At 43.6% G+C, this 1,153,433-nt stretch overlaps 22 protein-coding genes and 2 long non-coding RNA genes across 57 annotated transcripts; 10 read left to right on the top strand and 14 right to left on the bottom strand.

The window, feature by feature from the left end:
* Window positions 1-670: 670 nt before the first annotated feature.
* On the bottom strand, window positions 671-62,560 carry FSTL1 (follistatin like 1). Of its 2 annotated transcripts, XM_033051443.1 has the most exons (12): window positions 62,420-62,560; window positions 62,256-62,315; window positions 23,289-23,339; window positions 18,974-19,078; window positions 17,586-17,715; window positions 15,688-15,720; window positions 13,948-14,078; window positions 10,884-11,002; window positions 7,163-7,275; window positions 6,281-6,391; window positions 4,486-4,583; window positions 671-4,232 (listed from the first exon to the last, which is right to left on the bottom strand). In XM_033051443.1, the coding sequence occupies exons 1-12, from the start codon at window positions 62,420-62,422 to the stop codon at window positions 4,188-4,190; spliced, it is 999 nt and encodes a 332-aa protein (XP_032907334.1). In that variant the 5' UTR covers window positions 62,423-62,560; the 3' UTR covers window positions 671-4,187. The 2 variants fall into 2 exon arrangements, with proteins under 2 accessions (XP_032907334.1, XP_032907335.1); XM_033051444.1 differs by lacking the exon at window positions 23,289-23,339.
* Window positions 62,561-127,382: 64,822 nt separating this feature from the next.
* NDUFB4 (NADH:ubiquinone oxidoreductase subunit B4) lies at window positions 127,383-129,854 on the top strand. Its single transcript, XM_033053390.2, has 3 exons — window positions 127,383-127,636; window positions 127,962-128,108; window positions 129,689-129,854. The coding sequence occupies exons 1-3, from the start codon at window positions 127,436-127,438 to the stop codon at window positions 129,749-129,751; spliced, it is 411 nt and encodes a 136-aa protein (XP_032909281.1). The 5' UTR covers window positions 127,383-127,435; the 3' UTR covers window positions 129,752-129,854.
* A 3,000-nt stretch (window positions 129,855-132,854) lies between these two features.
* On the bottom strand, window positions 132,855-159,453 carry HGD (homogentisate 1,2-dioxygenase). Its single transcript, XM_033086923.1, has 14 exons — window positions 159,439-159,453; window positions 151,710-151,781; window positions 148,109-148,197; window positions 146,347-146,452; window positions 143,674-143,733; window positions 143,128-143,219; window positions 142,500-142,534; window positions 140,782-140,861; window positions 140,559-140,658; window positions 138,167-138,291; window positions 137,502-137,606; window positions 136,258-136,384; window positions 133,891-134,072; window positions 132,855-133,298 (listed from the first exon to the last, which is right to left on the bottom strand). Exons 1-14 carry the CDS (start codon window positions 159,451-159,453, stop codon window positions 133,167-133,169), a joined length of 1,320 nt encoding a protein of 439 aa, XP_032942814.1. The 3' UTR covers window positions 132,855-133,166.
* A 7,222-nt stretch (window positions 159,454-166,675) lies between these two features.
* On the bottom strand, window positions 166,676-182,517 carry RABL3 (RAB, member of RAS oncogene family like 3). 4 transcript variants are annotated; one of them, XR_006162933.1, is made up of 9 exons: window positions 182,409-182,517; window positions 182,132-182,223; window positions 180,428-180,557; window positions 174,758-174,872; window positions 173,475-173,625; window positions 172,757-172,828; window positions 171,901-171,939; window positions 167,886-169,376; window positions 166,676-167,405 (listed from the first exon to the last, which is right to left on the bottom strand). XR_006162933.1 is itself a non-coding variant. In XM_033051776.2 (8 exons), exons 1-8 carry the CDS (start codon window positions 182,452-182,454, stop codon window positions 169,360-169,362), a joined length of 645 nt encoding a protein of 214 aa, XP_032907667.1. In that variant the 5' UTR covers window positions 182,455-182,517; the 3' UTR covers window positions 166,676-169,359. The 4 variants fall into 4 exon arrangements, 3 of the variants coding, with proteins under 3 accessions (XP_032907667.1, XP_032907666.1, XP_032907668.1); XM_033051776.2 differs by having other exon boundaries at window positions 166,676-169,376; window positions 172,774-172,828; XM_033051775.2 differs by having other exon boundaries at window positions 166,676-169,376.
* A 193-nt stretch (window positions 182,518-182,710) lies between these two features.
* On the top strand, window positions 182,711-240,788 carry GTF2E1 (general transcription factor IIE subunit 1). The gene is made up of 5 exons (XM_033052339.2): window positions 182,711-182,810; window positions 187,882-188,359; window positions 230,336-230,537; window positions 235,898-236,145; window positions 239,050-240,788. Exons 2-5 carry the CDS (start codon window positions 187,912-187,914, stop codon window positions 239,475-239,477), a joined length of 1,326 nt encoding a protein of 441 aa, XP_032908230.1. The 5' UTR covers window positions 182,711-182,810; window positions 187,882-187,911; the 3' UTR covers window positions 239,478-240,788.
* Window positions 240,789-242,193: 1,405 nt separating this feature from the next.
* LOC116992696 lies at window positions 242,194-294,422 on the top strand. Its single transcript, XR_004417092.1, has 3 exons — window positions 242,194-245,627; window positions 247,902-249,060; window positions 293,114-294,422. It is a non-coding gene; the product is annotated as an uncharacterized LOC116992696 (long non-coding RNA).
* Window positions 294,423-296,043: 1,621 nt separating this feature from the next.
* On the top strand, window positions 296,044-514,227 carry STXBP5L (syntaxin binding protein 5L). Of its 6 annotated transcripts, XM_033086846.2 has the most exons (28): window positions 296,044-297,302; window positions 316,227-316,324; window positions 376,274-376,355; window positions 380,822-380,922; window positions 406,676-406,810; window positions 421,514-421,577; window positions 429,635-429,718; window positions 434,207-434,330; window positions 435,862-435,940; window positions 436,112-436,266; window positions 438,722-438,794; window positions 440,051-440,198; window positions 441,583-441,650; window positions 442,806-442,846; window positions 446,914-447,131; window positions 450,280-450,452; window positions 456,548-456,673; window positions 460,538-460,689; window positions 462,362-462,433; window positions 470,889-470,954; window positions 478,176-478,226; window positions 487,050-487,220; window positions 503,058-503,297; window positions 504,842-505,202; window positions 506,138-506,303; window positions 508,057-508,168; window positions 508,531-508,751; window positions 509,791-514,227. In XM_033086846.2, the coding sequence occupies exons 1-28, from the start codon at window positions 297,117-297,119 to the stop codon at window positions 509,830-509,832; spliced, it is 3,609 nt and encodes a 1,202-aa protein (XP_032942737.1). In that variant the 5' UTR covers window positions 296,044-297,116; the 3' UTR covers window positions 509,833-514,227. The 6 variants fall into 6 exon arrangements, with proteins under 6 accessions (XP_032942737.1, XP_032942758.1, XP_032942773.1 ...); XM_033086867.2 differs by lacking the exon at window positions 462,362-462,433; XM_033086857.2 differs by lacking the exon at window positions 478,176-478,226 and having other exon boundaries at window positions 296,045-297,302.
* On the bottom strand, window positions 500,252-575,640 carry POLQ (DNA polymerase theta). Of its 6 annotated transcripts, XR_006163160.1 has the most exons (31): window positions 575,451-575,640; window positions 571,691-571,873; window positions 569,922-570,052; window positions 568,385-568,541; window positions 564,491-564,599; window positions 561,846-562,065; window positions 559,795-559,939; window positions 558,767-558,913; window positions 557,518-557,730; window positions 554,172-554,314; window positions 552,724-552,928; window positions 551,301-551,443; window positions 547,234-547,427; window positions 546,824-546,948; window positions 545,050-545,293; window positions 541,198-544,259; window positions 540,100-540,243; window positions 539,297-539,493; window positions 537,669-537,909; window positions 536,470-536,663; window positions 533,720-533,857; window positions 532,239-532,413; window positions 531,675-531,810; window positions 529,114-529,232; window positions 528,340-528,524; window positions 527,886-527,997; window positions 526,218-526,342; window positions 524,595-524,757; window positions 520,705-520,820; window positions 517,628-517,880; window positions 500,252-500,313 (listed from the first exon to the last, which is right to left on the bottom strand). XR_006163160.1 is itself a non-coding variant. In XM_033086933.1 (30 exons), the coding sequence occupies exons 1-30, from the start codon at window positions 575,638-575,640 to the stop codon at window positions 517,767-517,769; spliced, it is 7,770 nt and encodes a 2,589-aa protein (XP_032942824.1). In that variant the 3' UTR covers window positions 516,654-517,766. The 6 variants fall into 6 exon arrangements, 5 of the variants coding, with proteins under 5 accessions (XP_032942824.1, XP_042636126.1, XP_042636127.1 ...); XM_033086933.1 differs by lacking the exon at window positions 500,252-500,313 and having other exon boundaries at window positions 516,654-517,880; XM_042780192.1 differs by lacking the exons at window positions 500,252-500,313; window positions 569,922-570,052; window positions 571,691-571,873; window positions 575,451-575,640 and adding an exon at window positions 568,685-568,764 and having other exon boundaries at window positions 516,654-517,880.
* Window positions 575,641-576,691: 1,051 nt separating this feature from the next.
* Window positions 576,692-593,146, bottom strand: METTL16 (methyltransferase 16, N6-methyladenosine). Its single transcript, XM_033052957.1, has 9 exons — window positions 592,929-593,146; window positions 592,642-592,841; window positions 590,511-590,651; window positions 589,392-589,507; window positions 581,973-582,115; window positions 579,914-579,983; window positions 578,978-579,067; window positions 577,922-578,095; window positions 576,692-577,836 (listed from the first exon to the last, which is right to left on the bottom strand). Exons 1-9 carry the CDS (start codon window positions 593,054-593,056, stop codon window positions 577,225-577,227), a joined length of 1,674 nt encoding a protein of 557 aa, XP_032908848.1. The 5' UTR covers window positions 593,057-593,146; the 3' UTR covers window positions 576,692-577,224.
* Window positions 592,907-594,570, top strand: LOC116992879. Its single transcript, XR_004417127.1, has 3 exons — window positions 592,907-592,990; window positions 593,515-593,737; window positions 594,285-594,570. It is a non-coding gene; the product is annotated as an uncharacterized LOC116992879 (long non-coding RNA).
* A 353-nt stretch (window positions 594,571-594,923) lies between these two features.
* On the bottom strand, window positions 594,924-613,724 carry TNFRSF1A (TNF receptor superfamily member 1A). 2 transcript variants are annotated; one of them, XM_033053363.2, is made up of 10 exons: window positions 613,542-613,724; window positions 603,175-603,376; window positions 602,718-602,846; window positions 602,256-602,411; window positions 599,297-599,378; window positions 598,912-598,979; window positions 598,576-598,698; window positions 598,198-598,235; window positions 597,271-597,430; window positions 594,924-596,683 (listed from the first exon to the last, which is right to left on the bottom strand). In XM_033053363.2, exons 1-10 carry the CDS (start codon window positions 613,578-613,580, stop codon window positions 596,382-596,384), a joined length of 1,299 nt encoding a protein of 432 aa, XP_032909254.1. In that variant the 5' UTR covers window positions 613,581-613,724; the 3' UTR covers window positions 594,924-596,381. The 2 variants fall into 2 exon arrangements, with proteins under 2 accessions (XP_032909254.1, XP_032909256.1); XM_033053365.1 differs by lacking the exon at window positions 602,256-602,411.
* A 3,623-nt stretch (window positions 613,725-617,347) lies between these two features.
* CTC1 (CST telomere replication complex component 1) lies at window positions 617,348-638,860 on the top strand. Its single transcript, XM_033053391.2, is given in 25 exon segments — window positions 617,348-617,524; window positions 617,601-617,743; window positions 619,206-619,452; window positions 620,306-620,502; window positions 622,305-622,449; window positions 622,819-623,121; window positions 623,286-623,326; window positions 623,328-623,412; window positions 623,733-623,959; window positions 625,447-625,618; window positions 625,704-625,904; window positions 626,139-626,265; window positions 626,463-626,577; window positions 626,921-627,380; window positions 627,714-627,803; window positions 628,086-628,229; window positions 628,416-628,486; window positions 629,878-629,987; window positions 630,314-630,479; window positions 630,703-630,789; window positions 630,872-631,031; window positions 631,504-631,568; window positions 631,804-631,966; window positions 632,108-632,234; window positions 638,384-638,860. Coding segments are annotated over 25 exon segments (3,828 nt in total). The 5' UTR covers window positions 617,348-617,503; the 3' UTR covers window positions 638,545-638,860.
* A 2,772-nt stretch (window positions 638,861-641,632) lies between these two features.
* Window positions 641,633-643,866, bottom strand: VTCN1 (V-set domain containing T cell activation inhibitor 1). The gene has a single exon (XM_033053392.1). It carries the CDS (start codon window positions 643,471-643,473, stop codon window positions 642,796-642,798), a length of 678 nt encoding a protein of 225 aa, XP_032909283.1. The 5' UTR covers window positions 643,474-643,866; the 3' UTR covers window positions 641,633-642,795.
* A 10,964-nt stretch (window positions 643,867-654,830) lies between these two features.
* On the bottom strand, window positions 654,831-663,453 carry TRIM45 (tripartite motif containing 45). Its single transcript, XM_033053394.2, is given in 11 exon segments — window positions 654,831-655,461; window positions 656,249-656,331; window positions 656,333-656,380; window positions 656,601-656,715; window positions 658,561-658,690; window positions 659,664-659,709; window positions 659,711-659,737; window positions 659,739-660,139; window positions 660,142-660,404; window positions 662,999-663,240; window positions 663,242-663,453. Coding segments are annotated over 11 exon segments (1,503 nt in total). The 5' UTR covers window positions 663,293-663,453; the 3' UTR covers window positions 654,831-655,364.
* A 6,594-nt stretch (window positions 663,454-670,047) lies between these two features.
* SPICE1 (spindle and centriole associated protein 1) lies at window positions 670,048-696,252 on the bottom strand. Its single transcript, XM_033053393.2, is given in 18 exon segments — window positions 670,048-670,175; window positions 670,960-671,047; window positions 672,108-672,210; window positions 673,344-673,509; window positions 674,805-675,190; window positions 677,172-677,396; window positions 678,820-678,861; window positions 678,864-678,966; window positions 679,612-679,743; window positions 685,109-685,374; window positions 686,115-686,252; window positions 686,485-686,624; window positions 686,918-687,000; window positions 689,188-689,309; window positions 690,037-690,124; window positions 694,342-694,489; window positions 695,576-695,622; window positions 696,070-696,252. Coding segments are annotated over 18 exon segments (2,409 nt in total). The 5' UTR covers window positions 696,151-696,252; the 3' UTR covers window positions 670,048-670,124.
* Window positions 696,253-701,182: 4,930 nt separating this feature from the next.
* On the top strand, window positions 701,183-764,091 carry SIDT1 (SID1 transmembrane family member 1). 9 transcript variants are annotated; one of them, XR_004416968.1, is made up of 28 exons: window positions 701,183-701,578; window positions 719,801-719,922; window positions 720,894-721,064; window positions 721,257-721,302; window positions 725,262-725,363; window positions 726,025-726,108; window positions 726,239-726,332; window positions 727,495-727,566; window positions 727,909-728,002; window positions 729,107-729,150; window positions 733,674-733,745; window positions 734,969-735,117; window positions 735,677-735,750; window positions 736,251-736,317; window positions 736,945-737,018; window positions 737,585-737,708; window positions 738,700-738,817; window positions 739,195-739,331; window positions 740,955-741,063; window positions 741,435-741,449; window positions 742,204-742,280; window positions 743,383-743,429; window positions 744,224-744,329; window positions 744,608-744,718; window positions 745,464-745,577; window positions 758,388-758,480; window positions 758,701-758,852; window positions 764,019-764,091. XR_004416968.1 is itself a non-coding variant. In XM_033051096.1 (26 exons), the coding sequence occupies exons 1-26, from the start codon at window positions 701,399-701,401 to the stop codon at window positions 758,412-758,414; spliced, it is 2,430 nt and encodes an 809-aa protein (XP_032906987.1). In that variant the 5' UTR covers window positions 701,183-701,398; the 3' UTR covers window positions 758,415-758,494. The 9 variants fall into 9 exon arrangements, 6 of the variants coding, with proteins under 6 accessions (XP_032906987.1, XP_032906989.1, XP_032906985.1 ...); XR_004416967.1 differs by lacking the exons at window positions 758,388-758,480; window positions 758,701-758,852; window positions 764,019-764,091 and adding exons at window positions 746,913-747,498; window positions 749,845-750,558; XM_033051096.1 differs by lacking the exons at window positions 758,701-758,852; window positions 764,019-764,091 and having other exon boundaries at window positions 758,388-758,494.
* On the bottom strand, window positions 756,816-787,700 carry USF3 (upstream transcription factor family member 3). 5 transcript variants are annotated; one of them, XM_033051091.1, is made up of 8 exons: window positions 787,611-787,690; window positions 774,905-774,977; window positions 773,733-773,866; window positions 771,830-771,894; window positions 769,910-769,938; window positions 768,207-768,289; window positions 766,187-766,283; window positions 756,816-764,056 (listed from the first exon to the last, which is right to left on the bottom strand). In XM_033051091.1, the coding sequence occupies exons 4-8, from the start codon at window positions 771,874-771,876 to the stop codon at window positions 757,587-757,589; spliced, it is 6,726 nt and encodes a 2,241-aa protein (XP_032906982.1). In that variant the 5' UTR covers window positions 771,877-771,894; window positions 773,733-773,866; window positions 774,905-774,977; window positions 787,611-787,690; the 3' UTR covers window positions 756,816-757,586. The 5 variants fall into 5 exon arrangements, with proteins under 5 accessions (XP_032906982.1, XP_032906981.1, XP_032906983.1 ...); XM_033051090.1 differs by having other exon boundaries at window positions 774,901-774,977; XM_033051092.1 differs by lacking the exon at window positions 773,733-773,866 and having other exon boundaries at window positions 774,901-774,977.
* Window positions 787,701-795,684: 7,984 nt separating this feature from the next.
* On the bottom strand, window positions 795,685-813,000 carry NAA50 (N-alpha-acetyltransferase 50, NatE catalytic subunit). 3 transcript variants are annotated; one of them, XM_033052501.1, is made up of 5 exons: window positions 812,813-813,000; window positions 801,187-801,320; window positions 800,607-800,726; window positions 798,588-798,654; window positions 795,685-796,135 (listed from the first exon to the last, which is right to left on the bottom strand). In XM_033052501.1, exons 1-5 carry the CDS (start codon window positions 812,818-812,820, stop codon window positions 795,955-795,957), a joined length of 510 nt encoding a protein of 169 aa, XP_032908392.1. In that variant the 5' UTR covers window positions 812,821-813,000; the 3' UTR covers window positions 795,685-795,954. The 3 variants fall into 3 exon arrangements, with proteins under 3 accessions (XP_032908392.1, XP_032908391.1, XP_032908390.1); XM_033052500.1 differs by having other exon boundaries at window positions 801,187-801,323; XM_033052499.1 differs by lacking the exon at window positions 812,813-813,000 and having other exon boundaries at window positions 801,187-801,373.
* Window positions 813,001-813,285: 285 nt separating this feature from the next.
* On the top strand, window positions 813,286-845,964 carry ATP6V1A (ATPase H+ transporting V1 subunit A). Of its 3 annotated transcripts, XM_033051076.1 has the most exons (16): window positions 813,287-813,392; window positions 822,067-822,174; window positions 825,482-825,576; window positions 827,230-827,358; window positions 828,836-829,050; window positions 829,759-829,896; window positions 830,394-830,545; window positions 831,346-831,508; window positions 833,370-833,478; window positions 834,282-834,404; window positions 834,492-834,606; window positions 836,018-836,081; window positions 836,782-836,985; window positions 839,845-839,939; window positions 841,060-841,231; window positions 843,742-845,964. In XM_033051076.1, exons 3-16 carry the CDS (start codon window positions 825,495-825,497, stop codon window positions 843,832-843,834), a joined length of 1,854 nt encoding a protein of 617 aa, XP_032906967.1. In that variant the 5' UTR covers window positions 813,287-813,392; window positions 822,067-822,174; window positions 825,482-825,494; the 3' UTR covers window positions 843,835-845,964. The 3 variants fall into 3 exon arrangements, with proteins under 3 accessions (XP_032906969.1, XP_032906967.1, XP_032906968.1); XM_033051078.1 differs by lacking the exon at window positions 822,067-822,174 and having other exon boundaries at window positions 813,286-813,392; XM_033051077.2 differs by lacking the exon at window positions 813,287-813,392 and having other exon boundaries at window positions 821,970-822,174.
* Window positions 845,965-846,589: 625 nt separating this feature from the next.
* Window positions 846,590-850,458, bottom strand: DUSP12 (dual specificity phosphatase 12). Of its 2 annotated transcripts, none has more exons than XM_033053443.2 (6): window positions 850,150-850,455; window positions 849,960-850,073; window positions 849,759-849,877; window positions 848,169-848,265; window positions 847,578-847,764; window positions 846,590-847,115 (listed from the first exon to the last, which is right to left on the bottom strand). In XM_033053443.2, exons 1-6 carry the CDS (start codon window positions 850,416-850,418, stop codon window positions 846,954-846,956), a joined length of 948 nt encoding a protein of 315 aa, XP_032909334.1. In that variant the 5' UTR covers window positions 850,419-850,455; the 3' UTR covers window positions 846,590-846,953. The 2 variants fall into 2 exon arrangements, with proteins under 2 accessions (XP_032909334.1, XP_032909336.1); XM_033053445.2 differs by having other exon boundaries at window positions 846,961-847,115; window positions 847,578-847,723; window positions 850,150-850,458.
* A 10,365-nt stretch (window positions 850,459-860,823) lies between these two features.
* Window positions 860,824-869,281, top strand: TENT5C (terminal nucleotidyltransferase 5C). Its single transcript, XM_033053401.1, has 2 exons — window positions 860,824-860,901; window positions 863,426-869,281. Exon 2 carries the CDS (start codon window positions 863,452-863,454, stop codon window positions 864,625-864,627), a length of 1,176 nt encoding a protein of 391 aa, XP_032909292.1. The 5' UTR covers window positions 860,824-860,901; window positions 863,426-863,451; the 3' UTR covers window positions 864,628-869,281.
* A 24,381-nt stretch (window positions 869,282-893,662) lies between these two features.
* GDAP2 (ganglioside induced differentiation associated protein 2) lies at window positions 893,663-916,194 on the bottom strand. Of its 2 annotated transcripts, none has more exons than XM_033051760.2 (14): window positions 916,081-916,194; window positions 914,323-914,569; window positions 911,769-911,908; window positions 909,842-909,995; window positions 908,245-908,333; window positions 906,237-906,313; window positions 905,031-905,190; window positions 903,360-903,510; window positions 902,841-902,917; window positions 901,121-901,197; window positions 900,407-900,546; window positions 899,761-899,815; window positions 894,812-894,955; window positions 893,663-893,934 (listed from the first exon to the last, which is right to left on the bottom strand). In XM_033051760.2, exons 2-14 carry the CDS (start codon window positions 914,496-914,498, stop codon window positions 893,887-893,889), a joined length of 1,488 nt encoding a protein of 495 aa, XP_032907651.1. In that variant the 5' UTR covers window positions 914,499-914,569; window positions 916,081-916,194; the 3' UTR covers window positions 893,663-893,886. The 2 variants fall into 2 exon arrangements, with proteins under 2 accessions (XP_032907651.1, XP_032907652.1); XM_033051761.2 differs by having other exon boundaries at window positions 916,072-916,194.
* Window positions 916,195-916,244: 50 nt separating this feature from the next.
* Window positions 916,245-937,223, top strand: WDR3 (WD repeat domain 3). Its single transcript, XM_033052177.1, is given in 27 exon segments — window positions 916,245-916,504; window positions 917,418-917,627; window positions 918,046-918,164; window positions 919,092-919,170; window positions 919,501-919,596; window positions 920,043-920,156; window positions 921,096-921,197; window positions 921,318-921,415; window positions 923,794-923,889; window positions 924,188-924,418; window positions 925,166-925,235; window positions 925,237-925,260; window positions 925,596-925,697; window positions 926,927-927,012; window positions 927,934-928,069; window positions 928,773-928,829; window positions 929,497-929,597; window positions 929,743-929,854; window positions 929,970-930,104; window positions 931,369-931,419; window positions 931,633-931,698; window positions 932,506-932,598; window positions 933,131-933,178; window positions 934,625-934,668; window positions 935,148-935,276; window positions 935,768-935,861; window positions 936,469-937,223. Coding segments are annotated over 27 exon segments (2,820 nt in total). The 5' UTR covers window positions 916,245-916,333; the 3' UTR covers window positions 936,625-937,223.
* A 3,318-nt stretch (window positions 937,224-940,541) lies between these two features.
* On the bottom strand, window positions 940,542-1,044,774 carry SPAG17 (sperm associated antigen 17). The gene is given in 49 exon segments (XM_042779028.1): window positions 940,542-940,686; window positions 944,241-944,378; window positions 945,520-945,664; window positions 946,694-946,754; window positions 948,577-948,743; window positions 949,187-949,338; window positions 949,468-949,563; window positions 950,425-950,521; window positions 951,133-951,235; window positions 952,537-952,584; window positions 953,036-953,180; window positions 954,749-954,794; window positions 956,208-956,321; window positions 957,960-958,139; window positions 958,501-958,628; window positions 960,209-960,293; window positions 960,295-960,340; window positions 960,514-960,635; window positions 961,439-961,615; window positions 962,010-962,152; window positions 963,299-963,443; window positions 963,734-963,930; window positions 965,225-965,354; window positions 968,561-968,886; window positions 970,712-970,832; window positions 974,300-974,514; window positions 977,650-977,763; window positions 979,714-979,839; window positions 980,375-980,486; window positions 981,715-981,951; window positions 984,048-984,130; window positions 985,749-985,828; window positions 990,204-990,358; window positions 991,745-991,861; window positions 992,564-992,604; window positions 995,685-995,915; window positions 998,244-998,394; window positions 1,000,830-1,000,943; window positions 1,001,027-1,001,164; window positions 1,002,903-1,003,024; window positions 1,003,975-1,004,062; window positions 1,004,659-1,004,814; window positions 1,007,738-1,007,919; window positions 1,010,997-1,011,191; window positions 1,014,063-1,014,225; window positions 1,019,278-1,019,409; window positions 1,035,490-1,035,549; window positions 1,036,290-1,036,430; window positions 1,044,645-1,044,774. Coding segments are annotated over 48 exon segments (6,357 nt in total). The 5' UTR covers window positions 1,044,738-1,044,774; the 3' UTR covers window positions 940,542-940,686; window position 944,241.
* Between the last annotated feature and the right edge of the window lie 108,659 nt (window positions 1,044,775-1,153,433).

Raw genomic sequence — 1,153,433 nt, forward strand, 5'->3', positions numbered from 1 at the left:
ATTTTCCCCACTCTACAAACATTTTGCTGTTCCAGGACAGTTTTAGGAGAGTTTATGTAAGCACAAGAGTAAGGTCATCTGGATTTTGCTCTTGTCTTCTGTAGTGCTTTAAGGCTAGTTCTCCTCAAGGTGTGTCCTGTGACATGGTTCAGTAACTGAATCTTATTATAGATTAGTCAGCTCCTGTCTTCAGAACTAAAGTTAATAAATACCTTACAAATGCAGTTCAGAGTCTTGATTGACCATTTAAATAGCCTGTTTCTCAACCTGAAGCTTACCAGCACTGAAGAACTGTGATTAAGGATATGTCACTATAGTGCAGCAATTTAATACTCAGATGTGCTTAACTCCATAAACAGGTCAGAGCTTTTCCCAGGCCTCTACAAGCAGCAGGCAACAGAATTTTTGCTTTTCCTCTCTCCCACCTCAAAACCACTTTGCTTCAGTAAATATGTATGGAGCACAAGGCAAAGTACTTGTAGTGCCACCTATCTAAATTTGTGACTGCCGCTTCCATTAATTTCTTCTTAAAATCCTGGGAAATTATCGAGTAGAAATTGCAGTAATAAAACAGCTTCATTTTGCAGTTGAGCCACAGAAGACTGCATGTGCAGCAGCTGGTACATGCTAAAGAGGCCATTTGGTATGAAAAATAACACAGAAAAGCCAATGTTTGTGAGTTGTTTAATAAGAGTTTTTTTAAAACAGCTTTGGAAGGAGCACACCAAATGGAACAAAGCAAGGCAGCTTTCTCTTCTGGCAGACTGTTATCTGCACAGACGCACTCACAGCAGTGGCATTACACTTACAGGGGAGATGAATAGTAGGACACTTCCTCCTGTCATACAACACCATTGAAGGCTACTTCACCATTCAGTCACATTTTCAAGGTCTTTAGTTGCTGTTTTTACTTGCCTATGCATTCTTTCCACCTGATTCCCCAGCTATAAAACAGAAACAATCACATCTCACATTTGTCCAACACACTGAAATCTATGTATGAATGTGCAAAGACATGATTTTTTTTGAAAACAAGTTGTGTGGCTTGTGAAAAATAAACCAAACAAGTGTTCTTTTTAAAATTTTGTTTCATTTATTTGGCAGTAATATCCAAACGCCCCTGCTTCAAAAAAATTACAAAATCAAGTAAAATAAGTGCACTAAGGAAACCTACAGAATACTGATAAATTTCACACACGTACAGGAGGGAATATAGAGGGAGAAGTCAGACTTTTTTGTTTGTTGCTTAAATTTGGTTTTTTTGGGAAAAACAAAACAAAACACTTCCCCTGCCCCTTGTAGTCTGTACAGCAACTGTCCCAGAGGGCAATGACTGAAATTCAGCACTTCCTCCCCAGCAGCCAGGTCACCCTGCAGGAGTTAGTGACTGACCAGCCTGCAGAAGCCTAAGCATTGCTCATTCTGTGCTGCCCTTCTCCTCTGTGCAGGGAGCTGAGATGTTTTGATCTCCTTTAAGAACTGCTGCCCTTAGAACAGGCCCCGCTTTCCACTGTGTCCCTTTGTGGGGGCACAAGGAGGAAGAGGCTCCATAGGCAGCAGCCCTTTCCAGAGGCATTGTTGTTGCACTCCCAGCCTGCTGCCCGAGGCTACCCTGGGATCTGTTGTATGGCTTCTCAGAGAGCTCAGCTTGCTAGAGACCACAGACTGTCCCTCCACCTTCAGTGCAAGAGCAAGCTCTGTAAACCTCAGCTGCCAGCACACATCTCCATCTGCCCCAGTAGCCACCCCTATCCACATGGCTGCACAGCCACAGCAGGCAGGAGGGGACAGAGAACACATAACAGTGCAGTCTACAGAAGCCCTGAAGCCATGCATTCGCCTCCCTTTCCAGCATGTGCTCTGGTTTTCACAGTTGGAGATACTCCTGACTGAACAAGATGTTATCCCCATCCAGGGAAAGCCTGTAAGTCAAGCTGTTGTGTTTTCTCTAAGGCACTTTAACAACCTAAGTTGGAAGAAAGTGATCTGGGAGGCACTAACTACCTTTTAGAGCAGGGCTGGAATACAGCAAAACATTTATTAACAATGTTCCTGAGACTCCAGATCCAGCACATGAAGCCCTTTCACCCCTACTCTTGGGAGGGAGCAAGCCTATGTCTAATGGGTACTCCTGTTTCACCAACCGCTTCTTCCAGTGCCACCAGAACACAATAACTCTGTCTCAGTGTAGCACTGTCCACATTACTCTCAGCTCATATGGACTCATTCCTCTCACCTTCACAGGTGACAGCTCCTCAAATCCAAGCCCTCATGAGAAAAAACACCTGAGTCTCCTTCTGTATTTATAATGCCAAAACCCCCATGGGAGGGTACATTATAATTCTCATTGGGAAAGTGGCAGTATACCAGAGTCAATGGAAGTCCTCTGGCTTAACATCAGGAAAACAGCTCAAAGACCTGACAGCCTTTAACACATCTGGCTCATGGGAAAGAGCACAGGAGGAACCAAGCTAGGTACCAGCTCATTCCTCCTCTCCAAGGAAAGCACTGTGCAAAAAAGGGAAGGTAGATCTTCACTCAAACCAGACAAGCTTTTGCAGATGCAAGTGGAATTTTGCTTGAGTAAGCAATAAGGACTGCAAGATACACAGCAACAACTGCTGAAGTTGCTCACAAACAGAAAGATGGAAGTCACAAGCAGTCCATTAGGGCACATGCAACTGCTTGGGAAGCACATCATAGAAATGAAAGGGAACATGGATGTTCAGGTGTGCACAAAGTACATTTGACAACTGCCTAAGAAAATCAGCTGGGCTTCAGGCTACAGAGGTGACTATCAACAAAACAGCATTTAATTTACATCTAGGATCAATGCTCTGAGAAACATGTAGGATGAAACTGATCCATGAAGGAATGTGAGAGTGGTCAATGACATTGAGAAATGCATCAGTAATGAGGCTTCCAGCCCTGACTCCAAACTCATACCTGGAATGAAATAATAATGCTGCTGCCTCACCCCAGAGGAAGATGGAAAGCCCAAGATAATGCCAGCAGCATAACTAAACAGTTTTCTACATAGTTAAGTTTTTTAAGATATTGTACTAATAGGATTGCCTGGTCCCTCTGTCCCTAGACTGCTTTGAGCAATTTAGAGAGGCACAGACTTTCAGCACATGGTCAATGCTAGCTAAGGGACTGAGAGCTAGAGAGCTGCAGTAGCAATCTGTGTCTGGTGAAACTAATTACATCCAGCCCTATCTCTTCTTCCCATGAGGGACACTGCTATCCCCATCTGGGAAATACCCTGTAGGGCAAGGCTTACAATTTGCCTGCGGTGTTTGTAGTGGCTGAGCGCAGTGCGATACAAACTGTGCATGGGCATTACAGCACTGTCAATAAAAAAAACCCACACGCTGGGTTTTCTTGAAAGATCTAGAGCTACAAAACATATAAAAGCTGAATCACTATCATATGAAATAAAATAATAACCCCCCCCCCCCCCCAAAAAAAAAGGGGAGTCAGTATGTGAATGTGATAAGAAAAAAATACGGTAGCACCTCTAAGGAGGGGGCAGGGAGAGTAAGAGTGAGATGACGTCAAAAGGAACCATGTTGTGTTGGAGCCTACGTTGTACTGGAGGAGCTGCTGGGGACAGTCTGGTGGAAAGCAAGGAGGAATGTGCTGGACTCATGCCAGCAGCATGGCACCATGACTCCCAGGTGTCACACCAGGCTGACCAGCTTTGAGGAGCTCAAAGCAAAGGGTAAGGTCCTTGAATAAAGATGCCCTGCAGCACACATGTTCAACCACAAAACCGCCAGGCCTGCATTTCTGCAGCCAAGGCTGGTGTTGACAATTGTATTGACTGAAGACCCCCTTTTCTATCCAGCAGTAACCTCCATCCTTTCCCCAGATCCAGAGGAACAAGAAATCTGTTAGTTCTTGGAAGGAGTAGCTGTCTGCTCTGGGGAAGGGTCCCAGAGGCTGCTGTAAGTCCTTCCCAGCCTTCCAAGGTCCCATCAATGAAGCTCCCTGAACAGGTGGGCTCTGTTTCCCTTTCCTGGCCCCATTCTTTGTGTATTACAAAACTAATAACCCATTGCTATACATGTAAATATCTGTGACTGGGCAATTGTAGCAGACACTTGTGCATACTGAGATCAGCACTGGAGGACAGGGTGGCAGGTTGGGCCCATCCTCCTGGGCTCCTCCGCTGTGGAGGCCCCTTACATCTCCTTAGTGCTCATTCTCTTGGTCTTCTCAGCCGTCTCCTAAAGAAAGAGAGCACAGAAGTGAATCTCTGTGCCGACACAAGAATTTGTAGCACTCTGAAGTCTTTGGTCCATCCACATGCAGTGCCAACACTGGCTTATAACTGAAAGCCCCATACCTGTATTTGTCCCCACAGCAAGAGATTTACTCTGCTCTCCCTTCTACCAGAAGTCTCCAAGTGACAGAAACAGAAGGAACCCATCTGGCAAGGGAAGGCTTAGTGCAAGCAGACCTTCCCAGCCTCATGCTAACCTGATGCTTCTGCAGTTCTTGAATGTATCTGGCCATCTCCTCCTCAGTCAAATCTTGATCAGGTTGGTGTATCTGAGCAGGTACCTTCTCATTCCTCCCTAGAAGCAGAAATGGAGTTTAGTGTTTCACAAATAGGGGATGCAAATTTCAGATGTTGAACCATGAAGAACAAAGAGAGGCAGGTCAGCCACAGCATCCATCAAGCTTAGGAAGTCTTTGCTGGAAGATGGTATGGGTTGGCTTCTTAGAAAGAAAACAGGCCTGGGACTTCACAACTTGGGTGTGAAGTCTGTCCCTGTCTCTCCCTCCTATATAACTGACAATAAAGCCACATGGAAGAATCTACATATTATTCAAAAGAAACACCTATAATTGGGTCAAGCATCTTGGCCTCTTGTAGGGGATAAATGGAAGCTCAGTGTTATCCAAGTACAATAACTGATATCTAATGAAGAGGTTGTTTCACTCAATGAAGATTAACTTGCTGACGTGTTTGATCTTCAGTTCTATTATTCCTCTAACAATAGCCTCTATCCCCTCTGCTGCTCTGACACGGACGGAAAGTCAAGGAATTGTTATCCCATTGCATGCTTCTGTCATGGATGCAGGTAACAAAGTAGGCAGCAAGAACATGTGTTGCATAGCAACATTGAAGGCTCCTCTGGGGAGGCAAGAATAAGTATCTCAATTCTGTTGCTTAATCTATAACACCTACACACAGCTCCTCTGGCAGCTCTATTAATACTACAATTGTCTTTTCTCAGGTGAGCTGCTACAGCTGTTGCTACAGCTAAGTTTGAGCTAAGGTGATCCTGAAGCCTCTGCTGCAGAAGATCAGATAAACATGAAAAGCTCCGTACACACTGCTGCTATTTCCCTCTCTCCTACTCTGCCCAAGCTACTGACTATAGATCTGAACCAGTATATTCCTGGCAGATCCCACACAGCACTGAAACAAACCTCCTATAAGGCCCTGATTTCTAGGGAAGAAGGATATAAAAATGCAGCATGGGCTGGGTTTCTAGGGAAGAAGGCCAGAAAAATGCAGCACCATGCTGGGAGGATGGATGTGGCTCCTTGGAAAGGACCCATACATTTGCCAACACAAGGAAAAAAGTGGCATTCCACTTGGCCCTGGACTACCTGTGAGAAGGCAAAACAGTGAGTTGTTGTTCACAACTGCACCATGACCTCTCACAATTGTACTGTGGCTGTGTAAGTTTAAGGGCCTTCCAAAGGAGGAACCCTGCCTTATTATGAGCACCACCTCCCTTCATCACCATTATTCTACAGTTTTTGTGGCAAGAAGCTAAAGTGCTTTCTTGGTATTGAACGAAGGTTCCTATAGCCCCTCTTGATCAATACAGAATCCTAGATCCTGTTTTACAAATTCCATAAACACAGATACAGTGAGGATATGCACACATATACGGGAAAGCTGATTTGCTCACACCTACACATACAGTAGCCGTCAGTGACCATTTTTGGTCTGCACCAGCTGGATGCAGAGTAGCTCTGGTCTGGAAGATTTAGTGCTGACTTTTCATGACACCAAATCCAAACTATAAATCCCAGTAGCACTGCCCTGAGCCCAGTTACACACTTTCTGATCTCTGGAACCAGCTTGGGTTTGACTATCATGGAAAATATGAGGGCTATGCAGAAACCACCCACAGAGGAACTGAGGAAAAGCTGGAGAGAGAACTCTGGATAGCTGGTGCCTTCAGAAGGACAGAGACTGAGAATTCCTTTTGTCCAAACCCAAAACCAGTAATTTTCTGGAGAGCATACGGACCCTCGCACGTCATTGCAGTGCACACCCAGTTCCCACAGGCACAGACGCAGCGGTTGCACTCCACCTGGGCCTCTGCTCCATCCTCATAGGTCTCATCTTCCAGGGCACACTCTGAAGAGGCACAAAACAAGGGTAGTGTTTGTGAGAGAGCGAGCAGGCTAAAGACAACATACTTTGGAAATGCCTGAGAGAGAAGATGAGGTTTAAGGGAAAGCCTGCCTTCTCCCAACCACCAGAAGTTTCCTCATGACTAAAATATTCATGCTGAATTTAGTGAATGAAATCAGCCAAAATATAATTTAGGAAAGTCAAACCCTTTGTCTTCTTCCAGAAGAACACATTTCAATTTCTCAATTCCAAATGAAATCGGAGTGTTGGATTTGTTTGAATTTCCTTATCTGTTATACAAAGAAAAGAACCATTGAAATGAAAGCTTAGGTTATTCTGATCCAGGTGGGCATAAGTTGGGGAAATGATTTGGAAGGATAGTGAACTTTGAAATGGTCATCAGGGAGGCTCTCTGTGTGAAAGGCAAAGCATAGCAGGACTTTGGTCTGGTCTGACTTTTCTAAGTTATCTGGCCTTGAACTCTTCACATGATTGACGTCTGCACTGTTAAATACATGCCTTGACTTTACAAGCATACCATATCCATTCAACCTATGTCCTTGCTTCTAAAATCCAAACCTTTCTCATCACAAGAGCTGCAGAAGTTCTGGGACAGTAAAAGCAGTACTTTCAACAATGCAGGGACAAGGAGTGCTGTTAGATGAGAGGCAGGCATGAGTTACAGCACCCGATGTCTGGCCTGAAGCTGATCTCTTTTCTTTCCTCCCTTCTCAGGACCCCTCTTGTTCCCCAAGATAAGTGAGGACTTCCTACTTCTCTCTGGTGGGTTGAAGGATGGGCTGAGGCACTTGAGAAATTCATTGAAGCTGAGCTTCCAATCAGCATTTTCATCTGACAGCTCGATGAGGGCATCTACGCAGAGTCCCCTGAAAGGAAACATAGAGGCTTGTTCTGCACAGAGCTGTGCTAGGCTTCAGAGTGCAGGTGAGTAAAAACACTAAAAACTAGGGAGACTCCAAGATGTCTGGCAGAAGTGGCTTCTCTAATGAAGCCTCATGGGATACAGACAGAAGAAAAACAATCAAAAAATACTCTCTGGCAAAGGCTGAGCAGTGGGGGGATATTCAGAACAGCAGGAATGGAACATCCACATTTGTTGATATCTACATGCTGTCACACAGGTAAAGATGCAAGCACAGCAAAACCAGAAGCAGCATTTTTTCATACAGTAGCAGACAAAGAAAGAGAGAAACCTCTCACATTGTAGGCTGTGTATGAACAGTGTTTTCCACCATCTTCCTTGCACTGGATCTAGCTATTAGGCAAAAGGTGAGGGTGGTCCCCAGGAAAGCTACAGTAATTTCACACTATAAGGCGCATCCTTTTGACTAAAATTTTGGTCTGAACCCAGAAGTGCGCCTTATACTCCGGAGCGCCTTATATATGGAAAAAGTTTGGAAATTTGCCAACTCAGAAGTGCGAGCTGCGAACCGAACCATGTGGGGCCGCGGGGCTCAGCACATGTCCTGGTTTGGAGGACAGGTGTCTGCTAAGAAAGGCAGGAACCTCTTTTTAAAATGGAGAATGTAAACCCCCTCCCTCCAAATTATTACAATTTTGAAATTAAGGGGCTCTCAGGCAAAGATATGGGAATTAGGAATAGCAGATCTTTACTAGGGAAATTAAGATAGAAATACAGTACTACAAAGCAACAAACCCCAAACACTGACAAAGTGTCGTGGGTTACAATACAGGATGTGATCAAAGTATCTATTCTATCACTGTCTGTTGTGACTAGATGGGGCAGTGATCCTTATCTCCGTGAGAGATACTCTGCTAATGGGCCATCCATTGAAACCAGTAGGGCATTGTTCTTAATCTTTGCACCCCGCATCCTTCCTCCAGGGAGTTATCTTCTGCTAATGGTCCATTGAGTCCCACGGTGTGACTGATAAAATTATTTATCCCATTGAGCGTTGCTTCAGCCAGGGAGGACAGCCAAGCCTTTCTTACCTAGATAAAAACTGAAATTCTAGGACACCGAGTAGCTCTTTCTCTGCTGGACTCTAGAAAAAATCGAGATTTTTCCACATCACTACTAGACCTCTGGAAGGAAACTGCACCTTCTACAAGACCACTGCTTCAACTAAACCACATCTGTCACTGCAAGAAGACTGCAGTCACTATTTAATCAAACTGCTACCAACACCCTGCCTTGATGGGGTGTCAGGATGTACTCTGACTTTGTCAGGGTTTGGGGTTTGTTTCATTGTAGTACTGTATTTCTATTTTAATTTCCCTAGTAAAGAACTGTTATTCCTAATTACCATATCTTTGCCTGAGAGCCCCTTGATTTCAAAATCATAATAATTTGGAGAGAGAGTGTTTACATTCTCCATTTCAAAGAGAGGCTCCTGCCTTTCTTAGCAGATACCTGTCCTCCAAACTAAGACACAAAGTCAGAGTACAACCTGACACCCCATCAGAGTGACACCCATCAGTCAGGTTGTTGGTAGCAGTCCCATTAAATGGTGGCTACAGTTCTCCTGCAGTGATAGATGTGGTTCAGTTGAAGCAGTGGTCTTGTAGAAGGGTGCATCCTCCCTCCGAAGGTCCAGTGATGATATGGAAAAAAAGTCTGGTTTTCCTCTGGAGTCCAGGGAAAAGAGGGCAACTTGGTGTCCCAGAATTTCAGTTTTTATCTAGGTAGGAAAGGCTGAGCTCTGGCCCCTGCCTGGAGCAACTCCCAGTGGGATGAAGTAATTTTATCAGTCACACAGTGGGACTCAATGGGCCATTAGTAGAAGATAACTGCCTGGAGGAAGGATGGGGGTGTGCAAAGATAAAGAACAATGCCCTACTGGTTTCAATGGATGGCCCATTAGCAGAGTATCTCCCATGGAGATGAGGATCACTGCCCCACCTGTTCACAACAGACAGTGATAGAATAGATACTTTGATCACATCCTGTATTGTAACCCAAGACAGCACGGCTGGTGCGATTGTTACTTATTGGTTACAGTAATTTCACGAATACAAGCCGCACCAATTTGACCAAAATTTTGGTGGAAACCCGGAAGTGCGGCCAATATTCCGGGGCGGCTAATCTATTAACAAAATTCTAAAAGCTGCCAACACGGAAGTGAGAGCCCGCGGCAGCCCCAAGCCAAGCTGGAGCCTGGCCGGCCCCGGCAGAGGTGGGAAAGCCTGGCAGAGGCGGGGCCAGCAGTGTTGGGGGTGGGCGGCTGAGCCTGAGCCAGCAGGGCGGGGCAGGGAGGGCGGCAGAGCCTGAGCCAGCAGGGCGGGGGAGCCCGGGAGAACTGGGGCTAGCAGTGCAGGGGAGCATGGCAGAAGCAGGAAGGCCGACGGGTGGGGCTGCCTGGCAGCGGGGGAAGCCCAGCAGAATTGGGGCCAGCAGCGTGGGGGAGCCTGGCGGTGCAGGGGCCTGCAGTGCCGGCCAGGGCGAGGAAACGCGGCGGTGGTGCAGACGGGAGGGGGCGGCCGGCGAGCCCGGCGGCGGGGCTAGGGAACGCGGCGCGGCCGGCGAGCCCGGCGGCGGGGCTAGGGAACGCGGCGTGCCGCGGCCGGCGAGCCCGGCGGCGGGGCTAGGGAACGCGGCGCGCCGCGGCCGGCGAGCCCGCCGGCGGGGCTAGGGAACGTGGCGCGCCGCGGCCGGCGAGCCCGCCGGCGGGGCTAGGGAATGCGCCGCGGCCGGCGAGCCCGCCGGCGGGGCTAGGGAACGCGGCAGCGGGGCGGTGCTGACGGGAGAGGGGGGCCAGCGAGCCCGGCGGCGGCGGCAGTACCACCCGGCCAGCCCCGCCGAGCCGTGGCGCTGAGCTGGGCCACCCGGCCCCGTCGGCAACCATGAGCGGGCCGAGCCTTCCTGGCCCCGCCCCGAGCCAGTAAAGCCCGCTATGCCGCGATCCTGTTACTAATTGGCCAATTTGTGAAGGCTGCGCACGGATTCTCGCTACGAACGAAAGTGCGGCTAATATTCGGGGTGCGGCTTATCTATTGACAAAGACAGCAACATTGTCGAGGCACCGGGGGTGCGGCTTATAATCCGTGCGGCTTGTATTCGTGAAACTACTGTACTTTGTTGCACATAGTTGTTTGCTGCAAAAAAAACTGTGCCTTATACTCTGGTGTGCCTTATATACGGACAAAGTTCGGAAATTTGCCAACACCCAGAAGTGCACCTTATACTCCGGTGCGCCTTATACTTGTGAAATTACTGTAATTTATTAGGAAATAGAAAGAAGATGACAGATCTTCTGTTACTCAACTCTCTTCTGGCTGCACATGTGCTATATTTAAGGCAAAAGAGGGTTGGAATACATGCCTAACATGAAGGGTAGAGATAGGACTGCTCCTCTTGTGGTGTTCATGCTTATTTAAGTAAAAAGCCACTTCGCACACAGTTAACTCTGTCAGTGCAAGTCCTAAATGATATTTACCATGAGTGAATTTCCATGTTCCATTCTACCACTTCTGTCCCCCTGGCCCTCCCTCTGGCATCCTGTTCACTGCCCACCTGAGCAACTTGTTGGTCTCCTGGTCCATGTAGGTGGTGATGTTGATGGCAGTCTCATTCTGCTCCACAAACTTCAGGAATTCAGTGGAGTCCAAGCGAGAATCACCATCATCAAAGCTCTGTAGGGGAAGATGGGAAGATGTGAGAAGCTCTCATTTACCAGTTTAAAAGTACCCTTCCTTCTTCCTCTTCCATATGTACATAGCATTTGAAGCTTTAGTGAGACAATGTCCATTATCCCTGTTCTTCACAAAGAAAGAGGCTCAGAAAAAAAGCAGCAACATATCCACATTAGCCTCAGAATGAGAGAGATATGATCCTAGCCTTGTTCTCACAGATAAGCTACACTGCCTCTCATTCACCTCCTGTTGCTTAATTTATGGCTCTAACCCTATTTCTTCTCTTTGTTCCAGCCAGCTCTTAGCTTTCTTATATACCTCCTGCCTTAAAGCAGACAACCTGCATTCAGGGAGGTGTCAGCTTTCCAATATGTGTAAATCCAAAGCTGTGCCTGGACTCTGACAGTGACAAAAGGAAAGAATCATAGGAAGCAATTTTCTGCTAATACCAGGGAAAACATTTAATGCAATAGCACAACACCTCACCATCAACTTCTTAAGGTCCTGATGAGACTCCTGGCACTGAAGAGCAGTGTTTTTAGTCCCAAAATCCTGGCTGTACTCCCAAAGAAGTAATTGCATTTTGCTTTCCTGTTTGGAGATGTGACACCACAGTCCTGGGCACTCAGCAGAAACTGCTGTGCCCCCTCAAAGACAGCTGCATTGCTCTGAGTGGAAAATTAATCCTCCACACAGACTGCTGCCACCTAATTTTTGCTGTGTGATTGGGGTAGGTCGCTGTGGGTCCTTGTGTAGTGGTCTCAGGAATGCTGGAATAGACAGTGCCTGTTGTTACCTTTATGTGTTTCATGAGAAACATCTAGGGCTAGGGAAATTATCCTGCATAACTGCTCCACATAACTTCCACTAGACTTTGAAGCCTCTTGTACTGCTTTTTTTTTGTGAAAATGACTGCAGCTGTCTTAATGACCCAGACTGTTGAGTTTTCTTGCCTTTTAAAGCTGTGGTATACATTAATTCCCACAGAGATCCTCCAAAATGGAGCAGCTTCCCACTACTGGCCTTGCTCCTCTTTAAACAGTGTTCTTCAAGGCCATGGCCTGCCGGATGGACAAAGCACATTCCAGTGAGCCCCACAAATCAGGCTTCCAGGAGGGAGATAGCTCAATGCCACATCTACAAACTCTGCATCAAGAAGAAAAGGGAAAAGCTTCATTTCAACTATGCCTCCAATGCATACAAGCACTACATGCAGGAGAGGAAATAGGCCACTTGCAGAAATGCAGGGCATGAAGAGCCCCACAGCTTGGCATGAAAAAATTCCTCCAGTGACAGCAGACACTTGTTGTGTTTGAAGCTGTTTAGTTTGCTTTGGCTTGATTTGTCCCAAGTTGTCCAAAACTCTGAATTCTGCTTTAAAAGCTTTTCAAAGCTTTAAGAATAAGGTAGTTGAAAAGGTGGATTACCACCTGACAGAGAATCACAGAATCATTAAGGTTGTAAAAGACCTCAAAGATCATTGAGTTCAACCTCTGACTGAACACCACCTTATTAACTAAACCACAGTACCAAGTGCCACATCCAGTTGTTTCTTGAACCCTTCCAGGGATGGTTACTCCACTATCTCCCTTGGCAGCCACTCCTTCCCCAGCCTGTAGCGCTGCCTGGGATTGTTGTGACCCAAGCCAGCACTTAGCCTTACTGAACCTCATACTATTGACCTTGGCCATGGACATTCTATCTTTGGTACAACCAGAGGTATTTCTTTGCCATAAGAACTCTCACCCAGTGGCTGGGACCAGTGCTCCAGAAAAAGTGGGACAGTAAAGAGAACATGAGGCTGCTGCAGCCTCAGGATATCACCAGTACACTGGCAGGCATGGGGACAGCAGGTGTGAACGGCTTGTGTGATGACAGTGGAACAAGCCTGTGGCTGGCTCATGCATTTCAGCAAAGCCCATGACCAGCGGTGACCTTGCAAAAGTGGCTGGGGACAGTACATTTGCAGAGAGAGGGACTGATACAGGACACTGCCACTTTTGGCTGCTGGCAGGCACTGACAGGAGTGCCCAGGGCAGTGGATTTGCACAGACAGTGCAGCATTAAAGGCTGCAAATGTGAGGATGCTCTGTAGAGTGAGGGGACCAGCTCCTCTGTCTCATCAGGGGGTGCCATTGCCATGGCAAATTTGCTTGCAGTGCTAACTCCTATCAGGCATCATTAATCTCTTGCTGTCAACAGCTCATGATTTAATGCTCTCCCCTCTTCCCCACCTGCTCCTCCAGCTCCATCCTGAATGCTCTGAAGTCTCTGTCAGGAGCTAGGCATGAGGAGGAGGGACGCAGCAGTGTATGCGGCAGGAGCATGCGAGAAGCCTGGGATCTGCTGGTTACAGAAGGGGGTGGGGATGGGCTGATGGACAGACTGACAGGGAGGAAGGAAGAACAGGATTATTGCAAGGCCCAAGACTCAAGTGGCTACTTTCACTCTGCAGAGTATTAGGGAACTGCCAGCTCTCAGTCAAAACTGGGACATATTCCTTGAGGCCCTCAAGTGTCCTCTATACCCATCTCAGCATGGCTTTGGGACTATTTGGAATAAAAGATCAGCAGCCCCTGCCACAGCTTCCTGCATTTCCAGCACTTTCACCTTTTTCCCTCTGGCTTTTTAGCCCTGAAATTAGTTCTCTATTCTGCTACAGGCACATGTGGCTTGCCCTCCTCCTTTTCCCCAGGGCAGGTCAGACATCAGGAGCCAGAGACGCTCCACATCTGGTTGTCACAAGCTGTGAGAATGGCTCAGTCAGTGGCTGCTGCAGGCAGCCCATAACACATCAGGTTGTAGGACTTATTAGATCCCTCTGGTACCCCATTTGACAAGTGCATCACACACTGGAGCCTCTCAGCTGGGGATACAGTAGCTATTATGCAGTGACCAGGCGAGAAATACTGTCTGGGCTCTGAGGCAGGTGCTGCTCTACTTGCCTTGAAATATTTGTCCAGGACTTCACTGTAGTTACTGCCCTTGGAGAACCACCCATCTGGGATAATCTCAGCTTCCAGCCACTGGATGACCCGGCGACGAAGCTCATCCCTGTCCGACTGGTAGCAGACAACTGTAATGGGAGACAGTGCAGCAGAAGGAAAAGTAAGAGAAATCAAGCTGGCAGGAAGATCACAGAGAGAGGACTGGAAATAAAAGCCAGCCAGCCTGCCCTGAGGCAGCCTGCAGCCCCTCAGTCCAGTCCATGGAGTTACACCAGTGCCGGATCCAAGCAGATGTGTCATATGCTGAAAAGTGGATGGGCTGTTGGTGACACCATGTGGCATGGCTGGAAAACAACACTCCTGCCAAAGCTCTTCCTTCCCATTCCTGAAGCTTGTGGAAGAACAACCTGAAGCTGACTCATCTTGGTGTGAACAGTCCCAGACTGAGGGAGGAAGGTAACTGGCAATGTCCCCAGACTTCCCGACCCTGTGTAGAATTATCATTCAGCTGTCAACCCTAAAATACCAAAACCTCTATTCTCTGCGAGGGTGAAGACTAGAGTGACCAAGCCTTTCTACCACTCTGCCTCCAAGACTTGAATTTTATGGTCTACTATCTCAGGAAATATTGTTTCTTCAAAGCCCTGATTTTTCCACTCTGCAAACGAGAGGGGGTCAAGTTGGGCTTGTTCGCTCACAGTGCTTGCCTGGTTTCTCCAGGGTGGTTATCACTTTGTGTGCTACAAACCGTGCATTTAGAAACAAAAATAAAAGCCTAGCTGTGAATTGTCACACCTGCCCAGTGGTCAGCAAAGCCAGAAAAGGAACCAGTGTGCATTCATGTCACTTAGACACACTAAGGATCTTCTGAATCCAGTGATTACTATCACAGATGGAGAGATGAAAAAACTCAGCTTTGTAGGGATTCTGCATGCTTAATTTTGTACTTCTTTAAAACTGCCTTAGAGTGGTGGCCATGCTCTGACACGGTTCTTCCTCTTTAGTTTGTATGAGGCTTTGCTCTCACCTGTCCTAGGAAGTTAAAGTTGATGATAATACAGCTCCACTACTTAGAGGTCATGAGTGGGAAAAGGCTCTCCTGATGACAAACTATGGCCCTAAGATCCAATGTTAAGGACACATGGCAATACATAAGGGGAGAAACCAAGCATGGGGAATCAAAGAGACTTATAATTTAGGTGATCATAGAATCATTTAGATTAGAAGAGACTCCTAAGATAAATGTGTTGGCTGATGATAGAGGCAGTTCAGCTGTACCTCCTAACTCTCTGCCTCTGTACTCATTGGTTCATCACTCCTAAAGCAAAATTTCCTTTTTGAAGAGTGTTCTTGGTGTTGGGGACAACAGCTCCACAGTTATGGTCTTAGATACCCAATGAAAGAGGTAAAAAAGTGCTCCATCCCTGTCTGGGTGATGAGCACAATCTGAGTCCCTGGGGGCAAACTGGGTTTCATTGCACCTTGTCTATGCTGAGTCCCTGAGACATCCCAGCACAGTGAAAAGCCCAGGAGATATATGAGCTCTGAAAGGTTACCCAAGGGTAAAAGGCTAGGAATCACATTTCAGCTGATTTATCAACTCAGACTTTCCTACAGCCCATGCAGGATGTGAGTTTTACACAGAGGTCTGCACTCCCCCAACAGACCCTCCTGCCCATTTCCCATAGCATAAAAATTCATACAGAGGCCTCAGCCAAACAGAAGACAGCTTCTTACCTGGACTTGCAGCTGGATTCTCAGACTTCTTCTCTGTTAATGGAAAGAGAGAAGAGGACATTTCTGATGCAGTGTGAAGCAATACAAATCTCTTCCCAGCACGGGTAAAAGTAGAGGAACCTGGGAGTCTTTGGATATTTGAGGGCGACACACATCACTGAGGGGCTGGAATCCCCTGAACCCTGAGGAGATACTGAGGACAATTTAGACTGAAGAATGGAAGGCTCAGGGACTGTAAGAGCCAAAATGAGGGATGTAGGGCTCCAGGTGGCTCTTTAAAATGCTGTTTATTGTATCCAAGTTATACAGCAATTCATGGGGCGTGGGTGACAGGAGCCCAGCCCATAGCCTTTTCAGCTACAGCTGTGCTGTTCGTCTGAAGCCAACTCTAGTTCTGGTTACAATGCTTTACATACTTTTCATTACAGAGCATCTTAAAACATGACAACCAATCAATACCTTCATTATTACCTATAGCCTATCATAACTACTAACACTACCATATTCATGTTACCATTTTCCAATCACAAAAAGTTAGTATGTTACAGTTTAAGTTAGAAGTTGTTTTTCAGTTTTCTTGCAGTGGAAAATTCTGATATCTTTTCTATACTTGGAACATGGCATTTTTGTTTGCCTATGAAAATTTTTTTGCTTGGCAAAAACATCTTTTGTTTGAGGTGGATTTATCCTTTGCTCAGATTCATAAAAGCCCCTTCTAACTCAGTAGCTCTTTGCCTTCTAGTTACCCAGTAAGACTGGCTCAGCAATTCTCTTCTTCTATATCAAAACTTTATATTTTCTATTTTATTTCTACTTCTTTTAAAATATTTATATTTATATTTTAAATTTCTATTCCTTCTTTAGATTCTACATTCAAAGATCTTTCTGTTGTACACACATATCTATGAGACCTTCCTGTCAAACCCTTATCCTTCCCAACAAGGGACAATCTCAATCAATGTTTATATATCTGATGGAAGGAAATGAGGAAGACTGCACCAGACTTTTATCCATGGTATCCAGTGACAGGGCAAGAGTGCACACACATTGAAACACATGAAACTCTGTCTAAACACAAGAAAACCATGCAGCTGTTGTGTGTGTGAGAGAGTTAAACAACCCTACTGATGAGGCAAAATCCTTGCTCCTAAAGTTACTGAGGTTCTTTAGGAACATGGATGATAGTATTGGTTTTCAGGAGTTTATCCTCAGGGCATGACTTTTCCTCAGCAGTTAAACTGAGACATTTACCTGGCTGAATCCAAAAGCTTGGAGTGAGGCAGCAGGAGCAAAAGGTTGCCCTTCTCGCTTGAGTGCCACACTCCTGGAAGCTTAGGGAGACAATAGCTCCAAGGTCCCCCAACAGTCAAGGTGTCAGGGTTTTGATTGTCCTAATGACCCTGCTGGCCTCAACTAGAGCCTCCGTCCATACTCTCTAACCGTGAGCCATGAGGTTCCATTTCATATCTGATGCCTCAACTCCTAATCCTTGCCTGTGATTATTATGTTGTAGCCATGCCTGCCTCCAGCTCTGTTGCAACACTCTCTTCCACAGACTATTGATCCAGGCCCTGACCTGGTGTCTGTGCTCCCACCTTGATCTCAGCCCTGCTACAAATTGCATCGCTATGAGCTTGTCTGGCTGTTGGCTCATTCTCGTTATCAGAATCACCAGCCCTGACTTCATGACTTGATTTCAGGCCTACTTCATCACCGCCAGCTTGCCTGGTCATCTGGACTGTTGCTTGAATCTGGCTACTGTTCAGAGGCTTGCCTTGTTTACTCCACTCAGCAACTGTGGGTCTTGGCTGGTGAGGCCTCTGCCTTGCCTCATTATCATGCTTCCCTTCCAACTCTTTGTCCCTGAGAATGTAGCCAGTCCTCCTTGTCAGGGTTACCTTTGCAGTGGCCATCATAATCCACCTGGATCTTAGAGCCAGTGAGGCAGGCATCACGGTGCAACTCACAGTGGTTCAAGTACGTCTTGCCATTGCTCCCGCACACAGGCCTCTTGTGAGGATGGCATTTCTGTGGGAGAGCCAGAGAACACAGTGTTTTATCTGCCTCCTTGGGACAGCTAGAGGGAGGCAGGTGAATCCAACCATCAGCCCAGCTCAAGAGAAGTCCCGGCACAGTCCCCTTGCCCCTGTGTTTGGAAAAGGCTAACTCACCCATCATTACCCTAGAAAAACCCACACAGGGAAGTCTGTGGATGTGAGTTCAAAGGCCTCACTTCATCCCAGTTTCCATCACCATGAGCATGACAGGAGTCTTTCTGAAAGCAGACCCCTGCAGAGAAATCAGTGCTCAGCATAGAGTATAATCCTGCAACTGCTGCTCCACGTGCCATGGCCATGCCTGCCCAGAGGTGTTTCTGTGCCTCTGGCCTATGCGCCTATGCTTGCTTGGCTCCACTGCATCTCTCTGTAGACTGTGTTCCACCCTTCTGCAACTAAATGGCAGAATAAGCAATCAGCCATGAACGAACAGCACAGGCTACAGCAAAGAGAGAGTTCACCAGCCACAGTTCAGGCTATGAGCTTCTCTCTTTTGTCCCTTTCAGCCTGGCCAAGCCTACCCAGAGTGACAGTCTTCCTAACTAAGAGGGCATTTTACTCTCCAGTGCCCAGGCTGGTCATGCCAGAGCTGCAAGCTCTGAGGGAAGGGGGAACAAAGTGCCACATGGCCATTCACACAAGCCAGGTAGAAATGTTTTGAAGGCATGGGGCAGAGCAGAGTAGGGAGACACTGTGTCTCTACTGGGAATAGGGAAAGGCTCTTCTAATCATCTCTGACTCCCTGCTGGATAAAGCTATTCATCCTTACAGCACTCTACAATAATTATTTCCATTTTACAAAGGTTTATTTTTAGTAGGATGTTTGTAACCTCCTCAAACAAGACTTCAGTGAGGATAGGCTGTCTTGGAGCTCACAGACCACTCCTTAGAGTGCCCTTCAAAGTCAGATGCATATCCATACCCTGCTGGGTTTTCCCAACAAAACACCTGCAGTCAAGTCTCCTGTGCATGTAAAGACCCTAGGCAGTCCTGCACACATCTGTGCTGTGCAAGCAGCATATCTGTGAGTTCCAGACTATATCTACCCTACAGGGCTCTTCCCCCGCTGGAAACAGTCCTGCTGTTTGAAGAGCCACTGTAAATTTGCAGCTGCTTCAAAACAGCCATAACCTTATCCCATCATGGGATCCTTCCAGTGACAGAAACCCATCTGGGGGATGATGATGGTGGCACCTGTCCCAGACACAGAAGCTCTGCTGGTCCTGTACCTCAATGCAAAGGCAGGTTGGCTCTCCCTTCTCCGTCACTGCACACTCACGCCCAGCTCCACAGAAAACATTGGCACAGATCTTAGATTTGCTCCTTGGCTCTTCCTGCAAGATACAAAGTCAGAGGCGCAAAATACATCATTGCCCAGAAGAGTAATAACACAGTTTAAAAAAGAAATAACACATTTAACTCTTATCAGGACCAAAAGTTACCATGGTGTTAAGGGGATGATGACAAAACAAGAGAGACATGATTTCAATAGATGGACAGCCCAGACAATAAGGAGCAGACACAAGAATAAGGGCTACAGTCCCAAGAATACAGGGTTTCCTTAAGGTCATCTCCTGGAAAATCACCTGGGAGAATTGGAGCAAATATGAGCAAGAGGAAGTCTAGCAAGAATGGCAAGAATAATTAGAATAATTTGCTCATGTCAAGGATTGTTGTCTTTAAAATTTATTTTCATGGAGGGTAGGGAGAATAAATATTTTTGCTTGAGACACTTAGGAAGAAGGAGAACATATCTCTCAAGAAAGGCAAACAGGCAGAAGTAATTGCCATCAGGCACCAGATAATGTCCTTGTCACAAAAAAAGTCACAAAACTACACGAACCTTTATCTTGCTTTCACTGGTCAAGATAAAACACTTCAAAGGAAGAACATTGTCATGGATGAGATAATTATCCAGTAATCCTCCCACAATGAAAATTCCTTCCTGGTCCTGACAGCCTGCAGTTGACTTATGCCCTGCAGCACAATTTATACTCTTTACAGTTCTCTCCTAGCCAAAGTCATCACAAGTACTGTTGTTCACATAACTGTCAAATATTTTCTTTTCTTTTTTTTCTTGGCATCCCACAGCATTCCTAAACTGGTAGTACATAATATTTCCATAGTTTAATCATGTTTTTGATACAACTACCACGTATTTTTATCCATTTAATGCCTTTTTAAATACACTTTTAAAAGATAAGATAGTTCCAGGGGTTCAGACTTTGAAAAGCCTGGCTTAATTCCCTGTTTTGTCATTAAATTCCTTTGTGACTCTCATTTAATCTAGCATTTTCCACCTGTATGTTAAGTATCTGGTTTATGCCAGCCAACTGGCTTCTGCAACAATTATGATCAGAAAGCAGATTGAGGAACGAAAAATAATCAGTGAGATCAGTCAATCACATCTGCTGTTTCTTCCCTCTAATACAAAAATGCTTTTTCACCTTCTCCTCTGAGTATTATTCTTCTAGTCTGCTCATATGTGGTGGCATCTTTGTACCTCCATCAAATACTTTTGAAGATAGGTGATAAAAAAGGAACAGAATTTGTCAGAAGAGCAAGCATTATCGACAAATGCTTATTTTTTCCTCCAATTTCTTCTTTATCCTAATTTTTTGTTTTGCTTTTAAACCACCGTTTCACAGAGAGTTGCTGTCTTTACTGAACAGCCCACAGAGACAGTCAGATCATTTTCTGAATAACTTTGCCCCAGTCTTCAGAATAGTTTGTTTGCTGGCCTACTGCACAATTTATCAAACCTGAGAAAGTCTTTTCAAAGCACTGCAAAAATCCCTTCAGGTTCACATAGTGACAAACATCTTTCCTACTCTCTGCAGGTGTTCCTATTTTGCTGCTTATTCTGTCAAATACATGAAGTATTTGGACGTGCCAGTCTTAGTTGAGAAGTTTATCCCATATCTCAGGCCTGTTCTCCCCATGAAGACACGTCACCCTTCTGCCTTTTCATCTCCTTTCACATACGTTTCTGAGCTACAAGTGACACACTATCCCTTCTACTGCATCCACCTCTCTCTAGCTGGAGTAAATGAACTGGGTGCTTCTGGGGTGGGATAGAGCAACAGGAGTACTTCACTGCACAAAGCAACCTCATGCAACTCAGGGCAGGGAAGGAAGAATAGCTCATTTTGCAAAATGCACAAAGGAAACCCCAAATTGTCCAAGGCTAGAGTTTGACTTTGGGCACTCACACACCTAGAATGCACTGTAGGTACCAAAGTGCTGATCCATTTAAGGGGTTTTGAACAACTTGTCAATCCCTTCAAGCTACCAAAGACAGAAAAAAAAAACAGCTGGGCACAGCTTTGAATGGCCACCCAGCGAAGTCTGTAATCCAGGTGCCTGGCAATAGATGGCAGTACTCTGCCACTCCCATAGACAAGCAGGATTGTCAGCAGTCACCTTTGGTCCATGCCCACCAATGCCAAACCTGGCTATTGATTCCTGGCTGGGACTTAAAGCCCTGCTACAATGCAGCCGACCTCAACAAGCATCTGCAGTGCCCAAGCTCCGGTTGCAAGACTCCTCTCCCCACAGCAGATCACTTGGAAACCTGGTCTCCAATGGGGCTGTCCACAGCTCCCCCCCGGTAGTGCTAAAGCCCAGGAACCATCCCACAGCTCTTCCATTGGAACCTAGGCTGGGGATGCTGGCAGGGTGACATCACCAGAACAGCTTCTGAAGACACCCTGCAACCTGCCAGGCTAGAAGGCCACATTACTCTGATTTTTCTTATTAATCAAAGCAGCACAGTTTTCTGGTTGTTGCTTCTTATTGCCTTAAGTTGCCCTAGGCTGGCAGGGGGTTGGAGCTGATTGCCACATTCCAGCATGGCTTTCTCCACCTCAGGATGCAGCCAGAGGAAGAAAGGAAGCGAGCTGCTCTGCCTGCTTGCCCTCTAACTCTGGCACAGGGTTTCTCAAACACAACTGTGGCATACCATAGGGTGGGAGCTCTTTCTAGTAGCTCCTGGCTGTCTTCCCAGCAAATGTGGGAGTCTCCTGTGCACAACTGAGAGTGTGACAGGGACAGAGGTGGATGACTGGATGAGTACAGTGGGGGTCTGAAAATGAGACTTTATAATCTCCCGATTCTCTGGTGATCTCCTAGAAGCTACCAGCCAAACTGGTTTCTTGTGACAGATACTCTGATCTTACCTTGGACCTTGCCATGTTTGCTTTTTATAAAGCTTCATCTGCTGGAGTGATGTGAGTGAGGATGGCAGCTGCTACTTTAATATTAAATAGCTTATCCTTGCACTTGACTTGTAAAAGCTTAAAAATATGAACTGCAAATTTTTAAATTCTGAAATCTTAAATTAAAAAAAAAAAAAAAAAAAGACTCCACAGTGTTTCAACATCATTGCCCTTAAATTAATTAATATCAGGATTTGGGGGCTGGAATCACAGCTTTTACACTGCTTTGTCCCTGAGAGCTGCCACTGCCTTTTCTGTCATCCTGTGCTTGGGAAGTGTCACCCGTTCCAGTCTACAGCGCACTCAGGCAGGCAGAAGGGAAAGGGCAGAGAGTCGTTATTAATTGCTGCATGATGGCATTTCCACTGCAAGCCTTGGCAAAGGAGTTCCTCTCTTCTGCCTCGACTGAGGTGCCTAAGCTCTCTCTCTGGGCAATGCTTTTACATACTCCTCTGCTGCCCAGAGAGCAAGTGAGAAGGTGTAAAAGCAGTGAGGATGAATCCAGGGCAGGAGTGCCTGTGCCTTTGGAATGTCTGCCACAGCACAGAGGCACTCTGACTCTTCACCCTGCAGGGGCATGACCTCCCCAGACATTTTCTCTGGCAAAGATCAAGGAGAAAGTTTTTCCCAACAACTCAAGGGCCAGAAGTTCAGGGCAGCTGAGCATCATTATGTATGCACAGCCCAGCTTGTCTATTGAATGAGGATAAGAATACGCAATGCTTTTGGAGTGCTGGGAAGCACAATTCCGTGGGTGAAGGTTCTTACACGTTAACAGGAAAACACTAAGCAGAAGACCTGAGCATGCAAAGCCTCTGCCTCAGCTTTCCTCCTTGCTCCTCAGGAGGCAACAAAGACATTTCCAAGGCACCCAAAGGCGAGAAAGCAGAGGCAATGCCAGTGGTGAAGGATCACCATGGTAACCAGCAACGCTCCACTGGAGAGATAAAATTAGGAAATTAGGTAGTGGAAAGGGCTATTTCTCATCTCTGAGAGCTTCTGGTGCTGAGGAGTTGGACCCCAACACAGAGTAAGCACAGATGTCCAGAGCATTTTCAAGCATTTCATTACCTGTCCCTGGATGTCCAGGACCAAGTGTGACTCAACACACCAATGCAGTGCCACATGCAGGTCTGCATGGGATCCCAAGGTCCTGCAAGGTGCTCTGCCTGCTCTGCACTAGTGGGACTGAATGGAAACAATGCAGTGTCTGCAGTGAGATACAAGTGATTGTACATATGACAGAAAAGAGGTATTGCAGCTCCTTGCCTTTGCAAAAGAATGGCCCACTGCAGCTCTCCCTTACCTCCTCCCACTGCCTCCTCACCTGGCCCTTGTTGAGCGTCCCTTGGTGAGAATTGGGACTTTCCCAGTCAGCCTGTGAAAGTTGAAACCATGAACAATTCAGTGACAAAACACCTCTGTAAGGAAGAACAAGCCTCCACTTGCAGAGAAGTGCTGTGCATTCAGCTTCATGTCCACAGTGCCCTGCTGCCCGAAGAGAGAAGCAGGGATTTACTGCCATTACACATATTCTGGAAAACAAGCAGAAAGATTGCCCTGCTACTAGGCGGGGAGTCAATGTGCTTCACAACAGCCCCTCATACTGCCTTGTTTTCTGCATGTCCTTCTATACAAAATCTCCTCTTTGAGACCTGAAGTCTTTTTCTTAGCAGCCCACACTGCATTAGAGAAATACTACTGACTGGCTCCTATTGATACAAGTAACAACCTTTTCTGCTATCAGCAGTAAGGGCAGGTCTTTTCTTCTTTTGGCATCACTTTCTGGAAATCCATAAAATTACTTGACCCTCACATAATGCTCTGTTGCTGTTTGCTGTAAAATCAAGGCTTTGTGGCTTTGCCTTGTGTGATGTGCAAGGAAATCAAAGTGCTCTAAAGTTGGAGTACTGAAAGCTCCTATGGGGGGCAATCCCATGTATGACACAAACTTGAGTATTATACAGATAAGGTAAAACTAAAGGGCACCAAAATGATGTCTGGGATTGCAAGACATGCACAGATTCTCATGCCTCAGGGAAGGCAGCAGTAAAAATTAGGTGCAAGTTTTCAGATATAATCAGTACAATTCGCAATAAATTCCCCTCCACGCAGTCAGAGAGAAGTAAGCTGTGCAGCTACGAATTTCTGCCAGTCCTTCCTACATCTTCCCATCCACATCCCTTTTGCTTGTTCCCTGCTGTGGATGATACAATTTCCCCAAAACTATCCACCTGGCATGTAGTTTGACAGATAAGGTTTCCTAGATACCAAGGCTGAGCTGAATTCCTAAAGAATTTGGTCACTCTCCTCCTATCACTTTAGAAGATAATTGGCTAGAAATTAGTTTGTGTAATTGGTCACAATTAAAACTTTTGACTTAGATTGGATGCTGTCCTTTGTATAACTTTCTATTGGTTGTAGTTTCAATCCTCCTTGAACCTATAAATATGACTGTCTTCCCTTTGTTGTTGGGGATCCTGCTCGACCACCCTTTGCATGAAATAAAAATTCTTGTAGAATGCTTCGTGTAAAGGGCCTCTGGTCTTTCTCTGCTGGCTAATGTGAACTGCTGAGGGCTCCCTGATCAATATCAGCACTCTCAAACCCTGGTAAAACAACTACCAGGGAGACAAAAACACAGCTCACATCACGCCACAACTAACATGTGAGTAGGGATGTAAGGGATCTCTGAACATGTCAAGGTGCCATCTATAAATTGCATAGCCTGCACAATTTCTAAACCAACTCAACATCCAGCCATGGAATCTAGTGTCTTGTCTAGCTGTTGTCTTGGCAATGCTTGCTTCTGAAAGCAGAAAGATTTGGAAACACAAGGCAGTAGGTCAATGATGCAGAAAGCTGAGATAAGCTATGTCTCCTGACTCCCAAACCTCCCTCTCTCCTGTTATGGAGCTGGGAGGAAAAGCCATTACATTGTGCTGCAACATTCAAAAAGAGATGTCTGGGCAGCAGAGCAGCTCGGGGCGAGTCACGAAAATTTAGCAACTGCTGTACAGTGATGGCACTGAGAACACATTTGGCTTGTATATTTCATCCCATTACACAGGTGTTTCTCCAGGCAGAGCAGCTCTTTCAGCAGCAGTGTCCTCCTGCAGAGCTCCAGGGAGACCAGATCCCATGTTCATTGGAGGGCACGAAGGGGCAGCCAGCTTGTCACCTCTGGTGATTTAGGCAGCTGGCTGTGGCAGCACGTTTGTCCCATTATTCTGGTTTGCAATTAATAAGCAAAGCACTCATTCCTCCCTGCAAACCTGACCCAATTCCTGTGGCAGCTCCCTGGATCCACTAACACTGTTGTGACGGGGTGGAAATTTGGCAGCAGCAAAAAATGAGCAGATTAGTGTGAAACAAGTACAGTAAATTCACGAATACAAGCCGCACTGAGTATAAGCCGCATCGCCGGGTGTTGGCAAACATTTTGGTTTTTGTCCATAAATAAGCCACACCTGAGTATAAGCCGCTCTGTCGTTCGCAGCGAGGACCCACGTGCAACAAAGTTGTCAAATAGTAACAGAACCGCGGCAGGGCGGGGTTTACTGGCTCGGCTCGGGCTATGAGGGCTCGGGGCTGCCGACAGGGTTGGGTGGCCCAGCTCGGCGCTGCTACTCGGTGGGGCCGCTCAGGGCTGGCCGCCGCCACCGCTGGGCTCGGTCACCCCGGCCCGGTGTTGCCTCGCAGCGGCAGTGGGGGCGCAGAGCCTGCCGGCACCTGCAGCGGCGATGGGAGGCGGGGATGTAGCCTGCCTGCTCCTGCGGCGGCGGCACGCGGGGCCGGGAGCCCCCCAAGCCGTGGGGCCAAGCAGGAGAGAGCTGCCCCGCCTTCCCCCGAGCCGCAGGGCCAAGCAGGAGAGAGCCCCTGCCTCCCCCGAGCCACGGGGCCAGCAGGAGAGAGCTGCCCCGCCTTCCCCACCCCCTGTGCTGCCTGCACGGAGCAGCTCCACCTGCCGCGCAACAGAGTAACCAATTTGTAACAACCGTGTAAATGCAGGGTTTTACTGGCAGGAGCTCGATTTTGCAGTTTGCGCTGACTTGGTTTGCACTCCCGGAGTTGAAAATGTCAGAAAATTATTCACATATTGGCCGCTCCTGAGTATTAGCCGCATTTCCAGTATGGGAGCAAAATTTTGGTCAAAACGGTGTGGCTTGTATTCATGAAATTACTGTAGTCACCCCTGACACTAGGTTTGCCATAAATAGATAGCTAAGGTGACAATTACAGTTTTTCTTCCTTTGGGCTACTGCCTCAGGTTGGAAGAAAATCCACATAAATTATCTGAAATTCTTACTTGGAAGGCTTGAGTTTCATTTAGCAAAAATAAGATGGAGAGAAGCCGAGCAAGTGGAGATTGAATCACACGATTCCCAGTGCAGCTCTCCAATAAAACCAGACATCATCAGAACAGTCCCAGGACATCATCACTGTTGGGATGGTACAGTAGGCTGTGGAATAATACATACTCTATCTGGAAGGAAACCTGCTGCCAGAGGTTGCTCTACACACTGTTGCAGTACACTTCTTTTATGCTTCTTTTAGTCTGCTGTTATCTGGACTCAAAGTGGCACCCTTTGGAGCTCCTCCGTCCCCTGCTGCGGGAGCTCCCCACCCGTCTCTGAGAGACACATGATACATGTTCTGCTGCTCACACCAGCAGAGGTGTGGCTGGGCAGCTAGGAAGGCTCAAAAACAGTCTATCCCCAAGCTAGTTAGTTAAAAAAGAAGAGATGTTTATCAGGCAAAGTCTGGACCAGGGCTGGATTCCCCAAGGGACTGTGATCAGCTGCATTTGACAATGTTCCCAATGCTAACAATATCCTCTTTGAAGGGTGTCAGTATGGGGTCCATGCTGGATGCAGAGGGGTCCAGTGCCATTTAAACTGCAGGATTCCTTCTCACCCGAATCCTAAAGCCATCCTGCAAGCAGCAGAACTAATGAAGGTCAGTTTCCAACAGCTCTCTCTGCATGGCCTGTCTCATGGACTCCCTCCTCAGGGGAAGTCTTCACAGGCCTCCCTCATTAAGGCAGTCACCTAGCGTCACAAAACCAGCTGGATCCCATTATCTCAGAGGCCTCCATGGCTTTATCAGCTGTGCCAGAAACAGGCCAATAGATTCAAGACTCACTGGAGGCCAGAGACAGGCAGGCAGACATAGCACGCCTGCTGACATAGCTTTGCTTCCTTAGGGAATCAGGCAGTACAGTAATTTCACGATTACAAGCTGCATGTCCAGGTGTCTGCAACGTTTAGGTCTTCGTCCATACATAAGCTGCACCTGATTATAAGCCGCTCTTTCGTTTGCAGCGAGGATGCTTGCACAACTTTCACAAAGTTGCCAATTAGTAACAGAATCGCGGGATTGCAGAGTTTACTGGCTTGGCTCGGGGCTGCTTTTCCCCTGCTGGGGCCGGGCAGGCTTGGATTGGTCCCGCTTTTCCCCTGCCAGGGCCATGCAGCCTCGGATCTGCCCCGCCGCCCCCTCCACTGGGGCCGTGCGGGCTTGGATCTGCCCCGCTTTTCCCCTGCTGGGACTGTGCAGCCTCAGATCGGCTCCGCTTTTCCCCTGCTGGGGCCGTGTGGGCTTGGAATGGCTCCGCATTTCCTCTGCCGGGGCCATGCAGGCTCGGATTGGCCCCGCTTTTCCCCTGCTGGGGCCGTGTGGGCTTGGAATGGCTCCGCATTTCCTCTGCCGGGGCCATGCAGGCTCGGATTGGCCCCGCTTTTCCCCTGCTGTGGCCGTGTGGGCTTGGATCGGCCCCGCTTTTCCCCTGCCGGGGCCAGGCGAGCTTGGATCGGGGCCGTGTGGGCTCGGATTGGCCCTGCCGCCCCACTGCTGGGGCCATGCAGGCTCGGATCGGCCCCGCCACCCCCTCTGCTGGGGCCGTGTAGGCTCGGATCGGCTCGGGGCCACGTGGGCTTGAACTTCTGTGTTGGCAAATTTCTGAACCTCATCAATTATATTAGCCGCACCTTATTATAAGCCGTATTCTGGGTTCGGACCAAAATTTTAGTCAAAATGGTGCGGCTTATAATCATGAAATTACTGTAATTCCTTTGCAGAGTCCCGCAAAACACTTCTCTGCCTCAGCCTCTCCTCTTGACAGACTCAACATCACTGTTGCTTGCAGTCCTGAGGACAGATCCTCACTCCAGCCCCCTGCCATTGTTATAAGTGCATGACATATTGTTGACTTTTCACAACTATTGAGATAAATGCTCTATGTATAATGTTAAAATAGCTTTTCTGTATGAATATAGTTTTTTTAATAGCAAAAGTTGGACATACATTTTTTAGAAATACTATGCTTAAACTACCCACTTAGTTGAGATAACAGCCCTTAAATGTGTCATGGGGACCCTGCTACTAACACAACAATTATTAACACTCACCAGCTGCAAAAACCCAAAACCCCACCCAAATCAAAAGATGATAAAAACAAAATTAAAACCACAAACCAAAAAACACACATGCTCTAAAAAAGCAAACCCAAGAAGTAGCCACCCTAAATAGTTCTCAAAAAAAGTTAAACTACAGTAATTTCACGAATACAAGCCGCAGCAATTTGACAAAAATTTTGGTGGAAACCCGGAAGTGCGGCTAATAGTCGGGTGCGGCTAATATATTAATAATTTTCTGACATTTACAACCCCAGACGTGCCAGCCAGAGTGCCGAGCCAAGCACCGGCCAGTAAAAGCCGGCATTTCGCAATTGTTACAGTGTTACCGTGTTGCCCTGGCTCCCTGCAGGCAGCACAGGGGGCGGGGAGAGAGGCGGGAGAGCTCTCTTTCCTCCTCTGCTGCAGCCCGGGGGGGTGCGGCGCCGCCATTGCCGCGGCCCGGGGAGGAGAGGTGGGGGGGGGGGGGGGGGGGCGGGGGGCGCCGCCATTGCCGCGGCTCGGGGAGCCGACGGGGGGGGGGCGCCGCCATTGCCGCGGCTCGGGGAGCCGACGGGGGGGGGGGCGCCGCCATTGCCGCGGCTCGGGGAGCCGACGGGGGGGGGGGCGCCGCCATTGCCGCGGCTCGGGGAGCCGACGGGGGGGGGGGGGGCGCCGCCATTGCCGCGGCTCGGGGAGCCGACGGGGGGGGGGGCGCGCCGCCATTGCCGCGGCCCTGGGAGCCGACGGGGGGGGGGAACGCCGCCATTGCCGCGGCCCGGGGAGGACGCGGGGGGGAAGCGCCGCCATTGCCGCGGCTCCGGGAGCCGACGGAAGCCCTGCGCAGCCATTGCCGCGGCCCGGGCAGGGGGGGGGAAGTGCGCGCCGCCATTGCCGCGTCTTGGGGAGCCGGCGGGAGCCCCGCGCCGCCATTGCCGCGGCCCGGGGGGGGGTGGGAAGTGCGCGCCGCCATTGCCGCGGCTCGGGGAGGAGGCGGGGTGCTTTGTCCGCGCCCGCCGCCGGCGCCACGGGCGCGGGAAAGCTCCGTCCCCACCCGCCGCCGCTGCCGTAGGAGGAGGGGAAGCTCCGTCCCTGCCTGCCACCGCGGGGCAGCGCCGACCCGGGGTGACCGAGCCCAGGGGCAGCGGCAGCCGGCCCCGAGCGGCAGCACCGGGCTGGGCCACCTGGCCCCGTCAGCGGCCCCTAGCGGGCCGAGCCTGCACAGCCTTAGCTCAGCCACTAAACCCCGCCCTCCCGCGGTTCTGTTACTAATTGCACGCGGGTCCTCGCTGCGAACGACAGAGCGGCTTATATTCGTGTGCGGCTTATCTATGGACAAAAACCGAAATATTTGCCAACACCCAGAGATGCGGCTTATACTCAGTGCAGCTTGTATTCGTGAATTTACTGTAGTTAAACTATGCATAAAAAACTATAAATATGCATCAAGTTCATGTACTGTAAAACATATTTAAAGAAGCATTCCCGAAACAATTGTGTACTCTTAGCAGCTTGCCAAGCACACAGCCATTTTAACCCTTTACGTATCTCTCCTATTGTCTTTTTATTAAACCTTTTAAGTCTTACCAAGACAGTAAAATATATTTTTCACACCATGAATCCAGGCCACCTGCTGTCTCCCTGCCACTGACCCTTGTGCTTCCCCTACAGCATTTTCTTTGTGTTGGAAGACAGACCCCCATCTCACTTCTGCCCCCTCAAAGCTTCCATCACTAGGATATTTCAGCCAGCTTCAATCAAGGGCTGTGAACAGTGTTCTGGACACTGTGTCAGGAGCTACTGCTCTCCCTGTGAGACGCCTGCCATCGAGGAGCATGTGCTCCAATCCACACACCTAGACATCAGCCAACCCCTCTTTCCAATACTTCACCTATATCTCTTTCTATTCTCACTGACATCTAGGACTGGCTCTCTTAAAAACATCACAGCAAGTGCAACCCCCTTACAGGCTTTAGAATGCTTGAGAGATGAATATTTAATGGCAGCTGACTTTCACTAATGGGAAACAAGGCAGACCGTACATCTGTGCACATGTTGGGAATCAGGGCACATTCCCAGAAAATCCAGACACAGAGAAAAGAAAGCAACAGAGGAAAGGAACTGCAACTCCCACAGCTCAGAGGAGGTTCCCCCTCTGCAAACTCGTACCACACCCATTTGTGCGAGACCCTCCCTGACTTGCTGGCTGCTCAGCCTATGATCCATAGATCAGATGTGTCCATCATATAAGCATTGAACAGGAGAGTGGTGGAAGCTCTGACTGACCTCTGGGATAAAAGGGGGCCCATCAGGTCAGTGACCTCTACGTGAGGCCATGGAAAAACATGGCTTGTGAAAACCTGCTTGTAGGAATTTGTCCATAACTCTGTCAGGTGAGATGGAGATGCCTGATGCTTGTACTGCTACTGAAAAAGACTGCCTGGGCAGCATTGCCTTGCAGACATTGGAAAGGTGGATACAGAGCTCTACCTCCCCACTGCCACCTGTGGAGACCTGGCCTGGACTGCTGGCAAAAACAGCAGCCCTCACATGCCAGGTGTGGTTTCCTCGTGTCCCACAGTGAGCAGGCAGAAGTTGGTACCTGCACAGAAAGGGAAGCAAAAATTGAGAAGAAGGAGAGTTTTCCCCCCACAACCTAATCAAGACCATCTGCCAAATAGCTGATGTCTCTTACAGAGTGATGCTGCTAAAACAGTTATGGAGCCATGCACACCTCTTGGGGACTCTGCTGAACAAGGACTCTGTTTTCCCTTTTAAGCTGGAAGGAATGTCTGTGCTCTGGCCCCCACAGCCTCATATTTTCCACCACAAGGCAATGACCAGTGAGGCCCCATTAGGGGAACAATGACATGAGAGTCTAGGGAAGTGGAAATCTCTCCTGCAACCAAGTCTGGAAAATGGCTGCTAGAAGGAAGGGAGCTTGCATCTGGCAGCACTTTCACTCCTGCGAGTCTCACTCTGCTGCTCAGGCAAGAACACTCCTTACACTCGCAGCTTCCAAAGTGTCATGGCCCAAAGTTGCACTACCTCTCAGCAGTATTCCCTCCATCTATCCTTACAGCACCTCTGGAAGAAGGAGCTTGATTCCCTTCTGCTGCATCATATGGTGAAATTGCCAGCTTTTCCGCAAACCACCAGGATCTTTCTTGCTAGTGCTGGCTCCCAGCAAGGCATGGAGGCAGGAGTTCAGAGACTGACTGATTTGTGCATATCAAACCAGCTGAAGAGGTTTCAGCTGTAAGCAGGGCAGAATCAGTGCTACAGGAGGAGAGGACATGATGCTCTGCTGCACCACAGTTCTTAGAGGCAGGAATCAAACTAATCACTTCATATTTGGATAGAAAATAACCCTCATGCACAGGGAATCATCTCTGCTGCTGTGCACATGAAAGGTCCTAATTGAAGTTAGTCCCACGGGGCGTTAGGGATGAGATTGGTATCATCCTCTCACATGACATGACTGGAAAAGAAAGGCCCAAGGGACAAGACTTGCTCAAGAATGACCAGAAGACAGCAGCTCAGCAACCTCTGCTTTCTGATCTAGAGCCAGGACCACTTCACTCTGTGATACACAAGTCATACTCCTCATTGAGGCATGATTCTTCTTTCCAGATCCTGAGTGCCCTGGGCCAGCCTCTATTTTGCCATGGCTGAGCTCCTAGGAATCACAATTCTCCATCCTATTTTGTTTAAAACAAAAATAAGAACAAGACCAGCATTGAGTCCTGAATTCCAACAGAAGGGTGATGTTCTGTATGTGGGTAGCACACGAGACAAGTCATAGCACTTAAGAGCGGTCAGAGGAAGCCCTTGACAACAGAAGGATGAAGGTAGAGGATGAGGAGTTTACCCTCAGGGCCTCCACACCAGAGAAGAGCTGTGCACCACAAACTGTTGCTAGCAACTAAACACAGGTGCCATCACCTCTCTATATAAGCACACCTAAGCTCAACTGCAAAAGGGAGGTTTCTCTGTCAAATGGCATTTCCCCAAAGGTGTATGCTCCTTCCTTCATTTGCCCCATTCTGAGGTACATTCACACAGCTGCCTGCCCCCACATCCACTACCAATCTGAGGCAGTTTGTGCCATATACAACCTCAAATGTTCCCTTTTCACCCCCAAAATCTGTGTTGACCCAAAGCTCTTTTTGTATCATGGTAGTCCCTCTTTTTTCATCCTTCCTTCCCCTAATTTCCCACATTCTGAAGTCTTGTAGATTTTACTGGTCCTGCCAGTAAGATTCGTTGCCTCTTTTTTCTGACCAGGGATGATTTATTTCTGAATGGAATCCAAATGTGGCACATTTCTCAGCCATCACCTGGCTCCAACAGAGAGAAGGAAAGAGTGATCTAAGCAGTGGGAGGCAAGTTAGAATTTACAACCCTATGGCATATCCACAACCCTTCCAGTAACTGAATATACAAGAGGAGTGTAGATTGCAGGAAATGCTGAGGTTTACCAGAAGCCTCCAGCTTCTTGTGCAAGAGTCTTCAGCAGTTTTGTTCCCCTCACTGGAATGGGAATGCAATTGAAATGGATTTGATGATCCCTCTGCCTAGTTCAGTCCTTTTATCCTTTACTCGTGTTCTACCACAGCACATTGCAAAAAAAGCAATGGAAATCACTACATGATTGGGAGGAAACACTGAGTCAGCCACATTGTGGGAGAGTGAGAACAGAGCTGGACAGAAGCCAGTTCTGCACTTTCCATTTTCTAGCCTTGCTGAAGGATTTGCCCAGCTCCTTGTTAATGCAGAGCAGCTTAGGGTCTGTTCCATCCAATGGCTTTGCTGGAGGTAGCTCTGGAAGTGTGAATCCCCAGGGGACAGTGCTCTGTCACAGTAATTTCTCTCCATTGAAGCTTCTCTTCTCCATGCAGTCATTAAATCCCCCTTACCTGATGAGAACAGTGAGGAAGGCTCAGAAAACCCCTCATTATTAGGCATTATTTTGTGTAACTTTTCTTGGTGTATGGTGTTGAGGAAGCATCCATCCCCTTCCTGAAATCATATAGCTGGAATGGTTATCAGAATAACAGGAACACTGAAAATAGAAGTGAAGCAAGGCAAACCTGCAAGAGAGGAAAAGTTTGAGTAGGCTGCAGAAGTAACCTGGAGTCTGCTTATAAGTGGTCTGCTCATCAGTAGCTCCATCCAAGGTTAAACTGTGACCCTGTAGCCAGAAGGAGCTGAAGGCAAGTCTGCCAAAGCTCTATCCTACTGCAGCCTGCAAAATGCAAACTAGGATTTCAGGAGATGACCTGACAACTGGCAGGTGTGTGCACCTACTGATTAGTATTGGAAAGAGGAGAGAAAAAACTCTGCTGTAAAAACTAAGAGAAAATCCTCACTGCAACTGGGAAGGCTGCAGAGGTACACAGGGAGAGACGTGCATGTGTTCACTGCTTTCAGAAACATCACATCAGCTGCAAGCAAATCCTATTAAATTGCAAGGGCAGTCACCCCATAGCCCCACACTGAGATCATGGAGTAGCACAAGGGGAATTGTGACCCAAGTTATGATCAGAACATTCTTTTCAACTTCTGCTGTCCCTATTATCCTTCAGAAAGCCTCCAGTCAAGTCACCGGTAGCTGAAACCATCCCCGTGCAGTGCTAACACCATTTCATGCCTATCCTCAAGAAACTTCCCTTTGTAGTAGGGAAAGCTCTGTACATCTCTCTGACTTGCTCTTAATGACTGACCTATTCAGTGAGACAGCCAAGAGGAAACTCTGATAAGGCAAGAAGGCTATGAGAAAACTGGCAGCATCACTATGAAACAGGCTATAAAATACAGTCACTATGGAAACTGCCACAGTTGGAAGGACAGAAAAAACTTCTAAAGTTCGAGGGTTTCCAGCCTTCCCATGAATGCCCCAAGGATGGGTGTCTCTCCAGGCTATCAGCACCACAGCCAACAGTGGCCCCTTTGCCCATGCACTGCTCCCTGCAGCTTCTGCTGGACCCAATGTTACTCAACAAGATTGGTCAAACACGGAGACATTTTCTTAGGCAAGCTCTTGTGCTTACACTGGTGTGTCCCTGTGGGTCCCCCACCTCATTTCTGATTTAACACAGTCTAAACAGAAGGGGGACAAGAGATAACTATGCTGTGTGGACTATCAGGGAGGAAATTTCTCCCAACACCCCCAAAACCTGTTAGCTTATGATACGTTGCTTGGAAGATATACCTGTCATAATCACAATCTCCCTCCCAGCAGTGGAGCAACATATAAGATGAAGGGGAAAATGAAGCAAATAACCTCTGCTATGCATTATTAGAAACAGCACATCCCACACCCATATGTGTAGTCTCGGGGAACCAGATTCAGTCACCACCACTTCTGCCAGAACAGAGCTTTCTTTATGTCCCCAAGGCCAACAGCACAGACTTGTCAGCATTTGCAGCCCAAAGGCAATTCTGTGATTAAGAAACAAGAGAAGTGACCATTGATTTCCTATAATGCCTAAATAACGCTTAGTAACATTTTTCAGACAGATCTAATTCATTAGAAAATGCAATTTGAGGTAAACCAAAACTATTTGGATATTTGTGCCTAGTTCAGGGAACAGCTTTGATTCCAAAATGATTTCTAAGATGACGTGAACTGTTTTCCCTTTCTTATTTTTAAATATATTTCATGAGGTTATGTATGTAAGCTTAAAGGTCAAAGAAAGCAAAATAAAAACATGTTTTGGTAAGCTTAGCAACTTTGTTTGCCCAGTTATTTTTTTCTGTTGGAAATAAAACATGGATTGCAACTGACCTAAAATGCAATTTTTAGGTTGACTCTCTGATTCAGCTAGGAAATTAAAAAAAAACAAAACCCAAAAAAAAAACAAAAAAAAAAAAAACCAAAGAAAAAAAAAACAAAACAAGAAGTTATTCCAATGGCTTTATTCCTATAACATTGTTATTTGGTGTCTAAAGCAACCTATTCTAATTCTTTCATCTCCTTCCATCTGGTTCTTTGTGACTGTGTCTGGAAATAATGAAGAACTGTTGCAGACATCTCTCTACCCTTTTCTCTGCAACCATGCAATTTTTTCCTGTCTAGTTGGGTAGACTTTGGATGCTGACTCCCATGGCTTGACTTTCAACAACAAACAAACAGAAAAATAAGGACACATCTCCATTTGGTGGTTATGAGAACCCAGAGAGATGCTGCTTCAGGGAAAGCATCCCGTCCTCTAAGTCACTCCAGCAGAGTAGTGATTTAGCGGGGCAGCTCCCAGCCCGAACTGTACCAGGGCTGCAAACACTGTTCCTGCTCTGCTCTGGTCTCCTCTCAAACACATGGTCCTGGTCCACTGCTTCCCATCCTTCCTGCCTGCCTTCTGAGACACACAATGCAGCTGTCAGCTGAGGAGGATGTTGTTGCCCTGTAGGTACCATTCAAACCCAGTTGGGCAAGCTAATGGGCATCGGGAGGTTTGCATGCAGAAACTGAAATGGGAGGCTGACATATGCATTACAGAGATACAAAGGTTTGCCAGGAGAAGCAGAGGGCACCCAGGACTTGTGCAGGGACAACACAGCATTGTCTCCAGCTGGAGAGTAGGTGCCTAGGTCTTCCCTGCTCTCCTCCCCTGAAGGATAATTTCAAGAGACACTGCCATCACCTCTACATACATCCAGAGGTGGTTCAACTTGCAGAGACATAAAGGACCTGAATACAACACTGCAGTCACTTAGACACAGGACTTTTGAGCTCCACATCTGGCCCCAAACCAGTAAGGGCAAGAAACCAGTGCCAGCCATATGCAACGACAAAAATCTGAGCACTTGCCTATCTCACCTTTCTCCCTGCCTGGAGACAGTGAGGAGGCATCAGGGACTTGCTATGAGCTTCAGTAATGCCCTGGGCTAGAAGGAGAGGGCTCCAAGCCCTGCTAGTGACCCCGAGGCTCTCCACACCTCTTGCAGCCTGAGTTTCTAGAAAAGGGATGGGTAACTGCTTGAATGACCTCCAACAGCATGAACTATTTTCTAATGTTTCTTGAACCCTTTCCAGGACATTTTGCTTTCTGCCCTGTGGCCTGTCTGGGCCACATTTCAGAGATGAAAGGCTATGAGCGCACACAGATACTGGAATCCTTTCACATTCCTGGCTTGAAAGCCTTCGTCGAAGCAGCTGCAGCTGCACTGCCAGGGAGGAGCAGCTGCCTCCCAGCCCAGAGAGAGGACTGCAAACCCCAGCTTGCCTGATACACTGAAAGATCCTAGCACAAACCCCTCTGGCTTTGGGACCAGCTGTTACCCCCTTGGGCCCCCAACTGGCCCAGCAGAGATCAAGGCAGCTTTCTTGCTTCCCCTGAGAGTTACAACTGCCTTAAGGAGATATCACATAAAATGTAGAGGCCATGATGCTATCAGCATGCAAACTTGCTCAATAAAAACATTTGTTTCTCATCTGTTTGGTCCTCATGGCTCCCAGAGCTCATCACAAATCAAGCACGTGAAGCACCACTGCCTACAGCTGGGAAACATGTGCTATAGGGAGGGAACCCAAAGAGCACTTGAGGTCTTGGGCAGAAAATTCAGGATTTGTGCAACACCAAAGCAGTCCGTAGGGCAGGCACTTGGGGAGCTGAAATACAGACATCTTCCTGCATCCATCTCCCCTGCTCAGCTCTAGCACAAGCCAAACCAAATTCCCAACTGCAAACGCTGAAGGGAAGCTTTTTCATAGTCTCAGCGTGCAGCTCAGCCCCATCACAATGTTACAAGGAGACTCTGCAAGCAGCCTAGCAGGATTTCAGCCCAACATACTGGTATTCCCTTTGTTGGCTACTTGGCACATTTCATTGTGCAAGGGAGTCCTTGTCACAGGGGCTGGTCTGTCCCTGTTGTAAATGCTCTGAAAAATAATGTCCTTGCAGTTGCTGTGTATCATATAGTTTATCATATAGTTTGAGGCAAGTGTTCCCCTATTTCCCTCCTCTGACATGTCTCAGAGGTGGGCTGAATTAATTGCATGTGCTTTTTCTGTGAGTGTATAAACTGCACCACTGCCATATGCACACAAGACAGATTATAGCCAGAGTAAAGAAGTGGCTCTTTTCGTGTGTCCTTTTTACACAGGTCCTTTCTCCTAATACTTCCCCAAAACCATTATTTTTTTCTTACCACCTGGGCAGTCAAGTGGCCTCATTCCCACACCACCTTACTGAAATTACAAGGCAAGTAAAAGTGGCTTCGTGCCACCCAACTGATCACTAAAACACTCATGGCTGCTGTAGGAACTGGGGCTAGCACAGCTCTATCCCTGTATCCCAGTGCTGCTGAACTTCTGGTCCCCTGACACTGTCCTTTCCACCCTCAGCCTTACCTTGGACAAGGGAACCCCAGGCAGGAACAGCAAAAGTACCATTCCAGAGGAGAAATGTGTTGTTTTCTTCCCACCACCACTGCAGTGTGGGGTTTTCAGCACAGATGCTCCTGGTAATAAACTCAGTCACCTGGAGTGTTCTATCCACTACACAACACTTTCTGCTGTTCACAGGCTGTTTAATTTCTCTCTGGAGTGCCAGACCCTCTGTTCATTAGCACTGAACTTTCTCCAGTTGCCAGTAGCTCTCATTGTTTTGTGTTGTCAAACTATAGACTGCTTCCTGTCCTGTGTTGTCCCCTCTCATGATTGATTTTTACTCCTGTAACTTTGTCCTTATGGAAACCTCATTTCCTCAAGGCGTTTGGGAAGTCACAGTCTTTGATATCTTTCCAATGCTTTAGAGTAAGATGAACTTCAGCTCCCCACTCCCTGCCTGCTCAGATGACTTTCCTTGCACACATTTCCAGCATGCTGGTGCTCCTGCTCTCCAGCGTTATCACCAGCTCTTGCCTTCAATGGGTTCAAACAGTTGGGAAGTACACAGGGCTGGGAGGTTCCTTGTGAGTCACCAAGTCCATCTCCATGTTACCAGTGCTCCCTCGTTGTGCAATTCCATTTACATTATACTGATTAAAGGCTGTCATTTTTGGCTGTCTCACACCCACGGAAAGCCTGCTCTCAAAACTCTTACAATTACAAGCCTTCCCCTAATGTCAAGGCTGACTGTACTAATGGGTGATTCATACATATTTATTCACACAGGAATAGGAATAAATTCTATGCTTTAGCTACTCTAAGCATATGACTTCCATACTTTAACTCAAACAACATATTTCCTTCCCTGGCATTTCATTCCTTTGTCTTGCTTGGCATAAGGGAGGAAAAGAGAAAGCAAAAACAGATATCTGACTAAATAAACAAACAAAAGTAATCTGTTTTGATTGTTACCAACAATACTTTTGAAGAAGCATGAGATCAAAAAATCTCCTATTGCATTGAAATCTGGGGGACAGGCCAAATCAGAGGTGAAAATATGCAGTTTAAGAGACCATGTTATGGTCAGAAGAGGGCAAAGAAAGGTTAAAAAACTGAATGTAATATTTTCACTACAGTTCGAGTTTAGCCAAGATTCTAATCAGGACAGTAAGCCATGATCATCAATATCCTGTTCCTTCCAGGGAAAAAGAATCCTCTGTATTAGATGTGACGTGCAAGATTAGGGATGGAGACAAAGTAGAAAGGATTCACTCATGGTTACAGTAGTTTGGGAACAAACAGAACAACATGAGGTAGCTCTAGTTTTGTTTCAGAGAGGGAACAGCCACCTCCAGAACTAAACCCCTACTGTTTTAGAGCTGATATCCATTATTTGCCATGCTGTTACCTCAGTGGGCAGCTGAGAGACAAAAGACAGCATTTTCCTCACATTGTAAACCTTCTCCAATAAACCAGGGCTATGTTTCAAATCATTTGTAATTGCCTCTGTAATTACCCGCAATTAAAAATGCCATGTTACAGACAACAATTGCCATGGATGCTTGGGATCTCTGCAGGTATCTACGTGCACATGCACCACAGATAGAGCACGCAGAGATGTCAGGAACAATTCCTGGGACCGAGGAAGGAAGAGGAGAGATGCTGCCACAGACCAGCTCGTATCTGGTGTCACAGTACAAGCCGGCTTGTACTGGGCATCTGAATTTGCCATGTATGAGAGAAGCACACTGGTGGGACAGACAGTCCTCCAGGGAACAGGGATAGGACAGAATCGGAAACAGACAAGGATTTGGACCTATGGTGCCTGCCTGGGCTGCAGAAGTCAGAGGGCTGGGTAGCCAGACTTTAAACCAATCACAGGAGCTTACAGAGAAACATTTAGAAGGTTATAAAAAGAGTTGTTTAGAACAACAAAAGTCTTTTGGTCAAAAGAATTATGGGTGCCTGTGTCTCTCTCAGGGGGCTCTGGTACCTAAAGCAACAAACTGGCTCTCCCACTTTTTTCCCCTAGCTTTAGTTCCCATGGAAAGAATCAAATTTTTTTGTGCAGGCTTTTACAAAATCTCTTCAGCAGGACCACACATTCATCCTCCTTGTTCCTCAAACAGCCCTTGTGATCCTGCTTCCCAGAAGGCTGGTTAAGCACAGATGGATTCAGACACCCTTGCCAGCTCTTTGCCTCCCACAGGCAGGCATCCCATGCTTCTCCCCAGCACAGGGACCTGACCCAGACAAACTGGAGACCTCAAGCAAACCCTCTGCTGGCATCTTCAACAGAAGGCAGCAGACCACACAGACTTTGTTGTCCTCTCTTCGATGAAGAATGTTCCCTTCTGGGCAAATTTGAGGCTTGTTTTGGGAATGAAGAAGGGATGCAGAGGACAGAGAAAAGGGAGGGAGGAATGCTGCATTGTTGTCTCTCCATTCTTGGCTGTTCTTTGGGTAAAGAATGGACTTCTGTCTCCAGGGCTGCTAATCAGCTCTAAATGCCCTCAAAGAAAGCAAACAACAGCACAATAGGAAAGCCTAGAAATAAATCCATTTCATTATAAATTCATTTTGTTTTCATTCCATTTTTCTTGCTAGCAAGAAATGTAGGTTAAGCTAAGCACTTTCTTTTCCCAGCAATCTCTGCTGGCTGTTGGCTAATGCAACAGAAAATCAGGCTTTTGACAGTGTAATGGCTTTGTTATGAAAAAAATGCAATTATCTTATTTCTCAAGACAAATTCTACAGCATTAAGTGTCTGAGCAATATAGCATTGTTCTTGAAGCTGTTGGTGAAGGAATTTTGCATGAAGAAATAGTGGGATGAGCAGCCTTCATGGGAGATTCATTTTACTGCATAGCTCTCCATTGCTCAGAAATAGAGATTTCATAGCAGGGTCATAACCCATATGCCAGACAACTGTGTTACACAAGCTTTTGCGTCTATGCTACTTGCAGTTGTGTCACCAGAACTGGAGCTTGTAACCACCTGAAGACTCCTCCATGGCACACAATAAACTATGTCAATTCACCAGTGTTGGCTCATCTCCCTGCTGGTGTTTCTAACAAGCTATTGTTAGCAATAGCTAAGGCTGATAATCCAGGAGTAAGGAGGAAGAGTTTAGAGCACTCAATGGAGTAAATTCATAAGAGATATCACAGATATTTCAGTAATCCTCCATGTCTAGGCTAATCCCAGCAAAGCTGCTTGAAGTCTGCTGTGGACAGGAATACCCTGAGGCAGCAGTAGAAGCCACCAAGAGCTGACAGAGCACAATTCACTCCTGAACACCACAAAAGGAAAAATTGAGCAAATGTATGGTTTTAGGATGGACACAGAGCACCAAGGCTCAAAGGCAGTGCTTACCTTGGGAAATTCAAGAGAGTCAGGCACTAGCAGGAAAATCCCAGGCATCCAAGCTCAGAGAATAGGGACAACAGTGTTGTCTGAAAGTTCTCAGACATGGTTTAGGGGTTAGCACACATCCCCAGTAACCAAAAAGTAATTCACAGGCAGCATCTCTAAGTAAGAGTTAAGACAGTCTAACAGCAGCATAGATACTGGCCTTTGGCCTCCCTCGGCCCCACAATTGGCAAACAATCCCATGCATGTTTAATTTAATAATGCAGACATTGCCAAAGCCACGAATCTCAGCCACAGCCTGTAAGGAGTCAAGTACCATGATGGGAAATATAGTAAAGGCCAAGATAAAGGCATAATTTCCACACATCTGGTATTTGCAAGACATCCAGTCGGAAAATACAAAGACATGCCAAGCTGTGTATATGAAACAGCAGCTCTGATCCCCCTCCAGCTTTACTTGGGTTTGTGTTTTATAGCCTAACCTCTTCTAAAGGTTCTCTGAGCAATGGAGAGCAGCTGAAACAGCAGATTCACAGAATTCAAGGTCATCCACTGTTATGGGTGTAATAGGTAACACTCCAATGCTTAAAAGCAGCCTGACGCTTTCTCTTATGAAAACATCTTTTCCACTGCAGAGGAACTGAACTGCTCAGGTTGAAATGTTTCCATGTCAGAAGTTTGCCTCAGGGCGACTTTTCCTTTTAAAGTGTCAACAGAAAAAGGTCAATGATTTCTAAGAACAAGATTAAGTTGTTTCGTCCATGTTCAAGGAATTGTCAAAGTTGTGCTCGGAACACAGAGCAGACCTCAGCACCTCCGCAAGAGCTTGAATTTGGTGGGACAGTCACCCTGGTGCCTCTTGCTTGTGGGAAGATGGCCACATCTCTCAAGGACTCTAGCAATTTAGTGTGTTTGTGGAAATCACCGATTTACACACAGGGACTGTTCTAGCACCTTTTTACTTCTGAAACTTCAGTCTCTGCTGAGAACAATCAGCTTACAGCTCACGGATCCAAATTATGTTGCTGAAACACAAGCTAAATAGGAATGCCAAACAAGCTCTCTTCTGGGATTGCAGGATTTTGCAGGCATCTGCTTCTTGGGGTGCAGCATGGAGAGATGAAATGAAAGGCCGGGGGCTACATCTCCCTTTCAGGTCATCTGTCATTACAGCCAGAAAGGCTGAGGCCAGAAGAAAACAGGATAGATAGTGCAAGGGTGAAGAACTGAATCAAGAGGTTTTCACAGAAGAGGCAGGCTCAGGACATGACAGGGCACAGAGAAGAGTCAGGGTAGGTAGGACATGACCATCTCCCAGAGCTAGAGTCCCCTTAGGACCTGGGTTGTGTGGCAGCAGATCCCAGTGTGTGCTTTATGTTCCCTCATCAAGAAACCACATAGTGGAATGAAGTTCAGGGCCTGAATGAGTACAGCAGCAGTCTGAATTCACAGGTACTAAAACCCTTTGCCTGTGAAAGTGGCTGAGCTACTGCTGCTCCACTCATGAAAATTCCCTCTTAGTTACCAAGTAAGCAAGCACTGTGGAGCCAAGCACACAGGCAGTTCACATCCTCATGTCTGACCTCCATCTTTTCTTATTTCTATTTTCTCAAGAGAAGCACAGCCCTGTGCTCTTAACTGTAAAGGGTCAGTGGCTGACACCACATCTCTGGATAGAGGATGAAAACCACCTGGATGTGATGACTTTATTTGCTTGTCTTTGGTTCAAGCAAGAAAGATGTAGTAACAGCCTATCCTACAGAGGTTTGACAGCTGGTCAAGTAATTAAGCAGCAAAAAAACCCAACAAGAAGTCTGATTACTAGTGATAGCACCTGGGGGGATGGCATGAAAATATGTCAGGGGAGGTTAAGGTTAGCTATTTGGAAAAGGTTCTTCACCAGAAAGGTGGTTGGGCACTGGAACAAACTACCCAGGGAAGCAGTCACAGCAACAAGCCTGACAGAGTTCAAAAAGTGTTTGGACAGTGCTCTCAGGACAGGGTGTCCTGTGCAGGGCCAAGAGCTGGATTCAATGATCCTTGTGAGTCCTTTCCAACTCGGGTATTCTATGATTTTAAATGCTGTAATGGGATGAGATAGATGATGTAGCAGACAGCAAAATAAAATTATAGATGCTGTATACCACAGAAGAAAATAACATTAAGGAATAACAAACCAACTGCAGTCAGAGCTCAGCACTACAGGTCCCTATAGGGGATACTATAGGTGTCTTCCTCCCCAACACCAAAACAGCACTCACCTACAGTAATTCACCCCTAGAAGGGCCAGGGTCCTTCTGGGCAGCCAGGTCTTGCCAACACAAGGCACCACCTTCAAGTGCCATTTGCCCTGATCACACAAACAGCAACCACACAAGCACCACATATCTTCCCCCACAAAAAATTAATTTTTCACAGCAGCGGGAGCTGCAGCTCAGCAGATTTACACCTTGGAGCTCAGGAAGATAGGATATGGGGTATTAAAGGCAAAACAAAGGTGGTAGAAAAAGATACATGATAAGGCGATGGCCCTCACAGATGTGAAGGGTACCTGCACAGCAGCAATTCCTCCCTGAGCGATGGTGATTGTGCCAGACTCTGGGAAATGTCACAGAAACCTAGAAGTTTATAGCTGCAGTGGAAGCCAAGATCTCTGCACAGACAACAAATCTCCAATTCCAAAGCCAGGTCAATTGGCTTAGCGACAGGTTATTTCCATGGGGTTTTTTTGCTTGCTCATTTAATGGTAACATTTTTTATGTGTCTCTGTTTTCCCACGCAACACAGCAAGAAGCCAGACACTGTGAAATTTTTGGTAGCCTCCCTAATCAGACGGAGTGTCTGTGATGCAATTTGCAAACACCCCATGCCCTACCCATGTTTTTGACCACTGGGATACCAACTGCTACTCCTTGAATCAGAGGTGATGCTGCTGATGATCTGAGCTTGACTTTCCATCCTCCTGGGAACCATACTACAGACGATTGACATTTGTCTTTTTACCTTTTGTATCCAGCCCTGCATGCCTCCCTTTAACCTCCTCTCTCAAAGAGAAAATCATCTGATCTGCTTCAGTTCTTCTGCCAGGGTAGAACATTACTCCAAACAGTCTGACATTCACAGATGCTGGAAATGCTTAGTGATACAGAAAGGAAACAAAAACCTTCAGCCCTGCTGGAAACCCAGCCCACAGCACCAGCCTAGAACTGCCTGAAAATATCCCCTCTGATCTGAAGAAACTCAGCTCCATAAAGTGAAGGCAGTATCTGTGCTCTCCCTTTGCAACAATGCAGAAATGGTGGAGTTCATGTTTCTCCACAAACCTCCTTGTTTGGGGAACTATATAAACACCAGAGAGACGTGTCAAAGGCTGAAACTTGGTGTTTTTCATGCTTTATGTCAAAATCAAATTAAAGGCAGGGGAGTGCACTTAGTTTGGACATATTTTAAGTTAAAAAAGCATAAAATATTTGGCAAACTTCCCTTGCTTAATGTAGTATAAACAATTTTGGTATTCCACAGAAAATTCCCATTTAATGAATGCAGAGATTAACTAAAGAGAAGGTCACACTATTCTTGCAGTCTTCATTAAGCATGGGACAGCCCCAGCTACCGCCACAACTTTGGCAAAGTCCATATATGAGACTAAGTGGCTTGTTTGCAGCTGGGGCTGCACTGGGAAGTGAGAGGAAATATCCTTGTAGAATAGTAGGTTCTCCTGCAGAACCCAAGTGAAGACAAACCAATTTTTGCCATTACTTTCTGGGGAAAAAAATAAACTCTGATAGACACAAACCAGAGGCAGACTAAAGGTTTCAGAAGGCAGCCTCTCGCAAATTCAGCTGCAGCAATTTAAGACATTAGCATGCACAGCTGTCTGCCAGCCTTGGCTGTCCATCTTGTTGGTCAGCCAGAATTTATAGCTTCTCTAATAAAGTCAGCAGAAAGAAATACATGCTTGTGCCTCAGCCACTACAGTTTGCAGTCCAGTGTATTAGACTGCATTGCTGATGATTGGTGAGACCCCAGACTGTATACCAAAGGAGGGAAAGAACAGATAAGAACAGAACAAAATGTCTTCCTTGCTATGAAAGGCTTAGAAGAGACTTGAAAGGAGAGACTAAAGAACTAATAAAAATAAAGGGGCTAAAGAACGAATGAAAGATGTTTATTCTGCAGAAATTGATGCAGCATTCTTTGCTGTTGGAAAGGCTGGTTTGGCTATCTACTGCTCCCCATGGGGGCAGGGAGCTGTAGGTGCCAAAGATAAAGCCAGGGCTGCCAGAGTTATCAGCACTGTTCATGTTCATGAACAGAGCCCACTGTAAAAGAAGGAGCATACTCCACCACCTAACTGCCTATAAGGAAGCCCTCTTGACCCTAATACCTGCGCTACTGACACCACCCTCCCCTTCCTGGGCTCCCCTCCAGGAATGACATCACCTGAATGTATAAGCAGTCTATTTTTACAATTCAAAATGCAACCAGACCCTCTGCTCCTATGCAGAGCAGATTTCAGGCATAAAATGCAATGTGTTGAAAGAAATTAAGACAGGAAATTTAGAAGGGACAATAGGTTTTCTTTTTGAAAAAAGAGTTAAGAAAACCCAGGAAAATACACACACCCAAAGCATTTATTAAAATATGTTCCTAGAGACAGCTTTGACTTAAGCATTCCAGGAAATCACTGGTAGCCTTTGAATACTGAGAAAAAAAACCTTAAAAGTATCATTGTGTATTGTAGATGTAAATCTCACTATATGGATATCCACTTGCTTTGTTTAACAAAGCTACACTAGACACTACCTGTACTAATGTGCAGGCTGTAGGAAATCTATTAAGTTAACATGATCGGTTTCACCAAAACAATTTTAGAAATAGCATGTGATACTGTAGCAATGTATTGAGCCACAGTTAATCAAAGTAAGGTGCTGCAGGCCATTTGGAAGTTTTGTAATTACTGAAAGTCTAATACTGTTCAATGAAAGGCTCAAGAGCTCAACACAGAACTTTTTGAAATCTTGGTTTGTTTTGCAAAGAAAGCCAATCTTACTTTTCAGCTCCTCAGTAATGTGGTTTAGCTCAGTTTGAAATAACCTAAAAACAAGCAAGCAAACAAAGCTAAAAATACCCACTCAAAAAAACCCACTACTGAATGAAGCCCCAAAAATTCCTTATTGAACGTCTAATAGTGCTTCTAGACTAAAACTTGCAAAATTCTTCCCAGTCTTTCCCTGCCAGACCCTCTGAGGGTGTAGGCACTTCAGGTCAGACACAGGTAAGGTACCAGCCCTAGAAAGTTGTCTCAGCAAGCTGAAAGGATGGTGCGTGTGCACTCCTTCAGCCTATCAAAAAAGCAAGATACAGTAAATAATCTTAGCCTGTAATGAAAGATTTACTGCAATCACAACACCCAACAACTTCATCACAGCCTAAAAGCAAATCCAGCAGCTGGCTCCATGTTCCTCCATCTGCTTTAAGTGCTCCAGCACTTCTAATTCCCAAGCTACTTCAATGCAGCAACTCAGAAGGAAACAGTCCTCACCAGAGAGAGGCTAAGTATCTTACTGTGAACATGAATGTATTCCACATTTGTGCTGCTCTTTAAGAGCCTCTCACTCGCGAGGCCTTGACACCAATTCTCATTTACTGTGTAAACCACAACCCCCTTACCCATGTATGTATTACTTGCTCTTGCCCTTGGCAACCCTGACACTGTGAAACACATACACACACAGTCTAGTCCCAGCAGTGAACCTTTATACAAGAAGCCTTTCATGTTTCAGTCAGCAATATTAAGCCTAGGATGTGGATGAAAATCAAGTCTCTAAAAGGGACACTCTGGCTGCTTCCTTCTCCCTTTTAGCAATGAATACGTGCTCTACAGTAAACGTATCCCAACTGGTTGTGGAGCAGTTCCTGCAGGGGTGTCGTAGCTCACAGTTTCATCTCCTACAGTAAAGCTGCCCCACGTTCAGTTACACTGTGCATTGCAGGACATGCTCCATGACCTGTCCAGTCAACCCTGCTGCATGACGACAATCTTGGCCAAAGGCTGCCGCAAGCAGCCACGGCCAAGCTGCACTTCAGCTGTCCAAGCCCAAATCTCCAAGTCCTTTATTAGAGCAAAACACAATTGACTTTCATGAGCCTCATATCCTCCAAAATGCCAGGATGCCAGCACAACCCTGCTATAAAGGATGTCGTTCTTCCAGTTACATCAATGTTCCATTCAATCTTGTTCCTTCACCTTCTCATTGTTGTGGGTTGGCGAGGTTTAGAAATTTTTCCCATTATTATGTTAAGCTAGTCGGGATGGCTCTCCTATTAGCCGTTAAGAGCTGGAGACAAAGGACTAGCTGAAGCAACCTGATGGCTCCATTAGGGAAAGGTGGAGTCCTGCTTTTGTTTTCGGCAAGTAAGAGGACACTGGGGGTAGGAGAACTCGAGGAGAGAGGTTCCTTTTCTCCTGTTGGGATCAGGCTTCTTGGATTTGGACAGCTAAAGCTTCCTGCTTCCTCTGAACAACTGGGAACTGGGACGCCCACGGTGAGTAGAGTTCCTTCCTCACCCTTTCTTCCACCTGGGGCGGTGAGGCCACCTGGCCCCCTCCCCTGCCCCTGCAGCAGCCGCGACTGAGAAGCCGCCTGCCCTGCTCCATCGGAGAGCCATCGGTGACTGAAAAAGGGACTGGGACTGAATTCCGTTCTGTTCTGTCACTGTTTTTTTTTCTTTCATATAGCTGATGCTGTTTTTGTTTGTCTTATATCAGTAAAGAACTGTTATTCCCAACCTATACCTTTTTTGTGCCTGAGAGTTCCTGAATTTCCTTTTCCTGGTAATACTGTCCCTTTAAACCGGGACACTCATACATCATCAAACACACCAAGCAATAGTTTGTGAAACACATGCTTTACACCTCTGCATACTCCATGCATGGACTTCACCACGTTTTTTCATCTACCTGAGTTTTGCATCTTCATCTGAGCCAAGACATTTTAATTCCTCCCCTCTCCACTTCCCTGTCGGAAACCATTCAATTGCAGAGAGATCAGACTATACTAACACTGGGACAGCAGCCAGCAATATGCAGTGTGCCTAGCTTTTAACAGCTAAGTCCTATAAAAAATAGTGATGCAAATATGGGCACTCCTCCCCAAGACATCCTAATACTTTCAACAACCTCTTAGGAACACATAATGTTGCTGGATGGGACAGAGGCTGAAAGGAATTAATTTGGGACTCCTGTGTGAACACCTGCTGGCTAAATAAATAGGCCTAGGAATGGAAGTTGAGATAGCTGTATGCACATTCTCCACTGTCATATCAGATAGCTTCTTCCTGAAAGCAGGCATGAAATGCACTGCATTATCACCCTAAATGTGGTCATGGGGTAGAAAGCTCTCCTTTAAGAATCTTACACACTGACCCATGACCAGGAAAATTCCACCAAAACAACCACCTTGAAGTACTTGGGCTCAGACTATTATCATCATTTAGGAAGCTAACACACCTGTTCTTTGTGAATGTTTGATACCTTATCTGTCTTCAGTGCTGATCCAATACCACACGGGAAGTCTGTGGGAAGCTGTGCAAGTCCTGCCAGGTAAGCCCATCCTCACCTTCCACCAACAACTGCAGTTGTTCCATGACTATCCTGCCATGCACTGCGGGAGTATGAGCAACGACACAAAGCCCTTCTCACATAGAATTAAGCTTATGAATGCTTCTGCATCCACCCTTCAGTCATGCTACCTTGTGTCCTTGAGTACCTCACCTCGTGCTCTCTAGAATTTGCCTCTTGCAAATTTGCAATAAATGAACACTTGACAAGTTGTTCCCCATTCCAGCAGGAGGCCACAGGTAAATGTCTTGTGGGGAGGTGGAAATCCCCCCTCACCTGTATGCTGCTGGAGGCTCTGAAAGAGGGGTTTTATGTGAGAGGAACCATGGGGACAGATCACAGCTTCTCTGAAAAAGCATTAATGCTCTCCTGCATCCAGAAGACAGAACAGCCAGTAAAAGGTTTCTGTCATAGGGGCTGTAGGGAATGTGATGGGGCAGAGAGGGAGGGCACCTCTTTTGCACTCTCTATGTTCTATTTTCCAATGTTTTCCTTCATGCCAGTAAAGACAAAAAATTAAAAACTATGCTCACCCTCATCCCCAACATTCAGAGTTATTCCGGGGGCAGAGTTCAGTTTTCAGCTGCCTAAGGGCAGAGAAAAAAAGAAGAGGGAGCACAAAGACAAAGCAGCACTGGAGATGCTCACCTTTCTTCAGGGCAGCTCAAGAACAACAGGCAGAACAACTCACATGCTCTGTAACCACTCCTTTAAATGCATGTCTGAAGGAATTTTGGCTACAAGTCTAAAAATCACAGTCCTGAGAAACAGGGCTTTGCTGCCTCTTGCTAGACTTTTAATAAAAATTAGTTTCAAGCTTGCAGCAGAGCACAGGGTGAAACCATCACCTCAGGAGTGGCAACCATCTCCTTTCACCTCTCATCAGAAAAAGTGCATGAGCTTGCTTTATCTGAATGCCTCTGCTGCCCAGTAAAGGCTGCCATGCAGGAAGATGCCTTAAATCTACGAAAGCACAAACCTTCAGCCTTGCCCATTCAGTCTTTCCAAGATCTGAACCAGAAGTGCCTGAGGTTCACAAGAAACACAGACAGCCTTCTACTTTCTCTCAGAGGAACAAAAAAATCCAACATCCCTACTTAAAGACAAAAGGACACAGGGCACTGGCTGGGGTGCACAGGAACCCTAGCAAGCTTCAGCTCAGGCTGCTTGAGGACAGGCTGGCTGAAGTGCTGCAGTTCGGCCCCTTGCCTCCTACAGCACACCTCCTGGCCCCCAGACCAGTCAAATCTCACCTGTGAAGTCAAGAGGGTCAGAAAGCCTCCAAATACTGACCTTTAACTTAAGCCTGTATTTTAGGAAACAAAACCAAGGCTTTAGCTGGTAACAACAACAGCACATTTGTGTACTAGAAGAGCACCCCCATTGTGAAAACTTGACCAACTGTGCTTCCTGATGGTGTGTGTGTGTGTTAATGTATATAAACTCCCTAGTAGTAAATTAGGGCTCATAGTGGTTTTGCCTTTCTTCTTTTCGCAATTTATATTGCCCAGTATTTATGGATTCCCAGTAATGGAGATGTCCTGTCATCACAGAATGAGGGAGCACTAACACACTGGCAAAAGGGATGCATAGCATGGAGACCCAGTACTGAGCAAGAGATCTGGAAACTCACCTTGCCAGGGGATGGCTTTAGAAGCTCAGACTATTCAGTTTGCCAAAGACAAGACTGGGAGCAGTCCTTGTGCAGAGCACAGTTACAGCCGCGGGGAATAGACACCCTGGACTAAAGGCTTATATTTAGTGAATTAAACAGAAAATTCAGCATCTGCAGATCAAGACTAGACAAATGCAACCCAGAAATTAGGTGTAACAGCGTGTGGGTAAGTAACATAGCAAAGAGTGGTATTTTCCATTTGAAGTAATTACAGTAATTTCACAATTACAAGCCGCACCGACTAAGCCGCATCTCCGGGTGTCGGCAACATTTCGTTCTTTGTCCATACATAAGCCGCACCTGATTATAAGCCACTCTGTCATTTGCAGCAAGGACCCGCGTGCAACAAAGTTGCCAAATAGTAACAGAATTGTGGGATCGCGGGGTTTACTGGCTCGGCTCGGGCCGTGCGGGCTTGGCCCGCTTGGGGCTGTCAATGGGGCCAGGTGGCCCAGCTCGGTGCTGCCGCTCAGAGCAGCTGCTCAGGGCCGGCCACTGCTGCCGCCGGGCTCGCTCGCCCCGGCCCAGAGCTGCCCCATGGCAGCAGGCGGGCACAGAGCCCACCTGCCGGCTCCCACAGCGCCGGTGGCAGGCGGGCATGGAGGCCCCTGCTCCCACGGTGCCGGTGGGAGGCGGGCACGGAGTCCCTTGCTCCTGCGGCGTTTACATGAAATAGTAATAATACATTGTGTTACACCCACACCTCTAATCTGAAACTCTCTAAACTCTTTACCATCACTACATCAGCAAGCCTGACAACTCAGTGGGTGATAAATTGGTATTATAATCCCTCTTTCATCCAGCTTGTGCTTTTTCAGAGTAGCTAATCATCTGCTTACCATTTACATGGGAAACGCAACACTCAGGCTAGCTGCCATTTTGCTTTAAGTCTTTTGGTGAGAAAATGGTCACATGGGTACCCTGCAGAAGCTGTCAGGGTAGAAAATAGCTCAGCACACAGAACTGCCCAGCAGCTGCCCTACTTCAGATGCTCATCCCCAATACAAACTTTATAGCATTTGAAACTATACAAACTTCCCAAGGAAAATTCTGCTAACAAAATACTTTTGAAGACCAGAAGTCAGCAATTAAAGTGTTAAAAACAAAAGACAGAGAAAAAGAAAGAAAGCTTCCTAGTTGTTTTAACAAAATCTTCATATATGACAGACAAAAAAAAAATAAAGAAAAATATCCATTAGTTTCCATGACAACCAATGGAAATCACTAACACATCTTCTCTCACTTGTCAACCTCCGGCAGACCTGTCAGGGAAAGCAAGGGACTATGCCCTGTGTAAGTTTCTCTGCTTAACCAGAACACTGGGAAATCTGCATTCCCATAATGTCAAGTGCTCCCCTTACAGCACAATTCTAGGTTTTTTTCATCTAAGATACTAGAAGACAGAAAGGTGCTTACTGCTTTCCTGCAAGAGCAAACGCACCCCAGAAGTGCAATCCCCTCTGAAACATTCCAGATCTCCCACTTTATGACCTGTTTCTTTATCTCTCTGGCTTCATCAAAACATCCAACCACCATTTTTTCATCTGTGAGCCATTGGCTCACACCTTGAAGGTGGTCCACATTAAGCCCTTTTTGCACATTTTTTTACTGGTTGGCAAGAAATTGATGTATCACCGGGCAACTCTGGTCTACATTTTGTCTCCATTTTTCTTACTATTGTTATTGTTGCTGGCAAGGAAAATGTTCGTCTGCAACGCTTACTGCACCTTCTACATGAGAACTTTTAAACTTTCCTTAACAGGAATGCATTCAGCTATGAGGCACAGCACCATCATTATCTTTGTTTCATAGATGTGAGCACCACAGCTTAAAGGAATAAGGTGCCTTGCTTAAAGCCTACATATAAATCATGGCATCATGCTAAGAGTAAGGACAAATCGGTCTGCAAAGAGTCTGTTTGCATTTTCTTGATGCCCACAGGCTCTGAAAGTGTTTGAACCACAGATGTTCAGTCTGCTGTAGTCCCTCCATCCTGCCAAAATCTCACAGCAAATAAATATTAACCTGAAACAAAACCAAAACACCCAAACCTCAAATAGTTCTCTGTTTAATGCTGATATTTACTGTTGACCTTGCATCTGCAGCCAGGATGGCCTAACTGACCCCAGCATCTGGATGTGTGCTGCTGCACTGCAGAAGAGCTTGGCAGTGATTTGCGAGGAGGTGTCAACATTCAGCTGTTCTCCCATTTCTTTTGGTTTTCACATGCACAAAGCCAGGAGTGGCCCAGGCACAGTGCTGGCACTGTGTGAGTTCAAGCTTTTCACATACCACAGTGAGATTTAACACTCATCCAGCCAGACAGGAAATCCACAAATAATTCACACTGACTGCAAATTTTGCTATATCCTCCATTCTCCCATCCCAGGTTTGAGTTGTAGGAGTTAGTGGCAAGTAACAGGACTGAGCACAGTGGCTCTCTGTGGATGGGTGTGGGTGCAAACGAGGTATAAAACAAAAATCACATTTTGTGTCCCTTGATTAGCTATGCTTTGGCTCAGTTTCCTCCATGACACCCTGGGGGACTGCACACAGCTCTGAGTGCACAGAGGAGAAGACAAAGCACTGAGTTCAAAGTTGAGCAACAATAAGTTGTTATACAAACTGCTTCCCGCAGATTCCTGTCATGAGGCTCATTGCATTGAGTGACTATGAAGATATGAACTACAATCACTGGGGAATTAAATTGCTCATAAATTGCTTCTCTGGCCGGCAGTAGAAGCTGATCTTACACTCAAGCTTTTCCCTCTGATAAGGCAGTAAATACTGTACCACTGCACCTACTTTTACAAAACTTAGAGCAACATTGTATCCTGTAGGAAATTAAGATTCACTAAACTTGGCTGAAATTGGCTTTTTGGTTTAAAAGTTGTTTGAGAAGGTTCAAAGGTAACACCCAACAGAGAATAAGATCACATACATCTCTGTTTCCTTTCCTGCATTGACAGGAGGAAGGGAGCTGCATGATCAAAGGCGGCATGCTAAGCACTGAACTGAGGGGTACCATAAAACAGCTACATGTACAATGTGCAGATAATGGCATGGGGGAGGCACTGATTATCATTGAACACAGGGGTGTAATTAGGACTGTTGGGACAGAATTAAAAGATTAATAGTGTACTTGCTCACAGAAGAGGACTATGAAGATAAACTTACTAACTCTGAGATATTTCAAAGCATAGTATCATTTTTCATAGAACAGGAAGGGAGCATCCTTACCAGGGATATGTAAAACTGGATTTGACAAGACACTACTGGTTATGGTTTGTAGAAGCAGCTACTAATCCCCATGCAGTGATACCTTGTAGAAAAAAACAGTCTTTTTCTGAACAAGTGAAAAATAAAAAAGTACAGTAATTTCACGATTATAAGCTGCACCTGATTATAAGCCACAGCTCCGGGTGTTGGCAACCTTTAGGCCTTTGTCCATATATAAGCTGCACCTGATTATAAGCCGCACTGTCGTTCGCAGTGAGGACCCGCGTGCAACAAAGTTGCCAATTAGTAACAGAATCACAGGAACGCAGGGTTTACTGGCTCGGCTCGGGGCCAGGCAGGCTCGGCCCGCTCAGGGCCGCCGACGGGGCCAGTTGGCCCAGCTCAGTGCTGCCCTGCAGCAGCAGGCAGGGATGGAGCCTGCCGGCACCCACGGCGGCAGGCAGGAAAGGAGCCCCCCCTGCTCCCGCAGCGGCAGGCAGGGACAGAGACCCCCCGCTCCCGCGGCACTGGTGGGAGGCGGGCACGGAGCTCCCCGCCTCCTCTGCCACGCTGCGGGCACAGAGCCCACCTCCACCCGCTGCGCAACAGAGTAACCAATCTGTAACAATCGCGCAATCCCGGGTTTTACTGGCAGGTGTTTGGCTCGGCACCCTGGTTGGCACGTCCGGAGTTGGAAATTTCCAATCTTTTTTTATATATCAGCCACTCCTGAGTGTAAGCTGCATTTCCAGGGTGGGAGCAAAATTTTAATCAAAATGGTGCAGCTTATAATTGTGAAATTACTGTACTCCCTTCTTAACCTGCTCCTCCTTATCCTTTAACATCACCCTCTACAAACAGGTCCAAGCCCCAGCCCTGGGGATGACACAAAAAGAGCTTTGTGAGAAAGAGTCTCTGCAGCAACCTGACTTCTCAGTCGTCTATCCACAGGGCAACTGGAGAGGGAGAGCATACCTGAAGATTAGGCCTGACTCTATTCATGTGGCATTCATTATCTTCGGTCTGGAATATCCCAGAGCTTGCATCATGTGGAACAAACATGCTGTCCTCAGACGGGAACACTGCAGCTTTTCTGCCAAGTTGAAGGCAATGCCTCTGACATGAATGCTTGGTCCCTTGCCACCTTAATCTTCCAGAGCCCTGGGTATGAATGCATGAACTGCAGACCAGAGCTCGGTCACAACCTTTACAGTTATCCCAGAGGAATTTTACTCACCCAGACAACTAAATGATCCAGACATTCAAAAATTCCCCAATGAGATTGCTTCCTGCTACATATAGTAAACGAGACAATTCCAATCCCTCATACTTAAACTTCCTTGAACATAAACAAGAAAAAGCAGCCAAAACCGGGAGGGGAAAGAAAATCCCAGAGCAGCAAGAAGTACATATGCAAGGAGTTACATCATGCAGAAGGAAAGCTCTTAGCTTCAGGCTAAAATTACCAGTGCTTAAATGGCAGGTGCTGCTCTAGCATGGAGGGGTACCTTCCCAGGAACAGTCCTCCAGATGGATTCATTATTGGGAAAATAGCAACAGACTCTGCTGTCAAAACCATCCCTGGACAACACAGTATTGGAGGCCAACTTATCAGCTGGTCAGTGCCTGCCAAAGCCCATCCTGGTGGAAGCATGGAAATTCCTGGTTCTGCCTCTCTGACATGCAAACCTCAAAATGTCTCACCATGGCAGCAGGGTAACAAGGAAAAGGCAGACAAGGATAGCATTTCTGATGGCAGGAAGTATGCACAGGCCCTGGGCTTCCTCATTAGGACAAGGTTTAGGAGTACATCTCTCCATCAGAGGCAGGTACCTTTGCCAGCCCACTCCTGTCACACAACTCCTGCTTCCCCCTCTTATCAAAGACTTTAACATCCCCTGTTCCACTCCTGTGACTTGGAAGACTTAAGACCCTTTCAGGTTTGAGTCATACTACTGCCATGGGTATTTCCAAGCAAGTCTTTCTACGACCTCTCTAGGTCTCCTCACAAATAGATACAAAACTAAATAATTTGTTTCTGGATATAAAACAATGATCAAATCACTGTTTCTTGAAAACTTTCATTATTGAGAAAAAGCTGATTAAGCACTGGAAGCTCTACCAGCATTCATATCACCAAGGTCTCTAGATCCTGTCTCAGGACTCTAAGCAAGAAGCAGGGATGGGATCAGAAGGAATATGTAATGGCTAGGGGACAACCAGCACTGGATAACAAATAGCTGTCCAAACAGCCCTCCTATGCTTGGGAGCATAAGGTGTGCAAATCCTCTCCTCCTGCAAATGAAACGCAGTGGCTCTGTCATGGTGTTTTTATCTGTTGCTTTCCATTGTTCCTTCAAGCTGGTTTGCTGCTCTTTGCAGTGCAAAAGGGAAGGACTAAAGAGAAGGAACAAGAAAAGTTGGGTTCTATGGGGTCCATTACATGGCATTAAAGTATTTTGAGAAAGTGGTTAAAGGTCCATCTCTGAGACAGCAGTTGGAAGGGCACAGCCAAGAAAAATGCTGTTTAGCTGTCAAACAGTGGAAATATGGGATTCACTTCCAGCTGAAGTTAACAAGATACTAAACTTGTCCCCAGTCATCTACCCCATATCCTTTGCTCTTTCCAAGGTATTCGTCCAAGAGGAGCCTCCAATTTGTTTCTAACTTATAGACCTCCTAATGCACCCCAAACAAGGTGCAGGTGTCTGCAAGAAATTCCACATTTGTAGACCGGAGCATGAATTTGCTTTTCTTCAACTCTCACAGACAGCCTTCATCTAAACCACTACCCCAAGCAACCACAGGGGCCAGGCCAAAACCAAGAAGTACACTGTAATAAGTGACAAAACTACAGCACAGTAGTAAAATTTCACAGCAACTTACATGAACTTCTCTTTGGGTAGCTAGTTTGCAAGACAGAGAAGAGACAGCTGCTCATTACTGCTGCTTGGGTCCTCAGCCCAAATCAACACTGAAGTACACTTGAAAAAAGGCAGCAAGAAAATGCCACACAGTCTCTGCTTGTGCTAGTTATCTGTGTTTTAACAGAGCATTGAAGCTTCCAGATTTGTTTATCTGCTATTTTTATTTACTGCCAAGGAGTGGCAATCAGAAATGCTCAGTTGACAGCAAACATACCCCTGTTCCAACCAGCTCATATCTAACTTTACACGGTTGTGGCAAAACCTACAACCCCTGGTAAAATCCAGATGCATATAACCCCTTGTCTACCACCAAGATGCAGCTGTAGAAGGAAGTACGCTTCACAGCACAACAGCAGGCTGCTCTTTTTGCTTGCTAAACTCAGAGATGACACTGTGAGAGATAAATCTCTCCAAGGAAATGCTGGTTATTCACAGATTAGCATAGCTATCACAGTAGAACAGAAACCAACCTCCCTGCAAAGATATATGCAACCCAGGTAAACAAGGCATTTCTGGGAACCAATCTCAAATCTCATCTAGCTCACAGGCCGAAACACAGCCTGGTTAATGGGAGTCTCATTAGACTGGGAAGAGACATCTGGCTGAGATTTGTGACAAACTCTCTTCTGTACAAAGAAAAACATTCTCCAGCTCATGTAACACCACACAAGAAAGATCAAATGTGCCCCAAAGGCTCCCAATGGGTAAGCAGCTGTACCAATAACAGCAGTTGGAAAATGCAACAGGAGACTCAGTCCCTTCCTCCTGTGCTGCAAGCAGAGTTGTCTCCTCAACAGCTCACAGCAACAGCCCGCCGTTAATTACCAGCAGGGAATTTGCACTCTGGCAGATAAAGTCATTCACTCAGCCACTGGTGCGTTTGCACAAAGCAGCTCGGCTCTGACAGCAGCTCCATCTGAGAAGCAACATTTGGGTGCCATGCACATTTAAGTGCTACATGACATCATGTCTGCTGTAGAGCTTGTGCCACACATACTGCTGCTTAGGGGTTAAAGCCCCTTCAGAACAGCCGGGGAAGTTGTTTAAACCCTCTGTTTAAACACAAGGCATTTGGCCAGTGACTTCAGCACAATGAGGTGCTTTGGACAGAACCACTTGGTCCATCTCCCAGCTGGGACATCTGCAGTGCAACAGCTGCCTAGTGGCACAGAACACACCTTAAAAAATAGGCTTTGCACAGACAAGCCTTTGCTGTGCTCCCAGGGAAGAACTGCTTTTTCCCTGCTTCCCATTTAAAAGGTGCCTATTATCTTGAGATGCAATTCCAGCAACACCTGGTCTGGCACTCAAGGGAAAGATTACAAGAAGGAAGACATCTATCATTTCAAAACCAGCTAAAGGACAAAAAATGGATGCAATCTTTCCTTCCACTGAAGATGTGCTTGCTAGGCTATACCTGGGAAGACACTTTTATTAAATTATCTTATGAATGTGTTACTTCTGGGTTTTATGGCACAAAGTCAGTGAATATTAAAAATAGCCTAAGTAATCCACATGATTGGCACCATGCTGCCTTTTCTGTCTGCTGTCCTGGTTAAATTATCAGTCAAAGCAGGACTGAACTATTCATAAAGTCTCTATCACTTAATTTCAAAAGGCAAACTATTTTTAAATGATGGCTTCAGGGCCAAATACAGCTATGCGATTACGTAAGGATCTCAATTTAAATTTAATCATTTATTAAGACATTGTTTTTTAGGTTTTGTCCATTGCAAAAACATGGGAAAAGTTTGACCAAGGCAAGCTCCTGATGCTGGCCACACCTTGTGAACAGCCCAGTGGGAGGAAGTATACCAAGCCCTAAGTATACCAAGCCCTGTGCAGATTGTCTGAATTCCCAGCTCCAAATTCCCTGGTGCACACAAGTACTCTGCTGGCAATGGGCACAAGGGTGGAAAGGAAAGGGTGAAGAGCTGCTCTCCTTACATGAAAAAGCAGCCAAGTCAGATCAAGAGGAAGCACTTAGGTAAGTTAAGCAAACAGAAACCTCTGCCTTTTCTCTCCCCCTTAACATGCCTTTTCAGCTTTTCATATAGAAAAATTACACTGAGGGAAACAGAGGTCAGCGAAAAAAAATCTTCCCAAGGTTACAAAAGATGTAGATACTGCAAACATCATTCTTTTAGAAAAGGTTATAAATCTGCCTCCAGATATTTGTTACCACTGTGTTGCTCAGCGGTTATAGCGCCTCAGATCTATCTCCTGTACATCTCCTCACGAGACAGGAGTTGCTGACCTTCCTCTTCTTGCCCTTTTTAGCCAAAATGAGAAGTCAGATTAAACTATTTACACATAACTCTTTCCAAAGGCTGGCTCGTTTGGCCAGAAATGGGTTAAGGATAGTTCAGAAGAACAGCTACAGGCCCCAGAGATTATTCTGAATGGCCAGAAAACCTGCAAGGAGCAGAAGGCAGGCCAGGTCAGCAACCTCTCCTCTTGTCCAGGCTAGATTCAATAACAAACTTGTATCCACAGCTCAGACCAATATACTCATGCTGGCGTAAACCTCTTTGCTAACATCTAAAATTCACGGTGAAAACAACTTTCCCAAAGATTCTGAACGAGGTTTAAGCAAAAATGAAAACAAGAAAACCCCTCACTCTTATTGCGAAACAAGTATCTCTGTGGGACACAGAATGATGCTGGTATGGAAGTGGTCCCACACACCATCCTTCAGACCTCAATGGACAGAGTCAAACAGCAACTGGACTCCTCTCCACTGTTAACTAGGTAACTTACTCCACCAGGATGTGAACAACTGATTAACTTTTAATACATTTAACAGACATTTCAAGCCTCTCCCTTTTCCTCTATCATGATGTATGCTTCACAAAAATCACTCCATATGCTTTGGGAGCCCCAGCTGAAAGTATGAGTAACTTCATATCTGTAGCATTCCTGTTAATATGAGTGAACAACCACCTCATTGAGTCTGACCCAGGAAGAGACAGATAAAAGGGGCTGTTTGAAGCTGGTGGCTGGCCTCCATCCGAGGAGTACAGTTCACCGTCTATTGCTCTTGCAACTATTACTGAACCAGGCCAAGAAAAGCTCCCAAGTTCTGGCATGCCTCAGATTTTCCAGTCTGCATGAAGTTATGCCAAGAACATTTACTGAAGCAATTTCTTTCTTTCTGTAAAGACTCTAATTATGTACCTATGTCTTCAGTTGCAATACCGGATGTGACCAAAAGTATGTATTCTATCACCATCCGTTGAAACCAGGTAGAGCAGTGATCCTTACCTCTGTAGGAGATATCATCTGCTAATAGGCCATCTATTAAAACCAAGTGGGGCAGTCATCTTTATCTTTTTCACAACCCATCCTTCCACTATCCAGGAAGATATCGTCTGTTAATGGGCCATTGAGTCTCACTGTGTGACTGATAAAATTACATCATCCCATTGTGAGATGCTCCAGCCAGCGGAAGAAGCCAAGCCCTTCCTACCTAGATAAAAACAGAAGTTTAGAACACCAAAGCAGCCTTTTTTCCACTGGATTCCAGAAGAACACCAGACCTTTCCACATCATCACAGGACCTTGGGAGGAAAACTCCACCCCTTAACAGGACCACTGTTTCAACTGAACCACATCTGTCACTGCAAGAGGACTGCAGCCACCATTTAATTGGACTGCTACCAACACCCTGACTGATGGGGTGTCAGGTTGTATTCTGACTCTGTCAGTGTTTTGGGTTTGTTCTTTGTAATACTGTATTTCTATTTAAATTTTCCTAATAAAGAACTGTTATTCCTATTCCCATATCTTTGCCTGAAAGCCCCTTAATTTCAAAATTGTAAGAGGGTTATCACTTCCAAAATCTGGAAAGGGAAAACCACACAGGAAAATGCCACACTAAACTTACTGAATGCCAGTGATGCAGAAGAGTAGTAACAAGAAACTTTTAGAAGTGGATAACCATCAAAGCTGCCTCTGAACTACAAGCAGCTCACCTTCAAGCACAGCCCAATCCTTAGAAAATGAGAAGGTCTAAATATCCCAGAGGGTGGCATGCTACCCATGACTGAACTGATATTCACTGCTTGGCAGCTACTAGCAAAGAGGAATCAAACTGAACCCCAGAACAAAAGTTACCCAAAGTGTCCATTGTCCCTGAAACCAGACCCAGACCTCAGTCATCAGTCTCAAGTTTTACCGAACTTAGGCTGGAATCAAACCAAAACATTCACTATTTTGACACTTGGACCATTATCTCTGAAGCCAGTCATAAAAATAATTCATTTATTCACTCAAGCATGAACTGGCCTTTAAAACCAAGTTCTGTATATGATGGCTGTACATTTTTTCTTACTTTCAGTTTGCAGGGGAGACACAGTGACATGACAGTGCTTACAGATGGGAAGTTATCCATTTACTACAAATTACAGAACATTGGGCAAAAAGCAGGATTTAGCACTTCAACTACGTTAGTGACACCAATGAAATCACAAATGCAGGGCCAAACATATTTTGGCTGTTTCTCTGGGTTACTGATCCCAGAAGGCTTTACTCAGACCAGTGTCATCATTATTCAGCAGTTATTATAATTTTTCTTATGGATGCTGTGCACCTCCCTCCTACAGAGGTGTTGGTGTATACTGACCAGAACAGATTAAGATTTATTCAGGATTCCTAAGAAAATGAGTAAACATGATCTGGCTTATTCAGGACAGTGCTGGAAAGGATGCATGGAAACATTCACTACATAAGTATGTCATACTTTGGGAAGAACATGTATTACAATATTATCATGTACAGGCAGATGTGAAATGCTGGTCCATACTACAGCTCAGTCCCACTCCCCTTGGTTTTCATGACAGCAGCAAACAGAGCTCAACAGTGTTGGCTAACAACACCCTGCCTCCCTTCTGCACCTCACCTGGCTGTTGCAGGGAGTTCTCAAAGAGCCTTGCTCAGGGAGAGTGAGAGAGCAACAGCTATGGGCTCCATCCTAACCCCACTCTTTACCATAAACAGGGCAGCAGAGTCCACGGTTGGGAGGCAGGAAAAGAGGGAACCAGACGTGTTTATGCCTTTTTCTTTTTTTTTTTTTTAATTTATGGAGCCAGATTGCGATGCTCTAGGGTGGGTCCCGCCATTTGGGAGAAAAATATGGAGGGAGAAAAAAATGCAGGGAGGGAGGACGAGCGGAATTGCTCTCCTCCGAAGGCAGGCTCAGCCTCCCTTCCCAGCCCAGCTTGAGTTCATTTTCCTCAAATCACTTCCACATTTCCCCGGCCGTAATTATCAAATATTTTGTTTCTGATTTCACTTTTTAGGGAGGCTGCTGCACTCGCAACGTAGGCACCGTTTGTTTTCTGTCAGGAGAGTTGGGGGGGTGTGTGTTGCAGCTAGGGGCTTTCAAACGTTTTCAATGTCATTGCAGTGAAAGAAAGGAAGAAAAGAACAGCGAGGGAAAGATCGCGCGGGAGAAAGGGAGGGAGGGAGGGAGGGAGGGAGGGATGGATGGAGAAAGAGGAGGGAGGGAGGGAGGAAAGGGGGCTGCGCCCGGGAACCCGACCCGGCGGCGGGATGCAGGAGTCCGGCCCCGGCGGGGACACAGCCCCCTGCCCCTACCGAGGCGTCCGTCGGCCCCGCAACTTCCCTCTGCGCCCAGGCTGCCACTTTCCCCGGCCCGGCTGCTTCCCTGCGGGTTCCGCGGCGCCCCCGCTGTCCCCACCCCGTCCCGTCTCATTCCCGGTGCCGCCGCCGGGGTCCCGCACCTACCTCGGCTCGCAGGCGGCCGGCGGCCAGCAGGGCGCAGAGCAGCGGGAGAGTTTTCCAGATCTGCAAGAGAGGGAGCGGAGCGGAGGTGAGCGCGAGCCGGGCCGGAGCCGGCGGGGCGGCCGCGGCCGCCGCCGCCCAACTCCCCGCCCGGCAACCCCTCTCACCATGCTGCAGGCAGCAGGCGGCACCGGCGGGGCAGCAGTAGTAGTGGAAGCGCCTTCCCCGGCTCCGGCTCGCTCGAGAAGGGAAGGGGAGGTCTCCACCTCACCCCGACCCCCCAGCCCGTGGCTCCACCCCCGGCCCGGGCCGACCCCCGGCCCGGGCCGACTCCTCCCCTGACCCCGCCCGCTCCCCACCGCCCCTCGGCGGTGCCCCAGTCCCTCCCGCCGCGGGCCCCTCGGCGGCCCACGGTGATCTCGGCGGCCTTTGAAGGCAGCGGGAGGCTGAGGGACGTCCAGAGGACTCGGTTGCCGCCCCACACCGTCCGGCTTCCCACCCCCGCCAGACACAACACGGGTCCGGGGAGGCTCCCCAAGCCCTGCCGCGGTGGGGGTTCAGGAGGAGTGTCGACAGCCGTGCCGGGGCGCGGATGCCCGCCAGCCGGGCCAAGAGCATCCCGCCGAGGGGTCGCAGCTGCTCCCCACATTGTCACAAAAACGGGGAAACTAGAGCACGAGGTGGCTTCTCCACAGGCAAGATTCACTCACCGACTCTACCTACTGTTACCCCACGCTCCAGCCCTGAGGCCATTGAAGTGCTGGCCGCAGCTACAGGTGTCACTCATGTCAGGACGTGGGCAGGTTTAAAAATAAGGGTTTAGACCCATATGTGTTAGGATCCAAATGTTCTCTGAGCAAAACAGGCAGCCAGGACTTCATGCCAGGCACAGGGGCTCAAAATCCCACCTGAAATCCTCATTTGTGTATAAATACTGGTGAGCCTCTTGTTTTATCTCTTCATCTCTGAGAAGGAAGGATCTGACAATGCGAAGAGACCCATTACCTTGGGCACATACAGAAATCTGTCACAGTAAGCAACACTATGACACGAGTTGTCAAAGGCATTTTCTTGAGTTTTGAGGTTTGTTGTAACCAAAAATGACATCCTTGGCTTTAAAATACCATCTCACTCTGACCAAGCATGCCCATAAACTTTCTTCTTTTCCTGCTTTATTCTGTGCCCTCAATGCAGGCAGACACCAAGGGAGATGCTGGCACGTGTACCCTCATTCAAAAAGACCAAAGAGTATTCCAGCATCCTGCAGCAAGGAGAAAACTCTGGAAAGAGTTACCCTAGATCTACATCTGGTCTGTTCATGGCAGCTGTATCATTTTTCTGTGCTTCCTCAGGCTTTGCTTCCTTACTCAGTTTTGTTTTTAGGACTACTGTTATTAATTTCGCATATATAAAGCATCCTCCCCAGCAAGTTCTGCTTCTGCCTGTGAATGGTACTAGTCTATAAATCCATCCTGAAGAGACATCTAATTATTTCTCTGCTCATGCTGAGCAATGTGGTTTTCATTGCTTAGTTTCAGGTTTTTTAAACTCACCTTTCATGATGTACCTCTTTGTTTTGGAGTCATTGATTGCCCTGCCTCATGATACAGCACAGGCATAGTTATGACTCAAATCGGCTGGCTTCTTGTTTGCTGAGACTCACCCTGAGTCACCTTGAAGTGAGTGCCATGATAACAAAAAAGCAAAAGGCAAATGATAAATACATTTTAAAAGATTCATCAATTTCTGTGCCCTTGATACTCAGCTCTGTGCAAGCTGTGTTACATGAGGAGGCTCTCTATTTCCTGAGAGTAAAAGTGACTCATATCAGCCTTCAGAACAGAGCACTAGCAGAGGTCTCCCAGTGCCCGCATTCCCTTCTTGATACCATGTGCAGCCTCCTCATGTAGGCAGTGTGCTGGATTATGTAGGTCACCGTGCGTATGGGTTTTTCTTCTGTGTACTTCAATGACTAAATATGGAACAGAAAGTAAAGGATAAAATCTCCCATTTTGTGTTGACATTTAGGTACATGAAAATGGGTTTCTTCAAGTTAGTTTCTATCATGTGGAAACGGGTAGAAGTGAAAACCAAAAAGCATCTCATACAAGCACCAGAAAAGGTGAGCACAAGACAAAACAGTCTCATTGCAGACATCAGAGCCTGATTGCTGTGTACAAAGGCATACATTTTATAACCAAATACATGATATCCAACAAACTTTTCACTTTTATTCCAAACTTTCACCATTTAAAAATGTAAACTGCAAAGGAACAGTTTCTACAACCTAAGTGCATGACAAATAAATCTGATAGGAATCTTTGCTCTTTTGTGATCGACCCAAAACACACAGCTTGAATCAGAAGCACTAGAATAAAGGGAAAGCAAATGCATTTACAGTTGTGTTTTCAAGCTCTGGCCATAATGGATAAGGTAATTCATCATTTCTGGCTGCACAACCAAAGTATCATAAAAATGCTTTCAGCTAAAAGCTTTATTATAAGGGTGAATGATGTTTGCCTGAAATTTTGAAGGTTGCAATGCTCTGGTGGGCCAAAGAAATTGGGAAACGTTGCTCTACAGAGAAGACATTGTTCTATTACATATAGCAGTATTTCATTTCTGCTGATGTTCACTTTCCAGTCACTGATATTTCTAAAACAAACATTTTGTTATACATATGGAATCACAAATTTTGAGATACATGCTTATCCCCAAGTGGCTGCACAACTGAAATTCAGTAACAAGTTGTTAAATATGGGAAACCTGGACACATGCAAGTGTTCATCTCATGGGTGGATATATTCTCCTGTGCTTAATAAAACGCAAGCTTTAACAGAGGCTTTTCTCCCTTCTTGGGGCACTGTGGATGATACAATTCCTCCAAAGCCATCTTCCCCTGGTCCTTGGAACTTACTATAACAGATAAGGTCTCCTAGATACCAAGGCTGAGCCAAATACCTTAAGAATTTAGTCACTCTCTTAACACATTGGAAGATAATTGGTTAGAAATTAGTTTGTGTAATTGGTCAGTTCACCTTTAGAACTTTTGACTTAGATTGGATGCTGTTCTTTGTATAAACATTTTATTGGCTGTAGTTTGAATCCCCCTTGAACCTATAAATATGACTGTCTCCCCTTTGTCTCCGAGAGAATCCTGCTTGACCACCCTTCACATAAAATAAAGATTCTTGCGGAACGCGTCGAGTAAGGCCTCTGATCTTTCTCTGCTGGCTAATGTAAGCTCCTGAGAGATGGCTGACCGATATTAGTACTCTCAGGTCCTGGCAAAATAACTACCTGAGACAAAAATAAAGCTTACAATGCACTGTCAAGATCACTCTGGCACCTCATGAGGGTTGCTCTGAAAGCTTATTATAGCGTGTGCACACATACACACCCAAAATTATACTGTAAGCCTCATTTCCCAGAGAAATGAGGCTAAACACACCAAAATTTACTTCTTAAGCCCTCACATAACCCTTGTTGCTGTACCATGATATCACCCTCTCCACATTACCTCACTCCTATCCACCACCCACATCCTTCCTGTGTCCCCATTTCCCCTGCCATATGAAACATTTGCCCTAAGGGATGGGGTTGTGCTCACACTGCTGTGATAAAGTCATCAATTTTCCTGCCTGCACTGTTTTAGATTACAATTCAAGAAACCAAATTGTTTGGCAGGTGGCCTTTATGACAGGACTATAGTTGCCTGTGTGATGGGACAACAGTCTGTCCCACTGAAGAGCGTCAAATTTGCAGCAATATTATTTGGTGGAATTAAGAAGCAGGGTATAGAGTGGCAAACCTATTAAGGTTATAGCTGAGAAGACTCAGCTCATGTGGTACCAGAGACATCTGTGTTGTCTTAAGCTATGTGAGCAGTGACTCCTGATGAACCAGGCTTCCGGCATCTGAGGAAGCCAAAGGCTGCCTGGGTTTTCACAACAGACATAGGCCAAGACTGCAAGACATGAGGGGAAAGCTTGGGGCAGGGTTTTACCCTCAAATATGTGGGCATCAGACCCAAATGAACTCTAGGATGACCACAAGGCCAATGTGAGGGTCCCCAGAGCTGTAACACATACATCACATGGACACCTCACCACGTTCTTTGAGAACTCAGGCCCACAGCAACCTTCTCCAGGTGTCCCCCTGATCTGGCAGTGCTGACTTGAGTCTGTAACTAGTTTTCTGTAGTTTGGTTACTTTGCAGACTGCACTTCGTTAAATACAGGGTTTTTTTCTGTTCTTCCGGCTTTGTTTTTTGCTTCATTCCCTTGGACTTGTGATTTTCTATTTCGTTGTGGTTTCCTCATTTCTTGCTCCTGCTCTAGCTGCAGTATTTGTACTAATAATTATTCCTTAAAGCTCTATTTCAGACCTGATGTAATAAAGTGCTCCTCTTTTTCTCCCCAGTAGATGTCTTTATTTTGCAGGTAGTGCTGGGGACATTGCTGACCAAAGGGCACACGAATCTGGCACTAGCAGGCTATGTGGTTTGTATAAAATGCATTCTCTAATGGTTAATGCATTTGATAGTCTTTTGGATATTCCATTAACTAGAGCAGTAAAATGCCTAAATACTTTGATAACTTGGCCCTTAAACTTTATCCTTTGTATCTCTAATTCAAGGGTGAGCTTTTCTAATTTTAGACAAGCTCCCAAAGGCAGCATTTCCTCACTGAATTCATCCAACCCAGCACCCAGGTGCGATAACCCAGGTAAGCCATGCCCATCAGGAGTGGGCCGGGAGCTGCACTCATGTCCAGTCAGTGTAACTGTATCCACTCTGTATTTTCCACAGCCTGGCTGAGGCTAACTTGATATTCACAGTACTTCATAGGCTTGAACTACACTCAGATCCAAGTCATGGCATAAGAAAGAAAAATGAATCTCAAAACCTCAGTGTGGAAATAGTCAATCTATTCTCAGTAGTGTAGCATGCGTCTATCTCAGCATGTTCCTTGTGCCAGTTCACTCCACTGCTGCCAGGCCAGGATGCAGCACAGATGAATTAAATACTCTTCGTTTTGACTCTGCTTCTGCACATGCCCTTAGAGGCTGAGGGCACAAGGCTGGAGAAGAGATCCTGCTTGGACCGGGAGGATAGACTGAGGTCTCTTCCAACCGGAATTTTTCAGTGAACTTGTTTGTCCTTTAAGTTTGGCACAACCTTCAAACTAAAAGCACTCTCACAAAAGAAGTCCTACATATCCAAAAGCAGTTTGATATAATTCCCTGGAAGTACTCCTTACAATGCTGCTTGTCCATGGCCCAACAGCTCAGAACTGCCAGGTCCACTAGCTGTGATCTGGATATAGGGCCTGAGAATTACTGTGATTCATTATGTACAAAGAACGTCTCATGCATCCAGAGCAACAGCTGGTGAGAAGAAAACAGTGTTCCCAGGCAATCCAATATAATTTACAAGGCTGCCCCCAGCCTGATGGGGAGTAAGAGATGTCCCAGCTGCCAGATGTGTGCTTCCACCATTGTGTAGATGATGGCTGGTCACAGACATTGGTTCATAGAGACTGCCTGGGACATCTATCCTGATGCAGAAGAGATGTGGTTTATCACCTAGATGAGCAAAACCATTTTTCTATCCTGTTGTGGGCTGGCGAAGTTTAGAAATTTTTCCCATTATTATGTTAAGCTAGCCGAGATGGCTCTCCTATTAGCCGTTAAGAGCTGAAGACAAAAGAATAGCTGAACCAGCCCGATGGCTCCAATAGAGAAAGGTGGAGTCCTGCTTTTGTTTTTCGGCAAGTAGGAAGACACTCAGAGTAGGAGAACTCTGGCAGCTCGCTGGCCGAACTCGAGGAGAGAGGTTCCTTTCTCCATAGTTGAGATCAGGCTTCTTAGATTCAGACTGCTAAAGCTTTCCTGCTTCCTCTGAACAACTGGGAACTGGAACGCCCACGGTGAGCAGAGTTCTTTCCTCACCCTTTCTTCCACCTGGGGCGGTGAGGCCACCTGGCCCCCCTGCTCCTGCAGCAGCCGCGACTGAAAGGCCGCCTGCCCTGCTCCATTAGACTGTGCAGAAGAAGAGAGCCATCGGTAACTGAAAAAAAAAGATTGAGACTGAGTTCTGTTCTGTTCTGTCACTGTTTTTTTTTCTTTCATATAGCTGATGCTGTTTTTGTTTGTCTTATAAATATATCAGTAAAGAACTGTTATTCCCAACCTATACCTTTTTTGCCTGAGAGTTCCTGAATTTCCTTTTCCTGGTAATACTGTCCCTTTAAACCGAGACATATCCTAGTGAGGCAGTCATTAACAAGATAGCTCTACCCTAGCCTGTGTGCTAATGCCTCAGTTTGTTGGATTTGAATCTGACCCCAAAAGCCCTTCAGAGACAGTTTGATAATGCAACAGGCAAATGCAGAAACCCAGCAAATTAAGTCTTGGGACTGGTATCAAAGTAAGGTGAGTTGTCCATTGTGTAGGCAGCTGAATGGGCCCATCCGATTCATAACATGGATTTCCTCATGTGCAATGCTACATCAAAAAGCAGGATGCAGGTACATACTGCCATGAAGAAACACTGCAAGGCAGAGTCCCAGCTCATCTCCACACCTGCTAATGTCACATGCACTTCACTGCACAAACTGTTACACATGATACTATTCTTCAAAAGTGAGGAAATAAACATCACTGCCTTCCACTTCCCCTTCCCCATTATCTCCCTCATTTTGCAGACACATTTAGGAGGAGTTGCTAAGGTCATTTCTGTCAGAGCATAGAGTCAAACCCAGGACTCTTCTGTGGCTGGATGAAATTTCAGCTACTTCGTCTTTCTGCATCATTTAGCTACAAAGATGTACTCAGCCCTGTCATACAATAACCCAGGTACCCTATCCCTATGTGGAGCAAGCGGTTATCTGCCACCAGAAAATCCTGATTCAATTATGAGCACTTTCTCCATTAGTTAAAACAGTAGAGGGATTGTGCTCATGAATGTAGCAGGAAATCAACCCAGGATGTCATGAGCTCAGGCACAGGTCGTTATAATCTGTCAATTATATCACAACAAAACACAAGTGTTCCACATGCCACTCACTTGTCTCACCTCTCAACTGCTGCTGTCACACAGGGGCAAGCTTAACGTTTGAATGAAATATCCAGAATAAATACCAGGAGGTGTGCTAGCACCGGCCATTCTGCTACAAAGAAGCAGGCACTCTCTCTTCAGCAGCCAAAGCTCATCACTTACGGCTTGGCTGTGGGATCTACACATCCTGGCTACCAAGTCAGAGCTCCAAGTGCTGGAAGAGCCAGTGGGGATTTCATGGATTAATATGAATGTCACAGGAGGTGCTAGGGTGTGTGCAGCCAGCCCCTTCTTGGGAAGGGCAAGGACACAGACCTAATTAACCTACTGAGATGTGGGAAGATTGTGTATAGAGGCTTTTGTGTGCCTCAACACCACACAATCCATCTACGAGATAAGGGACCTCAGAGACCACAGAAGTGACCCTCCACTGAGCAGCTCTGTCTAAGGTTGTCTCTTAATCTGCATAATCTGTCTACAGCTGTGTGATAGTAGAAAGAGAGTGCACCCCAAGATGCCACCAATCCATTCAAACAATTGCCACAGCAGCAGGTCCTGTCTCTCAGCAATGCTATAGGACTGTCAGAGTACATCTCAAACTCAGGTCTTGTAACTACCTTCTCCTTATCCTTCCATTATATATATACAAAAACCTCATGGACTTTTATGGTCCAGAAGACAGAGGTTCTTGGGTTCCCCCATGCACTCTGAATAATTTTGCTATTTTCATCCTCCAAGGATGGGCAACCTGCTAGCATAGAACGTGATCACAGACATATAGCTATCTGTCCCAGACCGTGGCAGATCCTGAGATGTTTGCTAGTAGGCATTCAGGAATTTGCTGCCCAAAATGTATTTGAGCTATGTGAGTTGTGCCTGAGTCAGTGGGGACTGGGTGTGGAACAGCTGCTCTGTGAGTCACCAGGTCTGTGAGGCCTGAAGGAAAGATCAACACAGCCTTTTTTAAGTACAGACTGCTGAAATTTTCTGTACACAGATTCAGGATGTCTGTTCTGATGGTGTATATGAGAAAGCTTGGGAGTTGGCCATGTAAGTTAGGACAGCTGACCTAAAACACAAACATGAGTTCAGGGACTCTTATAAAATGAAAAAATATGCTGCTAAGCAAGAAAATGTGCAATGTGCTAGTAAACACAGCTCACCCTAGAGATTAGCTCTTGTCATTGCTTAGCAATGCTATGAAATCATATATTCCCCTCCCAGCCCTGGGATAGACAGTGGAAACCAAGGGGTTTTAGTCTTCCTGTGTACAGAGCAGAAATGCCTGTCTTTAACCAGAGCTATCATTCCCTAGGAGATGCTAATCATCCTCAGCCCACTACATGGGCTGTTAAGTGCAGTTGCTGAGTGCCCGAAAACAAGGTTGTTCCATTATGTGATAAGTATGGAGAAAGTGACTGACCTTAGACATTTGAACATGTTGGCCTTTAATTGCTGCAGCCTAGCTGACCCACTGGGTCAGGATTTATGCCAGGCCTTTTACATGTAAGAAAAGGATAAATAACTGTAAACAAAGCCAATCCAAAGGAAAAGGTCACTGTTTTCAACCTTCGTGAGAGAAAGCTTTTGAAATGGAAATATTAGTGATAGGAGGCAAAGTGGATAAGAAGTTGTGCTTACAAACCGAATGAGTTGTCCCAGGAGAATGGAAACTGAGAGAGCTGGATGGGCAAGCTCAAATGACATATTCCTCTGGGCCAGTGCAGCACTGCAGTGACCACTGAACTCTGTTGGAAAGCAAGGTGAAGGAGGGGAGAGACACCTTTCTTGGCAGAACAACAGAGTGGAGGAGATGAGCAAAGCAAGCCATAAGCAAAAAGGAAGGATGAAAGCCCCATCGGAGAACTTGGGAAAAAGGACAGATTCCAACTGAACAGATTTGGAGGGGCCTGCCTGGCTCTGAGAGGCTGAGGGAGGGGACAGATTAATGGTGGAAGTGTGACATCTTCCCAAATCCCATCCTGCATCCAACACCCACAAGTTCATTGACTTTAACAGTAGCACAATCCTACCTTTGGAAAAGGAGTGTGTTCACTGGACTTCTGACTCTTTAAAAATGTCTATATCCATTACTTCCCACAGCAAGAGGTACAGCTGTTTAACACAGCATTGATAGAGACCAAAATACTGAATACAATCTGTATCTGATCTCCAGTATCTTTTACAAGCTTGCCTCTATCTTCCTTTAGCAAGGTATGAGGTCATCTGCTCAAAACAACTGGCTTGGAAGTTTTGGCTCCTGTGGGTACCTATCCCAGTTTGGTGGGAGAAACTTGCAGGCCAGGTGACATAGGCAGGTCTGGATCGAGCTGTGCTTTGTAACTCTGTGCCCATGCAAATCTGTATGTGATGCACACAACATCTGTCCAGATGCTCTGAGGCAGGGCTTTTAGAGGCCTTTTCCGTCATTCCACTCCACAGGAAATGCAAACCTGGGAACGGCATGGCTCTGAGTTATCGTGGAGCCTGGAAATGACAAATTAACATAAGCTGTGAGTTTACATACTTTTTGCAACCATTTATGGCCTTGTCTGAACTTAAATAAAAGCTATGGTCCCTGGAAAATTTGGGCCTGTCTGTCAGTGAGGCATTCCAGAGAAAACATCACGTGCTCATTTAATGAAGTGAAATAAGATCCTTGTTCTGCATGCTTTCCCTCCAGCCTCTCCCCCTCCTTTTTCTGAAGGAGGAAGTTTTGTCCAAGAATTACAAGCCAACGTTCCAATCCCTCACAGACGTTTTCCATTATCAGAGCTGCCTCTTGTCCTTCAAATAATTTTCCATAGGACTCCTGTAACTGGGGCTGGGAAACTAAGCCAAAAGCTCAGAAGGAAGGACCCTATTCCAGGCTGCTGACAAGAATGAAAAATGCTTTAGGGTGTTGCTGGGACCACCCAGACTGAAGCATCCTTAGCAGGGGAGTAGCTGATGAAAGAGATGGTAGTGATGGGAGGAGGCTCACTGTACTGTACAGGCATTTAAACAGCTTGGTAAATTAACTCTGATGAGGTATAATCACATTGTTGTGGAACTGACTATTGAGTCTGGTGGTAGACAACGCAACAGCATATGGTAAAAAGGGCCTTTTTGTTGCCCCCCTGAGACTTACTCATATTTTGTGAGCTGCCTCTGGGAATCAAATTGCCCCTGCTATAGAAAATTACAGTAATTTCACGAATACAAGCCGCACCGTTTTGACCAAAATTTTGCTGGAAACCCAGAAGTGCGGCTAATACTCTGGGGTGGCTAATTTATTAACAAAAATGTGATATCTGCCCTTACCTGATACCATGCCGGTCCTGTCCCGAGCCAAAATGGTTTGAAATCCATGGTTTCCCGGTGTTCCAACAATGAACCAATCAGAGAACAGCTTATTGCCTGCCTGTGGATGACGGCTTTACTGAGGGGCGGGGGTGTTATTGAGGTGAGTTCCCTCGGTGAGTTACCTCGGCGAGTTACCTCGGCAGTTTGATAAAAGTGTGTGATATTTCTCTGTACTTTTTAAAGTGTTTTCAGTCTTGTGCAGCTGCGCGGCTGGCTGGGCTCACACGGAGAGGGGTGGGGGGGGTGCTCAGCTCACAAGGAGAGGGGTGGAGGAGGCGCTTGGCTTGCAAGGAGAGGGGTGTGGGAGCCACTCGGCTCGCAAGGAGAGGGGTGGAGGAGGCGCTCGGCTCGCAAGGAGAGGGGTGGAGGAGGCGCTTGGTTTGCACGGAGAGGGGTGGGGGAGGCGCTCGGCTCACAAGGAGAGGAGTGGAGGAGGCACTTGGCTCTCAAGGAGAGGGGTGGAGGAGGCACTCAGCTCACACGGAGAGGGGTGGGGGAGCCGCTCAGCTCGCAAGGAGAGGGGTGGGGGAGCCGCTCAGCTCGCAAGGAGAGGGGTGGGGGAGCCGCTCAGCTCGCAAGGAGAGGGGTGGAGGAGGCGCTCGCCGACACGGCTGAGCGGGGTATCTGTGCTGGCACGGAGACGTGGCTCCACTCGGAGCTCGGCCTCTCGCCCGTGTGGCTGAGCTGCTGTTTAAAGGCAACACGGATCCATTGGGAATACTCGCAAAATGACCACACTATTGTTCATGTCTTTTTCGGCTTGTAAATAAAGGGTACGCTGCCGCAGCTATGGTCTGTGTCTTTTTTCACTTGGAAACAATGTTTCCGAGGTCAGCAGTAAGCCAGTTAGCCCCGGCGATCCCACGATTGTGTTACTAAATGACGACTTTGAAAGTTCGCAGTGAACGAAAGTGCGGCTAATATTTGGGTGCAGCTTTTTTATTGACAAAGACATCAACGTTGCTGACACACCGGAAATGTGGCTTATACTCTGTGCAGCTTGTATTTGTGAAATTACTGTAATAAACAGGTTTGGAGGAAGGGAGGGGAAACCCAAGGGAGGTTTTCTGTTTGGATTCTTCTTACCACCATCTCCCTTAAACCATCATCCTTTGCTGGGGATCCCACATGTATGAAGCTGGGCCACCTACTTACTGCACAGAATCAAGCAGCTTCCTTGCTGCAAACAGAAACCAACTACAGGAGCATTAGGCTCTGCTCTGCAGATTCCTTGCTCTATTGAATTCAACTGCAGAGGAGGTCACCAGGCTGGGAAGACCCAGCTGAAGGACCCACAAAATCCCTTTCTGCATCCTCAGGTAACCTTGCCATTCTCTCTCTTGGAGACTTCTGCTGAAGTTCCTCCAACAATCATGATCTCATCTGCCTTGAGGAGGAAAATCTCCAATTCCTTATTTCATGTTTGCAAGAAAGTTAAGGTGGCACTTGACGAGAACCATCTAGAAATTAAATTAGGTTCCCTACATGTCCCCTTCACTCCAACTCAGCTCTAGGAAATGAAATAAAGCTACAGCAGAGATGTCAAACAGGTACTCACAACCACAGCTTACATGGCTGCAGGAAGATTTGCCAGGACTCCTCTATCAGCATCCTAATACGAAAGAACTCTGCTGCTTCATGAGCAGGGACTGCCTTAGAACAAGGAATGTCTGAGCAGAAGTATTGTATTCCCAATGGCTGTATTCTGCATTTTATCATGATGTTCTGCAAAGCAAAACACATAGGCAGGCCTGGCTTCCATGATCAGAGCTCGTGACCCCTACCTTCTGGACCAGGCCTCGTTTCAACTGGCTTGATGAGTTTGACTTTTTCTCACTTGGAAGTCCAAGATGTCAACAAAAGTGTTGCATAATTCCTTTTTGCCATCCTAAGCCTAGGTCTATGTTTCACCAAGTCCATATAAGCTCTGAGCACCTGGTTAGATGGTGAAAGATGGAGAGAAACTGTTTCCTTGGCAGCTGTTTGCAGAGTTGAACTGACTATCAAAGAGAAGAGGATATGAGCTGAGCACCTCTGCCAGGCTGGGACTATATGGGTTTGAGCAGAATCACAGAAATGCTGGACTGGAGGGGGGCTGTGTGATTCAGCCTCCTACCTGAAGCAGGGCTATGGCTAATGCTTATTTGGTTGTCTGTGTCTCTGTCTCACCATATCTTGAAGATCTCTGCAGGTGGAAACTTCACCACCTTCCTAGGCACTTGTTACAGTGACATACCACTGTACTGGGAACCTGTGTTTATCCTCTCTAAGCTTACCCTCACCCCTTCTCATGTCCCCAGACATGGAGTTCCTCAATATCTGTCAGGTCTCCACAGGTAGGAGATCAGTGGTCTGAAATGGAGCTGTTGACTGCTCTGAGATATCTCCTGGACCTGGACAGATCTTGGCCATAGACAACCTGAGTCACAGATGAAGTCACTCTAGCATTACACTCTACTTGATATCAGGAATTAGTTTCAATTTAGGCTATGGTTACAAATTAGGGATTATGGTAATTATATAATTTTTATTAATACAAATATTATTATGTAATAATAATATTAATACACATTAATAGTGTAAACTTGCTACAACCTAAAAATAATGTAAAATGCTGACTGAAAATACATAACTACATTAATCCTTTTCTACAAACTCTTTCACTTGTATTTCCTTTGTTAGTAGTGGGTAAACAGGCATTCAACTCACACAGCCTACTTCTGGTCTCTTTCTCCTGCTCTGATCAGTCATAAGCCTGGTTAATGACCTTTGTTTTTGTGAGCACAGATACAGCAACAGCAGGAAAACCTGACAAATTTAGCTGAAACTAATGGCATACTGATCCACCTAGTTGATTCTCTCTCCCCTTTGGGTGTCATGCCTCATTAATTCTTTACTTTCATACACTTATACTGCAATGGTAAGGTGAGCAAAATTTAAAACAACTTGGTTACATTGTTTGGTCAGAGCAAAGATCAGACATGTCCCCCAAAGCAATGCTGACTTCTTGTCTGCCAAGAAATGCTGCAGCTCCCTCAGCTGAGGCAGTACAAGGGCAGGTGGGTCACAGCTGATTGCTTCTGGGAGGAGACTGAGCTTCTGTAATTCTCAGAAACTCTGGACTATTTGCAGATAGCAAGACAGCAGAGGGCACACTGCAATCACTGCAGGTACAGGGGCTCAGGAGCATCCTGTGCTTCCACCACACAGTAAGCACATACAGATGTCTCTGATGTACCTGTGCAAGGAAAAAGGACAGTGTGCCATCTGGATGAGACAGAGACTGGAAAAAGGGTAAGGAAGAGAAAGGGAAGTGGGAAGCAGTAGCACCCCAACTGAGGTGACAGCACACAGGCTGCCAGAGGCCATGTATGGAGCTCCTGAAGAGCAACTGGTGTAAGGAGGTCACCTGGGGTTTCATTGCAATGCAAGGGACATTATTTCATATTATTTCTATGTCCTGCAGGTTCAAAGCATTTCAACTTGGCAAGACTCTCATCTGTCCCATCTTCCAAAACAATGAATTAAACAAACAAACAAAGAAACAAACAAAACCCCAAAACAACAATAACAACAACAAACCCAACAGCAACAACACCAAAACTACCATGCTGTGATATTGGATGGATCACTGCCCAAAAAAAGCCATTTCTAAGAGGGAGCCTCTTTAAGTGGATCAGCTGGAGGAGAAGCTGCTATCCAGCCACTCCTGGAAACATTGTGACCCAGCCCTAGCTTCCCAGTCTGATTCCTTCATTCCTACCTTGTTCTGGTCCTTCCTGTATCAGAGCTGTTTTCTCATTCCAGTCTTCTTCGCTCTCCAGTCACTGCCTCCGCTCCTCATAATTGCTTCCTGCTTGCTTTCTTTACTCACCCACAAAGTACAGTAATTTCACGATTACAAGCCACACCTGATTATAAGCCGCACATCCGTGTGTCGGCAATGTTTAGGTCCTTGACCATATATAAACTGCAACGCCGCACTTTCGTTCACAGCGAGGATCCGCATGCAACTCTCACAAAGTTGCCAATTACATACGACCATAAGGCGCACCGGACTATAAGGCGCACCCCCCGGGAGTCGGCAAAATTCGCAACTTTTTAGATCATATAAGGCGCACCAGACTATAAGGTGCACTTTTTTTTTGCAGCGAGGCTCCGCCCCCAGCTCCCCCCGCACGGTTGCTGGCAGAGGCCTTGCCTCAACCCGGCAGCCATTGGCCCCCGGGACTGCCTGGACCCAGGAGGGGGGGTGCCACGGGCCCCCTGGCCCGCTTTCACCCAGCAGCCATGGGCCCCCGGGACTGCCTGGACCCAGGAGGGGGGGTGCCACGGGCCCCCTGGCCTGCCTTCACCCGGCAGCCATGGGCCCCCGGGCCTGCCTCCATCTGGCAGGGGCAGTGCCGCAGGCCCTTGGGTCCACCTCCAGCCGGCTGCTGTGGCACTTCCGGCTCCCCCCACGGCTCACAGCTCACACTTCCGGTTTGGCAAATTTCGCAACTTTGTACATCAGATAAGGCGCACTGAGCTATAAGGCACACTTCCGGGTTCAAGGGGAAATTTTAGTCAAAATGGTGCGCCTTATAGTCGTGAAATTACTGTAGTAACAGAATTGCAGGATCACGGAGTTTACTGGCTCGGCTTGGGGCCGTGCGGACTCGGCTCGGCGCTGCCCTGCCACCGGGGCCGGGTTGGCTCCAGCTTGGCCCCACTTCCCTGCCGCTGGGACCGGGTGGGCTCCGGCTCAGCCCTGCTGCCCCAGGGCCGGGCGGGCTCTGGCTCGGCTTGGGGCTGCTGCGGGCTCGCACTTCTGGGTTGGCAAAATTCATAACGTCGTCCATATATTGGCCGCTCCTGAGTGTAAGCCACATTTCTGGGTTGGGACAAAAATTTTAGTCAAAAGGGTGTGGCTTATAATCGTGAAATTACTGTATCTATCTGCTTTCATCTTTGAAGCTCAGCCTCCTTCTATTTCTCATCACCACTGCCTTGAACATCCATCTCCTAGGCTCTTTCCTCCAGTTCTTTGTCCAGTCACCACCCACCCTTCCCAGTCTCCTTCCTCAGGCTGTCCACAGCCCCTCCATCTCAGCTGCTTCTGGCTATGTCTCCCCACTCTCAGTCTCATCTCCCTCAGTGCTTCAGATCCTACAGTTCCTGTACTACATGTTCCTGGTCACTCTTTGCTACCCACAGTTACTGCCTTCTCCCTGTTTCAGGTCCTGGAGGCTTGTCCCAGTGTAATCCATTTTCTTGCCATCTGGTCCTCCCCACTCGGTATTGCAGGTAAATGTCTTCCCTGAGCTGCTTGGGCAACTGGCGAAGGCATCAGAATAGCACAGAAATAACGAACTTCCTGCCTCCAGTTAGGGAACAAATAGGCAAACTAGTCCATCCCACAAACAAACTCATGCTGCTGCCCTCACCTAAACCTAGGAAGATCAAAGCAGGTACCCACACACCCATCCAGCATGTGGGAAGTGTGGGGGCCATGGCTTTCAACTGATGTGATGACATGGAGATAGGGACATTGTGCCCTCATCAGACACAGCTCCATTTTACCTTCTTGTGGTTGATTATCTTTTAAACGAAGTACTGCTCTGTAGTGGAAATGCCTCATTTTAGTGTTTGTGTGTGGAAACACACTAAAGCAAAAGCCCTCTTAAGTCAGCCAGATTTGTATCCTTGGGAAAAGCAATAGATACTCTGTGGAGAAATGTACAACCTTGGGTCATTTCCTAAAGGGAGATGAGAAAGTCCTTGAAACCTGGCAGCTGCAGTCCTGCATTCCTAATAATGGTAATTAACTTTAACTTGACCTTCTTGATGGACAGATAAGATGGCACCAAATCTTTCCATCACAGAGTGAAGAAAACACAAGATAAAGCCATTTGTTTCCTTTTCTGTTCTGCTAGCATGGCTGATCTCAGTAAAATAAATGCAGAAGGAAATGGGCTGGAGCTGGGAAGGCTGAGTACAGAAGGAGGAGAAAAAAAACTTGTGGCTAAAATGTTCGGCCAAGGCTGGGACATGGTAAAGGAAGAGAAAGAGAGGAGAGGCATATTTTGGGGAACATACTGGACTCCATTGGAAAAAACCCTGCTATTTCTCCACATAGCAGCCTTTTGGAGCATTTTCTGCAAAAGAAAAAACATTCCAACAGGCACATTCTTTTCTTTGCTTAGAAATCTGACCACTGGTAATGCTAACAAGACAACCTCTCTCTTACAATGTATTACAAAACTTTGTCCTTGCTGCCAAACATTCACCATTTATTTGTACTGAAATTTTCCATTCTTGCTTTCCGTCTCAGACATGTATTTCCTTTTAAATTCTTACAGAAGTAGCATCCTTGTGTTCTGAAAGGGGCTTGGGAAAAGAATAGTTTTAACAGTGCAGATTTGTTTTTCAACCATTCCAGAAAAGGGTAGAAATTCAAGGAGCTGAAGCAAGAACTTTAGATGAGAGAGAGGATCCAATCCCTTTTTTTTTTCTTTTTTCTTTTTTCTTTTTTTTTTTTTTTTCACCAGATCCTTGCTGACCTTATCAGACCCCTCAGGAAACTGTTTGACTTTATGAGCACAAATACCAGTCTTTCTGGGCTACAGCTAACTGATTCCTGTGGTCAACTGGTAGAAATAACCAGCAGACTGAAAACTAAAAACTGAAGACTTATGTGAAAACTGGATACTGATTGCTTTGATTTTACAGAGAAGCTCACACTTCTAAAACTTGGCAGCCTGGTACATTCCTAAAGATTAAAAATAAACAAAAAAGCTCTCCTCCCACCTTTTCATGACTTTCCTCTTTCTTGCAATACTTGCAGTGTTGTAGCAAGACTATGAAATGTGGTAGGGCACATAAGTCAGGAAAAGATAACCTTTTGTAATATGGTCTCATGAAAATCTGTTCAGATTTTGGGTTTAAGTACAAAAGGTCACAAATTGCCATTTCCAATCTGTCAGTGGCATAGCGCAGCTTGTGGTTCTGGCCACTTGCCACAACTCCATGATAGTTTTATTGCCACGTGAAAGTTCTGGCCCTGTGTCCTGTCACTTTCCAGAGAACTTTGGTCCAGCTGATCTATTGCCAACTGAGAAGATGTGGCCAAATGTGATACAGGAAAACTCTTTAATTACTGATAGATGCATGCATATTTCTTCCTCAAACGAAGTTGGATTACTAGAACACTAGCCCACAGTATTCTTGTAGCCAGAACAAGGTGGCATGGGCTAGATGAGGGGATTACAAAGTGAGTAAAAAACAGGCTGGACAGGTGAACTCAAAGTGTAGAGGTCAACATTCCAAAGTCTAATGGGAAAATGGGAAGCCACTTAGGAGTAACATTCCTCAAGGGATTAATACCATTTAACATCCTCATCTACAGGAGAAAAAGGACGCAGAGAACACCTTGAAGAGTTCACAGATCATACAAACTTGGAGTAGTGGCAGGTCTGGAGGGCAATGCTGCCATTTAAGCTGGAGAAAAGGGCTGGCAGACATCTCACCAAGTTCAACAGTGGCAAGGGCAAAGTTTTGCAGTGCTTGCCACTGTTCAAGACTCATGAAGCTGCATCTGGAGCTTTCTTCCCTGTTCTTTTCTTCCCAAGGTATGAACGATATTTATATACTGATTGGGGTACACCAAAAAAAAAAAAAAGGCATCTGAAGCACTTAATGCATAAGGAAAGATTGAGGAACCTGGGTTTGCTCATATTGGAGTAAAGATAGTTGTTGGGGACTTACTTTCTGTCTTTGAATAAAGGGAGGGTTGTGGGAGTCAGACTCGTCACAGGGGTCCAAGCTGAAAGGATGAGAAGCAATGGACACCGTTGCAGCAAAGGAAATTCCACAGTTTATAATCTGGAATGACAAGTGCATGTTCCCAGACTCATTCCCTTTGTGTGACATCCATTCTGGGATTACATCCTAGACTCTTTCATCTTGGTGACATCCACCCTGTGGACCCTCTTTTCTACCAAATCTGTCCCCTAAAACCTGAGACATCTGAGCCCTCCTATTTAAGTAATCCCACTGCCTGAGAGCTCAGCCTGCTGTTACCTTTTGGCTCAATATTTCAAAGACAGTACAGCATGACAGAAAGCAGCAGAAGTTTCAGGGAAGAATTATTTGATCTCACTGAACCGTTTACATTTCCCAGTGTCCTAAAATGTTGAAATTACACACCCTTGAAAACATCTTAAATCCCATGAGAAGCTGATATTGTTGGTAAACCTGGAACTTTTGGGTGAGTCTAGACTGACTTGTTTTCTTTTGCAAATGCATATTGGATGTGATGTTGGTTATTCCACTTTCAAAATTAACTCTCTTCTGTTCTCCCTGCATGATCTGGTTGGAGAAGACAATTGCACAGTCCTGCTGTCCATCTTCCTGCCACTGCAAAAGTGTTGCATTTTTGTTCTGATAGGCCAAAATTAGGGGACAGCTGGGACCAATGCAAAATATCACATGGTGTTTAAAGAGAAGATAAAAACATTACCCCTTCTGACACCTGTTGTAGATGATGAGCTATTCTTGCTTGAGTGCTTGTTTGCCCCTTCATGGAAGTGTGGGAAATTCAGGGGCTTCATGCTGGGCTATCAGAGAAACAAAGGAATGGCCAGGTTTTTCTTTTGTCTTTTAGTCTTTGGTTCTAGCTGGGTCACATTTTCCATTATTTCATCTGAAATTGTAAGTTTCTTCTTTAAATTAATGAATGTTAAAATTCATAGAATTATTTAGGTTGGAAAAGTTGTTTGTTGGGGGTTGTTTCCTTTTCACCTTTTCTCTTTGTGGAATTTTTCCCATTGTGATGCTAAGGACTTATTAGCTACACCTTAGCACGGACTGGAGGGGGAGGGGACGGGGCGAGTAGGTAAAGGAAGTAGGGGTAGCTGCGCTCTCCTCACCTTCTCGAGAAAGACGTCTGGTACTGCTACCTACCACGCCCCTTGCCATCCCAACGCCGGGAGCCACGTTCTCTGCTGTTCAACACTGCACTGCTGCCTTCCCCGGTCCAGTCTGCTACCGCTGAACACGCAGACGAGCACCGCGACCCACACGGTGAGCGGGGGAATCCCTCCTCCATCCCTCTCCCTCCTGGGACGCTGCTGCCATCCGCAGCTGCCAGCCCTCCGCAGCGGCACGGGACCTGCCCTGCCCCCACCCTCCGCTACTGAGTGCAGGGAGAGAGTGTCTGCGGCCGAAAAGGACTGAAACTGAATTACTGTTCTGTTTTGTTGTTAATTTTCATAGTTATTGTTGGTTTTGTTTGTCTTGTTAGATATATTAGTAAAGAACTGTTATTCCTAGCCCCATATTTTTTGCCCGAGAGCCCCTAATTCCAAAATTATAATAATTTGGAGCTGGGGGTGGTTTGCACTCTCCATGTCAGGGAGGGATTCTTGTCTTTCTTGGTAAATACCTGTCTTCCAAACCAAGACAAGATCATGGAGTCCAGCTGTAAACCTCCCAAGTCCCACAAAACCATGTCCCTAAACTGCTGTAGTCACTAGTCTGACACCTTAATACCCTATCAAATACCCTAAGTCTTGCAGACAACTGTACCCAGAGAAGAGGAAATGGGATCATAGAATCTCATGCTGAAAATCTCTTAAAATTCACCTCTCCATTTTACATCCCATCTACAAATCGGAAAAGCTCAGAGCATGATGTATGTTGTTGCCATTTGATTCAACTAAGGGGCAGCTGGAGCAGGCAGAAGAAGACGAGCTTGACACTGCATTTGAGTTCTGTTGTGTCTTTCAGCGAGCACAGCCCTTGTGGTGTGAATGGCCTCCCTGTTTCTAAGGCCAGAAACTGTAGATGGTAACAACTAATGGTACAACTCTGTCTCCACCAATAGCTGGGTCTCAACTCCTCACAGTGTGCCCCTACCCTCCCAACACAGTAATCTCACAGACAGCACTTGATCTCCCAAGGACTTCTCCTGAACCCTCCCACCCCTCTGCCTTTACTTGATGTACTGCAGGGATCACTGTATCCTGAGTGAATGCGGCTTTCATGGGATTCAACACACCGCTATAGAATTTGTTAGGTAATGATGTAGCTAAACGAAACCTACCTTATGGCAATAATTCACAATGAGTGTGGTATCTTTTCTAGAGAATACATTGTGAATATATACAATATACTGCCAATAACACAAACTGATTCATCTCTTGCAGTACTCTTTGTGATCTGAGCACCCATGTCCATATTTCCTTCTACCTGTGGTTTTACATCATGTCAGAAACATGCTTCTTTTTCTATTTTTTTATAAAGCGTTATAGCAAAAACGCCCTTTGCCTTTTTTTTTTTTCCCCAGATCCATTTTTCTAGGAATCACTGTTTCTCCTTATGTTTCATCCTTAGTCTTTTCTCTGCAGACAATGTTTTGCTCATTCTAAAAGGCTACAATAGCCAAGGGAGCTTGTTATTCTTGTGCAGGTCACTCTGCTCTCTTTGCTTCCTTTCAAAACATAGCACATCCCACACTGCTTTTCTTGCTATTTCTGATAACGTAAATGTAGGCACTGTTAAGTGTTGGACTATCAGTATGGATTCCTTCCTCAAACTCTTATTTTTATCCTTTTCTGTATGAAATTTCAAGGAGGATATATCAGAAGAACTGGTCTCTCCTCGTTTATATTTTCCCTTTCAATTTGAATCTTTCTAGTTTTGGAGTTACATGTGAATTATTTGGTTGTACAGGAGCTTGTGAAGAACATCTCCTAATGCAAATTTCTTGCAATGTTAGCCTGTGGTCCAGCATTGTGACGGAGGACAAGGGACTTTTCCAGGAATTTCATTTTGCAGCACTGGCTTCAGTTCGTCCATAAACTACCAGAGGTCCTTCCTACTATTTTAACTGTATTTTCCTAGCTTTTGCTGATTTATCCCAATTTCAAAGCAACTGCTGAGGAGGTCTTGTTCAAGGTATTCTTGTCACTATCCCTTCTTAATCTTCCCCATTTATATCTTTCCCCAGTTCATGAGCATGCATTTCTGTTGCTCATGGTATAAATCTTGATAGGCATGTCATTATTCCTTGTGCAGTTGTTGACTTTGAGAGGGAAGTTGCTGTTCATTAGCTGCTTCCTCTACTTTGAATCAAGTCTGATATCTCCTCTTTATGCAGCAAAATAATTCAGGACAAAATAATTCAGTTTCCTTGCACAGACTTGCATTTTGCTGTGATTCAATTTTAGTTGCACTCTCTGCTTCTTGTAAGTAATGCTGTTAGTTTTGGGGGATTTTTTCATGTTTTTCCCGGGTCTGTAATTAATAAAAATATAATGAAAAGTGACTCCTGGCCTTCATCAGCTTCTCATTATTTCAGGAATCTTTTGGGAAATATCTCCAGCATAGGCAGCATTTTAAGAGGCTCAAAATTGAAATGCTGTCTTCTTAAAGTCATTAACATTCTGCTTTCTTGGTCCAGCCTGAACTGCCTGTGCCAAGATGGAACATGTAGTATATGTAGCATATTTTGTGTAGAAAACAGATAGGTGATCTCATCTTGGGTGTGTAAAGTGCAATGGTTTTTTTGCTTTCTTTCTGTCTCAATAGCCTTTGCAACTATAGATTATAATCATTACACAGATATTTTTCTCTTTCCCTGTGATTATTGTGAAAAATCATTCCAGTGCTTTCTCCACTGGCTCAATTGTCTTTTGCTGCAGCACAGGCTCTGCTTCTCAGCCCTTTCTGAGTTTTGCTGCTGGTGGATGCCATGGTGTGTGTTCATAATTTTAGGCAGTAGCTGCCCTCTTGCAGGGAGAGATTGTGTTTGAATCCCAAGAAAACCTGGGATGTCATCCTCAATGATTCATGCTGATTCAATTCTCCTTCAGCAGTGGAGAAATTCATCATTCTCTGCTGCAGCACAGCTCCACTGCTGGACAAGTGCCCCATCCCAGCTTGGTAGGCACAGTGGAACCACAGCAGGGAGCAGCAATGTCCAAGTGAAGAGGCAAGCCTGAGGTTCAGGCAGAAAACTGAAAGCCCATGGCAGAGTCAGAGCTCCCATCAGCAGGGTACCAGCCTGGCACGAACATGGCCAGAGTGCAGTTCAGGCAGGAGCCAAGCATGAGAATGCCATGACTTCAAGCAGTTCCCAGGATAAGGAGACGGGAGTCTCCCATAAAAATATCTCAGCAGACATTTGCAGAGAATTGTCCACAAAAGCTTCTCCCAGCTCTTCTTTCCTCACCAGCTCTGACCAGCTAGCTGGTCTGAAGCTGCCAACCAAAATTGCAGGAGAGGGAGAGTGCACTCAGGCCCTGACAAACTCTCTATCTCATGTCTTCAAATTCCAGGGAAGCATTTGGTTTTCTCTTTTCTTAGGCAGATTTTGAAATTTTTTATCAAATTTCATAGACTTAAGGTTTTTTGTCCCAGGACCAGTTTTTCTGGCATTTTTATATCATACCACTGGAGATGCTTGACACCTTGATGTATGTGTATCTGAAACACTGCATTTCCCTGCTGTGCCAAATGTAGGTCTCTACATCCTGCCAGCCTCACAACGGTGTTCACAGGACAGCTCAAGCTATGTGTCTCCCTTAGTCTCTCCTAGGGTGGTAACCGGCCAGTAGACCCAGGAGAAGATCCAGTGTCACTAGTGTGTCTCCTAGGCCTTACATGTAATGGATTTTCATACAGTCATGGAATATGCTAAGTTGGAAGGGACCCTGATGAATTGCTGTCCTTGGAGGTGCTATGCAGTCACACCTGTGGGTGTGGCCAGGTACCTTTCCATCTGCTCAAATGACAAGCTCTCACCTGGACTGTCGAGAGCCAGGTCTGCTTGCTGCTTTGCACAGTGCAATGCATCATGCTAATGTCCAGCTGATGTGGCTCTACTGCTTGCTCCACTTTAACTGCTGGATGTGGCTCAGGCCCTCTGCTACCTCGCTCCCCTCTCAGCACTGCCTGTGGCACTCAGTTGTCCTTGTCTCTTCATCTTATGAGGTAACACCACCCAACTTCTAGATGATACCTGTGCTCTCTGAGTTCCCTCTATTCAGTTGCTAAACGAGTCTTCATTGCTAATTTTCCTTGTGCCCCTTTCTGGTTTGATCTTGTTAAAACCTTCTCCTTCAGTACACCATTCCTCTCTGTCAAAGCAGAATTTTCCTTAAAGCCTCAATTCTCCACACACTACTGGGCTCTTCCTGCCTAGGTTTGGCTTTTTTCCTTTATATTTATTGTTTGTGCTGAAATGTTTTCCTTTGCTGAGCTTTGTCTCTGTGTTCATTTGCCCTGAGTTTCTCACCAGTTACCACAAAACATCCACCTCCAGCCAACCTCCTTTGCTGTCTTTTCAGAAGCCCCTCATGCCCCTGCTCTGCTCCCATCTGCTCCTTCCCTCATGTCCTGCTCTTTTCTTATACAATGATTGTATTTCTGCCCACATCAAGGAGCTACTACTCAGAGGACATTTAAATGTGGATCGCCAGCAACTGAAACCATCTTGGTCCTGCACCATCCCATCAACTCATGGCCGGGCAGTCACACAGATTAGCACACTCATCCCACAGACATTTTCCTGGGGGAATTTCCAGCTAAATAACTCAGCTCATCTGATTCAGATCACAGAATCTCATACCAGGTCCAATTTTATAAGAGGTAACCAGAAGCCCCCAGGGGAGCAGAAAAAATGTGGGACAGTCCCTCTTGTCAGCACTGCAGCATCAGGGTAGCTAAACAGGACCTTGAATCATGCCCTGGGACAAATCAGTGACGAGGAGGTGTTATTTGGCTTCTTTGAGCAGCCTGATGACTATCACAGATCTTTTGCCTTGCAGGAAAAGGTTTAGACATTTTTCTTTCCAAGTAACACTCTCAGGGGATCAGAAAATGCCATATAGAGGAAATTATGCTCAAAACCACAATCAGAAGAAAAATGTGCCCACTGGCTCTGCAGGCATGAAGTCCAGTGTCAGCAACAGTAACACAGACCTTGAGCTGTAATAAAAGTAACAAATAACAGCAGCAATGAGGACTGCTTTTCTTTTGTTAATTTGGGGAAATTCTGATGGGACACTGCATTGGTGGGGGTATAAAATGGGTGTAAAGTCAGAGCAAAATGAAGAATATGGTTCTTATCCCATGCAGGACAGGCTGTTCAAGAGCTCCCTAAAATCAGAGGAAAGTCATTGTATTGCTTGGCACCTGCCCAAAGCGATTTCATCTTCTATTCAGGATTAAGATGCATTAATAGCCTGAGGGCAGCAGTTTCCTTGCCAAAAAATGCCTTTCTCTTCCCCACTCCATCACACCCCGCCCCTGCCTGCAGTCTTGTTTTAAATATGAGGGCTTGCAGGTCAGGAGTGAATACTCAGTGAGTATTACTTGAATTATCAAATGAAAGTGCAGCAACATCATTTTCTTTCAAGCAAACACTGACTTAATTAGAATGTGCACTCAGAATTTGGCAAATTTCCCGTTATTCATGAGAAAGGTATGGGTTTATCTGTTGCAAAGGCAAGCTAAAAATAATCAGAAGTACAGAACCAGAGGGGCAGCTGTTAAGAGTAAGGCACTAGAACTTTTTCTGGCTAAGCTCTATCTACAAGAGTGTCATTTACCCTCAGAACATTCTCTAGTCCCAACCAATATAGCAAAGCTGGCAAAAACCTTCATGTAAATGTGATTATGCTGGCCACAAAATCCTTTTGGCCAGAAAGCCGTGCTCTCTTTGAGTAAACAGTGTACAGTAATTTCACGATTATAAGCCGCACCATTTAGACTAAAATTTTGGTCCGAACCCAAAGTGCGGCTTATATATGGACAAAGAATGAAAAGTTGCTGTTTTAGTTTGGAGGACAGGTGTCTGCTGAGAAAGGCAGGAGTTTCTCTTTGAAATGGAGAATGTAAACCCCCTCCCTCCAAATCATTGTAATTTTGAAATCAAGGGGCTTTCAGGCAAAAATATGGGAATTAGGAATAACAGTTCTTTGCTAGGGAAATTAAAATAGAAATACAGTACTACAAAGCAACAAACTCCAAACCCTGACAAAGTCAGAGTACAACCTGACACCCTGTCAGGCAGGGTGTTGGTAGCAGTCCCATTAAATGGTGGTTGCATCCTCCTGCAGTGACAGATGTGATTCAGTTGAAGAAGTGCTCCTGCAGAAGATGCAGTTTCCCTCTAAAGGTCCAGTGGTGATGTGGAGAAATCCGGTTTTCCTCTGGAGTCCAGTGGAGAAAGGGGCTACCTTAGTGTCAAAAACCTCTGTTTTTATCTTGGTAGGAAATGTTGGGCTCTTCCCCCTGGCTGGAGCAACTTCCAATGGGATGCAGTAATTTTATCAGTCCCACAGTGGGACTCAATGGGCCATTAGCAGAAAATTACTCGCTGGAGGAAGGATGGGTTGTGAAAAGATAAAGAACAATGCCCTGCCTGGTTTCAATGGATGGCCCATTAGTAGATAATATCTCCCATGGAGATAAGGATCACTGCCCCCGCCCTCAACAGATGTTGATAGAATAGATATCTTTTATCACACTCTATTGTAACATGCGGCTTTTAATCAGGTGCGGCCCGGAGATGCAGCTTATAGTCAGTGCAGCTTATAATCGTGAAATTACCGTAATTTGTATGGGCCAAAGCACTCCTGCTGACTAAATTGTGTCCTAGGAGGGAGTAAGGCTGGAAAGCTAGGTGTAGGCAGCATTCAAAGGCTGCAGTGAGAAAAGTTTCCAACTTTCAGAGGCCCAGTCTAGCAAATGAGGGCTACCATGCTTCTGCCACAACCTTGTATATTTGTGTTTTTCCACTGAGTGACTTTTTCCATAGCAGAGCTACGATAGCAGGAGGCACATCTGCCATTGCCTACATCTCTGTACCACTGTGGCTACCTGTGTAGGTTTCCCTTTAGGGAATCAAGGACCCACACAGCCAGACTATGCAGTGGGACTGGACAGACGAGAGGCCAAAAAACTTGGAGTGCTCAGCACCATCAGTGCTGAAGCAGAGCAAAAGTGGCAGCAATTTTCATGATAACAGAACCAAAGCATTTTTATCTCAAGGTTTTGTTCAAAGGACACTGGAAAGGGAGGAGGAGAATTAGAACTTATCTTGCATATCATATTAATAAAAGTCTGTACACAGGCCAAAGAGATGGCTTACCCTTTCTCCTCCTTCCAAACTCCTTTCTATTGCTTTGCTCTTAAACTGGAGATCAACTGATCAGTGAAGTGACACCCCAATATAAAATTTTCCTTCTCTCCACTGCACCTGTCATTCTCTGGCAAGTTGATCTGAAACCACAAGTCATCTGAAAATCCTAAGCGAGATGTTTCCTGTCTTATCTGTGCAAATTGAAGTGTCTAAGTGCCCTCCTGGGCAAAGGAAATGTCCTAGCTTTGTGAACAATGACACTGTTTAAGACTGGAAGTGGGATGGAACATTTGAAATAAGGAACAACTCCAAAAATACGTCTTTTTCATTTAAATTTTATCTTTCCCCTCACAGTCAGTGCAGGCTTGGAAAACAAAATAAGTGCTTCTCCCATACTCAAGCAATACTCATACTTCTCCTCTGAGAGATGTGAAGAGCTGCTCATGCAGAGGCATAGAAGAGGTGGACTTTTTGTAGATTCCTTCACCAACCTCTGCTGATGCATTTCATCCCTCAGCTCTGCTAAACCCACTCCTCCAATACAGAGGCAGATGAAAGGTGGGAACACACTGGTACTGCTGAGATTCACACCAGTGCAGTAGTCACAACTTTTCTCTTTCCTTCAGCCAAGCAGTCTGGGAGATGGAGGCACTTGCAAGTAGGGCTCTCTTGACACTGTACACCTCTTCTCAATCCTGTTACACTGCAGAAGACAGTCCTTGAAGAAGAGCTACTTCATCTTTAGAATCACAGTACCATTGAATGGTTCAGGATGCAAGGGACCTTAAAGAACACCCAGTTCCAATCCCTCTGCTATAGGAGGGACACTTTCCACTACACCAGGGTACCTAAAGAACCATGAAGGGAATTTACACAGTGCAAAGGACTGAAGCTGATGTTTCCAGTGCAGTATTTGCCTTTTCGCAGCTGAAGCACATGAAAACACCTAGATTGTTGTGTGAAGTTTGTTCCAATAGTTCAGCTGGACTGTTGTGTGACGTTTCTTCCAATACTTGAGGGTGTTTTTTGAGAATGAGAAGATGACATAACATTGCAACATCCACTAAATAACAAGCATTTAAAGTTGCCTGAGATGAGTAGTTTTGCATTTTGTTCTCCTCTAATGAGGACATTAAAATACAGGAGTTTATAGGAGCCTATAGTCTATTAGACACTACAGGAAATACAGGAATCTTTCCTGAAGGGTGGATATTGTTTACTAAGCCACCTTCTGATATACAATAGACCATCTATGAGTGACTAGCCTGGCACCAAAATTAGTGTTTTAGTGTGGCTGAAGTGGGAGGGAGCTACAAGTAAATGAATTCTAAGATATTAAAACCCTCAGCCATGTCGCCTCTCAGACAGAAAAACCTCCCAGCATCAGGCTGCTGCTTGTAGTCTCCTCTCCACTCCACTGCATAGAAATGAAACATCATCTACAAAGCCATGTTTCCCCATCAGCTGCAGGGAAACAGACTTTCTATATCTTTGGCCACTGCATTGTTGCTATGATCATACAGGGACCAATGAAATGAGGCAGTATTTTAATATGTAGTTATAAAAAAACCCTTTGCAAGTTGAATCTATGTCAACCAGATTATATTTGGATGGAAAAGGCTGGCTTTAAATATATCATGAAATAGATAAACAATTTAAAGGATTAACATACTGAGTGCATGTCAGAAAAATACAGTCTACAAACAAGAAACATTTATGCAAAACTGAAGAATAGATTAGAAACTGAGAATACTCTTTTCTAGTAATTCAGAATCCATAAAAATTGCTTCCAAATGGCAAGAATAGCTTTTGCTTCTTGTGCATAAAGAAAAGCTGAAAGCCCTCTTCCAAACGGCATTTTTTTCTCCTGCTAGTGCTTACATGATTCTAAATTTCCTAATTTTTGATTTCTTGAAATTTCTGTGAGCAACAGAAAAATTAGCAGTACTATTACACAGGCAATACACCTGAGCACAAATTACAATTGCAAAGTACGTAATTTCTATTGCTATTAATTTGTTACAATTATTTTTGTTCACTTGCTGTTAAAAAAGTTTTGTTTGAATGGCAAGCAAACAATTAGGGGAATAATTCTTCTTGTATTCCCAAAGTTAAGGAATATTTCAGGTCTTTCAGTTTGGATCTGAAGTTCCTATTTAGTTCCTATTTCACTGCTGGAACTTTGGCAAATCCTTTATGAACCTAATGAAACTCCAGGCTTTGCAATCCTACTTGAAAGCAAAAATAAAGCATAAAATCTCCATTAAGACAACAAGCCAATAGTTTTAGGTTCTAAATGTATTTGTGAAGAAGCAAAATGCCCATGATTGTACACTCTGTTACTGTTTCTGGCACACCTATAAAATAAATCTCAATCTATTCTTTTGTTATATGAAACCAATGTTTCCAGGTCCACTGGGTTTAGTGAACTGAGCATCCTGCCACGCATAGAGCTAAAGAAATTATTTCTTAGCCAACAGACTATTGCACCAGCCTAGTTTGGTAATTCATTTTAGGTGTGGCTAACCAGAGAGTCTCCTCACACAAGCTGTTTCAATTGTTTCAAAGATTGCTAGACACATATCTAAGATCTCCTGAGCTCTCCACAACAGAAAATCCTCATAAGCACCTAAATACAATATCCAAGCACAGACAGGTCCATTTGGTGAGATGTCTTTGCAACCACAGTCATACGCAAGTTTTTTCAGCTATCTATGGACACGTTCCATGTTCCTCCAGCATCAGCAACAAGAGTTATCCCAAGTACCAAGCTCTGGGCTTGTTTTTGTAGAAAATGAAGACCAAGGCCTTGTGATGAAAGCATCCTTGCTCTAATGCTCCATTCTGCTGAAAGGCTGAAGGTGAGGCAGAAAGGAGGAAACTATGTCAAGTTTTTACTTGCAAAGTCCTCTTAAATTTGGCAGGTTTTAAGGCAGCTAATGGTAACTTGCCACTGTACTGATAAGGAAGCAGGTCTGGGGTCCTGATGCTCAGGAATTACTTTCCTCTCTCTATCTCTTCCTAACTCCACACACTGATTCCTGGCATGACCCTGGTGTGGCCAGTGCACATGAAGATGCAGGAGGGGAGAGTCCAGCAGATGAAGTTTTGCATGAAAAGGCGTGTTGCTGACCTCTTCTAGTGGCAAAGCTCATTAGGAATGAGAAGTTAGCAGGATTTTTGTGGAGTCTGTATGTGCCCAGGAGCAGCAACATCACTTTATTCAGGATTCAAGAAGTCAGCAAACTGAGGATGTGTTACTGTATGTGGTTCCTGGAGCAGTGAAGGTCACAGTAACATGGTGACTTTCATACATGAGCAAGAAAGAGCATTTATTGAAAGAAATAATGGATTTAAATAGTGTACATCGTGGAAAACAATTTAAAGAAAGTTCATTGGACAGAGCAGAAGACACCCGTTTAGAAAAACTCTGTGACTAGAGTCACGTACACTGCAGGTGTTATAATCTTTGGTTTGGGTTTCTCGTCCTTGAGGAGCCCAAGAGTCAGGCTCAAGCAGCCTGAGAAAAAGGCTGCTTTCTTGGTTTCCAGGCCAACATCTCACCCTTTTAGTTTTAAAAAGAAAGAGAAGTATTCGTAATCCCTTGCAGGGCCCTTTTCAAAGAATGAACACAACTCAGGAGGCCTGAGAATATCTTGAGTGACAAGGACCTGGTGTCTTTCTCTGCATGAAAACCCATCACCAACTGAATTACAAGAGTGAGAAATTCACCACTAAGTGATAATTCTAATACAATAGTGAAAACTGCCTTCACCAGAACACATATTAACAGTTCAGACATGAACAGATGAGAATTCCCTGCTTGTAGAGGAATCATCCAGTTAGTGTTGTCATCTGGTTAATGTTTGGTGAATTGGCCAGCATGTGAAAGCTGAAGTGATCACACTCTGTCCCTGGCAGGCCAGGGCAGACAGCTTGCAGGTCAGCAGCGAGGACCTGAACGTGTCTCAGCTGAAGCCTGTAATGAGGCAAAGGTGATTCACAACAGGATTGCTTAGATCTTTTCTTTCTCTTTTTCCAATCTCGCTGAATCGTCAGCAATTCTTTATCAGAGACTGGATTGAGATTAGCAATATCTGCCCCAATAGCCCCTTCCCCAATGCCCATCAGGGGAATGGGACCAGCCCTGGCTGCTCCCCCTTCTGAAACGAGGCCAAAGCCATCGCTGCAGTCAGCAGAGGGTGGGAGTGACCTCTGGGTCCGTTCAAGCAGGCAAGCATATCTCCTCTGGCTGGTGAGGTGGTCGACCTCGATGAAGAGACCTTCGCTTCCAGGCGAACGAGCGAGAAAACTGGGGGGAGAAGAAAGGGCGGCCCTCCCTCCGCCAGAGCAGAGAACGGGAGCTGAAACTCCACACAGGCAGGCGGGTCGGGCTCCGAGATCGAAGAGGGAGGAGCCCGGCACAGCCCCATTCTCTGGGGTGGGTGGCGCCGACAGCTCCCTCTCGGAGTCAGGCGTCTTTGCAGACAGCCAGGCCGGCACCACCCCCCCCCATCAGGGGGTGATGTCGCCCCGGCAGGCGGGCCAAGCTCTGACATCAGCGCAGAGGGGACGGGCGGCACCGCCCCTGCCCCTGCAGTGAGCGGTGTGTGCCACCCCGCCCCCGCGGGCGGAGCCACAGGTGGATAGGGAGCCACCTCTGCGTGCAGCAGGGGGGCCAGCGCAAAGCCCAGACCGCTTGAGTCGAGGGGGTGGGGGCGGCAAGCCACGCGGGCCACCTGCCAGCGGTGCACCCCGGCCCTCACAGACACCGCGGGACATGCCGGCTCGCTTGCCTGTGACGGCCAGCAGGACACAGGCACCACGGGCATGGCCGCCGCGTGCGGAGCCCCCAAAGCTGCCAGCACGGCATGATAGTCTGCACTGCACTTGCCAGCTGGCTGACGAGGTCGGCAGGGACAGGCGAGGACCGCATGGTCTCTGCAGGCAAAGAGGACAAGCCTCCTCCAGCCAGCGCTGGTTGCGAGCTCGCACCCTCCGGAGACGCGGCCTCCGTGAGCGCATTGCCAGTTGCAGCCAAGCGGGAGAGCCTTTCCGCTGGGTGCGGGGACAGCTCCCCGCATCCCCGCTGGGCGGGGACCAGTCCCCACCCTGCCGAACGCGGCTCCGCTTCAGCCGCGAAAGCACAGTTCAAATAAGGGCCCCGCGCCGCCAGCCGCTCCCCAGACAAAGAAAGCGCTTCCCATCCCACCGCCGCCCCACTGGGATGAGCCATGGCGACGGTGCTGGGGATTGGGCAGGCAGGGACCGATCCCATCCCCGCGCGCCCGGACCCAGCAGTGGCTCTCGCAGCGGAGAGCCGGGCACGCGCGGGGAGACCCCTCACGGTCTCACGCGGAGGCACAGAACACGAGCGGCTCCATACGGGACCGAGCGCAAACGGCCGCGGAGCGTGGTCATCCTCCCCCGCGCCGCAAATGGGGAGATTCTGAGAGCGAAAAGTTCCGGTGCAGTCCAAACCTGCGAAAGCATCTCTCAGAACTGAGAGTGCATCTTCTTGCTCCCGGGAATGTTGAGTTGCCATGTTTAAAAGGAGAACTCCTTCCTAGCAAAAGTTAGGAGGTCACCGCTCCAAAAATGAACCAATGGGCTTTTAAGCTAAAAGCCCATATATTACCTCTCGCGGTGGGATAGGAGATGACCGACGATTCCCACGGATGTCCCGTCCTGCTGCAGTGATGGGAGGGGTCCACGATGTCCCAGACGGGTCTGACTCTGGCTGTTCCTTGTCTCCAGTCCTGGCTCCAGGTTCGCCCCTGGTTTTCTGGGTTTCAGTCTGCGTGGTGCAGCTCTGGCTAGCTGAAGCTAGCACCGGGCCGTATCCCGGCTAACAACAGGCCTCAGTAGGTCCATCCCGGTTTTTGCAGGCTGTTCAGCTCCGAGCTTATCCTGGTGCTGTTCCATTGGTCAGAGATTGCTTAAGGTAATCCCGTCCACTCGAGTAGCTATCTCAGTGGACACCTCCGAGATATGTTACTGTATGTGGTTCCTGGAGCAGTGAGGATCACAGTAACATGGTGACTTTCTTACATGAGCAAGAAAGAGCATTTATTGAAAGAAATAATGGATTTAAATAGTGTACATTGTGGAAAACAATTTAAAGAAAGTTCATTGGACAGAGCAGAAGACACCTCTTTAGAAACACTCTATGACTAGAGTCACATACACTGCAGGTGTTATAATCTTTGTTTTGGGTTTCCCGTTCTTGAGGAGCCTGAGAGCCAGGCTCGATCAGCCTGACAAAAAGGCTGCTTTCTTGGTTTCCAGGCCAACAAGGATGCCCTAATTTTGGTTTCAAGATCGCTTCAACAGGGATGGATGTGCCCATGCTGTGCTGCATCTGTAGCATGATGTAAAGGGATGGTCAGTTGCTCAAGCATCATAGAGGTGCTGTGCTGAAGTAGCTCACATAAAGTGCTTTTGACACACTCCTCTAGGTTAAAGGCAACTGTAAGAAGCTCATTCTTCAAGGACAAAACATTCACACTTTGATAAACAGCTCACTCACCCTAATCACAGGTGTTTTTATCAAAATCTGTTTGGACTGTTCTCTCCTTGCAAGCAGGAAAACTCTTCTGCTTGCTTTTCTCCCATATCTGAATCTGAATCTCAATCAACCTAATCTTTCTGTATTAACTATTAGGAGCTTCCTAACTCTGCCATGTGATGGACTCATTATAAAGCTCTGAGAGACAGATCGGGTAGTGAAGCACTCAAATGTTGACAGCCCTGGCTGCATACTTTGAGCTGCAATAGCTGTGCTTGGTGGTGAACATGCCTCTCATTCAGGAGCCGGAGGACTCCTCCAAAAATCTGCGATGCCACCTGGACCATGGCATCACCAGCAAGGAAATCCTGTCTGCAATGAGGGACCCCATCTCACAAGGGAGCTGCTTGAATTTTGAGGGCAGTACAAGCCTAATCAGAGGCCAGATATTTTGGCGAAGATCAGACTGCTTTGATATCCTTGGACTGGATATTTGAAAAGGTTTTAAATTCTCCCTCTTCTGTTCTTCCACCAGAGGGCACGGCTCCCCTCTCTGCCAGGAGACGCATCAGCCTGCAAAGACAAGGGGATTGCCGGCTGTAGAAGTTTGATGGCCTTCTCTCCAACCTTCCCTATACCTGCATTTCACGCTCTTGGCTGGTCCTGAATCCTGGCCTAAGAAGAAAATACCCCAAGAACTTTAGCTGAGGCGGAAGGAAAGGCAACCGGCTGTCACTTTGCATTGCTTAAGAAAGCACCTGACACGTCTCGTTCTTATGTTGACCCATTTAGAAGCAGCTCTGCCAACATGCCCTGTTTCCTATTTCAGCTCTGCCTCGTTTGCACTGTGCTACAGATTTGTGCAGCAGCCACAGCCCTGCCTCAGAGCCACTAAGGCATCAGGCAAAGCCTGGGCAGATGAGGGTGAGGCTTCCTGCAGCTCTTGACCTGTTGTAAGCAAACTGGGTAGAGAATCAGATGCTCACTCCTCCTTCACAGCCATTTCACATCTACAAGACGCAGGGCAGAGAGTAATAGGACAGTGACCTTTTTTCTGCAATGACCATTCAGTAAACAGCACATTTTGTTTTATTTCTTCTCCAACAGTCACTTCTAACACAGTGTGACAACCAGCATATTGACTCCTTGATGTGACAATAGAAATCTTGAGCAGCCACAGATTTGAGCTTTTTTCATCTTATTCATTTTTTTCACCATAAATAAAATATTACTAAAAAAAAATATATTAGTGATGCCTTTGGGAAGTCAGAGTAAGGCAAGTTCAGAAACACTGACAGTAAAACAAAGAAGAAACACTGAACGGATGGTAATTTGCACTAGGCTGAGGTTCAGACCAAGTCAATTTACAGTGAGGCTTTCCAACAGCCCTCGGGAAACAAAAAAAAATTAGCTTGTAGCAAAACTGTTAACCTTTTCTCTAAGAAAAGCACTTCCAAATGAGCATGGCCTTTTTGATGCTGTATGAGGACTCAGGACTAACTTCCTAGAGGTGTTTCTCACTGATGAGTATTCATTCAGGAATTTATGCAAATTTATTTTAGGTTGTGAAGTGCTGGGAAATTGCATGTGCTTCCTCATAACACACATATGCCTGGTCTCCAACAGTGGTATCTTTTTCTGGTTTGATGATTAGAATAACCAAACTCTGCTTTTGGACATTAAAATTCAGAAGAAACAAAAACTGAATTAGTGAAACTTTTTGGTTTAGTTTAAAGAACTAAGATTTTTGTTTCTCCTTAGTTAATGCTAGAATAAGATGCTTACAATTGTTCAGCTGCAAATATGTATGAGGTGATAAAGAACTGTAATTTTCCATCCATATGAACTGAAGTACATGCAAAATAGACAAACACGATCTTACCACAGCAGCCACATATTATTAAGGAAGAAATATAGTAAAACTTACTTTTATTTTTTGAAGATACAAATGGACATTGGAAGAGACTAGAATTGGAGTCTAGCAATTCAGTGGTAAAGCAAAAATAAAAGACAGCCTAAGATATTGCTATGTAAATGCCAAATATCAGAGCCTGTTGTGCTGGAAAAGGTTAGGGGTTTGAAAGCAGTGATACAGGACATATAATTTTCCCAAGCAACCAAGATTGTACTCTTTTGCAAATCATTAGGCTACTAAAAATACCAGGCAATTGAAAGGACCAGCTTTATATAAGCAGAAATACAAAATACAAATTAGCATTCCATGAGGGTCACCAGCAGGTCTTTTACATCTGCTTTCACCCTCTCTCCCTGACAAGCTGTCTCTCTACATGCACCAGATGCTTCCAAGGCTGTGGAGCTGCTAGGGAAGTCAGCCCAGGAGATTCAGAAAGGGGCAGTTTATTATCATCAATGAAGAGAAGCACAACATGGATGAGGTGTGCCTTCCCAGGAGACTGGTGGAGTTCCTTCCACAGGGCACAAAAAAATTGGGAACTAAAACTGTGGGCTTCAAAAGCCCAGTGCAAGGTCTCCAAGGAAATGGTGGGCAGGTGTCCATGACGCAATACAGCTACTACTCGTCCTCCAGGCTTGATCTCCAGCCTGGCAGTGAGAGTCCTGCCACAAGAAGCAGGAGCAATGGGAATGCATCATCATCATGGTAAAACCCCTGTGATGCGATCCATGGTTTCTTTCAGTATCTCCTGCCCAGCATAAAGCAACTAAAAAAGTTTGCTCTGTCCCTTTTTAAACCTATGTCCTTCAGTTGCTAAATGGGTCTTAGTCTTCTCTGCCAATGGCACAGAGAACTGAGTGGTACTGAGGGACTCTGATCTGGCAGCACTGTGGCACCACTGCATTGATCTTGGGTGAAAATGTGCTACAAATGTTTCTGTACATATTTCCAAATATTAGGTAATGTGAGCAGTCTGTACCATCCCTAGGCAAAACTTCTGATTAGGTAATCAGAAAAAGCTGGACTGAATCCTGACCTTGTGAACTAAGGACCTAGATAACTCAGATGCCAAACTCTTTTTACCCAGAATTTTAGCCTGTGAGAGTCTGCTTTGTGGTCCTTTTGCAGTGATCAGAGGGGAACCTTAAATGAGCTTCCCATAATAAGCTTTTGCTTCAGCCCAGAGCTCTTACCCTTTTGTGTTGTGCATGGATCTTTTGAAGCAGCTGTAAGAATGAGTTTTGATCCCATCATCAGATGGCAAGATGTTTCGACTTTTAATAATCCACCACGACTTGAGCCTGGCAGTCTATTTTCTTCTCTTTCTCTTTCCTTTTTAACCTGTGTTGGCTACTAGGCTGTCTTGGTTCAATTTGAATTTCCTGGCCAATGCACCATAAATGTTATAATTTAGGCTTGCCAATTTAAATATACAGTAATTTCACGATTATAAGCTGCATGTCTGGGTGTCAGCAACGTTTAGGTCTTCGTCAATTTTTAAGCAACACCTGATTATAAGCCACACTTCCGTTCACAGCGAACTTTCACAAAGTTGCCAATTAGTAACAGAATCGTGGGATCACAGAATTTACTGGGAGGTGCTAACCTTGAAAACATTATTTCCAAGCGAAAAAAGATACAGACAATAGCTGCGGCAGCGTACCCTGCAAGTTTTATTAACAGGCGGAAAAAGATATGAACAATAGTGTGGTCATTTTACAAGCATTTCCAATGAATCCACGTTGCCTTTAAATAGCCACTCAGCTGGGCAGCCGCACAGCCACGCAGGTGGGTGGGCAGCTGAGCGGGTGGGCAGCTGGGCAGATGGGTAGCCGCACAGGCAGGCAGGGAGCCAGGCAGGCGGGGAGCCGGGCAGCTAAGCGGGTGGGGAGCTGGGTGGCCGGAGAGCTGGGTGGCTGGAGAGCCGAGCAGCTGCGCGGGCAGGCAGGGAGCCGGGTGGCTGGAGAGCTGGACGGCCGCGTGGGCAAGCGGGAAGCTGGGTGGACAGGGAGCTGGGCAGCCACGCAGGCAGGCGGGCAGGGAGCCGGGCGGGCGGGCAGCCGGGCGGGCGGGTGGGCAGGGAGCCATGCAGGCAGGGAGCCAGGCAGCCAGAGAGCCGGGCAGCCATGTGGGCGGGCGGGGAGCCGCGCAGCCGCACAAGACTGAAAACACTGGAAAAATACAGAGAACTATCACGGGCTCGGATCGGCGGTGCTGCCCCACCGCCGGGACCGCGCAGGCTCCGGCTTGGCTCGAGGCTGCTGCGGGCTCTCACTTCCGGGTTGGAAAATTTCTGAACATCATTTGTATATAAGCCGTTCCGGAGTACAAGCCGCACTTCTGGGTATGGACCAAAACTTTAGTCAAAATGGTGCGGCTTATAATCGTGAAATTACTGTACTCATTTTTTGTTGTAAGATAGGATTAGAGCAAAAACAAGGCAGGCTTAAAACTTAAAGGGGCATAAAGAAAAACTTTATTAACAGCACAAAGAAAGTACAGTAATTTCACGATTACAAGCCACACCTGATTATAAACCACACCTCCGGGTGTCGGCAACCTTTAGGTCTTTGTCCATATATAAGCCGCACCTGATTATAAGCCGCACTGTCGTTCACAGCGAGGACCCGCGTGCTACAAAGTTGGCAATTAGTAACAGAATAGCGGGATCGTGAGATTTACTGGCTCAGCTCGGGCGGACTCAGTCCGCTCGGAGCGGCCGACGGGGCCAGGTAGCCCAGCTCGGTGCTGCCGCTCCAGGCCAGCTGCCGCTGCTGGGCTCACTCACCCCAGCCCAGTGCTGCCCCGCAGCGGCAGGCAGGGATGGAGCCCTCCCACTCCTGCGGCGGCTGTGGGAGGCAGGGATGGAGCCCCCACCTTCCCCTCACCCACCATGGGGCTGGCAGGAGGGAGCCCCCCCGCCTCCCCCCCGCTGCACGGTCGGCACAGAGCCCGACTCCATCCGCCGCGCAACAGAGTAACCAATTTGTAACAATCGCACAATCCCGGGTTTTACTGGCAGGTGCTCGGCTCGGCACCTCGGCTTGCATTTCTGGGTTTGGAAATTTCAGAACTTTTTTCATATATTAGCCGCTCCTGAGCGTAAGCCACATTTCCAGTTGGGATCAAAATTTTAGTCAAAATGGTGAGGCTTATAATCGTGAAATTACTGTAATAATAAATTCAGAATAAGATTTTCAGACCACTCCCTCTTGCCACTTCCCATGCTTTCTTAACAACAACATACAGACACACTTCAGTCAGTCCCTCACTTAAATGATCTTATTCAGTTCACTTCAGGGAGAGGAGTTCCTTCTTGTTTGGCTATAGGGATTTTTTCCAAAAGGGAAAAAAAACCCAGTTCTCTCTTAACTTTTCAGGGATAGCAGCTGCCTGGGAATCTGCAATTGTGAAACTCCTCCCATCTTCACAGCCCTCCTAGAGCTGTGTTTGTGGACCATGTCAAGATCATGGGGTATTATTTTTAAGGGTAAGCTGTTCAAAAGCAAAAGTTCTCTTCATCTCTCTTTCCTCTGTTCATGCTTCATTCTCAGGAATAGAGGTCCCCGCTTTCCCCCGGGGCAAAGGGTCTTTTTCCCCAAACACTTCAACCCCCCCATGTCTTTTCCCACAATTTATAGGAATCTTCAGTGCAGTACAGTCCACTCCCATATTTTAAAAAGATTTTTCAGCCAACCTTCAGGGCGCCTCATCAATCTCTTCTCATTTGGAAACTTGGCTCCCGCTTCACTGACTTTGTGTATTCTTTCTGGCTTTCCCCTCCTACTCAAGGGAGGATGGGAGGTCTGCAAGTCTTATCTGAGCATTGGAAGGGTTGAAATTTCACACAGAAGATGCAGGGGGCTGGGCCAGGCCATGCTGGAGCCGTGCCAGGATTTTCAGGCTCCCGAGGCCATGCTGGTGGGGCTGGACTAAAACTGCAGAGTCCAGCAAGCAAGTGCATGGAGGGGCTCCGCCAAAACGGAGCCCAGCTGCCTTCCCCCAGGCCGCGTGGGCAGCTGGGCGGCCCTGGCCAGCCCACGGCTGCTCTGAGCTGGCGGCCACGCTGTGGGGGAGGGAGGAGGGCTAGGATCTTAGCAACTGGCCTCTCCTCCCCTTGGCCACTGGGACCTCCGGTTGAGAACGGGACCCGGCAGCTTCCCAAGCCCACCACCGGCCGGCCTAGGTCGCATGGAGGGGGGCCCGGGCCAGGTTGGGGTTACCTTGTAAAAGGCCGGAAATTAAAGAGGCTTTTTTTTTCGGGGTTTACTTGCTTCAAAATGTGATTCGCGGATCAAACTAACTTCTCCAATTGGTTTCTTAGGCTGTCAACAACCAAACCAGCCTCCAATTGGTCCCATCAATTCACAGAGGAAGTTCTCATGGAGAAAAGCCTCTGAGTGTGCCCTCCTCCCAGGTGCCTTCAATTCATAACCAGCATACAGACCAAGCAGGGGAAGATTGCTTTTATCCTTTTTCCTTTGTGCAGGGCCAACACACCAGCTTGTCCTTTCTGGGGAAGAATCTTTAATTCCACTCTCAATAAGACATCTGAGAGCCCTCTGACAGGGATCCCTCTGGACAGATCACTGAAGGTCTCTTTCATCTGGTCTTGAGATCTTAAGTATTCAGTGTTGCTACTGGGGTCTGTTTAAATAAGGCTTGTGTGTTTTAATTTTCCCCCTTTGTTGTTTTCTTTGGGAAAGTTAGCGACAACTGGAAGAGTTCTATTGCAACCCCAGTATTATTTTCTGAAACAAATGCTTATTCTAACACTGTACCCAGAAAGAACAGGAAGTTTCTCCAGAAGTAATGGCACTGTAGCTTCTTTAAAGTATTTTTGGCAGCAGCAGCTATTTTTACCCACAGAATGCAGCTCGGGGTTAAGAATGAAGGTGTAGAAGAAGCATTACTTATCATGGCTCCATTTTGCTCAGTGTATTCTTTTTTTTAACTTTATTTCTTCCCTTTAGAAATTTTTCTTTGTGCTTGTGATAATTGATAAAAGATTTGTGTTAATCAGAAAAGTATTGAGGTTTGTATAAGCCAGAACACTAAGATCGGAAGTGAAGCATAGACACTTGATAGAGGAAAAATGTGATTAAATCATTCTGTTTTAAATCTCCCTGTTATGAATATTATGTTTTCTAAATAATTTGTATCTACTAGCAGTTTGTAAATCAGACTTTCCAATAGTCTGATAGATTTTGCAAAATCAGACTTCCTGCCTTTGTTTTATCAATGACTGCCTATCTACAAAGACCAGAACTTCCCGATTTCTGCCGGTTTTATTTACCAAGACCAGATGGTTATCTATGAGGCTGACTCCCAGAGACTTTACAGATGTTTATTCCACCACCACTGCTTGCCTGGCAAAATTATGACAGCAAAAAACCAAAAATTATTGATTACAATGAGGGACCACACTATAAGAAGTGGCTGCAAACCAAGGTTCGATGGAGCATGGAGTGGGTGGTGATCCCTCATGTCTCCCCAGTGCTGCTTTGCTCTGTCTATATAAAATAAAGCAATCTAAATTTTGCTGAATATCGAGACTTTTTGTTTCTCATTTAAAACATGCTGGACCCCAGCATACTAGTCAGAATTACTTCTGATCCTATCTGCTTTCCTGCTGAGCGAACACATATCTTGAAAACATATATCAAGTTTTGCGTTAGATCATAGATCCCTTCCTTTTTGAACCTTTTGCTATTTCACTAGTTTGACTAGTATTACTCAAATCTCCTTCCCCATTCAGCTAAGCATAATTGTTTGCTACTTAGTGGAAAAGCAGTCTAGAACTTAATAAAAAGCCTCAGTTTTGCTAAAATATGTTTGATACCGCCTAAAAGTGTACAGAACTTGTTTTGAGTCTTTTGGTCTCTGCAGAACAGTGTGAACCCTTATAGAAAATATTTTTTCCTAGGAAAATAGTTTTGCTGCATCACCGATATTCACCTCCTCTGCCTTCTGCAGAGCTTTACTGATATCAGCTCAAGACTGGCAGTGAAGTTTCTCATCAATAATAATAATAATGATGATAATAGTAACAACAATAATAATCCTCTCAGAGCAGGACTCCAGCACACCTACCAGACTGGCATGTGCAGAGTCTCAGGAGGCTTTGTTCACTGGTGCAGAAAGGAGCAACCTATAGTTACTTTGTAAAGTGAAGCAGCAGGTACGGATAATTGTTAAGAAAACACATAAGATTTGCTGTTTACCATTGTATTTCTGCAGTTCTAAAACCGGACTAGCCATGTTGTCAGGAGCCAGCATTTTCTGGATACCTCATGCTAGCCTTTGCTATACTCAGGGAGACACAATGCAGTAGGAATTGATTTGAGAAAGCACAGAAACCCAGCAGCTTTTGCTGAAAGGAGTTTTCTTGTATTTTTATCATGATGATATATCTGGGTTTGGTTGAAAAAATTTATTCAAAATAACAAAACCTGAATTGTTTTATTTTCCTTTATCACTCTCACTTTTCCTATCTTGTTTACTCCTCTGTTTCCCTTAGCAACTGGTATAAAGAGGAGAAAAGAAGGTGAAAAATAAACAAACTTTTTTTTTTAATGAAAGGATGATAAAGTGCTTCTGTTTCTGTCAAAAAACCCATAAATATTATATCAAAATATCAAATATGTGAAAATGGTTGTTGAGGAAAATTTTGTCAGACTGTTTTTATTGGTATTTTTAATACCATCATCATTAACCCACTGTGCTTTCAGCTGGGAAAGACTGATGACTTTTTCAGAAATCCTGGACTTCATCCAAAGATTTGAAATCCTGAGACAGGGTCAAGCCATAGAACAGAAGGGTGTCGAGCAATATTGCAAATACAGTTCCAGCTTCTGGGTTGTTGATTCACTTCTCCTGTCCTAAACAAAAGATCACCTTTTCCTCATCACATACTGGCCTTTAACTGCCACAGAGTACAAACAACAAGCAATTCTCAAGCAAGAAAGAAATCTCTACCAGAAGAAATCACCTCGAAATATCTGTGTTCTGCTCAACTAATGTTCTGTCCAAGGGACACCCAATCCTGACTTTTCCATTCTTCCAAGAATAAGGTATTAGGCAAGGACAAGCCAATGCTAACAACATCGTCAGCCCTAAACTCCTAGGGACATCACTCTGTGTGCTGTGGCCCAAGGTCACCCTAGGGCCATGAGCATGGCAGTACCCTCTATAGGAAACTGTTTAAATTCAGTCCTGATCAAACCTGTGACTGTCTAGACTCTGGGACCAAGAAATAATTTTCCACCTTTGTTTCTGAACAAGGTCAAGGTAATAAAGTGAGTGACAGCTTCTTCCTTCAAGAGGTCCCAGGGAAGACATCTCTCAACACGGTGTCACATCTTGCCGTTGTGCTCCTGTGCACTTTGCACAGCACATCTAAAAACTCTGTGTGAGCAGTATGCTACATGATAGGCAATTCAACAGAATTTGTCCCAAACAGAGTCAAAAATCAAGACAAAGCTGGTGCCAGATGCAATATAGGTCCACTCAGAAAAGAGGTTGTGCTGCAAGAAATAAGGATAAAAATCCAGAAGCTGTCAGCTGAAGTTGTCAAATGTCAGAGGTGGGATGAAACAGCCAGATGTAACTCTGCTCTGAGACTGCTCTGCAAGTCAGCAAGACCTTTTCTATCATGGCCTGAAAAAAAGGCAGCATTGTTATCAGGAGCAGACCTCACCCCTGCGATGCCTCAGGAAAAACTATGTCTAAGAACGAGGAAACCAAAGCTTCATAATTTCACTGATCTTAAAAAATATGCATGAGATTTTTAAGATTGGGGGCTCAGTTTTCCTGCTTTATTCAAGCTCTTTCTACAGTGAAGTAAAACAAGGAATGATCAAGGAGTCAGCACAGCCCCACAAGGCAAAGCAAAGGGATGGAAATGGGGTCTTGCCCTATGCTGAGAAGAAGTTATATAGTTGTAAAGAAAAAGCATTTTAACTTTGATGACTGTTGTGCTACGAGTGTTTTATCATATTTCAAACTTTCATTTGGATTTGAGACAAATTTTAGCATATTAGTTTGTCTCATGAGTACAGTAATTTCACGACCATAAGGCGCACCGGACTATAAGGTGCACCCCCCGGGAGTCGGCAAATTTTGCAACTTTGCAGATCAGATAAGTCGCACCGGACTATAAGGTGCACTTTTTTTTTTTTTTTTTTTTTTTTTTTTTTTTTTTAAGCGAGGCTCTGCCCCCAGCTCCCCCCACGTGGTTGCTGGCTGAGGCCCCGCCCCAACCTGGCAGCCATTGACCCCTGGACCCGCCGCTCCGTGCAGCGTCCCCGGGGCCGGAGAAAGCCAGCCGCCGCTCCGTGTGGCGTCCCTGGGGCCGGAAAATGCCCGCTGCTGCTCTGTGCAGCGTCCCCGGGGCCGAGGAACGCCCGCTGCCGCTCCGTGCGGCGTCCCCGGGGCCGGAGAAAGCCTGCCACTGCTCCATGCGGCGTCCCCGGGGCCGGAAAATGCCCGCCGCTGCTCCGTGCGGCGTCCCCGTGATACGCAGAAAGCACTCTATAACTCACAGAAATAAGTTATAAGAGTAGGAATGTATTTATTCAGCGCTGGGTGCATGGGGGATCATTCCTCCAAAAGCATGCACACCTTTGGCGACCTGCGCCTCGCCTTTTATTCTCTACAAACTAGGAATATACAATTCGCCTAATACATATTCATTGCCTATCCCCGCTTCATATGGAAATTAGTTTCACGCCTCTTTTCGACTGCGCATTGTTCCTTTTTGGGTCACTCTGGTGGTCTTCGAGGGTCTTAGATGAAGTAAGGAGTCTTCCTCCCAGTTTGAACTTTTCACCTTGTATTCCTGCGCATGCTCTCTTCTTAGTCCTTTGGTCAATTTCCGGATTTCAGCATCAGTTTTTTTCTTCCCAGGGACCCCCTCATCCTGTGGGTCTTTGTTCTTCTATTTTAATCTGCCAACTTCATCCTGCAGCTTGGCTGCTCTTCCTGTTTTGCAAGCACCATAAATTATAGCTGACACTATAGTTTCATCAGTCCCCTTTTCAATCAAAATCTTTCTAAATATTTAATTCTTAAATCTGAATTTCTCTATTTCAGTCCCCCCTTTTCTGGAAAATTAGTAAATTCTTTTACTTAATATCGATACTTGTCTCTTTTCCAGTCTAACTTCACGGCTTGCCCCTCTCGGTATGTATCCCTCATTACATTACCATATACTGTCACTAGGGAGGTCAGTGCCACTATCTGCTTTAACATCCTCCAGTTCCAAACAAGTATTCCAATAGACAGCACCAGACTTACACCTACTAATATCAGCATGACAATGATAGGGTGGCAAAGCGTGTTCAGAATTCCAGTTGCAGTTGGTGACCATCCAAAGAGTGCATCCCACCAGTGATGAGTTGCATCCTGTTTTACTCTTTGTAACACTTTGCTTATCTCTTTTATATCATGGTAGACAGTAACCAGAGTCTTTTGCCCATTTTCCTGAATCTCTTTCAGGATTTCTGTCAGGTCTTGGTGTTTCATTAGCTGCCTTACTAATGTAAGATTCATTCCAATGGGTGTAGGTGATAATCTATGATATATTGTGTAATTAGATCTTATAAACTGGTGGGATGTAACTGGTGCCACATATGAAAAGTCACATCCAACTATCTTAACAAAACTACAAATACAAAGGTTAGAATGGTTCTTAGTGGATAAGATTACATTATCATTTATTTCTACAGAAGCACAAGCAGTTCTTAAACATACACAGCCTAAGCCAATATATACAAGCACAGTCTCCTGACTAGTATCTGGATGAATCTCAAAGTGGCAAATACTTTGCTCAGTATCCAGACATATATCTTGTGCATCAATTGTGTTACTCTCACAGATAAACCCTAGTTGTTCCCTTGTAGCACAAGATTCTAAATTTACAGTTTGCCATTTCCCATTCATCATCCGGGCCCATGCTCTGTGCTCCGAGGGATAGAGCACTGCCCTCTCATGATTTAATCCTAATGCAATAATAGGGTGGATAGTTTAAATCATGGCATTACGTATAGTAAGCACAAAAGCAGTAGCCATTTCAGTGATAGGGTCATAGGTAAAATTTACAAGAGTCCACCAGGATTGAAGTTTTCTTTCTAAATTGTTTGCATTGTCCCAGACAATTTTCCGAATTTCAATTGGAAAAGCACCTTCACTTCCTTCCCTTATTACTAAAGCAACTGTTGATTGCATCCATAATTGTGCCTGTATGCAACTGAGAGCCAATGACACATTGTCCTGGCCCATATTAAGTGCCTTTATTATTAACTCATGGTCTTGGTCCGTAACTTTTTCCCACCTTGGCAATACTTTAGAGATCTGCCACTGGCTAGTTCCTAGTGCTAATAAAGAGGATCGTAGGGGCTGATCTAGCTTTCTCAGATCACTTGTTGCAGTGGTTAACTTATTCATTAATATTTCTGAATCTATTCCGTTTAAAACTCCCAATCCTGTTCCTAATATTCCAGTTAAATCTCTTTGCATTCTGCCCCTAAAGTGTACTCGCTTTTGTAACCATGTTGCCCAGCCTTCAAAGGATGTTTTTAGGAAAGAGGAGCAGGCTGGCTGAATTTCAGAGATGTTAGTTTGCATTAGCAATTCAACACGTTTGAGAGACCACTCTGGGTTAAATAGCAGTTGTTGTTGGCCTGTATTCCTTATTACATAGGGGCCAACTTCATAAATTTTGGGTTCAATTTTAGGTAGGGTGGTTTGGGCTTGGGTCACGGCCGATTCAGTTGTTGCAACAGTTATAACATTTATTTTAAATTTGAATGTAAGCCCAATAGAATTGTGATACCAAAGGCAAACCACATACACAGTTTGTACTAATGTAAAATTACACCAACAATCTAATTTATTTGGACGACTGCAGACTTCCGGGTCGCTGTTTGTAGGAGAAGTTGAAACAGTAATTTGTTTTGCTTTCTTATGTTTAGTCCCATTAACCATCCGACATCCTACTTCGATTACTTCTCCTATAGTCCCTTGAAGGGACCACAGCCCTTGATTTTGCCATTCATGCCTTTCATATACCTGGTTTCCATGCACAACCACAGTTGATAGGTTTAAATCTTTTATATCAGAATGCTTTCCCATGGATCCAGTGTACTGAATGAAAGCTCGGGACCAAGGCCACTCAGCTTCATTCTGACTAGAGGCACTTTCCAATTCTTGGATCACACTTATGATTACAAGCAAAACAAATAAAACAATTCTATTGATAAAATATCTGCAAGCTAAATTACTGAATACTCCCGATCGCAGTGCATTCATTTTGCTCGAGTAAGTTTTAATTTCAGTTCATTGTCACCCGATGTTACTTTCCAAGGGGCTTCTGGAGCCTTTTTCACTCGAGAGTGGTGAATCCAGGCACTCTGTTCCTTGATCTTAACTGCAGTGAAGGTGGTGAGGAGCACCTGGAATGGCCCTTCCCACTGTGGCTCCAAAGTTTTCTCTGTAAGAGACTTAACATATACATAATCCCCAGGTTGTATGTCATGCACTGGTCCATCCAGCCCTCTGCCCCGAGTTCCAGCCACATGTTTCTCAATTTTTCTGAGTTGCTTACTTAGGGCTATCATATAATCAGTCAGCCTCTCTTCCCCCACTTAGGTAGACAATCCCTTTTGCACTCCATATGGTCTCCCATAAAGCATTTCAAAGGGACTTAGTTTTTCTTTGGCTCTAGGCTTGGTTCGGATCCGCAGCAATGCCAGTGGGAGAGACTGAGGCCAAGGTAAATTAGTTTCTTGTCCTAATCTCACAATTTGTTGCTTAATTAAATGATTCATTTTTTCAACTTGGCCACTTGACTGGGGATGATATGGAGTATGGAGCTCCCAGTCTATGCCCAAGTGACGACTGATTTGTTGTACTATTTTTGAAATAAAGTGTGGCCCTCTATCTGAAGATATTGTGGCTGGAACTCCGAAGCGTGGGATTATCTCTTGTAACAATACCTTGGTTACCTCCAGGGCTTTGACAGTTCTGGTGGGGAAAGCCTCTGGCCACCCTGAAAAGGTATCTGTTAACACCAGCAAATATCAATACCCCCCTTTTCTTGGGAGTTCTGAAAAGTCAATTTGCCACTGTTGTCCAGGCCCATGGCCTTTTCCAATTTGACCGAGTTTTGGTTTGGGGGTATTCTTGGGTTTGGTTTGGAGGCAAATGTCGCACTGCCGGGTTACCTGAACTACAGTAGAGTATAAACCTCTGGCAGCAATCTTTTCAATTAGATAATTATACAGGGCATCTACTCCCCAGTGTGTTTTCTGGTGCTCTTCCCTTACTAATGACCATAACAGGTGAGAAGGGATGACTATTGTCCCTTCTGCAGTAACAGCCCATCCCTCTTGGTTATAGGTTCCTCCTTGATCCTTAATTAGTTCTCTATCCTTTTTGGTATATACTGGCTTACATTCAAGGGAGACCTGTCCATCTGGAATTAAAGCTTCTTCAATTGTCACCTCACCTCTTGCTGCTTCTTTTGCCTCTCTGTCCGCCAGCTCGTTTCCTTCCTCCAATTCTGAGCTCACTTTCTGGTGTGCCTTAATGTGCATAATTGCTACCTGCTCAGGTAGCTGAACTGCTTCCAGTAGTCGCAGTATTTCCTGTGCATGTTTGATATTTTTCCCTTGTGAGTTTAACAGTCCCCTCTCCTTCCAGATGGTTCCATGTGCATGTACAACTCCAAATGCATATCTTGAGTCTGTATAAATATTTATTTTCTTTCCCTTTGCAATCTCTAGGGCGCGGGTTAAAGCAATTATTTCAGCCTTTTGTGCAGAGGTACCTGTTGGCAAGGGTCCAGACTCTATTACTTCTTTGCAGGTGGTAACTGCATACCCAGCATGTCTCTTTCCACTGACGACGTAGCTGCTCCCATCAGTGAACCAGGTTTCTGTGTCATCCAAAGGGGTGTCCTTCAGATCCGGGCAGCTAGAATAGGTGGCTTCGATGGTCTCCAGGCAGTCGTGGTGTACTGGATCTCCTTGATTTCCACTAAGAAAAGAAGCTGGGTTGATAATATTAGTCACAATTGTCTCTACATCATCTTGTTCTACCATGATGGCTTGGTATTTCAGGAACCTTTGTGGGGAAAGCCAGTGTCCACCCTTCACTTCCAGGACTGCAGACACTGTGTGAGACACTAACACAGTAATTTTCTGGCCCAAGGTGAATTTGCGTGCCTCTTGAATATTCAGTACCACTGCTGCAACGGCTCTGAGGCATCCCGGCCATCCCTTGGCTGTTGCATCCAGTTGCTTAGAGAAGTAAGCAACTGCTCTCCGGTATGGACCTAGATCCTGGGCCAGTATCCCCAGGGCAATTCCCTGTTTCTCATGGGAAAACAGAAAGAATGGTTTACTCACATCTGGGAGTCCGAGAGCCGGAGCTGACATTAGAGCCTTTTTCAGCTGGTGAAAGGCCCGCGTGGTTTCTTTTGTCCACTGGAGTTCTCTGTTCCCGTTCGTAATGAGTGCATACAGAGGTTTTACAAGTAACCCATAGCTGTGTATCCACAGCCTACACCATCCTGTCATACCTAAGAATGTTCAGAGTTCCTTTACTGTTTGAGGTTTCGGGACTTGGCAGATCGCTTCCTTGCGATCTTGCCCTAGAGTCCGTTGTCCCGCACTAATTTCATAACCCAGATAGATTACCTTTTGCTTCACTACCTGGGCCTTTTTCTTTGATACCCTGTATCCCTGAAGTCCTAGAAAGTTTAGGAGGCTTACCGTCCAGGCTGCACATGCCTCTTTTGTCTGGGTGGCTATGAGGATATCATCCACATACTGCAATAGCTTTCCTTCTTCTAGGGGAGCCTCCCAGGATTCCAGGTCTTTGGCAAGTTGTTCCCCAAACAGGGTAGGCGAGTTTTTAAATCCCTGAGGAAACACCGTCCATGTGAGCTGGGATTTGCGTCCACTTTTAGGGTTTTCCCATTCAAATGCAAAGATTTTCTGGCTGTCCTCATGGAGAGGGAGGCAAAAGAAGGCATCTTTCAAGTCTAGAACTGTAAACCAAGTTAGCTCTGGTGTTAGGCACGTTAGCAAAGTGTATGGATTTGCTACCACAGGATACAGATCTTCAGTGATTTTGTTAACTGCTCTTAAATCCTGTACTATTCGATATGACCCATCAGGTTTTCGGACCGGTAAGATGGGAGTATTAAACTCAGATTGACATTCTTTTAACAACCCTAATTGTAAAAAGTTTTCAACTATCGGGCTAATTCCTTCCCTGTCCTCCCTTTTCAAGGGGTACTGTTTAATTCTAACTGGTTGTTTTCCTTCCTTTAATTTAATTACTATAGGAGGTGCATTTTTCGCCCTCCCTGGCACATTAGAAGCCCACACTCCCGGGAACACTTGATTCATTATTTCTTCACTAATTTCTTCTTCTATTTGAACGGCTGTTAACATTAAACTTAATGCCTCTATGTACTGTTCATCATTTACCTCCAGAATAACCTCCCCGTTTTTAAATATAATAGTTACTTGTAATTGTTCTAACAGGTCTCTCCCCAAAAGATGTTTTGGGGATCTGGGGAGGTATAGAAATTTATGAATACCCCATTGCTTTCCAAGCCTATATTTTAATGGTTTACAAAAATATGCTTTTTCAGGTTGGCCAGTTGCTCCTATTACCGTAGCATAATCCTCTCCCACAGGTGTCAAAGTTTTATTTAAAGCTGAATATGTTGCCCCTGTGTCAACCAGAAATTCCACCTCTTTCCCTTTTTCCCCCAGCTTCAATTTTATAACCAGTGGATCTCCTGGGGTGCGATCTACCGGTCCTCCTCAGTCTTCATTCACATGTGCAATTATTTTTCCCTTTTCCTGAGGGCCACCACGTCTTCGTTCTGGGCACTTGTCTTTCCAGTGGCCATATTTCTTACAGATCGCACACTGGTCTCTGCCCAGCCGGGATGGGCCTTGTCTAGGTGGTCCCCGTCCACGTCTTCCTCTCTCCCTCTCACTTACGACAGCTACCAGCCCCCTCTTTCCTTCTTCTCTGTTACTAAAAACTCTCCATGCCTCATCCACCAGAGTCTCTAAATTCCTCCCTTCTGCCCCCCGTATCTTTTGAAGTTTGCGCCTTATGTCACCCGTAGATTGCCCCAGGAATAAACTGACTAGCTGCTGTATCCCTATGTCAAACCCAGGATCCAGTGGTGTATGGCGGCGCATTGCATCCCTCAATCGATCGAGGAATTCGGTTGGTGACTCAGAGGGCCTTTGCTTAATTTCATACAATGCTGACCAATTTATAGTTTTGGGAATAGCCTTTTCCATCCCCTTTGCAATCCACTCCCGATAGCTTTCCAACTTTTTCAATTCTGCTGATCTGTTTGGGTCCCACTGTGGATTTTGGAGTGGGAAATATTCTTTAACATCCAATTGTTGGATTCTATAAAAATCTTCTGCCAAATCCCCTGCCGTTTTTATAATTAATTGTCTTTCTGTCTCAGTCAGTGCATCCAATAATAACTGTATATCGTTCCAATCTGGATTATGTTGTTTTATTATATATCGCAGACGGTTAGCAGTGTTAACTGGATCACTTCGGTAATTTTTAGCAACCTTTTCCCAAGCCTCCAAGTCAATTGAGGAGAAGGGAGATTTAACTAATATCCTTTCTCCCTCTGGTCCCACTGTCTCTCGCAGAGGTGCCTGTATTATGGGTTTCTGTTGTCTAGTCCGGTGTGCGATTGGAGGGGACGAATGGACTGGGGCTGTTGGTGCCTCTGAGTCTGCATCCTCATCCTCATCCCCTCCCTGTCTTATGTGGGGAGACCTGAGCAAATCATCTGCCAGATCTTGTTCCTGGGCCACAGTCTGGTAAACCTTTTCAGATTTTGTGCACCTTTGTCCTATGCTACACGCTGAACAACACCGCTTAAGTTTTCCTCTCTTGGTCTTATTCTTCTTTTCTAAGGCCAATACCAGAGGGTCAGATGGAGCCCTGAGCCCACAATCCCTCTGCCATTCGGGGTGATTTCTAAGAGAGAAAAACATATCTGCGTAAGCTACCTCTGTCCACTTCCCTTCTCTCCTGAGAAACAGCATGAGCTGTAATAGTGTGTCATAGTCCAAAGTTCCACCAGGTGGCCACTTTGCTCCCTCATCCAGTTTGTATAAAGGCCACCAGTTTTTACAGAATTTAATAAGGTCTCTTCTGCTTTCTGTGCCTCCTTGTCCAGAAAGGTCTTTCCAATGTGCAATAATACAGCCTAATGGACTAGCCCTAGGGATTTCTCTACTTTGTCCAGTTCCCATTATCTCCTCCCTTTTGACTTGTCTTGTTTTTACCCAAACTTTTCCTCATACAGTTTTACTATTCTTTCCCAGTTGTCTTACTACACACACAACCCTAAATCACAGGCACCCAATGTAACTTCCCACGCTAGCTTCAGGATTTTAAATTCCACACTTGCACTCACTCCACGCTGACCCCAGTCGCTTCGCTTTTCTCTGGCCGCCTCAGTCGCCTAAGGTCGGAACCGCGGATAGAGCTCCGCACTCATACCATACCAGAGGTATGTCTCAATCGTTCATTCACTCACTGACACACTCCACAACTCGACATGTCCGGACTTAACAGTCACACAATATAGCAGCAAAAACAAGGGTTCACTCGACCCACCCCCAGAGTCGCTAGCGGGCTGCTCTATCAGCTCAGTGAGACCCCTCCATCGGCTGCGCTATCGGCCAGGATCGATCCCTCTCCCTCTGTCTCCGGCCCCCGCTCGGCCGGCTGCTTGCAAGCCCAAGGGACTGTGCTGTGCGTCAGACATCTCTGCACGACTTACCAGCAGCCCTGTTCTAGATATTTAATACATACCGTTTTATCCGCAATGCCAGCAGGTCGTTGTCTGTCCCCGCAGTGAGCGAGCCAAGGTTCAGGGTCCCTCCAGGAAAGTCCCAGGGCGCGCCAGGGAATCTGCTCCTCGGCTGCTCCTGCAGCCGGACAGAGATCCTCGTGGCTGGCTCGCCAAAATGATACGCGGAAAGCACTCTATAGCTCACAGAAATAAATTATAAGAGTAGGTATGTATTTATTCAGCGCTGGGTGCATGGGGGATCGTTCCTCCAAAAGCATGCACACCTTTGGCGACCTGCGCCTCGCCTTTTATTCTCTACAAACTAGGAATATACAATTCGCCTAATACATATTCATTGCCTATCCCCGCTTCATATGGAAATTAGTTTCACGCCTCTTTTCGACTGCGCATTGTTCCTTTTTGGGTCGCTCTGGTGGTCTTCGAGGGTCTTAGATGAAGTAAGGAGTCTTCCTCCCAGTTTGAACTTTTCACCTTGTATTCCTGCGCATGCTCTCTTCTTAGTCCTTTGGTCAATTTCCGGACTTCAGCATCAGTTTTTTTCTTCCCAGGGACCCCCTCATCCTGTGGGTCTTTGTTCTTCTATTTTAATCTGCCAACTTCATCCTGCAGCTTGGCTGCTCTTCCTGTTTTGCAAGCACCATAAATTATAGCTGACACTATAGTTTCATCAGTCCCCTTTTCAATCAAAATCTTTCTAAATATTTAATTCTTAAATCTGAATTTCTCTATTTCACCCGGGGCCGGAGAAAGCCCGCCGCCGCTCTGTGCAGCATCCCCAGGGCCGGGGAACGCCTCCTGCCGCTCCGTGCGGTGTCCCCGGGCCTGGAGAAAGCCCACCGCTGCTCCATGCGGCGTCCCCGGGGCTGGGGAATGCCCGCCGCTGCTCCGTGCGGCGTCCCCGGGGCTGGAAAAGGCCTGCTGCCGCTCTGTGTGGCGTCCCCGGGGCTGGAGAAAGCCCACCGCCGCTCCGTGCGGTGTCCCCGGGGCCCCGGTGCTCCGGGAGTTCCCTGGTGCTCCGGGTGCCCCGATGCCGGCGGGCTCGCCCGGCGCCGCCACTGCCCTGATTACAGCGGCTTTCCCACCCCACGCGGTGGCCGCCCTGATGTTGGCAGGCCCCCCACCGTGGAGCCCCTCTCTCCTCACATCCTGACGCTGCTGCGGGGCCACTCCCCATTCACAGCCAGGCACAGCCCCGCGGGACACCTCTCTCCTCACAGCCAGGCACAGCCCCGCAGGGCCACTCCCTCCTCACAGCCAGGCACAGCCCCGCGGGGCCACTCCCTCCTCACAGCCAGGAACAGCCCCGCGGGGCCACTCCCCCTCACAGCCAGGCACAGCCCCGCGGGGCCACTCCCCTCACAGCCCAGCCCTGCTGAGGGGCCACTCCCCCTCACGGCTCACACTTCTGGGTTGGCAAATTTTGCCACTTTGTCCATCAGATAAGGCGCACCAGACTATAAGGTGCACTTCTGGTTTCGGGGGAAAATTTGAGTCAAAAGGGTGTGCCTTATAGTCGTGAAATTACTGTATATCCCACACATTCTCAATTCTTCATGAGAAGGATTATTCTGGAAAGAATTAAGCAAGTCGAGAGGTGAGTCACTACCCCTTTTCTTTCAGTTGCTAAGATGTGTTCAGTCCTCAGGGAAATTATGGAGAAATGCAGCCACCCTATTAATTGGTCAAGCAGAAGAGGCATCTCAGCCAGCTGTGGAAGACTGATACAGACATGACAGCACCAGGCTTTGCAATTTCCCTTGGAGTCATTGTTTGTGCCTTTGTGCTGTGGGCAAGTCTGGTCACTACAGGAACTGGTAAACTGTTGTATTGCACAGTTTGGGTTCATATTTTGCACCGAAATGGGTTCTCCTGTGGTTCCCCCATGGTCTATTATATGGTTTAACCCTCCTCCTCCCACCACCCCCCCCTTTCCCCCCCAACCTTTCCCCTCCAGCTGGACCTGATTGGCTGTGATCGGGGGTTCCTCCGCCCCTTGCCAAGGTTTGAAATGTCCCTGCGTTACGCATGCACCCTCTCTCTTTCCCTGGAACACATTCAGGAATAAAAGCTTGGATTATCCCGGGAAGAAGAGTCTCCTTTGGTCTTTTATCTCGTTCCTGCTGGATTCTAAGCCTGATCTTGAGCTAGCCTAGAAGCCAGAGAGGAGGCTCGGGTATTCATGGCAGTGGACTACATTCGGAACAGGAGAGGGCTGCCTCCCTGGAGCTTGCAGCAATACCAACACAGCAACAGAAGGTGGGGACACCTGAGTCACGACAAACTTTCTCCTGACAGTAAGTTGCACACAAAGAAAGGAAGGATTCATCACGAAAAGCATTAGTACAGAGATGGATGGGCCCTTCTCCATACTCTTCACCATGATACTGGTCTGTAAAACTAAAAGGCTGGTTGTAGAAACTGAGTTTGATCAGCCTCCCTGTGCTGAGAAGAACCAGCAAGCAATATGATGGCTACTTGCACTTCCCTTAGCTTCAGGCCCAGGAAGATTCTGAAATAATTCAAGAACAAAGAGGAAGAACTTTGAATGTTCCTGCTCCCAATGTGCTGTGCACACGTTTCTTGACTCAAAGATGAGAAGAATCAAGGAGCAGAGTACCAAAAAGTCATCAGTTGCCATCTGTCAAGCATTTTGCAAGTGGCTGCCACCACAACTGGATCTACTTTTAAAGATATTTGGATGAAAGTGAGGGAGGTATGTCCAGTAGAGAGCAAGGAAAAGACTGAGCAGCAAAATGAAGGAGGCACAGGAAGTCAAAGCAGGTTGAGGGAGTAAAGAGCCCCTCAGCAATGCTGAGTGTGGGAGAACAGGATTGGGTAGGGGTAAAACACACACAGGTGAGTAGGAAGGAAGCAGATGCATGTAAGGGGATGGAGTGGGGGGCAGTAGGAAAGCAGGTAAAGCACTGTGTCTACAGAGTCCTGCACACAGTCTAAAGGGTAGCAACACAAGTAGAAATCTTCCCTTTAAGGACTGAAATCACAAGTACACTGGTTGAATTAGGAAGTTATGGCACTGTAAATAGAAATGGTCTACACAAAGAGCAATCCCTTCTGATAAGAAGTTATCTAGAGAAGTATGAAAACATTAATTTAGGAAGCGGTTTTTAACCTTGGCAGCTGCCTTAGCCTGTCTCCCCAAAAAGGCAGGTGAAACCTGATGGATACAGGGTTCTGCAATTCTAAGGCATATTTCTTTTTTAATGAATGTTCCTGATTTATATAACAATAACAAGAACCCAGAGACATCACTGCTCTGCCTTTCTATTCTATGGGTCAGAATTTTAAGTTCTAGTATTGCCAGAATTTTTTTTTAAACACTGAAACACCCAGTCTGGACATAGTGTATCTTTCCCACTAGCTGGTGTTCTGCAGCAACAGCCTCATTTGTATTGTCTTTTACTTAAGCCAAGTGAAAAACCACTCTGCATTGCCACAACTAAGTCTAAGTCCTTCCCCACTGCAATACAGAGATTGCCAAACATTCATGCTAAATTCAACATGTTCCTACTAACAAATTTTATTCATACTGATGGTCTGCTTCACAATGTGTTCCCAAAGACTTGATTTAAAAGTTAAGCTCCAGACTTCTAACAAAATATATAAACAAAAACGAAGTTTCTTTTTCTACATAGCAATACAACTGAGCTGCTTCTCCTTCAAGGATCCTCTATCAGATTTCAGGCAGGAGGCTTCTGTGTGTCCTCTTGTACAAAGGAAAAAAATTTGACTTCTAAAAGAGTCATTGTCTATAAAGTCCTACTTCTTTTTTGAGTTAAAATTTAATTTCAGGCTGTGGATAAGTTTTGGACCTCATGATACCACAAAGTGAGGCTTCCACCAAGATAATGTTCTTAAGTGGACTCCACCTTGACAGTCGAAGTCCCTAACACCAAACCAGCTGTTAGGGCGCTGTATTTCTGTCTTTACAAGCAGGAGGTGGCCATGTCTGTTGGGGATTAAAGTTTCCCTGGCCCTTCCTGGTTGGATCTTCACACAGCAGTTCTTTACACTCTGATTCTGTTTGTGAAAGAAAGTGCAGCTAAACCCATCAGGTAACTGCAAGTAAGACATTGCAGGGAATCTGAAAGCTTTGTGGGACAGAGCCATTTTTCACAGGCAAATGAAAAATTCTGTCAGCAAGTCCAGCATTTTACCCATGTGTCTGGGAAGAACATACAGGAGCATCCTCCATGTGCAATAAAGGCTGTGTAACATTTTTCTCCAAGCTACATAAGCCATGGCACTCTGTCACACAGTGGATCCTCAGGGAGCTGGGAAGTATCTGAGCTTCACTAAGCTCTTTCTACAACACATGGAGAAAAACTGACTCTCCGAGGGATGGTTCACAGTCTCTCAGACATGTTTTGGGATAAGAGGATGCACCATCTGAAACTCTCCCCATCATGTCAGAGAGAAGCAGGCAAAGTATACAGCAGGCACTGCTACCCAGATTTTCTGATACCCAAACTGAATGAGGCAGATCTGTCATTTCTTTTGTGGCCAGAGCAAAACACCTGCAGAGGAATGGGGACAAAAAGAATCATCAGCTTCTGGTGATGGTCTGTGTCAGGAGCAGCAGGCCAGAAAAGATGCCTCCCCTTATGCTCTGTGAGCCATTTCTTGCAAGACTTGAGTTTCTTATCACTGACTCCTGTTAGCAACTGCTTTGTGAATTTTTACTGGCAGCCATCTGACTTCACCCTTGGCACCATATACAATCCCCACAGCCATGAGGTTGACCACTGCTCCATCAGTGACAGTGCAGTCCAGGAATGGCAAGACTGGGCTGTACTGAGAGCCAGACAAAGTGATGAGGGCAGGTCCAGTGGCAATAACCATAACCAGCTGCAGTCCAGTGTTGTCCAGGCAAAGCCAAAGTAATAAGGAAGACCTGAGGTCAACTGGGAACTCAAACCAGGCCTAGATACGACATACATTTCACACAGTTCAGACCAGCTCTAAGGTAAGGATCTCAGCTTTATGCTGCACCTGGGCCAGGTGGAGGGTGGTTGGAGCAATGACAGCTTGCTGGAGTACTCCAGTTCCTGACAAGCCATTGTGAGGGGCAGTCTAGGAACAGTGTTAGCCCTCAACTGGATAAACACTTCTAACACTTAACCAACAACAGGACTTACCCTCAGACATAGAGGGTATGTTTCAAATTCCTACCCTACTCTAAAACATCTCCCTCTCCCACTCTTCATTGATATGTAACTATTAATAGTTTCTTGTGCAAGGAGCTGGAAGCAGAGGGAGAGCTAAGAATATAAAGCTACTAAATGCTACAATCAATGACCTGGAAAGGAGTGGAGAAGAGATGCTGGCTGCAAGCTTATCCTTCTCTCACCAGGGCCACTCAGGCAGCACCAGCTCCCTGGCTGAGGCAGCTCAGCCACGGTTCTAATTCAGTGTGAGTCAAAAGTTTTGATTTTGACAGGAAAAGCTGAAACAGCAGAGGGCTTCTTGCCATTGTTTCTGGACAAGTCAAGGAGAGGCAGGAATAGTTTGTTTAATGCCATGTCTCATTATTCCTGGCACTTCATGACTCATTAAATATCCTGGTTTTGTAACAGACTCCTGCTCAGCTCAACATTTGATACACCTTTATGGGTGGCCTGTTGACTGTACTAACAATTCATAATTCCCCTAACCATCTTAACTCCTTCCTTTGCATGCTAGGTTTCCTTTAAACAACTATAAGATAAAGATACTGGGGACTTCGGTTCTTCACACAGAATGAATTACATGTATCTGGACAATTTATTAATATAGCTATATGCTGCAGTTAGATACACTTGTTCTGAGTTCAAATAAGCTATGCTGGATCCTAATACTCCTTACACTGCTCCCCTTCTGTATCCATTTGGCTTTTACCATGGATATATCCATGCACATGGATACTTGATATTGATGCCCTTTTAAAAGAAGGTCACCAGCACACTTAACAATATTTATTCACTTGTATAGAATGGGAACAGGAGCCAAATGACCCTTCTTGGTCATTACCTATGGGAATTAGAAGTAAGGGGCCTCTGTTCAGGAACCTTCTTATGATACAAATTATTTTGTCAGCTTCCCCTGTTTTTCAGCTTGCTTTCTTTGCAAAAGGTCAGTGAGAATTCACAACAGAGCCCTTCAACATGTTGACCCAGCCTAACAACTGATTCAACAGGGCAACTGCAAGCACTCAGCACAAGTTTCACAGGCACCAGTATTTTTGGAGTTGACAGCATATTTAACCTGTCTCTTCTGAAAACATCATGCATGGTCACCTTGGAGGTAGGTAGACAGGTCTGTGATTTAGGTTAATTTTTCTCTCATTCACTTGAAGCACAGAATCACTTAGTCTGGTCACACTGAAAAGAGTAACTTTGTGTATACAGTCAAAAAAATCTAGTCTATGTATTTCAGAGCATGACTGAAAAGCCACCAGCAAAATCACACAGTTCTAAACTGAAGGTATCTTGGGTTACTTTAAACTCCAGATAGAAGTTATTTGCAGCTTCAATCAAAGAGCATCATAGAAATGTGTCTGATTTCAGGCTACCTTGAATGAGAATGGTCTGAAATTCAGCATTGTCAGACAGCTTTCAAATTGCCTTTGTTCTGGATTTGGTTGGGATGGACTTAACTTTCTTCACAGCAGCCTATAGGGTCTGTGCATTTCATCTGTGGTTAAAACAGCACTGGTAGTACATGGGTTTGGGTATTGGTGAGCAGTGCTAGTATGGTGTAAGGGCTTTCTCTCCAACACCCCACCAACAGCTTTGAAGGTCTTCAGGCTGGAGATAGGCCAGAGACTGGGAGGGGGAATAACTGGGACAGCTGACCCAAAAAACCAAAGACATATCCCATGCCATATGATGTCCTGCTTAGAAATAAAAGCTGAAGGAAAGGAGAATGATGAGAGGACATCTGTGGTGATGTCATCTGTCTTCCCAAGCTAGTGCCATGCCTATTGAGGCCTTGCTGTCCCAAGCTGGACATCTGCCTGCTGATGGGTTGTAGTGAATTTCTCTTTTTGCTTTTCTTAACTGTACTTTTAGCAAACCATGAGATTTTCTATGTCATTTTCTCTTCCAGCCCTTTCAAGGAAAAGAGTGAGAAAGCAGCTGGGTGGATGTCTGGCAGTCGGTCAAGGTCAACCTTCCATGGGGTTCTGGACAAAGATTAATTTTCTTGACTGTTCTTTCCATTTTGGTTACTGCTGATGGCTAAGAAAACCGATGATGTAAACTTCAAAGGCATTTTCATAGGAGAATTGTCAATTTCACTTAATACTGCTAACCTTGAACATTCAATAAACATCAGTCCTGATTAAAAAGAAGAAAAACCACTTGGGGGTCTTACATGTTAAGCCTTGGTGTGTGAGCCTACAAGGATGTGGTTTTATGACCAGCATATTCCAGTTCAAGCCTGTGCTGCCCTTCTGAGGCTGGCCCCACCCTATTTTATATTCCAGCTGCTTGCCTTACGTCAACATTAGCAGTCAGGAGGAGAGTCAAATGAGCTTCAAGATCTGTCTGGCAAAAGAGGGACAAAAAGGGTCTTGCTAATTCTTGCAAAATCTTTTGGTTCAGAGGTGGCTTGCAGTAGCAGCAAGACTGTATTCAGAAGCTGCTATAGGGTGGTCCAGGAGGAGCAGATGACGCAGAACGTCTGCACAGGAGGACAGTTTGTTACCACAGCATTTCTTCCTGTGTGCAGCAGTTCTTGTCAGCAGGAAAAAAAAACAATCACTAGTTTCAGTCAAGTGCTTTGTCTGCAGCATTTGTCTTTGTCCTGCATTGCCTTATGCAAGGTTTAGCCACTGATTATTAGTGATTCAGGCTCTTGCTGAAGGATGTTTAAAACTTAGAAACATGTCTGTTACAAAACAAAGGGCACAAATTCACCCCTGGAGGAGTGAAAACAACAAATTGTAATGCACAGGTTTCAGTGCCAGAGAATATGTTTCTCTGGAAGGGATTTAGTTATTTTCTTACCCCATGAAACAAGTGCCATCTCTCAGGAAAGATTCCCTGGGAGGAATTTGATCCTTTGGGAAGGAGGATGAGTTAACAGTTAGAGATGAAACGCAAAGATGTTTTCAGCATAGCAGCTGGCTGCTCAGTTTTCTAATACAGTACATCAGATTGTTAATGAAAATGTTGCTTTGTACCTTCTGTTTTTCTCCCAGTAGAATTAATTCCAGCACTGTTTGCATGCCAAGCATGCACACTCAGAGCTACGAGCTCTGGGGAGAGGGAGAAGGCACAGCTTGGACCTTCACTGATAAGATCATAAAGATTCTGCAACAGAGTTGGGAGCTGAACCCACTACATTTGCCAAGTGACTTCACCACAAGACCGTCTCTGCTCCTGCCCACAGAAACCGTCACACACCACTACAGACAGGCCTCAGGAGTCAGCAGATTTGGGCAAAAGGCATCTGACTGTTTTGAAGTCCTTTGGGAGATCTGCAGGAACAGGAGTCTTCTGTTCCACTGTGATGCAGAAGACACACCATTTCCCACAGAGCAGCTAACCCTTCACAGTTTGCTAATCCAATCTGCACTCCTGCTTCTGCCAGGAATCAATCTATTTCAAGGCTGCATATGTTCATTTTATTAAGAAATAAGAAAGAGCAGGGAGGAGCAGCTTTAAAAGCAGCAAGCCATTCAGGGGCTGGGAGACAGGCTGCCAAGTCTTTGGGAACACTTAGAGATGGAAGTACCCAGGAGTGCCATATGGCAGTGCTGCTGGTATAGGTACTGTGCTGTTAAAGCAGCTCTCTACATGCCAGTTATGAAGAGACAAAAATCATGGAGCTGGAGACACAGCTCACTAAATCCAGTGATTACAAAATGGGAAGTAAAGGGAGTATATTTTTCCATGTTATAGGAGCCACTGACCCAAGCTGAAAGCCCTGGGAGAAAAAGCAACAGAACTTCTAAGTACTTCCCTGGGAGCTAACTGTGAATGAAGTAGCTTGGTGTTCATCTGGATTTGCAGACATATGTTTGTGAAGAAAATGAGGGTGGAAAAGATGGAAAGATTTCTGAGAGGACTACAGGCTTGTACTTGAGAGAGGGAAATGTACCTAATGCTGTGTGTTGTGGTGGGGGTGCTCAAGGTACACAAACTGCAGAAACATCCAACTTGTATTTCATCCTGCTGAAAGCAAGTCACAACTCCTAATTAGCTGTTCAGGCCAAAAGGAGGTCATTTATTTTCCAAGTGCTTAGGAAAAAAGAGTGAAAATGTAGGATGTGAGAAAGAGCTTTGCTCTATTATTGCAGTGCCAAAGTACAGCACCTTAAATAAAGTCAGCAGTATTATTTTGTATATGCTTAGGAGGAAACTAATCCCTCATCCAACATCACCTGAGTCTGCAGTTATCACAGGATATATCAGGCCATAATTACGTATGCACAGACATTAACTTACTGGATCCCAATCAGCATAACTATCACTGTTTTGTATAATGGAAGAAGAAAACACAACAGTAAACTTGTTTACTGGCTACTTTGTTTCCAGAAAGACAACTGCATATATTTCTTGATATCACTGGAGACCAAAGTTCTTAATACTGACAAGATAAAAACTTTTTAAAGCCAAAGCCTAAGAATCATTAAGGTTGCAAAATAACTCTCAGATCGTCAGGTCTAATAATTAACCCAGCACTACCAAGTCCATCACTAAACGGTGTTCCCACACGCTGTATCTTTTGAATAGCTACAAAGAAGGTGACTACACCACTTCCTGGAGCAGCCTGTTCCAGTGCTGGATAATCCTCTCAGTGAAAAAAATTTTCTTAATATCTAATCTAAACCTCTCCTGGCACAAATTGAGACCACTTTTCTTGTCCAATCACTTGTTACATGGGACCAGAGACCAACTCCTCATCTGGCTGCAACCTCCTTTCAGATAGTTGTTGAGAGCAATAAGGTCTCCCCTGAGCCTCCTTTTTTCCAGGATAAACAACCCCAGCCGCTCCTCACAGTACTTGTGCTCCGGACCCTTCACAAGCCCCACTGCCCTTCTCTGGACATGCTCCAGCACTTCAATGTCTTTCTTGCAGAGAGGGCCCCAGAACTGTTCACAGTTATCAAGATGTGGCCTCACCAGTGCCAAGTACAGGAGGACAATCTCTGCCCTGGTCCTGCTGGCCACACTATTACTATTACCCAGGATGCCGCTGGCCTTCAGCCAGCAGGGCACATGCTGGCCAAAAGCAGTGCAAGGTCAAACCCCTGTTTTCTTTGCCCAGTGTTCACTAAGCAGAGTGATTCCTGAACCTGTCAATAATATCTGTCAGGGTGGTGAGTCACCTCTTGAGAATCCTGGAGGTTATCTGGCAGCTTGTCCAGTCAGCTCAGCCTTGGTTAAAGTGTCAAAGGGACAATTTGAAACTGAAAGTCAATAACTGCGGAATTTTACCAATACCAGTCTGTCTGCAACATATGTCTTGTGTAACATGGAATACTGTTCAGATGTAGGGATTTTAAAATAAAGTTAAAAATGAATTAATGTTCAAACATAGCTATAACAAAGCTCTCTGTAGCACTGACAGTGTAAATTAATTGCAGTCCTTCTCATGAAGGGAGGTAGAGGGACAGGTACTGATCTCTTCTCTCTGGTGAACAGTGACAGGACCTGAGGGAATGGCCTTAAGTTGAGCATGGGGTTGTTTAGGTTGGACATTAGAAAAAGGTTCTTCACCCAGAGGGTGGCTGGGCATTGGAACAGGCTCCCCAGGGAAGCAGTCACAGCACCAAGCCTGACAGGGTTCAAATGTCTGGACAATGCTTTCAGGCCCAGTGTGTGAGTCTTGGGGATGCTTCTGTGCAGGGCTAAGTTGGACATGATGATCCTTGTGGGTCATTTCCAACAGTGATTCTATGATTTCTGTGATCCTGTAATTTTAATAGACTTATTTGTAATTTTATTGGAGTTATTTTCAGCAGTTTGACATACATGAACTACACTTCCTAAAACATAGAAATACTGTTCAAAAGGGCAGTAAACACCTCCACAGAAATGGCAACCCCTTGTCCCAGCAGACTAAGAGGTCAAAGCTCCTGACCTGTAACTCATCCTTGTTATAAGTGCATGACATATTATTGGCTTTTCACAACTATTAGGATAAATGGTATATGTATAATGTTAAAATAGCTTTTCTGTATGAATATTGTTTTTTTTTTCTTTTCTTCTAATAGCAAAAGTTAGACGTAAGTTTTTTAGAGATAGTATGCTTAAACTACCCGTCTATAATTGAGATAACAGCCTGTGAATGTGTGATAGGGCCCTGCAGCTGACACGACAATTATCAACACTCACTAGCTGCAAAAGGCCGGGACCACCACCCAAATTAAAAGATTATAAGAAAAGGATTAAAACCACAAGCCACGAAACACACATGCTCTAAAAAGGCAGACCCAAGAGTGGCCATGCTAAATAGTTCCCAGAAATATTTTACTATGTAAGAAGGACAATGAATATGCAACAGCTTGATGTATTGTGAAATGTTCCCAAAGCAATTGTGTGCTCTTGACAGCTTGCCAAGCACCTGGCCATTTTAACCCTTTATGTGTGTCTCCTATTGTTTTTTTATTAAATCTTGTAAATTTTACCAGGACAGTGAAATGTGTTTTTCACATCCTGAAGGCCATTTTAATTTCAGGGGACAGGAAAAATTACAGTAATTTCACGATTACAAGCCGCACTGAGTATAAGCCGCACTTCCAGGGTGTCGGCAATGTTTAGTTTTTCCTCCATAAATAGGCTGCACCAGATTGTAAGCTGCACTTTCGTTCACAGCAAGGATCCCCGTGCAACTTTCACAGAGTTGCCAAATAGTAACAGAATCGCGGGATCGTGGGGTTTACTTGCTTGGCTTGGGGCCGGGTGGGCTGGGCCTGCTTGAGGCTGCCAGCGGGGCCAGGTGGCCCAGCTTGGCGCTGCCGCTTGGCAGGGCCACTCGGGGCCAACCGCCGCTGCTGCCACTGCCAGGCTCGCTCGCTCCCGCCCAACGCCTGCACCGCTGCCACCACGTTTGCTCGCCCTGGCTGGCACTGCTAGCCCCAGCTCTGCCGGGCTTCCCCGCACTGTCGGGCTTCCCTGCCTCTGCCGGCCACTCCAATGCTGCCGGCCCGGCCTGCCTCTCTGCTGGCCCGCCTCTGCCGGCCCAGCCTGCCTCTCTGCTGGCCCACCTCTCTACTGGCCCGGCCCGCCTCTGCCGGTCCCGCTGCCTCTCCGGGGCTGGCCGGGCTCCAACTTGGCTTGGGGCTGCTGCGGGCTCTCTCTCACAAGTTGGCAACTTTCAGAACATTGTCCATATATTGGCCGCTCTGGATTACAAGCCGCACTTCCGGGGTCGGACCAAAATTTTAGTCAAAATGGTGCAGCTTGTAATCGTGAAATTACTGTAACCTGTTGGGACTGTTGTTCTTGTAAGACCAAAACCTTCCCCTGACATGCCCTGAGCCACAGCAGGTGAGGCTTGGTAAGGCCAAGACAGGCTGGAGAAGTGGGCACCTGGGAAACTCATGAGGTTTAACAAGGCCAAGTGCAAGGTGCTGCACCTAGGTTGGGGCAACCCCAACACAGGCTGGGGGATAAACAGATCGAGAGCAGCTCTGGTCAGAAGGACTTGGGGGTGCTGGTGGGTGAGAGGCTGGCCCTGGGCAATCACAGCCCAGAAAGCCAAATGTGTCCTGGGCTTCATCCAAAGCAGCGCAAGGGAGGGGATTCTACCCCTCTGTCTGCGAGACCCCACCTGGAACACTGCATCCAGCTGTTGAAGTGAGTGCAGAGGAGGCCAACAGGATGACCAATCGGGGTAGAGCACCTCTCCCACGAGTAAAGGCTGAGAGAATTTGCTTTGTTCAGCCTGGGAAAGAGAAGGCTTTGAGGTGACTTTATTGTGGCCTTCCAGTACCTGAAGGGAACTCACAGTAAAGATGGAGAAAGGTTATTTACAAGAGAATGTAGTGACAGGAAGAGGGGGGATGAGTTCAAATCGAAAGAGTAGGTTCAGGTTAGGTATTATGAAAAAAATCTTTTACCCTGAGTGTGGCACGGCACAGGCTCCCCAGAGAAGGTGCGAATGCCCTTTACCTTGAAGGTATTCAAGGCCAGGCTGGATGGGGCTCTGATAAACCTAGTCTAGTGGAAATTGTCCCTACTCACGGCAGAGGTGCTGGACCAGGATGAACTTTACCGTCCCTTGAACCAAAACCACTCCGTTTCCGTGAGGGGAGGTCGCTGCTCTCGCCGACCGCGCGGTGGGGGCGGAGCCGGCACCGCCCCCCGCCGGCGGCACGGCTGGCTCTTCAAGATGGCGTCAGTACCGCCTCCATCGGCAGCTAGGCTGTACCGGGCGAATCGCTTCGTCTCGCTGCCCGCCGAGCTCGACCCTGACACCTACGACACATCGCCGGAGAAGCGCCGCGCCGAGGTCGAGCGCCTGGCGATCCGCTCCCGACTCAAGCGGCAGTACCTGCTGCAGCTCAACAACCCTAGCCCCCCCGCCGTCATCGTGAGTGGGGACGGAGAGGGGCGAGGGGGTGGCGGGGGAAGCGCGGGGCTCGTCCGCCTGGCGTCCCGGAGCGGAGCCCGCGCCTGCGGCCATGCTTGGGACCGGGGCCGTGCCGCCGGGGGAAGCGCGGGGCTCGTCCGCCTGGCGTCCCGGAGCGGAGCCCGCGCCTGCGGCCGTGCTTGGGACCGGGGCCGTGCCGGCGGGACGCTGCCCGCCCTCCCCGTGTCCTTGGTGCCCTTTCCCAGTGTGCCTTGGCCTCAGTCGCCGGGTGGAGGTGCCGCGGCAGATCCCCGCGGGCCTCACTGCCGTTCTCTTTGCACCCCAGGAAGATCCCGCCCTGCTCCGCTGGGCCTATGCGAAGTCGCAGAACGTCTACCCTACTTTCCGCCCGACACCCAAGACATCCTTTCTAGGAGCTGCTTATGCGTTAGGCCCCCTCCTCTTCTGGATCTTTGTCTTAAAAGCTGACAGGGTGAGTCTGTCCACAACGCTGAACATCAGCGAACACCACAAACACCAGCTTGTAAAATGTAGATCTGCTTGGAGTCTCAGTTCGTGGGATCCTCATGTGCCTAAGAATGATTAATACCGTTAAAGTAGTGAGGGAAGGAAGGCTGACAGCGAGCCTGCTGTCTCAAAGCCTGTTACTGGTTGCAGTCATGTTTTTCTGAGAGCCCTTTATTGTACCCTTGGGGGATGTGGCAGTCACAGTTTGCCTGATCAGGCTATTTGGCAGTCACCAAATTCACTGTAGCACTGTAGAGTGAAAATTAATCCTAAATTACCCTTGTACTCAGTAGATGGCGTGCATTAACTATGTTTTTTTAACTTAAAATACACAGGAAGATTATGGATGACAAACCTAGCCATCTCTTTGTGCAATTGCTTGGCCATTTCTCTAATTTAGTGAAGCAAGTGGGGAAGAGTAATTATGCTAATTGCAGTGTCTAATCTCAGCTGGATATTTTAATACTTTGGAAGGTTTATCTTGCTTCCATTCTTACTCCTTAACTATGAGTGTCAGAACCTGAGCAATGTTAGATCATTACGAAAACACTGAGCTATATACATACATTAAAAAGTGCTAACAGGCAAACAGTGGCTACTTTTAATAAAGAATTTGTGGCTGTTGTAAATCACTTTTACTTCCCTCTTTTGCACAAAATTAGCATTTCAGACCAAGTCATAAACACAATGCACTAATGTAAATTAACAGAATACTTGTAGGGAATGTTGTTTGCTAGGGTGAATTGAAAATTCAGGTTTTAGGAAACATGTTGAGTGTGTCAATATAAATGTTCTTGAGACTTCAGTACCTCTGCAGTATTTTGCCATGCTGGTCTTTTAATTAGTGTCCAGGATAATTCACTTTCCTGTATTGCAGTTCTTTTGGTGGTTTTTGGGGATTTTTCTTATTTTCCTGGTAGTACATAAGGCATGATAGTTATAGTCTTTTCTCTGAGGAATGTGTACTATGTGTCTGGACAAGCAGGAGATAAATTACCAGGTTTTAAGTAAACCTTATGGTTTTATCCAGCAGAAGGAATCCAGCTGTATCCACAGTGTACTCTGGATCCACAGTGTAGTGTGTACTGTAATGGTACCAGTCAGAAAGGTACGTGACTACAGAGTGAGGTACAAATAGGTAGAAAGTGAGCACAGTCACTTTTAGGCAAGTTACTAATAAGTTTCTCCTTAATTAGATCTCTAAGCTGGATTATTCAGCCAGAAGGAGGAGATAGAAACTAAGGTACAAATTGAGACACAGCTAGTTTGGTGAAAAATGCCTTACAGGAATTGGTCTCTGCTGGCCTGTGAGAGTACCTGGATATGAGGTCAATCTGAACAGACATTTAGTAGGTGAAGCTAAGTGCCTTGTTATCTTTTAAACAGCTTGTGCGCATAGAATCACTTAGGGTGGAAAAGACTCTTAAAATCCTATATGGTGCTACTTTCATGTAGTCTATGCTGACATAATAGAACTTCTGTTATCCCAGAGTGATGGAAAGTCCTTCGGTAGTAGGATAATGATAAATGTTCTTTCTTTCACAGGACTGTAAAGAAAAGCGTATCCAGGAGGGTAAATACAAGCGACCGTTCAGTGTATTCTTCTAAGTTCCTGGAACTGCAGTAATGTTCATGGGATATATAAATAAAATAAGATGCATTATGTGATGACATTTCTCTGTCACAGGAATAAATCTTAATTGCTCCTTGATTGTCTTGCATCTTTAAAAATCATGAGAAGTGCAAAAATGTAGGATCTTTATATCTAAACCAGATGGATACAGAGAGGGTGTGTGGAACTCAGCTACTGTACTCTTTCGGTATACATACAGAAGATCCTTTTAAACCATGGAAGCTACTGCTGTCCAAGAAGGCTGAGGTTTAAAATTACTAGCAGGCTAAAATGATAAGCAAGACCAATGCAGTTTCCTAAAGGAACTACTGCTTGTCTTACAGAAATTTCTTCCTGGTGTCACTTTGGCTGTGGGTATCACTTTGACAACCCACTAGTGTGGGTTACCCTGACTGGATAATAGACAAGTTCTATGATACATTTTAAGAACTTAGGAGTCTACCTGACTGCTCTCAATAAGTTAATTTTTCTTTTCCATAATAAACCTGCAAGCCGAAACCATGTGTTTGTTTATTGCAATAAACTTCTATTTTTTTTAATAGTACCCGATTTGGAAATTGTTAGCTGAGTGTTGTTATGCTATATGTAACTAGAATTTCCACTTAGTCTGTGGTTCCTGTGAAGAAGTGTAAGATTAGAATTTTCACTTTGACACTGACTATCTTGCAGTATAGGAAAATTTATCCCTGTAAAGGGGCTATGCTCCAAATAAAAAAAAAAAATCCACCATCAAGTGTACTGAGGTGTGAGTGCAAATAAAGATTTTTGATGTATACTTGAATTTTTTTGTGGCCTGTAGGTGCCTTCATGATCCAAAATCTCTCATTCTTCAGGGACTGTGGGAGTGGTTTCTTCTCAGACAGTGAGTTTCATGCCAGAAGCTTAGTTTCATACAAAAGTTGAAAACTTCCCTCTGCCTGCTGGGCAAACAGCCAGTGTGAAGTCAGCAAAAACAGGTCTACTGCATCCTTTTTTTCCCTGCATGATAAAGATGTAAATATGGGCCCTTTGCAGTCACTTTCCAGCAGAGTGAGTTGATGAACTTGTGCACATAATCACAAAGTGGCTGAGGTTGCAAGGGACCTTTGGAGGTCATCTGGGTCCTACCCTCTGCCCAGGTAGGGCCATCTAAAGTGGGTTGTCCAGGATCTCGTATGTATGGGTGGCTTTTGAGTATCTCTAGAGATGAAGACTCCACAACTTCCTGGGCAACCTGTGCCCATGCTCAGTCACCCTCTCAGTAAAATCATTCTCCCTGGATTTTTTATTTTCATGGTGTTTTGTTTTGTTTTTTAAAAATATTTTTAAAGTGTTTCCTATTGCAACTCTTTTTGTGTGGGCCATGAAACACTCAGGTTGTGTGGAGCTTGGCACTAATGCTGTATACAGAAAAACCCTTTTGAACCAGTTTCTGCAGTGTGTTCTGCTAGTTTAAGTAAAGCAAACCCATATTATTCTCTGCAGAATAGCTCCTAAAAGAGTGTCACGAATGATACTACAAGATAGGGCTGTGGATCAGTGCAGAGAGGCATCAGTGCGTGGAGAGAGTGGCATTTAGGGAAGGAAATAATTGCTTGTCTGAGCATGCTAAATTAGCTATTCTTGCTGCCACAAACTAATTTGATTTCCCAGGACCCATTTCCTCCACTAATTGGAACTTGAGTTGCCACACAAGTAAATTCTCCCTTGCAACTGTATTTGTTTCAGGCCAGCTGAGCAAATGCTTCAGGATGGGTTGTGGATAAGCACAGCGCCTCTGGTCTTTTAGGCCAACCTTGGATTGATGCTCGCGGCACCTGCCACAGCCCTTTCTTTCCAGCCCTGAGTTTCTGTTGCTACATCCCTGCAGATTTGAGCATGGTGCTTGAGGAAAGACTGTCCTACTTTTCTCTCTTGCCATTTCCAGAACTCTCCAAGCTGTTTTTTTGCTAGGAATGAGCATGCTGTGCTGCAGGAGGTGGGGTTGGTGTTTGAGGCAGTGGTGCTGGGTGCAGTGAGGATTCCCTTCAGGTGTCTAGGGTGGAGTTAGGAAAGTGAATGTGCCTTGTGGAATTTTGCTCTTGACTGATGTGTTACCACCCATACATACTTTGGTGATGCATGTGTACAAGAGAAATTCAAGCCTGTAGGTCACTGTGTGATAATTTAGGTCCCAAACAGGAAACAAGCTCTTCTCTTCCGCTTGTGAAACATTTAGACCTTGTTTATCCCTGGATCAGTCTGATCTGGCAAACAGATTCTCCCAAATGTCCTTTTCTGAACTGGCTATTTTAGAGTAAATGTCTCCGTGTAGATTTTATAATACCTTTCCCAAAGCTGATGCCTTGGTTTTTTCCCCAAGGACTTGGTGCAGATCCAAAACTGATGATGGATGTAACTGACAGGTAACTGTGTGTCGCAGGTCTACATTTCCTTCTCTTTGGGAAAACTGCTTCTCTGGGGAAGTAAGAAACATAGATCTGGTGGCACCAAGTTTAGAAACTGTCACATGGGTATGTGCTAAGCTACAGGCCTGAAGTGTGGGGTGCCTGGGCTGTGCTCCTGGTTCCCATTCTACTTGGTACTTTTCTTGCTGCCTCCACCCTGTGGAATTCACCAGCTGGAGACGAGGTTTGCATACTCTAATCAATCTTGAGGTTCCCCGTGGTGTCTGCAGTTGAGCTTTTTTCAGGTACCTTCCTAGGAACAAATGCTTGGACGGCCCAGAGAAGCCCTGTCACATTTGCCATGCTGCAGAGTAGCACAGAACTAGGGAATTTCTCAAGTGCTGACAAACAAGTCAGTATTGCAGGATGTCCAGAGCGTGCAATAGAACCTTTCCCTTGCTTAGCAGTGAAGTGCTTTGGATTCTCCAGCCTTTTTTCAATTTGGTCTACTTTTCTGACAACCAAGTCTTTCCTCTGCAGCCCTCCAGCAGATTGAAGTGGCTTGCTCTGATAGTGGGTTTAGGCCTGATAGAGCCTTCAGCTCTGTTTATAAAGCTCTTCCTATACAGACAGTATACAATGCTTTATCAGTCCCTAGCTTCTCCCTGGGAAAGACACACTGGGTTGTATTTTCAGAAGGCCCTGTGAACAGGAGCTAGCTGTCACCTCATGTCCACACAAGGTGCAGCTTTCATACCAGCTACATGTGGTGAGAACCATGCAAGTACTTCAGCTTCAACATGTCACCAGGATTGGATTTAATTTAATTGAAAGTTAAGAATAATGATGGGTTTTACTGCATTTCCCACATTACTTAGGGATGATGGTTTTCTTGACTCGGTGGCTGGTGGAAGTGCCATTCTGTGCTGGAGCATTCTGCACTGCCAAGTTGACTGTGCCATCATACGTAGGTGTGCTGGATTTCCCTGCCTTCACTTGTGTTGCATGCAGCAAGCACTTCCCTTTACTTGCATTTAGGGTTGAAATGGCTTTTCAGGGGTTCCCAGCACTTGTAGTAGTTTTTATCTAGGCGATTTGAGGTCTGGAGGCCCCATTTGGTGACGGCAAGGCTGAGAGATGATTCAAACATGAAGGCCTGTTGGGAAGAGCAAGGGTAGATTAGGGTAAAAGAGGAAGAATTTTAATCCAGGCAAGGTGTCTGCTCTACCACAAACAGGATTTCTATACATGGTTCCGTATTTCCAGGTTCTGTCTTCAGCCTGACCAACTCGGAGAGAATGCTCTTCAGATCTGGCAATGTATGCTGGAATTAGTCAGATCGCAGGAGTGACTTTTGACTCCCTGCATACCCAGGAAAGCCAGGTTGTTCCAAAAGCTGTAGTTCAAGGTTTGTTGATGAAAATCATTAGATTTTTAGGGGGTAGAGAAAGGAGGACAGTTCGGGGTGTTTACTTCTTTGCCCATAGGCTAAGACAAAAATGAAATTCCCATCTTTCTGCTCAGGCAGCAGTTTATGTGGGCAGATGATCAAAGCTGCCTGGCATCAGATGTCTCCAGGGGAGCTCCCGGGAGTTGAGCAGTTTCCACTGGTGGGGGAGCTGAATGCTGCAGCAGTTGGGTCTAAGTGCTTTTCCATGTTGCCAGCAAGAAGCGACAGTACTAGGGTTTAGTTTGAAAGTGGGCATTATACCATGCTGTACTCCAACTCATGTGCCTTGGCTGCTTACCATGGTTCCATCTGCAACCCGCTCTGGCTCCAGTTTGGCTTTGCTTGCCTTCTCAAAGCAGTCAGCATCTGGCCCGTGAGGGGTCATCATGCTGTGCAAGCTGCCACCTCCTGGCTGGAAACCTTCCTCCTTTGCTTCATAGTGGCCTTTGATGAGCCCCATGAACTCACTCATACAGTTCCCTGCAGGAAGTGAAGAGAATAGGTTGCAAAGAAGGGTGGTTGGGAGGGATCACAGACAGGCAGTGAGCTCCTTGAAACCCATGAGCTAAGCTGGGCCAGCAGAGGGTGGAGTGGAAGTTTCTAGATAGGGTATCATGCTAGGGGACATCAGGGATCCTACGGGCAATGCTTGTAAAGTTGTACAGGATTTTATTGCCTGTATTCAGAAACAGAGCTCCCTAATGAAGGACATTAATTAGAAATCACCTTAATGAAGGTGGTTCCATCAATCTCTAAATGACGTTGGTTGACCTGTGCTTTTCCTACCATCATGAGCTGTGTTAGTAATGCACCTGCATATGGACTGCATGGTGTAACCCAATTTTACAAGCTTGGATTAGGGATTGTGAAGCATTGGAAAGGAAGTTCTGTGTAATCATCCCTGTGTTACAGACACAATATACCTTGTAAGAGAAATTGCTCTGCTGTTCCAGGTTGTAAGCAGGAAATTATTTTGATACTCTACCTCTAGTGCAGTCAGGCACTTCATTACCTTGTGCTATTAATTCATGCATTATCTGCCTATTTCTCTACAGCCACTGTATGCCCAAAGACAAGGAGCCAAATTCTGTCCTTCCCTGAGAAAGAATACTTTCAGTAGACCCTCTGAAACCACTAGAGTAACATATCACTAACTCACGCAAGGAAAGTTATATCTAATCATTCAGTACTTATTGAGTTATGCTCCCTGTAAGGAAAGTACTTTAGCAGCTGTCATCCAAGCTCTGAGCTTTCCTACACCTGATGTGACTAAACAATATGGCAACTTTCTGCTCAGAAGTCAGTTTTTGCAAAACCAGGACATGCTTCTGTCGCTATTTTATATATAGCCCTTTTTTTACCACTAATTCAGTCCTTCTTAAATACAATCCAGGGTCTAAAGTGTTTAACAGCAAAACTAATTTAGCTCAAAGCAGGGTTGGCCTATATATGTATGCAAACATTCATGAACTTTCATTCCAAGTTGCCAGTGTCTCACATAAGACTGGATAATTACAAGCTTTCCATGGAACCCGCTCATGTACTTGCACTTGGCATATTTAAACTGCAGTACAGACCTCGAGAGCTGGATAGCCAATTTGTCAGCAATAGGAATTTTAATATCTCTTAGGAAGACTGGGAAGGTAAGTAGGAAACCAGCCTGAAACTTAGGAGATGAGCAAAGTCCAGTCTCTTTTTTGCTTGCAAATTTTATATGTGAAACCAGACAACTTATGTGTGCCTTCCTTCCCTGTTAGTTAAATAGTGTTGTCTACAAGCAGGACGTTGAGAAGTTAAAATCTCTTAGTGGCCAGTAGATATTAAGGACCCACCATCATGAGAATCACATAAGCACTCTCTCAGACAGAATTAATATATGCCCATGGTATAAAAAGTGTGCAGAATGGCTGAGCTTTCCCCATCAGTCTCACAGAGTGTTTCATCCTCTCCCTGGAAGGCCACCCCATGTTGGGAACTGGATTCCTGGCACCCATTCAATGCAACATGTTGCCATGCTCTGCCAAGATGAAGCCAAAAAAATGCCAAAAAGAAACCAGCTCTGCAGATGGCAACCAAATCCCAAAAATGTTAACCAACCCCCTGCCTGAGAAGCCAATGCCTCATCAATGGCTTCTTAAACGCAAGCAGTATGTCCATCACTGTGCAGGTGGTGAAGAAGGGCTGGAGGAGAGCCAATTCCCTTCTTTGCTGTATCTCTGATCTCACCATACAAGTGCCAGCTGTACACCCCTCTGTGCTCAGCACTTGTAATATATTTCCCTTTCTTCTGCTCTTTATCTATGTACTCGAATGAGATATTAAGTAATTCATGGCTGGGTGACAGGACAATATCTGACTCATTTGTACAATGCCAAGTACAATATGCACCCAGGCTCTGTGGGAGCCCCTGGAGTACAGATACATCCATCTATGCAGAAGCAATGAGCCCATCATCTCAGAGTTTTTGTGAGGGATGCTTTAAATAGGAACATATTTGGATTTGTCCATTTTTCAGTAAGGACTGACTGACTCCAAGAAGCTGACTAACTGAGCCAAGGACAACAAACCAGAGTGCTGCTTCTCTGTGCATGCTCTCAAATAAATGGAGACTTGTTTCTTTTCTGCAGTCCTGATGTCAAGCACAACCAAGAAAGCGCAGACGTACGGTGGTAGTAAGGTGGACGGAAGGTGTTGTTAGCTACCCCCCAACGTGGGGGGAATATGACAAAGTCAGCAAGTGCCACTCCAGCGCGGGTCGTCTTGGCTGTCAGCACAGTGAAGATAGAAGGATCCTGGAAAAAAGCAAAGCGAAAAAGCATGAAACAGAGCAGGGCTCAGAGCTGTCTGCTCACGTCACCCAGGTAGTAAACTTCACTGATACAGCCTCTCCCTTGCTTAAACCCTTTTGTCACATGAACCTGATAGTGTGGATGAGATTTGGGACCCTGGGGGACAGCACTCAGCATCACAATTCCATACTGTATAGGGGGGACAAAAGTAGGTCTGGATGGTTCTTCCTTTGAACAGCTTTGATGATCCTTCCCCATCCTGGCCCTTGTAGCTGGCAGCGTACATGACGAGGGTGGACAACACTGCAAGATTAGGTACTGGAATTCCAAGAGCAGTCTCCAACACTCCTACCACAAAACCACACCTTTTCCTTAGCCAGTTAGGGAGGACAGGAACATCCTGCTAGAGGCAGTTAGCCTCATGGCCCTGTTAGTTTACAAATGAAGAAGAAAGTGTAGAGAAATTGTGGCTTGTTGAAATCTCTCATCCAGTGAAATGATTTTCTGGGCTTTGATCCTGAATCCATCCTTCTCCTGGCAGATTTTTCTGGAGTTTTAAACAATACTTTCTGTTGGTTTTCTCACTAGAAATGCTCCGGTCTCCTTGCACGCCCATTTGCATTGCTGTGGGCACCTCTCCCATGGACTAGATGAGTTTGCACACATTAGTTTTGGCTTTAGTTATTTTCAATAATGTCTAGAAATTATTACAATGGAAGCTGACTGCTCTTCAAAATGAAATTCAGTGCTGGACTCAGAGGAACCAAAGGAACGAGTCTGTCCAATAGCAAGAAATAAATCAAGGCAAGAATTTGAAGCAACAGTGTTTTTACTGAGTGTCATGGTGTATGTTGGCATCAGTATTCATTCCTCCTCCAAGGCACAGAAATTCTATGCTAAGCTGCACAAAGCTGTTTAAGAAGCTGATCAACCTCCAGTTATGTCTTTGTACCACAAAGGAAGATGACTTCTCCTATGAAATCTTTGTTTGGACCCAGGGAAAGCAGCACAAAAGATTTCACACTGTTTTTTAGAGCACAACATATTTTTAAGAGGTGCAGAGCCCCTGGAGCTCAGGGTAGATTTGGATGGTATGGTATGGCCCTGTTCCAGAACTTACCGCGTGGTCAAAAGCAACTGCATTAATGACCATGAATTTTTCCAGGTGGTATTTGTATGGTGTGTAGTTCCCATGCCAAGCTACAACATTGTAGGGGGAGTAATCCTAGCAAAGCAAAGAGACAGAAGATTACCACATACCTTCAAACATGCTGCACATGTGCAGGATGCTGCTCTTTTCCAAGTGAAAAGTGGGTTTAGTACTGGTTAGGGGTACACTGGCAGCTGTTTAAACACAGCCTAGTGTTGTGAGGATGAGGTTTTCCTCAGCATTTCTGCTTGGTGAGCCTCAGCCTTCCCTCTGGGGTTTGGTCTCTAAGAGCTTTTGAGTGTTTGGACAAGACCAGCTGCAACACCAGCTCTATGGTGAGGAAACTGGATTTTCACAGTAGCACCAGCTCCTCATTTCTATGTTGTCACTATAAACATACAGAGGCAAAGACCACTGTTGAGTTTTTGGACAACCAGGTCCTCACAAACACTTTTTGCCCAGACTGAGGATCCTCAGCTGGGAAAATGAATGATCCAAGAAGACAAGGGCTCAGTTCTGCTCCACATAACTGAGCAGGACTTCATGAGATGACATTCATGTTAGCTGCATATCTCAGGCCATACACTGGCAGTCACTGTGCTTCAGTGTTGCCTATTCTCCCAGGGCATCCTCACCTGCTGGGCTGTAAACAGCTTGCCCTGGTACTTGCTGATCACTGTGTAGCCCCCTGGCACTTGGCGGTCCTCGTACCATGCCACAGGCACCAAGAAGTCACGTGGGTTGGCCAGGCCGTTGGCTCCTGGGAAAAAAGGAGAGGTAACAAAGATCTTTGGGCAATCTGCTAGTGAAGTGAGAGGCTAATGCAATTTCCTGGCCTTGTGTGTTATGAATTACCCAATTGCTTCTTGGCCCGCCAGGAGACCTGAAAAAGTCATGTTCTCATGCTCCTATGAGTAGGCAATTGTAATTCATCCTAGCATTCAAGTCCATGCTCCCTTTGTGATTAAGATGGGTCTCCACTAGTTGCCTTCTGAATGAGATTGGTACATCATCCTCAGTTAAAGGCATGTAACAACCAGGAATTAAGTGAAAAATGGAGGATGAATTGCTCTCTGTTCCTGGACATCCTATGACAGGATGCTTAGCCATATAGAAGTTATGAGGCATGTCACGAGGGGGGCAAATATATTTCTGAATGCTAATGAAGAGAGCAATAAAATAGTGATACCTACATACTCAGGGCGTACTGAGAGGTTGCCTAATGTGAAGAGTGCATTTTCAAAGTGCAAAGTACCATGTGGGTGCTGGAGCATTCTTCTCATTAGTATTATTCTTACAAAGTTGTTTTGAATTTCCTGGATAAAAATGCATACATTACTACCCACTACTAAGGTTTAACAGTCACTGCTTTTCTCCAGCTGTCACTTTTTTTTAAGTGAAAACTGAAGTTAAAATAAAATAAGACTGAAATACAAAGGATCTTGGTCTCTGAGGGGAAGGCAGGTAGATGGTGAGAAGAGGAGCTCTTACAATTATCACCTCCTAAGAAGGTTTGCAGGCAAGTGCACTCTTTTCAAAGAAAGTAAGCCTTGTAATAGATTCCTGCATTGTGGAGACAAAAAACCACCAAACCAAAATCCCAAATAAAGTCTAACTGTGTCTGAAAAACTAGCTAATGGGAAAACTTATTAAAAACAGGCTGGGCAACCATATCAATAATCAAGTGGAGCAGGCACAGGGTATGATAAGTGGGGGGTGGCAGAAAGCTGCAGCTGGCTAAAAGGCAAGCTGTTGAAAAATCACTGTAGGCTGCATGTGGAAAATGATGTTATACATTGTTACGCATGTTCGATTGAACAGCTACAGATTGGGTTGGTTCTCCATTGAAAGAAGGATCAGCTGCACTTTCACCATGGCCATGAGATACAGATGCCCCAGAATGCAATGTGCCACACCAAGCTTGTTACTGATTGATAATACCAATTAATTTGCTTGAAGCATGTCCAGTTCTTTAGATCATGCTGACAGCTAAAAATATGTAGTGGGAAAAAAAAACTCCAATCCAACCTAAAACAAAATTACCAACCCCGAAACACCAGTCTGAAAGTGCAGAACTGTTGACACTGGTTTTGTAGTTATTTTAGCTGTTACAAGAGGAGTTTCACTTCCCTTCCCTGAGACAATCTTAGTAGCAGTAACCAGGAGGTATTTTGCTCAGCAAGATAAATATGGAGGCAAGTACCCAAGGGATAACAAGGTGACATAACCTGAGCGAAGTGCTGCCAGAAAGCTGACTGGGAAATTGCAATGTGGACAGCAGGCCTTCACATGCTGTGTTCCCTCGCAATATCTTTGTCATGGCAAGCAAGAGCCTGTGCTTTCATGATCTGTGACTCTGCACAGAGCAGGAGGCATCTGGCACAGAGGATCTGTGATTTATGAGAGCTAGACCTGGACTCAGTGAAAGCAGATCCTCCCTGGCAACACCACACGGAGATGTGAATGTGTTGCTGATCCAAGACCAGTGCTGCTCATTTTATTGGTTTCTAATTCTCCAGAGGAAGCAGTTTCTGATACTTAAGCACTCTAAAGTTCCAAGGTTCCTCTGTTAACAGAAGCAGGGGGAAAAAAATCCACTTGATTAAATCTAAAATGGGCCTTCAGGAATATCTCATTTTCAGTTGCCTCTGAAGTCTGCCCTTCCTTTTACCAGGAAAATTCTCTCCTATCACTCCAGTTTATGCCATATCTGTAAGTATGAGGCATCAGTGGTGATAGCCTTTTGGGTTTCTTTTGGTAGGAACAAGTTCATGCCAACCAGAAATGAAAAGAAAATAGTAGAAAAAAGGGTGGAAGATAAATTCCCCTGCAGTGCCAGGGGAATCTCTGGACAGCTGGTCTGTTATAGTTTTTTGGGCAGATGCTTGCTCTTCTAGGGAATAACAGTACTGGAATGGAAAACGTCTTTGTGAAGGAGCATGTGCATGGGAGAATGCGATGGATTTGGGCTTGCAATTCATGCTTGTCCCTATGAAATTCACTGTAGGTCTAACAGGATATCATTACCAATGGGTCCCAGGTCAGGCAGCTCGAAGTGCGCCCCATACACCTCCAGGATGTAGCCTCTGGTTTCTCCAAACACCTCCACACTGAAACGCATTCCTTGCTGAAAAAAAAAGAAAGATACTACGATCTTCCCAGGAGTTTGCTGACAAACCAGCTGAGTGTAGGAGTTTGCTTGCTCCAACATCTGGCTCTGAACCACAGGCAAGGTGCATTCAGTCCTTACCTGGATGACACAGATTTCATTGGGCTCCACTAGCATCTTCCCAAACTCAGTTGTGATGAGCAGTTTTCCTTGCTGGGGCACTGTGGAAACAAAATTAAGGCAGAGGAGCTGAAGTAGTGTGATGATTGCCATCTTCTCTGTCCCTGTCAGAGCACCCAGGCTCCAAGCTATCCAGGGAGTCTGGGCTCTCATGCTGCTCTTGCAGCAGAGTCACCTGTACTGGAGTGAAGCTTCCTGACCAGCCTCATCATCCCCACATCACAGAAGGTATTTGTATGAGCCAGAACTTCATGGCTCCTTGGTGTAAGGTTTGCACCACAGTCCAGATAAATGGGATTTGATGCATTTGGGTCCATACCTCTCTGTCGCACAATCTTCATATGAAACAGTGCATGTATCCATCTTTGTCATGACTGTGGCAGTGTGAGATGTCTGGGAATAACTAATTACTGTCTGCTAACATCTGAATATTTTTCCATGACTGTCTGTTGCGGCTGGTGCCTGGGGTCTGTCAGACCCTGGCTGCTGCCGGCATCCCAGATAGAGGGTCCTGCAAGGAATAGCCTTTCCTGGAGTCTTAGGCAGTCTCAGCCACAAAGGTACCAATATGCAAGCAAGGCCTGGAATTCAGGCGATCAGCTCTTATAGTGATTTCAGCTCTATGTGATTTCAGCTTGGCTTGCAAGGTACCTCGGCTGATGCTAAGATGAGAGACTTGGAAGCGCTGTGTAGAGGTTCCACAGAGTTCTTTATTGTCTTCTTCTGCAAAGGGGTGTCCAGTGACAGTGACATTCCGCTGAACTTGGTAAAAGCAGGGATTTTTATAGGGGAGAGTATGGCTTGACAGAATGACCAATGGTTTGGGGTTGAGGGAATATGATCAATAGTTTTACAAGGAGATAAAGCAGGAGTCTGAAGCAGGGAGAAGGGTTTGTTAGCCTAGTTAATATGACTAAGCAATTCTTATCAAGGGGATAGCTCTCCAGGGAGGTCTGAGGTCTTGTGGGGGGCCCTGCTCCCTTCACAACTGTCCTGGTGCAGGAGAGCTCACATATTGACTTGAAAAACTAGCAGATTTACAGAACCTGTCCTGGCACTTTTACTTCACAGTAGTGAGGGAGGTGAGTGAGAACAATTTAATAGCTATTTAATGGGACAAATGTTCCTGTTGGTGTCCTGAAGGCATTCCTATTCCTTACTCAAGAAAGATACAAGCAAATATCTGACTTCTGATACCACTCAGAATATTTTTCATTATGTGTAGACTTTACGTGTCAACCTCCACATACATGGTGGCAGTCTGGTTGCCTGAGGCTGACACAGCACAGGAGTTAAGCTGCCGTGCCAAATAATCTTGGGCTAAAGCAACAAAGGCATCTAACTGTAAGCTGTTTGGAAATCCTGAGGTTTATGATTTCCAGAAAACCTCTGCCTGTGACATGTCTAATAAAAGTCTGGGGAGCACTGGGAAATGATCCCTGAGCATCATGGCAAAGAAGCTGGGTCACTGCTCAAAGAGTTGAGGTCTGGCACAAGAGCAGTGCAACTTGCCCAACAGCTGACCTGGTGCCAGATCTGCATGGCATGGGGGTGAAGCCAACCCTCTCCTCCAAATCTTGACTGTAGAGCCTCAGGCTCTGGAAGAAGAAAGAGGCAGGCGGGTGGTACCCCAGGTACAACCACCTGGAGGAAAAAAGAAGCCGAAAGCATCAACTCACCAATCAGGAAGTCGCCATCCGAATTATAAAGGCATCTAAAGAAAAAGGGAAACAGTAAGGTTAAGGTGCTATAAGCTCCATGCATTTGTGCACACCACACCCACAGGTGGGCAGTTTTGAGCTGGGAGACTTACATGGCAGAGTTTCACAAATTCATAGAATATTCTGAGTTGGAAGGGACCCATAAGGATCATCAAGTCCAACTCTTAAGTAAATGGCTCAGGCTGGAAGCAGGATGTTCTCTGACCTCTGCCAGGTCCCTGCTTTTGTATTCCTGGGCACATCAGCTGTTGTAGGCTGGGGGGTGGGGCTGATTTTCCCCAAGCCACTGCAGGGAGCAGCAATGCCTGCTGCATGTGTGTTGGATTCTGAGGAGCAGCTAGAGGATCTAAATCCAACACATCTCCTCTTGCTGCACCCCCATGTCCGGCTCCCTATTTCTCTTGGTGGTTCCTCACCCATTCCTCTGGTATTTGACCACAGAGCACAACCTGCTGTGGACATAGAGAACACGTTTGCCTGTGCACACAGGAACACAGGACATACAGGGATGCTGGGAGCTGGACTCAAGTTGGTGGCAGGCAGACGGCCTGGAGCAGTCTCAGCCACCAGCACAGCAGGCACTGACCTGTTGATCATGGAGGTGTTGCAGACAAAAATATGGATGGCAATGCCATTGCGTCCTCTGGGCTCACCGGCGCCACATAAGGTGTGCAGTCCCTACAGGCAAACCCAAAGCACCAGGAGTGAGCAGAAGGCAGGGGAGCAGGGACAGCCCTCTTTCCTCCCCTCACTCCACCCTGTTGCTGGGTCTCACCTCCTCTCTCGCTTCCCACACTGCTACCAGCCTTTCTCTGTGTGGCCTTTTGTCAAGTGAGTTGGATTCTCTTTAATATAATAATGTAAGCTAGTGTTTTCCAGCCAAGGGTCTGGGGAAAACTGAAGGTTGGGGCTTTTTTTTTTCTTTAAGACTTCCTTGAAAGTCAATGAAGAAAACAAAGCTCACTGCCAGTTGCTTGAAATCTGCAATACTCTCCCCTCCCACAGATGTTTTGCAAGCCCAGTGTTTTCAAAACTGCCAATATTACCCAATTCTGAGCATCTTGTATGCCCTGCCACCCCCGAGTGGAAACAGAGATGGAGGATGCCCAGATGCCCTGGTTCCCCAACTTACGCTCACGAAGTCCATCTTATTCTGAGGGGCTTTTGGAATCTCAAAAGGTTTCCATCGCAGCTAGATTGCAGCAAACAAAAAAAATAAGAAAGAGGTGCTAGTGATCAGAACACTGAAATGGTAATTCAAAAGAAAGTAGACCCATCTTCCCCTTGCTTCTCCTTGCTGACATAGCTCTATCTTTCCCTTTTTCCTCATTGCCTTGATCATCTGGTTTTGCAAGTGGTGTTTGTTGGTGTTTGGTTGGGGGTTTTTTTTGTTTGTTTTGTTGCTGTTTTTTTTGTTTGGTTGGGTTTTTTTTGGGTTTTTTGGGTCCTTTTGTTTTAATTAAAGAAAATTATTTGGGGGGCTTTTGAAATTTTTAATCATAATTTTGTAAAGTAATTGGCAAGCCTGTGTAGTGCCAAGGTTAAAAAAATCTTATTTAAAATCTGTCTCTATTAATAACAACACTTTTGAGAGCAGAAAAATTCAGATAAGCCAGTTTTCCACAGTCAAATTGTCATGTTCCTGTGCTCCATGCTGAATGATTCAGTCTTTCTGTGACTCAAACATTCTTGTTTGCTCCACCTCGTTTTCCCCACATCCAAAGCAGAAATAGCTCTGCCTGCATGATCAGGAGCCATGAGCAGCACTAATTACTCCTTGCAAAGCCTATCGAGGTCCTCAGGCAGAAGGTGCCAGAGGAGTTAAAAATATTTGTTGGATTTGAATCCACCTGCATCCGTTCGAGAAATTTCAGAGTTTATATTTGTCTGGGTTTTTTGTTTGTTTGTTTGTTTGTTTGTTTTTGGGGTTTTGTTCGGTTGTTTTGTTTTTTACTATGACATTTGTTATTAGCATTTGTTTTCTCTCTGCCTCTCAGTCATAACTTTCCTTTGTCATCTCTGTTCCAGCATGGAGAGCTTTCTTCTGTTCCAGCATTTCTTGCTCAGATGCCACTCCATATTTTTTCATCCTGTTTGACTCCTTTTCAGTTTTGTCATCTGTGTCTTTTATAATTTGCCATTGTCCTTGGGAAATTTTAAGGTGTCATTTTTCCCATTGACTTCAATGGCCATATGGCCATCTTTTTAGATGGATGAGGATTGATGAAGATCCTTAAGTATCTGCGTGAAACACAAAGCATCACAGGAAGAGCAGGTATTGTCTGATGAACTGAACCTTGTCTCTGGCTCTCCTTCAGAGACAATGCAGGAAGGTGGCTCCCACTTACTGACCAGGAAATAACTCTCCTGGATTTGGTGGTTGCCACTGAAAGTGGCAAGAGAGGGAGTGGGCAGGAGCTTTGCTGCTGTTTCCTTAGACTAAAAAGGTACTACACATAAATGGTTTCAAATGCTTGAGAGCTGGGCATCTTGGAATTACTGTAATCACAAATAAGGGTAGATGTAGGGTGCAAAAGGGCATCAGGGATGGATGAGGTGATAACAGAAGTCACTGGAGCTTCATCTGGGAAAGAGCACCAAAGGCATGAAAATACAAACCTGTCACTGGTCCTTGGTCAATGGCTGGAAAACATATTCCAGCAGATGTGAGAAATAATTTAGACAAATTGTGAGGCTACTGGGAGGCTGGAAATTAGCTAATCATGATGCATCAAAGGGCAAAACCTGAGAGAAGTGAAAATCAATGACCATGAGACGATGTTGACAGAAGAATGGCAACAGATTAGTAAAACCAAATGTTCTGGGGCTGGCAGGGAAGAAATAATGGTTAAAGACAATGGCAAGGCTGTAACAGAGAAAGACAAATGCCATGTCTCTGTGTGACTCTCCAGAAAAAAGCAAGATTTCCTGTTGAGAAGGGTAAGGAAAGATAAGGAAGGAAGGATAAGGATAAGGAAGGATAAGAAGGTCTCACAGATATATATGTATAACAGAAAGATCTTTGAACACAGAATCTGAAGAAGGAATAGAATGATACCAAGTTTTGATATAGAAGAAAAGAATTGCTGAGCCAGTCTTAGTGGGTAACCAAGAAGGCAAAGGGCAAATGAGTTGGAAGGGGCTTTTATGAATCTGAGCAAAGGATAAATCCACCTAAAACAAAAGATATTTTTACCAAGCAAAAAGATTTTCACAGGAAAACAAGAAAACCAATGTCACAAGTAGAGGAAAGATCTCAGAATTTTCCACTGCAAGAAAATTGAAAAACAACTTCTAGCTTAAACTATAACATACTAACCTTTTGTGATTGGAAAATAGTAACATGAATATGGTAATGTTAGTAGTTAGGATAGGCTATAGGTAATAGTAAAGGTATTGATTGGTCGTTGTATAATAAGATGCACAGCAAAGAAAGAAATACAATGCTTTGTAACATAAATAGAATAGAGCTTCAGGACACACGGCTTGCCTATAGCCATTAGCTGTAGGCTCAACCAGGGGAGACGCCAGGTAGTGCAGATCTAACCCTGTGGCCCTGTAGCCATGCTGGCACAAGGATCTGTCAAGATGGGTAGCTACAAGCATTGAGGGCTGTCCTTCCTTGAGTGACCATGGTGAGGAACAATGGACGGGTGGTGGACAAGACCTTCTTCCAAATTGGTCAGAACCCCAGGAACCCATGGCTTCTCTCAGACCTCTTGCAACTCATTGACTTGGCACTTCTGATTCGTTTAACATTTGACTGTCCTTCTGGCAGAATCAGGGCTCCTTCCAGCATGGTTACCTGGTTGGGGTCAGGCTCAATTTCATCCCAGTCATGTGTCAAGTGGCCCTCCTTGAGAGGTTTGAAGGGTTTGTGGCAGACTGAAGGTAGGATTCGATACAGCCAGCTACAAAGAAGGAAAACACCTGGGTTAGCCTGGGGAAGAGGTTAAACCCTCTGGGTAGCTGCTGGCTGATTGAACTCCTAGAATAACATTTATATGGGTGGCAACTGGAAAAGATTTATTAGATATCAAGTTTATAATATTAATATTCAAATTACATAGCAAACAACAACTCACAACTGGAGGTTTCCAGAGATATGGGTTTTATTATAGGCTCTAAATATGAATGTGTTGCTTTATATACGTAAATGTGTATTTATATGCAATTACTTATGTCTACATTCACATATATGCATATTAAAAAAAAGATACAGCTTTTTCTGTTGCTGAAATACAGCAAACTCACAGTTGGAAAAAGAAGCTTGTTTAAACACAGCTATAAAGCAGCATAGACAAGACAGGGACAAGCAGTGTGCAAAGGAAAGAACAGAGGAGCTCTCTGGAGACAGCCTATATCTGAATTTGGATGGATTACAAAAAGTAGCATCCTATGCTTTGTTGGCCATGCCCCTGCAGCAAAGCTCAGAGTTTATGTGATGCTTCATCCTGCTGTAGGAAGTCCTCCCTGCCTCTGCAACTGCCTGGGACCATCACTCTCCTTCCTTGCTGCCTGCTGTGGCTGTGGGCCCTGCCAGCACTGACACTCCGGCATCCACACACTTTGCATGGTGCAGCCAAACCCAAAGCTAGGCTTTCAGCCAGGTGAAAGAGTAGAGGGGATCAGAAAAACCTGAGCTAGGCAGGGCAGCCAATGCTTTTGATGTGTTAATAATGGTGGTTGCAGCTTGGGCGAGTGGGAGAGGGGAGGAGGGAGCTCTCCCTTGAGAGCTGGAAAAATTCCATCAAGGACAACTTTGTGCAGCAAACAATGATTCGTCCTTTTCCCACGCACACTGAGAGCTGGTACCAGCCTGGAGAGCAGAGGCATCTCAGATGATGTATTTCTTTTGAACAAGCAGCAAAAGGGACAGAAGAGCCACAGTGGGAGAAGCAAAAAGAGAAACCCTCTTCTGCAATCTGGTTATGGCTGGAACATGACAGCTGGAACAGAGCTCTGGGAAGCTTGCTGCTGGCTGGAACAAGCTGTTCTCAGCACTGCTGAGGTGTTAAAGATAATGCTGGGTGCCTGGCACTTTTCTGAGACACTGACCAGCCCCAAAATGGGAACAGACTGAGCTAGCAGCTCATTGGCCCCAACCAGTGTGCAGGAATATCCCTTAGGAGGAAAGAGGCTTTCTCAGAGGGTTGACTTTGACACTGTCCATCATCATGTGCTTACCAGTACCAGTGGCAGGAGTGATCTTTCCATAGAAGCATCAGGGCTGAAACTCCGAGGTTGTTTCACACAGCACACATAACCCATTCAGGATCATGTGGTCCCTGTGAACATGCCCCCCTTCCTCATCTTGCTTGGAAAACCACTTTATTTCCTGCCTCAATTACTCCTTTCTCAAAATTTTCTTAACCCACTTGCCCCATGAAAGCCTTTTCTTTTCCTCTACCATGGTCTTCTGCCCTTGTCCCTCTCCCAGTGCACAGCAGAGATTTTTTACCCTTCTAGGCTTGCAGAAAGCAGTGGCACTGAGGCACCCTCTCCACCACTCCCCAGTGCTCACCCCAAGTACCACACCCCCCACCCACTGCCAGGGGTCACAGTACCTTCGCTTGTTGGTGGGCCGAGGACAGGTGAAGGCAGAGCCTGAGAGCTGTTCCGCGTACAGACCATATGGGCAGACTTGAGGGTTATTCTGGATGGGAGGAGAAGGAAAAATAAGGAGTGAGAGGCAGTGGCATGGAACTTGGCTCTGAAGCCTCCAGCAGAGTACTGACCTGAGCACCCAGCACTCCAATGCTGTAGGGTGCTGTGCTCTCCTGAGGCTTCACTTCAGGTCCAGTACTTGTGTGTTCTTGTTCCTCAGAGGCACCAGCCAGACCCCAAACACCATTCCCACATGCCACAGAAGTGCCCTAAGGAGTCAGCACAGCCACTGGAAGCAGCCATAGAGTAATCCGCAAGGGCCAGTGCTGCACAGGGTCAGAAGCAGGAGTATCAGGGAAAAGGAAGTACAGTAATTTCTCGATTATAAGCTGCACCATTTTGACTAAAATTTTGATCCGAACCCAGAAGTGCGGCTTGTAATCCAGAACGGCCAATATATGAACAAAAGTTCAGAAATTTCCCAACCTGGAAGTGGGAACCCGCAGCAACCTTGAGCCGGAGCCCACCTGGCCCCGGCACCGGGGCAGCGCTGGGCCGGGGCAGGGGGCCCAGCAGCAGCAACACCAGCAGCACCAGGCCGGCATGGGGGACCCCGCCAGCAGCGGCGCCGGCAGTAGCGGGCAAGGGTGAGCAAACACGGCGGCGGCGGTGCAGGCAGTGGGTGGAGGCGAGTGAGCCCAGCAGCAGCGGCAGCGCCGCCCGGCCGGCCCCAAGCAGCCCCGCCAAGTGGCAGTGCCGACCTGGGTCACCCGGCCCCGTCGGCAGCCCTGAGCGGGCCAAGTCCACCTGGCCCCGAGCCAAGCCAGTAAACCCCAGGTTCCCATGATTCTGTTACTAATTGGCAACTTTGTGAAAGTTGCACATGGATCCTTGCTGTGAATGAAAGTGCGGCTTATAAACCGGTGCAGCTTATATATGGAGGAAGAATGAAACATTGCCGACACCTGGACATGAGGCTTACAATCAGGTGCGGCTTATAATCATGAAATTACTGTAATTCCCAGTGAATACAGACTGAAAAGCAGACCAGTATTGAGCACAAACTTTTCTCAGAGCAAGTGTTCAGAGGGGTTACCCCAGAACGCCATGTCTGGCTGGCTTTCCAGAAGGTTAATAGAGACTTACAGAAGCTGAATGCACTGAATTCCCCCTTCTCCTCCTGCCCTCTGCCTATGGAACTGGTACCCAGATCTGGCATCTTGGTGTTGTACTGCTTTCTCCTGACAGTGCTGCTTGCTGCCCAAAAGGATCAGTGACCTGTGAAGGAGCCTTTGCTTTCCTGCAGGGTTTCTGCACAGTGAGAGCCCTCCTTTGGAGTACAAAGGGGGCACTTTCCCATTTGCAGAGCCGTGGTTACAACTAGCACAGGTTTTAGCAGCCCTTATGAGTTCATAATTGCAGGACAGATCCCTTCTTTTCAGAGAATATAAATTAAGCATTTTGATCTAAGTAGGCCATCATCTATTTGTTTGAGATCACCAAGAAGCAAAGACATCCAAGAACTGCAAAAAACACCCCAGTGGGACAGGTATACACCATTTGCTATCTCATCTCCCTCCTGAAAGGTCTGCTATAGCATCCTTTATCCTGCTGCTGAGCAGACTAGCCATCCATATTGGAATCAAATGCTGCCTTGAGAGGTGGGCAGAGGGGAGAGCTAAAGCTCTCTGATTGCGTGTAGCTTCCAGCCCTCCAGCTCCATCTTGTCAGGATGGGTATACTGTAAAGCAGGGGGATCAATAACCCTTGGAATTTTTATCTTAGCCAGCACTACTGCAGATGCCAGTCTTATAAATACTGCATTGGAGAAAGGATCCACTCCTGGGACTGAAGATCTTTTATGTCTAACTTGTTTTCAGATTTTTCTATTAACTCTTTTGATACAGAGTCCACACTCTGTCCAGATGAGAGCACCTCAGGCCAAGAGCTGGAGGAGTCTGCTCTGGAGCTGCTGTGGAAATCCTCAAAAAGCAGATACACCACATCTCACTGCCTTTTTAGACAAGCAGCCATCACTACTGATCTTCCAGTTTTAAGGTGCCTCTTTCTTACATTTTTTCTATTCAGCCTCAGTAACAAGACGCTGCACCCACCAAACTACCAACCTGAATCAGCACAGCAGTGTGTCCTGTGTGCACACTGTGGGCTGCTATGCAGACCTAGGGAATATTTGTATTTAATGTGTCCCTGTGTTGTGTGTTAGTGTCCTCACTGGCACACAACATGTAAAATACCAGAACTGGGGAAATCCAGAAAACTCAGGAAAAGCGAAACTTGAAAAAGTCTCCATTTGACTTTTATTCTACTGGCCTCTTTGCACAGATGGGGAAGAGGAGCAGCAAGGGATGTAATTGGCTAAGCACCTAGTCATAGAATCATAGAATGGTTTGGATTGGAAGGTTCCTAAAGATCATCTAGTTCCAACCTCCCTGCCATGGACAGGGTCACTTCCCACCTGACAGGTTGTTTAAAACCCCATCCAACCTGACCTAGAACATTTCCAGGGATGGGCTATCCACAGCTTCTCTGGGCAATCCATGCCAGTGTTGCACCATTCTCATAGTAAATAATTTCTTCTTAATATCTAATCTAAACCTGCCTTCTTTTGGCTTAAAGCCATTCTCCCTTGTCCTATCCACTACATGCCACTGTGAAAAGTCCCCGTGCAGATCCCTGGTAGCCCCATTTAGGTACAGGAAGGTGCTATAAAGTCTTCCTGGAGTCTTCTCCAGGCTGAACAACCCCAACCCGCTAAGCCTGCCTTCAGAAATGTACTCCCATCCAAGTCCAAAGGATTATAGGAAGCCACAGGCAGCCACAGAGTGTGTGCTGGTGTGAAGTGTAAAAGAGCACACACTCTGGCAGCACAAAAGGAGGTGAGAGAGGTTTAATTCTTCAGTGTTTCATTCTTGCCTCTGGGTACCAAGAGAGCAGCACCACATGGGTTGCAACTCCTTTCCTTAAAATGGAATGACCCCACATAATTTATTTTCATTCAACATATTCAGAAGTTACTTTTTAAATTGAACCTGTCAGTTTATTACTGCAGGCATTCATGCCCCCTCCCTGTAAAGAAGCTTCTCTCCTGCCAAAGACTCGTATGTCAGCTTCATTGAACCCCATTCCTACAGAAGTCGTGAAATCTGCCTCTCCTCTGTGAGCATACCTCTCTGCCAATCTTCAAACTTCTGCTCTGGCTTAATCCAGAGCTGGTGGCTTCCTTCTCAGTGAGGCTGAGCCACTTGTATTGCAGACTCCTTTAGGAAAAAACCCTGTTGCTGAGCAGAGGTAATTTAGGCAAGTCTTAACACCCAAGGTGAAATTTGGAAGCTTACAAATAACTTAAAAATAGGAAGTATGAATGGAAATCTTTAGTTCTGACTTCTGCCAGCATCTTACTATTCTAGTCTTGTATAAAGAAGATTCCTGGAGATTTTCATGGTGGCAGAGAGAAAGGAAACATGAAAGATGAAAAGAAGCCGAAGGATTAGATATTCACACAAGAGTGCATTTTGATAAAGCACTTAAAAACCTCAGTACCTGTCCCTCCGGTAAAGCTCCTGGACAGCGTGGATCCTCAGAAATATGTTCATTTCCAAATCCTGACATGTACTGTAAAATAAACCACACAGCTCATCACTCTTTTGAAAACACAGTCAAAATCTCTCCAAACAATCCACCCATTGCTTTCCCATATATTTTTCCAGGTTCTTTGTTTGCATTAAGACTCTCTCAAGTGATCTGCTTGCACGTTACCACAGACCATTTTTACAGCTCCTAGATTTGCTTCATTAGCTAACCATGTGGTGGGCTGGAAAGCACAGACAGGAATTGCTCTCCCAAATCTGCATGTCTGTTTTGACTACATTCTACTCCATCAAGGCACTTGAGAGACAACCCAAATATCACATATACTGTCAGACTCAAGGATAACAGGATGATGGATAGGAAGAACTGTGAACCAATGTTATGGATATATGCTAGCACACATGTTCAATCTGGCTTTGCTTCAATCATGGGTGTTCCAAAATCTGCAGACTGCCTTGCAAATTTGTTCAGTGGGCCCTCAGATTCTTAGGGAATGAAACTGGGAATCATTTGGTTGACATGCCTTGTGATAAATCCCTATGCTCAAATAAAAGGTCAGGATTCAGATGGGATGAGGGAGGAAGGGAAGCAAAGCCAAGTTAAACTGTGTCACTGATCTGCCCTAAATAAGCATTGTCCTGTTGAGCATGAACTGTCCACCATGGTAGTAAGCAAGAATTAATCCATTACTGGGTCATTGTCTGGGTCTCTAGAGCAGTGAATTCCCAAGAGACCCACAGATGGAACAGACTTACACATCCTCCGACACCTATCCTGCCTACAGCTGCCATGGTCTGAGCATGACTAAAAGCCACAGGATAGAGTGTATGCAGATCCCAGTCTTGCAGCACTGAGAAAATCACGGCAGCAGGCCTGAGACACATAAGGAAAGCAGGAATAACAGACCTTAGCTTTTCATTGTCAGAAATGTAAATACAGTCCCTTCAGATGCACCAGGAAGCCACAAAGCTGTTGACCTCTGTGTGAATGCAGAGGTGTTTTTTGGCAGTGACCAGCAGTTTAGCCCTGTGGCCTGGGGAGGGAGTTAAATATTAATGCAGCCCTCTAACAACTTCAAGAGTAGTGGTGAAACACTAATCTTAAAGAAATTAGGATTTTAGTTAAAAGTTAAAAGAAACTGGGCTTGAGATAGTTACCTGAAACTTAAATAATTGATTGCCTGTCAATTTCTGTTTGTTCAGCTGTGCTTGCAATGGGAAAGGATGAAACTAGTAGGTAGATCCAAAGAACACGAACAATTGCAACCAGAAACTCATTCTTTGCAAAACTGGAGTTGCCCCAAAAGCCATTTGTATTGTCATTTATAGAACAGGTCAGGGTGAGGAAGACTCACCTTACTTCCTCCAAGACCCCTCCCCACAAAAACGACCCCAGACTTAATTCAAGAAGCCAACCACGCATGCTTAATAGCCATTCCAGCTAATTACCATAGGAAGCAGGGGATGGGAGGGGCTGGTATTATTAATATGTATTTGTTTAAACCTTTTGTCAATAAATAGACTCTGTGACCACCTGTAATTTCGCAGTGCGTATTAGGGGGCTACCCCACGCTGCTGCCCAGCACTGAATAAACATACCCTTTCTAACTTTAAATTGTTAGACAGTCTTTTGTCTGTCACAGTTGAGTATCGGTATTAGACCAATACTCATATTTTGGTAAATCAGTGGGGCTGCTCATCAGCCTTCAGACAGTGGTGCCAGGATGGCAAAACCCAGGAACCCTAAGGCTTGCCTGTCACACATCCTGGCTGTGATGAGCACTGAGTAGCCTCAGCACGTGCAGAAACCACCCTCAGCATGGTATGACCCTCCAGGAGACACAGGTCTGAGATTAAAGTGGACTAACAAAGTCCCTGTACCTGGTTTATTTTATACATAGTATTACAGTGCCTGGATTACAGTAAATTCACGAATACAAGCCGCACTGAGTATAAACTGCATGGCTAGGTGTTGGCAAACATTTCGTTTTTTGTCCATAAATAAGCCGCACCCGAGTATAAGCCGCTCTGTGTTCGCAGCGAGGACCCGCGTGCAACAAAGTTGCCAATTAGTAACAGAACCGTGGCAGGGCGGGGTTGACTGGCTCAGCTCGGGCCATGAGGGCTCGGGGCTGCCGACAGGGCTGGGTGGCCCAGCTCGGTGCTGCCTCTCGGCGGGCCCGCTCGGGGCCGGCTGGCGCCACCGCTGGGCTCGGTCACCCCAGCCCGGCGCTGCCCCGCGGCGGCAGGGGGGGCACAGAGCCCGCCGGCACCTGCGGCGGCGATGGGAGGCGGGGATGGAGCCTGCCTGCTCCTGCGACGGCGGCACGCGGGGATGGGAGCCCCCCGAGCCGCGGGGCCAAGCGGAGAGAGTTGCCCCTGCTTTCCCCGAGCCGTGGGGCCAAGCAGAGAGAGCTGTCCCTGCCTCCTCCAAGCCGCGGGGCCAAGCGGAGAAAGCTGTCCCTGCCTCCCCCGAGTCGCGGGGCCAAACCTAGAGAGCTGTCCCTGCCCCCCTCGAGCCGCGGGGCCAGCAGAAAAGAGCTGTCCCTGTCTCCTCCGAGCCGTGGGGCCGGCAAAAAAGAGCTGTCCCTGCCTCCTCCGAGCTGCGGGGCCAGCAGAAAAGAGCTGTCCCTGCCTCCCCTGAGCCGTGGGGCCAGCAGAAGAGAGCTGCCCCACCTTCCCCACCCCCTGTGCTGCCTGCACAGAGCAGCTCCACCTGCCGCGCAACAGAGTATCAATTTGTAACAACCGCGTAAATGCAGGGTTTTACTGGCAGGAGCTCGACTTTGCAGTTTGCACTGACTTGGTTTGCACTCCCAGGGTTGAAAATGTCAGAAAATTATTCACATATTGGCCGCACCTGAATATTAGCCGCTTTCACGGTATGAGACCAAAAGTTTGGTCAAAACAGTGCGGCTTGTATTCGTGAAATTACTGTATTCCCCCCAGGGGTGCTCAACCTTGGGCAATTCACAGTCCCCTTATAATTTTCCCAGTGTAGCAGACACTCAGAAAGCAAGCCTGAAACGTCTTGAGAAATCATGTGTTTTCCTAAGGCTCCTTTCAGCGACCTGAAAGAGAAGACCATTCCCAGGGGGCCAAGGCTGGCTGGAAGCCTTGCTCAACCTGAACCTGAAAACAACCTGGTTTCCATCGGTTCAGGGAGGACATTTCTCTCATTTTACAAATGAATATACAGTAATTTCATGAATACAAGCCACACCATTTTGACTAAGATTTTGCTCCCAAACCAGAAATGCGGCTAATACTCAGGAGCAGCTAATATGTGAATAATTTTCTGACATTTACAACCTCAGAAGCGCCAACCAGAGTGCCGAGCTGAGCAGCTGCAAAGCCAGCATTTTGCGATTGTTACAATTGTTACTCTGTTGCGCCGCGGGTGGAGTCTGGCTCCCTGCAGGCAGCACGGGGGGCGGGAGAGAGGAGGGAGAGCTCTCTCCTTCCCTTCTCTGCTGCAGCCCGGGGGAGAGACGGGGGGGCCCCGTGCCGCCATTGCCGTGGCTCGGGGAGGCGGCAGGGGCCCCGTGCCGCCATTACCGTGGCTCGGGGAGGAGGCGGCGTGCTCCGTCCCCGCCCGCCGCCGTGGGAGTGGGGGGGGCTCTGTCCCTGCCTGCCACCACGGGGCAGCGCCGGGCCGTGGTGACCAAGCCCAGAGGCGACAGCCGGTCCTGAGTGGCCCCACCGAGCGGCAGCGCCGGGCTGGGCCACCCGGCTCCGTTGGCAGCCCCGAGCGGGCCGAGCCTGCATAGCCCGAGCCAAGCCAGTAAACCCCACCCTGCCGCGGTTCTGTTACTATTTGGCAACTTTGTTGCATGCGGGTCCTCGCTGCGAAAGACAGAGCGGCTTATACTCAGGTGCGGCTTATTTATGGACAAAGAACGAAATATTTGCCAACACCCAGAGATGTGGCTTATACTCAGTGCGGCTTGTATTCGTGAATTTACTGTACATCACTAGGAGCTGCTCTCCACTGGGTTCTGCAAGAAGCATATTGATATGCAAAGGAGTAGGTCACCCAGGCAGCCTTGGCAAATGTATTGTATTGGAGCATTCTCCTGCCCCTCCCTCCGTTCTCTCTACAACCCCCCCTCCCCCCCACTTTCTTTTAAATGGAAATGAAGCAATATCTGATGGGACTGCAACAGTTTCAGAATTAGCTGATACTTCCACACTGCATCCTCCTTTACCAGTAACATAGAAGTGCTCTGAGCATTTGCCTTCGGGGTAGCCCTGGTGAAAAGGGGAGGAAGTGGGAAGAGGACGAAGAGGAAACAAGTTGATTTTCTGGAAGCATAGCCAGCAAGATTCAACAGGCTCTGCTGAATGTTAATGGAGAGCTGAGAGGGGACAGTCAGTGGTTCTTTGGAGGGTTGTGTACCTGGCTAGCAACATGTGCTCCCCAGCAGCTCTGTGCCACACTGTTGGGGTGAGAGTAAAAGGAGGTACAGAGATTTTACTGTGACAAATCTATTCCTTGTCCTTCAGACTAAAAAGCTGACGACCTGCACATATGAACAGCCCATCCACATCCCCAAAAGTCCCTTTGCCTCTGCTGGCTGGGCCAGAGGAAAGAAAGAAAACCTTGCTGCCTGGACTGAAAAACCTGAAAATGGAACCCAACCCTTCTCTGTGAAGTGGCACCATGATTTGAGTCCAAGAGCATCTCCCCCTAGGTCTCTGCCTGGCCTCTACAGTTCCTAGATAAGTTATGGCTATCTGAAGGTTGAGTAGGTTGTTGGGCACTATTATAGTTGAGCAGCTGGTTTCTCTGTTACACAAAATAGTTTCTGTGGCTCCTTGTTTTCAGTCCTGCTTTGAACTACTGTTGTTATTTTGTTCAAGATCCTGTAGCTTTTTATGCCTACAGGACTGTTAGGAATTACAGTAATTTCACGAATACAAGCCGCACCATTTTCACTAAAATTTTGCTCCCACGCCAGAAATGCGGCTAATACTCAGGAGCGGCTAATATGTGAATAATTTTCTGACATTTCCAACCCCAGGAGTGCAAACCCAGGTGCTGAGCCGAGCACTGGCCAGTAAAACCCGGATTTATGCCATTGTTACACGTTGGTTACTCTGTTGCGCAGCGGGTGGAGCCGAGATGCCTGCTGGCAGCGCAGGAGGGGGAGGGAGACAGGGGAGCTCCCTCCTTCCTTCCTCTCCTGCAGCTTGGGCGAGGCAGGGGCTCCGTGCTGCCATCCCCGTGGCTCGGGGGAAGGCGGGGGGCTCTCTCCTGCCATCCCCGCGGCTCAGGGGGAGGCGGAGGGCTTCCGTCCCTGCCTGCCGCCGCGCGAGTGGGGGGGCTCCCGTCCCCTCCTGCCGCCGCCGCCATGGGTGCCAGTGGGCTCCTGTCCCCTCCCACCACTGCGGGAGCGGGGGGGCTCCATCCCCGCCTCCCACCACCACCGCAAGTGTCAGCGGGCTCCATGCCCCGCTGCCACCGTGGGGCAGCGCTGGGCCAGGGCGAGCGAGCCCAGCAGCGGTGGCAGCCGACCCCGAGTGGGCCACTTGGCCCCGTCTGCAGACCCGAGTGGGCTGAGCCCTCACAGCCCGAGCTGAGCCGGTAAACCTCGCCTTGCCGCAATTCTGTTACTATTTGGCAACTTTGTTGTACATGGGTCCTCACTGCGAACGAAAGAGCGGCTTATAATTGGGTGCGGCTTATTTATGGACAAAGAACGAAATGTTTGCCAACACCGGGTGATGCGGCTTATAGTCCATGCGGCTTGTATTCATGAAATTACTGTAATCTGACTCCACTTTGGTTTTTGTTTTGCAGTTTTCAATAAAATGAGAGAGATAAAAGCCCTGCACAGCATAAAAAATTCAGCAAAGCCCATTGATTGGAGTAACTGGGACATAAAGCAGAGTGCTCACAATGGGCGTCTTGCTTTGACCTATAAACCATAACATTTTGTTCTCCAGATTAGACAGTAGCCATGGGAAAAACATATTTGAAGTCTGAACACATAATCTGCAAAATAATTAAGACCCTTCTTCAAATACTACGTAATATATTTCTCTATCAGCTCCTGCTGCAGGACACAGGGAAACAACATTCCTCTCAAGAAGCATGACACTTTTCATTAGTTCTGCCCAGTCAGCACTGGAGTGTTTAACACAAATGCAGAAACACTGACATGAGCATTTGGGGCAACAAGAAGAGCAGGTCTCACACTCTGTGTCAGGCTCCACAGCCTCCTTGCAGGCTGAAGCCAAAGCACACAAACCAGAGTTGTGCCCTGGTGCTGCAGGGCCAATATCCCCAAAAGAAGCTGCCATTTCCCCGGACATTTCGACATCCCTCTGCTCCAAAAGTGCTGGACATGGTCCAGGGCCAGACCTTTACAGCTCTAGGCTGGGACATGACACTCTGTGGACAACAGAAAAGAGGGATGGATGCCAGGGGAGTAGAGAGGAGTGGTAAACCAACAGTTTGGGAGGATAGATGCGAAGAGAAGGTGGAGCAGGTAAGATGATGATGGAGTAGAGACATGTGACATCTCGGAGAGGAGCTGCTGGCAGATCAGCCTGTTCCCATGAGCAGCTCTGGGCAGACCCACACTCAGCCTGCAGCCACAGCCACAATGGCCTACAAGGTGTTGGGGGCTGCTAGGAGTCAGTCAAAGATGGACACGGAAGATGCAGTCACAGCTATGACCCTCATCTGGAATGGTACAGGGGCAAGGCTGCCCTGCTGCTGAAAGAGGATAGTGAGAGCTGGGAAGTGTCACAGACAGGCAGGGAAGAAGCACAGTGAAATCTTACTGTTTGAGGAGACAGCACTCCTCAGAGATGAATGAGACCTGTAAGAGCACTGTGTACAATAATGAGCATTACAGAAGGTGGTGGAGGACCACACATATGTATCTCCAGGACTAGGAACAGGCTTAGTAACAGTGACATCCCAAAAGTCCAGGGAGAAATATGATGATCCTGCACAAGCTCTTGAGATTCACCATGTCCTGGCGTGAAGCATTGCCACTCCTGACTCCTGCAGCGGCTCAGGCACCCCAATGGCCCAGGGGCAGCTAGCCCCCTCATGACAATGGTGAGGTGCTGATGAAATTCAGGGCTGCAAGTCTCATGTTCCTATGCTTGAACCACAAACCACCCTATCACACCCTTCTCCAAAAGCTCCCCCCTGCTCTGGCAAATGGCGCAAGGAAAGCTCCTGCCAGCTGCCCTGCTGGGGTTTGGAGAGGAGGGCATGGCCACAGCCTTGCTGTTCCAGGGTGCCCTGCAAGGGGTGCTGAGAAACAGCCCTGAATGCAGCAGCTCCCCAGGACTGCTAGGGAAGATGATGGCCAGGGTTGCAACATCTGGGCAGATATTGACAGCTAGATTTCATAGGCTGAGGGGGAAACACGCCCTGCCAGGACAGGAGGAGGGGTGCATGCTGAGGGTGGGGAAAGGACAACTCCCACCATGAAGAGGTCCTGACCAAGAATGATTTCCATAAGAGGTGAAGAGGGAGAGAAATGCTTATTTATAGATGAAACACAACAAAATACTTCATCCCAAGGAAGCTTTAAAAACACACCTTGACACACAAAACAGGGGCACAATAAAATGGAACAGATCCCAAAGAATTACTGTGAGCAGAGAAAGGGTGTCTACAGCAAGCACTGGTGGGTCGCAGGCACCCGACCTCTTACCTGCAGGCCCGCCATCCTCCTCCTGGTTATCCTCCTCTTAGAGCAGACAAAAACCCCAAGCAGGTATCTGGCCAAAAGAGCCTGCCAAGCAAAGCCTGCTCACTGATCAACTGAGCCGGGCTGGAGGAAGGCTGACAGTGCTGAGAGTGAGAAAGTCCAAGGGAATTTTCAACCTGTTTGCTCAATCCAGTCTGTGTTTAACCAAATGCCCTTCTCTGCAGAACCCACCCCAGGATCGATCTGAATAAACAGGGGTGAGAGGGACTGGGTTTCCTCATCGCTGCTGTTCCCCCTTAGGTGTTAAAAAAGAGGTTGTAGTTCCCACACTTGGGGATGGGTAAAGAACAAGGTGTTTGGAACTAAGAAAAGCCATTTTGCAACTGTTTTATAAGCTTCTATCATAAATTGCACCTCTAGCAATTTTCATACACAACCCTCTAAATGTGTAACAAGTATTTGTTCTTTTGAGTTGTGTTACATTGGGGATAGAAGAGATCACATCATCGTGGTGAAGGCAGTGATATTTGTGGAACACTGTGTGGCAACATTACACAGCATTTTGGGGACAAAAACAGGGCAGGATTTTGTATTCCTGTGATTACAGCTAGTAAGGGAACTTAAAAATTCAGAAATGTTAATATTCTTCAATAAAGCTGTTGCTGGGGAAGAAGTGGCAGCATTTAGCTACAGAATACTAATGAAAGTAGCTCCACACTCCAGAAGTTACAGGGGAAAAATCTTTATTTTTATTTTTAATTTTATTTTATTATTATTTTTGTTTTTACTTTGAATTCTCGATCTCCCTAAAAAAGGAGAAGCATTTTTCTATTACCATCACCTGCTCTGCTTATGTGCCCTGCCAGGAGGAAATTTCTGCAAGGCACACACGGAAATTTTAATGTGACCCTGAATTAATGTCTCTTCCTTTCCTAGAGCATCCTGGAAGCCTTCCCTCCCCAAAGCAGTTAGCAGCCCCTGTGACTCCCATAGCAGTCACTGAGAGCTTGGGCTGCAAGAGGGGCAGCCAAATCACTTTTGGTTTTCTGAAAACTGGTAGCTCCTCACACCATTCTGAGTAATACATTTGAGCCACTGAGACCTGCCACTTTTAGGAGCTGGCAAAATAGGCTGCCTGCCCTGAGGGAACAGGTGGGCTGTATGAAGAAACAGTAGTTCTGAACAGGGGAGTGGGAGACAGACTTCTCCTTGGTTCTAAAAGAATATAGACCAAGTAATCGCCAAGTTATGTCTTCTCTGTTTCTGCACACCAGGAACACTTTCTCCATACCCTGGCCTCTCCCAGCTTTGCCATAAAAAATCGCTCCAGCAGAGAGGAATTCTCCAAGACAAGGCAGAGAATGTGAATATATTACCTCACCCTGAGCAGTGATTCATCACTGCCAAAGAAACGAAGTACCTGGCACTTGTCACCTACCTTTGAGACTCCTTTTCCACCAGACAAGATTTAAGAGTAAAAAGTTCAACTCACTTATTTTCTGACAGTGAGGAATTACACATTTGGCTACAGTTTAGCAAACTGCAGTTGCAGAGTTTCAGGGGTTTCCAAGATCCCCTTTTACGAGACACACAGCAGGAGAGAGAACATCAAATTTTAGCTTACATTTCCCTTTGAGTACCTACATTTCACCTTGCTCACATCTCTTTACAGGCTCCATTCTCTTGTTTTCTTCTCATGGGACAAGTAAAAATAAAGGTGTTGCTTTTTAATTATCTGTAGGCCTATTTCCTGGTTGTTCTTGTTTCCCAAAAACGGACAAGTTGTTGTCACTTTACTTACTTGATGGCCATGTAACATTTTAAAGCTGATTAGGTTGTCTAACCATTCCATTCCATTCCATTCCATTCCATTCCATTCCATTCCTTATTTTGCAAGATTCTGTTGAAACTCCACTTAATGTATTGATCTTCAAATCATATGAAATATGGAAAAAATATCTTAACACGTGTTTCTGTCTCAGCCCATACTGTTCAAGAGGGAAATCATAAATTCATGCCGATCACTCCAAATCATGTTCTTCGTGTGTGCAAATATGTTTTCCAGGATTAGTTGCCTTGAAGCATCCCTTCTCAGGGGTGGAGGTGAGGTTGACTGGCCTGTAGCTCTGTGGACTTCCGTTCTTGCCCATAGATGTGAATATTAAGTGGTAGTCAAACACTGGAATAGATTACACAGAGAGGTTGTGCGTTCTCCACCAGTGAAGACATTCAAAATCCATCTGGATATGGTACTGGGTGACCTGCTCCAGCTGACCCTGCTTGAGCAGGGGATTGGATGAGATATATCCAAAGTCACTTCCAGGCTCAGTGATTCTGTGATTTAGCCTAAACAACCCCTTTAGTTAGTTGCAGTATAAATCTTGACTATAAATCTTATGTAACATGAAGTATAGATGTACTTCATTAATGTTTTAGCAATTGCATTCATTATCATGTAAATATGAAACACAGAAACATGATGAATTTTTATTGCATAATCATGGGGCATAAATACAACTAATTAAGTCTGGAAGAATGAGCATTAAAAGCATTCAGGTTTTCTCAGCTACCTTTCTGGGTTCATGACATTATCTAGTGCACGTTTTTACCTGGCCTTTACTTTGAGATTCCAGCTATGAAAGACACAACAAGACCCAAAAGAAATATGTCAAGAAGCAAAAGACATCAATACCATTGTATTTGCTACATGATGCATGTACAACTGGATGGTACCTGCACACCAGCAGCTTATTACTAGTGAACTGCTCTCAGAGGTATCTGAACAGGTGTTCAAAGAGCTCATCTACTTCAGAGAGGCAGCATGAAAATACCAAGGGGCTTGCTTGAAAATTTAGCAGCTAGTGTTCAACATCCTGGTGATGCATGAAGGATAAGGAGGAGAATGGAAAAGATTTTCTTGCAATGAGAAGTTGAAGCAGCTTGTATTTGGTCCATTAGAAAAAGGGGACTAAAAAACCTTGAAATCACAGCATATGCATTAAAAGGCATTTTGTTTGCTGCTGATTCAGGTAGTAGGGCCATGGTGTGAGCTATTATTATGTCACAGCTCAGCACTGCTTCCTGCAGCAAGGCATTGTCCAAAAGTCAAGCCCTTCTGTCCCATGAGCAAAAGACATCATGGGTGATTGAGGCAGACCCTTTCTGAGGCATTAGCACCCCTCCTGTTGCAACAACCTGTTCCTTTTCATGGTGATGCATCCTGTTTCTAAAAGGACCAATTTCTCCTCCTATCTTCATCAGCTAAAATTCATCTGTGATGTACGTTTTAATAAACATCCTCATTTACTCCCATCTCTGTGATCCCAACTTCCCCAATTTACATCTATTCTTTGCTTGTTAACCCTTTACACACTGCTAAATGGGACAGGAGCTCTTTAGAGCAGCTGTCTTTGTTTATCTGATAGTGTACTACTTAATACCGGGAGATTTAATCTCTTTTTTGAACCTTTAATCACAATATAGCAAAATAAAGCAATAATGTTTATACTTTGTTTTCTAACACTGCCAACAACATTGTGTCAAAAAAGGCTCTTTTTAATAACATATAACTTTCCTGTACAGTGGCTCTTATGAAATATGTCCTTGTCATTTTTCTGGGACTGTTCTGCAGGAGATGCCAGACAGGTTAATTATTATAATTTATTTGTTTAGGAAAGATAAAAAAAGTGTCTGCAGCAGAAAGCACACACTCCTTGTTGCCAAAAAGCAGATGCTGCCTGAATAGAAGCTGGGGAAGCCACATGCTCATGTTGCTATGATGCATCTGCCTGCAAGCTAGAACCACCACTCTTAGAAGTCAGCAAAAAATGTATTCACATTGCTTTATTCTGTCCTTCCCCACTCTGGTGCTAATTTTGGACAGCCACTGAATTTGCAATCTGACCTTTAATTCAGCAGGGGTAGGACAGTCCATCAAACAAACCCACATAAGCCACAGCAGAACAAGCCTCAGGAAGAGCAGATGGTATCAAACAGAAAGATAAAAGCTCTGACCATAGTTGTAGCCTTCACAGCTACTGGCATCCTTGTCCTTTAAACAATCTTTAACGCAAAACCAACAGTGCATTTCCACTGTGTAAACATTAACTTTCAGGTCAAAGGGAATGTAGATGTGCATGGGTTAATCACCCACTATTTTACTTCATGCTACTCCTATTCAAAAATAGGACTGAATTTTAAGTTGGTTTGTTCATTCAGTCCAAACTTCATTTTTAGTCAAGAAAGAGCATGTGTTTTTATTTATGAGCTTGTCTTGTCTACAACATCTTTTTGAGAGAAGTCTATGGTGTATGTAGAAAATAAATTTCCCTATCCAATTTCAGTAATATGGAACCAGCATTTCTGTGCACTGTTAAGGCCAAGGGGAACAACAAGCTGTACCTTGGCGATACAATGCTTTTCTGACAAAGCAGGAAAAAGAAAACACATTTTTGTATTTAACGGTATTTGCAGCACGTGTTGGCTAAGCAGCTGAGCTGCCAAAGTTAGATTTCACAGTCTCTTTGCTGCCACAGAGAGCTCCGAACAACTAATATACCTTCCTTACAAGTATGCTGGGGACTTGTCCTCAAAGCTATGCTAAAGCATGCCTTTCCCAAAGCAGCTAATGCTACTCTGAAAAACCCTAAACATTGACAAATCGTCTTTTTTTCCCATTAACTGTTTCAAGCTGTCCTGGTTTAGAAGACAGTGTTGCCAGAGGAAAAAAAAAACCAAAACTTTTTCCCGAAATTGAGAATGAAATTCCCCTCCCTCCCAGTTTACTATAATTTGGAAATTAAGGGCTTTTCAGGCAAAGGTGTGGGTTTAGGAATAACAGGTCTTTACTGATATATCTACAAGACAAAACAAAAACAACATCAGCTATGAAAAAATCAGTGACAGAACAGAACGAAACTCCATCTCAGTCCCTTTTTCCAGTCAGATGCCTTCCTCTTCTGCACAGTCCTGATGGAGCGGGGCAGGCAGCCTTTCAGTCGTGGTTTCTGCAGGAGCAGGGGAGCGAGGCATCAGCGGCAGGGTTGTCTCAGGTGGGAGAAGGGTGAAGGAAAGAACTCCGCTCACTGTGTGCGTCCCAGTTTCCAGCACTGTTCTCAGAAGCAGGAAGCTTTAGCAGCGTCGAAGCGCAGGGCCTGGTCTCACCACGGAGAAAGAGGGACTTCTCCCCTCCGTGTTTGGGCCAGCGAGCGAGAACGAGTGTCTCCCCCGCCCCCCGGAAGGACCAAAGCAGCCCCCGACCATTCACCCCTCCCCCCTCAAACCCCCCTCAGCAATCGAGTTATCGAGTCAGCACAGCCATCTATTTTGTCTTGAGCACTTAACAGCTAAAGGGGAGCTGCACGGCCAGCTTAACATAATAATGGCAAAAATTTCTCCACTGAGGGAAAGAGTAAAAAACTCCCCCAACCCCCAACACAGGCATCATCACTTTCACTGATAGGGAGCTACATCTCATTTCAAGATCTATTTAAAGTCAGGTCCTGAGTATTGCTGTTCATTGCAGCTTTGTCAGCACAACTGGAAATCCCGTATGCTGCTCAGATGGCCACGGTTAGTGACAGAGACTCTTTGTAATTTCTCCTTTGTGTACTCATGTACCATAAAGACATGTATTTTCCACAGGTACTGATCAGATGTCAGAATAAGAACAGTAGCACAAGTGGATAATAAACACTAAGAATAATACTTTTGACTACATGTCACAGGCCCTCACTAGGTGGGAGAGCTTTGCCATTGATACTTGAAATTAAAAACTGGACCTGATTTTATTTTTCTTCCCCTCTTCCACCTGATAATTACAGTAATTTCACGACCATAAGGCACAGCGGATTATAAGGCGCACTTCCGGGTGTCGGCAAATTTCCAAACTTTTGCCGACATATAAGGTGCACTTTTTTTTTTTGCAGTGAGGATCCGCCCCCCAGCTTTCCCCGCGTGGTTGCTGGCTGAGGCCCCGCCTCCACCTGGCAGCCACGGGCCCCAGGGCCTGCCTGTACCCGGCAGGAGCGGTGCCGCGGGCCCCTGGGCTCGCCTGCACCCGGCAGCCATGGGCCCCCAGGCCTGCCTGTACCCGACAGCTACTGGTCCCTCGGCCTGCCTGCACCCAGCAGGAGCGATGCTGTGGGCCCCCGGGCTCACCTGTACCTGGCAGCCATGGGGCCCTGGGCCTGCCTGTACCCGGCAGGAGCGGTGCCGCGGGCCCCTGGGCTCGCCTGCACCCGGCAGCCATGGGCCCCCAGGCCTGCCTGTACCCGACAGCTACTGGTCCCTCGGCCTGCCTGCACCCAGTAGGAGCGATGCTGTGGGCCCCCGGGCTCACCTGTACCTGGCAGCCATGGGGCCCTGGGCCCCCCTGCACCTGGCAGCTACGTGCCCCCGGGCTCGCCTCCACCTGGCAGCCGTGGCCCTGCTGGCTTCTCCCATGGCTCGCGGCTCACACTTCCGGGTTGGCAAATTTCCGAACTTTGTCCAAATATAAGGTGCACCGGACTATAAGGTGCGCATCCGGCTTCAGGCCAAAATTTTAGTCAAAAGGGTGCGCCTTATAGTAGTGAATTACTGTACGTGATATTTTTTCCCAAAATCCCTGCGTGTCTGAGGACCTAAGACAGAGTGCTGCAGCGAAGCACACCCTAAGGAAAGCTCTACCTCTACCTCTCTACACTTCCTGGTAACTTGCCAGCCAGTGACAGGTTCATCAATAATGATAATGGCTTTTTGTTGAAGCAAACTAGTGCACTAAGCCACACACTTGCTCAAACCTACAAAGGAATCAAAGTAACCAGCATCCTTGTAAGGAAAATGAGACAGTAACATGATTTCTAACAAGACGAGCTGACTAATAAAAGAAATAGAAGGATTAAGCTCTCTTTGCTGAAAAGCAGAAGCTGTTTTCTATCAGTGAAAACTGCCACGTTGTTATCCACTGAGAAATGAGAACCCAAACCCTGACTTCACCGTAGCTGACTGATACTGACTGCAGGCTACGACACAGCAGTTCATCTCTCATTTGTGACAAATGGAGCATATTGCAGCTGCCTCTGCAAATATAATCAATAATGAAAATTTGCATTAAGGTTGCACCCAAAAACCCATTACTGGATAGGTTTCACATGCTTAAAAAGCCAGTGGCATCCTTGCTAAATTTTCCATGTTACAGACATACTCATATTCATTCTGCCTATCCCTCCAGTCATCAAAGTAGTCACAGATCAACCAGAAAGCTCTGCCAAGTCCCTTGGGAACAGGGAAGGCTCATGGTTTATTTGCTCTACATATCACCTGTGTATGCATGGGAGGTCCAACACATCTCACATGTACATGCACAAGCCACCTTCACTGACACCTCTGGAACATAGCACCTGGGCACATACTTCTGCTTGGGAAATAACACAGAGACATTGAGTAGCTCAAATTTAAAGGGATTGGGTAACAATGTTTTGATGTGAAACGTGTGTGCACGTAATAGTAACCAGAGACAGACAGAACCAGAGATGAAGAAAACCAGAGAAACCGAATTTCAGTGGTACAGCAAGAGAGGCAATGCATGGCAGAGAGAGAGGAAAATGGGAAAAAAGGGGAAACCAGAGAGCAGAGCAGGAGGAGTCTTTGTGACTTCTTGTGACATGGAGGGGTCAGACAGATGGGGCAAATGGGGAGAGAAAGAGGGATAGTAATTGTGAGAAAGGGAGCTGGAGGAACAGAGAATGATACAGGCAGACAGAAGCAAGACAGACAGAAAGGTCACAGGGCATGGAAGGGGGTGTGTGTGCAGAGAAAAGAAAGGTAAAACATGTAAAACAGGTGTGACACAGAAAAGTTGTCTGGTGTCACATCCCTAAACTTGAAAGTGAACCTTTTTTGGGCAGCTGAAGCAGGTAAGGTGGAAAAGCAATGTAACTAACTCCAGCTGCTCACATACTCCCGGGTTGACAAGAAGCTGGAACTTCCTGCAAAAAGAAATGGAACATCATCAACATGCACAACTCCATTACACATCACCTTGTCCTAAGAAGGACAAAATATACCTAATTGTGGTTACCTGCTGAGATCTAAACAAACAAGATACTTATTCTGGGCTAGAGGCCTACTTTAAAACATGCAGACAGGTGAACTGCAGCCAGATTTGGCCACTCTAAAGATGCCACAGCGTGAAGGAGGAAATAGCACTACAGCTTGCTTGTTCTGCTCTGCAGTTCCTTGAAACCTGAGGGAAGCCCAGATCTGGTTACTGCTAAGACTGCACCTAACCTTGAGAAAAAAATTCCAGCTTTTATTATCAAATGATCAGAGACAGACATTGGTGCTGTCATGAGCTGCCCAGCTCAGACATGAGTTCTTAATTATGAATATTATAGTACCTTGTTTTTTCTGGTTATAAACTAACTGTAAACTAACAACATATTTCATACAAGCATCTAAAAACTTACTGCACTCATGTTTATAACTGCTCCCAGACCTTCCTGGAAATGACCTAAGAAAAAGCAAAGCATCCATGTTTTTAGTAAATTTGACTGGTGAACCCAGCTGTCACTTATGTGCCCCATTAGTGGCAGTAGGTAGGTTTCCACTTATTTCCAAGCAGCTGCCAGAAGAGCTGCAGGCAGAGGTAATCCAGAGACTGCAGAACTCTGCTCCCTGTCAACTTCTCTCCGGCATTTTACTTTCTTCTATCCCCATTTATTATTAATCTCTATTTATATCTAACTCCAACTCTTAGTTAGACTTTGCCAGAGGCTTAACCATTAGAGGTGACTGTGAGGAAGGAGTGGAAAGAAGAGACTGCCATAAATCAGGCTTTTACCACTCCATGGAATGCTAACAAGGTGAAAAACCATGCAAAGCTTGGGCTATTTAGGAAAACAAGATGCTGTACAGGAGATCAGACCAGATCAAGTCTCTTTTATCCTTAGTGCTAACTATGTAAAGGAAACATCTGTATCACAGAACTCTCCTCCTAATCATGCTCAGTTCCTACTTTTTACACAGCTTTAAATCCCTTCTAAATTTCTATCCATTTTAATTCAGAGGATGTTTTATATTTTATGTTTTCTGAATCTACTAAGTCCTCAGGCTCAGTAGGACCATGTCACATTTGTTCCAAATAAGCACTCTATAAAAAAATACTTTTTCCATCAGTTTTCAATGAATTGCCTTTTAATTTAATATAAAAAACAAGACCACAATCAATTATGAAAAGATAAACAGGAGAACCTGATTTACTTTGCCTTCTTAAATTAAATTTTAATTTAAGCAGCAGAACTAACACCAGTTGCTTTCTACTTATGATTTTCTTTTTAAGGTTTCAAATATTTTTTCATATCTTGCCTATTGCTTTTATCCCTTTTGAATAGGGATGAACAGTGTGCTCTAGGTGAAACAACACTCCATTTAATGAAGGCATTCCATTACTTTCCAGACCACTCCTTACCCATCGTTATGTTTTGCTCACTTTATTGTATATGAGAGGCCCACTAAGTGTCATCTTTCCTTTAGAGGTAAATGAATGCAAATCATTGCAAAGAGTGTCCATAAGTTTTCCAAACGGAGACAAGGATGTCACATATATGTGCTGTGTTTCCCACACCAGTGTGAGAAGCATTCAACTTATTGTACACTTTCCTCATATATTCCCATAGATCCGGACAGTCTGCAATCCTAAGAAGTACTCTAGGCTCCAGATTAGGTTTTTGGAAAACCTTTCCCAAGTCTTTTCCAACAACAGAACTTCCAGCAGCTAGCCAGCTGTAATATCATTTTACTCTGCTTGAAGAAGCATTACTGTCTTTGAGCACCCAGTTGGAATGGGAATGTCACTAGGAATTCAGAGAAGACATCTTCCACCTCTTCAGTGCTCAGTCATAATGAAGGCTCTTCAGCATTCCTCCTCCAAACCTCTTCCTTTCAGAGAAGCCAGGAATCTAAAGGCAGGGAAGACAAGATGTCACGTCAGAATCAGCAAGAGCTCCCTCTAACCTGCACTGTTACCAAACCAACTGCAGCATCTTCCACACTATCTCCAGAATCAGAGCAAAAGTGCTTCAGCTGACTGCTAGAGGAGCACCACTAAACACTGCACAACCTCGCTACGGCTCATGGGTTCTGTGGGGCTCCTGAAGACTTTTTGGCAAGGGAAATTGAAAGCCTCAATCCTAACACAGTGAACGACAGATTTCAAAGCCGGTATTTTCCCCCAGATTCAAGTGCATACAAGAATTTATCCTCCATTCATTTTTAAAACTATAAAACAATATAAACCATGTCCTGTCAAAGAGCTGTCAAAGGCTTTATGCCTTCCAACCCGGGCAGCAGCAGTTCACTGGCAGTTGAAAGTACAGTTTTATCAATGGCTGAAAGCTTAAAGAAAACCATCACGATAGAAACAGCTGCAACAATATAAAGGATTAGCACTCCTGCTTTTGCAGCCCATCTGCAGATACTTCTTACACAGTGACAATGGATGTTTACGAAGAAAATTTACTTGAAACCATCAGAAGCTTCTCTGGCTTTAACAGTATTTCAGACAGATTTTCAATCAAACGTATCTGTGAATCCCCAAAAGAAAGTGATATGCTGCTTTCTAAAACTGCATATTTGCCCTTCTGGCATCATAAAACCATTAGATTACAGGCCACACACAAGCAGAAACAGCAGACCCAGTAGATACACTCTCCCAAAACAATTCCACGCTTTCATAGAAAATACAGTCTATTAAAATGGAGGGAGTCAACCAAGCCCTGCAAATCATGCCAGAAGAACATGGATTTGTATGGACATATGGGACAAAAACATAATCTACAATTCACAGCAGATTGCTTAGGTTACACAGTTCACTGGTAAACAGAGAGCTAAAGAGCTTTCCCAAAACAGAAGTCCACTAAAAGTGCCAAAGATTAAATTTACTTGGGGTTTTCAGGCCTAAAACTCAAAACAGACATGTAAGGTATTCACTAAGGTACTGGTTTATTCATCTCTGAAAAGCAATCATCTTTAAGGATAAAATCAGGCAGATTTTGTATGAAGGTTCACCTCATGAAAACTGCTTTGGGAATTTAAAGAGGAAAAATGCAATCATTATAACTAAAAACTACCTGAACACCATATGTAAAAAGCTATCTGCTTTAGCATTTTTTGCACCAAAGTCACTAATTAGGACTAACAATTATTTATTTATCACATATCTGATTGAAGTCGCAGCTATGAACAATTTGAAACTTATCATTCTTTTCATCCTGAAGAAGTTTATAACAGAAATACCTCAAACATGACTTATCATAGTGACCTATTGTAGAAAACCCACAAAAACATTGGTAAGTTACATTAAGTAGGTAACTTCAAATGATTAAGAGGTTGTATTGAAGTCTCCATTTCCAATTTGGATTTTGCTTCTTTAAACATGACTGATATTTAAGATTGGTTTTAAGCTTTTGAGCTCCTGTCAAGGAAGTAGATAGTCATCAGCAGACTGCAATCTTCGGCATACAGCCAAAAGAAATACATAGTTAATCCCTAGCTAGCCACTAAATAGGATCAAATAATAAAAATAAAAATCTTACATAATGCATCGAAGACAACCAGCACACAAGCAGGTTTCTGCATTAAGATATTATTCCCATGAAAAGGAAATTTCCTTTCACTAGACTGTGGGGAGGAGAGGAGGAAAGGGGAAGGAAAAAAAGTATCATGCAGAACTGAAAGAGGTAAAAGCAAATTTATTTTTAAAAGGCATGACAAAAGTGCTCAAAGAAAGGAAGCATTTTGTAATCTGTGACTATTTCCCCATCTCAGCTCTCCCCAAGCAGCTTTCACAGCCACCTCTAACAATGTACAGGTGTGACTGTACATCAGAGATGCTTTTCATGGTAATTTGCAACACCTTTACACATGGTAAATGCAACTTCACTACTTCCTGCATGGTAGATTGCACATGGGGAGGTGAGGGGCAGGAAAAGTGAAGTGGCCTGCCCAAACCAGAAGTCATTTTGCTAGTACTTCCTCAACTGGCTTCAGGAACGTCCTTCAGGAATTAATTATAATAAGCGGGTATCATACTGCAATTTTCCTTGTGGTTCTACTGAGCCTCTGGAAACTACCTGTATTAAAAACAAAATCTAGTTCCAGCTGTGCAAAAATTGCCTTTTCGTTGACCTTCAGGATAGCATCTATGGCCTAAATCTTCAACCAAGAAGCCTGATGCTGACAGACTGAAAGAAATCACATTTGCCCATTTTACGCCATTCTTCCAACTTCTACTAGGTTAGTATACTTAAGTATTTCACTGCAAACCACTTTACAGACAAATACTTCAGCTGACAAAAGTCAGCCATTCTTCTGTCTAAGCCTTGCCATTTAGGTTGCATGAAGCTCATGTTTTAAAGAGGCCTGTGTCAGCAGTTCACATTACACAGGGAGAAATGAAACAAAAAAGGAGGTAAAGTGACAAACCTGATTGCCATCTCTTAAGAAGTATCTCTTCTCTATGACCTGTGAACAACAGAGAATGATCTTAGCTTGCATAGCACTTGCATAATCTTGGGTTGCAACCAACACTTCACACACGAGCATTGAAACTCATGGCTAACTGGGACAAGGTCTGACCCCACATCTCTGCTCCAGGCTTACTGCTTACACAGCATACACAGCAGTTACATGGCCACCTACAGCCATTCTTAGACAAGCTGTCTAAGTATCCTCAACTTCAACACACTTAATTTAGTTAGCCCTACTGGGTAATAAAGGTGGTGGTTTGTGTATCTCCTGCTTCCGAGTCAGTTACTCCCACTCCCTCTCTGCAGAGACAGTGGTTCCTACTACTGCACAGTAGCCCCACTATGCTATCTTTGCCCAGGGGATGCTTGAAATAGAGCATTCCTTCTCTACCATTGCATAGTGGACCATAATGGTCTCTTTTCAAAGAAGGGAGAGTAATACTCTCAGTTAACTTCTTAATTCCTAAATGTTGCTTTAAATAGGATCAACAGAGCTAACCAATCTTGTATCTTCCCACACTACTACGTCAGAATACTGCAGTCCCTCTGATCAGACAACTTCGGAAGCATAAGCAGAGTGTCTTTGCACATTTGTGAGTTCTTTTTCACTGCTCTATGCAGATCAGGAACTAAATCTTCAAGCAGATCAGCTATCGCCTGAAGGGTTCCTAAAGCAGATCATTGGTCTCCCACACCTGGCTTGAACCAACTCAGAGTGGAATGTGAAAGGAGCAGCTTAAACTGTTGCTCATGCTCAAATCCCAGACAGCATTTGATGCACAGGATAATAAAACATCATTTCATTGACTTACCTTATCAAAAAACCTACTTAGTTTGACAGCATTGGATGAACCTGCAGCCAGATAACGAGGATTGGTGCAGTCCTGAAACACCCAGAAGACAACAACAAACCAAGCACAAGGAAATCACTGCAAAGAAGCTAAGCACAAGGAAATGAAGATACTCTTTCCTCTGACACACACCATCAGTGAGGGAAAACAATGAATCTGCTGATTTCTGCTCCACAGTCACTTCAGAGAAAAGACAACTGCTCTGTGAATCAACTGCAGAATTCCAAGCAACCCCCCACATGCTCCATATCTTCCTTCCACCACCAGCTATACAGTCAGGCAGTGATTTGTACAGACTACACCTGAGATTGGGAGTGTGTATACAAGCATTCACACAGCACATGTATATTTTATACCCATAGATCTATATAAAGCCATCTTCATGTTTCATTCAAAGACAGTCTATGTCAGAGTTATGAACAAGTAAAAGAAAATTTAACTCCCAGCCAACAATTCTAAGCTTAAGGACCTTAACTAATACCCCTTACATCTCCCTGTAAGTGAAACAAAGGTATCTATTTCATCAAGCAAGGGACATAGCCAACTGAAATGTGAATGACTAGCACTACTGGAAACATCTCCAAATAACCAAATTTTTGTCACAAGATCTTTACTAACTAAAAACTGGATTCACTCCTATATAAAGAAAAACAACAGTGATGACAAGGAATCCACTAACCAAATTTATCTCTTCAGCATTAAAATCCTCAGCCAAGAATGCTGTTCTGGTCAAAACTTCATTCCTCTTAGTTTCTGGGATCTGATCCAGTTTCGTTCCTATCACCAGCAGTGGGATCTGGTTATCACCAAACTGTTCACGGTCATAGTCACTGATGAGGGAAACAAATACAACCCTGAATGAGGCAATGGCCATGTAAGTAGGCACAAGTACATCGCCTCCCCCGTGCCTCTCAAAAACCAGTAATTTATTTACTAATGGTCCATTTATCGAAGTTAAAATGTGCAATATCTTTAAATTAAGGAAGGGCTTCTGCATCTAAGTCACTACATAGGAATCCAAGCTTCAATCATTCTCCTTAGCTGGGATAATCACTTGTCTGTCTTATTTTACCTAAACCAATATTTCTGGCAAGCAATTTTACAACCAACAGCAACAACTTGAGCAATGAATTGCTAGTGGTTGAAAATCTGTCCTTGACAGAAATTAAACTTCTGAAAATTAAAACAATTGTGAAGAACGTGTCTGTGGAGACACTGGAGAACTTTACAATTTATACAATGCAAATCCTCTTTCCCATCTCCTACGTTTCTACAGAAACAGCTGTGTATCAGAACAGACAAATAAACAACTGATATTCTTGCAACAAAAAGGGACTTCTCCTTACTGCCCTCCTGCTCATGTGTGAGATTTAGCAACAATTTTAAAACCTCCTTGGCTAGACAGATGACAGGAGAACAGAGGTACAGGAGGAAATCCTTGACAAGGTGTTGGAGAGCTAATTATGAACATGCTGTTCAAGCAGTGTTTTCTAAGCTCTTTTAGCCATGCTCCTAAAATAATTCCTCAATTACCCAAACCAAAAATGTATGAAGTGAACTTCCTCAGTCTTGTTGCAAGGAGGGAATGCCTTTTTGTCCAGACACATCATCCTGTGACAGTTCCTGTACAATGGCATCTCTCAAGACAGACAGAAATCTTGAGTTAACAGGGACTGGACCTACGCTCAGAGAGGCCTCAGACAAATAAAGGATGCAGTAAACATCTTTTCCCTTAAAGCAAGGTCTCTTCTACCCAGGGAATGTGCTGTCAGAATCGCCTATTGGCAGTATAAAAGAAAAAGAACAATAATCTTTCTTTGATATTCCCCATTTCTTTCTTTCTTCCAAGTCTAACCATATCTACTTTCCTGTGGAGACCAAGTAGCTTTAGAGATGAACGCAGACTTCTACAACTGCTTGGAATTACCGTGTCTGAGCTCTGCATGTATGTTTTTCACTCACCCATTTGTCACGAGAACTCCTGTTGGAGTGACATCTCTGTTAAGTGCTTCTAAAGACCAGCGATACAAATTCTGGGATGATTTCTTGTTGGTCAAGTCATGCACTAAAATTATCCCTAGAGTGAAAGACAAGACAGCCAGATGTCATTTAAAGATACATATTCTCTTCCTTACCAAAATGACACCTGTAGGTTCCCAGATATCTGAGAATGGAGTAAGGAATGTATAACCAGTACAGTTACAGTGAATAAGTAAGGCTGAAAACATCATGATGCAACAGGTTTTTTAAAGCTGTTTATCAAGAATTGGCTAAGAGAAAAATCACATGAAAGCAGGAAACAAACAGTCACCTCAGGATTTACTCTGCAAAAGGCTCGCAGACATACACTGATTCTGTCCACTTCTCATGATACTGAAATTCTATACAACTGCAGCAGAAAATTTAGCCTTTCTCTGGTAAACATAATTAATTTTTGTCACACCATCTATAAAGTCAAAAGGTTTTTTCTTTGTTTCATAAGAGTTCAGAGAGAACTACAGTAATTTCACGACTATAAGGTGCACCCTTTTGACTAAATTTTTCCCCGGAACCCGGAAATGCGCCTTATATAATGGACAAAGTTGTGAAATTTGCGAAACCGGAAGTGTGAGCTGCAATGTGGGGGCAGTGCCGCAGGAGCGCCGAGTCGCGAGGGGGGGTGGGAGCGAGCGGTCACGGCCGGCAGGAGCCGCGTGGGGAGGGAGGGCTCCCTTCTCGTTCCGCCCCAGTCCGGGTGCAGGCGGAACGAGAAGCCAGGCGGCGCCACCCCAGGGGCGGGGGTGGTGGGAATGAGAAGCTGGGCGGTGCCAGCCCCGGCCCGGGCGCAGGGAAAACGAGAACCCGGGCGGGCCTGGCCCAGGTGCAGGGGGAACGAGAAGTGTGAGCCTGCAACAGCCCCGAGCAGAGCCCGCCTGGCAGCGGCATCGGAGCAGCAGCGGCGCAGCCCAGGCGGGTGGGGGAAAGTGCCGCAGCAGCGGCGGCGGCGCAGCCCGGCGGCCACAGAAAAGCGCTGGCGGCGGCGGTGTGGCCCCTGCGGCTGCGGGAAAGCGACGGCGGTGGCAGCGCGGCCCCTGTGGTCGTGGCAAAGCGGTGGCGGTGCAGCCTCTGCGGCCATGGCAAAGCGGCGGCGGTGAAGCCCCCGCGGCCGCGGCAAAGCCGTGGCGGCAAAGCCCCTGCAGCCATGGAAAAGTGGTGGTGGTGGTGGTGCAGCCGTGGGGAAGCGGGGAGAAGCGGCGCAGCGAAGCCCCTGCGGCTGCGGCAAAGCTGCGACAAGCTGCGCAGCTGCAGGAAAGTGGCGAGAAGCAATGCGGCCGCGAGGAAGTGGGGAGAAGCGATGCGGCTGCCGCTGCGGGAAAGCGGCGAGAAGCGGCCGCGGGGAAGCAGGGAGAAGCGGCGCAGCCTCCGCCACCGCTGTGGGAAAGCGGCGAGAAGCAGCGGCGCTGCTGCCGGCTGCAGGGAAGCGGCAACAAGTGGCGCAGCCTCCAGCCAGGGAGAAGCTGGGATGCAGCGCGGCCGCGCGGTGGGAGCCGGGAGCTGTGAGCCGTGCCAGCCAGTGCCGGGGGCGGGCGGGAGTGCCGGGGCCCGCTGCACAGGGATTGCGCCTGGGGCTGCGTTTAAAGGCTACACTGATCTTTGAAAAATGTTTGCAAATTGAGCACCTGCCAGTAATTTGTTCCTTTTTTGCGCGCCGTGCGGCTCCTCACTGCAAAACAAAAGTGTGCCTTATAGTGTGGTGCGCCTTATGGTCGTGAAATTACTGTACTGCTTTCCTGCATTTTCAGGAATTAATGCTATATACTTGGGGAGGTATCCAAAGGGGAAAGAGACACTGATAACATTTCATAGTCCACTAAAAGCATGAATTATTAAGACTTATTGTACTTAAGATTATATTCCTAGTGTTTTTCATTACCAAGAACCTTCAAAATTCTTGTAAATTCTGAGACAGAGTCAAGCTTCTTAGATGTGCTATTAACAGACATCCTCTTCTGATAACCACAGTTCCTAACTCAATTACCAATTCCTCCTAGCAAATTTCTTCTATTTATTCACACCTTCTGCAATATGTGGAATGTTTCCACTTCCTCCAGACTTCAAACTACTATCAATTCAAAGATAAAATGGAATGATACCCTTTATCTGCATCAGGATTCATTCTCAAAACACTTCACAGCCTGAATAAACCAAAACAACTTGGTGGAAAAACGTACTAATTTAATCTTTCACCTTAACTCCCAGAGGTGCCACCTACTGTATACACTATGAACAAATCATATTTCCACAAACATTTTCCACTGCCCCACAACTGCGCACAGACTCTCCCATGACAGCTCCCAGCATTTATCTCAGTAACAGCACAAAAAGGCAACTTTGCTGCACATCCACCCCCAGTGTAGAGAGAAAATGCCTGATACAACATAACTTGGCCTACAACAACAGATCTAGAGGTATTGCTGCACAACCTGTGAGAAAAACTCTTCACCTCCATGCACTCTCCCTCAGTTATGCTTTGATTGGTCAGTTCCCTTATCTGCTTCACTTAAAGCCTGCACAGTTAGTTGCATCAGCAGAAAAAGCCTGTCAACATCCAAAAAGAGCAGGCAGGACCAATGACTACTCAAAGAAATGCTCCTCCCATGACAAGGTCTGCAAGCCAAAGCCTTATTGCCCAGTCACTGCCCTCAGCTATCACAGTCTCCATACCAGGTGGAGAGCCGGCAAAGATCTGTGGATAATCCAAAACTGTACCCAGCCTTGTCAACAACCCAGCAGCCTGCACAGTTACTGACACAACCAAACACTGACTGGTTTTCAGACCACTGCAAACCCAGAAAGCACAAGCAGTCAGACAGAAGGAATGCATTCATCTTCTCTTCTTAAATAAGGTCAAGCAGAGGCAATTTGTGAGACAAGCTCTAATGGAGAAGTTAATCAAATGAAAGAAACAAGATCCAAGGTTAACTACCAAAGTCAATGCTCTTCATCTGCAAGCTATCTAATTAGTACCTTTTGGGCAGTGGAGATAAATAATGCTATTTTTATGTCATCAATTCAGATGCACAAGTCCAAGATTGCACTTTCTAATGGACTGTTCTAAGGTATTTCCAAGTCTGATCCACACTCCCTGGCATACCGTAGATTCGGTATCAAAAAAGAAATCAATTCTTTTTCATACACCAAAGAAGTTTGCTTTGAGGACACAATTCAACTCAAGTCTTATATACAGAAATCTAGTTAACAGTATAAGCAAGAGGTACCTTGCACAGTTTTCCCCTGTGAAAGAAGGAAGAAATAACCAGTTAATCACAGACCAAAAATGTGTATTGCGTGTTTTAACATGTTATTGAAAGGCCTTCGAATGAGTGGGAATAGCAAAGAGAATAAAACAGAACACTTGAGCCAGATTTTCAGAAGCATAGACTGATACACATCTATTTTTAGTGAACTATCCTGGGATGACAAAAAGTAACAATTGAAATACTGCATTATTATGCTTATAATCTCTTATTTACAGTAGTTTCACGAATACAAGCCGCACGGATTATAAGCCGCACCCCCGGTGCCTCGACAATGTTGCTGTCTTTGTCAATAGATAAGCCGCACCCCGAATATTAGCCGCACTTTCGTTCGTAGCGAGAATCCGTGCGCAGCTTTCACAAATTGGCCAATTAGTAACAGGATCGCGGCATAGCGGGCTTTACTGGCTCGGGGCGGGGCCAGGAAGGCTCGGCCCGCTCATGGCTGCCGACGGGGCCGGGTGGCCCAGCTCAGCGCCACGGCTCGGCGGGGCTGGCCGGGTGGTACAGCCGCCGCCGCCGGGCTCGCTGGCCCCCCTCTCCCGTCAGCACCGCCCCGCTGCCGCGTTCGCTATCCCGGCCGGTGGGCTCGCCGGCCGCGCCGCGTTCGCTAGCCCCGCCGCCGGGCTCGCCGGCCGCGCCGCGTTCCCTAGCCCCGCCGCCGGGCTCGCCGGCCGCGGCGCGCCGCGTTCCCTAGCCCCGCCGCTGGGCTCACCGGCCGCGCCGCGCCGCGTTCGCTAGCCCCGCCGCCGGGCTCGCCGGCCGCGCCGCGTTCCCTAGCCCCGCCGCCGGGCTCGCCGGCCGCGGCGCGCCGTGTTCCCTAGCCCCGCCGGCGGGCTCGCCGGCCGCGCCGCACCGCGTTTGCTAGCCCCGCCGCCGGGCTCGCCGGCCGCGGCGCGCCGCGTTCCCTAGCCCCGCCGCCGGGTTCGAGGGCCGCGGCGCGCCGGCCGTGCCGCGTTCGCTAGCCCCGCCGCCGGGCTCGCCGGCCGCGCCGCGCTCCCTAGCCCCACCGCCGGGCTCGCTGGCCGCGGCGCGCCGCGTTCCCTAGCCCCGCCGCCGGGCTCGAGGGCCGCGGCGCGCCGCGTTCCCTAGCCCCGCCGCCGGGCTCGCCGGCCGCGGCGCGCCGCGTTCCCTAGCCCCGCCGCCGGGCTCGCCGGCCGCGCCGCGCCGCGTTCGCTAGCCCCGCCGCCGGGCTGCCGCCGCCGCCGCCGGGCTCGCCGGCCGCCCCCTCCCGTCTGCACCACCGCCGCGTTTCCTCGCCCTGGCCGGCACTGCAGGCCCCCGCACCGCCAGGCTCCCCCACGCTGCTGGCCCCGATTCTGCTGGGCTTCCCCCGCTGCCAAGCAGCCCCACCCGTCGGCCTTCCTGCTTCTGCCATGCTCCCCTGCACTGCTAGCCCCAGTTCTCCCGGGCTCCCCCGCCCTGCTGGCCCGGGCTCTGCCGCCCCCCTGCCCCGCCCTGCTGGCTCAGGCTCTGCCGCCCGCCCCGCACACTGCTGGCCCCGCCTCTGCCAGGCTTTCCCACCTCTGCCGGGGCCGGCCGGGCTCCAGCTTGGCTTGGGGCTGCCGCGGGCTCTCACTTCCGTGTTGGCAGCTTTTAGAATTTTGTTAATGTATTAGCCGCCCCGGAATATTGGCCGCACTTCCGGGTTTCCACCAAAATTTTGGTCAAATTGGTGCGGCTTGTATTCGTGAAATTACTGTACTCTTGTTAGAGACACAGATGAACTACTAAGGCCTTTAAGACAATATCCCAACAGAAGGCACAAAATATTTCTTTCTACATAAGCAGTAAGTTGCAAGATTCAACTCTTAAAAATAAGTTGCTAAGCTAAATGAGCAGAGGCAAGATGGTTACCAGCATATGGCAATTTTATGGGAGACAGTTCAAATTTACCAGGGTAGAATGTAACTACCAAAATTAATAAAAAATTAAAATAATAATTTCTCTGTTGTAGGTTTTACAACCAAACAGATAAGAACACATAAATAATAAAAAAATCCTAAAACTATATAAATCATATTTCTGCAGTATATCAGACCTGGAAAGGTGAAAGCAACCACTGCACCTTCAAAGCCTCCCTGCCGTGCCAGCCACACAACACTGAAGGGAAAGGCTGATAGAGCTCATCTGCACAGGTTTGCCTGAAATATCTGCCATTCACAACTGAATCCATAAAATTCTGCCTACGAACACTATCAGTTTTTTTCCTGCATAAATCAGAAAGGAGAACAATGTAGCCCTCAGCCAGGTTGCCTGGAACTCTGCCCCAGAACCAAGGGACAGCACCTAACAGAAACTGTAGTAAAACCATATTTACACCAAGCAAACTTACCATTCAGCAAATTATAGAACACTGCTCGTGTGCTTTTCACACTGGTGGCACTGCCCACAGAACCTCCAACATCCCACAGCTCAATGTAATATGTCTTCTCTTCTGGAGTTCCTTCTTTGTAGTCATGGATCTAATGAAAAATTCACATCATACATAATGACAACACCATGTCACAGGAGTTAATCCACATGATGCTTACACTTTCAGCTGGAAAAATTATTGCACTTGAATAGAAATTTGGAAATTCTTATACTGACACTCTTTCAAACCTTTCAAGTGGAAGAGAGATGGAATGAGTCAAGCAGCAGTCACTGGATACCACAGAGATGGAGATCACCACCTCATGTGAGCCTGGTGAGCCTTTGTATCTCTGTATTAACAAACCCAACATCTCATGACGTGCTCAGAAACAGCGTTTTGCTAATACAAATGTAAAAATTAAGGTCTTGACTTCCTACAGTTGTTAAAACCCACATGGTAGCACTGCAAGCATATTAACACAGGTGACAGACCTGGATTACAATTGACCACATCTTTTTCCTACCAAAATTCTGACATCTCAACTGAATTAATCAACAACTTCTGCTCCCAGATCTGCTGAGTAGTTTTGCTCCACAATCAATCAGGACTGCCATGTTCCTCTCCTCAGATTTTGGAAATACATTCCTAACCTAAGGCAATGCATTTCAAGGAGAATGCAGCAAAGAGTGACGAAGGAAAAAATCATTCATCAATGTCTCATGAGGGCTGTAGGCTGGGCCAAAGAACTGCTGAGTGAACATCCTCATTCTTCCCACAGCAGGTCCTACAGCAAGTAGTCAGAAGGAGAAGCAACCCATGGTCACAATTGTCACCAAAAACCAGGAAATAAACTCTCTAACCCAGTTAGGTTAGAAAACCAACACTAATTTATTCAGCACTGACGTACATGAGTAGCACTTCACCAAACGTGTACATCGTCACCAAAACTTACAATTATTTATACATTTTGGCAAAGAAATTAGTGCTCACCGACTTCCAAGTTATGCAGTTCTCTTCATTAATTATTATTCAATCTTCTATTGGTTATTGATTTCTCACTTCTCATGATAACTAGCCCACACTTTCAGCCTTTTATTATCTCTTTCCCACATAGGGAGAATCTTATTAATTGTCTTTGTTAGCTTCTTCGTCAGCTCTGCTTTCTGTAACATGTCTTTGCGGTTTACAAATTCTGCATTCCTGGTGTCCAGGTCCCAACAATAAATTTCTCCTGTTAATTTTCTCACTCAGGTCTAAGAGCCCTGAAGCATGTCAGGCCCTAAATTTTAATTTGTTTTTCTAATACATGAATATCATCCAGAACTTTCCTGTGTTCCCACAATCTAAACGAGCAAACCGTTTTTCCCCACTGTGTTTGGCAGACAGCTTGGCTCTTCCTCGCCTGTTTTTCAAGGAACTGGCCACCCCGTGATTTATAACATGCCAGTGACCACTGCAGCAGAGAGTGGAGCTACAAGTGACAAATGTCTGATTATGACAACCTTGTAAAGTCAAAACTTGCTTACACAAGTGCTTGCCTCACATTTGATGCTACTTGCGTCAGAAAATTAAGCCCTCAGCAAAACACACGGTCAAAGTACACTTCTTTCTGGGGCGTTGAGTAATTAAAATAAAAAGTCAAGGCCCTTCCCTTGCCACCAAGAGGCCTTGCACGCCACCTACTCGCACATCCACGGAGCAGCCCACAGTCCAGGACGGGTTTCCCAGCACCTGGTTGTGGCACAAGAGGTGAACGAGCGACGATTTTCCGACACCTGCAAGTGCACAGAGAGAGAACAACTCCTGGGAGGTGGTGCCAGAGTTACAGGTGGCCAGGCCGGGAGCAGCACTGAGTTGAATGCGGGCGGTCCCGGCCTCTAAGCGGGTAGCGGGGAGGGAGACGAGGAGCAGATCCCCAAGGAGAGGCCCCAAGACACACGGCCTGGGGACACGGACTCACCAGAATCGCCCAGCACCAGCACCTTGACTCTGTCCAGAGCCGCCATCTTTACCCTGATTAGCAAGAACGTCCAGCCACCTAAGAACCCGCCAATGGCGGCGCGCGTTCTTGCTGTTTCTCTCAGCCTATTGGCTGTCTGGTCAAGGGGCCGAAGCAGTTGTCACTTCTGATTGGTCAAGTTCACGAAAGGGCGGGAAGGCGTAGTTCTGGAGGAGCAGGCGATTGGCTCACTTCCCTGTCGCTTCCCCCTCCGGGGGGCGCGCGGGGCGCGGGAAGGGAGGGGGCGGTGCGGAGCAGTGGCCGGTGGCGCCGCTGACGGCGGAGGTGCTTGCGGCGGTGCCGCGGGTGGCGGAGCCGCTGGAAGCGCCGCCCGGAGCCGGGAAGAGCTGGAAGCGGCGCCAGGTCAGTGCCGGCCCCGGGGAGTGCGGTGGTGCCTGAGGCCCGCGGAGGCCCCGGCCCGGCGCTTGGGTGCTGCAGAGCGGCCCGCGGGCCCCATGCTTCCCGCACGTTGTGCCCATCTGGGCCCTTTCTCGTCTTGGTTCCTTCCCACCGTTTGCCGTTCCTCCTGCGGTGCTTGTTGAGGCCTCTTAGGCCTCTTTGTTTTTTGGTTTTTTTTTTTTGGGTTTTTTTTTTTTTATTTTGGATTTTTTTTAATTTTTAGGTGGTACTGCTGGCCTCCTCTTGTCCTACAGAAACCTACACGGTTCGATGTTTAAACCTCAACACATAAAAGTGTGCAGGGAATGGGAGGCTATGTAGACGGCATAGGGATTTTCCCCTCTGACTGGCGTTAAAGCTTAGTCTGCTGTTGTGGTTCGGGAGGTCTGTGTAATTTGAAGGGAAATGCAGGGTTATGGGCATCTGAGGAGTAGCTGACTGGCATAGTGAGCTCATTCCTGTTTGCCATGGTATAGCCATTTACATTCAGTTTTCCAGGTCAGCAGTTTGTGTTGGTTTTTAAAATTTCTTCTTCTTTTTGGTTGTTTTGTGTTTGTTTCCTTTTTTGTTTTGTTTTGTTTTTTTTCTGTTTAGGTTTGTTTTGTTTTGGTTTTTTGTGCATTATGTGTCTTCTGGCCTCAGGAGTGTGCTGGTTCCCAAAGAGGCAGTTGAACATCACATCTCATAGTGGCACTACGCTGTTGTTAAATGGGTCTGGCTGCCAGGCTTGTGCCATTCCATCCGGCTCAGAATGAACAAGGAAGATCAGCATTCTGAAAAGGGCGTTCAGCCATGCACAGCATTTTCTACTTCTAATCGATCAGTTTGGTGCACAGAATAGTGTTGTGAGGGCAGAGCCATGTGCCTGGGAGAGGAGCACGTGCTTTCCTGGCAGGAATGAGGCTTGATGGGAGTTGCTTTCCTGCCTTCCACTTCCTGTGACATACCGCTCACCTTCTCAGGGGATGCTTTAGGGGATCCTTCTAAACAAGAAACGATGTTAATTAAAGCTAATCTGGTGTCTTGTTACTTAGTTTCTTTGTTTCTTTACTGCTTATACCCACTGTATATACCCATTTGCTTGTGCTCTAAAACGGAACTAAATAATTCTGTAATTTTTTGTTGTCTTTCTGGAATTCCCAAAAGGTAATATTGCTCACATCATCTATCATGATGAACAGTGTTGTGTTCCAGGTTTTATTGAATCTGTCATGTGAAAAGCAATTACTGTTTTTTCCTGTCAGAAAATAGAAAAGAATGCTGGAGTTAAGCCCACTGTGCTTTGGTGTAATCATGACTTCCTAGGCTTGATATGTGAGAGAAATTATCTTATTTTCTTACTTTTAAACAGTCTCCCAGAACCTTACAACTACATTTTGTGAGTGCCAATGCTTACACATCTCCAAAATAATATGTATTCTCCTGGTAGGTTCAGATCAGAGTGTAAATTGTAAGAGGTTCTGGTATCCATAATTAAAATTTCTCAATGGTCTCACATTACAGATAGGTCAGTTTTGCCACCATGTGTGGGGAAAGCTCCCCATCCTTGGCCATGCATTCTTTTCTCTGTGTTGGCTCTAGTCTGGTAATGTAAGTTATTCACTTCTTGAACTTTTCCCCTTTGCCCTCTCTGAAATGTCCCACTTTTTTATTTTGGCATGTTAGTTTTTCACTTTTTATCGACTTGATTCACATTGCTACATAAATAGTGAACTGCCAGAATTAGGACACAGGGGTGGGGTTTGGGGCTAAAGGCCCTCCTTATGGGAGGGAAGGTGTCATTTCACTTAAATTGCATCAGGAAATTTCATCCATTTGTATATGTGTACACAGGTGGTCCTTTAATTTCCTGACACCTTGCTATTGTTTATGTTGGGTTAAGATTATGAAAATGATTGAGAATTACATCCTGAGCCTGAATTGTTCAGTTTCTGCCTGGTGTTGTCAAACCTTGTGACCTTATTACATCTGTCTCTGTGTGTTTTTACTTGTGAAATTAGGGGAAAATGCCCCCATTTCAGCCAGGCCCCTTAGGCCCCTCTGTGTGCAGCTACAGCATAACTTCTCATCCCGAGTGAGGAAAATCCTTTGGTACCTGTGGCCTCCTAGTTTCAGTTTATGGAAAGCCAACAAGAAGATGGGATTTCAGTGAAAGCAGATTGTTCTTTTCTGCCCTCATACTTCAAGGCAGGTCTTGCAATGAAAATGCATTATTTCTCATCAGGATGTAGTACAGGAGGAAGGCTGAACAGCAGTATTCATGAACTCTCCAGGGAATGAAACTCACTAAGCTCTTGATAAAATGTCAGAAGACTTTATTTTGCAACGGATGTGGGGCTGAAGGCAGTTCTGGACTTACTACAGAGAAATGCAAGTAAAAACAAGACTTGAAAGTGGAAGATTCTGTACCCCTTTTCTGGAAAGGATGAGTAGTGTCTGAGGTTACATTGTACAGACATTGAAAATCTTGATGGCATATTTTTGCACTGTAGTTCTGAAATTTATGCCTTCCCTTCCTGTGCTCAGGAAGATTCAGGGTTGCTTCTCTTAGCTTAACCTCATCATCTTCTGAAAGGCAGAATTTTAAATCTGGTTAGTGAGAGACTACAAAGCTGGGATCTGGTGTTTGCAAGTGACAGCTGGAGCAGGAAATGGCATGTACTGGCTCCAGGAAGCCTGTTGTACCTGCCATGTTTAAGGGTGAGGGGATTCTGTTGGTATAACCTGATCTCAATTTCACTTGCTTGGTGTAAGCAAGCAACTTTTTTCCATCTTTCTTAAAAATCTTGTGTCAGAAGCTTGCAGAAATGTTTTCCAAGGAAAACAGCAAAAGCTGTTTTCGAAGATTTGGTGGAAAAGAGCACTAACGAAATAAATATGGGGAAAAATAGGAAGCACCTGTGCAAGTGTTATTGGTGTATCTGATAGCCTACGTTCACAGCCAAACCTGCAACTCCAGGCATTCCTCCAAAAGAGATGTGTGGTGTTACAAAAGTTTTGTATATCCGTATGAGTCTGAAGAGCAGTCTGCTTCCTTTTTTAAGATCCTGCTTTTAAAAATCCTCTGTCAATGATGAAAAACCCATAAATTAGTGTGAGGGGGATTTTCTTCAGGAGAAGGAACCTTTTGCTTAAGAAATGGTTACTCATGTCCTAAAGTAGCATAGAAAACTCATACTGAAAAAGATAATTCAGTCTTATTTGATATTAACTTGGAAGTGCAACTTTCTGAAAAGCATCTCTAATACTTTCTTCTTCCCTTGAATCCCTGTTGTCTGCAGCCTAAATCTGGCAGGGGTGAAAATGTCAGGAATTCCTTACATGTGATCTTATATGTTGCCATGTATGTTACAGAAGCTTTTAATAGTCAGGACCATTTGTGCCATTTGATGGTATGGTGAAGAAAAGTGAAGTGAAAGTAGAGTACAGTAATTTCACGATTATAAGCTGCACCAATTTGACTAAAATTTTGATCCCTACCCGGAAATGTGGCTTACACTCAGGAGCGGCTAATATATGAAAAAATTTTTGAAATTTCCGAACCCATAAGTGCAAGCCAAGGTGCAGAACAGAGCACCTGCCAGTAAAACCTGGGATTGCGTGATTGTTACAAATTGGTTACTCTGTTGCGCGGCGGGTGGAGGCGGGCTCCCTGCAAGCACCGCGAGGGGGTAGGCGGGGGGCTCCTTTCTGCTGGCCTCATGGCCCAGGGGTAAGGCGGGGGGCTCCCTCCTGCTGGCCTTGCGGCAGGTGGGGAAGGCAAGGGGCACCATCTCTGCCTGCCACCGTGGATGCAGGCGGGCTCCGTCCCTGCTTGCCACCGCGGGGCAGTGCTAGGCTGGGGCGAGTGAGCCCAGTGGCGGTGGCAGTGGCGGCCAGCCCTGAGCAGCCCCGCTGAGCGGCAGCGCCAAGTTGGGCCACCTGGCCCGTCGGCAGCCCTGAGTGGGCCAAGCCCGCCCAGCCCCGAGCCGAGCCAGTAAACCCCCCATCCTGTGATTCTGTTACTAATTGGCAACTTTGTTGTACACCGGTCCTCGCTGCAAACGACAGTGCGGCTTATAATCAGATGCGGCGTATATATGGACAAAGACCTAAAGGTTGCCGACACCTGGAGGTGCGGCTTATAATCAGGTGTGGCTTGTAATCATGAAATTACTGTACTTAGAAATTATTGTCTTGTCACAGACAACCTGGTAAGTGGTGGTAAGTAACTCAACGGATACTTCATGGAATACTTTTGTCTTTGTGAAACACATCATCACTTCATGTTTGGTATGTCTTGATTTTTGCTTAATTTATTATGCTATATTATTCATGGGCTTTTAGACCTGAGAGTGGGACTTTAAATGAAGGTTCTGTCCTTTGTAAGGACCTATTTTCTTGTATAAGAACAAGGCTGAAGAAGTTTATGATGTAGGAGTTGGTATATGTAATGCTTTTCATGCTGCAGATAGTTGACTGAGGTCTGTTTATGAGCAGGGATCTGTTGTCATGGTGCAGCTGGGAGCTTTTGCTTGAATGCATACCATCCTCTACAGCAAGCTGTCCACATAGTGTATCTCTGCCCAGGGATGGCTCAGGTATTAGACCAGACAGGGCTGCTTACAATGGGGTCAAGTCATGTCAGCTGAGGCCCTCAGACTCCACTCTTGGGCTGTCTTAGGACCTTTCTTGCTGTAACCATTTTTTGCTTTCTCCTATTTACAGGTCTTAGCTATCCCAAAGCTATTTTCTGGAGCTCAGCTTCATGACAGCTTTCTTACTATAGCGGTGTTAGCTGTGACTGAATACAAATGAAATTTGCTGTGTGTTTTGGTACTGATTTCTTGTGTGCTTTTAAAAAAGTTTGTATCATTTTGCTTTGAATGAGAGGTATAATTTCCTTTTTCCTGTAACATTATTGACACCTAAGGCGACAGTACAAGGCTTAGGAAGGGGAAATGGAAAGTACCCCATCCTTTTCTCTAGATGAGATAAATAAGAACTTTGGAAGTTAGAAGACTAGCTAAGATCCATCTGTTATTTTTTGTTGCAGTATATATGAAACTCACGATCTGGACCTGCTATGACAGACCCAGACGTCCTCACTGAGGTCCCAGCAGCTCTCAAACGCCTTGCCAAATATGTGGTGCGTGGCTTTTATGGCATTGAGCATGCTTTGGCTCTGGACATCCTCATCAGGAACCCCTGCGTGAAGGAGGAGGACATGCTGGAGCTTCTGAAGTTCGACAGAAAGCAGCTGAGGGCTGTCCTCAACACCCTTAAGGGTGACAAGTTCATCAAGTGCAGGATGCGGGTTGAGACAGCTGCTGATGGCAAAACCACGCGCCATAACTATTACTTCATTAACTACCGCCTGCTTGTCAATGTGGTCAAATACAAGCTGGATCATATGCGCCGCAGGATCGAGACCGATGAGAGAGACTCCACCAACCGTGCCTCTTTTAAATGCCCCATCTGCTTCAGCACTTTCACAGATTTGGAGGCCAACCAGCTGTTTGACCCCAGGACAGGTAAAGGTACAACTAATAAGAGTACAGTAATTTCACGATTATAAGCTGCACCATTTTGACTAAAATTTTGGTCCGAACCCTAAGTGCGGCTTATAATCAGGTGCGGCTTATATATGGACAAAGAATGAAAAGTTGCTGTTTTAGTTTGGAGGACAGGTGTCTGCTGAGAAAGGCAGGAGTTTCTCTTTGAAATGGAGAATGTAAACCCTCTCTCTCCAAATTATTATAACTTTGAAATCAAGGGGCTTTCAGGCAAAGATATGGGAATTACGAATAACAGTTCTTTACTAGGGAAATTAAAATAGAAATACAGTACGACAAAGAAACAAGCTCCAAACCCTAACAAAGTCAGAGTACAACCTGACACCCCGTCAGGCAGGGTGTTGGTAGCAGTTCGATTAAATGGTAGTTGCAATCCTCCTGCAGTGACAGATGTGGTTCAGTTGAAGCAGTGGTCCTGTAGAAGGTGCAGTTTCCCTCCGGAGGTCCAGTGGTGATGTGGAGAAATCCGGTTTTCCTCTGGAGTCCAGTGGAGAAAAGGGCTACCTTAGTGTCCCAAAACCTCTGTTTTTATCTTGGTAAGAAATGTTGGGCTCTTCCCCCTGGCTGGAGCCAGTGGGACTCAGTGGGCCATTAGCAGAAAATGACTTTCTGGAGGAAGGATGGGTTGTGAAAAGATAAAGAGCAATGCCCTGCCTGGTTTCAATGGCTGACCCATTAGTAGAATATCTCCCATGGAGATAAGGATCACTGCCCCCACCCTCAACAGATGGTGATAGCATAGATACCTTTTATCACACTCTGTATTGTAACTTGCGGCTTATAATCAGGTGCAGCTTATGTATGGACAAAGAACGAAAAGTTGCTGGCACCCAGAAGTGCGGCTTATACTCATTGCGGCTTATAATCGTGAAATTACTGTACTCTTGCTGTCTCCTGTGGCTCTGAGTGCTGGACTTCAAGGAGGCAGAGCCTTAGGAGAATTTTCTTTCAACTTGGCCAGAGCTAGAGGACACTCTGTTTCTGCAGGTGGTAAATGTTTGAGCAGAATATGAAAATAGTGTATACAGACAAATAGGAATCTTGGTGAAATGCTTTTGAGTGACAAGCAGGAGAGAAATGGAAGTCTTATTGAAGTCAAAGTCAAGGGTGAATAAGGCAATCTGTCCTTGTTGGAAGCTGATGTCTTTTCAGTACAACCTGGTCTTGTCAGCAAACTGTTAGACTTCCAGGTAGTTTGAAGCGAGGGCATGTGTAGAGTTGATTTTAGCTGGCCATGCAAGAAGTGAGTTGTCACTGTTTAATATTCTAATACCTAGTGCATTATACTGCACAACCTTGTTTCCTGGTGCAGACAGTCTCACAAAAGTTAAAAGAAATTAATTACGGACTTGTCTGTGGGAGTAAACAAGATTCTTATTCACGTGCAAGTCTCAGTGGAAGTGCATATCTGTCTCATGCATATGAAATGAGAGTCTTTCTGGGGTGTCACTATCTACTTTGTGCTTCTATGCCAAGGAATAAAAGGAAGAACACCTGCACATGCTGAGATTGTTTTGCTAGTCTAATCTGGGATTATTCCGGGGGGAAGGCAGGGAGGTTAGGTGTTAATTTACTTTTTACTTTTTTTCCTTTTGAATTGTCTGTCCTGATTTTACTTTTTCAGAAAAGTGAGAGGACAAAAGTCAGGAGAGCTCTCGGATACATTGAAGTGTTATGTTTTGTGTCAGTTAACATAATGAGAAACTATAAATTTGGCTGTTTAGCAACACTGAAGCTAGGGTTACTGGTGTTCAATCTGCCAAGTGCGAACACCCAGGAAATGTTCAGCCTATCATTTTCCCTTTTTACTGCCTCCGGAGTTAAAAAGCTGTGAAACTCCTTTACTGGAGCAACCATGAAGATGTTACTTAGTAATAGAGAAGAATCCACTAAGTCAAGTAACAGTTGTTGATGAAATCCAGTGCAGCTTGCTGAGTAGAAATTGCTTCCTTGTGAAGCACCAAACCAGCAGTGCCAGCACAGAATTTCTGTGCTCACCACTGAGTCTAGAAACTCTGTGTGCCCTCCACAGTTAATGATCATTTGTGGTGGCTATGGCTGTGTGTATTGGGCTGAAGAGGAAATGGTGCTTTTGCAGTTTTCATTGGTAAGGAGGGAGTAGAGAACCAGTGCAGTGAACACACACAGTGGGAAGTGTGAGACGCTGATCCTAAGGTACCTCTAGCACTTAGCAAAGGCCTGTGGCCATTGCTTCCCAACCTACATGGGCAGTGAGTTCTGAGAGCAAAGAATTGCCTGTCAAGGAGGTGCTGAAAATAATAATGCCGGGATTTGGCTTTGATACCAAGACTTGTGCTCCAGGAGCTGACATAGTCAACTAAGGGTCTGTCTGCAATACAGCCACTAGAGATGTCCAAAATGTGAAATTATTCACTGGCACATGGAGTGTTTTATGTTCTGATGGAGGAATCAGCTGAGTACTGTTTTCTCAGGAATTTCCAGGAGTTTTGTCACTATTTGTGCAAATAACAAGAATGTCAGTTTATTTCCACTTATTTTGAGTAAGAATATACCTACCTAGAATTTATGTATATTCTGTATTTCTTTATATCATTTTTAAGTCCTCTAGATAGGGCACAATGATACTTTTGTATGTCTACTTTATATTGCTGTGGAATGTGTTGTCTGCAGATGTTTCCTGCTGCTCTGGAATTCTGTCCTAGAAAAGACTTGAGAGACCCCTGGTCTTTCACAGAGGAAGCTCATGAGGTCGAGGCATGCAAAGAAACAAGGTTTATTAGACAGTGAGAGCCATCCTTTTTCAAGAATGTCTTTAGCTCCTTTCAGTGCTAAAGATAAATCTCTCCCACTCATGGAAACTTGTGGCGGTATAACTGCTGAAAGGTAGCTGAAAGCCACGTAGCTTCAGTCGCAGCTGACCTGAGCTGCTCTTAGACTGCAACTATGTTGATAAAACTTTGTGAATTAAAAGGCCTGCAGGGCTAAAATCTGTTAATCCATGGAGTAGGTACGATATGGAAGGCATCCTCTGTACCAGTCTGGACCAAGCTGCACCTAAATTAAGAGTTTTTTTCTTAAAAGATCCCCTCTTTCACTGGCTGCCTTTTGTCCTTGTCATTCAGAGATGAGTGTGATTTAGATATCCTGTGCTTTCTTCTGATTTGCTTTCCTCTTTCCTATCTACAACTCAAATGCAAGCTCTGAGCAATTGTTGTCTGAGAATTAGAAGAGCTGCTCTTACCCTTCCTTATTAGCAAGGGTGAAAAGGTTTCCTGAACCACCCTTTGATTGTGGCCATTATACTGGAATTTGTGAATTAAGAGTGCTTATGAAGAACCTGTTCATAATATGGATCTGTCAAGCTGTTTAATTTTTACCACAGCATCTGTGTCTACTTCTTGAATATAGCAGAACATTTGTTTCTTATGGGTCAAGTAGCTCTCTTTTGGCTCTGTTCTTTAGTCCATCTCTGAATAATGCTGAAATGAACCCAAGTGTTTATTTTTTTCATCAGAAAATATGATTATTAATGGTTTTGAAGGGTAGACACAAGTCTGCTGAGAGAAAATAATTGATAGGAGAAGAGTGTGTTTTCAGGGCATATAGGTACAGATGTGCTTTGACTACTTTTCAGTTAATTTGGAAAAAATATTTTGAACAGAGCAGCGTGTTTGCCACTAAAGTAATTTTAATTGTAGATTTTTAAATAGGAGCATTACTTTGAGAGTGTGTTCTCGCTTTTTAAAAGCATTATAAGATTTTTTCCTCCATCCCTTTTTCTGCCATTAAATGTCTCAACCCAAAAAAGCTCCAAAGGCTTTCTGTGCTGTCAAAGGTTGAACATCTCTTATCTGGTACTTGAAGGAAGTTCAAGGACAGGATGTGAGATGGTGAAAGTGAGGATGATGCCAGAAACTGGAGTTTTTCTACTGCTTCAACTCACAAGGAGATCTTTCAAAAAGTGAAAAGAAATGCATACTGTGTTGAAGGAGTTGCTTTGTTGTATGACCATTGAGTGAGTGCCTGTTAACTCTGAGCATGGCATGCCCAAGTCAGGAGTTGTAGCCCCATCTGTTCTACATGAGGAGCTTGAACAGATTCCAGCTGGTGTTTTTTACTGTTGCCTCCGAAGAAGCAATATCAGTAACCCCTGGTTTTACAGGGAAACAAGTGTGAGCACAGCATTATTTTATTGTGCAAAAGTTTGCAATGTAAACTTGTATCAAACCTTAGAAGAACTTTCTGATTAAAGAGTTTGCCTGTAGATGGAAATCAGTGCAGACTGGGTTGCTACAGGCTGAGCAGCTACTTTGGTGAGTGTTTTGTAATCTACAGGAGGGAAAACAATAATGCTGACGAATGAAAAGTGTTACTTCTAGCTTTGTTTTTCAGATAGGATGACTGAAAAAGACAAAAGATTGTTGTTTTCCTGGAATATCTTAGTATAAGCACTTGATCCTTGCCTTCCCTTGTGCCATCATCTGCTGTCTGACCGTACCTCTGGTATTTCATTGCTCCTCATTCTGCTCGTGAGCAATAGTTTGCAGCTACTGATGTGATAAAGCCTTATGCAGGTGGAAAGTTTCAGCTATTCCCCTGAACGAGATAAGGGCTGTCTCTTGAGGCAAGGGGTGTACAAGGAAAGAGTTTGCTTGAGGAGCAGTAAGAAAAGCCATCTGTGAGATGTGTGATGTGAATAACACTGCTGAACTTGGTCTACTGCCAGGCACTGGTATAAGGCTTTTCCTGTTTCACCTAGAGATAAGATGTTAGTCTCTTAAACCTCTGGGAAGAATGTTTTCCTCTGTGCTTTTAAATGTAGAAGCTGCAGAAATTTGGGTTCTGCAGACCAATCCCTTGAATTGCAGATCAATCCCAGCAACTCTATACCATTTTGCGGACTGGATGTTTGGAGAATTAAATCTGCCCACGGGCATTCAGTGGAGTGTGGGAGAAGGACAGGAGGAACTGCATTTCTCACCCGACAGAGGGCTCTGTCTTTTCTCTCTACAGATGGGCTTGACTTCCTTAATGTAGAAATTGGAAATTAGGTTCATGGATGTGTATTTCTGTAGCGTGATTAATTGGATCTGGCTGGAGAAGGTCTCTAATGTATCCTATTCTCATACCCTAATCATATTTGTAAATCTAGTGTTGTGTTGGAGTTCTGTCAAATTCAAGGTCAGTTTGAAAGACTGAAGTGGAAGTGAAGGAGTAGCAGAAAGGAGATTCTGCAGTGCATCACACTGGTATTCAGCCCTGGATTTCCTTAGGTATTCTAAATACTGAACTGTGTTAGGATACGCACTAGTGTAGCAAGTGAATTTAATGTTAGGAAGTGTAAGGCTAGATGTAGAATTTTTCCATTGCTGTCTTCCACCTTTGCAATATAATTTTTACACAGTCTTGTGTTTCTTTCATTTCTGTTACTGTGAAGAAAAATGTTGATGTTACCAGTACATTGTAGTTAAACTTGATCTCTCATGTCCATCTATACATTGTGTCCTCACCATAATATTCAGTTAGATAAGGTGTGAATGGTAGTGGAAAGAAAAGGATGGAAGTGCATCATGTGAATCCGAAAGGTGATACTTGTTGGGATGTTCTTAATCACAGTTGTAATCACTGAAGTATTTTGTTGCTTTTGGAAATCACAATAGTTAATTATGTGTCTGCTCTTCATCTTCCCACAATTTGCTCTTGGTTTGGTGAATGATTTTGTGGGGATACCTAGCTGTTCCTATAAATGCACTGTAGTGGTAACATTCTGTGTATCTGGATGCCTTTCTTATTTTGTGTACTGATAAGAAATTTAATTTGGGAAGAACAAATTGAGGGTGACAATATCAGTTTTCCAGAAGGAAAGACAACACCTTGAATATAATTTTAACCCACTTGTTTTACTGTCAGCCTCTCACATGTCCTTTGTGAGAATTGCACATAATGCATTCAGAGGCTGCTTTTCTGTACCTGTCGCAAGGCACTTAATATCACATTTAGGCAACCTGTGTGCAGCTGAGCGCTTGTATGGTTTGGGCCTCGTTTCTGAGGTTAGAAATTTGAATAGTCTTTCATTTTTTTTTGCTTCGATCTTGTGTGCTGACTTCTGGAGCTATTGCCTTTTCTCCTGAGTGCTCAGCTCCTCACTTCATTCCCTGTGAGCTGCTCCGAACGCATCTGTCTTCTTATCTTGTTTTGAATTCCCACTTCCTCAGGCAAGTTCTACGTTAGCTTCAAAATTTCCTCATCTGATTCAAATTACTTATGAGCTTGTCCTATCTATTTTGTTAATTTTTTATTGTACTTCCCCTTTTCCTTGCTTTAATTGCCTTACCCTTTCTTGGAGAGCTCTTGTGTCCATTTCTAGTACACATCTTTTTGTATTCCGTCCCTTTCAACCACTACAAAAAATAAATAACTTGGAGCTATTTATTCTATATATTCACACAATGTAGCCAGTCCTGTTTGATCTTTATGCTCGTTTCTTGTCCTTTGAGATCAATGATTTTCAGGCATTTTTAGCTTTGTCTGCCATGTAGTGCCATGTATGTGCTAGATGATGCTACTACTACGATTTACAGTTTTAACTAGCCAAAATGAGGACTTGGCAAGTCTCAATGTAGATAGGCGTACTAAAACTTCTCTTAGAAAAGAAAGGATTCGGAACAGTTCTGCTTTAAACGACTTCACGTTCTCTGAAATTGTGTTTTTGTTATCATTGTTAGCTTTTTAAGTGCATGAAAACTGATTGGTGTGATTTTTCCTTGATTCTACAAGCACATTTTGTTTGTCTGTGCTGCCACTGAGAGCTTTTGGCAAACACAAGAAGTAGGAAAGTGTCCATGCTCTGCTTAGTTTTTCTGTTTCTATTCAAGTTCCTGGCAAAATCTCCAAGAGTATTCCTGTCAGCTTCACTCTGCTTCAGCTTGATAAGCCTTGGAGCCACAGAGAAAGGAAGACTGAGAAAACCATATCAGAATTAATGCATGTTTTCCTCAAAGTAGGAATACTCTGTAGAGTGACTTAAAGGTTGCATCTGTAACTTGAATCCTTTCCCTGTGGGTTGGGCACCCTGGCTGGAAAATAACCAGCTGGTCTAACCATGAATTTCTTAGCTTGATGGAGAAATAGGTGAAGGAAGGGTTGGAACCTGTGCTGTGCAGAACGTCAGCTAAGAGGATAACCTGCTGCCTGTAAAATGCTGGCTGGTCGCTTCCCTGAATTCCGCATTGACATCTGACTGGGATGCTGTGTCTCTTAGATTAAAAAACCTATCTGGTAAATGCATTGCATTGATGCAATTTTTTTTGTTTTATCTGTGAAGGGCATTTTATTATCTGAAGTACAAGAAGTAATTGCCCTTCAAGTAAAGGTCATCACTTTAGCTTCTCTTAGCTTTGCAGATTGAAATAGATTGCAGCAAGAAAAAAATCTGTAAACCTGTGAAAAATCTCTGTAAAGTCTGTGAATATTGCTAAGCCATTTATAGTGATGAAAGCTAAACTGCAACATTCCTTTCTTTTGTTCCAGTGACTTGTTCTTTTGAAACTGCATCCTTGGTAATATAATTTGCAAAGGGTGTTACTCTTTCAGTCACTGGGATCTGTAAGTCAGATTGAGAGCTCTTGGAGAATCCTGTAGTTTATACTGTAGTCTCTCTGCTATTGGATGCAGTTCAAGGGTATAGTATGTTGGCTCAGTTGGTATTTTGATCTAATCTTCTTGACTGAAAGAAAATATACCTATCTGTGATTCCCATTGGGCTTCCTTTGGATAATCCCTCTGTCCAGTTGTGTTTTTCTCGACTTGGTGTCTGGCTTACTTTATCCACAGTAGAACCAAAGGAAGAACTCTGTCAGCTCAGAGCTGCTGAGGTTGTGCATATGAGCTGGAGCAAAAATAGCTTCTGGAGAGGAGGAAGGGATTCTTCTCTTCTAGTTTATAGTGAACACATGTTAAATCATCTGATGCTTCTGAATTGCCAATAATTTGATGTGTCTCATGCAGTCCAGTTTTTGAATGTTTAATTTACCTTTCAAGAGAAATGTCTTTACTTTAAATTTGTATTACAGTAATTTAAATTTAGTTGAGCTAAAAATGATCTGCACACTGAGATGAATGAGCAACATGGTGTTCCTCTAGACAATACTAAGTTCTCAAGGTGCTACCTTTTTTTTTTTTTTAATTAAAGGTTAAATTGTTCTCTAAGTGCAATTCCAGCTCTTCAAGAAGGGGAAATTGTAGCATGAAGTGTCAGTTAATGTTTTTGTGAAATGCTGAAGGAAATTTGGTTGTTAATTTTCTCAAGTTTACTGCCTAAACTATGGTCAGGAAATAAATGCATATAGGGCAGTTCCATATACACATTGCAATTTGTGATCAAGTTGCTATTTCGCAGCTGAGTTACAGTACTGCTTTGCCCTTAGAGCACCTTGCATGCCTCATTATCCACTGATCACCTGCTGTGGCCCCCTGGCAGAGCTTATTAACTTGTATCCTGTAGAGTGCTCTAGAGAAATGTATTTTAAACTGCTGACTGGACCCCTGGACTGTCTCTGTATAGGTATACTTGGTTCTTGGCCAGAAAGCTTTTTGGCTTTCAGTTTAAGATCACAGTGATACAGCTGTGTGTGTTTTCTCCCAGAGTGCTGTCAGGGTACAATCTGGAGGCTCAAGCGTTCCCTTCCTGTACAGATATGTGTCTTCCAGAGCCCACTGCAGGTCAGGCATGGAGCTTGAAGAAAGAAAATCTGTTGACCCATGTTCAGGTAAGCAATTCCACCACTTGAGGGACGAGCTTTTTTGCAATCTAGAGTTATCAAGGTTTTTTTGCTTGAATAAAGTGAGATCTGGGAATTTGAAAGAGGACAGTGGAAGTACACACAGAGATCATGTGATCTCAAGTGCTTTTTAGAAGATCAGTAAACAGTTCAGTGTTCCACCTAAACTGTGCTCTTCTGAGAGAGGCAACAATAACAAGAGGCATGAAACTGACTTGGTGAAGATTTGCACTTCAAAAGGATTGCCAAGGCTTTTAATTCTCTCTACCAGGGATGGCCAGGAAGGGCATTCCATCAGGACACAGCATCCTGTCTTCAATGATTAAAAGAAATCAGGGTGTCAGAAGGAAGCAGGCAGCTGCTTTGGTGGAATGGGAGAAAGCTCAGTAATACAAAACTGTTCTGAAAATGCCAGTCTAAAATTGCATAATGGAAACATTTTTCTCTTTTCACAGTCAAAATTTTTCTTCCTCTTGGGCTGTTTAATAGTTTTAGTCTTACTTTCTTGTTTTTTCTTGAGGACTTAATATGAGTTAATGTAAGTGGCTAATAATAATCGGGTACTTTGTGCTTACAGATGGAGCTAAGGCAGGCTGTCTTTTCTGGATTCCCTTTGCTGTTAGTCTGAAACAGTATGATTCAGTTTGCTGACTTCAGGCTGGGGAAAAGAGTTAAATTACACTGCTTCTGAAAACAATCCTGTTTTCAAGTACAGTAATTTCACAATTACAAGCCGCACCTGATTATAAGCCGCATTTCCGGGATGTTGGCAACGTTTAGGTCCTCGTCCATATATAAGCTGCACTGGATTATTAGCCGCACTTTCGTTCGCAGCGAGGATCCGTGTGCAACTTTCACAAAGTTGCCAATTAGTAACAGAATCGCGGGATAGGGGGGTTTACTGGCTCGGCTCGGGGCCAGGCAGGCTCAGCCCGTTCAGGGCTGCCGACGGGGTTGGGTGGCCCAACTCGGTGCTGCTGCTTGGCAGGGCCGCTCGGGACCAGCCGGGCGGCGCTGCCACTGCTACCGGGCTCACTCGCCCCCGCCTGCTGCCTGCGCTGCTGCTACGTTTACTCGCCCTGGCCTGGCTCGTCCGGGCTCCTCCGCGCTTCCGGGCTCACCCGTGCTGCTGATCCCGGTTCTGCCGGGTTTCCCTGTGATGCTGGGCGGCCCCGCACCACTGGGCTTCCCCGCGCTGCTGGCCCCGGTTCTGCTGAGCTTCCGGGCTCTGCCGGGTGGCCCTGCGCCGCCGGGCTTCCAGGCTCTGCCGGGCAGCCCCACACTGCCAGGCTTCCTGGCTCTGCCGGGCAGCTCCGCGCTGCTGGGATTCCCCACGCTACTGACCCCGGCTCTACCGGGCTTCCCCCACGCCACTGGCCCTCCCCTACGCCACCTGCCTCTTCCAGGGCCGACCGGGCTCCAGCTCAGCTTGGTGGTGCTGTGGGCTCTCACTTCTGGGTTGGCAACTTTTAGAACATTTTTCATATATAAGCTGCTCTGGATTACAAGCCGCACTTCCGGGTACGGACCAAAATGTTAGTCAAAATAGTGCAGCTTATAATTGTGAAATTACTGTAGATAAATGCCTTTAGTGGTTTTACTGCATGACTGGAGTATATAAACTCCTAATGTCCATGATTATGGGAATACTTGAATACTGTAGTTTTACGTTGCAAAGAGATTAGCAACTTTGGAATGTAATTCAGTGGAGTTGAAAGAAGAGATAACTTTCTCATTTCCATAAGAATTGCACTGAGCTGCTGAAACTGATTAAAAAGGGGTTTGCTTATCTACCCTGAAGCCTAAAAAACGTTGACTTGACCATAAAAGATAAAGGATTAAGTGATTTGTGAATCTTCACTCAAGCTGAAATGGAGAGATGACAGTCTCATTGGTTCTTCCTGCTTTGTGAACAGGATCACATAAATATATGATTGTTGTTGTGAACAGACCACATCAATTTTAAAAACAAACAGAACCCAATATTCTTTTCCTATGAGAAGACAGTAAGAGCTGTAATTAAATTGGCTGATCTGTATGTCTGTGTAAAAATATTGGTGTAACAACCTTAATGTCAGAGAAGCTGATAAAGAAAAAGGCAATAATTCTCATGTGCTGTATGTGATGCTCTATCAGCTAAAACTCTGGGCTGGTTCTGTGCTTGACTTTATAGTTTTTTGCATTTTAAAGAATTTAACTCAAGGAAATCTGTGTGTTCTCAAGACAAGAGCTGAGCTGCTTACTATCACCCAAATATTTTCATGTGATAACTGAACATCAGGTGTCTAGATTGGAATGTTTTTGTTGAGGATTGAGTTCCTCAGCCCTGCCTATGGTCCTCCCTCTCAACCAAGGGTCTTGTCACTGGTAAATGCTTTAGAGATTCATCTTAATCTGGAGCTGGAGTAATGACCCACAAAAGCAGTAAATTGTAATGCTGACAGGAGCTTGCTGCTTTTAGGCAACAAAGGCTGCTGTGCTTCTCAGCAGTTTAATATTTGCTTCCGAAACATGATTCTGGTTGTCATCCAAATCTGTAGTACTCATTGGAGTGTTCAGGATCTGCCTTGTGTGTTCCCCAGACTGTGGTAGTTACAGTCTAGTGAAGGGCAAAACAGCTGCAGTTGTGGAACCAGGGAAGATGTGGCTGAGCCTGAGTTTGACCTGTGCCCATCAGCATGCAGTTTTTAGCTCCTTCTAAATGCTCCTTGGGTGACTTGTTCAGATTCCACAGCTTAAACTGCGCATGAGCTCCAGAGATCCCCTTTCTATCGCATCATTACATGGCTTTATCACTTACTACTTAGGTTCTCTGTCTTCCAAAAGGGAAATGTGTAACACTATTTCCTCACACTTGCTTGATTTGCCTGGTTAGACTGACAGTTTTTGGAGCAGAATCTTTTCTATCAAATAGTTTTTGCAAGACTCCAATTCTGTGCAACTCTGAGCTTCTGTATCCCACGTCAGTAGGACCAATGCCTCATAAATACCATCGAGTCTCTGCTGGTCTTCAGCACTGTTCTGAAATTTTATATTTAACTAGATGACAAAATTATAAGCAAATGTTTACAAATTTCTGAGGTTCTTCTGACTTTCACTGCTCTCTTGGATTGAAAGAGGCTTGTTAAATGAGTAATTTATACCCTCATTCTGCCTCTTCAGAGTACAGGTAATGAGTTATTCAGATTCAAGATCATTGGAGAACTGCTGCTCTTGCACCTGTAAAAGGAAGGAATAAGAGCTTGGTTCTCTTTTTATTTGAATTTTAATTTATTAGCTCACTCTGGTGTATTTCTAATAGCAAGATGGCAATTTGCCTTGGAGTTGTGCCAATTGTGCTTGCTCTGATGGAAACATTTGTGGCACCAAGCATGAGTGCGTGCTTAAGGACAAGGAAAGCAAATGGAAGTAATCAGCCTGGCGAGCCTGCTCTTTGAAACTCCACACGAGAGCTCAAAGATTTGCAATTAATGTCCATATGTTTGTTTATAATCAGTTTTGAAAGAGATTAGGACCCTGTAAACTACTGAATGCTGAAAGACACAAAATCAGGTTTAGAAATCTGAGAATTAATTTATGTAGTTGTCATCTGTTTTCTTCTCAGATCACTGCCTGCGTCAGAATTTGTGCAATAAAAACTTTTTAGTATGTATTTACTGATTTTTATATTAAGGCTATATAAAGTCACTTTTAATGTAATGGCAGTGTTTGCTTACAAGTGTGCTGTACAATTTCATGGTGTCAAAACATGGATTCTTCAACTTGTGATGACTACAGTAATTTCACCACCATAAGGCGCACCGGACTATAAGACGCATCCCCTGGGAGTCGGCAAATTTCGCAACTTTATAGATCATATAAGGCGCACCAGACTATAAGGCGCACTTTTTTTTTGCGGCGAAGATCCGTGCCGCGTGCAACAAAGTAACTAATTAGTAACGAAATCCCACGATCGTGGAGTTTACTGGCAGGTGTTTAATTTGCAAACATTTTTCACAGATTGGTGTAGCCTTTAAACGCAGCCCCAAGCGCCCTCCCTGTGCGTGGGGCCCGGCATTCCCACCTGCCCCCAACTGGTGAGGTGGGGCTCGAGGCAGCCGTGGCTCGCGGCTGCTGCGGTTATGGGCGGCCACGGCTCACACCTCAGGGTTGCTGCGGTTCAGGGCAGCTTGGGACCGTCTGCGGCTCGGGGCGGCGCGGCGCTGCCTGCTCCCTCTCTCCCTATGTGGCTCCTGCTGGCCGGGGGCTGCCTGCCCCCTCTCTCCCTGTGCAGCTGCCACTAGCCGGGGGGCTGGGCGGTGCCTCTCAGCCCGTGCGGCTGGCGGGGGCTGGGATGGGGGACTGGGCCGTGCCGACCAGCCTGCATGGCTGCCGCCGGCCAGAGGCTGGCCGCTCCTGCCCCTCCTTGCGCTCGGCGCTCCCGTGGCACTTCCTCCCCTCGTGGCTCGGCTTACGGCTCGCACTTTTTTTTTGCAGCGAGGAGCTGAGCCACGTGCAACAAAGTAACAAATTACTGGCAGTTTGCAAACATTTTTCACAGACCGGCGTAGCCTTTAAACACAGCCCCAGGTGCCCTCCCTGTGCCGCGGGCTCCCGCACTCCTGCCCACCCCTGACACCGGCTGGTGTGGCTCGCAGCTCCTGGCTACCACCGTGTGACTGCAGGTCTTGGCTTCCCCTGCCCGGTGGCCGCAGCTGCCACAGGCCCAGACACTCCCGCCCAATGCTGGCTGGCGCAGCTCAGTTTGCGGCTTGGCTGCCACGGCCGCTGGCGGCTCCTTCCCTCCACACCTGGGCTGCGGCCACCGGCGGCTCCTCGTTCCCCCCAGGCCGCAGCCACCGCCACCCGGCGGCTTCTTGTTCTCCCTGCACCTGGCGCCGCCCAGCAGCTCCTCGTTCTGCCCGGGCCACGGCCGCTGCCGCCTGGCGGCTTCTCATTCCCCCTGCGCCGGAACTGGGGCCGGGGGCAGCTCCCTCCCTCCCTGCACAGCTCCTGCCAGCTGTGGCTGCCTACTCCCGCCCCCGCATTGCAGCTCACACTTCCAGGTTTGCGAATTTCACAACTTTGTCCATTATATAAGGCACACCGGACTATAAGGCGCACTTCTGGGTTCAGGCGAAATTTTACTCAAAAGGGTGCGCCTTATAGTCATGAAATTACTGTAGTTAAGATCTGCTGTCAGCTGTGATGCAAAATCCTGTAATATAATTTGTGATATGCCTTTTCAGGTTACAGCAGCTAAAACTTGAAATTGATGTCTTACTCAGAAATTACTTTGAGAATATTCTATGTGATATAGTTGCAGTCATAGGCACTCAGATTGTCTGCATCAGTCTTTGTTGGTGCCCCAATATTGCAGAGTCTGAATGGTGATAGGGGATATTGTTTTTATACCTATTCTGCCAATTTAATGGTGCCTTTATAAGGCTCACAGCTACAATCCCTAGGCAGTATAGAAAATAAAGTGCAGATACGAAAAAAATAATGGAAAAATAAATTACTGCTTTGGACTTTACTGAACATTATCTTATTGATAATGATGTTAATAATGATCTAATGATGATGTACGTAATTCATGTAGGGAGTTTTTCATTCCAGTTGTCTTCTACTGAGGATTTTCCACCTTTTCAAATTTTGTCTTGTTAGTCCATAGCATATGCGCCCTAGGATCTACATTTGAATTCTTTCAGAAGAAGTATGAAGTGAACCAGGATAGACTCTTGAAATGCCCTCTAAGGCTAACAGTTAGCAGTGATTTTTCTTTCTAAAAGTGGTTTTCTCTACCAGGTGTGCAATCATTTTGTGATTAATTTATCTGGGCAATGTTTCTTTTGTTTTTGATAAGCATCCAGAGCAGTTAAAGATTGTCTCTTCTCCCACCCAAACCAGATTGCTTCTAATTTTCCTTGTTATCCTTTATCTTATCTCATTATCCTTTTCTAAAACTTAATATTTGGTGCTTTTTCTGTTTAATAACTCATACTACTGATCCGTTCCCTCTTATGAGTAAATTCTCTTTCATGCTTTAGCCTCCACTAATATCCAGTTTTCCTCAATGTGTTATGGAGTATAACCCCTAACAAAATGGGCTGAATATCATCTCTCCTGCACCCTTCCTGAGTCTTGGATTCTAGTCACTGGATCACTGCCATCATAGTTGTTTTTTTTTCTTTGCGTTAACTCAAGGTAAACGCTATTCGTCACTGAGCTGCAAGAGATTAGATAATGTCCTTGGAAGGAGGAGAAAAGGCCATTTGCAGCAGTCTCCAAAGTGGGATGCGTGCAAAACAATCCATCAAGGTGGGAGGAATACCAAGGAAATATTTTTTGTAGCATAATAAATATCTTCTAAACTACAGTAATTTCATGAATACAAGCTGCACTGAGTATAAGCCGCATCTCTGAGTGTTGGCAAATATTTCATTTTTTGTCCATAAATAAGCCGCACCTGAGTATTAACCGCTCTGTTGTTTGCAGCGAGGACCCGCGTGCAACAAAGTTGCCAAATAGTAACAGAACCGCGGCAGGGCGGGGTTTACTGGCTTGGCTCGGGCTGTGCAGGCTCGGCCCGCTCGGGGCTGCCGACGGGGCCAGGTGGCCCAGCCTGGCGCTGCTGCTTGGCGGAGCCTCTGGGGGCCAGCCGCCGCTGCCACTGGGCTCGGTCACCACGGCCCGGTGCTGCCCCGTGGTGGCAGGCGGGGATGGAGCACCCCACCTCCTCCCCGAGCCGCAGCAATGGCGGCGCGGGGCCCCCGCCGCCTCCCCGGGCCGCGGCAATGGCGGTACGGGGCCTCCCTGTCTCTCCCCCGGGCTGCGGCAGAGGAGGGAAGGAGAGAGCTCTTCCTCCTCTCTCCCCACCCCCTGTTCTGCCTGCAGAGAGCCAGGCTCCACCCACGGCGCAACAGAGTAACAATTTGTAACAATTGTGAAATGCCGGCTTTGCAGCTGCTCGGCTCGGTACTCTGACTGGCACTTCTGAAGTTGTGAATGTCAGAAAATTATTCACATATTAGCTGCTCCTGAGTATTAGCTGCATTTCTGGTTTGGGAGCCAAATCTTAGTCAAAATGGTGCAGCTTGTATTCGTGAAATTACTGTAGTTTTCATCTTGTTCCTAATTCTATTTTTGTGTATGCTTTATAATATATTGCATACTATTACAGTCTATATTTTACTATGTTATATATGTATTATTATTATTATAATATGTAAATTATAAATAAATATTCTTGTAGTTTGCTCAGAAGTTTTTTTTACTGATGGGCAGTGCAATCAAAAAAATGATCTGGAGTTTTAGATTTCCTCTTTTCTCTTCCAAGGACAACTTCCAGTACCTTGCCCATGTCAGGATCTTTTCTTTTTTTTTTTGGGTAGTTCTTTTAATCCTCCTTTTTTTAATCCAGACCGTTATGATTTTGTCGTTTGAGGGTTAAATCAGACTCTGGGTTTGTCAATTTGAAAGGCTATGTTTTGTGCTCTTGAGAAAACTTGCATGGATTTTAATAAAGCACCTTGATCTCCTGCTCACCGCTTTTGTCAAAAATCTGAATGTTTCTTCTTTCCACTGGAATCTTTTGTCTGAGTTTCCTTGACCTTGAAGGAAACTCCTTATACGCACTGAATACACTATTGTGAAATTGAGATTTCTCTGACATCTTTAACCTGTCTCATGTGTTTCTGTGCATCCCTTTGGATGTGCATCAGATAAAAATGGATTGCTGTGACTTTTACATGATGAACTATCTGAAAGGTAGTCCTTGGAGCACAAAGAAGACGATACCACTAACTTTGTAGTGATGCTCTTCATCTTCTGCCCAAGGAGAATTGAAGCTATTCCAGTTTGGGGTTGCAGTGATAACAAGTGATTGCTTTTGTGCCTGCTTCCCATTAAAAGCTCTTCTCTTCTTCTCTCTGCAGGTTGCAGCTGAAGAAGGTTGTGGTTTGAGGTTTTGCTTTTTGTTTTCATTCTTTGTTACCTTACTTTGTCATAGCACTAAGGCAAAACATCCCTGTGGGTTCAAATGGAACTGGAACAATTTGCTTCATTCCTCAGGTTGTTGTGAGTGAGGCCAAATTATTTTTTAAATATTTAGGAAAGTTGGAGCTATTTGTTAGAAGAAAAGCCAGCAAAAGTGATAGGATCTTGGCTTGTGTAAATAAGGGAAGATGCTTATCTGTGTGGGAGGACAAATCTTTGATGGAAACTTGCTCTGCAAAAAAGTGTGTTTAATACAGGAATAGAGAAATACTCAGAATACTGTTTCTTAGATTTTTCCAAAACGTATACATTTGAAAATTAATTCAGGATGCAAGTCAGAGTAAACAGTCTATTGACATTGGACTCTAAAAGTTACTGCAGTGATTGACATGAAATATCTTAACAGAGTTTTCTGACTTGGGTTAAAGAAGAGTGGAAAACATTAAAAAATCAGAAAATTAGCATTGTTAAGGTAGATTTGCAATTTTTTTCTGAACATAAGCATTTGATACCATTGCCTATCTCCTTTCTTCTCAGAAGACATGCAAGATAATTTTTTTTTTTTTTGCAAATGAGTTTGCTGCCTTGTATGCTGCATCGGATAGTGTATGCTGCTTTTTCATGTATAATGTTAAAATATGCTGGCACTATTGCAGCTAAATTAATCCATTATAAAGAGCTAATAATAGTGTCAATAATGTTCTTCTCTGATGGCAGTAATTGACAGTGTTACAGTGAGGTCTTGTGAAAGTATATATAAATGTAAATAAATTCATTGGTAGGTGTATGATGTGTTCCTAATTGGAAATAACTTGGTGACAAACCTAGAAAGAGACTCTGAGTTCAGACTTCTGAATTATTATTCTCAGAAAACCTGAAAGGCTGGGATATTGTTTTATTTCTGATGCCCCTGTCTGAAACTGTACAACCTTTCATCTGCCTGCAAAATATGGTATTCAGAGTGGCACTATTCATTAGTTAATTCTGCTAAAATAGAATAAAATGCAGATCAAGAGACTGATGCACATAACTCTTGTATTGCTTTGAGGACTTCAGAAGGAAGCCAGAATTAGTGTCAGCGATGGTTTTGTTTAAAAAAAAGCTTTTGCAGAACATTAGGAAATGTTCCAGTAATGTAGTTCAATAAATGGAAGAGAGGGAAAGAGTAAATCTTCCCAAGCACAGGCACTTACACTAGACAAGGTATTAATCTACCTAATTTTAGGCGTTTACAGAGCAGATATGGACACTTGAGGCAGAAGAAAACTGTAAACAGAGCATCTTTCTCTCTGCTGCCAGTGGTGGGAGCCCTGCAGACCAGTAGCCCCTGTGTGCTTGTCTGGTTTTAAGTGTCTAAAGTTCAGTGGAAGTTCTTTCTACCTTTCATGTGCACCATAGGAATGCCAGTTTCTTTCTATGACTCTGGAACACCTATTAAACTGGCATGAGCTAAAGCTAAGTTCACATATGGTCTGGTATATATTAAACTTCTGTGTAGAACAATCCAATTCAGGAGAGACTTAATTGAGCTGTCCTGCAAAAATAACACAGTTTAATTTTCTTCAAGAAAACTATTCATTAATAAAACTTCTTGTTTGTGAAACCAAACTCTATACTTAGGCTAGTTTTTGTGCTAGTCATTATTATTTTGATTTGCTAAAACCATGAAGAGCAAACAATCGCAAATATCTTGACTCAGATTCTGTACAGTGTTTCAAGTATGAAGGTAAAACTCCTTGAATACAGTAATTTCACAACTATAAGGCGCACCTTAAAGCTTAAAATTTTGATCAAAACCCAGAAGTGCACCTTATAATCTGGTGCACCTTATATATGGACAAAGTTCGGAAAATTGCCGACAACGTGGAAGTGCGAGCCGAGCCGCGCGCCACGCCATGAGCAGCCTGGCACCGAGGCGGACCAGCGCAGGGCTTGGAGGGCTCTGCCGCTCACCAGGAAGCTTTCCCGTCTGAGGCCCCTGCCCTTGTGCCCCCCGCCCCCAACCCACCTGGCCCCACTGCCCTTGTGCCCCTGGGCTATGCCCAGAGTGGAGCTGGCAGGTTTAATAAAAGTGGGTGATTTTTCTCTGTATTTTTTTTAATTTTTAGGCTGCATTTAAAGGCTACACTGATCTGTGAAAAATGTTTGCAAAATGAGCAACTGCCAGTAAAACCCACGATGGCGCAATTCCATTACTAATTTGTTACTTTGTTGCGCGCGGATCCTCGCTGCAAAAAAAAAGTGCACCTTATAGTCCAGCGCGCCTTATATATGGATAAAGTTCAGAAATTTGCCAACCCTCGGAAGTGCACCTTATAATCCGGTGCGCCTTGTAGTCATGAAGTTACTGTACTCTTTTGTCTTGACCCCTGAAACCACTTTAAAGTGTGACGGGTTGAGCAAGTCACTGGTTTGGGTTTTTTAGTGGTCATCACTTAAATGAATTCAAGTTGGATCAAGTTCCTCTCCTGCTTTGAAATCAGCAAGTTCACTCAACCAAAGGGTGAGTGTGTGTTAGGGACAAGAGAAATGTGAGGATCAAAAATTTGTCATAGGAATCAACCTATGACAATTTTTTACTCTTCTTTCAGCTTGCATGTGTTGGAGACTGGGAAAACAGGACAAGAGCATCAAGAGATGTTCAGTATCAAGTCAGACATAAAATAACCTGTTAAAGTAAAATACTCAGCTGGGACTTTCACTTGAACAGGTTAGCAGATGGTCTGTCATATGAAAGGCACTGGTGCAAGTGTTTGCTACAGTCCCAGCAAGAAAGGCATTCAGGCTCTGTGGGACATTGATTAAAATATCAGTTACTGGAGCTAACAAGAAGGCAAGGGAGAATGGATAATCATACAGGCCTCCAGAGGGGTGTGCTTTCTGGTGCCTTTCAATTACGGTGAACCTGCCTCTCTGACTTCCAGCATAAACATAGTGGAAAGACATAATCTAAAACTGGCAATCTGTCAGTGAAAATGTACAGGAGAAAACCTGAAACAAGATACAGCATTTGCAAACCAGAATGATGATGCAGAATCAAATTTTTCAAGGAAAGATGTTGTTAACAATTCTGTTTATTAAATAACCCTCAGTGGTGGGAATGAAGTTCTGTTTCAATTTTTCATACTTGGTAGTGATTTTTATGTTTGTGGCTTTAAAAACATTATGTGTGTTTCTGCTTTGAAAAGTAGATACAAAATAGGGAATGAATACAACAAAAGTATCTGCATTTCAGAATATGCTGAAGTTTATTTTCAGATACAGTCCAAGGTTAGAAGAGATAGCCATATCATCATCCTTCTCTGAAGCAGGGTAAATTTAACCTCCATGGCTAGTGTATTCCAGGCTTCTTATCTTCAGTTTTTCGTAATACCCTAACCTAAAAGGGTTTTTTTTACCCCAAATTAAAGCTGTGAGTAATCTTTTTATGTATGTGTGAAATGAAAGGTTTGTCACTGTTTTCTTTACTGTAATACCCAAAATTTGCTGTTCTCTACCACCACCTTCTTGAAACTAGTCTATTTTTCCACCTTTTCCTTAATAAAATGTGTATTAAGCTGTATAATTTTGTTTATTTGGAATTTTTACAGTTGGTCCCTATCTTCAAGTATGGAATCTGAAACTGCACCTGATTTATCAGGAGGAGATATTCATAGAGAAGAATAAAACAGGGTAACATACGGGTAACATAACTGTTGCTCTCATGTGGAGAGTAACAGGTTGTAGTCATGCTGTTATTAGTATAAACAGCAGCCAGATTTTCTCTTACTTTCATTGCAACACAGGAAGTTTGGTTCCCAGCTTTGTCCTCTGTCATGAACCTGAGGTACTTTGTAGTGTGCTGCCAAAACAATTACCCCCTTCTGGTCACCCCCCTTCCTTATTTTTTCTTTTTTCTATTTTTTTTTTCTCATTTTTTTTCCCTAACAGAAGTGCTGTATTTTCTCCCAATCTCTTCTGAATTTCTTTATACTTATTCTAAGCATTCTTCCATTTGGAATAGCAGTCCTGTCTCCTAAAGCAGTGATAAGCCTTACCCTTTAAATTGTGAACTAAATTCACAAAATTTAGTTATCTGACACTCACTAGAAAATACCAACAGTGATCTGGGCCTCACATTGTTCCCACCTGATACCAAATTATTGATGCCTACTCGCTTAGAATATTGAGAATATTTTTCAGTTGTGCATACTCGTTATTGTCTGTTCACCTGTAGCCTTTCTCCCTGGTGAGGATGTTTATCAGGCCAGTCTAGCATCAGATTACATCAAGTCTAATACCTGTTTTTCAGCATTTGCAGTTATGAGATCTCCAGGAAGACAAAGCCCAGATATTCAGAGTGATGCCAGCTTGGAGGAAAAGATATATCACCTTCTGTCACGGTTCGCACAACCTGAGCGGGGGTCGTGATGGTTCGTTCAACCATGGGGTGCAAAAGACAACAGCAAGAGACTAAGGTTTTGTTCAGCAACAAGCAGCAAAGCAATTTATTGAGGGTCAACAATTCAGTTTTCGGTAATGGTGAAGAGGAGAGGGATAAAAGTTAACGAAGTAGGGAGAGAGAGAGACAGAGAAAGAGAGACAGAGGGACAGAGACAGGGAGACAGAGAGACAGAGGGACAGAGAAATAGAGAGACAGAGAGAGACAGAGAGACAGAGAAACAGAGAGACTGAGAGACTGAGAGACAGAGAGATGGAAGGACAGAAAGAGAGAGAAGGAGAGAGAGAAAAGGTGGGGAGAATAGCTACCAACAGATGTGACGTCCTTGGATCATCCGGCGATGTCTTCCGTCCATGGGGAGAAAGAATTCTCCAGGGTCTCTTCTGAGGATGATAATTTTATAGTCCATTTCAAGGCGAGGGGCCACTGGCCCAAAGGTGGGGAGATTTATGGACCATTGTGAGTGAGGCCTGCTGTTCAGCTGCAGAAAGTACGGTTCAGCCTGCACCTGCTAGGGCACAACGCACCGTGACGATACAGCATACAACCAAAACCAGTCCGTTAGAACGTCCGCCTTGGCGAGGCCCAGCGGCTCCTGCCCAAAGCGAGTGGTGGGGGGTCTCAGGGTCTCAGTCTCTGACAATGATTGTGAGGCAGAATCAGGCAATCTTTGGACCGACTCTTACACCACCCCGTGACTCACGATCATTGTCAGAAGTGCTTCTTCGTGGTGTTATTCTGACATCTTCAGGAGTTGTCCGAGTTGGTAGCACATCCCAGGGAAACAAAGATAGGAAAATGGATAGGATAGAAGAGTAAGAAAAGATAAGGGGAAAGAAAAAGAGGAAGGGAAAACAAACAAATGATCAATTTTTCAATTATTCAATTATTTTCATTACATAGAAACAATTTCTGCTTACAGAGAAAAATGATCAATTTCAATGAGAAATACAATGCAACAATCAATTTTAATCAATATTCAAAATGTAATTCGACTAAACTAAGCAATTTGTAAATTGATATTCAAAAGTTAAGATAATCAAAAATAATCCATTTTAACTATCATTTAAATTACAGGATGGTCAAAAGAAAGTAATTTTTTAATCGAGAATGTGTTTTGTTTTATTTCAAGATCACACAGTTCTCCTTGCATCAATAACCTTAGGGATGTCAATTTACACAGATTTGTGTAAATTTAGTGTGGATGTCAAGTGTGTCAACCGTTTCATAATTCTCCAATTCATAATGTAGAGAATTGCTGATAAAACAAAACCAACCAAGACCAGGATCAGGAGGACAATGATGGGATGACTCAGTTTGTTTAGGACCCCTGTGGCAGTAGGTGACCACCCAAAAAGAGTATCCCACCATCGGTATTCAGCAACTCCTTTTACTCTTTCCAGGACATGATGAATTTCTTTCACATTATGGAAAACAGTTATTAAAGTTCTTTGTCCATTTCTTTTAATCTTTTCCAAAATGCCAATCAGGTCTTGGTGAAGCAGCAATTGCTTTACCAGAGAGAGGTTTATTCCAATGGGAGTAGGCAATAAATGAGAGATCAGTGTGTAATTGGGCTGTAGAAGGTGATGGGAGATAACCGGGGCTACAAAAGAAAAATCATATCCTGTAATTTTAGTAAAATTACAAACACAAGGATTTGAATAATTTTCTGTACTCCCTACTAAAACAAAAAACAAAAACCAAAAAAAATATTACAAGCAGTTTTTAAGCATGCACACCTATTGCCCAAATATATATATCAGTACTGTTTCAAGGAATTTCGTTTGGACGATTTTCATTCTTCTGTGTCTAAGCAAATATCTTGAGCTCTGATTGCCTTCCTTTCACAGATAAACTCTCTTTGTTCCCGGACAATGCAAGTTTCCAAATTAACAGTTTGCCACTTTCTACTAATTTGATGGGCCCATTCTCTATGCTCAAAGGATAGAGAACAGCTCCATCGTGATTCAGCCCTAAAGCAATGATAGGGAATATTGAATGCACTGAAGCATTGCCTGTCATCGGTACAAAGGCTGTGGCTGTGTTTGTGCTGGGGTTGTAGGTAAAATTTAGCAAGTTCCACCAGGATTGGAATTCTCTTTCAGAGTTAGTGGCACTATCCCAGATTATTCTCCAAATTTCAGTAGAAAAAGTACCTTCCTTGCCTCCTCTTATAATAGAGGCAGCAACTGATTGCATCCACAATTGAGCCTGGATACAACTAAGAGCTAAAGAAATGTTATAGCCAATTTATCCATCAGTATTTCTGAATCAATGCTATTCAAAATTCCCAATCCTGTTCCCACAACACCGGTTATGTCTCTTATTATTCATTACTTAAAAGAATTATTGATAATTTGCCTTGTTTGAAAAACTATGCCAAATTTAACATTATTGTTATTGCCCGGTTTTTCCAATTTCAAAAATTTTCAGGTTCAGTATAACCAGTGGTTGGGTGTTAGGTGTTACAACATTAACATCAAGTTATCCCCAGTATTTTGTATTATTTTTACTGCACATGACTTTGTGGGAAAAATTGTATAACATTTAAGTTTAACTAACAACTCTGATTATGGATTTCACAATATAAAACATGGCTGTGAGATCCTGTGCCATAACTGTATACAGGTTCGATGAGGGATTCAGCAATTAATCTTCATGTCCTATGGCATTCTTCTGTGAAAAGTAAACACAACAGAATCTGCCACAAAGAGGCAGGGGGTTAAAATGATGGAACTATTCAGCATGTAATGTGGACTGGAATTCTGGTGGCTAGAGGCCACTCTGTTCCTCCTTTAAACACAGCACAGGAGTCAGTGTAGATGCAAACAAGAGAGGCAATCTGTACCTCAAGTTGGAAAACACCCCAAACAGCTATCAGCACACTCCAAACTACTATTAGCTCTCCATCTCTTATCATTCTTTTCTTAAACCAAGAATTTGTTGTTTGTTTGGGGGAGAAAGGAGAGGCTACTGTGATTACTGAGGCAGGTTTGTTTTGGCTGCCAGCCAAGCTCTCAGTTTCTTGAATTGTCAGATTTTTTACAGCTCCTTCTGTCACTGAGAAGGTGTTACAGTAATGCTCTATCAGGTCATACCACTTCCTAACTGAGGAGCTCTGGGCCACCCTGTCAGTAGGGAGGGTCCCAGTGGTGGTTGTCTTCAATGCCTTCAGTTTCTGAGAAGGTTTTTGAGTTTTCTCTGGGGTAATTTGCAAATTAAGGCTTTCCAAATGGGAGATTATTTTTTGTTCAGTATCCCCCACTACTTCTATTTCGCCTCCTCCCACAGGAAAACCATTAATAAATTGATAAACAGCCACGTTGTCAGGTTTGGGTTTTTGGACTGGCCATATAGGAGAGTCGAAAGGAAAATGAGTATTAATTATTGTTTCTTGGTCTTGCAAATCCTGTATAACTGGTTTGATCCCTTCTTTGGCACCAGAGGGAAGAGGGCATTGTTTTACATTTACAGGTAATTGCACAGGTGATTTATAGCCAGCAGTGAATTTTATTTCAAGCATAATTTGCAAGCAGGCAGCTTTGTGAAAGTTTTCTATGAGTTGGTTGGGGGTACCAATTAAAGCTACAGGGTCTCCCCTTTCCAAGGGGTTGAGCCCCCATGCCCAATAAGCTGCGTGCTGAGTTAGGGACCATGAGCTGTGTTTGTCTCCCGTTGTTAAGAAAAACCCATGTCCCCAGTACCCACTAGTTACTTGTTCTGACAATTCAGTAGCAGTGAACAGGATTTCTTTAGTGGTTACTTGTGGGTCAAAATCCTCATCATTGATACAATTGAATTCTGGTTTAATTATGGGTTTCAAGCTAGGGCAGTAATGTTCCCCACAATTTCTCATCAGAGTTAGTTCTTTTTGAGGATTTATTTGATTAATTTCCTTCTCCTCTGTTTCTATTGGTGAGTTAGTGTGTTTTAATGTTTGGGGATGTTCTAGTCTTAGGGAGGCTTTTAAAAAATTAATTTCATCCCTTAAAAGATGATTCTTACTCCTTTCTTCATCTAATTGTTTTTGCAAAATTTCCACTAAATTTTGTAGAGAGTCAATAATTGTTTTTTCTTCACTTCTTCGCCTAGAGCGAGTTTCTATAGCTGCCGTAAGGCAGGCTCCTAAAACTGAGCAGAGAATGGTCTTATTTTGGCCCAGTTTGAATTTTGTTTGATGTTGCAAAGATTGTATTCTATCAATCACATTTTCTAAATTGAACCAGTTGTTGTATGCCCATTTTCCCCCCCCTTTAGATGGTTTGGAATTGTATTTAGCTAGCAAAGCATAAAATGCAGCTTTATCTTCTGTACTATGATTTTCACTCATTTTATGAGTTAGAGAAGTAGAACTACTATAGACAAACTAGTAACTTAAATCACACACACAGCCTTAACTGTGTTAAGCCCCTTACTTCCCAGAGAAAAAGAAAAGAAGTAGAAATTACACACACATACAAGTTACGCAGGAAGCACTCTTTCTTCAAGCAAAGTCAATACAAAACATATAACAACAGGAAAAACTTGCACCACTTAAACCCTCACCCTGAGTGGAATAGTTAGTGCAGCACCCTTCCTGACTTCAAGGAAGGCTCAAAGACAATACAAACACAGCTAAATGCTCACCCTGAGTCGAATAGCCTGCACAGCACCCTTCCTAACTTCATGGAAGGCCAAAATCACAAAAAACTGGCACTACCAAACCCTCACCCTGAGTGGAATGGCTAGTGCATCAAGGAAGGTCAATGGACAACACAAACACAAACATTCATACACAATCTGTGTAGTACCCTCCCCACTAACATTTAGCAAGAGGGGTAATATTACATTCAAACAAGAATAGAGAGGGAGAATGACACAGTCATGCCGTTTGCACCAAGAGGTCTTTTGTGAATTTCTGAAGACAGAGCCTTCAAACGAGTGTAGGGATGCTTTGATCACCTAGGTGTGTGCAGTCTGCGGGAAATTTGAAATGCCCCCCTTGCTTTCTAGACAAGCTCACCCCTTTCGAGGTGGCCAGCTAGGTGCGGCTGGAGCAAGACGTCCTTCCCCTGTTACAGACTGCACTGTACCAGCAACCCTTCTGTCTGTCAGAAAACCTGTCCGACTACGCCAGTTAATGTCACGGTCCGCACAACCTGAGCAGGGGTTGTGATGGTTCGTTCAACCACGGGGTGCAAAAGACAACAGCAAGAGACTAAGGTTTTGTTCAGCAACAAGCAGCAAAACAATTTATTGAGGGTCAACAATTCAGTTTTGGGGTAATGGTGAGGAGGAGAGGGATAAAAGTTGACGAAGTAGGGAGAGACAGAGAAGGAGAGACAGAGAAACAGAGAGACAGAGAGACGGAGGGACAGAAAGAAAGAGAAAGAGAGAGGAAAGGGCGGGGAATAGTTACCAACAGATGGGATGTCCTTGGATCATCTGGCAATGTCTTCCGTCCGTGGGGAGAAAGAATTCTCCAGGGTCTCTTCTGAGGATGATAATTTTATAGTCCATTTCAAGGTGAGGGGCCGCTGGCCCAAAGGTGGGGAGATTTATGGACTATTGTGAGTGAGGCCTGTTGTTCAGCTGCAGAAAGTACGGTTCAGCCTGAACCTGCTAGGGCACAGCGCACCGTGATGATACAACACACAACCAAACCCAGTCCATTAGAACATCCGCCTTGGCGAGGCCCAGCGGCTCCTGCCCAAAGCGAGTGGTGGGGGTCTCTGACAATGATTGTGAGGCAGAATCAGGCAATCTTTGGACCGACTCTTACACCTTCTCACTTTGAGCAAGACTTCCAGAGATGCTGTGCCATCTCCACCCTTGTGAGGTTTCTAGACAGTAAATAAAGTCAGGTCTGATTGCCTTCATTTGTGCAAGAGGCTGGACTGGAGATATGCTAAGGTCCATCTATGTCTTCTATTCTTTCTCAGATCTGATCTTTTTACTCTGTGTATGTCGTTCTGAGATTTTGACAGTTCTTCATATCCCAGAGCCTGCTTTCAAGAGTTCCCTCTTTCCTCTGGGGGAATCATGGTCAGTTCTTGCTGATGGTGTATCAGAGATGTGTAACTTGTTTTACCAGATGTACAAAGCTTTAGGTTCCACCTGATTTCCTTCTTTTCTCTATTGCAACATTACCAGTTCCCACATATGATGTTGTCTACAGGCAGTATCTGGTGACAGCAACACTTGTGAACGGTGACACAGCCACAGTGACCCTGTAATCGCCAGCTTCTGGACTGTGCTTCTGTACCTGAAGGTGGGGAGCAGAGCCATGCAGTCATAAAATTAACCTCCTCATTGCCTTGTGCCTTTATCAAGTCTGTGCTCATGTCTTTCTCCTACCCCCCAGCTACCTTCCCCATGAGATGTAACATCTTGGTGCTTCTTCTCAAAGGAAATTATTGAATCTAGTCTGTGCTACACCAGGGATGTCGTACACTAACTAGCACAGCAGCACATCTCACTTGAGGCAGTGTTTGTGAACTCTGCTTAGTTTTAACTTTCAGAGGTGTACTGAGGTGATCAAAAAAGCTCTTATGTTGAAATTTTGGGTGGACCTCAGGAAAAGTAGGCACTCATATTCCCATCAGTGTAACTGGTCCACATCCATCACTTTCTCCTAGTTCTCCTACCACCTTGGCCTGTTCATTTAACCTTATGTAACTTGCCCGTAGAACTGAAAAAAACAGCAGGTGTTCCTGATCTGCTAAAGGAGAACAGGCAGTTGCCAGCCCCACTGGTGTAGAAGCCCTTTTTCCTTCCTGGGATGCTGCATTTATCCAGCTGTTTCCCATCCACTGTGATGCTCAGGGTGCTCAGGGATGTGTTGGCTGGAGGGTCCCCCTTTGGCCTCTGACACCTCCTTGCAGCACAGCACTTGCAGAGGAAGGCTGCCCTTCCTGCCGCATTCTCTGCACTGGAGGGAGCAGAGGCTGGTTAAAAATAAATTTAGGAGCAGATGGTGAGGTAGATTATTGTTCATCCTAGGGCAATGATGATGATGTGCCAGCTAACTGCTGGTTGTCTATCAGAATTAATCAGGAGCTGTTGTGGCACATAAGCAGTGAAGCCAGTGCTCCCCCTGGGAAGAGGGAAAGAAGAGCAGATAAACAGGTCTGTAAAATAAATTGTTGGAAAAACACTCGTTTTGAGGATACAGAAAGTTTCTGATAGAGAAAAAAATCTAGTAAGAAAACAGGGATGTTTTTAGGATTTGGGGTTTTTTTACTGTACTAACACTTTTATAAAGCTGCAGGTATGCTTTGCTTCTAGAAAGCAATTGAGAAAACTTGGTCACTTTCTTCTTGCATTTGTTTCACCAGAATTGTAGATCATCTGAAATAAAAAGATTTAAGAGGTTTATAGGACCCTTACAAGCACTATCTCTATTGCTAGTATGAAACGTTATCCATGAAAGCACCTGTTTCGGGTTTGTGATCAGTGTCAGAGGAAAGGACTTCACACTTGCTGTGCTCAAAACACTTCACAAATGTTAAATCTCTACACTCACAAAACAGACAAGGCAAAAGCTGACTCTACCCACTGAGCTGAAAGGCAGTATCATTTCTGATACTTTAGCAATCTGAAGGGTAGTTTATCCATATTACCTTCTTTTTCACTAAAGAGGTTAATGAAATGGTTTAAGAATTAGCAGTGATAGATCAAATTAAGAAATAAAACAGGAAGTACGTTTTTGGTTATTGTTTTATAATGAAAAATAACAGTAAATTTTGATCACTTACTCCACTTAGATAACCTGTCAGTCTATTTTATTAAGCTACTAACATGTGTTAAACCAAATTTTCTATTTTGTGTATTCAGCTTTGTTTGTTCAGGCTATGTCATGGTGTCTCCTTTCAAGAGTCCACCCTAGCTGATGTCCAAAGTTAGGTTTTGCTGGGGTGTTATTTGTGGAAAATGTATGCTTTGTTTTGGAAGGTGATATGCTAAGTATTTTTTATCTAAGACTGTCAGGTCTGTACTGTCTATCTTAAATTGCACATTTTCCACAAATATACAGTGTAAAATACAAAAATTTGGATGAAATTTGCTATTTCTTCACATTTTAAATCTGTTTTTCTTTTAGACTTCCTATTAAGAGGGTAGTGCTGTTCTAGGTTATATCATAATCTGAGGGCTCTGTCTGTATGCAACAGGGAGTGTTAAGTCAAGGTAAGGCTTCAGCTTTTATTTTTAACATGGTCTAATTTGATATGTTAGAAATAAGATAGAATGGCATAAAGAAAGGTGGTGCCTCTGTTCTCAACATTTTCAGGTATCAGGGAGGTTTTTTGTTGCTTTGTCTGGCATTACTATGAGCTTCATCAGTCTCTAACAGTTCCATGAGGGATATGGCAAATCATTGGTGGGTTATCTGCAACAGCAGTAATCTGTAGATCAGGAGCCCTGTTAAAATATTCATAATACAAACAAGTAATTTTCTCTTGTTTGGTGTAGAAAATGATGATAATTGTACTGATTTGGGAGACAGGTGCATCCAAGAAAAAGGCAGGAGCTTTTCCTAAAATGGAGAGTGAAAATCCCCTCCCTTCAATTTATTATAATTCAGAAATTAAGGGGCTCTCAAGCAAAGGTATGGGTTTAGGAATAACAGTTCTTTACTGATATGTTTACGAGACAAACAAGAACAACATCAGCTATGAAAATCAGCGACAAAACAGAACAAAACTCAGTCCCTTTTCCAGTCACAGACACTCTTCTCCTCTGCACGGTCCCAGTGAAGAGCGGGGCGGGCCCCTTGCAGCCCGCGGCAGCAGCGCAGGAGCAGGGAGGCGGAGGCGGCAGGGCCAGGTGGGAGAAGGGTGAAGGAAAAACTCCCCGCTCACCGTTTGGGTCCCGGTGCTCAGCAGTGTTCTCAGAGGCAGGAGGCTGTAGCAGGGTAGGGTGCAGAGGAAATCCGACCACAGAGAAACCTCCCTCCTTGGCGTTCAGACCTGCAAGAGTGTGTCCCAAGGAAGAAAGAAACAATCAGCCACCCCGACCCCCCAAACCCTGCCATCCCTTTGTCTTGAGAATCAAAAGGTGAGGGAGCCGCCCAGCCAACTTCCTTAGCGAGATAATGGGAAAAATTCTCCACAGAGGAGCAAGAGTAAAACCCCCCCAACATAATTAAAATAATTTTTTTTTACTGGGGTATTTCTTAGTGGGCATGGGTCAGACTGAACTGGAAAATTAATCTCGCTGGCTTTGGTTCTAATCAATTCTTCTGTGTTCTGCTGCAGGAAGGTCAGGCTCTTGCTGTTTGGCATTTGTAGCACCTGAAATGTCATTCGGGTTTTTTTTTGGGTTTTTTTTAACTAAGTGAAATAATCTCAGGAACCGTTTATTTCATTGCCCTCATCCTTCTGAGCTGCTGCTTTTGGTATATGTATGGTTGGAGTGAGAGGGTGGTTTAAAGGAAGTTGTGTGCATGTGGGGTGGCTTGCTCTTCAAATCTTTTTAAGTGCTTGGATGCTGGCAAGGTGAGCTTTTGTACAAACCCTGCAGTGAGGAGGCACCTGACTTCATAGGTGAGCATTACTCAGTTTTACCATGAAACCTGTGATGAGAGACTGCAGTACAGAAGGCAAAAATTGCCCTTCGCTGTAGAGATATTTCTCCTGTAAGAACAAGTAATTTCACGATTATAAGCCGCACCATTTTAACTAAAATTTTGGTCCGAACCCGAAGTGCGGCTTATAATCAGGTGCGGCTTATATATGGATAAAGAACGAAAAGTTGCTGTTTTATTTTGGAGGACAGATGTCTGCTAAGAAAGGCAGGAACCTCTCTTTGAAATGGAGAATGTAAACCCCTCCCTCCAAATTATTATAATTTTGAAATCAAGGGGCTCTCAGGCAAAAATATGGGAATTAGGAATAACAGTTCTTTACTAGGGAAATTAAAATAGAAATACAGTACTACAAAGAAACAAACTCCAAACCCTGATAAAGTCAGAGTACAACCTGACACCCCATCAGGCAGGGTGTTGGTAGCAGTTCGATTAAATGGTGGTTGCAGTCCTCTTGCAGTGACAGATGTGGTTCAGTTGAAGCAGTTGTCCTGGAGAAGGCAGAGTTTCCCTCTAAAGGTCCAGTGGTGATGTGGAGAAACCCGGTTTTCCTCTGGAGTCCAGTGCAGAAAGGGGCTACCTTAGTGTCCCAAAACCTCTGTTTTTATTTTGGTAAGAAATGTTGTGCTCTTCCCCCTGGCTGGAGCAACTTCCAATGAGATGCAGTAATTTTATCAGTCACACAGTGGGACTCAATGGGCCATTAGCAGAAAATGACTGGCTGGAGGAAGGATGGGTTGTGAAAAGATAAAGAAAAATGCCCTGCCTGGTTTCAATGGATGGCCCATCAGCAGAATATCTCCCATGGAGATAAGGATCACTGCCCCCGCCCTCAACAGATGGTGATAGAATAGATACCTTTTATCACACTCTGTATTGTACTGTGTGGCTTATAATCAGGTGTGGCTTATAATCGTGAAATTACTTGAAAACAGCACTTTTCCAAGTAGACAGTAGAAGTGAGAGCGGTGGGAATTTGGTCTTTGAAGTGTTGTTAGCAGAAATCCTGTTTATTAACATAAGCCCCTAGCACCTGTGACTGTTTCACTAGGCCGCACTCTTGTTTCAGTCCCTCTGACCTATGTAGACCCATGTGGTTCCCACTGCATGAGTCAAAAGAAAAGGATAGAGAAGGTAAAAATGTATCTCCTCTATTCTTTCTTTCCCTGAGGGAGTGTGGGAAAGAGGTACCCAGACCTCAGTCCAGGCTTCACAGGAGGTCCTGCCCAGTGTAATGGGCCAGCATTTGAGGAACCTCAGCAATTTCTCCTGCATGTTTCACCTAGTGCCCTGTTATTCCCTCCTAATTTCTTTTTAAACATTTTTGTAGCCCTAGTCTGTGTTAGTTTTCATTTATGTTCTAGGTTCCCTCCTGGTATCTGTGTAATTTCACTTAAAAACTATGAACTTATTTCTGCTTGTGGCAATTCTGGCACCATCCTGCAGTTTGGATCTCAGCTCAGTCCTGGGGAGCCTCTCATTCCGTTTATTCTCCTATACATTTAATGAGAAAATGGGGTTCTCCCTGGTAGCCTCTGGGAAGCAGTACCCAAGGTTTTAGGGCTGCTTCCGTTACTCTAATGGCTCTGCATGGACAGAGGGAGAAAGGATGGTTAAGCACTAAATGCTGTCTTTGGAGGAAGCTTTTCCATCACGCTTCTTTGGATTTCTCTTCAGTCTCTTCTGCCGGCTCTGGCCTGAAGCTGAGGTTGTGTGCAGGGGGTCCTGCAGGTGGGAACTGGCTTGTCTGTATCCTTCCCCAGCCAGGAGAGGTGGCCTTTCATAGAATAGTACTGGAACTGATTTCACGTGGTATGTGATTTTTACAAGAACAGGCAAAAGGTTATTTCCTTTGAGAGTGAAGAACAAAGAACTGTGCAAAGGAGTTTCTAAAAGTCATAACATCAAGGAGAAAAGAGAACACGTGGTGGCACGACGATCTGAAAGAAAGTCTGAAGGAACAAAAAAGAATTAATGGGTATTTCTGTTTCCTTGATGCCAGGTAAGAAGTGAGGCTTTATGTGCTGAAATGTGAGAAATACAGAATGGATCAATAGACTGATAAAAATACTAGGTAAGCCAGCAGTTAAAAAGTGGCACTTCCGGGCAAAGGGTATGTGCAAAAGTTTCGTAACGGGATCTGTTATCTTATGTATGGCTGAGAATCCAACTTAGTTGAATAGAAAATGCTTCACATTACCAGCAGAAGGTCAGATGAAAAGCAGCATTCATTCTTATCACATACTGATGTGTATTTTTGTAGTGCTGTGGCACCTTCAAAAGCTGCAAGCTAGGAGCATGATCTCTTCCACCAGTAAATAGTTAGTGAATATTGCCCATCAATTATTTCTGACCTTGAGGAAGGAGGGTAGTGTGATGTCTGTTCTGATAATAGTCTGTCTTTATTCTTAAGTAACCAACATGAGAAAAACCTGCTTTGTTTGTTCTGAAGGGCCTCCAAAACCTCTTGGAAAACAATAAGTGAAAAGTGGACTTAAGAGTAGCTTGTCCTCTTGGTGTTGGCCCATTCTATTATGTGATGGTGTTGAAAATAAGGCTGGAAACAACACATTGGCTTGGAGCTCCTGCTTTAATTCCTCTCTCACTATTTCCAGCTGCTACCATCACAAACACTGGTATGAAACATGCACTTCTGATATTGGCCCTGTTAGCCTTTCAAATACTGCCTCGGGACCGTGGTTTAAGGATTTTGTTCTTGCTCTTTGTTTTTAGATGGATTTCTGGTGTGTACATGAGCAGATTTGCATGACATGCAAAGTCTCAGCATCCACTGTGCTCTTCTTTTTAACTGGAGTTTATTATAATGAGGAGAAAATTACATTTTACTTTCTTTAATTAATATGTGTTGTTCTCTTTTGTTGGCACTGGGTGCTGATGCTGAAGATTTTTGTTGCTACATATTAACTCTGATTGTGAATTCTCTGAGGAGAATTTGAAAGTAACGGATTTAAGTTGTTGCCATTTCTGAGCAGTGGAATTTGAAGCCCTTTTGGACACTGAGTAGCATAGCAGGTACACCAGAGTTCTGAATCTCTGTCCTCAGGGAATGTGTTGTATGATATTAAAGGGATTTGGTAGTGGCAGTGTACATGGAAGAAAAGATCTCTCAGAAAATCAGAAGTGCTGGTGTAGTTTAACAAGTGGATCTCAGGCACAGGGAAAGTGTTTAACATTTGCCATTGCCTGAAACAGGGCGATCTAGAAGAAACCTCTGAAACCTTCTGTTTCCCTGTCTCCGAACACTTGAGATTTTCAAGGAAGAAAAATGCTGGCCTTGTGTATTTAAAGGTGTTGCCAAGGGTGTCTTATATTGGTAATTCCTCCTTCTATTGTTAACAGCAGGGTTCTTTTTGTGCCAAGAGGGTCTGGAATGAGTGCTGGACTCTATTCTTAGCCATCTGTAATAAATTGTAGCACCACCATTTTTCCAAATTATGCCTAGGATAATGTAACTGCCAGAGTAAACTCCACTCTGAAGCTTAACAGAGGGACCTTCTGTTTCCAGGACTGCTAGTCCCTCAATTTTTATACATTTACACACTGCTCTCAGAAAGAATAAATAATACATGAACGTATGCATTGGCTAAGTGAAACTTCCTCCTGATTATAGTGAGACACTGTTTAATGGCAATTATAAAATATGTTTCTTTCATCTTTTGCTATTCCTGCTGTGTGTTGAAGAGTTCCCTTTATCTCTTTTGTTGTTGTTGTTCTTTTAAGTTGCCATCTTGTTTTTATTTTTTAAACAAATTGATCATTTTTCATATGTTAGCAGGTTGCAATTTTGGAACCTTCTGAACACATTTCTGGCAGAATTGCCTCATCTGAATCAGAAATAGTGCTACTGCATGAGTGCCCTTAAATGAGGTAGCTGCTATATCTATATTATAAGACTAGAAGCTTTGAAAGGAAACTGATTGACATTTATCTCACATGAAATGTTTACTCTCTGTTTAATACCTGGTGGGCAATTCAATACTCTGAATCTGTATTAAATATGTTTAGTATCAAAATGTTTAAGAAGCATTATTAAGGCTCAAAATAGGTACTGAAAAGTCAGAGCTGTATCTTGGTATTCATGTATTATGAAATGGTGTTGAATTGTATGGTGAAACACTGGGTTTTCTACTTACTAAATTCATAGAATAAGCCCTTTTCAATCGCCCATTTTCAAAGGCTGATTTGGAGGGTAGGAGTATGTATGACTCCTTCCCAAAGCTGTAGGCTAGGGAGTTAAATGCTGTTCCAGGAACCTGGATTTCACTTTTCTCCACTATACAATCCAATTTCATATTGAACAGCAGGTCAGTGAAGACAAGCTGTTGGAAGGTCATTGCTCATTTTCTAATTCACAGAAACCTATCTTAAAACCTTATGGTCTGACACTGAGAAGATGTTGTGGAAAAATTAATGAAGAGATGAAAATCTTTCTTCAGATAATAGCATTAGTTACATTATCTGTTGCTAGCTCCATTCTTAGCTGAAGTACTGCACTTGACATTTTTTAATGTGCACTCCACATGCGTCCTCACTCATCTGAGGCAGAATTGTGATAGAAAAGATGTTTTAGCAAATTTCTGGCTAGGATATGTCCAGCAGTGTTTAGTATTGGTTGTGGCTGTGCCTCCTGCCCATAATGGTAATTGTACGTACCTGGTAAGAGGTCTTCAGAAAAGGAATAGGGGGATAGAGAAGATGCTGTAGTTCATGAGCCTGTTACTAGGAGAGCTGTCAGTTTTGGGGGCAGGATCTATATTTAGTAGTCTGCATCTGCTTGGGCCTCACACAGTGACCGTGGTGGTTTGGGTGCTGTGTGCTGGCTCCAAACTACAGCCACTGCACTGACCTTCTCTGGGCAGCACTGGCCCATGAACCTTTCAGTTCTTTGCTTTCAGGTGTCACCCACATGTTCTGGATTTGCCCTGTCACCGTCTCTGACCAAGGCTACTCATCTCAGTTGCAATAGCTTGTATCTTCTTTATAGTTAGAAATTATGAAGCAAATTAGGTGAAGCCTGATGTATTTTGGATTTCAATGGCAAAACTGGATGTTTCAGTAGAGAAGTGGGTAACCGACTCTTCGCAAAATGCTGACATTTTCTACACGTGGTCCAGTGTTTGTTTTCATGCAACGAGTTGTGACAACAGGGTCTGTTCTTGGCTATTCCAGAGATGACTAATACAAGAAGTTAAACTTTCTGTGTCATGTTTCAGGAGAGAGCCCTGCAATCATCCCCAGGCTGTGGAGTGGCCCCAGGAGGTTAAGATCCAGTGGACCATGAAATCTATCTCAGAAAGATGAGATGTGGCATTACATTTTATGTAACACAGTGTGATCCGTAACTGGTTCTCTTGTTGCATTTGTAGAATCACTGTATTTCTTGCAAGAGAGAATGGTGTATTGCTGTGGTGTTTAGGAGACAGCTTTTATTGGTGGGTTTCTCTTGTTTTTTTCCTAAAGCAGCTGCATTTTTGGAACTCACATGTAAATAGAAATGTACTAGGGACTATGGGTTTCTGGTACAGTGAGAAAAGAGGGATGGGGCTGGAGAGACTACCTGATGAAATTAACTGCAGACTCCTCTTTCTGTGTGGCAGGAGTGCATTTCTCACTCAGACATACTGGATTGCTTTCTCACTGAGAAGGTGACAACAGTCTGATGAGGGCTGGGAAGTCTAAGTTTGGAAGTCACTAAAGGACAACAGTTGCCACAGTCTCATCTGCATTATGATCAATCCAGTTAACAATCAATTGTTTTAAAAATTAACTCTGTTATCAGATCAGTCCAGTAAGGTCATTAAAACTCTCTTTAATTTCGTTTAACCCCTCAGGTTGCCACTCCTAGTAGGTTGAGTATCCTTATAGCCTAATGTAGAGTATGTTATGGTAACTGATGATCCAGGTCTATTATAGCCACTTGACCTACTGTTTTGTATCTTTAATGATTCAGCAGATATACACCTTTAGGTGCTGCTGTAAACAGTTCTCTAAATCTTAAAAATCAATGATAAATGAAAGGAGCTTGCTTATAATTTGTACTAACAGCGCTGCCTATTACTTAGGTTGCTAAGTATGATCATTACATGAGATTGGCTTATTAGTGGAGGGCAGGCATAGGAATTGTTCTGTGATTTTTGTTCTGTTCTAAACTTTGTCAAACACTTACTATATGCTGAGTTTTTCCCATTCTATGCATCTGACTATGTTTAAATTGCTTAGGAAAATGTAATTAAAACCAGTTTGGCTTATTGAAGAATGGGCTGATAAGAAAATGGGACACCAGAAAAATGTATATTCTTTTGCCTGTGTAATATTATTCTGAATGACAGGTTGTGTTGTGAAAAGATCTTCCATCCCTCTGGCTTGAAACAGGAAATCAGTTTGATGACCAGGGCTCAAATCAAGAGCAAGAATTAGTTGATCTAAGAGTGTGAGGCAAAGAGGCACAGGAATGAGGAGAGGCTGAAAAAAGAGATCCAGGAAAAGAAGAATGGACACAGAAGTTGGAGAAATGAGTGAAGCCTAGGCTGAAAAAGCAGGACAGATACACCAAGACTTGCTAGCAAGAAGAATAGGACCATCAGAGAAGGAAAAGCTCAGAACTGGGATGGGAAGCAGATGGGAAGAGCTGGATAGGAAACTTTAGGCGTGGGGTTAGCAGGTAGATTAGCAGATTCCCACAAAGCACCTCTCTTTCAAGAAGCTAGAGCAGCACCCAAGGTGTTTCCTTCTCATCCTCCCTTTGTTCCAGGAAGCAGGCTGGCATGTCATCCTGCTCCCCTGCAGCACTAGCAGGTTGTCATCTTCCCTTTGGTGAGTCAAGTGGCAGAGGCCTGTGTGGAACTGAGGGCTCCAGGTCTGCAGATGAACCATATGGCTGCTGGCACAGCATTCCATGGTGGAAGGCATTTGTCTGCCTTCCTGGTGATAGGCACCTAGGAAACTCTTGTGCTTTCCTCGAGGTCTTTATACTCTCATTGTAACATTAGGTGAAGCACTGGGGTTAGGGAGTGCTGAACTAAAACTGCCTGTGCATCCTGTTAGTTCTTCTCTGTGACATAATTCCCCCTGTGCCAAAATGTGCTTTGCTCAATGGAAGAAAGGAGTTATGCTTATAGAATGCAGTTTTTGTCTGGCTTGCTGCAGAAAAAGGAAAAATGCAGTGTAATAGTAAGGGAATTACTTGAAGAAAGTGGCTGTAGAAGCCACAGAAACATGATCTGATCCTCCAGGCCAGCTGAGTTTGTGTGACGTTGAACTTGTAATTCTAAGCTTTTCAGAGGCTGTCATTAGTCATTGTACCTAACTCATTGGAGATGACCAATCCTAGAGCTTGAAAGAAGAGTGGTAAGAATGCTGCATGTTCTGTTCTGAAAAAGAAGTTTCAAAAAAGCATCTCAAATCAAGTACTGCTCAAATCAACAGATATTTCTGAAATGATGCCATCTGTGCCTCAGCTCACTCACCATGTAATGGTAATAATCCTACTTCTGAAAGAAGGTTGTGGAGACTTTGAAAATAAATTAGCTTAATGTTTTGTTTTGCAGTCACGAGTAAAAAAATGGATGAGGGTGAAGGCTGGAGGAATATAAAGGAGCTGAAAGCTTATACTATGAAGTACAGTGTCATGCACCTACCATCTAATGCAAATGTCTGCTATAAACATGGAGTTCATCAACTGGAAACTACAAAGGAGAAGGAAAGATACAAAGGAAAAGAAATATCTGGAAACAATGCTAGGTCTTGTGATGGTTGAGGCAGCACTTTAATGGTCTCTTACTCTGTGATCTTAAAAGGTCCCAATGGCTATCAGAGACACCATTTGAGCTTTTGGGAGAACTCATCTGGACATTTGTCTATGCTTCTGTCTTCACAACAGAAAGATGAGAGCAAACTGGAGAAAGGGCCAATGAGGCTGTTGCTGAGATCAGAGGAATGAGTGGCCAGTTTTAGAAGGTAAAGAAGAGTATATGGCCTTGCAACATGAAGACTGAAGGATGAATAAGATAGCAGTTTGTAAATGCATCTGAAGGTTTAACAGCAAGATGGAAAGATGAGATGAGGTACAGTTCTTGGCAAAACAGTCATTAGGTATGAGATGAAGGGGAATAAGTTGAGGTTGAAAATCAATTAGTTTTTTAAGAGAGTAATGAGAGTCTTGGCCAGCATCCCAAAGGACAGAGTGAAAGACCCCTTGTTGGGCTGGAGGTGAGGACTGAACTGCTTGACAAGGATGTAAGCAAGGCCTGGGCTCAGACTCAGGAGTCTATAGCTGGTTAAATGTGTTAACTATAGCAGATGCAGCATGCACACTTGGACATCCTGCCTTCAGTGCGTGTGGGTGGTTGACCTTTTTCTTCTCCCAAGTGAAATCAAGTCATTTAAATATTCTGGCCCTATACTTCAGAGCTTGAGCTGCTTTAATTTTAGTAAGCCTTCAGGAGCCAGATTACCAGTATATCTTCCCCACAGAGTTTAGGAGCATATGGGGAGATCTTTCAGATGGCTGTTTTTTAATGTGCGACCAGAGAGGTCTATTGAGTGCCTGAGCATGTGTTCAAAGAAGGGGATTTTTGTGCTCTCTGTCAGCATTTCTAAGATGCAGGAAACCTTCATATCTGTTTTTCCAGGATGTGTTAGTCCTGGTTTATGCAGCATTTTGGAATCGAAAAACTCTGTTGTATAAGGGCTGAAGGAAAAAATACATTGTTGGAGTGGAAACATTGCTATTCTCAGCCTTTGGATGCCTCCATGTTTGTCACATGCAGCTCATACCTGAAAGGAACATGTGTCATTGTTGATGTGATGTGCCATGTCATAAAAGCTTTGGTGACATTTTCTGACCTCATGAAAACTAACAAAAGAGGTTTGCAACTTGTAAATGCCATCTGCCATGGCAAAGTAACTTCCCAGTTCTCTAATCACATATGCCTCTTGTGAAATGCTGCATCACCTTGAAAAAAAATCAGCATATTAATGGAGGAAGCTTGTTTCACTCATTCCCAAATTCTTTACATAATTATTCTATCAACTTTTTTTGCTTATTAAGAACCCTGAGGGGTGGAAATTGCAACAAATCCATTATAGCTTTAGGAGTTCTGTTTCATTAGAACTGTATTTACTTTCTGATTTCTTTTGGTACTCTGAGTTGGAACCATTCTCCCTATGACCTTAATTTTTTGCAGATACTCATGGATTTCACAGATGTAAGTGTGAAAAGTTTGAGCTGTCTCAGGAACATGTTACAGGACTTTTGGGGAGCATGTAAAAAGAGAGGAGTGTTCTTCATTAACCTAGGCTTGTTCTCGTAGTGCATTAAGGGAACTGAGATGTGCTAATTATTCTAAATTGATTCAATTTATGTCACACTGATAGCCTCAGATGTGGGATAAGGAGACTAAATGCTGAGTTCAATTTTTGCTGGGCTGACAGCTTATATAATGAACAGTTTTGAATCATTTGGGACAGTTTTTACAGCCTGGAAAAAAATAAGCAAAGTGTTTCATGCTTAGATAGAAGAGCACTGTATCTGCTTATCTTTTACTTTGCATAGTGCTGTTGTTGGCTGCTCTGGCTTTTGCATGTCAATAAGACAAACTTTCTAAAGAGAGGATTTATTGCAGGAAATGTGTCCATATTACAGGCCGTATACACAACTTGCATAAATTTCTGAGGAACAATGAGCAAGAGCTACTTTAGATGGTGCCAGGATGCAAAACTACATCTCTACAGACTGGTGAGAGGCAGCAGATCTCCCTTTTGTCATAAACAGTGCATTTTGTGTTTGCTGAGATAAGTGCAAGCATTGTCTAGCCCTCACAACCAATGCTGAAGAAGTTAGGTCTGTTTTTATCGCTGTATTACAGGCAGGAAAGAGGGGTGCAGAAAAAATGAAGTGACAACACTAGCAAATCTGTGTAAGCAGCAAACCAAGACACCAGAAGCCCTCACTGCCAGCCTGTCTCATTACATCATACTCAAGTGCCCTGGGCAAACCCTTTTTTTTTAGTGTGTTTGTACCAAGCATTGGTAACATAGCAGACTTCAATGCTGCTTGTAATTCTGATTTTTATATATAAGATTATAATTTCTGTAGCAGGACCTATCCTCAGGCTCTTTATTGGTAAAAAGATCTTGTCATTTCTTCATTGGGGTATTGAGAGGTGAGGCTAGATGTGCACGGGGGTCACAGAATGGATAAATAAAAATTATCACACAGGGACAAGAGAAATCAAGGAACCTGTGAGCATCACTCTGGATGTCTTGTTCTGAGGTGGCAGGAGTGTGTTTTCAGCACTTGCTAGATGAAGTCATTACAGTATGCTGCTCCCTCCAACAGACCAGATGGAAAGTCCCACTGTGCAACTACCCCCGCAAGGACCCTGCTCACAGATGGAGTGATGAAACCCAAACGCTTCTGTGCAGGAGTTAGTGGGTTTTTTGTAGCTACTTTGCTGTGTAGCCATTTCATTCTGACCTGTTTTTATAGATCCTGGCAAGGTCTGCAAAACAAACTTATTTTTAACTGCTATTCACATTACCATTCATAATTTTAAGAAGCTAATATGGGAGTTGGGTAGGATAGATTTTTTGCATTGACTGCTGTGCAGTAATGACGTTTTTGCCTGGTTTGGCCCTGAAACAGAAGAAACCATCTCTCTTTTGCAATAACTACAAAGTGACAATGTTTAGATTAGCAGTAACTGCAGGCTGGTTGGTGCAGTGTAAAACTACACTGTTTTATTGTGAAATCAGCCTATTCATGTGGCCTGGGAGATAGTGCAGGCACATGAAACAGACGATATTTGAGCTCCTTAGAGGATATTGTGTAGCTTTTTATCACAGCCCAGTCATAGCTGACATTTAAAATGTGCGGCAAGGAGGGAGGGAGATTAGGAGATGTCTCAGGAGAGGTATTGCAGCCCATCTGGACTTTTCAGAGTGAGAAACTGTACCCAACTGGGTATCGCTGGATGGTATCAAAATGCTTGCTTTGTTGTCTGCTTGAATAATAACCAGGTACACCATGTGTGGTAAGGGATTTTCAGGGCAGAAAAACTCAGCATTCAGCTAAGGGAGCATCAAGGCACTGCTGTTGGGAAGGCTACATGAGGAACCAGGCCTCCTGCTTTCCTTCCAACGCTGAACAACTTCTCTCGTTTTAGGAACTTTCCGCTGTACATTCTGTGAGACTGAAGTGGAAGAAGATGAGTCGGCAATGCCCAAAAAGGATGCAAGGACACTTGTTGCACGGTTTAATGAGCAGATTGAGCCCATCTACGCACTGCTTCGTGAGACGGAAGACATTAACTTAGCTTATGAAATCTTGGAGCCAGAACCCACAGAGATTCCGGCCCTGAAGCAGAGGTGGGAGCGCGCCTGGTATTTCCTCTCTGCACTGCTTCCTTGTAGAGTGTTCCTCTGCTCTGTGGGGCTTTCCTAAACCTTGTGCAGGACTTACTTGTACAGCACCAACTATGCAAACAACTGACAGATTGCCGCAGGGATGTGTGGTTTGCAAGAAGATGGAGGGCTGTAACCATTTTTGCTGAACAAGGCAAATTACTGTTCTTCTGTTCAGCCCTCTGCATGTATTTTTCTATGAGGTGGGATGCTTGAATTGCCTACTGCTTGCCATGCTGCAGCTAGCATGCACACTGAGCCCTTGGTCCAATATTTTAAAAATGCAAACTGCAGCTGCTTGACAAAGCTCTGAAGGTACCACCTATGCTGTCTTCCGTCTCTCAAATACCTTCCATCTCTTTCTTTTGCTTCTACCTAGCTTTTGAAACAAAGCTATCTGCAATCCACACCTTGTATTTCAAATCCTCATATTACAACATTCTAGTTTATAATAAGCAGTACTTCTAGTAATAAGCAGGTTTTTTTCTTCTGTTTTTGTTCAACTTGTTACACACCTCTTCAGGAAAAGACCATGTTGGAATCAAAAACTCCTTAAAATTTTCTTACCCATGGGAAATGACACTTTCTTTCAGAACATTCCTAGCTTTACAAAAACAGGTGATGTTTAAATAATGCAAGAAGATGTGGGGAGCTGTCAGTTTTGTCAGCGGTGGTGAAATGTGATATACTTCTCTGTATTTAAAAAAAAATAATTATATACATGGGGGAAAAGAACTGTACCATAAGGAGAAGCATTCCCACAGTGCTTTGGGCTGCTTGGCTTTAGTTAATAGGACAGCAAGCAGAATACTCTTTCTTTTTCTCTCAGGCTAACCTTGAGAAAGAAAGTTTCCAATATATTCATGCTAGACAGCTTCTAATAATATAATAAAAATTCTTTGTCTATTTATAGTTTTTCTAGCCAAGAAAGTAGTTATTTTTCCTCATCAATTCTGATAGAAAAACAAAAGCAATATAAAGAGCAGAATAGATTTTTACAAGGTCACTCAATGTGTCTTTGGTGATATGGGAAATTCTTTGAAGTGTTTATACCCAACCTGAATCACTGGACTTTGCTTTAAAATCCCTTTTCAGTAGTTTAAGTAGTAGAACTGGGATAACCCTACCAAAAATAGAGTACAGTCATTTCACGACCATAAGGCCCACCGGACTATAAGGCACACCCCCGGGGAGTCGGCAAAATTCGCAACTTTTTAGATCATATACGGCACACCGGACTATAGGGCGCACTTTTTTTGCAGCGAGGCTCCGCCCCCAGCTCCCCCCATGCGGTTGCTGGCCGAGGCCCTACCTCAACCCGGCAGCCATGGGCCCCCGGGCCCGCCTGTACCCGGCGGGGCCGGGGCATGCCCGCCGCCCCTCCATGCTACCTCTCTGGGACCCAGCTATGGCCTCCACCCCTCCGTGCCACCTCTCCGGGGCCAGGCTATGGCCACTGCCCCTCCGTACCCCCTCCACAGGGCAGGGGCGTGCCTGTAGAGGGGCCGTCCCGCCTCCATGGAGCTGGGGGGTGCCTGTGGAGGGGCTGTCCTGCCTGCACGGGGCCGGGGCGTGCCTTTAGAGGGGCCATCCCGCCTCCACGGTGCCGGGGGGTGCCTGTAGAGGGACCGTCCCGCTTCCACAGGGCCGGGGCGTGCCTGTGGAGGGGCCGTCCCGCCTCCACAGGGCCAGGGCATGCCTGCCGCTGCCCCGCCCCGCCTCCACCTGGCAGCCATGGCCCTGCCAGCTCCCCACGCGGCTCGCAGCTCTCATTTCCGGGTAGGCAAATTTCTGAACTTTGTCCATCATATAAGGTGCACCGGACTATAAGGCGCACTTCTGGGTTCTGGGAAAAAATTTAGTCAAAAGGGTGTGCCTTATAGTCGTGAAATTACTGTAACTTTTCAGTCTTCCCTTTTTGTGTCCAGGAAATTATCACAGCAGAGGCCTAGTGCAGTCCCATGATTAAATAGCAACACCTACTTACTTGACTCTTAAATACTTAAAAAGCATTGTGAGTGATTAATTACTCTATGCAAGTAATGACAAAATAAATAGGGAACTTTTTAAATGCTTACTTGAACACAACTTGCTTCAGCACATACAGTGATTTAATTATTTATTAACTTATTAATTCAAAGCAGTTAATTCCATGAAAACACTGCTGTGAGATTTTTTTAAAGTGCCAAACCCTGGGTTATTTATCCTCTCTGTATTTATGGAGTCTTGAGTGTCTGAAATCATTGACAAAACTGACATTTGGTGATTCTGAAACAAAGCGAAAAGGTCACAAAATGCCTGCAGTTTCTCTTTGCAATAACTTGGGCAACTTCATGTATTTTCAGGAGAGTTACAGCTCTAAGTGGCCCCACAGGCACTGCATAATTTTCATTCACTTGCCCTGGGAAAATGGGTGAATCTTCATTTATGTTTTCCTAAGAGTCTGTTAATTTTCTTGATGAATTAGACCCCACAAGTTTCAATATAAACCTGCTTTACTTAAGCCCTTCTCTGTGTTTTTTGAAAAATTATGGATTTTAATAACCCTTCTAATTCCTTATGTCAAAATAGCATTATTTCAATTAACAAAAAAAGTCTTCACAGGATTATTTTTCTGTGGTCATATTGTCAAGAACCATGGATTGTCTGTTGTGAAGTTGAAGATCTTAAGAGTAGCACAGGGAAAATGTGTTTTGTTTTATCTCCAATGTGGCAAAAAGAGAGTCTGGGCAGGATTGAGATGAAAATTTCAAGTTGTTTGCCTACTGCACAGTGTGTTTTCTGTGGGCCGTACCTCAGCTGTGTCAAGGGCTATTTATGTTGCCTTTAAAGGCAGCTAAACCACTCATTAAAGGATTTCCATGAGAGTGAATAAAACAGACTAAATGTAGCCACATCCGGGCCACTGAGCTGCCACAGTTCCTGCCTACAGGGTGGCTGTGTGAAGTCTAGAGCAAGGTGGGGAAAAAGTAGTTAGTGGATCTAAGAGAGAAAGAGAGATTTAAAGATTTAAGAGATCCCTTCATCTGCTGTGTACTGCTGGTAAGGCCGCTCCCATTCCTGGCCGTTTGTTGGTGCCTCGCCCATGGTGTCTAATCCTATATTTTCTAACAGGTTGCTGAACAGTAAGTTCTCTTCTTGCAGAAAGAAATGTTCCCCTGCTCAGGTGGTCTTGGGGTGGTGCTCACACCTACCAACAGTGTCACTGAAGATAAAAATACATAAATTGAGGCACACTTGCATAGCATACTGGGGTCCAAAGTTAGACAGAAAGTGTCTAGATGCCTCCAGCTCAGTGTGGGAGATTGCAGTAGATCACGTGAAGCAATTAGTACTGTAGGTGTCTCTTAGAAATATTTCATTTTTGAAACGTTCCTGACGTCATGGAATAAGTGTTTTGCTACTAAGTGGTTCTGTGTAGGAAAAAAGTCGATTTCAGGCACACTTACAGGGGCTTCTGTGCAAAAGTATTATTAGGTACTTCCTGGCGCTACTGAGGGTTTAGTGTCATGCTGTAGTCATGGGGAGGGAGAGCCTGGGGGAGAGCTGCATTGTGCATCCTGTGAGGAACGTGGATTACATAAAATTGTCAGGAAAACACTAGTTCGAGATTTCTATAGCGTGGGAAGCAGAGTGGTACTTTTCACAGAACACATGCCTGTCTTGGTGAGCTGAAAGGTACCAACACTCTAACACACTGGGAAGAAGGCCTCAGTGTGGTTCCTTAGGTAACGTAAGCAATACATGCACATGAGCCTTCTCCCCCATAATTCAAGGCTACTGTGAAGCTCTCCTAGCAGAGCTGGCTGCAGGATTGCTAAGGACATGAGACATGCTAATGCAGATGCTGTGAAGTAATTTTTAACAGATCCCAGCCATTCCACTACTGAGAGGCTGTGAGTAGCTCTTGGTCAACACCTGTGGCTGAACACACCAATTTTTTTTCTGGGGAAGAGCAATGTTCACCTACTGTGTAATTTCCCTTCGCTGTTTACCCCTAAAAATCCAGCAGAATTAGCTCATCAGACAGTGGTAATGTCCTTGCTAAAAAACCCTCATATTAGACAGGTCTTATCCAAGTGCAACTTTATTTTAAGCTTCTTGGTTGGAGAAAAGGTCATTGGGTAGAGAGCCGCAACTGAACCATGCTCACTGATGACAACTGTCAGCTCAGCTGGCATCGTGGAGTATCGCTGATGGATTTACTCTGGACAAGAGTCATGAAAAGCTGTAGTTACTCCTGGCAATCAAAAGACTGAAATTATAAGGCTGAGGATGGGTGCGGTCTGCAGTGGATTTATTTCTCTGAAAAGATGAAATCTCATTCTGAAGTAGAGGAACAGTCACGTTTGGTTCTCCCCACTCTATGCATATGTTGCAGGACAGGCCAGGGTGTATTTTAGGCTTATTGCCATCATCAGTGTGCAGAAAATATGTCACCTGATACCCTCTTTCAATCAGATCCAAGCAGGAATGTTTTTCTTCCATCAGTCTCCTGAGCTAGAAGGGACCCTGCAGGAAAATGTGCTGAGAGCAAAGGAAGGCTAGTCTTTGACTGCCATACCCTTCACATGGGTCAGCACCTTTATTTCTCCAGCTTTTCCACAGTGAAAACAGTTTTTCTGTCTACTCCTGCACTCCATCAGCACAGTCTTTTGTCCAGCCCTAGTCCTCTGGTTTGAAGGTGCTCTCTCTTCTTTCTTCTCTGCCTGGACTCCCCAGTCCTCCCAAGGCTGTGTCTGTGGATAGTACAGACACAGGAGAGAGAAATTTTCCTGGGCATTGTCACTCACAATTCAAGCAAAGGCTTGAATTGTGTTTTTTATGGTAAGTTAACTCCTTCAGAAGTCCTGTGATTAATAACAATTTACAGCTCTGAGCATGTTGAGTCCCTAGGCCTACTATCTGCCTTGGTTAAACTTCAGTGCTTTTTTCATGGAGTATTTGGTTGCTGTGTGAAGACCAAAAAGAGACTTTTCCAAATACCAGACTACTGTTTGACTGTGTTTTGCTGCTGTGGCTTTTGTTTCAGGGAATTCTGGGATTTTATGCTTGTTTTAACGTAAGTGCATTTGCATCTCTAGTGTTGCCTCTTTTCAGTGTCTGTGGTGGATGTTGCCATGGCCCTTTGTAGGGCTTCCCGCTACAGATCCATATGTTCCCCAAACCAGCAAGCTGACGCAGAAATTCCTGGCAGCATGTTAGAACTGAGAATGAAAATTGTCAGTGCAGATCATGGGAGCTAACTAATCATAATTTAAGTGTTTTTGTCTAAGGAGGGGCTTATTCTGAGAGCTGTTTTTTTCTCTTTGCTTTTCATGTAGCAAGGAGCGTGCAGCTGGTGCTGGTTCAGGGGCAGCAGCTGGCCTTGCAGGTGGACACCATCGGGAAGCATGGACTACCAAAGGACCATCATATGAGGACTTGTATACCCAGAATGTTGTCATCAGCATGGAGGACCAGGAGGATCTGAACCGGTCTGCAAGTGAAGGAAAGCCAGCTAGAGAGAGACCCATTTGGCTGCGTGAGAGCACCGTGCAGGGGGCTTATGATCCTGATGAAATCAAAGATGGTGAGAAATTCACAGAGCAGAAGTACTGCTCTGCTTATACAAGGCCTTTATAGTACTGTCAAAAACATGTTCTGCTCTATGTGTGTACAGCTGCTGCTCCCAACACTGGAGTGTCTGCTCTCCTCTGCTGTGCAAAGCACCTGTGTGTAGGCAGATATAAAAATTCCTTAGATCCAGAATTGAAATCTAGGTCAGTAAAGCTGAGCTGTTCATGAAATTTTGTGGGAGCTTTTAAAATATTAATTAACTGTTATGTCTTCCGTCTTGAGAGCTTATTGCTTCTAGATGAAGGTCTTTCAGTTTCATCTATAAAGCTGTTTCCCTAATAGGTCACGGCTGAAAAATAGCATTTATTAATGTTCAGTGACTCTGAAGTCTACTGAATCTACCAGCAATGTTTATATGCTCCCAGCCTTCCTGCTAATTGTTTATTAAAACTTGTTATATATGAAGAATACTCAGAAATAGGGCTTCTGAAAGTACAGTAGGAAGGTCTGTCACCATGACAGGTGAGTCTTTATTTCCTTCTCTTTGTTTCTCGTTATCTCTGCTTTTATTTTCATTCATCTTGGGATCAGGTTGTTCACAGACCATGGTAAAATCTTATAACCATTAGTAGAAACATTCTGCTTTGATATGTGTGCTAAGTTTCCATGCCAAAATTGGAAATGGAGACCTTTTATGATTTTTACAAGAGTGAGTCAATAGATACATTCTTTAGAGTAATTTTAGGATTATGGATTGAAACTGATGCCCTAGGAAGAAAAGATGGCAAAAGGGAGTCGTGTGTGAGTATGTGACCCTGGAACTTGTGCCATCTTCAGGAGAGGAGTATTTAGGTATAGCAGAAGTGAAGGAAATAGATGTGATATAATGGTCAGAAGATTTCTAAAGAACTTGTTCACATGTAATGCCTTTCAAGTGTATTATGTATCCCAAAACATTTTTCAAATAGATTAAGCGAAGTGAGATGATTGAACAACCTGCTGCTACAGTCACCAGCCATGATAAGTTCTCACCCCATTTTTCTGCTAGACATTCAATTCACCTGTAGTTTTAAATCAACTCCATGAGACAACTTCTGATGTACACAGCATAAATGTTTCTCAAGAAGTCACTGAGGGACATGGAGGTGGAATATCTCCCTATAGGATGGTGGCATCACTGCTTAACCTCCTCAGCTACTGGAGATCAAAGAGGGAGCTTCTGGAAATATCCTGAAATTGCTGCTGCAACACATGAACAGGAAGAACAGAAACTTGTGACCATTGACAGAAAGGATTCACTGCTTGGATCTGGCAGAAACAGTTCTTGCAAGCAAGAGACAGCCCCTCTGAGCCACAAAGTCAGCCTTTATGGAGCTATCTCTGGCTGTTGTAGTTTCACAGCTCTTAGTGTGATGAGCTATGATATTGTTTCACAGAGATGCTCTCCTACAGCCTCTTATGCTCCACAGTCACAAGCAGTGAGCTGAGCACATGACTGCCAACACAATGCCTTTATTCTTCCTTTATTTCAGGGATTTGGCAGTTCTCTAATACTACTAGTTGTAGCCATCACCCATTACTACAACTTTATTTACAATGAAAACAGAATTCTGGTGAAATTAGGTATGATTCTTTCAGCCTTTATTTTACCACAGAAAAGGAGTGGCCACAAACTGCTCTGGCTTTTAGTGTTAAATGCAGAACTTATTTTCATCACATTATTTTTTCATCTCAAGTGGAGAAACATAACCAGCACATTTCTGAAACCATGAGGGTCTGTGTCTTGGAGGAGTGGGCAGGTGGGCTGCCTGTGTGAAAGCAGAATGCCAACACCTCAGCTCCAGCAGTTGTTCATAGGCAGCATCTTTTGGTGTAAGACAGAAAGTTTGCCACAGGGAGCCAGTCCTACGTTTTAGGCCTTATTTTTTTCTCTATATTTAATTTTTTGTTCTGCTTTTTTAAAAAAAAAAATATTTTTTTCCATACTGCCTGTAGTTCTTTTGGTTCTAGGTGGACTCACAGCCCTCTCACCAAATGTAGGATTAGGAGAGGTTTCTGTGGGATGCTACTTTTTGAGCAGAATTTTACCTTTTGAATCCGTGAACTGCAGACATCCTAGAGCCATATTGAACCCTCCCAGCTGTTGTACAGCCAAGTTTACTGAAAAAGGAGCACAGACCAGGTGTGTCAACTGGGACTGACTGCAGTCCCTTTCAAATAAGAGGTGTGGGTAGGGAGCCACAGGGACTGTCTGGGCAGTGTTTCAGCTTGGAAAGCAGGCACTGGTTGGTGCTGTGCTGTACAGCTGGGCTGCAGGCTGTCACCTGCAGCTGCTCCATGCCACCACCATCTTCCTGTAGGGTGCTTTTCCCCTTCCTACCTGGTATAGGTCTATCTCTGAGCTCACCAGGCATGGCTGTTCTAAATGTTGTTTTACAACACATGGTTTCCACATGTTTTTTCTCTGCCTGGATCTATTTCTTCTCTGTGTTAATCCTTAGAAGCAGGGAACTCAGCAGGATAGGACCTGGGCTTGGGGTCTGTATTCTAAGGACTGCTTTGCTTTTTGCTCCACTATAAGGCCCGAGCTGGACACCTCCCTGGGGAAGTGTCTTCCAGGTGCCTGCCCATCGTGCATTTGTTGTCTTCACTTGCAATGTGCTCCTGGTCAAGGCTTCCAACTGGGAACCACAGTGACTCTAGGCCTCCCAGCTCCAAGGAAATGTCAGTACTTGCTCTATCATTATGAGACATAGCTGTCTCTGTCTTTCAAGGGAAAGAAGGAGTTGGCATAGTGAAGGGGTGTGCCTTGGCCAACTGAGCTCGGTGACAGTGATTAATAAAGGCTATGAAAACTTTCAGGGCCATCACACAGATCTCTGTGAGGAAATGCTCATTCCCTCGTGTCCCTTTGCAGGGGGCCGGGATCTGGATGCGTTCCAGGAGCGTGAGGAGAGCCGGGCAGCCCTGGATGACAATGAGGAGGTGATGCGTGCCCTGCTCATCCATGAGAAGAAGACACCTTCTGCTTCCACCGTCACCATCAGCAGTGCTGCTCCTCTCTCGGGTGGCAACGTGAGTGACTCTGAGAGCGAGACAAGTGAGTCAGAGGAAGAGTCCCCTCCCTGCCCTGCCGCCATGGCCACCACAACATATGGGCTGGAGGAGGAGGAGGATGAAGAGTTTGAAGTGGTGTCAGAAGACCCCACTGTTACAGTAGCTGGGCGTCCACATTCTTACAGCCAAGTGAGCCAGCGCCCTGAGCTGGTGGCCCAGATGACACCAGAGGAAAAAGAGGTTTACATAGCTATGGGGCAACGCATGTTCGAGGACATGTTTGATTAACTGGTCCCTGTTATGGCATTTTTTAAAAGGTGACTTTTTAAGGCAGACACTGTTTAGCAGAAGAGAGAACTGGAGTGCATCTTCCCTCCCCTGTGCGCAGGCAGGGTCACTGGCACAGCACTGCTAATCTCAGGCATCCTATTTGCCAGAGCAGGGGACCAACAGAGCTGCATGTGCCAAAACACATAGGGGAGAACATGTCTCAGAAGTGAGGATGCTTGCAAGGTAAAATTGTGCTTTAGGGTGCCTTGTGCAGGTACTGCTTTAACCTCCTTCAAGACCCTAGCAGCTCTTTCTCCCAATGACTTTGATTTTTGTTGCAGATCCCAGTGAAGTCCTCATCCCTGCTCCCAGGGGACATAAGGGTTCCGTAGTCTGAGCAGAACGCTCTGCCACAAAGGGCGTATGTAACATACAGCTGTCTGTGCTCAGTGAGGGGAGAGGAGAGGGAAGCACTTGTCTGCTGATGGAAAGCTCAGACAGGACTTGTAGCTGACCCTCTGCCAGCAGCCACTGGCCACCAGAGTGACTCTTTCTAAGCAGGCCTATAGGCAGCAACCTTTTCTTGCTCCCATTCGCTCCCTAGTGGGACTCAGCACGTCAAGGTCAGGTGTAACTTGAAACAGGCAGAGCGAAAGTCTTGACAAGCACATGCAGTCAGTTACTTTTTGTCAGCGTAACAAATGCCCTTCATGGATCTGAGCTGCCAGTGCTCTGACTTACCGGGAGGTACCTTCATTTTCCAATATTGCTGCTTCTTGCTTCTGCCTAGCCCTGTTCATGAAGACATGCAGACAGTTCCCAGTTGGCAAAGTTGCTGTCAGGCAGTGCCAGAGAAGTAGTATAACTAAGTTTTATTTGCAATCTCACCAGGGCTATATGATTTTAAGAGGAATTACACGATTTTGAATTCTGCTTGGCACACTCTTTTACCACAGAAAGAAATTTATCAGTGCCTGTAGAACAATATAATATTTTCAGTGTTTTTCAATTGAAAATGTTGCTTTTTAAAAATTGTTGTGTTTTCTTACCCAGTGCTACAATAAAACAAAATTATAAAAGAGTTTTGTGTTCCAGACAGTAGGGGCAGCATTATGTGCTGTTTCACTTGTATGGGCGGTACGAATTTGCTGTTCACTGAGACTGTAAATCTGTTTTATACTAACTATGCTTTCTATGTTCTGCTAACCTTGTAGTGCCTCCTTTGTGGTTTGATTTTCAGCTTCTCGATACTCTGAATCCCCTTTTTTAAATAGTGTTTTAAATTTTCTTTAAAGTAATTTTAAAGAGGAATAAATAACCAGAAACTTCTCCCCTTTGTTATCTTTCAGTTTATCTTGTGCCCAGTTGGGAATGCTGTTTGCTTATCATTTTGATCTGTAGATTCAAAGGAAAAAACCCAATTTGAACTCTCCTTTACAGGGCCACTTGAAATCCCACTGCACATTGTTTCTCCTTAGCAGAGCTTTCTTGAATGCCTCCTGGAATCTCCTGCACTTCCAGGATGGATGTTTCATTACATCAATGCTATGTGAAAAAACAGAGACTGGTTTTGATTAGGACTTCCATTTCTTTCCTCAAGGGAAGCTGAGGTAGGCTGATGGTAGAGGACTTGCAGACATCATACTGCTGGTTAAAATTATGTTCTTGTGTAGACAGACTTACAAGATCTTGTATCAAACTTCCAGATATCAAGTCACTGAGCTTATAAGTCAGAATCAGTGATCAGTTAGCAGAAAAAAATGTGCTGTATGCATTCTGTCTAGATTTAACCCAGCTGGATTCAATATTAACACTGGAGAAAAGCAGGTGGATTTACAAGGAGCCAAAAGCAGAAACTAAGAACTACAGTAATTTCACGGTTACAAGCTGCACTGACTATAAGCCGCATCTCCGGGTGTCGGCAACATTTCGTTCTTTGTCCATATACAAGCCACACCCAATTATAAGCCACTCTGTCATTTGCAGCGAGGACCCACATGCAACAAAGTTGCCAAATAGTAACAGAATCGCGGGATTGCGGGCTTTACTGGGCCGCTCGGGGCTGCCGACGGGGCCAGGTGGGCCAGCTCGGAGCTACAGCTCGACGGGGCCGCTCGGGGCCAGCCGCCACCGGGCTCGCTCGCCCCAGCCTGCCGCCTGCACTGCCACTGCCGCATTTGCTCAGCCTGACCTGGCTCTGCCGGGCTCCCCCACTCTGCTGGCCCGGTTCTGCTGGGCTCCCGAGCGCCGCTGGGCTTCCTGGCTCTGCTGTGCTCCCCCACGCTGCTAGCCCCGGGTTCTGCCAGGCTTCCCCGTGCTGCCAGGCGGCCCTGTGCTGCTAGCTCCAGTTCTGCCATGCTCCCCCGCTCCGCCATGCTCCCCCGCTCCACCAGGCTTCCCTGCGCTGCCAGGCTGCCCTGCACTGCTAGCTCCAGTTCTGCCAGGCTTCCCCGTGCTGCTGGCCTGGGCTCTGCTGGCACCACCGCCCCCCCCCCCACCCCATGCTGCTGGCCTGGGCTCTGCCAGCCACCCCGTACCACTGGCACTGCCTCTGCCAGGCTTTCCCACCTCTGCTGGGGCCGGCCGGGCTCCAGCTCGGCTTAGGGCTGCCGCAGGCTCTCACTTCCGGGTTGGAAACTTGTAGAACATTGTTCATATATTTGCCACTCCAGATTACAGGCTGCACTTCTGGGTACGGACCAAAACTTTAGTTAAAATGGTGCGGCTTGTAATCGTGAAATTACTGTGATCCTGAATGTAGAAAACTGCATTCTGAACTGTATACTGAGTATGACTGTATACCGAGTTTTCATTGTGCAAAATCAAGCTGTAGGTTTAGGATGAAGTGAAATACCCAGCATAAAAATCTATAAAGTAGTGGTTTTCTTAATAAACACATGCACAGTTTGTGCAACACATGTAGTTTTTGTCATTCAGCAAGGCACATGCTGCATCAGGAAGGCAGAGCAGTGGTTGTGGGGTTTATCTTCCATCTCTCATCCACCAGGTGCAGCCCTTGGGAGGACTGGAAAGGTCAAAGGTGCATGGGCAGATGCTATTGTTTCCTGCACTCTCCAACAGTTCCTGGCATTGGAAAGGATGGCTGCTCTGCTCTGCTCCAGCCAGTTCAGGCTGTTGAAGGACAACCATACACTGCTGCTTCCCTGTCATCACAAGCATGGCTTGAATGAACAAAACACAGGTGCTAGTGCCCTCTTCCTGCAGCTGAACTGTTCTGCTCCCATTGCAGGTCAAGAAAACCACAGTGGAATTATGGGCTCCCTAGCCCAGTACAGAGCAGGCCAGAGCAGATTAGCTAAGCTGCTCATGGAAGGAATGTACACTGTCAACCTGGAAGAACAGAAACATTACAATCTCTTTTACTAAGCTTCCAAAAATTGGCTTCCTCCAGATAACTCTTTCTGTGCTGCTGCCTCCTTCAGACTTGGATTAAACAGACTTGCTCTATGAGAGTCAAGGGATTTGAAGGTCCCCTGGAGGAATCCTAGAGGGAGGAAAAATAGCATCACCTCCTTCCTGAGACATCTGAGGATCTGTGCCTCAGTGATCCCTGCAGTGCCAGGACATGCTCTGAAGTTTAAGAGGGCCAGGTGGGGGAAGCAGCCTGCTGTGCTTGGGTCTCTTGTCTCCCATTGTGCCTCCCTAGGAGGAGAGAGAAAATTGTCTCAGGAATCAAATGCCGTCATGGAAACAGAAAGGTTATGAATAGGTGGAAGGACATGTCAGCAGCAGGGCAAGCTAGCAGGCTGTCCAGGGTTGGGCTGTGGGTGCGAAGCAGCAGCAGCCCTTTTCTTCCGGTGTGTGTCAGCATAAAAGAGGGAGGCTTGGGCCTGTCCTTTGGAGCAGGGACGTGTCACACAGTGCTCCAGGTAATTGCGATGGGCTCTCCAGGACTGGTACTGCTTTATCCCACTGGAAGCCCTGGGCTAGGTAACCATGCCCCAGGCTTGTCCACAGAAGGCTTGGGAATATTGATCTAAGCATGGACAGCCAATGATCCCTAAGCATCACAATACAAAAGTGTATTGACTTTTAGACAAGTCTCCAGCAGCAAAGGAGCTGGGGCTGAAGAGTAGCTTCTCTCTGCTGAGCTGCTTCCAGAATAATGATCAATATTTACAAAGTCCAAGGAGATCATCACTGGTACAGCCTATATGGGGGGCGTAGCCAGATGCTTGAATCTATTTAAGATGTGAATCCACAGAGTCATGGAGCAGCCACTGCTAAAAGGAATGGCAGCCCAAAGCATAGGATGCAATGAGTGCTGGTGCTCTTAGAAAGCTGTCTGCCTTCCTGCTTCCTGCTGGGAAGCAGAGAGCAGAGCACTGGCAGCACTGGACTGTTTGGTACTACGGTCCTGTCCCCATGGTAGAGCTGTTTTCTCTCTCTTTCAAAGTTATCCAGGGAAATCTGGGCTTTTGCCTGTTTGGGATACCTAAATAAGCTGCCAGAAAGCAGTTTCTTATTTACTGGCATTTAGATTGAGAGAGACAGAGAATGAACCTAATTTATATTCAAACAAAAATCAGACTTTGGAAGCACCTGGTGTCTCATTAAAAAACATTAAGGACAGTGAGCATTAGTGCAACCTCCTGAAGCAGCAGACAGTCTCTGAAAAAGATGCTTTAAATATAATAGGTATTTTTGTTTAAAATATGTTTGTGACCTAAATATAATTGAATTTCCATAACTTTGAATGGTGTGATGCTAATGAAGCAGGCAGAGATGGCAGAGAGGAAGCTGAGGCAGCCACATCGGAAGCAGCTCCACTGCAGTGCATTGGAGTCCCTGTGTGCACTTCATAGCCACCAATGCATCAGCCCTACCCAGGGCTGGCCAGGCAGCAGGAGGAAACCTTGGGCTACTCAGCCAGAGAAGTGGGCAGGGATCCAGCTGGAAATAATGAAGGCTGATCAAGTGCTTTTCCATGAGCATTAATATCTTTGTACAAAAAAAGGTATGTCTGGCAAGGAGGAGAAAATCACATCTCATATAGATGTGATTAAAGCCCTGACATACTGCTTGTGCTTGTTTTTCACCTGAGATCTGTATCGCCAACCTCTGCCATCCCATTACTTGCTGGAAGAAGGAGAGTAAGCAGTGAACTAAAATTGTGCATAGAGCTGAGAAGCCCAGCTCAGTTCCTCCTGGTAAAGAGATCCTCCAAGTCTTAAGCATTTATTTTCTGCACTTCTGGCAATGGGAATCAGCCTGAGCCAATGTCAAATTTGCCAGGATCTGGTTGCACAGTCCATGCTTTTGCTATTTTTCATGACATGTATTGTGGCGGGGGCAAATGTCAGACACCACTAAAGTTTGTGACTGGTTACCTGGTTGTGCTCTAGGTTGCAGTATCTGAACCAGCTCTGGCCCATGTGAGGCAATGACTGCTTGGGTCATTTTGGTTGGATTATCAATATCTGCTCTTTGCAAAGGTGCTGGTGGTTGTTCTTCCAGTCAGTGCTGGTGGGGTGTCATAAATTCAATCTGTCTGCAGTTGCACACAGGTGTCAATTTCAAGTTAATCTTCAAGCCCTTTACAGCTACCACCACCAAGCAGCTCCAACTTGTGCCATGTCCACTCGTGGGACATGTGGCTCTCTAATGCCCGGTGCACCATGCAGGTCTTGGCTGTGACTGCCTCACCTGTGCCACATCCCAGCAGAGAGCTTTAATGAATGGTAAGTTTGTGTTTTCTCCAGAAGTGAGCTCTGGCTGGACTCAACCCCCTGAAATTCCTGCAGTGGGTAGGGAACAAGCATCAACCCCAGGCTGGTCACACATTCTTTGCTGCTTGAACTAGACGTGATTTGGTAGGAGTGAGTTTGATTTTTATTTTTTTAACCATTTTTCTTCTTGTTCCTTGGGTATATTTTGGGTTTCTAAATTTCTCATGTTTCTTGCTGCTTCTAATAAGAAAAAACCTTTTTTTTTTTTTCTTTTAATGTAAATGAGGCTGTAAAATTTTGGTGGAGAGACATATCTGCTATCCCTGTCCTGTCACCACAATTATTCTTCCATTGCCACACAGTGCATTCTTCCAAGAAGATGTATGCTTTCAACAACTTTCAGCCTTTCTGGTGATCTCAGGAGATGAAATCTGTTCCCAATACAACACAGAAGAGTAGAGGGAAATGGAGTTAGAAGGTAATTTGGCCTTAAGAAAATGGTGCATCATGAGAGAAATTTCTCTCTTGCTTACTCTCCCAGGCTTCATGGGTGCTGTATCCAAGCAAAGAAGAATACAGTGTGATGAAGAAGGGCTTTGCTTATGTGCGTTTACCCTGGTGTATTGCCTTGCCTCTGAGTAAGGAAGGGTAATATTCTCCAAGTGTGCCAACCTCTTGTAAGTTACAGTAATTTCATGACCATAAGGCACACCGGACTATAAGGCGCACCTCCAGGACCCGGCAAATTTTGCAACTTTGTACATTATATAAGGTGCACCAGACTATAGGGCGCACCTTTTTTTGCAGCGAGGATCTGCCCCCAGCTCCCCCAGCGCGGTTGCTGGCCGAGGCCCGGCCTCAACCCGGCAGCCATGGGACACTGGGCCCGCCTGTACCCGGCAGGAGGGGCGCCGTGGGCCCCCGGCCCTGCCTCCACCCGGCAGCCATGGGGCCCTGGGCCCGGCTGTACCCGGCAGGAGGGGCGCCACAGGCCCCCGGCCCTGCCTCCACCCAGCAGCCATGGGGCCCCGGGCCCACCTGTACCTGGCAGGAGGGGCCCCCGGCCCCGCCTCCACCCGGCTGCCACGGCAATGCGGCCCCACGGGCCCACCTGTACTCAGCAGGAGGGGCGTTGTGGGCCCCCGGCCCTGCCTCCACCCGGTTACCATGGCACCGCGGCCCTGCGGGCCCACCTCCACCCAGCTGCCACGGCAATGCAGCCCCGCGGGCCCGCCTCCACCCAGCTGCCACGGCAACGCAGCCTTGCAGGCCTGCCTCCACCCAGCAGGAGGGGTGCCGCGGGCCCACCTCCACCCGGTTGCCACGGCACCGAGGCCCTGGGGGCCCGCCTCCACTCAGCTGCCACTGCACTGCCGCCCTGCCTCCACCTGGCTGCCACGGATCAGTGGCCCCACCTTCACTCGGCTGCCACAGCCATGCCAGCTCCCCCCACGGCTCGCAGCTCACACTTCCGTGTTGGCAAATTTTCGAACTTTGTACATTGTACAAGGCACACCGGACTATAAGGCGCACTTCCGGGCTTGGGCCAAAATTTTAGTCGAAAGGGTGCACCTTATAGTCGTGAAATTACTGTACATAAAGGCATCAGGAAGATCCCAAGTTAGCAAACAACTTCAGGAGGAGCTTGGAGCCTGCAGGTCTGTTTGAATGATCTGACTCCTGCTTCCCCCGTGCTGATAGGTTTGGTGCAAAAATACCTCACAGTGATTAGGTGAGAAACTGAGCTCAATCGTGACATTTAAAAGTATCTTTTTCCCCAAATATTTCACCAGAATTTGTGTTCTTATGTCTGTATATGAGAAACAAACATAAAGGCCTCTAGGGAGCTGCCCCGCCCTCCTCAGACATGTCCCCCTTTGGGAACGTTAACAGATAAGGACTTCTATATGGTTTAGGTAGAAGCTACTGCCAAGAGCAGCAAATGATAACTGGAGTTTTTGTTAACTAGATAGTCACATCTTTGCAGCTGTCTGAAGTGTGGAATAAAAGTGCTGATGTCTACAGACAGCAGACATGGGTTCTTACAGCTAAACATATGTCAAAATGCCACATTTTCAGCTCTTCCAGTATTGGGTTTGTTTTTCTTTAATTCTGCAATTTTTGCTTCTCATGCAGCAGGCTTGAGCAGCTTTTTACCACAAAATAAAGACCTCCTAGAGGCATTGCTAATTCACATGGCTAATGATATCTGTGCCAGGAAAGATGTGGGTCAAGCCATTAAAAATATGGAAGACAAGCCAGATGAATACTGTGGGTAGCAGTGCATTTGTTCAGGTGGTCAAAGCCAGCAAACAGGAGATGAACAGCTCCCTGTTTGCCGAAAGTGTGTAGGGCATTCCAGGTGTGCAGTGAACATAAAATCTGTTTTATGCCTAAGTTGGTAATAAAAAGAGCATCAAGACTGGAAGTCCATGTTGGGAGGAAAATAAACTCTGCATTACTGAGGGATTATTTATGTTTGTTGAGTAGAAAGAGGCAGCGAACCAGAACCTTTCTCTGTCCCATATGCAAGACCCTTTGGCACCTGGGGATGTAACTGTGAAGTGGAAATGGGAACCATTTGCACCTCACAGCTGCTGATGGATTGATCTGCACAGGAAATGCAGCACTTTTTAGCACTAGAAGAAGCCAAGTGTCCAGTGCAGCCTGTGCTGTAGCAGGAACAACCGCAGAAGCACAGTGAGAGCTGTTGTGATTCAATACTCATGCTTGTCCTCTCTGGTTTTTACAGGAGTCATGGCCATGCTGCAGGATTTATGGAGCATATTGCCAGAAAGAACTCTGTGTAGAATGTGGTCTACTGGAGATGTTTACTTTCCTTCCTTCCTGACCTGGCTACTTTCTGCTGCCCTCCTTTTGTATTTTGAAAAGGAAGAATATGAAAAATAATGAATTTTCTCTTTAAATTGAGATAACAAAACAAATGATACTCAAGCCTGCAGCTTAATGGCAAGGAATCAAGGAGAAAAAGTGTTTGCAGATGACTCTCAGCCCATTTTGCTGGTAACTTTTTCTCACACCAAGGGCTGTAACTGCATAAAAATCACAGAATCTCAGAGGACCTCACAGAAGAGCAGGAGCTGTATTGCTGGAGTGTGGGTGGACTCTCCAACCCATCCCAAGAGGACAGAGCAGGGGGCTCCTATGCACATTTCCAAGGCACTGCATGACTGTAGGATGCAGTCCTGTGAAAGTGTAGAGGAAGGTGAAGAGGTATCAAGAGAGCAATAAGTAGGGCACTTATCTCCTCCTTAATCACAGTCCAGTCTTCAGGAGGTCTGCAGGGAGAACTAATGGATTAAATGCAGGTATTAAATGAAATCTTGGAAACATTTCCCTCACCTGCAGGACTGAGAAGCTGGTGGTTATGAGGGAGTGCTCTCAGTGCATTTGAGCTTTGAAAGAGGACCAAAGGAGCTGGGGACATGGTTGACCCTGTACAGCCATGGGATTGAATAACCTGGGCTTTTGCTGTTGCCAGGGACAATCCTGAAATTTCCTGAATATATTGTTCAGCAATTCCCAGGTGGACTAAACAAGGTGCACCTTCTCAAATTGCTTTCCTTCTCAAATTCTTCCTGAGGAGGAGGTCATTGTGTATTTTTTTTCGCTTGCTGCAGTGCTTGACCATCTCCAGGTTATGGGTATGTGAGCAAAGAGCCGAAGCTCTTCTGCAGCCCAAGACTACAGCAGCATCCCAAGGGATGCCTTGATCTCTTATTGATATGGCCTGCACAAAACCTTGCATGGGTGTCTTCAAAATGCTTGTTTGGGTCTCCAGGTGCCCTTCTGTCAGAAGGAAGGCTCCAGGACGTACAGCTGAAGATGAGGGGTGATTTCTGACATGATGGAAGGCTGAGTGCAGATGGGAGCTCACCAGAAAGGTTTCAGTGAGTACAAGCACTGTTCACAACTGGGAAGTGGAGGTAGAACAATGTATTATTAATTATATACCTTAGTGCAGTGGGGTTTAATGCTGGCTGCATTCCCAGGCCATAAGGTCTCACCTTGCTTTCAGCAAGGATTCAGTAATCTTTCCTTCTCCTTCCTCTCCTAGGAATTCCTTTGCCTTAATAATATTAGGAAAAACAGTGTTTTTCATAACTCCAGAGGTTTATCCAGAATGTGAAATAGAGCAGCATGTACTGTCTCTCAGCAGGGTATGAGGGGTTATCTGCTGTCTCCTTTACTAAGTGGATGGGATGATTGGAGTACCTGCATGACCAGGTGGTTTGTGAGCAAGTGCTTATTGAGAGGACAGCCCTGCCCACAGCTGGAACCAACACTGTGAACTCCACTCCAAAAATTAGGCTTCTAGTGCTGGGCAAAGCTAACATACCTGTTGGGAGAAAGCAAATCAACTTTAATAAATGGTATCATAATTCGAAGTATTTTGTGAATATAAGGCTAAATTAAAGTAATACACTTCTTAGGGACAAATCAACATCAATCAGGCTAATCAAACTCATCTAAAATAATCCAACATAAGTAGAAAATCCTGTTCAGCTCAGTGACTATGCCAGTCATTTTATTCAGTCACTTTCAGAGTATAAAGAGAATCCTTCATCTTTGAAGTCAGTGACATTGGTTTCTCTATCTCCCCCTCCCTTTCCTAGCACAATTCCTCTTGCTTTCAGAGGGTCGCTGGCTGGGACACCTATCTCCCACAGTCCTCATGCCACCACTACCTGATTAAAACCTCAGCAGAAGCAATGCTTCACCAATACACACCATTCAGGTGCTCGATTGTCATCAGGGGTTGCTTGAGCATTACTGACAGTGGAAATTCCCCTTTACATTTTAGACAAAACTCGATGCTGTCAGTGTATTGGCAGTGGGAAAAGGGCAGGTGGATGAGGGTGCCAAGATCGGTGTCAAGGCCAGATCTGCAAGGAGCTGTGCTGAGTGGCTGTTGTGGACCATGGATGACAATGACAGTGACAACACAGCAGTGGCCCTGCCACTCAGAGCTAATGTCCTAATTCAAGCAACAGTAATTAAAACAAAGCAGCAGGGTATCATTTGCATAATAAGCCCCCTCCTTTAAATGAGCATCTGTCCTCAGACCCCTGAGCTAACTCAGCCCACTGGTCCCGCTGACAAAGGTGTATCAGAACTGCCTCCCTGAGAGGCAGCCCCAGGTGAAAACAGGGTGGGAAAAGATGGGCATGGAAATTAAGAATTAACAACTAGTTCATTCATCAGGTACACACAGGCTTTGCCATCTCCTCACCAGCATGTAACACACTCACAGTCCTACCACTGAACACACTATGCCATTTTAGATCCTTGGCTTCTTTTGAATGCAGGTAACTTTTAGCTCTCTACTTATTTCCCTCCTTTCATAATTTTATTTCTAAAATTAAGGATTGATATTTCCTCTACTGTGCTTCTGAGAGGCAATTACACCTTTGTACAGCTATGATCTACTTGCTATGATTTCTGGAAACATTTTCTTCCTGCCAAGGAATCTCCAAACTCCAGAAGTGTTTTTGATCGATTTCTTTTGCTCCATCACCACCATTCCCCTGATGTCAAGGAGAAGTTCATACACAGGAAGCTTCTTCAGAAACTCTCCAATGACCTGAGTTGCTTTTCTCCAGCTCTGGAGAGAAATGACAATGATGTCTCTCATCATGCGATCTGTCATCTGGAGAGACTATCCCTCACATAGAGGGGAGTTAACATGAGCTGAGGGATTCCAGCACATCTCAAAAGTTTTTTCATAACTCAACCTTCAAAAACGATTAGATGCAAAAAATATCACCATGTCTTTCCAGCGCCAGAGGCACTGGAGATGTAAATTTAAGGATGCAGTCAATATAATTACCTGAGATATGGCTTCCCAGGGGCACCATGTCTCCTCTCCCTTTCCACAGTCTGGACACTGGAGGTTCATCCAAGGGCTCAGCTACTAGGGTTAGCAGAAAAATATCTCAATAACATGGAACATAACAGAGAACAAAGAGCAAAAGTGCTGCAGGGGTTTGGAGAGTGGGAACATGGACCTGGATACGTTCTTCCCTGTTCCTCTTGTTTCCAGCAGTTTCTGTCCATCCCAGTTGCCAGTTAGCAGAGGACTGTCCCAGTGCCACCACACAGCACTTCTCCCAGGTGTGAAGCAGTGTGGCTCTGGTTGGTCTGGAGTGGAAGGAGTGCCATCAAACCAAGTGCCTTTGGAGTTTATCTGTCTTTACACAGAGAATTGTTTCAAAAGCACCCTCATGTGCACCCTGCACAGAGCTCACTTGCCCTGTGGTTTACTTGCTGTAGCTCTGTGCTGTCCCAAAGCTGCAAAAGTACAGTAATTTCATGACTATAAGGCGCACCCTTTTGACTAAAATTTTCCCTGGAACCCGGAAGTGCGCCTTATAGTCCGGTGCGCCTTATCTGATGGACAAAGTTCAAAAAAATTGCCTACCCGGAAGTGAGAGCTGCGAGCCACGGGGGGAGCCGGCAGGGCCATGGCTGCCAGGTGGAGGTGGGGCGGAGCAGGGGCGGGCACGCCCCGGCCCTGTGGAGGCGGAGCCGCCCCTCCAGAGGCACGCCCCGGCCCTGTGGAGGTGGAGCCGCCCCTCCAGAGGCACGCCCCGGCCCCGTGCAAGCGGGATGGCCCCTCTAGAAGCACCCCCCGGCCCCGTGCAGGCGAAGCCGCCCGTCCAGAGGCACCCCCCGGCCCCATGCAAGCGGAGCCGCCCCTCCAAAGGCACCCCCCGGCCCCGTGGAGGTGGAGCCGCCCCTCCACAGGCACCCCCCGGCCCCGTGGAGGCGGAGCCGCCCCTCCACAGGCACCCTCCAGCCCCGTGGAGGCGGAGCCGCCCCTCCACAGGCACCCACCAGCCCCGTGGAGGCGGAGCCATCCCTCCAGAGGCACCCCCCAGCCCCGTGCAAGCGGGACAGCCCCTCTAGAGGCACCCCCCGGCCCCGTGCAAGCGGGACGGCCCCTCCACAAGCACCCCCCGGCCCCGTGGAGGTGGAGCCGCCCCTCCACAGGTACCCCCTGGCCCCGTGGAGGCGGCACGGCCCCTACAGAGGCACGCCCGGGCCTCGTGGAGGCAGAGCCGCCCCTCCACAGGCACCCTCCAGCCCCGTGGAGGCGGAGCCGCCCCTCCAGAGGCACGCCCCGGCCCCGTGGAGGCGGAGCCACCCCTCCAGAGGCACCCCCCGGCCCCGTGCAAGCGGGACGGCCCCTCCACAAGCACCCCCCGGCCCCGTGGAGGTGGAGCCGCCCCTCCACAGGCACCCTCCAGCCCCGTGGAGGCGGAGCCGCCCCTACACAGGCACGCCCCGGCCCTGTGGAGGCGGAGCCGTCCCTCCAGAGGCACGCCCCAGCCCCGTGCAAGCGGGACGGCCCCTCCAGAGGCACGCCCAGGCCCCGTGCAGGCGAAGCCGCGCGTCCAGAGGCACCCCCCGGCCCCGTGCAGGCGGAGCCGCCCCTCCACAGGCACCCCCTGGCCCCGTGCAGGCAGCACGGAGGGGCGGCGGCCATAGCCCGGCCCCGGAGAGGCAGCACGGAGGGGCGGCGGCCATAGCCTGGTCCCGGAGAGGCGGCACGGAGGGGCGGCGTCCATAGCCCGGTCCCGGAGAGGCGGCACGGAGGGGCGGCGGCCATAGCCCGGCCCCGGAGAGGCGGCAAGGAGGGGCGGCGGCCATAGCCCGGCCCCGGAGAGGCGGCACGGAGGGGCGGCGGCCATAGCCCGGCCCCGGAGAGGCGGCACGGAGGGGCGGCGGCCATAGCCCGGCCCCGGAGAGGCGGCACGGAGGGGCGGCGGCCATAGCCCGGCCCCGGAGAGGCGGCACGGAGGGGTGGCGGCCATAGCCCGGCCCCGGAGAGGCGGCACGGAGGGGTGGCGGCCATAGCCCGGCCCCGGAGAGGCGGCACGGAGGGGTGGCGGCCATAACCCGGCCCCGGAGAGGCGGCACAGAGGGGTGGCGGCCATGCCCCGGCCCCGCCGGATGCAGGCGGGCCTGGGGCCCCGCGGCACCGCCCTTGCCAGGTACAGGCGGGCCCGGGGGCCAATGACTGCCGGGTTGAGGCGGGGCCTCGGCCAGCAACCGCGCGGAGGGAGCTGGGGGCGGAGCCTCGCTGCAAAAAAAAAGTGCGCCCTATAGTCCGGTGCGCCTTATCTGATCTACAAAGTTGCGAATTTTGCCAACTCCCGGCGGGTGCGCCTTATAGTCCGGTGCGCCTTATGGTTGTGAAATTACTGTACTTCTGGAACACAGCTGGCAACAGCAGTGATGGCTGAGCTTGCAGTGTAGCGCATCTGAACCATAACCAGTGAAATGACACTGCAAGAGCCAGCTCTCATGTCTCCATCTGCAGAGCAGCACATTCACAGCCTGGACAAACAACTTGTGAGAAACTGGGGTTTTATTATGTATTCAAGTAAGTATGTCTCCATGACATCTGCTGTCCCACTTGGGTGACAGGCTTGGTCACCATCAGGGTGGCACTGTCAGGAACAGACAGGGTTGCTGCAGGCTGCTCCTTGGGGGCGTTGATCCTGTGAGCTCAGGGGAGGAGCAGTTCTTCAGGGAAATATGGGAAATCACCACTCAAAGGTGCAGTATGACCTCTGTTGCCACATGATCAAGGGAGACAAAAGCCCGTCTTGTATGGCAGACTTTCTTCTTTATGCAGCTGCCAAGAAATCTGAGGTGTGATTTTTTTTTTTCCAGCTGTGCTGGTGGCAGATGTCTGTGGGTGGATTTTGAGCAGGAGGATTTAGCTGCACCAGTGCAAAATCCCTGCTGTAAACAAGGCTGACGTCTGTATCTGACTTTCATTCCTGCAGCAGCCCTTTAGTCTCTCCCTCTTTTCCTGTCTAATATAAAGACATCCTGGCAAGCTTCCTGTTTTTCAAGAAGGCTTATAGCTGCCAGTTGCCCTGGCTTTTGCTTCATGCAGGCCTCTTCCCCTGCCCCTATTAATTCCCCTGTAAATCACATCATGATGAAAGGGAAACGGCAGTGTAATTTAATTGTCCTCTGAGCACAGTGCACTACAGAGGGATGCTGGTGAGGATGTGTCCTACTCATGAGACGCCTTTTTTATCCCTATATTTTACTTTACAGGGGAAGGGGGTCACTCAGCATTAGCTTCCTCTCGCCATATGCCTTCTTGTAATGCCCAGGAGTGAATTGTGGAAGTTTACTGTGCTGCAGCGTCCCCTCATTGGAAGAATAAGAAAATTGAGATGTCCCTACTCTGTACTGGATGTAGGGGTGGGGGATGGGAATTAATTAGGCAATTGCTGGACAGAGCTCTAAAATACAATGTGCCCCCTCATTGTGGCTGTCAGGCAGCCCCATAACTTAGCAGAGCACCGTTGGATCCCATCCTGTCTTCAGCGAGTGGGAACTGGGGGTGGAAAAGGGATGGGGAGCAGAGAGATGGGTGTCAGAAGTGTTTCTTCAGAGAAACTGGTCCCTTAACACAGAGAGCAGGGGCGGCAGCAGGAGTTCTGCAGCTCGAGTCCTGCAGTTGATGTGGGTTGTGAAATGACTCTGGAACTTAATTTGAAAGCAACAAAGGCTTGGACACACAAACAAACCGTGCTGGGTAGGAAGGCACAGCACATGAGCTGAGCCTAAATGCCTCTGTGTCACTGAGCTCTTTTCCCCAGGAAAGCACATCGTAACATGGATTATAGTACAGTTTTTCCGTCAGGGCTTGCTGGGATGCTTGCTTTTCTAGGCAGGGTGGTAGCAGAGAGATGGACAACTCCTCTGCTCTGGCTGGTGCACAGTGACATGCTTGCTATCTCATCTTTTCTTGACCTTGGGGACAGTGTTGGCTCTTTTCTTCCTCTGAACTTGTTAGCATTCCACTAAAACTTTGACCAGTTTCTAATCCTTTAGGCAGCAGTCTCTAGCAATTAGGAAACTGCATGAAAGTGATGTTTTACTGAGGATCTGCTAGCTGATATAGTGGGAAAGCTCAAGAAGAGTGTTGAGCTGGAGTCAAGGGACACTGGGGCTTTGCTCTGAGGTGAATTTATTCCCAGAGGCTCTGATAACTCTGACAAGTGAACTCATGTATAATGGAGAGATCAGCAGCAGGTGCCTCCAGCATGGAGGTGGAGGACCATGTACATCTTTCCTTGCCAATGTTCCTGGTGGGAACAAGACAAGGGAGGAGAGTGGAGCAACCTTGAGACTCTTCACAGCAGTTGAGGCTCTTAATTGCATCACCAGATTTGTCACAAAAGGGGTGTGCTGTTAATAATAGGTAACCTGAAACAGTCACTTGCAGCACCAGTGGAACCTCTCAACCCTTCAACTGCTGCTGGACACCAGAGACCATCAGCTGCATCAGGTAGTAGCTGCAATTACACACACTTACATTTTCATGGTTTGGGTTCATCTGCCTCTCTGCACTTAAATTCCCAAGCTGGTCATCAGTTCCTCTCCTCCATCAAGACTAAAAGGTCTTGCTGGTAAAATATTAATTTTTCCACACTTTAAAATGTCTGGTGTAGAAAATGTACATGCTTCTGACTTGCCCTCCAGGTGTCTTGAGATTTAATTAATCCCAAATCACATTTGAATATCTTCTGAGGCAGAGGCATAACATGAATCCACTTCCATAGGAAAAGGCATGCAGATAATTGCTTCTGTCTCTTAGTGTGGGGAGAATGTCTGCCAGATGGAGAGTAATTTCCTTACATATTTCTGATGAATTACTGTTTTTATTTAAATTCTATAAAAGTTGGCCCCAGAATTATTGCTGGATCAGATACTTATTGCTGAACAATGTTCAGCCTTCTGCAGGCTGCCTGTCTCTGCAGCTGAAAGAGATCAGGTTTAGGAAAAGATTCTTCACTATCAGGGTGGTGAGGCACTGGTTGTCCAGAGAAGCTGTGGATGCCCCATCTCTGGAAGTGTTCAAGACCAGGTTGGATGGGGCTTGGAGCAGCCTGGTCTAGTGGGAGGTGTCCCTGCCCATGGCAAGGGGGCGTTGGAACAAGATGACCCAAATCATTTTGTTAACATCAAGGTGAGATGGACTGGTAAAGATCTCCCATGTGAATACTGGTCCTTACCTGCCTGGATTTGGCTGTTCTTCTGACCCAAAGTGATAGGAAATGCTTTGCTGGACACAGCCATTCTGAAATCCAGAATCAGATAAGGAGCAAGCATGTATCAGGTTCATTGAGTGACTTCATCTTCTCTGAGACTGAGCTGTGGTTCCCTCTGACTTCTCAATAACTGTGTGCTCATGGCCACCACTTGACTGGCTCCTTGCCAGACCTTCTGGAGTAACTTTTTCTCATTTGGATTTGGATGCCCACCTGCCAGGCAGCTCTAACTGGTTAAACCCAAACCTGTGTCTAAATCAGAATCCAGGTTCAAACATAATCATCACCAAGGACACATCTGCTGAACAGGCAGAGTAAGAAAGAGATGCAAACCAGAATGGTAGGCAAATGCACTCAGACTTTGGCACCTGAGATGTTTATAGCTCAGACTATTTATAGTGAGATGTCAAACATAATTTGAAGATTAACAAGTAGTCTTGCAGTGAAACAAGCAGGAGAAAAAATTGAAGCAAAACCAGGTGTGAGATTCTTCTGAGCCCGTTCAACCTGAAGGATGGTTTAGAAAGCGTGACACAAGTCTGACAAATCCCTTCAGTTTCTATGTCATAAGGAACTACAACATCAGACAAACTAAAAAGACAATCTTATTTCTGGTGCATTAAGATTAAATCCATTGGTCTGCCCCATTTGGCCTGCAGGATGTCCCGGCCTGCCATGGCTTCTGTTTTTCTTGTAAGTAAACTGTGTAGCGAGAATGTGCCACACAAGTCCCTGCTGGGAAATCCTGGATATTGACAGCAAGCACCACAACCTTGAAAGCTTAATGAGTAATTCTTTCTGTGTCTCCTACACAAAGAGGTTATCTCTGAGTAGGCCAAATTGAAAATACCATATCTCATATTGGTTGAGGTCACAGCACTATTCTCTAGAGCTGTGTGAATGACAAATCCCTGGAAAAACATTCTCAAGGTGAGGATGTATGCCCCAGTTTGAAAGACAGGTATTTGCCATGAAAGGCAGGAATTCCTCCCTGAGATGGAGAGTGAAAACCCTCCCTCTCCAATTTATTATAATTTGGAAATTAAGTTGCTCTCAGGCAAAGATATGGGGTTAGGAATAACAGTTCTTCACTAATATAGCTACAAGACAAACAAAAACAACATCAGCTCTGAAAATTAGTGACAAAACAGAGCAGTAACTCAGTTCCAGTCCTTTTTGGCCACAGATGCTGTCTCCCTGTGCTCAGTCCCGGTGGTGGGGATAGGGCGCATCCTGCGCAGCTGCGGAGGGCAGGAACAATGGTGGTGGCCCAGGTAGGAGAAAGATAGAGGAGGGACTCCCCTCGCTCACCATGTGGGTTGCGTAGCAGGCTGGGTGCTCAGCGGTAGCAGGCTGGAGCGGGGAAAAGCAGCAGTGCAGTGGCCAGCAGCAGCGAACGTGGCTCCCCGCGTGGGGGTGGCAAAGGTGGGTGGTAAGTCACAGCCCGGATGTCTTCCTCTGACAAGCACGGTCTAGAGTGTGTCCCCAATAGCGCGATTACCTCTCCACCTCCTTCCCCCACCCCTCCTGTGGTCTCAAGGTGTCCTCCCTACCCCGCTTTGTCACTAGACATTGTCCTAGGGTGTAGCTAACAAGTTTCTTAACATCACAATGGGGAAAATTCCACAGATCTCCTCTGCACAAGAGGAGAGGTGTGGAATACAGTGCCCTTAGGTAGGTTGTCTTATCTCATGTACTTATGTACAGTTAACTCAGGGTTTAGCTGATTTTAGACCTTTTACAAAGCTGTTGGGCCCAGTGTTCCAGCTTTGTGCATGTGACTTGATAATGCTGGAATCTGTGTGTCATCTTGAGTCTAAATGACTGTACTGGGATTTGGTGATGAAGTGCATGGGGTTTCTAGTACTTGCTGGCCAAAGGGGTTCACCTATTCTGCATAGCAATATGCACATTTAAATTTCTTGTCCTCACTGCTTGACAAATAGGCAGCCTCAGAAGGTCGTCAGAGCATCTCTGTTTGTTCCACTCTTGGCCTGCAAAGTCTGGAGTTGGAGTAGGGAGCAGAAGTGAGCCTGTGATCATGCTCTTGGCAGTATAGCACAGATTCACAGCCCGGGTACCAGAGCAGCAGCAAGAAACAAGTGTGTCCAATTTCTGTACAGGCTGTGATTTCCATGTTCATCAGATAGTGGAAACTGGAATAAATAGAATTAATGATCTCTTGGGACCCATTGCAGACAGTATGAATGAAAGTTCTTTGGCAGGGAGCTGCACTTTCCCATTCTGTGTTCCCTGAAATGCTCTCACCAAGCATTTACAAAGAAGGAAAATCCTGTTCTTATCCCACACTTTCTCCAACTGTCTTCCACATCAAATGCTCACAAATGAATGAAGGATGAGATTGGAAGCAAAGGTGGGAGGAAAAGTTTAGCACTTGCACTGGAGAGCTCAAGAAGAATCACTACTGAGCCTGGTGTTGCTCCTGAAGACTGATCAATATTCAGAGTAGTAAAGGGACCCAGAAATCTGGCAATTACTTAGAGAGGAGCAAGGTGCATAGTAGGACCCTGTAATAGCTTGATACACCCAAGTCTTGGAATATGTGCTGCTGTGCTCCAAGTTACAGCATCCTCAAAGGGATATATTAGCACTATAGGGTGACAAACTTCACAGGAGTACTGTCACTTCAGTGTCCTGTTTCCCTGATTGTCAATTTTTAATTTCCAAACTCAGATCAGTCTGGAGAAATAGTGTGTGCTGAGGTCCTCCCTCTTCCTTGCTGAGGAGCAGTGGTGGAGTTGGGAAGACTTGGACCTGGGAGTCCAGCAGCACTGCTCCGTCCTAGAATTAGATAAGGGGGAGATACGGAACACTCCCTCTAGGAGAGACTAAATACAGTAAGGCTCTGTCCTTTCCAGTCTTACCTTCCTAGGAGCTGGGCAGACCCTTTGAGAGGTAGCTTTGAGTGCTGAAGTGCTCCTGGGTACTATGGATCGACTTACAACAAGGTCTGCTATTCTCTGCTAATTACAGAGCCTTTGTAATTTTGACACCACCATGACCCTCTCCTTAAGATCTCACATTTGTATCCCCTCCTACAAATTCCAACCCTGATTCTGAAAGGACCCACGGCTGAGATTGCAGCTACTTATTGAAGATCCAGTCTTCACAGTAGAAAAGGAACTGGAAAGGAAATTAAAATTTTAATTAATGCTATTGATGGTTTATAGAAGAAAAGCAGTAAGAATTATCTTTGGTGTGAGACTGATACTAAACTATTTCTAAAAGCTTCCTTAGAAAGCAAAAAATAATTAATCGTGAAGTGCTGGCAATGTAATACCAGCTCTGAGTGGTGGTGCATACATTTAGTACTTTAGTTGTCCAGTTCTGAGAGATCCCAGGGGGCAGGGTTTATAACAAGTATATTATCTCTTCATCAAAGAGGTTTGGGTTTTTTTTCATTTTAGAACTAATGGAAGTCAGGAAGGTGCTCCAGAGGCCATCCAGCCGAAGGCCCCACTAGAGCAGGCCCAATTAAAGCAGGTTATTTATGGCTTTGTCCAGCAGAGTCATGAATAGCTCCAAGAAGAGAGATTTCCTAATTTTTCTGGACTCTATTTCAATCTTTGGTGACCCTTATAAGGATAAAGGAGCTTTTCCCATACCACATCTAAATTCCTCGCATTCCTTCACACCCGTTGTCTCTGCTACAGTGCATCTCCAAGAAAAATCTGGCTCCATCTTCTCTGTGCCTATCCATTGCAGACATTAAGATCTCCCCATTCCCTCTCTTACATCTGAACAAACCTTGCCCTTCCCTAACCATCTTGGAGAACTGCTGCTGAATTCTGTGTTAAAGTGTTTCCTCATTGGGGAACTCCAAAATGGAGAGGATACTCCAGGTACATTGTTAGGTTGGGTGAAACAAACTGATTCTGCAATTGGGAGTCCCAAATTTAAGGTTAACAATAAGCTCCTGGCCTCAAATAAGAAATTTCCATCTCTTCTGCTGGCAATACATGCCCATAACTAGACGGGCTATTTTGCAGTGTGGCAGGAATGCTTTAAGGAAAAAAAAAATTGTTTCAGCAGATAATTACAAATTAAAATAGATGCAGGTGTCAGATCAGCCATGAGTCCAAACTGTCACAGGTCCAAGCTCTAAATATCCTTTGAAATGCACACCCAGCAAAGGAGGCAGCTGGACACATAATTTGGATGCATCCTGATGCAAGCAATCCAGCCAGGGTGGGAGCACAGGCCACTCCCTTTCTGCAAGGTGACCAAGGCAGCAGCAGCTCCTGGAGTGAGAGTAGAAGCAGGTTGGGGACCCTACAGCTGCACACTCAGTGCAGGAGGGATTGTCAAGGTAGAGCTGCTGTGGAACTCACATCACATAAGAGCTGCAGGACTACAGGTCCACAACCCCTGGTGTTCCACACATCTTGCAGGTAGAAGAGAAAGACATGGGGGCGGATGCATACTGGCCACTGGGAGCCATTGGGGATCCTTTTTCTCCAGGCTGGTCTTTTTCTTATCAGAGATGAGAGTTCAGCAGATCCCTTCTCTGGCACTGAGTGTGGGTGACAGGGAGGGGGTAATGGAGCAAACACAAGGGGTTTTAAGGAGCATCAAATGAACAGGTTGGCTTGGAGGAAGAAAGAAGTGCCAAAGGAAAATGAGGGATAGTGGAGTGCTCCCTCTCTGCCACCATGCTGCCGTGCTGCTGCTGCTGTCTGGCAGCAGGATTAAGTTTTTGTGTGTGGCTTGAAACAGCTTGTAAAATATTGTTAAGTGACTTGAAATTCTCAAGATTATTTGGATCAAAGTGCAGACTTTCTGTACTTTTGTTATTTTTGTGAGTTGATGGAGTTTTCCCCCCTCTTTTAATCAGGCTGTGACTCCCCATATATTTCTGTGATAAATCACTTGGTTTAATTATTGTGTCATTTAGAAATAATCAAAGGGTTGGCAGCAAGAGAAGATTTTGCTAGATTATCCATGTATTTATACATATTCCATTTTACTCAAATGGATTATTCCAGGTATATGAAAGGCCCAGGACACTGAGAGGCAGATACCAACATACAGAATGTGTTTTACAGCAAAACCTATTGTTAAAGCCAAGTTGCCATGTCCAGAAGACTGAATTATGAAGAGCAATTTCCATCCCATTGCTTATGACATGTGCATGGAGGATGCTTCTCTTCATAGCCATCTCTCATCCTCCAGTATTCACTCACTCAGAGTTATAGCTCTGCCATTTTACAATATCAGAAATCCTTCTGAGAAGCTATTTGCAATGCATATGAGTGTTTTTTAATTTAACATTTGTTTTCAGGAGCAAATAGACAATTGCCTTGAAAGAGGAGAACTAAAGAACCTCACAAAACTCGCATTGGCCGCACATAACTCATCAATGTTGAAAGACGCCCTGCATGGTGCTGACAATATTGTTAAAATGTCACCTGTTATTTATGCCACTGCAGCCAAACATGACATGTATGGCTGTAAATGAGCAGCAGGCTTAACGAACAAGTGGAGAGGCTGAGTCCCCCGTGCCTGTCACTGCCCTTGGGCTGCATTGCCAGCTGCATCCCAGCCCAGGGACACCCAGCATCTTCCACTCTGCTACCACAGTCTCACATCTCATAAAGTTCGTGGCTAATTGAAAAGTGCTTACTCCTGTTTCATTCCATCACTTAGTGCTGCCTCTGTGGTTTTTTGGAGGGAGGAGCAGCCAACGACTCTACTGCTAATGAAGAGTTGAAGTTTGAACTTAAAGAGGCAGTTCACCATAGGTCATGCATGGAAAAGGCCTCTGCCTGCCCAGAACTGTTGTGTTTTTTCAGGTCACAGGGTATTTTCCTGGCACTCCTGAAGCTAAGCTACCAGCAGGGTATAAACTGAAAGGGATTCCATTACTGCCTGTCTACTCTTCACCAGGGTGTCCAGGTTTCCTCTTCCTGCAAGCCATGTATCAACCCCCAGACAGTCCTGTGCTGCTCTGCACAGAACTGCTGACATACCTGGGTGTTGTCCCTTGGTGAGAAATGACCCATCTGCGTACCCTGCCTCACCTCCCAGCCCTCCACTGGTACTTCTAGGCTTGGAAGTGCCTGTTGGGTTCCCAGCTTCTCAGGACTGCCAGACCAGGCAGCCCACCCTGCTAGCTGGGGCTTGGCTGAAGACCAAAGTCCCAACAAAGGAGCTGGATTCTACAGGTTTAGAGACAGCACTATGGAAACAATCTTGTACTTGCAGGGAATAATGGATATATTTTCTTCAGGATGGGTAAAAATAAGTCCCTCAGAGTGCTGGCTCCCTTTGTGGAAACACCTGACAAACTCCTCTGAGTGCAGACAGACCATTTCTCAGCCTTCAGGAGTCTATTAGGTTCTTTCCAAGGACAATTTCTAGAGGTCAGCTACAGTCAAATACAGAAATTTCACGATTATAAGCTGCACCATTTTGACTAAAATTTTGCTCCCAAACCGTAAGTGCAGTTTACATTCAGGAGCGGCTTATATATGAACAAATTTTGGAAATTTCCCAGCCCGGAAGTCCGAGCCAGCAGCAGCACCGAGCCGAGGCGGAGCCCGCCTGGCCCCTGCAGGCAGGGCAGTGGCGGCACAGCGGCAGCGGCACCGGCCAGGCACGCCCCTCTCCCTTCTCCCGGTGGCAGCGGCCAGGCACACCCCTCTCCCTCTTTCTGGTGGCACTGGCCGGGCACGCCCCTCTCCTGCTTCCCGGCAGCAGCAGCCGGGCACGCCCCTCTCCCTCCTCCTGGCAGCAGTCGCTGGGCATGCCCCTCTCCCTCCTCCTGGCGGCAGCGGCCGGGCAAGCCCCTCTCCCACTTCCCGGTGGCAGTGGCCGGGGACGCCTCTCTCCCTCTTCCCGGTGGCAGCGGCCGGGCACACCCCCCTCTCCCGCTTCCCGGCAGCAGCGGCCGGGCATGCTGCTTTCCTGCCTCCTGGCGGCAGCGGTGAGCGGGGCCAAGGCCGCTCCCTGGCGGCCACCCCAAGCAGGGCCAAGCCAGTAAACCCCGTGATCACGCGATTCTGTTACTAATTGGCAACTTTGTGAAAGTTGCACGCAGATCCTCGCTGCAAATGAAAGTGCGGCTTATAATCCGGTGCGCCTTATATATGGACAAAGAACGGAATGTTGCCGACACCCGGACCTGCAGCTTGTAATCGGATGCAGCTTGTAATCGTGAAATTACTGTAATTGTTGCAAAAAAAAAAATTTAGCATAGAAATAAGAGCACTGTATTTGAGAAAACCTATTCAATTCCTCCCAAACCCACAACCTATCATTCTGTGAGAGGCTTTCTGGTTTCAAATCCATCTTAGTAAAGACAAGAAGTGAAAGTGACAAGCAACAATGATTATTACAAACCTTATTATGTGTAACAAATGAGAATAACAGAAAGTCTGGTGGCTGTGCAAACAAGTCACCAGCTAGAAAAGAGACAGCTGATGGAAGATGATAAAAAATTAATTTAAAAAATCCTGGGTTTAAAGATTAAGGGCAAGAAGGCATTATTGAGTACACTAAGACCTAACAAAATCCTTGCAATCATACAGGAAGATAGGATTCATAGGGACCATCAAATCCTTATCCTCTCTGTATTGCCATATCAAACAATCTTCTCCATGGAAATAGTAGTATCAAAGCACTTTTTGTCCCCAGATCCCAAGGGATGGAGGAGAGTGTGTAAAGCATTTTAGAACCTGGTATTTTGGTTGGTTATAACCTCCTTGTGATTTCGTACTTAAATTTTTTTGTTGGCATTTCACACCCATTTTCTCTCTGACAAAAATGCCACTCATCAAGTTCAGTAATGTCTCTTCCCTTTGTTAGCTCCTGTAGCTCCAATGTTAAAGGTGGCAGAATTGCCAATTGTGATAACACAAAAAGAAGAAATATTCATTGAATATTTATGTTGTATTTGGAAAGATGTACTTATTTCACAGGAAGGAAGAAATACCTTCTATCTCATCAGTAGCAATGGAGGTTGTAAGCAGCCATCACAGCAACACACACAAGTAGCACCAGAAAATTGTGACCAAGAATATTGAAATAAGTGTCTGTGGAGCTTCCTGAAACATGCCAGTATTTGTAAAACATATTGAAAGACAGTGGAAACCACAAAAGACCAGAAAAGTGACTGTTGGTTAAACACTATGATCCAGGGTTGTCCTCAGAGATGGGGGCATTACATGCTGAGCACTGCTCCCCTGCATGTGCAAATTTGGTTGCAAACCTGTCTGGTCCCACTGTAGGCAGACTGGGCACCTGCGCAGCTGGTATTGCATGCCTGGTGTCATGCTGATAATGTGCCAGCCAGCAGTATGCCAGCCCTTTCAAACTGTGAGTCCATACCTGGATTTCCCAAGTATTTCCAATCAGTCTGTCACTAGTCCCTAGCAAAATTATTGCTAAGCACATATAGGAGGTGAATAAAGCATTAATGAATGGAGGCCTACTCAATGCCAGAAAATGCTGAAATCTATTTTCTTAAAAGCAATCAATGAAACCTCTTATAAAAATGATGGGTTTTTATTTATCTGATTAAAGTTATCTTTATAGATCGCTGGAAATAACGGACGACTATTTGACAGTTGTATGTGTCCTTCTCATTAAAAAAAGACAATTAAAAAAATCAGTGCACCCAGTACTGCATTGGTGGAATTAAAGACTGACTCACAGATGTCCAAGGATTTGTCAAAAAGAAAGAGCTCTGTCAGTATTTTTTGTGACAACTTGAAGTTTGGTCCAGAGAAGATCAAGAATTGACTTTGGTTGTGATCTATAAATACTCACAAGGGCAGCACTTTCTGGCAGTAGATAGATCTGTCATCCAGCTAAGCTAGATTTCTAAAATAGTGCAGCTAAGAACAATCATATGCAAGTACCAGATAGGAAGAAGAAAATATTTGAACAGGGTACAGTTATTATGCAAGTAGTGGATTTATACATGTGTGAAACCTTGTATTTGCCCAGACAAACTGTGTGCAGGCAGCCCTGGTGAGTGCTGTTGCCCACCAAGTCTGATTCAGGGCAACTCCCTGTCCCTTTCCAGTTCAGATGGCAGTGTTTCAGAGTGCCTGTCACTGCTTCAAACTTGGTCTCTCTCTGTTCTTGGGGGTGTGCAGGGAGCCACCAAACCCAGAGCTGAGATAACAACACATCCATGACACCACTTGCAAGAGCAATCATCTGATTGTTGCCTGCATGCACTGTTTCCAAACAGCTGCCTGGGCTGTTTTCAGACAGCTGCTTGCAAACATTGTGGTCAGACACTTGAATTTCATTATCCCCTGTTGCACAGGTATCACTTAGCTAGATATCTGAGGTCATATTGCATTACTTCTAGCACTGCAATGGCTATGAAGTTACCTTGGGAAGGGAGGATGATTCACCTCCCTAAGCATCAGATCACAGTTGAAAAAACACTATTGGGGCAACCTGAAAAGCACAAGATGATGAGTCAAGGATGAATTAACTAAGACAGACTTGGCTGAACAGTAATGCCCATAGGACTCCCAAATGAGAACAAATGCTTTCGTGATAGGAAGATCATCTTTGCACTGGCAGAGACGTCAATGCCATGTGGGACCTTGCTATGCCTCATGGTTGTTCCTCAGTGGATAAACAGATCTCTGCTTTTAAAACAAAAGAGATTAACAGAGGGCTGACTTGGAGTAGTTGTCATAATCTCAGTTTTCATAAGCAAGAGATGAAGGTGCATCAGAGCAGACCTGTGCAGTGAAACCATTTGGGGTGGAGGGCTGGTTCAGAACAGATCTGGTTTGGACCTGTGGACTGGATCACCATTAGCAGCTTTAAGGCTGCTCCACTCTGTAAGCCCAAGTAGGACATGGGGCACAACCAGGAAAGTCTCATCAAAAGCACTCAGGTAATCCAAACCAAAATGCTGAGTCTGAGAACAGCTCCAGGTGTTCACAGTGCAGTATGCAGGAGAATAATGGAGATGGATATTGGCACATCTTTTACTCTCAAAGAAGTTGTTTAACAGGGAAAGCTTTCTTTCCCTTCAAGCCATCACAGACAGTCAGCTGACTTTGTGAGGGTGCCAGACTCTTACATCTGTTCTTCAAGTACTGGCACTTCTGTTCCTAATCACACCATGGCTGATAATGACATGGGAAGACTATTTTGCTTATTCTCTTTTTCCCCCTCCTTTAAACAGGTACCTTGAAAAAAAATGCATATATGAACTACACAGCATCTTTATGTCATTGGAAGAAGATATACAGTAATTTCACGAATACAAGCTGCACCAATTTGACCAAAATTTTGGTGGAAACCCGCAAGTGCGGCCAATATTCCGGGGCGGCTAATACATTAACAAAATTCTAAAAGCTGCCAACACGGAAGTGAGAGCCCGCGGCAGCCCCAAGCCAAGCTGGAGCCCGGCCGGCCCCGGCAGAGGTGGGAAAGCCTGGCAGAGGCGGGGCCAGCAGTGTGGGGGGCGGGCGGCAGAGCCTGAGCCAGCAGGGCGGGGCAGAGGGGCGGCAGAGCCTGGGCCAGCAGGGCGGGGGAGCCCGGGAGAACTGGGGCTAGCAGTGCAGGGGAGCATGGCAGAAGCAGGAAGGCCGGCGGGTAGGGCTGCCTGGCAGCGGGGGAAGCCCAGCAGAATCGGGGCCAGCAGCGTGGGGGAGCCCGGCAGTGCCGGTCAGGGCGAGGAAACGCGGCGGCGGTGCAGACGGGAGGGGGCGGCCGGCGAGCCTGGCGGCGGCGGCGGCAGCCCTGCCGGCGGGATGAGCGAACGCGGCGCTCGCGAAAGCGGCACGGGGCGAGCGAGGCGCCTCGCTCGCGAAAGCGGCGCTCGCGAGGCGCGGCGCAGGGCGAGCGAGGCGCGGCGCTCGCGAAAGCGGCGCAGCGCTCGCGAGGCGCGGCGCTCGCGAAAGCGGCGCGGGGCGAGCGAGGTGCGGCGCTCGCGAAAGCGGCACGGGGCGAGCGAGGCGCGGGGCTCGCGAAAGCGGCGCTCGCGAGGCGCGGCGCTCGCGAAAGCGGCGCGGGGCGAGCGCGGCGCGGGGCGAGCGAGGCGCGGCGCGAGCGAAAGCGGCGCGGGGCGAGCGCGGCGCGGGGCGAGCGAGGCGCGGCGCGAGCGAAAGCGGCGCGAGCGAACGCGGCGCGGGGCGAGCGAACGCGGCGCGGGGTGGCCGGCGAGCCTGGCAGCGGCAGCGGCAGCCCTGCCAGCCGGGCGAGTGAACGCGGCAGCGGGGCGGTGCTGACGGGAGAGGGGGGCCAGCGAGCCCGGTGGCGGCAGCAGCACCACCCGGCCAGCCCCGCCGAGCCGTGGCGCTGGGCTGGGCCACCCGGCCCCGTCGGCAACCATGAGCGGGCCGAGCCTGCCTGGCCCCGCCCCGAGCCAGTAAAGCCCGCTATGCCGCGATCCTGTTACTAATTGGCCAATTTGTGAAAGCTGCGCACGGATTCTCGCGAACGAAAGTGCGGCTAATATTCGGGGTGCGGCTTATCTATTGACAAAGACAGCAACATTGTCGAGGCACTGGGGGTGCGGCTTATAATCCGTGCGGCTTGTATTCGTGAAACTACTGTAAATGCCATGACTACTACCTTTCTTGTATAGCTGTTCCTCTTTAAAAATGATGAATCTCAACATATAGATAGCTTAAAGCAAAATCAATGTTGAGCATATTCTGCAGAATCTGATTCGAAGTCTGAAGAAGTCTATAGAACCTTTTTTTTATCTATGACAGGGCTCTGAACAGACTCACAGAGCAGTTTCCCACAATGTCAAGCAGACTGGCTTAGATACACCATGATTGTAGGTTCCTCTGCAACAAAACACAAAACAAAGTTATTCAGAGTGAAACACAGCATGTAGGAGAGATCTACCTTCCTGTCCTAAAGATGGCAGGAAAACAAATCAAAACATTTGTCAAAACACACAAGATTAAGTCTACAGAGCTCTAAGCACACTGAGGTGATGCTCTTGCCTCTCAATGAGCTCTTCGGAGAACCAAGAAAAGCGTCAAATCCCGAAGTTGAGTGAGGCAGGAAGTCCTTTTCTCTACCTTTTTCCTCTGGTCATCACTGGCTTTGTTGTGCTTTTCGCTATTCTGTTTTTTTGAGCAGGCATGGAAGGCAAATGATCAAAGAAAGCATGCTCAGACATTTTCAGTTGGCTTCTGATACGGCATAAATTTGCTGTAATGGCCAGAGTTTGTATTCATCATCGGAGTTTCACTTCAATTCTTGTTCTTTATCTGCCCATCCTAATATAAGATACAAGGAAATTACATTGCCATAGCAAATTATATTTTAGGTAAGAGACAGTTACTGATGATCAAAGACTGACACACTTCTCTTCACATGTATGGAAAAAATATTAGTTATTCAGAAGTAGCACTGTAAAATCTACATCCCAATTAAGGTGTAAACTGTGTTTGCAAGGTGCAGGGAAATGGTTACAAGTCTCCTCTGTGGAGATTGCTTGAGAAATTGCAGGAATGGGCATTGTAAGAGTAAAAGGGGAGAAAACATAACAAATATGAATTGAATGGGGCTAAGTGATACCTCTCCACCTATCTATGTGCATTTGTCTGTGACTGTAGTGGTAAAACTCTCCTAGATTTTTGCTGGAGCAGGGATTGCTGCTAACCACCTCTAGGCACCCCAGGAAGTATGATTATGGCCCCTTGTAGCCAGCTCCCCACATGCTGTGAGGTACAAAGTAATGATCCCTTCTTGTCCAGTGGTCAGTCACAAGTGCCCATCTGCCCCTCCATCTTTTTCTAATATCAGCTGCAAACATCACTGGTGTTCCTCTCCTGCAGTCTCTCAACATCCTACATTTGTACACTACTATTTATTATTTAAAGCAGTGCCTGTATTATTTAACTCACCAAGCATTTCTGGGATATGGTTTCCATGAAAGAGGCTGTGCAGCACCACTCTGTTGAACTGTGAAATGGCAACATCCTTCTCTGTTGGAACAAACACACCCATAGTTATTCTCAGGTGGTTTTGAAGTCCATAAACATACACAAACATGCATAGCATTCATAGATTTGTGTCTGTGCATATACTTTCATGTGTCTATGGTATGTGTCAGAAGAATGTGATACGTTCCAGATATTCTGGAAAGCCTTTGCTCAGCTGCAGCCTTCTCCACTCTGTGCTGTTTATCCTGTATCTTTGGCTACTCCATCACCAGACTGTTTTCCAAAAAGCTTTTGTTTGTGGTGCTGTATCTCAGATCTCAGCCATGGCTTTTCTCCCCTCCACATCCAAACTGGCCACTTTCTTCTAAGCTGCAGGTTTTTGATAGCAAACATGCCCAAAGGATAAAACAAACTGGCCGACCAATTCACAAACAGTGTCTCTCATCTTCAGCCCCAAAGACATTTGGTTTTCATTATATTATTTTTATATATAAAAATACCAATACTTCTAGTTTGGGGTAAGACTGAGTCTGCTATTTCAACATGTCTACTATTCCTTCTGCTGATTCACCACAAGACACATTCCAGCTGAATTTTCATGGGCTATTGTGTGGTTTATTTGTTTTTTGGCTGTGATTTGTCAGTCTCTCTCTGACTTCTCCCCACACCACTTCTCTTCCTCTTATTCAGTCATAGGTTTGCAGAGCCCTGGGCTATGTATGCTGTGCAGATCTGTTTTAGTTCCCTGTCAATTATTCCTCCCTGTTTACAGTAACAGCTCATATCACATTTTATTACTGTGGTTCATGTGCCTTTCACATCATTGCTTTTGAGCCATTGAACATATTCTGAAATGCGTCTGGTTTTCTAGCTCCTCACTGTTTCCTAATCCCAGGAGGATTTTGCTGTTGGTTTTGTGTCTTTTTTGCTGGCTGCAGCTGTGCCTGTGTTCCAGGATTGTTGCTCAGGTTGCTGTGAGAAACATGGAAATGTTTTTCCTTCTCTTCTCTGACCTTCCAAGCCCTTTAGCTACTTCTGCCCCTACCTGCTCTCCCTTCTGAGCCTTAAGTGCTGTGCTCCCTTCCTGGCCATTGTGTTAGACACAAAGATGAAATGACTGGAGTGTGTGAAAGCGTTTGACAATGCTTCAATATTATCTTCTCATGCAGGATATCACAGTTAACCCTGGGTCTCCACTTCTCTTTACAACTACCTTATTTTCATTTTGAGGGAACTCGGCACTCGCAGCAGCATGGAGTTAATATCTCAGCTGCTGCTATGCTCAGGCAGAGAGCCAGCTTCCTCTCCCAGAGTGTCGCCCAAGTGTCTTGCACTGGAGTACCTATATCCCTGCACAAGTAAGGGCAGCTCGGAGCTGTGTATCCCTCTTGCTGTTCCTTCCTCCATGTCTGTGTGCCCTTCTGTCAGGGCCTGATTCCACCTGTGAAGCTGAATTTCCTAGAGGACCATTTTAGAGAAGATCTTGCTACCCTGAAGGAAGGGGGCTGATGTTTATGATAGGCACTTTTAAAAAACCCAGTATAGATAATCTGGAGTGGGAAATGGGAACAATGTACTCTGTTTAAAACTTCCCCAGACTTGTACTTTTGTGAGCTCCAAATGATAAAAAAGCACACAATAGTGTCTTTAAAATTCATTACTTCTAAGAATATAAAGTTTGAATTTTTATTCACTCTTTCCCCTCCAGGCCTGGAATTGTATTTCATAGAACTTTCCTTCTTTGAGAAAGGGAGCTTTTACTTCAGACTGGAGCATGGAAAATGGGAAATGCACAGAGAGGTTATAGCTCAGGAACAGCTCAATGCTTCAGTGACTTGGGCAAAACTTAATTTTACTACTCCAGGGTTTAGGGTTTTGGGAAAAGGAGGGAGAGAAGAAGATAGGCCTGGATGGAAGAAGTAGGAGAAACACCTGGAGAGACTGATGGTGAGAAAAGAGGTTAGCTACTTCTACCTCCAAGACTCGCTGTACCCCACAATTCCAAAAACTCAGGCTCTTCTTTCATCAGCCAATGTAACTTGCCACAGCTTAGGCAAAGTAGGCTGAAAAAGTATGACTTTTCTGCCCCCAAGAACCTAGTGTCCTGGATGACAAAGTCTTCCCTACCTCTAGAACGCCCTCTTTCTTATATCCTGGCAGAAGTCTCTCTAGGGAAAGGATTTTAGGGTGATCGGGATACAAGCTGCATTTAGAAGGTGGGGGAGGCCGCCAGACTTACATGCTTTTTCCTGTGGGTGGCAAAAACAATGAGAAGAAATTTGGGGAGCATTTCACCCAAAGTATGTATCTGGCTATTGCAGGGACACCATCAAGGAAAGTGAGGGCTCCGCTGAGTTATCAGTGTCTTACAGAACTGAGGAAGCTGGTCCTGAGCAGCTTTTGTACTACATATACACCAGTGTAGCTACTCAAGGTAGGTGTTAGAGATTCCAATCACAGCTGGGGGTCTCAATGAACTTGGAGTGATCCACACCTTTTCTGAACCCCAGTTTGCCTTTTCTAAGAGATAGCAAGAATGGTGTCCTTCTACTAGAGAGGAGCCATTGAGAGCATATTAGTTCATGTTAATAAAGCAGGTAGATACTGGATACCCTTCAGTTACTACAGGAAAGACATGAAAAGCATTTTGGTTTATTGTGGTTGTGTAAAGATTGAAACTCTTGCTTATTTTCTATCAAAAAGCATAATACCTTTAGAAAGCCTTCCCTGATAGCAGGCAGCCAAATCACAAAACAAATCTATGAAGTTCAACATGAAGACACTGAAAACTTAAATACAGGCTATTACTCACTGTAGCACCACTAAATGTAAATTGGGTAACCAGCTGAATAATCACAACTGCTAATGATTACTTACAAGCCCTCCTGAAAGCAAAGTGTGACCCTAAATGTTATCTGCTGGGAAAGAATATAACGCAACTTTTCCTTCCAAGAAATGATATAGCTTCCAATCTGTATAGGTAATGGAAGACAGGGAACTAGAACACAAAGAACACTGCATCAACTGCTAAAACATAGGTAAGGAAATAATAACGTAGTTGTTTTGTGAGCAGCTACAGCAAAATAAGGTGATAAACAGCAGACAACTGGGGCTTATAGTGCATCTGAGAAGCCAATTTAATTACAGTAATTTCACTATTACAAGCCGCACTGACTATAAGCTGCATCTCTGGGTGTTGGCAAACATTTCGTTCTTTGTCCATGCACAAGCCGCACCCAATTATAAGCCGCTCTGTCGTTCGCAGGGAGGACCCATGTGCAACAAAGTTGCCAAATAGTAACAGAATCGCGGGATGGTGGGGTTTACTGGTTCGGCTCGAGCCATGAGGGCTCGGGGCTGCTGATGGGGCCAGGTGGCCCAGCTCAGCACTGCTGCTTGGCGGGGCCACTCGGGGCTGGCTGCCACCACCGCTGGGCTCACTCGCCTTGGCCCGATGCTGCGCCGCGGTGGCAGGGGGGCACGGAGCCCACCGGCACCCATGGCGGTGGTGGGAGGCGGGGATGGAGCCCGCTGGCACCCACGGCGGCGGCAGGCAGGGACGGGAGCCCTGCGCCTCCCCCCGAGCCACGGGGCCAGCAGGAGGGAGCCCCCCGCCTCCCCCCGAGCCACGGGGCCAGCAGGAGGGAGCCCCCCACCTCTCCCAGGCTGCGCTGCCTGAAGGAGGGAGTCCCCCGCCTTCTCCACCCCCCGCACTGCCTGCACAGAGCCTGGCTCCACCCACTGCACAACAGAGTAACCAATTTGTAACAATCGCGAAAAGCCGGGTTTTACTGGCAGGTTGCTCGACTCGGCACCTCGGTTTGCACTTCCGGGGTTGGAAATGTCAGAAAATTATTCACATATTAACCGCTCCTGAGTGTAAGCCGCATTTCTGGTGGGGGAACAAAATTTTAGTCAAAACGGTGTGGCTTATAATCGTGAAATCACTTGACAGGATAACAAGGCCAGTGGACAAAAAATGCTCCAAAGTAGCTATTTCTATCATTCTGTGAGAGGACCTTGTATGTGGATTACTGAAATCTGAATGGTGCTTCTCAAACCCCAGCTTGTCCAGCATGTGCCAAATGCAGGGAAGTGTATCCCACCATGGAGTGTTTTGCAGCCAACACACTCATTTTATACTCCACAGCTGTTCTAAGCATGTTTTCTCACCCTCCGCATCTATGGAAGTCACTGAATGAAAAGTGGATTACATCACATCCTTTTTCATATGAAGGATCTGAATCCTAAACTTCAAACTACCAGAGGGGCTCAGGACTACAGCTATGCAGATATTTTGCTGTTAGAGCAAGCAGTAGAGGTGATGCACACAATTTTGGTTTATTTTTGCCATCACATGGTAGTCAGCAGTTTGCTAGAGACCGAAAAATCATAGGACCTGTGAACAAACATCCTCATCCAAATACATCATGAAGGCTATTGCTCAAAGGTGTGTTCTTCCCTCAACCTCCTTTTCACCCGATCACCTGCCTGATCTCCCATGCTGGGAGGTGGCATTGTTCAAGCACCCTGACTTGTTTCAGCCAGCGTGGGAGGAGCTCTTTCCTTGGCTCTCTGTCAGGCAACTAGAAAGGGCTCAGAAGAGGTACAGAAGGGTGTACATTTAAGACAGATGCTCTCTGAAGAGGAGCTTGATTTGGAACACCAGCCACGGTCAGTTTATTGGCTATGCACGGTCAGTTTATTGCAATGAAAGGTATTTGTTCCCTGTGTCCTAGGTTTGGGCCTATAAGCACCATGGGTTCCAGTGGCTAAAAATGGCATAGTTAGCACAAGGACTTTGTTAGTGTCAATGCTTGGAGCTTAAAACATGATCCAAGTGTGGAATGGGTGACATAGATCAGATCTGTTAACACACAGGTATTAGAAATTTCATGAACCTTACTGTATTCTTGCTACTGGAGGAGGACAGTAGTCCATCGTCTTGGGAGAGGTCACACAAGAACACAGTTTAGTCCATTTCTCCTGAGATCTGGAGCAAGCATTTGACTTCCCTATCCCCTCCTGGTTTTTGCTGTCAGTTGCATTCTACATGACTTTGTGCTGTGTCAGCAAGGTGGGTGGCATCTGTGCTCTGGTGGGGGAGCTGGAACAGATGACCTTTAAGGTCTCTTCCAACCAAAAGCATGATTTTATGAGTCCTCTCATATCTTTATGTTAAGAATATATTTCCTTATTTCCTTGGTACGATAAGGAAACAAGAGAAGCTATTTCTTTCTTTCAAAAGAATTTTTTTCAAAATTCTTTTGAAAGAATTCTTTATTTTCTTTTGAAATTGCAAACAAGTCTCTGCTGCAGGAGTGTCAACTGATGATACCTCTGTCTTGTACAAAACCTGATGAAAAATAGCCAAACACCCAGGATAAGTGTTAGTAGTGGAGAATTAATCAAGGAGGTCTCCTGACATGCCCAAGCAACCCCTCTCAGCTTGAGAGCCTGCCCATACCTGCAGAATAGAAAGAGGGAAGCATGTACATAGCTCTGGAAGGTGAGAATACATGAAGTGCAAACTGGAAGAATGAGCTGAAATCAATTAATTGAAGTTCAACGAATAAAGGAAAGGATGAATAAATATGAGTACAGAGAAATGAAGAGATCACAGAAAAGTGTCCTAGGCTTAATGAGAACATAGTCAAGGGGGAATTGCTAGATGAGGCTGACATAAATGCACAAAATGTATTATCAGATGGATATTGGGATTAATTGGTGTCATGACTTTAAACAAGTAATGTAGCTGGAAAGTATTGAAACATGTTTTGATCAGCACAATTCAAAACATATGTAAGCCAAATGGATAGAAATGAGATGAAAGAAAGCAAGAATCAGCAACTCTGGGTCTATTTTGTTTGTTAAAAAAACCCCAACACTCAATGTAAAACTTTCTTAATGCTGATGTAAGTCTCCTGAGCCTAGAAGAATATGACCTTGGTTCCCTTCATGAGGGAAAATGGAATTGGCCATTTCTAATTAGCCACATTTTCAGGAATTACAGTTTTGTTTAGGCGTGCTGTGTTTTTCTGCTTCATTCCCAAGCAGGACAGCTCCTAACTAATAATATGTTATTGCTGTGACTGTGCCCATTGGAAGGCACAGGAGACATACACAGAGGCTTTAGAGAGGCTGAAGCACATCTATGCAGTAACTTTCTGGACAGGGGACAGGGATACCAAAGTATTAAAAAAGGGAAGAGAGCTGTGCCTACCAGCCTCTAAATCATTGTCAGGAAGCCCCCATTCTCCAGGCTCAGACCAGGCCCTAGATGATCCTTGTATATCCAAGATTGGCCTGGTAACTGTATGGTGACTTCACAGCAAAGACCAAATCAGACCATTTGCAAAGGTGCACAGGTGATGTGTGATACCTGACTGAAGCAGCACCAGTGATGTCAGATTTTAGACATGTGTTGACAAACTCAGAAGGAGGACAAAGCCAAAAGTGATGAGTCACACCAGAAGGCACAGATTTAACTGAATTGGAGAAGCAGAGAAAAGTCTGTGTCCCCCTGATACTTGTAAGTGGCAACAACTGTTCTTCCACTTATACAGTAGCAGCTGCTATACATATATGTCAAGATATCCACTGCAGTTTCAGTTTAGGATGGAGATGAGCATGGACTACCACCTTGCAAAGGAACATAGTGGAATGGAAGAAGAAGGAAAAAAATCCCGAGGGACAAATAACTGAAATAAATTTAAAGATAAAACACAACCAGGATTCTTACAGGTCAGGATAGGCACTGTAAACATGATAGAAAATTTCTCATCTTTATTTTAAAATTACCTTGTTACATTGGTCACTGAAGAAAAACTGAATACAATCTACTGGTTTCTCTTTCTGAAACAAGCCTAACAGTAACAGCCCAAAGCAAAGTTGACTATGGAAACAAATTACAGTAATTCCACGATTATAAACCACATCATTTTGACTAAAATTTTGGTCTGAACCCAGAAGTGTGACTTATAATCAGGTGTGGCTTATATATGGACAAAGAATGAAAAGTTGCTGTTTTAGTTTGGAGGACAGGTGTCTGCTGAGAAAGGCAGGAGCTTCTCTTTGAAATGGAGAATGTAAACACTCTCCCTCCAAATTATTATAATTTTGAAATCAAGGGGCTCTCAGGCAAAGATATGAGAATTAGGAATAACAGTTCTTTTCTAGGGAAATTAAAATAGAAATACAGTGCTACAAAGAAACAAACCCCAAACGCTGACAAAGTCAGAGTACAACCTGACACCCTGTCAGGCAGGGTGTTGGTAGCAGTCTGATTAGATGATGGCTGCAGTCCTCTTGCAGTGATAGATGTGGTTCGGTTGAAACAGTGGTTCTGTAGAAGGTGCAGTTTCGCTCCAGAGATCCAGTGGTGATGTGGAGGAATCCCGTTTCCTTCTGGAGTCAAATGGAGAAAGGATTACCTTAGTGTCCCAAAACCTGTTTTTATCTTGGTAAGAAATGTTGGGCTCTTCCCCCTGGCTGGAGCAACTTCCAATGGGATGAAGCAACTTTATCAGTCACACAGTGGGACTCAATGGGCCATTAGCAGAAAATGACTGGCTGGAGGAAGGATGGGTTGTGAAAAGATTAAGAACAATGCCCCACCTGGTTTCATTGGATGGCCCATTAGCAGAATATTTTCCACAGAGATAAGGATCACTGTCCCCACCTTCAACAGATGGTGATAGAATAGATACCTTTTATCACACTCTGTATTGTAATCCAGGACAGTTGCTGACACCTGGACGTGCGGCTTATAATCAGGTGGGGCTTATATATGGACAAAGAATGAAAAGTTGCTGACACCCGGAAGTGCGGCTTATAATCAGGTGCGGCTTATACTCATGAAATTACTTAGGGCTTTGGTACCTCAGCTCTTAGGAACTTACTAACTTTTTCATTGATAGTGCTTAATGGAGAAATACCCAGTTACCATAGCTAAGTTCACCCACTTTAAGACATGCTTATTCTCTTTTCCAAGCCAAGTGTTGTAGTGGAGCAGTCCCCTGGGTGCTAGTTCCCTCTAGAGAATGCTTGCCCTGGGCATCCTCTCACCTTCCCATGGAGCTCCCAGGACCTAGGGACAAAACCCTCACCTCACTTCACCTCGTCCCACCCCCCCCCCCCCCCCCGCCCTCTGCTCCCCTCCCCTTTCCTGAACTTTCCTTTTGTGAAAAACACGTTTCACTGCCCTGGTAAAATTTAAAAGGTTTAATAAAAAGACAATAGGAGACACACATAAAGCAAAGGGTTAAAACAACCGGGTGCTTGGCAAGCTGCCAAGAGCACACAGCGGGAAAGCCCCTTTAAATACGTTTTACAATACATCAACTTGTTGCATATTCATAGTCCTTCATGCATAGTCTAACTAGTCCAACTTTTTCTGAGAACTATTTAGCATGTCCACTCCTTGGGTCCGCCTTTTTAGACCATGTGTGTTTCGTGGCTTGTAGTTTTAATCCTCTTCTTATCATCTTTTAGTTTGGGTGGTGGTCCTGGCCTTTTGCAGCTGGTGAGTGTTGATAATTGTTGTGTCAGCTGCAGGGCCCTATCACACGTTCATGGGCTGTTATCTCAACTAAGCGGGTAGTTTAAGCATACTATCTCTAAAAAAGTATGTCTAACTTTTGCTATTAGAAAAAAACCTATATTCATACAGAAAAGCTATTTTAACATTATACATATAGCATTTATCCCAATAGTTACAAAAAGCCAACAATATGTCATGCACTTATAACCCTTTCCTTTCCTTTCCTTTCCTTTCCTTTCCTTTCCTTTCCTTTCCTTTCCTTTCCTTTCCTTTCCTTTCCTTTCCTTTCCTTTCCTTTCCTTTCCTTTCCTTTCCTTTCCTTTCCTTTCCTTTCCTTTCCTTTCCTTTCCTTTCCTTTCCTTTCCTTTCCTTTCCTTTCCTTTCCTTTCCTTTCCTTTCCTTTCCTTTCCTTTCCTTTCCTTTCCTTTCCTTTCCACTTTCCTTTCCACTTTCCTTTCCTTTCCTCTCCTGAGCTTTCCTTTCCTCTCCTGAGCTTTCCTTTCCTTCTCAGTTCTATGTGTGTTAAAACAAAAGCCTTGTGCTGCAGACCCAGCTGTTTTTAAGTGGGTAGGTGACATAAAGGTTGGTGGAGACATTTAATTCTCCAGTCCCAGCTCTGTCTGCCTAGATAGTGACTCACCTCACATGTTTCAGATGAGCTCCTTTTGAGGAGAGGAGGTGTGATATAGGTCCCACAGCTGTGTGGAAGATGAGACTGTTATGCTTGCAAGACAGGTCTTAATTACAAAGTGAAAATTGTTATTTCTTGTTAAAGTGGTGGGAGAAGATACATGAAAGCAGAGGAAATATTCAGTAACTGATGAAACAGACGTACAACACCTAGACACAAGGAGATGTCTCATTAATTACTTGCTTTAGTCCCCTTTGGGCTTAGAACACAGCAGCAATAGAATTACTTTTGTTAGCAGCTGCGGGTTCTGTTTTGACTAAGATACATGTTTTCTATTTATACGTTAATGGTTTTTGACATGTTTCTTTTTGATGTGTGTCTTGGGTTACAATACAGGATGTGATAAAAGGTATCTATTCTATCACCATCTGTTGAGGGTGGGGACAGTGATCCTTATCTCTGTGGAAGATATTCTGCTAATGGGCCATCCACTGAAACCAGGTGGGGCATTGTTCTTAATCTTTTCACAACCCATCCTTCCTCCAGCCAGTCATTTTCTGCTAATGGCCCATTGAGTCCCACTGTGTGACTGATAAAGTTGCTTCATCCCATTGGAAGTTGCTCCAGCCAGGGGGAAGAGCCCAACATTTCTTACCAAGATAAAAACAGAGGTTTTGGGACACTAAAGTAATCCTTTCTCCATTTGACTCCAGAAGGAAACGGGATTCCTCCACATCACCACTGGATCTCTGGAGCGAAACTGCACCTTCTACAGAACCACTGTTTCAACCGAACCACATCTGTCACTGCAAGAGGACTGCAGCCATCATCTAATCAGACTGCTACCAACACCCTGCCTGACAGGGTGTCAGGTTGTACTCTGACTTTGTCAGCGTTTGGGGTTTGTTTCTTTGTAGCACTGTATTTCTATTTTAATTTCCCTAGAAAAGAACTGTTATTCCTAATTCTCATATCTTTGCCTGAGAGCTCCTTGATTTCAAAATTATAATAATTTGGAGGGAGAGTGTTTACATTCTCCATTTCAAAGAGAAGCTCCTGCCTTTCTCAGCAGACACCTGTCCTCCAAACTAGGACAGTGTGGTAATTAATTACCTACAATGTATCTAGAAACTGTACTTAATCCACATGTCAATCGTTCATGTTTCATGGTGTTTCACAGACAGCAGCAGAAGTAAGAGAGAATTAAGCAATCCTGCCAGTATATGTGGAGTCATTCAGGGCTACAGCTGTTAGTTACCAGCCCAGGTAGGTAAGCGATATTCAACAACTGAATTTCACACCAAAAAGGAAGCACAATAAAGCAGTAGCTGTCACTGGCTGAATTCCAGAGAAAATCTCTCCTCCTAGAGATCAGCTTTGTTATTCTATTTCGCTTGTCCAGTATTTTCTATTGCATGTCTTGAAGAAATCTCAGAAAAAAATAATAGGAGTTAGTGAGGGACTAAGTTACTATGTTGTTGTAAAGTAAGCTGGTGTCTTTCCCAGAGACAAAGCATAGCTACTTCAGATTGGCAAGAGGCCCTAAGTTGTGATATCATCTTCTAACCCCAGTCAAAATGTCTGACCAGAGCTATCAAGTGCTGCCTTATGAGAGCAGGAGAGAATTTAAGTTTGAGCTGAGGTCTGAGTTTCCTAAAATTTGAAAGATGCAGTGGTCCAAGGGACTTGTTTCAGAACTGCTCCTTGTTAAATGGAGTTTGTTACTCTCCTGAAAACAGCTTAGCCCTATGAATCATCTACATCCATAACTATTGGCCAGGGAGGGAGGGTCAGGAGGGAACATCAGTAATTGCAGCTGCTGTGGAGCTAGGGCCCAGAATGCAGGTCTGCCTGTGTTATCCTCTTGCTCCTTTCCACCACATTCCCAAAAATGATGGAACATGAGACAGAGTAATTTGGTCACCTCTCCATCATGCTTTGTCAGTGCTACCCATGATCTTGGCAGTTCATATTTATCCAGGGAGAGAGGAGGCAAAACAAAAAAAAAACAAAGGAAAGATGGAGGAGTGGATGAGAAATTAACAATTTCTAAGACTCTAAAACCTGGCAGGCTTTGGTTTTATGGCATCATGGTAGATGGCTGCACAATGAAGAGCTGGCTTCTGTTGATAGCAACACTAACTAGCTGGGAAAGGTTTTTTGTTAATACACATCATGATTTTAGCAGCATGTGTGTAGGTGGTGAAGAATTGGATTTTTTAAAAACTTTATAATCAAGGTGAGAGGAGGAAAGCACAGCACATGAGAGAGAAACATACTATTATCCCCCAGGTCACATGGGCAGATCTGTCCCACCTCCCACCTACTGACTGGTCTTAAGGTCAAGAAATGTACCCTACTCAGAGCACTTGGATTTTTCTTTATTTATTTATTGTAAAAACTGAGCTAAAGGTGGTGACAAAATACCACTGATTATGTCTGTTCATCTCAGAGGTTTAAAATGATTGCTTACACTTTGTATCCAAAAAAGTGTCTACGTGCAGACCTCAATGTAAAGTCTGCCTAGGGAAAGGAATCGGAACAGTGTTTGTTTAGTACAAGACAAAGAGGAGTGTGCAAAAAACCAAAACCCATCAAGACAAGGCAATTAGTAATTTTACTGTTAATACATGCAAATGTAATAGAAAACGTGAGCTTTGCACTATGGTGACTAGGGTTTAAAGCCTGCTTCATTTTCACAGCGACATTTTCTCTCTACCCTAATGACAGGACACCAGCTCCAGTGATGCTTTTTGTTGTGCCTTGCCAAGTAGCTGCAGAAAGGGAGCCACACACTCCTGCGACTTCCCTGCATTAGCATTAAGCTCTGCAAGAGCAGAGTGTGCTGAGTGAACAAGCTGATATGGCAGAATACTGACATTGCCAAAAAACAAATACAGTAATTTCATGATTACAAGCTGCACATTTTGACTAAAATTTTGCTCCCACACTGGAAATGCGGCTTACACTCAGGGGTGGCTAATATGTGAATAATTTTCTGACATTTCCAACCCCAAAAATGCAAACCGAGGTGCTGAGCCGAGCACCGGCCAGTAAAACCCAGGTTTATGCGATTGTTACAAATTGGTTACTCTGTTGCGCAGTGGGTGGAGCCGGGATGCCTGCTGGCAGTGCAGGAGGGGGAGGGAGGCAGGGGAGCTCCCTCCTTCCCTCCTCTCCCGCAGCCCGGGGGAGGCAGGGGCTCCGTGCTGCCATCCCCACGGCTCGGGAGGGAGGCAGGGGCTCCGTGCTGCCATCCCCGCAGCTTGGGAGGGAGGCAGGGGACTCCCTCCCGCCTGCCGCCACGGGAGCGGAGGCGTTCCTTCCCCTCCTGCCACTGCTGCCATGGGTGCCGGTGGGCTCCGTGCCCCCCCTGCCACCGCAGGGCAGCGCCAGGCCCGGGTGAGCGAGCCCAGAGGCAGCGGCTGGCCCCGAGCAGCCCTGCCGAGCGGCAGTGCCGAGCTGGGCCACCCCAAGTGGGCTAAGCCCTCACGGCCCGAGCCAAGCCAGTAAACCCCCACCCCCGAAGCCGCGATTCTGTTACTATTTGGCAACTTTGTTGCACATGGGTCCTCACTGCGAACGACAGAGCGGCTTATAATTGGGTGCGGCTAATTTATGAACAAAGAATGAAATGTTTGCCAACACCCGGCGATGAGGCTTATAGTCAGTGTGGCTTGTAATCGGGAAATTACAGTAAATTCACGAATACAAGCCGCACTGAGTATAAGCCGCATCTCTGGGTGTTGGCAAATATTTCGGTTTTTGTCCATAAATAAGCCACACTCGAATATAAGCTGCTCTGTTGTTCACAGCGAGGACCCGCGTGCAATTAGTAACAGAACCGCGGGAGGGCGGGGTTTACTGGCTGAGCTAAGGCTGTGCAGGCTCCGCCCGCTAGGGGCTGCTGACGGGGCCAGGTGGCCCAGCCCGGTGCTGCCGCTCGGGGCTGGCCGCCGCTGCCACTGGGCTCGGGGCCACCCGCCGCTGCCACTGGGCTCGGGGCCACCCGCCGCTGCCACTGGGCTCGGTCACCCCGGGTCGGCGCTGCCCCGCAGTGGCAGGCAGGGACGGAGCTTCCCCCGCTCCTACGGCAGCGGCGGTGGGCGGGGACGGAGCTTTCCCGCGCCCGTGGCGCTGGCGGCAGGCACGGACAAAGCACCCCGCCTCCTCCCTGAGCCGCGGCAATGGCTGTGTGGGGCTCCCGTCGGCTCCCCGAGACGTGGCAATGGCGGCGCGCGCTTCCACCCGCCTCCCCGGGCCACAGCAGTGGTTGCGTGGGGCTCCCGTCAGCTCCCCGAGCCGCGGCAATGGCGGTGCACACTTCCCCCCCACCCCGGGCTGCGGCAATGGCTGCGCAGGGCTCCCGTCGGCTCCCCAAGCCACGGCAAGGGAGAGGTGACTGGAGTAAGGGCAGAGGAAGTCAGGCCAAGACTGACCTGTCATCACCAACACAGAGCCCAACTGAGTGGTCACCCATGGCAACTTTGAGACACTCAGAGCAATAGTCTTGTTGTTTGGGGTTCTTTTCCTCTTTATAAAGAAAAGGGAAGATTGATTGAAAACCTGTGTAGTTGGCCTGGTGCCACTCCCATAAATAGTATCAAACCAGCCCTGTACTAAGCTTCTTACCCCACGGAAATGGACACAGACGGGCTAAGGACTCCTCTACAGTCACCATTGGGAAGGATGGAGAGCTGTATCCTGCTGACAATCCACTGTACACCTCTAAATACAGTTCAGCGTGTGCTGTCTCCAAGGATGGCACAGAATCCTGGTTTCTGTGCTTCTGATCAGTCACATTTGGTTAGGATGTCATAAACTTTCCAACCCTTCAAAGTAGCTTTTATATCTGAAATGTTTTGTGGTGGTTCCATATGGTTGGCCCTAGAACTCTTTTTCCCTCTGCACATACCCTGAGGGTAATTTCATCCACACAGATTCAAGAAGCATCACGATCCATACAAACACAGTACCGACTGGTGTCACTCTCCTGTCCAAACTAACATCTCAGCTTTCATTTGACATAATTTTAGGGCTAAATAGCTGTCAACTTCAATTCAGTACAACCAAAACAGAAAGTTGATTTTGATTTTTCCCATTCTCCCCCAACTTATGTATTTTTCCCTCCTTCTCTGTTAGTCCCTCTTCCCAAAAATGTTGAAAACCTATGGCCTTGTCCTAACATCAGTATCTAGTCTGAATCAGCTTTTTCCTAAGTCTCTCAACCTGTCTATTTTTAGGCCTTACTGCCTCGCATTGCATATTCTAAAATCCACCCTGTCCTGTTCATTGACTCAACTACATCTGTCAAATGCAATCAGTTTGTCAGCTCCTGTTTCTACTACACCAGTGTCAACAGAGATTTTACTACATTATTATCACAGTAGTATCTTTCTACTTACAAGCCAGAGCAGGTTGTGTGGCAGAAGAAAATGTGGCCCAAACAAGACATTTCCAAAAACATTTGTGATGCAGCCAGAAAAAAAAAAAAAAGCACAGAGCTTCTTGCTTCATGAATTCTGTATCTGTGAGGTTATGCCAGGTAAAAGCTGAGATTCAGTATGTTTTTATACTTGAAATTCTCAAAGCTTTCTTAAAATTAATGCAGTATCTTCATTTCAGCATGATAGAAGGGGTTGAAATTATGGAGTTTTGTATTCAGAAATGATTTAAATGTAGTACCAGAAAGATTGTTTAGAGGGCCTTACCTACCTCCTGGTGTAATTGTGTAATTATTCCTAGAAGTTGGAAAAATTTCAAAATCAAGTTGAGGTTAGCTTAATTTGGCTACCTTTCCCAAGGTAAAAGACAATCTAAATAAAATAAAATTACCCCTTTCTTCCAGGAATGATTTTGTGAGGTAGGGTTCTCTCAGAGCTGAATGAATAGTCTTTGGGGATTTCCTTGCTGGATGAGTCTAGTGTGGAGGCTGTGTGAGCAAATGCCTTAGAGGAAGTGAGAACAGAATAGCTGCTTAAGAAGATTAATGAGTGGATTCCTTAAGCTACTTAGGGGAAATGTGATCTCTTATGTGTGAGCCAAAGACAATTAATTAAAATGGGTCAATTGGCCTGTCAAGTACAACATGTATCCAGAGTTCAAGCTTTTATGTATTCACACCAGAACCAAAATCAAGGGAGAAGGAAGACCTGAAACTCTACAGGGCAGAAGATTAATATGAGTTGGTGAATAGAGAGAATACTTCCCACAGCTTCCAGAAGCTCCACATTCATGAGTCCTGTCATTGGTGTACATGACAGTGTTTGCCTGCATCTGCACCATCCTTCAGTGTAACAGAGCCAGAAGAAACTGCAAAGACAGAAAAATGCACAATTTAACACTTGTGGTTTTGACCCTGGCTGGATCCAGTGCCCATAAAAGCTGCTCTATCACTCCTCTCCTCAACTAGAGAGAGCAGGGGAGAGCAAATATAATGAAAGCTTATGGGTTAAGGATGAGGAGGGATCACTCACTGATTACTGTCATGGGCAAAACAGGCTTGATTTGGAGAAATTAATTGAATTTATTACCAACCAAGTGAGAGCAGAATAATGAGAAGTAAAATAAATCTTAAAAACACTTTCTCTCCACCCCTTTCTCCTTCCCAGGCTTAACTTTATTCCCAAATTTCTACCTCCTTCCCCCTTAGCAGCAAAGGGAGAAGGGAATGAGTGTTACGATCATGTGTTGTTTTTGTTGCTGCTTTCTTCTCAGGGAGAGGAGTCTTTCCCCTTCTCCAGTGCTGGGTTCCTCACACAGGAGAGAGTTCTCCACAAATTTTTCCAGTATGACTCCTTCCCATGGGTTACAATTCTTCACAAACTGCTCCAGTGTAAGTCCCCTGCACGGTCACAAGTCCTACCAGCAAACCTGCTCCAGCATGGGCTCCTCTCCCCACAGGGCCACAGATCCTGCCAGGACTCTGCTCCAGGGCTTCCCATGGGGTCACAGCTCCACCTGCCTCAGCATGAGGTCCTCGATGGGCTGCAGGTGCATCTCTGTTACACCCATGGACCTCCACGGGCTGTGGGGGGACAGCATATCTCACCAGGGTCTTCCCCATAGGCTGCAGGGGAAACTTTTCTCTGGCACCTGGAGCACCTCCTGCCCCTCCTTCTGCACTGACATTGGCGTCTGCAAAATTGTTCTTCTCACATATTCTTATTCTCACTTTTCTCTGGACAGAATTACTTCTGCCCAATTATTTTTTTCTCTTCTTAAGTTATCACAGAAGTCTGGTGGGCTCAGCCTTGGTCAGTGGCAGGTCCATCTTGAAGCCAGCTGGATTTGGCTCTGTCAGACATGGGGGAAGTTTCTGGCTGCTTCTCAAAGAAGCTGCTCCTGTAGTCCCCACCCTGCTACCAAAATCTTGTCACACAAACCCCAATGCAACACTGAAACAAAACCATTTCTTATGTGGAGGGTTAAATCCCAACTATGTGAGCAAAGAGGAAGTGAAGAACTATACCATTTCTTAGTTCCTTTGTAAATTACTAAAAGAACTTTTTTTTTTTTTTCTAAATAAACACAGTGGCATCAGTAGCATCAAAATAGAAAAACCTTAAAACATTGAGGATGCAGAACAGATTCAATTTAAGCACTAATCTTTCATAGGACAAACCTACCTTGACAGAATTAGTTTTGGTGAGCCTAAACTAAATGCAGTGATCAAAATACTAAGTCAGTGATATATTTTAAAAAACAGTCTGATGAGAAGTAGAAACATGCTTTGTTCCATCAGTCACTTGAAACACATTTCCTTCCAAATGTGTCTAGAATCTGTCCAAGCATCAGTGTATGTAAATTTGGAGATGAAAGCAATAATTCATAGTGGTAGGAAAGCATAAGGCATTTCAAATATGAATGCCAATCATCCTCCATAGGTCATGTTGCTGAGTGATGAATAGGATGTGAACATGCACCTCAACAAAACTGAGCATTTCAGAAGGCACACACACATTCCATAACATGTCTGGTGAACTTAATATTTTGTTTTTACAACTTGTCTGTGAGCACATGATAGATGCAAAATAAGGGCTGGGATGTTGTGTTCATGTCACCCAGAAATGGAAAGCTTAGAAATGCCTCCTCCTGGTTTTTCAAAATATGCTGGGTTTGTAATGAAACAGAGTCTGTGCAGCCTGGAGGACAAGAGCCTTTGATGAATCATCCAAACTCCTATAGCCCAGGCACCCCTAAGCAAACTTAAATACCAAATAAATTACTGTTTGTATCCTTTATACCTACTTGCCTTCAAACCTGCCAACAGGTAGAACAAATGACTAAAATATGTCACAAATGAGTTAAAGGTACAATACTTCGTTTTGGCTGCATGATATTTAATAACTATGTCCTGGTTTGAAAGACAGGTACTTGCCAAGAAAGGCAGGAATCCCTCCCTGAGATGGAGAGTGAAAATCCTGCTCCCTCCAATTTATTATAATTTGGAAATTAAGGGGCTCTCAGGCAAAGATATGGGGTTAGGAATAACAGTTCTTCACTAATATATCTACAAGACTAACAAAACCAACAACAGCTATGGAAAAAAAAAAAAAAAACAAACAGAGACAAAACAGAACAGTAACTCAGTTTTAGTCCTTTCTGGCCGCAGACACTCTGTTCCTGTGCTCGGTCCCGGTGGTGGGGGCAGGGCAGGTCCCGCGCAGCTGCGGAGGGCTGGGATTATGGCGGCAGAGGCCCAGTGGGAGGAGGGTGGGGGAAGGACTCCCCTCGCTCATTGTGTGGGTCATGGCTCTCAGGCGGGTGCTCAGAGGTAACAGGCTGAATGGGAAGGTGGCAGTGCAGTGGCCGGCAGCAGTGAACGTGGCTCCCCGTGTTGGGTTGGCGGGGGGGGGAATGGTAGGTCACAGCCCCGGACGTCTTCTTCCGACTCCAAGGGCGAGAGAGCGCCGCTACCCCCCAGCTCCTTTCCTGCCCCCTTCTCGAGGTGTTCCCCCACCTTTTGTCTCTAGCCACTCGCGCCAGGGTGTTGCCAACAAGTTTTCTTAATATCACAGTGGAGAAAGTTCCACAGAGAGAAGGGAAAAACCCAACCCCCAACAAACTGCCGGATTCCTGGTGTTCTCTTTTAGACCAAGACTTATAGTCTTATTTATTTTGCTGTGATGAGAAAATAATTCTCAAAAATACAGAAAACTGAATTCTATTAGGAAAAAACTATCAAAAACCATTATGATTTATCACTCTGAACACTTTCTTCGTGCTGGAACCAAAGATTGAGAGTGTTTTTCCTTGTGGATAGAGATGAGCATGATGTGATGTACATGAGTGGGCTATGCAATTATTTGCTAGTCACTTAGTAGAACAATAGAGAAAATGATTTTTGAATTCTTTGCCTGGATTTGGGTAATAAAGCATTGATTGATGACACAGATGGAATAAGCAAACACATCACTATGGTGTGTTTCACCTACAAGATGATGGTCTGCTTGAGAGAGACTTGAATTTGCAGTGGGGGACCACAATCTCTACCAAATATTTCAGAAAACTCCTCCTGTAGTTTCTTGGCAAACTGCTTTGATTCAGTGGTTGTCACACAGAACTTGAGATGTAGGACAGCTGTGCCTAATTCTCCACTGACAAGTGCATCAAACATCTATAAAGGACAGAAATGGAAACCCATGACAGCTGTTTTGGACTAGAGGTTGAGTCAATGGGAAGAGTATGTCAAGTTTAGAAGATGATTCTAGCAAAAATAAAATGCAAGTAATATTTGGAAAAAATAATTCTGATATTTTCAGAGCAGACATTTCCTTTTTAAATTTACATTTGGATATTTACTTCAATATATTTTAAATATATTAATTTTATTTTGAGCTTCTGAATCAGAAAACAAATTGTTTCTGTCATTTTAAATACTGATTATGCACTGAAAAATTAAGCTCAGATCTGTCCTGAGGTGGAATCTCGTTTCTTCCAGGTTTGAAGAAATGGCCATTAATAGGATTGCATACACACAGATTGCAGAGGGACAGACTTTGTGTTCAGCATTGTGTTGTAGATAGCACTGCAATAACTTAACTGGAAAAGCACTCTACAAATATCCACTACCTGAAGGATGCAGATGGAGCAGCAAGGATGCCAAGCCCCTGAGACAGCTCAATCCAATCCAATACAGGCACTACACACCAGATTCCTATTTGATATATTACACTGGCATAAAGAAAATCCCTGACTGTAAGACACAATGAGGGCTGAGGAATAATACAGCTGTCATTTCTGGCATGAAGAAACATTTTTTAAACTTTTAGGACTGACTGGATTTTCACTGCTAACATTTCTGCCAGACTTCCTTTCAACAAAGTATCAAGACTAGGATGGAATATTTCATAGGATACTTGCAGAGGAGACAGAATAGTCTGATCTGCCTTTACTTTGCTCTTAAATTAAGATTAAAGTGGGGGAAAGGAAGGCATGAGAGCTATTTCAGCGATTAGATTCACCCATGGAATAGCTCAACATGACATTAATTCTAAGACAGCTACAGCTGATTAGGTGGTTTGCAGTCCTTTGCTGAAGGACCTGGCTGTGGTCAGGATGTGGTCCAGGTTTGGGAGATGGTTTGGGAGACAGGGGTGATTCTGTGGAGTAGCAGCATGATTTTTTTTTCATAAACTTCAAAAGAACGTTGGAAGTCAGACTGCAGGTAGCATTTGTTCCCTGGAGTCTTCTGATTAGGCTGTTTATTATGAAGAATTGTTTAGTCAAAAAGAGACAAGGGTATTGGTTTTGCAGGTGAACAGCAATTTAAAGAATATATCAATTGTTAAAAATGAAAGGTGCAGAATTAAAACTGAGTGCTCTTAATAACAAAAGAATTAAAGTACTGGAATGTGGGCTCCATTTTACCTTTGCTTTTCTTCTCTCTCTCTACTTTGATCTTTCCAACTATTTTAAACGTTAAATATCTACACTCTTAAGGGCTATCCATATGAAATGCAGTCACCTGCTATTGGACCAAGACTTTTCTATGAAGGTTTTTCACAAATAGGCCAGAAATGTGATCTCTGATGTTTTGTGAACTGACATGTTATATTTTTGGGTCCTATGATTCATCAAAGTAGTTTGAGTGAATGGACATTTTTACCCTATAATTTAAACTGAAGGATATTGAAGGGCAGCTGAAATTTTCCCTAACTGATAAGAAACTTATTTTCTGTGAACATTGGAAGAAACCTGCCCAAAAATGCAAACTGTGCTGATGGCTTTTCTATAAAGCAAGTGCAGAGTTAAACATATTTTTTCCTTTCAAACTCCTTATGCTTTTAAATGAATTTGAAGATTATGTTTCAAACTTGCACGACTGTGTGGGTTTGAAAGCAACAAAGACAAGTAGCCCAGTCCTAAATGAGACCTTTGTTAGTGCAGAATCTAGTAAAGCCAGCTAACAATTTGCAATACATTGGCTGTCACTTCAATTGTCAATGATAATTTGCAAAACACTCAGAGCAATAATGGAAAAAGGCATAAAACGCCAAATTTGTAGCAAAGTTGACAACAAAAAGAATATTCACCGTGAATTACAGTCTTTCTGACTTGCTGAAGCTCTTACTGATTTTAATAAAGGATATTCTCCTCTCAAGGGATTTAAATACAGTAGATTGTCTAACATGCTTAACTGATGCTTGAAGTTCCCTATCTGAAAGCTTATCCTTAATGATGGGGAAATGTGTGATCTCTTGCAAACATGTTTGGGAGGGTAACTGGTCAATTTGGTGGATCTGTTACCTGGATAGGTACACATTTGGTCAAGGACCCCAACATTACCTTATATTGAAAAGCGAGTGGCTATTCCATTTTCATAGATATCTTTTTTTGGAAAGCTGTTCTGTGAACTATTAACAACTGACTTTTAAAAGGCATCAGCTCCTGCTGTTTTGCAGTTCCTAGAGAAGATGAAAATGTTCAGAATGGAAAACATCCACAAAAAAATTTCAAAAATATATGTATTTATCAAAAGTCAGACATATGCTTGGTGGAAATTGAAACTTTAGAGTACGAAAATAACAACTCTGCTTTCCAAAAACCTGTGCCAGTTACTAGAAATATTTTAATGAACCATTTCACCTTTGGATATGTCGGATGTGGACAGGCTGGATTGTAAGCCTGGATCATTAGGAGTTCAAATAGCCTGGCTCACAGCAGGACCTGGGAAAGCCAGACAGTTTTGTCTAATCCTTCTTGAAGGGGTAAGAGGGGAAAGTGGGAGCTAAACTATGTGGCAGACAGGGATTTATAAAATGAAGTGGGGTTAAGAGGAAGAACTAGAAAACTGTGCATGGAATACAATGCAACTTGGATACAGAAAGAATACCAAAAAGGCAGTCTGGGAACTACAATAAAGGTGGATAAGAAATCTTTGGCAATATGGTACATGGCATATATTGATTACTCTAGAATTTATCAAGACTCTTAGACCTGTTGTGTCTCCCAGGTGAGGTCCCACATTGTCTTGATTAGAACCCAAGTTATCTCAATTTGACATCCCAGAGATTTGCAGACTTGCTATAGTAAAAAAGCAAGGTACTGCTATGCAATCATTGAGTCTTCAGGTCCTCCTGTGGCTTCTGTAGCATCTTGGACACCACAACCTGTTATAAAAGGACCCCTGCTTCAGAGTAACCAAATCTAGGTTGAGTCCCAGAGCCTTGGGAGAACCCTCTGCAAAAACCCCCATTATTGCTCTGTTGCAACAGGGGGACTCTTTGTCCCCAGCTGCTGTTCAGGTGGCTTGGGACAGCTCTTCACTGAGGCATGCAGCCCTTCCTGAGCAGGGCATGCATTTGGAATACAGCCCAATAGGCCACCATCACAATGAATTTTTAGTATACACCAGAGCCAAAGCACATTTAACAAAAGTGGGGCTACCCTCATCTTTCTGTCCAGGTCCATGGCTCTGCCTTTCTTTGCACTGGTACTAGGGTTTGTCTGACTCTGTGCAGAGCTAATCCAGCTTGGTAACTCAAAATAAAATTATTGACTTTCCTAGCAAATTGCTGAAGGGACAAAACCCCCCCAAGGGCTCAAATGGATGCAGGACCTTCCTTTTCAACACAGATCACCTCAAGCTGAGGTGATTTATCCATGGAGGACTCTTCCCATGGGTTAATTTACACTGCAATTTGCCTACTGCACAAAATTGAGTTCTTACTACAAAATTACATTCTCAGTTTTGCAAAGGCAAATTCCACAGCTTCTTCATTAAGAAATCTGGTCTCAGAGCATGCATAAAATATCTCATTTTTATGGTAAATATTTCCATCCTGTATTTGTGAAGAGAAAGAAAAACGATAATGTATTAATATTACAGGAGGATGATGAATTATCATTCTCTCCATTGACACCTCTGTAGGATGAGAATGGCACTGCTGTTTTTCAATCAGCAGTCTCTATGGCACCTGAGTATCCGAAGATCTTTAAAGAGTAGGAGACTTGCAGCCTTCTTATGTTAATTTTTAACAGCTCTCTTTACAGCTAATATTCAAAGAGCTAAAGGAAAGCTCATGTTATTCCAAGAATTAAGCAGAATAACCAAGACAACAACAGACCTGGCATCTTTGGTAATCCTAGACAAAACAGTGATGTTATGTGAATTAAAGCAGTCTTGCTATGTGTAATTCAATAAATAAGGAGTTAAAGGTAGGAATGTAAATGAAAGCAAGTCCACATGGCTTTATGGAAACAAGACTTGACAAGCAGGCCTGACTTCAATTTTTTATGAGATTACAGGTTCATTTGATCAAGGTAACCACATGGATGTGATAGACTTGGACCTTCCTAATGAATCTGATTTAGTACTCCTTGACATTTTGATTAAAACATTAGCATTATATGGCCATTAAATAGATTAAGATCTGGCTAATTGATAGAGTTCAGCAAGCTTTTCTAACCAGATATTCAGCACCAACTGGGGATAATTTTAGTGGAGCTCTGCAGGCAGTAACACTATGCTTGCTGCCATTCAGTGTTCTGGGATTACATAGAAACATGTCCCACAGTGTAATGAGGAATAGGTAATTGTGCAAAGTCACTCTTTTGCCTGCATTGGCATAAATGTGTTTCTGGTATTTGATTACCCCTTTTTCCTTTGTTCCTCTACAGGCACAGTACTTTGTCAGGATGTAGTTGCAAGGCTGTGGTTTAGTCCACTGCTGGCAGGCATACAGTGATTTCTCTCAAGGATCATTGCTTTTAACTGCTAATACATTGATTATCAAAGGGATACACATGTATCACTTAAAAAGTGTCAACTGTGAAACCATCACTTTTCACACACTTCTGCATGTACTTTTTTTGACTACCAAAAATATAACCTGAGATTAAAATATGTTTGCAGCTTTGAAAAGTCAGGGAATTCTAGTCCACAGGCTGAAGCAGGATTTTCTATTTAAAAAAAAACAAAAACAGAGAACTGACCAGAATATTAATGATCAGTTATTCACAAAACATATACAATCTCAAATATTATAATTTTCTGGTCAGCTGATCTAAGCACATCTTTCCCAATTCTTAATTTTCTTGGTCAGTTCTCGAATCAGATTGAGAGAACGCTCAGTTAATATTACTCTCATTTGCCAGGTTTGATTCTGACCAATCTTTTTATATTATTGCACATAATCACAATCTTCCTTAAGCAAAAATCAGAATGAAAGTTCATATGAATTTTGATGGTGTGTACTGTTAAAGATCCTTTTCTTAGTAAAATCTTTGTGGCAAACTGTCATCCTTTTAACATCTGATTTCTGTTTAACCTTGCAGAACAAGATGACTACTAAATGTAAAAGATACAATTCAGAAAAAAACACTGAAGAGAATATCCTCTCATTTCTATCTAAAATACAGATTCAGATACATATTTCCCACAATGCACTGACGTGTCTTATTTAACTTCGTTTATGTATCAATTTAACATCTAAAATTTTTCCACATTTTCCTAATTTTGTCAACTTTTATTAAAACTCATGGTGGCAATCTCACGAATGTCCTTTGAAACACCAATACCATCTAAACCAGTACAAGTCAGCAACAGAATGCCTCATGTGTCTACTGCTTGTTTCTCCACTGGAAAAAAAAAGAAGTAATTTTTTTTTTTACTGTGTCAAAACCAAATTGTTCCCTTTTTTTTTGTTGTTGTTATACAACAAAGCAATAAAGCAATGTGGTCACTCAATGGGACTCCTTTCTGTGCCTGTCAAACCTGTTACTGAGTTTGCCTATGTCCTACACTGTCCGGTCTCCCTCTGCGCCATCCCACAACTCTCATTTCCATCATTCTTTCTCCGCTTCTAGATTTGTGTCCAGCTTAGGGAAAAACTTTCAAAAGGGACATACATGGCTTAAATGCACCAGTAGTGAGACCAAGTTTTTTCCTCAGTTGGTGTTTATAAACAGGACTGATTATATTTTATTGGTCAGATTTGGTTTGGTTTGGTTTGGTTTTTTCCCTACAAGTCAGTTTTCCTGACAGCACACTGGCAGTGTGAGGATCCTTGCTTGTCCTTTTGGACACTGACGTAGTATGTAATCGTCAATACCCAGGCTCTCCATAGTCATTCTCTGGAAGAGAAACATTGGTATTCAAAAAATGTCTGCACCTTATTCCAACTCCAAAGTTATCATTCATTCTTCTAATTTTCATCCTTTTCTTGACTTAAAACAGTCTTATCTCTGTCCTCCCTAGAACTGTAAAACTACTGTGTTACCAGTTTGTCTTCCTCTAGTACCCCCTGACTCCCAGACAGACTTTTTGCAAGTCTCTGTGACATTTTCTTCATCCTAATTATTTCATTTTTAACCTTATCTTTCCCTTTCCTATTTACAATTCAAATTGTTATCTTTCTTTTGGGTTTTGTTAGCCTTTTTTTAAACTTTCATTGCCTCTGGTGAATATAGTATCAGTAGAACATGACATTCTGCAAATAGCTTCAACTGGGTTTTGACTTTTCCTCTTCCTTATTCTCCAAAACTCTGTACTTTCATTTTTACAGATTGCTTACTCAGTTCCATGCCCTTTTTAATTTCTGTCTCATTGCCATAGTCCTTATATATTTTGTTTCCCATACAAAGTTATGCTCCCTTTTTTCCTGGCTACAGAAACCTATCAACCTTTCCAGTTTCATCAACAATGTACCCTTTATTTTTCATGAGGGCACTAAGTGAAGCTACAGTTATTATTTGAACTCTACTGCAATCTTTTTATCATTAAGATGTGGAGTACATGTGAACACAAAGGGATGAGATAAAGTGAAAAATAAAAAGCATGGATCTCAGTGTAAGATGCTGAAATAAAAAATATTATCTTGCTTCACAGAACTGTAAGATTCATAAAAACCAAATCAGGTGTTAAGAGTAGGTATCGGAACTAAGCATCCCTAAAACATCTGCACTCACTGGTCACCTCAGGTGTGAGGAATGTACAACACTTTGGTGAGGTGTCACAGATTAATTTGTATACAGGAGAGGAGAGGTGTTGTGTGTTTATTCTTTACACCATTTTATTCAGTTCTCGGCTTCCAGCCACGTCGACAGCGCTGTGCCATGAGTCACTTTTAATTGCTGCCTCATTTGTTCCTGACCTGAATAACCTTTTTATAGAGGTTTGTGTGCAGTGTAACACTTCCTGTGCCGGATCGCGCTTCAGAGGCCACAGAGCTGTCCCAAGCGATTTGCACGGCTTCGGAGCGAGCCTCGGGAAGGGCAGCTCTGGGTCCTTTGTATTCCTCCTGGGAAGGAAAAAGGGATCTATCCCCGAGGAGGCAATGTCAGTGCGCGGGCTGAGCACCGACCCGCACAGATCCCTCCGTGCCACGGCGAGAAATGAGGCCTCTTCACTCAGGACCCCTGCCACCGCCAGGATCGCCACTTCCCTGACATTTTCACAGAATCGCAGAATCTCCTGGGTTGGAAGCGATCCACAACGATCCCTGAGTCCATTTCCTGCCCTGCACAGGACCATCCCCAAGAGTCATACCATGTGTGTGACAGCATTGTCCGAACACTTACTGAACTCTGTCAGGCTGGGTGCTGTGACTGCTTCCCTGGGAGTCTGTTGCAGTGCCCAACCATCCTCTGGGTGAAAAAACCTTTTCCTAATATCCAACCCAAGTCGCCCCTGACACAACTTCATGCCGAATTTTGGGTCTGTTCGATCTCTCGCAGGCAGCTGAGGCTGTGACACCAACTTTCAGTCCTTCCCACCGCCATAAATCCCGCCACCCGACAGCCGCTCCCCCCCATCAACTCCGGGGCCGCTGCCGCTCTCGCCGCAGTGGGGCGGGGTTTTTCCTGGCTCCGCCCACTCCTCCGGAATGGGGCGGGGCGTCGCGGAGTTGCGCTCTTATTGGTGAGCACAGGTGCCCATCCTCGCAGCGCTCCAATCAGAGGCTGCAGATCGCGGGGGCCGTCAGGCATCTCCGGTTCCCTATCTGGAACCCGCCCAGACGCTGCGCGCAGTCACCGCCCCTTCTTCCCTCTCCGCCAGTCACGTCCACCTGGCTTGTCCGCAGTAAGGAGCAGGAACCGGGGGGTGCCTGTCAATCACTAACGTTTGCCCGCCTTTCCCCCTCCCCTCCCACAGCGGAGCCGAGAGCGGGGGGCGGGGCGTCGGCTCCGGCAGCGCGCTGGTGCGGCAGGCGGGGCCTGGCGGACGGGGGAGGGAGGCAGGGGGAGAGAGAGAGAGAGAGGAGGAGGAGGAGGAGGAAAGGGGAGGAGGAGGAGCTGCGGCTGACGCCGGCGGAGCTTTCAGCACCTTGGAGAACGGCTACGGGGGCGCCGGGCAAACAGGAGCATCCACCGCCGCCCCCCGCTGCCCGCTCACCTGCTCCACTCCGCTCCTCACCCGCCCCTCCCTGTCCCACCCCTCGTTCCCCCGCCGCCGGAGGGAGCCCGGTCCCGCCGGAGCGGCTCCAGAGGGAGAGCACGGCAGCGGCACAGACTCGGTGATCGGGACGGGCGGGGGGTTCCGTCAGCGCAGGGACGGGACGGGTGGTCGGCCCGGAACGGCCGGACTGGCTTAGGGGGTTACTCACTGCTGTCGCTCCTCAGGGAGCGGCGGCCGGGACGGCGAGGAGAGCGAGGGGGCTTGCACCCCGCATCTCGCACCTCGCCGTGGAGCCGAGGGGAGAGAGAGGAGCACCCAACGCGGCAGAGGCTGGCGGCATTTGCTGGGGTGGGCAGGGAAGCAGAAAGAGGAGTCGCACCAGCGGCTGGGAACGGGGAATCTGCTCCTCGGAAACCTCGGGGGCACAGATACCCCTGGCTCAAAGGGATTTTGAGGGGAAGGGGAAATTGAACGTAGACGCATTTTGGTAATTGTGCTGAAATAATCAAGTGCCGAAGGCAGATCTTAGGCAGATAAGGTAGAGGCATGGATCCCACTGTTTTGGATGCCGACTTGAATTTTTTATTTACTTTTCTGTTTTGACCACTGCTAAACGTGGATTTTGTGAGCGAACCCGATGGTGGTTGTTCCATTGTTCCTTGTTTGAACGTAAATCTTAGTCCTGCTGCTTGTGGATTTTTTATTTATTTATTTATTTTATTTTGGAAAAGACCTTTCCAGGTAGCTTTTGCATCTGACAAAATGAAGCCTTTGTATTTTTCAATCAATTATACCTAATATTGACATTCGGTGGGGTACAAGAGACTTAAAGTGCTGCCTCACTCAGAGGACCATTAATGACTTTCTCGGTCGCTACATGTAGCTGAATGTGTTACGACACATTCTTTCTCCTCTCCAAATCTTCCAAAAGATTTTTCCAAAATGAAGAAATTTAATTTTCGCAAAGTTTTGGATGGTTTAACTGCCGCATCCCCTGTTGGAAGCAGTGGCAGTGGAAGTGGGGCTGGTGGTGGCTCTGTGCACCCAGGAGGGACTGCGGGAACTGCAGGGACACCCAGAGAGGAGATCCAGGAGACGCTCACTTCAGATTATTTTCAGATCTGTAAGGTAAAGACTGTATTTTTATATTCTATGGAAATAATAAAAACTACCCTGAGTAGGGCAGTGGGGTGGGGGAGTGGGGGTAGTAATATGATACCAATAAGCTTTAGAACTGCAGTGGTTGTATAAGCACTTTGGAATGAAAAGACAGAGATCCAGTGGATGCTTTTTTCTTCTTGCTGCAGAGTTGGGTTTCAAGTAGAAATCTTGATTTCAGCACTCAGGGCCAAATTCCAGGTTCACATTTGGACCCCAAACTGCTGACAGGGTTGTGGACAGGAAAGCAAATAAATTTGTGTTAGTACCGATAACATTTACAAGTCATTAGAAATTGAAGATTGTATGCATCTACTTCGCCTCCTCACTCTTCTCACCCTCCATGCCTTTCCTTCTCTGTTTTAAGAAAAAGGCACAAGCTAGAAAAAAAAGGCTACTGAACTCAGGGCTTCAATTATTTGTGAGGAGCTGGATGTAGATTTAGGGTGGCTGTTTACCATTAGTACTGAAGTTTCTGATTGCATGATAGCAAACTTAGTGGGACAGCAAAAATACCAAAAGTTGCCAAATCTGTTCTGGTTTTTATGCATTGATCACTTCCTTAAGTGGGAATTTTCTGTGAGTAGAAAGCATAAGATATCTCTGTATGTATTTTGGTTTGTATCTGTTTTCTGCAGCAAAGCATTTAGTGGTGTTCTTAAATACTTGCACCTGTAAAACAGTACAAAATATTTGACTCTTCTGACCAACTCTGGAATATAAAAATAATATTTCTGTAATGAAGACAAAACACAAAAGGAGATTATGGTCTTCTTCTATTACCTGTCAGTTTTATGTGAATTCTGGTGGCTTTACTAGAAGTTTTGTTTGCTTTTTTGTTTTGATTAGAAGCTTCAAAACCAGAATTTTTAATTAATGCAATTTGCATTACTAGAAGTAAATGGAGTCCACCTATTAAGTATACTTTGCTTTTATTAATCAGATACAAATTGATCTGAAATTTAGATTAAAGCCAACTGCACACATCATTATTTCTTTTTGTATTTTGGAAAGAAGAAAGAAATATAAACAACCAAGACAAGCCTATGAGACATTTTGTGTCCAGATCTTATCCTTGTGAAACACACAGCTTCCCTGATCTCAGATACCATGTTTCTAATTCTGTATGGCTTTCAGCTAAGGCTGGTGTCAAAACTCTTGCAGAGTTTAAGGGGAGAAGAATGAGCCCCTATGGCTTAAAGACTCAGAGATCTTTAGATAGGTTTTACAAAATTCTAATTCTTTTTTTCTTACAGTTCTTTGCCATCCTGAACCACAACAGGTTCCAGCCTTTTGACTCAAATGATTCTGTAGTTTGAGTGTCTGTGCACATTAGAATCATATCTGCTTCCCATGCTTGGATTTGACTACTTTTGCTTATTTACACAGTAATTTACCATTTTGTGAAATTCCAGGTATTTAGTACAGTGATTTCCCATTTTTGTCACATCAGTAAAAAGATAATACAAACAATCAAGGTACATTAAAATATCATTAGAAGGTCTGATGTTCAAAGATTTCTAAGTAAGGCTAAAACTGAACATGATTTTTCATGTTTAAGTCATGTGATGGGGACAAAGATCTGTATTTAGTGAGATATATTCTTATTTTGTATGGCATATTTTTGAAAACAAGCAACATAAGACAACATGATTTTTTTTTCCTAATCTCCATTATTTCGCTTGTTTACTTTGTTATTACTTGAAGACAGTATTATGTCCTGATAGATCTACTTGGAATATGTGTAAAGGAATATGTCATTTGAAGATTTCAGCAGCCAATATTTACCTGTCCTAGCACTCATGTTAAAATGTTCTCAAAAAAATAAATATTTGTGTAGGAAACCTTTTGGTTGCTTGCGGCAGCGCTTGCTTATGAATGGATGTTACTGCAGAAGTTTATAGTACACAAAATACTGGCTTCCTTTTTCCAAGATATAAAGGTATGCTGAAAGCAAACTTCCAAAACACTTGGTGATCATGTGCTCCTGACACACTGCAGTGTTTATTCCACGGGCTCCACTTTAGCACTTCAGGAGCACCAGGAATATGTTTGAAGAAAGCACCAGAAGCTGCAAGGGCCCTGCACTGTTTCAAGGGAACTGGGAGCAGTGGGGCCTGCACAGGCACAGCTTCCCTCTGCCTGCCCCAGGGGCCAGAGCCAACCAGAATTTGTACCTCAGTCTGAATTGAATTAAAAATACATCCACATGCACATAAACCAAATTCCATTCTCTCCCAGCTTTTGTCGTGTAACGCTTCTGGTATTTCAATTGAGTATTTGCATGTTCAGTTACATAAGTTATACAGACTGCATATTTAAGGATTCGTGTGTGATCTGTGATCCTGCTGCACACACAACTGAGTAAAGCTAATGGCAGTTTTGGTTTGTTATCTGCAGGGTCAAGGCATCTGGGTAACAATCTAAGTAGCACCTCAGACTGGTTTTCCTTTCTTTGCTGACTATAAAAATCCTCGTTTAGAAGTGAAACATAAAAACTGACTCATACTTAAGAATTAAAGGACCTTTCCCAGCAGCTTTTATCTAAATAAATTGCCTTCCTGAAGTTAGTGAGAAGTCTGCTTGGCTGAAAACACAGATTCAATCCTCTAGCAGAACACTGTTTTGAATGGTAACACACCTGAAAGCCAGGTCTCCATTTTGCGGCATTTTTAGGTTGGTTGTGCCACAGTGTCCTTTTGAGATACAGATTAGAATTTAAAAGAAGTAAACTGAATGTTTAACACCAAGTTGTTCTCAATTAGTTACTTTTGGCATTTATATCTCATCATTAATGTGATCTTCTGTATTGAAATGATGAAATATTCTTGAAACTATTATGTATGAAATAGCTACATCCTGTTTTAAGCATGATAAATTTGTATGTTGGTAGCTGTAATAATGAATCAGTGGTACCATTTTCAAAGCACTCAAGCAATGTGAAATATTGTCATACTTATTTTGTGACAACAGGAAACTGAGGTACCGTTTAGGCTGCATTTAGGAACTGCTCTTGGGATTTGGATATCCAAGTGGAAGTACAGTAATTTCACAGCTATAAGGCGCACCAGGTTATAAGGCACACCTCCAGGAGCCGGCAAATTTCACAACTTTGTACATTATATAAGGCGCACCAGATTATAAGGTGCACTTTTTTTGTGCAGCGAGGAGCTGCACCGCACGCAACAAAGTAACGAAATAGTAACGGAATCGCGCACTAGCAGGGTTTACTGGCAGGTGCTCAATTTGCAAGCATTTTTCACAGATTGGCGTAGCCTTTAAACACAGCCCCAGGCGCCCTCCTCGTGCTGCAGGCCTCGGAACTCCCGCCTGCCCCTGGCGCCAGCTGGCGAGGTGCAGCTCAGGACGGCCACGGCTCGCGGCTGCCCACGGTCCGGGGTGGCTCAGGGCTGCCCGCAGTCCGGGTTGACTCAGGGTTGCCGCAGCTCACGGCTTCTGTGGCCACCCAGTCCCTCCTTCCCCATGCAGCTCACGCTGGGCTGGTGGTGGCAGCTGCTCCCTCCCTCCTTCCCCGTACCGCTTGCGCCGGGCCGGCGATGGCTGCTGCTCCCTACCTCCTTCCCTGCACCGCTCGCACTGGGCCAGCGGCTGCAGCTGCTCCCTCCCTCCTTCCCCATGCCGCTCACGCTGGGCCAGCGGCAGCGGCTCCCTGCCTCCTTCCCTGTGCCACTCACATCGGGCCGGCGGCAGCTCCCTCCTTCCCCGCGCAGCGGCCAGAGCCTGTGCCGCCTCCTTCTCTCCCTGCGTGGCGGCTGGGGCCAGCTGCCTCCCTCCCTGCGCAGCTCCCGGCGGCTGTGGCCACCTACTCCCCTCGTGACTTGGTGCTCCCGCATCACCGCCCCCCCATTGCAACTCACGCTTCCGGGTTGGCAAATTTCGCAACTTTATCCATTATACAAGGCGCACCGGACTATAAGGCGCACTTCCGGGTTTGGGCCGAAATTTTACTCAAAAGGGTGCGCCTTATAGTCGTGAAATTACTGTAATGAAAATATTGATTATAGTTCACATTGAATTCACAGGTTTAATTGAATGTATTAGATAGCAGCACCATCCTAAAATCAGTCATGATCCAGTAGAATAAGCTATTAAAGTCCATGTTAATTTTAATTGGGATAGACCTAATTTCCTTGGGTTTGTTTCTTTGTATTTTCCCTATGTATGTGTGTTGTTTTTTCCCTCTGACAAGGATTTTTAGGCTCACCTGTGTTTGTCCAGACCATTTAGGAACTAAAATACAGCACTGGGGAGAGATCTGTTAGTAATAAAAAGTGAGAAGCTCACAGTTAGGATGTTTTAAATCATTTGAGTAGAATTTTGAGCAGAGGGAACATAAAAGGAGAAAACAATGATTTTTTTACTTTTTTAGAAGGTTGCTTGTTAGGGGATAACACAGTTGGGAAAAAGTAAATAAGAATGAAGATGTACTTTTTTTTTGTATGTGAAGTACTTGTTCCTCATGCAAGTGTCCCATGTAGAAATACTCAGGGTTTTCTTGGAGAACAATCAGAGTTGAATTGAATTTGTAGAGCATGAGGTTAGTAACTTTGAAATCAAGACCTCAGTTCAGAGCACAGTAACAGTTGTACTTTACCAGGTATACAATTAATCTACTTTAACATAATTTCTTTTGTTATGGGCAGCAACCCACGAAAAAGCCCAAGAACTGGCAATTTAATCTTCTCAAAGAATTGCTTCACAAATGGTTATGGACTGCCTTTAAACCCCAGGGCATGAGATTTCTGTTCTTTTTCAAACTGATCTTCAGTATTATTATTGGGTAGTCTTGCAATCTAATAAGCATCCTTTAGCTCTTGCTGTATTGCTTATATTGATAGTATAGTCATAGTTTAGGCATGTTCATTACCCAGTCTTTATGCAAAAACCATAGAGGCCAGAACAGTTTCAGGGTTTTGTTAAAACTGATACGGAATCCCATGGCCAATTGCAATTGTGCCTTCCTAAATTTGCTTATGCTTGGCAAAAACAGGCCTTCAAGATACAGTCAGTGAGTAGCCAAGTTAAATACCTTAATTATCTGGATTTCCTATCAGGTAGTCTTAAACTTTAATTCCCAGAGTTTATAGGTGGTAATATCTTATTTTGTCAACCTCTGAAGATAAACATGTAATCCTTCTGACAACAACCAAGCAGGTATTTTAACTGCAAATGCAACATGACGCTACAGTTCAGTGATAACAGAGAAGATGAATTTTGGAATGGCAATTTAAGCACAATGTTGCAGGAGCATATTTTTGGTTATGAAGAATTGAAAACAAAAATCTTGGTTATAAACTGTCCATAGTGTTTTAGTCAGTTTGAGATGTTTGGTTGTTTCCTTGCTTCCTTGCTAAGGTCAACAAAAAATAAAATGTTTGCAAAGTGCTACATTTCATTGAAAACCCATTTTAAAATTAGTATGAACTCTTTAAGTTCTCACAGTTCATTTAATATTAAATGGTAAATAACGTGATGTTGGGAAGGATTTTTTTCCCATATACCAGTTTGGCTCTAAAGTTAGGTGCAGAACCCTGTTCTGTCTAAAACCACAGAGTCATAAATGACACCTCTAGATTAGATTATAGTAATATAATTAAATTTGTAATAAACATAATGTATTCTTCTTTTTTAAGTGTTTGTATTAATTAGAAATTGGACTTATCCATGGGAAAGTGCATAGCACATTTAAAGCTTCTTTTGAAAGTATTTTGAAGACTTTAAGGTAACCACAGTAGTGTAACTGGATTCACTTGTTTGGGATTTTTGTGCAAATATCTGTCTTTTTTGCTTTATTAATCCTAAATGAAGTAATGCACATCCTTTATTGCCAACACATGCAATTACATGTTCCAAATGATTTCCAGACCTTTAAGGTTGCTGAATAAACCACTCAAGAAGTTCCACATTTCTTAAATAACTTTGTTTGCACAGACAACTTTTAATTACATGATCCCATATTTCTTCTATAGGTTTAATTTAGAAGAAAAAATAGTGTTTACTCACAGGAAAGTACTTCAGTATTTCTTTGCATACTCAAAACTCAGACCACGCCTGAATATTAAGTTCCCCACGGACTTTTCCAAAAGAAGTGCTCACCACTGTAGTTCTGAAAGCTTTATAAGCATGAATGAATTGACCTTCATAATATTTCTGTGAGATGGAAATTATATTATCCCTAGTATAGATGCCACAGAAAATCCAAAATGTTCGGGGTCCACGGTTTTGAGTTTCCAGCTTGACCTGCTTTGGATCTGTTTTTCTTTTAGCATATTTAACTTATCCCACGTCTTCCCATTGAGCCTCCCATTGTTTTCACATTCTGTTGCACATATTCTGCACAGCTGCAGAGTGATCTTCAGGTTAGCTGTTCCGTTTATATGCCCACCTTAGATAGCCAGAATGACTCAGAATTTCCTTTCTGTCTCAAATGGCTACAGCTGGATTTCTGGCTCCACTGTACTATGGCAGAAAAAGATAATTTAATCTCTACAAGAGAGCAAATTCATACTGCATAGATTAACTTATTTCATGTATTTCTAATTGTTTTGCTTTTTATGGTTGACCTTGCATTTTTAACAATATAAGAATCATAGAATAACCTGAGTTGGAAGGGATCCTTGAGCATCACTGAACTCAACTCTTGATTTCACAAAGGGAAACCTAAAGATTAAGATATTTACTCAAATTTTGTGTTCTATTTCAAGTGGGTTTTTTTTTGTTGTCGGTTAGTGTTTTTTGGTTTTTTTCTTAATCCATGGGATCATAGATGTTGGAAGATCATCTAATCCCAACCCCCATGCCATGGGCACACACTCTTTCCACCAGGGTGCTCAAAGCACCATCCAGCCTGTCCTTGAACACTTTTAAGAATGGGGTATTGACAGTTCCTCTGGGCAATCTGTGCCAGTGCTTCATCACCCTCATGGTAAAGAATATTTCCCAATATCTAATCTGGGTCTACTCTCTTTTAGTTTGAAGCCATTGCTCCTTGTCCTATCACTACATGCCCTGGTAAAAAGTCTCTCTCCAGCTTTATCTTAGCCCCCTTCAGCTGGAAGGTGCTATAAGGTGTCCCTGGAGCCTTCTCTTCTCCAGACTGAGCAACTTCAGCTCTAGTGGTAACTCTGGCTATATTATTCCTCACCTGTGGGTCACCAGGTGGTTAATGAGAATTTTTCTCACTATTGCAGTTGGAAAAGCAATTTTTAATCTCATGTAGGAGGATGGAGGAAATTCAGCCTGGTTGGTTCACAGTGTTCTGATTGAAGAGCTGTCACATTAAAAGGTGGTTGTATAAGCAACTTTTCCCCCAACTTACTTCTGAAAGAAAAATACTTACACTTAATTTTTTTAAAGAAATTACCCAGAAATTATTTGGAGGTTCTAAAAATATGAAGATTTTTTTTTTTCCAGATAGAAATGCATATTCTGTGTAAAATATGCAGCTGTCCTCAGTGGAGCTGGACTAAATCCAAGACCCACCCCATTCTCACTTCGTTTAGATGAATATCCACTCATATCTGCTTCCTATTCTGAGACATCTGATGCTCTCTGGTGGGATTTATGATTTATGCCCAAAACACTTTTTGAAGTTTGTGTGAAAATACTGTGAGAAGTTAGTATATTCACTTATTAACTGAGAAAAGGAAGCAGTAGAGAGCAAACTAATACACCTTCCTAAATTACATAAATATAGTGGTCTGTTGGTTATTCTAAGAAAAAATGCTTATAAAAGTAGCTTATGGGGTATATTAATTTGTCACTGTGTGTTAGAGTCATTATAGGAGAAAATTAAAGGACTATAGGATTAGAAATACAAGTAATGTGCATCTGTGGAGAGGAGAGAAAGCAATATTATTAGGTACAGATGGCTGGCAAGTATGCTCAAATGTAATAAGATGTTATCTTTGTGCAGTGCTGTGTCCATTCCTAACAGATCACCAGCAAAGACTATGAATAATAAAAAGTACTAGAGACAATCTGTCACCTGTAGCTAGGGTCAAAGTCTGAAGAGCTACACTCTTTATGATTCCGTTGAAGTTAAGTTGTATATAGTACTGAAAAAACCAAACCTCAATTTGAGTTGGTGAATGCATAGACTCGAAGGAGCCTTACTGAATTCTGTGGTGTATATAAATAGATGCATGTGTGTATGGTACCATATCTTCTTGCAAAATCTGGATCCAATAAATTAAAAAAAATTGCTTCTATTTAATTTAAAAATCTGTTCTGTAAGAATGCTGTGAAGTCAGACACTCAGAAGTCAGGTCCCTTATTCAGCTAGTATCCAGTTATGTCTATATGTGAGGCAATCTAGTCTTTATTGCATCTTTTTATTTTCTTGAAGTGTCTGCTTATACTTTGTTCCTGTCCTCCCTCACGTTTGTTTTGAACAGTATACATGTGAGAAGGATGAATGTTATTCTGTTTGTGTTCTTTGCAATAGTGTTATCCACTGAACATTACAAAAATAGTAAATAATAATATATTAATGAATTCTCATCTCTGCTTCTTTCATCCTGTTCCATCTATTGTATCCCTTCAGGGTGGAGATGTACTTTCAGTTACAGTTGTCCATCATCATTTGTGTTACAGATACATTCCATTGTAGCTGTGGATAAAACTTAATTTTACTGAGTCCACTGATCCCTGCTTTATTCATTGTTTGTCCCTACATATATTTTGGAATGCTCCCTGAATGTGGCAAGGGCAGGAAAAGTGGCCTGTGCTTATGTAAAGAGAGATCTGACTCTTATGATCCTTGGCTGTACTGTCTTCATTTGTGTCTGTGAGCTATGTCCATGGTAGCTTCATAGGCAATGCAAAGGGAAACAGTGATGTGCAAGATCTACTGGATTTCACTGCCGTGAGAGTATAATAGCCTGCTACAAAATACCTGCATTTCATTTGAAATATATCTTCACCCCGTGTAAGGCGGTGATTGCTCCCATTTTTTTCAGATTAAATTCTCAATTCAACATCAGAAAAAAAACCTTCAAGTTGCATACATACAGCATGTATACAGAAAGAAGGTAGGAGAAGATTAATTATGAATTATTATTCAATAGTAAACAACCTTGTAAATGCTAGTAATGAAATTGGGTAATTGCATTTGTATACAAGAATGCCAAATTACATTGCAAAACAGATTTTCATGGTAATAAACCAATAATACAGATCATCTCTGTATCAAAGTAGAGTTTTAACACTCCGTTTCTCTAGCTTCGTCCCCTGCCATTCCCCAGCCCAAACCTCCGATCCTTCAAGAACTTTATCACAGCAGTAACATTTTTCAATCCCCCAGTATGGCTGATTTTTTTTAAAAACTAAAATATTTTGAAAGCAGCAACCAAAGCATTTGTTTCAGAAAAGAAACCACAATCAACCATAACAGACAGAACATGATTAGTTTAAAGCAGTGAAGTTTCAGAAAATCCAAAAATGGGAAGTCATGCAAAATTACTTAGAGTTATTCTTATGTTGATCTGATGTAAACTTAATAAAAACAGTTTTATTTTTGTTTAATTTCTCATTAAAATTATGAAATTGTCTTATTCTCTGTATCTGAAGTCATAGTGAAGACAAAAAGATTTTCCTTTCAGGGCTATCAGATAAATTGAATGATTTTACAGTGTTTGTAAATGTCCCTAAAGCAAATCTCCATCAGGCAGATGATATTCTGAAACAGCCTGTTTCAAGTTCTAGAGTAATACAGTTAAATGATGCAACGACAAAATCAAGGAAAGTGCTATTTGAATTATTTTGATTATAAAGATTTTCCATTTGGGCTGAAGTCTTGCTTAAGTAGGTAGCCTAAAATGAACTTTGCAATCAGTAGTTTAGGGTTGGGGGTATTTTTATAATTCTACATTAAAGACAAGTGTAGATATAGTTTCATAAATGATCAAGACATTTCTTCATATGCTGATGCCCTATTTCTTCTTGCCAGTTTAGATTGTAATAGTGGGAAGTACATTATACCATATTTACTGTACAGTGGGGTGCAATTCCTTCATTGTGGTCTTATTTTTTCCCCTCTTTTTGTATATTTTTCTGGGGTTTTGTTGTTTGGTTGAATGTTTTTGGTTATTTAGGGTTTTTTTTGGAATTGAGAGAATTCTTATAGAAAGAAGGCAAGAGGTGAAAGAATTTTGCATATATCATTCTCCATTGGACTTGGGATTTCTCCAAAGGGCATAATGCCTCCCTTGGGATGGTTATATTAATGTATTACCCTGTAAATTATTATGCTGTAACTCATTATGCTGTAACTCAGTGCTGTGGTGGATGTAGCAGGATAGTGTAGTTACCAAGCAATTGCTTGGCCATAGCTATACTGATTTAAATAGATCCAGAAAGTGATATTAGAATTCAACCCCTTTAGCTTTGAGCAGGAGGGGTTGGACCAGACAGTCTGAAGAGTTCCCTTCCAGCCTCACCTGAGCTGGGGATAATGAAGCTTATGGATCAACATAATTTTATTTGTGGATTTTCCTGTTGAAATTATATTAATTTTGTATTTTTGATACATTATAGTGCATTTCAAAGGACTAGCATGAGGTGAATGCTTTTGGAAATTCAAAAGGCCTTATTTTTCCCCTGTGGTTTCCTTAGCTTGGCTGTTTGTAGCTATGCGAATCACATCTAAATAGGACCATCCTTATTTAATAGTCTTTAGCATTCAGCTTGCAGAACTGAAAATGACACTGGAAAAACACATCTCTGAAGTATCTGCAGAGATCTTTGTTACAGAAAAAAGTATTTTGTATGTTCATTGTACAAAAATGTATAATATTTGAGTCAGTTAATTTCAAATACTCATTTTAAAATAACTCCTATTTTTCATATAATTATCAATGTGTAATATTTGTGAAACTAAACTTTTAAAATTCAGGCTGTATTTGAAGTCTGTTTTATGTCCACGTCAACTACTTTCTCAAAATTCTGCAGTAGTTGACTAAGTAACCTTTTATAACAAAGTAAGTTCCATAATTTAAAAATTAAACAACAAACCAAATTTTCCTACTGCTAAAAGTATTATTCTTCTATTCTAGAAGTAGTTGTAGGGAAATATTATGAAATTCTGCTTGTTTCTTATGCATATCTTTTCTTCCTGCCCCAGTATTCCTATTTCAGTAACACTTCTCTTTTGTGCCCTCATTTTCAATACTTTTTTCTTTACTGTGTTTTTCTCCATCAATACTGATCTCCTTTTTTTTCCTCTCTGTTTCTCTACTACTGGTGAGGATAATGAGCTCATAAGAAATAGCCTGCTGAGACAATCCCATAGTCCCTATCTCCCAGCAGTCAGTCTGTGACAGTGACAGCAGAATTGTCACCTAGGGAGGGTGGTAAGTTCCATCACTTTCTGCAGTCCATTCCCTTTCCAATCTCCCATCATTCACCATCACTGGATTTGATATGTTGGAGGGTGTATCTTTAGTTGGTGCTTTTAAAATCCGTTTATCAATCATGTAAATGAATTTGTCTCATTTTTTAACCTATTTTAAACTAATCTTTAATTTCTTTTGAATGCCTCCAAGGCTGTGCCAAATATGTTTAGCTAACCCACTCAATTGTTTTTGTAAGTCTTAGTCATGTCCCCCCGGACACACCTCTCAAGTAATGGGCTCACACAGCTTTTCTGTAGCAGCAGAATTATTCTGTGTTATTCCTTATTCTCTTCCTCATCATGTCCAGTATTACTTGGCTTTTTTGGGGGTTGCTGTTGAACATTAAGCCCAATATTTCAGAGGGACAACCGTACCTAAATATTACTTTGCTGAGTTGTAAATGCTAGTTCCAAATCCAACATTGGGCAGATCTAGTTAAGATTTTTTTTCTTCTGGATACCTTACATCTGTCCACACTGAGGGTCATTTATCAACTTCTTGCCCACTTAAGTGACTCTAGTGAAGTCTTTCAGGAACTTGTCACTGGTAGTACTGAATTTCACTTTCCAAAGGAGCTTACTATTGCTGTGATCTCAGAGACTTCAGAGTTCGTTATCTTTTATAGGTCATTGAAGACAATTAATAAAATTGGTCCAAGCTTGGAGAACTCTACTTGTGAATTTTCTTCATGGTGAAAAATCCGTAAATTGTGTCCTTTGTCTTCTGTGATCTAACCAGCTTTCAGTCCACAAAGAAATTTCTTCAGTCCCATGACACTTCTGTTTCTCTAATAACATTGGTGTGGAATGTTATTGGAAGGGTTCTGGAAAGCTTATGTATATTCATATTGCCTTTATTTGTTTGCATGCTTAGAGAGAATTAGAGAGCTAGTCAGACATGATTTCCTATTGAAGAAATTCTGCTGACTTCTGCAACAATCTTTATTTGTGTGCTCTGTTAGTCTTTATTTTACCGTCTTGTCAGGGACAGCAATCAACTTTCCCAGTCTAGAGGTCCAGAGTCCCTTTTGTAAATGACTTTTTCCAGATGACTATTTCTAGCTTTACACCAAGGAAAGCTATATGTGAGGATCTTTACCTAAGAGGAAAAAAAAAAAAAGGTAGTTGTTTTAGAATATTCTGTGAACATGCTCAGAAGCCCTGGTTTCTATTAGAGATTGAGAGCTAGATCAGTAACTTGGGTTTGAAAAGTTGTAGCTAAGATGTGATTTTTACAAAAAACATTACTTTGAAAAATAAAAATTTAATAAAAATGTATCTGTCTTGTGTTGTTTACTTTGGTTGGAAGCCTGCTGATTCCTTGTCCTCTTTCCATTTTTCATGAGAAGGGATCAGTCTTACCAATCAAAGGTTACAGACACAGAGATCCATAAATGAAGGATGTCATGGTCTTGTAGAGATATAATACATAGCAGCTCATTTGTATAAGCACTCATTTTTGTCACTACAATCTTGGAACACAATACTGAAAATAGTACTGAAGTGGCAAAAATGCTGTAATCATTGACATTTTTTAATTTCTTACATAACTGAGCAAAAGGCTGGAGAGGTTTCAGTCAACACTTCACCCTCTATTCTGTAAAGCAATCAATTTTTCTTCAATGATATTTTTGCAAGTGGCGAGTTGGTAACAATTTGTAAGTAGGCTCTACATACTGAGCCACAGGTTTAGACTACATAGTTAGGTTTTTAAAAATGTACATATTCTCAAAAATAATTTACCTAGGAAAATCAGTTTTGCTGTCAGATGTTAAATGAAACAGGGTATCTATAAAATATTAGTAGAAAAATTAAAAATTTTAAGTTTATGCAAATTGTCAGAAACACTTTTGACTACAAACCCTATTTATTAGTTGATACAATTTAAAATTTGATCTAATTTTGTGTTTTCTGGAGCTATTAGGAAATGCTATAATCACTTTTATTAAAAAGGTGTCTTTGAAGTCTGGTGTAAGCTACCACAGAATAAAAGTTAAGAAAACTCTTACACTGAAGAATTGCATTATGCACCATGTGAACAGTTGTATTGGATACTGCATATTAGTACTAGTGCAATTTTTTTTTTCCAGCTAATGAAATATCTCATGGTATCTGAGACTGAAAAAGACCATTATGTTCTCTACAGGATATTAAAATATTTATTGGTAGATTACTAGCAAGCTCAAATAATCAATTTCCTGTATTAATTTGGTAAATTGGTTCTGTACAGATTACTTTAATGATATATACATGCAAATCACTGCTTAAAATTATTTTAAAGATAATTTAAGAGAAAATAACTAATCTGAACACAGATTTATGCTGAAATTGTATCTGCATTTGTAATTGTTCTGTTTCAAGTAAATTATTTTGCATATTACATGGAAACTGTATGTCCTAGGGAGCGCAGACTGCCTTTAGAGACAGCATGCCCAAAAAGCAGACATAAAAAAAAGCTGGATAATGTGGAGAAAAGCAGTCCTGGCTCCATCTTCTGTCTGTTTTTTTCTCCCTTTTATTTTTTTTAAATTTCCTTGGCAACTTCTTTCTTGGGGTATTTGGAGTAGTGAGGCCCCCCTATATTTCCTTGAACACAGACTGATTTTTAAGCATACATCAGCTTTTACCCACTATTGATCCCAATTACTTTGTTTTGCGTTTCTGAGCACCATTGATAGTTTTGTTCTATCTTGTTCCTACTGGACACAATTCAGATAAACTATAAATGTACAGTAATTTCACGAATACAAGCCGCACCAATTTGACTAAGATTTTGCTCCTAAACCGGAAATGCGGCTAATAATCAGGAGCGGCTAATACAACCTCAGAAGTGCCTGCCAGAGTGCTGAGCCGAGCAGCTGCAAAGTCGGCATTTTGCGATTGTTACAAATCGCTACTTTGTTGCACCGCGGGTGGAGCCTGGCTGCCTGCAGGGAGCACGGGGGCCGGGGAGAGAGGCGGGAGAGCTCTCTTTCCTCCTCTGCCACAGCCCAGGGGAGAGACGGGGGGGGCCCGGCGCCGCCATTGCTGCAGCTCGGGGAGGAGAGGGGGGACCCGGGCCGCCCCTACCGCGGCCCGGGGAGGGGGGGGGAAGCCCGCGCCGCCATTGCCGCGGCCCGGGGAGGGGGGGGAAGCCGGCGCCGCCATTGCTGTGGCCCGGGGAGGGGGGGGGAGACCCGGGCCGCCATTGCCGCGGCCCGGGGAGGGGGGGGAAAGCCGGCGCCGCCATTGCCGTGGCCCGGGGAGGGGGGGGGAAGCCGGCGCCGCCATTGCTGTGGCCCGGGGAGCCGACGGGAGCCCCGCGCAGCCATTGCCGTGGCCCGGGGAGGGGGGGGGAAGCACGCGCCGCCATTGCTGCGGCTCGGGGAGCCGACGGGAGCCCCGCGCAGCCATTGCCGCGGCTCGGGGAGCCGACGGGAGCCCCGCGCAGCCATTGCCGTGGCCCGGGGAGCCGACGGGGTGCTTTGTCCCCGCCCGCCGCCGCCGCGGCAGGAGCGGGGAAACTCCGTCCCTGCCCGCCGCCGGCGCCACGGGCGCGGGAAAGCTCCGTCCCCGCCCGCCGCCGCTGCCGTAGGAGCAGGGGAAGCTCCGTCCCTGCCTGCCACCGCGGGGCAGCGCCGACCCGGGGTGACCGAGCCCAGTGGCAGCGGCGGCGGGCCCCGAGCGGCAGCGCCGGGCTGGGCCATCTGGCCCCGTCAGCGGCCCCTAGCGGGCCGAGCCTGCACAGCCTTAGCTCAGCCAGTAAACCCCGCCCTCCCGCGGTTCTGTTAATAATTGCACGCAGGTCCTCGCTGCGAACGACAAAGCGGCTTATATTCGTGTGCGGCTTATCTATGGACAAAACCCGAAATGTTTGCCAAGACCCAGAGATGCGGCTTATATTCAGTGCGGCTTGTATTCGTGAATTTACTGTACTTTTTATTTTGTCACCCTAGGAACTAGTTAATTTTGTAGCCTTCTTTTAATTTTCATCTATATTAGTAAATGCTGTAAAGAAGTGCAGACAGAGTTCTATAACAGTTACTCATTCTTACACTTATGCTCACATGAGCTGTATCAATGCACAACTGAAAAGCCTACAGTAATCTCATGACCATAAGGCGCACCGGACTATAAGGCGCACCCCCCAGGAGTTGGCAAATTTCGCAACTTTGTAGATCACATAAGGCACACTGGACTATAAGGCGCACTTTTTTTTTGCAGCGAGGCTCAGCCCCCAGCTCCCCCCGCGTGGTTGCTGGCCAAGGCCCCACCTCAACCTGGCAACCATGGGCCCCCGGGCCCGCCTGTACCCGACGGGGCCAGGCTATGCCTGCTGCCGCCCCGTGCAGTGTCCCCGGGACCGGGCTATGCCCGCCGCTGCTCCGTGCAGCGTCCCCGGGGCTGGGCTATGTCCGCCACTGCTCTGTGCAGCGTCCCCGGGGCCCCGCTGCTCTGGGAGTTCCCTGACGCTCCGGGAACCCCACGCTGCACGGGCGCACCGGGAGTCCCCTGGCGCTCTGGGTGCCCCAATGCCGGCGGGCTCGCCCTGTGCTGCCGCTGCCCTGATGCTGGTGGGCTTGCCCCGCACCGCTGCTGCCCTGATTCCGGCGCTTTCCCCGCCCCTGCGCGGCGGCCGCCCCGATGCCGGTGGGCCCGCCCTGCGGGTCCGCCTCCCCGATGCTGGCGGGCCCGTGCTGGGCTGCTGCTGCCCCAATGCTGGCGGCTTTGCCCCCCCCACCTGGGCTGCGCTGCCATGCTTTCCCCACCCTGCACGGCTGCCAGTGCGATACTGCTGGGCTCGCCCCGGCCTGGTGCTGGCCCAATGCCACCGCCGCGCGGGCTCTGCTCGGCTGGGGACTGTTGCAGGCTTGCACTTCCCGGGTGGCAAATGTTGCAACTTTGTACATCATATAAGGCGCACCAGACTATAAGGCGCACTTCTGGTTTCGGGGGAAAATTTTAGTCAAAAGGGTGCGCCTTACAGTCGTGAAATTACTGTACTCTAAGTGCTTGTTTTTCATGTCAATTTTTCTCACAGTCCTTGGAAAAAGAAGAGACCAAAAAACTTTTGTTGGACCAAAGCTGAGGACAAGAATCTGAGAATATGGAGTGTTACAGCTTTGCCATGTTTTTTGTTGAATAGGTTTAATCTTCAGAATTATTTCTGAGGCTGCTCTAATTTGGACCAAACCCTCGGTTATAGAGACATCTTTTTCTCCCTATCTCTACTGTATAACTTGGCTTTCCTTCTGAAATGGTTTTGTTCTTTTGGAACAAAATAAATATAAATGTTTTACTTGAAAAGTGTAATTTACCTGGATGTTCAATAGATTTCAACAATTAAAAATAGTATTTTACAAATGGCAGAATTTTGCATTCACAAAAACTTCCCAATTGGAACTAGTCAAAATACTCAAATTTTGAAAATGACTGCAAAAGAGAAAGAGCTCTTTTGAGTCAATACTAGAGTTCAAAAATTGTACTGAGCTATGATCCCGAAAAGATGTACATCACTGTTCTTTTAAAACATAGTTCTATCTGAAATACAGGACCCAATTAAAATTTCCAAATGGGAAGTCTGACTCTAGATTGCAGAAATACTGAAAATACAATGCAGATCCTAAATATGTAGGCAAGGACACAAATAATTTTAAAAAATATTTATCTTTGCATTCTCAGATCCTAAAAATAGTACTGGAGACTCCAGCTGTAGCTCAATATCAGAGAAGCTTACTGTGACTGGAACTGATAGGAATTCAAATTTTATTACAGAGAGCATTTCTAAAATCAATAATTAAAAAAAGATAATTGGTGAAATATATGGTTTTTTTCAGATAAGGAAGAACATTTGTTCAGCAGAATACAGAAATTTCAAATATAATAGCAGATTAGTAATGCCACATGTTCAACACACTAGAAAATACTACAATCCATGATTCCTGATGTTTTTGTGACATGAAAGGTAAAACCATTTCTAGGCTGTGTAAGTCTGGTCCCAGTTTAGATGTCAGGATGAAAAACTTCGTATTTCAGTAATCCTAACACTTAAGAAGATAAGAAAGCTGAAAGAAACCCAAAACACAAAGCAAAACAAACCAGAAACAAAATTGAGATCTTTGATAAATGCCTACATTAACATGAAAAGTGAGTTACTTTTCTACAGCTTACTGAAGTAACATATACTTCTGGGTTTTTTCAGCCTAGAAACTGATAATTAGACATTCTTTGAACAACTTCCCTTATCAACAGTAATTAAGATACGAGACAAGTAAGATCTCTTTTAAGGAAGTAGTTATTTGCTGAAAAACATACATTTAGTTGTTCCCAAACTGCTTGTGAATATCAGTTCAAGTGTTTCAGCTGTAATAGAGGAGTTGGAGTGATACAGCTATGGAATCATCAGCTGCCTTTCACTCAACAGGTCTGCAAATAAGGAGTACCTTTTATTGAAATTGTTCCATAGGGATTGCTGAATGCTTCTGCAGACATAAATCTGGAACTACAAAGTTTCCATGAAGAGGAAAATAGCTTAAAAAGTTAAATTTCATTCAGTTCAAAGTACTTCCTCTCCTATCCCAACCACTTACTAAAAAAAGTCAGTCATAGAGTTCAAGGTTTTATTTTGTTAAATAATATAAACCGTTATTATTATACTAAAAAATAGCAATTTTTTGCCATTTTTAGATAAGTGGTGCCACACACAAATTTAATTACAGTTTATTTTTATGTATTTTTATAGTCTAATCTTCTTATTTTCTATTTTATTCTTATGTTAGTGTTCTCCCTCATCAGATTCTTCCTCATAAGATTAGGCATGTTGGTCATAACCTCCAGGTTAAAGTAACTTAAAATACTGAGACAGTCTTCAAGGATTGTTATATCATGCTCAATTTATTATTCCCCAAAGTATCTCTGCAAAAATTTAGAACTGAAAGCATAGTATTATAAATAAAAATTAAGAAAAGATGAGTGGTTCAGTTGCTCATTTTGAGAACATCTTCTCTGGTGTCTCTGTTTTTAAATTGGTATTAAGGGTTTTTACCTCATAGACTTGATTCAGTTTATTGGTTTATTGGATCTTTTCCCCTGGACATATTCCATTTCTTTCTGCTGGAGCTGTTCTGTTGAGGTTGAGGTTTCTGACAGTGTTTTGAAAGCATATTATGTGTCCCTTTTTTCAGTTTACAGTACAACTGCCCTGCATGTTAAGGTTATCTTTCAGGATACCACTTCAGGAATATATACCAGTTGTATAATAACATACATTTTGCAATCTACTTTGTTGCAATAAAACCATTTAATATATTACTGAGGGAAAAGCATAACTAGAAATTCACAGGAACAAAATTCATCTCTGTATTCAAAATACTGTATATTTTTAGATACTTCTCTTGAAATGTAGTGAAAATGCTACAACATACAGAAAACATAAGCATAAAACATTCATGCTGTTCTCTGTGGTTTCAGTTCAGTCATTTTGCTCCTTTGCTCTGTTTCAGACGGTTCGCCATGGTTTTCCTTACCTACCCACTGCCTTAGCTTTTGACCCAGTTCAGAAAATTCTGGCAATTGGAACAAGAACAGGAGCCATACGAATGTATCCTTTCTCAAGCAGAATTTGCACTATCTCTGTGTATTTGTAATACAGGTAAGGCTACAGTTGTTATGTTCATGTTCTACTACATTTTGCTTTGTGAGAAAGATTGGAAAAGGATGTGGTGTTGAGGAATTGGCTAGGTCCCTAAGGGGTACAAAAACCAATTTCTGATAGAGTTTGTAGCATATGATTTTGGCGTATATTGGTTAAGATAAAACAGAATTGATCTTTTTAGCCTGAAAAGTAAAAGTGGACATCAAAGTGGTAGTGAGCAAGTTGTGAATGTTGTGTTAGCAATGAATAAATTCATGGCTGTAATGCAGTTAGATGGTTGTGTATGAAATTATTTAGACTCTTCCAAGTGAATGGTGGGAAATAAGTGATTTTAGGACAGAATTCATCTCTTTCCGAAGGAGAGGGTGGAGCCCTGTAAAAGTGCTTATTTCTTTTTTTAATTATAAAGGTACTTCAGTGCCAGCAATTTATATGTTGTTTTTATTAAAACAGTAGGATTTTAAAGTTGGAAGTCTATACACAATAAATTTAATTAAAAGGTAATTAAAATTTGAATACTCAAATTGAAGAAAAAATTGCACATATTTAAATGTGATGTATTTAAAAATGTGTCTCTACGTAAGTGCCTTAGTTTGGCATGGTTCCAATGTTTTCCACTTCAGTGAAAATATATATGTAAAGCAAGGAAAAAAATGAGAAAGACTATTACAGTAAGGTATAAAAGTTACAGAATACAGAATTAATAAAGCAATATTTTTTACAAACTTTTTGTAAATTACGTGTTTAAAATAGGGGACAATGCTGTATGAAATAGAAATATAACATTTCCTGGTTCTTTTGTTATCCCTGTTCCCAAGGTAACTTTAAATGTAATGATCCTTCAAGGCAGCTTACAAAGTAAAAGATCTCCTTGTGAAAAACAAACCTGTGCCTAAATGTAACTTTACTGAAACTTTGGTTCCTCCATTTTTGGGTACTCTTGGTCTGAAGAGTTGCATTTTTATAAGCCTCAGTTTCTATCTGAATTTCTGAATATCTCAATTGCTATCCAGAGTTTCTCACAAGACTTAACTAAACCTCAAGTTATGTGGCAAGCTTTGCTTTGATAGTTCTACTCTTTGTTTCTTACCTATGTGAAGTAGATTGAATATATTCTGTGCAAATGCAAAGAAAGTGCCTGTGAATTTGTCCACTTCTGGAAAGTGCAAGTCTAGTAGTCATGGTTTCTTTTTCTTTTTAGAGGTATGCAATGTTAAAAACCCAGGGCTTTGTCCCTGGAAACTTCACTGATATCTTCAGAGTGAGAGTATTGGATATTTCATGGTAGAAGTAGGAAGCAAACCTTGCAGAAGATTGACTCCTGAACCCACGTTTTCTTTCCATCTCGGCGATGTGGCTTTTCTAGGAGCAGTGCTGTCATTGACATCCTGTGTCTCTACAAATCTCTCCTTTGAGGAAAATTCAGGTGCAGAGCCTGAATCAATTCAGGTTCATGTAGAATTAATTGTGGAAAATAGTTATATCCCTACACTTATATAAAATTCTTGATGTATTTTCTATGAAAATAGATTATAGAGTTAGCAGAAGGGAAAAGAATGCTTTTCAAAATGTCCTTCCTTATAACATCTCTTCTCTTGTTTGCTCATGAAGTCCTAACTTGTTAATGAAAAAAATTCTTCCAGTTCTAGTATCTTAATCAAACAAGAGCATCAGGATTACCAGGGAATTTGATATATTTTTTTGGAAGATACGTCATAACATGAATGCTTCTCAACTTAGTCAGAGAAAGCCTGTTTTGCTTAATTGAGCCCTGAATTAATGGAAACTGTGCTTTGAAGACAGAGGGTGCCATAAAAATAATTACTTATTTATTCATTTTAACTGAGATTTCTCCACTTGGCTCTAAGTTTTGCAGAACATATTACTAAAAAAACCTACTTGTGGACTAATGAATTTGCAGTGAAACAGGCCCTAAGACTACTCCCAGAACACGACTCATTTAAGCCAGTCTTGTTGCAGATGTTTGTAGTTGTTGAAGTCAGGCAATAAAATTCAAGTAAAGATGTAACAGACTAAGTATTACATCTGAAAGTACAATTTATAATATGGGATTTTTTTTAGCAAACTAAGGAAAATATAGGTTTTAGTGGCTCAAAGTTTTCCACAGTACCCTGTAAAAATACTTTTAACAGAACTGCAAAATTTTGGTCTGCTGTGAGTATGTCACATAAGAAAAAGGGAATTCTTTCCATACATTGTGTTTGGCTGGTGTTTCAACAATACTGTTGATAGACTGAAAGGACAACTACTTGGCTGCCATCAGAGAAGTTCACCTAATTATTTGTTTGTTTACTGGTAGTGCCAAAGGTACCTGGTTTGAATCAGACTCTCTTGTTTAGGGAACACAAAAGGATGGGAAGACTGATTTTATGTTTAATATTTATGTAGTGGTGTAGAACAAGTTCTCCTGTGATGAGTCCAAGTCACTTAATGGTATTGTTGCTTCCTTAACTTTTTTAAGAATTCACAAGGTATTGGTATTTCTACTTCCAACAAGTTAACAGGTCTCAAAAGGCAAGCTGTTTTTTAATAAAAGGAAGCATGTCCTTCTGTGGTTGTAAATTAATGTTTAACATCAGGCCTTCAGGTGATCATTTGAAGTGATCCAGCAGCAATGCTGAAGTTGACTATGTTAAATTGTCCTGAAATAGAGCATATTATTCATAAGCTACCATTAAAATGAAGAGATAAATGAAAGTTCATTTTGGTATGGCAGCCAATTTGTCTTCTCCTAGATTTCTTTTCAAGGTGCTTAGATGCAACTGCTCTAGCTTCTGTAGTACTGGGAGCTGTTGTTGATACGCTAATAATCTCTGTGGGTTTCCCAAGGAAGTTCAAATAACTGCAGATGTTACCTAAACTGATGACTGCTGAGTACTGGATCCTCATAGGTGCTACCCACTGAATCAGACTGCACTGCAAAACATCAGTGAAGGAGTATCTTTCTATTACCAACACAAGCTAACAAAGTCAGCAAATAAAGGGCCAAAACCCCACTCCTGAAACAGTTGCTCTGGCATCTGGTCATTCTTTACCTTTGTCCTAAACATAGCAAATTTCATTTTTCCTTTTCTTCCTGTTGGAAGCCTGTTCCCAGCTCCCATACTGTGATCATTGTTCAGATCATTGCTTGATACCACTCTAAGAGTAATATCCTTGCTTAAGGAAAACACATTCAATTGAAGAGGAGCTATGAAATGGAATTGCTGGGGCTTTTTCACATTCTCAGTCTGAATAAATAGATCAAAATCAGTATTGTTAACAATGATTATACTAGTAACAGATCTGAGGAAGTGGCATGCTGTGGTCAGATTTCAGGATGCATATTTCTATATTGTCATTTATTTAGCTGACAACTGCTTGTTAAAATTCATTCTAAGTACTGTAATCTCACGCGTATAAGCTGCACCCTTTTGACTAAAATTTTGGTCCCAACCCGGAAGTGCGGCTTATACTCCGGAGCGTCCAATATGTGGACAAAGTTCGGAAATTTCCCATCCTGGAAGTGTGAGCTGTGGTGCCGAGCCGAGCTCGTGAATTACAGCTCTCTACAAACATACAGAATACAACATCTACTTTTTTTTTTTTTTTTAATTAAACAGCTGATTATGTAGTGGTCAATTGCAGTGAGAAATTCTGAAAGAAACTCTTCTCTAGCTATTGCATCTTTGCTTATCATGAAATGAGAAGAAGTTTGTCTTAAATCCAGTGCAAAGAAGACAACCTACTGGGTCCAGAATGGCCTCCACACCACTAAAAAATTCACCATCAAACAGGCTTGAATTAGTAATATGTTTTTGTATGTGTTATACTGCGGTCTGCTGGTGTTATTCTATGTATTTATAATACATATTCTTTAGACTTACAGACTCCTTATTGTCATGGGTGCAAGTTGTGGGGCATGTGAATCTTCCCTTTCACTGTTAGTTGCTTGAGCAAAGCTGTAAGGCTTCTGCAACTCATGCAAGGCTTTTCCAATAGGCAGAGCTTTTTGTTATCCATGTCATCAGAAAACACAGTGGCCATTTTATAACTAGGCAAACAAAACATTATTCTGACTCACTAAACGTGACAGTGGAAACATTTTTCTATCCCTACCTTTAGCTCAGGTGCATAGCTCTGACTCTTCTTTGCTCCAATTCTGCTGCTTGTCAAATGTATTACTGTGAGCCATCCAGTGCACTAACCTGGCAAAATACCAGTTCTGTGTTTTTTCCTAGATTAGCAAACTGGTTTATCTGGTGCTTACTTTCAAAGTTAGTCAGAATGATGCATAAAGAAAGTGGAAGGAGTGCAACTGGGACTGGACAGAGAAGGAAATGGAGGAGTAGCAAAATTTTGGCACTAAGGAGCAGGTTATTAAATTGACTTGTCTTAGTGTATGAAATTCCATTGGATAAATTAGGCATGTCAGATTGCAGCTGTCTATGAAATTTACTACAAAATGTAGAAATAGTATTTCAAGTTTGAGTGGTATAGAAGATAGCATCTCTTTTACTTATGTTTAAAAAATCTTCATATAAAGCCATTTGCAAATCACAAAAATTCTACCAGTTCTGCTCAAGGGAGATTCTGTTTTAGGATCATATTTGGCATAACATTTTCTGGCCTGTTTTATGTATTTCTTCCCATGCTTTAATAGGAAGAGTGATTTTTGAATGTCAAATAAGGGACAGCAACACAAATAAGGGACAGCAACACTTACTTTAACAGGTATGTTTTGTGGAGGAACAAGCACGGCTTCAAACAGGCCAGTGGCATCCTGACCTGCATCAACAATATTGTGGCCAGCAGGACCATGGCAGTGATTGTCCCCTGATACCCAGCACTGGTGAGGCCACACCTCAAATCCTATGTCCATTTCTAGGTCCCTTTCTAAAAGAAAGATACTGAGGTGCTGGAATGTGTCCAGAGGAGGGAAACGGACCTGAGGAGGGGTCTATGAGGTGCTACAAGGATTTGCTGAGGGAGCTGGGGGTGTTTTGCCTTGAGAAGAGGAGGCTGGGAGGAGGGGGTTACTTATCACTCTCTCAAGTACTTGAAAGGACGAAAGAAGATGACCTTAGGTTGTGCAGGGGAAGTTTAGTTTGGATCTTAGGAAAAATTGCTTCAGTGAAAGGGTTGTAAAACATGGAATATGCTGCTCTGGAAAATGGTGGAGTCACCATTCCTGGAGGTGTTCAAAAGTAGTGCAGAGGTGACGCTTAGGGACATGGTTTAGTGGTGGACTTTTTAGTGCTGGGTTAGAAGTTAGACTTGATGGTCTTTGAGGTCTTTTCCAAACGAAGTGATTTTATAAAGTCATCTTGTTTCTTTGCATGAAACAGCCAGTAAAGCATACCTTCAATTCTGGAGTTACTGTGCCAAGTAAAGGGGAAAGTGAAATCTAAACCCAAGATATCTCTGTTGAATGTCATGGATCCTCAGCAGGTGTATGTAGAGAGACTCTATTCCTGGGAGGTAAAACTGAGGCTGTTTGTGCACTGTAGAAAAAAGAAAATCTGGCAAAGAAAATAAATAGCACTAATAAAATCATTGCTGGCAGAGTTCTGAGTAGGCATGGAATTTTACAGTAGCTAAAGGAAAATGTGGTAAAGAATGTTTGACATCAGGTTGGATGTACTTTAAAAGAAAAGAGGAGAATGTAACTTGATGTTTTGGTCTGTGAGAAGAGTGGCATAAAAGCTAAATATAAATTTTGACAGATTTACTCTCCCTGGAACTGCTGTCTTTTAATCTAAACAAGTTTCCAGTAGTTCTTTATCCTTAAAGTAAGCTGACTGTGTTCTCTGCTGTTTACTCTGTGTGATTTATTGAGCAGATGGAATGGGGGTAGCACAGACAGGATCATAGGCCCAAAGTTCTGTTGTTTGACTTGGAGGAACTATTGATAAATTTCATCTTTTATCTCATTGTACAATGTAGTTGAGATTTTTCTAAAGAACTTGAGCTATTCATGAATACAAACTTCACTGAGAGTTAGTGAACTCCTAACATAAGTTCTTTTAAAAATTCCCCCGGTAATCAACATACAAATGTCTATTTTTGTGTGTATAGATACCTAAATAGGTTATTACAGAAATGAATTCATTGTCAATCCACAAGAATAAAAAAAAATATTGTAAAAGATACCAAAAGAATCAAATTTACCTGTATTACTAATTCTGACACAACCAGAGTTTGGAGAATTTTTTCTATGCTAAGACTACTATGCATCTGGATATGTGTGCATTCACATATATGTGTGTATACTAGGTTTCTACATACATGCATAAATTTGTGTCCTTTTGTTTCCCAAACCTCTTCCATACTTTTTAAGTAAGCAGACTGAATATGTTACAATTAAATGTACTGGACTTCACTCTCAGTTGCTATTTATCCAGGAGATGAAAATGGAATCTGACATCTGCAAACGAATCTACTGAGAAAATAGAGATTTTCATCTATTTGGAGATGAACGTAAAACTAGCATACAGGTGGATGACTCTGGCAGCATTTTCAGTGGAGCTGATCACTACATTTATGAACACTATCTGAAAAAATGATTTCTGTATGTCTGTTACAAGGGGGTTTTTTGAGTATAATAAAAACACTCCTCAACTTACTCTGATAGTGAAATTATGACTACTAGTGATAGTCAACTATTTCAAAGAAGTGATGTGTCTTAATTAGACCTTTTATCAGCTTTATAACTTTCCCCACCTTTTTTGTTCCAATCTTTGTCATCAACAGAAGTGTTGATGTGCATAGGAAATAAAGTACATCAATTTGCCCTCCTTTCCAGTCTGCTAATTATCTTTTTTGGACAAATATCCATGACCTAAATTTGGCAGACATCCTTAAACCATAGAAATTTGTAGTCATGCTATGCACTTAGTTGTTTTGACTCTTGTCTTCTCTTGCTTTTATCTGGCAGATACTCTGGATGGTAGAGCAAATTGATACTTCTCCATGAAACTTAGGAAAGTTAATATCTAGTAAAAGACAAACCTAAAGTACACAGACACATACAGTGGAAGCATTTTAGTGTTGTGGAAGGAGATCAATTTTTGTCTAGCTACAGGCACTCACTCAATTTAGATTCTTGATGACTTCTTGAAGTTAGGTGCCTTTCTTGCACATATGTTGCTAATGGAGGGAGACCAGAGATGGAAGGGAACTGTGGAGAGTTGAATGGCCATTATGAGGTAGAAAGGCTACAATGACTCTGAATAATTGTCTCTGCATTGGGAATACCTAAGGAGAAGTTTCTGAAACCAGAGTTCCCCCTATGAGGATCATCCACAGGAACATGAACCATGTGATAAGTGGTTCAGTAGGAAATAGGACAGACACAGTCACACACTATTTCAGCCTAAACCTCAAGTAAAGGTGTAGGATAAAAACAAAGTTTTTCCTGAGGTTCGAGAAATGCGGAGATGAACAAAACAGAGACTATGATCTCACTTAGGAGAGGGGAAGGGAAAGGTTTTTTTGAAGTTCACTTTCCCTCATCCAATGTCAGCTCGCTCCCTCTTTCCCTAACTGACCTAGTTTCACTCCAGTTCTTATAGTTCTTAGATTTCTATTCCTCACCCCTGACCTGTCTTTTCTCAGTGGCATTAAGCAAGCAATATTCTTTCAAGCTCCATCTTTCACCTGACCTGTGCAAAGCAGTCTCTGAATAAAATATTTTTGTAAGGAGACTGTTCAAGTCAAGAACCAAGATGTTTCCCAGGTGCTTCACATCTGCATTCAGAGCCATAAGAGTGCAAAAAGAAGAATTAAAAAAGAGCATCACGGGAGAAGCCAAGTTTGTCCAAAAGAGATTGTGGATCAAGAGCTATCAGAAAATGAATAGCTGTCATAGCCAAGTTTTAGAGGGCATTAAAGAATGTAAGCATGGTATCAATCTCTTCATCCAGAGAGAGCACAGGGAGAGGAAGTGACCCAGAAATTTTGTGAGTCTGCTCCTCTTTAGAGCTGTTATGAAGGAGCTATTCTGGTGTTTTATCAACACTCTTTTAGTCTCCTACTCAAAACACATTGGCCTGCAGGGCTCCATGAAGGAAATTAGCTCCATTTCAGACTTTTCAAAAATTCTGCAGTACTGTTTGTTTTAAGAGTTGTGATTTTCCAACAGTGATGAGTGGAAATCCAGCAATCTTAACATGCTATAATTGTAAAACTGATAATTTGAGCAGAAAAAGGATGACCTTCTCTCTAATCACTGACAATAACTGTACTTTCCAGTAATCAGTTTCTGTAATTTCTGTCATTTTTTTTCATTTTATTATTATTATTGAATAAATACTAGCATATATTTATATGGTATAAAACAGATATACTATATAGAGTATATTTATATGTTGATATTCAACATTAACCCTAAAAAATGCTCACAGATAGCATGGGAAAGAAATATTGGAATATGATCCTTTAGTACTACAGTTGATTTCTGGTTGGGATTTTTTGTGTGGTTGCTCCAACAAAGCCCCAGTCCCTGAATACACTACATTTTAAGCAGCTACAACAAGTACATTTTAAATGCTGTGACTTTTAGAGGAGTTTGACTTTCTGTTTTGTTATTTAGCTGTATTTTCTGCAGTGCAGAATTGATAGCTCTGTGACATATTTATGTATTTTAGGTGCTTCAGTAAATAAATAAGGATTGACTGAATTATGTGGTCTGATCTGAGACACACTGATTTCAAAAGCACCATGCTTTTATTATGAGATGAATCAATATGAGATGTGCAATAGAAGAATACATTTGAGTATATTCGTGTAGTAGGCATGCACATGGATGATTTTAGTCAATATTCTCTTAGAAACCTATGATCAGAACATACCAACTTAGGCTTTTAAAATATTTATCTTAATATTTTTTCCCAATTATTTGTAATACATAAATTCACATTTGCAAATAATTTCTCCACTTCAGGTATGGATAGATGTGTGTCCCAGTTCCCACTGGATTATAATAATAGGGCTTTCTTTTTCACAGCAGTTTTATTAATCTTAATTTGTAGATTTTGAGAAATTTCACTTTAAGTTAAATCTGAGAACTAAGGAGAGGCTAATAAAATGATGCATCAATACTTTATCTGTTGAAGAACTGAATTTAAAGTTTGTGATTTGGTTAGGGAAAGTGTCTTATATTCCTTCTGCAGACATCCTACATTCTATTTAGTAGATTATTTGAGTAGTTTTAATACCAATTCATTTTATCTAACTGGCAAAATTCATGAGAGGGGCATCATTTTGAAACCCAAAAATACAGTCTCATATATATGAAAACTACAGTAAATTCACGAATACAAGCCGCACTGAGTATAAGCCGCATCTCTGGGTGTTGGCAAATATTTTGGTTTTTGTCCATAAATAAGCCGCACCCGAGTATAAGCCGCTCTGTCGTTCGCAGCGAGGACCCGCGTGCAACAAAGTTGCCAAATAGTAACAGAACGGTGGCAGGGCGGGGTTTACTGTCTCGGCTCGGGCTGTGCAGGCTCGGCCCGCTAGGGGCTGCCGACGGGGCCAGGTAGCCCAGCCCGGCGCTGCCACTCAGCGGGACCACTGGGGGCCAGCCGCCGCTGCCACTGGGCTCGGTCCCCATGGCCCGGCGCTGCCCTGTGGTGGCAGGCAGGGACAGAGCCCCTCCCACTCCTGCGGCAGCGGGCGGGGACGGAGCCCCCCGCCGCCTCCCCGAGCCGCGGCAGTGGCAGCCCGGGTCCCCCCCCTCCTCCCAGAGCCGCGGCAGTGGCGGCCCGGGTCCCCCCCTCCTCCCCGGGCCGCGGCAATGGCGGCGCGGGTGCCCCGCCGCCTCCCAGAGGAGCAGCAGTGGTGACCCGGGTCCCTTGCCGCCTCCCAGAGCCACGGCAGTGGTGGCCCGGGTCCCCCCCCTCCTCCCTGAGCCGCGGCAATGGCGGCGCGGGTGCCCCGCCGCCTCCCAGAGCCACGGCAGTGGTGACCCGGGTCCCCCACCCCCTCCCAGAGCCACGGCAGTGGCGGCCCGGGTCCCCCCCCTCCTGCCCGGGCCGCAGCAGTGGCAGCCCGGGTCCCCCGCCGCCTCCCAGAGCCACGGCAGTGGCGGCCCGGGTCCCCCGCCGCCTCCCAGAGCCATGGCAGTGGCGGCCCGGGTCCCCCGCCACCTCCCAGAGCTGCGGCAATGGCGGCACGGGGCCCCCCCGTCTCTTCCCCGGGCTGCGGCAGAGGAGGGAAGGAAAGAGCTCTCCCTCCTCTCTCCCCGCCCCCCGTGCTGCCTGCAGGGAGCCAGGCTCCACCCGCAGTGCAACAGAGTAACAATTTGTAACAATCGCAAAATGCTGACTTTGCAGCTGCTTGGCTCGGCACTCTGGCTGGCACTTCTGAGGTTGTAAATGTAAGAAAATTATTCACATATTAGCTGCTCCTGAGTATTAGCCGCATTTCCGGTTTAGGAGCAAAATCTTAGTCAAATTGGTGCGGCTTGTATTCATGAAATTACTGTAAGTTAAAAGTTAATTTTGTCTCATGATAGAACACTAATATGACTGATCAATCTTCTCCAGCAACCTCTGTTACAGCATTAGGATCTGGCAGACCATCTCAGAGCAAATGTAGCAGGTCAGACTGAATGTAAAATGCAGTAGTGTATGCTACTTCTGAGAGTTTGTGCTCATTCACTCACTGTACTGCGGACGTACAGGGTTGAGATGTGGGACTGTCAGTTCAATTTTCTTAGCAGAATGTCTAAACCTACACATCCTGTTACACACAGTGTTTTTCCCACCAAACCATATATAGCTATGAGGTATTTTTCACCTTAAAATGTTGCACTTTATGGGAAAAGCAAGTGCAACCCAATGTTTATAGGATGATGGTCACATAATTTAAAGGAGGAATGTTGCATTCCAATCCGTGTTCAAGGATAGATTATAAATTTTACTGTAAACAGTGACTAGATACAATAGTTATAACATGTGAAGTTCCTCTCATTTCTGTAGATCATGTTATCTTAGCAAGACAGATGGAATATCTATTTTATAATAGCTTCATATGTTTGTTTCACATAAGTTGTTCATTCAAAGTAGCATTCAAATTCAGAGCTACCTGTCTGTACCCATAGCTCTTCTCTTTGGTAAATTAATTTATTTTATATAAGCAAATCATTGGATAGCATACACAGGTTATAATAGGGGCTGGAACCTAAGACCTCTCCATCCTAGAAGAAAACCTGCTAGCCATGATTTCTTGTTCCATCGCTCTGAGTTGAGTATCCCCTTCTCTCTCAAACTCCCACATCCTGCCCTCCTGAACTGAACAAGTCAAGAGTTGCTGTATCTCCAAGTAGGATGTGGTCAGGACACTGTGCTTATAGCACTTTTATTTTAAGCAAAATAACCATTCCTTTTTTGGTCCTCATTATTTTGAGACACAAAAAATGTTGCACTTTAATAGGGAAGTTTTTTCATGCTTTGTACTCATCAGTACACCTTTTCATTCATGTAATAAGGTGTCTGGTGGATAGAGGCACTTACATGGATTTTTTGAGAGAAAAGTTTTCATCTTCAGCAAGAGTCAAGACTTGCCTTTTCAAGTCCTTTGGCCTTCAATAAAGAGCTTTTAACTTGATTCCTGCTGTTTGTAGCTGTAAAATAGTGAAGTATCTACCAGTGTCAAGAAGCCATTACGTTTAATAAATGTAATGCATGGTTTTAACACTATTTTCAAATTAAGAATACCATATTTATATTTCCAGAACAACAGATAGAGGAAATCCTCAAATACATTGACAACAATGATGAACTTTGTCAAAAGCATCTGTAAATTATCAGGTGTGTTTTAATTATGCCTCTACAGTGTGTGGTTTGTGTAAAGTGAATGAAGAACCATTCTTGAACGTGTTTTATTTCTCAATAAAAATAAAATTTTGTAATGGACAAAAACCCCCACCTTAAATTAGTTTAAAGATAATTTACCTAAATTAACATCATCATCCAGATCATAAGCTTTTCAAGCTGTCAACTTCCTCAAGTAAGATGTCCCAGCTAGTAAGAAAGCAAAACTAGAAACCCCAATCTTTTCTGAAATGAGAGGAGAAGCGAATTCTCCTGTGAAAATAATCCCTAAGAATATTTTCTCCTATGTTCTTGAATTTTTAAGCTTAGGATCTTTCTAGCATTGCAACTTGCAAATGAGAGGAAATACTAATGAAAAACTAGTTCATTTTATACATTCCCTCAGTTTTAATTGATAGATCACTATTTTGGATTTGAAGGTGCAAAAATCACTTCATTAAGCTGGCAGTTTTACCTACAGCAAAGAAACTTTCTGATTTTTAGGAGTAAATTAAATCACTGGGAGATCGATAAATGCAATAAGAAAACATTGTAATTTTCATGACTACTGAAAAACTTAAAGATGAGATATTTTCCTGTTGTTTAAAAAAAATTGTTAAACTCTTAAAAGGAATTTATATAATGCTACCTGCTACATATTTCTAGAAGACTAAATCTTCTACTGCAAGAGAGGACCAAAAAACTCTGAGTCCTTACTAGTTTCTTTAGAGGAATGCTTCTCTTCTGAATTGAGATTCAATTTTTAATGTAATTCTGAGTAAGCAGGTAGAATGTTGTACCTTACATGTCTATTCTAGCTATCCACTGCAGTGCCATATTCTAGCTATCCATAACTCTTTCTAGGGCTTCACAGAAAAGCTACTGAGAGAGATTATATTAAGAGTGAATTCTTTTACTTCTACATTCATATACTCACCAAAGGAACTCAAACACAGAGTCCTTAGAAATATGGTACAATTAGGTCTGCATGTTCTGTTCATTTCTGCATCAGTTCTGTCCTCACACTTCTCTAGCTTTACTACTGTCAGGATTCTTCACCAACCTTATACTTTGGGGCCTGACAAGCAAGATCTGTGTCAGGGTCCTTGTCTACTATACTGTGAGCTGTAGAGAAGTAAAGAAGCACAGAGACATTACACTTAGAGGAAATGAGGATGAAAGAATGAAATACTGCTTTTTTGAACTACTGCATTTCTCTGTTGTTGCTTTCCTGTGTCATCTTCTGTGAGACTGATATTATATGATGAGGAGAAAAAGAGAAAATTTTGGTGGTTTCGTGAAGCAGTCTAGTTAGTTGCCTTATTCTCCCAATGTACAGCAATCAAAGTGTCTACTCTGGTTCCCCTGGCATGTTTCAAACTGGCTACAGGGACTGAAAGTTTGTCTTTCTCCCAAGAGGGGCATCAGTTACAGCTAAATTTATTCATCTGAGCAAAAGCCACCAAAGCTACTGCCACTGAATAGTTTAAGGATTTCCTCTACTACCTTAGTTTATAACAGGATCCTGAATGTTAGCAATCAAAAAAATCCAGCAATTTCTGGTTCTGTAGTGCAGTTTCTATCAAGACAGGTGAAACTTGTGAATCGTGGAGATGGTCAGAAAGAATGTTCACAATCTGTGTGCTTGGTGTTATCTTTGCTATCCAGAAACAAAACATCCACTGGGGCCTAATGGTTGTCCAGTGACTGATTTGTCTCTAAGCATCACTAGATAAGGCTCCTGCTATCAACCTGTAATAACAGATCTCTGAGTTTGCAAAGATAGGGAACCACTAGTTAAGTAGGGTTGTGTTATCTATCCTTGCTTCTGATATTTCCCATATTTAGAGCATCACCTGTGTGATCATCAGCTCCTAGTTTTACAAGGTCTGCATCTTGGCTTGAAAGACAGGTGTTTGTTAAGAAAAGAAGGAACCTTTCTTGAAATGGTCAATGTAAACCCCCTCCCACCAAATTATTATCATTTTGAAATGAAAGAGCTCTCAGGAAAAGATATGGGAATAGGAACAACAGTTCTTTACTAGGAAAAATTTAAATAGAAATATAGTAATTAAAAAAAAACCCAACAAAACACAGACAGAGTCAGAATACAACCTGGCACCCTATCAGTCAGGGTATTGGTAGCAGTCCCATTAAATGGTGGCTCCAGTCCTCTTGCAGTGACAGATGTGGTTCTGTTGAAGCAGTAGTCCTGTAGAAGGGTGCAGTTTTCCTCTGTAGGTCCAATGATGATGTGGAAAGGTCTGGTTTTCCTCTGGAATCCAGTGGAAAAAGGCTGCTCTGATGTTCCAAATCTCAGATTTTGTTTAGGTAGGAAATGCTTGGTTCCTCCCCCTGGGTGGAGCATCTCACAATGGGATAATGTAAATTTATCAGTCATGCAGTGGGACTTAATGGATCATTAACAGAAGGTATCTCCCTGGAGGAAGGATGGGTCATGGAAAAGATAAAGATCACTGCTCCATCTGGTTTCAACAGATGGTGGTAGAATACATACTTTTGGTCACATCCTGCATTACAACCTAAGACAGTCTGCGCATTGATGTAAGAGCCTAAAATGAGGGATGTGGAACTCCAGATGGGCTCTTTAAAATGCTGTTTATTGTATCCAAACAATGCAGCAATTAACGGGTTGTGGGTGACAAGAGCTAATTCCACAGCCTCTTCGCCCACAGCTGTGGGTTTGCCTGAAAGCTTCTTCTAGTTATGGTTACAATACATGATACACTTTTCATTGTAGGTCATCTTAATACACGACAACCAATCAATACCTTTACTATTACCTATAGCCTATCACAACTACTAACATTACCATATTCATGTTACTATTTTCCAATCACAAAAGGTTAGTATGTTACAGTTTAAGCTAGAAGTTGTTTTTCAGTTATCTTGCAGTGGAAAATTCTGAGATCTTTTCTCTGCTTGCAGCATGGCATTTTTGTTTGTGAAAATCCTTTTGCTTGGTAAACATATCTTTTGTTTGAGGTGGATTTATTCTTTTGGTCAGAAGCATAAAAACCCTTTCCAACTCACTTGCTCTTTGCCTTCTTAGCTACCCAGTAAGACTGGCTCAGCATGCCTTTTCCTTTATATCAAAACTTGCTATCATTTCTATACCTTCTTCAGATTCTACATTTAAAGATCTTTCTGCTATACATACATATCTATTAGACCTTCCTGTCAAATCCTTACCCTTCCCAACACATTGACAAAAAACAGGCAATGACAGATTTACCTTTTGTTTTGAGGCTTCATCTCAGGATAAATATGTTGCACTTCTGGACTCTGATATGATGTTGGCATCAGGATTTTAATTAAGACAGAATAGAATGCAAATCAAGGTTTCACATGCAACTTTAACTCTTCCAGGTGATCATATGTCTAAATTCTTGGTTTTAATTTACATTCTTTAACATTCCTTTATCACTTCAGTGTGATCATATAATAAGTAATTCTTCAATATTTGGGTCAATTTTGTACTAGTGTTGAAATCACAATTTACTTTCATGTAAATGTATTGAAATGTATTTTAAAATGTCAGTGATAATATTGACTTAATAATTACATAAAATTGGTTGTATTTCAGAAAAAACCCCAGATTGTATACAGTATATCAAAATCTCAATTAGAAATAGGTCAATCTATTTAAACCATCAGTTTATTTGCCTTTTAATTACCAGCTTTACGTTTCTAATTAAAACTACCATCCTGCTTGGTAGAGATACCTTTAGAATCCAAGTTTCAATTCACTATTTATCATTTTTTCTTTCTCTTCTTCTTTCTTAGTAGAAATTGAAAAGAGCTAATACTATTTAGAGTTCCAGCAATGATTGTACGGGAAAGTCTGTTAGTATTCTATGAGGCTGGTAAACAATAAACCTGGTATCAGAGACATAGAAGATCAAGTTAAATCTGCCTGTGTTGCTGCTTATGAAATAGTTAAGCATCTTGGACGGGAGCAAAAGAAGCTCCCCCACACTAGATAGTTTGAGAATTTAATAGGAAGTATTTTCAAACTGCCTGAAAACTCAGCAGAAATTTTTGGGAGGAGCAGACTCACGCAAGCATCTTTCATTTAAAAAATAAAAAAAGCGGAAATCCAATTTCTCATGAACTTTCTAAAATAGATATTTAGAAAACTTCTTGTTTATCAACCAAGTACAAATAGCAAGTATTATTTGAGTTTTTTTATACTGTCCATGGAAACAGTGCTGTCTTTTTTTTTGTTTGTTTTAAATAGTGCCAGTCAATTTATTGTTATATAATCATAGTATTTCTGCCCTGGAGCCTTGTTGTCACTGCTCATTGCAGTGATTCTTCAGATATGATTCTGGAAATTTAGGTAGGGTATTTTTATCAGCAGAATCTTGTAAAGTTATCTTTTAAAGAGAAATTGAGCTGTGAATCTTCCGTGTCAGCTCAAAGCTCGTAAGCGTATAGGATCTCTCTTGGGGCTTTTTTATTGCAACAATTCTATTCATCAACACTCCATATAGAGCTGGTTGCAGAGATTCACACATCTCTTCCTATTATTCCTGCTCTAAGTTTAAATTCTCCTGATGTACATAAGCAACGAAACTGATTTTTTCTTGTAGTGGAAATTATATTCAGTTTGTCAGTTTTGCACATAGCCATAATTTTGCTCTTTCATCAAGTTATTTTTGTCTGTGTAAATATTCTTAACTTGCTAAACCAAATGGATTTTTCACATGTTTAACCTTTAGGTTCTTAACAGATTAAGAAATACAGCAAACTTTATCAGATGTTTACCATAAGTGCCATTACCATAAGTGACTTTACCATAAATACCATTGCTTTTGGTGACATTTGTTGGGAAGGATGAATCAGGAAAACCTTATAAATATGATTGTCTAGCAAAGGATTTTGAGAATATGGAAACCATAAGCAAGATAGAAATGATAGCAGTTTTCGACTGTATGGCTGACAGCAATAATGTGAATGCTTGAAGGCCTCCTTCCTTTGTTTAGACAATGCTAGATGCTACAAATACCAAAGAGCCAACAGATATCCTCTCCAGGCATGACAGGAAGGGTCCAAGATAATGTTTAGAGATAAGAAAGCAGTAAAACATAGCAATTTCTATAGGTTGCATGCAAATGTTAGAGAATTTGTCTCTTGTATTAGATTGGTTAGTGGAAATTAGAATATTCAACACAGAAGATGATTTATTGTATTGTAATGGGAAACTCGGTCTCTTAATTCCTTCTCTTAGCTGTTCTCTCTTACTTACCTCTCTTACCTCTCTTACTTCGTCCTCTTACTCCCCACTCTCTTTCCGTCCTGCTCGGAGCTGTGGCTGGCAGCTCCTGGCAGGGTCCTTTATACCCATGCCCTATGCAATAAACAAGTTTCAAGACCTGCCTATGGAGATCTCTCCGTTTGTCCCAACTGTCTGCCCGTTGCCACCCTCTCCCTCTCACAGACATTGTCTTCAGAATGTCAAAATCACTTCTGAAAGTGGGCTGTTCTCCCTTATCTCCCATCCATTTTTTTAAAATGCTCTTCAATTACTGGAAGATCCTACTGGAAATTTTTGAAGCACATTAGAATTCAGGTTTTTATTGGTGGTTAGTCATGCCTTTTTTTTCTGCCATAATTGTTAATCAGTGGAGGTATTTCCTCTTGTTTTGTGTCTTCAGTTAGTTTTTTTCCCTGTTTCAGGAGACTTTCTGCAGCCATTTGACAACTGAGGAAGTTTTTTTCCAATTTCATTACTTTTTAGAGGACCAAGAAATACCAAGAGATCAATATCATATGTGTATTTTGGGAAGAATTATGGTTAACTTCTTGGAAAATAATGTTTAGACTAAATTCTTTATTTTTGTATTCCTATTTTAATTTAAAGGTGCTTGCAAGATTCCAGTGTAAGATTTACTGTCTTGTAATTTTCTGGATAACCTCAAGTCTGAAGAATGTGTTATTACCTATGCAGTTTGGGGATGGGCATTTGCTAGCATCCATTCTGCTTCATTCCTATGCTCCTTCCAAAGCATGATGTAAATATTGTTTACATCTACTAGGAGTTTACTTGGGACTTTAGCTGTTGGTTTCTGAACCTACATTTCTGATACCTGCATCTTTAATAATCTTTCTTAATAGGCACACGCACACAAAAATGAGGAGTGTACATAAAAGAACCTTTCCCAATATGGTCTATTAAAAGCTGAATCAAAGAAATAATTAATCTTTCTAGTATTCTTGTTTGATTGCTTCCTGTAGCCCAGGGTAACCCAAGAGATTAATCTGGTTTTGTTGTAGTTATTAGTGTTTTGTAAGCTTGCCATTTCCTGTGTGATCCAAACATTTCACATTTCACCTTTTTTTTTAACCTTTATCTCTCTTAATAATCTGGACAATAGTGTAAATCTAGAGCAACTCTTCTGAGCTGAATGTGGTTATTCCAGATGGATATTGTACTTTCCACCTCCAGATAGCCTGGCAGCACTTTCCCTCAGGTTTTATTCTCCTTATTAAAATAAAATAAAATGTTCCAGCAAGAATATACATTTGCTTTTTATAATGGGCAAGGAGTTGTACTAAAAATTGGTTTTACATAAAGAAGTTTGGACTGTTAGCTCAGCTGCTGTTCTTGTAAAATCTCCATTGTAAAAACTTTCTTCTACCTTTCTCAGGAAAAATGACATGCATTTTGGTTCCATCATATTTAATGAGTAACATAGTCTTTACTTGAAGTGCATGTAGGCTTTGGTGTTTAGTTTCTTAGTTTTACAAGAAAATCCCTCTTATGAGTCAATGCCTATGGGTGTAACACCAAACAAAGTGCAGGGAATTATATAGTTCTGATGGATCTCAGTGAGTTTCTTTAAAAGGGAAGTTTAGACACTCTTGGGAAGTATTAATTTGAAGGAACATAAAATTCATTCAGTTTTAATACTTCAGTTTTGCATTTGCATGTTTGAACTGATCTGCCAATAGAACGGTTCTAGTATGTTAAAGACTATACAAATAAGAATTAAAACCACCAAAAAAAACACTATAAAATGGGGGAAAAGCAGTATTTCTTAGGGAGACTGTTAATCACCAAGTATCAAAATTATTAAAATGGATATTGATAGAACCATCCCAGTTTTGTAATGTAAGGAAACTGAAGCACTAAAATTATTTAACCCAGTCTTTAACACGAGATGCTTGAGGAGTATAGATCCTTTGATTTTCAGGCTGGCACTTCAACCACCAAGCTGTTCAATTCAGTGGCATTTAGCCTGAAAGCTTGTGTGCATAATTTTAATTGTTCATAAAATTGAACAGAACAGATAAATAGTGATACCCCTATAAGTGAAGACAGTTGATCTGTTTAATAGGGTTACAAACTATTTATTACCCAGGGAATAAAAGGCTGAATAAATTCTTTGTACTGTGTATCAGAATATCAAAGTCTCAGGCAGACAAAACTGGCTCTTGAAATCTACGTGTATGTTAGGTTTTAGGTTCCATAAGGCTGCATATTAAAAGCCTCTGTTTACATTTCTCTTCCATCTCATAAATACTGCTTCAATTTCAGTCACGTTGACAAAAAGATAATCACTATTGCTTCGGAGTCCAAATAACCACCAACTATATCATCCATATAGCAGAATTCTGTTATTGGCTTCTCTTACCACCTTTCTCACAAAGAGGGGATGGGAAGCTTCCAGATTCTCCTTTTTCCCTTCTTTCCTGTCCTTTCTCTCTGAAGGAAGAGGCAGGGCTAAGTATTGAACATTCACTGAAATTGTGAGTGCATACATGAAGACCTCACATTGCTACTACTGCCATAGCCAGTCCTCAAGCTACTTGGTGTGAGTCCCATCCTAAAGGAAAAACTTTAGGCAAGGCTTTCCCTTGCCTCCAACTGTGTTTTGTTACTAATTTCAATCACTTGGGCAACCTCCCCTGCCACTAAATTGTAAAGTTACCAGGTACTCCACATCTTGCACTTGGAAATACTTTTGTTCTGCTGCACTCCTGTGTTTTGTTCCCAAAACTTTGGGAAACCAGATCTTCACATGTTTGTCATAAATCCTGAACTGGAAGCCTAGTGTTGTCCATGTGGCTATTCCACGGAGATCTTAAAAAGAGATGATAACCAGGAGAGAGGAAAGCTGAAGCATGGTATGTCAGGGAGACACAGTATTTTCAAAATCTTCTGCTGTAGAATACTGTCCTGCTATTGCAGAAAACTCTAATATTCAGTTCCGGCATCTTCAAGCTCTTTAGTTTTCATGTACTGTGGTATTTCTGCTGTTTCAGAAATCTGCTGCCACTTTTCTGCATTCTCTCAGTATCAGCAGATACCCACGTTAAGGCTTCTTAGCAAACCCAGGAGTCCTTCACTCCAACCTGCCTAGCGCTCCTCTGCATGTTACTATGTCTCTGTGTGTTTCTCAGGCCTGGCATTTGCCTTTGCCTCTGTGTGTCTCAGAGCCTCTCAGCAGACCCAGCAAGTCTTACCTCTTTTGTTTATCTGTAAGAGCTGCCAGGTTTTGCAGAGCTCTAGTCTTCTGTTGCTACTATTTGCTGCAAAATATATTGACCATATACACTAACATTTGTAGCTGAACACAAAGAGCTTACAAGTTTCTTCTCCTGTTTGCCGTTGAAGAATATTCTAGCGACATCTATAGCAATTGCTAAGAATGGAACACACAAAAACCCAACAAACCAACCAGTACTGTTTTTAACTTCCTTTAATGCAATTGTGTCAGTTGAAAGGAGGAGAATGAGTATCATCTGACTTGGACAATTCTCTGAATTCATCAGCAAGTCTTCAGAGATTGATCAAATACTCTTGCATTTTGAAGAATGTTCACCAGCTGTGGGCATACCTAAACTGAGTGACTGGATTATAGTTGTGGTAGGAAAGAACTCAGCTGGTGTGCTCACAATTTGCCTGGAATGTGAATACATGCTAGGAGGTCTGCCTGCAATGACCTTTGTCTGCTGCAGATGACATTGTTACAATACTGGGGCTTTGTGAACTCTTTGGGAGCTACCTTCCTGAACTGCTTGCTGGCTGTATGGCTGTCACTTTGTAACTAAAGACTGTACTCTTTTCATATTTTACAGTAACTCAAAAATATTTAAGACAGTTTTTGAGCAATTAGTGCTACTTCTGCTCTAGAAGTTATGGGTTTGTTATGTGCAATGATTTTCATAATGTGTCACCTTTATTTATTTCAGTCAGTTTGGCAAAGAAAAGCAGTAAAACTGAAAACATGTAAGATGGCGGTTTTCTAGTTGCAGGAGTAATGTGTAATACGAATTCCAATCTATTTTCATGGAAAAAGTAATGAGTTACTTACTCCACTATATTCTTAGCCTGGAAATATGCTGACACATCTAATACATCATAAAAAGTGCTTTACACGTGAGTTACCTTGGTTAGCGGCTCACTGGGTTCCTACACTAATGCTTCCTATTTATGAAGAGACTTTACAGTTGAATGCAATTTGTTTCATAATGCTTAAAGACAAATTACTCTTTACAGCTATTAAAATGTGAAAAAATCTGGTGGACTAAAAATCTCTTTTTTTACAAGCAGTTTAGAGGGTTTTTCCCCTCAGAGATGTAGCCATTGTGTGTTTCTTATTCATCCTTTGTGTGTGACCTATCAGACTGAAGTGGTTTGTGGAGAGGAAAAGCAGTCCCAAGATAAAGTACTAGAAGGATTTTTATGCAGATTTTTTTTTTTTTTTAAGAAATCCAAATCAGAAAACCATTTAAGGCAATGATTTTTTGACTTGTTACCATGGACAAATGTCACATTTTTTCACAACAAGTTGGAAAATACATCTGCTTGTTTATCTGTAATCATTCCCATCAAGCACATATGAATGGGCTTCCTAGAAATCTTGAGAGTTTGTGGCTTTATAAATTCTTGGGTTGCAGGTGAGGCTGATTATTTGACCTTCTTTGAGGATGTCTCCTGCCCAGGCTAGGAACAACCTGGGTATCTGGAAATGGTGAAGCTGTGCTGTGCACTTGAACTGGTTAAGGAAGAGCAATCCTGCAACTCCTGGAACTTTTCACTGCCACTTTATTCCATTAGATTTCTCCACTTGCTTCATCTTATCCTAATTTTTTACTGCTATGTGTTGAGAGGAAGGTTAGGAATGGTCTCCTTCTAGCATCTGTACAGGGAGGACCAGTAAAAAGTATAAAAATCAAGAAATTGTTTCACGTTAGTAGGTTCCTAAGTAGGCAGATCTAGTTCTTATGTTGTGTAATTGCATTCGCCTTACCATGCCTATTTAGTAATCCAGGATCAAAATATCTTGACCAACTTTGAAATGTAATCAAGCACTATGCTACAGAGGGTTATTAAAATTCTAAAATGTTCTTCTAGGTATCTATCTACTTGATAAACCTGATACAAATTTGGAATGCCAGTTGTTTGTGTTTATTTAAATTGAAACAGGTGGAAGAAACCAAACCTTGCAGCAAAAAATTTGTTCTCCTCTTTGCTGCTTTAATGTGTTTGGAGCCAACTTACACATTAAATAAAATTGAATTTGAACTGAACACTTTAAGATATTTTTTACTTTTAAGGTTTTTCAGCCATTAAAACTCATATGAGTGGTTATATATTTTCCTAGAGCTTCAGATGTCTCCCCATCTTCCATGAGCACAGTGAAAGCTTTGCTTGACGTTTTGTTCTACTGGAACAGTGAATGACTGGAGCTGTCTTTGTTGAAACACGTTACCAAAAGCTCTTTCTTTCTGTGCTGATGCAAACAGTGCAAGAAATAGGAAAAAAATAAAAGGCTGTTTTCCTTGTCTGCATATACTTCCTTTAGACAAGATATTAATTTACAATATTTTCCTTTGTAAAATGCCGCTAGAAATAGGAAATAGAATTAATATAGAATCACTTGCTGGTTGCTTTTACTTGCTGACATTTTGGTTTTAGTATACACTGATATTTGTATGACAGTTTCACTTCCCATTGTCAGAAAGTAATTTAATATTACTGTAGTTCCAAGATCTCCAGAAACAAAGTTAAATTAGAAACAAAACTGCCAAAGGGGTGTTAAATATGCTGAAGAAAGTAGTGGAAAAAACTGACTGAAGCATTGTAGACTCTAGCTATATTTTAGAGACTAGATACCTTGTGTTAGGTTTCTGATCTATTTAGACAGGTAAGAATGGATTTATATGTTTTTCTGAATTAACAAACTCAGGATAATTTAACTTTTTTTTTTTTTTTTTAATAATGAACACCCAGAAAAAAATTAAGCATTTTCTCTTAATCCATTCCTTTATTTGAGGGCTTAAGGACTAAAAATTGTAAAAAGTTGGAATATTTATTTAAGGTTGTCTCAACCGGTGCAGGTGCTCAGCTGATTTAAACTAATCTCTGTGTTCCTGATCTGAGGACTGGTTCCATGCAGTACTATCCACCACCAACCAGCACTGCCATCTCCCCTCTGGTGAGCCAGATCTAGGAACTGGGAAATTCAGTCTAGGGAAAGGAGTTGTTTTGTCTTTTACTGTGTACCTGCTTTTCAGCACAAATGTCTGTCCTTCGTGCAGTGGAATGAGCCATGCTGTCTGCACAAGGAAGATCAGACTGTTCAGCCAAAGGCGGCAGTGAGAAAGGCCAGAGCATCACTTCTGTTGGTGCTGTGGGCTTAAATTTATTTAGACCAACCATGAAACCGCGGCATTTCCCCCTCTACTGTTTAACAGTTGATGTTACGGATGATCTGAAGGCATTAACTAGATTGATTTTCAGTTTGTCAGCCATCTTTTCAAGCGTCAAAAAGATGAGGCAAAGCAGAAAGATCAGACAAACAAACTGGACTGAGTCAGGTCACAGAACTCCGAGTCCAATAGCATGTTTCAAAAGTTATTATATAGTGCAATTATATAGCTAACAGTCTAGATTTTATCAACATGTCTACTGGTTACTGAAAACTGCAGATTTCAATGAGGAATATCTGTGTTTTCAGCAGCTTATCCTTTGATGTAGAATGTCTATTTTAAATCAAAATTTCCACATACAGAGTTTTGTCTCAACAATGTTTTTTCTTATTTCAGCAAGGTATCTATACAAGTAGCAAAAAATTCCAAATGGCTTTTTTCCATCATCTTCAAAAGGATGATGACTGCACAAGTTAGTGCGTAGATTAGTTTTAAATGATACTATAGTTGTAGGATTTCACTTCCCCATTCACATGCTATGGGAAACTTTGAAAGTTATTTATATAAATGTTTGTAATCACATTTTTGCTTTATATTCCTGTCAGGTTATACAGGTGGTCCAAAAATTCCCAAATAACTTTTAATTAATAATTTTAATATTTGCCTGAGTCTCTGATTTTCATTCTTTACCTCTTTACCCCTTCATTTCTCAGTGCTTTGAGGAGTTGATGTTGAACCATCAACATTTTGCAGTATGTTACCAGAAGTGAAGTACTGTTGACATAATTTCTGAATCTGTTAATAGCAGGTTCCCACAGGGCAAATATTGCATGTGTACAAATTATTTACAGCATCTGTGTGGTCAGTGATGATAATAATAGCAGAAAAAAAGGTCATTGAAATTAGGCCATGCAGAGATTTGCTGTTTAATTTTGACAGTGTATTGGTTTTTGGCTGTTGCATGATCTTTATGCTCACTAGAAATATAAAGGTCAGTTCTTTTAAAAAATGATCATCAGTGGCTGAGACAGATGCTCTTTAGAATGAAATATAATTATATGTAGCATTCAAACAGTCTAACTGTTTTTACACATGTCAGCCTTTTCCTTATTCTATTTAACTAACTTTGTCAAATCTTACTGTATTACTGATAGCTTGTAATGGAAGAGTTCGATGTTATGACTCTGTCTTTATCCCTTTTCCTTTTCTTTCAGTGTATTCCATCTCTAAGTGAACTCTTCCCTCTTCTGAGCATGATATTATGCATAACAGTTGCTGAGTGACTGAGTTTAAAAATGTCCTTTGATTGTGTGTGTTCCTTTTTTTCCATGTTGCACTCATTATTGCTGATAGAAATCTTTTGTATTATATGCCTATATATCAATCAAAGTACTTTTTTGAATTCATGTAAAAGCATGTTTCATCAATCAGACCTAATTTTAGTTTAACAAATATTAGAAATAAATTTGCATGTCACAGCTGTACAATATACAAGTGTGTTAAGCAAAATAATATACATGGGAAAATACACATGGAATGGAACAAATAATATGAAACCATTAACTTCAGAATTGGCCTAAATTCAAAAATGCTGTATATTGATGCAATATTCAAGTTTTTTTCCATAAGCAATAAAAGGTTCCTGAGCTCAAATAGTCAAAAGGCATTAAATTACCTAAGTATGCATGTTTTATGCTTCAAGTGACTGTGCCAGGGAGCTCACCGAGTACGTGCCCTTGTATCCTCAGAATGTGGGATGTGTGTAGCTGAGGGAGCACTTCCGTGTTGCAAAAACAGGAAGGACCTCAACCCATTTGTTGGCTGTATGTTACCCTCTGATCTGTAAAGATAAAAGAGATATATGGGGGTGAATCAGAACATGTTCAGGATAGACATCTGTCATACTTCAGAATTTTCCTGGAGTCAGTGCAAATTTTGGCAGTATATACTTATTTTTTAAAAGCTTGAGCAAGCTACAATAGGTTCCCCCCTAACCTTTTGCAGGCAGAAGAGGATTCCATATCCTCAGGTTCTTAAACAATTATTTTTAACATTCATAGAAGCAAATCCTTCAGAATTTTTTTCTCACCTCTAGAGGCAGTGCATTCTTATCTCATCATTTTTTTATTATAGTTCATCTTGCTGTTCTTCATTCTACAGGCTTTAAGTAAAGTGAAGATTTTAGTTAGCTGGACCAACTAAAAATATAATTAAATCCTGGCTCAGGATTTTATGAACAAGATTGTAATACGCACCTGATTATTTCTTGTCTTTTTTTCCCCTCTGATCACTACTTACTACAGAGTCCCTTCATCTGTTTAAATTTTGCTTAACTAGGTTCTTTTCCACCTTTTTTTTCTTTTAATTGTGAGTAGTGGTGACTCAGAGGATGTATGGGCAATTGAAAATGGTGTCCTGAGGAAACCTGAGGAAATCTGAGGAAATGCTTGTTGAACTCCCAGGGACGGCATATCTTACTTCAAAACTATTCATGTCTCTCTGTTTTCTCACCCAGCATAGCACTCAATTGGAGTCCACTAACAGATTCTGATATTTTTCTTTCCTTTTTTCTTTTTACTTCAAAGCCTCTGAAATATGTGAGATCTTAGACTCAGCTTTACAGCGCAGTATTTTTTTTAACACATGACAAAGGATGTGTCTTACAAGCTCCAGTGTGTGGTAGGAATGTATGCAGTGGTATTGGAGGATGAAAAACGTTTGGGGATAGATCTGGAAGACTGTATAGAGAAGAAGAATCCAAACCAGGCACAACAATTTCACGTTGTATATGGAGAGTGCTGCATGGATTATTCCTCCTTCTGCACAACTCCCTGGTTAGGTCTCAGAGTGAGCTAAATGCATCTCTTCAAAACAGCCTGGAATCTGAGTAACAATTACATCACATGGACAATCATGGAATCTGCTCTTTGCTTTGCTCCTGGGTATTATTTTACTTAGCAAAATAGATGCAGTAATCTGCCTTCCAAGTGCTCCTTACAGTTTGGACTAGTTCCACATTCATCTATTGCATTTCTATTCCCTTGAATTTAAACACCAGACAGAAATGCATTTGATGACAGTTGTCAAATTAGGCAGTCTCTCTACTTAAAGGTACCAACTGAATTAACCAGGAACTGTGTCAACTGTTGCAAGGCCATTGAGGTCTTTTTCTGTAACCAGACTCCTTAGTTAAAAACGGTGTTCGTGGCTTGTCAGTCAACTGCTGTTGTCCAGCATGAATATTTTATTTTTCAAGCATTAAATTACTAAACATAACAATACAGTAACATGAAATATCATTATGCAAGGTATCTGTTATGCAAATATTTCATTATCTGTACTACTCTTCATGTCTTCCCACATTGTCAGTGAAATATCATAGTGAATGAATGTGATATTTATTTATTATTACCTTGTAAGTAAGACATAAATCTGGATGTGAAGACATAAAGTGCATAATTCACCCTTTTTCACTAATTTCTTAATTCTGTAAAAAAGATTACTTCTTTTTTTGAACTCAGCTTTCAGAAATTGCCTATTATTATGGCTTTCTCAGATTGCGGAACTCTTTAGTAGGTTTTCTGTTTGTTTTTCTGGGGTTTTGTTTGGTTGGTTTTGTTATTGTTGTTTATTTTTTTGTTTGTTTTTTAAGCAGATTTATGGACAATTAGCAAATCATCACCCCCACACCAGTGTTTTGCATGACTATGGAATCTGTGGTTTGGGGACTGGAACAAGGCAGTAGTAAGCATGTTTTTATTTGAACCGAGGAAGGGGATGGTTCCATCGTCATGCAAGGCTCTTGTGTGAATGTAGCCTTGTAAGTGTTCTGTGGCTCAGTGCAAGAAGGGAGGATCTAGTCTGCGCTGTTGAGCAGTGCTTAGTGTTGACATCTTTAAAGCAACATTCATCCCTTTCTGACTTACATATGCCTGTTGAAACAGAATCACAATAATGCAAGAACCACATAAAAACCCATGACTTGTGTTATATGAAAGATAAAATTATTCCCTTTTGCCTTAATAGCTTGATATGGATCAGTTTCTTTTTAATGTAATTGTTAACAAATCATCACACACAAAATTAGGAAGGCTATTCCATTTTCCAGTAATTTGTTCATATGGCTTTTGGAGATGCTCCATAGGTCCTACTAGCAAGTAATTTAATTAGGTGAAACTATTTCCTTTGCTCTTTCTGAGTAAGATACTATCAAATTTAATAGCACCAAAAATATACTCCATTACTTGATATAAATAAATTACCATGCTTCAAACTGAAGCAGGATTATTTTTGCTCCTAGTTTCAGAATGGCTTTTTGATTTTCTGTTTAGACTTTTGTTTTTCTGTAGCTCAGAAAGTTCAGTTTACAGCTAGTATAATTCCTTGAGATTCTTAGATTCTAAGAGTGAAAGCTATCACGCAATTTTTGAGTGCAAACTTGTAGGCAAACTGTAATAAATCAGGGCATTACTCAGAATTGTCCTGACTCAAGGGAACGTTTAAAGGTTCTCTCAATGAGTTTATGTGCAATGAATTGACCATTGTTCATATACCTGTTACCTAATGGCAATATAATATCCAGTGAAGGATTTAAGTTAGAGAAACTGGCAGGATAGTTTTTATTCTGATAGCAAGAACAGAACATAATTCAGGAAGCAATGTATTTAAAATGAAACATTGTCTTGCTTATCTCTGCCACTGTGGTTTTAACTCTTTCTTGTGGAGATACTCTACTGGTGATCTTTAATTACTTGAATGCACAGTATGTTTTCTATAGGATCCTTAATACCATTAAACTCAGCTAATGGATTTGTTTGGGATAAGATATATGTTCAGTAACTCTACAAACATCATTTGTATTCTTGCCTCTATCATAATTACTGCCCTGTGTTCAATTGTGAAGAATAAACTAGTGGGTTGTTTTTTTTGTGGGGCTTTTTGTGTTTGCTTTTTTTTAGTTTGGTTTAGTTTGGTTTTTGGTTTTTTGTTGTTGGGTTTTTTTGGGGGTTTTTTTGTTTTGGTTTTTTTTTTTTTCCATTTCTTTTTAAACAATTTGTTGCTGTCAGAAAAGGCTTGCTGCTACCATAGTGCTGCCAAATGGATTCCAAGGTATGGATCCAGCATGCATATTGTCCTGGAGCCAAAATATCTTGGAGGAGTTACTGCTGTTTTCTGTCTGGGTAGTCTTAGCTAGCAATATGTCCTGGATGAAGTTTGAATGTATTAAAAGAGGAGATAAGAAGGGCATTGCTGATATCTGTTGAGGAATAAAGAGTGCTCATGTTCAAACCAGCATGTTCTGGCCACTAGCCTCCTACCCGCCAAGGAGCAAGGGAAGCTTCTAACTTCACTTGCATGCCATTCACAATCCAGTTTCATCTCTGAAGCAATTATACTCCATGGTGCCGGCAGAGAGAACAAGAGGATTTATGCAGGGAAGCACAGCAACAGTAATTTAGACTGGTAGCCACGCACAGCTATAAAAGAAACTCTTACTCAGACTTTTGATGGCACTATTTTGGAGAGTGGTAATTTTAATTACTTGGGTATCCCTGAGTTCTTGTCCTGTTCTGTTTGTCTTTTTTAATTCAATAGATTTTATTTGCTTAAATATCTTTGATTGCCACTTCCCCACCCTGACACCTCCAGTGAGTGGTGGACATTGCTCCCATTCTTGAGCAGTTTCTGACCAGGACATTACACTAATGTTCTAATGTGAATAAATAAAAGAAAAAAAAAAAAGGTTGATTACAGTGTATTTGTACAGTTTGTGGCATATTCTTAGAAGCCCTGGTAGCTGAGCTGCTGCCCACTGCCTTGTCCAGGACCTAAGGGGAAGGCACTATCAAGAATTGTCTATGAATGAGTGTTCTTGACTCAAGCATTGTCAAAGATCAGTGTTTGTTAGGCTATGACATGTGGCATCATGTACTGTGTATCCTCCAATCTGTTCCATGCAAAACCACCATAAATTCAAACTTCTGCAATTTGAATTTCAAAGTGTAGAGTTACATGTGCAAAACACAATCTGCTTTTATGTAAGGGTGACGTTAACATTTAGATATCCATTTATTGAAAGTGATATTCTAGAAGAATGAGAAGGAATAAAAATTTAGTCAAATGGAAAGAATAGCAGAATAAAACTAGCAAAGCTATTTAGAAATATCTTCACCTCACTGGAATGTGGGGATAATTTGTCATTTTGGAAAGGTATGTGGATGAAATTTAAAATGGGTATTTGCAGTTTTACAAAACATAGCATTTCATGTTTCTTTTCAAAGCATGAAATTGTTATCCCCGGTATTTCTCCCAAAGTAGTGAAATAAGAAAGGACAATGACAGTTCCAAAGATAGGCAGCATGATTAAATCCCACTGACTTACGCTTTATACAAATGCAGAAATGGCAAATGGGCATTTTTATACTGCAAAAAATTGCCTGAATTATTAAATAGCTAAGGAATGAAAATGAGCAGAATTTTGGCAAGTGTCTTAAAAATCACATGCACAGTTTGCCTTTTCCTTAATTGCTGCTCTTTCTAAGGGAAAAAATGCATAGATTGTAATAGTTTGTTTCATCTTTTTGGGTTATCTCATTGTTATTATTAAAATGACCTCTCAAAACACTACATTCCAAGAATCCAAATATCTGTAGATCGGTCTGCTCTTTGCTACTTTCAGAAGTAAACTAGAATTCAAGAAGGCACAAATTCTCATCTCTCTTCTTCCTTCGATTTATTACCATTTTCTTATGCTCCACAGTCCTAGTCTTTGTTGACCATATTTAATTACCCACTCTCAAAGGTAGAATTATTGCGGCTTAAAATGTCTGCCTGTAGTTATGTTGGAATGTTAAATCCTTTTGTACATCGGCAACAGAGATGGGTTTACAAATGATGTTTCTTCGTATGTTCCCATCACCATGGTGAATACACAGCAGGTACTCTCCCAAGCACAAGTGGGATGCTGCAGTTACAGTGGGACAGGTATTTGGCAGTATTGGAGAAAAATATGGAAAAGGAGACTTGAAAGTCTAAAAAATTAAGATGTCACTTTTGAATATTTTCTTTATTTCTTTACTGCTTCAAACTGAGAGAAAATGAAATGTGAACAGATCTTCAAAGAAAACAAGCAGCCAGAACTTATGTTATTTATCTCTCAAAGGTTTTTTAAGGAATTTGAAAAATTCCAAGTTATTTTTGGACATCAATAAGACCACTGCAGGCTGAGATGATGGGCTGGATGACTTGGCTGCATGCAATTTGAAAAATTATATAAAATACATTCTCCTGCAACTTTGCATATAAATGTGCACTACTTTTCTGTTCTGTGTAACCATGTATTAATAGAAATCTTACTTTATCTATGTGCTTGGTTTTACTACTTCAATATATTTATTAACTGATACACACTTCAACGCATTTTTCTCTCCTACATGCATGACATATGCAGTTAGACATTATAGATTTATGTCTAGCATCAGTATAGTCAGCTTTTTTCATGATATCTTTGCTTTCCAAGTTAAAAAAAACAACATTCTATTTGCTAACCTTTGGACATTTTACCAGAATAAGAATTTTACACACTTTTTCTGTGTGCATCAATAAAATTACCAATAATAAATGTGGGTTAGGATTACAGTAATTTCATGACCATAAGGCACACCAGAGTATAAGGCGCCCCCCCCCCCCCCCGGGAGTCGGCAAATTTTTCACTGGAAAATTCTTCTTTATGCTAGCAACATACATGTAAATATCACTCTGACATAGAGATTCAGTAGTTCAGAAACAGAATTTTGTAGACCAGGTATTGTTTATTCCTTACTGGTTTTTTTTAGGTTTTGATCAGCATTCTGGTCACTCTGCTTTTAGCTGGTTCTGGAAAATGTACACACACTGACTATACGGTGTGCTGCAGTAAATTTCATGTTACCCTTATCCTTTCAGATTATTGGCTTGCCTTTTTTGAAAAAAAAGTTTATTGTATTTTTTTCAGTACTTTCTGAGGTCCAGCTTTTACCACAATTTGTATTATTGGTTTCCCCACACGTTTATGAGGTCTTTGTTCATAGTGGAAGTGGCCATATCAGCACTGTATAATCGGTTTCATAGTATCAATTCTGATAAAAGCAGTCTTCAGCGCTGTGAAAGTGATCTCTGAAAAATCCAATGACTGCTGCATCTGCAGAGAAGCAGCACTGAAAATTTGCTGCAGGGTGAGTCAGATGAAACATAATGAAAGAACATTTTAGTGATTTCTAGAATTTTGCAATTATTGAGAGTGACATTGACATTTTTCAAAGTAAACTTGTAAACTATGTCTCTGGAGATTGCCTATACAAGTCTTATGCATTGTGCAGCCTCATTTAAGCTATCTGAAAGCTTTAAATACTTCATGGTCTTCATTTGCCCTCTGTAAAAGAATGAATGTGACTGAGGCTGTGTATTCACTCACTGAGCAGACATTGATTATGTGCAAAATGCAGCAGTGAACAAGTTTGCTTACCTGGAGACTTTTTTCCAAGCTGTGTGACTTTTAGTTTTATTTTCTAGAACTTTAGAAGGAACATCTAACTAACAGCAATCTGTAAGTAAATGAAATGGGGAGATTGAGGGTCTAGAGTTCACTACCTGTTTTGGAGGAGCAAGTTCTGTGATATCTCAACATCTCTACATATGACTCCTAGAGAGAGTCACAGTGCATGACTGACAAAACAGGATGAGCCTCTTACATGGACAGGTTGAGAAAGTGGGGAATGTGCAAGAAGGGCTCTAATTCTGGTGGAAGTTCATGGGCTCATGGCTGAAGGATGGAGCATGCGGGTGCTGAGGTTCATAAATGAGCTAGTAGAAAGGAAGGGCTGTCAGGATGGGGTACCTTTCACAGTTAAATGGAGAATTTTAGTATGTGACTCATAAGGAATAGAAGTATTGTGTATTTATTTTATCAATGAAGCATTCTTCAGATTGGAGACTGATGTCCAAACCGTAATGGAATCTGATGGCCTTAAACAGGGTTAAAGTGAAAGACGTTTTTCACTGATACCTCAAAGATATCTGTGTACTTAGTTGATTTTAAATATATGCAAAAATAAGTTTATGTTTCTATATATAATACAGTTTTAACACTCCTGAAAAGATAACCCCCATCACAAACATTAGTACATGACTTTTAGATCAGGGTTGGGTAAGGATCATGATCAGAACTATTCCCTTAGACTTCAACCTAGAGCTGCAGAAAAATGCTACAACTTGACATAGTTAGTCAGGCTAATGTTTTTAGGGAACCCAGGCCTAAAGTGAAACTAGACTATTTTCTGTAGCTTCTCAGTATGTTGCCTTACTTTGCCCTATGGAGTGCAGATGTCTGAATATTGTTTTTTTCCTCTTCTCCTGCATTATTTCCACTTCCCTTTTAGCAATCCATGGAAGTTTTCACATAGTGTAAGAATAACCTCTGTTTAATTATCTTTTTCATTTTGAAGAAATAAGCACAGTGATCTATTTTACCAAAACTGAAAAAAAGGAGAATTACCAGTTGATAGTGAAAGATAAATTGCAGCCTTTGCTATTTTAATGAGAAGTATTTATTCACTTACAGAACCACATTAATATTTTCTGATTATATAGGTTACAAGATATTCCACATTTTAAAGTACAAATAGCAATAGTAGCAACCATTTAAAATTTGCTTTTTAAATTAACTTATAAATTATTACTGTCGACCAAACTATAAAAGATCACAGCTCTTATGCAGCAATAAACAATCACATTCCTTTTATGGATTTACATATCTTTTATTAAAGTAGTCTTGAATTTTCGACATATTGCTGATTTTACTACCTTGTTGATGTGGCATATTGTGTATAATTTTCATATGTCTGACATTGTTCTTCTGATGTTGGTACCTAGCAGATACTTCAAAGGGAATATGCCTTTCGTAGTGATGCCTAGAGAAGCTGGATCAGAGGCTACACAGAGTTAAGGGGAATAAAATGGGTATTTATTGAGAGGCCTTCAAAGGCCACACCCTGGCAGTACCAGTGCTACAGTTGTGGTCCCTTGCCTGGATGACTCCAAAATGGAAGCAAAAGAGGGCTTGGTCACAAGATCTCACATCTTTATAGATTTTAGTCCATTTGCATGCAAGCATCAACTGTCCAATTAATGGTCTCAAATGGTGATGTTTCATCCTTCTTGTTTGCTTGCTGGCTCACCTTCCTCTTTCCACATTGTTTATGCTTATGGCCTGAAGTTTGAAGAAACTGTCCTCGAGTCCCCAGCTGGAATAGGACTGTTTTATCTTCATCACCCAGGAACAATGGAAAAACACACCCAAGCAGAACAGAAAAAGTTACAACTTAAAGCATCAATAGGAATCTGGCCACAAAACATTTGTCACTGAAAACTGGAATTTCTAACATATATATTTGGTGTATATATGTGAGTTGTATAATTGCATTTTGTTTAAACATACGTATTGTATTTATATTTGCTTGCGTAGATATATATATAAAAGCTATAATGACCTAGACTGTTTTGCATATTAATACAAATGGTTTGATAGATTGGAAGCTATTTGTATATAAGCACAATTCAAAATAAATAGTTATCTGTAGAATTGGATGAAATCTCTTGGTTTATCTCCAGATACATAGTGTGTAAAGAGTTGAAGATAATTTTCTGTAAAAAATTCATCCAGTTGAAAATAAAAAAACCTCAAAATATGAAGGTCAGAAAAAAATCCTAGGTTTTAGTAATATAAAAGAAGTATCTGAGGTGCTCTTTGAGAATAACTATATTTAGTTAAACTGAGTCTTTCTGAGTCTATGAAATAAAGATATCAGAATAGTACAGTAATTATGCATGCTTTAAAGCATATTTATGCATGCCAGATATTGTAGTTTTCTAATTATATCAAGCTGTCTGCAGAACTTTACTTCATTACTTTTTGTTAAAGCCATGGAAAAGAATAAATTGCCATACATTGGTACATTTTTTAAAACCGCTTATTAATCATGGGAATAGTGCCATAAAAATATCATGTGACAACAAAAGTAACTGTTGGAAAGACTTATTGCGTACATAACTGAAAATATAAAAAATATCCCATATGCTTCCTCAGGTTCCTTTCAGATGCTAAATCACAAAAATTATAAATTATCTGGGACAGTTGAAAGACTGGTCTTCCATTTGCCTTATGGTGGTTCCATCTACAGTCTTTGCTGGCTAGCTGGATCTGTAGGACAAATGTGATATCCCTTGTTTGCTGTCAAATTCTCTCAGCCGTGGGAAGTTCCCAGTTGTGGAGGAAGGAAGAGTAAGGAGTGGAAAACAGCACTCCTGGGGACTTGGTGTGCAGACAGCTCTGGTGGAGGACAAAAATATGACCTTTTGTAGGTACCAAAGAGGAACCATCTGGGGTGATGTGTCCCTTTGCAGGTGTGCAGGGTGAAGGTTTCTTCTTGTTAACTTGTTTTTGGAGCTACCTCACTCCCAATGCACCCAAGTTTTTATCCTTCCCCTTTTGTTTGTGCTTCTTTTTGTGCTTTGGTTTGTGCCCTGACAAGAGCTCATGTCAGTAATCCTGAGCCCTTGGGCAACTCTAGAAGTCACCCACTTGGAAGAAAAGGAGGAGGTAGTTCTTCTGAAATGTGTGATCATGGCAGGGCCAAGGGGCAATGTTTCTCCTGTGATCAGGATGGGAAATGTGCAGAAAGCTTGGAGTCAAGGCTATGTTGTGTTCTCTCCCTCCGCTCTCAGAAAATGTTCTGAAGCAGTGCTTTGTGCTTTCCATAAATGTAAGCCTCTCTTTACTGCTGTCTTAGCATAGCTTTGCATAATTCAATAGATCTCTTCCTACTCAGTGGCCATCTCCTTTTGCTCCCTTATCTTCTTGTTTTAGGTAAATATGGCCTGAAGGATCGGAAGAACTCCTGCTCTTCCATATCTTTTGTGATTACAGAATTTTCTGCAGGCTTGTACTCAGTTCCCTACATTTTCAGGCTTTTAAACAAGTTAATCCTAGTCTCATACTATTTGTCACTAAGCAGAGTCTTCATAGATTGTGTCAATTTTTGCTTCTGTGACCTTTACATTATGCACACGTGGAACAGATTCTGGATCAGATTCTGTATCAGACATCAGAACTTGGGAGACTAATTTAAGTGTGAGGAGACAAACTTTCCTAACTATGTCACTTCAAATGTAGCTTTTCATAAGTTATTAAAAGGATTAGTAATTGGATTAAGACTGTTTTAGTCTGAAAAAATGATTTTTCCTGATTATCACAGTCTTTTTGACTTAAAAAACCAGACAAACGTAACAGCCAATGTATGCTGTATGTAATGTATGTGCAGAATGCATGCTGTGAAAAATGTTTTTCATTCTCTTCTGACTTCTGTATTTGTGCTGGTCATCAACCAAATGACATTAATCTGCAGAATACAAATATGCTTTTATGCTGTATGAGAGGTGATGATAGTTCGGATTACAAAAAAAAATCAGGAAATCTTGCATGCTTTTGCCTACCTGACATGGTCTGTGTGGTTTTTTGTCCACCTGAAATTTTCCTCTTTTTCTTTTACCTTTTTTTTTTTTTAATGCAGTTTATATAGTTAGAGTTACAGTTTAGATATAGTTTGTATAGTTAGATTTTTATATAGTTTGAAAATCAAATTATTTTGTCTCAAGCACAATAAATTATTTCTCTGTTATTTAATATGTTATCTTAAATTTTTAGTGAAAGCTAGGGAATTAGAAGCACTCTGTGAGAACTCCATATGTAATGAAAAATCAATCACGGTTATTACTGGTAACTAAGGCCTCACTTGTTGAAAAATTACACTTTTGTTCTTGGGAGATATTTCTTTTTAGTGTATAGTCAAAATGTTTATTTTTAAATTTTTAGCTGCTTTCTATGAAACAAAAAAACTATGCAATTTTCTAATGATAAAATAATAGTTGGGCATTTCATTGATTTATTTCTCAGTAATCAGGAAAATTAAGGGAATTACTGAGCTACAATCACATTCTTGATCTACATACAGTTTAATCCTCAAAATAAGAGCTTCTATTAGAGTTGAGCAAAACATTCCTCAACTTCTTGGTGCTTGACTTTATAGTCAATGTTAAACATGTTTTTGTAGAAACTGGAGCTGGGGAGAGGTGGAAGAGACAGCAAAATAATTAACACCAAAAAATCCATTGCTTAGACAGATTTTTGTCCTCAAAATATCCCAAAAATTTATCTGTCAGTCTCTCTCTCCCTGCTGTACATTAACAAAGACTTTGATCATACCAACTGGCTGCAGATGATTGTTATTCTGGCAGCCTTCCTAGTTAGGAAGCGCACAAGTCTGGTTGTAGGTGGCAGCCCAAATCATCCCAGAATCTCTATTATATCTGTGAGTAGCATCAGCTAGACTTCAAACCTGCTATACGACTCCATGACTCAGACTGATCTTTACCAGGAAAGAAAGTGCAAGGAGGAGGAGTTTGTATTTACTTTTTCCAATCTGGGGACATTCACTGCCCCAGGACTTAATGATGTTAGTATTTGGGAAACTGGTAAATGGCTTCGTCTTCAGAAACAAGGCGTCTTCTCATGAAGCAGATAGCAATTTAGATAAAGAGAAAATTAATGAAATTATCTCCCATGAAGAATCAGAATGTATGTTTCATTTTCTGGAGAGGTGATAACATGCTATGCTTCTCTATGAACAATTCTGTACCTTAATGTGAGGGTTATTCGAGAATTGGTTAATTGCCCTACCAACAGGAGTGTGTGTTAATGGTACTGAAGTTTAACAGTTGACTGCTACATTACTGGTTTAATTCTGCTCCGGTGGTTGAGTCATTTTGTAGCAGAGATAGAAATTACCAGTGTGTGAAATCTAGATGAGAGCTGAATAACCAAAATGAAGTGCTTTTTAGGGAAGCTTTCACTTTTTTCTGTCTTTTTTACCTGCCTTGGTGTTGGTTTTTTTTGTTTGTTTTTTTTTTTTTTTTTTTAGGGTTGATTGGTTTGTTGGTTGTTTTTGTGAATGTAAAAGACAGCTATAGAAATCTTGATAGATTTACAGGAGAGAAACAAAAATTACTTGGCTGGAAAAAGTGTGTTATAATGAGAGACTTGAGGATCTCAATCTATCTTAGTTTATGAAAAAGGAGAGAGAATGATGATTTAACTGCTTTCTACGTGTCCTTCCACAGGAATAAAATGCCTACTAAAAAGATTTTCTAAAATAAGAGAGAAATATATTAGTGGCTTGAAATTAAAGTCTGACAAATTGCCTTAATATTTTTAACAATATATGTTCTTAGTGTCTGAAATGAATTATCAAGGAAAGTCATAGGTTATTCATTTCTTGAAATCTTAAACCTTATTGTTTTTCTCAAAGATAAGTTTTGTTAAACAGTATTGCATTCATTGAGGTAATACAAGAGGTTGGACTAGACATTTTCATGCACCAACAACCAAGAAAATTAGCTTTTTTCCATTAAGTATCAGAGATTTCTAGTTCTAAAAATTTAATTTCAGAGAGAAGAATCTTTTTATAGTATTTTGTCTACTGGGTTTTTATTCTTATGGTTTGTTTTAATGCTAACCAGAAATTCTGGCATATATGTAAAATTTGAACCAGTAATAGAAGAGGGCTAATTCTGAAAGGATGTTCTAGTAAGAGCTTTGGTTAGACCATCAATAATTGACTTCTTTTACCTTGAGAATACCATGATATGCTACATAGAGATCTGAAATAGATGCAACACCAGAAGAAATTAGAGAGTCTTGGAAAATTAAGGTTCAGGTTTCATAATCTGTCATGAACAGATGTCAAAACATACTTAAATTAATGCAGGATACTTTGATATGCAAAGTGCCTTAGTGCAGAGCTTGGAATTTATGTTCTTGAGTCAAATAAAGCTGAAAAAAGAGAAGGAGCTGCCCTGATTTATGATTTTCCACCTGCATTTCTACCAGGCCTTTGCTAAGTAAACAACTGCTGTCACTTTTCTCTTTATTATTTCCTTCATGTGAAGAATTTCTACTCTTCAGCAGAACATTAAAACTAGGGTCCACCTGTGGCATTTGGATTGTGCTCAAGGAACAGTATTCCTAGTGATATCATTGCAGAAGAAATACGGGCAGAATCTAAGTATTCTGTATCCAAAGATAGCGTTTGTCACAGGAATCAGGGTTTTAAAAACATCGGAATAGAATGCGTTAAAGCTGTTGTCATTGGTCTGGATTCTGCTGGGTAAAGCAGGATGCATAACGCATTGGTCATCCACAAGTATGAATATCTTGAAGTACAAAGAAATTTAGGATACTACTTGTATTATTTAAAAACAATCTCTTCCCAAACCCACAAAATTTAGCAACAACACAAAACCCCCTTTCCCCTGAATCTCTAAGTATCAAAGAAACTATTTTGCTCTTTCAGACACCAGAGACTATGGTAATAATGGGGCAGAGTAGCTAGAATAGAGGAAATATGAAATTTAACATTGTAAATTAATTTATCACATTTTATTTCTGCATCAAAAAATATAGCAGGGAAATAATGTGTAATGTGTGTATTCAGTGAACAGAAGTTGTTCTTGTACTTTCCAGATGAAATAAAATCAGTGCAGTAGTTAGAGCTTCAGAAAGATTATCTGTACCCTCATTGCAGAGATGTAATTCATAAAAAATGAAGGAAAATTACAAGTATTTACTGTCATGAGGTAGTAAAGGAAAAGAATATTTTCATTTGTAACCCTTGATTTTAACATGGTGTGGGATTATCAGTGCAGAAGTTAATCTTCCTTAAACTGAGATACAATCTTATTTATATCTTTAATGTATCGACTCAGATGTGTTACTGATTTTTAAAACAAAAAGGTATGAAATCTATAGCATATAGTTGAGTTATTAGGTAGATAAAAATTCAATTACTTTAATTGCTTTTTGATAAATATTATTTGATCTACTCTTTTTTTGTGTGTCAGGGGGACCACTTAAATTTGACACTATCATTATCATTTTATAGTACCATTGCTAATAAATCTGACCAATGATTAGAGTGCAATGAATATGAATGCTAAGTATCATAGCAGGCTGTGGGAAATATAAATACCTGTGTGATTTCAATTTAAAATTGCTAAAAAAAAATCAACAAAAAATTGTAATTTTCTTATGGGATCATAGAAATCACATTGAGCAACCAATGCCATCTTAGTAGTCAGGAAAATGCAGGTCTTAGTCTCTGAAAAGGCTTTGATGTGGTGAATTTGCAGTATTCTTATTCCTGGCAAGATCAGTATGGGAAATGTTTGTTGATTAGGTAGAGCTAGAGCTCCCTTTCGAAAGTGATCGCTTGAAACCAGACAAAACTGAAAGTAAGCCACAAGAAAAATGGGACACTAAATTGGACAGCAAAGGTCACTTTAGGAATTAACCTCTTTTAGGTATATAGAGCTGAACTCATTGACAAAACCAAACCTGAAAAGAAAGCTTCACTGTAGGCTGCAACAACAGTGGACTTCTAGTGAGGTTTTCATGTTCTTATGGAAAAATGTCATGTTCTGCATCATGATAGCTTGAGTTGCAGGAAAGCAACTGTTGTAGGTACCTATCAGTTTCAAGTTCTGATGTCTGTCTTTGGCAGAGAGGAGCTGGGACACTCAGCAAGAATAAATATTTGCCTTTAAATACAAACAGTTTGGCATCATCCCTTTCATAGGCATTTCTTCTCTTTTTTTTTACTTACTAATCAGTTCAGTTTTCAAGTTACAAATGAATGCTAAGATGTAAAACATCTGTGTAACTTTACCCAAGCTATGCCCTTACATTTTTATCACATTTTAGGATGTGAGTATATCACATATTTGAGAGATATCTATCAGTAAATTTAGACAAGAAAGCCTCCGAGTACTGTCAGTAGCTGTGAGTATATCTTGTCAATGCTTGTTCTAATAAATCAGTATTCTCAGAAGACCTTGTACAGCTCCTGCTTTATCTATACAGATACTGACATTTCCTTGGGCAAACTTAAATTCTAAATATGTTTACCTATCCTTTGAAAATTCTGAATCCTTCCAAAGTATTAAAATTCCAACATCAGAAGTCTCTGTTGAAGAAAACTGGGAGGCTGTTTAGGGTTTTTTGGTGTCCCTCCTCCCTCTCACTTTGTCTGGACAATGTCAGAAAGTAAACTTTCTGTTTCTCTTCCATTCCTTATGACTTTCTGGTAGAAACAATCTCTTCTGCCTCTTGCAAACACTAATCAATTACATTATTCTTGCCTTGTTATCTTCAAACTTCCCCCCTCTTTTAAACATTCTTCTCTGTCCCAGTATGTTTGTGTGTGTGCATGCATTTGTCTTTTCCAGTCTGATTTTTTTTGGGCTGATTTAGCAAATAAACTGCAGTCACACAAAACATCCCTTAAAAAATATATATTCATTTGGAAAGTTGATAGACTCTTGAGCTTTAAGTACTGGAAAATTCCTGCTCATTTTGGTAAATTAAAATCAAAAGGAAATAAGCAACAATCAAAAAGGGGCAGTCCAAATTCCAAATTTAGAATCACCCTACTGTTTTCCTAGACAGATATCCCAAGCAATGTGATGTTTATATGCACTGAAGTGAAACAGAGGTAAATAACTCTCTTCCCCAGTTGCTCCATATTAGCCTTTTGTATTTATATTCTTTTATCTATCTTAAAATTAATCTGGGTCATAGTTTTTATGCTGAACTTGGAAGAACAGTGCTTGGAAAAAGAAAAATACTTTTTTTTCCCCCCCATTTAGATTAGTAAATTTTCTTCAGTAAAAAGGAAAATCAGGAATATAGAAGTGCGGGAACAGTGACCATGCAAAGGCCATCTTTATATATCAAGTCTTGCAGACAATATAGGGTTACTGAAATGTGATTTTTTTGATTATTGTTTGTGGAATGAAAAGAATAGATAAAGTTTTTATGTTACTGAATAGTCAGTAATTTTTGTTAGGGTTTCACAAAATCAAAGCTAACTACATCTCCATGTTTAGCTTCCCCGATATTTCTGTTTTGACCTTAGCATTGGTGAGAATCAAAGACTTTATCTAGATGGTGGTCTTTCTTTCTTATCTTACCTATAATTTAAATACAGTAATTTCATTATTACAACCCTCACCTGATTATAAGCCACACTTCTGGGGTCTCAGCAATGTTTCGTTCTTCCTCCATATATATGCTGCACCTGATTATAAGCCGCACTTTTGTTCACAGCGAGGATCCGCGTGTAACTTTCACAAAGTTGCCAATTAGTAACACTTTCACAAAGTTGCCAGTTAGTAACAGGATCGCGGGATTTACTGGCTCAGCTCGGGGCTGGGCAGACTCGGCCCTCTTGGGGCTGCCGATGGGGCCGGGTGGCCCAGCTTGGTGCTGCTGCTTGGCGGGGGTGCTTGGGTCCGGCTGGGCGGCGCTGCTGCTGCTGCCAGGCTTACTCGCCCCTGCCCGCCACCTGCACCACTGCCGCCGCGTTCACTTGCCCTGGCCCGGCACTGCCGGTGCCGCCACTGCTGGGCTGCCCCACACCGGCCCAACGCTGCCAGCCCCACCGCTGCTGGACTCCCCCGCCCCAGCCTGGCACTGGCCCGCTGCCAGGGCTGGGCGGGCTCTGGCTTGGGGCAGCTGCAGGCTCGCACTTCCGGGTTGGGAAATTTCTGAACTTTGTTCATATATTGACCACTCCAGATTACAAGCTGCACTTCCAGGTTCAGACCAAAATTTTAGTCAAAATGGTGCAGCTTATAATCGTGAAATTACTGTACTTAAACTTCAATATGGCCAATTAAAATTATAATGGGGACTTCTCCATGAGGCAGAATGGATGGCCTACACTGTATCTTGCTTCCTCTGCCTAGGTTGTTTCCCTGTCTCACATCACGCTGCAGAAACACAAATTAGATGGAGCTTAAGGCATTTTTCTCATTGTCTTGAGCAGGGAGCAGAGCCCTAGTGGTGTGTTCTATTGTGCTTGGCTGGATCTGCCTGATGTGAGATAACAAACTCAGCAGATCTTGACAAAGATCATAGCAGTGGAAAAACTGAACTGATAACCATCCAGCCTCCACAGTCTCTGCTATGTCTCCTCATTCTGTAGAGAGGGATTTGGAGTTTTTGGGAGCCACCACCCCCAGCACCACCATCATTTTGTCAGTTACCTGGGACAACCAGAAGTACTTCAGCTGTAGAAGTGCTTCAGTTCTCTCCAAATCTGCAAAGAATAATCCCTCAAAGGCAGGCAGAGCTCTGAGTCTTTTTAATTAGAATTGCCAAGGAAATGTAGAAGTAGTTTTGATCCTTCTTGATTACTCTCCAACAAGAATTGGGTTATTTTGAAGTAATGCCGTATTAGTATGGTAAGTTCTGAAATAGTGTCCTGCTTCAACGAAACATGCAGATTTTCAGTAACTGGCATAGAAAAACTGGGGTCCTGGGAGATTTGTGGTATGTCCTATTCTATTCCCAGAAGTAGTCAATATTTTCTTAAAATGCAAATGCTCTTTGGAACTTATTCAGTATTCACTATGTTTTCAAACCTTTACTCATGTTTTAACCTGTGTTAACTTATATGACTATAAATTTAAATTCAAATAAATGCTTCTTACAACTATGTTCATCAAACATGGACATAGTTTGTATATCGCAATCTACAAGTTTCTGTTTAAAGTGGCAAAATTGTAGTTCAAACTCACACCAAAAAGACTTCCTGAAATACATTTTAGCCAGCTGCTGCTTACCTGTTTCATGTATATTGAATGGAAGGGCTCATTAACTCTGGTTTGTATTGTACTTTATTTAAAAATTAGATGGAATAACTATGTGTCTCAGGAGGGTTATAAAAGTGATAAATGTTGATATCATTTAACCAGTATCTTGTACTAGAAAAAAAAAGCACCTCTTCTATTATGTGCTCATTCCGGAAATATTTTCTTAAAAATGACATGAGTTTTACAAGAGTAGAAAATAAAACTGTTTAAAATTGCCTGGTATTTGAAATGCTTTTCAACACAGGCATATTTATAGTGTTCATTATATGGAACTAAACCTAAGAATAAAACTTGCCAGATGATTCATTGACATTTTGTCAAATGCTAAATTAAATTTAATTCAATTTAATTCCTACATTTTTCTAAATTTAGTCATTCACATTTAAATAGCCTCATTATCAGTTTCGACTTTTATTGATAGCACGTGTTCCTGTGTGTTTTACACAAACATTCTTGCTTAACAAGTTCTGGATTAACATCTTTATTAAGAGTCAAAAATAAATATATTGACTGGCAAAAAGCTGAATATTAATATAGCCTAAATGAAATTTATAAAAATGTCATTTGTCTATTTTTCTGGGCCACGAATGAAATTACTGCCTAGTAACATATTGAAATTCATTTTGATAAGTTTTTGAATGTGAAGTACTTTTTTGTGATGTACCAGAGACCTCCTGGAACCATCCAATACTAAACAGATGATAACAGAGCTGAAGCAGTGGATGGATTTGAGGAACTGCTCATCAACTGACTAACAAGCTGTGAGCAGTTTCCTGTGGAGTAATGGAATTATTTAATATTTTAAACAGCACTGCTCTGTCTAAAAAGAACATGGTGTATGACCTCAGCATCTGTATTATCTTGTGGTTGGGTAAACACTGAAATTAAATTATTTCTATTGGCATATTGATGTTACAGGGCACATTCCTCGGAACAGTGGAAATGCTCAAACACTCAAGCAAACAAATCTCTAAACCAGTTACCACTTCCAAAGCCTGAGTCAAGATCAGGTGCTGTCTTTCCCAATGCATTAACACCTGTGTGTTGGTACAATTTTTTCTGACCAAAATGCCTTGGCATAATATATCTCTCTAAGTATACTTAGATCTCACATTTAAATGAAAGTGATCTGTGATGTTACGCATGGAAATTTTCTGACATATTACTGAATAAGAACAAAAAAAAAACCATCATCAAACTGTCCACTTTTACTTTAGAGCCTCGGAGTTGTATCTGCACAGTATTCCATGTTTCTTATTCCAGTATAATCAGAAAATTAACAAAATTATTATTTAATTTTATTTGTGAAGTTGAATTTAAACAAGAAATATGTCAATCAGTATACAGACTGTGCTCATCATCTATTATTGGGCAATTACCTCACTTTCGTAACCTATTAACTGTCTTGATAGCTAGTAGTCCAGAGATTTTCGGGGACTAAACTTCTTAAAATTACAGTAATTTCACAACTATAAGGCGCACCTTTTTGACTAAAATTTTGATTGAAACCTGGAAGTGCACCTTATAATCCGATGTGCGTTATATATAGACAAAGTTCGGAAATTTACGTACCTGGAAGTGCGAGCTATGAGCCAGAAGCCGCGAGCTGCGAGAACTGCGCCAGCCGTGAGAGCCACGCCAGCTACGCGAGCTGCCCCGAGCTGCGCCAGCCACACAAGCCGTGCCAACCGTGCCAGCCACAAGAGCTGCACCAGCTGCAAGAGCCGTGCACCACAAGAATCGCGCCACCTGGCGCCAGGGGCATGCAGGAATGCTGGGGCCAGTGGCACGGGGAGGGTGCCTGGGGCTGCGTTTAAAGGCTACGCCGATCTGTGAAAAATGTTTGCAAATTGAGCGCCTACCAGTAAACCCTGTGATTGCATGAGTTCATTAGTAATTAGTTACTTTGTTGCGCGTGGATCCTCGCTGCAACAAAAAAGTGCTCCTTATTGCCCAGTGCACCTTATATATGGACAAAGTTCGAAAATTTGCCAACACCCCAAAATGCACCTTATAATCCAGTGCACCTTACAGTCATGAAATTGCTGTAATTCTGGGATTGTTTTGTTGTTATTTTAGCAGGTAATTGTGAATTTACCTTTGAAGAAAGGAAGTTGCTTATAAAAAGTCTTTATTTTGTGTTGAAAGGACCTTTTTGAATGCCTTATAAAGATGCTTATATTTTTTCAGGGAAGTATAGAATTCTCTCACCTCTTCAGTAGAAACTTTACAATTCAGTGTTGATTGGTTGATAAAAGCAGTTTTGGCAGGGTCTTAGCACCTGATAAGAGTAAAATCTAGGAAATTCTAGGACAAAGCACAAAATTTCCCATGAAAACCAGTCATATATCTACTCCTCATCGCTTCTGCTTTGCCTTTGGAGTAACACAACAGTGTGCAAGGCACTGTTAGTCTTAAAATTCCGTAATTGCTTATGAAACAAAGAACTAGAGCTGTGTGGGACTCATTGCTGTGAGGTACCTGGCACAAAGAATTAGCCAGAAGTACAGTAATTTCACGATTATAAGCCGCACCATTTTAACTAAAATTTTGATCCCAACCCAGAAATGCGGCTTACACTCAGGAGTGTCTAATATATGAAAAAAGTTCTGAAATTTCTAAACCCGGAAGTGTCAACCGAGGTGTCGAGCCCAGCACCTGCCAGTAAAACCCGGGATTGCGTGATTGTTACAAATTGTTTACTCTGTTGCACAGTGGGTGGAGGCGGGCTCAGTGCCGAACCAAGCACCTGCCAGTAAAACCTAGGATTGTGCGATTGTTATAAATTGGTTATTCTGTTGCGCGGCCGGTGCCAGCAGCATGGGGGGGAGGCGGGGGGCTCCCTCCTGCCGGCCTCATGGCCCTGGGGAGAGGCGGGGGGCTCTGTGCCTCCCTCCCCCTCCCCCTGTGGGTGAAGGCAGGCTCTGTGCCTGCTTCCCGCTGCCACCGCGGGTGTGAGCGGGCTCCGTGTCTCCTTCCCACTGCTACTGCAGGTGCAAGCGGACTCTGTGCCTCCTTCCCACTGCCGCTGCGGGTGAAGGTGGGCTCCATGCCTCCTTCCCACTGCCACTGCGGGTGCAAGCGGGCTCCATGCCTCCCTCCCCCTTCCACCGTGTATGCAAGAGGGCTCTGTGCCTCCGTCCCACTGCCGCTGCGGGTGCAAGCGGGCCCCATGCCTCCCTCCCCCTCCTGCCATGGGGGAAGGCAGACTCCGTGCCTCCCTTCCGCTGCCACTGTGGGTACAAGTGGGCTCCATGCCTGCCTCCCGCAGGCACCGTGGGGCAGCGTCAGGCCAGGGCAAGCGATCCCGCAATTCCGTTACTAATTTGTTACTTTGTTGCACGTGGGTCCTCCCTGTGAACGAAAGTTCGGCTTATATTCCGGTACGGTTTATACATGGACAAAGACCTAAACGTTGCCGACACCCGGACATGCGGCTTATAATCAGGTGCGGCTTGTAATCATGAAATTACTGTAATTGCAATAACTGTTAATTATTCTGTAACCTTTGAATAATGAAGTTCTTCTTTCCTCTGTGTGTACTAGCCAAAACAGTGGAATGATTTCGTGTAAGAGGGAACATTATTTAACCATTTGCCCCATTTCCTACAGACTACATAATTTTCCATAGGACCTTCATCACCTTGTTCCTAGTCTTGTTGTTGTTGGGAAAACAAGTAGTCTTGCTTTAAACATTTCCAGAAATGACTAGGTGCTGTCTCTGTTTAACAGAGAAAGTACGTTGTGTATCTCAAGATTTGTCACTATATACATGAAGGTGTAATGTATTATTTTACCTGTTTAACTTTTCCATAGCAACTCAGAGAGGAATTAATATTTGGGAGAATGTATTTTTATTTTTAGTTGCATTTACTTCAACAGGTATTTTGACCTTTTTACAAAAGACTGGATTTGAGATAATTTTTCATTCTATCCTCTGTTGTAACCAGTTGTTCTTCATAACTGGCAGCTATGAAGAAAGTCTACACTAATAGTAATCACTATAACTAATCACTAAAAATTAACAAACATTAGAAAAAAACTCTGTTGAAGAACAATAGGAGAAATGCTAAGTTTAGACCTTATGTGAAATTTATATAGTCTTTCATTTTCGACTGAAGAGCACAAACAAAAATTCCTTAAACTTACTCTAAATCTGTTAACAGCAAATTCAGTGGCAGAGTGTACAAAACCAGGGAGAGCAAATACTAACACAACATTGCTGTTTAAGTTTTAAATGCAGTTGGGTTTAGAATTAATCATTGTAGATGGATGCATTTGTCATCAGTGACTGCACATGTGATAATCTGCATCTCTCATGTGGGTTCTGGGTGTACAGACCCACACGGAGCAAATATTAATATGTTAATTTAATATTAATATTAATGTTAAATATTAATGCCTAAAGGCTGAGCAAAAAAGCAAATCAAAATGGCTGAGTTAAGGCTACCTGCTTGGTTTCTTTGGTAAGACGGAGCATGTTAGACTACCATCTGTGCCCACTGCAAAGACATGGGCAGCAAATTGTATAATTTGAATGGTCCTCTTAAAAGGCAGTAAATTGAATCAAATGCTGTGGTGTTATCATTTTTTTAAATCTATGTCTCTGTAGGTTATTGCTCACGATATTGGTTATGTTCAAGTAACTTTCTGACTACGGAGCACACAACCATCTCATTTGTGTCTGTAAAGTTTTCCAAAACCTCCAGTGTGCATTAGGGAAAGACTATTAATCTGTCCCAGTTTATTCTCTCTGTAGCTTTTTACTGGGTGGGCTTGTAAACAGATCAGTTCCTCCTATTTCTGTGTTTGTCATGCTTTTGACTGAACTGGTATCTGTACTGGTAAATGGGTCTGGAACACTGGCCCCTGTGAATATAATTAATCCTACTCTTCACTCACTTCCATGGATTCCAGTTTTCATTCTTTGTTGCCTTTCTTGGTTTTATCTGTATGTGTCAGTGAGCTTGCTGAGGTTTATGACTACCTGGGAAAAAAGAGGAAGCCCACTGTAAATGCAATCTTTTAATGTTGTTTTTTTTTACTACTGCATGAAGTACAGCCTCAAAATGCAGATGTTTCAGTGTAGCTTCCTGGCAATATGGAGCTTTTACAGAATAATAACCATATTACTTTTATTTTGGAGGTGAATTTAGTGCTAGGTAATTTCAGTTTATCATTGTATGTGTGTGTGTGTGCATGTGTATACAGGCATATGCAAAAATAAGTTTAAAATTATTGATATTCCACAAATAGAATCTGAAATTATTCACCTACATGTGAACTAGATAATCTTGGAGGTCCCCTCCCATCTAAGCCATTCTATAATTCTATGTTTTGGTGTTATTTGTGAAGTGTTGCTAGAGTCAGTTCCTCTGAGTACAGTAAATTCACGAATACAAGCCGCACTGAGTATAAGCCGCATCTCTGGGTGTTGGCAAACATTTCGTTCTTTGTCCATAAATAAGCCGCACCTGAATATAAGCCACTCTGTCGTTTGCAGCGAGGACCCGCGTGTAACAAAGTTGCCAAATATTAACAGAACCGCGGCATGGCGGGGGGTTTACTGGCTCAACTAAGGCTGTGCAGGCTCGGCCCGCAAGGGGCTTCTGACGGGGCCAGGTGGCCCAGCTCGGTGGTGCCGCTCGGGGCTGGCCACCGCCTCTGGGTTTGCTCGCCCCGGCCCCGCTCCCGCCGCAGTGCCGACTGGGCACGGAGAGCACGCCCCGCTCCCGCCGCAGCGCCGGCCGGGCACGGAGCACCCGTTGCTCCCACCATGGCGGTGGAGGGCGGAGGCAGAGCCCTCCACCTCCTCCCCGAGCCGCGGCAATGGCGGCGCGGGCCCCCCTCCCCCTCCCCGAACCGTGGCAATGGCGGCGTGGGCCCCCCCACCTCCTCCCCGAGCTGCGGCAATGGCGGCGCGGGGTCCCCCCATCTCTCCCCCGGGCTGTGGCAGAGGAGGGAAGAAGAGAGCTCTCCTGCCTTTCCCTGCCCCCCGTGCTGCCTGCAGGGAGCCAGGGTAACAGAGTAACACTTTGTAACAATTGCGAAATACCGGCTTTTACTGGCAGGTGCTTGGCTCGGCGCCGTGGCTGGCATGTCTGGGGTTGTAAATGTCAGAAAATTATTCACATATTAGCCGCCCCCGAGTATTAGCCGCACTTCTGGGTTTCCACCAAAATTTTTGTCAAATTGCTGCAGCTTGTATTCGTGAAATTACTGTAACTTCTTTTCACAGTGTACTTCTTCAGGTTTGGCTGTTTTTGGGACAGATAATTCTCAAAATGACAAAGACCTTGAAAGGCACTCTTATTCAGAAGAGATGAAAATATGTAACCTTATGAGTTTTGCTTATTCTCATGGTATCTGCAAATTCTTTGGGAATTAAAATGGCTTCTAGTGTATAGAGTTGCCATTAAATACAAGCTATCTATAAGCTTTAACCTGGAAGAAATCAGAAATTTGCCAAAAGCAGATTTTTCAGCCAGTAAAGATAATAATCAATATTTAACTCTTCCTGAGATTAACTCTTACATAATTTGTATATGCATGAACAGAGAAATCTATGTCAAGGAAAATAAGATGAATGTCATTATAGACCAAAATCTCATGTTTACTGGTGCCAAAAAAAATTGCATTTATGAAAGATTTCACTTGTAGCATCCTAAGATACCAGCCAAGTGCAGCAGTATTTCACCTTTTCATAGTGGGAAAAAAAAAAAATCTATTTATTTTACTAGCTGAATGAACTCCAAGCATAATGAAGCTCATGATAAAACTGCATCCTTCTATGTTCAAAACAAAACCCATAAAGAAGTTGCTTAATGAAGCAATGCCCAGTGAATCTACAGCAAATAGAAGGCCGTAAAGGTAGGAATAGGTTGTGTGTCCTCTGTAAGGAATTCAGTGAGCTAAGCTACAAGCAGCTGACAGAAAGGAGCTTTACAGGGAGCTCTTATTTTTTGAAGAGCAATGGAGAAGTCTAAAAAAACAAAATCAATGTGATTTCCCAATTTTTTATTGTAATAAATAGGTAGTATGCACTATGCATATATTAAAAAACAATATTGAATATAAGAAATTTTAAAATGCAATCTGTGTTTTTATACTGTATTAAAGAATTCATTACCAAGATGATGTGTGGCATTGGTTTTGAGACTTCAAAGAAATTGAGCACACATTTTAGACTATGTATGAAAATACACAGGGACTATTCAAAGCTAAGAAAATTGCCAGCGACATGAAAATAAAGGACCTCAGAGTATTTCATTTATGAAGATGGAAAAGATACAGCTTTCAAAGCAGGAAATTTATGCTAATATGAAGGCATTTAATTTAGCATAAAAAGATGTAATGAGATGCAAAGGTTGAAACTAAAGTTAAATGTATTGATTCCACATATAGCATGATATTCCTAATCGTGAGGATAACAAAACACTGGAGTGATACACTTCAGAAATCAAAATATAGAATATCTCATGTAAAGAGAGAAAAAATCAGTTTGAACCCCAGTTTTGTACTTAGGACTTAGGTATTTATTTACAGTAATTTAATGACTATAAGGCGCACCCTTTTGACTAAAATTTTGGCCTGAACTCGGAAGTGCGCCTTATACTCTGGAACGCCTTATATATGGACAAAGTTCAGAAATTTGCCAACCCAGAAGTGTGAGCTGTGAGCCGAACCCCGCGGGGCTGTGGGGCTCAGCGGGGCTCGGCACGTGTCCTAGTTTGGAGGACAGGTGTCTGCTAAGAAAGGCAGGAACCTCTCTTTGAAATGGAGAATGTAAACTCCATCCCTCCAAATTATTATACAGTAATTTCACGACCATAAGGCGCACCGGACTATAAGGCGCACCCCCCGGGAGCCGGCACATTTTGCAACTTTGTAGATCAGATAAGGCGCACCGGTCTATAAGGCGCACCGGGTTTTTTTTTGCAGCGAGGCTCCGCCCCCAGCTCCTCCCGCACGCTTGCTGGCCGAGGCCCCGCCTCAATCCGGCAGCCATTGGCTCCCGGGCCTGCCTGTACCCGGCAGGGCCGGGCTATGCCCACCGCCGCTCCGTGCAGCATCCTCAGGGCCCCGCTGTTCCGGGAGTTCCCTGGCGCTCCGGGTGACCCAATGCCGGCAGGCTTGCCCCGTGCCGCCGCTGCCCCGATTCCAGCTGCTTGCCCCCTCCCCGCGTGGCAGCCGCTCCGATTCTGGCGGTTTTCCCCCTCTCCGCATGGCGGCCGCCGTGCTTCTGGGGGTTTTCGCCACCCCCGCGCGGCGGCCGCCGTGATTCCGGGGGCTTTCGCCCCCCCCCGCGCAGCGGCCGCCGTGCTTCTGGGGGTTTTCGCCCCACCCGCGCGGCGGCCGCCGTGATTCCGGGGGCTTTCGCCCCCCCCGCGCGGCGACCGCCGTGATTCCGGGGGCTTTCGCCCCCCCCGCGCAGCGGCCGCCGTGCTTCTGGGGGTTTTCGCCCCACCCGCGCGGCGGCCGCCGTGATTCCGGGGGCTTTCACCCCCCCCGCGCGGCGGCCGCCGTGTTTCCGGGGGCTTTCGCCCCCCCCGCGCAGCGGCCGCCGTGATTCCGGGGGCTTTCGCCCCGCCCGCGCGGCGGCCGCCGTGATTCCGGGGGCTTTCGCCCCGCCCGCGCGGCGACCGCCGTGATTCCGGGGGCTTTCGCCCCCCCCGCGCGGCGGCCGCCGTGATTCCGGGGGCTTTCGCCCCCCCCGCGCGGCGGCCGCCGTGATTCCGGGGGCTTTCGCCCCGCCCGCGCGGCGACCGCCGTGATTCCGGGGGCTTTCGCCCCCCCCGCGCGGCGGCCGCCGTGATTCCGGGGGCTTTCGCCCCACCCGCGCGGCGACCGCCGTGTTTCCGGGGGCTTTCGCCCCGCCCGCGCAGCAGCCGATCCGATCCCTGCGGCTTTCGCCCCCCCCGCGCAGCAGCCGATCCGATCCCTGCGGCTTTCGCCCCCCCCGCGCAGCAGCCGATCCGATTCCTGCGGCTTTAACACCCCCCGCAAGGGAGCCGTCCCAATGTCGGCGGGCCGGCCCCGCGCGGGGGTGGCCCCGAAGCCGGCGGGTCCGCCCCGCGCGGGGGCGGCCCCGAAGCCGGCGGGGAGGCCCCGATATCGGCGGGTCCGCCCCGCGCGGGGGCGGCCCCGAAGCCGGCGGGGAGGCCCCGATACCGGCGGGTCCGCCCCGCGCGGGGGCGGCCCCGAAGCCGGCGGGGAGGCCCCGATACCGGCGGGTCCGCCCCGCGCAGGGGCGGCCCCGAAGCCGGCGGGTCCGCCCCGCGCGGGGGCGGCCCCGAAGCCGGCGGGGAGGCCCCGATACCGGCGGGTCCGCCCCGCGCGGGGGCGGCCCCGAAGCCGGCGGGGAGGCCCCGATACCGGCGGGTCCGCCCCGCGCGGGGGCGGCCCCGATGCCGGCGGGGGCGGCCCCGATACCGGCGGGTCCGCCCCGCGCGGGGGCGGCCCCGATGCCGGCGGGGGCGGCCCCGATACCGGCGGGTCCGCCCCGCGCGGGGGCGGCCCCGAAGCCGGCGGGGAGGCCCCGATACCGGCGGGTCCGCCCCGCGCGGGGGCGGCCCCGAAGCCGGCGGGGAGGCCCCGATATCGGCGGGTCCGCCCCGCGCGGGGGCGGCCCCGAAGCCGGCGGGGAGGCCCCGATACCGGCGGGTCCGCCCCGCGCAGGGGCGGCCCCGAAGCCGGCGGGTCCGCCCCGCGCGGGGGCGGCCCCGAAGCCGGCGGGTCCGCCCCGCGCGGGGGCGGCCCCGAAGCCGGCGGGGAGGCCCCGATACCGGCGGGTCCGCCCCGCGCGGGGGCGGCCCCGAAGCCGGCGGGGAGGCCCCGATACCGGCGGGTCCGCCCCGCGCGGGGGCGGCCCCGATGCCGGCGGGGGCGGCCCCGATACCGGCGGGTCCGCCCCGCGCGGGGGCGGCCCCGATGCCGGCGGGGGCGGCCCCGATACCGGCGGGTCCGCCCCGCGCGGGGGCGGCCCCGAAGCCGGCGGGGAGGCCCCGATACCGGCGGGTCCGCCCCGCGCGGGGGCGGCCCCGAAGCCGGCGGGGAGGCCCCGATACCGGCGGGTCCGCCCCGCGCGGGGGCCGCCCCGAAGCCGGCGGGGAGGCCCCGATACCGGCGGGTCCGCCCCGCGCGGGGGCGGCCCCGATGCCGGCGGGGGCGGCCCCGATACCGGCGGGTCCGCCCCGCGCGGGGGCGGCCCCGATGCCGGCGGGGGCGGCCCCGATACCGGCGGGTCCGCCCCGCGCGGGGGCGGCCCCGAAGCCGGCGGGGAGGCCCCGATACCGGCGGGTCCGCCCCGCGCGGGGGCGGCCCCGATGCCAGCGGGGGCGGCCCCGATACCGGCGGGTCCGCCCCGCGCGGGGGCGGCCCCGATGCCGGCGGGGGCGGCCCCGATACCGGCGGGTCCGCCCCGCGCGGGGGCGGCCCCGAAGCCGGCGGGGAGGCCCCGATACCGGCGGGTCCGCCCCGCGCGGGGGCGGCCCCGAAGCCGGCGGGGAGGCCCCGATATCGGCGGGTCCGCCCCGCGCGGGGGCGGCCCCGAAGCCGGCGGGGAGGCCCCGATACCGGCGGGTCCGCCCCGCGCAGGGGCGGCCCCGAAGCCGGCGGGTCCGCCCCGCGCGGGGGCGGCCCCGATGCCAGCGGGGAGGCCCCGATGCCGGCGGGTCCGCCCCGCGCGGGGGCGGCCCCGATGCCGGCGGGCTCTCACTTCCGGGGTGGCAAATGTTGCAACTTTGTAGATCAGATAAGGCGCACCGGACTATAAGGCGCACTTCCGGTTTTGGGGGGAGATTTTAGTCAAAAGGGTGCGCCTTATAGTCGTGAAATTACTGTAATTTTGAAATCAAGGAGCTCTCAGGCAAAGATATGGGAATTAGGAATAACAGTTCTTTACTAGGAAAATTAAGATAGAAATGCACTACTACAAAGAAACAAACTCCAAACACTGACAAAGTGTCTTGGGTTACAATACAGGATGTGATCAAAGTATCTGTTCTATCACTGTCTGTTGTGACTATGTGGAGCAGTGATCTTTATCTCTGTGGGAGATACTCTGCTAATGGGCCATCCATTGAAACCAGTAGGGCATTGTTCTTTATCTTTGCACCCCCCATCCTTCCTCCAGGTATGACTGATAAAATTACTTTATCCCATTGAGAGTTGCTTCAGCCAGGGAAGACAGCCAAGCCTTTCTTACCTAGATAAAAATTGAAATTCTAGGACACCGAGTAGCCCTTTCTCTACTGGACTCTAGAAAAAAATGAGATTTCTCCACATCACTACTAGACCTCTGGAAGGAAACTGCACCTTCTACAAGACCACTGCTTCAACAAAACCACATCTGCCATTGCAAGAAGACTGCAGCCACTATTTAATCAAACTGCTACCAACACCCTGCCTAATGGGGTGTCAAGTTGTACTCTGACTTTGTCAGGGTTTGGAGTTTGTTTCTTTGTAGTACTGTATTTCTATTTTAATTTCCCTAGAAAAGAATTGTTATTCCTAATTCCCATATCTTTGCCTGAGAGCTCCTTGATTTCAAAATTATAATAATTTGGAGGGAGGGAGTTTACATTCTCCATTTCAAAGAGAGGCTCCTGCCTTTCTTAGCAGACACCTGTCCTCCAAACTAAGACACAAAGTCAGAGTACAACCTGACACCCCATCAGAGTGACACTTGTCAGTCAGGGTGTTGGTAGCAGTCCCATTAAATGCTGGCTGCATTCCTCCTGCAATGACAAATGTGGTTCAGTTGAAGCAGTGGTCTTGTAGAAGGGTGCAGCCTCCCTCCGAAGTTCCAGCAATGATATGGAAAAAAAGTCTGGTTTTCCTCTGGAGTCCAGGGAAAAGAGGGCAACTTGGTGTCCCAGAATTTCAGTTTTTATCTAGGTACGAAAGGCTGGGCTCTCCCCACTGTCTGGAGCAACTCTCAATGGGATAAAGTAATTTTATCAGTCACACAGTGGGACTCAGTGGGCCATTAGCAGAAGATAACTCCCTGGAGGAAGGATGGGGGGGTGCAAAAATAAAGAACAATGCCCTACTGGTTTCAATGGATGGCCCATTAGCAGAGTGTCTCCCACAGAGATAAGGATCACTGCCGCACCTGATCATAAAAGATAGTGATAGAATAGATACTTTGATCACATCCTGTATTGTGACCCAAGACAGTACAACTGGCGCGATTGTTACTAATTCATTACTTTGTTGTGTGCAGATCCTCACTTTAAAAAAAAAAAAAAAAGTGCGCCTTATACTCTGGTGCGCCTTATATATGGACAAAGTTTGGAAATTTACTGACTCCCAGAGGTCCGTGTTATTATCCGGTGCGCCCTATGATCGTGAAATTACTGTAATACTTAGGACTGTGACATTTATTTGTACCAGAATATGCACCGTCCTTAGTTGATAAAAAATTAATGTATGTGAGACTTGGAGAAACTCCCTGACGGAACTGTAAAAATATGTACTCCAGGAACTGAAAGTTGCTATATTCAGAACAGCAAATCTAGGTGGTAAAGATGCTGTTTCCATGATTGTTATATTTTGACATGGTCTGCCCTGTGACACAGATACCACTTTAAAACCTTCTGGTTGGTTTAGTTGCTCAGTGGTGTGGTTGAATTTTTTGATCATTCTAGTACTTGATGATTTAGATAAATCCATTGATGCTTTTAAAACTGATAAATCACTCAATTCAGTGGAATAAGTATTTTGCAAGAAAAAGCTGTCCTATATTTGAGTTACACCCTAAGTCGATTCTACAGTTGGTTTATGTAATGGAGTAACACCAGCCCACAAGCGTCTGCTTTTAGGGGTCTGTATAGTCTTACTCAAACCAGTCAGTGCAGACTAGATAACAAGGACTCAGAGCAGCAATGCTGCTTTTGCAGCACCCCACAGTTCCCAAATGTTTTAAAGGGGAGTCTGTAAATGGAGATTTCCCATTTCTGTGTGTACCATTTTAATAAAATTGTAGATATTAGACCGTGTCATGGTTTCTACTTAATAATTATAACCCTTTGCTTTAGTGTTCATTTCTGTACATAGATTGCTCTTAGTAATGGAAGAAGTTAGTTAAGTACTCAAAGAAAGGTGGAGCTACTTCTTTACGTAGCTTGGTGTCATTTTCTTCAATGGAAGAGTTTTGGATTTGAAAAAGGTGCCATATATGATTTAGGAATTTTTACGTGACAGGGGATATCTGCTATCTGCCTTGGAAGGAGGTTCTTTATGACACCATATCTTGACTTCCCTGTCCCTGCAAAGAGGAATGAATCAGGCCTAAATACCTACCTCAACTTCATGAGTCAGTTCTGAAGTATCTGCACTTACAGTTCTCAGTGAACACCAAAGACTTACAAGTCTTTGGATTCCATTAGTACTAACCTCTGAGAAGAATGAGACACATCAGATCTTCGAGTATTGCATAGTAAAAATGAGTCATGGAATGAAAAACTGTGGGGTACGGTGGAAAGTGGTCATATCTCATGCTATGAAAAGATTTGGTCATTGTTATCGCTCATCATGAATGTAATCATTCACTGGAAACTTTGATTTCCAGGATGTAAGACTGTAAATTCTTGGTTACCAATGTATTACGCTGTCGTGGAAGTCTGCATCTTGGAAGATGAATCCAAGTACAGTAATCTCACGACTATAAGGCGCACCCTTTTGACTAAAATTTTGGTCCAAACCCGGAAGTACACCTTATAATCCGGTGCACGTTATATATGGACAAAGTTGGGAAATTTGCCAATCCAGAAGTGCGAGCCGTGAGCTGCGGCAGCCCCGAGCCAACCCAGAAGTGTGAACCACAAGCAGGGGAGGGCACCTGGGACTGCATTTAAAGGCTACACCAATTTGTGAAAAATGTTTGCAAATTGAGCACCTGCCAGTAAACCCCGCGATCATGCGATTCCATTAGTAATTGGTTACTTTGTTGCGCGCTGATCCTCGCTGCAAAAAAAAAGTGCGCCTTATAGTCCGGTGTGCCTTAAATATGGACAAAGTTCAGAAATTTGCCGACACCCAGAAGTACGCCTTATAATCCGGTGGGCCTTATAGTCGTGAAATTACTGTACTTAAAATTAGTCATCTTAGCAACTGATTTTTTCCCCAAGTAATTACAAGCTTGGGAATATCAGGATGTTGAAATACTCAGTGAAAAAGTGTTGCATACAAGTGAATGAAGAGCAAAAAATTCCTATTTCATTCTCACAGATCTTAAAACAAGGAATAAATGTAGTTTTCAGAAAAAACACTTTTCTTTTGGAGTGTTATTATTGTCAAACTTTAACTGCTTGATGTACCTAATTCTAATTCTACTTGTTTTGCTCTAGATCACAAAAGACACCCAGGCTTAGTTTTAATCTTTTTGCCTTTTATGTATAAATTAGGATAATTGAAGGCATGGTTTGGAAGGCCCCTGGGAGATCCAACATACTGATAAGAGAGAATGTAGTGACTAGCTTTTCTTCTTGAAACCTGTGGTGCCTACTTTGCAGTATTTCAATGTATTGGTTCCCCCTTTAAATATCCTCAGAGATACTCCATTGTCCCTGATAGCAGAGTCATTTAATGAAAAGGCAAAAGTAAAAAGTGCAAAGTCAGTCCAAAGGCATGAACTGTAGGTACTTCTTCTGCTGTATGTCCTGTTGTAATACACTGCTATGAAAAGATCTGACGAGGTAAGGTTGTACTTCTTCATGCTTGGCAGCAAAACACAGAATTTGCAGAAGATGGGCTCAAGTGCCAAGAACATTTCCCAAGTCATCATATGTCTTCAACTCCTTCTGCTGGAAGGACCTCACTGCAGCTTCCAGAATGTTTGAAAACCACCAGCAGTCAGTGCTAATGCTGTGCTAATGCTATTTAAGCATCATTTCTCACTTCAGGGTGACTGGCCAGAATGAAGCAGACAACACAATTTCTCTCTTATTTTAGTAATTTGTGAGTACTTTAGTAATTTGTGTTTCAGGGTGAACACTGATGCATATAAATGTGAATTTTTGGAGAGTGCTTTGTTTGTTTGGGATATGCTGAGTGAAATATTCCACTTTGTTAGGATGTTTCCTAGAAAACTGACTTAGCTGACAGACAATCAGTGCAATGCATCTGTAATTTTCATTAAGGACAATCATTAAGTAGTGCCATGTATTTGTACTGAGTATTAAACTCAGGTGAAAAGGAAAGCACTTACCTGTTAAAAGTTCCAGTTAGCTTGAAATCCCAGGTGGGCTGGTCACTTGCTTCATTGGTTTTAGTACTTTGTCTCATGTTACAAGAAGTTGTTGTTAAATGTTAAAAAAGAGTACCACAGAACAGTCATTCAGAATGGACCAGAGGATTACCATCAACTCTTAGTACCTTAGACTACAGTATGTCTTTGTTGTCCATTTTGGATAGGTTATTTGAAAGATGCAGACTTTTATTATTTTATCAATTCTGATTGTATCCATGATTACAGTTTGGGAACAAGCAGCAAATGGAGTTATATCTTTTTCTCTCCCTTGCTGTTCTGTAATGCAGTTTTGGTATTTTATACACAATTTTTCATCTATAAACACCAGTTTTATAAAACTCTATCTCCATCTTACAAATAGAGAAATGAAGGCTCAGGTAAGAAAAAACATGCTTTTTTTGCCTAACACTGTCCCCTAGACCAGCTGACAAAATCAAGAGTAAAGTTCAGGTCTCTCAAGGTCAGTGATATCCATTAAGTTGCTCGTTTAACAATTGGAAGAGCAATTTCTTCATACTTGGAACTTCTAAACCTCAAATTTGCTAATTAATGGATTATACTTTCTGGAGGCCAATATTAGAATGGTTTACTGTGCATCTTTCTCCTGTGACAAGGGAAGTAAAAATTCTGACATTTACCTGCAGCTAAAATAAGTGGACAGTTGGCTCATTTGGTCAGGGTTTTACAATATATTAATGTGATTGTTTATTGCAAGTAGATCAACCGCTATGTTGTAAACTCTTATTTCTAATCATAATCCTGATATTTTTAATATGTGGTGCTTCATGTGTTTCACGCAATATGGTTGCTAATAATGTATTTAATATCTCCTTTTGCTTTAATTTTGATCTTCAGTAATTTTCTGGAACAACAGTTTCTTGTTAAAGTCTCTGACTCAGATGGGAAAGGCCATCATCCTTTAAGTTAGGGAGATGAGAATTTACCATGCACAGAAAAAGACCTGAAGAGAACAGATAAAAAGCTACATTCTTCATATGTCTAGTCTTGATAAATACAAAAAGCTGGTACATTCATGTATTATATAAACCATTAATGTAAAAAAATAAATTTAAGATGCATCCTGCTGAATTTATGTGTTAATTCATGGACTTTGTCTCACAGGGAAAAAAATAGGCAAGAACAGATCACTCACAGTTGCACATGTTTCAGGCTGCTGAATAGTGGTATGTCAGCCTGAATTCTTTTGTTTTACAGAAAGCAAGAAGAATTGAGGTTAATTAAGGGTTAATTGGAGCTTAATTGGTAGCTCTTTCTTTCCCTCTTTACTTCTGGTGACAACTGGAATGTTAGAATCCTTGACGTTGATGGCAACAGATTGGGCAGGCCTGGTGTTGATTGCTACTGCCAACATGAAAGTGGTGCTGCAGTTCTGCAGCTCCAGTTCTTAATCAATGAGGTAAGGACATATTTACTCAGATTCTTTTGTATAAATTTAGTTGAATAAGTCAATTCATGTTATTGTAATTGAGTGATATAACTTCTCCTGTTGACAAATTGTGCCAACATGTAAGTGGTGTACATCCAGAAGACATTCAACCTACATGCTTTTAGAAAAATATTTATGGGACTGCACTTAGAGGAAAAGTATTGCCTTCCTATACATCAGTTTAAAGCACTGAACAAAAGGCAGTTGATACATGAATGTGTGTAAAACGATGTAAAATCTATTAAGTTACTACATATGCTGGACAGTCCTGGTTCAAATAGAAATTAATAAATAAGCTAAATCTTTTTATGAAAATATATTGATAGTTTTTGGCTGAAAACTCAATACTTAGGGATATACTATTACATGAAGCAATGAAAAGAAATTGCAGGGATCATCAATCAAACTATCATGCTTAGTCTTTGTAAATTATTTGTCAAAATCAAATTTGACAACATGTAGAAACAGTGCCAGATTATAGTTTGCTCTGTGCAGAAGGTTCTGAAGATGGGAATAGGCAAGAAGAATTTCTCAGTAATACAAATAAGAGAGGAATTTTTTAGGACCTTAGCAATTGGCCAAATCTTAGTTCAGTTTTGATTAATTTTCTCCCATGATGTAAGGAAACACTTTTGACAGTTTCAAGTCCTCTTTGTAAATGGGGAGATCTTCTCAGGGAGTTTTAGTTTTATGGCTTTTTAAAACCTGAAAAGTACAGTAATATCACGAATACAAGCCGCAGCAATTTGACAAAAATTTTGGTGGAAACCCGGAAGTGCGGCTAATACTCGGGGGCGGCTAATATGTGAATAATTTTCTGACATTTACAACCCCAGATGTGCCAACCAGGGCGCCGAGCCAAGCACCTGCCAGTAAAAGCCGGCATTTCGCAATTGTTACAAAGTGTTACTCTGTTGCCCTGGCTCCCTGCAGGCAGCACAGGGGGTGGAGAGAGAGGCAGGAGAGCTCTCTTCTTCCCTCCTCTGCTGCAGCCCGGGGGAGAGATGGGGGGACCCCGTGCCGCCATTGCCGCGGTTCAGGGAGGAGGGTGGGACTCCACACCGCCATTGCCGCGGTTCGGGGAGGAGGAGGGGAGCCCGCGCCGCCATTGCTGTGGCTCGGGGAGGAGGGGGGGACCCCGCACCGCCATGGCTGCAGCTCGGGGAGCCGACGGGGGCCCAGCGCCGCCATTGCTCTCCGTGCCTGGCCGGCGCTGCGGCGTGAGCGGGGCACGCTCTCCGTGCCCGGCCGGCGCCGCGGTGGGAGCGGGGCCGGGGCGAGCGAACCCAGAGGTGACAGCCAGCCCCGAGCGGCACCACCGAGCTGGGCCACCCGGCCCTGTCAGCAGCCGCTAGCGCGCCGAGCCTGCACAGCCTTAGTTGAGCCAGTAAACCCCACCATGCCACGGTTCTGTTACTATTTGGCAACTTTGTTGCACGCGGGTCCTCGCTGCGAACGACAGAGCGGCTTGTATTCAGGTGCGGCTTATTTATGGACAAAGAACGAAATATTTCCCAACACCCAGAGATGTGGCTTATACTCAGTGTGGCTTGTATTCGTGAATTTACTGTATTTATTTTTTTCCTATACCTTTTTGGAGAAAATAACTGAAGCACAGACACTAAGGAAGGAGGACTGAAACTTTAGAAACAATCCAGTGTAATTCTTAATAGGAATGCAGGGATGAGAACAGGAGGGACAAAGTTTGAGTGAATATTCTTTGTTTTCATTGGGTAACCAGCAAACCTCATAATACAAAGGATTAATTTGATTTCTGTAGTGGACAGTTTTTCTGAGTCTTTGGGAGATGAGAATTTAAGAATGGATTACATTGTATTAGAGAAGTCTCACATCCATAAATTTCATTTGCATAGGTTGGTTTTGGAAAGAAAATTTGCTAGAATTAGAGAAGTTTATCAGTCAGTCATAGATGGTAGGAACTAATCTTTCCAGTTACATCCTTGCCCTTCCTTGGTATAAAGCATCGCCTTGTGTTTGGCCAATCTGTTCCTCTCTGTGATGGTAATACACAAGGGTAGACCTGTGCCTGATCTGAGGCGTAAGTGTAGTAAACCACTGCAGGAGCAGTAGGGAGCTTCCCCTGCAGATAATTTTCATGTCATCAATGTTCTGTGGTGAACAGATAGGCAGTCAAAAGCAGGTAGAATAAGTTCACTCCAAGCTTCTCAGTCAGATAGAGGCCTGTACTTTGAAAGATGACTATTTTTGGGACACAACAAGCAGAATCAGCCTTCAGAGTATTTCTGTTATGTGATAAAGACTCTGCCCTTCTGTCTACATCTCTTAGTACTTCCTGCATCCTGTCCTCTAGCTACCTGTCCCTACTTTCTTATCTGTATCCTCTTTTCACAGTTCCAGTTTTAACTTATCATGGTACCTTGATATGACTACTAAGCTGTGCTTGGCATTGTCACATGTGTGCCGATGCATGCTTTTATCCCTTTATCATTTAGTTATATCTTTCACACTTGTCATTTTAAGTACAGTAATTTCACGATTATAAACCGCACCATTTTGACTAAAATTTTGGTCCAAACCCATAAGTGCGGCTTATAATCAGGTGTGGCTTATATATGGACAAAGAACGAAAAGTTGCTGTTTTAGTTTGGAGGACAGGTGTCTGCTGAGACAGGCAGGAGCTTCTCTTTGAAACGGAGAATGTAAACCCCCTCCCTCCAAATTATTATAATTTTGAAATCAAGGGGCTTTCAGGCAAAGATATGGGAATTAGGAATAACAGTTCTTTTCTAGGGAAATGTCCCACTTTAGGGCAAATTTGGGGAAAACCTCCAGAAGGAGCCCCCAGAAAACAAAACCCCCACGACCCCTCCCCCCACCACTGGGTTCGGGAAGAATTTCCTCAGGAGAAAAGTGGAAAAAACCTGTTTATTTAACAAACAAAACACTCCCCAACACAAGAGAAGAAAATGAACAGCCCCACCGCTCTGAGAGGATGACAAACTCAGAAAATCTCTCCTGCGAGTGGTATCAGTCTCCGGCGCTGGGGATGACTGCTGCAGATCACAAATTGCAGACTCCCGGTGTTCCTTGGTGTTTCCCAGGTCCCGGTCCAGAACAGGTTCAGATGGTATATAGAAAGGGAAAGAAAGAACAACAGAAAAAAAAACAGTCCAGGGAAAGAGATTGGACCACCTAACTAAACTAACTAATAAGCAAAAGCAAAAGCCAGCAAAGCTAAAGCCAGCAAAGCTAAAGCCAGCAAGCCAAGCAAGCAAGCAAGCAAGCAAGAGCCAGCAAAGCCTGCAAACCTAGCCTCTCCTAAGTACAGACGATGGGGGAGGGGAGCCAACTGATAAGTAGACAAAACAAACCTTCACTTAAACAGAACACACGACTGGGGATACAAGCACCATAACATCACCCCAGGACAGGAAATTAAAATAGAAATACAGTACTACAAAGAAACAAACTCCAAACCCTGACAAAGTCAGAGTACAACCTGACACCTCCTCAGGCAGGGTGTTGGTAGCAGTCCCATTCAATTGTGGTTGCAGTCCTTCTGCAGTGACAGATGTGATTCAGTTGAAGCAGTGCTCCCGTAGAAGGTGCAGTTTCCCTCCGGAGGTCCAGTGGTGATGTGGAGAAATCCGGTTTTCCTCTGGAGTCCAGTGGAGGAAGGGGCTGCCTTAGTGTCCCAAAACCTCTGTTTTTATCTTGGTTAAGAAATGTTGGGCTCTTCCCCGGGCTGGAGCAACTTCCAATGGGATGAAGTAATTTTATCAGTCACACAGTGGAACTCAATGGGCCATTAGCAGAAAATGACTTGCTGGAGGAAGGATGGGTTGTGAAAAGATAAAGAACAATGCCCCGCCTGGTTTCAGTGGATGGCCCATTAGCAAGATATCTCCCATGGAGATAAGGATCACTGCCCCCACCCTCAGCAGATGGTGATAGAATAGATACCTTTTATCACACTCTGTATTGCAACCCAAGACAATTGCTGACACCTGGACGTGCGTCTTATAATCAGGTGCGGCTTAGATATGGACAAAGAAAGAAGTACACCCAGAAGTGCGGCTTATAATCAGGTGCATCTTATAATAGTGAAATTACTGTAAGTGTTGTCTGTTTTCCATTTTGTTAATATTTCTCCTTACGTGGAAGGACTTGAGTGTTGGCTTGTGTAACCTTGGTACAAAGCTTTAATTTGAATTTTAAACTGATAGAGTTTTAATTTAACTTTGGCTGACCTTGTACTAATTTAAAATGTTTACATTTACCAGATCGATTCGATTGTGTATTATTTAGTGTAGAATATTTTTGTTCTAGATGAAAGTAATGATTTTTCATAAACTGTCAGTTTCATAGGTAGATCTTTAGCAGTAAGTATTACGTAAGAATAGAATAGAATCTGTAGAAAAATAACACGTTGCTGTATTTTGTGTCTGCTCTAGGGTGCTTTGGTCAGTGCATGTGCAGATGATGCACTTCATTTGTGGAACCTCCGACAGAAACGACCAGCTGTTCTACATTCTCTGAAATTTAACAGAGAAAGGTAAGACTATATGACGAGAAATAGAGATCTCATTATAAAAATAGCACTTTCTAGATTTCTTAGAATACATTCTGGCTTTCTACATTTGCATGAACTGCTGTGAAGGGTAATTAATTTTTTCTTCAAACTGGACACAAGCACTCACTTTTGGCTGAACTATTGTTCAGTAATAGAGTATTTCAGCTGGCTGTATGAGGATAATAATTACAGTAATTTCACGACTATAAGGCGCACCCTTTTGACTAAAATTTTCCCCCGAACTCGGAAGTGCGCCTTTTAATCCGGTGTGCCTTATATGATGTACAAAGTTGCGACATTTGCCGCCCCGGAAGTGTGAGCCGCGAGCCGTGGGGGGAGCTGGCAGTGCCACGGTAGCCGGGTGGAGGCGGGCCCGGGGCCCCGCGGCACCACCTCTGCTGGGTGGAGGCGGGCCTGGGACCCCATGGCTGCTGGGTGAAGGCGGGCGTGGGGGCCCATGGGACTCCCCCTGTCGGGTCCGGGTGGGCCTGGGGGCCCATGGCTACTGGGTGAAGGCGGACCTGGGGGCCCGCGGCACCACCCCTCCCGGGTCCAGGTGGTCCTGGGGACCCATGGCTGCCAGGTTGAGGCGGGGCCTTGGCCAGCAACAGCACGGGGGGAGTTGGGGGCGGAGCCTCACTGCAAAAAAAAAAATGCACCTTATAGTCCCGTGCGCCTTATATGATCTACAAAGTTGCGAATTTTGCCGACTCCCGGGTGGTGCGCCTTATAGTCCAGTGCCCCTTATGGTCGTGAAATTACTGTATTTCTTTACCTTGAAATAATTTTATTTTTGGAAGTTTAGCAGAAATAGGTTATGAATTTGGGAAACTCAGGTAAGTGTCAAGTGAATAGGGTGTTTCTCTAAGTTTTATTTTATCAGTACCTAATTGTAGGAATCTGTACTGAAAATAGATTAAATGAGTGGCTGTAATTTTCAAACTCAAACAGGAGCTGAGCACTTCAATCTGTATATAGTCATCCAAGTAAAACCTGGTATTATGTTAGGAAACTTCAGTGCTGTACATCTATTAATATTGAGAAAAAGTTCCAAGTTTCTATTAAGAAATTAGGACAGTAGTCAGGAGACCAAGATTCAGTGCATATATGCAGCAGTTGTTTTTAACTGGAAATTTAGCTCATATGAAAATATTCCCGCAGCATGTGCATTCAGTGTTTATTAAGGTGCAGCAACTTATTCTGATATTTATAGATTTGCTTGTGCAGTGAGGTAAGATCCCAGTATTTCACCAGAGCTGTGAAATGAACAGACGCATCAAATCATTAGCTGCAGCAAGTCTGAAAATTATTATGGAAATACATTTTTCTTTGTTGCTTATTATCCAGATAAAAATAATATTTGCGCTAAAATATCAGCGAGGTGTATGATTTTTAGTGGGAAGTACAGTGTAATAATTTAGGGAATAAGCAGGCTGAGTTTATAACCTACAGGAAAGGTGTATCAAGTACTTTGGGACTGTGTGAGGGAAGATGAAAATGAAAAGTTATGTGTGCATTTCTAGCTGCTTCTGAACAGTAAGTTATCATTTTATGTATGGTAAAATGTTTGAATCTTGGTACTCTAATCAGGTAGGTGCATTATTCCCAATCTGTCATTGATAAATCTAAATAGCATAGAAGTTATTCCAGTACATCTTGGTCATGCTCTCCCAGCCAGAAATCTGTCACAGAACCTAAACAATCAGCCTCTGTTTATCTCTGTCTTCTCTTCAGAGAATTAACCTGTTATCTTGGTCAGTATTTTATCAACATTTCTTTCTAAGAAAAATTCACACACATTTGCCCTTTGCTAAGACCAAAACATTTGTCATCACACTTGCCTAATTTTCTTTTTTGTTTGACACCCTGAAACAGTGGACAAAATATTTCCAAGCGAGTTGTTTAGAATAATGGAAAACTTTACTTTACTTTAAACCATATTTTCTCTAATGACATTTTTGAACTGAGATGCAAATAAGATCTGAGAATGTAAATTATTTGTTACAAATGCATAGATAACTATACTGTCTTTTATCAAAATCTAGTAAGTTGTGAGAAAAAAATTACTGTTATATTATTCTTTTATGTATATTTTGTGTTATTGGTTCAATTGCTGCCTTTTAAATAATTTTATTAGCACACCAAATGCTGTGAGGCAAATGTCCTGCAATATAATTGCCAAAGAAGTAAGTCCAGTTTTAAATTTAAAAAGAGTTTTCCATAAATATGAAGAAATAACATTGTAGGCTTTTCATTTCTTCTCAGGGATTAGCCCTGTCCTGAGCTTCTGGTTGCTTTTTTATTATTGTTCAAGCTCTTGACTTCAGAATGAAATAACTTCATTTTTATTCTTTCTTTCTTTTTACAACCATATAAATTTATTTTAAATCATCTAACTTTCAATTTTCTAAGCTCAATTTCACATTTAGTATGTAAAATACAACGTAAGCCTCTGGGCAAGTAGCAAAAAATAAGGCTAAAGCTCTAATTAATTCTCTCATTTTGGAACATTTATATGCCTAATAGAGCTAAGTCTAATAAAGAGCTTTCATTTTTTTCTGAATGTATTCTTGGTGTTTGAGAACAGAAGTTCTAAATATGGGATGGTCAGAGAAACAGCGGAGGAAACAATGGTTGCCTTAGCTATACAAAATCTATCACAAAATGGATGTAAGGGGAACTTGAGAAGCTGATAATGTTATAAGATCAAAATAGATTTTCTTCAAGAAATTCAAAGGTCTGGCTTCCAAAAAGTAATGTTTCCCTCACTGTGGGAACAGTTAAAAATACTTTATTTTCATCCTCCCCTCTCCTCTTGTGGTGAGGGTTAAGAGAAGGCATGATCCGTATTTAATAGAGTCTTTTGTCTTAAGTTTGTGAACCAATGAACAAGCTGGTTTTTAAATGTTTCCTAAATCCGGAGAAATGCTTGTTGACAGAAAATAGGTTTAAAATATTGATGGACTTCAAAAAATACTAAGGTATTGAAAGATGCCATATAGGGAAGTGTTTAGAAAATCAAAGGCTAGTTCTTATAAGTTTAATTATAATATAACATAATTTTAGATTTAGGTAGCTTTCACAGAGCCAAATGCATAATTGTTCAGATGCATTTTATCTCTGAAAATTGAACATCTGAATCTTTAAAATTTTTCTATTTTCATGTCTCTCTTCAGGATTTTTAAAACTTTAGTTTTATTAATCTAGTATGTTTGTCTCCTTGCTGCACTGTTTGGTTTAGTTGTTTTTTTAAACAAATGATTACTTAATGAATTGATACAATATAATGCACTTTAAATTTTCATGTTTTTTCTGCTTGATGATTTTATTATTCCAAATGCTTGTTTTACTTGACTTTGATTACAGTAATTTCACGATTACAAGCTGCACCTGTTTATAAGCCACAGCTCCAGTTGTCGGCAACCTTTAGGTCTTTGTCCATATATAAGCCGCACCTGATTATAAGCTGCACTGTCGTTCGCAGCAAGGGCCCATGTGCAACAAAGTTGCCAATTAGTAACAGAATCGTGGGATTGTGGGGTTTACTGACTTGGCTCAGGGCCAGGCGGGCTTGGCCCGCTTGGGGCTGCCGACGGGGCCAAGTGGCCCAGCTCAGCACTACTGCTCAGCGAGGCCGCATGGGGCCAGCCGGGCGACGCTGCTGCCACTACCGGGCTTGCTCTCCCCGGCCCAGCACTGCCTGTGGCGGCAGGCGGGGATGGAGTCCACCTGCTCCTGTGGTGGCAGGCGGGCATGGAGCCCGCCTCCACCCACCACGCAACAGAGTACAGTAATTTCACGAATACAAGCCGCACCAATTTGACCAAAATTTTGGTGGAAACCCGGAAGTGCGGCCAATATTCCGGGGCGGCTAATACATTAACAAAATTCTAAAAGCTGCCAACACGGAAGTGAGAGCCCGCGGCAGCCCCAAGCCAAGCTGGAGCCCGGCCGGCCCCGGCAGAGGTGGGAAAGCCTGGCAAAGGCGGGGCCAGCAGTGTGGGGGGCGGGCGGCAGAGCCTGAGCCAGCAGGGCGGGGCAGGGGGGCGGCAGAGCCCGGGCCAGCAGGGCGGGGGAGCCCGGGAGAACTGGGGCTAGCAGTGCAGGGGAGCATGGCAGAAGCAGGAAGGCCGGCGGGTGGGGCTGCCTGGCAGCGGGGGAAGCCCAGCAGAATCGGGGCCAGCAGCGTGGGGGAGCCCGGCGGTGCGGGGGCCTGCAGTGCCGGCCAGGGCGAGGAAACGCGGCGGCGGTGCAGACGGGAGGGGGCGGCCAGCGAGCCCGGCGGTGGCGGCGGCAGCCTGCCGGCAGGGCTAGCGAACGCGGCGCGGGGCGGCCGGCAAGCCCGGCGGCGGCGGCGGCAGCCCGCCGGCAGGGCAAGCAAACGCGGCACGGGGTGGCCGGCGAGCCCGGCGGCGGCGGCGGCAGCCCACCGGCAGGGCTAGCAAACGCGGCGCGGGGCGGTGCTGACGGGAGAGGGGGGCCAGCAAGCCCGGCGGCGGCGGCAGCACCACCCGGCCAGCCCCGCCAAGCCGTGGCGCTGAGCTGGGCCACGCGGCCCCGTCGGCAACCATGAACGGGCCGAGCCTTCCTGGCCCCGCCCCGAGCCAGTAAAGCCCGCTATGCCGCGATCCTGTTACTAATTGGCCAATTTGTGAAAGCTGCGCACGGATTCTCGCGACGAACGAAAGTGCGGCTAATATTCGGGGTGCGGCTTATCTATTGACAAAGACAGCAACATTGTTGAGGCACCGGAAGTGCGGCTTATAATCCGTGCGGCTTGTATTCGTGAAACTACTGTAACCAATTTGTAACAATTGTGCAATTCCAGGTTTTACTGGCAGGTGCTCGGCTCAGCACCTTAGCTTGCACTTTCAGGTTTGGAAATTTCGGAACTTTTTTCATATATTGGCCGCTCCTAAGTGTAAGCCACATTTCCGGGTTGGGATCAAAGTTTTAGTGAAAAAGATGCGGCTTATAATCGTGAAATTACTGTAATTAACTTTCATGTACAATCAGTTTATTCGAAGTTTTTATGGTATTTGATGCATGAACCATAGCGCTGGTAGTTTCTGTTAGACAGATGAATGTTACTTCAGTTTTTGGCTGTTATTCACAATGCACCAGTCATCATGTAGTTGAATTGTTTAATTTGTAATTTGCTTCTTCCTCTTCTTGACATTTAAGATTTTGAGATAATTGACTAAAATCTTGTATTTAGCAGATTCCTGTATAGGTTTCTGCAATTACTTGAGTCAAGTTTCCCCAAGTGCATACATACATATATCCCCTCTATCCCTCCCACAAAAGTAAAAAATGTTTGTTCTTTTCTTTGAATGTTGGTAAAAACATAGTTGTAAAGAGCAAAGAACACTTAAACGCAGTAGTCTTTGCCTTAATATATAAGATTCAGTATTAAGACACTGAATGGTTTATGAATAATAATTCACTAACAAAGTGCACCTTTGTAGCCATTAAATCATAGTTTGCAGCTTCTCCAGACTTTTTTTTCTTCTTCTGACCTGTTAATGATGATGCAGCACTAGTAATAATAATAATAATAATAATTCATAATTCACTGTTCCTTTGCTATTCGCTGACAGTTTATTAAGTTTCTCTTTGGAGCAAGTGTAGAAGGAACACTAAAGAGACTTAATGGCAAATAGATATTTTCTGTTGTACGGTGTAATGCTCAGGACATTTTTGGACTTAAGCAAATTATACATTTTTTCCAAAATGTATATATTTCTATTATATGAAGTAATCATCTTAGGTTTCTATTGCTATAATTGGAATGTAATACAATGCATTAAGAACTTCCAAGAATATACAAATGTAAGTAATGTGTTTCAGTGCTTGGCTCCATACCAAGAGCTGTAATGGTAAGACAGTTACTCAAAGACATGTTTGACAGTAGCATATGGTTGATAATATATGATTTATAGTTTGTTTTACAAATAGGGTAGACAGGTAAAACATTTTAAACTCTGTAAACATTCTATAAGAATTACCTCCGTGTTCCTGAAGGTCAGAATTGTGGACACCTTCCATATCTTAGTACCTCTTTTTCCTTCCTTAATGTCATAGGAGATGCCACATTGATCTTCAGTAGGCATTTTAGGCAAAATAAATAACTCAGCTACTGGAACACTGTCTCTATGTGCTTCAAAGAACATTAGGATTAAGCAAAACCACTGGAAATTATTATAGGTTGTCATTATTTTTTTAACATAATCAGACCAGACTTTAAATATACAACAGCTTAAATATTCTCATTTAATAAGTGCAGCTGGGGTAGAAAAACCAGCAAGGATTGCAGTGTGAAATCCAGGTTCTATAAGGCAACAGGCACTTGTTTCACTTAGGAACACAGTTCATCTCCTGTTGTTCCGAAGCTGAGCTGGTTCAGTTGTGTTGACTGACACAGAGGACAGCTCTCCTCCCTTTCTTTTTTTAGCCACGTTGACTGGTGTGTAACAAATGAGCCAACAGTGCTGCAGCAGCTTGTCCAGTGACTTACAGTGGCACACATGAACACAAGGTGACAGAATGTTGGGTCTTTAAATCCGTCTGCATGCACTCTACACCAATGTCATGACAATGCCACAAGTGCCCTTCTGAGGGGAATCACCAGGTGACACAATTTGTATTACTGACTTTGAAACTCTTAACACTTTCTCCAGTGTTAAGGGTATGCTGCACAGAGCAAGAGGAGCCTTTTAAGTGGACAACTTTTAGAGCAGTTCCGTTAACTGAAACTCACTATTAATGATAAATTTGACTCCTTCAGTTGTGATCTTGCAGTATCTGAACAAGGTGATTGAGACTATTACTCCAAATGCTTGAAAATGAACTAAAACAAACCACACTCAAAACAAAAAAAATGGTGTTTCTGAATAAGGTAAATTATCTCGAGTCTATATCCTTTCCTGACAGTAGCTGAATCTTATTTTATTTGCCTTACTGTATCCTCAGAGGATTTTGTGCCCTGTGTTAAGGGCATTTTAAATACTTCCACTCCCCTTTGCAAATAAACCTCATCAAAATGACAGCAAGAGGCTATTGAGTGAATACTGTGTAGTCACAACAGTACCTGTGTCTGTTCATTTGTGTTAGGAAACTTGTGGGTTAGTTAAAACAGATTCTCTGAAAAGGCAGTGGCCTTTTCAAGGAACTGGATTCCTGTGATAGCTTAACTTGCCTGCTTATAAATTAACCTCCTGGTTAATAGCGTATAGCTGCAAACTCTGTTTATGTACTTTCAAATTAGTCAGAGGTCTGTCATCAAGCAAGGCTCTGTACAGCTGCACGGTCATGCTATACAACAAAATAGATTCTGATTACAGTAATTTCACAAATACAAGGTGCATCGTTTTGACCAAAATTTTACTCCCATACAGGAAATGCGGCTAATACTCAGGAGCTGCCAATACGTGAATAATTTTCTGACATTTTCAACCCCCGGAGTGCAAACCGAGTCAGTGCAAACTGCAAAGTCGAGCTCCTGCCAGTGAAACCCTGCTTTTATGTGGTTGTTACAAATTGGTTACTCTGTTGCGTGGCAGGTGGAGCTGCTCCGTGCAGGCGGCACAGGGGGTGGGGAAGGCGGGGCAGCTGTCTCCTGCTGGCCCCACGGCTTGGGGGAGGCAGGGGCTCTCTCCTGCTTGACCCCGTGGCTTGGGGGAGGCAGGGGCTCTCTCCTGCTTAGCCCTGCAGCTCGGGGGAAGCAGGGGCTCTCTCCTGCTTGGCCCCGCAGCTCGGGGGAAGCAGGGCCAGCTCTCTCCTGCTTAGCCCTGCAGCTCGGGGGAAGCAGGGGCTCTCTCCTGCTTGGCCCCGTGGCTCGGGGGGCTCCCATCTCCGTGTGCCGCCGCCACAGGAGCAGGCAGGCTACATCCCTGCGTCCCATCGCTGCCGCAGGTGCCGGCGGGCTCTGTGTCCCCCCTGCCGCCGCGGGGCAGCGTCGGGCCGGGGTGACCGAGCCCAGCGGTGGCGGCGGCCAGCCCCGAGTGGCCCCGCCGAGCGGCAGCGCCGAGCCCTCATGGCACGAGCTGAGCCAGTAAACCCCGCCCTGCCGCGGTTCTGTTACTATTTGGCAACTTTGTTGCACGTGGGTCCTTGCTGCGAACAACAGAGTGGCTACTCAGGTGCGGCTTATTTATGGACAAAAAACAAAATGTTTGCCAACACTCGGTGATGCGGCTTATACTCAGTGTGGCTTGTATTTGTGAATTTACTGTACATGGTGTGGTCTAGCATTCAACTATTGCAAAGAACCATATAATCCAAATATAAAGCAATATTTCACCATAAAATTATGCCACAGTAAGGATGTAAATTTTTTCCATCATTAATCTGAGAAAAATTAGGAAACCAAAAGAAGCCATGCAGATTATCCTTCCTCTGTAATATTTTGTCCCTAAGAGGTTTCATTAGTATTAATACCAAGATAACCTGTGAAATTACAATAACTACAAAACTAATTCTTGAGAATCTCTCAAATTAAAAACTTTCTTTTATCAGTAAAACCAAGCTTAAAATAGACACTAAAAATAGAATTTTATAGCGATGTTTCCTGTAAGTGCTGTATTGAGCATATTAACATATGATGAATTTCCTATAATTGGAATATTCTGGAATAGCCTACCTTTGGTGAACCTACCTTCCATATTTCTCAATAGCTTTCAAAACTTTTCCTTTTGAAGGACAAAACTTCCAAGCCTTGGTTAGTGTGTACTTTTAAGTATAGGTGAGCAAGTAGTAATAACATTACAGTCAGAAACCAGAGACAACAACATGACTCAATTTTATCAGGTTTAGTTTTTTATGCTTACCATCTTGGGTAGGATTTGTAATGCAGTCTGAGAACTGGTGCCACTGCAGAAAAAATGTTGCAAGAGCTTAAGATGGCTATTCTAAAAACAGTTTGGTTTCTTTATGCTTAAATTACACAAGGGTAAATGTTACTCTAAACTAAGATCACAGAAGTCCTGGTCGTTTTTTTATTCTAGAATATTAGAAGGATCTCTGTTCATATCCAGATCCAAACTTGAATTTAATCTCTGTTCTTGCTAAATGGTGGCTTTTACAGTCTTTCCCCAACATATTTTTTAGTCCATCAGGATTCTGCCTATATTATTATTGTCAGTTTCATTTCAATTTCAAGTCTTTAAATGCATTGTGCCACAGTATCTACTTTTATATATGTTTATTGAACAACTTCTCTGAGGGCAAAATGCCTCATATAATATATCTAAATTACTATTAGAGCTACCAGTTGTCTTTGATAGCCTAAGGGTAAAAAAATCCCTGAAAGATGACTTACAACCAATCACTTAACACATGCACGTGTAAAACCATCATGGCCCATAGAGGTGCTGGAGAAAAATGTGTAGCTGGCACAATTACCTGAGGATGTAGCAACAGTACAGGACTCTCTGACCTGACGAACCACACTTTTGCAGTCTACGCCTTTCTTTGTGTCTCTCCAACTGTAGCTCCTTGTATTATTTCTCTGAGAAAAAGAAATCTCTTCAAAATTCCATTTTGAAAAATGTCTTTGAGAAATTTTGTTTTTCCTTCAGTAGGGAAAAAAACATGTCCTGGTTTATTTAAATTTTATATCATCTGGCCACAGGTGATTGTTTGCCTGGGTTTCTTCCTTCTGGAAAAAAATACTTAGCGGGAGACATAATGTTACTATACGCTGTCAAACCTTACATCATATACTGAGCAGTGTGCTGGTTGTTTCTAATGTTTGTAAAAAGTAAAACATGTTAGTCAGTAGATTTACGCTTTTTTTAGAAAAAACAGCATAACATGTTATGTTGTTTTCACATAGCAGCTATGTTACCAAATTCTTCTGAGGCCAGGTTTGGATAGCAATATTTAAAATATTTACTCACAACTATGCACTGAACAACTGTTTCATGGTCTCATGAAAAAGAGATGAGAAATGAGAGGCCCAATACTGTAGTACAAAATGCATCATATTAGACAACAAAAAACCCCCAGAGTCTTTTAAAATGTATGCAAGTTCAGGCAGCATAAACACTCTATCAATCAAACTATCAATCAGAATTTTCTCATTACAGTTATAATGTAGATATGGGAATTATATGGTTTTCTGAAGTTTTCAAATTAAAGCTTTGAGACATCTTTCAGATTTCTGTTCAAATCTTTTTTTTGACCTTTATTATATTATATCTCCAGTCTTATCTTAGAGCAATGAAAAACATGCAGACATTCCGTTGCAGTAAGTACAGTAATTTCACGGCCATAAGGCACACCAGAATATAAGGCGCACCTCTGGGAGTCAGCAAATTTCCGAACTTTGTCCATTTTTTTTTTTTTTTTTTTTTTACTGAGGATCTGTGCGTAACAAGGGAACGAATTAGTAACAGTTGCACCAACTGTAGAGGATATGATCAAAGAATCTATTCTATCACTATCTTTTGTGACCAGGTGGTGCAATGATCCTTATCTCTGTGGGAGACACTCTGCTAATGGGCCACCCATTGAAACCAGTAGGGCATTGTTCTTTATTTTTGCACCCCCCATCCTTCCTCCAGGGAGTTATCTTCTGCTAATGGCCCACTGAGTCCCACTGTGTGACTGATAAAATTACTTTATCCCATTGAGAGTTGCTCCAAACAGTGGGGAGAGCCCAGCCTTTCCTACCTAGATAAAAACTGAAATTCTGGGACACCAAGTTGCCCTCTTTTCCCTGGACTCCAGAGGAAAACCAGACTTTTTTTCCATATCATTGCTGGAACTTCGGAGGGAGGCTGCACCCTTCTACAAGACCACTGCTTCAACTGAACCACATTTGTCACTACAGAAGGAATGTAGCCAGCATTTAATGGGACTGCTACCAACACCCTGACTGACAGGTGTCACTCTGATGAGGTGTCAGGTTGTACTCTGACTTTGTGTCTTAGTTTGGAGGACAGGTATCTGCTAAGAAAGGCAGGAGCCTCTCTTTGAAATGGAGAATGTAAACTCCCTCCCTCCAAATTATTATAATTTTGAAATCAAGGAGCTCTCAGGCAAAGATATGGGAATTAGGAATAACAGTTCTTTTCTAGGGAAATTAAAATAGAAATACAGTACTACAAAGAAACAAACTCCAAACCCTGACAAAGTCAGAGTACAACTTGACACCCCATTAGGCAGGGTGTTGGTAGCAGTTTGATTAAATAGTGGCTGCAGTCTTCTTGCAATGGCAGATGTGGTTTTGTTGAAGCAGTGGTCTTGTAGAAGGTGCAGTTTCCTTCCAGAGGTCTAGTAGTGATGTGGAGAAATCTCATTTTTTTCTAGAGTCCAGTAGAGAAAGGGCTACTCGGTGTCCTAGAATTTCAATTTTTATCTAGGTAAGAAAGGCTTGGCTGTCTTCCCTGGCTGAAGCAACTCTCAATGGGATAAAGTAATTTTATCAGTCACACAGTGGGACTCAATGGGCCATTAGCAGAAGATAACTCCCTGGAGGAAGGATGGGGGGTGCAAAGATAAAGAACAATGCCCTGCTGGTTTCAATGGATGGCCCATTAGCAGAGTATCTTCCACAGAGATAAAGATCACTGCTCCACATAGTCACAACAGACAGTGATAGAATAGATACTTTGATCACATCCTGTATTGTAACCCAAGACACTTTGTCAGTGTTTGGAGTTTGTTTCTTTGTAGTCCTGTATTTCTATCTTAATTTTCCTAGTAAAGAACTGTTATTCTTAATTCCCATATCTTTGCCTGAGAACCCCTTAATTTCAAAATTATAATAATTTGGAGAGAGGTGGTTTAAATTCTCCATTTCAAAGAGAGGCTCCTACCTTTCTTAGCAGACACCTGTCCTCCAAACTCGGACACGTGCTGAACCCCGCTGAGCCCCACAGCCCTGCGGAGTTCAGTTCACAGCTCGCACTTCCGGGTTGGCAAATTTCTGAACTTTGTCCATATATAAGGCGCTCCAGAGTATAAGGCACACTTCCGAGTTCAGGCCAAAATTTTAGTCAAAAGGGTGTGCCTTGTAGTCGTGAAATTACTGTAATTTGTTGCTTGGAAACCACACCACCTTTTTCCTGCCCAGACACATGTCAACTTCAAGAAAAAACCCAATGCAAAGATTTAGGATACTTTTCTTTCCATCACAATAAACTCTGGGCATTATTCCAGTTAATCAGAAACAGAGCTAGTAATGTCAGCATTGAGATTATATCATTAAACAGTACATGAGCAGGAAGAGAAGAGAAGAGAGACTACAGACTGCTGAAAAACAAGGACAATCACAGAGTCCCTGTCTACTGAAGTGCAACAAATAAGAACAGCTAGTCTCCATTAAGTCTACATGATTTTAATTGATGGAAGCTGTTAAGGAAAAAAAAAACATACATGCAAAGAAAAAGCATGCACATATAAAATTATTTTTTTCTTTGAAGTCAAATTCAGTATTTCAGTGTTATCCTGATTTTAGCATGTCATTCAAAATAATTTGATTGATATTGATATAAAATTTGGTTTAAACTTATTTTTGTAAGAACGTATGACAAAGACAGATTTGTGTATGCTGCAGCTAGAAGAGGGTGAAATACTAACATATCTTTAGTTTAATTTCTAACATCTCTGTGAAGTCAAGTTAAACAAAAGACAAGTTTCAACCTTTTATCTTTGAACTAGGTCTCAGTTTACTTTTATGGAACTATGAGATTGGGAATCAAAAACTGCATTTTTGATTTATGTATTCAGTGTTAGGTGAAGGGATGAGAGAAACTCTACCCTTGGGTGTTTGGGGTTTTTAATGCAGATGCTACAAAATCAATGAAATTAATACATCAAAAACTTTCTCTTTTGAGAACATCATCTTCCTGTTCCAGCCTCTGTTATTTGGCTTTCTTTCATTGCTAAGAAACTTAGTGGCTCCTACTGTGCTCTCTATTGCCCATCACTGTCACTGTGTTTGATTATTACAACCCCATTTTTACTTAACCTTCCAAGAATTTTATGAACAACAAGTGAAGCATTACATAGTGATTTCACAAGCCAGTAGATGAGAAAAATCATATACATTGCCTTTCCTCTGAAGATGAAAGCAAGAGTCTGTTTTCCAACTCTATTTCATTAATTTGCTCACCTCATTGATTTTGTGGAAATTTTATTCTCATTTTTGTTGTGTAATGACCTTGAGTCAGCATCAGAAATAAATTAGAATGCAATGAAAAGTATACTGGTATCTTCCAGCATCTTCTTCTATTTAAGGAAGCAGGTTTCCATGTCATTTTCTTATTTCTTTCTCTTGGGACAAGTTCATGTTACACCTTTTTGATCTATGGCATTGCTGTTGTGTAATGTTGTGTAACTAAAGATCCAGGCTGGGAGAAAGTGTCACTGTTAGTGATCCTGCTCCTACAGGTAAGACACTCCAATGAATTTGCAGTCAAAACCATAAAAGGGAATTGAGAAAAGAGGATGTCTTTTTTGCTGTGCACTTGCCCAAGAGGAAGGAAGGTACAGTAATTTCATGATTACAAGCTGCACCATTTTGACTAAAATTTTGCTCCCAAACCGGAAGTGTGGCATACTTTCAGGAGCGGCTTATATATGAACAAATTTTGGAAATTTCCCAACCTGGAAGTCCGAGCCAGCAGCGGCCCCAGGCGGCGGGGCAGTGGCAGCGCAGCAGCAGCGCTGCCCGGCCCTGGGGGGCACAGCGGTGGCACTGGCCAGGCAAGCCCCTCTCCCTCCTCCCGGCGGCAACAACCGGGCACGCCCCTCTCCCGCTTCCCGGCGGCACTGACCAGGGACACCCCTCTCCCTCTTCCCGGCGGCACTGGCCAGGGACACTCCTCTCCCTCCTCCCAGTGGCACCGGCCAGGGACACCCCTCTCCCTCTTCCCGGCAGCACCGGCTGGACACGCCGCTCCCCTGCCTCCCAGCGGCAGCAGCAGGGCTGGGGCCGTTCCCTGGTGGCCACCCTGAGCAGGGCTGAGCCAGTAAACCCTGCCATCCCACTGATTCTGTTACTATTTGGCAACTTTGTTGCATGCGGGTCCTCACTGTGAATGACAGAGCGGCTTATATTCGGGTGCGTCTTGTGTACGGACAAAGAACTAAATGTTTGCCAACACCCAGAGATGCGGCTTATACTCAGTATCACTTGTAATCATGAAATTACTGTAATTTTGTCATTCTGAAAATGAAACAAATTATCTGTAGCATAAGCTACAAAAGTTGTAGATCCCCTTGCATACTGGGATCTCAAGAGTGACTTCTAAATAGTTTTTGAGCTCCAATAATGCCCATAACTTGTTGCAGTGCTACTGCAGATAGCCTTGGAGTTATTGAGGGTGGGAATTTCAATGCCTGTATCTTATAGGAAGTTATAGTGCAACTGTCGTTCTGTATGTATTATGGCATGCTGGACAGGCCAGGGTGACCTTCTGTGGAGTTGTAAGAAGATTAGTTATAAGAATAAAAACTGCTAAATACCAAAGGTCCTGTGGCATTCTGTAGACTCTGTCCTTGTGAAGAGTTTATAACAATCTTGTAAGATTTTATCTAAATACATAAATTAACTATTCATTCAAGTTGAATCTGTGGGTGTAATAATTTAATCAAGTGGAATGCATCTGATGTATTTATGAACTTGCTTTTTCTGATTTGTTGTAGGTTCTTTTGAGTTAACTACTTGTAAATAATTTATGTTAACACCCATTACAAATGTTCATATAGTTGCTACACTGATGATTTTTGTGGTTAACATAAGCATTTCTTAAAACAAGTATTTTTTTAATGCTGTAAGCTATTAACTAGAGTTGTGATTGCAAAGTCATTTGAAATAGTAAGCTCACAAGTCAAGAATGGGCCTAACTTCAGGCTTTTAGCATTACTTCCCCTGTCCAGAAGGTATACACAGGAAGTTCTGGCTTTTGAAGAAACAGAGGAACAGCTAGTTTTATACTTCTATTCTCATTTGTTTTAACAGAAAAGAAGGAAAACGTGAAATAGAATATACTAATAAGGGTTCCTTACCTTGAATTTTGTGGTTTTGTTTTTAACACTTTAAAGGATTAATGATCAGTCCCAATTTCTAAAAAACAAAATGCTTCATAATGTGCCAATAGATCCAATTAAAAAAAGGACAAAACCAAAATATTTTGACAAATAAATTGTTTTCCAGGTGCATTTCTTAAAATTTTATGGGGTTTTTTTTGGTTTTTTGTGGTTTTTTGGGGTTTTTTTTTGTTTTGTTGGTGTGGTTTTTTTTGTTTGTTTGTTTTTGTTTGTTTGTGTGTTTTGGGTTTTTTGTTGGGTTGGTTTTTTGTTTTTTGTTTGTTGGGTTTGGTTTTTTGGTTTTTTGTTTGTTTTGGTTTGGTTTTTTGTTTGTATGGTTTTGGTTCTGGTTTTGGTTTTTTGTGCTTCTTGTATCCCTGTTTCTTATTCTTGTAAGTTTCTTATGTATAGTGTTTCAGGTAAAGAACACCATGAAAAATGCTTGTATCTTAAACACTTTGAAAGCAGTAATGGACCACCAGCCAGATGACATATCTAAATAATTTGATGGAAAAAGCTGCACAATCTTTATTGCTTTGTCAAAATGAATAATTGTATTAGATATCTCAGCACTATTTAAGTCTATTGGCCTTAAATGAAACTCTAAAGTGAAAATGTTTTCTTAACATTTCTTCTACACAGAGTTTGCAGAAATTGAAGTAGGGGTGAGGGGGAGGAGGATGTCTTAATTATATGTAGGATTTTCACAAATAGTTAGAAGTATACTGTGCTTAGGATAATTTCTATTGAAATTGTAGTTTAGAGGTGGAATTCTGATTTGTTGTACCTCAGCATTTGTAGAGAATCTCGCACCACTGAAATTCTTTAAATCAAGAGGTATTTTATAGTAATTTGTTGTAGCTCAATGGTAGTTAATTTGAAGAAATCAGATTAAATCAGTATTAAATAGAAGAGAGGAACCTCAAAAGTTCATTTCTTACATTTCAATCCACAAATTAAATTGTTGTTGTTGTACAAGCAGCAGTGACTGTGATGAATACATCTAAACCAGTATAAAACAAAGTCAAATAAAACTTCTCTGTGGACTGATTGGGTAAAATGTATAGTCTGAGATACCAAACTTGAAAGAAACATCAGGAAGTAGAAGTATAAGCCTAGAAAGTAACTGTTATCACTGCCTTGGCTCCGTTTTTCATTCCTGTTTCTTTGTAAGGAACATGTATTAAATTGCCTCATGCAAAGCGTTTAATTTTACTGTCTTTCTTTAAAACATTGATCTCTACAGACATAAGGTGTAAGCTCAGGTAATGTCTTCAAGTGATGCTACTGTCTGCAGGTGTTGGTTGTTGTCCTGGTTTGAAAAGACAGGTGTGCTAGGGAAAGCAGAGGCCTTCCCTTGAAACAGAGAAACTAAATCCCTCCCTCTGAATTAATATACAGTAATTTCACGACCATAAGGCGGACCGGACTATAAGGCGCATCCCCCAGGAGCCTGCACATTTTGCAACTTTGTAAATCAGATAAGGCGCACCGGACTATAAGGCGCACTTTTTTTTTTTGCTGTGAGGAGCCGCGCGGCGCGCAACAAAGTAATGAATTGCTGGTAAGTGATCAATTTGCAAACATTTTTCAAAGACCGGTGTAGCCTTTAAATGGAGCCCCAGGGGCCCTCCCCATGCAGCGTGCCCCGGCACTCCCACCCGCCCCCGGCGCCGACTGGCATGGCTCACAGCACCCGGCTCCCACCACGCGACCGTGCTGCGTCCCGACTTCCCTGCGGCCGGCGGTGGCGGCACTTCCCATTGCTTCCCTGCGGCCGCACCGCTTCTCTCCACTTCCCTGGGGCTGCGTCACTTGTCGCCGCTTTTCAGTGGCCGCGGGGGCTTCCCCGTGGCCACTTCTCGGCGGCCGCTGGGGCTCTGGCGGCACCGTGATTCGGCGGCCACGGGGGCTCGGCTAGCACTGGGATGCGGCGGCCGCGGGGGTTTCCCCGATGCCGCGATTCGGCGGCCGTGGGGGCTTCGCCGCCGCTGCTCTGATGCCACCGCCGGGTGGGCCCTACTCGGGGCTGTTGCGGGCTCGCACTTCTCGTTCCCTCCGCGCCCGGGCCAGGGCCGGCTCCGCCCAGCTTCTCGTTCCCCCAGCACCCGTGGTGGCGCCGCCCGGCTTCTTGTTCCACCTGGGCCAGGGCTGGCGTTGGCTCCCTCCCTCCCCTCTTGGCTCCTGCCCCCTGTGGCTGCCCGCTCCCACCCCCCCTCGCGACTTGGCGCTCCCGCGGCACTGCCCACCCATTGTGGCTCGCACTTCCAGTTTGGCAAATTTCGCAACTTTGTCCATCAGATAAGGCGCACCGGACTATAAGGCGCACTTCCGGGTTCGGGGAAAAAAATTAGTCAAAAGGGTGCCCCTTATAGTCGTGAAATTACTGTAATTTTAAATTTAGGGGACTCTCAGGCAAAGATATGGGGATAGGAATAACAGTTATTTACTAATATTTATAACAAGGAAAAACAAAACAACAACAACTATGAAATTAACAATAAACAGAACAGGAACCCAGTGACAGTTCTTTTGATTGTGGGCACTTTTCCCCTGTGGTGCAGTTACTGTCACAGCTGCACCGGCTGACTCTCAATGGACAGGAGCAGATGCGGCGATCCCTCATGGCTGCAGGAGTGCTGGGGGTGATGGCAGCTGTGTCCCAGATGGGAAGGGTGGAGGAGAGACTCTGCTCACGAATCCTTGGAGCAGTGTCAGTCCCGGTGCTCTAATAGGATGCTTGGAGATAGCATACTGAAGCAGGAGAGCATCCTAGCAGGGGTGCGGGGTCCAACACCAGAAGAGGCAGCTCCTGGCATTGGGATGGCAGGGCGAGGTTTTCCAGCAGCCATCCTCCTCCGAGAGGCAAAAGCGATTCAGACAGAAACTGCCCCCCACTCTCCTTCACCTGTTTCCAATTTCACGGTGTTCCCCCATCCTCCGAGAGAAACTTCTGAAAAAACAGAGAGTCTCTCCCTCCCCCCATCTCAAGATATCAAGGACCTAGCCGTCAGTGCTCCTTGGCATGTCAATGGGAAAACATTCCACAGGCAGAGAGGAAAGGAAAAACCAACCCCCAACAGTTGCTCAGTCAGAAAATAGGCACAGTGGTATGTGAGCTAAATTATTACCTGTTTCAAAGTTTGTAATTGTAAATAGTTTGTGAGTTTCATTATTAGCTTAGAATTTATTGATAGAGATTATTTGCTAAGTATCTATAAACAGAGTACAGTAATTTCACGACCATAAGGCGCACCGGACTATAAGGCGCACCCCCCCAGAGTCAGCAAAATTCGCAACTTTGTAGATCAGATAAGGTGCACCGGAATATAAGGCACACTTTTTTTTGCAGCGAGGCTCCGCCCCCAGCTCACCCCGTGCGGTTGCTGGTCAAGGCCCCGCCTCAACCTGGCAGCCATTGGCCCCCAGGCCCGCATCCACCCAGCAGGGGCGGTGCCACAAGCCACCAGGCCCCCCTGGACCCAGCAGCCATGGGCCCCCGGGACTGCCTGGACCCAGGAATGGGGGTGCCGCGGGCCCCCTAGCCCACCTTCATCCAGCAGCCATGGGCTCCCCGGACTGCCTGGACCCGGGAACGGGGGTACCGCGGGCCCCCTGGCCCGCCTTCATCCGGCAGCCATGGGCCCCCTGGCCTCCCTGGACCCGGCAGCCATGGACCCCTGGAACTGCCTGGACCCGAGAGGGGCGGTGCCGCGGGCCCCCTGGCCCACCTCCACCTGGCAGGGGTGGTGCCGCGGGCCTCTGGGCCCGCCCCCAGCCGGCTACTGTGGCACTTCCAACTCCCCCCACGGCTCACAGCTCACACTTCCAGTTTGGCAAATTTCGCAACTTTGTACATCAGACAAGGTGCACCGGACTATTAGGCGCACTTCCAGGTTCGGGGGAAAATTTTAGTCAAAAGGGTGCGCCTTATAGTCGTGAAATTACTGTAGTCACATTCAACTCTGAATTTGGTGGAAAAATACAATTAAGTTCTAGTTCTTACATATATCATTAGATAGATACTCTTCATCCACCCGGTCCAGTCCTCACCTTTATTTGCGGTGGATGCACTATAGTCTTAAAACAACAAATATTTGAGCAATCCGTATAACTTGGAAAAAAATCCAGACAGAAATGGCCACACAGTATTTTGAGAATATAATTTACCTTAATATTCCTCTTGTGTCCAGATATTCCTAAAAAACAATGAGGTTTATCCCATGTTATGCTGTCACTAGGTTGCAATGCAATTTGTATTCGAAGTGTTTCTAGCACTAGTTTGTTTTCTTCTATGTAAGTAATTAAAACATAAAATAAGACAGATCAACTGATTTTAATTCAAAATAAAGGTTGACTTGCTAGAAGAAAATATATGTGAAAGAGATTATTTTTTTTTTAATTTTAAATTAGAACCACATTTTTAAAAAACAGGTTGACTACAAGTATCAGTCGCAAAGGCATGTTTGGTTTATTTACTTTCCTCCATGTGCAGGGCTGCTAGAAATTTTTGAAATTATCTTATATAGTATTTGGAGAATTTAGTGTGAATAGGAGAAATACTCATGTTGTGATTAATATCACTAAGACCCTGTGTGAAAGGAACTCTCCAGATGTATTGAACTGCTCTATATTTCATTTGACTCTTAGCCAGCCAGTTAGTAATTCAAAGTATTTCCTGAACTCTTATATTGGCCCTAGAGACTTTGCATACTCTTCAAGTAAGTTAAATGAAAGTTGAAGTTAAACATTGGAACTCATAATAATGAAGTTCATCTTGGGTTTCTGCCTTCCTAGGGCTTCCTGGACACTCTCTGTAGCAGAGAAAGTGTTGTTACTGTGGACAGACCCAGTTCACATCTATCTAGGGAACTGCACAACCATGTGCTGAAAACACATCATGTGGATGGCAGACTGCATGAATTGCTGCTATTGCACATGTTTTTTACATGTCTTATAGTACTGATGAGCTCCAAATTCATACATAGACTGGGAAGAAGATTCATACATAGACCCGGAAGATGATTAAATACCTCCAGAGGCCAAATAACTCATAATTTACATCCTTTACTAGCTCTGCTGGAAACAACTACTTTATTTCATTTGTCAGTAGCTTTAATCTGTGCCTCTGTTTAGGCACTTTAGGTCAGCTACAAATTACTTCGCCTGAATATCTGTCCAAATCTTTCTGTGTCCATTTTGTGACTTAAAGCAATAATCTCAGCTTGAATATCCTCTACTAAACTGACAGAAAAGTAACCTTACACTTTCTGAGAATACTGGATAGCCAGAAGGTACCAGAAGGAGGGGTCACTAGACGAGTCTGGTGTGCTTTGTTTTGTATCAAAATTGCCAAAAGATTAAGGGAGTCTGAGGGAAGAAAATAAATGGTGTGGAAATAATTTGTGCTTGATGATTGAGGGAGAAGAGGACTGATACAAAGTCATGAAGCCCCCTCATCAGCTGTGATTTTTTTGTTGGAATGAAGAAATCCTGCAGAAGTCGAGAAAGAAGGGAAGGACTTACGCAGTGTTTTGTAATATCCATTGAAGACTACACAGGCCACAGATGGCTCTCTACAGTAATCCTTTCAAAAGAGCTGCTTTGAAAGAGGACCTGACATAACATCAGCCAGTCATTAGCAAGTACCAGGGATGATGCTCAGTCTGTCAGGCGGCAGTGCCAAGAGAACAGCTCTTGGGGATGACCAACTGAAGGAAGAAATCGCATACATTAGTGGAAAGCAGTGGAAGCCCCAGAGGATGTTGGAGAAAATTCCTGGAGTCAAGAAACGAGCCATAATCACTGCAATGAAAAGATAGACTTCTGGTAGCCATAATCATCTTGAGAAGGTGATCAACTTTCTCAACAGCTGAATTCATCCATGCTGGGGCATTGCACTGTAAATTGGGTGTAAGACAGTGGCAGTCCCCTAGGAGTCACTGAGAGCAGAAGGCTGGGCCAGGGTTATGACAAGCATGCCTTGCAGCTACTTCGTTTGCTTCCTGTCAGCTATATGTGTTCCCAAGTTAATGCTCCTTCATGTTTTATCTCCCTCTTTTACTGTGAATTTGTGATTTCCATATTTCCTGAGAACCTGGACACTGTAGTTTATTTTGGTAGGATTATGAAAGGGAGTTGAAGCTAATGTGTGTTTTCTGTAGGAACCTACAGAAACCGAACGTGGATGGCCAGCACTGGGCATGAGGAATACACAGTTTCTATGCTTGTTCATATTTAGGAAAGGGAAAAGTCACAGTAGAAATTCAATTACAGTCTTGATGTCTATGAATGAGCAACTAAATAATTAAATTGGGATAGCTATTTCTCATTTTGACAAAAATGCAATTTACTCTCAGCCCTTCAGCGTGTCTCCTCACTCACCACCAGCAATATTGTTCCAAGAAAACTTTTCATGCTGAAAATAGAAAAACAAAAATAGCAAAGCAGAGGCAGAAAGAAGCGTTCTCAAAATTGTCTTTTCTTTTTCTTAGAGGAATAAAATTAACCTAATAAAGATGATTTTAAGTAATCTGAGACTTTTTACTAATACTTCAGAGGTTATAGCATTCTAAATTATTTTAACATTGTAGTATTCTACTAATATGCAGTGAGTTTTTGGCCATGGTTGTTAGACTGTAGAGTGCTGTGATTTTCCAAAAAAGATACTTTTTCAAAATTTGCTTGTGAGAATATATTCCTGTCTAAAATAATATTCAATGTTTTGACAATGCCTCTTTGAGTTATTCCATTATATCTCTTATATTATTTGCAATATTTATAAATAATATGTTTAATTACTTACATATGGTATGTGTTTAGGACCTTAGCAAAATAGTTTTCCTTGCTAAATTCTGATTTAAGTGTTTTAGTTAGTACTTCTTGATTTTTAAAAAATTGCTGTATCCTACATCCTATATTCTATATCCTGTTTCATCAATTGGGAGAAAAATTATATGTTTCAGACTGTTTTGGCAGAATAGAAACACCATTTTTTTGTATCACTTCATCATTTTTTTGCTATTATAATGATCAATAAAATTAATTGTTGTGGTTTGCTCTAAGAATGTATAATATCCACATTTTTGGCTGATTTTCTGTTAATTGATCAACATTGAGAAAATCCCCATTTAATTTTGTTCCACGTTATCTCAATCAGATTGACAATCTGCTTAAACTTTGTCAGAAGCACTTCATACTGACATAATTCAGTAGAACCCCTATCTTCTTGAGAAGAAAAATAGCCTTTCTTTCTGGCTTACTGACAGTTTTTGTAATGGCATCAAAAGACATCTTAATTTGCTCGTGGGATATATGACTAATAGAATACCTTTAATCCACAATGAAAACTACAGTATGAGACTTCATTGTTTTCTCTTGAAGAAATCGTTATGCAATTTCAGTACTTACTGAGATGAAAGACATTCATTAAAAATCTGAGTCTTGCTTCAAAGCTTCCAATCCTCAAAGTTAGTATTTTCTATATACATGAAAAATCAATAATATGTAAAGAAGTTTGAATTTAATTTACATAGTGTAAAATAAAACTGCTTCAGAGAAGTGCAGAGTTTTAGGAAAATATGAAAATCATATGGTTTTGTTTGGTGACGATTAACAATATATTGTATTAAAATGCCTAGTAATCCCCATACTCTATTAGGTTTGTTGCATGCCTGGATTGTCTTTAAGGGAGTGATATTTTCTTATAAGCTCACATGTTGTAAAAGGTTTCATAATAACATTTATGCATTTCATAATTAGACATTTCATAATATTTAATAACAGTTTGGATAAACAACAAAGCCTCATAGGGTAGATTTTTTTGGAAGAAAGAACATGCAGGATTCTTTTGCACCCAGCTGCCCCATAAATTTGGCAGAAAAAGACTAAATTATTTAAGAGGAAGTAGCTGGGCTTAAGAAAACAGGCATGGCTGTGGTGCCTTTTTTTCATTCCTTGGCAATACCTAATTCTCTTTGAGTACTTCATATTGTGCATCCAGGCTTAGTAGTGACTGGTGTCTGGGATTTCAGATAGATCAACATGATAGTCTAGTAACTTATGGCCTAACTACTTATTAGTAGTTAGTACATTGGTCTGATTTTTCTCTTGCTGTAGGACCTTGTTCTTATAGCATAATGTTCTTGAAACTTTAAACCTAAGACAGGCAAAAAGAGGACATGCAATATCTGGGAATGCAGACACCCCCTTTGTTGGTTGTTGTGGCAGTGTGTCCGAGAGATTGTGATGTGGAAGCAAATCTCAAAAAAGACAAACAGCAGCTCAAAGCAGTCTCAAACAGTGTGTGAGGTGATGTTGAAACTTGATTCATAATCATGACATTGGATTCATTCTTGTACATGGGAGATCAAGTTTTCTGCAGTACCTCAAAGTGGCTTGTGATTGGATTTAGCAGAGGACTGAAAATAGTGTTGTCCTAGGTGGACTTGAACCTGCTTAGTCTGATGACACTACTGCATGAATTTGGAGTAGCAGCATTCAAGTCAAGTAGGGCACACTTTGGAACTTACAATTCTTTTGTCTGTCACTAAACACCTATGTTTTCAACATTTTCAAGTCCAAATTATGTCCTCTTCCTGTAATTTAACAGTTTACTACAAACAAGTGTTGGGTGAGCTTCAACATGATGTGATTAAGAGGGTTTATTAGCTAGAGAATTTTTTATGAGCTGGGACCTAACAAAGCACCCATAGTCTTTGTGGTGCAAGAAAAAAGAGTAGAGGTAGTACAGAAATGCAAGAAATGAAACAACAACAACAAAATGGACTAAATTTGAATTTTAAATGGTAAGGAAATGGTGCACCTGAAGAGAAAGCAAAAGAAATAGAGTTGTTTAGTTTAAAGGAAGATGATTGGTAAAGATGTGAAAAACAACTTCTCATTTGAAGCTATGAAGCCAAAAGGGTAAATGGTTCCTTGCTCCAGTTATGAGTAGAAGAATAAAGTAGAGGAATAGCTTGAACTCCAGCAAGGATTATGTAGGTGGCACATACCTTCTGCAGTTGTTTCTGTTGGATCTTTGTTCATCTGACTGTACCCACAATATTAGTACTATGCTACTGCTTGAAGGCATTTTCAGTTATGCATACTGAAATATAGCTCCCATTCTCAAAGCAATTCTCTTTAAAAACCTGGTGTTCCTTCCACTAAAGGCTCTGGAATTTTTGCCAAAATTAGACAACTGATGGTAAAATTTAGCCCTGTACAGCTGGACAGAGCAAAGGCTATCTCATATTTAGGTCTCACTTTACTCAACAAAACAAGACGTCTGTGAAGGGTAAGCCTTATTCCAGGTTCCATGATTCCACAATAATTTTCTCCATAAATTACGGAGTGAGGACTCCATATTTCAACTGTATTCAATCCAGTGTGATGCATAAGTACAAAAAAAGGTAATTTTCCTCATTTGAATGAATTTAGCATTAAAAGTGCTGACAGTTTGTTAAATACATGGAAGACTACAGAACTATGAAAATACTGTGTATAATCTGTTTGGAACATTTTTGTATGTTGAGAGCACTTTGCAGGGAACAATTATGTAAAGTATATTTAATTGTGTAATTATTGAACAATCCCTTAAAGAGTGGCAAATGCTCTACTCAGAGGACTTGACTTGATTGAGAGAGCCAAAATTACTGAAAGATTGCCAACACCTCTGTCACTCCTTTATAAAAAATTCAGAAAAATTGCTGTATCATAAGAATGAAAATTTTAAGATGCGTGGTTTTAAATGCTGTATGTACTTTTGTGGTGGTTGAAGGTGCTAAGTAAAAAGAAAAAAATCAAGCTTGTATATAAAAGCCATAAATAGCTTGTTTGTGAAACTGAGTGATAAATATAATAACATATGACATACCAAGCAAAATAGTTGTTTTTCTGTCAAAATTTACTGTTCTGTGCCATAAGGTTGAATAAAGTTTCACTCTCTCTGTAGGTAGCATGCATTCACATATGTTTTAGTAGCAACTCTTTTCTCATCTCGTATAGATTTTGAGTTTTGGTTTACTGTGTGTAATATCTATTTAAGAACCATGATATGAAAGTAACCTGAATCTACTCATTTGTTATCTGTGAAAACTTCTATGTATTATCATGAGAAATTGTCATGACATCTTTCTGAGCTTGTGTAGTACTTTTTCATCACCTTGTAATGAGTATGGGATTCAGTGTGACTGTGGTAGTTCAGTTTTGATAAATCCTTTTATATAAAGCCCTTCTCTTCCAGATGGCAAATAAATGAACGTTTTCTTCTGCAAATATGGTTTATACTTCTGTTGTGCAAAACATGAATCCCACTGATGTTCACAAAACTCTGTTTGTGACTGGATAATCTGCTTATTCTGAGAAAGGATATAAGAAAGCCTTCCTTGAGAGTCTTGAATACTATCAAAGTGCAATTAACATACTCTTGGAGATGGACAGATTTAGTTCAGTGCTCAAGTGATTGCTTCTCTTTTTTCCTGTCCTTAATAATGGCAGGCAGGGTGGCCCTGTTTTGTTTCATGTTCTCTTTTATGATTTTCCTGGAGATGACCTCAGAACCTACTCATTCTTCAGAATGCCTGCTTGGCAGGTTTTTGTGAAGTTATAAAACTGAAAGAATTATTCTTTCAGCTGCAAAAGTGTTAAAAAATATTGTTAATGTGATATTCAGTCACTTTTTTTTTTTTCCCAGGATTACTTACTGCCATCTACCTTTCCAGAGTAAATGGCTTTATGTTGGAACAGAGAGAGGAAATACACACATTGTAAATATTGAGTCCTTCATTCTTTCTGGATATGTTATCATGTGGAACAAGGCAATAGAACTGTAAGTGCAGATATTTTTATTTTGTATGTGTTATCATTTTCATAGCTGTCTTAAGTTTAATTTTTAAGAATTTCTTGATTTTGTAAATATTACCAGATCTTTTGAAGCCTTTAATTTCAGTGAATACATTTACGGTATTATCTGTTTTTCACAGGACATTAGGAATTAGATTTATATTAGAGACCATGTAATTATATTTCATATAAAAGAAAAAAAAAGGTGTATTGTTTAACTATGAAGTTCCATGAAACATAGAAAATCTTTAACCACTAAAATTCATATATTGCTATTTTTATGAGGAAAGCTTGATCACCATATCCTCCATCCTGTGAAGAGAATAATGGAGGATATTTGCCCTAAGACTCTGCAGAGGACTTTTCTTCATTGAACTGTGGAATCTTTATATGAGAACGGATGGGAGGTGGTCCCTAGACCAAGCCTCCTGCTCAACATATGAAATGAGAATTTCAAAGTTAATTCAAACAGATCAAAAGATGTGATAGGAAAGATAACAAGTGCCTATTAAATTATAGTTCTCTAACAGGCTAAGTCATCTGCCTGTGTTGCGGGTAAGAAATGGAAAGAGGCATACAAAAATCTGACTGGAATACATCTATGCTTCCTGTAAGTAAAAGCTTCAATAGAAATTTAAAACTCTTTCTCTGCTGTTTCCTCTGTAAAGTTTCAGCAAGAGGAACTTCTGTGGGAAAGCTCAAAGTACTTCTTGCAGTTTCTGAGACAACTGCTTCATGTTTTGAGGGACCTGTAACCTTTGGTAGTAAACTGAAATACACCCATCTCAGTGAACCAAGAGAACAGTAGCTAAGAACAGGGTTACAGGCCTGAAGGGTAATCCCAGTTCTCAAAAATTCCTTTCTTTCTATTCTGTCTTACTATTATTCTAAACACTCTGTCCCCCAGGTTGAACTGATACCTCATTTTCTTTCTCCCTCTCTGCCCTCACCAAACTTCATAGGCACAGTTATAAAAAATATAGGTTTACCTTCAAATGACATAAAAGCAAGGATTCAAATAGTAATCAGGATTCAGTCTGCTGGTAAATCTTTCACCCAGTTCTCAGTTTTGAAATGTTTGGTTGTTCTGCCCCTGTGAGACTGCTTGGTTCTGTTTAGTAGTTTTGACTGCAAAAAAGTACTGCTGGAAAACATGGTTTACACTGGAGCATGATCATTTTGATGAGTTATTCAGGTAGAAAGAATCCTAATTGTTTTCTATTTCTCACTTTGTTTTGTTGATGTTGACATATTGGAGGGCTTTTTGAGTCCTGTATTTTAGAATGTCTATGTTTACTGCATTGAGTAGATAATATCTTTCAGTTTTTGGGAAGAACATGTTTTCATTTTGTGTGCACTTGCAATTTTCTTCCCTCCAGAAATTAGGGTGTTCCTATTCTGTAGGGAAATAGATCCAAAAGTTTTTTATGGACTGGAAGCCTTCCACCAAGTTTCACTTTCTAATTATTTCAAAATTCTTCTGGATAACTATTTTTAAATTATTTTAGTGGCCACAACAAACATTTTTCATGAGAGTAGAATAGAATGAAGCCTCTTTTTCTGGGAAATAAGGACTGCTTTCTAACAAGCTTCACTACTGATTTGTTGACATAGCCTAGATGCTGTGCAATGTTCTCCCTCTCTAGAACCTTCAAGAAAGTAAGCTGCCCCTCCTAACTACCTTCTTTGTATTTTCTATGCAAGAAAATACCTAGATTTTCCCATAAGTTGTAAAAGGTAATGACAGCATAATAAAGATAGACCATGTCACCCCAAGTACTTGAAGGTGCTGCATGGTTACCAAAATAGGTTTTCCTTCTAAAAAGCAAGTCTGCCATGTAGTGTTTTGCTGACAGATTAGCACAGGTATTCATTCATTACTGCTTCTAGGTCTAGCAGTCTTACAAGGATAAAGTGATCATGTAAGCAATGTGCTTCTCTAAAGTTCCATCCTCTCCATCCAATCTTACCATGTCCTCCTTGATATGGAGTGCATGAAATTTGTCCGTGTAAATATTTTGCAGATGGACAGAGGTTCCTATGTGTCTGCAGATTAGCTTCTCTGTGTTACAAGAAGAGGCTGATGGGAGTAATGGTGATGTTTGCCATAGCAACCACTTTTATAGGTGCTATAGTCCCTCTGAAGTTGAATCTGGGTGACTCAGTAACGTACAGTAATTTCACAGCCATATGGCGCACCGGATTATAAGACACACCTCCAGGAGTCGGCAAATTTCGCAACTTTGTACATTATATAAGGCGCACTGGACTACAAGGCGCACTTTTTTTTTGCATCGAGGAGCTGTGCCACATGCAGCAAAGTAACGAATTACTGGCAGGTGCTCAATTTGCAAACATTTTTCACAGATAGGCGTAGCCTTTAAACGCAGCCCCAGGCGCCCTCCCCGTGCTGTGGGCCCTGGCACTCCCGCCTGCCCCCGGCACCGGCTGGTGCGGCTCGCGACTCCTGGCTACCACCGCGTGGCTGTGGGTCCTGGTTTCCCCTGCCCAGCAACCACAGCTGCCGCGGGCCCAGGCACTCCCGCCCAGCGCTGGCTGGTGCAGCTCGGCTTGCAGTTCAGCCGCCACAGCCACCGGCGGCTACATCCCCCCTCACCCAGGCTGCAGCCGCTGGCAGCTCCATCCCCCTGTGCCCAGGCTGCGGCCTCCAGCTTCTTCTTCCCGCCGTGCCCAGGCCGGGGCCGGCGGCAGCTCCCTCCCTCCCCATGCGGTGGCCGGGGCCAGGGCCGGCACTGACACTGGCTCCCTCCCTCCCCACGCAGCGGCCAGGGCCGGGGTCGGGGCCGGCAGCAGCTCTCTCCCTCCCGCACAGCTCCTGCCAGCTACGGCTGCCCGCTCCCACTCCCCCTTGGCGCTCCCGCAGCACTGCCCCCACATTGTGGCTCACACTTCTGGTTCGGCAAATTTCGCAACTTTGTCCATTATATAAAGTGCACCGGACTATAAGATGCTCTTCCAGGTTCGGACCAAAATTTTAGTCAAAATGGTGCGCCTTATAGTCGGGAAATTACTGTAATTTGAACTCTCTCTGGTGATAAACTATGATGTCTCTTGCATTACTGTTGCTTTCCTGCAAGTAAAATGGAATGTAGATTAGCTTTTAAAGGAAATGTTATTAACTTTAAATGTACATCAGGAGGCTGAGCTTATGATTGTAGACTTTCCTTTAAAATAGTACTGAGAAAAATGTTTGAGAGAACAATTTTATTTTGGGCCATGGATATGTTCTGATTTGATTATATTTTTTAATCTCCAGATTATTTTCACAAGATTTTTGCATATTTTTCACATTTTAGTATTACAGAATCATAAAATAATTCATCTTGTAAGGCATCTCTAGAATTTTCAAGACCAACTTCCTAGTTACAGTAAAATCAGGTTGTTCTGAGGTGTTTAAGTTCACAGAGTCTGTTGATGTTAGGTACTTTCAAAGATGAAAGAAAATAGGAAAATTTATGTATGTAAAATTCAGGAAAATCTTCAACCTTACCATGAATAATGTAAAGGGCAGTAGTGCTCAGAACATTATGTTAAATTTTGAGTTAATGGTAGTACTTTAGAGTAAGGTTAGCTTGAAGGTGTTGCTATTCTCTAGAAAGCTTGGAAGGAAAGGGATTACCTTTTGTGCAATCACGTCTTTCAAACTTACTGGCAAGAAAAGACCACTTAAAACTATTGCTCTGCTGTTATATTCAAGTCCTCAGCTTAGATGGAAGGTTTATGAATAAAATTTTAAGTGTTTCAAATTTGTGTATCATCTGCTCTAACAAGCCTGAAGGAGTTCATCCTTCTTCATGCAATTCTCATCCAGTTTCTAAAACTGTAAGTCTACCAACATAACTTCTCTTTCTTTTAATTGACCCTCTCTCTTACTTTTCACTGATTTGAATCTACTTCTAATGAAATCTACATGTAACCCTTATCCTCAGAAACAACCAAATATTTTGAGTCAGTGAGGCCTATCAAATGACTGCAAGAATTTTTTCATACAAGTGATTCTGTTGCAGTGAAAGACTGAGGTGAAAAGGCTTGGTAGTTTGAAGACTCGAAGGAGAAACAGATTCAGATGCAATATTTTTAGACTTTCATTATGATGCAAGAAATCTGATGACCGTGTCCGGCACAGCTACTTTTACTTACAAAGTTGGCATTTGGTGCAGAGGGTTTTTTTTTGTGATTTTCTTGTCTACTTTTGTATCTGAAAGATCTGTAGAACACTATTTTTTTGAGTGACAGTGGTTGTATGCCTTGTTCAGAGGCATCTAGTTGAGATACATGTCAACAAGATGATTGCAAAACATATTTTTCATAAGGGACTATCATCCTCTCTTACAGGAGAGATCATTCCGTGAACTTAAACAGTATCTAAAGTTAGTTAGAAATAAAGGCCCAAACAGCTAATAATGCAAAAGAAACAGATGCTTTTTTAAAAAAAAATTTTTTAGATTATTTTCAGAACTAAACCTGGAAGTTACAGGAAAAAATTCCCTCCTAAATCATGTGCTCTATCTGTGTCTCAGTGCACTTGTCTTTCAACAGAGTTGAGAAAAAAACACAAGCATATGGGTACCAATTCTTGTCTCAGCAATTTCTATCATCTCATGCATTATCACTGCTTCAGGCCACACTGAAAACAATCGTCTCAGCTAAGAATGAGTAAATCAAAACTTTTTCACTTGTCATTTCTCTGTCATGTAACAGAGCTAGTCCTTTGCCACGGGGGTTTGAGGTTCATGGTACTGTTTTTCTACTCTCTAATAAGCAAACCATTTCTCTCTTTTTCTTCCAAATGTTTGGAAACAGCTTTGGAAGAGAAAAATAGTCAGTGAGCCCAGCATGTCTCTGTTTTCACAGCATGATTATTTGGGAAGGTCATCTAGCATTGGAAAGGAAAAGAAAATCTTTATATGTGTCCTCTGAACTCCAAAAATTAAAAATATGCATTATAAGCCCCCAGTAAGATTCCAGTGTTTTAAAACCAGCTATTTAATCAATTAATACCTGCAACTTACCAAAAATTATGGAATTTGGGGGAATTGAGCAAACTGGAACTCAATTATAACAAAGCCATAACTTGGTATCTTCTTTCTTACCCTTTGTTTGCCCATCCCCATTTCCTAAAATGGAGACTCAGAGTCAGTAGATCCACAGCAGTGAGGGAAAGCGGTACAAAGGAGGAGAAGTATCAGTCTGGAAGAATCTGCTACCCCCTCGGTGTGCAAACCCAAACTGAGGTAGTTATTAATATAAAGAAAGCACAATTTTCAAGGCTTCCTTCTTCTGGACATTTCAGGAAGTGTGTCTAAGACTCGGAGTTGTATCTTGAGGTTGAACTGATTCTGCTCACTCCAACTCCTAGCTTCAATCCATAATATATGGATAATGTATCTAACTTACTCATTCTCTTAAATTTCTCTATGGCCCTACCAATGAAAATGTCTTAAATTCCCTGGAGCACTGCACCTTTATGGAAGGTGGAACTGTGGAAGATGTCTGACTACTGACACTAAAGAAGTATTTGTCTATGCATGTTTTTTTCAGCACTGCCACATTCAGTCAACTTCTACTTCATAACAATAACCAATATGGATGTTTTCTTTCTTTCTCCCCTCTCCTAACTCCTTCTATCACTTTCTAACACCAGATTTTTATTCTTCTCAGGAATCATTACAGTACTTCTCCAATTTTGCGGGCAATTTTTTCTTTCAAAAGGAAAATGGTGTTGATTTGAATCTATTTTGCATAGCGTACTTCTACCTGCTTTAAAGATTGCTTTGGTATTTGAAGTTCTTACAGCAGTAGCTAAGTCATTTGATTTCTTAGAGTGCATAAAACATTTCAGGATGATAGAGGAATACATCATCTATGGATTTTCAACATTTTGTTGGGTCCAGATTGTAACATTGCTGAAGACTTCTTTTCGAGCTTTCTGATTTTAGGATAAAATAATCAAATAAAAGCTTCCATCCTTACAAATCTTTTTGAAGACTGTTTTACAGTGACTGCTGTCTTGATTTCAGTCCAGTTCTTCTGAGAAAGATTCACATCTTACAGCATAACCACTCTCTCATTTCCCCAAATGAATACCCACCAAGTACAGTAATTTCACGAATACAAGCCGCAGCAAGAAGACTAAAATTTTGGTGGAAACCCGAAAATGCGGCCAATATTCCGGTGCGGCTAATCTATTAACAAAAATGTGATATCTGCCCTTACCTAGTATCACGCTGGTCCAGTCCCGAGCCAAAACAGTCTGAAATCCATGGTTTCCCGTTGTTCCGACGATGAACCAATCAGAGAACAGCTTATTGTCTGCCTGTGGATGACGGCATTACTGGGGGACGGGGGGGTATTTAACAGGATGAGTTCCCGCGCTTCGTTCTTTTTCGGCGTGCTCTGCCCTCAGCGTGTTCTCTTCTCGGCTCGTTCTCCCCTCGGCGACTTCTTCCCTCGGCATGGCTGCGGAGAAGAGAGTAGCGTACGACGCGCAGTTTAAATTGAAAGCGATCAACTATGCAAAAGAACATGGGAACAGACCTGCAGCTAGAGCGTTCCACGTTAATGAATGCATGGTACGTAGGTGGAGACAGCAAGAAGACGAACTTCGTCTTGCAAGGAAGACAAAGAAAAGTTTCCGTCGCCGCAGAGCACAATGGCCAGAGCTGGAAGAAAGACTTTATCAGTGGATTTCTGAGCGAAGGGCAGCTGGCCGAAGTGTATCTACTGTTGCCATTCGGATACAAGCCAAAGCAATTGCAAAGCAATTGCATATAGAAGAATTTAAAGCAGGAGCGTCTTGGTGCTTCCGCTTTATGAGGCGACAGGAGCTCTCTGTCCGTACACGGACCACGGTGTGTCAGCGGCTGCCGGCGGACTACAAAGAAAAGGTAGCCAGGTTCCGGAGTCACTGCAAAGACAAGATCTCTGAAAATAGTATACAACCGCACTGTATTATAAACATGGACGAGGTACCCCTCACATTCGATATGCCGCTGACGAGGACCGTGGACCACACCGGAACAGCGACGGTGCCGGTAAGAACCACGGGGAATGAAAAGACATCGTTTACGGTCGTCCTCGGCGTTTCTCTAGCTGGGCAGAAATTATGCCCATGGTAATTTTTAAAAGAAAAACCCTCCCTAAAGAGAGATTTCCAAAGGGAATAAAGGTTCATGCTAATTCAAAAGGCTGGATGGATGAAAAAGCAATGCAGATTTGGCTAACGGACGTTTACGGTGGCACATTGCATAGGTTCTTTAATCAGTTACCGGGACTGCTAATTTTGGATTCCATGCGTGCCCATACGACGAAAACCATGACAGATATCGCGAGAAAAAAGAAGACGAAGCTTGCTGTAATACCGGGTGGCTTGACCAAAGAACTGCAGCTGCTGGACATAGGTATTATTCGTTCCTTCAAGTCTAAAATGCGATCTTTGTGGGAAGAGTGGATGTTGGAAGGCGAGCACTCCTATACCAACACCGGGAGGCTGCGCAGGGCAAGTTACGCTACAGTGTGCCAGTGGATACTGGATGCCTGGGGTAAAGTAACTACCCGAACTATCAGCCGAGGGTTCGCCAAAGCCGACATCATTCCTGGACTGACCAGCAATGCCATCGAGAGTACCGAAGGTGATAACTCTGATGGTGAAGGTGCCGGCGAAACCGCCTCACGTTCACTGGATCCTACAATTGCCCAGCTGCTGGTTTCCGATATGGAGGACGAAGACTTCGACGGTTTCACGGAAGATGAAGCCGCTGATGAAGCGGCTGATGAATGAAAAATGAAACTGTTTAAAAGTTTAATAAAAGTGTGATATTTTTCTGTATTTTTTTAAGTATTTTCAGTTTTCTGCGACTGCGCGGTTGGCCGCCCTTGTGCGGCTGCGCGGGTAGCTGGGCTCACGCGGAGGAGGGGGTGGGCGGCTGAGCGCGCGGGGGCGGGATGGCTGAGCGCGCGGGGGCGGGGTGGCTGAGCGCACGGGGGCGGGGTGGTTGAGCGGGCGGGGGCGTACGGCTGAGCGCGTGGGGGCGTACGGCTGAGCGCACGGGGGCGGGGTGGCTGAGCGCACGGGGGCGGGGTGGCTGAGCACGCGGGGGCGGGGTGGCTGAGGGGGCAGGGGGGGTGCAGCTGAGCGGGCGGGGGCGGGGCGGCGCTCGCTGAGCTCACAGGACAGGCGCATTTGCGCTGATGCGTGTGGCAGGGAAAGAGCTGAGTTCGGGGACCTCAGCCACTCGCCCAAGGGGCTGAGGGGGCGGGTGGCAGGGCAGCGCTCGCTGAGCTCACAGGACAGGCGCATTTGCGCCGATGCGTGTGGCAGGGAAAGAGCTGAGTTCGGGGACCTCGGCTGCTCGCCCGCGGGGCTGAGGGGGCAGGTGGCAGGGCGGCGCTCGCTGAGCTCACAGGACAGGCGCATTTGCGCCGATGCGTGTGGCAGGGAAAGAGCTGAGTTCGGGCACCTCAGCCACTCGCCCGAGGGGCTGAGCGGGTGGCCGTGCCGGCGCGGAGATGTGGCTCCGCTCGGTGCTTGGCTGCCCGCCCGCGCGGCTCAGCGGCTGTTTAAAGGCAACCTGGATCCGTTGGGAATGCTCGCAAAATGACCACACTATTGTTCCTGTCTTTTTCGGCTTGTAAATAAAACTTGCAGGGAACGGTGCCGCAGCTATCGTCTGTGTCTTTTTTCACTTGGAAACAATGTTTCCGAGGTCGGCAGTAAGCCAGTAAACCCCGGCAATACGCGATTGTGTTACTAAATGACGACTTTGTGAAAGTTCGCTGCGAACTAAAGTGCGGTTAATATTCCGGGTGCGGCTAATCTATTAACAAAGGCAACAATGTTGCCAACACACCAGCAGTGCGGCTTATATTCCGTGCGGCTTGTATTCGTGAATTTACTGTAAATTAATACCTGCTGCTGCCAGGAACAACTTCTGATGAAGTGCAAAACAACTCAAAGTATCAATATCTTCTTAGCAAACACCTAGTTTTAGTTCTGTACAGCTGTCATGGGAATCTTTGCTTCTGTTTTTCAATTCTGCAGTCTGTTTTTTTGGGCTTTACGGTCAACAAAGACTATGAATTGTTGCAAAGTTTTGTATTATTAGCTCATACTTTTTTCTTGCTCTGTTAAAGTTAGCTTTCATTTCAGAAACTTTTTACTGAAAATCATGGCTGATAGTTTTTGAACTTGATCTTCTTTTTTTTTCTTTTTTTTCTTTCTACTGTGTGTTGACTTGGGTTTGTGTTTCATCCTTTTTATGTCTTTTCAGAACTTTATTTTCTCAGTCATTCTCAGATGTACCCTGGCTGCTGTTTGGAAATGAAAAATTCCCTGTTCATCTATTTCACTTGCACCATATTTTCACCTACTGTTTCTTCCTTATTTTTACCTTTCTCAAGGATTAGGATCTAATTAGTTTTTATGCAGTTCCCCAAAGCCAGCTTGAAGGAATGCCTATACAGAAGCATCTGTCATCAATATTAGAGTTCTTTATTCACAATAGCTTCAAATTTGATTAGTTTTCCAGCACCTCCTCATCCTTTCCAGGAGCTGTTGGATCTCTTCTTTTGCATTAAATATAATTCAGTGGTGGGGTTTTTTTTCTTTGTAGGCAGTTCTGCAATGACAGTGTCCAACGCTCCGATCTCATTGACAACTTTACTGTAATAGTGATGAGGAGAAACATAACATTTTATATATACTAAAACAACTTGAGGCAAAAGGGGATTTGTGTGTAGACATTTCCACATGCAATATACAGTAGTTTCACGAATACAAGCCACACGGATTATAAGCCGCACCCCCGGTGCCTCGACAATGTTGCTGTCTTTGTCAATAGATAAGCCGCACCCCGAATATTAGCCGCACTTTCGTTCGTCGCGAGAATCCGTGCGCAGCTTTCACAAATTGGCCAATTAGTAACAGGATCGCGGCATAGCGGGCTTTACTGGCTTGGGGCGGGGCCAGGCAGGCTCGACCCGCTCATGGTTGCCGACGGGGCCGGTCGGGTGGGGCTGCCGCCGCCGCCGGGCTCACTGGCCCCCCTCTCCCGTCAGCACCGCCCCGCCGCTGCGTTTACGTACTCGCCCTGCCGGCGGGCCAGGCACTGCCGCCGCTGGCAGGCATGCCGGCCGCGTCGCCGCTGCGTTCACGTAGTCGCCCTACTGGTGTTTGTATGTCTGAAATTTTGCATCATTTACAGTTCACTAAATTATGAAAATTGAACTGTCACTTACCTGCAAAAAAGTTCTTACACTTCAGCATGAAATGAACTGTTAAACAGTCTTATGTTTGCTGCATACTGTGAGGCTGCCAAATTCTGAATTATGTTGTCAGAAAGTTCCAGAAAATAAATTAAGAAAAGCTGTAACCCAAAAAGGAACTACAGTAATTTCATGAATACAAGCCGCACCAATTTGACCACAATTTTGGTGGAAACCCGGAAGTGCGACCAATATTCCGGGGCGGCTAATACATTAACAAAATTCTAAAAGCTGCCAACACGGAAGTGAGAGCCCGCGGCAGCCCCAAGCCAAGCTGGAGCCCGGCCGGCCCCGGCTGAGGTGGGAAAGCCTGGCAGAGGCGGGGCCAGCAGTGCGGGGGCGGGCGGCTGAGCCTGAGCCAGCAGGGCGGGGCAGGGGGGGCAGCAGAGCCCGGGTCAGCAGGGCGGGGGAGCCCGGGAGAACTGGGGCTAGCAGTGCAGGGGAGCATGGCAGAAGCAGGAAGGCCGACGGGTGGGGCTGCCTGGCAGCGGGGGAAGCCCAGCAGAATCGGGGCCAGCAGCGTGGGGGAGCCCGGCGGTGCGGGGGCCTGCAGTGCCGGCCAGGGCGAGGAAACGCGGCGGCGGTGCAGACGGGAGGGGGCGGCCGGCGAGCCTGGTGGCGGCGGCGGCAGCCCTGCCGGCGGGGCGAGCGAAAGCGGCGCTCGCGAAAGCGGCGCTCGGCGAGCGAAAGCGCCGCCACTCGCCAAAGCGCCGCCGCTCGCCGAGCCAAAGCGCCGCCGCTCGCCAAAGCGCCGCCGCTCGCCGAGCCAAAGCGCCGCCGCTCGCCAAAGCGCCGCCGCTCGCCGAACCAAAGCGCCGCCGCTCGCCGCGAAAGCGCCGCCGCTTGTCGCGAAAGCGCCGCGGGGCGGGGCGGGCGCGGCGCTCGCGAGGCGCGGCGCTCGCGAGGCGCGGCGCAGGGCGAGCGAAAGCGGCAGCGGGGCGAGCGAAAGCGGCAGCGGGGCGGGCGGCGAGCCCGGTGGCGGCAGCCCTGCCAGCCGGGCGAGCGAACGCGGCAGCGGGGCGGTGCTGACGGGAGAGGGGGACCAGCGAGCCCGGCGGCGGCGGCAGCACCACCCAGCCAGCCCCGCCGAGCCGTGGCGCTGAGCTGGGCCACCCGGCCCCGTCGGCAACCATGAACGGGCCGAGCCTTCCTGGCCCCGCCCCGAGCCAGTAAAGCCCGCTATGCCGCGATCCTGTTACTAATTGGCCAATTTGTGAAAGCTGCGCACGGATTCTCGCGACGAACGAAAGTGCGGCTAATATTCGGGGTGCGGCTTATCTATTGACAAAGACAGCAACATTGTCGAGGCACCGGGGGTGCGGCTTATAATCCGTGCGGCTTGTATTCGTGAAACTACTGTACTGTAATTTACTATATGAAAGCAGTAGTTACGCTATCTTTAGCTCTGATAGTTTAATGGGTGCTATAAAATAATGTTATTGATATAACATAGTTAATTAAATAATTGCTTTGTTTAATCCTGCTCATAGTGCAGTCATGATGTCTACCCTCAAGAGAAATTGACTGTAGAGCCTAATGCCTTGCTCTTCTTTTACGAGCAGCATATCCCTAGGGATCCAAAAGATACTGTTGTTATTTCTATTTTTGCATACCTTCCTTGAGGAGACAAGGAGATTCAAGAAGTGAGGCACTGATCTGCCTTTAACAGACAGTTCCTGGTCTTAGTGTGCCACCAAGGACAAGGTTTGGGTTCCATGCCACAGTCCTGTATCCAAAGGGAGATAACATCACTTAGGAGAAGCAAACCAGAGAAGATTTGTTGTGTCTCTCCTTCTGTAACCAACCACCAAGCAAGCTCAGAGCAACAAGCAAAAGGTCTTGCAGAACTGAGGAAGTTGCAATGCTTTCACACACAGCTTTCTTCCTTGCTTCACCTGAGATGGGATTATTTTATATCAGTTTATCCTCCCACAGACATCACCCCCAAGATGGGACTGTGCATGTTCATCCATGTTCACCAAACTTTATGCTGCATCTTGTGAATATTTCTTGTTACGTAGTCCAAAAAGGAATCAGTTTTGATGCAAATACTTTACTTGCTGTGTATAAAAAAAACAATGTTTCTTGGAGCCTTGGAACAACAGTGCAGGAGGACTGCCAGGGAATAGGCTCTACACTTCAAAAAAATATCAGGAACATCTGTGTGTGATCTTATTTGTGATGGCACATGCGAAATTAGTTTTGGTATATACAACTATTTGAAAAGGATTCTTTCTGCTTTCTTGGCAGAAGCTGTGTTATGAGTGCCAAACTTAATAGACTCTCTATTTACTCTTAACTGTGTATAAACAGAGCTGGCCTCTGTTAAGAGATCAAGGAAATTGTGGAGGGTGGATTCTGGCTGGTTGTGAAACCTCCAGCTAACTGCTCTCTCACTCCCTGTCCTCAACAGGACAGGGAAGGAAAATAAAGAGGAAAAGTTCATGAATCAAGCTAAAATCACGATAATCACTTGCTTGTCAAAGGAGAAACCAGACTTGACTTGGAAAAAATGAATTTAATTTATTGCCAGTTAAAAGAGAGTAGAATGGTGAGAAACAAAGACAAAAACTAAAGCCCCTTTCCCCAAAATCCTCATTTTTCCTAGACCAATGATATATGTGGGAAAACTAAACAATGGTTTGTTGAGTCTTTTGATAGAGTGACTTACATACCTGGCAGTCTTAAATTTAATAGAAGTGAAAGAAAAAGGAAGAAGCCAGAGCAAGCCAGGTATTGTGCAAAGCAATGTGTCTTCTCTTCTGTTTTTTTCTTCTTGTTCTCACCCTTCCTTCTTTGCTCATCACTGCATAGGCAGATATACTCCAAACAGACCTAGTTCTTTCCATCAAAATACTCTGACACGTTCATGTGAATCTATGTCAGAAACAAATTGAAACAGCCTAGAATGTCCCAAACTATCGCATGCACTCCCTCAGGACAGATGTAGAGGACATGTGTAGGTCTAAGCACTGCTTGCAAAATCATCTCCCTCATGAAATAGTTCAAATATTTAAAATATAATGTGGGCAAAGTATAGAAGCCAGAGAAGAGTGTGCATGCTTTTAAGAGTGTTGGAGCATATTGTTCTGGGAAGGAGAAGCCTATAAAGCTATGAATGAGTCCACAGTGTTTTAATATTTGAGTTGTATGAGAATTTTTGTATACCATTCTCAGTCTTGTTTTGGAGTCTGACCTGTAGAACAGAGGCCAGTTTTGCTACAGTGCAGTATTCAACCAAAGGAAGAGGCCATTTTTTTATGAAAATACTTTGAGTAGTTTGGCTGGAGAATCTTGTTTTGGTTTGTTTCTGTGAATCTCTTGCAGATTGCTGTAAATCTTGGAGCCTAGTTTATTTTACAAATGGTTTCCAGATAAATTCTTCACTTTATGGTCTCTGCCAATATCTGCCGTACTTTTTTTCCTGATGTCCTTTGGTGAACCAAGACCAGTCATGCATGTTCAGATCCTCAACTGAACTCCAAGGGACATGAACTCTGACCCCAGAACCTAGATGGGAGAAAGGTCCTCCTCTGTGCAGGCATTCAGTGTGGACTGATGCTTGTCTTCTTGTTTTCTATGACTGCCAGGACCTGAAGGTCAGGTTAGAAAAGATGATAGATGAAAAATCTCCATCTGTCCAATCAGTTTCCTATGATTTGCATTTGCTGTCAGGTGCTGGACATTAATAACTTCAGTACTAAGTTCCATAGACACAGTTGATACATGTTGCAGAAAGGGAGGAGATGTCAAGAATAGTAATTAATTTCTGTATAGGCTTACAAAAGGATGAGTGTGGTGGCTGAGGAGCCTTACTGAACATTCATTGTGGGTGTAACTGTGTTAGTTGGTCCAAAGATGAGATAAGGCTTTACAGATCAGAAGCAAGATGTTCCACATCTCAAACCCCACTGCAGTAATGCTAAGGTGCTTCCTGGACAGGGCAGTGTAGGTGGGTTACTGAAACCCTGTCTTTAGTGACATTGGAATTGGTGAGTCATACTATCAGTATCAGTGAAGACTTTGAAAATCCTTGGCAAATTAGCCTTCAAATGGAACAAGTAAAGAGAGAGGGTCAGAAAGAGATGGAGTAGAGAATAGAAAAGGCAAAAGGCAAAAAAAGCTGCAAGAATGAGAGAAGGGGGGAATTACTGTAATAGAAAGAATAGTGAGATTTTAAAAAATGAAGGAAGGATTCATTAAGAAAAGAGAATCTTTTCCTATAATGGCAAAAAGGAAATAGAGGAGAACATTAAAAGATACCTATAACTTTACCCTGTTAAGGCTTTTTACAATTATTTTTTAACCATTGGAGGTATGTGTTAGCACACCTATAAACTGAGGTATCTAGCTCTTCTTACAACAAAAAAACATTCACAGATTTTAATTGATTTTTGTCTTGCAGATCCACCAAGACTCATCCTGGCCCAGTTGTACATTTAAGTGACAGCCCAAGAGATGAGGGAAAAGTGAGTACAACCAATGGTATAAAATTTTGCAGCATTTTATGGCATTTATTTGCCTTACTACTCTTTCCTTTTGCTTACTAATTTTATCATCTGCTTTTTTTCCATGTTTGCAAACCAATCACTATTTTACTGTTCTTATGAAAAAAATTGTATTTGTGCAAATTTAATGAGTAAACATTTTGTGATACGGACAACATACTGTACTTTGAAATGAACTTTCTAAAATGTTCCCATTTAAAAAAGCTGGACTTTGTATGAGTAAGATTTGACTAAAAACTGTATCATTACTTCAGTACTTGGATAAACATGGTCTTATAACCACTACACTAAGTTTTTATAAGATAGCAAATATTTCTTATGTAAGAATTATCATGATAATAACCCAGGTTTGGAACTTGATGCTATTTGCCCTTCTCATCTCTGTTTACTGTCCACAAGTGGAAGCTGAATATATAGTCAGAGCCTTAGGGCTGTGATTGATAACCACCAGGAGGCACAATCAGAGTTAGCTTTATTTGTATGGAAGATTTCCAAAGATGGTTGACAGAATTCTGGTTCTATTACAGTTTGCTTTTTTTTTTTTTAATGTGTTGCTATTGGAGCATTTTGCCTGTGTGGAAAGGATATTTAACTCTCTCATTGGTTTTGATCATTTTTAATAATTGCATTTCAGTGTGTATTTATAAAACATCTTCCAAATAGAATATCTCTTTGACAGTGTGCCTCACATAAGAATAGCTAATAGTCGTTAGAAACTAGCAGCAGTTTGAATTTCCAATACTTATATGGGGGATATTGTGCAGAAATTATAGGTACCTAGAAAAATCACAGATGACTACATCTGGTTTTCATTTGCATTGCTCATTCTTGGACTTCCACCCCATATTGCGAGGTGAACTGCGTGCAAGTTGGTGCAGTTGTGAACCAACCCTCAACAACTTCAATGGCATCCCTAAGCCTTTCTGTAAGAATTGCAATAGGTCTAGCAATTTAGAATACTATCAAATAAAGTAATTAAACATTATGAAGTGTAGTGTTGTAGCCTCAAACAAGAAGCCATTAAGAAATGCAGTTTAGTTATTTATGGAAAAATACCTGGTGAGAATAAAGGTTTATTGATGAGGCATCATTCTTGTTTGCTGGCCACAACTGAAGTTCCTGATGAGCTACCTAAGGCACACAGTGTAGGAAAAAAGGGTACTAAAAGAAAAAAATGGTCTTGTCAGTGAAGATTTTTTACAGGAATGCCATACACTGTGTCCAAACAGAAACCTAAATATATTTTTCAGCAGAAAAAAAGGAGATGAAAAGGACCCAGGCAAGGGAGTTTAAAGAGAACTGGTTTGGGAATACAAGTGCTTGTTGCTCAGAGGGCACATGCGAGACATCTGGGCACTGATGAAGTACTAACATTCGAAGAACAACAGCAAATTCAGATAGATGCCTATGAAAAAAAAGCCACTGAAAATTTATGGGGAGATGTAGTAGAACATTTAAGGTATACTAAAAACACCCCAATACAGCTCTTTATATCATTGATGGATTGAGAGTGGTGTAAAGATTAAATTGGTGCTAACAAAATACTTGCAGTTTTGCAGAATGTAGAATTGATAGTGTTTATAGGAAGATTTCAGTAAAAGGTACACACAGATGTAAAAGAAAATCCAAGCATTAAATCAAAATACATAGTTCTAAATAAAAAATCAACAGTAGAGAAATAAATTTAACTACTTTTTTCAACTAAGTCTCATTAAACTTCAGTTAAAAGAATGCAGCATAAATCAATCGTTATTCAAATTGAGGAAAAAATGGGGGAAAAAAACAGCTCCTGGGACTTTTACTGTTCAACATGATCATAAAGAGCCTAGAAAATAGAGTAAGTTGTGATGTGGCCTGGTTTGCTGGACTTTAGGAGGCTGAGAAACTCAGCAGTAAAATGGCAGGCTAAATACTATCTTTTTAACTATATTCAGCATAAATGATGAGCAGTAATACATGTAGGGCAAAATATTTCTGACTTGACATATAAAACAATGGGTGTGAGCTGATGATTAATGTTATGTATCAAGAGCTCTGAATGATAATTTATAGTTAAATGGAAGTGTCAGCTCAATGTTCAGTAGTGAACAATAAAGAATATCAAAATTACGCATTATGCAGAGAAAAATGGAGAAGAAAACAAAGTTATTAAAGAAAGGCATTCTTGACTGCTTGCTGAATACTGAGTATAGTACTTGTCCTTCTACGTCTAAAATGAACATAATGCTAAAAAAATTCAGAGAAGGGACAGGGTTTTCTATACGAAAGACAGCTTAGTGAGACAGGAAAATTCACTATGGAAAAAACATGATTGTGATTCCAAGTTTGAAAATCACAATTGATATTAAGACTATGGAAACAGCTCATACTCTCTTTCAATACAAAAACTAAAGGGATACCAAATGAAGCTCACAGGTAGATTCCAAATAAACCAATTGAGTACAGTAATTTCAAGATTATAAGCTGCACCTCTAGGTGTCGGCAACATTTATGTCTTCATCCATACATAAACCGCACCGGATTACAAGCCACACTTTCATTCACAGTGAGGACCCGCATGCAACAAAGTAATGAATTAGTAACAGCCGCGCAATCATGGGGTTTACTGGCAGGTGCTCACTTTGCAAACATTTTTCACAGGTCGGGGTAGTCTTTAAACGCAGCCTAAAAACTATTAAACCTGCCAGTTCCACTCTTGCCCAGGTGAAGGGAGGGCGCGGCCCGGGGGGCAAGGGCAGCAGGGCCGGTTGGGCTTGGGGACCTGCTGCCCTGGGCTGTCAGAGGCAGTAGGTGACGCAGGCGGGAAAGTTTCCTGGCGAGCGGTGGAGCCCCCGCTGAGTACTGGGTAGGCCCGCCCCAGAACCAGCGTGGCCCTGGCACCGGGCAGGCCATGCTGCTCACCAACTGGGTTGGTGCCCTGCTCCACGCGCTGCACAGCAATGGACAGGAGCTCAGAGCCTGGGCCCTCCGGTTTCGGGGGCTACAAACTCGGAGGGGCCCTGCGGGTGGAGGTGCCGCTGCCCCGCGTGCTGCGCAGCAGTGGCCAGGAGTGTGGAGTCCGGGCCTAACAGTGTCCACTGCCACGCCATGTGTGTGGAGTGAGTGCGGCGCCACTCCAGGGGCTGCGAACCTGGTGGAACCACAGTGGGCAGAGGCGCGTGGCCTCAGCATACCCGCAGCTCCACTCGGCTCTGGGCGCGGGCTGGGCAGAGATGGGGCAGGTGGTGTGAGGGACGGCGGGGTCTGCGGGGCTCCACTGCTTGGCAGGGCTCTGCAGCTCTCGCACTTACGGGTTGGCAAAATTCATAAATTCGTTCATATATTGGCCGCTCCTGAGTGTAAGTTGTGTTTCCGGGTTCAGACCAAAATTTTAGTCAAAAACTTGCAGATTATATTAGTGAAATTACTGTGCAATAGGTAGAACCTATAATACTTTTTCCAAATGCTATTGTGTGTGCTGAAAATGTACTGATCAGAAGGAAGACTAGAAAATTTAACACAAAAGAAATCAATGTGAGGGTAACTGAAGAGGTTTGCTGAATTTTCCTAAAAGATTCTTAAAGATGTGGTTAAACACAGCCACATATATTTGAAGAGATGGCTATACTTGAATTACAAAATTACTTAGCCTGAGAAAATATGTGAGAGGGTTTCAAGTACTTCTTCCCGTATTATTTGGTATTTGTTCTTGGCCATTTCAATAGAAGATACTGTCATAGGTAGACTTTTATTTAGCAGAGTTGTTCTTAGAAAAATGAGCTATTTGATGATAGTTCTCCTTGCTTTGCTTATCTCCACAACACCAAGTTAACCAAAGACCACCAAAATGTATTGGTGGCAGAAGTCAGACTCCACACATCACGATAGGCAGCAGATGAAAGTGTTATTTGCATATGTTTCAGGTACTAAAAAGTAGGTATAAATCAGTCATAATTATTACTCAGTGTCAAGGGTACTACTCTACAAGTACTTTGCAAGAGTCCAGTGGTGTAGCCTTCTTCAGCTGTTCACTGACCTGGGACTGTTTTACTGAAGTAAATAATTATTTCTCCTATGAACACTGAGTAGTTGAGAGTCCTAAAACATATCATACCTTTCAAAATCTAGGACAATCACAAGAGCTCTTTTTGAAAGCCAGGGAGGTTTGTGCACTGGCAGTATCTTCACCTTTTTCTTTAAGATCCTTTGAATTCCTAGAAGTTCCAGCTGATTTCATTGACTGGTGATTGGGTTCCTTGTGCCAAGAGAGTGAATGCAATTCCAGAAGACTTCCGCCATTCAAAATTTTTCCAGAGTGGCCTCCAGGCAAACTATCTAGGCAGGCTTTGGAGACAAGTCTCTTTTATGAATCTAACAAGCTGTGGCTGGAAGACAGACATCAAGGTGAATTTAGGCATTTAATATGTCACTGAAGAACAATTCGGGGACCAAGTGATTAAGTTTATGAAATATAACTGTGTTTGCCAAATCAATTAATAACTCTACATTAGGGACAGACTGGAGTGCACAAACATTTATAAGTGGCGAACAGGATTTTTCTTGCTGACAAAGGAAAATACATTAACTGCAATGGTCTGCAGTTTCCCAGCAAATGGAGAAAGCTTAATAGGAAAAGGTTTAATGTTATTTACAATTAGCTGGTGGGCTAAACTCCCTGAGTCAGAGTTCTGAGATCTAATAATACCTAAAAAAACAAGCCTGTTTGGCAGGCTTGTTTGTTTGAGATTTTTTCTCCAGCTATTTTTTGTTACCAGGACAAGAAAGGGGCTTGCTGGCATGCACTAGAATGTATTTAGTTGACTGTAAAAAAAGAAATTTCCTCCCATCATGAAAGGTATTTGATGAAGAAAGATTTAAGTCAAAATGGGAAACAACTCCACTAGACAAGGAAGATCCTGGCAGGACTTGTCTCTCCAAATTCTGTCCTGTGTTCTGCTTTTTTTATAACCTAATTAAGCATGAGTAATTAAATGAGGTGCCACGAAAGGCAAGATAAATCTTTGGTGTTTTTTCTATCCTTGACTCTTTTTACATGTGCTGTTTTTCTTTGTCTGAGTTTTCCTTTCTAACTGCATTTATTAATTTTTTACTTTTTACCTCTATTACAGAACTAGAACTTGTCTTATAGACCTCCCCTGTGGTCACTGTGATTGAGTGGGAATGTTTGAGTTTCCTATGGTTCAGACAGGTCATGATCATAAATATCCTGGAATAATCCCGTTCACCCAAGCTGGAACTGTGACTTTAGTGCTGTACCAGAGTGCTAGTACTAAAGCAGCATGACTACTGTCTGAACAAAATGAGAGATTCCTGGCTATGCAGAAAATCTCTTTGCCTTTCAGTTTCTTCCCTGAAACCACACTTTGTAACTTGCAATCCAATAGTGCAGCTGTGAATTAAGCATTTCAGCAATAGTTCAGGTGAAATGTGGCCTCTGATAAAAGGTATTTAACCTTTTAGTAATTATCTGGTTCATATCTTTGCGAAATAGAGAGATGAAAGTCAAAAGACAAGCCTGCTTCCGCAGGGAGAAAGGCTTATTATGAAACAGAGCCACATACTAAATTATTTTCACTTTTCTGAATATATTTGTACAAAATCTGGGGTGGAAAGAATATTAGTAGATACAAACTGAATGTGACTGGTTTGGTACCCAGCTGTAATCCACAGGTGCAAGTGCGTGTTGTGATGACAGTAAGGAGGACACTCAGACTCCCTAACTTATTAAAATACTATTTACTGGAGTGAATACAAAAAGGAGGATGGAAACCCCAAGCTGTGTATTATTGGATGAACCTCCAATAAGTGCTTGGAATGTCCTCTGTGAAGACGCTTGGCAACATTTTGGTCTTTGTAGATCCCGAAAGTTTTTGTTTGTTTCTTTCTTTCTTTCTTTTAAAAAAACTCCATCCATTTCTACTGTCAAGCAAAAGGATGTTCACATGAGACATACTGCATTAGATTAAGATAAAGGCAAAAAGGTGCTGACCTTGTCTTTACCAAGTGGGAGAGGCCTACAGGATCCTTTAGAATTAGAAGCTAATTTACCGCATGGCCAAGGAATGTGTGCGGCATGATGCAGGCCTGAAAGGCAAGTGCTGTGTGCAGCACAACACAGCACAAGCCTTCGCCTTCTCAAGTGAACTGCTGTGAGCATACAAATGGCTTCCATTTGGGATTGCTGTGCCAACAGCACAAGCAGCTGCAGTAAGACCCTCCTTTGTTCACTCTCTCAATGGCAGCCTATTATCCCAGAATATCATATGGCATCCTGACACAAGTGCTATACAGTTAGCTGCATGATTTTTGACTCTGCCACAAAATCCCATATGGAGCCATCCAGAGAAAAAATCCTAAATATTGTGGATTTTTTCCAGGACCATTTGAAATTTTTTTCAGGAGAATAATTCCTCAGGAACATAATAATTTATTTTTCATATTCAAGTATTAAATATATTAACTATAAATCATTTCCAGATTAGCTAGAAGAGTCCACATAAGAAATATTCTCCTGGTAAATAAAAGAATCATATCCAGTAGAACTGAGAGTATTCCCAGGCACTATAGATGTATCAGTTATACTTAACTGGGAAAGAAAGAGATGTTTTGTTTGGTAACCTAGTCAACTTCCACTTTCAGGATTCATGCAAGCTAAAGTGAATGATAGCAAAGATGCTGTTAAGGTTTCTCCAGCTAAGAGATTATCTTGTCATTGTTCTGCACAAATTCTTTATATAGAAACTGTAAATTCTTGCCTGCATTCTGTATATATCTGCTTACAGATAATAACTGCAATTATCATTGCCAATTGTATAAAATATTCTATCGCAGAAATGTGAGAATCTGTCAGTTTAACCATTTCCAGTAATCATGTCCAGAACGGATTCTTAAGAAGACAGATTTACGGGAAACTGTTTCTAGGACACCTAAGTAAGCTAGATATCATACTGTCCATAAGATCTGAAATTAATTGTGTTCAAATGAATAGTAACTCTACAGTACCAGATCAATATTTCACTTCTTTTTAGTGAAGACAAGGAGAAATTATTATGTTCATTGTTATTTTTCTCCTGAGCATTGTCTTTGTTCTCTTTCATCTTTCCAGAAATCTTTGCTGGTATTTCTCTGGTGTGCATGATGAGATCACATCTCAGTTCTAGAAGTAAAAATTGACATATCAATTAATTTATTTTTAATTATTAGGAAAGCAAGCAAAATATTCTCTTCAGGAGGAGTTCTTCAGAATGTTTTAAAGCAATATCAAGCATAAATAAAAGGAATATATGTAACTGAATGAGAGTTTAATCTGGTGACTCTCTTGCTTTGAAGTTATTTTAGGTGTCAGAGATTTTTTTCTCCTTCAAGGGGCAGGGAAGGTAAGAGCTGGTAGGGGCATGTTTCAGTCCTTGGTTTTCTGCAGATATGTGATTGAGAAGACTGTCTAGGCGCATAATCACACAGGGGAGAAAAGGTGTATAAAGCCCTTTTTTTTTTCTATGTCATATCTAAAATTGTCAGCAATGTGAAGTGATTTATACTGAATGATACAGTAATTTCATGATTATAAGCCACACCATTTTGACTAAAATTTTGGTCCCAACCCGGAAGTGCAACTTACACTCAGGAGCGGCCAAAATATGAACAAAGTTCAGAAATTTCCCAACCCAGGAAGTACAAGCCAGGGGCCAAGTCAAGCTTGCGAATTGAGCACCTGCCAGTAAAACCCTTGATCGCATGTTTGTTACAAATTGGTTACTTCGCTGTGAACAAAAGTGCGGCTTACAATCCAGTGCAGCTTATATATGGACAAAGAATGAAACGTTGCCGACACCCAGATGTGCGGCTTACAATCAGGTGCAGCTTATACTCATGAAATTACTGTAATTAGAAAGCAAGATATTATGTGTAGGGCAAGTTACAATCTTGCACATCTCTTTGCAATTTCTTTTTATATCACTCAATATTTATATGTGCCTTTTGAATTAGAAAATATAATTGTGTTTTTTTCCTTCCTCCAGCTATTGATAGGCTATGAAAATGGGACTATCGTTTTCTGGGACTTACGATCTAAAAGAGCCGATCTGAGAGCTTATTATGATGAGGTAAGCAATTTCCATTAATTCAGCAAAGCTATTATTCAGCAGTCTGCCATATGTCTTACCAAGCAGATGGATGTTTATCTAAAGGCATTGCTGGTTCTGGAAATAATGTTTATGCTATGTTTTTGGGCAAATTACTGACAATAGAAATTAACGACTAAAATCTCTAGTTCTGATTCCATAGTTTATGTTTTCATTAGTGTACTGTGATACATAATGTCCTCCCCTTGATCCTGACAAGTTCATCAACTTCTTTGTGGGGATCCTCAGTTGAACAGAGTCTAGCAATGAGCTGACCTGAGAAATAGCTACGATAGGAAATATATAATAATCTTTACTGGGTATTTCTAGAACATTCATGATATTGGATGATGAATTACCTTGTGCAGCTGTTGATATTGCCTAGTACTTAAGATCTGATTAAACAGTTTTCAAAATTATATTGTCATAGTTATCGCACGGTATTCTCTTGTCATTTGTAAGCAACTTGTGTTAACCACAGATGCAGCTCTTGTATCAATAATCAAACTGCTTGAAAAATAGATATACTCCTAGCCCTAGGAAAGAATATTCTTTGTTCTGTCAGTCCTCTAAAGTTCACCATGGATGAATGTGAATGCAACTACGACTGAAGGTAAAAAAGGACATTTTCTTAAAGAGATCGTAGCAGTAACTGGTTTTCTGTAGTTCTTTTTCCTTCTTTATCTAGTCACCTTGCCATGTATAAGGAGTGTATACACATTTATTTCCCCTCTAAAAAGCAATTTGAATACATACAAATCCTGCACTCTTTCAGACCTGCCATCAGGGATACATCAAAACTACACTGAGCTTCAAGGTTAAGTTTCTGAGCATCAACACAGCAAATGTTTCAAAGGACAGAGTTTGAACAGACCGGCGCTTAAGCCTCAACACAGAGCCACTAAATTGTCTGTCAGTGACAGTCGGCTTGTGCAAACACTTGTGAAATTGCACCTGTCCTATTACTTAAGACTGAACAACTTTTTCCTTTTACAAGTCTCCTCAGGAAGGGTGGGTGGGAATATCTGTTCACCCACTGTTATCTCTTGTACTCAGACTGAGACTACGTGAAGCAGGATCTTCTTAATGCTGGTTCCCTTTTTTTTTTTTATCTTTTCTTTCATTTTGGGACAGAATAGGTGGATGTTGAAAATTTCTCATACAATTTAGAATTTAGTAGTTCTGCATTTTTCAATACTGTTCTCAGGAACTTTCTTTTGCCTTTTAATCAGTCCTGTGCTTTTGGTTATTTGCTGTGTAATTACTCTACTTCGTGCAACTTGTGCTAGTTTCTAGTTTGGCATGTGCCACTTGGTATTTAGTAGGAAACCAAATTATCATACCTAAATCTCATCTTTGGATTGGCCACCAAAGATCACAATCCACAAATCATTGTTGCTGCTGTCCTTCACCATGCTGTCTGGGCTAACAGAAGGCTACTGTGCCCCACGATGTCTGACCAATCTCTCAGTATTGTTCTGACACTGAGTCAGAACAGTTCCAGTTGCAGGATATCTGTGGAGTCAGATAAATTCCTGTAAGTGTTCTGTATCTTCATTAAATTTCAAAGTGCCTCTTTGCATGAGTTCTGAATTAAATTAATTCACCCTCACTTTTCATACTATCATTAGGATTTTCATCTTCTCAATGGTGATATGCATGAGCTATTGAGGCCCTTCCAATCAATGCTCCTACACAATGCCTTCTATAAAAGGCATTCCTTCCAAGCTCTTTTATAATTTCCTTCAAAAGTTTATTTCCAAAGTGGTATAAAAAGACAGCACATAAACAAGACAGATTTTTCAAATGGTTCTCAAGTTGTTATTGATAGTTGGCAAACCCAAAATCAAGCCATCTTCCTGTGCAGATTTTGGAAGTTTGTGTCAGCCCCCATTCAGAGCTATCTGAAGCAGTCATCATTTTTCATTGGAACACATCCCCAGAATGAAGATGCAAAGTTCTCAGAGGCATTTGCCAAATGACAACTCCCTACCTTTGTCTAGCACTGTGCCACTATGGAAGTATCAAATTTGATGTGGCCCTTGCTATAATGGTCCTGTACTATGAACACAAAGGATTTTTAGCATTCAAACAGTAAGATGAGACAAGCATTGTTCTTGTGCAAAATATGGTTAAAAGGGGTACTAAAAGACCCTCATTGGAGAAGGTTTGTGATTGGGAAGGAGCTGAAATGGTGGTAGGCATGCTTAATTTTAGTACATGCTGAGTATGAGAGAAGATGGAATGTGTGTGCAACCACCATGGGTATTGCAGAAGGGGAAACACACCCAATCCAGAGTGAGATGCTTTATGTGCCTACACTGTGTGAATATTCACGAGTCACCTAAAGTGGTGAACTCCTGTTCTGAGCAAATAACTGCTCCTTTTGTGTGTGGATGCTAAAGAAGTGGATCACAATGCTTAGACATAATCCAGCAGAGAGAAAATTCAGGACTTGTTCAGGACCATCTTTCAGAATTACTTGTGACTTGCAGCTGAGACCTCCAAAAGCATTTCTGTTTTTCTTCCTCATTTTGTGGCAAAATCTAACAGGTCAGCTTGAGTTGCTGCTGTGCCAGCTGTCTGTGCCAGGATCATCCCACCTCAGCTCCACTCCAGAGGAGGTTTATGCTGGCAGGTGGTACTTGGTCACGTAGAGGCAGTTTAACTAGCAGCTTGGTACAGTTTGTAGCTAGTTACTAGCTCCTGCTCAGACACAGTCCGTTACTGTAACCATGTGAAATGTTTCTTAGTGTGATAACACATCAAAACCAGATTCAAATTTGGCATGATAGAAAGCATGAATGAGCTCATGTTAGAATTAATTTGGATGAGGATAGACATGCCTTCAGTGTGAGTGAAGCTGTGCTCCCCACAGAACTTAGGTTATTCTACATCAGGGCAACAACTTTGGACTCTGCATGAACCATATTTCTGTGTTGTCTTTTGTTATTTCAGTTATAGTTTGGTTTCTTCTGTTTATTTAAGAGGAATAGTGTACCAACTCCCTCTCTGGAAGGTAGAAGTTTGAGTGATAGCCATTATGTCACCAAAAAATAAATACCTAGAATTTCATTTTTTTCATGTCCATTTTTTTGCATCCTTTTTGGCACAACTATTTTAGTAGTGTGTTAATCAAGCAATCGTATACGAGGTGTGTCAGATTCCTTTTTAAACATCTGGATCACCTTAATGCAGACTCATTTGTGGCTCTGCTGTCCAGTCCCAGGAGATGAGTTAAGCTTTGGTAAAGGGTCATGGCCCTTTGGTTGATTTGTTCTGATACCCTCTCCAGACCATAACCTGTAACCAACCATAACAATCATTATATTGATTAAAAGAGGAAAACCAACAGGGAGTTTTAAATAGTGAGCAGTAGCACTAAAGCAAAATTAATATGAGCAGCTACAATGCTGACTTATGAATACCCAGGCATGATATTAAAACATTTGAATAAATCAGGCAAATGTCTATATGCAATTTTAAGTGCATGGCCTTAGCATTTCCTGGGTTGAAAAAAACATGGACATTTATTAAGCTGCATTCAAAACCAGATCTCATTAACATTTACATAAAACTATATTGTGTTCTTTGCTATTTAGCACTGAACATTTCTCGAAGGGATATGGATTCAAGGGAGAATTCTGTGAGTTTGTGCTTCTGTGGGGTGTGTGCGAGAAACTGTGGTATACAATGAATGTTTTGTCAGAACATGGCTTTTGTTACTTTTCAGCACATACCAGGGAAATCGAAGGACTTATGCCATTATCCTTTCTGATAGTTTGATATAACTATGGATATTTTCAGTCAGTTCTGCTAATGATGCACAGAATACTAAGAATGATGTACGTAACATTCATCATATAGTACTTGTAGCCATGCACAAAGGAGTGCATATTCCTCTTCTCTGATGCACTCTCTGTTCCATCTTACATCATTGTTTTGATAATTTTTTATATCCATGAAACAGTCCTGGATTCTTTAGTGTTTTGCTTTTGATTTTAAACATCCCAGATTTCTGTGGACTTGCTCTGCAATTTAAGTATGTGAAAGGACATGTGGAAATTATCCAAGAACAGTGTATTACTTCCTCTGGGGAAGACTGTGTTTGTTGTATGTTACCTGTAAAGATTTTTACAAAGAGTTACATGTAAATTTACCAGGAGAGCTATCAAACATATTACAACTGCATTGTATGGCTCTTGTTCTTGCACTTTTATTTTTCCTTCAATTTTAGCCTCATTCAGTACAGGCTTTCTTATCTGTTTTACATTAGCCTTTATCATGAAATGTGGATGATAGCCATCTGTTGCTAAAAAGTGATGGTAATGGATTTTAGACAAAGAAGAATCATCCAACTGTTGATATACCGTTAGAATAATGTAATCTGAAGTCATACATGAAAATTTTTGTGTAAACTCTGTATTCTGTTCCAGTCTCAAGGTTGTGGGTTTTTTTTCATTTCTGTAGGCTATTCATTCTGTTGCTTGGCATCATGAAGGGAAACAGTTCATGTGTAGTCACTCTGATGGCAGCTTGACCCTATGGAATCTGAAAAGCCCTAACAGGCCATTCCAGACCACAATTCCACACGGTATTTCTGATAGTTAAAACGTGTAATTAAGAAGCAATGCAGTGTTCTCAATGCTGTTTGCTAATATGTATGTTTATTTAATTTTTTTCCTTGTAGTGCAGATATTACTTCTTGCATAAATATTTTGATCTGCAAAGTAGCTGCAAATTATTGTAAAATCAGTAAATTAGATCAAACTTTTTATTTTAATTGGTGTAATAAATACCTCTTTCTGATTAATATTATTCTAATGTCTTAGTCAATTCCTTTTAAGAGTCTACTGCTGGTCTCTGAGACCCTCAGGCTCTGGGATTTTCATATTTCTTTCTTTTGTAAGTTTGTACTTACGGGCTTTTATGTGCAATGTTCACAACAAATTAATGCGCTTTGTACAAGGTACTGTGATATTTGTCATGGGGATGGTACAAGGCTTCCCAAAGAACTGCAATGAAGAATTTAAAGGAGCCAGAGTAAAAGATGGCTGTATCTTTTATGGGTAGGACTTCATATAAAATTGTTTCCTGCAAATTAAGTTAAAAAGTATTGACCCCCTTGTAATTGTATGCACTACTTTACTGAGAAACCTGACTGGGTGGAAAGGGAGGAAGAAAAGGAAGTCACAATCTAAGTAGCCCCAAAAGGATTTAGTATTTTCATAATGTATTTCTACATTTTTACCATTTTTACTCATAAAATTGTACTATGTCTGTCTCAACCAGTCAGACAATCAGATCAAACCAGAGCTTTGAGTAAACTCGGGACATTGGGCACTTGTATACTTCCAGCAAAACATTGCACAATCTCTTTGGGCAATATCTTTTGATATTTAATGACCCATGTAGCACAATTTTTTTTGTTAATATCTAACCAGAAGTTTCCATGCCACAACTTCTGTCGTTTATCCCCCATCATTCACTGTACACCTCTGAGAAAAATCTAGATCCATCTACACTGTATCCTCCAGTCAGCCTGTTGTCAGTCAAGCATAGGCTTTCCAAACCAACAAACCCAAAATGGCTATTTTTTTAGTTTACAAGTGACTTTTCTCTCATTGGAAGAATGTATTGAGCCATAATTAGCCAATAAATAATGAATTTCAGTTGTATGCTTCATTTAATTTTATGACACAACTAGTTACACTCCAAAAGCATGTAATGTTTTGTCAGCAACAGGAATTAAGTCAATTTATGAACAACTTAGAAAAAAAATTAAGCTCTTTATGGTCATTACGTGTTCAGGAAAAAACCCCATATGATTAGCCTGATTCTTTCATCATTAGTTAAGTGCCATAGTCAGAAATCTGCAAGGTTTGTAGATTCCTTTGAAGTGTGTTGTATGGTTCTTAAGATGTATGTGGCAGTAAAAACACAAAGACATAATAAATATAATTAATTTAGGCAGATGTGTATTTTATGGAAATAGGAGCTAATACATTCTATTCTTTTGTAGCTTTTAAGTTCCTTGCTGCTTATACAGTTGTTTAAATGTATATATTTTAATTTGATCATTCAATTTCATGTTTTAAAGGTTTTCATATTCTTTCTTTCCTTAGGAAAAATTCAAAGAGATGGAAAAAAACCTGAATCTTGTAAACCAATTCTTAAAGTAGAGTACAAGACCTGTAAAAACAGGTTTGTCTTTAATTCTGTAATTAATGTTACATTCCTGACTTTAAGTCCTTCAGAAACTTTTCCTGCTTTCTTTTTACAAAACCATTTATTATTATTTGCAGATACTAAACCTATAATGTAAACTTGTATGTACTACACAGACTTAGACTTATGTTGGTTTTTTTAACACAGTGAACCATTTGTGATATTTTCTGGTGGACTGTCATATGATAAGCCTTGTCGAAGACCAAGTTTAACAATCATGCATGGGAAAGCAATTACAGTTCTTGAAATGGATCATCCTATAGTTGATTTTTTAACTCTTTGTGAAACCCCATATCCAAATGGTGAGTTTATTGGGGGAAAATACAGTTATGGAAAATACAAATGAATTGATCTTTTCTCATACATTAATCACGTCCCAGGGATTTCCGTTCTCATATCTGTCTTCATCTCAAGAAAACTACATAACTGAAAGTACCTGGAACTTGTTTGCATTCTCAGTGTAGGAAGCAAGTAGTGAGTGGACAATAAAGAATGCATACATCTCCTTATAGGATTAAAACTCATGGGCTACTGTGAGAAAACACTACTATTAATCAAAGATAGGTGTTTGTATGTCTGAAATTTTGCATCATTTACAGTTCACTAAATTATGAAAATTGAACTGTCACTTACCTGCAAAAAAGTTCTTACACTTCAGCATGAAATGAACTGTTAAACAGTCTTATGTTTGCTGCATACTGTGAGGCTGCCAAATTCTGAATTATGTTGTCAGAAAGTTCCAGAAAATAAATTAAGAAAAGCTGTAACCCAAAAAGGAACTACAGTAATTTCACGAATACAAGCCGCACCAATTTGACCAAAATTTTGGTGGAAACCCGGAAATGCGGCCAATATTCCGGGGCGGCTAATACATTAACAAAATTCTAAAAGCTGCCAACACGGAAGTGAGAGCCCGCGGCAGCCCCAAGCCAAGCTGGAGCCCGGCCGGCCCCGGCAGAGGTGGGAAAGCCTGGCAGAGGTGGGGCCAGCAGTGTGGGGGGCGGGCGGCAGAGCCTGAGCCAGCAGGGTGGGGCAGGGGGGCGGCAGAGCCCGGGCCAGCAGGGCAGGGGAGCCCGGGAGAACTGGGGCTAGCAGTGCAGGGGAGCATGGCAGAAGCAGGAAGGCCGGCGGGTGGGGCTGCCTGGCAGCGGGGGAAGCCCAGCAGAATCGGGGCCAGCAGCGTGGGGGAGCCCGGCGGTGCGGGGGCCTGCAGTGCCGGCCAGGGCGAGGAAACGCGACGGCGGTGCAGACGGGAGGGGGCGGCCGGCGAGCCCGGCGGCGGCAGCGGCAGCCCGCCGGCAGGGCTAGCGAATGCGGTGCGGGGTGGCCGGCGAGCCCGGCGGCGGTGGCGGCAGCCCGCCGGCAGGGCTAGCGAACGCGGCGCGGGGTGGCCGGCGAGCCTGGCGGCAGCGGCAGCACCACCCGGCCAGCCCCGCCGAGCCGTGGTGCTGAGCTGGGCCACGCGGCCCTGTCGGCAACCATGAGCGGGCCGAGCCTTCCTGGCCCCGCCCCGAGCCAGTAAAGCCCGCTATGCCGCGATCCTGTTACTAATTGGCCAATTTGTGAAAGCTGCGCACGGATTCTCGCGACGAACGAAAGTGCGGCTAATATTCGGGGTGCGGCTTATCTATTGACAAAGACAGCAACATTGTCGAGGCACCGGAAGTGCGGCCTATAATCCGTGCGGCTTGTATTCGTGAAACTACTGTAACTTTAGCATTTTAAGACTCAAGCAGAAAAAGTAAAATAAATCTTTTTTACATTGTTAAATCAAATACATATTAAAATCACTTAGTAAAGATAAAGTGTACATGTGCTTCAATGTCATGCAAAAATTTAATTTTCCATAATCATAGTTGCTTTGGGCCTTCATTTAACTGTACCAAATACTTCCCAGTACTTAGGTTTTGTAGCATCTTCCCCTGCTCACTGACCAATATTTAAACATTTTGGTTTAAGTTGTATTATTCATAGCCTAATATTAAAACAGCCAACAACAAATAATGTGCTTGTCCTTTTTGCATCACCCATCTGAACAGTTTATTCTGAACTTGCATGTGCTGAAATGATTTGGTGCTGTTGAAAAGGTAGTCATAATTTCACTTTCATATTTTTTTAATAACATCCTATGTAAATTAATATACTCTGTGCATCAAGGGAAGTATTTATTTGTCATCTTAATTCTTTAGTTTTGATAAATAAAAAGAGAATTGTATAAAAAACCAAACCATATAATCTCCTAAAGAGTGTGAGGGAGGAATTGAAAGCAGCAGACTTACAGGATTCCCAGGGAATATTCCCCTTGAATCACCTTAGAAACAGGGGCATTGTGTATCGTGAAATGTCCTGCACAATCTGTTTCTGAAGAGCATTTGTATGCAGTAGAAATATTGCTTTTGGACATCAAAAATACATTCTCTGAATCACAATTGGATTCAATAATGCAATGATACACCCAACTTATTAATATTGTACTTGTTTGCTTTCAACATAACATCATGCTGACAGGCTATAATACCCCAATTCTTCTTCTGCTTTGTATATTTGTCAACAGTACTATCCAAAAGTAATTTCTTACTTCCTCTCTGGCCCTAGTTTCCAGCTATGTCTGGTTTGCACATATGTCTGGGATTTATACCTCAAAGCTTCTAATATACTATGAAAGTTTAAAGAACATAAGTATTGCTTGCTTGCTTGCATAAAATGGCTGAGAGGAGAACTCTCAGAAGTCTTTTATACTTGATTCCTTGCTTACAGAATTTCAAGAACCCTATGCTGTAGTTGTGCTCTTGGAAAAAGATCTCATTGTCGTTGACCTGACACAAAGCAAGTAAGTATAAAATTTTATATGAAGTTATTTGTGTGTTTAACTGTCCAGTAAATTACCATAGAATTCCAAATAATTTAACTGTCCAAAATCATTCACTCTTGGATGCACTCCTGCTAAATATTTACTTCCACTTTAAGAGCTAAGTTCATCTAATGAACAGGAACTTACAATATTTTTTCCTAAACTTTGGAATAAATCTAAATCTGCAGTCTCTTCAGCACAGCCCTCAGACATTCGCTCAACACCAAAGTTAATATTTGAACACATATGTGACTTGGAAATAAGATTCAACTACTACTTTTATGCATGTCTAACCTCAGTATCTTAATAAATAATGGAATTGTTTTATATGGATCTACAGAATTACTTCATGATCCAGTTGCTAGTTTAAATGACAAATAGTTTTTTCATATAAGAATCGATGTTCCTATCAAAGAGGAACTTTACATAATGTAAAGCGTAATTCAATTCTTATTTATTTTGTTCTGCCTCCAACACTACCAGGAATGGAAATCCACATTCACACTGATGTAGCAAGGAACAGATTTTGCTGTCAATGTACTGGAAAATGTTATGTGAATCATACTCAGCTCTCAGTTTAAAGAAAAATTCACATTATCTCAGCAGTGTAAAATGGACATAACTGAAATCAGAACCCAATTTCCTATATTTTTCAATTGTGAGTAACATTGTGTAATGTGCCAAAAGTGAGGTTTCCCTCCTTATCAGGCTGTTCAAACTAATGGAAGTGAGAAATAAACGTAGATCTACTCATCTGCTATTGCAATTTTTCATTGTGTAATCAGAAGTCTACCTATCCAATAAGCTAAGATGTTCAATATAAAATCCACAGTTGTAATAGTAGTTTGTAGTTCACAGTATATATCATGTCCATGAACCTGAAACGTCTGGAAAATGTGTCACTTCTGTATAAATAAGATTTTGAGATGTCAGAAAAAAATTAGTTCCTATTCATTCAAAAAGGTAGCCCTATAAACCTTAGGGACTCTTTATGTAATAAGAGGACTCTGGTCAAATCAGTTGAATTTCTATGTTTTTATATATATATGTCTATATATAACTACACATTATTACCGATATTAAAAAAAATATATAAGTTTGAATAAATAAGAGAAAATATATTTAATTAGTAGTGATTTTACTTAGATTCTGTTATATATTTTAATATAAGAATATGTTTTATTCTATGACTCAGTGCGTCACAGTGCTTCTAATAAATTGTCTTCCTTAACTAGTTTTCCAATCTTTGAAAATCCGTATCCTATTGACATTCATGAGTCACCTGTTACCTGCACAGAATATTTTGCGGACTGTCCTCCAGATTTGATCCCTGTACTCTATTCTGTAGGAGCAAAACATAAAAAGCAAGGATACAGCAATAAGGTAAACAAAACCAATATTCTTTTTTTAAGCAAAGGAAGAGATGTGTAACCTAAGTTTTTGTAACATTTTACCAGATTATTTTTGTTTTACTCCCTTAATAATCACTCTAAGGTTTGTCAAACCAGCATCTTAGCAGCTTGACTACAGTCCAGTATTTGTCCCTCAGAAACATGACCACTTAAGCAGAACCATTAATTGCCATTAGATCGGACTTAATCATTAAGATGTTAGAATTATTCCAGAGCAGATTGTGTTAAAGGAGAGCCATCAGTGTACAATTAAAGTTTGTATGGATAGATTCTCTCTACCAAAGAAAAAAGTGAAAACATTATAACTGAAAGTCTTAAGCAGAAAAGATTCAGTGAGAGTTGATGTCTGTGAGATTTGTTATTAAATAGGGATAATAATAATTATTTTGCTGAGCTACCAAAGTCTTACCATAATGCTGCAGAAATAGGACAATCTGCAGGAAGTAAAAGAAAAAATGCAATTAATTTATAAATGTCAAGCTTTAAACTGGTTTGTATTTTGGCTAGAACTAATCCATTTTAATAAATAAAGTAGAAAAAAATACTGGGTAAACAAGTCAATTTTCTATGCAAATAAACAGAAGTATTCTCCTTGGAGCTGGATTTTTTCCCATTAACTCAGAGAGTGAGCCCTCTCTACTTCTTTTGTATCTTGGTTTGCAAAAGTACTTCAGAAAATATTTTATTTCTCCTATTTGAACCTACCCTTGCCTCATACACTTTGCACACCTACCTGTATTTCCTCATATTCTGCATGCATCCTGACCCACTGCACATATATCACCCTGTTGTATCCATACATATCAGGGCTTCAGGCACAGGGCAGCATTCTAGACCAACAGGATGGGAGTCCTGCTATCAGTAAAGAAAAGGTAAGGAAGAGATGATGATCTCAAATGTTCTGTAAAGACTGGATTCTCTTCTCTCATGGCATCATGCTCTGACACTTGTTTTGGGGCCAGTTTCTTCAGTGGCCTTTGTATTCAGAATAAATTCTCGGTCTATTCAGTGTTCGATAGGATCTCCAAGACAAAAGCCATCTCAAAAGACTAGCAGAATTTTTTGTTACTCTTCCTTCTCATTCGTGTTTTAGGTTGTTGAATGTTAGCTGTGCAGAAATATTTAAAAGCATAGAACATTAGTTGATAATAGAAAAGTGTTATTAAGTTTCCAAAGCCTGAACTGATCACACAAATATGTTAAAAAAATGTAAAAGACTTGAATTACACATATTTTTGTTATTTTACTAGTTGTATTGCTTTTTGGGGGAAAATGTTGTCTACTCCAGAATTTAAAAATTAACCAAGCAAGGTTCATCAGAGTAAGTTGTGATCTCTGTACTTTCATTTGTTTAGGAGTGGCCTATCATTGGTGGAGCATGGAACCTTGGAGCTCAGACATTTCCTGAAATCATTATCACAGGGTGAGAATGAAACTGGGTATTGGTACTTTTGATTTTGGGTTAGCTATAGATAAAAGTTGAGACTTCACTGCATATGCATTTCCCGGCTCTTCATCTGAGTAATGTCACCACAGCAATTCACTTTTGCTGTGGAAAGCAGATGAGGGATAAGGAAAGGGATGAGCTATCATTAAGAATGACCATCTGAGGCCCCAGTGTTAGTCACAATGCTTGTGAAGGTGGTGTCTTTGGGAAAAAAAATCTATTGCAAGAGAATATTTTGGCCTTGAAGGTCACAGAGAATATCTTTGAAAAGGAGGACAGCTGTTGTTCTATAGCTCTTGTCCCTTGGCCTACCAGGGACTCTCTATCTGGGGACAATTTGGGAATTCATTTTAATGCATTAGTGAGGGGTGGTGCACTGGGATGAATTTCACCTTGTTGGCAGAGAAACAGAGAGGCCTAGAAAGGCTCAGATGGCAGTAGGAGCCCCATGAGCACTGCCTGAAGGATTCCTAAGGGATCATACTGTAAAACAGATGGTAATCATTCAGCTAAGAAACACAATGAGTTTTCCTCTGGTCTCAGTTATGTATTTGATGAATTTTTACTATCAATGATACTAACGACCTGATTTTAAAAATAAGGTTATGATGTATGCAATAGTATGCGAAGGTGATGAAGGGATCATTCTCATTGTAAACAGAAGTGTCTTTTTTCCAGCTTTGCTTCAAGGATTTTGTTATTAAAAAGAACACAGTTGTGAAGGATCAAGCAAAATGAAGTTACCTTCTGTCCTTTCAAAGTTCACTGTACCTGGTATTTTTAGAGTGCATAGGTTTGATGCTGGCCCACTGCAAAGCCAAAAGTGCTGTAACTTAAAGTCATTATTAGTATGGGAAGTAATTCTTGCTGCAAACTTAAAATTCTTTGGGGGCTTAGTTGTCTGCAGGAAATGCATAAAAAATATTTTGTTAACCAACTGAAACCAAATAACAAAATATTTTTTAGTATATAGTATTTAGTATGTATGTCTTTAATATATTACCAGTAAGTTATAGAGAGTTGCATAAACAAAATGAATTTTTTCTACTTACATTTATTACCCACTGAAAGTAGATGATGTTTTAGAATTGTACCTTGTTTTAACACATTTAATTTTTATATTTTTTTAAGCCATGCAGATGGATCAGTAAAATTTTGGGATGCTTCTGCCAGTAAGTTTCTAAAGTTCACTTTTACATAATGCTGAAAAATTACACAAACACACATTTATATATAAAACAGGATATTTAACAGGGTGAGTAGTAATGGCTGGGCTGATATTATTAGGACAAAGGGGTGAAATTTAAAAAAAAGTTTATTAAGTGAAAAAATGTTGCTAATGAGGTATATTAGGCAAAAATCAAGGCCCAACATACCAAAATCTATATAGGATTAAGTGTTCATAAAAAATTCCTGGGGCACGTTCTTGTGTGTATAGAGGAGAAGGCTCAGTTAGATGTAACATTTCGTTCCAGTTGTTCATGTCGCTTCTATACTGAGTAGAATAAAATCTTCTTTATAGCTAAGTAAAAATAAAATTTTAAAATACATTCATATATTTCAAAACATATTTAATCTGGTGAGGGTAGAAAAGACCCAAATCTTTTCTTGTCCAGTCTCAAATCCCAGGAAATAATTGGGAAGCATTTCCATTAATCCTAGCCTGAAAAAGCTTCAGAAAATACTTATTCCATATAATCTAGCTATAACTGCATATATCAGCAACCAGCATTTTCTCCTACAGAAAATATATAGGATATTAATTAGTAAAATATGTTTATTAAAATACATATACATTTTGATGGAAATTTAAAATATTCTGTTTCAAATAATTGACAGTACTTCACTAAGGTTCCTGTAGAATTGCCTTGTATTTTTGTCTCTTTGGTAGTACAGGGATGTCTGGGTAATATCTCTCTTTATGAGGTATTAGTGTGCTAAAGAAAATTCTGGATGAAAAGTTAGGTGTAGAGAGATTTAATATGATCCTAATAACCAGTCTGTAATGGGTGCCAAGATCATGGAATAAGGGATACTTAACATACCTGCTGGTTCCATGTAGTGCCACAGAAGTGAAATTAATATTGCTACCATTTCCAGCCAAGTGTGGGGAATGTTGACAAGTTTTTAATGTCAGCTAAACCTGATGACTTTGTCAGGTACTTGCCTTTTTGCTTAATACCAAATATTTTCACTCAGTATGGACTAGTAGTAAATGAGGATTTCCAAAGCCTCATTTCACAAAATACATTTCATTTATTAAATAGGCATGGCAACTGAACATGACCATGGGTTGTTTTTTTATTATGTAATTTGCCTGTTTTGAAATGGTGGGAAAACAGAAACATGCTGCTCAGAATTTACATTTTCCACTGTCTTCAAGTAATGCTGAACACCAAACATCAAATGAGTTCAACACCTTATCTGCAAAACCAGAGGTTTTTGAGAGCTTTGATGTGAACAAAAGCAGGATTAATTCATTTTATTTAGAGAAGTACAGTGAGACATTAGACTTTGTCTTGTGAATATTTCACTTTTTAATAAGAAAGTTCAAATACAAACTCTAAAGGTAGGGTGAAACAATACAGACTGTTGGAAAACACCAAGGCATTTAGTGTATATACTGCGCAGGAAGCAGTGTGCTAGTCATTGCTTCTGTAACTCTGGCAGAAGTGGGAAAAGAAAAACACCTCTCATAGGAATATAAGCATAACCTAATCAATATATACATGTTGCATGAGGAATTCTTCTTAACATTAAAAACTTAGATGATCAAGAATATTCAAAATCTTTTCAACAGTACTGGTATTTTCAGTGCATCTCTGATGTTCTGGTCCTAGTCCTGCTTTTCAGGGCAGGTGCCGTGTTACTTGCACCGTACTTGGTACTGTTTATTTACAAGGTTTTGGTTATTCTAAAATTTTATTATTTATTTTATTTGCAAGGTGTTAACCTTTTCAATGGAGTTCAAAGTTCATCTGAGATTCCCTAGTAAACATAATATCCTACTGGTATTTGAAGGCACAAAATACTTTTAGAGATAAGCACACATCTGGGAGCACATATCTGGGAGAGACAAGGACTTGCTAGACCACTGAAAAAAAGATTTTTTTGTTTACTTGTGCAGGTGGCACCCAGTAATTCAGAGCAACATAGAGAGTCTTGTCTTATACTCTGTACCCTATGATTCTATAATTCTTCCAGTCATAATGTGCATGGATCCATGATGTCTGGTTTAAAGTGCCACTCTAGATTTGCTACTGGCACTAAGAGCAACCTGGAACCTCTTTTTTTGCCACTGAGGGCAGGAAGAATTATGCATTTATTACAGAATCACTTGCTGTAATTTGTGAAAATTCGGAAAAGCTTTATGTGCTAAAACTTTTTAAAACATTAAAAATTGTATATGCTAAACCTCCTAGAATATATCTGCACTGCCAAACAAAAATGTATTTTTACTGTGTTCATCATCTGGTTACATAACTAAAACACTGTCCTTTCATCTTCCTGTTGTTCTTGTTACACAAGATGTGCAGGCTGAGCTACCACAATTACAATGATAGGTAGCAGCTTGGCCTTTGTGGATATGCACACTTTTAGAGGTGCTGGGCCTCACTGGCTTTTCTGACTTTATCCAGTTACTGATTAATGCCACTGAGAAAGCAAGGTAAAAGTAGTAAAAACAGGGAAGAATGTGAAACATAATGGGGTGAATTGTCATCCCTCTGGAATTTGTTTTAGTGGAGTTCTAATCTTGACAAAAGCTTCTGGATATTATAATTATATATACAGGTATAAATAATGATCTACTTATTAGTCAATAAATTAAAATAATTTTTGAACTCCCATTACAGTAATTTCACGATTATAAGGCGCACCCTTTTGACTAAAATTTCCCCCCAAAACCGGAAGTGCGCCTTATAGTCCGGTGTGCCTTATCTGATGTACAAAGTTGCGACATTTGCCACCCCGGAAGTGCGAGCCCGCCGGCATCGGGACGGCCCACGTGCGGGGAGGGCCTGCCGGCATCGGGACGTCCCCCGCGCAGGGCGGGCCTGCTGGCATCAGGGCGTCCCCGCCGACATCAGGACGGCCCCCACACAGGGCGGGCCTGCCGGCATCAGGGTGTCCCCGCCGACATCGGAACGGCCCCCACACGGGGCGGGCCTGCAGGCATCAGGGTGTCCCCCGCGCGGGGCCGGCCTGCCGGTATCAGGGCACCCCCTGTGCGGGGCGGGCCTGCCGGCATCAGGGCGTCCCTGCCGACATCGGGACGGCCCCGTGCGGGGGGGGAAAAAGCCGCCAGAATCGGATCGGCTGCCGCGCGGGAAGGGGGAAAGCTGCTGGAATCACAGCGGCCGCTCCACGGAAAGGGGGAAAGCCACCGGAATCGGAGCGGCTGCCGCGCGGGGAGGGGGCAAGCAGTTGGAATTGGGGCATCAGCGGCAAGGGGCAAGCCTGCCGGCATTGGGTCACCTGGAGGGCCAGGGAACTCCCAGAACAGCGGGGCCCTGGGGATGCTGCACGGAGCGGCGGTGGGCATAGCCCGGCCCTGCCGGGTACAGGCAGGCCCGGGAGCCAATGGCTACCGGGTTGAGGTGGGGCTTCGGCCAGCAAGCACGCAGGGGGAGCTGGGGGCGGAGCCTCGCTGCAAAAAAAAAGTGCGCCTTATAGTCCGGTGCGCCTTATCTGATCTACAAAGTTGCGAAATGTGCCGGCTCCCGGGGGGTGCGCCTTATAGTCCGGTGCGCCTTATGGTCGTGAAATTACTGTAATTCAGAAGAAATTTTTGTTAACCAGACTACCAGTATGCTTTCCTAATGTTTTCTCTTAAATTGTCATACACTCTTTACATTCTATCAAGACCATAACCTCAGACAAATGAAATAGTTTCATTTCTCTTTAGGAAAGTATCAATATTGTAAGATCCTCTCTATAGCACTGATTATAAGTGTAATTATTGACGTAATGATTTATACCTTTGATGCCCTTCCCCAGAAAGTACTAAGAAGTATTTCACAGACAAATACACTTTTGAGAAGTATTAAATATATATCCTAAGAGTAATGTGTACCAGAATAACATGTGTACTAGTTTGGACAATTGTATAATACACATCTTCTCTTAGGCTTTCCAAAAATTCCTTGTTATGCCACAACTGAGAAGAAAGTGGGAACCGAGGAGTTTTATAACTGATTTGCTTCATGTTCTATTTTTTATATGTTTTAATATATTCCAGTTACTCTACAGATGTTGTACAAACTAAAAACATCAAAGGTCTTTGAAAAACAGAAAGTGGGAGAAGGAAAAGCAACAGCTGAGATTGTGGAAGAAGATCCTTTTGCTGTTCAGATGATGTACTGGTGTCCTGAAAGCCGAATTTTCTGTGTGGCAGGAGTTTCTGCATATGTGATTATTTACAGGTTCAGCAAACATGAAGTAAATACTGAAATTGCAGTAAGTACTCATTTCACTCTCTTATAAGAGAATATAATTTGTAAATCAAATTGCCTTGCTTAATGTGTGCTTATATAAAAATAGCAAACAGTATAAATACATGTTTAGGGACATTAAATTTTAAACCTTTCCAGGGTAATCTTGATTCTACTTCAGTTACTGACAAAAGTCTGAGGGCTTGGGAACCTACTCCCCACTTCCTTTTTGCTATAGTAGTAACACACAGTGAAGCTTTCAGACATGGTTAGCTTTGAAGACTTTATGATACAGGAATCTCTGTTGCATTTACCTGGTCTAAAATTACTGTTTGCTGCATGTTTTTATCAGTTAATGTGCATTGTGTACATGCACAATACTCTTTTTAACTCAAGTATTTAATCTCTTTCATTTGTATTCATAAGGAGGCTGAAAATTATCAATGAGTTTAACAAAACAAAAAGAGTTTCTCTTTTTCTGGCTTATGCTGATGTTATTTCCATAAAGATGGAAACTATATGAAATGCTAGATTATTTGTCACCTTCTCTGATTATAGTTATTTTCCTTTTCTCACTATTTTAATGCACTTTAGAAAGTTCTACTGTGGCAAAAACCTGTGTTATTTTTGGCCTGTAGCCATGTGTCATTCTGTATGGATGTTCATTACCAGTAGTTCTTCTGTTGTTTTTTACACTTTTGTCCCCGCACCGGGCAATAGTTAAACTGCCTGAATGTATCATTTCAGGAAAGGTTTAAAAAATGATACACAGTAATTTCACATAACTGACCAGCTCATTCATAATGCTGCTAAAATTACTCAATTTCAGTATTCTTACATTGTTCCACAGCAAGTGAACCTTATCTTTTATTATCTATAATTTAATGTCTTTTTTCCCTGTCCTTCACTTTTCTGGCTGAATTGCATCATTACTGGTATTCTCCAAAGTGTTATAATATGTGCAATTTACCAGTTTCTCAGATTTCATCAGTAATTAATAAGCATTTTTCTCTGAATATTAAATTATGCAATCTTGACCACAGAATTTCCCTGGGTTTTGTGCATCTCTGTAACAGGCCTTCTCTTTTGTTTCTGCATTTTTGCTGCTTGCATTCAAGTCTTCGCTCTAAATGATGGGAGTGTTTTTTAATCAAAAGTGTGGAATTCTTTGTTGGAATCTGTCTTTAGGCTGTGTGATTTTGTCTATATTGAGACTCAGCTGGCCAGTCTCAGGATTTCTTTGCTGCTTGAGATATAAAGCACTTTGTGTCCTTCCTTCCTTATCAGCCAAACTGAATTTACCTTCAGTTCAATCTACAAGTGCCAGCATTATAAGGCCCCCACATTTGTTTGACTACCCTGATGTCAGTGTTGCAATGTTTTTACTGGGATAAATGGGAAGTGTAGGGGCTACTCAAGTGTTGCTCCGTGTAGCAGGGAAGTCTGCACCTGAATATGCCTTAGGGGCATAGGCTATGCCTGGAATTTTCTCAACAGAAGTATTAGTTGCCGTCATTTCATATCAGATTCTGGAGGCAAGGAGTATGCATGAAATGAATTCTGCTTAATATCCAACCTTGGAGTCATAGTCATGGAATTATATAAAAAGCATCTGCTGCTTTTTGTTTTCTTATCTGAATCCACTCCATCCTGTCTCAAAATCATCTATTAAAAAAACAAGATCACTTTCTCAGTGAGCTATCTTTCCTCAGTGAAGCTCCTCTTCAAAGCTCTTAAGAGGAAACATAGGAAAAAAGTTTACACTCATTTGATTGTGAAAGGGGAATCAATAAGCTGAGTAATGAGATCCCCCAAAAAAATCTTTATGTCAAAATAAATCAGTTCACCATTTCTATAACCCTCCTAAGGTCCAGTCAAAGCAGGGAAAAAAACTTAAGTAAAATTCACAATCATGTTTTTAGCCAGAATTTTTCCTTCTCTCTTCAAATGCACAACAGCTAGAACTTAACAAAATTAATTTTAGTAGTAAAAGGAATACACAGAGAAAAACCTTCAAAGAAGAGTGATACTCGCCTAACTGGTAAGCAGAAGAACATACTCTTCAACAGTTACTCCAGTCCTGCATAAAGATTAAACAGCATTATAAGTTGTTTCAGGCAGCTGCAATTACTTCCAGGTAAGATTTTCCTGAACTCAGTATTTCACTCATTAGCCTTTGAAGGCAAATGTTGTCTCTAGGTTTCTTTAACTGATTCAGGCACAAAATGTCCATGGATTTTGGAAGAAGAAAACAAAAATGAAATTTTGAGAAAAGACTCTCACTTCTGGTTGAACAGAATCACTTCTTTCTGAAATCGTGTGTTTCAGCACAATGGTTGAGAAACAGGTGATCCTTCAGTACTGTTCACCTTTATCTCCCAATTCTCATGAAATTTAGTCAATTTGTTAATCTTCATTCTGGTAAACACGATGTCTCAGTAAAAGATCACTAAGATTGAACTTGCAGTGTCTACCTCTGCAATTGCTTCTATTCCTTTCAAGGCAGCAGCACTGAAATTACTGTTCAACTAGTAATCCCCAGACCTTGTCTCTTTGAGGGCCGTACCTTGGACTCTTTTCAAAATGAGGATTTCCTTGGACTACTCATGAGGTAGAAAGAATTCCTCAGTATTTACTTACTTAGATTTGAATGTCCTGTCCAGTTCCTCCCTCGAATCCTTCAGTTAATATTTCCTGAATTAGTGGAGAGAATTGTAGGGTGTTTTTTTTTTCTTTTCTAGAGAGGCCACAAGGAAAGCAAAAGATAACTGGTCTGAGTTTTTCTTTCTAGAATCTACCAAACTCATGTATATTCTAAGGAACACAGAGCTGTCTGTGCTTTAATGTCTGATTTCCTGGCCCCCAGAGATGGACAAATGAAGCTAATGTAACAATACTATTCACATTGTCATGTTTATCCATCCTGGCTAAAACTTCTCTGGTAGAGACACTTGTACAAGTAATCTGGAGGCAGAGTTGGTGATCCTTCTAGTTCCTATCTGATGTTGCTTTTACTCTGTTTAAATAACAAATGATAGTATTCTTTGCCTGTAAATTATAATGATAAATGGGAGTTATTGAAAAAAATGGGCATACTGATACTTACTTGAAAGTAACAGAACTTTCAGCAGCTTTCCTTATGAAATGATAACTTAGCTTTTTATTTATTTAAGTCATTAGAGGTACGACTTCAATGCGAAGTAGAAGACATCATTACTCCTGAACCAGAAACAAATCCTCCATTTCCAGATTCTTCCTCCCAGCTTCCTTCTTTAAAGAGCCTTTCAGGCAGTACCAACACTGTAGCCTGTGAAGGAATGATGAAGGACAGTATCCCATGTCTTAAGTAAGTCCGTGCCATTGTTCACAGATATAGATCTTTCTATAAAGCATTCTTATCTGTTAGTCAATCCATCAAATCCCAAGAAAAATAGATTAATTGTATGTATGTGATGCAAACTGAGAATAAACCAGAATATGGAACAAACAAAGTAATTAAGGCAAAATAATCAACAAGGGATTATAAAAAGATAGAAGTAATTGTGAAGAATATACACTGTTACAGTAAAGGTTTGACTGTCATTTTCCAGTGTGATCTAGGAGTAAATCTTCAAGGAATTTCTGAGGACAGTTAATGAAGAAATTTCCATAAAAGCTGGCATGTGCAAAGCTTTCTTTCCTTGATACACCACTTTTATATTGATACTACTTTATATTTGATATATCACTTTTTTTTTTTTTTAATGGAAGAACTGCATGCATTTTATGCTGTGTAAGACATGGAAACTGTGTTCATACTTATGAAGCACTCTTTAAAATATACAGCTATGAAACATTCGCACTGTGTGGAAGTGTATATTTGTTTAATCTTTAGAAAGAAGCAAATTGTTTTCTGTTAGAATACATTGTCACTGATTTGGAGTAGATTAATATGTTCTTATTAATAAGGCAGATAATTATGGATTTGAATACTTTAAAACAAGAATTCTGAACAGAACTAAAAAACCTGTAATTTTCCTTCAATTAGATTGCATTGCTGACAACAATTGCTCTCATTTTGGTGAATTCATTATTATTAAATCTTTTAAATGCCTCAATTATTTCAAAAGCAGTTAAAATGAACATTTCCGGATTTTGCAAATACTTTGTACTGCTTGGCTTCTTAAAATGGCATGAGCATTTAAAAGCAATATTGTGATATTGTCCTTGTAAAATTAACAGTATATTTTGGCATTCCGTTCGTTTGTCCAATTCATTCACTCAGGCAGTAGAACTCCTCAGTTTAAACATTAATTTGAACTGTGAAAATCAACAGAAGAGACAGAGATCAGTATTTAAAAAATCCAAATGTGAAATCTATTTATGACATTGATATTAGGAAGAATGGAGTAATTTCATCATTTCACTAAGAATTTTGCTTAAGAGAATCTTACTTGATTTTGTCTGGGAAAGAGAGGAATTGTTGATATTGGAGGCAGAAAAGTTGTAATGAACACAAAGACATTCTGCTTGTTAGCATTTAGAAGTTTTCTTAACTCGAATAGTATCACATTGAGCTGACCAATAGATTTTTGTCAAATTTTAAACAAGATAACAGTAATCTTATTTTGTCTGAGAAGTGATTTTTCAAAGTCAGAATAATTACACCACTAGAACTGCTGGCACACTCCTACATTTAGATAAAAGTATACTTATGCATGCTATTGTCCTTCTCAGGAAAGACATATACAAATTTCCACACTTGCTCCCCAAACCTTAGCTGGGTCCATAGGCCTTGTCTGTCTAAAAACTTCTAACCTAAGCAGAATTATGGTGGTAAAATGAAAGTAGCGCTGAAAATACAATTTAAAAAAGCGGTAAAGACCAGAGTGATGCTGTTGACTTTATATGCAAGTCATTCAAATGGGCAACAGGACAGAATCTAAAATAGAGCAATATTAATGTAAAACTGCAGCCACCTGCACATGGAGGGTAAGTGCACAGTTTGAACTAGACACATAAAATTTGACATGCATACATAACTGGCTTCATTATGTTGATTTTCATATCTGCTTCTCAACATTGTTACAGCAAATGAATGGTACTCCACAGTGCATCATATTTTCTAGCCAGAAGTCAGAGTGATGGAATGTGTTTGTGTCTGTGAATACCTACCAGAAAGAAAGTAATTGTAGGGACTGAAGTAATGTGAACTCGGCACTTTTCTGAAATCAGAAGCAACTGTTATCGAGAGAGGCATGCAGCAATTTGGAATAAATATTATTCTTACTTCTTTCAGAAGATTTTGCAGTGAAATAGGCGGCTGTAATAATCTAAGAACCCAATGGACTTGTGATTATGCAGATAAATACTTTTGATGTAAATGCTGTTATCATAAAACTGTACCCAGAATGTCAGTCTTTGTTCCCAGACTTCTAGTATCATCCCAAAATTAGGTCAATCAAGGGTTTTGACAGTAACTTCAAATAACTCCAAAGAGATAAAAGTATTGTGAATATTTTGTGAAAAAACTTTTCAACAGTGAAATTCAGTGTAGCATAACAAGAACATGTCAAGGAAACCACTCAAATGTCTACATTCCTTCTACTCATGCTCCTGCAGTCTGTATAGTTTTTTTTTTTATTATAAGCACTTCAAATAAAAAGCCATCCAAAACAAGTTGCAGAAGTGAATATCTGCATTACTATTCAAGCAGGATGGTTAGGGACACAAAGCAAATAACTCAAAGATTCTAAAGCAGGGAGATGTCACAAAAACATGAGAATGACAACCTTAATCACGAAATCTGAAATTACAGTAATTGCAGGATTACAAGCCACACCTGATTATAAGCCGCAGGTCCAGGTGTCGGCAACATTTCGTTCCTTGTCCATATATAAGCTGCACCAGATTATTAGCCGCACTTCCGTTCGCAGTGAGGATCCACATGCAACTTTCACAAAGTTGCCAATTAGTAACAGAGTAGTGGGATCACGGGGTTTAGTGGCTCAGCCCTGCTCCGGGCAGCCACCAAGGAATGGCCCCGGCCCCGCTTGCCGCTGCCACCTGGAGGCAGGGGAGCAGCGTGCCCGCCAGTGCCACCAGGAAGAGGAAGAGGGGCGTGCCCAGCCAGTGCTGCCAGGAAGAGGGAGAGGGGTGTCCCTGGCCACTGCCACCGGGAAGCGAGCAAGGGGCTTGCCCGGCCAGTGCCGCCGCCGCGTCCCCCGGGGCCGGGCAGCGCTGCTGCTGCACCGCCACTGCCCCACTGCCCAGGGCCGGGCGGGCTCCACCTCAACTCAGGGCTGCTGCTGGCTCAGACTTTCGGGTTGGGAAATTTCCAAAATTTGTTCATATATAAGCCGCTCCTGAATGTAAGCTGCACTTCTGGTTTGGGAGCAAAATTTTAGTCAAAATGGTGTGGCTTATAATCGTGAAATTACTATATTTCACTCCATTTTTATAGTCTTTCACCACCTATAGATATTTTGTGCTTAGGGAAAATCTCTGTGAAATAATATCCATTTTCATCAAAGCAGATCCTCAAATTTGCACTGAAAAATAATTCGAGGGAAAGGTGTATGCTTTTTTCTCCTCAGGTGACAGCAATGCAAAAGAAAATTTAGAAGGTACTTCAAGTTCTTTAATTTTTTCAACATGCCATTAAAAACACATTGGAAAATAATGCCACATTAAAAAACATGTTTTAGAAGATCAGAATTAATTCTGCAGCCATTGTCAGTCTCAAGGTAGCTTATTTAGAAGAATAAAAGTGTAAATGCATTTCTTTGACAGATGCTTGTTGGAGCAGCGTGCTTCCCTTTTGTGTTCTCCCACATCATCAGTTATCCATTAGAAAATATGGATAGAAAGCTCAACTGAAAGGGCATGTGACTAAGTCCTGTTTCTTGGATTTCATTTACCTGTTCTATATGTTTATAACATTTTTAAGGGTAGGAGCTGAAAGCTGAAAATGGGGTATAAGATGGAAAGACCACCACTATTATGCCTCTTAAAGGCTTATCTGCAGACGTTAGAAGTTGAAGGGCTCCGTCACAAAGATACTCTGACGGACTATTTGAAAAAATATTCAGCTTCTGCTTGCTGTGAAGTCTCCTTGAAAATAATGCATCTTTACTGTATACAACTCTTGTCTGTAGTTTCAGTTTATTCTGGTCTCAAAGGACCCCTCTCCCTTAGCAGTTTGAGTTCACAGATGTTCACACCTTTGTTCTCAGCACAAATACTCCTGGGTAATCCAGGGCTTGCTTCATTGAGGTTATGAATAGCATCACTTCATTAATGCTTGTGGATACGTATCATATGAACAATGAAATGGACAAAGCTGTAGTGCCAGCAGAACAGGTCAGAAATTGCAGAACTCTGAGCAGAGGTTTGCTGTTGATAGAAAACAACAATACAAAGCTATTGCCAATTGTAGTGGGTTGAGCACTTGTTGAACTGCAGTGTCATGTCTATCACGTCTATGACAATATCAAGCCAAGTGCCTGATTACAAATACACATTTGAGGTCTGAAGAGTGCTACAGGGAAAAGAAGTAGAACAGTGAGAGTGCCAAACCGCTGTTAAGGAAATGCATTTAGAGGATAGATGAGGAATGGCTTTCTCATAAAGTAGACTGCCCTATTTTATGCCTGTGGGCAAATGGGTGCGATACAAGCACTTTCACCAGTAACAGGTACAGTAAAAATGCACTGAGTAGTAGGTTTTACCTGTAAATTACTACTACAGTGTGAATGTACTAAGGACTAACATGAATACCTAAGAGTAATGCTATTATTGTACAGTGTTTTCTTTCAGCATATCCCACATTGTTGTACCACTCAAAAAAGCACATGAAGTAATCATACAGAGATCAGCTCTTACACTTCCCCTTAAAATGTACAGTAAATTCATGAATACAAGCCGCACTGAGTATAAGCCGCATCTCTGGGTGTTGGGAAATATTTCGTTCTTTGTCCATAAATAAACCGCACCTGAATATAAGCCACTCTGTCGTTCGCAGCGAGGACCCGCGTGCAACAAAGTTGCCAAATACTAACAGAACTGCGGCATGGCAGGGGGTTTACTGGCTCAACTAAGGCTGTGCAGGCTCGGCCCGCTAGGGGCTGCTGACGGGGCCAGGTGGCCCAGCTCGGTGGTGCCGCTCAGGGCTGGCCGCCGCCTCTTGGTTCGCTCGCCCCAGCCCCGCTCCCGCCACGGCGGTGGAGGGCGGGGGCAGAGGCCCCCCCACCCCCGAGCCGCGGCGATGGCGGCGCGGGGTCCCCCACTCCTCCCCGAGCCGCAGCAATGGCGGCGTGGGGCCCCCCCGTCTCTCCCCCGGGCTGCGGCAGAGGAGGGAAGGAAAGAACTCCTCTCTCCTCGCCCCCTGTGCTGCCTGCACGGAGCCAGGGCAACAGAGTAACACTTTGTAACAATCGTGAAACGCCGGCTTTTACTGGCAGGTGCTTGGCTCGGCACTCTGTCTGGCACGTCTGGGGTTGTAAATGTCAGAAAATTATTCACATATTAGCCACCCCCGACTATTAGCCGCACTTCCGGGTTTCCACCAAAATTTTTGTCTAATTGCTGTGGCTTGTATTCGTGAAATTACTGTACACGTTCACTACCTGCTTTGCAAGTCACTGAACTTGCCATAACACAGTAGGAACATATATGCTAATAGTTATATCAGATTTGGTGTAGGAACCACTCATTCACATATTAGGTGATTACACTCCTAGAAATAAAACAGGATTTCTTTGCACTACATGGACAAATAGATTTATCAAGTCCATAAGTTTTTAATATGCTCTGGTGAGGACCGCTACAGAAGGGTGGATCTTCTCATTTTCTCTTGCCTCCTTGCACTTTTCTGTCATGCTTTCTTCAGGAAAAAAAAAGTTCCAAATACACAGAAATGTCCTTTTTCGAAGTCTCAAAAGAAAGTTGATGGCAGTGGTAATAAAGAGGCGGGGTCTCCAACTTGATGCAAGCATGAAGCCATTTATTGATACACACAGCAGAGTTTATATACCTTTTCAGCTATAACTAAAAGTAGCACACCAGTAGTATTTGTGTAACTAGGTTATATTGCTTAGTTGTTACTAGGTAACATTGCTTAATCAATGGCTCATTCCAAGCAAACCAGATATGTATGGTATTCACATGATTCCCCACAAAACAGCATACTAAGTACCTTGTACCAAGCACTCTCTTATCTCTTACATTCCTTCTTCAGAATCCTGCTTACTCTTGCCAAGGCTTGCAGCCTACTGTGGCTAACACATCCATGTCAGTTGTGACAAGCTGAGCAGGGCTCACAGTTTTCTCTCTAGCTGTATTCCCACAAAAAAGTATTTTAGGTTTTCTGTTCAAGTTGACAGTTCGTAATGATGCAAAGCAGATGTTTTTCATAGCCCCATGTTTGTTTGTTTGTTCTTATTTTGTACCCCTTCTTCTTAGTGTTAAGGCTCGACCTGTGCGGATGCCTCCTGGCTACCAGGCAGATCTCATTATCCAGTTGGTGTGGGTAGATGGTGAGCCTCCACAACAGATTACCAGTCTTGCTGTAAACTCTGCTTATGGACTGTAAGTAACTCAGAATTAAGGTTGCATTTGTTTATTTATTTGGTTGGTTTTTTGTTTATTTTATTGCACTAAATCATGTTGTCCAGCTTTACTTTAAAATTACGCACAATTAAGGTCAAAGCAAAGTATTGAAAAGATGCCAGCAACAGATTCTTGGGGAAAAATTATTTGAGCTGACAGAGATAGCAATATGGGATGCTAAACTGCCATTCTTGCCAATATTTTTACTAATGCTATTTAAAAGAGTGAATCTTTTCACAAAATTCTTTCCATCCTTTCCAATAAGATTTAACTGCATTTTAAATTTGAAATTTTCAAAGTTATTTTGGAAGGTTCACCAAGGTGAAATGCATGTAATGGAAAATGGTGAAGTGATTAACTATTAATTGTCATTTGTCATTACATCATATCTTAGCTGGAAATTGTCTTCTGAGAGAAGCATTTTTGTGTTGTGCTAATGTCTGTTTGCACAAGAATTGGTGACCTGAAATTGAGCATTGAATAAGGAATGATTAAATGCTGTATTATGGATGGCAATGCACATGAGTGTGTGTAATTTTTTCTTCAGGTTCAGTTTATTGGCAAATTTTTAATTTTTTCTCTTACTGAGAGTCACCTTGATGCATTAGAACACCTGCAGGTGTTATTCTAATAAAACTATTGGCTGTAATGGGTGTTAGGTGTTGACTCCTGCTGATTTTCACTAAGTCACTGTACTCTTTCCAGACACTTTGGCAGTTTAATGCAGAATTTTTACATTTCTGAAAAAATATTGTCTTCTGGGGGCTGTTTATCCAAGTCTTTAGACTGAATTTGTAGATCGTTTCCTATTAATGAATTTTAGGAGTTTATTTTCTTTACTGTACCTTGCTGCATTTGTCGCTTGTGCAAATTGTTAGGTTTTGCCTAATTTGCTCCCTTGCAGGTCTCAGACCTCAGGGCAGCATCTGAATAATTACACCATTCTCTCATTTCTAAACTATTCTGATAGGTTGTAGTTCTCCTGATGGTCACAGTGGTTTCCTAAATCACTGACTTGATTCAATCAAGTGCTTTAAATTGTTTCATTTGCTAGGAGCAATAATAGTTTACAGGACAGTCTCCTTTAAAACACCATAAGCTAAGTACAAGAGTCTTTCAGAAATGAATGCATGTATGAATAAATTAGGCTGTTAACCTAAATTTAACTTTCCTACAAAATCTACCCAAGAAAAGTCTTTTTCCTTACATTTTTTTTTCTGCAGGCTCCCTTCTCTCTTCCTTTCTCCTTTCTCTGTTAACTTTTTCCTCAGGCCTATGATAAGGCACAGTCCTTTCTTTCCTCTTAAATTTTGTTTACTGTTTTAATTGTTGCCTGTTATCTAGCTTCACAATGTGGAAAAACTTATTCCACTTCAGCATAAAGCCTGAGAACATGTAATTTTTGCCATGCTAATTGTAGTTATTTGGGTCACCTTTTGCCTTATTTTTCTTCCTATACTAATCAGTTTAACTAGGGTGAAGACATAAAATGTGTTCCAGAGAGTCTGTTTCCAGTATTCTTTTAATTACTGTGGTTTCTGTAACTGTTTTACTGCAGCCATGAAATGGGAATAAAGTGAGATGTAAAAAAAACCTTTATTCACAGCAAAGATGAAAGACTGCAGACACTGCAAAATTTTATTTCATGTATTTGGTTTACTTTTAACCGTACCAAGCCACAAATTAAAAGTATTATCACCTGTTTTATTGATGTTAAAATTAATAATCAAAAACTACTTCATGTTACGAAAGTAGAAAATAAAATTTTACAAAATGCTTCAATTACAACTGAATAACTAGGTTAACCTTGAGGGACAAGATTAAATAAAAATAATAAATTTTGAAGTAAGTTCTAGTCACTGAAAATTTATTACCAGCTCATGGGGTAACAATTTTCAGCTAATCTGCACATTAATTGTCAAGAAATGTCTGATGAGGGTTTTATGCCATTTCTGTAAAAGATACCAAGAGAATAGAACATAACCTAGCAATTAATTCTGTTCATTGCTCAAAACTGAGAAATTAATTTTGTATTTGATTTCGTAAGGTCTTGGTTGTTAGCAATTTATCTTCAGCCTTGTTAATTGCAATGGCTATCTAAATTTTTTAACCTATCCTCAGATGTGTTATTAATGAGCAATTTCAGATTCTATTTTAAACTAATTTGTTTGGGTATAAGAAATATGAGATCCATGCTTGTGTGTGAAATCAGAGGAGTTTAGAAAAATACAGACCAGGAAATGATACATTTTGTTAAATTGCTGATCTGGGGTGTGAATGATCACTAGCTCTTCTTGAGACTTGTGTTTTCCAAAATTAATTAATTTCATGTTAATAATTTTCAAAGCCCAAATGGCTATGTTTTTTTCCCTAAAGTATTAATAGATGAGATTGACACTTGCCATTTTTATTCCTTGTTTTTTTTTCTCCACCCAGAATGCAAGGACTTATGAACACATACAATCAACGCTCTCTTAGTCTAAAACCATCACCCCCAATCACATGAGCCTGTTTCTCAAGCTCGAACAGGTCCTTCTGGGTGACACTTGTCCCTCAGACAAATCTCCGCTTGGTGTTGTCTGCAAATTTACTGAAAGTGCCCTCAATTCTATTTTCAGGATCACTGGTAAAGACATTAAACTGTACTGGTCCCAGTATGGGCCCCTGAGAGACACCAATCAGGAAAAGAAGGTCAATGGGAAAAAATCAGTGCATCCATAGTATTTCCATAGATTCTGTACTGCAGTCAGTGTTGCCACTAGGGTGATAAACACAGTGTAGTAACAACCAGTAGAATTGAGGCCACTATTTCAGATGGTGCCTTAATTTGCTAGTTTGACAATTATAGAAAAATTATTCCATTTTTCTTTACATACTACTTTTTTATTTGCTATATAGAACCCTCCTTTTTTATAATAGAAACAGTGTAAGAAAAGGTAGGACAGAAGAAAATTTTCTAGCTACCTTGCTTACCTTCCACCTCATTACTTTTCTTCTACACTGTTGTTTTTCCACACACAAATTCCTTTCAGATATTTTGGAGACACATTAAGAAGAGTCAGGTGGGGTGAGTGTGCAGCTCACTTTTAGTGTGAAGTAAGTGCTTAAATATTTTGCAGTGTTTTGAAATAATCACTTTTGACATAAAATGACATAAAATGAGTTATTCTGAATACAATTGAACATGATTTGGGTTTTTGAGTTTCTTTTTGGCTGCACCTGCAATCCTTTCTGTCTGGAATTTAAAATTGCAGTCTGATACAGAAGGATCTTGCCCATAAATCAAGCCACCATCAAAATGCATTTGCAGAAGCATTTCAGAGGCATAGAAACTGTTTTAACAGGAATCTCTGCTGTATATAAGCTGACAGAGTTGGAAGGAAATTTTATAAATGCCGTTCAGATTTGGGTATTTCCACAATATAGCCTAATATATTTAATTTGTCATTTACATTTAGCTTTAAAATATTTTTTTAACATGTATTCGTATTTAATTTATATTTGTATTTTATATAAATGCATGGCCACTATTTAAGATCTACATCCTGAATTTTAGGCTTAATTGATATCACTGTTTTTAGAATTATATTGTTCGGTGAAGCAATGTTTAGACATTACTGCAATGTGTTTGATACAGAAAGTTGGTAGAAGTTGTAAGTCTGCTACCTGGAAAGTTAATTCAGAAAATAATTTTTGAAATTCAGGATTACAAATTTGTAAGAAATGCGAACTTGAGTAGTTCCTGAAGAAAAAGTTTGTGCAATGTTCATAACAATAATTATTCTTACTTTCAGAGTTTAATTACGTATTACTAACACTTTTGAGGGTCATTTCTCTTTGCAGAGTGGCTTTTGGGAACTGCAATGGTTTGGCCATTGTGGATTTCATGCAGAAGACAGTCCTGCTAAGCATGGGCACCCTCGACCTCTATGGATCCAGTGATCCATACCAGCGCCAGCCCCGCTCACCTCGCAAGAGCAGGCAGTTTGCTGCAGGTAGGAAATAAATCATTTTGGTTATGAGCTTGGTATGTTTCTTTGGGTTTTTTGCCTGTGGCTTTTTCTAGTGCTTTTTGAATGCATGACTTTGCCAGCCAGTGGAGTTTCTATAACTTGGCAAAAGAAACTTGACATGCTCTAGGTGCGGGCACTTTCTCAGAAATGAGGTGTTTTATGAGGTTTTTTTCCTTTTGGGATGGAGGTCAGCAAGAAATTTCCTTAGCTGAGTCTGCAAAAAATCATAATGAGCAAAGCAATAAATTGTTTATCCAGCAGCTACTTGAAGTGTGGTTTGTATGCTATTTTCTTTCTGGTTTCAACAAGTTCATACCAGTAAATAAGACTTCAGTGCAAGCTTAAATGTACCTTCTGCCAGGTACTATCCATTTGAATAATCAGCTGTGTTTAGAGACATGTAACACCTGGGAGGCATGTTATGTAGGTAACAAAAGGAGCACAAATTAAGCACTTCATTAGTGAACTGAAGTTCTTAATATAAAGCTACAACATCCTTCTTAAAATTTTATACTGAGAGGATCACAGTAACTCATAACTGTTATTATGCATTGTGTATTAGAAATATTAATACTTCAATAGAGTTAAATTTTATCATACTTTATTGGTTATTTATCAATATTTACTTGTATAAACATTTACTTGTATGATGAAAAAGTCATATAATCGGTTTCAAATCTTTCCACTTCACATATTCCATAGCAACATGCAAGAGTCAGACGCAATTATGAAATGTGTTTTGCATAGCTGTGAAGTTTTAGAATTAAATTTTAAATACCTTTGAAAATGTGGAGTTTTAAATCTAACCCTAAAATTATAAAAGCAACAGGTTATAGTGGGTTTATGCCATCAACATTTTCATCAGCAGACCCTGCACTGAATCATCAAATTCTACTTCTCCATAGAATAATGGGAAATATTTTTTTAATTGGGTATGTGTTTACACTCCAAACATAAAGTAAAATCTAGAGGAAAATTTATAGAATAGAATACAAGTCTTCAGGCCTACTTCTGCTCCTGAAAGACCATTTATCTCACTTTCTATGCATTTAATCATGGCAAGCTTAGTTTCCATCTGTGCTGAGTGTTAAATATGTAAATGTGGCACAGCTGAGAAGAGATGAGCAGCTTCAAGTTACCTTCAGATTCTCTCTGGTATCAGCCAGCCTCAGAGCAGCTCCCTAAGAAATGTGAGCAGCTAGCCGCAAACAACATCTTGCTGAACGCCGTACAAAAGGTGGAGGATTGCTTATGTAGAGAAGCTGTTATCAGCACTGTATCACAGCAGGTTTTGCTCTGTCAGTGGCAGTCTGGGCCAATCCTTTAAGACATCATTCCAGCTATCTAGTACTGCCAAAATGGAGTCCGCTGGGGATAAATGACCACTAAGAAGGATTGCAACTTCTAGATTGCTCATAGAAACTATGCATCTAAAAAAAACCTCAGCTGCTTTCTCACCATCCATCCCACGTCCTTTACTTTTTTGATTATTGTTCTTGTTATGTCTCCCAACTGGAAGGTAAGCATCTGCTGAAATTTCTTCACCTTGGCTGTTCTAGATGCTGGTTATGATATCACTTCCTTTCACTTTAGACTGTTTTTTCTCTCTTTCCTCTGCCTGCTGCTGATGCTGGTGTACTGGCATGTTCCAAAGACAACTTTTGCATGCGTGGCCTGTCTAACTTTTATCCAGATTTAACGAAACGGATCCGTACTTCCTATCAGAGTAAGTTCTTTAAAGGTTAGGCAAAAAGTTTATCATGATTGGACTATGCCTGAATGAACTCCATATGTTTGTGCTTTGTAATGTGTTTTTTAAAGCACATTCAGCATGCATGCAAACTTATTACAATTTGTGATGTCAACCATGCTTATTTTTGACAATTGCCTTTAAAATACACAAATTCTTTTCTTTAAAAAGAAAGTCAAAGAGAAAACCTCAGTTTTATACGGGACAGACTGGGCCTTAGAAATTTTTTTTCAACAATGTTACAGTTTTGGTGACAGTATCTTTCTTTGGTTTTATATTTGTTTCCATGTATATTTATCAATATGAAGCATTTCTTGTTTTGCAATGGCACTATTTGTAGTTACTTATTAATTCTTTTTTCTGAAGAACAGTGTGGCTTAAAAGAGTACAGTAATTTCACGGCTATAAAGCGCACCCTTTTGACTAAAATTTTTCCCCAAACCCAGAAGTGCACCTTATAGTCCGGTGCGCCTTATCTGATGTACAAAGTTGCGGCATTTACCACCCTGGAAGTGAGAGCCACAAGGGGGGTGGCGCCGCGGGAGTGCCAAGTAGCTATAGGGGGGCAGCCGCGGGTGGCCCCAGGCACTGGAGCAACACGGACAGGAAGGCAGGGGGTGGCCCCAGGCACTGGGAGCAGCACGGGCAGGGAGGTGAGGGGCGGCCCCAGGCACCAGGAGTACCGCGGGCAGGGAGGCGTTACTACTTCGTTACTTTGTTGTGCGCAGCGGCCTGAGCCGAGGGCCCACAGCTGATAGGGGCCAGCAGGGCCACGGTGCCGTGGCCAGCGGGGCCACAGCTGATAGGGGCAGGCGCAGCCAGCGGGGCTGCGGCCAGCACGGGCCAGCGGGGCCACAGCCGATAGATAGGGGCCAGCGGGGCCACAGCTGGCAGGGGCCAGTGGGGCTGTGGTGTCGAGGGCAGCGAGGCCACAGCTGATAGGGGCCGGCGCGGCCAGCAGGGCTGCGGCCAGCATGGGCCAGCGGGGCCACAACCGATAGGGACCAGCGGGGCTGCGGTGCTGTGACCAATGGGGCCACAACCGATAGGGGCCAGCGGGGCCACAGCCGATAGGGGCCGGCAGGGCCGCAGCAGCGGGGCCACAGCCAATAGGGGCCGGCGGGGCTGCGGTGCTGGGGGCAGCAGGGCCACAGCCGATAGGGGCCGGCGGGGCTGCGGTGCCGTGGCCAGCGGGGCCACAGCCGATAGGGGCCGGCGGGGCCACAGTGCCGTGACCAGCGGGGCCACAGCCGACAGGGGCTGGCGGGGCCACAGCCAGCGGGACCACAGCCAATAGGGGCCGGCGGGGCTGCGGTGCTGGGGGCAGCAGGGCCACAGCCGATAGGGGCCGGCAGGGCCGTGGTGCCGTGGCCAGCGGGGCCACAGCCGATAGGGGCCGGTGGGGCCGCAGTGCTGTGACCAGTGGGACCACAGGCAACAGGGGCCAGCGGGACCAGGGCCAGCGGGGCCACAGCTGATAGGGGCAGGAGGGGCCACGGTGCGCCAAACCGAGTGAGGGACAGGTGGCAGGGCGGCTGGGTTGCCGAGCCAAGCAAGGGATGGGCGGCAGGGCTGCCGCACTGCCGAGCCGAGCGAGGGGTGGGTGGCAGGACTACTCCGCGGAGCCGCAAGGGGGAACGGCATGGCGGCACAATGGACCCGTGAGGGGGAATGGCACGGCAGGAGCGCTGAGCCGAGCGAGGGATGGGCGGCATGGCAGCGGCGCCGAACCCAGTGAGGGACAGGTGGCACGGCAGGAGCGTCGAGCCGAGCAAGGGAACGACATGGCGGCTCCACGGAGCCACGAGGGGGAACAGCACCGCGGCAGCATGGAGCCGCAAGGGGGAGGCGGCCCTGCGGCTGCACCGAGCCGCACCAACCAGCACCGGGGGCAGGCGGGAGTGCCAGTGCCCACTGCATGGGGAGGGTGCCTGGGGCTGCCTTTGAAAGCCTACACCGATCTGTGAAAAATGTTTCTAAATTGAGCCCCTGCCAGTAAACTCCACGATCGTGGGTTTCTGTTACAAATTCGTTACTTTGTTGCACGCAGCATGGATCTTCGCAGCAAAAAAAGTGCGCCTTATAGTCCGATGCGCCTTATATGATCTACAAAGTTGCGAAGTTTCCTGACTCCCGAGGGGTGCGCCTTATAGTCCGGTGTGCCTTATGGTCATGAAATTACTGTACCCATTGAATTGGATACTGTGAAATTTGAAATTTTAATCTTGGATTGGTAAAATAATATTGGTTTAATATTTGGGTTTGGGGAACCATCCCATGTCGCTGATCTTTGATGGGAAATGTAAAGTGGGGATAAAAATACATTCATCAAGGAGGGCTGTAAAAATTCATTATTTTAATATCTTTACATTTTGAGTTGTACTGATATGAAATTTAAATATTAGTATTCATCACTGCATTCTGCAGTGAACAAAGCCCTAATTAATTTTGGAAAAATGACTGTTCAATAGATGAGCCATGCATATCTTAATTAACTGTGATGCTTATATGTAATTAGTTCTCCAGGATGCTTCTTTTTAAAGTACTTTTCACAGAACAACAGGATAGGCAATTTTATGTTAAATATTCAGTATAGGCAGCATAAAGGAGTGGCAGTTCTTTTATCATCTCTCACAAAGTTATGTGGCTATTGAAATACATTTGTACACTTGCATGACACATTCTGTTCCATTCCTGTAGGCTGATTTCTATTATTTTACTTCATAATTGTTCATAAGAGAGGTCTGTTTAGTTTAAAGACCTGTCCAGTTACAAATTCAGCAGTCCATAGAATGGTTTGGTGTATGGCATCTTTAAGTCTGTTAGTCTGATCTTGCTAATTTCAAGTCTGCAACAGAGAATGTGAGTGACAGACAGCAGCCAAATGTTTGGGGTTCCCCCCCCCCCCCCCCCCCCCCCCCCCCCGCCTCTAAAAAATTAATAAAGGGCAAAAATTACCAGTGTTTTAATTCAAAATTGCAAACATAGACCATAGAGTCTTTCATACCTGAAAATGTATTATCCTGTTTCTGTCTTCATCCCCATAGTCAGAAAAGTCTGCAAAATCTTCCTATTAATATTAGTCTCAGTTTTAGACAAGATCATTAACAGTTTAATTTCTTTACTCAAAAATAGTTTGGTTCTTGCTTTTGTCATTTGATACTAATACAGAAGTATATACAGTATGATCTGAAAAATGCACTGAGCAGTAAGATCAAGAGCAGGACTAGAATCTGTCACACATTAAAAATATATTGCAAAGTCATTCTCAATTTGTACTTTGTTATATCTCTTATCTTAGAGATAAATTTTAAGAGTGGCATTGAGAGAGGATTCTGGATTTTACTTACAAGTTTATCTTCTCTCATAAGGGATGATGATGGGAAAAGTAAATTATTTTTGGAAATTGTGCAGTCAAAGCCAATATTATTGTAACAAAAGCAGGAGCAGTCGTGATAACAGAAGCATTAGGTCTAAACTTTTAAGGGTTATATCAATGAAAATGAAAGTTAATGGGAAGGTATACAAGTAGTTGATTCAATTAAGTAATGAAGCAGGAAGATAATTTCATGTGGATCAGTATGAGAAAATAAGACTTGTAGATATTGAACCCGAAGGAGAGATTATCAATGGGCAAGATACTTAGATTTTTGTTGGTCTAATTATGAGAGTTAAAGTGTGACTTTCAAAGATGTAACCAATATTATGGATTAGAGTATCAGAGAAGACAGTGATGATGATAGCTCTGTTGGTTTAGTAAAGAAGACACTTTGGCCCAAAAGAAGTACAGTTCATCTTGGCAATGTTAAATTCATATTTAGACACTCCTGGGAAGATTTTAGAAAGACAGGATTACTACTCTAACTTGTATGGAAGAAATACAAGTTAAAGATACATATTTATGAATCACTGGGGAATAACTAGGGAGATAGATAGATAGATAGATAGATAGATAGATAGATAGATAGATAGATAGATAGATAGATAATTATTGCCATGTTTATACAAAAGAATCTCTTCAAATACCATGTCAGAAAAAGAAAGTGTTGATATTTCAGTATTTAGTATTTCAGTCTGGGATGTCCTGCAACTGATTAGGGAAAGGGGAAAAAAAATCAATGAACATCTAAGAGGAAAGAAATAATCGTCAATGTCAAGGATATCTAATATGCAAATCACAGTGGTGGAATAAATATTTTGAATTTTAGCTAATAAATCTATAGATAGCTTGATAATGGTTACATACATAAAATAGACTCAAATGCACCCAGAATGGACTTAGAGCATTAAGGCGCACGTTCTCTGTTTTGGGAGGTGAAAGTGAGAAAGGGAAGCAAGAAGAGCAATTCTAGGCATACATAGTGGAAGAGACTGGAACACAGTTGCCTGATCAGGGAAATAATTTGAGGAAAATAAGAAGCTAAGATGAGCATAAATGCAGAACTGGGGATACCTTTCAGGTGTTGATGACTCGTTCCATTTTCTGTAATATCTGCAGCCACCTCCCTTTGTAGCAAGATTATATGACAAGCTAAATAAAATAATCTCCCTCTGCTGCAGAATTACGAGGTTAGTTGATTGTTGTTTGGTTGGTTTTCTTCTTCAACTGAAATCAAGCTCTACATGTTATTACCTGATTTTTGGTAACATGCATTCAAATATTAAAACATTTATTGCATCTAGAGGGATAATATCTGCAGCAGAATATAAAAATACGAAAATGATGCAAAAGGAATTTGCATCCTACTAGAAAATCATACCATCTGTTGGTAGAACAAAAAATAATCTTTATGAAGCATCCAAAATATTGACAAATCTAAAGGACATGGATAAATTGCAAAATAATTTTCATAATGAAGACTTTTCAATGAGAAGTCCCTCAGACCAGACCCTTGAGAGGGAGTGAGCAGAAGTAACCTTGGTCTGACAGGAGGACACAAGAAAACTGTGTGCTATGAGTCATTGTATATCAGTAATTGACACGCTAAGTCACACCTAAGAAGCTAATATAGGTTGCGTTTAAGTCAACAGCTATATTCTGAACTAATTTCCAAAGAATACATGCATATATATATATATAGGCATATAAACATAAAGAAAACATACTATGATACTTCAGTGTGAAGATGAGGGATTAAAATCACACTGACTTTACTTATTTTATTGTCTTGTGAATATTTAGGATAATTTATTTATAATTCATCTATTTATAAGCAAAGATGTGATGGCTTTGGGTGCTTTAGAGTAAATGACCAGTCTGAATCATTTAAACATACAAATAGAAATTTCAAACTTCAAACATAACTTTTAAGTTATGGGTTCATTAAAATTGTTACCTCATACTCATATCCATAGTATGAGGGTTTTGATCCTTGAATAAAAAGGAAATTAAATTCACACTAAACTTAGAAAAGCATCCATAGGATATGTCTTTAAAAGTGTTTTAATGCCTTACATGATATACTTACATCTTGTACTATTTGCACATGTTTATAATTTGCTCAAATCAAAGCCAATTTCTTTATCATGTCCATGGGTTTATCTTCTCTCAGGTGGTTGTTCACATTGTGAGTCTCAGGTTTTTGCCTTTATTTTTACTGCAATATTCCTCTTGCTCTAGGTGGGCTTAACATTTGCTGGGGTAGTGATTTTGGAGGATTAAAAATAGCTAAAATATATTGGGGCACAAACTGCCTACAGAATTCAAAATGGGAAGTGAAAATATTTTTTTAATCTAACTTCAGTAGCTGTTGTAGTCTCTCAGACATTTGAGGGAAGCTGAGATTCATGGGAATATTTACACATGGTAAATTATTGAAAAGATTTAGTTTAGTTTTCTTGGAAATGAAAGCTAAAAATGAGCAGTAGTACAAGGAAAAGCTTGAGAGCTCTCATCTCAAAGGGAAACATTTAGTGGAATCAAAGGTAAACACATAAAAATTGATGAACATGTGTTTGTCCTTTTCAGTGAATGATTGAGCAATTCATTGCCTTATGACATCTTCAGAATTCAGAATTTAGTAAGATTAAAAGTGGCACTGGATAAATGGGTGTGTAATGACTGGAACTCATTGTAATATTTCAAAACAAGAAAGATTTATGGCAGGAGAAAATCTGCAAGTGGAAGTGCTTAGGCAAATCTAAGTGAGATTAAGCCAATGCTCTTGTGCAGGGCACATGCTTACCCCCTACATTTCACACGGGGATATGTTGCACTTCTTCTTTTAAGGCATCTGTAGGTGGTCATTGCTAGACGTGACTGATTTGACAGCAAGTCAAGGTTTGTAGAGAAGTTCACATGTTCAACATTCTTAAGATCTATGACAAGAAATGTACCTTTAAATTTTTATGTTGCAAATTGTGACAAACATGAAGAAGTCATGGTCGTCTCACTGCGGTTGCTCTTGGTTGGTGCAATTTGGCATTTTTCCTGTAGAAGTCCATAGCATCATATTTTATATAGAGATGGATTATTGGTTTTATTAACTCCTTAGTGAAAAGAACCTCAAACTATTTAGAAACCAAGTCGGACCTGGGATTTGATACTGTTTCCAACACCGGTACCAATTGTACAATGTTTAGAACATCTTACAAGGTGTTAACACTTATGTATCTCCAACAATGCTTTTGCAAAAGAAACAGTACGATTTTTGTTTATCCAAGGTCTCTGATGCCATGCAAATGTGCCAAAATTGCTCCTGCTGCATCTTGCAGACAGCTCTGCAGCAAAAATCAATTCTGTCCCAGAGCTCTAGGTACATACAGAAACCTTGGGTTCAAGTGGAAGTAAGATCCTCTGTACTAGAGATGCTTCCTAAATTATTACGGTTCCCAAATATTGTCATAACATCAAAAGTAACTGAACTTGCAATTGATTGAAATATAAATTTTTCTCACAGATTCTAAGTTAAATAATAGAAAGATTCAAGTACTTTTTTCAAAATAAAAAAAATTTTGGTTTTCACCGATAGTGTCTAGTTTGGCAGATCTTGTTTGTTAAGTCAAGAGCAAATATATTGTTAAATCTGACTTAACAGACTAAATCAACGCTGCTGGTTTTCCAAAGGACTCTCAGCATTATTCTTGCACTCCTGCATCTTCATTAGTGGTAAGAATTTTTTTGTTCTGCTGGCTGGGGCTCTGGATCCTCTGCAGTTCTTTTAGCAGTTCAAAAATTTATTGTAATAAACTTGCCAGCACCTACATCAAGATTCCACTGATTTTAATACTAAGGAAGCAGGACTGGCGACTGAGTGGTAGAATTTTCCAAAACAAGAGTGTATATGAATTTTAGTGGTGAGGGTCACTGGGCCTGAGGGTCCAGAAGCAATAAAAATAATAACATGTAATCTTACAGAAGCCATGTTGCCCGTTTAAAGCATACTTAAAGGTTCTTGTAGGATGTTTAATTCTCAGAATGTGGCACTAGCAGAGCGTGTGTAAATCCAGTATCAGTATGAGAATAATGTACACCTGACTGTGGGCTCTGACCTGAGTGCTGCGGGTGCGGGTCCACCTAGCTGGAATTTGAATGTCTGGGTAGAGCTGCCTGTCAGTCCCATACAGCCAATGGCACAGAGTGCCAGAGCTCCTATAGCAAGGGTGAGCCACAGGGCGTTAAGGATACATACAAGGGGTTGATTTGTATAGGTGGCCATGCCCAGTTCCCCCACTCAACAGTTAGCCCATGGTAGAGTGAGCTCAGGCTTTCCCTCCCTATCATGCCAAAGGGCGTGTTTGAACTTGAACGTTCAACTATTGCCAAATCTTGTATCTTGGTTTGCTCACAGAAACAAGCTCGAGTTTATGCAGTATAGACTAGGATTGCTTTCCTTGGTACTGTCTTCCATGTAGGTGGAATTCCTGACAAGTATTTATAAACCACGTATAAAGTATTTTGTCAAAAAATTCAGTGTTACAGTCAGCCAGCATTATCAATGCTTCTGTGTCCTTTAAAATTACCTACACTGTGTGAATTCATGGAGGTTCTAATATTGCACAGTAGCAGTAATCTTATTTTTTTTCTTCCCCTCTTTTAAGATTTCCTCCCTGCATTATGCAGCAGTTGAAAACACAGAGTTTGCATCAGTTTGACAGAGAATGAGTTTGAGTCATATCACAGACTTGCAAATTTTAAACTATCCTTACTGTTTTCTTTTGTTAGGTACGGTCACTTTTTTCTATCCTGAGGCACTCGGAAAACAAATCTGAGTTAACAAGAGGTGTGATTTTTATTTTTTTTCTTTAAACCAAGCCTAAATTGCTCCAGTGACAGCCTGATAACTGCACGTATCTGAAAAAGATTATTTCCTTCTCATTTCACACCATTTCTTTCTCCAAATTGACTTTAAAGTGCAGAATATAATCAACCCAGAAAGTTGAAGCATGCCCTGTTAGATTGTAACTTAACTCTTTCACTCCATTTTTTCAGGCCTGACTGAACTCAGTGACAGTCCAGTTTCCCTGGAGCTTGAGCGTTGCAAGTCTCCGACTTCAGGTAAAGGTGATTGGCTTCTCTTCCTGCAGTCTGTATAAGCCATTCATGTCATGCATCACTGTTTCATTAATCCCTAAGAAGTGAAGTGCATAGTTCCAAAGAGAAGAAATTACTGGAGAAGTGCTTTTTATGTAGCACAGTACAATCCTGTTTCCGTAAGGAAAACTTAAATGTACATGTCTATTTTGAGATCAACAGTGTGAAAACATTTTAAGTAACAGGTATATTCCTATAACCTACTATAAGAAGCTTGTTTCTCTGTATTCTTAATAGTCTTTCTAAATTTTTTTACAGTAGAGAGTCCTTGTAATTCCATATGTATATGTTATGCATCCATGCACATGGAGAAATTATTTGAAATCAGCAATATGGAAATGGTAAATTTTAACCATTAGAACCCCAGTGCCTAATTTATGTAATTTACAATGAAAGCAGAACCTCAGATAAAAATATTTGCTTGTCAGCCAGGGCAGGGAAATTTTGGCCTCACAAAAATTCATAAATGTTTCCCATTTTATCTCTAGTCCTTCAGAAGATGGAATTAATCTCATTCCTAGAAATCTTTTCAGCAAATGCCTAGTCTACATTGATCTCTTTAGTGTGAGTTCACTGTCTTAATGATGGTTGCTAAGAGCTGTTTTCTAGTAGCTGACTTTTAAATGTTATGGAAAATAAGGAGGTGTAGCTGTTATACATTTGTTTTGCTTATGGTATGCATATCACACCTCTTTCCCTTGTAGTTTGGTAAGTATTGACAGGTACTTTTTCCCCCTTAGTTACGGTAATGAATTCCCACAAGTATGCTATTCAAATTCTCTGTTATTTTTTTACATATTTTATGTCATGATAACAGGATACATTAATCTTGAATGAAAGCCACTAATTCACAATTTATAAAAAGCTGGAACTAATAAAAGTGTTTCCCTGACATACCAAGAGCTAAAACAAAACAGCTGCTTTGAAATACTTATTTCCTTGTACTATTTGCAACCCAAAATCTGTAGACTTGGGGATATCAAAGTGAAATAGGCTATAATAATATTGGCATAAAACTAGGAGTTCAAACCCTTGAGCAGGGCCTCAGAAACACATGATATAGGCTTTAAAATAAAATATTTGATAGTTCAGTTATAATTATTTATTGTGGGGCTCACTGGGATTCAACTTTTTACTTTTCTCTTCAGAAATGAGCTAAAACCTTTCCTTTTCACTGAAAGCTAAGAGATGACTGACTTAGTAACTGTATGTGCATATTCTTAGTTTTATAATGATGAGTGTCTCCTATAACACTTTACTTTTTCTGCAGTTAACTTCAATTCTTCATTCTGCTAGTGCTCAAAAATAGCTCTCTTAGATAAATTTGAGATAATTGGCTTCATAATTTATTCTTATTTTCCTTTTTTGGAGATATTCAGCAGGGAAAACATAGCATATTTATGGGAGTTTCCTATTTCAGCACTTTCATGTTGTTTTCCAAGCAATATTTATATTTTTAAAATGTGAAATCAGGTGAAGTTTTGTAGGAAGCAACTATTATTAGAACTACAGTAATTTCACAATTATAAGCCGCACCATTTTGACTATAATTTTGGTCTGAACCCAGAAGTGTGGCTTGTAATCAGGTGCGGCCAATATATGGATGAAGTTCAGAAAGTTGCCAACCCAGAAGTGCAAGCCGGCAGCAGCCCCGAGCTGAGCTGGAGCCCGCCCAGCCCCAGCAGCAGGGCAGGGGCGGCGTTCCCAGGCTCCGGTGGCAGGGCAGCAGCGAGCCAAGGCCGCACAACCCCAAGCCGAGCTAGTAAACACCACAATCCCACAATTCTGCTACTAATTGGCAACTTTGTGAAAGTTGCATGCGGATCCTCACTGCTAATGAAGGTGCAGTTTATAATCTGGTGTGGCTTGTATATGGACAAAGAATGAAAAGTTGCTGACACCCAGAAGTGTGGCTTATAATCAGGTGTAGCTTTTCGTGAAATTACTGTACTTTTTAAAACAAGAAGTTTCTTTTACTGTGACTGACATTAATTATTTTTAATTAATATTGCTTCTGCACACCTACTGTAAAACAGGGCAGAGTCCAGCCTAGTTCTCTCGCGTAAGTGACCTCAAAATTGTGCCTTCCAAAACTTGAGAGTGGAAATAATCCTGTGCTTACCAGCACAGCCTCATACCTACACAAGCCTTTTTTCTGAGTAATGTTTCTTGCTCATAGTGCACAGCTACATACCTATGGATCTGTCAGGCAGGATCCTTCTACTTCCAGCTTTGCCTTTATCTATTTGAAGTCCATGGCACACAAGCTCTGCAATGGAAGTGTGCTGTGTTTTGTAAGTGATCTTTGTGTTTGTAAAACCACTTACTGCATTCCTCTGCTGAAAAAGACCAAACCTTAATCATTCTGAAATTTAGCAAAACCAGAAAGAGCACTTGAACTGCTCTGTGGAGTGGTTCAAGTTGCTGCCCAGTGGAGGAGAGCCTGCTGGATATGATTATATAAGGTTGCAAAGACAGACAGAACGGCATTTGATTTCATTCATTCTGGTTGTCAGAGCACATCAACATCAGTTCTTCACTCAGTAAGGAAGTTCATGCCAAGTCCTGGCCCAATACATACACAAAGTGCAAACTGATGGAGGGCACAAGTCTAGATGGCAAACACTGCACACATGATGGTTGGCACAGTGGTATCTTCATCCTTAGCTCTATCAGAAGGGCAATGATTTGAGGAACAGCATTGCTGTGCTCACGTGTGTACTTTGAGACTCCCAAGACAATGCCTAGGAGGAATCCCTGGGGCAAACTAATTGTCAATGTAGAGATGAGTATTTCTACATCTGAGAGAGCCATTAGTGGCTTAGCCAGATTTCTATTCCAAGAACAGTGTTGGTAACGGCTCCTTGGAAAACTTGAAAAATTTCCTGCCTCCCAATTTCTTGGTCTGATGTTGTACATTGCTTAAACTGCCTGAACTATCTCTGTTTCCATGAAAAATTGATTTTGCCTGTAACATTCTAGTGCTCGGCAATGTTTCAACCTCTGACTAAATTTCTGCATGCACAGTCTAGGTCAATTCAGTAATTTAGCTTTGTTTCTTCTCTTCTCCCTGCCTCAAAGCAGAATTAGGCATTTGTGTGTTCTATCACTGATAGGAGTGTTGGAGTGCTGAGCAAGAGACTCAGTGAAGGGTTGAAGAGTACTCTTTATTTCACATGCAGGGCTTGTACATAATTCAATACAAATCCTACTTCTTCATTAAGTAATATTTAACTTGGTTCACAAGACTGTCTTTTTAGATGTTCCTCCTGTGCTACTTACTAAAACATGACTTTGCAGATGATATAATTGAAAAATCAGATTCCCATTCTGAACACCATTCAGAATAGAACATAAAATTAAACCATTTGATTAAAAGTTTTCTGAAATGCACAGTGCCACACAGAGGTTAGAGGCAGGTGAAGAAATAGCAACCTTGCTTTTTAAGAGTGGCAGGCAGAAGAGAGGAATAATCTTCCTTAACCACTGGTGTCTTGTTTAATTAAACTAGTATTTAAATACCACAGTGATGCATTTCCAACACTATAAAGGAAAAGAAGAAGTTAGTAAAGCCATTTGAAAGAGTCTGCTTATTTTTTAATATCTGAGAGGTAACAATTTCCACTGTAAATGTATTCTGGATATAGTAATATGTGTTGAATAACACTGGTAAAGATTGTGGAAAAAAAGAGCTTTAAAAACTCCCAAACTCTTACCTAGGTAAAGCATGTTTCATGAATGCAGAAATGCAGCAAGGCATGCCATATCATGGTATTTGGTGACCTAAGACCAAATGCCTCAGAACATCCTCTTCTTACTCCTGCATGCCTTGTTCTTTCAAACTGCATTTTCATTTTTCTTTGTGATTTTGGGGTCAAAAGGGCTTTGTACTACTTTCCTTCTGCAGTGGCACATGAGAGCTCAGTGACTCTAAAGCGCTCATAAGAGGGGCTGTATCAAATGTTTGAGTTAATTACTGTGTAATGTATTACAGAACAGTACTCATTCCAGTAAATTTTGCCTTTATTATTATCATCTCATTAGGTAAACTTATTCAGGGGCTCTTAGGAATATATTATATAATATATAATTATGTGTGTCCATTACTGTTTTAAACATTCATATGGAGCTTCATATTGAAGCATATAAATGGAATACAGGAAAATAAAACTTCGATAGGTCATTTGTTGTGAGAGATGCAAATGGATATTTTAGACTCCTTTCCAAAGCCAGAAGGAAAGAATTTCTTTAGTCTGTGTATAGAAGAGTGACTTCTCAAATGTTTGTTCTAAAATGAAAATGGGTTTGTGTTTTTTCTTAAGTAGTACCTTCATATTGGGGGCTTGCATCCAAAATGCTTTTAAGATCTTGAAGCTTAGAGAAGGCTGTGTAAAGATTCTCACAACTGATTACCATGAGCTTTGAGACAGGTCCTTAATGGCAAGATCACAAGTTTTTATACATACTATGGTTTCCAAGTGCTGCTATCCTTATTCATTTCACTGGTTAAATCTGCTGGGATTAGACCTTTGCAATGCCAACTCCCACTTTCCTATATGAAGTATTTTAAAACTAGCTTTCTTTCAAGAAGAATATCATTAAGTTTCTTAACAATCATTCTCCTTCTTAACTTGTGGGTGACCTCAGAGTAGCTGAAGTTGAATGAAGCTGAATTTCATTTGAAAATTATATTCTCCTGGAAAACAAGCTAGAAAGTATAAGTCTCAAAACATTTTGATTGTCTTTAAAACACAGAATGTAATTTATTTTGAAACTTAGTTACTGATAACACTGCAAAGCCATTTTTGGTTATCTATATTAAATGTAAAAGAATGTTAACTAGTCAGAAGATAATAATTAGAGATTAGCTTTAGCATTGTGGATATAAGGTACATTTTATTACGATTTTCCATAAGCAAGAGAGTTTCTGAATAGGTGAATTTGTGCTTAAATTCTTGACAAGGGACTTCTGTGTAGGGATTAGCAAGGAACAGGGAGCAGTATGAAGCGGGACCTGGGCTTGGGCTCCTGTGCAGACCCTGGTGCATGGCCAAGGGTTCAAGGGGGCTTTAGCAGTAACTGGGACTGATATTTCCAAGTGTTAGCCAGGCAGAAAAAATCCTCTATGAAGTCACCTTCATTTTGAAAAATATCAAAGTCTGTGACCACAGTGCTGCTGTAACAGCTGAGGGAAACTCAGCATTGAATGCCAGAGCTACGAGCGCATGTTTGTTTGTTGGTTGTGCCTTCGTGTTTTCCTTGAAAGACTGAGAGGAACCATATGGCTATGGAGCAGGATGTTGTCAGGTCAGAAGACCTGCGTGCTCAGCTTAGCTCAGCTTGACTGTACTGAGGAACTCTTCCTCATCCCACGGTTGAATGATTTGACTCTTACCACTTGAAGCACTTTTGGGTAGGGGCTGTCTTGCCTTATGCTGTAGCATCACAATTTCTGCTGGCTTCCTCCAGTGTGAATAGAAACAAATAATGATAGTAGACAACTCTGCTGGCCTCCTGAACCTTTATACTCCATTCTCAAATAAAACTGGTTTTCAAAAGCTAAAAATAGGTTACATAAACTGATCAGAATGTGAATATTATTAATAGTCAAAAGTTAGTTTAAAAAAATGAATATAGACAGCTTTAATCACAGTAAAGCATGAAATAAACAGCTTCTTCTATTTTTTTTACCCTCAAATATGGGATCTATTGACAGTGATCCATGCTGTGTCCTAGTGCATCAATGTCCAGCTGTGTGATTGCCACGTGAAAGGTGTGCAATTGTCACGTAGCGGCTCCCAAACCAAGCCTGTGTAGACTCCTTTTGAGGAATCAGAAAGTCCAAACTTTGCATGTGTCTCCCTCTTCCCGATGGCAGCAGCCAGGGACACCCCTCTCCCGCTTCCCAGTGGCAGCAACCGGGCACGCTGCTCTCCCTCTTCCCGGTGGCAGCAGCCAGGGATGCCCCTCTCCCTCTTCCCAGTGGCACTGGCTGGGCACACTGCTCTCATTCTTCCCGGTGGCAGCAGCCAGAGACACCCCTCTCCCTCTTCCCAGCGGCACCAGCCGGGCGAGCCCCTCTCCCTCCTCCCGGCGGCACTGGCTGGGCAAGCCCCTCTCCCTCCTCCTGGTGGCAGCAGCTGGGCAAGCCCCTCTCCCGCTTCCCAGCAACACCGGCAGGCACACCACTCCCCTGCCTCCCAGCGGCAGCGGCGAGCAGGGCTGGAGCCGCTCCCTGGTGGGAAAAGTTGCACGCGGATCCTCACTGTGAATGAAAGTGCGGCTTGCAATCCAGTGCGGCTTATATTCGGAGGAAAAATGAAACGTTGCTGACACCCCAGAAGTGCAGCTTATAATCAGTGCGGCTTGTGATCATAAAATTACTGTAATTAATAAAATATTTCTTAAGGCATTCTTCTGATAAATTTAATGCCATTTTGACTGCTACAAGACATGCTTTATTTCAGTTCTCTGGTGTTCATTGTTTGAATTGTGCCTATGTGTGAGGAAATGAAAACTTTTTTGAACAGAAGCAAAATTACCGGTTTCTTGCATAATTGGAAGACAACAAATAATTAAACTTCACTGAATTGAGTGCAATATTTTGATGACTAGATAACACCATATTATGTCCTGAAGCTGCGGTGTTTTGCTTCTGTGCAATCTGTCTTCCTTTCCATGATATTACATGTTCTGTCCCCCTAACCTCTACAATATGCCTTCTCTTTTTCAAATGCTCTCTCAAGGTATGATGTCATCAGATCTTATAATTTCATCACACCATCTTATTAAATTGATATTCAGGTGTTTAAATATTTGTGATATGCTGCATAGCCAGCATTTGCAATATTTGCCTTAATCTCATTTGTGGTTTCTTTTTTTATCATTCCTGTCACCACAAGGTAAGATATTGCAGTACACAGCCAAAGATGTGTAAAACATCAGTCACTCCTTGACATCTGGAGTAATTTTTTTGCAGTGCTTCTTTGTTCAAATGTATTTATTTTGCTGAATGGTGTAAATGAAAATATTTAAACCCTTATTCTGCCTTTATACTCTGATTAAAAGACAAGTGCTACAAATTTGCAACATGGATTTAACCAGAAGATGGCATGTTGTTTTCCCTCACTCCTTTTTCTTTCTTACTTATTAACAACTACCTTTCTCCTTTTTCTGTTGTTTCAGTTAAAGGATCAAGAAAGTTAAGTCTGCCAACAGATCTTAAGACTGATCTTGGTACGGTAGGCGAAAGCCAACAGCTTTAAACTTCCTTACATTCATTGGCAAAACATTTTACCAACTGATTCATGAGATAACACAGTAACTTCAGAGGCTTTGTCTGAAAAGGCTTTCTAAAAACCACCTATTAACCCATACAGTTCTGTTGGCAGCTCTCAGCATTTTGCTTGTTTAATATTCATCTATTTCATGTAGACATATATTGCCAATCATTACACACTATGTGTGTAATACTTTATTCTGAAAAAGCTCCAGAATTTTTCCAAGCTGGTTGTTGGTGAATTCTGCCTATAATATCCAATGCATGCGCTGGTCTATTTTCTTTATTTGGTGTATGAATTGTGCCACAACAGTGATAAGACAATTGAACATCTGTATTTTATGGTGTCTTTAAATGTCTGAGAAGTCAGATCGGAAGTCAATCATTTGTCTCAGTCCTCTGCTTGAGATTTACCTCAGCCAGCTGTTAAATACATAGTTTTTCTGTAATCTTTTTTTCTCAACTCTGCTTTAATATTTCAGTGGAAGTGCATAGTGAGAGCACAAACTTCACCTGAAAAATTCTTTAATAAGAAAACTCTTTATCTTCAATAACCTAAAACTGCTTGGAGCAGATCATGCAACACCATATCCACATAAAGGGTATTGCTCTTAATATTTGATTTGGAATGTGTGGTTCACACACACACACAAAAATCTTATAATTGTTCTTAAATATTCTGAGTCTCAAGGAGTTCTTTTTAGTTTTGCTCTCTTGTGAAGTTTCCCTTGTAAGATGACTGAAAAAGCTAAATAGCCATGCTCCATTACTTAGTGTCTTTTTAGAGATAAAAGTTAAAGTTGGATCATGTGCTTGGATAAGACAGCTGAACTTCATTTCTGTCACTGGGAACAATGTACACCTATTAACCAAGGTAGCACTTGTTCCACAAGGCTAAAGTCAGTGGTATAAATATGCATTTCACATTTTAAAACACTGAGGAACTTGAAAACTGTCAATTGCTCCTAGTAAAGATTAAATAAATAAATGTTGAGAAATCATTGGAAAATTCAATCCATATTGAGCGGGCTTCAGAGTACAAAGTGATTCCATTGAAATAAGTTTGAGAAAGTAGGAATGGAGAAATACACCTAAACAAAATTTGGAGTGGAAAATCATAATGTTCCTAATATGCCAAAAAGGGGAAAGAAGTAGGTAGGTATAAACCTGTAAAATTAATATTTATTGCTAAAATAATGGGCAGATATTAAGAGGGAAGGTGAATACTTAGAGCATCAAAATAGCCATAGGATAGGATTTAAGACTAAGCCATAGTCTACAGATCAAACTTCTTTTTGTTAGTATTATTAAAAATACATTGTCTTGAAGAACACATGTCATTAAATAACTTTAAATCCTGAAGCATAAGACAAACAAAAGAGAAACTTCATGGCCAAAAGACTGGATTTAGAGGATTTTGAAAAGAAAAGAAGTATACCATTGTAATTAGAATTAGTGAGAGCTTTATTGTGTAATATAAAATGTTGCATATTAAAGAAAAACTACATCATCAGCTTTCCTATAATCGTGTTGGGAGCAGGTCAATATCATTGCCTAGAATATATTGGCAAATTGCAGGCAGATTAATATTTTAAAAACCCCAAAGAAACACACACACAAAAAAAAAATCCCCAGAAAACCCCAAGAACTAGGAAGCTGGGTAAAACCTCCAGAAAGTTAAACAAATTCAACCTGAAAGGCTAGGAAGCATGGTGATCCATTTTAAATATATTACATATGTAAGGAACTTAGAAGATTAATGGTATGCATAATCCTGCCTGTAGTTTTAATTTCGAGTTGTTATATTTCTGCCATTCCTTTATTTACTTGTATTCATTATTTTTAATAGTATAGAACAAGCTAAATATAAACTAAAATAAGCCTAAGAAGGTCTAGTTCAACACCTTGCAGAAATTAGTGGGATGCCAATGATTCCAAAAGCTTCATAAGCACTGAAAGGTGTGATCAAATTGTCACTAAAGCATCCTGTTTGTTGTTAGTGCTGCAGCAATCAGGTATCCTGTGCTCAGATTACCCAGAAGCTAAGCATGAAGCACATGGAAGCAGCATTCAATGTAAAAATTGGCAGATATTCACAGCAGAGAGAGGCTTAGAAAAGGAAACTATAATGGACTGAAGAATCCCTAAACTTTCAGGTCTGACTGTCTTAGAAGAGCAAAATATTCCTGTCAATTATTCTAGTCATTAAAACTGTGCTAAATTATAGATTGCTTAGTTTACAACAGGCTGGGAAGAGCCTCTTTTACTCAGTATAAGGAGCCATATTTAAATGAGAGTTCCTGGAAAAGGTGATGACTGCATTTCAGCTATTTCTGTTCCAAAATGTCCTGGCCACACTGTCAGAGCTCTTGGAGATTATTTATTTGTTGTTTGGCTGTTGCCTGAGATTGTCCCCTATATTCAGGAGCTGACAATAACTTTTTGGCCCTTGCAAAGATATTCAGGTCACCACTTTGAAACAATGAAATACTGTCCATGCATCCCATTGGCTCTGGCTCATAGCTTTTTAGAGAGTGCTGATACATCGCCTACTCCCAGCAGTGACTGCAGCTAGTTGGGACATACATTTGGCAGCTTACAGTTCTACTCCCTTCTTATGATTTGCCTCGTGGAATTTGCTTTCACTTTACTTTGAATTGTAAATAGTAGAGGTTGAGTAGAATTTAAATCTATTTCAGGTAGAGGTGTTGCCAGTACTGGAAATTGCTTGGGGAGTAGTTTGCTATCATTTAGGGGAATAATGTGTGATCTGATGCATCAGGGTGTTCTTGTTAAACCTCAGCAGGATTTTCAGGACCTAAAGGTACTTTGGGACTCCACTTTAACCTTTATATGACTAATGAAATTGATCTCAGCTTCTTTTTATTTTGATGTGGTGATTATTATCTCTCCCTGCTGAAGCATTTGTCGCCTGTGGATGTTGTATCTCCGCACAGAAATGAGTGATGTGACACATGAAGGGATACACCAAAACTTCATGATAGTTTTAGATACTGCAGGTTACAGCAGCCCAATGTTTGACTTGACCAGAAGGAAGACATGGCAATGCTGCTGCACAGACTGTACAGCTTCTCTATTACCCTTCAGAGACAGCTCTGAATAGTAGTAGTATCTTTATTTTTAAACCTAATAATGTTTCCCAAAGTTCATCTTCATTTCCTTGCAGTGTTTCACAGAAATTAATTATGGGGATAATCCTAATTTCATTTAATCAAGTGGAGAGTCTGAGATATATCCAGACACATAGAACTGCTTTGGAATGAGAGGTTTCTAACTTTGCTTCACCAGCAACTTAAAGCATCACCTTGTATTTTTCTTTTAGGAAATATTTCTGCTCATTTCACTAAAAGATTTTAAAGGTTCCATCTGATCACAGGGAGCCAGACAGAAGCTATAGCTAAAGATGGGGCAGAGTCAGTAACTGCTGACTTTTCTAGAATTACTGTGAGCAAATGGTTTGAATTGGAATTATGGAATTATGCCATCACCTAGACTTTATTAGTGAAATAACAAAAGGAAAGGCAAATATAAATAGACATCTTTTTTTTCTTCTTGCTAAACTGTGATCTTCAAAATTTTAATATATGCTTTCTGCAGATACTTATAAGCAGTGAATGAGTTCTTTGCCAAGTTAAGTTAATATCTTCCATTTTATACAGTAGTGGAAATCTAGAAAAATTACCAAATAAGCTCATTTTTTTCAGGGATTTGAGAAACATATTCTAATGCAGAGGCCCAAGAACTTTAACTCTGAAAGCTGGGTTCATAAAACAGAGTTATGAAATAGAGTTATAATAGGAAAATATCTACCATTTGATGCCTATGTATTTCATTGACAGGGAAGCATCATTTCCTGGATGCTCCCAAGCCTATAAAACAGTGCCCAAATAAATGAAATCTCATTTCCATTTGAAGAATGAGCATAGAGTTATAGCAATTCTTACTTTAATTTTTCAAAGTATTTACAGCAGACATTAGGCACTCACACAATTTTTAAGCTTTTAATCTGTTTTTGCTTACTACTGCATTGGACAAACTGGCAGATTTTAGGTGGAGCATTCTGTATTGATTTATCTGGATCTATACTGCTGTTTACAAGACTAAAGAACATTTCAGAAATTTTAAAACTATGTGAGTTGCTTTCCTCCTTGGTATGACTTTGTAGAAAAGACAATCCAGACATCCAGCTGTACCAATGACTTTTTCTTTAAATACTTGGCAATATACATTGAAAATTACAGCAATTTCATGAGTATAAGGCGCACTGGACTATAAGGGCACTTTTTTTTTTATTTTGCAGTGAGGATTCGTGTGACAAAGTAACGAATTAGTAATGGAATCACATGATTGCAGGGTTTACTGGCAGGTGCTCAATTTGCAAACATTTTTCACAAATTGGCATAGCCTTTAAACGCAGCCCCAGTCACCCTCCCCATGCTGTGGGCCCCAGCACTTCTGCCCACCCCCAGCGCCGTGCCTCGTGGCTCGGCCCACATGCCTTGAGGCTCAGCCCCTTACCTGCCTTGCTGTGCAGCTCAGCCCCTTCCCCCGCCACGCTGCGCTGCTCGGCCCCCCCAGCCACCACATCTCAACTTCGGGTTGGCAAATTTCTGAACTTTGTCCATATACAAGGCACTCCGGGGTATAAGGCGCACTTCCAAGTTCGGACCAACATTTTAGTCAAAAGGGTGCGCCTTATACCCGTGAAATTACTGTACTTGTATTTTTGCATGATAAGGATTTTAGGGACTGTCCAGTGTATGTCTCCTCCAGAAGGGTAGAGGAACTTTCTGTTCCCTTCTCTGTCTGAAAGTACAATCTGAGTTGAGGAATCATCTGAACTCTGCCTCTAGGTAGAATCACAGCATAATCAAGGTTAGAGGGGACCTCTAGGCCTCCCAGGTCTGTTGTCTAGACCCCCATCCTGCTCAAAGCAGGTCAGACTATACTGGGTAGGTCAGGACAGTGTCCAGTCAAGTGTCACAGCGTTTGATCTGCAGTCTGGCAAATGCCAAAGACAGGGGAAGGATTTCACCCTGCAAGTGGCCCGTTATGTTCTTGTTGAGTTGATGGAGGATGAGCTTTGCCTTTCCTTCTTCAAGTTTGATCCCTATGAAGGTGCAAAATACTGTGAGGTGGACTAGTCTTTCACTTTCACAGAAATGGTTTTAAACCTTTAGTCTTTTGGCTATTTCACATCTTGTATTTTGATATTTTGTATTGAGGTCCCTACTAGAGTCTCTTCAAGTCTCTTTATCTTCTGAAGGTCAGGTGTATGACAGCACCAGTTTCTTCCTTCCTTAAGTAGGAGAATGTTTATAGTTAAACATTTTTGAAAGAGAACCTATTTATCTAATGGATATATTAGCACTCTACCAGTCCATATAACAAGAATTTTTAAAAAGCAACAGGATAATTCAGTTATTATAGCAGAATACACATGTGCTCTGTGGTAATATTTCACAGCAGAAAGGGGCTGTGTTCTAACTTCTAATTCCGTCAGATGAGGAAAAAAAAAGTACAACAAACTGACCTACTGGGAAATTTTCAAGCAAGGAGTTAAAAGGAAACTGTACAAAAAATACCTAACTAAAATGTTTGTAAGTAATGCAGTTAAATTTCATCACAAAGGAATGGCAATGAAATGCCTCATTTGGTAGCTGGAATAACAAAACAAGCCATAAAGATCCTTTTACATTTAGGAGTTGATAATAACAAAATGATACTCAAATGCTAGGTTCCAGGATAACAAGTACTCACTGTTCCCAAATTCTTTGGTTTTGCATAAAGAAGAGCACTTCAAAGGTAAGTCATTTTCCACTCCTTTCATGCACTGCAAACACATACAGGGTATTCTTCCATTCTGGGGTCTCTGTTCACCTCTCAGATTGTAACATTTTTCATTTTTAAAACCAGAGAATGAATGCCAGTTTTTTCCATGGTGAAAATGCAGGGGCAATGCTACACTAAGGGGAGCTGGACAAGTAGTTGATATCCACGTGGTCTTGTCGTCTATCCACTCTGCTTGCATGTTCCAGTGTTGTCTTCTGTGCAGCTCAGGATTTATCACGTTTCATGCTTATGTTTCAGAATTCAATCAAGTTTTCTGTCTTATGTTTACCTGTTTATTGCACAAAGAATAGCAACCATTTATGTCTGATTATTCTCTAAAGGCACACTGAGTGCTGTGTACTTTTTCAGGCAGTCTAGTAGTGTGGTGTTATATGATCACCTGAAATACAGCAGGTGAATCTAAGGAGCGGAGTTAGATCCAAGTAGTCCAAAATTTTCCCACTATTCTGTGGGAGCAAAGCTAGATTTGTTTTTAGGCTTACACTGCCAGGTTTCAGCTTTTCAGATGTGATAATGTAGAGGTGATGGCATGACATACAATAATGTATTCTCAATGTTTTTCATTTGGAGAGTGTTTATTTTGTATTTTCATTTCATTTTTTTATAATTTCAGGCAAAAAATAGTAGTTTTAAAAGAGAATCTGTCAGTGATCTGACAATGCACTTAATGTTTTCAGCCACTTCATGCTATTTTTTTTCTCTGATAAATACATCTGTTCACCCTGCTTTCAAAAAACATGGTGATTTTAATACTAGGTGTATGATAGGATTTTGTTACCATAAGCAGAATACCATTATATTACACAGGCAGTAGGCAATATGTTACAACCACAGCATATTATAGTGTTAGAGTGGACCTAAATATTCTACCAGCATGTCATTAGGGCAACTCTTCCTTCCTCTTCAAACTGATGAAGACATGATGTTAAATGTGCTTTTTTTGTTGGTAGTGTATCGGTATTAACCTCTTCTGCCAGGGCTTTCACCTTCTCTCCTGCCTGGCTGACAGAACTGCACCAAGGGAAATTTGTGATCCTGACTTTTTTCTTTCCAGGAACTGGCTTTGCTTATTAATAAAAGCATTGTCAAAACAGTCAAAGGGATTTAGGTGTCCAGATCCTAATGATGATTTTGTGGGGGCCTTTGAAGGTAACTGAGACAAGCCAACATACTTAGAGAAACATAGCAGCCTTTCTCTTAAACTGTAGCATGTGTTCTGGCGATTCTGTACAATACTTCGGGGAGAGGACTCACGAATGTTGTTGATGTTTTTATAAAATAAGTTTTTTTTCTTTTCATTCGGTTATGTTCCTCACCACTTCCTAGGATTTCCCCTGGAGATAATTAGATATCATGCTGAAACACCTCCCCACAAACTGAATTTTGAAGAAAGGAAGCAGCTGGATGAGGATGTGTGTTGCTGAGGTTGAACAGTCAGCCTGTGACCTTGAATAAAGCCCCCGATCTCAAAGGACTTTCCACTGAAATATACACACCGTTCCAGCAAATTTTGGAAAATTTCCTGACTAAAAATGGAATGAGTCATCCACATCAGTTTTACATCTGCTGTTAGCTCAGTTAATAGCCATGTATTAATGAAAAATGACAAGAATCATAAAGTTGTGTCTCCTACAGAGCTATTTTGTTACACAGTACAGATACTAAATTGCTTTCTAGTCTATAACTCTGAACTTTTTTTCCAGTTTTGTACATTAAGAGTGAACTGTTTTCATATGGAAAGGACATGACTTGCACATTCAAAGACTACATACACCACACTATATACTGTATTCAGTATAGAACCAGAATACTGAGTGAATACAGAAATAGTTTTTCATAATGTACACTATTATGCATGGTAACTGAGAAATAAATTTATCTTGGTACAGGAACATTCTTCTTTTCCTTGGATACAATACAAATCAAAGAGAGTTGACTGAATATGATACTTAAATGTGGAATCTTAAAGACTAAGATAATTCTCAGATATAAATAACCTGACATTTAAAATTAAGGCAAAAACCCCTAGATTGTCCCTACCAATAATGTTGAGCTTTTACAATTTTGAATAAAATACTCAGTGGGCTTGCATGAACCTGAACATTTTACTCATAACGTTTTGCTTATGACCTGCTGTTTACTTAAAATAACCTGTTGACCAAAAGTAATTCACTTATAGCTGGGTATGCATCTGTTCATATGTTGAAGGGGAAATTGTGTTTGGTAATTCTCCTCATGCTCTCTTGCCTGGCATTAGAGAGGAAGAAAAATATCACATTAATATTTTATGGTCCAGTCCAATTCTGAACTCTGATCCAAGTCCAGATCAGTGGATGTTGTGTTTAAAGACCTGTTGACAAAGAAGAGATGAATGTAGTAAGAGTTTGAAGCAGGGATGTTTTGTTTCCCACCCCACGAGACAGCAACATGCTGTCCATGACCATGGCCTCATTTCTATAGAGCTGTAGCAGTCAAATCAATTGTTCAGTAGTCAGTTTCCTTAGAAGTAAAATAAATTTATGTGATATATAAATAATAAAATACTTAACAATATTATGGCTATTTTTGTAATTATCTCAGATAGTGGCCTGAATCATGCAGCTTTGAGTCAGGCAGGGAAGACGTCTAGCTCTGAATTCCACCCTGTAGTAAATGACACTTGCAGTTCTTATGAGAGCAAAAAGGAAAGAAAACATTCAAATTGACTTGGTATCTCTTAGAATTTTTTTCAAATTATACCTTAAAGATATAGCGAGTTATTTTTTACATACCTGTGACGGGTTGGTAAAACAAATCACAGAAGATTTGATTTAACCCATTCTCAAGTATCAGAACATACATCTCTCCTCCATTCTGAATCTTGGGAGCTGACACTTAACTTAGCATTTGTTGCATTCACTTTCCAGATCACGTGAATGGTCACTGTACAAGCCCAACATCCCAGAGCTGCAGTTCAGGCAAACGACTTTCCAGTGCGGATGTGTTGAGAGCAAACCGCCGAGGGCCTGGCAGGCCCCCCTTCAGGAAAGCTCAGTCTGCAGCCTGCATGGAGATTTCTCTGCCAGTCACCACAGAAGGTGGGTGGCAATGACTGTTTTGCCAGGTATTTGTGAATTTCTCACCGGGTGCAAAAGGGAGTAAATTCAGCAGGATCCTGATCTTGGTTATTGCCTTGAACTAACTAACACTTTAAACTGTGATTAGGTAATCAGCAACACCATGATCCTAATCCTCCTCTTGTGAGGATGTCCTGGTTTCAAAGACAGGTATTTGCCAAGAAAGGCAGGAATCCCTTCCTGAGATGGAGAGTGGAGATTCCCTCCCTCCAATTTATTATAATTTGGAAATTAAGGGGCTCTCAGGCAAAGATATGTGTTTAGGAATAACAGTTCTCTACTAATATATCTACAAGACAAACAAAAACAGCATCAGCTATGAAAAACAGTGACAAAACAGAATAGTAGCTCAGTTCCAGTCCTTTTTGGCCACAGACACTCTCTTCCTGTGCTCAGTCCCAGTGGTCGGGGCAGGGCAGGTCCCGTGCAGCTGCAGAGGGCTGGGATTATGGCAGCAGAGGCCCAGTGGGAGAAGGGTGGCAGAAGGACTTCCCTCGCTCACTGTGTGGGTCGTGGCACTCAGCTGTGTGCTCAGAGGTGACAGGGTGAGTGGAAAGGCAGCAGTGCAGTGTCTCCAGCAGAGGACCTGGCTCCCGGAGTTGGGATGGCACGAGGTGGAAGCAAGCAGCTCCCCGGACATCGCCCTCCAACCCCGGCAACGAGCAAGAGATCGCCCGATCCCGCCCAACTCTTTGTCCTTAGAGATCACAACCTAGGGTGCAGCCTGACAAGCTCTCTTAGCATAATAATGGGGAAATTTCCAGACCCAGAAAAAAAAAACAAATAAGGGAATAAACCCCAACCCCCAACAGAGGAGCATTTGTATCCTAATATGCCCACCTGCAGAGGTGGCTGCATCAAAGTTACAGCTGGTACCAGTACTCCCTAATTTCCACACCTGTTAATGAAGACAGAGCAAGGGGAATTATATCACCCAGATTATCTACCTTTGTATTTTTAAATGCAAATTGTTTCAAATGCCTTTGTTATTAGTGGCACATGGCTAGAAGTTTGGGGTTTTAATTTTTATGGCAACATAATAGCAAATCTTTTCCTCCACATTAATGACCAATTATGAACATAACGTAACATAACCCTTTCATATACAGTAATTTCACAATTACAAGCCGCACCGATTATAAGCTACACTTCTGGGGTGTCAGCAACGTTTTGTTTTTCCTCCATATATAGGCCGCGCTGGATTGTAAACCGCACTTTCATTCACAGTGAGGATCCGTGTGCAACTTTCGCAAAGTTGCCAATTAGTAACAGAATCGCGGGATCACAGGGTTTACTGGCTTGGCCCTGCTTGGGGCGGCCGCCAGAGAGCAGCCCCAGTCCCGCTCGCCGCTGCTGCCAGGAGGCAGGGGAGTGGTGTGCCCGCCAGTGTCGCCGCGAAGTGGGAGAGGGGCATCCCTGGCTGCTGTCACCGGGATGAGGGAGAGGGGTGTCCCTGGCTGCTGCCACCAGGAGGAGGGAGACGGGCATCCCTGGCTGCTGCCACCGGGAAGAGGGAGAGGGCCGTGCCCGGCCGGTGCCACTGGGAAGTGGGAGAGGGGTGTCCCTGGCTGCTGCCATCGGGAAGAGGGAGAGGGGCGTCCCTGGCTGCTGCTGCTGGGAAGAGGGAGACGGACATGCCCGGCCGGTGCTGCCGGGAAGCGGGAGAGGGGCATCCCCGGCTGCTGCCGCCGGGAAGAGGGAGACGGGTGTCCCTGGCTGCTGCCACTGGGAGGAGGGAGAGGGGCGTGCCCAGCCGGTGCCGCTGCCATGCCCCTGTGGGCCAGGCAGCGCTGCCACTGTGCTGCCACTGCCCCACCCCCCAGGGCCAGGCAGGCTCCGGCTCGGGGCTGCTACTGGCTCAGACTTCTGAGTTGGGAAATTTCCAAAATTTGTTCATATATAAGCCTCTCCTGAATGTAAGCCTCACTTCTGGTTTGGGAGCAAAATTTTAGTCAAAATGGTGCGGCTTATAATCGTGCCACACAAACGTGGTAAATAACACTGCCATGTAACAGCTCCTGATGGAAAATATACCACTGCCACAGTAGTTACTATTGCTGAGTGGTTTTCTTCATTCTGTGTAGTACCAAACTCTTCTGGAATTCTTGTAGGCACACACTACTGCAATATCAGCACTACTTGTACCTGCCATGGCCGCAGTATTACCTAATCCTTTTATCCTTCTTTTCTTCTTCCATCCTCCCAGAGTAAATAGGATCACTGGCAGGCAGAGCCCACCGCCCCCTAAGGTCCCACTCACTCTTGTCTACAAAACACTTAGTAATACAGTGATACTTCAATGGCATGATGTTGCTTTCTGCACACCCATGTCATGAAAGATTCACTTTATGTGGTTCATTGCTAGTTACAATACCTATCAAGTTTAATATAAAAGTGTTATCTCTTTTGGAGATAATCATCTAACTTTCTTTCAGGCTTGAGAAGTAAATTGGATTAATTGACATTTAAAATTCCTATTTAAAAGTATCACTTAAACAGTAAAACTTTCAGTAAAGTTACTGAAATTACTGTTGCAAGAGCAAGCCAGGCAATCTCCAGAGTAATTTATATTAGCACATAATGTGATGGAGTAAGATTGGAGCTTGTCCTTGTGTGTGTGGATTTGTGTACAAGTCACCTTTCAGCAGGTCTGTTGACTAAAATAATTTTCTGATTGTCTGTAGTCTCTCAGTAAAGCAAAGCCTTCTGTCCAGCTTGTCTAAACTATTTTTCAGTTGGTGGTATTAGCTTTTTGAGTTCTAGCTCTACTGCCTGATCTACCTGGAATGATTGACATTCCACTGTTCTTCATATACCTTGAATTTCTAGACATACTGTTCTGACAAGTGCTTTGATGTTTTTCTAAAGGTTTTTCTACTAAATGATATGGTGGAAGGTGGTACAATACTTTAAAGATTCTTATTCTGGGTGAGGGAAAAGGAAGAGGAGAAGTTAAAAGATTTGAGAAAGAAGAATATGCTGAAAATGAGAATTCTCTCTGTAATGTGAAAATGGCTTTGATCAAAATCTTCTGGTTGAATTGTTCCAAAATAAAATGAAAAGATTCCCCTCTTTGCTGAGAATGTATTGGCTACTTAGGAGCATATGCTGCAACAAACAATAGATGTATTCCCAAGAAATTATTTCCTTTATTTTTATATTCTCACGAGGTGAATCAAGATACATATTTTTTGTCCTTTCTAGAAAGGTAGCATTTCAGGTTAGAATTTAGTAGATTTTATTATTCTACCAGAGATAAATTTTGATTAGAGTTTGCTATCTCAGAAGGTCTTCTTAGACATTAAAAAAAGCATGTGCCTTTGTATGGGAGTAAATGGTTCTTGCCTTTTTTAAGCTTGTCTCCAAGGCACTGATAATACTTGGAGATTTTTTTTAATAATGCTTCCAGTTCCTGCTCTTTACAACCTCTTCTAATTATTTGATTTAAAAGAGAATACATTTTGGTAAATAATCATAAGATATATATTAGAATAATAAATGGATCCTCTCTCTTTGCATTGGAGTTATAACTTTACTTACTCAAATCTGACCTCCTGGTACAATAGGAACTGTGTTTCCAGCATTTTCATCAACTCTATTTTCAACAAACTTTCATACAATAAATTCTTCTGACTTCATTCCAGTGAGCTGATTGTCAAGATTTTGCTGACTTTCACCTCTTTACTTCTGCAGAAGGATTCCTAATATAGACAAACATTTTTGAAGAATGTCTTTGCAATGATGAATCATAGGAAGGAAATGGGGGAGGGGGAGGGTAGGGCAGGGTAGTTGTCTTATTGTCTGCTGGTTGAAATATTGCAAACTACTCTGATTCATACAGTGCTGATATTTCTCCCACAATCATAGCAGAATAATTCAAAAGCCAAGTCACAGTAACAGAGGAGTGGTACATCATTACTGTTACTGCCTAGACCTATGTTTTTCCTAGTCTCCTCATCCTCCTCTTTTATGCTTTTTGAAACGTTGCATGTTGTCTCAGTATCTTCTGCTTTCATAAATGCACGACTCTCATGGCTGTAGTAAAAAAATCTATAGTTTCTCAATATTCTATATCTAATTTTAGCAAAAAAATTGAACCTTGCAAATTCTCAATAGTGTATTTACAGGGAAGTGTGGTTTTAAGGAAGTGATTTTTTTTTATGTGAAACACTGCAACTGGTTGCCTACAGAGGTGATGGATGCCCCATACCTGGAAACATTCAAAGTCAGATTGGACAGGGCTCTGAGAAACCTGACCTAGTGGAAGCTGTCCCTGTTTATTGCAGGTGTGTTGGAACCAGATGACCTGTAAAGGTTCCTTCCAGCCCAAACTACTCTATGATTCCATCATCACTGATTCTAAACAACCTTGTTTTCACATACTTTTGATTAAGCAGTGTATTTCTTGAGATGATATAAGAATTCATTGGCATTTTAAACAAACCCACAAATACAGGAAATTCCATTGCTGAGCTTCTAAAATCTAAACTTCAAGTCCCTTTTGAAAAGAAGTTTTTTGAGATTTCAGGAGTTAGTGTTTATATTTCTTTGATAAGGCTTTCTTGCACAGAGTATAAATCACGTTTTTTATTATCAAGTTAACATAGTGCTCTTAAACAGTAATAAAAAATACACATGAATGCAAATTGTTCTTAGCCAATAAAATCCTTACAGAGATTCTGACCCTTGATAACATTCTGTAGAATGAGAATGCATTTTGTCTCCAAGCATAGTGGATTTCTTTGAGGGCTGTAGCCATTTGCACTGCTCATGTATTGGTCTGTTCCAGCTCTGGGTTCTAACTAGGACCCAATGTTTTCTGCAGGTCTTCACAGAAACACTGAAATAAGGATTACAGTAAATTCACGAATACAAGCCGCACTGAGTATAAGCCGCATCTCTGGGTGTTGGCAAATATTTCAGTTTTTGTCCATAGATAAGCCGCACACGAATATAAGCCGCTCTGTCGTTCGCAGCGAGGACCCGCGTGCAATTAGTAACAGAACCGCGGGAGGGCGGGGTTTACTGGCTGAGCTAAGGCTGTGCAGGCTCGGCCCACTAGGGGCCGCTGACGGGGCAGCCCGGTGCTGCCGCTCGGGGCCGGCCGCCGCTGCCACTGGGCTCGGTCACCCCGGGTTGGCGCTGCCCCGCGGTGGCAGGCAGGGACGGAGATTCCCCCGCTCCTACGGCAGCGGCGGCGGGTGGGGACGGAGCTTTCCCGCGCCCGTGGCGCCGGCGGCGGGCGCGGACAAAGCACCCCGCCTCCTCCCCGAGCCGCGGCAATGGCGGCGCGCACTTCCCGCCCCCCCCCGGGCCGCGGCAATGGCGGCGCGGGGCTCCCGCCGGCTCCCCGAGACGCGGCAATGGCGGCGCGCACTTCCCCCCCCCTCCCCGGGCCGCGGCAATGGCTGCGCAGGGCTCCCGTCAGCTCCCGGAGCCGCGGCAATGGCGGCGCCCCCCCCCCGTCGGCTCCCCGGGCCGCGGCAATGGCGGCGCGGCCCCCCCGCGTCCTCCCCGAGCCGCGGCAATGGCGGCGCCCCCCCCCCGTCGGCTCCCCGAGCCGCAGCAATGGCGGCACCCCCCCTCCCCCCCTCCCCTGGGCTGCAGCAGAGGAGGGAAGAAGAGAGCTCTCCCGCCTCTCTCCCCGCCCCCCTTGGTGCCTGCAGGGAGCCAGGGCAACACGGTAACACTGTAACAATTGCGAAATGCCGGCTTTTACTGGCCGGTGCTTGGCTCGGCACTCTGGCTGGCACGTCTGGGGTTGTAAATGTCAGAAAATTATTAATATATTAGCTGCACCCGACTATTAGCCGCACTTCCGGGTTTCCACCAAAATTTTTGTCAAATTGCTGCGGCTTGTATTCGTGAAATTACTGTACATTTTTGTTTAGCTTCCTGGGGAAAATGCATGGCTCAACTGGCTTGCCTTCTGTACTGTGCCACAGACCCAAAATAGTCCATCTCAGCCTAAGAGCTAACATCGTCATTTTTAAACCCACAGAGATCCCAATCTGATCCAGATTTGCAGTGCAGATTAACAGACCCCAAACAGATCCTGCTCTTTTTTTCTGCATAGGAAAACAAAATATGTATTTCATTTGAATTTTTAATTGCAATTTTAGATTAAAGAAAACCCCAAATTAAAGAAAACAGTGGCATTAAAGAATAAGAATAAAATTGCTGTGGGAGGGGAGCTCAGTATGGTTGTACTTGTGTAGCTGGTGGGTACGTGGATGTGTGCACAGATACACGTGCTGGCACACATTTCTCCTTGCTTTGTGTGTTAGTGGAAGTCTTTCAGATTCGATACTTCTTGGTTATTGATTTATTTTTTTTCATTTTAACTGATCCAGTATACTCTCATACCTGAAGTTTTTCTTTTGTCTATATGGATAGGATGACTACAGTTATTCAGGGATAAGTTGTTCTTGCATCTGGATGATTTTGTCCAATTTGTTTTGGAAAAACACAGTATTTGCTATATATTATATAATTTAAATTATTTTTTATTCATCAAAAGTATTTTTGAAAATTACCATTTAAAAATCCTTTTAGATAGCCTGATGGAAACTTCCAGATAAGTTTAGTGTCCTGTAGCTGAGGTCTTGAAACATAATACCAAGTAGTAATCTTAGAAAAAAGGCCACTGCCTGAGGAAGCAGACTCACCTGGTGTCGTGCTGAGCATTGCAGTGTTTGCTGTGTAATTTATATAAAATTTATATAAATTTTTCTCCTGTCACTTATGGCTGTGCTGTTAAGCCATCTCCAGCAGTGCTGTATCCATAACATATTGGATTTTTTTGCACTGGATGAGTAAATGTGGCTGTGAGGTTTGCTTGCCATGTAGCAAGGGTAGAAGAGGGAGGTTTCCGTTTTAATCACTGGCTCTTCTTATTCTTGAGTCTCTTTAGTCTGAAGCCCTCATGTGAATGTCAGATAGGTAATGATGGCCAAGAGGATGGTTGGCATAGTTTTTAAGGCAGTGCTTGCTAGGCCTCCAAGGAAACAGAAAAAAAAACCTGGTTGCTTGATCTAGAAAAATATTGGGAAAAAAGCACAAAATTATTCAAATGCATGGCAGGGTACTGCAGAGAGGAAGGGAATAGTCAACTGTCTGCATCTCTTGAGAAAAGGACAGGACATAAATTACTAAGGCAGAAGCCTGACTTAAGAAAGACAGTTGGGGATTCATTTTGATCACAAGAGTAGTTAACTGCAGAAATTAATTCTCTGAGGATGTTATTGCTTCTCTGCCAGGTTTTCAGAACAGCTCATGTTATCCAGCACATTCCTTTTGCCAACACTCTCCATATTGCAGAGTGGATAATTTCTGGTAAACTTCCTTGCCTGAGCAGTCAAGCCAGAGTGATGCTTACCTGATTCCCTGGACATGGCACAACAGCCCTGGGCCACACTTCATGAGGCCCCTCATTGCCATGGCTTTTCACAGCTGGACTTTCATAGCACATGGAAAAGCCCTTAGCTTGATTGATTGATTGATTGATTGATTGATTGATTGATTGATTGATTGATTGATTGATCAGGGAGAGGTTGATGGTGTTGGTTCTTCCCGTAAATCACTTCAATTTTGATAGCGTTTGAAGTTTATTTGCCATCAGTGTAATTGGTAAGACTTGTATGGCAGGAAAAAACACTAACTTCTGTTTGTCACGATATTTCTTGTCTGTGCAGAGGAGCAAATAAAAATGTTGCAGAGAGGACTTGTTCTAGATCTAAAAAGTGTGTTTCTTACTTGCCTTGGAGTACATTTTCTGTTAGGTTCCACTAGGATTGAATTGATTTCTTATGAGAATCTGCAAATTTTCCTTGTTTTCAAAACAACTGACTCAATGAAAATATTGTTGTTCTTACAGTCACTGAATGTCTAGTGATAATGATTTGATAATCATAATGATGATTTGATTCCAGGTGAAGCTAGTTTCCCACTGTACTCTAGGCATATTGAATTTGAGTTATGCCCTGTGTACTCAAATTTAGATTTTTTTACTTGCTAGCCATCACTTCAGATCACATCCCTTGGCCTGCCTCTTCCACTCCAGTGCCCCTGGAGGTTCAGGTTTTGCAGATCTCTGAACTTTCACCCAATGACAGCCTGGGGATGAAGCTGAGGTCCCCAGCACCATGGGTACCGAGGTGAGAAAGGAGTGGAGGCAGATCTATTGCCATGCCATGGCTTCATTATCTTCCATTATGCCTTTTATCCCCACCTTATCCTTGGATACTTCCATGTATAAAAGTTATGCAAGCAATTATTTCATGAACTGTCAGTGTTATGAAGGATGCTTCAGCAGAAAGGATAGTTCAGGCTGGGGTTTCAGTTCTAGAGAATTGTGATGTATTTGATGCAAAAACATGTGTCCAAGCTCATAAGCTAAGTCCAAATTGAGCTTTTAGTGATGTTAATATAAAGACAGTTTGCTTGGGTAAGTCAAAGGAAGTGATTCATACAATTAAATATGGAAGTCTGATAGATTCTTACTGCAAAGATCTTTTGCATTTTAATAGAAATTATTTCTACTTTTTCAACATGGAGAATAATTCTTCCCTGACAGTTCCCTTCTGTTTTTAAAACTTACTAAACTAAAACATAAACCTCAACTTTACTATATTCTGGAAATTCCAAAGATCCAGGTCTTGCATATATTTTCTCTTTCAAGCTTTTATTTGCCATCCATTCCATCAGTGTTGTATCAGTGGGAATTCCATGAAACCTTTCAGGTTACACTGCCTTAACTGTAGCAACTTCAGGGCAATACATTTCAGAACTTTCTCTAGGGAGGGTCAAGCATCCACCTGTGGTGAGATCCATGAGAGCACAGACACATGGTTGGAATGCTCTGCAAGCTGCATATCTACAGCATAGTGTTAGGGAAAATTGCCATCAGTACTATATTTGATCTCTGTTTCCCTGTGATGTTAGCTGTGCACAAATTCATGCTGTAAGTATAATTCTTTTACTGTATATTTCCCTTGACATTTGAAGCTTAGAATGCTTTCCTGACTACATAATTTTGAAAGTGACAGATTTCTCTTAAAATGTAAGATGATGCTCTGAAACTGGCAAATGTTTTAAATTGTTCCATTGGCCCCTGTTAGGTTTCCCTGCTGTTTGGGATTAAAACTTTTAGAGTTCTCCAAGCGAGGAGAATATAAATCATTCCACTTTTTTTTTTCCAGAATATATTGATTTCCATATCAAAAGGTCAACTTTTGTATATATTTCATAAACAGATCAATTACTCATTACTTTAAAACCAGGAAAGAATCTATAAATAGCATCCAAGACACTGGCAATCAATTGCAAAACTCTTCAGTAATGAATGTAAATATTTGCAATGAAAATGTTGTTTATCACCAGTATTTTCATACCTCTTAACAAGTGATACTTCTATTTTCCTGATTCCTGACCTCATAAAGAAAATCACTTTATGTTAATCCTAATTCCACTGTTTTATAAAAATCCCAGTAACAATTTCCTTGCAGATATGATATGTGAGGATGTGTTCCCCTTACAAATTTTGGTGCAGCTGAGAATAGACAAGTCAGGATATTCCCCAGAGCACAGCATACATGTGGGGTTTTTTAATTCCATGGGAAAGTGAAGTTATTCTGGTTTTATTTGTGCTAACCAAAAAGAAGTTAAAAGAAAAAAAAATCTGGGCAGTCTCTGCTCTGTACAGGTGGCAGTTGAAAGACATGCAACCATTTACTCAAAGGATCTTTTAAATTCTCAGAAAACCCCAAACCCTAAATTAAATCTTCCCCTAGACACCAGTGCACAGTAGCGGGACACTGCCAGGCAAGGAAGAGCCTGGGACAGCTGCTCAGGGCTGCTTTTGTATAAATATTCTAATGGTGTTTGACTTGGTCCTTTCTGTCCTTTTTCAATACGTGTGCCTTTATGGCAGTGGGTTGCATTCCTAGTGCTCCAGCACTTCCATGGGATCAGAACATCCTCTCACGATGACCAGCGCTGACTGCTCTCACACGGGTGAACAAAGGGAAGACTCAAAAGCACCAGCTTCCTTTTTAACCTGTGCATGCATTGAAGTGTCCTGTGCATTTTTCCAAGAGGTGGGAAGCAACTCAGAGGAGGTTTGGTTGCTTTCAAGACATAAAACCTTTGTATGCTGCTGGCTCATCACACAAATTTAACAATCAGTCTAGTGTCACAAAGGAAGTTGGTTCCTGAGTTTCCATGTGCAGCTCATTAACCCAAACCGTGCATTGGATGGGGCTGAGTGAAAATATTTTTAAGTAAGCAGGGCTATTCTTCAGACAGCAGTGGTGTTTATTCTGTGTGGCCTTGACTCATGGAATGCAGCTTTTTGAAATGCACTGACTGTAGGTAACAATTCTTTAGCTCAGAGCTGTTCATCATCCCAAATTACAGTCACTACTTAGCTCTCAAGGGCCACTGGATCCCTCTGATGGTGCTCTCTGCTGCCAGCTGCAGAAACAGCCTGGAGACCTATATAGGAGAAAAGGCAAGAAATCTGGGTGTGTGAGAAGAAGAGGGAAAAGGATGTGGTAGTCTGAGGGGCTGTGTGGGACCTAATGGATCCTGGGAGTTGGATATGTGCCTCTCAGAAAAAAGGGAATACTGGGCTTCCTTAAAGCAGGAAGCAATCTGGAGACTGGAGCACATTTATGAGACAGTGCCATGTAGCAGGATGTTCTCCAGAGAAGAAGACAGAAACTTCTGAGGAGCTTCTCACAGGTGTGTCCTGTGAGTCCTGTCCCCTCATTGAAGCAGAGTCCAAATCAACTTTGGCCTATGTTACATGGAAGTTGTCCTAGTTCACACTCCTGCAGAAAGCTGTGGCAGCTGACATTCTTGCTACACACATCATGCAGAGTGAGAAAAGGAAAATAAAACAGTGTCTTGGTTTAGTTTAGATTTGCCAATTTTAATATACTCAATTTTTCTTTGAGATAGGATTTAGGAGCAAAAACAAGGCAAGACTAAAACTTAAAGGGGTATAAAGAAGAAATTTATTAATAACACAGAGAAAAAAAAAATAAATATGGAATAAGATTTTAAGATCACTCCCTCCTCCCCCCACTTCCTACATTTTTTAACAACAAGATACAGAGACACTTCAGTTAGTCTTTCACTTAAACAATCATTTCAGTTTACTTCAGAGAGAGAAGTTCCTTCTTGTTTTGGCTATAGGGATTTTTTCCAAGAAAAGAATAAAGTTTTCTTGTGTCTTCACCTTCACGATTTTCATCTGCCCAGGAAAATTTGCAAATTGTGAAACTCCTCCCATCTTCACAGCCTTCCCAGAGCTGTGTTTGTGGGCTATGTCAAACTGATGGGGTATTACCTTTAAGGGCAAGCTGTTCAAAGGCTTCTCTTCATCTCTTTTTCTCATGAAATGTCTCTGTTCATCTTTCTATTTTCCAAAACAGAGACCCCCCCATTACCTCAGGGCAAAGGATCCTTTTCTTAAACACTTCAACCCCCCCATGTGTTTTTTCCACAATTTATAGAAATTTTCAGTGAAGTTCAGTCCACGCCACAGCTTACAAACAAAAAGGTTTTTTCAGCCAACTTTCAGGGCATCTCCTCAATCTCTTCCCATGTGGAAACTGGTTCTTACTTCACTGACTTTAGTGTATTTTTTCTGCTCTATTCCATTTTACTCAAAGGAGGATAGGAGTTCTGCAAATCTTATCTGAGCATTGGAGGAGTAAAAATTTCACACAGTAGGTGCAGGAACTGGGCCAGGCCATGCTGGAACCGTGTCAAGATCTCAGGTCGCACTAACGGAGGCTTCTCCTCCCCAAGGCTGCTCCAAGCCGCAGTAAGGGCTTCTCCATCTCTCTCTCCACTGGCCATCAGGGCCCCGGTCATAAAAAACGGGGCCCAGCGGCTCCCAAGCCCACCCCTGCCCAGCCAGGCCACATGGCAAAGCCAGGCCGGGCTGGAGCCAGGCCGAGTGTTACCTGCTTAAAATCCAGAATTCAAAAAATAGCTTTTCACTTTTACCGATGTAATTCATACAGGCAAAGTAACTTTGTAATTGGTTTCCCAGGCTGTCAATTATTAAAACAGTTTTTCAATTAGTCCCAGCAACTCTCAGAAGAAGTTCTCACACAGAAAAACCCTTTTGTGTGCGTGTGTACCCTTCTCCTAGGTAACTTCCATGCAAAACCAGCACAAACAGAAAATCTGGAATATGGTGCTTGGATTAAGGATTGGCAGATCAACTTTGACAAGATGGGATGTCATTTTAAGACATAGAAATCATACTAGGAAAGGATTTGGAAAATTTTTTAAACTTTCCAAGGAAAGTGCTTTTGTGTTTCCCCAGGGGTGCTTTCTAGATGAAGGATTTGGGGTAGAACATCTTTGAGAAAAGAGTCCCAGGGAACAATTAACTAAATTTTATCCTGAAATCTAGGAAGAGGAGAGATTTCTATCTTGCTTTAGAGCCAGCCAATAAAGTCACATAGCAGTTGCAGACTTTACTGTTCAGATATGTTTAATGACATCAAATCTTGGCATATGTCTTGCTCATCTTTAGAATTTTAGTTTGAGTAGTGTATTTAATAAAAAATGGCACAGTATGTTCCCAAAAGTGTCCTAAAGATTATATCTGTTAGTGTCAGTTGTGCAGAAATGTATTAGTTAACTGTACTGCACAGGAGTGAAGAACATTTCTTGTTAATCTGGGGAGGAAGAAAGCTTGATGACATGCAAATGGCACATCATATATTTTAAGTTCTGTATATGTTGCCTACACTAACTGCATTTTTCCTTTCAACATCTTTCTTAGCTTGAGCAGCACCATTTTTGAATTTTATGTGACTGTGATACACCTGTTAAAGAGAAGATTAATTAGCATAATAATAGCATTTTTAATTAATAGCATTTTTATTAAAGATTAGGTTCCCTTTGGGAGAATATATATATATATATATATATATATGGAGCCCTGATGATTTCTGTCTTGAAATTACTGTCTTCCTTTCTTTACCTGGTAGCTGTCAGTGCTCAGGAAGGAGCTGGGCCAACTTGTTTCCTGCAAGAGGAGTACAAAGTGCTTGTGGTTATGGGATACACTAATTATTAAGGTATTAACAGCTATGTCTGTGAATGTCAACAATCCCAGTTTATGCAGCTGAGACAGAACTAGAGAGCTACAACAGTGCCTACACAAAAGTGGAAATGGGGCGAGGGCAGCCTTGGGAAGGACAAGTAGACATAAGTTTCTCTTCCATGGGAGTGGAATTAAAGTGCTAGGAGCAGCTGTTGTGTGAAACTCCTCTTCTCTTTGTCATAGGACATAAGGCAGCCCAAGTGTGAAAGAGTAGTGGGAGAATCTGCCCCAACCCTGCGTGTCAACACTTAAGGCAGAAGCACATGCAGAAATACATGGTGTGTTCCAGCAGTGCTTTGCCCTGGTTCTCTCCAGTCTTTCCCAGAGAGTTCTAGTGGAAGGATGACTTTGCACTGAGGAATCTGGGCAGGGGAACACAACAATGCAGTTTGTTGTCCGAGGAAGAGATTCACTGGCAAAACTGCTGCTCTGGTGGAGCACAGGAGCCATCTATACAGTGTGAGGATTAGCTTAGTTTTAAGCTGGAGTAGGTGAGAAAGTACAGTAATTTCACGAATACAAGCCGCAGCAATTTGACAAAAATTTTGGTGGAAACCCGGAAGTGCGGCTAATACTCGGGGGCGGCTAATATGTGAATAATTTTCTGACATTTACAACCCTAGACGTGCCAGCCAGAGTGCTGAGCCAAGCACCTGCCAGTAAAAGCCGGCATTTCGCAATTGTTACAGTGTTACCGTGTTGCCCTGGCTCCCTGCAGGCAGCACGGGGGGCGGGGAGAGAGGTGGGAGAGCTCTCTTCTTCCCTCCTCTGCCGCAGCCCAGGGGAGGAGGGGGGGGTCGCCGCCGTTGCCGCGGTTAGGGGAGAGCGGGGGGGGGGGACGGGGGGCGCCGCCATTGCCGCGGCCCGGGGAGGAGGGGGGGGGGGGGCACTGCCATTGCCGCGGCTCCGGGAGCCGACGGGAGCCCTGCGCAGCCATTGCCGTGGCCCGGGGAGGGGGGGGGAAGTGTGCGCCGCCATTGCCGCGTCTCGGGGAGCTAACGGGAGCCCTGCACAGCCATTGCTGCGGCCCGGGGAGGAGGCGGGGTGCTTTGTCCACGCCCGCCGCCGGTGCCACGGGCGCGGGAAAGCTCCGTCCCTGCCCGCCGCCGCTGCCGTAGGAGCGGGGGAATCTCCGTCCCTGCCTGCCACCGCAGGGCAGCGCCAACCCGGGGTGACCGAGCCCAGTGGCAGCGGCGGCCGGCCCCGAGCGGCAGCACCGGGCTGGGCCACCTGGCCCCGTCAGTGGCCCCTAGTGGGCCGAGCCTGCACAGCCTTAGCTCAGCCAGTAAACCCCGCCCTCCTGCGGTTCTGTTACTAATTGCACGCGGGTCCTCGCTGCGAACGACAGAGCGGCTTATATTCGGGTGCGGCTTATCTATGGACAAAAACCGAAATATTTGCCAACACCCAGAGATGCGGCTTATACTCAGTGCGGCTTGTATTCGTGAATTTACTGTAATCTCCTAATTTTATTCTTCAACCATGGCAGAAACTATTCCTCTTTTTAGACACTTCTATTGGCTCTGAAGAGGTGACTTTCTTCTCAGCTATACAAAGGACAGTTTTGTACCAGATGCAGATCTCCTTCATAATGATAGGTTCAGGAGCAAGACCTTTATCTCAGACGCAGTACCTTCAACTATTTCTTCACCTTCAGTTACAATTGTTGCAAAAGAGCATGTGGGGTTTCCACTTACCTGATCCCATTTTTAACTACATGTTGGTAAAGAGCAGCACTGCTAGAAGTTGTTTTACAAGGGCTATGCAGCATCCAGTTCTACTCCCATCTTCCCTCTGGCTCCTTGACTCTTCAGGAACTTCTTAGCCCTCTGTGTTTTATAGCCTCTGATGATTCTGCTAATGCCAGGAGCTCCCTCAGACAGCTTACTGCTTCCTGCCTGGCACTAGGCAAAGCAAAGCAGAGCTCCTCAGCCTGTTCATTGTTACCTCTCTCTGAAAAGCTCGGAGAGAGTCTCTGTACCTGGTCACTTGCAGTGGGGACACCTTTCTCCAGCTGGCCCTCAATGATGCCTGCTGAAGCTTAGACAGTGCCAGCTCACACTGCAGTTGTTCCCAAGGGCACAGTGCAGTTTCTCACTTCATTCCCTGGGAAGCCAGAGTGGATTTGTACCCTGAGAGACTGGGTTCAGTTCAGCAACAGGTGTCTTTACCCCAGGGAGCAGTTATTAATAGCTTCACAATAAATGATGGCTCTGAATGCAGTGTTAGAACATCCTAGTGATGGCAACAAGAAAGAGCAGGGCACATGTGCTCTGAAGTTGGTAATGGCATCTCCCTTCATTTCCTGCAGCAATGAGATACATGGATTAATTCTAAATGCTTAGGTAACATATGGGTCTAAAATTATTTTGCGCTCTTTAGAACAAGTCCTTTGAGCTAAGGCTGTTGTAAATTCTAATTAGTCCATGCTAATCTCCATAATAGGCAGCTATTTCTAATGCAGATCTAACTGATTATGTCTGTCAGCATTTTCCACACTTATTTATATACTCGCAGCAAGCTTGTATCATGCTGGGGTCAGAATGTTTGTGCAGGTGAAGAAAACTTTATTTTCTGTACTCTGCAGGGAGTCTGTATTTGCTGCAGGCTTGTGCCTGTTCATGGAACACCAATTCATGCCTGTTTGCTTGTATTTATTCGTGCAGAAAATAGGGAAAGTTCCTTCAGCCGTTCCCGAAGCTCCAGCGTGTCCAGTATCGACAGGGACTCAAAGGAAGCAATCACAGCTTTGTACTTCATGGAGTCCTTTGCCCGGAAGAATGACTCTGCTGTTTCCTCCTGTCTCTGGGTCGGAACAGGCCTCGGAATGGTCATAATTCTGTCCCTTAATCTGCCTGCTAGTGATGACTTACGGCAGTCAGAGCCAGTCATGGTGTCACCAAGTGGTGAGAGTGCAGCTCTTTTCCTGTTTTTAATCTGTCTTGGTACAATGAGGCAATAACTGCATGATTTTGTATGGTCTTGTTTTGGTCTAGGGCAAATTTGGGAGGAAACTTTTGAATGGGTTTCTTTTTAGGAAACAGATTTAAGCAGTCCCTCCCCCAACTGGTTCAGGGAAAAATATTTTTTTAGAGAGAAGTGGAAAAAAAACTGTTTATTTAAAAGGCAAAGCACTCCTCAGCACAAAAATGAATAATACTAAACAGTCAAACTTCTTGCTGTTCTGACGAGATGACAAATTCTGAAGAGTCCCTTCCATGGGTTGCACCCCAGCTCGCTCAGTCTGTTCCCAATCCCTCCAGCGCTGGGAAATGTCGTGGCTCAGGCCAGGCCTGGTGGGCCACAGGTGTGAGCTCCTGATGCTCTTCTGGGTTTTCAGTCCAGAGCAGGTTCAAACAAATTTAAGAAAAAGGGAAAAAAACTACAGTCCAGGAAACTCCTTTGCCTCAGCTATCCAGAAAAACTAACTAAAAGCAGAAGAGAGCTCTTTCTTGCTGTCTACTGGCGACTACACCATCTGTGTGAAGAATGTGGGAGAAGCAAGTGCCGTTTTTGAGAATAAACTCTGCGCTTCTCTCCTTCTTTGACTTCTGGAACCAGTCTTAAAGCTGCAGAGCTTAATATTCAACACTAACAGAACAAACAATTTGGGGATACAAGGATTATAAAGTCACTCTAAGACAGGCCTTTGGGGCAGAAATGTCTCAAAAACTCAAGTAGTGGTCACTCACTGAGTGGAAGGCACACAGGTAAAGATGCTCATGAAGGACCAATAACTTCATGGACTGAGATGCTTTGGTTGTGTTAGTTCCAAAGATCCCCTTGTGTAACAGGCAAAGTTATATGTTTCTTGTGAGTACAGGGAAATTAGTGGAGTTCCATCAAATTGTGAAATTACAGTCCTGTTTACAATTCTGTCTGTCATTCTGCAAACAGTTTGGCTGTCTTAGTATCAGAAAGCTGCAGAGAAGCAGAAAGGAGTTCAGGAAAGGAAACAAAAATGTTGACAGGTTGCTGTACCAGGAGAGATCCTTGGCTGAGTGAGTGACAGATGGTGTAGCACAGAGAACAGAGGGTTGAGAGGTCAGGTCTGAGGAGAGGCAGCATGAGCTTAAAAATGGACAAAAAATGGAGAATGCACAGAAGGAGAGGTTTCCCACCCCCATTTTGTTTAGAAAACCAATCTTGAAGGTCACCAGACTTAGAGCAATTTTACTATTGGGGGATAAATATTCTACTAGTATAATGCAGAGATAAACAACAGCATGTATTATATCCATCATTATAGATATCAGCTGTCTGAGACCTTTCCAGTACTGGCAGGCTGTTTGTTCATTTTCTAATGTGGTCAGAAAGAACTGAGCAAGGATGCCTTGTTACCTTGGCTGGATTAATGTGTGTGCTGTGCTTACAAAAGTTGGATGTCAGCTGTACTATGCTGACAACCTGTCTGATTGTGGTGCCAGTGAGAGGAAATTCTGTTCTGCAGGCACCGTCCTGACAATGAAGGGAGCCGTGCTGACCTTCGCGTGCTTGGACTGCATGGGGACATTGACACATCAGCCCTATGAAGTATGGAGGGATCCCTACAGTGCTGATGACGGTGACAAAACAAGGAAAAGGAAACTAGTCATGCAGTCCCCTTCCTCCTCCCAGGATATGGGTGATCATCAATTTGCAGTCATTTGTTCAGAAAAACAAGCCAAAGTCTTCTCATTGCCTTCCCAAACATGTCTTTATGTCCACAACATCACCGAAACGTCCTTTTTATTGCGAGCAGATGTGGTCACCCTCTGTAACAGCGTCTGTCTGGCGTGCTTTTGTGCTAATGGGCACATCATGACACTGAGGTACTTATCTAACTAATCTTGAGGCACAACTAAGCAAAGAGGTGGCAGAGGGCTATCATATTCCACTTGTGTTTGCTCCAGAGTGCCTGATGCTCTGCATTAACTCCCTGGTGGGTGTGTTTAATTCCCTGCTTTGATGCAGCCATACCTGATCCTTGGACTGTCTCCATGTGGGGAGTTAAGACAGGCAGGTGCACAGTAAAGCAAGCTCCTGCTCTTTTCTAGTAATTCACTACCTGTGACAGTTGATGACTGGTGATTTTTAACTATGATAAAAGAAAGCCCTGATAATTTTGCTCAGTTAGGGCGGGTCAGGTAGAAAGGATTCTGTTTATCCTTTGTGAAGTACCAAGTCCCACTCTTGGCACTTCTGAAGATTTTCTGTTCAGAGCACTAGGTTTCCCTTTCCTTGTCCTCTCCCCCAGGGAGCTGACTGTGCCGTAACCCTGTAGTTGTACCCTCACCTTACTGCATCATTTTCCTGGCCAGACCATTTAAATTTGGGAAAGTATTGTCCAAAACAGCAAACCACAAGAAGCTGGAAGACAGCAAAGGCAATGCTGAAGCCTTTGGCCACAGGATGGAAGCAGGGCCCTGCCGGGCCCTTTCCTACAGATGTCCCTGCAGGCCTTGCCCTGCAAATGACCCAGCCACGTGGCACAATCCATATCATGCCACATGCACATCCCATATCCAGACAGTAGCAGTAGCCTTAGGGTCATGGAGACAAGACTGCTGAAACTTCTCCATGCCAGCAAACAAAATACAATGGGAATACAGCATTTTTTATGGCAGAATTTTTCAGCTTAGAGCTGTACTTTAACTGTTGCAGTTATGAAGAGTATAAAATGAAGTGTTGGTTTAAAATGCCAGCACAGAGCAGGTGTACCATGTGTGGCAGCCGGTGGCTAACCCGGGAATCTGCTTCTCCTCAGCTTGCCCAGCCTTCGCCCACTGCTGGACATTAACTATTTGCCTGTCACAGACATGAGGATAGCAAGGACCTTCTGTTTCACTAATGAAGGGCAGGCTTTGTACCTGAGCTCTCCTACAGAGATCCAGCGCCTGACGTACAGCCAGGAGATGTGTGACAACCTGCAGGTAGGGCTCACACCTCACTCTGGTGCCTGTGTATGGGAGGGATGGTGGCCTCATTCATCAGGGGTAAATTTGCCCTGATAAGGACAGTGCTGCAGATCCTTATCTGCAAGAGAGAGAGGTCAGCAGCTCTGTTGTTCTTTGGGCTTTTTCATCCACTGTCACCTGCACCTGGGCAAAAAGTCTTTGCAATGGTAGAGATGGGCTGGTTTGGTTATTTTACAATGAAAATGCAAATGAAAATGTCATTTACTGAAGAGAAGGAATTGTGAGCGGTTACAGGGGGAAACATGAGTAGTAAAAGGGGAAAAAAAAAAAAGAGGGGGAATAAATTCTGGGTTATATAATTAGCAGTGAACCAGAATGGAAGTATAAAAGAAGTGGTCCTGCCAGCACTCATTATGCCCTAGGGAATAACATGTGCTGAGCTGTTCAACTCACATTACAGCACTGTCTGTGTCAAGTCTGAAAAGGCACTTCGAGAAGCGACTATTGCACACCAGCTTTGTGCACCAGATAAGAGACTATTTTGCAAGGAGCCAATTTTATGATAATCAAAAGGTCTGGCTGATGCATCTTAGACTATGGACCTACAGCAAGAGGCTGTTACAAGCTAGATTCTTTTTTTTACCAACCTTAACAGCATCATGCAACTACCAAGCAAAGGGAAATGCAGCCCTTGCTTCTCTGTACTGCTGGACTATGGCTGCTTTTTTCTTGGCTTTTATGCAAAAAAAAGGTTTGCATGGTCATTATATGTGCACAGAAAGCAGATGACCCAGTATCACCTGCTACCTGGGAAAACAAAGCTGGGCTGTATGAGAGCTCCACTTAGGCTCCAAGGGCTGCAGTAATTTTTCTCCCCAGAGCAGGTGACTGTGCAGAGGAGCAGTGACTGTGAGTCACAGTGCTGTCCTCACACTCAGCCCCCAGGAGCGAGCACTATGTGCAGCACAGCTACTGGATCTGCCTGCAGTGGCTTGGCTGAGTGAACACAGAGCTGAGCAACAGGGCAGAAACTGTTCCCAGTGCACACAGAGTTTCAAACATTAATGGGACTGCACACTTTTCCCATCAGTTTTTTTTTCCAGAGATCGAGCTTTTCATGGTACTGCTGCAAATAAATCTGAGCCTGACATTCGTTTGGAGTGACTGCTCTAATGCGTGGCACCAGAGCAGTGCCTTCAGCAGATGTGCTTATTTATCATCGCTGATGGCACACTAACGGGTTGGGGGAAGGTTGTAGGAAGGTAATGAATTTTGTTTAAAAAGAGAAAAATCAACTAAACAACAAACCACCAAACTCTGAAATGCTGGCAAGCACTGAACTCAGGTGTGCTATAAAAAGAAAGCAGGGTCACTGCCCAGCCTGCCTGGGCAATTACTAAAGCAAAATACATAATACACAACAAATTGTTTCTTCAATTATAGTGTCACCTCTGCTATTTCTAACCAAAATGTGGCCTTATCACTGGTATTTTCATTCTGTATTAACTGCAGTTTTTTTCTCTGGTAATAAATATGGAACTGGGCAGTGACAAACCAAGTCCGTTTGAAAGCATGAGTGAGTCTAGTTAGCCCAAGCATTTGTCAGAATACACAAATATTACCTACACCATGCTGTTCACACAACAGACTCTTTTAAAGCTAGTTGATTAGATCCAGTGAACGTGTCTTGTTAATGATAATCAAGAAAACATCTAGAACCACTTTCATCTCACTAACCTTTTACATGGATTTTTTTTGGCTTTACTAGGACATGCTTGGGGATTTGTTTACTCCTGTGGAAACACCAGAAGCCCAAAACAGAGGCTTTCTCAAAGGACTTTTTGGAGGAAGTGGACAAGCTTTTGACAGAGAGGAGCTTTGTGAGTGATTTGTTTGGGGTTTTTTTGGGTAGAAATTAATTCTAGAGATCCCCTGCCCTTGTCATCTAGGAATGGAGCACTACACAATATTTAAATGATTGATGAAAAGAGGAAGTTGACCTAGTCGAGGAAGGGGAGGGTCTTTGTCTGCCATTCCATAACTCCTTCACTTTGGCAGCTACTTTGGATCAGCTGAGTGGGGGGCACATGACTGCAATATAGATGTGATGGCGGCAGAGCAAAGCCACTTGCCCCTCAAATGATGTCACTGCTGCAAGGCTGCAACTCAAGATTGAGGAGCACTGACAGGGCCTGGCCAGGAGCTCATCCCTGTCTCTCTGTCTGTCCATTCTCTTTTGCAGTTGGTGAAGCCACAGCAGGAAAAGCCTCTCGCAGCCTCGCCCAGCACATCCCTGGATCCGGTGGGATTGAAGGCGTGAGAGGAGCTGCAGGTGGGGTCATTGGGGACTTGACTCGTGCGCGTATTGCCCTAGACGAGAGGGGACAGAAGCTGGGTGAGCTGGATGAAAGGACTGCCAGCATGATGGCCAGTGCAGAGGCGTTTTCCAAACATGCACATGAGGTAGGAGCCCTGGCACCCACACCCTGGAACTGGGAACTGTCAATCCTGCGACCCAGCCTTTGCTTCCCTTTAGGAAAGCTAAGTGCCCTTCTCTCCCTTCACCCAGTCCTGATGTTGGAGGTGTGCTCATGTCAACTGGCACAGCATTGTTCCTGCTCCCAAACTATAAGAATGCCAAAAATAAACTGCCATTGCACACCCCTTCCTTTCACGTTTCCAGAAATGAGCATCCATTCTTAGCCTCTGAATTTAGAACGTGGCACTTTCATCTTGCCTTTCTCACTAATTCATTATGATTTGGTTTTTTAAGCCACTTAATGCAGCACATCCATGCAGTAGGGCAGAAAACAGGTAGGTGGATGAGTGTATAGGAACCTTTAGAGATCTTACTGGGAAGAGGAGAACATTACTAGTACAGCCCTGTGGTACTGTTATGTAGAATCGGAATTGCCAGGAATAGGAATAGGAATAGCGTCTGTGCTTGGAGCTGGAAATGGAAAGTTTTCCATCCCATGGTGTTAAGACTGGGAAAAAGAAAGTGATTTTTCTTGAAGATAAAACAGCATCAAAGCATACTTCTCAAAATGCACATTTTTCATTTAACATGCATCACATCTCCAGACAAGACCTTTGCATTTTCCTTGGCTTTTGTAAGTGTGAGGCAGAAAGGACGTGCCCTGAAATGCAAGAAGTTTACATAGTCAGGGCATATCTCCTATGCTCCATAGATAAGTGTCTTTTTTATTCCTATGAAAAGAAAGTTCCTTTAATTTTTGTAGAAGAAAAGTAGTTAAAGCTCCTCAGGAAAAATCTTCTAAAAACAGCAATAGCAGGTAACTCTTTTTTAATGTAATAACTATGAAATTAAATATGAGATCTCAGTGGACTCAAGACTTGCTGATATTGTTAGAGAAGTATTGCATTGTTTTGCATTTATTAATTCTGAAGTTTGACAGTTAATGGGCCTAGGTCATGTGGTCTCTCATATGCAGGGTGGTATTTAATTGCCATTTGTTTGGTTTTTTTCCCATCTCTGTAGGTGATGCTCAAATATAAGGACAAAAAGTGGTACCAGTTTTAGACTTTCAAAGAAGTAGCTTGGGGCTTTATTGAGAACACTGTTCAGAGAAGCAACCTTTATTCCCAAATCTATCAGACACTGGCCAGAGACAGTTTCTTCTCCTAGAAGATGTTTTCCTATGTTACTTACTGGATTCATCACAGTGGACATCGAGGAGAAATTTTACAGACCGTGGGACAGAAGCTGGAATCATGAGGGTCTTTCCAACAGCTGACTCACGGAGTCAATTTTTTCCCAAAAGGAACTCAACCATCACTGTGGCATGTAGTTTTCAGAACCTGTATGTATGAACTGTGGGGAGTGCATCTGGTTAATAATATTCTGTACAAACTCAAATGTTAATGCACTTATAAAACTTTGCATGATTAATTGCCAACTTAACAGAAAAAAAAAAACAAAAAAAAAAAAGAGAGAGAGAGAAAGCAAGCATGTTGTGTCCAAAGAAAAATGGGATTTATTTCTATTCTGAGGGGTAAAAAAAAAGAAAAAAACACCTTAAATGACAAAAATCTTTATTTTTTAAAAGTAACATTATAAAAAGCCAGTAAATTTCAAGCATGTTTGCTACTGTTCTCCACATAAAAATTAGTTGAGCTGCATTTTCTTATCTGCTATTTATTTCTCTTGAAATGTCTTGCTCAAAAGTTGTGCTCTTTAACTCCTACCAGAAAAATAAATAAATTTAAAATCCTATCCCCAAAATTTAACAATTTTGCAGGTAGCTGGACAGGCACTTTCTAAAAAGGTCATTAAGACATGTGCATAGATGGTTTATTTGCAATTCAGAGCACATGACACATCATCCTAATCTATACTTTTTTTAATGTGCTCTTGATTCATCTGTTGTCCTTGAAGCGGGGCCGTGGCACTTTTCATCCCCGTGGAGTGTGAATCACTTGATTGCCTTATTCCCAGTAGCAGGAATAGAAATCCAGCTTTGGAAAGCATTTCTTCAGGTTAGGAAAGGCAAGATGGGAAACCACAGTCCCATCAAACACTGCTCACAGAGGCTTCTTAGCAGCTTGCAGAGCAGCTTAAGTGCTCAGCTGAAATTGTAAGAGGGGACCTGCACAGAAACGCCCCCAAAACCTGTGAGAGAGAGTTAAGAGCAGGAACACTATACACTGGGCCAGGGAGGAGCATGGAAAACCATTGCTAACATACATATGGAACACAGATGTAAAGTGACACGATGGGCAAATGGCAATTTATACTCTGCTCACACTGCTAAAAGTAATTTGCTTCTGCTTCAAAGTGGCTTGTTTAGTTTTTGCAGTGAATGCTGCAGAAAACTGCAACCTGCAGCCACAGAAGAGAACAGTAAGCCGGTTTTATTGCTATCCTGCTGGAATGCTCCACCCTATCCTACAAGACTCACTGCCACATAGGTCAACTCTAAGATTAGAAATTTTTCCAAGATTGGCTTGGAAACAAGGCACTGAAGACTTGTTTCCATGTGTCTGGACATAGTTTTAAATTAGAAAAAAGAAAGTGAGGAAAAGTTGGGAAAACAGCCTTTAAATTTTTTCTGTTAACATCTTCTGTCCCTTCACGGAATCCTGATGGACACTGATGCAGACAGGCACCATCCCACTCCCACCTAGACCGTAACTTCACCGGCATTTGTATCATCGCAGTGTTCAAAGATGTGTTTTCCATCTCCTTCCTTTACCTACAATAAAATACAGCCCAGGAAGTTGTACCACCCACAAGTCAGGCCTCACTGTTGGCCCACTACACAAGTGAAAGGGCTGGAAAAGATTTGAGGTGTCAAGTTTTAAATTCCCATTGTAATAGAACAGAATTTCATGATTTTCAGGATTTTTATATCTTGCTGTAGGCAAAATCAAAATGATGGCCCTGACAGGTCTAGCTCAACTGCTCTATGTTGTCAGAACTGTAGAAACTTGGGGTGAAAGGGTCAAAGCCTGAGCAATGCCTGGGTTTCTGCTGACAGCTAGAGGAATTGGAGTTGTCCATGACACAAGAGGAATTATCTGTGTGTATGTGTGTAAGGCTATGCCAAACTTGCCACTCCGATGCCAATAGGAACTGGGTTGGTGAATTCTTTGCAGGGGCTGGGTCACAGAAGTAACAACTTGTGCCTGTGAGGAAGCACTGCTCTAACCTGGCATTGAGAATGAGAAATAAGGGAGAACATGATAGCAATTTGATCTTCAGTTTAAACCTGTATTCATCGGGCCTGCGCTCTGGCCTAGAATCCAAACCCATTGGTCTCTGGGCAACAAAATAATTTGGGGCAGCATTCAAGCTGGCCAACAGTCAACTTATTTTCCATTCTGTGCTGGAGTGTGGCAGTCAAGAGCAGCCCCACAGGCTGATTGGAATCATGGGATCTTTAGAGAAAATTTAAGAGCAATTTCTAATTGCTGATCACTACAGCTCACTCAGAGAGAAAGGTGTCCTCAACAAGTCTCTCACACAAGGGCCAGCTGGCTCTGGCTGCCAGCAGTCTCTAGTTTAACACCAGGGTGAAAAAAACCCTGCCAGTAGATTTCCATTTGCATTTTTATGCAACAGAGAAATGAGAATTTAGCAGCCCTCAAACTTACAATTTTTAATACTAAACTTTCAAGTAACATTTCTCTAGTATTCCCCATCAGGTCACAGCTTTCCACTCTTACATGTTTTACATATTTCCAGACAGTTCTCAATTACTATTTCTGTTACGTTCGCCACTTGTGGCTATAATTACCAATTTTCTTGTAGTCTGTAGAGATCTAAAAATTGTACATGTTTGTATATAGAACATTCTATATATATAATATATATATGTAATGTATAAGTTTGTTAGTGCACACTGTTAAATGCTTTCTATCAAGATTTACCAAGTATGTGGGGAAAAAAATAACTTAAAAAGTTCAATGAGGGAGGAAAAACTCTTGCCTGGGTAATTTTTTGTGAAATGAGGGGGAGTGTGGGATTTTTGCAAGGCTTGCCCTGAACACTGCTCAAGGCTGTCAGCATTCCCAGCAAGAAGAACAGCATCTGTCTCTGAGAAAGACTGTAGGACTGTGACTGGCTGGAGGAAAATCAAGGACATTATGTCACTGAATGTTGAAATCTTTCTGTGCTTTCATCTTTCCCACTCAGACAGCACCACCTCAAGCAAAATCCCAAGCTTAGATGTATCTTCATCCTCACAATCCTCAGCTACACCAGGAAATTGGCTGGAAATACTAGTTCAGTTTAAAATGCTGTTTGTTTATTTAGATACTTAGTTCTCTCATGTTCTTCTCTCCAGGAGCTCTGTCACAATCACACCCAAAACCAGTTACACAGAACTTCCAACAGCACACACACCTTTGGGTTTGCTCAGATGTTTGTAATCATGTCTAGTGCTGTAGACAGACAGAGAAAATGCATTAAAATTAGATTATTTATAAATCTTCAGAGTTGGCAAGTCTTCAATGAAGTACAAGCTAATTTGTTTATTAATAAAACATTTAAATACATTCCTAGAGCTTCAACTTCAGTTGCAAATCTTGAATTAAAAGACATGACAATTGAAATTTTGAGAATCACGTTTTGTTTTCTATAATTACCTGGGAGGGAGGGGGTTTAAGTTTTTTTTACAGTTCTACAGCTCAAACTGTCTACATCAATTAGTCATTTCTCACAGTACCAGGATTGGTACACAAAAATGTGTAACAAAAATACTCTATTTACTACATGTGTGGTATAAAATTATTACATAAACCCTCCTCTATAACAGTTTATAGTCTTTTTCCAGAATCCCTTTTACACCACAGTGCGTGTATAATGCAGGTGGGCACAGAAACCATTTTTTTTCAATAGAAGCCACTTGAGAGCTGCATCTAACCTCAAACAAACCGCATGTGTTGCAGCACAGGCAAAGCCCCAGTTTTTCGGTTAATTATGCCCCTCAAATTGCCTGGGCCCTGCCCCATCCATCCTTTCCCATAGCCCAAAGGTGAATTCAAGCACAGCATATTTCAGTCTTGAACGTTTTGTTGCCTTGGAAGGGTCTGGTAAGAGCACAATCTTATGAAGGAATGTGTGTGGCCATTCACAGTCAACTCTTCCTCTTTGGTGTATAAGCAAAATGTGTTTTGTTTTGCGACCAAATCCACAAATCAAACATTGTACTTCATAAAATAGCAACAAATATTCAGATTCAGTGTCAAGGAAATGTGGGCTGAGTATGTGTGTGGTTTGTTAATGAGTCATTACCTGTCTCCCAGAACAAAGGCTGATCTGGGGTGAACCACACAGTCCTGTCTTATTTCCACAGGTATCTTAAATCAGTATTACAAAGCTAAGGCATCTTAATGTGAGGCTGTTTCGAGCCCCCATTAATAACAACAAAAAAAAAAAATAAGGTAAAGAAAATAAAGGAAAGAATTTATACTAGTTGGTGTAATCTCTTTTTTTTCCAACTTCTACTCCTAGATTCTTTATAGCATTTCAAAGATGCATGGTTTGTGTAAAGCCTTTGATCGAAGTTCACACTTCTCATTCAGGAATACAAAAATTACAGTCGTGGTTGTTGCTGGGGTGGGAATGGTTACCTCCCTTCCTCCAACAGCTCCTGCCAGGATAGAACCCATGCTATTCCCATGTTCCACTGCAGCAAGCTCACATGGAGCTCCTAACTGCTATACCAGCCACCAGGGAATGTCACCAGCCTTGGACTCAGGCTACCAGCCAACTCCATCACTTCCACTTCAGAGTGAACACAGTCACCCACAGGCTGAACTCTCAGAAGAGCAGCAGCAAGCTCGCCACCTTCAGAAAATAACATAAACCCTTCTGGACAGTGCCTCTGCTTACCTGACTTATCCCTCTTCTGTTTCTACTGCTCAATCTCACTAAGAGTTAAAGTCTAATCAGATTTGGGGAATGTAAATAGCACTAATCAGTAACAGTACAGAGCCAGTCCTAGTAACACAACTCAAACACCACAGTGGCTACCTCTTATCTTCTCATTTGCTCCAAATTACTGCTTAATTAAAATGAACCCATCAAGCTTGTTAGTCAAAATAAGTTTGAGTACATGTTAATTCCCTTACTGATTAGCATCAGTCCCTTACAGAGAACTTGCTGAGAAATACGTATGAGATCCATCATTTGGAAATTCTGAAGGCAGTGTGTGAGAGGGAAATACTGTAATGTGACAAAGAACAAGCAGCCCAAATGACAGCAGCCCCAGTGACGCCTGGAATATGGCACAGGTGTGTCACCGCAGGACAGCAAGACAGGAAATGATTAGGCCATGTGAATTGATAATAAGTCCAAGCTAGCCTCTTCACAGGCAGATAACACAAATGGCCAGGCAGCAGGGTGCCGAAGCTCAGATCTGTTAATAACAAAAGCTTTAATAAAGGAAGAAAAAAAGACAATGCTGTGGATAAAGAGCTCAGCCATCAGGTGACAGATGTCAGAGAAAGCCATGGCCTAGAGCAGGCAGGAAGAAAACAAAAAAATCTCAGTGTAAAATGGAACACAGAACAGGAAAGAAGGCCAAGACGGTGCTGAGAAGGGCAGTCAAGGCAGCCTCATCTGGGGCTCCAGCTCAGTGCCACATCTGTTTTGCTGCCCAAGAGGGAGGTGGTGGATCAGAGTCCAGGATACAGCTTTTTTTGTAAGGACGCCCCATTAACATCTTTGAACACTCCCTGTGTTCTCCAGCCCTCAGTGCTGGCTACTTCTGATGTCAGGACAATGGCCCCACCAAAAGTACTGCATTTGAAGTTAACAATCTCGAGCCCCCTCTCAGGCTGCTGAAAGCCAAGCATGCATCCTCTCAGATCAGGCTGAAAAACTAACTTCAAAAGTACACTGCTTAAAAAGGACCCAGCAGAAGTTCAGAAATGAAAGGATAATTACGGGCTTGAAAACTTCTCACAGGAGGCAAGAATGGAAAGATGGAGATTGATTACATTAGGGAAGAACTGCAGAAAAAGAACTGCAGAGGCATTAGGAAGATGACAGGAGGTACTTTGTCCTCCCTTTCTTGTAAGATACAAGGGCTGGACAATGAAAATAACAGAACTCAAGGACTGGCATTGTGTGAAGTTAACAAAAGCAGCTGAACTTTTGTAACCATCACAACTGTCTGGAAGTGAAATGAAAACTTGTGATGGGAGACTTAGCCAGACCAGAGGGTATTAGTGGGGAGAGTAATGCCAAATAGTGGCAGATTAAATCTGTCTTGGGTTGCAATGCAGGATGTGGCCAAAAGTACGTATTCTATCACCATGTGCTGAAAACAGGTGGGGCAGTGATCCTTATCTCTGTGGGAGATATTCTCTGCTAATGGGCCATCTGTTAAAACCAAGTGGGGCAGTCATCTTTATTTTTTCCTTCCTCCAGGAAGATATCGTCTGTGAATAAGCCATTAAGTATGACTAATACAATTACATCAGCCCATTGGAAGATGGAAAATACTCCAGCCAGAGGGAAAAGCCAAGCCTTTCCTACCTAGATAAAAACTGAGATTTGGAACACCAAAGTAGCCTTTTTTTCCATTAGATTCCAGAGGAAAATTGGACCTTTCCACATCATCACTGGACCTTCGGAGGAAAACTGCACCCTTCTACAGGACCACTGTTTCAACTGAACCACATCCGTCACTCCAGGAGGACTGCAGCCACCATTTAATTGAACTGCTACCAACACCCTGACTGATGGTATATCAGGTTGTATTCTGACTCTGTCAGTGCTTTTGGGTTTGTATACCCAAATAATACTGTATTTCTATTTTAATTTTCCTAGTAAAGAACTGTTATATCTTTGCCTGAAAGCCCCCTTAATTTCAAAATTATAATAATTTAGAGGGAGGGGGTTTACATTTTCCATTTCAAAGATAGGCTCCTGCCTTTCTTAGCAGACACCTGTCTTTCAAACTATAACAAAATACCTGCAAGCTCTTTCCTTGACTCTTTCTTTTGAAGGATCTGATCCTGGCTCAGCTTGACAAGCCCAAACTCCCAGGAAAACTTTCTGCCTGATCATAGCATCAGACCAAAGACCAAAGGCAAAGAATGGGGGAAATCTGAACATGTTTTAGTGGGGCTACCAACAGGCAAGAGTGAGGCTTCCTTAGGAGAACAGTCTCTGAATGAAGAGCCAGAGGTCATCCATCACAGTGTAACAATTCCTCTCAAACCACCAGACCTCAAACACCAGCAAGGCTGCCATGTCAGCTGGCCAGGCTGAGATAGTTTTCTTCTTCACAAAAATATACATTGCCATGAAGTTTTTAACCAATGCATTGAGTGTCATTCTTTAAAATATTTCTGCTGGTGATTTTGTACTAACTCTAAGAGATTCCAAACAATTTCCCTCTTGAGGTCAGTTTGCAAGGTAGCAGTAGGATTAATTACAGCAGTCAGTCACCACAATGCTTTCTTAAAAGTCAGAGGCCAACAAAGCACAGTTTCTGCTCACTGTGAATGCTGCACAGCTGCTAAGTGAGAAATCCAGCCAACAGTAAAGCCACTTCAGCCCCTGAGTGTCATCAGGAATCCAGTAAAAGATAATCCTGGCAGATGCCTGCAATATTCTACATGAAGTGCAATCAAAATGACATTTTTGCCCTAGAAAACTATCCACAGGCACTGCCAAATTATGTTTGCACCTTGTTTTAATAACATAATCCAGCTCCTTTCGTGCATAATAAATTCATTAGGCTTTGGGAGTTTGTACAAGATCAAGCACACTTTAACAGAATTCATTTAAATACCCTTCTTTTAACAAGTAATAATTTCACAGTTCTGTAAACACATTTCAATGCTCATTGAGCTCATACCAGCTTTCAGAAGGCAGCTTGGTACCTTGCCAGTAGAAACCCAGTACAGGAGGATCACACTGCCAGCAGGTGATCACAGGCCCTTGCCCTGCCATGGTGCCTTCTGCCTTCCCATGCATGGGAAAGTCACACAGCATTGTCACAGCTCCAGGTCCTGCAAGTCTCCCCAGCTGGGGCCAATTTTCACTTTAACATTAAGTTTCACTGAGAGTTTGATGGCGTTTTCCATCTCATGTTTCACAATCTGAGCGACCTAGGAGAAAACATCAGGTATCAGACACACACATAACTTCAATGCTCTGGGGTTTCTGTCAATAGCTGGGGCAGACAGACACCTGGAATTCCTATCCTGTATTTTTTCGCACTGACTTGTCACCAATGGGAATGTAACTAAATTAGTGTTTATGTATAAAAGAAACTATAAAGTCAGTGAGATTTTGTGCAACACAGAGCTGTGACTGGTTATGCAGTGTTTAGGACTACTCAAAAAAGGGGCATAGATTAACTTTCTGTTAAACACTTGGGTGTCCTGAAGAGTCCTGAAGAGTCTCATCTTTCACTCAGCTGCATAACTCTAAATCTTTCATGGAGTTTGTTCTGAAAACTTCAATGTACCGAAAGCAAGACACAAAACAAATTTGCCAGAAGCTAAGAATGGTGGCTCCTCCATGTTGTGCCAGCTTGAAAAGCACTCTCTGAAACACAAATTATAAACCTCTGGGAAAGAAGGTCACATACCATGTGGGTGCCACAAATACTGCCAGGTTCCCCCTAACTATTTTAATAAACTCCTGCCCTGTAGTAAATAGATGAGGTAATTGTTCTCTGTTCTCCAGAAGCATTCCTAAGAAAACACTCATTTCAATTCACAATTAGGAGACCATAAATTATTCCTTTCTGCAGCTGTTTGGATTACAAGAGACTAGATTTTTTTTTCCTCCTGACTGTAAAAACCTGCCCTGGACAAAGGTATTCCCTTTCCTTCTCCAAGACCAAATCCAGCCTGTCTGGGATTGCTTATTTGAATGAATCTTTCATTCCATACTCATCCCATGAACCTCTCCACAGAAGAGTAAAAAGAGGCTTTGGAATTCAGCTCAGCTAGAAGCCACCCTGGCAGCAGAGGAGCTATTCAATCTGTCTGACCCTTCCCTGTATTTTCACAATGTCCTCACAGGTAGCCACCCCAGAAATTCCTTCATAGTTTTTTTTCTGGGGAATGGAGAGGATTTGAGGAGATCAGAGCAAAAGTCTGTACAACAACATGAAGAACTAAGGGAAGATTCGTCTTCCAAACCCCTATGCCCCTGCATACTGCATTTCAAAATTACCTTGATAACCTAGAAAAATGCTTTGAAATAGGATTTAATTCAGCACAGACAAGTATAGAGTAGAAAGAAGCAGGGTAGAGAATTAGGACAGCAAAATTCTACTGTTCAAAAATAGGATGAAAAATAACTGCCTGGACAGGAAAAAAATGGTTTATCAGAGATTGAAAACTGAACAGGGCCTAAGCAAGGCACACTGCTGTGAGAAAACAAGAAAAAGAAATTCTAGAACATAGAAAATGTTCCTTGCATGACACACAAATCAATTTTCTACTCTATTCAAACCACTCCAGCCTTGATCAAGTTTGGGGCCCAGCAGATCAAAAGAAAAATGAACCATACAGAAGGAGATTCTCTGAGAATGGTCACAAGTCCAACACATGGAACCAGCAAAGAAAATCTGACTAGGTCTGCTGCGCCTAGAACCAATGACAGCAGCTGTGCTCCAGGGGAGACAGGAAAACCTGCTGGTTTAATCAACTGCCCAGAAAAATCTATAGAGAAATACATCTGAAGGAAGTTAGAAAAGCTGGTAATAATTGCTCTTGAAGTTGAGGTAGTTGATGAAATAAATAGAATACAATAAATAATAAGCAAATCCATTCACTTGTCTCCAGTTCTCCTAGGAACACCAGGATAAACTGGAGTCAGAATCTAAAGACATTAAAGCCTATGCTCAGGGGATTTCAGTCTTCTACAGGATGAATATTAGGAGCCTTTTCGTCTCGAAAGCAGCATGCCTAGATTGAAGCAGCAGATGTCTGAACAAAGCTTGCAAAATGAGAAAAAGCTCGAGCTGAGATTCAAGACAAAAATATCAAATCTTTTGTTTTTATTTATAAAAACATATCTATATTACTAATAAATATACTCATTTATATTCTTCCTATTTTTATTAGTACATATTTATTAATATATACATGCATGCTCAGGCCAGTTAGCACTGCAGAAAGCTCTGTTGGACTAGGAATTACTGCTTGCCATCAGGAGATGACCTTTTGTCATTAGTGATGAGCCCATGCAGAAGTGGAAGAAAGGCACCCCAAGAGATGGAAGTAATGTCTGGGAGCCTCCCTGTGTTCGTGCTTAGGACTTGGGAAACACTGAGCTGCCAACATCCAGCTTAAACACCTGCCCCTGAGAGCTGCCACACAAACTCCTCTGTGCCCAGGCCCAGGAGTGCCTTCAGGGAGGAAGAGTACACACACGCAGACATTAAGGGCACTTAAAAACCAGAGCACATTTCTTGTACCTACATTGCTGCCACACCAGCACCACAATACTAGGAAGAAAAGTAGGTAGGGAAGGAGGAAATTAGTACCAAAAGGATAGAATCCTCCTTTCCCTGCAGAGAGTACAAACCACAGCTGTTGTAATACATGTTCTGAGTTAGGCACCAGAGCATAAGCAGGGAGGCAGAAATACCCCCAGATGAGGAAATACTTCCCCCTACACTTGTCAACAATACTAAGCGCCACTTCACTCATCAAGCTGCGCAGAGAAAAACTGCTGTTACAAGCAACAAAGCACATGCTGAAAAAGAACTTTAGCCATGGGGATGACTTGAATCCAAAAATCAAGGGACCAAGCATGCAAACATGTTTTTTCATTCAATTGAACTTTGTTTTCACAGGCCTTTCAGGACCCAGGGAGGGGGGATCAAGGGAAGAGAATGGGAGTTCCTAGAAGGAAGGTTTGTTTGAAATACAGTAATATTGTAGAGTTGAAAGAGGAACTGCAGGGCTGTACCTGGATGACATCGTCCTGTGCAACTTCATAGAGGAGCTCATCATGCAGCTGGAGGATAAAGAAGCCTCCCCTGATGGGATGTAACATCCCTGCGTTTCTCCTCCTCAACAGCTTTCCTAGACAGGTGAAGAGCAGTTTGTTAAGCACCATCACATAAAATTGTGTTTCTTGTATCAAAAACCTTACACATTCCTAATGCTGAAAAAAAGAACACAAAGACGTTGAAAAAAGTTCATGCCTACAGACAAAACCACAAATCCTGGTCATTCTATCAATATTTGTGCTGCTATGAGGGAAAAAATGTTGAAGTATTTTAGATATATACATTTCAGCCCTACACTATAAAGATATGAATCAGAACAGAAGCAAGTGACAGTTGTGTCTCCTGAACCATCTGTTTTGAAAGTAAATTTTAAACAAAATTGTGTAAAGTTTAATCAGAAGGTGGTTTACAACATTCTGTCTTGTGGACACTACTGAAGGCTCATGGAGAAACGTAATCTGCTTTTTTCTCAGGCTGGGGATCTCCTCAGAGACAAAACAAGGGAAGGATGAAAGAACAACACAGATAGACGCCTGGTGTTGATCACCAAACCATGTGTCTCGTGATATTTTGCAGATAGCGTGTTTTCAAAGAGGTGTTGCCCTCTTTGATCAATGAGTTTTTTCCCCTTTGTTTGTCATGATGTTCCTTATATACAGTAATTTCAAGACTATAAGGCGCACCTCCAGGAGTCAGGAAATTTCGCAACTTTGTACATTATATAAGGTGCACCGGACTGTAAGGCGCACATTTTTTTGCAGCGAGGATCCATGCCGCACACAACAAAGTAACAAATTTGCAACGGAATCCCGCAATTGTGGAGTTTACTGGCAGGTGCTCAATTTGCAAACATTTTTCACAGATTGGCATAGCCTTTAAACATAGCCTCAAGTGCCCTCCCCATGCACGGGGCCCAGCACTGCCGCCCGCCCCCAGCTGGCGAGGCAGGGCTCGGGGCAGCCACGGCTCACACCTCGGGCTTGCTGCAGTTCAGGGCGGCGTGAGGCTGCCCGCTCCCTCTCTCCCCGTGCAGCTCCTGCTGGCCGGGGGCTGCCCGGTCCCACCCAGCCCACGTAGCTCCTTCCAGCCACAGTTGCCCGGTCACGGCTCGCACTTCCGGATTGGCAAATTTTGCAACTTTGTACATTATATAAGGTGCACTGGACTATAAGGCGCACTTCTGGGTTCAGACCAAAATTTTAGTCAAAAGGGTGTGCCTTATAGTCGTGAAATTACTGTAAGTGCCACGGCTTTTTCAATAAAATTGCTCTTTCTTGCTGCACACAAGAGGGGTCATGGTGCTGTGTTCTTTTGCCACTTCCTAGCTATACAGCAACACTCTCGGGCAATGAATTAGGATTCTGCTTTTCTTCCAGAAATATTTTAATGGCTAGTTTAAGAAAGCAGTCAGCCACCTGCAAAATGCAGTTTCTGAAACTATAGCTCCTGAGTAGAACTGAGGAAGGAAAAAGAGAGCAGTTATTGAATAAACAAGTAAGCAGCTGACAAAACCAAGATCCTGGTGGGCCTTCCATGACAAAAAAATTGAACAAACCCTTCCCTGGTAAAAGCTGTTGGTGTTTTAAAATAAACAAACACAACCTCACACACAGAGACTCAGATGTTATTTATTTCTCAGGTTAGCTAATAGGAGGATTTCAGTTCACAGAAAGGGTTTCAAGCCATCATCACTTCCTCACACAAGCCTCACACTGAAGCAGCAGTGTTGAAGCAGTCACATGATGCAGGATGCTCCTCTCATGGCACAGGCATTTCTAACTTGTTGAAAAAGAATGCCTTCCAGTTCTTGAAACACTCAGTATCAAAGCAGGGGAAAACTGTCACAAATGCATCTACTCCCTACAATTTCAGTGGCCAAAGGTCAGTAGCTTCTGTTCCTAGGAGTAGTGGGAAGCTCTGCGAAGCACATGCGTTCTACTCATAGCTGACCTATGAATTTGGTCTCTCCAAAATAAACTCCCTGACACATCTTTAGAGGTTTGGCAATTACAGTAAATTCACGAATACAAGCCACACTGAGTATAAGCCGCATCTCTGGGTGTTGGCAAATATTTCGGTTTTTGTCCATAAATAAGCCGCACCCAAATATAAGCCGCTCTGTCGTTCGCAGCGAGGACCCGCGTGCAATTAGTAACAGAACCGCAGGAGGGCGGGGTTTACTGGCTGAGCTAAGGCTGTGCAGGCTCGGCCCGCTAGGGGCTGCTGACGGGGCCAGGTGGCCCAGCTCGGCGCTGCCACTCGGGGCCGGCCGCCGCTGCCACTGGGCTCGGTCACCCTGGGTCGGCGCTGCCCCGCGGTGGCAGGCAGGGACGGAGCTTCCCCCGCTCCTACGGCAGCGGCGGCAGGTGGGGACGGAGCTTTCCCGCGCCCGTGGCGCCGGCGGCGGGCGCGGACAAAGCACCCCGCCTCCTCCCTGAGCCGCGGCAATGGTGGCGCGCACTTCCCTCCCTGGGCCACGGCAATGGCGGCGCACACTTCCCCCACCCTCCCCGGGCCGCGGCAATGGCTGTGCGCACTTCCCCCCACCTCCCCGAGCCGCGGCAATGGCGGCGCAGGGCTCCCATCGGCTGCCCGGGCTGCGGCAATGGCAGCGCGCCCCCCCCTCGTCCTCCCCGGGCCGCGGCAATGACGGCGCGGCCCCCCCCCCTCCTCCTCGGGCCGCGGCAATGGCGGCGCAGGGCCCCCGTCGGCTCCCCGGGCCACGGCAATGGCGGTGCAGGGCCCCCGTCGGCTCCCTGAGCCGCGGCAATGGCGGCGCAGGGCCCCCGTCGGCTCCCCGAGCCGCGGCAATGGCGGTGCCCCCCCCCCCGCCCCCCCCCCCCCCGTCCTCCCCCGGGTTGTGGCAGAGGAGGAAAGAGAGCTCTCCCGCCTCTCTCCCCGCCCCCCGTGCTGCCTGCAGGGAGCCAGGGCAACACAGTAACACTGTAACAATCGCGGAATGCCGGCTTTTACTGGCAGGTGCTTGGCTCGGCACCCTGGCTGGCACGTCTGGGGTTGTAAATGTCAGAAAATTATTCACAGATTAGCCGCCCCCGACTATTAGCCGCACTTCCGGGTTTCCACCAAAATTTTTGTCAAATTGCTGCGGCTTGTATTCGTGAAATTACTGTAATTATTTTGTTTCCAAAACAGACTCTTCATATTAAGACAGCTTCATGTTTCAATTGAAGTGTAAGAACTATCAAAGCAATACAGCTCTCCATTTCTTAACCAGTCTTTCTAAAATGCACCTGATGAACAAAACAACTACATTAAGCTAAAAAATGTCTTTGTGGCATTCCTCTGGGAATGAACATCCCAGCACAGCTTTGCTATCTGCATCTATAAAGAACTTATGCTGATACGTGCTTCTTGTGAAGTCTCTGTGTGTCAAATTCCAGCCAACAAATTCCAGACTTAATTCTAACCAAAAAAATTAATTTTTGGAACCAGAAGTTGTCCCACTCCATTTTTTCACTGCCTCTGAACCCAGAGTGTCTGCTCAGAACCTCCTTCCTACTTTGGAACAACTCTGTGGTGCCATCACATAGCATATCACACATGAAGTCTCGCGGCCAACCTTTGCAAAATCTTCTCCGAAGTAGTTGGAGTCTCTGTTCTGGTCACATTTGTTTTAGTTTGTTGAGCAGACATTCTTTCTCCTCCTTTCTGATGACTTTTTTGCCCCTTAAACACAGACTTACCACTGTCAGGAAATAAAACTTCTCCCATCTCTAGGCCCAAAGGCACTAAGTTTTTTCAGGCTGTTTTTTGGTTGGGTTTTTTAAAATTTACATTAGCAACACTGAAAATCTTGCTCCAGTGTGCAAAGAAGAGGCAACCATACCAGTCTTCCCAAGGGGAAGGAGCTCTCCAGAGCTCTCCAGATGACCATGGGACTTGATCAGAGAGGAGAAAGCTTCCAGGCGTCTCTGAATATTCACAGTGGCTGTTTTGACAATATCTGCAGCAGATCCCTGAACAGTTGTATTCACAGCCTGGCGCTCTGCCTGAACAGAGAGAGTTTTTCTCAAATCTCAGCCCTCAAAAAAATAAAATCCAACATGTCAAATGTACTAAATTAAAAATAATAGATACATGGTCAAATATACACAGAAAAATAATTCCAAATAAAGAGTTTTTTCTATCTACCTGAGAGAAAGACACATTATAGACTAGTTTCAGACACAGAATTTCAACAGGCTCCTGAGAAAATTCCAAAAATTTAAAATTAATGAATATAAGGAGTAATAACCTGCAAGTGTGACAATCCACAAGGAGAAGCATATACTCATGGTAACAGTTTCAAGGGGAGAGGAAAAACCTCAGTTAATCCAAGCACCACAAGACACTTCTGCCTATCTTCAAAGCCATAAGGGATGGACAACCAAAGGCAAGAAACTGGACTTCATGGACTAAAAATCAGGTCTGCCACACTAAATCCTGAACTGCCAGAGCACTACAGCTGTGCAAAAACACACCAGACATTTTTTTTCTTCAACACAAGCAACTTCACTACTAATCCCCTCCTCAGACAAGAAAACGGTATTCAAAGTTTCTTCTTTCTTTGTTTAGAGCTGAAACGTGCAAAGAATTACAAGGATGCTGAAATGGAAGTGAAGATAATTCATTAACTGGTCTTTAATATGATTTTAAAGAGTAAATCTAATTTGAACAGAAGATGCATCTACAAAGCTTCCTGCTGAAGTATTTTTCAGATAAAATTATCCATTATTTTCAAAAATTTTTTGAAAGCCTCCTTGTTTCCCTGTCAACTATTTGGAGTACAAACTCCCCCACTTCCTCCCCCTTCTACTCTAGTCTTTAATTCCACACAACCTGAGCTAGCTTCCTATTGAGAAGTATAATGCTTCCCCAGGGAGTCAATTTACTCTTACTGAAGTAAAGTCTATGGCAGAAGTGTCCCAAATGACCTGGGGGAAAAAAATTATGCTAGTGCAAGGGTGTGTACTAAGTAAATATTTACCTAAGAAGTTAAAGCAATTTTCCTTTCAGGGAAAATAAGAAAAGGAACAAATACCCAAAAACAAAGGCCTTAAATTCCCTTTCTTGTTCAAGTGCTGACAGCATGTAACATACAAAGACTGCTGAGTGGGTGCAACTCAACCTGAAGAGTTAAAGTGCACCCCTATGTGGAGGTTTTTTCAAATCATGTCCATTGATTTCAAGGAATTACTCACTCCAGCTCCAACGTGGGAATTCTGAAGTGATGTTAGCACAGTGATGACAGCTGCACACCCAGTCACAGAAGACTTACGTCAAACAGGCCATGACAAAAGCTCTGTCATTCAGAGAATGACTGAGGGAACAATGAACTAAACAAGAAGTGAAAGGTCATGACTAAGATGGCTCACAAACCTTGTAAAACTGCAGACATGGCTATGCAAAGAAATCTTGTATTTTAAAAACAAAGCTTAAAAAATTTTTAAAGGCACAGCACTCAACATACATGAGCTTTACTGTAGGGATTTGGGTCTTTGATAGCTGGCAGGTATCGCCGTCTCCCCAGGATGGTCTGCACAAACCCATCCCTTCTGCAGCTCTGCACTGTCTCCCTCAAGAATTTCTGAACCCCTGTGAAAGGAGAGAGAAAGTTTTTTATAATAGTGCTGATGTTCTGTACTGACTTCTCAGTGGGGTCACTGAAAGCAGTTTGGGGCAGCCAAGCAGCACAGAGGAAATCCTTTAAATTTCCAAGACCCCATCAGTGAACAAAGGCACATGATCACTCATTCAGTTCTGCTGCAAAACCTTTTAAGACTTTTGAGGTGGAAGAGAGTGCACAGTGTCAGGATATCTGGCTGTGCACAAGGAGGTGGGAAATCCATCCTGCACAGTGTCCAGGCACAGAGGGTCATACGTGTGTTATTGATAATGGAGAGGTCAGAACCTGGACCAGCACTGGAAAGACAAGTAGTAGGGAGGGAGCAAATTGAAAGTAGAAGCCAGAGCCCTTGATGCCTCAGGCTGCCTGACTTCAGGCTGTGTCTCTTCAGATTCTAGGATGAAAGAAAATCACCCATCTGCGCTTTGCAAGGGAAGGAGTAAATCTGCCAGGAGTGTTAAAAAGAAACTTAGGTCAAAGAAAGGTGAGACAGGGAAGAGTGAACTTGCACTGCAAGTTCAGGTAACAGCTGTACTAAAGTGGGAAAAATTAACTTCAGACAATTTCTTTCTATGCTTACAAAATATAAAATGCAAAATTCAAAACCAAGACTGACAGCATATGTCAATTCATTAGGTATGTCATTTAGCAGTCAGCCTGGCAACACACAGCAAGTGAAAATCCATGAGAAGTGAAGTTACAGCATAAGGTACACTGCAGTTTGTTTGCACACACATGTACTGAGAGGAAGCAGGATGTTGTTCCTAATGGCCATGAAGGAGAGACTATTCAGAAATCAATGTAAACTAAACAGCATCTTAACAGAAAACCATTTTTCTGCATCTGTCTCATAAAGAAACAAACCCAAAATCTTCAGAACAAAATTTTCCAGGTCATTTTCAAGTCCTATGATTAGATCTAGCTGCCTCTTGTCCCATTTGTCCTCCATTCTTTTTCTGATTGCAGTTCTCTCTGCAGCTTTCCTAAAAATGAACATGCCTCTTAGAAACACAACCCTGTCTTTTTACAGAACATAGGAGAGGCACTCTGAGCAGCTGCATAAAAATTAAAGGGTAATATGTAAAACAGTTTAAAACTCCATGAAAGCAGAAGAAAGAATTTATTATATTTAAAAATTATAAGAAGTATGGTCTAAAGTTGTCACAGCATATTATTTGAAGCTGTATGTTTTAATAAGGAAAAGCATATTTCTCATTCAGAAACTCAAGAGCTTTAAAATTACTCCTCAGGGCTTGTTAATTAATTAAAATAACAAAAAGATTATTGCAATAAGTAAAGAACAAAGTCTTAAAGGTGAATAAAACCAGAGAGTAGAGTAAAATATTACAGAGTATCAAACTGCTGCATTCATGCACTGGACATTTGCAAAATGAAAAATATTTTCAAGAGACACAAGTAGTAGGTTGAGACAAATTTAGGATTTGAAGAGAACGGAGGGAAGGGATTAAAAACAACCACCCCCACCCAGCTCCCAAACAACCATATCCAAACCTGTGTATCTTGATTTGAAGGATTCAATATAGTTGGCAGCTTCATTTTCATCAATCCCCATCTGCTCGCCTAAAGATTTTGCTCCTATTCCATAAATGATTCCATAGCAAATCTGTCAGAGGAAAGGGTGAAGAATCGCTACTGTTTGGTCAGTCATGAAGAGAAAGCAGAGCCAAAACAAAATGTGATTCATGGGAAGACAAGTGTATGGAAACAAAGGCAAGTATTCAAGAAGAGAGATCCCCTCTGAGTCCAAGCCATTCATGCTGCTTTTCTCCACCCTCATCCCCCAAAACCCTGACACCTCTAGATGCAGCATACCAAGAGTGGGAGGATGGACAAAGCAACTACTGAACAATCATGTCCGAATTCAAACAGAAAAACATATTACAATGTGTTGAACACTGAACCTTCCTGCCCAGAAAGCTGCTACTGATTTTTTTCCTAAAATTACCTGCTTAGCTTGTTGCCTGGTCCTGTCTCCAACAGCTTTGGGATCAATCATTTTCCAGTCTGCTGCAATGCTCTTAAAGACATCAGTACCACCATTCAAAGCTTGAATGAGGCGACAGTCACAAGACAAATGAGCAAGGATCCTCAGTTCCAGCTGAGAGTAATCAGCAGCCAAGATTAAGCCACCTGAAGTCAAGAAGTTATAGGAAAGCATTATTTCATAAATTACTCCAATATTCCATCCAACTTGCCAGCAAAATGGACTAAATCCATTCTTTATCTTCTGCTCTAAGAGTTTTTCACAGCAATTTCTATCAAGAAAAATTTTTGCCTGTTTCCTCAATGCTGAGGCCTGCCTGCTTTACATACAGTCACATTTAGAATCCATCAAAACCATATAAACAAGTATCTGTCCAGGTGTCTAAGACAGAGTAGGCAATGTTAGAACTGACATTTGGATAGAAAGAGCACTAGGTAGAGTACAATTTGTGTATTAAGAGCTGCCTTGGCTACTTCTTTAAAGAACATGTATTCTTAAAGAGGAAAATGAAAGTGTGAACATGTGAATGATATAATTTGAATACTTTGCCTGAATCGCTCTCTTTTACAGTTGTGTGAATAATTTTGAAGGCATGCTAACTACTGCACTAGTTTTCCAAGTAGGCTGCTCAGACATATATATACTGTTATCAATTCTTTCTTAAACTTTCATTATATCTAGGATTTTTTTGCTAACCATATACTTAACAATTCCAGAGCAGGACCTGGGTATTACCTGTGAAAGGAACAAAAGCATGCCTCATGCTAACAGAAAATGGTATTCGTCTTTCTTCAGATTTGTTTGCAGCTGGAACCTTTAGCCCATTAGACAAAATACTAGAATGCTTTCTGCATCTGTGGAGAAAAAAAAAATTACTGCCCTTCACCAATTTCTAAAATACCAAGAGATGAATAGTTATTTTTACCACAGCGGATCAGTGAAACCAAGTGAGACAATGGCCTCTATTCCATTTTTCTGGACAATCCATACCTAAATTTGACCATAGAGGAACAAGACAGAGACCACGTAAACACCTGAAAGGGATTTACTGATTCCGAAAATATTTAGGAATAAATCTTCCTAGTACATTCAGAATTCAGTTGAGAAATTGGATAATTCCGCTCTAAAACAGGTAAGATGAATGGCCCCAGATCTGTGATGAGCTTATTCCAGAAAGACAACAGAGTCATAGGAATCCTAAAAATTCAACACTCCACCTTGAGTGTCAAGTCTCTCAGCATCATTCTCCTCTGCAGAATGCATACAACAGCCCAGAGGCAGAAAAATCCCCCCCAACATCACCCTCATTACTGCACACACACACACATTCACAAGTAAGCCTGCAAAAACAGAGCAGAAATTGCAGAAGAGGCACTCGTAACATGCTGCACATTTCCTCCCTAAAGAGGAAAAAATTGCCCCAAAGCTGCTTGATTTTCTTTTCTGAGAGGTCAAAAGTTTACAGCTTCATGTACGTGCTCTGCATCCTCTCACGGCTGGTTTAGGTCTCCTGTCTCACCAAGTCATTCATAGCTGCGGATGGAATTGTATCCATGAGCACATCCACTGACCAGTTCACAGCTCTGACATGCTGATGTGATTCAGATCACATTCTCCCATCACCACCAGTCTACCAGACAGTCCAGTGGGCTCTTCACTGGAAGGCAAAAAGCCTTTATAAGTCCTTGATGTCTGGATCAGGATCTGAATGAATTCTTTATCAAAATGAAAAGATATCTCTGAGATCAAGACTACTTTCAGCAGAGCACAGAAAAAACATAATGCTCTCCCTTGTGCATTTCCTTTTCTTCTTAAATATTGGCTTTTCAGGAATGGTAGCGATCAATGAGATGAAAGCACAAAAATCACAGAAATAAATTTTCAAAATAAATAAAAGTGAGGGACAATTACGTGTCTGGCTACTGCAGAAAATCACACTGTTCAGCGTAGGTTCTCAGCTTAGTTAAATGTGTAAGGGCTGTATACCATAACCTAATTTAGCTGCACTACTTTGGTCAGAAGTTTCTTACAACAGGAGGAAAGAGCAGCAATAGCAGTTAGTAAGATAATAGTTTGGACCAAACTGAGGAAGGCCAATCAGACTTGACTGGATGGCAATTTCTTTTGTGCCAGCGCCTATTTCTGTGCCTTTAGGATTGTCCATCTTCCTAACACAGCGGCTGCTTAACTAAGGAATGTAGGAACATGTAGGAACATGTAGGAAAAGTCAAGCTGAGAAACTGACATCTCAAAGTCTGGCAGGCACTCCAGTCCTTTGATGGGTTCTTCTCTATGGGGAAGACTTTCAAGAAATAGCACACTCCCCAGCCATCCTGAAAAGCTGCTGCAAGCCTGAGCACTGCCACAGCTTTATCTCAGAATGACATTCCTGTCTCCATGGCTATGCCTGGTTCTTCTGAGGAGAGATGAACAAGATCCTTCTTCTCCTGAGTTCCCTTCCCAAGGGTGTTAAATACATGGTGTTTAGCAGGCGCCAGAGAGAAAAAGTAAAAACCTTCTCAAATGTCTCACATCTTGCTGTGGGGAAAAAAGCTTAGAAAAGTTTCTCAGGTGACACAACTGGGACAAGAACCTGAATGGAAAGAGAAACTGAAAGGGCAGAGAGCACCACAAAGCAGGAAGCCTCAAAGCTCACAAGGAAGATGCTAAAAGATTGACCCTTGTGTTTCATAGACTTCCACACAACTGTTTCGGCACTGTTATGTAATGCTGTCAAAGTAGAATTGTAGAATCACAGAAAACAGGGTATTTGGTTATGAGAAATCAAATTTAGAAATCTTCTGTTACCTGGCAGTTTCTGCAGGTCACTATCACAAATGAAATTATTAACAAAGAATGAAAAATATGTTCACTCCTGTTCCCTTACAAAGCGAGCTACACAGCATAAAACAAATGAATTTTCTTCTGCTTCTTCCACAATATTCTATCCTCTTTCAGAGTAGTTCTTAACAAGTCAAATCAGATCTTAACTTCAGTTTAATTATTTTCACACTCAGGCATTCCATCCAGCAGCTGGGAACGTGACGCTAATTCTCACAGAAGGGTTTCATAAAGACCATCAAAAAGAAAGCAAATAGCTACATGAAACCACATGCTGCAAGCATTAATATGTCTGTCATGTATGACTGATTTTTAGGTATTTATTCCTCTGTAAGAGAAACGCTGAATAACAAGTCACACTGACATGACAGCAGCCACAGGTGATGTCAGAAAAGAGAAATTTGACAACTCAACCACATTAAGAGTAGACAGAAGCTTTGTCAAGATCTTCCCACCTGACCCCCAAAGCAGCACAAGAATTAACATTTCCATGGACTTGGGAGGGTGGGCTTTCTTCAACCACAGTTGGCATTTCGATCTCAAAATCTCTTGGCACATTCTGGATATTTGGCTCTGTGAAGGTTACTCGACCTGAAAGGGAGACAGGGCAGAACTAAGGAAGGGTCCAAAAGTTACTCAATACAGCTGCACAGACTGCATCTTCAAAATACAATGGGCAAGAGAGTGAGAGGACACAACCACTAAAAAAAAAAAATTAAGAGCAAAACTAATTTGTGTTTAATGGTCTTGTGATGGTTTCCCATTTCTGTATCACTAATAAGAAACTCCCAAAACCAGAACCTGTTCTGGAGTAAGAGATTTACATAGTAATATATGCAGCGAGCACAAAAGCTATTTTAAACCATCTGTTTTCTTAAGGCAGGTATGTCAGTATTTTTGTTTGGTTGAAGCAGAGCACAGGGCTGATTTCCTGTCTTTTCCTCTTAGAAAAGCTGCACACACATACAGAAGGACAGAAAAATCAGTAAGATCAGAGGCATTTGCACACATTTGTTCACCTGTAGCTGTGTGAGTCTGTGAAATTGGATATATCCTCTCCATTCCCAGTGCAGAATTGAATCGCTTCTCCCGCTGTAGTGGAAACACCACTTTAGCAATGGTATTGTTGATCCTCCTCCATTCCAGTATCAGCCCTGGCAACGGGTGAAGTGTCTTTAATTTCTCCAAAACATCCTTGTGGGAAGAAAAGGACACAACTAATCAACAGCCTTTAAAATTTTATTTAAAATGTTTTTGCAGGAAAAAGTGACTCCTTCACTCACAGTGAGCTTCCAGTGTCACTGTCTTAAAATTAAATTTATATCCTCTCCACTTATACCACCTATACCTGGGTAATCAAAGCACCACCTGACATAGCTGCAGTTTTATTACCCATGAGAAGACAATCACTTCTCTTTGGACTTCTGCACCCTCATCATCACTCAATCTTCACCAACCAATAAACCACCTGAAATGATGAAATAAAGCATCGCTTGCCATAGGTCCCCTACGTTGTCTCCTCTTGGTCCAGCATTACTGCTTCTCCATCTTCTTGCATATTTTCCTCCCTGCTCTCTCCTATCTGTAGACTAGGAATACCAAGTGAAGCCATTGACCATGTTCCTTGAAAGACAAAGCTCATCACTAGCAATCAAATCCTTTCAGTTTAATCAGAAATATGAAGGGACTAACAAGACTTTCAAAAGGGAGTGGAATGCAAACATTTCTCAAAATAACATTTCTTTGTATGCCACAGGCAGATGCAGTCTCATTCCTCCACATCACAAAAGCAGGAAATCCTCCCTTTGCTTCTTGTTCCCTGCCCTGTAACCACCACTGCACCTAATGTCTTCACTGCCACTTGAGTTCCAGAAATAAATATTTGTCTTCCAAGTACAGACTACACTGAAAAAGGGAAAACTAGGAAAACAACACAGATTAATGAGTCCTGAAAAAATGAACATACATATCTGCTAACTTCACTTGTCCCGCAAGAGGACCCATTAGCCTGCAACATTTGGTACTAACACAGATCCGTAATATTTATGAACTGGCAAGAATGTCAATAACCTTCACATTATACAAGCTTCTGATATACTAAATTTGATAAGCCATCAGATTATCCATTCTGAAGACAAAGTCTCTGAAACAAAAAATACAGATTTGATAGTAGTAGGAAGAGAAAACCCTGTATTTAGCCAACATGGTATTTAAGTATATTTCAAGTTGATGTGGAAAAATCCTTCTGCTATTGGCTTTACAAAATTATTGTGCTATTTTGGTCTTGCATGTGATTTGGGAAATCAGATTCTGCCTGATTTACTGTTATTGAAGTCTGCTATTTATAGGCATGTCCTCACTGCACTCAAGCTTTAGGAGAGTAGCAGTTACTAACTCTGCTAACAGAGAAAGTAGAACCCAATTCAAATTTCCAGTGCTAACTGGAGGAGCAAAAGGCAGTTAAAATTTACTTTCAGACTAGAAAAAGATTTTATTGTACCTTGGTTGTACTGAACTGCTTGCTTAGCCTAACCCTGTTTCCTTTAGCAGTTGATCTTCTGATGTAACCCAGGGTTCTCCTGTTCTCTTGGACTTTCACATCTCCGTTTTGTGGCAACTTCAGCTCCAGGAACAACACCTGAAAGAGGCCAGCATGTCAAATCAGTTTCTGCACATCTAGGAGAAAACAAAAGCAAATGAGCACTTAAACAGCTTGTTCCAGTCAAAGGATAGTACAGATGTTTCAGGTACAGTAATTTCACAATTATAAGCCACACCAATTATAAGCCACACTTCCGGGTGTTGGCAACTTTTCGTTCTTTGTCCATATATAAGCCGCACATTACAATACAGAGTGTGATAAAAGGTATCTATTCTATCACCATCTGTTGAGGGTGGGGACAGTGATCCTTATCTCCACAGGAGACATTCTGCTAATGGGCCATCAATTGAAACCAGGCAGGGCATTGTTCTTTATCTTTTCACAACCCATCCTTCCTCCAGAAAGTCATTTTCTGCTAATGGCCCATTGAGTCCCACTGTGTGACTGATAAAATTACTTCATCCCATTAAAAGTTGCTCCAGTCAGGGGGAAGATCCCAACATTTCTTACCAAAATAAAAACAGAGGTTTTGGGACACTAAGGTAGCCTTTTTTCCACTGGACTCCAGAGGAAAACCAGATTTCTCCACATCACCATTGGACCTCCGGAGGGAAACTGTACCTTCTACAGGAGCACTGCTTCAAATGAATCACATCTGTCACTGCAAGAAGACTGCAGCCACCATTTAATGGGACTGCTACCAACACCCTGCCTGACAGGGTGTCAGGTTGTACTCTGACTTTGTCAGGGTTTGGAGTTTGTTTCTTTGTAGTACTGTATTTCTATTTTAATTTCCCTTGTAAAGAACTGTTATTCCTAATTCCCATATCTTTGCCTGAAAGCCCCTTGATTTCAAAATTATAATAATTTGGAGGGAGGGGGTTTACATTCTCCATTTCAAAGAGAAGCTCCTGCCTTTCTCAGCAGACACCTGTCCTTCAAACTAAAACAGCAACTTTTCATTCTTCGTCCATATATAAGCCGCACCTGATTATAAGCCACATTTTGGGTTCGGACCAAAATTTTAGTCAAAATGGTGCAGCTTATAATCATGAAATTACTGTAACTAAAAAGCTGATTAAAGATCCTGGCTATCCAAATCATTCCTCCTCATTTTAATTAACTACAAAATGCAACTAGAAATCTCATTTTCTGAACACTCTAAGTTTAAATTCAGAGGTATGTTTTTAGAAAAGGTAATTAACGGCATCCAATAAGTGCGGTTATTACTGAAAGTCAACTGTAATAAAATGTTCAGATGACTGGAAGTGGGAAGAACATAAGTGAAAAAAAAGAAGTGTTAGCAGCGAGTAGGCTTCAGAACAATATGAATGGTAGAGAAAGAGTGCTCACAAATACCTTTTAGAATATTAGGTTTTCTAACAAATTGTCAAAAACCAGAAAATTAAGTGTATGGTCGTTTGATGACAGAGAGAATACAGCTCTTAATTTTTCATTTTATGTTTCTATGTAGCATTATACACTATAAACCACTTAGCAGCTATTGTCTTTGATTTCACAACTGGCAGAAGGGAACAGAAAGTTTTTCTCCTGCCCATTTATGTAGCACAGAAGTTTCACTGACAGAAAACTAGAAGGGTAAAAGTTGCATTAACTTATACAAGATACTTTACATGACTCATAATAAATTTCCATGTGAGATACAAGCTTCCATAGTTCAGAAAATGGCATTTCAGACAAAACTTTACTTCCCCTTTTCCATGAAGCAGAGTGAAACTGTAATTGAGCATTATTTCAGGAGTTCTAACTTAGACTACTGTTACTGAGCAAGATTTCTAGATTTGCAACAAAGAAGGAATATTTCTGTGGAATTTCTTTCACTGATAGCTGCTTGCAGATTTTGACTACTTCCATATAAAGTATAGCCCCTTAGCAAGAAGATAGCATATAGAGAAATTAAAGAAGATGGAGAGAAAACCATGTACAGCAATTTTATTTTAATTATTCCATGTAACGTACATTAAAAAAATATAAGTGAAATTCTTCAAGAATGAAAGAGTTGTTATTTTACATAGAAATCTGTTTCTTAGACTTTAAAAAATATCAGTTCTTAAAAGGTTCTTAAAAGCAGACAGTAGTTGATTCAAAACGTTTAAAGCAGTTTTTCCTCCTTGTTCATGCCTGTACAGGGAGGGGCAAGGGTAACAATGCAACTTTTTCAGTATAACTCAGTTCTTCAAGACGACATAACACTAAATCACATCTCGTGTGCAGGACACTGGCATTGCAAAAAAGTGTCTCCAGTCCTGTACCACTCATCCAAAAAACTCCAGAAGTCATTTAATTATCAGATCATCTCATGGACCTTGAGAAGTCAAAGTCCTGTACAAACCACATGCTTATTTTCACTTGGTTTTTATTTCCAACATACATATTTCCACTTCTACCTTCTTTATCTCTGCTAAAGAAACCAGAATGATCAGTAACAAGCAGGAGAGACACCGCCTCTCTTGCAGGTAGCAAGCTCAAAATGAGTGTAAGAAGAAATGAACTCTCAGCAGAGTTGGGTTTGCACTTTTTCTTTTCTTTACTCTTCCCATGAAGAATTTTTTTTCTTATTTTAGCCAAAGCCTCTTGATGATAACTTCTGGGGAAGTTCTCCCCCTCCCACCCCAACCCTCACGTACCTCTGCAATGTCATCAGGGCTGGTCAAGGAGAAGCTGTGCCCTGCCAGCTGATATGCCTTGGTCTCAATCTGTCTCAGTTTAGCCTGCATGACCTGTTTCTGGGTTTCACAGGCTGTTGTGCTGAAACCAATGCCATTCAGCTCCAGCAGAGCCAAACAATAATGGGTGGGCATCTCCAGTTTAGAAAATACATCTGTAGTAAGTGCAAACCCAAGAAAATCTTTTATAAAACAGATCAGCTGCAGATAAACACATTCATGAAATTAAAAAAAAGGAGAATCCTCAGTTTTGAAAATACTGAAATGTTCTGACACACTGAAATCTTTTACTGTAGATTTCATTTAAATACTTTTTTTCTGGAATAAGAAATATTTCATAATAAGACGTGTTTCAGAACTTCCTGTCACAAAAGTACTTAAGAAAGCAGCTTCTGTCATTTTTTTTTAAAAACACATCTCTTTGTGTATCAACATTTTATAAACTGCAGACATGTTTAATATAAGACTTTCTAACTTGATACACTTTAATTCCACCACCCACATCTTTCAAAGTGCTCTAAGGTTCAACTGTAGCAATCATAAACAAAGTGGTAAACTTGCAATAAAATATATTTTCAGTATATTTTTGGGGGGTTTTTTGATGGCTTGTTTCAAAACAGCACAAGCACTCAGTAATTATTAGTGCAAACATACAGGATCATTCACAATGCAATCACAAGACTTTCATGGACACAGTGCATACATGACAAATCATGCTATATGAGCAGGTCAAAGAGCAATAAATTTCCTTCAGAAAATATTTGAGGATTTTAGGAATTACTTCTGACAAGAAAATCCAAAAACTTCTGAAAATGCACATGAAAAATCATAGACAGACCCACAAGTCCCTCAGAATGGCCAGGGTACTCACCTGGGAGGTACAAACCTGCTTGATTTAGAGATTTAGAATAGACTGCTACAGTCTTAACCCCTGGAACTAGTGGAGGTTTGGGATATAAGAATTATATTTTAATATTTTTTTTTTAGAATATATATGCTTCCAATTTCCCTCTTTTCTTTTAACAAATGAACGTTTTGACAGAATACGTTTAGGTAAGAACTTCCAAACCCACCTCTTTTCTGCACTGATCATTCAGCCTGTGGTAGCATAGCTGTATTTACCCTCCATCTTTGCCCCCAAAGGGAGGAGGTCTCTTTACCTGTCAAATTTTCCTTCTGTAATTCCTTGTGGAGTTGGTCCATGATACTGAAGACAAGCACAGACTCTATGGCTGCTCTGTACCGCCCAGACTGGTCTCTGCTGGCGCTCAGCCCCAGGCTCTGCACCCCTTGGCCAGTGCCTACTCCTTCCAGGAGGGACAGCTCACTGGGGAGAAAGTTGGTCACCATATTGTGAAGGGTATGTTCCTTGGAGCCAGAATCTAGCAGCCAACATGCAACCTTAAAAAGGAAGACCTCCATGAGACATTTTTTGTACCTTTTAGTCATAACACAATGCAAATATTTAACCAGGGGTTAATTCAAGGTTAGAGTGGATATTCTATTTCTTCATTTGGTGGGCAAACTGCAATAATTTGTCACATCATTTCAGTAAAATTTCAGGAGGGCCTAAATCACTGAAGAGCTTAATTCTTGAGTGAGAATTAAAAGTTATTTCTGTACTTTTCAAAACTTTACCTCTGTCAAATAAACATATCTTGAAGTATCTTTTCACTTATTAATACTTAAAGGAAATACAAAAATCAGAATCAAAACATGTCTAACCTGAAAAATCACTTTGTAGAGATTAGAACTTGCTATTGATCTAAAATATTAGCCAAGCTGAGCTCTCCTATCTTTCGCAGAACAAGACTAATGCCAAGAATTCTGCACGCGATATTTTACTCCTGGTAAACCCCTGTCTTCAAAGCAAATTCATTTATACGTATATTTCAATTTCTTGTGTCAATACAGGATGAAGCACAGATTCCTACATTGCCTCTGTCATGCAAGCAAAAGTAAAAACCCACATGTGTATTTATGGGGTTGGAGAGGGTGTATGTATATATTCATTGTATCACTAAAATGAACTAACATTAGTATTTTATTATTATTTATTTATTATTACATGGAACAGTGAAGAGAAAGATACTTTTACTGCTCTTCAATTTCATCCTAAAACTACATCTTGTTATGAAAAAATTTATGTTTGTCCTTGTGTTGAACATCTTATCTACTTTCCTGCAGAGCTGAATATTGCCATGAAGCTGTTCAGCCCATATGCAATGCAAGCTTTAAAAATCAACAGAATTTTCTGCGCACCCAGAGCTTTTTGTAACATAGGCAACAAGGTGTTTTCCTCAAGCTAGTGTTTCATGTGAGTTACAACTGATACCTAAACTTTTTGAGATTCCATGTAAACTTTGTTTTGTTTTGAGAAAATAGTGGCATGGTGGGTAAATTTTTTGCTTACAGTCTTCTGCTCTCAGAAGAAATGACCTGACCATGACTTGTGACATTTCTGTACCAGGTTTCTTATTGCAACAAAACAAGAGTTAAATCCTGTCTACTGGGACTGGAGAGAGATTTAGCTTCATTTCCCCTGCCAAGTAAGGTATGAAATAATAATGTGCTAACCTCTGAAATTCTTGCAGGCACCGTGAATATTAATAGCAAAGCAAATGTCCTCAAAATACTGTTCTAGATTGCCCACTGAAAGAAAATTTCCCTAAACCTCTTGATAGATGCATAGCTAAAATAATAGAAGTACCAGAAGGTACTCCTGTCTTTCCACAGTTTTATTTAAACTAGCAGTTTCACCCAAGCGAAATTTCTTAATCCTGCAAACCTTTGGGTCCTCAAAACTTCCTTCCAAGGAGATGCCACAAGCCATGAGCAGAGTTTTGTAGTGCTGAATAAAGTCATACATGATAAGTGAGCGATGTTTCTTGGGCTTCTTCTGCAGGAACAGCTGCAGATGGTTCAGTCTCTCTGCCACAGATAGGTTTTGGTCCAAAGGTGGTGGTGCCAAACTCAGACTGATTTCTAAAACAGGAAATACAAGGAAAAAACATATTTTAACCCATAACGTGGTAAGAAAGGCAAGAGAAAAATCTAGAATGCAACCACCTAAAGCACAAAAGCTACAGTTGACCTACGAACAAATAACAATACATCTATAGCACCGTTACATGTTTTATCAAACCAGACAAGGCTCCCAAAAGCAATATGCTGTGTCTGTACTAGCAAACAAATGCTAGCCAGCAATCAAATCCTGGTCACAAGATCACTCAGCACAGACTGGGCTATGTTCAGCATTTCAGTGCAAGATTTGTTCTGGAGAGCAAAAATTGGAAGAGATTGAAAGGGAAAAGCAAGTTAGATAAAAAGAACCTGGGAGTGAGAAAAGGTTTTAGCCATATGCCTGCTCACAGTCCAGCATCCGAGCCAATCACCTGCCCTTAATACACAGTACTGTAGACTTATCCACAGCAATCAAGGGTGTTTAACACCTAAGACTACTAAATGACTTCTCTACACAACAGAGCTGGGGTCAGGACAATCACAGCACTTCCAAGAACCTGATCTGCTGAAAAAACTCTCTTGAGATGTAGTGTCAAGTAACCCAGCAGAGCCTGTCTGCTCACTTACCAGTCTGGTCTTGGATCTGCTGCAAAGAGATATAATAGGCATCTTTTCCACCCCAACACACTGCCAGTCCAACTACCAAGATGTCTTCGCATCCTTGGACAGGAAATCCATCATCTTTAACTTGCATCCACTGAGGAGAACTCACTAAAGAAGTAATTTTAGGTTACTATTATAAAATGGCATCAATAAATATATAAGAGTTGGAACTCTGAAAATGTAAATACATACAGTTGAGCCTAAAATTGAGTATTATTGAGTCTCAATAAAGCCAAGGAGCTGAGTGTTAGTAGAGGATGGAGAGTTGGTGTCAAGCATTTCCTTGATAGGTCTTTGGTGATAGCAATGAAGTATTAGTTGTTGGTATGTGAGAGGACCTGAATATCCTTCTGTGACTGTCTCTGAACCAAGGTTAAATATTTTTAAATATTTTCAAAACGTAAACTTGGTTTAGTATAAGCACATGCAAAATTCAGGTAAGTCTCTGGGCTGTTGCAATACTGCTTCTTATTTTCCCTAGAGAAGTATTCATATGCTGCAGTTTGCTGCTGCTTTTTTAACATATTCTTTCTTTAAAACGACAAGTTTAAGCAGTCAAATTCTTTGTTGTCACATTGCCACAACAACATTTCATAACTATCAAAATAGATTTTTGACAGGCAAATGTGAAACACTTTTTAGAGTGGAAGGAAGGAATACACTTCTATCTCAACTCTTGAAGAGGTTGCTACAAAAGGCCAGAATCTGGAAGGGATGATTTATGGGTAGTTTAATCTGAACAGGAAGAAAACCTTATTTACTTTGAGGACGGACAGAACACTGGAGCAGATTGCCCAGAGAGGTTGTGGAATCTCCTTCCCTAGAGATATTCAAAAGCTGTCAGCACACAGTCCTGTGCATCCTGCTCTACATGAAACAGCTTTAGCAAGGGGGTTGGACTAGATAATCTCCAGAGGACCCTTCCAATCACAAACATTCCATGATTCTGTTATATCAGTGATTTTCCTCCTTTTCTGCATATCCTTTCCTTCTCTAGGCCTGCTTTTAGCTGAAGGTACCACATGCTGTTCAGAAAATAACACAGTGGAACAGGAAACTGACCTGTTTTGAATTTGCCACCAATTGTTGATTTTGGAGACAAAAGGCACTTTGTTCTTTCACATGCCACTGAGATGGAGAATCTGCTTTTCTCCTTCCATTCCTCAACAAAAGTCTGGAAAAGTGCTTTGTCGCTTGCTACATCAACAATTGTGAAACTTTCAGCACTTAAGGGAACAAATGGAAAAACATCCTGAGATAGCTGCAGTGAAAAGCCTTGGTCTATAGTGGAATCATCTTTTATCTCATCTGTCTCAGTTGGGTCTAGACATCCAAGATTGACCGGGAATGTTTTTACCTGCTGGTCTGCATTGCCCTCACTATTCCTCTGTAGCTGAATCGTCTGCCCTTCATTCTTGCAGGTGACTTGTCCCTTTCTTGCAGATTTCACAGAGATAGAAATAGAACTTTTTGGAAAACGCTTTTTGGGGAGTGTTAAAGGAATAAACCCATTATTACTATCTGGTGCAGGACACGATGTTCTATTGCTTCCCTTGAGCTGAAGCATTATGCTTTCTGTTTTCTGAAGATCTGAGTTTCCCATTTTGTTTTCTTTAACCTTTAAAGAGCTTTCTGATTCCTGGCAAGTAGGCAAAGGTTCTGGCTTACAACAGTCAGAATCAAAAACTGGATCTGGTTCTTGACTAACAATAGGAGCAACTAACTCTCCTTTCAAACTGGAACTTGCTGAAACTGGTTCAAAGCCTGAGAGGCTAGGCCATTTGTCCAACACATCCTGCAATCCTGGGCTTAGTTCAAACGAGCATCCAGTCCACATTGCTGGATGAGGGTTCTTCTCCAAAGCTTGGTGGCTTCTCTGGAGCTTTTCACCTTGATCTCCTACTAAATCCTTTGGTCTGGGATCATTGTTACAAATGGCAGAGTTTCTTAATCCTGACTGACCTGGAAATGTAGAAGGAACATCTTTCAGAAAAGACAGGGAGTTTCCATGGTCTAAAACTTCTGCTATTACATCCAAGGATGCTAGAGACACATTGTTACACTGTGCAGGATTCTCACATTCTTTCTGATTGTCACTGACATCAAATTTATTCTTAACAGGCCTTGGATTCTGCAAAACACCATCTGGAGAAAGCAAAGCCACAGGGTCCTTTCCATCAACTTCCATGATGTGAACAGCTGAAAGGTCACTAACATTACTGAAGCTATCATCAAACAGCAAGCTATCACTCATATTTAGGGTTGTTTCAGGGACAGGTTGACATTCTACTTGTACAATGTGTTCTCTACCAAAACGGGAGGTTGCTTTATTCAGGTCTTCAGCCACACTCCCCTCTTCCACTGAATTTTGGGTCTGGTAATCTTGCAGAAAACTGTGTAGTTGTGAGTCAGTCACTGAGAAATCGCTTTCTTTAAGGCAAGGTGCAGGTTCTATTTTCTTCACTACAGGTTGTAAATTAAGGTCTCCAGACTCCAAAACTTCATTACTACAGTGCCGAGTTGTGTTTTTTGTAATGTTACCTGTTGTGGTAAGACTTGGGAAGCTCAGTTTCCTAGCTGCTGTAGCCAGCCTTTTATCAGCATCATTCTCAGTCCATAAACCGCTTAGTTTTTCTGCTATTTCCTGCTGTAGTATTGCTGCCAGCTCTGAACCTTGTATACCCTGCTGTCCTGTGATTCCAGCTGTTCCCTCCTGTTTTATTATCATTTCAGTTTGAGTATCCAACTGGATGCTATCTTCAAAGACTCTAGAGTAAGAAAACAGATGAGAGGCTGGACCAATCTGAACACCATCTGCACTGCAAACACCTATGGATTTTACTGAAGACCCTTTCAGAAAATCTTTAGGATGGCTGTTGCCATTCTGCAGTGCTCCAGCTTGTAGCAATATTCCATTGGACTTTTCACTCCCATTTTTGCCACAATTCTGAATCTGAATATTGCAGGTTTTCTCCTCATCAGGACAAAAATGCTTATCAATCCTCACCTCAGCACAGTTCACATCTATTTGAGTTTTATTCCTTTTATTCTGCTCACCATCAGTTTTGTCAGTTCTCTGTGTCCTAGCACTAGCAGGTATTCCTCTACTTTCTACAATACTGTGTATCTCCACACTGGTGTGTGGAGTACCCTTCAGCATAACAGGTGCCTGAAAACCTGTTCTCCCCGTAGGCATGACTTCATTAGTGGTGGTAAGTTCTGTAAATAGTCCTTCAATTTTATCTTTCTTCCCAATCTTAACTTCCTCCATCTGTACAGAATTTGAGACTTCACGAGTTACAGAATCTGTTTCCATAAATTCCTTATTATTTTGGTTTGAAACAAAATTATCTGTAGAGATAGTGGTGTGGAAAACAGGCAGCTTTTGTATGTCTACGCTAAGCTTATTTGAATCTTCAAGAAGTGACCCCTGCAGTTTTGAAGAGGTATTTTTGTTCCTAGTCTGACTTAAATGTGTATCTGTGCTTTTAATCAATTTAGAGGTTGAAGACTCTGTTCTCAATGTTGGTGTTTTTCCTTGCTCAGTAAGGTGCTTTCGGATTGCTGTTCTGGAATCCGTCTTGGTTTTGACCAGAGAAATTGCTTCTATGTTTTCATTTCCTCTGCACACATTTGGCCGTTTTCTAGCACTGTACACAAGATCACCCTTGCCTTCCTCTTCTCGAGCCTGTTCCCTGCCCAAGACTTCACTCTCAAATACAGAGTTTTCTGTGCTACTGCTCAGTCGCCTTTTATATCCCTTTTTAATATTTGATACATTTCCAATCTGAGAACCAAAGCCATAACAGTGTTGAACTCTGCACCCTCTTTTGTTTAACACCCTTGAAGACTCAGCAGACTCCTTTCCATCTGATCTATGCAGTCTGTCTTCCAGTTCTGAATCACTGCTGATCACAGAGGATGTATCAGTCTTGAGAGAAGACTCTGGGTTCCACTGCACACCCAACAGTGCCAAATCCTGCTGCAGAAGTCTCCTGGCTTCCTCCACAATGATGGAGGCTGCTTCTCGTTCAGTTAAGCCCTTCATTCCAGCCATCCAGATGCTGCGCATGGCCCGACGCTCCTCTGCTGACTCTTCATCCTCATCCACAGCCCTGCGAATACTGCGGAGAAAGTAACAGACAGATGTAAACATCCATGCAGAACATAACAAACAACACAAGGAGCTTGGACTATTCTCTTCTGCTCCCATTTCATCTGTCTTCATAGTTTCCTTTACATAAGCACTCCACCTAAAATATAATGCACTTAACGGGAAATAACTTAATTGCAAATAACTGTTTCTAAATATGAACAGAATGTCAATGAAAGATATTACTGGCTGCACCTCAAAAGCATTGCCAGATTTCTGTGTTCAAATGTACCCCAGACAAGTCCCAATTCCTACTAGGGCAAGATGCAGGTCTCAATGAATCATCCTCCATGTGCTGTCTTCCAAAGAAAAGAAACTTCAAGAGCATGAACCATGACTGTGTCCTGGCACAGTCCAACAGGTACTTGATCAAAGAAGCTTGTTACTGCACTAATATATAAATCACAAGAGAATCCCAAAAGATAATCAGTAATAAATCATCAACTACTTTGAACATATGGTGGAGCTGCCTTTTAGAGCAAAAACTCCCCAGACAGCACTGACAATCTACCCAGGACTAAAAAGTGCATTGAAAAGAGGAATACAAAGAAAAAACAGATCTCAAAAAATTATTCTGTAAATACAAGATGCTACTATTAATTTCAGAATAATCATGGAATGACTGTGATCAGATAGAGAGACCCACAAGTTATTTCTAACATTTGACACAAAGTTCCAAAGGGCTGCCATATTTTATTCCAGGTTTCATCCTTCACCTTACAAACTCCTTTACTTGACTTCTGGACTTAGTGATTTCTCACCTTTTAAATGGTACTGAGTTCTTCAGAGCAGCTGTCACATCATCAAGACTGGCTTTAGCAAGATCAGTCACGGTGACAAAGCCAGCAGAGTAAAGTGTCCTGGCACGCTGTGCATTCAGCAGGGACACTCGGACCAGATCACAAAGCTCCCTGTGTACCCCAAAAGTGAGACGGCTCTGGAACTGAGAGAGCAATAGCTCCATGTTGTGCCAGCCCAGTCGATTACAGAAAACTGTTATCATTCCTGGAACACAAAAGTTACATTAATGTCTAAACTCTAGCCAGTTCTACTAAGCTGGATTCACTCCTCACCCCCCAATCTAAATCAGCACTCATTTTACATATCTCACCTTCCCATTATTTACAGAAACTAACTCGTGTTTATTACAACTATGAGTAGGAGCTAGTCTTGCAGAATTCAATCTGCAATTAACTAGTTAATCAGTGAGGGAGAAATTCTGAATGACGCTGTTTTTGCAGAGATGCTAATATTGAAAGTTTGAAGCACATGCATATCCTGGAACAGGAGTCCTATGAAACAGTCATACTGACAAAAAAATGGCAAAGGAAAAAGTAGTGATGAGAGTCACTAAGGGAAGCCACAGATCTTTGAGGAAACCCAGCGCTGACATCCATAAAAGCAGACCTTGGCCTGCAGGATTTCAGTTACTGAGAGCATCATAGGAGGTAGCAAATCCTCTGATAAAGCTTTCAACTGCAGTCCCTAGTGCATGGGAGAAGGAAAAGAGCACAGAAAAGACAGTTTCTTACTCACAGATTGCATCTACAGACTATGAAAACCACTGAAAGACATGGCATCTCTCACTAATTTTAGTGATTACAGAATACAACTTTTATCATATCTCTTAACTCTATGACATATCAAAAGTTCATTTTACTTCCCAGATTACTCCTGTGAAAATTATTAACACTGGAAATATAGGATTATAAACTGTTACAAAGTTATTTATACTAAAAAGTTAAAAAAAAAAAGTTATTTATACTACCAGAATTAAATTTAACTACTCTGCATTAGTTGGCGTGACCTTTCTTTTCATTTTGGGGCTTTGACTCATGCTGAAACCCACACAGAGGGTTTTGCAAGTTGAGCTAAAACTGTCTTCAAAACTGAAAACCCACTTATGGAGTAATTAAGGATTTAGGCAACAGAAAAAAAATATACCTCAGTCACATGGTGGACTGTTACTTCTACTCCCACACAGCCTTCTTAGGGAAGTTAAAGGTAGCAGCTGTCTGACCTCCTGTGATCTGGTGATAAATGGCCCAGAAGCCACTGACTCTGTTTTGAAAACTGTAACCGTATACCTTCTGGCCAATTAATTTTGCATTCAGAAGAAAGCCATGTCCCATCTTAGAGGCTCCAAACTTCACTCAATGCTGAAAGGTATTCTTTCCTGATAGAGCAAAGCTTTACAACGGACTTACACTGATTTCCATACTTAGTATTTAACAAACTACATTCCTGCACAGTACACAGCTGATTTCCACAGACATTAGCTGCACACTGCTTGATTCCTCTCAGATGGCCCCCTTCCCACTGCACACTCTGTGGTTCCACAGCAGGGACAACCACAGGTTAAATCCATAAGCGGTTTTACAAGGCTGTCTGCTGTTCGTACCACACTGTGGCTATCCCAGCCCCCAAATCTGGAAGGGAAAAAACACAAACAAACAAACAAACAAACAAACAAACAAACAAAAAAAACCCCAGACTAGTCTAAGACTCCTGGGGTATTTTGCTGAGACAACTTGCCTGCATAAGTGGCAGCAGATTGCTGCAGGGATTGAAGCTGACCACGACTACAGCGGTATTTCTTGGTCATATCTTGTAAAGGAACCTCACTAATTAAATCCAGAAGGGCAAGGCTTGTGAAAAATCTGTTGATGAAGTACAGGGCATATTACTGTGCATGGCAAAATTTACCGTGATACACAGGACAGAACAGTTCTACTGTGTGGCACACAAAAGAAACAGACAGGATAGCTTCTAAAAACATCAGCACAAACATCCTGTGCCACCAGTGTTCTCTGAACAGAGCAGACCAGGTTCAGGTTCTGACCTATCAGATCAGAAAAAGAGCCAGTTCCTGAAAACAGGCACAAAGCATTACAAATGTTATAGCCTCTAATCTCTGCACGTTCACACCCACATTCTGTGGCTACCTTTTGTGGATGGCCATCTGTCTGTGCTGTTTCTCTGTTTTAGCTGTGATTTTGCCCTTCACAGAGCGAGCTAGAAAGCCTTCTTCAATCCCCACCAGCTCAGCCACACGTTTCATTGAGGCAGGCAGCTTCTCCCATAAGCAGAAAAACTGGTACCAATCAATTGTGGTCCACTCCTCATACACTGGGGTGACCTAAAGAAAATAAGACAATGGAAAAAGCTGTTTCAGAGAAACAAACAGAACTAAACAGAGTTTTGGGTAAACAAAACTACAGCCTAGGGAATATGGTTAGAGCATCCTACATACTACGTAAAGGCACTGAGTCACAGGCATGTACCATGAAGAAAGTAAAAACTCTTCTAATCCAGTTTCTTTGATATTTGTACTGATGAGATCTGACTCATATGGGTACTCCAATGATTAAACACTTTAGAATCTTTGTTGGATTATTCTTTAAATCCAAGCCATTAAACAATTTTATAGTTATATAGTCAATGTCCTTGAAGAAAACAAAATTTTATTCTTTTCTAACATAATTTACAGATATCTATCAACCTTTTAAAACCACGAGTAACCACACTAACCACTGCCACAGCATCTGATAAAGCAGGAAGGACACAGATTTTGCCAGAAATTGCTGAAGTTTTCATTTATCTGGAGTACAAAAAAAAAAAAAACCTCAACTTTTATTAACACTAACAAAAAGCCCTCCAGAGCCTTTTTTAAATGTTTTTAAGACATAAAACCAATTCTGTTAATGTTTAGTCAGCATACAGTCAGTTTCTCTATGAGAAGATAAAATGTCTTCATATCTTTATCAATATAAAGCAAGATTAATTATTTTGAAAGAACTAAGAGCTGTTTGGCACAAATGTTAAATGGCACAGAATACTATATGCCTATGTGGTTGTAAATCATCCACGCCTCTTCATCTGCTGAGAAGAACAAAAGTGATTAAGATGGGGCTTTATCTTTTGTTGTTTATTGGGCTTTTGTTGTGGTTTGATTTTTTCTTTATAGAAAACTCTTATCCTAGTCTAGCAAATCCTTATTTGTTTTAATCAACTTCCCTAAAATACAATGGCTTGGAATTCATAGTCTCATATTTGTACTCATATTAGTCTCAAATTAGTCTCATATTTGTACAAGTAAAAGATTCAAGCGCAAAAGAATTAAAAAGCATTTTAGCAGATAAACTCCCTGCAGCCCATAAGGAACACAAGAACAACTCTTAAAAAAAACTAAAAAAGCAAGAAAATTAAATAAACCTTTGGCCTTGAAAATGAACAGACTCACAAAAAAGTGTTTTAGAGTAGCTTTAGCTTAACAGAAGAGAATCTCAAGAACATTTTGTTCAACAGTGTATGATTTAAAATAACCTTAGACAAGCTGCTGCAATTAAAAAGTACAACATAAAAAGACATAATGCCATCCATGCCTCTACCCCAAAACAGGAACAAATTTCATCCCTTTTTTTTGTGTTTTGGAGATACAAACAGAAAAAATTCACTGGTGCTTAACACAAAGGAGTTAATTTTACCTAGAAGAAATAGAACAAAATATAATGTGGTCCTCTAAAACAAATATGAGTAAATATGGGACAGTAGTGGATTAAAAAAAAAAGAAAAAAAAATCTATCGGTATTAGCCCATAACTGGGCAAGCAGAGACAGGTACCCTCAGACTCCTGCCTGCCCCTGTCTCCCAGCTCAACAAGCTTTGTAGTTGCAAGCATATTCCTCTTGAAGTGAACTTTCATTTCAGACTAGATTCCCAAATTCTGCCTTTGATTTATCATCCTGGTAAAGAGAATACACCTTACACTTACAGAAGGCTAAAGTTGACTGTCAGATTTCAGCTTATGATTGCATAATGGGCCTCTGGCAGCCATGAATCCCAAGCTGTTCAGTGCACATCCATCTGGTTTCCTCAATAATCTTCACAAGTTCATGGCTTCCTCTCCCAAAGTCTTAAATAGCAGTGCTTAGCTTTTCAAGTATATGTGCTCATAAATCTTGACACACTCTGGGATACCTTTCCCTCACGAGATTTATCACACTCCTTCCTTTAGCCCTGGTAGCATCACCAGGCAAATAAACTAAATCAGGGATGGATTTCACTCTAACTGAAACAAAGAAAGGCCCACCCATAGAAAAAAAGTGGTGTGGCTCTCTGAGGCTTTTTGAAGCAAAATAGATACTAAATGCCCAACATGTTTCTGGGCCTCCAAAAGTACAGTAATTTCACAAATACAAGCCGCACCAATTTGACCAAAATTTTGGTGGAAACCCGGACGTGCGGCCAATATTCCGGGGCGGCTAATACATTAACAAAATTCTAAAAGCTGCCAACACGGAAGTGAGAGCCCGCGGCAGCCCCAAGCCAAGCTGGAGCCCGGCCGGCCCCGGCAGAGGTGGGAAAGCCTGGCAGAGGCGGGGCCAGCAGTGCGGGGGGCGGGCGGCAGAGCCTGAGCCAGCAGGGCGGGGCAGGGAGGGCGGCAGAGCCTGGGCCAGCATGGCGGGGGAGTCGGCAGAAGCGGGGCTGGCAGTGCACGGGAGCCCGACTGCATAGGGGAAGATAGCAGAAGCAGGAAGCCCGGCGGCGCGGGGCTGCCCGGCGGCGGGGAAAAGCCCCGTAGAAGCAGGGCTGGCAGTGCACAGGAGCCACATTGCATAGGATAGCATAGTTGAAGCAGGAAGCCCGGCGGCGCGGGGCTGCCCGGTGGCGGGGAAAAGCCCCCTAGAAGCAGGGCTGGCAGTGCACGGGAGCCACATTGCATAGGATAGGATAGTAGAAGCAGGAAGCCCGGCGGCGCGGGGCTGCCCGGCGGCGGGGAAAAGCCCCCTAGAAGCAGGGCTGGCAGTGCACGGGAGCCCGACTGCATAGGGGAGGATAGCAGAAGCAGGAAGCCCGGCGGCGCGGGGCTGCCTGGCGGCGGGGAAAAGCCCCCTAGAAGCAGGGCTGGCAGTGCACGGGAGCCACATTGCATAGGATAGGATAGGATAGTAGAAGCAGGAAGCCCGGCGGCGCGGGGCTGCCCGGCGGCGGGGAAAAGCCCCCTAGAAGCAGGGCTGGCAGTGCACGGGAGCCACACTGCATAGGAGAGGACAGTTGAAGCAGGAAGCCCGGCGGCGCGGGGCTGCCCGGCGGCGGGGAAAAGCCCCCTAGAAGCAGGGCTGGCAGTGCACGGGAGCCCAGGGGAACCAGGGCTAGCAGCGTGGGGGAGCCCGGCGGTGCGGTGGCCAGCAGTGCCGGCCAGGGCGAGCCAACATGGCAGCGGCGGTGCAGATGGGAGCGGGGAGCCAGGGAGTCTGGCAGCGGCGGCGGCAGCAGCAGCACCGCCCGCAGGGCAAGCAAACGCAGCAGTGGCAGTGCAGACGGGAGCAGGGAGCCTGGCGGCGGCGGCGGCAGCAACACCACCCGGCCGGCCCAGCCAAGCCGTAGCGCCGAGCCGGGCCATCCACCCCTATCGGCAACCATGAGCGGGCCGAGCCTGCCTGGCCCCGCCCCGAGCCAGTAAAGCCCGCTATGCCGCAATCCTGTTGCTAATTGGCCAATTTGTGAAAGCTGCGCACGGATTCTCGCTACAAACGAAAGTGCGGCTAATATTCGGGGTGCGGCTTATCTACTGACAAAGACAGCAACATTGTCGAGGCACCGGGGGTGCGGCTTATAATCCGTGCGGCTTGTATTCGTGAAACTACTGTAATATGAAATTAAGTCTGCTGATCCCAAACACACATACAAAAATCAATTTGTTTCATCAACTTCAAGAAAAATTACCATTATCTTATGCTCAAAACTTATTAAGTTCTGAAATCTTAGGAAGTCAAGAGCGACAACAATGGGGTTAAACAGCATGCAGCATCTGCCTACGCAATAAACACCATGGTAACACACTAATTCTAAAGAACGTTCAATTTAGAAACTTTTCTTCATGAAGGATAAGCTAAGCAAATCACAGAAAAATCCAAACCTATGTTCAATGGAGCCATCAAAAACTGCATTGTGCTGTCTCTCTTTAGTATTGGTAATAGAAAATACAAGACACAGAAGAGGAACCTACCAAATAGACAATATGCAGATCATTCTCCAGAACAAAACTTTTCATAGCTCGCTGCAGGTCAGCAAAGATTTCCAAGGCTTCAGTTGGTGAAAGAGAAGAGGAAAGAGTAGCTGAGCCAAGATGTGTTGGATGATAAACCTTTGCTGTTTAAAAAAAAATACGCATTACATACAGAAACAGTTTAGTGCAAGTTCATAATCATTTTCAGATTGCGCTGCATTTAAGAGATTTCTAACTCTTCACAGCTGCTTTTTCAATAACAAATAATATATGTCTGCATTCTGAACACAGAAAAATGAAAACAATAACAGGCTTAGCCTTGCCTATGTCTAAAGTATCCTTTTTTTCTTCTTCAAAAAGACAAAAATCACAGTCTACAGTTAATATGCACCAATCCGGTGGTTAAAGTTTTGTTTCAAGATATTTTTGAACTTTGTAGACTAGGATGCATCAGTCTTAGAGGTGGTGTGCCGGTGATGTGGTGTGCCTTCCATGAACATGTGCATAATATATTAAAGCAAGTGTAAAGATACCTTCTGGAAAGCCAGAAAATTCTTGATACACAATTCTTTAAAATAAAATACAAATGGAGAGAAGTCCTTGCTATTAATTTACACTGAGCATCTACTCAGTTAGCAAATCAAAACTACAGTAATTTCATGAATACAAGCTGCACCAATTTGACTAAGATTTTGCTCCTAAACCGGAAATGCAGCAAATACTCAGCAGCGGCTAATATGTGAATAATTTTCTGACATTTACAACCTCAGAAGTGCCAGCCAGAGTGCCGAGTCGAGCAGCTGCAAAGTCGGCATTTTGCGATTGTTACAAATTGTTACTCTGTCGCACCGCGGGTGGAGCCTGGCTGCCTGCAGGCAGCACGGGGGGCAGGGAGAGAGTAGGGAGAGCTCTTTCCTCCCCTCCTCTGCCGCAGCCTGGGGGAGAGACGGGGGTGCCCCGCGCCGCCATTGCCACGGCTCTGGGAGGCGGCGGGGGACCCGGGTCGCCACTGCCGCGGCTCGGGGAGGCGGCGGGGGGTTCCGTCCCTGCCTGTCACCACAGGGCAGCGCCAGGCCGTGGTGACTGAGCCCAGTGGTAGCGGTGGTTGGCCCCGAGAGGCCCCGTTGAGCGGCAGCGCCGGGCTGGGCCACCTGGTCCCGTCAGCAGCCCCGAGCGGGTCGAGCCTGCACAGCCCGAGCCGAGCCAGTAAACCCCGCCTTGCCACGATTCTGTTACTATTTGGCAACTTTGTTGCACACGGGTCCTCGCTGCAAACGACAGAGCGGCTTATACTCGGGTGCGGTTTATTTATGGACAAAAAACGAAATATTTGCCAACACCCACAGATGCGGCTTATACTCAGTGCGGCTTGTATTCGTGAATTTACTGTAACTGCAGTCACTGGGAAGAACACCAACTTTACCTTTCACATCACTGCCAGAGTTCATAACCTGAATGAATTCATTTTCCAGTAGCCATGCCACACAAGCCTCGATAGGTCCAGCCTGTGCTCTGTCTTGCCCTTTCCCATTTTCCCATTTGCTTTCTTTCAAGCTGGATGCAAGCAGAGTGCAAGAGGCGTAGGACTGCACATCCTCTGGAGTGTTGGCTACTCCCCCCACTATGATCTGTTGAAAAAAACTACCTGTTCATATTGCCAGAGATGCAGTAGGTCAGAACATCAGATAAGAGAATCAAAGACAGTGATCCATCATTTCATTTTAAAAGAACTATTTTCCCAGAGAGAGGAATATGAGGCAAAGCAACAACCAACGTTTAAAGACTTTCTTGGGAAGAAGTCAGTCATCTTGGGTAGAAGTAAGAGGATAAGCTATAGAAAAGAATGATTTACAAAAGCTTATTTTGAAAGTGGACATACACATTGCAGCAATTTAGAGTTGAGACTAGCCTGAGGCATTTTTCTTAGACAACACTGTGAAATACTAAAATATGTTAGAACACAAACTGAAATTTTGTGAATACAATAAGCAAATCATGAAGGTGGAGTTCTTGTAAGGCTATTCAGCATACTGAAGGTTCCTCTTCATAAGTATGAATGCTGAGAGTGATTTAGTTTACCTTGGATGTTGGTTTTGTTTTAAACGAACCCCGTTCTTTTAGATAGTTCTTATGCAGAAAAATACATTTAGAAATTCCATTGGTCTGCTAAAATTCAAAATCTATGGACGTACAACCAAGTTCTAAGCATCACAAAAGTTTTCAAAATACAGTAAAAGTCTAGCAAACAAATTCTATTTACAGAGTTCTGTATCTAATCTAAGTTCAAGCCCAAAAGCAGCTTTGAAAAGGGACATAAACTCCCCTATGTGGAACAAAATCCTTTTGGTCCTTTCTACTCCTATATGAACCCTACAGAAGAGAGAGCAAACTGGGTACCACCCCTGTTGGTTCACCAGAAATATATTCACAAAATTTCAGTCATTCCCCTGCAGAAGAGGTAGGTAAGTTGATGGGGTAAATAAGAGACCCTACAAGGTTTCACAAATGTCATTATGGTCCAATTCAGCCCACAAAGCCTCTAGTAATTTACAAGTATGCTTCAGCTAAGAATGTCAGGTCACATTCAAAGTTTAAGAATTACACTTAGTTCTGCCTGCTGCTTGAGTACATCTAAATGCCATAGCAAAGCTTCTTTGAGTGCTCACATCCCAATCTGCAGCAAGCAGAGAAACATCCTAGACAAAATGCTGAATATTGAGGCAAGCTGGCAGACTCAAATAAGATGACTGGTTTGACAGAGGAAGAAACACATGAAAAAGAAGTGCACAGAAAACATGTGATGGTGTCACAGAAGAAACCATCCTACAAGGGTACAAGCACAATTCTAATCCCTCTCTGAGTGTCCTGTACCTCAAGTATTGCTCTTTTCATGCTAGAAGCAACACCATCCCCTTCTCTTCTAAGCAAACAGCTGCAAACAGGCTTGAGAGATCCCTGAAGTAGAGCAGCACCTTTTGATTTCTCTGAAGGCTTACAGACTAAAATGCTCTCACCTATTGGAGAAGAAAAGAAAAACAAAACAAAAACATAAACAATGACCTTAGTACTTCATATTAGCACTGTAACAGCTGCACACAGTTCACCAAGGAAGCATTATTAGAATGGAAAACTCTAAGTATTTTCAAAAAAGTTGGGTAATGAAGATAAAAAATGTGCAACCTTAAATAGTGCACGTGAATTGCTACGTAAAAATTGCACAGATGCATAATACATCAGAACTAAGGCAGAGCAAACTTCAAAGTTACATTAGGCTAGTCTAGATCTTGCCAAGTCATCTAAGGAGATTCCACAGCCTCTCCATGCATCTGGTTTGCTGCTGAACCACTCTTGCTTCTTGTTCTGGAGTTGACAGGAACTATAATATACAGGGCATCAATTTGACTTTTTCATTACATTAATAAACTGAAAAAATTCTCAAAAGTAAGAAGAAAACATAAAAGCTTCACAGTATTTTGACAGTTTGTATTAAGTCAACCAGTTTTCATTCCAGAAATAACTAATTCAGAAATCCAAAATTACTGATCTAAGTAACTATGCATCCTCTGAACCTTCATATATGCATTTATACATATATACACATAAGTATCGTTTTCACTGAAAGTACATCTCAATATAGCCTACCTTAAATTCTCTGTCAGACATTGTTCAGTTCATTTTAACTACTGAAACTCTGTGGGAGACAAAAAATGCCCCAGAGCCATGAAAGAAACATTAAAATATGGGTAAATGCCTTTAATGAGATGATAATACAGCTTTGCCACGGAAAATGCAGTGGTCACATAAAGGATATTTTTTCCACAAAGCTATCAGAGAGAAACTGGATAACAGGAAGACCTTACCTAGTTCAAGCTTTGCCAACTGGCACAGGATAAACGTAGAACACGTTTGCCTTTGACTAAGAGGAGAACATTAGTTTTGGATTAGCCGTACAGTAAGTATCATTATAGATTTATGATAACTTGTTAAGATTTAAATGTATGTAGTCTGGACACAAGGTAATTTTGGTAGTGGGTATCTTACTATAATTCCTAGGAATGTTAACTTAGGATAAAACTGTAGCTGTAGAAATGCTACAGCAATTAGCAAATCCAGAGGTAATGAAAACACAACTGCTCTTAAATTTAATGGACAGAATAAATAAATGCAGTGTAGGTAAGTAACGAAATACAGTTTACACATAATTATGTCAATTAACTACAGGAAGAAATTACACTCCGAGGATGTGTCTTGGATTTTTTTTTTCTTATCCTGCCAGGTGAAACATTTGGTATCTGTTGATCATGCACTTTTGACAGAATTGGAGTAGGTAAGATAAACTGCCTGATCAATGTAAACAATGTAAAGCATTGTTTTGTGAAAGAAAAGCTTATTTTTATTTTAGCAATAAAGAACATCCATACAGTTTGTATTTGGTTTCTGATGTGACCTGAAATTTCCTCTGAAAACTTCCCTTTGACTCTTTCAGAGTGATGTATCTAAAAGAAAATTTAACAGGAGATGGGTATCCCACTTAGGTCTGTATTATCTGACAGTTTTACAAGACTTGGGGGATATTCTTTCCCAAGATGCCACTGATAATTTAAAGCTAATAATTACAATCTAGTAAACAATAAATTAAAAAAAAGGAACTGAGCTGTTCCAATACCCATTATTGAGCACTTCAGATACTAGGCGAGGTCCAGGTTAGCATCAGACTAGGCAAACACCAGAAGACTCTGGATATCTAGGCAACCAACAAAACCAACTAAGGCCCTATTAAATTCTAGGTTTTGCTCAGCTTTACCTATTTCTCCTTGGGAAAATGGTAGTTTTGATTAATTAATGCAAAAAGAAACAAATTTCACTCTCCAAAACTAAAATTTCCATCAAACCAAGAAAAATAAATTTAAAAAATTAAAAATGGAAGACAATCCAAAACTACGATATTGGGAGAGGAAGAGGAATTCAACCCAACAGCATTTATCTTCTGTCAGTTAAATGTCATATCCACATAAGGCGTTTTTTCCAGCTCAAGTTGCTGTTCCTCCAGTCTCCCTACTCTGTGACAGAGTAGCAGTTGGCAACAGTTTTATGTTCTCATCCAAAAGATTCCGTGAAGCAGAAAAAAATGGTACATTCACGAAGCTCATCTGCATAAAATCAACTACTTACTGCGCATAACACAGTCACATCACAACTGTCAAAAAGGGTACTAATTATTATAACTTGAAGGAAAAAAAGAAGAAACATCAAGGAATAATGTAATTTTACACCTGCCAGCTACAGTCAAATGAGAAAGTCTAGAAAATTTCAAAACCCTGTATGCAGGTGCCCTTTCCTTGAACGCATAGAGAGAGTTTGCAGAGATACAGCTCGCAAAATGCTCTGTTGCTATGCCACTCAGGCAAAAATAGAAAGCTAAATGTAAGAACAGTCTGCTTACATAGGGTCCCAGCAAGCACCAATCAAACAATCAGGAGAGCAAATCCTACTTCCCGCATCTGTTGAACTTCTTATTTTCTACAGTGTTTATACTTGCATAATGTAGCTTTTTGCAAACATCATCCGCAAAGATAAATTTCCATTGCAAATTAAAATAACAGGCAGGATTATTTTGTTGAACATCCAATATGCATGCCACTGTATGCAAGAAGGTGCCATATTATCTAGTTATATATGAACTACTATTCGTATTTCCCTGTCTCTGTCTCATTACTACTTTCAAGATCCATAAAACTGATGGTTAAGTTTAGCAGAAGTTTAATAAAACTAAATCATAATTTCAGACAACAGAAGTTTGTCAAATTAGGGTTGTAGTCTTCAAATGCATTTCTTACATTTTAGGCCTGTCCGATGACAATTTACTGCAAATTTTTTCACTGAAACTCTAAACGCTTTAGGTCAACTGACCATGGATCACAGAATTAAGACAAATTAACAACACAGCCTTAGAAGCTAACAAGAATTCAAAGGAGAAAATAGCCTGTTCCTGAAGTAACTGACATATAAATACTAAACTCAGTTTCCGACAGTGAAAACAATCCCCTGGGAATTACAACTTTTACTCCATTAATACCAAACAAATTCATCTTGATCAACCTAATCATACAGAATACCAAAAGAATTCATCACAATTAGTCCCTGATTGTGAAGTACTGCCCTGGATTTAATCAGGCTAACACTGCTTCTACAGAATATCAATAGAGACTCTGCTTACCCTCTGTGTCTATCCCTTTCCTGCCAGCCCTTCCAGCCATCTGCTTGTAGGTGAGGATGTCCAGCAGTCTGCCACCAAAGGTGGGTGTCCGGATGATGATGCGGCGGGCAGGAAGGTTCACTCCCGACGAGAGCGTGGAGGTCGCTACCAGGACTCGGATTAGGCCCTGCCGAAAGGCTCCCTCAATGATGTCTCGCTCGTCAAAAGTCAGACCTGAGGAGATTTAGTGACCCTTGTGATGGTGAGACTGAATTTAAGAGCTAAAAGTATTGCTGTCCAGCAAGGGAAGAACAAACTTAAATAACATTCACCATTCAGTGTTAGGAACTAGACTTGCAACTCTACCCTAGTTAACTTCTTCTGACCAGTAAGTGAAGTGAAATTTCACCATTAAGTTTTTATTATTCAACTGACAGTAATATACTAGCTTTTCTGACATGCTTGTACACATTGTAACAAGATGAACTACTAACTGCATATTTACAGGCATTGCAAGTAACATAAAGAAAAATAAAATAAAAACAAGAAAACAGTAGGGTGCTAGAATTTACTCATCTGCCATCCTGAGGCTGGACTCCTTTGTTATTCCCATTACAGGTCTGTTATGTATGTTTCTGCGTTACCTTCAGGGCTTCAGGCCAATTTTATAAGAAATACAGATTCTATAAGCATTTGGAATTATTCCTCCTACATAATTAATGCCATAGCTACTGCTGTCTCTCTCAGTCAGTCTTTTCTCTCAGTGAATCAACAGGTGATATACCCATTCCCCATTTCTTACCTAAGTAAGAAATAAAAAATTCAAGTAGAAGTGTTCACAACACATGCTCCTTTTATTTTGTTTTTTTTGTTACACTGCCTCTATTTATTCATTTATTTCAATATTAAGCTGGGTAGAATTGCTCTGAAATACTCTGGAAGCTTTAGGAACAACTTGAAAATGCTGGAGCTGCAAATCAGTTAGGTTTCCAGGTATTTCACAAAGAAAAGACCAGGTAAGTTGAATTCCAGAAATTTCTGTTACCCAACACAACAGAGAGAATATTTAGCAAAACAATTTTTGAATAGAATCGTCGGCCACAAAAAAAGAATTTCAAATTTGCCTGTAACTGTGGGATTCTCAAAGCTTATTTAGTCACAAGCTACAAAACACTTTAAAAAGTCTCTGGTAAATTGCTGATACCTGCAATACAAAGAAACTATATGACTTAACCATTACTGAATTCAAGACCAAGATATTTAGGAATACCTGCATGATGAAATGCGACTCCCCATGGCAAAGTACGCTGGAGCACAGAATCCAGGCCTGAAATCGAATGCTTTAACTGATCCAGGACTTCATCGATCCCTTCTCTGTCCACAACAACTGGGGCAAGGGCCGAGTTTTTTGCAGATCCTTGAGAGAGAATGTATTTTAATAGTTACTACCAAAATTACAGTAATTTCAAGAATACAAGCCGCACCATTTTGACTAAAATTTTGGTCCCACACTGGAAATGCAGCTAACACTTAGGAGCGGCTAATATGTGTATAATTTTCTGACATTTCCAAGCCCAGAAGTGGGAACCAAGGTGCCAAGTTGAGCAACCAGCCAGTAAAAGCCGGCATTTCGCGATTGTTACAGATCGTTACTCTGTTGCGCCACAGGTGGAGCTAGCTCCCTGCAGGCAGCACGGGGGACGGGGGGAGAGGTAGGGGAGTTCTGGGGAGGGGAGAGACAGGCGGGCCCTGTGCTGCCATCCCCGTGGCCCAGGGGAAAGGCGGGGGCTCCGTGCTGCCATCCCCGCGGCCTGTGGGGTAAGAGGGGGGCTCCTGCCCCCGCCTGCCGCGGCAGAAGCAGGCAGGCTCCGTCCCCGCCCGCCGCCATGGGAGCAGGGGTGCTCTGTCCCCGCCCGCCACCGCGGGCCAGCGTCGGGCCGGGGTGACCGAGCCCAGTGGCAGTGGTGGTCGGCCCCGAGAGGCCCCGCTGAGCTGGGCCACCTGGTCCCCTCGGCAGCCCTGAGAGGGCTGAGCCTGCACAGCCTTAGCCGAGCCAGTAACCCCCGCCATGCCACGATTCTGTTACTATTTGGCAACTTTGTTGCACACGGGTCCTCGCTGCAAACGACAGAGCGGCTTATACTCAGGTACGGTTTATTTATGGACAAAGAACAAAATGTTTGCCAACACCCAGAGATGCGGCTTATACTCAGTGCGGCTTGTATTCGTGAAACTACTGTAATTTTCATTAAAGACACTGTGCATACTGTAGTCTTCTATTAAGTACTTTTCTCTTACTCTCAGTTTGTTGCAAATGGCAGAACTGCCTGGCAATGATGCCTGCCAGCTTCTCACACCAGTTCTTGGATGGACAGAAGAGCAGGACCGAATGGCCACCACAAACAGTCTCATAACACAGGCTTACAATATGATCTTCATCTCCCTGAATTGAGATAAAATATTTTCAGTGCACTCTCAGATTGAATGAGGTTTGTAAATGCTGTCTTCTGTATCCCAGTAGGAATCTTATACTTCCAGTCAGAAAGCAAAGCAAACAAAGAACATGGAGCACTATTATCTTAGTTTCTGTCTTGCTTTATGAAGTCCATATGACCACATATGAACTCATATGACCACATTGTTGAGGGCAGTTCTACACCTACCCATGAATACATGTAATGTTTTGCATCTTGCTTTCAGAACTCTTTTTCTGAATGAAGGCCACACAGTGCACAAATAAATCACGGCAACCTCCACGTGATGGCTAACAGCAGTGGGAAGAACTAGGAAGAGCCCCAAAGGAAAACCCTTCTACTTTAATTAGGGAACATTTGTTAACTGGGATGTCTGAACAAAAGCACGACATGTAGAAGGTCTAATCAACCCCAATAAGATGCACTAAGTAAGTACTGCTGACCAAAGACTGCAAGTGTTCAGAGCATAGTGGAAGTCTTTTAGGGATAATACTTATATAGATGTTCATGCAAAAACCTGCTGTTTACAGTTTGCTTTTTTGGTTTTAAGATCCTAAGAAAGTTCCTGCAACTGATCTGTAATGCTTGGCTATGCCAGATTATCTTGTAGCAACCAGGCCAGAGAAGGATGAGAAAAACATAGGCGTACAGCAAGAAATAAAAAGCACTAAAATGCAAATGAAAACAGGGGAGCAATGGCAGGAACTTCTCCACAAGGATTCAGCCAAATTCAGCTGAAGTGATGAAGTCATCAAATTCCCTTTTATTGGTTCAGTCTGAGGCACAGAAGTCTGAGGTCCAGAGATAGACTTCAAGCCCAAGATCCCCCAGTCTTATAAAATAAGCCAACCCCTTTAAACCATTGAGTCATAAACCCAGTTTAGTTCTTTCTCCCACTTAATTTAGTAACTATCCAAAGCAGCTATCTCAAAAACATCAAAATGCAACATCACCTTCTCAGGATGACCACATAAAAGCTAACTTCCAAACATTTCAGTGAAAAACATTTCCTCTTTTTTCCAGGATACTTTTTCTTTGCTGTACCACCATGGTACTGACAAGAGAATGCCTGTGCACAGCAAGAATGGAGTGCAAAATGTTCCAAAATATTGCTGCCATTCAGCCCATATGGCCCAACTACTACATTAGTATTACAGAGAGCAGTTGAAAGGACTGGAGAGATTATTCACCCTTCAAAGACTCCACAGAAAAGCACCTACAAGTAGAGAGCTCAAATTTCCCACTCCTACCCATTTGTTAGGGGTAACATACTACAATGTTATAGTATTATAGTATGTTACCCCTAACTTTCCATATCCTTTTCAAGCATGCAAAAGGACTAACTACTGAAAACAGATTCAGAAGAATACAAAGGACATCTGCCTTCTAATCAGTGTCAAAATTAGATCATTTAGTAGTTTAACATAAGCAGGTTCAATATCAGATTTTAATACAAATACTTTCTCCCAATTATAAATGCAAATTCCTTGGCCTAAGCAGGAAATACTTACCTGCATCTATGAAAGGGAAGTAGGTTTCCAGACACAAGGTAGAGGGGTGGGTAAGAGGAGAATCAAACTCGTTATACCTGTCAAGTACTCAGAAACATAACTGCAAAGTCAACTTTGTTTTCAAGTCAGATTCAAGAATCTTTAAAACCTCCGTGAGTGTGTATGTTGAAGTTTTTTATTTAAGTCAGAAGAAGGCAAAAATACCAATTTTATTCTCAGTTTCAGCATGAATCTATGAAGTAAACAATGAAGTTGTGAATGTCATCTATTTAAAAATAAACAAAAAAATATACCAGGAGCTGTCTTTTTAACTTTAGCACTGCAAAGGGCATTATTCCAAAGCCACTGCTCAGAGTTTTGTTACCTTCAGTTGCAGCTTGGGCTGGAATTCTCGCACTAAATTCATGGAGGAGTCATATATGTTGCTGCCAATTTTCACCCACTCCTTGAGGGGCACAGGGCGGAAATCTGTACAGTACAGTTCTGCATCTAACCACGAGGCCAGGAGTCCCAGGTTAGGGAGGGTAGCACTCATGCCTACTATCTGTATCCCACCAAAACCAGGACTGGTGCTCTTTGTATGTCTGGAAGTGATGAAAAGAAAATGAAAGTTACTGACAACACAGGCTACTGTTCTGGAAAATAGAATTCAGAAAAACCAGTTCGATCTACTTCGTTCCAGCCTCTCAAATGCAAAGGTCATCTTTCAACTTCTTGACTAAAAAAGGGCAATACTCTACTCTTGGAAAACATGTCAGATTATGCACTGATAATAATTCAGCTTTTAATGAATTTGAACCTAAACCTTTACCTTCTTTAGGTAGCCAACAGCTATAAATTGACTGCATATTAGGAGAGACTGAAAACGAAGACAAAGATCAACTAGTTCCTTGCCACTAACAAAAACACGGAAATAGAGGAATGGCTCAATCTCCACTGCAATCTTTCTAAGCTTAAATACCTCAATTAAAACACTTCTATTTGTTTCCATTTCAGGACAAATAACATTAGACAAATGTTTTCCTAGATCTCTGAACCAAAGCCCTAAGTACAGAAAAGAAGCAAGTAACTTCTGTTCCTAAAATGCTGAACAGCAGCTTTCGCTAAAGACAGTGAGAAGCAATGGACTCCTAACAAACCTGACAACACAAACTGTTAGATACCCAAATTCAGATTTTAATTCAGGTTTTAACATCACATAATAGGGGTTTTTTAATGCTTCTAACCTTGTGTTTGAAAAGTACTCATTTGCATTACACTGAGCTACAAATAAAGACATGAAAAAGACCTGACAAATCACTGTGAGCTCAGAAATAACCTGAATCTTCTTAGAAGATCCCGGTAATCCTGGCAAAGACAAGACAGAGAAAACAAGATTACCCAGAAGCTGTAGTATAAAAGGCCAGTCACTGATGAGACAAAAATAAGAAAGTTGGGGAGAGGCAGACTCCCTGTTACCAAGCTCTTTAAGCATTTGCTAGTACAGTATCGACGAGAGAGAGAGAGATAGAGACACTGTCTCCTCCATTTCCTTTTTTCTGTGTTTGGACACTATGGAGCAGTTGGACAGTTCGGTGCTGAGGATCTAGACACCGATTTCTTAAAAGATTCTAGAAGTCTTCTCAAACATCTTATCTATTCCCCAGTGTCGAACCAATTGTGCTAAAGGCAAGAAAACATGCAACCACTAGGCCATCACGTTATAAGCAAAAGCAGAGCTCACCCTGAGCAGTGCTAACTAAGCAGACTACTGATATATCTTCTAAGCCTTCTGATCAATTCATCATGCACAAGTTAACAGCATGCCCACTCATTCAGAACACCAGAGAATTCTAGTAAGATAATTACACCATTCCATGAAGAATTGAAAAATCAGGCAGGGCAAATCTGCTAGTGAAATAGTTTTAAAAAAATCCAAAGTTTAAAAAAAAATAGGCTAAAGTACAGTAATTTCACGACTATAAGGCGCAACAGATTATAAGGCGCAGCTCTGGGAGTCAGCAAATTTCGCAACTTCGTACATTATATAAGGCACACTGGACTATAAGGCGCACTTTTTTTTTGCAGTAAAGATCCATGCCGCGCATAACAAAGTAACAAATTAGTAGCGACTGGCAGGTGCTCAATTTGCAAACATTTTTCACAGATTGGTGTAGCCTTTAAACGCAGCACCAAGCGCCGTCCCCGTGCACAGGGCCCGGCACTCCTGCCTGCCCCCAGCTGGCGAGGTGGGGCTCGGGGTGGCTGCAGCTCGCAGCTGCCGTGGTTCGGGGCGGCCACGGCTCACACCTCAGGGTTGCTGCAGTTCAGGGCGGCTCAGGCCACCACGGCTCGTGGCTGCCCATGGTTCGGGGCGCCTCAGGGCCACCCGTGGCTTGGGACTGTCTGCGGCTCGGGACTGCCCACTCCCTATCTCCCTGTGTGGTTCCTGCTGGCCGGGGGCTGCCTGCAGCTGCCTGGTCCCGCCCAGCCCGCGCAGCTCCTGCTGGTTGGGGACTGCCCGGCCCCGCCCACCCTGCACGGCTCCTGCCGGCCGCAGCCACCCACTCCCGCCCCCCCTCACGTCTCGGCGCTCCTGTGGTGCCACACCCCCCTCGCGGCTCAGTTCACGGCTCGCTCTTCCGGGTTGGCAAATTTTGCAACTTTGCACATCATATAAGGCGCACCAGACTATAAGGCACACTTCCAGGTTCGGACCAAAATTTTAGTCAAAAGGGTGTGCCTTATAGTCGTGAAATTACTGTAAATTAAAGCTTCAGCCTAACTTCTTTTCGTGAGAGGATGAATCCCATGGTTGCACACAAATTGAAAACCATGAGGAAAAGAGGGTTTAACTACAATGGCAAGCCCCTGAAAACTGCTACAATGAGATCCTAATAAACAAAATAGTCTAGGTCATCACTCTCATAAAAACCTTGGAGTCAACTCAAATTTCCATTCACACAAAGAACAAATATTTAGAGTCATCAATCACTTAGCATTAAAAGACAAACATCTCAGTCTACTCACTTTTTTGCTACCTTCTCTGTAACATATCTCACTTTGGTCAGGAGGAGTTCCAGGAGGTATCCTCGATAAGAGTCTCCCAGCATGTGCAACTCATCCACAACCACTACTCCTGGTAAAGAAAAGCACTCAGGTCATATCTGACAAACCTCCAAACTAAGAACAAATAGCCTTAATCCTTTCACATTCCATGTGATGAACTGAAATTTATATTCACAAATCTATCCATGCTTACCAACACCACAATGGTTTCCCTCTGTCACTGAGAGAGACAAATCATGACATTTCACAACTACCACAACCACATACACACACACACAATCAGCTTTTAAAAAATAGAAATAAATAGGTTGAGCTCTTAGTCTAGACACCATACAAAACAGTATTGCAGCATCTATATTGTAACCTCCTTGCAAGTTAAAACCCTCAGGTTTCACAGTATCTGGAAAGGAAAATTCCAGCACCCAAATAAGCTAGTCAAAAATTTTGTTGACATCACTGTCTTAGTTAAAAACATCATTTTTTACTAATGCAGTAATGTCAGAAAAAAAAATAGGAGCAGATGTAATTACACTGGCAGAGTCTGCTTCCTATTAAATTGCTCTTCATTAACCAAACCTGAACAAGCTCTACTATTTAGCTTCAGCTTTCTAAAGAAAAAAAATCCTTATCTGACAGCATTGCTGCCATCCTACCTCCAGCAAATGACTTTTTAATCTATTAACCACCTCCATCAAAATTTTAAGGTGTATAGAAATATCTAAATGAATAATGTCTAAAAAGGTTTCTGAATATCAGCAGCTGGAGACAACAGACCATATCCCAATAGTAGTATATACCCTTTCTGACGAGCTGACAGGGTCCCAGAGATATGGAGTAGGATAAAGGAAGGTTAAACAAAAATAGTGAGGGACAGAGGACACCACGCTTCATTAGCTCTGCTGCTGTGGAATTTTCTTCCTCTTTGGTGTAGCTATGTAATATCTTTCTGGTATGGTTAAAATAGCAGGAGCTTAAGGGCAAATCTGACCTTATATTATCAATGCTATTTTTCCTTCTCTTTTTTTCTCTCCTTCCTACATATGTTCCCTCTCTCTCCGTCTGTTTTCTCCCTCCTTCTGTTTCAAGGCACTTAAGTTAGAAAAGAGTGCTGCACTGCTTCATCAGCCTGTTTTACAAACTCCCACCCATCCAGCTCCTCTATCTTCCTGTACTTCATCTATTCTGTGCTTCCTTGTAAAAAATGGCAATTCATTGGTCACCAAATACATATTTGTTCAGCTAACAGAAAAAGTTTCTTCCTGCTTCCCAATAGAATCTGTCCAAATTCTTCCAGAGCCGAGACAGGACAATTTAAACAGATACCTACCAAAGTAAAATCCATACAAGTCATTTCAGACCTTCATCATACTACATAGGTACTGAAAATGAGGCTAGACTCAGTCTGCTATTTCTGTCTGAAAATTAGGTGCATCCCTAGAAGACAGCTGAAAAAAACCTACTAAAAAGTACCTGAGAGCTACCAGACACATTTACTGTAGAATAACCAGGTTGTTTTAATTCCCCATCCTGTTTAAAACTAAAAAGTCCTGAATGAAAAGCAGAGAGGACTTTATTTTTTTAAAATATAACTAAATCAGTAACATTTTAATTTCAAGTTTAAATTAAGAAACAAATATCACAATAGCACATTATAAATCCATCCCAGCTGACACACTGAGAAAGCAGCAGATTCTTCTCTGATAATTTTCCTAAAAATTTCTTTAGCATCAGCGTAAAGAGGCTGAACAAGATGAACATCATCTCCCATGTACCACATTATATAATAATTAGCAACACAGCATTGCTGCTTCACACATTCTGGCACGCGGAGGTTTTTGAGTTTCTCTCAACAATTTCCAAAGGCAACGTGAGCTATCAGCATAGAGTTAACATCAACAAAAGGAACAGCTCAGGCTTGAGACGGAATCCAGTCAGGATTACAGTCATGTCCCAATAAAGCATCTCAAAAGATAAAACACTCTTGTTACAAACTGGTCTAAATTTAGAATTAATTAGAAGACAAGGTACAATCTTGCAGTTTCAGACAAGCTTGCTTTGGGTGACAGCTATTACTGGCATTTTCAGTTCATACCCGTATTTTACAGCTTTTATGAAAATTTACCTCCAAACAGAAAATTTGTCTCTTTTTTTACATAAAGATGACTTTTTAAAATCAAATTTAATTTAAAAATTAATGCCAGAAAAGCACATAAAGGAAAAGAAAAGCAATTTACCCTTATTTCTGTTATACGGCCATATTGGAGCATAAGGAAAATGAAGGTTTGCAGCAGAGGTATTTTCAAATGGTGAAAGAAAAACATGATGCTTTAAGAAGGCATTGGTATTGAGAACACATATTCAAACTCAAATCTTGTAGTCACTTGGCTTATATTTAAATGACTCTTTTCCAGTACATTCATCTTCAAAAGCACAACAGCATACAGGGATGAAATGCAGGTTCCAACCACTAGGATTTGGTTTATCTCTAGCTTCTGAAAGATTGTATCATTAAACAACACATTCTAATATACTGAGTATGCTTCCAAAGCACACAAGCCAAAAGAAAATTGCGTATCCTGACCCCATTGTCTGCCTTGCACTGGAAGTACAGCTTGTACAGTGTGGTGACACAGGATCAAACTAACCCTAGTTTAAACAAGCAAAAAAACCTTAAACCAAGTAGTCATATATTGAAATAAATAAAAGGTTTTCTTCCAAGCAAAGGGATGAAGATACATATTCAAGAATCGAGCTGGACTGCAGAAGCCTTCATTTGAATGAGCTTAAAAGGCTGCACAACTGTCATCCACTCATCTTCCAGCCCACTGGCAGCCTCTAAAGAATTCATGGTGATTCAGCCACTACAGACCCAGGTGTGAACATGTTATCTTATGATCTCACACTCTGAAAAAACCTGTAAGGTCTTATTTCTCATTTTCTCTTAAAAAGCTATTTTGGTACACAATGCAGCAGAATATTATGATACCAGATGCACACGGAACAGCAGTTTCAAAGGTGGAGGTCTCAGAGCACTTCAATCCTCATCTATTTTTGCAATTTCTATATTCTTAAAATAGCAAAAATGTTGCAAGACAGAGTGAAGATGGGATGGATCACTGTATAAAACATAACTGGGTATAGCATTCTTGAGCAGAGAAAAAAAGAGAATAACAAACTTCTGATTGGACTAGGAAAGAACATCTCTTTCTAAGTGTACATTGAAACACTGGGCTGATGAGGTTTTATCTCCAATACTTAATGAATATTTTCATTATCTAGCAGCCATCAGGGCCACAGTGACCCAGAAGCCAATGTTACAAGAACAGAGGGTTTTTGAGCAAACAAGACAGAAATGAACGGCACAGCCCTCCCAGTCACCATGCCTACCGAGAGGAGCACTGTGTATTCATTCTACATATCTGGATCCAGAGGGGCACAGAATGTAATTCCTTCTCTTCCTCAAGCTAAATGAAGATAGATCTTAGATTCCACAGTCTCTGTCTAAAACAAATGAACATAATACATTCCTGAACTCCAACATATCTCAGAACTTGAATTCAGTTTTATTGATTAGAGAACAGTTCCTAGCTATGGGAATAATTTTTAAAAGCAGTTTGCCATCCATTTGAGACAAACTAAAGCCTGCAGCTTCTACCTACTCGTCCCAGTTGCTGAGCTACATAGAATAGTGCTGACTGTCCTCCTAAATCCAACTAAGAGGTTCTCTGGAAGAAGAAAATTGCTGCATATTAATATATGGTACATCTGTCACATGCAGAACTTTGAATTTTCTAAGTGATTTCACATGTACTAAGAATATGCAAACCCCACAATGGTCAAGCCATAGTATTTTACCCAATGAGTCCATTTTGTTTTCTTCTATGAGCCTGTTGATTAGTCCATTGGCTTTCTCAATGGTGCAGACAGCAATATCTAGAGCAGAGAAACGTCCAGCTGGAGCCATGCTTCCCATGTAGCCTTCAACTGTCACATCCACCTCCTGAAACAGGGTCTGTTTTCCAAGAATATAGAACATCATGTCAAGGTTACAACTCTGGTATTTGACCAATACCTGCTGGAATCACATAAAAGCCTGCACTCTACAACTACAATTTCTAGTATTTTTAATGCCAGCTAATCAGATTAAAGCCATACCTCAGCCAATTAGTGACACTTCTTTTTCTCACTGTCATTTTTTATTTCCAAAGCAGATGCCACAGAGTACACGTCATGAGACAGTGTACATAACTGAGTAAAAGATGAGGACCACTGCATTGAATAAGAAGATTTAATATTAAAAATGTTCAGGAACACACAGTGCAACAGTTTATAATATGTACAAAGTTACATACATATTATCTGTATGCGGTTTATGTACAAAGACATGTTCCTCTTGAGAAGTCCTGGGCAAAAGCCAAACATAGAACTCCAAACACATCTCAGACTGAAAGCCAAGGAAAAACTTCTCTTCCAGGTCTCCTTACTGCAGTGCCAAAGCTTTGACACATCCCACACTAGCATTAACAAGAGATACAAATATTTGGACCTCACAGGTAGGTCACCTTTTGAGTTCAAGTATGTGCGGATATGGCCAAACCTCATGTCAGGAGTAGCAGAACAGACCACTGATAATCCTCTGATTTTACAAGATTAAAGCAAAAATATGCCTCCATTATCAAATCACTACAAAGCAGCTTTGACACTTAGTTTGTAGGATTTCCTAGCAATTTGTAAAGTTAAGATACCACCTCAGTTAATGAACAACTAAACTGCCTTAACTGCTAGATACTATGACAAAAATGCCTGCTGGGTTTGGATTTGGTTTTAGCCATTGTCATAAGCAAATGGCAACAATGTTTGATATGCAAGTCTTTAAAGAAAAAATATTTATGTCCTGAAGAATGCTCCCATTATAATTTTATTTTTTTAATAGCTGGGGGGAGAAAGCCAAGACATAAACATATTCTGGCAAAAAAAAAATTAGCAAAGTCAAAGTGAAATCAAATGCACAAAACTGCGGCGGAATATCCCAAGGAAAGCTAAAATATACTTTTATCCTTTAGATAACATTTACACCTTTCCTTTGTAGTTTTCCTAACATGACATTTCCTTAGAAAATTCATTTAAATTTTGGAGAGTATTAAATCAACGAACAAATGTATGTAACAATTAAAAAGTTTAATCAACTCTAAAATTTTTCTAAGATTACCTTTCTGGCTAAAAGTTTCATTTTGCTATCTGCAACTCAGAGCAAATTTTAAATTATCTACAACTTCCTTTTGAAAAACTCAGCAATTTTTTCCCCTAAAATCCATGCTTTTGCATTTCTGTTTAAAAAAATGTGACCCAACAGCTACTACTCATAAATTTACCCTCCTTGAATGCTACTTACCTGCAGGTAACTCTTCTTCTCCTTGACCACAGAGACAAAGGGAAGGATGAGAAGAGCTTTCTTACGAGTCTCCAGGACTCGCTTCAAAATAAGCAATTCTGCGACAAGAGTCTTTCCAGCACTGGTAGGAGCTTGGGAAAAAAAAATAGGGAGTGGGGGGTTAATTAATTTTTAAAGTTTTAAAAAATAAATCCAAAGAACAAGCATCACAAACCTAGCATAGAAAGCAGTTACTGGAGAACTTGGGATGGGACTCTTCAGTTGATGTCTGTTGCCCACAACCACATTTGTAGTCACCCCTATAAAGAATCAAGAAGACTAAAAATCACCCGCCTCTCTTCTAAGTTCGTCATCCTCTCACTGCTGCCCATGACAGGTAGAGAAGCAATTGTCATTTCCCACAGATTTGTCCTGCTTCTCCTTCTACATTACTCCCCCTTCTGCACACACACCTCACACACAATATGAGAAATGACAAATGGACTGAAAAAAACTAACAGCAAATACAGTAATTTCACGACCATAAGGCGCACCGGACTATAAGGCGCACCCGCCGGGAGTTGGCAAAATTCGCAACTTTGTAGATCAGATAAGGCGCACCGGACTATAGGGCGCACTTTTTTTTTGCAGCGAGGCTCCGCCCCCAGCTCCCTCCGCGCGGTTGCTGGCCGAGGCCCCGCCTCAACCCGGCAGTCATTGGCCCCCGGGCCCGCCTGTAACTGGCAGAGGCGGTGCCGCAGGGCCCCAGGCCCGCCTGCATCCGGCGGGGCCGGGGCATGGCCGCCACCCCTCCGTGCTGCCTCTCCGGGGCCGGGCTATGGCCGCCGCCCCTCCGTGCTGCCTCTCCGGGGCCGGGCTATGGCCGCCGCCCCTCCGTGCTGCCTGCACGGGGCCGGTGGGTGCCTGTGGAGGGGCAGCTCTGCCTCCACGAGGCCCGGGCGTGCCTCTGTAGGGGCCATGCCACCTCCACGGGGCCAGGGGGTGCCTGTGGAGGGGCGGCTCCACCTCCACGGGGCCAGGGGGTGCCTGTGGAGGGGCGGCTCCGCCTGCACGGGGCCGGGGTGTGCCTCTGGAGGGACGGCTCCGCCTGCACGGGGCCGGGGCGTGCCTGTGTAGGGGCGGCTCCGCCTGCACGGGGCCGGGGCGTGCCTGTGTAGGGGCGGCTCCGCCTGCACGGGGCTGGGGCGTGCCTCTGGAGGGGCGGCTCCGCCTCCACAGGGCCGGGACATGCCCGCCCCTGCTCCGCCCCACCTCCACCTGGCAGCCATGGCCCTGCCGGCTCCCCCCGTGGCTCGCAGCTCGCACTTCCGGGTAGGCAATTTTTTTGAACTTTGTCCATCAGATAAGGCGCACCGGACTATAAGGCGCACTTCCGGGTTCCAGGGAAAATTTTAGTCAAAAGGGTGCGCCTTATAGTCGTGAAATTACTGTAATATTCTCAGAAGTATGTATATCTTCAATTGCTGTTATCATTCAGCTCCTAGTTGACAGTCTGAATTTAAAAAGTCACCATTAGCTGACTCCTAAATATCAACTTCTAAAGAATTTTAACAGAGAAAATAGGACAAAAAGTCTCTCTTCACATCTGGAAAGGAGACCATTAAATCAAGTTTGAGGTACAGCAATGAGACAGAACTTAAGATATCTCATTAAGATGAAGAGGATCTGGACCTTTCTAGCTGCCAGATCCAAATGTTTCAGCACCAGTAAGTCCTTGTAAATGGCAGTGGAAAAGTTGAGGGGACTGTTTTTGTCAAATGTTCACATACCTGCATAAACAAGGTTCTTCCCTTCCAGAACTTGTCCAAGCATCAGGCATTCAGCTTGCCATTCAAACATCTGCACTACTCCCAGACTGTGGTATTTCTCCAGAACTGCTTTGGGAAGACCCCAACTTGCAAGGAGCAACTTGTCTGCTTGATCTTCAGGAACATTTACCTGCTGATACTGCCCTTTGGAAGGAGAAAATAAAACTAAAATTTAAAAAGTCAAGTATCATCTTTGCATCTGAGGTCACTTAGGTTATACACCTAAATGTCAAACTTCTCTACAAACTCCAGCATTACAAGAAAAGGCAATAAACTATCTGCCCTATATTTTTCAATATTTTGTGTGGATGGTTTACCATTTTTCTTATCTTCTGACATCTTTTCTTCAATTTTTCCTCCAGTAAGATTTTCCATATTCAATTAATTCCTTCACCAAACTCTTGCCCTGTCATTTGCTTTTGAGACAGAGCAGCCATTACCAAATATATGGTCAAAGAGAGCTTCAGCACTGATTAACATACTAGCATTGCAATGTATTTGCCATCTTGTCCTTGCCCAGACCATCTCCCTTTTAAGTTACTGCTACTGAGATTTCAGTAATTCTCATTGATTACTGCCAGTGAGAACTACCCAGTGTTTTATGATTTACAGATGAATGAAAACCACAACCTAAAGCAAACAAGCAGCTCAAGCTACTCTGTACAGTGTGTCCTATTTCAGTTTATTAACACTGACTAGTATCTTCACAACACTGAGGGTTCCTCTAGCTTAATCAAGTTCTTTGCTTAGTAACCCTAAACAACTTTGACTACAGACACTGCCTCCTCCCTCTCCTTCTCCTCCCTTTTTCCAAATCATTAAGAAAAGTCAAGCTTTTTGTCCTGTTCAGGTTTCTGATCCACAGGAATGTCTCCCCTATCAACCATAAATATATAGTTCCGGTAAAAGCATGTTGTGAAAGACCTAGTCAAATTGAGACGAAAACCAATTAATCATGTGTGCTGTCTCTACTGTACCCATTCGTCTACTGGTACATTAAAAAAATTCTAAAAGAAATTTCCCACCATTGTTGACAGTATAAGGGCAGGTTAGATTAATAATACCAGCCTGCGTAAGCAGTCAGCATTTTTTCTCTCATCACATTAAAAATTTCAACTGCTGCCTTAAGGTTAACTTAGACTGCCACTGCTGCATGGTCAGTCTTCTCTATACAGCTTTATTTCACTTTGTATAATCAAAGTACCATAAAATACTGAACAAAAATTTATGCACCATTGGGAGAGAACAGAAACATGCTACAATACAGAACAGACTTCCCAAGGGGAATTCAGAGAAGACCGGAACTGTCTGTCCTAAACTGCGGCGGGTTGACCCTGGCTGGACACCAAATGCTACCCAAAGTGATTCCCTTCCTCAACAGGGTAGGAGAGACAAAATACTATGAAAGGCTCATGAGTGAAGAAAAGGGAAAAACCACCCACCAATTACCATCACGACTAAAACATTTGACTTCAGGGAAAATTAATTTATCACTAATCAAATCAGAGTAGGATAATGAGAAACAAAGTAAAATCTTAAAAACACCTACCCCCTACTCCTTCCCTTCTTTTCAGGCTCAAATGTACTCCCAATTTTCTCTACTTCCTTCCCCCCAGCAGCACAAGGGGACAGGAAATGAGAGTTCAGTCAATTCATCACACATTGTCTCTGCCATTCCTTCCTCCTCAGAGAACAGCTCCTCACACTCCTCCCTTCTCCAGTGTGGGGTCCCTCTCACAGGAGACAGCCCTTCATGAATTTTTCCAGCGTGAGTCCTTCCCACAGGCCGCAGTTCTTCACAAACTGCTCCAGTTCATGTCCCCCATGAGGTCACAAGTCCTGCCAGCAAACCTGCTCTAGTGTGGGTTCCTCTCTCCACAGGTCATGCCAGGGGCCTGCTTCAATGCAGGCTTCTCCCAGGGCCACAGCCTCCTTTGGGCATCCACTTGTTCCAGCGTGGGTTCTTCCATGGGCTGCAAGTGGATCTCTGCTCCACCATGGACCTCAAGAGGCTACAGGTGGATAATAGCCTGCCTCACCATGGTCTTCACCACAAGCTCCAGGTGAATCTCTGCTCCAGCACCTGAAGGAACTCCTCCCGTTCCTTCTTCACTGACTTTGGTGTCTGCAGGCTGTTTCCATCACATACTCTCACTCCTCCAACTGCAGTTGCCACTGCACAGGCTTTTTTTCTCCTCTTCTTAAATAGATTATCCCAGAGTTGCTGTTGCTGATGGCCTTAGCCAGTGGCAGGTCACTTTTGAATTTGGTTGCACTGGCTCCATCCAACAGAGGGGAAACTTCTGGTGACTTCTCACAGAAGTCACCAGACTCTTATTGTCCCCCCACTTGCCATGCAAATCAAGTACAGTGACTAATATGGCAGAATTAGGATTCAGAAACATAAAAAACCCTACATGATGTGACCCCAAATTTTCTCCCTAGTGTTAAAATCAACAAATTTCATGTAAAAGATGAAATGAATAAGGGTTACATGATTCAGCTGTTTAAAGAATATCTTTAGATTAGAACTGAACACGTGTTTGGAAACTTGTGGCTTAGAGATCTATGTAAAGAAGTATACCTGTGACACTAACCTTTTTGTATTTACTAAAACAATGCTAAGAAACAGAATTAGGAAGATACAAACTGTTGGTTAACAGCATTAGGTATTAGATTCCTCAGAAAGAAAGCCATGCCAGGGTGTGTGGCCAGTTAAACACAAGAGTGCTGCTTACTGAATTGTCTTTGCAGCGCTGACTGTGGAAATGTATATATTTGCCTTGCTCTGTTCCATTTGCAGAAAATGACAGAATTGTATCTTGCAGAGATAATCACCTCAGTGAGAAGATGTGACATGACTGAAGAAGAGACCAAGTCATATAAATGCTTTAAAAAGTTACAGAAAAATCACAAAAGATATGAAATTGCAAGATGCTTTGTAAATATCTTGATTTAAGATGCTGTATACAATCTCGATGTTGTATACAATCTCGATGCTGCATAAGTCTTGATTTCTCTCTTGATTCAAGAGCACAATAAGTTGGTAAAATGTATGTATGGCATCTAGAAGCATCGCTTTAAGTGGCTCTGTCTGGCAGCAAGAGCACTTGATATGACACCTTACCACAAGATGTTTATACAAAATCTTGTATATTGCATACAGAAATAGATTATGTATACTTCTTCTGCATTGTACATGTATTCTTTGATCAATTTCAAAACGTAGGTAAACAAACCTTGCCTGGTATACCAAGGAGAACGGATTATACTGATTGTTGTATTATGGCAGCACCTAGAGGCCAAGCCAAGAATAAAGCTCACTGTTACACGACACACAGAATGGCCCCCATCTCAGAACTGTGCACAGAATACACATTTTCTTATTTTCTTCCTCGACTGCGCAGTGAGGGGTGCAGGAAATCTTTCGACCACTACCGTGCTAACACAAGCATGTACCTCGGCTGCAGGCGCTGCCCTCGAGGTAGGAAGAAAGGAGCGAAGCGCGGCCCGAGCAGCGCCGCCCCCGGGGCCAAGAAAGGCGCCGGGAAAGGCTCGGAGAGTCCTGCGCAACTTCCAGCAGCGCCCCGCTGCCCCCCGGGGCAGCCGTGCTCCCCCTCGCCCAGCATGTCCCGATCCGCCGCGCTGCAAGACCGAAGGGAAGGCGGGGAGGGAAAAAAGGGGAATGGGAGAGAAGGGAGGCGATCTCCCGCGCTGGTACCTGCCGAGCCGCTGCGGCGCAGGGAGAGGTCGAGGCCAGGCGGGGGGCTCAGCACAGCGCGGCGGGGAGCGGCGGGGCTGGGCGGCACAGCCCACCCCGGCCTTCGGGAGCCGCCACAGCGGAGCGCCGCGGCCGAGGCTGCGCCGCTCGTGGTGACGCCACTGACGCCGCCATCTTCCCGCCGCGCCATTCAAATCCAGCCACGCCCCGGCCGGCGGGAGGCCGGCCTCGGGCCGCGGCCCCTGAGCGGGCGGGAGCAGGGAACGGGCGTTCTCGCAGCAAACCGGGCACCCCGGTCCGCCCGAGGCGTGCGGTCACCGCCGAGTAGAGGTTGTCTTTGCACAAACACCGGTCTTCGCTTAGGCAGCGATCCGAGCGCGCGGTACGCGTACGGCTCTCGTACGGTACCGGTGAAAGGCTGAGATAATTAATGAAGGGTCTGCTTCAACGAAACAAGGCTTACCTTGCAGCAACAGGAGAGGGCACCAAGAACAAACAGCCTCGTTTGCTGTTTCTAATGTCTGTGACGCCAAAAGAGCTGTTTCAGATTCTAAAAGACTAGGATTGGTTTTACTTCTCAGCAACGTGAATATGAGGAGCAGTTCTACGAAAATTTTGCAGTACCCAAAAAATGCATGTCTTTGTCCACCAGCCACAGAAATGTTAAGAAGCATTGTATCAAAAAACAAGGCTTTTCGAAGTTGCTTTTAATTTCAACTCAAGAAAGTATACTGAACTTTCCAAAAATAAGCACAGCAAAGGGTGAACATTGAAAGCAGGAGTATGAACACACAGTTATTTCCTTCCGGACATGACTGCTTTATCTTGGGTAACACATACACCGTACTCAGAAAAGCTCTCCATATTCAGTATCTCTTCAGAGAAATGGATCACAGCTTAGGAGCCTGATTTCACATGAAGCGGGACCAGTGCTCTTCACATCAAATATAAACACGCAGAAATTTCTGGCCCTTGAAGAAGAGCATGTGCTCCCATTCCTGTCATTAAATCTTAAAATTAAATGGAAGCAAAATTCTTTAAGAATACTGCTGTCATTTCAGACAATTATATCAAAGTAAGTGTAAAGGATGGTCTAATGGAAGAGTCGACATATTTTAACCATCTTTAAATCAAGCAGCTCAAAAAGCTTCTTTCACTGTTCAAGATTACCAAAGCAGAAAATAACAGTAAGCTCTTCTGTGTTTCAAAGCCCAGGCGCCAGACAAATACAGCACACAGCATTTTCCAAAAGAAATTATTTTAATGAATTAACACTTAGGAGAATGTATCCATGCTACTACTCTGTTGACTAAAAGATACATTAAACAGAAGAGAGGGGTACTGAAATCCTCTCTAAAGACTCCTCACTGCAGGAAACAATTCCCACTTCAGAGTAAGTTTTCTGTATTAGTACTGAAAAAATATTGAAGAAAATAACTCAGTAAAGATTTCTACTTAGTAACAAGATATATGTCTATTGTGCCAGAAAAGGACCAGAATAAGCACTGCTGATATTTAAAATGCTCACAACATAAATATGTTTCACTTCAACAAGTAGTTTTACAACTTCAGTATGAAATCCCTTCTTCATCACTTCATCTCCTTACATCTTTAAAAAAGTTATTTAAAATATTAAAGGAGACATTTATCTTCATTTTACTCTTCTTTCTTTTTTAAGGAGGAAAACACAGGTTTTGCTATCTGAAATTTTTAATTCGTTAAAAATAGTTTAAAAATTTGAGGATAGACCTAATTTACCAAGTAGGAAAAAGAGCTAACTAGCAACCAATCGAAGAATTTGGTTCCGTAAGTATGTGCACAGCTGGTTCATCAAGTCTCTGTTCTGTCCTTCAACCCAGTGCATTTCTACTACTACATCATTTCCTTCTTTCTTCACATTCATTAAACACTTGAAGAGAAAATCCCCACTAGTTTCTTTAGGGCTTTGCTCTTTTTCCACTGTTAGATTGCTAGCTTCCTCTGAAGGGCAAGGTTCCTCCTTCGTATCACCAGAACCTTTCCCAAGCAATATTTCTCCCTGCTTTGCTTCCATCTCCTCTTCCTTCACAGGATCACTGTGTTCTTTGGCAGCAGATTCCTTTAGTTGTTCATCACCTGCTGTCATCTGGACATCCTCATCAGGTGACATAAACCCTATTTCAGAGTCTTCAGCCTTGGGGTTTTCAGAGTCCAAGTTGTCCACACTCTTCTGGCTGTTCTTTTCCTCCTCCATTGCTTGCAGAATATCTTCAGAAGCTCGAGGAAGTTCTCGTAATTGCCTTATTCTCTCTCGTTTCTTTCTCCTCAAATGAATCCAGGAGTTTTCAATGGCAGTCACAAAGAGGCTAATTTCATCTTTTCCACTTGGAACACGTTTATGCTGAACCTATTGCAGAAAACAGAATTTCATACTATCACAGTTATGCTTTCAATTAGGACATTGTTCTAACATCTAATACTTCATACTATACCTTCAGATCAGTGAGAATCTTCTCTACCCAAGCTCTAACCACAGCAATAGCTTCTACAGCATCCCAGCCCATAGCTGCAGCTTTGATGGATAACTCTTTGACTGTAGGAGCCAAAACCATGAATGTCATTGGTTTACGGGGTTTTTCTAATTTTCTTCTTTTAGAGGGAGGTGACTAGAAGAAGAAAGAAGATAATTACAAGACTATGCAGTATTAGTGGGGTGACTTTTGTACTTAGATGACTGTGATTCCATAAGACACAAGGATTAAGAGTGTAACGTAAGGCACTAAGCAGTCATTCATATGGCCCATGCTCCACTTTACCCCCAGGAGTTTTAGACTCAAACCAGCTAACAGGATATCATGCACTTTATGCTAGTCTGATGGGCAGAGGGAGTTTATCTTCAGGAATTAGGCAAAAAGCTTCATTGGTTCCATCAAACTATAAGCTCTTCATAAGCTGAGAAAGTGTGGCTGCTCTTGGGAACAGAGGACAACCGCCAATATCCACATCTTGATCCAAGCGGTTTACTTGCATCTTCCTTAAGACTGGTTGTTGTTTATACCTATATTCAAATATACAAACATCCAGATCCAAAAATGCAACTGGCTCACATTTCAGGTGAACAAGCTCCACTTATGTAGGCAAGTCTGAGTTAGACGTGGTCATACCTATTTGATAACAGAATCCACATGTTAAATTAAAAGTGAGTTCTCAGAGGGAAGTTTAAATTCAAATCCAGCCCCAAATTTAGCATATTTTTATTACTACTGCTATTTGAGGTATGTTACAAATGATCCTTATTTTCACTAAAATCCACAGAAGGTTCCTACATGGCTTCCTTTTTCTACCCTCACCAAGGGTCACTCATGAACACGTCACAACTGCTAACAGACTGCAGCCATCTAAGAAATTCCACCGTCCATGCAGCCCAGCACATCCAATATTCAAGTCTGAAGAACAACAATTTGTATCACAGTAGTTATAGCTCATTAGCCCCTTCCTCAAATAAGAGGCACAGAAAATCAAAAGCAAACCAGAATTAAGCTACTTACAGGTACTTGCACATCATCATAGAAACTCCAGGCCAGTGCCCATCTCATAGTGCGTCCCTGGCAGAATTCAGTATGAGTAACTTTAGGAACCTATGCAAAGAAGCACTACATTATTTCAGATTAATAAACAACATTGTTTTACTGCACACATTTTCAAACAAAGCGTATTTTCTCATTACACAAATGAAGATTCTTTCTGACATGACTCAGAGGTGTCACAGCCCTCTCTCATTTCCCTCCCTTTACTAAGACTGAGGTGCAACAGTTCAAGGACAGAGAAGAAAATCAGATATTTTGTGTCTAGCTCAGCATCTGCTTTTGGTAATTCATCTTTCTGGGAATTTATTTCATCACGCATTTTCTTTCCTTCCATTCTATACAAGGACAGATCTTACAATTATTCTCTTTGCATGGGAATTAGTGAAGAGTACACTTCCTCCAGAAAGCCATCCAAAAGTCATTTGCACAGCTGTCTTTAATGAGAATAGTAGCACAAGGTTCTTGGTGCCAGAATTGAACTCAAACAAAACAATGCTGCCACTTAAATCATGTTACTATTTCTTTTATCAACCAAATTGCTAGATTTTATGGGAGCTAAGAGGAAAGAAAGCTAGATTTTTTTTCTTTTTCTTTTTTTTCTTTCTATTACAGCCCTGTTAAGGGTATATTACAGCAGAAACCCTGAATCTTCTAGAATGAAGACACACTCCAATATGTGCTAAAGACAAAATTTGGAGACAGTATTTGCTACTTATCTGTCAGTTTTGAATCTACAATAGTTAAACCTCAATCGTTTCCCTAAGAAGGAATTGCAGTTCCTTATTGTAATAAAAACTGTGGAATAATTCAACGTGAAAGTATGTTCACATACATTGAAGCATACTATATTCTGTATAGAAGACAGGCAGGATATATATTGACTCTATGTAAACTCACCCCCTGGACTCGAAGCTCTTCTTTCAGTGGTGCTAAACTGCATTTCTTCCCCAACATGCAACTATACCATCTGCAAGGCACACATTAAAAAAAGTGTTTTACAAATAGAGATCAACTGACAATGGCAGCTATCAATGAGAATTACTTGGATCAGGAAGCTGCAAAAACAAAAGAGATTAAAAACCAAAACAACAACAAAAAAGAAATCCCACTTAAACGGATTGACTAGGACATACACAACAAAATTCAGAACAGAAAGTCCAAAGACAGACTGGACAGGGAAATCTTTTTGAACTTTTAAGAAATACATTAGGAGTATTTTAGAAACAACACATGGATAATGAGGAATCTTGTTTCAAAGAGTGACTTCAGTTATAGGGACGATGTTACACCTTAACAAGAATTTGTTTCAACTTCACTTTTTTTGGAGAATGAATCAGCACAAAAAGTAATAATCAACTACTGGCAAGCACAGTAATTTCACGATTACAAGCCGCCCCATTTTGACTAAAATTTTGATCCCACGCCGGAAATGCGGCTTACACTCAGAAGCAGCTAATACATGAAAAAATTTCTGAAATTTCCAACCCCAGAAGTGCAAGCCAAGGTGCCGAGCCGAGCACCTGCCAGTAAAACCCGGGATTGCACGATTGTTACAAATTGGTTACTCTGTTGCACAGTGGGTGGAGGCGGGCTCTGTGCCGGCAGCGCAGCGGGAGAGGTGGGGGCTCCCTCCTGCTGGGCCCCGCAGCCTGGGGGCAAGGCGGGTGGGACTCCGCACCCGCCTCCCACCAGCACCGCGGGAGTGGGCAGGAGGCTCCATGCCCGCCTGATGCCACGGGGCAGCGCTGGGCCAGGGTAAGCGAGCCCGGCAGCAGCGGCGGCCGGCCCCAAGCGGCCCCACTGAGCGGCAGCGCCAATCTGGGCCACCTGGCCCCGTCAGCAGCCCCAAGCAGGCCGAGCCCACATGGCCCTGAGCCGAGCCAGTAAACCCCACAATCCCACGATTCTGTTACTAATTGGGAACTTTGTTGCACGCAGGTCCTCGCTGCAAATGACAGAGTGGCTTAAAATCAGGTGCGGCTTATGTATGGACAAAGAGCTAAAGGTTGACAACATTCGGAGACGTAGCTTATAATCAGGTGCAGCTTATAATCGTGAAATTACTGTAATCGTGCTCAAAAGCAGACATACTGACTTTCAGTGTGCTCACATCATATCTTATCCAGGTTTCCATCATGTAACCCTTATTTCATGAGGAAAAAAAATCCAGGAAAAAAAAAAGGAAAAAAGTTATTTTCCCACTTCTAGTGAAACTTCTTCCACCCAGCTCTACATCGTCAGAATTTCCCAAATATTACTTTAGATGAAGCTCTGATCTTCATCTAAATTATTATTCGAGCTTTACAATCCCATCTTCCACATTTTTTGATGACTGGATCCAAAAAACCTTACTCATAAATATAACGTATTGAAGTACAAAACCTAAGATTTCCCAGTTATCAAGGGACAGTTTTGTCCAACACTGGGGGAGTGAAAGCCCAATAATCAGAAAACTGAAGACATGCCATCTGTTTCAAAATAAGGTCAAAAGAAGCTCTCACTATGTTCTTTTATTGCAGCTTATGTTCACCCAATACAGCATTCAGTACAATAGTGTCCTTTAGCAGCAAAGCTGCAAGTTACCAAAATTCATCAAGGAAAAGACAGAAATTTTTACGTAATCAACAGATAACTAGGCAATGTCATAAAACCTCTTCCATCCCAAAATTCCTCAAGAATGAACCCTGATCTGTCTCTCATCAGGTACACATGCTAATTTTGTTGCAAGCTACAGGTGTCACTTTTACAGGCTTTTTTGTCTTCTCCCTTTAAATACCTCCAGCAATAACTTCTAATTGCTTCTCAGGAACAATTGGATGTGTAAGTATCAAACAAACTGAGCAGATATCACTGGATCACAGCTACTAAAAATAACATTTTTACATGACTTCTGCCAAAGATGAAAAGATGAAGATAAAAGGTGTTTGGGGTTTTTTAACTGGAACAAAACACTTACCGTAACCTCTTTTTAAGCTGGAGACTATCATGAATAATTCTTTTTACAAATTCTAGTTCTCCTCCCTCAGCCATGATTTCTGTGATCCCTCCTGTATTTACAGAGCTGGGAGGGGGACGCCGTGGATTTCGAGAATTAACTCCCTGGATTAAAAACCAAAAACATTTGACATGAACATTTAATGAAATGTTATGGTGCTTTGTACACTAGTTCCTATCTTAACCTTTAGTGGGTAGCAAGCCCCACTACCTCTACTGATCCTCCCCCCATCAGAACCATGGATAACAGACAAAGATCCATTCAAAAAAAACATACCTGAGTGAATTCTCTACAATCTCAAACCTAGGTAAGCTACCTGTCACATCACAATCTATAGTGTTTTATTAAATCTTAAACCTTCTTTTCTACCGCCCTGCATTACACATTTCTGATTATATTCAGTGGGAATTGCAAGACCTGTATGATACTGCCTACATGACTAAGGAAATGAAAAATACAGTTAAGCAAAATTCCAGGCACTAATTCCTCTGTATCACTGTTATGCAGCAGGCACCTGATTTCAGATTTACTAGCTGTCTACTTTCCAAACTAATTTTCTAAAATGGTAAGAACTTGTTAAAGAACGCTACAGCTCATCCTACACTTTAGGAGGGGTAACAGTTAGGTTTTCAGAACTCCTTTAGAGGCTGGGGGATTGTTGTGGGTTGTCGAGGTTTAGAAATTTTTCCCATTATTATGTTAAGCTAGCCGGGATGGCTCTCCTATTAGCCGTTAAGAGCTGGAGACAAAGGAATAACTGAAGTAACCTGATGGCCCCATTAGGGAAAGGTGGAGCCCTGCTTTTGTTTTTCGGCAAGTAAGAGGACACTGGGGGTAGGAGAACTCTTACAGCTCGCCGGCCGAACTCGAGGAGAGAGGTTCCTTTTCTCCTGTTGGGATCAGGCTTCTTGGATTTGGACTGCTAAAGCTTCCTGCTTCCTCTGAACAACTGGGAACCGGGACGCCCACGGTGAGCAGAGTTCCTTCCTCACCCTTTCTTCCACCTGGGGCGGTGAGGCCACCTCGCCCCCCTGCTCCTGCAGCAGCCGCGACTGAGAAGCCACCTGCCCTGCTCCATCGGAGAGCCATCGGTGACTGAAAAAGGGACTGGGACTGAATTCCGTTCTGTTCTGTCTCTGTTTTTTTTTCGTTCATATAGCTGATGCTGTTTTTGTTTGTCTTATAAATATATCAGTAAAGAACTGTTATTCCCAACCTATACCTTTTTTGTGCCTGAGAGTTCCTGAATTTCCTTTTCCTGGTAATACTGTCCCTTTAAACCGGGACAGATCTTGGCGCCCAACGTGGGGCACGAGGTTAAGGAATAACAGTTCTTCAGTTGCCTGAGATTGTCTTTTTTTGTGTGCTAGCAACATGTGGTCCAGTTTAATCTGGTTTGGGCTGCACGTGTTCATACATGTATATCTCCCATTTGCAAACCCTTACATAAGCATGGGCCCTGTAACTAAGGCTACTGTGACTGTTATCGAACTTGCTTTATGGGTTGATAAGGTGAGGAATTCATGGATTTTTAACTTCCTTTGGATGGCGGGTACATGGATTCAGGGATACCACACACTAAATGCATGTTTTTGGGATTACTTTAATAATGGCACCTACTGTGAGGGAATAACACCAGGGGAAATTTTCTCCCAACCCCTCACCCAAATTTTTGGGTCTACCCCACCAGTTTTTGAAGGGTTCAGATTTCCTCTGAATGCTAATGATATCGTACAGTGGCTGGTGTTACTGATAGGCTTGTCCTATTTAACATTAAGAGATAATGGGGGATTGAGCTGGATAACAACTCTGATACCTACTCCAGGAAATAGGGATGCTGCCACAGAGCCTGACCCTGCCCCAGAGACTAGGGATGCTGCCACAGAGACTGACCCTGCCCCAGAGACTAGGGATGCTGCCCCAGAGCCTGACCCTGCCCCAGAGACTAGGGATGCTGCCCCAGAGCCTGACCCTGCCCCACAGCCCACCTCAGAAAGAAACCACCCGGAGTGGGTGGGGCTTCTAGTGAAGGAGATACGTGAGATGGGCCAGATGATGAAGGAGTACCTCTCCCCAGCTGGTGAGAAGCCCTGCCATAAAGGGGGAGAATCCAGTGATGCTGTAGTGGAACCCATAGGTGTTACATCTGCCCAGGGTCCAGCTGAATTGCAAGGGCACTCACAGCCAGCAGCAGTCGCCCCTGTAGAAACTAGGAAGTCTAAAATGAAAGCAAGGCACCTAGACAAAGAGGACCAGAGAGGAGGGCCCTCACAACCAGCAGGGGAGCCAGAGGTTGAAATCATCACTGAGTCCCTGTCTTATGAAAATCTCCGCAATCTGCGGAAAGATATTGCACGACGGGGCCGGGAGGCTTTGACAACTTGGTTACTTCGGGTCTGGGACCTCATGGGTACAGGTGTGCACTTGGATGGTACAGAGGCAAGGAATTTGGGATCCTTGTCCCAGGACTCAGGTGTGGACCAAATATTCGTAAGGGAGCCAGGCCCACTTCCCCTCTGGGAGCGGCTTTTAATGAGTGTAAGAGAGACGTTTGTCAACAAAGAAAGAATGCAGGAGTACCATAATAGAATGCATTGGAAAACCGTTGAGGAAGGGATTCAACAGCTGAGAGAGGTGGCGGTACTGGAGGTACTCTTTGGGAGGGATGGACAGCATGACAATGACCCTGACAAGGTCAGGTGCACAGGGTCACATGCTGTGGAACCTGGCAAACCGAGGGCCATCTCAATACACCACCTTCATTGCAATGATTAATGCTGATGAGCACCGAGAAACAGTGAGCTCTGTTGCTAACAAGCTTAGGGATTTTCACAGTATGATGAATGGCGTGGTGCAGGCCCAGGTTTCTTCCGTGGTCCAGGAGATGAGGGGGATGAGGGAGGAGATGAAGGAGGTGAGGGGGATGAGAGGTGACATAAGTGAGATGAGGGAGGAGATCAGGAAGATCAAGGTAGCACCAGTGCGAGCCTCATACCCCAAGGTTACAGCCCCACGCCCCTCAGCTAGTGGAAGAGGGTACACCCCACGAGCTGACCTATGGTTTTTCCTGCGTGACCATGGGGAAGACATGGGAAAATGGGATGGGAAACCCACTTCTGTCTTGGCAGCACGGGTGCGTCAACTCAGGGAGGGAAATGCTAACCGAGGGAGCTACACTAAAGTGAAGGTAGCCTCAACCTCCCATGACCAAGGTGCTGGGCATTACAGAAGGGAGGATGATCTGTCAGACCCACTTGAAGGAACCTCCACTATGTATGTTCAGGAAAGGAATAATAGCCAGGGCTAGAGGGGCCCTGCCTCTAGCCAGGGAGAGGCACGGGATAACAGAGTCTATTGGATGGTGTGGGTCATCAGATTGCCTGGCACATCAGAACCACAAGAATACAGGGTATTAGTTGATACTGGTTCACAATGCACTCTAATACCATCAGAACATGTGGGGGAAGAGCGTGTTTCCATTGTTGGGGTGACGGGGGGATCACAGGAATTGTCTTTGCTGGAAGCTGAGGTGAGCCTGACAGGAGAGGGGTGGCAGAAACATCCGATTGTAACTGGCCCAGAGGCACCGCCCATTCTAGGCATAGATTTTCTCAGGAGTGGCTACTACAAAGACCCAAAGGGATACAGATGGGCTTTTGGAATAGCTGCTGTAGTGGCAGAGGGCATTAAGCAGTTGAACACCTTGCCTGGACTGTCAGAAAACCCATCTGCAGTGGGACTCCTGAAGGTGGAAGAGCAACAAGTGCCAATTGCCACCTCAACAGTGCACCGCCGGCAGTACCGGACGAATCGAGATGCTGTGATCCCCATCCACAAGATGATCCGTGAGCTGGAGAGCCAAGGGGTGGTCAGCAAAACCCACTCACCCTTCAACAGCCCCATCTGGCCCGTGCGCAAGTCTGATGGAGAATGGAGATTGACTGTGGACTATCGTGCGTTGAACGAAGTGACTCCACCGCTGAGCGCTGCCGTGCCGGACATGCTGGAGCTCCAGTACGAGTTGGAGTCCAAGGCAGCAAGGTGGTATGCCACCATTGACATTGCCAACGCATTTTTCTCCATTCCCCTGGCAGCAGAGTGCAGGCCTCAGTTTGCCTTTACATGGAGGGGCGTGCAGTACACGTGGAATCGTCTGCCCCAGGGGTGGAAACACAGCCCCACCATCTGTCATGGATTGATCCAGGCTGCACTGGAAAAGGGTGAGGCTCCAGAACACCTGCAATACATAGATGACATCATTGTGTGGGGGAACACGGCAGTGGAGGTATTTGAGAAAGGAGAAAAGATCATACAGATTCTGCTGAGAGCCGGCTTTGCCATTAAAAAGAGCAAAGTCAAAGGACCTGCCCGAGAGATCCAGTTCCTGGGAGTAAAGTGGCAAGATGGACGGCGCCAGATCCCCACTGAGGTCATCAATAAGATCACCGCAATGTCTCCACCAACCAGCAAGAAGGAAACACAAGCTTTCCTAGGTGCCATAGGCTTTTGGAGAATGCACATTCCTGAGTACAGCCAGATTGTGAGCCCTCTCTACCTGGTCACCCGTAAGAAGAACGATTTCCACTGGGGTGCTGAGCAACAGCAAGCCTTTGCCCAGATCAAGCAGGAGATCGCTCATGCAGTGGCCCTTGGCCCAGTCAGGACGGGACCAGAGGTGAAGAATGTGCTTTATTCTGCAGCCGGGAACCATGGCTTGTCCTGGAGCCTTTGGCAGAAGGTGCCTGGGGAGACTCGAGGCCGACCTCTGGGATTCTGGAGCCGGAGCTACAGAGGGTCTGAAGCCAACTACACTCCCACAGAGAAGGAGATCTTGGCTGCCTATGAAGGAGTCCAAGCTGCCTCAGAGGTGATTGGGACGGAAGCACAACTCCTCCTGGCACCCCGACTACCAGTGCTGGGGTGGATGTTCAAAGGAAAGGTTCCCTCTACCCACCACGCCACCGACGCCACATGGAGCAAGTGGATTGCCCTCATCACGCAACGTGCCCGCATCGGAAACCCAAATCGCCCTGGGATTTTGGAGATAATTACGAACTGGCCAGAAGGTGAAAATTTTGGTCTCGCCGATGACGAGGAGCAAGAACAAGTGAGCCGCGCTGAGGAAGCCCCACCGTATAACCAACTGCCAGCAGATGAAACATGCTACGCTCTTTTCACCGACGGCTCCTGCCGCGTCGTGGGGATGAACCGGAAGTGGAAAGCAGCCGTATGGAGCCCCACTACGACAGGTTGCACAAGCTACCTGAAGGAGAAGGTGGATCAAGTCAATTTGCTGAACTCAAAGCTGTTCAGCTGGCCCTGGACATTGCTGAAAGAGAGAAGTGGCCAAAGCTCTACCTTTATACTGACTCATGGATGGTAGCCAATGCTCTGTGGGGTTGGCTGGAAAGGTGGAAAAAGGCAAACTGGCAACGTAGGGGAAAACCAATCTGGGCTGCCGACGAGTGGAAAGACATTGCCACCCAGGTAGAGAAGCTACCTGTGAAAGTTCGTCATGTGGATGCCCATGTCCCAAAGAGTCGGGCTAATGAGGAACACCAACACAACGAGCAGGTTGATCAGGCCTCAAAGATAGAGGTGTCAAAAATAGACTTGGATTGGCAACACAAGGGAGAATTGTTCCTGGCTCGATGGGCCCATGACGCCTCAGGTCATCAGGGCAGAGATGCCACGTATAAGTGGGCACGAGACCGAGGGGTGGATCTAACCATGGACAGTATCTCTCAAGTCATCCATGACTGTGATACGTGCGCTGCCATCAAACAGGCCAAGCGAGTGAAGCCCCTCTGGTATGGTGGGCGTTGGTCCAAATATAAGTACGGGGAGGCCTGGCAGATTGACTACATCACACTGCCTCAGACCCGCCAAGGCAAGCGCTACGTGCTGACCATGGTGGAAGCCACCACCGGATGGTTGGAGACCTACCCTGTGCCTCATGCCACTGCTCGGAACACCATCCTGGGCCTTGAGAAACAGGTCCTTTGGAGGCATGGCACCCCTGAGAGAATTGAGTCAGACAACGGGACTCATTTCAAGAACAGCCTCATAAACAGCTGGGCTAGGGAACACGGCATTGAGTGGGTGTACCATATCCCCTACCATGCACCAGCAGCTGGGAAGGTCGAACGGTGCAATGGCCTGCTTAAAACCACCTTGAAGGCACTTGGTGGGGGGACTTTCAAGAACTGGGAAAGTAATCTACCAAAGGCCACATGGTTAGTGAATACCCGAGGTTCCACTAACCGAGCAGGCCCTGCCCAATCTGAGCTCTTGGGAACACCAGATGGGGATAAGGTTCCAGTGGTACACATGAGAGGTATGCTAGGGAAAACTGTTTGGGTGAACTCTGCCTCCAGCAAAGACAATCCTGTCCGTGGGGTGGTTTTTGCTCAAGGACCAGGTTGTACCTGGTGGGTGATGCAAAAGGATGGAGAAACCCGATGCATACCCCAAGGAGACCTTGTTCTAGGGTGAACTACCTATGATACTGTGTCTGTAACTGCATGTATGTATGTAATTTAAAGGTTCTAATTTAATGTAGTATGTTAGCATGGAAAAAATTTGGGGTGGATAATGTTGTGGGTTGGCGAGGTTTAGAAATTTTTCCCATTATTATGTTAAGCTAGCCGGGATGGCTCTCCTATTAGCCGTTAAGAGCTGGAGACAAAGGAATAACTGAAGTAACCTGATGGCCCCAGTAGGGAAAGGTGGAGCCCTGCTTTTGTTTTTCAGCAAGTAAGAGGACACTGGGGGTAGGGGAACTCTTACAGCTCGCCGGCCGAACTCGAGGAGAGAGGTTCCTTTTCTCCTGTTGGGATCAGGCTTCTTGGATTTGGACTGCTAAAGCTTCCTGCTTCCTCTGAACAACTGGGAACCGGGACGCCCACGGTGAGCAGAGTTCCTTCCTCACCCTTTCTTCCACCTGGGGCGGTGAGGCCACCTCGCCCCCCCACCCCCGCTCCTGCAGCAGCCACGACTGAGAAGCCACCTGCCCTGCTCCATCGGAGAGCCATCGGTGACTGAAAAAGGGACTGGGACTGAATTCCGTTCTGTTCTGTCTCTGTTTTTTTTCTTTCATATAGCTGATGCTGTTTTTGTTTGTCTTATAAATATATCAGTAAAGAACTGTTATTCCCAACCTATACCTTTTTTTTGTGCCTGAGAGTTCCTGAATTTCCTTTTCCTGGTAATACTGTCCCTTTAAACCGGGACAGGGATGAGGAGGGAGAAGGCTTAAAAACTATTTCATGATGTTTTGGGATTTTCCACTCAACCTTGCCCAAGCCAAGAGGTTAAATTGTTGCTACCATCCATCCACTGACTACTGAAGTACGTACAACATGCAGTTTGTTACCTTACCTTAGCTTCCAACTGATTGGCAAAAAAGGGGGGGTTGCACATGCAGAAATCATAAATTATCTCAGATTCTTCTTTCAGTGCATCCATTAGAAGAGTCTTCTGTGGTACCTTAACCACTATTAGAAAAAGTGAATTAGGTCAGGAAGGAACTTGCTATTTTCTTTAACATGCTATATACCTTACATGTTGTATAAAACCTGTACTTTCTAAGCAGTGCTTTCTACAAAACAAATGTAACAAAAATCACCATGCAAATAAAGATTTCAGGTCAAGGGTTAGCATACAAACAGCCTGTATGTTTATACATAGCAGCAGAACCACATGAATCTGTTTAAAATAACAAGGACTGCCTGAGTTATACCAAGTTCTCCAATACAACCACAAATGTGCTTTAAGCCCTTACAACTACAGGCACTAAAGCTTCACAACACGTCTGTTCCTTTGCCAGCCGCTTTTCCAGTATATTGAAACACCACCACACCACTAAAACTCAGTGGCAGCAGTGACAGAAAACTCTCACTGTTCTACACATCAAGTTCTGGATCTTTAAGACTGACATGGACAACAGACATGTTGTTCAAATGGATGCTTCTGAGAGTTTTTATTCAGAGCTCATAAATGGACCTGATTTTTACTACACTGAGTTCCTACAGAAAATTTTCCAAGCTCATTTCCAGACCAAATCTGGCATAGTGTCTCTGCTATCCACAGGCAGTGTCAGGACTTAATTCAAGAAGTCAGGATGAAGAACTTTCTGTACAAGATACACCTTTGTGGCAGTGATTGCAATTATCCAAGGGGAGCACTCCAGGTCTCCTACCAGCAGAAATAGCCCAAACATTAATAAATAATTCAGTAACAGACAAGGAATAGATAGAAATCCCAAGGTGAAGTTTAACTTTCAGATTTTCACAAGGAAGAGTATTTCTCTATCCACACATCCCATGCCAGACAAGGCAGCTTTTTGGCTTAAGCATACACTGACTTTAGTAAATATTCTGCTCCAGTAAAAATAACTGGGCATATATTTGGAAGGAATACCCACTTGGGTAAGCCACTGAACACGACAAAAATATGTCAAAACATTTGTGTGCTACTAAATACCTTATGACACTTTACCTTTTATAAGATCAGACAAGTTATTCTGCTCCACATTCTTCTTGGCATAATTGAAGCACATGTCATCCACTTCTGTTGCAAGGAAGTACCAGCCATTCAAAGTTGCTCCAAGTAATGGGTATATACAGGATGCCCCTGTCCCTGCAGAAGTGGGAATCCATGAAATTAGCAAAATAAGTACTGGTGTTATATGCAGTGCGGCTGTTAACTACGTACTTACTACACCAAAAAGAACTAACCTCAAGAAAATGCTGATTATGGATCATCTACTAATCAATTCCTTTGTGAACTTAACTTTTGTAATTTGAAAAACAGCATTGTCAAATATCCGCTTTTAACAAAAGAAAGAATTTAATAATCTGTAATAAGTGTTCTAATAAACTATCAACTTTAGTTTAAGCTATTTTTCTTCTGTATGACAATGGTTAATCTATATAAAGAAAGCCAAATATATTCTCGCTTTACTAAAACAAAAACCCTACCACAAATAGATTTCTCTTCTGCATTTTTCTATCATCTATCACAAATAATTTGTGATACTTTGATGCATATAACAACCACAAAAAATCTGTTCCACCTGAACACAAAAAAAATCTCTCCACCTGAAAGAGACTGTCTTTCACTAATGTCCAACACTTCCAAAGAAACCTAAGTGTCAATTAAGAGATTCAAAAAGAGAGACAGATAAAAACTTAGTAAAAAAGAGAGATGTTAGCACACAATAATTATGGCATACCTAGGTGATCAAACTATCAATGAAAACCAAATTTAGGATTAAAGGGAATGGATGCAAGAAAAGGGAAAGATATCCCACCACCACAAAACTAAAGTTTAGACATGTATTTAGAATCTGTTATACTGCCTTATTGAGACATCAATAACTTCATCTATCAGTACACAAAAGCAAGAGGTTATTTCTAGCACTTCTGTCAAGTCCCTCTTGGATGACGTACTGCTTTTCCAAAGCTCATCAACATCAAAAAGCTCATGAAACATCAAAGCTCATGCAAACTGAAACTGAAGATTTTGCAATATGTGGAGGACTTAAGAAGATCTGATTCTTCTACCCAGTCTACCTACCATGACGAAGTTCATAGAAATAATTTTCAAAAATGAAAACTATCATCAAATGCATAGAAACTGCCTAAGAAATTTCAAAGAACTAGAAGAAAGCAGCTGTGGATACATCATGTGATGATGTATACTTGGTATCCAGCACAACTCCAGCTAAAAATACAAGTCAGAAAATCTCAGAACAAAAAAATTCCATTACAGTCATGGTAGCAGATGCCAAGAAACAAAATCTGGCACAGTAACAGAGATTACAGAACCCCATCTTTGTGAAATTCAGTAACTTTAAGGTTTCAATTTCAAGCATTAAAACAGGTTAGAGACGAAATTCCAGCTTCTCTCAATTTCACTGTAAGCTTTCTTCAGCACAAAACAGTCTTTGAAATCAAGCCTCTGAAACTGTAAAGAAAGATCCTATTCACAAAATAAAAGATGCTAACTAAATCCAAATGTACTTTCATTAGTGCCTTTTAAATAATTCATACAGATTAACCAAAGACTGGAAATCCAAATGCCAATTTTATTATTTGTGTGTGGAAGCTCTTATGGAGCTTGCCTTTTTTTTTATTTCTAATGAAAACTAAATCATGGCCATCAGTGTACATTTTATAAATACACATCTCTGCTGTTTACATTTATCTGCTGCCTAAACTAGATATCATCCGGATATTACCCAATAATCCAGACTGAAAGTGGACAATATCAACCATCTGTTGATGTGTGGTCCAACTTAAGAGACGTTTTGTTCTCAACAATAAACAAGAAATCTCTGATCATCTACAACCAAAACACATCTTAGCTAGCATTTGCCCAGGTTTCCGATTTGGCCTCTTTTACAATTCAGCTCACAAATATAACTGCATTGAAATAAATTAAAATAAAAATTGAAATTTAAAAAGGACAGATTATTCACCTGTCAAATACACCCATAACAACAGGAAAAAAATGTTATTAAATGGAACACTAAAAAATATTGCTATGTGTCTTGGGTTACAATACAGGATATGATCAAAAGTATCTATTCTATCACCGGATTTAAACATTTAGCTTTGACAAGTACCTATGTCAATGCCTCGTCTCAGGGTTTGCTTCTCTGCATCCCGGTGGCCGATCAGATCCTCCACCCAGTGGATGTAGTTCAGCCTCAAAGGGACAGTGGGAATGAGCCTTTCCACGGGGATATTGATCGTTAGACCGAAATCCTCCTTCAGAAGGGTGCACGTCAGAGCCCTTACGGCCTCGGGGTCCTTGAAATTCAGGCTGAAAGGCACACGCGAAGCTTTTATTGGTTCCCGGGGCCACACACACAGGCACCCGCCCACCCGCCCCATCCCGCCCCGGCCGTACCTCACCCTGCCCGCAAGGGTGGTCTGTACGTGCTGCTGGAACTCAGGGTACTTGCCAGCCAGGTAGGCGAAGTCGGGCGGCTTGTCCTTGTAGCGGTTGCGGGCGTGCATGGACTTACTGAGGGCCATTTCGGACCGCGATGAGCCGGGAACGGCGGGAGTGCGGCGCGGAACCACGGCCGCACCTCCGCGCGCCGGCCGGCCCGCTCCCAACGCACACCGCGGCCCCGCGGGCCGTACCAAGGAGCGGCGGCCGCGGGGGAGGCAGCAGCGCCCCGATCGCACCATCGCCCGCTCCCGCGGCGAGGGAGGTGCAACTGCTGAGGCGGAGAAGTGACCACCGCGGTTCCATAGAATCCTAGAATGTCGTGGGTTAGAGAGGACTTTAAAGATTATCTAGTCCCAACCCCGCTGCTAAGGGCAGGGATACCTTCCACAGGACCAGGTTGCTCAAAGCCCTATCCAGCCTGACAGCCTCCCTGGGCAACCTGTGCCAGTGCCTCGCCGCGCTCACAGTGAAGAATTCCTTCCTAATATCCAGCCTAAATTTCCCTTCTTTCAATTTTCTTCTTGTCCTATCACAACAGTTACGACGAGTCCCTCTCCAGCTTCCCAGTAGCCCCCCTGGAAGCTTGCTGGGAGGTCTCCACAGAACCTCCAGGATGAACAGACCCCATTTCCTCAGCTTGTCATCGTACTGGAGGTGCCCCAGTCCTCTCATCAACCTCGTGGCTTCCTCTGGACTGTCTCCAACTGTTCCATGTCCTCCTTATGCTGGGGGACCAGAGCTGGACCCCACGCAGTTATAATGTAAATGTTCTATACACAGGCATCAGCTGGTGGCTGCTATAAATACATGTTATGGTATTTGCTTTTCGCAAATATTAGGGTGGATACTATATGTGTGGTGTTAAAATGGTATCTAAGATACAGTTTTCTTTAGGAGTAACATAGGCTGATAAAGTGTCTTTGTAGTAAGTGCACTACCTGCACGATTGGATAACATCCAGTGAAGACACCTGCTACTGTTATACCAGTTACCAGCAGTGACTGTCTAGAAATTGAAGACCATAGCCCAAATTAAGACAGATAAGAAAAATAAATTAAAACCACAGCCAAGAAACATGCATGCTCTGAAAAGGCAGACTCAATGAGTGGCCATGTAAAACAGTTCCTAGAATATGGAAAATAGTTTATAGAAAAGTTTGAAAATGCATGATAGGTCTATGAATATGCAGTGGGCTGATGACTTTAAGGGGTGTCTCCAAAAGAGCAGGTGTGCTCTTGGCTGAATGCCAAGCACCCAGCCGTTACAATCTTTTGCTTTATTATTTGTCTCTTATTGTCTTTTATTAAGGCTTTTTAAATCTACCAAGAAAGTGAACCATGTTTTTCACAAGGCTCAGAAGCAGCACCATGAGGAACCTCCACTCCCATCTTCACATATATTAACCACCCAAATCACCTTTATTACCCTGAAAGAGTCTTCAGCATTGCCTGAAACACTTCATAGCCATGGATTTCTGTAAAACTCCTGCATGAAGCCACAACCAAGAAGTGGCCTGGGGCCTGCTGCTTGTGGCTTACCTTGTGCCACAAGCTTTGCAACACATGGATTTTAAATTATGTATTAAATGGTTTGAGATGGGGATGCAGTGAGCTTTATACTGTCTCTGATTTTTTTTAAAAAAGCAACAAAATCATCCTCAATTAAAACAGGATGTAGACATAGCAAAACAAAGCCTCAAACTGGGAATTAAAACTGACTTCAGTTCCTGGTTTTGTTGCTGACTGTCAGGAACTTCCAAGTAGGAAACTTTCAAGTGGAATAGGAATAATTTTCCTTATTTAACATGGTGCTTTGGTTCCTCAGACAAAAACACGTAAGATTAACATTAAAGGATTATTCTTTTATTTAAAGGTATTTTCCTGTTTTAAAAGCCAGATACAAATCCAAATGATTCACTGTATATTGTTTAAAAATTCTCTCTAAATGTACTGGCATTTGTATTCTTGAATATCTGAGAAGACCTGCGACTGGATTTCATTTCAGTCCTACTTTCGCCTCTCAGCTAGCTAGCTTCTTGTAACGTGAGGTCAGCTAAGTATGTAAAACTTGGGTGATTTGTTAAAAAAATTCACAGGACCACCAAGCCGTCCACTCTTGACACTTCTGTAGGTTATTCCCCTTCCTCTGCCCCCAGCCACAGTCACAGAAAATAAGCTGATATGAGCAAAACCAGAACAAAGTTTAAAATATTCACTTTAATTCAGAACATTTAGTGTATTTACAATAAAAAGTTTCTCTCTGGTCAAGGGATTAGAGACTGAAAAAATCCATGTTACATAAAAGTGGAAAACCCGCACCTGGTGCAGGCTGATTGATTTTGTCTACATCTGGTTCACCCAAGGTAATTCCAGTGAGAAAGTCCAGGAAGTAGTGTGAAGTTATTCAACAGTTGCTAAAATGTCTATACAGGCACAGACACAGTCCCGTTTGCAGTTAGATTCATCAAATCATCCATATGTAGATAAGCAGCTAGACACAAGCCTACCAACCCATGTGCAAGCACAGATTTGCAGTGGTATTCGTGCTACCTATGCTCATGCATTGGTACCACCTCACCCAGGCAGATGCACACACTCCTTGCCACCTTGCACTTGGACAAACACACAGGCTGGTGTTTTGTTAATGCTAATTTAGATGGTTTCTAGATACAGAAAAAAACCTTGAGAAAAAAAGCACCAAGCCTCTCATCTGACTGGCTTGGAATTCTTACTCCTCTGGATCCTGAGGGACATGGTGTAGAAAGGATAATAATGTCCTCCTGTTTCTGGCAGAGAAGCAGCTCAGCATCTCCAGGAGTCTTTTGCTACAGCGATACCTACTAGCTGCTACTGGTTGACACCAATAGGGGTCAATCCTCCTCTAATCCCAGAAATAGGCACATCCTCCCACCACTTCCTCTGAGTCAGATTTAGCAATCAAAAGGCTGCAATATGAGCCATTTCAACAGGTTGATCTTGCAGAAAAATAGATCTGCAAGAAGTGAGTGAGTACTTTGATATCTGAACGGTCAGCTTAACCAAAGCACCCTACAAGTTTACCCATCACATGATGTGTGGAGCATCTATTCCAGCAACAACGTTTCCACAGAAGCTGATTGATGATCAAGTCACTCAGAGCTCCTATTTGCATCTTGGTCAGAGTCCACACACCACTTCCTTTACGAGGTGCTTTCCCTCCTTGGGAAAGGAGGTGTTGCAGAAGTCTGCCATGGCTTGAAGGTGTTGAACTACATGGTGGTTATGAAGCAAACCTCAGCCTTTCTCCAGCAGAATATACTGCTGTTACCAACAAAACCAGCTGATGAGTGTTGCAGGGGAGATACAGGGAAAGAAAGAGAGCTATGATCCCATCTTAACAGTCGAAGGCAGCTAACGCAGAAATAGATTAAAGATGGTTGTGGAGGCTGCAAGGTTGAGGAGAGTTCTGGTTTAGCAAAGCTTCTTGAACAGCATCACTGCAGCCACTGAGCTCCATCTGGTTGAGTACATAGCTGATGTGCTCCACAGTGGCAGCACAGCCCATCTGCAGTTTCCACAGTCTGAGCATCTCATACTGGGCGTCCCGCAAGCGCCGGTGCTCCAGCTCAATCCGCTCCAAGTCATAGTCACTCAAACCCAGGCGCCGCACAAACTCCTTCCACCGAGATGGCGGCACCTGATCCACCACAGTGTACAGAATAGCAGGGTCTGTGAAAACAGAGGGAAAACTGTGAGAATCAAGATTCTTCAACCTCAAGGAGGATGTGAATAATCCAGGGCTGGACATTGCCTTGGTATCTTGCATTGCCCCCTCTTGTTCAAGTCTTCTGCAGGTCTGCAGAGTAATCGCACAGACTCGTGTGATGTCCAAACTTGCTCTTATTCCCCAAAATGTAATGGGAATGTTTCTGTATGCTCTTGTATAAGATTATGAGCAGAGTCAAGCACATTTGCTTAGGGCCTCAGTGCCGTACGTTCTTGAAAAAGAATGAATTATTGAAATTATTCTGGGTCACTATCTCAGAGGCATTAAGATTGACAGCATACAAACACATATGACAATCCATTTTGCTAGTAGGGAAAAGGGACAACAGAAAGGCCTTGCACAGATATTTAGTATATACAGACTCACAGGTTCTGGGCATGCTTCTGCCTTTGTACTGTGCCATGCACAGGTTACACATTCAGGTCACATACACTGGGTAAGGTCTGTCCAGCATATCCCTAGCTGCATCTGCGTAATTAGGTTCTTGTTTGACTAGGGAAGGAGAGAAGGATGGAGGAGTTTCACTTACTGTCTGGGAGTTGTGTCTTCCTGGCAGGTCTGACACAGTCTGGTAACTCATGTGAACTCTGTGGCAGAGGTCCAGATGATAGGGTTGCATTTACTGGCAATTTTGTTTCCTTCTGGGACTCAGGAAGAAGGGTGGAAATTTCATTTATCTTTTCCTCAACCTGAAAAACATATTACATAGTCCAGAATCACCCACAGCAACACAGTACACCTGTCTCCTGCAAGTAACCACTAGCTTTATAGGCTAAAATTTATCCAAGATAGGTAGGGAGTGGGTGTTGAGATTTTAATTCTTCCTACATGCCTTGTTTCAGCAGAAGATACTAAACATTTTTTTCCAGCAGAATCCAAAGAGTTTAACTTTCTTTTGTCACCATAAAACAGTAGTCTGGAAAAAAATACTTATTTACAAAATCAAGTAAGGCTGGGACCCAAAATCACCATCATTCTAGAACCTCAACATGTCACCTTTACCATCAGCCTCCTCTCTAAGGCTTTGGGAACCTCGCCTCAGCTGCTGCCTGGGCCATCTTATTTGCAGAGTTACCTTGGACCTCAGAGAATACTGTGAAGCAGCACTGAGAGGCTTGTGGAGATCTGAAGTGAAGTAAAATTAATTAAATCCTCCAAGCCTGGGGTACACAGAGAGCAAAGGGGATTGAGGACCAACTATCTGGACAAAATGCATCCAGAAAAAAAAGAAAAAAAGGCAAAAAGCCAGGAGTTTGAAAAGCATCCTCTAAAAGAGGGGAAGTGTTATTGGCTCCACCCTCTACAGGAAAAGACTTCTGAGTTAAACAGCCCTATTATCAGCTCACTTGAAAATACAGAGCCTGAAAATAGACCATGGGGAAAAATATTACTCCAGATCCTAGGCTAACATATTTGAAAGTGGAAGGTAAGCTCTTATCCCCATCATCTTGCTCACCTCTGATACAGTCTCCTTGGTTGTCTGTGGTAAAGAAACTTCAAAGACAGAAAGAAAAAAAAAGCAGAAATTATTTTCACTTCCTCTCATTCCAGAGAAAACAGGAAAGCAGCTATTCACAATCCTGCCCTCAAAAATGTTTTATAGCAAAATACACATCCCAGAAATAAGCTCGTATGTACTTCCAGTCACAGCTATGGGCCTGAATGCAGAACTGCAACAAGAGCCTTGGCTATTTAGTTTTTGTGCTACTCTGGCCTTGCAGAAGAGCAGAGTAAGGGGATTCCACTTTCTCCCTCACACACACGCACACACAAAACTACATGGAGAAACAGTGTATATCCCAGTCAGTATCACTGCTCATGCCACTGTACTCACCACAGGAGTAGAAAGATGACACTACCCTATTTTTCTGGACCAGCTTCCCTACTTTACATGCAACGAAGAGGACAGAGATAAATCCAAATATCGCAACAAGGGTGCCAAGTACAAGGTTTCCATCTGGACGAAAGGAAGAGAGCAAATGCATGAGTGACTAAGAAAGGAGGAAGTAAGTGCTAGAGGAAGAACAGCAAGTGAAGATTTGAAAATGGTAGGGAGAAAAAGGATAATGGTTTGACAAAGTGGAAAATAGAACCTTTTACAAAAGGCATTAAGAGAACAACACCCCACAATGAAAAGATTCCACTGCCCTTCAGTCCCCTGAGTACTCACTGAGCCCAGATGAAGTTGGTGAGGTAGAGACTGGGCTGGGACACCGTAAGCAGTCTTCTCCAGTGCAGCTGAAAGAGCAATTCAGAGGGGTGAGCACACATGCAATGAAACTCTAGCCATTTGCAACCATCCTAATTAACAGACAAGACCAAGTGAGCCTGCAAAGCAGAGCAATGCAGTGTGACTAGTGACTTTGGGTTCTTAGTGGGCTGATGCCACTGATGGAAGAGACTGGCGTTGAAGACCTACTTGCCCCAGAAAGGCTATTAGAATATTGTAAAGTTATGTCTAGCTAAAAAGAGTCATGAGAAGAATTTCTTCCCCCTGTGGAGCTCCTGCTGTCTCTCTTACTCAGTGGTGGGGCATACAGAGTGAAAAAACTCACCTGTTGCAAGGCTTGCAAATATTACTACGTGACAAGAAGAATTGAGGCTTACACCTGCAAATTGCATCTTTGTTCTTTGAACCTGTAGAGAAAAGAAAAAAAAAACCCAGAAACTGTTGCCATAATCTGGACAGAGAAGAAAAAAAAGGGAAAAAATCCACTCCAAGATGGATGAGAAATTATCCTTTTTTAAGCCAGGAAAACTGCTACTGAAGAAGAGAAAGGATTTGATCTACATATAAAAACAGAGCTGGGGGAGGATAGAAGTAATAAGAGTGCCACCATTCTGAAGGTGGGCACTTTTGTAGAGGCTTGGAACGGGATTATAATTACAGAGAGGCTGGAATTAGTATAATACACAAAAAACAGTAAAAGTCACTCAAGTTCAAACATGACAGGAAGGGGGAACCATATTAGTCAGGCCAAGATGAGGGAGAAGTGGTCCCTGAGCAGCTGGGACTGGTGAGGAAGTCAGTTTGGGACAGGGAAAAATCACTTCAAGTCATGGGACACATAAGAACTCTTCTGATGTCATGAGTGGAAGAAATGAAAGAACTAGCACTTCTAAGCAAGTCACAGGAGAGAGCCTGAGTAAAACAGGTGTGGGGAGGAGCAGGCAAGAATAGTGATGGAAGGACATCAAATTGTACAAGAAGAGGGGAAAACTTACTAGAATAAGGAATATGCATTCTGTGGCAAGTGAGGGATGGGAATAAAACAGTTCTACATCAACCAAGAGGGAAAGAAGTTGTTCATGGTTTAAGTTTGGAAACTGTGACAAGGTGATTAAGCACTAGGGGGAACACATTCACCAGTGAAACAGCAAACCTCACACTGGGTAGAGTAAGAGATGGGAAAGGGATCAGGAGCAGCACAATTTGCAAAGAAGAGAGGATAGCTTTAATATAAGGTAGGGTGTGGGAGCAGCTGGACTGAAAGCATGGCCTGCTGGATGATTAAAGAATAGTAACTAAATTACAGTAATTTCACAACTATGAGGCGCACCCTTTTGACTAAAATTTTCCCTCGAACCCGGAAGTGCGCCTTATAGTCCGGTGCGCCTTATCTGATGTACAAAGTTGCGGAATTTGCCAAACCGGAAGTGTGAGCTGTGAGCCATGGGGGGAGCCGGCAGTGCCACAGCAGCCGGGTGGGGGCGGGCTGGGGGGCCAGCGGCACCGCCCCTGCCGGGTGAAGGCGGGCCAGGGGGCCTACGGTGCCGCCCCTCCTGGGTACAGGCAGGCCCGGGGGCCAATGGCTACCGGGTTGAGGCAGGGCCTCGGCCAGCAACCACGCAGGGGGAGCTGGGGACAGAGCCTCGCTGCAAAAAAAAGTGTGCCCTATAGTCCGGTGCGCCTTATATGATCTACAAAGTTGTGAATTTTTCCGACTCCCGGGGGGTGCGCCTTATAGTCCAGTGCACCTTATGGTCGTGAAATTACTGTACAGTAATTTCACGAATACAAGCCGCACCAATTTGACCAAAATTTTGGTGGAAACCCGGAAGTGCGGCCAATATTCTGGGGCGGCTAATACATGAACAATATTCTAAAAGCTGCCAACACGGAAATGAGAGCCCGCGGCAGCCCCAAGCCAAGCTGGAGCCCGGCCGGCCCCGGCAGAGGTGGGAAAGCCTGGCAGAGGCGGGGCCAGCAGTGTGGGGGGCGGGCGGCAGAGCCTGAGCCAGCAGGGCGGGGCAGGGGGGGCGGCAGAGCCCGGGCCAGCAGGGTGGGGGAGCCTGGGAGAACTGGGGCTAGCAGTGCAGGGGAGCATGGCAGAAGCAGGAAGGCCGGCGGGTGGGGCTGCCTGGCAGCGGGGGAAGCCCAGCAGAATCGGGGCCAGCAGCGTGGGGGAGCCCGGCGGTGCAGGGGCCTGCAGTGCCGGCCAGGGCGAGGAAACGCGGCGGCGGTGCAGATGGGAGGGGGCGGCTGGCGAGCCTGGCGGCAGCCGCCCCACCGGCAGAGCCTGGCGGCGGCGGCAGCCCTGCCGGCCCGGCGGCGGCGGCGGCAGCCCTGCCAGCCAGGCGAGCGAATGCGGCAGCGGGGCGGTGCTGATGGGAGAGGGGGGCCAGCGAGCCCGGCGGCGGCGGCAGCCCTGCCGGCCGGGCGAGCGAACGCGGCGCAGCCGGCGAGCCCGGCGGCGGCGGCGGCAGCCCTGCCGGCCGGGCGAGCGAACGCGGCAGCGGGGCGGTGCTGACGGGAGAGGGGGGCCAGCGAGCCCGGCGGCGGCGGCAGCACCACCCGGCCAGCCCCGCCGAGCCGTGGCGCTGAGCTGGGCCACCCGGCCCCGTCAGCAACCATGAGCGGGCCGAGCCTGCCTGGCCCCGCCCCGAGCCAGTAAACCCCGCTATGCCACGATCCTGTTACTAATTGGCCAATTTGTGAAAGCTGCGCACGGATTCTCGCTACGAACGAAAGTGCGGCTAATATTCGGGGTGCGGCTTATCTATTGACAAAGACAGCAACATTGTCGAGGCACCGGAAGTGCGGCTTATACTCCATGCGGCTTGTATTCGTGAAACTACTGTAATTATGATTGTATCTTTTGTACAGATCATGACCAGCTGAATAAGATGTTCAAAGGGGAGTGTGTGTCCTTGAGCTAGAAGACAGCCACTAAGGAATGTATGTATGTGCGGACTTGGAAGACCAGTCGACATGTGAATGGGCACAGATGTGTGCTGTCTTGTTTGGCTGCACAGTCAGATCTGCCTGTGCAACCTTATAAAAGTGCTAATCAAGGATATAAAGTCAGTTAGCGTTGCATCCAATACTGACTTTCTTTTCAATAAGAAACAGGGATTGATGCCAGAGAAGACAAAAAATTGCAGTCTTTCTGGGAAAAGAGGGCAGACAAACCCCAGTTGTTCCAAAACTACCATCCTTTCAGTGCAAGGCACTGCAGCATATCAGAAAGTCTACCCTACTACAGTACATCTGCACTGGAGCCATATCCATACCATACTCACAGCTAGCAATAATCCCATTGGCACACGAGCTGCAGTTCCTACACTGAAAGAATTCAGACTCTGAATCAATCTGATACTGATTCTTCTGACAGCCACATACAGTATCTTGCTGTGGGGTGCAGGGGGTCTCTACTATCTGCTGGAGTTCTGAGGAAAGAAAGGAGAAATTATTACTCCAGCCTCTTCCTTCACCTTCAACTGGGAGCACTGTTATGATGATAGGCATTGTTATTCCCTAATTTTCACAGAAAAAGGTCAGAAAGGCCTGCAAACTGTATCTCAGACTGTACTAATTTGGTGACCCTTATTTCTGCTGCCCCTAATCGCTCCCCATACATTGTCTTACCCATTCAATTGTTTACTTTTCCAAGCTCCCTTGCTCATCTTGCCATTCCCTCCAGCTCTCATCCACCACCTCTTTCCTCAGATCATGCAGATCTGACAGTAACTCACCTGTACGGCAGCGTGTGCACCGGAAGCATTTAGACATGGTGTTATCAACAGCTGTGAATGTGCCATTGGCACATGGAAGACAGACAGTTGCCTGGTCAGGCCCATCACAGTCTTTTGCCTTGTAGGTACCTGCAAGAAAATCACTTAACAGAGATCTAACAGGAAGGCAAATGCATTGTCTTAAGGAGGACAGGATTCACTGGTTCTTCAAAGAAACCCTGGGGTTGATGGCATAAGGACCAAGTATGCTTCCTCTCACCAGTGTGAATGACACTGACAGCCCATAAGAGGTGAAAAGGAATAAGAATAAATAAAAGGAATAAGAATTTATCCAAGTAGGAATAGGTACCAAGCAAAGGGAGAGCTGATTAGCTGTAGGAAACAGACAATTTAAGAGTGCACGACAGGGAAATGTCTCCAAGGTGAAAGTCACTACTACTGTATTTATTTTGTTTACCTGCATGACACCTCATGCAGCAGTGGGTCTTTCTGGGGTGTAGGTATTGTCCCAGATGACAGTGCATCTGTTTCTTTTCTCTCCTCAAAGGGTTAGAGGGGTCTCTTCCATCCAAAGCTACCCGACGGACTTGCAGTCTATATGGTGGTGGAGTAATTTCTACAGATTCCTTTGTCAACACACAGACAAATATTAGAATAACCTGTAAATAGAGAGGAAGGGAGGGAGAGGAGAGAAACAAAGTGAAAAAACATTGTATTCTCCTGCAGACTGCACCTCTGACTTATGCACTTAGAACTAAATCATATCATGAGTTCAGTTTACTTGGCTAATTCTGGTAATGGGATTGTCCACTGCAAAATGTGTGTGGGGAGATATTTACAAAAAGAAACCCTAACAAACCAATGGCTGCCATCTGTGATATTAATATACTGCTCAATGGCCTCTATGGCAAACTGGTTGTATATAAAACAAATATTTTTCATGATGTGCGTTTTATACAAGGAATGCCTTGAAAATGCTGCAGCTTGTATAACAGTTACACAAGAGCTAAGAAATGTTTTTATTAAGGAAGGCAGTAAGGTTGTCCATGTAGAAACAGTTCCACTGAGAAGAATGCACCCCGTACTTGAAGTTCCATTGAATAAATACACAAGATGAGAAGTTTGGAATAAGATGGCAAAGGAGGATCTCACTGCCTGCAAAATATAGGAAATTTTTCAAAATGCCTCCTGAGCAAGCCAGAGCAAGAAATGTGGGGAAAGTTAGGTTTTTTACTTCTCCCAGCGTCAAATGTACATTCTTCCTCTAAACTGCAGCTGTTAACAATCAGCCCATAGAGTTTGACACAAAAATGCTCAGTTTCTTCTTTCTTTAACTCTATTAAGATTTGATTTCTATTTTTCCACTTGAAAGTTAGTGTTGTCATGCCAATCTTAAAAGAAATATTAAGATTAGCATGACTGCCATATGACTGTAAGAGAGTGTGACTTTGTACACCCACATACACATGAACCAAGGGTTAAAAGCACAGCCTATACCAATAATGAAGGATGCCGCTCCTTGGACACTGTTTTCATGACACTATTCCCAGCATTAAAATTGAGAAATAGACTGCTTATGTAATGGCCAAAAGGTCTTCACTCTGGTAAGACCACAGCATAAATTACTTATCAGCAAAAGATCCTGTACCAGAGGGTGGTAAGAAGATTGCAGCATATCACAAACACAACTCCTTTGCCTGTTGACCCAATAGAAAAACAGACCTTGGGCATGCATTTCAAACATTCAGATAAAGAAAGAAACATACAACAACAAAAAAGTTAAAAAAAGCCCAACAAAACAAAACCAGGAAAAACTTGGCCCAACTTGCTGAAGTTAGCAAGTTTCTACAGCAAAGACCCATCTTGTACCAACCATTGGGTCCTGAAGAATATGAAAGATTTGCCCAAAAACTACTTTATAGTACCATTAAAAAGTCCAGCAGCATGATTAAGACTTGGCAACCTGCATCCCTTGTAATCCTCTTTGCTCACAAGTGTTCCTGACCACACCATCTGGACATCCATGTGTTGATGCTTCTGAGTATGTTACAAGATGTACCAATGATTTCTGTGCATCAGATCATGTGAATGATGAAAATCAACTACAGTAATTTCACGAATACAAGCCGCACCAATTTGACCAAAATTTTGGTGGAAACCCGGAAGTGCGGCTAATATTCCGGGGCGGCTAATCTATTAACAAAATTCTAAAAGCTGCCAACACGGAAGTGAGAGCCCGCGGCAGCCCCAAGCCAAGCTGGAGCCCGGCCGGCCCCGGCAGAGGTGGGAAAGCCTGGCAGAGGCGGGGCCAGCAGTGTCGGGGGCGGGCGGCAGAGCCTGAGCCAGCAGGGCGGGGGAGCCCGGGAGAACTGGGGCTAGCAGTGCAGGGGAGCATGGCAGAAGCAGGAAGGCCGGTGGGTGGGGCTGCCTGGCAGCGGGGGAAGCCCAGCATAATCGGGGCCAGCAGCGTGGGGGAGCCCGGCGGTGCGGGGGCCTGCAGTGCCAGCCAGGGCGAGGAAACGCGGCGGCGGTGCAGACGGGAGGGGGCGGCCGGCGAGCGTGGTGGCGGCGGCGGCAGCCCTGCCGGCGGGGCGAGCGAAAGCGCCGCCGCGAGCCGCGAACCGCGAGCCGCGAACCGCGAGCCGCGAGCCGCGAGCCGCGAAAGCGCCGCCGCGAGCCGCGAGCCGCGAACCGCGAACCGCGAGCCGCGAGCTGCGAGCCGCGAGCCGCGAGCCGCGAACCGCGAACCGCGAGCCGCGAAAGCGCCGCCGCGAGCCGCGAGCCGCGAGCCGCGAACCGCGAACCGCAAACCGCGAGCCGCGAACCGCGAGCCGCGAACCGCGAGCCGCGAGCCGCGAGCCGCGAGCAGCGAGCCGCGAACCGCGAGCCGCGAAAGCGCCGCGGGGCGGGCGCGGCGCGGGGCGGGCGCGGCGCTCGCGAGGCGCGGCGCGGGGCGAGCGAAAGCGGCAGCGGGGCGGGCGGCGAGCCCGGCGGCGGCAGCCCTGCCAGCCGGGCGAGCGAACGCGGCAGCGGGGCGGTGCTGACGGGAGAGGGGGGCCAGCGAGCCCGGCGGCGGCGGCAGTACCACCCGGCCAGCCCCGCCGAGCCGTGGCGCTGAGCTGGGCCACCCGGCCCCGTCGGCAACCATGAGCGGGCCGAGCCTGCCTGGCCCCGCCCCGAGCCAGTAAAGCCCGCTATGCCGCGATCCTGTTACTAATTGGCCAATTTGTGAAAGCTGCGCACGGATTCTCGCGACGAACGAAAGTGCGGCTAATATTCGGGGTGCGGCTTATCTATTGACAAAGACAGCAACATTGTCGAGGCACCGGGGGTGCGGCTTATAATCCGTGCGGCTTGTATTCGTGAAACTACTGTAATTTTTTTTGCAAATGAACACTGCCTTGCCAATGTAATCTCAAAGTTTTACTACACTACCTTCCCTCTAATTCTAATGTTTTCCCACCTTGTTTTTTGAAAGTGTTTTTTTGAAGATGCCCTGCAGTACAGGCAGAGCTTCAGAGTTCCTTCAGTTGGTTGGTCGGTTGGGGTTTTTTTTATTTTTCAGCTAGGAGAGTTATAGCAAAAGTAAAGTAAACCAATAAGGGTAAACCACATTTTGTGATAGCAAGCTTAACAAAAAATACATAGAATGAAATGGCTATGACAGCCCTACACTTTCGTGTTTCTCTTTCAGAATTAGAGCCTTGGGGGAGAAAGGTAATACATAAAAGCAACCTAAAACCTCAAGAAGGATGGAGTTCACAACTCTGAGAAAGCTAAAACACCATTTTTCAGAAAGCTCTGACATATTCAATAGACCAGATGCTAAAATGGTGGACAGGAAAAAAGAGAACCACATATTTAAATAGCTACAGTTTCAGACTTAATTAGTTGACCACAGAATAATTGTAAGCACTCCAACAACTCCTTAGTGAAACTAAAAATTGTTTCAGCAGCTGGCATTACAGGATTTATTGCTTGCAGGAAAATGGATAAAAGATCTTTCACACATGGTAACAGTAAAAACATCCTGATTCTCTAGATAATAATTAATCCCTGATAAGAGAATATAATCAGTCGCCCCTTAAGTCACACAAGTCAGCAATAGAAAGAAGATGAAAACATCAAAGATTAAGCTGAAAGTACTGAGAAAATTAGTCAGATACACCTTCAAAGCCAAAAGAAAACAGAAGTGCTTTTAATTTTTCAGATTAAGTGAAGCATGTCTGTAAGTGTCATCAAAGCAGAGTTACCACATTACGGACCACAGTCTGAGGAACAGAGAGTCACAGGCCACAAGTGACACACCCCAATGACTCGGCTATCCAGCAAAATCATTCACATGATGGAAAAAAACCAAAACACCACTATCTTAGCGGCTCCCCAAGCCATTCAGCAATACACTGATTTATACCAATTTCACTGAATTCCAGTAATACATGAAATAAGAAAAGTCTGTTCTGCTTCAGATGGAATGCACATAACTTGCAGTATATGAACTGTGACAACTGTATTACACATGGACTACAGAACTGATCAAAATCCTCAACGAAATCAACCTAAGAGGATATGAAGGTGACCACATGGCAACCACTTGGTAGTGAAAGAGTCACCCAATGAAGAGTGAAACTTCTTATAGTAATGCTTTTGGTCCAGACTGTCACTTGAGGGATAGAGTTTACCTTGTATGGGTGTAATTGCCCGAGGATTTCTTTGTTGGGGGTCCCTTTTTTGAGGCACCTGGCTTAAGCTACCATGTAACACAGTTGATTTTTACCAATAAATCTGTCTGATGGAGATGAGAGCCTGATTCTAAAATTTTTTTCCCTCCTCTAGACACATTCAAGGATCTTCAATGAAATCTTCAAATTGTGAGGCTCCAAACTACTGCCAGCATTCCAGGTGAGGCTGCACCAGCGCTGAGCACAGTGGATGATCCCCCCTCTGCCTGGCTGTGCTGCCCTGTTTGATGCCCAGGCACACCCTGCTGACTCACTGAGCTGCTACCCACCAGCACCCCCAGGGCCCTCCCCGCAGCGCGCTTTCCACACTCCTCTCTCAGTTTAGATTTATGCCCAGTGGTAACTGTGTCCCCACATTCAGGATCCAGCATCTGGACTGGTTCAATTTCATTCCAATAATCATTGTTCGATGCTCCAATTTATCTAGAATAAATACATTGAACAGAACTGGCCCTGGAATTGAGCCTTGAGGAACACTCCCAGCCAGATTTAGCTCTGTTTACCAAGCACTGAAGCCTCAAGTCATTGATAATAGTTTGCCAATGCAAAGTTTAGAGGTTTTCTGCAAGTGAAATAAGCTGAATTTCCATTTTTGGATGTACAGCACAGTCCACTTGCCAGGATTAAAAAACCAGTAGCCACTAAGCAACTTCACAGAGACAATGTGTATTACCTAAGCCAAGTGATAATTCAAACCACATGTGATGCACACCACTGATTCATACCTACTCACTTATTTCAGTGAGTAGGGATGACCCAGGGTAAATAGAGTCAGCAGAAACTCTAGGCTTCACTTCTGAAACTGCTGCAGGAATAACCAAAATATGGCAGAATCCTGCTTCCTTAAAACATTCCACCCCTCTGGGTGACAGCTGTGTTCCCTCCACATTCTCCTCACATTCACATATAAGGCAACCCTAGTTCCTTTCCATTCCTTACACCAGCATTTCATCTACAATGAAAAATGGCACAGCACAAGCCCAAAAGCTCTTCTATGCAAGGTTTTGTCAGCTGAGACAGGAGTTAGGAGCCTTTCCACAATTTTCACACTCAAATATTCTTGTATTACTGCCACCACTACAATTTACACCCTTGTTCCTGCTTCTGCCTCACCAGGCCATGCACAGAGAATTACAATGAGGTGATATCTCCCGAGAATAAGGCAAAGGAAGAAAGGAAGGGCAAAGATAAAAGTGAAGAACAGAGCAAGATGCCAGAAAGATGGGTGAGAGAGTGGAAATAAGGGACTTTTGAGAGCAGTGTTCTCAGGACAAGGAGACATAAAGCACAACACGTACGCAGCATGTCAGTGTTGTCCCATATTATCACCTCACAAGACTGGGAAATACCAAATTACTCAGCATGAATGGCTGCAGCCCTGCTGTGACCTGCCAGGCTCCTTGCCTGCAGGAAGAAGGATGGAGAGAGCAGGTACAGTGACACACAGCTCGGTTTTCTATCTTCAGTACTGTTGCTTCAACATTGCTTGAAAAAACAGTACACCATACTAGTAGTTACAACTATCTATATTGTGTTGTAAATAATTATGAATTAAGTCTTTTAGTCTCAGCATTATCATCATCCATGAAATAAATATTTTATTCATATACATATATTTAGTTTGTCATCCTTAATGCTCAGAGACCAAGTTGCATGAAGGCTCCATTGTAATAACTTAATCAACCACTTCTCTCAAAAAAGGCTTCCATTTTGCAAATTCAATTTTTAAACTAAATAACTGCCTGCAAATAAGAGGCGTTATGGGTCATTAGAGTGTCTCAAATTATTTTGTAACAGCAAGTACCTTGGCTTAAGAATCCAGTATGATACACGCCCTATGCACAAGTATTCTATATATGAATCATCTGTTAGCCTTTTTAATGAGTCATAAAAAATTAGTCAGCTTGGAGGCTTGAACAAAAACCAGTATCTTGCTCAGACTAATGAGCTACCAAAAAAATCAGGGTACAGGATTTACCCTTATGTTCTTTGTCTGGTTCAGCCATTTCCAAAAGCTCTTTGAGGTTTGCATTTGTTTTAGTTTGCTATACAAAGATGAAAGGGAAACCAGAACTTCTGCTTTACACATTGAGAAATGTGCATTAAAGCAACATTTACAGGAAGCTTTTGTCATTGCTCTATAAAATCTAGAAAGGACAAAAGAAGGCTACAAGAACTACTAGTATAAATAATCTTCCATTTTATGAAGATCAGATGAAAGAATGCTGTATTTCAGGCCTTGTCTAAAATCAGGAGACTAGTAACAGCTTTGATTCAATTAAGAAAGACCTTAGAAATCTTAACTTAAAAACCAAGAGAAAACTGTGATTATCTATAAAGATAGTGGACTTCACATCATAAAATATTATAAAGTATATAAAGTTAGAAGGCTTTATTTCATATTAGTAGAGATGAAGAAAATAATGGAGAAGTCATTAGGTGATAACGACCATAAGAAAATTTCTTTGAAAGTTTTCCTTCCGAGGACACTGTGCTGAACACAGAGTGCCACGTTCACTGACCCTCAACACCCCAGCACTTTAACTGCCTGCATTCAGGGCTGAGTTCAACTGTGCTGCTGTACAGCCTCACATCAGAGTGCTGATGGAGCAGGAGCCGTGGGAAGGCTCAGTGGAGTCCTTGCTCTTCCATTCTGAAATGATTTTCAGCTGGGCATGAGCCCTCGGCCCCTGCCCACACTGTGCCACACAGGGACCTGCTCACGTTCCTCATCAGTGACTCACTAGATGAATTTTTATGTCAGGTTAATCATCAAAAGCCAAGTCCTACTCATTGGAACAGATATATTCCTGTTTGGTTTGATAGAGAAATGTAGTGACAGTGCTTTGAGATATGCTTTCCACTGTCAAGTTCCTAAGAGCGTAACACAAAGATATGTGTTAGCAAAGGAAGCACTCAGCTATCCAGAGATTATGAAAGAGAACTCAAGGCATCTGCTCCAAATACAAACAAAGCCTCTTTGTGATGACTAAATGGGTAAGAAAGAGCAAAATGACAACACTGGGTTTATCACAAATAATACTGCTAATGCAGAAAATTTATTACTTAGTGAAAAGGGAAAGGCATCTAAACTGACAGTACTGGCTACTTGTGAGAACAAAAATTGCCATGTAAGTGTACTTAGCACAGACCCTAACATAAACGTTTCATTTGGCTAGAAGTAGTTAATCCTAAAAATAGAAATTAAAATTAGATTAATAAGCGGTGAAAGTTCAATTAGTCTGATTGGATGAAACAATCAGAAATACAATCAAATGCTATGAATTATTAGGAAAATATTTGAGAATAAAACCAAGAGTGTTGTTATGACAATATATAAAGGATTCAATCTGGACTACAGTTTTGGTCCGCAACCTTAAGAATATAAATTAGCCCAGATATAATACAAAGAAAAGTAAAAAGGACCATCACTGGTACAGACTGACTGACACAAAGGGAATGATAAAATATACTGGTCTATAAAAGAGAAACCTGAGCCAAGGATACTGTAGCAGTCTGAAAGTCATGAATGCCAAAGAGAAGGTGAACTGGGATGCATGTTCTCTGTCTCTTCCAATACAAGAACTAAGAGGCATCACATAAGACAAGCAGCAGAGAGGTTCAAAACAAACACAAGGACGTACTTTTACAGCCAACATGTAGCTGAGGTGTGGGAGTCCCTGAGACAGTGCTCGCTCTGCCAGAAACCTGTCCTGGTTCCAAAATTGATCACCACACCCATCAGCAGAAGGAAAAAAAAACATGGTAAGGGATCCAAATTATGAAGATGCCATTTCAATTTGGAAATTTCTACAACTCCAGCCCACTGGAAGCCAGGAAAGTACTCTTATTTTGCGTTGCTGTATACTTGCTCTGCTCCAAAACCGTTAGCAGGTACCTGTGACTGGTCACTACTGGAAACAGACTGGTGGCCCAACAGCTCTTTCTTACAATGCACTTGGTGGCCTGGTTTTCAATTTTTATATAACATAGCTTCTTACTTCAAAATGGCAGTTTCTCCCCTTACTTTGAAAAGAAATCAGTGCCAGAAGTATCCTTATGGCTATTTTGTCTTTTTTCTTCATAAAAGGGAATTTTATTTAATAAATGAAACTTCTAATATATATTTTTTTCTTTTAACAAAACAGAAAACACCCTGGCCTTAATGAAGACAGATGCCATTTTGTCCACTGTAAAAGTTAAGAGTGCATGGGGAAAAAGCAGAGGACCTGAAAATGAATTTAAGGACAGGCAGAAAGAGTGAATGCATGGAAACAGGCTACAGGAAATTTTGAGAAAAGAAAGGCTATGAGACCAAATAGGCTGATATGCAAAATAAATGACAGATGGAAGGGCATGCAACAGAGTGAGACCTGTAACTCTGGGGGAAAAAAAATGAACATGATTTTATTGAAAAGATAAACATTATCTGTAGAGAGTAGCATGTTATTGACAACTTGAAATGACATGCAAATAGGAAGGGGAAAACATCTTCAAAAAGAAATCCCCACTGAAGGACACTTCCTCCAGTGTCTTATTTAACTGAAGATAATATAATGAATTTGGGGAATCCAGTAAGTTTTTCCTTTTTTTGCCAACTGAATGAATAATATCACATATAGTATCTGATTTACACCAAAATGTGTGCACCTCTATTCTTAAGCTAGAAACACACTTTTCAGGTTTTCTAACTGCTTTGAAATCTGTCCATAAATCAATAGTTTGTGTATCCTACCTAGGTCCCAAGATGGTAACTGATCCACACCTAGAGTCAAGGTATTCCTTCTCCTGAGTTTTAATTGTATTGTCTTGCAACTGCTAGCTTTAAGTCTACTACCAGATTTCCAAACCTTTCCAGCGGTAAAAAAAAAAAAAAAAAAAAATCCCAAAACCAAATGCAAGCTCCTCTGGATAGTAACTTTGCACATGTTGCAACTTTCTGACCACAAATTAACAACTAACCTAACTTTACAAGTCCAGCGCAGCCAAGTACAAGTGCTCATTACTACAGAATTTATAGCCGTATCATGATGCTGAGTGACACCATTCCCAGCTTCACCACACATCTGCTGCTACTGGATAGCCATTCACGTCTGGCAATCAGATTATTCATAAAACTCTCGAATTTCTTGTACAACTTCTTCACCCGCAAAATCACAACAGGCAACTTCAAAGTCTTGCCCTACGAAGCCCGGGAAGGCTATAGAAGATCTACCGGCAAAGCTGAACTTGCTTTTATACAAATCTCGTGGTTTAGGGCGTAGCTACAACCCGCTAATCTCTGTTCAGACACCCGCAGAGTGGCATTTGTGCGCGGCCGGCTGCACAGCAAAGCGGGGCGGTTCGTCCCCAGACCCCCCACAGCGGCGGCGGGAGCGGAGCGGCTCCGATACCAGCCCAGGCAGCTCCGATCCCGGCCCGGGCGACTCCGATCCCGGCACGGGCGGCTCGGTGCCCCAGCGAGCCCCAGCGCCCGGACCGCCCCGCGCGTTAACGGCCGCGCCGCGGGCTCCAGGGAATCCACCGCCGTTCCTGTAAACCTAGACGCCTTTTCCCAGAGTCAGGGATAAATCCCGGAAACGGCGCCAGAGCGCTCAGCGGTGGGCGGGGAACGGCGCGGGGGAAGCAGCGAACACGGTAGTGCCGCTGCCCTGCTGCCCCGCGGGCACCCGGCGGATGGCGCGGCTCGGCTACCCGACCCGCTACCGCCACTCCCGCCGCTCCGGCGCCCGCACCAGCCTCCCGAGCGACGACGACCGCCCGCCTCGCCCTCCCGCAGATTCCCCGAGCCCTGTCCCCCTGCTGCCCGCCCCGGCATGGGGCTGCCGAGAGGGGAGCCCCAGCCCCCCGGAGAGGGCGAACAAAAAGCGTGCTGTCTGCAGACCGGCAGCGATGGGGAGCCCGACGGCGGCCGGGAGGGTCGAAGAGAGCCCGGGCTCGAAAGGTCGACGGCGGACACCGCTCTGCGGACCCGCAGTGGGCTGCAGATCCGCGGGACCGGAGCTGTGGCCGGGCGAGGCTGTGTCCCGCCGGCGCACGGCCGGGCTCCGTCGGGAGCGGCCAAGTCCCCGCCGTGGCTTACCGTCCCCAGCGAGGTGCGGGGCAGCGCCGGGCCACGCATGGCTCCGCGGCCCGCTACATCCCCGTGACAGGGTCTCTCACGGCCAGAGGAAGCCGCCCCAGCCCTACCCAGTGCCGGCCGGAGCAGCGCGGAGAGTAACTACCCCGTCTCCAACTTCCTGGCAGCGGCAGCAGGAAAGAGAGCGGCGAGCGGGAGGCGGCTCGGAGCCGCACCGAGCCCCGCCCGCCCTCCGCCGCACGAGGACCGGCGTCGCTAGTATTCCTTAAAATCCCAGACGGACAAGCCGGAAAAAAGCAACTGATGGTTCATCGAGTGGCTAAAGCTGCTAGAAAACACACGGGAAAGGAGTCAGAGGAGGTCTACTGATATCTTAAAGTTCTTGACGCAGGAGTGTTTCACTCTTCAGCTGTACTTTTTTTCCCCGTGAAAATTAACCATGTACTTGTAAGAAAAAGACTTTTTGCATCTTAACTGCCTTAATTTTAAAGAAAGGCATTTTTCAGCCACGATCAGCATTTTTAGAGTCTATATGACCATCCTGTAGCTTTGATTTAAAACACACGTTTTCTTGTATACTCCAATGAACCAGCTGTACAGATAGTGCAAGTATAAGCAAAACCAACATGACATTCTGTGTAAGCCCTGCTTCATTTAATATATACTGTTAGCATGTTTGAAAAACAAAACTACAGCTAGGAATGAGTGGCTAAATGATAAAGAATTCTGCTTCGTTTGTTGCCCAAGACTTCCCCTTCCTTTCTGGAATTGTCTCTGTACTCAGTAAAAGACATTAAATCGAGTTACTAAGCATTGTTTTGGAAGAATTTGCACATTTCAGTAAAAAATGGGTCCAATTCACTCCGTGGACTGCCTGATTTACTGCGGAGAAATGCAAACACCACCCCAGACTGTTCCTACAATTGAGTTGCTTATCTGCTATGCGTACAGGAGAAAACAAGGAGGGCAATTTTCCACACTTTGACTTGGAACAGCTGTGACTTTCCAGCTGCAAGTCCCAGGAGGGAAGGAAATAGCAGAATAACTTGTTACCAGATTTCAGCCATCTCCGGGGATAGAGGTGGAAAAGATTTTGTCTCATTCATTTCCTTGCCTTGAATGAGGACAATACAAAGTTAGACCCTAAAGGGAAAATTCTGGCACACATTCTGTGAAGGAGTAAATAATGTTTTTAATTTGCTGTTTCAGGTTTAGCACTTGCTGTCATGTCATGGAGCTTCAGCCTTAAAAAAAAAAAAAAAAAAAAGGCAAAAAACAGCCCCATTTCTTTAGAAACACATAAAATATCAGAAAAACCTCTGTGAACCTTCACATTTGACTCCTCCCAAGTTCGGGGAGGGACATCTCACAGTCCACTGCACGTTTGACACACCAAATGCACCAATGCACATCTACTTCCCAGCTTTCACCAGAAGTCCAGCTCCAGGCCTCTGTCCATCCCTGCCACCTCCCTGCAGCTCTGCCAGGTCTCTAGCACTTCCAAGGTCCTGTGGCTATGGGCTAAGGCCCAGAGGGACCAAGCTCACACTCCTGTCACACAACCAGTGGCTTGCAGCTCCTCAGACACCCCAACGGCTTTACTCTCAGCCTGCAGAGCTCTATTGGGTTTGCACAACCAGGTTTTAGCAGCAGGGGGACAACCGGGGTGGTTTCTGTGAGAAGCTGCCAGAAACTTCTCAAATATCTGGCAGAGCCGCTGCCTCCAAGATTAATGCACCGCTGGTCAGGTCCAAGCCCATCAGAAATGGTGGCAATGCCTCTTTGATAACATATTGAAGCAGGAAAAAAAAATTATTGCACAGATCAAATTGTGGTCAGAGAAGGGCAGAGTGAGAACATGTGAGAGGAAAAACTTTACAGACACCAAGGTCAGTGGAGACAGAGGGGGAGAAGGTGCTTCAGGCACCAGAGCTGAGATTGCCCTGCAGTCATAATTGTTATAGATAATAACTGAATCGAGCCGAATTAAATAGTAAAACAGCAGTTTTTATTTTTGCGACCAAAAATACGGTCTTGGGAAGCCACAAGCGAAAACACGACAGCGCCGAGCCCGGGGTCGGCACTGGGTGGACACACACGCTAATCTGACCTCTATCGCATCAAATTTCCCTGTGTTCACACCGCCATTCTGGGGAGCTCAGCTTTTATACAGTTTTTCTGACCTGAGGCGAGAGTTTCCTTTGTTTCTGCTGCAGATTCTCATATTTAGATTAAATCTTTTTTCTGGTGCTGCCCTGGACAAAGGTCTTTCCTGCATGTTGATGAAAGCTGTGTCTGCTCCGCATTGATGTATAATTTTCCTTGGGAGTGCTTACGGGAACCAGCGGAGGTTGTCTGATGTGTGGTACTTGACAGGTCCTTTTCCCGTCCATTGTGGAGATCGCTGGGCTAGGTCTGTTGATATGCTAATTACGGCCGTTGTCTATGGCCCCGGGTGCTTGGTGTTTAAGAGGTTCTTTTTATTTTGTTTTATTTCATACAACCTTCTTATATTATATAAACACGAATTATAACAACACATATTACATGATGAAGACCATGGAGGTCCATGGGGATGCAGAGATCCACTTGTAACCCATGGAGGAGCCCCATGCTGGAACAAGTGGATACTTGAAAGAAGGCTTTGACTCCAGCCTGTGCTGGAGCAGGCTCCTGCCAGGGATCTGCAGACCCGTGGAGAGATGGAGCCCTCACGGGAGCAGGTTCCCTGGGTAGGACTTGTGACCCTGTGGGCACTCACGCTGGAGCAGGCTGTTCCTGAAGGACTGCATGCACCCCGTGGAAGAGCGGGTCATGTTGGAACAGCTCTGAAGAACTGTTGCCGGTGGTAAAGGTTCACCTTGGAGAAGATGGTGGGAGGAGCAGGGGAAGGATTGCCTCTTTCCCAGAGCAGTGGCAGAAACAACGTGTGATGAACTGACCGTAATCTCCATTCCCTCTCTCCCTGCGCCGCTGTGGGGAGGGAGGGTCAGAAGGGGAAAGGTATTTTTAAGACTTATTTTACTTCTCATTGTTATAGATAATAACCGAATCAAGTCGAATTAAACAGCAAAACAGCAATTTTTATTTTTGCGGCCAAAAATACGGTCCTGGGAAGCCACAAGCGAAAACACGACAGCGCCGAGCCCGGGGTCGGCACTGGGTGGACACACACGCTGATCTGATCTCTACCGCATCAGATCCCCCTGTGTTCACAACCTGCCATCGCAGAGAGTCCAGCTTTATACAGTTTTTCCTGGCCTGAGGCGAGAATTTCCTTTGTTTCTGCTGCAGATTCTCATATTTAGATTAAATCTTTTTTCTGGTGCTGCCCTGGACAAAGGTCTTTCCTGCATGTTGATGAAGGCTGTTTCTGCTCTGCATTGATGTGTAATTTTCCTTGGGAGTGCTTACGGGAACCAGCGGAGGTGATCTGATGTGTGGTGCTTAACAGGTCCTTCTCCCGTCCGTTGTGGAGATCGCTGAGCTAGGTCTTGTTGATATGCTAATTACGGCCGCTGTCTATGGCCCCGGGTGCTTGGTGTTTTAAGGTTCTTTTTACTTTATTTTATTTCATACAATCCTTTTATATAAACACGAATTATAACATATATCACATCATTATACTGCTCCAATTTTGTTCGTAGTAAATTCAATTATTATCCCCAAGTTCAGCCTGCTTTGCCGGTGGTGGTAATCGATTTGTGATCTCCTCTCGTCCCTGTCTCAATCCGTGAATCTTTCGCTTTATTCTCTCTCCCCTGACCACTTGCGGAAGGGAGTGGTAGAGCAGCGCCGGTGGGCGCTTGGCAGCGGCGCAGGGGCATCCCAAACCGACACGGAGCCGCTCCTCGCCTCGCCGCCTGGAAGGGGCGGGAACAGCCGGCGAGCAGCGGCGGCGGCGATTGGACGGAGGGCAAGAAGGGGGCGTCGCCGCGGAAACGGCGCTACCCACGCGGGCTGTCATGGCGGCGCCTGTTGCGGCGGTGAGTGAGGGGCCTGGGAGCTCCGCGCCCTTCCCGCCGCTCGCCGCTGAGACCCCGCTTCTCTCCTTTCCCCCAGGAGGAGCAGCGCTGGCTACAGGCAGCTCGAGACTTCCTTCGCCGGGCGCTCCCAGGGCTGGACGGGCAGGAGCCAGCAGCGCTGGAGGCGGTGCTGCGCTGCCTGCGGAGCGTGGGCGGCGGGACGCTCCCGGTCGGCTACAGGTGACAGAGGGAGGAGGGGAGGGGAGGGGACGGGGCGGGATCTGGTGCCGGTGCCCACGGGAGCTCGGTAGGGCTCGTTCGTGCGCGATGCCCGCCCCGGATGCTGGCTGTGGGAGAGATGTTGTCGAACATGGGTAACCGCACGCATTGCTTTGGCCTTGGTGCGCTCTCGGCCGCCCTTGCGGTGTGATTGAGCCGGGTATCTGCCTGTCTGCGGTAGGTAGAGCGTGTAACTAAAGCGGGGCATCTCGCTGAGGCGAGCTGCCACACTGTGCAGCGTTTGCATGGCAGCTTCCCGGTTGGATCCTGCTGGTCCGCACAGGAAGATGCTCCTGGGCACGGTCTGCGAACCTGTTGGCCAGCTGAGCTCAGCGTTCGAGTGTGCGCTCTTACGAAAGGGGGGTCTAGGATAACATGGTCCGTATTTTAGTTGATAAAATGCTTTTGGGTGCTTACCATCATGAAAAACATTCAGCTTATTGAGATATATCACATTGTAAAGTTTGGCTTGTCTAGATCTGTTTCTTGTTCCGAATTGTGGGAGAATTCAAATCTCTGGCATGCCCAGCTTAGAGAAAAAAGGTCAGCTGGAATTGATTAGGTATTTGTGACCTTTAACTAATAGTTAATAAACATAGGGGTTTGGTCTTTCACACTAGCTAAACATATCTCATTTGAGCCGTTTTTTCCCCATGTATTTCATTACATTTAAACCAGACTTTGGTTTATATTCAGGAGAATCTATAAAGAAAAGTTGAAGGTAGTTGGTGTTTATCTCCTGTGAGGCCAGTGGTCTGTTTATGAGCGGTGTGCTACATCCACAGCTAAGTACCAAGTTCTGGAGCACAAGGAGAGGTTCTGTTTGCTTCTGTACGTGATAACCACGAACCAGTGTCCTGCTGTAGTTCTGGTTTCTCTCAAAAAGCACTCAGCACATTTGACAAAAAGACGAGCAGCACTGTGCTTTTGTGTATCATGGGTACCATATTATTCCTGGTGTTGCTCTGTTTCTGAAGATGGAGCAGTTTCAGCGAACGGAATTTTCAACTAATCCCCCGTTCATTTTCCTGCAAAATGCACAACATAAGTACCTGCATAAATTTATGTCTTCTGATCAGTTTTTCTATATCTAATTACTATTTATTGCTGATTCAGATCCATCACTCATCTGCACTAGTTTCTTTCTTCGAACTTTTGATCCCTGACTAATCAGGTGAAACTCTTCAAATTCACACCCTTTGAATTTGATTATGTTCTGCTACTGAGCAAATGGGTGTTGTGACTAGAGCTCCAGTTTCACCACCTAAAAGTGTCAGTGAAGCTCACTGGAAACCTGTACCAAAATCACAGGCTGGAGAACAGTTTGTGTTGGGTCTTTCAGTGTTGATATTAGGGTACTTTGCAAACTGAATTCATACATCCTGCTGTATTCTTGCACTTTTTTCCTTACTTTTTTTTCCAGTTTCATCTCCATCTCTGACCTACAGCATCAGCAGTACATACCGTGCTGCAGCCACCTGAGCTGGAGCACTAATGAATTTAAGGAATGGTCTCATCAAGGACAAGGTGCTTTACCCATGCAGAGCGCTATGCCAAGGACTTACCTGATCCTGGTTGGCTATTTAGCAGATGGAAGACAAGAAAACAAAGAAAAACTGGTAGATGGTTGCCTATACGTGAAGGACAGTACTGGGATAATTCCATGTGAGGTATGTCCTCGGTCTGAGGGATTCTGTGTTTATTCCCACTTCTGGGGCAGTGTCACAAACCACCAGGGGCTTCAGATGTTCTGCCAGAGTCTAATGAAGGAAATAACACATCTCTGTAACAGGGAGGGAAACAGCAAGCTCACATTCTGGGCAGAGGACAGAACATGTGAAATGTGCCGTTGCTAGAAGAAACAGTTCTGTTAAATTCACTACAGTACAAGGTCGCCTGGGAGACCTTCCCACTCTTTGCTGAATTCCAAGTAGTGGAGCAGAAATAACTTTCTGGAGGGCTGTACTGCGTCTTCAGTGATGCATTGATGACGCATGTTAAGGAAATAATAGCTTGCATGACAGTTGACTTAAAAGCCTCCTGAAGGTAATTGCAAGTGGAGTCGAGATACAAATAACCCCTAGAGTTGTGATGGCAGGGCACTGAAGTTGTGCTTTCCAAAGACACAAAGTCTAGGAAAAAGTTGTATTGATAAGAACTTCTAACTGAAAACACAGGGGCAAAAGAAAGCAGGCAAGAATTTTAGAAAAATAGTCTGAAAATAACTGAGCCTTGAAGTGAATTAATTATCACCTTTCTGTGAGATTGTGACTGTAACCAAGAAGTGCTAAGCTGTAGTGCTCAGCAAGTCTGATCCAGATTTGCATGTGGAAGGACAGAAGTTCTCAGTGAAAGGTAAGAGTGGGCAGGAAACACTGCTCTCATGTAGTGATGAAGCCTGGCAGTAGGACAGGAGTTTGTGATGCAGGTGTGAGGGTGTATTGATAATGAACACTGTAAGTAGTGCTGAGAAAACAAACTGAAACTCATCTCAAGCTTCAATCTCGTTATCTTTTGGTTTAGCTCTTGCACTTTGAACTGGAGTGGCTGGAGTCACTGTTTGTCTTCCCAAGCTGGTCATATATACCACAGACAGACCAGAGTGCAGCAGGGTACTTGGAAATCCTGGTGGATCCAGTGCCAGTAAATACCCCCAAGGAAGTACTTTACAGCATTCCTGTCACCTCCCCAGTGTCAGCTGAGCCACTGCTTACCTCCAGGTAAATACCTGCTGTGCCCAACTCCATCATAGCACTGTTGCTCTGGCTTGGCAGGTAACATGAAGAGCACTTGGCTTAGAAAGAGACAAATTCTATTTCTGCCACATGTGGAAGCATAGCAACGAGTGGTGGGAGTAGAAGTTATATAACAAAGCCACTTTTCTTTAATCATCTGCTTCCCAGGAGTTTATTGGAAATTTTTATTCTGTAATTTGAAAAAATAAAACCAATTTTAAGTATCTCTAGATGTAATTGAAATTATAGAAAGAATATTAGAACAGTTTTGATTCAACCATCTTTGAGGCTAAAATTCACTCTTGCTTAGCTCAACCTTTTTTTGAACCTCCAGTGAACCAAAAGTATAATTGAAAGTAATCAGTAATCCTGTATTGTATTATGATGTTAATATGTGCCACTAGTCGAGTTTTTATCAGATTACTGAGATAAAAGTGCTAGTGAAGTGTCAACTGGTAGAAGTAACTGTGCTTTAGTTTACAGTACGTGAAAATGAGCCCATGGAATTGAAAATCTTACTAAGTTGATAATTTCAAGTTGTGCTAGATCATGTTTTATCTTCTTGAAGAGAGACTTGTTGGTGTAATTTAGTTGCAATAAAATGTCACTAATCGTGGTGCTTAAGGTTTTTTTTAGTTATCTTTTGTTTTGATTTGGTTTATCTGCTTCTAAGAAAGTAATTTTAAGCTTAAGTGTTTGATTTAGCTCAAGAGACCTTTCTAAACAAACTATTTCCATATTTCAGTATGTGTTCTCAGGCTTTTAACATAAAGCTCTTTTGTTACTGGCTGATACCTGACCAATTTTCCATGTTACAACAAAAATGTTACAGTGAGATGCTGGTACTGCTGTGTCTCTACTACTGGTTGGGGTTTTTTTAAAGTCCTAAAGTTAGATAATTGTTTAGATGTTCTGGAATCAAGAATGGTTCAGAGTAAGTGGTATGGTTATATTCAAATCCAGTAGGAGCTGAATGAAAACTACCAACATAAATTTTTTTGAAATTACTTTTTTTTTTTAAATCTCTTGAAATGTAGGTTTGAAACAATAAACAGGATTGATTCAAGAAATATCAGCTCTCTTGCGTCTCATCTGCTTTCAGTTTTGCTGCTCTTTCACTCTGTGTCAAGTTTATTAGAAAGACTCTTCAAAGATTGAAACAGATTTTGCTTGTTTTGAAAAAGCTCTTTTTTTTATAAAAAAGTGTCCTCTAGTGTGCCATCTTCAACCCTTAATAATTGAACTTTTTATCAGCTGCTGCATTAGTTTGCCCCATCTCTCTCGCCTCTCATCTGCTTTCAGTTTCGCTGCTCTTTCACTCTGTGTCAAGTTTATTAGAAAGACTCCATTGTTGCTTTCAGGCCTCTTGTTTATAGGTTTAGAGCTTCCTTAGTGTCATGTTCAATGGACCTACAAATCTGAGTTCCGTTTTCTGCAGAAGAATTGCTTGTGACGTTTTTCTTCTCCTTTAGGCCAAGAATTAGTTTCTTGTTTGTGATAAAGCTTTTCATAACCTGGCTGTTGTCATGGAGTGTGTGAATTTGTTATTCTGTTCCTTCTGTCTTCAAATACTAAAATGTTGAAGGGATTTAGTATAGAAAAGGTAAAGTACAACTTTTGTAGCCAAATACTGTTTTGAAAACCTCTCTGAGGTATTGACCATATTACTTTGCTGGATCCCTTATTCCCAGCAAATACGTGCTGCATATTTGTTTATTTTGGTTTTGGAATAGTTTTGAGCTTTCTTTCATCTCTGGATTTCAGTTGCCTCTTCAATTGCCCTCTAGGATTCCATGTAAGAAAAGATCAAAGCTTACTGTAGCGGGGGAATTGACCAGACTCGGGCCTCTCCTTTGTGTTCACCACAAGACATTCTTCTTTTTGTTTCTGAAGTGCTTTGCCTCCGCTGTTTGTGTCCCTGTGCTGGTGCAAGTAAGTCCTTGGAATTTTGCTCACAAATCCGCTATCTGGATCTGTGTGTGTGCTAGCTAATTAATTCTTTGAAGCTTGCCATTGATTTCCCAGTTCAATTTATTATTCGTTTTACTAGTGCTATCTTTTTAATTGCATCCAGTGTACAATAGTCTTGGTATGTAAGAAGTCTAGTTCTGTGCCCTGCAGAAATACAATCCTTCTCCCTCATGCAGTTGCAGTATCCCTGAATGTCTTGCAGATACAGCCCTTTTGCTAAAAGTGTGAGGCAATCCTGGAAAAGGGTTTTTTGGGTGGGATTATTTGGGTCAGGAAGAACTTTTTTCACTGGAGCTGATGCTGATGTTGCTTTTGGTTTCTCTGCTCTAGAAACCCAGCCAGCTGCTGTGGCATCGTGTCCTCCAGCTGGGTCACAGGTATACAATCACAGGCCTGAGTATGTCCAGCCTGAAGAAATCTGGACAAATGATGTTCGTCACCAGTGTTTCTTCCTGCCTTCTGCCCTACTGTGCAGAGCAGGTGAGGGAGCAGCCACTGAGCAGTTCTTGGCAAGGCGCATCCAATGAGTCTTCTTTCCTTGAGACTGCTGAGCAGCTCAGTTGCTCCTTGCAACTAGGAGCTGAAGAAGAGATGCCGAGATCAATCAAAGAGTCCAAGATCATCTCCTATGTGGTAAGGAATCATAGGCTTAGCCTTTACCCACACAAGCCCTGGGGTTTCAGCTCCTGGCCCGCAAGGAGCATATTTTCATCATAAGTTTGTTTTCTTACTGCTCAGGCCCGTTAGTCTCTTATAGTTTCTATAGTCCTCTTATTTTCTGTTTGCTTTCTGTTTAGGGATTTATCACCAAAATACTCAATGTCCAAGCTGGTCTCTTTTACTGGATAACAAGTCTGCTTGTGCCTTGCTTACCAGCCACTGCTGAACTCCGCAAGGGGACTCCGACCAGGAGCCTGTGTGGAGGTAATTTGAGATTTGCAAGGTCATGAAGTATTTAGTGGAAAAAAGCTCAGGTCCTGTGGATGACATATGAGTGTGTGGATCAACAGAAGGCTATGGGAACATGGAAATTATTTCAGCAAGTATCTGGAATAAAACTGGCCTAGACTCAGTCATGAGAGTTGATATGATTATTATCTGATTCCTCCCTAAACTGTGCTCAGTGCCTCAGGCCTGATTATAGAAAATCCAGTAGAAAAAGGATTTAAGGTGGGGTGACAGCTCTGGGGAGTGGTGGCAGACTGGCTATCTCTTCTCTTACGCTCTGTGTCTATGTATCCCAGGTCATTGACGTCCACCTCCTGCAGAAGCCTCTGGTGTCCTTCCCTTTCACTGTACTTGGTGCTTGCCTGAGCACCACAGTTGTGCTGAGGAATTTTTCAAGGCTCAGCACCCCCTACCAACCACTGGCCTCTTCAGGAAATCTCTGCTTACAGCTGCTCTTCCGCTTCAATCTTGGAATGCCACTGTACCTCTGGCTGGTGAGCCTCCTGGAGACATTTGAGGAGAGGTGAGGACAATTCCGAAGTCAGGCTATGCCTAAATGTGCTTTGTAGGTTACCTGGGTGTCTTCTAGACCAAAGGATCACAAAATTACTGTGCTTGGACACTACAAGCAGCAATTGCTTCTGGTTTATTGGCCTAAGTAAGCCATTTATCCAAACTTCACATCATGTCCAGTTGCTTGCTACCTTGCCATTGATCTTATGAGAAAAGCCAGTGCACCTTTCAAGTGCAGGTGAGGTAGAGGTCTTGGGAAGCTGCGGTGCTTCAGAGCATTCTACTTGCATAATCCTGCCTGGAATGCTTTGTCCTGAAATACACAAGGACTCTAGGGGTGTCTGCCTGCCAATGTGGTTTGCTTGGCAGATCAAGGTAGACACTGAGGCTGAAGCTGGAAACTGGTGCTATAACTAGATCACAACTGATATAAAGGCTCTTGTGTCCTGTTTGTGCACAGAAGCAGCAGCAGCAGCTGCTGAGCATATCACTTTGATATATTCTTAGTGTTGCCAGGAGGGAGGTAATTTTTTTGAGAGTCTCTGTCTTGGCAGATTTTCCCACCCATGCTTACCTCAGTTCTTCAAGATGGCTTCCTGCTCTCCGTGACGCTGCACTCTGTTTGCAGGATAGCTGTGGGCCCGTTTCTGGGTTTACTTCTGACTTCTGTTAGTAAAAATATTTGTGTTTCTTCTGAAGCAGTTATGGCTGATCATTGTCACTGCTGCCTTGGACTTCACAGTATACACATATTTTGCTCTCAGTCAAGTAGCAGTTTATAGAATGCTCAATGTTCCTGTGCTTTACTGGCACTGTGGAATTTTGACAAGTTACCAATAAAACAGCTCCAGTTTTGCTTTGAGAATTATGCTAGCTATAAGTTCCGGGTTTTATTATCTTTTCCACTTTCTTTAAATGTGATTGCTCAGTCCTGGTACTGCTTAAAATTGTTCCAGTGAGTGCTATCTCTTTTCATTTGAATTCACTTTTTGTCCTATTTTGGCTGACAGTGTGATCACTTTCAGCCATTCAAAAGCAGTAGGTTAAACTTATGAAATTAATTCTACATGAGGAAAACATTGGAATAAGAATAGTCTGTGGCTGTTTTTGTGGTTTTTTTGCATTCTGTGAAAGAAAGCCAAGTGTTCCTAATATGAGTAATTGTATCAAGCCCCAAAAAAAAGGCATGGAGATCCATTTGTGTGGCTTAGAGGGAGATTATCTTCATGTCATTTGTTTTTCTGGCCATTTGAGTTTTGAGATTTTACCAGTCTGTCCATTTCTGTGGATTTTCCTGTTCCTTGTCTGCCCAACATAATTTGCGTCAGCGTTAAATACTCTATTTTTTAATCACTTCATGTTTCTTGTGATCTCTTTAGTTCTTGTCCTATACAGCATATTCACTCAAAACAAGCAGAAGGAGTTCCTGACTTAGATACAAGACTCATTAAAATGCAAGGACTGCTTGTGGTTTTAGTGGTCATAACCTTTTTTCAGGTTCTCTTGTTTCTTTGGGCATTGTCGACTGCTTAGCTCTATGCACCAAAAACCTGGAGCTGCTGAAAAGTTCCTTGTCCCCCTTCTGCAAGCTATGGTGCCAGACAGAGAGGAAGCAAGAGATATTTATAAAGAAATTCTATCAAAAAGACACCAGTGTCCCCTGCAGAAAGTGAGTAGATGTTCTTTGAGCTCTTTCCTGTTTGTCTGATGGGATAAAACTCAGCTGATTCATTCTTTCTCTCTTTTGTTCAAAGTATTTGACTCTGAACCCTCCATGCCAGGCCCCATCTCTGTCTGCAGTTTGCCGTGTGGCGGAACAGAAGAGCTGGGAAGGCTTCAGTCCATCACAGTTGCTTTCCCCCTTGGAGGCACAGCATATGGGCACCCAGGAGCTGAACCGCAGACTGGCCTGGTCCTACTGCACACTCTCACCAGAAAGTTTCCAGCCCCGGGTGGTAAGTGCCTCATTCTCTTCCCTGTCTCTGCCTTGAGAGCTCCTGGTTCTCACCATGCCTTCCAGCACCCTGTCCAGTGCATGCCTCTTCCTCCTGTTAGGGAGTGACACTGCTTTTATCACTGTGGTGTGTTGAAAACAGACTGAATTTGAGTTGCTGCTACAAGCACTTTGATTTATGGCTTTCAAGGATCAGAGTTGTATGATACTCTTGGCAGTGTCCTTTCTGTTGTAGATACTCTTGGGTGTATTGAGGATCTCCTCCAGGAGCAGTTCCCTCCAGCTGCAGGACAAGAGCAGCACACTTCCCTGTGTGATCTCCCATAAGGATGGTATCCCCTTTGCCCAGACTGCTCTCATAGGTATGTCCCAATAAAATGTATTTGAGTGCTGAGCTTTTGTTCTTCTGCCTTCCATCTCTATAAAAAGGAAAAAGCGATGTGTGGAGATGCTGAACTGTCACTGCCTGACCTTGTGACTTTAAAATGAGGGTAGTGACCTTATTGGTTTTATGTTCTCTTTTTATTTAGCTCAACTCTTTTCTCTGATGTGTTGGCAGGATCACTCTTGCAGGTGGAAAACTACCAGCTTGTAGTGGAGAGATTCCTTAAGACTGATTTTCCCTCCTGGGAACACCTAGAAAATCTAGAGCATGTGAGAGAGAAAAAAGCTAGGTGAGTCCCTTTTTTCAGTGTGCGGGTAAATCATCACTTCCAGTTCTATGAGTATTTTGGACTATGGTAAGCCTTCTTACCAACACAGCATTTCTGTGCCAAAGCAAGTGTTCTTTGCTATTTGCACAAAATGAGCTCTTTCTCAGCAACAAAGTCACCATCTCTCTCTTGTTCAGGGTACATGCAGCCTGAGAGCTGTCCTCCCCTTCCGTCTTTCCAACTGGTCCTGCTGAGTACCTGTGGGGCACTCACCAGATGTGTTCTTCCCAGATAAGCAAGCATTTGTTTTGGACAGCCACGTGTCAGGAACTGGAAGTTTCACTGTTACCATTTGTCATTTCAGTGTCTATGTGCAGTTCTACTTTGAGGATGTCCAGGTTCTCCATGCTGCTGAAGGACAAATCCAGAAAGGCCTTAGGAGTGGAAACAGCTCCTCTTTGAGGAAGAAGAAAAATGGCAGCACAACATCTGAGCTGGAAACCCCAGAGGCAAAAATGCTGAAACTGGAGGATCCCAAGGCAGATACTAGCAGAGATGGGAACTGTCAGGGCGACCAGAGCAGCACCAGAAAAATGAGTTGTGTATCTCACCTGTTCTTGGTTACCCAGAAGGAGGGTCTCATGTCACGTAATTACCAACTGCCCGCAGAAGATGCAAAGGAAGCAAAGGAGCTGCAGCACAGTTTCCAAGCCACAGTGCTGTGGCTAGGCAGACCACAGCTCTGGAGCCACCCCAGAAAAACTGGGGATCTATCAGAGCTCGAGGAGACTGGTTGTGATGGAAAAGATGTGAGGCAGCAAGAAGTGAGGCAGCTTTCGGGTGTGGTTTGATAAGTCTGGGAGCTGGCTCCTTAGTGAGCCTGTGTGGTAATTTAGTATCAATGGGAAAGTATTTTTTGTATTGGGTACAGTTGTGTGTTTGTGCTGGCAAATTCCTTCTTGCACCCCAACCAAGATCATCTCCTCTGTGTCACCTTCCTGTAAATGCATCTGCCTTCTCTTGCTCTTGGTGATGCTAACCTTACTTCTCAATCAAGACATCCTCTGGTCTGGGCTTGCTCTCTTTTTACTGTATTTTTCATTCCATACCTAAGAGTTCTCATCACCGTCTCTCTCTCTCTCTCTTGTCCCCAGCAGGCACTACTGCTCTTTATGGGGAAGTCTCTGCGATGGTTTCCGTTCCTGCACATGGATGGACTGTATCGCTTTGTTGTGCCCTGCTGCTCGGTAAGAGAGAAGTTGTGCTGTACTCTCTTGGACACTTTCGCTGAGCTGCATGTGGGAGTCGAAGGAGTCAGAGGGTGGCTAAGCTGTTTTTGAGGTTTGGAATTTCCTTCTGTCTTTCCAACAAACTGATTTCATTCTGTGTTTGATTAAAATTCTCAGCGCTCTGAGTTCAGTGGGATTTTTTTTTGTTCTGTAAACCATTGTTCTTCACTTTTTCCCTATATAACTTTTATCTCCTTCCTTCTAATAGTCTTCTGTTTTGCCTTATCACTCTTACCTCAGGACTTGGAAGTATTTGACAAGCTCTGTTTTCCACCTGTGCCAGCAATGTTCCTGAGCAGGCCATCCTGCCCACTGTGCCTGCTTGTCCAAGATAGCTGGCACTTAGAGCATGAGACCTGGATCTCCTGTCTGCCTGTGCGCCAGGTATGCAGTGCCTTACTGCACAGGGGTTTCACAGGCTCCTTGTACATTTCTCCAGAATTAGCTAGACAATTATCAATACAGAGCATCTTGTTGATGAAACTATTCTGCTCTAAGTTCCATCAGAGGCTGCTGCTGGTTTGCCTGTAAACTGCAAACTATCTGAAGCTGTGTCTCCCTCACTTCTAGCTGACAGCCATGTCAGTGCTGACAGGTGTGGACCAGAGAACTGCCTCCATTCCAGAAGTGCTTAGCAGCAGGTACGTTGGTTGCCCCAAATTACAAGTGACTGTGTCTTAGGAAATAGCTCTGTGGTAATTTCATTGGGAAGCACTGTATTAAACTATGATTAAATATCCACCCTAGGAATGTGGTTTGAAAAACCTGTGTGCAAGTAGTTCAGACTTCTCCCATCCTGGTTATAAAGGGATTGTAGGTGACAAAACTGCAAAATGGTGTCTAGAAAATGGTTCATCTACTTCTGGTGTGGACTAAGTCCCAAAGGTGTCTGGCAAATTCCTGTCAGAAGTGGAAACAAGCACAACAGGGAAAATCAGACTGAATGTATAGGATTTTCTTGTTTTGTTTCAGATTACAGTAATTTCATGACTATAAGGCACACCCTTTTGACTAAAATTTTCCCCCGGACCCGGAAGTGCGCCTTATAGTCCGATGCGCCTTATCTGATGGACAAAGTTCAGAAATTTGCCTACCTGGAACTGAGAGCTGCAAGCCGCGGGGGGAGCTGGCAGGGCCATGGCTGCCAGGTGGAGGCGGAGCAGAGCAGCGGCGGGCACGCCCCAGCCCCGTGGAGGCGGGACGGCCCCTCCACAGACACGCCCCAGCCCCGTGGAGGCAGAACAGCCCCTCTACAGGCACGCCCTGGCCCCATGAAGGCGGGACGGCCCCTCCAGAGGCATAACCCAGCCCCGTGGAGGCGGGACGGCCCCTCCAGAGGCAACCCCCGGCCCCGTGGAGGCGGGACGGCCCCTCTACAGGCACTCCCTGGCCCTGTGGAGGCGGGACGGCCCCTCTACAGGCACCCCCCGGCCCCGTGGAGGCCCCTCTACAGGCCGGGTACAGGCAGGCCCGGGGGCCAATGACTGCTGGGTTGAGGCGGGGCCTCGGCCAGAAACCACGTGGGGGGAGCTGGGGGCAGAGCCTAGCTGCAAAAAAAAGTGTGCCTTATAGTCCGGTGCGCCTTATGGTTGTGAAATTACTGTATTTTAGTGTATCTTGCTCAAATAAATAGAAAGCTTAGAAGTTTTTCTGTTCAAAGCATGTTCAGTCTGGGGTGATATGCATGTACACTGGATTTTTCACCAGTGCTTTATGAAAAACTGTGTTTGCTTGGCTTCTTCCTCTAATTCAGAAAAATAATTTGGAGTTTAGCAGATAGGAAGGCTGTAATGCCTCACCCTTCATCTTCTGCTGAGCCTGAAGCAGCAGAAAGCAAGGCAAAGGGCCTCTTGTTCCTTGGAAGGGTAGGCTGCAGCAAGCTGCCCTCAATCCAGTAGCTCAAGTGGTCAAAGGTGGGTTCCCCAGAAACTGGGCTTAACCAACAGTGCTCTGCTTCGTGGTAGTCTTGTAGTTAGGCCTTCTTCCACTCCCTTTGTCTTCAGGCAAGATAAAAATCCTGGTCTGGTCTCAGTTTCACAGGTTCCCTTGTTTCTTTCTATGGTGAGATCATGGAGAGGACATTGTGTGCCTCTCCCAAGAATGAGAAGCCACCTGTGATCCTTGGCCTTCCAAAGCAGAAAGGTAAGATTGAGGCAGCCTGTTGAGAAGCAACAAATTGCTTCTTGCTTCTTTTTGTTTCAGAGCCAATGCACTTGGCTAACTGTGCTGCTGTGCCTGGGAATAGTGGAAGTATGCCAGGATGTTGTATCCTGTTGCATGTCAAAGGGCTTGGAAACTGCACACTGTGTATGTGGAGACAGGAATGGGAACCCAGAAGACCTGGGAGGTGAAACAGTGATAGCCTCATTGTGATGGGAGGAAAAACCCACCTAGCAGGCCCAACTCAGTGACAGCCAGGCTGCCTGTGTGAGTGAGCTCATGGTCTTTGTGTTTCTGTGCCTCCTCAGGGACTCTGCTGTCCAGGGACCACAGCGTGAAGCTCAGTGTCTCAGCTATTCCAGGTTCCCCTGATGTGATGGACATTTACATTACTGCCACCCATCTGCAGCATCTCTGGGGTTTGCTACCTGGAGCCAAGTTCCTCTTCCAGAACTTGGAACGCAAGATCTCAAGGTGCTTCTGTCTTTAGAGCCCTGATCTCTCTTACTGTCCTTGAAACCATCTCTTAATCTGTGGATTTTCCTCATCCCGTGTCCAAACCTTCATGTCTCCCAATTCCTTACCATAAATTATTTTCCTACCATGTTAGAAATAAAAATCAGCCCAGCCATCCCAAGAAAACTGGAGTGTTTGGTTTCTGTGAGCTCTTTCTGACATTTGCTCTTTCATATTGCAGATTCCATAATGTTTATTGCGCATACATTGCCTCCAGCTGTGTGAGCATTGTATCTTTGCCAGCTTCTCACCTACCTTTTCCTTCTGGGTAAGTGTTGGGTCTGGTCTCATGTTAGTGTCCCAAGAAAGGCTTCTGTGTTCCAAACTTCTCAAATTCCTATTTCTTCTAGTCTTGCAGGAGAAGCCTCATCCCCCTCACTAGTGTTTCTATCCAGCTTGAGACCTCAGCTGCAAAACCTGGCCCGGGCTCGTATTTTATGCCACTTGTCCTGTGTACTGACTGTGTGCCTGCAATGGATTTGCTCACTTTGCAGCTGTATCTTCAAAGAGGTATTCAAGCTTCCACAAACATAATTTGAGAGGTCTTGCAGATTTTTTACTCTCGCGCATCCTTTGCTACCATGTAGAAGAAATAAGAGTTCCTATCTCAATTGCAATCCCTGTTTTCCAGTGTCTGAGAAGGACTTGCTTATTAGAAAGGGACTAAGGTGATAACTGATTAGAAGTATGTATCTGATGCCAGGCAGGCTGGCAGGTAGGACTGGGAGTGAAGTGAGGACATGGAAGAGGACAGTCCTACTCTGTTAATGTTCTGCTCTTCTCATGTTCACTGCTATTGGGGACCAGCACCTTGCAGCAGGTGATTTTTCTCCCCATATACACTTCTCCCAGCACACTCACTGGAAATGCAGTGAAATTCTTTACACCTTTGCACACTTAATTAGGAAAGGGTTAAAATAAGCGGTTGCCCTTTCCTTTCTCACATCATCCATACATAGCTGTAACTTTGTTCTTCCTTCAGGGGAGGTGCACCCGACACAATCCTCCGTGTCCATCACAAACAGGAGTGAGGCAAGCCAGTGCACGGTAAGTGCTGCAGGGATTGGGTGTGGGAAGAGGTGGGGACAAATTACACCACAAACAGGAAGGGGAATATCATATCAAGGATGGGATGTGGACACAATAGCAAAGATGGAGTTATCACATCTGAGATATGAAAAAACTCTTTACTGAGAGCTGTTGTCTGGGGTGTGACCCTTGTGAGGGAACCACGCATTGTCCTTCCCTCCCTCTGATCCCAACCTGCCTGCTCTCTGCATAGGGTGCTGGTGGAGGACGGAACAGGTGAAGCTGTGGTGCTGTGCAGGAACGAACATGTGGCAGCGGTGCTGGGCCTGAGTCTTCTTCAGTGGGAAACTGTGCAGAACTGTGTGCAGAGCAGGGGCAGTGTGTGCATTCAGCATGGGGAAGCTCCTGGAACAGGGGTAAGTGGGTTATTCCAGCAGCAATTGCAGTCTGCTGGGCTCAAGTCTCAGCTGGACAGGACTTCCCTTTGCTCCAGGTGTTCCAGAGCCTCCCTGCCTCCGCCTGAACACTCCCTGGCAACACACTCTTTCCTTCCTCAGTGTCTAGAGGAACTCGAGGATCTTGTTGCTTCTTACCTAAGGAGTCTCTGCAGAAGTCCTCTCATATGTCGGCCTATCCTGTTGGAATTCAGCCTAGACAGGAAGCCGTCCAAGATCCTGCAGCCTGGTAAGCAAGAACTGCTGGCTTTTCTAATACTTAGTGTGGGAAGGAAGGGGGAGGAGGCATCTCACCAGCCTGGGAAAGGAGAGATGCCTTCACTGCCCACAAAGCAAGATCTTCGAAGGATTTTCCTAGAATTTTCATTTCTGTAGTGCAGAACTGTGAGGTTAATTAATCCAGTGCTCTTAGGCACCAAACTTCGTCAGGTTGTCTTAAATGAGCAAAGCAGCTAATAGTTGCTAAAAGGCTGTTTATTGCAAAAGTGCATCAGTCTCAAAAGGCACAGGCACAGACATTGAAGTCCATGCTAAGTTTTGGCATAGAGTCCCAAATAGAAGCGGAAGCTGGTCTTGTCAAGGTCCTGAGAAGCTGATGTTGCTGCTGCAGCTCCTATCTTCTTGGGTGTTGAAGATGATGGTGAGCAAAGCAAAGTAGAAAAGCAATGGCAAAAAGCAAATGGCAAAAAGCACCAGATCTCCCCAATACATACTCTCCTATAGGATTTTTCCAACAAGCTAAGACAAACTCTGACCACGACTTCTTAACCTATTAGAATTCCAGTTTCTTAATGCACTAGAATACATATAAACTAAGCATATGACCTATCTTGTTCTATCTGAAAAACGTAAGCAATATTTTTACTAGAGCTCTATTATGTCTAAGCACTGTTTAAAACCATGTTCCTGGAGCCTCCACTGAAAACATTACTATGTTTTTCAAAATTCACTAGAACTTGCACTTCTGTCCTGGCATCTAAACCTTTCACTTACTAAAAGCACTGAAGCTCATTCTAAAACTTACTGACCCACTTTTCCCAAAACTTAAACTTACACCTCTACTTTATGTGTGAGTGGCTTAACATACTTCAATCCATCCAAAGACTTTATTTCAGTCCCTGCACTCTGATTTCTCTCTGAAGAATTCAGAGAGAGATCTGGCTCTCTGACTCCAACATCTTCCCCCTCTTAAAACCATAAAGATTCCCTTAACAGACTTTATTACTCATCTGTCAAATGCGTGGAGGAAACAAGGCACCTATGATTAACACCAAAAAACTTTTTCACCCATGAAACAAACCATCCAAACTCTACCATTCTATGACTCATGTCACTTGCAGGCTACTTGGCCTATTTTCTCCTCTTGGCTGGCCCTCTGGTAGCAAAGAAAGTCATCCTTTTCATCAAGGTCTGACATGGCATGTGTCCCCACCACTCAACACCTACTGGCTTGCGTCCAGCAGGGGAGCTAAAAATCTTCTTGGTGGCAAACACAGAGGCCAACCCAGTCTTGCCCTTGACTATTTCAGGAGGGTCTTGGGGAGCCCTCTTCCTTTCACCTGGTAATCAAAGCAAACTTCACCTGCTTAATTCAGTAACAAACGACTATGACAAAGCACACACAGATTTACAGTAACAGTATAACTACAAGGATGGCTGAACAAGTAAAAAGAAGTATTTCTGGGATTGTGTTGGACAGACATATGGTATTTAAACTTAATGCATTAACTAAAGTTACTTAAGCATTTACTTTAAGTTGGCTAATTGGCGAATCTGTACTACTGAAAGCAAAAAAAGCATAAGCATAACATATAATTGAACCTCATATTTTCCTTAGACTCTTATCTAACAAAAAATTCTACAATACTACTGATTCCCCCACTTTTTAAAAAAAAAAAAAACCCAAGGTTCACAATCTTTTACAAGTAAAGCAGAAGACATCAGGTGCAAGTTGGAGTCCCTGTGCAATTCACATCTATATGTCTCCCTTTTACTTATAAAATGACCAGTGTGTTCTTATATTAGGGTTACAGTAATTTCACGACTGTAAACCACAACCACACCCTTTTGACTAAAATTTTCCCCCGAACCCGGAAGTGCACCTTATAGTCCGGTGCGCCTTATATAATGGACAAAGTTGTGAAATTTGCCAACCGGAAGTGTGAGCTGCAGTGGGGGGGCGGTGCCGCAGGAGGGCCAAGTCGCGAGGGGGAGCGGGTGGCCATGGCCGCGCAGGGAGGGACGAGCTGCCGCCGGCCCCGGCCCAGGCAGAACAAGAAGCCTGACTGTGCCGCCCCCGGCCCAGGCGCGGCTGCAGGGGGAACGAGAAGCCGGGTGGTGCCGGCCCCGGCCCAGGGGGAACGAGAAGTGCAAGCCCGCAACAGCCCCGAGCCGAGCAGAGCCCGTCTGGCGGCGGCCTCGGGGCAGCGGTGGCGCAGCACGAGCATGCCGGCATCAGGGCCGCAGTGGCGCAGCCTGGGCTGCTGGGGTAAAGTGCCACAGCGGTGCAGCCCGGGTGGCTGAGGGAAAGCGCGGTGGCGGCGCTGCCTGGGCAGCTGGGGGAAAGCGTGGCGGTACAGCCTGGGGCTCCTGGAGCTGCACGGGGCCGCCATAGTGCTGGGGTGGGAGTGCCGGGCCCTGCACTTGGGGCTGCTACGCCAATCTGTGAAAAATGTTTGCAAATTGAGCACCTGCCAGTAAATTCCACGATTGTGGGATTCCGTTACTAATTAGTTACTTTGTTGCACGCGGCACGGATCTTTGCGGCAAAAAAAAAAGTGCGCCTTATAGTCTGATGCACCTTATATAATGTACAAAGTTGCGAAATTTGCCGACTCTCAGAGGTGCACCTTATAGTCCGGTGCTCCTTATGGTCGTGAAATTACTGTACATTTCTCACACAGAGTTTCACATTCTTCGCTGGAATACACCTGTACAAATATGGACAAACTCTTTGTTCCAAATTATTAGAGGAAATGGACCTTCAACAATACATGTAGTTAAACTAGAAACTTACAATCAGCGATAATTTAGATACAACACTCAAGAATACTTTAAATGATAGACATACATTTATAAAATTAGATAATTATCAATCCTTGAAACACTGTGTCATTACGGAGTCTGCAAACAGCTGACGAGCTTTGATTCAGTGAGGAATTAGATGATCATCTCTAGACAATGAGCATCAAATTCACCCTAAAATTAGCTTCAGCTGCCGTATTGATAGGGTCAAATTGCAAAGTCAAAACGACTGGAGTATTATTTTGATGCAGAAAACACCTGGATTTACACAGTTTCCCTTCCAGGTAGAATTAAGGCCTGGCCACTGCCTAAATTCTGATTGGAAGAGAACTCCCTGACATCTTTCTTTAAAAAACAAGACTCTTAAGAACAAAATTACAATTAAACATTTCAGGGTAAGAAAGAAATCAAATTCCTTCAGTAGCTTGTTGTCCTGGTTTTGAGGACAGATACTTGCCAAGAAAAGGCAGGAGCTCCTCCTGAGATGGAGCATGTAAACCCCCTCCCTCCTGATTATTTTGGAGTCGGGGACTCTCGGGCCAAGATATGGGGGGAAGGAATAACAGCTCTTTACTAATATATTTAACCAGACAAACGGAAACAACAGCAGCTATGAAAATTAACAACAAACAGAACGGTAACTTAGTTCCAGTCCTTTCTCGACCATAGACACTCCCTCCCTGCTCAGTCCTGGTGGTGGGGGCAGGGCTGGTCCCACCTAGGTACAGAGAGCTTGGATGATGTCAGCAGTGTCCCAGGTGGGAGAAGGGGTGGAGGAGGGACTCCCTGCTCATCATATAGTTCGCAGCGCTCGGCTGTGTGCTCGGAGGTAGCAGTCTGGAGTGGAGAGGCGCCAGTGCAGTGTGTCATAGTGGAGGACCTGGCTCCTGGAGTTGAGAAAGTGCGAGGTGGAAGCGAGCAGCTCCCTGGACATCTCCCTCCGACCCTGCTGACGACAAGGGAGAGAGCGCCCAACCCCACCCAACTCTGTGTCCCTAGAAATCAGGAGCTAGGGTGCAGCCCAACAAGCTTTCTTAGCATTATAATGGGAAATTCCACAGCGAGAAAAAAGTAGGGGAACAAACCCCAACTCCAAACACTTGTTCTCTCTGGAGTTTTTCCTCAGGATCAAGATGCCTTGAACACGGCAGGCTGCTGGAATGCTTCTGTAATAACTGGGGAAAACCGTAAGACTAGCAATTCAGAAGAAACTTTCAATGAAGCTTATATAATTTTCTTGGAACTCTGAAAAATACAGTAATTTCACAATTATAAGCTGCACCATTTTGACTAAAACTCTGGTCCGAACCCGAAGTGCAGCTTATAATCAGGTGCGGCTTATATATGGACAAAGAATGAGAAGTTGCTGTTTTAGTTTGGAGGACAGGTTCTGCTGAGAAAGGCAGGAGCTTCTCTTTGAAATGGAGAATGTAAACCCCCTCCCTCCAAATTGCTGTAATTTTGAAATCAAGGGGCTTTCAGGCAAAGATGTGGGAATTAGGAATAACAGTTCTTTACTAGGGAAATTAAAATAGAAATACAGTACTACAAAGAAACAAACCCCAAACCCCGACAAAGTCAGAGTACAACCTGGCACCCTGTCAGGCAGATTGGTAGCAGTCCCATTCCATGGTGGCTGCAGTCCTCTTGCAGTGACAGATGTGATTTAGTTGAAGCAGTGGTCCTGTAGAAGGTCAGTTTCCCTTTAAAGGTCCAGTGGTGATGTGGAGAAATCCAGTTTCCCTCTGGAGTCCAGTGGAGAAAGGGGCTACCTTAGTGTCCCAAAAGCTCTGTTTTTATCTTGGTAAGAAATGTTGGGCTCTTCCCCCTGGCTGGAGCAACTTCCAATGGGATGGAGTAATTTTATCAGTCACACAGTGGAACTCAATGGGCCATTAGCAGAAAATGACTCGCTGGAGGAAGGATGAGTTGTGAAAAGATAAAGAACAATGCCCCGCCTAGTTTCAATGAATGGCCCATTAGCAGAATGTCTCCTGTGGAGATAAGGATCACTGCCCCCACCCTCAACAGATGGTGATAGAATAGACACCTTTTATCACACTCTGTGTTGTAACCCAAGACAGTTGCTGACACCCGGACATGCGACTTATAATCAGGTGGGGCTTATAATCATGACAATACAGGGTCAGGTCATAGGAGACCTGCTGAAATAAGAGAGAAAATTAATAGAAAGAAAACAAAGGAATATTAAATTTACTTAACTGATTATACATTTGATTCAGGGGCATGCCTAGAGATTTTCTAAAATTTACTTGGAATATTGAAGGAATTCAGATTAAACAATAAAATAGAAATCAAAATCATTCCATAGTACAGAATTCATACTCTTAATACAATGGCTTTGAAATTAAATATGGAAACTAAATTTGAGCCTTAAAAATTGAGCTTATAGAGAAATACTGTTCTTTCCAGTATGTATAAAGGAAATTAATTTAATTTTAATAAAATTTTACTGTTTAAATGATGGTCCTGATTTATGCTCGTGAAGCATTTCATTGATAATTTGAGAAATGTAAACTAGAAATCTATTACAGTTTGGTTTGAAGGGAAAGCTAAAATACTGATAATAAATCTGCGAGGCATAAATTTGCATAAAGTTTTTTCTTTAAAGAAATTAAAAACTTATTAATTCATAAGGGCATTGCAAAGACTTAGAAGCTGCTGTGTTAAAAATAATTAACTATAGGAAAATCAAAACTTAATGTAGATATTTGGATGAGTGTCCACTACTATTTAAGTCGTAACAAATCACTAAATATAGGTGATGTCTATTCAAATTGAATACAAAATGTTTTGCACCTGCATTATTTTAAAAATTTCAGCATAAAATCGATCTTTTGGAGAACAATGCAGAAAACGAACACCTTTAACTTTACACACAAAAACTGTAAAAATGAAGCTAAATCTGATATCATGTTCATGTCCCCTTGGTCTGTTTGCCACCAACAATGTGGTTAAAAGCAGATCTTGACGTTTCCCCACCCCCTTTACCCCTCACCAGAGGATGCTCTGCAGTGGTGACTGTTTCTGGCTGTCACATACACTTCCATAAAGGCAGGTTGCTAATACTGATAGAGGGTACAAAACTCAGTGCATCAGCTCTGTGAGCACAGAGTTCACAACGTTTCACAGTGTAGAATGTCTGTTTCCTCCAAGTTTAGAGGGGTACTGACAAAATGCATTCATCTGCCTATATGCTGGAATCATTCATCATGCTGTACTTTGAGGTTTAGCAGCTGCTGCGAGACCTTCCCTCCCCCAGTAGCTTCTGCAGCTGTGGGTTAGAGCAGAGCCAGAGCCTGAGTTGTTACCCATTGTATCCTTCCCCTGCAGCTCCCCTACAGCTGCGGAATTTTCGCTGTGGTGAAATGGAGTTCGTGTCACAAGCAGGGCCTCGTCTGAGCCTGCTGTGCTTGAAGGTGGAGGAAGTGGGACAAGATGCCTTACACTACTTGAACAGCCAGAGGATGGGAAGGACATCCAGTTCCTGCTGAGTGGGAGCCGCTGCTTAATATCTCTCCCAGTGGGAGAGGAATTATGCAAATACCTGCTGGGATGATGAGCTTTTTAAATCTCCTTTCCAGTGGGAGCGTAAGCCTGTGAGCACAGGGTGAAGCATGCAGTTAAGCAGCTGCTATGAGTTGTGGATTTCCTGAAGGGTCACTCTGGGGCATTGTCAAGCAGTGATACTGGGCTTCATTTTGGAAGAGAGCTGTTCAGTGCTCTTGCCTTGGGCCTAGGGCGTACAGTGTGTTGTGTGGTAGTAGTATCTACTAAATAAAGCTATGAAAATATTACTTAAAAACACTGTATCTGTTTTAGTATCTATTTTAGTATTCAGATTTACTTGCTATATGGTGACCGTTAACAAAACTATACAGTTCCCATAGCGTATGGTCTTCTTAACCTAACTGAAATTATTAGAATTACACTTTTTAAAGCATCTCCTTCAAGAAGAGAAGGAAGTGAGTAAGGTGCTGTTTAGAGATTATATCACGGTACTAAATGACAAGATTATTTGAGCATTGTTTTGCAGTTTATGAACAGCAGCCTGAACTTTAGGTGGGGCTGGTAAGAAGAGGCAGGCACTGAGCTGTGATGCAGTCAGTGGGTTTATTGAGCATGAGTGAAGTATCTTCCCTCTCAAGGCCTGCTGTCCACTTCTGAGACCAAAGTTTGAGTGGCACAAGACCTGATAGATGCCACCATTCCGTAAAGTTCCAAGACTCCATCCTAAAAAGGTTGCCAAAATAGCTTAAAGCAGAAGTTTCTGCAAATGTTGCCTTGACAGCCTTATTTTCTGTGGGTGCTTTCTGCAAAACAGAAAAGATTTTACTACAACTTACTCTCCACCCTCTAGAAAGAAAACAAAACAAAAAAAACCCAACCCAAAATACACTATCTCAGCCTGATGACAATGTTGACTGTAAGCGATAAGACAAAGATCTGATCTGGTTAAAAAGTGCAACTGAAAGTAGTCCTGTAACATGAATAACACACTAACAGAAATAGATAGGAAGTACCAGATAACACTTACTTTAAAAATAAAAAGGGAAATTAGGCTTTATTGTTTTATCTGGATTTAATAACTTTGCTTCTGAATTTGAACCTTCCAGTAGTATCTTACTAGCATCCTTTTCCTCCTCATACTGTATGTTAGTTTTCTGTCTGGTGTCTACTTATCTGTTTCTCTTTTATTTTACATTACAAATGCAACCATCAATCCTCATACAGGGCTTTAGATGTGGTTTGTCTTTACCATGATATTCCAAGCCTCCTGGCAGTTTTCTAACCCATCACTGTTCTGTCATTCACATCTTTTTCGGAGGGGAGTTTTGATTTTAGCATTCCGAGAAGATGAAGGAGATTAACTGGCTCTCTTGTATACAGTTTTATTAATACAGTCAGAGAATCACAAGCAAAGAAATGGGTGAATCAAATCTTTTGGGGGAGTTAGGATTTGCTTGCTTTTAGTACTCTGAAGGAGCAGTTCTCAGCTGTACTGTGGTAAACCCTTTTCCTGTTTGCGTCTGAACTTTTGCCCATGATCTGAGTTCTGGTCACTGTGTTAGATCAGTCAAGGGAAACATCTTGTCCTGCAATCAGAACTCTTCCTTTATACAATTCTCCTTATCACATTCCTTGTTCTCTTTGTGAAACCAAACAAAGTGCCCTGTTTTTGATGTGGGTGAGAAATAATAACACAGGAAAAATCAGCTACAGTAGTTTCACGAATACAAGCCGCACGGATTATAAGCCGCACCCCCGGTGCCTCGACAATGTTGCTGTCTTTGTCAAAAGATAAGCCGCACCCCGAATATTAGCCGCACTTTCGTTCGTAGCGAGAATCCGTGCGCAGTTTTCACAAATTGGCCAATTAGTAACAGGATCGCGGCATAGCGGGCTTTACTGGCTCGGGGCGGGGCCAGGAAGGCTCGGCCCACTCATGGTTGCCGACGGGGCCGGGTGGCCCAGCTCAGTGCCACGGCTCGGCGGGGCTGGCCGGGTGGTGCTGCCGCCGCCGCCGGGCTCGCTGGCCCCCCTCTCCTGTCAGCACCGCCCTGCCGCCGCGTTCGCTAGCCCCGCCGCCGGGCTCGCCGGCCGCGCCGCGCCGCGTTCGCTAGCCCCGCCGCCGGGCTCGCTGGCCGCGCCGCGCCGCGTTCGCTAGCCCCGCCGCCGGGCTCGCCGGCCGCGCCGCGCCGCGTTCGCTAGCCCCGCCGCCGGGCTCGCCGGCCGCGCCGCGTTCGCTAGCCCCGCCGCCGGGCTCGCCGGCCGCGCCGCGCCACGTTCGCTAGCCCTGCCGGCGGGCTGCCGCCGCCACCGCCGGGCTCGCCGGCCGCCCCCTCCCGTCTGCACCGCCGCCGCGTTTCCTCGCCCTGGCCGGCACTGCAGACCCCCGCACCGCCGGGCTCCCCCACCCTGCTGGCCCCGATTCTGCTGGGCTTCCCCCGCTGCCAGGCAGCCCCACCCGCCGGCCTTCCTGCTTCTGCCATGCTCCCCTGCACTGCTAGCCCCAGTTCTCCCGGGCTCCCCCGCCCTGCTGGCCCGGGCTCTGCCGCCCCCCTGCCCCGCCCTGCTGGCTCAGGCTCAGCCGCCCGCCCCCCACACTGCTGGCCCCGCCTCTGCCAGGCTTTCCCACCTCTGCCGGGGCCGGCCGGGCTCCAGCTTGGCTTGGGGCTGCCGCGGGCTCTCACTTCTGTGTTGGCAGCTTTTAGAATTTTGTTAATGTATTAGCCGCCCCGGAATATTGGCCGCACGTCCGGGTTTCCACCAAAATTTTGGTCAAATTGGTGCGACTTGTATTCGTGAGATTACTGTAATTTCATGTTTGTGCTACTGTGTGCTCTGGAACTGGCAGGAACTGTTAAAGTCCTCAGCCCCAGAGGGAGGAAAGCCTGAAGTGAGTCCTGCCATCAGTGTAGCTGTAATAACTGTTCTGTGTGGAAAGACAGACATATTTCTTTCAGCTGATTTTCTTTAGCTCATCCTTTCACCAGTTCACCTCCAGGTCCTACCACCCAAAACCAAAGCTGATGAATACTGAAGGCAGCTGTCCTGTGCTTTGGCTGTGTAAGCCTTCCTTATTCCAGATCTGCAGAGGATTGCTCAGGCTGGCAGCTCCCTCTAACCATGTTCAAGGTGTCTGTAGTATTTACTGGAGACAGCACACCGTACTGTGGAGTTGTGTGAGTAAAGTGGGAGTGAGCAAGCCTTGTACTGTTGCAGGTCTTGCAAGCAGGGAGGGAGAGGAAAAAGCCCAAAGCCCTTTTATGGCTTTGCAGCCTTAAACTGCAGCCCAGGTCCAGAGGGTGCACAGGAAAAAGAACAAGGGGACAAGTGAGAGCTGAGAGTTGATGGTGCAAGAGAAGGATCTCTCTGGTTGCAGAAAGTGATAGGAGAAGCCTGTGGGAAGGACAAGCCATGTGTCCCACCTAAAGATGGAGATGGGGAAAGGGTGGGCAGAGGGGAAAGACACATTCTCCCATTCTGGCAGGCTTGGGATAGGTTTGCTGCTGCAGCCAAACTCCCAAAGAGGATCTACGTATTTTTTACATGTATAAGCTTACCTCCAGATCCAGCAGAGTTTTCAATTGTTTTTTAGAGCTTTATGTTGACAGCAGGTATGAGGGAAGCAAAAGCATCCAGTGACAAGCTGGAAAGGAGTATGAAACTGCCTCTGCATTCAGGCTCAACATCTGCAAGCTGGTCACCTTTGTAACACTGAAATCTGTAGCAGAATACTGAGAGGCTACCAGTACAAGAACACAGCAGGGAAGGTGAATAAAGTCTGTATTCCTTCCCATTTTTCTGCATATGGATGAAAATAGACCCTGCCTCTTCTACTGGAGACCAGTTGCAATGAAGTCCTACCTGTAGAAACATTACGGCCCTTCTCATGTAGAACAGGAGAATATACTTGGGACCTTTGGAAAGTTTGATTTTCTGTGAGTAAAATGGCCTTTTAAATAAAGAGATTAGGCTAGAGATAGAGGAATTGTCATCAATAACCACTAAAGGGGCCTTTTGGCTTGGTACGCTAATTGGATCTAAGATGAACTGGCTAAAAAAAGTGTCAAAAGATATGGGGTTTGGTTGGTTGGTTTAGTTTTGGTTAACATACCAAGCAATACACTCCTTTGAAGTGTGTCCCACTTTCTGGTCCCCTAGCAGTTCTGTCCCCATGCCAAGGTGACAATCAGTACCATGAGAAGCATGTGAGATAGCAGAAGCAAACACAGACCCTTTCATTCATCCCAGGAACAGACAGAAGTGTTTGGATTAGCCATGCTTTCAGTCCCTTCCCTGACTGACACAGCTGCTGGAGAAACCCTTTGGTGCACCAGGAGCAATGTTGAAGCTCTTCTCTCCCCGACACCTGGGGTCTTCGGGTGCTGTTGAACCCTACCTGTCACTCTGATATTGCTCATAGCATTGGCAATGCTGTTTTCAATCAAACAGGTGTAGATGGCATTAGCAGTGGTATTGTGCAGGAGGGAAACCACCCTCACAGTGATGTTTTCAGGGTTCAGCTCATAGCTGGTGTTGGCAGCATGGGGCAGGTGCTCCCCAGTGTAGGCTATCCAGTGCACGGCAGGGAAAGGGAACCAGCATGGGGCTTCGCACTGCAGTGTGTCCCCATGGCTGCTGTTCTCCACCTGCACCATGGGGATGCTGGAGGCTTTGGGAGGGAAAACAGGGAAAGAGTCAAAACAAGGCAAGTGATAGGAACTGGGCGGGAAATACCCAACTGCATCTACCGTTCCAGGTATTTCTAGGCTGCTTGCACAGCACTGCCTATAGTCAAGCCAAAAAACTGCCTCAGACAGAGCTCTGTGCAGGCTGGGCCATGGGAGGATGACTACAAGGGATCTAAGGACTCCTAGGACATGGCAGTCCAGCTTGACAGGACCTGCTGAGGTCATGACACAGCTTTAATGTCATTTATTCTTAATAATGGGGGAAAGATGATTCACTCTCTCCACTCACTGAGAAGGGAGCCTGACCAGCACCTACAGCTTCACAGAGTTGCAGAATCGTTGAGGTTGGAAGAGGCCTTTAAGACCAAGTCCAACTGTTAACCCAGCATTAAGTCTACCACTATACCATAACCATAAATGCAAGTATTTTAAATCTCTAGGGATAGTACTTCCCTACTTCCCTGGGCAGCCTGTTCCAGTGCTTGATAACCCTTTCCATGAGCAAATATTTCTTAATATTAAATGCAAACTTCCTCTGGTGCAACTCAAGGCCATTTTCTCTTCCGAGCAGTCCCCTGCAGATCTGGAATAAGGAAGGCTTACACAGCCAAAGCACAGGACAGCTGCCTTCAGTATTCATCAGCTTTGGTTTTGTGTGGTAGGACCTGGAGGTGAACTGGTGAAAGGATGAGCTAAAGAAAATCAGCTGAAAGGAACATGTCTGTCTTTCCACACGGAACAGTTATTACAGCTCTTTCTAATGCGTTTTCTGTGAGGATTACTTTAAACATCCAATCAAGCAGCACAAAAGCAGACAGATTCACAAGGTTTCAAGGAGGGATGGGGGACAAAGTCCCTGTGGGCCATTTGCAACCCTCAGGCTTGAACCAAAACCCTCTTTCATCCATCAGTCTCAACATGAGGTGACCACTTGGGAGGTGACTTGTTATTACAGCTGAATTCATCTCAGTGGAGGATGCTGAAGACCTCATGGTTTCCAGATCTTTCCTCAAGGACTGACTCTTGTAAATATGTAATTTTTTACATAACTATGATATCAGAGTTTTGTTGCTTCGGTAGTAATTTTTAAAAACTGAGTACTTTAGAAAAACTGAAAAAATATATTAAATACGCTACAATTTTACTATGTAGAACTTCTGGCTGGAGATATAGCCTAATTCTAGAGAGAAAAAGCTATCATGTTATCACGATTATAACCTTTTCTGGAACAAGGATGTCAAAAGAGGGAGTAAGGCTATAAATACCCCTGTGAAAGCCAGAAAAATACCCTACTCAGGGGTGCAACACCATCATAAGCACAGGTAGGTTCAACCAAGACACACTAGATTTTGCTCCTTGTAACCTTCACCTCCTGTCCTGTACCTCAGCACTGCTTCCCCACTCCCTCAGAGCACTGGTAGGTGCCAGCATCAGAGAGCTGCACATCCCTCAGCTCCAGGGAAGCGTTCCCACCCATCACCTGGTCTGCAAATGTGGCTGTGCGGCCTTGAAAGGACAGATCTTGCTCTTGCAGGTGGTCCTTCCCACCTTTAAACTCATGAACCAGCCCAGCTACTTCCTCCTTGGCCTACTGGATTGCTATGCTGTCCATCTGGATGTCAGGCTCAAAACTGTGGCCCAGGATGCTGTGCTGGCCAATGATTCCGGGAGATGTCAGCGCAGTCACACTGATGGAGTGTTTTCCTGCAAGGAGAGAGCAAGGAGGCAGGAGGAAGGTGGGCAGCAAGCCTGGAGAAAGGCCAGGCTGCCCTGTGGCTGCCGTGGACCCAAGCCTGAGACACTGGCACGTGGCAAGGCCACCAGTGGCAGCTCTCAGTGCTGCTAGTAGAGGTCAGCTCTAGTAGATTGTATGCCAAGATAAAGCACAGGAGTGCTTTTAAGCAAAAGAGTGCTTTAAAAAGTAGCTCTTTTTACTTATTTGAGAAGAATTAATGTGGTATTTTCTTGTTTACTTATATGTATCAGGGATTTTTCTCTTTGCAGCTGCCAGAAAGGCATGGGGTTTTTGTCTTTCTTAGGACCTCTCTTTATGCAATATAAATGTGATTGGAAGGCAAAATGCTGACAGAGAAGTAGCAGTTCTTTCCCCCTTACTGAAATCCAAATATTTTTCTTTCATTTAAGAAAAATCAGCATCTCAAATCCTAAGCTGCAGGTCCTCTTTCCCATGCAGTCTTTCCCTACCCATCCTCACCCAGCACATTCCAAGGAAGCTGCATTTTGGCCAACACCAAAGCAACTCATTTTTGTTGTCTCATTGGGACCTGGGAAAGGTGCCCCATCCTGGCAGATGCTCTCTGATTTCACAGTAAACACCATCCCATCATGTCATCCTGTCTGGGAGAATGAGCACAGTATGTGCAGGACTTTATGTGTAGGTTTGGGGCTCCAAGCCCAAGGAAATTTCAGCTGGCACATCACTACACCTCCAGCAGCACAGGCTGCACTGCACCTACCTAGCCTTTGTTCAAGGATGGTAGGTGGCACTTCCACACGTGATCACACCTCAGCCTGTGCCTGGGATGGTCACATGAAGGTAGAGGCAGGGCAGAAGTTCATTATCCCACCAGTAACTGCAAGAAATCTGAGCAGTCATATACCTGAGACACTAAAACAAATGATCAGGGTGATCACTGCAGCCAGGATGACAATGACTGTAGTCATGCTATTGGGGAAAAAGGAAAACACAACACTAGTGGAGAGCCCACCTCCTTCACAGCCCATGCCTCTACCATCCATCTGTAGACTTGTCTGCAGGAAAGAGGTGGAGGCAAATGAGCCCCAGACCCAGAATGAGGCACATGACCACAGCAGTGATGAAAATTCAGGTGAGCAGCACTTGTCATCAACAGTGGGGGATGCTGTGGCAAGAGACCCAGGCTGTGCCTTTGAGAACAGGGAGCTGGCCCCAGTGGAGGATGCTTCTATCTGCATTCTCTGGTGCATAAGCATTCCATGCTGGTGCTTGTGACTGACCAGGGAGTGAGCAAATCAGAGATGCCTCTGACCCCAGGAGAAACCAGGAGGAAGGCAGAGAATGTGTAGGAGGGGTCTGGAAACAGGGCCATTTTTTTGAGCTGGTTGGATTTGGGATGCTCCATCGAGATTGGAGATTGGCAATGGGCTGTTGTATGAGAGACTGAGGAGGAGAGGACCACTTGCCAAGCCACACAAGTGGAGCAGCCGTGCCAGAGGAGAAGAAAGGCAGCATGTCACAGATCAGCATAGCTCCAGCCTTGCCAAGCAGAACCTCTCTGGCACAGCCCACCTTGGACAGACCCAGAAGCTGGAGCTGTCATTTGGTCATGGACACATTTTCATGTGGACTGGGGGGTTGTGGCAACAAACTCAGCTCCCAGCCAGAGCATGCCCTGAAGCAACTCTCCACAAAACCCACAGGTACATCCTGGGGCTCATCCCCAGCAGCCTGAGAGGTCATGGCCCTTCTGCCCACATGAAACCAGCTGCTCTGCTTCAGCAGCATTTACCAGTTTGCAGCACACTTCACTAACACACTGGGCAGTCTCCTGCAGGAGAGTCCATCAGTGTCCCTATAACCAGGGACTCTTCCCACCACTGATGTGTGCCTGCATCTGTGACTTACTCAATTTCCATGGCTGCCATGATCTGATAAGGAACTCTAGAGAATTGTACCATGTGAACAAGCCTTTCCCACAGGGAACAGCAGGGAAGGGAGAAAGGGAAGGTGGGCTGAAAGAGGGAATAGAGAAAAAGGGAGAAAAAGGGAGATGTTGCAGACTTGTTTGCCCTCCCAGTCTCCCTCACATCCTCATTCTTAAAGTGGGAAGTTGTCTGAGGAAGCTCTGTTTGCACATGCTCAGAAGGGATCAGAACTCTGTATTTCACCAAAATATGTGGTACCTCCAGATAAGGGTTAATTCAAATCCATATGCACATTCACATCCATACCAAGCTCTGCCTAGATGCCCTCAGAGCTGGGAGATGTCATGTTTGTCTTCTTTCTCACTGTCATCAGCTTTCAGTCATGGCTGGGATGGACAGCAGTTCTCCACCTAATCCCTCATGGTGGATTACAGCTGACCCTACTGGGAGAAAAGCCATGGACATCATCCAGCCATGGGCACCAGGCAGCTGGGGACTCAGCCACTGCCTCCCCCAGGGGCTGTGGGATGGGGACTTTGATGGCTGCTGTGGATCCTGCAGTGTGATACTTCCAGCAAAGCCTTCCCGTGTCTCACAGGGCTCAATCCTGAGTCACTCCAAGTGCCACCCAGGCTCACCATGGGACAGCCTGTGATGAATGAGAGGAACCTGGTATCCCAGCCTCATGCTGGTGGTAGCTGTGTCTTGCAGCAGCCCTGGTCAAGCACTTCAAGCAAAAAGCAATTTTCTGTGCATCAGCACCCCTGGTACCCTTCAGTGCTTTAAAGGCATAGAAACAGACTGATGTAGGTCACTGAGGCTGCTCCAGCTGGAGCCCTGATACCACCCTCAGTTCCCAGTGTCAATCTGTCAGCCTGTGGGATGCTACTCTATGCCTCCCACTCTATTTTCAATAGTCTTGCTCCTCATCAGCCAAATTTGGAATCAGACTGGAATCATATTTGGCATTAAATTCAACCATTCATTCCTGGCCAAAATGCTGCTGATGCCAGTTGGGGACAGGGAGAGGCTTGCAGCCTGGCTGTGATAGGCAGCAGTCCTAATCCTCCAGATCTCTAGCTCCACTTGGACAAAATTTTCCCTCAGGAGTGGGCTTAGAGGGTCAAAAGAACTGGAAGATTAAGATATTGAAGGTCCCTTGCCTTCCTCTTTATATCGAATGGCAGTGGTACCCCAAAAAAACAGGGTTTCTATTCCAATAGGCAGATGATCATTGCAGAACCCAACTTTCTTCATCACTTCAGAGGGTTTTGTTGTTGTTGTTGTTTTTGTTGGGGATTTTTTTGGTTTTGGTTTTGTTGCCTTGGTTGGTTTTGGTTTTTTCCTGAAATCAGCAGAAATCTCCCACTGCTTCTCTGAAACTTCCAGGAAAAGTCACCCCTCTCTGGTCTATTTCTGCATTTCAGGATTAGCCTGAAGAGCAAATGTCCCTGAAGGAAGCCTGCTTCTCTCGGTAACGTGCTGCTGCCTGGCAGGGCAGGCAGAGGCACTGGCAAAGCAGAAGGAAGGTTTTCAGAGCACCAAGGGATAGATGTGCATTTTTTCACACCCATCAGTTATTTCACTTCCCTGACAAAGGCTGGCTAGGCTGCCTCTTGAGAATAACAGAGCTGGTTATTGCATGCATTCCAGATACATGAGGAATACAGTGCCCAGGGAATATTTACAGTCTGACATTGTGTCTACAGGCAACCTCACTCCTGTCAGTGAAAAGGTGCAGTTAATATTGCTATTTAGTTCTTCCCTGATGTGACAAAGCTCCTATGTGAGGTCTCTTCTGTTGACATGTGGCCTATCCTTCTCCCCACTGTTCTTCCACTCCAGTGGGACAGACACAGGTAACAGCTGAAATCTTTTCCACAGAATAAATTCCAGCAGCACTGTCTCACACACCACTGGAACCTCTGCTTCCATCCAGCCTGTAAAGTCCACACCTGGGATGGAAAGACAAAGCTTGTTGCTGTCTCTGTTCAAGCAGTGAGGTTTAGATGAAAGCTCAGTCCATGTTCACTAGAGGATGAAAGTTTTACCCTTTTATCCAGCTAGTGGGGGTTATTTTCAACTAATCAGGAGATAAGGATATGAGGTAGATACTCTTATGACTTATTTTTCCAACTATAGTCAAACAGTACTTGGTCAATAGCTCCAAAGGAAATGGGGTAATTGAAATGAGAGGCACAAACTACTTTGTTTTCCCAGTCTTCCCAGCTTTTACTCCTGCAAGGAAACTTCTGGAGGACAGTTTCTTTCTCCCTACAGCAAGCTGATATGATGGAAACACAAGCAGCCGTCTGAGGACCAGCAGAAGAGGGGTGCCTTCCTCAAGCCACTGATCCCCCAAAATACAACAGCAGAAATACACCCTTCCTCAAGCATTGCTACCCCAATCTACCACAGCATTCAACCCTGGGATAGCAAATTCTAGCAAACGCAGAGTTCTAGGACATGCATCTCCATCTTGACTACAGCCGATGACCTGCACATCAGACACCTCTGATACACAGATGGCTTTACAAATTGTATAAAACAAGCTGTACTAGTATTGGAGCTTGAGTACTGGAGCTTGAGTGAGTGCAGTACAGTCAAATTGAAAAGAACTGCTGTCTTGAGAGCTCCTGGCAGCAGGGTGATACATCCAAAGAGTCTGAAAAATTAAATTCCCTCCCTCCCCTCTGCCAAGGCAAGTGCAGATAGTACCATACCTCCAGAAACTGACCTGGCCTTGGAATACTATGGTCACAGCATCTGTGAAGACAAGTCAAACACCAGGTGCCTGAAGGTTCAGCACAACCCCGGTCTGTTGCATGATATATCCTCCCAAGCTGTCCTGCTTAAGTAACAATGCAGCTAAGGAGTGGTGAGCCCAAGCACTGAACTCTCAGGAATGAGGAAACACTGAGCATCTCAACTGCCCCCTCCCCCAGGGCAGTCATAATCAGGGAGGCCTGGTTAGACACGGGTGTAACAGGAGAGACCTCCAACATAGCCATTTAAGAAACATGTCTTATTTAAGACAAAGAATAGCACAGCTTGTGGTTTGGTAGCCAGCTAATCCTGGGGTTAGAGTGCACAAGTGTCCCAGGATATCTGCACCTTACCCATCAATGAGGGGCTGTGTCATAACCAGGATTAGCATGGGTCTCCCTACAAAAATCTCCAACTACTTTCCTGGCATGGGGCAGAGAGGTCCCACCTGCGGGTCCCCCTCCTGGCCCCATTTGCACTGTGAGCCTCTCCTGCCTCTCTGTGCTGTGCTAAGAGGCTCCTACCAGCTCAGCAGTGCTCTCAGAGCCACACAGGTTTGGCAGCTGCCTCTTTTCTGACTGCTGTTTAATCCCACTGAACTCCTTCAGACCAAACCACGTCTCCCTGCAACCTGAGGCCAGCTCCTGCTGCTCTCAGGTCTGCCAGTGTGCTGCACTTTGGAGCATGTAAAGGAAAGAAACTGACACCTGCAAGACCCTGCAGGTTTTACCCTCTGTACTTGGTCTCAGATGAGGCTGGGGGAAGGATGAGCAGCTCTTGGAAATAACAGGTTGAAAAGGGCGGAGAGGTTGCAAAAGAGTAGAAAAGGGAAGGCAGCTTGCACCACCATTTTCAGTTTCCCAAAAGGGAACCTGTGTATCCTGACATCTACATCTGGACTGTATTCTAGGGAGGATGGGAAAAAGGGGATTTTTGGACTGTCTGTAGCTATCTCCAGCAAGTTTGGATGGTTAGTGGAAGTGAACAGCTTTTCCATGCATAGTTGAGCATGCCCAGAGGAACTAGGAACTGTCCAGCACCTAAAAAAACCAAACTACTTTCTCTGCAATAACCAGAGGTTAAAATCAAGACCAATAAATACTGGTCAGTGATGATAAGATGGGAAAAAAATTGTCATTATTTGTCAGCATTCAGCTGATTATTAAGCCTCTCATATTTTAGCACTACAGTACAAGATGCTAAGAATAGCTCTAGGCCACAGTGGCCTTGTGGGAAATGCACTTTAAGAAATACCATGTTCCCTCAGTGACACTTCATTAATGGCTATGGTGACACTGATTTATAGCTGCGTATGCAGTGGGCAGACAAGGTGACCCCTTTCCACTGCAGTTAACTCCAGGTCAGCCACAGCACACCACATTGCACAGTCAACAAGGTTAATTTCCATGTTGGAAAAACATGTCTGCTTCTCGGGTACAGGCAGGCACCACCAGGACAAGTCCTGTTCCCCAGGGCAACACCACATTCATTTCCGTGCAGCTCATGCTGGAGCCAGCTCCTGTCTGTATGCTCATACTGCAAAAAACCCCAACAGGTGTTCAGGATACTTCCCAAAGAAACCAAGGGTCTGTGACTAAATGATCTGCCCGGCTCTTACCAATCTTGAATTTATTAGCAGCTGTTGAACACCTGGGACACATCAGCTGCCTTCACTGAGGAGAAGGCAACAGCAGGCACAAAGTGCTACCAGCTTTGCTTAGGCCCAGCAGCTGGTACCTACAGAAGAGTTCACCTGCCTATGGGAAGTTTGCACCTTATTTCAGTGTCACTGGAATGCTGCAGGAGCTATCAGTGAAGGAGAAGATGGAGTTGTGGCAAGCTGACTAGCAGCCAAGTTTTACAGAGTATTCCATAGAGGTGTAAGCAGCCAGCAAGCTGAAAGAGATGAAAGCCTTTCTTGGGGTTTGACCCAAAATGTAGTACTTTCCAGCTTTACAATCCCACATCTGTAATAATGATGTCAAGAGGTGCTTTAGAAGTGCCACAAATGAGAACACTACTGATCTGGAAGAAGGAGAACTTGACACTGCCTTATTGCCAATATCTGTCCTCAGCCTCACCTACCTATGAAGGGAAGCTGGAAGCAGCAGCACTCAGAACAAGCCCTCACCTCTCAAAAGAGCCACACTGAGCCACGCTGAGCTGCAAACACATGAAGTCCTCCTCACTGCATGTGGATCTGTCCTGACATGGCATTCCCATCAGTGCACCCCTGTGAACCATCTTCTGCTATGGAAAAAGAAGCAGCCCATCTGAGCCAGAATCTACTCTGCTCCTGCTTCTAGGACAAAATAGACACTTGTGAAACACAGACACAAGCGCAGTTGTCACCAGCCTTTCAAAGGAGAGATACCTTTGTCTGACCCTGACTCTGGAAGCACCCTACGTGAAGTCTTTCAGGCTCCAGGCATCCTTCCAGATTTTCCACAGTCTAGTTTTCCACAGAAACCATGTTCTTCATGGTTTCTCTTCCAGCTACACTGTTTTCTCTATTGAGAGAGTAAATCCTCTTCTCTTGACATCCAAAGCCCCTCCCCATGTTCATTTTTTTCTCAAATTTTGGAGACAGGCAATTTTATCAAGAACTTTTGTCCTGGGGAAAAAAAATCAGTTATCTACCAGTGCAGTTCTGTCAGCACTGCATTCATGTCTGTCTTGAAAATACCTTTATTATCTCAAGGACCAGCTAGACAGAAATAACATCATATAGCCCAACAGAGTAACTACACTTCCTAATGCATCCCCTGACCCAGGTGTTTACCAACAGAACACTAGAAGCCCATCTTGGAAATTGTTGTTGGGGTCCAATGTCAGACTCCAGCAGATCAGATGTATTCATTTGCAAAGTGCTCTGAATTATAAAGATTGAGGGCAAAGGCTGCTGGCAGATAAAGGGAGGACACTCTGACTTAGCCCCTCTCCCCCCACCAAGTGACTAAGGTCATTAAATATCTTTTATCAAGAGGGTTCTTCAAGATATCCTCATGCGCAACAAACACCAAGCACTCAGTGGTAGCTGGCCAATGCTCCCTAATCCCTGGGACCACCTGAGCCTTCAAGTCTAACAAAAAGAAACAGTCTATACCGGGGCAGCACCCAAGATGTCCGAAAACTGTTCTGCCCATGTCAAATGGAGAGCTGAAGTTCCCTGAAGGGTTTAAATTTCATTGGTGTAATTCTGACCAACAGTTTCTTGGAAAACGTCAGTGACAGGGTGTGTACGGGATACCTAACACAAAGAGAAAACACATTCCTCTGTCTGAGAGGACTAAGATATTTTTAGTCAGAAATCATGTGCCTAGAAGGTAGTGCTGTCCTTATGTGTTCCCTCTGCAAGACAGCATGGAGGCTCTGAGAGAAAAAAACCACACCTCTTGGGATGGGGGTCAAGAATTAGGAAGACACAAAAAATAGACATTTTGGTTGACAGCACATTCTGCACTGAGCATTGACTCCATACATAGCAAGGATGAGAATGAGTTACTATTTGTTCCATTAAAGGTTACCTCAAAACTAAACTTTTACTTTGAAATTTCAGACTCAGCAACTTGGAGATTTAAACTGCCTAATTTGGAGATTTAAACCACCTACTCTTCCCTGATTGTTTGACAGGGAAGTTTTCTGGATGATTAATGAAGAGCTATAAACAGCATTTGCATAAAGATATCTATCTCTTTTGCTGGGAAGAAGTTCCAAAACTGGTTTTGTAAGAGGAACAAACAACAAAAGAGAGACTTTCAAGGCTAAACAACCAAACAGTGCAGGTTTCTACTATTTACAAGCCAGCTGTTATAATGAAGAAGGCAAGACCCACCAGTCCTTGCTGTGGACAGTGGAGCAGCATTCCTCTCCCTAAGTGACCAACAGTAGGATCTTTGTACCCAGCTCCTCAGGCAGAATTAGGAGTCCCTAGCGACACACACCTGCTGGCAAGGTTACCCTCAGAACAGTGGTGTTCCCAGCCTCAATGACAGAAGTGTGTTTTGTAAAGGAAGGTATTCAGGGTATCTGCTTCACCCAGGCAAGCAGCTGGCAGCAGCCAGCAGGGTGGCAATTGCCCTTCCAGGGAAGTGCCTCTTGTTCCTCATCTCAGATGCCATTTCCCCAGCTATGGGTTGATAAATTCCTTGCCAGGGTTGCACAAGCCAAATCCAGGAGTTTTGCTGTGTTCAATCTCCTGTGCTCCAGACAATTGCAAACTTGTGTCTATGACTCCTACTGATGCTCAAACTGCCCCCAGATCTTCCCTTGGTGAGCTGGGCACTCCGTTTGCTCCCGTATCACACCCAGCAGCACTGTGTCCCACATCATCTCCATGGAGAACATACAGACCAGATGAATGATACTTTGATTCCTGGTCCTATCAATGCCATGAGGTTTTCTGGGCCTTTCCGCACATACATTACTAACTCACCTTCCCCTTACTTTGCAGGCAGGATATGAGACTACAGTTTACCTGGAGGAAGTGTAGGAGTTGCAAACAAAGAGCAGCTTCCAGAAGCGTGACTATGCTATGTGCACACATCCAAGGCTGGAATCCAGATGCATAGCCAATTGGGAGGCAGAAGCCATATTCAGGTTGCCAAGCCTTTCCAAGGCATGACCATAAATCCTTTGGAATGTGCCCCAGTGAGCAGCTTTGACCTCATCAAGGAAGACAGCAGAGGCTGTTGACCCTGCACAATAGGACACATGCTGTGAGGCAACTATTCAGACTGAGCTTCCCCTTAGAGCATGCCTCACGGGCTGCAAGTCCTCAGAAGTGTAGGCAGCAGTACAACTTCCAGAATTTGCTCCTGTCTGAGCACAAAATAACTTTGCATAGACATCCCTGGGTGGAACATAAGGCACAGTTTCATTTTCCCTCAACCCCCCCCTCAAGTCATAACCATCACACTGTTTGCTGGCAGCAAGGCTATGCAGGGATTGATCATATGGATCCTCATGGATCATTTGTGCTCCTGGAACAGCCAGTAGCAGTGCCCTGGACTCCCAGGAGCTCACCTGGCTGCTCAGAGTGCCACTATCCTGAGCAAACTCCTCTATGAGGTGTCACTGGGTGGCTGTCACAGTCCGCACAACCTAAGTGGGGGTCGTGATGGTTTGTTTGACCCCAGGGTTCAAAAGACAAATGAGAAGAGGGACTAAAGTTTTATTCAGCAACTAGCAGCAATGCAGTTTATTAAGTGCCAATAACTCAGTTTGCTATAGAAGGGAGAGGGAGACAGATAAAGCAAACTAAGTAAAAGGGGGGAGAGAGAGAGAGGAAAAGGATTGGGGAATAGCTACCAACAGATGGGACATCTTCCTCGGATCATCCGTCAATGTCTTCCATCCGTGGGGAGAAAGAGATCTCAAAGGGTCTCTTCAGAAACTAATCATTTTATAGTCCGTTTCCAAGGCGAGTGGCCTCTGGCCAAAAAGTGGGGAGATTTATGGACTATTGTGTTCAGAGGCCCATGGCTTCAGAAAATCAGGTGCAGGAACAGGACGCTATAACCAGTACTCCACTTGAGAGCAGTGTCCCATGGCAAAGCACTAAGCATACCTATACACAGTCCCTTGGCAAGCATCCACCTTGGCCAGGCTAGTAACTCCTGTCCTAAGCGAGTGGTAGGGGTCTCAGAGTCTCAGGGTCTCTGATGATGATTGTGAGGCAGATCAGGCAATCTTCGGACCGACCCTTACAGTGGCCCACACAGACACTCTGAGCTCTCCTTCACTTGTCCGCAGCATGACCAGTGGTGACAGCCAGGGTGACCTTTGTGCCCATGGCCACACCTGCAAGAGAAGAGGCACCAGCAGCTCAACCCAAAGTGGGCTAGATATCCCAGCGTGTTATAGGCTTTGGCCCCAGGACTTGTCTAAAATGTTCTGAGGAGAACACAGCATATTCAAAGCCAAAATTGCTAGGGCTCCATAAAGAAAGAACAACTCATGTCAAAAGCTGGAGAAAGCTGATGATTTCCATCCCCTTGCCTGTTGAAGAAAGCAATACATAGGCATCCAGAGCCCCATGCCAGCTGCTTGTGGCTATGGCCAAAGATACAGATCAAGCACAGAAAAAGGAAGAAGTCAGTTCTATCCTAAAAACACACAAAACACATGATGACACATACAGGTGAAGGACAGGGAAGATGGCTGGGATTAAACAAGTAAGGGAGTTGAAGTCTTGGCCTAAACAAGGAGTGAGACTTCTCCAGAATTGATCACTGTGTGACACAGCCCACAAGCTCCCAACATGTCAGCACTGGAACAGGAACATGGGTGCAATGCTGTTCAGCCTCACTCAGAAGAGCTGAAAGACTGAGATGCCCTGCTCCACCACCTGCACAGCTGGCTCAGGTCTCTTTCTATGGGATGTGCCACAAAGACTCTTTGTGTGTCCTGCTGCACTTCTTCCTGCTGCAGTCACCCACCAGAACATGTGTATGCACAGTTTACCACATTCCTCATCCATGTCCAAGGTGGGAGATGGGTGAGAGTATCTCTTCACACCTCCATCCACCAGGAAGGACGTAGTGCAACAAATCCTCTTGATCCCAACAGCATGGGGAGAGCTGAGCACCCACCTGGCATAGTCCCACCACAGACACAGTGAGTGGCTTTCTGGCCTCTGCTGGAGCAGAACGTGCAGCAGCGAAACACCCCCCTGGTGCTCACGGAACTTGTGCTTCACCATCAGAGTAAAGGGAGAGCCCTGCAGAGGACAAGCAAACAGAGAGGCTGCTGCAGTGTGTGCTGTCAGATGTGTCTGCATTCTCAGACACCATATGAGTGACCCTGTCAGTCACAGAACACTAAGCCCAACCTTAAACTGCTACATGGTAGAAGTAATCCTTGGACATATTTAAAACAAATACCTAAGAAAAGAAAAGTAGGTAAAGAAAAAGCAGTGCAAGAGAAACAAGAAATGCTACCTGTACATGTTGCCCTTTCACATAGATGCAGGCAGCATACAAGCCTGGCTCCTCAGGGCTGTAGGAAATACAGTAGGTCCCATAACCATTATCACACACTGTTGGCTTGACTGCACTGTGAACAGTGGAGAGAAATCCAAGATGACATTGACTGGCAGAAAATTGCTTTAAATGTAAACCAGAGTTTGGCCTAGATTGGCCCAGAGTGGCTTTCACACACCCCTGCTACTGGAAGCTGCAACTACCATACAAAGGAAGTCACACAAAGCCAGTTGCACTGCAAGATCTGTAGCAACCTGCACACCAAAAAGGCAGAAGATGACAAACAGCACATTTGCAAGTCAGATTATCCCATCAGATAAGAGCGCACAGAAATGGAGTAAATTCACAGCTTCAGCAAGCAGTTACCTCCAGAAGAACCTGTTAAGAAGACAGGATATAATAGGGTAGGTTTGAATCACTTTAACCACTGTCCCAACTGCACCCATCCCAACTCTTCCCTTCAATGTTGAGGAGTTCTAGGACACTGCTGGTAAACTCTCCCCTTTTCGTAGTGAAGCTCATTGTGTTTCACAGGGAACCCTGATGAAGAGAGTGCTAGAGAGGAAGCCTCAGCTGGTTACTTGAGGATAAATTGCCTGCTCCACAGGAAGATGGAAAGCTTTTCACAGACAATTATCAGGCAGCTCTGCATACAGGAAGGTGTTCTTGCTAATCCCCACTAATTAGTTTCCCGGGCCCCATGACATGACAGTTTATAGTCTGTATTCCCCACCCCCAACATGACACATCAATAAATATTTAATAAATAAATAAAAAAAGCTGTCTACTTAATTTCCTGCTGTGAACTGGATGGTGATACTTCATGCTCTTCTGCAGCTGTTATGCCTCAAAGAAGAGCCAGACAGCTTTCAGCAACCCATGTAGCAAATGCATATAGGCAAGGACAAGAAACTGAGTTAATGTGGTGACTTCTACCCCACAGCGACCTCCATCCCACCAAGAGAAATCCAGAAACCCCTCAGGCACGCACCATCCTACATCATAGGTACGCTAATGGAAGGAAGGTACATTGGAACAATATTCTTCAATAATGTCATCATTATCAATGATGCTCTATTGATAAGCATCTGTGCAGCCAGCACTGCTTCTGTATGCTTTGTCAACATAGCAAAGGGTTTTAACATCCTGTCCCTTTTTTTCATCAGGTTATCCCATCAGTAGTGTTCCTGGAACAAATTAATAATGGCATCTGGTTCCAGCTACTATAAAACAACTGATATTTTAAAGAACTAACTCCCAGCTGGGTCTGCTTTTGCGCCTGGCTGCTCCTTAGTGACAAGTATGGCCTGGAAACAGTTATAATTTTTTTCTGGTTGGTCATTTTCCTTGTGGAAACACTGAGGAGCTCAAGTGCAGCCTTTCCTGGTTTTGCTAGAAAACCTTTAGACATGTTAAAGTACTCAATGCTTACAACTACAAGAAAAAGGACAAAAGTAGAACACAGATTCTTTCTCCAGAACGTGAAGAAGGCACTCCCATCAGCTGTAAGAGGCTCATGATGTTGGTGAACTTTCTGTTTGACTTGTGACTGTCATACAGGGGTTGCAATGACCTTATGCTTATTAGGTGTTAACAAAAGCAGGAGCCCCAGGTGGTCTGCTGGGAAGAGTGAGAAGGAACAACAGCTCCCTCTGACTGAGCAACACACACAAGGAGTTGAATCCTTTAAGGAGCCCAAATCACTTAAAGACTTAATACAAATCACAGCAATCACTGTCCAGCCAAACACAACCAGTAGGAAGCACTGTGGGAAAAAAGAGTAGCGCCTTTTCCTCTACAGATTCTGACCTGCATGCTGAAATATATCCTCCCATGCACCTAAGCAAGCAGGGAGCCAGGATAAGGGAGGCAGAAAGGCTAAGCCAGTGACCAGGGATTTCTTGAGTGAAATACCCACCAGTCCCTCTTGTCCTTGTGGATGATGGTGATCCACACAGTCTCTCCTCCCTGCCCCATGCACTCCCCTGTGGTGTCCTTGCACAGCAGGGTAAAGCCACGCAGTTGGTTCTGATGGGCACTGTGGAGATCTGGGAATAAAAAACAAAACACCAAACCAGAAAGAAACAGAACTACAAAGGATTCAAGTCAAGCCATGACTGCCACCTCACACCTATTCTGCAGCCAGGACTTTACTTCTGAGGTGTACAGCTCCTTCCACTCACAGGGAAAAGTCAACACATGACTGGTATCAGGAGAGAGTGGAAGGTATAGGTTCTGAGAGATATCTGGCAGGTTTAGCCTAGAGATCTGTATGGACCACAAGGGTCTTTTTGCCTGTCACTCTAAGCCCAACTTAGAGTGACACCTTCCCAGAAACCTTCAAGATGCACCATGCAAACCAGAGGAAGAAGGAGCAGCACGTCACTGTGCCCCAGAGAACTCAACACCTACAGTTTGGCACAGAAGGGACAGCCCTGAGTCTGTCTCATTCGCCCTGCAGAGACCATTACTGACCAGAGCTGGCTGTGCTCTGTGGCATGGTCTGAACATTATCTGTTTGCTGGCCCAACTCCAAGTCCTTAGTGAGCAAATATCCATAAAATCATCAAGGTATTGCCAGGCATTCCTATAGCAGTCTCAGCAGAAGCTGTAATGGGATAAACAAACTCAGCCACAAAGGGGATCTGTCTGGGTTCATTCTGCAGAACAGCTTGGACCACCAGCTAATCATCACGTCCTGCTATTACAGGTGCCATTCCCATCCACTGAGTGAGCCCTCCTCATGCCTCAGCCCCATGATGAGATTGTTGATGTTGTGGAGGCCAGTGCCATATGCTCTGCACGTTTGGATGGGAAAAACTGCCTGGCTCCTGCCTAGCACAGCTCTCATAGGCAGCAGTGCAACCCCTGCTGGAGCTCTACCTCTGCCTCTGGTCAACGCGGGATAGCAGGGAGCCAACAGTGCCAGAAGCTGCATACCATGTGGGTACAGAGAGCAGGAGGGGTGACTTCAGGGAGCAATGCACTCCCATTCAGCTGCTGTATACAGCACCCCATTACCCTCCCCATGCAGGGTGCATCTGGTTGGATCAAGCACTTTATTGAGGAATGGCCCCAAAAACTTCATAGCCACAACCACTGCCCTACCCTCTCGTGAGGGGAGAACTGGATCTTGTCATCCACACTGGGGTGGGTGCTGTATAGCAGTGCTGTTGAGCTTTGTCAGACGGCTGACACTACCACTTGGGTGACAAGGTCTCGACATCTGTGGCCGCTCATCAGCAAGTACTCTGTGAACTCCACGCCTACCCTCATGTCCAGCAGCAGCTGCTGCAGCTGGGCCTTCTGTAAGTGCAGTGGGTTTTTCTTCTGCACCTTCAAGTCCTCCAGCTGCTTCAGCAGCTGGTCTCAGTGCTCTTCAATTGCTTTCACATAGCCTCTGGCAAACAGGCAGATTTCTGTGGCCACAGCCTCTGCGGCTATGAACGGATGGATGGCATTGCCCATCTTGTCAGCCTGGCTCAGCACATCCTCCAAGTGTCTATGTGCTGCTGGCTGCTCTTCAGCACCTCCCACAGGGCGTCCCCGTGCTTGTGGATGACACTGCTGCTGAAGTCACAGGGGTGCCGATGGTGTCTGCCCAGAACACACTCCCGGCACGCGGGCTGGTCACACTGCTTGCAGAATAGCTGGAGCTCCTCTGTGGGATGGGAGGGGCACAGGAGAGGCTTCCCAGCCTGGCTGCAATCCTTGGTGCTCTCCAGCTCTGTCACAGCATGGGAGGCCATTTTCTTCTGTCTCCTAGGCAGGAGCAAACAACAATCACTTTATGCATGCTGGATACAAAATACAAAAACTGAGACCCTTTGCAAATGCCTATTTGCCACAGGCTGCAAGTTACAGTCTGCACTGCTCCCTCCTGTCTCCACTGAAATTCCCAGAAAGGACTTGTGCTCTCCTGAGAACTAGGCTCCACATAAAGGAGGAGGTCATTAGGGGCTGCTCTCAGGCTCCTGGAGCCTCCCTGACTGCATGGTCAGCACTGATTTCAGACACAAGGCAAGTGAGCTCTAATATCCCTTAGGGGAAAATCTAGTTCAGGCCACTGCCAGAAGACAGTCCAACAGTAAAATATTTACTGTTCCAAAAATCAAACTTGGATGGGACACGAAGAACCTGTTATAACCCAGACATCTACCATACCACAGGGCAGCACTAGAATATTTCCATTCTCTGCCATTTTAGACACTGGGAGTTAGTTTTGCAGTTAGAAGGATGTAAAGCACCCCCTCTCCTTACTTGTCTCCTGCACCAATGACTTGTGGCAGTTGTAATGGGAGCTCCAAACCACAAGCAAAGATGTACTCCAAGGACCAAGCTCTGCAGAGTTGCTCTGGTAACACAAAGCAACCTCACCACAGGCTCTTATGCTCCTCCTTTTGCTTCCCACTAACCTCTCTTGGATCCACCACATTTTCAAAGCCTTCCAGTGTTGCATGACTTCAGCCTAAGATCTCTCTCACTTGTTCTAAGGAACATAAACTTGGCACTCAGAACCATAGAAACCTTCCCTACACACCAGGAAATCCTTTCAAAATGTTTTTCCTTAGCCCTTGTTCTGCTGTGACATGAACTAAATCAAGTGAGAATCTGTAGATGCCAGTGGGGTGAAAAAATGATAGCAGTAAATACTATAGGAAGTGGATCACGGGGACAAATTTTCTGCTGCTTGCTCCCTCCCACAGTTATCCTTGGCAGAGTAGCAGGCTGCTATTCAAGCTCTCTTACCACTCTTCAGCAGTTTCACGGGGTATGAGGCATTAGCTAATTGGAATGGTATGCTGAAAATTACACCCAGAGTGGAAAGGTAACTAAGAGCCTAAACATTTTCCCCCCCAAATGTGCATTTTCCCTGAAGGCATGTGAAGGCGGACAGGGCAGGAAGGAATATGTATCAGTTCCTTCTGGGGAAAGAATTTGCTAATCAGGCAGAATGGAGCAGCAAATGTGGAGGGAATAGGCCGAGTTGCTTAAACTAGGCTGAGGCTTCCCCAGCATGTGCTGCTGTGTGTTTTTCTGCGTCTGCTTGTCACCTCCTTGCTTCAGAAAGCCATTCAGGCTTTACATTACTTTTCTTCTATAGTGCTCAATATCCTCCAGTGGCTTACAGGCACTGCATCCCTCTGCGTAGCAGGCATCAGCAGGCAGCAACCACACTAGGCAGGACTTCCACATATCTATCTCCTTTCATTTTGCCTAAGGGTGCCTTTACACATACACACAGTAAATGGTTCTGGAGGTGGAGAGAGGTAGAGCAGCAAGTTAATTTCCCCATTTTCCTTTGGGAGGTGTGTCTTTTCCAAAGTGGGACAGTACAGCATGTGAGACTCTCGTACTGCTAGTACGTGCCCATACCCGTGCCTGTTGCCCAGTAATACTAAAATGAGATGCAAACCAGTATGTGGACACCACTACAGGCAAAGGGTGGCTTGATTTTGGACTTAATGGCCAATAACACGGCTAATGGACCAATTCCCAGAAAGTTCAAGAAGTGTTTGGACAACATTCACAGGCACATGGAATTCCTGGGGCTGTCTTGGGCCACGACTTAGACTCCATGATCCTTTTGGGTCCCTTCCAACTCCAGTATGATTCTATGGTAGCAGTTTGCATGTCCCCGAGCACAGAACATCCTGCGAACATCTTTCAGGGAGGGGTGGTGAGCGGTGGGTCCCAGCCCGTCGCCCACCAGCCGCGGTGTCCTGGTATAGTAAGAGTAGAAACTTAGTTTGTTAATCAACACATTATAAACTTTTAATCAGCATAACCATATAGCCTTAAAAACTTAAGTTTGTTTACTAACATAGTATAAACTTAAAACTTAAAGCAGTTTAACCATACAGCCTTAGAAACTTGGTTTGTTCATCGACATACTGTTAACTTGAAACAATGTTATCATAGCTTGCCTGGGAAGCCAAGGACAGTGGGGCTCCAGGCTTATCAAACAGGGAGTAGAGAAATGCAAAGTAAGCATCCCAAACCAAATATGGTAAGGTCATTACAGGACTGCCAAGACAACCAAGCTGAGGAATGCGACCCCATCCCCGACCACCGGGAGGAACCTTACCTAGCAACCGACTACGCATGCGTACAAAGCGTTTGGCGGAGACTACGTACCCACAAAACAAAACGCAGATAAAAGGACTGGAGGGGGGAGGTTAGGTTTTGTGTAGGCTGGCGCGAAAGCGGATTTTTCCCCAGCTACATCCAGCGCTGTTTGCTCACTTGTTATTGCTTGCTCTAATTATAATAAATTATCTTTAATTGACTACTGCCGATTTACTTAAAAATTTTTCACACCGGCGTCCCCGTTCGGGCCCGCCGCCGCCCCTCACCTGTGCGCCCGGCAGCAGAAGCGGCAGAGGCGGACGCCGCAGGTCAGGCACCGACCGGCCGCCGCTCCGCCGGAGCAGAGGTCGCACCGAGCCAGGCAGTCGGGCGGAAGCTGCCCTATGCCGCCGGCCGGCAGCGACACTTCGGAGTCGCACAATGAGCACAGGACGGGGAGGGCGGCGCTCAGCGGTACCTCTGGAGGCCCGAGCCGCCGCAGGCAGGGCTCGCACAGCGAGTGCAGGCAGAGACAGCAGCCGCGGCAACACGCACGACTGGGCGCAGCGCGGCGCCGACATGCCGCCAGCCCACACGGCCCCTCACGGACGCTCGGCCGAGTACGCCCCTTGGGAAGGCACCGCCCCACGCCACGGGGCCGTTCCCCGCCCCGCTGCCGCCCGCCCCCTGAGGAGCCGCGATGTGAGGCGGGGAGGCCGGGCTGCTAGGGGAGCCTGCTGCTGCCCACCTCGCCGCTCGTCCTCCGGCGAAGGCCAGAGAGGATCGGGTACCCCCCTTTGTCCTCGTCCTCCTCACCGAGGCGCAGAGGGACGGGCCCGCTGCTCCCCTCCTCTGCCACCTGCAGGGTTGTCTCCGACGATCACGGTCTCCGGTAGATCACGTTTCCACTTCTTCCAGTTCAAAAGTTCCCGGTTTAGCGTCTGACTGGCCTCTGCAGCCTCTTTAGCGGTCTGCTGGATGACTTCAGGCCTTGATAGTTTTTCCTTCGGCTCGCTGGAGAACGCGCTGCACAGTTGAGCGAGAGCGGTGACACTTTCACTGAGACGGTGCAAGGGGGCCGGACTTCCCTGCGCCTGCCCACCGGGATGAGCTGGTGGCTGTCTCCATTCACTGCACCTGGGAATTACGAATTCTGCATGAGGCAGGCTTGGAAAGCCCAACGTCAGTGAAGCCCTGAATGATGGTCCTTGGACTTTGATGGTATCGACACGGTTGATTCTATCAGTCTGGAGTGGCTGGAGTCACTGTTTGTCTTCCCAAGCTGGTCATATATACCACAGACAGACCAGAGTGCAGCAGGGTACTTGGAAATCCTGGTGGATCCAGTGCCAGTAAATGCCCCCAAGGAAGTACTTTACAGCATTCCTGTCACCTCCCCAGTGTCAGCTGAGCCACTGCTTACCTCCAGGTAAATACCTGCTGTGCCCAACTCCATCATAGCACTGTTGCTCTGGCTTGGCAGGTAACATGAAGAGCACTTGGCTTAGAAAGAGACAAATTCTATTTCTGCCACATGTGGAAGCATAGCAACGAGTGGTGGGAGTAGAAGTTATATAACAAAGCCACTTTTCTTTAATCATCTGCTTCCCAGGAGTTTATTGGAAATTTTTATTCTGTAATTTGAAAAAATAAAACCAATTTTAAGTATCTCTAGATGTAATTGAAATTATAGAAAGAATATTAGAACAGTTTTGATTCAACCATCTTTGAGGCTAAAATTCACTCTTGCTTAGCTCAACCTTTTTTTGAACCTCCAGTGAACCAAAAGTATAATTGAAAGTAATCAGTAATCCTGTATTGTATTATGATGTTAATATGTGCCACTAGTCGAGTTTTTATCAGATTACTGAGATAAAAGTGCTAGTGAAGTGTCAACTGGTAGAAGTAACTGTGCTTTAGTTTACAGTACGTGAAAATGAGCCCATGGAATTGAAAATCTTACTAAGTTGATAATTTCAAGTTGTGCTAGATCATGTTTTATCTTCTTGAAGAGAGACTTGTTGGTGTAATTTAGTTGCAATAAAATGTCACTAATCGTGGTGCTTAAGGTTTTTTTTAGTTATCTTTTGTTTTGATTTGGTTTATCTGCTTCTAAGAAAGTAATTTTAAGCTTAAGTGTTTGATTTAGCTCAAGAGACCTTTCTAAACAAACTATTTCCATATTTCAGTATGTGTTCTCAGGCTTTTAACATAAAGCTCTTTTGTTACTGGCTGATACCTGACCAATTTTCCATGTTACAACAAAAATGTTACAGTGAGATGCTGGTACTGCTGTGTCTCTACTACTGGTTGGGGTTTTTTTAAAGTCCTAAAGTTAGATAATTGTTTAGATGTTCTGGAATCAAGAATGGTTCAGAGTAAGTGGTATGGTTATATTCAAATCCAGTAGGAGCTGAATGAAAACTACCAACATAAATTTTTTTGAAATTACTTTTTTTTTTTTAAAATCTCTTGAAATGTAGGTTTGAAACAATAAACAGGATTGATTCAAGAAATATCAGCTCTCTTGCGTCTCATCTGCTTTCAGTTTTGCTGCTCTTTCACTCTGTGTCAAGTTTATTAGAAAGACTCTTCAAAGATTGAAACAGATTTTCCTTGTTTTGAAAAAGCTCATTTTTTTATAAAAAAGTGTCCTCTAGTGTGCCATCTTCAGCCCTTAATAACTGAACTTTTTACCAGCTGCTACATTAGTTTGCCCCAGGACATTCAGTATCGTACCTGCCCCATCCTGGTGCCCCTTTTGAATAGAAATGTAATGTGAAGATTATTGGAAGACTTCAAGAGTTTCAGTTCCCTAAGTCAAAAAATCAACAACCAGGAAGATCTCCGCTCAGGTTTTTGTTGTTGAACCAGGGAGCCCACGTACAAAGCAGTAGATAAATAATTTCACGAATACAAGCCGCACGGACTATAAGCCGCATCTCTGGGTGTTGGCAAACATTTCGTTCTTTGTCCATAAATAAGCCACACCTGAGTATAAGCCGCTCTGTTGTTCGCAGCGAGGACCCACCTGCAACAAAGTTGCCAAATAGTAACAGAATCGCGGCATGGCAGGGGGTTTACTGGCTCGGCTAAGGCTGTGCAGGTTCAGCCCGCTTGGGGCTGCCGACGGGGCCAGGGGACCCCGCTCCGTGGGGCCGCTGCTGCCACTGGACTCACTTGCCCCGGCTCGGCGCTGCCCCGTGGTGGCAGGCATGGACGGAGGCCGCCAGCACGGACTCCCCACCCCCGCTCCTGCCGCAGCGGCGGGCAGGGATGGAGCCCGCCCGCTTCTGCTGCGGCAGGCGGGGGCAGGAGCCCCCTGCTTACCCCATGGGCCGCGGGGATGGCAGCACAGGGCCCCCCCCGTCTCTCCCCCGGGCTGCAGGAGAGGAGGGAAGGAGGGAGCTCTCCCGCCTCTCCCACCCCATGCTGCCTGCAGGGAGCCAGCTCCACCCGCGCAACAGAGTAACAGTTTGTAACAATCGCGAAATGCAGGCTTTTACTGACTCCACACCTCGGTTTCCACTTCTGGGGTTGGAAATGTCAGAAAATTATTTACATATTAGCCGCTCCTGAATGTTAGCCGCATTTCCGGTGTGGGAGCAAAATTTTAGTCAAAACAGTGCCACTTGTATTTGTGAAATTACTGTACTTAATATCTTTATATAACATAAGTAGATACTGCCTCTGTAATAGATGTTAATGCCACTGTGATGCCTAATGGTTTAACACTGGCCAGGGCAAGCCCCTCTCCCTCATCCCGGCGGCCAGGGACGCCCCTCTCCCTCCTCCCGGTGGTAGCAGCCAGGGACACCCCTCTCCCTCCTCCAGGTGGCAGCGGCCGGGCACACCGCTCCCCTGCCTCCCAGCGGCAGCGGCGAGCGGGGCTGGGGCCACTCCCTGGCGTTTGCCCTGAGCAGGGCCAAGCCAGTAAACCCTGTGATCCCACGATTCTGTTACTATTTGGCAACTTTGTGAAAGTTGCACACGGATCCTCGCTGCGAACGGAAGTGCGGCTAATAATCTGGTGGAGCTTATATATGGACAAGGAACGAAATGTTGCTGACACCCCGGAAGTGAGGCTTATAATCGGTGTGGCTTGTAATCGTGAAATTACTGTAAATTGCCCCAAGCCTCACGTGACAAAATTTCTGCAAGCTGATAGCACATGGGTAAATGTAACGGCTGCAGAAGAACAACACTGATTTCCTGCTTGGGAACACCACTTGAGACAGAGAGAGAGAACTTCTGTCTGGGGATTTCTCACTGATTTTCTATAAAGCATTCCTAGGGCAACTCACTCTTCAGAGAAACACCTTCACTGTCAAACATCTCCCTTTGCACACTTTTAAATTTGCCAGTAGCTTTTTCTCTCCAGGCTTGTGTTGAGCTTTGAAGACAAAATAAAACTGAATCTCAGGTTACCTCATTTAACATAAGCCTATGTATCTTCATTTTCATGTTGGACTGCAAAGTACATTTCTGTCAGCTGCTGCTGTCACACATCAAACTTGTGCTCCAGCAGGACTTCAGCCACTGCAGTGTGACTTAGGAGAGGTGAAGAAGAAAGGTAGCCAAACAGCACACCTGGCAGCCTAAACCTCTGCCACTCACTGACTAATGGAAGGCACACAATCATTACACATGGGCTTGGCTTGACCCTGAAGAAGCAAACAGGAAGTGGATAGGGCATGGAGACTGTGGTAACAACTGAAACACAGAAATCAGCAAAATTAGTGTGTAGATATCTCTTGTTGTCCAGATGTGCGACAGGAAACAGAGTTTGAAGTGGTCAAGCATTATCCCTTTCAGTTGGCAGCAGCTCTTTGAAGACAAAAGCAGCTGCAGGCTTTGTGCAGACTTGCCCTTGCTGTGGCTTCTGACCCGACATTCCTGCTTTCCCTGCCTCCCTGCAGCTTTCCAGCCACCTGCTGCCACTTTCAGCTTTCTGCTCCTATATATATTCTTTTTAATCCCTTCTGAATCCTGCCTACATTTTCTGAGGGGAAGATGAAACTGAATTTTTTCCAAGGAGGCTTTTCTAAGCAAGCCTTCTAAGGTCAGGCCATTGATCTTTTACAGCTTCCCTTCAGCCACATTTGAGAGATGGAAGTGATCTCAAAGGCTTTAAGTTTCTACATGCAAAAGATCATAGAATCACTGAATACTCAGAGTTGGAAGGAACCCACAAGAATCACTGAATTCCAACTCCTGGCCTTGCACAGGACAGCCCTAAGAACCACCATCTACTTGAGAGTATTGTCCAATCTCTTCTTGAACTGTGCTATGCCCACTTAGTACTGATAAGACAAATGGAGATTTTTTTTTTCTTTCCCTTCATTGCTGGGACCACAAGAAGGATATTACAGTAGGGTATTTCACTGAGATAGAGCTAGGAACAAAAAAAACCTGGCCTTGCTGCAGGGCAGTGAGAGCAAGAAATTGACTTCAATGAGACCTGTAGTCAGTATGAGGCCTGACCAAGCATACTTTCATGCATACATATACAAAGAAATATAAAATCTGAATGCCTTCAAAAGGTGTGCAGGAAGACTAGCTCCCTGCAGGAGCAGCTGTCAATCTAATGAGAGTCAGTATTTTGTTTCAGACAAGTACAGGCCATCTTGCTTATCAGGCAGCAAAGCTTGAGTTGGTGAGTCGAATCCTAGCAACAGCTGCAGTTTGTTTCTTGGTCTAGAACAGACAAAAAAACAACTCCCCCATAAAACTCACAGCACTAGCAGTTTGTCAGACAGTGCCTTGAGCTTTACTAGCCTTCAGCATTCCAGCAAACACACTTCCATGACATCCAGCTGATTTCTAGCCATGGAACACCGTGTGACGCCAGCCTGAGCTGGAGGAAGTCACAGGCTGTGGAGGAGGTTGTCAGAGGTGACTGGAGACATCTGGAGTGGAAGTGTCCCTCCCACCTAGAGACTTCCAAGTTAACGAAAATAGACTACTCAAGGGATTAATTCCAATCCTGTATTGTAAAAGGAATTGTCAGATTAATTACAGAACATTTGCAGCAAACATTAGCAGAGGCAACAGCATTAACCTGTGGCACTGTGATTATGTAGTTCTCATCCCAACTGTGGCATTCCTGTCTCTTCATGAGTTGAGAGATTTCTTCCAAGCAATTTTAACTGTTATTTCACAAAATACAGAGATATAAACTTTCTTTACTTCCCAAAGTTAACACTGGAAAAATAAACCATGGAAGCATCAATGACTATTTGACCAGATCCTCTTTTGAATCCCACATTTTTTTTTATTTTCTAGATCTGTTTGGAAAAACCCTTTCTTTACAAAAGGCAAAACAAAACAAAAAAAGTCATATTTTCTCCATTCTCCTAAAACTGAAGTGACTGAAAGGACAGAGGATGGCTCCACCCTATCGCTATCTGTAGGAGGAAATTTCACAGTTAAAAAAAAGTCTGCTTTTGATACTTGCAGCTCTTTTCTTTCCCAGACTTGCAAATTATTTTAATTTTCTAGATCGCCACCATAAATGTTTTAGAAAAGATTTACCACAAGATAAGATAATGAAGCATTTTCTCAGTCTTAAATTTTATAGATAATCATTATTAATAAAATAAGGACTACTTTAAAAAGTCAAATAAAACCAATAGAAGAACCATGGTCATTAGAATATTACATAAACACACAGCAAACCAGCTTAATACAATCATATGTATCAGTTTTCTGCTATATCAAAGAGCACATACTTCAGTACATAGCAAATAAAGATTCTGATTTCAACTTCAAATAGTCACTTTATATTTACTATAAAAATATAAAATTAGATATTTGAAAAGCAATCCTCCAGTCCAGATGCAATCTTTAACATGTTAACTGCACAGAAAACACAACTTTTGGGAGGAACTGTAAATAACAGAAGGAATAAATTCTTCTGATGCAAATCCTTATCCACCAGAACCAGACAGAACCAGACCAGGCTTCCTAATCTCCAGGTTCCTTTTCAACATAGGTACTTTCCCTCATCTCAGTTCTTCCTGACATTTTATTCCCACATCTTGCGCAAATAACTACTCCAGAAAGTTTCACAGGCAATTTCTAAAACCTTCTGCCTTCAGCATACCTAACAGAGATATCAGTGTGTTCACTTGTAAAGCTCCAGCAGCCTGAGTTTACAACCAGGAAAGATTTTTTTGGTTAAAAGGTGTAAGGTCACAGCAGTGTGCCCAGCTCAGACACTCATTCCCAGGGCTTCCTAGACTGCTCTGTAAGGGACAAATACAATAAGCACATGGACCCTTCCACACTAAAGGCACTGACATGAAAACACTTCAGAGTTAAACTATACAACACCTGAAGAGAGAGAAATTGTGATTTATTTGTAGTTCATTAAAAATATTTTAAAAATACAGGAATTGAGCTCAGCCTCCTTTACATAATGTGCACTGACAATGCAAACCATCCTTCTTTTTGCATTTCCACCTGCAAAAGAAGAAACCAGTTGAGATTCAGTAATATATACAGTAAATTTCCCATAGACTTGTGGTAGGATTGTTGTCTGCCTTTGGCACCATGGAAGGAATCACACCACCTATTTCAAGACACATCTACCTCAATAATTCCAAATTTGCCTTCTAGGGATGTTTAGTTTCCTGTAAGGTTAGAAAATCCTGGACCCTAACTCTCTTCTCTTTATCCGTACTTACTTAGGTTATTTTGGACACCAGGAAATAGGTTATTAATATGTTCTCAAGGTTGCTTTCAACGCTATAAACAGCTCTTGTTTATAGTCTGTACCACAGCAGATCTCCCCATGAAACCATCTCACTGCAGACTATCCTTTTCTTTGTACAAGTCAGAAATCTAGACTGGAGCTTCCTCTTTACATTTGGATTTATTCATCCTTCAGTAGCTGACTTGTGCAACAGCTAGGTAAGAGCTTGCTTGCCTGTTGACTGTGGCTTTACCAGTACATCATAATGATGACTTAAGATTCTCTGGAGACACCAGGGAAAGACTTCCAAAGGTTTCTAATTCTAACACACAGAGATGCCATAAGAGAAAAGAGTTGCTTGCTGGTAAATAACTCCGTGGCAGAAAATAATGAATGCCACTAGTTCTCAGGTTACTTCTTACCAATTGTCTATAATCCAACCTGCCACAAATCGATTAAAAATAGCCTTGGGATATTTACAACAGGCTAGAGATCTCTTCCCTTTTATGACAATATATTAAAATTTTCTGGCTGAAGACTTTTCAGTCTCACCTTTGGTCTTTGGCTGACAGAAGTTAGTTTGGCATTTTCTGATGTGGCATTTAAAGGTGAACAAGGTTTGCTGGAGTCTCCTACAGACCTGGAAATATTCAAAATAAGATTGAAAAAGTGAAAAATGGAAGTGACTACTAGAATATTATCTCTCATTCTGAGTTAGGACTCCTCATCAGCAGTCTTCAACAGCATGTGTCATCTGTCTTGTGTCAGATTGCAGATATTTTAAATACAAAGGAAGTTGTGAAAAAGCTATTAGACCTTTGTCCCACTCACAGAGTTTAATGTGAGAAAGCAAGGGAAAATTCACAAAGCCAAAAAATCACGTGGCAATTTCTCCATTGTGTTCAATTTCTGCTGTATAGGTACAGTAATTTCACAATTACAAGCCGCACTGACTATAAGCCGCATCTCCGGGTGTCGGCAACATTTCGTTCTTTGTCCATACATAGGCTGCACCTGATTATAAGCCACTCTGTCGTTCGCAGCGAGGACCCACGTGCAACAAAGTTGCCAATTAGTAAAAGAATCGCAGGATCACGGGGTTTACTGGCTCGGCTCGGGCCGTGCGGGCTTGGCCCACTCAGGGCTGCCAATGGGGCCAGGTGGCCCAGCTCGGTGGTGCCACTCAGGGGGCCGCTCGGGGCTGGCCGTTGCTGCTGCTGGGCTTGCTCACCCTGGCCCAGCGCTGCCCCGCAGTGGCAGGTGGGGAAGGAGCCCGCCGGCACCCACGGCGGTGGCAGGCGGGAGCCGCCCGCCTCCCCCCTGGGCTGCGGGGATGGCAGCATGGAACCCCCCGCCTCTCCCTCAGGCTGCACTGCCTGAAGGAGGGAGCCCCCCGCCTCCCCCCCACCACCCCTCGTGCTGCCGGCACGGAGCCCACCTCCACCTGCTGGGCAACAGAGTAACTAATTTGTAACAATCGTGCAATCCCGGGTTTTACTGGCAGGTGCTCGGCTCGACACCTCGGCTGCACTTCCAGGGTTGGAAATTTCAGAAAATTTTTCACATATTAGCTGCTCCCGAGTATAAGCTACATTTCCGGGGTGGGAGCAAAATTTTAGTCAAAATGGTGCAGCTTATAATCGTGAAATTACTGTAATTAAAATACTACAAATATGAAACAGTAAAGGGTGAACTATTACCTTCTTATACTGGTCATGCTGGCATGGGGAACACTGTCATCCTTGGATCTGTCCACAGCCACTGCCATGGGAACAGGGACTTCAACTGTCCTCCTTGCATTTTCTAGGCAATAAATAATTGCTTAATTCTGATGAGATCACAGAAACATTGCACAAATTTCATTTTGTTATACCATTTTCTCAGAGACATCAAAACCTCTTCCCAATTGCACAAATATACAGACCAGAAATATATCAGGTTAAACATCAACCTCACACCGACTTTTTGAAAATGACTGACAATAAAAGCAGAGACTCCAGAGCAACTACCGACAACACTCACCTATACAGAATGATTCTTCCACTGTTAAATTTTCGGAGCTTTTTGCAAGCAGAGGCTTAGAGACTTCTGATCTCTCACCTCTGTTCCTTTAAGATTTTACTTACCATGCTGAATTTACATTACAACAGCCAAACAAGCATTGAAAGTGTTATGACCCAACCCAGGAGTCACCCACCTACATGCAAATACCGACACACTGGTCCCTTCTCCCCCTCCTTCCTCTAAGTCCTTCCCCCTTTATACATCCTCTGTGGTTTCACAAGGGGAAAGGACAGGTGTCCCAGACAGAGCATGTGTACATGGTCACATGCAGTTCTGCTTGTAATGACAATGACTCCATAAAAAGAAAGCAGCCCTGATCTCCTGCAAAGTAATTTTTATTATAATTACATATGGCAGTTAATCTATGAGTCATGAACCAGCAAGTATATTCCCCAAGCTAATTTACCTCTTTACATGACTGGAAGCTCCAGTTATTCCTTTCTATTATCATGGCCAGTAACTGAGCAAGACAGTCTGATGGAAAAAGTACCCAAAAGACAAAAATTAAAATGTGGTTGAGAATAGGATGACCACTCTGCCATGAGTTTAAGAAGCCTGATGTAAATACTTGAGTCCTTTTCAGCCAAGATTCTGCATGATAGAGGACTGATTAAAAAGCCCAGTGCTGCCCACCAGAGACTATCACAGAACTGATTAAGTTGAAAAAGACACATCTGAGATCAACTCCAACCTTTGAACACCACCTTGTCAAACAGACCAAGGCACTGTGTACCACATCCAGTCTTTCCTTAAGCACCTCCAGGATGGTGACTCCACCGCTGATCACAACCACTGATGCAGTAAGATAAGGACTCTCCAAAAGAGAATAACAGTCTTACTAGTTCTTGTTTCTCCTGAAGCTGGGTACTTACCAATGTAAGTTGGGGTTGGAATGGGAGACAGCATTGGAGGGACCATATCAGAAGCAGCTGATTTCTGCTGGTCTATCAGCTGCAACAGTTTATCCCATGCTTCTGTACTCTGGTGACTCAGCTCTGCTATTCTTTCCTCCAAGCTCCTTGATACCATGAGATGACTCTACTTAGATAATGGAATAATTACTTCCAATGAAATATTTACAATTTTCACCCTCAAGGAGGGAGGGCATATTTCAGATACTTCTATGCATTTAGTTTTCAATCTGAAAGTGAACATAATTATGTAGCATTTCTGTGAAAAAATCTGATTCTGGTCCTTTTACTGTCCTGTATCTAAGTCCTCAACTGATTAAACATTACAATATTTTATACTGGTCTTCCCTCAAGTAGGAAAAATACAGCTGTTGTCCATATAATTTGAGAAAAAAACCCAAACCAAAACCAATAAACACCCAGCAATTAACTACAATTAAAAATATACTTAATCAGACATATTCAGGAGGGTGTGGGGAAGCAAAAGCAGGTATCTAGCAGAAGTGTCCTTCTCATCTATAAGCCAGGTTTTGATAGTTTGGACCTCTTCCCTTCCCTCTCACAAACTGCTTCCCCAAAAGCAACACTAAGAGTTTGTATCATCTTGTACAACCAAATGACTAAATATTACACAACATAATCCAGTGTGGAAAGTGACAACATTCTCAACCAACATTTAAATGAAGAAATTAAAAATCTTCAGAATCCTTAATTTAACAGTCAATCTGCCACTGTGATAGAACAAAAGACAATAGCAAGGGGAGGGATGTTTTTTTGACATTAACTTCACACACACAGGGATGCTACTGAGTAACTGTTTAGTTGCAGATCAATTTTTTTTTTCCACTTAAACAGAAGCCTTCAAGGTCTCTCCCAAAATTTCTGGGATTTTCACAGAAGACAACTGACAAGACAGACCCAACAAGCACATACAATACTATGATCAAACATTTGCAAAAGATATATTTGCACTAACTCGAATCTCATCTGCTTTTGGGTCAGAGTAGCAGAAGAGATATATGTCATTGCTTTAAATATGCATTTATGCATATTTAAAATGCATAAATTTATTTATTTAAAATGCATAAATATGAATTGACAAGAAGTTGTGGGTTGGTGCAGTGCTTTCACTAATAGTATTCAAACTACAAGAGCTTGGATCACATTGCAACACCACCTCCTTTTGCACCTCCTTAGAAGTGTGCTGCACACTCTTCAGAACCCATGTACAACATAGGCCGAATATGAGAAACTACTGCTGATCTGCTTATGAATAATAATAATAATTTTAAAAAAAATCACAAGTGTCCTAGCAAACAAATAGTAACTGACAACATGAAAGACAATAAAGCACCCAGTAAACTATGGGAAAGCAGATCAGCAGAAAAGAGAGCCAGCCTTCCTCTTCTGTTAAATTCTGACCTGTCCTTGTGAAGAGTCTGGACTAGGATCTGCATTTTGTGTCAGGTCTGGCTGATGTAGACAATCACTTCTGTCTCCAGGGACACCTCTGAATTTGTTCAGCTGAGCTTTAATGAGAGCATTCTGCTGTGTGAGGTCAGCTACCTCTCCCAGCAGATCACCATTTTGAAGGAACTCTTCAGCTGTGCTGTTTTTTACAGCGTCACCTGGGCAGGACAGATAGATTTTCTCATGGGAACTCTCCAAGTCTTCATCTGCCGGAAGAATTGTTTGCCTTCGAGGGATGGGGCAGTTTTCCTCAGTTGTGCTCTGTGTCCTTAGGGAGGAAGGCAAGCTCCTTTCCTTGCATGGCTCTCTTTCAGTAGACTGGGAAATGGCTGCAAACACTACAAACACACAGGAACAGTAAGGAAAGTGACACTTGATCCTCACTGAGGAAACTAACAGTGACTTTATAGCATCAGGTTACTAATAAGCAGGAATTTGAATTGTAACATCTGGTCTGACTGGTGTTATGGTACTGATCAAAACCACTCTCTGCAATATCCTGCTGTAAGAAATCACCAAATGAGTATTTCCTATTGCAAACAGTCTTACATTTAAATGATTTAATTAGAGATTGAAAGAAGTCACTAAGAGGATAAATTATTTTGAATTTCTTAGCTGACAGATCAAATACTACTTCTTAGTCCTCCATTTTCCAAAATTCAAATACCTTACCTGATAGACAAGGTTTTGTTTCAGTTCTGATATTTATACTGTGTTATTAACAAAACTTTTAGGATACGAAGACAAAAAAAATATAAGACTTTTGGCAAGATAATAAGCTAACTACTTAGCCCCTAAAGAGGAAGCACTGTGGTCAACAAAAGTAGTCAGGTATTTTTTTGTGGTCATCATCAGCAGATAGATAACACACCAAAGAGACATGACTACAGCTACAGCACTGTCTGTTGGTACATTTTAAGTCCAAGCTGACTTTTGTGACCAAAACCAGATTTTCTACGCTTCATACACCAAACAGCCCATTCCTTCACAAGCTTTAGATTTTGTCTTTTGAGCAGAGATGAACACTTGAAAATTTACACTTGAGTGTGTTTTACAAATCTTTGAGCAGAAAGAAACATTTATTAAGTTTAACATTTGTTGGGCCATTTAGCATCAGTCTTAAGAGAGTAACAATATATCTCAGAGAAATCTTAGAATGCAGCATTGCTGTTTCAAATGACAGAAGACAATTGACAGCTCTGAATGGGACTGACACCAGACATTGCTCTTTGTAGAACAGGATATCTTCATTTCCTCCAGATGTTTATGTACCTCCTCACAGCACAGCAGTTCACCAAGTGGCTGAATTAGATATAAACTTCCAATTGCCCAGCCAACTCCTTAAAAATCAAAAGGACTTCTGGTTACTTTTCTGACTTGGAAAAGGCTTACAGAACACAGCTGAAAGGGAGGAAAAAGGAGGAAAACCCCAAAACCCAGTCCTGTATCCTCTTCCTAGTCAGTCACCATCAATCTGGCCACAGATGTAATTATCTGCCTCTCAACAAGGGTGTTATCCAGGGCATGTTCAGTGGGATGCATGTGCTTACAGTGACAATTGCAGCAGGCAACAGCTCAGTTTTGCAATCACAGAGTACTTCCTTCTGCTCACTTCAGTAAGGATAAATGAGAAACACCTTCCCTAATCACCCTGATAAACTTTCTTCCTTCCATGAACCAAAACTGAGATACCAACCTGTCTCAAAGTCTATGAGACAAGACTGAGTTACCTGGCACCACATAATTTCACCCAAAGTTTCCTCAACTATTTCCTGTGTATTAAATGAAACTCAATGGGAACCTGGCTCCAACAGCTTCCAAAAACCCCTTTGCTGGGAAGATTGGCTCACAGCAGGAGTACACAGCCTACAAACATCCTGGTGTGTCTGCAACATGCATTGCAGAAACAGAGAAGTTTCAGGCTTCAGTGGTCCACCATTAAAGGTGGAATTACAACCATCAGCAGATGGAAATCTGAAATTATGTGCTTCTAGGTCCATCAACAAAGTGCTTCAGCAATCACACAGACATGATAATCAAACTGAGTACAGAAATAAAAATGTCAGTCTGGATTGCACTGACGGACTGCTGCCAGGAGATAGAAAACAGGAAGTATTAAGGCTGTCTAGCAACATGCATAGTAACAAAAGAAATGTGGATCTGGGTACAGCATTAGGATATTCCAGCTATAGGGCCTGTAAGTCTAGGCATACAGATTAAAAATTTTCCATGGAAAATACATCTTCAAAGGTAGTGTGAGATTGAAACATTAACACACAACACGCACTCCTAAGTCTACTGCAGTCAGAGAGATCTCACCATTCTGGAGGGAAGATAATTCCTGACTGCTCTTCTGCTGTGGTGGTGACAACAGCACAGCTGGCTGGAAGATGTGAGCCGGAAAACTTCTACCAGATCTCATATCATCTGAGGCACCTGGCCATGGGTGAAATGTGAAAGGAAGCTCTTCCTGTGGAAATTTCAGTGTATTTTCCCTATGGCATGCATCAGTCCTGGGCTCAGAATAGGTCAAATCAGGTTTTTCTAAAGAAAAAGACAAAGCAGGGACAAAAGTTAAACAAACAAACAAAATTAAAAAAGGAACAAAATTACTTATAGTGAAATAGCAATGTAGGAAAAATACTGATAACTCTTACATTCAGATACCTGATAAGACAGACTAAAGTATGTTACACACATATTCCTACCTTTCTTCTGATACCCAGGTACAGAATTCTTTCACTCAAGCAAATTATAAATCTTTACTGGTCATAAAAGCAAGAAGAACACTTACACAAAACCTCACAATTTCAGGACAGTAGTATGAGATCTGTTTATAGCTCATGCACAAGACTTACAGATACGTGACTTGAACAGGTATTTGAGCTGCATTTGGTAACGTTCTCTTGAGAAAAATCAGACTTATGCACTTGTCCTAGTGCCCCACATTATAAATTTGATGGCAACAACGGTATAAAAAACAATTCAAGGCTTTTTTGAGCTCTGCTGATCTGGTTATAATTTAATTCAAATGAGACATCTCAGAAAAAAAAATAGTTATTCTTCTCTATTTAACTAAGGAAAGTAAAGAAAGAAGATTTGAAAATTCTAGTGCTGCAGAATTGTTGAATGTGAAGATTTGGGTGTTAGGTTGGGGTTTTTTTAAGGGATGCTTTTTTCACTGTTTGGATTTTGTATTTTGGGGGGTTAATTTCTTTCTGCTTGCTTTTACTAGGCCTGGGTAAAGCACAGAAAAAATGATCTGGTATGTGGCTTCCTTCCAATAAAAGAAATTCTTCCAGGAAGAAAGCTTTTAGTTACAGAAAGATTTACAAAACCAACACTTAACTACAGAATACTAATAACTCAAAAAAATTTTGGGATTCACAAGAAGTTACTGGCCTTGGGAGCAAAAGCAATGCATTTAAACAACTGACCAGGAAAGACAGCTGGGAGAAAACTCAGTGGTGAAAGGTGGTGAACAATACAAGCTGAGTCATGTCTGGTTAGTCTGGCCATCTATCTACTAGCTCAGCTTAGCCAGTCTCCAAGTCACACATCACTCAGCTGGTCACTTCCATCTCACACAAAGTCACAAACACCCAGTGACAGACCTCTCTGACTGGTTGATTCCAGGCCAGCAGTGACCTCCAGCGTCTTATAGAAGAACCAATCTCAGACTGTCAGGGTGCTCAGCAACAGGAAGTTGAGATGCGGTTCTGTTTGGTTTGATTTGTGTGAGGTTTCTGAGTTTTTTAGGACCCTAGAATGAAACTGACTTTGGAAGCCACCTTAATGGGGGAAAGCTACTCTCCTTTATTTGTACTCACAGCAGAATTTACACAAGTGACATCTGTGCTCATGCAAGAGGTACTTGGGCAAGCAGACATCTATTAAATACCAGATTTTCCACTACAGGGATAAACTAACAACTCCTCTTTCATCCTTCACACATTTATGCACACACCTTGGCTGTTTGCTGGGCCTCTGCTCACAATTCCAAAATGTTTGGACTTTGTTGTCTTTGAGGTTCTACCAAAGGGAGACCCTTAAAGGCTTGTGTGAGACACATCAGCTTTTGATCTGTTACTGTCATGTATTGCTGAAGCTTCTCCTAAAAGGAGAAAAAAAAAACCCACCATACACAGAATTACAGAAATTTGTGTTCTATTAACATAAATTAGGATATTATATATTACAAGCAGTCCTGAGAAGACATTTGTCTCTTAATACTACTGCACGATTCTGTAGGATTCCTGTAAAGATTAAATATTATTATCTGCATGTTTATAATTTATAAATAATTTGTTTTGCCTTTTCTTACTCATGACATCACTTCCTCTCTAAGGTTTCTTAACCACACCATTTCTAAATGTAGCTATTGATCAAATCTACCTTCACTGCAAACTAAAAAAAGAAAAATGCAGTATTACATCTACTCATTGCTCTAGTAGTGTAAACAGAATAGAAGTATGAAGAAAGATGCCTAAACTTTTAGATGGATAAAGTAAAGCTCAGTTTCACAGAACCAGCACCTTCTCAGGCTTTGAAGTTAAGATAAACAAATGACTCTCCAAACATTTCATACCCATACCTGCTACTGTAATTCTTGCACTCCTCATTCAATTTTATCACTTTGTTTCTGTTTATTGTTCAAATCTCCAGAACATGAGACAATGCATCTCAGTCCATATTTGCAACAGAATTCAGAATTCTAACACATAATCCTGATGGGTAAGGAGCAATGGGGGCTCGGTACCTGCATAGTAATGTTTTCTTCCCTTACTTGAAGAACTTCAGCAGTCAGAGCATCAATCAGTTCTCTGTGCTCATTCAACATCTCCTTCTGCTGCTGGTTCATCATCTCTTTCTCATGCAGCTGCATTTCAGACTAAAGAAATAATTTAAAACTTACCATAAACCAATACAGACTCATATTTGAAAACAGGAATGAGTAATTATGTCATCATAATGTAACAGCTCTTCCCACTACTGCTAAACTTCATTAATTTCATGACAAAATCAAATTGTCAGGGCTTGAGAACTGTCAGAGAATTTACTATTCGTCTTTGTTCCTCCAAGACACTGTAGAGAATCCTACATATCCTTGTTCTTCTGCTTTTACAGTTTTTACAGGATGTAACTAAAAGCATTTTCTCTCTGCAGATACAGTTTCTTAAGTCACTAAATCTTCATGCAGGACCTCAAATAATTCCAGGTGTGCTGATGCTTGTCAGTATCCTGCTACTTGTGTCTAATCATTAGTTTTCTTAATTAATGAAGACAAATTTGAGTAAGTAAAGGAGAAAGTATAGTAATTTCACAATTATAAGCCGCACCATTTTGACTAAAATTTTGGTCCAAACCTGAAGTGCGGCTTCTAATCAGGTGCAGTGTATATACGGACAAAGAACGGAAAGTTGCTGTTTTAGTTTGAAGGACAGGTGTCTGCTGAGAAAGGCAGGACCTTCTCTTTGAAATGGAGAATGTAAACTCCCTCCCTCCAAATTATTGTAATTTTGAAATCAAGGGGTTTTCAGGCAAAGATATGGGAATTAGGAATAACAGTTCTTTACTAGGGAAATTAAAATAGAAATACAGTACTACAAAGAAACAAATTCCAAACCCTGACAGAGTACAACCTGACACCCTGTTAGGCAGGGTGCTGGTAGCAGTCCCATTAAATGGTGGTTGCAGTCATCCTGCAGTGACAGATGTGATTCAGTTGAAGCAGTGGTCCTGTAGAAGGTCAGTTTCCCTTTAAAGGTCCAGTGGTGATGTGGAGAAATCCAGCTTCCCTCTGGAGTCCAGTGGAGAAAGGGGTTATCTTAGTGTCCCAAAAGCTCTGTTTTTATCTTGGTAAGAAATGTTGGGCTCTTCCCCCTGGCTGGAGCAACTTCCAGTGGGATGAAGTAATTTTATCAGTCACACAGTGGGACTCAATGGGCCATTAGCAGAAAATGACTCGCTGAAGGAAGGATGGGTTGTGAAAAGATAAAGAACAATGCCCCGCCTGGTTTCAATGGATGGTCCATGAGTAGAATATCTCCCACGGAGATAAGGATCACCACTCTCACCCTCAACAGATGGCGATAGAATAGATACCTTTTATCACACTCCATATTGTAACGTGTGGCTTATAATCACGTGTGTTTTATATATGGACAAAGAACAAAAAGTTGCTGACATCCGGAAGTGCAGCTTATAATCAGGTGTGGCTTATAACCGTGAAATTACTGTACTTGCTTTCTAATGCTTTCCATTAGAGAGAAAAAGTTCTACAGGGTTTCAAAAGTATGATGACCAAACAGCTCTGCAACCACATGCAATGAATGAACAAAATGAGTATTTTTGAGACTGACTCACAGATACAGACACAAAGACAGGCAGAAACACCTCCCTTAAATATGAGAGGCAAACCATCCATTTTCTGTTTTACTTCCAGCTAGAGAGAACAGGTTTTTTTGTATTGATCCAAGTGAAGCATGCTGGCTCAGAAAACTGATTGAAAATCCTGTACCTGATCTTCTCTTTTCAGAAATCAAAACATAAAAGAAGCACTTCTACCCTGGTAGCAGTGATGAAGCTTCTGGATGCCTTAGATCACACTGTATCTACTAACCCTATACAGCACTAACCTAGTCTGGGAGGAAAAGCTTCCAAGCAGCTCTGTCTTGTATTTATGCATACGGAAAATGTAAGTGTTAACACCCATTCCTATCCCCAGGCAGGATTTAAGTCTGGCATACCCTGAAAGAAGTATTTTCATCCCAGCCCACTGCCAGGTGTGGCTCTAACCTCGTGAGCTCTACATGAGCTGCACCAGAACATGCAGCAAATAAGAACAGAGCAGCACAGATTCAGGGAATATGCCCATACTCTTTTTGTCATGTGGATCTGACAAAGAAACCACTTGGTTAACAGAAGGGGGTTGAGAAGAGAATGATTAATTCTAACATTTGGAAGGTGATCTAAAAATTAGTTTAGAAACCAAGTCAGATTTAGCCATTTCCCTGTAAGAATTTCATATGGTTTTGTAAACCTTACAGCGGTTTCTTCTCTTTTTCTCTAGCCTCTTCTGTATTCACTATTTCTCTTTCTTACAGGTGTTGGTTTGTTAATCACTTAATAAAAACACTTTCATAGAAGACTCCTGAATTTAAGTTTCTATTCCTGCTTTTTAGATACATTTGAGACCAAATTATTCAACATCCTTTACTGGAATCCAGATTTTCTGAAGCAAAACTGGAAGGAGAGAATGGGATTATCTCTAAATGCTTTGAAACCTCATGGAGACTGACTAAAATTAGGAGCCTTCTAAATATCCTCTGCAAAGGAAAAAAGCACTACCAGTTATAATTCAGGCATTGGAATTTTGCTAACTCTGCTAGCTAGGCAAGACAGATGGTGCACCACAAGTGCTTGATTTATGTCTGGTATCACAGATCAGGTTTTATGAGACACTCAAGACAAGCTGGGCTTCTTCTGAGCAAATTCTCATTGTAATTAAACCTCCCTGAAAAGGAGAAAAGCCACTTTAGATTATGAATGCAGTATCTCTTAAGCAAGCCTGAATAAAATTAATCATACCATGCACCTTGAGTGACTTCTTCATATTGCTACTTAAGAATTTAGGTAAAAAATTTATGAGTGTGGCAGACAATTCTGCAAGTAGTAATCAAGTTTTGGAAGGATGGAATGGTAACACAAGAAAAATTATGGGAGTTGCTTTGAAAGAAGTCTGAGGCTCAGGAATATCTCATTTCTGTAGAAAAATTAAAAACAATCTAAACAGGATTATAACTGCAATTACATTTATAACACGAACTGGATGCTATTAAATTAATGTATTCCTAATAAACAGAAAACATTCTACTGAAATTCTAATATCCTTCCTTATAACAAATTTAATTCTCTGCCTTGGTATTACAATTCTAACAAACACCAAGCATTATTAGCATGTTTTAAAATGTAAGACTTTCTCAGTTGAAGTCCATCTTCTGATGGCAGTAGCTTTTCACACTTGGATTGATTATTTAGTATTTGCCTCCAGGACTTAATCAAAATAAATTCTCCCATACAGGTTAATCCTCATATTATTCTGTGTTGCAGTTATTACACATCTGGTAAGAAAAAATAGAATTTTAAAATAAGATGAGTTTCCTCCTTTCAATAACACACTCTGAAAAGGAACCAAAATAAGATACAGTAATTTCATGACCATAAGGCGCATCGGACTATAAGGTGCACCCCACGGGAGCCGGCACAGTTCGCAACTTTGTAGATCACATAAGGCGCACCGGACTATAAGGCGCACCTTTTTTTTCGCCATGAAGATCTGCGCTGCGTGCAACAGAGTAACAAATTAGTAATGGAATCCCGCGATCGTGGAGTTTACTGGCATGTGCTCAAATTGGAAACATTTTAACAGATTGGTGTAGCCTTTAAATGCAGCCCCAAGCGCCCTCCCTGTGCGTGGGGCCCGGCACTCCTGCCCACCCCCAGGCTGGCAAGGTGGGGTTTGGGGCAGCCACGGCTCACACCTCGGGATTGCTGCGGTTCAGGACAGCTCGGGGCAGCACAGAGCTGGTCGCTCCCTCTCTCCCTGCGCGGTTCCTGCTGGCTGGGGGCTGCCCATTCCCGTCCCCCCTCGCGGCTCGGCGCTTTTTTTTTTTGCAGCGAGGAGCTGTGCTGCCACAAAGTAATGAATTACTGGTAGGTGATCAGTTTGCAAGCATTTTTCACAGATTGGCGTAGCCTTTAAATGCAGCCTCAGGTGCCCTCCCTGTGCCGCAGGCCCTGGCACTCCTACCCGCTCCCGGCACCAGTTGGCGTGGTTTGCGGCTCCCACCACGCAGCCGTAGGTCCCAGCTTCCCCTGCCCAGGCAGCCACAGATGGCACGGGTCCAGGCACTCCTGCCCAGCGCTGGTAGGCGCAGCCCGGCTTGCGGTTCGGCGGCTCTTGGTCGTCCCCGCGCTCGGGGCCGCTTGGCAGCTCCTCGTCCCCCCACCGCCACCGCTCAGCGGCTGCTCATCCCCCCCACGCCCGGGGCTGCTCAGCGGCTCCTCATCCTCCCCACTCCCGGGCCATGGCCAGCGCCGCCTCGCGGCTCCTCATTGTGCCTGCACCCGGGGTCGCCTGGTGGCTCCTCGTTGTCCCCGCGCCCGGGCCAGGGCTGCCCGGCTTCATCTTCTCCCAGGGCCGGCGGCAGCCCCCTCCCTCCCCGCGTGGTTCCATCCGGCCATGGTTGCCTGCTTCCACCCCCCCTCGCGACTCGGTGCTCCCATGGCACCACCCCCCCATTGCGGCCCACACTTCCGGTTTGGCAAATTTCATAACTTTGTACGTCATATAAGGCGCACCGGACTATAGGGTGCACTTCCGGGTTCGGGGGAAGATTTTAGTCAAAAGGGTGCACCTTATAATCGTGAAATTACTGCAGTTCCATGTTCATTAGAGATCTATTACTTCATTAGAGATCTATTACCTTTGCCACAAAATACAGTGTTATATAGTGTATATTAACAGTATATTTAGATAATATACTATGCTGCACCTATTAAGAGTGAAGGAACTGTTACAATCTGGTTTAAAATGTCACACAGACCAAATGAATCTGTGAGGCACTGCTGCCTCTTGATAGCTCTGGGATACAGATGAACTAGAACACATTCTTTCCCCCTTTTCCTTTTTTAAGAAAAGCTTGCACATGGCACACAGGTGGTCTTCTTCATGGAATTCCATTAATTTCCAGCTGTGCACTGTTACAGTGCAGACTTCTGATCATTCTTGCTTAAGGTAAAGTTTCTGTTATGGATAGTAAAAGAGGACTAAGGAATCCCTCAAGGAATATAGGGGATTTGGGTCCACTGCTCTGGTGACAATAGCATCACCTTTGGGAGGCAAAGGAAGAAAATTAATTTGCAAACAGTGCTGCAGTTATTACCCTGTTACAACTCAGAGTATACGTAAATAACAAATTTTAAATTATTTCAGTTGGTATTTTCTGCTCTGAGACTCAGACTATCACTGCAGTCAACTCCTCCATTTTCACTAGGAATACCAATTCCTAAGAAACCAGTTCCTGAGAAACCACAAGTTTTAACTCTTAACTGCATGCCAACCTAGTAGTAAGCAACGATAATCAGAGTTCAATGTAAAATGACTGGAAACCAGAAAAGACCAAAGTTCACATGTGTAAAATAACTTTACACCCCTCTTCATTTACTCTCCAGGAACTGTTTAAGTCACTCACCTCTTTGAGGCAGTGCATCAAACGACAGAGAGCATTCACCAGTGACAGAGCAAACCCAGACAGGCCTTCACTTCTCTCTTTTTTTAGGACCTCACAACCTGTACACCGCTCATACTGCTCCAGTTCACGCTCTACTTCCTGGATCATATGGTTGAGAACATCTAGGCTAGGTTTGTTGTCCCTCTGAAAGTCAGTCTGGATTAAACTGGTTGGAGAATCACCTCTCTTCTGTCTAGCAGAGTTCTGTGCACCTTGCTTTCTTTTCACTGAAGAAGGAAAAAAGGGTCATTGGAATTTCAACTTGTATAGATATCTTCACAGTACCAATGAAATTGCATTGTTCATTGAAGTAAATCAAAGGAAATGACCTCTCTTGCCATAAGATGAAACAGACCATCAAAGAATATTCCCCAGTCATTCCAGTCTATTTTCAGATCCTCAAAAACCACATTTTCTGCTGCTACAATAGTACCTCTCAAGGACAACTGTTTGCTGCTTTTATCTTGGATATACATGTTCATACTTTTCTCCTTTCCAGTTAAATGCATGGAAATAGTTTGCTAATGAAAAACATCAGCTGCTTTCTCATACTCAGTAAGCAACTCTCATGTTACAGCTTGTCACTGATGTCAGTCCCCTCTCACAAACATGTACAATATGAGGACAGAAATGCATCCTGAATCTGTGCAGCACAGAACACAAAGTTGGATCAGAACTAGAACTAGAGTTCTCTTGTGGAGAGAACTCCATGACCAGCAAGATAATGGAGGGCATCAAAAGGCTGTTTTTATGGTTCCCAGATTCCTATGGACTTGGCTTCGCTAATGAACATGCAGAACTAGGACAAGGAGCTGTGGAACACCCACCCTTAGACATGCTCAAGGACCCCCTCATCAAACCTTGGCATTAGCCCAGCAATGACTTCCAAAAATCCCTTCCAACCCACATTTTCGTATGACATTAAGGACTTTGGACAAAGGGTATTTTATTTTTTAAAGTACTAAACTCTTCGCTGCGATTTGCTTTTGTTTCCTTGAGTTTGGGTTGAGCACTTGTCTCACAGCGTCACTGGAGTCTACAGACTCTCCATCTTCATTCCAAAGTCTTGAATGTATTTTCTTGATTACACTGGTAGCATTGAGGGCTGATTTAAACACAAAACAAACAAACAAAAAAGCACATATTAAATATTTCGTGCATGTTCTTAATAGCAATATGTTTTAGAGCAATTCTATAATAAGAGCTGGTTTTTTAATCTGGAAATACATCTGAGCCAAATTAGCACACATTTCTCTCTCACCCCCATCCACGAAAGGGATTCCAGACAGGATCCTATGAACAGCCCAACAACCTTGCTGTGATTTGGCAAATCCCACCTGACTGATCCAATGAAGCAGAAACAGTTGTTGGAGTCCAAAGCACATTTGATTCCTGTGATAAAGTGTTTTTTCTCATATCTTTTTCTACCCACAACTGAGAATTCACCAAGGAATCTTCTCTCAACAACCAAAGTAGCCTACATTCAAAACAACAATAGCAGTGAATTGTAACAGGAGAATGGTATGATTCCAGATTATCTGTCTTGACAGAGTTCCTAAAATTATCTGCAATTGCTCAGGTGAGTTCCCTGCTCACTTTCATTCCCAGTCTCAATGTTATAACAAGGCCCTTCCCTGGAATCCTGAGATCAGGAAAGGACGGCAAAGGGGAACGTAAGAACTACCTTAACTACACTCATTCAACACTCTTAAATCTGCCTGTTTACAGTGTCAAGCAGGTGGAAACCTGAATGGATACATTTGTACTGACCTGTCAGAATTGATGCTGTATTTGAAACCCAAAATGTCATGGTGTCCATCTTCTAATAATGCTTCCTCCTCTTCATTCAGAGCCTTTTCAAGAGACAACAAAGAAAACAAAACAATTCAGAAGATGTTAGAGACCAATTTTATGGAATTGTTTTAAGAAAAAAACCAAAAACATTTGGTTTTGTCTTCCCCTCCAAAACATACTTAAATATACCACACAGAAAAAAGCTCCAAACCCATACCCCTTTGTAGGAAGTTCTGGGGGACTTTAGTACCTAAGAAATACTGATACTGACAATTGTCTATGAAAATAACACAGCAAGTGACTAATTCAATAACCAATATTTTCTTTGTATGATTTATATTAAATATGAAAACCCATGCAAACTAGAGGATAAAATAAAAGCTGCTAAGGCTGTACCAAAACTGATTCAGCAGGCAAAATATGGAAAAGAACCTGAATCCATAGCATTTGTAAAATTTCTGTCATTTGACATTACAAGCTAAACAACTTCATAATGAGACCTGAAAATTACATTTATAGTCTGTGTGTAAAATGAAACCAGAACAAAATACAATCCTATGTACTACATTTATAACTAAATACAAACAACCAAACTTGGAATTAAGATTCCTTAAACTACCAGGTTTCTGAGCCTCTGAGTAGGTTTCACCAGATAGCCTTTAACTGTGATTTTCAGAGGCACATAAGAATTCACAGAAGCTTGGCAGACAGTACACCTTTCTTTTAAAAATTTCAGCTTATCCTGCAGCATGCAACCAGACACAGCTTACAAAGGTGCTGCAGTGTACTGGTTTGGGGGACAGGTACTGCCAAGAAAAAGGCAGGAACTTTTCATAAAATGGAGAGTGAAAATGACCTCCCTTCAATTTATTATAATTTGAAAATTCATGGGCTCTCAGGCAGAGGTACAGGTTTAGGAATAACAGTTCTTTACTGATATGTCTACAAGACAAACAAGAACAACATCAGCTATGAAAATCAGCGACAAAACAGAACAAAACTCAGTCTCAGTCCCTTTTCCAGTCACAGACACTCTTCTCCTCCGCACAGTCCCGGTGGAGAGCGAGGCGCAGCCACAGCAGCAGGAGCAGGGAGGCGGAGGCAGCAGGGCCAGGTGGGAGAACAGTGAAGGAAGAACTCCCTGCTCACCGTTTGGGTCCCGGTTTTCAGCAGCGCTCTCAGAGACGGGAGGCTGTAGCAGAGCAGGGTGCAGGGCAAATCCGACCGCAGAGAAACCTCTCTCCTCGGTGCTCGGACCCATGAAATAAAGGGCCAACCATCCTGGCCCCCCCAAACCCCAACCTCCCAAACCCCACCAGCAATTGAGGGAGGGAGACAGCCCCCACCCATCCCTTTGACTTGAGAATCAAAAGCTGAGGGAGCCACCCAGCCAACTTCCTTAGCGTGATAATGGGAAAAATTCTCCACAGAGGAGGAAGAGTAAAACCCCCGCCAACCCCCAACATGCAGTTCACTCCTCATATTATAAAAACTGAGAAACAAATGCCACACCAAAATAACACTCCTAACACAGAAGTACCACAAACCAAATTACAGATATTTTTGTAAGATAGTAGGAAATGGGAGAACCCAATGGGGATATGACACCATCACTTTTGCACCCAACAGCCTGTTTGGTTTTCATCAGAGACAGGTTTTCTGGGAGCATCCTATGCCTGCTCTCAAACCCCACTGAGCATTCCTGATACAATGTTATTAAAAGAAAACTGAGCACAAAGGCAAACCAAATTAAATTTTGAACATTTTTAAAATTTACAGCAAATCTGAGCAAATGTAAAATAATACAAAATATTAAAAGTTAAACTTGTAGGATGCATCATGACTGTGGAGTGAACTGGGATACAAATGGCTGTGTCCCCATATATCCAGATATAATTGGTAAATCAGAGACATATTCTGAAATGTAGCAATTAGTAAGTGACACAGTTCTTCTCTTAGACTGTAACCACATTGTACTTTTCCTGAGAATTCCGGAATTTAAAAGACAGGGTATGCTAATGCGAGAGAGCGTCTACAAGACATAATGATGCTCGTTTCTCATATCCAAGGGTTGAATAAAAAAAGATCACAAAAACTCACTTCTGTTTAACCTTGTGTCTCCTACGAATGTTATCAACAAAAAACCAACTTTGTTTTGCTTGGAAACTCTTATATTTGAATAATCTTATTTTGTGCAAACAAAAAAGCCACTGAACATGCATGCATGGAAACAAAATATACATTACCTGGGAATCCATGACAGATTCAGTAAGGATGGAAAGTTGACTGGGAGGATGACTTTTTTGTACAATGGGTCCTTGAGATGATTCTAGGTCACAGTTAGGAGCCATTGTTACATTAGGAAAACCTAGAGGAATTAAACAACACAGAGGGGAGAACACAAAGGGTTTGGTCTGTGCTTACATTGCAGCACTTTGTACTGAAAATCAAGCTCCTGTACTTCACCAAAAAAATGGTGACAGGGATGTCACTTTAAACAACAACCCAAGACCAACCATAGAGTTAATTTAATACACTGGGCCACATACCCAGCTTTTGTCCTTCCCACCTGCATAAATACACTTGTGCAGAAGCAGCTTGCAGGATCAAACAGTCCTAGGAACAAAAAAGAATGGCAGCCTAAAGAGAAAAACCCCTAGGTTTAAGATTTCATATACAGACAGTCAGTTCTGCCTTCCAGCAGCACAAGAATCCACAAGCCAAATTAAGCAAAGGAAAAGCCTCATTCAGGAATTGCTGATAAATCTTCAACCATATCCAAGAACAAAGAGTCATCTCACATAGCAATGAGAATCAGAACTATTGCAGCAGCTCCAACTGGTGCCCTGCACAGGGCAGTAGTTTAGTTGTGAAATGGTGAGCATGAGGTGTTTCAGAGCATGTGATGTGAAATTCCACAGGGGACCAATACAGTGGAATAATCAGCCATCAGTCACTCTCTCCTGCCATGGGAGGTGATAGCCTCACCTGTGTTTCATCCAACATGAACAGGATAAATCATGCTGTTAGACAACAAGATAAGTAGTTAAAAAGAATGCTTTGCGAAGCTACCATATATAGATGAGATGTTCTACCTGTTCGTGTGCGAGGCGCATCCCCAAGCAAGTCTTTTGCCACAGCCACAACCTGACCATCTTGCAAATGGTACTGACCAGACAGAATCTGAAAGTACAGTGCATAAGGAAACTTTATACTTAGCAGACCGATTCTTTCCTTTAACTTTTTTCTGGCATTGCTCCTCTAAGCAAGTTACCAAGAGAACAGCCAACAAGAAAACGTTTGCAAAGTTGGTATTGTGCAATTAAAGCCTACATAAGATAGATCAGAGCACCATACTTCATTCTGAGTAACTAGAATTCATAATCCTTTTCTGAAAAATTAAACAGTTATTACTTCTGAGGCACCCAACAGCACTGACTCTCTTTAGAAAAATTCCTTTTACTCCCTCTTCTCCTCCAAGCCTGACACAAGCTGGGTATTTATAACATGCTCATCAAAATAAAGATGTATCTAGTAATTTTAAAAAAAAGCATCCTCAAATAATTTGATCTCAATGTTAAGTCACAGAACTCTTACTTACATCTGACACTCAAAACATGTACTATTTCATGAGATTCAAACGAATTTAAGCAGACTTGATTTACTCAGTCTTGCCTCCTGAAAATCCTACCTAAAACTTAAGCCACATACCACCAAAAGTTCCAGCAGAGGTAAGCAGAGCTGACTACATCTGGCATCAGAAGACATTTTGACAATCTCCAAAAGATGTAGTTTCTGTATTCAAATTCTCTCTCCCAAAGTCTCTGTCTATTATTTGAAGTCCATCACAACAGGAGCCTCCTTAGGAAGGATGTCTTGGAGCGCAAAGTAAGAGCTACCATGAGCCAAATGGAGCTGACTGGGGTTTGTGAGCAGAATACAATTTAAAGCTCCTCACCGACTCCTGGCTTCATTCAAAAGCTGGAAATTGAAAACTAGTAAAATTATATCCCACAACCTGGGGAGAAGATAGATATTCTGAAACACCCAAGAGGAATATGTAAGTGACCTATACTTCATCATGGCTCATCAAATTGATCCAGAGACTGAGTACTTTAGAAGACCTCACAGAAAAGGCTCATGTATGCCCTCCTACTCAAAATTTGAAAACTGACTGACAATTTTTGCTCCTCCAGGAATCGTAAGAAACTGTTTTGATATGATTTCACAGTACTTTATGCTGTTATTTCCACAGTTCTTTTTAATGTCCATTGGCAAGTTTGCTGGCTTACATGTAGCCTCATACAAAAATTCTAAGCAATGGCACTTCACTTGTTTCTCCTCAACTCCCTATTTTACTACATGCTTTGTTATGTCACAAAAATATCCCTACATATCCGAGTTTCCATGTTTTTCTAGTCTTTTGAGCTTACATTACACTGCAGTAAATTAGACTTCTCACAGTAATTTAGCAAATTAGTGAATATTCATCTTTAAGTACTTCACATATCTCCTTTTTTAGACCACTATTCAGTTTTCACATTTGATGCAAACTAAATCTAGTCTTTCCATTTAGCAATCTGACATCAAAACAATGCAAGTTTTCAGATGAAGTCATTATACCAAGTTAGCAGAAGAAAATATAGAAAGAAAAAAAGGAAAAAAGTTTGTCTCATTTCCTGAAGGCAATTAAAATTAAAGTGATATGTATGATCAGACAAAAATTATCCTGATTAGTTTGTTTTTTACCCTCCTCACTAGATCTTTTTTGGCATCATCAGGTTCCTAGGCTCTACCCTCCTGCTGAACATGTTATGAACATTCTTAGAATATTGCTCCCAAGGTAGATAAGCTCACATTCGCTTGTGATGAGAAGAAAAAGTGATATCATCCATTTACACACCCTGGACAAATTCACTGAGCAGTGTGCTTTGTCCCAGTTTAGTATCACCTATGAAATTCATTAAAAATCATCTTCCCTCCTGTTTCAGATTGTTATTAAAGTAAAATAAACTGGACTCATCCTAAAATCTCTCTACTACAATAATCCATTTACCTATACTCTTTGGTGCAATACACTAACATTATTTTAAACATAAGTTTTTACAGGACCAATCAGTGTGATATTTAAACATTCAGAGTCCTAAGTTTCAGAGTGAACTCAATCTTTTCATTCTGATTTTTAGGCAGAAGAATACTCAAAATATTAGACTTCTGCTTATGCATTTTATAACTCTTTTGCAATGTCTTTCTATACAACACACAAATACACGAGAAACAACACTAACAGCAGCACCTTCTTTTGTCTCCGAGTCTTTTGCAGCCCAGCAGGATTCAAGAGGCTTAGAAAGTTACACTAACAGCACTAAAAGAAAAAGATCAACAGGGTAACAGAGACAAGGAAACAATTCTCAGTGGATGTGCTCTACTGGGAGACACAGTCTCCACAGTTACTCTGAACATAGGACTTGGCAATTATCAGGATTTAAGTTAGGGAGAGGTGAAAATGGTAACTGTCCTATCTGTTTTGTTTTTCTCTACACACTAGAAGACACCTGTGTTTGAAACAGTAGCAGCCAGATCTGTTTTAATTTCTTCTTGTTCCATTTCACTGATTCAGAAGTAGACACAGAGTAAACTTAAAGTAATCTCTTAACTATAAAGAGGAAAACCACTCAGGAGAAATTGAGATTTGTGCATTTTCATTTGAAACAGCAACAAATACAGAAGAACTATTTCCTAAATATGAGTTTCACATCTGCAAAAGAATTAAGTCACAAAACAGGTAGCCCAGCCAAATCTTAGAAAAGATGGTCTAATCTACCTTTTGTGACAGAAAACTTATTTCTGCATGGAAGTATTATTGAAACAGGGCTGCATTAGGGAAAGTCATATAGAGGTTCACAGTGTTTTTTGAATACTCTGCTGAAATATGCTCAGCAGAAAAGTACCAAAGTAACAAAAGTCCAGGTCTGAGAGTTGATCAGTGAAACATCCATAACACAAAAATTCTACTGTGATTGCAGAGAAACAGGGGTCAAATAGAAATCTGACTTAAATTCTAAGTACTTCCATTTGTTTGTATATGTTTAAATGTTCTCAGAGATCAGAAAGAGATAACACATGGTGATGGTTAGTCCACTACACATTTACAGAACTACCAGATCATGTTTAACTGCTAAGTGAACACTGCTCATCATCATTCTTTACCAGCACAAACAATTCTCAGTTTGAGTATAGAGGTCTGAAAGGTACAGGAATTTCACGATTATAAGCTGCACCATTTTGACTAAAGTTTTGGTCCGTACCCAGAAGTGCAGCTTGTACTCAGGAGCGGCCAATATATGAATGATATTCATAAATTTTCCAACCCAGAAGTGAGAGCCCACAGCAGCCCCGAGCCGAGCCGGAGCCCATGCAGCTGCCCGGCTCCCAGCCCGCGCGGCTGTGCAGCTGCCCAGCTGAGTGGCTATTTAAAGGCAATGCGGATCCATTGAAAATGCTTGTAAAATGACCACACTGTTGTTCGTATCTTTTTCAGCTTGTTAATAAAACTTGCAGGGTACGCTGCCACAGCTATTGTCTATCTTTTTTTGCTTGGAAATAATGTTTCAAAGGTCAGCACCTGCCAGTACAAACGTGCGGCTTATAATCAGGTGCAGTTTGTAATCTTGAAATTACTGTAATTTTCAGTTTAGTTTTCATAACACATGGCAGAGAGTGACCTGCCATGTAAAAAAGGAGATCTACTGCCACTTTTCAGTGACAACTACTCTCTCTGTTAACTAGGCTTGGGTTTACTGCTATTCAATATTCAAAAGCAAATTCAATAATATATTTACAGTCAGAGTGCTTTAGAATGCTCAGAGAACAAGCTTTTCAATCCTCAGATGACATTTGTCAGCCATAGCTTATCAATCTTTGTTGTGTCAATTTTCTTCCCTCAACTTCTTGCCTCACCATTTCAGTCCCCTTGACACCACACTTTCTCTCTTTAAATAAGCAGGATCCCTTCCTGATAGAGAAATGTTCATGTTTGTGTCAAAGAAAAATGCTAGACATGAGGAAGAAAAGGCAATCTGGCAATAAGAACTCCAAGAATATACATACTTTTTACAACAGGTGAACTCTGCAAACAGTTCCTGCTCAGATGAAATGAGGCTTGCAGAATAATAGAGGGCATAGCCAGGCAACCCGGGTCAAATGTTCAATTCTATGTAGCAGCTGGTTTGTCACAATCTACTCCAATCACCGCATGCATGCAGCACACAGAGCATATACACATATGAAATCAAGTTACCCAACAAGAGGAGCAATTGTGGCTTCCATGTGCAAGAGCAGTTTTCCAGTAGCGCTGCAGATCACCTGTAGCAGGCTGCAAGTGCAAATTTAGCTCTCACCTCATGCATCAGAGCCAGTTTCCTTTTCTCCAAGGAATTCGCATCCAGTTGCTTTTGCTTCTTCCATTTTCTGTTCAGTGCTTTCTCTTGGAGTTCCAGATGTGCCAGTTCTTTGTTTTTTGATTTGTTTATTTCATGGCAATGGAGTTACAGAAACATAAAAGAAATAATTTCAAAAATCAATCTTAAGCAAAATTTGCAGGGCAAAGCTAATGAGCTCTTCTTGATTTTATCGTTCACGCACTGAACATTATTTATGTTAATTTCACAGTAGTGCCAATGACAACCTCAAACATCCACAAGTGTAAAATGTCATCAGTACCAGCCAAATTTAAAGCAGTTCCAAATGGGAATGGGGAAAGTCTCAAATTCTGTCTGCCCACTGACTCAACACGAATTTTCTCAGCTGTAAAGGGAGGCAAAATCCAAACACTAGCACCTGTAAGGTACATAAAAAGACATAATGCATTTTCCTGATCTACCATTGTCAGACATAGCGTCTCCCTTCTTCTAACAATTAGATTCCATATTAAACATATAGTTGAAATACAAATTAAAGAAATTAAACGTGTGAGGTGCTTGCTAAAGTCTCTATAAACTATCAAGCCAAACACTCATAGAATCAAGTCTTTCTCTGGTACTATGACTATCTATCCTGACCTGTCAAAACTTGTAATAATAGTTCATACTGCCTCTTCCATCCTGACAATCAGTGCTATCAAAATGCAAACACACATTTAAATACCTATAAATATAATGCAATTAAATAAATGTAAATACATACCATCTGATTATTGCAAAGAATTCACGTACTTTACAACAAAAAAGATCACTCAGTATAAATAAATTGTGTTAAATTGTTTAAATCAAAATTGAGTATTTTCAGAATTTAGAGAGGCTCCTCAAAGCACATCCTTCAGTCCTTCCTAGTAGGCATAAGACCTCCAACTAATCCACTGACCTTTCACATATTTACACTTTTATGTTTTATGACAGTAGCTACTGCTTCCCAGCGGGAACAAGCAACTGAAAAACACCAACTGCTAGACCTGGGGATGCTCAATATCATAAACGAAAAGATAGCACCAAAGAGCCAGCATGTTCAGAAGATTGAAAAGGAGATAAAGTATTGGCAGAAAATATCCCCGTAAACATGGTAAGCATTGTTATGTGAGACAACCAGCTAATTGTCCTTTACCACAGAGACAGTGCAGTGACTGCTATTTAACTTACAATATCCTCAGGAGTTGAACGGTGCACTGTCAAATCGTGGACGGTACTCTGCGAACAGGAACCAGGGAACACGTCAAAAGTCAAAACTGAGGGCAAACTTTCTTTTAAAAAGTTTTACTTAAAAAAAGACAAAATACAAAATAACTTTTAAATTGCAGTATAATTAGCCTAACACTATACTGCTGTGCAATTAATGGCGCTGCAGAGCGTTCTACCCTCGGCGGGGCAGCCACCAAAAACCACACCTCCACCAAACCTGAACACGCTCTCTCCCCAGGAGGGGGGGCCTCTACCTGCCCCTGCCCAGGGCCAAGGACACCAGAGGGGCCGTGTCCCCCTCGTACACGGCATGTCTGCCCCCCGAAGAAGCACACGTACCCTGGGGATTTCCACGGCGCAGCCCCTGCGGAGGTCGATGGCTCACCCCTAGTCGTGGGTAGGGAGGCTCCAGGCCTTTTCCCCAGCGGAGGCCGCCCGCCAGCGGGGAGCACTTACATCCCAGTCCCGCCTGGCCGCCGCCTTTCTGGGGCCCTTCCTGCCGGCGGTGCGGGGCCGCGGACCGCGGAGCAGCGACATCACGGCCACGGGAAGGGCGGGGAGAGCCGCCGCCGACTGGACCGGTTTTACTCGGCCCGCCCAGAGGGGAGGGGCGGAGCGCGGCCTCTTCCGCCCGCCTCTTCCTGCTCCTCCTCCCTTTCCTTGATTGCACTCTCGCCGCAGGGTTGGCAAAGCTGTTACTGCGGCCCTTGGGCTGTCTGTAACGGAGGAGCATCTGCCTCCGCCCTCCCCTCAGCGCTGCAGGGAATATCCCCCCACCTCCTCCCTTAATTTTAGCAGTGCCTTGGCCGCTCCAGCCCACTCGGCGTGAGCTGCTCTTGGCGTTACGACTTTTCTTCCTTCTCGCCTCGCCTTAATTTTTCTACTCGTTTACTTCACTAGTATCCCTCCTCGCTGTAAATATCCTCCAAAAATATCTCTCCGTGTCCCTCTGAGGAAGCCTGGGAAATTTCCCCGTGCGAAAATGTATTTCAGATGCTGTTACAGGTGTTCAGAGCAGAATGTCACACAAACCGTGAAATTAAAATGATACGAAATTAAAGAGTGACCCTTGTTTAAAGTTAACAAACAGATCTCGTTAGCTGTGCCACCGAGGAAGGGCGTAGCTCCGTAGCCATGAGAAATTTCTGGTTTCTGTAAAGCAACTAGTGGTTCTCAAATGGGTCATTTAGCTTACACATAGGTGCAATATATTCCATACAGATTTACCCCAGAATATGCCACAGATCCTCTACTTCTCTGCTACACGGATGAAGACATGATGTAATTACTCCAAAAAGTTACAGTTAACATTTTGTCTTACAGTGTGAACATAATATTTTGTCTGTGGGAGCTGGAAATTGAAGGCATAAGGTTTATCAGCTTTTTCATTTAAAACATTTTCCATTTCACCAAGATTTCCTGGTGCTTAGGGTCCCCATCAATGTAATTCTGGCTTTACCAGCATCGCTGTAAAAAAGTTCATGTGAAGGTGCAGATGGTAATGGTTAATGTATTGAGGGAAGGAATTGTTTTGCATGTGATACAAGGAGAAGGTGAAAATCACGAGGGGAGAAAAAAGCATTAGAGAAATACTTTCAGCAATTGGCTCTAATGAAATGCTGCAAATGTGGAGGTTGCATGTCGACTTCAGTTTCCATCTTGACACTCAGCATAGGTACCATATGCACCTGAAAATGATCATCAGAGTTCAGCCTGTGGGAAGAGAAATACATGTGAGGCAATTCATTAATCTGTGTTGGTCTGAAAATTTGGAAGACAAAAGTATAAATCAAGGACACATCTGGAATTCTCTCTTAACATGGCTTTAAATTGTCTTGAAGAACAAGGACTACTAAAGAAAAATGCAATAAAGGCATAGTTGTGTCATTACATCATCTATTTTGAAACCTCTTAAACCTTTCTGCTATTATTAATTACAATCAAACATAAATGTTAAATACCTAATACAAGGAAATATGATACAAGCCAGAGACAATTCTCATCCAAGCAGCGTATTCTCAAACATTTTGCCTACCTCTAAGAAAAGTCGGAGCAGGTTCTATGAGACATCTTTAAAGCCTGTCTACATTTTACTTCTCATTATTCTTCTCACTGCATTTTCAGCAGAGTCTGAAAATGTGACATTATCTCTGCAGAAGCCAACTGAGCACCTATAGCATCTATTAACTTGGAGAGGGGCTTACATAAGACAGAGACTACATAGGCAAACAGTATTTTTATATCATTAGGTTTCCAAACAATTTGGTTTATTATACATTTATTCTATTTCCCTTTCTAAGTTAGTATGATTTAGAATAGTCTCTATCCTGGATATTTTTGCAACCATGGTTACCAGGGGAAATGTAGTTTCTTTAGTAGTTTGGAGTGAGTTTATTTATTTTTTGTTTGTTTGTTTTTGTTATTTTATTCCCAACATCAAAACCACACGCTTGTGAACCTCTCATCCAGCACAGTTCCTCCTTCCCTTGAGACACTTACAACCCTGGGCTTTATTTAGACTGGAAAAATGGGTCCTTTTACGAAATATGTGCCCTCCACACAGCCAGAGACAAGGGCCCAAGAACATCATCCCCTTTTCTGAAGATTTGGCACCCTGGGTCCATGGGCAGCCTAGAAACAGCACAGCTGAGGGCTGCCCATCTTCTCTGCAATGACTTTAGCATCAGTGCTGTGGCGAGCTTCAGCGCAGGCTCTCTTCCCCCTCACAAAAGCTCCCTCAAAAGGCAGCTGCATTTTGGGTGAGGCTCTGGTCCTTGGCTCTGCTTGAACTAGAGCTACAGCCATGTGGCAGCCCTCTCTCTTTCCCTTTGGCCCACACCTATTGACTGGCTTCCTGCCCAGATCTCAAATCTGCCTCACTGTTGGGGACTTCCCTGCTGCTGATGGGACTGTGTGTGTCCCTGACTACCATGCTGGCCTCAGACCTAACCCATTGCTATTGACTTGTCCACCAATCCGGGCTCTATTGATTCCATATCCAGGCCCTCCCTGCTTGTCTTGCTCAGATTGTGTGGGATGGGGCCCTGGCCAGTGAGGTTCCTGCTCTGCCTCTCTCTCCCCTCTCTATGTCATGGCACTCAGACCTCTATCCCTGAGGGAGCATCTGGCCCTTTTGGCTCCTGATGGTAAAGTACTGTGGCATATACAAGATCACTTCCACTGACTCAGACCCATGGTGTATCTGGATGAGAATACAATCTCTTAGAGGGATTGATTCTTTCTTCCAAAGTACATCCTGCCCTTCAAGGACAAGATCCAGTTGTAAAGAAAAGGGAAAACGCACTACTCATCTTTATCAAAGGGTCTGAGTGAAGTGTTATAAGTCAGCCAACCTCCATTTTTTATCCAGAAAAGTAATGAAACAAGCTGTTCGGCAATCAGTGCACAAGCAACTAAATAACAGTAAAGTGATAAGCAGCAAGCAGTCTGCATTTGTCCAGAACAAATCATGTCAAATTGACCATATTTATTTCTTTGGAGATAACTGACTTAGTAAGTGCTGAAAGGAACATGTTTAATGTAGGGCTTTTGAACACCACTCTCATAAAGGCAAATTGGTCTCAGGTGGTATTAACATGAGAAGAGTGTGTGATTTAAAAGCAATTCCTGAACTGGTGCAATGGATATTTTCCTGTCGATAGGGAGGTATATCAAATGAAGAGATCTGATCTGTATGCTAGGATTGTTTACTTTCATTAGCGTCTTGAATGGTAGAGTTGACCTTTGACTTCAAACTTTGTCAAATAACACCAAGTTAGGCAGTACCACACCTTGGAGGCAAAGATTTCAACAAAGGTTTACCATTGCTAAATCACAGAAGAGCCTCAAAATACTGAAATGAAATTAACATAAGAACAATATACAACACTTAGAAAACTTGAATTCTCAAAGTAAAAATGAGGGAAAATGTGTAGTCCTTGGTAAGATACCACAATGTACCTTTAGTCAGGGAAAGCAGTTTGAGAATAACATAACTCTGCATTGGAAAATGTGGACTATATGAAGAGACACTTTTTTGCCACAAAACCATTACAAGTAGAGAGGGACAATGCACTGATACTGCAATCTGAAATATGCATGACACCAAATGATGCAAAAATTATTTGCAGCTGCCACAACTACCCTGGTTTGCAAAACACCATCTTTGTGCCATCGCTGAGGAGCCAGGCATGGCCCTTATCTGTTTTACCTCCTCCTGTTGCCTGAAGTCTCCTCTCTGGGAGAAGACCGTTTCCTTGTGTCCTCCCTCCAGCACACGCTAGAGGGCTGCTGGCCCTGGCAGAGGAATGTGTGCATCTGCAGAAAACAGTGAGAAAGGAGCTGTAGGACTCAGGAGCCTTGGTCTCTACAGGGTAGGGAGGGGAAGCCACAAGTCTCCCAGTGCCGCCACTGTTGGAAGTCCCCAAGGACAGGTCGTGCCATGTCTTGTTAAGAAGGAAGATAGAGTCATAACGTCTCCTGGTCTGCAGAGCATGATATACCAAGCTGAAAGGCAAAATTACTATGTTGGATTCTCCATCTTCCAGCAGATCAAGTGGTTTATTTTACCCTTGATGAGACTTCTCGAGACTCTGGAAAAAGGCAGGATGACTTGAACCCTGCTTCAAGATGAACAGAACTGACTGACAATTATTTTTTCTCTTGGCAGAAATCACACAAGGGTCTGGAGATCAAAATGGCAGCGCAAGGCATGCTGGCTCATTTTGCTGAGCTTTGCAACTTTTACTCCAAAGACAACAAGTGACCCCCCAGGAAATCTCTCAACCTTGAAAAAAGCCCCACAACTTGTGGAAAGCTTCTTGGGCCAGAGTCACTGCAGTTGGAGACTGCAGGCTGACTTTATTAAACTATGACTCCTGAAAGTTTATCTTCAGCCTGGAAAACCCTTCTGATTGCTTTATAAGTAAAACTCTATTTTCTCTGACTTAAAAGTGTATCCCTATACCATGGGATCTGACACATTTCCTAGGTGTGTTTTCAACAGAAGACCATAGGAGGATTAAGCTCTGAGAGAGAGATCCCTTGCCTTTTCATAGCTCAACAGTATCTCTCTCATCTTGCTGAAAAGGTTAAGAGCATCACAGTATGGTTTGTAGTCAGTTCCATGGATGACACAAAGAAGAACATTAATAAAATTACATTTGCTGCTGCCTTTCACACATTTAGGCTGAACTAAAGGACCAACTAAACCATTTATCGCAAAGTTATGAGAAGCCAAAAATGAAGGTTAGTGAACGCCCCATGCAGGGTTGCTATAGCTCCAGCAAGCCTGTAGAATATGGAGCGAGGACGCCCCTAACGCGGTGGCCAGGGAGTGCTGAAGCCCTGCAGATGCTGATCCCCACGTGCCGGACGATGCCAGCGTGTCCCTGAGCTCACGGCACGGCTCCCCAAGGGGAAAAGCTCCCTGTCAATCAGCTGCTTAGCCGAGCTCAGAATTTGGGGCCGGTCACAGAGAGGAGACCCTCCTCCCTTTGGGCTGGCCAGCCCGTCGGCCGGCCTCCCCTCCCCTCCCCTCCCCTCCCCTCCCCTCCCCTCCCCTCCCCTCCCCTCCCCTCCCCGCCCGTCGACCGGCGGAGGGTCCTTCCCCGGGGAAAGTTGCTCGGCTTGCGTCGGGCGAGGCGTGGGGATGTGTGCGGTATGCCCACCACCTCTCGTCCGTTTCGCCGAACTGTTTATTTAAATCGCAGATAGAGCGCCTCGCCGTCCGCCGTGCCGGGGACACACAGTCTAGGCGCCCCGCGGGGTCGGCAGGAAGGAGCGCATGGCCAGGGGGGCAGCCCCGGCCCCCGGGGCGCTGCTCTGCGCCCTACTCTGGGCGGCAGCGGCGGGCGACCCCGGGGACAACCCCGCTCCCGGCGCCTTCGGCCACATCTACCGGGGCGCCGTGAACATCAGCGCGGAGCGGGTCTACGCCTTCGCCTACCGCAGCGAACCCGGGCAGGTAGGAGCGACCCCCGGAGTGCCAGGTTCTCCGGGGCGGGGCGAGCACCGTATCCCCCTCACCCTCTCGAGGAGGGGAGGGGTGTGTGCCGGGGAGGTGCCGGCTCTGCCGCTGTGCAGGAGCGGGCCGGGCTGTCCCTCTGTCCTGCCCGCATTCTTCAGCCGCCGAGGTAGTCGGGAGCCGCAGTGCACCTGCGGGCTCCTTCCCACTTTCCCTGGCGCGGGCAGGGCTCGCCGGGCCTGCGGGCTAGGAGGGTGCCGATGTCCCGGGAGCTGCGGGGTGAGCCGGTGGTTTGGTGCCCCACACTCCCAAAGCTGGGGTTTGATATCCAGCGTTTCTAGCAGCAGAATGCGTTTAAAGTCTGGAAGGGAGTTGAGAGGATAATAGTACTACATTAAAAATTATTTTTTTAAAAACAACACAAAACCCACAAAAAAACCATACTAAAAAAAAGAAAAAAAAGTGTGTGTGTGTGTGTGTGTGTGTGTGTGTGTATGCGCACTTAATAAGCCTTCTTAAATACCATTTTGCCCACTATGCATTTCCTTAGGATCAGGGTGCTCTCCCCTGGTAGGCCGGTAGGTGAGGCAGGGCTGTGCAGGTGAGGTGTGTGACGAGGCTGCAGGGCAGCGTGGCCAGGGCCATCCATGAGTGTTTGATGGTAGAAAGAAACCTGTCATGTATACCCATTTATTGCGGGTTCCCCCCTCCCCACTTTTTGTGTCGTTATTATCTCAAGTAGCTAAGTAGTACCTTGTAAACTGCCCCCGTTGTTTGGATTGGGCATTAATTACTGAATAAGATGATGTGATGTACTAAAAGATGGTGAACTGGGTAGATGAATCTTCTGTCCTGTCCTCACTTGCACGGAGCAATAGAAAAAGGAAACCATGGCTTCTTCCCCCACTGTGTACTATGTAATAAAATACATAGTATTTATGGGCCAGCAGTTGGCTGGCTGGGCTGTCATGCAACTGAGCCCAGCCTTGCTTAACTGTTGGGTGTCACCAATGATCTCAGGAGGTCAAAAGCACACTTTGGGTTTGGCCCTCTTTTTGGGAGCTGGTCAAGGTGCAAGTTAGGTTTCTTCAGGTGTTACAAGTACTATGATTAGGGCCTATTAGGGTTTTATGATGAGGGCCTATTGGCTGGCAGTCCAGATGTTGTCTGTGGCTTGTTAGCAGAGACAGCACAAATACTGACTTCAGTTAAAATTAATCTAGTTCCTTCAATTTAATGTGCTCTTTGAAGTCATGTGTTCTTTGCTGGACATGTTTTGGGAAAAAAGCTTTCTCTCCTGGAGAGCTGCAATGAAAGCACAGTGGGAGGAGGCAGGGAAGATGTGCATGGCTGCTCAGTGGTGTTTGCAGGTACCTAAATGCAACTTCTAGGCTACTTCTAGACACTAAGCTGTTCCTTTGGCTATGAAGTACAGACTGCTCAGTACAGACTACTGCCTTACATAAGCAGGAACTTTAATGGACTAATCTCCATGGTCCTGTGTGCTGGAACATGAAGTCTCTGCAGCGATAGGGTCAAGAGGATATCTAAGAAGGGAAAATTCAGGTTTGAGATTTAATATTTTTTTCAATGCAGAATTCACCAAGTACTGTGATGAATTTGCTTAGAGGACCATGCAACAAACTCCTGTTAGGAAAATGCTTGGAAGACAAAACCTCTTTCAAAAGATGGACTTTCATAGGAATATTTCTGATGAGAGGTACCTAGAAAAGTTTCTAGGTAGAAACGGCTCTAGAGAGATTTTATTATGGCCTTTCAGGATAAAAAAACTTGTAAAATGATCAAGAAAAGCTTTTCTACAGTGTAATAACAGAATATGGGGCAACAGTTTTGAACTGAAAAAGTGTAGTTTTGGGTAGGACATAAAGAGGAATTTTTTTTATGATGAGGCACTGGAACAGGTTGTCAAGGGAAGTTGTGGATACACATCATTGGGAGTATTCATAGTCAGGTTGGATGGGGCTTTGAGCAACCTGAACTAGTGAAGAGATCTCCCTGCCCATGGCAGAGTACAGTAATTTCACGACCATAAGGTGCGCCGGATTATAAGACGCACCTCCGGGAGTTGACAAATTTCGCAACTTTGTACATTATATAAGGCGCACCGGACTATAAGGCACACTTTTTTTTTTTTTTTTTTCAGCGAGGAGCTGCACTGCGTGCAATAAAGTAACGAATTGCTGGCAGGTGCTCAATTTGCAAACATTTTTCACAGATTGGCGTAGCCTTTAAACACAGCCCCAGGCGCCCTCCCCGTGCCGTGGGCCTCGGCACTCCTGCCCACCTCTGGCACTGGCTGGCGAGGCGCAGCACAGGGCGGATGCGGCTCACAGTGGTTTGGGGCCAGCGACTCCCTCCCTCCCCGAGTGGCTTGTGCCAGGCCGGGGCCGATGGTGGCTCCCTCCCTCCCTCCCTCCCTGTGCAGCTTGTGCCGGGCTGGGGCCGGCTTCTTCTTCCCCTCTGCGCCCAGGCTGGGTTTGGGCCGGCTGACTTCTTCTTCCCCCCGCGCCTGGGTCAGCGGTGGCTTCTTCTTCCCCCTGGGCCGGGGCCGGCGCTGCCCAGCTTCTTCTTCCCCCCACATCCAGGCTGGGGCTGGCACCGGCTGGCTTCTTCTTCCCTCCGCACCCAGTCTGGGGCCAGCGCCACCCGGCTTCTTCTTCCCCCCGTGTCTGGGGCCAGCGCTGCCTGGCTTCTTCTTCCCTCCGCACCCAGGCTGGGGCCAGTGCCACCCGGCTTCTTCTTCCCCCCACACCTGGGCTGGGGCCGGCGCCGCCCAGCTTCTTCTTCCCCCGGGGTCCAGGCTGGGGCCAGCGCCGCCCAGCTTTTTCTTCACCCTGCATCCAGGCTGGGGCCGGCGCCACCCGGCTTCTTCTTCCCCCCATGCCAGGGCCGGTGGTGTCTTCTTCTTCTGCCCAGGCCGGGATCAGGGCCTCCCGGCTTCTTCTTCCCCCTGCGTCCGGGCTGCGACCGGTGCCGCCCGGCTTCTTCTTCCCCCCGTGTCTGGGGCTGGCAGCAACTCCCTCCCTCCCCACGTGGCGGCACTGCCCAGCGGCAGCTGCCTCCCTCCCCGTGTGGTGGCCGGGGCTGGCGCTGGCTCCCTCCCTCCCCGCGCGGCGGCTGGGTCCAGCGCTGGCTTCCTCCCTCCCCGCGCAGCTGTCGGGGCTGGGGCCAGCAGCAGCTCCCTCCCTCCCTGCGCAACTCCTGCTGGCTGCGGCCACCCACTCCCGCCCCCCCTTGCGACTTGGCGCTCCTGCGGCACCACCCCCCCATTGCAGCTCACACTTCCGGTTTGGCAAATTTCCCAACTTTGTCCATAGGCGCACCGGACTATAAGGCGCACTTCTGGATTCGGGCCAAAATTTTAGTCAAAAGGATGCGTCTTATAGTCGTGATATTACTGTATTTGGACTAGATGATCTCTGAAGATGGTCTTCCAATTCTGTGATTCCTCACATGTTCTGCAGGTGCCATTTATGAGATGAACCAGTGGAAGGTGGCTGACCTTGATTGGGGTGATTGGCTGTGGCTATGTGCAGCCCCTTTCCCAACTGCAGCCCTGAACACATGAGAGGCAAACGTGACTGGATCTTCTCTTGCTGACATGGTCAAAGTTTGAGCTGTCTTGGTGTTCCTGTGTCTCCCTTTTGTTGAGAATTACTCAAGATTTAGAAGCTTGGTAGTGGAAATCTTGGCTTTAATCACCAAGTGATGGCAGTTTAGCCAGAAGCCTCTGGTAACTCAAGGCAGATACCACTTGGGTGATTAACCGTAGTTACAAAAAAGTTAATTGAATAAAAAGAGCATTCCTCATATGGAAGGGCTGCAGTGGATGAGTTTAATTGCTTTCCCATCTGAAACAAAGACAAGTCTGGAGTGATCTGGCTCTGAAAACAGGAATTTGTTTTCATGATGCTGTAAATTCTACTGTTTCCCCCTCTGCTGGTCTCTGTCATGAGGTCAGGCCTACAAAGCAAGGGAAAAGTTGGGGACAAGGACAAAATGTGATCCATCAACCCTCTGTAAATTTTCTTGTTAGTGATGTGCTATGACGGCACAGGCACATCTGAAAATGCAGCTGAATAGAGCAGTGCTTGAATGATGGATGAGAGAAAGGAGGGAACAAGACCTTTTTACTTGTTTGGTGCTTTAGAGACTTGCTGCTATCTGAAAAGTGTTGGGTTTGCCTGATCTCAGAGGATGTTCTTGATCCACATCATCATCCTTACTCCTTGGGATATGGGAATGCATACAAGACAGGAGGGAAAAAGTGAGTCCTGTGAGAGTATTTGCAAGCAGATATATACAAGGTGAAGAAAACACAAGTCAGGGCTTTGCAGTAGAGCTGTTTTGACACATGTGGCTTCCTTTCTGTACAACTTGTGAGTAAAATGGAAATGATGATATTTTTATGAGGACCAAATCACCTGGCTGAAACTTCTGTGTGTAAATACATTGCCAGGTCTCTTCTCTCTGTCTTGGAGGGGGAAAAACCTTCCTATGTGCTGTACCGAAACACTTGTCTTGAGGCAGGAGAGCTGAGAGTCTTTTATGTACTAGGATTTAGGCCTTAATTGCTGAGGTGGAACTGTGAAAGTAAAGCTGTGCTGAGCAGAAGCAAAACCGCCTCTACTGCAAAGAGGTGCAACTCAGAGAGTTGGCCTGTGAACAAAGGCACACAACAAACTCCTTCCTCATGTGGAAACTCTTGATTTGTAGTGGGGTAGTCTTACTGCTTTTTTGAATTCCCTTTTTTCCCTTCTAGGTGCTCTTTGAAATTTCCCTATCTGTACAGCTGTTTGTTTATTTTTTAACTCTGAGTGTAAAAAAAAAAAAAGTTATAAAACCAACCATGTCACTTGTTACTGTGCCTTCATACTCTAAGAGCAAAGGCAGATGTGCACTGTTAGAAGTCTAGTGAGCAAGTAGTTGGGCAAACAGGTTTATTTTATTTTAAGATTATTTACACTGGAGATGTCCAGGATGGGGGTAAAATAAAAGCACACTCATTCCACATGTTTGACTTGTCCCTACTTGGCAGGGACAATGGAAGGAGACCTTTGCTGATTTGCTGGAGCTGCATGTGTGGGGTATTCCTGCTCAGAAGACTGAAAACATGCTGTAGAATTTTTCTGCTGGATTACCACTGACTGGAGAAGGCTTTGTGACAAATAAGAGAACCTGCTTAGTTCTATGTTTGTAGTAATACCAGGGTTTTCAAAAAGCCTAGTGTGTGTGAGAGTACTGGTGGAATTAAAAGTGAATGAGATTTTCCACCACTGTAAGATCTTTCAGTTGCTAATGGTTAATTTGCTGAAAACACAAATTATACTGATATTGTGCAGGTTGGTATGTCTTGTAGCAAATTGTCCAGGAGAATATAATGAGGAAGAAGACAACAGGAGTTCTTTTTCCTCATTGGAGCTCAGGTCAGCTGAATGTATGATTTGGGAAATACAGTAATTTCACGACTATAAGGCGCACCCTTTTGACGAAATTTTTTCCCCGAACCCGGAAGTGCGCCTTATAGTCCGGTGCGCCTTATCTGATCTACAAAGTTGTGAAATTTGCCAAACCGGAAGTGTGAGCCACAATGAGGGGGCGGTGCCACGGGAGCGCCAAGTCGCGAGGCGGGGAGGGAGCGGGTGGCTGCAGCCAGCAGGAGCCACGCAGAGAGGGAGGGGGAGAGGGAGGGGGGGGAGGGAGGGAGGGAGGGGGGGGAGGGAGGGAGGGAGGGGGCACCCACCCCGACCTGGGCGGAACGAGAAGCTGGGCGACGCCACCCCGGGTGCGGGGGGAACGAGAAACCGGGCGCTGCTGGCCCCAGCCCGGGCGTGGGGGAAATGAGAAACCGGGCGGCCCCGGCCTGGTTGTGGGGGGAACAAGAAGTGCGAGCCCACAACAACCCCAAGCTGAGCAGAGCCCGCCCGGCGGCGGCATCGGGGCAGCGGTGGCGCGACTCAGGCGGCCGGGTGAGAGTGGCGGCGGTGTGGCCCCTGTGGCTGGGGGAAATTGGCGGTGCCGCGGCCACTGCAGCCGTGGGAGGAACGAGAAACCGGGCCGCGCCGGGTGGCGGGGGAACGAGAAGCCGGGCAGTGCCGGGCGCGGGGGGAACGAGAAGCCCGGCGGCGCTGGGTGCGGGAGGAACGAGAAGCCCGGCGGCGCTGGGCAGGGGAGGGACGAGAAGCCTGGTGGCGCCAGGCGTGGCAGGAACGAGAAACCGGGCGGCGCTGGGTGGGGAAGGGATGAGAAACCGGGCAGCGCCGGGCAGGGGAGGGACGAGAAACCCGGTGGTGCTGGGCGTGGGACGAATGAGAAGCCCGGTGACGCCGGGTGCGGGACGAAGGAGAAGCCTGGTGGTGCCGGGCGGGGGCGGAATGGGAAGCCGGGCAGTGCCGGGCGGGGGAGGGACAAGAAGCCAGGCACCACCGGGCACAGGCGGAACGGGACGCCGGGCAGAACGAGAAGGCGACTGGCGCCGGGTGGAACGAGAAGCTGGGAGGAACGAGAAGCTGGCTGGCGCCAGTCCCGGCCCGGGCGCAGGAGGAAGAAGAAGTCGAACTGTGCCAGCCAGCGCCGAGCGGGAGTGCCTGGGCCCGCGGCAGCTGCAGCCGCTGGGCAGGGGAAGCCAGGACCCACGGCTGTGCAGTGGGAGCCAGGAGCCGCACCAGCCAGGGGCGGGCCAGAGTGCCGGGGCCCGCAGCACTGGGAGGGCACCTGGGGCTACGTTTAAAGGCCACACCAATCTGTGAAAAATGTTTGCAAACTGAGCCCCTTCCAGTAATTTTTTTACTTTGTTGCATGCAGCGCAGCTCCTCGCCGCAAAAAAACAGCGCGAGCCGTGAGCCGAACCGCGAGGTGGGGCGGTGCCACGGGAGTGCCGAGCTGCGAGGGGGGGCAGGAGCGGGCAGCCCCCAGCCAGCAGTCACCGTGCGGGCTGGGCGGCACTGCCCAGCCCCCGGCCAGCAGCAGCCACATAGGGAGAGAGGGAGCGGGCAGTGCCACGCCGCCCCGAGCCACGGACGGTCCCGAGCCACCCTGAACTGCAACAATGCCGAGATGTGAGCCGTGGCCGCCCCAAACCGCGGCAGCCGCGAGCCACTGCCGCCCCAAGCCCCACCTCACCAGCTGGGGGCGGGCGGGAGTGTCAGGCCCTGCGCACGGGGAGGGCGCTTGGGACTGCGTTTAAAGGCTACACCAATCTGTTAAAATGTTTCCAATCTAAGCACATGCCGGTAAACTCCACCATCGTGGGATTCCGTTACTAATTCGTTACTTTGTTGCGCGCAGCATGGATCTTCGCGGCAAAAAAAAGTGCGCCTTATAGTCCGGTGCACCTTATCTGATCTACAAAGTTGCGAATTTTGCCAGCTCCTGGGGGGTGCGCCTTATCGTCCAGTGCGACTTGTGGTCGTGAAATTACTGTACTTGAGCTACATTTAGAAAACCAAGTATCTTTGAAGAGAACAAATTTCCAACTTTCCATTTGTAGGCAAAGCTGCTGTGATCCATACACAGTTCTTGGACATTCGTGCAGTACATGTTGGTTGTGATGAGATCCAAAGCTGAGCAGTGGGCTGCACCTATTTTAAGAGAGAGTGGATGCTATTTCCCTCCTCCTCCCTTGACAGGACTAGGAACAGAGCCCCAGTCTCAGTTCCCATATGGCCCAGCTTACCATAAATTGTGATTGACAGTTGATTAAGCTGTGGCTTCTCTGCTGAGCAGTTGTGCAGCTGAGGATGTATAGACCTGAAGTGAGTGTCTTGTCTGTGAAGTCTGTCTGAGGAGTGATGGGTAAAAAATTACTTTCAGTCTATGTGAGACTGTGTGCTACCAGGAAGGGTTGCTACCATCTTACCCTTCATTTTTTCCAGAGTTGCAGATAGGAAAAAGTTGACTGTCCCAAATCAAGAGCGGTATCAACACTAGCAAGAAGATCACAAGTCTTCCAATTACATGCCTTAAATTTTGTGACCAAGTGCCTTTTCCAGCTAAAGAGCATGATTCATTTGTGCTCCTCTGACCTCTAGTGAATGGGTCTCATTTCCTAGGTGTGGATGGTAGTTGCACTTGCTTTCCTTTAGGCAAGGAGCCAGAACAGGAATTCACCCATATGTTCCTGTGGAGTGTGTGAGGAGTCACTTGCTCAGACTAAAGCCATCTGTCCTAGCTGCAGGGTAACTCCTTGATCTGCTATATAGGGCAGCCGGGTTTAATAAGTGGCAGTGATCAAATCTGTGTTTGCTGTTCTCTACTGTTTGACATGCTAGTATAGGTCTCACTCTAGCAGCACCCATGTCTATTCTAACAACTCTTAGAGCAATTTTTCACCTCTTGCTTCTGAGCTGACTTTGGGTTTACATGCTGGACCCTTCAGGCTGGAGCTCAACAACCTTGAAATATTCCCATAGTATCCTGAACATGTTCTACATAATGTTAGTCTTGGCTCCAGCCCAGCTTTCAGTCCACAGCTACACCATGCATGCAATAAAACTTTAGTCCACTGTTTGAAGAAGGCTGAGCCTGAGCTATAGTGAGGACAACAGGTGAAGCTCTGTCTTTTGTTAATGCTGAGTGGAAGCTCACCAGTTCAGCCACAAAGATGTGGGTAAAAATCAAAGAAATAGGGAAGATTACAAATGCTTGTATGAGAAGATCTCGTGATGTCAGTAGAGCTGCTGTTATTACAGGATCTCCAGGGCCTGAACACTATTGCTCTTTGGTTGTTGGCTCTAGTCTGTTCACCACAGGACATTGGATGAGCCTCAGCATACCTTTTCTGGACTCTAATAGTAAATGCCTTATGTGACATTGAATTGTACAATGTCAAATAAAAAAAAAAAATAAAGCAAATTGTAGTATATGATGTCTGAAGCCAAGTAAGGTTCAAAGAATCCCTTTGGAGTAACTTGTCTACATACAGTAATTTCACTGTTATAAGCCGCACCTGATTATAAACTGTACTTCCGGGTGTCGGCAACTTTTTGGTTTTTGTCCATATATAAGCCACACTGGATTATAAACCGCACTTTTGTTCGCAGTGAGGACCTGCATGCAACAAAGTAACAAATTAGTAACAATCGCGCGATTGCGGGTTTACTGGCAGGTGCTCAATTTGCAAACATTTTTCACGGCTCGGGGTAGCCTTTAAATGCAGCCTAAAAACTAAAAAAATACAGAGAAAAATCACTCACTTTTATTAAACCTGCCAGTTCCGCTCTCGCCCAGGTGAGGGGAGGGCGCGGCCCAAGGTGGTGAGGGCAGCGAGGCTGGGTGGGCTGGGGACCGCAGGCAGGAAAGTTTCCTGGTGAGCGGTGGAGCCCCCCCGAGTGCTGCACCGGCCCACCCTGGTGCCGGGGTGGTCCCGGCACCAGGCGGGCCCCGCTGCTCAGTGGCTGGGTCAGTGGCCTGCCCTGGGTGCTGCGCGGCAGCGGGCAGGAGGGTGGAGCCTGGGCCCGCCGGTGTTGGGGGCTGGGAGCCTGGCGGAGCTTCTCGGGGATGCTGCGGGCTCGCACTTCTGGGTTGGCAACTTTCTGAACTTCATCCATATATTGGCTGCTCCGGATTATAAGCCGCGCTTCTGGGTTCGGACCAAATATTTAGTCAAAATGATGCGGCTTATAACCGTGAAATTACTGTAATTTGTATTTCTTAAAGAAAGCAGCCAACTGTAGGAGGTGATAGTGTAGGCAGTGTAGAGCACACAGCACTTGGAACGCACTTGCTGCTTCTCAGTGGGTTCTCTTGAACACTCCTCACCCTGCTTAGAGTCACACAAAAAGCTTTTGCATACAGGGAAAACAAAAGTAAACTATGAGAGAAATGGTATGGGGATCTACTAAAAACTCAATCTTGACTGTTGCTTTTTTCATCAGAAAATACAGTCTTGAAAACACTGACAAAAGTGGGATATCTTAGGTGAAAAAATGGTGTGGGACGTGGTTTTGCTTTGGGCTGGGGATAGAAGCAACTGAGATCCCCTCAAATTATTCTTTATCCTTTTAGGTTTTTGCACTTCATGGGTTTCCCTACTTAGGAGGCAAAAAGAGAGTATGTCTTGACAGAGCCTATCAATTTGCAGGCTTTAGGGAAAAAAACTGGAAGCTGCTCTGGTTTCTTGCAGGGTAACCTGCGACCTTCAGATGGTGACTGTGGTGCTGGCAAGAATTTAATTTTTATTTCTCATGTGTAAGCTAATACTGTCAAACTCGGTAACTTGTCCATGAACTAAAGAATCTCTTTTGAATTTGAATGTTGTTCTAAATCTTAGTCATTCCCCTCTTCTTCTCTTTTAAACATTGCCATGTTTAAAATCAAAGCTGATCAGGTTTTGTTGTTCCCTCCCCAGCCCTAAGATGCTTAGATTAAAAAAGATAACTAATTCTGAATAGGACGAACTTCATCAAAATGCCTCTCCTAAATTGAACTCTTTCCAAGAACAGTGCAGCAATTTATTATACATTTGCATTGTAAGTAGAGGCTGAAATGTCCTCAAATAACTTGTGCAGAAGTTGTTGGTAGGGAGGTAAGCTTTTTCTGTATGGACCTCATATTTAAGGAATCTAAGTGCAGACTGTAAAAGCTGTATTGCAAGGGTGTGCCATCTCCTCAGTTTGAAAATATAGTTTAGTACATTTGCATAAGCAAACATAATTTTGTGCTGTGTATACTTGGAGAACCACACAGTATTTCAGAAACAGCCGTCCTTCGTTACACTGATGTTTTCCTTTGAGCATAGAAATAGCTACTTCAGTGTAATTTAAAATAATGGAAAATGGTTTAAAAAGAAGACATCGTGCATTACAAGATGTGATTCAATCCACATCCGAAGTGTTACTGAAGTGAAGAACTTGGGAGCCAAGAATGAACCCGGTATCTATGTTCTGACATCAATCCCTGGAGTTACTGCCAGGAGCTTGGAGTTTCAAGGTTACAATTTGGAAAGGTTATAAAGCTTTTTGTTTCAAGGGTTGACCTGGCCCAGAGTTCCAGCTGTTGTGGTTCAGGAAGATGTAATTATTGCAGAGTACAGTAAATTCACGAATACAAGCCGCACTGAGTATAAGCCGCATCTCTGGGTGTTGGCAAATATTTCGGTTTTTGTCCATAAATAAGCCGCACCCGAATATAAGCTGCTCTGTCGTTCACAGAGAGGACCCGCGTGCAATTAGTAACAGAACCGTGGGAGGGCGGGGTTTACTGGCAGAGCTAAGGCTGTGCAGGCTCGGCCCGCTAGGGGCTGCTGACGGGGCCAGGTGGCCCAGCCCGGTGCTGCTGCTCGGGGCTGGCCGCCGCTGCCACTGGGCTCGGGGCCACCCGCCGCTGCCACTGGGCTCGGTCACCCCGGGTCGGCGCTGCCCCGTGGTAGCAGGCAGGGACGGAGCTTCCCCCGCTCCTACGGCAGCAGCGGTGGGTGGGGATGGAACTTTCCCGCGCCTGTGGCGCCGGCGGTGGGCAGGGACGGAGCTTTCCCACGCCTGTGGCGCCGGCGGCGGGCGCGGACAAAGCACCCCGCCTCCTCCCCGAGCCACGGCAATGGCTGTGCGGGGCTCCCGTCGGCTCCCAGAGCCGCGGCAATGGCGGCACCCCCCCCCCCCCGTCCTCCCCGGGCCGCAGCAATGGCGGTGCAGGGTCCCCGTCGGCTCCCCGAGCCACGGCAATGGCGGCGCAGGGCCCCCGTCGGCTCCCCGAGCCGCGGCAATGATGGCGCGGCCCCCCCCCCCCCGGGCTGCGGCAATGGTGGCGCAGGGCCCCCGTCGGCTCTCCGAGCCGCGGCAATGGCGGCACCCCCCCCACGTCCTCCCCGAACCGCGGCAATGGCGGCGCGCCCCCCCCCCGTCTGCCCCTGGGCTGCGGCAGAGGAGGGAAGAAGAGAACTCTCCCGCCTCTCTCCCCGCCCCCCGTGCTGCCTGCAGGGAGCCAGGGCAACACAGTAACACTGTAACAATCGCAAAATGCCGGCTTTTACTGGCAGGTGCTTGGCTCGGCGCCCTGGCTGGCACGTCTGGGGTTGTAAATGTCAGAAAATTATTCAAATATTAGCCACCCCCGACTATTAGCAGCACTTCCGGGTTTCCACCAAAATTTTTGTCAAATTGCTGCGGCTTGTATTCGTGAAATTACTGTAGTTTGTTCCTTGACTGACTGTTAAAAATAGGATTTTTTATTTTTAATGTCTTCCTGAAGTCTGAGGGCGTTCAGAAACAGGTACCTACTTCATCCAGCATGGCAACTCCCAGTTTCTCCTCTGGCTGTCCAGGAGACTCCCTGGTGACATTGGTTAGAGGACAAAATTTCAATAATGAAAAAAGATAAATATGATCATGTTTTATATTTGTCTTACTTCCATTTGTGCTTCACAGATGATGTTGCAAACAAGTGAACTCATGGGAAAGTCCATGGCAGACTGTAACTTCACACTGCACGTTTGCACAGAGTGAAACATTTACAGTAATTTCACGATTACAAGCTGCACCATTTTGACTAAAATTTTGCTCCCAAACTGGAAGTGTGGCGTACATTCAGGAGTGGCTTATATATGAACAAATTTTGGAAATTTCCCAACCCAGAAGTCCGAGCCAACAGCGGCCCTGGGCAGCGGGGCAGTGGTGGCGCAGTGGCAGCACTACCTGGCCCCGGGGGGCGCAGCAGTGGCACCGACCAGGCATGCCGTTCTCCCTCCTCCCAGCGACAATGGCCGGGCAAGCCCCTCTCCCTCCTCCCAGCAGCAGCAGTCAGGCACACCCCTCTCCCTCCTCCCAGCGGCACTGGCCAGGCACACCCCTCTCCCTCCTCCCAGTGGCACCGGCCGCACATGCTGCTCCCCTGCCTCCCGGCGGCAGCGGTGAACGGGGCTGCGACCGCTCCCTGGCGGCTGCCCTGAGCAGGGCTGAGCCAGTAAACCCTGCGTTCCCGAGTTTCTGTTACTATTTGACAACTTTGTGAAAGTTGCACATGGATCCTCACTGCGAACGAAGGTGCGGTTTACAGTCCAGTGCGTCTTATATATGGACAAAGACCTCAACGTTGCCGACACCCCAAAAGTGCGGCTTATACTCAGTGCAGCTTGTAATCGTGAAATTACTGTAAATGAAAAATACTAATCCTGGAGCAATTATGTTAATGTTTTCAAGGCTGTGCTTGACATACTCGGAGTCTGTCTCTTTGCTTATGCTGCTTTGGGTATTTAATACTCCTGGCAGAAATGCTGGAAGAAAACTCTGGGCCAAGGCTATTTGACAGATTGCTTTTGGCAATTAGGACTTATTGACATTGGAGCGCAAAGGCTGAAAGGGAATGATACTCTGAACTCCACTTGTTTTGTTGTCAACCAGGAGTGGTGCTCACATCTCATGAGACAGCAGAAAAGAGGCTCTCCAAAACCTATCACTGTCTCAACTGTTTTCTTTCCAGGTCTCAGCTTCCCCTATTGCCTTGTCAGTGGGAAGATCAGCAGAGTTTGATGCTGATGGGATATTCATTCACTACCTTGATTGCTCTAGTCCACCTGGCTCAATCCTACTTCACTGAAATGAAGCATCTCTTTCTTGTGCAACAGCCAGCAGCAGCAGTTCAGTGGCTTTTGTATACGTGTCCAGCACTGAGACCTCTCATTGTGAACAGCAGTCTGTGTGTTTGCCTGCCGGATGTGTTTCCTGCCCACGGGCTTGGCCTGGTGCCTTGGCAGGTCCACAACCAAACACTGTCGCAAGATGGACTGGTAATCCCAACAGGCTCACAAGGAGCGGCTGGCGTGTGGGTGTGGCGGAGAGCGTGGTGGAGCCACGCGGTGTGACTCAAAGGCTTTGCTTAGCAAGAGCTTTTGGAAAGGAATCCATGGTAAAGCCCTTGAAAACCTTTACTTACAGCACAAACTGTTGTTGCAACCTCTGGTCTTGCCCTTAAATTCACATCCCCACAGTGTTAAGATGATGTGTAATCTCTGTGGGAAATGCTGATTTAATAATCAGTCCAAGGATTCTTTCATGTCAACAAGAGCCTGGTTTATTTTGCTTAATGTTTACAACCATGTTGGTTCTGTTCAACTGTACAAATTTGGGGCCAGCTCCTTCTGCCTGTTCCCATCTAGAGAATGGAATTCAGTTTACTTTTTTTTCTTTCTTTTCTTCTCTCCCCCTATCTCCATGGTGGTGGTGGAACTGAAGCACAAATATTTGTCTTTCCTGGTCTAACACATTTTTATACAGAGCTGAGAGTGCTCTCTTTATTCAGCTGTCTTACTGCCCTGTCCACCTTGAAACAAAGGAGAAACTTCAGATCAGTTATCTGAGAAACAAAACTATCATGACTGTGGCTGGTGACTAGCCCCTGCAGATAGCAGAGCCTTGGCACTGGGAAGGAATATGAGAAGCAGAAGTCTCTGAAGCAGTCCTGACCCTGCGTCAACCCCACAGCACAAAAGAAAGCAGTATGGTTATTGCCAACAAATATTTGTGCCGGGCCTGCCTTGTCAAAGGGAGCGTTTGGTACACAAGTTTGTTTCCCAGGAGGAGGGTTTCAGCTTGGAGGGTGCAGATGAAATCTAACACTATATTATAATACCAATGTAGCAAGCCTGCTACTGCGAGTGTACAAGGAAGGGGAAGGTGCAGCTAGTTTTCCGTGGGGCTGGCAATGATCTGCTCCAAAATGAAATCCCTCACCAGTGCTGGCAACGCAGGAGTGACAGCAGCTTGGTTGACCCTGTTACTGCCCAGGCAAAACTTCCTCTTTATCTCACCAGGGCTGTGTGAGTGGGGATGGATGCAGAGGAGACTCATAGTCTTTGCAATGATTATAATTTTAAATTAAAATATGGCTTATTCACTGGAGTTCCTCTTCTGTCTACATAAAGTTTTGTGTTTGGAAGGGAGAGGTATGTGTGATGGGAGCAGTGGTTCTGTAGCAGGGAAGGGTTCTTACATTAGAATTGCTTGTTTTTAAAATGAAATAACCTTTGGAAAGGTGTGGAGGGGGAAGCGTGTTTGAAGTAAATAAATCACCTTTTTCATTTCTTCACTTCCTGCTTTTTTTCACTCTTCTAAAAATATTTTGCTTAAGGCAAATGCCAAATGCTGACTTTCAAAGGGAAAGATGGGATTACTAGCATTGGTTCAATAGTGAATTCATTAAATCTGTAGCATGAAAATGTATATGTTGTCTGTTTCAAGGCAAGAGAATACAGAAGCAAAGCATGGATTAAATAAAGTAGATCAAATAGAGGAAGGCTTAAAAAAGCATTAATGTCCATTCATAGGTGTTACATTTTTATCCCTGTCCCTTTTGATGATCCTGCTAGACAGTTCATCCTGCCAGGGAAAATGTCTTTTTCCAAGATGCTAACTGGGGTTCCTCCTAATCTGTAGCACTAAATTGGAGAGCGAGTGACAACAGACAAAGAGAAGCCCTGGTTGCAGTTAAATGGTAATTCTTTCTGCACTTTCCTAAGCTTCCTCATAATTGCACCTACCTTTTGCTGGACTTATGCCCAAGTTTATTTCCAAGTCTTCAACCATTAATTGGGAACTTCTTGTGCAGGTTTGGCCAGCAGGCAAATCCCACTTGTTTTATTGCAATGTTTGGCACAAATAGCTGTTGTATAAGAAAGATGTCCATCAACCAAAGCTGTTGGGAGCTGCTGCTATATCCGTGAGATCCTGTGAGGGAAGAGCAGAGCTGCACCCTGGGATTGGGATCTGGCCCCTCCACTGGAAGTGCAGCATCTGCCTACAAGAGGCCCTGTGTTGCTGTGGTGATGGCAGCAGGGTAAATAACTAGATGGAATGGAATCTCAGTTGCTATCTGTCCAGCTTCTTAATCACCTTATTTATTTCCTGGACTTCAAAATAGAGATGGTGTCGGGGTTAGGCAATGTGATGCTCCTGATTGATCTGGGTGTGTGCAAATCTAGGAGGTACAGAGGTATTAATTGCAAGTGAATAGTTGGTATATCGAGGTGAAATTTTAAGTGCAGTGGGATCTTCTTAATGAACTGCTCTGTAACTGTTGCTTCTGTCGTTCTGATGCTTCTCTCTGTTTGAATGTGGCCTGGGAAGCAGCTTTGTCTGTGTAGAATGCAAAGAGAAAGGTGAGAGGGAGGAAAGAAGTGTAGTGGATCCCATCTGTAAGCCCATACTTAGGCAATAGGTGGTCCTGCCTTGATGCAACTGCATGTTGCACCAGGTGTTATCAGACCAAAACGAGCTCAAGGTACCTGAATATGGACTTTTAGGAGAGCAGGGCAAAGGAGCTATAACCAGCTGCTACAGAGAGCAAATACAGAGTGCTGAGCATAGTAATGATGTAGAGAAGTCATTATGGTAGTAATATGGCATATACCAGTTTTCATGCTTTCCTTATTTCAAAGCATCTAATTGAGATGGACTGTTTCTTATCGTATGGTAAGTTATGCACTCTTGTATTTTGTATTCTTGATCAGTGTCTACAGTTCTGGAGAGGGAGCTGAAGGAATGCTGTTTTCAAATGGAAATGGTGACACTTCCGTATGGTGCAGGCAAACTTCTTGCTTCTCAAATAATGAACTGAGGGTGTTTTACACCACAGCTGTCCTACCTCTGCAATCATGTGGTGGTCAGTGTTAATGTAAGGAGAAATTTCAGTTGCTGGTGCATTAAAACCCTTTCTTACAAGCAGCCTTTCTTTCCACTTGAGGGGCAGTCAGCAGTGTATTCCTGTTTTGTTGGGTGGGATTATGGTCATATTGGAATTGTTTACATGAGAACCAGCTACTAATGTGCTTTTTCATCCTTCGCTATTGATGTCATCTTTGTGACTTTCCCAGTAATGTTGTTGAGTTGGGTTGGGTACATAAGAGTTTCAACAAGAAAATTCTTAGTTGTAGCTTTGGGTCTTTGTCTTGTGTGTCTGTGTCTGTTTGCTTTATTTTTGGAAGATAATATGTAAGATAAGATGAAGGAAGATAAGATGTAGGTTGCTCCCAACAGAAGCTACTGAACTCTCTTGTGTATTCTGCATTTGCCCACTGTGTCTTGTCTGACAGTCACCTCTGACCTGGGCACCAGGCTCTGATTCTGAACTGCAGCATCAGCTGAGAGGCACTTCTGTAAATGACTTCTGGATCTGAATAATTAGTCTGGTGATAAACACTGCCAATCTCCCTGAGCATATTGTCAGCACCTAGATCAGACTGAGGAAGGCTTCTCCCACCTAGATTTGGAGCTGCCTTCTTCTCTACCTTCAACTTATACAGTAATTTCACGAATACAAGCCGCAGCAATTTGACAAAAATTTTGGTGGAAACCCGGAAGTGCGGCTAATACTCGGGGGCGGCTAATATGTGAATAATTTTCTGACATTTACAACCCCAGACGTGCCAGCCAGGGCGCCGAGCCAAGCACCTGCCAGTAAAAGCCAGCATTTTGCGATTGTTACAGTGTTACTGTGTTGCCCTGGCTCCCTGCAGGCAGCACGGGGGGCGGGGAGAGAGGCGGGAGAATTCTCTTCCCTCCTCTGCCGCAGCCCAGGGGAGAGATGGGGGGACCCTGCGCCGCCATTGCTGCGGCCCGGGGAGGTGGGGGGAGCCTGCACCGCCATTGCCGCAGCCCGGGGAGGAGGGGGGGGGCCCGCGCCGCCATTGCCGCGGCTCGGGGAGCCGACAGGAGCCCCGCGCCGCCATTACTGTGGCTCGGGGAGGAGGGAGGGGGCTCTGCCCCCGCCCTCCGCCGCCGTGGCGGGAACAGGGGGTGCTCTGTGCCCGGCCGGCACCGCGGCGCGAGCGGGGCGCTCTCTCCATGCCCGGCCGGCGCCACAGCGCGAGCGGGGCACTCTCTCCGTGCCCGGCTGGTGCCGCACCGCGAGCGGGGCGCGCTCTCCATGCCCGGCCGGCGCCGCGGCGGGAGTGGCGCCGGGGCGAGCGAACCCAGAGGCGGTGGCCAGCCCCGAGTGGCAACACCGGGCTGGGCCAGCTGGCCCCGTCAGCAGCCCCTAGCGGGCCGAGCCTGCGCAGCCTTAGTTGAGCCAGTAAACCCCCCGCCATGCCGCGGTTCTGTTAGTATTTGGCAACTTTGTTGCACGCGGGTCCTCGCTGCAAACCACAGAGCGGCTTATATTCATGTGCGGCTTATTTATGGACAAAGAACGAAATATTTGCCAATACCCAGAGATGCGGCTTATACTCAGTGCGGCTTGTATTCGTGAATTTACTGTACTCTTTTCCCACAGGTAGATGCAGTGCGGGTATATGTGAACAGCAGCTCCGAGAACCTCCGATACCCCGTCCTGTTTGTAGTTCGCCAGCAGAAGGGAGTGCTGTCATGGCAGGTCCCACTGATTTTTCGAGGCCTGTAAGTACTGGAGTCTCTTCTTTGTTACACACTCCTCTACCAGCTGTATTCATCAACAGCCTCCCTCACGTGCTGCATCTTGTAACCTGTGTAGACTGCAGGGCTTGATTGCAGAGTGTTCTTGCTCACTGCCAGTTGGGAGTAGGAAGACCAGGATTTGATAGGTAACCTCTTACTTGGCAGCCTGCTCTTGGCTGTTAGCTTCTCAGATATGTACACAGAGTACCAGGAGGCTTGTTGGCAGGGGATCTGCCTGTGGCACCAGTCACTGAATCCACCACACATCATTGCTGTCATTCCGCAGTTGCCTACCATGTTTGCAGATAGTTCCTGGGCTCTGGTTTGGGGCAAAGCTTGAAAAGGTTCTTGAAAGAGCACTGTAACTTCTATGTAACAGTGCATTTGGGGAAAAAGAGCTTCTGTTTCTCACCTCAGGAACATTTACATTAAGTTTATTCAAGGGGATGGTTCTTATGGGGCTGCTTCTTTATGAAAGCAATGCTGCTTTGTATCTTCATTAATCCCAGAGCTCGTTGGGCTGCAAATAGAGAATTTTCAGGCACTTTAGACCATTTAAGATGTGAAGCTTTATCCTGTGACTGAATCCTGGTGCCAGCAGCAGATACCCTGCAGCGTTTTGCCTGATACCGGGTGGCTGTCAGTGCTCTCTTTGCCTCCACCTAAATGGCAGATGTTAGAGATCCACAGCTGTTGTGGGCATCCCTGAGGGAAGTAAAATGTTGAAGATGACCAGTCCCTTGTGCAAATTGCAAGAGGCAGCAGAGGTGGAGCTTGAATGCTGAATAAAGGAGTGAATGCTCCTGACCTTTCAGATGAGAATTTCAGTTATGCAAGCAGGGGAAAAAATGATACCATTCTTAGTGCTGAAAAATTTTTTAATTGTGCTCTCTCTGTCTCTCCCTCTCTTTGCCATCCAACTTTCTCCTCCCTCCTTCCCCTGGCTGTTATAGATATCAGAGGACCTACAATTATCAAGAAGTGAGTCGGACCCTTTGTCCCTCTGAGCCAACACCTGAAACAAGACCCTCTGACCAGATTATATTTGTGGACATTGCTTCCATGGCACCATTCAATATTGCATATGAGCTGCTAGTCACCAGGCTGGAGAACTTCCAACTTAAGTAAGTTGGGATGTAGTAATACAAATGCAATTTCTTCACATGTCACTTGAACATCATTTGAGGGTCCGTCTGCCTACTCTTCCCATTATTTTTTCCTTCCCTTAAAATTTCTTTTAATCTGAGGGTACTTTGTGTGTATTCCAGCTCTGAAAGTTTTAGCCTTCAACAAACACTCTGGCATTTGTTTTCTAGGACCAACAAAGCCTTTAACTTCACTGCCAGCCCTTCCCAACCACAGGTAAGGAGGAATCCTGTGTAAATTGCTTGTATGTCCTACCACATCCAAGTGATTGATATGATATTTTGTTAGAGATAGTAAGTCTTTTATGACTACATAGTTTCCCTCTTAGGATGCAGGGAAACTTTCTTACTGTTGAATTTTCTGTGGGTACAGTGAAGAGAGATAACAGTGCTTCAGTCACTCTAGGAACATATTAGGGTCCTCCCAAAACCCATGAGCAGAGGAAGTGAATGGTACTGACCCTTCAGAAAATCCTAGAAATGTCCAGAAGTCCAGAGGCCATTGGACTGCTGCACTTCTGTGAGGTGATACACATCACTGTTGTGTTCCTGCCAGTTCTGACTTATTTGCCTGAGCATAACTTGTCAAAATACAGTCTTTATTGGAAAAAATAAACATGGAGATAAGCTGTAAAGGTACAGCAGACTGCTATTCCTTGCTCAGGGCAGCAGGTCAGCAAGGTGATAGGTGATAGGTGAAATGCCTGGTATCGATGCCTTGAGAGGCTACCTAGAACAGTGGATAGACAGTGTTAAAGGAATAAAGTAGGAATAAAGTACAGGAATTTCATGATTATAAGCCGCACCTGATTGTAAACCACACGTCCGGATGTCGGCAGCATTTGGTTCTTTGTACGTATATAAGCTGCACTTTCATTTGCAGCAAAGTAACCAATTTGTAACAATCACACGATCACGGGTTTTACTGGCAGGTGCTCAATTCGCAAGCTCCGCTCCCCCCGTGGTGCTGGCAGGAGCCCCTGCCTTTTCCCCCCCACTGCAGGGCTGGCGGGACGGGGCCCCCCCCCGCCTTCCCTCCTGCCATGGGGCTGGTGGCACAGAGCCCCCCGCCTTCCCCCCATGCCATAGGGCTGGTGGCATGGAGACCCCTACCTCCCCCCCACGCCACAGGGCCGGTGGCACGGAGCTCCCGGAGCCACTGTGCTGCTGGTAGGAGCCCGCCTTCCCCCGCCGCACAACAGAGTAACCAATTTGTAACAATAGCGCAATCACGGATTTTACTGGCAGGTGCTCAATTTGTGAGCTTGGCTCGGCACCACAGCTCGCACTTCCAGATTGGGAAATTTCCGAACTTTGTTCATATATTGGCTACTCCTGAGTGTAAGTTGCGCTTCTGGGTTGGGACCAAAATTTTATTCAAAATGGTGCGGCTTATAATCGTGAAATAACTGTAGGTATTTATTTAAAAGGCCTTCAAAGGATACACCTTGGGCATACAAGAGCCTGGCCAAGGCTGCACCCAAGATGGGTGATGGATCACACATTTTCACACTTTTATAAGTTTTGGTCCATTTACATATTGAGGTTAATTGTCCAATTACAGCTTCAGGTTATGAAGTCTCGGCCTCTCAGATTGCTCTCCTCAGTTTGCTGTTGTTTATACTTTTTGGGCCTGAAACTGTAACAGTGTCCTTGGTTCTTGGGCTGGGAAAGGATTGTTTTGTCTAACTAAACTGTGAGGAGAACTTGCTAACACTTTATATGAAGTTCAGAGTTATATACTAATGCAGAATCTGGAAAATATGAAAACTAAAACTTAAGGCATCAATATGTCTGTTAGTTCAGAAGGAAGCACATATGAGCAGCACCTCCAGCTGAACAACTTTGCTTCGAGCCCTGCAGATTCAAATCCTCTCTTGAATGAAGATGCTGTTGGCAGTAACTGTAGAGATATAGGAACTTGTAGAGTTGGGAAGGTGTGTGGTTTACTCAGGCTGTCTGGGACTCTGTTTTTGTTGTTGCTTTGACTGTTAATAACACCATTTAATTTTAGCTTTTGTATTACCAGGCATCCTAGCTAATCCTTTTTGCTGTCAAATGTCTTAATCTGGTTTGCAGATTCATGCAATATTTTTTACTACAGAAGCATAGGGAATGATGGTGACTCTTAGTAAGTGCTCATTACTTAGGATTTTGTAATTTGAATATAGAGTGTTAGGGATATGAAATTAATATTGTGACTGTGGTCTGATTTTTTCATCACAATTAACAATATGAGATTTCTGACTTTTAATTAATAACCAGGTGTATGGAGTAGAAGACTGCTCTTTGATTGCTATAATGCTGAGGTTTTTGTAAATCAAAGTATTAAACAGTCTACAGGGGAATGAAAAAAAAGATGATTTAAAATCTAGATGAGTGTTGTAAAAAGACATTAACAACTCCAGGAGATGTTGTCCAGAACCCAGGTTGTGCCTGAGGGCAGAAGCAGAAATTGGGTATGCTTGTATAGGTGAGAAGCATTGGCTGGATATGTTTTTAACATTTTCAGTGTGTGCAACAGAGAACTGCTGACCTCAATGCCCTTGTGTTAATTCTGTACCCTGGTGCAAGTGTAGCTTAGAGGAAATTATAGAAGAGTCCTCATGAACTAAAAGGTGGTCCTCATATACCTAAAACTTTCCAAGGGGAAAAAGTGCCCCTGAGAAACCAAGGAGCTCAGTGTGCCTGTGTCATTGCTTGGTGCAGACAAAACGTGCTCTGCTAAGGAAACTGGCTCAGTGAGTTTGCACTTTGTAGGGACTTGTGATTGAAGAAAGCACTCCTTCAGCAGGGAAGGGACCCTGCTTGGAGGGGGGTGGTAGGAATAAATGCTTTAGTAGAAATCAGCAACTTTGAAAAGGCTTGGGTGATTTCCTGCTTATCCCTGCCCTCCCACTTGGGGGCCATAATTCCTGGGAATTGCAGGAGGGAAGAGAAATATGAAACAACTGGCCCTTGCTCAGCACTAAATTTTATGTGCCAGAAAGGAAGCTCTACAGCTGGGAAAGTCTCAGAGGATGGTTTTGGGGCAGAGGTGGTGGTAGCTTCCAGTGTGGCAGTAGTGGCTGCCTGTTGACCATATGGAAGGGAAGAAGGTGGCTGTGGCTCTCCTCAGCCTTGTGTCCCTCTGAGGGGGTATGAGGTGCCCATCATCCCCTTGCTGTAGCTGTGGCTTGGAGCCTGAGCTCTCAGGGTCTGGCCTCCAAGTGAGATGACGGGAGCCCTTGCAACAAGCCTGCCTGCTGAGGCAGGCACAGGAGGCCCACTTCTCCAGCAGCTGGCTGAGGTAGTGCATCAAACTTTTTACTGTACAAATATACAAATAGTGATATTGCCTGGGACATCTTTTGCCCAGATCTGAAAAAACAATTTTTTCTAACCCTATAAACTGTCCTGTGGGCCATCTCAAATGGGCTTGCCATTCCTTCCCCCAACCAAGAAAAGTAGGAATATTGACAGATATTAGTGTCTCTCAAATTTTTTTAGAGTTTGAATTATTTTCAAAGCTTAAGTGCAAAGAGAAACCCCCATTATGCTTTGTCATCAGAGCAAACAAACATCCCTAAATCCTACAACTAATATCAATAATTTATTTATTAAACTCTTGACAGAGTTTCAGCCATTTGACCTACTACTGTTCATGGTCTGTCTTTGAGGCAACCCATCTGAGAAAGCTCTGTGATGTTTTCCATATTAAAAAAGTACAGCCAGCAGTATGGAAACATCTGGAAATTGCTCATATCAACATAAAATGGAATGGGGTGTAAAATGAAGTCACTTTAGCATCATCAGATGGAAAAAAGCTTAACACGGCTATGCTATGTTTTGCATGTTGAAGATGTTTGTGTCTAATGGAATACTGTGTAAGGGGAACAGTTGCGTGTATGTATTTCATCTGCTCTTCTGTAGTGTAAGGTCTTAATATTTGAAAAATAAGGTCTTAGTATCTGAATGTATATATATTTAAAAAAAAATATAAGGTCTTGATATTTGAAATAAGGTTTAATATTTCAATAAGGTCTTAATAGTTGAAATTTCATTTTTTTCAATGAAAACTATCCCCATCCAACCCCAAAGCCCAGCTAGGCCTGTTCAGATAGCGCAGGAAGGTGTTGAAGATATTGCCAAGGATGATTTCTGGATCATGACTCTTGTACTCTGCTCTCTCTGCAGTATTTTCTGTACAAATTTCCTCAGGATGTTGAGTCAGTCATCATTAATGTGGTATCTGAAGCAGCCTACCCATGCTCTGTTGTCTCTGTCCAGGATATTGTGGTAAGTCCAAGCAGAGAAGGGTGGTGCTCTGGTGGTGGTGGTGGTGAAGGGAGCCCCTGAAAGAGGAATGAAAATTCCGTGGGAAGGAGGCCAAGACAGAGATACTAAGTTCAAGCAGCTTGTACAGAGACTTCTGTTGTAAATAGGCAAAGAAACTGTTCCTTTCTAGCCTATCCATAGGAAACACATTCCACATAGGGAATTTGTGTCCTTATGAGGTTCCCTGCTGCCCTGTGATATGGGTCTGTCTCTCCATGGAGGATGTTGGGTGGAATGTTGGGGTCTGAGGGAGGGAACAGTGCTCTTCCTTTGACTCTCCCCTGGTTCAAGGCAACTTAGGGAAATTCTGATTTTTAGATATGATGTCCTTCTTCCTTTCCAGTTTAATTTCCTTTCTATATATTTCATCCTCTTTCCTGGGGTGTTCTCTGTCATGTTGCTTGCAGATGGGAAATAACCCCAAACTTATTTTCTTTGCCCACCTCCCTGAATAATGCAGGGTCCTGCAGTGTAGGAGCAGACAGGGATGTGTGATGTTCTGTTCCCTTGGATACCCCAACTGAGGCCTTTTTTTGCTGTTTCGTACTGTGTTTGCCAGCTGGCTTCCTTTGAAAATAGTTTGGATGTTGTCCCTGGTTTAACCCTTAGATGTCTGTTTTAGTGCCCAGTGTATGACCTGGACCATAATGTGGAGTTCAATGGAGTTTATCAGTCTATGACAAAGCAGGCAGCCATAACAGTGCAGGTGAGATGCTGATTTGTGTTCCAGTGATTTTTGGTGTCTGTGTAGCAATTAAAACGTGATCTCTGGCCTATTGGAGGGGAGAGGCTTTGTGTCTCAAGGATTTTCTGTCTTTGTCCATCCTTCTGTGCAGAGAAAAGATTTCCCAGGTGAGCAGTTCTTTGTTGTGTTCGTCATCAAGCCAGAGGATTATGCCTGTGGAGGTTCTGTGCCTTCTTCAATTCATGGTAAGTTTTTCTGGAAGGTGGATTTGATTGCTGCTTCTGAGTGATGGAGTACTGGGTGTCTTTTGGGACCTTCCTGTGGGATGCCACTGTGTGATTATGTAGGTCTGTCTTATCCAGGTAGTTGTGAGGAAGAGTGAAGTATCAATTCGATATTGTTGGGCAGGTTAAAAGTCTTGATAAATGCAGGAAGTGGTTGGCTGGTACAGTGTGCCTGGCATGCTGGGGTTATGTGCTTTTCAGCAGCAACACTGGTGCCTTGGGAGACACTGGAGACATCCAGGAAAGGCTCTTTGATTGGTTCTCACCTCTGCTCCCTGCTGCTGTATTATCCTTCTGGCTCCATGGAGTCTCAGTTCCTGCAGAGAACATCTACTGCTGTCTTGGGATCTGTGACAGCTCTGCATTTGGGAAAACAGGAAAAATTGCTAATTTTGGGAGAATAATTTTACAAAATTCTTGTTCTAGTGGCTTTTCCAACCAGAAAACACTGTGTCCACTTCCTGGGCGGTGGTAAAAGCAAAGTTTCCACCAGTCATGTGGTGACTGTAACTGGAATGGGAACATTCCTATTCTCAAAGCTTCAAAGTTTTCTCCATTTAGAAGAAGCAAGACTGAAACCAAGAGATATATTGGGCTCCCTCAACAGCTTTTTGCTACTTCCCTGACCTACCTTTCTGCCCAAATTTTCCCACAAAAAGTGCCCTTTGGGGTGTCACTCTCTCATCCTAATGCTGTCAGCAGAGCTGGGGTGCTAAGCTCTGCAGAAACAGAGCAAGTTTCTGGAGTAGCATCCTGCACCAGAAGTGTTTTACTCACAGAAATTTGGCTAAAGGCAAAAATAGGCTCCCACTACCTGTGGGGATTAAATGAATAGGAGATGAGATTGCCTTTGGGATTCAGACATCCAGACTTAAGCAATATATGGAAGGCTCAAGCAAAGATTTCTAGTCTGAAAAACAGGTTGTGAACAGGAAACACGGGGGAAACATTTGGGAAAAGCTGTATGTTGGCAGATCAGAGAACAGTTTAAAGCAAAACCACCCACACATTTTAGTGAAAGGCCAGACCCTGTTGTTTTTGCAAGTTCAGAGAACCAAGATCAGTGCCAGAAATCATTAATGTTGATTGTTTTTATGTTTACTGTACACTGTGCATCTCACAGGGAATGTCAACCGTACCTGGAACCTGCAGCGGACAAAGAACCTTCAAGTGACAATTGTGCCCTCTATTAAAAGTTAGTGTCTTTGGGCAGAGCAATGCAACTTTACAGGGGAACTTGGCACTTCTGAATAGACGGGTATGGCTGGGCCAGGAGCCTCTGGTGCAGAAAGCACCAGCAAAGGAGAGAAAACCACTTGCAGCCTGCTCCCTTCCAGGAAGGGCTGTGTGGCACACCAGCTAGAAATGGGAGGAGATAATGCTGAACAGGTTCTGTCAATTGCTTTTGAAGAAAGCTAATGGGGTGGAAGAGCTGTTTGGGGCTGGGCATTTTTACAAGGTGGTATTGGGAAGAGTGCTGACCCTGAGAGGTGCTGTTCCTGCTGTGTGAGCTGACTGTTCCCTTATTTTTTCTCAGAGTCTGTTTATGTCCAGGCCATGTTCTTCAGCTTCCTGAGTTTCCTCTCCTTTTACCTGGGCTCAGTGGTTGTTGCTTTTGTGCACTACATTAGGTGAGTCAAGGGATTATAAAAGAACAGCCTTTCTGTTTCTTACCATCTGGGAATCCAGACCCTACAGAAAACTGGGAATGAGAGGGGTGGCAAGCATGTAAACAGAGCAGCTGAAGAAGTCCATGAGTATTCAGTGGGCTCCTACTGACCATTAGTCAGAAAATAATTCTTCCTCTGCTATGGGGACCACGGGAAGGATGAAAATCTAAGGGTCTACCCTCTAGATCTTGTAATGCCATAACCCTGTGTTTTCTTATGTAAGGACACTGGGCAGCAGGTGGGAATTATGAAGGGACCAGTCTGGGATCTGGAGTGTGAGAGCATGTTGGACTGAGTACTGCAGTAAGTGGCAGGGACACAAATAGCGCCTTGGAGTCCCAAGAATGCTGGTTTCCTTCCTTACCTGCCTTCCTTGCCCCAAACTTTGGTGTCTGGGCTTGTGTTGAGAAGAATGATCGCATGGACATGGCTTAACTTCAAGACACGTCAATGAAAATACATTTCACTGGAACAGTTCGGTGAAATACTTAAGTGTGTGCTCTTATTTGCTGGCTTTTTTTTTTGTGTTCTGGGAATATGTTTGTGAGGTTTTTTTTGTTTTTGCTTTTTACCGTCTTCTGCTTGGTATCTGCATTGATGGAGGTGATACGGGCTTCTTAAGCATCATGCTAATGAGTGCCTCTAGATCCTGCTACCCCTTCAGTAGATACATACATGCTTGGTCCCCTGACCAGGGAAGATGGGTTTGGAAGGGTGGTGTGAGGGTCTCTCCCAACATACTGAGCAATGTAGGATGGGATAAGTCATGTAAATGATTGTCATGCCTCTGGTGGATAGCTGAGGAGGCAAAAAAGTCCTCTGTTGCTTTGAAAGTTAGAGAGGTGGACAGCAAGCAGTCATGGCTGAGTTGTGTCTAGTTCAAACAGTATTTTTCTTTCTTGTTGTTGTGTGTGTTTGTTTCTTTTGTGCTTATTTTTGTTTGTTTTATTTGGTTTTTTAGAGCTTGCACCATATTTACCTACTGATGTCCTAGATAATCCTGCCATGGTTGGCAGGTGATAAGATTTGTTGGCTCTCTCATGAGTGCTGTCTGTTGCTTTGCAGGGTTCAGAGGAAAGCTTCAGCTGGGAGATTGTGTCGTGAGCATGGTAAGGTCTCTTCTCTGTCGTGTGACAGCTTTGAGAGAACAGCACTGGCCAGGCAAAGGACAAGCTGTCAGTCGACTATCTTCTGCCCTGTAGCTATCTCCCCTGGCAGCTTACATAGTCTCTGGTGCTGAAGAAAGATGTTTAAAACTTCCTCTCTGCCCTCACAAGAGAGGGCCTTTGAAGCCAGCTGCCCTGAACCTGGTCCCGACTCCTACCTCTAGGAGCTGCCTTTTAAAGGGGTTGAGGAAGGCCAAGCCTTGTCTAGACCTGACTACAGGCTAATATTCCTCATGCTAGGTCTGTTGATTTTTAAACAAGGCACTTTTGAGTACATCAGCTCTTATGCTTTAAGAATTCCTCTGCCTGGTTTAAGCATGGTCTTTTAAGGTCTTAATTGAATTTTAAATGTTGAATGGTTTTTCACTGGAAGTTGCAGACAACCAGGTAAATGAATGACTAACAGAGTTAGATAGTGGTGTTTATGATATTTGTGTTGGCATTAGATTCTGTTTACTTTGTGCTGCACCCACATTTCCACAAGCTGCAGCGTTCTGCCCTATCAAAACAGAGCTGCATCTAAGAAGCTACCAGTGAAAGATGGAAGTTTTTGTCATGTGGATGGGGGGCACTGGGAACCCTTGCTTTCTGGTGAAATGTGGGTGTCTTTTCATTTTGATTAAATATTTAATGCCTGCAAAGAAGTTCAAAGTGTTGTTGCAGAGGTAATTTGTACCTGTTTCCTTGAGGAAGGGAGGACATAGTTTTGGCAGCATTAGAAGGTTCTTGATGTTATTCCTTTCATGATGCCGAGTGTTTTCAGTCTCTTCAGTCTGTTACATACCATCAGATAAGCATGGTAGTATAACTGAGCTGTGTTTAAAAGATCAGCAGTGGAACTTCACTGACTGGCATTAATTGGCTTAATATTTCTGCTGAGGACTTGGGGGCATTTGAATTCTGAGACTTGCTTTGTCAACCGCTAAAGATCCACACAGACCCCTGTATTTGGAATACGTGTGAAAGGTTTTTTTTCACAACATGAACAGGGAACTGTAAAAATGTCCATAAATATATTTTAATTTTATATCATTTGGGATGGATACTGCTGTAAGATAAGAGCAGGTCTTAAGGCACTGGAAAAATGGGAAAGGCCTGTGTGTTGGGAAGTTTGGGTAAGCTGAAGGGATCTGTACAAGTCTGTGGAAGAGCTCCAGGGTGCTGACAAGGAATCACTGTCTAGGACATGGAGGCACAGTCTCAACCAGGTGAGACAAGAAGTCCCAGGGAGTGCTGCTGATGCTGCAGCTGACATTTAATGTGCTGCCCTTCTGAGAGGTGGAAGTTAAATTCTGGTGTTTGGAAAGTTCCCAGAGAAGCTGCAGGGCACAGATGCTAGACGTAGTATGGACCTGGAGGGTAGAGAACTGGGTTGCTGAGCAGGGAGGATTGCTGAACAGCATCCCTGTGGAGGGAAAGAGGAGCACAGTTCCTTCATAGTTTACAGCTTTCCTCCCAGAGGTACCTACTGCTTCTGTGGCCTGTCCTCTCCCTTGTAATCCATTGCCACTTTCACATACCTGGCACTGGATGTTGCAACCACATCGTTTTCTCTGGGGAGGAATAGTGTCCTGCCCACACGCTGTTTCTTTATCTATTGTCTCTTCAGGGTGTGTCTGACTGATGCTTATAAAATGATAATTAGCATCTTTCCTGTCTTCCAGATCAGTGGACACACTGGTTTTCTCTGTTGTTTTTTTTCTCCCCTTCCCACCCTTTGGAATTTCATTTCCTCCCAAGTACCCCTGGATCTTGCCTTCTGCATTACACCCCATTCCTTTTCCTCACCAAGGAACTGGATGGAAGTGCTCAGCAATGTGTCTTTGCCACTGCTTGGAACATCTTGCCACTCCATGTGCCTCTTTGCTCTTGTTATCTGTCTTATTTCTGGCTTCCCTGGTTCACTTTTTTTATTTTTAAATCCCATGGCACACCTTCCCTTCTGCATCCTCACTATCTCGTGGAGGCAATAGCTGAAGGAACCATGCCTGGTGTGGTACATTTACTTTGCTGACTCACCCTCACAGTGGGAAGTGGGATGGAAATTAGTGGGTGAGCTGGGTCTAAAGTGGTTGTTAGAGACAGGGCAGAGTGCCTTTTTTCCTTGGCTTGCCTGCTTTGTGCAGATTGAAATCTTTGGTAACTTGCGAGAGAATATTGGCCGGTCACTTGAGAGAATAAAGCATGGTATAAAATTACGAGGGACTATCCTCATGGAACAGGACTGACAGACCTAGGAATTGTGCTTGTGCCTTGCTGCCGTGAACACAGGGAAGTGTTTTTGCCCTCCTCCCATTGATCTGGATTTCCAAATGACTTTTAAAGTAACATGAAAAGCTTCCATGAGAGAGGGAGTTTGAATTGGAGCTGTATCTTGCTCCTGCAGCAATTTAAAACAACATCCTGCCAATCTCAGCTTAGGGCTCAAGGGCTGTCACCTGGGGGCTGCAGTGTGCCAGAGTCCTCCCTCTGGTGCTCAGTCCACGCCATGTTCACTTCTGATGTTCCTCTGAGCTGTTCGTTTTCTCTGTTAGAGGGATGGGGCAGGAGCAGAAAAGAGCCAAAATTTGAGATCAAGTCTTAGCCCCCAGCCTAACAAGCACAGCAGACATGCCAAGAAAAAAAGGCAGTTCTTGGGACTTGAAATATCAAATATTATTGCTTTATGGGTCCTTCCCTGACTTGAGGTCGGTTAGGGACAAGTTTTAGATCTCTCTACGTTTGTGGCTAATGAAAATGGTATAAAAACCTACACAAGGTGTTACAGAAATGCCCAGAATTTCCAAATGGAAAGAGCACTCTGCCTGTGCCTGTCAGTTTTGAAACCAGTCATGTACTGGGAAGCCAGACATGCTGCTTGGGAAGCCAGGCCATTGCCAGGCTGCACTAATGCTTTAAATGATACGCCATGTTCTGCATTGCTTTGCTGCTGACTGACCACATGATATTGTTGCAGAGGTAAAGCTTTAAAGCAACTTTACCTGTCTCACTGTTTGTCACTACTGTAAAATGTGGTCCTGCTCCTGCTGCCCTTGCTTTCCTCCCTTTTGTGACTTACCTCTCAGTGAAGGGATTCAGCTGGCTTTGTTTGCTGCCATGTAGGTCAGTTGCTCAGCTCCACCATTGGAAGCAAAAAGAGGGAATATAGATGGAGCCAGGAAAGCACTTCTTGCTTCATATGTGTGGGCAGGATGTGCCTAGCCTTCAAAGGCTTGCCCTTCTTGTCACCAGCACAAGATCATTACCACTTTTTGCATAAAGTACTTTTTTTCTTTCTCTTGATTGGTTAGAATTATGTAGGAGCTGTCCTGCCAGTCTGTGACCCTTCCAGGGATAGCTGAAGGCAGCAGTATTTGAAGAGTTGCATGAGATGGGGAAAGAGTAGAATTAGAAATTCAGAAGGCTATTAAGAACATCATGAGACTTGCTCTAAAATTTACCAGTCTTGCAGCCCCACAGTGTTATCTGTACAGGGTTCTGGAAGGGGGCTCATGCTGCCAATCTCACTGGCACCTTGTGTGGGGAGGCTGAAGGGAATGAGTTTCGTTCACACTGCAAAACAAGAGTTTCCCTTTTGCACAATATGCTCTAGAGGGAGACTGCCATCTGTTTAGAGAAATATTCTTTTTCCCAAGCTCCTCCAGCTCTTCAAGCTGTTTGCATTCCTTTCAGAGATGTAATTTCACGATTATAAGCCACACCTGATTATAAGCTGCACTACCGGGTGTCAGCAACTTTTCGTTCTTTGGCAATATATAAGCCATACCAGAGTATAAACTGCACTTTCGTGCAACAAAGTAACCAATTTGTAACAATCACATAATCGCGGGTTCTACTGGCAGGTGCTCAATTCGCGACATCTGCTCCCCCCACGCTACCGGTGGGAGCCAAGCCCACCTTTCCCTGGGCTGGGATGGCAGTGGGACAGAGCCAAGCCTGCTTTTCTCCCAGGCCGAGGCCAAGCCTGCTTTCCCCCGGGCCGGGGTGCTGGCGGGACGGAGCCAAGCCTGCCTTTCCCCTGGGCCGGAGTGCCGGTGGGACGGAGCCAAGCCCGCCTTTCTCCCGGGCCGGGGCCAAGCCTGCCTTCCCCTGGGCTGGGGTGCCAGCGGGACGGAGCCAAGCCTGCCTTTCCCTGGGCCGGGGTGCCGGCGGGACGGAGCCAAGCCCGTCTTCCCCTGTGCCGCGCTGCCGGTGGGAACCCGCCTCCCCCTGCCGCGCAACAGAGTAACCAATTTGTAACAATCGCATGATCACATGTTTTTCTGACAGGTGCTCAATTCGTGAGCTCAGCTAAGCTCGCAGGTCACACTTCCATGTTGGGAAATTTCTGAACTTTGTTCATGTATAAGCCGCTCCGGAGTACAAGCCACACTTCCGGGTTCGGATCAAAATTGTAGTCAAAATGGTGCTGCTTATAATCGTGAAATTACTATAACTGTCCCTCCTGGGTCTGGTTTCCATTGCAGGATCTGGGATGATGACTTCTTCACACCCCATCTCAGCCAGCGCTCCCGAGGGAAGCAGCTACGGTGCTATTGGTACAGTATATTCCAGAACTGGGGCACAGGGAGGCTTCTCCCTGGGGTGGGAGAAGGCACTTTTAGAGCGATTTAACACCAGAGGAGAATAAAGCTGCAAGCTACTTTAAGAGCATCTTGCAACTATTAGGAAAAAAAAAAAAGCAAACTATCAAACAACCAAATTGCAGTTTATGAGACTCAGGTTGCACTTTGGGGAAAAGCATCTATATAATAAAAGTGGCAAATCTGAAAGAGGTGCCCCAAGAGACTGTAACTGGAAATGCGTCTTAGGCAAAGCTATAGTCACCTGAGAGCTGTGGGTAACAATGCTGCTTCAGGACAGGACATTTACTAGTAACTGACAAAGTTCCCTTGCAGGCAAGCTTCTAGGAGCCTGTTAATAGCTTACAGCCTGCCTTTAAACCAAAGCATTCGTATCCCTGGGAGGCTGAAGGGTTGTGTGCCATGAAGCAAGACACAATCAACACAATTGGAGTTTCTTGCCTCCAGGGGTTTCACTAGGGAAGAAACTGCTCACAGGTGAATCATGCCCTGGCAGCAGAGAAGAAAGGGCTTAAAAGGGCTTAATGACCACTTTACCCCCCTTTCCCCTTTTTCTGAAGAAATCTTTTAAAAGCATTTGGGAAATGAGGGAGAAGCCTATGTTCTGCCCATGTTGATGTGGGCAATCAGCTGGGAGTTGGCGAGCCTGTGGAAAGTACAGGCAGGTATGTGACCAGTAGCAGGGATGGAATGGGAACAAAGCTGATACTCTGCCTGCTTTGAAAAATTGACTTTCTTCTTTGTCTTTTGTTGTAGAGTATTTTTAGAAAAGCTTAGACGTATATAAAGCTTACATAAAATCTGAAGGTTAACTAGTGAGTGTGTTTTTGACCCCTAGCAGTCTACTTCGTTCTCTATATATATGTATTTGTCTTGTCTCAGATTTCCAGATTTCAGAGCCTGGGTTAGTAGAGAGTAGAAAATGTTGTGAGATGAAAAGTAATAGAATAAAAGCAGAGTGAAAACTAAAATGCTGCAGAGAGGGGAAGATAATGGTCCTTCCAACTGCTCTTAACTGATCACCTAAAACTTTTAGGAAGGTTTGGGATGATCAAAGTTTTTTTTCCCTGAACTGGCCATATCAACTTGTCAAAACATCAGGGACAGCTTTATTCTTCCTGGGCACAGAGGGATTTAGCCTTTACCCTGCCTGTCTCCTTCTCCCCGCTCTGGCCCAGATGAGTCCAGCTCCTGCGGTGGACGTCAGCTGTCCTCGCCAGAGCACAGGTCCCCAGCTGGTTCGAACACAGACAGCTCTGTGGAGGAGGAGAGCGACTTTGACACAATGCCAGAAATTGAGAGTGATAAGAACATCATCCGCACTAAGGTATGGCTGCTGTTGCAGCTGTGTCCCTTGTGCTGGGTCATGGGCACATCTGGGCCATGACCAGAACTGGTTAATTCAGTGAAATCCCAGAAATTCTGTTCCCTTTCAGGATGGATTTCATCTAATACAGCTGAGTGTGCTTAGTTTTTTTTTCATTCACTGAAAGTTTTCCCACTGTGGTAGGAGTGCTGCTGGAGTGAGTGCTTTAATATGGAAAATCAAAATGTATTGGGGACTATTGAAAAAGGAGGAAAATGCCCAGAGAGTGTTCCAGAAAGTTCAAGGAGGTGTACAGATAGGGATGTACAGAGGGGCTTTAAGCCAGCAGCTCTCAAACTGCCTCTGTCATCCTGCATTGCTCTGTATGGTTGGAGCCATTCTTGGAGATAGAGGATTTTGCAGAACTCACTCCCATGAGGGTACTGTGTAAAACCAGTCCAAATACCACCAAGCTGCAAATATGTCAAGATCTTCAAGATCTTCTACTGGTTCTTCTACTACCTTCTACATTGGTTCTTTTGCGTTTTCTTCCCTCTTTCCCCACCCACTACTGTTTTAGGTGTTCCTCTATCTATCAGACTTGTCCAGGAAAGACCGAAGGATTGTCAGCAAAAAATACAAAATCTATTTCTGGTAAGGAGAAGGCAAACTGGTAAGGCCCGAACTCTGGACCCAGAGTCTCCGGTTGTAGAGTCTGTCCACATGCCCATCTTTTGAACCACTTCTGAGCTATCCTGTTACCCATTCTGAGCCTGTTCCAATCCGTAACTGCAGATCCCACATACCTCAAGTAAGGATATTTGTGGATCAGTGCACACATGATCCTGGCAATGGATTCTGTTTTGCATCATTGCTTTTAAGTGTGGTAACAACCAGTGCACTGGAACGTAATGGGAAGGGCACTCAAACACATGAGCTTGTGTCCGGCATCCTGGCTTTTCCTATGCCTTTAACATTTGCCTCCTGTGTGCATAAGCACATGTGCTACTCTGCTTCAGGGGGTCACAATGGGATCATAACCCCAGAGCAGTGAGGTGTGCACATTCCTCTGCGAGCGCTGTGGGGTTCTCTTCTGGGTATGCACCCCTGATCTTGGTGTGTGTGTAACTGCTGCTGCTGTCTCCCCTCTGCAGGAACATCATCACCATTGCGGTGTTCTATGCCCTGCCAGTCATCCAGCTCGTCATCACTTACCAGACGGTGTGTTTAGCTCCATGGCTGTCCCCTCTTGCTTTAAACTTGCCCTGTGGCTGTGTTGTGCAAGGATGACAGTCACAGTGAAACTGGGATCACCCAGGAGTTCTGCTGTGCGTGAGGAGCAGTTTACCTTAGCTGCTCTCGCTGCACTGTGTTGATGTTACAGTGAACTTGGCTCATTGAGTTTTGCACTTCTGATACTTCTGCTTGGGAAGTGGGAGTGCTGCTCTTTTCCTGCTCAACTGATGTCTCATTTGGATCTTGTTTCATTTTAGAGACAGGAGGTATTTGATGTTACTTCTAAGAGACAGCTGAAAGCAAGTAGTAGTGTTTGCTGTGATTTCTCCTCTCTTCTCCAAGGCTTTGCTATCCTGCTGTTATGCAGATATCTGCAAGCAGGTCTACTAGTGTGGGGGTTGAGAGCACACAGTATCCTCTGGAGACTGTTATCAGGTTTGTGACCTGTGACAACAACTTGTCTTTCCCTAAAAGCTTTGCTTGCAGATGTCAGTACTCCCTGGTGCCAGTGCTAGAGCTAGGCTGTGTCCTGGTACACCTTGTCTTTGTGTGGGACCCTCCAGAGCTGGGAGGATTTGCTAATGCCAGGCCTCCCACCTGCTCTCTGTCCAGGTAGTGAATGTGACAGGCAATCAGGACATCTGCTACTACAACTTCCTCTGTGCTCATCCCCTTGGGGTACTGAGGTGAGTGAGCCCTTTCATTACTGCATATTTGTCTCATGCCTCCTGAGTGTTTGCCCTGTGCCCAGGTCAGGATTTTATGCTTGCCAGGGTCACAGCAGCAGTGTTGATAAGACCTGGGAGTTCAGAACTCTGATCTTTGTGTTTTGCTCACCCGTGGTGCTCTGTTGCAGTGAGACGTGCACCCTGGAACTTGTAGCAACTGAGTACCCCTTGCAAATCATTGGCACAGCAATGAGGTGTTCCCATGCTCTATTGGCACTTGTATCCAAGGAGCAGAAGCTCTGCAAAGAAGTTCAGATCAGTCCTTCCAGTGCAGCATTTCTCTAAATTAATGTGAGAGTGCAAAGAAAGCCCAGAGTTGGGAATCTTGCAGAAGTGTTAAATTAACTGGGACAAGTGAACTATTCAAACTAAAATTGTCATCTAGAGTCTAAAATTGCAGTTCGGCAGCTGCTGAGGTGGAAGGTGGTGGCAAGGGGAGCAAAATGGATTCAGCTTATCACAACCCAAGGTACAGCTTCCTGCTGCTGTGCTGCCTTTGTCTTAAACTGTCTTCTTTCCTGCAGTGCCTTCAACAACATCCTCAGCAATGTGGGCCACATGATGCTGGGCTTTCTCTTCCTCCTCATTGTGTTGCGCAGGGACATCCTCCACCGTCGGGCCATGGCGATGAAAGATATCTACACCCTGGTAGGAAGCGTGATTGCTGAGTGGAGGCAAGGAAGGCGAACTTAGAAACCAGAGTGATACACAATGGGTTTCCACTTGTCTTCTTTGCTGGAGGGTTGAATCTTCCTCTTTTTTTCCTCCTGTGCAAAAGGGTCTAAGTGGGATGCTTATGTTCCTGCACACCTCAGTTCTTTGCAACTTACATTATGTCCATACTGCTGTGGTGGTGACCCAGCCTGGGCCTGTGAAGACAAGGGGATTAAGAGAGGAAGAACTCCCATGACTCTGGCTTTTCCTGCAGCGCTTGCTATGAAGGAACTGGGACAGTAGCAGTGTCCCAAGATGCTTCTCTTTATAGTGAAATTTGATTTGTCTTACACAGGAGCTACTTATGATAACTCAGAGAAATCTGGCTGCCTCTGAAGCAGAGCTTCTTGTAGCCAGAGCTTCTGTAGTCTCTTGTGGGAGAGGATGGAGAAATCTGCAGCCCTGTGGGCAGAGGTGCTGGTGATTTCTGAAGACAGCTCTGTTCTTATGGGCTTGGTAGCAAGTAAAGGCATTAGCAGTTGTAGGGGTCTACTCCTACTTGTGGTTTTTGGCCAAAGTGTGATAGAAATGCTTTCTCACATTGGCTGATGGGCTCTGTTCAGGTGTTTCTAAGACCCTGCTGACCACAAGAGTAATTCTGCTCAGTCCTCTCTCAGTTTTGGGCAGGATATAGCATGGCATGAGGTATAGGACAGAGATTTTCAGTCTTGTGGTGTCAGTACCAAGACACTGAGGTCTTCAGATCAGAACTTCAGCATGATTAACTTAGGTTTTCTGCCTGTGGATTCATCTGGCTATGCCGTGTGTCTAAATCCAGAGCCTGTGGTTGTACACAGGACACTGTGCTTCACTGGTGACTGGAGGACTTGTCTAGGAGTTAGGAGAGATGAAATTATGACGAATGGAAGCTTGCCTGTGATTAGGACACTGAAGGCACTTAATATACAGCTCTGCTCTCTTCCAGGACTATGGGATTCCAAAGCATTTTGGTCTCTTTTATGCTATGGGCATTGCTCTGATGATGGAGGGGGTGCTCAGTGCCTGTTACCACGTTTGCCCTAATTACTCCAATTTCCAGTTTGGTAAGCTGAGTTTCCTTTCTCCTTTTTAACTGGAGCTAGGATTTGCCACGTTCTGTCTCTTGCTGAGTTGCTGACATTTTCCATCTCTCTACTTTTACAAATCTCCCTGGAGCCTGCCTGTTTCAAAGCTCAGTCAGGAGGTTGTAATGCCCTGTGGGCACTTATTTTATGATCCCCTTTAGTTTTTGTTTCCCCAGAGCATGGAAGATGTGCTGCTGCAAGGTGGCAAAACACCAAGTGCTGTACAGTGTAGTGCAGCAGCAGGGCCAAAACCAAGGCTGGCAGGCACAGATCCCTGATGCTTTGTGTGCTCTTGGAATTGCTTTCTGGGGCCACTGGTGATAACTGTGTGCTGTTTGTGTTGTATCCCTCCACAGACACCTCCTTCATGTACATGATCGCAGGACTCTGCATGCTCAAGCTCTATCAGACCCGGCACCCAGACATCAATGCCAGCGCCTGCTCTGCCTATGCCTCATTTGCTGTGGTGATCTCCCTGGCTGTCCTTGGAGTGGTATGGCTCCCTCTCACTTGGCTGCTTCTCTGGGAAGGAGATGGCATGGCTGGGAACATGGCTTAGGTGTGAAAATGACTGGAGAAAGAAGCAAAGTAGGATAAGAGTGTGTTAAGCAGCTGTTAGCTGAATTCTCAGTTCTGTTGGGCTTTGCTGCTTCCTTTCCCTGAGCTTTCAGGTAGGAGAAAAGCAGAACAGTTTCCTTTAGGTGGGCTCTTTTTTTGAGCTTTGTCCACCACATGCCATCCTTCTCCAGAGGAGAAATTCATGCATACAGATATACATGTCCAAGCCCACAGATGGTCTTCCTGTGGCGTGATTCACACTGGAGGAAAGAGGGGAGAGGCTGGCTGGGCTTCCAAGACAGGTATCTTATATCTAGTTGCTTGTGCCTATTTTTCCCCTTTAGAATACTCCATGTTGTTTGTCACAGCTCCTGCAGCTGGTTTTCCTATCCCTGAAGAGGAGCAGGGCTAGGATAATGTCTGAGGGGCTCTCGGGCGAATTCCTGGAGTACCTGCCTATGGAAGGACACTGGAGCAGAAGCTACAAGACGTTGCCTGTTTGCTCGTAACATTGCAAGTGCTGAGCTGGGCTCATCAGAATCCTCAAACTGTGCTTTACCTTGGAGGTCTCTGCTTCTCTTCTTTTGAAGGACTCATTTTCATTCATCAGTAACCAGGCAAAATCCATGGAATTCTTGCTCTGAACTTGCAGCTAGATCCCAGTGGGCTGTCAGTTTCTCATTACCATATAATGCAGAGGTCTCTGTTTACGTGACTGTCTGTGGGATAAAGCATGCAGGAGGAGCTGGTGACCTTGGGACTTCCCAAGAATCTCTTGATAGGTGTGTTAGATCTTGACAAGGTTCAAAACACTGAAACTTTAGTATTGATTGCTCTGTCTTCTTTTTTGGAATGCTTTGAAGCTATTCAGTGGAGCTTGAAAGCAGCATGTCTCCCTTGTTCCATTCATGGAGAGGTAGCTTTTCTGCTTGCTTTTTGGCATGTGGGTTTTTTTCTGTGCCCACACAAAGTGAAAATTTCAGGCGAGTGCTTTACCTCAGGGTAATGAAGCCTGATGGCAGATCAGAGTTTCTGGACTCTTTCTTGTATGAATGAAAAATTAGGATTTTAATGTACCTTTAACCTGTGCTTGCAGGTTACTTCCAGTCCTTAAATAAAATGAAAAAAATGCACAGTAGGAGCAAATGCCTGCAGAGCAGTTCTGTCCTTTTTGGACTACTTCAGTAGAGTTGTTAAAGAAATGGTTGGTTCCCTGACTGCCTTTGTAAAAATCTACCTCCTTCTCTTCAGCTTCTGCCCAGTTCAACAGAAAAAAAGCCTGGCTTTGAAGTCCCTTCATTTCTTTTCCCTGGGCCAGCTGCTGTCCATCCAGTCTTGTCTAAAGGAGCATTCAGGAAGAATGGTCTCCTCTCCAGGATGCTGAGCTCCTCTTGCTTCTCTGGACTTTGTTTTGAATTTGTTTTCTGGTTGGAAGATTTAGGGGTTTTTTCTGTGTTCAGTGAGGTTGTTTAATATCCCATGGTGATACAGGACAGGAAAGGATTGTCCTGCTGAAAAAGGGCTTAGTTTACTTATTTTAAAATATCTTTGCTTTCAGGTGTTTGGGAAAAATGACATGTGGTTCTGGGTTATTTTCTCAATGATCCACGTTTTGGCCTCGCTAGCTCTCAGCACCCAGATCTACTACATGGGTCGCTTCAAGATCGGTGAGTGCTGTCACTGAACCATCTCCTCCCAGGTGTGTGGGGGCCTCCTGTCCTCACCTGTGCAGCACAGTCCTGTGTCCTCTCTTCTGGGCTACCCTGTCCTCTCATCCATCTGATGCTTTCCTGGCCTCTAAAGTTCTTGTGCTTCCCAGAGCAGTGGGAATCAGCAGGAGCTGTGTCCTCTGTGTGGCAGGACTGCTGGGCTCTGAGGGAGCTGCCATTCAGCTGCAGTTCTCCCTAGTGCTGTGCTCAGAGAGGTGACCTACACGCTGTCATGGAGCAAGGTGGGAGAGGGTCTGGTGGGGAGCCTGGCTCTTGTGCTCTGTTTATAAACCTATTTCTTCTTCCTCTTATGCCCCTGTCTGCCTCAGATGGCCCTGACTCAGGTAAATGTCCACAGCTTTTTTTTTCCCTGTTGAACCTATTGTGCTGAGGTGTAGCAGCCAGGGATTGCATGGATGTGTGCCACCTGGGGTTAGCTCTTGGGAAGTGAAAACAGTTTGCCAGCAGCACTGCCAGTCCTGTTCCTTGGCAGGAAGGGAGTGACCCAGCACAGGGGAACTCAGATCTTGGTGCAGGAGCCTTTTCAAGCTCTGTGTTGTGCCTAAAGGGGAACATGTTTATTCATGCATGTTTGTCCATCCCCACTGCCACTGATGGCTCTGCAGTGAAGCTTCTGAAATGATTTTGAGAGCAGGAGTGCCTTGAGTGTGCTCTGCTCCTCTAGGACCCTCTAAAGCCTGTGGGGGCTGTTTCTGCTGTTTCCCTGCTCTGGCAGCTTGTTCCATGGAAGGAACTTTTCCTCCTTCCTACATACACACACCTCTCTTCCAGAGATGGGGTTGCAAAGCCAGCCTCTTTACACATACAGGCAGGGCCTGTGTGACTTCTGGGCAGTGCTAGTGTAGAGGGGGGTTTTAAATTTATTTTTGTTGTAACCTGTTGTTCTGGCCAACTGCCATCTACATCCTCTGGTGGATGCCCTTCTGCTCAGCATAGACTGCTTCCAGAGGGCAAGACATGAATCTGCTGACACCTGCGGTTGTCTGTTGTCAGCTGGTGAGTGTCAGCTTCTTCCTCATAGGCGTTTAACAGCTCACTGTGCTAGCTGTTCTGGCTTTTTATCCTTTCCTTTGACAGACATGGGTATATTTCGGCGAGCAGTGATGGTGCTGTACACGGACTGTATCCAGCAGTGCAGCCGACCAATGTACATGGTAGGTGACTTCTTATCCCAGCACCTCTCAGCAATTCCTCACTTTTTTAAGAAATGTGCAGAGGAAAGAGGTGGAGCTGTTTGAAAAAGTGATGGTCCTCACTTCCTTTGTTCACCTTCCCCCAAAATGATTGGGTAAATGTAGGTCTTTGCTGGAGTGGTTTACCCCCAACCTCTAGGCCTCCCCTGATCTCAGCCTTGGTGAATAAAACATCAGAGCAAAGGTGATAAAAGCATGACAGGATTTGCCTTTGCACTTGCTTTCTGGGAGCGTCCATTCAGAGGCTCTGTGCAGTGCAGCTTCTCTGGGGAAGGCTGTAGCTATTTTGAATCTGTGGCTTAAGCAAAAGCAATTGCTGTTTCTGCAGCACTTCAGGGCAGATAGCAAAAAGTTAAGAAACGGTGGCTATTACCTTGTGTTCCACTGATTGCTTTCTCCTTAGCGAAGAGTGCTAATTACAGCTTGAAGCCACATGGAGTTTTTATCTGTATGAGCATCCTATCCTTCTTAATTTTTTATTTATTCTCCTATCTCTGAATAAGCAAACTTGGTCCACTCAGACATGAAGTAAACCTGGCCACCCTGAAACAGCTACATTGTGAAAGCAGCTGTAAGCATAAATGCACATGCCCCATGCATACAATTCTTCCACCTGCTGTTGTTAACAGTGCTTCTCCAGCTAATGGTGAGATGGCAAGAAAAAATAGCTCCCTGAATATGTGCTGGATGCTCTCCAAAGCTTCTCCCTGCTACCTCTTTCAAGCATATCCTTGCTCTCTGCAGTAATTCTTTTGTAAAACAGTGGGAGAGAAGGAATCTAACTAGAAACAGTAGAAGCAGTCAAAGGATTGACAGAACGTCCTGAGGCTGATCCTATAAGTGCTGAGCTTGTCCTTTTTTAGATGCTTAGTCTCCTTGCAACACTTGCCTAAAATTTTTGAGGGTCAGAGCAGTATCCATCTGACAAAAGCTCCCACAGAGCCAGGTGCATGTGCATTTGCAGGAACTGGAATGCTCACATAATCCTCTCCTGACTTTCTGAGGCAAAGACCTTTTTGCATACTCTTTTCATTTCGTATGATCATCAATGTCTTTTCTCTAGGACAGGATGGTGCTGCTCATTGTTGGGAACCTAGTTAACTGGTCCTTGTAAGTACTGGAATGTTGGTGCTTTGTGTACTTGTGCATGTGGGCAGCAGGATTTGGTACTGGAACACAGGTGGCCTGGAGTGATGGGGAGATCCAGCAGTGTCTGTGCAATAATCCTGTGCTGGGGCGCTTCTGACACCTTTTGTCAGGCAGGCTGATCTGAGGGTGGCAGGCAGATCCATAGGATGCAGTACAGCACTAGAGCTACATGGAGTATCCCCAGAGTGTTTCTCCTGGGGGTATCTCATGGTTCATGTTTGAGGGAGCTTGTGCAGGGCTGGCCTGGTACTGTGCTGCTGTGTTGTACTTCCCACAGAAGCATCTCTGCCACAGCCAACATTCAGGAGACCTGGCATACCCTCAGTCACAGAGCTTGGCTGAGCAGTAACTGCATGGGAGGGAGCAGCTCTTGGATGAGACCTAAAATTATTGCCCCAGGCTCATGCTTTTCACTAAAACTGCTTCTCAGGGACATGCCTTCTACCAAATGTATGGTCTAGTGCTAGATCCTGCCAAGTAAGATGTGTTTGGCCATGGGTTGTTGGAAGCAATCCAGGGCCCTTGCCTGTCCTTTGGAGTCTCCAGTTGCTTCAGCGGCTGACCATGACTAAATTTTCTTGGCTGGGAGCAGTTGCAAACAGTGCATTTCCTCCAGGGAACTGGGAAACTGTGGCATTGGTGCTGTGTCCCACAGTCCTCGCGGTGGGTAGAACAGTGTGTGGCTGTCAGTTTGGGGATGTACCCTGTCCCCAGTGAAAGAAGCTGCCTGATGTCCCTTCTATCCTCTCTCTCAGTGCTGTCTTTGGTCTGGTGTATCGGCCTAGAGACTTTGCCTCCTACATACTGGGAATCTTCATTTGTAATCTGCTGCTGTATCTGGCCTTCTACATCATCATGAAGGTAACAGGAGGCCCCTGTCTCCAAAGGGGCAGGGATGGGCCTTTTATCTGGCTGCAGTTTGGGTTCTGTAGTGCTGCAGAGGGATGTGGAAGGACCTTTTGGGGGTCTGGGTGGGACAGGGTGTTGGGGAGGGATGGTGTGTAGCCATTTCAGGAGTGACTGGGCTGTGTCTTTGGGAGGTGGGCAGCCCTTCACAAATGCAGATAGTACAGGCTGGTGTGTGAGCCGTGTGCATGACTCCGTCCCCTGGAAAGAACTCGGTGTGTCCCTGTCCGCAGCTCCGCAACTCTGAGAAGCTTCTGCCTATCCCCATGTTCTGCATCGTGGCCACAGCAGTGGTATGGGCAGCTGCCCTCTACTTCTTCTTCCAGACCCTCAGCAGCTGGGAGGTAAATTTCCTATTTACTGTTCTGTTGTCCATCTCTTTCTCATCATCTTTCCTTCCTGGTGTTTGTTTTGCACAAAAATGACTGGAGAAGAGTCTTGGGCTGCTCATGGGGACCTGAAAGGGTTCAACTCTTTTAGCAGACTTGTGAAGGGAGCATGGGGAAGCTGTGCTGAGCCAAAAATGACTGTAGCTGTGTAGAGGCTGTTTATAACCAGGTGATCTGGAGGTGACTGGTCCTTCCTAGGGGACAAAGGAGGAGCTGGGGATCTGGAAGGGAAACTGGGAAAATCCTGACCAGTGCTGGTGGAAGATATCCCTGGAGCAGATGGCCACCTGGAGTGGACCAGGTCATACTGCCTGGGATTGTTAGGGCTCTTGGTGACCTTGAAGGCCATTAAATCCTGACTGGGTGCCTTCTAACAGGACGTCACATCCATTTCCATGGAAATGAGGGGCTTGTTGTAAGGTGGTCTGGTGGAGGCTGTGCAACTTGTGCTGTGCAGGACCTCAGATGTGGAAACCAGAAGGTTCCTCTTGCATGTGGGTTGTCCCTGATCCATTTTGAGGTCCAAGTATAACATTGTGTTGTTTCTGGCCTGCCCATGCCACGTTTCTGGCCAGCACAGCACCTTTTCCTGGATCCTGCTTGTAGGATTAAGACAGGGTGATCCCTATAGGGTCTAGTGTGGCCAGTAAGGGCCCAGCATGGGTGGATATCAGGTCCTGAGCCTCTGCCTCCCTTCTAGGAGACTCCAGCAGAGTCCCGGGAAAAGAACCGGCCATGCATCCTGCTGGGATTCTTTGATGACCATGATGTCTGGCACTTCCTCTCTGCAGCTGCCTTGTTCTTCTCCTTTCTGGTGAGTCCTGCTGAGCATCCCACTCTGCTGGATGGCCTCATTCTCTCCTTTCACCTTGCTTCCCTCTATCCACATGGACCTGTGACTGTTCCAGAGCTCCACAGAAGAGCCCCAGCTCCTCTGCTTGGCTCTACCTCCAGACATCCTTCCAGTGGAATGCTCCTTGTCAGTGGGATCAGGGATCAGGCTTTCTCCTTTACCTTATTATTCTCCCAGTGCCTCCTGGCCTCAGATTACAGTAAATTCACGAATACAAGCCGCACTGAGTATAAGCCGCATTGCCGGGTGTTGGTAAACATTTTGTTTTTTGTCCATAAATAAGCCGCACCCGAGCATAAGCCGCTCTGTCGTTCACAGCGAGGACCCGCGTGCGACAAAGTTGCCAAATAGTAACAGAACCGCGGCAGGGCGGGGTTTACTGGCTCGGCTCGGGCCATGAGGGCTCGGGGCTGCCGACAGGGCTGGGGGCTGGCAGCTCGGCGCTGCCACTCGGCAGGACCACTCGGGGCTGGCCGCCGCCACCACTGGGCTCGGTCACCCCGGCCTGGCGCTGCCCTGCAGCGGCAGGGGGGGCACAGAGCCTGCCGGCACCTGCGGCGGCGATGGGAGGCGGGGATGGAGCCTGCCTGCTCCTGCGGCAGCGGCACGTGGGGACGGGAGCCCCCCAAGCCGCAGGGCCAAGCAGGAGAGAGCCCCTGCCTCCTCTGAGCTGTGGGGCCAAGCAGGAGAGAGCCCCTGCCTCCTCCGAGCCGTGGGGCCAAGCAGGAGAGAGCCCCTGCCTCCTCCGAGCCGTGGGGCCAAGCAGGAGAGAGCTGCCCCGCCTTCCCCAAGCCGCAGAGCCAGCAGGAGAGAGCTGCCCCTGCTTCCCCCGAGCCGCGGGGCCAGCAGGAGGGAGCTGCCGCGCCTTCCCCACCCCCTGTGCTGCCTGCACAGAGCAGCTCCACCTGCCGCGCAACAGAGTAATCAATTTGTAACAACCGCATAAATGCAGGGTTTTACTGGCAGGAGCTTGACTTTGCAGTTCGCACTGACTTGGTTTGCACTCCCAGGGTTGAAAATGACAGAAAATTATTCACATATTGGCCACACCTGAATATTAGCCGCATTTCCGGTATGGGAGCAAAATTTTGGTCAAAACAGTGCAGCTTGTATTCGTGAAATTACTGTACCTCTGAGGCTGCGGGTCACGCAGTTGTGGGGAAGCTGAGGGACTGTGATTGTGACCAATGACTCATGGATTTGTGAATCCCTTCCATAAAGGCAGGGCCTGGAGATCTGAAAGGAAGACCTTCCTGGCTAGCAGGACCTGAATCTGGCTTGCACTTTCCTCCTCAGGTCCTGCTGACCCTGGATGATGACCTGGATACCATGCGCAGGGACAAGATCCCAGTGTTCTGAGTCCCCAGGGACAGGAGCACAGAGGTGTCCCAAACCGCTCAGCCAAAAGCACTGGGCACTGGTGTCTGTGGAGAATGAGCCTGTTTCCACGGCCAACAGCCCAGTGGGAGTAGGGAAACGAGATTCTACAGCAAGCATGAACGGGGTGCTGTGGCAGCTGAGGTGGGACCAGGAGGGAAGACAGTGTTACTCCTTTCCCGTGGCATCTTCTGGGGCAGGCTTGATCCAGAGGCCAAGGCCAGTGCACAGCCCTCTGGCTTGTGGGTGCAGTGGGTGCTGGAAACAGTGAGGGGGGAGGAAACACACGAGGGAGGTGTGTTAGAAACCTTTGCTTCCTTCCATCCTGCTGATGTGCTCCACTTCCTCTTCTGGCAAGCAGGCTTGAGAAGTGCCATGCAAATCTTCCTGCACAGGGAGCTAATGCCTACACCCTGCTGCCCTTGGAGAGTCCCTTCAGCAGCACAGGATGAGCATTTGGTTCCTGTACTGGAGCAGACGAGGGAGCAAATTACTCCAAACTGAGGTGACAGTGGGGACACTGTGCTTTCTTTTTTCCTCTTTTGTTGGAAAGATTCCTTCGGTAGCTGGTGGGGAGCCATGGTACCAAGACTGCAGCGTTGGTGGGAGGTGGTGAACTGGAGCTACCTGTGAGGGCTCTGCCAGACTCAGAACCTCCTGCATTGCTGTCTTGCAGCCTCTCAGATGCTCCTGTTGAGCAGCCACACTCCTCTGGCAGCTCCAGTGCTGGCACTTGGCAGTGCACTGGTTTCTGTCATGGTACCACATGTGCTCTCCTCAAGCAACCCTGAGAGAGGCTGCACAGCACAGCCACAGCCTTGTGTGGCAGCTCTTGGCTCCTGCTGTGTGCCAAAGGGACTGGGTGGAACAGGGAGGTTTTCCAGCAGCCTCAGACTTTCTCCTCTCATGAGCTTGCCTTGGACAACTTGGCAAACCAGGTTCCCTTATGGGCTGGGAGGGTGAAGGAGATTTTGAGGCAGTTGGTGTTGAGCTCTTTAGCTAATGATGTAGACCAAATTTTCTTCTCCAACTTGTCTGAATCTGAAATGAGTTTTTTAATGGCTTCTGCATTCTTTCCAGTTTATTAGTTACTTAAAAAAACAAGAATAAGGTGTGAATTATTTCAGGCCTTGCATCTAAAATGGGACCTGTTCTGCTAATTTGCAATTAAAAAGCATTCTTTGAGGCCTGCTGTCCTTATTGTTGTCTGCCTGAGCACTTTTACTTTGCCATGTGCATGTAGCCAGTAATGCAAAGGTTTCATTCCACTTCTGCTTACTAGATTGCTCTGAAGTTTTACTCCAAGAGTCTGTATCTCATTGAAGAGTTTTGCACCAGCTGGTTTTTATTTTTTTTTAAGTTGGAGCTTGCTGAGATGGTTAATAAAATGGATGTTCCTGGTTCCCTGCTCTGCAGGTTAATCTAAATTATTCTTGCTCCTGCTCTCAGCAGCAGCAGAGACAGCATTCAGTGTCAAGCTGCTGCTATCTTTGGGACTGTCACAGGTGTTTCTGGAGCATAGGTGTGGGTGACCTGCTTGTTCTCTTAACCAAATTACCTTTGTGAGGCTATGTAAAGAACAGACATTGTTTGTCACTGTAGTTCCCTCAGGCAGGGTGAGGAGAGGGCTAGAGGAGGAATGACACAAGAGGCTGCCAGTCTTTGTCTTCCCAAGCAGAGCTGTGCTGCTGTGAAGGGTTTCCTGGTAGCTGTGCCTGACTGAAGGAAGACTTCTGTGCCCCCAGATTTGTCCAGTTCTGGAGACACATTTTTATAAAATATACTTTCTCCCTGTGTTTTCATAATCTGTAGTCTGAGACCTTGTTCCAAGCTTATATTTGTTTCTAGATAGGAAGCTGGTTATCTTCTCTAAATTGAAATGTGAGGAAAAAATAATGTTGAACAGCGGTTGGAAGTCTTGATATAAGAGGTAGAACAGCATATGGGCTCATTGGGTTGAGCAGAGATGAGCACAGCATGGGATGGTAAGGTGGTAGCAGGGAGGAAGAGGGAGGCTGGAGAACAGCACAGAATGAACAGAAAACCATAACAGAATTCAATTAAATACAAGGAAAGGCACCTCAAACCTGGGAGATAGGAGGACGGGTTGGAGTAGTCTCCCTGCTGCTTCCAGCTTGCTGCATAATTTTTAAAAGTTTCCTCCTAACTTTTCCCTGCCTGCTGGGCTCTGTTTGTGTTTCAGCTCTCCCACTTAGTGGTTGCCTAACCCCTTGATGGTTGTGGCTGCTGGGGGGTCTGGCTGGGCACGCAGGTACTCTGGGCTACCAGCTCTCCCAGGCACGCTCGGGTCTGCACGCCCCAGAAATGCAGCTTGTCTTGAGTGCTGCTGTCCTCCAGGCCACTGCCCTTGGGCAGGAAGAGCAGCTTGCTGGATAATAGGGGACCTTCATACCCTAATTTGCAGGGGTCATGCTGTTGTTTTCTCACCTTTCTCTGCTCACAGAGGGAGAGATGTATAGGGGTTAAAGCAGAGCAGCACCATGAAATTGTGTTGGGAAGTGAGGAGGCCTTTTTGCTTCCCATTGCTATGCCCCGTCTTGGGATAAGCTGCTGTCACAACTTCTGAAAGGAAAATAACGGTGCCATGGCAGGGACACCTCCTCCTAGAACAAGTTGCTCAAACTCCTGTCCAACCCGGCCATTCTAAAGATGGTCCATCCACCACTTCTCTGGACAATCTGTTCTAATGTTTTACCACTGTCACAGTAAAAAACTTCTTATATTTCATATATTCCTTGCTGTCTCGGGAAATGTAGGTAAAATTGTTCTGCCCAGTACAACTGAAAGGAGAAGGAAACAGCTTCTGTACAATACTAATATCCCCTCACAGGTTAGGAAAACTACCAGAATCATGTAAGCTGTTACAACTCTCCCTCGAGCCTCCGGACTGGCAGAAGAGCAACCAAGACAGGGGGAATGCTCTGCAGTGAAAGAAGAAGGCAGCTCCCTTGTGTCCTGTTTCCCCCTCCCCTCTGCTATGTCTGAACTGTACACTAGCTTTCACTGAAGAAACAAAAGCCCCTCTGTCTTAATACTAAACTTCAGTCTTTTTTAAAATTAAGACCTTCCCTAAAGGCAACTTCCATACCTGCAAGAATTTTGAGGTCTACAAGCTAGGTTTTCTACAGCCCCTGAAAAGAATAATTTCCTAGTAATTCTGTCAACCAGTATTGTGCAATCTCCCACAAAAGCCTTTACTTATCTTGAATGGGCTCTCATCTGAACTGTATCCTTTAGCTTCAAACTGTGACAAAACAACTGTCTTAGACCACTTCCAAGCCAATGCAAGGGGATGTGATGAGAAGCATTTTATAAAATGAAGTTGTATCTCAACAGTGATCACTGTCCCTGGGGCAGGGACAGCACCTGCCATGTATTTTTTAGATTCTACACAATCAATATTTATTTCTTCTGAATTACATAGCTTTATATCTCCAACTACTATGCTGCATTACTCTGGTATATGCAGAGAATGTACAGTAATTTCACTATTATAAGCCGCACTGAGTATAAGCGGCACTTCTGGGTGCCAGCATCTTTTCGTTCTTTGTCCGTATATAAGCCGCACCTGATTATAAGCCGCACGTTACAATACAGAGTGTGATAAAAGGTATCTATTCTATCACCATCTGTTGAGCATGGGGGCAGTGATCCTTATCTCAATGGCAGATATTCTGCTAATGGGCTTTTCATTGAAACCAGGCAGGCCATTGTTCTTTATCTTTGCACAACCTATCCTTCCTCCAGCGAGTCATTTTCTGCTAATGGCCCACTGAGTCCCACTGTGTGACTGAAAAAATTACTCTATCGCATTGGAAGTTGCTCCAGCCAGGGGGAAGAGCCCAACATTTCTTACCAAGATAAAAACAGAGGTTTTGGGACACTAAGGGAGCCCCTTTCTCCACTGGACTCCAGAGGAAAACCGGATTTCTCCACATCACCACTGGACCTCCGGAGGGAAGCTGCACCTTCTGCAGGAGCACTGCTTCAATTGAATCACATCTGTCACTGCAGGAGGATGCAGCCACCATTTAATGGGACTGCTACCAACACCCTGCCTGACAGGGTGTCAGGTTGTACTCTGACTTTGTCAGGGTTTGGAACTCGTTTCTTTGTAGTACTGTATTTCTATTTTAATTTCCCTAGAAAAGAACTGTTATTCCTAATTCCCATATCTTTGCCTGAAAGCCCTTGATTTCAGAATTATAAAATTTGGAGGGAGGGGGTTTACATTCTCCATTTCAAAGAGAAGTTCCTGCCTTTCTCAGCAGACACCTGTCCTCCAAACTAAAATAGCAACTTTTCGTTCTTTGTCCGTATATAAGCCGCACCTGATTATAAGCCTCACTTTGGGTTCAGACCAAAATTTTAGTCAAAATGGTGTGGCTTATAATCGTGAAATTACTGTACATCAGTGGAAAACTCTTGACGGTAAATCCCCAATCTCAAAGCAAAGCTTTTATTTTTATCTCTACTTAAGAGTGAATGGCATAGCTTTCCATGGAGAAAGAAGCAGTACTAACAAGAACACAATATTAAAAGAATGTTTTTCTCTTTTTTTAATAAAATACTATCATGTTCATAGCTATACAAATAATTATTACAACTATTTAAACAATGTATTACATTTAACAATAGAAATCTCAGAACTCTGAATAAGATCATGGTTTGGGATATTTACACCTGAATGCAACATATTTGTAAAAAGATGTCAAAATAAACAGAGCAAGATGTTATTTACAATTGGGAGATTATGTTCCTGTTAATTCACTGTAGCTTTCTACTGCAGAGTTTCTATTTTCCATTACAAAATAGTAAGGACTTTCCACTGGGACTATATCCAGGTCATTTACAGCTGTGTAAAACAACACAGCAGAATACTCTGGACTGAACATAAGTAATTTACATTGTGGAGGACAACAGCATCTTTGATTAATCTCCTGTGGCAAAATCCATACTTGCTTCCCTCCTCACAGTGAGCAGGCAGGAACAGGGTCCAACCCCCACGAGCTTTGTTGTTTCACACTTGTGATTGCCAGAACAGCAGCACATACTGCAAACTTCAAAACCTTCTCATAAAGATACTTCTGGTGAGGCATAAAAAAAGCACTTTTAAAAAAAAATGATCCCAGAAAAACTGGTATCAGCAAATAATAAACAATGTCTGTGTAACTAAGCAGGGCTTGCTTGCAGAGAGTATGAATTTGTTTCATCAGGACCAAAAACCTCTGCTAAATCTTTCACCAGTTCACAGAGTAATCTTCTCTCAGTGGGAATAAAGCCTTGGTGCTCTGAGGTTTTCAATTTATGGATTGCAGAGGGAGCAGGAAATTGGAAACACTCTCACACAAACCTGTGTCTGCTACCCATGCTGGATCTCGGCAGTGGGAGAAGGGAACAGCAGTAGGTGGTAACAGGTCAGGTGATAGCAAATAATGGATCTTCTTACAGCACTGTATCAGAAAACAAAACAAATCTGACTAATCTAGTACAGATTCAGTGCTACTGTATTGCGAGGGGATGTGGGATCATTATTAAAGTGACGAGCATGAAACTTACTAGGGGAACAGAAAAATATGACAACTCTTAGCACTCTCAGTCATTCAGAAACAGCGGGTGTTTGACTGAGTCCTTGAGCCAGGACTGCATAAGTACCTCAGAAAAGGTGAAAAAACAAGAGACCAGAAATAATTAAATGGCCCCTCTTCTCCAGCCATGCCCTCTGCAAGTTGCCCTGCCACATGACTTGTTTCCTGCAACAAGCACTACCGACACCAGCCACAGTAGCAGCAGCAGCACAGCTGTAAAGTGCAGTAGGAAATCTGTGCAAAGTTCCAGAGGCTCAGGACTAGCACCATGCTTTCACTTTTTTTTCAGAGAGGTGCTCTTCCACCTGTGCTGCAGCACAGTGACAAGCTGGAAGTATGGGCTGGAAAACCCATTCTAGTAAGGCTCAGCCCCCAGCTCAAATCAAAATTCTTGTTTTCTTTAACTGTTCCTAAATGAGGTCCTTTCTCTCAAGAAAAAGGAACATAAATATTAACACATTACTATTTCATTGCCTGCTTTCAAATTAGTCTCTCTCTGCTCTTCCTCTCCTAGGCTGTTCAAGGGATTAATATGGACTACACTGACATACATGCAATCCAGCCCAGTATTATTTACTATTGTTTGTTGAAGACATTTAGGCCAAGCTGAAGCCCACAGCCACACAATGCCTGTCAGGTATGGCAGTCCCACCCCAGAGTTAATGCCGAACCTTTCCCTTCCACTGCTGTTTTTTCTAAATTAAGGGGTACTGGGTATTTTTCCTTCCTTCAAAGCCAAAACAAACTCTTGTAAATAACCTTAAAAAAATACTATGGAAGAGAAAATGCCATTCTCAGGCTAACAAATCACAGCTAAACCCACAAAATCTTTTCCAAGTACATCCTGAAAAACAAAGGAACTGTTAATTGCTGGGTAGTCCTCAGGAGAAAAAGAAAATTGATGTCATCAATGCTTGCTGAAGAAAATGTATTTGCTTGTCAAATGGTTTCCATAACAAGTAAACCAGAATAATTCCATCTGCAGAAGCTCCTTTTTCAAACTGCTCTCCAAGCATAGATCAAGGTAAGGTGACAGCTTACCTTAACCTGACAGCTAAGCACAACAGGTTTAATGGGAGGGGAAAGGAAAACTGAAGAAAAGGACTTGTAAGATGCTGCATTTGCTCCTCTTCCTGAGAAGAGCCTGAGATCCTGGGGAAGGACTGAGCTACTGACCTATCAGTGCCACAAACTGACCTACAAAACTAACTGCAAGAAGCCTGGCAGATGTGAAATGGCAGGCAGGATTAGTTTACACCAACAAGGAAAACAACAAACAATAATTAAAAACTAACAGAACTGTAACATCTAATTTCCTTTCTTTTGATGCGAAATATCCAGTCCCCCACTGTTCCTCCTAAAGGCAAAAGAGCATGAACATGAGAGAAGCTGAAACCCACAAGCTGCTCTTGAACCAGAGGACCAGGCCAGGTTCAACACTGAAAGCCCATCTTGGGTGGTCAATTATACCAAAAAGCTATTAATTAATTAATAATTAAAGTTATCTAGAGGCCAGTCAGCAGTGTAAATATCAGAATTTGGATGAATGTGTTGATATGAGGTCCTCACAGAGAGGTCTGCCTCTTTTCTTGTCACAGCAGTCTCCTGATCCCACACCAACACCATGGGACCATTTAGCATCATGTACAACATGTAAAGAGACTCATACAGAGCCTCAACTGAAATTGCCATGTTCAGGAAGGAGAATGAAATTATATTTCTCCATCCTGGTCTTGTAAGATTTCAGAAGAAGGCCTATGAAGGATGACCTGCTTGCTGCTTCAGTACTTTGGGATGAATCCTATCTGGCCAAGTGGATCTGTGGACATTCAAGTGTTGTAACAGGTTTAAGTTAATAAGCTCTCTCCAGTTTTCAAAAACATGATAAAATAGTGTAGTTTTCCCAGCAGTGGAAACTTTCTTTTTTTTTGTGTGTATGTCTGGAATGATAAGCAGGCTAGAAGTCAGGGCTTAATTTTTCAGCTTAATTTTAAAAAAAATTTTTAGTTGATCTTGAAAGCCAAACCCATTGCTGCACACACAATTCCATTTAAAGAGAGCAAGAATGGGTGCCTTTGCTTCCCTCCTCAAAGACCAGAAAAGTGTGTAATGCAGAATGGCTGCTGCTTCAATCCGCATCCTTACCATCCAGAACCCATGGAAGTCACTGTTAACAAAACTCACCACCTGAGGTAGACCCTTTGAGACCTACGGCACTAGAGACATGCCTTCGGTCAAGAATTTCACCAGAGCACACCCAGACCTGCAGCTGGCTTAGTTGGTTTGAGGCTGAGAACTGACTCATGCCTAACCCCCGTCTCCTGCACAGGCTGCCATTTGGTGACTGCACTGTGACAGAGAGAAACAGCCTTGCTGTGAACTGAAATACTCAATTACCTGTAATAAACAGAGAACTGATGCACCACTTAAGGTAAGTTCCACCTGAATTAAATCATGATTCCAGGCAGAAAGGGACCTGGGGGTACTGGCTGACAGCTGACTGAACATAAGCCAGCAGTGTGCCCTGGTGGCCAAGAAGGCCAATGGCATCCTGGCCTGTATCAGGAATAGTGTGGCCAGCAGGACCAGGGAAGTCATTCTTCCCCTGTACTCAGCACTGGTGAGGTCACACCTTGAGTGCTGTGTCCAGTTCTGCCCCTCAGTTTAGGAAGGACGTTGAGACACTTGAGAACATCTAGAGGAGGCAACAAGGCTGGTGAGGGGCTTGGAACACAAGCCCTATGAGGAACAGGTGAGGGAGCTGGGGTTGTTTAGCCTGGAGAAAAGGACATTCAGGGGTGACCTTATCACTCTCTACAATTACCTGAAGGTGGGTGTAGCCAGGTGGGCGTTGGTCTCTCCTCCCAGGAAACCAGTGACAGAATGAGAGGACACAGTCTTAAGCTTAAAGGGAAGTTCAGGTTAGATGTCAGGAAAAAAAGTATTCACTGAAAGATTGATGGGGCAATGGACTTGTCTGCCCAGGGAGATGGTGGAGTCACCATCCCTGGACGTGTTTAAAAAAACATTGGACGTGGCACTCAGTGCAATGGTTTAGTTGATGATGTTAGGTTGTTAGGTTAGTTGATGTTAGGTTAGGTCATATGTTGGACTTGATGATCTCAAAGTTTTTTTCCAACCTAGTTCATTCTGTGATTCTGATTCCCAACCAGGATCAGAACTGTTTTTACTTCACCTTGCAGGAAAACACCAGACCACAGGTTGCAAGAACAGAGACACTGTCAGGATAGACTACAGCCACAGCCCAATTATTTTTCATGTTAAAGCCTCCTTACTTTCCTGAATCAGTGTAAAAGAGCTTAGCAAAACCAAAGCCTTGAGCAGTCAAGCTGTGGAAAACTCTTCTAGGTCACTCTTTGTGGGTGCTGTTCTTGGACATGGAGGAACATCTTCCTTTCCACCTTTCAAAAAGAAACAAAACAAAAAATCCCAAGGAGCCTGCTCCTGCCCTTGCCCTCACTGGGAGCTTCTGACAGGTCCCAGAAGCAACAAGATGATGCACTGGTGAGCAAAAACAAGCAAAGGATGATGCATGCCAGGGAACCTGAAGGTACTGTTTGAAGAAACAAACCCAGAATGGCACTTCCAAACACATTTTTATGTATTTCTGCCCTGTTAAAAGACAAAGCACACTGCAGAGACATCAAATAAATAAAATTTACCTAATTATTTCCCTTCCTTTAAAATAATTAGGACCAAAATTTTTGAAAGTACTGGAGCCTCAGCCAGCACACACACATTCACTCCATGTTTCATGCATCTACAAACACATCATCCTTCCTCAAATCCCAATGTCTTTCTGTATGTTTCACTCTCAACACATACATGTTCATCCATGTTCCTCCTTCAGCCACAAACACACAGGTTTAGATAAAAGGTGCATTCAAGTGCAGAGTACTGATACTAACTCAGGCTCAATCCTATCAGCAATATCAAGTAAAAACTGTGCCCCCAGGAATCTCCATTCATTCTGTGGGATGCAACAGGCTCAGTCCTCCTCCCATATGCTGCCTGGTACAATAAAAGGCTGTCACTCATAGAAAGCAGAAAGCTGGTGTTAGAGCATGGGCCAAAGAAAAGTAGAGAGGGGGAAAGAAAAAGACATTAAGAAGGTGCTAAACAAGGTACAAAACCCACCCTGAGGTAACCTGCAGCAATTAACAATGAAATGGCAACAAACATGGCTGCTGACTCTGCTGACTGCCACAGGAGTCGTGAGCAACACTGAAACTTTGACTGAGTTCAGCAGTAACTGAAGCCACTGTTGAAATACATCCAAACAAAATTCTTAGAAACAGAAAGCCATGGGTTAAAAAAATCTAAAGTTTCTAAAACAGTATTTTTAATTGCTGACCATGGGAGCACACAGTAATTTTCACCAGGTAAAGTCAGCCTTAAGTCAAGTGTATGTGACAAGCTTGAGACAGACAAAAGCTGCACAACAAATGCTTTTTCCAATTACCGCTGGGTTAACACAGACTTGACTTGTGTTGAAGCTCCTGAAGATATTTTACAAAGGAAAATGAGAAACCCAAACCCTTCCAAGGTCCTCTGCAGTATCAGGTAAACACATCAGGAACAAACTGACACCTGCAGCACTTGTTTCCTGTCTCCCACACAGATGCTCTCATGCCATGCATTACTGAGGGCAGCCCTTACCTTGCGACAATCGGACATCAAACTTGATTGTTGGAAAATCAACAACCAATATTTGCACAGCTCTCAATGTTGCATCCTTACCATTTCCTAGTAAGTAAGCATTGCTATAGGCACTGGTGCTTTATAGTTAGTAAGGTGGATGGAAATATGACATGTATTTAAATATGGAGAGTACCATATACATACATTTAGACAAATAAACAGTGATGTCATGAATGGTCTCTCCAGGGGTGCCACTAAGATCTGCTTCCTTCTTCTTAAATATATAAACAACACATTAGACCAGAAGTCAGCTTGCCAGTTTTCATACAGCTGAGCTGCAGTCATGACCTAAAATATGGCTTATATTGTGGGCAGGGCGGTTTGAGGGCTGCTTGGAAGAATCTGAAGCAGATGTGTTTGCAATGGAAAGCAAAGGCGACATCGCTGAGCCATCTGGAGGAAGAGTTGTGGCTATTTCTGGAAACAAAGAAGTTAAGTTAAAATTGGATAAGTGCGATGTGTTGGTCATATGCATTGGTGGCATATCTGGAAGCAAAGGAAAACTTGGTTGAGCAAAACCAACAGGCCTGGGAGGAGACAAAATGGATCCAAATCGATTGTTTAAACCTCCACTGCTTGGCTTCTCAGTGGTTGGGTTTGGAAACATTTGGTTGGGAAAATAAGGGATAGAAATGTCATTGGAGAGGGTAGGGTGGGCAGGAGAGTAAGGTGGATAGAAGGATGGCAGTGTATTTTGAGGATCAACTGGGATTAGAGCTGGTGTCCGAGTGGCACTAGGCTGAGTGACTGGTGGGATGAAAGAAGCATTAGCATTTATTGGTGGATTCATGCTACCCTCCGGAATAAAAGGGAATCCAAAATTCTGGGAGAGAGTATGTTGGTCAGGGGCCGTGTTATCGTTGGACACTTGAGGGCCATCAGACATAAATCGGACAATGCTTCCTCTCTTTTCTATTGTGGACTGTTGGCGCCCAAGGATCATGCTGCCACTGGTGGACAGAGGAAGATGGGGAAGACTAGGGTCAAAGACATTCCCATGTCTTTGATTTCCAGATCGATTCCTTTCGGGCTGACGTATTTTAGAACCTCCATTGTCTTGCAGAGGATGCCTCGAGCGCTGAGATACTGAAGAATTTGGCTGACGAACAGAAGGCTGCCCTTGCTCACCATTTCCATGAGAAACTGCAGGGTGAGGGTGAGTTGGCCTCACAACTCCATGCATATTGCTGGAAACGGGTGTATTTATATGGGTTTTAGTTCCATGACTGTCTGTCATCCTCATGGGGTTGGACTTCTGTACAGAGATGTTTGGGCTTGTGTTGCGACCCTGAATGTCTCCTGAGGAAGAAGAACTCGAAAAAGGAATAGTCAGTGAACTGTTCCTTGTGTTAATTGCCCCAATGGACATGTCACAGCTTTCCCTGCTCTGGCCATCACCATCCCTTCGGATGTGGACGCTCTCCCGTGCTGGGGGACAGCTGTACTCAATTGTGGAGGAGGCACTGCATTGCGTGTTCCTTTGATGTTCTGGGATTGATCTTTGGCTTCCGCTGACTTGATCTCCAAGGTGAGGGGTGAGCAAACTCTGCATGAAACTTTGGTGGCATGTATTTTCATTTTCCCTTGATGACAAGGTATTCCCTGTTGGAATACCCTGTACTGGCTGGTAGGGCAGTCTCTTCTGCCTCTCTATGGATGGTGCAGCATTCTGACCGATTCGGAATGCTTGTGACTGCATGCCCCGGAGGGATGTCACAGAATTGCCAATTTCACTGTTTCTTGAAGCCTGTATATCAAAATTTCCTGTCGGTTGTTGACTGGGTCCAGAGGGCTTAAATGTCTGGCAATCAGAAAGACGCTGCACATCTGAGCCAACTGTGTGGTCGATCGACAAGCGGCCCTGCATATTATGAATTGCCAGCCCTTTACTTCTAGAAACATCAAGATAGCTTCTCATTTCAAGCTGGTCAGAAACTCTAGGGCCTTGAAGGGATATTCCTATTCTCTGCTCTGAATTAGAGGGTGCCTTCCCAATGAGAGCCTCAGCAGAGTAGCTGGAAACCCTGTTTCTTTCTTGCCTGTGTGGGGTGCATGTCATATCTGATGGTCTGGTTACAATACTGGCCTGGGACACCATTTGCTGCTCTAAGCCCCTCGAGGTCATAAGTCTTTGCATCTGATTGTGCCCTGACACATGTTCTGAAGTGGAACCTTGCTGTCTGCTGCCAACATCCTGTTGCTGCTGATGCATAATATCCTGATTGATATGGCTCTGAGGGTGGTTATGGTGGTTTCTGCTTGTTGCAGGATTTTCACAGTTCTTTTCAGTTTGGGAAGCTCCAAAGTGCTGCTGCATCTGCTGCTGCATTTGTTGGTGGTGAGGATGGGGCTGACCACTTTTCTGCCGTGTTTGATCACTTCCATGGTGTTTTTGCTGTAGAGAAAGCTGTGTGGCTTGTGTTCCCTGGATGAGATTCCGTTTCTTTTGCATCTGCACCTCCTGCTGTATTGTTCGCTGTTGATGGACACTGTGGGGTTGAGAGTGGACTGAGTTTTCCCCGTGAGTGACATGGTGCTGCAGCTGGTACAAGTGGTGCCTCTCTCTTAATTGCCCAGCCTGCTGCTGCTTCAGGTATGGGTGATTACTGTGAAGGTGAGAGATGCCTTGGGCAGGGACATGTTGAATTGGCTGCAAGTGCTGCCCTGTCTGGCCTGGCTGCTCTGAAAGTGGTGGCTGAGAACCACACTGAACTTCAGTTTGCCTCAAAGCCGGCGTTACAAAATTGCTGTTGGGTGTGAATAATCTATTGAGGCCATCAGTGTGCCCTTGATTGCTCACTGGTGCCACTGAATTGGATGAATTAGGAGGAATCTGACTAACCAGCATCTGTGTTTGATCAGCAATACCCTCTGGTGTCCGGTTCATCAGTGCCATCCCCTCAAGCCTTATTGGTGCTGTCTGGCACTGTTTTTGTCTCTTTGCTGTAGAAAGCAGAAGGTCATCCTGAACGGCCCTCTTGGCAGAGTCTTTGCGACCTTCATGGTTTTGCTGTTTTAAGTGTGATTCCTGCAGCTGGGGAGCCTGCATGGTGCTTGCCCTGATAGCATTCAGTTGTTCCTGAGCATATTCACTCATCAGAGCAGGTCCTGGGGATGGATTGATGTATGTGCTAGATGGAAGGGAGAGGCTCACAGTTGCAGGAACACTTCCAGCCTCTGAAGACTGGGATAAACCCGAGCAACTCACCAGGGGATGGACAATGCGGCTCTGGTGTATCAGATTATTCACGCTTAGACTGGTTATGTTTGGTGTCTGGGAAGTGGAAATCTGCAAAGGAGTGTTTGATGTTTCCACACCTCCTACAGAGCAGCTTGGCTTCTCAACCTGTCTGTCGACATTTGTTGGTACTGTTTCATGAGCACTGAATTTGTTCGGGACCGCTTCCAGTGGCCCTGCATTGTTTTCTTTTACTGATTGAGGTTTAAAAGGTTGTTTCTCTCTCTCCAAAGGCACAACCTCAGACTTAGAGATGACATCCCTCATGTTAACCTGTATTGCCCCTCCACTTTTCTCAAGGCTTTCCTGGTCAAAAATAGCTCTCGCTGCAAGAGCTACAATGTCAGTCTGTTCTGAAAATGTGCAGCTGTTACAGGTACTGGTTGAGGTGCTGCTTGTGACATCTTCTCTGGTGGTATCTGGCAACATTGATGCAACTGAGAAGCCTCGACTGCTGCCAGAGCTGGTTGACATGGGGGAGTCTGCCTGCCTGCTAGTGATAAGGGAAGCACTCACTACTTCCTGATCAGAGATGCAGGAGTGAGGTTGGGAGAGAGTGTCACTTTCCGTGTTCACCAGCAAGAGTTCCTGTTTCTCAGGCAAATCAACATTTGATTCTGCTGATTTAGAGTTTTCCATAGGAAAATTAGAATGCTCCCCCTGAACAGCAAATGAAGAGGTTTTTTCCACACCTGTTCTTTCTTTTGTGAGATCAGACAGCATTTTGGTTAGACCCTGTCCTTCTAACAAGTCTGCATCTTGCATTATCACTGAGGAATCCTGCGCAACGTTGCAGGACTCCGAAATAATTCCTGCCTTGGAAGTGTGACCTGCTGTGTTGCTCTGTACTGCTGAAGTCCCATCTGCAACCTGCAAATGTGTCACCTGTGCTTCTTTATGAGAGGGTGTTAAGGTATTGGGGGGTTCGCAGAGTTTTGGAGACTCTGACAACTCAGCGGCAGTTGGTGGGTAGCTCTGAGATCCCTGGGCCTGCTGGTGAGGAGCAGCATCTTTGGCTGACGGTGGAGCAAGCAGCAACTGCTCTGACACTGCAGACTCCAGCAGTGAAGAAGTAGGCACCTCTGCTGAGCTTGGCTCTGGAGCAGAGGGGGTTTTCACTGCCTGTTCAGAGCTCACGGTCTCTTTGGAAGGAGAGTCAGAAATGCTGACGCTGCTCGCTGCAGCCGTGCCGCCCACCTGCGATGTGGTTACAGCCTGTGACATTGCTGGGACGTTTTCTGGCAGTCCTTTGCAATTTGAAGGCTTTGCCACCATTTCCACAGGAGCACAGTCCACCTTCCCTACATTTTTGCATGGAACTGCTGAGCAGGACAGTTTATTATTGACTGCTTGGTGTTTCTTTGTGCTTGGCTTTTTGTTTGTCCTTTTTGATTTTGCACTGGATGGCAAGCCAGCAGCCGCTTTTTGCGGGGAACCATTTATTGAATTAGATGCACTGGTTAATACTGAACCCTCTGCAGGCACTGAAGATGCCACAGAAGTTGGCAATGACAGACAGTTGACTGTGGCAATCTGGTTATTGACAGTTGCAGGATTGGTGGGGTGGCTGAGAGACAAATGCAAGCAGCTCTGTCCAGCCATCTGCGATATGCTTTGATTGAGGTTAGCTAAAGCACCAAATGTATTGAGGGCAACATTGGTATTTGGATCTTCGCTGGTGGTGGGCTGAATAATTTGCATAGGGGCTTGGTTTGAAGCTCCAGATGAAGACATCACAGGCTGCAATGCAAAAAGCTGCCCATTTAAAGAGATAGTCTGAGGGTGCTGTTGATTGGACATTGTCACTGAAAATGTCTGTGTAGAGCTAGAAGACGGCAAAGAAGATGGCCTTGGTAATATATGGACAAGGTGTTTGCCTCCAAAAGTCTGTGGAAGAGAGGCATTTTGCATGGAGCCGCTGGAGTTGGCAACTAGAGTTGGTCCATTCACAGGAACTCTTACAGAAGCAGAAGGCTGAGCAGAGAGGAGGGGAAGAGGATTCTGATTTGCAGCTTGTATAATTACAATTTGCTGACTAACATTTTGGCTGGGAACTTCTGCTCTCACAATGGGTGGGCAAGGAGCAGGGTTTGGAGGCTGGAGAATGATGACATTCTGGTTAGCTGGTGCTCCTGTCACAGCTGAGACAACTGGCTGAGCCATCTGAATCACCTGCATAGCTGAGTTTAATGGAAGGATATTTCCTGCAGCCTGAGCTTTAACCTGTGACTGGCTGATTAAAGGCTGTGTAGGTACGGGTGGGCATGCAGGCAAGGTAACTACAATCTGTTCAGCTGCCTGGTCATCCCCAGGCAGAGAAGCATGCAAACTGATACTTGTAGTCAAAGGCCTGCTGTGGGCAGAAGACACAGTCCCAGCACCCTTGACTGGCTCATTGAGGAGGGTAGTCATTATCCCTGACTGGGTCTGGCTCAGGGGCTGAACAGTGTTGCCTGCCAGCTGCAAAGTCGTCCATGTGGTCTGTGTGTTCCCAGCTGAAGGCATCCGGGTAAGGCTACTCATGTTTTTCAAGTCTGAAGTGCCAACACCTGAAGAGCCTGAAAAAGACCAGCAGTTCTCCAGGGGACTGGCAGCCAGAGTGCTTATTGCTGTCACAGCCTTAACTCCTTCTGCTGCAGATGTCGCAGGTGTCCCAGCACTGCTGACCATGTCCATACTTTTGAGGACATTTGCAGAAGAGCAGCTCTCTGCAGTAGACAGTCCCATAGGTGGCACACAAGCTGTGTCTGTGGCTGAAATGGCACAGCTCTCCTGGAGGTCACTCCTGGAACTGTGTGTGTTTGAGCAAGTTGCATTCACCTGTTGAACTTGGGAGGCTTCCACAGAGGCACTGGAAGGAAGGCTGGTTCCCTGCGGGAGTGTTTTCTTTGTTGATTTAGTGCCCTCCTCATAATTTTTGCTTTTGGGGGGATTTTGCTCAATCTGTGATGCTTTACTTGAAGAACACCATAGTTCCTGTTCTGCTGCAGGTAGAGGTGTGCTCTGTGAGCTGGCAGGAGCAGTGGTGGGCACACCTCGCTCATTCTCCAGGGTGGAGAGCTCAAGAACATTCCCTGCTGGAGCTGTCTGAGCTGACGCCAGTGGAGAAGCTGTAGGTTGTGACCATGGCTTATTTTCTGTGGGATAAATACCAGCAATTGTCACAGGAGTCACTAGGTTGCAAGTTCTCTGAACTGGCACAACATTGGCTGTTTGCTTTTGTAAATTATGACCAACATTAAACGTTATTCCCTGCACAGATGCTCCCTGGTTATTTCCATTGGGCTGAGTCCCATTTGAATAGACAATGATGTTCTTTTGAACCTGATCACTGGGAATAACAACTGAGACCTTGGCGTTTTTGAGGTTTCCTTTCCAGTGGATTGTAGGGTCATCATACAAGCAAATATCATTTGCTTTCAGTAGCTCGATGTATCTCCCGTTTTCCTTTTGCAGTTCATCCAACTGTTTCCGGAGTTTTTTTATCTCTTCAGCTACAAAAAAATGAGAGCACTCCATTACTTCAGCACCCGAGAAGATAATGAAATAATTACCACATGATTTAGAGAGCAAACACTGTGTAGTAACAAAAAAATTTGTAGAAATAAATTGCTAATAGTGTATGCTCTTTTCAAATGGCTATCACAACCTTTGTGCTGTTATCCTGATAAGTCTCTCTACTGAATGCGAAAGTGAAGGAATTTCAAAGACTATTCCATTACCAATAGCAGGATATATCAAATTACAGTAATTTCACTATTACAAGCCGCACCATTTTGACTAAAATTTTGCTCCCACACCGGAAATGCGGCTTACACTCAGGGGCGGCTAATATGTGAATAATTTTCTGACATTTCCAACCCCAGAAGTGCAAACCGAGGTGCTGAGCCGAGCACCAGCCAGTAAAACCCGGGTTTACGCGATCGTTACAAATTGGTTAGGCTGTTGCGCAGCAGGTGGAGCCGGGGTCCCTGCTGGCAGCACAGGAGGGGGAGGGAGGCAAGGGAGCTCCCTCCTTCCCTCCTCTCTCGCAGCCTGGGGGAGGCAGGGGCTCTGTGCTGCTGTCCCCGCGGCTTGGGGGGAGGCGGAGGGCTCCCGTCCCTGCCTGCCGCCGCCGCGGGAGCGGGGGTGCTCCTTACCCTCCTGCTGCTGCTGCTGTGGGTGCCAGCAGGCTCCATCCCCGCATGCCGCCATGGGATCGGGGGGCTCCTTCCCCTCCTGCTGCCGCCGCGGGAGCAGGGGGGCTCCTTCCCCTCCTGCCGCCACGGGAGCAGGGGGGCTCCTTCCCCTCCTGCTGCCGCTGCCATGGGAGCAGGGGGGCTCCTTCCCCTCCTGCCGCCGCGGGAGTGGGGAGGCTCCTTCCCCTCCTGCCGCCGCCGCCATGGGTGCCAGTGGGCTCCCGTCCCCGCCTGCTGCAGGAGCTGGGGGGCTCCTTCCCCTCCTGCCGCTGCTGCCGTGGGTGCCGGCGGGCTCCATGCCCCCCTGCCACCGCGGGGCAGCGCCAGGCCAGGGTGAGCGAGCCCAGAGGCGGTGGCCAGCCCCGAGCGGCCCTGCCGAGCGGCAGCGGCGAGCTGGGCCACCTGGCCCCGTCGGCAGCCCCAAGCGGGCTGAGCCCTCACGGCCCGAGCCAAGCCAGTAAACCCCCCCATGGTCCCGCGATTCTGTTATTATTTGGCAACTTCGTTGCACGCGGGTCCTCGCTGCGAATGACAGAGCGGCTTATAATCAGGTGCGGCTTGTGTATGGACAAAGAACGAAATGTTTGCCAACACCCAGAGATGCGGCTTATAGTCAGTGCGGCTTGTAATCGTGAAATTACTGTACTTAGGAAAAAACATTAGGACTAACTCAGATGAAACTGAATGCTAATCAAAATTGTTTAATTCCTGAAGGAAAGACAAACACATTAATCTTTTTCTTTTCCCTGCTCTTTTGCAAACACCAATGATAATCTTACAACTTTCCAGAAGAATTAAGCTTCATTACATCTAAAAATTACTCACAAAATTAAATACAAAGCACTCATGTAAAGCCACAAAAACTGGCAATGCACTTGGGAGATGGCTCATCAAACTGGGAAAATCACAATAAAGCAGAAATAAAAATCACAAACCACAACATTAGCTCTGAGATTATTTTTTTCACACCTCCATCACTGTACTTTCACACATCTATCAAGTAAATTCTATATGATGCATTATATTTTTATAAAATGAGCGGTTATAATTTTTACAGCTTTTCAAAGGAAAAAAAAAGCTTTATGAATGAAGAAAACTTCATCTTGTAAATTAAAAAAATCTAACTGAAGTTTGTCAGAAATCATTCTGATCACTACAGTAAAATAAACTGCGGCAGAATTTACCAGAGATACCACATCACCTAAGAAGCGCTGTAATTATTATACATCACAATGCAATTGCTTCATTATCTCACAGCTATGTGCCAGAACACTCACTTGGGCTTACTGCTGACTTTTTGTTTCAAGATATTCTAAGCAGCTGTATTTTCCCTGTATGTGCATAATTTCTTGAGATTCCAGTTTGTGGTTCCAGGCTTTGTTGTTAGTCAGTAGAGAGAAGTGAGGGACAGAAATTCTAGAGCCCCCAGCCAGCATCTGTACTTACCCTGCTCATTGTTCCCTCCATTTAACAGAAGTTCATCATTCTGCCTTTTCATTTCTGTTATATACTTAAAGGCCTGATCTAGGATCATATTCTTGCTCTGTAAAAGAAAACATACATATAAAATTAGGAGAAAGTTCTAGAATTTGTAAATCCATTAGTGATGAGGATGCACTTACTCCAAGAGGTTTTTACTTTAAAAATACGCTCTAAATATCACTGGGTAGAGTTCATTTTCTCTTGGTTTGGGTTGGGTTTTTTGGAGGTTGTTTTTTGGTTTGGTTGCATTTTGTTTTGTGAGTGATACTGACCCTAAAATGCTGTGAGATTTTGCAGAGTAACATTTTCAGTGCTGGAGCTGATACTTTCTGATGCCCAGAGGTAGATACTAAGGCCACAGATCCTAAACAGCCAGCACCCTTTCTTGCTGATCAGCCTAAAATTCATGTTCACTAATAAATATACACATCACGTAAAATTTCCAGGATACTGCCTTGTAAATATTTATTAGAAAGGAAACAAACACAGAACAACTATCCAGGGAGATACATGCATGATTTTGAAAGTAATATACTAGGGAATATGGGAAGAGAAAATAACCCATCCAAAATAATCTTTTTATGAAACTATGCTTATTCTGCCTGCAAAACCCTTGTTTACTTAATTTCTCCTACTGTTCAGTACAAACAGTCTCTGCAAGGGATTCCACTATCTTGAAAAAGATGCTTCCATGCATCAACTTCAGAGCATTTGTCTTGCTTCATCTTTTGCAAGGAGAGTGACTTAAATTACTATTATTATAATTTCAGTTTCTGACTTGCTTTTAAGCCACGATATGAAGGATGACAAAATAAGCAGTCATATGCAACACTTTCAGATAAAATGCTCAAAATCTGTGTAACTGCATTCATGTGACCCTGCACTTGCAAATAAAAATTCTATTACAAGTGATTTTTAAAATACTAATAACTAGTGATATTTTTCAGTACAGTAATTTCACGATTATAAGCTGCATTTCTGGGTGTCGGCAACTTTTTGTTCTTTGTCCATATATAAGCCACACCTGATTATAAGCCGCATGTTACAATACAGAGTGTGATAAAAGATATCTAGTCTATCACCATCTGTTGAAGGTGGGGCAGTGATCCTTATCTCAACGGCAGATATTCGGCTAATGGGCCATCCATTGAAACCAGGCGGGGCATTGTTCTTTATCTTTTCACAACTCATCCTTCCTCCAGTGAGTCATTTTCTGCTAATGGCCCACTGAGTCCCACTGTGTGACTGATAAAATTACTTCATCCCACTGGAAGTTGTTCCAGCCAGGGGGAAGATCCCAACATTTCTTACCAAAATAAAAACAGAGGTTTTGAGACACTAAGGTAGCCCCTTTCTCCACTGGACTCCAGAGGAAAACCGGATTTCTCCACATCACCACTGGACCTCCAGAGGGAAACTGCACCTTCTACAGAACCACCGCTTCAACTGAATCACATCTGTCACTGCAAGGGGACTGCAACCACCATTTAATCGAACTGCTACCAACACCCTGCATGACAGGGTGTCAGGTTGTACTCTGACTTTGTCAGGGTTTGGAGCTCGTTTCTTTGTTGTACTGTATTTCTATTTTATTTCCCTAGTAAAGAACTGTTATTCCTAATTCCCATATCTTTGCCTGGAAGCCCCTTGATTTCAAAATTACAATAATTTGGAGGGAGGGGGTTTACATTCTCCATTTCAAAGAGAAGCTCCTGCCTTTCTCAGCAGACACCTGTCCTCCAAACTAAAACAGCAACTTTTCATTCTTTGTCCATATATGAGCTGCACCTGATTATAAGCCACACTTTGGGTTCGGACCAAAATTTTAGTCAAAATGGTGTGGCTTATAATCGTGAAATTATTGTATATTGATTTGGACAGTTTTGCCTTTGCTAATACAAATATATAAAATAAGTATTTATACTTCAACAGACAAAGAAACATTTGACAGGAAACTTGTATGCACCTCTGGATGGACACTCACCTGCTTAAGTGCTGGAGAGCAGGGAATGAGTTCTCCAATTCTGTTTATCCCAGCATTAATTTTCTTCTTTCGATGTCTCTCCACTGAGCAAAAATAATATGTACTGTGTTATCTGGTTGGGCAAGTCAGTACAACAGCAGCACAACTAGGACAATGTAAAAGTCCATAAATCCATTATTTCATTACACACTGGAACCTGGAATAGCTTGAGTGAGAGAAAATGTTCCTCTAAAGTAAATCTCAGTTATCAAATTAATACTCAGTGGAATCTAAGAGTTATAACATAAATAGCTATACCTTCAAAAGGTGGGGATATTTTGGACCCTTCATAAAAAAGGAAAGTTCCTAGAACTCAAAATTTGGGTTTTGAAACTGCTTTCTAAAAGTTTGATGACATTCTCTTAATAAGATACATTGATTACATTTAGGCATACAGAAAGAAAATGAACAAAGTTTATTGAAAGAATCAGTTTCAGATTTGGGAAGCAAAGCCATGCCTCTTAAATTCTAATGTCAAATTTAGCACCCAGAGAGAAATAATGTAGATTTTATCAGTCTTCAGGCTTAATTTTAAATTTATATTAACAGAGTAGCCAGCAAACACTGAACATAGCTGAAGCTCTAGATATATATACTACCAGTTACTCTTTTCTACGTTGAAAGGTTTAACTGTTCCGTAAGGTCTAACTGACTGGCAGTAAAGAAAATATTGAATGGAGATCAGTTCCAGTGAAATACCTGTTTTGGAGAAAGTCAGAAAATGCTTGATTTATAGTCTTCTATACCATTTACCTCTTCAATAGGTCTGAATATTGGCAGAAGGAGTTTACATCGTAAGTGCAGGAGTGTAAATACCTCTGGGCATGTTTTTTACAGACAGCATCTGGTTTTGATCCACCACAGTCAGCCTCTTTCAAATATAGTTAATTCTCAGGTAGATAGGTTATTTTTTTTTTCTGAAATATTTTCATGTTCTATGCAAACTTAAAACTGTTCAATGTCTTTAAAAAAAAAGAAAAAAGTTCCGTCATGGCTTTGTCTGGACTCAAACCATTGTGTTGTTTGTTCATGGTGCTGAATGAACCTTTTGATTTGTGCAGTTGCTCTGCTTTGGATAAACCAGCCCAAAGCCTGCCAGACTCTTCCCCAGTTCATCTCTGTGTACCTACTTGTAGAAGATGGCATTGGTGCTAGACACTGACTGGGTGCTGCCCAAGAGATGCAACATACAGCCAACATTTGCACACAATTTCTGGGGTGTCAACATCCAAGTGGGTGCCTTAGGAATAGGTTAGAGGTGTACTTCTAATCTAGGGAGCCTCTAAAGCTCTCAGGTAGGATACTTGTCTCTGTTATGACAGAGGAGGATATTAGTTGCATGTGAATGCCTATGCAGTTGTTTTCCTTTGGAATTGAACACAGCTGAAATTGTTTACTTCTTAATTTACTCGCTTTGGAAAGGTAGGGTCATTTGGAAAGGTAGGGTGCTCCCTCATGCTTTAACTTTGTACTGTGGAAAACAGCAAACTAGAAACAATCTGCACAGATATTTTATGCAAGGACACAGAAAGGTGTTTGATAGGGTGAGGCTTTTCCAGTGTACTAAACTCCTATGGAGGAACTTTCTCCATGCAAAGTATGTTTGACTACTCCAAAGTATATGTCCTTATTTCCAGACAAACAGCAAAGCATGATGTTCCTACCTGCATTATGTGTCTCCCGGTTTTTCTTTCTGTGAAACACAAAGTGAAAGAACTCATGTAAAACTGAAGGTTAAAGATCTGCATACAAACAAATATTTCTTTTATTATTTCTATTACATCTAAAAATACTAAATATTGTAGTCTGCTCTGTGAACTAAAACATCAGAAGTCACAATCAGATGTTCTTAGACATTGGTATTAAACAGTTTCTAACAAAAATTCATTCATGTTCAGACTTAAATCAATTGCAATGTAACAAGGCACACTGCAATATTCCACTTGATTATTGGTACATATTTATAATTTTATTTATATTTATAGTGGAGAGCTGGGTTTTTATGTTCTTATGGAACAGTGTTTAAAAAGGCCAAAGACTAAAAAAAAATAGTTTTGTTTCTGAGGAACAAGATAGTTAAGTATTTGTCTGAAATGTTGCTTTTATGTTCACTGGATCATTAAAACAGAAGAAAACTTTACCATACAAGTTGATTTTCCAGCCACATTGCCTTCAAACATCATAGCTTCTGGAGTCAAAGAGGCTTCCTTTGTGAGAGAAACCAAAAATACTATTCCTCTGCAGCTGCTCTTCTTTACTGTCTCAAAATTCTGAATAGGTGTGATTTGGGTATGTGAGGGTTTTGTTCAGTTTCAGATGTTCACCTGGGACTACTGGACTGATGGGAACAGTCATTGTGCAATGCTCCGAATTGCTTTACTGGCAGTCAATAAATTTCAAATATATACTCTACATATATATGAATAAGATGCACTATACACATGCACTAAGACAAATGCTTCCAGGAAGTACAGTAAAGCAAAGCATGTTTTTTCTGGAAAAAGAAAAATTCCAGAAAAAAACAATTTCAAAAATTTCTGTCCAGCAGCACATTCTCAGTCTAGATGTCTGCTAGGGTATGCAAAAAGCAGAGTAGCATCTTCTGCTGTCCTTTTCAATTGTTAAGGAACAGTTCAGATGTAACCAAGGTTAGAGTTAAGAATGCAAGACACATGTGGAAGAGGTGTGATTGCTATGAGACTATGAGGCACAGTATATCCTTTACGCTTTGAGTTGATACCTATTTCTGGTAACTCACTAAAGATAGTGTGCACCCAGAGTAACTTAAGACAAGGACGTTAATGTTACAGGTCAGACCCGGAGATATTGCTAAGAAATAATGCTTAAAGATGATCATTAATACTAAATAAGCACAAGATTATAAGGACTGGAGAGACCCAGCTATCCTTTGGTTGACATTACCATTGCAGAACACAAAATACTCTACTAGTCAGGTAAGAAAGAGTCGTGAAATCCACAAAGACTGAAAAACTTTCCGTAGGACAAATCAATGCCCTCTCTGAGCTTGTCTTGATCATAAATCATATCCTACATGGTTAGTAGTATAAGATGAATGCTGCATTTAACTAAGGACTGAAGAACTCCCCTATTAATCACGTATTAGGCCAACCTTGTTAATACATGGGAACAAAACTCTGGATAAGTTGGAGTGAATGCTGAGTCACTGTTACAAATTTTGGTCCTAGTGTTGCTGTACAACCTCAAAGTTTAAGTTTCAGCAGAGATTTGAGCTGTGAGATCCAGATTCCACTGGGAGTTGAGGAAGAGATTTAAAGTACCCTGTCAAAATTAGTATAGTTACCCCCCAATATCTACAAGGAGCCTCCACAAAAATAAAGGCTGTGCTCTAACCAAGGCAGTGACACAGTTTTACACAAATAAGAATAGTTACTGATACTTTGGCATAGATAGGGCAAGAAAGAAACTTTTGGATCAACCCTGATGAACACAAAGAACTTCTTGTCCATACCCTTATTGCCGAACTTTTAGCTAGAACCTTAGTAAGTGCAACACGACTGCAGACCACAGAGCTACAAAACAGTAATTTTCCCACAGAAACTCACCGATGCTGCTTCTTAGTAGGTGTCTCATTCTCTGTCATCTCTGGCATGGTTTCGGAGAGGAGTGCCTGAAGAAAAATCATGGAAGGAATTAAAAACTCCTGCACTTTTCTGGATTCTTAGCCCATGACATTTACAAGGCTTTGCCTTGGGCCACAAGGATGGAGCCCTCTTACAGTGTAGGCACAAATCCATCCCCCTGACTCAGAGCAGTTGATTTTATGACATTAAAAATTAACCATGTTACCTATTGGAATGTTTTGCAAAACCTGTCTGTAATGAACTGCTTTCCATTTTCTCATTTACTGTAAATACAAAAACTACTATGATCCCAGCCACTTTAAGCAAACAAGAAGAGAAGTTAAGAGTACAGTAATTTCACGATTATAAGCCCCACCATTTTGACTAAAATTTTGGTCCGAACCTGAAGTGTGGGTTATAATCAGCTGCAGCTTATATATGGACAAAGAATGAAAAGTTGCTGTTTTAGTTTGGAGGACAGGTGTCTGCTAAGAAAGGCAGGAACTTCTCTTTGAAATGGAGAATGTAAACCTACTCCCTCCAAATTATTATAATTTTGAAATCAAGGGGCTTCCAGGCAAAGATATGGGAATTAGGAATAACAGTTCTTTACTAGGGAAATAAAATAGAAATACAGTACTACAAAGAAACAAGCTCCAAACCCTGACAAAGTCAGAGTACAACCTGACACCCTGTCAGGCAGGGTGTTGGTAGCAGTCCCATTAAATGGTGGCTGCAGTCCTCTTGCAGTGACAGATGTGATTCAGTTGAAGCAGTGGTTCTGTAGAAGGTGCAGTTTCCCTCTGGAGGTCCAGTGGTGATGTGGAGAAATCCGGTTTTCCTCTGGAGTCCAGTGGAGAAAGGGGCTACCTTAGTGTCTCAAAACTTCTGTTTTTATTTTGGTAAGAAAAGTTGGGATCTTCCCCCTGGCTGGAGCAACTTCCAGTGGGATGAAGTAATTTTATCAGTCACACAGTGGGACTCAATCAGCCATTAGCAGAAAATGACTCGCTGGAGGAAGGATGGGTTGTGAAAAGATAAAGAACAATGCCCCGCCTGGTTTCAATGGATGGCCCATTAGCAGATAATATCTCCCGTGGAGATAAGGATCACTGCCCCCATGCTCAACAGATGGTGATAGACTAGATATCTTTTATCACACTCTGTATTGTAACGTGCGGCTTATAATCAGGTGTGGCTTATATATGGACAAAGAACAAAAAGTTGCCAACACCTGGAGATGCGGCTTATACTCAGTGCGGCTTATAATCGTGAAATTACTGTATATGACTTTTTCAAATCGGAGGGGGAACAGCTGAACTCTCTCTTACCAGCCCTTCCTCCCTGAATCTGCACTTAGTTCCCAGTTTGAAATAATGCACAAATGCTAAGCAAACAACAAACTACAATGAGGACATTTAATTAACTACAAATTTAGAGTGCTCTTAATGCAGCCGATTACAAAACTTACTTGCTATTAAGCAAGTTATTTATTTAATTACTGTACAGATTAAAATTTACTTTACAGATTAAAATAATTTAAATTACTGTACAGATTAAAATTACTCAAAATAACACCCCTACATTCTCAGATATATAAAATTCAGTTAAAGTTATGAAATAACAGCCTAATAAATTGCACCTAACTTGTCCTCATCTTGAACAGGTTGGTAGTCTGTATTTAGACAAACAAAAACATTATAAAAATACACAAAAGTTGAGATTAAGTCAATGATGGTTGAACACATATCTACCAGAGAAATGAATTTTAGAGAGCAAGTGACATAAATATACTGTAGATGACAACAGGAAAAAATAGATCTATTTTTGATGTCTGAGCTCTGTATTTACTTTCACAGTTCCATTCGCTCTCTTACCAACTAACCTGTTTTTGCAACTCTTCCCATGGACCTTCAAACTCCTTGTGGCTTCACCTTTCCTTGGCTCCTCCTGGAAAGCTCATTGGCTTCTTTTAACAGACTTCATATCTTTAGAGTATTTTTTGTCTGTTTGTTTGGACTGTAGGGAAGTGGGGGTGGTTTTTAATATAACTTTAAATACCAAGCATTTCTTAATGTAAACTGAGCCTACCACTACTGGCACTGCCATGAGAAACAAACCCCCAAAATAATATCCTTATAAATCAGAAAGCCAGACACCTATAGAGCTCCCAAAGCACTGAAGCATACACTTCACAAAGTGCTCTGTGCACACATCTGTGTGTATGTGTGTGTCAAACTAACAGAAATAATCTGTATTGTACCACAACTGAATTCAGATACTGCTTATACTCTAGAAGTTAATTGAATGTAGTGCATTCAGTAGAGATTGGAGGAGGAGAAACATTGATGCTGTTTACCATTTTAATTTTGAAGTACTTTCTCCATTACAGGAAAAACCTGGGAGATGTTAGCAAACCATAAAATAAACAAGAAACAACCTATGAATCGATCCTACTCAGGGAACTCAAAGTGTCTGAAGATTTCAGGAACATAATTCAACTCCACCTACACAACAGTGTTCATACTATCACAAAACTGGACGCAATCCTCTCTGAGTTACAGCACTCCATTTTCCCACTGGGTGTTACACACAGCCTACCTAAACACAGCCACCACAGCCCTCTCCAGCCCAGCAATGGGAACACATCACTTTCTATTTATATCCATTCACAGACTTTGCTTTCTCTGTGCTCACTGACCATCCCCTGCATAAATTATGAAAACACCTGACAAAGTTAACAGTCTTTTACTGTCTTGTCTGACAGTCTTTTACTGTCAGAGGAAGCAGTGGTGCAACTTCAGCACTTCCATGCACACTCCTATAAACTGTGTTACGTCATCTTAAAAACAAGATTTCTTCTTGTTGAAATACAATTAGCTTACTTCACTAACAAACTTATTTGAGTTTATATGTAGTAAGATTAATCCAGTTGTTATCCCAGGTTGTCCACGTTAATAAAAACTCACAACTCTGAAACCCAGGAAAGCCAGTTTCCCACCCAAGGCATCTATCCCTCCTGCATACAGCTGGCGATGGTCAATAGTACTTACTCACTGATTCTAGCTGCATTCACTGTACCAGGTGATGATGAAGGGGTTAGCTGGGAGACTTTAGCAGATCAGTGATTCTGATTATAAAAAAGAAATAAAACCTGGTTAGAGCCCAGCCATCTCGGACACTGCTGGCAACCAGAGAGATGTTCAGGCGTTCTTGGAGTGACTGAAGACAGCACACCTCCTTTCAGCGGAGTTTTCAGTGTGCCAAAGCACCCCAGGAGAATCTGTATGCATAAAGGCTACCAGCAGAGGCAGGAGAAGCACACCAGCTGCCTGGTAGTACTATACTTGCGTATCCAGCCCTGAGGCAGCACTTTGTGTAGCAGGTTGTTGAGGGAGGGTTGGTTCCCTTACTCTTCCCTCCTCTGTGGAGAATTTTTTCCATTATCATGCTAAAGAAGTCTGCCGGGCGGCTCCCCCAGCTTTTGATTGCTCAAGACAAAGGGACGGCTGGGGGCTGTCTCCCTCCCTCAATCGCGGCGGGGTTTGGGAGGTCTGAGAGGCTGGTCGTTTGCTTTCCTTGGGACACACGCCAGTCCGAACGCCGAGGAGAGAGGTTTCTCTGCGGTCGGATTTGCCCTGCACCCTACCCTGCTACAGCCTCCTGCCTCTGAGAACACTGCTGAGAACCAAGACCCAAACGGTGAGCAGGGAGTTCTTCCTTCACCCTTCTCCCACCTGGCCCTGCTGCCTCCGCCTCCCTGCTCCCGCCTGCTGCTGCCGCGGCTGTGAGGGGCCTGCACCGCTCTCCACCGGGACCGTGCGGAGAAGAGTGTCTGTGACAGGAAAAGGGACTGGGACTGAATTTTGTTCTGCTTTGTCACTGATCTTCATAGCTGATGTTCTCGTTTGTCTCGTAGACACATATTAGTAAAGAACTGTTATTCCTAAACACGTATCTTTGCCTGAGAGACCCCTTAGTTTCCAAATTATAATAAATTGGAGGGAGGGGATTTACATTCTCAATTTCGGGAGGAGCTCCTGCCTTTTTCTTGGCAGTACCTGTCCTCCAAACCAGGACATAGATGAAATAACTATCCAAGAGGACAAAGGGGTCACTTCATTCAGTGTGTACAGTACTGCTTCTCTTTAGTGAGGATGTGAACACATGGGCACAGTTCTGGTAAAGCAAAGCTCTCAAACATGCCTAGAAAAAGGAAGATGCTGGATTGTGTCGTGTGGCATTCACATACCCTGTTTATTGACTTCTGCACCACCTATAAAGACAGAGCTGCTGTGTCAGTTATTGGGCATTATGAGACCATAGCAAATATGCCAGAAATCAAAGCAAAAAGATAAAAGAGGTCCTAGTTTTGGTGAACTTAGCATTTTTGAAAGGCTAGTGTATTCACCAAGCAACCATATTTTTTTAATCTTGCAAATTTATACAGTTTGACAACCAAAGAACTATTTCTGTATTGCAGTGTATTTAACATAGAAAGCATTAATATGGATTTAGATGGCCAGCCTCCATGCAGGGTTACAGATAAAGCACAACTGTGTGAAGGTAAGGACATAAAAAAGCACCCATCCACAAATACCCCTCCCCATAGCAGAGACACAGCTGTTCTGACTCCAGCTGCACAGTCCAAAACACATTCACAACCCCACCTTCCCCCTGCCCTATGTCAGAGCACCCACTTCTCCCTCCTGACATAAGTTCTCCATATTCCTATAGTTTGGCTTCTTCTGTGTCCACTCAGCAAAGTTCTTTTTCGTAACAGCAGCCATCCCTATCTCCCAAAGTCATGATATACACAATATTCCAATTGCCTTATTTCTTCATGCCGAGCAGATGCAGAAATGATTCAGCAATTCACAGTCTGGAACATAGATAGACAAGGCATAAGTGAAAATTTGTGCTGCAATTTATTAATACAGTTTCTAACCATTTTTTGATCCTGAAAAAGAACAAAAAATCTTTATTACATGTCAAAGACCCCACTTCTTTCTTCCTCCTCTGCCCCTTTTTTTAAAACTATCAGTAAACTTCTTCCAAGTGATGCTGTTCCCTGCATATTTCAAGTCATTAGCTGCCACACTGAGTGTATAAGCCTCACAAATGTAAACTTAAAGTCTGTATTTGATATGCTTCCGTTCCACTGGGATCTACAGCCCATTTCATAAAGGAGATATGGCATAGGAATGCTGTGACTCTTACCCTAATTTCATTTTACTGTGGAATTCCTTCAGGTGAAGTTTATCAGTTTACCACTCAACCAATGCTCCCACTTTCCCGGTCCCAATAAGAAAAGCAAGGCTATACACTATACACATTACCTAATTAACCAATTAGTTTATTTTCAGGATCACTAAAAAGAAGTAGTTAAATTTGTTAAGCAACACACCTATAAAGCTCTGGGCTTTCTACTGATAACTGTACCATGAGAAATGCAGTGAACTGAGGTTGTTTTTTTCTGTTTTTATTCTTTGCATTTTATTTGATACTCCCCAAAACAGCTCAAGCTGGCAATACCAGGGAGGAGGTTTTCTTAAGGGCTGCTGAAGATATGGGCTTTGTGAATTAAAAAGAAAATAAAAATACTGCCTAGGTGGAGATTTCTGAGGGCTGATGAAAGTTTACACTGTCTCCATTTCTCCCCCTCAGCTGTTGTATGACCACAGCTTTGGCAGTGGGTTTCCCTTTACTTCTTCCACATCAGGTATTGCTTCTTCATGGCAAGACCCCTTCATGGATTCTCTAAAGCAGAAGACATGTATTTGCCTCATAAGCTCAGAGACAAATGTATATTAAGTTCATTCATGAAATATGCTCACTTAACTCAGCTGAATGTTGTCTGCAGAGAAAATGTAGCAAAATTCAAATTCTTAAAACAGATGAAGAAGCAGCAACCTGTAATTTATATTTATTTAGCACCAAGCTTCCATCAAGCTTTATGTAGTTAACAGCTTTCACAATCTCAACCTAAAATATTGATTTTAATTTAAATGCAATGTCATCCTCAGAAATTAAAGGATGCTTTGTGTTCTGAAGATATAACATAATTTAATCTCTTCTATAGTTCTGAAACACAGGGTATAAAACTTAAAACCAATTTATTTAAACATCTTCTTGTCTACCCATCTTTCCAGATATTATTCAGCAAATTTTATGAAATCTCTTCTTCAAAACATTCACTCAGCAACTATAAGAAAAAGTTACAGTAATTTCACGACCATAAGGCGCACCGGATTACAAGGCGCACTTTTGGGTGTCGGCAAATTTCTGAACTTTTGCCGATATGTAATGTGCACCGGACTATAAGGCACACTTTTTTTTTTTTGCAGCGAGGATCCGCCCCCAGATCCCCCTGCGCGGTTGCTGGCCCTGCCTCAACCCAGCAGCCATGGGCCCCCGGGCCCCCCTGCAACCAGCAGGAGCAGCGCCGTGGGCCCCCGGGCCTGCCTGCACCCGGCAGCCACGGGGCGCCGGGCCCCCGGGCTCACCTGCACCTGGCAGGAGCGGCGCCGCGGGCCCCCGGGCTTGCCTGCACCTGGCAGTCACGACCCCACGGCCCGGCCTCCACCCGGCACCCGCGGCCCCGCCTCCACCTGGCAGCTGTGGCCGTGCTGGCTCCCCCCGCGGCTCCCGGCTCACACTTCCAGGTTGGCAAATTTCCGAAGGTGCACTTCCGGGTTCGGGCCAAAATTTTAGTCAAAAGGGTGTGCCTTATAGTCCTGAAATTACTGTAATTTAAATTATTTTATTAGGCATTAGTTTTTCACTCCTTATTTAGGAATTGTTTCAAAACTTAGTATTCATTTTAAAAAAGAAAATACTTATTCCAATCTGTTATCTTTGGCTGTAGAAGACAATCTTCCTCAAATTAGTAAAGCCATTCCATTTTTTTGCTTCAGGCAGAAAGAATTTTTTTCATATGCAACTACACATATTCTGCAAACCTACCAGCAGTCCAAATCTTTCTTCCTCTTAATATCCTTCAGCAAGCTTATGCTGTTACACTTCTGCCATCTCAGAGTTCTTACTGGTTTTGTAATGTCTCATGATAGCCTTAAGCTAAGATCAGTACCAAAGCACAGATAAGAACTACTCAAATGCTTTTTTCCTGTGACAGTGCCTTTTTCACCCAAGCAACTACTAGAGCTCACTTCTCCAATCTTCCATGCGTGATTTAGAACAAGGCTAGCTCTAATCAGGGACTTAATCCAACCTTTTAATGACAAGCAAGGTGCCCTTGAGATCAAGAGACACAATTTACTGCCCTTTCTTTATTCCCCCTTGGAACAGTTCTATTTCAATTTTGTATTTACCTAATAAGATGATTGCAGGAAATATAATTCAAAGTTTACCTCTGTGATTGTTACCTGTGTGTATTAACTACCGTGGCCTATCAAAGCAACTTGCTAAGACTACCATATAGGAAAATGAAAAATGTTATTTTTCCTGATAGGAGGAAAAAAAAATCTATCAGTTTGGTTTCAGAAGATGTTTACAAAAATTTGGGAGTGAGCAGAGGAGAAGGAGTGAGGTCAGGTAAGGGACTGGACAAGGCTGGGTCTATGACCAGCTCTGCAGCATGGATGTGCGTGCTGACCAGCTGGCTCAGAGTGGGCACTGCCACCTTGTGCTGAGGAAGATATTCCTGATGCAAACCAGTTGAGAGTTTCCAGGCCAACCAAACTGTTCCCAGAGCTTTTACAAAAGGTAAGAAAAGACAACCAAAGCCAGTAAGCTAAAACTTGTTACATGGGGCAACCTTTTTTTTTTAAGGTGCTTGCAAATAACAGATAGAAAGAAAACTTCACTGCTTTTAGATATTTTTACTCTGCCTCTTTTGTTTGTATTATCTAAACTCAAATATATTAGTATTTTTCCTCCTGCTGACTTAAAGCAATAAGGTTTTAGTAAGGCTGTTATATAAGAACATGCAAGAGAACTAGAAAGAAAATGTTTAGGTTTTTTTTTTTTGTAATAGCATTGGAGGAAGAGAAAGGGTAATTATTCAAGTGATATTCCCTCATATCTACATTAGTTTTGTTTTCATTTGTAATTTTCAAAATATCAGTAGCAATCGCACTGACCATTTAGTAACATACAGCAGTTTTAGGACAGCATAGGTGTAGGGTCATTGGGTCATTCTGAGAAATCCTGACCAGATCTGCTTAAGAAAACTTTATAAGGAAAAAACAACAAAAAAACCAAAAAAAACACAAACTTCTAACTTCTCTACAGTTGTTCCCTCCCAAGTCTTCTTATGTACAACATAATTTCTTTTTAAACCTTAGAGAAGGGGCAGAGATAGAGCTCTTGTCCACAGAACCAAGACTCTTACTCACTGCTTATGGTCTGGAAAATATTTAAGGAGAAGTATCTCTGCACATTTTGCACCCAGATGAGAGCTGCTGCCACCCTCACACATTGTGCAGATGATCTTGGTACTGCAAATAAAGTGAAGTGAACAAAGTGGATGTAAAGGAAGATGCCTCTGGGAACTATCTCCCGTGGTCTGGAGCAATTGTTATAGGGGAAGCAGGCATTTGGGAGCTAAAGAGTTGTGATTATGCAACCAGTGCACAAGCCAGAATCACAAATACCAGAGCTCTCCCCTTAAAGCATGTCTTCAGCTACTTCAGATCAAAATAAGGGGAACACATCACTTTTCCTTAGGAAATCAGGAAGGAATGACCAGGGAAACCTCTTGATCCCCTGTTCTCAGCACTGTGCTGAGATTCACAAGTTACCACATAGCAATTTCACTAAGGAAATGAGAAAGTGTGAAAAATGTCTCTATGTCTCAAGACAGTGCTCAACTCCCTGGCTTCCAATGCCCAATGATCTGTGGTACACTTCAAAACAGAAAGAAAAGACAGACATCTAATTACGCTGCACTTAACTTGATGCTTGAAAGGAGCTACAACTGTGTTTTGATGGTGAAAGCTAAGTGGATACAAAGTGAATTGCAGGCAAGTTCCTCCTAACACAGGTCATCACCTCTGTGTGGGTTAGGTTACCTGTATCAGATGGTAAAGATTGCCCCTGCACCAGGCTGAGAGTGCTAACTCCTACGCAAGAGCAGCTGTTGGTGAGCCAACCTTGCAATTTGTTGCCTAAAGAACAAGTAAATATTTTCCTGAAAAAAGCTGAAACATATAAGTCATCATGGTCTCCAAATACTGTGACCAAGGTGGTTACTTAAAACTTGGGAATCCATCCATATATGAAAGCTGTATTTGAATCACCGAAGACTGACTGGACAAATGTAGAAGCTGTAAGTCATCATATCACAAAATGGTTTGGGTTGGAAGGAACCTTAAAAGTCGTCTCATTCCAACCCCCCTGCCATGGACAGGGACACCTTCCACTACACCAGATTGCTCAGAACCTCATTTGGCCTTGAACACTTCCAGGGATACAGTATCTGCAGCTTCCCTGGGCAACCTGCTCCAGTGACAGCCAGTCCAATTCTGCCATCTCTGTGACCTTATCTACAAATGAAATCTCTATCCAAAGAGAGTACTCGTCACAGAGCCTGATAACCACATAACCAGATAATTTAGAATTACAACATAAAAACATTCATTTTGGCTACAATGATTTAGCCAGAGCAGTACTTTTTGCTTCAGTGCTTTGGTTTTAAGCTGAGCTCTTTTTATTTTGCAACTACAAAGGATCCTCACATAGACTGTTCATAAAACCACATACAGTCCCTAAGAGGTATCAAGTCATTTTCTGACACATGCCAAACTGCCTTGCTGCTCTCTCCTGAGGACCCTAACCAACAAGCAGTGCAAAATATCCTAGAACCAAAATGTTCAAGGCATCCAGAGAGTTTATGCATCAAATTTTTAGATTCATCTCTTCAGATAAGAGTCATTCAGTACAAAGGATTACAGAGTCAAGTTCTCAAATATTTTATACGCTTGGGGTTTGAGAAACCTGATACAAACTACAAACTCATCAAGGGTTCATGATATAGGAAGCATCATTCTATGGGCCTGCACTACAAAGTTCCACTACAAGATGAAGAAGAGATCAATCCTGATATTCTTTTACAAACACTGCCCTTCCAGAGTTAAGCGATTTCCCTATGAATCTTAATGGGGTCAAAGGCAAAAATGGCTGAGGTAGATGGTACCACAAAACAGAATTTCAGATTTAATGTATAAGCTCATCAAATAAACTCACTAATTACATTTCAACGAGCTTTCAAAGACGAGTGCACACACACTCTGACCTCAAACCCCAGAAAACCAAACAAAACCTCCATAACTTTGCAACGTACATTTCATAGGCAGACTACTCACAAAAGATTTTGGTTGACAGAAGATGGCTCATTCTCCTTCACAACCTCAATGCAGTTACACCTTCGCTTTTCAGAGGTTATTTTCTTGGACCCATGAAGTGGGTGCACTGGGCAATATCTTCAGTTCCAGAAATAAAGGACTTATCTTGCAATCTGGATGTTTGACAGTTTTGAATAATACTGGCAGGGATAAAGCTGCACATTATTTTAATTATATTTAACAGAGAGGTCCACAGTAAAGTTATCTGAGCCCAGATGACCAGAGAAAGCAAGCACACTTTCATAACACTTTTCAAGAGGAAATTTTAAATCAAAATCAACACACTTTAGACACAAGAAAATCTAACTACTAGGTGCAAATCCATAGAAAACCAGAATTCAATAATTCCACCACTTTAGGAACTACTTACTTAGCTTAGGAGAATTACTGCAAATAAACTGTGAAACTAGGAGTGGGAGAACTCCACTGCATTCCTCAGCAAGTGATAGTTCACACACTTATTATTTCCAAGCTAGGAAACACAGGGTCTTCCCATTCCTGCCCAGAATAAAACAAGAAAATCACAAAGTAAGATGGACTGTAAAGCCTCTTGAGACAATTTACAGATGGGATTCTCCCCGAGTCTTCTCCAGCCTGAACAATCACAGCTCCCTTGGCCTCTCAAGATGACAGATGTTCCTGTACCTTGAATTTGTGGCCTTTCAATGGACTATCTATGATACATCCATGTCTTTCTTGTACTGGGAACCCAAAACTCAACACAAGATGCCAGGTGTAGCCTCACCAGTGCCAAGCGCAGTGGAAGGATCACTCCCTCAGCTCACTCACACTCCTGTATCAAAGAGAGCCCATTCGCAACCTTGGCCACAAGGACACTTTGTTGGTTCATGTTCAACTTAATGTCTACCAGGTCCTTTTCTGCCAAGGTGCTTTCCAGCTGCATGGCCCTCACCATATATTGGTGGACTGATTTGTTCTTCTCCAAGTGCACGATTTTGCCCTTGTTGAACTGCATGAAATTTCTGTCAGTCCACTTCTCCAAGCAATAAATGGGAAAATCCTTGAGATGGTTATCTTCCCCTGCTGCCTCAAGTCCTTCAAAACAACGCTGAGAGATGCAGCCTCTTCCCTGGTTCACTGCCACTCCTCACCCAGGAGGCCAGATGAGAACACTACATCAACTTAAAATTTACATTGCAAAAGGATCACAGAGATACCCCACTCTCCCAAATAAGTATACTGAAACAACAAGATTGCTTTTCATGGTGGCAGTGCTGGCTTAGTATTTGTGAAACTATGACCCAAGATGATGCCAAAACTAGTTAATCTTGTCCAATTACACAAGAAGTCACAGAATTTCCAGCAGGTGAGAGACTTACGTGGAAGAAGGAGGGATTTAAGCTATACAGGCATAATATTTAAACATTTCTGAATTAAAGCATCTCTAAATATTAGGGATACTCCAATAGTGAAAAAATTATGTTCCTTGTTGGTGATTTGGAGCACCATTTTACTACTGGAGTAAATGAGCAAGAAAAATGTAGCATGTATGGAGTAAATGAGCAAGAATGAAGTAGCATGAAGCTTTGTACAAGAACTGTGTGCAACTTCTAGCTAACAGCTTCACTGACACATGAAAGGAAAGCAGAGTCCAACTTCAAAGGTTGAAAGCTGGCATGAATCAGGTGTCTCTGAAGCCAACCACATTACAGACTACAGATGCAGGCTGACACCCTAAATGGACAATACTATTTTCACTTAAACTTCAGTTACTTGAAGAATAAACAAATCTTCTCTCCCCGTAAAACCCTTACACTGCTATTAAATGTGTCAGCAGGCTAATGGACAATGTTTTCTATAATCTTTTCATGGCACTGCCCACCACACCAGAAGCTGGAAAAATGGATCATAGGTTCTGAGGAACCTGGATTTAGACCTAAAAGTTAATAGCTCCATACCTGGATTATTCTAGCCTCACTAGAGATGAAATACAAAGAACTCATTCAGGTATAGGAATACCAGCACGAGATGTACTCTTAGATGGAGCTGATCTCAATTCGTGGTTTTCACGTTGGTCAGTTAACCTGACAGAAGTTCAGGTAACTGAGTGAGGAAGACACTTGTTACCAGGAAGCATGAAACATTTTTAGCAGCCTAGTACCTTCCTCTTATCTGAATTACAATGGCACCCAGCACAGCTGATGTAGGAGATTGCTATCGTAAGACATGGTTGCAAAAGTAACTCATTCATCTTAGAGGACTAAAGCCATAGCTTTCATACAGGAAACAAACCCAGTTTACACACAATTTGTCAATCTTGTGCACACAGCAGAATCTCTTTTGTGCTTACTCTAAGCATGACAGCAGCACTAACTGGTAAGGTAGTAAACCAAAGTACACTTTGGACACATTATATCCACACATGAAAGCCGGAATTGTATTTTAAACAGCAAGTTAGGTCTGCATTATATAAATCAGGCACTGTATAACATTTCCTAATCAAGGAGTTGAGACATTTACATGTTTTTACTGTAATCTGAAATAACTTGAACACTGCTTGAACATTCCCCCCCATTAAAATTGAGCACCCATCATGGCCCAGAGTTTCAGATGAGACAGTTTTCAATTAAATAACACTACTGAGCCATGTCCCTGATGAAAATGCCAGTGAAGCTGTGCATACAACCCAGGTTTTTAAATGAAAATGCATGTGTAAATGTGTGCATGCATACTATCTATCAGCTTGAATGTTCCTGATCTTTTCATAATAACTCCAGTTATAAATCTCAGGGCTCTGAAGAAGTGTACTTGCCTCCAGCCTAATGGACTGTCCATCCACAGTATTGCCAGTCATTTTATAATTCTTCATCTCAGTTGTGTTTGTGACCCTTTAATCAAATTTAATCCCTCAGGAACACGTTCTCCTATTTTGAAAGGTATCACTGTTCAAAGTGGCACAGACTTTGTGGTACTTTTCACAAGTTCTTGTGACACAATCAACTATGATCCATTAGGAAACCCTTCAATCAAATGCTATGCTACTTATACCTCACCCCAGCCAGGTGTCACTTACAAAGTTATTTTTAAGACCTTAAAAAGCACTACTGTACAAAAATTAAACCACAGAATGGCTCTTGTCAAACCAGCACATCCCAGCCCTTGACTTCCAAACATGTCTATTTCTTTCTACAGCATCCAGCTTCAACTCATACGTTGCAGTAATTCAGATCCAAGCAGAACATGATTGATTACAATGTCACACACTTTGTATCAAAGCATTTTGCAAATTAAAAAATGTGCTTAAATATTTGGAATGCACTTTCCCGAATCTCTCTGTAGTGTAGTTCATTATACATCAATATGTGGAAGCCAGAGATGTTCTTACAACTTCAGCACATGGGAGAAACAATCAACAACCAAACAATGCTAAACAAAGTACCTCTGTAACTCCTCTGCCTAAAAAGAGTCAGGAGCATCCCCTACATTAACCTAAGAAGAGCTGAGGTGAAAAACAGCTGGAGCAGCTCAGTCAGCAGAACACAGTCACAGAATCTTTGCCTTCTTGTTCCCAATGTTTTTGGCATTTCAGACTGCAGCTATACTTCAGCTACAAACGAGGTCCACAATGCACACAGCAGGCGTGGGCCAGGCACATGTCATAGGGCCACTCCAGTGACAGTCACTTCAGTCTGTCCCTGGCAAGCTCCTCAGAACACTACTTGAAGAAGCAAGAATCAAAACAGCAACATCACTATCAAAAACTTACATCCTAATGATCTCTGCAGATGACAGACTCCTCTAGGATCCACCATAATTTTTCATCTACTCCATTAAAATCTTCCTGTGTATCCATAACCTAATGGAATAAGTCAATCTCTAAGGGAATAAGTAATTTCCAAACACTTCAAAATTTGAAATGTTCTTGTGCTGTTTCACATACCTGTCATAATATTTTGAATACAAGCACCTTAAAAATCATGCTCATAACACAAGCATTTTTCTAAGCTTATTTCCCATTCAGTGGCAAACACATTTTCAGTTGTCAAATGTATTTAATCCCAAGATGTACCTGTGAATTATTGTTATGGCACTAATTGAAAATCAAAAATTAGAAGTTCTAAATCTTTATAATAATAAGCATTTGCTCATAGGAAGTTTCTTCCTTCCCACAATTCATGAGCAACAAACAAGGCTCTGAAGCTGGTTAAAGTGTTACATAACACAATCATATTAATAAGATGGTCCAATGACTTGTATATTTAAAGCAAAGCTAAAATCACGTCTCTAAAACAAGCTGTTACACTACCTGACTTCTGGATGCTTAACTGGGCCATCATTATCTCTGCTAGAAGTACTTAATAATTGCATATCTAGATGAAGTCTAATGGATGTCCAAGTTATCATGCGAAAAAAAAATACAGTTTTATGATTTTTGTACTTATGGACAGAAACTCAAACATTGCCTTACTTTCAGTTTTTCCCTACAGACTTCCCTGGACAATGGGCACCATGTGCCACAGCTGTATCTATCTATAGCTATATCAATAGACTCAGTTCATTTGTGTTGTCACAGGGAGCTGCATTTTAGGTGTCCTGCCCTTAATCTGAACAGTAACTGTGAGTTACAAACACTTCTTCGTTTGTCAGTGTTGATTTTCCTGAAACTGAAGCCTTCCAACTCTTTAAAGCCTCTGTTGCCGGCAAATTTGACTGAAATTGGCCAGAGAGCTCAAATTAGCAGGCAGAGAAGGAACAGACAGACACATCCATCAGACCTCCTTTAGGAGACCGAGCTTATAACACGCCCAACGAGAGCCCACGTTAGCTACGAGTGACAGAACTCTAAGTAAAAAAGCTGGCCCTGTACGCTCATCATCCTCTGAACTGGGCTGACTTCCCGCTGGGGTTCACTAAACACGAGCACACGGCCGCGATGGACTGAGGATCCCGTATCCCGGACTACGCCAGAAGGGAAGATGCTAGACTAAGGCGCAGTGCCCACCTCTCGATGCTGCCGAAGCGAACTCCCTGAACGGAGACTTACGCTCAATTGTCTCCCAGCACCAAGACTGCAAAGCGATAAAAACATGCCGCACTCCAAACCTCCATCGCTGCTTACCCCGACTTTACTTCACCCCAGCCACGGTACGGGCAGTCCCTGGCAGCCGCACAACTCCTGAGGAGCAAAGCCCGGGCACATCCACCGAGCCACGATCGCCGAGGGCCCACACCGCCAAGGGCCGCCCGCACTCTGCAGCTACACCCCGGCCTGTCTCGGCCCCGCAGCCCCTGCCCGGGCCGGACTGGGCACACCTGGGCCGGACAAAAGGGCACCGGCCCCACCGGCATCGCGGGACGAGCGCGGCCCCGGTCCAGCGCGACGTCCCGGCCCCGCTACCCCGGCCGCTCCTGTCCCCAGTCCCTCCATCGGCACTCACGGTCGGTCTGGGCGAACGGCGCGGCGGCCCTAGCGCCAGGACCATCCTCCGCCGGGCGGACACCCCGCGCCAGCCCCGCCACCACCTCCGCGCCACTGCCCATCTGCGCAGCCCACCCTGCTGCTCATGCTGCAGCCAATCGCCGCGCGTGGGGCAAGCCCTCATGGCCAATCAGCAAGGGCCAGGCTGGAGAGGGCGTCGCTCGCCCTCCACTGTGCGGGGCGGAGCGGGCGCGGGCCAATCGCCGCCACAAACATTGGCGGCACGGGCCAATCAGAGAGCAGAGAGGCAGAGACTGGCGTCAACAAGGTAAGGTGGCCGAAACAGGAACTGGCGGGGAGCGGCGTCCCGGGCGGCCAATGAACGCAGCGGGAAGAGGCGCGGGGAGGGGCGGGCGGCAGCTCTTAAAGGGGCAGCAGCTGCATTGAGAGGGTGAGGGTTGTGGTGGTGGGTTGGTTCTGTGAGGCATCATCGGCTCCGGTCACGTAGAAGAGACCGTGTGAGAAAGGACCCTGTGTTATTTTGTGTGCATTGCTGTCAGATGAAACAATCTCGTCCTGCTAGGGAGAGAATCATCCGAGCGCTGCCCTTCGCCGACCTCACCCGGGGATACGTGAGAGACCTCAGCAGTGTAAAACATCCTCGGCAGTCAGCCTTCTGGAACGGAATGGAGGGCAAAGATAAAGGCTGGCTAACGATTTGCCACAGGGAGCTGTTGACGAGGAGCCCAACTGCGTCCTGTGACTGTCCTGTGCTATGAGTGATGCTTCAATAGGCATTTTTCCTTAACTTCGTCACACACTCTGCTCACGCTTAATTCTGGGAGAGAAGGCACTCCATCCATCTTCCTCGTAAGTTAAATCAGAGTTTAGGTAAAGTGTTGTTTTATCCATGAAATGAGGGACTGTGGATCATTAACAATTCCACACTACCTCACTTTTTACTTCCTGCTAACACCTATTTCAATTATCATCCATAATAAGGCAGCTTCCCAGTTCCAGCCTCAACTGCTTCTCTGAGAAAGCATGTTGTATCCACGTGCCTTCTTACAATAGAGCAGGGACGAGTTTCTGAAGCAGTGTCCAAGAACTCTGCTGCTGCTGAAATGAGTCACAGCAGCAACCAGATGTTAAATAACCCAAACCATTTTATTTTGAAGAGCTGCCACTTGCAAAATAACCTTGCAGCTGACATTAAGTGAAAAGCCCATTTGAAAGCTGTGAAGAAAATTGAGGCCCAAGCTGGTTTTGCAGAGGAATTCTAACATTACTATAAATACCAGCTTGAAAGTGTAAAGTAGGTATATAAATGCACGTTGTTGCTTTTCATCATCTTTAGTTCTGATATGCCACAACCAAACTGGAAGACAGGCGAAATCTGAAATACCACTGCTCCATCAATTTATTCCAATATAAATTGAGGGGGGGAGGTTTCTCTTCTTAAGGGTAGTGTCCTTTTTTTGGTGAAGATTTTCGCTAAATAGGCACCCCTCTCCAAAGCAGCAAAACCAAGTTTACCTTCTGACACTCTTGTTATGCTCTGTAGCATGTATGAGTTCATAAACAGTCAATACCAGTAAACGGGTTTAAATATCTGAAATACTGTAGCAAAAATCCACAGAAGAAATCACATACAACAGGAACCTGCCAAGTATCAGTAGCCTGTTTCTCTTGGAGAATATAGATTTACAATCATATCTCAAGATGGTTAAAAGAAAACAAACAGCTTTCATACAAATACTTGGAAGAAAACCTTTACATTGAATAGATAATTTGCTGTTTATTTGACAAGTGAAGTTTTGCAGCTTTATTTCAGATAGTCTTAACCAAGAACTTGAGTGCAATTTTTTAAACTTTTTTTAATTCTTGGCTGTAGTGCAGATGTGGGTTCAACAATTCAGTGAGCAAGACTGGCCTAAGTCTGTGTGATGTGATACAGCAGCTGACAGGCAATCAGAACACAGGTCAGTGCATCTTTCCCAGTGCAGGAGTTTCTTGGACTATGGGTCATGTACATTCAAGGGAGTGAAAGAAAGCTGGCAACTCCGCAGTTCAGAGAGCTTCAGCTGGTGATGCCGCAATGCCTTCAGGCAGAATGGCAGCAAAGCGCAATGCTTTTGCAAAGTGTTAAAGCACTGGGGACGAGGAAAAAAGGCAGACTAAAAAGAGAGGGATAGAGTAACCTTTCCATTATCTTTTGAATTGATGCCTCTTTAGGGGCAAGAGAAAAAAACATAAGGCAAGTCATTTGTCCCTTACAAAGCATCTGGATAAGATGGGCTGAATAGATTTAGAGAACCCCTATGGAAAAGAAGGTAATACTGCCAGAAACAGATCACAATGCTCACCTGACAAGACTTGTTTGGTAGATTCTCAAAAGGACTTAACGTTAAGAGCTTTTGGACAGGGATTTTTTTAAAGTAAACTAAGATATTGCAGGATCAGAGGATAATACCCTCACAGGGACAGAGAACTGATTAAAAGACAGGACAATCCCAATGTTCCACATGAAGTGAATTACTGACCACTCACTCACTAGATCCTGGTGTGGTAACTGTTCTTTAAGTAGTTGTACCAGTAACAAATAAGAGGTAACAGCACACCTTGAGTGATTACTTAGGTGCCATAAATACCCAAGTTTTGAATGCATGAGGGGAATGGGAGTGCCTGTAGAACCAGCACAACTTTGGGAAAGGGCAACATAAATGATCAGGAGTACAGTAATTTTATGATTACAAGCCGCACTGACTATAAGCCGCATCTCCAGGTGTTGGCAAACATTTTGTTCTTTGTCCACACACAAGCCGCACCCAATTATAAGCTGCTCTGTCGTTCGCAGGGAGGACCCGCGTGCAACAAAGTTGCCAAATAGTAACAGAATCGCGGCATGGCGGGGTTTACTGGATCGGCTCGGGCCGTGAGGGCTTGGGGCTGCCGACGGGGCCAGGTGGCCCACCTCGGCGCTGCTGCTCGGTAGGGCTGCTCGGGGCCGGCTGCCGCTGCCGTTGGGCTCGCTCGCGCCGGCCCGGCACTGCCCCACGGTGGCAGGGGGGCATGAAGCCCGCTGGCACCCGCGGCGGTGGTGGGAGGCGGGGATGGAGCCCGCCGGCACCCGCGGCGGCGACAGCAGGAGGGGACGGGAGCCCCCTGCCTCCATCTGAGCCGCGGGGCCAGCAGGAGGGAGCCCTCCGTCTCCCCGGGGCTGCGCTGCCTGAAGGAGGGAGTCCCCCACCTTCCCCGCCCCCCGTGCTGCCTGCACAGAGCCTGGCTCCACCTGCGGTGCAACAGACTAACCAATTTGTAACAATCGCGTAAAGCTGGGTTTTACTGCCAGGTGCTCAACTCAGCACCTCGGTTTGCACTTCCGGGGTTGGAAATGTCAGAAAATTATTCACATATTCGCTGCTCCTGAGTGTAGGCCGCATTTCTGGGGTGGGAGCAAAATTTTAGTCAAAATGGTGCGGCTTGTAATTGTGAAATTACTGTACCTGCTAGTTTCCCTGTAAAGGTTAACTCAATTGTCTAGTATTGTACAGGTTGTTCTAAGAGGCAACTGGAATGAGGAAGAAGAAAAGAAACACAAAGCAATAAAAGTCAAATGGTTTGGAGAGCAGCTGCAGCAGTTTAAGTACAGCAAAGGTTTTCCAGCCTCTGCAGCTGCTGGTGAGGCTGGAGTGAAGCGTTGCACTTCTGGTAGCAGTTCACTTCCAGCTGTGGCTTCCAGGCCCTCCACCAGAGGTCAGGGAAGACAGCTGGAAGCAGCCATTCAAGACTACAGACAAGTCTCAGAGCCTGAGCTTTGCTTTTGCTCGTTATTCTAATGAATATGCAGCATCTCCATCTGTTGATAAAGCAGTTTCCAGAGGAACTTAAAATAAGTGAATAGAATACACTATAGAATATTTAGGGAAACACCTCTTTTCATCCAGAACCTGGGACAGAATACAACTTCATCACTTTATAAATGGCACTTCAAAGCAGAAGAGGAGCACAGGGAAATTACAGACAAAGAATGGCTTTAATAGAAGAGACTGGAATTGTTAAGAAGAGAGATGAGTTTTACTTAAATGCATTTCTGAGGAAAGTCAGTATGGAAGAGTATGTGCTGCATGTTCAGACCAGTCACTTTTACAAATATGGACCATAGTTTTTCAAAGACTCTGGTCAAGATTTGCAGTAACTAGCAGCTAATTGGAATACTTTAAACTTTTTAACTTATAAAGCCCAGAGTTCTTGATACCTGGTCTGTTTGTTTCCGAACTGCTCACTAATCAATCAAAAATATTCCAGAACAGTTCCTGTTCCTCTCCTCCCTCCTACCCCACAAGAGAGAGGATTTCTGAGAAAAGGCTCATAACTTCAGGGAAAACACACAGACCTCACTCTGCACAGTTGACAGACACCCTTGGTATTTATCACAGCAGCCCAACACACAGTTCATATTAGAAGTCTTCTGAGTCACAAGAGTTTATGAAATATCTGAGGAAGACTATATCTGAATTCAAAAGGAAACAGCTGGACAGAAAAAAACACACATGACAAGTTGTAAATGACATAACTCAAATAGTGCACGTTTATTCTGAATGATATTTCTAAAGAGTTTGAGAAAAACAAAAACATGCTCCTGATGTACAACAAGGGCAATGATATAGATTAAAAATGGACCATCTTATTGTAAAGAATTTGCTCCCCCTGCAACTTAACTTGTAACATTGAGAATGCATCTGTAAACTGCCTACAGCATACCTTTCACTAAATCTTAACTCAAGAGACCAGGGGTGGTCTTAGCCAAATTAATCAGGAAGCAGTTGCAGATTCAAAACAAACATCCAAGTCAGCAAATACTTTACAAAACACAAACATTGTGCATAGCAGCTGACCCTGGATTACAATATGGGGGAGAATAAAAACCATTTGGGGGATCAAATTTTTACTAGACACAGGGCACCATCAAGATTTAACAGAATATCATGTAAGTTTGTTTGAATTGTAACAGTATGTCATGTTTAGTTGGCAGGTGTAACCATTAGCTGCATCATGTCAACTCAGCCAGTTTCTGTATACACTAAATACATTCTCGCCCTTCACCCACCCAAAAATGAAGGATCTCTCTTCTGGATGATTCTTTTTCTCCCGTACTATGGTTTCCTAAAATAGAAGTCTTTTTGTAGGTAGTATCTTCATAGTTCAACTGATGTATGACAAAGCCAGTTGCAGAGATTCAGAAATAACTTGTATATACACAATTTACACTCTAAAGCTGTTATTCACATACATTTTTCTTGCTAGATCATCCACAACAGAAGGTGCTGGTGGTTTTTTTATTTTCCCACTGAAACTCCCAACTGTGGAAAAATTCAGTTGTTCATAAGCTGTTATTTTCAAGCTAGAAGGATGTCCTCCTGCAGCAACAATCAAAGTAACTTACTGAAGTTCTCTGCAGTAAGTCCATACTTCACACAATTTTAGTGTCTCTGGGTAACAGCACTAAGATAGAGCATTCTCCTCCCTCACTCAGCACAACTGACAGACTAATAAAATACAACTGTTTGTCATCCAGAACTACTGACCTTCACTTGCCCTTATCCATGTACAGGAACTGAGTTTCCTTAAGATTCAGATTAAACCTTGTATTCAAGATTCAGCAACTGTTTTCCAGGATTAACTGCCTGGGAAAAGATGTCTTAGATTTATTCTCTCCCACTTCCTACAAAACATTTTATCAGAAGTTAAAATGAGGCAGGTCTGCTGTGGAATAGGAGCTTTAAGAATTGTTCTCATGGATACATTCATAGAATGATGGCGGCCCAAAGCAAAAAGAGACATAAACAAAGGTTAATCCAAGTAAGTTCAGACATCAGACTTGTATTTTTAAACCTGAAGAAAAACTGTCTGTGAAACACACTGATTTGTGGAAGCCTACAACAACAGCAAATCCTAAGAGTTCATATCCCCACACCCATCTACCCAACCCAAACACTTACCACTTAGTTCTAGAAGAATGAAGAGCACTTTGCTTGGCACCAGAGGCAGCTATGGTCTGAGTTACAGCTGTGCTGCACAAATAGCCTCAAATACAATACTATTTCTCTCTCCCTCTACATACTTCTTTTGGTTTGGTCTACAGATGGCCAGGGAAACTATGTCGGCATATGACAAGCTAATTGTGCTTCGATACATCCCTTTCTAGAAAGATGCTGGACTGCCAGCATAACCACTAGGAGCAGGCCCTAGCTGTACTGAAAATAAGCTTCTGTCAAAACTAGGCTGCCTCTGCCAAGGGAACCAGTTGCATCTTTCTATCAAGAGTGTGCACTGAGTGTTGCAAACACAGGTACTCGGGCCACGCAGACGGGCTGGTGTTGGCCACCTGCCTATCTCCAAGACTCCATTAGTACAAACTCAGCAAATTAAGTAGCCGTTTTCCAGTGCTGATCTGTCAAGATGTCCTCCAACAAATGCTACACACCTCTGTCAAAGGAGTTATTGTGCAGCAGCTCATATAGTCACCCCTGGGGTATCAAAGACCACATCACATGCAGTGAGGGGTGCCATCCCTTGCCTCACCACAATTCCTGTTCTGGAATCCTTGGTTCCCAAGTCACCCTCTAATGACTGGACAGCACTGGATGTATGCTGCGATGCACACTACAGGTTGGAGGCTTTCAGAGTGGAAGAATTCAAGATGCAGATCTAAACTTTAAAAAACAAACAGGAAAAGAACACAGTTCAGCATCTACACGGGGGATGGGGCAGGTTGGTGTTGTCTCAGCTCAGTGCACTTTCCCAGATGCTTGGAGAAGTGTCCAATCTCAAGCTGGTATTTATATTGGCATACATGAAATTGCTGGCTACGGTGCCTAGAAAGGAGCACTGGTATTCACGCAAACAAAGCATGAAAGGATGCAAAGCAGAGCTTAGTACAGTTTACCATAGTCTCAAAGTTACAGTATTAGGAAGAAGCTAGCCAGCCTATTTTCCAAACCCATAAAATGTTCTAATATACGCTGCTTTCTCCAGTGCTCCACGAACACGTTCTCACCAGAGAACGGCATTATTACTACTGAACGGGGCAAGGGGAAAATAATCTTCAAAGGAGCAAAACTGCACAGTTCTTCACCACCTCCTCCCAAAGGAGCTCAGACACAGCAAGTCAAGCCAATCCCAAGCAAATCCAGGAAACCCTGCAAAGCTTTGTAATTAGGGTCAGATTCATGTCTTGCTGCCTTGCTGTCTGGTTTCCTCAACCCTTACATCTGTTACCACAGATTCAGTACCTGTAACAAAGTTATCTGGAAACAGGTGCTTGCCTTATGTCATCAAAGCTGGTAAGGTGGTTACAGTCACTTTTTCCATCCCAACAACACAGATAAAACTAACTCTCAATGAGCTCTGCAGAACTTCACCCATTTTTAAAGCAAGGGTGTTGCATCAGGATTTATATTTTACAAGGTTATTCTTGCCAAGGCCAGATCTAGCTCTTACTCTGACAAAAGTCTGCTGGGAGTTGGGTAAATGAAAATAAGAAAAAACAAAGACCACTCTAAATCTTCCTCTCAGTCAGTTAAGAAGTGTAGCACCAGCTTGGGTGAGGAGTATTTAAAAAAAGCATTCAAAAAGATCTGCCCAGGCAGAGTGAAAAGGTATGGTAAAGTAGCCCACCCTTCTCAGCCAAAGGTGGAGGAAAAAGCCATACTCAAAAATATTGGGAAGAACTACATATACTTTTTTGAGGTGGGGGGATTAAAAGGAAGAGTGGGAAGTATTGAAGTAACATTCAAAAGTTGGGGGAGAGTAAAGTACCCTGTAGGTTATAAAAAACAGAATAATGTAGGAGTCAAAGGGCAAGATATTGCTTTGCCTTTTTCCCCCCCATTGAGTTTACATTCTGCTTACTGAAAGAATAATTCTGAAGGAAACTTGTCATCAGAATAACCTGCTCAAGCCCTCCACACCTCAAACTTAAATGAGATCTGCACATCTTTTCCCACCCCAACAGAAAAAAAAAACCAAAAAAAAGCCTCCTGCCCTCAAAATAAACAAACCATCAAAAAAAAAAATAAAACAACCAAAATAAACACACACAAAAAAAAAAAACCACCAGAAAGAAGAGCTAAAAAAAAAATCCAAACCAATGAAAACCCAACCCCAAACGTGACTGGACAATCCTTGGAAGAAGCATTACATTTTGTTGGAGAGAGGTCAAGAAAAAAAAAATAAGGTAAAGGGGTGGAATAAAAAAGCAAAACAAAACAAAAAACCAACCAACCAATTAAGAAAAAAAAGGCCGCTCTTTCCTTATTTGGCGACAAGCAAGTGCAAGAAAGTGTCCACTGGGGTTTTGTTCAGTTGTCGGTCTTTTGCACATCTGCATTCTGGCCAAGACAAGGGGCTTTGAGGTTTTTCTGCAGCACGTGAGCATCTGCAGGCTCTATCCTCTTGTAGTAGTTTTTCTTCGTCTCAATGATCTCAAAGCCAAATTTTCTGTAGAAGTCAATTGCAGATTCGTTGCTGATCTGGACATGTCTGGGACAAAAAAGGGCATAGAGAGACAGAGGTCAGTATTCTGCCTCCATACTCAGAATAGTCAAAGACAAGAAAAGCAGCTATCTAGATAGAGACAGGAACAGCAGTATAAACCCAAGACTGGAAATGTTGGTCTTCCCAATTCAATTCTGGGCTAAAACTCAGCTCCTGGACGGCCCATGGTTGTGAATAGTAGTAAATGTTTCCCCTCAGTAAAAATAGCAGAGAGACTGTGAAGCATTACTACCTCAGTCATTTCAATTTTTCTTAATAAAGCAATATGGGCAGATATTTTGTGGAAAAAAGTAACAGAATTTCACTGTAAAGCCAGCATTAATGTCCTGTAGTAACACTTTGCAGATGACCAGAGGAATTGTCCAGTGATGATCCCAACACACTGTAACATAAAGCTGGCAATGGTGTTTGGTATGATTTTAACACCTTGCTCTACTCTAACTACTCCTCTCTCCTCACAAAAAGCTGTAATACAAAAAAGTCCTATGGATTTACAAAGTCCTTTTCCCTTGTATTTACTTCCCCTACAGTTTTGCAGATTTTGCTAGCGTGTTTCAAGGTCTCCAAAACAAACAGCCATCAGTTCTTTATCCTAAGTGACCAGGACATTTATTTGCACAAGTTTCATTTAGGAAAAAAAAAGAAAAAGAAAAAAGTAAAAATAAGAAAGAGAGAAAAGAAAGAAAAATGTTAAGTTCAATGGAAGGCATTCATTAAACACTCCTGAAATCCAGTGGACACTGCACAAGTTCATTAATCACTGCCATGATAACACGCTGCATAACCATAGAACCAAAGTAACTGCGGAAACAACAGCAGAACAAAACAAAAGATCTTAGTATTAAGCCAAACAAGCATTTAAAAAGCTACATGAGCTTTATTAAGAAAGACAAATTTGGGCACTGATATCAAGTTTGGTATGTTCATATAGAAGATGCACAAGCAATAGACAGAGTAATAAAATCAACAGGCCACTATAAGAACTTTAGCCCAGTTTTGGGAGTTATTCTGTCAAGCCAGAATCCTTAGTCTGGGAAGTGTAAAGAAGGATCATTAAGGATTTGAGGGTTTTTTTGCATTAGAACCAGCAAACACTTCCTTCACTTTTCACACAGTAATGTGGAAAAGTAAAAAGGAAAGCACCTGTTCCATTAGCAGGCATCTCAGAGGGTTCATTACCACTTCTCCTGAGGCAGGAGAGCAGGAATCCAAGCCAAAAGCAATTTTACTCAGACACCTCTAAAATGCATTGCTCTTACAGAGATGGCACAAAGCAACAACAGTAGAGGATGTGGAAGAGTTCGCACCTCCATGAAAGAAGTGGACTAAGTTTGAGGAGAAAGTCACTCCATTTACAGTGGTATCAGTGTATGAAACACTCCTCACAAAGCATCTTCCACAGTCCTGGCAGATATTCAGGATGTAGTTCTGTGCCACTGTAAGTCCATCCAAGCTGTACCTGCTGTGGGCCTATCCCTAGCAGTGCATAGTGCTTGCACTGGTGTTATGGCCAAGGCAGTGACAGACGTGAAGGAGTTGCATTAGAGAAGTGATCAGGCCAAAAACTGCATCACTTGATAACCACACAGACACCAGTGCACAGGAAAAAGCAGAAGTGTGAAACCAGCAGCAAAGAAAAAGCATAGTTCTGGTATTTAGGGATTTCAGACTGTTTCCAGGGGGACCATTGAGGTGACTGCCCTCTACCCCAGTGCTTGTTCTCTTGTCTGCATCATGCCAAGTACTTACAAAGACATGCAGTTGGTTTAAAAAACTCCCCCCCAAAAAAAACCCCCCCCAAAAAAAAACCAAACCCAAAACAAAGCACATGAAAATCACACCCCAAAACACAAACTAAAAAACAACACCCAGAAACAAAACTGAACACAGCTTCCCCAGCTGGGCCAGGGCACTGATTAGTTTATTCTGTTGCTGCACAAATAGCCGACCTGGCAGTGGTTCAAGAATGGGAACAGCATTTGGGCCTTACTGCTGAATGTAAACTTTTGAGTGTTTGCAAGCCTCTCTGATTCTGACCCACAGAGTGCTGTCATAAAAGACAGAAAGCAAATGCATAAAAACTTGCAGTATTTTCCATTCTGAAGATGACCTTGTATGATAACAATAAAATCCTTTCTAAAACTTTTTTTTTGAGTCTTACAGTGAAATTTTGCTCTAGAATGTAATTTTATAAGTAAATTATTTTAGAATTCGGCAAATTTGCAGAACCCTTTCTAAAGCAAGCACACTTTTGGTTTTCTCAGCATTACACGCCAAGCCCAGAATACGACCCCTGGGTTTCCTGCTAGTACTTACAAGATGTTCCATGACCCCAGTAAAATATACACTAAACCCATATTTGTATCTCCATCCCTTTGCTCCCATATATACCTTTATCATCTCTCAAAAAATGCTAGAGTGCAAGTAATTTACTTACAGATAGATGTTGTCAAAAGTGCCATCTTTTTCACAGATGTTTAAGACATGATTCAACATTTTTGTTCCTGACAAAAGATAAAGACATACTTAAGAAAACTAGAAGGGCACAATTTAGTCTGCACTTAGCTAGGTGCTTCCTTGAGGAGAGGCAGGTTAACTGTAGGTAGACTAAAATGATAGTGTGAGAACTAGGAAAGGAAAATGAAACATGATGATAAGCATTTCACTCTCTCTCTCTCTGACTGCTCATAAACCTTAATTCATTGTTTCTTTGAAGAAGAAATACAAATCATAACAGCCAAGAAGCATACGTATAAATCAACTTATTTTAATACTAGTTTCAAGGTCTCAAACTCAGCTCAAAATACAGCCAAAACATTGTATAAAGCAGCAAGGACACAAGGAAGCTTTTCTACTAAAGATCTAGTAAAATAATTTAAGATAAATTATCTTTTCAATCCAGTTTGTTGGACTGGAGCAAAGCTAATTGATTACTCTAAGGTTTTGATTAATCTGTCCTATGGGTTTGCAATGTGGAGCAAAGAATTAAATGCAGTATAGACAAAAAACAGGTGCTAACCCTGAACAGCAATAATCAGTATCGATAAAGACAAAATAAATAGAAAGCCCCTACATTAAGAGTGAAAGGAGAAGCAAATGAAGGAATGTTGTGTTCTACTTAGGTACGACTTGCATACTGGCTATGTATCTCTGACAAATTGTTTACAGTAATTTCACTACTATAAGGGGCACCCTTTTGACTAAAATTTTGCCCCGAACCCGGAAGTGCGCCTTATAGTCTGGTGCGCCTTATATGATGTACAAAGTTGCGACATTTGCCACCCCGGAAGTGTGAGCCTGCAACAGTCCCGAGCAGAGCCTGCCTGGCGGCGGCATCAGGCCAACGCCAGGCCGGGGCGAGCCCAGCGGCATCGGGGCGGCGGCAGCACGGGGGGGCGAAAGCGCGGTGGTGCAGCCCAGGCAGGGGGGCAAAGCCACCAGCATCAGGGAGGCGGCCCCGCGGGGCGTGCCCGCTGGTATCAGGGAGGCGGGCCCGCCAGCATTGGGGCGGCCGCTGCGCGGGGTGGGGAAAGCCGCCGGCATCGGGGCAGCGACGGCACAGGGTGAGCCCGCCGGCATCGGGGCACCCAGAGCGCCAGGGGACTCCCGGAGTGCCTGTGCAGCGCGGGGTTCCCAGAGCACCAGGGGGGCACGGGACACCTGGGGCACTAGGGAACTCCGGGAGCAGCGGGGCCCCGGGGACACTCCACGGAGCAGCGGCGGGCATGCCCCGGCCCTGGGGACGCCGCACGGAGCGGTGGCGGACATAGCCCGGCCCCGGAGACGCTGCACAGAGCAGCGGTGGACATAGCCCGGCCCCGGAGACGCTGCACGGAGCAGCAGCGGACATAGCCCGGCCCCAGGGAGGCAGCACGGAGCAGCAGCGGGCATAGCCCAGCCCCAGGGACGCTGCGCGGAGTGGCGGCAGGCATAGCCTGGCCCCGCCAGATACAGGCGGGCCCAGGGGCCCATGGGTGCCGGGTTGAGGCAGGGCCTCGGCCAGCAACCGCGGGGGAGCTAGGGGCGGATCCTTGCTGCAAAAAAAAAAAAAGCGTGCCTTATAGTCTGGTGCACCTTATATGATCTACAAAGTTGCGAAAATTCCTGGGGGTGCGCCTTATAGTCTGGTGTGCTTTATGGTCGTGAAATTACTGTAATCTCTCTCTGCAACAATGTCCACATCCATAGAAGCAGAGAATTTACATCACAGTATGATATATGATTAAGATTAAAATAATCTAAAATCCCAAATTAAAAATTTCTACAAAAAGTTCATTTCTGAAAGGCAGGGAAAAATGAACATCTGATAAATCATACTCTTTTCCCCAAGTCCCTTCCAAAGAAATCAGTAGTCTAAAGTGCACTGACTCAGTTAAAAATCTGAAAGAGCATTTAGAAAGCTAGACAACAATCTGGTTTCTTTGATGCCTCAGATACAAAAGAAGACTCTCCTTACCTATTCCTAGCCTTCGGTAGGGTGCCAGGCATCCAAGTGTCATAATGTACAGTCTCTTTTGGTTCTGGGAGTGATCCACCCTGCAGCACACTGCTCCCACTGCAATATCATTGAAATAGGCTGCCAGGGAGGGAAACAAACATTTATCAGTAACAAGTCTCAAACTACACATACAGCTGTTTCATGTACACCCTATATCTTCCTTCTTCCCTCCCTCCTCTCTTGCTAATTCTCCTATCCAGATAAAATAACATACATTGTGGATTCACATTGTCACCAGTGCTGTTTTGACACAGTGGTTATTACTGTTCACACCAACCAGCAATGACATCAGGAGGTAAGCTGGCAATGCACAACTGTTTACTTCTGGAACAGAAAACGTGTCTATTCCCAATAGGATGTAATCTACTTCAAACACAGACCTTTTTGCGGCTTCTTTGAACTTCTTTGAGGTTCTTAAACAGTTATTTTTCATGATGTAAAACAACTAAATAGGAGCTGCCATCCAAAACCATTATGGATAGCAATGATGACCACTTCTGCCACCACAGCCCACAATAACTGGCAAGAACATTTGTACCTAGTTTGGCAAGTTCGCCAACCTCCAGTACATCCTTGTAGAACTTGTCATTGTAGCTGACAGGAAAAATGACCTGGTTTAGCCTCTTCAGCTGCTTAATGTTGTGTGGCGTCACATCTCCCAGCTCGATCCGGCTACTGGAACAAATCAAAACATGCTTAACATCTGACATACTGCAACAGTTTAAAGACACCCAATATTAATTATTTTGCTTATGCTTAGAGAACGGTCCCACCTAATAGTCAGCTCAATACATATTTGAACTGCCACATCCAACTCATACAATTAAGTCTTATGCTGGTGGCTGATTTAAGTCCCAAACCTAGTTTCAGTTCTATACAGTCAGAACTTTCTCAAGCTACACTTATCCTCTGCTGTTGCCAAGAAAAAAATTAAATTATGAGCTCAAATTAGCATATGAGAGAACATAAAGATGTGTAAGGAACCTGAAGTGCCCACAAGGAAAATGCCCTTCCTTAAGAAATTATTTTACCCTATGACACCATTAATATTCCTAAGAAGATCCACACTTGCTACTGGCACTCTATAGTTCCAATGGCACTTCATGAAGGATGTAACAGTCAACTGTACTCCATCTTAGATATCAAAGCTTCTGGGACAAGCCAGTCACCCCATCCCAAGTACAGTAATTTCACAATTATAAGCCGCACCTAATGATAAGCTGCACTTCCGAGTGTCAGCAACTGTCTTGGGTTACAATAGAGTGTGGTAAAAGGTATCTATTCTATCACCATCTGTTGAGGGTGGGGGCAGTGATCCTTATCTCCACGGGAGATATTCTGCTAATGGGCCATTCATTGAAACCAGGCGGGGCATTGTTCTTTATCTTTTCACAACCCATCCTTCCTCCAGCGAGTCACTTTTGCTAATGGCTGATTGAGTCCCACTGTGTGACTGATAAAATTACTTCATCCCATTGGAAGTTGCTCCAGCCAGGGGGAAGAGCCCAACATTTCTTACCAAGATAAAAACAGAGGTTTTGAGACACTAAGGTAGCCCCTTTCTCCACTGGACTCCAGAGGAAAACCACATCACCACTGGACCTCCGGAGGGAAACTGCACCTTCTACAGGAGCCACTGCTTCAACTGAATCACATCTGTCACTGCAAGAAGACTGCAGCCACCGTTTAATCGGACTGCTACCAACACCTTGCCTGATGGGGTGTCAGGTTGTACGCTGACTTAGTCAGGGTTTGAAGTTTGTTTCTTTGTAGTACTGTATTTCTATATTAATTTCCCTAGTAAAGAACTGTTATTCCTAATTCCCATATCTTTGCCTGAAAGCCCCTTGATTTCAAAATTATAATAATTTGGAGGGAGGGGGTTTACATTCTCCATTTCAAAGAGAAGCTCCTGCCTTTCTCAGAAGACACTTGTCTTCCAAACGTAAACAGCAACTTTTCATTCTTTGTCCATATATAAGCCTCACCTGATTATAAACCGCACTTCCGGGTTTGGACCAAAATTTTAGTCAAAATGGTGCGGCTTATAATCGTGAAATTACTGTAATTGTTTTTAGCACAGAGGAATGAGGGACTCCTGGCTTTTCAGATCAGGCCTCTTACTACTGCAGTGTTCTACAAATCCACACAGTTTCCTCAATGAAATACAGTCTTCTGAAGCCATTTTAACATCTTCCATTATAAGGCTGTTCTCAAGCTACCATTATTCTCAGTTAGTTATTTCAGTGTACTCAAATCTACCTCTATGCTGTCTGGAGAGGATGGGGACCATTACACAGGTCTTTTCAGAAAGTTGTCATGATCTCTTCATACCTTTCTGCTAACTAAAGCCAAGCTCCTGCCTCTTCCTGTAAGACTTGCTTTTAATTCCTACTATCATCATACTAGCTCTTCCTTACATTCCTTCTGATTAAAGTTGATTTTCCTTAAACATGGCTAACCAAAACTGCTTACAACAGCCCAACACTACTGTCTTGTCCAATGGCAGTAAGTTTTTTCTGTCACTACTGGAAGTATTTTCCTGACATATCCTAGGAACTACGATACTATGTTTGCATTTTCCACAAATTTGCTACATTCCATGACTTGGTCACTGGGGAAAAAAATACTTTGAGAATTTGCCAGTAAAATGAATCAGTTCCTGGTGCATAGGCTACTATCTGTTAAAAGTGCACAGCAACACTCTCCAGCGATGTAAGTGCAGAAGTGAAGAGTGATCCACGAAATCTGAACAGAAGTGTGACTTTAGTGAGGTGACAGGCACCACTTCCTGAAACTGGATGAGTGCCCAGAACATTGGCATTAACACTCCTGCTCTTGTATGCCAGTGTCCTAAGATCCTCCAGGCACTGGCTAGAAAAAGCCTCACATGTTTTGTAAGTCCAAACGCAATTGAGTTAGTCTTGCTGCAGTTGCATTGCTCTGCTTGCAGCTTACAGGTGACTTGAACAGTCTATTTTTCCTACAATGTTTTACATTGATACTGGTGGAAGAAACACAGGCTACATGAGACATTAGTGTTATTTATGCTAGGACTGTCTTTTGCTGCTAAGCATATACTGAAGGAGACCTGCTATACAGCTCAAGAGGCAACCAATTTCCAGCCATAGTTCAAGAGGAAGCAACTTGGGAATACCAAGTGCTGAACACTAGTTTAGAACCAACATCAGGGAGAAAAAGGACAAAATAGTGCAAGTCTCTCCTCAGAGGGAAGTGCCTGACTGAAACAGATCTCCATGTAACTGATAGCTGGGCTCAGGCTTATTGAAGGCATCTGGCAGGCTAAATTTAGCAGAGCTGGATCTGAAACTTGCAAAACTTACTGAGGAGTAAGTCAGGAGAGGCAGCATGGAGAAATGAGCCCTAACAAATTAAGAGGACTTCAGAGAAGGTTTGTCACCTGCTAAGTGGCCAGCTAGCATTATTGCTTCTGTTTTGGCTTCCAAGTCAAAACAGGAGTCTAGACAGCATAATCCACTCACAAAATAAAACCAAACCAGAACGATGAAGGTTATAGACCTGAAGGGTACGGCACTCCTTGGATTCTACTTCAAGGCCAAAAGAGCCTCTCCTAGTGGCTATTTTGTTGGGATTTTGTTGGGGTTTTTGATGTGTTTGTTTTTGTTTACTTTTTTTTTTTTAAATAGATGAGTTGTCTTGCTACACACACAAGTTAGTCTAGTTCTTGTGGACAGATCAGAATGTTTTCAATTATCTCAAGTATCTGTGGGCTGCACATCTACTCTGCTTCACTTGTCAGAAAACCAGAATGATAAGTACAAACCTAGCATGCAAAAAGTCTCAGCAATTTGCTCTGAGACCCCTGATCTTCTTTAGTCCTGCTTACTACTGAAAACATGTATTGCATGACACCTGATACCCTGCTGGACGTTACCCCCAGATCTGACCCACAGAAGATCACAATGATGTACAGAAGAAAACAAAGCAATTTTAGAACCAGAATTACCAGGAGACTTCATTCAAGACTGGATTTCACTGTGAACAAGTTTCAATGTCACGCATCACAATTCCCGAAGACATACATTAGACCCTGGTTCGTGTCTCCCTTTATCATTAAAAAAATGGAAAAAAAATACACAGCACATTACAGACAAGTTTCTTCATTATATCTGGATATCATATCATTTACTCAGCTTCAACATAGAAAACCAGACCACATGCTAAAGACTGGGCAATCTTCACATGCAAGAAGCAAAATCATTCTATAATAGCCTCACAGTTTTTCCAGCTGAAACATGTCCCAGGTATCAAATCTTCAAGTGAAAAGTAAACTTTCTCGAGAAAATTATAAGCTATGCTATTCTGTACACGGATACAAAGAGCAGGAATCACTATGCCCAGCTGACAGAATTTTCAAACTCTAAAACAGCAAAAATAAATGTAGCTGGTCTAGAACAGAAAAGCAGACACATACATCACTTAGTTGTCCATAAAATTCTGCTACTCCAGCGCACCTCACAAGGTTAAGGCCTAAATATTTCATCAACCTATCCCAGGTACGCCAATATCAGGTGAAAGAGGAAACAATTTGTCTGCAATCATGCAGCAGATAAAGGGCTGCCAGAAACCCCAACTCTTCACTGATGCTCTACAGTAAGCTCCCAAGAACACTGATTTGATCCATCATTGCTAAACAAAGATACTTTACTATTTTGAAACAGCTTCCCTCAAAATTAGTTTTGTGCCTCCACTAACTATCTTGAGATACCTTATAGACTACTGCTCCTTTCCACATCCTAAGTGTTCCCAGATCTAACAATCATGACCCTTTGCTAATTAGTGTTCATGAAGCACCTGATGATCATCAGGTAAGAACAGAAACTTGACCTTCAAATTCAAAATAGAAATGATGTTTACAAAGTACAGTAATTTCACTCCAGTGCACCGGAGTATAAGGCGCACTTCCGGGTTCGGACCAAAATTTTAGTCAAAAGGGTGCGCCTTACACGTGTGAAGTTACTGTACCTTATTTACATATATACAGATTGAGGGCATTTATTGTGTGTACATAGGTAACAAACTAAGGAATTGACATATTGGGAGAAAATAATTTTTCTGCTGCACACAAACTATTTCTATAGGTCACTGAAAATACGTTTTTTAAAAAATACCTTTGTCCTTTAGAATAGTGGTTTTAAAAAACAGGTCAGTTCATTATGGGTTTCCTACCTATACTTTAGATTGCAGTCCCAGAACAAGGTGTTCTTCAAGGTGTTCAAATCACACATGATATTAATAACATACTGTGAAAAATTAACTGAAGATGCTAACAGTTTTATGTGCCTACCTTAAAAACACTTCTAGAGCAGCAATCACTTCCCCCCCGTCCTTTTCCTAATTTTCACTAAGAATTAATTGTTTTCAAATAAAAATTTGTGCCAAATATCTAAAATGAAAAAAAATCTCCTTTAAATACCGTTTTCAACTTAATTTGTGATCTTTGCTGACAATTCCAAGTGCCATTTAGAGAAAACTTTCAGAAGCCTTCAGCTGTTGCCCTGGTCCATACTCTCAAGAGAACATAAATACAATGCTCAGATGGTGGAAATTAGAATTTTTTTCAGGGTTAGAGATTCTAGTCTACTAAGGACCAAAAATCACATGGAGCATGGAAAAGAACAGGGAAAAGGAGAAGAAAGGCCAAGTAAGCTCAGGAAGTACTTCATGCATTAAGATCTTACTATGAAGCACAGTATTTTCAATTAAAGAAAGAAATACTCTGCCGCCAAGAAAATTCAAAAATCTTAATCTTAGTTGCCCAGTGACAGTGTTGTGGAAATGGTTTTGGCTCTATTTTCAATACAGCCTGAAGTATAATTTTCTTCTCATATTGAATTAATTCAATATGCATTGACACAAATACACAGTTACCCCACTTCAGTGCTGTGTTTCTCTGCTCTCAGGTCTTCAAGGCTAAGAGACTCCAAATAATCAGATAATCTTCTGGGCACAGACTCTCTCTTACCCCAGGTTTCCACACCTCAAATGCCCTCCTGACAAACTTCTGCTGCTTTACAACCAACTCCCACATGAGCCAGTTCTTCCCTTTCTTTCTTCCAGCCAGGAGTAGAAAGTACAGTAATTTCATGACTATAAGGCACACCCTTTTGACTAAAATTTTCCCCCGAACCCGGAAGTGCACCTTATAGTCCGGTGCGCCTTATCTGATGTACAAAGCTCGGAAATTTGCGAACTCGGAAGTGTGAGCTGAGCTGGGAACCGTGGGAGCTGCGGCTGTGCAGGGGGAGTCGGGAACCACGGGAGCCACGGCCGCTGGGTGGGGGAAACCAGGAACCGGCACGGCCGCCGGTCGGGGAGAAGCGGAGGGAAGCGGCGCGGCTGCAGCGAAGCGCCAAGAGGCGCCACGGGAAAGCGCCAAAAAGCGGCGAAAAAGCGCCGTGGGAAAGCGGCGAAAAAGCGCCGTGGGAAAGCGGCGAAAAAGCGCCGTGGGAAAGCGGCGAAAAAGTGCAGTGGGAAAGCAGCGAAAAAGCGCCGCAAAAAAGCAGCAAAAAAGCTCTGCGAAAAAGCGGTAAAAAAGCGCCGTGAAAAAGCGGCAAAAAAACGCTGCGAAAAAGCGGCGAAAAAGCGCCACGGAAAAGCGGCGAAAAAGCGCCACGGAAAAGCACCACAAAGCAGCGAAAAAGCACCCTGGGATAGCGCCAAAAAGCGGCGAAAAAGCACTGTGGAAAAGTGGTGAAAAAGTGCCCCAGGATAGCGCTGAAAAGTGGCGAAAACGTGCCGCAAAAAAGCAGCATGGGAAAGTGCGGAAAAGCGGTGAAAAAGTGCCGCAGAAAAGCGCCCCAGGAAAGCACCGAAAAAACGCCATGGGAAAGTGGAGAAAAAGCGCTGTGGAAAAGCGGTGAAAAAGCGCCACTGGAAAGCACCAAAAAGCGGTGAAAAAATGCCGCAGGAAAGCGCTGAGAAATAGTGCCGCCGCCAGCCAAGAGGAAGCCGGGACGCAGCGCAGCTACAAAGTGGGAGCCAGGAGCTGTGAGCCGTGCCAGCCAGCGCCGGGGGCGGGAGGGAGCGCCGGGGGCGGGCAGGAGTGCCGGGGCCCACTGCACGGGGAGGGCGCCTGGGGCTGTGTTTAAAGGTTACACCAATCTTTGAAAAATGTTTGCAAATTGAGCACCTGCCAGTAATTCGTTACTTTGTTGTGCGCCACGCGGCTCCTCGCTGCAAAAAAAAGTGTGCCCTGTAGTCCGGTGCGCCTTATATGATCTACAAAGTTGCGAAAGTTGCCGACTCGTGGGGGATGCACCTTATAGTCTGGTGCGCCTTGTGGTCGTGAAATTACTGTAATCTGGACATTGCCTGCCTCATTTAGAGCAGAAGGGATGCAAGGAGGTACTGCACTTCTGTCTTATCAATTCCCAAACATAACGATCCAACTTTTTATATTCTTTCATCTTCTGGATAATGATATCTAGCGTCTTCTCAGATTATTGGTCTGAACACATCTAATGCCTGCCAAATTGGCAGGCTCTTCAAGTTCTGAATGATTTCCACTTGTGTTGAAGTATTTTTCTGGCTCACCCATCACCCATTATTCCCTATTTTAAAAGAGATTTAATGTGACAAAGGAGGATGCATCATTTCTGGTCCTCAGGAGGTGGCAGCAGAGTTTGTCTCATTTGGTTATTAACTAATGTTACTGCATTTTTCACAGAATTGTACCAAACTACCAAGCCATATTTAATGCAGAAAGAACCAAATGATCAAACGGTACTCAAAGCACAAGACTGGGGTCTGAAGTGCTTCAGTACAATGGCTGCAACCCCTCTACTACCTTCGTACCCTCCCAATCCTTCTTACTTTGTGGAATGTCTTAATCTGGTTATGGAATTAAACTCAAAGTGGTCAGAGTTATAAATCAGGTTAAAGTACCTATAATAAACTACACTGAGTTTGCAATAAACTCATTTAGAAGCTGTTAAGCATTTCTAAGCTTGCATATAGTCAAGGTCTAAATTTACTGTCCATTAAAATAAATGCAGACTATTAGCTCACACTTGGACATTTCTAGGTTCAGAAAAAGCCTAAAAATAAAGTGATTGATAAAGCCAAGTTACCTTTTTTTGTCCTGCCTCCAGTGTATATCACCATTCAGCAGTTTTCTCATAAACTTGGAACTTCTTCCCATATATGTTAAACTTAGCACCATGCCAAGCAAACGGAAACAATTCAGCAGCTCTGTACAAACTCTGTCATACTAACTCAGGAGAGGAAAAAACCTCCCCTGTTCTCCTCAGAAACATGACCACGGCTGGTGTGATTGTTACTAATTGGTTAGTTTCTTGCACGCAGTTGCTCACTGCAAAAAAAAAAAGTGCGCCTTATACTTGTGAAATTACTGTAGTTATTTTTCTGTTATGTTCAGTACTCCCCAGCTGTGATGTCTCTCCTATAAAGGAAGCCAGAGCAGCACAAGCCTGCAAAGTGTCAGGATTAGGAAGTTCTCTGGGGCAGCAGGTACCTGCTGCAAAGTATATAGCCCATAGGACTCTTCCACAGTAAGCCAGGAGGACTCTTAGCAATTACAAAACCTGAGACTTAGCTGCAAACATCACAAAGTTGAGAGACAATCTCCTAGGAGTGTCTTATCCAAAAGTAACACACATTTCTTTCTAAGGCTGGTTTACCACACAGCACTCTGCTCACTCCCTGTTTCAATTTTCCACCACGTGGCTCAGGATGTGCTGCAGCATGACATAGGTGTTTCCTATCAAAACTGGAGAGGGATTTGGAAAATGTGACAAAATAACACATACGCAGGATCACAGGCACTGGGCCCTGCTTGTAACATGCACTACCGGCTCCACGTATGTGGTAATCCTGGTCATACAGCAGGTACATACATGCATACAATGGAGCACACAGGTCCTTCAACAGCCTCATGTAATGCAATTTTTAGGAAAGGCCATCAGGGAAAGGCTGGATGCCTTATTTTCACAGGTTTCATCTGAGCTGAAACAAGTCAGAAATGCACCCTTACTTTAAGATATCAAATGTCATGGAGAGCAATCAGCAAATGCTCAAGAATCAATGCAAGACTTTAAGTTTTCTCTCTTTAAAACCAGCAGCATAACAAGTGTAATAAAAACCACTGAGCAACATGTGAATCAACACCATGAAAACAGCAAAGTGCAGAGAGTATTATTTACATCTGCTCTGTAAAAACAGCCAGATTACTACAGACAGTGGAACCTGAGTCCCTTCCACTAGTATTCTTCCTCATGCAAACACAGTTCTAAAATAGATTTTCAAATTCAAGAACTAACATTAACATATAATAAGTGAAAAAATAATTAGAGAATCACAAGGTTCACTAGCAGAACAGTGAATTACTTCAGTTTTTCAAGGCACATTTAAGAACAAAAGGTTAATATAATGAGACTCTACCAAAATTATTCAGAAGGTGAGGATAGAGTGAACACAAAGCCAAGTCTCACAAAACCAAGTGGAAGCTAATAGCAGTTCCCAGTTCAGAAGCTGGTGTTTAACTCACCTGCTGTGCACTATTAACACACATCTACGTGATATTTCAAATTCAGAGAGCTAAGAAAGAAGAGTGTAAGCAATATATGTCGACTACACAGTCTTTTAGATCTGAAATTTCATGACAATGAACTGGATGTTTTCTTTTTTAATTCTTTCTCTGCCAAAGTAGACTCTTCATAATAACAGCTGATAAAGCATCAGCTGCCCTAAGAGCTTGCAAAATCATCTCTGCATTTTGTGGTGTGGGTTACAATGCAGTGCATGCATTCCCAGAAAAAAGTCAGATGGAGTCAGTTTATTCAGAAGGACTTGTCCACAGTTTTGGATTCAATACTGAAGACAGACCAGATCCTTTCAAGCCCATCACTTTCTGGATGCTGGGAGCTGAAGCTTTAGATCTATTTTTGGACCCATCTTTTGACAGTACCTGTACTTTAGGGATCTTCACTGATCTTTGTAACTTAAAAAAAAAATTGGATTTGTTCCAAAGTACCCCTGTGTAATTCATACATTCCTTTTGAACTATTCTCTAGTCCTTTGAGTCTCATTGTATTTAAATGGGGTTATTTTTCAATTTGAGCTCTGTCAGCATATTTGCCTCCATCTGAATTTTTAGAGAACACCTGGATTCAATATGAGAATCTGCACAGGAATATGAATTTATTCTGCAACAGAACTTGCTGTGTGGTGCTAAAAGTGTTTTGGCAAGACAGGAATATGCTGTTCTTCAAAGAGATGAAAGAGTACCAAGAAGAGCAGAAACACCAAGTGCAGAACCCAAAGCAGTACGCCCTGAAGTTGAACCCGAAATAAAACTGCCTATAAGTAAAAGTAAAGTAACAGAAATGAAGTTTGGTGCACTGGAAGCAGAAGAGTGGTATGCAGGTTTTTTTCACCATAGTTTTTTAGTTTAAAAAAAGTTACAAAAAGTAAAAAAGTCCATGAAATGAGAACTCCTGATCAGTGCAAGCAAAGCCAGGCTCAGTTCCTTGGGGAGCACTGAGCATGGCAGACAGCTCTGGCCGTGCCCTGCCAGAGATCCTCACAGCTCCAGCCTGACATGCCTGGGCTGCCCTCCCACTCACACATCCAGGCCCCCGTAACCCTGTCCCATGACTGACATACCACCAAAGCAAAGCTAAGCTGTAGCAAACAGCAGAATGGTCAATAAAGGATAAAAGGAAACCCAGTTCTGTCAGGAGCACTGTGGAACAAGGATTGTGTCAACTGCCCCCTCATCTTGGCTGATCCGTGCTGCTGCTGCTCTTGCTGCATACTCTGCTGTCCTCATTACAAGGGGACTAAGAATGGCAGTGCCCCATTTTATGTAGGGTGGTGCAAGTGGATAAAGGGTTGTCCAATACCCCAAACACACCTATTTTATATCAGCTGAGAGTCTGCTTATTTGCAATCATCCCTGAACCTCTTTCAACAGACAACTTCTCAGCCTCTCACGATGCCTGAAGCTGCTTACATGCTGTAAGAACCAGCCAAAAGGCTGTTATCAAGCAGTCCTCTTTGACCTCACCCCTACTGCTAATAAGCTAAACCTGTTACCATTTCTTAGTAAAAGCTTAAGTGATTCAGCTTCCATTCACCCTGCCTTCAGCTGCCAAACTGGAATAATAATACCCATCATTGCATAACACCAGTTCCAAGGGGACTGGTTTAATGCTCTTTGGAGAAACAGCTGTGGAAAGCTTCCTTTGTGTCTGTGAAGAAACTGAGGCACAGAACTAGAACAAGCACATTTTGTGGAGCACAAATTATGCTGAAATTAATAAACATGAGGTGGCTTAGCATACATTGAAAAACCTGTCCCAAAGTGGCCTGGACAAGGTCAGGCAGGTCATCTGACACCAAAGCACAACTGTGAGTGTAAAGGCCTCCATTCTCCTGTACAAAAACGGCGCCTCATTGCCGCGACTGAGAAGGAAATCAGTGTTTTCAGCCAACCAGATTTGAAATCTCCAGTCTTCAGGAGACAGAGAGAAGCAATGCCAGGCCCAAAGCAGCGGGTGTGCTACAGAAATGTGACACTGAACACAGCTCGTTTGTCATCCGTCCACGCTGTACAGCCTCCACGTAGCAATTAAAAACTTAAAAAAACCCAACGAAAGTGCTAAGAGGATGTCACAAACAATCGCACTGCAAAATCACACACATCCGAGGCTAGCAGCTTTTTCGCAGAGTGAGCGGCGCTTCTTTGCTACCGCCAGACAAGGACCAGACAGGGACGACAGCCCGGCAAGCATCCCTGCCCGCTACGTAGATCGCCAGACCCCGCAGGGCGGGATCCCCCGAGCACGAGGAGCCGCCACGTCCCGCCCGCTCCAGCGCGGGGCTGAGTGCAGAGAATCCTCGCCCTGGCGGCGGCACAATCGTGACGGCACGAGGAGCCCCGCTGGCAGCTCTTGCTCGGGCGCCAAAGGGCGCCAGCAACGGCACCGTCGGCTTTTCTCGCCCAGAGGGGCTCCCCAGCACGCGCCCGCCAAGGGCCCCGTCCCAAGGAGCGGGAGGGACGCAGCAACATCCCCTGAGCTTAGAGGCGGCGGCACCGCTCGGTCTCCCAACCGCTCCCCTCCTGAGTGGGCCCGGCCCCGGCCGAGACCCGCACTCACCCCTTCATGGTGCGTCCGCGGCCTGCCCGGCGTCCGCACTGACTGCGTGCAGGGCCCGGCGCTGCGGATGCGACTCCGGCCTCGCGGTGCTCAGCGTGGGCGGCTCAGTCTCCTCCTGATCCCGATCTTGAGCCTGATCCTGATCTTGATCCCGATCCGGCTCCCGCTCCACATGGGCCTCCGCCCGCCCCGCCCCGTGACCCCTCACCTCACGCCGCGCGCGCGCCCCCGCCCCGCTTGCCATGACCCGCCCAGGCCAGCCCGCGCGCCTCCGCCGCGCACGCGCCGCACCATCCGGGAGGATGGGAAGGCCCCGCGTATCTCGGGGGCGTGGTGAGGATGTCGTCACGTGGTACTGAACGACCAATCAGCGCGCCCCACTGCGTCCGGTGCACTCCTGCGCGGAAGCGGCACGAGCTGGGTGGGCGAAGCTCTGCCCGGAGTTGGGCGCGGCTCGCGCCCGACGCTTCCGGTGTGCGGCGCGGCGCATGCGCGCGGGACCTGACGTCGGCTGATCCAGCGCCTCCTTTGCCTCCGCCGGAGGGATTCGGGTGGATTTGGGTGCGCCGTGCCGGCCCAGGTGAGACCCTTGGCCGCGGTGACACGATTGGCCCCCCTCTCTCCCTGCCTTACACCACTGCCTCCGCCTCTCCCGAGCTGCGCCCAGAGGTTGCCCTACTCTGCGGTGAAAGGGGGGATCGGCTCCCGCTGCTCCCCGCCCTGCTCGGACCCTGCCCGCGAAGGACGCGGTCTCCCCGTGGAGCCGCTCCAGAGGGAGCGCGGCTCACGGCTCTGCAGAGCAGGTGTCGCCGGGGCGCTGGGCAGCCGGCCACACAGGACAGCCCGCTGGAGGTGGCTATGTGCTTCCACGTCCCATTTCGCAGGGAGAAGAGACCTGGAGAGCGAAGTAACCACTGAATGAAAAACCTGCTGAGCGCTCGTCGGAGACGCCCAATGAGATGCTTTAGAGTTATGCCAGAATTCCTTACAGAAAAGGAACGGGGTGATAGCGGCTGGGTTCTAGTGCCAGGTCATCCCACCATCTTGAGTAGGTGGATTTGAATCTTTCGATGCCTTGACCGCAGCCCAGTAGAGTGCGAGCAGCAAGGTTATGGAAGAGGAATGTTGCTGCGGGTTTCTCACTGCAGCCCATCCATGGCAGAAGAGCTCCCCTGTTGTTTTGTAGTTGAATATCCTGGTGGCACATCAAATGTGCTTCCTATTCCTGTACCGGTGACAAAATTCTGCCTTAGATGAGGAGTTCCAAACATCACACTTGGTATTCACTTAAAGGCAGGGAAGAAATCTTGCATGGCTGGATTTTGGATGATATTGTTCATGTTACAGGTAGCTCTGACATTGGATTATGTGGCACATATGTGTCAAGATCCATCCATTCCATGCAGTTGCACAAAGTGATTTACTTTCTTAGGAAGAAAGTCTTTTTTTACTAAGATTTTACTGTCTTCCCTCAGAGAATTTGCACTCCTGCATAAGAGCAATTTGGCTATCGTTTTATTCATTGTAATGCAATACTTCAGCAAAGTACACTGGCTGTTTGATCTAGCATGGTATTTCAAATGCTAATTCTGCTTGATGAAGTGGAGAGGGGGTGGAAAAGTAGGAAAACCTGCTGACAGACTGCTAGAACTGATTTATTAGCAAGAACATGCCAAATACAAACTTGCATTTGCAAATTGAAGTTTGCATAACTGAGGCAGAACTTCAGTATGTTTTAAGTTGCGCTGTAATTGTGCTGACTTCACTGTGCAGATCTGCAGCAGCTGAAAGTTTGGCTCCTCTGTGCGGTACTTTCAAAGGCTTTTTCAACTACCAGCAAATATAAATATTTAATAGTATCTGTATTTTATTATTTTCTATGTAAGAATATGTGAAGTGAGATCAGAATCTACAGATCTTTGAATTACCAAAAATACTGCAGATTATTTTTGCTGTGCCTGTCAGTCTGTAACATGAAGTCCTCTGGGAAAGCTTTAGTCTTTTATGTGGGGAAAAAATCAGTCTTAATTTTGTGATCAGGTGGCAAAGTCTGACATTCAGAAATACTAAATCACCATGGGCATCAACTTGAGAGAACAGGGAAGGAGAAATTAAGGCAACAGTGGAAAATGGCTGCTGGCATCAGCTGACTGTTCAAAGGGGTGTTGCAGTCTTGTGTTGCAATAGTAGCACAAGATCTCGGTTTCCTGTAAATGCTGCCTTGTCATTTTCCAAATCAAAAATTATTTTCTGTAGGTAGTGCTAATAGCGTTGAGCCATGAGTGATTAATGTTGCTTAATTTTTATAGAGCATTAGCTTAAATTTAGCTTTTATTTTGGTTTAAATGTATATTAACAGTTTTATGCCTCATTGACCCAGATTTACAAAGTCTGTGAGCCTTAAGTGTCCTGTTTAAATTTTTCTCCCACTATCACTTTATGCATTTATCTTCCAGACTTGCATGGGTGCTGGTGTTGCACGTTGTCATCCAAAAGTGCTATAGACCAGCAGGTTACCAGATGATTCCCCTGAAGATCCTTTCAGAGGCACCATGCATTCCCCCTTGTGTTTTGATGCCATAGTGCTGTGTCTTTGGGTTCTCAAGCTCTGGAAGTTCTTACTGATGGGATTCCCTTGTAGTTTTAAATTGCATGTTTGTGAGCTATGGCTATGTTCCTAATTATTCTTCTAGAAAGATAAAAGGGTTACAGGATAACCTAGTTGGGGTCTTTGGTTACTTTGATGTTGACCATAAAATGTTGAATGCTGCTGATGACAAAGTAGTAATCCCTCTTTTTTATTTTTCTGTGTTTTTAAGAAAACCTGACAAAACATAAACCCATGCATCAAACCAATGCTGCATTGCCTGAAATATATTCTTTTCTCCATGCTTGTTTCATTGGTTAAAAAGTGGGGGATTTCAGACTTGGAAATACTGAGGCTTTGTTGAACAATGATATCCACATAATTTTTTTTTAGGCTGGAATTTTACCAAGGGAAACAGACAATGTAGTCAACTGGAATATCATGCTCATTCATTCTTACTTGACATCTTAAAACATGTGACTTCTTTAGCCTTCCAGCTAGGCAGAAAGAAATGGTGTTCTACTCTAGGAGAAAAAGCAGAATGAATTTAAACTTTTCAGCTTTTTTTTTTCTTGTACAGAATAACCATTAATCACCTAAAATGTTCAATGTGCATAACCAGCTTAGACTGGATCTTCTGTTTGTTATTGGTGTACCTTCTTTTGTGGTATAAAAAGCTTTTTGCTTGTCTCTGATGTACTCACTCCATTCTTCCCTTTGGGAGTGGTCAGCTAAGCTTATACCAAATTCTTGGGTTTGGTCAACTCTTAGGGCATTAAGTCCTGCACTTTCATAAATATTTTTTGTTTGGTTACTTTATTTCATCCAAGCATTAGCTTCCGTGTTTGTCAAGCTCTCAAGTTCAACACCCCTTTATCTTAGAAACATTGACCATTTGCTGTCAGCTTTTTATACGGCCATACATTACATAGCTGTTATAACAGACTTTACCTTCCAAGGCCTGGCTTTACTGAACTGATACATTTACTTTGAAAACCAATAAGATATATGTGGATAAATGCTGAAAGTCTAACAGACCTTGTTGCTACCACTTAACCAAATGGCAGATAAAGACCAGTTTTAGCTGCTGAATTTATTTGCTTGCTTCATCAGCATGACTACTCCTCTGAGCTTGTGTAATGGTAAAATTCAGTGTCACTCCTCACTCTGCTCAGAAATAAATTGTGTGACAGTGACCCCTCTTTGAGTTTTGTAATAGTTTACAACATTTTAGGGAGTATGTTACATATCAAAAGTAATCAGCAAGGACCAAAACCAGTATGGGAAGCTGCCCCAGTTAACAGACTCAATGTGCTGAACAGGCAAATGAGCTAAAAAGCCTGCTGAAAATAGACCCATTGCAGATACAAATGCTTGAGAGAAGTGGTGTTCTAGAGGGTCTCTGTGGTACAAAGCTTTATCTTTGTCTTTCCTAATCAATTGAAAAGTGCTCGCGTTGTAAGGATTCTCATAGCCAAGTTGAAATGTTGGTACTCTGGTGAGTTTCAGCTGACCAGTCTACCCAACTGTGTTTCTGCCAGACAGCATCCCTGAAAAAAGCCAAAGAGTGTGCTGTGAAGATGCTGTGTCCCATATTTGGGCTGCTGTAAGCTATGCTTGCTTACTGAAGTGGTTTGTGGTGGTTCATGTAAGAGGGGTGGTTTCGATGTCTGTGATGCTGGTCTGTGTTCTGTGCCCTAAGCATGAAGAGCAGTCCTGTTGTGGCTGGGATGGCTGGGTGTGAGGAGGTATAGAAAGGATGGGAAAAGCCATGGACTTCATAGAGAGATAGCTGTGCCTTCATGGGAATAACTTTTTATAGCTGAACAAAAGCTCTCAGGTATGCAAGTTTTGTGTAAGAGCCTGAAGAATGACTTCACGGTTTGTTAATACTGGAGCAAAGAAACCGCGTCTTCCAAGAACTTCAGTTAGTGGGACAAACATTTGGTCCTTGTTCTTGTTACACTGTATCATTACTTTATTTTCCACTGCGAAATTAAGACCTTAAAAAGCAGCTCTTCAGGAAAAACCTTAAGATGGTATTTTAGAATATCTGCAGACTATGTTGGTAAAGATGTCTAGATAGGCAATTCTGTTATGTGAATTGCCTATAGATCCTTGAAATTTTGAGGCTTTTGTTATCATGAGATAAATTTACATGAGCTGGTAGATATTCAGACAATCACCACAATATGTAGTTTAAACAGTGTTAAAATTTAATATGTTGGAAGGCCTCTGGCTGTTCTAAAGAGGCCGTAAATATTTCAGGTAACTGAACATAAAATATCCAAATGTAGCTTAACTTGCTTTAAAACATGCAGTTTGCTTTAAAAGATGCAGTTTTCCATTACAGGAAAAGTCAACCTCAACCTAATTTCTTTTTACTGGAATCCAGTGCCAATAGGTGTGCTTTGATTCTAGCCAAGTGTTTCATTATACCAAAGGTGCTTTGGTATACCAAAGAGTACTTCTATCTGATAGGGATGCTGGATCTTTCTCAAGGACTTTCATACAGACTCGCTCCTGGTTCAGTTCTTCAAAGAAGCTGTCAAATACCTTGCATAATAAACTGGAGATTCCATAATATCCCAGCTTTAAAGGTGATCTGAAACTTAGATGTAATGATGAAATATTTATTCCAAACTCATGCTCAGTATTTTAGCCATTCCACCTGGGGAGAAAGAGTTAGGCAATAGTGAGACTTAAAGAGGAGACAATGTGTTTTAATGAGCCCAAACAACTTGTGTGATTCTGAATGTGAAACTGAGCCTTAAAAATCTAGTTGTTTTGTCAAATTGCGCACCTTTTGTCTGTTGAGGTAAGATCTTCAACTCTTTAGAAGTGACTCTGCTGAACTGTAGTAAAGTTTGCTGTTCTAGTTGCTTACAGCTATGTTTTCATTTCATTTTAATGTCTGTCATCTTAAAGGTTAGAGCAACAATAAGTATTTCAAATAGCAGTGCCAAATACACCTGAAAATCGAGTGACTTTTACTTAATAAAAGCTAGGGTAGATTTTAGTTTGGAAGTGAGGTTAGTGAGGTTAATGAAAACTGTTCATCTAGAGGAAATGACTGAGTATTGCACTGAGCAGATGGCTGCAGAACTTTTCAGCCCTAGCAGCTAGATGACAGGATCAGGATAAGAAAAGAAGGTCACTATAGAACACAGAAATGAATTTTTTATTAGTGTTCTGTATTATGGTTTGGATTTCAGTTGCATTAGAAGCTTCTTCTGTGTGAAAGTCTATCAAGCCAAAGAGTAGAATGTGTAGCAGGCTGAAAGGAATGTCAGATTTTTCACAGTAATAAAATTATGAAGCAGTGTAACAAGTAAGAACTAAGGAGAGGCTCGTCAATTTTGTCCTCTGGAGAAGGCACAGCTGAGAGGAAAGAATTAGTGTAGAGAACCTTATTATGGAAAACTGCAGCATATGAGTCAGTTGATGAACATTTTTTCACATGGACAGTGTGGTTTTCTCTAGTAACAGGAGTATTTTAATGGATTTAGCTAGGGTCTTTATAAATTCTAGGTATGGCATTATAGCTGTGTTTGATGTTTGAAGGCTGCTTATCTACTAAGCTGATCAGATCTTTGATGGGTCAAAGCAATTATGCAATTAATACCTTGCCAGTCTTTCTATCTGGTTTTGTTTTTGCTGCTGACTTCTTGATCATGTTCAAACAACTTTGTTCTAGTATTGCTCTGGGCTAAATGAAGGAATTTCCTAAGGTGCTGAATAAAAGCTTGGGTGTTTGAGTAAGAACTTGTAACAGTCATGCATCTTGCATGGATGCACTTCACACCCTTCCTAAGGAATATACACTTTATGTTGTATATATGTATCAAATATAAATATGTCTTTAGCTTGTTTGCAAGAGCATGCTTATTTGAAGTATAAACTTGTATGTATTGGCATGCCCACAGCTAAGTCCCCATCTGTTTCTAGGAAGAGGACAGCAGGAATTTGTGGTGGACATAGTGAATTCAGTGTCGCATGGTCTCACTTTGTAGCCATTGTGTGCTGCAATGACAGTGGCAGTGCAATTCTCTTTCCTGTGTCTCCTTGAATACACATGGCTTTCCCTGTACATGTGCTGAGCAAAGCAAGCCTCATGTGAGAGGAAGGGGCTTATAGGAACCCAAGGAACAAGTTATGTGAAAGACAGATGATCTTGTAGGGTTGCAGATGGGTCCACAGTGTGTAGCTGAGCATCACTTAAGCAGGTTCCAGATTTATTTAGAGCAGAGGTGACCTCAAAGTGCCCTGTGACAACTGAAATTCTATGAATAACTAATTGGAAAAATGTCCACATTGTTGACTTTAAGAAATAATCTTTCTAGCTCAGAAGAAAGGTTGGTGCTGTTAGCTTCACAATATCGGTGTCATGAGAAGACTGAGCCACATGATTGTGTTGAGCACAGGATGTGACTCCTGCTTGGTTTTATTAGAGTACAGATGACTCAGTTGGAAGGTGTTTGATATAGCAGAGGGTTGTGCTGCCATACAGAGGGACCTGGACACACTGGAATAATTGGCTGACAGGAGTCCCATGAAGTTTGACAAAGGGAAGTGCCAAATCCTATACCTGAGGCAGAATAACCACATACCCTGCTGCATGCTGTGCCCTTGTGGCAAAGGCAGCCTGCAGTATCCTGGGCTGTGTGGGTAAGAGTCTTGCCAACAGGTTCAGGGAGGTGGTTTTTCGCCTTGGTTAAACTTGATGGAAACCACATCTCAAGTGCTATGTTTGGTTCTGGGTTCTCCAGTAGAAGAAAGACATGGGTGAATGGTATGCATGCAGAAAAGGGCCACAAAGACTGTTAAGCAATTGGAGGTAGGAAAAGCAGATGAGAGCTGGGATTAGGTAACCTCAGGAAGACAAGGCTCTGAGAATCTTACTGTAAAGTATATAAACCCTGATGGGAGGGAGCAAAGAGGATGGAGCCAGGGTCTTCTCAGTGGTACCTGCTGAAGTAACATGACACAATGGGCACAAACTGAAATACAGGGAATTCCCTTTAAACATAGGAGAACACTTGTACTGCAAGGGTGTCTGAACACTGAATCAAGTTGTCCAGAGAGTTGTGGTGTCTTCATTCTTGGAGGTAATCAAAACACATTTGGATATGGCTCTGAGCAGCCTACATCAGCTTGGGTGGAGCAGGGTGTTGGAAGTAGATGATTGCCAGACGTGCCTTCCAACTTCAGCAATTCAGTTAGTGATTAAGAAATCTGGAGTGATTTTTCCTACTGTCTTACAGTAAAATTATAACACCGCATACTGTGAAGGAGCAGGTTTCCTGAGAACCGTTGGACTTGCTTTCCCAGTGGCCTGTGTTAGAGTTCTGGGCATGTTGTTTTTTGTGGGACTATATCCCCAGTTCTAGATATGAAAATGCTGTCAAACTGCAATTGTCTAGTAATTCAGTCACTGTATTTTTTTCAATACTTCCCCTTAAAGATATCATCAGTTTGAAGGGGAAGTTTAAACTGTCGTAGTTACAGGAAATCTGTGGCAGTGATTATCCTGTTATTTATGAGGCCCTTGCAACAGATCTTCATATCTTCATGCAACTGGACACTGGGATTTATGCACCGTGCCAGAGTCTGCTCGGGTGAGCATGGTAAATGTTGGCAGTCTTGAATCTGAAGCATCACTCCAATGTGACACTAAGCTGATAGTCCAGTGTGGGTGGTGATCTTTGCTATCCTGTAATGGCTACGTTTTTTACTAAGAAGCTGAGGCGGTATTATTTTCTTCTGAAAACTTGTTACATTTTACTGTTTATGCCTATTAAGATTTTCTGGATATCAAATGTAAGGGCTTAAATTTTGACTCCATTTTTCTACCCTTGGAAATCAAAACACATTAGTCTGTTTCAGAGGCAGTAAAATCTGTGACCTTCAAGTTCAAAGTTATTCCAGCAAAATGGTTCCTACTGCTGGTGACATACTGATGTAACCGAATTTCTGATACTGTGCTGTTCACTACAGCTGTGGATAGTGTCTAAGCTTTGTGCCCATTTGAAGAACTTGTGAAGATAGACTTGAGAATTTGTGAAGACTACAGGGAACTCTTCAGCTTTATGCAGGTTCTTGGAGAGGGATCACACAGCTGCCTGTGTTCTGTTCAGCATACAGGGCAATGCCTCTTGATCTCTGAACAGCAGCTGTCACTCAGGGTAGCACAGGTCTCTGCTTTGTTGAGGTGCTGGATGTTGTGCAATTGTGTTAATGCTTCTGCTGGCCAGGAGAAGGGCTTGTGAACATAAGGAAGCCCCACAAGACTCCTGGAGGCAATCAATATTGTTCAACATGCTCAAGCAATTAGTACTGCAGTGTGTTCAGCACCTCCCTGTGCAGACTGTTGTTAAACAGTTGTTCTGTTAAGCTCGGGACATTGGAATTCCTGGTTTTGTAGGAGGCCCTTAATGCAAACACCAAAGCCTTTTAAATTCTTCTCCTCGTTCCTGTGCAGTAGGGAGGGCACAGATGGGAGTTCAGCTGGGCTCGAGGTGGCTGGAATTGCTATTGCGGCATTCCTCGGTGCTGGTGGGAGAGAAAGGGAGAGACTGATGACTCATCAAGTCAGGTGGTTCTGCCTCTGCTGTGTGTCAGAAATTTCTTTCCCCTCTGCAGCAATCTTTCTCATCTCTCTGTGTAGGGGCACTAGAAGGACGATTATTTTGCAAGTGGTGATGCTTCACTACTGAATTCTAGCATTTGAATTGGGCCTGTGGGTTTTTGGTACTTCCTCCTTCTGCAAAATAAGGTAAGGATCTGTGTTTATATGGTAAAATTGTCATAGATTTTCTTCCTTGGTTCATGAAGGCTCCTAAAAATCTCACCGGAGTCTGAATTTTGAAAAGATCTTTGTGTTAAGGCGGTTCATCCTGTAAATTCTGGGTCTGATCAAATGTTAGATGCAAAACCCAGGAACAGTGAAGAAAAATGTGTGTCTCTAGCATTGAGAACAGGGCATTTTTGGGACTCCTGTGTAACTAGATTACTGTGCTGGGGAGAAACCAAGATAGAAAGCTTAGGTTATGGGCTCTTTCTTGTTTAATTAGGACTTTAAAATCTGTGTAATAAATCACCTTTTAGTCAGAGAAGGTTCTGCTGCAGGTAATACTTCGATTTTTTTGGCATTATTAATCAGAATATGACTGCTAGAGTTTAAGAGCATTTTTGAAATCAGTTGGTGAACTGTTTTAGATAAGGAAGATATAAATTGTGAAGGATACAAGATGCATCTTTACTCATTAGGGAATTCAAATTAAGCTAATATCCTATGTAGGTATGCTAGTAGACTTTTGTAGGAGGGAATTGTATATAGTGCCTAATATCCTGTGCTGGCAAGAGGCTTTTCAAAGGCCTCAGGAGTTCTGTAGATTTCTAAAATGGTCAGCTACCATGGCTTCTGGGGTACATACATGCTTTAGGGAATTTCATTTTCTTTGAGTACTGGCAATGAAAACATCTGACAGGGTAGGAAGATAACGCAGCATTTTGGCCCTTAAGGACTTTTCCATATAAATTGAAAATCCGTAGTGCTAGTATACAAGAAAATGATGCAGAGATAAAGAACAGCTTTTTTTTTTTTTCCCTTATTTGTATTCAGTGTTAAGAGATGTGTGGCCCCTTAAAAAGAGGTCAGCCTGGCTGGATGGGCACTGACTTTGTGTAGACTGTATTTTGGAGGTATAGTGGAGGTGAAACAAAAGTTAGAGAGAATTCACATCTTTTTACGCTTAAAATAGTTAATAAGTATGTGTTTAGAAGCTGTTGATGCAGATGCTAGAGATCATGGTAAAGACAGGGTTTACTGGTGTGTTGCTTGGTGGTCTGGTAGTGGAATCCCCTGATATTTTACTTGGCTTGGCCAGTAATTTGGGAAAATGGCTGTAGGAAGAGAGAGGGAGCAGAGCAGCTGCAGGTGCTGGTTGTCAGGATGTTGCCATTTAACTGCAGAATGGCTGTTCAGATGTTCTTACTTGCCTTCCTAAAAGATAAACAGTCACTTCAAGCAGGTTTTGATTTTGAAGAAAAGTTAATTTAAATTGAAACTGGCCCAGTGTTCTGCTTTTCCTTGCCTTTATTATTTGATTCTTTCATATGGGACGTTGCCTAATTGCCAGGCTGTGTCACTAATTCAGTTATGAGAATGTGGTTTAACTCTCTACCGTGCTTTTAGAGATGATGTTGGTAGTAGGACACTGGACGTTCTGTATGGTATATTGAAGTAAATGTTTAATTTGGATTTATAAGAACAGCTGCTTCTTTCTGTATGAGCAGCAGTTGTGTTTGATTAAGTTTTGTGATGTTTTAATTGTTAAAAGCAAAAAAGATGAGTTGTGTTAGATCAGAACCAGCTCATACCAGCTGCTCAGGAATTGCAGATGGCTTTGCGAGCACCTTCCCTCTGCCATTTGTCAGAGGAGGCATTTGAGAAAAAAGCAGTTAAATTAAAATTGTCTCTTAGGTCTAAACACCAGGCAGTGTGAAAGATAACCTATTGCTGTGGTGGGTAGACAGATCTAGTGGATATCTGGCTTAGCCTTTGGGCTCAAGACCCATTAGCAAGTCTGCTGCAAGCTGGTGGTGATTGAGCCATGATCAGCTGTTGTGGCTGCTGTGGAATAAATCTGTGGCAGCCATGAAGGACAGCACAGAGACATGGAGCCTGGAAGAAGCTATTCCTTCAGAATGAACAGAGCTTCAGAATTGTGGGAGATCTTTTTCTTAAGAAGCAGTGCCACCAATTTAAAAATTATAGACCAGTAAAGAGGCCGAGGGGCAGAGGACTCATATTAAAAAGCTAGAAAATAGTTGTAGGATTTCAAGAATGCAGGTGTCAGCTACTGCTCTCGAAGAATAGGCAAAAATATATCCTTTAATTGAAAGGAGAGGGTGGCACTGTAGTTGTTGCCTTGTGTATTGTACATGGAGTAGGTTTTTAAGCCTGAATATGCCTTTGTATTTGCTGCCTTGTGGAAGACGCTGGGTTAGATTAGGTTTCTCTCAAGGACTGAGTGTGATTGTCAACAGATGCCTCCCAGTTCATGTCAAGAAACCAGGAGCTTTACTGTTGATTAGCACAGGAGCGCTCTGTGCTGGGGCTGCCATAGTTCATCTTTCACCAGTGCTGTGTCCTAAGTGTGTCTGTACAGAAGAAATGGGAAGAATGTGGCCTTACAGTTCTCTAACACCCGTCAGTTTCCAAGGTAACACACAGCGTGATAAGGGCTCACAAAGCAAAACCATTAAATCCTCTGATCCGCACCAGAAGCGGGACAGCCCAACTGTCAGCCACAGGACAAACATGGATGGAGGAAGTCTGTTGACAAAATTTCCAGTACCAGTTGTTTAGATTTGCTAAACAGGTACTGGAACAGTTACTGGCAAAAGATGCCAACCTGTTTACTGTTGCAAGTTGGGGGTTTTGGCCATTACGCAGCACAATTCTATAATGCTCTGTGGGTTTCAGTGAAAGCAAAGACTGCGTAATATGTAGCCGTGAGACACATAGAAAGGGCTCACATGTTTGTGTGCTGGTCCTTCTGAAAATCTGTTTCTTCCTCTAAATACTGTAATTTGGCACCTTAAGATAGCACAAATTGAATTTGCACAATATTTGTAGTATTGCACTTTAGAGACTGGTGGCAGTGAAGTAGACCCAGAACATTCTCTTGCTCACTCAGAATTGTGGAAAACATATTTTGAAGGAAGGTAATGAGATGTGGAATACAAAAGAGATTTTCTGTTGTTTAAGCTTAAAAGCAGTGCAACTGTGTTAGGGAATTGTTGCACTGCATCTTTTTCATTCAGTAGCATTCTGTGGACCGTATTATGGAGTGATGTTCTACCTCTGTGTTTCTGCAACAAGGAATCTCAGATCTTTAAATCTCAGATGTTTAAATCAGTTACTTTTTCAGTTTTTATAGCTTTAAAATCATAGTAATTCAGGCTATGAGATCAGAATTCTTTTTAACTGGAAATAAGAGAGCAGAGGGAAGAGGAGGAACTCACTACATGTGTGTGTTCTTCAGGTCTGATTCTTATTTTTTTGTTTTGTTCAGTTGAACAGGTAAAATGGACTTCTCAAAACTACCCAAAATCCGTGATGAAGACAGAGAGGCTTTTGTTGGCTATGTTTATGGAGTCTCAGGACCTGGTAGGTATTATTTTGTAAAGGAAGTAATAAATTTTGTTTTATCTAGAATCTTGTTAGTCTTCAGATGAAAGCAGAGGAGTATAAAATAGCTCTTGGTGGTGCTTTTCATCTTTTTTTTGGGGGGTGATGAGTGACTTAAGGAAGGATTTCTGATTTACAGTCTGATAAATTATTTTTAAAAAATACTAACAAGATGCTACTATTAATTAACCTTTTTAAAAATGTAATGAGCAGAAGCAGGTGGTTGAAAAAAAAACCCCAATAATAATATCGAAAGGTAAGCTTTCTGTATAAGATAAAGCCCCTTGTTTGGAAATCTCCAGGGCCAGGTGTGCTAAGCTTCTCTAAAAGGATATGAAATATATAGTCCATTCTCATTGATAGCTTTCCCTTGTGCTTTGAGATACTCAGTCCCTGTCAGTGTCAAGCTGTTCTGTTTACTGTACCGTGGGCTGGGGGAGCTCAGCAAGGAGCCATAAGAATCAGGGAAGGTGATAGAATGTGGTGATAGTGCTGCTGGGAGAAGGAGGACTGTTCCTTCATCTTTATCAGCTGAAATAATTTAGGCTCTGATAGCAACAGCTTTTGAATACATGCAGACTCTACTGGCTTTTCTGCTCCCTCCTGCATTCTCTGCGGGAGCTGATGGAAAGGTTGGGAATGTGAGAACAGAAGATTAGCAGGTATTTTTGTTAATGCATCATGTTTGATGAATAAGAAATTCCCTAAATAGGCACAAATTTTTAAACTGCAAATTCTGTAACCGCAGAAGTAGTATCTAGAAAAATTTTAAACTGACACAGCTTTCTTCCCAAGAAGAGGAAAATGTATTTTTGTGTAAATGTGTGAATCCTGTGTGCATTACTGTGATCATAATATACAAGACATAATAAATTTTGTTCTAAAGCAGCCAGGACTCCATATATGACCTGCTGAAATCTAGCTCAAAGCAGTGGGAAGTTTCAGGCCCAAAACATGCTGGGCAACAGTCTTCATCTGTTGAAAGTTAAGTGCCCTAAGATAGATATCACTTTACTACAAAATAAAGCAAAAAACTGTTTCCTTAAACGCTTTCTAGGCATCGCTTTAGATGCAATGATATTTAGCAGGAGCCTTGGCTTGATCTATCCATGTTTATGTCAGCATCCAGATGCTACCAAGGTAAACAGAAGTTTAGGTGATTTGAAAATGGTAGCCCCCAACCACAGGTTTATGTAACTACCAGGCATCGGGCGGGTTTTGCCATTTGCTTTTGTGTTTTAATTTAATCAGATGAAATGTGGCCCAGCTCACTATAAGGGAGAAGTGCCTATAGAACTTGTTGGTTAAAGTTCACAGCATCTCACACCCTCAGTGTTTGCAATCTGTCAAGGTAGATAAGAGAAATTATGACCTGAATTGTCCTGTGAATTGCTACATTCTCATAGTTCCCTCTTATTCTGGATAAAGGAGAGAGTGAAAATTGTAGGAAAACTTACTCTTATGACTTTTAAACTACAAATAGCAGGAGTTGTGGCATCCTTCTGTGAAGTCAAGAGTGTTTCTGATATGGGTGAATACCAGGTTTATGCTGTGCAGTTCTTACTGGCTTATGATGGGTAGATTTCCTGAGCTGCAGGAAAAATAACTCACCTACGTGCCCGTCTTTTGCAGTGGTCACGGCCTGCAACATGGCCGGTGCTGCCATGTACGAGCTGGTACGAGTAGGACACAGTGAACTGGTTGGGGAGATTATCCGGCTGGAAGGTGATCTGGCAACTGTCCAGGTGTATGAAGAAACATGTATCCTTTTCACTGCTTCCTCCGTGCAGCCGGACCACGCAGTCCAGAGTACTGGTGATGAGGGTAAAGAGGATGGAAATAAGCCCTCGATACTTTGGGTTCTGGCAGGACATCTGTTCTGCATGTGCTTTGTCAATTTTGATGGTTTTGAGGTGAATCTTATATTGTGCAGCTGTGTAGCGAGGAGACTTTTTAACTGGAAATCAAAGTGTACCTTACAATTCAAGTGCATTTAATGCCTCTTTGTTAGGGCAATTGGCAAGTGTCAGCCATAAATGGCAAAGCTAAGCAACATTTGTTGCATCTTTTTCTTTGCTTTTGATACCTGTGCTTGTATAATGCGTAAATGACGAGTATGAAGTGGGCAGGATGCCTTCTTCTGGACAGAGTATATTAAGCATAATAGATTACACTTTTTCTTCTGCAATGGGCTTACAGCATCTTGGTCCAGCGTATACTCTAAAATCTAGGCAACTGAAAAAATATTTTTTATTGCATATATATGAGAGAGTGTCAGAAAAGAAGTCATAAAACTTGAAGCCAGGCCTCTCCCCCTTCCAAGGGGGCTGTGTGTATCTGTAGAGCATAGAAAAAAGGCTGTGCTGGCTCCTAAACCTTGGTTCTAAGGAGCTTGCTGGTAAACTGCTGACTAGGTCCTGTCTCTGCCTAATAATTCATCATTTTAGATGGTATCATTGTATCTGTCCATCAGTACATGGAACAAGTTTGAGTGTAGTTTACTTTTAATTTCCTTTTGAGCAGAAACTCAGTCATAGGCCTCTCTGAAGCCAACTTGTATTTAATCTCTTGAGTTTTGTATAAAAGTTTTGGAGGTTTCTTTTGAATTCTAGCAGACCCTTTTGCCATGGTGCTGGCCCTTTGCAGAGAAAAGTCCATTGTGCATCTTTGGAGCTTAGGTAGTGCATAGACCTGACAACTTGATACAAAATGGGAGGGCAATAGTGCTTGTCTTAGACAAATGCCTTTTAAAATTAGGCTGCGGTTGAAAAAAGCTGTGCAAGGCTCAAAATCAAAACAGTTGTGCTCTCTAAACAAATTCTGAAGTGAAAAATTCTGCATTTCATAACGTTATCTGACTTAAACAGCCTAATCTATTTTCTAGGTTTGAAGACGTAAGAAATGTCTGATGTTTTGTCATCCCACTGCCTGGCACTCCAGCGAACTCATCCATATTAGTTGACATTAGTTGCCAACAGCAGTTGACTTGAACAAATGATTGTAAAGCAGAATATTTGTCACTACTTTGCCTCTCTGAAGGATGGTGAGCTTTTCTGTTTGAACAAATTCAGAATTTAGTATAAAGCCTACATGCTTCTCAAATGGTGATGTATAACATAGGAATAGTGTTACCTTAAAGTCAGAAAAGGGGTTTGAGAGCATGATGTTGTGAACCTGATGACTTCTGCCTGGTTTATTTCCCTTGTTCCGGACAAACTTTTCCTCAGCAAATCTCTAGCTGGTGTCTCTGTAGGAGATCCTGTGCTCCGTACTGGGAAGCCCCTATCAGTGGAACTGGGGCCTGGCATTATGGGAGCTATTTTCGATGGTATCCAGAGACCTCTCTTGGACATCAGCACTCTGACCAAAAGTATCTATATCCCTAGAGGTGTCAACGTGTCGGCTTTGAGCCGAGATATCAAATGGGACTTCATACCTTCCAAAAATCTGCGGGTAGGTTCTGACAATCCTGTGTTCCCCTCTTGCTCCTTTACCCCCAGAGCTTAGGCCTGGAGTGGTGTGCTAAGGCTGTGACTGCTGGGACCTGTGGTTAATGCTACATTTATTGAAAGGGTGCTAGTGGGTGGTAGTAGATGTATGAGACTCGATGGTGATCACCAAAACTTACTTGATATGTTTGCTGATACTGGTATTGCTGCTGCATGTGAGAAATTTACAGTTTTAATGTGTTTACCAAACCATAGAGAAACTCATGGAATTGCAGTAAGCATTAGCAGGAATAGGTGTTACCTGAGCAAAAAGAATGACCACAGCACACATTTTGCAAGTGGTGAAGGTAGTCTTAGAGCTGGAAAATGTGGCTTTAGCCCTTTGCAGCATCTTTCTTCCAACCCTACAGGCTAGCGTATGCTATCCTTTCTCTTTTTAGCACATTAGGTTTAGAGGTGGAAAAGAAACAAGGAAAATTCCTTTTGTCTGTCAGTAAATGCTCCTGTCTGAGCCTTGAAAGGCATTTGAGCACAGGCTAGTGTTGCTAGCAATGCTGTTGGAGTAATGAGTTATGTAAATGAGCTACTGTGCAGCAGCAAGGAATTTTTAAAAGGGGTAATCACAGTGCTAGACTGAATAGCTGAAATATCTTTTAAAGTTTGTCAAGGTTCTTTTTAAAAGTTATGATTAATAGAGCTGTTCTGATTTTAGGTTGGCAGCCACATCACTGGTGGAGATATTTATGGTGTGGTGAATGAAAACTCCCTGATCAAACACAAAATCATGTTACCCCCACGGAATAGGGGTACAGTTACATACATTGCTCCTCCAGGAAACTATGACACTTCAGTAAGTCTCCCAAACAGCAGTTGGTGGTATATTCCATGTCTCTTTTATGAGGTTGATGTACTCTTTCTGTTTGACATAAGGCCAGCTAAAGTGTTTCATGCAATGTGTCTGAGTTAATTATCACTTCTGCTACCCTGCTGCAGGGGCTGCATTATTATTTTGTGCAGTTGCTTTCTATGTATATGGCTTCCCAATGGCATTTCACTATGCTGTGTTTGATGACCTCTGTGGGGATCTACAGTATCTTATGAATATGTAAAATTCAGTTGCTCTTCAAAAGCAAATTTTTAATGTATGCTGTATCTTGCACTGTTTTCCCCAAGTGGCCTTGGTAATACGGGAAAGAGTCTACCCTCGAGAGGTGATGATTGTATGTTGCGGTTCTAAGAGCTCTGTGGTGTTACCAAGGGCTGTGCAGAGTAGTTAAGATGAGAATTTGTGTGCTGGTCCAGCATGTGGCTGTTTGCTTACTTCACATGTCTGGTGCTCTCTGTTAGGATGTCGTGTTAGAGCTGGAGTTTGAAGGTGTGAAGGAGAAGTTCACTATGGTGCAAGTGTGGCCTGTACGTCAAGTCCGTCCTGTTACTGAGAAGTTACCAGCCAATCATCCTTTATTAACTGGCCAACGAGTCCTGGATGCCCTCTTTCCGTAAGTGCTTCCTTTTATTTTCTGCGGTGTAAAAAGTCTCTCTCTTAGGGAAAAGCAGAAGCAGGAGGCCTTTGAGTAAGCTTTCACAGTGTGTCACAGCATAATCTTAAAAAATATTTAGCTGAACTTCTCATCTTTATTTGGCAGGTGAACCTACTGGTGGAAAATGGAAGTTTAACAAAACTGTTCTAGTGCATTAATTTAGAAAAGACTGGGCATGCATAAACTTAATATAACCATGTCACATCTGCAGAAAGGCTAGAACTTTCAAGCTTGGTATCTTCATTTGACTGCATGAGTAGGGTATCTTTCCATGGTCTTGAGGATGTATAGTTTCCAATGATTTTGAGGTTGCCACTTAGGAAAACTGTTGTACTTAACTGTAACACAAACTGCTCATTTAAGCAGCTGACTTCTAAGACACTGAATTCAGTTATTTTGGTCCTGAAATATTGTGCTGCTTATTCTATAATGCACAGTTAAGTACAGTTCTTCTTTTCTTAGGATTTGCATTCCATTGCTGCTTCCAGCTGTGAAAACTGATGTTTCAAGCTGAAAAGTCATGTTGTCATACCAGCATAAGTCATATACTTCAAGGATAGGAGAAGAAAAGGATGGTTTAATGCCTTGATTTTTTGATTTAGTGAAATACCTCTGTGTCTCTCACTCAGAGCATTGAATGTGACTCCTATGATTCTGCTTTTGGTGAGGGAGTTCTAGTGGAAAACTAGAGATATTCTGAGGTGGGAAAGAGCTGTTTTTCAGTTCCTTGCAAATAGGAGTCCTTTTTCTTTACTCAGGTGTGTACAAGGAGGTACAACAGCGATTCCTGGGGCATTTGGTTGTGGAAAGACTGTGATCTCACAGTCTCTTTCAAAGTACTCCAACAGTGATGTCATCATTTACGTAGGCTGTGGAGAACGAGGAAATGAAATGTCTGAAGTACTGAGAGATTTTCCTGAGGTTAGTATGGAGATTTCATGGAGAGTAAACCTTCCTGGGAAGACTTGCTATCATACTGGTATTGTAACTGAGTAAAGTATCATGTTGGTAGAGTGACTTGAAAAGATCATCTTGCCTGCCTTGAAGCTCTGGCAAAAATCCCTTTTGGCTTGTTCAAGAATTATTTCAGTGGCCCCTCAATAAATATTTGGACTAGTTTTTGGTGTATCTTCTAAGTTGTTTAAAATAAAGCCAGAATGAATGTCAGAAGAATTTACCACAGTTGTAAGCATCTTACCTGTCACTGGTCATGTCTCTAACTTCACCATGCCTAGAAAATGCAGCATGCATTTACAAGTTCAAGGGTGGTGATACAGTTACCAGATATTAGTTTAACATGTTGAGGTTTGGAATACCTTTTGAATCAAGTAGAAAATACCTTGTTAATTTAAAAAAATCCCAGTGACCAAGTAACAGGTTTACCAATGCTTGTACCTGTTACTATGTTTTAGTAAATTTGTTGTGCAGGGGTCAGATGGTAAGAACTGTCACATGGAAACTTCACTGTCAGAAGTAAGGGGTAGAAGGCTTAGGTGTGTTGATTGGTGACAAGGTGGGAAACTCAAGCTGAGGTGGCCTTGAAGAAGGTAAAACCAGGGTATTCATAAGTGGAATTCCACAGAAATGCTAGGGTGTGCATTCTGTTGTTCAGGTGCTTGTAAGGCTTCACTGAACTTAAAAATGTGGTTTTATGTCCAGTTGTCAAATACTAACTTGGCTTCTTACAGATGGGGGAAAAAGCTCTCTAATTCCTAATGGACTTATGACAGGAGGCTAAGAAATTTTAGCTCTTTCAGCCTGGAAATCTGAGAGAGAACAATGTACTTCCTTGTGCAATGGGTTTGGCATTACTTATTTGAATGGGATCAGCAGGGTTTTGGCAGGTGCAGAAGATGACATGAGGCTGAAGCATGTACATTGAAAAGTTAAGCTGTGTGCAGTCTGAAAGACAAACCAATGTATGCTAAAAGTTTGAATCTTATCTCTGCTCTGTAATAGAATAGCTGTGAGGAGAGTATCCTGATACAAGTTGTCCTGGTTTGGAGGACAGGTGTCTGCTAAGAAAGGCAGGAGCCTCTCTTTGAAATGGAGAATGTAAATTAAGGGGCCTCTCAGGCAAAGATATGGGAAATAGAACTAACAGTTCTTTACTAGGAAAATTAAAATAGAAATACAGTATTACAAAGAACAAACCCAAACCACTGACAGAGTCAGAGCACAACCTGACACCCCATCAGTCAGGGTGTTGGTAGCAGTTCAGTTAAATGGTGGCTGCAGTCCTCCTGGCGTGACAGATGTGGTTCTGTTGAAGCAGTGGTCCTGTAGAAGGGTGCAGTTTTCCTCTGAAGGTCCAGTGATGATATGGAAAAGGTCCAGTTTTCCTCTGGAATCCAGTGGGAAGAAGGCTACTTTGGTGTTCCAAATCTCAGTTTTTATCTAGGTAGGAAAGGCTTGGCTCCTCCTCCTGGCTGGAACATCTTCCAATGGGATGATGTAATTTTATCAATCATACAGTGAGACTCAATGGCCCATTAACAGACGATATCTTCCTAGAGGAAGGGTGGGTTGTGGAAAAGATAAAGATGACTGCCTTAGCTGGTTTTAACAGATGGCCCATTAGCAAGAATATCTCCCATGGAGATAAGGATCACTGCCCCACCTGGTTTCAACAGATGGTGATAGAATACTTGTGGTCACATCTTGTATTGCAACCTAAGACAACGAGGCAAGTAAAACAGTAAAAAAACCCAAGCAACGAAAAATTAACAAAAAAACTTGCTACTGTTACAATTTGGGTGTTTTTCCTTTTCTTGCATTTTAGTTAACAATGGAAGTTGATGGCAAGGTAGAAAGTATCATGAAGAGAACAGCTCTGGTAGCAAATACTTCCAACATGCCTGTGGCTGCCAGAGAAGCCTCCATCTATACTGGTAAGATTACAAGAGGATAGAGAAAGTTGTGTGTATAAAGCAAGCCATTGTGCTCTAATATTTTCAGTTCCTGAGATGGCCATATGGAGAATGCTGTCTAGTTTCAGAAGTAAACTCTTTCAGACTCTGCCTGCATCACATCTTAGTATCTTAATTGAATCTGACTTGCTTGCATTTAATTGCCATTTCCGAATATTGAGTAAATTTTGTTTATAAGGTGAACTTACTGCACCAGGAATTGTGTAGGTTTTCTGCATGTGTTAATTCTGTAAGCTTTAGGTTTTGACTAGCTTTTTGCTGACACGTATAGCCACTTAATGGACAGGAATAGTATTCTCTGAGTTGGCAGATTAATCTTTCCTTTGCAGCCTCTTAAAGGCTTTTTTTAAAAAGTTCTTTCTTATGAACGGTTGTCAGATAAAAACATGACCTTTTCTCATGCTTGTGTTCTGGTGGTTTGAAAGGGAAGGAGAGATTTTACAGTAAGAAGAGTCTTTTTTCATGGTTTCAGTGAGGGAAAGAGTAGCATCAGTGTGACATTGCAGTGTCTCTTCAAATAAATACACATTAATGTAAGATGAGTCTGAGTGGCTCATAAGCAAAAATGAGGAGAGTGAGAAGAAATAAACAGCAACAGCAAAAAAAGACAGCAGGACGCAAGCAGGAAGAAACAGTAACATCCATTGTCTGTTTCCATCAAAACATAAACTCAAATAATATGGTTTATTTGCATCTTACTTACAACACACAGGCATAGAATTCCTTTCTGAACTGTATCCTGCAGCATGCTGTCTTTGTTACAGGAATCACCCTGTCCGAGTATTTCCGGGATATGGGCTACCATGTCAGTATGATGGCAGACTCTACTTCCCGATGGGCTGAGGCCCTCAGGGAAATCTCAGGGCGACTGGCTGAAATGCCAGCTGGTGAGTAGTCTTTCCTCAGTCTAGTCTTGTAAATGCAGCCCTTCAGACTCTGAGCCTTTGACTAAATCTGTATGTTGGTGTTTGCAGACAGCGGTTATCCAGCCTACCTCAGTGCCCGTCTGGCCTCTTTCTATGAGCGAGCTGGGAGAGTGAAGTGTCTGGGAAATCCTGAGAGGGAAGGCAGTGTCAGCATTGTTGGAGCGTGAGTGTTGCATTGCTTTGTCTCTGCACTGGCTGCAGTTCTTCCCTGCTGTTTTTGTATGACATGGTACCTTTTTTTCTGATAAAAAGGTCTTCTTGCTGTGTGCAGCTGCAGAACATAAAAATATGGGAATGAGTAGGTAGATACTTAGTCTCTGTTCACCCAGAACTGCTGTTAAATTGTGTGGGGGGGCAGGGCAGGAGGAATTGATGTGGATAGGTAACTCTGTAAGGTGCAGAATCATAGGCACAGCAATCAGATCAAGTGGCTCAGGGGAGAATGTCATTAGAGCTCTCTGAAAAGTGTGTCAAACCATGCTCAGAGCAGGAAGGAAGGGGCAGTTGGAGCCAGCAGTGTGTGCACTTGAGGGCATAATGAATCATGACTCTCATGCTCAAATAGAGTAGAATTCTGTGGAGCAGCATATCTCAGGCTGCAATGTGCTGTGAAAAGTATGGTGTCTGCAGGCATTCTCCTAGGTGATACTGGTTTGTGTATCATACCTTGGGCAAAGTAGATTCCCTGTGTTTTTTTAGGAGGCCTCTGGCATCTGCAAAAACACGCAGAGCTGATTTGTTTTTGCTCTGCTTAGTTCTGCTGTTCACAACATACATACATAAGGGCTTTCTTCTTTTAAGACTTGAAGAGGTTTTTTTTTTTAATCTCTGGGAAGGTATGTATTGGAGTGTCAAGCACAAATGAAATACAGTAATTTCACGAATATAAGCCGCATCTCTGGGTGTTGGCAAACATTTCGTTCTTTGTCCATAAATAAGCCGCACCTGATTATAAGCCGCTCTGTCGTTCGCAGCGAGGACCCGCGTGCAACAAAGTTGCCAAATAGTAACAGAATCGCGGCATGGCGGGGTTTACTGGCTCGGCTAAGGCTGTGCAGGCTCGGCCCGCTTGGGGCTACTGACGGGGCCAGGTAGCCCAGCTCGGTGGGGCCGCTCGGCGGGGTCGCTCGGGGCCAGCTGCCGCTGCCACTGGGCTTGCTCACCCCGGCCCGGCGCTGCCCTGTGGTGGCAGGCAGGTCATTTCAGATTATGCTGTTGTTTCCTGTAAAATCACTGTACTGTGTATTCATGATGTTCTATTAGCACTCTTGCTAAATCTGTTCCAATTGAGACAAGTTTGATGATCCAAACTGGAGTTGCTACCTGGAGCTAATGTGACTGAAATTACACCTTAATATTGTCAATCAGTCACTGATGTAACTATTTTACCCCTATGTGGTATATACATCAAGCACTTTCTGCAACCATATTGCAATCTGTTATTCACTTGAAATCATGTTGACTTCTCTGGTTTCTGTGCACTGAGCTGTGCAGTCAGTCATATGTTCAGTCCAAACTTCAGTTTGCACTGTGAAAACAACTCTGATAACCTTTCCCTGTTTCTTCCTGCTCAGTGTCTCTCCCCCAGGTGGTGACTTCTCTGATCCTGTCACATCTGCTACCCTGGGCATTGTTCAGGTACGTCCCACAATGTTGCAGCTCTTCTGTCCACTTTGTTAGACTCCAGATGGTTGTACTTCAGCACATTTGTGGCTGTGGCTGGGGTGAGAGAGCTTTGATTTGACACAGGCAGTGTTGTGGGGTGTTTTGCAAAATGTTCTAACACTGTAGAAGGTGACCTTGTGAGATGGTCTCAAACTGATGTGTTTGAGATCCCTTTGGAAAGAGGGAGTAAAGGCAGCAATTTGTTCCAACAATGTCCTGTGTCCTTCGTAAGTGCTGCTCATTGACCTGCACTGCAGCTGAGATGAAAAGCAGACCACTCTTAATATAGGTGTATTAAAACCACAAAAAAGCCCTCAGAGAAGCTGAGGGACTGTCTTGCAACTGTATGCAGTTTTGGGAAAAGCAGTTACATCTATTTGGTCTCCTCTTTACTTAGACTCAAATATTGTCATTGCTATGGCTGATTGCTCTCTGATGAGCAGTCTCAAGCTGAATAAATCTGAACTCAGCTTAAAAGTTGCATCATTTTTTGAGAAGTGTTGTTTGTTGTCACTTCTATAGTTAACAGGCTCCCAGGCTTCCATTTGTGAAGCCTTTGCCATGCATAACTCCAACTTGTTCAACTTGCTCTCTGTATTTTTTCAAATTGCCTTCAATTATTTCAGTTTACTTTTGATTTGGAGAGCTGATTGACCTTTCTGGATTCTGGCAGGTTTTCTGGGGCCTGGATAAGAAACTGGCCCAGCGCAAGCACTTCCCATCTGTGAACTGGCTGATCAGCTACAGTAAGTACACGCGAGCCCTGGATGAGTACTATGACAAGCATTTCACAGAATTTGTCCCTCTCAGGACCAAGGCCAAAGAGATCCTACAGGAAGAAGAGGACCTTGCAGAGATTGTGCAGCTTGTGGGGAAGGTGAGTGACCAGATGTGGTGTCATTGAGCCATCCTCCATTTCCTTATAGTTAGTGTAGGCTTTTGACATTGTCTTAGAGCAGACCTGATGGATTCCCATTGCACACAAAAGATCACTGGGGGATGTCAGACTCTCTCACCTCTAACTGTGTTTTATTCCAAATTTCCTACATGTTGTTTGACTTCTAATGACAAATAGTTCTTCAGATTTGCTAAGCCTTAGCTTGGTGCTACTTTTCTCATGTAAATGGGATTGTGGGACACCTACTGCTTGCTTTAAACTTGCTTCAGTGTTCTAGTATTGTTGAAATGCCCTTGGCTGCAACTCAAAGTGCTATTCCATTGGAAACGGTCTTTGTAGAGAAATTTTGCAAACCCATCTTTACTGTTGAAGTCACCTGAAGGGTTACAGTTGATTAACTTGTTACCAGCTTCAGGACAGAGGTATTGGCATTTACAAGCTGGCCTGTAGAAACAAAGTGAAGTCTGCTTTTTAAAAAACTTTTGATAATTTGTTTTTTCTTTGGAAACCTGTGACATGTGGCTCCATTTTGCAAGCATTCAATTTCCTTTTTTCACTTCAACATTTTGAAGAGAAAACTAAACTTGAATAGGAAAATTTCCATTGAAAGCTCTCAGAAAGGACCCAGTAAAAACTCTGTTTCAGCTTGGCACTGTAAAGATGATAATTGGCAGGTTCCTGGCATGTACTTGACAGTAGTTTAATTCCATAATGTTCAGATGAGCTATGAGGATTTACAGAGCTGTAGTAGTGTGTAGTAACATGTACTAAGTAATTTCACGATTATAAGCCGCACCATTTTGACTAAAGTTTTGCTCTGTACCCGGAAGTGTGGCTTGTATTCCGGAGTGGCTAATATATGAAAAAAAGTTCAGAAATTTTCCAACTGGAAATGCGAGCACGCAGCAGCGTCGAGCCGAGCCTGCGCGGCCCTGAGCTGGGCCAGGGATGCCCCCGGTGGCCGCAGGGGAGTGGGGCCGGGGCTGGCGGGGGAGAGGGGAGCCGTTCTGGGCCAGGGCAGCTCTGCGGCAGGGGGAGGGGGAGCCCTGCCAGGCCGCAGCAGCCCCGCGGCGGGGTAGGCGGGAGCCGTGCTGGGCCGGTGCAGCTCCCTGGCAGGGGAGGCTGGAGCCGAGCCGGGCCGGGGCCGTTCCCCAGTGGGGGAGGGGGAGCCGAGCCGGGCCAGGGCGCAGCTCCGCGGCGGGGGAGGCAAGAGCTGAGCTGGGCCGGGGCTGTTCCCCAGCGGGGGAGGGGAAGCTGAGTCGGGCCACGGCAGCTCTGCAGCGGGGAAGGCGGGAGTCGAGCCAGGCTGGGGCAACTCCATGGCGGGGGAGGCGGGAGCCGAGCTGGGCTGGAGCAGTTCCACGGCGGGGGAGTAGGGAGCTGAGCCCGGGGCAGCTCTGTGGCAGGGGAGGCGGGAGCTGAGCTGGGCTGGGACCATTCCGTGGTGGGGGAGGCGGGAGCTGAGCCGGGCCAGGGCCGTTCCCTGGCGGGGGAGGCGGGAGCCGAGCTGGGCCAGGGCAGCTCTGCGGCAGCGGCGGCGGGGGGGCCAGGCCAAGCCCACACAGCCCCGAGCCAGTAAACCCCACATTCCCATGATTCTCTTACTAATTGGCAACTTTGTGAAAGTTGCACACGGATCCTCGCCGCGAACAAAAGTGCGGCTTTCAATCCGGCATGGCTTGTATATGGAGGAAAAACGAAGCGTTGCTGACACCCCAGAAGTGCAGCTTAGAATTGGTGCAGCTTGTAATCGTGAAATTACTGTACTTGAAGGAAGTTTGCTCATGGTGCTCTGTCTCTTCACGGATGTTCTAGTCCAACCAAGATGACACCTTTCATCAGCTCTTGCCCAGTAGAGCTCTCTTCTCTAGATGTGTCTTTTGAAGAAAAGGAAATGGGGTCATAGAACTTTCCGCAGTTCTCTATTTACAAAACTATCTTCTAAAAGACTGGTTTGCAAAGCAGGGTAGGATTGGGTCCTTGGTGTGGAAGGGATATTGATAAGCCAGTACTTCTGACTAGGCATTGTTCTTATAATAGAATTATTGGAACTGGTGTTTTTTGTCTCAGATGTTAGCTTTGATAGTTCCTTTCTGTCTGGGCTTGACTAAAAACTGCAACAAATGTTTAGAAAGGGGGAATTGTGGAAGTATGCTCTGAATTCTGGTAGTCTCCTCATGAAAGAAGGTTCAAACTTCGTGTCTAGAAAGCAATTGAGGCTACTTAAAGCTCAATCAGGCCCCTTTAGCAAAAGGATGATGAAGGAGGAGAAGAGCAACCTGTGGTGCCAAGAGCAGCAAGTGTGCAGCAGGGTTGTGGCTGTCCTGTGGAGTATGACAGGCATTGTCGTAAGCTCCTTTTTTCTTAAATGCCAGGTGGGAAAAGGACATTGGTAATGGTGCAGACTAGTACCAAATCCTTTAGCTTCTTGATCTGGCATGCTGAGATCTAGTCTTTCTTCCAGAAGGATTGAGGAAGGTAAAAATTAATTTCTCTTTATGGCGGAGGGTGATGTTTCAATGTATCTCATAGCAAAGTCATGTGCATTTTCAATGTCTGGTGGCTTTTTCATGGTCTTAAAACAGTGGGAAGGAAGTTCTCTTATCATTAGATAGACCTAAAACAGACTTACTGTTTGGCGCATCTTAATCTGGCAGTCTATTAAATTGGCTGTTCTATTGCAGGGAGTGAGAAATACCCAAAAAACAGAGTTCTGCTTGATGCTATCTTAGGAGAGTGGGAAGAACACAGATACTGAAAAACACCTGTTCTTGGCCAGGACATACTGTGTCTTCATCGACTTGAGAACTAAACTAAGTGTTTACCTTACTTTTCTAGGCTTCCTTGGCAGAAACAGATAAAATTACCTTGGAAGTTGCCAAGCTAATAAAAGATGACTTCTTGCAGCAGAATGGTTACACGCCTTATGACAGGTGAGATCTGATTGGTCACTCTGCTCTCTTAGTCCTGTGCAGTCTGGACTGATAGAGTTATTTTATATGGAAACTGACCAGTGCAGACATTAATGTTACTGTCCGTAAAGAAGTGGTAGAATTGTGCTTAGGTAGCACAATTCAACAGTGCATTCATATTGTCTTATCCATTCTGATGGCATGCTGCACCCTCCGGGGTTCCCAGGTCCTCCTCTATTGTTCTGTTAGCAAATGTTTCTGCAGTAGCATGTGAGGAAGAGGACAGGACTGCTTTATTTTCACAGACAACATCCAAAGTCTTCCTGTTTATTCTATCAATACACAGGGGACTGCAAGAATCTGCTTTCAGTTACTACTGCATAATTCTTGAGTAAGTTTGATCCATCAAAAAAACCCTTAGTCTTTCTTTCACCCTAATGAACTCTGCTTTTCTTTCCATGCTATCCTTGTGTTTTAACAGCCTGTACTTACCTCACTCCCTAGCCCAGGTAAATCAGGAAGTCTCAAGTACTTCATCACTAAAAATGTAGACATCCATCATTTTATAACAGTGTGTGCCTTTGATCAGTTACTAGGGCAGATATGTGTATATGCTGTAGGAAGCACAGGAAATAGCACATAAATAATGAGGTAGGTACCTTTTATGGCACTCACCTAACCATTAAAATTTGAACTATATGAAGTGCTCTTGTGAGCACTCCCTTTCCTGTGAGTAAAGAAACTTGCAGAGCTGTCAACCCAGGCTGTTAGGAGGAAGCCTGCTCCCTTGATGCACAGAACAGGAAGGAGGAATTATGCTGGGGCTCATTGTTTCCCTTTACTTGTTAGGATCGGCAGAGATTGAAATGTGAGACTTGTAGAGCAATGGTTCCTGTTCTCCCTGTTTTGCCTGAATGTTTGGGTACTGCTTTAGAAACCTCAGCTTTAGTCAGCTTTGGGATGATTGTCTTGGCCTGCAATTTGACTATTTAAAAATGCAGGACCTATTTGAGGCAGTCCTTCTCCTTTGGCAGTATACATTAAAAATCCCTGGAGTAAAGCAAGTTGGTACTCTGTCTCTTAGGGGAGAATGCCGTTAACTGTTCCAAGATGTGTGACAGGTTCTCTTCTATTCTATCAGGTTCTGCCCTTTCTATAAAACAGTGGGAATGCTTTCCAACATGATTGCATTTTATGACATGGCACGCCGTGCCGTAGAAACCACAGCCCAGAGTGACAATAAGATCACGTGGTCCATCATCCGAGAGAACATGAGTGAAATCCTCTACAGACTTACCTCCATGAAGTTCAAGGTATGTTTGTAAGGAAGTGGATTGTCCTGCTTCCTGAGAGCTTCCAGAGCCTCTGAAATACTGACTCAGTGATGTTGACCAAAGATGTTTGATAAAAGTCTCTGAACAGACACTCTTGCCATAATTTTGAAGACAGTAAAGAACTGGATTTTGAGCACAGAAATGGTCAGTGCAGAAATCTAGTCAGGTGATGCTGACTGCACAGCCTTGGCAACCCCACCTTCTGCACTCTTTTGTGTTACATATAATCATGGTAACAGTACAAGCATATTTTCTTCTTTGCTTCAGAGGTTTTGTGATAAAATTCTGTAAAAATATTATAACATGTTTTAAGGAGATTATTATCAGAGAGAAGCAGCCTGAAGCCAAACTTCGTGGGACACTTCCTATATTATTGCAGAGAGTTTCTTTCCTTAACTTCTAATTAAAATAGCTCAGCCAACATTTCTATCATTCAGTTTTTCCCTGGATTTAAACTTCAGGCTGCTTATACCTGTCTCTTTTATATAAGGGACTGCTCGAAGTGGGGAGGGAAAGGGAAGGGTACAGTAATTTCACAATTATAAGCTGCACCCTTTTGACTAAAATTTTTGGTCCGAATCCGAAACTGTAGCTTGTAATCCGGAGCGGCCAATATATGAATGGGGGGAGCAGGGCTGGGGCCAGCGGCGGCAGAAGAGCTGGGCCGGGGCCACTTCCTGGCAGCCGCTCCCAGGCAGTGGCAGGGGAGCCAGGCCGGGGCCTCTTCCTGGCGGCCACTCCCAGGCAGCGGCGGGGGAGCCGGGCCGGGGCCGCTCCCAGGCGGTGGCGGGGAAGCCAGGCTGGGACCACTTCCTGGCAGCCGCTCCCAGGCGGTGGGGGAGCGGGGCCAGGGCCGCTCCCAGGTGGCAGTGGGGTACCGGGGCCTGAGCTGGTGGCCGCTCCCAGGCAGCAGTGGGGCAGCAGCGAGCCGAGCCCACACAGCCCCAAGCCGAGCCAGTAAAACCCAGCAATCCCGCGATTCTGTTACTAATTGGCAACTTTGTGAAAGCTGCACATGGATCCTCGCTGTGAACGAAATTGCAGCTTATATTCTGGTGTGGCTTATATATTGACAAAGAAACAAAAGTTGCCGACACCTGGAAATGCTGCTTATAATCAGGTGCGGCTTATAATCGTGAAACTACTGTAGCTTTAGCATGGGCTTAAGACAAAACAATTGAATTGGAGCACCTGCTCTGGTTAACTTCAGTAGCCATCATTTTAGGGTACAGTTTTACTAAAATTCATCCAGAGCATGCTGCTGTAGCAGTTACTGGTAGGACAGTAGTAACTTGTGATACTGACTGATATCCTCTATGAAATATAATGCTTACTCTGTTAAAACTCATGTAAGTCAATACTGCAAATCTTTGGAGAACAAGTAGCATTGGATTAAATAAGTTTAGAATTAATTTTCTACATGGCAATGTATTCTGTTCCTGCAGGGTACTGGCTTGTTTCTGCAGTAAGTGGGCTCCTGGTATATATTCTCAAAGCATCAAAAACATAAGATGCCCTTGGGGACATGAGCTTTGAGAGCTGGTTATGTAGAGATAGGGTAATTCAAACACTACCTACAAACTCTGGCCCAGCAGCAGGCATCTGCAGTACAGCAAAGCAGTGGACACCATGGCTGAAAAAGGGAATCCAGAGAGTGCATATATGTTAAGTGGAGCTGGACATTTAATAGTTATGAAAGGAAAATTATATTCCCCAGGTAACAGTCTGACAAGTGTGAGGATTCAGATGTCCTGTATCCTGTGGTTTGGGTACTTTGGAGGTATAATGTAAGAAGTAGTGCATCCACATGTGTAAGGCCTCTGTGTTTACCAACAGTTGCACTGACCCAGAGGATCTTAGCACTCAGAGGAAAATGGGAAAGACATTGAACAAATTTCACAGCCTGACAGTTAATGCTTCTTGCAGAGAAAACCTTCTAGCCTTAGAGCAAACCTTATAGTTACATATTTTACCTTTGTCTTTCATGAAAAGTATTCTGAGAAAATGAAGCTGTATAAAGATATTTTTGAGATTTTTTATAATTACACAATACATTTTAATTTGAACCAAACAACCTCTAATAAATGGCAGAGTAACTCTTCCACTTACTGGAGATACACTACATTTGGTGTGGGGTAGGAGCTGGTATTAATCACTGCAGCTCTTAAATCACCCAGCATTAGCCAAGACCTCAGTATTTTTGATTGCTTTCCAAATCAGTTGCTTTTCAGTGCATTAACCATTGCTCATGGAAAAAAAAAATTTCTTTCCAGTACCCATTCTGCCTGCTCACTAATGTGAAGAGAATGAGATTTAAACCCTGTGGCTGTTGGTGAGACAGACAGGAATCAAAGACAGCTACAATGCCTGCTCTGTAGTTGGCAAGTGCTAATCGTGAGGTCAAGAGGTTTCAGCAGTGACAAACCAAGACTGACTTAAAGTATCAGGAGCTTTTCCTGACAATTTGTTTATTTGCTGTGTTCTTTCAGGACCCTGTCAAAGATGGTGAAACAAAAATCAAGGCGGACTATGCTCAGCTGTTTGAGGATATGCAGAATGCATTTCGCAGTCTGGAAGACTAGACTTGACCTCTGTGACCACTCCAGTTTGTCCTCTCAGTTCCTCATCTCAGCTCCTCTGCTTCCCTACCTTACAAGAATGATGCAACAGTACTTGAGTTGATAAATAATCCTGTGTTTCCCCTGTTCATACTCAGAGAGTGTCTTTACAAAAAACATTCCTCTTAGTTTCTATTTGGAATTGCTTTGTGTGTCTGCAGTGGTGAGTGATGTGTGACTGGGCCTGGCTGAGTGAGGAAATGCTGTTGTACACTTCTAGGGTGGGAAAAAATTCAACTTTCGTCTCCCAGCTCTCCTGGTAACCAGTCTTTTTCACCTCGGGTGTAACCAGTTGAGCTGCACTGGCAGAGGTGTAGGTCTTCACGCAGTACATTGCGAGCTGGCAGTGGGAAGGGCATTTACACCTGCCACTTTGCTAAGTGACTATCAGATGTAGAACTCCCTGTTCTCAAACAGAATTTTTTACTATATTCTGATGACATGTTGATACAACCAAAAGTTCTTCACTACTCTGTCATTTCTGAGTCTCTCAGCTGAGTCTTTTGGTATTGAAATGTGGTAGTTCTGGTCCTCTCCAAGAAGGGACTAACTAGAAGATGAGCATATAGCTCATGATGTATGAGCGACTGATATAATTTTGTACACTGGAGAAATACAATTTTATCTCCCTACTTAATACGGATAGAACTGTTGGACTAAAATCAAAGCCATAGGTACTCAGCTTCCAGCAGAATTTTACCTTCTTGGCTCCCATTTAGCCTGTAAAATTTCCTGACAGTCAACTGCTTTACTTTGTGAAGCTTGTGACTGCTGCCATGTACTGCAGGGCATGGTTGGCAAGGTACAGTGATTCCACATGTGCTGAACACAGCGTGGTCCTTCCTTGGTGGTGTTCTGCCAGTGCAGTTGCCCCCAGTGCAATGCCTAGGTTACACCAAGGAAAAGAAAGCACGTGCTTAGCCGCCTTCCTCCACCTGTGCTCACATGGCTTGTTGGGTGGTGGCACAGAAGGTCCCCAGTTCTTGTGTATAGAACAATGTGAATGGGGGAAGGTTGATGAGTACAAAATGTATTTAGTCCTGCCTTGTTGGTTACGATGCAAGAGAAAGCAGTGGCTCTGGTCTTCTGCTCTGTGCTCTGGAAGCACTCTGTCAAGCAGCTGAAACTGCTGTCTCTTAGGCTTTTTTATTGGTAAAACTAGACTAAGACGAGGAATGAGCAGAGCACAGCCTTTCTGTCAAACTCCCTGAGCCCAGCACTCATCCCATTGCTTCAGAATGCAAGAGAGATGCTAGCATCCTCTCCTGTCTCTCCCTCTTGATTATGTCAGGTGGCATCCTGTGCCCATCTGGGTTCCAGCTTCCACCTACTGCTTTGTTAGTCCCGAGACAGCACCTGTTGTTGGTGACACTGTGCCTACTTGAGCGTTAATTCTGCACTGAAGTATTTCCACAGGCTCCAGCTTTGAACAGTAGTGATGCAAAGAGATCTTTTGCTACGGACCAAATGCTGCCACTTCCATTATGGTATCAACCCACTGTTTGTCAGGGAAGAGCCCAGCTGAAACTTAAAGGGATTGACTATTTTTGGTTTTCCCAAGAAGAAACTGCTCCGCCAGCTGATATTCTGTTAGTGAATGCTTAAGTTTACAGCTCACTACATTTTTGGTGTATGCTGCTTATTTTATCAATGAGCATGTGTGAATGAGTAGCCACCATCCAAGCTGGGCTCATCGTTTGTACCCTTCACCACTGTACAATGTAGCATTTCATGCTAGAAACCAGATGTTCTTATCTCTTTAAATAGAGGATGTTATAAACTTTACAGAAGATATCTAAGATAATGCAGTTCTAATATTTATTGTGCTGTACGTGGCCCTCAAGTGTGACCAGTTCAAAGTTTCATATATATTTTTGTCCTTCTTGTGTCTTGTTTTCAGTGTTGAGATTCTGATGTTCACTGTGTCCTGCAAGTCTTCCTTCCACAGCTGTGGAAGGAATTACAACATAGGCAGAACCCCACCATGTACTTTATCTTGTATATTTCATAACGTATGTTGCTGGAAATTGTGTAAAAAAATAAATATTAAAAAAATTGTTCAAGTCAATGAAAATAAAATTGATTTAAATTAGGTTTCATCTGTCCTTTTTTCTTATGTCAAACCAAACCTATGCCACAGTGGTGTATGCAGCAACCCATTACAAAAGGTCACAGTTTGCTTAAAAAAAATTACTTCATCACTTTAGGGATTCCTTTAAAACTGTAAGCAGTAATTTGGACTCTTTACTTCAGTTCTCCCATTCCATTACAGCTTGCACAATTTCCTCACACATTACATGAAAGAGTTACAAAGTAGTGAATACTCTTAGGGCAGGTATTTTGCCTTTTGCTGCCAGGCATGCAAACGGAATGTACAGTAATTTCATGCGTAGAAGGCGCACCTTTTTGACTAAAATTTTGATCCGAACCCGGAAGTGCGCCTTATACCCTGGAGCACCTTATATATGGACAAAGTTCTGAAATTTGCCAACCCGAAAGTGCAAGCCCACAGCAGCCCCAAGCTGAGCCCGCCTGGCTCCGGTGGCAGCGCTGGGCGGGGGCCGGCCCCGGGCGGCAGCCCCGAGCAGGGCTGAGCCTGCCCAGCCCCAAGCTGACCAGTAAACCCTGCAATCGTGCAATTCCATTACTAATTCATTACTTTGTTGTGCACAGATCCTCGCTGCAAAAAAAAAAAAGTGCGCCTGATACACCAGTGCGCCTTATATATGGAAAAAGTTCGGAAATTTGCTGACATCCGGAAGTGCGCCTTATACTCGTGAAATTACTGTAATTGTACCGTTTTAGGGCACTTGACACTTTGGATTAGAAGCTGAGCAGCACTACTGGGCACAGCAACTCCTTTTGAAGAAGGAGTTGAGACCTTCTGTGAATAGCAACACATAAATTAATACACTAAAAACATCACAACCTATTTTCTAGAACATATTAAGAAATACAGCAAGCTGAAGGTGTTCAAGTAATTCTACCACCTCACAAACGGGTGGAAGTCATAAGCTCATTTCCTGGCAACCATGGACTAATAGTTCTCAGTAGATATTAAGAAATCAAGTGAAGTGATGAGTTCAGGTTTTGGCAATTTGGAAGTTACCAGCTGGCAGTGTCCTCACTTCATCCACTCGACTTTTGTGGATCTGGAAGGCCGGAGTCACCCAACGGCTACAGGAACACTGGTCCCCTCTCCAGCTGAAGGAACCCAACTTCGACATGCATTTGGGACACAGAAGCTGCAAGAAAAACCCAGGACTCAGTCTAAGATAAGTTTTGATGTGGATCTAGTTAAAAACAGGCCAAAAAGCCAAACTGGAAGGTTTCTTTAGCCCTGAGGTGCAGCAGGCAGCTGTGCTGGCAGAAGGGAGGGTGTACTGGGACCTGGTAGAATTCCAAGACAGTTTTACCAGAATCCAAAAGACTCAGCCTGAGAGCACAACAGGCTTCTGAAGTCCCACAGATCTTTCTTATAATAAAAACAGCAGATAAACCCTGTCCAACATCCTGTCTGGTGTTGTTAGCTCAAGCACAGCACCAGCTCATTTCCTTGTAAAAGAATATTTTACATTTAAGAATCTGCCCATAAGCTGTAAAATTCACGCCAGAAACGCTGGGAGCACCTTGCACGGAGTTTTCCTTTCAGGAAGAAACACAGTTCTGCCTTTACCAAAAAAACCAATGTGTATTCTCCATTTCACCTGTCCTTCCATTACTCCAAGCAATGCTGGTTCCATCCACTGCACGGGCTCGATGAAGTATGAGGTACACTTTTCCTGGCCATTCCCAGACAGCCGTGCAGAGTCTGTTATCCTCTTGTGGGCAAACGCTGTCAGTCTGCTTCCTTCTGTGTGGGACAAAATGCTGGAACTACGGAACAGAGCACGTCTGCCCTCCAGGACATGGGAAAAAAGAAGCAAAACAAATGTTTTTTCTTAACTGGGCAAATATAAAGACAATAGAAAATAGGCATATAAGGTCTCCTGACTCTAAAGAAAGTGGAGTACAAATTCTACATTTTTGACTAGTCTAAAAGGTTCACAAGCACCACTCCAGGGAACAAAAAATTTTGTATTTTGTACTTGTTGGTTTTTTTGTTGTTTTTTTTTTTTTTGCAAATGCGGTATGGAAACTTAGGCAACAGCTCATCCCTGAGCTGACAACAATGACATGCCCATTGATTTACACAGGTTATTCTTCTCTTGAGTGGATTTCACAACGGCATTTTAAGGAGAAATATAAAATATTTTATAAATACATAATAACATGTATTTTTTATATATATAAAGTACCTGCATTTCCTGCATCTGTAGAGAAACTCTGTTTTCAAATTTTGACATATAGTGGTAGGATCAACTGCAAAGACTTCTCGGGGCAAGTCTTGAGGTTCTGCAGAGACGTTAGGACCATGTTGAGAATCAGATCAGCTCAGCCATGCTGCACTCCTGGGATCGAGACAGGACTACGAGTCTGCCCCAGTCACTGCCTGCAGGAGCCATCTTCTTCCCTTTCATTTGTTCTCTCAGCAATTCCAATACATTAAGGTAAAAAGAAAAGAGCCTCATCCCACCATGCCTAAGACTGGGATTTGCTTAAGGCAAGAAACTGGGATCTAGACTATGACCTCAACCATGGTAAAATAATTATATTTTGGTTTATGTTCTTACTCCTGCAACTCCAACAGAAAGTAAAGGCAGAGGAGGCTTCTGAGCAGTTGTGCCAATGTTTTAGTGCCCAAAATACAGAAAGTCAGCTTGCAAATGAGAACTGCTAAGGACAATTACGCATAAAGGGCAACAGCACCATCACGTTGAGTATGCAACACTAAAATCTTGCAATAAAAGCTCCAGATTATTATTTTACTCTAAAATTACAGATATGCACATATATATTTTGCAAATTACAGTAATTTCACGACTATAAGGCGCACCCTTTTGACTAAAATTTTCCCTCGAACCCGGAAGTGCGCCTTATAGTCCAGTGCGCCTTATCTGATGTACGAAGTTGCGAAATTTGCCAAACCGGAAGTGTGAGCTGTGAGCCGTGGGAGGAGCCGGAAGTGCCATGGCAGCCGGCTGGAGGCGGGCCCAGGGGCCCACGGCACCGCCCCTTTTGGGTGGAGGCACGCCTGGGGGCCCATGGCTGCCAGGTGAATGCGGGCCAGGGGGCCCGCGGCCCCACCCCTCCCGGGTCCAGGCAGTCCCAGGGGCCCATGGCTGCCGGGTGAAGGTGAGCCAGGGGGCCCGCGGCACTGCCCCTTCTGGGTACAGGCGGGCCCGGGGGCCAATGGCTGCTGGGTTGAGGCGGGGCCTCGTCCAGCAACCCTGCGGGGGAAGCTGGGGGCAGAGCCTCACTGCAAAAAAAAAAGTGCACCTTATAGTCTGGTGCCTCTTATATGATCTACAAAGTTGCGAATTTTGCCGACTCCCAGGGAGTGCGCCTTATGGTCGTGAAATTGCTGTAAAGTGTGAAAGTATACTTCACTACCCGAATTTCAACTTCATCTCAAGTTTTGTAAGTTATTTTTTCATCACACTGACATACTTTCTGAAGATGCTGTTTTCTTTGCCAGGGATGTAAAAATTACAAAAAGTATCAAATTGACCTTTACCATTTTTTGCACTTTGCTAAAGAGTTCAGCCCCTTACAGATCCTATTTCCCACGCATCTCTCAAAGGCACGTGTTTCCCGCACTGATGAGCTGGGATTCTCTGGGGCTGGTATAACATGAATGTTTGCCCTAGCCAAGTCCAGCCTCAGCTGCTTTGAAAGCAGCACTCAAAGTCAAGCCCCTTTTACAGGGCCTTCTGCTTTCTTTCTGGAACAGCTCGTTCCCCTCCTTAGGAGACTTTGCTTCGCGCACCCGCGACGCTCCCACTCACCAGAGAACCTTTCGCTGAGCATCTCCAGCCGGTACCGCTTGTACAGGACGCTGCTGGTGTCCACAGCACAGCCCATCGCCTCGTAGAGCTTCAGCTGCCCCTGGAAGCCCGGGTTCACTCTGCGGCGGGGGCGAGAGGAGAGGGCGTGAGGGGGGTGAGGGGAGCGCAGGGTGGGCGGACACGGCGCGGGCGGGCACTCACTGCGCGTCCGGCTTGGCGGCCCTGACAGCGGCGAGCGCCTCCTCCCAGCCAAGCCCCTGCGTCTTCATCAGGTAGGCGGCGACCACGGCCACGCTGCGGCTCACCCCGGCGTGGCTGCAAGGCAAGGGCGGCCCGTCAGCGGTAGAGCGGCCGTGGGGAGCGCTCGGCCCCGCCACAGCTCCGGGCTCACCAGCGGACGAGCGCGGCGCCGCCACCCGCCCGGGCCGCGCCCAGGAACGCGGCGCATTCATCCAGGCGGCTCAGCAGGTCCGCGCCGGGCTCGTCCCGCGCCCGGACGTGCATGGCCCGCACCCCCGGCACGGCCGGCGGCTCCTCCGCGTCTACCGTCAGCACCGCCACCACCCCCGCCGCCGACAGCGCCTCTGGGGACGAGCACGACTCCGCGCCGCCCAAGTAGAGCCCTGCCAGCACCGGCACCATCCCGCCGGGAGCCGCCATGGCTGCGGGAGGCGGGAGGGAAGTGCCGCCCCCAGCACGGCACCGCTTTCCGTTTCCCTTGGCAGTACGGAAGGAATGATTTCTGTAGTAATCGTTGTGCGACTGTGCGTGGCGGGGTGGTTGTGCCCCCTGCGGCCGCGAATGTCTGCCTTAACTCGTCCTTTTTCCCCCCACCCCTTACAAATGTTCAGAAAACATATATCACAGCAACAGTCAGGTTGCAATGGACCACAGTGGGTAATTTGGTCGCACCTCCCTGCTCTTGGGTCGTCCAAGAGCACATGGTACAGGATTGTGTCCAGACGCTCCTGGAGTATCTCCAGTGAGGGAGATTCCTGACAGAGAACACAGAGAACAGAAATTTTCAGTTCCCCTTGAATTTGCCAAATAGAACTTAAATACTAACTAGTAAAACAGATAGAAAGTAGACACACAGCATGCTAAATGTAGCTGCAACCAATGTATAAGCCGATAATGAGGAATATAATGGCTCTGGTGGCAAAGCCATGTAACAAGAAGCAGCAGCGCATGCCCCAAGAGAAGTTTAGGCCAAGGTCACCTGCAACACTAGGGGTGTCAGGAAAATCCACAAACGCCAGAGGTTTATGTCCAAATAAAAGACAGAGGAGCCCTGCAACTTTATTTGAATAAAGGAAGAGTCCCCTGGGGCACACAGGGTTTTCTGTCTCGAGGTTTCAGAGGGTGCAGCCTCTTTTTATCCTAAACTCCCGGCCGCATGTTGCCCTATTCCTTTCCCCATTGCTGAGGTACTCGGAAGGTACAGCCTTCCCAAACCGCCTGCCACATATTCCCCCTTGAACCTACTATTTTACCCCAAAATTCAGAAGTTCATGCTTGTGGGTTTTTGAAGCTTCTGCCCAAATTTGGCAGAGACATTAAGACCCATTTAACACCCATACCTTCACCCATCAAATTGTTTGCAAAGATATTAGCTTTTCTCTCAGGGGCACACAGTGAGTATGAACACCAGAGACCCCTTTAGATGACCTTCTAGAGCCATAAAGGACTTCCAGTAGGAGGTGCATGCATACAAATTAGTTCTAGGAAAGGTGATGTTTCTGTATTAGCTAGGTAGTACACTGCAATGAATATGTATAGTCACACTGGAATTTTACTCTGGACACACCTAAATTAGAGAAGATACCTTCTGGGCGTCCAGCACACTCATAATAAAGGATCCCTGCTTTGTAATACTTTAAATTGTGTTAGAAAGTTTGTTTGACAGCTGTTTTCTCACTCCAAAACCTCACTGGACAATTTGTTCCACTGAATGATCACCCTTGCAGTAAAATTTTTCGTCATGTTCAGCAGAAACTTCCTGTGCATCAGTTTCTGCCTGTGTCCTAGTGGCTGGCACCAGTGAGAAGAGCCTGGCTCCATGCTCTTGATCCCCTCCTCCCCTGCCCTCTCCGTGCCCCCCCCCCCCACTCCCTGATTTTTTTATTATGGCAAAATTACAAATTTCATTATACAGACCTGTGCTAAGGCTCTCTCCATGGCTGGGACACAGAACCTTACCCTGTCTCCACTATACGGGATAGAAGAGCCTGAAGGCCCCATTTACGGTCACTGGTGGGATTGTTCTAGTGTGGCTCTGTGTGAGACAGCTGAAGGCAAAACTATTGCAAAAAACATCTGCAAGGGCCTCTGGGATTCTTATAGGATGCTGACTAGCCTCAGAGGGGTGAGACTGGCAGTCACCTCAGACCTGATAAGGTGACACTGAAACTGGGTGCAAAGGGAGATTGTTATCCCTTTCCTGCAGGAGAGGCAGATGGAGCTGGGGTACCATGAAGCAGCTGTCATCCTGTAGAAGGGATGGGCCACCATGGAGATGCTGCTGAGGATGCTACCCACGACACACTTCCTCATCAGTGCCGGCAGACAGCATGCACTTGCTGGGAGATGGGCAGTGGGACAGTGTCCTAGTTTGGAGGAGAGGTGTCTGCTAAGACACCTAAGAAAGGCAGGAGCCTGCTAAGAAAGGCAGGAGCCTCTCTTTGAAATGGAGAAATGTAAACCCCCTCCCTCCAAATTATTATCATTTTGAAATCAAACGGCTCTCAGGCAAAGATATGGGAATTAGGAATAACAGTTCTTTACTAAGGAAATTAAAATAGAAATACGATACTACAAAGAAACAAACCCCAAGCACTGAAAAAGTCAGAGTACAACCTGACACCCCATCAGGCAGGGTGTTGGTAGCAGTCCGATTAAATGGTGGCTGTAGTCCTTTTGTAGTGACAGTTGTGGTTCAGTTGAAGCAGTGGTCTTGTAGAAGGTGCAGTTTACTTCCGGAGATCCAGCGGTGATGTGGAGAAATCCAGCTTCCCTCTGGAGTCCAGTGGAGAAAGGACTACCTTAGTGTCCCAAAACCTCTGTCTTATTTTGGTAAGAAATGCTGGGCTTTCCCCCTGGCTGGAGCAACTTCCAATGGGATGAAGTAATTTTATCAGTCACACAATGGGACTCAATGGGCCATTAGCAGAAGATATCTCCCTGGAGGCAGGATGAGTTGTGAGAAGATAAAGAACAATGCCCCACCTGGTTTCAATGATGGCCCATTAGCGGAACATCTCCCATGGAGATATGCATCACTGCCCCCACCCTCAACAGATGGTGATAGAATAGACCTTTTATCACATCCTGTATTGTAACCCCAGACAGACAGCAGCTTCCAGATCTGTGGAGTTTCCATGTGGTGCTGGTGGTCCACTGAGCAGACTGAGATCACTCTTTGTAGTTGAGATGGGACCCAAGGTTTCCAAGGGTGCAAGGAGCTCAAAGTTGGCTGCCGGCCTGCCTCACCTCCTATGCTTGCCCTAGTGCCTGTGTGATTGTGTGATTGTGCAGCAGTCCAGCTGCCAAGCTGCTCCAGGGAAAGGCAGATCCCCTCTTTGGATGGATCAGTTCTAAATTGCATAAATGTGACCTAGAAAGTGCATCTGAGTGTGGGGAGTTTCTGACAGCTCTCATTTAGATTATTTGAAGCTACATAAATGTGCAAAATGTTCTCTTCCTGTTGCCACTGCCACCAGCAAGAAACAAAATGTTTACTGAAAAAGCATTTTAAAATGCAGACAACTTTCCAGTAACAGCAGAGGAAAAAAAAACCAGCATACTGAAAAGAAAGACAGATGGAAATTAAAACCATAAAATAAAACTGTGTATGGTCCTTTACTCGTGAAAGCAGATAACAATTTTAGCAAACTACCATGGGGAAAAAACAGATTATTCATTTCTTGAGTGATCTGAAAAAAAGTCTGCAGACAACTGCAAGCTATGAGGGGGCTATGAGTTTTACAGCAGGGTTATATTATCCAGGTATTATGTGAATACTAAGGGGTGACTAGTAATCTCTGTTAACCTTCAAATCTGTGAATATGCAGGGGCAAACAGTACTGTCTGCAACTAAAACCAGGCAGGGCTTGATGCAGGATCCCGAGAGGTTAGTTTAATGGTAGTGTTAGCACTGCAGTCCTCCATGCTGTACTGTCTGCAACTAAAACCAGGCAGGGCTTGATGCAGGATCCCGAGAGGTTAGTCTAGTGGTAGTGTTAACACTGCAGTCCTCCATGCTGCTTTCTAAAGCTGTGGATAATGAGGGAATGTGAAAAAGATGTGATTTCAAACTGGAAAGCTGTACTGGGGCTAAGTAATAAGTCCTTGGGGCAGAGCCCACAAACAGCTCGGTACCTAATAGCTTCACATGACCTAAACTGCACTCCCTAAACCTCACTGTTTCTCTCCACCCACACTTTACTGTATTTGCCACCTGCAGCCTGAGGCAATGTGTCCTGAATTTGCTCCTAACTCCCAAATTAAATATTTTTTTCAGTTGCAAACCCTTTTTTCATTTGCAAACCCTTGTTCTGCCTCCACCTCCCCCCATCATCTTCTCCTCTACCACTGGAAATTGTGATGTTCACCCCAAGGTTCCAGGAAACCGTGTGACTGATTAAGCAGTTGGGGTGAGCTCAGGTGCAAAGAAAAAGCCAGTCAGATGATGGGCTGCTGCCCCCTCTCCAGCAAGCGCATTCCATCTCTGTGTGTGTCTGCCCTGCTGCTTCCTAAGGGAAAGGAAAATGCCAGGCTTCTCTGGGCTGCCTGCTCTGGATCTTCACAGCACAACCAGACTGGCAAAACTGATTTTCCTGCTGTGGAAGCAAAAGCACTGGGGCCTGGGCATAACACTCTCTTCCCTCCAGAAGAATTTGTCTGCATCTTTCATTGCACAGTGGGGTGGTTCTGTTCTTTCAGGCTTTTGGGTAGTTTGGGGCCTGTATATCAGAGGATTTGTGAGAAGAGTCTGCAGCCCATACCTGGGTTGCCAGGGGTGACACACAGCAAAGTAGTGGGGACATCTTCAAAAAGCTGTATGTGAGAGAGAGCAGCTCTGGATTTCTGTGTCTTCCTCACATCTAAATGCAGCAGGAACTTTGCACAGGTCCTGCTGGTAAAGGGGCTTGGTACCATTTCTCGCCTGTTGGAGAAAGGATGTTTTGCTGAGCTTGGAACTCTGTTGGGGCAGGGAAGTCCTCCATGGCAGCATCCCATCCCTTAGAGCAGGGACTTTGCAGCAATCAAAGTGCTTGTAGCTGCAAATTTAACTTCTGATTTTTGAAAGGTTGCTTTCCCTGCATAACTACACTCTGCGTGTCCATATTCACGTGTTTACCTTCATCCATGTATCAGGAGGAAGAATTGCTTAATCTCCCAGGAGGAAACCTCAGACTTGCAGAGGCAGCTGGAGAAACAACGGAGAATGAGGCTCACTCTTGATATTCTGCAGGAGGGTTTCATCGTAGCCTTGCGTGGGTGGGATGTTCTTACCTGTCTCCACTCTCTTGGCATCTGCAGACATTGCAGTTACTCCATGTCAGACAAAAAAGAATTTTCCAGCTGCAGATCTGATGTTCAATTACAGAATGGAGCCTGACAGCTACTACTACTGGGTATTAATAGCTCTGCTTCACTTCATGGCTTTAACAGGCTATAGCAACCAAGATTTATGATGACATATTGTGTTCAGCAATGCATCACATAAGGAAACTAATCTGACAGTGCCACTGAGCTGACTTAGAGGCTTTTAAGTGAGTTTCTTCTGCCAGATTTGCTGCCCTATTTACTGGATAAAAATGAGCAATTTGCACTGTTTTAGTATAACTCCATACTAACCTCTGTTTTGGCAGCTCACAGACTCTTTTCCCTTCGTCATACTGCCTTCCCGAGAGCCAGCTGATTCTTCTTCATTCCCCATCCTCTGTCTGAAAACACTTTGAAACACCTCCAGTGCTGTGTATCCTGAAGAAGGGTACAGGAGAGGGGAGGAGGGAGGAAGCTGGGAGGAAACCCGGGAGCAACAGGCAGAGATGAGGGATGGAGCAGTTGTGGGAGAAGGGGGAGATGACAGTTGTCCAAGAACAGAGAGGCGCGGTGGCTGCCAGCACTCACTATCTTGTGGCAGGATTGTATCTGTATCCCGGTCATTCTTGGAGAAAGTGTGTCTTGCAGAGATTGGGATCACCCATTGTTTCTCCCTAGACATAGAATTAGAGCTGGCAGCAAGGAAGTCCTAAATAACTGCTAAACATTAAGATTGTACCCTGGAGCTGTGTCTGGGCCTCTGTCAGCCACCTCAGCAGCCACAGCACCTGAGCAGTAGCCCAGGATTTTCAATCTCTTTTCTCAGCAGTGGGCAGTATATTTCCATGTTTTCTATCCTCATGGCACCATAATCCACTGCACAGGTGGATGGGTAGCAGAAGGCAGCTTCTCCTCAGGGGTAAATGGGCTCATTCATTACTCAAAGATCCATTTCTCATTATTCCTGCAATTTGCTTAGGAGCCTGGTCCATCCAACTTCAATGGCATTTCCAATTCCCATCCCAAAGACCCTATATATGACACCCGTGTGTTATAGGTAATAAAAGAATCAAGCCAAATTAATAATGATTAAAGAAACAATTTTTATTTCATGACCAAAATATGGTCCTAGATAGCCACAATCAAAAAGGACAGCCCCGAGCCCGGGCTTGGTGCTGGGTGACGCACACTGATCCAAACTCGATCGCTTTGGATCCTCCTATGTTCACGAATGTTGTCTTGGTCAGTCTTGGTTTTATACAGTTTTTCTAGCCTGGAGCAGAGGTCCTCCTTTCCTTTCGTGGTTTCGCATATTCATGTAGCTTCTTTGTGTTGGACTGGACAAAACCATTTCTGGGAAGCAATGAATTTCAATGAGTGCAGATTTTGGCTTAGGAACCAGGTACTGAGATGTAGTTTTCCCTGATGACTCTGGTTATCTTGATTGGCGATACTTAGCAAGTGCTCATTGTTTGGGTTTTTCCTGGACTGTTCGTAAAGAGCCACCTCCATTGGAGCTGGTTCTATTGATTTGCTAATGTCGGCTTTGTTAACAGTTGCAGCATTGGAATTCTCGTGAGACAATCTTTCCTTCTCACTGCGGCTAGTGTTCTAAAGTTTCTTTATTATTTTTTTTATTTATACAAACATGACTTATTTTACATAAATCACAAATCAACACGAGTTACTTTATAACATGTATTACACATGAAAAGTAATTAAAAAGAACAAACTTATTGTCAGGAGGTTGAAGTTCACTGCAGAGATTACTGTGCAGTGTACTCTTCCCCTGACAAATACTCAAGGTCTGCAAGTCAGAGGGTAAGGAAAACACCCTAAAATAGAGTGGATACCTCTCTGTGTTTACAAATGTTTTTGTGAAACAAAAACTTTTAAATAAATAATGTAAAGTGTGAACATTTGATTAATACTTTAACATCTGTAATAGTAGTATGTGCTGCAGTTTATCTTTGTTTATATTTGGATTGTTAGAGATAATAAACAAATCAAGCCAAATTAAAAAGATTGAATAAGCATTTTTTATTTTTATGACCGAAATACGGTCTTCAACAGCCACAATCAAAAAGCACCAAGCCCGGGATCGGTGCTGGGTGAACACACACGCTGATCTGACATCTATTGCATCGGATCCCTCTGTGTTCACAAATGCCATCCTGGGCAGCCCGTTTTTATACAGTTTTTCTGACCTGGGGCAAAAGTCCTTTTTTTTTTTCTGCCCTGGATTCCCATATTCAGGTAGTCTCTTTTCTCTGCAGTGGACTGGACAAAACAGTTTCTGGGCAGCGATGAATTTTGATGTGTGCAGATTTTGGTTTAGGAACTGGGTATTGAAATGTAGGTTTTCCTGAGGACCCTGGTTATCTTGATTGGTGGCGATTATCAAGTACTCATGGCCAGGGAGTTTCCTGGACTGCCTCATAACGAGTCACCTCCATTTGGGCTGGTTCTATTAACTTGCTAATTGCAGCTTTGTTAGCAGCTGCAGCGCTGGAATCCTGTGAAGCAATCTTTTCTCATCTCTGTGGTTCAGTGTTCCTAATGTTACTTTATTAAACTCTTTATTTATACAAACATGATTAATCTTTCATAAAATATGAATTACTTTATAACATGTATCACAGTATCTAATAAATATTCCCAATAGAAAATATTTCTTAATAAGTACTTCAATTGATCCCCATGTGGCAACAGAAAATATACTGCCCAAAATCATCAGTTATTGCCAAAAGGCAGAATACTATTTGAGGCAGAAATCTTGCTGAAGAAATATTCTTAAGAGGTGAGATCATTCACTATTTTAATCTCCAGGTGAGACATTTCTTTACAAGTGGTTATGCTTCTCTCATTTGTGCTACTACTTCTCTTTGAGTTCCCTATTTCACTTTCTAATTTTAGAAACACAGGAAAGAAGTGTTGAGAGGGATCTGGATCCTCATGTCCAGCTCCCTACCACCACAGGCAATCATATTACATACAGTAATTTCACGACCATAAGGCGCACCAGACTATAAGGCGCACCCCCCGGGAGTCGGCAAATTTTGCAACTTTGTAGATCATATAAGGTGCACCGGACTATAAGACGCACTATTTTTTTGCAGCGAGGAGCCGCGTGGTGTGCAACAAAGTAATGAATTACTGGCAGGTGCTTAATTTGCAAACATTTTTCAAAGATCGGTGTAGCCTTTAAACGCAGCCCCAGGCACTCTCCCCGGGCAGCGGGCCCCGGCACTCCCGCCTGCCCCCCACCAGCACTGGCTGGCACAGCTCATGGCTCCCAGCTCCCACCGCGCGGCTGCGCTGTGTCCCGGCTTCCCCCTGGCCGGCAGCGGCAGCGTTTCTCGCTGTTTCTTGCGGTTTTCCCGTGGCGGTGGCGCTTCTCACCACTTCTCACCGCTTTCCCATGGCGGCAGCGGCACTTCTTGCCCCTTCCCTGTGGTCGGCAGCTGCACCACTTGTTGCCGTTTCCCCGCAGTGGGTGACTGCACCGCCATCTGTCACCGCTTCCCCGCGGTCGGCGGCTGCACCGCTTCTTGCCCCTTCCCTGCGGCCGGCGGCTGTGTCGCTTCCCCCCGCTTCTCCCCGGCCAGCGGCCGCACTGCGTCCTCCCGGCCGGCAGCCGCACCATGTCCCAGCATCCTCCTGCCCGGCGGCCGCAGTTCCCGCAGTTCCCAACTCGGCTTGCAGCTCGCACTTCCAGGTTTGCAAATTTCGCAACTTTGTACATTATATAAGGCGCACTGGACTATAAGGCGCACTTCCGGGTTCAGACCAAAATTTTAGTCAAAAGGGTGTGCCTTATACTCGTGAAATTACTGTATTTTCTTTTCTGACTTCATTGTAAATCTAGTTTTATTCCATTCCCTCCTGCAAGGCTCTACAATCATGATTATCTCATTGGACAACAGTACACTAACTTGCCTCAAATCTGTTTTTTGTGTCAATGTTATCCTTTAATTTAAATAGGTAATTTTGTTTCCTGTTATTTATCCCAGTGGGGCAATATTGGAGTAAAAGAAATAATTATCTAACCCATCCATATTCCTGCTCAGCTTTGGCTTTGTTGGTGAAACAAGGTCTGTTGTGTTTGCTAGGCAAAAAGGAGCTTTCCAGTTTCGTCATTCAAGGTCAGCTCCATATGTGTGCAGGTTTTAGTTCATCTTTCTTGACTGTGTATGGCCAAACAGTATAACAGATGTAGTGGTGATTTTTTTCCCAGTGCTTTGTAAGTACTTTTTAAACTTCTACTAGGATTATGTCAGCTGGCCTGTCCTTGATTGTGTTGATTTTTCCCCTCACTTCTATTGAGTCCTGATTATCCTAACAAAAGGCAGATGCCCCTGTATTTGATGAAACATTGTGTTCTCAGCAGAAATTGGAATTTTGAAATTTTGGCCCCAGAACGCACAATCTCACACCCTGCACTATTAACTACCAGCTGATTTTTATGACATTGCATCTTCAAGTTGAGTCCTGTCCAATCATTCCATCACCCTTGTCCGTGTGCACAGAGCTTCCCACAGCCCATCAGCCACAGTTTCCAGTAGCATGCTATTTCAACACTGCTGTAACATCCTTGAGCCCATCCTTGTAGGTTCTGGTGGAGTGCCTGGTTTGGCTGTTTCCAGTCGAGCATCACCAAGAACTATTTGGCAGAGCTGGACGTCTGGGATCTCTGCTGACTGCTGTTCTGTCTGAGACAAGGTGCCTTCGGGAAAGTCCTGTTGTATTTCAGTCAGGTCTTCATCGTAGCCCACAGATTTACAGAATCACAGAACCAATTAGGTTGGAAAAGACCACTGGGATCATTGAGTCCAACCTATGAGCACACGCCACCGTGGCAAGTAGATAATGCACTGAGTGGCACATCCAGTCTTCCTTTAAACAACTCCAGAGATGGTGACTCCATCATCTCCCTGGGCAGTCCATTACAGTGTTTAATCTCACTTTCAGTGAAGAATTTCTTCCTAATGTCCAACCTGAACCTGCCACAGCTTAAGACTGCCACAGCTTAAAACTGTCGTCTCTGTCGACTGTCCCTTGTCGCTTGGGAGAACAGACTGATCACCACCCGGCTACATCCTCCTTTCAGGCAGTTGTAGAGAGCAAGAAGGTCTCCCCTGAGCCTCGTCTCCTCCAGATTAAACAATCCCATCTCCTTCAGCCGCTCATCATGGGACTTGTGCTCCAGATGCTTGACCAACTTCGTTGCTCATCCTTGGAGTCGCTCCAGCCCCTCAATGTCCATCCTGAACTGAGGGGCCTTTTGAAAAGTTTGTATTTATATGGGAGGGGGAGCGGGAAGCGGCTGCTGGGCGCTGTGTGTAGAGGGGGCGGTCGAGGGCTCCAGGGCTCGGGTGGCCACCCCCGTCCGCTCCCCGCCCCGAGCGCCGCGGGTGTCCTCGGGCGGAGCGCCCGGCGGCAGGAGCAGCGGCCAGAGCCGCCTCCGCTACGGCGGGGGGGCCGGGCCGGGCCGGGGCGGGGCGGGGCGGCGCGGCGCTGAAGGGCCATAAAGGGCGGCCGCGGGTAGTAGTGAGGCTGGTGTGGTTGGCCGGGGTGAGCGAGTGGCGGGGCCGAGGTGAGCGAGTGGCGGGGCCGAGGTGAGCGAGTGGCGGGACCGAAGTGAGCGAGTGGGGCCGGGGCTCCTCTCTGGGGCTGAGCCGGCGGGGCGGGCGGGCGGGCTCGCTCTCCTGAGAGCAGGCGCTCGGCAGCGCTTCTGTCGTGGCTGTGGCGGCGTAACGCGAGTTCCTAGCCGCGGGTTCTGCTCGGCTGGCTGAGGAGACGAGCGTTCCGCGGAGGGAGGGAGCCCGACCTCCCGCCCTCAGCGCCGCGGACTTTTTTGGGTGTTGTGTCGAATTATATGTCTTACAGGAGAAAGTTGCTTCTAACAGGGTAACGCACTGCGTCGTGACCAAGGTGAAGGGGTGTCGTCCTCACTCTTTTTTGCCTCTGATTTGAGTGTTGTATTCAATGCTCTTTGCATTCGGTATTAAAGATAATTAGTGTCTTCTGCCTCCGGTAGTGGTTTTTCCCAAGAAGTGAGCATCTTCAAGTGTCAGATCTAGTGAAGAGGATGGCTGGCAGTGAAGCAAGAGACATGGGAGCTGCTAGCATCCCGAATACACTGGAGTTGCTAGGAATCTGTTGTCACTAACATAACTGTTCCCGAGTAGGCGAGCACAAGTGACTTGGGGGTGTGAGGCTTTGGAGGTTGACAGCCTGGGAATTAAACTCTCCACTGAACTGGAAATTAAATACTTTGTTTTCTTCACCCTGAGGGCAGCAACGTGCATTATTCTCCTAGGTGAGGGTCACCAAGCAGAACCAAATGTGTGTGGTACCGTTAGAAGCACTGGTCCAAGTTCTTTCTGGTCCCTGGGTGAGTGAGCTGTGTGTATTGTCTTGGCTGCAGAGAGAGCTACAAATAGGAAGGAGGAGAGGGAGGAATTTCAGAGGTAGTAGCTGAAAGCACCGGCAGCTTCAGTTAGAAGTCATGGGAAGACCCTTGTCCTTAGTGATCTGAAAGTTTTAATGGAAATACAGTGAGTTTACAAAGGAAATACACTTTAATATGCTTGAACTGCCTGAGAGCAACTGCTGGCAGGCTTGATGCTTTTGTGTTTTTGCTGTGTTGGAGCATTAAGAATCGAGCTTGAAGAACCTCTTGATTTGTCCTGCATTAATCATCTTGCAGATCACAAGCTTGTTTTGTGCCTGTTGGTGCTGATGTGATCCATGGTAGCACAGTTTGTAATGCAGCAGCTCATGCTTAAGGACAGAAGCTACTTCCCCAGAAGCATTTTAACCTCACTGTGTACTTGCTCTAGGATTTGACTCTCTTCATCTGAAGAGGTGGCAGATCAAATGAGTTGCCCAAAGATGAAAAGCTGGAAAAGGGGAGGTCTGAGATGACAATAGCTGGCCTTTGAAACTTGCTTTAAAATATTCCATGCACTGTGCTGTTGTGTGGTAGGAGACTATAGGGTTTGGGTTTTCAATCTTGGTAGGCAAGAGTTAATTTTCTCAAGTTTGAGTAGTCTGACCTTCACATCTGTAGTCTTCAGGAGTACTTGGGACAGAAGGTGTGGTCTCTAATACTCTTAGAAAAGGGTATTAGCACCAGTTGGAGTTGCATGACTGTAGAACATATGTAAAGTATCTACATGCTACAAAAGGCAGGTGACATAGGGAGTCTTGTCACAGCTAATCAGATCATTCTCTTATGCTTAAAATGTTCAGACAAGGATGTGACCAAGTCTGGTTAGTGAGATTCTGGCTGTTAAAAGAGTAACATGAATTTGACATGCATCATCTGAGTTTATCCCAGATCTTACAAGCTTGTTTGCCCTTCACAAATGAGCAGAACTTGGGGCACGTATGAATATTTCCAGAAAGGTAATTTGGTTAGGCAGTGTCTCTGAAGAAGGGTAAAGAGTTGCTTACAAAGACCAGAGTGCCCATTGAATGCTCTTACCTGACTTTGCAGCTGAAATTCTGTCCAGGATGTTGAAGTGCTGGAGCTTTTTGTAGGAACAATATGACTTGGCCTTTATCCTGTGAATGATAGATGCTGGATTGTTCAGAAAAGAAAGAATTCTGAAAAGGAAGAAGTCTTGTATCTTTGGCATAATTTAAGAGTTATCAGTGGATGTCTAAGCCCTGAAACTAACACCTGAGGGTCTTTTACAGTTATGTTAGAGACAGCAGTTTGAGCAGCAGTTTTATATGCATGATGAAGCAACTTCAAAGCCTAACTCTCAGAAGTGCTTTGCAGCTCATCTCAATTCATCTGGCGCTGGTGATGACTTTAGCCTTAGGTAAATCTTGTGTCATCTTTGGTAACTTCCATTTGACACAAACTACTTTCCTGAAGTAACTCTACCTCACCAAAAAAAAGAACAACGACGGCTAGTTTTTCCTGCACCAATAGAAAAGCTATGTCTCATTTCAGGTGAAAGGATTGCTGATAATCATTAATATAGTTATTTCTTTCTGGTTTGTGTCTATGTGAATGGGCAGAAATGGAACCTAGGAATAGATCTGGGAAGCACAAACAAAAGCTCTGACTTGTCTTTTTCTTCTTGTATTCTATCTCCATACAGTTTCTTTGGAGAAGAAAAGCCCCAAGATGGCAGGCAAAGGAAGTAGCAGAGCAGACTCCATGTCCTGCAGTGTACTGAACTGGGAGCAGGTCAGTCGTCTGCATGAGGTTCTTACAGAAGTTGTTCTGATCCATGGGAGGGGGAACTTCCCGACACTGAGGATAACTCTGAAGGACATTGTTCAGACGGTTCGGAGCCGACTGAACGAAGCAGGCATTGTGGTCCATGATGTCCGTCTGAATGGCTCTGCAGCTGGTCATGTCCTAGTCAAGGATAATGGGTTGGGATGCAAAGACCTGGATCTCATTTTTCAAGTTTCTCTTCCAAGTGAGGCAGAGTTTCAGTTAGTTCGAGATATAGTCTTGCAATCCCTCTTGAATTTCCTGCCAGACAGGGTAAGCAAGCTGAAAATCAGTCCTGTAACACTGAAGGAAGCCTACATCCAGAAGTTGGTCAAAGTACACACAGAGACTGACCGATGGAGCTTGATATCACTTTCTAACAAGCATGGCAAAAATGTGGAGCTTAAGTTTGTAGACTGCATACGACGGCAGTTTGAGTTCAGTGTGGACTCATTCCAGATCATTCTAGACTCCCTGCTCTTTTACTATGACTACTCAGAAACCCCCATGTCAGAGCACTTCCATCCAACTGTCATTGGAGAGAGCATGTATGGAGACTTTGAAGCAGCTTTTGATCACCTCCAGAACAAGTTGATAGCTACCAAAAACCCTGAAGAGATCCGAGGTGGTGGACTACTGAAGTATAGTAACCTCTTAGTACGAGACTTCAGGCCCATGGATAAGGACAAGATCAAAACGTTGGAGCGCTACATGTGCTCGCGATTCTTCATAGACTTCCCAGACATCCTGGATCAGCAGCGCAAACTGGAGACCTACCTCCAGAACCACTTCTCCAAAGAAGAGAGGAGCAAGTATGACTACCTCATGATTCTGCGCAGGGTGGTGAATGAGAGCACAGTCTGCCTCATGGGACATGAGCGAAGGCAGACTCTCAATTTGATTTCTCTGCTGGCACTCAAGGTGCTGGCAGAACAGAATGTCATCCCTAATGCCACTAATGTAACCTGTTACTACCAGCCGGCACCTTATGTCAGTGATGCAAACTTCAGCAACTACTACCTTGCAAATGCCCCTGTGTTGTACAGCCAGTCCTACCCCACTTGGTTGCCTTGCAATTGATCCCTTCCCTCGAGGGTTCCTGGGTGGAGGCTAGTGGAAGCCATGATGCTGAGTGTAAATGTAAACAAGTAACAATGTCAGTTGGATGCTCTCTAATGGAAACATGACTGTATCAGACTGTCCATTTCCTGGTGTGCAGTGGGATTATTCAGCCAGGTGGCTTGCTATGAACCTTTCAGTATATTTCTACAAATGCCAAAAAGCCTTATTACCTCTTCATCAGGGAGAAGAGAGCCAGCAGTCAAATGTTAAGAGGCGCAATTCAGAAATTTTGTACTAGCTCTGAAAGTGGCAGTTAACATGTGATCTAAGAAGTATTCAGTAAACTGGGTTGGTTAATCAACTGTAAAATGCCTTAAGCAGAAGCTGTTCCTGGAGAAGCAGCAAAACTCCTTCTATTCCCTAACCTTATTACTGTTCCTCACTCCAAGTTCTGGCCAAAATTCTCATTAACTAATTGTGCCAAGATGGGGCTCATGTTATGCTTGGGCCGCTTTTACTTAGTGACTATGTAGAGCTGGTAACAGTATGGATCCTGTCTGTATTGTAGGGGCCATGAATGTTGCTTCCTGTAGTGCCTATGGATATGTGGTCCTGCCTTGAGTTCAAGATTAATTTCTTGAAAGTTGAAGATAGTTTAGTAAGTCTATTTATAAAGCATAAGCTGGTTAAATTTTTCTTGACTACAAAAACTTGGAAGGTGGCATTTCTAAAAAACACACCAAAACACAATCTAAAACTTGGTAATGTGAAAAGTCCTTGAATTAAGGGATTAAAGCTTTGAATAGAATTGGAGCCACAGTTTGAACACTTAACTTGGAAAAACACTTTTTTTTAGTCCAGCATCAAGCTGAAGTCTTTCTGACTATCTTTCAAAGCAATTTTGGCACAGCTGGAAAGTAGTACAGCTCTTACTTTGGGGTTTGACTGGATTTTCTTCCTTACAGGTCCACAGCAAAACCAACAATAACCCTATAAAAAAACCCCAGGCCACTATAAATTGCAGGATTATATGCACTCCTGCCTCAGTACAAATTCTAAAAGTATCTCCTAAAATGAATTTCTTATTGTACAAATTAAGGCAGATCCTGGAGGTTTGCCTTCCTGTCACCACTGAAGGTTTGAGCTTACTGGGTTATCACTATCACCTGGTCACTATGAGATGGCATTTTGAGTGGTTAGGGTAAAATTCTTCCTTTTTACTGCTCTTAAACCTCACTTGAAGAGGTATAAAAGCCCTAAGCAAAGTTCTCCACAGAAGCTGTATGTATTAAAAGTCTGGGCCTGAGTTTAGAATAGTCTCTGGGAGACTATGCACTCTCTTGGAGGTACAGGGGCTGATCTTCCTGAAGAGTGTGTGCTGAACTTGCTGCTTTGAGCCTCCTGGGCTTTATAAGAAAGGTTAAAAATTCCTCAGTTATTTATATAGTGGTATTATTAAGTGGATGATTTTCACTGAATTGTAATAGTAAAATACATATAGCAGTCATCATTAGTTTATTTTGTTTAACCAGAGACTTGGACTAGAAAGGCAAATCCTAGAACTATTTATTATGTGCTGGTGCAATGTTCAAGAATGCTTGTTCACTGAATCTTTTTGATTACTTCTATGGCTATCTATTACTGTTTCTGCAAGCTTGTAAGACCAAAGTGCCTGATCCAAGAAAAAATTAAGGCTTAGAAGGTAAAGAAGAAAGCAGGTGGAACACCAATATTTGGTTGCTGTTCAAGGTGGAAAACAGCAGCCATGCTGTGCTTAAATGACAGTAAAAATTGCCTGCTCCTCATAAGACAAACAATTTTTTTCCACTTTTCGTAACTACTTCATAAAGACTGTCTCAACAGAGCAGTGAGGCTACTTCTCTGTTCAGATTTAGCTTAGGAAAGCAGGGAGGGATGCAATCTACGAAGTGGAATGCATGCAGCCAAGGAGGCTTTAGCTTAATTTCCTGAATAGTGCTGATAACAATTTTGGTAGCAAAAAGACAAGTAATTTGGTGGATTATATTGTGGGATTTTTTTTCATTAAAGGCTTCATGATTAGTCAGCCAAAATAGCTAAACTTGAAACCAAACCTGGCCTTTTTCATGAACTGTGGCTTGGACTTGGTGTGGTTTACAGACAAGACATCTGTCATCCAAGACTTTGACTTTTAAAAACTAACATGATACCAGTGTTGTCATATGTGTTAAACTTAGTGCAAGTTTACTGCTGGAATGCAATCCTAGGCAAGAATAAACTCCTGCATGCAAAGCAACTTGGCCTAGTATAGAGTGTCATTAGAAAGAAGACTTAAGAGTTTGTAATTACTGTCATATCTTGCATAGATATATTTGAAGCCAACCTATGGTATAGCCATTGCAGAAGTGAACTGTTGCCTAGAGGGGCTTAGTCTCAGGTGTCTGCCTTCTATGATGTCATGGCTGATCTTTAGGAATTGCTTTTGTGCATTGGCTCACATGGAAGAAGTGGTGAGATGCTTGAGAGAAGGCCTCACAAGCTGGAAACACAGACTTGTTATATTAGTCTTTAATGCCTTGGCTCCTGAGCATCAGGCCAGGTGCATCTCCTGGAAAAAGAAATGCTAGAGAAGGAAAAAAGGCTGAATTGGATTCCTAGCAAGATAGAGCTATGGAGAAGCTAAATTTCCTGCCATAGGTATTGGCTGAGGCCTCTGAAGAAGCTGCACATTGAATTGCTGCTCTCTGAACAGTTGCGTGCCTGGGTTTGAGCTTTGCAGAATTCTTGTGCTCCCTTACTAGTTATTAAGATGCTCTGGCACATGGGAAATTCTAATGCTTTGTAACCTGGCTCTTAGATACTAAACTCTAAAGTGGTTAAATTGTATCCTGCACACTACCTGCTGCATTGACCCTGGACTACAAAGGATTGCTGGGGCACTACTTGTCCTATTGCCTTCAAAATAATCCTGGCTTGGTAGGTAATGCTGGTGTACTTGGTAGCTTTTCATCACTGTGCTGCAAGCAGCCTACCCCTTTTGTTCTGGGTTGTCCTGGCAGCTTGATGGTGTGAGTGGCAGTGGCTTAATTTGCTGTGCGTTAGCTGGTTTGAGTTCAGGTTTATAGTGACCCCTACAGCAAGGGATGATTTGAGAATGAGCACTAGGTAAAAGTGATGACCGTAGGCCAAGTCTAGGATGCCTGCTTGATTCAGTCACCCATCGGCACTAATAATGCCTCTGCAAACCTGTTCTAACCTCTTGTGTGTCATGTGGAGGTTAGAGAGAAACTACTGTACTTCAGGCTGTTACCTGATACATTCTCTCTGGGCAGTGGCATTAAAACAAAGCTGCAGTAATGCTCAGTGCTTCATTCCTCAGGATCATGCTTCTACTAACTAGGCTATGGTATCAAGTAGCTATTTTCTTCATGCAGCTTATAAGACAAAGCCAATCTGAGGTTAAGCAGTGGTTGACAACATTTACTGCCAAATTCCCCTTGACTTGCATCTTATTGCTGTGGCTTCCTCACTGTAAAATGGGCCTTTTTAATTTGCTCGAGGTGCTACCAAGGAGACCTGGTAGAAGACTGTGTTTTAGTCACTTTGGTAAAATCCTTGTGCTGACTTATGGTGATTGTGACAAGTTGTAAGCTGAAGTATAGTTCATGCTTACTCTGCTAAAGATTTAATTATTGCTGTGTTTGTCCTCAGCTCAGTCATCCAGTCACAAAGATGGGGCTTTAAGAATACCACTTGATTCTGAATAACCGTTTTTCAAGAGATCCTCATGCTTTCACATAAATCACCTCCTACTGCAGTAGGTAGTATTTAAATCAAGTCCAAATACCTAAAGCTTTTGATTGAAACTTAAAGATCCATATTTTGGACTTGAGTTCTGGGGTTAAGCATTTAGTATGTGCCCAGGCTTTGTGGGTTCCTGATTCCTGGAATAACCACTGATGTTGATAGTGATCTCTGCTTGTCACTATGTGCGTAGTTGGGAAAAGGCCTCTTAGAAGAGAACATGGACAAATTGTCTTAGTTCTAAACTGTTAGTGTACTGATGTTATTTGTTTCCTATTCTTCTCACTCGGTCAGGATTCTGTAATTTTTAGATGTGGGAATGAACAGTAAGTGGACCACAGCCACCAATAGCTTGGTCTAATTTGGGCATTTTGAGAGCCAAATGAATAATAAAACTTCTAGCCCTCACATCTAAGTCTTACTCAATTGTTTCTTGAATACAGTTAAGTGTACTTTCATAAATGTTCTTTATTTTTGGTGAAGCTATATATAGAGTGGGATGTTGGTCTACAGCAGAAACTTTGGGGGGAATAGGTGGAACACTCTGGTTTTTCTCAAATGTCTGGCTTGGACTTGTCTCTGAATAAAGCTGCACTTCATTAAAGTTTGGAAGGCCTTTTTTCCTATGTTTATCTTATTTTTTACTATTAAAAGAACTCAGCTTTTGAAAAACCTGTCTCTCACATCTTTGGAAGAGGCGAGTTTTGTTGTTTTTTCCTTCTCCCCCTTGCCTCTTCTTATAGCTGGCAAAACAGGGTACTAGAAATGTTGGGATTTGTGATGAGCCCAAATGTGAGATTGGTCACAGTAAATTTGTCTACTGTTCTCCACTGTGGTGTTCACTTGTCATCCTTGGAAATTGAGGTTTGGACCTTAATGATGCTGTAATTCTTGTGCAAATAAACTTATGCTAAACAACCCTTGCCTCAAGCTATTTTTGCATCTAAATAATGCTGACAAAGTATCTGTAGAACTTATTTGACCAATGGGTGTGCAGGTGCACTTGTGAGGTGAGTAAAAGTGTGCGGTACACAGTAATGCTTGCTTTAGATGTTATTCAAGGTACATTTTTTATATCTGACTCAACTTACTGAAGATTAGTCAGTTAAGTGAGACATGGTTAATGTCTCACTTTCGTTATAGACATGGCTTTTAGAGAACCATTTTTTCCCTGTCTGAACATCATCTGGTCTCAACTTTAAGACATGGTGGTCTGAACTAGAGCCTGCCAGTCTGTTCTGTGACACACTCAATTTTATATGCTACTGCAAACTTCAGCTCATGACACAAGGGGGCAAGAAACAAAGTCAACATTTATTCTTTGGTTAATTACAGGTTGAAAGCATTTGTTTTTGTAGCATCAGCATTTAGGACAGCACTATTAACCAGTGGTCAGTGGGAGTTGAGCAGGTCAAAGCTAGGGTTGTGTGGCAGTCCACTTGCTATTCCTGCTCTAGAATAAAGAATAAATACTCTTAAAAAGTGTGCTTGCTTCTAATCCCCTCCAGAGCTCAAACTCTAGCCTCAGTTAAGTATTGCTGGAGAAATTCCAGTCTCCAGGGCCTTGTAACACCTGTGGTGGAAACTTCTGTGGAATTCAGAGGCAGTGTGATCCCATGGAAATAATAATGAATTTTGTGTAGTCTCTTTTCCAGATCTAATTTCTTCCCTATGAACTTAAATAGAGAACTGATAATGCAGCTGGGGAACACCAACCATCTGCTTGTCGGCTGCAACTCTCTTACCTTAACACCTGTTTGTCACAACACCTGTTTGTCACACCATGAAAGCTTCAGAGTTATTTTAGGTAACACCCTTATGTTTTTAGAATACCAAGCTCAGCCTTGCAGGGTAAGATAGTGGAACAACAAGATAGCTGTGCTTAGGCAAGTGCTGCCAGAGTACTCTGTATTTTGCATATAAAGCTTATATAATGGCAAACATTCTGAGGAACTAAAGAAAGATGTTTTTGCTCTATAGCAGTTGTAGTGTTACGGAAAATAAGTATCCTGTTCTGGTGTATCTGCTAGTACTCTACATTCTCCATGCTATGCAAGATGAGCTCAGTCTTGTCATGGGCTGTGAGGCAGTAGATACATGGTATTCTAACTTACTGTCATTTTTCTGTCAGTTGTACTTATTTTTCTCCTTCCTTCTGTGATAGAATATTTAGTATTTTTGAAATCGGAGAATTCAAAGCACCCTTACAGAGCCTCTCTCCAGAGAGTAGTTGTTCCTATGAGAGGAAAAAAAATCTGTGCATTCTTTCTTATTACATATTGCTTATTATGTATTACATTAAATATCTGCACTTGCTATTTTCAGCAATAGAAGAGCATTTTTATTTATCCAGCTTGAATATGGGTATAAAACATACAACTGTGTTTTGCTGCAGTAGCAGTGCTGTGATCTGCTTTGTCTCAATGAATTCCATAGCCTATAGGCAAGACTGCCCAGCCAAGGGAGTACTTAGCCTACCAAACCTTAGTGATTTTCCTCCTAGGAAAGGGCAGAGTCATCATGCTGGAAAAAGTGACTCTTGACAAACACTCTGTGCAAAGCAGCTGCTAGAGCCTAAGTGGGTAGTTTCTGTGTGTGTTAAGGAATCCTATACATTTTTTGGTATTGACCCTTGGCTAAGTGGTTTAATTAACCAGCAGCAACGAGCTGCCTAGGCTGTGCTGCAAAATGCTGGGCTGTCTTTGTCACTGGTAAGTAGATTAAATGACAATCCATATCACCCCCCTACCTGGAGACTAGAGTAGTGTAAACTCTGGGCCAAGACAGAGGACTGGCTGGTCTAGTCTGTACCAATAACCTTTTGTCACTGAGAAACCTCTGTAGAAACTTCTGCATACTTCAGGAAACTCCCAAAGCTTAATTGCACGTCAAGTAAAGGGAAAATCCCCTTGCAAGAGAAGGGTTGAAGTGTATGAATTCTAATTTAGTCACTGCCTGCATGCAGCAAGACAAATCTGTGATTGCACCCACAGACCAGTACCTTTGGGGGTGCGCTTCTTGCTCCAGAACTGTCTATCCACCTGCAACAATTCCCTTCCCCACTCCCTCTCTATTGCTTATCTGAAAAACTTGCTCTGAAAACTATATCTGAATGTTTCTTCCTGAAAGTTAGAGCCCTAAACTTGCCGTAAAGATAGTGGCAATTCATCATGTACTGGGAGAACCTGTTCTAATATTTGTGGTCATTACTGAGAATTTCAATTGCATTTTCACATTGGGCTTTAAACTTCATCTTTGGCCTGTGGATTGCTGCATCCTTTATCAACAAGGCTGAGAAGTCCTAGATGGTCTCTTGCTATTCGCTTATCTTTTCACTTCTTGGATGAAATGCAGAAAATAGGCACTTGAATCTTTATGTCATATACGTCGGATTCAGAAGCTGGAAACATTTTCTTCTGTAATGTCATTGTTCCTGTTTCTCATTACCCAGTACCAGCTGTTAGCTCAGTGCTCTACATACTCCCAAAAAATGGTGCGCGGGTTGCTTCTTAACCTCTTGATGTTTGTGTCCACAAACTCTGCCTCTGTTTTTACCATGGCATTATGGCATGCCAAGTGCTTGTGCCAAGTCAGTTATTCATATTGATTTCAAATTCCATCTGCTGCTTTTTGAGGCAACCTCTACCATCTGCTATCAACATCTGTGCTCCTGGTTTCCAGATGTGGTATTTTGCACTTGGGGGTATTGGAAAAACATTTTGTCTGAATTCTATGGGCAAATGCGAAGTGGATGGACAGAGTAATTAATCTTCATTGTTTACTACCATGCTGTTTTCAGTATTGCATAGTTCTCACAGTTTTGCATTGCTCTTGCGTGCTGAAGGGTGCATGACTTGGTTGTGGGCACTTTGAAACCTGCAGGTGGTTTAAAACTGGTGTCAGCACAAAGTCCACAGAGGTACTGGATGCAGGTTATTTTGGGAGCTTTTATTTGTTCTGCAAATACAGAGTAGAGACAGAGAAGAAACCTTATATTCTGTCAGTGCTTAACAACAACTCCTCAATCCTTTCCTCTGCACCCCCACATCTAAAACTCTGCAGTTACAAGTGTCCTTGGGGCTTACTAATTACTGATTGTACTTGCTGTTAATAAGGAATAGATGAGTAGCCAAAGGGTCTTTAGTTTGGCATAACTGAAGAGCTCCATGTTTCTGCTCTTGCCATCACATCTGTAACTCATCACAGTCAACTGCCTGTCTTGCTGCTCTTGTGGGGCTCCCCAAATGTGGCACACCCCTGACTAATTGCCAGGACTGATGTAAATCTCTAGACCCCCATGAGTTCCCTTCCTGAAACTTTGTCCTCCTGGACAGCCTTTTTTTAAGGCTGGGACAAAGTAAGTTATTTTGGGGATGAGAGCCTGCCATAGGTGCAGTCCAAATTCCCTGTGATACCTGTGGGAGTTTGTCCAGTGCTGTGAGGGATTTGCTAGCAACCTGTCAGACCTGAGTCACGTGGGCTCCTGTGTTACATCTGTCCTGCTGCCTAGCTGTACTGGGCTGTGTTTCCTCAGCCCTGTTTGATCAGTGGGAGCAACATGTACAGATGAAGCTCAACCTCCGGCATCAAATTCATGGAGTTACTCCAGAGAAATGCTGCTTGCAGGAAAAAACACTCCCAGCATCTGTTTTGGAGCAGAGGAAAATTTGAATGTGGAGTAATATTCCAGCTAAAGATGTGCATGCCTCAAATCGGTGGTTAGCCTCCCTCCTTGCGGCACTTCTCTGGTAGAAGAAGGATTCCTATTTAATAGTGTTTCCCAGACCATGAGCCCTGAAGAGAGGAAAAAGCAACATTTTGGTAACAGAGCAACCTGCTGGCAGGGCCAGGAGTGGATATTTTGGAAGCTCTGCTGGATGGTATTGGGACATTTTAGAAACCAAATGGAAAGATTCAGATTTTTAAAAAATCTGCACAGATGAACCAGAAAACTGACAGAAGTGTGTTCCATTTTCTTACAAGCAGGTCTGACTTCGAAGTGCAGCAGCATGCCAGCAGAACTTGTGGTGGGGCTGTGTAATGCCCGTATTTAGGATGCTCTACAAGTATAATTTGTAACTTTTTGCAATACTTAATTAAAATATAAACATGGTAGATGTGCTCTTATTATGTGCTACATGTGGCTCTCCTCAGCACTTACAGTGTGAACTGTGGCCTTCAGAATGTTCAGCTAGATTTTTGTTGACTACTTAGAAATAAAAGATTTCTGTATGGGTATAATTTCAACTACAGTAACGAGTTTCAGTTGACCAGGACTTGAATTTTTGTTTTAATAGAAGTACCAGGTGAGAGCATCTAGTTAAAAAAATAAATTAAAAATATAATTAAAACAAATTTTAAAAAAATTCTTTCATGAATAAGAGTTCATTTACCAGCAATGTGATACTTGAAAAGTGTCTTGATGTAAAACTGCTTGTGAAGTTATAGTTATGACTTTTCATTCCAAAACAGCAGCTTTTACTTTGAAGGTGCTTGATGCCTGACTGCTGGTTTTATTTACTGCTAATAAAGAATAGATGAATACTGAAAGGATCTCTAGTTCATCTCAGAGATAATGTGACTGATTTGTAGTATTATAATACTAGATCATCATCAGAGAGTTTATGTCCACTACAGCCAAAAGATCTAGATCCCAGATCTCATGGAAAAGTACTGTTACAATGTGATCTAGACTTGAATAAGAGAGAAACTGCAGAAAAAATAATTAAGCCTTGTTTGGTTTCTTTTGATGATGACTATTTTTCAGGCTGTTGCAGGCATGCTTGATAGATTCCAAGCCATGTTTAATTTGTGAGAGGGACCATCTCAGAGAAGGAGGATCATTTCTATATATATTGCTTTGTATTACATCACAAATAGGCTGCAGTGTAATAGCACTGGCTTGTGACACTACTTGAAACAGTTTGGCAGGCTAAGTGACTGAATTTTACATCCATTGAAATGACACTACTTTTAAAAATTGTATCAGAGGACTGATAAACTGCAGAATGGTGTTTAAGGTTCATGTGACCAGAGCTGTCTGAAAGGTGGTGATGCCCATAATGCCTCTTGAGGAGAGGATTTCTGTGCATGGGGCATTTTAGGGAGGGCCTGGGGTGCTGCTGAGCACTGAACAGCAGCACAGGGGCCTTCAGTCCCCTGCATAATGATGTGAAGTAAGTGTCAATTAAATCTTACCTCCAAATGGCATGAATTAAATGGCAAGTTAAACCTTGCCCCCAAATTTAATCAGGTTCGTTAGAAACATAACATACTTCTAAAATTTTTCTAGTGGTTTAACTTCCTTTTTATTTCCATAGCAATGGATTCTTGAGAATTCAGACATGCCAGAGTGCTGGCTGTTTACCTAGACTTTAACCATATCTTTATTCTCACAGTATTGAGTGAGCAGAGAACACAAACACTGAATAAACAAGGTGTAACTGCTCTATAAATGTTGTGAACAAATATTTATAGAATGGGTTTTAATGTATAGAGGACCCTTATTAGTTAATTTATTTTTTGTTATACACTTGTTATATCTTTAAAAAGCTAAAATCTTACTTTCATTAAATAGCGGCCGTTTTCATTTTTCTTCAGGTAGGTGCTGATTGTAGCCTGGCTCCCAGATATCACCTGGAGATTCCTTTTACATATGACAAGAACAACGAAATGTAGGTATGACTGTTATTCAGACTAATGTTTTGCTTCTTATGCTCCAAAGTGAAGATAATAAAAAAAAAATCTTGTGAAATATTGCACAGACTCAGAACAATATTTTTCTTTTGCAAAAGAGTATTTATATAAATTCTTTTCTTTAAAAAGATGCATTGAAGCAAACCTAGGTGTTTATTTTGGCCGAGGGTTCCTGACATACAGCCACCTAAAATAAGCTGCTTATGGCATTTCACAGAATGTTGTGTCCTGTGCCGGGGGTTACTGTGAGCTGAGGCAACTCCTGGTGTCAGTGCCGTCTAGGGCTTTTCTGCTTGTCATTGTGGCTTCGGGTTATCTGGGACCTGAACTCAGCCTCTGGTTAATCTTTACAGCATTGCTTCTTATCCCAAACTGCTAGAAATATGACAAAAAATACCAGGAATTTTTTTTCAAGCCCACTGGAGGCATGTTGCCTTTCTTGTGGCTCTGCGATAACAATGTGGGTCCGTTCTTGCAGGCTGCCCAAGTCTTCTCAGCTCTGTGTCAAGCTGGGTGTTAGAAATTCTTTCAGCCAAAGGTCTGCAAAGGTCAGGGTGGAGACATCTCCTGCAGGGATAAGGAGTCTTTTCGTCTTCTGTCTTCCACTCTCACGTGAAGCTGAATGACCCACTTATCCTAGCTTTTGTTTTTTCCCACATCTGAATGTGACAGGAAGTGCTGCTCCCGTGGCAGGAGCAGAGGTTCAGGGGAAAAGTCTGACTCAGAGGTCAGAGCCTTATCACAGAACAACTCACATCTTTAAAGCACATTCAGTCCATGCTCTTAACCATTTTTCTCCTGTTATCTTTGGCTGGATAAAGTTACTGAGCCCCACGAACTTCAAGGGCTCCCTCATTTCCAAATGAAAATTACCCCAAATCATTTAGGAACTGGAATCAGAAAACCAGTCAGCATTGGGTCTGTGTTGGTGACCACACGCCCGAGACTGGTTCAACCAGGAGGCATTCAGGGGTCTGGAAGCTGGTTTTGGAGTATCCAAATGAGAACCTTTAGGATATGAAATGGAGTATTCCTGCTAGTGATTTGGTATATTGTGATGTGTCTCTAAAAGCCTAATATGTCTACAGGAGGAAAACTCTGAGGAAGACAAATAGGAAAAAAATTTTGTGGAGAAAAAATACATTTTCAAATGGGAAAAGTTCTTTAGGATGACTATATTAGATAGACAAAGAGCTATGTATGCAGGAGAGATGATCACTTCAGCTAAAAGCCACCATAATGAGCTCAATGAGATTGGAAGATGATGGTACTCCTGAGCTGGTAGGGAGTAGAAAAAGACATTCATCAAACTCATTTTCCAATGTTAAATTCCAGTTCAGATTTTTTCTTTTTTTTTTTTTTTTTTTTTTTTTTTTCTGTTTTTTTTTTCTCCTGGTTGATTGGTAGGTTTTCTCCCTGTCACCCAGCCTCACCCGAGCAGCAGACGCATCCTTGTACTCCGAGGGTGCTCCGCGGAAGGGCGCACAGCGCTCAGCACCGCGGACAGCGCCCAGACCCGCCCGGCTCTCGGCTCCCAGCTCCCGGTGGAGACAGCCCGTCACCCCCGGGACACCGGCCAGGAGTCCCGGACTCGGCAGTGTGTGCGCACATGTGTGTAGGATGTTTGAGTGTTGAACACTTCCTTTAATTAAGAGGCTATTTAAACTCTTTTAAGACCTTCCTCATTCGATGGAAAAATTTCCAAAAAATGAGGCAGAGATGCTGCGGGGGAGGTTAACCAGCAAGGAGATGTGGAGGGATGTTCTATGTGATCCTGGTCTGAATAGAAGGCTCTAGAGGGAGAGCCTGTTTTCTAGAAGCTATTTCCACCAGCCTTTCTGAAGTCAGCCTCTTTTTTCAGCTCCAGATGAAGCCTCATGTCCAATCTTCTCAGGGCTCTTCTTGTGCTTGTCACCTGTCCAAATACTGTGCATCCAACCACTCAATGATCTTTGTGGCTTCATAACAGCTCAGGTTGTTCTGTGATGCTCACAGCTATGGCACATGTGTAGCATTTCCATAGCATTTCCATTAACATAGAATGGTTAATACCATTTTATGTAATCCTTTCACTCTGAGAGCCTCATAAGGACCAATTACAGTAATTTCACGACTATAAGGCGCACCCTTTTGACTAAAATTTTCCCTCGAATCCAGAAGTGCGCCTTATAGTCCGGTGCGCCTTATCTGATGTACAAAGTTGCGAAATTTGCCAAACTGGAAGTGTGAGCTGTGAGCCATGGGGGGAGCCGGAAGTGCCACAGCAGCCGGCTGGAGGTGGGCCCAGGGGCCCGCGGCACTGCCCCTGTCGGGTGGAGGCAGGCCAAGGGGCCCATGGCTGCCAGGTGAAGGCGGGCCTGGGGGCCCACGGTACCCCCCCTCCCGGGTCCAGGCAGTCCTGGGGGCCCATGGCTGCTGGGTCCAGGGGGGCCCGGTGGCTCGTGGCACCGCCCCTGCCAGGTACAGGCGGGCCCGGGGGCCAATGGCTGCTGGGTTGAGGCGGGGCCTCAGCCAGCAACCACGTGGGGTGAGCTGTGGGTGGAACCTGCTGCAAATAAAAAGTGCGCCTTATAGTCTGGTGCACCTTATGTAATCTACAAAGTTGCGAATTTTGCCGACTCCCGGGGGGTGCGCCTTATAGTCCGGTGCGCCTTATGGTCGTGAAATTACTGTAACTTGCCTTTCAGAAAGAGAGGAGAAAGTGTTTTAACCTGAGTTTTATTTCATAGAGATCTGAAAAAAGAAGGAAAGACGAGAAAATGGAAATCGTCACATAGGAAATTCCCTTTTCTTTAGGATCTTGCTAGTCTGTGTCCATTCAGGCTCATCACTACACCACCACTTCTCTTCTTGTGGTTTTTCTTGCAGCCTGGGCTCACAAGAATTTTTTTGCTTCTCCCTCAAAAGGCACAGACAAGCAGTCTCCAGGGAAATCTTCTTTAGTAGACAACTGCACAGAAGAGATAACTCAGGTCTATGACTATAACAGAACAAATGTGAGAAGAACTTTCCCACCTCAGCTCCCACCTTACACTCAGTGGAAGCTGATCAGAACCCATGAGGGACTTGTTTCCAGCCAGCTGAGAACCCTCAAAAGGCAGCGTTTATCTGAATGTTGGTTTTGAACTGTGCATTCCCCCTTCTTCTTCTGTGTTACAGTGTGAGCTCCCTACCTTATTTCAGACTGTTTTCTTTGGGGTCTGAGACCACATTATGAATCTTGCAGCACTGTTTGGGCAGTATTTTAACTTGTAATCCCTCTGACATGGTAGAAAAGAAATGGGTAGGCTGTGGGTTCCTCTGTAGATGTTTCCATGGAAGAATCTGATATCAGTGTGTGAAAGAAAATATCAAGAGGAGAGTGTGTAACTAAGGATAGGGAGGTCATAACTGGATCTTTCTGGCCAGGGAAATGCCAGTGGAAGAAAGGAGCTGGAATACACAGGTGACTTTTCTTGGTCTGCCTGTGAAAGCTCTGACTGACTGGAGTATGTGCCCTGCTGTGCTGGTGCTCCCAGTCAACAGAGGACTCAGCAGCCTCCTTCCAGTGTGGCCCCTCTGGCTGGGGAGAAGAAGGGTGAAGGGTCTTCAGGGTTGGCTTGAAAGCCTGAGTTGTTTTGAGTGGATTTTCTCCCAGAAGAAAGAAAGGTCCCTTCAACTGTAGAAAAAAGAGATGGAGAGGAAAACCTGCCATGGGATGGGATTGAAGGGAGGAGAGGTCATGCTGTAAAACAGTGTGATCCAGGCTGGCAGCTCTTCTAGAGTGGTAGAATCATTATCATCACCCTCAGGAATAAAAAGGTGCTACTGATGGTGGACAACAGGGAGATCAGGACCCCACTCACCCAGGATGGCCTGGGGCTTAGTAACCGTCCTTTGTTCTCCCTCCTCTCTCACAGACCCCAACCCTCACAGCCTCTGCTTGCTGCTCTCTCCGCTTGCCCCCTGCTAACCTTCCTTCCCCATCCGTCTGTCAGGGCTGCTCTGCAGCTGGTTTCAACCCCATCCTCTCCCTTGTTAAAGGCAGACCCCCATGTCTGTGGCAGCTGTCCTGTCTTTTCCAGAGGGTGCTCTGCTCTGCAAGACAAGGGCCAGTACTTGCCATCTCTGGGCACTTCTTGCCATGGGGGTCAAATCACAGGCCTACACCCAGCCTGGACTTTCAGCAGCTCCTCTCTAATTTCCCATGTGCACTGGGATGCTGGTGGTGAAGAAGGCCCGGGGACAGCATTTCCATCCTCTCCAGGAGCCTGTGTCCCTGTGGTGGATGGGGGGAACCCCATCCAGCTGTGAATGCTCCTTGGCCGCCAGAGGGTGGCACATTGTGTACACGAGAGTGTGTGAACTCAGTCAAGCTTCACAAACAAGGATAAGAACAGAGCTAGGATGTAATCAGTGCTCAAATATAGCAACTCAAGGTCTCCTGAGAGTGACACAAGTGAAACAGCAAGGAAGAACAGGTGTCACAGCCCATGTGACTTTCGCTTCCCCTTACCTTGGCTCCTCAGCTGTGAAGCTGGTGCTGGCCACAGGGCCAAATTTAGACTTCAGACAGCAAAACAGCCTGTCATAGGCAGCCTTGTTGCTATGCATGGCAGGAATCTTACTGTGCCTGGCATGGCGGCATGGTGTCATGTCCAGTGCCATGCAAGTCCCTCACCTCTGGCAGAGCCCCCAACTCCTCCCCATCTCCATCACTGCCTCTGCTGCTGCTACAAAAACAGGCAAACATGATCTCAGCTGGCATCTTGGAGCAGCCTTGTAGCTGGCTCAAGAACCAAGAGTTGAGGACTGTACTCCTCTTCTTGGCCTTTGATAGGTCTGGCCACATCTTTCACATAGTAGAAAGATTGGGTTGGTGAGGCATGACATGGGCCAGGGTCACTTCAGTCTCTCTCAGTCCCTGGAAGATGCAAGGGGGAAGTTTGCCACTGCCCAGCAGTGTGTGTTTCTTTACTTCTCCCCAAGGAGAAGACCTACACTATGGCAAAGTGAAGCAGAGAAATATATCCCCTCCTGGGTTGGGTTTGGCTTTCTGAGCTAGCATGGGGCTAACAGGGGGTTATGCTTGTGTTTCCCATTGATAAATTGCTGCTTCTCTGAGCCCCAGGGAGCTCCTGGAAGAGATGCACTCATGCTCCCAGGCGTCCCAGACATGACTCTGCATGAAGAGAGCCACCTGTGGCTCTCTGTAGGCTTGGGCATGGCTTGGGGTGAGTTACCTCAGGCACATGGCCTGAGAAAATGGAGAGGGAAAACTTCGAACCCAGGGCCACTTAGAGCTCTCTTAGGGCTGGATCTAGGCAAAAACTGGCTTGTGTTTAAGTAAGGACCACCAGAACATCAGTAGTCCCAGGAGAAGACCCTTTCTGTTGAAGACATAGCACATTCTGGGCTTTCCCACTGTCACAACAGCAACATGCGTGGCAGGTTCTGTAGCCGTTGTGGCCATCCTGTTGCCCTGGAGGAGAAGTCAGGTTTCCTCAGGAGTTAGAGCCACAAGGGAAAATGCTCCAAAACAAGAGTCTGCTGGTTACGGTAAAGCCAGAACACTTGGGAATTGTCAGCATGCTGTGAAGCACATCCCTCTCCTGACCTGCTCCATCATCTGGGCTGGTTGTTTTTGACCCTGGGGGGAGGTGCAGCAGTGCTTGTGACTGGAAACAGCTGGTCTCTCGATGGCCTTTTCTGACTCAAAACAGCAGCTTTGTGAGAGGACACAGCAGCTAAAATGAGATGAGGTTGGAGAGCCAGGTGCAGCATGAAAGCTTTCATAGTGCCCCAGGTGTTGATAAGGATAATAAAAGGAAAGATAAACCTCCTGCATCCTCTTGCCCATGCATTTGGATTTCTAGACAAGTGCCTAAAGCTGGTTTTTTGTGGGTGTGTGAGTGAGTGGGCCCTGTGGATACCCCCTTTCTGAAAGATGCTTTGTTCCCCATCTTACTCCTCATGCCAGTAGGCAGCATGGCAACAGAAGCTTCCTGTTTGCACCTGAGAAAAGGAATTTGTCCCACTGCTTTCCTGCACTTCTACATCCCCCAGAACCACTACTACCCCTGCTTTTGTGCTCTGACCTGAGCATCAGTAGGTAGGAGGAGGCCATGGCCAGCATGGAGTCCACAGCAGAGGACTCTGCTCACCTTCATCTCTCTCTGTAAGTGTGGTAACCTGCAGGGTTTGACACAGGCAAATTGATCCACACTCAGGCAGCCTGGCTGAGTTGGGTGAGGGTCTCTAAGCAGAGGTGTTGTATGATGCCTTCAACTCCCTCAGCTCTTGGGGAAGCTGGGGGGTGACTTACAAGCAAAATGCCACACACCAACAAAATCCTGTATGTGCTGCTGTTTCCCTGGCTCAGGGAATGGACCTGGTTATGGACCAGGATCCCAGCAGCAAGTGAGCACCTGCCATTAGAGTGGTGTCCTGAATGGGGTCTGTGGCTCATGCAGCACCTGCTCAATGCACACCTCTTTATTGCTCTTTCCCAGCCCTGAGTCCAGTCCTATGGCCCAGTGCCACCCACAGCATAAGCTGCTTGTGCTCATCCCCATCTCTTCCTGGGGTGCCTGGGGCTGCTGGGTGTTGGGGTGGGGATGTTCCCATCCACCCTGGAGGAGCATGTGTAGGTGAATCTGGTTAACAGCTTAGGAAGGTTCTGAGCTGTTCATAGTCTATCTCTGCAACCAATCTGAAAAATCAGTATGTGGTCCCCAGAGGTGCTTGCTCCTTTGGGAATGTGGGATAGCCTGATGTGTAATCCTACCAAAAGGTCCCTGTGATGCCAGGAGGGTTTGGGCTCCCATGTCTGAGTGATAGAGCACAGGAGATGGAGTAACTTGTTCCTTGGCCGGTGCCTCTGTTTTGCAACAGGAAAGGACTCTTTGAAGGCAAGTCAGAGCTTTTCATGGAGTTTGGCAGCTGTAGATGGCAGATGTGGTGCATCTGATGGAGTTCACAGTGCTGGCTGAGCCTCTTGACTGCTTTGTCCCATTTTAGGTGCCAGTACCCCAGTATTCCTGACTGGACCAGCACTTGGGACCCCAGGAGCTGCCTCTCAGCTTGCTGGGAAGCCAACACTGGTGCTGAGGAGCTGCTGTAACCCCACTGCTCAGTCACTGTCTGAGAGCTCTGCAGTGCAAAATGCCTGAGAGTCAGCGATCCCTGAGAGGCAGCAGCACGCTGGAGACATGACAGCAAGGTCAGACTAAACATCAGCTCTGCATCAGGTTGTTGACATTTTGTGCCAGAGGAAAAGATTCTGAAAAGGCCTTGAGGAAGCAGTGAGGTGAGGCTCCATGCCAGGATGGGACCCTTGCCCCAGCCACAGCTCTTCTGGAGAGGCCATGGGTGGGAGCTTCCAGCTGCTTGCAGTGCTCACTGCCCTGACATGCATCCCCAGGCTTGTGTGACTTGGGCATTTACACCAGAAAGGGGAAAAATTCCCTAAGGTTGTGCTGCAGCTCCAGAGTCACATCATGTTTTGGGATGCTGCAGAAGCTATGTCCCGAGGAGGCGGTGATGACACTAACCCCTCTCCTGGGTGCTGGCATCCTGGGCTGTGCCTGCACTTCTCAGGATGGGCACCTGGCTCTGAGGGGTCATCTGCATCGCTCCTGTGGCAGAACCTGCTGGAGAGGTTGCTGGGGCAAGTGCTGCTGACCCAGACATTTAGGACCATCAGTTAAAGTGGGCCAAAAATAATAAAGAATGGGGTTTACTGAGCTACTGTTTGCTGTTCCCAGGCAGGAAGGAGTTAGTCTAGTTGTGAAAGCATGGGAGATTTTGGTGTCGAAGAGAAACTGCGTGTGGTACTTTCACGGAAATGTCCCTCCAACCATGCTCACTGCCAGCCTCAACCCAAATCAACCTCATCTTTAGGGTCACTAATCTCATTCACAGCCCTGGAAACCTGATCAAATATTCCTATCCATTTCTACCCCTTTGCCTGGTTTCCATGTCAGAATTCGTCCCCTTTTACCACAGCAGGCAGGACTCTCCTGTCTTCAGTCTTTCTTAAACATGCAGCACAGGAGCCAGTAAGTCCATATGGCCTGGCACTAGCAAGGAAGCTTCTAATATATCTTTTTATAATCTTTATGCTAAATACCACAAGGCAGAATGGATAGTAAGAAAAAAACCCCAAACCTACTAGCCTATATCCATACATTGTGTCCGCAGATTACCTAAGAAAAGACCTTGTTAAAAACTTCCAAAAGTCTAAATCAGATTTTTAAAGGTTTTTTTAGTCACTTTTTGGCTGATTCAACTGACAATTCTGTTGAGTTTGTGAGATGATGGCATTTGCTCTGCAACAGGCACTCCAGGCTGCAGTCTGCGGGTTTATGAATTTTCTAAATGCATCTTTGCTTATACTTTATTTTTTGCCTTTGGAGATTTGCCAGGTAGGGGTTTAAGCCCTATGGTTCTACAGTTCTGTTAGCTTTTGGAAGTCTCGGCACAAATTGCTGGCATAAATTAACCCATTTCATTCTGTCTCCAACTTGAAAAGTTCTTTTCTCTTGGAAAAGTGGCATTAATCCAGAAAAGAGAGTTGAAGTTCTAGCCATCATGTGAGAGGAAGGAGGGAGGACACTTGCTGTGTTTGGGTGATGGTTTTGGTTGTCTGTTTTTTTAGAAGCAGATACAAATACCTGCAACTTTGGCAGACTTGGGGTTCTTTATTTTTTAAAAAAAAAATATTATATTTAGGAAATTAGATCTTGATTTTCCTCTTTTCCTTGGAAGACTTTTGGCACAATTCAAGCAAAGGGAAAAAACAAGAACAACCAAGAGGCTCAAAAATATTTTAGTCAAACAAACAATTCAAAACGTCTGTGTTTTATGTTGGTTCCTTTTAGCAGCTGTTTGTCTCCAGATGTCTGGCAAGTGGAGCACTTTTTGTGAAAATTCAAAGAGTGGTCACTGCTTCAGCTAGCAATGGACAAGGTTTCCATCTCTATTTTTATCTGATCATCTTCCTGCGGGAAGATGAGACAGGAGATCTTAGGGCAAGCAGATTATGCAAAGATAACTCAAGTCAGGATTAAATAACAAATATATTATTTTTAAATCTCTATTTAAAAAAAAACCAACCCAAACTCAAGCCCCTTTTTTGTCTGCTGTGGGGGTTTTGTATACCAGAAAGGAAAAGCCCTACAATACCTAAAGCTCACCAGAGCCACAAATTGTCTGTGACCTCTTGGACATCACAAGAGACTGTCATCCCTTGACTTTGTATGCATTAGCAATGACTCAATGGCTGACTCGCTCCACAGGAAGAGCCCTTTTCCTACCTGGGGAGGACACTTCAGCTTAGCTGACATGGATTGTCTCTTGGGAAGAATTGAAATTTTTTTTGGGAAAACCTTGTGCCTGCTGGATCACTGGCTTTGCCCAGCTGAGGAGTTTTTGCAAAATACGAATGGAGCTTTAGTTGCTAAAACTTTGTGGGGAAAAGGGAGACAGCTGCATTGCTGCTCTTGGTCTTGGAAAAAAGAGGCAATTGCAATTGCATGTAGTTGCATTTGTGTGCAGCTGGGTTTAGGGCTGCCCCTATAATTTTACTTATAAATTTGTTTTCCAAAATAAAAAGTTAATTACTCCTTATGTGGCTTGAAAAGTAGAAAGAGTAGGATGGATAGAAGCTAAATGGATGTCACCTCTCAAAAAATTCTCTGCCAGCAGGAAAGCAAATGCTAAAGGAAAAATAATAAGGTTTAAAAAAGGTAAATATTTAAAATAAAAATAAAGAAAAAGAATAGGAAATCTCAATTAGTAACACAGTTTGGGCCATGAGATAATATCCTCAAAGTTTATTCTTTGGTTGAAGACAGTCCTGTTCCTTCTTTCACTTTTTGTGGGCAGTCACAAGATTCTCAGGACCTGTGATTTGCCTGGCCATGCTGTATCTGCCCTGGGGCAATCGGTCTGCATGAACCAGAACTCAGCCCAGGTAAAAAACAACAGCTTTTTTGGCCTTGAGAAACAGAGTACTTCATTTCCCTGACCCCCTCCTGCATCTTGCCAAAGGGATTGAGACTTCTGTGGGCCATGCAGGCTCCCTGTTGCATTGCCTGATCCTTGGGAGAGCAGTTCCAACACTGCCCCCATCCTCCCTGCCAGTCCTCCCCATGTGAGGTTACTCAACTGCGCATATGAAAATAACTTGTATGTCCCAGTTTATTATTTCTCCTGAGCAGATGAGAGGGTTGGAGGCTGACCAGAGCAGAGGAGTCTCCTGGTGAGTTAATTCTTCAAAAGCTCGTGATGGCTGTTTCTCGTTAGCGCTTGCTATAGTGCCAGGAGAAAAGAATAATTCTCTCTTGGAGTCATGTACGCATCTCTTTACTGCTGTCCTGGAGTGGCTGCATCTGCTCTGCTCTTGGGATTTTTCAGACACAGCAAACTCCGTGCTGTTTAGACTGTATGGCATGCTGGCAGCTGGAGATGGAGGGCTCAGAGCAAGGCAAGCTCCCAGTTGTGCAGAGCAGCCATGGGCATGGCACTGACTTCCCCAGCAGTTCCTAGGTGAAGGCACACACTCCAGTCACAGACGCTGTGATGCGTCGAAGAACAATTGGGGCATCCAGGTGGCTCCTAAACAGCTTTGTTCTTCCTCACCCCAAAAAGTGTCTGGAGTCAGCATGTTTGATTCATTGATGGTTTAAAACTGCAGTGAGCTGTGCTGTGGGGTGGGGGGGACACAGGAACTGCTCGCTGCCCCTGTCACCCTTGCTGGTTGCTCCAGGGTTGTGATGAATTCTCTCAGGCTGGCTGAGGAGCATTGCAAGGCCAGCCTAAGGAAGCAGCCCTGCATCAGAAAACCTTGCTGCTGGCTGCAGTGTGTTTTCCACAGGGGTAAGGACTATTTCTAGTTGTATGACTTGCTGCCACTCTGAATCAATAAAATAATTTACATCCATCAGCAAACAGTAACAGGCCTTTCCAAACCAAGTGCTGAAAAGGTGTTGCATTTTGAGGCCCTTGAAAACATTTTGGGCCACTGGAAGATGAGGCAGAAGGGAGCCATGGGGGGCAGGGGGGCAGCCCCAACATCTATTTTTAGTAACTCAGTTTGTAAGTTCATTGCTGATTGTGAATAATTTCTGTGCTATGGCTTCTGTGATGACTGTGTAACCAGTTTTGTTGGCTAATGGTAGCAGTGATGATTGCAATGCACAGAGTGAGACATTCAAATGTGATGCAGCAGAAGAGAATTTGCCTAACTGCACCAGTGGTTCTGAAAATGTCTGAAAGGGCATCTTTATTTACGGTTACTTCAGCTGCAAAAACTCCACCTGCTCCACGATTGTCTTTGGATTTCAGTATGCTCTGATGGGCAAAGCACCCATTCCACATCCCTGAGCTCTGCTGTCCTGAGCTAGCACATCAGCAGGTCTCACTGATGGCTGCTACTACACCAGCCAGGCTACAGAACAGTTCTGCATTCTCTTTTTCAAGGTTGTCAGTTCTTGGGGTTTAACATTTTATTATTATTTTCTAAATTCTTGGATCAGCCCCTCAAAAATGTTTTGGTGTACAGCTGTAACAGAGTCCAGTTCAAAGAGATGCTCAAGTGCAAACATAGACACCACAACGGGACACGGAACATTTCCTTTCAATGTAACTATTCACTGGGACCTGCCAAATTTTTTCAGATGCTCTTGTCTGGTCTCATAAAGAGCAGATATGCTGCTTAGTGCTCTTTTATGGCTCTGGCCTTAGAAAAATTATTGTTCAATGTTATCATTCAGACCATGATGTTGACCATTAGCTGGTCTCTGCTGAGTAGCCTCTTACCAAGTTCAAATTTCCTACTGACAGTGAGTGCAAGCTACTGCATGTGTTTTCACAACAAATCAGGAAGGCTCATTTTTCTGAAATGTACTGTTCAGCACCTTTGGAAGAACCCTCCAAAGTCCACTGGGACCAGAAGAGATGGATTACTCCTGGCCTGCAATGCAGAACACTGTCAGGGAGAGTTTCAGCTATGCCTTGCAGTTTTCTCTCAGTTTTCCCCTTGCTGGCAGACTCCAGGTTGGATGGGAAGGATTGATGAGGCTTTACCTACCAACAGTGACAGGTTCAAGTGACCTCAGGATCTGCACTTTTTTTCTCCACTCTTCTGTGCTCAGGTGAGCACTTGCCAGGCTGGGTCATTGACTCTTGGGATCTCCCATTACTAGTTCACCTCTGGGGCCTTGCAGCTTGCTGAGGAGGTGGCCCAAAAACTTTCAGGAACTCCTAAATCCACATAGGATGTATACTCCTCTGAGGGCAGTTGTGTTATGCTTCACTCATTATTGCTGCTGGCTGCTACTGAAGAGAGCAGGTTCCAAGTGCTGTGGATTCACCTGCCCCAGACTACATACTTTGCATCCCATGACGAGGATGCCAACGGATCAATGAGCTAGAGAACCAGCAGAGATAATGAACCCCAGCCAGGCCGTTCCCTTATTACCACTATTAATTCAGTCAAGGGGCTATTTTTCACATTCCCTGTTCTTATGGAGAAGTTCATTAGTGTTAATCTTCAATATGCAAAGCTACCTTTGAAATGTCCTTCCTAGGCAGACAGGGTAACGTCTTGCTTGCAAGTAAGTAAACCTGTTCAGATGATGTAAGAACAGCTTTTCCAGCCAAACCATTAGCAATGCCTAAGTGTGGTCCAAGTTGTGATGACAGCCAGATGCTGCTATTAAACCTTTAAACCACGGGAGTTACAAGCTCCTTGCTGCACAAATGTTTCGAGGTGAGAACGAGAATCAGGGTTTGCAAGCATCTCTTTCACTGAAACAAGCACAATAAACTAATGGAAGACACCGGGCCTGTTCTGTGGGATGACCACCTATCCCCAGGGCAGGACACTCACATACCAATATTTCTGTCTGCTCCCGTGCAGCATTGCTTTATGGTAGACCTCAGTTAAGAGTGTCATGCTGGAAACCACACCTACAGACAAGACTCAGTTGTGAATGCTCCTGTTGATACAGTAGCTCTACAGGCACATTTGAAAAACTTTATCTCCAGCCCTTTCTTCAAGCAGATTACAGCCCAGTTGCACTGAGCAAGCAGTATCCATGTGCCAGGTCAGGAATGCAGCTTGGACAGAAGCTCAGGTTTGTGGCAATCATGAACACTCTCTCACCCAAAGCCTTCCTCAGTCATACCCAGAATCCCCCTTCCTGAGGGTACCAGGTACACGGGAGATTTTTGTGAAAAGATGGACACCACCAGAACCCCTACTGCTCTGTGACATGCCACACAGTTGGTCCCAGCAGAGGTGTTGAGTATATCACTCCAGGCTTTAATTAAAACAATAACAATTAAATAATTTCTCTTATCAACTACTTAAAAATTGCTTCTGCTTTCTGAAAAATAACAATGCAACAATAGCAAATCATCATGCTGAGCCTTTTCTCTGTTTGCCATTCATGTCAGTTCTCAGTGAGTTACAGGACCTTCCCAATGGACTGAGATTAAGCCCATCACATTTTCCCACAGCGTCCTTAGTGGATGGATCTGAAAATCACGTGTGCAGGCAGCAAATGATCTGCAGGTACCAGGCAGAGATGTGTCAGGATGACATTGACTGACACAGTGCAGAACTGGTTCTAGTCCAGGAACAGTCTATCCTGAGCATTTCTGCAGGACTCAGCTCAGGGTACTCCTGCTGTTACTGGCTACAATGGATACAAAACCAAATCCTGCTCCCAAAACCAGTTGCACTGGGAAGCATCAGTATTAGACACCGAACTATTTTTGACACCTTCCACAGCATAAGGTTAGGAATTTAACAACCTTCCTTGCTACCCCCCTTAAAAATAGGAGAGGAATAAACTATGGTAGATGGGAGGTATGAAGGAGATGACGCTCTGGTTACCTACATCTTCCCTGGAGCAAGGACTTCTCATAACAGCTTGGTGAAAGTGTCGAGCATGCAGTAACCTTTTGAGTTCTGCTGCTCTTGTGCTAACCACACTGTAATGGCACCACTCCTGCCACATCTGGATGAGGAATCTGGTTTTCAAGGGAAGCACAGCTAAGAAAGGCTTCAAACAGGATCTGATTGACCGATTAAAAACAGATGCTGTGCTGGCAGACAGGCTGCTGTGGATCGTCTGATACAATCCTCTTCCCCTTGTTTCTGTACATAATGTCCTTCCAAGCAAAGCCACCTCTTCCATAGCTATGTCTAAATTGCATTAGGAATCTTGGCATTTTTTCAGTTACACATATTGAGAATGGTTTTGCCATTTAAAATATTTCAGGGGGATTGTAGAATCAAGCCGTAGACTGCTTATATGGAATCCACCTAGTACTCAAAGAGGCAGAGGCCATTCTGCAGAGGGTTCATAGATGCAGCATTTTAATCCCTGCAGTCCTTAACCTTTACACAGCACTCTCCCCGCTTCTCCTGGAGGAGGGATCTGTATCAGCTCTGGAACCAGAGAGGAACACTCCCCCCACCACCTCACAAACTGCTTTAATTTTAAGCTTATGAGCAAAGAAAGCTCTGTATCGCAATACTGAGGCATGAAACATCTTTCTCTCATTTCACTTTGGAAGGAAACAGCACCTTGCAGCAGCTTTGCTTGTTTGTCTCTACCTGCTTCAGTATGTCCAGTATGGCTCAGGGCTGCTTTAGCTTACCCACATCCTCACTCTGGCATAGTGCAGAGACTGGACACTGCACATAACTAGTCTCTGTACTCAGTTGTTCATCCCTCTAATTTGGGGATTATTACTTTCCTGGGGAGACTGAAGATAATCCAGTGGGTCAGTTGCCCTAGTACTGGCTATATATTGGTGTTAGTCCTCCCTGGCACTGGAGGATCACAAATTGAATTGGTCCAGGTAGTTTTCCTCTTGCCCTCTTCCCCAAATATAGCTGAAAAAATTCTCTTACTCTCGCAAGACTGCACTTGCTAACAGAAGTCACAGTTCCTATTTAGCCAGAATCAACATAGTCAGGAATTCCTGTATTACACTTAGAGGTGCAAACAAGTTTCAGACCAGGACTAGCTGGTTGCTTGGTCACAAACGTAACAGGAGATTCAACCCTGAGAGGCCAAGGAAAGGGGATAACTCCTTTTGCTTTTGTTTTTCAGTTTGGCAGGGGAAAGGGCTGATATCAGCTTCCTGAATAGCAGAACCATCTAAATTAATTTCACAGAGTGTCTGTTCTCAGCAGCAGGATGCTAATCCGGTGCAGCACTGCAGCCACAGGAGTGCTTAGGGACAGACTGGATAGAAGGCCTCATTGCAAAGCTGAGGCAACAGAGGCATCTGCAGTAGGAAAAACAGGGGTTCAGGCAACAATGGGGGAAGAGATGTTAAAAAAACTCAGCAGCTCTGTTTTCATCTTCAGATTTTGTGAGCAGAAGAGTACAGGAAAAAAAACAGTTCAGGTTTAAGTGTACCTGGCAAACGAGGCACAAGAACAGGTTGTCCAGAGAATCTGTGGATGCCCTATCCCTGGAACTGTTCAAGGTCAGGTTGGATGGGGCTTTGAGCAACATAGTCTAGTGAAAGGCTCCCATGGCAAGGGAGATGGAACTAGATGGCCTTTTAGGTCCTGTCCATTCCAAAATGTTCTGTGACTCTATAAATTCACCCTGGCTCAAAGGCCTGTAGACATTCTGACTTTGCCCAAACTTCTTGCTACTTCCCAACAGCATCCAGTTGAGAAATCAGCACAACACACAAGAGCAGCAGCAACCAGCTAATCTATCTGTCACTGCCTTGGCAATTGCTACAAATTCAGCCTACAAATTCAGTAAATGAGAACAGGTAAGCCCAGACACTGTGAGTCACCTGTCCATGGTCAGACTTCAGATATCTAATGGCAGTGCCACTGAGAGAATACAAAAACTGTCAGAACAGGAGTGGCCAAGGAATGCCTGAGCACCACAGTTCAGTTTTACTGACAACAGTGCTGCCACTCTACCACTGTAACACCCTGGACCATGCTGAAGTGAATAGCGACCCTCATGATTACACTAATACAGTTCTCTGAGGAGACTCCCCTTTTTGAGCCTGCAGATTATGTAAAATGGCTTTAAGCAAGACAATAAACCCTTCATAAGGACTTCTGTAGTGGGTAGGGATGATAAAATGCACAGTTATGATATGCACAGATTACCTCCCTGGTCACCTTCCAGATGACAGCATTGTGTCCACCCTTAACTGGGGCAGGCCAGTGTTTATCACTGCCTAAAACAAATGCACCTCAGTTGGTTTAACGCAGTTTTTCGCATCTTACAATTAAACAATGAAACATTTTAATAGCAGTGAATATCCTGAGCATTTCAACGATTTGAGTTTTTTCACTGTCACATTACATTTTCAAATGTCTCCATTAAAAACATAAAATTGGTAAATTGTCACAACTCCAGACTCACTGGAAAATGCAACATCTTTGCAGTGCAATCAGTGCAGGTCTGTTTTGCCACTGAGATTTGCAAGACTTGGGTAAAAAAATAAGATTTAAAGTAAAGTCTTTAAAGGGAAAAATATACACAATAAGAAGCACAGTGCCAAAATCTCCTTTCTGTTTTGCAAGTGCTCTGGAGGCACATTCACACTTCACTGAGCCAAACAATTTCTGAAAATGACTGCACGTTTGGAAAACAAAAACTTGCAGACTGAGCCCCAACAAGAACTGTTCAGGTTTTATGACTCTGAACCACCTGTGAGCTAAAGGGACAGAAAACATCTGAAAACTGTCAAGCTGAGAGTTTGGTTTCCACAATAAGCTCTGAATCACCCTTAATCTGCCCATTAAGTGCAAGCCTCAATTCTGCAACAGCCCTGCTGGAAATGCCAGGGGTGTGAAAAACAGCAGATGGTTAACAGGGGGGTGGGTGGAAAGCTGCACAAATCATTAGAGGAGCATGGAAAATTCAGTGCTGGCTATAAAAGTCACTAGGCAAGGGCAGCTGTAAACAGCCAGGTGAAAAGAGGTGGGAGGGACACACGGTAGCTGCTCTGCACAAACTGCTGCTGTTTCCTTCTCAAAAGCCACCAGAGAAGTGCTGAATCAATCACATGTGAACAGACCTTAAGGTGCTCCCAAGTATTAGCACTAAGAGAGTTTTCCATTGCACTTCAGTTTCCAGGTTTTAGCAGCACCTTGGATGTGATTATAGAATCACTTAAGGACCCTGAGGGACACTTAGAAAGCAAACCCACTTGCTTTTTATAGGTTGTATATACATATGTGACTGTTACAGCCCAGGCAAGTGATTCTTGTAATCTGTGACTGACATAGCAACAGAGAGCCCAATATGCTGAGGATACGTGCAGGATAAACATGACAATGAGCCAGGAGGCAAAGGTAGGAAAGAAATGGAACTCAGTATGGCCGGTCTTACACAGCACTCCAAACTCTCTAACTGCAAACAGAAAACATGACATGCAATTAGATGACCAAGAGAGAATTTTCCCCCTGCTTATCCCACCAGTTTACAGTATCTTTAAACAAGAGATGAGTGTAATTTCCAACTGGCTCAACAGGCATGAATAGCCATTTTCTAGGATATCTCACAATGACTTCTGCTAATGCTTAAATAACATAGTTACTGCAGAAGTGGAAAATGACGGAAACTGAATTTTAGTAAAGAGAGAGCAGCAGATACAAGTTGGGGCAGGAAAGCAGCTGGAATCAAATAATGAAAATCGTACCATCATTTTCATATCCAGTAGTGTTATGACATTCTTTCTATGAAGGATTTATTATTTTTGTACTTGGGCTTGCCATCCCTGATTGTTTTACAAGGGAGCCTTCTTCCTCCTCTAGCTTTCCATGGGCAGCCCTGAAACACTTTTCACCTCCAGTTCAAGTAACCTGTGGCTAAGCTCTCTTGCATGTATGAGGTCTGGCAAAAAATCAATGAGTGTCAGTCTAACAGGAAATCAGAGGACACTGATATATCTCCAAGAAACAATCCCTGCCACCAGAGGATGGGGTTGGAACCATCATTTCCCCCTCTCTTCCATGCAAAGTTTAGGCAGATGGCATCCACTTATACAAAGATATCTGGCCATGGCAGAGGAGATCATAAATGAGTATAGTTAGAGAAAATAAACCACAAATGCTCTTTTCAGACATGGTCCTTCACATCATCCAATGAAAACTGACAGGGACTTTTTCAAGGCTCCTAGTTCATCTAGCAGTTTATGGGACTAAATCCTGGAGTAGTGTTGGCTTGGCTGTAGTGCTTTGTCAGCCTGCAAACATGGCATTCCCAATTCCAGATAGTTTTGCTGGGTCAAGACTAAAGGAATCAGTACTAACAGAAAGGGAAAGTAATCAGATGTGAAACACAGACCATACGATGAGTGATGTGTCAGGCTGGTACTACACAATATTTGTACAGACCAGTCAGAAATGGGCATTGCAAACACAGCTGGAAAAAAGTAACAGTTAAAAACATGAGCTAGTGCTTTTGAAGGATTTCCCAAAAAAGAGAAAGTCTCTTCAGAAAAATAATGTAACAGCTTCAAAAAACAACAGCAGCAACAACAAACAAAACAAAGAAACAAACAAATGCATCTAGTGATCTTTAAATCAGCTTTTCCATTGGATAAATATATTTGAAATAGTTGTACAGTTCACAGTGGCATAAAGTTCTCTGATTGCTTGAGTGCTTGAAAATATCTCATCAGTAAAAAATACCAGAGCTGGGGGAGGAAAACCCTCTCTCTGAATTCTGTACACGGGTAAATGCACGGGTTTTGGCAGGCATCAGGTCATTGGATCCTGGGAAACTGGCAGCATCACAGGACTGCAGATCACAAGTCAGGGGATGGAGGATAAGAAGAATAGTAAGGCCCATTTTCCTGCAATGAGAACAGAATAAGCAGTTGAACAGAAGTCTTCTCCAATACACCTTGGTGCAGTGGTAGTGCCATAGAAGCAGAAATAATTAGGTATTCTAGCTTTGTCTTTCATGAGTACAGTGAGTGCCACAACTCACCAGGGGAGGACTATGCTGGTAAACAGGCAAACACAGGCCTTGGTTTAGCCTGTGTTTTAAGCAGAAAGTGCAAGTCAAACTTTTGCCATTAAGCCAAAGCTGTGACAGCAGGAAGCCATGAATGCTGGCATAGCCAGTGTCTCAAAGCTACTAATGCAGACACACAGGTCTGGTTACTACTTTGGAGTTACATCACAAAGTCTTTGGAATGATTGTTCCAAGGCAAGTCATATTCATGCCATTATTTGGTTAAAGACCTGAGGTGCAGAAGGGAAGAGGGTCCTATACAAAGGCAGGGCACCTTTTTACTGTTCCATTTTTCCCTGCTGGTTTTTGTTTTTTCCTGCATGCTTTATAGTATGTGGGGCAGAGAAGATGAAACAGCTACTATTTATTTTTTCCAAACAGTGTAAGGTATACAGCAGTTAACACAAATTTTATTTTGTCCAGAGGCTGTTAGTGTGTTATGTTACAGTTCTTGGTTGAGGAAGGATATGAGCACATAGGAGACAGCCCTAATGTGAAAGCAGCCTCCTTAGCCAAGCCCTCTGCATGGGCTGATGTAAACAAAAAATTCAGAGAATCATTACTCACAGAACAATACAGACTCTCCAGGAACCTTCCCTCTTCCTTCTCATTCTTAAGATGTGGAGTCAGTCTCCTTAAAGCCCTTGCAGAGCAGAACAGAAGCAGCACAAGAACTGTTCTTAGGGCAGAGACTCATGGCCACAGGCACTTACCCTGGCATCATACTCGAGGACAAAAGGGGGAAGATCCATCTGTTCTGGGGGTATGACTGTGAACAACTGCTGAAGGCTTTCCACATAGTGGATTTTGTCCTTTAGCCCTGAGACTGTAAAGGTTGTGAAAAACCATGCCGAGACCTGAAAATAAAACCCCACAAAAATCAATTAACAAGGTGCTGTTTCAAAACCTTCAAGTTCAATGTAATACTCCACGGTGAAACAGGTTCGAGTTGAACTTGAAACACTAAAATCATTGCCATAACACAACAAGGTCAGGAAGTATGCACCACCAACTGCTAGCAAGCAGTGTCTTGAGAGCTTCAAGCTGGTGTTTTTCCAACTCTACACTCACTCCTCCTCAAATGGCAGCTTAAGGTCCCTTTCTACCAAGAGTGACAGCTATTCCGCTATTTGTCCTCAAAACCCCATCAGTATAGTGACTTGTTTTCACTCCAAGTTTAGCCAGTTCAGAAAACTGCCTATTTGACTCTGTCAAAAGCACTTTCAACCCTTTACATAAAGTTTTCACTTGAAAGAAAGGTCAAATAGAGTGAGAGAAAGGAAGACTTTTGGCTTTTCAAAGATTGTACTGAAATCTCCCTTCTGCTTCGGGTTGTCTGAGTGAGCTTTGGTTTTACCACCTTTTTAATAAAAACCTTAATAATTTAACTATACAAGAATGAGCCTATCAACTTATTCTACAAGATTTTACTTTAAATAATCACACCTCTGTCTGTTTTAGCTACAAACAGGATATGGAATTTTTGTTTTTGAAGACCAGTAAAACAGCAATCTGCTTAGATCAACTACACAAGCCTTACCTTTTCAATCCACCTTCTCCAAAATTAAGTACTGTATTACTTATTGTTTATTTATTTTCTATTTCTTTCCTGACATACTGAAGGAAAAGAAAAAGCTGGTTCTGCAGGTCACAAATACTCATAGCAGGGATCAATCACATGGTCCTGACCAACAAGCTCTTGCTGAGTCTTCTTCAGCCAGGGGTCAGAGCAGATGACCTCCAGAGTCCTTTACAACCTTGACCATTCTACCATTCTATTTGATAATTTTGCTTTGATGACAGGAAGTTAACAGAAACAAAGCAAAACTCCAAGAAAAGCCTCGAGGAAAGCAAGAGTTTCAAATAAATTCCAAGATTAAGTCAATAAAAGTGATCTGCCTGAATATAACATTAAAGAAAAAGTCAATTCCCAAAACTGTCATGGAATAACTGCTGCATCCTCAAAACAGCTTATTTTAATGAGAAATGAACAGTGAAAAAGAGAAAAGGAGGTAAAGGACATAACAGAACATTTGAAATCAGTTCATTATTTTAAGAGCAGAATTAGAGATTTATGTCAGCAGAAAGCAGAAAGACAGATTTTATTGGCATCCATTATTCATTATATTGTTCTAACAAGACCTCTTATAAATGACACTAAGCGGCAGTTTGATGAATGAAAAATACCTTCTCAATCTTGCACCAAAGTAGCATGGATTTTAAGGTGTGTTATGAATGACAATCATTAAACATAATTGCTATGAATGTTTAATGTATAAAAGCCTAATAGGGGATATTTTTGCAGCCATTAGAAAAACTGCAGTTGGGAAAAGTGCTTTTTCTTTTTCCCCTCCTTCCTTTCACTATACAAGCCACTGTAACTTGGCATCTCTCCCAGGAACACAGAGAGAAGAGAGGGAGGCAGAAATGTTTCTGGAGAATTTTTCTATTACTTCTATTCTTGACAATCACAGGTTACAGAAACAGTAATACAAGAGCAGCTATTTTTTTATTGGTAACAGGACATGGAACTTTAAATTAAACCAAATCTCTGTTAATGCACTGAAAGTAGAATAAATTTTACCATAGCAGCCAAAGGAAGTTAAAAATCTAGACATCTGCTGAAGTTTCCCTTCATTTTCTTGTCCTGATATTCAGAATCTAAATAAAAGACTGTCAAGATCACTCTGCCAAGCTATAATCCCACATAAAATGTATGAGATGTCTCCCACAAAAAACAGCAACACAGATTAGTTGTGTCACTAATCTCTTAATCTGGGCATACCTCAAACAGAAATTTACTAAAATATGGGAAATTTTATTCCAATTGGAAGGATCTTGTGTACAAAAAACCTAAGTGATTTGCAACAACCTTTCCACTGGCATCTGATCTCAAGAAACTGCTTTTAGCACTATTACAGAAAAACAAACCAAAAATTGTTAATGATAAATACAAGGAGTACGGTGATTATGAAAATCTGAGTCTTTGCGTATGTTTCAATTTTGAAACATTCTTGATTCACAGCCAATTAATGAAAACACAATTACTCTGGGTGAGACTGTTTCAGATCCAGCTATTTATAGTTCAGTTCACAATACAAACTCTAAAAATGTTTGTTTGGAGAGCTCTCAGAAGAAGGAAGCTGAGAGAAATCATAAAAAAATGCTTCCAAAAGCCCTTTATCTATCTATCTATCTATCTATCTATCTATCTATCTATCTATCTATCTATCAGCAGCTTTATCAAAAACAAGCAGGAGGAACTTTGCACGCAAGAGTACAAAGGAATTTTGTACTGGTACAAAATGGGTACCTGGATCTGAGCCTGGCTATGAAGTGCTCATGCAGCAAGAGCCACTCTAACCTACAAAATTGTTGACATCTATACTATGATTTCATGACAAGCACAGCTCCATTTCACAGATCACAAGAACACTCAAAGCATGAGGAAAGGCAGGAGCACTGTACAAAAATTTGTGCACACTGGCCCACCCTGCTTCAATTACTCTGTGCTTTAGGATAGCTGCTGAACCTTCCCCCTTGCACACCAAACTCCATGTATTCTAGACATGCAATTACCCTCAGAAAACACATAGTTTACAACAGTTTTACACCTAGAAACTGAACAAAGAATCATTTTTGGCACCATAAAGTACATGGAGAACTATGCTGGTTTTCCAGGGACGTATGATTTTCCAAAAGACGTGATGAAAAGCCTCTTGATCCCTTTCAGCCCATAAAAAAGCAAGAGCGACTCTAACAGATGGCAGACATCCAGTGTGCCAGGATTCAATCCTGCTGCGAAAGGGACAATTTATACCAAACATTGAAGATTTGTGTGCAAGGGTGATGTGTTTGGGAAGTCACGTAAATGTACCGGCCTTCCTCCTGAATTTGAGGCATGGGATATTTCCTACTACTTGTAGGGAAGGAAGTAAGTGATCCAAATAGGAAGAAGAATGTGTAAAACATTTTTGAAGAAATTGGAAGCTTTTGAGCTAGCAATCTTCTAAGGGGACAAGAGCCCTGAAAGAGCCAAAGAAAGGAGGAGACAGAAAAATCATTCCCTCTTAACAGCCATCTTGTTCACCATGCTTTCTGTTGTATATTCCCCATTATGTTTCACAAACTGATAGTCCATGCAACAGTCAGAAGCAACCCTGTTTGCCTTCCAGTTATAGAAAAGATTGGCAGAAAGACATGGATACACATTCTCTTTTGCCTCCAGCTGTGTTGCCAGAATAAGATACAAATACTATTTCCAGCAAGTTAGACAATTCTGTGTCTCTCACCCCCCCAGCTTCCCACCAACCATCTGCTTCACCTACAGATCTATTGAGTCCCACTGCAGTTTCCAAAGGGACAGACAAGATGGTAACAGACACCAGTGAGGATGAGTTGTCATCCTCCAACAACAAAAAAGTGTTTCTCAACTAAATAGAAATGTATGGGAAGAGAGGATGGGAGTGAAGGCTGCTGAGAATCTAAAGCACTAGTACTTCCTAGCTTCAGCTTTTCTACTCAACTTTGTGACCTTGGTAATGTTCTATGAGTAATGTTTTTATGAACACCAGAGCTGGAAGTTCTACTTCTAGGACACAGACCTCTGATTTGTATCCTGTAGGAGTAACTAATAACCTAACTTAGAAACCAGAAGCTGTACTGCCTGGAAGCCTCAGTCTTCTCTCCATAAAAACAAGGAAGCTCCAAGACTTACAGTATCCCAGCTGTGCACGGGCAAAGAAAGGACTCTTTGGAAATTGAGCAAAGAAATTCTTGCTAAACATGTGCAAACAAATGTGTTTTCCAGGCATATAATCTTCTCAAATTTGATTATGTCAGTAAAAGCAGAATAAACACAGAGGCTAATCTGATGTGAACATGGAGGATCAGATTTCTGTTTAAATTGGACAAACAAAAATTCTAGGAAGGGCTGCTGCTGCCACTTAGTTCATCTGAAGTAGTCATACTGCTGCAATAGAGTAGTGGATGTGAAGTCCAGAAGGGAACCAGCTCCATCTTCTGTCGCCCTACACAGATCCCAGCCAAGGGTAACAACTTAGTGCGTGACAAGTTCAGGTTTTTTGTCTCCTGATGGATTAATGGGATTTTTTCTGCACTCCATCAAAGGCATTCTTCCAATCTTTCTTTGCTGCTCTCTACTCTAACCCTGACTAATCTCAGTGCTGCCTGAGACTGCTCTCTGCCCTTCCCAGAGCAGCTCTGAAGTGACACACAGGACACACGTGATACCTCTTGTGGTGAAAGGAAAGGTGAAACATCCAGGAGATGGACTACACAAAAAACAATTCTCTGACTGTTTGGTCATGGTTTGTCACCCTGCCAGCCAGACAGCAGGAAAAATGACAAGATGTTTCCCTTGAAAGAAACATGATTCAAAACTTCCACCTCTCTCTGGTAAAAACCCACAAAAAACAGGGCACAGACAGTGTGCACTGCATTGAGGTTCAGCTTATCACAAAGGTTGGAAGATTACAGCTAGATCACAAATGGGATGAATTTCAAGTTCTGATTGTGGATCAAGAAGATATTGCCTAATTTTGGGAACTTTCTATTATGTCTCCACATTCCTCATGCTACAAGCTTCGTGCTACTCCACCAACAAGCAAGATACATTCTTCTTTTGCAAGATTTACCTTACCTTTGAACGAAATGTTGGGTGGACAAAATACAATGCCTTCAAGTTCCTCTTGTACCTGGTTTAGAGAGAGAAAAAGACTATTTAAAAGTGAATTCTAACTAAGGTCACCTACACAAGCCAATGGTCAAAAGAGACCATTTTTCTTAAATGTTTGTGATGTAATTTTACAAAGTTAGATCTAATGTAAGGGCAGACACCAAAAGTAAATATAATGGGAAAAGGAAAGAAAAAAGGCAGAAACAGTTATTTTTCAGTTAAAGACATCACAGCCTTTAGTGATATTTCAAGTAGGAAGTGAAAGAAAGTTAAAGACAAATTATGACTGCCACTGTTACCCAAACCTCTCATCTCACAACCAGCAACACACTTTAACAAGGCCAGGCTCCAAAAGCTCCAGCTCTGGATTGTGATAGACAAGACAACAGGAGTGCCTCCCCAACAGCTCCAGAGGTAGACCACAGAGGACATAACTTCTGGTTAAAAAGATGGACTTGAGAAGGAAAGAAAACGCCTCATCCTTCTTCTTGCCTTTGTCAGTTATTTAGGTCTCTCTCAGAAACAAATGAGAAACCAGATACAAGGAATAACAAATATTTGCATAGCACAGAGGAGGATTGGAATATGTTCTTTTCCTATTGACACTCACTTGGCATCAACAACATCACAGAGTTTCTTCAGGAAGTTAGAGTCTAGTTGATTGTAATCATTTGTGAGCGTATGGAAGTACACCAGAACATATTCCTTCACTGCAATATGATCCATGACATGGATGAAATACAGAAGAGCCTGAGGCATAAAGAAATAAAATTTGTATTTGCAAAGAACTCTTTCGCAGTTGCATTACATCTTAATATATTTCCCTTATTTAATCTAAAAATCAGGAATCATGAGGCTGGATTGCATTACATTTCAGCTACAAAAGCAAGGCCAACATTCCAAGTCTTCAACCTAATTGTAATAACTTGGAAGTCTTTTATTTATCTGACCTCACAGATGAAGAGACTTTCTTGCTGAAATTCTTTTCTCTCTGAAAAACTACTTCTAACTCTTTATGTTTCACTCTTCACACCTTGGCAGTTAGAGAAGCAAGGTAACTCTCCTTCTTCTTGAGAAGAAAAAGGAACACATACTAGCCCTGCTTTTTCTAAAAATAACCTTATTGAAAAGTGTCAGTCCAAAGCACACATAGCTCTGTAAGGGTATATATTTTCATCTGCCTATAAAAATACTTTCTAGTTAACATCTTAAGCTTTCTACAAATGATGTTTCTAGTATTAACACTGAATTATCCTATAATCAGACTTTTCCATCCAAAACATTTATATGTAACCCATGCAACTCCAGTTTTACAAAGTCTTACCTTTTCCATGTCTATCAATGTTACAGGGATATTCCTTCCAACCACCACCATCACAGTACGGCCACAGTTATCTACACCTACAAAAGATGAAGGAAAGAAAGGAAAGGAAAGGAAAGGAGGAAGGAAGGAAAGGAAAGGAAGGAAAGGAAGGAAAGGAAGGAAAGGAAGGAAAGGAAGGAAGGAAGGAAGGAAGGAAGGAAGGAAAGGAAGGAAAGGAAGGAAAGGAAGGAAAGGAAGGAAAAAGAAAGGAAGGAAAGGAAGGAAAGGAAGGAAAGGAAAGGAAAGGAAAGGAAAGGAAGGAAAGGAAGGAAAGGAAAGGAAAGGAAGGAAAGGAAGGAAAGGAAGGAAAGGAAGGAAAGGAAGGAAAGGAAGGAAAGGAAGGAAAGGAAGGAAAGGAAGGAAAGGAAGGAAAGGAAGGAAAGGAAGGAAAGGAAGGAAAGGAAGGAAAGGAAGGAAAGGAAGGAAAGGAAGGAAAAAGAAAGGAAAGGAAGGAAAGGAAGGAAAGGAAGGAAAGGAAGGAAAGGAAGGAAAGGAAGGAAAGGAAGGAAAGGAAGGAAAGGAAGGAAAGGAAGGAAAGGAAGGAAGGAAGAAAGGAAGGAAGGAAGGAAAGGAAGGAAAGGAAAGGAAAAGGAAGGAAAGGAAGGAAAGGAAGGAAAGGAAGGAAAGGAAAGAAAGGAAGGAAAGGAAGGAAAGGAAGGAAAGGAAGGAAAGGAAGGAAAGGAAGGAAAGGAAGGAAAGGAAGGAAGGAAAAAGAAAGAAAGGAAAGGAAGGAAAGGAAGGAAGGAAGGAAGGAAAGGAAGGAAGGAAAGGAAGGAAAGGAAGGAAGGAGGAAGGAAGAAGGAAGGAAAGGAAGGAAAGGAAGGAAAGGAAGAAAGGAAGGAAAGGAAGGAAAGGAAGGAAAGGAAAGGAAAGGAAGGAAAGGAAAGGAAGGAAGGAAGGAAAGGAAGGAAAGGAAGGAAAGGAAGGAGGAAAGGAAGGAAAGGAAGGAAAGGAAAAGAGAAGGAAGAAAGGAAAGAAAGGAAAGAAGGAAAGGAGAAAGGAAAGAAAGGAAAGAAAGGAAAGAAAGGAAAGAAAGGAAAGAAAGGAAAGAAAGGAAAGATGTCTCAACTTCTCTCAGTCATGCCAGGTTTTGTAGCTGGGCCCTTGCAACCAGGTAGAAAGAGCCTTAGTTCAGAACGTCTGCAATGCATCTGGTTTCCAACAGAGGAAATATGCTTAGTTGCTCCTCTTACTATACCAGTAGCTATTCTGATACAAAACCCCACGTATCACATCTGAGAAATTTAAGGACTGCAATTTCATATTGCCTGAATGTTCAAAATTTCCCCAAATATCAAATAATAACATGAGTTTTATTTTAAAAAAAAACCTTCACTTGCAATTCTACCACCAAAGCAAAATTCTTCCTAGAAACCAGGCTCTGAACTATAATGCACAGATTCCCAGAGCACACTCCTGCAGTCCACAGAACCTTGTCTAAGGCAAAGAAAAGAATTGAAATTTGCAGCTACTGAGCAGAAGGTATCACACAACCATGGTATTTACACAAAGAACAAGGTAAGCTCTGGATTTGCACGAGAGAGATCAGCCAAAGCAATGAACAGATTTTCTCTCCAGAAACACAGCTATGCTTTCAGCATGACCTATTGCATATGCAAGTCCAATGAAAATATTTTTACTTTAAGACAAGATAGATCAGTCATCAGCACCTTGAACTTACCTGTCTGGTACAAAGCTTTAAGAGAAGCAATGTCAGAGAGGTCTTCAGCTCTTGCCTGACACAGCCAGCGATTATAGCTAGAAAGTCAAAAACATCTGGTCAGATCTAATGCTCCTTTGGATTAACAGTATAAGCCTGAAGAGGTATATGGAAAGCAAAAGACAAAACAAGCTTTTTCTGGCTGAGCTCTCTCTGAGCTTCAGGAACAAGTGGGCAGTATCAAAAGCAGGGATCCCACTACAAAAAGTGATGACAAAAACTGACATCTTGTGGTAAACAGGTAAGGCAGCTGGCTGGATGCATTGGGTGTGCTAAAGGGTTCATCACAAGCTTCCCTTTTTCTCCTACCGTCCCATCCCCTCTCCCTTCAGGCCAAAGAGGCTACCGCATCAATCCAGGTGACACCAGGCTTTACCTGTATTTGCTGCTGGAAAGTGAGGCTTTACAGATAACAAACCCATCATTCATAAGGTTGGCCCTAACTAACACAAATATTCACATGCACAAGCAAATTCTCACTTCCTCTGATGCTGCTTCTGCAGTGCTGCCTCTGACAACTGTCCCTGAAGGATGAGCCGCCTCTGTTTATCAACGTCTCCCTCCATGCGGGCAAATGCATGGGACCCAATGAAAGACAGATCTGCCTCCAGACCCTCTTCATCTGAAGCATCTGCAGTAGAAACAAAGATAGTACAAAATGTCTGGGCTGTGAACAGGACAGCAATGCTGCTGATGAACTGGTACATTTCCCAGTGAAACAACACAGTCATTATGCTACAGATGAACACAAAACACCCAAGGTACCATGATGCAGCTCTGATACCTCACCAATACCACTGGCAGATCACAGAACTTAACTGAGAACCACTCCCTTAAAATGCTGGTTTGCCTGGAAACTTAATGGGAAGTTCTAGTCATCAGCTCATAACAAAGGGTTTACTCTCCTGAAAAGCAAGTTCCGAGAGAGTGACTTCAGCTTTACAGGGTCCTACTTGAGTTTTACAGTCATCCTACTTGTCAAAAGGGGAAAAATTAGCATACAGAAGCACAGATGCTGCAGCTTTATTCAGTTTAGAAGCTGTACTGTAGAAAGGGCTCATTTCTTGTATCACTGACACTTCCTGAACAAATGCTGTAGTGATCTGAGTGCAGCTACTTTTATAGTACTGTTTACAACACATATGGGTGATGAAATAGAAGAACACAGGTTCACTTGCTGGTGACAACACCAGAACGCTCCACTGAATTGACGTCATCCAGGCATGTTGCTAAGACTTCCAGGACTGATTTTCTGGGCAATCTGGACAGGAACTGAGATTACCCTTTTAGCATGATAGCTATAGCAGCAATGGAACCAGAGTGCAGGATTCCACTATACAAATTCACTCTTACCTATGTAAATCCAGTAATTTCACAAATTATTAGCCACTGGTTGAATATCTCACACTGATCAGCCACAGTAGCATATATCTAATATTCAGCCTTATTCAGCCAACTGGCTATGCAAAAGCAGAACATCGAAATTAATTCCAAGTTACCCGCTTTCGCTAGTTTAAGGATGTGAAACTTGCACATCACTGCTTAACAAGTAAGGCAGAATGTGTCTCTGTGTATGTGTTTTGCTACATGTATCTCACCTCCACCCTGACATCTAGGCAACCTCTTTAAAAACAGACTGAACTTTGATAGCCACCTCCAAACACTGATCTCTGGGTTCCTCTAGTTATTTTATTAGGGAGTTTCTGCAAGTTTTCATTGCCCATCTACTAGCTGGATGCACTGTATTCCTGCTGTATCAACAGAATTGTATACTTTGAGACAACATTTGCTAATACATAAACAGCACTTTGCTAATACACAAAACAGACCATTAACCATAATACCTTTTTCAGTAAGGGGCTGAACATGATTCTGCAAAAACACCTTCAAAGATCTTAATCACTTTGGGGAAAAAAATCTACAAAGGGAATTAACTACCTGCCTCTTCCACCAAGAAAGGAAGACGGAACAGCTCTACTGCAGTAACTACTGGGGAACACAGGAAGCAATGAGGCAGCTTGAGAACTGGAATCAATATACCCTGACTTAGGTGAATTGAGGTAGGAAAACATCTCTCTCCTTCCTTTTCTGTTTTCCCCACTGACTTTCTTACAGAGAGATGCTTAGTCCAAAGTCCAGTTCCAAACTCACCATCTGGAACACCTGGCTTTTCAGTAATCCTGATCTGCCGCTCTGGTACTACCGGCTCCCCTTCCGCATTGCCAATATCTGCAGGGAGGTACGGCAAGGATTGGACCTCTTCTTCCAGCGATCTTGGAAAATACAGAGGTAGCAACTTCTGGTAAGTGGCCTACAAATAAGAAAAATGTGTGAAGGGTCTATCACACATCCATGCTCTTTGCTCAAACAGCACCTGCCTTTGCAGCAGGGAAGTTCTCAGCAGTTTGGAGGCAAAGTACTGCCTCCCTCAATGGTTACTTTGGGCTGTAAGTTGGGAATATTTTATCAAGTAACCTTGATAAAGTTTAGCTTTTTGGGGTTTTTTTTGCCACACTGGCAAATGACTTTGAGAGAACTTTGCTAAAACCTGCATGAACTCAGGTAGATTGCAGATATTTTAGCTTCGTAATGAAGTTAAAATATGCATGGACAACAGATTTCAGCAACATTGCTTATGTTAAAATGCACCACTACATAGATTGCCTTTAGTTATCTGCCTAGGAAAAAAGAAAAGCATCAACCAAACAAGAAAATCCCTCCTCACATGAAGGGAAATAGTGAAAATCTCTACCGAATATATTACTCCATGTGTCCTCTCCAACTGATTAGCAGTTTTATGATCCCCAACAAATAAGTTATTTTCCTTATCCATATGCCATAGAACTTGAACACAGTGTAGGTATTCTGCACAGGAACAAATTGGATGTACAAGGAAAGTCATCTGCATCTCTCAGAACATGGATCACTAAATGTCAAATTTGCTTTTCCAACAAGCCAGCAAGCAGTGTGTGAGATCTTTGTAGGTGATCTGTAGGGATGCTGAAGTGTCCCTCTTAAAGCACATCTTTGTGTAAGGAGGAAACTTTGTGGGAGGAACTTCCTTTCTTGCTAACAGATAGCATCCAGCACAACTGCATGCTATCACGTCCCCTACTGCTCCCTGTCCACAGCTCAGCAACACAGAAGCCAGAAGCAGGAAGATTCTCAAAGTGTCCACAGTGACTGCTAAGAGCATGAATAGTTCTGGAAAAGAGGCTATGCTAAGAAGGAGACAGAAGGATGCTGCAAGACCAAAAGTCTCTATGATCTGAAAGGGAACTCCAAATCCAGCTTTACTACTGCAGAGAAGATCAATCATGCCCAGGAATTTTGGAGGAATGAATGCCAAGAAGATACCTCTTCAACCTCAGAGACAGCAAACACCACCTTCTCCAGAGTCTCTCCATGAACCTCCAGAAACCTCCTAACTGTGCCTGCAAGGAAGCATATTAAATGTAGTTAGTAAAACGGAAGGAGAAATCTACACTCACAGCTGCAAGTGAAGAACTCAGAGTGGAGAAGAGAATATCTCTCCTCACACTAAACAGCTCCACATGGTGTAGGCAAGTGTGGATTAAGTGGTGGTTTAACACAGCAAATGGGTTGCTGGGCATATTGGAAGCTCCATCTCCACTCTCTCCTAATGCTGACTTTAGAGAGAGAGACACAGACAGAGAATAAATCTCTCTGATTTTAGCTTACTAGTCATTCCTTAGACTGTGATGTAATGGCCCTGAAAAATCAAGCCACATCCTTCCTTTAGACAGTCCTGTGCAAATTGTTAAATCCAGACTTTCTTAGAACAAGTCACTGTGCCCTAAGTTATCAGCAAAGCAATATAAGCAAGCTACAGCAGACGCTGGTTCAAGGCAGGCTCAGCAACACAAAATCTCTGGGGTCAGTGTGCCAAACAGGCATATAAAAATTATTTTTGTAAATCATGAGAGAAAGTGTCCAAACAAATTGGTTGGTATATTGGGAGTATTTTATCAAGTAGCACACAGACCTACAGAGAAGGTCTCTGAAGGTCTTCTCTACAGCAGAAGACAGCAATAAATAGAATTATCTACAGAGAATACTTTTGTGGGAGTTGAAGAAACAGCAGAAGAAAAAAAGCTATTTTCAAATGCTTCCTGTGTACCACTGTACACAAATTTCTGTGCAAGGGTGTTGACCTATGATATTACTTTACAGATCAAACGCAGTTGTGTAGTTTCACAGTAAACAGTTCTGAATGTATGTGAACATGTGAAAAAGCCAAAAGAGATGGGGGAAAGTAGGAACCAGTATATAAGTATATATACAAGTGTATATAATATTCTTGTTTGAGCATTTTTCTACACTTTATTTTCAACCTAGGATGTTTTCTGATTTTTTTTCAATGGTCTTAATTTTTTCTTGAATATAGTTTCCTCTTGAGTACAAGGAAATTTGAAAACTTTCAGCAGTGCTTTTAGTATGAATTTCCATAAACAAATAATCTCAAGAACCACTTCCCCTTGTTTGTTCTGAACTAGCATGGTTTGATGGCTCTTATTCTGGGAGACAGTGAACAGCTGATTTCTTTTTGCCATTTCCATGCCACTCAGGAGTTTACAGGTATCTATCACACTCCCCTCAAGTCAGGTATATTCCAGTCTGAAAAAGTCTTGAGCTCATTTCACTATTTCTTGCCTTTTTCTATTCTTGTTGACCTCCTCAACTTCCTGTCTACTATATTCTTTTTGAATGTGCAGCTTTAAAGGGTGAACAATGCACTGACTGATTGCAAAGCATTCTTAATTTTGTTGTGTCTTACTTAGCTTGCTGTTTTGAGTTCCTCTGAGCTGTTTTTTTCATGGAACTATTATAATCTCAACGTTTTGCTGCCTATAATCAGCCCATCATTTTGCATGCAAAGGCAGAAGCCTGTAGGAGTGGGTCAAGTGGGGGAAGGATATAATTTTGCCTTTGGATGTGCTGATGACACTAAAACAGCAGATGAAATTCACTGTTGCTTGAGACTGCCTACAAGTATTCAACAGTAAGGCCTCATCTTGGCTCTTCTGAACAAATTTCTATAAGCAGCGAACTCTCACCTCACTTGTAGCATCTTTTCCAGGTAATAAATTAATATACTGAAGAATGCAAGTTCCAGCAGAGATTCCCATGGATCTTTACGGATGAGATCCCAGGGATCTTTACTGAGAGAAAGGATAATTTGTTTTTATCTTCCATTTTCTGATCAAACATGGAATGCCTTGTCTTTTTACAGGCTCTAATGAACCACAGACTCCTAAAAAAAGGTTTCCCCATTTCAAGAGAAATCTGTCAGAGTTAAGTGACCTGCTGAGATCCAGTTTATGCTGTTTGTCAACACACTTACGCAGTGCTATGTGGGTTGCATCCTCCAAGGGGTAGCATCTTTTCAGAGTGTTAATGACACAAAATCCTATGGAGCACATTGCCTGTTCCCTGGAATCCAGAAAAAGAGAAACAAATGAATAGACAGCCAGGCGCAAACAGATGCCTGTCAGGACAGTAAGGAAGCACCATGAATTTCTTCCCTGGCTCTAAGCAGCAGTAATCCTCTTTCAGGTTTTTGCAGGAGGATTCTTCCATGGCAAGATGCACACATCCAACTTAGGTAGAGAAGGAATCAATTATTCCCCACTTCTTCCTCTGGTGCTTGTTTTTAGATTTCTCCTTCCACCTCATTACCTTACCCTCCACCTAGCTACATTGTTCCTAAAGTTCCTTGTATCATGAACGAAGTTCTTCCCTGCAATCCTTGCTCAAATACTTTTCCTTCTGTTTCGGACTGACAGAAGGAGAAGGAGGGAAAAAGAAGGTGCCCTTCAATGCATACACACCCCTGTTTCTTCACCATATCAATGATTTTGTTTCGTTAGAGGTCTGGACACAGGCCAAGGTGGATTATTCATCTTAGGTATGATTAGATAACTATCAGAATGGAGTGACACATACTTTAAGACCAGTAAGATGCTTTCAGCACTGAGTCACATTTTCAGAAGAGTAAAGCAGAGCTGTTGCCAACAGTAATCAAAGAAGTTTGAGCAAGCTCAGAGAATGAAGAAATTTCACAAACATCAAAAGTTGGTCTAGAAAACAGATTGACTGAAAGACATTCAGTAAGCAGAAGTATAAGAATTTTACAATAGTTTTTAATGTGTTCCAATCCAGGCCTGAATTGGCTTGTAACTTTGGAGGCAGAACAAAACTGGCACATGCTAAAAACCATAGTTGTAATCTTGAGTTACTATTGCACTGTAACACAAAGTCCAGTCTTGGAAGAATTGATCTTCCTAACCCTAAAAAATTGTTAGGTATGCTTGCTGACATTGGTCTCGCTCAGGCGTATTTTGTGACTGCTACCACTACAACAGTTGTCACAGGAGAAAAACAGAACACAGAAAAATAGGAAGAAAAACCCCTGCTAGTTAAGAGGAAGTAGAAAATACCGCAGACGAAAAAGGAAAAAACTACAAACCCAGCTGCTGCAACTGTATATTTAGAAGTAGGCATGACTCAGAATTTTAGCTGTCTGCTGTACAAGGGCAGAGAAGCCAAACACATGAACTGATAGCAGTCAGATCTGCCTGTGGGTGTAGCCACATGGCTGCAGATACATGAAGTTGCTGCTGAAACAAGCTCATTTAACACTTGTTGGCAGCACAGAACCCAGAGCAATCACTAATGTTTCTCCTTTGAGGAACTGAATGTTGCACAGCTCTAGCCGTTTCAGGAATTTAACCAGCCCAGATCTCTCTGTGCATTTTATCTACACCACAGCAGAGATAACCAAAGGCATGAAGCACACCATGAAGCCACTCACGCTCTCATATCCTTAACCAGACCCAGCATACATGAGAAGACATTCAAGGAGGTGAGATCTTTGTGCAGAGCCGAGTTTCTAGGACAGCTGAGCCCCAGATGGCATCTCCTGTGTGAGCTGTGCTTACTTGGCGAGCTGCAGGATGTTGCGGTAGCAGCTGTAGAGGGAGCTCTCGGCCGCCGTGCGGTACCGGCTCTTGTACTTGGGGCCTACCGTGTGAATGATGAAACGCGCAGCCAGGTTAAATCCTTTTGTCAGCTTGGCCTCGCCTGTCCTGCAGCCTGGCATAAATAAAACATGAGGGGAAGTGTACATGTCACGGTAAGAAAGCCAGAAGTATTCAAGCCTTTGTCTTCCTCCACTTCATACACGGAATTTGGTGTTTTAGGCATCAAATATTATGGATATCCTATCTCATACCAGCTGCTTAGCACCTAAGTCAGGCTGAGGAGGTGAGAACTCTGCTCATTCCTTTCAATTTTAAAACCATGCATATAAGAATTAACCAGATATTGCTATGAACATTTCTGCTGCATATACTATGGGTGCTCAAATGCCAAATCTGTAACCCAGCCTCTCTTTCCACCCCCACACATGTCAGTAGGGTGTCAGAGAAAAGAACTGATTTCCATAAAACTCTTGGCACAAGATTAAAAGAGAAGTGTCTTCATAGGGAGTTGTGAACCTGCAGAATGCATTACAGGGAGAACACACGTTTTCACTGTGGTAGAAGATGCAAAACTATGCATAACTCAGCAGAGTAAAACGGAATTTAAGAAGCTGAGCACATCAACTCCCTACAGAGTCGACAGATCTCTGATTTTAGGGCTCCTTGAAATGCAGTCCCTCTCTTCCCACCTCTCAGGGCCCACAAGAAACCCAAGTTTATCTTAAAACAGTTCTGGCATATATAGTGGGGTTTTACCTATTCTAGAGCACCGATGGTATTTTAATTTCCACCTATAGCACACATTGAATTTTTGCTCTGTTAGAAAATGGTTACTTTCCCTCCTGTTTTATTTCTAGGTTACTCAAAAAACCCCAAGCTGAATCAGCAAAGGATGATTTTATAGAAACAGGATTTCTATTCAATTGCAATTTAAGCTACTGAGAGTTTATATTAGAAATTCAGTTCTTCTATATCCATTTTGTAACTGTATAAGGAGACAAAGATCTTATAGAGTGAGCAGTACCCTGTTATCCAGAGTGAGCAGTACTACACAGAGACCTCAAAACTTAGTTCAGTATCATAGCTCCTATAGATGTGAATTTTTATCTGTAAACCATATTAGACTTCTGTATGACCTTGGATAACTATAAACTCTTGTTTGTCACACACAAAATAAGGAAACTCATATTCCCAGTGCCTGTTAGATGAGAAAAAAAAAAGGCTGAGTATTCATTTCCCATTATCAGCAATAAACTTTGTATATGAAGACTCCAGGCAAACCTCATCCATTTCTAGAATAGCCTTGCATTAGGGCTGCTCTTGTAGCTTTCCAATAAAGTCATTTGTTGTTCACAAGAGACAAATGAATCAACCATAAAGACCTTATTTAGACATGCAGTATTTTATCAATCCATCTATTATTATCGTATCTTTCCGAAAGACTGTGTGTATATTAATATCCTGAAAGAGGATACACAAAGTGCATAACAGAATCCACTTAATTTCTTCAATGGTGAACTTCAGTTTCTGTCTTTCAGACATGTGTACATACTGAACAGGATAAAATCGCAAGATGTACAGGACAAGTCCCTTGAGCAAAAGCTCTGATAAGCTAACTGCTCAAAGTGGCTTCTGACAGCAGTGGGAATTATTGTATCACAAAGTAAGGGCTCATCAACTCAATTATCTGCCACAGACTGTCAATCATCTGTAATGCGAACAGCAGAAAGAAACTAGATTTGCAGGTGTTTCCCCCATTCACGTTAATACCAGCTGTTGGGGGCTGGGGGAAGCTCTACCTTTTCATTTGTGCCCCAATCCTGATGCTTTGCACTATGCAAGGACAGGAGATTACAATAAGATAAAAATGTACCTGGTCACTTACCTTTGAGCTTCTGGAGCTCATCCTTCAGGTCAGGCCCAGCATGCATGAATATACTCTCAGACACTGGGTTCTTATCTGTGAGAGTCTCATTGCTGGTGTTTACAATGGCTGTGCAGTTCAGTAATGCGACATCTCCTTTCCTGAAGAAACAGTTTATTACAGCCTGAACGTACAACTAAGCAGAATATTCTCAAATCAGTTTTGGCAAGCAAGGAAATGCCAAGTTACAGGAAAAGCATTAACAGGACTCCAATGCCCACACAGCGTACTGTACCCTGACATGCTCACCAAGTTGATTCATCTTTCAGCTCTACCTGATGAAGACAGACTGCTTGCAAAACATCAGCTCCTTAAAGAGTTCCAGCCCCAGCAATAACAGAGGGATGTTTGTAGAAAAGGCAGTGCTGTAGTTGTATGTAGGGCAGCTCAGGCAGCAAACATCCAAATCAGATTGTTAAACTGGTGGACTGTAGTATGTCCAAAAACCCACATACTTTCTCTTGGAGATAAGAGGACAGTCTTTGTATTACATTACTTTCAAAATTTAACCATTTTTTTTCAATATACTTCTTTATTTTTGCAGACAGACTATCCAGGGCACCTTACAGCTGCTATTCCTAAGACTACTGTGGGTGTAGAGTGACGGTGCAGCTGGACACATTTTCTTCTCCTTGGTTTCCAAATTTTGAACCCTCAAGTTGATCATGTTCATTCTGCTGATCAAAGATTACACACGCAGAAGATAAACAAGGCACAGATGCATATGAGACAATGGAGTAGCAGAACTTTGACCTGCTTTTTGTCGCAGCAGCAGCCTGGGGATTTGAGGATCTAAGAGCATAGGAAGGGAAATAAAGATTTCCACGCACAGGGAGAAACTAAACTAATGGTTGAAACTGCACGTTTACACAAGTGGTAAGAGATGTTTAACCTTTTACTCCTCTCTTTCCTTACTCTCTGTTTTACTCCTATCTTTCTTTACTTACAGTAATTTCATGGTTATAAGCCACACCTGATTATAAGCTGCACTTCTGGGTGTTGGCAACTGTCTTGGGTTACAATACAGAGTGTGATAAAAGGTATCTATTCTATCACCATCTGTTGAGGGTGAGAGTGGTGATCCTTATTTCCATGGGAGATACTCTGCTAATGAGCCATCCATTGAAACCAGGTGGGGCAGTGTTCTTTATCTTTTCACAACCCATCCTTCCTCCAGGGAGTCATTTTCTGCTAATGGCCCACTGAGTCCCACTGTGTGACTGATAAAATTACTTCATCCCATTGGAAGTTGTTCCAGCCAGGGGGAAGAGCCCAACATTTCTAACCAAGATAAAAACAGAGGTTTTGGGACACTAAGGTAGCCCCTTTCTCCACTTGCACTCAAGGAAAACTGGATTTCTCCACATCACCACTGGACCTTTAGAAGGAAACTGCACCTTCTACAGGACCACTGCTTCAACTGAATCACATCTGTCACTGCACCCACCATTTGATGGGACTGCTACCAACACCCTGCCTGACGGGGTGTCAGGTTGTGCTCTGACTTTGTCAGGGTTTGGAGATTGTTTCTTTGTAGTACTGTATTTCTATTTTAATTTCCCTAGTAAAGAACTGTTATTCCGAATTCCCATATCTTTGCCTGAAAGCCCCTTGATTTCAAAATGATAATTTGGAGGGAGGGGGTTTACATTCTCAATTTCAAAGAGAAGCTCCTGCCTTTCTTAGCAGACACCTGTCCTCCAAACTGAAACAGCAACTTTTCGTTCTTTGTCCATATATAAGCTGCACCTGATTATAAGCCGCACTTCTGGGTTAGGACCAAAATTTTAGTCAAAATGGTGCAGCTTATAATCGTGAAATTACTGTAATTGAGTTCAGAAAATCCATCAACAGTCCCATCTCCTACATACATTAACCAGAAAGAGTTCAGGCTGATCCCTGAATCGGCACCCCTGAGAAATCCCTTTTCCCTTCACACCGATTAAGAGTTATTCATCTAAAGAGCAGGCTCAAGTATCTGTGTCACAGGAAAGAAAGACTGGTGGAGTAAGTACAGCACACTCTTCCAAAATCTGTTGATAAAATGTGAAGTGATGGAGACAAAACACAGAATGGAGGAAGGAGGGGCAGGAAGAGCCAAAAGCAAGCCACAATAACCACAGAAAGAAATACTGATGTAAAACAAAAAAGTGAAGGCAAATAACACCAGCAAAAACAGGAAAAAAATAGCAGACAGCAAACATATATATTTTTTTAAAATAAAAATCTCATATCCAAGAGCCCAACTAGGTTTTGATACCAAGCCTACGGTATTGCAGAAGGAAGTACAGCTCCAGTCTGCTGCATCAAGGACGGCCTATGAGCACAACCTATGGTGGACCAAAATCTCAGACTTTCAAAGTTACAGTAAACAAGATTATTTTCTTCCCAGATCTGTAATGTTTGAGTCAAGAAAAGAGGCCTTTTTCTACAGCAGTGATCACTACACGAAGACATGGATCCTGCAGTAAATGGAGAAGTGACAACTGACACACGAGAGCCAGATCGAACTTACCACAAGATTATTTTTTCATTGATGTCTTTCTTGTATGGAAAAGGTGATCTAACATCAACTTGACCTTTTTCAACAGGACTTTGATGGCAATCCAGCTGCTTGGCCTCATAGGCATCACTCCAGCCTGGCAGGCTATCAACATTCACAAACTGGGAAGGAGCACCCAAGGGATCCATGGAATGGAAACAACAACTCCTTTCCTCTGCTAACTTGTCACCCTTTAATTTTCACTGGAGTCTTCCAGGTGCTTTAAAGGGAAAAAAAAAAAAAATCAAACTAGGCCACCAGCTGTTCACTAAAAGTAATTGTCCAGTGAAGCCAGACCTTTCACAAGACTGCAATGCAATAACAGCTAGCAGACAATAGAACAACAGATTTCCTACTCCCTCTTTTGCTACCTGTATGCAATTAGGCCATCCGCAGATAGTCGTAGTGAGACAAACCTCTTCCAACAATTCAAGGTGAAAACACCTCTACTAAATTGATCCAACTGACTTGTGATCGTGCATTTTAGAAATAGCAAGAAAAAATTCCCAAGTGCAAAGAGGAACTGTCTTTCTGAAAAGTTTTATTTCGTATCTAGACAAAAAGCAAATTTGTAGTGGGGAATGTAAAATCTATTCTTTCACAGATACCGGTAAATACTTATGTAAAAAAGAAAAAAGAGCTTCCCAAACCACAATGTCCCTAACCCTCCAAACCTTACAGACAAACCAACAAAACTCCTCCCTCTCCATGAATAGTACAGCCCTTGCAGTTCAGTGAATTCTGATTGTCACATAGTTCTTACAGCCATGCACTCAGGCACAAAACCCCTTTATCCAAATTAGTTTTGCAAGAAAGAGTAAAGCTGTAAATTTGAACACTGGCCCAGTGAATTTTAAGACTGAACTCTGCCATCTGACTGACTTTGAGATGACACTGGTTGGTAGATGAAGGCTCCAACGTGCCAATACTCACTTTTCAGCTTCCAGCAGGGAATGCTTACATTTCCACATTGACTACTGAACTGTACTAGTCAATCAAACTAGCGCAAATACACCCATGTAAGTATCCTCAGTTTGCCACATACACACCCACTACTTAACTCCTTTCACAGGTTCATAATTGATAATAATTTAAAAACGATCGCACCCACAAGAAGTAATTGTGACACATTCATTAGCCAGAGGAAAACAACACAAAAAACCAAAACAACCAAGCAGCCAAGCTCACACTGAGAGTTAATAAAGGCTGAAACTAGGACAAAAATAGCCGTAAGAGCACCTACGTAAGATTTTCGCTAGAAGAAAAGGCAATGAGAGAGAAAAGCAAGGTAGGTGCGGCTACACTGGCCCCAGCCGAAGCTCGTCTACAATAGCATCTTCCCCCTGCGGAACAGCCAAATCCAAGGGTCTGGCCACGACACCAAGTAGCAGGCGCAGCGGGGCGCGCAGATCTCCGGGGTATATCCTGCACGATCGGCTGTCGGGCGCTCTCGAGGCCGAGGCGGCCTCGAGGGGCTGTCAGGCTCGGAACGAGGAACAGACTGCTGCGAGCAGGCGCCGAGCCCCTAACGCCCGGGACGAAGCGCCGTGCCCGTACTGGGAGGAGAACCTGCCTCTCCCGCCGTTCCCACCCCACGTCTCGCAGCCGGGATTCCCGCCACCGCACTCCGCCCGGTATACGGCGGTTCCAGCCCGGCTCCCGCCGCGCCCGCCCGGCGCAGGCCGGGCTGCGCCCCCGGCACGGCACGGCACGGCACGGCACGGCACTCACGGGCACAGCCGAAGAGCCGCCGCCAGCCCCGCCCGGACAGAGCGTCCCGGTCGGCGCTTGTCTGGCGACATCACCCGGGGAAGCTCCGCGTCTGCCGCGCTTCCGCTTCCCTTCCCAGGCGGGGCCTCAGGGCTGCACTTGCGCCGGACCCTCTCTGACGCACTTCCAGCGCGACGGGCCCGGAGCACGGCGCGTGTGGCGGCCGCGGTTGCCCCGCGCCTTCCTTGCGCCCACACTGCCCGCCGCCGCTACTATGGGCCTTACGCGGCAGTACCTGCGCTACGAGCCCGCCGCACTCTTCGGGCTGGTGGCCAGCCCCAGGGCCGGCGTAGTCTTCGTGGCGCTGCGCGGCGAGCGGGGCCGCTACGTGGCCGTGCCGGCTTGCGAGCACGTGTTCGTGTGGGACACGAGGAAAGGAGAGAAGGTGGGACCCGGGGTGCAGTGCTGGGGGCGGTCGGTGGCGGGCAGGGCTGGAGTGCAGCGTGTGGGGCTTTTACGGCGCCTGAAGCGAAGCGATTTGTGGTACTGGGAAGCGTTTGGAGGGAAGCGATACCTCCACAGCCTCCCCGGCTCTTGGATCGGGTGGGCGCAGCGTGAGGTTAGGTTATGGAGTGAGTCTGCAGCTCAGACTGGAAAGCTGCTCCTGATCTAGCTGGCTGTGTGAATGTTCTTGGACAAATCAGGGACGTCACAGAGTTTGTGTTTTGGCTGTGGAACTGGGCATCCCATATAAAAATTGTATCTCAGAAGGGAGGTTGTGAGCTGTAACTTTAAGGACTTTACCACACACTGTCTCTTGTGAGATTCAGAAATCACTGTAAGTACTACTGTCCATTACAAACTGAAATCTGGTTTTGTTTCACAGCCTCTGGAGTGCTGATTGCTGGTATGTTGTGTTGGAGATATTTTTATCATTCTCAAGTTCTTGTGCAGTCTGTGGAAAAACCACTCTGTCCTATAGCTGAGAAAGGCCAGGCAAGAGAAGATGGAGTCAGGAAGAAACTTTCCAACTTTACTCTCAAACAATATTTCTTGCTATCTGGCACTTAATACGTGGGGGCAGAAATTTCAGATTCTGAGTTCCAGGGCTTGCTCTGCACCAGTTTCCTGTTTGATCGTGAGAAATTGCTTCCCTTCTAGCTGCTATTTGCCTGGGAAAATGGGATTAATGATACTATATTTGGTGCAGGAAGTTGAAAAATGAACTTATGAGTGGCAAAAGCACTCAGTTGCAAGTTCAGGAGAAGAGTAGACTATATTATCTTTGCTGTATAAGTATCTGACTCTGACATGTAATTTATCAACATTATACATGTTTTATGTCCTAAAAATTGCAGGTTCTTATCCTTAAGGGTCTCAAGCAGCAAGTCAGTTGCCTCTGCCCCTCTCCAGATGGATTGCACCTGGCTGTTGGGTATGAAGATGGAGCAATTAGTGTCTTCAACCTCCTAAGTGCAGAATCGACCATCACGTTCAATGGGCACAGGGCTGCAGTTACAGCCCTGCAGTATGACCACTTGGGTGGCAGGCTGGTGTCTGGCTCAAAGGTGAGGCTTTGACATCTGGAGCATGACCCTTTCACAGAGATGCCCCATGGGGAAGGCTGACCTGCACTGAATAGTTCAGTATTTTAAGTGTGGCCTCAGCCTGTAGCCAGAGGACGGCAGTGAGAGGAAGTGGGGAGCCCAGGGCTAGGGGAGCAGCAGGGGCTGGAGGCAGGTGTAGGGCACTGGTAGAGCTGTTAAAATGAAGAATCTTGTGAGATGAGGAATAGCAAAAGTGTCTCAGGCTGGGATGATGGTACATTTATCAGTCTGACTGCACCTTTGGGGAAGCAATGTCGCTTGCATTAATCATCCTTGTGATTCAGAGTGAGGAGGTGTGCTCTCAGGTAATCTTTTCAGTCTCATGGCAGAAGTTTTGAAGAGACCAGGACCAGTCCCATGGAGACACTCTCTGTTCCAGGATACAGAAGTCATTGTGTGGGATGTCATCAATGAGAGTGGCCTGTACCGGCTGAGGGGACACAAGGATGTCATCACTCAAGTCCTTTTCTTGAAGGAGAAGAACTTGTTGGTCACTTGGTGAGCCAGATTAAGAGTAATTTAATAAATTGAGTAAAAGAGTAGATCAGGAAAGCAGGCTTGGTTGTACTTGCAATTTAGACATCCCGTCTGCTACAACCATTTGTATTTTCCTTCTTATCCTGGGATACCTCAGACCCACCAGCATCCTTGAACATTATTTTGTCACATGCACATATTTTTTAAGTCTGGTACCTGAATCCAAGTCTTAGAGCAACTGAAATGGCCATACTGGAAAGTGTTTGGTAAAGGATTTAACTTGTTGGTAAATCCATCAACTTAAAATTATTGTAACGAAGAGTAGTGATAACATGTTCATTATGTATGTAACAGATTTTGGTTTGGTTTTTTTTTTTTGTTTATCTTGAAGAATTAAGCAGACTTACCTTCTCTATGTGTCATTCACACAGCACTGTGACAGAAAAATTGCTTTCTTGTAAGCTGTAAATAGATTAATTAATTAGAAGATGATAGGGGCTTTTTTAGTTGATTTTTAGTTATTCAACTAAATGAACTGCAAATTGACTGAATCCCTTTGATAATAAATGGTTGACAGGAGATTCTTTTGCTGAAATATCAGTCACTAATTTTTTACTTTTTAATATGCCATTTACTTAAATAGAAAAGTGCATGGAATCAGTTCAGTTTAAAATTAAAACAGCTTTCTTTTTGGTTTTTTTTTTTCAGATGGAAAAGATGATACCCTTTTTATAATGCAGTTTGAAATATTTCCAGGTTAACTTCAGTGACTTGACAGATATCTTTTTGCAGCATCGCTGTTCCTTTTTTGTCTGGCTTACAAAATTCAATGTTTGAGTAGCTGCTCTGTGATACATTCTGACATGTTTTAGGTTTTTTTGTATTTCTACCACTTGGGAAAATGGCGAGTTCTGGAGTCTTTCCTCATGTCTGACTTCTTTGTTCCAGTGCCAAAGACACACTGGTGAAATGGTGGGATCTGGACACCCAACACTGCTTCAAAACTCTGGTTGGACACCGAGCTGAGGTAAAAAGATGTATGGGAGCTGTTGGGCTGGTGGGACTTAGTATGTCACGGCTCACTCTGGGCTTTCCTTGCTTTCAGGAGCTGTAAGCTGGCACCATCATGCATTTTACTTTCATTAGGCTTTAGGAGTGAGCAAATGAGAAACTTCCAAACATTTCAAGAGCTGTCATCTGATACAGTGGGTGACAATTCCCATGCATGTGTCCCAGAGGAGGTCCCAGCTAGATCCATTCTCTGTTTGCTTGCTGTTTAAATAAGTCAATTAAAGATGCTGTGCTTTTTCTAATGATAGTTAAAGGAGTCAGTTCCTCACAATTTGCATCTGGACAGGTCTGGGGGTTGGCTTTGCTGTCTAAAGAGAGACGTCTGATCACTGGGAGTGCTGACAGTGAGCTGAGGGTGTGGGATCTCACGTACATCCTGGAGGTAAGACATTCCCTCTGTAACCCCTCAGCCCCGCTGCCCAGCTGCTTGTCTTTGAACTGAGATGGAACTGGAACATGTTCAAATCTGATGGGTGTTCTAGGAAACAGCCAAAGTCTTTGCTGTATGAGGGGTCTAGAAGCTGCTCATGGCATAGACTTTGCTGTTTCCTGTGTTTTGAGCTTTCAAGTGACACTGCAAGCACTTTCAGAATGAGATTTTCAGTGTCAGATCTTCCTGCCTTCTGATGTACAGCTGAGGAAGACAGTCTTGTGTGTGGATGATAATCATGGGAGCACATGGAGTGCTTGGTGTTTTCAGGAATGCTGTAGGACACTCCAGTGTATGCTAACCAGTTGTATCTCCAGGCAAATGAAGTGTGAGCCAGAAAGCACAGTACTATAGCTCTTAGGTACTCCTTTTGTTGTTTTTTTTTTCCCTGTGAGCAGGTAAAAGATCCTGATGAACCAGAATCCAAGAAAAGCAAAGGGTCTCCTTCACCTGAAACAGAAGAAAACACTGAAGAAGATGAGACCTTAGAGCTGGATGAACATCCTGAGGAAGTAAGATCAGTTTTCCATGCTGTCTCTGAGCTGGTGTATCTAACCCCATTTCCATGTTTTATATCCTGAGTGTCATATTTAGCCTGTTTGGGAAAACGTGATAATTCTTGTCTTGCTCCATAACAACTTCCTCAGCAGCCGTTGCTGCCTCATCTACTTGCAAAACATCAGCAGAAGTATGTGTGCCAAAATACCCCCAGATTTATTCTCCACTGACAGTTTTTTCTTTGCTTTCTATTTGAGAAGGACTAGCAAGTGTATAAATTTAAACAGTGCTAATAGAGCTCTTTCATCAAACAACACAGAAATAAAATAGTTCCTAGCTGATTGGCAGGTGCTGAGTTCAGTACTGGTGCTCAGCTTTGCAGAAACAGGGAGGTCAGAGTTGCACTGTAATAAAATGTGGTGCGAGATTGGATTGCAGAAAGCCATTCCCACTTGTGCTGCTGCTGGAGACTTTATTGAATCTGTCTTTCTGGTAGAACTTTCAGAGGTACTGCTCACATCTCAGGCTGCTTGTAGTTGTGATAGATACCTGATTTTATTAATTAATTTTCCAGCTTCCTCCCCAGAGGATTTCTCACCCTTCAATGCCCTGTTTAAGAGTCTTTGTTCTCACCATCTCTGCCTTTTTTGACTGAGCTCTTCTGCCTCTATAGCATAAAAAAAAAATCTCTATCTCTTAAATGGCTATGGTTTGCCAATAAAGTTTTTCTTCCACTGAGACTCCCAATGATTATTTTCAGCTGAAATGCAACAAAATACCAGGTGATAAGCTTGTAGCTCACACAGATGCTTGTTTTGTCCCTTTATCATATGCCAGGACCCTGTAGGTTCATTTCCCCCTCTCCTTGACTTCCCTTGTCAGCAGGTTTTTAGAGTTTGCTTGAGAAGATCATTTGGCGTTTCAGACCCAAGTTTGTTCCTCTTTCCCCGTAGCGCATCATTAAGTGCAGCAAAGCTGGATCCATCATGCGGGAAGGGAAAGACCGAGTGGTGACTCTTAGCACAGACCAAATGGGCAAGTTTTTGGCCTGCCATGTGAGTAATGGGGGGACTCTTCTACTGAGCTGTAAAGGAGGCTGGTAGAGACATTGGGTACTTTCTGTAAGGGCCAGCCAGGGCTTTGCATACCTTTGAATTTGTTTGCTCTGACTCTAGGGAACAGACTCTGTTCTGGAAGTGTTCTCTGTCCTTTCTGAAGAGGAAGTCCAAAAGAAATTGGAAAAGAAAATGAAAAAAGCAAGGAAAAAAGCTAAGTAAGTAATTTTTTGGATGCTGTCTATGTCCAGAATGCTCTAGAAAAGCTCTTCAGTTAGAAAAGCTCTTCAGTACCATTACACTACTAGTGGTTGAACTCCAGGCTTCTGGCCATTCTCTTTGTGCTAGCTGTTGTATTTTGGGGTTGATTTTCTGTGCATCCGTGGTGCTTGTCTGAGCAGCACTGCTTCCAGAGACTAAGGAAATACCTTTCTTTCTGAGTCTTTCCTCTGAAAAAGAAAAGCTTAAGTATGCAAAGAAATGGATGAAAAATGGGTTTTTCAGAGCTTCTCAGCTCTGCCTGACATTGGTGTTTATACTGCTTGGTGTATCAAAGTAAGTTCTTGGTAGGCAATGCAGGAATGAGAGTTTCATCTGAAAAGTCACAGAGAGTCTGATACTTCATCTCCTCTTTTACAACAGTCAGAGATACAGGTAAGTTTTCTTAATGGTTACTCTATGTTAAGTGTCTCTGTGTATCCTAGCACTAAACAGGTGCCTCAGAACAGCCCTTAGGGAGGGGTCTGGCTCCAAGGTAGAAACTAAAGCACAGGGCAAGTAAATCTGGAAATGCATTATAGCAATGGCTGAGAGCTTTTGGTGAGTGATAGGAGATGAGCAGAAGCTGGTGTTGCTCTCAAACACAGTTTCTATTGCCTATTTTGTATCCATCTTTGTAATGTGCCTTGTGTTTTGACTCCAGAGGAGGTTGCCTTTTGTAGGACAGTTAGTGTACTTAGTAGTCGGCATACTGGCATGAACTTCACTGTCCACTCCTCACTGTCCCTATTCTTAAATATGGTTAGCACTGCTGGATAAGAGGGACGTTGTTTTCAGCGGGCTAAGTGGTTTCCTTGTGTTTTCTCTGTCACCATTGTCCTAGTTGCAGGACAGGTGTCTGCTAAGAAAGGCAGGAGCTTCTCTTTGAAATGGAGAATGTAAATCCTCTCCTTCCAAATTATTATAATTTTGAAAATAAGGTGCTTTCAGTCAAAGATACGGGAATAGGAATAACAGTTCTTTACTAAGAAAATCAAAATAGAAATACGGTACTACAAAGAGCAAACCCCAAACATTGACAAAGTCATAATACAACCTGACACCCCGTCAGGCAGGATGTTGGTGGCAGTCTGATAAAATGGTGGCTGCAGTCCTCTTGCAGTGACAGATGTGATTCAGTTGAAGCATTGCTCCTGGAGAAGGTGCAGTTTCCCTCCAAAGGTCCAGTGGTGATGTGGAGAATCTGGTTTTCCTCTGGAATCCAGTGGAAAAATGGCTCCATTGGTGTCCCAGTTCTCAGTTTTTATCTTGGTAGGAAAGGCTTGACTCTTCCCCTTGGCTGGACCATCTCTCAATGGGATGAAGTACAGTAATTTCACAAATACAAGCCGCACGGACTATAAGCCGCATCTCTGGGTGTTGGCAAACATTTCGTTCTTTGTCCATAAATAAGCCGCACCTGAGTAACACAATCGAGGCATGGCGGGGGTTACTGGCTCCGCTAAGGCTGTGCAGGCTCGGCCCGCTTGGGGCTGCTGATGGGGCCAGGTGGCCCAGCTCAGCGCTGCCGCTTGGCAGGGCTGCTCGGGGCCGGCCGCCGCTGCCACTGGGCTCGGTCACCCCGGCCCAGCGCTGCCCCGTGGTGGCAGGGGGGCACGGAGCACCCCCGCTCCTGTGGCAGCGGGTGGGGACGGAGCCTGCCTGCTCCTGCCACGGCAGGCGGGGGCAGGAGCTCCCCGCTTACCCCATGGGCCAAGGGGATGGCAGCACGGGACCCCCCGTCTCTCCCCCTGGCTTCGGGAGAGGAGGGAAGGAGGGATTTCCCCTGCCTCTCCCCCCGCCCCCCGTGCTGCCTACAGGGAGCTAACTCCACCTGCGGCGCAACAGAGTAACAATTTGTAACAATCGCAAAATGCCGGCTTTTACTGGCAGGTTGCTCGACTCAGCACCTTGGTTTCCACTTCTGGGGTTGTAAATGTCAGAAAATTATTCACATATTAGCCGCTCTTGACTGTTAGCCGTATTTCCGGTGTGGGAGCAAAATGTTAGTCAAAATGGTGCGGCTTGTATTCGTGAAATTACTGTAATTTTATCAGTCATGCCGTGGGACTCAATGGGCCATTAGCAGAAGGTAACTCCTTGGGAGAAGGATGGGTTGTGAAAAGATAAAGAACACTGCCCCACCTGGTTTCAATGGATGGCTCATTAGCAGAATATCACCCGCAGAGATAAGGATCACTGCCCCACCCGGTCTCAACAGATGGTGATAGAATAGATACTTTTGGTCACATCCTGTATTGCAACCCAAGACAACCATGTTAATTTATGTTGGCTATGCTGGGTCATCTGACTCTCCTCCCTTATCTGACATTTCCAGACAGAACTCTGAAGAAGAGCCTGAAAGGAGCATGCAGCTGAGCCTGCAGGAGGAGATTCAGCGCATCACTAATATCAAAGCTTCTTCTAAAATCAAGTTAGTGGAAAGTCTGTTGTAGAGTCTGATGGTTATGCAGCTACCTGGGGAGAGCTCTGCATGGCTCAGTGCAGGCAGAGGTGTAAGAAGTTTCCCCCTCAACATATGTTTAGCTTGGAGCTGGGAAGAGGCCTACCATAATCTCCAGTCCATTCACACCTCTGTGGCTCAATGTGCACTTGCTTGTTGGATGTGCTCTGTCTATATTCCTCTGTCTCAGTTTTTCTTGATAACTGATCCCTCTAACACTTTATCTTATTGCCCCTGTGTACAGCTCTGATTTTATCTAATCAAACAGATCATTTGACTTGATTCTCTCTCCAAGAGGAGAGCTGAAGATGGTACTGCTGCTCCAGAACAATGTCATTGAATTGTACAACCTGAACCTATCAGCACAAATGCCCCAGGCTCTCCGTGTGTCCAGGATAACCATTGGAGGCCATCGCAGTGATGTCAGGACGTTGGCTTTTAGCTCTGACAACATTGCCATTCTCTCAGCGGCTGCAGAGTCTGTGAAGATTTGGAACAGGTATGCAGTCTGGTTATGTCAGTCTCCCAGAACTGAGAGATGCTGTGTTAAGAAAAGCAGTGACAAGAAAAAGGGGACAATGGGAAGAGATAAAACAGTAAAGGAAGTAAATAGAAAAATGTTCTTCTTTTTTCCTTGTTAGGGAAAGTGAGAAACTACAGAAGTAAAATTTCAACAGAAGGTCTAAACACAAAGGTCATACATAGCAGTTGGGTATAGACTGTATTTTGCTATGGATTTTTTTCTTTTTTTCCATTTTTAATAAGAGGTATTAACTGTTTCCCTAAATAAGCTACTGCCTGCTCTTTAGGGAACATGTGGGTTTCTTGACATCTTATCTGAAGGATTAGATTGAGTAGGCTATTGCTTTGGTCTAAAATGTTGTGTGTTGATGTAGAGTGCTTCTCTGGTGTAGAGTGGTGTCCCAGTGTTTCTTGAGTGGTGCTGATTTCAAGCTCAGTTTCCTCTGAAGTACTCTGTCCCTAGTACTGTTTAAAATTAGGAACTCTGTTCATGTTCACAGCAATGATAGGTCATTATGGTGGACAACATAGCGGCATGTTTTTTATGGGGAACATTGTTAGCAGTACTGCTGGATAGTGTGTGGGTCAACAGGCTAGTGGTGGCTTATCTTCTGACCCCAGTTGAAGGATAGCTATGGGTAGAGGCCACATTGGACTGGAGCATGTCTCACTGAACAGGCCAAATTTTGTGTGTGATAAGAGGTTTTGGGCTCTTTGTCCACAGGTCAACCTTGCAGTGCATCCGGACAATGGAGTGTGAGTACGCGCTCTGCTCGCTATTTGTCCCTGGAGATTCGGCAGGTCATCATTGGGACCAAGGTAAGAAGTGGCCCTCTGACTCCAGGACTGTCCAGGTCAGAGAATGTGTTAGGAAAATGTCATTAAGCAGCCTCACAGAAGATGCATTGCCTCTGCTGATCTGGAGCACTGCTGTGTTCCTGGAGTTGTTACAGAGCTCTTGTGGCTTGAGGTGGAAAGCAGAGGAGAGCTTTGGGAAGGCCCTGATGGAGATCGGGAGTTTGGCCATCTGTGTATAACAGCCACCTAATGAAACTGGCTGGTGGGAGCATGGGTAGCAGGGAACTCTTCTGTCAGGAGCTGTCATGAGTTGTGAGCAGAGGTTGATTCTTCCTCTGTGATGTCTTTCTTCCCAGACAGGGAAGCTGCAGCTATATGACCTGGCTTCTGGCAGTCTGATGGAGACACTTGATGCTCATGATGGGGCTGTGTGGTCTATTGCTCTTTCACCAGACCAGGTAACTCACATCCTTATAAGTATCATCTGCACATCTTTTCATGTAATTCCTTCCTATGGTACTGTGTTTGCACCACTGATGGGAGCATGGGAACCCCCTGTTGCGGTCCGCACAACCTGAGCGGGGGTCGAGATGGTTCATTTGACCACAGGGTGCAAATGACAACAGCTAGAGACTAAGGCTTTGTTCAGCAGCAAGCAGCAAAGCAGTTTATTGAGGGCCAGCAATTCAGTTTTGGGGTAATGGTGAGAGGGAGAGAGATAAAGACGATGAAGTAGAGAGAGAGAGAGAGAATAGGGGGAATAGCTACCAACAGATGGGATGTTGTCGGATCATCCATCGATGTCTTCCATCCGTGGGGAGAAAGAATTCTCAAAGTCTCTTCAGAAAGTAATCATTTTTATAGTTCTTTTCCGAGGCAAGTGGCCTCTGGCCAAAAGGTGGAGAGATTTATGGACTATTGTGTTCAGAAGCCCGTGCAAGACAGAACACTACAACCAGTTCTCTGTTTGAGAACAGTGTACCATGGAAGCAGCACTGGCAAGCACATCTGTACGTAGTCCCTTGGCAAGCATCCACCTCGGCCAGGCCCAGTAGCTCCTGTTCAGAGCGAGGAGTAGGGGTCCCAGCATCTCAGGGTCTCTGATGATGATTGTGAGGCAGATCAGGGAATCTTCAGACTGACCCTTACACCCCCTCATCTTGGGAGGTGGAGGATGCAGCTGGTGGAATCAAAACCACAGCAAGAAATAATCTGCCTGATATTTATCCACCCTAAAGATTAAAATATATGGGATAGATTTTACTCTTGTTCTTAATGTAAAATGTTGACCGTTTGTTCCTTTAGAAGGGTCTGCTTTTAGGGTGATAATAAGTTGTGTGTGATCCAGTAACACTGAGTATCTCAAGCTGCCCGCAAAACAAAAGCGTATTCTTACCAGTAGCTGAGATGACTGCTTTCAGTCCCAAAGTTGCAGTCCAGGTTTTCTTTTATATTTGGGGTTTTTGTCTTTACCTCCAAAATAACCTAGAGCTTTTGAAATTGTTGGTGCTCAGCTAACATGTGCACTAACCAGAGCAAGTGCTCCTGATGGTGTCCATTTAATCATCAATACTGTAGAAATGTGGGACATTTCAAAATCCTCCTCTGTGTTGGCAGTTCCTTGCTGTAGGCATTCTCTGGGTGATAGGAACTAATTTCAGAGCAACTTTCTTGCTTTCCCCTACAGCATGGCTTTGTGACAGGAGGTGCTGATAAATGTGTCAAGTTCTGGGAGTTTGAGCTTGTGAAGGATGAGACCAATGTTCAGAAAAGGTGAGAAGATATATCTTGTGCATGTTCCATTGTCATTGAGGGGAGCTTTGAAGTGCAAGTCCACACGTGACATCTGTGTGGAACACATGAACAAGAGTCTGGGGTCAGTGCAGTTTTGTGGGGACCTGAGCTTAGCTGGAGAAAGGCAGTTGCCTCATTCTGATCTCTTTTTTTGTGGGTGGGTTTAGTGTCTAAACAGGCTGGGCCTGCAGATCGTTACAGTAAATGTGACAGTGAAATTCATTGGCCATCAGAGACTGCTTATTCTAGTCCTGTGTCCCGGTTTGAAAGACAGGTGTCTGCTAGGGAACGCAGGGCCCTCCATTGAAATGGAGAAAGTAAATCCTCTCCCTCTGAATCAGTATAATTTTGAAATTAAGGGGCTCTCAGGCAAAGATATGGGGATAGGGATAGCAGTTCTTTACTAGTATGTATGACAAGGCAAACAACAACAACTATGGAATTAACAACAAACAGAACAGGAACCCAATTCCAGTCCTCTCAGCCTCAGGCACTTTCCCCTTTGGTGCAGTTGCTGTCAAGCTGGCAGGGAGCACTGACAGGCTCCCAGTGGACAATGCAGATGCGACCCACACTGCTTTTACTTGCTTCTAATCTCATGCTGTCGTCCAGTCCCTCCCTGCACACTCAGGAGAAACTCCCAAAAAACACCAGGGAGGTTCCTGCCTCCCCTCCATCTTAAGAACCGAGCCATCAGTGCTTCTTAGCATGTCAATGGGAAAAAAAATTTCACAGGCAAAGAGGAAAGGAAAAACCAACCCTCAACATCCTGTCATAGTGAGGAATGAATGCTGCATGTTAAAATTCAGTTGCTTTCCCAGGGTGCAGTGTGGGACTTGTCTATATCATTTTCTACTTTGTTTGCTTGGGATAACAGTTGTTTTTTTCCTCTTGTTGCAGGCTTTCCATGAAACATGTGCGCATTTTACAACTGGATGAAGACGTGCTCTGTGTGCGCTACAGCCCCAACCAGAAGCTGCTGGCTGTCTCCTTACTGGATTGTACTGTGAAGGTTTTCTACATTGACACGCTCAAGGTGCTTGACCAAACGGGCTGTAAGGCTGTGCAGGAAGGGATGTAACTGTAACCTGCAAGGTCAGGAATAGAAAGGAAAAGTGTCTGTTTTATGTGGAACATGCATCCTCCTTCAGGGGCCTGTCTACTGGCAAACCTGAAAGAAATGGTTTGTTCCACATTGGGTACTGGAAGATCCATTTTTAAAGTATTCTGAGCCTGCAGGTGGCAAAGTTCATTCTAGACCCTGCAGACGTGGTAGTACTTCAGATCTGTCAGGCACTGTAAAGGTGCGGATGAGTGTGTCTCATGTGGCTTTAAATAGGCATGGCAGAGGCAGAGCCTGCAAGAGGAGAACCTTCCTTGTGAGCAGTGTGTGGTGAATTTGTGGAGCTGTGTGTTAGCAGGTGAATGTTAGGAGTAGCACAAGACAGACTGGTGCTGACAGTTACATGGAGAGAAACAGAAATGAACTCCGTTGACATTGGTGATTGGCACCTGAGTTAGCTAGAGAGCCAACAGAGCTAGTTCAGCTTGCTTGGCTAATTCTCTACTTTATTCTCAATTCTGCCCTCATGACTGTGCTGCTAACAGTGTTCAGGCAAGAAGGAAAGTGGGGCAGTGCTAGAAAAACAGCTCCTGAGGCAGAGCAGAAGTAGCCTGAAGCTTGAGATTTGCACATCTCTCTACTCAGCATGTCTAACTAAGCCAACTTTCTTCTTCAGTTTTTCCTTTCTCTGTATGGACACAAGCTGCCAGTGCTGTGTATGGACATCTGCTATGTAAGTATCACTAAGGCTGTGTAATATGGGACTGGGGTGACATGGATGAGTGTGAGAACCTCTGTTGGCATCAAGGCCTCTATGATAATGCTTTCTTGTCACCTCCTTGCTCCTGACTTAGTATTTTTTGGGTAGGACACAGCAAACCCCTTCTTGTTCTGCAGTCCTGTCCTCACTGGAAGGGATATCAGTTGGGGTCGTGACAGAACTGACCCTGGGGCATTTTGTGAGTGGAAATCAAAGTGCTGTGATGGTCCCTTACACTCATTGTAACAGGTACAGCCTGCTTTCTGCTAAAGTTACTGTGTGAGAGGAGCCTGAATTGTTAATGGGAGCAGAGAGCCGGTGCTGAGAGGGTGCAGCCTCTTTGTGCCTGTTCATTCTTGGGCTGCATCTTGCTCTGAAGCATCTTTGAAATGAGGCTCATTGAAAGCCAAGAAGAATGTCAGGATATAACCAAATACCTGCAGAGAGTCAGAGGAGGGCCAGGGTGCATGCCAATAACACAGCATGGGCCACTGGGGAGGAGGTGAAGGGATCCAGGAGGCCACATTTCAGGAGCCAGATGCCTGCCTACTCAGCAGTGCTGCGTCACTGGGGGCAGCAGCAGTTCCTCATGGGGCTTCCAGCCAGCCCACCACACCCTCCTCTCTTTGTTGCTCTGTAGGATGGGACTCTAATTGCAACCGGCTCTGCTGACAGGAATGTGAAGATATGGGGCTTGGATTTTGGGGACTGTCACCGTTCTCTCTTTGCCCATGATGACAGGTTAGTCAAATCCTACAGCATCTTTGGACTGTGGACTTGTCTCCAAGGAGTTGTGGTCCAGCAATAATTGTTCTATATAGCACAGAGTAGGGAGAGTTCTGCAGTGTTCTCCAAGTGAGTAAATTTGAGCCTTTTTCTCTTCCAGTGTGATGTATCTGCAGTTTGTGCCCAAATCCCATCTCTTCTTCACAGCTGGGAAGGACAGCAAGATTAAGCAGTGGGATGCAGATAAGTTTGAGCATATCCAGACATTGGAGGTAGGAAGTTTTTGGAGTCTGTTAAAAGGGAGCATTGTCCCTGCATGAGCAGGATTTTCCTCAGGGGTGGAAGTTGGGTGATGTTAATGTCATACCTCTTCTGTCATCTATGCAGGGGCATCACCAGGAGGTATGGTGTTTGGCACTCAGTCCCAATGGGGACTATGTGGTGTCAGCATCCCATGACAAGTCCCTGCGCCTCTGGGAAAGGACAAGAGAGCCACTGATTTTGGAGGAGGAGAGGGAGATGGTGAGAGCTGCATCTTTCCCACCAAAACCAACTTCCAGACCTGCTTTTTTTAATTTATTTTCTCTTTAGTGGCTTTCTACAGGCCTCTTGCTTACAGTCTTTGGCATTCTCTTGTGTGCCTTTCAGCATAAGTGTGTTTGGGAGGCAGTTGAGCAGGTGGCTGATGTAGAGGGATGAAGAGCACTGCTTCTGTTACATGCAGTTTGTCCCTTTTCCAACCATGAGAGGTCCATTCTGTCTCAGTAGCAGGCCCCAGAGCTCAAGGATGCTGGAAGAAGCCCATTCTATTCCATTTGAGCATGTATTGTGAGAAATCATAGACTCAGAAGGACTTCAATAGGAAGGAAAGTCTGGAGGTCTCTATTCCAACCCCTTGCTCACTGCAGGATGATCTTAAAGCTATATCCAACTGCTTTGAGACTTACCTTGATACATTGGCATCTCCAAGGAAAGACATTTTCCAGACTGTCTGAGCACCTGTTCCAGTATTGAGCCACCACTGGGGTTGGCCCATGTGTTTTTTTCATGTATCTAATCAGAGGTTCCCTTGGAACTTATAACTCTTATAACTCCCTTATAACTCTTTATATTTTTGGGATCCCTCAGAGAAGCCTGTTTCTGTCACCCCTTTGTAAGGCAGGTCTCAAACCATGGTGAGGGGGCAAGGAGGCAGAAATACAAGGAGTGGATGAGAAACCTGCAGTAGCTGTTCGGGGTTTTTTTATCCCAGCCTGTTTGCAAGAGCTGACCTCCACACTGTACCTTGATGCTCTGTATTTGGTAAAATGAGAGACAGAGATAGCTCTTTTCCAGTTTCTAGAGAAATTTGTTTTGGATCAAGTTTGTGTAGCAGGGTGGGTATGAATACACGAGTAGTGATGTGAGAGATGGCAGACCAGACACTCTTTCGTCTTGAAGCCCCAGACAACACTGGGACTTTTCTAGATTTGTTCCCTCTGTGTTGTGTGACTGATGAAAGGTGTGGTGCTTAACTGTAGTTCAGTCTCAGCTTGGTGGGTTCCTGCACCCAGAGCAGATTTCTTTCTCCGAGATAGATTCTAGAGTTCGTTGTGGGGTTAGGACCAGGGACAAATGGTTGCTGCTGGAATTTTGTCACTGGCATTGTTGGTTTCTGCTGATTGGTCCTGGTTTTGCAATGGTCTGCATGAAGCCCTCCAGGCTGCCTTGCTCAAACAGTCTGGAAGGGATTTGCACCTTTGCCTTGCTCTCTGCTATTAATATGTTGTGTTCCTATCCTCTACAGCAACAAGAAGCTGAATATGAAGAGAGTGTGGCAAAGGAAGAGCAGCCTGTGGTGAGTTGCACCATCTGAATATGTGTCAGTCTGAGTGTACAAACTCTGGAAAAACTACTTCTGTAAGAGGCATAGAAGAGGTATCACAAAGAAAGGTCGTTTTCTTGCTTTGAGGTGGTGTGGGGGGAAGGGGATGCTGAAGCTATGGCTGCTCCATGGTGCAGTTGGCTGTAGTACTGTGAAAGGATTGAACTGCATCTCTGTATTTTGTAGGTGGCTGGAGAGAGGCAAGGAGAGGCAGGGCTGGCAGGAAAGAAGACCATTGAAACCATCAAAGCGGTAAGATGCTGTGACTCTGCCAGTGTGGCTTTGTGCCTTACCAGTTTCTCAAGGGGGGCTTCACAGCGTCATAGCATCAGTTTGAAGAGTAACCTGTGCTGTCACTTAAGGGCAGAGTGCTCTTGAATCCAGAGAGGCAGTCTGACCTGCTCAGAAGCCAACAGGTAGGGTTTTGACTCTGGAGAGTCACACGCCAGGAATTCTTCCCTCCTGAGATGAAAGAGGCGTGAGGTTCCTGTAGCTGCAGCTGTCTGTCACATGTGGGACAGACAGAGCTGCTCTTGCCCTGTGGACTTTGCATCCCAAAGGAGCACAAGGCAGCAGTTCTCAAGGCATTAGGCCTCTCTGAGAAGGGCTGTGCAGTCTAGTGGGCATCTGTGGAAGGTGGAAATCTATTGTGGGGCTTGATGTGGGAGATGTACTAGGAAGCTGTGGGGGTGGGTAATGCCATGGCTGCAGTTTTCAACAGTTTGGTGATTTTCAGAGGAAATCCTTACAGTCTGAATAGTCAAAATGGCCTAACCCTGGTTTGTGCCTCAAAGGGACACTGCTTGTGGGGGGTGGTCGTCAAAGCAACAAGTGAAACTGCACCAGAGAGCACCCAGGGCACCGGGGGAATGTGGATGGTGTGTGACATCTTCAGGACATGACTTGTGTGTTCAGGTTAATGGTGCAGTCTGGAGTAGAGGTTATCAGGGGAAATGCCATGTGGTACTCTGTGTCAGCTCTGCTTCCAATTCTGTTTGTCCAGCTGAGCTTTGTCCTGGCTTGTCAGGTGTACTGATGTGCTGTTCTTGTGCTGCACAGGCTGAGAAGATCATGGAAGCTATCGAGCTGTACAGAGAAGAGATGGCAAAACAGAAGGAGCACAATGCCATATGCAAAGCTGCAGGAAAAGAGGTAAAAGACTGAGCAATGTAAAAATCCGAAGGTGTGGTGGGTTTATCCTTCCAACTCAGGTGGAAAGGCTTAGCATGCAGATAAAAGGACAGCTGAAAGCAGCAGACATTTGCTCAAATCTCTTGGAGAACAAAATGGCATTGTGCTCTGGGGCATAATTAGGGATGTGTTCTTTCCAATGATCTTTATGCTTAAAGTCATAGCAGGATGTAAATTTTGTCCCTGGAAGAGCGTGCTGCTGCAGGTTCATCCTAAAGCCTCATCTTTGCCTTCATCTAAACACTCCCTGCTAAATAAGGGGCTGTCATAGGAGCAGGAAAAGTGACAAGAAGTGGAAGAAAATTCATCCATGTTTGAGTTAGACATATATCTGAGAATGAGATTCTCTGTTGGCTGCAAAGGAGGTCTTCAGCAACATTCTAGGGAGGGTGGAGGTGTGGGAATTGCAGTAAAAGCTCTCTGCTACTGTGCTCTGAATATGCATTTATACACACACACACCTGCCTGATTCTAACCCATTCTGTGTCTCCAGGTTCCCTTCCCTGTCAATCCCATTCTCCGTGCCTATGGAAATATTACAGTAAGTGGAATGTCCAGGTCAGAGGCTGTAGTTCGTTCTCGGCTGGAGAGGGACTGGTTGATTTGCTGAGTCAACATGCTGGGTTGTTGTGGGGAAGGAGTGCTCAGTTCAACTTTTTTTGCTTATGCAAAGTAAACATAATTTGGGGTTTTCATGGTGATGGTGTTTTTTTGTTGTTTTTCTGTGTGTGTGGTTGTTTTTTTGTTGGTTTTGTTTTGTGTTTTTTGTGGGTTTTTTGGTTTTTTTTGTTTCTGTTTTTTTTGTGTGTGTGGGTTTTTTTTTTTTTAGTATCATGCATGTGTGTTACAAAAGTTTAATCCTGCCACAGTTAACCATGACCTTATGATGTTCTTTATCACGAACCAGGGGTTTACAGTCTTCTCCAAGATATGGAAAGCTAGTTCAACCTTTCCCAGGTTTATTTATGTGGTGTTGCTACACCAGTTACTGATGATGTTCCTATTCCTCCAGAGTTTACATTGAGAAAATTCTGAATGGTAGTTCAATGCCCAAGTATTGCAGGCTAGAGCTGGTGCCTTATTCATTTATGTCATACTACTGCACAGCAGTTTTCACTAAATTCTGCAGATTTTTGACATATTACAAAATACACAGACAAGGATGCATGGATTTCATTGATAAATAAAAATCCACTACTCTTGAGATTAGTTTTCTTGGTGTATTCCAATGTGCACTCCAAGACTGTGTTTTTTAAGTATCCTTAGGAAGATCCTTGTTTTTTCACTCTTCCCCTTCTCATGCAGTCATACAATGGTTTGGGTTGGGTGGGACCTTAAAGATCATCTGGTTCCAGCCCATCTGCCTTGGGCAGGGACACCTCCCACTAGACCAGGTTGCTCAAAGCTCAATGTCAGTGCTAGGTAAAACAGCCTTTGTCTTCCTTCTCATTACCTGTAACCACCTTGCAAGAGGCCTTCTGTTCCTTCCTCCATGATTATAGGTCTATTTAATTCTAAGTTGGATAGACTGAACAGAAGTCTATGAAATCCTGTGACTTAGAGGCACTTTTCTTTCCCAATTCTCAGCTTGATTCTGCATCTGCCAAACGCTTTCAGCAGATAAAAATGAGTAGTAGGAATTAAGTCTGGGAATGAGTTTTGTATAAGGTTTTATATATAAAGCTTTTTATCTACTTTGTACAAGATTCACTGACATGAACTGAGATGACTTAACTGGTTAAATATAAATTAGATTTTTCACAATGTACTTCACTGGTGTAGAGTACCCTGAGAAGGCTAAGGGAAGAACTTCTCAGAGTGACAGCTGATTGATGCCAAAGGGGTTTCCTCTTTGTAATATTCAGCTTGATGTGTCTGTCTCACAAGATGTGATGGTGTGTTTTTAACTGTGTGAAATGGACCTTAGGGCATGTTGGTCCTGGAATGCTTTTTGTTAAGCAGGGCTGGTGTCTTTCTTCTGTTGCAGCCTTCTGCATATGTGCTGGAAGTCTTCAAGAAGGTCAAATCAAGGTGAGTGCCAAGAGCTTTGTTGCTGAGCAGATTGGTGTTGGGTTTCTAGGGCCAGGACTGGGGTCCTTGAGTGGTCTCTTAAGCAAGGTATGGGCAGTGCTAGAGAGTCTGGAGTCACTGTTCCCGGCAGCCTCTTTTGGAACATGCATGGAACTTGGGAATGAGAAGTGTTCCTTCCATGGGGAAAGTGGACTGAAGCTTCTGGATATGAGTTGGCTGCTTGGAGATGCACATGTGTGTGGAGAGCAGTTTGGGGATGCTGAGGAAGGAAGGCTGTGTGCCTACTCCCTGTGCCACAATATGCCTTGGCTGTATGTATGCAGGACATCTGGTGCAGATGTGGGCAATCATGGACTAGCTGTGAGAATTGCTTAGCACTGCTGAGTACCAGAACTCACCTATGTGGATATGTTTCCTGCTTATCTGTAGCAGTGCAGTGGCTGAGACTAATGCTTGTGTCCCTTTGCTTTTTCCCTCAGTGAGCTGGAAGAGTCTCTTCTGGTGCTGCCCTTCTCCTATGTCCATGATCTGCTCAGACTCTTCAATGAATATATTCAGCAGGGCTCAGATGTTGAACTTCTGTGCCGAGCTCTCCTCTTCCTGCTCAAGTGAGTCCTTAATCTGTCCAGACAGTGTCTGGGCTATCTTCTGAGTCTCTGGGCCTGAAATTCCTGGGAAGCATCCTTGAGAGTAAGCACGTGGTCTGTGCAGGAGATAAGGAATCTCTGCAGCCCACAGTGAATGGTGTGTGGAAATGAACTTGGATGCAGAGTGCTGATCTGCCCAGACAGGGTTGCTGGTCTTGGTGGCCCAAGTCTCACTGGAATGAAAAGATTCCACATCAAGCCTGTTCCACAGTTGGTGGCACAGAGTTGCTGTAGAGCCTGTGTCCTCAGAAAGACTTTCCCCTTGAACTGTTGTCAAACACAAGAAAACAGCTTTTCCAGATAAATTTGTACATGCCTGTCCATGTCCAGTGCTGGTCTGGGGAAGACTAATAAAATACTCCTGTATGTCCAGAACATAGAGGGGCTCAGGAGAGGGGCATTGTGATGTTTCTAAGAACAATGCTGCAATACAATGCCTGCTTTGTTCCCAGGATACATTTTGGACAGATCACAAGCAATCAAATGCTGGTGACAGTGATAGAAAATCTGAAGAAAACCACCATCTCCAGAGTCAGTGAGGCCCAGGTAAGTGTTACACCCTCCCCTTTTCCAGGATCTAGAATAATGGGATGAAGCAATGTTTGTGAGCCTTAGTTGTCTGTGGTGTCCAGTGGGTAACTTGGTCAGGGATCTGCATTCATTTAAACCATCCTCTTTTGCAAATAGGCTGCCTTTCCTTTATGTTCCTCCTCATGTGAGAATACCCAGTGGTGAGCTTATACTTGCGCTCCCTGCCTCATTTGCACTTGGTTTTCTGATACATGTGTTTGGATCTTGGCTGGCTAGTTTTAAATATGTAGGAGGTAAAGTAACTCCCTGCTTCTCCTGAGCTTTTCTGTGGTACCTCAATACAATTTTCCCAGAAGAAGCTTCAGGTGCCTGCCAGCAACTTGTCTTTCAGAAAATACAGTGGATTATAGCTGCTCTTAAGAGAGGACTCTGGGGAAATGAGTGCAGGACTGACTGTTCTCCTGGTCAGATGAAGTTTACATTTGAATTAATGTCATTTTTTTAAATCTGTGAATTGTCTTGTTTTCATCGTCTTTTATTAGAGGGTGGCCAGTGCAGGACTCTTTGCCTCCTAACTAGCTTGGGATGTGTCTCACAGTGTGGTACTGGTTTGTCTCTGCAGGATGTATTGGGATTCAACATGGCAGGGCTCCAGTTCCTGAAGAGGGAGATCGAGGCCAAGGACGAGGTGACATTTTTTGCTGATGCTACTGAACATTTTGAGGAGAAGAAGAGAAAAAGGAAGAAGAAAGAGAAGATGGTTCTTGCAATGCTCTAGCATTTGCTTCCCAGAGTACCTGCATGGACTCATGTAGCCTCACTGCTGACCATGGAAGTGTTTTTGTGGCTGAACATCTGTGATGATGTCCAGTGGCTGGGACAAAGTCTGTCACCTCCCCATGTGGTATAACCTAGCATGCAAACCTAACTCAGAATGGTTGTCTCTGAGGTGGACTCTCTCTAGTCAGCTGCAGATGGATGTATTTGGATCTTTTTGAGGTAGCTATCAGCTCGTTCTGGCAGCATTGATTCAATGAAATCCAGCACATGGACTGTTGGTGAGACCATGCTGTGTCCAGGGAAGGCAGCTGGCAAGGTTTTTCGGTGACACCTGCTGGTGGCTTGTGGCCTGTGGAAAAAGCTCTGTGCTTTCTGCTGAAGTGTGAGGACATAATCTACAGCCACCCACTCTTTAGTGAGACAGATGAAAAGATGGCTGCACTCTATTAAAGGCATATTTATATTTCCTTTATGAGACAATTTTGTTCATAGTGTTTTGTCCTGGTATATATTTTTTTAATCCTCAGTTGCCTTGGCCTGTGTGTCAGTTTTCAAAGGATTTTTTACAGAAAATAAAATCAGTGGGACAAAATGAAAGGGCTGTTGTCCCAGATTGTGTTTTTTATGGAGAGCTGGCAGACCAAGCATGAGAAGCATGGATTGTTTGCCTTGAAATTGCTCCAGGTTTTAGAAATTGCACAGATTTGTTGCAGTGTTGTACTTCTGCTGTATCAGATAAAATGATTTCATGGTGGAGGCAGTGGGGCAGAATGAAGTGGACAAGTCTCTGCTGCTGTTGTTATTATTAATTTACACCACATACTGTGTTTTTTACCAGTAGTCACAGGTTTGGGTGATGTAGTGGGGGCTGTTTCCAGATACTTTGCTGACTGTTGGGTTCACATGTCTGACTTAGGTTCTCAAAGCTGAACTTCTGACTTGAGTTTCATATGGATTTTTAGTTGCATCCCAGTTGTGGCTGACTGCTGTCTTTGACTTAGGTTGTCTGTTAGTAGCAGTTATGCAAAAGGCCAACAGTTCAGTTGGTCATTCTCTAGGCAGCACCTCAGGTGTAACAACATCTTGTTTCCAAGTACAGTAATTTCACGATTATAAGCCGCACCATTTTGACTAAAATTTTGGTCCGAACCCAAAGTGCGGCTTATAATCAGGTGCGGCTTATATATGGACAAAGAATGAAAAGTTGCTGTTTTAGTTTGGAGGACAGGTGTCTGCTGAGAAAGGCAGGAACTTCTCTTTGAAATGGAGAATGTAAACCCCCTCTCTCCAAATTATTACAATTTTGAAATCAAGGGGCTTTCAGGCAAAAATATGGGAATTAGGAATAACAGTTCTTTTCTAGGGAAATCCAAATAGAAGTACAGCACTACAAAGAAACAATCTCCAAACCCTGACAAAGAGTACAACCTGACACCCCATCAGGCAGGGTGTTGGTAGCAGTCCCATTAAATGGTGGCTGCATCCTCCTGCAGTGACAGATGTGGCTCAGTTGGAGCAGTGCTCCTGTAGAAGGTGCAGTTTCCCTCTAAAGGTCCAGTGGTGATGTGGAGAAATCCGGTTTTCCTCTGGAGTCCAGTGGAGAAAGGGGCTCCCTTAGTGTCCCAAAGCCTCTGTTTTTATCTTGGTAAGAAATGTTGGGCTCTTCCCCCTGGCTGGAGCAACTTCCAATGGGATGCAGTAATTTTATCAGTCACACAGTGGGACTCAGTGGGCCATTAGCAGACAATGACTCCCTGGAGGAAGAATGGGTTGTGAAAAGATAAAGAACAATGCCCCGCCTGGTTTCAATGGATGGCCCATTAGCAGATTATCTGCCATTGAGACAAGGATCACTGTCCCCACCCTCAACAGATGGTGATAGAATAGATACCTTTTATCACACTCTGTATTGTAACATGCGGCTTATAATCAGGTGCGGCTTATATATGGACAAAAAACAAAAAGTTGCTGAAACCCAGAAGTGCGGCTTACACTCAGTGCGGCTTATAATCGTGAAATTACTGTAACTTCGTCAGGGGGTGATTGCTTACTTGCCTCTTCAGAGTCACAGTAGCACCTTGTGCTCCATTTCCAGGTGGGTCTCAGACTTTTTATAGAAATGGCAACCTTCATACAGCTCTGCCAGTTGTTTCCAGGTGCTCCTATAATTTTGTATTTGTCCAGATACAGATGAAACTTGTGATCAAACAGCTGCACTCAAATATTTCTCTATCCTGACTTATGCTCTTCTATTTCATTTTATTCTGTTCTTTTCCTTTACTACTCCTAAAATAGACCCTCATAAGAGGGATTACTGGGAGGAGGAGGAGACACTGTAGGATGATACATTTTGTGAATAAAGTCAGTTGACATCTGTTATCCACATTATCTGCTGCTGAAATGGGCCAGCCCACTGGAAAAACATGTTATAGATGGAGAGCTGGCTTTTGACACCACAGTGCACCCTCAGTTGAGGCGGCTGAGGAGAAAGATGTCAAAACCAGGTACCAAAAGGGGAAGGCTGACTGTTCCTCTGTTTACCTTAATTACATGGAGATAGATATTTCAGATGGTGTTTGATCATCTGGGAGACCTGGAATTAAAAAAACACCATGGCCACAGACACATGGACTCAGGTACCAATGAGAAGGAAGTAAATGGTTATACAGAAGAGCAGTTTAGAATGCAGTCATCTTACAATGATGACGGGTGTTCTCTGATCTAAGTTGGAAGAGGTGGAATTCGTTCACTTTTGTGTCTGTTTGCTGTCACTGGTATTAGGGAAGAATCCTTGGAGAAAAGGTCTTTTAGGTGTTGGAAAGTTGTTGTTCTCTCTCCCTAGCTGCTAACACTGGCTGCCCTCTTGAAGTTTCCTGGTGGTTCTCAGATTTGTGTCACTTGTGATGGGTCTGTACTAATGCAGGTCTTGGGTGGCTACTGACAGAGTCCAGCATATACGTTAAATGGAAGAGGTCTGTCCTGTGCCAATAGTCCTGGAGTTTTAATATCCTTGGGACATCAGTTTGCCCTTTCTTGAGTGAAATAACTTGGATTTACAAACCTGAGCAGGAAAGCACTTTCAAGTACAGGGCAAGCTCAAATCTGTATTGTTAGAATATGTATCTCACCTAACAGTGTGGATGAGAGGGTTCAGAACTGGCATTCATATTTCGCACTGGTGAAAGCTGCTGTTAATGCTTTTGATTGTGGGATTCTCAGTCACTGTGAAGTGTTGAGAGAACAAATCATCTGCATGTGTCAAGGAAAATTCCCCATTCTTCTCTCACCATGTCACATGTTGGAAAAAGGATGAAGCACAGGAAAAGACCTTGTGAGAAATGAATTCATAAACCAGAAGCAGAGATGCATTTGGACACACAAATATGGTGGCTCAAAAAGAGCCTGTGATCTTTCTTTTAGTCATTGCTGTGTAGGTGGGAACAAGGAGGGAGAAAAGACCATCTCTAAGTTGTTCAGTCCTCCACTATGAAGAGGAATGAGCATTTGAAGGTGCTCATGTGTGACTGAAAAAAAGGGTACAAGATTCACTCTCTTGTCTAGTGTAACTTTGTGTACTTGCAGCCCCTTTGGTATTTGCAGCTTATTAAAGCACACATAAAGTTAAGCCTATGATTGTGAAAGTAAACATAAACTTAGGAATTAGATGACCAGAGCAGGTCAGCAGTTCCTGAAGAATCACAGTTGACTGTGTTGAAGCCTGGTGCATTCCCAGGTTGAAAAAGATTTCAGGTTCCTCAGCACAGATTATTAGACACCTAATGCCTTTTAAAAACAAACTTGTTGGGACCATGCAGCATTGCTCTGTAGTAGGATTGAAATACAGAAATCTTTCCACTCTCTGCATTTCAGATAGCCACATGAGGAGATTGTGCAACTTTTGGATCACCTTTTCCATTAAGGCAAAATAGGGGAAAAAATTTATTCTCATTTAGCTGATTAAATAAATGAAAAAATTACATTGGATGTTTCCATAAGGTTGGACTAAAATCTAGGTATTTCAGTTTTGCTGATCTTGATGTTGTTCTTCTGGTGTTCTGACCTGTAGTGGAAGAGTACAGAAAATTATCATGAATGGAAAGAAGAAAAAATAAGAAGAAATCCCAGCTCCACCTTTGTACAGATGTTGAACCAAACTCAGTAATTATGTCCAGATTCTTTGCAAGTGTTGTGTGAGCACTGTGATTGCTATAGACAGCCTTCAGATTTGCCTTTTGCTGTTGGAAGGGAGCAACAACATTAGACTAAGTTCTTACACCAGCTTCAAGTAGATTAGGGATTTGCTTTTACTGCACAAACTGAATGGTATAAAAATCATAACCACATATTCAGGATGGAGAGGCTGCTTGGGAATACTGAAGACTTTCCATGCAGATTCCTGTGTGGTATTTAATTCTGAGTGTGTTAAGAGACTATTTTTGAAATGTTTTAAGTATTCATGTAAAATAACTAAGAAAATTTAATGAGGTAAGACTAAGTTTGGTCAGGTGATGCTTGATCAGTGGTTTTTGCTTGTTGATCTCTGCTAGGAGGTGTGGCAAATCGTGATCAAGTTTAATGTTGCAGGGAAGTTTCTAGGTCTCAGTAGAGAGAATCACTGAATCTGGTGATAGTCAGCTGGGAAAGGTGATGGAAAATGAGAAAGTTCTCATGGTGGCTCTGGAATGACTTGGCTGTTTCTGTTCTAGATGGCTGAACAAGACTGTTTAACCAATTACAGGATTTAACCTAGGAGTGTGTCAGTGTTCCATGTTTTGTGAGACTAAACCAACCAATCCAGAGTTCCCTGATATGTCTAAGATGGATATTGTTTTGAGTCCAGGAGACTTTGAGGGAAGGAATGTTCAAAGAGGCATAAGGTACACTTGTTTGGGTAGCATGGGATAGCTGCAACCCGCTTCAGTAGGAATTATCAATCAATTCACAAAAATACGCTATCAGAAGAGAAAGGAGGTTTGGCTGTGGTGACAGCAGCTATGATTAGCTGGATTAGACATGTGGGAGGAGAATACTGGGTAGTTTCACGATTTCACAATTATAAGCCGCACCTGATTATATGCTGCACTTCCGGGTATCGGCAACTTTTCATTCTCTTTCCATATATAAGCCGCACCTGATTATAAGCCACACGTTACAATACAGAGTGTGATAAAAGGTATCTATTCTATCGCCATCTGTTGAGGGTGGGGGCACTGATCCTTACCTCTGCGGGAGATATTCTGCTAATGGCCCATCCATTGAAACCAGGCAGGGCATTGTTCTTTATCTTTTCACAGCCCATCCTTCCTCCAGAAAGTAATTTTCTGCTAATGGCCTACTGAGTCCCACTGTGGGACTGATAAAATTGCTTCATTCCATTGGAAGTTGTTCCAGCCAGGGGGAAGAGCCCAACATTTCTTATCAAAATAAAAACAGAGGTTTTGGGACACTAAGGGAGCCCCTTTCTCCACTGGACTCCAGAGGAAAACCGGATTTCTCCACATCACCACTGGACCTTTAGAAGGAAACTGCACCTTCTGCAGGAGCACTGCTTCAACTGAATCACATCTGTCATTGCAGGATGACTGCAATCACCATTTAATCGAACTGCTACCAACACCCTGCCTGACGGGGTGTCAGGTTGTACTCTGACTTTGTCAGGGTTTGGAGTTTGTTTCTTTGTAGTACTGTATTTCTATTTTATTTCCCTAGTAAAGAACTGTTATTCCTAATTCCCATATCTTTGCCTGAAAGCCCTTTGATTTCAAAATTATAATAATTTGGAGGGAGGGGGTTTACATTCTCCATTTCAAAGAGAAACTCCTGCCTTTCTTAGCAGACACCTGTCCTCCAAACTAAAACAGCAACTTTTCATTCTTTGTCCATATATAAGCCGCACCTGATTATAAACTGCACTTCGGGTTTGGATCAAAATTTTATTCAAAATGGTGTGGCTTATAATCATGAAATTACTGTAATTTCTCTCCCTTTGTGCTTGTCATGGAAGATGACCCTGATCAGAATTTCTTTTGGGACTGGGGGTGTCTCACTTAAATGTGAACTGACTGGGCGAGTATTTCTCTTCCGTTTCAACAAGAAGTGAGAGAAGTTTATCTAAACTGTCTTCATGATGATCTCCAGGTAGTAAATCCCTAAGGTGGAAGGCATTAAACCAGTTGTTTTTCTAGACTAATTGTGTGTTACTCTGGGGGTAAAATTCCACACTGGAAAAGGAGATATTTAAACAGGAAAATAAGCTATATTTGATATACTGGGCAGTCCTAGAGCAGAAGCAGCAGTCAGAGGTATATGTTTGTGAAGTTTTTGAGAACTAACTGATGTGGTCACTTTTCTTTTTCTCTAGAGGAGAGGAAATGACATACAGCTGGATTTTTTTTGCTGATTGGTTAGATAATATGGCAGACTTACAGATGCTTAAGTTGAAAGATGTCAGTGTTACACATATGAAGCAAGCAGGGACTTGGAGCTGAGGAGAGACATCCATAGGGTTGTCACCATCAATTGTATTGTAGAGTGCCTGAGCCCATGGGGGTGAGGAGAACACCAGCCTAATATTAAACATGTTGGCTGGTGGTTAGTGAGAAATTCCCAATATTTCTTGTTATCAGGGAAGACTTAAACGATTTTAAGACACTTTTAGAAAGCATCCAAAGGAGTGCTACAAGGATGGTAAAGGGCCTTGAGGGAAAGCCTTGTGAGGAGTGGCTGAGGTCACTTGGTCTCTTCAGCCTGGAGACCTCATTGCAGTCTTCAACATCTTCATGAGGGGAAGAGTAGGGGCATGTACTGATCTCTCTGTTGACCAGTGACAGAACCCAAGGTAGTGGCCTGAAGCTGTGTCAGGGAAGAGTGAGGTGGCCTATCAGGAAAAGGTTCTTTACCCAGAGGATGGTTGGACACTGGAACAGGCTCCCTACAGAAGTAGTCAGAGCACCAAGCCTGACAGAGTTCAGGAAGTGTTTGAAGAATTCTCTTAGGCACATGGTGTGACTCTTGGGATATTCTGTACAGGGCTAGGAGCTGGATGTGATCCTTGTGAATCCCTTCCAACTCAGGATTTTCTGTGATTCTTCATAGAGACTGATTCTGTAAGGCTGCAGAAATGTGCTCTGTGTGCAGAGGGTGGTGTGTATTTGAACTTGTCACATTGAGGCTGCCCTATCTGTAAGACTTTTGTCCCTTACTAGACTTCCTGTCAGTGTCAACGGGTCACCAGTAAGACTTGGTTTTAGAAAGTGCAAAGTGTTAAAGAGAGGCTGATTTATTAGGGCTTAACTGTAGTAAATCCAGCTGCCAGGAGGCTCAAGGACTTGTTTAATGTGGAGACAGTAAGTGAAAGATTTGGGACAGGACTGAGGAGGCTCTGCTGTGGGTTCCTCCACTCAGCTGAGCAGTTGTAATAACCTGCAGTTCCCTTGTAGTGAGTGCTTTGGTTAATCTCATTCAGTGTTTACCTTCTCTTGTCACAGTTACCAAGTCAGTGTGATAGGTGCATCATTTGCATGGGCTTTATTCAGGATGCTGCTGATGAAGGGAAGAGTAGGTAAAACAACTGTATCTTAATTTAGAGCTGGTGTCACTGCATCCAGTACTCACACTAACTGCAAGGCTTCCATGGGAGTGTAATCCGTAACTGTGGCTTGGGGCTTGTAGGAACTGCCTGAACTGCTGCTGCCATCCCTCCCTGGGGGTATCCTTCTGGGCGGCACTCATAAACGTCACTGGATAACACAGGTGGAATACCATGTTAAGGATCTAAGGTACCTTTAAGTAAAATAACATGTGGAGGTAGGAATGAATTCTGGAAGAAAGGGTATAAAACATCTTGAATCTGGACTAGTGCTCTCAACTAAAAGGATAACAAAGATTAAAAGAACAGGTAAAATATGAGGGAAGGGCACATGTTTTGGAGGCTGGTCTACAACTGTGTCTGAGGACTGGGTGAGCAGGAACAGAAAAACAGCTGGTTTTGCTGCTATGCCACTAGTTCTGTCTAGCTCAGCTCTGCAATTATAGGTATGAAAGGTTTCTTTTGGTCAATGTAAAGTACATTTGGGGAGTTTCAATGTCACATCTAGAACATACAAAGCCTCTGAGGAGTTCTGTTAACTATTACTCTGGACGGGCTCAGAGAATCCTGAAGTTCTTTCTTTGCTAAGGGTAGTCTTTAGTGTGAATGAAGTTTCTGGCATGTTTGGATGTAGCTTGCCTTGTTATTTCTTTTATAGGTTCCCAGAGGACTCCTTCTCCCAGACTTCTAAGTGTAAATTTGATTAAATGTCAAATGGAACTTCACCTGGAGCACAAGGGAAATAGAAATAATAGCTATTGACTTGGCTCTTTTCTTTTATTGTACTTCTGTTGTCAGTCGAACAACTGAAAAGCCCACTGAACCCACACAGGCTCGTTTCTGACAGCATTCATGTGCTTCTGTGCTTGCATCTTTGCTGCTGCAGGGATTGTCCCATTTGCCTGTTTAGTATCAGGACAATACATCATTTTGTTGTTCATGAAGTTGTACCACCAGATGCTGCCACAGATTCAAAAATATAATAAAGTATTTTCATGAGGGGTGGTGGGAAAGAATTCCTATTATTTTAATTTATTTTTTAAAAGCAACATTTTTCTGAGTTGCTATTCTTCCTTTCCCTACTTTTCAAACCACGTTATTCTGATGTAAAATGTGTTTGGCATCAGAATCTTGCTCATTCGTTGTGCTTTTGAAAACACCCATTTGTGTATTTCTGAAAAGGACGGTAAAGCTTGCTACTGCAACAGCCTGCACTGGAAACAATGCTTGAGGCTCCCAACAGGAAGATGATCCCCAGGGTCGATGCTATGAGGTGAGTGTGAGAAATAAGACAACAAAGGATATTTGCTTTCACAGGCAGAAGAAGAGTTTCAGTTTCTGTTAATATTTCAATATCATGGGAAACTTCTTCAAGGCCACCAGTGTCTTTCCCTCCAATCAGCATGGCAAAAATCTCTATCTCCAGTTCAACCTGCAAGCCTGCTGCCACCTAGGAAAGACAGAGAATGACTCACAGGTAAGGTGCAAATTTCATTCATGGTCCCCTCCAGCAGTCCTTGGAGCTGGTGGTTGATGCCCCAAACCTGTCAGTGTTAGAGGCATTTGGACAGTGTCCTTAACACTATGCTTTAACTTCTGGCTAGCCCTGAAGTGGTAAAGTAGTTGGACTGGAGGGCCATTGCAGGTCTCGTCCAAATGAAATAAAATATTCTGTTCTAAAAAGAACATAAAGGTAGGGGGATGCACAAAAGGGGCAGATGTGAGGAGAAAATAAGATAATGGAAATTATTCCGGCCATCTAGATGGATTTCTGCAAGGCCTTTTACACAGTCCCCTACACCATCCTTCTCTCTCCACTGGAGCCTTTAAAGATTCCTTCCAACCCATACTATTCTATGATTTTAAGTACTGAATTGTGGCTAAGGCTCTGGACCAGCACTGTTTATTCAGAGATAACATGCAGGTGAAAAGAGAGACTGAACAAAGGCAGAAAGCATGAAAGCTTCCTACTTAATGGGATAATTTAATGTGCTATGCTGCTTTGCTAGATAAAAAACTTTAGGTAGAAAACAGTTGGAAGCAGGAGAAGAAAGGATTAAGGCAATAGTTTACTAGGTTCAAATCCTGAAGGTATCAGGACAGGAAATTAAATCTAGGCATAAGACAGAGCAGATATAACAAACACCCTAAGGAGAAGGGAAAACTCAGAGGCAGTGGTAGAGTAATCCTGTTTACTTTGAAAAAGCTCTCTATAACTGTTTGACCAGCTGCTTTCCACTGAACTTTACATTTTTATCCCTCTATAATCTGGCACAGGCGGAGTCTCGAGTGCATGAGGTGCTTAGCCGAAGGTGATAGAGGGATAGTGGAAGACAGCATCACTTTGAATAACTTTAAACAAAACTGTATACCCTGGCAGCTCTATTACCAGACAGCTTCTGTCCCAGAAAGGTGCTCTAGCTAGCCTGAGGGCCAGCTGAGTCTAGAAAAAACCCAAAAACTCTCCTGTGTAACCTACAGGTCTTGGTGTGTACATCACTCTCAGTCCTGTGTGTGGAGGTGGCTGCTTCACTCGAAACCTGTCAGAAAGAGAAGAGAATCAGTTTGCCAGAAACTGTTTCAGGCAGAAATCACATCTAGGAAACAGGTTGCCTGCTCTTCCTCTGCTTTTTAAATGACAGCAGAATTTCTTAGCTCATCCTTTCCATCATAATGTACAAGTTGGACTAGAGCAGTATTCCTGGGCTTCTCACTAAGGCTCAGGTTTCTAACAAAAAAACCCCAAAAGAGCAGGTGAATGGGCCAAAGTAAGCCTTCAAAGAGCTTGTTAACACAACAGAATGTAAAACAGCAGCATTTTAAACCTGCACATTCAAAGGAAGCTGAAGTACAAACAGCTTCTTGGCAAACACCTGTGTGATACAGACCCAAAAGTCCATAACAATCTTTATTTAATGTCCTTTGATGTGATTCTATTGCAGAAGGCATGATAGTGGTAGGAATTTTGTGCAAATAATCTCAAATGGTACCAACTAAAGCAGAAGTTTTGCTTCCTCATTTCTTACTGATTGGCTCATATCTGAGATTCTGTCCTTTTATGAATGCCACTTCTAGTGTTCAGATTTTTAAAGATCATTAGATCAGATATGACCTTTACTTTTGCATTACAGTAATTTCATGACTATAAGGTGCACCCTTTTGACTAAATTTTTCCCCCCAAACCCGGAAGTGCGCCTTTTAGTCGGGTGCGCCTTATATAATGGACAAAGTTGCGAAATTTGCCAAACTGGAAGTGTGAGCCACAATGGTGGGGCGGTGCTGCAGGAATGCCAAGTTGCGGGGTAGGGGGGGGGGCAGGAGCGGGCGGCATGGCCAGCAGGAGCCGTGTGGGGACGGAGGGAGCTGCTGCCGGCCCTGGCCCGGGCGTGTGCGGAATAAGAAGCCGGGTGGTGCCACTCTGGGTGTGGGGGCGGGGGAAAATGAGAAGCCGGGCGGTGCTGGCCCCGGTCCGGGCATGGGGGAAACGAAAAGCTGGGCGGCCCTGGCTCAGGCAGGGGGGGAACGAGAAGTGCAAGGCCGCAACAGCCCCGAGCAGAGCCCGCCTGGCAGCAGCATCAAAGCAGCAGCAGCGTGGCCCGGGTGGCCAGGGGAAAGCAGCAGCGGCACAGACCCTGCGGCCGCAGCAAAGCGGTGGCGGCACTGCTGCAGCCCCTGCGGCCGCGGCGAAGCGGCAACAAGCAGCGCAGCTGCAGGTAAGCGTGGAGAAATGGCGAGAAGCGCTGCTGCCGCCGGCCCGGGGAAAGCCAAGACACAGCGCGGCCGCGTGGTGGGAGCCAGGAGCCATAAGCCTTGCCAGCTGGCGCTGGGATGGGCAGGAGTGCTGGGGCCCGCTGCACGGGGAGGGCACCTGGGGCTGCATTTAAAGGCTACACCGATCTTTTAAAAATGCTTGCAAATTGAGCACCTGCCAGTAATTCGTTACTTTGTTGCGCACCGCACGGCTCCTCCCTGCAAAAAAAAAGTGTGTCTTATAGTCCGGTGCGCCTTATATGATCTACAAAGTTGCGAAATTTGCCGACGCCCAGGGGGTGCGCCTTATAGTCTGGTGCGCCTTATGGTTGTGAAATTACTGTACTCTGGAACTCATCCTGTGGATTTCATTCCCTTCTGAAGAACAGTTTACCAGCATAGCCTTGCACCAGAAGCTGTTAAAGGCATGGCAGTAGAACAGGCATTCCTAGGATATGGCTCCATCTTATGGGAAGCTCTGGCAGACCTATAAACTGGCTGCCAGAATTCCTACATTTTCTCTGGAGTGGTGGCTCCAGAGAAACTGTACTTGATTTTTGTAAAGATCTATTTGGAGAGATAAAAAACAGCGTACTAAGAATTCAAACTAACCTTGAGAAGTTGACACCAACATTCTTCATGATTACAGTAGTTGCATAGGTGCAGCCTTCCTTTAGCACTCCAAATGTCACCGTGGATGGGTTGAGATGGAAGCCAGTAAGATCCTGTCTTGTTGCAAGAGAAGATGTGCTGAGCTTTCCTGATGCAGGATCTTCTATCTTTGCAGGCAAAATATGAGACAAAGATAAAGTTGGTGGCCATTAAGTCAGGTAGAGAATTACTTAGCATATATTTGACCTCTGTCCACTCACCTTGAAGAATTACAGAAAAGACATCCTAATTTGAGTAAAAACTGATGCAGCACTTTGAATACTGACTGAAAATTTATACTGGTTTGAGTTTTCAGATGTATTAAGCCATTGAGGTATCTCAGGGAAAATGGGGAAAGCTCTGCTATTTGGAAACAGAGCTTTCATGTAGGTGCCTGATGCAGAATGAGCTTTTCCTAGCAATTGAGAGGAAAGGTACTTCTAAAATTGCTAGTAAACAAAAATGAAGCGCAACAGCCATGTTACAGTAAACAGATTCAAAACACCTTCCAGTACTGCTCCAGGGTGAAGATTTTATGGAAAAGAGATGACAAGAAAGATACTATTTTTACCTTTTTATTTGGTATGGTGTTTAGTTTTTTCCCCTGAAGGCATGATGGTAATACTACTTTCTTTTTTCTAGTCTGTCCTGTAACATCCACCATCAGACTTGGAACATTATGTTGAAAGGGTGTTTCTTCTTCTCTTACTGCAGTGCTGAGGTCTGGAAGGGAAAAATTTCCGAAGGCATGAAAAAGTGACAGGTGGATTAAAAGCTGTATTGCAAATACCACGTCAAAAGTTATTAAAAGATACCAAGCTGCTCCAACTACATTCTGGAAGGCAGGTGTACCTGGTGTGCTGCTGGAACCATCATCTTCTTTGGAAGGATCCTGCAGCGGAAGGCCAGATGAAAGTGATGAATCACTTGTGGTATCAAATTCAGCTGCTAAAGGGAAAATAATGGAATACTGAGTCAAGTGTTTTTTATGAGCACCATTGTTTTCATAAACATATTAAACAAATCACAGTCTTTGGCACTTTAATTTAGACAATCTTAGATAGGTGTCCATGTAACCATGAGAGGCTGGGAAAATTCTATGTGTGGCATTTTGCTCTACTGGGCCACAGGGATCTCAAAAATGCCTGTTGTATGATTGGCCATTTCTTGTTCTCTGGCTAATTGAACTATAAGCCATAAAGGACTAAAAGACAATCCAGCACAGGTCTTATGGTCATTGAAAATGAGGATACATGGGAATTAGTGGGGGTCTGATAAAGCCCCACAGAGGACTGTTTTCCTGATATGAATCTTTGCTGTGTACGACTTTTAATCTCATTGTATGATTTCAGTAACTTGTCAGGGCTGCTTTTTAAGCAGAACTGAAGTATTCCTCTCAGTTCTGAAAAGCTCAAGCCTGAGATAATTCCCTCTTTTATTGCTTCCTGTCATGGAGTCACTGCTTTCTTCCTATATCCTCCAGTTTATCCTTAGCCTGCATGTTTCCTATTCCTTACTGCTTTTGCACCAGCTCCCTCTTATCACTGAGTTTCAGAAATCAATCTCCCTTTTTTCCTACAGTCATACTAGTTATTTTCCAAACTTGGCCTCCTTGGTTCTTGCTCATCCACCCCGGTTATTCATGCCATTCAAGTTTTTCTTGAGCATTTGTCATCTATCCACTCCTTATTCATAGCCTAATTCTTCAGCTTAGCATCCAAAGCTGATGGTTCTTCCACATTCAGTGATGTCTGCAAGGGCTTCTTCCTTCTGAAGAAGGTACAAACCCGATGCCAGACAGGAGATTACCTCCACTGGGTTTTCTTAACGTCCACAGAGGGGAAGTCACACTTTCTTCTTTTTGAAGTGGAGGAAGTTCCTTAGACATTGCTTCCAAATCAGGAAACTAGAGAAAAGAAAGAAAGAGGGCTTAGGTTTCCCAACTAAAAACCTGGGAAAACCAGCCAGCAGCCACCCTACGCCCACTGAAAAAAAAGAAAGGAAAAAATAATAAAAAAAGGAACGCAAAGGAAACAAATAAGCAGAACCAAAGTAGTGACTATAAAAGAGATATAAATAGTTACATCCAATTGCAATCTACATTTCTGAGTAGACTTCATGCACTTACAGCATTTACCAGGTGAAATTACAGTAGGAAAGCCTCCAAGATTACCTCTAAATTGAGAATGTTTGTTTTACTTATTCTCTTTCTAATAAGCAAGGAGAGGGATTTGAGGGATAAATAGAAAACCCTGGGGTTCAGCTTTACTCTGAATCAGGCTCTCTCCAGAGTTTACGTAAGGAATTGTATAGAATTCGTAGTCAGTGAATATATACCATCTTCAAGACAGGATTTCCTTTACAAGAGCATATAATTCCCAGTATTAATTATGTCACAGCTGTCCTTTATAATGATTTGTTGAGATAGAGGCTGAGATATGAACCCAAAATTGTCTTTGGGAGTATGGGAGATAATAGCTGGCCTAACAAAAGTAACCCAATTTTCAGCTGCATTACCTTTTCTTGGAAAAAGTCTTTGCTAAATTCAGATTCAAAATATGGAGCAAATATTCTGTTTTTTATTGCCATAAATGTAGTCTTCTGTTCATCCAGTTCTTTCCTAGAGATGTTTTTTACATTGTTGGTAGTGAAAAAAAAAAAAAGCATTATAAATGAGTTCACCCTGTTTTTCAGTATTATGCATCAAGAAATGAATTTGGTGAAGGCAAGTAGCATTTTTTCCCCTGGTTCATCACACAAAGTAATATTCTCATAATTGGCAATTTTCTTAGTGGTGGATTAAGAATTGATTGATTTGATCAGAATGCATATGGACAATGAGTTGCCTGCTATGAAGAGTTCCTCCTCAGAACATACTCCATTTCTCTAAACCTTATGAAATATGTCTGGGACTGCCACTGGTGTCTTTCCAACCTTCCAACAAACGCTTCAAGTTAAGAATTGGTATTCCAGATGCATTGCTAAAATTTTGAACACAAAACTCATCTAATTTCCTTATTTTATCACAGAAAGAGTTGATGGCTCTGTGGATACAGAAGAAGATGTTCAAACTTCTGAAGGTAAGGTTGACCAGAGTTTTCAGCTTGATTTAGCCCAGTTTTACACTACTAGAGTTTCACTGACTTGCAGGATCTAATATCAGCTATGAAATGATCACTCTTAATCACACTGAGAGTTTTAGCACTGCCTTTAGAGCCAGAATTGCACATGATGTTCTTGGGTGCTGGCTGGTCAGATTTATATATTTGAAGTATTTTTTAAAATAGGATCCAAAACCATGTGAAATGCTATATTAAAATGTATGTGTGAAACTCTAAAAGGCTTTTTTATCTCATGCAGGTCAGAATGTAATTAAGATGCAATATGGAACGCCTCACATGGAGTGCTGTGCCCACTTTTGAACTGTCTGGTGCACAAAAGGGCACAAAGATGATTAAGGGTTTGGACGACCTTTCATGTGAGGAGAGATTGAGAGAGCTAAGACAGTTTTGCCCAGAGAAGCTTTGAAGCACCATCATGTGAGACATGTCTGGGGTTCTATTTGAAAAAAATCAGCTTTTATTTGTGGAATACCTGAATCTTAACCTAAAGCATCAGCATTTGAAAATATTAATATACAGTATTTTCCACACTAGTGGCAGAAACAGAAATGAAACACAGTGCTTCTGAATTCAGCCTTGTTTTGCATGGTAAGTTAACAGTAATACTGTTAAGTTTTGGGGGAAAAAAACAGAAAGAGACTCAAACCATTTATTCAGCATTTCTGTTGAGTAGAAAATACCCATTATTTGTAGGCAAGCCATTGGACCATCACCCAAGACCTGGGGAAATCAATAAATTCTTTAACAAAAGTAGATTAAGCTGGCTCATAAAATAACTTGATCCTACTAATATTATTACCTGTTCTGTTCCAGTTTGCTTTGCCACTTGGATGTTACTCCTTCTGGACTGAATCACCCAGAAGAAAAAAAGAGAGAATAGTGGGAATGAGGAAACAATGAGTCTTCTATAAATACAAAAATATTTACAAGATAGCCCTGGAAAGAAAATGCTTTTTATGAGAGTATGTTATGTAAACACCTCAGCTGAGTCCTGACTCAAACTTGTATGGTTTGCACAAAATTATTTGCTCATATCTGCATTTTTATTAGATCATTCAATCCAAGAAACATTCAAAATCCTTTCCCAACAAGCTTTGAATTATCTTTCTGATAAGGAAACAGAGGCACAGAGGGACAAAATAATCACAGGACAAGACAGTAAAACACTGCCATATGTATCTAGGGATTTAGGCCTCAGTCCTTAAAAACAGTCAGTAAAGCACAGTACCTTCCCTCTGTTCTTGGCTTCACCCTTTGTGTTATTTACATTTGCACCAGTCCCCGCAGCTCCGTCCTACCTCTGCTGCTGGTCTTCTCTTTGTGCAGTGCTTGTCTTCTCTGTGTGACCCTGGGCAGGAGGAGCCACTGCCTGTTCATACAGCTCACTCACATGGGCTGCAAGGTGAAGGGTATTACTGAATGGGCATGCTCTGCCAAGCAGTGCTAGGTGTTATGAAGAAAAAACATCAAAGAATATATTTTTAAAGCATCTTTCTGCCACTTAAGGAAAACTAATAGAGCTGTTGTTACTGTGAGGGAAAAGGCAGAGAGAACTTAATTCCAAAATCAAGATCAGAACATAAACATATAAGAAATGGAATTCAATATTGAAAGGACAAGAAACAGATCAAGTGAACACTCCCACCCTGTATTTCCTGACATATCTTTATGTTCTTTCAAGATACAAATACCTGTGAGTAGAAAAAGTTGCTGATATTTAGTCAGGCACTTTCTAATTGGGGTGTTCTGAGGTCTCTATCTACAGCTGAAGAAAATAACATGGGCTTTCAGGGACCCTTATTACATTTAACTTGCTTAAGTTTTCTTGTGCTTAATTGAGGCTGTGAAGCAGCCATGACCAACATCCTCATGGAAGTTCCTCATGGAAGGAACTACTAGTTCAATATGTACAATGGAGAAATACCAGTCTTTCCACATTTAATATTGTGACCAGCTCTGGGGCTTTACTAAAGAGTTGCCCTGTCCTCTGACATATTTTATAAAGTGTGCTGTTTACTTTATACCTTGAAGCTAAATCATGGGTACAAGGAAATTTCCTTGGCTGAAAACAATTTTCTTTGGCAAAACTTAGGCGATGTGAGTATTCGAGAGATATGATCCTATTAGACTATGACAATATCTCTTAATGTTCTGGGAATTACGTAAGTTCGAACTTCAAAATGTGGGGTTGTTTTTTTTTTTAATCAGCTTTTTTGCCATAAAATATGATTTTATTTTCAGCATTTTGCTTTTCTTTCCCATAATCTTCTTCATTAGCAATATTACATTAAAATTATGGCTTCATTTAAAAGGAAACTGTTCAGCAAGAATTTGTTGCAGCAGTTTCAGTTCACTTTGCACAGTATGAGGGTTTTTGACATGTAGAAATACTCTTGACAAGATATGTAGGGCAAAAAAATAACACTTGAAAGATGAGCATCACTACGGGATAGAATGTAATTAATTTTTCTATGGAAAAGGTTATGGGTTTTTATAAAGAAACAGACAATTTTAATTTGTACATATTTAAAACACTAATCAATGGTAATAAATATCTTGTGAAAACTTTAACAGAAATTCATGATACATTGCTCCATCTTTTCCCTTAGGTAGGTGAATGTAACCGCAACATGTGATGGTGTAAGATTAGATTTTGAAGTGTAATAAATAACCAGGATTTACTTAGTTGCTTCGAAAAACTTGTCTGAAAAGTTGTTACTTCCATAAAAGTAGCCAAGTATTGTAATAGCTCTTATACCTAAGAAAACTCGTTACATGTGGAAATGTGAGTCAAAATGTCAAATAAATATGCCTAAAACCAGGAATTATTTTTCAGAGGTACTGGATCATTGATGCTAACAAGTTCTAATCACCTGTGGAAGTCACAGAGAAGATGTACATAGCACATATATGAATTCACCTTTATATTCCCTCTTTAAAAATATTACAATACTTTTAAACTTATTATGATACTTTAAATTTTAAAAATATAGGTATTAATTTTTTGTTACCTCTATCATTGAGCTTTTCAGTTGACTTCTCCCAGTCAGGGAAGGACTGCAATGAAGAAGGAATAACTCTGACTATATGAGAAATAAAATTTACAACAACAGCATCTTATTCAAAGGATTTATATTGTAAACAAGTGCCACCTTGTTACCCCCATTCTTGTAGTCATATTGTCTGATATTTCAGTGTGTTAGAAAACATATGCTGGGAAAAAAGGAAATTAAGTACAATTTCTCTGTTCTAAATAGGTATTTGTTTCCTTCTTGATGACCCACTTCACGGATAGCTTTGTATTTCATATGGTTACTTTTTATTAGCTCAAGCAAGCTATTTCCTAATCAAACTCAAATCCTTCTGCAAAAAACTTGAACAAGATACATTTATATTGTATTAAACTTATATTCCCAACAAGTGAAATGGGAAATGTATTCAGGAATTTGAAGGCTCTGTTACTGAGGAGATCTCATGTGGCTTACAATAAAGTGAAGGAGGGTTAAGAGGCTCTAAAGTGTTTCCTTTATTCTCACGCTGTCTCTGAAGCAGTTAACTGGAAACAAGAGTTCCTGTGATCAGGCAGTCTGGGTTGTAACAGAGCTATTGGAGACTTGGGAGCAATGTGACACTGATTCCTGGGTCACAACAGGTGAACACTGAGACTGCTGCTCACAAAAGAGTTGTCCAGTGTGAAATCTGTAACTGGAAATGTGCTGAATGTAGCCAGGGCAATCAACAATTTTTAGTCACTAGACAAATTCACTGGATCTGAGCAGCATGTGAGATTCAGCACCTGGGTCTCATCAAAGTAATAAATGTCTACCTAGAGGAGAGATGCACATGGAGTTACTGACAGATCATTTCTTTGTCCCTCTTCCCAGAAAAGCTGTGATCCTCTGCCCCTATTTACCCACCTTTCCCATTACCTATTCCTATCCTTTTTCTTTTTGTGCTCCAATTATCCATGAAAATTTGCAGATTATATTAAAAACAAACAAACAAAAAAAACCCCACAAAAACAAACAACCTGCTCAGCAGAAATACTAATATTTCTCCAGGCTGTTTTTGTATTCTCCCAAAACCTGGGTTTAAATTCTTACTATGGAGGTGGTTGTGGTAGAAATAAAAGTCTCCCATATGCAATGACAACAGACTGGAGACATTTTCATCCTGATGTTGGGGGATATTAAAAGAAGTGAATTTGGTCTGTGTGTTTGGGAACATATCATTCAGTAGAGCCAAACTCTTGAACTGTTATGAGCATTGCTTCCCCAAACGGCAGCAGTGCTCAGCTAAATTCAGACCAGCTGAAGGCTGAGCGTGGCTCTGCTTTACCACTAATCTACACCAGAACTGTGCTACTCTGACATTTGCTGGTTTATTAATGGATAATGTGTTCCAAAGCTCACACTTCCAATGCAATACAAGGGTTTTGTTGAAAGAAGTTAAAATTTTGATTTTTCTCACTATAATTAGTTCAAGGAGACTTGCAGCATTCTCCTTTTCCTCTTCCGTTCTTGGTTCTTTCACATTCATCTCTTCCAGCTTGTTTTCCCGCTTTAAGATGTTGTCTATATACTCCTGGTGGAACAATGAAAAAGAACAAGAAAGATGCAACATAGACTTAAAATAGATACTCCCATTCACATAATCATACCAGCTGCTACAGAAAAAAGCAGTTTTCTTTTCCCACATTGCTTTAAATCAATTGGATAGAAAAAAGGGTTTTAAACACACCACTGCCAGAAAGCTATATGCAGTACAGAATTTACTAACAGATGGGTTTGCAGATGCAATCTGTTTCCAGTGCTAGTTCTTTTTCACTTGTTTATATCTCTTAATCTTATAGGAGATGGAGAAAAGAAGAATAATATTTTCTTTAGATCTTGATTTTGCTCTGGCAAAGTGAAGGTTTGGCTAAAGATTTAAGATACTTCATTCTGGAAAAAAAATAATTAACTAAATATTGATTCATGAGCAATGAGGGTATTTCCACTGCACATTTATGCAATTATTGCAATTATTACAACTTTTTTTAGCGCTAATAATTGCAGCTTTTCCTTCCCAATGTAACAAACAGCATTCATCTTTCTCTAAAAATCAACAATAGATCTGGGTGAGGGAGGGAACTTCCTTACCATTTTGGCATGGAACTTTTATACTGTCGCCTTCAAAAGATCAATATGCAAAGTAAAGAATAATTTTTATATATTTATAGACTGAAAAACTGGTAACATTTGATACTGATAGACTTGCATATCCCAAACATGTCTGGGCTGGACAGCTGCCAGTGTTTTACTATTGCAAGCATGTTTTCTTTGAAATGTACTGTGGGGAAAAAAATTTAACTGGCTACAATGTGCTACTACTACCTTCACAAATTTCACATGTTGTTAACTTTCTAATTCAGTCTGCAATGCCATTATCAAAATAGGTTAAATGAATTAATTAGAGGACACGTATATTTTGTTACTCTCTAATTCTTAAGTAATAATGGGGTTTTGACTCTAAAATCTCTTCCAAGAGCATCTTCACAATGTGAATTAAATAAATGAATGTTTTACACCAACACTGAGAAAAGCAAAGCTGCTCACTTTTGGACTCCATCTAAGAACACTGGCACAGGAGGTTTAGCTTGCTCCCTGCTATGAACCAGTCACTAATGAGGGATGGCCACAAACTGTGTCAGAAGGCTACACAGCTATTTCCTAGAAATTGGTAGAGTAACGAAACTCAGACTGGAACCTGGAAATATTCTACACTGATTTATGAAAACAAATACATAAACAAGAACAGAGTGTGTCTCAGTGACCAAGTAAGCTGTAGAATTATGGTGAGCTAGAAATTCTTGTTCAGCTTTACAGATTTAAATTCTTAAGACTTTTTGAAGAAAAACAAACCCTTAGCAAAATAAAAGTGAAGCAACAGATATCAATATTGACAGCAAGGAAATTGCTGTGTTAAGAGTACGTCTATGATGCATTCTGGACTGGATCTCATGTATTTGCTCAGAAAACTAGGTTTTTTAAGAGGTAAGTGAAACAATTGAACTTTTTCAGAAAAACACTTATATCACCTGTCTATGTATGAAATAATTGTTCTTCAAACACAATAGATTTCTTCATCTCAGGTATATACTACACATTTATCAAACCAAATTTGTCTACTTTTCTGTTTTCTATTGCTTACTGAAAGGATGAATAAATGTGGTTGAACTACCTTGAGGGAAAGCTGCAGTTTTTCTCTTAGTTTATCACAGAGTGGCTTATATTGGAATAGCTGGCGGATTTGCAGTTTTTTGGGACATTTTTGCACAGGGCCTGGCATGGGCAAATGTGCTGATCCAATGCTGAGACCCTTCCAAACACACCTTCCAGCTGCGGCACCCGTGATCTCCCCCTGAACAGAGAATAAAAAGAGCAAGAGGCTACTTAAATTAACAAAAATGTAGCTATCGGCAATGTGTCTCAGATGAAAAGCATGTGCTCTCCTTATAGAATCACAGACCTAGACAATAAAATCAGTAGATTCCTGGGAACAATTTATCTATCCTAAAAATCAGGTATGATGAACTCCCCTTAAAACTGCTATATACCCTCACTAATTGTAAAAGAATGGGACCATACATTCCCTGACACAGTCTACCCTTTGCTCTGTCTGCTTAATAAACATTTACATTTACATTGTTTAGAGCTTCATTTCCTCACAGAGACAAAGATCTTTGCTTTAACATGAAAAGACTGTTTTGAAACAATTATACCTCAGGAGGAAAAGATTCTTCCTGAGTCCCTGATTGAAGATATGGAGGAACAATGCTCTCTGGTTCTTTCTTCATTACCCAGGGGGATGCTTCAGCCATAGGGTGGAGGATAGTAATACTTAAAATACCTGGTTTAAAGACACATTTTGCTAAGAATTAGTTCAAATTAAAGAAATTAATGGACAAATGTCTCAGACCTACAGAAGAAAAACCTCTATCTATTTATCTATTACTAACATTTAGCTATTACTAACAGATAAAACTCAATGTATCCATGGCTACAGATAATAGCAGACCACTTAGTTGGTTATAGAATAGTTGTACAAATTCAGATTACTCAGCCCATTTTTAACAATAAACTGCTCATGTTACTTGCTTTGATTCTTGGTTAACAGCTCAGTTGTATAGTGTGGGGAGTAGCCTAAACAAGGAAGAGGAGAGCACTGACCCATGTATACTGAATACTGATTTCAGAAGTACTACAACATATTCAGAACATGCATAATTCTTCACTGATTGCTCGATGGATTCTATTAGAGATGATTTATTTGTATTGTTTGCACAAATGTTAATGTTTTTCAAAATAATTTTTCCAGCTCAACCTAAAAATTACTTACTCCGCTATAATCTACCCCACAGGTGACCTTCAAAATGGATATCACCATTGAGTTACTTTGTCACAATGATAAAAAATGGCAAAGCCTTATGATCAAGGCAAATAGAGCCAGTATTGTGAAAGGTGGAGGAGGAAGAGTGGAAAATGTGTTACAATTACAAATGATTGCTGGTTGTAAGTAAATTTTCTTGACTGGGATTTTGACTGGGTATGTATGCTCTCCATCTTTCCGATCTTTTCACCTTCTGCATTTTTCTGGCTCCCACCATGTCCCTTCATTTTTCCTTTTTTCCATGGCAAAATTATTTAATTTGGTTTCTACAATGGAGAACCAGTAATTTTTGTGAATACCAGTACATTAAAAAATGTGCAACACCTTGTAAGGGTATTAAGTGGGAAAGCTGTTATATGTCATATATTTTTTGATACAACTCTATGAGAAATATGTCTTAGTACTGTATGGCTTGAAGCCGACTTCCCTTATCACCCCCTCATATCCAGGGGAACCATACTTTTCTCTCTTTTAAAGATATTTTTGTTTGCCTCTACCTGTTGCACCACAGTGTCTTTTACAGAAACACAGCATCGCCAACTAACTTTACAAAGATAACCAGTAATTCCCGGACAGAACTTCTTGTGCTGCTACTACAAGGTGGTTGGTATCGTGTAGTATTGGCAATTCCAGTTGTGTTTTTTCAGCTTTTTAATGTGTATCCTTTCAAACAGACAGACTAAGGGTCAACATCAGGATATCACTGTCCTCATTGCTAAATCAATAATGGAGACTGTGATACATTCAATTTTTAAATGATAAACACAAAGAATATATTTACTTGGTAATTGCTTTTATTTGTATGACTGAGAGTGGATAAAGATATGCCATTTGTTTGTTCACTTATCCCTTAACAGTGTCCTTCAGTTAATTCTCTGCTTCCCAGAGTTTTCCCCCAAACTCCTTTCTTTCATTCCTAGAAGTGTGGACCCTTATTTACAAGGGTAAAAATAATTCCTGACCAAATAAGAGTTTTGAAACTTTGCAAATTTTTCTATTAGTATAGAAAGAATGTCTGTCAGAAAAGAAAAGTTTTCTACCTGGTTGTTCTTGTACAGGATCCTGCAAGACTACAGTGGCAGGATCACTGCGGGCCTCAGACACATACTTGTGGACATCCTTTTTTTCGCAGGAGCTCTGTTCCAGATCCATCCGCAGAGATGATGAAAAACCTGCACAGCCAAATACACACATGGGACTGTATCAAGAAAGCAGAGCTCCAATGTGATGGCATCAGATGTGCAAACAGAGTACTGAACAAAGGGAGCACAAATTTATGAACCCTGTACAAATACTGTGTAATGAAGAAAAGAAAGCGTTAACCTATGAATGCAATGCTGTTTACCTGGGGGCATGCTCATCGTAAGAGGTTGGTTTGTTAACCTCATCTCCTGCTGAACTTGCGTCCTCCTTGCCATCAGAGCCAATGCTGCGAATGCACACATCTGTGCTGCCATCAGCCAGGACCTACAGCAGAAATTATGTGAAATTACTTGAATTAAAAGATCCTTTTAAAACAGTGACTTGCTGGTGAACTTTAACATAACCTAGCCCAATGAAAGAGACAGAAAAAAACACTTCATGCAGAGCAACTGGAAACTCAGAGGAAAAAGAAATAAAGAGGAAAACTGAAAAGACATTAAAGTCCCCAAATCATTTCTAGAAAGACATGTTGTACCATAAATACTAATATCACATGCTGATATTTAATAAATGCCCAAGGACTGTTACACAAAAATACTCACTGGTCAAGTCAGGTAACTGTACACTCAAGACAGACATTGATGTATACCTAGTGAGTGAACTTCTACAGTATTTTCCTTCTTGAAAATACTATGTGCCTGTTAAGTAATGTGGCATTAACATATTCAAACAAGACAACTAACAATCAAGATAACTAACAATGACCTAAAAAGGAATAATACTTTTCAAGGTATAATTTAAATGAAGTTGATTCAGGATAGTCCATGAGCTACATCTGACACACAGTTTTTAATCCTCACTTGCAGAGCTGATTTTTTGCTATAGTACAAATCATGCTAACTAAGGGAACTTTACAGTTGAGCTAAACTGTACATCATGTGTTCTGTTTCAATCTCTCTAAAAAGCGATAAATATTTAAAAAAAAAGGATATCCATCACTTAGTCAGGAAGTTATCAGAGTCCTGATTCTGGCTACCATAAATATTACAAAGTTACAATTTGATTTGGAGAGAAGTTTGTAAGATAGAATACAAATGCATAAACTTGTTTTCTTCCATGTGTTTTACCTTGAAAGTATTTCCTTTAGGATCCATCATCTCACAAATAGTGCTGGAAGTGTGTTTCATAATGTATCTCCCTGCTTGTTTCTCTTCTTCCTTGCTGATGAAATCATAAACTTCATGGCTATAAACTGCTGAGCAATCTTCATCAAAGAAAAGAAAGCCTCCCTTGCTAGGTAAAACCTATGACAGCAAAAAGGGAGAGACTCAATCCTCAAAGGTGAAAACTTTAAAGGTGAAAATGAAGAACTGATACAAATTAAGAGGACAGACTTCAGACATTAAATACTGAATCACCCAGTCTAGAGGAATCAAAGGAAGAGAAAGAAGGAAGATGAGGTCCAAGAGGTAGGCTGATCTGAGTCTCTGTAATATTTAACTTCAGGAAATTTAAGACTGATTTAAATATACATTTGTGAGTAAGTATCTAAACATTGGCAGAGTATGAAAGAGATGGAATAATAGGATTAATGAAGACTGTAGAGAAGGGGGGTAATAAAGGTGAGAGCTGCTAATGGCAGGGAACTTGGAACACAAAGGTTAAATGCCACTGTCACAAACTAAAAATAATTCCCACCTGATATGTTCCTTGTGGCTTTGCTAGAATAGATGTCCCATCTCCAAAGATAGTACAACAGGTACCATCCTCACAATTTGTTATAACAGTAGCAAACTCAGGATTTTCTACTTGTGTACCTTTGAGCTTCTTTGTGGTGGCTTCTGAGGGTTCATATAAGAATTAATACAGAGCAATGAGACAGGAGCACATGAATCATGGAAATGTCTTAGGATTCAAATTGCTTTTTCTCTCATAGTGCTGGATCTTTATCTCCTCAGTACAAGACCTTCATAAACATCATAGCATCCTTTATCACATATTTTTATGTTATATAAACAATATAAACGTTTGAAGTTCTGGACTGTGAATGCAATATAGGAAAACCCAACAGCAAAAAATATCTGTAATCATCTGTAGCAGGCCAGGAAAGTACACTGTGATGTATCAAGTATGGTACTAACCATAATTATCTGGATATTTGTAATATACAAGTTGGATCACTGAAATTCTTTGTGCCTGTAATGCAAGCTCTAAAATGTGAAGAAATTACTATTCAGCAACACAAATATTGGAAAACAAATGAAACAGGTATGTTAATCTGGTCGTTGCCTTTCCATTGAAGAGACAGATCTGATCAAGGATCTCTTGACTTTTAAAATCCCATAGGGAGATGTTCCTGAACATTTTCTGCTAACTCAGTAATGGTCTTTTCCTACACTGTGTTTGAACAGTCCAGAAACACACAGAGTAAATGTCCCCTTCATTTTAATTAAGGAGGACAGGACTTGTCTTGCAAATGAAGCAGTCATACAGAATACAACACAAGAAGAATGACCTCTGGCCCCACTTATTTCAGGCAAATATGTTTCACTTTTCTTGGCAGGACATTTTCCACAGCCATACTCAGATATTCAGTATCTCCAAGGTTGGTGAATCCATGGCTTCACTGGGGAATATAAAGATGCCTTGGTCCTTACATACCTCTTCAGTTAAAACTCAAAGCATCTTCCTTGTTATTATTAGGGCAGGTGGAGAGAGGGCAAAGAACACACTAAAACTGGCACTGTGGTCTCATGGTGAAGGAGAACCACATAGGTATGAAAAAAGGAAATTTAATTACTTGTAACAGTATATTTTTGCACTGAATATACTGCTGAAGAAAGCAAACAAATCAACCCTAGACTACACTAGTGGATCTGTTATCTAGTCTACTGGTATAAGCCACCTTTAGTATATATTTTGACAACTTTCTGCTTCACAAGATATGTCAAGTGCAAGAAAAGTAAGTGCACCCCTTTTGATGTTACCTGTTTCTCCACGACCCTCTGGTACAGTAAGGTCTTCACATTTTTCATAGAAAGTTGTGATCCTGGTACCATCAGCATGCTCTACTACTCTGTTACCACCCGGCTTCTCAACAATTATCACTTCATCTTCTCGTACAGTCATAATCTGAAAGAATGAAGGACTACTCATTTATGTTGGCACTGTGAAACTTGTGACAGCAGCAACAATATAAGGCATCAGGACTGAAGCTCTCGGGAAGCTTGACTACCACATCTTCATCTACTTCAGAGACAAAGGAATCATATTTTCTTCAAAATCTAAAGCTACTTTATCTCTAACACTGCAATAACACAACCTGTAGGATGTTTTCAAAGAACAAATCCTACAATGTATGTGATGGCAGTCCTGTCTCTTAGCTTATAGACAGTGCTATAGTAACACAAAAGCAGTAATACCGTTCCATCAGATGGGTTTGTGGCCTGGTACATTAAAAGTGGCTTCAGATCCATTCTTGCTGGACCCTCTGTGCCCACTTGGATGCCTAATGGAGTTGTTGTTATCCACGTTCCTGCCTTAGGTTGCACAGAACTGGCCTTTTCAATCTCCTCATCCTTGGGTGAGTATAATGGAATGTTCTTGTCACTGCCTTTTCCTGCAGGAATAAAAAATTCTGTATCAGACTTGATATTCTCTAAGACAAAAGACAAAACCAGTTAAGCACAGAGTTTGTGAACATTGCTTTTGACAGAATAGCAAAATGAACTATTTAACAGGCTAGAAGAAAATTACAACTCCTTCTACTCAAAGACATGCTCCTGAACAAGCCTTATCTAATGTGCTTCCTTGCAGAAAAAGTAAATAGCATGCTAATGCCATCAGTCCTATGGTGTGTTAGAAGGATGAAGATCTCATTATGAAAGGCAATTGGAGAGATCTTATTAAGAATGTTATAGAGAACTCTTGTCTCCCATGTTCAGGAAAAATAACTTAGACTAAGTGCATGCAAAAGACAAGAGCATAGTCCAGAAAGCAGGCTGAAAGACTTAGAGCAAATATCTATCATAAAAGCAACCGAAACAAAAAAGAACTTAAACTCATCACTAGAAATTTGTCAAGAATAAGTAGAGAAGACAGGTGGGGAAGGTGAAAAAATGATCATAAACAAAGCACAAGGAATAAAGAACATACACTGGTCACAGATACTGAGAATTCATATTAGAAAATGGTTTGTAAGAGTTCTCAAACATCTTTGCAGTTATCTAAAAGAATATCCTAAGAAAAAGGACGTGACTTAACTCAAAAAGTCTCTTTTTGAGACGCCCTTCTGTTTGGCAGCAATTTTTATTCACCTATTTCCGATAAATTGTACATCAATATGACAGGTCAGAATTACTCTGTGTACTAAGTAATACTGACAGTGATCTTGGACTACACTCTGAGGTATGAAGCAAACATTATACTGTTCTTTCTCAGGAAAAATAAAAATACAGTAAGAATGGCTATATTACCACCAAGCACAAGTCCATACAATCAATTGATAACGACCAATAATAGGAGCCTTGGAATACAGAGAGTGAGAAAGAAAAATATATCCTCTGTGAGACAAGCATTTCTTAATGCAAAGATTGAAAACTGTAAGACCAAAGTAAGGATTTAACACTACTGTAGTTACAAGGTTTCTTTTAAAAGACTTCATGTTCACTCTGATATCAATGAAGCTCTTACATAACTTTTTACTTATTAGAATCCTACCATGTTACAAGAATAAGAAATTTGGAGTAGGAGAGAAATGATTTGCTATGAAGGTAACATAGCAGTGAGCAGCAGCTGAATACAGATAAAATTGCATTTTCACACTGTCAGAATTCTCAGACTAAAGAAATATGCTCTTTATTAAGTATCATCAGCCCTACTAACTTTATATCTTTCCAAAACACAAATGTTACCTTTCTTAGTGCTGGTTTCATGTAAAAGCTCTGATTCTGACAAGCGTTGAATTTTATCTGGAATTGTTGGTGGTGGTAGGACAGGACCAGAATCAGGGCTCCTACTCACTGTGCCATCAGCAAACAGAATCTACCAAAATCAAGGACATACTAGAGGTTAAAATCAATTCAAACACCACTAGAAAGTCCTAAAACAATGTGTCACAAATGCGATAGTCATTAGTATACTGTGGGTGATGGAGAGGAAAAAAGTAAAATCTCTCAGAATGAATACAGGAAATAAAGAATCTATCTTAAAGAGAATTAATAGAAAAGACTGCTTCAGTTGGAAGGGATCTACAACGGCCACATGGTCCAACTACCTCACCACTTTAGGGCTGATCAAGTTAAAGCATTTTGTCAATGGCATTGACAACCTTGGCACACCAACTACCTTTCTAACAAGCTTGCAGTGTCTGACCACTGACTACACCACTCAAGAAATGCTTCCCAATGTCCTGTCTGAACCTCCCTTAGTGCCCCTTAGAGTCATTCCCATGTGTCCTGTCAGTGGATCCCAGAGAGAAGGGACCAGCACCTCCCTCTGCACTTCCCCTGCCAGGGAGCTGCAGAGAGTAAGGAGGTTGACCTTCAGCTTTAGGGCTGACCAAAGCAGACAAGCACAGAGCCCTCAGCCCCTTCTCTCAGGACACACCTGCCAGCCCTTCCACTGGCTTTGTTGTTCTCCTCTGGACTCACTGCAGGACCTTCCCACACCTCTGAAGTGGTGGTGCCCCGAAGTGCTGCCAGCATTCCAGATGAGGCTGCATCAGCGCTGAGCACAGCGGATGATTCCCGCTCTGCCCGACTGTGCTGCCCTGTTTGATACCCCCAGGACAGGGTTTGTGACCTCTGGGCTACCCAGGCACATCCTGCTGACTCACGGAGCTGCTGCACATCAGGACCCCCAGGGCCCTTCCCAGACATTCCTCTCCCAGTTTGTACTTGTGCCTGGCATTACTCTGTCCCACGTGTGGGATCCAACAGTTGGTTTCGTTAAATTTCATCCCATTAGTCATTGAGAGAATGAGTGCTGTTTGTTGCACTTCATGGATATAATTAATGGGGACTCCTCTCATAATGAAATGGTGTTATAAAAATAAACAGTAAAGATTATTCTTCATCTAAATTGCCATAGGTTAACGACTTTTTTTGGTACCAGTGATAATGCATCTGTATTGACACATTGATCTGTACTGAGATATTCCACATATCTACTACTGCTGTGAATTTTTTAGCCATTATGATAGTTAACCAAAAGAAGTCTTGGTTACTTATCAAATTATAGCTGGTTTCTGAGATCTACTGCATTCAGCTCTTGATATGCATGTTCTCTGTGTATCAGATAAACTCTAGAATTACTTCAACCATCCCTAAATTAATTTATAAATACAGTATAATACAGTAAACATATAGAAACAACTCTTGATATTGTTACTGTAAGGAATTAAATATGTCTTTTTTTTGAATGCTTATTATATCCAGTAAATTTCTGATGATTCACAGACATTAAGTTAATATTAAGAAGGATGCACTCATAATCTGTTTAAACAAAAACTGCTGTAAAACCATTTTAGGCATGTAAGATCTACATTTTTCTATCAGGAAACAGTATGTTGTAAATATATAGACATACGGTAGTTAGTTTCCCCACATATTTCTGAAGAATCCTGGCTAAATGTTTTAACATCTAGTGTGATGAATAAATGTAAAGAACTTACACTAGACATTGTGGTCTACTTAGGAAAAATAAATTCAGGAAATAAGGAATTATTTAGACAGATTCAGAGTCAAATTAGATGACACCTCTTTTCATCTCTTTACTAACAACATGTAGAGTCTTAGTTTAAAAAAAAAATTTGCTTGTAGATCAATTACAGTATTTGCAAAGATAGCCTACACAACCTAAATTGTACCAAAATTCTAGACAATCTAAATTTCTGAAAATTTAGGATATGTGAAAGTCTCTGCAGAACTGAAGAACAGATCTTTTCTGGATCCCATATAAGTGTTCAAACTGAAAAAAAAAATAAATGAATGCTTTTATCATTTCATAAATATTCATATACTCAAAGCTGAACTAATCCACACTTCAGAAGCTTAAGTTTAGAAATGTAGTTCTCCAAACCATATTCAACTATTTCCTAATCACAAAGTTGCCTAAAATCGTCTCATGCCTGAGATTTTCATACTTACAGTAATTTCACAACTATAAGGTGCACCCTTTTGACTAAAATTTTTCCCCGAACCCAGAAGTGCACCTTATGTACGGTGCACCTTATATAATGGACAAAGTTGCGACATTTGCCAACCCAGAAGTGTGAGCCGCAATGTGGGGGCGGTGCTGCAGGAGCGCTGAGTCGCGAGGGGGGCGGGAGCGGGCGGCCACGGCCAGCAGGAGCTACGCGGTTAGGGAGGGAGCTGCTGCCAGCCCCGGCCCGGGCGCGGGGGGAACGAGAAGTGCGAGCCCACAACAGTCCCGAGCCTAGCTGAGCCCGCCCGGCGGTGGCATTGGGGCAGCGGCGGTGCAGCCTGGGCCCACTGACATTGGGGCAGTGGCGGCACAGGGTGAGCCCACCGGCATCGGGGCTGTGGTGGTGCGGGGGAAAAGCCTGGGAGGGGTGTGGGCCTCCCAGAGAGGCACGCGGCTCCCAGAGCGCTGGGAGAGCGCGGGGCTCCCGGCACGGTATGGAGCTCCTGGAGCGCTGGGGCGGCGTGGGGAGGGAGGGACCGGGCTGCCACAGAAGCCATGAGCAGCGGCAGCCCTGAGCCCTGCCTCGCCAGCCGGCGCCGGGGACGGGCAGGAGTGCTGGGGCCTGCACATGGGGAAGGCACTTGGGGCTGCATTTAAAGGCTACGCCAATCTGTGAAAAATGTTTGCAAATTGAACACCTGCCAGTAAACTCCACGATCGCGGGATTCTGTTACTAATTAGTTACTTTGTTGCACGTGGCACGGATCTTCGCGGCAAAAAAAAGTGCGCCTTATAGTCCGGTGCACCTTATATAATGTACAAAGTTGTGAAATTTGCCAACTCCCAGAGGCGTGCCTTATGGTCCGGTGCGCCTTATGGTCGTGAAATTACTGTAAATCTCCCTAATTTCTCACTCTGAACAAAGAGTGTTTTAGTGTTTTAGTCTTGACATGGTTGCATAATTCAGTATTAGTTAACTACTTCATCTACAAATTGGACACTTCTTGATCTCAGTAGACAAAACCAAGTTTAAGTATAATCACCTTCCATTACAATGAACTGCACTAAATTGCACTGCTTGCAATGAATTCTACTAAATATACCTGTGTAGATCCATCCATTAGGTATTTTATGACAGTTCCATGACTAGTGATGACTCTTGACACCTCTTGTTCTGTCTGCCTTGCTGGAAGTGAGTAAAGGTGAGAGTTCTTCACCTTTTGGGGATAACTTTGTCTAACCAGAATTTTCAGAGTAGGCCGCTCAGCCTGTTCACTTTTGGTGTCTTTGTGCTTTATTTCACCTTCTGTAACCTGATGTTCTTCCTCTCCACTTTTCATAACCTCTTCCTTCTCTCCATCTGTTTTGGCCTCACTTTCCTCTACCATCTCTTTTTCTGCTTCTGTGGCAGTGGCTTCACCTTTCAAATCTGAAAGCAAACTTTGAATTACTTAATACTGCATAGCACACATTCAAACACACCCGGTGTCATGGTGTTGACAGAAGATGTGCAACTTCAGCTGACTAAGACTAACCCTCCTTGGCTGAATCTATAATTCACAGAGTAAAAGACAGACTCTGATTTTACAGCAAAGTTCAAAACATTCACCTACTAAGAAAATCTGCATCCTCTTGTGAAGGTAGCTGTCTTTTCAAATGAAAACAAGGGGAATCTTAAGATGGGTTTATTATGGATGCCAAACTTTTGGAAGACTAGCATCAGGTGAGAGGAATTCCCTAACTGCCCATAAAGGTGAAAACAAAACCCCAACTGAATTTCACCCAAGTACAGAAACCTAAGTAGTACTATATTCTGTCTATTGAACAAGTAAATTTCTTAGATTAAATGACAGCAGTGTTTTGAGTATAATAAAAGGGGTATAATTATGGTAATTTTATTGAGAGACTTCATGTAAGTGTCTGTAATTGATGTGTTCACCTCAACTCAGCTTTCAACTTATGCTTCTTGCCAAACTAGGTATGTTTGAGAACACTCTGCATGTTCTTTATTTTCATACCAGACTAATCAGAGTGCATTTACTGGGTTGTACAGATTTGTTGTGCATAGGCATTAAATGACATCTGTACACAGCTGTTTTTAAAACTAACTAAACGACAACAAAATTCACATTTGCCTGCTTCAAAACCTAACAGTATGACTAAAAAAACCCAAGATTTACTACAGTTTACAACATGTAAAGATGAACCTAACACTGATTTTCAAAAACACTGGAAAAAAAATTATTGCAGAATATTTGTCAGGCACAGAAGCTTTAAAGTATCCATATATCACATCAGTCTTCTAGAGGAAATCCAATGATAAGGGCAGAAAGGCTTATTGTGAGTGTTTTCTCTGTATGTACCGGATGGTATAAACCAAAGGACTTCTGTGAAATAATTCCTGTTAGAAACTGATTGCATCTTTTAGAAAAACAACAAAAAAACCTGATTGTAAAACATCCAGTAGCAGAGACTCCATCACAGCCTTGGTTAATTTTGTTAACAATTCTTAACATTTACCAGTGTAACATTCTTACCAAATAAATACAACTTAAATCTAGTAAAGAGTCCTAGTTTTCGGTTTCAAGTCTCAGAAAATTGTAATATTTTGTATATTGTGTTTACAAGCTATCATCAAAATTCTGTTTCCTAGTACTTCCAGGCTGGCACCAGTCATTCCTTTGACCTTTTCTTTGGTAATTAAATCGAGTACTCTGGTGAAAAGAGCTCACTAAAAGACACATGTTCTGATGTATTAGAATGCTTCAATCATTCTTGTAATTCTTCCTTGGATCTTTCAAATTATTAACATTTTGTCTTGGGGACTTAAGTACATAAGCTTTCAAAGGAAGTGTAGATACAGGTAACGAACTATCTGCCCACTATCACTCAAGATTCCTCAATATATATGTATTTATTTAATGAGTTTGCTTGTTTTTCTTTAGTATTTCAATCTACATGCATAATCAAATGATTATCCAACATGACTCCCAAGGGCTTTTAAAGGTTAATACTTCCTTGCCCTCAATCTTTTATGTTCAACAACTTTTGGATCTAGGTTTTATATTTGTTTGAATAAAACCGTATTATTCATATTGTAAACACTATTAAATAGACATTATGACAGACTTACTACTCTGACGTTAAAAACGAATACTAGAGTTGCATCTAAACTCATCAATGAAGAAATAATTTTCTTCTGTGGTCTTAGTTTTTCTTAAATTCATTATTTTTCAGTGTCTCAGAAAACTAACCTTGAAACCTTTCACCAAGGAAAGTTAATACAAGTCCATTGGGACAGGAGACATTCAAACTCGGAAAAGCAGGAGCATCTGACATCTCTCGTGTTTGGGGAATTGGTTCTTCCATTTCCATCTACAGAAGAAAGAATTAATTAAGTTCTAGCCCACAATTTAAAACAATAAAGAAAAAATTAGAGTACGGATTTAGTCTGTACAGATTCTGGTTTAATAACACTTTTTTTTTAAAATTGCTGTTTACCACTCATATTTAACATTTTCAGAGTTTGTGGATTCAGAAGTGGAAAAATTAATTATTTTCTCTGATTATGCTATCTTCTTTCATTCACCTTGAAGAATCATCCTTCAAAAACCTACGTAACAATGGACTTCACTATGCCAGTACTCACAAAATGAAAAATGTTTTGGGTTGCAGACATAGGTAACAGAGAGAACTTGTCCTTTTCCCATATTCTCACTTTTTAGGAATAGAAATACAGGTTGGAAATGTTAGATATTTAGCCACCTGTTTTTCAGCATAAAAGATGCTGTACAGTTAATTTATATAATATCACTGGTAATTAAGGCTACTCTCAATACACTAAGATTGTAGTCACAGCATCAAGAGGTAGAAGTCACAGAATAGGACAGAAGTAACTCTCAGTTGTCACCTATTTCTCCCTGTCTAATGGTAAAAAAAAAAAAAAAAAAAAAAAATCAAGTATAACTATACTGTTAGCAAAAAATTCTAATGTAACATATTCTAAAAATTTCCAGGGCTAGAGGTTTCCTGGTAAACTAAGGGGCCTTACATTTATTAACCTTATTGACATTTTCCCATTGATTGACTTGAATCACTGCAGCAGAAAGTTAGTTTACTTCTAAATACTTCTGATGATGATATGAGCTCACATAAGAGATGATGGGGGGTTTTTTAGGTTTTACAGAAGGCTATTCTGTCTCTCAACTCAAGATCAAACAAACCCAAACCAATTATTTTGAATCTTTCCCACTAGTTTTCTAGACCTGCAATCTTTCTTCATGCTTTCCTTAAAACTTTCAGCGTGGCCCATATTTTTCTTGTAGTGCAGTATCCGTAACTGGACACAATACTCCAATTGAGACTCTACCAGCGCTAAAAGAAAAATAACTTCACATATTTAGCAGGCTATACTCCTCTGTATTCACATTTCAGTGGTCTTTGCCCTTCTCACAGGAAGATGGCATTGTTGATTTACAGATAGCTTGTGATCCATGACAACTCTCAGATCTTTCTCCATAGAACTGTCACTGACACAATTGTTATCCATTCTGCAGATATATACAGTAATTTCACGACTACAATGCGCACCCTTTTGACTAAAATTTTCCCCTGAACGCGGAAGTGCGCCTTATAGTTCGGTGTACCTTATATGATCTACAAAGTTTGGAAATTTGCCCACCCGGAAGCGAGAGCTGCGAGCCGCTTGGGGAGCCGGCAGGACCACGGCTGCCAGGTGGAGGCAGGGCTGTGCCCTGGCAGGCATAGCCCGGCCCTGTGGAGGCAGGGAGGAGCCCCGGCAGGCGTAGTCTGGCCCCGTGCAGGCGGGGAGGAGCCCCAGCAGGCATAGCCCGGCCCCGTGCAGGCGGGGAGGAGCCCCGGCAGGCTTGCCCTGGCCCCGTGGAGGGGGCACGGAGGGGCGGGCGGCAGAGCCTGGCCCCAGGGAGGGGGCACGGAGGGGTGGGCGGCAGAGCCCAGCCCCGTGCAGGCAGGGAGGAGCCCTGGCAGGCTTGCCCTGGCCTCGTGGAGGCGGGGAGGAGCTCCGGAAGGCATGCCCCGGCCTCGTGGAGGCGGGGAGGAGCTCCGGAAGGCATGCCCCGGCCTCGTGGAGGCGGGGAGGAGCCCTGGAAGGCTTGCCCCAGCCTCGTGGAGGCCGGGAGGAGCCCTGGTAGGGATGCCCTGGCCCTGGGGAGGCAGGGAGAAGCCCCGGCAGGCATAGCCTGGCCCCATGGAAGCAGGGAGGAGCCCCGGCAGGCTTGTCCCGGCCCCGTGGAGCTGGGGGCGGAGCCTCGCTGCAAAAAAAACTGTGCACCTTATAGTCCGGTGCGCCTTATATGATCTACAAAGTTGCGAATTTTGCCGACTCCTGGAGGGTGCGCCTTATAGGCCGGTGCGCCTTATGGTCGTGAAATTACTGTACTGATTATTTACATGCAATTGTAGAACTTTTATTCTTACTGAATTGCATCCTATTTTACCGATCATGTCCATGTGAATTCATCAAGCCCGATTTGGATTCTAATCCTGTTCTCTGAAATACTTTCAGACTCACAGAGACAGGTGCTGTATGCACTAATACAGTTACTCTCTATCCAAAGTAATTCCAAATCAAACAGTTAAAAGCCTTTTGGTTTAGATGTCATCCTGACAGATTTTTAATTACAGAGATATTTTTCTTTAGGGTTCGTTTGTGCCACACAATTGCTGTATGTTATGCTGAGTGCTGTTTGGCAACTTCCTACACCACTTTTCATGTTGAAATTAGGTAAGGAGCCCTTTTTTTTGTGGATATGCACAGAATCTGTTTTGCAGCAGTCACAATGTTGCTTCAACCACAAGGTACTAGAAACTACTACAGAACAGAAATTCAGAATGTGCTTTTGATAGATTCATTCATTCTTTCCACAGACCTGATAGAAGTACTTCTGTTAAAGGAAGAGTAACTTCCTCAAATTGCTGGTCCCTGGCTTGTTACCAGCTGGAAAGACCAAATTACAGAGCAAGATTCTGCAAAACTGTCTTCACTAATTTGCTGGTTGGTTGGACTTTTGAATAGGGTTTTAGAAAGCACAAAAAAATTCTACTTAGATAAACAAAAAATTTAGCAGTTCTTGTAACTGAGATATTAACAATCATAGAATGGTTCGGGTTGGAAGGGACATTAAAGATTGCTGTGTTCCAAACCCCTTCTGTGGACAGGGACAGTTTCCATTAGACCAGGGTGCTCAAAGCCCCATCCAGCCTGGCCTTGAACACTACCAAGGATGGGGCATCCATAGCTTCTCTGGGCTTCTGTTCCAGTGCCTCAACCACCTTCACCTTAAACAATTTCTCCCTAATGTTTAATCTTAATCTTTCAGTTTAAAGCCGTTTCCCCTCGTCCTGTCATGACATACTCTGGTGAAAAGCCCCCCTCTAGCTCTCTTGTAGCCTCACTCAGGTACTTAAAGGTGCACTCTAAGGTCTTCCTAGAATGTTCTCTTCTCCAGACTGAACAACTCCAACTGTTCCAGTCTGTCTTAGCAGGAGAGGTGCTCAGCCCCCTGATCACCTGTAGTGTAAGAGCTGTAACTGTAAAGCCAAAATTGACAAAAGCATGCAGGCCATGGCAGACTTGCTGCTTTATATCGCAGTCATAAAGACTAAGTTCATTATCAGCTGCCAATACATACATCTGAACAACTGAAAGAGTAAGACATATCCTTAAGAGCACCACAACTTGTCAGGAATTTGTAAAGGCACAGCTCAAAGCCTTCTGAAAAGAATGCATGTTTCTCTTACAGAAATTCATGCATTTGAATTTTTGTTTGCTTCTTTGGATTAGATATTATCTCTTCTCTGACCTTGTCTTCTTCTTGCTGTACCAGGTCATCAGGTGATGAAGGAGCTAATTTGCCACGGCTTCCTTTGCCAAAAGCTTTTCCTGATTTTTTTGTGTCAGACTTATCTTTTTTCCCCAGAGCTGGTGTAATAGCAGCAACTGTTGTCGGAATTACAGTCGGAAGATGAACAGAAGGGATGTTCAAAATTCTTGCTAAGACAAGACGTGTTTCATCATCTAAGGAAGGGAAAAGGAGTATTTTCAATGTAATTAAGTTTCATAAATGTAGATGGCTACATTTTATTTTTTAAAAAGATTCTGTACACTAAATTTTACTTTAGAAAGAGTAAACTCAGTGGAAGAGTCTGTTATTTCAGCTAGAGGGACTAAATATACAAGAGTTTTTAGAAAATATTTCCACAGACTGACAAGTTATTAGCCTAAAACATCTTGAAGCTATTGCTTCCTGCAAGTTGCCTCTTGGTCATCACACCAAAAAAAAAAAAAAAAAAAAAAAAAAAAAAAAAAAAAAAAAAATTCCAAACCAATTTTAAAATTCTCTTTTACCTCCAGAATGCTTAGGAGTAGAGACTTTCTGAATCTAGTATCTTGTAACACATGCTGACTCTAGAAATTTTGTACCACACAGGTCTATTTTGCTACAATTCTTCAGAAAGATTCTAAAGATCTAAACTTGGTAAGACTCTTGCAATTCATCAAGCCAAGCATTAAGACAGCCTGCTAGGCATGTCAACAGAAAGTAGTCATGATGCCTTTCAAAACAATTTCTTGAAAATAAAAGAAATACAAACTTACTTTTTTTGTAATTATTTCAACAAACTGACACTTCACTTTCATAGAAATTTCACCTATGGCTTTATTTTGATTGCCTCCAAAAATGAGAACATGATGTCTGAGGGTAACAATGAAAAAGAGTGGATTGTCAAGACTGAGATAAAGTGCCTTTAGAAATCTTGAGAGAGATGTAAAATTCCAGAGGACTGTCTGTTAAGGAAGGTTTCCCTCCTTTTATATACACATTCACATGTCTAGGACTTGGAATTGCACTCTCATAATTCTGTCAAGACATGAAGAGCAAGTGCAGAGGTTCTTTAGTATCCATAATCAAAAGTCCTGCAGGTGCTCAAGCAGTCCCAGATTCATAAAAAGACAAGGAGATTATTTGTAACATAAATGTAAAGTGATTGCAAGTTAACCTTTGATAATGCTGGAGAAAACAAAGAATAATTCAAAACTTGCTGAAATATTAACATTTCCTCCCAAAATAAAGTTGTATAAGGCTAAAAAACAACTTGAGGCCTTTTGTCCCCTAAGCTTCCCTAAAAGGAGGATGAAATAGATAAAATTGAAAAACAGTAAGAAAAATGAGAATTAGAAAGCTTCCAGAAAACTATTTCAGTACTGCAGGGAAAAAGGGTAATTTGCAAACAATTTAACTGATCTGTGGAGAGAAACTGCAGATTTCATGATATACCATTATCCATTAGGGATAGATGGCATATGAGAATCATCTACGAGAGTACTTCTGGTCAGAATTACTCTGAGCACTTATGATACAAAGACCCATGGGAATTTGGCATAAGCAAATGATCATAGAAAAACTGCAAGCAATCAAAGAATGCCAGTAAGCAGTGCTCTAAAGATAACATGGCAAGGATTATTTTAATGTAGCATAGGATGATTATGGCGAATGTGAAAAAGCCTAAACGTCACATCTGACATGTAGATGTTCAATCAAACATGTCTCTCTCTTATGCCAAAATCCAAGTTTTGGTGGGACACGATTGTGAATGCTCTCTTGGCCCAAGTCTAAACAATCTTTTTTTTTAGTAATTAATTTGTAAATTATATTTGAACAATTAAAACTGAGTGTAGAGTTGAATTGTTTACCATAGTCCACACAAGATGCATTCAATTACAGTAATTTCACGACTATAAGGCGTACCCTTTTGACGAAAATTTTGATGGAAACCCGGAAGTGTGCCTTATAATCCAGTGTGCCTTATATGTGGACAAAGTTGAGAAATTTGCCAACCTGGAAGTGTGAGCCGCAAAAGCTGTGGGGGACCCGCGGCGCTGCAGCTGGTAGGGGCAGGTGGAGTCGTGGCCGGCAGAGGCAGGTGGGGCCATGGCGCTTCCAAGCAGCAATGGCCCCTGGCCCCGCGAAGCGACTCGGGCTCCTGGCACAGTGGCGCGTCTCAGGCTCCTGGCACCGTCGAGCAGCTCGGGCTCCTGGCACAGCGGCATGGCTCGAGCTCCCAGCATTGTGGTGCAGCCCAGGCTCCTGGCATCGCCAAATGCTACAGCGGTGCAGGCTCCTGGCACCATGGCGTGACACGGACTCCCAGCACCGCCGAGCGGCATGGGCGCCCAGCACCGTGGAGTGGCACAGGCTCCCAGCACTGCCAAGTGGCACGGGTGCCCAGCACCGCCACACGGCAGAGGTGCCCGGCACGGGTTGCTGCCCCGAGCAGGACTGAGCCCGCTCAGCTCCGAGTCGAGCCAGTAAACCCCGCGATCACATGATTCCATTACTAATTCATTACTTTGTTGCGCGCAGCACAGATCCTCACTGCAAAAAAAAAGTGCGCCTTATAGTCTGGTGTGCCTTATATATGGACAAAATTTGGAAAATTGCCGACTCCCGGAGGTGTGCCTTATAATCCGGTGCTCCTTATAGTCATAAAATTACTGTAATTGTTTTCATATTTTAAGAGCTGAAAAATGCTGGAATTGTTTTCTGATCAGAGAAGGGTTTCATTTTTATCCATAAGACAGTTTCAGTGGCCTTTCAAATGTAATGGAAACAAAAAGCTTTTGGTAAAAGCAGATGCTGTTTTCACTGTGGTTTTTGGAAGCAATTCCTTCTAGTTAGTGAATGTGTTTATTGAAGGGCTGAGAGAAATCCCTCTCTATGTCTGCACAACTGTAACCTAAAGTCCAACTCCTAAAGTAAAATGAAAGTTTCATAATTGCATATGTAAGTTTACAAAAATATTATTTCTTGGAAAACCAAGAAGACTCCTCATCAAATCACATTTTCTTTGGCTCAAATTAATTGGCTGATTTTGCTGGGCTACTTAATAACAATACTTGCACTCCTCTGTTTTCACAGTAAGAGGAAAAGCCTGGAGACCTTCCTCCATTTTGAAAATTGAATCATAGAATATTCTTGACAATTTAGTCTCATTTTGAGACTTGCTGAAAATTCCCTACCATGCAGCAACAGCTGCTGAGAAAGGCAGAATTGCATGCAACAAATTATTGGGTTAAGGAGTGCATGAAGGGAAAAAAAAAAGGAAAAAAAAATCCCCCTATGGCTCTCAAATATCTTCTATTTGCTTACTTTACCTGCTACCTCCCCTGTAGGTCCATAATAGCTCAGGGACAGCTGGATTCCATTTTCCAAGGTGGCTGAAAAAGATCCAAATTTGCTCACAGCTTTCTTTTGATTTTTCAATTCTCCTTAAAAAAAAAATTTAAAAATCATTTTAAAGATAGGAACACATACCAGAACCACCTGACCTGTAAACCAATGGCTGGTGTGAAAAGTGGGACCTCAGTGAGGATGACTAACCTAAATAGACTAAATAGGGCAGGGAAAACCAACATTCCATTCATAGGGTCCCATATAATAGTCAGTTTTGTGTAATACACATGGTTTTTTTAGCCAGAAATAGCATTCTAATTACCTAAGTGTGTAAAACCAGGTTTAATAGCAACAACTAGTGTAAAATCTTACGGAATTTAAACAGCAAAAGAATGCAGTTCTGGAGTTACCAGTCCTTGTTTCTTGGCTGACAAGAATGTTAAACTGCCCATTTCTACTGCATGTGGCCTATGCACTAATAAAAATCACTGTCCCTCACATGTTGTCACAAGGACAGGAGCTGAACTTCGATTATCCCTGAGGGTCCCTTCCAACTCAGGATATTCTATGATTCTATGTGTGTACTTTGAGGACAAAGTAAAAGAAAGGACAAAAAGCTGAGAAATTAGATCCAAAGATACATTTGGGATTTGTAAAAGTGGATCAGGAGTCAAACTCACATAGAGGTGCAAATCAAGATGTCATGTGATGAGTATGTACTGGTGAAAACCACATGAACTAAGCAAGATACACCTCCCAGACACTGGGTTCTACCTTGCCTGTACTTCAGCTGCTTAGAGAAATGTTCTGTTCATAAGAGAAAAACATTCCATATGGGAAACAGCTTTTTAAAATGGTAAGGAGTAACAGAGAAGACTGTAAAAAAAGGTTAAGGTAGGGTGAGCTATCTCCCAAACTTAACATTGGACATGTTCTAAGACCTTGTCTGCTCCTATTTCTTGTCTGCAGCTTATTGCTGAATACCACCTGTAGGATGATATTTTGGAATTTTGACCGCTTTACACATTTACCATTGTACCATCCATCCAGTATCAAGTATCAGAGTGGATTTGATTCTTGTCTTCCATACTGCCTTTCTCTCTGCTCCTGTTTACATGGGAGAAAAGCCTTGCACTTGTGTCCAGTGAAAACAACACGTCTCAGACACTCACACACTGGTGATTGCCAGTATTGTCTGGCAGACCCCAGAATGATAAAGGTCAGTTGTCAGAAGTGCAGACAAGAAAAATCTTGTCTGTAAAAGGGATAGAAATTTTGTATTAAAACAACCTACAATTACATCACTGGTAAGTCAAGGGGAGAAGCAAGAGCAGGATGCTTTCTAACATTCATGAAGAAGAAAAGAGCTAATATGTCGAAGTTATCCTTTTCCAATACTCGTCAGTTTGGTGACAGCAATTCCATAAGGCTTTTGGCAAACATATACACAAATTATTACAAACTGGCTTCCTTCTTGGAAACACTCTCACCTGGGTTCAGAAAGGATTTGTATTCAATGCTTTCTGAGTATTAACAGTATGTCAACCAACAGTAGAAATTGCTGGATTGCAGAAAGATCTGTTTCCAAAGCAAAGGTCTTGAGGAGGCAGTAATGCTATGGTCATCTGACCCACAAAAGGAGGTCTACATCAAAAGAGGAAATCTTCCCTTTCAAGGGTAGACATTTACTTTGGTCACAATGGACAGGATTCAGTTTTCATCTTAGGCTTCCTCAGTCCATTTTAAGATCCCAATGAGTCCTCCACTAAAGAAGAAACCTATTTTCTTAAAGAATGGTGATTTCCTTGCTTTGGAAAAGAGACTGGTTTGCACATGTTGACCTGCACTGTGCTTCTACATCTTACTAAGACCTCTCTATACAGTGCTTAAGCCAGCCAATTGGATTTTTACTTTGATTTTCTTACTCTCTGCTATTAGTTACAATATATTTTCTGTTAGTTGTTAAGTTTTGCATCCAGTTATTAAATATTACTATTTAAATATTAAATATTACTTCTTTATATCAGTGACATCAATTCACTGACCTGATCTAATTTGCTGTTCGTCATTAATTTCTTGCTCTTTAGCTTCTTTGAAGTTTTCCTTGGGGTCTGTGACATGAATGAAGAAATTGTGGTTGTCTTTCACTACTTTCACCTTTATAAAAGTTTCTGTAAAGCAATGGAATACTATTATTGCTTCCACGAAGCTTCAGAACTTATTTGCACCCAAATAAATGGTGCACCTGCACCTGCAAATTTAAAGCACTCAAAAAATAAAATTGCTCATAACTGGACTGAATCATGTAGTAGAAAACTAAGGTGCCAGAATTATCTGAATTTAGGCTAAATATTTTAAAACTCCCTGATAATTAAATCTGAGAGTCTGCAGAAGAATCTGTTGCTTAGATATATTGCATTTGACTGGAAAAAAATGTGAACATTCTGGAAATACCATGCATTAGTTGCCATTGATCAAATAAATACAAATTGTTTTTCTGCATTTCTAGTTTTCTGGTACTTCATTTATCTATCAGCTGTTACCATATTACAGGTAGCTGTAAAGATCAGTAGTGATAGAGCCTAATATGGAATTTTTTTTAACTGAATTTTTACTGCTGGGATATGAAAAAGCATTTATGGATTAAAAAATAACTCCATCAGTTAGCACTGAGTCAAAGCAAAGCATAAAGAAATAAATAATCACTTTTTACAAACTTTGTCTTCTCTACTTGAATCTGTCCTCCATCAGCTGGGAAAAGATATTGATTGCTACCTGATACTTGAATTATATCCTCTCCTGTATTGTAGCCATGAAACTGGAAAAAACAAGTTAAAATTATCTGTAAACAAGGTAAATGAAGGAGAGATCATCAGGATCATACTGTACTGCTCAACACCTTTTGCTTAGCTATTTAACTAATATAATAAAACCTTGAGTAACTATCTAGCATGCTATTCTCATATCCAAATAATTTCCTAGTTATTAACTGAAGTAACTCGTTACTTGTGAAAACCATCATGGAAACTGAAGAGTAGCAAGTAGACCGGTGGATTAACATACAGTGTGAGAGAAAGGAAAGTTCTGATCAAGTACAAAGAGACAAAGTATAATGCCATGGGATCACATAAAGGACAGGTAAAGACTCAGCTTTCTACTCTCTAGGTTTTGGAATTCAGATTCTGTAAATCTAATTAAATTGCCATGCCTTCCAGAGGGCCACAAAGTGGCAAAAATTATGTGACCGTATTCAAATAAGTTCAGACTGAAATGTCATTTATTTCTGAGTGTGAAGTCTGTACTTAAGCAATTTAGACTGAATTGATGTATGCAAGTTTTGGATTTAAGACAGACTCTGCAAATACAAGGTGGTGCAAACTGCTGAAAATCTGTTTGAATAAAACCAGTGAAGAGCTCCCTCTGTTACTGCAGCAGGCAGAAAAAGGGGAGCTGCTGTCTCCATTGAGCTGTCTAGACGTGAGTTCCTGGGATTGCTAGGGACATGAAGCACAACTACAACTTAGATTTGATGTACATTAATCTCCCAGAGTGAGCTGACCTCTACATTTTCCACTGTGCATATGCCAAAGGAGTTACTTTCTGAAATACAGGAAAAACACATATTTTACTTCAAGAACATAAATTTTTAAAGAAGAAATGTAAGAAACAGTGATTTCCAGTCTGGACAGTCAAAATTTCAACTAGGTCTAGTAGTTCCTTACTGTGGAAGATGGGATAAGTTCTTATGTTCCCCTTTCCTATCCTCTCCCACAAAACCCTAACATGACCAACTTATGTTTGTGTTCATGTCATATTACATGGAAAAAAAATTAAATAATCTGGTGTAGGATAATCTTGAATGTCAAGAACTGCTTTTTAAAACTTTTAGAAAAGGATCTGCTGCTCAAACAATAGAGGTAACAAGACCCAGTTAGGCTTAATTTGCCCTAAACTCAAATGTCACAATAGATAATAGCTCTGCTGTAATCTTGACTCGATATATAGTTAGCACTTTTCTAATGTGGTACAACAATACAACTCCTTACCTTATAAACTTTCTCAGAACATGGTTCTGAAATGCTATGATCCTCCTCAAGTTCAGGGGTTTTTGCTAACTCATTTTGAGACTTCTCTTCAGAAGGCTTCCTGTTTGATTGTCTACATTCTTTATTGTTTCCATCCAGTTCTTTCTTTTTACTTGGCAATTTTTCTTCCTTTTCTTGTTTTTCTTCCTTTTCTTTTTTTTGTTCCTCTTGTAATTGGTCCTGCTCCATCTTCCAAGCCTATATTAAAAATTAGGAATTAAACAGACTGTCTTTATCTTTGTACTACAAGATATTTCATATGTGCATTCTGAAAAGAATAGAAGCAAATAAAACCAAAGGTATCAAAGTTCTAAGCTAAGACACATTTCCAAATGTGCCAAAAATCATACAATATTATGCAACAAATTTTGGATAGAATTACTGATTCATTCAATCTACAACAGCAGCCATTGTTGACCACAGGAGATGAACCAGGTGATAATTCATCTCTTACACAATCAGTCATGGGAGAATGATTTTGTTGAATACTTTTCCACAATGTTTACCACCAAACCACAATGCATCACTGGTATTAGTTTATTCCCGAAATGCAACTGTGAGATAAAATGATTTTATTTTTTTACAGAAAAAGGAATAAGGTGTCAATGTCAAAATTATCAGGTTGCATCAGGAAGACCTTTGAGATTTTCCGGAGTATTTAGGGTTTTGTAGCACTCTATAGACTAAATATATGAAAGCAGAAGCATTTCTGAGGAAGAAATGGCAAGCACTGAGAGTTTACAAGTCAGGTGTTAGCCTCGATTGAGTTGTGACAATTAACCTCATTTCCTGTCTACATTCCATATCAGGACTTGAATTGCACAGCATTACACACTGTGAGGAAGATGAGAGATAGTATGTCTGTGAGGAGTCAAAACAAAGCAGGGGAATGCAATATCATTAAAACTAGATTTGTGCAGATTAACGGATAGTACCAATGCTAAGACCTAAACAGTTTGCTTAATCCCTACCTCAGCCAGAAATTTACTGTGTAAACCTGGACAAATCAATTAATCTGTAGTGAATGGTCATGGAATAAATCCATAAAATGAGATTCTCTGACATAAGGGAACCCTGAGGTACGATATTTACATTCCCTAATTTCAAAGAGCTGTAGACAGTAAAAGTACAGTTGGGTACACAAGCACTTCCATTAATCTGGATCCTTTAAAAACAGAAAACTTCAGTAAATAGTAGGATATTATCCATAACTTTCACTTCCTAGTGTTGAAACTATAATTGCAACTATAAATTACAGTAAATTCACGAATACAAGCCGCACTGAGTATAAGCCGCATCTCTGGGTGTTGGCAAATATTTCGTTCTTTGTCCATAAATAAGCCGCACCTGAATATAAGCTGCTCTGTCGTTCGCAGCGAGGACCCGCACGCAACAAAGTTGCCAAATACTAACAGAACCGCGGCATGGCGGGGGGTTTATTGGCTCAACTAAGGCTGTGCAGGCTCGGCCCGCTAGGGGCTGCTGACGGGGCCAGGTGGCCCAGCTCGGTGGTGCCACTCGGGGCTGGCCGCCGCCTCTGGGTTCGCTCGCACCGGCCCTGTTCCCGCCGCGGCGCTGGCCGGGCACGGAGAGCGCGCCCCGCTCCCGCCGCGGCGCTGGCCGGGCACGGAGCACCCCCTGCTCCCGCCATGGCGGCGGAGGGTGGGGGCAGAGCACCCCCCCTCCTCCCAGAGCCGCAGCAATGGCGGCGTGGGGCCCCCTGCGGCTCTCCGGGCCGCGGCAATGGCGGCGTGGGGCTCCCCCGTCTCTCCCCCGGGCTGCGGCAAAGGAGGGAAGGAGAGAGCTCTCCTGCCTCTCTCCCCGCCCCCCGTGCTGCCTGCAGGGAGCCAGGGCAACAGAGTAACAATTTGTAACAATCGCGAAATGCCGGCTTTTACTGGCAGGTGCTTGGCTCGGCGCCCTGGCTGGCACGTCTGGGATTGTAAATGTCAAAAAATTATTCACATATTAGCCGCTCCCGAGTATTAGCCGCACTTCCGGGTTTCCACCAAAATTTTTGTCAAATTGCTGCGGCTTGTATTCGTGAAATTACTGTACTTTGGAATGCCTAGTCCAACTCCAAATAGCCTTCCCTTAAGAAAACAATGTAACAGGACTTGCAATCAATAGGGAATAAATTACAGAAAATAATATACATAAAATAACAAAGAGCAGAAAAACCAAGGACTAAAACTAAGGACTCAGTTAAGCCTATGTAAAGAGCAAAGGCTTACCTTCCTAAGAATGCAGTGTAATCTAGTCCATTTCAGAAACATACATATTTTTTGCCTCACCTTTAGAGAATCTTCTCTGATAATGAGACTTTCTTCATTCTTGGGTTGGGACTCTGTTACATTCTCAGGTGCAGACATGCTGCCTTTGAAAGGTGAAACAGAATAAGTGAGGTTACAAATATAGGAAAACAGAATAATTTTTTTAAAAGGGGGAAAAAAGAGATGTGCACTTAAATAAAAATGTGTATTTAAAAATAGGGAAAGCATAACAGTACAATAAAAAACCCCTAAAAATATTTAGAAATAAAACAGAAAGTCTGTTTAACTTAGAAAAAACTTGATTGCCATAAATGGGGACCAAATACTCTAAATAATATGTCAACAAAATGTGTAAAGACCGACTTTCTCCTTCTTGCTATTGAAGGTTTTGCTCTGGCAGTAATTTTGTTTTTAATTGAGTCAGAACAAGCCCAATACCAGAATCATAGACATTGCGACCTTTCAGGACAAAAAAACTCAAATAAATGATATCTGAATCTTCAAACTTTCACTACAGAAACACTCACCATATCCCTCATTAACTATTATGGTTTTATAGCATCTATGACTTAAGAAAAGAGTATCTTCTGTTTTATACTATGCTTGGATACCCCATATTTACCTTATAGAAAAGACAATTTAAAGTACACTATCAGAAGCTTCTAGTTAAATTACTTTGCATGATAAAGTAGAAATTGCAGTGCCAGTGAAATTGAAAACACCTAAGGACTCTGTTGCCCATCTGCGTGCTCCAGAGAGAGGTGAGCATGTCCTTTCAACAAATGAACTACTCTGTGAATCATAACTGTCATGAAGCATCACATGGGCAAGATTCAATTTAGCTCCTGTGACAGCTAGATATGTACAAATTATGATTTAGCAGCCACAACTGCAATTTTAGTTTCCAAACTATAATCAGAGGTGTTAACTGGGTTGAGGAGTAATGTTTCTATTTTTGTAAATGCTAATGGGAGATATCAAAGTGCATTCTCAACAAAGATAAGAAAGCAAAGGTTAAACATAAACAAATCATTGCTAATGCTGTTTAAATACACAAGTAGACAATTTTGATATAAATTCTTTTTTGTCAATAGGGGTTTTCAGATTTGGCTGCCTGCTGAACAGCTATTACATGAACAGCTTACAATTTTCACTACTCAAAATGTTGCTTGTAATTCAAGTTTGCTTTGTAATCTTGTCAATTCAAGTTTCCAGTTTAGCTTCTAGCTCACAGCTTCTGAATTCCAGCTTTTATCCTGCCCTTTAAAAAGGAATTTTCATGAACCGTGATGCCAGCTTTAACTACTCCTCACCTCTTCATATGTTCAGTCATCGGAACAGATTCATATTTGTATGTAATCCTTAAACTTATTAGACACACACAACTATTAAAAATGTAAATTGATACTAAAGATGTCAGTTTTCAGAACAGAGAAAGATGCAGAATACATAAATATATACATTTAATTAATTCCAAAACATATTTATGACTACACAGATGTCAAAACAGAAAAAAAATTCTATGAAAAACCATGCAACTCTCCTCTGAACAAATTTGTGTCTCAGCACTTAGAGTGAAAAGTTATTTTCCTAGAATACAATAAAAAGATACCCACTTTTGGCTTTCTTAGTAAAGACAGATTTTTTGACAGCACTGGCAGTTAGTCCAGGAGGGCCTTCTGCTGTGGCTTTTTCCAATTTAAAAGACCTCTATTTCCTTACCCATCTTCTCTTTTTGGTATTTAGCTTCTTCCTCTTTCACCCAGTCTTCAATTGAGCTGGCCACCAGCTCAAGATAGTTCCTGAAAAGCAGAATATCCCTCTATTTAACAAAATATGATTTTCACTAATATGATTTCAGGTCAAACAAGAACACTTGGCTTCTCAGTTTCTTATACAAGTATTATTCTATAATCTTTGAGACAAAAGTTGTATTTGACAGGCATTCTCTCAGTTTTTACAGGAACTGGTACTTTTGCCTGGTTGGTATTTGCTTGGAATTTTGGTTATCCTTTCTGCAAAGAAATATAAGAAACTCGTCTGCCAAAGAACACCTGCTCCTAAAGAAAAATCCAGAAAATCAGAAAACTTCAAGGCATTCAGTTCCAAAAGGTTCAGTCTCATTCTCATCCTCACTGTTTTACCACTGAATAACTTATTTTCTTAGTTGCTCTTGATTGATGTTGATTTTTAGAATAGGCTTTATTTGTTTGTTCAGAAACTGAAGTGTTATTGCATGTAAGCTCTTTTTTATTGGTGTGACAAGAAAGCTGTTTGGTAATTGTCATCCAAATCCTGATGAGAGAATCAGTGTACCATAACCTGCCATGAATTAAGAATACTCATGAATAACAACTAAGTTGAGGTGAAAAGTTAATGACAATCTGATCCAGAGTTTGCTGCTGGCATCTGCAGTTGCATTGTTTCATCCACCAAAAGTGTCTGAAATGAGTGCTAAAGTAGCTCACTGTAAACAACTGCTTTCAAGAAAGGAGGGAGCCTGGGAATCTTGTATGCCCCTCAACTCCTCATTCGGGGTTTCATCACAGTTCTTGAAAGTAAAATTCTTCTTGTGCACAAAACTGAAAGGAGCTTTTGAAGAAGGCATCAGATTAAGTTGCTAAATCTTCATGATAATTTGTATTCACAATTTCAATATGACTCAATTGTATTAAAAAATTCTATGTGGAGTAGAGGCTTTTGGGTATGAACATGTAGATAATAAAACAAATTCTTGACCTTATGTCAGTTTTAAAGTTCTTATTGCAGCTGTATGTCCAAGAGAATTAATATGTAGGTCATATATGCAGGCTGGAATACACAGTTCAGGTACAGCTTCAAGATATACAAGTCTCCCAGCTTCTGCAATGTAGGTGGAGTCTGCTTTGAGAAACTTGCATGGAGAAAATACACTCAGTAGGGAGAAAGCTATTCTGTTCATTCTTCTGTTTTTCTTTTCTGAAGAAAAGTGTACAACCTATAAAAACCTATGGTGTTGAAAACAAAAGTCAAAACTAGTCTGGAACATAGAATTGCCAGTACTGGAATAACTTGAAGATGAACATGTGTTATAAATAAAAAAAAGATTATTTGTGTGAAAAATATTTAGGCCAATGAAACAGTAATTCAAAGTCTAAAATACACATCCTATTAATATGTATATTGATATCACTACTGCCAATGTCTGACTCAGAAGCATTTCTGAGGATTACTCTTTTTCCAGTAACTTGTGTAATGTGTTTACTATGAAACTATAAACAAATGTCATTAAGATTAACTTTGCGCAAAATAATGGTTTTGATAATGCCTGAATTCATTTGGCTTCCTGACAGAATGGTCACTTACTCCAACTAGAATTAAAATGTTTTACATACACACTTCTCATTGCAGGTACATGTGTCCGTACCTTTGAATTCTCTTACTCAGTGGCATCCATTGGATTCACATGCAGCCTCCTGCTGCCTACCCTTTAAACAACATAATTTCCGATTTTTTGGATGTTCTACATGAACTACAGGACCTGATGTCCATAAAGAAGAAGGAAGGTAACTGGAATCTCCAGGAGCAAAAGCTGCTGCAATGTCAGAAATTTAATTTCCTTTTTGCATGAGAATTTGCTGTAATAGGACTCACTGTAATCAAAATAAAATTATTATGTGATTCTGCAACCAACTAATTAGCAGATAACAGATTTATATTCCATACAGCAGCTATGAAATAATCATACAAAGATTGTCTGTAATCTATAAACTGTGACAATAAAGAAGTAACAAATTAACATAGATCGAGAACTCTTATCAGAGAGATTGTCAAGCACTGCATCTATTGTGCATTTGTAACTCTTCTGTGATGAAAGTGGGATTCTTAAAGTTATACCAAAAATTAGAATGATAGTAATTTTAATAAAATAAAATTCAATAAATTGTTACCAAACTCATCAGGAGTCAGTTATCTCATACAAAGGTAAAAACAAGCAATACTGCTTTTAATTAGTAAGTAGAGTTTGTGTCCATTTCTGGCAACTCAGCAAAATCTGGAAGCTAACTGCAGGCAATAGCTTGAAGCACTCCAGGTATTTAATTCTTCCACAGAAGTGTTATGTATCTTGGATACATGCACTAGCAAATATTTATGATACTTTGTCTGGAAATCTGAAATTATCTTTAGCAATAAGGCTGAGTAAGGTCTGAAAATGTGCTGATTATTTTGCAGGGTATAGGCAGGTATCAATCAACATTGATATAAACAGAACCAAAAGACGACCTATAGCTCTTCAAAAACTCTAAGCAACAGATATAGCAATGGTGTTGAATATGTCTAGGAAACAAGAGCAAAACCAAACGATCTTGTTAGCTTTCATGCCATTTTCTGTAGGAACTCCTTGCTGCTTTGAAACAGAACCCTTTGAAATGTCACTGGGTAAAGAAGGCATGCCCCAAGCAGAAACTCCCTTTAAAGTCTAAGCCTTGTTTCCAAGGGATGTGAAAGAGTAAAAAGTAGAAAGCGCACAGTTATTTCATCCTCAACAGAATTATAATGCAGGTAAAATTCATAATTTCTCCTTTGGATGCAAAATCAGCAGCTTTTCTTTTGCAGATATCAAGAGTCTTTCCTGCCTCTCAGTTGGTCTTGATCTATTTCAACGAATACCCTTGCAAGGTCACCAGGCAATCTGTGGTTTTACAATCCCAGAGATGAACAGGGAAAAATGCTTCCTGAGGAAGTCTGGTACCTCCCTCTGCTTCAACAGCACCAATATGTGGTTGGAATGAGGTGCTACTCAGCATATGCAAACACCAGGTGACATGCTGGATGTTCTGGGGTGTGTGACCTGCTCTCTGGTGTTTGTTCCAAAAGTGTATGGATCTCCTATGGGTCTCATGTCATATGTGTCAATTCTGCCCAGAAAACTCAAATGCACCAGGCAGCTGAAGTGGCACCAACTGTTTATGTTCAGGAAACTTGAATTAGGCATTTAAAGTCCAGTATCACAAAGAAGTATAAGAATGGCTGACAGAGTAAAGAACTCTGGGTGCCAACGACTGCTTTGTAACAAACCTTGAGTTCACTGACCCTGTGCTTGGGTCTGTCTGAATGCAAGACCCAGTTGTACTTGAACATAACATCTTTCACTTATCTTTTGGGGAAGATTCTAGTTCCTACATAAATGCAAAACCACTGACCGGACACTTAGTGGATCTGCCCAACAAAACACAAAACAGCCAGCATTTTCTCCAAGGAACTTTGAACTTCTGCTGGCAAATATCTTCTGGCTGTCGCCCTACTCACTGCTAATCACAACAGCCTTTTTTCATGGCAAATAATTTAAGTTCAAAAGCCTGGAAAGCTGAGATGGACCTACACAGAGTTCCTTGACTGAGAGCACAGATACAAAATACAGCTTCAGTACTGAAACCTGTTCAAATATATATAGGTCAACAAAAGTTTACTATAAATATTCCCATAATCTGATAAATGAGGCACTACACTTAGAAAAGGATACCTGCAGACAAATGTGGGGGAGGTATTTTTATACTGGACAATTTGTTTGAAATTTTGATAAATCTTATTAATCCACAGAGCACCAGAGTGACATGGTTAAAGACACCTCAGCTATCTCTCCACGGCATTTTAACATTTTTACCTATCAGTACATCTGCAGTCAATTATTTGGAATAGTAGTTGCATCTACATCATTATTTATATCACTGTTTCAGTGCAAAAATATGTTCCAAAATAAACAGGTCCACTAACAAAAGAGTTAATAGTGGACATATCAACCAATTGCACATCTCTAACTGGAGAACAGATATTGAAAAATAATTAAGAATGTGTTATTCTGTAAAAAAATTCTAATATTAATGAAAGGATTTCAACTTTTCTCAAAAAAAAAAAAACCAAAACCAACCAACCAACCAAAAAAAAAAAAACCCAAAAAAAAACAACCCAACAAAAAACCCAACAAAAAAAGTCCACTAAATCACTCAATTTATGCACATATCACCCAGGAAAGTTCAAAAGAATTCTTTTGATACAGCACTGTTTTTGACTGGCATGACTTTCTTTCTTGTAAATATGTCACATAGCCATACCTTAATTTCAGAGCTTTGCCCTAAGCTCATGAAGGCTTTAATCAAAAATTACTGTGAATGAGACAGGGAAGATAAAATCCATTACCTGAACCCAACATTAGAGTGCAGAGCAATATTCCAAGTCTCTTGGCACAGACGATGTTGATTCATAGGATTGTGAAAAACCATTAGTAAAGAGTTATCTTGGGTATGATAAAAGGAATCAATACATCTATATTCTTGGGATGCTGTATGAAGAACCTGAAAAGGAAAGAAATAAAGGTACATCCTCCCTGCAGATGGTAGCATATGTGCAGAGGCTACACAGCACAGCTTTGAGCAACAGGTACTCCAGAACACTCTCCTACAAGATGTACTCAAAGCATTTGGATTCCAGCAAATTGTTCAAGTAGGTGAAAATTGAAACTGCATTACTATTCATATTGAGAAGAAACACCAGCTATGCTCCACCTTCTGACTGACCATGAATGAAAAACTTCAACTACAAAAAAACCAAACAAATTAAAATATTTAACAAATACTTAAACAAGTTTAAAAATGAAATACTTAAATAAATAGCAAATAAAATCAGAATTATCATATACCAGATAAAAAGAAAACCAATTTATCTTTTAATCTCAGTTGAGTTTACTTCGTGTTCAATTTGCTATACCATGACCTGCACATCTCTGAGATTTGCTGTGATCTACATTATTCCACTCTGCTCTGTACTGCTCCATCATTTTCAATATTTATACTGCCTGCAGGTTGAAAATTATTTTTATAGTCATAGGGAGAAGAAAGCCTTCTTATAAACTATTATTTTTCAGAACCATGCAACTGAAGGTTCTAGAAGGATCTGTTCTATGATCTTCTCAGGAACAGAGGTGAGGCTGATTAAGTTGGTAGATCCTAGGTCCTCCTTTCTACCCTTTTTAAAGATGTGCAAAATGTTTCTCTTTATCCAGTCATCTGGGATTTCACCTGACTGCCATGACTTTTCTTTCAAAATTTTTGGCTGCAATAAAATGCTATTCTTTATTACTTTTATTTTCCATTAGTATCTTTTTACTAGGCTCACTAATAATTGACAGTTGAAGTAGTATTAGCTATTTATGTTGCATATGAAGGGATTTCCCATGCACTGAAATGCATGACTAGACTTTAAAATTGTCACAGTAAAGCTGTGCTGCAAAAGTCCAGGCAGCACTTCTTTCACCTAAGTATAGCACATATCAGGCTCAAATAAGAATTATAGCCTATGAAGTTCAAGGCAGCACAGGAACTAAAAATCCACTTTCAGATTTGTTATTCTTTCCTTCTGCAAGATAAGTTTTAGTGTTTAGCTTGCAAGACTTCTATAAATGAAGCTTTCAGTCCTTAAAGGGTGAAGTCTCCACCACACTTTCAGCTAAGAGACTTGCTGCCAAATAGGACAACTCCAGTTTGGCTTAAATGAGGAAATAAAAACCCATTACAAGCTAAACTTCACATGATGAATGGAGAAGTAGTTAAAGCACAAGGAGTTTTGGTAAAAAGATAAAACTGAATCAATTATCGAGCAGAAAAATACCCTGAACTCCACTACTACTTTATATAGTGCTCTGAGGGTGGACTGTATGTATGAAATTGTCAGTTCACAGATACCTGACAAAGAACATGCGGTTGAAAATGCTCTTCCAAACTCCAGTCTGTCAAGCAACGCCTCTGTGTCTTTTTTATTTCTTCTAAACTTGGTCCTAAGCCATAATTTTCCAGATTCACCTCAAAATACAACAAATCAAAATAATGAATATCAACATTTCAGAGTCAGTATTAAATGGACTGTAATCTTGTTGGATTAATAGACAGCACTCCATATTGCATCACAGTTAACTTCATTTTGATGCATACCCATATGGCACTGTTTAATAAAAAATACAATTACTCCCAAGCACATTTGGTTTTGGAGGTTTTATGACAAAATAATCTAAATACTTTTACTATTAGCTTATATGTTTTTGAGTTCTGTAAGCAATTATGAGTATTCAAACATGTCCCATCAGGTAATTTCAAAATTGCTATGTTTATTATGGGATACATGGCAGAAAGGTGATTCTGAAGATGCCAAACTACACAGTATACTAGTGTGACACAGTTTGACAATTTCTTTTAAACTTTCACGTTTGTATTTGATCCCTGGTATTCAGCAAAACCAGCACAGAATTATCATTAACAGCTTCATCAAAATCCATCACCTTAGAATTTAAATAAAGTGATTTCACAGTGCTTAAAAGTTGTGTTAGTATTTGCCAAACATCACAAAATTAACTTTTGCATGCATTATTGCAAAGGAATCCCCAGTAACACAGCCTAGCATTGAGCAGTATCTTCTGCTGCCTCATGTAAAGTCTAGCTGACTCCATTTCTCACACTCGCCATATCAGAATAAAGAAGATCCAATTTTATGTTCAAAAGAGGACCAACCACAGCATCTCCTTCATCTTCGTCACTTGCTTCTGCATGCCCTGGAAATTGAAAGCAGAATTTAAAGAATTGTTCCAGAAATTTCAACCCTACTAATGTTGGAGTAATGCATTTTCCTTAGTCTTCCTTGACTGACATCAAGTTGAAGTTTTCTTTTTTCACACTTGTCCTGTAAATACACAATCAGCTCTGCTACACTTCTATACTAAGAGAGTACTTTAAAATCCAGTAACAGGTGCCAGATAATTATATAAAATTAAAAGAAAAAGAAAAAAGGACTAATTTAAAAAACTCACTTAAATCATCCTTTCTATCTGACCCATGCTGACCCACTAAAAATACTCTCAGAATTATCCTCCAGATTCATAAACAAAGAACCATTTTTCTTCATACTTTAAAAAGCAGTCTTTTACACAGGTAACATTAATATAAAAGACAAGACCAACTGTATTTTTACACATTTTTGACAAATGCAAATTTTAAAGTTTGAATTAATTTGGTTTATACAAATCCATAAGCTACTGACAGAATATTACTTCTGAGGATCTGATGAGTCGTTCCATTGTTGCAATGAGCACCTGACATGAACAGAATCACATGAGGACTTTAACTTCTATATTCTCTCAATTAAAAAAAAATTCATTTAATAGAATTCTTTATTCCCTAAGTAAGGGCAGAGGTCATTAATATTTGATCAAAATTCACATGTACAGGAAAATAACTCTTTTTGGTGAAAATTGCTCCACAAAGTATTTATAAGTTTGTTATAACCAGCTCAGCTTCCAGACATACATCTTTAGGCTCTGCTTCTCTTGGAACTTACTCTGTTTACTGACTGCCTTTAGACGATTGAAGAAACCTGAAAACAACTGTTTTATCTTCCTGGTATTTACATTTGTGCTACAGAAGTGTTGAAATGTTATGCTTTTAACTACAAAATTTAATATCATGACATAGTACACAAGCAAAACAAACTAACACCAAAAATGTTCCCAAGATTCAGAAGAAAAGCAGATAAGCAGGACTCATCTTTGCCTGGTCCAGTCTTCCAAGGAAAGTATCCCATCTAAGCTGTTTGTTTAGACATCTCTATTAGGAAAGTATGGACAGCGTCACAAAGTACTGCATCCAGTTCTGGGGTCCACAGGGAACAGGTCTTGAAGCAGATCTAAAGTGCAGCCAGTGAAGGTGACTACAAGGATGAAGAACCTCCTCTAAAGACAGGTTCAGAGAGTTCAGCCTGGAGCAGGTTCTGAGTAGTCAGAGTCTGAGTTATCCTGGAGTTATAGGATAAGGAGTGATGGCTTTAAAGGAAAGGAGGATAGATTCAGAGTACAGTAATTTCACGACCACAAGGCGCACCGGACTATAAGGTGCACCCCACCGGGAGTTGGCAAATTTCACAACTTTGTAGATCATATAAGGCACACTGGACTATAAGGTGCACTTTATTTTTTGCAGCGAGGAGCCGCCCCCAGCTCCCCCTGCGCAGTTGTTGGCCGAGGCCCCACCTCAACCCCACAGCCATGGGCCCCCGGGCCCGCCTGTACCTGGCAGGAGGGGCGCCGCGAGCCCGCCTGTACCCAGGAGCCACGGCTCCGTGGGCCCCCTGCACCCAGCAGCCACGGCTCTGCCTCCACCCGGGCTCGCCTGTACCCAGGAGCCACGGCTCCGTGGGCCCCCTGCACCCAGCAGCCACGGCTCTGCCTCCACCCGGGCTCGTCTGTACCCAGGAGCCAGGGCTCAGACAGCCCCCTGTACCCAGCAGCCACGGCTCTGCCTCCACTCGGGTTCGTCTGTACCCAGGAGCCACAGTTCCACCGGCCCCCTGCACCCAGCAGCCACGGGTCCGCCGGCCACTGGGCCCGCCTGTACCCAGGACCCATGGTTCCGCCGGCCCCCTGCACCCAGCAGCCACACTTCTGCCTCCACTAGGGTTCGTCTGTACCCAGGACCTGTGGCTCAGCTGGCCCCCTGCACCCAGCAGCCACGGGTCCACTGGCCCCCAGGCCCGCCTGTACCCAGGAGCCACAGTTCCACCGGCCCCCTGTACCCAGGAGCCACGGCTCCGCCGGCCCCTGGGCCCACCTGTACCCGGCAGGAGGGGTGCTGCGGGCCCACCTGTACCCAGGACCTGTGGCTCCGCCGACCCCCTGCAGCCAGCCGCCACGGCTCTGCCTCCACTCGGGCTTGCCTGTACCCAGGAGCCGCGGCGCCACGGGCCCCCATGCACCCGTCAGTTGCGGGCCCCCGGCCCCCCTGCACCCAGTAGCCGCAGTGCCACGGGCCCCTGGACTCGCCTCCACCCGGCAGCCACGGCCCCGCCTCCACCCCGCTCCCGCAGCCCTGCCGGCTTCCCCTGCGGCTCATGGCTCACACTTCTGGGTTGGCAAATTTCCAAACTTTTGCCCACATATAAGGCACACCGGACTATAAGGCACACTTCCGGGTTCGAGCGAAAATTTTAGTCAAAAGGATGCGCCTTATAGTTGTGAAATTACTGTAGGTATAAGGAAGAATTTTTTACCATAAGGGTGGTGAAACACTGGAACATGTTTCCCAGAAGTATGGTGGATGCACAATCCCAGAAAGCACTGAAGGTCAGACTGGACTCTGCGAAACTTGGTCTAGTTGAAAATGTCTCTGCTTATTGCAGGGATGTCAGAACAGATGACCTTTAGAAACTCCTGCCAACCTAAACAATGATTCTATGATTCTGTGATCATGAACCTAAAGGCATAATTGCTTAAACCCACTTAATTTCTACTTTTCTTGCATCCTGAAAAAATAATCACTTGTTTTTAATGTTGCTTTTTGGCCAACCCAACTCCTTTAACAAGGGCAACAACTTTTCATTATGTTAGAATCTGCAGGAGAAAATTTAGAACTTCAGAAGATTATTTCTGCATCACCTACAATTGTTAATGCTGTAGTACAAAATAGCTTTTGTCTTTATTCTTATATTCCTACAGAGTTACTCAATGTACAGGCTATATAATACTTGAAAATTTCTTGACTTGTATAAAGAAGAAAAATCACATCCCTGCATTAGCAAATTATATGGTAAGACAAATAGTGGATTCAAATTCTTCAGAAGCAACGTAAACAGAAATCTTTTTACCAGAGCCTCTTGTAGATTTCCCATTAAGCTTCTTTTCCATAAGAAACAGTTGTCTCAGCCGTCTTGCAAACATGTCTGGATCATCCCAAGGGATATAAGACACTTCAGAATCACCTCCAACCCTAGATCCAGAGCTCTCCAGAAAACCAGAGTCACTCAGCCCAGTCAGCTTCAGGCTTTCAAAAGTAAACACTCTGAAGGCTCTTTCTACCTCAGTCCAACTCAGAAGTTCTACAAAAGAATTACAATCATTAACTGAAAATGTCCTTAGAGCTCAGCAGAAAATAAATACAAAACTACTTAAGCGTATTGTTCTTGGCAACTCTGCAAAAGCCAACAGCAATTTCCTTAATGGTACTGGATCAACTTATGTGGGCTACATTTTACACTGCATTCAAAGTTGAATGTTTCCAAATTGCAAAATGATATGCCTAAGTATTAATCCATCTTAAATGAAGTGGTTCCTACATTTGAATACCTTCTGCCTCATTAACTTCATAGAAATATGTTGATTTTAGAATACAGATTAGACTTATCAGGTAAATTAGCAACTAGTTATTTTCAATTCATGAAATGTTTCCTTTATCTGTAACTTCTCAAAAAAGTATCAATCTTTTTCCTCTTCAGACGGAATTTTATACATAATTTAAACAGAAGTATGCAAGGTGCAAAGGCAATAATAAATCCTATTTCTGCTTTATGTATCCATGTCCATATAAAAGCAAAGGCTTTGCCAGCTAAGTTACCAATTTGGCAGTACAGTATGGTCCAGTGAGGATCATGAAATTCAACACCCATCAGCTGGAACACTATAGCAATAATGAATACTTTAATAGTTTACTGTACAAAATTAACATACCAACAACTAGAAACAACACAGTGAAGTGTGAATTAATCCAACACAGGGAATTCAAGATGAAAGAGCTGGGAAAGTACAGTAATTTCACGACCATAAGGTGCACCAGACTATAAGGTGCACTTTTTTTTTGCAGCGAGGCTCCGCCCCCAGCTCCCCCCGCACGCTTGCCGGCCGAGGCCCCGCCTCAACCCGGCAGCCATTGGTCCCCAGGCCTGCCTGTACCCGGCAGGGCCGGGCTATGCCCGCCGCCGCTCCGTGCAGCGTCCCCAGGGCCCCGCTGCTCCGGGAGTTCCCTGGGGCTCCGGGTGTCATGTGCTCCCCGGCGCACCGGGAACCCCGCACTGCTGGCGCACTCCGGGAGTCCCCTGGCGCTCCGGGTGACCCAATGCCGGCAGGCTTGCCCCATGCCGCCGCTGCCCCGATTCCGGCTGCTTGCCCCCCGCCCCGCGCGGCAGCTGCTCCGAGTCTGGTGGCTTTCCCGCTTCCCGCGCGGCAGCTGCTCCGATTCCAGCGGCTTTCCCCCTCCCCGTGTGGGGGGGTGCCCCGATTCCAGCGGCTTTCCCCCTCTCCGCGTGGCAGCCGCTCCGATTCCGGCAGCTTTCGCTCACCTCACGCGGCGGCCGCTGTGATTCCGGCGGTTTTCCCCATCCCCGCGCAGGGGACGCCCCGATGCTGGCGGGGCCGCCCCGATGCCGGCGGGGCCGCCCCACATGGGGGACGCCCCGATGTCGGTGGGCCCGCCCCGTGCGGGGGACGCCCCGGTGCCGGCGGGGCCGCCCCGATGCCAGCAGGCCTGCCCCGCGCAGGGGACGCCCCGATGCCGGTGGACTCGCACTTCCGGGGTGGCAAATGTCACAACTTTGTACATCAGATAAGGCGCACCGGACTATAAGGCGCACTTCCGGTTTCGGGGGAAAATTTTAGTCAAAAGGGTGCACCTTATAGTCGTGAAATTACTGTACTTTCAAATCCTGTGCCTTATATGATGACATGAATGTAACCAAAGGGATTAGGATGTTTATGTTTCTTAATAACCTAGAGAAGATTTTTGATACTACCTAAGCGTATTTACATAGTCTTTGGGATTGTTTCCCAGTGTATGTCATGGTGGCAAGCACACTCCAAGAAAAGGTACTGTAGAAGTGATTATGGTTGGAGAAGTGAATGTATTCTTGGTTTGATAAAGGGACTGTTATAAAGTAGTTTCATTATTAACACCAAGAGCTTACAGAGAATACATTCTGAAAGCTGTGTGTTGCTCTATAAAAATTATAATATACATGTGCTTTACCTCCAACAGTGAGTTGATAAATAAACACAGTTTACATCAGTGTCTCTCAAAATGCATTCTACATTCTAGGATCAAAATTGCAATTGCTACAGTTTGTTTTTTTCCTCAGAATTAATAAGTGGTTTTATGCTTGCAAACATAAGCAAATAAAGTAGTTCCAAGATACTTTCAGCTCTTAGTAATGCAACATTTAACACTCATATAGTTGTTCCCAATAACCACAAAACTGAGGTCTGAAGTTAGGGTTAACTTGTATAGTATGCTATAATTGTATATAAGCAAGGATGTGAAAATTTTGCAAAGGTTTTTTTGTCAGCTTAAAAATATTGTCCCAAAATTCCTGCTATTTAAGAGGCTCATCAACCAGAAATAAAAAGAATGGAAATTATATCAATTAATATCATTTTACCAGTAGGACAATAATGCATGAGCTCATGAGCTCTGGCCAAGCGTTTAGTGTTGTTTTCAGTTGAAGGAGGGGTGAAATGGGTAAGTTCTGTAAGAGGTAGTTTATCCATCATTTCACGCTCAATCTTTTCTGGATTTAAGTTCTCCTGGACCTGGAACAGAAATCAAAGTACCAGAGTTAAAGTAAACTTTCACACTATCGACTTTCCAAAAGCTACAGTAATTTCATGACTATAAGGCGCACCCTTTTAACTAAAATTTTCGTCTGAACCCAGAAGTGCGCCTTATAGTCCAGTGCGCCTTATATATGGAAGAAGTTCGTAAAATTGCCAACCTGGAAGTGTGAGCCGCAGCGGCGCGCAACAAAGAAACGAATTGCTGGCAGGTGCTCAATTTGCAAACATTTTTCAAAGATTGGTGTAGCCTTTAAATGCAGCCCCAGCTGCCCTCCCCATGCAGCGTGCGACGGCACTCCTGCCCGCCCCCGGCGCCGGCTGGCACGGCTCACGGCTCCCGGCTCCCACCGTGCAACCGCGCTGCGTCCCGGCTTCCCTGCGGCCGGCGGCGGCGGCGCTTCCCATTGTTTCCCCGCGGCCGCACTGCTTCTCTCCGCTTCCCCAGGGCTGCGCCACTTGTCGCGGCTTTTTGGCGACCACAAGGGCTCCGCCAGCACCACAATTCGGCGGCCGCAAGGGGCTCAGCCGTTGCCGCAATTTGGCGGCCACAGGGGCTCCACCGGCATTGCAATTTGGTGGCTGCAGGGGCTCGGCCGGCGCTGCGGTTTGGTGGCCGCGGGGGCTGGGCCGCTGCTGCGATTCAGCGGCCGCAAGGGGCTCCGCCGGCGCCGCGACTCGGCGGCCACAGGGGCTCCACCGGCGTTGCGATTTGGCAGTCGCAAGGGGCTCGGCCACTGCTGCGATTTGGCAGCCGCAAGGGGCTCGGCCACTGCCGCAATTCGGTGGCCACAAGGGGCTCCGCCGGTGCTGCGACTTGGCGGCCGCCGGGGCTCTGCCAATACCACAATTCGGCGGCTGCAAGGGGCTCCGCCGGTGCCATGATTTGGCGGCCACAAGGGGCTTCTCCGCTGCTGCAACCCGGCGGCCGCAAGAGGTTCTGCTGGCGCCGTGACTCGGCGGCCGCTGGGGCTCGGCTAGCGCCGGGATACGGCGACCGCGGGGGTTTCCCCACTGCCGCGATTCGGCAGCTGCAGGGGCTTCCCCACCACTGCTTCTCCGCCGCTGCTTTTTCGCGGCTGCAGCAGCTCGGCCGGCACTGCCTTTTGGCCGCCGCAGGGGTTTCACTGCCGCTGCTCCGATGCCGCCGCCGGGTGGGCTCTGCTTGGGGCTGTTCCAGGCTCACACTTCTTGTTCCCTCCGCGCCCAGGCCTGGGCCGCCCAGGTTCTTGTTTCCCCCTCGCCCTGGCCGGGGTCAGCACCGCCCAGCTTCTCATTCCCCCCACGCCTGTGGTGGCGCTGCCCAGCTTCTTGTTCTGCCCGGGCCAGTGCCGGCGCTGGTTCCCTCCCTAACCGCGCGGTTCCTGCCGGCTGTGGCCGCCCGCTCCTGCCCCCACCTCGCGACTCGGCGCTCCTGCGGCACCACCCCCCCATCGCGGCTCACACTTCCGGTTTGGCAAATTTCGCAACTTTGTCCATCAGATAAGGCGCACTTCCAGGTTCGGGGAAAAAATTTAGTCAAAAGGGTGTGCCTTACAGTCGTGAAATTACTGTATATGAAATACATCAAGCATAGCATATGTCTGCTAAGAGCATCTCTTATGTTGATTACTCAGTTCTTCCTTCTGCTTGAATACATCCAACGTGTCAAACTTGAGTTCTTTCTGAATAGTTTTAATCAATGATTGCCAAAGTATTCCCCAGATAATTTTTAATCCATGAAGCCAGACAGACACACCTTAGCTGTGAAATCTAGGACTGCGTTATCACTTGTATTATCCTCAGTAAATTTTTAAGGTTTAATGGTAGAACTGCACCTTGCCTTTGGAAAAATTCAAGACATTCACAACCATTTTTTGATTCAGAAAGTCTGGGAACTGTTACTTTGCAATAAACCCAAACTATGCAGTCTCTGAACCTTTCTGCTTTTGTTAGAATTTGGCAGTATCTTGGTTACACACTATGCTCCAATCATTTAGCCAACCTGAATATATTTCTTGTTCTCATTAGTAAGTGCTGTGTATTTTCTTCTGTTTCTCAACATTTTAGCATTCTCAACATCTTAGTCTGCACAGTAAATCACAGTAAACAAGTTAGAAACTCATTTTCCACAGTATCATCATTGTTTAACAGCAAATCAACAGTTCTGTAATATCTCTCATCTATGCTAAAGGTTAAACATTCTCATTAATAATGCAAATAGATCACTGAAACCAGTATGTTTGTGCTCCATGTTTGTGAGGTCTCCTCGTTAGTAACCCAACTAAACGTGTTGGTGTGTCCACCTCAGTAGGAAAAAGATCTAGTATATGCTGTCCTGTTTTGTAAAAACACCACTCCCCTCTTCTAGTGCATTGAGCATTCATTGCCTGTGAACTTCAGAAATATTTCTATATAAATAGGTTGAACCGTACCTTCAGCAGGTGTAACCGCTGAGACAGGGCATCATGGTAGTTAAATAAGAGAGGGTACTGGGGGGTGACAGTCTCTTTTTCACTGTATTTAGGAGAAAAGTAGTCATATAGATTCTGTTTAAAAAGAAAAGGAAGAGGTATTAAACCCCAATAATGAGATTTGCCATTTTAGGAAATGAACAAAAGACAACACAAACCTTTTTTTCACTCATAGGAAGTGAAAGAGAAGGAAGGACAGAGATTATATGATCTGCAATGGCATGATGCATCCCATCTGCCTGAGCCTCTGATGCTACCAGACTTGGTGGTGTAAGGTATTCTTCACTTGCAATAACCTGGCAAATACACTATATGTTAGCTTCCATCACACTATGACTGCTGCTTAACTTTGCCAGAAATACCAAGCAAATCCTGCTATAAACTAAGCACACACCCATAAATTCTGTCAGGAAAGAAAAGCCTAATTTTTTCTACAAGTAGCAAAAATACATTTTTCCAAGTTAGTTTCCACACAAAACAAAGATTATGGAAAACAGATTTAAATGCTTTTCCTATCAGTTGCTTTTGAAAGGATGAGAAGAAAAATATTTCTAACTTGAAATGTTAAGAATTTTTAAGGAACTCAGGTTATTAAAAACTGATTGTCTATTAAGTGTAGGACTTCGAGTATTCTTACCTGAGCCTATTTTCAGACTAAGTTACAAAAAGTAAAAGCCCTAAAATTAGGCTGAAATTTTACCCCAAAAAGAAGAAGGATTTCCAAATTATATTGTGTGTCTCTTCTAAATCATAGATTGTGCCTGAACACAACAGAAGTCAGATTTGTCTAGCACTAGCATTGATGTTCTTATGTTAGGCTTCACCTATGACCTTTTAACTGAGCAAATCAGCAAAAGTTCTGTATCAATAACATTGCTGTAGGACATGAAAACTTGTTATTCACTTAGATAAGAAATTGCACCTTTCTCCTAATTTGATTATATTTGTAGACTTCAGAAGTTAATTATGGAATAACACTATATATATATATATACATCTATATATATATATATATATACACATATACAGCAATTTCATGATTACAAGCCGCACTGACTATAAGTCGCATTGCCGGGTGTTGGCAAACATTTCGTTCTTTGTCCATACACAAGCCGCACCCAATTATAAGCTGCTCTGTCGTTCGCAGCAAGGACCCGTGTGCAACAAAGTTGCCAAATAGTAACAGAATCGTGGCATAGCGGGGTTTACTGGCTTGGCTCGGGCTGTGAGGGCTCAGGGCTGCCAACGGGGCCAGGTGGCCCAGCTCAGCACTGCCGCTCGGCGGGGCCGCTCGGGGCCGGCCACCGCAGCCACTGGGCTCACTCGCCCCGGCGCTGCGCCGCAGTGGCAGGGGGGACACGGAGCACGCCGGCACCCGTGGTGGTGATGGGAGGCGGGGATGGAGTCCCCCCGCTCCCGCGGCGGTGGCACACAGGGACGGGAGCCCCCCGCCTCCCCCTGAGCTGCGGGGCCAGCAGGAGGGAGCCTCCCGCCTTCCCCCCGGGCCGCGGGGCCAGCAGGAGGGAGCTTCCCCACCTCTCCCGGGTCGCGGGGCCAGCAGGAGAGAGCCCCTGCCTCCCCCTGAGCCACAGGGCCAGCAGGAGGGAGCTCCCCCGCCTCTCCCTCTCCCCGTGCTGCCTGTACGGAGCCCGGCTCCACCCACCGCACAACAGAGTAACCAATTCGTAACAATCGTGTAAATGCCGGGTTTTACTGGCAGTTTGCACTGACTTGGTTTGCACTTCTGGGGTTGGAAATGTCAGAAAATTATTCACATATTAGCCGCTCCTGAGTGTAAACTGCATTTCCGGTGTGGGAGCAAAATTTTGCTCAAAACGGTGCGGCTTGTAATCGTGAAATTACTGTATATATCTGTACAGGGTAAGTGCACAATCAAAATTTGGAATTTTGACTCCTATTGAACCTCCTTGCTCAGTGCCTCAATGCATAGTCTTATATTTTAGGTTAAATAGATGATCTTTGGCAATTCATTATATTAGCTCTAGGCCAAAATTGAAAAGAGAACATTCTCACCTGTTCCAACATGCAGCTCAGCATTAAGGGTACAGAAAAGAACTCCTCAGGAATTTGACTCAGCAAGTCATTGTAATACCTCATGTCCACAGAAGGAAACAGAATATAAGTTTCTTCAGATGCTATATTAAGACATAAAACATTAAGATATGTTTATTCAGAAATGCCAATTTATATTCCAAGTCAGTTCTGCAAGTTTGCAGATGATACAAAACTGGAAAGAGCTGTTGACTCTCCCAAAGGCAGGGAGGCCCTCCAGAGAGACCTTGACTAATTAAGAGGGCTGGGCAATTATCAACCTTACAAAGCTGAAAAAGCAGAAGTGTTGGATTCCGTGCCTGGGATAAACCAACCCTGGATATACAGACAGACTGGGGAATAAGATGCCAGAGAGCAGCACCAGAGAAAGGGACCCAGGGGTCCTGTTTGATGAAAAATTGAATCTGAGTCAGCAATGCTCGGGTAGCCAGGAGGGCCAAGTGTGCCCTGGGGGGCATCAGGCACAGCATCACCAGCAGGGCAAGGGAGGGGACTGTCCCACGCTGCTCTGCTCTGAGGTAGCCTCACCTCAAGTAAGGGGAGGTTTAGGTTGCGTATTAGAGAAATTTTCACCCAGAAGGTGTTTGGGTACTGTAACAGGCTCCCCAGGAAAGTGGTCATAGCACCAAGCCTGACAGTTCAAGAAGTATTTGGTAAACGGTTTCAGGCACATGGTGTGATGTCCTATGTAGGGCTAAGTGGTACTCAATGATCCTTGTGTGTCCCTTCCAACCGAAAATATTCTGTGATTCTGTGAAGTTCAGACAATATTTATTAAAAAGAGTCTAACACAGTTAGAGATCGAACAAAATTACTGAGATTGTTTGAATCAGGCTCTGACTATAAACAGATAGAAAATGTGATTTTCTAAAGAACTTGGTTTATCACCACTAAGTCACTTCCACAATGCGTTCACCAGGACACACATCTTCAGCTAACTGCACAAATAATTTTGAGGCTTTGTGCTGTTAGACGAATGAATGGTTTGACAGAATGAACAACTACAGATGGATGCTTTAATCTTTAAACATACCCTCTGACAAAACTGCTGTTGGCAGAATTTCTTCTGGTTTCCCTTTTTTTTTCGCAGGTGTTATCTGTGATGCTGGTGCTGGATGTTCCTAAGTGAACAAAGTTAACAAAAAAAACCACAGAAACCATAAAACAAATTAGTATCGCACAAGTAAGTGGAAGAACTTAATTTCATTTAGCTTTGCTTACTCACCCTAGATTACATGCTAAACTTCTAAATGGAACAAGATAATAAGAATGTAGTGCATGTTCTAATATGCTACATTCTTCTGTCCACTTAAGCTTTTGTCTATTATGAAAAAAAAGAAAGAAATAGACCTTTCATAGAACTCAATATTTTTTTTGACAGTTCACAGATCTGCAACATTGTATAGTAGCTTTGTGCAGGCATATTGATTTTTCAGACACAAGAATGTATCATCAGACACTATTTAAGAAATTTCTACACCTGTGATACTTCATGACTATAGGATCCTTCCAATTTCCTTTTTGTGTTTTCCCAATGCTCAGCTGGTTTTTTTCCCATTTTTGGGGGGTTTTAAACCCTAAAGACAAAAATACAAATTTCATTCACTGAAAATTACTCACAGAGTGATGGTCCAAAGTGAATTTTTGCATCAAAATTAAAGACAGGAAATTCTAACCTGCAATTAGTTATTTTCGACAAGAAGAGAAGGGTCCTTGCCTCAACTGCAGAAGATTGTGTTGATTTGCTCTCTGATAACATAGGCACATTAATAAGTTTGGTGTTTTCCAAGTAGTTGCAATGCTGTCTTCTCCAGTCCAGGCAGTCATACATCAAACAAGCAATGTGTTCAAACAGCACAGTACCAAATTCAAGCTATGACAGAAAATCAGACACAAAGGATGAAGTCTGCATATAAAAGTGTCATATAACTTAGTGACAGGAGTCATTAGCTCTTTAACCAGCAGATCTACATCTGTTTATAAATTTTCCAAGAGACTGTTTCCTCCCCCAATTCAATATGTTTTCCAGAGTTATTCTAAAACCTCCTTTATTTTATTTGCCTTAACACTGCCCCACCTCAGTATGGATGGTATATTGCCTAAGTGCTTTAGCTGTTGTAAAGTCTAACTTGTCTTAGTAGTAGCAATAGTAGTCTTAGTAATTCAAGGTCTGCTGTCTTGCAGATGGAACTTATGGGGTTTTTCTGGATGGGAAGGAACGGGAGAGGAAAATTAATATATTTTGTAATGTGTGTACATTTTTACTTGTGATCAGCCTGCAACATATTTGCAAGGTCAGTCATTTTCCTGCTCTAGAAGAATAAAAAATAAAAACCCAACCAGGTAATTAACACCATCTCATATTGTTTTCTTTCTTTCTGTTGCCTTTTGAAAACAAAGAAAGCCTCAAGAATGGCATTCTGAAATCTACGGTTGTGAGTGAAGGAATGTCAGCATACTGCCCAAATATCCAAAGGGAGAACAGAATGCTGTATCTGCAAAAAACTGACAAGGAAAGAGTCATGGTTCTTGAGGTCGTGTACTGTGGTTTTCACCAAACCTTGGGAGGAATAAAAAGAATAATAGCAACTGCAGTTTTAAATATTATATGTTTTTATATAAATACCAAATCCCTGTTGGAGTCCACATGAAACATTCAAGTTTCAGCAGCTTTAATGGATGTACTCTTCCCCTGTACATTCTGGACTTTGTGGAAAGGATGAAATTATTGTAACTTTAAGACAATTTCTGTAAAAATCCCTTTTCTCAGTGATTCTTTCACTTTTGTGAAAGTAGGGCAAGTCTCTCATATAAGAAGTTTGCCTCCAAGAGGTGGCTAACAACATTGAATGTCTCAATTTTAAGTTTCCTAAAATAAAGCACAGCAAAGAAGTACAACTGACATTAGCCACTAAGAAAAATAACAAACCCTTAAGAAGTATTAAGAACCTGCTTTCCTCAACTCAGTGCCTCTTTATGACACTGGGAAACAGGCAATCCCAAATCACTCATAAGTTATGAAATGTTTGTCTCCATTTTTATAACATTTAAAGACTAGAAAAGCCACTTGGGGAAGAAATTATATTTGCGAAAACAGAATGTACATTAATATTCTTGCACCTTTGTTTTACCAATTCAGTATTTATCTGAAGAATTGGTTAGTGTACCTTTGCATCCATACCTTCTTAAAGTATCATTAGAGTCCACAAAAGTTATATATAAAATATTGGAATATTTTCAATGCCCAGTCCTTTAAACAAAACAGGATTTTTTAATAAAGTCATAAGTAACAAAACCCATGCTACTCAATGGGATCCAACCAAAGTTTAGTATAATTACAACTTTGCAATTCAATTTGCCTGGTCTCTCCTCAGGACATAGACGCTCATCAAAACTTTTTAGAATCTAACCATTAGTGACTCTTCAACAAAGAAAATATTTTTGAAAGTATTTTTGTTTCAAAAGATCTCAAATCTGAGAGCAAAGACTACTTGCAGTATGTAATACTCTACCATTTTTATATAAATGTCTAACATTTTGTCCCAGGAATTCTCCTCCTGTGTATCTTGCACTTCAGAGATGCAGCAAGCTCAGACTCAAGAGATTCTCCAGCAAGTCCACAAGAACAGACTCTATCCACCTATGATTTCAGAACTTATATGCTCCACACCTGTTTCTTTAAAAACTTACAAACCTTCTTACTTCTGTAGGCCTCATGAAATTATAACTCCAATCTGTTGAAATCTGTTTCAGTGACAGATGGTTTTCCCTTTATTTCAGCTATAATATAGGTGCTTGCAGGATTTTAAAAATTAGAAACAGTCCCCCGTAAAATGTGATTATAGGGAAGAAAAAAAGTGCTTTCCCAAAAGAGGCTTGGCACTGTAAGATTATATAAAGAGTATAATGATAAGTAATGTTATAAGTAGCAAGCCTAGATGATTCTACAATTAAGGAGTTTTCAATGAATGCTTTGGAAACCACAGTGAGTTGTTTGTATACAGACTCTACTGTACCATAAATAGGGGTTAGAAGAATGTCCTAGAATGTCCTTTAATCCTAATAATACAGACTACAAACACAGTAGATTAAATAAGGCATGTTGCCTTATTTTGCTTTAGTAGTTTGTATTTTTCACTGCTGACACTGTATATTGAAAAATACTGGACTCTTTTACCTCACTATACACATATCTAGAACGTAGGATGGAAAAAATTGCTAATGATTCACTTTCTCCTTCAGTGCCTGGTAATAATCCTGACTCAGCAGGCCTATTACTCACTTACAATGAGTAATAAGCTAGAGCCATGTTTTGGACAAAAAGAAACAGTACTGAATATGATAAAGCAACATCATGTATCAAAACGTACTCTTGCATTCTGGTAATTTTTTCTCATGTGACTATTCTGAGGTGCAGTAAGTAGGCCTCATGTTATAAGGACAAAAATATAACTTCTTCGTTATTTCATACACACATATGACTCTTGAATGAGATGCAAACTGGGTCTATAAAGATGTTTAATAGATTTCAAACCTCAAATTATTTTACAACTCTTGTGCTGGATCCCACAATATTATGAAACTCCAAATAAGGCATTTTTATTCAACAGACTCCTTGTAAACAAATGCTGAATACAGTTGATGGACACATAGGAAATATTTTTTGTTTAAGATTACAAATGTACTAACTACTGTGGTTCTGTTTCAGAGAAGAATTGAGTTTAAATTCCTAATGTGTTCTTAAAAGTTCCAAACCCTAAAGCATGCCATGAACTGTAAAAACAGAATGTACTGACCAGCATTTCACTGTCTGACCAATCAGGGGGAAAGTCACTTTCCTTAACTAGGTAATGAAGCCTGGCAACATCAAAGAGACTTGATCCATGCCTTCCACTGTTCAGAACAGGTTCCAGGAATTTCCAAAATGTTTCCAGGTCTTTGTTAGCTTCATCTTCCTTTCTTTTCTCTGCTTCTACATCTAAAATACATAAGTATTTAACAAATCATGGTACAATGTATCCCTTTAACATAAAGCAAAAATCATGTATCAGTCTTCTCTAAGTATTGTTAAAATATTTCCATCCTCAGAGACTCAGCAAATATCTGACACCCAACTTTGGGATTAAAAAATATCCCCACTTATATCTTGCCATCATCTCCTATTCCAAGTACAGTCACTGATCCTAAAAGGGACCTGTGGGGGTCATCTGGTAAAATTCCTCTGCTCAAGCAGAGTCACCAAGAGCAGACTGCCCAGGACTATGACCAACATGGCTTTTGAGTACCTCCAAGAATGAAGACTCCACGACCTCTCTGGGCAATCTGTGACAGCATTCAGTCACCCTTACAGTAAACAAGTGGTTTTTTGTCTCCAGTTTTGCCATTGCCTCTTGTCCTGTCACTGAACACCACTGAAAAGAGCCTGCCTTCCTTTTCTTTGCACATTCCTTTCAGGCATTTATACACATTGATGAGTTCCCTCCAGGCTCTTTCTTCTCCAGGGTAAACATTCCCAGCTCTTCCAGCCTCTCCTCATATGAACATACTTGTGGTCCTTTGATGGACTCTCCCCAGTAGCTCCATATCTCTGCTATAATGAGGAGTCCAGAACTGAACACAGAACTCCAAGTGTGGCCTCACCAGCACTGAGTACAAAAGAAAGTTCAAATCCCTTGACCTGATGCAGTCTCAGATACCATTAGCCTTGTTTGCTACACAGGCACAGTGCTGGCTCACGTTCAGCTTAGTGCCACCATCCCTAAGTCCTGTGCAGAGCTGTTTTCCAGCCAGTCAGTCTCCACCATGAACTGGTGTAGGACTTTGCCCTTGCTGAATTTTATGAGGTCCCTGTCAGATCATGTCCTCATCCTGTTGAGGTGCCTCTGAAAAAACAGCAAAATTCTGTGGTGTTTCAGCAATTCCTCCCAGTGTATTATAAGAGTATTTGCTGGGGGAACTGTCCTGATCACTAACAAAGAAGTTCAGCTGGACTCATACCACCAAACCCCTCTGACACCCTCTAGGTCAAGACATTCAACAACATTTCAATCCAACTCAGTGTTTGCTTATCCAGCTTCTTTATGAGAAGACGGTGCCAAAGGACTTACTATGTCAGGGCAGACAATATTCACTGCTCCTTCCTCCTCTACCAAGACAGCCATTTTGTCATTTAGAAAGTTATCAGGTTGGTTAAGATTGACTTCCACTGGCAAATCCATGCCAAATGATGAATTCCTTGTCCATCATGTGCCTGGAAATGTTTCCAGGATTAGCTGTTCCATCATCTTCCCAGAGACTGAGAAAAGTCTGAGTGGCCCTTAGATTCCTGAGACATTCCTGCCATTTCTGAAGATAGGAGTGATGCTTTCCTCCAGTCTTCAGGCACATTTTCCAACTGCCGTGTTTTTTCAAAAGTAATTGGCAGTGGGCTTGCAGGGACATCACAGCCAGCCCCTCAGTATGCCTGAGTGAATCCCATCAGGTCCCATGGATTTATGTATATCCAGTTTGTTTAAGTAATCCCTAACCTGATCCTTTTCCACCAGACTTTCTCCACACTTTCACCCTGTCTCTGGGGCCTGAAAATTCCAAAGGCCATTCATGATTACAATTACTTTTTCGTCTTTTAAGGTCCTTTAGCAAGTCCTTATAGAAAGGCTGCTTGCCAGATTGAATAGAGTTTATTGGTAACTTTCTTGTACTGTAGACTCCACAATTCTATTCTCATGACAGCCAAGTAGCAGTGAATAACCACCTCCCTTGATGTGCTGGCTATGTCACTACAGCTCAGGATAGCCAGCCATCACTGATGACGAATATTTACAGTAATATCACGACTATAAGATGCACCAGATTATAAGGTGCACCTCCGGGAGTCGGCAAATTTCACAACTTTGTACATTATATAAGGCGCACCGGATTACAAGGCACACTTTTTTTTTGCAGCGAGGAGCTGCACCACGTGCAACAAAGTAACGAATTACTGGCAGGTGCTCAATTTGCAAACATTTTTCACAGATTGGTGTAGCCTTTAAACACAGCCCCAGGTGCCCTCCTCATGCTGCGGGCCCCGGCACTCCTGACCACCCCTCGTGCCAGCTGGCACGGCTCATGGCTCCCGGCTCCCACTGCAGTGCTGTAGTAGGTCCTGGCATCCCCCTGGCTGGCAGATGTGGCAGGTCCTGGCGTCCCCCCGACTGGCCACCGCACTGCTTCTCCCCGCTTCTCCCCGGTCGGCAGCCGCACCACTTCTCCCCGCTTCTCCCTGGCTGGCAGTTGTGCCGTGTCTCCCCGGCCGGCAGCCAAACCGCGTCCCAGCATCCCCCCGCCCAGTGGTTGCGCCGGGTCCCAGCTTCCCCCACCAGTGGCCACAGCTCCCGTGGCTCCCGGTTCCCCTCGTGCAGCTGCAGCTCCCAGGGGTCCTGGCTCGGTTTGCAGTTTGCACTTACAGGTTTGCAAATTTCCGAACTTTGTCCATATATAAGGTGCATACGGACTATAAGGCGCACTCCCACATTCGGACCAAAATTTTAGTCAAAAGGGTACACCTTATAGTCGTGAAATTACTGTAGTCTTCTGCCTACCAGGATCCCAGTTCAAGAAAGATGTTACAGCCTGGGGACAGCTAAGTACAATTGCAGGGCATTATTTTTGGCATATTCTCCTGTGGCTGGTGCCACAGTCCCAAAGCAGCCAAATGTCCACTCTCTTTGAAATTACCAAATGAGTCAAGTTTTCTAAGCAGTTCATTTCCTAACAATTCACAGAAATATGCATTTTATAAAATGTTGTTCTTTGGTGGCTACTGTGGCCACAAACTCTGCCTGCTTAGTCAGTCTCTCTTTCTACTGTTCAGTTTTTGCACTGCCAAACCATTAGATTTGGTAGCCAAACAATGGCAATACTACTTTGGCACTGGCAAACACAGCTGCTCATACGTAGCATGCCCTATAATCACAAGGCATGGAGAGGGAGAACACCACAGCCAGAACAGTCATTCCCTGGATAGAAAATTATCTCCTTTCTACATGTTTTTTTTTCAAATGACTACATTACCTTCACGTGAAATTGAAGACTGTCTTTTAAGTTTAGTTGCTTCTAAGTACATCCGCAATGGCTTGTAATTTTCAGAAGAAATTTGAATTACACTTGAAATGTTAATCCCAAGGTCAGACAAAACAGGCAACAATTGAAGATTGGAGAAACCCAGAATGATAAAGTAATGATGAGCACCATCATCTGGTTCATCATCTGTTCAAAACACAACAAAAACAGATTGGAGTAAGAACATTCATCAGCTAAACAAAATAAATTTTTTACTTCACTATATGGGATAATGCAAATGAAGCTCAGAGAAACAGTTCTTTTATAATCTCATCGGAAAAATTACATATAAATTCAAAAATTATGTGCGTAAGACTCAGGTCTTCTGCACCAAACCTAGAACCTAGAACACAGCAAGAAGAATAGTAATTCTCAATAAAGTCAGAAGTAATAATTGTTTGGAGAAGGACCAGGAGAAAAACTGCAGGAACTGATCATAATCAGAATGTTGTAGCAGCATTTCTGCAATTGCTCGTCTCAAAGGAGTTTAGTGTCAGGACACACCCACATGCTCTAACAGTAGTTTAAACTATCCTATTTCATCTTGCACATGGAGCATACACAGAATAAGTAATGGTATCTCACATGAAAGATTACCCAAACCATCACAATTTCAAGGGATTAGCTGCAGATAGACTCACTGCTGACTCTTCCCTACCCAGTAGTTCATGTTCACTAGATGTACTTCTTGGTAAAATCTTCATCCGCTGGTAACATCAGCTCACACTAGTCCTTTCATTTGGCAGAGGCATATCCAAATTCATATTAAAGTGCAGATGAGAAGTTTCATTGAGAGTCTGCTCTGTTTGGGCTTATCAGTTATGCAGAAGTATGCATATCAACATTTCAGTACCAAAACAAAAGGTTAAGCATGATAGAAGAAGAAATGAACTCTCTAGAAGTTCTGGGCGTGTGTAGTTTCTTCTTATGCGTTACGGAGAAATACAAGTACTTACTAGTAGTAAGACAGGTATGAGGTGATTTAATTAGTTGCTGGGAGTTGGGGGGGGTTTTACTCTTCCTCCTCTGTGGAGAATTTTTTCCATTAACATGCTAAGGAAGTTGGCCAGGTGGCTCCCTCAGCTTTTGATTCTCAAGACAAAGGGATGGGTGGGGGCTGTCTCCCTCCCTCAATTGTTGGCGGGATTTGGGGGGTTGGGGTGGCTGGATATTTTTTTCTCCCTTGGGACACATGCCAGTCCAAATGCCAAGGAGAGAGGTTTCTCTGCGGTCGGATTTCCCCTGCACCCTGCACTGCTAGAGCCTCCTGCCTCTGAGAACACTGCTGAGAACAGGGACCCAAATGGTGAGCAGGGAGTACTTCCTTCACCCTTCTCCCACCTGGCCCTGTTGCCTCCGCCTCCCTGCTCCTGCTGCTGCTGCAGCTGCGAGAGGCCTGCCCCGCTCTCCACCAGGACTATGCAGAGGAGAAGAGTGTCTGTGGCTGGAAAAGGGACTGGGACTAAGTTTTGTTCTGTTTTGTCACTGATTTTCATAACTGATGTTGTTCTTGTTTTGTCTTGTAGACATATCAGTAAAGAACTGTTATTCCTAAACCCATACCTTAGCCTGAGAGCCCCTTAATTTCCAAATTTTAATAAATTGAAGGGAGGGGATTTTCATTCTCCATTTTATGAAAAGTTCCTGCCTTTTTCTTGGCAGTACCTGTCCCCTAAACCAGGATACCGGTACAGTTATTTGTCCTAAGCTGACTGGAAATGCCTGTTGAAGATCCTGTATCTCTCCATCAAAGCTGAAACACATAGAGCTAGTGCAGACACACCTGCACCAAAAGAAAATCACAGCTTTTTACTCTATTTAACATCAAGATCCTTTCTTATGCTTATTAACACATCAGATGTCCAAGTGTTTGCTGACTCCAGCTCATGGGACTCATTTATCCAAGGAAGGAAAAAAGGTAGCCTGGCACTGACAGCCTGTGCTCAGATATATGGCCAATGCTGCTACCACCTGGAGCAGCAGACTCTCTGCTCCTTGTAATATTAGCTAAACATGGACTAACACAGAAATTTAGAGAGAGACTGACTGAGGAAGCACCCACCACAGTCTAGTACATATATTGCATAAAGCAAAAATCAAAACCAGAAGAAAACTAGCTTATTATTTCACTCCTAGTACTGAAATTGAAGCACATAAATTTATGTCTCAGTTACTGCAGGAAGAAAAAGTATAAGCATATACTATTTCTGGACATGAATAATTTTTAACAAAAAAGATAGGTGTTGCATAATCACTTACACAAATCCACAAATTGCAATGTATACATGCTGAAGACTGCCTGCCGTTTGAAAATTGTAATTATGATTATGCTAATAATCATGACAAGTGCATAACAATGCCTAACGTTCTAATTATCAGTGACTAGTCCATATGCAAAAGAAGAAAAACATCAATGTAAGTAATCTCAAGATTACTCAAAAGAAGAAATATTTAATTTCAGACAGGGGATAATGTATTAGAGATGAATGATAAAATTACTGCTAGCTACCAGAAAAAGATATAGACTGAATTTAAGGCATGGTCCTTTTTTTCCCCTTTATTTCTTTATAGAGCTGTATTAAAACAAATATAAAGAGGGTAAGTTTAGATTGAATGTTAGGAAAAATTTCCTCACTGACAGGGTTGACAACTCAGTCAGCTCTTTTTTAAATTATAGTATAAGAAGAAAGCCACCTTTGGATACTGACACATTTAGTTATTCTGAAATGTGTGTCTAGGATAAGTTTTCTGAAGGATTTTTTTAACTACTTTCTTGTAGTCTTATATATCCCCAAATATTTTGATGTTGACATGCCATATATAACTTAACTGTATTTTAATTCTTGGACTGCACAATCCATCCTAACACTGAGCAGAACATAGTGCCCTCTTCAAAGGCAAAGTGGCAAAGTTTTGATATTAGCAAATAGATCTTGACTTTTCAACATGGAACAAAACATGGAACAAAACAAAGTACTCCAAAAGTTTATTGGGAATATATAATCATATTTTACATACCAATGTACTTGTCTTTCACTTCCACTTCTCCCCGTTGTTTCAATTTGGTGTCCTTTTTAACAGGGGGTGGTGCCACTGACTTTTTTCCTTTACTATCTTTTCCAGATGTCTTTTCAGGAAGTTTCGTTTTTTCTTTTTCTTTCTCTTTTTGCTGCTGTTCTGCCTGACAAGATGAATAAATGAAGTTCTCATTAAAGCCTTTGTGCAGAACAAAGGTTAGACTGCTGTAAAAGTTTAGGTGTTCAATTTTTTTAGTTTCACACTTTTCCCGCTCAGCTGCTATTATATTAATGTGGTGGAGCTGTCTTGAAAACCCTGTGTTTTCCTACTCAAAAACATAATTCAGTTATTCATATGTTCTTACTCAGTCATAATGCTAAGAACTTCATATTAAAAAGGAACTGCAAGAAGTATGTAGACATTATGCCTATCAAACTAACAAAATGCACATGGGTAGAGAGATGAGCAAAAAATCTCTGTGCTTTAGTAACTTCCACTACAGCACTGGAATCAGCCAGAAACCTTCCTTGGACTGAGAGGAAATATGTCAAAAATTCAATATCTGTTACTATCTTTAACATCTCTGTTAACACTCTTGACTATGGTGTAAAATGGTACCAGCACCATTTTTCTTTGATGTAAATATCTGTCTAATGTAAACTAGAACCAAGAGTTGTGTGTTCATTTCACACAGGATATTACAGTAGTTTCACGAATACAAGTCGCACGGATTATAAGCCGCACCCCCGGTGCCTCGACAATGTTGCTGTCTTTGTCAATAGATAAGCCGCACCCCGAATATTAGCCGCACTTTCGTTCGTCGCGAGAATCCGTGCGCAGCTTTCACAAATTGGCCAATTAGTAACAGGATCGCGGCATAGCGGGCTTTACTGGCTCGGGGCGGGGCCAGGAAGGCTCGGCCCGCTCATGGTTGCCGACGGGGCCGGGTAGCCCAGCTCAGCGCCACGGCTCGGCGGGGCTGGTCGGGTGGTGCTGCCGCCGCCGCCGGGCTCGCTGGCCCCCCTCTCCCGTCAGCACCGCCCCGCTGCCGCGTTCCCTAGCCCTGCCGGCGGGCTGCCGCCGTCGCCGCCCGGCTCGCCGGCCGCGCCGCGTTCCCTAGCCCTGCCGGCGGGCTGCCGCCGCCCGGCTCGCCGGCCGCGCCGCGTTCCCTAGCCCTGCCCGCCGCCGCCCGGCTCGCCGGCCGCGCCGCGTTCCCTAGCCCTGCCGGCGGGCTGCCACCGTCGCCGCCCGGCTCGCCGGCCGCGCCGCGTTCCCTAGCCCTGCCGGCGGGCTGCTGCCGCCCGGCTCGCCGGCCGCGCCGCGCCGCGTTCCCTAGCCCTGCCCGCCGCCGCCCGGCTCGCCGGCCGCGCCGCGCCGCGTTCCCTAGCCCTGCCCACCGCCGCCCGGCTCGCCGGCTGCGCCGCGCCGCGTTCCCTAGCCCTGCCGGTGGGCTGCCGCCGTCGCCGCCCGGCTCGCCGGCCGCGCCGCGTTCCCTAGCCCTGCCAGCGGGCTGCCGCTGCCGCCGCCCGGCTCGCCGGCCGCGCCGCGCCGCGTTCCCTAGCCCTGCCGGCGGGCTGCCGCCGCCGCCGCCCGGCTCGCCGGCCGCGCCGCGTTCCCTAGCCCTACCGGCGGGCTGCCGCCGCCGGGCTCGCCGGCCGCCCCCTCCCGTCTGCACCGCCGCCGCGTTTCCTCGCCCTGGCCGGCACTGCAGGCCCCCGCACCGCCGGGCTCCCCCATGCTGCTGGCCCCGATTCTGCTGGGCTTCCCCCGCTGCCAGGCAGCCCCACCCGCCGGCCTTCCTGCTTCTGCCATGCTCCCCTGCACTGCTAGCCCCAGTTCTCCCAGGCTCCCCCGCCCTACTGACCCGGCTCTGTCGCCCCCCTGCCCCGCCCTGTTGGCTCAGGCTCTGCCGCCCGCCCCCCACACTGCTGGCCCCGCCTCTGCCAGGCTTTCCCACCTCTGCCGGGGCCGGCCGGGCTCCAGCTTGGCTTGGGGCTGCCGCGGGCTCTCACTTCCGTGTTGGCAGCTTTTAGAATTTTGTTAATGTATTAGCCGCCCCGGAATATTAGCCGCACTTCCGGGTTTCCACCAAAATTTTGGTCAAATTGGTGCGGCTTGTATTCGTGAAATTACTGTACTCAGCCATTCTCATTATCTCCAAACAAAAACACCTACATAAAGCTCTTCCCAATAACTTAACAGTACAGGACAAAAAAATATTTTGTAAGTGTCCCAAAGCCTCACACTATAAATAAAAAAAAAACAGGAGTTGGCCTAAAATGAAAACAATCAAAAAATATTAAGGCAAAGTTGGTTCTGTACAGCAAGACTGTCTTCACCTTCTTTCTGTCCAGCAGAAATACTATTCAAACTATGCAAAAATTACATTTCAGGATTATAAAGTTAAACAAAATAAAATAAAAATATTAACTTAACTTACAGTTACAATCCTGATGATGTTACTTTAAAGGCTATTAAAGCAATTAGGGAAGCCCTTCATGCTAATGAGGGCAGTTAACTCTATATATTTGCTTTCCCTAGATCCAGCTGTAAAGCAGACTTTCCAGCTGTGGAAGTTGTATTTAGCTCAAATTCAAAATCAAAACAGAAAATCTTTTGCTGCTTTTCCCTTCCTTATTGAATTTCTTTTCTGTAAAATTTAAAAATGTCTTCAACAGATTTTTGAAAATATTTCCACTGTGTAATGAAGAATTTGGAGGCTTTCATTATTTTCTTTCAAATTGGTTCTACCTTTAACATTTCAAATTAGAAATTTTGATAGTACTTCTTTGAATTCTAAGCTGTTGAACACACCAAACAGCTGATTCAGTCATCATGCCACAAAGTTCACAATCAACTTCATCTATTGCATCTGCATCATTTTAAGTAACTCTTAAATAAGCAGAGACATTTCTGGACTTGCCAAGATTCTAACAAATAACACTGCTTGACCTTAATACTTTAGAAAGTAAAAGCCTCTCCTCTCCTGGACTCTTTCCTTTTCCTTTCAATGTCATATTTCTCCTTCCCTACAAGGTGCAGCTTTTTGTGGAGTTTCTAATAATCCATTCACTTCTGCAAATTTGTTATTTTAAGCTTTACATTACAAAATTTTTCTACCTCAGTTTTCTAATTCAGAGACACTTCTTCACTTCTGCCTAATATTTTAAATACATAAACCTGTCAATTTACAACAAGCTCCTGCTCCTAATGAAATACAGAAATTTCCTAATGCCTTATTTTTGGTTATTTACATGTTGTACTAGTTCTGCTGATCCTTCTATTAACTGGTATCTATTAAAAAACCCAAGGACAGATACGCTTGCTTTCCGAGAACTGATTTGTGAGTAAAATCCTGTTTTCAACACCCAGATTGTTGGCAACAGAACTTGTACTGTACAAGCTAGTTGAAAAGGATTAAAAATTTTATGGCAGCCAATTTAGAGACAGAACTCTAAATCAGAAGTCAGTTTCTGCCCACTCTGTACTGCAGAGCATCCTCATATCCAAGAGCCTTCCAATTTTTGATTCCGTCCTTCAACTACTCCACTTGTGTTTGCCTGTCACACATTAATATAGATGCAATTCAAAGGAGATGACAACTTTTGCAGACAATTTGGCTAAAACAGAAAAGTAAGTGCCAGAGACTCTTCAACCTACAACACTGACTATCCTCAAATTAACCAGGAAATAAAATTAAAGTTACAAGACTAATTTTGCTAGATCAAAGCTCTAAATACTCTAAATACTCCAAATATTGAAGTGCCATTAAACTTCAAATTTTTGTTTGACAGTTTACCTAAAAGGATTGACTGCTATCTAAGAAAAAAGCCATTTTTTTCTCAATTCACTATTAACAATCTATTCTATAGCTTCAGACTCTCAATTTCTTTTCAGATTGAAAAAGCTTTTTTTTTTTTTAATATTCCTCATACATTTCTGTGGTCTAAACTATCATTTACTAATAAATTGACTTATGTGGGAACAGGACACAATTTTAATGGAATCACCTAGCATTTATTGTTCTTGTGATGGTGTGCTACACTTCATCCACCAACCACTCCCACGAATAAAGCCATTGATAAAGAAATTTACAGACTTTTCACCTATACAAAATCCATTAAACTATTTTCTGCTTGCATCTTTCACATGCACAGACTGCTTAGGTCTCCATGTCATCACACCTCACATTATAGAGTTTTATCAATTAACAGGATAAACTTACTGCAGCAATCATATGACTTTCTGATAATTAACTGACTTTATTCAGTTTCATGAATGTTTGTTGGAAAAGGACTATAGAAAAAACAACTGTTCAGTAAGTTGTCAAAATGTTCCAAAAGGTGTTAGAAATAAATTAGAGGTCTGATTTGTGATTCTGCGCAAGCTTGGTGAAATTCCTCCTAGAACACATAAGCAATCTGTCTGAGACAGTCTTGGAGCTAGTAGTGATGACCTTGGAGACAAATGGAAGCAAGTTTTGGGAACACAGGAAAATGCGGTACCTGGTTCTGAGAAGTGGACTTCAAAATATGTACTGTTTTGAGAGAATTCAGAGGAGAGGAACATGCCTAATCAAATGAGAGTAGGGTTGGTAGAACCAGAATCCTTTTTCTTGTGTGTGTTGTAGAGATGGTTCAGAAATAATACTGATTGCCATGGAAAAGCAAAGACACAGCATTGGAAAGTTTGAAGAAAAGGTTTAACAAACATTTGCCAAGAATAGTTTATGTAAATATTATCCTGCCTTAGTGCCAGAGGATGGAAGAGATAACTTCTCCAAATTCCCTCTAGAGAGGAGACTCATAGCAAGAACTCCGTCACATTCTGCTCTGTGTCTATACTTGATCCCTCCCAATAACAACCTCTCCTACCTTTACTTCAACAGGGATACATTCCGCAGAAGCCTGTTCCTAGCTCTGTTTTGTATTGGTCCTAAGACTCAGCTAAGCAGTTACTAGCTCTCACTTGAGCAAAGACTTCTTCCACAGAGTTTTTCTTTTTTTTTTCCCTATGTTCTCACAGGCATTTGAGTAATTGAGAACTTCATCCACAAAGTCTAATCTAAGTTGATTAGATAAAAAATATTTCTAATCACATTTTTTAAATTACAGTTCTAGAAAGCCAAACATCAGAAGAAAGCTGAATTTATGGAAGTAACACCAGAATAGATGTGTCTTCAAAAATGTAATGTTCCCAGAGCATACTATAGTACCTCCTTTTCCTCTTCTCTTCTCTGAAGGTCCTTCTGTTTGAGACAAAGCAATTGAAATTTCAACAGCTTTCCAGTTAGTGTTACAGGAATTTCTTCACCCTGCTCCAGAAAGGCTTTGGCTAATTCCATTACCTGCAAAGGGAAAAAAAAAATCACAACAAAAATACTACTTGCATAGTTTGAATACTGCACTCAACTCGTATTTATTTGCAAGCTGAAATGAGGACTGCTGTCTCACATTGTACTATGTGTAGATCAAAATGGCCACATTTCCAGAAAAAACAACATATCAGTAAGACACACTGTTATTCTTTGGTTCCAAAGACCTCAAATAAAGTTATATCAGATATAGTATGAGATAAAAATAGAATGGAAAAAACCTTCTATGATTTATGAGAAAGTCAACAGACAGAATTCTCACAGGAAAATGTAATTTTCTTTAAATTTTAAACAAAGAAACAACATTAAGCAACTACCTATTACAAAGCTTTAAATTAAAAAGCAGGTTACAGATAGCAAATCAAGGGGAATAGCTGTTTACAAAGTGACCAGTGTCTGAGGGACTAGCCCTAAATGAAAGATAAAAAACTTGGGAATTTGAGAGGGTCTGTCTTGGTGAAAACATACCCCCTCTCTGATGCCGTTGGTATGCAGCCTAATTGGAGTGAAATAAGGTTATTGAGTTCTCTTAGGGTGATGATAGCAGCGGGAACATACAGTTGCATTGTCCAGATGTGTGGCATTGACAGGCTGTTTTATGACTATGTTTTTTACAGCTTGTTTCCACTAAATTTCATACAACTCACTAACATCTGGGCTGTTTTCCTTGGAGCCTCATAACTACTTTATTTACTGCGAAAAAAATAAAATAACGCAAAAATACCATTAAAAAGTTGTTATATGTTTCTTTTCACTCGTGTTGTCTCTGTAATAAAATTCACTTATGTAGGAAGCGCTGTTGAGAAATAATAAAACCATAATATTTTCTTACTTTTGTTTTTAAGCATCCATCAGCTTTATTTATAACCATGGGCTGAATTAGGTGTTACTCAAATGTTCTGACATGTTTCTCTTTTCTCCTCATGCAGCAATCACAGTTGGGCACATATGGTGTAAATTTTGCCTGCTGACACTAAGACAATGAAGGTGCACACTCTATCTCACTGAACTTATCTAATGCAAACATCACCATAAGCTTTGAGCTTCCACAGATTCTTGCCTAGTTTAGAAATTTTCACTTCTCACCTAAATGTAGCCACTAAAATGCTTCTCTGAATAAAGCAAAGCCAAATCAGAATCCAGACTGCTATATGCCAAATTATTGCTTCATACAAATGAAAGCAAGTTGCAGAAAAAGAAACGTCTTAAAATTCAGATTTTTTCCAAGCTACATAACAGGGACACAAACCAAAACACATGCCCCTTCCAAAGCAATTGTGCTCCTGCAACACAAATAAATCCAGTGATCTTAACATACACAAAGGAAGATACATCATGACTGAGTTTTGCTTTGCATGTTTTGTACTCAAAGTAAAACTGGTCACTAGCTCAACAAGCAATCATAGAAGGCATCCCGAAAGATCCAGTAACATCAGAGCCACAGCAGAAAATCAAGGACATGTTAAGAACAAGACTTAAAATTTACCACAGACTGCGGCCACACTAGGAACTACTAGTCACTCCCACAAAAAAACAGTCACAAAGAGACAGGCACACAAATCTGTGCTCTGAAAGAAAGACACTTTGGTAGAAATATCATAGTAATTTCCCTCAGAAAGATTCTCGTGAAGTTTTTTTTGCTTTTTTTTCTAGAATTAATCTTAAGAGCCTTTTGAAAATGATGCTTCTCACTGGCCTAATGTAGATGAGTTGCACATTCCTTGAAACACAATCCAGAGGAAATGGAGGGATTCTGGAAGGATTCCTGTAAAGTATATATATAGTAACCCAGTTTGATAGCAGTTGCTGATTTATTGTGCATGGAAGAAGAAAAAAGTGCTTAGATTCTTAAACATCATTCTTCTTGAGAATTTTAAAGCATTTTACCAGTCAAAAGCACTCCATAATAATTATTCCTACTTTGTAGATAGAGAATACAGGAATGAAGAGACTTGATGAAGTAGAGTGGGTAGGAATTGACAAATTTTTTTTATGTGAGCCATGAGAAGTATAACCAAAACTATTTAACAGTAATACATTCCATGACTGTGGAAGGAGGTCATACAAATAAAACAAAGACTGAATGAGTGCACTACATTTGGCAATACAAAGAAAGCAAATATCTTTTCATGCAGAAATTTATACAGGAAGAAATTAAAACCAATCCTAAAGACAGAACACAGATGAATTCATGCACAGTAGATAAAATAAATTAAATTTATTACACATTCATTTTTTCTTCATCCGTGGTCCTGTGAATTATGCAGGCATCTGGCGTAAACAGTTAAAAATTTACAGGGCGTCAAGTGAAAATAAAAACCACCAAACAAGAACCTTAAGACAAAAACTGGGTAGGAATACAGAAGGAAGTTTTTCGGATAATATGAAGTGGATTTGTTGCAGATTGGCTATACTTCATCCCACCAGTGATGATCTTTTTCTTACGTGAGAAACCATGGAAACTTGGATGGACAAACTTAGTTAGGTAGGGCCTCTTTTCCTTTAATGCAAGAGGAACCTTAGCATTCCGCACACAGCAGGGATCACACTGGTGAAGTGCAAAAAGGCTTTGGCGAGGCAGTATTTGATCTCATATGGCGGCAGCATGAACATGCAGAGGTTTAGCTGTCTGGTGCAAAGGGCATGTATTTCAAGCCACTCAAACACTGCACGAGTGCTTATAAGTGACCCTACAATACTGACAGATGTCAGCGCCACTGAGATAGGAGATAGGTCTCAAAAGTTAGGGAAACATTTAAAGCCAGAGTCTTTGTGCTATCTTCTTTGAAATATCTCTTTTACAAGATACAGAACCATTATGGCTGCCAAATCATAATCAGAAGACCTTTCAAAAAGATAAATTAGATTACAAACTTTCACAGCTTTATTACTACCTGGCAGCAGTAACACTGCTTGCTATGAACAGTGATCAGCCCACTTCACAGTACAGTTCTTCCATACCCAGTGAGCTTTCCAAAGCCCTGTCTTACCTCTTGTTCTTGAAATTGTAAGAAATCCAAACCATCACATATGCCTCAGACTCATATAACACTTCCTAAAAGAAACATAATAGTTCCTAGAAGAACCAAATAAGAAAAATTCCTTAGTTGCTGACACAGTTCAAGCTAATTTGAAGCAGGATAGTCAACAGTCTAGAGGCTCTATGGATTACATAACCAAGTTGGTAATTACTATTCAGATGCATTTTCCTGAGCAAAGTAATAAAAGTAGGGGAAAAACGTGATCTTGACTTATTATAATACGCTGTCAGTCTTACGAGTCCTTCACAAGCAACTTTTAAGACAGACTAGGGGACAAAAGCTGCATGTGTCATACTGATAATTGTTTTTACTAAAGAAGACTTCTTTACACATACAATTTAGTATTTCTGACTCGGCCAATGTCATTTCATTGACTAAAGCACACTACTAGCAATCATCTTGAAAGAATACCATGAAAGACCTGAGCTAACTGAAATAACTTTTTTTTAGATGACACCTCCAGTGTGTTGAAAGAATTCAGTTTCTCGTATTAGACTGTTCACCTAACTTCATGTTAACTCTCAGAATCTCTTCCTGCCTATGATGTCAAAAGACCACTTGCTTAATTGTAATCTTTCACTAGTGAATTAATGACTCACAGTTCAAAGAGAGCTTAAGGACTCACATAAATCAGTAAATCAATTGCATATCTGAGCAGAGCTCCATATAATGCTTATGTATTCACAAGGTAGACTGTAAAACATAAGACAAGCCAAATGAGTCATCCTTGTTAATCATTGAATATGTGTTCCAGAGGGTGAAAATAAGTAAAGTGGATTTGATGACTCCTTGTACCCTACGGAGTCCTTTTCAACTAAACCTACTAAAACGAAGCAATACTGAGCAAATACGAATGCTGTTCTAGTGCTAAATATCTTCTTCTCTATTGTGAGAATATTTCTCAAAGCAGAAGCAAATGGCTGCTTGTGCTCTAGAAAAATAACTTGTCACTCATATGAGTGAGTCTGTTTTTTGCCAAAACACAACACAGCTTGATCTGGTGTGCAGAAACCTATTAGAATTATCCATTGTAAGAAAGCCTGTTCTCTAAACCTCTTTCTGCAGAAAATATGCAACCTGAGGGGTTATTTTAACTGATTTAATCTCAGGGATGCTCTGTGACAATTTTCTAACGCACATGTACAGTGTTTTGTCAAGTACTTAAATAATGTTTTAAGAAAAACAGAAATGGCGAATAGCCTAATTTCAGTAAAAATGAGAAAATACATTACATAAAAGTAAGGAGAGCTTTATTAGAGAGCTCATACAGGAGGTCTCACCATCTGGGATGTGCACCTCCTATGGCTCCCTGACCATTAGCTGCTGTGAAAACCAAACTACTTTAAGGGATACAAACATCCAGTGTTTGGAAAGATCAGGCATTAGTACTGCTATCTTAGGAAGGAGGTCTAAGCACAGGGAAGGTTTTGTCACGTGACCTTTCATATATCTGATTTCTTTTAACACTGATTGGGGGGCAATAGTTGAAACAGCATTTAAGGGATTTCAGAAGAACCTCTACATAACCCAGACCCTTTCAGAAAAAGAGGACAAGCCAGTTTGTTGTGATATGTGCTCAGATGAAGGGATATATTACTATGATCAAATACTGAAATGTTTACATTTCAGTGGGATGAATCTGCCCAGCAAATCTTTCCATTATGGCACAGAATATTTTAAGCTTCTGAGAAGTAAATTGTCTCCAGCAATTTCAGCCAAGTGAATCCACACAATGCACACCACACTGCTAAAAGATTTAGCCACGCTTCTCTAACATTGCATCTGGCTAGGAAGAGAACCAAATGAGAGGTAGAACAAAAAGATTAAGAAACAAAATTGCCTTATCAAACCATATGCTGGCAGAACCCATCCAGCTACATCTTGACAGAGTTTTCTAAGCCATGTTAGAATATTTGGGCCAGGTAGTTCCAATGGCCTTGTAGACTTGGCACCACAAAACTGGGCAGGATCTTTCCATCTTGGCTGGTCCAGCTTTGCAGCAGGGCTTAGAGATGTTGGGATTTTTTGTTTGGTTTTTTTTTTTTTTTAATTTGGTGACAAAGGATTGTGTGATTAGTTGCTGTACTTGAGAAAAAAGTCATAGATTTTAATATCCTTAATGAATCTATTATAGTCCCCCAAAAACTCTGAAGACAAAATCCCAGAAGACAGCATTGCTTTTGGTTACTTCAGAGTCCCTCTAACACTTCAAGGATGACATTCTCACAGACATAATTGCTGTTTCCTCTAGTTACACAGAGATCTCAACAAAATCTGCATAGAAAAAGCAGAAATTTGATACCAACTTGCATGTATGTTGGACCTGTTGTAATCTGTGAAGCAAACCCGAAGTTTTACCAGTACTCTAAAGCAGATTTTAAATAGGTAGATGAATTTCAAAGGGTTATCAATTGTCTTTCCTAGAAAATAAATTGGTAACAATTTGAGCATTATGAATGGTCTCAGGTCAAATAATTACAACTAACAGTAATAAAATAATAATGCATGTTTCTGAAATCCTAGCTTTAGGACTATGAAGAGTCACTATTCTGAAATGAAACTTGAAGATGTGCCTGTCAATTGCCTCATGTAAATAATAGAACCTGACCTCTCAGGTTTTAGGAAACTTAATTAGAAAACACAGACTGTTTTCCTGCTCAAGTTCAAGACTGTCCCCCGCAATTTTAATATTTAGAAATGCTGGTACTTCTTAACATGACACATTGTTCCTGGAAGGGATGCTCAACTGGAGACACTTGAACTGACTGTGAACAGCTACAATTTAGAGAACTGCTTAGTTCATAGCAACAATGTTTTCCTCTCATGGAATAATTAAAAACAAATGGAAGGCATACAGTTTGATAACTTAAAGGACTACACAGGCCACTTCATCGTGCAGTGGCATCAGATGTTCTGACAATGGCAAAGGCTGATGCAAAGACATGCAAAACCTAAATTAACAAATTCTTTCCCTAACAGCCTTTTAAGTAGATTGACCTAAATACTGAGAACCAGTAGGCAGTATTATCTCCTCAGAAGTTAAGACACTAAATATCTCAGGTAAATACACCACCTCATTTAGTGGACCATTTATATAACATCCTATATTCTGTACTATAAACTGGTAGGAACTTGGTAACAGATAGAAAAGAGCTGAAAACAGATTAATAGATAGTGCCCACAAAAGGATTTAAAGTCCCTTAACTTTTCCTGAAAGCAGTACCTCCCTAAAAGGCATATTCATTTCACAACAATTCCCAAGTGTACACATTAAACTTCAATGTATCCACACAATGTAAGGGCCAAATCCTTCTGCAATAAAATTCTCTTCATCTGCATCCACGCAATACCACTTGACGAAGGCTGACTGGAGAACAGCTCCATTTTATTATGACATTTAAGAATGCAGTATGAAATTTATTTTGTACTGGAATGAAAAATAAAATTAAGTCTTCCTATCTTAAATGTTCAGCATGGCTGGCAAAGTTGTTTCTAGTGTCAAACCTTCTCATAAAAACAATGACACTAGATAAATTTTGGCTCCTGAGCTGTTACATTTTACACCAACTTCTAAAATTAATTTTGTTCCATTGTAATGAAAAGAAAATCTTTCTCATTTGCATTAAGAATAGAATTATATTTACATGCGTATATAGAGTGGGAAGGTTTGGTTTTGATAGGGCTATCTTTACTTTTGAGAAGGTCTAATCTTGACCATAACTTTGTTATAGCATTGTGTCAAAATCTATACACCTGTCCTTACTATGCACTATACACTTAAGCTTTGATTATATGTTTCCACAAGAAATAGAAAGGCTTTCTTAAAAACACTGCTGACTAACATTATGTTTGAAACCTTTTTCTTGAGTACCCCATATCCTGGCTACTACTGAGTTTGCTCTTCTCCCAGTGCCAGACAACTCTTCTGAGCTTGTACTTGGGTGAAAATATTCCTTCCCATAAGTCTCTGTCATTAAAAGTCCCCTTTCACATCAAGCTAAACCAAACATTTTTTATTTTTCAACCCTAGGAATTTACTATAATGAACACAAATAAATGCATTCTCCATGTCCCTAGTACTACCCTCCTTTATTTATTTATTTATTTATATGAAGATAGTGTTAGACACAATGATGAGAGTCTAAAAAAGGGACATAGACAAGAGAGTGATATAAGGTAATAGAAAGGTATAATGTACTTAAGACCTACTGAAGAGAGGATATGAAAGATATCTAGAAAGAGAACATTTATTCTTAACTTTTTTAAAATTAAAATCATGCCATTGGGGGTAGAAGGTAGTTTTGAATAATTATACACATACATACACATTTAAAACCACATATTTAAAATATATCTATTATCTAAGTATAATTACATGTAATAATATACATAATACAATATACAAATATATACAACATATATAACATTTCATAATACAGTAGGAGCATCTCTCCCAGGAAACACACACTCAGTTCAAATCTAAAGTGCACCTGCTCTCTACATCATAATGTGATCAATACTTCAAATAACCAGCAGCAACCCTTACTTCATAAGTCTACACTCTACATATTTCTAGCAAAGCATAAATTCACAGGAATGCTTGAAAAATGCTTTACATCCTCTGCTTCCTGGCTAAATTTATTCCACTTTTTTTGTGACCTGGAGTTCTTAATTGTAATGTTTTACCATCCTAAAGAAGTTCTTAATATCTTGGTTATATATTTTGTGTTGGAAGTGCCAGAAGAGGAATCACTTTCATGTACAACTAGAAAACTCAAGGATTCTCCTGTATCTGCTACAGTCAATTGTCTATTAAGGTAAGAAGTACTGTGAACATTATGCAATTTCTCAAAGATAATGGCATCACAATCTTAGGGGGAAAAACAACAACAACTATAACAACAAAGTCAAAGAAAAAACCCCAAACATGTATGAATAACAATTTTTTAAAAATAAGATTCTAAAATTCTATTTCTAATCAATTATCTTTTAGTTCTTTAAATGAGCTGTACAAAACATGAGCTAATTAAGATTTAAATGCAAGCACTCAACTGAACTGGATTTTAATGGCAAAACTATGCATATTATGCTTGGCAATAGAAGGATCTAGTTTGGGGATCTCCTTGGTTTGTTTACTGAAACTGTACAACTAGTTGATGTCTCAGTATGCCTGGTGATAAGGGCTGGCTGTTACGTATCTTAGCAGTAAGCCTGGAGCTTCTGAACAGATTTATCCATCCAGAGGTTTGAGATTTCTAAGCTGACACTGCTTCCCTCTTCGCAAGTAGGCAAAATAAAGTGAGGTTTAGTATGAAAACAATCTGCCATGTAGATCTGGAACAGTAGAACAGAGCCTGTGTTCACCATGATGACAAAAAGTGGAATGATTTGTAGTCAAAATTTTATATTACAGTAATTTCACTAATACAAACTGCACCATTTTGACTAAGATTTGGCTCCCAAACTGGAAATGCGGCTAATACTCAGGAGCGGCTAATATGTGAATAATTTTCTGACATTTACAACCTCAGAAGTGCCAGCCAGAGTGCCGAGCCGAGCAGCTGCAAAGCCGGCATTTAGCGATTGTTACAAATTGTTACTCTGTTGCACCGCAGGTGGAGCCTGGCTCCCTGCAGGCAGCACGGGGGGCGGGGAGAGAGGCAGGAGAGCTCTCTCCTTCCCTCCTTTGCCGCAGCCCGGGGGAGAGACGGGGGGGCCCCGCGCCGCCATTGCCACGGCCCGGGGAGGTGGCGGGGGCCCCGCACTGCCATTGCCGCGGCCCGGGGAAGCGGTGGGGGCCCCGCGCCGCCATTGCCGCAGCCCGGGGAGGCGGCGGGGTGCTCCGTCCCCACCCGCCGCCGCGGGAGCGGGGGCCGGGCTCTGTCCCTGCCTGCCACCACGGGGCAGCGCCGGGCCGTGGTGACCGAGCCCAGTGGCAGCGGCGGTTGGCCCCGAGCGGCCCCGCTGAGCGGCAGTGCCGGGCTGCGCCACCCGGCCCTGTCGGCAGCCCCGAGCGGGCTGAGCCTGCACAGCCCGAGCTGAGTCAGTAAACCCCGCCCTGCCGCGGTTCTGTTACTATTTGGCAACTTTGTTGCACGCGGGTCCTCGCTGCAAATGACAGAACGGCTTACACTCAGGTGCGGCTTATTTATGGACAAAGAACGAAATATTTGCCAACACCCAGAGATGCGGCTTATGCTCAGTGCGGCTTGTATTCGTGAAATTATTGTATCTTTTGTTTACATATTTACAGTTCCAGCATGTGATTTGAAATCTAATGTTTGCTTGCTCATCACATGTATCAGAAATAATTCACATAAACCAGGTGGGCTTACAAGATCCTGGATAGTGTAATTTAAAAGTCCTCATTATTTCAAGTTCAATGAAGAAAGGAAAAAAATAAAAAGAGACGAGGTGCCAGTAGAGATAAGAATGAGTTTATTTTTTAACTGTATCAGAGAAAAAAAAAATTAACATGGCATTGGTATTAAATTGAAACAATAAAAGGGTGAATATAGATGCAAGAAAAGTAGGGCTAATTATTCTGCTTTATATTCAGAAAAACCCCACAGATAATATGGTTGTCTCATTTCATTAAAAGCAATTGTTTACAACAGCATCAATGGAAGATTGCAAAAAGGCAGCTTTTAAAGCTAGGAATACCAAAAATCAGTAGACCTGGACAATAAAATCAAAGTATTAAAAACAGGTAGCTGAGGAACTCTTTGGACTCCAAGTATTGACTTTAACCAACTCTTGGAGAACAAGGGCAGTATTACAGCAAATAAAATATCATACTAACACTTAAAAAATTGAAATTATAATAATGTACAGTAATTTCACAAATACAAGCCGCACGGACTATAAGCCGCATCTCTGAGTGCTGGTAAACATTTCGTTCTTTGTCCATAAATAAGCCGCACCTGAGTATAAGCCGCTCTGTCGTTCGCAGCGAGGACTCGCGTGCAACAAAGTTGCCAAATAGTAACAGAATCGCGGCATGGTGGGGGGTTCACTGGCTCGGCTAAGGCTGTGCAGGCTCATCCCGTTCGGTGCTGCCGATGGGGCTGGGGGGCCCAGCTCGGTGGTGTCGCTCAGCGGGGCCGCTTGGGGCCGGCCGCCGCTGCCACTGGACTCGCTCACCCTGGTCCGGCCCTGCCCCGTGGTGGTAGGTAGGGATGGAGGCTGCTGGCACAGAGCCCCCCTGCTCCCGTGGCCACGGCGACGGGCGGGGATGGAGCCTGCCCGCTCCTGCCGCAGCGGCAGCGGCAGGCGTGGACGGAGCCTGCCTGCTCCTGCCACAGCAAGTGGGGGCAGGAGCCCCCCGCTTACCCCACGGGCTGTGGGGATGGCAGCACGGAGCCCCCGCCTTCCCCCCAGGCCACAGGGATGGCAGCAGGGGGTCCCCCCGTCTTTCCCCCGGGCTGCGGGAGAGGAGGGAAGGAGGGAGCTCTCCCGCCTCTCCCCGCCCTGTGCTGCCTGCAGGGAGCCAGCTCCACCCGCAGCTCAACAGAGTAACAATTTGTAACAATCGCGAAATGCCGGCTTTTGCTGGCAGTTTGCTCGACTCGGCACCTTGGTTTCCACTTCTGGGGTTGAAAATGTCAGGAACTTATTCACATATTAGCCACTCCTGAATGTTAGCCACATTTCCGGTGTGGGAGCAAAATTTTAGTCAAAACGGTGTGGTTTGTATTCATGAAATTACTGTATATACTGGCAATGTAATGCTGATCATTGCAGAACAACAAAGGAGATGCTATTTCCTTAATGTCCTAGAAAAGGATTCAAAAGACAATAAATAAAAGGAGGGGAAAATAATTACCAATTCTATTTTGTGCTCTTAAAGAAAAAAAAATAAGGAGACCTTTTCACAAAGGTAATAGCTTTGTATGGCAAGGCTGCATTTCTATTTGAAACAGAAAATATGACACAGTGAAAATCAGAATTCCCTGAGCTCTGTGGTCTTGAATAAGAAGGAAAGAAAAAGAGGAGAAAAAAGGCATCATTGTGTTGGCATCATTTAAACCTACGCAGGTCATAGGTTTAAAAAAACAAACAAAATTTGCTGGAAACTTTCAACTGCACCAAACACTTCCACTACATCTGAGGTCCAAAGCCTAGGTAATCCATTTATCTTCCATTTACCTTTTCCTTTCTAGTATGAATGCCTTCTCCAATCACTCCTCCTCCTCCTACCTCCTGCAAATTATGGAAGAGCTATATACAGAAATTTATATAGACATATATAAATAATAATTACACATATACACATACACATACACACACACACACACACACACACACATATATATGTATATATAAAATTCTGCCATGCTCAGGATCTTTTCTAACTTGTATTGATCTATAATTGTCCTCATGGAATCCTAAGTCTAGGTAGGAATACTGGAATGCACTGAACACTGCTCATGCTGCCTCCCATCCTGAAAATGCAGGAGATGCCAGCAGAGTTAGGTGTCAACCTGGTGATTAATAGCTGAGAAAAACTTATTTACAACTGATTTATGCTGCTCCAGTCTCACGGAACTCCAGGATGAGAATGGGACACAATTTGGATTTGGTATCTGATCTGATAATATTTTTCAGTTTGGCAATTATAGCAGGAACTTTGCTAGGAGAAACAATACATTAATTATTGTCTGGTAGTGGAATAAAGATTAATATTTTTAATTATACCTTTTTGGCTGCACAGGATGACTTGTCCCAGAGATGAGTCAGAGCAGCATAGAAAGATGTTTCTTTTACAAGATTTTAGTTTTGCTGGCTTCTGAAGCACAAGGATATGAAGGCAACATTTTGGAATCCACAACCAAACACAACTGCTCTCATCTCTGCCAGTTGTGCCTTTTTCATCCTTCCATTAACCTTTTTCCCAAGCATCTCAGCTTATCTGACAGAACCACAAAACTCTTCCACATCTCTCCCCCTCTATCACTCTCTCATGGCCATGACCTTTATTCAGCTGTTCATTTCCAGCAACACTATCCGTCTTCCTCCAGTCATCTTATGTGAAGGGGCCACATGAAGCTCCATCTGCTTTAATCACCATGGTACTACATCACAGCTTCAGTTTGTTTCCTTATTAGTATAGGACATGATTCCCAGGTAACATAAAGGCAACTTTCTGTTTGCTGCCCCAGTAAGTCCAACAAAACTGGAAAATAACTTTTACAAGGAACTAAAGAAAAAAGATCCTTTAATCCACACAGCCCCTGAACTCAATCTCACCAGAAGTTTCAAGGGGGAAGCAGGGGAAAAAAAAACCAAAACAAAAACCAAAAGCCAGACTCATGGACAATTCTAGTGTGGAAAGTTTAGGCTTGAACAGATTTTCAAAATTCGAAGTTTGGAAACTAGAACATTTGTAAGTACTTAAAGACTGCAGTTATCTGTCTCAAACACTGTTAAGCCCAAAGAAGGATTTTGCCACGAGATTAACACAGAAAGGAATGACAGGATGGTATTAACTCCAGACCTGGTGGAGGCAAGATCTGGCTAGCACATCCTGGGTAACATATCTGGACAAAAATTCCCACTGTGGCAAAACATAAAGAAGCAACTGTCATATCACCAGTCAAACAAAGATCCCAAGGTTTGGGAGAGATGGCATCTGTGGCCACCAAAGGCCCACTGTAATATTCCTCTGGATACCTGAAACTTGAAGCATAGACAACATAAGATAAAGGTGATGCTATTGTCCAGGTGTTATCTCAGGCCTAGGGGGAGGCTAGGGAAAAAATGTATCACTAATAATGGACACAAATGGAGAATCTGTGAGCCACAAGGAAAGCCAACTCAGCAGCTGTGCTAAAATAAGCTGCAACTGGATAAAAGGTGATTCTGGCATGGGAAGGTTGTGAACACTGATCCCAGAGACCCACCGACTGAAGGGAAAGACTGAGCATGCAGACTAACATGCAGAGGTGAGCTAATCATTTAACCAATAGCATAAGAGAACTGTGTTGCAATAAGCATTAATTCCTTTGTTAGCTAAAGTGTAGAGATAATGAAAAGTATCCCCACCACCAAAAAGCCTAGAGTGCAGAGGGACTAGAAGGGAGCTGCTGGATCCATGGGTGGTGTTATTTTCTACTTGAACTCTCTCCCTCTCTCCCTTCTCTCTTCTGTTTCTAATTCATTGTAAAATAAATTCTGTACCATGAACTTCAGCACATGGTCCTGTTTGCACCTTAATTTGGGCAGAGGCATCTCTCAATAATCAGACTTTCACAACACTAACATATTTTGTAGTAGCAAAATTAATTAGACACGATGTTATTAACCTTAACAGAAAACTGACCCAACAAACAGGTGTGGAAACAGTAAAAAATACACACCTTGCTGATAAAATACATATATTTTTAGTTGTAGGCCTTGTTAGAAAAATTGTACATGATAAATTATGAAATATGTTGATATATTACAGGAGGCATAACATTTTCCCTTTCATATATGTAATAATTGATAAAAGATTCATGTTAATCATAAAAGTATTGGGGTTTGTAAAACCAGAATACTAAGGACTGAAATGAAGCATGGACACGAGATAGAGGAAAATATATGATTAAATCATCATTTAAATCCCCCTGTTATGAATATTATGTTTTCTAAATAAGTTGTATCTACTACCAGCTTGCAAAATCAGACTTTCCGATAGTTCAATAGATTTTGCAAAATCAGACTTCCTGCCTTTGTTTTATCAATGACTGCCTATCTACAAAGACCAGAACTTCCCGATTTCTGCTGGTTTTATCTACCAAGACCTGATGGACTATTGCCCAGAGACTTTACAGATGTTTATTCCACCACCACTGCTTGCCTGGTAAAATTGTGACAGCAAAAAACCCAGAATTATTGATTACAACAAGAGACCATACTATATAAGAAGAGGCTGGAAACCAAGGTTCGACAGAGCATGGAGTGAGCAGTGACCCCTCATGTCTCCCCAGTGCTGTTTGCTCTGTCTATATAAAATAAAGCAATCTAAATTTTGCTGAATATTGAGACTTCTTGTTTCTCATTTGTAACAATATATAAGGGAAAAATAAATTCCTCAGCATCTTTATGAGAATATCAGCTGATCATCATTCAATTAACTGCTGGAATTAGTACAAAATTACCTAGCAAGACTCCTACCCCCATCAAGTCATGTAAGAGTCAGAAAAGGAGTTAGACACCTAATTCTCCTGGATTTGGAAATCTTTTAGATACATATTTATAAACCCTGCCCTGAGCCTCTCCACTTTGTACAATAAGAGTAATATGAGATACAAAACAATAAAATTATAGAAACCCTGAAGGGGAATAACTTAGAGCAGACAGTAGGAATTATTTTAATAAGATATATAATTAGCCTGCATTGTATCATGAACCATATATTAAAGGTCCTTGACTCTAGGCACTGCAGACTGCTGCACTGGAATTTATTAAAACCAGTGGATGCAAAGTGTAAGACCAATGGCATGGGTAATAATATTACTATTAATACCAATAATATCCACATTACCATGCACATCATTAGTCCCATATTCACACATATCTACATGTCATATGTTCAAAGACCATTAAATGTCAGGAATCTCACAGTGCCTCTAAAAATAAACATGGAAACGTGTGGAAATAGCAGCATGTTGAATCCTGCCACAGAGAACTGTATGTGGTAATGACAGAAATGCTCCTCTCAGAAGAACTTTTCACAACTCTGTGTTGTGTGCCAAACTTTTATTTGCGTATTTTTACTAGTGGAAGCAGTGAAAGCTGTGACTGCTCAAATTGCACATGCAATGTGTGTGAATGTTCAGGAGCAAACTCTGCCCAGAGAGGTGGGATCTTAATGCTGCGGCAACATGATCGATCTTTTAACTTGCTACAGTCTGAACGGAAACTGAGTCCAAGCAAAAGGTCAGAACAGGCATTTTATATTCTGTGTTAAAGGAGAGGAGGAAAAAAATGCCTTTGAGGAGTAAAGTAAGTAGCTAATGAAACTCAGCACTGACAACTGGAAATTCATAAGTGCCTGCTTCACAAGGAAAATTGCTCTTAGTAATTAAATACAGGCATCATACAAAGCTTCTGCTTAGAGCTAGACTTAAATATTTTTCTGTCAAGTAGGTCTGAAGAAGTTTTACATACCAGGTAATATAAGGGTGAGTTTGCCTGGGAGGCTAGTCCTAAATAAAGAGGGTTGATTGCATAAAATTCACAGTCCTGTCAGTGGTAAATAATTCCAAAGGGATTTGTTCAGATACTAGCCTGGCATTACTGAAAAACAGACCACAGCTAAAAAGTACTGTTACAAAGTCCACCAAAACCTGAGACACATAAAAAATTTATTAGTCATTGCAGAAATAAAACACAAACAAAGCCTTCTTAGAGGGATCCAAAATTCTTTACACTCCAGGTCTGGAAGGACCGTAAAACTCTACCTGAGAAAATTTTACACAATCTTCTAATTAATAACAGGATTTTATCGCCTCTCAGAAGCTGTAAGTAAAACATTAACAGGGTTGGAGGAAGTACTCTTTGTACTGTGCATGATTCCAAACCCAGTTGATGTAGCCCACTAGATGAATCAGTTTACATCAAACTGAGATTATAACAGTACTAGCACACAGAATAGCGTTTCATATAGGGGACTGCATACCCATAAGTGAAAGTTTAAGTTTTTAAATTATTAAGAACATCTGAGACAGAAGAATCTGACAGGTTTTCTGTAATTTGAGACATCACCATCAAAATATGCCTTCGTAACATATCCTTTAATAATGAAACTCATATGCCTGAAAACGTTTTGATCATCACTTAATCAGCAGTTCAACAGAACATTGCTGGTATCACAAAACAAAGCAGTTTAAGTATCTAGGTGATAGAATGTTTTTACCAGATAGATCCAACAAATTTGCATTTGCTTAAGAATGTATAACAGAACCACATGGCTCTACACACTTCAGTGTAAAAGAGCACTGACACTGCAATAAATGTTTTAACCTACCTCATAGTACATAGGTGCATCCTTAGCCTTTTTTCCCTTTTGACCCCCAGATTCTGCGATCTGCAAGTAAATAAAGCATTCAACTGTGAGAAGATTATACGTTCACCCAAAGTACTTTACTCATTATTCCCTTTTGCAAACACTACAATCACACTCCAAGACAATGACGAATCATATAGCAACCCTGTACCTTTAGGGAGGGAGTTTTTTTGATCAGCACCTTGAAGAAAAGTCTGTAACAAACTTCATTTACAGTGAGCAGAGTAGCTTATACCATAGTAAGTCCTGTGAGGAGTGGATGAGGGATCTGGGGCTGTTTAGTGTGGAAAAATCAATTTTTTAGGGGAGACCTTATCAGTCTTTACAACACCCTGAAAGGAGGTTGTAGAAAGGTGGCAATCAGCTTCATCTCGCAGGCAACAAGTGACAAGACGAGAGAAAATGGCCTCAAGCTGTGCAAGGACAGGTTCATGCTGGGCATCACGAAAAATTTTTTCACAGAAAGGGTTGTCAGGCATTAGAATGACAATGCCTGGGAGGTGGTAGAGTCCCAGACCCTGCAAGTGTTCAATAAACAACTGGATGTGGCTCTTAGAGATGTGTTTTAGTTGATGAAGTGGTGTTCAAAGGTTGGACTCAATGATCTTAAAGGTCTTTCTCAACCTTAATGATTCTATGAATTAGCGTAATTTTTGAAACTTCCACAGAGTAGTTTATTATTACCATACGCCAAAGAAGGCAGGATCTAGAAGTGGCATCTACGGTTTGGTTAATTATTAAAAGTTTCTTTCTTGGAATACCTGTCTGTAAATGTCTTCACGCGTTATCGCACTGAAGAGCTTTCGCAATGGCACCTGCACAGCAACAGCCAGGGCCTGGGTGTGGATTTCATCCTCAATCTTGGTCCCAATAATGAAAGTGATGTTAGGCTTCCAGGAATCCTACATTCCAAAACAAATCATTTCAGGTATTAAAACTCATACCAACAAAAGTTGTTCTCTGCAGTTTCAAAGAGTAATCTTGTATACATGCCTTTACATCACTTTAAGACATATTAAACATCACTGTATTAATCACACTGAAATTGCATGAAATCTGAAAAGGCCCCTACTACTTTCTTCCAATTCTTTCTGCCATCAGGTGGCAGCATTATGCTATGGAAAACATAAATGCCTACTAACAGCCTTAAACCTTTTCACAGGCAAATGATGCATTAACATCTCACAAAGATGTACTAACTTTTAAATGGAATTTGTAGATTTGACAGTTCAGGTAGCAAACAAGAAGTGAATTTTGAGTATATATATTTTATTGTGATTATTCGATGTAGAAAAAAATTAACAATTTTTTTTAAATTTTCAGCTCCCTTATTCTGTGAATTAGATAATGCCCAGATACTATTTTCTGTACATCGCAGCATTATTTTTAAGATGTTTTACGATAGTATATTTATGCATAGCATGGCTCATGCATGGTTTCACTAAATTTTATTAATCAAGTAAAATTACTTACCAATGGTAAGTTGTACACTACAATACTGGTAACTTAAAAACACTACCAAGTTTTCAAACATTTGCACTAGCATACACATCATTGTAATGTAAAAAATGTTTTCAGCTCTAGAAAAATGCAGAACAAGAGAAGACTGCAACACTTTATTTAGTGATGTTCATCCACAAAAGCTTAAAAATTATGTAGTTTAAGCAACTTTTATCGGTTACTTTTTTTCACATTCCTACTGGAATCCCTTCCACAGAGTGAGTCGCTATCTCCAGCACATCTACATCTCACTCTAGAGTATTCTTTATCAGCATAACTGGTGGTTGATCTAGGAGCATTTTTAACGGTTGTGATGCACAGGAATCACCAAAAAATTTTTTTTTCAATTAATATCTGCATGTGGAAACTGCAAGGTTACCAGTGCAGCTGCATAAAGGTAAACATGGAAAGGGATTCAGATCAAGGCAGTCCCAAGACAGTCACATTAACCAGGACCAGGCTAAGCAGAGTCACAGTCCATAGTAAGGAAAGATTTTAAGAGATTTAAGATAGGGTGGTAACTTCAGGATATTGAATATTTTCATATATTTTAATTACATATTAAGTCCTTGTGGAATAGGAACAAAACCTGGGCTGAGTTATGGGAAAGTGAGGAAAAGGACCATTCTAAGAAAAAGACTCAGATGGTAAGAGAAGCACCTTCTTCCAGTTTTACAGTACCCTTCTTCATTTGTTCCTTTTCTTAGTTGGTAAAAATCTACCTAAATGTCTGAAATTTGAGAAACTGACGGCTTGGGATGGGAGAAAGCCACAGTTCTTAAGTTTCAAAACAGTGCATGCTTGCATGGCGGGAAACAGTTTGTCAAACAAGGTAAGAAAGGATAACATCACATGAGTATGCCCCATCTTTCTCACCACAGAATATTCAGAAAAACAAAAAAGATGTAAAGATCACCCGGGTCATTTAGTGAAACTGCAAGTAGCTACAGATCAGATAACTAATCCAAAAGGGTGCCTATAGCTCCACATCATGCAGCACAAAATAAACTTCAAGTTTTTAAAATTATAAAGTGCTAGAGAGATCAAGCATATCACTGATGCTCCAGGAGTGTCCAGCAGCACTGGGGCAGCAGACACTGCTCATTAGGGAAGTGGCAGCAGTAGTGGGGACTGCACCAAGTACACTGAATTTCCTTTTGCTCTTTTAAGTCTCTCTGCCTACAGCTGCAAGACTGGTGCACAACACTGTGAAAGAGCTCTAGGTATTCCAGTATTATCAACATGCAAAGGAGTTGCAGCTAATCTGGATTAAAGCTATCACTGTATACCTGCCAAGAGTTGGACAGTAAAACTTCATTATTCTTTGAACAGGAAGTATTTAGACGCCCATGCTTGTGTGGAAGTGCATAACTTTCTAGGCTCTCAGAACTGAGATTGAAATGCTCTCATGTGGCAGTATCCTGGTGTTCCCAGTGCTGATCAGCAGACACAGAATCTTTGGAATAACCATCTACCTGTGGCATGAATCAAATAAGCAATTGTTATCACTACACTGCCCACTTCAGTGAGGATGACCAAGAGAGGGAAACAAAGTCCAGTAAGTCTCACAGAGAGATGCTGACAGCACAAGAGAAGCAAGAATCAGGAATGTCAGGTTCTACTTAGGATCCTAAGGTAAGCGTAGTCCAGCATCAATACAGAGCTTACTCCCCCAACTTCCTGTAGCTCTTCAGATATATTAAAAAATACTTATCAGCAAGTTCTAAAATCTTGCCTTATGCCTTCTTTAGTTCCTTAAAACATGCTGATAGCTTGCTGCCCACAAATTAAACCTGCTTAGCACTGATTAATATCATTGCAACAACAATGTCTGTGGAACTTGTCTTCCTTATCTTTATCTTCTTGATTTTTCCACCCCTTGGTCACAACTGTTCCTAGTTAATGCCTCCTTCCTTTTCCACTCTTTGTTCCTCATCTGAGTTACACCACTTGTCTTAATGTTTCCCTCACCTATGACTTGCTCCCCAGCTCTTGTCCTCTGTCTCCTTGTTCATCTAGCCTCCAGTTTCATTATCTGATTCCACTTCAGGCTTTCTCCCTCCTCAGATTCTCCAAATTCTTATCTTCTAGCCCATATAATAATTTCCAGGCATTTCAGAGTTTTGGTTGAGTAATGAGATCCTCCTTCACAAAAGTACTAAAAGCCTTTCTAAGAGAAGAGAGTTTTCCACTGTGGTGCCCACCTTCTCAGCAGCCTGTGACAAATCACCAAAGCAAAACATTAGGCTAGGTCTTGCTTGTGCAAAGTGAGTATTACAAAAAAAAAAAAAGAAAAGAAAAAAAAAAAAGACATGAAATAAATCATCCAACTCCAGATTTCTGTTATCCAAGAAGAAATCTTCTCCCCACTAAAATGCTCTGCTTCAAAAAAACAAGGTGATAAAGCTGCTAGGCAAACTATTGGCTAATACACTAAAATACAATACATGGGATGAACCTCTACAAGATAACTGAACTGGTATTGGAAATTATAACCTTACTTAATTCTACAGAAGTATATGCAGCTCGATACAAGGTCTTCTGCACAAAAATTCAATTATTATTAGAGAAGGCTTATACCTCCCTAGTACTAAATGAAGAAGAAAAACAGCTTTTCTAAAAAAAAAAGTGCAATGCCTGGGAATAGAAGCTGGAAGTAACTAGTAAATATCTGAAGTAGCTACACACATCTTCACAGTAAATAATGACCTAGACTTCCCAGAGTCATTAATAACATGTCATCTATTTATAGACTAACTGGTTTTGAAGCCCTTAAAGATCATTTTTCAGAAAAGCTGCACACTGAGAACATAAATTGAAGTCAATAGTCAATATGCAGCATAAATACACAGTTTTAGGTGTTTAATTGATTAGACTATTTTCTGAGGTTAAAAATCTAATACTTTTGCAATACTGCCTTTATATTATCGATCCTGTAATAGTATCCTTAATGTTCAAGGCACTGAAAGGACAAAGAAGAAATAGATCCTGCTTCTACAGCTCACCACCTAAAATCACAACTTAAAAATGTGAAGGAAAAGTAGTAAAATGCATATGGTTACTTTAAAAATATTTTCTCCCTCAATAGACAACTGCTTCTGTACTTAATTTTATGCTTTCAAAAGTTATTGTAGTATCAAGGCTTGAGAAAGGATCTGAAAGAGGATAGATTAGTGATCCTAAGGCTACTGCAAATGACGTTCCCAGCTTAATGAACAGGAAAGAAAAAAACCATAAAAATAACTACTGGAAAATCATGGAAACAGTCTAGGGAGGTGTCAATTGAGAATTTAACATGAACACTACAAACTGCACAAAGAAGACCAAAATGCAGGGAGTAGATATCCCACAGAATTAACAACGCTGGTTCAAACGAGAATTCAAAAAAAAAAAATTTGAAGCTGAAAATGTGGCATTGGCAACTGATACTGTTTAAACAATCTGAAACAAACTCAAATTAAGGGCAGGTCAGACTGCTCTCACTGGAAAACATCCAATGACAACCATTGATACAAATGATACTGTCCTGGTTTTAAAACTCCTGGCCATGTCAAGAACTGAAATGCACCAAAGTCTCTTGGTGTTAGAAATAACCCTTTGTGTGGGAAACTTCTATGTCCCTCATGTCCCTTATTTGGAGAGGCTCCTAATTCTGGAAGCTTCATGCAAGCAGCAAATGGCTGCCCAAACACATCTTCTCAAAATGTTGCTCTCAAGGTTCCATTGTGTTCCTCTATAACGTGATTTTTTCCAACTGTTAAAACCAGTACACATAGCCTGTGTATCTTCATCACAGCAGTACTGGAATAGCATAGGTATGTTAAGAAAACATCTAACTTTAATTCACTTTGAAGAAAAAAGCAGATGTAGCACACATTTTTTTTTCTTCCTTTTCATACGTATCTTGTTTTCTCTGCTCACTTCCTAGACACAAAAGGGCAGCTATTCTAGGGAAGACAGTTGAACAAGTCAGGTATATTGTCTATTTTTTCAGTACCAGTTTCTAGATCTCTTTAGCCAAGAAAAGCATCAAGCAGCCATCTTACCCTCTTCCCATTTCAAGACAATCTGGGTATCTGTCATTTTATTTTTTGTGGCATTTAATGTTGTGAAGTTTACTGTTTTTTGTTTGATTGCTTTTTTGGTAGGTTGTTTCTTTTTTTTTTTTTTTTTGCGGGCTGTGTGCTTGTTTTGTTTGAATTTTTTCCCTTAGGACAACAACCATTTCACTACAGCAGAATTTCAAATTTACCTGTCAGGGCTGAGAAGAAACATTCGAAAACTCAAAACTTAAAACAGCTGAGCATCAAGCATATTAGCAATTTATGAAAAATTAGAGTAGTAACAACTCTAACACTCTACTTTCAACAACAAGGGAGCTTGTAAACCAGTAAATACAACTGGAATTACTCGAAAAGGATGTTTATCAGGAGTTTTGTAGCCTTAAGGAAGGACATCACTGCTTGGAAATCTGCAGATCCACTTTCATTAATGGCTGATCGACACACTCACATTTACTAATGGTTTTTGTTCTTAAGAGTCTAAGCTATTGCTGTACACCATGGGCAGGTGAGAGAATATCAAAACTCAACAGAACGTTAATTTTTCTCTGAAGAAGAAGTATAAAGCATAGCAATCAAAAGCTGAGTCATCCTGTTCAGAACATTTTTTAAGGTTTCACAAGATTTAAGTTCAATTTTCACTCCCTAAAATGCCAGTGAAATGAGAGAAATCATACAGATGGAAAATCAAAACAGAACATGGCTCCTAGCTGCTATGCTTAGTTATACCAGCTAATAAGAACAAATAATAGATGAGTTATTTCAATTAAGGGCTGTATTTGCCCAGAATTCATCTTTCACGTAGCAAATATCAGCCTTTAGAAACTTAACACATGCAAAGTTTAAAACTACTTAACAATCTTAATTTATATTTCGCAATTTAATTCTGTAGTGAACCCAATCAAAATAGATGATAAATATCTGAAGGCAAATACACTTTGCAACTCCATGTTTCTCTGCACAGCACATTACTAACAAAAAAGATATACAAAAACTATAATGTGAGGTTCTGGAAAATCCGTATTTCCTCTGTATGTGTTTTTAAGTTATATGTTTGCCAGTTTTCACAGTGCATTTAGTAAAAGCAATTACTTGGTTAGTAAACACCATTTAAATCATATTTTAGTTAGTATACCTGTCCATAAAAATCTTAACAGCACTGGTAAAATGCTTTTCATAGATTGAACTAATAAAATAGTGCAAGTCATAAACACATTAAAATGTGAAATTTCCCCACTTGGTCTATCTGGTGCAATTTAAAACCAGTAAATTCCATTTGCCTCCAGTAAAGGGAAAGAATATTTTTCTAATTGATACAAGTAAAAGATTTAAAAATTCTTTACATATGAATTATGAGGAGAGACATTTATTTACTTGATAGGAGTTCCTGTCATCTCCCAAATAATTTCAGATTCATACGGTATTTCATATACAATACTGAGGACAAGTAAGAAATAAGTTTTGTGCACAATGTCTGGTGAGATCTAAAATTCAACCTGTTCAACTCTCTCTTTTACAGACTTCTTTCAGTTCCTGAGCTCTATATATTTGAGTTTAAACTTTGTATGTTATATGGTGACTGCGGTAGGGCGTGTAGGGGGAAGGAAAGTATGGTTAGACTATTTGCAGAATGAGATTTGATTTTTGAAAATCATGTTTATCCTTTAATAAAAACCCCTATGTGATTAAGTAATTAAGATATTCAATGCCCTCTGTGTTCAAGAGGAAGGAATAAAATTTGGCAGCAGAGCTGTGCTTGTGTCAAAGATTTGCTTTTACAAAGCATGTTTATTTACATTACGCACACCCACATTTGGCCGCACTTGATGAATCTTGACTCACACATGCTGAGATTTGCTGGCATTTGACATTTTTGCACCAAGCGTGCTCTTGCCCATCTCTGTAAGAGCTGAATAAGAACATTCCTGCAGTAGGAAATTTCAGTGGCTGCCCAGCATCTCAGAAGCCTGAGTTCAAAGGGACAGTTTTTCACAAGTTTCCAAGGCTCTGTCTGTGAACAGCATAGCAGAGACAGTGATATTAGCTTAACTGGAACAGAAAGCAGTTAGACAATACCAGAATTATGGAAACAAGGAACTTCAAGTCAGGGCTCCATGGGTACAAGGGTATAGGCATTATGATAATCTTTAATTAGGTGATCACATACTTTTTCCCTACAGAATTCTTGCCCCATTCAGTGAAAATTCAACATTTTTTCCATCTGTCTCAGTGAGTGGTCCAGAATAATACCAACTTTGACATTTCCTAAATTTTGAGCATTTTATTTCCTACCTTTAAAAATACTTCAATGTAATGGTTTGAGTTTAAGAAATGACGTGTAGAGGCAGCAGAGCATACAAAGAACTTTGTTCAGTGAATTCACTGCACAATATCCATAACCACAATAAACACCACTGTAAAAAAACATAATCACTAATTGCTCGTAAGCATTGGAGGAAGACCAGGAACAGAGCAGGTAATGGAGATTGAACCTTTGCCCCACTCTTATGCTTCAGGAAGGCTTCCCAAGGGTAAAGACAAGATTGATAAATAAGAAAGGGTACAAGCACTTCAGAATTCTACTGAAAAATCTGTGTTCCAGGGAAAAATAGGAAACAGCATCCTAAGCTGCTGGTTTTTTATTGAAAAAGTGGTCTTGTTTGGCTAAATTTGTATTATATGGATCCTACCAAATAAAAATAAAAACAAGTAAATATTTAAGATACTTTTGGACATCCATGGCTTTTCAGGAAACCAATTAGCCAGTTTAAAAGCCTCCTTCTGAACTAGAAGTTCCTCATATTTAACTAGTGCTGCTGGCATGTTAAAAGAAAAAAACACAAACCCACATCAGCTAAAACAAATTTTTTCTTTTTTTTTTTGTTTGTTTTTGTTTGTTTGTTTGTTTGTTTAAATAAGTCACGACAGGAATCCAGAAAACAAGGAAGCCACGGAAGCAATTTGTCTCACTTGCAGAAGCCGTGCTAGATAAAGACATGTGAGATAAATATTATTGTTTGCTAACTACCACCCTATTTTGAAACCAAATTCTGTCTTGTAAATCAAGATATATGAAAATTACATTGCTTACACAGAACCTGGAAACCTAAATATGCCTTTAGATTTTCATACACTGTAAAAGAAAAAAGGAAAAAAGTGCCTTTTAGCTGCACGCACTCAAGCAGGAAAATTACAGCCTCACATTTTCAACGCTACAGTTAATGCTGTGTCAGCGCCTCCATCAAAACCCGTTGTTCAGCAGTTTATAAAAAGTTCACTCCGAGCCGAAACTTGGCACCCAGAGCCCAGAAAGGAAAGTGTCGAGGTGAGGAGGAGCAAAGAAACCCGCAGGGCTACGCTCGGTGGCAGGGGAAAAAGGGGCAGGGGGCTCCACCGCACATCGGGACCACTCACGGCCCTCCCTAGGGCCACCCCGGAGCGCCGTGGAGCCCCACGGCAGCCGCGATCGCCGGGGCGGGGAGCGGCCCGAGTCTCCTCCAGCCCGCTCCCCCCCTTCCCCCCGCGCCGCCGGCTCTGCTCGTCGGCTGCCTTCACCTCCTCGAGGCGGGCGGACACCAGCGCGGGCTCCCAGCTCGGCAGGCCGGGCACCAGCGACTCCCGATCGGACTTGGACCGCTTGGGGCCCATGGTGGTGCGGGAGCGGCAGCGGCAGCGGCCGCCTCGCCAGCCCCACGCGTCGTCCCGGAGACCGCGCCTGCGGGCGGAGCATGCCCACCGGGGGAGCACCGGGCCAGGCCGGGCAGGCCGCCGTCGGCGTGGCTCCAGCGGGGAAAGGCTGGGGGACGTGGGCATGCTCAGCCTCGGGAAGGGACATAGTCAGTGTTTATGACTATCTAAACGGGGAGTCAGAGCATGAAGCCAGGCTCTGGGCGGTGATGTCAAACCACAGGACACGAGGCAACGGGCAGAAACTGATGCACAGAAATTGCACCTGAGTGTGAGTGCAAACTTTGCTTTGCAGGTTACTACACGCTGAAACAGGTTGCCCAGAGACGTTGTGGAGTTTCACTCACTAGGGTTAGGCAAGAACCGTTTGGATGCAACTCTGTACCATGTGGTTCTAGGAACTCTGCTTAAGCAGGGAGGTTATACCAGATGATCCACTATGATTCCTTCCAACCTCATGGATTCTGTGCATTCTCTTGGGGCTTTTTGGGTACTTTCATCATAATTTTTGAGACAACGAACCCATCACGGCCACCCAAAGGAGAAGCCTGACCAAGGCTGCATGCAGTGTGCTGGGACAGTACACGCTGGCATGGACACCGAGTAACACATGTCATTCCCAGGGCGCTAAATGACACATCTCATCCCCAGGGCCACATGGCGGCACCCGTGGCAGCTCTCAGTGTGTCCCTGAGGAAGGTGAAGGAGCAAGTTGCGGGCACGGCACTGGAGCGTGACCCGAGTAGCAAGGCAGGGGATACACAGGTCTGGGCAGCCAGGCCTGCTCCCAGGCCCAAGTGGCTCTCCAAACACTACCATATGTGACGGCACTGGAACCAGAAGGGGAGAGGGAGGCACTGTTGGGAGAAAACAGGAGAGCTGCCAAGATAAAGAATTCATTACGGAGGAATCATGTCGTGATCTCACACTGGAGACGAGTGAAATATTCTGTGTGATTTAACATTTGGTGAAAATACGCCAAACCACATGCTGCCCTTCCCCCACTCCCTTATACCAGCCAGGGTTGCTCAGAGTATCTAAATCTTTATTTTATTTTTGTCAGAGCTTAAAATCCTGCAGTGTGTTACTGCCTTAGTCAGGATTTCATTCTAGGGTGATACTGACCTAGTGTGTGTGCTGTATAAAACACCTTTTATCACACAGCTTTAGTAAAGCAGTAGGAATTTAGCTTCATTGGGGATGTCACACACAAGTCTCTCATTATTTTAGTTTGCATAAAGGCTTCTTCTCGGTGTTTGTAAATAGTGATGCAGTTGGTGACATAGGAAAGCTGCACAGTAGATTTGCCCAACATCCATTAACATTTCCCCCCAGCCCTTTGGCTGGTGTCCATTTTTCTCTTTTTCGATTTTTCTTTTATTGTCCAGAAAAAACAAAAATCAGGCTTCATTTGTTCAAAGAAGCAGGCTGCATGACGTTCCCACCATATCCTTGTCCTTCACTGAAGTCTTGGGTACAATCTGTGCCCGCTGAGGTACACTGACAAAATATGGAAAGGAGAAATGGAGCAGAATCACCAGCTGATGTAGCAGAAAAATAGAGAAGTTCGGGGTTGAATGCAGAGCTTGTCACATTGCATATTGCAGCTGGTCTAAAAGCTGCAGCCTGAAACTCGACCAGCCTGTAAGTAGGCAGGTCCTGGGTGAGTGATGGTAGAATGGATTTGAACAAACACAGAGAATCTCAGCCAATCTATTGAACCCTGAGTGCAGATGTATCATTGACCAAGGAAATGAGTTGACTGGGACCGTAACCATTCACATGTGTATGCCCAGGAAATTCATATCCTCTATTTAAGGTGAATGGAGAACAATAAAGAGGCTTTTTGTCACATGGATCACAGAGAGTTGTGTTTTCTGTCTTCGACTTGGCTCCATTCAATGTTATACCGATAATGTTGCTAAATACCTTAACTGTGAACCACCCTTCAGATTTTTCATGGCTCAGTTTTCAGGAATAAATATAAATTTCAGGTGGAGTGACAGGAGAGGGTTGTGCATCCAGATCTCAATGCTGTGGCTGGAATGTGCATCACCATGACTTTGGTGGGAGATGATAACTGTTTAATTATGCTCATACCTGGATTTGTATACTCAGATGCTAGCCAACCAACAGCTCTGAGAACACAAACAGGAGCTGTGAGTACTGTGAACTGACCTGTTTATATCTACTGTGGATTTGCTTGATGCATAAGGACTATTTGAAGGAAATGCTTTCATTCTGCTGCTTACCACCTTAGTAAATGCATCTTGATAACTTGTTTACTGTTGGCTGCTGTCGCAGATAGCAAGTCCAAGTGAAGTAGGACAGCTGATCACTAGAAGTTTATATCAGTACATTTAAAATTACCTCCATCACTCTCACAACAAAGGAGAAGAATAAATTGTGTTTATACTCTATTACAAAGGGTTGTAGTGTATAGTCCTAAAATGGGCTATCCATCAGTAAAGTCAGCTGAGGACATCTGTTTGGCTCCTCGTCCCTGTCCATTCTCTTGTGCTTCCAAAGATGCTTGTAGGCCAAACTGTGAACCAGATCACTGAGACTCCCTTGGTTAAATCCTGAAAAGGCAGAAAAATCAATCATACTGGGAAACTACACCCTTTGTTTCCTCCTAATGGCCTGGACTGCACATCACCCAGCTGCATGTTTTGCAGCTGAGTCATCTGAAAAACTTCAGCTTCCTTCTCATAACTAAAATATGAAGCTGCTGCAATCTCAAAACTTGTATTAGCAGACCTGAATGTAGTTCAGCTAAACTGATAAGACTCTGGTTAGAGGAATAGGCAAATTTCAGATTCAGAGAGACAGTACAGATTTTCAAGTAGTGAAATTTGGTCTAGTGCAAGAGTTAATGGGAAAAAGTCATCTGTGATGACTTCATGTGTGACAGGAATGCATATGGTGAGATTTTCAGGGAGAGTGGCAACCTAAATATGCCAAGATGAGCCTTTAATTTTTTTGCTTATTAAAAAACACCACTCGTTGTCTTAGTTTGGAGGACAGGTGTTTGCTAAGAAAGGCAGGAGCCTTTCTTTGAAATGGAGAATGTAAACCCCCTCCCTCTAAATTATTATAATTTTGAAATCAAGCAGCTCTCAGGCAAAGATATGGGAATTAGGAATAACAGTTCTTTACTAGGGACATTAAAATAGAAATACAATATTACAAAGAAACAAACTCTAAGCTTTAACAAAAGCCAGAGTACAACCTGACACCGTGTCAGGCAGGGTGTTGTAGAAGTCTGATTAAATGGTGACTGTAGTCTTTTTGTAGTGATAGCTGTGATTCAGTTGAAGCACTAGTTCTGTAGAAGGTGCAGGTTTTTTTCGGAGGTCCAGTGGAGATGTGGAGAAATCCAGCTTCCCTCTGGAGTCTAGTGGAGAAAGGGGCTACTTTAGTGTCCCTAAAACTTCTGTTTTATCTTGGTAAGAAATGTTGGGCCCTTCCCCCTGGCTGGAGCAACTTTCAATGGGATGAAGTAATTTTATCAGTCACACAGTGGGACTCAATGGGCCATTAGCAGAAGATACCTCCCTGGAGGAAGGATGAGTTGTGAAAAGATGAAGAACAATGCCCCGCCTGGTTTCAATGGATGGTCCATTAGCAGAACATCTCCCACGGAGATAAGCATCACCGCCCCTACTCTCAACAGATGGTGATAGAATAGATACCTTTTATCCCATCCTTGTGAATACATGTGTGGAATAACCCAAGACATGAATTTACAGTACACTTGCAATTCTGAATAATACTCTGTGTACATAAAGCATAGCTTACCTTTCCCTGGGAGACAGGTTAACAAACCTGTGTTTTATGAGTTTATACAGCAGGGTAAGAAAGTATGCATGGTTAATACTGGAGTACTAGTACAGTAATTTCACGATTACAGTAATTTCACAACCATAAGGCACACCGGACTATAAGGCGCACATTTTTTTGCAGCGAGGATCTGCCTCTGGCACCCCCGGCATGGTTGCTGGCAGAGGCCCCACCTCCATCCTGTTGCCGCGGCCCCGCAGGTCCTTGGGCCCTCGTGCACCCGGCAGTCGTGGCACCGCGGGGCCACTCCCCCTCACAGCCCGGCACGGCCACAGGGCCACTCCCCCCTCACAGCCCAGCATAGCCACAGGACCACTCCCCCTCATAGCCCGGCACGGCCCGGTTGCCGCTCCCCCTCACCGCCCTGCCTGGCCGTGGGGTCACTCCCCCTCGCAGCCCGGCACGGCTGCAGGGCCATTCCTCCCTCACAGCCTGGCATGGTCGCAGGGCCACTCCCCCTCACAGCCTGGCACAGACCCGCAACCACTCCCCCTCACAGCCTGGCACAGACCCGCAACCACTCCCCGTCACAGGCCGTCGCGACCGCGGGACCACTCCCCCCTCACAGCCCAGCACGACCGTGGGGCCACTCCCTTCTCACAGCCCAGCGCAGCTGTGGGGCTGCTCCCCCTCACGGGTCGCACTTCCGGGGTGGCAAATTTCCAGACTTTGTACCTTATATAAGGCGCACCAGACTATAAGGCGCACTTCCGGATTCGGGCCAAAATTTTAGTCAAAAGAATGCACCTTATAGTCGTGAAATTACTGTACAAGCCACACCGGTTATAAGCCACACTTCTGGGGTGTTAGCAACATTTCATTTTTCCTCCATATATGAGCCGCACCGGATTGTAAGTTGCACTTTCGTTTGCAGAGAGGATCCACGTGCAACTTTCACAAAGTTACCAAATAGTAACAGAATTGCAGGAATGCGGGGTTTGCTGGCTCAGCCCGGGGTCGTGCGGGCTCGGCTCGGCTCCCCCTCCCCCGCCGGGGAACAGCCCCAGCCCGGTCTGGCTCCCGCCTCCCCCATTGGGGAACAGCCCCAGCCCGGCACGGATCCCCCTCCCCCACCATGGAGCTGCCCTGCCCAGCACAGCCCCGCTGCCGCGGAGCTGCCCTGGCCTGGCACAGCTCCCCCCTCCCCCGCCGGCCCCAGCCTTGCTCCCCCACAGCCGCCGGGGGTGGCCCTGGGCCAGCTCAGGACCGCGCAGGCTCGGCTCGGCTTGGGGCTGCTGCGTGCTCGCGTTTCCGGTTGGCAAATTTCTGAACTTTTTTTCATATATTAGCCGCTCCGGAATACAAGCTGCACTTTTGGGTACGGAACAAAACTTTAGTCAAAATGGTGCGGCTTATAATTGTGAAATTACTGTACTGTAGTGTACTGTGGAGTAGCTAGGCATAATAACATGTCTGCATGCCTGCACTTTTAATAGTATTATAGAAGGAGTGTTTAAAATGAGGTATACTCTTTAGCTCCTTCAGGAAGAGAAGTAACCTTGGTTGCCTTTTCTTTTAGGGCAACTTGAACATTTGCACTTATTTGTTCTTCAGTAAAGTATGGGGAGTTGAAAGGCATTACTAGTTGTGCGTGTCATTTTTTTTCTGCTTGATATTTTCTGAAAGACAATGGTTGACTATAGAACTAGTAAAGGTTTTGATTCTTATTGATTAAAGCCTGATTAACTGAGAGGGGAATTAATTTTAATCCTGCTTGCTTTGTTTTAAAAATGTGCTTATTTTAAATGCTTGAAAATTATTTGGGAAAAAAATGGTATTTTCAGTAAGAACCTTCTCAGCTTTAGTTAGGAATTAAGCAGAGTCTCTTTACTTGAGTCCTTAAGAGCATGCTTAATTGCTTTATGCTGCTTTTGTAAGATTTTAATGTTGCTGAAATAGGGAGGCTTCCTGAATCGAGGCTTCTATTTTAGAAAACTGGCCAGAAAAGTTGTCTAGAACAGCTAACATGACCCTCAGTTCTGCTAAGGAAACAGCCTTTCATCCTCCTTATATTTCTAAAAGAAGAAGAACGGTATTAAGAAAAAAAAAAGCGCACTTCCTCCCCCTTAACCCCCCCCATCCCACCAAGAGAACACTGTTCAGTCCTTTTCCCCCTCAGAAAGGAAGAAGGGGAGGAGCATAAAACTCATTTTGCTTTCTTTTCCAGTTTCATAGCACTGCAGTGTCTGGGCTGGGAACAACTTTTGCTTGAAGTTTACAAGCCCCCAGAACACAAGCATCTCACAAGTTACACAGATTTGACAGCTATAGCATGTGTTACCACTGCCTCCCTGAACTCTCACATACCAAGCTGGGTGTAGGAGGTCTTTGCCTACAGTTGCTACTCTGGCCGCCAAATGATTCTTTATAATTTATTTCCCAGTCTCTAAATTTGTTTATATAATTTGCATAAAGCCTCCCACAGAGGCTGAATTGGTCTTGTGGATGTGGACAAAGTATCTGTTTTGGCTTTAGGATCTAGAAAGCTTATTTCTACATCAGTAAATTGTAAGTGCATATGCCCTGAAAAGGATAAAGGTTAAGCCAAGTGTAAATGTACTAACACATTCCCCTTCTGAGTTTGAAATGGTGCTCTTATTTCTCTAGCGCAAAAGGTCATAACTTCTTCGTTAGACTGAGTTCTACTCATGAGACAATAAAACAATCTCTCCTTCTCAGACTGCAATGGGCCTTCCTGATATAACAAGGGTTGCTAGATGCTTACTGAACTGTGAGAACTTGCAGGGATGGTTAGAGGGAAAGGAAACAGCTGGATTGTAATGACAATGCAATCTAGACAAGTCCATCCACCACATGGCAGGGCCTGCCCTCCAGTGCTGGGCCACTCAGGGCCTAACGTATTTGAACTGGTCCATCTAATAACATGGCCAAAAGCAAAGCAAGTTGTAGATATTCCCTTCTCCCTTCAGCTCTTGCATGTAGTGGGTGCCTGACCAGTCAGTGTTTTGTTCTCTTCACTCAAATGTTTCCAGTCAAGCTGAGTTACAAGTGTTTGTAGTCTCTGTTGTTTATCACAAGTATAACATGCAGAACGGATCAAACTTTCTTTATACAAATATTTTTACTTTTAAGAGTCTCCACCAACTCTGTTTTACCAGGAAAAAACCTCAAAACCTGCAAGACCCTGTATTTAATTTTGGAAAAGATGCTCTCCCACATGCATGCATGTGGAAGGAGAATGTTTTTTCCTCTCTATAGCAAATGGCATAAGCATTCCTGGCAAAGCTCAAAATGAAATCCATTATCATCTGTCAGTAAAATGACTTCCAAATTCCAGCTGGATGCTGTGCAACAGTCTCTTTGAAGAAAGATTCCTGCATTTGTTATTGAAGTCTTACTGTCTCTAGGTAACTGAATTTTCGAAGTAGTTCAATGCTGTCAGCCAGCAAAAAAAAATCCAAATTCACGTATCTCAGCTTTTATTTCTGCCCCTTTCCAAAACAGATCACAAGTTTTTATATCTCTCCCTAAAGGAAGAAATCCAAAGAAAACATTCTCCCAGTCTTCCAGAAAGCCAAACTCCCCTTCTCCACTCCATTCTCCTGCATTTTCAAATCATGCATCATTGCATGCTTTCTTCTGGCACAAAAGGAGGTTACAAAATCCTTCATGGAGATCTGCGTCTGTAGCAGTCCGTATTCCTACCACCATCCAGAAAGGGTGACTTGCACAGTAGTGCTGAGCACTAACTGCTAACTTTTCTCAACAGCCAAACAAAGCAAGGTCTAAATAAGTAGGATTTGAAATATTATGCCATTACTGGCACAAAACCCCCCCCCAAACCAAAAAACAAAACAAAAAAAACCCCAAGAAATTTTCTAATCCATTAAAAACAAACATTAATACCATGGAGGGTAAACAGACTTGAGCTGTATGCCAGAGTTTGCTATGAAAATATTGATGAAAAGAGTTGGAAAAACATGGTGTGTTTATTTTTTTAGAAATGAGACATTATTTTTAAAAATAAGTTTAAGCTGTATTAGAATTGGAGTAACTAAATGGCTAGGGCCCTACTTCTTTGGCCTTGGTAGGTTCATTCAGTGAACTTTTAGTTGGACAGTTTTTTACAGGGTTATCTTAAGGTGATGTCTAATGGCAGAATAACTAAATTGCCCCATTACAGACTGTACTGAAGCTGTTGGTTTTTTTCCCCCTCATTTCTTTCTAAACCATTTTCCTGAGCATATACCCACCCCAATAGATCTGATTCAGTGAGCATGTTTTGGAAAGAAGTATGTGGAGTAATGATTATTTCGTGCTCTATTTTGGTTCTTAGTCATACTAGTGCCTGAAATCTGCTTTATAGAACAGCCATGATTAACTTCCCAGTCCTAAGACTGTATCACAAAACACTATCATGCCTTCCAGTGTCACCCTCTAAATCCTTTACTCTTTCACGTACCTGAAGTGCAGCTACTGTCTCCTTACTGCAAACTAGAAAAGCATCCTGTGCTTCTCTCTTCCCCACCTGCATCATTCCTACTTCACAAGGTTTCTTTATCCTGCATCTCCAGAATTCAAACTGGACCTCACACTGTGGCACCATAAAGATTCAAATCCAGTGTTGCTCAGCAGGAGCTCATTTTTCACCAGCGCTTCTCTCGTGCCAGTCCTTGCTTCTAGACACAGCTAGTCTGTGTGATCTGAGGTACACTTGCCAAGAACCCCATGCTGTGAACTCCAAGCACAGTGTTCCAATTAACATATTTGTGAAGGTGGTCTTCTTCCTCATCAGCTGTGCTGGAATGTCTCCCCTCTCATTCTTTACTGGACACCCCACTACCACCATTTCCCAGGCAATTACAAGAAGTAAAAGAATACAGAAAGACTGGCTTCTGTGATAGTTTAGGAGTTCAAAGCCTAAAATTTGTGAGCCCTCCTATACAAAGTCCAGATTATTCCAGAATTAACTTACACCTAAGGGCATCAAGATCTAGATACCCTGAACCTCTATAGTGTCCACTGCAACTACTGTAGCCTCTGTTACTAGGAAAAGGATGGTGAGAACCACGTGATAGAGATGAGCAGGCTATTGGCAGACTGCCTTCCAGGCCCTCATCTTGCACCCTCCTACCAAGACAGTGAGAGCTGGAAAGTATTATGAAATGTGTCTTACCTACGTGGAATTATCTGTAAGGGAGTAGCATTCTTCTGCTTCTTTGGAAGGACACTATGCAGTTATGTGAAATTACCACAAAATAAGATGGTTTTCTCTCCCATCGAAGTCCATGTATATATTCTTTGTGCAACATTTTAGCGAGTCTTAACAATATGGGAATTTGAAATAATTTGTGGTGTCTTTTTTTCTGCAAATGAGAGCAAAACCAAGGCTCTATCAGATTGATTTAATTCTTAGAAAACTGTTTATTTAAGGATCAGATTTTAAAATTTTAGGAAAGATAAACAATATTTTCTGCCCTATCAGATGCTAACGCTTGCTTTAATGTAAAAGCTCCACTTGTTACTGACAGACATTGTATAATAAATAAAAGTTACAAAGAAGACTTGGTAGTGCTTTATCATGAACATTGGATAGCTTCTGTTATGACCAGCCTTTCATATGGATTCGGTAAGCTTTAAGCAAATAAAATGTGGTAAGTTTTTATGTTATATCATTGCAGAGACTAAGTTCAAAACTATTTCTAATTAGCAGTTTTCTTAGTTAACCAACTGTGTTAGCACTAATTCCATCAGCTAAATTCCTTAAGTCATATTAAGAGCAGTCAAAATGAAAAAGTAGATCTTTTTTCATCTTTCTCCATCTCATTACTTCAGACAAAGTGAAACATTTACTGTGACAGGGCTGCAAGATGTGGAGGGTCAATGGAAAAGGTACAGTATATAAATAAAATCTGGCCATGCTCCTGATGCATTGACTTGCTTGTGCCAGTGCTTTCAGATCATGCATCCTTAATACTTACTTTGTATCTAGTGATTTTTAAGATAGGTAGTAATCAGCTTTTGAAAATAATGTGGAGAGATTTGGTATAAACAGCTGAGCTCAGCATAGGGCATAGTTAGCCCTATGTACCAGCTATGGTGTCTAAACTCTAATTTTCAACCGCGCACTTAGGCTTGGAGTATGTAAATGTTGTAAAGTTATTGTTATTGCAGTTATTTGGTATGTCAGATTAGGACTGTGAGCAAAATGAAAGAAAGCAGATTTCTTAGTTATCTTAAAAATATAAGTTACATACCAACAGAAAGCATTTTTTGGTGAAAACGTATTTTTTCACTTGCCTTGAATTATCTTTCCTTTTCTTCAGCATCCCACGAAATCCTCTGATGACTAAACAATAATAATTTAAAGAGAACACTGACAAATTAGTTATTTTTACTGCAAACTCTCACCAGTAAACCTTGAGTACCATTACTACCAGTGTGGATCAATGAACTGCAACTTGTCTGGTTTCTATTTAGACAAATAGCTAACATTTGCAAGATTTAATCAAACTTTAAAATTTTTTTTTCTATTTTGTAACAGCAAATATTGTCTTCCAGGACAGAAGGCTAATTAACTGAAATTGAAATTCTTCTAATGTAATGTTGTTTAGACAACACTAGAAAGACAGAGCTATTCTGCCAAAAAGCGTAAGAGTTTGGATGAAATAAAAGATTACTTTGAAAATGAATCACTTTTAGAGTGGTTTTCATTTCAGAGGTGGTGGAATTATATTTTGGAGATCATAATAGCTTTTGCACAAAAGGCTTGATCAGCACTTTATGTTCCTTTTTAGAGCTCAGTATTTGAGATTCCAAGCTGGAGCAGATATATCTCTGTTGGTTGTTTTGGAGCAGTAAGTTAGCTGTGGGAAAAGCTGATCAGTTCTGAAGTAAGGAAATTATTGACTACTAAAGCTCAACACTTATCTCCTTCAGACCTTGCCATCAGAGTTCGAGTAATTCTGGATGCTTTGAAAAAGAGGCTGAAGCCCAGATCAGTAGGCACTGAGCTCCTCAGGCACCTTGAGCGACCTGAGCTTTTGTACTTGCCTTGCTCATCTTTGCTCACACGCCTGCATCACCGGAGATATCCTTGCCACTGTTCAGAGTGTTGTCTGATAGGGAAAACACGGGGCAGACTGACGTGGATTACCCTCCTTTTCTACCCAGAATGAGTGGATTAGCAACATGCAGTAGCACTTCTCATCCAGTGGTTCTAATAGATTTTAAGGAAATCTTAATCTTAGTCAGTTGATTCACTACAAGTACTTAGGATCCTGTTCAAATCAGAGACTTGGAGATCTTTCCTGGCAAGAACAGTGGAGTGCCCTGCAGAAAATGCTATCAATAATGCAGCTTGGCCTTTGGGAGGCGTTCCTCAAGGCTTCATTTATTCCATCATTGATATTTTATCAACTAGACAGGAACAGAGTGATCTTGTGAAAGAATAAGTACATTCCTGATGCTGATTTTATCAATAGAAGTAATGTGAAGGCATGGAGAAAACAAAGAAGTGGCAGAGCTCAGAACCCTGGGAGCCACCGCATCACTGCTCCAAGACATGAACAAAGAAGCCTGTACAGCTTGAAGTGTGGTGAAGGGTGAGAATGCATTAAAGGCAGGCATTTGAGGCTGGAAGAAAATAGTTCCAATTCTCTTAATGCAAATGTGCTACAACTGGTGCATGGCAATATTACCATTTGAGACTATGTTGTGTGTTCAATGTCTTTTTAAACTGAGATATCTTGACCTGCCTTAAGCCATACATTTGCCCATCCTCCCATGCTGGTATCTAGACCTCCATTTATGTATTTGGAATTTAAAGAATTGTTGAAAGGAAGAAACATTATGCACACACTTTCATCCATTTGCTTTCCTCAAGTCAGTGGGGAAATAGAATATTTTAATCATTTTTTTAAAGGCTCCTGACCTAGACAGGAAGCCCTGGAACTCACCTGGCTTCTTAAAAGAGCAGCTTATCAACCTAATAAAGATCAAACTGGGGATATTTTGCCCAACTGCTTTCTGTATGTATGAGAATCCGATGTGGTGTTTTTTGAGTGTTTTTTTCCAAGTGCATAAAACACTTGTGTACAGTAGTAGGTCTAAAAAATAAATTTAAGAAAGAAAGAACAAGGTAAAGCAAAGCTAGTTGTAATTTAAATATCCATATTTTCAGTGTGGTTCAGTATGCATTTGTAAAGCTGGAGCTGCAAAACTCAGGCAAAATTCTTGATAGCAATGGAAGAGCGAGACTGTTCTCTAAGCTAACAAATGCCCAGTGCTTTGTATCTATGAAAAGAAAAGTACAAGCATAGAAAACCAAACATCAGTAGGTTTCCATCTTTCAGGAACAGGTGTATGTGTTAGAGTTAACCTCTGCACTTCACCTGGAGCAGAAAACAGTGGGATGTTACCATTTGGTTGTTTCAAACTTACATTTATGACCTTGAGCTCTGGAAAATACTCCAAATTATGAAAATATTCTGACAGATCTGGTCAAAGGTAGACTTGTTGCCCAAGACAGAGTTTATGGTAGAGACCTCAATTGTTGGCTAGGTGGCAGTAGGGTTTATTTGTGTTTTGATCTACACGTGCACTTTGCATCATACCACTTTTAATTCAGCTTACTGTACTAGTGGAAAAGTTTCTAATATCACAGACCTACTCATCCCTATGCTAAAACTGCTATGTCCTATTACATCAAGCAAAAAGTGATTTTCATAAGGACAGTTACTGTTTGTCTCCATACTTCCTTTATATTTGTGGAATGCAAAACCAAACACTTGCCCCTTTTCAAGGACAGACTTCTAATTAACATTACAAAAATCAGCCAGATGCCTATTGCTCCAGCGCAGTGAAAGCTGTTTTCTCTCAGCTTCATAGTAGACTCCTAATTTATGTATTTCCAGTGGTTCCTGTGCTTGGTTTGTACAGTAGAGGGTTTGGGCAGGTTATGGGCTTCAGTTTGCAAGTGTCGAGATGTGGGTTCATGATAATTATGGTAATTTCACGACTATGAGGCGCACCCTTTTGACTAAAATTTTTCCCTGAACCCAGAAGTGCGCCTTATAGTCCAATGCGCCTTATATAATGGACAAAGTTGTGAAATTTGCCAACCCGGAAGTGTGAGCCGCGATGCGGGGCGGTGCTGCAGAAGCGCCATGTTGCGAGGGGGGGCGGGAGCGGGCAGCCGCAGCCAGCAGGAGCCCCCCGGGGAGGGAGGGAGCTGCCGCCAGCCCCAGCCCAGGTGCAGGGATAAGGAGCCGCCGGGGGCCACAGCCTGGGCGCGGTGGGATGGAGCTGCCAGTGACCGTGGCGGCCGAGCCGCAAGCTGAGCTGCACCAGCCAGTACCAGGTGGGAGCGCCTGGGCCCGTGGCAGCTGTGGCTGCCCGGCAGGTGAAACCAGGACTCGTAGCTGCACAGTGGTAGCCAGGAGCCGTGAGCCGCACCAGTCGGTACCGGGAGTGGGTGGGAGTGCCGGGGCCCACGGCACAGGGAGGGCACCTGGGGCTGCGTTTAAAGGCTACGCCAATCTGTGAAAAATGTTTGCAAATTGAGCACCTGCCAGTAATTTGCTACTTTGTTGCACACAGCGCAGCTTCTCACTGCAAAAAAAAAATGTGAGCCATGAGCTGAGGTGCGAGGTGGGGTGGGAGAGGCCAGGCCCCGGCTCGCAGCAGCTGTGCAGGCTGGGCGGCACCGGCCAGCCCCCAGCCAGCAGGAGCCACCCAGGGAGAGAGGGAGCGGGCAGCGCTGCGTCGCCCCGAGCTGTGGACAGTCCTGAGCTGCGGGCAGCACCGAGCTACCCTGAAATGCAGCAACCCCAAGGTGTGAGCCGTGGCTGCCCCGAACTGCGGCAGCCACGAGCCGCAGCCACCCCGAGCCCCGCCTCACCAGCCGGGGGCGGGCGGGAGTGTCGGGGCCCACCCACGCATGGGGAGGGCACCTGGGGTTGCATTTAAAAGCTACACCAATCTGTTAAAATGTTTTCAATTTGAGCACATGCCAGTAAACTCCACGATCGCAGGATTCCGTTACTAATTAGTTACTTTGTTGCACGCTACATGGCTCTTCGTTGCAAAAAAATGTGCGCCTTATGGTCTGGCACGCCTTATATAATGTACAAAATTGCGAAATTTGCTGACTCCCGGAGGTGCGCCTTGTAGTCTGGTGCGCCTTATGGTCTTGAAATTACTGTAATCCTCTCCATGGTGGGGACAGGAGTAGCTGTGTGAGCACCAGGACTTTTGTGTTCACTCACAGAATGTCAGTCAAGATGGTGTTTTAACTCCTCCAGCCAAAGGAGGATTCTGTTGGTGTGGGAGTCTCCGTTTCTCCACAGAGTCTCCACAGGCAGGGTGGCTGCAGCTGGAGAGATCTGAAGTTTAGGCAACACAGCATGTATGGGAAGCTCTGGCAGCCAATCCCTGTGATTCCCATGAATGCTAAGAAAACCAGTGGTTTGCAGACCACATAAAGTACACTATGGCAGGATCCCTGGAGACTCAACTACAAGCCCTGTGATGCAGTACCAGTCACCAGCCCATCAGATGCTGGCAGAGTAGGGGAAACACAGACTGACCTGGTCCTTTTTTCAGAGAATCAGGTAACATGCTGATGCCACCAGTGAGTCACAGACCACCAGGATGATTTAGGTCTGGTCCCCTAAATGGGTGTTGGTGCAGCTTGATGACATTATGCAATCCCTGTCTCTTTCAGAGAAGGAAACTGGCCTTCAAGGGAACTTTTCACAGTGTCCTTGGCGTCACTCTGTAGCTGACTGGGACAAGTTTTTTGGGGCCTCAGGATGTCCTCAGGAATAGACACACTGAGATTCAGGCTTCGATCTGAAAAACCTGAGGCCCAGAGGAGCTGTTTTACATCTTCCACCTCCTCTTCTTTGATCCACTGTTCACAGCATCCTGTAGCAGCAACTGCCTTCAGCCCCACTGCTCTGCCTTTGCTTTACCACCTGTTGGTGGACGCATTCTCCCCGGCAGCCTTAAGCCCGAGGAGATTAGACCAGTTCATATCTGAAATAACAAGGGGGTGCAAAATTTTAAAATGGTTTGTTCTGCTTAGTGGTGCTCCCCTTCAGCCCCCTGAGCAGCTGCCCCCTTCCACCCCCCAAAGCCCCTTGGAGCAGCTGCTGTCTGTCTGGCTACCTTGGCCTCCTTGTCAGCTGTTTGATGTCACCCATCAATCTACCATCTTTCCTGCAAATCTCTGATGATCAAGTTTCATGTATCTAGGACTCTGGTTGTAAAGCCCCTTTCACTGGTATAATTAGTAATTAGAGGAATAATGTTAGCAAACTCCTCTTGGCATAAACAGACACTCAATCTCCATCTGTCAGGTCAGGAAATTTACCTTAGGGTGAAGGCCCAATACAGATTTTTCTATGTGAGGTGAATGACCGCACATGCTCCGCACTACTTAATTAAACTGGCCACATGACATCAAATGGGAGCTATTTATAAGTGGCCACTTCAATTATAAACAATTTTCAGTGTTTTGAAAGTCATCGCGTCTTTCCTGTTATGAATCCCAATGGGCTTTGAAAGGAATGGTCTCTCTCAGCAATGCTCAGTAAGGAGCTAGGGGGTCATTCATGACTGGTGTTCAAGTCCATGGGTTTTTTTGGAGCTGTACTGCTGAGATGACACCATTCAGTAGAGTTTTCCTGTCATGCAAGTGTGACAGTTAAGGCAAACTGAGGACCAGATCTCTTCACTGTAGACCTCTTCACTGCAGCTAACAAACTCCTGATATTCTGCAGTGGGTAAAACTCAAGACAGACTGGTTCAGACTGGAAACAAGGCAGCATGTACTTAGCGTGGAACAGGTAAAATTGAATGTTTTATTATCCTGTAATAGACATTATAACTCAAAGGTAAGATAATTTAAGAAAACCCTATGCCTTGTGTTATGCAGGAGACTGGAGCAGATGATCACAATGACTTCTGGTCCTATCATCTGTACTGTTTTGCTCCTCGTAAGAACTACTTTTTTTCCTTCTGCAGAGGGGAAGGTTCATGTATGACTGAGGATCAAGCTTTGGTCCTTCCATAATTATATGAGGGAAAACCAGAAGTTGTACATCTGGACAAAGGCTCAGCAGTGGTTAAGATCAGAAACCTTTTTCTGCGCTTTTTGTTTCATTTGTAGGTGTTGGTGCAATCAAAACAAAGATGAAGAAGCCAAGTCTGTGGCTGTGCTCCATGCCTGTAGTTGAACAGACTGTAATTTCAAAACCACAGCACCACAACCAAGGCAATTCTTATGTGCCCAAAGGTTTGTGTTGTTCTTTAACCCAGTCCTGCCTGGTCTCTCCAGAAGGAAAGCAATCTCTTTTCAGGTTTCTGAGCTAAATAAGACATAACAGTACATGGTTGTTTCAGGAATGGCAGAGAAACTTGAGTCACACTCAGATAAGAACCATTGCTAAATGGAAATGGGAAAGTATGATCTGATTTTTTAGGCAGCATTTAACTTCAAATTACTAAGGCCACTTCTTAGCTTAAGGGAACCTACCTCTAGGAACTTGAGAGGGACTGGGTGAACCACAGCTGCTGGAGTAGAAGGGAGGAGTTTCTAAAGAAGGAGACGACCTCTGAAAGTTTCCTGTCACAGTCATTTTCTTTGCAGGATGTGTAGCTGAAGAAGGATTATTTTTTTGTTGGAACCATTTCCAAGTATTTTGAACACTGTGTCTCAGCGTACTAAGAATCAAGCTGGAGATATAAGGCATGACAGGATAAACTGTATAAAAAACAGGGTTAAATTCATATAGTAGTATAACCTCATACTTTTGACTTGATGCATACCTCACAATGTGTCATGATTCTTATAGGTTTATATCTTCAAAGAGCACAGCAGTTGTTGGTTCCTGTGAAGTTGTTTATTGTAAAGGCACATCAGTATCAAAAGGCAAGGAGTCCAAGGCTATAAAGTCTGTATTAAGGCTTTTTGGCATAAAGTCACAATTAAAGTAGAAGCAACTCTCGGTGCAAGAGGTAGAAGCTGCGGCCTGGTACAGAGAGGCAGATGCTCCCTGGCCTTCGTTCTTCTGTTCTTTTCTTCTTTTTCTTCCTCTTCTTTTTTCATGTGGTGGTAGTGATGATGATGATGGTGGAGGAAGAAAGAGTGAGAGAGAGAGTGAGAGAGTTCTCACTCCAATGCACGGATTTTTATTTACAAATTACCCAATGAGCTAAAAACACAAACCTGAAGCATTTCTTCTAAACCTATTAGAATTCTGGTTCTATAATACAAAAGTTTACATATAATTTGCACATATAGCCTATCTGTTCTATCTGAAGAATGTAAGCAGTATTCTTACTGTATTTTTATTATGTTTAGAATTGTGTTTTTGAGCTCTCACTGCAGCTTGCTTTTGAAATTTGTTTTCTACACCAGATTCTAAGGCATTTGCTCTTTAAGGCACTTAAAACATATTTTTACTTACTTAAAACTAAGATTTATACTTCTACTTCATATCTATGCAACTTAATAATATTTCTACTTACTTAAAACTAAAGCTTACACCTCTATTTCATGTCTGTGTGGCTTAATATATTTTAATTTCTCTAAAAGCTTTAATTCAAACCCTGCATTTTGATCTCTCTCTGAGGACTCAGAATGGTCTCTGTTTTTCACACTCCAACAACAATGCTGTCCTTATTTTAAACAACTTAAAAGTCTTTGGCCTTAACAGTTGAATAGTATTGTCTTAAAATATTTTTCTGAATTATGTTCCTAGGCATGAAAGAGGAAAGATGAGTTTGAGGAAATATAAACCAGTTATGTAGGATCACACTGACATCCTTAACAACTGATAACTTAAGGTCACTTTCAGAAGCCCCTGTCACTTGAGCTAACTGAAACAACTGGTAACAGCAGTGGTTTGCTGTTTGATAGTGAAGAAGCATGAAAAAGAGATGAGGTCAAACAATTTGTACTACCCCATACTATTGGATTTTGGAGAGAATGTGTGGCAGGAGAGAAGTGGTGAGATGAACACTCTGTTCCCATGGGGACTGTGATCACAGTAGATCACCTCTGCCAGCTCCAAACAAGCTGTGATCCTTGTGTCCCATCTCCATTCCCTGAACTTGCAGCAGTTCTTCCTTTTTCCTCTTCATAGATACAGTAAATTCACAAATACAAGCCGCAGTGAGTATAAGCCGCATCTCTGGGTGTTGGCAAATATTTCGTTCTTTGTCCATAAATAAGTCACACCTGAATATAAGCCACTCTGTCATTCGCAGCGAGGACCCGCGTGCAACAAAGTTGCCAAATACTAACAGAACCGCGGCATGGCGGGGGGTTTACTGGCTCAACTAAGGCTATGCAGGCTCGGCCCGCTAGGGGTTGCTGACGGGGCCGGGTGGCCCAGTTCGGTGGTGCCGCTCGGGGCTGGCCACCGCCTCTGGGTTTGCTCGCCCCGGCCCCGCTCACGCCGCAGCGCCGGCCGGGCACGGAGCACCCCCTGCTCCCGCCCCCTCCTCCTCCCTGAGCTGCAGCAAAGGCGGCGCGGGCTCCCCCCCTCCTCCCCGAGCCACGGCAATGGCGGCACGGGCTCCCCCCCTCCTCCCCGAGCCGCGGCAATGGCGGCGTGGGGCCCCCCCATCTCTCCCCCGGGATGCGGCAGAGGACGGAAGAAGAGAGCTCTCCTGCCTCTCTCCCCACCCCCCGTGCTGCCTGCAGGGAGCCAGGGCAACAGAGTAACACTTTGTAACAATCGCGAAATGCCGGCTTTTACTGGCAGGTGCTTGGCTCGGCGCCCTGGCTGGCACGTCTAGGTTGTAAATGTCAGAAAATTATTCACATATTAGCCGCCCCTGAGTATTAGCCGCACTTCCGGGTTTCCACCAAAATTTTTGTCAAATTGCTGTGGCTTGTATTCGTGAAATTACTGTACATGTTGTAGTTCAATCCTTTCTGCCCCATGCCTGCCTCAGTTACTTGGCTCAGCTTGTCTCTGATTTGTGTCAGTAGCATTAACTAGTTCACGTATCCCGGCGCTAGCCGAGCCTCCACGGCCACCGAGTCGCAGCGCCGGCGGAGCCCCTTGCGGCCACCGGGTTGCGGTGGCAGAGAAGCCCCTTGTGGCCGCCAAATCATGGCGTCGGCGGAGCCCCTTGTGGCCGCCAAATCGCAGCGTCGGCGGAGCTCCTTGCGGCCGCCAAGTTGCGGCCCCAATGGAGCCCCTTGCGGCCACCGAATCGTGGCAGTGGCCGAGCCCCTTGTGACCGCCAAATCATGACGCCAGTGGAGCCCCCACGGCCGCCAAATTGCAATGACAGTGGAGCCCCCGCGGCTGCCGAGTCGCAGCGCCAGCGGAGCCCCTTGCAGCCACTGAATCGCGGCAGTGGTCGAGCCCCCGCGGTCGCCAAATCGCGGCGCCGGCCGAGTACCCATGGTCGCCAAATTGCAATGCCAGCGGAGCCCCTGCGGCCACCAAATTGCGGCGCCGGTGGAACCCCCACAGCCGCTGAGTCGCAGCGCCGGTGGAGCCCCTTGCGGCCGCTGAATCGTGGCAGCGGCCGAGCCCCCATGGCCGCCAAACCGTGGCGCCGGCCGAGCCCCCGCGGCCGCCAAATCACAACGCCGGTGGAGCCCTCGCGGCTGCCGAGTCGCGGCGCCGGCGGAGCCCCTTGCGGCTGCCAAATCGCGGCTCCAGCGGAGCCCCTTGTGGCCGCCAAATTGCGGCGCCGGCACAGAACCTGTGGCCGCCAAATCATGGTGCAGGCGGAGCCCTTGCGGCTGCCAAAAAGCAGCAACAGCCCCGCGGATGCGGACAGAAGCGGTGTGGCCGCGGGGAAGCAACGGGAAGCGCCGCCGCCGCTGGCTGCAGGGAAGCCGGGACTCAGTGCGGTCGCGCGGTGGGAGCCGTGAGCCGTGAGCCATGCCAGCCAGTGCCGGGGGCGAGTGGGAGTGCTGGGGCACGCTGCACGGGGAGGGCGCCTGGGGCTGCATTTAATGGCTACACCGATCTTTGATAAATGTTTGCAAATTGAGCACCTGCCAGCAATTCGTTACTTTGTTGCGTGCCACGCGGCTCCTCGCTGCAAAAAAAAAAGTGCACCTTATAGTCCGGTGCGCCTTATCTGATCTACAAAGTTGCGAAATGTGCTGGGTCCTGGGGAGTGTGCCTTATAGTCTGGTGCGCCTTATGGTCGTGAAATTACTGTAATTTCTCCCTACCCATGTTTCTCACTATCACTATTGCTCTGTCCCACTCCAACTTCTCAGCATCTTCAGTCACTCTTGGTGTTCACTGTATTTTCTCTTCTGTATGCTTTGCTCCCTCTCCAGCCTTGAACTCTATATACCCCAACTCTTTTACTTGCACACAACTCTTACTAGAACTGATCTCTCTCCTGCCACACCTCTTCGTTTCCAAATAACTTGTGACTCCATCCTTCTCCCCAAGCTGAGTCTTTGTTTTTCAGATGCTTCCTCCTCTATTCTTCTGAATGTGGCCTTCCCCTTTTACTCAGATTCCCCTCCTGAGCATTCTGATCAATGTTCTGCTCAGTATCAATTGGCTTTGATTCCTTCCTTCTTCCCTCTTCCCTCTTCCCTCTTCCCTCTGCCCTCCACATCTGCTTCCATTCAGTAGGTCTCCTCCACCATTTTTTCTAATTGCCAGTAGCAGATCATCACAATCCTGAGGGGAGTCTGTCCTACCACTATTAACTACAGGAGCAGTAACTATAAGAAGCAACCTACTCGACTTCTTATGTATGCAGGGAATGCATAAAATCCTCAGTGACTTCACGTGCACAGCTCTGACCTGCGCATATCAAAATGTGACCTTTGAACTTGGTCAAGCTTTGATAGTTTTTACAATGAGAAAATGAGGAACAGTCCTGACTCAAAAACCATTCTTTCTGATAGGACTACGTTTTCCTTTGAACATTAATACTACTACAACTTTAAAAAATGAAGAACATTACCAATAGGAGAAAAAATTCCATAAATTAAATTTTTTTTCAGTTGTTTTTTCCAAACAAATGTCTTTACCAGGAAGATGACCATGACCAGGACAGGCTAGGAACAGAGAGGAAGGGAGAAGGAAAAGTGAGTGGAGACCTGAAAAGGAAAAAATCTATGCAAAGGTGTCTGTGTCTTCATTCTTTTAGCAGCAGTAAGTCTTTAACAGCATATGGTTATTATGGTTCTCTTTTCACTCCTCTGCCTGTCTTGCCTCCTCCTACTTCATTCAATCCTTTCTCTAATTCCCTGTCTCCAACATTTTTATTCTTCAGTTTTGTATCTGTTTCATCTCCTGCTCTATCTCCTTATGCTCACTTTGCACCTCATTTTGTTTTTCTTTCTTACTCTGCCTCTTAATTATCTCCTAAATCTCTTCTCTTGGCTTCTCTCTCATGTCATAATTTTCTTCCCCCCTTCAGTCTACTTCATGGAATAATTCTGACTGAAAAAAAGAGAAAAAGCCAAGAACGATAGCTATAAGGCCAGATGTCTGGACATCAGCATTCATTTGTGCTCTTTCTTTCGGTCATACACAAAATGTGCACAGCTGTTGCACTAAGCCCTTTAAACAATCCAGAAATTCCTGCTCTACCTTCCCTGAATATATTTATGCATAGAGCTCCACCTGGAATTACAGTAATTTCATGATTAAAAGCCGCACCTGACTATAACCTGCCCTTCTGGGGTGTCAGCAACGTTTTGTTCTTTGTCCATTTATAAGCCTCACCAGATTATTAGCCGCACTTTCGTTCGCAGCGAGAATCCACATGCAACTTTCACAGAGTTGTCAATTAGTAACAGAATCGTGGGATTGAGGGGTTTACTGGTTCGGTTCGGGGCCGGGCGGGCTCGGCCCACTTGGGGCTGCCAATGGGGCTGGGTGGCCCAGCTCAGCGTTGCCGCTTGGTGGGGCCGGCCAGGCGGCGCTACCGCCACTGCCAGGTTCACTCGCCCCTGCCCAACACCTGCACTGCCGCCACCGCCTCTGCCAGCCCGCCTCTGCTGGGCTTCCCTGCTTCTGCTGCCCCGTCTCTACCGGCCCGGCCCGACTCTGCCAGGCTTCCCTGCTTCTGCTGGCCTGCCTCTGCCAGGCTTCCCTGCCTTTGCCGGGCTTCCCTGCCTCTGCCAGCCCGCCTCTGCCGGGCTTCCCTGCCTCTGCCGCCTCTGCCGCCTCTGCCAGGCTTCCCTGCCTCAGCCAGCCCGCCTCTGCTGGGGCCGGCCCACCTCTGCCGGGCTTCCCCGCCTCTGCTCGCCCGGCCTGCCTCTGCTGGGCTTCCCTGCCTCTGCTGACCCCGCTACCTCTGCTGGGGCCGACCGGGCTCCAGCTCAGCTTGGGATTGCCACGGGGTCTCACTTCCGGGTTGGCAACTTTCAGAACATTATCCATATATAAGCCACTCTGGATTACAAGCCGTACTTCCGGGTTCGGACCAAAATTTTAGTCAAAATGGTGCAGCTCATAATCGTGAAATTACTCATCTTTTCTCAGGTCCTCTTAAACTATGTTATACTTCTGGGTCTGATTGAAAAAGGGTTTTATAAAGAATATTTTGAGAAAAAAATTATCAATTCTTGTCAGCTGGAAATTTGCTAAACAGACACTATGTTTTCCACTGTGAAAGTAGCATGTATTTCCTCTTTGTTCTTTGTCCTTTGTCCTTCCATTGCTTCATGTCCATTCCTCCACATATTGGTGCTGTGCTGAAAATTGGCTGGAGAATGTGTCTGGTTTGACTATGTTTGAAAGCCTCCAGGCTGCTTAGTGATAACACCTGTCCAGCCAGTTACGGAGAGTATAGATCTAATGGGGACTGTGAAGGGAGGCAGAGGCAGCTTTCTCCATTCAGCATGACACTGAGGGTTAATAGAAGGAAAATATTGATGTTTTATTGAATTACTCCTATAGGTCAGATCATATAACATGCCCAAGATCTAAACAATGATCCTGTTCTGGAGGAATGTGTGGTTCAGACTGATGAGATAAACCGTTTGTTGGAATATCTCTCTGAGTTCACTAAATTGCTTCCCTTATTTAATTACGAATTAATTGAAAACACTCCTTGCCCAGTGGAACAATACTTAAATTCTGATTTGTTTATAGTATCCTAATCCTGCTTCATATTCCTGTAGATTCTCCCACAATTATGTCATCAGTTTTGCATATTTTTAGATTTTGCAAAATCTTTTATGCGGACTCATTAATATAAATAAAAGAAAAAGCTTCAGCCCTTTGGCACACAAAGCCTCATTAGTCCCAGCCAGGGTGATGCTGACATAAATACCAAAGTGGCACACTTGCATCTGATGTAAATTTGGTAGCAGAGGCACTATCAGAGCTCAGAATGGAAAGATGTAGCTCTGTTAGCAGAACAAGAAGATGAGTATTCAGACAGGAAGCAAATAAAATCTTCCTTGCAAATGAAATCTTGCAGGAAGAGGCTGAGTTATGGAATAAGCTGTATTTAAAGCATCTAGAGGGTCACATGCCCTCTGCCTGTTGCATTTCTAGTCTTCAACAGTATAAGATTACTCACCTTACTGCACTTTTCAGTGTTTCTTTCTCTTGATATTTGAAAGGAGGGAGAATCTGTCTTGAAGCAGACAGCTCCACAGTGAGGTAGAAAAACTTGGCTATTAAAGAGAAAAATCAGAGTTAATTTTCAGTCCACAGGAAGCAGGTTGCTAATTTTTCAGCTAAGTCATTGACCTCTATGCCTCTCTGTTTGTGAAATGTTTTGTAAGAAAAGTAGAAATCTGAATATAGCATTGCTAAGGTACAATATCAAATTTTTACAAACATCTGTCAGCCAGCATCACACAGTGTTTTTACTCAGCCCAACACTATAAATTCAAACCACTGTCTACTTCCCTTCACACAGATAAAAGCTCATTCTTTGCCTTCTATTTTATAGCTAATCCTTTTCCTGAAACACTGATCATATAAACAGTTTAAATGGTGTACCAAAAAGGCTGACAGATCTGGGGAATTTTGGACACCACAAGGAGGAAAATATTGAGATATGATTATGATATGATATGATATGATATGATATGATATGATATGATATGATATGATATGATACGATATGATGATGTGATGTGATATGGTATGGAGATTATCAGCCATCCCTAGCTTCAGTGTGGACAGGTTCCTGGAAAGAGGGGATGTTTTATACATATTGGTTCTGGCTATTGTGGGTCAAAAAGAGAAAGTTCAAGCCTAATAGGCATATGGTACAAATCCCAGGGCTGTGGGGACACATTATCTCAGGAATATGTTTCTTTAGAAGGCTAGTAATACTTCCCACTCCCATCTTTATGGAATTTACTTCAAGTACCTCTCTGGTACATAACAGTGATCTGCTTGTGAAGTAATGAAACATGAATTGTAATGGCACAGTGGCTAAGTCCCCACAAAAATCACACCCTAATGCAGGAGGAAAGACTGAGAGTTACTACCATCATATGAATACCAAACAACTACAGAAGACATTTAGTTAGCTCTCAGATGGGCATGGTTCAGAGGCTTCTCTGAATTATGCCCATCTGTGTTTTAGATCTGGAAGGATGAGACTGCATGTGCTGAGTTTTCCAAATACCTGGGTCTGTTACCATAGAGGAACCAGAAGATATTGCCTGAAGCTCTGCATTTGGTTGGGCTGTTTAGCAAGGGTCCTGTGAAAATAAGATGGTAAATACAGCCTGGGGTGCTGTATAAGCAAGCAGTTTCACTTTTAATCAGCTAAAGCATATTTCAAGATGGCATTACACATCCTAGATATAGCTGGGTGTCTGGTCATGGCTCCAGGACTCAAGTGAACATCTGAATCATCACAAGCCGAAAAGGTACAGGGTTTCTGCTAGTTCCAGTCTTCCAGTGGACTGGGGAGACCACCTTCCTCTCTGATGGAGGTGGGGGAGATGGATATGTGCAGTCCCTCAGTTACCTCTTTTATAATTCCCGCTTTGCAATGTTCCCATCCATTCTCAACATCATATCATCAGTCAGAGATTTTAATAGTAACTTTTCCTGAGGAATACTGATCAGTGCAAATATACTCAATTCAGTTCTCCAAAACAACCCTGAAATAAAAATTGCAATGTACCCAAGAAATAGGGACCGTGAATCTGGGATTGTAAAAAATTCCCAGGCATTTTTGGGTAATCAAGTAACAGAAGTATGAAAAAAAGGCTGTGTCAATGAATATAGATAATGGACTCAAAATTTTCAGGTTATGCAGTTTTGTGTGTTTGCAATGCCCCTGGAGTTTTCAAGATAAGGAAAACCTAGCATAGGTTTCAATGAGTACAGGGACAAATGACTGAGGACTTTCAAAGATCATCTGAACATGCAAAGACTAGATACCTGTATCCCATCTATGTTTTTCTAAAAGCCAATTTACAACTTGTCTAACTTCACTTTTCCTAATCAATCCCTGTCTTACTACTTTGACATGGTTGAAGTCAATTTAACAAAAATAAGGAAAATTAATTTCTCTTTAATTACAATAAGATGTAGGGATGGAAGAGAGCAAGAGACCCAAAAGTCATGGACTACTTGGGGCAAAGAGGAAAATGTTCACAAACTGCTGACAAGATTAATATGCAGTTGATGTGAAACGCTTTCACACCAGGGTGCCAACAAATAAACACAATTCAAAAATATCATCCCTGCTGCACTGGATAAAGGTGGATTCCCAGCAAGAGAGAGGGAGGGAGAGAGAGAGGGAGGGAGAGACATTTAGAGAAGGCAGGAGACCTGTTTGCTCTGTGAAGCTTCATGCCCAGAATTCTTCTGTTGGAATCTGATAGTGGGGGGAGCTAGCTGGGCCAAACGGTTACTGCTTTCTGCATTAAAAAAAATCCAGGGAAAGAAGGCTTGGGCAGGGGAGATTGAGGACTGTGTGTGAAAACCTGAAGATCAAGTCTGTGCACAGCTGCTGCAGGGCTGGGAGCTTCCACCTGCTGTGAGGGCTGAGCTGACTTCATAAATGCTGCAGGATTTGCAGAACCTGAAGATGAGCGAAGGGTACAGTCCTTTCCTTGCTTGGCACATACTGGGAGACTGTGCCTGGTTTAAGTAACACAAACATGTCTTGCTATTGTGGACTGTCTCAAAACAGAAAAAAAAAGCTACTTGGGGGAAGATAAGGTGGAAGAGTATGAGGGGAGACACCTCCACAGGCTGAAAAATGTGCTGTGAGACTAACAGTTTACAATCACTTTGCAAAAATCATCAAGAAAACAAAAAAGATATCACAAAAAAAAACAACAACCAAAAAAACCAAACAAAAACCCACCTGATTATTTTCCCCTTCTCTTTGACCTTTTCTGTCTTCATTCCCTGCTTCCTCTGCCTTCTCTCATCTCCTTTACTATTGAGGGAAATGCTGCCATTTCACTGCCAATCACCTGTTTAAAACTGCAATTTAGATAATATTTCAGTTAAGATGGGTTGAAATTACCAGGCTTGAAAATTAAACAGCACTGGATTATGTGTCTATATATATCAGTGGAGGAGATTTAATGAAATTGTTCACTAATTAAATCTTAGCTTTAAGCCTTTACATCCCTTCAGAGAAATGTGACATTAAGAGCCCTCTGCCTCTATGACAGCCAAGAATTTTTACTGCAATTTTACTCAGTAAGATTTTACAGTAGATTTACAGTAGTCTGCAGTAGATTTTGCTGTAAACAAAATAGCATAAAACATTGCGGAAGTTAATGTGAATGCCACCAGCTACTTTAAAAAGTAACTTTAAAAAGGAGTTTTTAACCCCTGTGTTCATCTCTTTATGAATGCACAGACATATCAGTCCTGTCCTGCAACTCTCCACTCTTGCAGTCCTAAAACCTCCATCTCATGCTACTTCTTTTCCACTCTTGGCATCCCCCATGGGCAAATCTACTTCCCACCCCCTTCCAGTCTTCAGCCATTCAATATCTAGTGCATGCTTTGCATCCAGCAAACTACACAATGGTTTAGTGATGTGCAAAAATGGGGACTACGAAAGGCAATGAGCAGAGTCCCTCTCCTTGCCTGTTTGAAAGGGAATGTTTAAATCTAGGTTTCCAAAGGGAAAAGGCACTGGAGGAGCTCTATCACACTGCTCCACCTGCACCTCTAAGTCACTACTGGATGACGAGGGACGGTTTTGCTTTTGGGGCTGATCCAATTGGTCTTGTAACCTTTCGGTTCCCACAGGATCATGACAGCACTATCTGTGTAGCAGCTAATGCCTTGTCAGGGTCAAGGACATTGTACTCGTCTGATGACAGTAATAGTTCTGTTGACAGATACATTTCAGCAGCTGTACAGTCACTTGGTGGACTTGAAGTTAACTCTTCCTGTGCCACCTGACACGGATGGCTCAACTGTAACTTACATGAGACAGATTGTCTACAGCCCCTTTGCCCTCCACCCAGTATAAACCTCTCCAAAATAAATTGCCTCATCACTTTAAGGAAGAAACATGCAGATTCTAAATACCAAGCTCTCCCTACAGCTTCTCCTTGTCCTTGACTTAGTATTAATTTTTTGCCTCTTCCCTTTTCTCTCTCTTTGCTTCCTCTCAAATCCCTGCTTGGTTGTTGAAATTCTCATTTAGACCTTGTGATCTTCTTATGGTTCTACTCCCTGCCACTGAGACCAAAGTCTTCCCCTGATGAAAAGACTGACTCAGCTGATGCACTGAGGATCCTGGATGGCTGCTGTTGATGAATCTTCTTCTTGCTCTGTCTCCAGTCTTTCTAATTTCTTTCTCTGAATTTTTTATCTGTCTATCTCTTTTTTCTTCATCGATGCCTAGTCCTTATGTTGAATGACATCCTGGTCACACTAGTGATGTTTTGATTTCTTTTTGCTTTCGTCCTCTTCAATGCTGGTCCAATACCCTTATGCACCCACTCAGATACTCTTACAGCACATTTTCTGTGACACACTGCCTTCTTACAGGTCTCTAAATTTATTTTTCTTTATTTCATTTCTTCCTTACTTCCCTCTCAACCCTTTTAGAATCTTGGCGAGGTCTTCTTCCCTAACAACGTCTCTAGCATCTGTGCTTGTACCTACTCTGCTTTGTTTACTTTTGACATGTTTTTTTGCCTTGTTTTCCTGTTGACTCCTTTGTAGCCCCAATTAAGTGTTTCAGCCCTGTTCTCTGAGTTTCCCTTGGGACTTGTGTAGGTGACTTAGGAAGGGGAAACTTTTCCCAGCTTTTCTCACCTATGAAGCTGCAGCAGCAGCTGTTGTACTTGCAGTGAGTTAGCTGAGAAGCACCACGAACATTGCAGCATGCTTCATGTAGGCCACAGATTAGGCCCAGCTCCATCATCCCTCAGCTTCTTGGAGGACTCCTGAGGTTTCATGACAGCTACACTTGAGCCCAGACCTAATTACCCCATGTACAACTGGTTCATGTATGTGGACAGCAAGATGAGAGAGCCTTCTAAAAGGGCTGCAGCCTTTGGATCTACAAGTCTAACAATTCCAATCTGCAATCCTGTAAGATGGAAGCATGTCCTTTGTGTTTCAGGACTGGCCTATAAAAATTGATGGTTATCTATTTGATTATCTTTCTATTATCTTTCTAGATTTCTATTATTTTTCTATCTTCTATCTATTATCTTTCCTGCATCTGGAAAGTAACAGTCTGGTGCTTTCTGGCCTCTCTCACTCCTAGACCTTTTTCCCCTTTCCCCTCTCTCTCCCATATTTTAAAGACTGAATATTCTGACACAATTGAAAGCTCCTTCTTGGGTAATAAAAGTGGCTTTGGAATCCATTCCTATAAAGGTGAAAAAATACACAAGTGAGTAAAGAGAAAGAAACGTAAAATGTATACGATTTTTAAAGAATTTATACAATACATACAGAATTAGAAAGGTCAAAATGCTTTTTTTTTTTTTTTCCCTTCTGCTTTTGACATCATGGTTCCATTTTAGATACACATTTTCGTTTTTATTTGTTTCCATTACTGGACCAGTTTTCCTTATGCTTAATTTTCCTCTGACTTACTGAACTTCTTTGACTTTGGGAACTTTTAAGGACAGAACTGGCACATCTTTGTCCAGATCCTAGCAAATATAAATTGGTCACGTGCCTGAAAATTACCAACACAGCCTCCTTTGGCACACACTACTCTTCCTGTCCTAATAGTAAGAACAATCTACAACTTAATTTCCCAGTGAGACTGCAATATTGCTTAACACCCATTTTGACAGAGTATTTGTGAAGGGTTTGAACTACGAAAATGGTAGGGATCAGTACAAGCACCCTCCTGCTGCCTCTTAACTTTATTAGATTAAGGAAAATTGATCTATTTCCCAAGTTACTCTAGGTTTAATATTGCAGGTGACTTTCTCCTACTCAGGGCTTAAAGAAATAGTGCACATCACTGCATTGTCATCTCTTAGCCACAGTAATTTTGTCAAGTTTGGAAAAATAAGTAGTCAAAACAAATGAGAAATTTTGATAGGCTTGTATTCATGTGTTTCACATATACTGGATACATATTTTTAGTGGACAGCAGTGAAGTGGTAATTTCCTTGTGAATTTAAATGTGGTATTATGTAATTCTGCTAATAACAATGACGCCTGTACATCCCTTGTTAGGGATTGTTATCATTATCATGACTGTAGTGAGTAAATGATAAAAAACTTTTATGCTCTTCCCTTCCTATGGGGAAATGTTAAGTTTGGCTTTCTAAATGAATGAACCACAAAAGTATTATTACTTAAAAAGAGCAACAAAAACAACAACACCTCCAAAAATTACAAAACCCAAGCTTTTCCAAATGTATAGGTATTGCATTTGTTTCTAGAAGTGGCAAAACTGAACATTCACTTACTTTTCACCACACAGAAAAATTCTGCACCCTGACCTTGGTCCTGGCCAGGCTTCTGCTTCCCATGGTCAGAAGCCTCCCTCTATCAACCAATAATCTCACTATTGAGGAGGAAGGAGCTTTGCTTAGAAGCAGGAACAAGACCTGATCTACCAGGTATTTGGGACCTCTTGCAAATGGTCTTTGAATCTGCCAACAAAATTTAAAAGAAGTAATAATTTTATCTGCGTTGTTTCAAATAGTCTCTATACTGACTTCTTTTTGTTGATTAAATGTATACTTATACTGTTGAATGAGTTGTTCCAGCAGGACTAGGAAAACTAATTCTTTCTGTTGATACAGAATAAATTCTCTTTCTGCTGTTGTGTCTCTGTTCCTAATGATAGTGAAAAAAGAAAAAACTTTGGCGTACATATTTCTTACTTGATGGGCCTTCAAACAAGAGCTGTGAAGAACTGAATCAAAAACTGGGTCTAACATTCAGAGATGACAGCACAACCTTGGCTGTATTAACATGGTTATTATTTGAAACCACTCAGAATAACTAGAAAAAAAATACCGAACCTGTTCTTTTATACTTGTTTGAAACAAGCACTCAGTATGCATTGTTATGTATAAAAATCCATTTCCCTGGTTCTAGTAATTTTTTTTTAATCCGTTAGAGACAATAAATATATGCTCTGGTTTTTGGTTTATTGTTTCTTTTTTTTTTTCCCCAAATGAGATTATCATGGAAAAATATAAATTTGCAGAATTGTACTTAATAACAAATCCCAGTGCACCTGACAACAGAGAGCCATACTTAGGCAGGCAAGTAAGTGGGACCCTTTCTAAAATGTGCCTTGCCCTGGGTCACGGTGATGATGAAGCAGATCCTCACACAGTGTAGACCAACATGGTGCCATTAGCTGCAGTGGAACGCTGGTGAAGTACCAATGGATACCTAAATTGTCTGAGAGAAACTAGCATAGTTCTGGGCTTTGTCATGTGTACTGACATGCTGATTTATTATTAAAATTTAGGGGTACATAGGAGAACAGGACAACGTATGCTGTGCTGCTCTTTTGAGTTGCTTAGGAAGCCTGCAATGTGCACCCAGAGACTTTAACAAGGTTGCTCAGAAGGTGCAACTGGAGAGCATGAATTAAGAAAATGTAGAGTGTGAGCAAGCTCAGGGAAAGAGGAGAGTTTGAACATATTTCTAAGCTTTCAAGATTACAGCTGTGGGAATAATTTAAAAAGCACACTTTTTTGATAATTTGTTTTTGAAACTCTGCAAAATTTGTCGAATCATTTATTTGATGAGCATTATTTGACCAGCTATACAGAGAGCCACACTGGAGTGCTGTAATGAGTACTTTGGAATTGACCAGTGTTAATGTGCCTGTGATAGTTGGATAATTCTTTTACCCTGCTCATTTCTGTGGTTTGCCTGTAACTATGGCCCCCCTTGATTGCTGTTATAATGTGAGCTTTGAATTCTCTCTCTCCTTTGGCCTTTTCCTTTTGGCAGTTCCTGCCAAGCTGAGCCCTGATTAGAACCACAGCAGGTCATTCGATCTTCAGATGGCTATAAAAGGTCTGTGCAAGTGACCATCTCACTCTTGTCCCAAAAGGATGATCATGCATAGCGCACATTGCCACACTCCTGGCAGGACTTCAGCAAAACTGGCAAGTTTTTCCTTCCAGAGCTAAAGCATAATACAAAGTACGGGGAGCAATTCCATTAAATGTCCTTTTAAACTGTCAAATTTAGCAGGAGCAGATCAGACTTTAAAGCGATGAGGGAGAAGTACTGTTCCCCTGATTGTAACTGCAGCTGGGTTTATTACCATCAGGTGTGATATGAAGTCAGCATTTTCCTTGATGACTTTTTCCTTTGCCATTGTTGCAATCTGGCACTGGAGATCAGTGCCTCATTCCAGGTCTTTAAAGGGAGCTATAACTTTCCTGAAGGATTTTATTCCTTGTCTCCTTCTAAATGGATTTTGTTATTTTATAATTTCTCAAAAATGAGTGAGTTTGATAAAATCCAGATATTTGGAATCAAGATGGAGAGTTCAGATAATAATAGTTTTCCTGCAGATAAAATAGAGGCTTAAATACTCATGCTATTAAGTAAGTTTGTAATAAGGTGTTGTTCTCTTTCATTCATGGGGTTCTTCAGAACACTGACGCCCTTTCTTGAGAAACTTGTGCTGTTCAAGTGCTGGTGGCATTTCCAGGTGAAACAGCATCTAGCTTATCTTCCCACCTTGGTGAGAAACACTCAAAAGAGGGAGCTCCATATCTCAGTGTGTGTCTGTACCTTGCTTTATTTAAAGACACATTCTCTGGAGCACAGGCCTTTGGGTGCTGGATGCAATTGTTTCATTGGGAATCTCAGTGTCTAATGCAATTCACAAAAGACAGCGTTTAGAGTTCACTTAGGTCAGACCTTGAAACAGAGAGGGAATTTTTCTTTTCAAAGGCTGAAATTCATACTGCAGATCTTCATATAACTAAAATGCTCCATTTTTTGCTAATTGTAAGTATTATCGGGGATGCCTGGTGCAGGAACAACACTAATTTTGGTTTCATTATTTGTATACATTATTTCAATAATATTCAAATGGTGGACTTACAGAAGTCTGAAGTTTCAATACCAGCTTGAAGATCAGCTCATTGACACTACTTTGACTCAGCTTGTGGCTAAAGGTCCCAGTAGGAAAGAAACATTATTCTGCTGTTCTGTCAAATGGTCCTTTAAGATATCTCAATATACGCTACGTTAGCTCTCACAGGTCTGATCTCAGGTTTGAAAATATTAATAGCAAATGGCTTATGAGATTGAAGTAGCCCATTTTAGGTCCATGTCCGTCCCCACCCCCCCCAAGTTATCCTTATAAATACTTTTTCAAAATTACAGTTCTTAAAAATATAATGGAAAGAAACTATAAGATATACCTCTTCTTGGAATATATGATCTCTTTTTTTTTTGGTCATTTTGACTGATCAGCTGATATGTGACTGCTCAAATCAAGGTGTTTTTCTACTTTCTTTGTAAAAAATGACAGTAAAACATATTGAGAAGAGTGATCAGCTAAGGAAAAGAAATGTGGTTCACAAGGTGTCCTATAGAAAAGTGATTCAGCACTGAAATAAACTCTGACTGTTCAGTCAATCTTATATGCAGATAATTATCATTATCATTAACAGTGCCACTTCAGCATGTCATGATAGCATAAAAATATAAAAAGGATATTCTTATAGTCAGTAAATTAAATAAAATTTTCCAGGCATATTTTGTTTTCATATTAGAAGTATTTTAGCTCATTCCAGACATTGGTGCAGAAATTAAAAGCTCAGTACTGGAATCCCCATACAAACTCAAACTTAAATTCCTCATTTATTAGTGTTCAATCACACTTACATTACAAATAGTTACAGTAATTTCACGAATACAAGCCGCAGCAATTAGAGCAAAATTTTGGTGGAAACCCGGAAGTGCGGCTAATATTCGGGTGCGGCTAATTTATGAACAAAAATGTGATATCTGCCCTTACCTAGTATCATGCCAGTCCAGTCTCGAACCGTAACAGTTTGAAATCCATGGTTTCCCGTTGTTCCGACGATGAACCAATCAGAGAACAGCTTATTGCCTGCCTGTGGATGATGGCTTTACTGAGGGGCGGGGGTTGTTATCGGGGTGAGATACCTTGGTGAGTTACCTCGGCAGTTTGATAAAAGTGTGCGATATTTTTCTGTACTTTTTAAAGTGTTTTCAGTCTTGTGCGGCTGCGCGGCTGGCTGGGCTCGCAGGGAGAGGGGTGGGGGAGGCGCTTGACTCACAGGGAGAGGGGTGGGGGAGCCACTCGGCTCGCAGGGAGAGGGGTAGAGCGGGCGCTCGCCCCACAGGGAGAGGGGTAGAGTGGGCACTCGCCCTGCAGGGAGAGGGGTAGAGCGGGCGCTCACCCCGCAGGGAGAGGGATGGGGGAGCCGCGTGGCTCGCAGGGAGAGGGGTGGGGGGGGCGCTCTCCCGCGGGGCTGAGCGGGGTGGCTGTGCCAGCACGGAGATGTGGCTCCGCTCGGAGCTCAGCTGCCTGCCTGCGTGGCTGAGCGGTTGTTTAAAGGCAACGCAGATCCATTGGGAATGCTCGCAAAATGACAACACTATTGTTCGTGTCTTTTTCGGCTTGTAAATAAAGGGTACGCTGCCGCAGCTATTGTCTGTGTCTTTTTTCACTTGGAAACAATGTTTCTGAGGTCAGCAGTAAGCCAGTAAGCCCCGGCGATCCCGTGATTGTGTTACTAAATGATGACTTTGTGAAAGTTCGCCGCGAACTAAAGTGCGGCTAATATTCGGGGTGCGGCTTTTTTATTGACAAAGACATCAACATTACCAACACACCGGAAATGCGACTTATACTCTGTGCGGCTTGTATTCGTGAAATTACTGTACATCACAGAGTTCTGCCAGATGTCAGGGAACAAAGAGGCACATATTGCCAGGTAAGGAGACGACTAAGAAATCTGTGTTGCAAAACCAAAAGCCAACCACAGAAATACAGTAATTTCATGATTATAAGCTGCACCATTTTGACTGAAGTTTTGCTCCGTACCCGGAAGTGCGACTGGTATTCCGGAGTGGCTAATATATGAAAAAAAGTTCAGAAATTTGCCAACTGGAAATGCGAGCACACAGCAGCCCCGAGCCAAGCCGAGCCTGCGCGGCCCCGAGCAGGGCCAGGGCTGCCCCCGGCGGCTGTGGGGGAGCGTGGACCCATGCTGGGCCAGGGCAACTCGGTGGCAGTGGGGCCGAGTCGGGCCAGTGCAGCTCTCCAGCAGGGGAGGGGGGAGCCGTGCTGGGCCAGGGCAGCTCCGTGGCGGGGGAGGCGGGAGCCAAGGCGGGCCAGGCCGGGGCAGCTCTGTGGTGGCGGTGGGGGAGGTCGGGCTGAGCCCGCACAGCCCCGAGCCAGTAAACCCCGCGTTCCCGCGATTCTGTTATTAATTGACCACTTTGTGAAAGTTGCACGCGGATCCTCACTGTGAATGAAAGTGTGGCTTACAATCCGGTGCGGCTTGTATAGGGAGGAAAAACGAAACGTTGCCGACACCCCAGAAGTGCGGCTTATAATCAGTGCGACTTGTAATCATGAAATTGCTTTGGCAACATCTTTCTTATGAGGACAACAACTTTGTTCTCAACAGCTATGTGTCTCCTGGAACACACGTCCAGCAGGAGAGCAAGAATGAATCTCATGTGCTGAGACAGCCAAAGATAATACTTTCCCCTGGCATTTCTGCTGTGGTCCTTTACTGAAGGCATTATCTGTTTTAGCAGAAGTGCACAGATAGGAAGTACATCTGTGCAGTTTTCACACTGGCATTTCACTTGGCCAAAAAGATTCAAAGCCACTTTGTAATGGGTGGTAGGAGCAGGTATAATGTCTGTCCTCTGATTTCAGAAAAATTCAGTAGAGTTTCTCGGTTGGTTACTAGTGAACAGTTCCCATCAGAAGGAACTATAACAGGACTTTATTGACATTGCATGACATTCTGAGAAATGTCATGCATATATTTCAACATTCATTTCTGTTCCCAAAACAGAACACAAATCATAGGATCACAGAATATCCTAAGTTGGAAGAGACCCACAAGGGTCATGGAGTCCAACACCTGGCCCTGCACAGGACATGCCAAGGGTCACACCATGATGACTGAGAACATTGTCCAGATGCTTCTTGAACTCTGTCAGCCTTGGTGCTGCAACTTGGAGCCTGTTCCAGTGCCCAAGCACCCTGTGGGTGAGGAACTTTTTTTATATCCAACCTAAACCTCCTCTGACACAGCTTCAGGCCATTGCCTTGGGTCCTGTCACTGGTTACCACAGAGAAGAGCCTACCTCTCCTTTTCTCTTCTTGAGGAAGTTGCAAACTGCAATGAGGTCTTCCCCTCAGTCTCCTCTTCTCCAGGCTGAACAGAGTACAGCAATTTCATGAATACAAGCCACACCATTTTGACTAAGATTTGGCTCCCAAACCAGAAATGTGGCTAATACTCAGGAGCGGTTAATATGTGAATAATTTTCTGGCATTTACAACCTCAGAAGTGCCAGCCAGGGTGCCGAGCCGAGCAGCTGCAAAGACGGCACTTTGCGATTGTTACAAATTGTTACACTGTTGCGCCGCAGGTGGAGCCTGGCTGCCTGCAGGCAGCATGGGGGGCGGGGAGAGAGGAGGGAGAGCTCTCTCCTTCCCTCCTCAGCTGCAGCCCGGAGGAAAGACGGGGGGGCCCTGCGCCGCCATTGCCACGGCTCAGGGAGGAGGCGAGGTGCTCCGTCCCCGCCCTCCGCCGCAGGAGCGGGGGGGGCTCCGTCCCTGCCTGCCACCATGGGGCAGCGCCGGGCCGTGGTGACCGAGCCCAGTGACAGCAGCGGCCGGCCCCGAGCGACCCCGCCAAGCGGCAGTGCCGGGCTGGGCCACCCGGCCCTGTTGGCAGCCCCGAGCGGGCCGAGCCCTCATGGCCCGAGCCGAGCCAGTAAACCCTGCTCTGCTGTGGTTCTGTTACTATTTGGCAACTTGCTGTGGTTCTGTTACTATTTGGCAACTTCGTTGCACGTGGGTCCTCGCTGCGAATGACAGAGCGGCTTATACTCAGGTGCGGCTTATTTATGGACAAAGAACGAAATATTTGCCAACACCCAGAGATGCGGTTTATACTCAGTGCGGCTTGTATTCGTTAAATTACTGTAAGTGACCTCAGCTACTCCTCACAAGGCTTCCTCTCAAGGCCCTTCACCATCTTTGGCCCTCCTTTGGATGTTCTCTTACAAAAAAGAAAAAACAAAACAAAAAAACCAACCAAAATTTCTCCTTAAAAACATATGCAATTCAGAAATAGTGAATGTTTGTATATTTATTTAATTTATTGCCCATGCTAAACCATGAAACTGATGACATTGTTTTGAACTAATGTGGTTTGTCCTGTGAAACATCAACCTATGATACACTGAATTCTCCCCACTAAAGGAAATGCTGTCTGGGGAGTTCCTTGCCTGATGCCCTTCTGTCACAGCTCTGAGTATAGTTTAGTATCTGGATTGCAGCCTGCGCCTATGATCAATTTTTGGTTAGTAGTGAAGCCCTGTGACAAGAAGAGGAAGCTAACTGACAGGGAACTTGACTAACACAACACTTCAAAGAAGCAAACAGAACAGACAATTCAAAGAGTTCAAAGAAGCAATGGTTTGATGGGGAAATACAATTCAAGAATGAGGTTCCTAAAGTTGTAGATAATGAAGCCTTGAAGGAACAATCATCCTTGCATCATCTTCTACTAAAACAGAGGCTCCCAAACATCTCCCATTGCCTGTCCAGGAATATGTAGCAGGAATGACACAATAGATTTCATTCAATATATATCACTGTCATCATTGTGCTTAAAATCTCAGAGGTCTTTGTGATGGGATGAAGATCTCTGTATGCTAGATGTCATACAAAGAACACAAAATAATCTCCTTACAAATAAATTTATGATGGAGACAAAGAGTGGAGGCAGAAGAAGGATCTCAACTGATACAGGTTTCATGTATTCTCCCCTTTATCAGCATCAGACACACTACTCACTGCATGTGCAGCTCCTTGCACCTTGTTCAGATAGGTTCTGAAACCGCCCCCCAAAAACTGACTGAAGATACCGTCTCTTCTTACACAGAAGGGATGTGGATCCAAGGAGGCATACCACGGACAGTACTAGAGATGGCTCAGATGATGCATGGGTGAAGAAAGTGATCTGAACAGTGGAGACAGAAGTTGAAGAAGACAAATGCTGCTGGAAGATAAATGATTGCTTCAAGGGGAGAAACCCTTTTATTGTAATTTTTTATTATTTTAAAATGTAAAAAGAATATTCTGCTACACATCTCTATTACAGGAGACTTTATCAAAAAGCACGTTGAGTATGTGGAGGAGTAGATGGTAAAGAGGATATTTATCCTAATTTCCTGTATCCTGATTAAAATTTTGCACATCTTTGGAGTACACACCCAGGGCATAGGGAGAATCAGACATCATGGCTCAGCAACCTGTATGGGTGAAATGATAACCTGCTCCTCTCTATATGTAACCAGAATTTCCTACGGGTTAAAGGCTTCTTCATGAAGTCTGTGACCTTGGTATAGTTCAACCATATGATGATGAAGATAGAAGACACAGCCAAGGTATTCCCTGCTAGGACAGCCTTCCAGCTGCCCACTAGTGGAAAGAAGTGTCACTTGAAGCTCTTTGTGGAGGTGGCTGAAGAGGGAGTGTTCTGCAGGCTGGAATAATTTTTCTGTTAGTTTTTTCTTTGCTATCATCTTTTCTGAAATCCCCACAGCCCTTCCTTCCATCAGGTGACAAGGAGGGAGATAGGCACATGACTGAATGTTATTCCCCATTATGCCATTGCATATCTGCCCCTCACATGATGTGGGGTGGTGGCATTTTTGGCACATGGCCTCTGTGCATCTGATCATATGACAGGAAAGGAGAAAAGGGAGAGCAGCTCTTCCATATGAGGCTGTGTATCTGGCCCCACACTTCCTCTATTTAAAACTTCACCTCGGTTATCTGATAGGAAATGGAGAGTGGAATTTTGTGAAGCAAGGTAGCAAGGAAGTCTTCTGAAGGAAATGCAACATCCCCTAGGAGAAAAAGTCAAGAGGTTGTTTAATTTATTCAGATTTTAAAAACCTATTAATCAAGACTCAAACCTCCAGTATAAATGCAGAAAGCACCGACTGGACCCCAGTGAACTTTTTTCAATTTCTTCTGTATTTCTTCTAAAACAGAGGCTCTTGGTTTTCTCAGAAGATGCATGAGAGAGATGGCAGTCCTATTATCAGAACCTGACAACAAAATCAATTCCAGTGGTACTTTTAATGTTCTCTCTATGAACAGAAAATCTGTTTGATACAGTAGGCCTTACTAAAACTACTTCCACTTCAGTTTATGTGAGGCATCATTTTACCAGTCTGACATCTAAAGAAAGGAACAGTCTTCACCTCACAAAGACACCAGATTTCTATTTCAATTACTTGTGTCACAGGATCTGATTTATTGCTGGACAGAGGCTTGATTGAGATCAGCACAGATCAGTTTAGCATCATCTTGGAGAACTCCCTCCCTTCCCCCACCCTTATGCAACCGTTTTGGACAGGTGTGACCTGCTTAGCATGACAGTGAGTCATCAGGTTGGCTCAAATTGGCTTCCCATACCTTTGAGATGGATGGTTAAGATCTAATTGCACGCCAATTGAAAACTTAACTAACTTCAGCAGTGCCAGTGGTTAAAGCTGAAATTAATTAATCAGTCAAGTATCCAAGGATTCTATCGCGGTCATATACAAGTGATCATTGCTGTATCAGTTTTCCACCCAGACACATTTATTTAAGTTGTGACTACCTGTCAGAAGGAAATAGCAGCAATATTTCCTAAGACATCCTCTGCTAAGGTTTTTGTTATTCTGAAATAATGTGCCTTTCATTACAGAAAAGCCCTAAATGGAACTTTATGCCAGTTTGTTTTTGCAATAGACTGGGTATCAGGAGTACAGTACTAATGAGAAAGCATCAACATCTGATGTTCAGAATCAGGAGGTGGGAGGAAGGCTAAGAGGCATTTTTGCTTTTCTCTAAGTCAATAGGAAGGATGTAAAGAAAATTATGTTCCAGAGTTTACCAGTCTATGGAAGTAATAAATAATACCTCTTTATTATGTATTAGTTGCATGTTTATTACTCCCCATCCTACCACTGTATCTATGTCACTGCTTCATAACATGGTGGGTGTCCCATGCAACCCTCCCTTCTTAGCATGCTCACAAAATAATTCTGATTTCACTCATTTAACTGTGTACACAGAAATGTCAGAATTTCTCACTTGAGTTCAATTTACATCATGGGATTACAATTAATTGAATTATTTACTTGAAAATAATAAAACAGGACTCTCTTCCACTATGTCTGATGAGAATAGAAATGCGGAGGAAACATATGGAGATGGAAAGCTAACAGCATGAAATGATCCTAAGAAAACAGAGGGTTTTTATTCAGGCTCTCCTTTGAAAGTTTGGTCATGAGGTGAGAAAAAAATCTGATATTTTACTGGGCAAACTCCTCAAATTTCTTTTCTATTGCTTCAAGTTTCATGGCATCTGCAGTACCAGCTGGGAGACCAGGTATTTGTTGTTTGAATAGTGATGTGCAAACATGAACAACTGTAATTTACCTTTTGCACATACTGTGAACACCGGTAATGGACAGTTCTAGGACAGGTAAATGTAACTGTGAGCATCTGGATAAAGCCCAGCTTGCCAATGACAGACCAAGCAGACCTCATATGTTTGGCAGCTTCCTCAGAATTTAACTAAATCTAAACTTAAATTGCAATACAGTGAAGCTATTCCTCAAACTCTCTGTGAAGTGAAGGATTTAGACCTGCTATTGAATCAGGGAACTGACTTTATGGGTCCAAGAACATCTGAAATGCACAAAAGAAAGATCATAACACTGAGATAGTTCCTGCAGCTGGATGGTGAAACTTGTTTAAATTTCTCTGAGGTATAATGGGGAAGTTTTCTTTGACTATCACTGATGCTTCAGGACTTTCTTGAAGGGCTTCTTTATAGGAACATCTGGGTTGAGTGCAGCAATTTAATCATCGACTCTCTAGCACTATTTGCAAAGCTGGTTGTCTCTGTGGTTCCAGGATGAGTCACATAAGAGTGCTGAGCTTGTGCTGTGTCAGAGTCTCCCATGTGTGACTGATCCCCCTCTGCTAGCTCACACACTAGACTCCATTTCATGGCTTTTCCTCATCTTTCATGGTTTAGTCACATCAGAATATTCCTTTACTTGCATGGCAAAAATAACATCTGCAGGAGCTTTCCAACGTCCTGTGATTGAAACTAAGATACAGCAGGATTTCTGTGTGGGTCTAACATGCATGTGAGGATAACACAAAAGAGTGCCTTCTCACAGCTTTCCCAGCAGGTCATTTTGATTGACATATTTGTAGAGGCTTCAGGATGGATTGTAGATTCAGCTGGTATGTCAAACCAGATGGCAGAATTCCACCGAATGCATAATGAAATGAGGTGTGCTCTTGTATGGCTTTCTCTGCTTCTAACAGATGGATGGGAAAATAAAATACCTCTTCATAATCTCCTTTTCATTCTGAAGGCGCACCTCTATTCCTCTCATCACCTTCCCCCCTCCTCCTTCCCTTATGTTTTCCTTCTCATTTTGTATATCCCTTCATCTTCTCCTGCCTTTGGGCTTTCCCACATAGCCATTCTTTTCTCCTTCTTTCCTTTCACTTCCCCAAGTGTTCTTTGTTGCTCTTATTTTTCTATAACCAGTGGTGTTCCCAGCAGAGAAAGAGCAGATAATGCCCAAGAATTTGTGCAGCTCCAGGAGGGGCTAGTGAAATTTTCTATCCCAGTGTGGGATGAAAAACACCAAATCAGATCAGGGAAGGAATGAACCTTGTGGCATTAGAGGTTTGGCAGAATTTTCTTGCTATTTTGGGAGCTCATTGAACTAGATGGGGTCAGTAAGTCTTTTTTCTCTTGTAATTTTATTCCCCTCTTTTGTCTTTTCTATTGGTGATGCAGTGAAGGAGCCCAAAGATGTTTTCCTAGCCCAAAGAAATCATTTGTATATGTCAGTGACAAAATAAATCCTCCATTTGTTGGGCTGGTACAAGTAGTTACCCTATATTATAGCTTTCAAAGCAACAGAAGCTATCATCAAGGTTATGTCTGGACTTTTATTATAATCTCCCATTTCAGTGCGTGGTCTTAGCTTTGGAGGTAAAATGTTTTAGAAAGTTTGACCACAATTTCATTGTATGCTTCTTAGTTATGCTAGTGAAAAAGGTTTCCCATCATATGATGTGTTTAGATGCTATTTAATCAAGGAATACAAAAAAAAAAATTACAATAAAATGACAGCATTTTGAAATATGAAGTTAATCCTAAATCACACTAAAACAATTCTTTGCAGCAAAAGCAATTATGTTTTAAAACAGCCTTCTACCAACTGGATGCTCGTCTGTCCTCTGGCTGCTCATAATCTTCTATATAAAGAAGGTAGCTGAAGAAAGCAGTAAAAGCATCCTTTTCCTTTCACAGAGCTGCACACATTGTCTACAAGAGGCACCTACACTGCTGCAGGGCTGTTAGTGTACCCAGCACATTTTGCTTTCAAGCTCAGACTCCCCTAAATGTAGCATTGCAGTCCTTCAAGCTGTGCCCAGGAGTTTGACCTGTAGAAGTGAGGCTGTGCACCAGCCTCAAGCGAACCCACTGCCTACCAGCCATTAAATGCAGCACAAGTGAAAGAAGAATAAAGGTGTTCAAACAATCATCAAATAATCAGGGCCAGAGTTGTTAAAAATAGGGATTTCTTTGGTTACAGACTAAACAGAAGGACCTGGTTTACATTATTTTTGGCAGGGTGGGAAGTGTAAGGTAGAGCAAGTCTTCTGGGAGAACAGTAATGCACAGAGGTCTCCTTTGCCTCTGGAGAGCCTCAGTGGTCAGCTATGGATCAGGAAGGATTTAGAGAAGATGTTTCCTTTGGGTTGCTGAAATGCGCTTGCTGAAGGTTGTGAACTCTCCTCAACTGAGCACCCCTTGGGACTTCCCATGGCCATATCCTGCCTTACTTCCAGCTGTGGCTATTTCAAAAGCTTCTCCCCTCAGGCACTATCCAGGCCTTTGTAGCCATTCCATGTTTCTTTTCAAAAGCTGACCAAGGCCCTCAGGGCTTCTTGCCGTGGGAGTAGCACGAATCTCTTGGCAATACCAGAGGGAGAGCTTTGGTGTGTGGTGGGCACTGAGCACACGGGCTGTGCTGGAGCAGGAACTGCACACTTGCTGAGACACCTGAGAATCTTGTAAGTGTGAAACCTGAGCTGTCTCTGAAGCCCCCAATTTTCATCCATAAAGTTTTTCCTCAGTGTCCTCTTTGCTCTTTATAATCGTTAAATGAGACAGTATTTGAGAATGTCCAAGCAGTTGTAAGCATGAACAGAAGGCAGAAGTTCCCCTACAAGCCACAAGCCAGCTGCCCCTGGCCCCACACCTCTCATGACATCAGAAGTGCAAAGAGTGTGAGATCAGGCATGTGGTGGCAACATCACAGCCATAATTATGTTTTGAAAATGGTTTAGTGACACACAGCCACCTGGCTGTAGCTGCCCACTGATGTGGCAACAGCTGAATCTTTTTTTTCAGGCTAACAGAGTTAGAGTGGGCCACCACTGACTCAAACTGTCTGCCTGCATCTTTTTAGGGATTTGTCTCCAAAGCTAATGGCAGTCCCAAATGTTGTTTAATAGTTTCTACTTCCACTGCAGAGCAGTCTCAAATTCTGATAGGGTTTTGCAGAGTTCGTAAGCTCCACAGGAGGGAGTCTTTACCTATATTTAAATATCATACCTAGTTACTGAAGGGATTTGCCACCTACAGTGATGACTGGTAAAGGCTGATCTGAGCTTTTTCTTCTGAAGGGTTGTGAATCAAATGGGGTGCACCCTCTTTGTTCAACAAGTCCCATATCTTGGGATTTGAGTCTGGCAAACTATGGAAAGTCCATGAAAAATACTTCACGTGCACATTGCAGCATCACTGATTGTTTTCCAGTGAAGTGCCAAGTTTGGTTTTTCTTCTAGAAATTGTGATTGCTTTCCCTTTCCCCTGCCATGACTTTATGAGAGTAATTTAACTTTACTATGTGTTATGTAAAAGAGAATAAGAAGACCCAAGGTCTGGTAAAAGAGTCCTGGAGATAAAAAGGGAGATAAAAAGCAAAGCTCCTAAATGTAGAAAGTCCAGGATATTTTGAAGAAGAAAACAGGATAGGAAAACACATAAACTCCTGAGGGTAGAAAGCATTTGCTGTTGCCAACATTTGAAAGCATGCCACTGCTCTGAGCTGGGAGGCTGAGTAGTACCAACCACTTCAGGTATTGCAAGTCTACATACAGACAGCTCTAGTGGAAGGATGGACAGCTTCTTCCTCCACCCCATAAAGCAGAGTTTATCAAACAGAATCCTTTCTGATTCATGAATGACACAGAATTAAGAGCAGAGTTATGAAGATGAAAATAAAGCATGTAGACATACTGTGGAAAAAGAGGAGGCAAAAGGTGGGAAAGTTTAGCTAGAGAAGGGTATTGCAAACAAAGGTCATGGAGTACAGGAACCAGGAATGACAATTGCAGCCTCCAGTGCAGCCTAGGAAGGGAATAAATGGTAGCACTGAAGGACTCCTAAGGCATCCCCCTAAGGCAGACTGAGAACCTCCAGTAAGTTTGGCTGGATAACAGGTACAAAGAAAGCAAGGATTTTATGGAACATTCCTGTCTGCCACATTTGAAGTTTAAAGTTTCTGGTGGAGAATGCTTTGATACTCCTGCCTTGATACTACTGTTTTGAGAAAGGGAATAAACCTATTTGTTTTAAGGGCAAAATTCAAGTCTTGTCATTTAACCTGAGTTACCGCCTTTACTGAGACAATAGTAACGGAAAACTCATTTGTCTGCACATTCTTGCTGTGAGTCAGAGAAGGACAGGAATAATCTTAGTGGTTCATAAACTTATTAATCAATAAGTGCAAAGGAGGTTTTCCATTTCTCCAGTATCTCTCCAATTGGTTTTCCAATAGGAGAGAGTATTAAAACATTCTCTTCCTATTTTGTGTGCCATAAACTACTGAGTTTTCCCATACAGGGAAATTATGGGGCTTGACAGTACAAAACAGGTTTCTTGGGTTTTTTAGACAAAGCCTGCAACAGGATAAGACAAGAATCCCAGATGCACAGTCTGGTGGTCCCTGTGAGAATAGTTCCTATCTTATCTGCCTACTCTGACAGCCAAGATTTTTCTTCATCAGCCATCCTATTGTATGCTGTGATAACTAAGCAGAACAGAAGTGGTATTTCTCTCCCTAAAAGGCCTCCCCTCTTTCCATCTCATATCTCCACCTGCAGCTACTCTCTTGATAGGCGCTTCTCCTCTAGCAGAGTGCTTTCTGTCAGGTTTTGCTGGATGCCCCTGAGAGCAGTGTAACCCCTGCCCTGCGCTGATGGATTGAATAAAGCCACTAATCGTTAAGTGAAAGTCACACCAGACTTTGTATGGAAAGCAAGGGGCACAGTCTTCAACCTCCAGGGCTTAGCAGATTTCACAACAAAACAGCTGGCTGTGAGACATGGGTGCTGATGGAATACATTAATTACTGTCGTCAAGGTTTTAGACACACTTGTGCATTGCTGGTAATGCCAGTATGCAGGATTATCAGAGGAATCAATTGTGAAAAAGAAAAAAGTGGAGAAACAAAAAAAGGAACTTGAAAAGAAGGTTGTCTGACCCAGGTTCACAGTCCATTTGCATGGGCAAAACAGATTTGCCCACTTTGACCAGTGCATTCCACACTTTCCACAGCAGATGCATAGAATTTCTCTGAACACAGTGATGCAACTCAGCCCTATTATGACCTGTAGTGGGTTTCACAAACCAGACCATGGCTGTTTGAGGGCCAAATTCTGAACCATTTTAGCCAAGCTCAGTTGCAGTTTGTTCAGTAGTGATAGCAGGCTCTAGGCTTCTTCCTGCATTGTGGTAGAACTTTGTATTTTCATTTCATTTCTACTGTGGTCTTGAAACAATAGAGGAAAGTGGTTTTACTTTCAGTCTACACAGAAGTAAGTGGAGGCAAGGCTACATTTGCAAAGCGATTGAATCAGGCAGTGGAAGAAGCAGGACAAAATGCCACAGGTTGCTAGACAGGATGCCTTATCTCTGAGCTCAGAGATGAGTGAAGAGTCTCATTGTTTTCCAGCACAGAGACAGGCATCTGGTGTGGTTGAAAGGAGCTCTTAGCTTTGTAGTTCAGGGCAGGGGTGCCTCTGCTGCCCTGTGGACTTGTTCATTGCTAAGCTGAACTGCCTCTTTTTAAGCCCCACCTGCCTCTTCACGTGCAGTGGGGTAGAGGTCAGGCCACAAAACTCTATCTGGTCATTAAGATAAAAAGTAATTGACTTTTTTTGCTTGCGTTAACTTTGCTGATCTCCAGCTTTGAAGTGTTTATTTTGCAAAACGTACCATCGCTGCTGCTGCACCATGGAGACAGAATAATGGCATTAATATTGTTTGTTTTGGTTGGAGGAAAAACATTCTGAACCTCTAACAAATATCCTCTTGTTAGCAATTGGAAACATATAATTAGGACAGACTCTCCTGTTATTTTAACGAGATTTCAGTTCCAACCCCCCCCCCCCACCCCGCCTCATGCTGTTGCTCTTTCCCATTTTTAATGAGATTCCAATTTCCTCCCTTCTCATTTGCAGATGCCTTTCCAATAAAAGAGAGCTCTGATTTTCATCTTAGTGTGCATTCTTAGCCTTAATTCATCCGTGTACATAAGCTGCCCACCACACTCTCCATGTGCTAAACGGCTGTTAATCGCTGAAAAATTAACAAGGTATTTAACACCAAAAAAACCCAAAAACCAAAAAAAAAAAAACCCAAAAAACCCCCAAACAAACAAACAAACAAAAAACCAAACAAAACCAAACAAACAAGCAAGCAAAACCAACCAACCAACCAAAACCCAACAAAAAAACAACAAAAAAACCCAAAAACCCAACCCCCCCCCCCCAAAAAATCCCAAAGATCCTTTTCTTGTTTGGTGGAAAGACAACCAGGACATCTTTTTGCAAATCTACTCAATCTCTCTTCTGCTATACTGCTTCTACTCTGTACCTACTACTCTATCTTTCCCTAAACCTCTAAGCCAGTCTTCTTTTCTATAAGCTCTAAAGAAATCCTCCACTTTCCTTTTGTAAAATTGACTGTAGACCTACTGGCCTATTTTAATTGCAAAAATGCTGTCAGCTTGTGGGTAGCCCAGGAGGCCCTGGAAAATTTGTAAGTGTTGAAGGCATGAAGAGAGGGACCTTTCTCAGTGTTGCTTTTTCCATACAGTCAATTCTTCCCCTGAGCTTTGGGGAGATGTAGCCTTGGCAAGTTTGATCAATAAACTATTTATTTATGAAAATTTATTTTTTATTTCAATTAAATAGCTCTTTAAGAACCTGAAGAAATCCTGAAACAGCACGAAGTAGACATCACCTTGCAGCAAAGAATCTGGGCTTTGTTTTAGCCAGCCCAGCTACTAGATGAGATTTTTCTGTAGGTCTTATATGTAATTTATGTTGTCCATTATAGAATGCTAACCCTTTAATTCTTATCTCTGTAGAACTGAGGTGGCTCATATTTGGATTTTGTCTCATGTCCAAGGGAGATGGCAGGTGCTGCAGTCAGTAACTGGCAGTATGCTGTACACAGCTCCTGATACTACCTGATGCTGGAAGTGTTGCACTACAGAAAATGGTTCTGTTCACCCATACTGGAGTATTTTCCCCCTCTTGCTCAGTGAGAAATGGAAAAGTGGCTTGCATTCATTGTTTAATCTCAGTTTTAGTCAGGTATCATACTAGTGTAGTATCAGAAAACCTTTTGCTTCCTTTGCAAGTACAGTAATTTCACTATTACAAGCCACACCATTTTGACTAAAATTTTGGTCCGAACCCGAAGAGCGGCTTATAATCAGGTGTGGCTAATATGTTGATGAGGTTCAGAAATTTACTAACCCGGAAGTACAAGCCTGCACGGCCCTGAGCCGATCTGAGCCCTCACGGCCCTGGCAGGGGAAAAGCGGGACCCATCCGAGCTCGCCTGGTCCCTGCAGGGGAAAAGCGGGGCTGATAGAAGCTCACCCATCCCTGGCAGAGAGGGGAGGCGGGAATAATCTGAGCTCGCACGGCCCCTACAGGAGAACAGCGGTGCCAATCCAAGTCTGCATGGCCCCGGCAGGGGAAAAGCGGGGCCCATCTGAGCCTGCACGGCCCCAATACAAGCCAGGAAACCCCGCAATCCCATGATTCTGTTACTAAATGGCAACTTTGTGAAAGTTGCACGCGGATCCTTGCTGCAAATGAAAGTGCGGCTTACAATCCGGTGCAGCTTATTTATGGAGGAAAAACAAAACGTTGCCACCGCCCTGGAAGTGTGGCTTATAATCAGTGCGGTTTGTAATCGTGAAATTACTGTAATCTTTTGTACTAGACCTTTCTCAGTTGGTATGCCTTGGTCAAACCAGAATTACTGGGTAGCAGTGCCAAAGGGCAGCAAGGCCATACAATGAAATCTAGCAAAATTCTCTGTAGGAGACGGAGGAAAGAATGGCCTCATTGCTCTCTGGTCTGAATTCTGTGATTTTGCATTGATGTTCTCCCGACTTTATCGTAAAATGGTGGTTGAATCAGCCTAGGAGGTGAGCTACAAGCAATCTGTAGACTTTGACCAGGTCCCTTTGTGAACAGTGGATATATTATGCAAACCCCTTACTTACAGATGATTGTCCTGTTGCTTTAGTTAAACGTTGCATCCAGTCTTTCACTTGTATCCATCCTCTCCTGTGGAAGATGGGGTGCTAATAGTTGGACAGGATGGGTGGAGGAGGTGACTCGTGTCACTGCATGGCCATTAATACACAGTGTGATCCAGGCCAGCACAGACTGCAGGTGGTACTTTGGGGAGTAACCTGAGGTGAGTGAATCCACCCCTCTTTTGATCTTCTTTACTAGAAGAAGATAATCTATACCAAGATAAGCATGAAATGTGACTGTATCAACAGCTGAGGCAATAATTCAAAGGTAAAAATAAAGTCAAGCCTCGGTTTGTGCTGATACAGAAATGCATGTCCAACAAGGCCAAATGCATAAACCACTGTGAAAGGCTTTTGGGAGGAATCCTTAAAAACCTGGATCCTATTTACTCAGAGTTGGTGTTAGTCTGAAAAGCCATATGTAAGTTTTTATAAAAACAATTTAGCTTAGTAACAATAGTGTTCTGGGGAAAAGGGTTGCCCTCTCCTCTTTTCTGAACTGGTGCATAAATGCACAAGACCCTTCCCTTCCAGCTCCTTCTCTTCATGAAAATGAGCTCTGCATCTAATTGTTTTCCTTAGAACAGATAATTAGTATCTTCTGAATGAAAAGTGTCAGAAAAGTAGAACAGAAAATTGGTGATGATTACTCATTCACAATTTTGTTTTTCTTTTCGCCATTTTGATGGAAAGACAGGAGGCTGGAAAGACAGTGGGCACAAAAACTGATCTCTTAAGGTATGGGCAGAAGATCCCTACCAGTCATGAGTAAACTTTGCTGGGTAGTTCTGAGTAATCTGGAGATCTCTGTTTCTCTGATGACTGCAATACCATACAGCAGACAGCATAAAACTCACAGTTGGTATAAGCTGAATGAAAACTAATTTGTTACTCAAGCAGAGTTGAAAATAGAGAATTCTTTAATGGCAAAAGTTTTAGCAAGTGCTGTTGACTCAGCATTCAGGTCACTAAAACTCCAAATTAAAATTGTAACCATAAGAATAATGATCTATTGTAGCTTTTTACCCAGGGACATCATTAATTATTTGCCACTTGAAGTCTCTTAATGGGGACTCATTCTCTTTTTAAAAGTCATGCTTTGATTCTGCCAAAAATTAATGGCTGAGATGGAGAAATTGCTTGATATTTTTTTCTATGTTACATAGAAGTCAAACTAAATCATCACAGAGTTCCCTTCTAGACTCTATAAATCTATGTGAGTGATCCACATGTAACTCCTGCATCAAACACCAAAGAGGTAAAGTATTATGGTTTGACTAGTGAGATAAGAATGAAGAACCCTAAACATAGGTGGTCTACTAAGGGAAAATAATACCTTCAGTGACATTTATTAGCTGTGGAACTCCACCTAGAAGAGATAGTGAAAGCCAGCTCTTGGGTCACTTGAAACAGTGATGCATTTAAAAGTAGTACAGAATTGCTGAATACAGCAGAAGGAGTATGCCTTTTTTAATAGTCTAACAGACTATTAAAACAATGGACTTTTCCACTTCCACTCCCATGATTGTTCCACAGTGTGAAAAATTTGAACAATATTAATGAAGAGCTAGCTCATGGGAAAATTACTGCTGGTGACTAAACATCCATGGACATGTTAATTTTATGCCTGTAGTGAACTTCTGTCAGCAACACAGAAGTTAATATCACCACTGGTTTGTTTTCCTTCCTCATTTCTTTTACCATAGTAGATCAGTGAATGCTGCTGATTACTTGACTACTGTGGAAAGACAGAGGAACTGATATCTCAGTCTCTCAGCAGGTCAGTACCTGAGACTAGCAGGCATAACCTTTGTAACTGAGGGCCTCACCACATCTAACCATTGCTTGGTAGCTAGAAATTAACTGGCTGAATTGAGGCCATCTCTCAAGGCAATGTTAAAAGGGATTCTGATGGTAGTCATAAGTGACTTCTGCGCTTTATAATGTATTTTACAGGAGATTATAATTTCTAGGTTTGAAAACTCTGTAAGCATGGCTAGTACATTGATGTGGAGAGAGGGGAACAGCAGAGTAGGACAAGAGGGTAATTTGCAATGGTCGGCTAAAATTGTACCTTACATCTTATATTTTGGAGGCTTTTTGGGCACACCAGAATCACTAAAAGGAGGAGAAGTATAATTTCTGCAAAGCTGGCTTCAAGCCTACTTTTTTTCCAAGAGTGGTCCTCAACTGGTTGTGTTACTTTAAGTTGTTCTGTGACAGTACTGGAAAGGCCCAGGCTTTTCATTAACACTTAATTAAGCTACAGTGGCCCTTCCTTCCCACCAGGGGCTTCCCTCATTTGCAGATTTAAAGGGATTATGTCAAGTTGGTTAGGCTTATAATATGACTGATCTTTATAGCTGCATAGTCCAGTAGGAAATACCCAGAACACACCCCTAGGGCTCTGACTGTCTAAAGCCCATCCTTTAAAAAGCAGAGAACTACCATTTTTTCAGGTAGGATTTTATAGCCCTGGATGTGAGTCAGGATGTGATGGATGCACACAGGCTACACCCTTGTGCTCTGAGTGCAAGCACTAGTCAGTATTTACACATGCATGATAGGCAGGCTGAGCCTATGCTTGCCTTTCTTATAAAGTACAAAGAAATACTGAGATTTGAATGGGATAATCTGAAAAGTAATCCTGCAAATGTGTGCAGGAGACACAATTTTATTACTGAGTGGGTTTTCAGGCATGTAGTCACGTGCAAGCTTGGTTCAGGCTGGGGAGAGAGGGACAGAGGTTCAGGAGCTGTGTCGCTGGAGTGGGTTATTCACTAAATGTACTGGCCACAGTTGGAGCTGCTGGCAGGGAGCACATCCCTCCCCTTCTGCTGCTGGCTAATGCTGGTAGGAGAAGTGGCCACATGGCTATCTCTTTTGCAGAAGTTCATACTTGATATGCCTCTGTATACCCAATTGCTTAAAAATATTAAAAGAATTAAAATTCTAAGCAGTTATGTATACAAAAGTTAAGAAATCATGGGATTAAAGCTGCCTGCCCAAGCTTAGCTCGACCTTGTTTTGGAAGTGTGTTACAATGTTAACTTCGTTAACTTCATTGTGAATTTGTTTTTTGTTTTTTGTTTTTTTTTTTGTTTTGTTTTGTTTTGCTTCATTCAGTGCACAAAAAAAGGATACTTAGGGACAGGATCAGGGTGAGGTTTTTGAGGAGGTACAGCTGCTAGGGCCTCCCTTCATACAGGTGATGGAAGGCGGACAACAAATTTCATAGTCTTCCAGGTCAGGCAGTAGAATGTTGTTGAAAAGGGGAAAGCAGCTGTCGGTAGGCAAGGAAGCACTGCACTATTAAAATCAGGAGTTTACCTCAAGATCTGGGCAAGGATTGACAACTTATTGTTTTCTGAGTTTCTGATAAGAGGTTGTGCTTCAGCCATTGTGCTTATAGAAGTTTCTCTCTTACTTTTTCTGTGCATGACAGCCAGCACAATTTTTTTTCCAATCAATAGCCAGTATTGTCCCTAAATCTGAGCAACCCCTTACAATTTTAAATAATGAGCTGTTATAAATCATGAGCAATTTACAGTTTGTGATTCATCACGTGCCAACGCTTTCCATATGACAGAATGGAAGACTGACTGCTGATGGTTCTCTGAGCATGTTGTAGAAAAGGGGGCTTCCTGGGAAGGCAAGAGCTCATGGACACACATTGCCTTTGGTAACAGCCAGTTAACAATGTCCTCCTGTGGTGGTGAAGATAATCTCATCCACTGGAATTCACCACACAAGAAGGGTCATGAAGTCAAATATGTGAGTGGCAATACTGGCTGCCAACAGCACATCCACCTGCTACTACACCAAATCTCCCTGCCATTTTTCTGGCTTTTTGTCACCCCCATGACCTAAGTATTTGTTTGATTTGTGTCTTTTGCATTGATATGCGAGTCCTGATAATTTCACTAAGAATCATTCATGGATCACAAAATTTCAAACTCAAGTTTGCTACAAATCCGTCTGATCTCATCAGTTATCTTAATCCCAATCAATCTGAGAACATAGCATGTTGTTTTCCTGGCAGTGTGTCAGCAGATTAGCTCAGAATGACCAGAAAAAATATTTAATAACATAACAGTGGCCAATGTGCAGTTCTGGACATTCCTCATTTAGTCTATAAATCAAATAAATGACTTAACAGCCATCCTAGACCAAGTTTTGGTCCTTTTTTGGGGGGGGGGAGGTGGTTTTTTGTTTTTGTTTTTGGGGTCTTTTGTTTGTTTGTTTGGGAGTTTTTTGTTTGATTTTCTTTTGGGGGGGGTTGCATATAGGTAGCATACTCATATAGAAAACCTTCTAAGAAGCTTAGCATTTCTCTGATGATTTGTATGAAGTAATGGCTGTGGGACATCTGTGCTGTCATATGATTACATGACAAGCTTGAAAGATTTTTACCCACAATGAAAAGAGCACACTTTGTATAGCTTATTTCATAAAAGGTTTGTGAATGCTGTTTCAAGAGAGAGAAATAAACTTGCTACAGGCAATATGGTGGATCACAGAAAAGAAATTAAACAAACCCCTGCACGCTCCCTTACTTCAGAGGTGCTGCAATGCATATCATTTTGTCATAGAGGGTGACATGTCACAGCTATTCTTGTAGAATAGCTGTAATTGAGATACACTCCAGTAGGTGTTCTTCCCTCAACTGTAAGAAAACTTGACCCATGCAGTGCCTCAAAAGTGTAGGTGTTTCACTATAAATGTTAACATTTAGCTGTAAGTGGGAACATCTTGTGTTCACAACTGGTTTCTGTGTGGGACTTTGTCTTAACTGACATGTACCAGAAACCTTCAAGTAGATCAATACCAGTTAGAGCTGAGAGACCTAGCAACATCTTGTGATTTTTGCCAGATGTGATATTAGAAACTCAGAAGGTCATACAAAACAGAACTAATCCTTAACATCAGGACTCCTGGGCTGACATAATGGAGTTGGTTGAAAGCAATCCTTGCATTGGTAACCTCATACTGGCATGTGCCTTCTCTTTCCAACCCCAAAGTGTCCTCCTCAGCCTCAGAGGGTGAGCTGGCACAGCTGTTTGCAAAAACAGGCAAGGACAGGCGTTTCTAAAACTGTTTTCTTTAGTGTCAATTGCATCAATAAAATCTTTCTTCTTTTCAGTATGAAAGCCATATCCAAGTGATTCAATATTTTGGACTTTAATGTAATTTCCTCTTCAGGGCCAAATGTCTTACCACATCATCAACACCTTTGTTCTCTGTACAAATGGTATATTTGAAATGGAAGCATATTTAAGGAATTGTTATCTATTAGAAGCTGAATCCCCTTTTTTCCTGGCTGGTTCAACAGCCTACTTTTAGCAGATTTAGATTCCTCTTATCCTTATGTTCCTGTCACTCTTTGGAAAATAATATGGAGGAAATTATGAGTGACAGGTAAAAATTAGCTAAGAACAGATCTCAAGGCCAGTGGCATCCTTGGCTCTGGCTGTTGATTACTCCATTAAGAGTCCTGCATGAATGCTGGGACAACCTGATAATTTTGGTTCATGCCCATTAAAATGAAGTAATCAATGATGCAACCATTGAAGCACAATTCTCCCATGACTTCACCATCTTCATTGACTCCTGATTTCAAGAAATTAGTACCATCTAATGATTCACCAAAAGTTCGCCTACAGACTGACATGACATCTATATTTTCTCCCCAGGTTTATTAGAATTTGTTCTTTCAAAAAGAATTATTCTGATTTGCCTTTACATGTGCATGTACTTTCCTGGCTGATCTCAGCGGTGCTTTTTGAACTGAGACTGTAAGTCAGTGTATCTCAGTATATACGTCTTCCAAATGATCGTTCTCTAACAATCAGGATAGTACCTAAAACACTTCTTTCCTGAACTAGCCTAGTTAATGTACAGTAATTTCACGAATACAAGCCGCACCAATTTGACTAAGATTTTGCTCCTAAACTGGAAATGCGGCTAATACTCAGGAGCGGCTAATATGTGAATAATTTTCTGACATTTACAACCTCAGAAGTGCCAGCCAGAGTGCCGAGCCGAGCAGCTGCAAAGTCGGCATTTTGCGATTGTTACAAATTGCTACTCTGTTGCACCACGGGTGGAGCCTGGCTCCCTGCAGGCAGCACGGGGGGCGGGGAGAGAGAAGGGAGAGCTCTTTCCTTCCCTCCTCTGTCACAGCCTGGGGGAGAGACGGGGGGGCACCCGGGCCACCACTGCCACAGTTCTGGGAGGCGGCGGGGGACCCGGGCCGCCACTGCTGCGGCTCGGGGAGGTGGCGGGGGACCCGGGCTGCCACTGCCGCGGCTCGGGGAGCTCTGTCCCTGCCCGCCGCCGCGGGAGCGGGGGGGGCTCTGTCCCTGCCTGCCACCACAGGGCAACGCCAGGCTGTGGTGACCGAGCCCAGTGGCAGTGGTGGCTGGCCCCCAGTGGCCCCGCCAAGCGGCAGCGCCGGACTGGGCTACCTGGCCCTGTCGGCAGCCCCGAGTGGGCCGAGCCTGCACAGCCTTAGCCAAGACAGTAAACCCCGCCCTGCCGCCGTTTTGTTACTATTTGGTAACTTTGTTGTACGCGGGTCCTCGCTGTGAACGACAGAGCGGCTTATACTCGGGTGCGGCTTATTTATGGACAAAAAACGAAATATTTGCCAACACCCAGAGATGTGGCTTATACTCAGTGCGGCTTGTATTCGTGAATTTACTGTAAAAGAAATCAACCAGATTTGCCTATAAAGTCTTCTCTCAAACTTCCTAAATACAGAAATGAATCACTTAAGGGAATGATTGCAGATTTAAATAAGTTCAAGGAAGATTTATATATGCTTGCTTCTTTTTTTTTTTTTAAATATTTGACTGGACAGACTACCTTATACAAACATGAATGTTTTACATAACGATCCTGTTGCCTGCCTGGAGAGAGCTGCTGTGAGTCTGTGAAAAGATTTTTTTATTCTTGAGGCAAAAAGAGATGCCGCATTCTGAAGTGAAAAGTTTTTTCTTGGTTACTGTTTTATTTTTTCCTCTTTATTGTGGAAAATGTACTGTTTTTAAGTTTCTTTGTATTGGTACAAATATCATTTGACTGTAGCAGAGGCTATGCAATGTGTAATCGCATAAAACCTCACATTTGTGTCTGCCTATTTCTTGCGTTTGTATTGCACACGTGACTGTCTTCAACCACTTCTATATATGTTTCTTATTTGCAAAAAGGCTTATTCACACTTTTGACAAAACAATCTCCTGTATTTATTTTAAGCTGTACATCCACGCATCTCTAAAGCAGAATCAATAATTTTTAAATGGAAACAATTTTTCAAAAATCTATGAAATACAATGTAAGAATGTCTAAGTTCAATATATGTTTGTGTAATCTTCATGTTATTATTAACTCCATTACCTTTTAGGATTAATTGTAAGATCCTTTGTCTCTTTTTTTGTAAGCTTAATGACCAACGCCTAATGTTAAATCAAGTTCAGATTAAGGTGTTTTCTTCTAGCAAACATTTTAAGAAACATCACAGCCTGAATCCTCTGAGTGACTAAGATTTGAAAATTAGCACAGACATTCTGATCATTCAAGGGGACTACAGACAAGGAGCCAAGAAGAAAAATAGAAGCAGTTCAAATGATTTTGTTCTGAGGTGGTGATAAAACCTCTGTGTAGGTTACTCAAAAGGTTACTTCTTAGGTGCTATGGTTGATTTAGGTGTTGGTTCACAAAATAATGTTGGAATATTGAAGAAGGTATGAAAAACAGAAAGAAATAATTCTGGAAAACATATCTTAAAATGAGAGATTAAAAGAGTTTACTTTTTTTAGCCCATAAAAGGGACCATTAAAGGGTAAAATGAATCATCATCAGTAGAAGTCTACAAAAGGCAGAGATGTATGTAATTTTGAGACTCTTTAATCTAGCTGATGGTGGTATGTAAATGTAAAATGTACTATCTGGAAACGGAGATTAGAAAAATGCAAATTTGAATCTCTGCCTTTAATATAATCTCAACCTTTAATATAATTAATCAGCTTATCAATCAAGCTTTCAAAAAACCTGTAATGGATTGGAGACTTCAAATTAGGAATTAATATCTATTTTAAAGTTACTTTCCAGACCAGTTCCAGGCTGCTTTAAATTCCTTCATGAAAGCCTTCTGCAGGTCATGGAAATAAGAATTTTTTGCCCATTTCGATAGAGGATATTACATAAGTAAGGAAACAAATCTTTGAGTGAGGATGTGATTTGCATTACATCAGATTCAGAGGTAACAGTGGTCCTCCAGTGTTAACACCTATGAAGTATCACAATAAACAAATTGATAGGTGTGTATTTAATTTTGCCCAAGTTTAGGTTTTCCCAGTTCCATTTAGGTAATTGTTCAGATGCAACCCTTTGCATAGACCATAATTTGGAAGAAAGCACCAACCATTTAGTAGAGCAGGAAATAAAGAATGTTAGCACTTTTGAACTGTTCTTTCAAATTTTCATCACATCTAAAGCACTCACCTGATTCTGAGATATATGTCAGGAAAATAACTGATGTGGTTTTCAATGCTACAGTGAAATTCTCTTTTGGCTGATCCACTAAACCATCTTTTGATAGAAGTTTGTCATCATGGCAGTGCATCATATCCAGATGCCATTTGCTGTGTGTGGGTCTGGGCTATTAATCTCCAACTCCCCACCAAAACCAGTGCAAACTGATTTCTGTATTTACTGATGGGCACTTAATCCTGTAGGCTTCCTTCCTACTGCATATCCTTGGCTAGTGATATAGGGAAAGACATGAAGAAGCAAGAATGTTGGACTCAAAATCTTGTTCATCCATTCATTTATTTAATAAGCAACTACAAGAGATGTCCTTTGTGTGGTTTTGGTTCCTTCAATGGCCATGTCACTTGATCAAGGGGCTTTTGATTCACAAAAGTTGAGAAAGAATGTATTCTCTATTTCCTCGTCCTGCTCTCATGGTCTTGTACTATTGTGTAGGCAGCATCTGAGTCTCTTCATGGGCTTCTTAAAATACAGAAAACATCATTGTAACACAACTTAAATTAAATATATAAAATAAAAAGTAAAATCTTATGCCCCCCCAAATTCTAGTTTATGTATAGCTCAGTCTACAATGTTTTAAAGTAATAGAGTGTCCAAATGAAGATGTGTTGCCAGAGAGGTTTGAGGGTTTTGTTGCTTTGTTTTAAACCTTAGGAATATCATGTATACAAGTTCTGGTTTTTTGTGCTTGCTAAAATTCCTCACTGGAAGTACCCAGAGACACTGTTTCAAAATTCTCAATAGTGAAGATATTTTGAATTGTTTTCTTTGAGCTGATAAAAAGAGCACTTCAACAAGGTGGCTGCAGACAAAATCACGTAAAGAATAATGTTCTGTAGCCTGAGTAGAAACTATTTGTCCTTTCACTCTTTATGCCCAAGTATTTTAAATGCTGCCTTTACTTGGTAGCTGTCTTATGTCAAGACCAACAGCCACTTTATGGGACATGAGGGTCTACTGTCATCTCTTCTGCTGTGCCCCACTGGATGTAGGACAAATAATTGACCCATTACCCCTAGCTGGAAAGGCCCCTGAACAATGGGCTTACAGCTCCTCATTCTAGCAGCAAGCTGTGACACTGGGAAAGTTACAAGATACCTGTGTTGGGCAAGCACTCCTGCCGTCTCTAAGCCCTGCACAAATGGGGGGAAATCTGCTGCTAACATCGGTTTTAAGCAGCATGTCAATTAGACTTGTTCCAAGCAGGGTTCAATGACATGTTACATAAATTGACGGTAGCAGCTGGCGACAGTTATTCCAGGTCTCCACCTCAGCAGTGAAGCATGACAGATGGTTGCAAGCAGTAGTCCAGCCTAGTGTTCAGGGTACCATTTTTCTCCCTAGTTCTCCTACTGTCACTCTGTTATCAGAAAAAGACTCAAGGCAAATACACATAGTGCTGAAACTGAGCTACTGGTTCAGTTTTTAAGGGATGTGAGGAAATCCCACTTTGAGTCCACACCCAGAAACATGGAAGCCAAACATTTCTGTCCAGACAGAAGTTGTTTCTCTCTTCGTGCTTGTTCATAGCTTGTAATCACAGTTTGCAGGGTATAATTTGTTTTATTTGAATCTTTGTTCCCACCTCAGCAGGAAAGGTTCTATTGGAGAGGCTTGTATGCCTCAAATCAGCACAAGGTGAACACCCTTTCCTATTGCTCTCACAAAGTGTAAATCCTTCCTACTGCTCTGGGCTGACTGATCTGTCAGGTGCTGGTGGCCACCTCCAAATTGCTCCTGCTGTGCTTCAGGATTTTTCTCAGTGGTGAATAAGTGACAAGCAGAGTCTTGATGCAACAGAGCCACAGCAAAGGTGGTGCAAAAGAAACTAGATGGTGCAAAGATGGTGCAAGAGAAGGCTCTCTCCTGTGAGTTTTCTCTCTGCAGGAGTCCACAAGGTTAAACGTCACCATTTAGAGCCCATTTCCTTTCCTCTGCTCCTCACTACTACCTACTGCCACCCTTTTGATAAGCAGGACCAATGAATGGATACAAAAAGGTCAAAAATGGGGTGGCAAGTCTCATAATTTCTCACAGGAGGATGCTCTCTGAGGTGAAGGAGGAGGAAGCAAATCAGTTAATTTTTACCACAACAGGGAACTAACTGCCTGATGGGGCCTGGGAAAAGGAAACCCAGGTAAGCACTTAAGAATCATTTACCTGGTGCTCCCTCATACTCTCATCCTTAACTGTTCTTTACCATGGGAACATTTTCAAAACCCTGATGCATCCCATAGAAGACCAAGTGTCCCTCTGGGATGCCCAGCTCCAGGGCAGGCTGAATGCCTGTGGAGAACCATGATCCAAAGACCTCTGACTAGTGTGGATGTTCATTGCATGGATATTTCCCATTTCAAGCAAACTGAAAACAGCTTTAATGGGCATTTCCCAGTACCTGCTTTCTCCCAGTTTTTCATCTCTCTTGTCTTTGTTGAAAACCCATGAATCCAAGTCAATCATATTTCTTTATGACACCTTTAATCATTCTGTTGCCAAAAATATGCAAGACCCCTTTGCTGAAGTTGTGTCTGTCCTCAGCAGAGAAATTTAGACAGACTCCAGCCTCTTTCTCCATACTGCAGCACACCCAGAGCTTACAGAGCACACGTTGCAGAAAAATATCCATTTTATTGAAGGAACAGAATACATAAATGGTTCCTTCTTTGTCCTTCCTTTTGTCTAACTACCCTTCAGATGTCTTAGATTCTATGGTTCACACATAGCCAAGTAATGCTCGTGTTTTTGCACAGCAGGAAAGAAAGTGATTTCAAAAATGGACACATAACAGTTCCTAAGGTCTACTGCTTATCAAATATTTCCTGGCAACTCTCTGTAATCCCTGATCCCTCTTTCAGATTTTCCGTCTGAATTAATTCAAGCCTTCTGTTTTACAATCAGGTCCCCTTCCATTTGATAAAGTTCAAAATAGCCTTTAGTGAAAATATTTCACTTGGTAAAACCAGCACTGATGTAGCACCCTCCAAAAAACATCTAACCCTACAATCAAGCATGTGATATAAATTAACTTCCTACTTCACTATTAAACATCTTGTCCTAATCCAATTTCACATATTTTTCGGTGGCATTTGTCACTGTGTAATTTTTTCCTTTATGAAAATATCTTATAGAAAAGGCACTATAACTACATTTCTTTTATTTTTCAGACCACTACAGGACCAGATTACCTACTAGCTATCTTTATTCCCTGTTGTTCACTTTCTTCAACTATAGCAGCTTTGTACTTTTGCAGCCTAGAGCTGAGACCTTGACGAACTGGAAAAGCTAGTGTGAGTAAGCTATCAACTTTGCCTAGCTACCAATCTGATTTTGCAGATTTTATTCCTTTTTGAAACTTTCCAAATGTTTGGTGATAGAACCATACACATGCTATGGTTTAGAGTTTTACAGTTTATGGGCATGGCTCAGAGTGTTTCTGTTTTCTTCCTCATCTCGCTTTCAACCTGACAGCAAAGAATAAACTGATTTTATTTGTGACACATGCCTGAAAAGCGCTGTGTGTCCTTACAATCCCAGCAAGTTTGAGACAGTAAAAGTGATAGTTTTAGCATTATAGAGTCATAGAACGGTTTGAGTTGAAAGGAACCTTAAAGATCATTTAGTCCAATAGCCAAAGATCATTCCTCTTCAAAGTCTCATCCACTGTCTAGCAGCAGCTCACAGACACACTTGATTTTTATAATTTAAACCCCTCAGTTTTTTATTACTGAATGATATTGGGAGATAAGTGTTTGTCCAATTACCAAAATAGGATTTTGTATTTTCTCTGCTGGACGTGAAATGCTGATTTAGAATCCTATTCTCAATGTTTATTCTTGCAGAAGCCATGTGTATTTCAGGCCTTAAATCTAAATGTATGCCTTTATCCAGCAACTCCAATGTCATCCTTTGTCCTCTCAAAGTATTTGACTGGCATTATCTATGCTTGTGGTATGTGTATTGATTCAGCATTATATCATGCTAAGATACTACAATATTTAGAACTTATTCAGTCATGTCCACATAGCACTCAAACACTCAGTATAGATATCTGGAATTAGAGTGCAATTTTTATATAAATAGTCCTGCTACTTATCATGATTTTTTGGTTTTGTTTTGGTCTGGTTTTCGTTTTTTGGGTTTTTTTTATTCATTTGTTTGGTTTTGGGTTTTTTTGGGGGGAGGGGGCACAATTATTTGTGATAAAATAAAACACAAAGAGGATAATCTGTTCACATATATAACATTGGGTAATGGTCCCATAAAACCTATTTTGGTTGATGTACAGAAAAAAAAATGGCAAAATTGATCTCATGTTGTACTGAAAAATGCAATGGGCTTTTTATTTCTGCTCTTGTTTTGATTGTATGTTTCAATTTTATCTGTGCTTCCAGGGAAAAAGGGTCTTATGTTTCTGAAAAAAATTTTGTCTGTTTGATACCTGAGACTTTTTTCCCCGGGATAAAATTTGTCCGAAGAGAACAGTTTCATCTGGACCACTTTTTGTTTAGATATCACACCTCTGGGACATTTATTTTTCTCTGGAATAGCTTAGTGAGTAATTTCTGCAACTTTGAAAGAATTTTGGCAATTTTAACAGTGTCCCCATTTGATTAGATGGAGATAATAATTTTCACAGATAATTTCTGAAAGAAAACCAAACTATTTTGCTTTTTGGGTATTCCATGTCTGCTGAAATGCCTCTGCTTAGTCTCTGATTGCTATTGTTGTAATGTCTGGTAGTCCATTTAGCTGCCAGAAGTCTATATAGCCATTAAGAGTAGCAAAGTAGTTTGCATGGATTCCTGTGGTGGGGGGGAAAAAATAAAACCAACAGCACATAGCACATTTCTTCTTTACTGCAGTACTCACAATGATACTGTTTCCTTTTATCTTTTTTCTTTTATCTTTTTTCTTTCTGCAGGATTTCCTTGTTTGTACACTGGCTACAGCTCTTCAGTGTCTCTGGTACTTGTATTCTTATTTGCTCACTGCATGTAACCAACTTGTTTCTGTTCCTAAGTTATGTGCTCCTAGCCTGAATGTTCTTTTTCTTTCAAGCACTATCTGCAGTGTATGTACCTTAAAATCTGCAGTGTATGTACCTTAAATTTTTAGATGTCTTAACATAGTGACCTCTCCTGGAGATCCACTATCACTCTATCATTGCTTCTTCATTTCTGTGGAGACTTTTCCACTGTCACTGAAGACTGATTTTTTCAGCCAGCACAAGGAAATACTGTATTATATGTGATTCCAATTTTGTTTAATGTCACTAGATCTTAATTTTAATAGTCTTTTAGTAATTTGTCTCACTTTGTTTAGTTGCTGCAATCTCCAATTTGTTGTGTCAGTAAATACCTCAATATTCTTGAGTCCTTTCTCTTAAATGCATGGTAATTGTTGTTGTTTGACATTTGGCAACTATAAAGGTAATAGTTAAACCAACTGCCTCCTTAACTGTGTTTAGGGCACTTAATCTGTTCCAGAGAATTTGGGGATTTTCTCAAGTTTGTAAGAGCTGGACGGAGAGATGGAGACTTCAGACAGCTCTTAAGATGCTGTTTATTGCAAAGATGAGGTAGCAGTAGTTGTGGGTTGCCTATGTTGTCTATAGGCAAGCCATGTGTCCTGAAGCTCTGTTTTATTTGTGTTACATTTTGTTACATATTTCTTTCTTTACTGTGCATCTTATTACATAATAACTAATCAACACTTTTACTACTACTTACAGCCTATCATAACTACTAACATTACTATGTTCATATTACTGCTTCTAGTTACCAAAACCTGGCATGTTACAGTTTAAGCTAGAAGTTGTTTATTAGTTTTCTTGCAGCAAAAAATTCTGAGATCTTTTTTCTACTTGCAACATTGGGTTTTTGCTTGCTTGTGAAAATCTTTTTGCTTGGTAAAAACATTTTTGTTTGAGGTGGATTTATCTTTTGCTCAGAGTCGTAAAAGCCCCTTCCAACTCTCTTGCTCTTTGTTTTTTTAGTTATCCAGTGAGACTGGCTATTTTAGCAATTCTTTTATTTTATATTAAAACTTGCTATTAGTTCTATTTCTCCTCCAATTTTTACATTCAAAGATTTTTCTGTTATGCATACATATATGTGAGACCTTCTAGTCAAATCCTTATCCTTCCCAACAAAGTTCTCCTAACACCTCTGGCTGGGTGTTAAAACCTATTACAGTAGTTTCACGAATACAAGCCACACGGATTATAAGCCGCACCCCCGGTGCCTCGACAATGTTGCTGTCTTTGTCAATAGATAAGCCGCACCCCGAATATTAGCCGCACTTTTGTTCGTCGCGAGAATCCGTGCGCAGCTTTCACAAATTGGCCAATTAGTAACAGGATCGCGGCATAGCGGGCTTTACTGGCTCGGGGCGGGGCCAGGAAGGCTCGGCCCGCTCATGGTTGCCGACGGGGCCGGGTGGCCCAGCTCAGCGCCACGGCTCGGCGGGGCTGGCCGGCTGGTGCTGCCGCCGCCGCCGGGCTCGCTGGCCCCCCTCTCCCGTCAGCACCGCCCCGCTGCCGCGTTCGCTCGCCTGGCTGGCAGGGCTGCCGCCGCCGGGCTCGCCGCCCGCCCCGCTGCCGCTTTCGCTCGCCCTGCGCCGCGCCTCGCGAGCGCCGCGCCTCGCGAGCGCCGCGCCCGCCCCGCGGCGGCGGCGCTTCGCTCGCGGCGGCGGCGCTTCCGCGAGCGGCGGCGGCGCTTCGCTCGCGGCGGCGGCGCTTCCGCGAGCGGCGGCGGCGCTTCGCTCGCGGCGGCGGTGCTTCGCGAGCGCCGCTTTCGCTCGCCCCGCCGGCAGGGCTGCCGCCGCCGCCACCAGGCTCACCGGCCGCCCCCTCCCGTCTGCACCGCCGCCGCGTTTCCTCGCCCTGGCCGGCACTGCAGGCCCCCGCACCGCCGGGCTCCCCCACGCTGCTGGCCCCGATTATGCTGGGCTTCCCCCGCTGCCAGGCAGCCCCACCCGCCGGCCTTCCTGCTTCTGCCATGCTCCCCTGCACTGCTAGCCCCAGTTCTCCCGGGCTCCCCCGCCATGCTGGCTCAGGCTCTGCCGCCCTCCCTGCCCCGCCCTGCTGGCTCAGGCTCTGCCGCCCGCCCCCCACACTGCTGGCCCCGCCTCTGCCAGGCTTTCCCACCTCTGCCGGGGCCGGCCGGGCTCCAGCTTGGCTTGGGGCTGCCGCGGGCTCTCACTTCCGTGTTGGCAGCTTTTAGAATTTTGTTAATAGATTAGCCACCCCGGAATATTAGCCGCACTTCCGGGTTTCCACCAAAATTTTGGTCAAATTGGTGCGGCTTGTATTCGTGAAATTACTGTATATGCGATGTCTGCTGCATCACGCCTGTGCTGTCTCAGTTTCTTGTAAACTCCCTCCAGATGTTAGAGTAACCTCCTGCTTCATAAAACTAATCAGAATCCACAGTGAAGCACATTCCCCCTGCACAGGCTCCAAGTGTTGCTTTTTGCGCTGGAGTGGCCAATTCCCTCCCTCTCCCCTGCCTCTAGTGTGCTGCCTGGCACAGGTAACAAATGCTTCACCACTGACCTGTAGTGGTGTGAAGGCCCCTGTGTTCAATTAAATGGAGCAAAAGGCAGTAAATAAACCGCATGCGCCAGAGCATTAAATCACTCATGGTGGGGAAGAATCAGATGCCGAGGAGGTTTGAGTTGGAAGTGAGCTGCGAGCACTTGCACCCACACTGCAACTTAATACCACTGCTGCAACTTAATGATGATTTCGACCAGGCAGGGTGATGTCCCCTTTCTTCCTTCCATTCCCACTCTTTTTACATTCTCAGTGCTCCCCTCAGTAAATTAAAGCATTTCTCCCCCTCTCCTGCTACCCCTTCCCTCCTTTTCCTATTTTGTTTTACTGCCTTCATGCTGTTCTTTATTTCCAGCATTTTACTTCAAGGAATGGGTTTGAAGTGCTCTCATTCCATCTGCTGGTTTGCTTTAGAACAAGGACTGGAATGAGACAAGGGCTTTTGGAAGTCATGAACTATTCATAACATATTTGTTCTTTCACATTGGCACTAAACTTTGTTTATAGAGTCACCTGCAGTAGAACCTGAGCCAGGAGACCACAGTTCACTTGATCTAGAATTGGCTTTATTTCTTGGGTTTCTTAACAGAGACCACATGTGTGTGTCCAGCGTGGACTAAGGTGCTCACACACATGTTAAAAGCACAAATGCAAAGTGCCCATGAGTGCCTGTGTCTGTGCAAAGGGCTCAGAGTGTGTCCTTAGGAAATATTTTTATGGATCATACCTGTATGTAGAATAAGAAGTGAGTTGTACGTGTGTGTTACTACTGTCTAAAAAATAAAGGTTCCCAAGAGAAAACTTGAATGAAAATGTTTTCATTACAATTTCTCCAGTCAGTTTTCATTTTCTCCAAACCGTATTTTTGTCTTGGGTCGGCCCGTTAAAACACAATGCTCATTTTTGTTTTCATTCTGCATTTTTTCTTTTTTCAAAACAAAACAACAATTCATATTGAAAGCAAAGCATAGCTGTCATTTTAAATTGTTTTGACATAAAAGCATTTCATTTATTTTTCTATCCCCAAATCGACATTTTAATTTGAATCCAAACAAAATTTTTCATTTACTTTCAAAGTATCAATTACAAATGAAAATATTTTCATTGCTTCTACTCAGAAAGTCATACTGTTTTGTGCTTCTGAAATTGTAGGTGTGTGGGTTTGTGTGTGCATAATTGTGGTGGTGTAACTATTGTGCAGGATGCCTGTTGAGTATTTGCAGGTGTTACACATACATACTTTTGCAGAATATGCTCTCATTGGTAGAGCTTGTACATCTACATTTGCACAGTGGTGGTAAGATATGCACACATATGTTGAGTCCATGCCAGTAATATTGACTTGTATTTATGTTTTTAGGTTTTCCTTGTGAATGTGCTTTTAATGTTCATGGGCTTGTTGCAGTGCTGCCAACAGTGTTAAAAATAACAGAGCAAGACTGAGTAAGTAACTCATAACTTTTGAGAAACTGATAGATTTTGATTTCTTTTGACCACTTTCCCCTTTTTTTATCTTAGCCTGTCAGATTCATGTTTTCAATGTGATCTTTACAGCTTTGATGACAGAAAAGCAACATTTTCATTGTAAAAGTAGATTTCTGATTCTGCAGTGATCAGTTTAAGAAGAGGCATGAAGAGGATAAGCATGACCTGCATTAAATTTTGTGAGCTGGTAAAAACTGTTTCTGTTTCTGTTTGCGGGATAAATAAAAGGATATGCGCTTGTAGTAACAAGGCCATATACTCATGCTTTGTGCTTGCATGCATCCATAGGTTAGCTAAATATTTACGTGTTTTTGACTCATGTTAGTGTGTACAAAATACAATTTTAGCCATATTAAAATTTACCTTCTAGTCTAAGTCAGATATTAAATACTTCATAGTAAGTAGAGAGAACCTCTCAAAGTAACCTCTCCTAAGCTTCATCTCCTCTAATATTGGAGGCGTTTTGGGCATATATTTAGTCTGACTTTTGGGTATGCTGACTATGTGTATTTAGGATGTGTGTTTGCTTGTGATTTGTATTTATGTTGCAGTTTTCATGGCAGTTCTGTTTCTATGTGCAGAATGCATATAGACGCTTATGCAATGTCTGTGTCCATATATATCTGTGTGAAAAGCAGCCAGCAGGAGTTTCTGCAGAGTGCACCGTGAGAACGAAATACTTCACTCATTCTTCAACCTGGAACAGACAATTCTGCTATGCTCTGCTTACCTAAAATATTTCAGAGCAGCTTGGTATAGCATGAGGTTGAATGCCAGTGTTATAACTTAGCCTGATAACCTTTTCCCAGAGCTAAGCTCCCAGGAAGTCCCCATTTCACACAGTGCCCTACAGGTTTCTTGCTGCCCTATTCTTCCCTGGCCCTGAAGTAATGAGCCAGCTGAGGAGAGGGAGCAAGGCTTCAAAGAGCTTTGAGAATGTTCATTTAGGCTACAAACCTCCAGTCCCTGCCAGGCCATTTACCGTGATGAGGGAATGTAGAATCACAACAGCATTGATCCTCATGGAAGTGCTTTCATTTGGGAAATGGTGATCTGATATGCCTGCACTGAAGGATATGAAAACTCAATGTTCTGTCATTTTATGTTAAAATTTCATTTTCTCTCTGACAAATGTTAACATTTCAGGTTTTAAGCTGGGTTGAAATAAGGTGAGATGTCAGAATTTTCTATTGGATAGGTATTTTGAATTTTGCTTAGTTTTGCATTTACAGGTAGTCTGTGTATTTGAATAGGTGTATGAAAATTTTCTATTTAATGGGAGTGCTTGTGGTCAACACAGTGAATGCTTTCTGAGAACTGAATAAAAATTATGAAAGTAGAATGTGTCTAGTTACACACCTAAGCACTTTCTAGTTTGTAAATATTCACATTAGCATTTTAGGGATCAGATCCTAAGGAGACATGGACAGGTGTATGTCCTGTGATTTCAGCTGCCCCTTGATTCCTGCCAGGATGGATTGTGGCCTGGAAAACATGCTTACTATGAGAGATTAGAGGAGATCTGTTTGTTTCACTTGTAAAAGAACTTAAGAAACAATTCAACCATGTTCTATAATCACTTATGTGAATAGGAGATATTTGATATTACAGGGCTCTTCAGTCCAGCAGATAAAGGTATAACAAAATTTGACTACCAAACCATTCAAATCTAATGAAAGATACAGTTTTTCAATAAGGTTTTTATAAGTGGATGTATTTAGCTTTGGGATAGAGAAGGTAAATTCTGCATCCCTCTGAACCTTTAAAATAAGGTTGAATAATTCCCTAAAAGATGTGACTCTGAGCTGTTGAGTCAGAAACAAGATTACTGGGAAAGATTTGTGGTGATTGCTGAGCCAGCAAAGACTGAAAGGATCAGGTCATGATTATCAGACATAAAACCCCAGTAAGAGCCAAATGAGTCTTAGTAATTGGTTAACAATCATCTGATCAAGGTTATCTGTTGCATCAAAGGAAGAACTGATGATGTGTCACATCAAGTGAAGAGCTGCCCCTTGCTCTCTGTGCATGCATGCATGCAGAGGACATGTGCATCCATGCTATTTATTCTGGGCTATGATGTGTGCTTGCTGTTTGCTGCTGGGAGCCTGGGGCATATTTTTCGGGGTGCTCCCGTACACGGCATCTCAGTGACAGGGAGTGGAGCAGAGATTTATGCAGTGCACCCAGGAATCCCCAGCGGGGCCCCTCTGGTGAACTTTGGCTCCCCAGCTCGCTGCCAAGCATTAACTACAATACTCACACTGTTTTTAACAACAGCATGCAGGTTGTATTTCACCAATTGCTATTTTGGTTTGGGAGTTATGGCAGAAATGTCTCTGGGTTCTTGGCTGGTATAAGCAGAGCAGGAGATTTACTCTTATTGTGTAATGTCACCTTTCAGTCAGTGCTTGGGACAAAAATTATGGAGTGTCATTTACTCTCTTTATTAAATTTCAAGGGCATGCACCTTGTGTGTGGGAGAAATATCTGGGGAGAAACTTGGCCTGATTCTGCCTAGAAGGGTAGCCTCATCTACTGAACACCTTTTAAAAATATGAATTAGTCCTTTTTTTCTTTTCTTTTTGTCAGTAAGTTTGGAACAGAGGCAGCAGCAGTTGCCATCTTCCAAACTACTGCCTGTGACGATAGATGAGTTTGACCCTGGTAGCACAGAGAGATACTGGACTCAACACAACACAGATGTTGCAATGTGGCCAAATTAAGCTTTAGTTTGAATGTGCAAGTTGGGTCTTAGAGTATCTCATGCCTGCCTGCTCACTGAAAAGCAAGAGCAAAATATTGGCAGCTGACCTGGTGGGATATACACTTGCCCAAAATATTCTGTTACTGGCTGCAGATGAACCAGCATCTGATCTGCTGTGTGATTTTCCCCAGGATCTCACAGCTGTGGGGTGGGGAGGCAAAGGAGTCCTCCAAAAGAAATATTGATTTCTTCAACCTTAATTTCCCAATTCTCCATAAATCATGACACAGGAGATAAACAAGTGATATTATGATGGCAGGTCATGTTTATTTCTGATTCGGTATACCACAAGAAACTGAACATTATACTGTGAAAAATATTCCTGGGAGATTTGGGGATAAAATAGAAGCAGGTTGATTAATTAATTATTAAGATGAAGATTATAACTGTGGTTATGACATGAATTTCCAGTCTACACAGATAGAAATATCAACTGAAGTTATTCCTCTAAACCAATACACCAATAAAAATTAACAAGGAAGTGTTTAGAGGCTTTCAGCTATAGATGGCAAAAACTGTCTCTGTGTGAAGGTCCTGTACAACTCTTTCAACCTAATAGCTGGAAATAAAGAAAACAGGAAATAGGCAAAGAGGCAAGTATGGATACAAGGAAAACAGTATGAGGAAAAGATAAAAATTTCTCAATAATGGCTTTGTGTTGCAGGATGATAAGTATGAAATTTAGTAAAGATAGCAAAAAAGTGAAGGATAAAGGGATTAATATTCTTTAGTTTATTTGTTGTACCATCTCTCTATAATCTTGAGATTGTAATCAACATATTCTTTACCTTGACATGATAGGATAAACCAGAATTAAGAAGTTAAAGGAGACAAATATGTCTTGCAGTCTTTCTTAGAAATAATTTTAATTTTTGTCTAGCTGAAGATACAGAAGAAGGAATATAGAGCCCAAGATTTTCCCCAGTAGAGGAGTCCAGTGTTGGAAATACCAGTTAGAACCTCCCAATATAATATAATTGAATTGCAACAGGAGGGCAGAGGGGACCTAAAAATTGCCTGAAAACAAATTCTTCCTTGTGACCAACAAGAGAGACAGACTGTAGACAAATATAGTTTCTGGAGGGTGCAAGTTAAAACCAGGTTGGATTGCCAAGCATAAAACCCTATTAGAAAGTATGTAAATAAAAAAATACCAATGAGAATGTACTAGCAGACATATATTTTTTTTTTCTTTTAATATGACTTGTCTGTAATATGACTTTGCCACTCAGCATATGTGAAAATAAAACTGAAGGAGATTTAATTCTTATGCACTCCTAACATTATTATGTACATTCCTCTTTTAAAAATACTCTCCTACGAAAGAAGAGAGTATGTACGAAGGGTAGATGTGTTTTCTGTTTGTACAATAAAAAAGTGTACCTGCTATGGGCACCAGGAAGGACAATTTCCACTCATGCTGGAGAAAATTGGAGTGGCTTTGAATGGACCTTTCTTTTTTGTTTTGGTTTGATTTTTTTACTGCAAAAACATGTGTGTGGATTAAAGCCATTACACAAACAGCCAAACTTTTTCACATGAAAGTGTCAAATACAAAATTGCTTCTCCTTCAGGTGAAGAATGTTTTACAATTCTTAATGTTTATACACTTGTATTTCTCCCCCCAAAATTTTTCTTTTGCTGTTTTTGATTTAGATCACTGAAAGCAAACAACATTGAGAATGTCAATGTTTTTATTTCACTTTTTAGTTTCTAATTTTGATTCATATGACTTTTTAGAACTATGTAAAATTAGAAAAACTGGTTTAAGGAGGAAAATAATTGAAAATGAAACTGTGAACATGCAACTTCATCAGCTTTGAAAAAGAGCAGTAAATTGTAGATATTTTCTTGTAAATTTTCCAGTGCTGGGAAGAATTTGAAAAGAAAGAAATAGTGAAGAACAAATATACATCAAGAAAAAATGAAAAGTTGAACAACATAAATATCAACAACATTTTAAATAGAATGCACTCTGTTGTAACTTGTATTCCAAGAGTTTGAAATGTTTTGTTTTAAACATTTTGTCAGACAGCAGGGAAAAAAAATGCTTTTAAAGAAAATTCTGCTTCTTAAAAGGAGTTGGTTTTTGTGCAACACAGTTTTTCAATAGAAATTTCTGACTTAACAAGAATTTAGTGTCATGTTTAAAATAGATAAGGCAAACCAGAAGATGATCTATTATTCCAAAATTTGTGTTTTAAAATCAGTACCCACCTAGACTCCAGAAAGGGAATGGAATATGTGAGAATTGAGTTCGATTTTTCAAAGGTTTTTTCCTGGTCTCACTAGACACCTCTGAGCGTGCAGCGATCCGATGTGGTCTGACATGACGGCGCTCTGGCATTATCCACTCCCAGGGAGCCCGCTCCACTGTTTTTCTTCTTTCTCTGATTTCTTCTTTCTCACTCTCCTGCCAGGTTTTCCCTTTCAGTCTTGTGAGGTGGATATGAAGAACTTAGTGTACAAAAACTTACATAATGATACTCTGAGGACAAATTATGCCCTTGTTTCCCTAGGCAGCTTGAAATTGCCTACAAAATTGGAAAAGAGTGCAGATTTAGTCTCTAACAGTAAATTTTATTGTTGCTATTTAGGAAATAGTTCTGGAGTCTCTATTTGGCAGCTCTCTTTTACATCCGTCAGCAATGCAGCATAACCATACTATCAGCACTAAGTAAAATTCTCACACCCTGCTGGGGACTCAGGACAAGCCTCCCACAAATAGCTTTCCATTTCCATCCTGAATTCAGCATTAGCCAATTTAAAGGCAATATATGGCTCTAGGAATAGACTGTCATGTACAGTATGCACAAGACAGCTCTTCCCTAATCTCATCTAACTGGCATCAGAAGCAGCTGTCATTAGGCACAGAGTGTGAGAGGCATTAGAGTCATTAGCATTTTTGCAGGCTATAGTGAGGTCAAACATTTGGGGAGATTCAGACACCTTCCCTAGGAAGATTGGTCCATTCCTGAATTACTGCTTCCACTAAGAGTATACCTGTGCAGAACTACTTGCCCTAATTAAAAGTATGAGATAATCGAGTTTTGGCTCACATGGATAATAGCTTTGGGACATGCGAAAAATACAGTATCTGTTATGTTTTTTAATGTAGAAATTCTGTAAGTCAGGATTCACTCCTCTGCCTCTGAAATATAGATATTCCTGTGAAATAATATACTAGAAAATGTTAATTTCTGGTAGATAGATGAAAGCATTTCATTTCGCTATGATCTTTTAAAAATATTCACATATACATGGCAAAGAAAAACATTATGGAAAGTAGATTCAAGGTCACACCCCAAGGCTTCCAAACTTCCATGAAATCATCACAGAGCTGTAAAACAATTCCACTGCAACAAAATTAATTCTCCAATAGCAAAGAGTTCTGCTAGACACCTTTAACAAGTGACAGTGCAATTTGAACTGTAGTTCTGGTACCCAGATGGGGATAAAATGCTGACTTGGCTTTTGAGAGAGGCCCCAGGACTGCAGAAAGTAATTTCCAGCAGAGACTATGGTTTCTGTGTACTTAGTCAGAGAAGGTTTGTGTTTGTTCAGCTGGCAGAACTCCTGCCTGCAGGTCGAGGGGGTTGAGTCTGTATTGTTCCCTGTCCCAAGGACACACCCTCTCACAGGCCTGACCAGGGCCTGGGAGGTGTGACAGCCATATCTGCTCTACCTCACGGCTGTGGCTCATCTCCCCATCTCCAAGGCATTGACAGCAGCACTGACTGTTTGCAGATGTCCCTTCTACTTCTCTGAGCACCCTGCCCAGCCTGCTTCCCAGCTCACCCCAACCTCCCCATCCTTGCCCCATGAGGCTTTTCTTCAACAGTCCTGCGAAAACTCCTTGTTGCTTTGGTTCTATTTAAGTGGAGACTGTCTCGCCACAAACACCTCATTTATTCCTTTCCCTTCTCTGGATAATTTAGAATTCATGCAGGGTTGTGGTTCGAGGAAAATCCAAGTCCAAGCAGAGTGCTTGGTTAGACTGTGGCTCAGGCAGGCAGTCTTCACTCAGCAGTAGCATTTCATCTTCCAGGCCACGGCACCTTCACAGAAGCAAAGAAAAATGTGTTTTTCTGTGAACACAACATCCCTCTGCCATGTTTTTATTTGCACCAAGCTTTTTTATATCACAGGCTGTGAACAGAAATGGCTGGGGTGTTCAGTTTCTGCTACCAGTAAAGATTTGCAGCTTCTCACCCTTCCCCCACTTCTACTGCCGGAAGTTCTTTTAGGGCTCTGTGCTGTACAGATGAGATGGCAGTAGATGAAAAGTCACTGCAGGTACCAAAATATTATTGAAAAAGTGTAAGTTGTAGAACTTTGCTTTATGATCCAGTTCCCTGGAGGACAAGCAGGTGATGGTGCTAGAGCACATAATGTGGGTGGGAGCCATCACGGGAAATTACTCTGGTCTTGTCAGTGTTGCAAAATTATACTGCGGATGGTAATAACAACAACAATAACAGCAATTGGTTGTTGAGAGAGATCACACCTTGGACACACGCTGTCGTACTCTGGCTGTAGGATGCCACAGCACCTTACTGCAGGCAGAAGCAATGGGAGTATTGTAGTAATGCTGAACAAGTCTGGGCCATAGTAACCTATCTGAACATGTCTAGGCTGTGGTCTGCATTGCATGCACCAGCCAAACTATAATTAGCTGTTTTTCTCCGTGTTTTGCTGCCTGCATATTTTCTGCATATTTTGCTTTTTTTTCACACATCTAGCTGTTTTTCTGTATATTTCTTAGTTTAGACCAATATTTATAACAGGTGCACAGGATGAGCCATTTTTAGAGACTTTTTCTGCAACTTGTTCAAATTATTCAAGGCTACTGAAACATAAATTGTGCTAAATTGGGAGAGAAAAGACTGAAAAACAGAATACCGAGATTAGAAGGCCCAAGATAAAGGTAGGTGGGTGGCGAAGTTCTGGACAGCAACCAATCATCGTACCTGCGGACCTCATGCAAGGCACGTGAACAGCATAGAGGCACCAATCAAGAAATGCATGATTGCGTGGACAGTAGTCTTAGAATGTATAATTAGGGCTAAAAGTAAACAATAAAGCAGCTTCTGCATAATCATATTGATTTGCAGTCCAGAAGTCCTTCGTTCCCACAGAGTGCTAAGAAAACATAGTGAATAGTTGGTGTATTTGCTGTGTGAGACATCTGTGACAGGTAAGCAGTGGGGGACTGGCATTATTCCATATCAACCCTCCCATGCCATTTCCCTAACATGGAGTTAACAAAGTACCACTGAGTTCCTGGTCCCTGATCAATTTACCTCCAAAAATACCGCCCATGAAGTCGCCAATAATGGCAGGCAATGATAACTTTAGTATATCAACTTCTAGCTTTTTCCCCTCCATTTTTTTCCTCTTTTTAGGTGAATTTTTAAATAAATAATAAAGTGCAGCTTGGCCAGCACATCTGGGTAGTTAGGTAGAACATCAACCATAGGTGATGAGAGCAGTCAGTGCCATACTGAAGATAAAATAGATAGATTTTTCCCCTGATGCTGGCTAACAAAACATTTTCCTGATGTTCCTCATTAAAATATAATATTAAAAATGCTTAAAGAGGTGTACTAATGGCGGGGTGCAAAAGGCACAAGTGGTGTTCATTTGAAAGGAAGGTATCTAATTATCGGAGTGCCCACAGGGGTTGGTGGCTGCCCTGGGAGGTATGACTTAGCTCTGCTGCAGATGTCCTTCAAGCAGCCTGGGGCATGGTTTCTACACTTACTTTATAATCAGGCGTTGAACCAGCCCTGCTTCATCCCTACAGAAAAGGAGCTGTCTTGTCCTTTTCCTCATATCCCATCAAGTATTAGCCCTGGTTTCTTTACTTGGCTGCTTGTAAGGATGCACGGACACACAGAGTAGCGCAAGGAGGGGTAGGATGGGAGCAGACTTAGTAGCTGGCAATGGGGCAGCTATTTTTTCAGCAGATATCTTTCACCTAAAGAACCAAGAGCAGGTTGATGGTGCCATTCCAGGCACCATCTAAACCTAAGACACATCAGCCAGGAAAGGTGTTTGTGGGGGGCCTGCTTCTTCCTCCATGCCATAAATATCTTCCCACTTCTGTGATCCTGCTGTTGCTTTTACACCCCCCTTGACCTAGTTTCATCTGGCATTGTTTAAACACTACAATACTGTTGTTACGTCTGGACTAGTTGTGTGAATCAGCCTCCAGTGGGATCAGGTAAGCACCAAGACAGGAGTAGATGACAATGTGTTGGGACTGGAGCAGCTAGGAAAGGGAACTAGGACCCAGAAGATTAATGTCTTTCAGTAGCAGCTAGACAGACTGACCTGGTCATAACATGAAGCTACCTAAATCTCTGATCTCCTGTTTTGCATAGGAAATCCTTTTGAGAAAGGTTTTTCTCCATTCACTGGTATGCTGAACATCTTCTAGTGTTGCCTATCTCCATCTCTCTTGGCTCCAGAGGAAATGAAGGCGGCATTCCTTTTCCCTGTTGTGTCTGCACAGAGAGAAAAATAGCTACTGGGGATGATGTAGGTGGAGTTGATACTTTGTAAGGCAGGGGAATGGAGAAAATTATCTCTGGAGATCCCTTTTGGGACAATTTTCTTGAATTCTCTGGTTGTATGGGGTAAAATGATGAGCTGAGTCTATGTAAATGAAGTTTGAGTCTATCCTGGTGTTTGATGTCTATGACATTGCAAATAGTTTTCATTTGTGGGAAGTGACAGCAGTGCATTGTATAGCTTAAAATGTCTGGCAGAAAGAATTTTAACAAATATCCTATTTCAAGAGTTGTTTTAAACAGCCAAGAATGGTATGTTCTAATTCCAAAAAATTATTACAAGTAGGTGAAGCAATATGTGAGTAGTAAAATTAGTTCTCATTTGAAAAGAGGTCTCCATTATGAGTTGTTTTTTTTTCTTTAAAGGATATGCATTATTGTGTTATACAGTGTACAGTAATTTCACGAATACAAGCCGCACCAATTTGACTAAGATTTTGCTCCTAAACCGGAAATGCGGCTAATAATCAGGAGCGGCTAATACAACCTCAGAAGTGCCTGCCAGAGTGCTGAGCCGAGCAGCTGCAAAGTCGGCATTTTGCGATTGTTACAAATCGCTACTTTGTTGCACCGCGGGTGGAGCCTGGCTCCGTGTAGGCAGAACGGGGGGCGGGGAGAGAGGCGGGAGAGCTCTCTTTCCTCCTCTGCCACAGCCCAGGGGAGAGACGGGGGGGGGGGCCCGGCGCCGCCATTGCTGCAGCTCGGGGAGGAGAGGGGGGACCCGGGCCGGCCCTACAGCGGCCCGGGGAGGAGAGGGGGGACCCGGGCCGCCCCTACCGCGGCCCGGGGAGGAGAGGGGGGACCCGGGCCGCCCCTACCGCGGCCCGGGGAGGAGAGGGGGGACCCGGGCCGGCCCTACCGCGGCCGGGGGAGGGGGGACCCGGGCCGCCCCTACCGCGGCCCGGGGAGGAGAGGGGGGACCCGGGCCGCCCCTACCGCGGCCCGGGGAGGAGAGGGGGGACCCGGGCCGCCCCTACCGCGGCCCGGGGAGGAGAGGGGGGACCCGGGCCGCCCCTACCGCGGCCCGGGGAGGAGAGGGGGGACCCGGGCCGCCCCTACCGCGGCCCGGGGAGGGGGGGGAAGCCGGCGCCGCCATTGCTGCGGCCCGGGGAAGGGGGGGGAAGCCGGCGCCGCCATTGCTGCGGCCCAGGGAAGGGGGGGGAAGCGCGCGCCGCCATTGCTGTGGCCCGGGGAGCCGACGGGAGCCCCGCGCAGCCATTGCCGCGGCTCGGGGAGCCGACGGGGTGCTTTGTCCCCGCCCGCCGCCGCCGCGGCAGGAGCGGGGAAACTCCGTCCCTGCCCGCCGCCGGCGCCACGGGCGCGGGAAAGCTCCGTCCCCGCCCGCCGCCGCTGCCGTAGGAGCAGGGGAAGCTCCGTCCCTGCCTGCCACCGCAGGGCAGCGCCGACCCGGGGTGACCGAGCCCAGGGGCAGCGGCGGCCGGCCCCGAGCTGCAGCACCGTGCTGGACCACCTGGCCCCGTCAGTGGCCCCTAGCGGGCCGAGCCTGCACAGCCTTAGCTCAGCCAGTAAACCCCGCCCTCCCGCCGTTCTGTTAATAATTGCACGCGGGTCCTCGCTGCGAACGACAGAGCGGCTTATATTCGTGTGCGGCTTATCTATGGACAAAAACCAAAATATTTGCCAACACCCAGAGATGCGGCTTATAGTCAGTGCGGCTTGTATTCGTGAATTTACTGTACTTTCCCTGTGTGCACAAAGCAGTGGACTAGGTGGAGAAGACAATAAAATCACAGGTTGTTAAGAGGTTGCCCAGAGGCTTCAGTGCAGTACAGAGTCTTGCTGTCATGTAAGATGAGCAGAGCTCCTAATAGCTTGCCATGCAGGTGAAGAGACTGGAGGAAGAAGAGTAAGGGGAGCAGGAATGTGCTGATCCAGATGCATCTTGTAAAATAAAAAATATCCAGAAGAATAGCACTTCCCCCTAGCTGCCCTGAGTGTTACTGTACGTGGTTCCGAGCAGAGAAAAGACACAGTAACATGGCACTCTCTTACAGGAGCAAGAAAGAGCATTTATTGAAGGAAATCATGGATTTAAATAGTGTACATAGTGGAAAACAATTTACAGACAGTTCATTGGGCAGAGAAAAAGACCCCCCTTTAGAAACACACTCCATGACTGAAGTCACGTGCACTGCAGGTATTACAAACTTTGTTTTGAGTTTCTGTCCTTGAGAAGCCTGAGAGCAAAGTTAAAACAGCCTGAGAAAAATCCTGGCTGCTTTCTTGGTTCCCAGGCCGACACCGGGGATCTTAGCTGGTCATTATGAGGTGTCAAGGCAGATGTGGAACTGGAGGTGAAATGTTCCTCTTCATCTGGATCAGGGTTTAAGAAATAGGGAACTCCCTGCTTAAGGTTAGGATTTCTAAGAATGTGCCTGAATTTGTGTTTGGCACTGATTTGATTATTTCAGCACAGTTAAATTGGTAGAGCATGCTATGGTTGTGGATGCAGTTACTCCAGTGTAACAATATCATATATCATAGTTTATATCACAGTTGCACAGTTTGTCTTCATACAACACATGATGAGTGGTGTAAGGCATTGGTGTAACTATCTGCTCTGTAGGGACCATATCTCAGCTGTTCTAAAATCAGTTTGTTGCAGGACAGAGAAGTGCCAGGAGGCAGGGCATTGTACTGGATTTCATTTCTCCTGCTGAGGAAGTCAATCAGATCATATCCACAGAGATCATGAGAGCACAGAGCTGGGGAAATGACAAGGTAACCAAGAAACAGATGTATTGTAGATTACTGAATCGTATTATTCCTGTAGATTCTGCTGGTCCTTGGCAGCTGGTAAATAATAAAAAGTGTTTAGCCTGCTGATATAAATCAGAGCAGAAAAGACCCCCAGGATTCCTCCAGAATATGCTGTGTGTTCCTATGGGAATCTGCACCAGCATTGCTTTAATTTGAATCCTCCTTTGTTTATTTTGCAAAACAGAAAAATTATTCTGAAGGACTTTTGGCTTCTCCAAATCCTGCCTTGGATATTCCAGCTTGCAATGAAAATCAGACACCCTCTGGCTCCAGACTAGTAACTCCCCACTGTTTTCCCTAACCACTAAGAGGTCTAGCATGCACAATTTTTGAACTGAGTATCTAAACACAAAGAAACTTAGAATACTGTGACAGATTACAAGTTGTGGTTTTTTAATCACAGTTCTAATTTTTGTATCCTGTTACTCATTAGATGTGTGGAAACTTCCATTTAGGCTTGAAGAAAAGAGTTAAATTTTTTTAAGTGTAATGGGTCTCTGCATAGGATGTAAGACATTTGAACTCTAACAGAAATAAAAAGCAAGATGAAGTACTTTTTGGACTGGTAACTATTGTCATTATAGGCCAAAAAAAAGGCACTGGATTACCAATGAGAATAAATTTGTGGATCAGCAAACAACTCTCCTACTAACCTTCAAAGTGATGTAGATTAAAATGAAGTCAACAGGGAATCCTTTGCAGAGGTCATCTAATTTTTTTTTATGAGAAGAGTGGGATCTTAGAAAGAAAACTGTGGTCTCCACCTATATTTCTGAAGTGAACATGTACTAGCAACTAAAGGAGATGCAACCCTGATTTTCTGATTCGCCTGTATGTCTGATACATCACTGCCAGTCTGGAACCTCTTCGTATTGTTTGCCAGGACTGAAACTTTAAAAAAAGGAAAGATAAGTCAGAGGAAGAGGCTGCAAAAAGCAAGGAAAGGCAAGGAGAAACCATGCCCAAGCAGTTTCCTTTTCATCATCTTTCAGGGTATTTTTGGGTCAGTCTCCTTCCACTCAAGGGAAAGAGGAGCTGTCAAAGAGGAAATGTCCCAGCCATTTCAGTCTTGTAGTGGAGTTGGCTGATCATTCTGTGCTCTTTTTGACACCCTTGGATAAAGATATCCTGCAGATATTTGAATTCAGAGGTAACGTTCCTCTGGACAGAGTCCAGTCAGACTCAAGTTTCCTTATGAATGTGATCCTTTTTGACACCTCTTTCAATGTAAAAATCCCTCAAATTTCTAGTCAGGCAAAGGCACAAATCCATTGAGCGTCTCCACACAAATCACTCCATGTCAGCAATTCATGCAACTGCTAGAGAAAAATCACTCTCCCTTCCAATTTAAAATCTCACTTGTGTTAGCTGCACTTCTACAGTTAATTAATAGCTTGAATTCAAGTTGACTAAAACTTGCTTTCCAATTCTTTGGGAGAGCATCACCATTCTACTGGTCACTCAGAGTCCATCTGGGCAGAGCCTGTGAGTCATGAATCCCATTCAGAACATGTACACACTTTGCACAGTGTGTTGGGGATTTGAGTTTCCATGTACACAGATAAACTCATCCCAGCTCTGTCAGTTTGCATTTCTGTGTTCACAGACTGCTACTGTGACCATGTCACTTGTTGTTTGCAACCTTCCCCTGTTTATTCTGTACCTCTACACTAAATTGTAGAATCATTAATGTTGGAAAGGACCTCCATGATCATCAAATCCAACTTCTGACCAATCACCACCATATCAACTAAACCACTGCACTAAGTGCTACATCCAGTCATTTCTTCAACACTTTCAGGGATGATGATTTTGCCACCTCCCTTTCCAATACTTTACAACCCTTTCTGTGAAGAAATTCCTCCTCATGTCCAACGTGAATGTCTCCTGGCACAGCTTGAAGCCATTTCCCCTTGCCCTGTCGCTGGTTGCTGGGAGCAGAGACCAACTCCTACCTGGCTTCTTTAAGGGAGTTGTGGAGAGCAATAAGGTCCCCCCTGAGCCTCCACTTCTCCACACTAAACCGCAACTACCTCAGCCACTTTTCACAGGACTTGTGCTCCAGATTTTTCACCATTTTCATTGTCCTTCTCCAGACTCGCTCCAACCCCTCAATGTTTTTGCAGAGCTGGACACAGCACTAGAGGGGGACAATCCCTGCCCTGGTCCTGCTGGCCGCACTGATTGATACAGACCAGGATGCCATTGGCCTTCTCAGCCACCTGAGCACAGCTGGCTCATGTTCAGCTGCTGTCACCAGCACCCCTTGGTCCTTTTCCTCTGGGTAACTTCCCAGCCACTCTGCCCCTAGCCTGTGGTGCTGTCTGGGGTTGGAACTGGCCTATCCATTTTAGCTGTCTGCAGTCAATTCTTACACCATCCATCATCTCTCATTCACTTAGAAGCTATTGGATCTTTGGCCAGACTATGGTGCCATACCATAGTGCCTGTATATTACATTTTCAGATATAATGACCACATTTTCTACTTTTTTGCCTCTCATTCCTGGAGTCATTCCCTGTAATAGAAGACTAAATCTGTTCCATCACTCTCTTTCAAGCCTCACTGGCTGGAAAAACTGTCATGGAAGTGTTTTTGTGGTTGCTGGCATGTGCCAGTTCACTGCAACTGGAACCTCGTGCAAGTCCCGTGAGGGCCAGCCCGCCAGGAGAATGTCCCCAGCAGGGGCTCTGTGCCCCTTCTCACTCAGCATTGCAACAGTTCCGGTTTTTGTTCTGGCTGGACGGTCACCAAGTGCTGAGATGCAAGTTCCTCTGCAAATAAAATGTCTCTCTTGGCTGAGTTCTCTTCCCAATTGTTTTCCTTCAAGTGATGCCTATGGTGCCAATGGTTAGGTTGCAGCCCATCACACTGCCCAGCGCTGTCTCTCATGTCTGTGTGCTCATTCATCTGTCTGTAACTGCCCATTGTGTTTCGCCTTATGATCACTTCAAAGGGCGGAACTGTGTTTTCATTTCGTCCTCAGACCTATGAGACTTTGCTTGAAAAACAGACATCTTATGCCTTATGGTAACACAAGCAAGAAACAATAGGATTTTTTTTCAGTAAGAGGACAAATGTGTAGTTCTTACTCAGGCAGACCTCCACTAACTGTAGTGCAGCTAAACACTCCTTGAGTAGAAACACAGAAAGAAGATAAGGATTTGGTTCAAGAGAAAATAAATTAAAATGCACACCGTCCTCAGCCTTCTGCATATTGAAAAGCTTGCAATCTCCACACTGGCATAATGAAGAGACCTTTCTTAGCACACTGTAGGTCGTAGCCAGACACAGAGGTGGTCTGCTCATGGGGAGTAAGTGGGAATAAACAGCATCATTTTACATGTGGTTTGTACAAGGTAGCATACCAAGTCTGTGTGTCCTGATCCACCTTCTGCCCAGTCACAAGATGAGCCAGGCTGCCAGTCTTCTATATTCTGAGGAACAGAAAAAAAGAGCCATATACAATGCCAATCCTTAAAAATAAAATTAGCTGTGGAGTGGTATGCCTACCACTGCCCAAAATACCTGTGGTAAGTTCTCACTGGCCTGTGCTGTCCCTTAAACTGTGCCTTGACTTTGTCCATGAGGGTTTAGCTGGTTTGTGGAAGCTGTGTCTGTGTGTGTACCAAAAGTTAACATTACAGATGGTTGTTGGCTAATTCTTGAGCCCTAGTTTATTAGTAGAGGTACAGCTTATGTACTAGAAGTACACAAAGAACCTGCAAATGCACAGGCAAGAAGGGTGCATAAAAACCCCAAACATCATAGATAGGAGCCTGGATAAATTGATTAATTAAATAACTGGTTTTGAAATTTGTAGCATCACCATGCCGAGGCAGGCATGCAAGTCTCCTAGGTACTTCATAAATCAGTAGTATTGGATGTCCCTTGGATGTAGCATCGAACTGTCTGATTACTTTCTTTCTTTGTTTTTTTTCAAAAGGGATAAGAAACAAAGGGATAAATGAGCAATTTAAAAGTAAACCCAGTTATGCTCAGTTTTGAGTAACACATTCATGCTTATCTTTTTTGAGAAACTCTTTGAGAATGAATGGATTTCTCATTAGACACATTTGTGCATTCTTTTTCAAAAGCAGCTAAGATTAAAAGAACTGTGTCAGTACAAGTCTAAGGAAGCAATTGTGTAATTTTGGAGTCTGGGACCTATTCATGAAGAGATGTCTCAAATCAGAAATTTCATGACTTGAGAATGCAGATGATCTCCCTTAAAGCTTGAAAGCTTACTCTGAAGGTGCTTTCATTTCATGTATCCCTGAAAAAGGCAGCAGGGTACAAATTCAGTGACTTGCAAGGTTAATGCAGGTCAGTATAATTCATCCTTAAGTGTTGATCAGTAGCATAGTTGCAAAGGAAAAAACCTGCTTTCAGAATTTGCAAGTAGAAAGAAACTTGAAGTCAGATTTAATTCAAGTTTACCAGAAGGTGGAGCTGGATAGTAAATCTAAACAATAGCTTGAAATGAATACATTCCAAGGATTATTCCAGTACAGAAAAATGAATGCTGTTATTGTATCAGTAGTTTCCATGTGCTGCAATTTATACACTGCAACTGGCACCTATTACCTGGACAGAACTCAAATGATCAGAGTAGCCACAAAATTGTACATTAATGATAGTAGTATGAAAAACACTGCAGAAGTATGGCTTGAAAATAAAGAAAATTAAACACTAATTTTAACTCCAGTCTTCCAAAGTGTTGAAGTATATGCATATACAGGTAAATACCACAAAATCTTAAATTGAGGCTACAGGGGAAAGTAAGTCTCAGACACTGAAACACACATGTCAAGATAAATAGCTTTACCGGACTTATCATGGGCTATTTCTTAAAATTATATCCCAATGTATTTCACATTTCCATACTCCTTTCCCTTTTAGATTGCCATATTTCCATACAAATATTTCTTAGGGCAGAGGTGGCAGACATTTAACTTAATATTTTTGTCCTGATTAATGAAAAATCTCTTTGAAAGAGCATCCTTCACTTTGGATGGCCAGACTGCCTTTGCAGGACCTTCCCAAATGTAGACTTACTACATCTTACAAACTGTCTTTGCTGCCAGCATTCTAATAAGAGTCTGGAGGTGGGCTTGTGATGACATGAAAGACTTATTCCCCTTTTGAAGTTGTCATTCCCCAGTGGAAAGGGTTTTTTTGCCTGAGTTATGAATCTTCTGCCAATCTCTCAGTGTCAAACTCAGCTTGGGAAGTGTTTGGCTGGAGCATTTGATGCAGGTGAGGACCAAATATATTGAACTCTTGGGTTTGTCAGTGAAATATTGTTTGAACAGGTTTAAGGGACAGGTGCATGCTCTGACTTCCTCTTTTTGGAAAAACTTCCTTCACCATACACTATTGCCCAGTGGTGCTGGACATCAGAGCAGCCCAAGATGCGCCCCTTTGTTAGTGGTATTTGCAGTGATGGGTATTACCACCTATCAGATAAGATACCAGGTAAGCACCAGCACCAATCATACATGAGGCCCAGAGTGAGAAGGGTTGCAGGTGAGATGACACTGAAGTATCCTCACAATGGTCCTATGCCCTTTCTTCAGTTCATCTGCAGATCATGATCGAAGACAGATTGAGTAAGGAGATATCTGGAAAATAATAATGAACTGGCACTGGGCTCAGGGCCCACATTCACTTCATTCTGACTTCAGTCCATGTCAGAATAACAAACTGTAAAAAACAGGTAAAAAGATGTTTGCAGAGGTTGTTGAGGAAAATTATTTTCCACAGGCAGGAAGAATATGGTAACCCTTTTCAGGGGAAGAAATAATAAATACAGTGCTCCATTGTGTTCCGTCATAACTGACACAAGGCTCATATGATTAATGATTAATGCCAGCCCAGTAAAGCCCTCACAGATATGCCTCCCGAAAAGGAAAAGGGCAGAGGGTTTAGGTCTTCAGCTGAGGTATCTGAATTAATTTAAATATGATTGCATCTCACGTGCTTGGTCTTAATTGTCTCCTCCTGAAAATTCAATACCTGCATTCATGCTCCTGGGCTCCAGGGATTCCAGAGTACCACACTGTCCCCACTGAAAGGAAATGAAAAATCGGCTGATGCTAACCAGACCCCTTCAGCAACTTCACCCATTTAAGTGCTGTATCCTGCAGAGTGATTAATGATTTCTTTCCTTCTACATCTAACAGCAAAGAAAGAAGGAAAGAAAGAATGTGTACTGTCGCTCACCTTCTAGCCAATAGACTACAAAGGCATAGCTTGCCAGGATATTCACTTTCCTCCTGAGTGTGATTTATTTTTCATGCATATCTGATGTTGCCTCTTCCTTGGATGTGGTTGGAACCTGCAGCGTCTTATCAGCAAAAGTTTTGGCTCATCCTTGTATATGACTAACATTGTGCTTTCTTTGGGCCTTTTAAAAACTGCAACCTGAACCTGTTCACCAACACTTTATTAACATGTGTTTTATGGTACAGGTGTAATAATTAATTCAAATGGTTAGCAGATGTGGCTGTCTATCTCTGGGCGTATCAGTTCCTACACACCACTTAATCAAGCAGTGCCCAAGCAATGCCAAAGTAAATGAAAGAAAATAAATGCCACTGCAATATTTATGAGGGCCACCTGGACAGGGAAATATTTTGGCCTTTGCTGGTCCCCTGCTCCAGGTGGCTACAAAAGACTGAAGTCCCTCACTATATACAAGTCAAATCAATCTTGCAGGGAGCTGAAAATGAAAAGCCATGCTTGGGTCCCTAGTTTAACAATAATTAAATTTTATACATGTGCTCTAAGGAAGTCTTCCCATTTCACCTTATTTATTTGAAATTTCCCTTCTCTTTACCAGTGCCAGCACCTGATGGACTTTACATAATTCAGGTTGCTGATTCCTGCCTCTGTTTCTGGCAAGCCAAAGCTATGGATTGTCTCTGTGTTATCAGCTGGACTTGGTGTTGCTTTGCAAATTACGAAGAGACATGCCAGATTTTTAAATTCCTGTCATTTCTACTTTCTTTTTCCAATTATTCATAATCATCACATGGGTAATACCTGGGAGATTTTCATCACATTCAACTTCTGCTGGGACAAAAGGCTGTGTCTGTGAAGGGATGGTTGTTCCAGTTGCCTCAGGAGGAGCCTCAACCTCCTTACAGCATCATGGCAAAATGCACATCCCACCCCATGGGAAAGTTCCACACATCTTCTGCGTCACATCCAGGTGCTGCACTCCAAGAACAACCCCAAGAGCACCATGGATGAAAACCCAGGTGCCCTGGGCTGCACCAAATGCAGTGTGTCCAGCAAGTTGAGGTGGTAATTCTGCCTCTCTGCTTGCCGCTTGTGATAACCCATCTGGAGTAGTGCGTCCAGCTCTGAGGGCCTCAGCTCAGGAAAGACATGGACTTGCTGGAGTGAGTCCAGAGTGGGGTCACACAGATGGGTAGAGGACTGGTGTCCCTGCCATGACAAGAGAGTTGGAACTAGATGACCTTGAACTCCCCTCCAATCCCAAACATTAGATGATTCCATGGGGTGGGGGGGATATGTTGACCCCAGTTGGACATCAGATACCCCCGCAAAGCTGCTGTATTACTCTCTCCTCCAAGAAAATACACAACCACAACTTCTCATCCAGGAATGGGGAATTCTCAGCCTCTGTGGGCAGGTCAGTCCATCACACATTGTTCTCTGCTGCTCTTTCCTCCTCAGGGATATGACTCTTCACACACTCCCCCTGCTCCAGTCATGGGAGATAGTCCTTCACAAACTTCTTTGGTGTGAGTCCTTCCTCAGGAAGTGCTCCAGCATGAGTTCTTTCCACAGGATGCATCCCCTTCAGGCACAGAATGCTCCAGCATGAATCCCCTTGGCATCCAGATCCTACCAACAAACCCGGTGCAATGGAGGCTTTTCTCTCTATTGAATTCTCAGTGAATGAGAAGCAGTCAATTCTGGGAAAAAACTGCACATGACAGAAGAAATCATCTGACATTCTTATTAGTAGCTCTAAGCCCCTTTTAGCCAGATAACAAAAAAAAGAAGTTACCAGTGCAGCTAATTCCATCACAGGCATTGCTTAGTGCTTAACAACTATGATGCCAGGCTACATAGGTAAAATTGTGTGCCAAATGTAATATACAATTAAATCAAGGCTGACAATAGGTATGTATCTTCCACCTTGAACATGTAAACTCATTTCCTACTCAACATATATAGGAAAAAGTTTCCTTTAGGTTGCTTTTTATCTATTTAGCAAGTTTTGCCTAATAAGCCTGTGTATTGTCTACTGCCATAGGTGAAACAGGTGGATCACTGGAATGAAGCTTAATGCACTGATTATCCTGATGCAGTTTAAATATTTATTGAAAACTTATGAGCAAATACAAGGTGTATTAAAACCTTTTTCAGTTTGAGCTATTGCTGCTTAAATTTTCCCACTATTCAGTCATGATAAAGAGAAATTGCTGAACAAAACCAAGCACATCACTCCTTATTAAATCCGTGAGACCTAGCTATCAGCTTGCCATTAACCAGTCTGAAACTCTATGCCAAGAAGTGTCACAGTCTGCTTAGAACTGCAATGGGGCTGGTCTCATCCAAATGGCAACAGCAAAAAACTCCCAAACTATGCTGATTTTGTAATATATCTCCCTGTATTTTCATCCCTGTTATGCAAGGTCTGAATGTTGGAATTAATTATCTTTGATAATATGCAGGTTAATAGCCCCAGGAGTCTAGAGTCTCCTCTTTTCTTCTTAAAGAGATTTTGGAATATGGATGTGCACAGAAGTGTGTTAAATGAATTATGCTTCCATTATTTTTACTTGTTTATGTGCAACATGAAACAGCATGAAGTAAACACCTGGGAAGCTTCAACTGGAATTGTTCAGATGTTCTTTGGTTATGAAGACACAAAAATAGCATCCTTTTTGACCAAGTATATTTATAAAACATCCTAAACCAAAACCAAAACAATTCAGAAGAGCCATATGTTGTGTAACATGAAAACTGACATTTTTCTTGTGGCTTCCAAAAATATCCACTTCTGCACTGAGACTAATGCCTGTTACGGTTTAACCAAAACAGAGTCAAAGCAGGTGGTTTAAGATTAAAGTCACATATCCAATTACAGTAATTTCACGAATACAAGCCGCACCAATTTGACTAAGATTTTGCTCCTAAACCGGAAATGCGGCTAATAATCAGGAACGGCTAATACAACCTCAGAAGTGCCTGCCAGAGTGCTGAGCCGAGCAGCTGCAAAGTCGGCATTTTGCGATTGTTACAAATCGCTACTTTGTTGCACCGCGGGTGGAGCCTGGCTCCGTGTAGGCAGAATGGGGGGCGGGGAGAGAGGCGGGAGAGCTCTCTTTCCTCCTCTGCCACAGCCCAGGGGAGAGACGGGGGGGGGGGCCCGGCGCCGCCATTGCTGCAGCTCGGGGAGGAGAGGGGGGACCCGGGCCGCCCCTACCGCGGCCCGGGGAGGGGGGGGAAGCCGGCACCGCCATTGCTGCGGCCCGGGGAGGGGGGGGGGGAAGCCGGCGCCGCCATTGCTGCGGCCCGGGGAAGGGGGGGGAAGCCGGCGCCGCCATTGCTGCGGCCCAGGGAGGGGGGGGGGAAGCGCGCGCCGCCATTGCTGTGGCCCGGGGAGCCGACGGGAGCCCCGCGCAGCCATTGCCGCGGCTCGGGGAGCCGACGGGGTGCTTTGTCTCCGCCCGCCGCCGCCGCGGCAGGAGCGGGGAAACTCCGTCCCTGCCCGCCGCCGGCGCCACGGGCGCGGGAAAGCTCCGTCCCCGCCCGCCGCCGCTGCCGTAGGAGCAGGGGAAGCTCCGTCCCTGCCTGCCACAGCAGGGCAGCGCCGACCCGGGGTGACCGAGCCCAGGGGCAGCGGCGGCCGGCCCCGAGCTGCAGCACCGTGCTGGACCACCTGGCCCCGTCAGCGGCCCCTAGCGGGCCGAGCCTGCACAGCCTTAGCTCAGCCAGTAAACCCCGCCCTCCCGCCGTTCTGTTAATAATTGCACGCGGGTCCTCGCTGAGAACGACAGAGCGGCTTATATTCGTGTGCGGCTTATCTATGGACAAAAACCAAAATATTTGCCAACACCCAGAGATGCGGCTTATAGTCAGTGCGGCTTGTATTCGTGAATTTACTGTAACTGTTATATTTGATATCTGGTAAGTACTCTCCAGGGCAAGTTGAATAAGAGCCCTTATTATACACAACAGATTGGAGTAAAAAAAAGTGCAAGAAAACAAAACCTCTCCTCTCTGTAATGAAGCGTTCCCTCCACCACCCAGTCTCAAGGGAAGAAAAAGAAAAGGAAGACCAGCAGTCAGATGAAATACTTTATTGTGAAGGAAGCATGTGTCTGGCAGCTTCAGACATGCACATGAAAAGTAGACTATTGGAACCAAAGAGTTTCTCCATATGTTGAACTCTGAGTCTCCCATTTCTTCCAGAAATGATTAGCTAAGGATATTTTCCACTTTTCAGTCAAAGAGAAAACAAAATACTGCAGGGAGATGTTAGATGTTCCACTGGGAAATGTACATCTTCTTATCTCTCTCTACAAGTATCCCTTCCAATCTTTCTTTTCCACCTGCCCTAGACCCTGGGCTGCTAAGCCAAGTTTCATGGGGATTATTGTTTCCTGAGCTTTTCCTGGCATGAGATTGACTTTTTTTTCCTCTGCAACATCCTCAGGAGCCTGAGGTTTATTTAAAAACCATTTTAGTGGATCAGAGAACTCCTTAGGCAATTATTCTAAAACTCCTGACTGTAGTGGACATTTTTTGTTTGGTACCCTGAGGACAAAGCATGGATGTTGGAGGTAAGACACTTGGCACAAAAGCAGTATGTGCAGCTCAAACAAGGTCTGTGTATCATGTATTCATGGTAGAATACACACAAGCCATACAGCTTCATCAAAATTTGTGTCTTCATTCACAAATCTGTCAGTATTGCCTCCTTTGTTCTTGCACTTCTGAGAAGAGGAGGGAGATGGCTAGAGATGTGGTTGGGCTTGGCTGGTTGCTGTCTTCCCATTTTTCTACTTGTTCAGGACTTTTTGTGGTTTTTTGCTAGACTGCTTTTGGTGTTTTTGCTCCCTACACAATTCATATCGGTGAAATGCACTTTGCAGAGAAGAGGAGAGGGGTGGTTGTGTCTTTGGTCACTGCATTCACCTGACAGGCTGCTCCTTAAGCGCCAGTGCAGATGTTCCAGAATGCTGAAGCTTTGTGCTCTGCATGGAAGATGAAAATTATGTGAAAAACACTCTTTGGCCAAAGGACCACAGTAAAAAGCCTTGAAGATGAAAGGGAGAATTTTGGACTTTGAGAACAGGGCCGCAAATTCTGGCAATCTTTAAAAATGTAAAATATGTACATATCTGTGTAAAAGCTTTCTGACAATACTGCTTATAAAGAGGAAAGTGGAGTGACTGAAATTAGCAGATGCCTGCCTAAAACAGATAGGTTACATAGTGGAGGCTGAGACAGAGTTTCTGGAATGAAAAATTAGTATGTTCAAAGTGAATTTATGTAAAATAGATCTTATCCAAGCAGCCTTGGATACAAGGGAGATGAGGGTCTAAATATAGTGCTTAAAGCTTAGTATGTCAATAAAATAATCTTCAGTATGGAATTTCATTTGGTGTCACTATATGTTTTCATTCAGAAACCAGTATAATAAAAAATGAATGCAATTTATGTTAAGTATTTTAAAAATTAAGTTATAAATTGGAAGTGCTATAAATCTGGACTTTTTAAAAAGAACTGAGTTTTATCTGGAGCTCTGTATGATTCAGTTTTCAGAATTTAACTATTTGGTATTAGTATCAATGTCCAAGGGAAAAAAAAATGCACTAACCACTGACAAAGAAGATAAAATAGTGATGCAGTCCAGATTGCCTGATGAAACAAATGCTAACAACATATTAGGAAGTAAAGGCAATCTTCTGAAAAGAAAAAAAATATTAAAAAACCAAAAGCAAAAAAAAAAGCCCACCAAAGCCATACAGACAGAATATACTTAATGTGTACTCTGGATGGTAGTTGGGACCACAGAGGGTACACAGTCCATTAGAGGTTCCCTGAAGACCTCCAGAAAGGATTCCAGAGGTGAACTAGAATTGACAAAATGGAATACAGGTATGGTATTTGGTGACAATGCAACCATAACATCTATATTCCCTGATGCCCACAATCCAAGCTGGAGACACTGAATAGCAGAAAAAGTCTCATAGGATAATCTAGAGGATGGTTAAAAGGCTAGAAAACTTGCACCAGAACAGAAGACTATAAAAGAGCTCGATTTCTTGAAGAATTTTATAAAGATGACTGTTCATATCTCTCCACATTGAGAACTTGTCTGGGATTTTTGGGGGGTTGGGGTTTTTTATCTATTGGATAAAGACATCAGAGCATCCAAAGTCTGGAAATACAAATATGGTAACTTCAGACAAAAATTAAGACACACATGTTTTTACCAGAGGGGCACAGCTAATCACCAAAGGAATAGATATGGTGGCTATACAAGGTTGTCTATCAGCTGCAATTTGAAAAATAAAGATTGACTGTGGTTCTTAAAGATATGTACCTTACTTCCAAAAGGAAGTAACTCAAGAAAATAGTGATCTGGTCTGTGTTCTTCTAGAGGTCAGGATCAATGTGCAGGCTGTTCCACTCTGGCTTTATAAACCTTGATTCTATTCCTTAATTCTTTCATGGGGAGGTCTGCTTTTTGGGCTTTGCTTTTCCTAATGAATTGAAATTAGACATGATTGCATTTGTACCATTAATTCTCTCAGACAACCAATAAATCAGATACATATTTTTCTTGGGATGTTTAGTTCACTTTAGCCACAAAAAAACTAAGGAGAAACTTGGACTGGAACATGGGTATTACAAAGGGAGGAAGAGAGCTTTATGGGCTGTGATGAGATGACCTCATCCAACATTGCCTTCCTTAGATGTCAAAACCCTAATTGTTTGGGATTGTTGTTGTCTATTTGTTGTTTGCTTGTTTTCTTTTAATTGAGGCTAAACTTAAAAACACAGTGAAAATTTACAATGGAGTCACACAGGATGAGCACTCCCTTTACTTCCACCCCCCACCCCCGCCCCCAGAATTATCCCGGGATTTTAACTTCAAGTGGGTTTAAGGACTCCAACCTCCCTGTTGCCACATGTTGAATCAATTGAAAAGCAACCAACAGGTAAATATCTCAATCACAGCACTGCTAATAATGTAGCAGACCTTTAGCAGAAGAGGAAACCCTTTTGACCCCTTTTTGACGTGGAAGTTTTTCTGTGGCCTAGAGTTTGGTTGATTTTTTTGTTAAACTGTTGTTACAAATGCAAGAAGCAGGCACCTGCAAGAAGCTGATAACTCTACATACATCAACAAGGAGAGAAAACAGAGGCAAATAAATTTTATTTGGCTTTAACTAAGCACCAGAGAGAAATATACAGAGAGATTGACTGACAAGGGCTTCAGTAAAAACCTGTCAGCTTGTAATGTGAGAAAGTGCTTGCAAATGAACAAAAGGCCCCTGGCCCTTTCCAAAACTAGGACACTTTGCCTGAAATATTCTACTTTTCCCCCATTGTTTCCTACCCTCCTGTGCTGAGGTCTAATCACAGAACAAGGCACCACTGAGCCGCACTGCCATTCTGTGTATTCATCTGGAACATGTCAAGCCTTGGCAGCCTGCCCCTATGCAAAACCTTGAAAAGGGAAGGCGGTAACTGTGATATATTTTTAAAACAAAAAATTCTCCTGTGCACCACGATCCTATCAGAATTTGCATTCTATAAAAAGACAGGCTGCATTCAGCGCATAATGCGGGAACTCCCAAGAGACCTTGAACTGTTTGAAGAGTTTCAGAAGAAGATATCAGAACCTGAGAAGATAATTTGGTCTTCATGAAACAAAGAATAAATGCAATAGGGTTATTGGAGATATTTTCTCTCAATTTAGACATAAAACTCCTCTCCTGCCTACTTCTGGGAAAAAACTATTCATGAATGATTTCATTTTTTCACATCAGACAGTTAAAGAAATTATGAAGAATTTTGTTCCTATTGCTTGAAAATGTCTAGCCCTAGAAAAAAGTGAGACTATTGAAGATTTTACAGAGCTATTTGCTAAAGTTAAAATATTAACCCCAATTCTCAGGCAAATTTTACCCCTGATGCCATCTCATGTTCTAACTTTACTCCTATAAGATTGGGGATTTTTCACTGTCTTTCTCATGCTGTTTTAAAGGGCCAAGTTGTTTCCTTAAATACCACCTAGAGCTTCTAACAACAGAGAAGCATGTCCTTCAGGACATGCAGGTTGTGCCTGTTTCATTTAATGTGTAAGCTGTAATTTTTATTTATACACAGTATAAAATTTACATTGTGGCTGTTGTACCTATCTTCTGTAAGTCTTCTTTTGCTTAACAGAAACCTGTCAGTTTATCTCACATCCAAAATCATATAGGAAATGACATTTTTATTCTTTCAGTAATGGGTAAACTCAGGACTTAGCAGACATATCTCCAAGATAGCAATTTTTTACCTTTTGTGCCTTGCTTCCTCTTGGTACTGGAAGAAAAAGTGCTTCACATGTTTTTAGATTTTATTTTAGTTCTTTGACTTGCCTTGTTTTCCCTTGCTGCTGCAATTCCATTTCCACCAGCATTTACCACAACCTCAAAAGTCAGAGATATCCAAGAGGCAATACATATACAGAATTCTAATGTATTAATTTGAGAAGTAGGATTTTGTTCTAGCAGATAATCTCAACTGCGTAAGAATATTAATTTAACACACATGAAAAGATATTTCTACAATGCTTCTAAGCATCGCTACTCCAGTTCTTTGTTTCCATAGAACATCAGAAGAAATAAAGACTGTGAGCTCATCACATTTCACAGGTACTCTCTATCTTGGGGATCTTTTCAGGAAAAAACCCAACATTTATCATCTTAGCATTTTTATACATAAAAAGTTGCACAAAAAGAAGACTATCAATTATGAAGATTCAATTATGAAAGAGGATGAAGTAACAATTTCATATTTTATTCTAATTCCTGTTTTTAGGGGAATTAGAATTACAACTTCTGAGTCTGTGAGAAGACACTCAGATTCACAAGACCACAGCAGCTTTTAGATCTTAAATTTTTTGTTTCTTTCTTTCTTTTATTAAAACAAGAAGATGTTGGAAAGATTATTTATGATAGTGAAGTTACAGCATATTTAACCAGTTGAGGTTTTACTCCACAGTGGTTTTGGTGGAGCCCCAAAGATTAAGACATGTATCACCTTCTCTTGTGGCTCGATGTCCCTCCAAGGTTTTACCTTCAGTCAAATACATGGGTTTATTATGTTGAGTTGCACTCATTACCCAAATGACACTATTTCCCCCATCCCACCCCATGACCTTTTTGAAATCTGTTTTTAAAAGGTATGTAACCTGGCATATTTCTGTATTTCCATGAAAGCTGTTGTGGTATTTCCCATTGCTCAGCACCCCACTAAATTGTATCAGTGGTAGATAAGGTGAACTGAGAACTGTTACTCTAAAAACTGTGGGGGCATATGATGAAAGTGGTAGCACACAGTTTTGAAACAAATGAAAGTACATCCTTTTTTTAACACAATGAATGCAAACATCTAGCATGCGTTGCTACAGGAGGTTGTAGGGACAGACAGAATTAAGGATTTAGGCACATTTATGGATAGTGAGTCCATAAAATGGACTAACAAGTCAAGTAAGAGTTGCATTTATTAGTATCCTTAATTCAACAATGGTGTGTCCTGAGGACCTCAGGTAGTGGCTAGGTTTGTGTCTTACTCAAAACTGAATACCCTGTTGCCACTGCCAGCAACCAGCTACAAAATCAGCTTTGTTGAGAGCTAGATGGACCTCAGCTCTGGCCTCTCAGGCAAGAATTTTCTCCATCCAGTCTGGGGACTCAGAATTTATTTCAACCAACCTTTAATATGGAAAACTGAAATTTTCTCCTGGATTTGTTGTTGTTGTTGTTGTGGTGGTTGTTTTTTACTGTGAACAGCTCAATATTTTATATTTTCATCAGAAGGTAAGGAGAGCCTGAAATCTGCCTGCTGTTAGGATGGAGAAAATAGAGAGAAGACACAGAGAAGAGCCATGGCTCCCAAGAATGTCTGCAGACCATGGAAGTAGTACAGCTAAAAGACCTAAGTCTATGTCAAGTTGTAACAAGGAGGAGAAGCAAAGGTTTCTCTGCTCCTTGCAAAGGTCTCTAAAGATTTTTGCTACTCTGTGTCAACTGTGGTTTACACATCCATGTCTATGGCAGGAAAGGATATAACAGTTTTATTTTCAGAATGTCATTCTGAAAGTGATAAAATTTTCCTTTTGTTAGAGTGCTTTCAGTTCTATTCCTATTATTTTTTAAATTTTCTGTCTGCTGGGTGTTATGTCAAAGCTGAGAAGCAGGTGAGAGAAGAACCTTCACAAATAGCTCCCATAGTGCAAATGCATGTTTGCAAAGACCTTTGTTCTATTTCACTGTTGTTATTCTCGTAAGTGAAAGGCAAGCCTGAAAGCCTAAAAGACTGGATAACATTACAATGCTCAGATTAATTTTTTAAAAATAATTTCTATTGATTTGCACTATATTGTTTGTCAGTTTGTGGGAGTAGATCAACTTTCTCCCCATTCAGAAAGCTGATCATCTTCTTTCCTCTTTAAGAAAAGCAAAACCAATTGCATTTTCTTGGATAACCCAGCCAAGTGGTCTTGTCTTTTAATAAGACTGCCCTTGTTTAAGTATTTATCCCTATTTGTTGTACATGCTTTTGCACAAGTGGCCAAATGTTAGTTCTTTATCACAAGCGTAATGCAGTGAATAAAATCTGCAATTTTAGGGCTGGGATGTTTTGCACCAGTAACAGATTTAAGGAGGGAAAAGAAACATCTGAACAGGAGTTGCTCTTCTCTGATGACTTCTTCCGCACCCACTTGGAGGAATGGATGTTAGGGCCACCCTTGAAGCATACTTTTGTCCTGCATAGCATCTGTGTAAAGAGTGCTCATACAGATCTTTTTTCTCTGTGTGTCAGAGCTGTATGTACTCTGTTCAGATGCACCTTTTATGGTGAGATTTCACCCTTGCTTCCAAGCAGTGCCGGGGCAGCCAAGAGAGCAGTGCTTGGAGCTGGCTCTTCCAAATGTAGCGGCTGAGATTTTTTGGTGGCACCTCATCTGCCCCCAGCTGCTTATGGGACTGCAGATGTGACCCTGAGGGCACAGCTGCTGTGCTATATCAGGCACCCTGGTGCACAAGAACCACTGAGCAGGGACTAGTAAAGCTTAGAATGCAGCCTTGCAGGATGCCCTGGAAAGACAGTGGCATTTCCCTGGCGCTGAATGATAGGATCCAGCAGCAGGATCTCTGTAGTGCCATGGAGGCATGCAGGGATGCAGGATGGAGAAAAAAGTCCTGGGTATCCCTGCTGCAGGGTGTGTACTCAGTCTGTTGCCTCCTGTGCTTTGGAAGAGGTTTGCTGGCCCTGTGACATGTAGCTCAGCATATCACACACCTTTTGCTGGGGGCAGGACCCGGGACAAGGGGCAGCTTTGGGGCCATAGAGTACACTGCTTTGGCAGCATGCACTTTCTTTTTTAACAATATAAATTAGTAGTTGTTATTAGCAGAAAATATCCAGTTAAAACACTCTCAGCTCATTTTTTAACAGTGGAGTTAATTGCCCTTAAGTGCTTGAGCTCTAGCAAAACGAAATGGCACCTTTGTGCAGAAACCTCCAGTGTTTCCCTGGTACATCCATAACGACTTTTAAAATAAGCTGTTACAATTCTGACATGGTACCAGCCTGACACCTTGGGCCGAGATTTAATTTGGAGTTATAGCAGCGTTAGGAAAACATATGATGTGGCCATTTGTTTGCAGAAAGAAGGGGGGGGGAAATCATAAAATCCTCTTTTTTTATGAGCTGTCGTGTGATTCGTTCCTGGAGCCCCAAGTAGCAAGCGTCTAAATCAATGCACACAGCTGTTCTTGCTTCTTGGAGCCCAGCAGGTGTACTGCCCAATGTGCCTGCCATGTCCCCCCTACTCATATAACAAATAATAGTGTCTCACACACACCAGCCATCCATCACAGTTATGGCCAGCCCTGGTGAGGCTGCTGTTCTCAGGGTAGTGTGGAGATTTTTTTTTCTTTTGGGTTTTTTTTTTCTTCTTTTTTTTTCCTCCCTATCTGTAGAAAAACCCTGCCCGTGGATTATTAGTCACACTTTCTGGAGTCCTTTAATTGAATAACCTTTGGCACTTTTGGCAAAGGAAAAAAAAAGGAAAAACAACAACAACAACAAAAAAAAATCAACCTCAAACCCCCACACCATAGTGTTTATTTGTGTTAAAAAACAATAGGCATATTGTGACTGGCAAAATCAATTAGTCTTCCTCTGCAGTAAGGACTCACATCTGGTGTGATTTAAGTTAATGTAAGGGAAGGGCCACAGAGGCCCGAAGACCCCGAGTTCTCATTTCAACAGGTGACAGAGAAAGCATAAAAGGCTAATATATACTCTAAGTGTGAAGGCAAGGCTATAAATACTGGAAGGTTTACTTAGGAGGTAAAACAAAGCTAACCAGTAATGCAGAAATAAATACCTTCCTGAGACAGGCTGTCACCTGGCGTGTGCAGAGGCAGGAGGAGGTGACGGGGGAGGGACAGGAACAGCTTGGGAGGCACGGGGTACCCGGCAGCATGAAGGAACTTGGTTTTCTCTTTGGCTTGGGACACCTTCCTTTCATGGGGAAGGTAACAGCAGGAGAAAGATAACAGAGTGTTTGTCCAGCTCCAGCATGATTTACCTCACTGGGGTCTAAATGAGGTGGTGAGATCCTCTGGCTCTGCCTGTATCTGCCAGAGACCCAGGTAATTCCTGTCAGCCCATCTCAGTTTGATTCTGTCACTTCCATTGTCCATTGTTCGTTTTATCTCACTTGCGCTACAGTGACAAAGCACCTCACAAGAGCAGTTGTGTGCATACTGAGAGATGGTGCATATCACTGAGAGGTAAAGAGTATCAGAGCATCAGATAAAGTAGATTTTTAATTTTTTTTATTTTTAGCAAACTGATTTTTCAGAATTCTAGTTAGACCCGTAAGCCATCCAACTCCCTAAGCCTGGTTTTCTATGGGTTTGTATCATACATTTCTTCAGTTCTTCTCTTATTCTGCTGTTGCCTGAAGCCAACTCCCCTGGCAGTACCTCCAGTCCTCCTGGCTTCCCCAATTCTCTCCATCTGACCACAACATTCCCAACTCCCCCCTATTCCTTTTAGTTACTGAAAACGCTTATATGTTCCTTTCTTCATTCTTCATCAGTCCATTCACATAAAATTCTAAGGAATTTTTCTTAAAGCCATTCAACTTTCCTCAGATTTGCTGGATACTGTCCTTAAGGTTCAGCAGGTCTTGAGGAAGGGACTGGCATGTTCAAGAGGATGGATGCCGCAATTATAAATGCTTTTCACTTTGCAAAGTAGACAGAAGGGTGTTCTGCAAACACTATGCGTAATTTGTAAATATGCATTTCTGCACAATTCATATGAGGCCAGAACATTCAAACTGATGATTTGGGCCACTTCTCTCTAATACATTCCTGTAATGTTTGGACCATTTGCTGGTGTCTCACTGTGCATCCTGTACCAGTCACTCCAGTAATCCTGGCACAGCTGGAAAATGAGACTCTTTAAACTGGGAAGCCACCCCTGGGGTGAGTGTACACAAAGAGAGCAGAGCCAGCTAAGGTCTATCAGGACCCTTGTGTTTGCCTGGCAAGGGAAGAAGGCAGAGTGCTCGTGGACCACCACCCTCCCACCCTCCTCTCTCCAGCCCTGCTGTATCTGTACAATGTGCAACAGCACAATAGATCAACTGGATTTGATATATGAGAGGAGATAACCTTAACAAAAAGATGCTATTATAATTATTGTTACTAAGCTTTTGATATGCCCTTATTAACAGACACCTAGGAGAAGGAAATACATATATCATATGGTCTGTGAGTATAAAGACTACAGAGAAAACACATCCTCAGTCTGAATCAGTGCTACTTTGTAGTGGGGATGTGTTCTGGTTCACCAACCCCAGTCACTTGTCCAAGTTGGAAATTCAGTGATATCATTTTAATTTCTTCACAGCAGTGATAAAGGCAGTCTGCAGCCACAGTCTTCATTGCCCTTCTTAACAAAGACTACAGGCAGGTACCGGGACTTGAAATAATATCACAATGATAATGAAGGGTTTTGTTGTGTTGGGTTTTTTTTACATCAGTTTCCAACAGCTGGTTTCCAGTTGCCCTCTGACACAGACACATAAAAGGGAAGTAGTAAGTCCTATACCAGCAGGGATCATTGGAAGAAATGCAGCCCTCATAAATCAAGCCATCACTGTTGCATAGCTTTAGTACAATGAAGTGCAGGTGTGCAAGGGTGACTGAAGAGGGACCCCACTCACTGTCTGGGAGCAAACAGAGCATGGTTTCAGGGAAAACAGTAGGGAGGATAGACCTAGATAGGGCAAGAGTCCTGATGGCAGTACTCTGAGGAAAAGGTTCTAAAGGGGTTTCCAGTCTTTTGCCAGTTAGCAAGACCACAGCAGTGGAGTTCCTACTCTCCCCATAGAGGTGTACATCACTACTTGACCCACCTTCATAGCAGGATAGGAAATACCTTTCATTTGCTTCATTATATCCCGTTGCTTTTACTCATGCCCACATAAGTGACCATAAGCAATGATACTTTCTCCCTGTAATCTTTGAAGATTTGGAGGGATTACTAGTGTCATCTCATGACTGTGGCAGAATGAAGCTGGATGTGTTTCTTCTCTTAGTCTTTCTTCAGTTGATCCATCAGTTTTAAAACCAGTCCTAAACATAACTCTGCACAGCACTAATTAGAGAATGTCAGCCCTAACTACTGCACTGAGCTGTATAACTTGAGCCTCAACTAGGCCAAGGATGCCTATCATTTTCTGAACAAAGAAATCTCAATCATTATTCCAGGGAATCATACAGAGCTGGGCTGGGCAGTCCTTGCAGGTGTAACATTTCCTATAGTTCAGTTGTCCATTTTATGCATCCCTTTCATGTTCATTGACTGTTTCTTGAGTTTAAATGGCCCCTAGTAATGATGTGGGCTGGAAACAGACTTCCACCTCAAGAGGAAACGATTCAGGATTTTTCCCAGGTAGCTTCTTCCATGAATACCACTGGATTTTCCCACATCAACCTCTCAGTGAGACAGAAGTCTGTTCGTGAGATTGAGTACCCTCTACATGAGGGATTATTCTGGCATGCTCTTCTGGAGTAAGCAGCTACCACCGGTTTACCCCATACACAAGAGACAGGACTATCCAAGGCAGTTTCTGAGCAGATTGCATTGTTCAAGTACTCTATGGATCACCTCTGATCCATGTCATAAATTTTTGAAAGAAAAGTGGCAATAATCCTAAGGCTTTGGGAGCTGAGAGTCTTCTGCTCATTCCAGGGGTTAAATATTGCACATTCCCACTAGCTTAAATTCAAGTTATATTCACTGGATTTTTTCATTTGCTGGGTTAATTAATATCAGACATCTTCTCCCAGATATACACTGTTTGAAGCCCTGGAATGATTAATTCCTCTTTGTCAGGGACAAAAGTCGAAATTAACAGGGAAAATTTGAAGTGTATAGATACAAGAAACTCTTCAGTCAATGCAATTAACGGGGGTGACACAATACAGTTTATCTGCACAATGCTATGGAGACCAAGATTTGGGACAAGCATTTAAGGTTTCACACAGCCAGCAATTTCATTTCAATAGCATTTCAAAACAAGTTGTTATTATTTATTTTACTGAAAAAATGTATTATCAAGTATTGCTATGGATGGACCCCACACAAGTGACCCCACAACCACTCACTGCTGCAGTGAAGGAACTTAGCTCCATCCCAGCCAAACACAGCTCAAATATGTAGTTCCATCTTTGAGATGTGATCTCTCCATCTCTCCACCTGGTTCAGGTGGCGACAAAGCTGACACCATCATTAGGTGGTTGTGAAAGCGTGCGGAACAAAAGAGACTTCACCCCTGTAATGAGCACTGCTGAAAATGAATTGAGGATAAGTACAGTAATTTCATTATTATAAGCCGCACCATTTTGACTAAAATTTTGGTCCAAACCCGAAGCGCGGCTTATAATCAGGTGCGGTTTATATATGGACAAAGAACGAAAAATTGCTGTTTCGGTTTGGAGGACAGGTGTCTGCTGAGAAAGGTAGGAACTTCTCTTTGAAATGGAGAATGTAAACCCCCTCCCTCCAAATTATTATAATTTTGAAATCAAGGGGCTTTCAGGCAAAGATATGGGAATTAGGAATAACAGTTTTTTACTAGGGAAATTAAAATAAAAATACTACAAAGAAACAAATTCCAAACCCTGAAAAAGTCAGAGTACAACCTGACACCCTATCAGGCAGGGTGTTGTTGGTAGCAGTTTGATTAAATGGTGGTTGCAGTCCTCTTGCAGTGACAGATGTGATTCAGTTGAAGCAGTGCTCCTGTAGAAGGTGCAGTTTCCCTCTAAAGGTCCAGTGATGATGTGGAGAAATCTGGATTTCCTCTGGAGTCCAGCGGAGAAAGGGCTACCTTAGTGTCCCAAAACCTCTGTTTTTATTTTGGTAAGAAATGTTGGGCTCTTCCCCCTGGCTGGAGCAACTTCCAATGGGATGAAGGAATTTTATCAGTCCCACAGAGGGACTCAATGTCCGTTAGCAGAAAATTACTCTCTGGAGGAAGGATGGGTTGTGAAAAGATAAAGAACAATGCCCCGCCTGATTTCAATGGATGGCCCATTAGCAGATTATCTCCCATGGAGGTAAGGATCACTGCCCCCACCCTCAACAGATGGTGATAGAATAGATACCTTTTATCACACTTTGTATTGTATAGTGCAGCTAATAATCAGGTGCGGCTTATATATGGACAAAGAATGAAAAGTTGCTGACACCCAGAAGTGTGGCTTATAATCAGGTGCGGCTTATAATCGTGAAATTAATTTAGTTTCAGCTTACCTAATTTTAAAGATTTTCAAAATTGACAAGAAAGCAGAGAAGAGTCGTAACAATTGTCTGGGTGCTATGGAACCTTCGGCGAAACTTGGAGAGTCTATTTCTCTCTTCTGTTGAATAGACTAGTCTAGTTAGAGGTGAGTGTGATACACTGTGGAAGTATTTGCATGGAAAGAAAACAAACAATAAATCCCTCAGGGGTTTTCCTTCATCATAGGAAGGCTTAATTAGTACTGATGACAGAAATACAAAGCCAGACAAATCCAAACTGAAAATAGGTACTTATTTTGATAATTAAGATAGTCACTGGAAATTGCTAGCAGCAATGTTGGGAGTCCCTATCTCTTCCTATCTTTAGATATGTGTATTAATAAAAACACGTAGGATTGAATTTCAAGGTCTCCTGCCATGTCTCAAGTGAAAGGATGAGAGAAAATAGTCTTAAGTTGTGCCAAGGGAGGTTCAGATTAAATACTAGGAAAAAACCCAAAACACTGTAAGAGTGGTGTCACGGTCCACACAACCTGAGCGGGTGTCAATGGACAACACAAACACAAACATTCATACACAACCTGAGTAGTACCCTCCCCACTAAATTTAGCAAGAGGGGTAATATTACATTCAAACAAGAATAGAAAGGGAGAATGACACAGTCATGCCGTTTGAACCAAGACGTCTATTGTGAATTTCTGCCGACAGAGCCCTCAAACAACTGTAGGGATGCTTTGTTCACCTAGGTGTGTGCAGTCTGCAGGAAATCTGAAATGACCCCTTGCTTTCTAGACAAGCTCACCCCTTTCAAGGTGGCCAGCTAGGTGTGGCTGGAACAAGACATCCTTCCCCTGTTACAGACTGCACTGTACCAGCAACCCTTCTGTCTGTCAGAAAACCTGTCTGACTACACCATTTAATGTCATGGTCCGCACAACCTGAGCAGAGGTCGTGATGGTTCATTTGACCCCAGGGTGCAAAAGACAGCAGCAAGAGACTAAGGTTTTGTTCAGCAGCAAGCAGTAAAGCAATTTACTAAGGGCCAACAATTCAGTTTTGGGGTAATGGTGAGAAGCAGAGAGATAAAAAGATGACAAAGTAGGGAGGGAGAGAGAGACTGAGAGAGACAGAGAAAGAGACAGAGGGACAGAGACAGAGAGACGGAGAGACAGAGGGACAGAGGGACAGAGAGAGACACAGAGAGAGAGAGAAAGAGAGTGAATAGGGGGAATAACTACCAACAGATGGGACGTCCTCGGATCATCCAGCGATGTCTTCCATCTGTGGGGAGAAAGAAGTCTTGAAGGTCTCTTCAGAGAGTAATAATTTTATAGTCCATTTCAAGGTAAGGGGCCGCTGGCCAAAAGGTGGGGAGACTTATGGACAATTGTGTTCAGAGGACCATGGCTTCAAGAATCAGGTGCAGAAAGTACGGCTGTTCTAGCCCTGTACCTACCCGAGTCCATTGTACCGTGACAGTACAGCACACACACCTCTACACAGTCCCTTGGCAAGCATCCACCTTGGCCAGACCAGAACTCCTGCCCAAAGTGAGAGGTGGGGTCCAGGGGTCTCAAGCGTCACAGGGTCTCAGTCTCTGATGATGATTGTGAGGCAGATCAGGCAATCTTCAGACCGACCCTTCCAAGTGGGTAGGCATTGGAATGTGTTTCCCAGGGAGATGGTGTAGTCACCACCTCCAGAAGTGTTTAAGAGGTGTCTGGATGTGGCATTTGGGGACATGGTTTAGAGGTTTTGTGGTGGTGCTGGGTTGGACTAGATAACTTTCATGGACTCTTCTTCCAATCTTGGTGATTCTGTGATTCTGTTACTTTGCTTTGTGGTGACCATGAGAACTGATTAGATGTCTAAATGCTCTTTAGTTTTCTGGGGCTGTGGGTTGAATCACCTCTTAATTTAATTCCAGGAAAAGGAATGAGTAGTGGTCCCATCCTTTTGTTTGTCAGTGGGTATGAATGTAAAGCTGTGCCTGTTTCAAGAGTAAGCCCACTCTTTTCAGAGGACAGCATGTGCAAGTCTGTGCTAGAGTCTAGAACCAGTAGGAGCACCTTTTTGTTTTTATTTTAATTTAACTTGGGCTACATGCATGCTTTTACAATTACTGCTCCCCAAGAGATGCTGACAGTGATGGTTTGGAAGCTCCCAAGGTAAAACTGCCTCTGTTAGTGGTGTTGAGCTCTGTAATGCTGTGTTCCATGCACGTGGTAAGCTGCAGTCTTGAGACTGCAGGCTTTTATTTAATCCTTCTTCTTCCATGTCTCCTCCAGCAAGAGAGGGTTGCAAAGTGGTGAGGGTAGAACCCTGGCAATGCATCCTCCCTCCTGTACTCTGTAATTGACAGGTCCAAAGAGCCATCAGGTGTGACATTGAGCAGGTTTCTCACCTTCTCCTGCTGCTGCTGGCAGCATGTCAGACTATCCCCCACTCCATCCTGGCACAAAGTGCTCTAGCAATGTTTCATCAGTGATGCGCAAAGCACAAGGCACTTCGAGGGGTTTGCAGACATTAATCAACTGACTGTGATTTGTAGCACTTAAGATGGAATATGATCATAAGAAGTGCCTCCATTTACTTACCTATAAATTACCTACAGCTATCCCCCGTATTTCCACATCACAGTGATGGCGTGCAGTTAATTGATTCACGGGGGTAAAGAGCTTTCAGACCACCTGATGAAAGATGTTACAGAAGTGAGTGGTGGTGAGCAGGAGTGGTGTTTTGGCGGTGCATTCCATACTGTAGGGATGGTGTAAATGAGGTATTTGCTTCACATTCTTGGGCTCCCTTCGTGTGTGGTGCAGGGAAGGCGGTCACCCTCCTTGGAAGTAGGTTTTATGTTGTGTGGCATAAACACTAGGGACCACTCTGTGTGCTGAGACACATGATACAGTTGACTTATGGGCAAAATAATATAACCCACACCTCTCTGCCATGTCGGGATAAATCCCAGAGTGTACCTCTCAGAACAAGCATATCCTGTCATGAAATGTCAAGCAATCAACATCAATAAATAATGAGTTGAAAATAGCAAGGTGGTGTAAAACTGCACAGTCGCACTTGGGAAGGTAGGGAAGCTGATTAAGTGTTATTTCCTGATCTGTAAATCATCAATTCCAAATTTCTTTGTGTGTTGTCTATAAAATACTGGTTGTGGGCCTTTTGTTATAAAAAGGTAACTAATTTTTATAGCAGCCCCATAAATAGTAATTAACATGCCCCAAACTGAACAACATCCTGCTGTAAAAGAATGGAGAAACACTGCGCCTATTTTTTAAGAGACCTGAATTTGTGTCTGCATAGGGACGAATATCTGCTTGCCCCTTTTTGGGTAGGTAGGTGCACATGTGGAAAACTCAAGTTCCTTGATTCTGTCCTACCTTAGAAACAGCTCTGACAGGACTGGGACAGACAAGCAATCTGAAGTTCACGGTCTCTTTTTGGTGTCTGCTGCATCAGACGAGGCAGAAGGGAGTGATGAAGTAGGTGATTACTGAATACAGCATTTTTCTTTCCAGCCCCTATCACTTAATGCTTAGCTTATGCCCTGAAACATGAGAAGGACTTAGATCTTGTCTCGAAGCATTTTTCCGAGTCTGTCCAATAAAACTCTATATGCTCTCATTATCCATATAAATCCCTAACCCCTTTCTGAACAGCAACAAACTGTTGACCTCAGTGGTAGAGTGAGTCCCACAGGTTCAGCATTCCTACTTAAAATGAAGAAAATCAACCAACCCCCTCACTTTTCCCCCTTCTTCCTCAGTTTTAAACTAATAATTTTATGGGTATAGTCAGTGTTCCTTGTGCCCTAAGGAGTGGGTAGGTGGGAATGTAAAATTTATTGTATGTTACACACTCTGCACATGGACCATGGAAGGATCTGGAACTGGGAGGAATGGGAAGATTGTGCAGCCCAGCCAAACCCGTGTTAGATGACCTGAAGTATGTGCAGAGCTCCAGGACGTGTTAAAGGGCTGCAGGAACAATGGCCCTGCTCCTTTTGCAACCCATTGCCTTCCTTCAGAATATTTGCACTTGGCCATATAAATTCTGAGAGCAGAAACCTTCAGATGCTCCTGTTGGCAGCTTCAGCTTCATGTCACAGTGATGGAACTGAGTACAGAGCACCCACATCATCTTTTTCTGCCTTAAGCCTGCCTGGACTGCTTCAAGAGAGTAGAGACTGCTGGACTGCTAAACCACTACCCTGGATTCTGGATCTGACTTTTTGTGAGTCTTCCTTGATGCAACTGCTTCACCTGGTTTATTTAAGAGCTCCGGTGGGAGGGTTCTCTGATGGGACATGGGCAGTCAGTAGCAGGTGCAAAACTCTCAGATGCATTAAGTGAGCATGGAGAAACATTAAAACAAAGAGTAAGAGAAGAAACAAGGGGTTTGGGGGTGTGGGGAGAACAGCAAGGGAAAGCAACACAGGTAGAGAAGAAGGACTCCTTGTTAGAAGATGCAAGGTCATGATTCTCCTATGAAAAGGAGCACTTGACCCTTCTGTCCCTCTCTGTGCCACACTGTGCCCCCTATGTTCTAACTTTCACAAACCTTGTCTTCACTGTGGATTAGGGTCAGTCACACCATCTTTGGGTCAGATTATGTTACAGACATTCAGACAATGAGTACAATGTGGTCTGATTCCACTCTGCCATGGATGCTGCTCAGCAGCTTGGACCTGGCATACCATTTTCCTATTATTGTGGAAACTGGTGTTGACAACTCCACAAGGTACAAGATTTCTGATTTTGCTGAACTTTTTTGTAGGATCCAAGCTGTGATACCTCAAATCATTAATATTTAAAACCATATTTTTAAGTGGAAAACTGAATAATATTGTCAATCAAAAATACAGTGATAAAGGCACATAGTGATTTCACTAGAAATATTGATGAATAAAAATAATTTCCTGCCCCCTAAAGTATGGGACCACTCCACAACCACTGAATTGCTATAGAAGATAATAGGCAGCATAAAAATGCAACAGGGACACCCTAACATGCATTAAAATCTACTTTGGACACGAAGTCCCAGGGTCCAAAAGCACTTACAGTAATTTCACGAATACAAGCCGCAGCAATTTGACAAAAATTTTGGTGGAAACCCAGAAGTGCAGCTAACACTCGGGGGCGGCTAATATGTGAATAATTTTCTGACATTTACAACCCTAGACGTGCCAACCAGGGTGCCGAGCCAAGCACCTGCCAGTAAAAGCCGGCATTTCGCGATTGTTACAAAGTGTTACTCTGTTGCCCTGGCTCCCTGCAGGTAGCGGGGGGGCGGGGAGAGAGGCAGGAGAGCTCTCTTCTTCCCTTCTCTGCCACAGCCCGGGGGAGAGACGGGGGGACCCCGCGCCGCCATTGCCGCGACTCGGGGAGGAGGGGGGGAGACAACGCCACCATTGCCGCGGCTCGGGGAGGAGGGGGGGAGCCCGCGCCGCTATTGCTGCGGCTCGGGGAGGAGGGGGGGAGCCCGCACCGCCATTTCCGTGGCTCGGGGAGGAGTGGGGGCGCCCTGTCCCTGCCCTCCCCTGCTGTGGCGGGAGCAGGGGGTGCTCCGTGCCCGGCCGGCGCCATGGCGGGAGCGGGGCCGGGGTGAGCGAACCCAGAGGCTGCGGTCAGCCCCGAGCAGCACCACCGAACTGGGCCACCTGGCCCCGTCAGCAGCCCCTAGCGGGCCGAGCCTGCACAGCCTTAGTTGAGCCAATAAACCCCCCGCCATACCGCGGTTCTGTTACTATTTGGCAACTTTGTTGGACGCAGGTCCTCGCTGCGAACGACAGAGCAGCTTATATTCAGGTGCGGCTTATTTATGGACAAAGAACGAAATATTTGCCAACACCCAGAGATGCGGCTTATACTCAGTGCGGCTTGTATTTGTGAATTTGCTGTACTAGCCCTCTGCAATGGATTGCAGTGGGAGTGGTAGTCAGGATGCCAAGTACCTACCAGGAACTTAGCCCACATGACAAGATAACGCCTCTTTGTGACTCTCCAGTCTGATTTATCCACTTCTGACAGAGTTCTGCGAGCAAGGTCTGGTTAAGAAATATGAACTTGTTAAACCTTGCTGAAAGATTTGGGGAAAGGTTGCAATCTCCAGTGAGCAAAGTGCATCTCTCCCAGAGCAGGCTGCATGCTGTGGCCATTCATCACAAGCCACAGGGAGGGGTCTGGCAGGGAACAATTGATATGGTTTTGCCATTGAAGAGACAGTTTCCCCTCAGAACATATGGAAGACAGATTACACAGCCCCGTCCTAATGTGAATGGAGCTCAGATGGGGAGAATAAACGGGCGAGGGAGGAACATCAAGGAATCAATATCATCTGACACCTGTTTTCTGTTTCCAGTATGTAGACCTGTGCCTGGCTGCCTCTGGAAATATCTTCCTCTACTTGAATTTCAGTTCTCCCTGCAGATACAGCAAACTATGTCCTAAACACTGGGGTCTTTCATCCTACATGACTAGTGGCAGAAACTAACGGAAGAGGCTGGCCCTCCCCACCACACCTCCATCTTTGTGACCACCCCAGCAGGCTGGCCAGGTTTTCAAACTTGGACACAAAATTGGACAATATGACAAATTCAGACACAAAAAGTGTTGGCAGTATACCAGGGTAACTGCATAAGGTGAGGATGGCAGGAAAATGCTTCTCCAAACACCATATCTTTTTCCACCTCAGGCCTGGTTCTTCACCTTTATTTTTTCATTTCCCAACACACAGGAACCAGCTAGAACCAACCATAACTAAGCACTGCCAGTATGTTTTTTTATGAAAAACACATGTGCCATAAACAAGAAAGCGAAGGGGAAGTAAGGAGAATCTAAGTTAAAGTATGGAGTCCCCCTTAAATAAGCAAAGCAGCTCACAAAGCATTATTGCAGAACAAATATGCAAATTGCAATGAGAAAATAGAGAAAGAAATAAAGAAAAGAAAGGAAAGGAAAAAAGGGATCTATGTTAATAAGTTCCTTAAGGGGAAGACAAACCATAGAGTAAATGTCTCTTCAGAACACAGTTTTTCCTCGGGAAAGTTTCATCATATTGTGCAAAAGAAAAAAATGTTTTATTTATTAAGAATGCATGAAAGTAAATAAAAAATATATAGCAAAATTATGTAGAGCAAAATATGAAGACAGAGAATCCAAGCAAAAAATAAATGTTGCTTAGGATTTCTGTGACAAAAAACTGATGACAACGTGCAGTGTTACCTGCCTATCCCTGTGTGGGATGGTGCTTTGGCCTGCAATCATTTGGTGAGATGTTCAGATGAAAGATGTGTGTCCTTTTTTAGACAAAGGGTGAGTAGGGATCCCACATGAGTGGGATTGCAGATGAAGGGCAGTGTGGATCACAGAAAGATTGGTCCGTGGTAGGAGAGGAGGTAAGTCAGGGTTAGTCTTTTGCATTTTAACACTGCAGAGAAGAAGAGATGCAGGAGAAGGGGCAGGGAAATTTCTTCTAGAAGTTAGTGAGAGAGAAAATTAAAGGAATAACATTCGTCTTAATGCAGAACAATTCCTTATCTGGTGAGAGCAGAGACTGTTGCTTTGTGGCTCAGATGTTTCACAGTGGTTCCACATCAAAATTAAGAGCTATGTAGTATACCAGGCTAGAGATGCAGAAGTTAAGATATATACAGGTTAAGATACCTACAAA

The sequence above is a fragment of the Catharus ustulatus genome, chromosome 2, assembly GCF_009819885.2.
Source record: "Catharus ustulatus isolate bCatUst1 chromosome 2, bCatUst1.pri.v2, whole genome shotgun sequence".
NCBI lineage: Eukaryota > Metazoa > Chordata > Aves > Passeriformes > Turdidae > Catharus > Catharus ustulatus.

Coding starts and splice junctions, on each gene's coding strand:
- TENT5C (XM_033053401.1), top strand. CDS start 863,452: ATGGCAGGCAAAGGAAGTAGCAGAGCAGACTCCATGTCCTGCAGTGTA.
- VTCN1 (XM_033053392.1), bottom strand. CDS start 643,473: ATGACCTCAGCAGGTCCTGTCAAGCTGGACTGCCATGTCCTAGGAGTC.
- POLQ (XM_033086933.1), bottom strand. CDS start 575,640: ATGGCGCGGCGGGAAGATGGCGGCGTCAGTGGCGTCACCACGAGCGGC. Junction 562,066..564,490: donor ACAGAGAAGGTAGCAAAAAA/GTGAGTAGACTG, acceptor CATCACTTCCAG/ACATACAAAGAGCACCAGTC. Junction 558,914..559,794: donor CCATTTGCAACAAACTGAGA/GTAAGAGAAAAG, acceptor TTCTCTCTCAAG/GATCTGCAAAAAACTCGGCC.
- ATP6V1A (XM_033051078.1), top strand. CDS start 825,495: ATGGACTTCTCAAAACTACCCAAAATCCGTGATGAAGACAGAGAGGCT. Junction 836,082..836,781: donor CTACCCTGGGCATTGTTCAG/GTACGTCCCACA, acceptor GGATTCTGGCAG/GTTTTCTGGGGCCTGGATAA. Junction 841,232..843,741: donor TTACCTCCATGAAGTTCAAG/GTATGTTTGTAA, acceptor GTGTTCTTTCAG/GACCCTGTCAAAGATGGTGA.
- NDUFB4 (XM_033053390.2), top strand. CDS start 127,436: ATGGCGTCAGTACCGCCTCCATCGGCAGCTAGGCTGTACCGGGCGAAT. Junction 127,637..127,961: donor CTAGCCCCCCCGCCGTCATC/GTGAGTGGGGAC, acceptor TTTGCACCCCAG/GAAGATCCCGCCCTGCTCCG. Junction 128,109..129,688: donor TTGTCTTAAAAGCTGACAGG/GTGAGTCTGTCC, acceptor TTTCTTTCACAG/GACTGTAAAGAAAAGCGTAT.
- HGD (XM_033086923.1), bottom strand. Junction 140,862..142,499: donor GGATGGCGACTTCCTGATTG/GTGAGTTGATGC, acceptor TTGTTTCCACAG/TGCCCCAGCAAGGAAAACTG. Junction 138,292..140,558: donor GCCTGACCTGGGACCCATTG/GTAATGATATCC, acceptor CTTTTTTCCCAG/GAGCCAACGGCCTGGCCAAC.
- SIDT1 (XM_033051094.2), top strand. CDS start 701,399: ATGGCCAGGGGGGCAGCCCCGGCCCCCGGGGCGCTGCTCTGCGCCCTA. Junction 721,303..725,261: donor CCAGCCCTTCCCAACCACAG/GTAAGGAGGAAT, acceptor CTCTCTCTGCAG/TATTTTCTGTACAAATTTCC. Junction 726,333..727,494: donor TGTGCCTTCTTCAATTCATG/GTAAGTTTTTCT, acceptor TGCATCTCACAG/GGAATGTCAACCGTACCTGG.
- TNFRSF1A (XM_033053363.2), bottom strand. CDS start 613,580: ATGCGTGGCCCGGCGCTGCCCCGCACCTCGCTGGGGACG. Junction 602,847..603,174: donor CTGCATGAGGTGTCATGCAG/GTAAACAAAATA, acceptor ATTTTCTTGCAG/GTACCTACAAGGCAAAAGAC. Junction 598,699..598,911: donor ACCAACTTCATCTGGGCTCA/GTGAGTACTCAG, acceptor CCTTTCGTCCAG/ATGGAAACCTTGTACTTGGC.
- GTF2E1 (XM_033052339.2), top strand. CDS start 187,912: ATGACAGACCCAGACGTCCTCACTGAGGTCCCAGCAGCTCTCAAACGC. Junction 188,360..230,335: donor GCTGTTTGACCCCAGGACAG/GTAAAGGTACAA, acceptor CTCTCGTTTTAG/GAACTTTCCGCTGTACATTC. Junction 236,146..239,049: donor TCCTGATGAAATCAAAGATG/GTGAGAAATTCA, acceptor GTCCCTTTGCAG/GGGGCCGGGATCTGGATGCG.
- NAA50 (XM_033052499.1), bottom strand. CDS start 801,358: ATGTCAGATGTTAAGCATGTTTTGATTTGTTCCAGTAGCCGGATCGAG. Junction 800,727..801,186: donor TGGCGAACTTGCCAAACTAG/GTACAAATGTTC, acceptor CCTCCCTGGCAG/CCTATTTCAATGATATTGCA. Junction 796,136..798,587: donor ACTTTTGACAACATCTATCT/GTAAGTAAATTA, acceptor TTTTTGTCCCAG/ACATGTCCAGATCAGCAACG.
- METTL16 (XM_033052957.1), bottom strand. CDS start 593,056: ATGGCCCTCAGTAAGTCCATGCACGCCCGCAACCGCTACAAGGACAAG. Junction 592,842..592,928: donor ACCCTTGCGGGCAGGGTGAG/GTACGGCCGGGG, acceptor TGTGCCTTTCAG/CCTGAATTTCAAGGACCCCG. Junction 577,837..577,921: donor AGATTCTCACTGATCTGAAG/GTATAGTATGAA, acceptor TTTCTGCAATAG/GTTCAGCATAAACGTGTTCC.
- GDAP2 (XM_033051760.2), bottom strand. CDS start 914,498: ATGGATCCCTTGGGTGCTCCTTCCCAGTTTGTGAATGTTGATAGCCTG. Junction 908,334..909,841: donor AACATCCTGCAGCTCGCCAA/GTAAGCACAGCT, acceptor TCTGGATTCCAG/GGAACAGGCAATGTGCTCCA. Junction 900,547..901,120: donor CATTGATAGACATGGAAAAG/GTAAGACTTTGT, acceptor TTTATGCCTCAG/GCTCTTCTGTATTTCATCCA.
- STXBP5L (XM_033086846.2), top strand. CDS start 297,117: ATGAAGAAATTTAATTTTCGCAAAGTTTTGGATGGTTTAACTGCCGCA. Junction 429,719..434,206: donor TGAGAGCTTATTATGATGAG/GTAAGCAATTTC, acceptor TCATTTCTGTAG/GCTATTCATTCTGTTGCTTG. Junction 508,752..509,790: donor TTTCCAAACATGCACATGAG/GTAGGAGCCCTG, acceptor CCATCTCTGTAG/GTGATGCTCAAATATAAGGA.
- DUSP12 (XM_033053443.2), bottom strand. CDS start 850,418: ATGGCGGCTCCCGGCGGGATGGTGCCGGTGCTGGCAGGGCTCTACTTG. Junction 848,266..849,758: donor GCTCAGCGAAAGGTTCTCTG/GTGAGTGGGAGC, acceptor ACGTCTCTGCAG/AACCTCAAGACTTGCCCCGA. Junction 847,116..847,577: donor TTGGAGTAATGGAAGGACAG/GTGAAATGGAGA, acceptor TTTTTCTTGCAG/CTTCTGTGTCCCAAATGCAT.
- FSTL1 (XM_033051443.1), bottom strand. Junction 23,340..62,255: donor CCGGCCGCCTGCGAGCCGAG/GTAGGTGCGGGA, acceptor CAACTTTCACAG/GCTGACTGGGAAAGTCCCAA. Junction 19,079..23,288: donor GGACGCTCAACAAGGGCCAG/GTGAGGAGGCAG, acceptor TGTATCTTGCAG/GAAGAGCCAAGGAGCAAATC.
- USF3 (XM_033051089.1), bottom strand. CDS start 787,655: ATGGTCCTGGCGCTAGGGCCGCCGCGCCGTTCGCCCAGACCGACC. Junction 769,939..771,829: donor CCTACTAAGAAGCAGCATCG/GTGAGTTTCTGT, acceptor TGTGTTTCACAG/AAAGAAAAACCGGGAGACAC. Junction 764,057..766,186: donor TGGAGGGAACAATGAGCAGG/GTAAGTACAGAT, acceptor ATTTTTTTGTAG/CTGAAGAGATAAAAAAACTC.
- RABL3 (XM_033051775.2), bottom strand. CDS start 182,454: ATGGCGGCTCTGGACAGAGTCAAGGTGCTGGTGCTGGGCGATTCTG. Junction 180,558..182,131: donor GCTGCTCCGTGGATGTGCGA/GTAGGTGGCGTG, acceptor ATTTTTCATTAG/ATCCATGACTACAAAGAAGG. Junction 169,377..171,900: donor TCTTAAGAGATGGCAATCAG/GTTTGTCACTTT, acceptor CCCTGCCTTTAG/ATTCCTGGCTTCTCTGAAAG.